The following is a 1,153,433-nucleotide window of genomic DNA, read 5'->3' as shown; positions in this document are numbered from 1 at the left end:
GTATTTCTTCTTTATGAATGATAGCTAGGCCACCTCGAGTTTTGATTGGTCTGTCATGTCATGTTGTAGCCTGGAGGGGTGAGAAGGTCTAGGATGGGGTAGAATGGTCATTGAGCCAGAATTCTATGAGGAACGCGATGTCTATTTCTTCCGCGAGTATAACTTCAGCAATATCTGTGGCGTGTTGTACTGCTGATCTACAGTTGAGAAGCATGCACGATAGAGGACAGGGCGCCTCTGTGTTGGTGTGTACTGTATGTATAGAAGTGTATTGAGCAGGGGGTCTGGGCAAGAGGTTAGGTCTACGAATTCTATTAGTGCTCACTAAAACTGGGATTGCAAACGGGGCCGAGTTCTGGCTAATTTGGAGGTAAGAGTCGTTGAGATCATCTGCTTCTCGTTCTGAAATGGGGCAGAGAGCTCGGCTAGGTCAATATGCCTGATTCCTCATCGGATTGGTGGGCCATGGGGTGCCAAGTGGAGGCTTGGAGGAGGCTGTATGGGGGGAATGTGTGTAGTTACCCGGAGTGTGTGAGCAAGGTGGCTTAATCCTGTTGGGAAGGTCTTGCTGTAGGTGTAGGATATCTGCCGCTAGGGAGTCTATTTTCTGCTCCATTCGGGTCAGTAGCTGGGTAAGTGTGCTGAAAGGGTCTATTGCCTTTGTCGGGAGCAGTTTATGACTTGAGTCTATGGAAGGAGAGGGTACTAGGTTGTGGGATTGAGTGGCATCATTAGGATTAGGAGTGGGGATAGATTGGACGTGAGGAGTCGTGTCGTTGTTGCTTCTGGTCAACAGGTTAGGAGGAGTGTTGTGGGTCTTTGGTCCAAGGGAGGGGTGTGCGCAATGGTAATGAGGAAGTCCTTGTCCAGGGGATTGGCAGGCTGATTCGAGGTAGGGGCGGTTTGGGCATGTGGCGTAGGGCCGAGAGGGGGAGAGTGTGCAATGGTTTGAGGGAGGTCATTGTCCGAGGGATTATCGCTGATGTTGGGTATGGAGATGGTTTGGGCAGGAGGAGTAGGGACAGTAGTGGAGTTGAGGATAGTTTGCAAGGGTAGAGTCGGGTCTACTGAAGTCGAGGTGGGGGTGTCTGTAGTGGGTTCAGTAACGGAAGAAATGTCATTTGAGTCCGATCTGCCTAGTTGAGGGTCAGCCTTGCTGTGTTTATTAACTGTGCATTTGCTGGGCCTGGTGGTATCGGTTGAAGCCATTGTAGAGGGTGTTTGACGACGGAGTGTGATTATAGGAGTAGTGAGATTATAATTAGTAATGGTGGATGTCTTTAAGTTGTAACGTGGGTCGTCCGGGGAGGGAGATTGGGTCGCTTCCGGGTTTTCTGTCGGGGTGGGGGGGATTGGGTTTGATGGTACTGATGAGTTAGAGAGGAGAGTAATGTTGGGAAGTGTTGATCAAAAATGGTGAGGTGCGGGTCAGTGGCCTGTATGAGAATGTTTCATGTTCTGAAGATGGAAATTGAGAGTTCCCCTTTAAAGGTAGGGGTGAATATTTACTGATTTGGTGACTTGAAAGTGAAGAAGGAAGGTGTTTTTCCACTTAGTCGGGTGATTTGTGTAAAAGATGAAGTTAGTTTTCATCTTGCCATTAGTTGCGGTGTGGTAGTTGTCTACTATAAGTGTTTCTGGGTGTTGTTTTAAGGTACTGTGCTTTAGGTTCTTTTTAGCATTACTGGTCAGATTTTCTGGGTACTTTATGGACCATGAGTTGGGTCCGTAACATACAAGTTTAGGGTTCCGGGTGGGGTTTGGCGGGTGCATAGTTAAAGACTGAGAGTTCAGGCTCTATATGAATCGATGTGAGGAGAGGATTATTTGCGCATTTGGGTCTTTTTGAGGTGAACGTTGGACTAAATAATGAGGGAAGTGCCAATTCTAGATCAATCCAAGATGGTTGCTATCTTCTTTGTGCAGAGGTTGTCCCCTTTTTCTACTTCCATGGAGAGAGATAAAAGGTCACTCCATATATGATTATGCAGAGAGGTGGATGGTAGAAGGTGTGGCCTGCAAGCAGCAGAGACTACTGTGGAGGTGAGGCAGAGTAGTCCAGCGTTGGACAAAAACATTACCCGGAAATCCTGACTGATGTGGAGTGGGGTGCTCCCGTGCCGACGCCGTCATCACAGGCCGGGCTTCATAGTCACTGGAGAGACAAGTTGATCATCGAGGGAACTCCTGCTACGTCTCAGGAGAACTAAGAATCGTTTGTGGGAGATCGATTTAGGCTCTTTTCTAGTAGCGCTGCTGGTTACAGAGGTTGGTGGGTGGCAGGGCATCAGCGGGATATTTAAATGCTAATGATCTCGGCCCTGGGAGCTTCTTTGTCTAGCTCCAGCTCATCAGCCATCATAGTGCTGTCTGTTTAAGTGCTGATTGTCTTTGGTCTAAAATGGATCAACTGTCAATCAGGCCTGTGTAACTTTTAGGGTGAGGATCCCCAGGAAAAAGGACTCAGCATTTGCTGCTGTTTTTTGGCCACCAGTATATGTTGGTTCCCAGTATGACCCCTTTTTTGTCCCGTCCTTTGAATTACCGGTTGCCTCTGAGCCCACCCGAAAGTGCTGGGTTGGGGCAGCCTCAGCCTTCTGTGGTTTCATGTGGTGCAACCATGTGTTCACATCGATCTGATACCACCATAACCTGGATCTAGTAGTCTTAATACGCCTGAATTCTTTGTCATAATCCCTCAAGGCAGTGCCTCCAAACTCATCTTTCGCACAAGCTATCCTATTCTGGTAGCACGTCTATTGTCCACCGAGGGTTGGGAATCGCTCTGCCATGATTGACTGGAAAATTGAGAAATCTTTGACCCAATTCATCATCGCCTCTTCTACCCTTTTCTTGTAAGGCAAATGTCCACACTCCTTAGCATGCGAGCACTCTTTGCACCGTTTGCTCTCCTCCCTGTCAAACACATCTACAATTAACTTACAGATATCTACGTAAGTTCTTTTCCAAATCTTCTCCTTAAAATCTGTAGGCATGTGCCTGCCCATCTGACCGGGCTCCGAACGTACATTCCTCAAACCCATGCTTGGCAATAGTAGCAACATACCTGCTGGCATAGCATCTTGGGGAGGGGTAGTGCCCGGGCCTCTGCTGGTGATGCTTGCGCTTCACTACGCGCTTGTGAGGTAGTAGGCACTACTGACCCCTGCACAGCTGAAGCACCTCTCACTCCAGTCTGTCCTTGTGTGCCCTGTCCTGCTATGCAGTAAAAGAAGGCCACTAACCTCCTGGCCCTTTCAACCTAGTCGCTTTCTGGTACACCTGATAATGCACCCCCTCATTAATGATGCAGACCACACCCCTACTCTTGCAAGCTAAGGCAAAACACTGGCTAGGTTTGCTACCAAAACAGCTGTCCTGCCTGCTGGTGTGACCCCAATTGCCATGCAGCCATTACCATTCTGTACAATGCTACTGTTCGCCACTGTTCGCCGCCGGCATTGCCACTGCAGGAGAGCTACCTGGACCCTCACCTCCACTAACACTGCCCATAGGAATAACCTCAGGGGTGACCCGCGGTCTGTGACCCCCTTAACTAGTTTTCCCTTGTCCTCTACCACACTTCTTCAATTGAGGGAATGCCATCCATCGTGGAACCCCTGGCTCAGTCACTGCCCATGTCTTAACCAGGACCCGGGGCGAAATGCCCTGGTCCTGTGTATGGCCTCCCGGCTGCCAGCCGTATCGTCAGCTCTCCCGAGTGGAAGAGCCTCTGTAATAGTCAGCAACTCCATTGCGCAGTGTGCGTTCCACGTGCATGTGTCTTTGTACTAAATGCATAGGTGTCCAGACAATAATGAAGAATGTTCAGAAAATGATGAAAGCATGAGATGAAGGGCTAGTGCAAGTGGTAAATGCCTGAACAACTGGTTCCCAGCAAAGAGACAAAGTCCTGGAAAATTGAGCAGACAGCTAAAGGAGTGGTTGGGCCATGGTGCATAATTTGAACAGCAACCCTCAGCCTATTTTTGAAGTATCTTGCTAGCACCGCAATCCCTACAATTTCTACCCTGTTACTTCTGTGAACCCCCACTGAATCATTGTTGGAATCCAGGGGCCCCCACTGAGTCATCATTGGAATCTTGGGCCCCCCGGCTTCAGTAATTTCTATCATTGGAACTGCAAAACAATACACAAAGATACAAAAACAAGTATACACAAAATGAATGGTAAAATATTGAAATATTTTGTTCAATTCACATTCAAATTTTTAAAAAAATATCACATTTTCAATTTTGCTTCTTTACCTATATAAACGTTATTAATTTGAATGTATTCATTTTAATGTTATTTAATTTTGTAACACAGTTGCAGACCCCCTTAGTTGGCCTTGTGGATAACCACGGGTTAAGAACCACTGCACTAAACTAACAGGCACATGCATCAACCACAAAACCGGTCGCAAACGGGCAGATTCTCAGAATCTGCCCCTTTGCGACCGGTATTTTTGCATTTGGGATGCATCATCCCAAATGCAAAAATCGCAATTTAAGGAATCTCAAAATAGCGATTCCTTAAATAGCGATTGCATTTAAGGAATCCCTAATTGAGATTCCTTACATGCAATGCATTAAAGTTTAAAAAATAGCGATTTCGCTATTAGCGGGAGCAAATTACCATGAAGCTGGACTTCATGGTAATTTGCTAAAACTTAGAAAAATGCACTTATTTGCATTCTTCTAAGTTTCATGTTGCGCACACACATGCCCTTAAAGCATGTGTGTATGCAACGTGTGCAGAGTTCAAATACATGGGTGCAATAGGGTGTCATTTTGACACCCTTGCACCCTAGAAATTGCTCCCGCAATCTCCAATGCATTCCTATGGAGGCACATAGGAATGAATGGGAAGCCATTCATTAATTGCGACTCGCAATTTGTGAGTCGCAATTAATGAATGTTAAGGAATCGCTATTTTAATAGCGATTCCTACATGCATAGGCTTTTGCGAGTCCTTAATTGCGATGCCTTAATATTCGCAATTAAGGACTCGCAAAAGCTTTTCTTGATGCATGTGCCTGTATGAATTTTAGGACTACAGATAGCGAAATTCTAATTAAAATAAACCCTGCCCTGGTTGAGAGACTGACGAATGGAACCGTGAAACTAGAGAACTTTCGAGAAATCTGTCGCGAGAGAGGCAATGAGGATCTCAGCGGCTCTGTCTGAACTCCAAGAGAGCTCTCCGAATGCAGCCTTTTACGTTTATTTCAAACATACCTTCGGAAATAATGAAAGCGGTCAGTAGAACTGGAGGGATTAAAACCAGCTGACTTCGTATCTGATTATGAGGAGTAATTATTTTATTCCTGCTTGGACTGGGGCCAGGGCCTGGTGTACAACAGTTATTTAGGCCAAACAGGCTCTATTCATTATCCTCGCGATCTAATCAGGCCGTGCCCGTTTAACATAACTTAAAGCAGAGTTTAATTAAGTCTTCTGTTGTGGCTGCTGCCCTGCGTACACAAAACAGGCTGCCAGCTACGGCCATTACAAAGGACTATTTAACCAGATAACACCGGCGACCACTTTATCTGAGACATAAACGAGGCAAATTCACTCTGGCTCGGAACTAAAACGGGAAAAATTCACTTTATAGAAACTGTGCTGTAAAACCATTAAAAAAAGAGACCGGCAGCAATACAACTTGTATCCTCACAACACCACGACTCTTCACTTCTAGCGCCGCTACTTTTATTCACTGAACATAGCACTGTGTTTTTTTGGCTGTCATTATTTTTTATTGTAGGTTACATAATTTTCTAAAACGTGGAGTAGGGTTCAAGGGCATCACAGTAATGCACAGAAACAAGCATTAATAAAGCTTTTTTTAACTTTTGCTAGCTAGCCTCCCCCAAACTCCATTACGAGTGCACCAGGACGTCTGATGGGTCATCTAACGTGGGGTGGTGTTTCACACGGATGTTTCTGCTCGCCACATGAATCACTGTGGAAAAATGAGGGACCTGGTACAGGAACACTGATTCCCCTATATTATTCTCCATTATTTGTCTGCTTCCGGAATTAGGAAAATAACAGGGTTTATTCTGGGGTCCTCATAATGAGGCCGCAATCAATGAACAATGCATGACAGTGAGAAGGCGACAATTCCATTCAGTCGCGCATTACATCAAAGGTGTCGGCAGTAATCGTCCAAGAGAGCGACACCAAGGGCCTTATTTATGAGGTGTTGCATCGCTGCCGCAAAACAGCGACGCAACACTTTTCAGTGCGCCCTCCTTGCGACACCATAGATGTGCCGTATTTACAGTACGGCGCATCATGATGCAAGGAGTTACAGATACGTCAGTATTACTAATGTATCTGTCCGCGCAAAACTGATGCATTGCTGGAGTTGTGTCGGAAGCGTGACGCAACTCCAGCAATGCAGGGGGGAAGGCTGTGATTATAGCACTGCGTCACCCTTACGCAGGCGTAAGAGTTTGACGCAGTGGCGTCCTAGAAGTGGCGCTGTGAAATCGGATAGATTTCACTGCACCACTTATACGAGGCTTTCTTGCATCGGCACGCCCACCCTGTATACATTATACCTGACGCAGGTATAATGTGGCGCAGGGCTTTACAAAGTGACACATCTGCCTAGATGCGCCTAGATGCTGCAACATGGCGCATTGTTTACGCTGCCGCTGCATTAAGAAAAGTGAATCAACGGCGGAGCAAAAGTGTCGCAAGGGGCTCATAAATAAGCCCTCCAAGCACTTTTACATATGATTAAACATGCTGATGACAAGCAAGAGGTTCTTGCGGCCTAGTACCAGAGGAGAAGCAGAGAGATGCATAATCGTGCAAATCAGATTAACACAGCAGCGTGAAATATATTAAATCTATCAAACAGTGGGTGCTACATCATAGCGTCTAAATGCAAAGTGACTCAGCGTAAAGTATAAAAATTCAGTTACAGGCAGTGAGGGCAAAAACATCAGGAAGTCTGACAACTGGGTTGAGGCTTTGAACTCTTTGAAAATACCTCATTTTCTGACCATTTTTGGGCACAGAACCCCAAAGTTAGTGGGGTGCAGAGAAAGTGAACACAAAGTGCAATTCCGTTCCACACACGCAAAGGCATTTTTACATGTGCATTTGTTAACAAAACACATTGCTATGCACATGGAAAGCGCTTTGCATGCTCATAAGTAGGAATTGATAAAAGCCATTCCTTGAATATCCCAAAATCAATTATCTCAATTTTAGAGGAGGACTCTTGGGAAACCTTGTGGCTTCCTAAAACTTGTAAATATGCTCAGATACAAGGTAATAAACCAGTGGGTGATGCGATGCCGCCTAATTTTTATAGATCATTTATGGCATTCACAAAAACGTACAGAAATATTTCTTGCTACCCCTCTCTGGGCAACTGCTTTATATCCAAATGGAACTTGTGTACATTGAGTCGAAGTGAAATAATGAATCCAGTATTTACAAACTGATTGCAAGTAGGCAGCGCATACGTTATTACTTAGAACACATTTTAAAAAATCTTACAATGTGGCAAGTGCAGAACTAACCTAACCCTACTAGGAGTAATACATGCAGTGTGCACATTATGGACCATTAGAGTTCGAAAAATGGTAAAAATCACTTCTACTTCTTCGCTCTTCATTCCTGGAGATGTCAAACTTCCATCTATGTTCTTCTCCTATTTTACTCTCGTGCGTTACTTTGGTGTCACTTTTTTTCTTCCTGGGCACCACTCTGCACCTTTTTTTCACTCAGCATCTTCCAGTTTTCCTTCTTCCTTCTTGGATATGACCTTCTCCTTCTTTAAATTATGTTCCGTCTTCCAAGCCCACCTCCTCACATCCACAATATTCCTCTGATGTAGGCTTCTGTGACCTTGTCTTCCTTGACTTCCTTCACTCTCCTCTGATATTTCTACAGTTTGGCTCATCGCCCTCATGGACGCCATTTAGGGGCAGTTTAATAAAAAATGGAGTACAAATAGCTGGAATATGACTTTCCCTGGCAGCTGATGTAGGTAAAAAAAATGCTTTTCATGTATGTATGTTGTGTGCATGCTTGCAGTTTTGAGTGTGTTTATGTAAGAGAGGGCGCGTGTATGTGTGAATGTGTGTGCATGTGTAGGTAGTGTGTGCATGTATGCATGAGCGTGTGTGTATGTGTGAATGCGTGTGTATGTATAAGCATATGTATGTGTGAGTGAAAGTGAAGGTCAAGGGGCATGTGAAGTCACTTCCACTACCCCTGGCATTGGGGATGAATTGACATCCATGGTCATCCCCAATTTATTCTTCCCTCAACTCTAACAACTCTGCCACCACTCCGACTACCTCCTAAGCATCTGCTGTTCCATTTGTCTCTACTTTAATTCATTTAAACCCTTACTTCCTCCTACAGTTCCACGCACTGGATTCCCACACTCTCCAAAACTGGCATTCTTTTCTTTCGAGTAACCGTTTTCCACCGACTGTCCTTTCTCAACTCCTCCTACATTTTGTGTTTCTTCCTGTGCCTGAAATCTTGAGATGTTCTGACTCCTCTCTATTTTCGGTGCTCGAATTTCTATTGTACTCGTTTGTGTAGAATCCAACTCCCTAATCAATGCCTTATCCTCCATTTTATCTCCATTTAGTCTCCCACCTTTTTCACAAGCTTTCAACCTCCCATCCCTCAGCGAATGTACCTCCCTTTTTTATCCTCCTTGTCTACCTCTCTAAATTCTCCAACATTCTACACTTCTCTTCTTTTTCAACTTCCCCTTATTCGCCCACTCTTTTTCACCTTTACAGCGACTCCATTGGCTTCTGGTCTCTTAGTTTGTTTAGAAGACCTGTGCCTCGAACCCACCCCACAAGATATGTCTGGGTCAGATATTAGTGAATGACCACACCTTGACACATGATAATATTGGAAATGTTATACTTGATTTCTTATTCCCATTACCACAGATGGACGTTTTGTTGATGTATATACACAGCAAAAATACTCTATGTAAAATATCACATCTTTGTTTGTACACCGTAAATGATTATTGTACTACAAGACATTGTAACGATAAACGAAATATTAATAAAATTGTTTCCACAAAAAAAAAAGATCTGTGCCTCTTCTTCAGATCTATCTACATTCTTGCTTCGTTCTTAACCTCGTCCTCATCACTACCCTTCGACTGCTCCACAGATCTAGGAACCCTTCTGGCAATGCCCCAGAAGCTCTGTACCTGGGGATACTGTTTTGATTCGGAACAGTTGTTTACTTCACAAGTGAACTTAGCAGTCAAGTAGATCATTCTATATCCTGCCTTATCCTGTAAAATACCCCTCTTTATTCCAGGATGACTATACATATTGTAGAACTGATTCCAGCCTGGACCATTGAAAAATATTCTGGCAGTGGCGTAACAAAACTCGAGGGGGGCCACTACAAAGTACATGGAAGGGCCTCCCGTGGGACTCACTTAGGAGCTCTCAGGCTAGGGTACTGTGCTGAGTGGGTCCCCTGGAGCTCAGGCCCCCCGCACTGCAGGGACTGCGGAGGCCTTTGTTATGCCACTGACTGTGAGCTGGAAGTGCAAAATGTCTGTCAAGGGTGTTCGACCTGTTGAAGCATGGACTCCTACCTACATTTTTTTCTTCACTTTACGTAGCATTTTCCCTCAGTCTGCACTCTTAAGTAAATGAATGTATAGACACACCACATCACAAACCTCCAAAATAAATATTAAATATATATTATTGTTTCCCATCTGTAGAATTTACTCACCATCTCAGGTGGACCAGTAGGTTTCAGAAGCAAGAACTCCCTCAACTTGGAGATGTACAAATATTGAACCGCTCAAGGACAAAATCAATCTTGCTGATGGAAGCAACCTCCTTCTGGAACGTGTTTCCTCTGATCCAAAGAACAGACCTTCACTTCTGTCATTCAGACATGTAAAAGTCAATCTTCTCTAGTTATATTTGAAATAAGAACATTCTTCTGGTGTTTTCTTCTTAACCACTATACATTCTTAACCTAGCCCTCTGTTTTTAAGTAATGCATCCCTGTTTGGTTCTAATGTAGTCCCAATAATGCAATCCAATAATGCTGTCAGTGCAGGAGCGCTATATAAAACTGCAAAATAAATAAATGTATCTTTCCTCCGCCTCATATGTCTTCTCTCGCCTTCTATGTTCTCCCTCCTCGCCTCTTCTTCCCTTTCCTTCTCACCCTTGCTTATGTGTTCTGCTACTTCAATCTGCTTGACCCTCTCCTCTGGAATGTATCCCCCGTGCAAATTAGATTATAAACCTAACAAGCATTGGCAAAGCCAATATGCCTCACCTATATATGAGCTATTGGCTTTGTCAATGTGTTTATGTCGTGTTGTACACCAGTATGGCTGCTATTCAGTATGGCTAAAAGTTAGTGGCGTGGAGTGGGGGGAGGGGGGTAGAGTATTGTAGACTGGATTTGTTGGAGGAGAGTGTCAGAGTGGTGTAGGGGGAGTAGAGTTGAGTAGAGGGGAGTAGAATTCAGTGGTTCAGTAGCAGAGAGTGTCGTAGAGTGCAGTGTCATAGAGTGCAGTGTCACAGAGTGGAGTGGCATGGAGTGGAGTGCCGTAGAGTGGAGTGGGGTGGAATAGGGTGGAGTGGATTGAGGTAGATTGGGGTGGACTGAATTGGGGTACAGTGGGTTGGATTGAGTGGTGTGGATTGGAGTGGGCGGGTTGGATGGGGTGGATTTGATTAGAGTGGGTGGGGTGGATTGAAAAGGGGTGAGTAAGATTTGAATGTAGTGGGTTGGAATGGGGTGTATTATATTGGTTTGGGTGGGGTGGATTGGATTAGAAGAGGGTGGTTTGGAGTGGGGTAAATAGAGGAGTTTAGGGGGTGGATTGGAATGGACTGGAGGGGGTGTACCGGATTGGAGTGGGTTGGATTGGACTGGAACAGGGGGGGTTTGATTGTGGTAGGCTCGATGCATTAGATTGAGTGGGGTGGACTGAACTGGGATGGGCTGGATTAGATTGGGGTAGAGTGGGTGGATTGGAGAAGAGTGGGTTGGATTAGACTGCAGTGGAGTGGGGAGACTGGATGGGGTAGGTTAGATTGAAGTGTGGTGGATTGAAATGGGATGGAGTGGATGCATTGGACTGGGGTGGGATGGGGTAGAGTGGGTGGATTAGACTGGAGTGAGGTGGAGTGGAGTGGAGTGGTATGGATAGGAGTGGAGTGTGGTGAAATGGAGTGGGTGGAACAATTGGCGTGGGGTGGATTGGATTGATTTGTCTGGATTGGAGTGGGCTGGATTGGAGTGGGGTGGAGTGGATTGGGATGAGGTGGATTGGATCGCGGTGAGGTGAGGTGGATTGGATTGAGTGGGGTGGATTGTTTTGGATTGGAATGGGGCAGATTGAAGTGGGGCAGAATGTTTTGGATTGGAGATGATTGGAGTGGGACAGATTGTTTTGGACTGGAGTAGGGCTGATTGGATTGAGGCACAATGTTTTGGATTGGACTGGGGCAGATTGTTTTGGATTAGAGTGGGCCGATTGTTTTGTATTGGAGTGGGGCAGATTGTTTTGGATTGCGTGGGGCAGATTGTTGTGGGACAGATTGGAGTTTGGCATATTGTTTTGGACTGGAGTGGGCCAGATTGTTGTGGGGCAGATTGGAGTGAGGGAGATGGTTTTGGATTGGATTGGGGTGAATTGAGATGAGTGGGTGGATTGGGGTGAAGTGGGCTGGATTGGAGTGAGGCCGTCTGGAGTAGGACAGATTGGAGTGGGCAGATTGGATTGGGTCAGATTATTTTGGATTGGAGTGGGGTGGATTGGAGTGGTACAGATTCTTTTGGATTGGAGTGGGGCAGATTGTTTTGGATTGAGTGGTGCAGATTGTTTTGGATTGGAGTGGGGTAGATTGATTTGGATTGGAGTGGGATGGATTGGAGTGGTGCAGACTGGGGCAGAATGTTTTGGATTGGAGTGGGGCATATTTTTTTTGATTGAATGGGGCAGATTGTTTTGGATTGGAGTGGGGCATATTGTTTTAGATTGGACTGGAGCAGATTGTTTAGGTCTGGAGTGGGGTAGATTGATTTGGAGTGGAGTGGGACAGATTATTGTGGGGCAGACTGGAGTGGGGCAGAATGTTTTGGATTGGAGTGGGGCAGATTGTTTTAGATTGGAGTGGAGCAGATTGTTTAGGACTGGAGTGAGGTAGATTGATTTGGATTGTTGTGGGACAGATTGTTGTGGGGCAGATTGGAGTGGGGCAGATTGTTTTGGATTGGAGTGGGGCAGATTCATTGAGTGGGGCAGATTGTTTTTGATTGGAGGGGGGCAAAATGTTTTGGATTGGAGTGGGGCAGATGAAATTGGGGCCAATTGTTTTAGATTGGAGTGGGGCAGATTGTTTTTGATCAAGTGGGGCAGATTGTATTTGATTGAAGTGAGGCACATATTTGGATTGGAGTGGGGCAGATGGAATTGGGGCTGATTCGTTTTAGATTGGAGTGTGGCAGATTGTTTTGGACTGGAGTGCTGGCCCCTGCTCCACAGAGAGGAACGGAAATGATGTTCCGCCTGCCTTAACGAATTACGAGGTTGTAAAGAACAGTTCCACACAAGCCAACAAATGGTAAGCATCCAGCGGGCTCCATCGGGAGGGCAAGCCAGAAGCATATGCCAGCACGTGCTCTCACAGGCTCGACCCTAAATGTAGCTTTTCCATTCTCTTTCCTACCTCTGCACTCCCCCCCCCCCCCACCTCCCCTCCCACCTGCAGAGTCATATATTCACTACTTTGTAATTCCCAGATAATTATTCTTCAACTGTGTTTACCCTGCCTTGTTATTGGGTTATTTGTGGAGTTTGGCGCATTTTGTGTAAATGCACCTTATTACGAAATCAATAGGTAAACGTGTCAAAAATGAATATCTAAAGAACGTAGGCTGCATTTATATGCCTATCCACGTAACATCAATGTACCATCTGCTTGGAAGTCCTTCTTTTATTGCTAGGCTAGCAAACGGCTCTGGAATGGAGTCCCTGTGCCAGGGAATGAAGGGTTTTGAACTTGTAATGTGGGCCGGTGCCCCTCACAGGCAGGTTGACACAGATACAGAGATAGACTGCACAGCACAGACCCCCTCTAGCCCCGGCCAGTGAAGGGAGTCAGCGTCAACAGTCTAGAAGGTTCCCCTCGTCACGCAGACCGCAGTTTGATTAATGTCTCTGCGACAACCACATTTAACCCTCACAGAGGAATGCTCCTCAACTTGCCCCCCTGCTCCCCCAGGCTTCAACCGCCCAGTTGAAAAAATATGGAAAGCGTCAACATTTGGGCACGTTACAAAAACACGACACAGGAGCACGAGGGAAAAAACACACACAGGCCAGAGAGGCCGAAGTCATTAATTTCAAAATCCCACCACTGGCGACCTTTGACCCATTGCGGTGAGAGCCAATGTTACTCTGAGAGGCGTCGTTTTTCCTGATGTCTGGTTCCCGTACCTTTTTCTAATTACAAAGGGGGGCCGCCAGTGAATAATGTCGTAATACATCGCAAAACTTTACCTGACGTCATCAAACAAAGCAGAATTCTAGAATTCCTTTTGCCCATGCTTGTTTTCGATAGGGGACTAGGTAAAGAAAACATTTTTTTTCTGTACATTGGAGCGCCCCTTTTACGATATAACACCTGCAGTGGAAGTTCACAATGTGAAACAAGCATTGCAAAGCCAATAGGTCAAGCCTATGAGACAAGATCAATTGGCTTTGCCAACGTTTAGTCAAGTACAGCTGCAGCATGGTTCAAAGTTAAAAATGAAATCATATAATGCTGCATGCGCTGGCCTTGTCATAGCACTTTTTAAAAATTGCTGGCAGGAGGGTGAGTGGTGTCAAAGGCAACACTAAGGGTGGCAGGGAGTCACCATGCACAACAGAGGGTGTGGGGGCAGTAGTTCATTTGTAAAAAAATAAGTGCCGGGCTCTCGTCGGGAGGCATCTTGGACAGCCCATTTCTCCTGATGGCGCCGCCTAAGACAGAACCAACCACTAACCATGAAAGTGGGGAGAGGACATGGAGTAATGGCCAGAACTGGCGAATTTATAGCTGGTGAACCAGGTTGGACTCTTGGCGTTGGCTCAACATACTGTGATTCTGGGCAAATCAATTAATCACCCCTGCTTACCATAAATTAATATGTCCTTAACTGGTGCTCATGAAAAGCGCTGGTGTTGATGATTAAGTGGCGGTGCTCAGTACCGGAAACCACCGGCTCAAATTAAGCACTGTGTGGGGGAAGAAAGTGAATGGCGCAACCAGCGTTGTCCATGTCATAGGGCTTTTTTTTGTTATGTGGGTGGGGTGGCAAGCAGCACCATGGATGGATGAGGAATATAGAGAGGCAGGGCTTTAAGTGGGATGAAAAAATAGGTGGGAGTCTCTCAAAGGGGCGTGGCCAATGTAATTTACGACGTAAACTAAAAATCTGTATTTAGCTTAGTGTGCTGCCCGACTGGTATTTTGCCTCTTCTGTCATTACATCCGGATATATAATACTATAAGTAACATTACACCTACAACAAGCCAGGACTATTGGCTTTGTCAATGCTTCTTAGTTGCATAAGATAAATAAGCAATAACTATGGCTTTGTTGTATATAATATTGAAAATGCTTCAGTTCTTTTGGCGACGTTGTGGCTTACGCTAGAGTTGCCGACTTTGGAGTTGGGGAAGCAGTTCCGAGCCTCTGGTTGAGCCTCGGCATCAGCTCAACATCCTGTGATTAAAAAATGAATATGTCCTTGTATAATGTAACTGGTGCTCACTTTAAAGCGCTTTAATTCCTTTGGGTCGAGTTCGCTATCCGTAACTGCAAAAAAAAGATTCTGAAATGATGAGACTTTGAAAGAACTATAACAAGTCTCTATGAAGTTACACCAAAAGCAGTGAAGGGTGGGACTGCTGCAGAGTTAATATTTATTTTTTCCACCCTGAGGGTGTGGGCAAATATGGAGAGCCCAATAGGGATCTGTTTCAGCACCTGATTTTTAGAGATGCCGTTGCTCAGCACTGGCAGGGCCTGATCCACTTAAAGCTCTGGAGGGAGGGGAAAGCAGCAACATGAATGAGGGAGGGAGGGTGGGGCAAGTGTCAACACGCACAGACAGACAATGGAGGGTCACAGGTGAAGGAGGGAGGATGGCTGGGGCAAGCAGCAACACGAATGAGGGATGAACGCTGGGAGGATGGGTGGGGCAAGCAACACAGATGAGGGAGGAAAGGTTGGGGGCAACCAGCATGGATGACGGAGAGAAGGCTGGTGGGGACAAGAAACAGGGACTAGGGAGAGAGAAAGGAACACAGAGGAGGGAGAAGTGCTTGAAAAAGATGCACTCTGGTTGAGTGCTTAAACACAAAGAAAACAAGCATTGGTAATGCTTCGGTTTCGCCTATGCACTAAATAAAGAGCTGTTTTCATCAATCATCGCCCGGGAGAAGGAAAGTGCTCCCTGACAGATAACACATGAGTGGAGCGGATGTGGCGCGGTGGCCAGAGCTGCTGACTCTCGAGCTGAGGATCCCGGTTTGAGTCTCAGCGACACTGTGTAACATCATGTGATTCTATGCAAATCGCTTAATCTCTCCTGGTGATAAATAGTTATATAAACATGCTGCAATATTAAAAGGCAAAACTTTATGAAAATATAGTCCCACCAAAGCGGATGTTAACTATATTTTGGTGGGGGAGAAACTGATAAGATAAGCAGATGAGGAACAAGCATTGGTAAATGCAGGAATATATGCTACAGCCAATAGAAATGGAGGAAAGGTAAGTGGCACACACAGGAACCAATGAATAGCCAGGAAAGAGAGGAGACAGTATGTAAGTCCCATTGAACTTTATATTAAAAACAATAGATTCCTCAAGCACAGTGCAAGCGCTGTGCAGGCGAAACCTAAAAATAGCACCTTAAAAAATTAGCAGTGAAAGGATACAATTAATTCATCCATGCTCCATGGGAGGGGCAGAGACCCGAAGAGGGAGAAAGCCTATGACAGCTAACCAATAAAAAGCAAGCAAATGAGAGTGACAATGAAGCCAACCAATGATAAGTAACAGTAGGTCTCAAAGAGACAGCACATGTGCTGTCTAGGCGAGTCCTAAAAAATGAAGCAGTGACTTCTGTGTTCTTCAGATCAGTGTCTAACAGTGAGGATATTTAGATATGAAAACGTAAAGTCAACACATTATTCACTCTGTTTCCCGCTGCACTTTAGTCTATCTTTAGAGATGGTCAAAAGTGTTCAATAGTTGCTTTAGAGCTGAAGTAAGAAGAGTAAAGCATATTCATCACTTCCTCTCTTGTATTTTGGGCTGGGCTAATCCTGATTCAGATATTATTTGCAGTTTGTACAGAGGTAGTATGAAAATATCACACTTTTTTGCCAGCTAAAACCAGATAGCATGCATGTGGGAAAAACCCAAATATTCTGCTTTGTGCAGCTTAAAACGGGAGAAATGTCTTATTGCAGTGTAATACCCATTCTGAGGTGCAGAAGTTGGAATGCAGAGGAAACGGGGCACTCAGTAAATACCGTACCCCATGGTATTTGCCAGGTGTGGTATTTTCTCCCCAAGTAAAGGAACTTAGAATGAGGGTCGTTTTGTGATGTATTGTACAGCAGTATTACTGCATTACAAATGCAGTAATACGGCACTTGTAATGAGGCAATACCACATTACATACATCTGCTGGCTCAGCAATTGTGGATGCAGATTTTTATCGGAAGAACATCACGTTTTCCATCAATACAACACGTCTTGGGGTCATAAATGTCTGAAATAGCTTTGCAAATGCATCACTAAAAAACAGCTGCCTTTGCAGATATAGAGTGTCTATTCACAAAGTACAAACGTGCACTGTAATTCACATTTGTCATTTCAAAAGGCATTGCAAAGATTGCTAGTTACTGCGAGTTCCAACATTCCTTGCGACTTGCAATGAAATACACAAATACTTTTCGACCACTCCTGCAAATGCACAGCATTGTTTGGTTACCGAGTACCCTCAGGCAGGTAATAAAGCCATATGCAAATGGTAAGCAAATGGTAAGCTTTCAATTTCTGACAGCTTATATTCTTGTAATATTCACATAGTGGGTATAGGGATTGACCCAACCAACAACGTACTAATCCCACTATATCAAATAACTCACACAATGATACACTGTAGACAGAGTGACTATGATTTTGGGTCCTGATGAATGCCCTAGAAGCCCTGATGAGAACCTTGTAAGGGCAGAAACATGTTGACCATTAAGGGGGGTATATATGTTTTACTACCCCTGTCCTCTTTTTAACTCTACTCCAGTGGTCCCAAGGAATAAAGTTTATTTGGCCCTCTGGAGGTAGCTTTAATTATCACCACATATTTCACTTACTTGCACTCTGTCCCTCACTAACCCTACTTCATCATACATTAAAACAACTCTGCTCCTCCCGAACTGGGGGAGTTGTATCCCACACCATAGACTTTTTCAGTCCAGGTGTGAGGAGGGAACCCTATGATGAAGCATGTCACTTCCGGGTGAGTGAGGGTTCTCATCCTAAGAAAAAGGATTTCTTTTTGAGCAGGTCCATGACACATGCATCTGTTAACACACAGGACAACCTCTGGACTTTACGTTAGTTGTTGGTCTTGTCTTGGAATACCAGGCATACTTTGGAGTGTGTTACTAGCTTATATTCTTGTGCCAGGCTTCTGGCATCAGTGGGCGCATGCAGCGTCCTCATGCACCCCTGCAGCGCTGTACTGGCATTACAGGTAGTCTGCCATCTGGCACAGCTAAATGGGAAAAGTTAATAGTCAAGTATATCTGCTGATTTTGGGGTCACTTCGCAGCCCAAGAGGCACACAAACACCCCCACACTGGCCCTATTAAACTGGCACATCTGAAGCGCCAGACTGCTCAAAAGGCCAGTCCATCACTGCCCCTCTGCATGCTGTCACAATGTTTCTCTCTCATTGTGGATCTTTTTGTGACATTGTGACCCCTGTCCCTTTAAGAGGAGAAATAGCATTGCCGAAACATTGTGAAAATGATTGAAGAGATGGCAATCAGATGTCCCTCACGGTTCTCATTCTGAACCTTTTCTGCTATCTATCGAGGAACACAGTCAATGCCAATCATGTTAATATTAATGATACACACAATGTGAACATCACAGTGCGCAACCACTTTGACCAGCACTTTTTGGTATTGGAGCGGTTTACAAGATCACCAGTTACATCACACAAGGACGTATTCATTTTATAAGGCAGAGGGAAATTTAACTGTATAGCTACAAGGGGCTTCCGCCACCGGAACATCAATTTTGCCAATGTTCCGGTGGCGTAATGCCCTGCTCCATATTTACAAAGTGGCGTAAATATGGTACCCTTTCCCGCAGTTCTCTGCGAGAAAGGGGTGTGCAATGGGTGTTGCTGTGGGCATTTCACTGCAACACCTATTGCCTTTGTACACTGCCCCAGATTTACAAGGATCTGTAAATCTGAGGCATCGCCAAAACCTAACGGCATAACAAAGCAGACGTTAGATTGGCGCAACAAGGAGAAATACTTTTATTTCTCCTCATTTTTGCTTTTTCTATATTCTGCAGCACACATAGAAAGAGCATACCACCTTTAATGATTGTTTAATGATTGTTTATGTGCAGGAAGGTGTCCATTCCTGCACAAAAACAATCATTAGATAATGGTGATTTGCTACTTCTGCAGCACACATTGAAGTAACAAATCGCCATTATTGGTTGTTTATGTGCAGGAAGGGAAATCTTCCTGCACATAAACAATCATCCCTGCAACACAGGCACCCCTGCACTGTGGCGCAAGGGTGTCTGGGTTGGCGCCAGGCAGCAAATTGTAGCACCAGCGCAAGGTAAAACACAGAGGTGTGCAGTATTCTTGTACATACGGTGCCTCCCTGCATTTTTTAAATGACGCAACATGGCGCTGCACAATTTGCTGCAGCACACACCATTTTCTTGTAAATATGCTCCTTAGTGATTAGCCCACCCATAGACTCGAGCCTGGTTCCACAGCTCCAAAGTAGACCGCTCTACACCCTTGGGCCACATCTTCTCCAATCGATTAGTGCACTGGGGAAAGATCTGAGATGTAGGCACCTAATATCAATATCTCCATCTTTGGTTATGTGTAAAGAGTGTCTGGTTATATATGACATGTAGAGTCTGACTGGCATAGAAGGCAATCAGGCAGTGCCCAAGGGGCTCGTCTAACGGTCAGTATTTTGGCCATTTTTTGGGGGCTTTTTGTGGGCCTGTTTTTTGGTCTGCTGGGTCGGTTTTTACTGTTGATTTCTCTGATATTAAAACAATCATTGTCAACAGCAAACACAAATCTATGCAGTCTTCCACACCTTGCATAAAAAAAAACAGGGTGGTCTATTTACTAAGATTTAACACGGTGTTTGTGTCACAAAATTGATGCAAAATGATGCAAAATCTTTTGTTATCTATTTACTTTCCAGCGTTAAACCTGTTATACGCTGGAAAATCACTTGAAAGTAATGAAAAGCAGCGCATAGCGGTGCTTTGCAGTACTTACCGACAGGGGTTGTACCATGGGTGGAGCATGGGCATTTCCATGCAACCACCCAAGGTTTCTGACGCTAAACCCTATTTACTTAAAAAAGTAGGCATGTTTTAGCATCAGAAAAAGCACTTATTTCAGATAGGCGCTATGAAGGAGAGATCCTTTTTTTCTCCTTTATTTTCCGACTTTGCATGTGTGCTGCACTGTACAGCACATATTCAAAGTGGGGAAATGTTTATAGTTAATCTAAGCATAGTATTTTATACTGGAAGGGTATCCTTACAGTACAAAACCTATGCTAGACTCACAGAGACACCCTTGCTCTATAGTTCAAAAGTGTGTCTTTGGCGCACAGCTGCACGTTTCGGCGGTCTGTAAATATGGCGCTCTTCTCATGCAGCACTGCATTTGTGGCTGCTGCTCTGCACTGTGGGAGAAACTGGTAAATCTGGCCCAGTGTCTTTACAAATTCAAAACTGTCCTAATTTCCAAACATGGACCAGTTTTTAGGTCGAGCCTGGACAGCGCATGCTCTGTGAGCCTTGTTCTATTGGAGTATGGACTTGAAGCCCCTTCCACTCTCTGCCCATATGTGTCATTGGCTTGTGTCATTGACCTTCGTAAATGCTGGCTTCTGATTGGTAAATAGGCTTGATAGTCCCTCCTTAGTACCTCCTTGTCTTCAATTGTGACCTCCCACGAGGACTGGCCCTTTTACTTCGGTTGTTACACAGTACGTCTTATTTAGTCTGTAAGCACTGTTTTCTTTAAAGGTTTCTCCTACTGCACGGACTACATATTTTCCTGCAACATTCAGCACGCCATGTGCGCTTTCACAGGGTGTTTTTACAAAAAAAAAGCATTTGTTTGTCAACTTGACAAACAAATGCTTTTTTGGTAAAAAACACCCCATACCGCGCTTTCACTTTAATAGTGGTCGCTGACCTTTCTTTAGACACTGATCGTCTAAAGAAAAGGGGCGTGGCCTCTATTAACGTTAAAGCGCAGCTTGGGGCGCTTGTAAACAAGCATTGGCAATGCAATAGGTCTCACATTTTAGAAACTTTGACATACTGGTATTGTAAATGACAATGCCTTTTATTATTGCGGGTTTTTTTAAACACAAATATAAGGCATTGTCGTTCGCAATGCCAATAGCTCAAAATCTCGCAACTGCGAGACCCATTGCACTGCAAATGCTAGTTTAGCTTTCTAATTAACCAATGGGGGCCGGACCGTGATGACATACACTCGCTGATGCGCTTACCATAGCAGTTAAAAACACGTCTATGCCACAAAGACATGCCTTTGAAGAGGAGCGTTTACTGATGCTACTGAGCAGTGCAACTTGTTATCACAGAACACCTGCGCGTCTAGACGGCTGGGAAAGGGGGGCCGATCATAGTAGGAGGGTGCGGCGGAGGAGTTAGCTCAGAAGTAAACTCAGCCCCACCCCCACCCCCTACAAACCATCCCCTATCTTAATCCTCGCGTATCTGTGTTTGGGGTTTGAGATTGCTGAGACCTGCTGCACAATGCGAGTTGCTATCTCCCGGACGAGCAGATAGTGCTTCAAAGGCCTTTGTGGCCCCTCTCAGATGCACGCTATCTGCCAGAGGGGAGAGAGCGGCGTGCGGGTGACTTCTGAAAGCTTATCTCCACATCTTGACTTTTTCTGAGCTCTCTTCTGGCTCACCATCAGTCTTTCTGGCACCCGGCCACTACTGGTGTCTCGCCTGGGGCCCGATCAGCAAGCGTGTGCGGGCGCAGGGAAAATTGTGCACTATCATTTTCTGGATTTCATATATTGCGCGAGGACTGTAGAGATTTTCCAACGCCGTTTGAACCGAATAACGTGCTAAAAAAATGTTGCGGTGGTAACTCGGTTATTTTTTTTTGCAGCCTTATATAGCGCTAACTCTACACGAAGGCATGAGAGCGCTTTACACCGTGCCCCAGTTGCCTTACACAAGGATACAGTTATTTTGAGGTAGGCACGGGGAGATTAAGTGATTTGCCCAGAATCACAGGAACCTGGTCCCGTAGCTCCAAAGTCGGGAGCTCTGGCCGTGAGACCAGGGTGAAACTATACCAATGACAGTGCAGAACCTACTGGTGAATACAGACACTGTCACAGCAAAAATAATCACAGCATTGACGAGAAGCAACACTTTTGCCTCATTAGCAGTACACCAGCCCTACTGGGAATGGAAGATGTTTATTTTATAGTCACCGAGCTGAAAAGTGCCACTACTTCCAATTCAAAATTCTACCATATCAGCTGAGAAGTGCCACTATTATCATAAGAACACAGGAAACAAGCAGCGAAATGCAGTTGCCTTTGCAGTGAAGGTAGAGCAAATCTGCGAAAAAAGGCAAGTGCTAAACGTATAGGTATTGCAACAATAAAAGTCTACCAACCTTGCTGAAAACTGCTACTACCAGTCTAATGAAAGGATAGCGGCATGAGAAGAAATTGAGTTATAGCATGAGAAGTGGTGTTATTGCATAGCAGCCCCACTGTGAAGTAACACTGCTGAAATTGTTAAAGTACAGAGGGCCTTATTTATGAGCCCTTTACGCCGCTGTTGCGCCACTTTTTGTGCGGCCCAAAATATGCCCCAACCTGCGCCCTATTTACAAAGTGACACATATAGGCATATGTGTCACTGTGTCAGGTATAATGTATGCAGGGTGGGCGTTGCCCCACAAAAAAGGCTCGTAGTAGTGGCGAAGTGACATCTATGAGATATCACTGCACCACATCTAGGATGCCACTGCATCAAATCCTTATGCCTGCTTCACAGCAGGCGTAAGAGTGACGCAGGCCCTTTCACATGGGGCTTGCTCAATGTGAAAGGACACATTGCTGGAGTTACGTCTGTTTTCAGACACACCACCCAGCAATGTGCCACTTTTGCACCTATAGATACGCCAGGAATACTGACGTATCTGTAAATCCTTGCGACATGGAGTGCCGTACAGTAAATAGGGCATATCCATAATGTAACAAGGAGGGCGCACTGAAAAGTGTTTCATCACTGTTTTCAAGCTAGCGATGCAACATTTTTCACAAATGAGGCCCAGAGTTCTTACCAAGAAGCTCTGTTCTGGTGTAGCGGACCTGCTACAAAGTACTGCTACTTGAAAATTTACAAGTATGGATGACCTGCCGAGAAGTACAATTGCTGTAAAGCAACCTTGCAGCAAAGTACTGCCAGTGCCATTGTTTAGGTATAGAAGCCCTGCTGAGAAGTTCATTTATTGTCTATATAAAATCTTTCAGAGAAAATCCATGGGGTGGTTTTATTGATTTGCAGTGCACTGCTCCCAAACATGCAATTTAAGAATGAAATCACAAACACATGTACTGTTTCTTTGGAAAGTGTGTTTCACATAACAGAATGGCACACATGTGAAGGACAGCTGTGCCTTGTGGATAGAGACTAGAAGCTGCCTACTGCTAGTGCGAGAAAGCAAAAGACACCCCGAGTGGGATGGGAATGCCCAGACGTGGGCCCCATGCTCTCCATGCCACTGGAGTCAAAGTAGCTTGGCTGATGAGGGCTGATACCCCAACACGGGTTCCAGGATGCTAGTTTCCGGTCCAGGGAGGACCTGGCCTGGCAGTTTGGGCTGGACTGTTCCCATGGGGAGCAAGGTCAAGACTGATTTGCATATGTGAGGGTTTAAACTAGAATGTTGAGCAAAAAAACGATGGATTTAGGCCCAAATCTCTGAACTGGGGTGAATGTTTGACATTGTTCAGCATTCTGTCCATCAGTTTTTCTTTTTGCTACTGCTAGTGCCTGGCTGGTGCATTTACTGTGGGTGCCTTGGCTCCATGATAACGTAAAATGTTAGGCAATGGTGGGAGGAAGTTTAGTTGAAATTAGGCTTTATAGTTACATTTTCTCATAAAAATGTCGACAATAGGTCCCTTTTTTTCTTTTTTAAAATACAGGCATCATTGAAAGCTAGGCCCTTGTCAGGTACTGTTCTGGGAAAATACTACCTGACTGAACTTGTACTGAGCTGCAGGAGCAGGCCTGATGAATGTAAAGTATTAAAGTATACAAAAAGTGATGGATGGAATGCTTGATTTAAACTCGGACTGCATCCCAATCTACTGTTACTTTGCACGCCATGCCACTTCAGTTTGGACCCAGCTATATGCAAATCAGTATTGACCCTGCTCCCATGGGAACAGTTCAGCCCGAACTGCAAAGCCAGGTCCTTCCTGAACCAGAACATAAGCAACCCGTTGGGCCGTAAGTGGACTATGTCAGTGGTGTAGAAGGAGTAGTGTCTGTTGTGCGTGGCCTTCAATTTGGCCTTTGTAATGGAGTATCCTTTCCGACGTACTCTAAATCAGGGCCATGGTTTTGAAAGAAATTGCACAACTGCGGGCTACCCATGAGTACATTCACTTCATTATAACTAATGATGAACATCAAACTTTGGTTACCTAAAAAAAGACATCTCCATCCTCATTAAATCAGCTGATAAAGGCGGGAACACAGTCATTCAGAATTTAGACCATTACAAGACAGAAAGTTATAGACATTAAATAATATGGATCACTACTATTTACTGAATTAGAATCCCTTACTGAAAATGCAAGATGTAGTAAAACATATCACTACTAAAGCAAAAGAAGATGGATTCCTAAGTAACCATAAATTCAAATATCTCAATACCAAGGCACCTTGAACCACAGCCCTCACTTCAAAAGCTTGGACAACCACCACAGGGAGGCCCATTGTGTCAGGCTGCATGTGCGCCCCTGAGCCCCTCTGCAAATACATCAAGACCTTCCACCCAATGACAAAAAGTTACATCAAGGACAGTGGAAATTTAATCAGCAGGATCCAAAACACACCATTTGATATCACATAAGAATTCATGATGTTTATGGACATCAAATCCCAGTGCAATAACGTTCTTCAACCAGCGGGAAAGGGAGTTCTTAACAACAGACCAGCACCAGTAGAAGTACCCACAGATTTCATCATTTTTTTTGCTCATCCAGGCACTAACAAAAAATTACTTTACGTTTGATGGCAAAGTCTACTTTGAAGCAAACAAAAAAAAATTCAATGGCGCTTCTTTTGCTCCGAACTTTGCAGTTCTATATGTTGATGACTTTGAAACTAATTTCATCTATAGTGCTATCAATAATCCTTTCCATCAGCACATTCAGCTTTGGAAGAGATTTTTGATGACATATTCTTTATTTGGAAACCATATGAGGAAACTCTATGCTGCTTTTTTTCTTGGGTAAACACTATATCCCCTGATTTAAATATGACATCTAATTACAGTAGAAAATAAGTGGATTTATTGGATCTGACTATCAAACCACAGAAGGAGTGTTAGTAATTGGATTACTCCGTAAGCCTATGGATCATAGCATTTTACTTCAATATTCTAGTTTCCACCCCAAAGCTTTGAAAGATGGCCTTTCAGATGGTCAGTTCCTGTTCATTGATAGGAATTGTAAATGGAGAGAATACTACTTTCAAAGAGGCAGAAATATTACAAGGGAAAATGGTTACACAATGTTATCCCAAAAAACTAGTAAAGGGTCCTTAAAGACAACATGATATTGCCCACAGGAAGAGCTTCTCACTCCAAAGAATAAAAAAATAAACCAATATTGTCATGTGTGTTACTATATTCTGCCCTTAAAGTAATTCAGTATCTTAGATCATCTGTAAACATTGCCCTCTGATTCAATCCATCAGTCTTACTACAATGCCACCAATGTCTTGTTTCAAGAAAGGAAATAGCTTAAATGATCATCTGGTACATGCAAATATTTTTAAAACTAAAAATACAGGGATAACATGACTTTGGGGCTTGAACACAATAGTTGGCCATTTCAGGTGCAGTAATTGCATAATGTGTCAGATTACTATCAATTGTAAAGACTTCAGACATGGTAATGTAGCATACACACTTATGCAACATGCAAATTGCACCTCAAGTAATATCATTTATTGTGTACAGTGCCCATGTGATCTTATCTACATCGGACAGACACAACAGAAAGCAAGATCAAGACTGTGCCAACACCAGGGAAGGAAACATGGAAGTGTCCATACCCCTGAGAGGAGGACACATACAGTACAGCTCAATAGAGTTGATTGCTAAAATGGATAAGCATCTCTAATGGCTGAAACACACTGGAAGAATGCAACTCAACTGTGTCTTGTTGATTAGGGTCTATCTTCTACATCAGTAACCAGTAGACATTTTGAGAAATGAAGGGCAATAGCAAATTATTGTTCCTATACATAATTGTCCTGATGTCAAGATGCAATGTAGAAGCATTAAAATGCAATCATTGATATCAGACATAATTGTTCTGATGTCAAGATGAGTGTTAAAAACTTCCTGGATATTTAACTATTGACAGAAAAGAATGGTTCTTTTCCTTTTTTGATGGGTATCTAGTATTTATTCCATTATTTCTCAGTATTAACATGTTTAGTGTCCTTTACTTGTGCACCATTTGTTTTAAACTTTTGTTGGTGTTCTACTTATCTGTCAACTTTTGGCAAGGCACAGTTGCAGAGGAAATATGGTATCACAAACTCAATCATTTGCTTGAAAGAGTCCACAACAATTGTACTAGTACATGCTCACAAATTACATTGTCGGTTTGTCTTGTTACTTTGGCAAATAGGTAACTAACGGGAACGGCTTGCCTCCGCGTACCTGATCATTTTCTTGAACTGCTTTGCCAACAATTATAGCAGTGCTTGCTCACAAACTACTGCATCCCAGTGGATGCCGTCAGGTTCCACTTATGGTTTTCCACTTCAATTGATTTAATTTCTACTTTTTATTCTCCGCAATACTTTATGTACTCAGCCTGATCTTCCGGCAATCCATACATGTCAATTCCTCCTTGCAAATATTTGGGGCCAATAGCCGTTCTAACTTATTCCTTGATGGCTACAAGATAAATTACCATTTTTCTTTTGGTTTTATTCTTTCCAAATATAATTTTGTATACATTTCGGATATTGTTGATACTTCCCGGTTCGCTTATATCTTTTCAGACTTGTGCAAACAACTCCCATACACATGTAATTCAGTCTCTTGTTTTAGGTGATTTTTTTGTTTAGGACACTTTGTTTCACTCACACCCCTTTTTTCAAATTTATTTTGCAGGCTGTGCTTTCCACTGGCACATTAGTGAGTATAATTTCCACCCTCCCCTTGCCAGACATGGCCTGGCATTATTTCAGGAACAGAAATATCTGTTGCTGACATTCTGTCCCATTTGCTTTCTTTTTAGGAATAATGCTGTGCTCCTCATTTTTCCTTGTCCTGATAGTGACCCGTTAGTAATTATGGGTCGAAATGCCATTGACGCCTGTTAGGCATTTAGACTGTATCAATGATTCATACATAGATATATTTTTACAGATTTGAGTGATATTATACAGTAGTGATAAAAGACGTATTCCATTGCCTTAAATATATCAAATACACACCTGGTGTTAGACCTGTCAGCTTTAAGGTGGTCTTCCCCCAGACATTTTGCCTTACCCTAATATTTAGCTGAATTCGTTTTTGTTAGCTTTATGACTCTGTGCACTTTATCACTGGTAACCAGTGCTGAAGTGCTTGTGCTCCAGCCGGGTCTAGTGGCTTAGTGGAGTAATGCATCCACTATAGGGCGACTGTGTTTGACCTCATGGTCACAGGCTCGAACCCCAGTGGGTCCACTAAGCCTTTCACCCTTCTGAGGTCAATACAATGAGTACCATTGAGTTGGGCAACAATAAACATCTGTTATTCAGGGCAAACTACCCATTAGTGACTTACAAGTATACATTATGGTATGCTCACTTTCTAAAACATGGTAAAATTGGCTTACACCTGCTGGGCATATTTCATTTACTTATAAGTCTCTAGTAAAGTGGCATACCATAAAACCAGGGCCTGTAAATTAAATGCTACTGGTGAGACTGCAGCACCTATTGTGGCACCCAGTAGCCCCTTTCAACATGTCCGAGGCCTGCCATTGCAGCCTGAATGCAGTTTTAAACTGCCAATTTGATTTGGCAATATAACCTGCATGCCAAGCCTTAAACTCCCCTTTCATTGTACATACGCCACCCCTAAGGTAGGCCATAGGAAGCACACAGGGCAGGGTGCATTGTAGTTAAAAGAGTGTGCATGTACATTTAAGTTTTCCATGTCCTGATGGGGAAAAACTCCTAAATGTGTTTGTCACTGCTCCGAGTCCTACCTCTACCATAGGATAACATTGGGTTGTCATATTACATTTAATAAGTGATAACTTTTGATTGGGAATAGGTAACCCTTGTGCCAGAGAGATTGTAATTAAAAATCCTCTTTAATAGTAAAGTCCGATTTTAAGTTACAATTTTGAAAATGCCACATTTATAAAGTAGGCTGTGCTCTGCCTTCACACAAAGGACTTGTCACCCCTGCATTGCTCATGCAGACAGCCAGGAGCAAGAGCAGGGGAAGAAGGAAACTCCAAGCACTTCAAAGAGAATGCTTTAGAAATTTCAACTACTTCAAAGAAGGCACCAGGTATAAAAATAGGACCCTCAGAACCGCTGTGGCGTATTGTGTAACCCACAAGACTTCTTTGCTGCACTTGGAAGGATAGATTTTCTGCCTAGACCCTGCCTTGAACCTTCAGATGCCTGCCCTACTGTGTGAGCCCTGTTCCACTTCTTGAACCCAGAACTACCAGAGTTACTCCAAGGAATAGTTGTGTGGCCTCCTGATCAGAGCCTCAGGGACAGAAAAGGCTCCAATTATCTTGTACCCACACCTGGACCCAGCCTGAGTGAGTCCTATACTCCCCAAGTGGTGCCCCTCCAGTCCTGGACCCTTTGTGGTGGTGGTAAAGGTGCCCTGATAGCCAAAATCCAAAACTTGGAATTTATAACATTTTTGGTTAAAATCTGCTCTGAGAACCAAGAGGGGATTGGGACCGACATTCTTGTCTACACAAGGTGCATCGCCAGTTAGCCTGACTTCACGGAAACTCCTGCTACGTTCTTCTCCGCAGCAGCAAATCTTGTTCAGCAGCCCTTTGCCAAAGAAGTATTTAGCCTCATGGACCTCATGCCGGCTACAGCCTCCAGCTTCATTCCGCTGGAGATTTTCAACTTCCAAAAAAGAGACGAAGTCCAAATGAAGAAATCTTAACCTCAACTTCATCCAGCGGTTCACTAACAATGAACTTCCTATTCTGACATTGCCTGCAGCCTTTCCCTGCTGAACTTCTACCTTCTCAGAGACTTTTTCTTCAAATTTCTTCTAAGTCCGAAGGTAAGCGCTGACCGGGCCCAATCTACTTTTTGTATTCGACTTGTGCCCCATCGTCAGCCATTTGTTTTGACTTTCACACAGTCTTGCGCAACTAGATGTCTGCAGTTGGCTCTTTAATCTTTTAGGTGCTAGTTTTTACCTGAAACTTTAAAAATTCATAACTCAGGTACTACTGATTGAACTCAAGTTTGAGCTTGTTTAATTTTTACAAAAGTGTTTTCGGATTCTCTTGTCCACTGCAAGGGTTCAGGGATATCTTTTTAAACATACTCTTGCAAAGGCTTTGCCATTTCGGCATAGCCTACAATCCACTGTCTAGAGTGCAAAGCCATTTCTAAGAAGGTATGTACCTGTGAGACAGTAACAGGGCAGGGCAACTTATGGATGGCTTCAACATCTTCAGAAGAGACCAGCAGGAATTGCATGATGAAGGTATTGCACTCGTGGAAAGCAGAACTCAGTTTTTCCTTTGATGCCTTGTATCCCTTATTAGACAATTTGGTGAGGAGATAGACTGAATCCTCCTTACAGTGATCTAGAGTAACGGATACCAAAAGTAAATGATCCACATATTAAATTAAGGAAGAACCTTAGCGTATAAACAATGTGTACAATCCTCCTTCGGGGCTTGGGAAAAGATTGCGGGAGTAGGGTCCTAAAAGCTGAGACCCTCAGTATGGTAACTAAAAGAGATACTGACTAACCTCATGTACGGGGATGGGAGACAGAGCAGAACAAAGGTCAGCTACAGTAAACCACTGGGCATTTACGGGGATGCATTAAGGATGGTGGCGTGGTTGGTAACTGTAAGAAATCAGGTTATTAGTTGTGCTAGGATGTGAGTCCTTGGCAAGTAACAGGTCAACAGTTGTCTTTTTACTGGGAACCAAGCACTCCACTGTGGCACTTGACTCTCTCAGGTTATGAAGCAGAGTAGTCCAAGGCCTACTCAAGGGAGACGGTGTAGGCTAGTAATCTCCATCCATTGGCATGCAACCAAAATACTTAATAATTTATTGTCCAGTCAGTTCTTTTCTTTAAAAAAGGAAAGTGCATGTATTATACACAAACTACTAAATACTACACATTATTATACAAATGTATACAGTAGGTGATAAAAATACCTTTGGTAACACACTTATATCAGATTTCACTCCTAGTGGGTCATAAATCCCATTATCAGAATACCCCCTCCTACATAAGATGCAGCATAAAAATATAAGGAGTTGTCATTATAGATTAGGTCATCATGGGGTCATCATATCAATATATACAGCAAGCATATTGTCTTTATCAAGTGGTCATCACATCTTAGAAATCACCATTATATTGAGGTGCTATTGATATACAGGAAGTGCTTTTTATTGTGTGCATATCTTTTTAGAAGTATCCCCAAAGGTGGATAACGATTAATGCCATTAAAACACTATACTATAATACAGGCATAGTTATTTTCTATAACGTTTGTACCAACAAAGATGTTGATAAACCACAGATGTGCTATGAAGTCATGTCACACAAGTCATGTTAACCAAGATGACTCTCTTACATATGTCTGGAGCAACAGGTTTAATTCACCTTTTTTAACTGAGATGGTGACAATCTCATATCAATGTGCTTTCTCTTGAAAGTAAATCTTCTTAAAATGTACTGATTGTTTCATATTTAAACTTAAAACAAAATGCATTCACACGGATGCAGTTAGTTCATGTAATTCTTTTGCATTTCCATGTAGCATGGTCCCTCAAGCAAGAAATATCAAATAAACTAATTCACTTGCTGTTAAGCATTTCTCCCAGCAGTCTACCTTCAAATGGACCGCAGTCCGATACATCTTTCCAGTTGAACCTTTATTTTCTCTGTTATTGCAAGTATTTATAACTCAAGTATGGATTTAGGTCATATTACCCCTGTAAGTCTTCACAGGGTTTTATTCCCCCAGAATCCATCACCTCTCCCTCGTAGTGATGCCTATTGCGTGCCCCTGTTCGAAACCAGTCAGCTTGTTCACCTCTTTCAACATGTATCCCCTCAATAGTGGAGTCAGTTTGGTCTTCTTCCCCTGCCACAACAGATACCTTGTGGTATTCAAAGAGTTCCTGACCACCCAGGAGGGCTCCAACACTTGTTGCCTAGTGGTCTTATAATATATGTAATGAATGTTTGTATGTTTCTCAGTTTTAATTCTCTCAAGTTTGATTGCCTGGTCTGCCACAAGGCAAATCCTCATTCATTTACGGACTGTAATGGGGTAGCCCCAAAAGACACCCTGATATCTGGGAGAACTATGCCTCCGTTATACACTGTTCTTCATAAGTCCTATAGAGCTATTTGAGGTGTCCTTCTACCCCACAGTAGAACGTATCAATTCTATCGAAGTTGGAGTCCTGTATGAGGAAGGAGGCAATTTCAGTAGTGGGCTAATAGTGCCCTCCCTACCAGTGACAATGGGACCCTCTTCCAACTCCCCACATCGAATGGAATTCTCAAGGGACCACTTCTAGGTTCCTGTCAAGAAATTGAGTCACATTTTGCATCACTTCAATCCCAAGATAACTGAAGCCTTCTCTCAATGCCCTAACATTACTGTATGTATCCCCCTAGTTCCCATGCGCCCAACGCACACAGCACTTATTTTTCCAGTTAATTCTTGTTAGACCTCTCAACCTTCGTGTGGTCTTCCCCCAAACATGTTGCCTTTTTCCCTCTATTTTTGCTGGAATTTATTTGTGTTGGCCATAGATCTCTGTGCACTTTACCACTGCTTACCAGTGCTAAAGTTCTTGTGCTCGCTCCCCTAAACATGTTAAAATTGGCTTACATTTAATTGACATATTTAATTTACTTTTAAGTTCCTTATGGAGTAGTGTACCTGCCAGTAGGCCTGTAGCACTCATGTTGCCACCCACTTATGTAGCACCTTAAATCATGTCCCAGGCCTGCCATTGCAGCCTGAATGCAGTTTTATGTTCAAAAGCTTTATTGAAAATTTGGTTAACAAGTAAAGACATCAGCATAAACAAGAAATATATTCAAACATTGTATAAATCATTAACAATGCTAATATCAGTGTTAAGGAGACAAAAAGCATTTTATGAGGATTTTAAAGATAAGGGGAGGAAGAGAAAGAGGAAAAGAGAAAGGGAAAGAGGAAGGAGGAAAAACATTATGACCAAATATAAACACTAAAAGTAAATTACGGCATATGATCAGATGATGTATGTGAACAATAAACAAAATGATCAGCATAAAAACTGGTATAACAGGAAAATCAATAAAAAATAACAAGAAGGAGAGAGTTGATTTCCTTCAAGGGGGTTTAAAATTTTCTGAGTTGATATATGTAGATTTCTTCAAAGTCAGGCGATCTAGGTAGGCAGTAACTCGGACTGTGAAACCTTGACCTTCCAAATCAAGATCACAGATAACTACACGTTTAATGAAATATTAATCTACAAACCACCTAGCGCAAAAACGCCCCTAATTGAGTCGTTAAGTCCATTTTTAGAATCAAGCCTGACAGGCCCTGATTATACAATTTTGGGAGATTTTAATTTGCATCTAGAGAAAACCATCGACCCTAAGATAGCATCATTTATGTACGCAATGTCAGATTTCGATCTAGAACAAAAGGTACACCTAGATACCCATAACGCTGGCCACACACTGGACGGTATATTCACCTCATGTCAGAGCTTAAATCAAATTGATACTCTCACGGTCCCATGGTCGGACCACAAGCTAGTCCTGTTCATACTAAAAATTAAAGAAGATACGGGGAGACCCGTGGAAACCCTTAAGAAAACAACATACCTGGATTGGTCCAAGGTTAACCATCAGGAATTTGTGGATATACTCCGAACATCTTATCCTTTATTTGATGGAAACTGCAATATAGCCTGTAAACAATTTAATGAATGGCTAGATACTGCAGTGAAACTTACAGTCCCACAAAAAAAAGCTACCTTTAAAAGAAAAACCCCCTCACAGCCGTGGTTCTCGGAAGCACTGAAGGCACAAAAACAGAAGTGCAGAAGAGCTGAGAAAAAATGGAGAGCCAATTATGACACCCAGCTCAGACAAGAATATAAAGCTGCTCTAGCCAGTTATAAAAAACTAATAATAACAGAAAAAAGTATATATTTAATTCAGAAAATTAATGAGTCAAAAAACTCTAGTAAAGTTCTCTTTGATACTGTTAAAAAACTATCAAAATTTGAAAATAAAAACTCTGAAGAAATGTCATCAGACTTCTGTAACACACTAGGTGAATTCTTCGTTAGTAAAGTATCTTCAGTCTATGACTCCTTTAAAAATCACAACACTGAGATAGCAGACCAGGATACCCTACACCCAATAAATCTGGCGGAACAATCAAAACCTATATTGTTCCATTTCACCCCTCCAACTGCAGATCAGATCCAGAAAGAGGTGCTCACCACTAAATCAGGTAGCCCAATGGACCCTTGTCCACCTAAAATAATGCAAACCTGCTCAGAACAGCTGAGCCTGGTGTTAGAAAAACTATTCTCCCAAATTATCGAAACCAACATCTTTCCAGATGATTGGAAAATGATATCGATCAAGCCGCAACTGAAAAAACCAAACCTAGACGGTGAAATCCCAAACAATTATAGACCAATAGCCAGGATCCCTTTTGCCGCAAAAATCATCGAGAAACTGTTAAACAAACAGCTATCCCGATATCTGATGGATGGTGACTGGCTGGACCATTCTCAGTTCGGTTTTCACGAGGGACACGGAACAGAGACTGCGCTACTCACAGCAGTGGAGGAAATCAGGCAAGTGTTGGACAATGGAGCGAAGGCCGCCTTGGTACTACTTGACCTATCGGCGGCCTTCGATACGGTCAGCCACGAGATCCTCCTAACCCGACTAAAAACAGCAGAAATACATGACTCAGCATGTACCCTCATTGCTTCCTACCTAGAGAATAGAACTTTCTCGGTAGAATCAGGAGGAGCTAAATCCAATGCATTCAACCTACCGTGCGGGGTCCCACAGGGCTCCTCGATGAGCCCCACTCTTTTTAATCTATATGTGGCCCCTCTTGCTGAAATCATAAGGAACTGTGGATTCACTCCAATATCCTATGCTGATGATACTCAAATCGTGGTGTCAATCAGTAAGGATGTGGAGGACACAGCAGAAACATTTCAACATTGCATGGTTAAAGTCAGCCAATGGATGAAAAGAAACTGCCTAAAACTTAACGGGGACAAGAGTGAGGTCATGATATTAGGAGGCAACACAAATATATGGTCCCCCTCCTGGTGGCCTAAAAACATGGGAAGATGCCCAGACCCATCTGAAAAAGTGAGGAACCTGGGAATCATTCTAGACACCAATCTCTCATTTGACGCCCAAGCCAGCAAACTGGCATCAACACTCTGGTATATCCTAAAAATGATTAAAAAAATATTACCTTATCTACCACAAGATTCGCGTAAAACAGTGGTGACAGCTTTAGCTTTGTCAAGACTGGACCACGGGAACGGCCTTTATGCTGGAGCCAGGATGAAAATCCTAGCCAAACTTCAACGCCTGCAGAACGCAGCAGCCAGGCTTGTATTAGACATACCTAAGTTTGAGCCAATTAGCCACAAACTAAAAACTCTGCACTGGCTACCTATTACAAAAAGGGTACAATTTAAATCACTGTGCCTGGCATATAAGGCTATTAACGGAACTGGATCACAATTCCTGAAGTCACATCTAAAACTTTATGAGCCAAATAGACTTCTCAGATCCGGCCAAAAGAGACTTATCGGGATCCCGAGATTCAGAAGAGCCAATTGGGGCGGAAGAAGCTTCCTTGTACATACAGCAAGAACCTGGAATCAGCTGCCTCTTGCCATAAAAATCAGTCCATCTTTGAAATCTTTTAGAAAGGAAGTTAAAACCTGGCTGTTCTCCGCATAGCTCTAACAACATCTTCAAGAGACAAGGGTATATCTTAGCGCCAAGACGCCTTCGGGCATTCGCGCGCTCTATAAATTGATAAATCAAATCAAATCAAATTAAATCAAATAGTAAGGGGTAGCCAGAAAAAATCAACATTGCGCGTTGGTTTGCAAGAGGAAGCAAAGGCAACATCAAGTCTGTGAAAATGACATACAGTATTCCACCAGCCTTGTATGGAGATATTTGTGAGAGTCTTCCAGTTAGATGATATGTGCTGAAATGCGAGAGCAAGCATGAGGTCAAAAAGACCATGTGAGTGTGCAGGTATATCTAAAGAATCAGAAAGACTACCCAGAAAGAGGACAGTTATTGAGAAAGAAGCAGAAAATGCAAAAATGCAAGAGAGGTACGACCACACTTTTCTCCAGAAAGCAGAGACAACAGGACAGAAAAAGAACAAATGAAGAAGATCAGCATTCAAATTACCACAAGTCCAGCATTTAGAATCAGAAGAGGGTGTAAAACGAGATAAGGAAAGAGGAGAGAGATAAAGTCTATGATCTATGATATAGATAAAATAAAGATTGAGTAAGAGAAGCAGAATGCGAAATTTTTAAGGATCTGGACCAAAGCTTATCCCAGAGAGCGACAGACCAAGTGCACCCAAAATCTGTTTCCCAGGAAAGCTCCACTTTGGTTTTGGTGCGTTCTGGGTCAGGAGAGACGAAAAATGTATAGATAAGCGAAGCCTTAGGAAGGGCAGTGAGAATTTTAAGAAGAGGAGATGGAGGCACTGATGATAATGAAAAGGGAAGAGAATAATAACGATCAAGAATTATTGCCATGAGAGTAGTAAACTTCTGCAAAAAAGAGCGGGGCCAGTGAAACAAGATTTGAAAATGGGGAAAGGAGCAAGGTAACGATCCATCAAAGAGTTGGTTAACCCATATAACACGTTTTTGTCTCCAAGAGTTCCAAAATATGGGTCTATTATTTAAGAGAATCATTGAATTATACCAAATAGGGGTGTTTAGAAAGGAGTCACGTGTAACGGTAGAAGGGTGAACCAAGGGTCTTAAAAGAGATGACGTATGTTTGAATAAGGGAAATGAGGAATAGGGAGACCTGGCAGAGAAACGTACCACTTCACCAAAGGAAAAGGGCAATAATAATGTTTGTTCAACGAGGAGCTAAAGAGGAGTAAAAGGGGAAGGATTTGATGAACGCCATCTCGAGGCCTGACGTAAAGAAAAAGACTTATGATAGAGACGGAAATCTGGAAAGTTAACTCCACCATTAGGTTTGGACTTATGAAGATTTACCAGAGAAATTCTAGATTTCTTATTTTTCCAGAGAAATTTTGAAAGGAGTGAATCGATACATTTAAAATAGAGTGCAGGAACGTGGACGGGTAACATGGAAAAAATATAAATTAGAATAGGAGCTACCATCATCTTAATTGAGTCCAGTCGATCCCACCAAGAAAGAAAAAGAGGGTTCCAGGTATTGAAAAGTTGTTCAATTCTGGATAAAACTGCCAACATGTTTAATTTAATTGAAGAAGGAATAGAATTAGAGAACCAAATACCTAGATATTTAATCTTTGAACTATTCCAAGCAAAGCCAGTAGAAGAGAAAAAGTGAGGAAGACAGGTTTTGGTGAGAGGGAGGATTTCAGTTTTATCAGAATTAATCTTATATCCTGAATCCAGGGAGAATGAGTCGAATGCAGATAATAAGGGGGGAACAGATACCTCTGGATCGGAAATAAACAAGAGAATCTCATCTGCGTATGCAGAAAGCTTCAGTTGATTGTTACCATAAGGAAAACCAGAAATAGAAGTATCGCTACGAATGGAGGCTAAAAATGGTTCAAGAGCCAGGACAAAAAGAAGAGGGGATAAAGGACAGCCCTGACGAACACCACGCCGAAGCTTAAAGGGCGAAGAGAGCTGATCGTTGACAAGCATCGAGGCCTTGGGCGAAGAATATAGCAGCGAGATGAGCGAAATGAAATTGGGGCCAAAACCATGCCAACGTAATGAAGCAAACAAGAAAGACCAATCAACTCTGTCAAAGGCCTTTTCCGCATCAACAGAAATAGCGGCTAAAGGAGTTGAAAGAGATGAGGCTTTATTTAAAACATTAAGAAAAAGACGCAAATTATCAGATCTTAGCCTACCTTTAACAAAGCCACATTGCTCCTTGCCAATGAGATGGGGCATAAAGGGATCTAAACGCAACGCAAGTATGTTAGCAAACAATTTATAGTCCACATTGACTAAAGAGATCGGACGGTAGTTTTTACATAATTGGGGATCACAACCTTCTTTCGGGATAAGACAAATGGTGGCATCCTGAAAAGTGCCTTACCAGATGAGTAAAAAGACTGAAAAAGAATCAGAAGATTGGGCAACAAAAGATCAGAAAAATGCAAATAGAATTCAACAGGGAAACCATCAGAGCCAGGTGTTTTACCTTTCGTAAGGGATGTCAAAGCGATGGAGAGTTTGTGTAATGAGAGGTTAATTTCACGATCCTGAAAATTGAGATGAGAGTTAGAAGGTTTAGGAAGTGTCTCAAAATATTCCTGAATGAGAGAGGGAGATTCTGGAGTGTAAAGTTGTTGATAAAACAATTGAAATTGGTCAAGTGTTTCCAGTTGTTTAAATAGACTCTATAAGAGTACGTTCCTTACGGGATTTAAGGTAATTGGCTAAGAGTTTCCCTGATTTATTACGGCCTCCATAATAACGAGCACTGCTACGAAGAAGAATTGAAGAAGCATTATCAGTGGTAACTTTATTAAACTCTAATTTTGCATGTAAAAGATCTGGTGGGATAAATTTATCTGAAGAGGTATAAAATTTGTGTTCCAAAGATTTTATGAGTGCAAGAGAGGTTTTCCGTTTTTGAAGATATTGCTTCTTTTTCCTAGAGACGAAATCGATAATAAACCCTCTTGCCGTTGCTTTAAAGGAATCCCAGAGGATGTGAGGAGGTGTGCTAGGGTTGGAGTTAAATAAAAAGAATTCCCTAGTGAAGGAGCGAAAAGAAGAAGAGAAGTTGGTATCAGTGAGAAGTGCGCTATTGAAGCGCCAACGGGAGGGTTTGGGATGCGGCGGAAGCAAGTCAAGGTCCGTTACAATCGGGGCATGGTCCGAAATAACGATGGGCTCAATAGAAGAAGACAATAAGTTTTGAGATAGAGGTTGAGAAAGAAAAATATAGTCGAGACGAGAAAAAGATGAGTGAGGAGGAGAGAAAAAAGAGTAGTCCAAAGTATCAGGATGCGTGAGTCGCCAAGAGTCAATAAAGCGTGATTGCAGAATAGTGTCAAGAAACTGTTTGTGAGGTTTGTGAGGTATGAAGCGGACTGTAGATTTACGATCAAGGAATGGGTCAACAATCTGGTTACAGTCTCCTCCTAGAATAAAAGATTCATCCTTATGCTGGATAAATTATTTTGTAATTAAAGGCCAGAAGGAACAATCTGGTTGTGTAGGGCCATAAACATTGAAGACAGTCAATGGAATAGAATTAATTAGCAATTTAGTTAGTATCCATCGACCATCAGTGTCCTTTTCTTGTGATAAAATGTTACATTTTAGTTTCTTATGACATAAAATGGCAACTCCATTCTTTTTGTTATTGGCAGGTGAAAATAAGACAGTACCAACCCAACTCCTCTTTAATTTAAGAGATTCAACATCAGTAAGGTGGGTTTCCTGTAAAAGAACTATGTCAGGGTTATAGGAAGCTAAATGGGAAAGGACTCTGCCTTTTAATGGGATAAATAAAACCTTTTACATTCCAAGAAACAACTTTGAATTTACACAAAATAGAAAATCAATAGAAACAAGAAGCACAAAAATACTAACATGCACCAAAAAGCCGGAATGTGAGAGAAAAAAAGAATGAGTAGAAAAATAGGAGAGAAGGATAGACCAAGAAAAGATCAAATGGACCAATAAGTGAAGAGGAACGAAAAGGAAAAGGGGGAAAGGAGTAGAGGAAAGAAATACAAGAAGAGACAGTACATATCCAAAAAGGATGACTGAGAATAACATACCTGAGAGGGATATAAAGAAGGATGAGGATGATGGGGCAATGGTGACACTCAACAAGACGAGCCTCCCAAGAGTTGGGAGCCCAACCGCACCAAGACGAAGACGTAAAAGGGGAATCACATGAGTAGGAGATAAGTAACTCGACCGATCTGTAGAAAGCAATATAGAAAAAAAACAATTAACAACAGGGAAATGTAAAGGCTATATAAAACATGTTAACGAACAAGCAACTTAAAGAGATGCAAGGTCCGGTAAAGGCTAACTGATGAGGAAAAGACAAACGTAAAAGAAGAGGCATACAGTGAAAGGAACCACAGAAAATCTGTTTAGAGGAACAACAAGAGACGAGAAGCGCAAAATAGCAAACATATAACAGATGAGAAAAATAACTGGTGAATAATCTCAAACAGAAGACCTGTAAGGAAAAAGAAAATTAAGCAGTCAGCCACAAGAAGAAGAGGAAGTATCCATGCCACTGTTGGTGTGAATAAGAATAAAGTTCTTCAATTCTGCTGGATCCAGGAAAGTCCATGTTTGGTTCTGGTGAGTGACTTTGAAAATGTAGGGATGAAATAAACCATATCTAGCACCAATAGTACGCAAAGGAGCACGGAGGTTTAGGAATTCTTTCCTTCTAGAAGCAGTAGCGTTGGAAACATCTTGAGATAGAAACACTTTCTGACCCAACCAAGAGATCTGCCGCTTAGATCTGGCTGCGGAGAGAACTGAAAGAAGATCCGTGAACCTCAGGGAAAGAATGATGACACCACGGGGCTTAGTTGAGGCAGCTGAAGGGGGACCAAGCCGGTGTGCCCTTTGGATGCTGAGAGAAGTGGTAGATGGCATGTCCAGAAGCTTCGGAAGAAAGGAGGAGAAGAACGTCACAGGGTCGTCACCTTCCAAAGACTCCGGTAAACCATAAATGCGTAAATTATTCCTCCTGTTCCTATTTTCCAAGTCCTCGGTGTGTTGCTGAAGAGCAAGGACCGATTTTTCCAGAGAGGCGATACGTTGAGAATTGACTTGTAGGTCTGAAACCTGCTGTTCCACAGACGACACTCTGCCATCCATTGATGACCATTTCTCTTCAAGAAACTGCATTTTGTTATTGGTCTCCTCCACAAACGGGCGCAAATCACGAATTTCCTCTAAAAGTATTTCCATAGAGATGGGAGATGGCGTTTTGTCTGGGGAAGGTGGGTCATGTTTCAGGCGTTTAGATGACGCAGCAGGTGGGGAAGGCTTACTTGAAGTGGGCTGCGTGGAGGAAGAACGATTAGGAGTGGCACCCGCCATTTGGTTTGTATTAGAAGGAGAGCCCGGAGCAGAGGAGAGAGATGATGGAGCAGTCTTTGAAGGTATAAAAACAAACTTTGGATGGCGCAATTTGCCCATAGAGAGAAGACCTTTCGTGAGGAGAATGAACAAAGAAACTTTATGATAATTGAAGACAGTGGCGCCAGAAATACTCCTCTCAAGAACAGTCATCCACGGAAAGCAGGTAAGTCAAAGCATCCTTCTCAGCAAGAAAAACGACCAGCACAATGAGAAAGTGAATGCACCACAACAGTGACACAGAGAGCCGTGAAATATTAATGATGAGAGGGCACAGGCAGAGGTGCGATATCTGCCAACATTCCAGCATAAAAAATGCGCTCACATAGAAGGCTTCAGGAGGGCTAGGAACTGTGATGGCAGCCAATAAGGAAGCAAATAGAGCCTTATAGATGCATTAGCCTGAAGCAGAACAATTGAACCATTCCTCCTCAATGAATTAAATGGTAATTAATAATAAGAACAAAAAACAGCCGGATGTCCATTGAAACAATAGAGGAGCCAGCATGTAAGAGGCATCCCTGTAAGCAAATTCCCGACATTGAGGTAGTTTAGGAACTTGCGAGTAGACAAAATGGCAGCCGTTGTGAGGAGATACAAAAAACGCTGAAAAATCGTCAAACGCGGCCCTTTGAATATCGGGAGAAAGCTCACCAGGGGCAGTCAAGTTTCCGGTGCATGATGCGTGCAGTTACAGGCGGCGAACTCCACAGGAAACGCTGCAAATATTCCGACGCGCGTCATCTTGCACGGCGTCTCGGCCACGCCCTCCTGAATGCAGTTTTAAACTGCCAGTTTGACTTGGCAATACAACCCCCTTGCCAAGCCTCAAACTCCTCTTTTATTGCCTATGTCACCACTAAGGTGGGTGTCATAAGCCACTTACCTGGATCCCAGATGATTCCAATAGGGCAGCAACGCTAATTCCCGAATCCTCCCGAGACTTGCCTTTGGTTTACAGGTGCTCTGGTGGCAAAATCCCAGGGGAAAAGGGTTTGGGATTGAAATAGCGTGTAGAGTCAAAGATGCTGTGGCTCGTCTACTCAACAGCAACACTACAGCAGGTATTCACACCAGTCTGATGAATGGTACTAGCAGATATGGTACCTATAACAAGAAATAATAAGGCTTTAGACTAGTATTAACTCTATCTCTTAAGGTATCACCCCACAAAAGCTTTTCAAATCTCAGCCAACATTTTGTTTTGTTTTCATTTAGGTTGTCCGTAGAGGCTCCTTTATCAAAATTTTCGAAACTGTCCTAAGTATGGTTTCGATAACAGAAGAACAATGTCTCAAATGGTCAATCATGTAAAAAGGACCATTAAAAAATTGAAATTAATTGTTATGATGAATTTAAATTTTTTAATGGTCCTTTTTACATGATTGACCAGTTGAGACATTGTTCTTCTGTTATCATATCTGCCCGGTCTCAACTGGGTTAACGGGTTTACTCCTGTTTTGTTTTTCCTAAGTATGGTTTCAGCATCAAATCCACAAGCACATTTGGACGGAGTTAGCTTCACTCAAGTCCTCTCTGGCAGAGCCCTGCCAACAGTATGTACAAGTTGAACAAAAGCACTGCTTACCTTTGTTTGCAGCACGATGTTGCTACTGAGCTCAGCGCGTAGTAAAATCAAGTCTGTTAATGCATCTCATTTTCTTCTTGTTCTTTTTTTCACCCAGGTGCGAGACTAATGCGGCACATTCTTTGCGGTGAGGTTGAAGCAGGAGATAATGGGAGCTGGCAAGACAGAGTCCTGGAAGCCAGGAAACAGGTAAGTGGCAGGCAAAGAGGCTAAGCGAAGGGGAGAAGTGTGGACGGTCTCTAACTAAAACTGCTTTAGAACGTTCATTAAAGTCACATTCTAATTGTTTGTAACAAGGAACAGGTGCAGATAATTAACTTGATGAAGCTGCCTTCTAGAAGGTGCTTTAAAATGTTCACAAAGGTCGCGTTCTAATTGCTTATAGCCAGGAACAGGTGCAGAGGATTAATTTGATGAGGGCTGTCTTCCGGAAGGTTCACGTTGAGGTCATCTATGCCAGTTGATTGATGTTTATTCTGGTGAATTTTCTGGATGTTTCCGTGGCATCTGCAACCTGACCTTACATATGCATGGTGAAACATTTGTAAAAGCTATTAAGTCTTTTCAAACAAAACGGGGAACACCAGCTGCAGCTCAGTGGCGTAACAATAATTGAGGGAGCCCCCCTGCAAGGTACGTGGAGGGGCCCCCTCCAGAATCTATCAGGAGCTCCCCGGCCAAAGTGCAGTGCGTTGGGGTCCCCTGGGAGCTTGGGGGCCCCCCTGCACTGCAGGGGATGCAGGGGCCTGTGTTACGCCCCTGCTGCAGCTAGCTATTACCAACAGCATGTAATATGGTCAAAGGTCGGGGTGCAAGACGGTTTTTCTTTCATAAGTGTTGGGAGGAATGATATGGGTCATGCCAAAATATTGTGATAGTCAAGAGGGGTGATCTGTGGCAGGAATCCTGACAGTAGGTCCTAGGGGGCCCAAAGGGCAGGGTGCATTTTAATTACATTTTGGTTATGTCCTTTTAAGTTCGATATGTCCTGGCAGTGAAAAGCTCCTAAATTTTTTTTTCGCCACTGTGCGGCCTACCTGCCCCATAGGATAATATTGGGTTGTCATATTACATTTAATAAATGCTATCTTTTGATTGGGAACTGATATGCATTTCATGTTTGGCATCTATGAAATTGTTATCAAACATCCTCTTTAATGGTAAAGTTGGATTTTAAGTTACAATTGTATTAATGCCACTTTTAGAAAGTTCATAAAAAAGCCAACGACCAACTCTTGGCCTGCGTGTGCACTACAAAAAACACTCAAAGAGTGTGAACACAATGTAAACAATACTTGAAACTGTGATATTAGAACTTAAACTCTGGAAAACATAATATGAATGTCCATGTTCAATGAGATTCCATCTTCAAAGGTAACCAGTCTCCACCTTCAGCTCATTAAATTCATGTTTACTCAACAAGCAGAGCTATCGACTTTCTTGCAAAAAAAAAGAAATGTTTCTCCCAATACATTTCGGGCTTAGGACAATTGCCCTTCGTCAGGGGAATCTGTAAACAACAATGTGTATATCAATACATTTAACACAGTACAGAGTTACATGAATTAAAATAAACGTGTATCAATGCAGCTCAAACAACCAAAAGATGACATGCTTAAATGACTGAAAACCTTAAAGGCAGTCTGAAAAGTCCAAAGGTCATATAGAAAAAGAGAAAATGTGCATCAAAATCGCATGGCAAGCTTTACATGCCAAACTGCATGCTGACTGTTGGGACAAACTCACAGAATGAAGAGATGGGTGTGAGAAAAAAGAAACAAAGTGATCAACTCCAGGAAATACTCTAAATTCAAAAGTGCAATTATAGTGAAAGAAACCCGCGTGAACAATGGGCCAAACCTAAAAACGATATCCTAGAAAGTGCTGTGTTTATAAAGTAGCGCGTACCTTGTGGTGAATAGTTCTGCTCAAAATCAGGCTAATGACCACGAAGACTAACGTCTGTATAAAGAAATCCAATGTCAGAATGCTTATGCCAATTACATTACGTGGTGAAGAAAATTAAGATAAATAAAAAAATATGCAGATTACAAAGAAGTCATATGTACGAACTGGACATTTATACTATCCTTGTTTGGAGCACAAAGTCCACGTTCAACAGTGATAAAGTAGATATGATACCATTCGTTGACATGAAGGACAGTTGCATATAAACAGTTGCAAATCCCCCAATTTATGTGTAGGCTCACAAGCTGAATAATGTATAAACCTACTAGCAAAAAGTGTTAAATATCCAGCTTCAATTACCTCCTCTATAACTCTCAGATGTGATACTCTATCCCCATGTGTTATACATGATCAACATCATTGCCGTTCATCTACACATGTTGTACATAATCAACATTATTATGATAACTCTACATGAAAGACACTAAGGGCCTCATGTAGGTAAATAAATTTTACCGGTTCTTAAATACCGAGCCGTACCGAATCGGTAAATTAGAATCGGTAAGTTATATGTAGGTAAAAATTCGGTAACAGTTACCGATTCGGTAACATTCGGTAATCACGAATCGGAATTCACCGAATCGGTAAATACCGAGGTGGTATATACCGAATCGGTAAATACCGAGGTGGTATTTACCGAATCGGAAAATACCGAGGTGGTATGTAGCGATTCGGAAAATACCGAGGATACTACCACCTTCCCTTAACTAAGTAGCTAATATCATAAGTATGCTATAATAGAAGGTCTCTTAGGCCTGAATAGGGGACCCCATACCTCAAAAATCAGCTTAGTGAAATCACATCACAGGAGCATCAGGAGCCTTCTCGCAGGAAGGCTCGTCTTCGGTCTGAATAATAAACATGATGTCTGTGATATGAAAAGCACCAACTTTCAGGTATTTGCAGCTGCGCGTGTGTCATGGCTAAATAGTGGGTCGAACAACCTAGAGTGGAAAACATGCATTGTGTAAAATTCCAGACTGTGTGTCACAGCATGTACAGACCAAGGTCGCTGCGCAGAGCTTGGGATGGTAACAACAGATTGCACTCGTCTGAAGGAAGTCTCGAGTCAGCAGTTTATTCAAGAAAGAACATGTAAACGCAGTGTCGTGTGCAAAGACAAAAAGATGGCTACATAACATTCAACGTGGTTATGCTAACTGAACAATGTATGTACGTATTCAGGGAGCACTCACTACACGCCCCCTTGAGCGAAGCAATATTCAATAGGCAAGAAAAGAGAGAACGCAGAGTTCAGTTTCGTCAGAGCAGAACAAGGCGTAACCAATGCAGCGCCAAAGTCCTAAAGTCCAATTAATTGCAGCATAAAATTCCAAAACACACAATGCAAGTATAGTAAAAAACTCAAGCCGACCATCAGGAAGAGAAAAAAGAGAAATAAAAGAAAGAAATGTTGCGCCAGGGTGCTGTCCAGTAGCACAGGCGCAATGGACGACAATCCAGTTAATCCATGAATGTATAGGCAGCATATGTGGCCACGGCTTCCAACACAAAATCGTTTGCAGGGCCACTGAAAGTCTCAGCCATCCAATTAAGTAAAGAAAAGGAACATACGTGTTCTCCAACCAACGGAGCCTCTAGCACAATCAGAGGGCACCCGGAATGTTCCTCCAAATAGCTCATAGACAAGAAGTCGTAGGCTGCCGCTGAGATGTCCCAATTACCCAGGATACCATGCGCCGCACCACACGCCATGATCCGGACACCAGAACAGGACAACTCGTGAGACACTAAGGGCCTCATCAGTCGATCGAAATCCGGCACCGGAGACACCATGTTGGTCAAGCACAAATCCAGAGGCCATTCAAAGGGACAATCCAGGCAGTGAAATACAGGTTGTACGCAGGTGAAGTAGGAATACCTGAAGGATAATCCATAAGCCAGGCTCAAAGTCGCCAATGGCAAAGTACCATAGAAGTCAAGCATCCTATCACGAAGAAGATGCAGACGGGACAGGTGCTCGTGTGGCACAGAAGGAGCAGCCATTCCGGAGTATGAAAAGGAAAAGCAGCACACCTGCCACTAGCGCCAGGAGCAGCGGGACACCTCCAAAGATTTTCGAGAAAAGTGAATGAACAAATGCCGGAATTACACCAAAAAATAGTTTGGAAAGAGGTCACGAGACCCGAGGCCACATGTTTAAAAAAATGAGCCAGGCCGGTCGTGGACGAGGCATTGAAAATAGTTTGGATCAAAGAGCCGAAATGCAGGGGAAGGTCAGTATTCAGAGGCGCCTGTACCTCAGTGCGCGTATTAGCAACGTGAAGGACAAATGTTTCACGAGAGGAAGTCAAAGGCACCTCTTTGTGGGACAATAGCGCTCTATTCTGCTCAACTTGTTGAACTCTGCTTTCAAGGTTGGAATCGAAGGCCAGATGGAAACATCCAGCCGCACATGCGGGGGTGGGAAAAGAACAGTATTGCAGCAGACAACTTAATGCGAGACAGTTATGTACGGGATTCCCACTCACATCCCGCAGCAAGCTTCATTATTCCAAATTAAATAAATACCGTTTGCAAGCAGAGTGAAAGAAGGTGTAATCACAGGCACTGGGATACCTCGTAGGACGCACGCATAATTCGGGGCTTGTACATTGCATGCGCCGTGTACTTGCATGTGCCTATTGTCTCATGTAGGAATCCTAGAAGAGAGAGTGCTAAAGCTATTATCTATAACGGCTAAAGCCTTCTCCATGTTTGCTTGGTCAATAGCTCTCAATCTGGAAGCCGCCTCACTGTGCCACAACTTGCAGACTACGTTGTAAATAGCATACGCCCACCTTTTGGTTCTGCCACCCACAGGACCATTCACAAATTCATTCAATTCGGTATGCACATTGATGGAGTGGGTGGACTTCCTGATCCTGTAGATGTGCTCTGTGTCAGCTGGTGGACAGAGTGGGATGTGTGTACCATCAATGCAGCCAATGACATGGGGGAACTGTGCCATGTGAGAAATGTCTGTTTTGTTTTCTGCAGTGCAGCCTGTGTGTTGTGGAAGCTGATGTAGTGGTGCATTCTCTGCATCATGGCATCCAGGAAATTCCTGAAGGAACGGGACAGGCAACTCTGGGATACACCACCCACTGCAGCTGTCACCACCTGATAACTGCCGGATGCCAACAGATGTGGGCTGCAGAGCACCTGCACATGTGGGGGTATGGCGTGCGCCCTTCTCATTGGCTGGTCCAGGAGTGGGTGCAGGTCCCTGATTAAGTCCATGATGGTTTCGGGGTGTAGCCTGTACCTCTCATGTATCTCTGCATCAGTCAGCTGGAATAGTGTGATGCGCTGTCTGTGGATGCGTTCCTCCCGTCGCCAAACCCTCAGTCCTGCTGCCTGTAGACGTAGGCGCCTTGCAATGACGTACATAGCGGCCAGGTTGTCCACGCTGTTGCATTTTGGGATTGCTTATCTGCACTGTTGATGGTTACCACCTGCTTTCAATCCGTGTTAATTACCGACTCTTATTTACCGATTTTCTTGGATTTCTTAATTACCGAGTGCTCCTACATGTCATTTTAATTTTTACCACTTCATATTTACCACTTCATATTTACCGATTCGTTAATTGTGTATTCGGTAAATCTGATTCGGTATTTTGGAATTCGGTAAATATGAATCGGTATTTACCGCCTCATATTTACCGAAAAGTGGTTTTTGGACTCCTACATCTCACTTGTCTGAATACCGGTCGGTAACGGCATATTTACCGAAAATCGGCCGTTACCGACCGGTATTTGGCTACCTACATGAGGCCCTAAATGATTTCAAGCAAAATAATTTACAAGCTTACTAGCAAAAAATGTTACAAATCCAGCATCAATTACCTACTCTATAACTCTAAGATGAGATACTCTATCTCCATATGTTGTACATAATCAACATTATTGCCATTCATCTGCACGTGTTGTACATAATCAGCATTATTATGGTTCCTCTACATGAAAGATACTAAGTGATAACATAGAGACTAATGTGTAAAAATAAGAAAGTGTAACATACAGGAAACAATACCCTAAATATTGGTAATCTCTGAAAATACTGCCCACAACAAACAAAGAAGTGCCTTACAGAAAACACAAATATTCAATTCTGGCATTTAAACCTCTGGGAGTCATGGTGTCGAGGAAACGTATCCAATATGTTTCAGGTTGGGCTAATAGCTTTGACATGTCTTTATACGCCTGCAAAGTTATCACCTCAAGAATGGTGTATCAAAGTTGAGCAATGGTGTGGTGGTATGCAAGCCAGTGAGTTGCCAGAGGCGAACTTAAAGATTTTGTGCATATTCGACTCTTGTGTTTAGTAATTCTAGTGCGTAAGGATCTTTCTGTCTTGCCTATGTAATATAAGCTGCACGGGCAGCCGATCGCATATGTAACATGATGGGTATTACAGTAAGCTGAAAATTGTAACTTTATAAGTTTTCCTTTCCAAGGATGGGTGATACTTGCACCAATTAGTACGTTGTTGCAATGAGAGCAATTGTGGCATGACCGCATGCCCTTGTGTTCAATAGTCTCAGTTGTGATAGGTCTAGATAGCAGCTCTTTCAAATTTTTTGACCTTTTGTAAGCAAAAATCGGTGGTTGAGAGAAAATGCCCTGAAAATCTGGTTCCAATTGAAGTAGTTTCCAACGTTTAGGACTCATACTTCAGATAGCTGAAGATGAAGTAAAAAACGTAGACACAAAAACTTACCTTTGAGGTAATTCTTTGACTCTTTTACGTAACAATTCATCCCAATTCAGATCATGCATACGTCGCACGGCTTCCTCCAAAATCTCGCTCAGGTAACCTCGTTGGGCAAAATTGATCTTGTATTCTCGCATAATTGCTGGAGGCATCTGATTCAATCCATTTAACTCACAGAAATTGCGAGTATGGAAGGTGTTTCTTTAAAGACGGAGGGTGGGAACTTGAAAACAGAAGTGAATTATTGCGATCAGTGGATTTTTGTATAATGAAGTCTTGATGGTTGTACCTTCAATGTTAATGTTAACATCTAGGTATGACAATCGCTGCTGATCCATAAGAAATGTAAACTTAATTCGAGGATGTCGAGTGTTTAAGAGTGACAAGTTCTCAGTCATGGAAACTGCACTGCCCTGCCAAATAATGAGGATATCGTCAATGAATCTACTTTTAGAAAGTTGGCATCTTGTCCTTTGCCATTGGTGCCTGCAGCATGTCCTAGGTCACATGAGTGGGTGTAGTTGGCAGTTGGACCTTGTGAATTCCTCCGAGTCAGTCACACAATAAAGGGATTTGTTTTGTCTGAATGTGCCATCTGCTGGCAGAGTGTGGAGGAGCTGGGCACAACCCCAGTTGCAACTGAATAAACCGTTCTCTGCCTTCACACAAAGGGCTTTTCATCACTGTATTGTTCCTTCAGCCAGTCCTGAACCAGGGCAGGGGAGTCATGAAACTCCAAGCACTTCAAAGAGAAACCTCTGGAAACTTATTCTATGAGAATATGGCACCAGATATAAAAATAGGACCCTCTCTTTAGTTCACTTTCTGGACCTGTGGAAGGACTCTCAGAGAACTGCCTGCTGCTGTGGCCTGCTGTGTACTTCACAAGTACGCCACAAGACTGCTTTGCTGAACCTGGAAGGGCTGATTTGCTGCCTGGAGCCTGACTTGAACCTTCTGAGGCCTTCCCTGCTGCCCGAGCCCTACTTCTTCACCTGAACCAAGAACTACCATAGTGACTCCAAGGACTAGATTGCTGGCCTCCTGTTCAGAGGGACATAACAGGCTCTCACCATCTTGGGCCCGCACCTGGCCCCAACCTGAGTGAGTGCTTACCCCTGAAGTGGTGCCCCTCCAGTCCTGAATCCTTAGTGGTAGTGCTAAAGGTGACCAGATAGCCAAAATCCCAAACTTGGGTCTTTGAAAATTGTTTGCTAAAAACTGCTATGGAAACCAAGAGAATACTGGGACCAACCTGCTCGTCTAACCACTCAAGGTACATTGTCGTTCGGCCTGACTTTGTGGAAGCTCCCACTACTTTCTTCTCCGCAGTAGCAGATGCTGTCCAGCAGGGGTATCTGACTTCATGGAACTCTCGTCAGCTACCGCCTCCTGCCTTGTCCCGGTGACGATTTTCAACTTCCAAATAAGTGACTTAGTCCAAACGTAGAACTATTCACTGCGACTTCGGTCAGCAGCTCCCCGATGACAACGCTTCCTCCTCAGACACCGCCTGCAGCCTTGCCCCCCTGGACGTTACCTTCTCAGAGCTTTTCTTCAAAATTGCTTCAAAGTCTGAAGGAAAGCTCCAACCAGGCCCAAACCACTCCTTCGATTCGACCCAAGTTCAATTGCAGTTGGCCATATTTTTCAACTTTGACCCAGTCTCATGCAAATAGATGTCCGCAGTTGGCGCTTTGATATTTTAGTCGCTAGTTTTTACTAGAAACGTTAAACATTCCCAACTCTAGTTCTACTGACTGAATTTTTGTCATTTTAGTGTCAAATAATTATTAAAATGTACTCTATTTTTCTAAATTGCTGTGGCCTTTTTCCTGTAGTGTTGTCATTTTATTTTTTTACTGTTTGTGTGCTTCAAAAATACTTTGCACATTGCCTTTAAGTTAAGCCTCACAACTTTTATGCCACGCTAGGCAAAGCAAAGATTAATTAATTTTATTGTGTGGCTCACCCTGATGGGGATTGTGGCTGTTGCTTGAATAGGGGTCACTCCCCTTCAACTAACGAATCAATTTCTCCCAATCCTGTATCCTGAATATCTCTCAAAGGACCAGGATATAGACTGGGCTGAGGAATACACATCTCAGGGTCTGTGAGGTACAGAAGGATATCATCCGCATATAGCGTACTTTTTATCTCGTTCCCCCATTATCTCTGCAGTCCCGTTATGTCCGCCCAGAGTCTGACCCAGTGTGCATAGGGTTCTATACAGAGTGAGATGGGGAGGGGTAGAGTGAGCATCCCTGTCTGATGCCCGATCCCAGTGTGAAAAGCTCTGATGGTATTCCATTTACATTTACAGCAGCTGTCGGGCCTTGTATAATAACGGCACCCAACTACAGAAGTTGGGGCCAATTGAAACTTTTTAGAGATTGATTTAAATAGAACCAATCAATGGAGTCAAATGACTTTTCATCATCTACTGACATTATGGCCAATGGCTCCTGTGAGTACCTTGTTTCATCTAGCCAGTTGTGCAACATCTTGAGGTTCAGCCTAGTTGCCTTCCCTGGCAAAAACCCTGTCTGATATTTATGTATTAGGTAGCCGATTACTTTGGCAAATCTAATTGCCATGATTTTAGCCAGGAGTTTTATTTTGAAATTAAGGAGTGGGATAGGCTTGTAAGACTCACACAAGTTGTTGGGCATACCTGACTTATGTAAAACTCCTACAGCCACGTGACACTGGTAATGGGGGAAGTGAGCTCTCAATCCCCGCCTTCTGAAGCATATTCAGAATAGAAACGAGTTTATGATACAGTTCCACCAGGAGGTCTCAGTGTCTTGCCGTTCAGCATTTGTTTCAGAGCTACAAATTCCCCTTCCAAATTGAGTTTGTTACTTAAGGTTGGCAACTGTAACGCCTTCAAAAATTCCCTGATGTAGCCCCCACAGCTGCATATAATGCTTGATAGTATTGCATGTTTGCCTGTGCCATGGTCCTATCTTGTCAACTTTCTTGCCATTTTCTAATTGTATGTTGCCCACCCTCATGGAGTCCTCCATTCTCGTTCCCAGCAAGGCCAGCAGGCAACCATCTTGTGCTTTATTTTGTATAATCTTCTCTGTTGTGCTAAATAATATAACTTAGCCGCATCATTTGTAGAGTTCCTATACGCCTCTCTTAGTCTCCAGCTGCCTCAGTGTATCTGTTGATCCAGTCTCTAAATAAAGCTCTTCTGGCACCTTGAGTTCTTTCTCCAGGGTTACTATTTTCTTTGCCTTGCTTTTCTTACTTTGTGCAGTGGGGTTTTGCACACAGTCTCTAAGGAAATTTGTATGTGCTTCCCAGAGTATTATGTGAGAGTCCATGGACCCTACGTTTGGAAATTAAAAATTAAATAAAAGGAATCTTCTACAAATTTAAAGAGCATTCAGGATTTCCCTATATTACTCACCATTAGCACTTGACTAGAAGCAGAGTAATCGAAGTGTAGGTCAAGGAGGTAGAATGGGTTGTTAACTTACAACTCAAAACACACAATAATTTAACTCAATAAAGATATACACGTAATCACAGTTTTACTTTTTAAAATGAATAACATTATTACACAGAGTGCTAAATACTATACATGCAACAAAGATGACCACAGGAAATCAGATTCCTTGCGCCCACTCCGAGCCAAAGATCTCAAGTCCAATGTCTATATAGTGATCAGGCGCTAATCGCTATGGTTCTGTCAATGCAGAGTTTACAACAAGTTTTCTTCATTGGTGTTCTGGACATGTGAACCTGAACTCTGATCCATGGACCTCGGAACCAAATATCCATGTGCACTTAGCTCTTCTCAGATGCAGCTCGGCTGCCACACACTACATTTCAAGAAGGGATGTATCAGTGTGTTTCATGGAGCAGTGTGACCATCCACCACTTCCAAGGTTTTTAATAGTTAACAGACTCCTATTCCTCACATGAGTGTATCGGGCCATAACCAAGCCCATCACTCAAAAATGGGCTTTAAATCCCACTGTGAAGGGAAGTCACTGATCACTGCACACTAGTGGGGCCTGAAGGGACAACATCCTACATCCAGTACCAAAGATTAAATGGTCTATAGGAGTTCACAACTTTGGGGAACTAAAGATGCCCCTGAATTGGAATGCCCACACTTTCATGTGGTAACACTAAAAAATATAATATATTTGAAACCGGTGATCGTCGTTGTGATTTTCAAGTGCCGGGGGAACCTTTACTCTCAGGCACTGTATCTTTGAAGTTAGCTGATAGTGGTCAAGTTTTTCCCATGGTTGTGATGTTTCACAACTCTGGGAACTGGGCATGCAGCAAACATAGCCTTAAAAGCCACTGATTCAACTAATTATATCTCTGTAATAATGCAGCAGATGTTCAAATGTTTTGTGGTGCTGAGCTCAGTAAAGCCTCGCCAACATACCTATTGGACAGTCTCTCAGGCAGGAGATGAAACTATGATAATCCTCAAGGTCACATGGAGGCAACTGTGGGCACAAGCATGAGATCAGGTACAAAGGCGTGCCAAAAGATGCTTTAGGCAACTACAAACAACCCTTCTTCTGGGCCCCAGGCAGTAGTGATACTTTCTATCCTGCATAACTACCCAAATGTCCTTAAGGTGCAGATCTGATGGATTCTTCTTAGGAAGACCTCTGTATGTTGCAGCCCAGCAACCTTTTCTCTCAACTGTCTGGGCACTCCTTTCTCCAAACAGTTTTAACAGCTCTCCTTTGCAGGACTGTTGACGGAGGCCCACTGGCACAGTCCCTCACCCAAACCGGAGACAGCAGACTACCCTTGGATAACAGCATCTTCCAAAATGTACTGATGTATAGTTTACCTTGGTTATCAAGAATGTCTGAAACCCTGACCTTGACAGAAGAGTTCATATTGAGAGAGAACTATTCAATGGGGGCTCCTTCACACAAAGGGTGCATGGGCACTGCATGATTAGTGCATGACAGGGCCATAGACAACTGTAGTTCCTGTTGGGAACAGATGTGTATTCAGACTGAAACACATCTTCTGGGAGCTTGATGATGCAGGAAGGGTGAAGTCAAATGTGTTTTTGGCTGGGGCACTTCAGACAAACTACAAAAGGAGGAGTATGACCCACACCCTCAGAACACTGTAAATCCTTCATTAGGACACTACAGACAGTGGTGGCTCCCACCAAGTAGCACAGGTGGGGCGGGGGGAGATTGAAAAATAAATAAAAATAGACTTACCTTGCTGCCGGACCACAGCCTCACGTCGGCCTCTGAAGAAGGAAGCTCAGGCTCCCTCCCCGAAGCCAATCACAACGCTGCAATGTAGTGTTGTGATTGGTCTGAGCGCCGCAGATCAGCGCGCAGACGGGGAATGGAAGCTTGCGCATGTTCCTCACCAGGCTGCGTTATGCAGCTTGGTGGGGAACATGCAAAGAGTGCAGTGTAGGAAGGTGGAATCTGACTGCATGATTTCCTGCACTTTTTGCCTGGTGTCTTGCTGGTTTTCAACTTAGTTGGACTAGGATCCTGCTAATCAGGACCCCAGTCTATCTGCTTTCTCCCTAAAATGGATTGCATGTACTTTAGGTACACCACAGATTGGATTCTGGGGTACCCTTATAAGTCCCTAGTATATGGTATCCTATATACCCAGGGCATAGGTATCCCAGAGGCCTCTCAGGGGCTGCAGCATGTATTATGCCACAACTGGGAGACCATTCAAAATGACACAACAGGTCTGCTATAGCAGCCTGTGTAAGGTAGTGTATGCACCCCTTACTTAGAAATAGGTTCACTATATCTATCCATATCACTGCACATATAAACCTCAGTCACCCCTATGGCAGGCCTTATCAATCCTGAAAGCAGGGTGCTGGGTTTTATGTGAGAGGGTGCCCATGCATGAGCAGAGCCCCTCTGCAGCCTTCGGAAATTCTTTTACGGGGTTGTTTGTGATGCAGCCAAACCATATACTCTTAAGTGCATTAAAACCTCTGGGTAAATGCTAACTTTGGAATGACTGCATGGAAACATGTCGTGTTTGGTGTTAAACACCTTGGAATCATACCTCCACACCAGTAACTGATGTGGGAGGTATGATTCCATTCTACTAGAGGGAGAAACATGATAGCACCGGTACACCCAGTACCAGCTTCACAGACCCTGGCATCACAAAATGGATGCTGCCAGCCACAGACACGAGTCTGCCCTCCTGCTGCTGGACGAAACTCTGACAGGGGAGGCTGGACAATAGGTTTCCTGTCACAGGGAGGTGTGACCACCTCCCAGACAGGCTTGAGTGTATTTGGGCTGGGTGGGTGCACTCCAAGAGTGCTTTGATGTCTGCATTGGAGGCACATTTGGTGTCCCTGTGCTCAGTCCAGCTCAAACCGGTTGCAGGGGCTACCAGCCCCTGCTCTGGCGTGAAACTGGACAAAGGACATGGGTGTAGCCACCCCTCTGTCCTGACCCTCCCATAGGTTGGTCCCCAGAGTTTGTCCCACCCCTTCCTTTGGTATAAAGTAGGAACCCTTGGCTACAGGACTTTAGATTTATCTGTACGAAACTCTGCTACAGAATCCCAGAACTTCAACTATCTACACGATGTTGGATGACCGAAGAATCTCCCTTGGAGTAAAGGAGTTACTCCCCTGCAAGGCAGGCACCAAAGACGCATCTGTCTGGTTTGCAACTACGCAGCTCCTGAAAGACTCCGAAGACTTCGCAGCACAGGAGGTGGGTTTCCGAGCTTCCACATGCTCTCACCAATTCTGAGATCCAAAGCCCTCGTGGGGACCGTGCAACCCTGGACACCATGCACATTTGCAGCAGCACATGCTTTTTAGCGATCCCTGAGGCTGTGCTTTGGGCTACTTGTAGTCCACACCCCAAGCAGTGATTCCACCAAAGATTACTGGCCTACACTCCTCGAGTTTCCCTTGGGCTGGTATTTAGTGATTCCTCTTGAGGTCTCTTCACGATCCCTTGTCTGTCGACTTGTGGCTCCCTGAGAAGGGTACTTTAACTTTCAATGGGCTTACCTGGTTGCTCCAGACGTGCCCTGACTCTCCATCGCTTTGGGAATCCACAGGACCTTGTTGGTCCACACCAAAGCTGTTTTACTCTCACAGCGTGGGTTGCCGTTGCCAAGGCTTGTTGGTCTCCAATCCGGACTCTGACCCCCCAGCACTCGACATCGTTTGTGGGACAGCTCGCCTGCAGACTGTGGTCATCATCAACATCTCCTGGTCCCCATGGCAGTGGAGTCAAGCTTCACCTCTTCACACCTGAAACACCCGACATTGGTGGGCATTAGTCTACCGTGCCCCTGGTCACCATGAAGTGACCCAGACTCTGTCCCCTTTGCTTTCAGGTTCTTCACATCTCCGATCCAGGCTTGGATCACACCGGACACTTTTCCTCTTCAGGGCAGCAGCACTTTGCAGCAACTCTCCATTGAAAATTACGAAGATTCCCGATACCATTTGACACCTATGCACCCGGCTTCCCTGGGTTAGGTAACACGAGTACTCCAGTGCTCACATACGTGCTGGCCTTAGAACCTTCTAAGTCTCCAAGGGTTTGCTCCAAGTCCTCTCCTAAGTGTCCTTAATCTTTAAAATTCCAACCGCGACTTTCCCATAGGATTGTACGGAGCTCGTGGCTGTGTTCTCACACTGCACGCGTCCCCCGTGGGTCCCCTGTGTCACTACCTTAGGTGGTTCCTTGGGGTCCCAGTGATTCTACGTGCTCTAGGCACTGTGTCTAGTCAAGCCGTGGTTCTTATACCACGTTCTTAATATATGCTTTGGTCTCCCCCTGGGGCCCATTGTATATTGTGCTATTTACTGTTGTTGTAGTGCTTTAATATTGTGTATCTTGTTCTCTAATCTCATAAAGAGGTTAGTAGAGAGTGTTTAGAAATAAATACATATATTTTATATATACCTTGTGTGGTTCTCCTTTAATTTGGTCATTCAAGAGGTTATAATCTGGTAAACCAAGCTGCTTTACATTCCTTCGAGACTTAGCCTGAAGGATGCTCTCCATAGCTACCACTAGGTTAGCTTTCAATAAAGGTTGTCTTTAACCTAATCATCAATAAGGGTTGTTTGGACTGGTACAAGGTGCCCACTTTAATTAGTGGACAGCATATACCAGGCCAACTTCCCACACGCAGGACTGTTTGGCCGGCCCACCATTCCTCTGCTTGCTGCTGTGACGACAGCAAAGCTCGACCCTGCCCTTAAAGCTGCATGACAAAGGGAAAATAAAATGACTTAGTGTTATTATCATTTTATTTTTCCTTTATCCACTGCAAAAAATGCAGTAGGGTGGCGTTCCCCTGCCCTAGTGTAGGAGCTGCCACTGACTACTGAAGGAAACAATGGTATGGTGCAGGGTTCACAGTCATCATAGTTGGGCAATGTAGCACAAAGTTATCTTCCATTTTGAATTGTTATGAGGACAAAGGGGTTCCACAATGAGTTCCCTCCAGCTTCCCAGTCAGATGGGCACACAGCCAGGGGATTTAGGTCACAAGTGAAAGGACAGCACTAAACAGCAAATCTCAGCATAATATCAGCATTGGCTTTTGAAGATTTAAAACAAATTACAAGGATTTTTTGGGGCCTTATTTAGTTGCAGGCAACAGTGCAAAAAAGACGTAAATATTCACTGTACTTGCACTGCAGGTCAAAATGTGGAAAAAAAATGCACAAATAACACACACAAAACGGAATATGAATACCATTTGCTCTTGAAACAAACTGGAAATTTAGAACACATATTTAAATGACCATAGTGCAAAAGTAATACACACAGAATGAGGGTACAGGCTATAAATACCGCACTTAACAATTCAATATTTACATGATGAACTACAAATGTTCTGTGCTCAATGTGTTAACATCTTGTAATATATCTCCCATGGACACGTTTAATTAATTACTTGCATTCGAGTAATATGTATTTCAAACTTTGGTTCGTTATTTCGAAGGCCTGATTATTTTAAAACAACGCAGACACATTCTTTGTTCTGTTGTTTCTATATTGAAATTGTTTCATTAGTTCTGGTATTTTAGGCATGTATATTTTGACAGCTGTATTTGTGTATACGTTGACTTATTTTTCACGGTGATAACTGTATGTTATATATGTTTTTCTATTAGCCCTGAAGAAGTCTCTTTGCAAGAGACGAAACGCGTCGGCTAAGATCCTTCATGTCTAATGTGATTATGACTCTTCGTTTCCATGTGATCGTACAATAAAGAAAAAGAATCTTTTCAAGAAAAATTGACTGACGTCTTGGACATTTCTTTGAATATTCATTGACTATCCTTGAACGGTGCTGAACCCTTTTGAATGAAATAGTGCAAAAGTAGTTCGGCCAGAGAAGGCTTTACACATGACTTTCACATAGTACCTTACAAGAGAAAAATAACTTAGACATTTATGGAAGCTAACTAGCATCTAGTTTTTACACTGTATGGCTTTTCTGAAATTAAGGGCTATAAAGCTATTGAATTATGCATAACCCTGTCAAACACGTACAGAACGTATAGAACTGAAATGAATTGAAAATGTGCATTACGGTCACAGTGAATTGATTCCTTTTAAGCACACTGTGATCTAATTTGCCCTGCTACCATGCCTCTGTGACAAGTTAAGATAATAGGGTTTTTTTTGTTTTTATTTCTGTAAACTGTGGTCCTAGAATATCTAGTCCGTGCTCCGCTGGACCCCACTCATAACAGAGGACACACTCAAGACTATGAAGAGCATCCACTCAAGAGACCTGACGGATCCCTGCCCGTACAACATCTTCCACAGAGCAGCCATCTCCATCGCCCCCCCAGCACTTCAGCGCCATCAACTGCTCCATCTAAACCTCCACCTTCACCGATGCCGGGAAACAGGCCGAGACCAACCCCCTGCTGAAGAAGCCACCCTCAGACCCCACTGACCTCAAGAACTTTAGACCCATCTCCCTCCTCCCTTTCCCAGCCAAGGTCATCGAGAAGGCCATCAATGCCCAACTCTCTGGGTTCTTAGAATTAAACCACGTCCTGGACACCTCCCAATCTGGCTTCCGTAGCAATCACAGCACAGAGACTGCACTCCTCGCCACCACAGACGACATCCGCTCCCTCCTCGACTGGGGCAAGACCGCAGCCCTAATCCTACTGGACCTCTGGGCCGCCTTCGACACCATCTCCCACGCACCCTAATCACGAGATTCAAAGATGCCGGAATCCGCAACAAGGCACTGGACTGGATCCCCTCCTTCCTCACCAGCCAACCCAACTAGTCAGACTACCCCGTTCCTCTCAGAACCCACAGAGATCAGCTGTGGAGTGCCCCAGGGCTCCTCCCTAAGCCCCGCCCTCTTCAACTTCTACATGGCCCCCTTCGCAGCCATCGTCAGAAGCCACTGATTCAACATCTTCTCCTACACCGATGACACCTAGCTGATCCTCTCCCTCAGCAATGAACCCGCAACCGCCAGAACCAACTTCCACAGCGGAATGAAGACCGTCGCTACCTGGTTGAATGACAGCTGCCTCAAGCTCAACTTGCACAAGACCGAAGTACTCATCCTGGGACCCACGCCTTTAGCCTGGGACAACTTTTGGTGACCAGCTGCCCTGGAATTCCCTCCCACCCTGACAGACCACACACGCAACCTCTGCATAATACTGGACTCTTCGTTCACAATGAACCGCCAAATCAACGCAGTCTCCTCAGCCTGCTTCCACACACTCCGCCTGCTTCTAAAGACACTCAGATGGATCTCCACAGAATCCAGAAAGATAGTCACTCATGCACTTATCAACAGCAGACTCGACTAAGGTAATGCAGACTGGTCCTCGACATCCCCTGTCGCAGCCACATCAAGTAACACCTCGGACAACTTCACTGGCTCCCAGTCATCAAAAGAATCACCTACAAGATCCTCACACATGCCTAAAAGCTCTCCATGACAAAGGACCAGCATATCTGAACCACACCTTGTATTCCACGTGCCCTCCAGACTACTCCGTTCTGCCCAGCTCGCCCTTGCTTCCGTCCCAGGATCCACAAGAGCAGAGCAGGAGGAAGATCCTTCTCCTACCTCGCTGCCAAGACCTGAAACATCCTGCCTCTCCACCTCAGGCAATCCACTTCGCTGACCCAATTCAAGAAGGACCTCAAAACCTGGCTTTTCAAAATGATTCAACCCTCAGAGGGATCAGCAGCCCCCTTACCCCCCAGTGCTTTGAGAACCTCACGGCTGGGGAGCCACGCTTTATAAGCCCCTAATTGATTGATTGAGTCCAAAATATCATGTACAAATCTGCTACCCCATTGGAGTTAATAATAGTACACCCAATGGGATGATATTTTTGCAAAGGATATTTAGGGTACAATATTTATGTGAGACAGTATTTTTGTTATCAATTTTCTGACATCCAGCCTTCTGAAATGGTAGGGGAATTTTTGGTTTTTCATCTTGAAAGCAACAATAGGTTTCAGAGTTGCCAGCGTAATGAATGAGAGGGACTTAGCGTTTGTTGTGTATTGTTCAGTTACATTGGCTAGAAGTTAGAGACGGTGAAGAAGAATGTGTTTCAAGGATGTGTTGTGAAGGTAGGAGATGCCTCTGTACTGTGGATTTGTAAGTCTGTTGCATGAAAGAAGTCAGCAGAAGGACTTTGCTGTCTGTCTCTTGGTTCACCTGGGTTTTTCTCCTGACCTATATCTTACTGTACCGTTTTCTGTTATTCTGATGGTGATTCGTCTTTGGTACTGTTTATATTATGTTTGTGCAATCCCATTTTGAAACAGGTATGGCAACTTTATCTTGACCGATGATGCAGTGGAAGCTCTATTGAAGTAGTCTACAATTGTAGAAGGAATAAATCATTGCAAGTATTTGGGTTGAAGTAATAGATTCCAGTATTGCCAAACACTATGGGCCTCATTATTAGTTTTTTGGACCAGGCACTCTGCCACGAACATGGCGGTGTACCCAGTCAAGCTATTGGCCAGCCCAGCCCCCTCTAATTTGTCTAGATTTCTGATGATGGTGCCCCTGCTTGCTCTGCCCGCAGAAAGAAAGAAAGTCAGAAAAAGAAAATTAAGGATGTCACTATTTAGAACATCTAATTAGATTCCTTACTATTAGTGACAAAAGTAGCTAGTAGTATCCATAATAAATCATGTTTAATTTTACATTTGATGTTCAAATCAGAAAGGTTTTCAAGTCTATGGATATTGCATATCTGATTTCACCAAGCTTGAAAAGACAATTTAAAAAGTCCTTCGAACACGACGTTATTTGATAAAAGTTAATAGCAGTAAAAATGTCTAACAACTTAATGCTATATGGAGAGACACAATATGCAGGAGATAATGATCCTAAAACTATATTGTGAAAAGACAATAGGGTATTAAAATGGAATATGTTAGTACATGTTAACCATACTAATTTCCAGAAGGAATTCACATATATAAAATAGCAAATGAAGTTATGCCTCTTCTTCATTCATACAAGATCAACATAAGTTTGAAACAGAGGTGCCCAACTTGCAAATTAATTTATATAGGAGTGTTAGAATCCGGGTTCTCTGGTTGGCACAGGTAGGTACTTGTGACAAGCAGGGAACCTTTCCTCCAGTCAGGGTAAGGGGTTGCACTCCTAAAATAACCCCTGCTCACCCTCTAGGTAGCTTGGCGCGAGCAGAATAGGCTTATCTCAGAGCGTTATAGGTCAAGCATTTGTGAACACATACAGTAACCAAGTGACAACACTACAAATGGACACCACACAGGTTTTATATTAAAAATAAGGATTCTTTATATAGAGTTACCACAAGACCATTAAACGACAAAAATACACAATACTGTTACTTTAGATGGTAGAAGTTTTGCTTAGTTCTCTTAAGTTCTTAAATGCGACACTTTAAGTCAATGTACCTTAGATGCGACACGCAGGGCAACGAAAGTGTTGCAACGATGCTGATGCGATTAAGTTTTTGGTGCAAACAAATAAAGACGTGGAGATCTTCCAGATGCGTTACGCTTCTCCGATGTTGCGAGAAGACTCGACTCGATGCGTCAGCTGCAGCGGCGTAACCCTTTACGCGATGCGACGACAACGGCCTTGGCAGCGGCACTCTTCTCCGACGTTTGCGAGACGCTTCCGCTCGATGCGATCTTGCAGCGGCGACACCCCTTTACGCGATGCGACGACAGCAGCTCCGACGGCGGCACGCTTCTACGTGGATGTGAGGTGCTTTTCTTGATGCGGTGCAATGCGACAGCTACGATGGCTGCGATGGTGACACGCTTCTTCCTCAATGCAAGACTCTTCTCTTGATGCGGTGCGATGCATCAGCTACGATGGCTGCGATGGCAACACGCTTCTTCGGCGTTGCGAGACACGTCTTGGATGATGCGAGACGCTTCCGCTCGATGCGATGCTGCAGCGGCGACACACTTTACGAGATGCGACGACAGCAGCTCCGACGGCGGCACGCTTCTCCTTCTTGAGTCGCGCTTCCAGCTCCTTGCGACACGCAGTCCCTCAGAAGGCCCAACAACAGCAGCAGTCCCTTCCAAAGAACTTTGGGGAGCTGGGGGGTGAAGTCTGTTGTTCCTGAGACTTCAGCAGGAGGCAAGCTCTATTCCAAGCCCTTGGAGATCTTTTGAAGCACAAGTTGAAATAAAGTCTTTGTAGTCTTTCTCCTCTCCTTCAGCAGCAAGGCAACCACTGCAGGCCAATCCCCCAGGTCAGGGACAGTACTCCTCCTTACAGCTTTCCCGGTTCCTCCTCCTCAGGCAGAGGTTCTTCTTGTCAAGCAGGATCTAATTTCTTGGGAGCAGGGTCCCAATACTTATACCCCTAATTCCTTTGTTCCTCTGGGGTAGAGGGGCCTTTGCCCAGTTCAAACCAATTCCTGAGCACTTTGTTGACATGACTCTGACTTTCCATTCAGAGTACAGGGCAGAGACATCAGCCGCTCCACAGGAGGTGGAGCCAGTATTGTGGTGGCAGAGCACAGCCCTATTCAGAGTCCAGGTGCACTCCTCCCAATCATCTGGATGTCAATCTCTCTATTCACCACCAGGCTACCTAGCCCTGCCCCTCTGGGTTTCCCCAGCCCCGTCACTCACACAAACCAGACAGGCAGATCCACATCATAGCAGAGGCGGGCTGAAATGGTTAGGCAAGCAAATACCAACTTTCTAAAAGTGGTATTTGCAAACACAGAATATTAAAATAAACTTTACTAAAAGATGTATTTTATTATTCTGAGTTCAGGCATACAAAACTCGAATTTCTACCATGTTCCCTGGGTTTGTTAGGATCATAGGATGTAACAATTCTAACATCCCATTCTGGCCTATGGGAACAGGTAGCCTTGCAATAGTGAAAAACGAAAATGGCTGTAATTCACTATTAGGACATGCCACACACATCAGGGCTTGTCCTACCTTATGCTTACAATGCACCCTGCCCTTAGGCATACCATAGGGGTGACTAATATGAAGTTAAGGGAAGGTTTAGGGACTGGGAAGTGGGTGCACTTGCCCAGTCAGCATGACAGTACCAGACTGCACGCAGGTTCTGCAATGGCAGACCTTAGACACATTTTACTAGGCCGCTTCTGTGGGTGGCACAACCAGTGCTGCAAGCCCACCAGCAGCATTTGTATTTACAAGCCCTGGGCACTCCTGGTGCACTTTACTGGGGTCTGACAGTAAACCAAATAAGCCAATCATGGAATCCAACCAACATATACATTTTACAGTAGGGAGAGCATATGCACTTTAGCACTGATCAGCAGTGGTAAAGAGCCCAGAGTCATTGAACAGCCAACAATAGGTCAGAAAAAATACAGGCGGAAGGCAAATATTTCAGGGATGACCCTGCAAAAAGGGCCAAGTCCAACAAGGAGTATGAAGTAATCTATTAGAAAAATAAATGTAGCTTTGCTGATTATGTAATAAACGTCATTTAAAATATGAAAAGGACCCTTTGAATAAACGTTTCTGTTTCTGTTTAGGACATTAGGTTATTTCACTGCATTGAGTGACGTATTATATGTAAAAGTTGAAGCAGGAATGCGAAAAGTAGTTTTTGTCTTTCAAAAACTAGTTTAAGTAGGGAAGGAGTCAGTGACTGGCATGCTTGGCTCGCTCTCTGTCGGATGCCAAGTCCCATGGGTCAAAAAGCCGAGCTAGATCTGGTCTTCAGCCCCAGACAGACTCGAGCCATGCCCTGTTCACCCTCCTCCATGCTCGGCTTCAGGCTGGACGGGCTCCATGGCTCAGCTGGAGCAGGGCAGGGTGGGTGACCTGCATCCCTGGTCTTAACCAAGCACCCAATAAGCATGGTGAAGAGATCCGTCATGCAGAGGGTAGTACCTGCAGAACTTCATCCAGGCCCTGCAAGGCGAGTCACTGAGTCCATTGAGGACAAGATTCACAACAGGGTAATGAATGGTGAGCCTGGGGCTTATCATAGGCACTCAAGGGTAGGCAGTGGGCAAGTGGGGTGTGCTGATTGGGTGATGAGAGTAAAAATGAGGAGCGCAAGTGGTCGGAGCAGGACTGATCCATTCTCTTTCTGAAACGTATGTTGGGTTTGGATTGGCGCTTTTGTGTAACAGCTTCCAGTTATACATTGTTATGCAATACGTTCAGGAAGCTTCTGCGCATAGTATAATGTTCTGGTGATCAAAGAAAAAAACGAAAGTGAACATGTGTAACTGTTCAGTGCAGGCCCAGAGGTTCACGAACAAGTGGGAGCCAGAAAAGCAGTACACCTTTCTGCATCCAATGACTCACACACTAATACAAGCAGTAGGAACAGGGGTCGTAGATGTGGTTAATATGCATGTGGAGTGGCACAGAGGCCCACAGTTGAGAGGGTCCTCTACAAGCCAACTGGACTAAGGCTTCCCATGGGGGCATGATCTTGGCTTGCACTGGGACCCTGGTGACATCATTATATACCTCACTGCTGGGGAAAGCTTTCAATGGTACAAATCCTCAGGTGGTCTGCGGCCACACTCTGCCACCTTTTCTTGGTTTGCGGACTTCCTATCTCTGTAGACTGTGTCTGGAGCCCTTAAAGCTTCCTGCCCAAATGGCCCACAGAGCCAGGGATGTTTTTTTTCTTCAGATCGATAAGTGCTGATAGCAACTTTGCTTGAACCAAATTGCTGCCCAGTCCAGAGGGGAAATGTTGGGGCAGGAGAGCGTGCATGCCACTATCTTGTTTTCCTCAGTAAATCAGAAAGATTTTATTTTTTTTCACCCTAGTGAGCATCTCATCCTCGCTCACAGTGGAACTTCCGTTTCCATTGACTGAGCCCGCAGAGCGCATTCAAAGTGCGCCCTTGTAAGAGAGAGTGGCAAGTCTTTTCGAGGGAAGGAACAGGCCCTTTTACCCTTTCTCCTTAAAGGGGAGGTGCGTAGTGACCGAAATGGCACCCTAGCCCCTTCGTGCAAATCCAGAACAACTCCTCTTCCAGCAGGACATGGCCTGTCCTGTGCTAGTAGGCACAAAAACGACAGTTTATCGACAGCATCTGTCGTCTATTTACTGAAGAGGCATGTTATTTTTAATGACATCACATATTTATGTTTTGAACGCAATAAACTTCGAGCGAAGGCCAAAGATCCGCTGCTAATGGTTTCGGCGAGGCACTAGGCAGTTGCTAACGGTTAAGGAGGGTACAGCCCTCTGCTAATGACCAGCACGTTTAAGGTGGGCACCCACTCCCGCCGATTCGAAAACGGCTCTTAAGTATCTCAGCTCATGTCATGCACGCTCTCCGGACCAGAACTTAGGTCACGTTGTCTATTTAAAGCTAGTGTTTCTTTTCCGTCCAATCTGTTTACGATTACTGGTGACTGCCACCCGCAGATTTACAAACTAATAACAGCTGCACTGCAGGAAATCACCTTCAATTCAACCCCGATGTTCTCGGGGATGTCTTTCGTTAGCTTAAATAGGCTTTTAACATTCATTTTTTCCTGTGCCCACAACACCTATCATTAATTTTGACTCCAGAGATCAAACAGTTAACAATGTGTTGATCCCGGCTTACTCTCAAGTGATCTATGGTGACATTCCGCCGAGTTAGGAGGAAAAAAATGGCCCATAGGGAAATTTGGGAGGATTCATTTCGCGACAGGTCCGCCATTTTGCAACAAAATCGAATGGGTCTGGCGGAGTAAGATGTTAGCCCTCCATAGTAGTCACTTTTCCCGCTTAGCCCGGAGGCCATCTTGTGTCATAGTCTCGGAGTTTATTGTATGGGAAAGTCTTATTCAGGGAAATGACCTTTCTGTAATCAATCCTCTGTACTCTATATCCTCAAAGGAATAATGAAAAATGAGCTGATGCCTCCAATGTCGCCCGGCCGTGCCCTCAAGCGTAGAGCTTTTTCTTATGAGGCAGCGCACACTAATGAATTACTTTTTAGGTCTGGATTGACAGCCAGACGTAATGTGATTAACCCAAAAAAGAGCTTTAGGTGTATTACAGATAGGGGCTGTGGCTCCTCCCACATGCTGGTAGGCTGAAGAGCACGTTTTGATTGGGCAGAAGTTGTGTACTTCCACAGAAAAAAAGTGCTTCCCATCTAGGCTGCTGTGATTATTTTGTTTATTTACCCAGCTGCCAAAGTCTGAGGTTGAACTTTCAGGGGCACACATGACATTGTAACACTGGTAAAGTATCTTATGTAACTAGATAACTTATGTTTTTTCTTTTTCTCTGGCAGCAGCACATATGGGGGGAGTGCAGAGATGAGAAATCCATTGCAGGCCCAGCACCATTCCCTTCCATCATTAACTTTAGACTTCAGAATCCAGTTTTGTGTTTGAGAGCAGTATGGCATACCCAGCGCTACACTAATATATATTGATCTTTTGGTCTGGCGTGATAGTGCAATATTCTCCTGACCATATGTGATTAACAAAAATGAGCTTTCGGAGTACTATTGGGAGAGGGGCCTAGACTTCACCCACTCATTCTCTTTAGCACAGGATTTGATTGGGCAAAATTTGTGTGCTTCCACTAAAAATACTTCTTGTATTGCACTTTTGGCTTGTGCCGAAGTTTATACTCCATATAACAAGACTGTGCTGGTTTTGGTGGCAAGCCAATGATCACGGCTGTAGGCCAGATCTCTTTATTATGAAATGTTATGATAAAGGCACTGTGCCTGATGTATTTATTGGGAAAAGCTTGTATTGAATTCAATAGGCATAGTGTGGATTCTTATTTCTCTGTATTAAAGTCTACAGATAAGTATTTTGTTATATAGAATCTCACAGATGACTGTGGTAAGCAGTGGCTTTGGTGTTCTTTACCTCATGTGACAAAAAACATGGATATAGATGGTTTGCTTAGTGGTAATCCTTTTAGACCCACTTAGAAGAGATGGTATTTTGCTTAGCCAACTATAGTTTTGTAGACTTTTCTAATCCTAATAATAATGATTTGCGCTTTGTGGAAAAGCTTATGCTCCTGTAGGCCTGAGTTGGTTATGGTGACAAGCTATAGGCCCGAATGAAGCACTGAGACATTCTATGTCTCATGACGTTGGTCTGGGCTGCTTATATGAAACGTAATGACAAAGGCAGTTGATCTAGCTTATTAATTATGAAAAGTATCTGTTAAAGATAGTAAGCATTTAACATTGGTTATCACATGTTACAGGCTATCAACAGGTATTTTGTTACATGGAGTCTCATAGATTACCATAGTAGTCAAGGGTTTTAGTTGTGGCCACCCACTCTGACAGATCAGCGTTTTCACTGTGGTGATTCGTGTTAGGCCCTGTTGAGAGAGGCTGTATATTGTTTTACAACCTGTATTTTTCTACATGTTTTTAATTTTATAACTGTAAACATGATGGTTGGCAGTTTATGTGCACTTGAATAGGCTGGTCTTGGGTAAGGTGTAAGACCAATGCAAAAGGGCAAAAACGTAATCAGTTTAATGGGAAAAGTCATGTAAGATTTCATGGATCTGAATAATGTATTATAAAATATTATGACAAAGTCAGTAGGCCGGACATACCTATAGTTAAAAGCATGAGTTAAAGACAATAGGCTTTTAAAGATTGATTGTTATTACACTGCGCTAAAGCCGGTAGGCAGGTATTTAGTCACAAGTAATTTCACAGCTTACCTTACTGGTCAAGCATATTGGTGTTGGGGTTGTACCCAAACAAACCATGGGATAGAAGATATGTACTACAATCAACCTTGTTAGGCTGTTTTAGGAGAGACTGAATTTTATTTTTCCAACTGTAATTTTATATCTTTGTACTTTCATGACTGTATGTCGGATGGCTGTCTTGTGAAAAGCTTACGCCCGGTACAGTGGGTCTGAGTTGGTTTTGATTACAAGCCAATGGTAAAAGCTATGGATCTGAAAGTTTATTATGAAATGTTAAGTTAAGTCAGTAGACAACTCATACTGATTGTGAAAAGCGTATGTTGAAGTCAATAGGCCTTTAAGAGTGAATGTTTCTTACCCTGAACTAGAGGCTGTAGATGGTTTTCTTTGCTACATGGAATCTCAAAGATTACCTTAGTATGCAAGGTTTTTGGTTTTGGTTACCCTTGCTGACAAACCACGGTCATAGAAGATTTACACAGGGAGAATACTTGCAACAACCTTTTAGGAGAGCTAGTATTTTGCTTTGCCAACATTCATTTTATATACATTTGTAATTTTATGACTGTGTGCCTTATGGCTTTCTTGAAGGAGAGCTTACGCTCAGTGCAGTAGGTCTGAGTTGGTTATGGTGATAGGATAATGATAATAGCTATAGACTTGATTGGTGTGCAGTTAAATGTTATACCAGATGCCACAAGCGTGGCCTGATTATTGATGAAAAGATATTATAAAGGCATTAGGCACTGCTTGTTTATTGTGAAAAGCATTTGGTTAATCCAATAGGCCTCTGACAGTGAATTGTTATCATATTATGTTACAGGGCGTAGAAAGATATGTGGTAACATGTAATCTCACAGATTACCATAGTAGGAAAGTATTTTGTTGTTGGACACACACACACTCTGACAAACCCTGTGAGTAGAACTTCGCTGTGATGATTCTTGTCAGCCCCTTTTGAGAGATGCTGTTTATTGTTTCACCAACTGTAATTGTGTACATATTTGTATTAACTGCATGCTAAATGGTTCTCAGCTTATGCACACTTGAATAAGCCTGCATTGTATAGAGAGTCACTCATTGGTAAAGGCTAGAGGCCTTATAAATTCGCTGAAAAAAAGTTCTGTCAGATTACTTATCTAGAAGGGAAGGGTTTCCTTGCTTTTTACCCCCTCTGATGAACAATGGGTATAGAAGATTTGCACTGTCAGAGTCCTGGTTGGGCCCTCTTAGGAGAGATTGTATTTTGTTTTGCCAACTGCTATTTTGTGTACTGTTTAATTTCTATGGCTGTATGCTTGATGGTTGACTTGCGGGAAAGCTTAAACTCAGTACAGGAGGCCTCAGTTGGTTATGGTGACAAGCTAATGATAATAGCAGAGGCTTGATTACTTCACTAGGAAAAAATATTTCTGAAGCCAAAAGTCTGATCTATTTATTGTGAAAAGTTATGATAAATGTAGTAGGCCTGATATTTTGATTGCAAAAAGCATATGTTAAAGTCAATAGTGTTTTAAGGGTAGAGTTTTATTTCTCTATATTAATGCCTACAGAAAGGTACTTTGCTACAAGAAATGTCACAGATTACCATTGTAGGGGAGAATTTAGGCTTAGGATACCCCTCTGACAAACCCTGGGGTGAAGATTTGCACTGTAATAACTCTTGCCAGGATCTCTTTGTTATCTGCCAGGGTCTTGTAATAAAATAATCATTAAATAAATGCATACATCCATATATATAAATATATAACCAGATTGATATATTTCGGGGCCTTTGTGTCAGTTCTGTACTGCCATTGGTCTTTCTGAATGTCATTTACACTCTGCTTCCGCCCATGGCAGCACACTGTGTGGGGTAGTGGGTCAGTCCTCATTACTCACTGGCTCTCTTGATGGATGACTGGATCCATGAGTGCAAAGGTGAGGCACAGAGTGCATGCACGATTACTTATTGAGTACCTAAAACCATAATTGACACAAAAGGTGCTTTCATTTATGAGGCAGACCTATTGGCATTGCCAGTGCTTGTTCTTTTATGAGCCTATTCATATTTTCAAAATGCAAAATGTTTACAGATGTGCATATTGATGCAAAGGTATGGCCTGGACAGTAGGCTCTTGGTACTCTGCCACACAGTTCCAATGTGTCCAGTTACATGTATTTATTTAAATACAGCTCTCTACTAAACCAATCTGATATCTGAGATACAGACAGTTGTTCATAGTATAGTCATGGCATTGTATTAGAGTGAGAAATAGGCCATAAACCACGAAAATGACAGACCAATTAGTGTCTTCAGAACAGTATGGTGATTGAGAACATCTATAGTGCCTGTTTAAAAAATCAATGAATGAAAACATGAAGCACTTTGTATTGTGCCATACTGTATATAAATCAATGCCAGGCGTTTCTTGACTGAGGAAAAACTATAACTCCATTTAGAACAGGTCTTTTTTCAGCGTCCTTCTCTAGGGCAGGTGGTTTCTTCCAGATCAATGTTAATTTTGAAGGGTGCTTCACAAACATGATCCTGAAACTGCAAACCAGCGGTCATTTTTTGGGTGGTGCTGTGTTTCTGGGAATGTGCGGTAAAGTTTCTTTGGTGTAGCCTCATGCATGTAGGCTTTTAATTTGCTGCAGAAGTATTTTAGAGGATCTTCCTTGGGTGGCTTTTGAGGTGACAAATTGTTTTGAATGTCCCTGTTCCTATTGATTTCACTCCCTAAAGTCATAAAAGAAACAATTACTTGCCAACTGCTATTTTGTGTACTGTGTAATTTCTATGGCTGTATGCTTGATGGTCGAGTTGCGGGAAAGCTTAAACTCAGTACAGGAGGCCTCAGTTGGTTATGGTGACAAGCTAATGATAATAGCAGAGGCTTGATTACTTCACTAGGAAAAAATATTTCTGAAGCCAAAAGTCTGATCTATTTATTGTGAAAAGTTATGATAAATGTAGTAGGCCTGATATTTTGATTGCGAAAAGCATATGTTAAAGTCAATAGGGTTTAAGGGTAGAGCTTTATTTCTCTGTATTAATGCCTACAGAAAGGTACTTTGCAACAAGAAATGTCATAGATTACCATTGTAGGGGAGAATTTAGGTTTAGGATACCCCTCTGTCAAACCCTGGGGTGAAGATTTGCACTGTAATAACTCTTGCCAGGATCTCTTTGTTATCTGCCAGGGTCTTGTAATAAAATAATCATTAAATAAATGCATACATCCATATATATAAATATATAACCAGATAGATATATAGGGGCCTTTGTGTCAGTTCTGTACTGCCATTGGTCTTTCTGAATGTCATTTACACTCTGCTTCCACCCATGGCAGCACACTGTGTGGGGTAGTGGGTCAGTCCTCATTAGTCATTGGCTCTCTTGATGGATGACTGGATCCATGAGTGCAAAGGTGAGGCACAGAGTGCATGCACGATTACTTATTGAGTACCTAAAACCATCATTGACACAAAAGGTGCTTTCATTTATGAGCGAGACCTATTGGCATTGCCAGTGCTTGTTCTTTTATGAGCCTATTCATATTTTCAAAATGCAAAATGTTTGCAGATGTGCATATTGATGCAAAGGTATGGCCTGGACAGTAGGCTCTTGGTACTCTGCCACACAGTTCCAATGTGTCCAGTTACATGTATTTATTTAAATACAGCTCTATACTAAACCAATCTGATATCTGAGATACAGACAGTTATTCATAGTATATTCATGGCATTGTATTAGAGTGAGAAATAGGCCATAAACCACGAAAATGACAGACCAATTAGTGTCTTCAGAACAGTATGGTGATTGAGAACATCTATAGTGCCTGTTTAATAAATCAATGAATGAAAACATGAAGCACTTTGTATTGTGCCATACTGTATATAAATCAATGGCAGGTGTTTCTTGACTGAGGAAAAACTATAACTCCATTTAGAACAGGTGTTTTTTCAGCTTCCTTCTCTAGGGCAGGTGGTTTCTTCCAGATCAATGTTAATATTGAAGGGTGCTTCACAAACATGATCCTGAAACTGCAAACCAGCGGTCATTTTTTGGGTGGTGCTGTGTTTCTGGGAATGTGCGGTAAAGTTTCTTTGGTGTAGCCTCATGCATGTAGGCTTTTAATTTGCTGCAGAAGTATTTTAGAGGATCTTCCTTGGGGTGGCTTTTGAGGTGACAAATTGTTTTGAATGTCCCTGTTCCTATTGATTTCACTCCCTAAAGTCATAAAAGAAACAATTACTTGGCAGTGTATGCCGTTATCACAACCACTAATTTAGAGTTTGCGTGGCAAAGATGGTGGAGCACCCTGTCCACCAAACTGACGGTCTGCCTGCTCTATTAAGAATTAGGCAGATCCTCATGTACCCACTGATGATGCCCCCGCTGACTCTGCCAGTGGAAACCTTACACCCAAACCCCAACAATCTTGGAGCCATCAGTGTCAGACGATCTGCCCTATTTAAAGCAGATGTTCTTATATCCTTTTTTAGATCTCGCCTAGCGACGCAGCGCATGCGCTGCTCACCATGGCGAGAACTATTGTTGTCGACATCGTTGCGGAAGGAGAAACAAGATATGTGCACATGTAGAAAGGACAGCACTCGTGCACGCGTATGGCGTCGTCAGCAGAACTCGGAGGACAGGAGATGTGCACGCGTACGGCTCGCAGCATGTTAACACGTCTCCTTCTAGCTTGCTCACACGCGTACAGCGGTGTTAGCATAACTCAGAGGAGGAGATGTGCACGCGTACGGCTCGTGGCACATTAACACGCCTCCTTCTTGCTTGCTCGCATGTGTACAGTGGCGTTACCATAACTAAGACGACAGGAGATGTGTACGCGTGTTGTGATACGTCCTGCTCGCTCGCTTGCTTTTTTTACTGTATGCATGCTAATTTGGTCCGTACTTACACTCGCTGGCTGCCTGCCACCCCTGTGCACTATTAGATAGCTGTACACTTGCCCTTCTACTATCATTCCATGCCGTTGCTATTTACTTTTTGCCATATAGTTATAACCGCATTACCACACAATAGCTGTACCATAGCACAACTCCTCTTGCTTGCTCCCTTCCTCCCTCTTTTTAAGGCCCGTTCTGCTTTAACTACATTGCGCGCTCCTTCTTTCCCTCATACCATCAGGCCCCTATGTAGTTTTTTTAATTATACACCGTCCCATTTCCACACGATAACGCCTTACTATCACCAAACTGCTACTCTCTCGTTTCCTCCTTCCCTGTCTCTATACGTCCCTTTTGCTTTCATCGCACGCCGCTGTTATTTACTTTTTGTCTTGCGCAATACATGTTTTCTGTCTCCATCAGGCCTTGTTTGCTTTTATTATATGTTATGCTTTTGCATCATTATTTGCCACTCAGAGAACAGGAGATGTGCACGCATCCTGTGATAAGTCCTGCTTGCTCGCTCGCTGGCTCCCTGCCGCTCCTTATGTGTTATTGTTCAGCAATACACTTATTCTGTGATACTTCTTCTACTGTAAGCATGCTAATTTGGTCCGTATCACACTCGCTGGCTGCCTGCCAACCCTTGTGCACTATTATATAGCTGTACACTTGCCCTTCTACTTTCATTCCATGCCGTTGCTATTTACTTTTTGCTTCGCACGCTCCTACCTCCCTGTGTCCATCAGGCTTCAGCTGTTTTTTTTTTATACACCCTCGCATTTGCATTATTAGATGCCCATATAGGTGTCCTTTAATATTTGTTTTCCTCTTGCAAAAGCGTATTGTTTGTTTTTTATTATAGGATAGCGTTTTGCTATCTTATATATATATATCTTATATACTCATACACATTCCCTTTGCCACTATTTTTTATAATTGCCCGTATAATTATAACCGCATTACCACACATACCGCTGTTATTTACTTTTTGTCTTGCGCAATACATGTTTTCTGTCTCCATCAGGCCTCGTTTGCTTTTATTATATGTTGCGCTTTTGCATTATTATTTGCCTACACACATGCCGTTTACTACTTTTTTTACTGTTACACACGCCGATTTTTCAAAGCGCCTTATTATATTACACCTTCTACTCCCACACTCCCTCCCTGCCTGTCTATATCAGGTCCCTTGTACTTTAATACATGCGGCTATTTTTGCATACTCTATGCCACTCAATGCTCCAACACCCTACCCTATAACACTCTACTCAACAACAATCTATACAACGCTCTGCCACTCTACTGCAATACACGCCACTTTGCTAAACTCTGCACCACCAAACACTACACTACTTCACTCCACTCCACTCTATAAACTTTACTCCACTTTACTCAACTAAACACCACTCCATGCTAAACTACTCCACTCCACTACACTCTATATTAATTTACTCTATTCCATACTACACCACATCACTGTACCACACTACACTCTATAGGTCTCCATTACTAAAAATTCGAACTATTAGTGTTGCATTATTATTTGCCGCGCCAAAAACTCAAACTTTTAATAATGCGAGACCTATTGCATTGCAAATGCTTGTTGTTTTTGAGACCCTCAGGAAGAGCCTGATGGTTCAGAAGAGAAAAAAAGCAAAATTACTCCCATCTCTTTCTCTTCCCAGTTGTCAGCATTATTTTTGTTTTTCAAAAACAAACTTTGACTTTGTGAGTTTTGTTTTCGTAAAAAAAAAAAACTTTGCTGAGTGGAGGCATGTAACATGGCAACTGCTCAGCAAACTTTGAATCCCTTCAGAGAAATAGCTGTGACTCTCTGAAGCCATAGAGGTCTACAACAGCAAAGAGTAAATCTCTAAATATAATGGGTGGTAGTGTGCCTAGCAGTGAAGATCCTTAACTGCGCTGCTGTGGCATATAGTGGGTCACCCTCAAAAGCCTAAAGCAAGCTGTAATTCCTCGAGTGGATGCACAAAAGGCAAAATATTACCCATGTTGATTCTGGAAGAGAAATTATCTACAAATAATAACTTCATCTACCTAGCCACTGAAGGGACATACTTTTTAAAATTTCGCTCAGCGAGGCCTCGGCACATTTTGCTTCACCATTTTTATGATGTAAAACTTTCTGGGTGTTTTTTCTCTGTCACTGCCACAGATGATCAGCCTAGTCACTTCTTGCTAATGACACAAGGCCAACAAATCCAGAAAGCCTTTTGTGACACACATGTGCTGCTGCACTAAGGTGGTAACAGCTGCTCAAACGTTACACTCCATGTGTCTTCTGAGGGGACATGTGCAGGTGATAGTGGACTCTTATACCTCATTTTGATATATGATATAAAGAGTCAGCTTCTGACAACAAGACAGTCAAGAGGTCTAACACCTCTGCTGCAGACATCAGTATACAATTTCTAGGTACCTACTTCAAATCCACTTGTAGACACATGCAACACCTGCCAATTCTCCAGTGCCATCTATGCATCCTTTACATTTTTCCTCTATTTTAGCTCCAGTGACAGTGGCTCTCCTGTGCCAGGAACAGCTGCTGTTATGTTGAAAACGGATTCTTCCACGGTGTAGTGCACTTCAACTGAATTATTGATTCGGTAGTTGCATCATCTAAATGTGTTGTTTTCTTTAGGATGGGGTTCTATGTAAACAAGAAATAAAAAAATCTATTTTTACAGAGGAGGCAGGCTTTATTCAAACACAGTAGAATTCTTTAATGATTCCTGCACACATTTCTGACTTTTTATTATCAACCAAAGCTGCTGGAGCAATGTTTATGTAAAGGTATTGATTGTATTCACCACATCAGCTATGTTATCTTTAGTTGTTGCTTGTGATACATGACAGGTATGTTTGGCTGTGTGTTTTGAGGTGGCAGTATGTTTATGAAACTGACTATGATTGGCAAGAGACTGGATAGTATTGGTATCTATATAGTGTTTCCATACCCCTTGTGAGGTCTGCACTGCTTTGTTTATTTTTGAGTAAGTAGGTACTGCTTATGTATAGTTTATGTAGCACTTTCTGGTCCTGATCAGGCCACAGTAGTGCTTTGATTTTTATTGACTTCTTGGGAGCCCTCCTGGTGTATAATTGAAAGCATTTTGGTTGCAGATAGGCCATTATCGAGAAATACTGGGCACAATGAGTTAGGATGGAGGCATGATTGACATATTATGTAGGGGTTCAACATTACATAAGCACGTTTGTTGCAGAGAATGTAAGAGATAGTAAGTGCATGGATGTACTTATCATTCATATATTGGTGGTGTTACATTTAGAGGTTGATGGTACCTGTAAAATCGGTGTTCCAACCAAAGTATCATGACAAAATGTTGTGAGACACAAATATCATGTCTTGCATATTGTTAAGCCATAAATATTGCAGCTCAAATTATTGCCTGATATATTATTATTTAAAAAAGATTTTCTTTATCATAGTTAAAAATATTGTTGTGTCATATTATTGTAAGCAATATTGTTTTTATAAGTGTATGTTTTGTAATTTTCAATACACTGTATTTGTTTTTAAATTGTTTGTATTTTGTATTTAAAAATTTTAGGAGCAGGATGTTGGGGGTTAAAGGAAAATAGGGTCTGGAGTAATGAAACATTTTACATTTTTAAAGTTTTATATGTTTCAAATTGTTTTTGTGTTAAATTACTTTCTAAAATATTTTTATAATAATTGTTGTATGAACTTAAATAATATTATTTCTTATTTGTTTGCTATTTAAATACGTAAAATTAAACATGGTGTATGCCATTTTAACATTTTATTTAAATTTTAGATGTAATATTGAAGAAAAAAATTTAACATTTCAAATACCTAATTTTTTGGTTTATTATTTGATCACCAGTTCTTGTTCTTTGACAATTTAATCTGCTTTTGATATTCATTTAAATAATTGACTTTAATTAATTTTCAAACATTTATAGGTTTAAAATTAAAGTGCTTTTGCATATTTCTACATTGGAGTTTTAAATGCATGTTCTTTGATTTTTTTGGTTGTTATCTCAGTATACTTTTTTATTTTGTGTTATTTTTGAGATAGTTAAAATGTAATTTTTGTGTGTAGTGCTATAAACTTGTGGTATTAATTAATTAATGTCAAAGTATAAAATTTTTTCTGCTCCTCTATTGGTATGGGGTGGGAATATTACATTTCACTACACCTCAAAGTGGGGATAGGAAATCTGAACTTCCCAAAGTCCATCATGTTCCCTGATGTGGTTACGTTTGGAGCGTAAATAGAAAATCTAAACTCCGCCTAAAGTCCAACAGTTTCCCCATTGCGGTTACATTTGTTGTAGGAATAGTAAATCGGAGCTCCCTCTCCCCCCAAGGTCTAACACTTTCCCCATTGTGCTTAAGTTAGGGAATGGAATAGTAAGTTTGAACCCATCAAAGTTCTACACTTGTCCTAATGTAAGTTAAAAGTTTGGGGTGGGAATAGTAAATCTGATCCCTTCAAAGTCCTACACTTACCCCAATGTGGTTAGGGTTGGAGTGGTAAAAGTAAATTGGACCCCGCCAAAGTCTAATACTTTTTTCACTATGATTAGTTGAAGTGTTATATATACACTCATTAATCATCTCTTTTAACTCATCATTTTTATTGTGCAGTATTATTTTAATAATTACAATACGTTTTTAAAAATATTTTTTATTTTCAAGAAAATAACTGTTATTTTACTTAAGAATAATTGCAATTACACATATAATTTAGTTGCAAGGTACATACATTATTATATGTAGTTATATATTTTTGGTACTGAAAAAATTGGCTAGATATTTGTATCAGTATTTTAATATATATTTATACATAACCCATTTTTGTACCTTCATCTATGTGTTACATTGCGTTACGGTTAGTAAATTGTTGTCAGAAGCATTAATGGTAATTTTTATTGCTTTTTTGGATGTCATATAGTAAAAAGGTTTTGATTTCTGTGTGATTCCTATGTGTTGGTGTATGCTTAAATCTTCATATTTTTAAAGTCCTACTGGCATTTCACTGGTTGTATCATATGTTCTGAAAAGTAGGTTGGTATAACAGGGAGTGGACCTGTTGCTTGTACAGGAATGTTTAGTATAATATATTTCAGGTATCATTCCTGTTCGCTCTTGATAGCTCGTAATGTCCTTGTAAAAAATTTCGGCGGTCTATTTCAGTAATATTAGGGAGGTTATGTTCTCTAACACTTTCAATTATGTCATTGTTAGTAATAGCCCTGCCACAGTATCTCTTAGTTGTGTTGGTTTATTTTGTAATCTAAAATTTAGCTGGCGGTTTGTTTGTTTTATTTTATTGTTTAAATGTGTAAAATAATTATTTTTACTTTAATATTAGTTTTGTTCTTTGGTTACTATACTTACTTGTCATTCAGAAAATGTAATACTTAGCATAGTTTTAATTGTTTATCATGTTTAAGAACTTTTTGTTATTTTTTAATTTAAATTTTGTTAGCTTTCATTGATTGTCAAACTTACTTTGCTTGTAGTATGTAGTGTTTCGTTGAGAGTTGCAGTCTTCTTTTGTAGCTTTCCAATCTGGCAGAGTAACAATGTCCTACTGTATTTCCTTTTTAGGAAGTATTTTGTTGTTCATTTTCATGGTCTTTTTATACTGTTTGCTAATTGAAAAAGTAATTCTATTTGTTAACGTTTTTTAAGTTTACTTTGATTGGTTGGTTGCACACTAGTTTTATTTTTTTGCACTATTTATGTTAAATGGTCATTAGTGCTTTAGTTATTTAATTAATTTAGATTAATTTAATTTGTATGAATTTAATCTAACTTGTTTAATTTCGAATTATTTTGATTTGCTGGTGTTCAATATTTCGGTTTGCCTGATTGTTGTTATGTTTTGTTAGTTTTAATGTGTATGCAATATTTCTTTTCCTTTATTTTTGTTTGTGATATTGTTGAATTTTAGATATTTTTCCCTGATATTTTTGTCATCGATATTTTTGTGCTTCCTCTTTTATTTCTTTATTTCTTTTCTTTTATTTATTTTAGTTTTAAAATTTACAGAAAGAGAACAGTAGGTACATGAATAGATTATGTGTATATGTTACAGTCAAAGTGTGAAATCCCGGTATTGTATAGAATGCCTAGGTAATGTATAGAATGCCTGATGGTTTTCGGCAAACTATGAAATATAAGTTTTTTGTGAAAATGTTACATACTTTTCCCAGGCATTCTATACAATTCCTAGGCATTATACAGAATGACCAGTACCATTTACGCAAAGTGTTAAAAGGCCACAAGATGAGATTCCTAGGCATTCGGCAAAGTGTGAAATCCCGGTATTGTATAGAATGCCTAGGTAATGTATAGAATGCCTGATAGTTTAGAGGCAAACTAGGAAATATAAGTATTTGGTGAAAATGTTACATACTTTTCCTAGGCATTCTATACAATTCCTAGGCATTATACAGAATGACCAGTACCATTTACGCAAAGTGTTAAAAGGGCACAAGATGAGAAGCCTTTATTAATTAATACGCATTTGAAGCTGAAAGAACAAAACTACGAAATAAAGCACAGGATATTCTTACTGGAAAACAATGAAAGCAGAACTGAGATTGAAGTACTTGTTACACTAAGGAAGGCCGGAGTAACACGTGGAATTGTATTCACTTTTATTCTTCACACAAAAACACCTTATATTTTGGCACTTTGACCTTGTACATACATTTCATGACTTAAAGAAGAATGCGAACAGAATATTGTTACCGGTAAAACACAAAGCAGAACTGGCATGACCTACTTGTTGCAGCACAAAAACACCTTCTATTTTGGCACTTTGATCTTGTACATACATTTCACGACTTAAAGAAGAATGCAAACAGAATATTGTTACCGGTGAAACACAAAGCAGAACTGGCATGGCCTACAGAATGCGAACAGAATATTGTTACCGGTAAAACACAAAGCAGAACTGGCATGACCTACTTGTTGCAGCACAAAAACACCTTCTATTTTGGCACTTTGATCTTGTACATACATTTCACGACTTAAAGAAGAATGCGAACAGAATATTGTTACCGGTGAAACACAAAGCAGAACTGGCATGACCTACTTGTTGCAGCAGGGAAGGCTAGAGTGACATTTTGAATTGCACTTAATTTTCTTTTTCACACAAAGGCACCTCATATTTTGGCATTTTATCTTGCACATACACCTGACGAATCCTTGGCCGCTTCCTGTGGACTGAGAAGTAGCTGCAGATCGGAGAGGTATTTCGTGGTCAGGAACGTCTTCAATTCTCATTAAGTTCTTTGGACATACGGTGAATTGTGATCTGGCGTATAGTTGCTTCAAGATTCCCTGTGCAGTTCCAAGTCGGTAAAAGCCATCTTCCGTCACGTTCATAACAACTGCCAAAAGATTGCGTGAGTCACCCCGCCCTTTGTCGACGTCGGGAATCGGAACTCGCACAGTGGAACCCAAAGGCACAGGAGGAATTTTTTTGTCAGAATCCCTTTTTATTTTTTTGGCCTGAATCTCAAGGTTCGATTTCGATTCCATTTTACTTTGGATAGCTTTCTCAATATTGAAGCAAACATTTAAAAAAATGCTAACCCCATAACCTTCTACTTCGTCGCCGTCATCGTCTTTAGGAGAATGTCCACAGATGGCATGAACGTTTCGGCCACACTTTCGACATGTATGAGCACCGCTGGTTTCTTTTAAGCAGACGCAACAGATAGCGGAAGAAGAAGGATTTTCGGTAACCACGGAAATGGAAGGCTCTTCGATAACCATGGCTTCATCACTGTTTTGGTTTCCTCCATCATGGATTGCATTCTCAGCTATGTCTTCTGCAGGGAGCTGCGCATCTTGCATTGATTCATCTCGTCTTTCTTCCTGCTGTTGTGTTGTTTGTACGCTCTCTATTATTTTTTCGAGCTCTTCCTCAGTCTCTACGTCTTGTAAAACGTCGTCAGGCAGGGACGACGTCGAGAGACCTACTCTAGCTTTGCAGTCAAACAGAGCTTCGTATGGTGACCTCTTAATCCCAGAATGAAAAGCTCTGTTCTTCATAAATTGGACGAACCGCAATCCCTCACTCCAGCAGCTAGTTTTTTCATCTTGCATCCAAGCACACAGCATATTTTCAATGTCCTGATTAGCTCTTTTGACGCTCCCCTGACTTTGTGAGTGGCGCGGCTTACCATGGACGATCTTCAAGGTGGGCCAATACTCCTTTAGGCTGCTTACCACATTGTTTGCAAATTCCCTGCCGTTATCGGACTGTAGAATCGTTGGAGCACCAAGCAACGTAAATATGTCGACGAGCTTGTAGGCTACTTCTTCCGCTCTCTTTGATTTCAGAGCCCTGAGAACTACAAACTTAGTGAGATGATCTTGGTACACCATTATAAACTTGTACTCTCTGTCAGGATGGGACTGAAAATCGGTGAGATCGACCTGACAACGGGAGTTGAATTCAGAAAAAACCATTGGCTTGACCACAACACCTTTTTTAACACCTTTTTGCTTCTTCTGGCAAGGCTCACAAAGGTGAATGTACAGCTCAATATCATGACGGGTAATGTTCTTATACTTGGGTGAAAGTTCTTTCAACATCCTGGCCCGTCCTCCATGACCAATAGCCAATTGGGTCTTATGGAGTACGTCAAATAACTCGAAGTCCGCGACGTAAAACTGAATAGCACTCGTTCCTTCTTTAACAGGATAGATCAACTTAGTCGTGTTCTCGACCATCATTACATCATAGTGTTTTACCAGCCAACAGTCCCGTGGTTCCTTCTTAATGGTCGTCTTAGCCTTTTTCACATTGTCCACTAACTTTTGGTAACTGGTTTCGGTTAGGAAAACACCGTTTTTAGCAGCATTGGCTCTTACTTGAGATAATTCATCGCAGAACCGTCGTTGCATGTCAGCATGGCATGATTCCTGTCTTGGCACTACACTCCCTTCCGACATGGTGATACAAGAACCACGGGAAAGGATGACGGCAGAGCGTCTGTGGAACCTCAGCCGGATGCTATACACGACCTCTGACCCTGCTTGCAGTCAGGTCGCTCCCCACACCACCGCACGGCTGCCACCTGCTCTTTGCCTGGTTACTTGTGCTGTCTCTGCCCCTCGCTTGCTGGCAACTTGTGCTGTTTCTGCCCCTCGCTTGCTGGCAACTTGTGCTGTCTTTGCCCCTCGCTTGCTGATAACTTATGCTGTCTCTGCCCCTCGCTTGCTGATAACTTGTGCTGTCTCTGGGATTAGGTCTATTATATACTTTGCCGGCAGACAATCCAGCAAAGTATACAATGCCTAGGCAATGTATAAAATATCAATCATTTCATACTTTGACGTTCGATTTTCAGGCATTCTATACATTACCTAGCCATTCTATAGAATGCCGGATTTCACACATTGCCGGGCAGGAATAAAATGGCGGGATTAGGCGTATTATATACTTTGCCGGCAGACAATCCAGCAAAGTATACAATGCCTAGGCAATGTATAAAATATCAATCATTTCATACTTTGACGTTCGATTTTCAGGCATTCTATACATCACCTAGGCATTCTATAGAATGCGGGATTTCACACTTTGACTGTAACATATACATCACTCCAATACATGAAAATGAGACACATTCATTAGCCACAAAATATCCCAGCAAGGGCATCATAGAACCCAACCCAAAGCAACACTAACACCCACAAGAAAAGGTAAGTATCGCCTACTAAGGTTGGGGCCTAGCAGGCTTGTCGACAGATCCATCAATGACGATGCAGCAGCAAGTCCAACCTACCGACCAACCACAAGCCAAGAGTCAAATGAGGGTACATTACACAGTGTTGCGAGAACGTAGGTAAATTCGCAGGGGTTCCCAGAAGTCTTTGGGTCCCGCTGCTTTGGGGAGGGTTTCCCCGCAATTCACAGCCCATTCTTCACAAAGTGTGATATCCTTTAGCTAGTCCTGAAAACAGAGTGCTGTGCGACTTCTCTACGCCATGGCAACTCACCGTTTAGCGAGTAATATCACAGTAGCTAGCCGTTTTCAAAATCCCATAGGGATATTCTTGAAAAAGCCAAGTAGTATCACATTGGAAGTGATCTGAAATATGTGATCTGTCATCTCACCCAGAGCTGCAATAATACGGGTCCAGAATGAAGCCACGGTAGAGCAGCGCCAATCCATAAGCAAATCATCTGCACACTGTGTATTACATTGCTGGCAACTAGCTTCATATGTGGGTGAGTATTCAGGGATAAACACTGGGAAAGGTATATATCCTGTATAAAACAGATTTTATTGTTCGTTTTCCCAAAGGATATAGCAAGGCACATAATTGTTACAGTAGGAAATGATGTTGCTGTCAACCACAGTATAGTCCAGAGGAAAAATACAATCAAAGGGAAACAAAGGCAGCATGGAAACACACATAGCAACAAGTAGGACCATAGGCAATATGTCCTAGCCATTTCCCCCACACACGACCGTGTTTCAAGGGACATCCCTGGCCTCATAGAAAGGGTGCTCCTGCTGCGCAAACCAATCCACCCCAGTCGTCATTGCAAGAAAGTGGGGGGCTAGGGTTCTTCACGCAGGTCTTAATGTCTCACTTGGCCATCATGAGGATGGCACCTAAGATTGTGCGATCCACCCTTGAACCTCCGAATTCTTTCAATACCCCTAATAATATCACCAAAGGTGAAAGTGCAACTTACCAACCCAGGACTTCAGCCAGGTCACCTGCCACCATGGTCCAGAATTCCTGAATCTTCGGTGCACGAGCACACCATGTGGAAAAAATCAGCAGGACCGTCCCGCAAAGGGGGCAAGGAGGTTCAGGAAGGAGCTCTGCTCGGTGCAAAATAGCCGGGGAAAGGTAGGCACAGTGTAAATAGTATACACAAGGAGATGATGGACGGAGCGCTGAAACTTTTCAGACACTCACCCCCAGTCACAGATCTGGGTTGAATCCATCATCATTCTTTAGCTCACTTCGCCAACCTCAGTTCAGACCCAGCTATATGCAAATCAGTCTTGACCCTGTGCCTCATGGGAACAGTCCAGCCCGAACTGCCAAGGCAGGTCTTCCCTGAACTGGAAACAAGCATCCTGGGACCGGTGTCTGGGTAACACCCTTCATCAGCCAGACTAGCTTGAATTCAGTGGCAAAGTGAACAAGGGACCCACACCTATCAAGAGCGTGGAACCAGGTCTGCGGCATACGTATCGGGAGATTCTGCAAGATGTAAAGAAACCTTGGCAGGATCATCATTTTATACAATGCAATGGGGCCAATCACATTTAGCGGGACAAATTGCCATTGGGCAAGGTCCTCTTTAGCTTCCAGGTAAGCTCAGGGTGGAGCGCCACCCACACACACAGGTATTTAAAACTAAGAGAAATATTATTTTGCCAATTTAAGCAATCACGGGTTGAGGCCAGGGGCACCAGCACTGATATGGAGGGATTGACAGCATGGAAGGAGATAGAGGACTTGCCTAAAACTGGTGGCCAGAAGTGTGATACAAATCTTTATCTTACCGTTGATGAGGGTTATGGGGCAATAGTGGGCACAAGGGGTTGAGGGAGGCTGAGTTTTCAGCATCACCACAACAGTAGCAGCGTCCAGTTCTGAGGGAAAGTACCCCAGTGCGCTACATTATTATAAAGGGCTAGGAGATAAGGAATCAGAAAATCCTGGAATGCCCTGTGGGGAATCCGTGAGGGATGGGGAGTTTCCCAGATGTCAATTCAGAGATTGCTGCCACAACCTCCTTGCCAGTGAAGGGCTTGTCCAGTATCTGAGCCTCAGCATGGGGCAGGTGAGGGAGAGGCATGTCTTCGAGAAACTGGACGACGGAATAGGGGTTTGTCTGAGGGGGCGCTAAATATAAACTTTCACTGTAATGGTCAAATGTTTGTGCAATCTCTGGGAGTGTATGGTGAGTGTTGCCTAATTCATCCATAATTTTGGGTACAAGTCTATTACCCTGTGGACAAGAGGCAAGCCGATAGAGCAGCTTCTCATTCTTGTTCCCCCACCCATAGCTCCTGGCCAATCAAAGCTCGCCAAAGGTGCTTGGCAACCTCTAAATATTGGAGATGGATCTCCTCAAGCAAGAGGCTCAATTGCGGGAACCTCGCCATGGGTGTCCGACGCAAGGCGACCCTCCAGGTGGAGGGCACGGAGCTCAAGTTGGGTGATAGCAAGGGAGTGATCTTGTTCTTGTACTCGGATGTGTTCTTTGGATAACCCCATTATGGTTGTTTTGCTTTCAGCCCATAGGGTACCAGCAGAGACAACTGAGCCTTCATTGCTTTGAAAGTAGGACTGTAGTTTGTCCCTGAGAACCAGAACATAGAGCTTGTCCTGAAGGTACAATGCATTGAGGTGCCATAAAGAACATGGGCCATCTCTAGGGGAGGGAGCCGCGGGGGCATTAAAAGAGGAGCATGATCTGATCTGCCCCGAGAGAGGATCTGGGCACGTGAGATGGTGCAGCAATCTTGGGCCGGCATGAAAATGAGATCTATGCGTGATGGGCATGGTGCGCTGTAGATGTACGTGTAAGCCGACAAAACCAAGGGTTCCATACCCTCCACACATCACAGTGCCCAAGAGTGGTCACCCAGTTGGAGTGATGATGGGTTCCAATGCAGCTGGACACAGAGGGGGGACCTGTAGCATCAATATCTGGAACGGGGACTGTGTTGAAGTCATCACCTATGAACGTCAGCCCCTAGGGAGGTCAAGAAGCCTCTTGGACAGGTCATGAATGAAGACATTTATAGTCACTAGGGGTGCTTAAATGCATACCAGGTTAATTGTTTGACCTTCAACCGCTCCTTTAACTGTGATGGAATATCCTTATAGATCTCTCACGTTGTGAGCAACAGAAATGGGAAGGAGAGACAGAGCAAGATTGCTACCTCCCCTGAATCCTCGAGTAAAGCTAGAGTGAAAAAATCTGTCATAGCATCTACACGCGAGTAAGAGACAGTGGGAACCCTGCAGGTGAGTTTCCTGGAGCATAAGAACCTCAGAAAGGTGTTGAGCGGCAAAACCCAGGACTGCCGTACACTTCTCCTGATCCAGAAGCCGGTTAACGTTCCAGGAAAGAGCATGCAGGAATGTCATATCCAGGGAAAGTTTCTTGTTTGAAGGTGGGGAGTGTCAGAGTGACACATTCTGCCTGACACAATACAGGCTGGGCCGAATGGCATCAGGGAGAGCGAGGCACCCGTCCACAGAAGAGGAAAAATAGCCATGCGCCTGGACAAGATAAAGTGGAGGTGCAGCAGAGGGGTGCAGTCCATACAGGATGGATCAGTGAGTGTGCCGATGAATCAAGTCCCACGCAAAGAGTCCCTCTTGCACCCATCCTGTCCTGCAGGCCTCACAGTCGAACAGTGCACGGTCAGGCCAGGGGTGAGAGGTCTGGGGTAGGGAGGAAAAACTCTGCCCTTCTATCTCACCGATGGGGGACCATACACACAAGAGAAGCAGAACCACACTGTGGCGTGGCTGGAGAGGAAGGGCTGAATATGCCTCTATTGCCTGGATCTAATGGCGGGAGTCGAGGGCCGCAGGAAACTCACTGCTGTCTCCAAAGTCAAATTGCCATCCTGGGCACAACAAAAGGAGGACCAGGTGAAAGTGCAGTGCCACTATTAGAAGGGGGGTCAGTGAGCAATCATATAGGCCCCTAAGGGACTGGAGGCCCCCCAATAGCCCTGTCCCCATGGCCAATGTTGAAGATGAGGAAAAGCAAACATGAAGGGGAAAGCACCCTAAAGAAAGCCAATAAGGTGATGGTGGTTCAGCCTTACGTTCGAGGTGGCAGGGGGAAGACACAGTGATGAGGCGTGCAAACCGCTGGAGAAACAGGGACACCAGGACAGGCACCAGGGATGGGTGGCCACAAGACAGGGCCCAGACAAGGCTGGCAGATTCAGTGCAAGGCCCATGTATCCCCTGTAGGGCCAGCGGGCCACATGCACCAAGCCGGGACCTTGATGGCCAGATGCTATCAAGCAGGGCCCAGTGAGTCAAGAGGCCACAGCGAAGGAGGGCTAATAGGGCCCCCAGTGGCAGCAAAGCTCCGCTCCAAGCCCCTGGCGAGGCATGAGCAACCAGCTTCGGTGCACAGCACCCCAGTCTGTCCCATGGTCCACAGTCCTAAATTCACTGGCGGTACGGCCGCTTGGGCCTCACCATGATGTGGAAGGTCACCCTCAGTATAACATTGTTTTTACGGGGGCCCGGGGTCATCCAAGCCAGCACTGCACATCGAACCAGTCCATGGGGAGTTGCAGGTCTGTGGAATGAGAGAAGTCCCTGGTGGCAATAAGATGAGAGCGGATGACGGAAGGGTCCAAAGTACTCTTAAAGTGCGACCGCCATCTTGACGCTCTAAGCCACACTCACTTGTCAGCTCCACACACCCACATGCATCATCCCGGCTGTTTTACTATAAAGATCTCTGACAAAGAACCCTCTTGCGGGGCAACATGGTGCACTGCAGCGCCCACCCCACGAAGAGCAAAAAGCCTGATGATGAAGCATGACACCCACATGGGTGTATGAGAGCATCACTTCCTAATAAGGAAGATCCCTTTAAGAAGTTTTAAATTTGCTTAGGAAGTCTGCGAATGATAGTGATTCCGTGACTATTATTCCATCCTTCATGGCTGCAGAGGTAGCTTTGAGAATGTTTATGAATATGTGCTGGGATCAAGGATTAGCAGGTGATTCCCCACTGCTGATGATTGTTATTATTATTAGTGCAATGCTTATGCAAGCACAGTTTTGCATGTTTGTTTTCATCACAATATCATAATTCAGCCCAGTTTACAGAGCATTGTGGCCGCCTGTCAATCATGGTTATGAAAACAACCTCAAGATCATTGTTTTTTAGTCAGTTGTTCAGCAAGAGAGTTGCTAATTTCTTGGAAGGGACTGGCAAGAACTAGGGTGCATTTGGAGTTTCTTAATTCACTGATGATTTTGAATAGTTCTTTATTTGGGTTGGTGGCATGTGCAATGTTTTGAGCCAGGTGTCCTGGCTTTTTTATGGTAGCCTAATAGACTCTTTATTATTATCTTTGTATCATGTTTTTTGTTTTTATGGCCATCTTCTTTCCTCTACTACCATTCTAGAAATTAGATTTTATTTGTAGGCTTATAATTGACTTGACCCAGCCCATTTTCAGCCATTGTTGCCTCTTTTTAGTGACTTTAAGAGGAAACATTTGCCAGGAACTTCAATAAGCCTGTGACAGACCTGAATGTGTTAATTGTTGTGTTGTTAGGAATTCTGTCTGGAATATGTTGATGTTGAAACTCTTCCATGGTCCATTAAAAGAGTATGTCATTATGTGTTGTTTCTGGGAGTGGCATCATTTGTAGGTTTTTATAGAATTAAATGGATAGTAATAGTTCCAAGTAACAGACTGTGCATCTTTGACTGTGATAAGACCATTTGATGCAAAAATGACATCAAGGTTATGTACTACCTCATGTGTAGCCTTGGATATGAACTCCGGTTAAGCTGTGCAATCACATGATTGCAATTGCGTTCTTTAGTTCCCTTTGATGCCATACTCCTGAAATTACCCTGCAGACACTCTTAATCTATCCACTTTTTAATGAAGAGTTGAAAGCTGGGGAGGGGGACAATTGCCCTCTATGGGACACTTCCTAGCTTTTAGAAACTACTTCCGAGAAGGATTTCCATCCTACTGGGCTGCATGTATTGAAGATGAGGAAAGTTGGATTTGCAGGTAGGCGTGATAAGCAATACTGTGGTCTTGTCACTTTTGAAGTCCAGTTGACATTGGAAGAAATTCACCAGAAGACATATGCTGGGAGTGGCACTATCCTCCAGATCGTTAGGGCAGACAAGTCATAATAATTTTGGTGATCAAAAGTACCATAACTCTGCCTCAGAAGCTCTCTGCTGTCACTCAGAGGAAATATTCAGGCATTAGCAACAGTAGTTGAACAGCCATGGTGGTGAGAGGTTCAACAGACATTCTGCATCCTTCCCTTTAATTGGGGCAGAAGTGATACCAGAGGTGTGGACAATCCTACAGCATAATCCCCACGAGACCAGGATGATATTACTCCAGCTGACCACACAAACCATATAGTGTTATTATTTCTGAGCAGCTTCTAAAGCCCCCTTCTGTCATATGTGATCATTGACTCCTTAGTTGCTGATTTTTTTTAAATGGTAGTTTCTTCTATGGGAATCATTATGGAATGCCATGTTGTTTAATTCCTTGCCCAGGCCTAGCAGAGTGTCATGTCAGTGTGTGCCATCATTCGGTGTTCCAGAACTTGCACTGAATGCTTGTGCTAGTTAACCTTTCTTTTCCTAGGGATATCTTGATTGGTCTGTTGTTTTGTTGAGATGGAGGTGCTTTTGTTTTTGCTATCTGACACACTGATGTATCATTACTTTGCAGGCTTATTTACATTGTCTATTTGGATGTCTTGTAGTTTCATTAACATTGGTGATGAAGGCATCATGCACAGCAACAGTTGAGCATGCCATATGTTAACTCCTAACTACATGTGTATGTCCATTATGCCATTGTTATCAGGTGTATTTTGTGAGCACCCACCCCAGTTAACTTAAAATAGTTTATTTCTGCATTCAAGAGCCCAATAAAACAGAGAGAGAGAAAGAGAAAGGTGTTTGTGAATGGGGAGCTTCCTCATTACAGTGTCCAGTGTATCTTCTTTTACGTAACTGAATAATGATCCTTTCTGGGATTCTTTGGGATGTAGGCTGTAGAAGCCCTATTATAGTTTCCCTACCTGTCTGTGACATAACCAATAAAGAGGCATTCTCAACATGTCATTTCTAGGCCATCTTTTGTGATTCTTTTCATAGTTTGTACTCTGCCCTCACTGTTGATGGTTACACGCCCTGCTACAAACGAGGTTTTGGTGATATTTACTGTGCTGTTGTACAGTTGATTTGTGGGTGTTCTCCTGTTCTTAGGTTGTGGTAAAGCATGTAAGTCATGAGAATTTTGTAAAGCCTCTTTTGTGTGCAGTGTATAATGTGCTAGTATACAGATACCTCTTAGGCCTGTTTATTGTCAGGATATCATCAAGGGCAAGCTAGGGAAAAGACATCTGCGCAACACCCTCTGAAAGCACTGCAGACATATTTGAGGGAGTAAGAGGTGAAGGCCATCCGCGTAAGCACATTGGTAAGAAGGTTTCTGTAAATGGAGTCAGAACTTGCAAGATGGCGCCTCACAACTTCTTTTGTACTGCTTGGGTCAGGCTCTCACTAAGGACCTGATTACGATGCCGGTCAGACAGACTTCCACAGTCCTGTCGGAGGCAGTTGGACCTCAGCAGTCTCGTCGCAATTGGTCAGTCCGACTTCTGGATTACGATGCATGCATCCTGTATTTTGACGACCGCTGAAAGATGCTGACTCTGACAACCTTTTCTCGGACCGCTCGGATGGCAGTCAGAGAAAGACAGCATCTATAGGGCAGTACAGGAATCTCCGGCTGTCATCCAGGTTACGATGTAGGTTTCCGATGACCTGACCGTGGTGCTCCTACCTACTACCTTGAGCCGTCGGAAATGATGGATTTGGGGTGCACACTCACCCAAACCAGCTTTTCTACAGCAGTCTCTGCTGTGGATCCCTTCCTCCAGGTCCCCCCTACATCTGAGTAGTCGCACCTTGACGACTAGGATTCTGTGGGCGCCAGAATCCAGGTAAGTCCTTATGCGGTGTATCCCCATTAACTGGACTGTGCACATTATGCCACACTCCAGCAATGGGGTACATGGTGCACTAGGCATACCCCCACATATGTCATGCATGTGCGCACAATTCACATGTTTTCTGTGATTTTGTATGCATTTGCAGTGACATATTTGGGGAAATGTGCTCCACAGTAGATGCAACTGCGGTGGTAGTAGCGGTTGTTTCGTAATACGGAGGGAGGAAACTTCCCGACCGCGGCGGTCGGAATGGGTCCGAGAAGACAGCGGTCGGATGGGACGGTCAGTCTGACCGCTATCGTAATCAGGCCCTCTGCTCGACACTGGCTTGCAATCCACACCTTTGTTTTGTTCCTTCCCTCGGTTTGGGATAACTTTTGATACCCTTTGTGCTACTACCTTTCTACCTTGGAAAACGCCCTCTGTGGCGTTTGGTCTGATGGTGTCCTGATTACCAGTTCCTTTGTCCCAAGACAGTTCTAGGTGCTTACGGGGTTCGTTATTGGTCAGTCAACAGAAGGACGTGGTGAATCATTTTGTTCTTTGTATATAACCTCACAGTTCAATTGTCCTACCTACATTCCTACTCTAATATTAATCTGCTATGTGTTATACTAGGAGACAGAAGACGTGTCTTGTTCTTTCTCTCCCTTTCCTGACCTGACCCCTTTTCCCCAGAGCAGGACTTCTTTCTTGAGGTAGTTACGATACTTTTCTTCTTGGGACAGGAAGATTGGTGGATTAACTTCTGAATCTCATGTTTTGTATTCGTTCGCAGAGCATGAACATTCCTGACATTTAATAAACAAGCACAACAACAGCGGACTTTCAGAGCCGTACTTCGCTGCACTGTTTCTTTTTTATATATCCAATGGATGTGGACAACAACTTCTGCACCTGCCGTTGTTAGGTGCAACTGCAAACGCAGAACAGAAATGACGGATATTTGGAATGGTGCACCATAAACTTTCTTATCCAGAGTCAAACAGGAAATGAGTATGGCTGCGTGTTCCTTTTAGGCATCTCTTTTATTAAATCTATTCAAGTTCATTGCATCAACGAACATCATCCAGCCATTGCGTTTCGTTCAGTTATTACATGAACTTCGTCAGGGCTCTTGTAATAGTGAAAGGTTTGGGTATCCAATTTGGATCCCAGGCCTCTTCCAGTGAAGGGTGTAGCACCTGTATTGTTGCCGTATGCAGAAATCGTCAGGCACACAGTTGACCTGTACGGGTATCCCGTATCATGGGAAATGCATGGATAAGGACAGAGACTTAAATCAGACGCAAGCTGGGGCACACACGTTTTGAACAGATCTTAACTCAACAAGGCACAAGTTTTGGGCTGCTAAACCTGTGGCCCTTACATGAGGCCTTGTCAAATAAATATTGGTCAACTGTGTGCCTGACAATTTCTGCATACGGCAGCTATACAGGTAATACACCCTTCACTGGAAAAGGCCTGGGATCAATATTGACTACCCAAACCTTTCAATATTTCAAGAGCCCTGACGAAGTACATGTAATAACTGAACAAAATGCGTTGGCTAGGTGATGTTCGACTGAGCGATATCCACGCCAGCACGGACCCCCGATTCACATACATCAGAGGCTTGAGAATTCTAAAGACTTGTTAATTTTAAAATCGATACGAAGACTGCTACAATAGCGTTGCTGTGTTTACATATTGATATATCTGCGTTCACCTCCTTTTAGAAGATTTTAATTAAACAAAGAAAATCCGAATGAGAAGTTCTTTCCTTCGGTTCCTTTATCAGCATCTACGTTCCTAACCAAAAAGTGAGATTTTTCTCCCACATCCTGGGATCCTCTACATCCAACAAGATTAAAACCTCACATATTTTTATGGACAAATTTATTGGTGGCAACTCTGGATGAAGGTACTCACAGTGCCGAAACGCGCGTCGAAGAATTTATCTTTGCCACTCATTGTTTTTAAATTACAATATACTTCTTTGTAATATGGATTTATTAATGTCATAAATCTGATGCCTTTTTAACAGAATGTCAATGTATTTGCTTCCTTGATTAAAAATCATTGTTTTTATAAGTCACCTTTTGAACTCATTTCTTGTACTATATTTGTATTTGTGTGATTATATGTTGCCTGGGAACTATACTTTCTATTGTATTTTTGCCCTGTCCCAGGAATTATATTGTTCTACAGGGGGTTCTTGATATCCACATTTGAATGTATATTACACATTTTATTCGGATGGTGCAGATGTTAGCTTTTCCCCTTCTTTAGGATAAAACCTATAAGGCAGCACAGCTGTCTGGTTGCAAACACATCTTGGGAATATGCCGAAAACTTACCTAAGAATGCATTGCCCACATGGCATATCATTGGCTTTGTGTTTTGAAATTCTCATTTGCTGCTGTTTGCTGGTTTTATGTGTTTTAACCTACCTGAACCTCTCATGAAGCTTATCACTTCTCTGATTAGCTCCTTCTATTCTCCCACAAGTACTCATTTTTCAGGAACTATGTTTTTCTTTTTCATAAAACACTCCATCATAGTGCATGAGTTTTCCAGCTGTTTTTCTTGTGTTCTTCTCTGTCCACCCCCAGTGCTCCACCTGGTTTTCGCTCCTGTGTTCTACTCTTCCTTTTCCCCCAGCCTGCCCTCTCTCATTGTTGCCTTCTCCCCGCCCGCTTCCCACCACAATCTGCTTCCACATGTTTTTCTTTTTAAAAAAGCACTTTTGTGCATAAAGTGCCTTTAGTGCTACTTTTTATTTACCAACCAATTTCGGATTGATAAATACCACAAAAAAAAGTTAGCCTTATTTTGTATGTAGGAGCATGCGCGTCGCCGCACGCCTACAACACAACACAACACAACACAGCAATTGCGTTATATAACTTTCTCTTTTTTTATTGTTAGCCATGCTGCACAGAAGCAGCGTTGCTGTACTGCATGGATAAACTTCATTGTCAGAGCCAATAGATCTTCGAGGCAAAACCTATTGGCTTTGCCAGTGATTGTTGATTGTTTTGGCAGTTCCGTTGTGCTTTACTCCATAATCTCGTACTTGTGTTTGGGACCACAGTTGATTACACTCACTCCACTTCTAATGCTGTGAACACATTCTGTTGTTTGCACATAGGCCTGCCTTCTTGTACATCTTCGCACACGGTGTTAGGTGGAAGCAAAAATGATGCCATATAGCATGCAGAGTTGTGTATTGTCACTGCACTATCTGGAATTGGTGTGCCCGAAACATTCTTGTCTTGGGCGGGTGAGACAGGAGGAGCATACCAAATGTATTATGTAAGGGGGATTTGCTAATAGACTTGCATGATTTGCTTTTTTGCAAAATCAGCAGAACGTATCGCAACTCTTGCCATTTACCTACCCAATCACCGCCGTGAGGGGAACGGCCAGCAAGGGCAGAAACAGCTTATCGCCAGGCACTTGCGGATCGCCGTGAGGGGAATGGCCGGCAGCCAGGAAAACTACACTACCCAGCAGCACACCCCTGGCGCTTGCCTCTGATGCCACCAGGCAGCGCCGGGGGAGTTTAAAATCGCCACAGGTGCAACGCAGCATGGGACGCGCGCGGGCGAAGCCCGGGCAAAGGGCGGGCCGTCTGTGGTCGTCAGGGGCCAGAAGAGGCCGGGCCGGGCCACCCCTCAAAGATCTGCACCCTCTCATTGGATTATAGATATAGTTACAAAAGGTACTGTGGGGTGTTTAGGGAAGAAGGGTGTCCTTGTAGTTTATAATATCTAACAGTATAATTGCCTTAATCCCTACATTTCATATTTTGTGTGAAAAAACTCGTCCAATTTTGTAGGTACTGAGGGGACATATGTTGACTGACATTTGCTTGATCATAAAAGCCTATTTGTATTAACGGCCGCAATGGGAAAAAATAGTAATAAATCTTACCCAATGACTAGGCAACATGCTGCCGCAACTCAACCCCTCCCGAGTCTAACAGCAATTGATAAAATGCTTCAAAAAACGATAGGGGTGGTTGCGACAACAATAGAAAATACGGAGAGGCGATTATCGATCACTCCAGTTGGCCCTCCACCACAGCAAGAGGGGGATTTTTCTATAGCCGCAGCTAATCCCCTTGACTGCAGCCTTCTCCGTACATCATCTTTTTCTGAATTACCCTGTGCCCAGCCCGTTATTACTATTGTTACCAGCCCAACACCGTCCAAATGTGCCCCGCAAGTTTTGGTGGAAAAGGTAGTCAATTCTCGCCCAAAAAGTAAGAAAAGTAAAATCCTAAAGAAACAAACAAAAAAAAATACATCCTTGATTGTACCGGTACAGGCTGCCGATGGTCCATCTACAGCCTCTCTAGGAACCCCAATCTGGGTCACTCATCTATTATTAGATTTCCAGTCCCATATTGAACAGATTATCGGCTCCCTCATCAAACCACTGTTATGTAAAGTAGATAGATTGGTCTCTACGCTCAACAACATAGACCAAGAGAAGCCGAAAATTGTGAGTCAAACATTAAAAGAAACTAATGGATTGAACCCGAGGATTACCAACCCTATCACACAAGTTGTTAATGGTGTAGAAGGGTATCTTGCTGCTGGGCTAACTCAGGATACCCTAGAACCAATTGGTGGCGCCCGGGATCCGCCTAGCAGCAATTTTGACAGCACAGCTCCAGCAGTCACCCAGATAGTAGGAAATCGAACTCCGGGTCCGGCCTTGTTATTGCCTAACGACGGGAAAGGAATGGGTGGCTCCAGCACAGTGCCGAGGGGTGGACTTAGCACTGGGACACGAAACCGGGATCGACAAGTCCTAGGAAATAGAAATAGCTCAGCAAGGGGTCACTTCAGCAAATTGCCCATTATTAATCTACCCCCGGAGTCCTTGCCATATTTTGTGATTCTCACTGGGGTCCCCCCTTGGCCCACGGGAAAAGTGAGGATCACAGTGACCTTAAAAATAAATGTAAACACTGGCTAAGGACTAATAGACCTTCACCACCCAGTCACTCTGGAGAAATTCTGACAGTTAGAAGAGTCGATTGGATTGGGCCTGGACCTAAAACTCTCACAGGAAACTGTGTGATCATAAATTTTAGACACAAAAGTGCTGTGGAATTTATATGTAATGGGCTGCCTGTCTGGTCGAACACCCAAATCTTTCCTCTGCCCCTCTCATATTTTTACCCAAATGTCCAGAGGAGAATAGGTTGGGACTTGAACTGCCGACAACGGGGGGCTTATGATAATTCTCCCTATAGTATCCACCAGGGGATAGCAGCCGGGGAGGATATAAGTTTATACTCTCCCTTGCTTTCTCTATTCCCCCAAAAAAATAGGTTTAGCCCCCTTGAGCTGGTCGATTGATGCCCTGAGGGACATTACCCCACATCCCCCATGGCTAGTGGCATAGACAAACAAACTGGTGAGACAAAGGGAAAGCCTTCTTTTTCCCCTTTAATGAATTTAAGCACAAACCATCATCAAACTACTGAAGACAGGATGCAACGGGGGGCATTAAAACAATCTGTAGAGATTAGTGCCCCTAACGATCTACTATCTCCTAATAAGATAAACGCATGGAAACTTGAGCCTAGAAACCCGACCTTGGATGCTGGGACCTATATTGGTATGGAAAGAGTACAAAGTAACTTAGCAAGAACCGAGGGCTACATAAAAATCCTGTCTTGGAATGTGGCTGGATTAAAAAATAAATTGCCATTGCCCGAGTATTGCCCGAGTGAGGCTCCTTCATGGCTCTCCACGATATCTGTCTGATGCAAGAAACTTGGGCACTGGAGGAGAGCGTTATGCCTGGGTATGCTACTTTTCATACCCTTGCTACAATTGGGGCCAGGGGGAGGCCATCGCGCGGGCTCACGATATGGGTGGCTAAGCACTTGGGTGTCAGGGCTGTACAAATGCACACTAATTCCCCAGACGTCCAGTGTGTACTCCTGACCCCAGAAAATATGCCACAGTTGGCTATATTGAATATTTATTCAAGACCCGTCAAGTGTGGGTGGGAGTCTGTTGCAATTGATGTACTCAAAAATTGTATTCAGTCACTTGACCCAACAACGGTGTTCGTGATTGGAGGAGACTTCAACTGCCAGTTTGAGCCCTTGGTGAGCTCTGAGTGGGGCGAACAGGATGATGAAGACCAATTGTGGCACGTCCCCGAACCACAGATTACCCCTGTCAAGGCTTGGACTCCACTGGTCCTGCAACTACAATCATTTACCCTCTCAACTTCTATGCGGGCGTGTAATGGACGGGTGGAGCCCGATAGACCTGGGACAGCCACGTTCAACAGACTACATCAAACTTCCATCATTGATTATATAATGATGGAAACAAAATATTGGGATATGTTGCTGGAGTTTAGGGTTGTCCCGAGACATGATAGTGATCATAATGCCCTTGTACTAACACTAAAATCTGGAAGCTTTGGGTTGACAAACCTATCACCCGATGCAACCAGTGTTATTCCTCCCTATATAATAACCAACAATAGACGTAGGGTTAAATGGCCGCACTTACAGGAGTCCCCCACTATATTGGCGAAAATTTATAACATAGCCATACCTTCGATTCTCAAAATGGGGGATGATGCCCACAAGGGCAGAGCAGTGAAAATCCATGAGCAATTGGCAGAGAAGCTAGTGGATGTGTTCTGCTCTGTGGTTGCGGTCAAACCACCACGGGCCAGGTCACATCCCTGGTATGACGCCCCATGTAGAAAGGCAAAAAAAGATTTACTGGTTGCCATTAAAGCCCAAGATAGAGTATGTATAAAGAAATCTCGACTTCTCTATAAAAAGGCAATTATTAGGGGTAAGAAGGATTGGGAGGATAAGACATGGGAAGAGATGGGATCCGCGCTTAAGCGCAGGGATACCAAATCATTTTGGGCTACCGTTGCAACAGCCACGAACGGGGGTGATAGGGCATGTGCCCCAAACATAGCATCATCAGTGTGGGAGGCACACTTCAGTGCTCTATATGCTAGGTCGAACCGGATACCATAATTGATCCAAGTAGTAACCCCCCAAAGGAACTGGGATTGAAGCGGTTGGCTGTCTTGCCATATGGGTTAGATGGGGTGCTTTACCCGTCGACCTCCCAGGGCTCCCTCCATGAGCATCGATTGGAGGGGGCCTTGGGTGAACGGCGGAAGAAGACCCGAATTGATATTGGGGATGGGAGTTGCCCTGAATGCCTTGAAGTTATTACTTTGAAGGAGGTTGAGTCAGCAATGGGAAGGCTACCTCCTAACAAGGCCCCAGGCTTGGACAAACTCCCAGGAGATCTATTTCGCACGCAGCCAAAAATATGGGCACGGTATCTGGCTGTTTTATTCAATGAGATTTTATTTGGAACTGATCTGCCGGGGTCATGGTTAGGTGTTGAGGTAGTTCCCATTTATAAAAAGGGTTGCCCGTTAACCCCATCCAACTTCAGGCCCATTAGCCTTATAGATACAACACAAAAGCTAATGGGCAGGATTATTCTGGATCGGATCCTGGGTTGGATGGAGGAAAATGAAGTTTTAACAACACTCCAGGCAGGATTTAGGTCAGGCAATTCTACCCTGGACCAAATATTCCGTCTGCAGGTCTTATTTTGGAAAACTGCAAGTGTGGAGGGTGGCAGTCTCTACCTTGTGTTTGTTGACTTGCGGGCGGCATTCGATCTTGTTCCCAGGGCTAAGCTATGGGAGGTCCTGGCAGATTTGGGTCTCCTGCCCTACCTTCTGACAGCACTAATTAGATTACATACTAATAATTAAGCTCGGGTTAGGTGCGGGAGGCATGGGGACCTATCTAAACCCTTTCCTGTCCTGAGGGGAGTACGCCAGGGTTGTATCCTGGCCCCAACGCTATTTAGTCTATATATAAATGGTCTGGTTGATCATTTGTCTGGTATTACAGACAATGATTCTCCCAGACTAGTGACTGGGAGAGTGCCCGCTCTGATGTTTGCGGATGACACCTTGTTGTTATCCAAAACATCAACGGGCCTCCAGCGTACCCTGGATGGCTTCGTGGCGTTCTGCGCCTTGCGGGGATTGGAGATAAACCTGGATAAAACCAAGTTTATGATCTTTAATCCCTCGAGGCGGACTCGACCGAACCCTGTCCTTAACGGGATCCCTTTGGAGCGGGTCAAAATATTTGTCTATCTTGGCATAACCATAACAAAGAATTTTGAATGGGGCCCCCAAATCTCCAAATCTGCCCTCAAATTAACGCAAATGAGTGGAGGTATCAGCAAAGTCCACAGGATATCCGATCTTAAACCGGTAGCCCCGGCTCTTGAAATCTACCGACTCCAAGCTAGAATGGCCTCAGTCTATGGTGCTGAATTTTGGGGCCATAAAAATACTTCCAACCTTTTGAGGGTGGAGCAGATTTTTATGAGGAATCTGGTAGGATTACCATCAAGCACACCACTCTTCCCCCTACGTTTCGATCTGGGGCTGGAGCCGATAGATGAGCTTGTAGCCGCAAGACCTATGCTATATTGGAAGAGGTTGTGGTCTGTTCCTGAACTGGTCCCCTATAGAGCTGAGTTTTTGGAGATCTGACCCCAACTAAAAACCCAAAATATCCCATGGTTGCTCCATATCAAGGCTTCTAGTATGAGGCTAGGTTTTCCACAGATTTGGGAGACTCCTGAGTTGTCCTGTCCGGGGTTGACGAAATCAGAACTTCAAACTCAGATGAGGAGACAGAATTTGTTAAATCTGCAGAGATTGGCAAATCTGGGTAGGCTGTCTGCTGAGTTCCTCTCAGTAAAAATGGAACCCCGATTTGAGGAATTTTTAGACGCAATACAACCGCCTCTAGCGAGGAAGTTGTATCTTCAACTAAGGCATGGTAGCCTACCCATCAGGCTTTTCACCTCAAAATGCTCTAAATCAGAACGGGAAGCCTGCCCTACACTTAATTACAAAAGTGAAGATGTTCCTCATGTTTTGTTTTTTTGTCCTGCTTACGCCAGAATTAGGAAATGTTGGTTAATCCCGATATGCAGGAACCTTGGATTTCGCACAGGCCTGTCGGGTTTTGACTTATGATACCCATCCCCCCATTGTTTTTGCCGTATCCCGTTTTTTATTTGGTATGTGGCGCAGAAGACAATTTTTCTTGTAAATATGTGATTGATAAGGTTTTTTTTCTATCTTCTACCTTTGAAAACTTTTGAATTTAATTTCCTTTTAAATTTGTCTTTTTATGCTGTTTTTAATTTTCTGTGCTTTGTATGTATTTTATCTGCACTTTTATGGTCTTCGACCGAAATAAAGTTAAGAAGAAGAAGTATTTTGGGAAAAACCTAAGTTGAGGGGCCCATAGTTTTTCCAACGAGCTTGTCACCACCACAGCTGGCTAACCGAATAGCTACTTAGTTTTGATTTCACCTGGTTCCGCCTTCTTCCACCACCTTCCACGTCCTGTCTCTTTCGCTCACTAATAAATCTTCATTCTAGCACAGCTTTCTCTCGTTATCACTGTTTTCCTATTTTTCTCTTTTTCACTTTTTTCCTATCTTTCTCTTTCTCACTCTCTTCTCTTCCTTTCTCTCTCTTGCCCCAGGTGAAAGTCACTGATAAAAAAAAACATAAGCGTCAGTCGCCCAAAAATTGAGTCCCGGAGCCCATCACCTGTTTCCACCGGCACAAGTTAAGCAGTGGCTGCAGGTCCCAACGATTTTGAGTCAGTAAAAAAACATTCCTTCAAATAACCGTATGTGTCATTCTTTGCAGAAGCGGGAGCCGAAATCTAAAACATAAAACCCATATTCCTCGGTTGCTTGGAGAGGCAAGTCTCCCCAAGGGGAAAGAGAGCTCGCGCTGCGGCCCTCGCGCTCGTAATGAGAACAAGGCCAGCGCCCGAGTGAGAATCCGTTCTGGCAGAAAGAGTATGGGATTTGGGCATGTTGAGTGATTCACGGCCCCATTAAATGTGTTCTAAATCAATCTATATTAGTAGGAGAAAGGTACTTAATGGCGACCCTTCAGACTATAGTTATGAATCCGAGACCTGATGTAGCAAAGAAAACGGCAGTTTGGTTAACTGGACGCGATTGCGGTGAGCCCATAAGGTTGTGATCCTTCGAGAAAAAAATGCACTATAAATCTTGCTAAAATGTGCATCCAATTAACAGTCACACAAGGGCCACTTTAAAGGAAAAAATACTTTGTGGTCAGGTTGCGTTCTCTGGTTATTTTTTTATTTTCTTTTTTAACTAGAGTTTTGCTGGGGTGTGCTTAGCACTAAAGATGCTGTGTGCGAATATTCGAGGCATCCGGGCAAAGACATACCTCCGTTGAAATGAGGGGGCCGCAGTTGGTGTAATGGGTTCCATCATGCCACCAGAGGCCCACAGATGTCAAGGAGGGTAGACAAAGAAGGAAGGGGCTGATAAACCAAACCTAACGTGTCATTCTGCACTCCTGGCATTGCCCTTGATTTCCCTTTTTTTTTTATTTAATGGGGCGGGGAGGGGTGGTGGGAGGGGGGGGGGAGAGGGAGTAACAGAAAATAAACGTGGCTCTAGCAAACCTCTTTTTTTCCCTTCTGTAGTTTGCTCGTAGTTCTCTTGCCCTTGTCCACCAGGTGCAAATAATAGCCCGTGAGGGGCTAAGGGTGGGACAAGAGGTCAATCCTGTAATGTCAAAAGCGTTTGAAGGGTCCATGATGTCACTTCTGCTACACTTAGCGTTTTGGGGCAATCATCTTCCAGGATCAGAGCCCCATTTGCAGAATTATTACATTACATTTATTTGTGGCTAAAGGTATGCTTATAAATTCTCTTTATTTTTTGTTTTTTACTCGAGATATAACACTAATTTAAAGTTACACAATTTAAAATTGTCTCAGAAGATCAAATACAGGATTGGACAAACATGAACATACCATAATTTAAATATGCACAATTTGGTAAATGGTCGTTTGAGATACTTGCTACAATGGGTCAGATGCAAACTACAAACGGGCAGGGGCTGGTTGTTGCTTGACCATGGGGAGGGGCAGGCCGAGGTATGTTTCCCGTCCATCATCCATTTCAAGTGACAGACGATTCCCATAAGACCCTTCCAACATTGTATATCGATAACCACCCGTGAACTGATGTTTCCAAGTCGGCCAATTCCCAGAAAGAACGCATTTTCTCTAAATGGAGAAAGTGACAGTAAGGAAGGTTTCTCCATGCATCTTTCCACCCTTTGGCCTGCAAAGATTGTGTTACCAAATCTTAGTAGAATTGTTTTCACAGAAGCAACAGAGGCTACAACCAAGACTATGGTGTACCCCCACTTTACTGCATAAGTTATATCACTTAACAATAATATCCCATTCTCTACATTAATATAACCTACCCAACCTATTCTCCCCAATAAGCATTCACACAAACTAACATTCCCCACCCCCGCAAGCAAAGGCATCTGACTCCACTTGATCCCACAACAATGCATATAGGGATTTCTTCTGGAAACACAAGGCTAAACTCACTAATCTAAAAACACAACTAAATTAACCACTAACTTTGGGTTCCGAGGTAGCCTGCTACTCGTTATAAAGTGCTTCAACACCTCGTCAGGGGTAATAAGCACTACATTGAGGTAATTATATTACAAGATTATAAAATAACCAATATATCATAAAGTAAGTCTAGTTAAGTAGATGTGAACTTAAGTATAATGTTAAACAAAAGGACTGTGTTTGAGGTATTGAATTTACTCTTCGTAGTCTTTCTTCTACATAAGGAGATAATTTTAAAAAAATATATATTTTTATTTATATTTTGGAATTCAAACTCACAATCAAACAAGTCATGAATACGCGATACAATTTGGAAGTCAGGCCATAGCTTACATTTTAGGGCAAATAATATAACCACTTTTCCTTCGAAGGAGAGCATGTATTTGAGCTCAAACACCACATATGTACAAGAGCCGAGGGGCACAACAGAATTATCCACATTACCGACAGTAAGTCAGGCTTAGCAATTATCCAGGCTCTCCCCTCGATCTTCCCAATGTCAAATTCCCTTCCTCCCCCTCTTTTCCTATGTCCAGACCATAATATTCTATCCAGGGAGCCCATACCTTACAAAACTTTCAGGGGCAACCCCTTGCCTTACGTCACCTGTTCCACGACCATGTACAAAACAAGACATTGTGGAAATCGAAAATAATTGCTGTTAGCATGAGCTGAAGACATCTTGTTTGCAGCATCCATTTTGTTAGCCTTGTGATTCTTCCGTCTTCACTGTTGCTTGCTTTTCTAATCTGCTTGAGTCATCAGCTTTAGTTAACTCCTTCTATTCTAAGCTCAAGCAATGTATATGTGCTGAGAAAAGGCCTGTAGCTGCTAGAATGCACCTGACTAAAAGACATAACTGTCAACTGTTGTTTGGCTGCTGTAAGCAGTTCTGTTCCCCCTCCCACTTTGCTGACTAAGTGATATCCATCTGCCCATGTTTGTCGGTAGTTATTCCTGTGTAGGCCTGTACCTTCTATTTGTATCTACATGCTTAAAGTGCAGAAAAAGTTGTATATAAGGGCTGTGTTCTGTGACTTCAATGTACTACCTCCTGCAGCACTTGAGGGTGTTGTACTGACGTAGACCCACTCTTGAGTGATGAATAAACTTGTTATTTGAATTCCAGCTTCAGTGCCGATCTCTATTGTGTTGGTTTAAGGACCCGTGGACAGGGAAGGGTAACCCCTGCACCGGTGTGCCCCTTAAAAGGCACATTTCCACAGTTTGGCACCCGATTCGTGGGGCTCATCGGAGACGCGGCCGTCCGAAGGAGTGGTCTTGACGGAAGAATGGAATGTTGCGGAGGAGAGGTCCTGCATCAGGAGACCCTTGTCTTTGCAGACCGAAGCGACTTTTCCAGTTTTCTCGATTTGATGCTCCAGGGGGTGGCCGGTCCCGACTGAGACTTCCTTTGGTGCAAGTTTTGCAGTGACCATTGGGTCGACCAAGAGATTGGCAGTTGGAGGTTGGAGACTATTGTTTGGTAAGGTCGCTGACGCGGCACTCTTGATTTTGGATTTGCTTAGCCAAGATTCTGGTTTTGTTTGTTTTTTGTTTATCTCTTGCAAAAGATAAAGGCTGGTAATGTGGAGACTTTTCTCTACTTTGACATATCTGGGATAAGTAATATTTTACCCCCAAAAATTTGGTAGCATGCCTGGTCCTAGCACACTTTGTAGGTTGTGTTGCTGTCTTGGTGGTACCAAAAAGGATTTAGAAAGAAGTCAGCCGGCTCCCCCAGAGGGGACACCTAATAAGCATATGTATGTTAAATACGGTATTTCTTCCATAATGTATAGTACACTGTGAAACAAATATACAAAAAAGGATCCTGATTTACGATGGCCTGTGAATGGGTCATTTGATTTTAAAAAGATTCAGTATGTAGAGCAGTGTTTGTTTAAGCATAAGAGTCGACAAGATATGTTTGATTGTGTACGAATGTGGGAGAAAGAAGTTCAAGAGAGCGTGAGGACAGAAGCAGCGACAGCAGAAAAAGAACGGCGTAAAATGATATACCAAAAAGCGTTAGAATTAAAAAATATAGAGATGAATGCAATAAAAGAAAAAGAAGATAGGAAGCGCTGTTTAGAGGTAACTGGTCAGTACCCTATTAGGCGCCCTATTTATCCCATACTTAATAAACCTCAGGATGATTCCATCTTGTTAGATAGACCTCCACCCGCGTATAAATTCCATAGTGCCCCTGAGAATGAGGTTTCTGATGAGGAGCATTTTTCTTCAGAAGAAAAAGATAAAGATAAGCAAGGTGGGCTGCAAACTCGCTCCACTTTGACTAAGGAAGAGAAAGATAAATTACGGGACATTGCCAGAGAGGAAGCGCGTCGGACTACTACTGCGACGGTCCTCACAGTTACAGTTCGGACTTGGGAAGACGCCAAACAGTTATATTTTTTTAGAAAAATTCTCTTGGAAGGTAATATATGGTTGGTGGATTACACTGCCTTTGCAGATTACACAGCTCGTGAGACTGCAATGCAGCGAAGTACCACATCTATGTATGTAGTTAAGTCACATCCTGAAAGTTGTCATGATGCCAGACAAGAGGTGCTGGACATGCAACACTCTGCTTCTGCTGATGAATTAGACCAATGGTCTAAGGAGGAAACACTGGATGATGAGGGCTGTTGGAGTAATAAAGAAGTGACAAAATGGAAGTTACCCACAGCCTATTTACATCCTATGATTCACATGGCACATGGGCCGGCACATGTTGGAGCATCCTCAATGGCAAAGCAACTTATGCAAGTTTGGGATCATCCAGATATTGCCGACACAGCTAAAAAGATAGTCCAGTTTTGTCTGATCTGTCTCCAGTATAATCCTGGAAAAGGAACACGAACTCCAGCTGGAGGATTTGCAATACCTACTGCACCTTTTGAATTCCTGCAAATGGATTACATAAACTTTGAGCGTTGTAAGAACCTAAAGTATGTCTTGGTAGTGGTTTGTGCCTTTAGTAAATGGGTAGAGGCATAGGCCTCGAAAGATAATACAGCTCTTACTACAGCGAAGGTGCTCCTAAAGGAGTTTTTCCCCAGATTTGGAATTTGTCGAGTTTTGTGGAGTGACAACGGACCCCATTTCATTGGGCAAGTTGTTGATTCCCTCATGAAAGGGTTAGGAGTTAATCAGAAGTTTCATGCTGCTTTTCACCCACAATCAGCAGGGCTAGTGGGTCATTACAATTCTACCCTTAAATTAAAATTGGTCAAAATACAGGCTTCCTCATCTTTGAAATGGCCTGATGCACTGCCCTTAGCATTGCTATCCATTAGATCAGTACCACATACACGATCTGGCCTCACACGGTATGAGGTGGTTTTTGGAAGGCCAATGAATATTTGAGGGATTCCTAAGCCACGCCCTATACATGATGTATCCAATGTATTGATGAATGACTATTTGTCTCAGTTGACTGACAGTTTGTCTTCTATTTATCAACAGGTTCGGGAGACTCTTCCAGACAGGTCGCAGGGTGAGGGCCATGATCTACGGCCTGGTGACTTTGTTCTGACGAAGTCCTTTCAGCGGACCAGCTCCTTGGAGCCTCGTTGGCGTGGCCCTGAGCAGGTGTTCTTGGCTACCAGGACTGTGGTTCAAGTGACCAACCGGAAGAACTGGGTCCACGCGGCACACTGTCGAAAAGTGTTGCAAGATCTAGTGAGCCCAGCTGTGTTGGCAGATCCTCGCGATCTTCTGGTCACCGAGAAAGGACAAGCTGTATCACCTGAAGGACCTGAGGAAGTCTTGCCGGACCACACGATTCCTGGTGCATCTCAATATCAGCTGCGACCCTGGAAGAAAGGCACTTCGTTGCTGAAAAAGACTATTTGAGTCACTGTACTGGGTAGTGAAAGTCTGAGTTAGAAAGGGGGGTAACCTTTTAGTGACTACTCGTCTCAATCTCAGTGAAGAAACCAACGTCTGCCCAGGACCTTAGGGCACCATCTGTTTTGTCGTCTGACACGAGATGAACATGTCTAAGGAAAAGAGACAAACTGCTGCCAGAGTTTATGATCGAAAGAGTATGTTCATCATTGGACTCACTTTGATTGTTGTCATCATGGCTACAATAACATGGGTTGTAGAGGGAGTAGCTCCTGCTTGAAAACTACTGACTGCTACTACTCCTGTCCCCATTGAACACCAGTATTTTTCTCTTCCTTATCATGAGCAAAATGCACAAAATAGCCACTGAAATCCATCAGGATTCAGGGACATGGTCTTTGTCTGGATGGCTATGGACTAGGTTTACTGTATGGGCTGGAAAATATTGTCAGCCCTATGTATATTTTTTGCGATTCTTTTCACTTGTTGCCTGTGTATTCAATGCGGCCCAATGCTCTGTTCCCTTTGTATCTCTACCTCTACCTCATGTATACCAACTAAACAAAATGTCAAGAATGTACATGCCCGCCTAGCAATGGACCAGGAGATTAATGAACTCATGAGAATACGTGTATAGGATATCTTCCGTGCCCCTTCTAAGTCGTAGAGATGTCTTCAGCCAATGCTAAAAGGGTCATCTGTGGAAATCGAAAATAATTGCTGTTAGCATGAGCTGAAGCCATCTTGTTTGCAGCGTCCATTTTGTTAGCCTTGTGATTCTTCCGTCTTCACTGTTGCTTGCTTTTCTATTCTGCTTGAGTCATCAGCTTTAGTTATCTCCTTCTATTCTAAGCTCAAGCAATGTATATGTGCTGAGAAAAGGCCTGTAGCTGCTAGAATGCACCAGACTAAAAGACATAACTGTCAACTGTTGTTTGGCTGCTGTAAGCAGCTCTGTTCCCCCTCCCACTTTGCTGACTCAGTGATATCCAACTGCCCATGTTTGTCGGTAGTTATTCCTGTGTAGGCCTGTACCTTCTATTTGGATCTAAATGCTTACATTGCAGAAAAAGTTAGATATAAGGGCTGTGTTCTGTGACTTCAATGTACTACCTCCTGCAGCACTTGAGGGTGTTGTACTGACGTAGTCCCACTCATGAGTGAATGATAAAGTTGTTATTTGAATTCCAGCTTCAGTGCCAATCTCTATTTTGTTGGTTTCAGGACCCGTGGTGTGGTAAATAATTTAATTACCGGGACTTAATTTGATGCGGAAAATCTATAATAATAGCTCAGTAAAATAAGAGGCAGAATCCGTGGTATTAGAGGTTCGGAACGGGCTTTATTCCAAAATCAATTCGAATTGAGGACTCCATATTCCATCACCACGAAGGTTCAGGAAGTGAAGGACCAACTTTATTGACAAGTAATCATTTTTATACAATAGGCATTACAGTGAAACAGATGCAGGAGGCGTAACAGTTGATAATAAAGATAAGAACATACATGGGTAACTAAAATAGGTGTAACTGGGCGTAACTTAAAGAACGTCATTGGATATGATGTCAGAAATGGGTGGTTCCACGGAAGAATTTCGCAATGTCAGCAGAAATACTTGGCAGAGATGCGCGCGCAGCAGCATGACGTGTGATTGACGTGCCACTAGGGGGTGAAAGGGACTTGACATTTAGCTCTACATGTGGAGACAGAAGTCTGGGGTTATGTCAACCTAATCCCAAATCATATCTAACATCCTATGTTTAAAGAACTGTGTTATCCAAAAAGAAAGGTCTCTTAGGATAGAATCTTATTCTATACTGACTATACTGACTGTTAGTGCGTGTACAAGCGTCTAAGTGTCTACACTAGATGCGAGGACAGAAATCTTCCATAGTAACAGGGCTATGAATTACTTGCATAAAGACAGAGAAGCCGGGCCCTTTGCTCGGTAGCTGAAAGAATGTTTACTTAAACTACTAGACAGGAATGCATTGGGTAAAGAGCGGAGCAGAGCAGATAATCTTGAAGGTGAAATACAGTTTTTGGCAAGCAACAGGCTGGAGTCAGGCACCGTTAGCCGCGCAGGGAGTAGGACAAAGTTCATGGATACAGATGCGAGCTCAGACTGGAGCTTTCAGAGGCAGAAGGCAGAAAAGGCTTGATGCCAGAATCAGGGCCTACTCGCCTGGACTGTAAGAAATGTGGGAAGTGAACCATATAAAGCCGGTGGCCTTTCATACTTAGAAATAGAATATCCGGCCCATTCATGGCGGATCTGAAAGAGGACATGTTGACGGTGGACGCACAAGTGTTTGCGTCTTCATAACTGGAACTGGAGGAAACATACATGTACTTATGATCTATACATGAAACCGTTGGGGTCCAAGATAGGGGACATAACTGATCATAAAAATCCATATTTCCACATTCCCTCCTTGTCCCCTACTTGCCCTTAAGAGATATCAATCTTCATCAATCCGTTGATTTGTTCATATAACATCATTTGTTCTTCTTTCTTCTTCCGGAATCTTGAGTGAAAACTTGGATGTGGGATACACGAGGTGGCACATAGACCACAAATCGCTGGTCCACATTGTAGGCATAAGCAGCAACTGAATAGTATGAGAAAGCCAATACCTAGGAAGGATAGGACCCTCCATCCAAAGGTAGATAATACACTCCAAAACCAACCGGACCAAGTCCAGGTGCCTGGATTCTGGTGTATCTGGCTTACAATCTTATGAAGGCGTGTTATGGCTTTATATACAGATGGCGAATTTTCTGGTATGAAAATGCAACAATTTGATCCGATGACCCTACAAGCTCCGCCCCTATCGGCCAGAATGACGTCAAGGACAAGACGATTTTGAAGCACAACAATCCGCATAGCAGATTGTTCTTCTGTTAAATTGCCTAAGGCGGAAATAGTTTCGTTTACTACTGCTTCAAGGGTTCTGGTTAATCTACGTATCAGCTTACTATTAGTGACTGTACCTATATAAGGAAAGAAACCTTTATTAAAATCTGTGTATTTCTCCCATGCTGTTTCAGTATAATCGACTATTGGGAGATCTCTCTGTTCTCTATTGTGTACTAAATGAGTATTTCTATGATAATCAGGAGGAGCTAGGAAAACAGGTGGCAAAAGAAATCCGATGTAACAGGTACCATCCCAATCTAGAGGCAGACGTATATATGCAGTCTGACCACATACAAAGTAGGAATGGCGAGAAGCTCTAAATGTAGACTTGCCTTGATCACTGAATTCTATTACAGTGATGCATTTACTATGGCCCATGTGTATGGAGCCATTCTTTCTTATACACAGTTCACCTTTAACTGGAAATACTGACATAGCGGGCAAAATTGGTGCAGCTTCGGATTCGACATTCAGGATCATGAGATTAAGCGTGAAATTACCTAATCCATATACTTCATTTTCTAGATCAGTTCCTGTTCTTTTGGGAAGTCCCTCCTTGTTAGGGTAACAGGCTTTAAGCAAGACTAAGTTCAGGTTTCCCCAAACCCAGTTGTCTTGATAAACTGCGGAATTCGAATCTAGGGAATTAATTAAACTAAACCATGCTCCACAGGAGCCATTGTGTGTGAACGGATATGGAAAGAGAGGCAAAATTCCATTATAGTTCTGATAGGGAGGGAGTCGGCCACATATCCAACAATTTGTAGCATTGCTAGCCTGATGGGAATGATGTAACATACTAATAAAAGTGTTATTGCGCAGCGCAAATCTATATGACAACTCATGCGGGGGAAATTCACTAAAAGAATGTTCAGCAGTAACATTATAAACATGTTTAGAAATAGGATAATATATGTGCAACAATATACTTGCAGCTATTATTAAAAGACATAAGAAAAACAAAATTAATAACGTCACTGTACAATGACTACGCAGTGATTTACAGTACGCATGTTTTTTCAACTGGGTTTGATTATCTCCTTCTCTATTCCGGTCCAGAGGATACATGTCAGAGACAAATTCAACTGATTCACCTTGGAGAGGACTTAAACAATCAAATTGTCTGACTTACTGGACCGTAGTTTTAGTCTATATTGTTCTGAGTTTGTTGGTTCAACCAAAGGAAGCTTTGAGTCTGTCTTTGAGGAAATACAGGGTTTAGTCTCTATATCGGATGGTAGTCCATGAAATTTCTTGATATGACTTGAATGTATCCAGCCTTTTCGACCTTCGATCTTCACGGCTGTCCTCGTGGTTAGCAGTACGAGTTGAGGCAGTTTCCACCTAGGATCCAGCTGAGACTTCCGATCAAAATTCCGCACTAACACCAGGTCACCAGGAACCACGTCATGGGGTTTCACCTCGGTGTTGTCGGGAAAGGCTGCAGCTACCTGTGAACGACAAGATTGTAGTGCAGACATCAAGGAAGCCAGGTAATCTGTCAGCATATTACAGTCAACGTCAGTTATTCTACGAGGTATAGGCGTCCCCCACATATTTGGTGGTCTACCGAAGATCACCTCATAAGGGGATAGCCCTGTTCGAGAGTGCGCTACCATTCTCATGTAAAAGAGTGCAACTGGTAGGGCTACTACCCAGTCGACACCTTTCTCTCTACATATTTTGGACAATCTAATTTTCAGAGTTTGATTATGTCGTTCCACGAGACCTGCTGCCTCGGGGTGTCGGACACAGTGAAATCTCCATTGATAACCTAACAAAAGTGAAACGTATTTCAATAGTTCGGATGAGAACGGCTGGCCGTTATCTGAGTAGACAGCACGTGGTAAACCGTACCGTGGGAAGAATTCTCGAACCAACTGTTTGGCAGTAGTCGGGGCAGTGTAATCTGAAACCGGGTATGCCTCTGTCCAACGGGAAAGAGCACAAACAACTACAAGAACGTATTTGAATCCTCGACATCGTTCCATCTGGATATAATCCATCTGGAGGACTTCAAAAGGGTGATCAGGAGGCTGAAATCCACCCTGTTCTACGGGAATGCTTTTACCTGGGTTAAACTGACAACAGATCATACAGGTACGGACTTTTTGTTTAGCTGCTGCTCGTAAATGTTTGTTGAACCAAATGTGTTGAATGCTGTCTAGCATAGCTTTTTCTCCTAAGTGGGCAGGACTATGTATTGTATTTATGATAACTTGGACCATTGAGTCGGGAAGAAACCATATAGATTTTTCCTTCGTCATCCATCCCTGATCAGTTTGGATCCCTCCTAATTCAGTCCATTTCTTTATTTCTTCTGGTGTAGCATGTGTCTGTATGTCAATTACGTCAAGAGCGGGATCCTTAACCATCATGCAATGTGTTGGTGTCGGAACTATTGTCTTTGTCATGTCAGATGTGTGAGTTTGAGCAGTCTGTTTAGCTGTTTTGTCAGCTAGATCATTGCCTTGGGAAATGATATCAGTAACTTTCGTATGAGCTTTACATTTCATAATTGATATTGCAGCGGGTAGATGTATTGCATCTAATAGAGCATGAATGAGGGGTCCGTGCTGAATGTGGGCACCGTGAGAAGTTAAATAACCTCTCTCTCGCCACAGCACGCCGAAGTCATGGACGACTCCGAATGCATAACGTGAATCTGTGTATATGTTGACTTTCTTATTTGTGGCTTGAATACAGGCTTGTGTCAGAGCGATGAGCTCTGCTGCTTGAGCTGACAAGGTATTAATACGATTTGTTTCAATGACTTCAGTGTCTGTTGTGACTGCATACGCGGCCACTAGCTCTCCTGTACTTGTTCTCATACATGAACCATCTACATACAACGTCAGGTCTGAATCTGTCAATGGGACGTCTGTCAAGTCTTGTCTAGGTTTCGTCGTGATAGTGATAACTTCAATACAATCATGTGCAAGTGGGTCTGTTCCGTTTACTGGTAACAATGTGGCAGGATTCAATGTACTACAACGTCTGATTTCTATATGTGGCTGAAACAATGTTAATTCGTAACCAGTGAGTCGTGCTATAGTCAAGTGTTGTGTCTGTGTGCGGTTCAAGAGAACCTCTACTGCATGTGGTACTTGTACTGTCAATTGGTGTCCTAACACTATGGCATCGCTTTGTCTAATTGCTAAAGCTGTCGCTGCCACTGACTTCAGGCACGCAGGCAGAGCCTGAGCTACGGGATCTAATGTACTAGAAAAATAAGCACATGGTTTGTGTGATCCTGCTTGTTCCTGAGTGAGTACTGACAAAGCAGTACCTTCGCGTTCTGTAACAAAGAGTGTAAAATGTTTATAGTAACATGGTGTTGCTAAAACGGGTGCTTGACATAAAGCTTTCTTTAGGCTTTCAAAAGCTTGTGTATGTTCCTGTGTCCAAGGGAGGACAGTCGATGTGGCTGCCTCCTGTGTTGTCAACTGAATGAGTGGTTTTGCTAGAAATGCATACTGAGGGATCCACTGCCTACAATATGAAGTGAGGCCTATAAAAGCCCGCACCTCCTTTTGTGTCTTGGGTACTGACATGTTATCAATTAACTGTATGCGGTCGGGTGTAAGCTGCCTTCCCTCCTTGGACAGCGAGTGACCAAGGTAAACAACTCGCTGGACACAGAATGCAGCTTAGAAGGGGACACCTTGTGCCCCTTTTCGGCCAAAAAATGTAAAACCGTCAGTGAGGCTTTTTCACATTCAGGTTCGCTTCGGGCGGTGATCAGCAGATCATCGACATATTGAAGCAGGGCAGTGTTGACTGGCATGTGGATACTGTCAAGTTCTCGTTTCAATGCTTGGCTATAGATGCTGGGGCTTTCTGTGAATCCTTGAGGTGCGCGTGTGAATTTAAAGCTTCGTCCATTTAAACTAAATCCGAACAAGTATTGGCTTTCCGGATCTATTGGGACGCTGAAAAAGGCATTCTTGAGATCAATTACAGTAAAGAATGTTGCTTCGGAATCAATGGCTGTCAGTAATGAAGAAATGTCTGGAACTACGGGGTATTGTGGTACAATACATTTATTTAATTCGCGCAGATCAATAACCAATCGATATACTGACGGGGCTTTTGGATTAGTTCGTTTAAGAATCGGAATTATCGGGGAATTACATACATTGGAGTCGGTTTCCACAACCACTCCTTGGCCAATAAGCTCGTCAATGATTTGCAGTAAAGCCACTACAGCATCTGGGGGTAACTTGTATTGTCGCATTCGTGGTAGTACCACTCCTGCCTTTAGTGTGACTCGATATGGTGTAATGTTCATGCAACCAACATCTGTAGGGCCTTGTGCCCATAAATGTGTGGGTAAAGTCTGCAGTCGGGGATCCATGTCTCGGGACACATAGTGCCCTTTGAAATCACGTAAAAACAATCTTACTCCTTCCGGAGAACAACATATTATAGCTCCTAGAGCTTTCAATGTTTTGATACCTAACAGGTTTTCTGGACATGATTTAGTAAGCAATAAATCTGTAGTTCGTGTCAAAGGACCAATCGTAAGGGGAAGAGGCTGTGATACTTCGTTAATGATAGGTTTTCCTGAAAACCCAAGGGAAATATTCTGTGAGCCTGAGAGGGGTGCCCCTGGAACTTCACTACGTTTTATTGTTGTTCGGCTTGCCCCTGTATCAAGTAAAAATTTTCTATCTTGGCCTAATAGTTCACTGTGTACATAAGGTCCTTCTTGATCTACAGGGACCTCGATAAGGGGTAAGCCAACTTCCCTCTCTAGGCTGTTTCATGAATATCGTTGATAATCGGATAATCATACTGTGCAGTCTGGTACATCTGTCGTGTCGTTGTTGGTGTAGCAGCAATAGGCTGCGGTGGTGGAGCTGGCATAGACTGTTGCGGAGCTGGCATGGCCTATGCATGCTGCGGAGCTCCTTGTTGGTTCTGATCCTGTCTAAGTGGCCGTGGTCTTTCTTTAGTATTACCTATGGCGATATTATGTTTTAAAACTGGACAATCGTGTACATAATGGCCTGGCTGTTTACAATAGTTGCATGTCCCTTTTACAGGACCTGTTGAAACACTGGACTGTGTCATACCCTTTTTATGACCGTCAGCTGGAACTGTCTGGGAAACTAGCATTTTCATTTTCGTGTCTTTCATGCGTCTTTGTTCATGTTCTTGTTCCTCTCTAATTCTATTGTGATGGTACTGTAGCATTTGTAACATTTGTGACGGAGAGTTACCTTGCCAGGTACTCTCGAATTTCAATACTCTATTCTTAACTTGGGGCAGGGCATTTTCAACTAATTTTGTCACAAACAGATGTGGATAAGATTCGCTACTTGCTTTTATTCCACTATTTATACCAAAACATTTTTCGAATCGGGCATAGAAATCACTAGTGTCTTCATCTTGCTTTTGTTTACAGGCTGAAATTGCACCCCAGTCTTCCTTTTTCGTAGTTAATAAACGTGGCAATACCTGTACTAGTAAACCTGGTAGTATTTTGGTCTTTTCCCCAAGCCCTGAACCTGGACCTCGAGCTTTTTCTTCGTTTTCTATGTTTAAAACGTTTTTATTGAGACAAAACAAACCATGGGGGAGGGGGACAGGAGGCAGGATACGTGGAATACAGTCAAAGAAGAAGGGATGCATCTCCAGAGGGTTGGCAATAGGTGAAGCGTTGGCTCAGAGGGAAGAACACAGTAAATGAACGCTAGAATTACAAGCTGTGGAATCCCACGCGCGTATCCGACACCCAAAAGCAGAGCAATAAAACCCCCCCCAATCAACCCCTCAACAGAACACAGTCCCCCCCCTCCCATCCCCCATCCTCCCAGTACAAAAACAACAACACTCCCCCCTCCCCCCGTCCTATGGTCCCGCAGCAAAGTAGCCCTAACCAGGAAGCCCCGCACAGCCCCCCCCCCCCCCGCCGGGGGTCCCCATCTCACATGTAAGCTAGTCCGCCGGGGTCACCGGCGGCCGCAGCCTGAGAAGCCTAAGATACCTCGGGCAGGTGAGCTCCCGGAATTCAGTGGACAGCAGCGCTAGAAAGGGTTGCCATAGCTCCTCAAATTGGTCTATCTCCCCCGCAACCGTAAGCGACAGCTTCTCCATCCCCAGCACATGCCAGAGTCTGTGCAACCAACCGGTGATGGAGGGGGCGGTGGATGTGCGCCAGTGGATCAGAATGTTCTGAACCGCAGACCCCAGCGCTATCGCAATCTGCCTACCCCTGCGGGACTTCAGTGGGTACATTAGGTCATTGGGGAGGCCCAGCAGGACATACGCCGGGAGGCGCGGCAGCTCTATGCCAAAGTGCTCATCCACCTCGTCCAGAACTTCCTTCCAGTAGGCGGTCAGCACTGGGCAATCCCATAGGATGTGTGTAAGGGTACCTTCCTGCCCGCAGCTCCGCCAGCACCCCTTGTCAGTGTGTCTATGCATTTCATACAGTCTCTCCGGGGTGTAGTACCAGTATGTGGACACTTTAGTGAAGGTTTCCGTAAGGCCCGTGTGGTATGCAGAGTGCCGCGCCCGATACGCAATTTTGTCCCATTCCTTGTGGCTGAGTGTCCTACCCAATTCCCTGTGCCAACGCTCCCTCCCCGGATTGTAGTAGTGAAACGGCGGGGGTTGTAGGTGTTTGTACAGATCAGTGATCAGTTTAGCGTCGGAGGTCCGAGTAGCCAACCACCGCTCATACGGTGTAATTGGACGGGCAGCGGCGGCACGCACCTGAGGCTGGAGGGCCCAATGCCGAACTTGCATGTAGCGCAATCTGTCCAGCTCCGTCAGGCCGAACTCCTGGCGGAGTTGCTGAAAAGGAACCACTCCTTCCGGGCCATAGATCTGGAAGAGTGCCCTGCAGCCCGCCTGCACCCAGTGGGAGAAAACCCCCGGCTCCATCCCAGGGGAGAAGTCCGGGTTGCCCGCAATGGGCGTGAGCGGCGAAGGGAAGGTGGTAAGGCCCCGGGCCTCACAGACCGCGTCCCACACACGCAGGGGGACCCGCGTAACAAAGGAAGCGTAAAGATTAGCGGGGCGGTGCGCGCGGCGCAGGAATGGAACCTCTTGTAAGGTGCGGCCCGCCACTGCCTGGTCTTGGAAGAGCCAATGTTTGTCGGACTCCCACCTGCTCCACTCCACCAGATAGCGGAGCTGTGCCGCCTGAAAGTACTTACGGAGGTCCGGAATGCCGAGACCCCCCGCTTCCGGAGCAAGCGTGGAGAGGACCCTCTTCATGCGTGGCCTGCGGCCCTGCCAGACAAAGCGGGAGATGTCAGCCTGCATTTGTCGTATCCAGCCCACCGGGGGTTGGAGTGGAAGGGCCCGGAAAAGATATAGTATCTGGGGCAGCACCGTCATTTTGACCGCCGCGATTCGCCCCAGCCAGGACAGCAGGCCCTTGTTCCAGCGGCCAAGCTCGTCCTTGATCTTCCTGCTGAGGGAGGCATAATTGGCCGTAACCATCTCCGACAGTGTAGGCGCCAGCAGAATCCCCAGATACGGCACCGTGGACGAGGACCACTGCATGGGGAAGAGCCGTTGAAGATCCCTCCTGGTTTCCGCAGCCAGGGACACGTCCAGTGCCATCGACTTGCTCATATTCATTTTGAAGCCGGCCACCCCCGCGAAGGCGTCCAACTCTCGGAGGCAAGTAGGCAGCGACCTCCTAGGGTCGTCCAAAGTCAGCAGGACATCGTCCGCATAGAGACTGACGGTGTGGACGTACTGGCCCATCCGGACCCCGACAGCATCCGGATTGTCACGAATCCTCTGAGCAAACGGCTCCATGTAGAGGGCAAACAGGAGCGGCGAGAGAGGGCAGCCCTGCCGCGTGCCGCGCTCGATGGCAAAGCTACCAGAGCTACACCCGTTTACCCGCACCGACGCTGAAGGATGCTTATAGCAATTAAATACCATGGTGCGGAACTTATCGCCGATTCCCAGTTTCTTAAGGACCCGCTCAAGATACGGCCAGTGAACTCTGTCGAAGGCCTTCTCTGCATCAACGGACAGCAACATCCGCTCCCCCGAGATCCTTGAGGCCTTCTCCAGAACATGTGTCACCCTCTTGGTGTTGTCAACCGTCTGTCTACCGGGCACAAAACCAGCCTGGTCCGCCTCCACCAGGTCGGGGAGGTGTGGACCCAGCCTGGCTGCGAGAATCCCCGTGTACAACTTGAGGTCGACATTTAGGAGAGAGATGGGCCGGTATGAGCCGCAAAGGGCCCGGTCCTTCCCAGGCTTCGGGATTACCGCGACCGTCGCCCTCAGGAGATCCGGAGGGATGGCTCCCGGTGCGGAGAAAGAGTTAAACAGCCGCGTAAGGACAGGGGCCACGGCCGTGCAAAAAGTCTTGTAGAATAGCGACGTGAACCCGTCCGGGCCCGGGGCCTTGCCATGTTTCAGCCGCGCAATAGCTGAAATCACTTCCTCCACATGGATGTCCCGCTCCAGGTGGTCAGCCTGAGCCGGGTCCAGTACCGGGAGGGTCACCGACTCCAAATAGCTATCGGTCTCCCGTGGCGGGGAGGGCTCCTCAGCATACAGCGCCTCGTAGAAGCCGCGGAAAGACTCCGCTACTTCCGCGTCCCCGGAGACAACCCCCCCGTCCGCGCCCACCAATTCTTTCACGACGCTGCGCTGTTGCGCGACCCGGAGCCGGTGTGCTAGGAGCTTGCCACATCTGTCCCCCCCAGTGTAGTAGGCATGTTTCAAACGTAAGGCGGCGTACTCCGCCCTATCAAGATCCAGAGCCGAGAGGAGCTTCCTCGCTGCCTTCAACTGCCTCCAGACCCTCGGCGCTCCCGTACGGCGGTGGACCTGCTCAAGCTCCCGAACTTGAGCCGTCAACTCATCCCTCTTCAGTTGTCGCTCCTTATTCTCGGCTGCAGAGATAGAGATGAATTCCCCCCGTAGGACGGCCTTCAATGCCGCCCACTGTGTCGCCTGCGAGGTGTCAGTGTTGCTATTGTGAGTGAGATAGTCCTGTATGACCTCCCCGATGCGTTGCACCACCGATTTTTTGTGTAGAAGTGTGTCCCGGAGGCGCCACACCCCCCGAGAGGGGGAGGCCGCCGGCCACTGGAAAACGCCGATAACTGGAGAGTGGTCAGACAGGGTCAGGACCCCGATGTCCGCCGCCGTGGCAGCGGCACGCATCGGTCCACTCACCAGGAGGTAGTCCAGCCGTGAGTAAGTGCGGTGTGCGTGCGAGAAGAAAGAGTAGTCCCTATCCGTGGGGTGCAGGGAGCGCCAGAGATCATGCAGGTCCATGTCCGCAATTCGGGCCTTCCCAGCCTGGGACAGTTCCCCCGTCTGCGGGAAGCGCTGCGCCGATCTGTCCATCCCAGAGTCAAAGACAATGTTAAGGTCTCCGCCCAAGATAACGTGTCGGTCCGGGGAAGCAGTGACATCCACCAGCGCGGAGTCTAGGAAGCGCTCCTGGTGCTCGTTTGGGCTATAAACGGAGCCAACCGTAAATGCTATGCCTCCCAGGCTCATGCGATACGCAAGGAGCCTCCCCTTCTGTTCAGCACACTTATGCAACACCTCCCCCCGAAAGGAGCTCGCTAGGAGAATGGCTACCCCTGCCGTCTTGTTCGCTGCCGAGGAAAAGAACTGGGTGGGGAACTTAGCAGAGCGCATCCTGTGGCAGTCTCGGGGCAATAAGTGTGTCTCCTGCAAAAGGCAAATGTCCGCCTGCGTCCCCTCCAGCAACGACAGGATCGCCCTGCGCTTCACCGGGTTATTCAGACCCTGAACATTAAGGGTCACTACCTTTAGGCCCGGCATTCCTCGCAGGGATCGGGAGCGCCATGCAATGGGTAGGGAATCAGCGGGTGGGGCGCGCGGGGCCGCAGCGCGGGACAAGCCAAGACAAAGCGGGCAAAGACAACATCGGACGGGACCTTCCCAACCCCAAAACAACCCCCTCCCCCACCCAAAACACAACCTTGGCAACTAGCCATCCCCAAACTCAAACACCCCATAGTCTCAGTCAAGCCCCAAAACGGGCAAGTCCGTAGAAAATAGCAAAGTGGACGTCCAGCCACTCACCTCCGCCCGCTCCCCCCCAACCCCCCCGCCCCGTGCCAAGCATGTTAAGAAGCTAAAGACATCTCCCCCCGGAGTGTATGTTAGGCCGTCAAGGCCACGCTAGAGGAGCCGATCGAGTCCCCGGCCGCCGCCCTCAGGGCGTCTGCCATGTCCGCCCTAATGGTAGGGGAGTCCGGGCGCCCTGCACTGGTCGCTGAGCGCCGCCTCGATGACCTCCGCCGATTCCGTCCCTCCGAGGACCTCCACGACGGCGTAGCTCCCTCTTCCTCCGCTGCCGTGAGCCCCAGGACACCACAAATGTCTTGCAAGGAGCGTAGCTGATGCAATACCCCGTTCCACCGAAAAATCAAGCGGAAGGGGTGACCCCAAGAGTACGGCGTCTCATGCTCGCGCAAAAAGTCAGTGGCAATCCTAAAGGACCTGCGTTTCTGTAGAGTGATGGCAGAGAGGTCCTGGTACAGCGCCACCGGCCGATCCCGAAAGGTCAGGGGCTGTTTCCTGCGGGCTTCAGCCATGATACGCTCCTTTAGTGGAAAGTCGGGCAGGAAGGCCAGAATGTCCGGTGGGGGTGCCGATGGCTGGCGCTGGCGGCCAACCCTATGCGCCCTGTCGATGCTGATGGGAAAGTCCGCGGCCTCCCCCAGGATTTCTCGGAACAGGGCCCGCAGATAGCCCCCCAGATCGGACCCCTCATCCGCAGTCGGCACGCCACGCACTCGGATGTTGTTCCTCCGAGATCTGTTCTCGAGGTCCTCAGAGTGGGCCTGGAGCTCCACACACTGTTCCCGGAGGCGAAGAACGTCCTGCTGGAGGTGGACTATCTCCTCCGCTCGCTGTTGGCCCTCCGTCTCCACCGCCTCCACACGCTCACCTAGGCCCTCCACCTCTCTGCGCACTTCTCGGACCTCGCTGGCCACCTCCCGCTTCAGTGTCTGGAAGTCCTCCCTGAGGGAGCTAAACAGTTCCTCCATGAAGGCCCTCGTGACGGGTGGCTCCCCTCCAGTCACATCCGCCGGAGCCCGGGAGGGCCCCGGCGAGGGCTGTGTCCTGTCCCGCAAGTGCTGGGCCCTGCCAAGCATGTCCGGCAGAGTACGGTCCCCTTTCTTCGGGCCTCCTTTCCCAGCCATCGTCAGCTCCGCAGTCGGGCCCCGATCCAGGCGCCCCAGAGATGCTCAGCCGCCGGCAAGCACTCGGGCCGGGGGATCCCCCACAAGTGAGGTCGCTGCGTCACAGGTGACAAAATGGCGGCCGAGCCCGGTCACCGTCAGCCGCAAGAGCTAGCGTGAGACAACCAAGGGGGCCGCAGCGAGGGGGTCCCAACAGCTCATCCCTCCGGTAGTCAAGACAGCAATATCGGGAGGTCGTGTGCAGCCAGCATCCAGGGCTCAGCGGAGGTCGCCACCACTGCTCCTTCGGGGACAAAATGGCGGCCGGGCGGAGCAAGCCACACCGACTAGGCCCGGCGACACCCCCGGGGCCTCCGAGGTGCCCCGCCGTGAAATAAGTTCCACCACCGGCCCCCGTTAGTCACGCGCAGGGGGCCAGATGATCCGGCCCCAACAAGGAGTCCGCCGTACCTCGGCTAGGGGTCAGGGCCTCCGCAGTGCCAGGTGTCGCCGTCACCAGTCCGAGTGCCGGGGCACCCGTCCCAAGCCCTCCACACCGTCGGGCCCCTTCCCGCCAGGCTCCTTCAGTCACCGTCGAGCGGCGGGCCAGATCCCCTCCAGACCGCAGCTTTCAGCACCAGGCCCAACCGAGGCGCCCGGACAGCTCTCCAATACGCTCCGCCCCTCGGGCTCACCGCCGTCGTCCCCTGATCTCAGACGAACCTTTGGGGGGGTTCCCCCGGGGCGATCCGGACCAAAACAGCACCGATGTGTGCCCCTGATGTTCCGCCACGCTCCTCTCCCGCGCTGAGCCTCAGCGGGGGGAGAAAAGCATAACAAAAAGGCTTTAGCTTGGCCGGGCCGGAGGAGCTACGGGAGGAAGCGTCCGCTCACCCCGCCATCTTGGCCACGCCCCTTTCTTCGTTTTCTAATGCTGTCCAATCTATCTTCTGGTCTCCCACCTCCCAGTCCTTTTCCTTGAGTTTTTCGTAAATGCCCGCAGGCATTAACACCTTCAATATCGTCATAATGTCTGGATAGGTATACTCTCCCATGAGCAACATGTCTTTAATTTCACGGTGGAAACCCGCTGGGTCTTTGTCATGACTGGGTACCACTTTCTTCATTTCTAATAGTTCTATTTTAGATATGGGTGTGTATACAAACACACGTTTAAACTGATTGTCATCACCTTTTATCGGGTGCACTTCGCGTAAGGGATTCTGTCTATCCATATAATACGTCGTTCTTTCCTTGATGGGTAGTGAGACATGTTCGGGGCATACAAAAAGAATGTACTGCTTTCTGGATTCTAGTATTTCTCTAATTAGCTCAGTACCTGAACCTCTCCATTTATTCGTGAGTAATTTAGTCAATATATCAGGTAAGGGACCAGGGTCGGAGTGTTGGCTTTTATATAATATAAGGAGTTGTTGAATCATATAGATACCAGCTAAACGCTGTTCATCTGGGGCGAGGTTCAAAAACGTGTGTGCTAATGTATCATCACTATATTTTCCGGGACTATCAACCCAATGAACGGCTGACCTGGCTAATTCTTGTTCGTCCATAGAATCAAGTATATGATAACCCCTTCGTTCTCGGAGCAATTTGTCAGCGGCTTGGAACGAATGTTCGGGGGACCTTATATTTATTATTGGGTTTTGGAAGTTTCTGTTATTATCTGGACGTATCGGACGTATCGGATCAGTAAAGCATCTAGTATTATTACAATATTTCCCTCTACCCACATAGGCCATAGTTTCTAACTGTCCTGTGGGCAGTTCTAATTCTTCCTCCTCCTCGATTTGTTCAGGCTCGTCTACTGCTAATCTTTCTTCGTGTATTCGTTCTATTTCTTTGCGGATCTTTCGGCACATAGCTACTATACATGATCGTTTATCATGTCTCCCCTCTGATATATTCTGACTCCATGTGGTAAGAATTTGCATTTCTTTCGGATTTACCCCTGGTTGGTCTTGATTTCTGATCACACAATTTATGAGGAAACGTAACAGTTCCCCCTGTATTTCCACTTTTTGGTACTCCATGGCTCTGTTAATACTCTCAGGATCTCGCCCTGACTGGACAAAGTGATATATATTTTCTAAGTGTGTAGTCATTCCTGGTAGCTTCCCTAAATATATAGCAGCTCGTCGGATACGTAATGATGCTAGCATCATTTCGTCCCCTTTTCCGGGCACCGGGTCATATCTACAATCTATTAGAAGTTCCTTAAGCGCGTCGGGAGTTACTAGTTTGGGCGTACGTTGGTGGGCTAATTCTTGAAAGGAAAGTTTATTTACTCTGGGTGGCGTGGAAAAATTGTTTGTTGTACCTCCTGTAGCACCACCTGGGGTGCTGGATGTGAAAGGATTCGTTGAACGTGATATGGCAACCATAGGTGTGGATACAGATGTCAAAGCAGATGTGCTTGCCTGAACTTGTGTCGGAGTTTGCTGTTGCGGAGGTACAGACGGAAGAGGGTCTTGGCGTTGAACCCCCTCTGCAGGCGGTCTATGTGGCGCAGCATTAGCATACTCGGGAGCTGCGTCGTCTAAATAAGAGGAAAGAAAAACATCTTCTGCGGTTCTGGGATGTCCTTTGGGATGTACTTTTATCGGGAACAATGGGGGTGGCAAGTCTTTTGGTATCTCCGGAGTAGCCTTAGGTAACCCTTCGGCCAAAAGAGGATACATACCACTCATAAGGGCATTTCGTTGTCTGTCTACTTGTTCTGATTTTACTCGAGTACCTTCTTCAATTAATATATTTTCTCGAACTTTATTTGAATTCTCCTTACTCTTCTCTTCCTGTCTACGTGCTTTTTCTGTACGTCTATACGATTCTTTACGCCATAATTCAATGGCATCTTTCTGTGATTGTCTAGCTTTCTTTTTCCATAATTCTTCCTCTACTTTCACGATGCAATCTGCATCCCAGGTCCCAGCTGCGGGCCACCTCTGACTTTCTGGTAATTCCTTGGTGTAGTCTACCCATAAATCAAGAAATAATATGGCGTCTAGGCCATGTTTATGATACATAAAGTACCCTGGAGTGTCCCTAGGAGGAATGGGAACAGCTTCTTCGAGTAACCCTTTTCTAGTTTTGATCTGTCTTAATTTCGAAAAGAGCGGCATTTTGAGAACTGATCTGATCTGATACCTAATTTTGAACACGTTTTAATACAACGAAACACAATAATGAACAGTCATTCACACCACAATATGCAGAACGTATTTAAAAACATTTTAACATTTAACATTTAATGAACAGCAATGATGGTCATTTGAGGAACTAGTCACTAAACATGATACTCGGCACTAACTAGGTAATTCTGGATTATATACTAGACATACTTGATATACTGCTAAACAGTACAGATACACTGCTGAAACAGTGCAGACCGGATTTGTGTACCCAAACCCGTCTTGACCGGCACAACCTATGTGCACGTCAGAACGCCTCCCCGACAATGGTACTCACCGGGTAGCTCGGAACGGAAGGCCTCGGAACTGAACTGAACTGGACTCGGACCGGACTGGACTCGACTCGGAACTTCGGGACTTCGGAACTTCGGAACCTGGTGGGCCTCTGTATACCTCGGATCTTGCTCTCTCAGCTAGGCTCTGGTCGGGATACTTCGCACTTCTCACCGCCTCGTCTGGGTGTTGATCGCAGCCTCAGTTACCCCCGCTCGGCAGGAGGGAGATACAGGAAATCCTGTGGGTACGCGTTGTTGTCCGTCCAGCTGTGACAGGAGACCGGGCCTGCAACGCACCTCCGGCGCGTGAGATGAGAAAGTGTCCCTATTCGGGCGCCATTCATGTGGTAAATAATTTAATTACCGGGACTTAATTTGATGCGGAAAATCTATAATAATAGCTCAGTAAAATAAGAGGCAGAATCCGTGGTATTAGAGGTTCGGAACGGGCTTTATTCCAAAATCAATTCGAATTGAGGACTCCATATTCCATCACCACGAAGGTTCAGGAAGTGAAGGACCAACTTTATTGACAAGTAATCATTTTTATACAATAGGCATTACAGTGAAACAGATGCAGGAGGCGTAACAGTTGATAATAAAGATAAGAACATACATGGGTAACTAAAATAGGTGTAACTGGGCGTAACTTAAAGAACGTCATTGGATATGATGTCAGAAATGGGTGGTTCCACGGAAGAATTTCGCAATGTCAGCAGAAATACTTGGCAGAGATGCGCGCGCAGCAGCATGACGTGTGATTGACGTGCAACTAGGGGGTGAAAGGGACTTGACATTTAGCTCTACATGTGGAGACAGAAGTCTGGGGTTATGTCAACCTAATCCCAAATCATATCTAACATCCTATGTTTAAAGAACTGTGTTATCCAAAAAGAAAGGTCTCTTAGGATAGAATCTTATTCTATACTGACTATACTGACTGTTAGTGCGTGTACAAGCGTCTAAGTGTCTACACTAGATGCGAGGACAGAAATCTTCCATAGTAACAGGGCTATGAATTACTTGCATAAAGACAGAGAAGCCGGGCCCTTTGCTCGGTAGCTGAAAGAATGTTTACTTAAACTACTAGACAGGAATGCATTGGGTAAAGAGCGGAGCAGAGCAGATAATCTTGAAGGTGAAATACAGTTTTTGGCAAGCAACAGGCTGGAGTCAGGCACCGTTAGCCGCGCAGGGAGTAGGACAAAGTTCATGGATACAGATGCGAGCTCAGACTGGAGCTTTCAGAGGCAGAAGGCAGAAAAGGCTTGATGCCAGAATCAGGGCCTACTCGCCTGGACTGTAAGAAATGTGGGAAGTGAACCATATAAAGCCAGTGGCCTTTCATACTTAGAAATAGAATATCCGGCCCATTCATGGCGGATCTGAAAGAGGACATGTTGACGGTGGACGCACAAGTGTTTGCGTCTTCATAACTGGAACTGGAGGAAACATACATGTACTTATGATCTATACATGAAACCGTTGGGGTCCAAGATAGGGGACATAACTGATCATAAAAATCCATATTTCCACAGTGGACAGAGAAGGGTGACCCCTGCACTGGTGTGCCCCTTAAAAGGCACATTTCCACAACATGTTCTCCACTCTTTCATTGTAGGGAGTTGGTGGGCACCCCAGTATCTAGCAATGTCCCTCTTGGCCACCACCAGCCCCAAATTAGCCAACATGAGCTTATGTCGTGGCAGATCCACATCAGAAGGGATTCCCAATAGGAGGAACTTAGCATCCATTTCAATTTGGACTTCTAATATATTATTAAGCTCCCTCACAATCTTATACCAGTATGTTTGGATCAGACTGCACTCCCAGAGGGTATGTATAAATGTACCGCACTCTGTGTGGCATCTGAGGCACTCCGGGGCTTCTGCTCGTCCCATATTATGTAGCCTAGCTCTATCAAAATAGGTCCGATGTAGGATTTTATTTTGGATAAGACGTAATCTCAGTTTAATTGCTACCTCCCGTGGGTGCATGAGAGCGGCCTCCCAGTCAATGTCTTCCATTGGGCCAGTGGTAAGTTCCCATTTAGCCCAAAGTGGACCCAGATTGTCAGGGTTGTTATTGATTAGTGTTTTATATGTGACTGAGATGGCCTTGGCAGGAATCTCCTCTTGTAAGAGTCTGCTTACTAGCGGGGCATATTCTGGCAGCTTCTCCGCATTCAGCCCGTCAGCCCTCCCGGCATGTCTTAGGCGGAGAAAGGCATAGGACTGGGTGTCATGGAGCAGATATGTGGCCTGAAGCGAGCTGAATGGTGCCAATGCACCTCTTTCTATTATATCTCCTATTTTAGAGCTCCCTATTAAATCCCACTGCTTGAAGCCTCTCAATTTTCCAATCTCTGCAAGTCGGGTACCCTCCCACAGAGGGGTCTCCCTGGTAGGTTTCCTGTCCCATTTCATTTGTTTCTCCGCATTTTTCCACGCCTTCAACACCCTTTGAGTAGCATGTAAGAGCCGGCTGCCCCCTTACCTCCATATATATAATGTAATTGTGTACGTTCTCTAAATTGCAGTCTTTCCAACTTATATATGGGATGGTCGCTCGGAGTGTGGTTCCAACCGGTCACAACAATGAGATGGGCCGCTCTATAGTATGCCCTAATGTCCGGTAGCGCCAAGCCGCCATTATACGGGTTCCTCTGCAGCATTTGTAGTGCTATGCGTGGGTGGGCCCCATCCTATAGGAGCAAGCGTAGCTCACTGTTCAAGTTCGTGAACACAGTCTGTGGTATTTTACAATACCACAGGACCCATTGGATGTTATGATTTAAGCTAGATTTTACCTCTGTGGTGATATAAAGCCCAAGGTAGGTAAACCCCTCTGTGGACAATCGCAAGCAACTCGGGTACAACTGGGGCTCCCCCTCCCTGTCCAAAAGGTGGAACTCGTCAATGAAACCACCCAGACCAGGGTACGCTCTAACAACACAGGCCAAGGGCTCCAATATAAGGGCAAACAGTAAGGGAGCTAGAGGGTAGCCCTGTCTAGTACCGCTTTGAATCGGCCAGGTCTTCAAGGTGACGCTGTTGACTCGGACTTTAGCTTCAGGCTCTTTATACAGAAGCGCCAACCAGTCCTGAAAGACTGGGACAAAGCCAAATTCCTCGAATGCACATACCATAAAGGGCTAGTGGATAGTGTCGAACTCCTTTTCGGCATCCAGTGAAAGGAGCAGGAGGGGGCTATCTCGGTTCCGAATAGTGTCCATCCAATTAGCCAATCGTCGCAGGTTAAAGCGCGTGGCTCGCTTTGGCATAAATCCTGATTGGTCTCTGTGTATCAGGGGGGTGATAACCGTCACGAGGCGCATCGCGAGGATAGTGGCCAGGATCTTCGTTTCTATATTAAGCAACGATATGGGGTCGATAGGACCCACAGTCGTCCGGGGGTTTCCATGGTTTATGAATTACCACCACTGTTGCAGTGCGGAGGTCCTTTGAGAGAATCCCCTGCTCTCTTGACATCTTAAACATATTGAGTAAAGGTGGAGCCTGCAGACTACTATTTAATTTAAAAAACTCTCCCGGAAGTCCATTTGGACCCGGGGTCTTCCCGGATTTTTGGCGGCCAATGGCCTTCGATACTTCTTTGAGCGTTATGTCTCCTTCAAGCTTGTCCCTTTCTTCCCGGGAGAGAAGAGGAAGCAGGAGATAGTTATTATATAATCAGATGAGGCAGTTTTTTTAGGTCTCGCCTGGCGAAAGCAGTGCATGCGCTGCTCTCGCATGATGAGCACCTTTTGGAATCAATTCAGCGGAGGGCTTGTATGCACGCGTCTGCATGGACAAACATGGCTGCTCTTGCCATGTGTCCATAGCAAACAACAGCATGCGCATGTCCGTAGGGACTGTGGGCAGCCCAACGCCATTTTGCGTGTGTGGAATTTTGGTGTCCTAGCAACGGAAGCTTTGAAGGTGTCACTACGCTGTTCTTATTTTAAAATGCTGCTGTCAGTACGCAGCGTGCCGTTATTAATTGCTGTTCCTTCTTATTTTAAAATGCCGCTTTCGGTACACAGCTTGCCGTTATTAATTGCCGTTCAATCTTATTTTAAAATGCCGCTTTCAGTACGCAGCTTGCCGTTATTAATTGCCGTTCCTTCTTATTTTAAAATGCCGCTTTCAGTACGTAGCTTGCCGTTATTAATTGCCGTTCCTTCTTATTTTACGCAGCTTGCCGTTATTAATTGCTGTTCGTTCTTATTTTAAAATGACGCTTTCAGTACGCAGGTAAAGTTAAAGCTTGAATCGAGTGCAGTCTGGAGCTCTTGATATGTCCCTACATATGCGACCTGCCTTTTCTGCTTCCGGCCACTGAGCTGCTCAGCGGTCCTTCCTTGAGCGATGGCCTAGCAACAGCACAGCGGCCACAGACTGCTCTAAAGTCAGCCCTACCAGAATGCAGTCAGGGGTGCAGCAGGTGCAGTGGCACCACGTCTTGCTTGAGCGATGGCTTATTGCAGCACAGCGGCCACAGACTGCTCTAAAGTCAGCCCTACCAGAGTGCAGTCAGGGGTGCAGCGGCACCGCGTCTTGCTTGAGCGACGGCTTAGTGCAGCACAGCGGCCACAGACTGCTCTAAAGTCAGCCCTACCAGAGTGCAGTCAAATGTGCAGCAGGTGCAGTGGCACCATGTCTTGCTTGAGCGATGGCCTAGCAGCAGCACAGCGGCCACAGACTGCTCTAAAGTCAGCCCCACCAGAGTGCAGTCAGGGGTGCAGCAGGTGCAGTGGCACTGAGTCTTGCTTGAGCAACAGCTTAGTGCAGCACAGCGGCCACAGACTGCTCAAAAGTCAGCCCTACCAGAGTGCAGTCAGACATGCAGCAGGTGCAGTGGCACCGTGTCTTGCTTGAGCGATGGCCTAGCAGCAGCACAGCGGCCACACACTGCTCTAAAGTCAGCCCCACCAGAGTGCAGTCAGGGGTGCAGTAGGTGCAGTGGCACTGCTTCTTGCTTGAGCGACAGCTTAGTGCAGCACAGCGGCCACAGGCTGCTCTAAAGTGAGACCTACCAGAGTGCAGTCAGACGTGCAGCAGGTGCAGTGGCACCACGTCTTGCTTGAGGGATCCAGATGAGTGTTAGAGCGGGCCATGATTTTCTTGAATGTCGGCGATGGTGGGTTGGAATCTCAGCTCCCGGGACACCTGCAGAGGGTCCGACTCGATGATTTACGTCCCATGTTCCATTGAGATAGTTCTGCTGGTTAACCCTCTATGTTCTCTGAGGTTGCTTTAGTCATACATTTAATGCTTGCTTAGAGTGCAGTCTGAAGCTCTTGATATGTCCCTACATGTGCGACCTGCCTTTACTTTTCTTATTTTAAAATGCCGCTTTCAGTACGCAGCTTGCGGTAATTAATTGCCGTTCCTTCTTCTTTTAAAATGCCGCTTTCAGTACGCAGCTAAAGTTAAATCTTGATTCGAGTGCAGTCTGGAGCTCTTGATATGTCCCTACATATGCGACCTGCCTTTACTTTATGCTTCCGGCCTCTGAGCTGCTCAGTGGTCCTTGCTTGAGCGATGGCCTAGCAGCAGCACAGCGGCCACAGACTGCTCTAAAGTCAGCCCCACCAGAGTTCAGTCAGGGGTGCAGCAGGTGCAGTGGCACCGCGTCTTGCTTGAGCGAAGGCTTAGTGCAGCACAGCGGCCACAGACTGCTCTACAGTCAGCCCTACCAGAGTGCAGTCAGGGGTGCAGCAGGTGCAGTGACACCGCGTCTTGCTTGAGCGACGGCTTAGTGCAGCACAGCAGCCACAGACTGCTCTAAAGTCAGCCCTACCAGAGTGCAGTCAGGGGTGCAGCAGGTGCAGTGGCACCACATCTTGCTAGAGCGACGGCTTAGTGCAGCACAGCGGCCACAGACTGCTCTAAAGTCAGCCCTACCAGAGTGCAGTCAGACGTGCAGCAGGTGCAGTGACACCGCGTCTTGCTTGAGCGACGGCTTAGTGCAGCACAGCGGCCACAGACTGCTCTAAAGTCAGCCCCACCAGAGTGCAGTCAGGGGTGCAGCAGGTGCAGTGGCACTGCGTCTTGCTTGAGCGACGGCTTAGTGCAGCACAGCGGCCACAGACTGCTCTAAAGTCAGCCCTACCAGAGTGCAGTCAGACGTGCAGCAGGTGCAGTGGCAACGTGTCTTGCTTGAGCGATGGCCTAGCAGCAGCACAGCGGCTACAGACTGCCCTAAAGTCAGCCCCACCAGAGTGCAGTCAGGGGTGCAGCAGGTGCAGTGGCACCGCATCTTGCTTGAGCGACGGCTTAGTGCAGCACAGCGGCCACAGACTGCTCTAAAGTCAGCCCTACCAAAGAACTCTCTATTCTCTACTCTCTACTACTCACTCTCTACTACTCACCTCTACTGCTCACTCTCAACTACTCTCTACCCTCTACTCACTCTCTACTATGCTACTCGCTCTCTACTACTCTCTACTAACTCTACTACTTACACTCTACTACTCGCTCTCTACTACACACTCTACTCTCTAAAACTCATTCTCTACTACTCATTCTCTAATATTCTATACTACTCACTCTCTACTGCTCTCTACTAGTCACACTCTACTATTCACTCTCTACTACTCACTCTCTACTACTCACTAATAACTATTACTCACTTTCAAATACTCACTCTCTACTACTCTCTATTCTCTACTCTTTACTCTCTACTACTCACTCTACTTCTCTCTACTACTCTCTAATCACTCTCAACTACTCACTCTCTACTATCTACTCACTCTCTACTTTCTACTACTTATTCTCTACTACTCACACTACTACTACTCACTCTCTACTTTCTACTACTCATTCTCTATTACTCACTCTACTACTAACTACTAATCACTCTACTACTCAATCACTATCACTATATGCTACTCACTCTACTACTCACTCTCTGCTACTCTTCTCTCTACTAACTCTAATATTCTCTATTCACTTCCTACTATTCACTCTCTATTACTCTAAGACTCACTTTCTACTACTCTCTAATACTCAATCTCTACTACTCACTCTACTACCTAATACTCACCCTTTACTACTCACTCTCAAATACTCACTCTATACTACTACTCTCTACTCTCTACCTCTCGACCTCTCTCTCTACTACTCTACACTCTACCTCTCTACTTCTACCTCTACCTCTCATAAATACAAATATATGCATGCATACATATATGCAAACATATGCATTTTATGTACATGGAAGTTTGAAAAACGGTAATAAAAGCTAAAAAGCAAACTATTTACAAACAGAATTTCTTTAACTTAAACGAAGGCGAGACCTATTGCATTTTCAATGTTTGTCTTATTTAGGGTTGATGACCTGTTAAAGATATTTATTTTATAAACAACGAAGGTAGAACATTGGCCAACACGAGTTTCATGACAGTCTCAATTTCACACATCACTTTTTCTGGGCCTCAAAACGAATGAATCCCAACATATCTTTTACAAATTGCACACAAATTCTTTTTATATCAAATTTGATCTGTCTCACCTAATATATGAAATTCAGACTTCCAATATATGAGATTTTGTCATCAAAAAAGGTGCAAGAGTTTTTCGCAGTGTTTTTAATTTTCAAAAGGTCAGATAACTGAAAGAAATCACTGTGTTTTCACGTAAGAATAATGTTATTTACTTACCATGACATTGTAGTGGCAGGCAATGTCATGGATTCAATATTATTGTAGTTCAATATTATCAACTTTGATCAATCAATCAATCAGGTGTTTGTTTAGAGCGACTACTCACCCGTAAGGGTCTCAAGGCGCAGGGGGGGGGGGGTGTTTGCAGGTTCCTGTCCATCAAGGAGGGGGTCTGTCAAAGAGCCAGGTTTTGAGGTTTCTGGCGAAGATAGGGAGCGATGTTGTCTGTGAGGTGGAGTGGAAGGTCATTCCAGGCTTTGGCCGCGAGGAAGGAGAAGGAGCGACCTCCCGATCTGGTCTTTCTGGTGCAGGGGACCACGGCGTTGGAGAGCTGGGCTGATTTTAGGGTCCTTTGGGGTGCGTGGAATTTGAGTCGGCTGTTCAGGTATGCTGATCCGGTGTCGTGGAGGGCTTTGTGAGCTTGGGTGAGCATCTTGAAGGTGACTCTAACTTCGATGGGGAGCCAGTGGAGTGTGCGCAGGTGCTAGGATATGTGGCAGTGTCTTGGCAGGTTGAGGACCAGTCTTGCGGCGGCGTTTTGGATGTTCTGTAGCTTGCAGGTGAGGATTTTGTTTATTCCGGCATAGAGTGCGTTGCCGTAGACGAGTCTGCTGGTGACCAGAGCGTGAGTGATGGTCTTACTGTGTTCAAGGGAGATCCATTTGAAGGTCTTACGTAGGAGGCGGAGGGTGTGGAAGCAGGAGGACGAGACGTAGTTGATCTGGCGGTCTTTTTTGAGCTCTGAGTCCAGGATGATTCCCAGGTTGCGTGCATCGTCCGTGGGGGTGGGCGGACTTCCGAGGGCGGGGGACCACCAGGTGTTGCTTAAGGTGTCGGGGTTTGGGCCCATGATGAGTACTTCCGTTTTGTTGGTGTTTAGTTGTAGGCAGCTGAATTTCATCCATTTGGCGACGGCTTCCATACCTTCTCGAAAGTTATGTCTGGCGGTGTTGGGATTGTTGGATAGGGAAGAGGGTGAGTTAGGTGTCGTCTGCGTGTGACACAATGTTGAGTCTGTAGGCTCTGACGGGGGCGAGCAGAGCCATGTAGACGTTGAAGAGCGTAGGACTGAGGATGGACCCCTGAGGGACTCCGCAGGTGGTTGGCGAAGGGTCCGAGAGGAAGGGGGGGGGGGAGTATAACGCGCTGCGTTCTGCCAGAGAGAAAGGAGCGGATCCAGTCGAGGGCTATGTCTTGGATCCCTGCGTCATGGAGTCTGCGTATTAGGGTGCAGTGAGAGACTGTGTCGAACAACGCTGAGAGGTCGAGGAGGATATGGGCTGCTGTTTCTCCTTTGTCCAGTAGGGTGCAGATGTCGTCTGTTGCGGCAAGGAGGGAGGTTTCCCTGTGTTTTTTCTGAAGCCGGATTGGGAGTAGTTGAGGATGTTGTGCTCTTCGATGAATGTGGCGAGTTGGCTGTTGATGACTTTCTCGATGACTTTTGCTGGGAATGGGAGCAGGGAGATGGGTCTGTAGTTTGAGGTCGGTGGGGTCCGCCGAGGGTTTCTTCAGGAGGGGGTTGATCTCGGTGTGTTTCCAGTCATCAGGGAAAGAGGCGGTTGCCAGGGAGTGGTTGATGGTGTGGCAGAGCATGGGTGCGGTGGTGTCAGCGGCTCTGTTGAAAATGTGGTGGGGGCAGGGGTCCGTTGGGGCCCCGGAGTGGATTGACTTCACCGTCTTCAGTGTGTCTTCGGTGGTGAGGGCTGTCCAGTTGTCGATCGCTGGCTTCAGGATGTCGGGGGTGGTTGGTGAGGGTTCAGTGTGTTGGTTGTCTTTGTCAAAGTTGTCGTAGATGCTCTTGATTTTGTGGTGGAAAAAGGTCCTGAGTTTGTCGCAGAGGTCTTGTGAAGGAGGGATGTCGGTGGACTCACTGGTGGGTTGGGTGAACTCCTTGATGATGTTGAAGAGTTCTTTGCTGTTGTGTGCATGAGTGGAGAGTCTGTCTTTAATTGCTTTTTTCCTCGTTTTTTAGGTCTCGCCTGAGCCAGCGCATGCGCTGCCTCAGGCGAGACATTTTGTAAGTGCGTTTTCAGAGTGCTACCCACCGGCTTTTGGTGGCCTAAAGCTTGCGTTCCGCGAGCGTGAACGTGCACGGCTGCCAGCTTTCAGTGCCTGAGGCGCTATCTGGAGCGTGATTGCTTTCACTTTTGGCGGTGCTGTGCGCGCACCGCTCGCGCGTTTGCCGGCGCGCGCGCACCCCTGCTTTCACTTTTGCCGTCTTACAGTATGCACCAAAATTGTGTTCTTCCTGCAAAATACATTTTGTTTTCTTTATCTAAAAATGTTTGGTCATGTTTTTATTCATCCCCTCTGTGCGCAAAGGCCTGTTTGACGAATTCTGAATTAAATGGAAAAGGTCTGGTACACCTTTAGATTCTGTAAACTATCTGCCTTTCTCGCGCCTTTGCACCACATATCAGACACCGCTGACACGTTACACTCTGCATACCGCTGAACTCCTGAGTGTCTGTGTACTATGCGCCATGGTAGCCTGTTTACATTCTGTGCACTACTCGACATCGCTTTAAATCGTATGGTCAATATCTGCCAGTGCCCTTCACTTGTGATTTACACCCTTTCTATTCTATACGGTATCTGCCACATTACATTCTGCTTGTGCTCAAATTCAATTTGGTTCGTTTGCGGGCTATATTCTCATATCAGACCCACCGCATGCTCTATTGTCAGTGATGCTTTTTATGGGTCTTGGCTGAAATCGCTGCCCCAAGGATTTATTATCTGCTTCCTAACCAGAAAAGGACTTTGCGTTTCCACCTGTAATAAGGGATTTGCTGTCTGGCAGGTTTGTACCCAAGTGGAACAAAGAAGTGACGTGGGCTCTTCGTGCCCAGAGGGAGAAGCTCACTTACGGGAGGTATTTGGGATTTGTGTCACTATTTGTTAGAATCCTTCCTAGCTGCTTGAACACGCTCCCAACCCAGACATCTCTGCCACATTATGGCTTGAGCATTGAATTCTGCCATACATACAGTCTGTCCGGGGACCGGCACCAGAACACGCGCACCGAGCGATTATAGAGTTCACGCGCTGCAGCTACCAGTGCACACATAATGCACAGCGAGGGAAGCGCACACAGCCCTCATTGTCCCTCGATTAATGGGCTGCCCAGTAATCGGAAAATACAATCACTGCCAATGAGTGCAGTAATAGACGAATACGTACATTGTCCAGTGACTGCAGTGGACGCCTACTGCTTTATGAGCAGAGTATACGCGCTGCCCAGTAACTAAAGTGTACCCCCAAGACCCAGTGCAAGGGGTACACAGGAATTATCAATGATTGTAGTGTGCGTGCAGTGCTCCGTGAATGTAGCATTCGCTCACTGCTAATTTATTCGCAGTTAATTAAAACCATTCAAATATACTTCATCTTTACATATTAAACGGCATATGTTAGAACATCTATTTCATTCTGCAGTGCATAATCGGTCCGTGCCTTTAGGACCTTATAAGTGTTTAATCATGCAACAGTTAATGTTATTGCACCAAGGATATTGTGCTGCATAACTAAATACTTATAAGGTCCCAAAAGCGAGACCTATTGGCTATGCCAATGATTGTCTGATGAGTTGGTGGTGGGATCAAGTGTCATAGTTCTAAAAGGGTACCTTCTTCAACCCGTAAAGGGTACTGAAAGACTTTGTTGGGTTTAGTGCCCAATTGTAAGTCTTTTTTCTGTCACCTTGAATGGAGTAGCACCACCAAATTACCTGGAATAGGTTTAAATGTATATATACTGGTTTTCCATAAGGTTCAGCTCTATTCCAGTAGCCTCAGTCTGAACCTCAGATCTCTACACTATCAGTACATACTTTCATGTAAGATGTTAAGTTTTCCTTACCATTGAATTTACTTGAGTGGGTAGTCTTTTTCTAATGGAAGGACAGACTATAGACTCCACCCACATTAGCTATAGCTATGTCAATAGAATCCACCTGCTGAATGTCCTTCATCATACAAAATGGCTGGTGACAATAGTGAAATGTCTGGTGGAATGGCCCGGTGAAGAAATTGCTTCTTGATACATGACTATCTTAGCTAGGATTTATGAAGAATTGCATTCTTTGAGGTTCCTATGACAGGTACTTTGTTAGCACAATTCAAAGCTTGTTTTACAGCTAACAAAATTAAAAATAATTACAGATAAGGATAACAGTGACAAACATATTACAACTTGCCTCATCCTACCAGACCACTGCTCTACACACTTCCTGCACGATTTAATGTGGAACGGTTTGGTTTTGTGTTGGTTTTATTTCTAGATTGTGATCTCAGCTGGAAGGAAACACAACCCTTCACATAGTAGGCAAGGGGGTTGATTCATGATTTGTAGAATTTGTGGGGTTCTTTGTCCACCTTTTTGAAGGCAGATAAGTTGTTTTGTGTAGTGATGTGTTTGCAGCTCCTTCTATGTGCAGGATGCAAGAAAAATCTGATCGTGGATGTGATTTTTGCGGTACCTAAGATATCAGCTATTGATAGCTTGGTATGGTTTGCCTTTCTTTCGGCATCTCTTGATTTGAAGACTGAGAATGTCAAGGGCTTCTTTTTGTGTTGCCCACCTTAGGTGGTCATTTCATTGCGCAGGTGAAGTGGTGTATTGGTAGTTACTGCCTTATAGCTAACACATTAGTTCTTACAAATAATATTGATTTTTAAAGGGAGTAAGATATCTGTCACTGTTGAAGTGAAGTGATTGTACAATTTTAGGCCTTCGATGAGTCAGGCAGTGACACAAAAGATATCCTTCAATAAAACCAGGTGACATTCAATGATGCAGATTAGCCTGGTGTTGCCTTTATTACTGTGGGAAACATGCAGCAGTTGTACAGTGGTTCAGAAGTTTTACCCAGGTAGGTAGAAGTTTAATTTGCTGAGGAGGGATAACTGATACTTAGCAATTTAAGGATTTATTTTCTGGCTTTTTAGGTCTCGCCTACATACAGCTTTCAGGTGTCTGAATACGAAAAACCTCTTTTGTACCATAGTGAAAACGTTCAGTGGGCTTAGAACCTGCCTATTGCTTACCATTGGTTGGCATTATTGTCACTGATATTTGCTTTCTTCTTATGGGCTGTCTTGCATTTCTGTTCTTGTGTTTGTCCCTCCCCTAGAGTGCAGCCTCATTATCCTTCCTTTGATTGGATGACTTGTATCCTCTACTGCTCATATTCAAGGGACTACTTCTTTTTGATACAGCACTCTCCCGCCTATTGCTTACCATAAGTTGCCTTTATTGTCACTAATATTCGCTTGCTTCTTATGGGCTGTCTTGCATTTCTATTCTCGTGTTTGTCCCTCCCTAGAGTGCAACCTCTTTTTTTTTTTCTCAAATGTTTTTATTAGGATTTTATATTTCATTACATCGAGTATGCCAATGAGACGAAATCATTTCATCATGAAATTACATTAATCTGCGTCTATTATCCATCGAGAGAATACTGGAAGAATAAAACACCAAAGGAAGACAAAGACCCGTTACACATGTGCGCATTGTACACAAGTCATAATAGTCAGCATTAGGGGTATCCCGTGCCCACCCTCTGCTGTAGTGATAGGGACTGTACGAGCTCTTGGTTAAGTACAACCATGTGAGTCAGAGGTCTTCGTGTGGAGTTTCCAAATTTCCTTGTGGTGCCCTCTCGTTTGGCATTGGATTAGTGTGTTCCCTTTAACGTTGCATCGGAATCGGAACCTCCGATGTGGGGAAGAAACTGTCAACTAAGGGGGGTGAACTGGGTGATCGTAGTGCGGAGTCACTAGGGGGAACTGGTTGATTATTGTTATGATCTATGGAACTCTGTTGGACAACATGGGGTGGATCGCGGAGAGTGGGTTCTATGTACCCTATGGGGGTTGGGGGTAGTTATGTTGTAGTGACCATCTTAGGTGTCAGTGTCTAATTGTGTGTTATCTTCTGCCCATCTCTGGGGGTTAATGCTGGAGTCTGTGATTGGGAGGCTGTTGAAGAGGATGATTGTGTTGTTTCATGGGTAAATCGTTGAATCAGTTGTGCCCATTCGAGGGAGATTGGGTGTTTCCGCATTCCTCTCACCTCTTCAGCACTTCCTCCTCTGCCGCACCGCATTTCTTCATTGCCCCTATCCAGGCAGCCTTGGGGGGCCCTCCCAGGGCACGCCAGTGCATGGCTATCCCTCTCTTAGCTAGGAGAATAGCTAATGAAGCGAATCAGCACTGTACCTTCTCGGTTTTCTGCTTGCGGAACATACTGAGGGCACTAGCTTCCCATGAGGTCAGGGTCAGGTTATTTGTGGTCTCACGGAGTGTGCAGTGTACCCGGTCCCAGTATTGGTGGACAATTGGGCAATCCCAAAACATGTGTTTAAAGTCCGCTTCAGGGGTTTGACATCGGGGGCAGGCGAAGTGAGTGTTAGGATAGAAGCGGTGGAGACGTTGTGGGGTACGGTATGCTCTATGGAGTATATTGAATTGAATGTTCCTGAAGCGTGCCTTTCTGGATACTTTCTTGGGGTACACTAAGGCTTTCTTAATTCTTTAATACCCGGCCCACTTCATCCTCCCATGTTTGTCGTAATGCATCCAGTGGACGGAGAATGAGCTCTCGGACTGCTTTGTATAACCAGGTTACTAAGTGCCTACCTACCCCATATGCAATATGGTGTGTATTACCGGGTGTGTCGGGGGTTCTCCCACTTGTGGATCCCAAAATGGGTGACTGCTGTCTATTAGATGTCGATGCAGTAGGAACTGCCCTGGGGGAAGGTCATATAAGTCCATCAGCTGGGCATACGTCATTAGTTGTCCGTCTTCAAACAGGGACTCCATCTCTGTGATAGAGTAATCAGTCCATACCTGGAGAGCTCGGGTGGTATAATAACTGTCATTACGGGGAAGCCTACCAGCGGAAGCAAAGGAGAGTACGGAGGTTTCCCTTTGGACATGTGATGTATCTTCAGCATACACGTGCGTGCGATGGTCATCTGCAGGGGGTAAGTGCGGAGGGTTTTGGTACCTGGTAGCAGCAGTCTTCGTATGGCCGGGAGGGGCCTCTGCCCCTGTTCTGTGATTGTTTCCCCTATATAGTGTTCTGCAGTCCAGTACAACAACCACTGGAGCTGTGACGCCAAAATGTATGCTTCGAATGACGGAGAACCAAGTCCTCCTTGGGTCGTGGGCAGGTAAAGCATGGTTAAGGCCACCCTACTTCTACCCCCTCCCCAGATCAGGGTAGTTAGGAGCGTGTCCAATTCTTTGAAAAAGGAAAGCGGTGGTATCACTGGAAGGTTAGTGAAGTGGTACAAGAGCCTCGGGACCATTATCATCTTTGCGAGTGCTATTCGTCCGATGGGGGCGAGAGGTAATGTCTTCCAGAAGTTTACTGACGTATGCAATCCTGCTAATACCTTGCAGTGATTCCCTTCGTACAAATCTGTGGGGGAATGGAACAGTTGTACCCCAGGAATCTAGGTGTGGCGGTGCTCCAGGTGAATGTCTGGGCACCCACCGATATGTCATGTGGGGCCAAATGTGGACTCAATGGGAATATCGTGGACTTGTTCCAGTTGACCTTGAGTCACTCAGTGCAGACCAGATATGGGAGAGGTCACTCGTGATATCTCTGACATAGATCAGGAGATCGTCTGCATACAGTAACACGCAGTGCATTGTGTCCGCTATCGGTATACCCCATACATTTCCCTCTTGTCGCAGTCTTATTGCGAGGGGCTCTACTGCTAGGGCAAATAAGAGGGGGGATAGTGGGCATCCTTGCCTAGTCACTCTTTCTATCGGGAAGGGAGCGGAGATGTATTTACCTATCCTCACTCGAGACATAGGCTCTTGTAGAGTTGTTTCGTGTATTTCATCAGAATGGGTCCCACCTGAAACTTGTGGAGAACCGCGAACAGGTACGGCCATAGCAGAGTATCGAATGATTTTTGGAGGTCTAAAATCAGGCATGCTGTGTTCGGGAAATTGTGTTGTCTTGAACATGGAACAGTCTACGTATGTTCTGTGATGTGTTACACCTCGGAACAAACCCATTTTGATCAGGGTGAACCAGTGGCGCCAGAATCTGGGTGTACCGGTCCGCTAAAATCTTCCCCAATATTTTACAATCTGCATTCAGTAGCGTTATTGGTCTGTACGAAGCTGGGAGGGTGGGATCCCTATGGGGCTTGAGAAATGTCACTAGGATGGATTCTCGGAGTGAACCTGGGAGTTCCTTTCTGGCTAGCGCATCTTCAAACATGGCTACCGCCCTGGGAACGAGGTGCGTAGTGAATGTACTGTAGTATTCGAGCGGGAAGCCATCCTTTCCGGGGGCCTTGTTTCGCGCTAGCTGTCTAATGGCGTGGGTGACCTCTGGGGCTTTAATCTTTGTCTCCAAGTCTTTTCTGTCGGCTCGTGGTATGTGGAGAATTTGCAGTGGGCTGAGGAATTGCGTGATTACCCAATGATCTGCCTGCACCGGGGCCTGGTAAATGCCTGAGTAATAATCACGGAAGATGTGTGGGATCTCTATTTGTGAAGGTCTGGGGGTTCCTGTGCGGTCTAGAAGTTCCATGATCGGTTTTGCTTCTACCTCTTGTTTGGCTAGCCACGCTAACAGTGTCCCCGCCCTATTACCCTCTTTATGTGTTCTGGCGGCATAGGCTCGGAAATTGTATCTGCGTAGGTCTTGCAGTGCTTCTGCATAGGCTGTTTTGGCCGCCGCTATTTGGTCGGGGGTGGCTCTGGCAGTGTCAGCTTGTTTCTTTAGTGTCGCTAGCGCCACCTCCGAAGTTTGAAGCGTTCTTTCGAGTGTCTTTCGTACTCCCACTATTTGTCGTATGCAGTGCCCCCTGGCCGCGACTTTAAATGCGTCCCAATCTATTAGTCTAGATGCGGCTGTGCCTGAATTGAGTGCAGTGTTCCTGAATATAATCTCCATGTTCCTGCCGAAAGACCTGTAAGACAGTCACAAGGTAGTTTCCATGTGGGTACGGGGGGTGTGGAGGTCTCAACCTGAGAGTATATGGGCATCGTGATCTGAGAGTACCCTGCCCAAATAATCGGAGTGTTGCACACATGGGAGCATGGTTGTGGAGAAGAGGAATCTATTGAGGCGGACATGTAAGTTGTGCGGGACAGAGTGAAAGGAGTAGAGTTTAATACTTGGGTTTCGCTCCCGCCACGGATCCAGTAGGTTCCAGTGCTGCACCCATGCTTGGTATTGGACGGTCTGCTTGTGTGCTGAGGAGTATGTTGGTGGGGGATGGGACATATCAAGGTGGATGTTCAAAGCACAATTATAGTCACCACCAAGGAGCAATGGGACTGAGGCGTGCTGAGTGAGCACTCCCGTGAGGCGCTTCCAATATTGATTTTGGTCTACGTTAGGAGCGTATATACTTCCCAGTAGGATGGACTGGCCCTCCAATATTCCCTCTAACAGGGCATATCAGCCTTCTTTATCTATGACTCGTGACTGTTCTTTGAAAGGGATCCCTGGCCGAATCCAGATTAGAGTACCCCTGGCGAATGCCGAGTATTCAGAGGCACAAACGATGCCCCACCATTTTCTGTGTAACCGGCCCACTTCAAGTGCTGATCAATGTGTCTCCTGTAAGAGCGCTATCTGTGCCTGTTGCCTTTTTATATATGCGTAAACGGCATAGCGCTTGTTAGCCGTGTGCATGCCTCTGACGTTTAATGTAATGATATTTATATCTGTGTTGGGGACTTTATTGGTCATTACATTCCATGAATTCGGGCCATCCGTGACTGTGTGTTGCCCCTCCACCACCCCCCAATTCCCTCCACCACCGTTTGTCCACAGCCCATTTGTGACATTTGATCCCACGAGTTTGCTCTGCTGAGGGTGTTGGGGAAACCTGAAATAAGGAAAAGTTAAACTTGGATATCAGGGAAGATTCCCAACTTAGGGGACATGTCGCCGAAGACGGTATGTACAAACTGTACTCCATGTACTGTCTTTAAATCGTTCTTTGTGGGGGGGGGGTTGCTCGGTTGCGGCCATCTTCGGTGTCCTGGCTGCCCGCTGGATGAGGTTAAGTTCATGTTGCCAAAGAATTAGTCTCCTGTACTGTAAATCGTACATTGCAACGCAGTGCAGCATACCATGTTGGGTCGCTTCTGGGTTCTGGTCTTAACACCCCGTGTTCTCACGATCACGTTCTTGTTTCAGGGACGGACGGCAGCTTGAGCAACATACTGTTATGGTGGCTTTCCTGACTCTTGTAGTCTATATCAGCGTGTCTGCTGTTTGTGGAGTGACTACTGGTGGTGTGACTGAGCCATCGCGAGATGAGTGGGCATCACTCACTTCTTCGTCTGAGGTAAATAGGTGGGGGGCTTTTTCTACATCCGAGTTGCTCTATATCAATCTCCCTGCCGCCGCCACTTGCAGTGCTCTCCTCCGTTCTGCTATGATTTGCTCCAGATTGGGGGAGCGCTGAGGAAGGGAATCTGAGCGTGCACTTAGCTGAGTGAGGGTGATTTTCTTATGCGGACGCCTGTGGTGACCCGCGGGCCAATGGCTTTGTGTATTACTGCGGGCTTCTGGTCCGGATAGCTGCTGGTCTACCCAATCGCTTGCCTCTGTTGGGTTAGTGAAAAAATGTGCAGTTCCATTATGAAGGATTTTCAAGTGGGCCGGGAAAAGGAGAGCATATTGTACATTCTTTGGTCGTAGAGTCCGCTTGACTGCTAGAAAGGTGGCTCCCTGTTGCTGGACGGCACACGAGTAGTCTGGGAACAGCATGACATGTTTTATCTTCCACTTGAAGCGGCCCCTTCTGTCTGGCCGCTCTGAGAATAGTGTCTCTGTCCTGATAGTGGAGCAATTTCATGAGAAATGGTCGAGGTGGTAAGCCCGGTGGTGGTTTACGGGCCGGTACTCGGTGTGCCCTTTCTATGGAGAAGTATGGAGTTAAATCCGCTGTTCGGGTGAATGTCTTGATCCATGTTTCCATATGTTTGACTGGATTGGAGCCTTCTGATCCCTCCGGCAGGTTTAAAATGCGAATATTACTCCTTCGAGAGCAGCCTTCCAAATAGTCTGTTTTGCTTTCTAGGGACTGTATTTTTTGTTGACGTTATTTTAGGGCATCTTGGTGCGCCTGTACTTTTGGCTCCATCGCTTGAAGTGTTTTCTCGCCTTGCTTGACTTTGTCTGCTAATTTCCGATGGTCATCTCGTAGGATTTTGAGATCAGTGGCCAATTCTCCAAATTTGTTTGTCATGGTCACCCTGGAATGTTCAATTGCTGCAAGGACTTTGTCCAGTTTGTCGGACATGGACTCTGCATGGGATGGCTCCCCCTCTGAGAGGGTATTCATGGGTTCTGGAGAGTTCTGCCTTCGATTCGGTGCCGGTGTTGATCCCGTGACGCGTTGGCGTCTCATAGTGACAGAAGAGATGCTTTTAATTGCTATACGGGCCCCTGGACTCGCGCCTGGAGTCCCAGTGCCGTGAATGGGGGGGTTCGGGGATGGTCTTCCGTTCTTGGGTGTTCAGGGTGTGACAAGTTGAAGAATGCAGCCGGGCCGCTGCTGCTGTGTAGTTTGTGGCCTGGGATGATCGGGTACCATCCCGCTAGCGTGTGGCTGCGACGTAGGCCACAGTTCCTTAGATGTTTCTACGTGGGAGTTTTCATCTCCAGAAGGGAGCTCAGCGTTGGCTGTCACGTCTCACGTTTCAGATTGCTGCTATGGCTTTGGTGTTGTTGGGACCTTTTCTGTTTGCGCAGCACTCCGGTGTCGGTGTTCACCCTCCTATGATCCCCACCGCTCTGAAGGTCCTCGCCGCGCACCTCGAGACCCAGTGCCGGGCGGGAGGGGAGGGCGAGGAGCCGTGGTGGGTTGTAGTATATTCACTGTAGGTGTCGCACAGGTCTGCAACAAATAATACACCGTGGTGGTGGGTAGGTGCTCAGCGTTTGTCTGATGGGTGGCCGCTATTGTTTGGTAATACAGCCGTATTGGTAAATAGCGGCTCCGGTGATGGTGGTTGCTCCCCTACAGATTGTCATGACCCCTCATCGCGCGCCCCGAAAATTAGCACCGAACGGAGAGCGGTTGCCGTGATGGGACATGGGTGAAGAGGAATTTCGGCTCTATCACGAGGCTCCAGTCCTGAGCAGCCGGGCTCCCTTCAGACTGGTGACCTAGAGTGCAGCCTCTTAACCCTTCTTTTGATAGGATGACTTGTATCCTCTACTGCTCATATTCACGGAACTACTTCTTTTTGATACAGCACTATCAGAGAGTGCATGTGTTTTTTTCCTCTTTCTTTTGTGTGCTCCTCTCCCCTACAATGCCTCCCCAATCCAGTGTGCTCCCTGTTGCTCCTTCCTCCCCACACCTTGCCCATTGCTTTCCACATCCTGTTTTTCCCCTTTTTATTCCTTAGGGTGCCTCCGTAGCTTAGGCTCCCCTATTGCTCCTCCAGCCATTTGCCATTTCTTCTCCCACAGGCTACTGACGATCTGCTCCTCAATCGCTTGCTACCTGCGGTCTTAAGCATTTTCTTTTTATGAGCAATTTTTGGAGGGGCCCGGTATCGGCCATTTGGGACCGTTTCTGAAAGACACTTTTGCACACATATACATTTTTTTTTATTTATAGCTCCAATTGAGGTACGCTATCTTAGAATGGTAAATAAAAAAAAATGGGTTCCACTTTATGCATATTCATGCCTTGTGCTGTATGCATGTGATGTGTCAACACGGCAGGCCACCATAGTGTCATGACGTGTGCACATGCATGTTGTTACATATGTTTTCCTTTTTTGCAAATGCTGCATAGTATCAGCTATAGAAATACCCATGGTCTTGGGTCTCAAGTTGTGTCAATTACTTATAGTCCATGATGGTACTCTGAAATGCTTAACATATGTTCCTCTAGTAAAGTTCGACTGCTCGTTGCCACCATACCAGGACTGAGCTAAGGATTTATTAATGGTAATCAGATGGTATTGTGATAATATTACATGGTAAAGCTGCCCAGACATACTATATAATATTCCACTTTCCTACACATATATAATAGAAAAGAATACTAGTAAAGGAGGATGAAATAAGAATTGCATGAAACAAGTGTTGCAAAGAATTAAAATTCCAGTTGAAATATAAGGTTATTTATTAATTAAGCAGCACAGCAACCAAGGAACAGCTGGTCAGCAAAACAGGAACAGTCCAACTGCCCTGAGTGCCTAGCAGTGTTCCAGGGTTCTACATGGAACTAGAATGCACTTCATATGATGCAGTAGTACAGATGGCAGAATACATAGAATAAAGTTAACAAGCACAGAAAATGTAAATACAACAGATCTCCTTTTGATCAAACAAAAAAAAAAAGGAAATAATATAAAAGAAAACTTATCTACTAATCATCATAAAATCTCTCGGGGGGGAATCTAACACGATCAGAAATTTTAACTCTTGAAGCCACTGTATCTTCATGCAATTTAAAATGTTCTGAAGAAGCATTGTCTGCCAGACTAGGTATGTTTGAACACTTGGCAACACGTTTGACATTCCATAACCTACCATCTTGGGTTATAACACTGTTGTCAAAAACCTTTACAATTTTCATGGGCTTACCAAAACTATCCGAACATTTCGTGGTGAAACCAGGCTTCTTAACTCTGACCCAATCTCCCCTATTAAAATTGTGGGATTTCGTTTTCCACTTACAATCATACCACATTTTTGTCTTAATTTGTTTAGATTCAACCCTTTTTTTTAACTCCACTTACCATAAGATCAGAAAAGGACTTGTTCTTGCACTTTTCTTTAAACCACCAAGGACATATTTTAGACGCAGGATCTCTGCCTTTTAAAAGTCGGAAAGGGCTGACCTCTGTTGTAGTGTGAGGTGTAATGCGGTATAGCCATAATTTCTCTCTCACAAAATCCTTCCAACTTCCACCCATTTTTACACCATCCAAAACATAACCCTTTAAAACTCTATTAAACCGTTCCACAAGTCCATTCTCATGTGGTTCATAAACAGAGACAGTGTGATGGTTGATGTTATGAAGTTTTAGAAAATTCTCCATTTCATTGGAAGTAAGTTGTACCCCATTGTCAGTTACAAGTACGGCAGGACTTCCTTCTCTGGAAAAAACTTCTTTAAAGAATTCAATGACCAAGTTGGTAGAGGCATTTGATGAAAACTTCACTTCTGGCCATTTGGAGTGATAGTCCACCAAAACAAAAGGATAACGTGAGTCATGTGGTAAGCACATGAAAGGACCAGAAATGTCAAAAGCTATTTTTTTCCAAGGTTCACTTGGCCATTTGGGACTCTTTAATGGGGGAATGTTAAGTTTCATCATTTTTTGACTACCCATACACACTTCACACTCTCTGACCGTGCGATCAATTATGCGGTCTAATCCTGGCCACCAAAAGTAATTTCTGACCAAGCGTTTCATTGCCGACATGCCAGGATGAGATTTGTGCGCCAATTCTAAAAAATCAATTTCTGGATACCAAACGGTGGCACACATTTCCCACTTTTGAACATGAGTTCACCTTCTAATTCCAAAACATCAGAGACTCTGTACATGGGCATGAATTCTTCTGCCAAATCTTTCTTATCTGGCCAACCTTTCAAGATGTCCTCTTTAATGGTTTGCCAAGTGAGATCTTCTTTCTCGCAAAGCCTCCAGCATCCTTCAGAAATACCTTCAAACGTACCAGCAACTACATCTTGAATCGTGGTGATAATCTCTGAATCATCACCCTCATCATTACAGCTGACTTGACAGGGAAGCCTTGACATAAAATTTGCCATACATTTTGTTTTTCCCAGGGACAAACTCTGGTTTGAAGCAATACTCCTGCAACCTGGAGGTAAGTCTAGCAATGCGAGCCGTGGAATTCCATCCACCACCAGGGGATAGTATGTTAACCAATGGTTTGTGGTTAGTTCTTAGACCAAATTTGCTCCCCCATATGTAATTGCAGTAATGCTCAATTGCCCAAACACAAGCTAACAGTTCTTTTTCTATCACCGCATACCTACGTTCAGTCTCATTGAGAGTGCGGGAGGCAAAACAGACATTCCATTCATCCTTCCCACATCTCTGAGACAAAACTCCTCCAATGCCATATAAGCTTGCATCAACTGTAATGACACACTCTTTATTCATGCAAAATGGTTTGAGTGTGGGAGCTTTAAGAATCTCAGACTTGATAGACTCACAAGATTGTTGCTGCTCTACCTCCCATTCAAAAACAGCCTTATGTCTCAATAATTTCCTACGGGTTCCATTTTGGACCCAAAATTGTTTACAAACTTGCTATAATATTCACACTTTCCAGTGAACGATAGTAACTGTTCTTTGTTCGTGGGAGAAGGTGCATTAACAATGCCTTCTACATTTGACTTCTTGGGTACCACCCCATTACTAGATAAAGTGTGGCCTAAATATTCCACAGAAGCTTTAAACATCTTGCACTTATTGGCCTTTAGGGTTAAACCACTCTTTCTCAAACTTCTGTCAGATGTTTGAAATGTTCCTCTTCATTCTTTGAAAATATCAATATGTCGTCCTGGAAACACTTAACAAATTTATCAGCATCCCTAAAAATGTTAAACATAACCTTTTGAAACACAGATGCTGCAGAGGCCTAACCAAACGGCATTCTAGTGAATTGGTACAAACCCTGCGGTGTGATAAAAGCTGTAAGTGGCTTGGATTCTTCAGTAAGGGAAATCTGATGGTACGCTGACCCGAGATCTAAGGTGGAAAATACTTTGGCACCCTCCAACATGGAGACAACTTCATTTGTATTCGGGAGGGAATAACAGTCTATTACAATCCCAGCATTCAATGCCCTAAGGTCAACACATAACCTCAATTTTTTGTCAGGTTTTCTTACCAAAACAATGGGAGAAACCCACTCAACTGAATCGATGGGCTCAATGATACTTTCAGACACCAAGTCATCCAGCATATTTTATAGTTCTTCTCTGACATTTATAGGCACACTCCTCAATTTTTATTTCACAGGCGTGACATGGCTTTTAAGTTTGATTTTATGGGAAAAATCTTTTAGTTTCCCTAGAGTATCTCAAAACACATCATTGAAGTTTTTTTTTATCATATTTTCTTTTTCCTCAAGAGAAATAGCAGAAATGTTGTTCATATGTACCTACTCATCTAGCAATACGGGTTCTTTTGAACGAGGATTGAGGATAATTCCCAACTTCCATTGATTCCTCCATCCTAAGACATTAATGCCTTTGACGGCAATGTACAATTTAACAGAAGTACGTCTAGTCTTAAAACAAAGATTCACATCAAAATAACCAACTATGTCTTTTCTGGATCCATCATAACTTTGTGCAAAGATGTCAGATGGTAACATATTGGTGAGGTTTAACACATTGCTAAGTCTTTCAACAAAATACTCTTTTGAAATAATGGTCCATGGAGATCCCGAATCAGCCATGAGGTCCAATAACACACCAGCAACCTCAACTATACACATAGGAGATCTCTTACACTGACTGGAGTCAGGATAACTCATGCTAGAGATTCCTTCATACAGTGAGAAAACAAATCGTTTGTTTTGTTCTGTGCATCCACAAGAACCACATTTGTGCACGGTGTCATTACCTTCAGAAATGGAAGATACTTTACCATGTGCAGAAACACCGTTTCTTCTTAAATCTCTACAAATTGAGGAAAAATTCCCTATTCGCCCACATTTCCTACACTCTTTGTTAATTGCTGGGCAACCCCCATAAGAAGCCATGTGCAATCTGTTGCCACAGCTGTAACACATACCTGTTCTATCATTTCTGTGAAATGTTTTGTGGCTGCATAGTTAGTACTACGAGATGAATTTAACCCTGGGAGAGAATGCTCACTTTGTTGTGTTTCCAGGCATTTGACTACACATATTTCATCACTGGCTTCTGTTTTATTATTAGAAGTGTTCTTAATAGTCAGCATCCATTTTTCAGACTGCTCTAGCGCCTTTGCAGTAGATATATCTTCCGCTAATTTTGGGTCACCAATTTCCCAAAAACGTTCTTGAGTTTTCTTATTTTTAACATGCACTATAATCTGATCACTGATCATTTCGTCACACATTGCACCAAAATTACAGTGTAAACTTAAAGCTCTTAAGGCAGTTAAGAAGTCATCAAATGATTCACTTTCATTTTGTACCCTGGTATAAAATGTGTATCTGTTTAGAGCTATATTTGTGACAGGTTTAAATCTTTGTTCCATTCGTTGTAATGCTTCTTTATATACATTAGTCCCTTCTCCTTCCCCTTCAGAAGGAGGAACTTGGGGTAAAGCTCTGAACACCATCTGACCTTCCGACCCCAAACAAAGTAGGAATATACTTTTTTTTCTTTCTACTCCCATATGCTCACGATCAATAGCCTTCATATAGTTGAGAAATTCTTCTTTCCATCGTGTCCAAGGTATCGGAAGATCACCTTTGTTCTGAAGAAACATATCAGGCGGATCAAATTGCATGTTTTTTGTTTGAATAAACAAAGTGGCAGTGAGGGTACTGAATTTACATGAAAATAAATTGAAAAATAAATAAAATAACTGTCAAGAAAATATATATATATATATTTAAAAAATATATATATTGGAAAATTTACAGAGAAGATATATAGTTTTGTGATAATGGCACTTAAACTATAAGCAGGGTGACTGCCAATGAAGAAGTGCTTCTGAATGTTATTGGTTATAGCAAATGCTGTTAAAGTTGACTTTGTCAATGAAGAACTGCCTCTGAATGTTATTGGTATAGCAAATGCTGTTAAAGTTGATGGTATTGAAAAATAATATTTCTCAGATTTTAATTTCACTCTGCGCGTGTAAATTACGCGCAATTGCACACTTACTTGAATATTAGAGGTGTACTCGATGAATCTGCTTACACCGGCACGGATTAGTTTTCACCGGCACGGAGAGCTTCCTTTGTACGAGCCGTCACCATGGAAACTTGAAAATATCAAAAACTGCCGCCACGTAGCGTGTTGCCTCACTATGCTGCGTGGGTGACGCACCTATTGTTGTGGAGACAAATGACGAGTTCCGCTCAGGAAGTCAGCATCCGATCTTCCTACTTGATGATCTGGAATCCCGTATCAGATTTCACCGGCAGTGTCGCGCGTCAGATTTCCTCGGCACTAGGTATTTATCTTTGAAATGTTCACACGCCGCAAGTGTTTCTCACTCAAACACAGGCAAAGTAGACACAATTCACCAAAAGCATGTAGTGAAGGTCCTCAAACTCCGGATTTTCGACGGATGGCACAGCATGTAAATAGTTCAGCTTGAATATTGAAGAGAGTAAAGAAATCCGCTTTCTTTAGATGGGTTACAGAACACACCACACCTGTGCTGCTTCACAATAGTTGGTAAGGGTGTTCTTCTCCATAGATCGTCGCCATTGTTGCAAAGATTCCCAATTCCAGTTGAAATATAAGGTTATTTATTAATTAAGTAGCACAGCAACTAAGGTACAGCTGGTCAGCAAAACAGGAACAGTGCAACTGCCCTGAGTGCCTAGCAGTGTTCTACATGGAACTGGAATGCACTTCATATGATGCAGTAGTACAGATGGCAGAATACATAGAATAAAGTTAACAAGCACAGAAAATGTAAATACAACATCAAGGAAGAAAACAAGACTACAATGCATAAAGAAGGGAAGATTGTAAGAAGCAATTCAGAAAAAAATGAAAGAAGAATGGAAAGAATGAATGAGATGGAAAATATTAAAGACACAAGGATAAAAGACTGGAAAATGAAGGAAGAAAGAAGCTAATGGGAATAAAGATGGAAGGAAAGAGGATAGGAAGAGGAAGAAAAACAGAAACAAAAATCAAGAAACAAAGAAAGAAAAAGATGGTAAGAAAGGGGAAAAAGAAACAAAGAGAAACATTAAATAAGGACAAAAAACAGAGAGAGAAAGATGAAAAAGAAGGTGGTTGTAATCAAAGCAAAGTAAGGTGGAACAGAAAAGGGGATCACATTATACCCAAAGACGGTGAAAACGAGAGATTAGGACATGATAATGGGAGTGGAGAGATTAGCTGAAAGGGGAGGGGGTGAGAGGAAGGAGAAGATTGAGAATGAAAACAGAAAAATTTGAAAAGGAAAAGGAGTAAGTCTAATATAGGATAGCAATGCAAGTCATGAAAAGGATGTTGAGTAGTTGGCCAGTAGTATGGGGGTGTTAAATGGGGAAACATGTATAAAGGTGGCAGTGAGTTAGGTAGTGATTCAAGTGGGAGGAAGCTGAAAAATGAGAGTGTGAGAGACTGTGAAATGGAGGTGATCAAATGAAGGAGAGGAAGGGATAAAAGGGAAATTGAAGTTCTTTTGACAAGGACATTGACAGGGGTTGGGGTGAGCATTCTAGACCTTATGCAAGTCAGGCAAAAGATGTCTCATGTGGCATATTGCAGGCAATCTAGGCATTACAACAGTTCCTTCCTTGGTATATGGTGGAATGCTTGGATTTTTAATCACATTGTCAGAGAGTGCTTTAGGTATAATGTCAGTGTTATTGCCACTCTACCATTAGTTAAGCTCACTTGTACCCTGTGGGAAATTTCGACATCATGCTGGTCATACATAATAGTGGCCAGCATAAGCGTGTGGTGACTCATCGACTTCTGTTGCACATCTTGGGAACGGGAGGTTGCCTGAGGAATCAGGTGGTCATCCCAGGTATTTACTGGCTATCACCAACATGTGCTTGCAATGCTTGACATGTGAAATGTGGGCATGTTGGTCGAACGATGTCCCTGCGAGGCAGTAGTACAGGTGACTACATGACAAAAATGCCCATCTGGAATTTGGTGACGATGAGACTATCCTAGGACACCATAAAACAATTGGTATGATTCTTTAAAGCCCCTTTAAAATTGCCCCTAAAACATGTCTTCTTATTTAATTTAATTGAAAACCTTTTTGTAATGTGCCTATTTGAGATTTTTTTTTTAATTTGGGGAATACATTCCTAACATCCCTACCATCCCTGTGGTTGTCTTGCCTCATTCGGAATTCCTTTACTTTTTGTATTTCATCAAAAAGCCCTTCAAGAACTGCCTAGAAATTTGTGCTGTAAATTGTAACATTTGGCCACGTTTTTGCCAAACATTTGTTTGGGGGAACAATTCTTGAACTTCTCCTAAAAGAGTCAGTTTTCCACGGTCACTCAGGGAAATGGTTGAAGGTGGGATCTGCTCCCTTGTAAATAAACATCTAGGACCATATTACAGAAAGTGCTCCTGGGGCGCAATGGGCATGTGCACCCAATTTGTGCACCTCCGGGGCACTTTGGTATTACAGAAGGGGCTGCAGGCGCTTGTGCGGACTCTTCTGTAATACTGATTGTGCTGGCACACATGTAGCACTAGCGCTATGTGTACAGGGCATTCCCTCATTTGCACGTGGACCCACCCAAATTTGAGAATAACCTGTCATATTACAGTTCTGAGCAAAGAGGCAAACATGCCCTCAGTGGGTGCACTTTCCCTGTTTGCGCTCGGCACACCTGTTTGAAGGTGCTCTATGAAGCAAACTGGAAAAGTTATGTTATTGGAATTTGTAAAGCGCACACAATTACCTGAAGGTGTCAAGGCGCTAGCACTGTGGATGAGGAGAACACAAAGCCCTAAGAGGAGCTTACTGAGGGAAAAGCCAGGTTTTTAAAGCTTTACTGAAGTTGAGTAAGCTATGGATGGATCTGATGTGGGGTGGTAGATTAATCCATTCCTTCGCAGTGGTGCTAACAAAGCTTCTGCCTTCCCAGTTCGTGCTTTTGAACCTCAGGACCACCAGCTGTCCAGTGCCGCTAGACCTGAGGATCCTCCCTTTAATATAAGACAGGCCCTGGTGTGTATGTTCTATATCAATTTATTCCATTCTTGAGTAAATTGCGAGAAACTAACACAGATGAGGTTAGACATACCCTGAAATTAAAGACAAAAGAATACGTGGCCCGAGCCACGGATGCTGCCAAAGCAAAATACAGGGCAACACTCAGTAGAATCTACAAGGTAGGACACAATGCCGGGAAATTATTAGCCTAGTTGGACCGCAGAGAGCAAGCAAATAGAGCGGTGGTAGAACTTATGGATGAACTTAACATTATATACACTGAGCCGCAAGAAATTGCGAACGCATTTGGCGAATACTATGACTGGATCTATAGATCCCAAATGACTTATACCGAAGAGAATGCGGATGCGTTCTTGCAAGACATCTCCCTACCCATGCTCTCTGATGAAGATCGTGACGAACTAGAACAGGATTTAGCAATTACAGAGGTTGAAAAAGCTACACAAGATTTGATGGCGGGCAAGGCTATGGGCCCTAATGGCTTGCCTATTGAACTGTACAAACACGCCCCTAGCAGGCTTGTGCCTTATCTGGCAGCAATATTTCAGGAGAGCCGGGAGGTGGGAATACTCCCAGTGGATCAGAGGTTAGCAACCATAGTGGTTATTCATGAAAACGGAAAACCCAAGAACAAATGCTCCTCATATAGACCGATATTATTGCTTTACGCAGAAGCCAAAATCCTAGCGAAAATACTAGCTACCCGCTTATTACAAGTCATAACCAAATTGGTGCACCTCGACCAGTCTGGCTTTATGCCAGCCAGAAATACTTCTCTTAACTTACGGTGACTCCTCGGAGTGATAGATCGAGTAAACACAATACGTGAAGACACGGTGATGGTATCCCTTGATGCTGCCATGGCGTTCGACACGATTGAATGGCCCTACATGTTTTCAGTATTAATTAAATTGGGATTTGGTCCTGGTTTTTTGAGCTGGGTTCAGCTACTGTATAAAAACCCACTGGCCCAAGTAGTGGTCAACAACCGAATGTCCCCAGTGTTTGCGCTCGGGTGAGGAACCAGAAAGGGCTGCCCCCTTTTCCCAGTGCTCTTTGGCCTGATGTTGGACCCGTTAGCAATGTGGATAAGAAAAGACCTTATTATTAGGGGACTAAAATGGGCTGAGGAGTGGGAGGATCGTATTTCGTTATATGCTGACGACATACTGTTATATTTGGCGTCGCCCTGTACCTCCCTGAATAGAGCAATGCATATTTTTATAGCATTTGGGAAGTGCTCTGGCTATAGTATAAATTGGTCCAAATCGGTCATCTATGTTCTGTGTGGCAAAACACCTGCACTGCTACTGGGTATCAATATTAGTGGGCCAAAGTAGGATTTAAGTATCTGGGGATCTATGTTTCTAAGGATCCAACCCATTTTTATGAACAAAATATCTTGCCCCTGTTACAAAGACCAAGATCTGATGTCAGACATTGGAAATCTCTCCCGCTGTCCCTGCTGGGGCATGCGGCATTTATTCAAAATGATGGCCTTACCACGTTTTTTATACATATTACAAAACTCGCCTTTCCCAGTTGGGCCAGATTATTTTAAGTCCATAGCAGGCGCCCAGAGAGAGCTCCTGTGGGGGGAGAAGCCACCCAGGATATCCATTCAGAAACTCACACGTGGGTGGTATGATGGGGAATTGCACTACCTGATATCAAAAGATACTATTGGGCTGCACAGCTTACAGCAATTAATCAGTGCATTTATGGGCCCCCGGGACATCCCGGATATCAAATATACAGGTGGCTGTTCCCAGGGGTTGATTTTACAAGGGTGTTATCCACCAATCTCACTAAATTGAACCTTACGGGCCCCACAATGCTGCGGTACAAATATGGCGGGTGGTTATGAAAAGCATGGCTTGGGAGGGTAAAATAACACAGGCTACCCCTCTCTGGGATGCAGATGTCTTTGGCAATCTCAGAAAAACCATGGGCTACGACCGATGGAATTTGATCTGCATCTTTAAGGTCGGAGATCTGTGGAAGGCGGGAGAGATAGTCACCTTTACCCAATTGCAAATGGAGTACGAACTTGCCAACACAGAATACTTCCGATACATACAGATTAAACACGCACTACAGACGGCAATAGTTAGGGGAGAGACTCCACCAGAATCCTCCCCGCTACAAGACAGAATCCTAGACGAGTACATGCCAGAGAAATCCATTACTTTGACTTATAGGAAAATAATTAATAATCTGTCTGACCCCCTCCTCCGGCTTTGATCTAAGTGGGAACATTTTGTGGCGGAGCTAGAGGACGAGGAATGGTTCGAAACACTGGCTTCCCCCAAGGAGGTAGCTATCTCATCTAGGCTGAGATTGATACAACTGAAAGTGCTCCACAGAATCTATCTTGCAGGCCCTGCAATGGTAAAGATGTGCTATAGAGTGGAACCAGGATGCATGAGAAGATGTGGGCAGGAGGGAACCTTCGTACATATACTCTGGGAATGTACATATATACATATGTACTGGTCTGAGGTTACAAAGTGTATGGCAGAAGTGATGGAATGTGAGATTAATTACAGTATAAAGTTGTGCCTCCTACATATATGGGTCCCTACTGACCTAAACACCAAAGAGAGAATATGGGTGACTCTTGGTATGATAATTGCAAAATGGAATGTTGCAAGATTGTGGAGGGCACAAGAGCTGCCGTCCCTAACAGCGTGGGAGGGAGATATGGATTGCTGCATGTTGACAGAGAAGACAGTGTATGAATCTAGAGGGTGTCACAACAAATGGTCAGAGATTTTGGAAAAGTGGAATAATTACAGGGGAGGTATATGCGAACCCCCGCAGCAGAGAAATGGGCAAGATCCAGAGTAGAACAAGAGAAAAACTTGCAGAATGTATTGCTTCCCTGATATTAACAGGCTTTGTGATCTATGGGAAAAGTCAACATAATTGGTGCACTCTTGGTCGCTAATGTTTGTAAAAAGTTTGCTCTGTGTAAACTTGTCATCAATAAAAAGAATCAAACTTTTTTTATGCCATTCTTAGGTCTCATTTACACCCTTCGACTGATGTAAAAAAGAGGTTTTTGTTTTTTCATTACTGATGATTAGGAATTGGGCAATACTTAAGCTTGACTAATTTTGCAATCACTGTGACTACCAACTAAAACCTAATGGTAAATGTCCTTGCAAAGCTTTGAAAATGCAAATTTAATACACTGAAAATGTACAGTTTGAATATATAATTTATTTACCTTCTTTATTGCGCATCTGCAAATCCGGTGCAAAAACTGAGAGGATGGCCAGCACAAGTGCAACCACCCACCAGGAGAATTCCAGTGTATAGCTAAGGGTCTTGTGGACAAAACAAAGTAATTTTCTTCTCAAGAAATGGTTTAAATCCACGGCTTCACAAAATTCCTTTGATAGTTTCTGCGATGCAGCGGGTACAACCTCCTTCTTGAGAGATGAAGGAATGGAAGAAGGGAATGGCAAGAAGGGAAGTCTGCTCCATTTTGGTACCCAGGCTGTTGAATAACAATCCCCTCAAAATCAGAATAGTTTTTACACTCCTAGAATTCAGAAAGGAATTAAAGACCCGTCGCTTTAGAGAGTACTAAGTCACTACTTAGTAAGGCTTCCACATTATTCTATCTTTTATAAACAAACAGGAAGAGTATGACTGGGTTCACGTTTTGTGTTCATCACTTCTGTGCTCTTCAGCTCGGTTTGCCCTAACTAATTACCAATATATAAATACATACATAAATACACACATATATCCTCTACTGATCTCTGTTACCTTCCATTGTTTGTACTCGAAAGTGCACAATACAAAAGTCTTAAATGTATAAATAAAACTTAAGCTGATCCCTAATTGCTGACACTGAAGCAAAATATAAAATAAATGTGTCCGTACGTGAGGATTTCATTGCAAATTACAAACCTAAGTTCTTATGTACTAACACTCTGGTCACAAAAAAAAAATTGCACGTTGATTTCATACAACTAGTCTTTAATTTTGTGGTGTGACCTATGTGGTAATAGGTCACATCACAAAATCTTCAGTTGCAGGTGGTCACAGAATGACCTGCCTAGTGAATATTAATTATGCAGGTCTCTATTTGGAGAAAAAACTCAGGGATGGTAGCCTTGAAAGGAAATCAGACCACCATCTCAGTCTTTGCACTCTCAAATGGGAACCCTTATATTTTTTAAGCGGCCTGTGTCCCTTAAAGGAACCAGTGTTACTTTGAGAAAAAAAAGGTTTCCGATCTGGCAATCAGTGGAGGTGCCAGTGTCTAGGACCATTGTCTACTCGACCTGAGACTGTGGACAGTAACCAGAGACCGACATGATTTTGCGAAACACATGGTTTACTGTCAAAATACCTTTTTACGTTTGGCCCCTCATTCTTCCCAAGCCATGCTTGTAATGTATGACTTTTGACTACTTTTTCAGTGGTAAAAATGATTCAGATGTCTGTACAAAAAAGAGGCCTTACATGTGGGTTAAATCCTGTCACATAATAAAGGGAGGAAACCATAACAGACAGTTTTAAAGTCTTTAATTTGGCTGCTGGCGGATGTCAAAGGAACAAGCCGAGACAAGCAGCGCCTGGAGTGGAGGCAACCTACAGTCACAGTACTCAAGACTTTATTTAGAACTAGATTGTCTCGCCCTCAAAACATCCACCTTCCAATGTTTCTTAAGAATAAGATGCCTTGAGGCGCACAACAACATTAAGAAGTGCAATCTGACAATCTTCCATTAGACACAAAGGGCCAGATTTACCAGTTAATCACGCAGCGCAGTCCAGCAGCCGTGAATGCTGTTCTGCGCTGTGTTAAAAGGAGAACGCCATATTTACAGAAAATGGCACTCTCCTCCCCTTTCCCTAACTCCGCCGCTGAAATCAGCTACTTTGCGCCCCAGAGACACCTTTGCGCCTTAGTGCAAGGGTGTCTCTGTGAGTCTAGCATAGGTTTTGTACATGCTTAAACTAACTTAAAACCTTTTCCCTCTTTGTAAGTGTGCTGTAAAGTGCAGCTCTTGTACAAAGTCAGAAAAGGAAGGAGAAATCAAAGCATTTCTCCTTCCATGCTCCTACTTCAAAAGGGCACAGTTTTCTGATGTTTAAGCCTGCCTACTTTATTTAGTAAACAGGGTTGAGTCAGAATCCTTGGGTGGTTGCATGGTACGCCCCCTAGGTGCTCAGTAATGCAAAGCAGCACATGAGTCACGTTACTTTCACGTTATTTCCTGCGCTGCACAAGTTTAGCACTGGAAACTATATTGGTTTAAAAAAGATTTTGCGCCGACTTGTGTCACTTTTGTGACTCAAACACAGCGTAAAATCTTAGTAAATCTCCCCCATATTTCCTTATTCTGTGGTCAGTGTAACAACTGGATGCAAAAACAACTTTGTGCATATTACATTTCTCGGAAGTATCGAGCATGTTCTTGTGCCTGATTTGTACATAAGAATTCAAAACAAGCATTTGCAATGTAATAGGTCTCGCATTTACGAGAGTTTGAGCTATTGGCATTGTAAATGACAATGCCTTTTATTTATAGGTTTTAAAAAACAACATATAAATAAAAGGCATTGTTATTTACAATGCCAATAGCTCAAACTCTCGCAAATGCGAGATACATTGCAATGGCATCATTGCTAATCCTAAAAGCTTCCCATTTAGCCACCAAATATTTGGCAGGCCATGGGGAGAGTACTGGTATAGTGAGCTAAAGCAAGGCACAGACCACGTTACCAGAGCGGCGTCTAGAAATTACAAGATAGTGGTGAGTGACACCAAGGAAAATATTTTTTAGGAACTTTGTAAGGCCAAAAGGAGACACAGCAAGACATGACTTGAAAACAATTAACAAAGAGCACTCTTGGACTGGCGGCCTCTCTGTGGCTCCCAGAGAGGCTCTGAGTCTATGATAAAGCAAAGACGTATGTGTTTCCCAATCCTGAAGCAAAACTGCACCGCATTGGCTCTAGAATAAACACTGCAGCACTAACAGAACATGGTGCTGAGACCTATTCTGGCCACTAAAACTATACTCCAGATGTTGATTGTAGGGGATAGAACTGAAGTTCTCCTCCCTTCTAGAGGTGATTGGATGGGACTGATTCTTTTGAAGGAGGCGACGATGATTTGATAGTGAATTGATCAAAGTCCATTTTTTCAATCTTTCTCCTCAACCGTTCTTCCTTTTCATCTACTCCAGGTAGGCTGTGTCTGTGCTGTGGATTGAAACCGTGATTAGAATTTATATGGAAAAGGTGTGCTAAAGTTTACAGTCTGCTAGATGCTTTGATCTGGAATTTTTGGTTTGAGGTTTACTATACTGGGATATCATACTGCTGTTTTTGTACTGATCACCTTATAAAAGGATTTAAACAAAGTTCACTGGCAAAGTTAGGGAAACCATCTTTGGCAACGGCAGGAGAAGTTTTGACTTTTTCGGTGGCAAAGATTAGCCTGGTTGGCCCACTGCAAGTGACAAAGATGTGACTAATCTCTGCAAGCCAAAATAAAATCTCTCTTGGGCATGTTCGGAGCTTTGGCCAGTAGAAAGATTACATTGATGGATCCTGTAGTTGGCATTTGACAAGAGAAAAAGTTATTTGCATGGATATACACAAATAGAAGATGCACCTGAAACATGACAGAATAAATGTGTACTCACAGGATTTTTCAACTGGTAAAATCAAGTGCTAAAATATGTGGATTTCTTGATAACTTGGACTGATTTATTTCAACAATATTACGGTAAAGGAAATCATTGCATTGACTGAAGAATTTGTAGGCCGCAAGCACTATTAACACACTAGAGGCTTATAAACAGTTTCCACCATAAGATAGACTTCTGCGAGAGTATTTCGCCACGAACAAACCCAAGGCTTTGATTGCATTACTAAATTAACCAATCATGTCCAACGGCTACTTCACATGTGATCGCTTTGTTATGACTAAGCCAGAATCTGGAGTATTATTTTTTTTTAACTGCAACAGACGTGATGTTTTTTTGATGGAATGCTTAAATTGATCTGCCACTGGCAATCGAGGCATTACATGCCACCGGTTTTCACGCACTGTGCCACTCTAGAAGGGGACCTGCCATTTGCAAGTCAATGTTCCTGCCGGCTATATGAACAGCCCAGCCCGAAATGCCATACAAGGTCCCCTCCAGATGCAAGCACATGCAACCCCGGACATTATTTGACCTACTCTAGCATTGTCTGTGAGGTGCAGTTTGTTTGAGTCCTGTGGCACAGTGAGCAAGGGCACACGTTTGAGCAAACATGCTGTACTTAGGCCGTCAACTGCAATAAACAAGGTGATGGAAGGAATGTTTCAATTAATCTCAGCCACTGGCAGTTGGACTGGACTGTTACTATTGCAGCAGAGCCAAGGCTGATTTTTATATGGCTGCATCTGAGGTGGCATGGTGGGCAAAAACCTGATGGACTAGATGGCAGCCCAGAGTAATTACCAGGGGCTTAGATGAATTGAAGAATCCCACCGGTTAATTTTTTGCTCTGTGTGACTGGTATGCCTAGGCATGAGGCCCTTGCTCACGGTGCTGAACGAATCAATCTGCACCCTATTTATGAGGTCCAATAGTCTGAAACCAGTCTGGGATTGCGTGTGCTCCCATTCGGGGAGGACTTCACACAGTTCAGGTCAGAGTAATTATCAGTTGCTGAGTCTAAGTCAAGCAATCTACCCATGTTATCACTATATTGTTTTCCTCAGTGGTTTGCCCCAAGTACAAAGTTATTAAGTATGTTTGTCCCAACATTTGTGGAGAAACTGTGTTTTTGCTATGTTGAATGGGATTTCTTCTTTGGTGTGCTTCTGAAAATTGTTGTGACATATTTGCTGTTGGTGGTACCATGTGCCACTTGCTGTTGGTCTCTCGAGTTTTCTAGCAGTTTAGAGTGCCAAATGCAACCCATCTATTCAGTATAATCAGTGTATCAGCCTTCCGAATATTTTATTCTTGAATTGCAGGTTGACTTAGGTCAAACTGTATATCAAAATTCGAAAATTGTCAATATACTGATATGTTTGTTTTGGTATTTGAAAGTGATACAATAAGTCTTTAAAAAAGAGGCGGGGTGTGAGAACAGCAAGCGGGAGGAGGAATGAGGAACATCGGCGAGCAGAAGGGGGCGAGGAGAAAAAACAATGCAGAGCAGAGGAGGGTGGAGGGGTGGGTGAGGGTGAGAACAGATGGCGGGGGTGTTGGGGGGAATGACAGTGGAGCAAAACCGCAGGAGTGGGGGCAGTGGGAAACGGGCGGCGGCAGGTAGGACGATCGTACAGTGCCGCGCACTATTATGGAGTGCTTGGCTAAAAATAAAAATAGAATCATTAAACATACAAAGTAAACGGTTGTAGTGGGTGAATGCACAACAATGCACAGTCAGGAAAACTGGACTGCACGCAAGGGGGAAGACAGTCACGGATTGGGGCGTCCTCCAGGATGTAAACAGGAGATTCCACACCACTAACCGAGATAAGATCAGCACTTCGCCGAGGACACGAAACGCAAACACACTTTAAAAAGTGCCCATCAAAAAAGGTGTAACGTAAACTGTTTCTGTTGTAAAGTGCTCTTAAGCACTCTGACCAGATGTTTACTATAAACATTAGCCGCGGGGCCAAAGCTAAAGTGATCACGGGGGAAGCACGCGAGTGGTGCGTGCGCAGCAGTTTGGCGCTGAAGGCTGGCGGCTCGCGTGTGCACGCTCGTGTGAACGCAGGCTTGTCGCCAGGCAGCAGCACTTTAAAAACTCACCTACTAAAGTCTATCCGAGCAGCGCATGCGCGCTGACTCAGCGAGACCTAAAAACATCATCACTTTAACACAGAGCCCCAAGGGCCTCAGTTAGAGTTTGGCAGTTGCTGGACTAACGACAAAAATGGCTAGATGTCCTGTCCACCCTATGTGGCAAAGAGGCCTTTTGCACTCCAAGGGGTCAATTCAAAAAAGCATGTATAGTATGAGAAGAAGTACTGCAGGAGGACTCATTTACGTACTTTTACCTGTCTTTGTGAATAGACCCAGAAACGTGAACTCTCTATTTGAAAGTGCAAAGAAGGTATAGTCCTTTCTATTTATACTAGATATACATGAATATGACCTAAATACTCCCATCGTATTCTTGATTTAGATATCGTGGGGTGAATTCCCAAAGGCTACAGGATTTCTCTTTTATATACTTGTGATACCTTTGTGGATTGGTCCCTAAATAGGGTATACAGGACATACGTCACTTTTTGGCAGATACCCTGCATCCATAAACTTTAAATAAAGCCAAAAGTCTCTCTCTGTTCTGTCTGTCGTGGTATTCTCCCATTTGTTTCTAATTTTCTCTATCTACCGGAACATCCATCTGCCTCTCAGTCTGAAGGCCCATCTGCTCATCTGTACACAGACCTCTCCATAGATAAATTCATCCATTCATCTCCCCATTTCTGTCTGTTCATCTATCCATCTATTCATCCAGTTGTTCTTCTTTCTATGTGCCACCTGCCAGACCACCTGACTACACTTGACAAGTGTCTCATTGTGTATGGCAAAAATAAATGCATGCAGCATGCAGATTCTGTGAGAAAGTGGCTCTGTATATACTGTTCCCAAATAGGTACAGGGTGTACAGAGTCCACAGTCCCCAGAGGCTTGGCAGAGGCTAAAGTTAGATATAACCTTACTCTCTAAAGTGGTAGCTTGGTCGAGCAGTAAGGCAGTATCAGAGGACAATGTAAAGCATTTGTTGTACACACTCAGTCAGCAAATGGTCTCATACACTCAATAACTGAACTCTAGGCCAATGGTTTATATATAAAAAATATATGCTTGTTTTATTTTAGAACCCACAATTGGAATTAAAATATACTTTCTCAGAATGAGATGCTTTATATAAATACTTTTGCAATATGCAATTGACTTTTGTAAACAGTTACAAGTGGTTGCAATAGGCAACACTATTTTAAACACAATAATGCATTGAGTTCAATGGGAGTTTCATGTTATTTGCCACAGATTACTTTTAGGATTACTTTTGGAATTCCAGGACTGGATCCTAGATTTAGTCCTGGGTCAGTACTTGGAATCAAGTGATAAAAGTCAACTTAATTACTGTGATGATTTTTAGACAATATTTTGCTATTTTAAAAGTTGACACTTAGAAAATATTTCATAGAAAACAGTCAATGATTCCCTATGGCAGAAAATTCAAGTTACAGGTATAGTATGTTCTCGTTACTTTTGTAATCCAGTACTGGGTACCTAGACTCAGTACTGGGACCTTTATCCAAAACAGGTAAGTAATTACGTTTTCAGATATTATACGATTTATAAAGAATATTTAAAGATTGCAGAAATTGACACAGAAGAAATTTCACAGAAAAACAGTCAATGATTTCCTATGGGAGAAAATTGGGTTACTGGTAAGTACAGTTGTAAGTATTTTTCAGAGTCAGTGCTGGGCACCAAGATCCAGCACTGGGAGCTCACTTAAGAGCAGGTTAGTATTTTCATTTTCGTTACTCGGCTGATTTTTGGTCTCGGCTTGGTTTCGTTACTCGGCTTGGATTTTTGAAAAGTCCACACTTAGAAGAAATGTTAGGAAAAAGCCAGTCAATGTTACCCTATGAAGAAAATAGAGTTATCGGTTGAAAGGTAAGTACTCGACTGGCAGAGTTGAGGTTCTGGGCATAGACTCAGGGGTCCCCCAGGGTCAGGTAGGTACAGTTGGTTCACCCACAGTGACTCTAGGGCGTCCGGGTGCAGAGAGAGTTTAGGCCTAATGTTATCCTATGAGGGATAGGGGGACCTTGGTTGGTGGCTGCTGACTAGCAAGCCACACGGCTGTGGGAGCTGGGCTCCTGGTCACTTACTCAGGGCAAGTGGGGAAGTAGGTAGGTGTAGAGGTTGCACTGCCAGGGCTACTCGGGCGGCTGGGTGCAGGGTGCTTTTGAGCCTTCGGGCGCTCAATTGGTTTCAGCGGGAAATCTCCGGTTTAGAAAAAGACTGCAAGCTCGGGGATGAGGATTCTTCAGGTGCCACCACCACTTCGAGAGGTAAGTTGGGTAGTTGGAGGATAGGTAGGTACCCTAGGATTGGGCACACGGGGCCGCATGCAGGGGTGCCTTTTGGTGTCGGAAACTCTTACCCTCTGTTGATCGCGGTAGGGGGGGCACCTTGTTCTGAGGCTGCAGGCTTCTTCAGGAGTGTCAAGGGAGGTTCTTAGGTGCCGGACTCGGGGTCACAGTCGCCGTGGGGTCGTCTTCGTGGTCTTTGTTCACTCTGGCACTGGCCAGGCTTGGCTGGTGCAGAGTGTGCTGGGTTCGCGGTTCCGGGCTGCTGCCAGGGATTAGAAGTAGGTTTTGAGAAGAGCCTCTACTCATGGGAGTCCCAGGGGCTTAGAGCCAAAAGGCAGCCAGGTCCTCCGGGTTTTGTGAGGTTGCTGGCCACAAGAGATGCAGGGTTGGAGCAGGAGCATGTTCGAGGGTCGACAGGCCGGTAGGGCTGGGGCCAAAGCAGTTGGTGTCTTCCTCTTCTTAGCAGCTGCAGGGCAGGTCTTCTTTCTTCTTGCTCTTCTCTGTATTTTGGAATCTGGGGAAGGAAGGTTCAGGGTGCCCCTAAATACTAGATTTAGGGGCGTTACAGGTAGGTGAAGGGCAGGGGCTATGGGGTCCCTGTCCTGGGGTGGGTACACCCCCTATCCTGCCTCTCTCCTGTGGGAGGGGGGCAGAAGCCTAGTCCTGATTGGGCAGGGCTTCCCATCTTCAAGATGGCGAGAGCCCGGAGATGTGCTTCACCTCGCCTCCCCCACCTGAGGGGTGGGGTTAGCAGGCTGGCACATCCCCTGTCCTTATTTGGGGTTTCCGGCCATGCTTCCCGCCAGAGTGGGGGGTTGCAGTGGCCTGGGGAAGCTCACAGAGGCGGCATGCCTTTGAAGCTTCCCCCTGCCCATCCTGGGAGAGGAGATTTAGCACCTCGCCCAGGATGTGCATTGTTGCAGACCCAGGAGAGCAGGGGCTCTCCTACCCAGGGATCCAGCAACATGTCTGCTGTGTGGCAGCCTAGGCAGCCTCAGAACAGATGTGGATTGTAGGTTTAAGTTTCAGGGGGCCTCTCTAAGATGCCCTCTGTGGTGCTTGGTACATTAAATCCCACACTGGCATCAGTGTGGATCTAATGTGCTGAGCAATTTGATACCAAACTTCTCAGTCTTCAGTGCTGCCATTATGGTGCTGTGGAGTTCGTGTTTGACTAGCTCCCAGCACCATATACTCTTAGATGGCAGCACTCCACTTACAGGACTCAGGAATGGACCTGGGTACTGTGGGGGCACAGGGCTCCTGCCTCTGTGCCCACACCACTGGCATAGGGCACCCAGCTAGAGGGGTGGCTGATGTATGCCAGGGCAGTGTAGGTTGTGGGCATGGCACACAGGGGTGTGTGCCATGTCGACTCTCTGTTTTGTCTTTTATCCAGACACTCAGCCTGCAAGAGCAGTGTGTGTGTGTTAGGGTACAGGGCCTCTAAGGGTGGCACAATGAGTGCTGCAGCCCTTAGATGCCTTCCCTGGTCACAAGGCCCTGGGTACCTAGGGTACCATTTACCAGGGGCTGACATGTGGCCAGGGTTTGCCAATTTGGATTTTGTCCGTTAGGCAGTTTTTAGGGAAGGAACACAGGCCCTGGGCACCTGATTGGCAGGAGCCCAGGGCACAACAAGGAAAAGTGCATCAGCTATTATGCAAAAAAGGGGGGGTTACTGCAACAGAAACCCACTTTCTTACAGATTCAGAGAATGGGTAGGTAATAAATACATAAAAAATTAGCCCATGAACGTATTTCATTCAAAGGAACATCATGCTACGTTGCTCAACTCAACAATTACAATGTACATCTTAGGCGGGCGCACAGACACAAAACACAAGCAACCATACACAGGCAATCATACGCAGCCACAAACATATACGTTTGTCGCCGTAGTTAGTGCGTTCATGGGAACAACTAGACTCAGACTACGGGGCGGGCTAACGCTTTCAACAATGGGGCAGCGGGCCATATTCAGAACCTGGGTCAAATTGTCTTGTGGAGCCTCTCTTCACTATTGTTTGCTGAATAAAATGGGGCAAATTTTTCCGGACAATTCACAGACATTGGTGCATTTTAAAGTATACGTGGTCAAAAACATTGGTCTGAATTTAATATCCTTTAGTGGGGTATGAGGGTTCTCTTATCAATTAATTTTAGCAGAAAGAATGGTGAAAGCTACATTTCAATGCACATTTGGCCAGTAGACCAAGTAGGATGTGCAGTTTCAAGAGCAATAAATGGCAAATAGTGCATTCCAAAATGCACTGGACAGTTGAATTGGTCTTAACTAATTGGGACTTAAAAATACAAGATATTTAGACATACTTTTACAAAGGAGATTCTTCCAAATTTGTAGCAAATGGTGCAATTTAAACTAGGGGTGGGCAGAATTTTCTGAGTTGCAATCCATGGAATTACGCAGAGGTACATAAAAACTCCGTGAGATTCCGCAGACTTCCAGGTGCAAAATTCGGCATGTCAAGCTGATTTTTAGTGCTGGGAGATTCTTCCGCACTGCAAAATCAGTGCGAACTGCTCCACATGGCGTGCTATAGGACACTGCTTCTTTGCTGCCGCTTGAGTAGATATTCTACTTGAGCGGCATCTTTCTCACCACGAACGGTCGAGATCTGCTGCGAACTACCGCTTTGAGAAATCTTGCTGGGTGCCAATCTTGAGCTCTAAAATCACTCTAGGGGATGCAAGTTCTCGCTCCGCTTGCCAACTTCACAATGGTGAGTCGTGCGTGAGAAAAACCCCCGCCACTCGGCAGCTGGCGTAGTTTTGCCAGAACTCCCGGTTTCAAGCCGAATGACTGGCCAGGTAGACAGCAGAGATGTGTGGAAATTCAGAACATGTGAAAAACACAATTTTTGATAAACATGACTACTGATCACTGCTCCTCCACTGAACCTAACCTGTTCGCTCACACCCCTTAAACTATTGTAAAAAGACCTAGGGGCATATCAACAAGGGTTTTATCTCTGCTTTTTTGGCTTTAATAGCCAAAAAAGCAGAGATAAAACTAGCGCCCTATCAGCAACAGGGTGCTAAATTCGCATGTTAGCACCCTTTTACTCTACGCTTCCCCTTGCATCTCTAATGAGATGCAAAGGGGGCGTTCCAGAGTAAACCCGGTTAGCGATTAAAAAAGCAGAGCTAACCACGGTTAACGCTGCTTTTTTACTTCTGGTATTTTTCTGACTTAGCCATGATATCCTATGTAAGGTGGATATCATGGCTAAGTATGTCTATCCCTATCAGCAAGCTATCGCCAGACCTTGTGGGATTATCGCTGTATTTCCAGCGATAATCTCACAATTGGCAGCTTGTGCTCTGAATTTTATCGCTTTGGAGATAAGCGTTGCTGATAGCACGCTATCTCCGTGTTAAAATTCAGAGTTGGCCGGCGATAATTATCCTCACGCTAAGAGCGCTGAGCGATAACTATCGCTGGCCCTTGCTGATATGCCCCCAATACCTAACCTTGATGCTCTCTCTGCCCTCCCATGACCTATGTTATTCCTCCAAACCTTAATCCATCTTCTGCAGTGGGCACACAGTGAAAGGTTACAATTAGGAGAAGGCACATGAAAAGTCAGCCTTTAGTTATTGCAGAAGGCTGAGCAGTATCCTGCCTTAATTGAACACTTTTTGACCTACCTTAGCATCACTAATGGTACACCATAATTTACAAAACACTGTCACTATCTGATTCTTCTGTCACCTCAAAAACCTACTTCCCTCCATCATCCCTCCTGCCACCAACTGCATCTCCTTTTCTTCATCCGCACATGTTGTAAGATGCCTATGGTTGATTACCTATAACACAGTGTTGCCTATCCAGTGAAATACTAATGTCTTGGGCAACACCTGATTCACCCACAAGTATAATTTCCTATTGTCTCTGCCTTGTCCCTGTTTTCTCTTTCTCACTTTGTGGATTTAGATGATCTTATCACAACTCAAAAAGCTTTACAAATAAGCAATGTATCATATTAAGACAGAGACAACAACTGAAGTGACTTCGTTTTAGAAGTATAAGTTATCAATTTCTTTATTTTGAAACACTAATATGTTTCTCTCTCTTCCTCTTTGTGTCTCTCTGAATATCTCTCGTATCAGCTTAAAATGTCCCTTGTTCTTTGAAACTTTCTCTGTCTCTCTATTTATATGCTTCTTTCAGTCTCTCTATTTCTCCATCAGTGCCTCCTTCTCTAGATGTCTCTTGAGTACTCCATGTTTGCATGCGCACAGTGACAGCGTAGAGATCAATAGGGATTCAGAAGACTTTGAAAATCAATTTGCAATCTCTGCTGCCCTACTTTCTATCATCCTCCATGAAACAGCCCCAAATTCTGTGCCACAAAGTGCATCATCCTCTTGTCCCAGAGCAGCAAGCTCTTCTGCATCCCTCTGAGTCCCTCCTGTGTTCCTTATCCTAAATACACTTAACACTTCTTCTTCCCTTGTCCATCTCCCCTTAGCAAGTGGCCTACTCATACTTCCTCCTTCAGATTTGCCACAGAGATTTTCCTCCTCCTTCTCTACTTAGCCATGCTCATCCTTTCGCTGTCCGCATACTTTAATCTTACTTGCTTTCCACCTTCCACTACAGTCCTTTCTACTCGTCTCTCTTCTGACCTTTCTCCAACCTTGTTCTCCACTGGAAAATATTTTTGCTCTCTTCATCAATCTCACATTTTCCCTTCTCTGCTGTCCTTCACCACACTACATTGCAAGACCTACTACAAACAATTCTGGTAAAGGGGATTTCTTTGGCGAGGTGCAAGTGGTATTTACATCAAACACATATTGCACAAAGTCAGAAGGCCGGGATTCAAACTCCAGTGACATTCATGGAACCTTTTTTTCATTTCACAAATATATAAGGTTGCTTATTAAAGCAGCAGAATTTGCAGAATGCAAAAAAAGTGATGGGCAGAATGGTTGAATTTTATCAGTCACTTGTAATTACTTGGTCCATGTTCCAGTCCATTGATTTTGTGTTTTGCCCACTGTGCCATCTCAGATAGAAACAAGAAATATGCATATCAGCCTTGGTCCTGCTGAGATAGGAATAGCCTAGGCTAAACTACCAGGTCAGGAACCGTAGGAATGGGAACATAAATAACCCAAAACCAGTTTCAGTCTATTTGGTCCTCAGCAGCAGGGTACAACTTTAGTACTATAGCACATTGGACATAGGACCCAGGTCTGGGTACACCCAATGCTCCTTGAGTGTCACACTGAAGAAAGCAAAACAGTGATAGATGGAATGCTTGAGTTAATCTCAGCTATTGGTAATTACTTAAAGCAGCATTCTCATCCATTGTTTTTGGCCCACCATGTGAACTCAGATAGGAACAAGTGATATGCAAATCAGCCTTGGTCCTGCTCCAATTTTGCATCACTGCAAATGACTTATGACTCCCTTAACTAAATCATGTTACTGTTATCAATCCCAGAAAGATGAATGTTTGGAACACCCGTAATGGAATTCAACATTTATGCAGGTTGTGTTTAGATGTCTACAGATTGGCACAATAATGGTACCTATTACTACTGCTATGCAGTTGCCCATAATGTGCATTGAACAGAATAGAAAAAGAACAATTGATGGACAGAATGCAGAACAATGTCATACATTCACCCCAGTACAGAGATCTGGGCCTAAATCTATCGTTTTTTTGCTCACCATGCCATTCCAGTTTGGACCCAGCCATATACAAATCAGTCTTGACCCTGCTCCCAATGGGAACAGTCCAGTCCGGACTGCCTGGCCAGGAACTCCCTGGACTGGAAACAAGCATCCTAGGACTGGTTTCGGGCTTTCAGCCCTCATCAGCCAGGATAGCTTCGACTCCAGTGTCATGGAGAGCACGGGACCCACGTCTGGGCATACCCGTCTCACTCGGGTGACAAATGCAAAAAGAACAATTGATGGACAGAATGCAGAACAATGTCATACATTCACCCCAGTACAGAGATGTGGGCCTAAATCCATCGTTGTTTTGCTCACCATGCCTTTCCAGTTGTGACCCAGCCATATGCAAATCAGTCTAGATCCTGCACCCAATGGGAACAGAGCATTCTTTTACTCTTGATGTTAAAAAGAAATCTATCCTTTGTGCATTTTATATTTAATTAGTGTTGCACAATATTGCTGTCTTCCCAGCACCAATAAAATATGAGACAAGATGCTATTAAAATGTATGTTATACTTTAATATACGAGGTTAACTTTATAGACTTATGGAAGGCAAACTTCTTCTGCCAAAACTTGTCTATCTTTGAACTGCCATTTGATGGGTAATTATTCTAGCTCTTTGGTTAGAGTGAACGAGTTGCTGGGTACACCGGCTGTTATACGTTGGTGGGTGCGGGGTGAGATAATTGCAGCTTGGCCCATTTCACCTGCTCACTTTGCATAGCGAGTCACAACTTTATTATGGAAAGAAACAATCATGTTATATAATGATAACATGGATTTGTATTTCGATTGTCAAAGCAATAAAGACACACACAGGACTGTTAAGGTTTCAACCGTCAGCACTTAAATACCTTGTTGTTGTGGCTAAAGGTCAGGCCAGCAGCTCCAGCCCAGCCAGCGTGGCCGAGGGACCCTGGGGCGAGGGGCACTGCCCACTCAGCCCAACCGTAGTTACGTGCCTATGTGCGTTCATGCCTGCAGTTACCAGTGCACATATAACCAACATAGAAAGTATTGATTTCATAAATCAACGAAATTCATCTCCTTTTTCTGATGTATCAAAATTGTTTTTCAAAACTACGTAAGCAATGAATACATTTCACAAAATAGTCTAAAGACAAAAAAATATTTTGTTCATAAATAAAATATGAAGTATTAAAAAGCAAACAAACAAAAATGTAGTACCAAAAACACTGGGTCAAACTATGATAAGATTAATAATACAACAAAAACAGAAACTGCGTATTCACAAGAAATAAAGAAATATATATACATTCAGGACCCAAATCCCTAGCGTACACATTCAACTTACTTCAGCCCTTACCCTTAGTATGACAAAAAGCCCTGACCTAATATTTCACTCTCCAATTTCACGTCATATTCATACTTGGAAGCATTTTAAGGGTTTAGTCTCTGGTTTATATGCCATTCTGTTTGATTCTTCATTTTCTATTGAAACTTCCCATAATTTAAGGTCTAGGTCACGTTTTAATATAGGTTTTAAAGATGAGGAGTGGGATAATATCCTAGGCAGTTGTAACAAAGGACTAAGGGACTCTCGCCTTAAATTCAATTATTTCAAAATACTACATCATTGGCACTGGTCCCCGTCTAAGTTACACTCTGGTAAAACTAAGTCCTGACTCTCTTTGTTGGCAATGTGGGTCTTCAGATTGTGATAGTGTTCATATATTGTGGGAATGTACACATTTTCATACATTTTATCTTGAGATTGAAAATCATTTGGAAGCGCATTCTTTTTTTAATGTCTCTCTTTCAGTTCCTTTTCTACTGTTAAATGATATTACAGAATTGCCACCCATTCCCGCTCCTGTCTTTAAGTGGCTCTCTACCACCCTTACTTCAGCAAAAATTAACATTTTAAGATTTTGGAGTTCCAACGTTAATCTAACTATTCTTGGCTTGAAGATATGTTCGAAGTGGCAAATTTTGAGAAAATGATTTATAAATTGAATGATAATTTGGTTAATTTCAACCATGTATGAGGAGGTCCTTTTAAAAATCCACGCTGATTTTAATTCCACTCCTTTTACACTTAGTAAGGTTAGGAATGACTGAACCCTGCCTGCTCTCAGGTCCTTACACCACACCCAAACAAGGCCACTTTGCCTCAGGGCGCTTTGTTCAGCAGAAGCAAGCCCCCGTCTAACAGCCCTCATTGAGCTGTGGCTGGGAGTGCTGCAATTAGCTATAGAGCCGGTCTCCTGGCAAACACTGGGCCGGGGATTATTGTAAAATCATTTCTATTTTCCAGGCCAGTAAGCCCCAGTCTGCGCACGATGTGGTAGCATGAGAATGGAAGCAGGGCCTGTGAACTTCCCAGACCTCGTGACCTCGCGCCCCAGACGTGAATAGCAGCACTTTCGGTCCTCCCAGACTCTGCAGCGGACCCGAGCTACAGCTAAATTCCTAATCATGGTAATTTAATATATTGTAAACCTCTGGTTGCTTTATTTTAGCGGCTCTATAGTTTGTTTTAGGCATTCACCGGCTCTCACCCCGTCATTAAAGTTCCTCCATTGAGGAGTATAGGGGCCTGCTATGAGACTACACGCCTCTTTTCATCTTCTAAGTAAGCCGTGCTTGCCAGTAATTAGAATGGTCTTCTCAGCCAGTGAGTCCTTTCAGGAGTACTTAGGGGCTCGCACCGGCTGCGTATTCCCGAACTATACACTCCACGTCCAAAGCAAATATCTCGGGGTTCACGAAACCCCGGCCCTTGTTCTGTGGGGGCTGCGAAACCCAGACAAAAAGCTCTCACCATGACGTTTTCGTTTGCCTTTTTCTACCGTCCCACTTGGACGGCCTCGTCTGCTAAAAGGTTTCTTATCTTTATGGGGCCATGTGTTTGGCCCCATAAAGATAATAAACCTTTTACTTCAGAAGGAAAGCAGGCGAGGCCGTCCAAGTGGGACGGCAGAAAAAGCCGAGCGAAACATCACCAACAGCTCTTTCCCAATGGCTGGCTGCCGTTTAGCATAAACGGTGACGCCGGCCAATGGGAAAGAGGGGCGGGGCTTAAAGCCCTTTACTGAAAAATCCGCAAAACGTTAAATCTAGCCAGCAAGACTGCGCATGTGCGCAGCCTACGCTAGCGATACCTAAAAAGGAAAATGTTCCGTAGAAACAGTTTGCTTTTATTATATAATCATGTATTTTCTGTATTTTTGGCATTTTCCTGTTACTTCTTCCATCAACTACAAACAAGCACAAAATCACAAGTCAGTGCTGCTAACTAGCTGCAGTGAAAAGTAGGCACAAATACAGTTTGTGCCCATTGTTGTACTACCTTGAGGTCAACAAGTATTGAGAATGCCAGGGGTCCGGCTTTAATGTGTAAAAATATGTAAACAGAGGTATACACAATGTTTTTTATATTTATTGCATGCACAAAATCTATTAAACGCATTAAAACTTGCCCTATTGGATTCACCAATGCGGGGGAAAAGTAGCAACAAGCACTGGCAATGCCAATAGGCCTGGCTCATGAAGAAAAGTTCCTTTTGCGTCATGAATACATTTGGGCATCCAATAAGACATCATATATGTACTCTGTCACTCATCTTTCCACTAATGAATGCATCCATCCACTGACTCATTCTTGGATTCACCCTCTGATTCAATTGCATTAAATACACACATATAACAACTTATGCAAAATAAATTTAAAACATGCTTCTGTGTATACATGGCGGACATATGCTTGCAAAACAAAGGTAAATATAGTAGAAGGTGCTCACCTTGCAGAGGTATTGAACATAGTCTATAATTGTTTTAAAGTGCCAGTATGGCCTCTACATTCAGAAACAATATGTTGGACATCTTGGTATTATAAAGCAATGATACACTATGAACAACAGCATTTCATAAAGTCAGCCTGTCGTAAAAGAAATGGCCACATAGGATGTGGCATATTGGAGAGGAAATGAGTTGCCAGTAAGCAACCTTTTCACACTGCCAACAGAGCTGTAGTATCTCCTTAAAGGAAATAAAAGTAAAAAGGGGAGACGCAAAGAAAGGAAATGGGCACTATAAAAGAAGAAAATTTAAAACTGAATGGCTTACCAGACCTTTATCCCCGAGTGGGAAGGGTATGCTCAGACGTGAGTCCCTTGCTCTCCATGCCACTGGAATCAAGCTATCCTGGCTGACGAGGGCTGAAAGCCCGAAACCGGTCCTAGGATGCTTGTTTCCAGTCCAGGGAGGACCTGGCTTGGCAGTTCGGGCTGGACTGTTCCCATGGGGCACAGGGTCAAGACTGATTTGCATATGGCTGGGTTCAAACTGGAATGGCATGGTGAGCAAAAAAACGATGGATTTTGGCCCAGATCTCTGTACTGGGGTGAATCTATGACATTGTTCTGCATTCTGTCCATCAATTGTTGTTTATGCATTTGTCTCCCCGAGTGGGAAGGGTATGCTCAGACGTGAGCCCCTTGCTCTCCATGCCACTGGAATCAAGCTATCCTGGCTGACGAGGGCTGAAAGCCCGAAACCGGTCCTAGGATGCTTGTTTCCAGTCCAGGGAGGACCTGGCTTGGCAGTTCGGGCTGGACTGTTCCCATGGGGCACAGGGTCAAGACTGATTTGTATATGGCTGGGTTCAAACTGGAATGGCATGGTGAGCAAAAAAACAATGGATTTTGGCCCAGATCTCTGTACTGGGGTGAATGTATGACATTGTTCTGCATTCTGTCCATCAATTGTTGTTTTTGCATTTGTCACCCCGAGTGGGAAGGGTATGCTCAGACGTGAGTCCCTTGCTCTCCATGCCACTGGAATCAAGCTATCCTGGCTGACGAGGGCTGAAAGCCCGAAACCGGTCCTAGGATGCTTGTTTCCAGTCCAGGGAGGACCTGGCTTGGCAGTTCGGGCTGGACTGTTCCCATGGGGCACAGGGTCAAGACTGATTTGCATATGGCTGGGTTCAAACTGGAATGGCATGGTGAGCAAAAAAACGATGGATTTGGCCCAGATCTCTGTACTGGGGTGAATGTATGACATTGTTCTGCATTCTGTCCATCAATTGTTGTTTTTGCATTTGGCTTACCAGACCTGACATTGAAGCATTAATGTTTCAGGTGGATGTGCAGATGTGATCAAAAACTGTCATCATTCACAGGTCAAGAAAGCCAATGACTAGTGTTGACTAAACCATTACCTCATGCGAGCACTGTCCTGGATGGAAGCAGAGTACAAATGATGCTCAGACAGAAAAAGGCTGACCCAAAGGCCAGCTATGTATCTAATAATGACATATATTTATATATATATTCACTAAAAAAAACAGGTTTCAGGGACGTTAGAGTTTGAAATTAGCATTTAAAAAACCTTAGAAATTCACTGAAAAAAACCATAGGTTTCAGGGACGTTATAGTTAGTTGGACATTTCAGTTCATTTGTCTTTATTATCGAATATTTCATCAAAAAAGACAGATTAAAAAGGATTACAATCAGAATAAATGATAAGAACAAGTTCAGTTGACACAGTTAAAATCAAGAATTAACAATACACTAAAAACTAAAGCCTCCTGTTTCTAATAACCCAAACCCAGCCCAGAAATTTGGCCACAGCAATTACGACACATTCACCTGTATCAGATCTCAGAATTCTTAGTGCTACAAACCCCAGTCTAGTTCCCAATGTGCGGCATAAAGGTTTAAGCCATTTGGCCCGGGGGGCAGCATAAGCCGGGCAAGCGAAAAATATGTGGCCCACTGAGTCAACACAATCAGTACACCAGCTGCAGGAATCGCTGGACACTCCCTTCCATTTTTTTGTAAATGAGTTGGTTGGTAGGGTGCCAACCCTAAATTGGTGGTAAAGTTTCCTGTCGCTGGTACTGGTAATTGTGTCCCAGTAAGCTTCTAAAAAGGGTACTTTTTTAAACTCAAAAAACCTGCCAGACAGGGACTCAACTGAGACTGAGGATAGATGTTTATGGTGCACCATTGACCAGTAGAGGCTTTTAAAATGTTTTTTGGGAGGGAAAAGGTTAGTAGCCGGATCGGTCCAAAGGGTGCCCAGTCCCATAGATTCCAAAAGTTGGCTGACTTGCCTGAACCAGTTGATGTTACCTGCTCCCAAAATAGAACGGACATCCAGGAATGCCTTTGCATAGGGGCCTAATTCCGGGACCGTCCATAATCTCCTCCAGAAGGCCAGTGGTCTAAACCTAGCAGTGTTGTCAAAAGAATGACAACCAAGGTCCAGTAGGAGCGGTTTCACTGGAGTAGAACTAGGGAGACCAGTAAGCTTCCTGAGGAATTTGTGTTGCGCCTTAACCAGGGGAGATAGATCGGCAAAACCCCAAAGTTCAGCGCCATATAGGATCGCTGAATTAATTCTTGCATTATAAATTTTAATGGGGGGGCCTATCATCTTCGACTGGGATTGCTTTTGTTCTTTTACCAAGCACCCTGAGAGCTGTGCAAATTTAAGTGATAGAGCATCTATTTGCGGCCCCCAGTTCAGCTTGTTTTCGAAGACTACCCCCAGGTAGGTCATAATGTTGGTGCGTTCAAGTGTGTCGTTGCTCATGAACACACGACCTTTCACACATCTTCCTTTATTAAAAACCATGTATTTGGTTTTAGAAACGTTAACTAGCAGGTCAAAGTCAGAGCAGAAGTTGGAGAATACATTCAGAGCCACTTGTAACCCAGAGAGAGTCTGGGAAAGGAGCAGGGTGTCATCGGCAAACATGAGGAGGGGGATTTTGGTACCACCCAACATAGGGGCGTCCGTAGATGTTAGGGAAAAATACTGCACCACTCTATTTATGAATAACAGGAATAGAGTTGGTGCGAGGACGCACCCTTGCCTGACACCCCTACTAACCATAAATCTATCAGTGACCTGCCCTTGGTTCCCCCATCGAACTTGTGCAAAGTTATTTTCGTGCAACCTAATGACAAGGTTCAAGAGATCAGAAGGCATCCCCAGCTCCGCTAAGGCCCTCCAAAGTTTGGTCCTATTAACAAGATCAAATGCTGACCTGAGATCAACAAAGGCAGCATAGAGAGTACCACCACAAAGATATACCGTTTTCCAGACGATCAGTTGAAACTTGAACGCCTGGTCGATGGTACTAGTACGGGGTCTAAACCCAGCCTGTAGGGGCGAGATGATGCCCTCCTGCTCAATCCAGGACTGGATTCTTGCTAGGATCATTCTTGCAGTAATTTTTTGAACGGAGTCAATTAAACTGATCGGGCGGTAGTTTCCCGGGCAGGAGCGATCGCCTTTCTTAAAAATAGGCAGAATCTCGGCACCCTTCCAAGATTCCGGTATGGCGGCTCCCTTGGCTATGGCGGTTGCCATGAGTGCGATATAGGGCACCCAATTGCCAAGATCAGATTTAAAAAGATCCGCGGGAACACAGTCTATACCCGGTGCCTTGCCACTAGGCACCTTGGTTAGAGCCAGCTCAACCTCTTTGCAATTACATTTGAAATTTGGGGATGTGGACAAGTCCCTAATGGGGGAGGAAGCGGTCGCTACGACCAAATTAACATCCGAAAACTGGGACTCGAAGTGCGTCACCCATAAGTCAGGAGGTACATGATTGGAAGGAACCTGCGTACTCGGGGAGTTACCCCACTTCACTATATGCCAAAACGAAGTTAAATTCTTTTGTTTGCTGGCAGCCAAAAGATCATTCCAGTGGTCATTATCCCAATCTTGTTTGGCAAGAGCTTTAGCCTTGCTATAGACTGACCTGGCTAATCTTATAGTAGCCTGATTTTTAGTTTTAATAGCAAGTTGCAGTTTGCTATAGGATTGGCGACAGGATTTATTATACCAAGATTTTTCCTTTGGAATGGAGGATTTCTTGACCTTACAAGGTTTGGAGAAAAGAGACTTTAGGCCTAGGAAAAGGTTGTCGTGAATGTGAGTAGACTCACCAACAATAACTTCAGGACTCTGAAACGACTGCAAGTCATCCAACGCAAGAGAGACCATAGAACTGATCTCAGAGAGAACTACACTATCGATAGCAACCTTGTCCCAATGCACTCTCCGTAGGTTATTGGTTAGAAAGGCGTCCGCGGTCGCTGTCTCTGTGGATTGGTTTCTATGGGCCGAACAAAACTGGAGGCTTAGGACCAAAGGGTTGTGGTCGCTCTCGGGGCGGTCTAAGACCACCATATCACTTAAAGTGGACCAAAACTCCACTTTAATTAGGGCATAGTCAATTCTACTGCAACGGCGACGACCATCAGAAAAGGTCTCTTTACCATGTTTATCCGACGGGGTCCGTCCGTTGGCAGCCCTGAAACCACGCTCCATGCATAAGCTCATCCACTGGATAGCAGATTCAGTCCACCTCTTAATGGGGGGGAAGATCCAGGGGAGGTATGTTCAATATTGTATCCACTTCCAATGTGAGTGAGTCCCAAGCAATATGCAAAGGCTCAAAGCAGCAATTTAAGTCGCCCAATATAACCACATTAGTGCTTATATTGACGGTATCCAGAAACCCATCCAGTTGTAAAAAGGTATTTGTACCACACCCACCAGGTAGTCCCCTATTGTATACATTGATGATCAAGATGTCAGGGTCAACTATACTAAGCGGTATCCCTCTAGACCTAAATTGTTTCACTTATTTGGTACACATGATGATAAATACCACAACTATGTATGCAATTTTATATCTATTTTATTCATGTTTTGTACATTTTTTGCAATTATTTATTTTTTACTTATTTTGTTTCTTCTATACATTGTTATCTCATACAATAAAATTCATCTTTTTTAAGAAAGTGCAAACTATACACAGATAGTTATGTCATTTTTTGTGAAGTGCAAAGTCAGAAAAGATTTGATTATTATAAAAAACAGATCACAACAATGGTTCAAAGGATATCCCCACACCTATCACACCTCTAAAATTACTCCATGCATAGAGTTCATGGTGGCAAAGGAATTGGATAATGGGAGATGAAAATCAAATCCGGGATGACGGGGAAAGCCCCTATTGACCCTTTCCCAACCAGTAAACATATCGCCGGGGACAATACTTGGGCCATGGGGGTAGAAGTATGATAAATCCAGGGTAGATATGCCGGTGACTCTCGAGGTGTTGGGATGGGAGCATATATAACTCACCACCCTAGGGTTTCGAAAATTAATGATCACACAATCTCCCTCCACTTTCTTGACCCCATTGCCCAGCCAGCTCACCCTACGAACTGTTAAGATCTCTGCACAAACTCTAGGCGGCAGAGGCCTGTTTCCATTTAGCCAATGGGTTACTTTGTTCTTTAGCTCACTATGGGACTCAGACTTTACCTTGGGGAGCCTTGGAACACCTACCATAATTACAGTGTAGGGCAACGATTCAAGGGGGAGATCGATACATGGAAGTTCTAAAAAAGGGACCTTCACTCTCAATGATAGGCTGTCTAGTTGTAGTATTAGTCTGATTAATATCAGCGTCTCTTGCTGGGACATTGGACGTGTCAGTACAAGCGGGTGAATTAGATACTTCCACAGCGGGGTCTTTAATAGCAAGGAAGTGGGAGGGTGCACTAACCAAGGGAGTAATACCATTAGGAACAATCCCCATTATGGGAGCTATCTCTGGAGTTGGTAAAGTCTCTGTACCAGATGAAATTGGTGTAATCTTCTCCAGTAGGGACGTGTTAGTAAGCACCATACTTTCTAATTTCGCAATGGAGGTAGAGAGACGATTGACTCTCTCGTATAAGGGTAAGAAGTAAGATTTAAGTAATTGCTCCACATGCTCAGAAAAGCCGGTGGGCGGGGTGTTGACGGATGACATGGTTGAGGGAGAGTGGGAAGACAAAAGGCTGCCAGTAGCAGGATGGGTGCTACAATGCGACTGGGGGTCGGAGGCATGGCATAGATTGACGGGATTTAGTGGTTTAGACACTTTAGATACTTTAGCACGTCTGCCCTTAACGGGCACACCCACACGTTTACTTTTCCCCGGGATGGTCTTGGGCTTACTACCCAGGGTCAGGATATCTGTGTGAGGGTGTATAGTGGTAGGCTGTGAAAACGTATCACTAAAAATTGCTTGAGAACCACTAGGTTCGGGAATGTTTATGATATCAGGAGTACATTCCAACGATCTCTGTACTAAAATGTCCGGTGACCCTTGCACATTACTAGGTAGCAAATCAGAAGCGGGTAGGGGCTGCCTACAATCGGGGGAAATAGCTGCCATGATATTACCTAGGGACGATCTTTTCGCTGAGATTTCCAAGGACAGTCTTTTTTCTGTTAGAACAATTTCTTGTTCGAGGACCCGGGCTGCTCTTGTGATGAAATTATCAAGTGTCCCTGTTATATGACCCCCAGTACTACCCTGCACAATCTTTCTACCAGACCTTAACGAAGACATCCTCGTGAGTAAGTGAGGGGAAAACTGAGGAGGGCGTTGCCAGAGAATGTATAAGAGGTCCTGGGGGTACTAAAAAAGTACAGATACCAGAAAGCACTTAAGAATGAACACACTATGATATCAATAAACTAAAAACAAACGGATATCAGCTGGATAATAATGAACAAGAACTCACAATACTCAAGAGGGCGTGACTCTTTGTTAACTAACAGTCCAACTTAGGAGGATGGCCCGTCCCGTCCACGACTGTCCACGAATGGCCACAAACGGCCCGCTCTGTGCCCGGTCTTCGCCCCGGGCTGCGTCCCGCGCGCGTACCGCTAGCGCGATGGGGAGGGGCCTTATTAAGAGATGGGAAAAAAGCTGAGGAATGCGTGGTCGGGAAGAGGAGCCAGGTGTGGCAAATGAAATCGGCGCTGAGCACCGTGGTCCTCGCAGTCCCGAGGGTCAGGGAATCAACAGTCTTTCCCCAGAGTGCAGCGTAGCGTCTTTAGGGAGTCCTCTCTGGTTGCAGATCAAAATCCGAATGGGAACCCAGCAGGATGAGAGCACTGTCGAAGCCTACGAGCGGCTCCCGCGGAGCGGCGGCCGCGAGGCGTTATGGTGGTGGAGGAGGCGTGGTCGGGAAGAGGAGCCAGGTGTGGCAAATGAAATCGGCGCTGAGCACCGTGGTCCTCGCAGTCCCGAGGGTCAGGGAATCAACAGTCTTTCCCCAGAGTGCAGCGTAGCGTCTTTAGGGAGTCCTCTCTGGTTGCAGATCAAAATCAGAATGGGAACCCAGCAGGATGAGAGCACTGTCGAAGCCTACGAGCGGCACCTGCGGAGCGGGGGCCGCGAGGCGTTATGGTGGTGGAGGAGGCGTGGTCGGGAAGAGGAGCCAGGTGTGGCAAATGAAATCGGCGCTGAGCACCGTGGTCCTCGCAGTCCCGAGGGTCAGGGAATCAACAGTCTTTCCCCAGAGTGCAGCGTAGCGTCTTTAGGGAGTCCTCTCTGGTTGCAGATCAAAATCAGAATGGGAACCCAGCAGGATGAGAGCACTGTCGAAGCCTACGAGCGGCTCCCGCGGAGCGGGGGCCGCGAGGCGTTATGGTGGTGGAGGAGGCGTGGTCGGGAAGAGGAGCCAGGTGTGGCAAATGAAATCGGCACTGAGCACCGTGGTCCTCGCAGTCCCGAGGGTCAGGGAATCAACAGTCTTTCCCCAGAGTGCAGCGTAGCGTCTTTAGGGAGTCCTCTCTGGTTGCAGATCAAAATCAGAATGGGAACCCAGCAGGATGAGAGCACTGTCGAAGCCTACGAGCGGCACTCGCGGAGCGGGGGCCGCGAGGCGTTATGGTGGTGGAGGAGGCGTGGTCGGGAAGAGGAGCCAGGTGTGGCAAATGAAATCGGCGCTGAGCACCGTGGTCCTCGCAGTCCCGAGGGTCAGGGAATCAACAGTCTTTCCCCAGAGTGCAGCGTAGCGTCTTTAGGGAGTCCTCTCTGGTTGCAGATCAAAATCAGAATGGGAACCCAGCAGGATGAGAGCACTGTCGAAGCCTACGAGCGGGGGCCGCGAGGCGTTATGGTGGTGGAGGAGGCGTGGTCGGGAAGAGGAGCCAGGTGTGGCAAATGAAATCGGCACTGAGCACCGTGGTCCTCGCAGTCCCGAGGGTCAGGGAATCAACAGTCTTTCCCCAGAGTGCAGCGTAGCGTCTTTAGGGAGTCCTCTCTGGTTGCAGATCAAAATCAGAATGGGAACCCAGCAGGATGAGAGCACTGTCGAAGCCTACGAGCCGGACTCGCGGAGCGGGGGCCGCGAGGCGTTATGGTGGTGGAGGAGGCATGGTCGGGAAGAGGAGCCAGGTGTGGCAAATGAAATCGGCGCTGAGCACCGTGGTCCTCGCAGTCCCGAGGGTCAGGGAATCAACAGTCTTTCCCCAGAGTGCAGCGTAGCGTCTTTAGGGAGTCCTCTCTGGTTGCAGATCAAAATCAGAATGGGAACCCAGCAGGATGAGAGCACTGTCGAAGCCTATGAGCGGCTCCCGCGGAGCAGGGGCCGCGAGGCGTTATGGTGGTGGAGGAGGCGTGGTCGGGAAGAGGAGCCAGGTGTGGCAAATGAAATCGGCGCTGAGCACCGTGGTCCTCTCAGTCCCGAGGGTCAGGGAATCAACAGTCTTTCCCCAGAGTGCAGCGTAGCGTCTTTAGGGAGTCCTCTCTGGTTGCAGATCAAAATCAGAATGGGAACCCAGCAGGATGAGAGCACTGTCGAAGCCTACGAGCGGCTCCCACGGAGCGGGGGCCGCGAGGCGTTATGGTGGTGGAGGAGGCATGGTCGGGAAGCGGAGCCAGGTGTGGCAAATGAAATCAGCGCTGAGCACAGTGGTCCTCGCAGTCCCGAGGGTCAGGGAATCAACAGTCTTTCCCCAGAGTGCAGCGTAGCGTCTTTAGGGAGTCCTCTCTGGTTGCAGATCAAAATCAGAATGGGAACCCAGCAGGATGAGAGCACTGTCTAAGCCTACGAGCAGCACCCCGGACATTTCACTCCTACATAACCATAAAAATGTTGCCGTTATAGTTAGTTCAGCGAACTATAACTCGCGCCCCGCAATACACTGCTGATGATGTCACATATTACATGATTCATGACATGGTCAGTGACATCACTGATGAAATCACTGATGACATCACTGATGGCATCATCCAGTGAATGTATGTTTCTATAAAGTTTAAATATGTATTATATATATGCCATGGTGTATTAAAGAATGAGTGGGTGTATAAGTGTCTGGATGAAGGATTTAGTAGGTGCGTGACTGACTGTTTAAGTGAGTTATTACATGTGTCTTACTGAATGCATGGGTTAGTGACTAAACTGTGTGTATGTCTGTATCAGTCTGTCTGCTGTTGTATAAGCTGCTGCATGGGTTGGTCAGTAGCTACATGAATGCCTATATGGGTTATCAATTGGTTGCCTGAGTATTTCTATGGGTGCCGGAGTGTGTGTGTGTTGGTGGGTGGGAGGTGTGCGACTCTGTGCATAGATGTTTAAGAGGTTGATTCACTGGGTGTATGGGTTCAAGAGTGCATGTGAAAACAGCTGTGTGGGTGAGTGTGTGTATGGGTGTGTTGGTGAGTGAATGGATGTCTCAGTGGTACATGTCCAAGTAACTACATATGTGAAAGGCAGTGTATGTGAGACTTGGAATATATAAAGGACTATACATGAGAGTCAGTTATTGTGAGAGTGGCTGTATGGATGATTGTGTACTTGCATCAGTGATTCTATAAGAGAGTAAGTATGCGTTTGTTGCTGTTTGAATAAGTGATGTGGTGCGTGTATAACTGTATAGGTGAGTAAATGGGAGTGTGATTGATTCTTTGCATGACTGACTAAGTGTGTGAGTAACTGTGGATGAGTGGTGATGTGTGAGTGTCTGTATAGGTGTGTGAGTGCATATGATAGTGTTGTATTGAGTGCATGTATTAGTGATTGTATGGGTGAATGAGTGGATGTGTGTGTAGACCTAGGAATCAGTGAGTACGTATGTAGTAACTGGTATTGGTGTGTCGATGGTTTCAAAAAAGGTATTCTGTATTTTGGATTGGGTGTATCAAAGGTTATATTAGGGTGTGAGGAGGTGCATCAGATTATCACATGGATGATGTCATCAGTGATATCATCAGTGATGTCATTGGAGATGTCATCAGTGATGTCACTGACCATGTAATGAATGATGTAATATGAGACGTCATCAGCAGTGCATTGCGGGGGCGCGAGTTATAGTTAGCAGAACTAACTAGAACAGTGAAATTTGTATGGTTTTGTAGGAGTGAAATGTCCAACTAACTATACTGTCCCTGAAACAAACAGCTTTTTTCAGTGAATTTCTAATGTTTTTTTAATGCTAATTTCTAACTATAACGGGCCTGAAACCTTTGGTTTTATCAGTGAATTTGTAGGGTTTTTTTAAATGCTAATTTGTAAATTTAAGATTTATACAACCTTTTATATTTTTCTGACAATTACAACTTTAAAAAAAAAAAAAGATATTTTGTAACTAATATTCTATAATTCTTTTCTTTTTTTTCATTTTAATTTAATTATGTAACGTCCTATTTCTTTTAAAATATATGTATGTTTAAAAAATAAATAAATACAGGAGTCTCGTACCCATCGTGTACCTATCACGGTGGGTGCGCAAATTCAAGCCGCCATATTGGAAAAGTCAGGAAGGAGCTGCGTTTGGTTTGCGATGGGTGCACAGTGCATTGCCCCATGTAACGTCATTTACGTATGGGATCGCGTCATGTGCGCAATTAGTATGCTACGGGTGCGTGGTGCATGGCCCTGCATAACGTCATATACGTATGGGTTCACATCATGTGCACGTTATGTATGCGACGTGTGCGCGGTGCCAGGACCCGCATGACATCATATACATGATGGGTCGCGCCAGGTGCGTGACTCCTGTAAAAAATGTTATGTTATAAAACTATACGTAGATAACTTTAATGTATATATCAGAACAAGAGATTATCTAAACTATTTATAAAAATAATATTTTGTACTTGTAATAAACTTATATTATTGTTAAATATATTTTCGCGACGTCGCGTTGGGTGCGCGCTGGTTGCGCACTGGGTGCGCGACTCCCATGTGACTTTGAAAGAAACTATTTCATTGGTTGACAAGGTTTTCCATTATAGAACTTGGAGGACCCCACCTTTTTTAGTCATTCTCTCAGCTGCATCAGAGGAGAGACACCTGCTGTGTTTTTAGGAGCAATAGTGAGAGTTTTTTTGGTGTTTACTTGAAAAACTTCGGCAATGACTTCTTCTAATCCACCAATAGACCTTCCATCTGATGATGAAGATTTGGGACCACCTCCAAAAAAAAGACCAGAGTCTACTGTTTGGAAATTCTTTAAAATTCCGGAGGGAGAAAGAAAAGTAAATGCAAGGAAGGTGAGCTGCACGCTCTGTTCCAGAGTTCTATCAAGAGGCAGCGAGAAGAAGTACTCATGTGGCACTTCCAGTATGTATAAGCATCTACAGACTAAACATCCAAGACAACTTGCAAGAGAACAACTGCGACGAGCTAAAGAGGCCACACCACAAACTGACCAGGGAGCTGTTCCCAGCACTTGTGGAGGCTCAACCTCTGTATCTCGCGGTCCAGATATCCGTACAGAGTTTGCAACGCTCAAATAGTATTGTATCAAATGCAATGCCATTTTATGCTGTGGGGAGCAATCAATTGAAGCTGTATGTTCAGCATCAAGAAATCATCGCTGCTAAATAAAAAAATCAGTTGGAATGACATTTTAATTCCAAAAGTTTAAAGTTTTGTCTGTTTGTTTTTTTGTTTTTCAAAAAACACCCCAAAAATCTCAAAATTGTTTAAAAAACACAAAACAGTTCTCTGCAGAACTACCTTATGTGGTTAAAAAAGAGAAATAATGCATGCTAACATCTGGGTGATTGCTAGAGTACATGTGTAGAGCATGATTGATTCAAAGAGTGCATGGGTAGTGACAGGGAGATGGCTGGACTGCATGAGTAATGCACAGGTAATTGTAGGTCTACATATGTTAGCGCCTGTGTTATTATAGGAGTACATGGGTACTGACTGGATGATTACACTACTGCAAGGAGAGTGCATGGTGATTTTATAAGTGCTTGGGTTTTGGCAGAGTGATTGGATAAGGACATGGGACTGGCTGAGTAACTGGAGGAGTGCATTTAGAGTAACAGGGAGATTAGTAACTATATAGGTAGCAGAAGAATGTAGAAGTGCAAGAATAAGCGCCTGGGTAATTGCATGAGTACATGGGTACTGACTGGATGATTAGAGTCCTGCAATGTGAGTGCATGGTGAATTTATAAGTGCTTGGGTATTGGTGCAGGGATTTTATAAGGACATGGTACTGGCTGGATGATTGCAGGAGTGCACAGAGAGTAACAGTGTGATTGCTGTACTGCATGGGTACTACCTGGGTAATTGGAGGAGTGAATCAGTAATGTGGAGGAGGTTAGGGGACTGCATGGATAGTTCACATTTGATTGTAGCACTGCATGTGTTAATGCCTGAGTCATTGTACAAGTACATGGATAGTGACTGGATACTTAGAGTGCTGGAAGTTGACAGTATGGTGAATTTATAAGTGCTTGGGTTTTGGCGCAGTGATTAGATAAGGACATGTTACTGGCTGGATGATTGGAGGAGTGCATATGTAGTAACAGGAAGATTACTAAACTGTATAGGTAGCACTCAAAGGATTGCAGCAGTGAATGTGTTTGTAACTGGGTCATTGCATGACTACATGGGTAGTGACTGGATGATTAGAGTACTGCAAGGAGAGCGCCTGAGTGAATTTATAAGTGCTTGGATATTGGCAGAGGGATTGAATTAGTACATGGTACTGGCTGGGTGACTTAAGGAGTGCATTAGGAGTGTCAGGGTGATTGCTGGACTGCATGGATAATGCCTGGGGAATTTAAGATGTTAATGATCAGTGTCTAGGTGGTTAGAGGACTGTATGGATAGTGCAGAGGTGAATGTAGTAGTGCATGGATAGTGTTTGGGTTACTTAATCTTACCTGTACAATAGTAGATATCATAGTATTCAAAATAATTTTTACAGATGTTTTTTAAAATTTAAATCCTTTCAAACTTTAGAATTATGGTCTGTAAAAGAGAAGAAAAAATACAGTTATAACATACAATATTATAATTTCAAGAACACAACATACTTTTACCATTATATAACCTATTCAGTTTGCCTTTTTTGCTGTTCTCAGAATATATTGAATTTCATCATAGATGGTGATTTCAATGTTACTCATCATATAACAGCGGCCAAAAAAAATGCAATCAATAAGATTGTTAAAAAATAACAAATCTGTGTCCAAAGTATTTACAACAAAGTCAACTATCTCTTCACATTTCCTAAAATAAACATCCTCAATAACATTGCATATAATACAAATATCAAATATATAAAATGATTATTTCTAAGAGAATTTTCTAAATACAATATCAAAGAACAGAAACGATAATTGAATCAGTAATTCTTCATAATTTCCCTTTGGTCTAAATGATGTTCTTTAAAACATTTGCAGTGAGAATTTCCAAAATAAACTTCTTAATTCATATCAATATCTTCCCACTAGGCCGAATGATATTCCTGAAATCCTTTATAGTGAAATTATCCAAAATAATCTCATTAATTCATATTGACATATTCCCAATAGGCTGAATTATGTTCTCAGAACTTTGGCATTAAGAATATTAGGTATGAATTTGGTAATTTGTTAGGCAAACGATATTTGAAAACCAAATGGGCATCATTACAATATGTCCATCCTTTATTGCACTTTAAATAGACAGTGTAGTGTCCAGATGTCGTAGATGGTCCATCGTGGAAAATAATTGCTACTGCTACGAAAGTTCTTCCTGATATTGATAGTTGACTTGCTACAAAATGTTGAATTAAAGTTTCCAATTTTCTTCCATCTGCTCTACAACGTTGTATCATTAAAATTATATATTGTCCAAATCTTTGTATAAATAATGTTGATAACATTTCTAGTTTGCACTGGCTACACTCCATATTTTGATTAGCTGATTTAACTAATTTGTTAAAAGACACTGTTTTACAATCTGGTATTGTCAAATATATGAATCTTTCAATGTCTATCTTAGTGGTAGAAGTAAATGTACAATTTTCACATTCATGTTTGCATGTATAACAAAGTCCAAAGAGATGTTCAATCTGTATTCCTTCATCTTCCAACACTGCAAACATATACATAAGAAGTTCCTGAGCATCTTGTTTCACATTCTGTGTAAATTGCGAAGAACCAGAACATACATGAAGAAGATTCCGAATACCAGAAACACTTTGGATTTTAGTTTTATCAGTTCTCAATTTTTCAAAAATAGACTGCAACAAGGAACAAAACCTTTTTTCTCGATTCTCCATAATTTGCCGTTAGATATTTTCTAGAAAAAATACGACGTTCACCACTACATTAGCATAGCAGTTGATACCTGAACTATTTTCTAACTGATATCCAACAATCTCTTCAACACTGTCCCTTTTCTTTTTGTTTGGAATCTCAACATTGTCTTGATTTTTTTTCTTCTTTCCACCTTCACTACAGAGATTCTCATATCTTCATTTTTGACCTACTACATGCTTTTCATATATAGGATATTCACCTAAATTGGGAGCATACAGTGTTCTTAACCGATTATACTCTTACACAATTTGCATCTGCACTAATCTTTCTCTCATCAAAATCAAATACAATCTAGATAAAGTTCTGACTCGGGACAATGCAACATATGCCATTCCCTCTTTAAACACGGTATTTGCAATGTTTAGCAAAGCGCTGTCTCCACTTAAACCTTGAGATTTATGAATGGTCACCGCATATGCTAAAGAAAGAGGAAACTTTTCTACGAACATACAAATCTTTAACAAGCAAAAAACGAACAGAACAACGTCCAATCTGTTTTACTTCTTCAATCTGATCAAATTTAATCTTTACAAATTCAATTCCATCTCTATTTTGATAATTAACAAAATGAATAACTTTTCCGATTGCTCCATTTACTAAACCTGTTTCTACATCCAAATTACACAGTAAAATTACCCAACAGTTTTCACATACATATAAATTATTTTCTAAACCAGCAGTTTTAGATATAGATTTTTCCAATGAATCCAATTTTGTTTACATTTTTTCTGTCAAAATACCTTTGTGCTCTATTTTATCAATGGCTTCCATTTTTATTATTTGTTGTTTTTCCAGCTTTAAAAGTTCTTCATTGAATGTAGAACACTCTCGTAGTGTTGGCATTAGGCAGATTATAGATTTATTTTCTCCGATGTTTTTGTATATTATTTCCGGAGCAACATCTTCATTTGGAAACAAGTTTGTAAGTAGACAACTTTGCAAAGCTTCTTTACCATGCTCTGTCAATACAGCAAAGCTTCTTTACCATGCTCTGTCAATACACCAATTCTTATATCTTGAAGAATACTTCCATAGTCTTCATCACTTGCCTGTCGCATATTTTGTATAAGTTCTTTGTATTCAAAATATGACCAAATGTTGACATTTCCAATACTTCCCAAAGACTTTCTGGTGTCTTCATGCACAACTGTTTTAAATACTGGTTGCCCTTTTACAGGAGTAAGTTGCAGTAGATCGCCAAAAATATCACGTTTTCCTCCAAATAAGACATAGTATTCTGCTTTTAAAATGTGCTGCATTCTTAAATGCACAAAGGCAAGCATTAAGTTTGAGACCATGCTCACCTCTTCAATAATCAGAAGTTTAATTTTCTTTAGCACTCTTGAAACTTCATAACAAGCTTCTCCAGATAGCTTGTGATATTCCAATTTGTTTCATGCTCTACAGGTAGCATTAGTAAGCCATGTAATGTAATTCCTTTAATGTTGTGTGCTGCCAACCCAGCTGGAGCAGTTACAACACACAATAAATGTGATTCAGTGGTTTTCTGTAGATAACTGGTCAAAACTTTAATTAAAAAACCTTTTCTTGTACCGGCTTGACCACTGACATACATTCGGAAAGGTTCAAATGATGTGCATGTGCATTCTTTATTTTCATGAATAAAATCATGGTTGATCTGTTCTCTCACTTGCTGATACATTTCTTTCTGTTCAATATTTAGTTGTTCTTCCAAGTTTCCTACGTCCATAATATCTTCTTGAGCTTGATGCATTGCTGTTTCCACTTCACTCATGGCGATTGCTGCTTCATTTTCAAGAATTGATTGTCCTAGTGGATCTTGACTCAGTGGAGCAGAACTTTGACTGTCTTGAGAACTGTCTCCAGCAATCTCAGCTGCAATAGTAGCTTCTTGATCAATTTCTTCATTCAACATTTTGAGATAATTTGCAAAAATGGTGCATTCAACGCTATCTTTACATGCATTAAAAGAATCTTCGTAGCACTGAAAATCTCCAAGTAATTCCAGTTCCGTATGCCAAGGCTTGAAGAGTTGCAAAAGTGCTAAATAGTAAAATTCTCTTTTATCAGGAGTATCACAACTCAGTTTCCTATGATTAATCAGATTTCCTTTATTATGTTTCACCAAACATCCTTCTGAACCAATCACTGCATATTTTTCTCAATTTTTGTTCTCTGTAATATTTCTCTTAAAACTGTAATATTGCAGCACTTCATACAGACATATGTTTTCAAGATGAGGACTTCTATTTGGATAGTACGTATCCAACATGTTTGTTTTAACAATATCTGTGCTTTCTGGTTCATTTAATGCTAAATATTCTATTTCTTGTATAGATTTAAGTACTCGATTTCGTGTTGCAGCAAGACCTAGACTAACTCAAATTATTATTCTTGACTTTGAATATAAACTTGCAGAGGACAACCGGTCCGAGCATTCGTAGGTTCCAATCTTTCGATGTGACAGCATCTTCAAACTAAAGCTCTTAAATTTCTTACTAAGACTCTTCTCGTGGGAAATTTCTTCCCACATTTCTTTCAACTCCGTGTTTTCTGATTTTGTTATGTATGATGTTACATACCGAGCAACAGCAATGGAATTATCCGCAACATACTGGATATCCATATTGGCATTCCACAGACAAAATAACTGGATTATAATCATTAATATACTTTGATTGTTCATTTCTTTTTAAATTGTAAGTATTTTTGGGAGATTTTCTAGTGATGGTATGTCTCACTGCTGACATGAAACTGTTTACTCTTCCTTTGGATATAACTGGACCTGGAAAACCAAAACAACATTTGGTATAAAACTTTTCCTTCGACTTGTATTTGCGTCGACAGTATGTGCCACACCGATGAGTTTGAAACAGTAAGACTTGTTGCCTTAAGGTGTTTTCTTCTCTTTATTTTGGTAGAGCACATATAACATAGTCTTCAATAAAAGATAAAACCGTCTCATCCGAATCAGTTCCAAATTTGGATGCATCCTTGATCCATAAAAGCATATGTATATGAGGAGCACCTCTAGCTTGATACTCCTTTCTCCAAAAGAAATCAATAACTTCTCCAACAGGAGTATTGTTTTTATTGCAGATAAAAGACATCATAGCTTGAAACCTACGATTAAAATATCTGCATACATTTACAGGATCCAAGGAACACAGTTCTCCAGGTGTCTTGAATTCAATGTTTTTAATATTTGAATTTGCTTCTCGAAGAAATTCAAGTAAATCGTCCCATGCGTATTCAGCACAACTTAGTGTAACAAACCACGTAGGAGTTCCTAAGTTCCTTAACATGCATTTAAGTTCTCCATGACGATGATACCAATACTCATTAGTACCACGCTGACACGCCATCAAATGAATCAATTGAGATTCTAAATGGTTATCTCTCTCATGTACTTTGTCCATGAGTACCTTTGCAGAAACATTCTGAAGATGAACTCCTGTTTTTAATATGTCGTTGACTGCATATGAAAGTCCAGACAAGTCACTTTCAAACAAAAGATGAAATATATATGGGATACATTGTCGAAATCTTGGACCTTAAGAGTACTAACTGGTTGTCCGATATTCTCATGCGGGAATCTGCACTGGTTGTTCATCATATCATCCACCTTTTCCTGTGGGGAAAAGCTGTAGAAAACAACGAGCTTCCAAACTTTTTTCCCAAACACTCATGGGATTCCCCTTTGCTTTCTTCATTTGGAATAATTCAAAAGTATTTCCTATCATTTCCTTGGAATGTAAAGGATGTACATTATAATGTTCATAAATTCCTTCACTTTTGGACATGTCCACTTTTTCAATTTGGCCACTTGACATTTCGCTATCAACTCCTAAAACTATTTCTCCTCCTTCCACTTACACATTTTTGTAGTAATCATTGTTTTTTATGAGATATAATGTTGCCTTGTGCACTTTGCTGACATCCACTAATTCTTGCCATATTTTCTGTCTCTTCGTAGGAACACCATTAACTAGAATAACTACCGGTTCAGTTTCCTCTTTCTCTACACCAATAGTTTCAATATTTTTCTTTAAATCTAAAGGTAAATATACAACTCTTCCTTTTGATCCTCTCTGTAAATCTGTGGGAAGCAACTTACCTGTTTTAGGCTGCATACGAACAATAGCCTGAAACGGGTGCACAGATTGAATCAGAATAGACTCATACGTGTTTAAATCTACCAGGGTTGGAGGAATAGCTACCAACTCTAGGTTATTATGTACAGCTCTAGTTGGCATTTTGTTGTCCTCTAATTTGTTATAACAATATTTACAAATATGTTGATCACTACCCAAATGAAAGCAATCTTCTACCAACAAATAAGTTGCAAATTCCTTCCACTTATCATTGTTTTCTTTTTCACTTTTTAAATACAGATCAACATTTCTAGTCTGATTTTTATAGTGAGTTTGTCGACAACAAATGCTAACATAATTTGGTCTTTCACAATAAATTACCTTAAAATTCGTAATTTCTTCTTCAAACTTCTCAGTACTACTATGTTCCACGTCTTCCTCAGCACCTACTTCTATCAGTCTCACTTGGACTACACTCTTGTTCAGGACCAAAGTAACAAAACTCTATTTCATCACAAACTTTTTTTACATCTAATACTGACCCATGCAAAAGAGCACTGTGTAAGTCACTTCAAATTATTGCTGCACTTTTTGCGCAATACAATCTTCTGACTAACTTCTGCATTTGAGAATGACGTACTGCTAACATTCTGAAATGATGAAAAACACTTCGAATAATAGTCCTTCTTTTGTTGTTTCCTCTTTTCTGTTTTTTTAGTCATCGTAAGTTTTTTTAATGATGATGAAGAATATCTGTAAATTACAAAATATATATAACATTATTAAAATAAATCTATAAAATATACTTTTCTATTACTAAACAAACATGTTCTACATAAAAACCATTTAAACGCTTAGTTTTGAAATCACAATCCATTTATCGCAGTACACAGGTACTAACTGGATAATTGTAGGAGTGAATGAGTAGTGTTTACGTGTTTAGAGGATTGCATCAGCAGTGGATAGAGGATTATAATACTGCATGTACTAGTACCTGGGTCATTGCATGAGTACATAGGTAGTGACTGGATGATTAGACTACTGCAAGGAAAGAAGATGGTGAATTTATAAGTGTTTGGTTTTTAGCGTAGTAATTAGATAAGGACATGGTACTGGCTGGATGATTAGAGGAGTGCACGGAGAGTGACAGTTCACCACAGAATGTTGCAAATAAGAACAGCAAGTGTGGTTGCTTTTGCAAAACATGCCCTTATCCTTTCTGATGTACCTTTCAAACATTTTTTACTAACCAATAAGAAACATGCTTTTTAAACAAAGTAAAATGCCTCCTATTTTTGAATGTATAATCTTCTTAAACAGCCAATCAAATCTCTACTTTCTTAAAAACTTTCTTAAAATTCTTCTCCGCCATTTTTGATATCTCTCATTCTACCAACTGACTACCTCAGCTACAGACATCTTTTGATTACCTACAGAGATTCCTTCAAGATGCTCTCAGTATGGATTGTGGGTCACAGCTATGTATTCTGGTGCAAAAGGTATGCTGAACGCAGAGGTATTGACAAAGACCTAGCTTTGCAAAATGTAGACATTAAATGGATTGGACAGAGAGGATTAAAGTGGCACCAATTGATGCCTTTGGTTAAAACCTTTTTGCATCTCCAACCCCCTCACCTCATGATTGTGCACTGTGGTGGCAATGACCTAGGCACATTGACTGTGGTAGGTCTGGAAATGCTAATGAAGGACACCTTTGCAGAATTGATGTTGCTTCTCCCCCAAACTGCCTTTGTATACTCTAACATATGCCAAAGACAGAAATGGAAGTGGTCCAATCAATTTTGTCCACAGATTTTTGCGCAATACAATCTTCTGACTAACTTCTGCATTTGAGAATGATGTACTGCTAACATTCTGAAATGATGAAAAACACTTTGACACACTTTCTAGAAAGACAATCCAAGGAATGACCTTGCAAACCAGTATTCTTTCTAACTTTGCAAGGATCTAGTCCTTGCAGCATCTTAATCTTTTGTTTAGCCCTTTTTTTACTATACGCTTGTAAGAAATTCCGTAACATATCAATAGACTCCCGTTGCATACTGCAAATACTACTACAATCCCAAGTGTAGACTGGGGCTTTAGTATGTATCCCTAGAACTTCATCAGCTATCACTTCTTCTACATTTCTAGGAACCATCTTTTCTTTTTCAATGGGACAACCGTATTTTACTTTATAAGCACGACCACTGGTATCAACTGCATGCAATAATGTATTGGTTTGAAAATAATTCTTCAATAAAAAAAGGCTCTGAACTTGAACCGTGCTTCCGTTCACCCCAAAAAAAATCACAGAAGTTTTTTCTGGTAATTAGTCTCTTCTTTTTACTTTTGTCCTTCATAAAAATGTATTGGCTTATCCAATGATCGAATTCTATTGAAAACTAAAATGAATAATTTCCCTTTTAATTCAAAAGCCTTCTCAACAATAGTTTCAATCTGTTTCTTCTTTTTGTAAAATGCTGATTTTTTATATTTCTTCACATCTTTTAACAAATTAAAGACAACTCTATTGTAAAACATTATTTTCCTTATTTCATCATATTGATTCTTTCTCCTTTTCCCATACATTGTTTTTTGAAAACTTGATTTCCCATTGATTTCTCCTTTTTTCTTCTCATTCTTCTTTGTTGTTGAGATATTCTTTCTACTATCTACATTCTGCAAACTCTTTCTAGTCTTTGGACGTATTTTAATAAATTATTTTGTTCTCTTGCCACAAGACTTTCTTTTTTCCCACATGTTGTAGTTCATCTATTTCTTGCTGCAATTCGACCTAGAGGCGCGCACCCATCGCGTTCACACTAGGGGACTGTGTTGAGCGCCTCGCGCACCCATTGGGTTCACACCAGGGGGCAGCGCTGAGCGCCGCGCACCCCTCGCATTCACACCAGAGGCCGCGCACCCATCACATTCACACCAGAGGCCGCGCACCCCTCGCATTCACACCAGGGGGCCACACTGGGAGCCATGCACCCCCCACGTTCACACCAGGGGGCCGCTCTGAACACCACGCTAGGGTCCCAACTCCCAATTTTTTTTTTTTTTTTAAACTGTCCACTTTCATTAATTTACATTCGCCCCGGGGACCCCATCCCCCGGGGCATGGCCAAATATACATATATATATATATATATATATATATATTTTTTTTTTTAAATGAAGGAGGGGTGACTACCACCACCTTCCCCGGCCATCTTGGGCCCCCGGGACTTGGCCTCATGGTTAGAGACCGTGGAGGGAGCCCCAATGCCCCCATTGTCCCGCCGGCTCCCTGCCTCCTGCGGGAGCCGTCATTGGTTTTCCACACGAGGAGCTGTTGACATGCATTTTGGTAGAAAGTGCAGGTTTCCTTTCTCTCACTTCCAAAATACTAAGCAAGTTTGCTGTGACAGGGAGGGAGCCGCACGGCTCCCACCCTGCCATAGCAAACAGCACCCCGGGACACTGCAGTAGCCGGCCCTGGGGGGCGGCGGTCCCCAGGGCCATCGAGGGCTCCAGGATGGGGGCCGCGCAGCCCCCCTCCCAATGTGATTGAAGCCCCGGGGAGGTGGTGGTCCCGGGGGTCCGTAACAGACCCCTGAATTTACATGATTAGTGCCCCGGGGAGGTGGCGGTCCCCGGGGCGTGTGGGAGGGCTCGAGATCACCCACACAGGTTTAATATTTATTTTAAAAAAGAAGACACCCGGGGGTGGCGGTTAAAATTTCGGCGGGTTTCGCGACCCCAGAGCGAATTCTGCCGAAATTTTTAAAAAGAACACTTTTTTTGGCCCTAAGCCTCCTTGTGGGACCTCCTGAGCAGGCCTAGGGGTTCAGGGTATTTCTACCCTACCCTGCCCCCTTTTCTTGTCTTCCAACTGTTTTCTTGTGACTCAGTTCTACCGAGTCACAAGATGGCTGCCAACACTTCCTGGTTTGGAGTGTTGGCAGCCAATCACAGTGAAGCTTGTGCTCGGGAGATGTCCTGACCACCTCGTCCCTATATATCAAAACCTTTTCTTTTACAAATTTCTCAGGAACTACTGAACGAATTTACACCATTTAACAAAAAGGGTTCTTTCTGAACCAAGGGCGACCTTTTTGCCAAATTTGGTGGAATTCCGTTCAGCAGTTCGGGCTGTAGCTGTGTCTAAAGTTTCCTATGGAAAATTACATGGGGAAAACACGTTTTGGGACCCCCCTTTTTTCTCAGCCCCTGCTGGTTAAATCACCCCGAAACTTTGAAGACAGGAGCTGACCGGAGCGGGCCACTAGTTTTGAAAATCTCGTGAAGATTCGTCAACTGGCGCCAAAGATATTGAGAAAACAAAAAAAACACTTATACTATGGAAACTAGGTCCTAACTATAACCACCTACTGGCGACCGCCAGTTGGAGATATATATATATATATATATATATAGCGATATCCTACTGGCGTGTATATATATATATATGGATGTATGTATTATTTAATGATTTTTTTAATATCAAGATGAAAATAAAAGCTCAGCTTGTCAGATGTTCTGAAGAGATTCTACAAGAATTACAGTGAAAATCTTAAACCTCCCCCAGGCATTGTCAGAGGGCATCACCAGCATCCTTCCCTACAAAGATAATTTGTATGATTTCATATAAAAAAATACATGTCTGTTGACTTTAATACAGAGTAATATACAATTCACCATTAAATGTCTACTGACTTTAACTTATGCTTTTCACAATCAATATGTCAGGCCTATTACATTTCGCATAACTTTTCATTATAAACAGTCAGACATATAATCTTTAAAAATGGTATCACCATAACCAACTCAAATCTACTGTGTTGGCTATAAGCTTTCTCACAAGGTATCCACCTAGTACACTGTAATAAAATTCCAAATATTACAAAATGACAATTGTCGAAACAATATAAAATCCATTCTAATAGAGCCATATAAGTATTACCATAGTGCACATTTTACATCCCATGGTTTGTTTGGGTGGGTCACCAAAACCATTTAGCAAAATACTAGGCCAGGGCTAATTTAAATTACTTGTGTGTAATTCATATGATTTTGTGAATTTCACATTACTCTTGTTATGCAAAATTTGAGAAATTAAAAGTCACATAATTACGCCACTTTCTGTGGCACAATTGTAGCATCGGAGTACTGCCAACAATCAGAACGCAAGTTGCTGTTGTTCTCGACAGTTGTGTTGTTCGTGCTTTTTTGTGTAAAATGGTTCTTCAGGTTGACATTCAGTGCTAAATTATAGTGCTAAATAAGGGTTTGAATTTTGCATCATTTTTACAAAATTAAGTGTAATAACACGGAAATAAATTACACAAATTTCGCACATCTGTACAAAATATCTGCTTAAAGGCTTTAGCACAGTGTAATAACAATCAATCCTTAAAAGCTTATTGCCTTCTCGGCCTACAACATAGTGGGCTAACAATTCTCAGTTAGAGGCCTATTGGTTTTAACACGTTTTTCACAATAAATAAGCCAGGCCTACTCTCTCGCATACATTTTCATATTAAACAGACCTAGAACTATTGCATCTGGCATAACGCTTCCCTGCGCCCCAATCAGGTGTAAGGATGTTATCATTGGTTTGCCACCATTACCAACTCTGGCGTCCTGTATCCAGCATAAACTTTCCAGACAGCAACCGTCAGGCATAAAGTCATAAAACCACACATTTATAACAAATGACAGTTGGCAAAGCACACTACTCTCTCTAAAGAGTGCTTAACAATGAATTTCACTGTGCCAATCTTCTACACCCACAGTTTGTCCCGGTGGGGAACGGAAGTAACTGACACCAAAACTCCTACCTACAACGGTAATCTGTGAGATTCAGTGCAACAAAATACCTATCTAAAGGCTTTAATATAGAGTGATAACAATCAACCCATAAATGACTATCGACTTTTACTTATGTTTTTCACAATTAATATGTTAGACCTAGTGCCTTTATCATAACGTTTTATAATAAACAATCTGGCCTATAACCTGTATCATTGGTTAGTCAAAAAATCCAAGTCAGACCAACTGTGTTAGGCATAAACTTTTCCACAAGGCAACCATCAGGTACCTAGTAATAATATTTGAAGTATGTACAAAGCTAAGTTTGCCAAATAATATAAAATCCCTACTAAGAGTCTAGTAAGGATCATCATAGTGCAGACCAAATGCATTAGTTAGTCAGTGAAAAGTACATTGTATTTAAGAGATAGGGAGGAGAAGAAGAGCTGGCAAGGTCACATGATTTTAATGAAGAACAAAGGGAGTGTTCCTGGTTGGTACTATCAGATGAAGGGAGGAACCAAGGAAGGTTTGGAATAGAATATGGGAGTAGGGTTCAAGGTGCCAAATTCTTTTCTGGGAACCGGAAAACATATTCTGATGTGTATGAGATCATGTTTTCTCAAATGCTTTTTGCGCATTTTTAATTAACGAGCCCACATTTTCCAGCCAAGAAGCAGGTGATGCGTTGATTTCTTCAGCCGCACAGCAGGGCCTGCATCAGAGTCGGTCCGGGTTCCATGGATTTCGGTGACAGTGCTGCGGGACTCGGGCTGCAGCGATATTTTAGCCCCACGGCAGGTGCTGCATCGATTCTTCAGTCACACCGTGGCGATGCGTTGGTTTTCCAAATGCACATCGGTGCTGCGTCAGGAAAAACAAGCTCTGGAGAACAATGTGTGGATTTTCTTGAGTCCTGTGCAGCAAACCACCTCTGAGGGCCCGCACCTGGAAATGGCACCACTTGATAGGTCTGAACTCCCAGCAGAGGAGTTCAGAGGCTGCAGCTGTAGTCTTTAATGGCCCTGAAACTTAACAGGAGGGAAGCACACACAAACCCTTGGAGAACTTTGTCAATCAGGATACAGAAAGTAAAAGTCCAGTCCTTTCACTGCCTAAGGCAGAAGCAGCAAGCAGTAGGCAATCACAACACAGCGACAAGCAGAGTGGCAGTTCCCTTCCTAAAGCTTCTCCAGCTCTTCTTCTCAGCAGAATCTCTTTTTAGTTCAGAAGTGTTCTGAAGTTATGGTGTCACAGCTCCAGTATGTATACCAGTTTCTGCCTTTGAAGTAGGCAAACTTCAAAGGAAAGTATTTGTAGTGCAGAAGGCCTCGACTTTCCCTGATCTGGCTATAGACACACTACAGGGGGGTGGAGACAGTTTTGTGCGAGGACAGGCACAGTCCTTTTCAGGTGTCAGTGACAACTCCTCCTACCACTCTAGCTCAGGAAGTCTCATCAGCCTGGTGATGGGCCATCAGAATATGCAGGGTACACCTCAGCTCCCTTTGTGTGACTGTCTAGAGTGAATGCACAAACAGCCCAACTGTCAGTCTAAACCAGACGTGGATTCCACAGGCAGAGGCACAGAATGTTAAAGCAAGAAAATGTCCACTTTCTAAAAGTGTAATTTAAAATCCAACTTCACTAAAATATGTATTTTTTAATTGTTCAGGGACCCCCAAACTCCAAATCTCTATCTCTTCCCAATTGGAAGTTACACTTGTAAGAGGTTACAAGGTAGCTCCAATGATAACCTATGGTATAGATAGCCCTTGCAATAGAGAAAAACGAAATTAGTAATATTTCACTATCAGTACATGTAAAACACACCAGTACATGTCCTACCTTTCAAATACACTGCACCCTGCCAATGGGCCTACCTTGGGCCTACATTAGGGGTGCCTTACATGTAGTAAAAGGGAAGGTTTGGTCCTTGAAAGTGGTTGCACTATCCAGGTCCAAATGGCAGTTTAAAACTGCACTCACAGACACTGCAGTGGCAGGTCTGAGACCTGTTTGCAGGGCTGCTCATGCAATTGACAAAATGAGTAGCATGCCCAGTACTAGCATTTTATGTACAGGCCCTGGGAACACCTGGTGCACTTTACTAGGGACTTGTAAATAAAAATGCCAATCTTGGATAAGCCAATCGCCAATACAATTTAGACAGAGAGCATTAAAACTGAGTTGAGGGTTTTAGTAGGTAGGAAGTAGTGGCGCCCTGCAAGTATGCGTGTAGTAAGTCTTAGTGGACATATGAGTATGGTGCTAAACAGGAAGGGGAGACCCTATTAACCCCTCAAAGTGTGTAGGAAAAACCCTACAACAAAACTGTACAACAAAGTCCTGTGCACACATACAAGTTCAAAAGCATAGATGCAACATATTATACAACACTGGAAATTCTTCATTCTGTAAGAGAAACGCAACCAGCCGACACGTGTTTCGTCGGGGAAATGAATCCCACGACTCCTCAGGGCTGAAAAAAGTTGCTTGAGCGAGATGTATTCCCAAAACCGGTGATAATTCCAACCCGGCTGGGTACAAAGTAGCAAAGACAGGATAATGGGTCAGCAAAATAAGTCTAGATCAAGAGTCCTAAATAATTATGCCGCAAGTAAGACGGGGAGTAGATTCATCGAAAGTGCTAAAATCATGAGTAGAAGGATTCGAACCGAAATACGTTTACACAAGTAAATTCACAACCGTGATGGCAAATGGGACGAACACGGGTGTGTGTTCTCCATGGATATTACGGATAAGAAGAAAAGGCACGTCCTGGCGGCATCTGGAAACGTGTGTAAGTCTAGACTTATTTTGCTGACCCATTATCCTGTCTTTGCTACTTTGTACCCAGCCGGGTTGGAATTATCACCGGTTTTGGGAATACATTTCGCTCAAGCAACTTTTTTCAGCCCTGAAGAGTCGTGGGATTTATTTCCCCGACGAAACACGTGTCGGCTGGTTGCGTTTCTCTTACAGAATAAAGAATTTCCAGTGTTGTATAATATGTTGCATCTATGCTTTTGAACTTGTATGTGTGCACAGGACTTTGTTAGACAGAGAGCATATCCACTTTAGTACTGGATAGCAGTGGTAAAGTGCCTAGAGTCCTAAAGCCAACAAAAACAGGTCAGAAAAAATAGGAGGAAGAAGGCAAAATGTTTAGGGATAACCCTGCAAAAAGGGCCAGGTCCATCTGTGGTACAAATGAAGGCTGCTCAGAGAAGAATTCAAAATCTACAGTTTGTAGGAAATGCCCCTCCAATGCAGGGGGGTATCGACAGGGAGCTCCGGTGATGCAGGATGGGGGTGGATTTCAATCACAAGGTAGAGGTTGGGGTGACCCTTTAGATCCGAGTACTAGAATTGATGTAGCGACATCGAAAAAGTTTAATCCATGCCACTACCACAATAGATTAGGTCTTTGGAAGTGAGAATGCTGTCTTAATCCCCCAAATCAGGGTCCAAATCCTGGGTTTGTACCACCTCAGAACAGTAATTCCATGCAGCAACATAATGTACACAGACTTAGATCTCAGAATTTTAATGTGCTGCAAGTCCCGGTGATGCAGGTTCCTCAACCACTGATGCCACAGCAAGCTGCAAGTGTACCCAGATTTTCTTCAAACTAGGTCCCAAACTTGAATCAGAATGCATTCCAGAATAATAATCCTTACCAACAATTTCATATGTTTGAGACAAGTGAAAATCTTGGCATCAATCAGTCCTCCTGGCGGTGCCTTAGGGGGGGAAGAAGATTGCGTGCTTGGCACACTCTTGGAAGCAGACCAGAGTGGCTCAAATATAGATGCTGAAGTAAATGGCTATGAGGTTTCTTTTCTGGTTGATACTGGTGCTACCCGTTCTTCTGTGAGATCAGTGGAAGTCCCAAACCTACCCCTCTCAAGAAGAACTATCCAAGTTATTGTAGTTGCTAATCAGCAAATAAAGAATTCCATTACTGAGGATGACCCTGTAAAGACAGGGAGTTTTGAGGATAATCATCAATTCATGGTTTGTGATTCAAGTCCTGGAATATCCCAGAACACTGCCGTATAATTTGACCCCTGAAACGATTGCAGGAATAACTCTGGTGATCGAGAAAATGATTCAACAAGGTATAATGAAAAATCATGGGGAGTCCATGTAACTCGCCAATTATGGGCCTGCAGAAGCCTGGCTGTAAGTACAGCATAGTGCAGGACCTCCGCAAGATCAATAATATCTTGATTCCTTGTTGTCCAATGGTACCAAATTCTGCTGTAATATTGCTCCAAATTCCATGTGAGGCTGAGTGGTTTACCATCATTGATTTGTGTCAGGTGTTCTTTACCATCCCCTTGCATGAGGAAAGTCAGTTCCTCTTTGCATTTAGGCTCAGGAACCATGTTTTGAGATCGTGCCGAGTCTTACAAGGGGATACGGAGAGCCCTTCCATTTTCAACCAGATCCTAAAGAAGAATTTCAATACCCTAGTTAGGCCTTGTAATTCAGTCCTGGTTCAGTATATTGATGACCTGCTGGTTACCTCAAATACACGGTGTATGTGTGCATAGTGTGCAAAAATGGCACTATTGCATTGCTCAATCACTTGGCTGAGAATGGACATAAGGTATCTCCAAATAAGTTGCAGTACTATTTGAGAGAAGTCATATAACTCGGTCATCATATTGATAAAGGTGCAAGAAGGGTGTCACAAAAGAGAATCTCGGCGATCATGCAACTGAATCCACCAACAACACAGAAATGAGTCAGGATGTTTTTGGGAATGGCGGGCTATGGTCGTCAGTGTAGAGCTAGCTTTTCCCTAGTAACCAAGCCTTTACAACGGCTGACACACAAGGATGTGTCAGATCCGGTGCCTTGGGACAATGACTGTTTGGTTGCTTTCCAAGAGCTGAGAGAAAGTCTGTGCTGCACCCCGGGACTTGGAATGCCTGATTATAACAAAGTGTTTTTGCTTTTCTGCAGTGAAAGAGAGGGCTGCACTCTTTCAGTGCCAACACAAAATCATGGAGGAGCCTGTAGACCTGTTGCTTACTTCTCAGCCACTTTAAATGCAGTGGCTGTCATGCTGCCTGGCTGCCTTAAAGCGGTGGCGGTGACAGGTGCCAGCATCAAAAGGTGTTAAAGTATAGTAATGGATTATCCCATGACTGTGTATGTTCCTCATTCTTTCAATTTCTTTTTAACTAGAACGAGGATATAGCATCTCACAAACATCCGTCTGACCCAGTATGAGCAAATCATACTGGCGGCTGTGAATTTGTTCCTAAAGAGACGCTCTGTTTTGAATCCTGCCACACTGTTACCCCTTCCTGAGAATGATAATGATGATGGTGATGTGCAGCATGACTGTCTCGATATTACTGAACTATGCATGAAGCTGAGACCAGATATACAAGATGAGCCACTACCCGAACGTGATTATGTATGGTTTGTGAATGGCTCATGTTTATGAGATCACAAAGAAAGGTTGAGAGTTGCTTATGCAGTTTGTACTGTTTCAGGAGTAGTGAAAGCTGCTTGGCTTCAAAGAGTAGGCTCCACACAAGTGGCTAAATTGATTGCTCTTACCTGAGCATGCCACATTTCAGAATGATTACAGGTGACTATATATACGGATAATCATTACGGCTTTGATGTGGTGTACGACTTCAAACAGTTATATTCCCAGAGCGGTTTTATGACATCATCGGGATCCCATATACATAATGAGAGCAGGTGAGAAAATTGTTGGAGGGGTTGCAATTGCCTGCGCAAGTTGCAGTCATAAAATGTTCCGCACATTGCAAGGGAGATGACTATGTGACGGTCAGCAACAGATATGCTGACAAGGTTGCAAGGTATTGTGCTTACAATGCTTGTACACACAATGGAGAGTATGTACACGAAGGAACAGACAAGACCAATTACACTCTTTTGCTTACAGGAGTAGGTGATACTTGGGAGGAAGTTTAGAGGTTTCAGGAAGAGGTGTCTGAAGCAGAACAGCAGAGCTGGGTAAACGCAGGTTGTGTGAAAAGAGATGAGCATGAAATAAGGGTTTCAGGAGATGGCAGACCTGTGTTGCCAAATAGTTTGCTGCCACCAATGGCTAGACATTATCATGGTCCACAAGAGCGGCTTGTATTGAGGGGAAATAGGTGGGGCAGGGGAGATGTGGACGGTGAATGACGGAGACAAACAAATTAAACAAAGCTTACTTGCTGCCCTTCTGCCCTCCAGCATTGCACCGCGCTCTTGTGCTCCTCTTCACTGCAAGCAGGCACAGGCTTCCAGCCTGTGATGTGGCCAATCCTGAAGCTGTTCTCATGCGAAAGCAGCTTCAGGATTGGCCTGAGCGCCGATGATTTGCGCTCCAGGACAGATAGCAGTCTGTGCCTGCTCTCTCCAACCCAGCAAAATAGCTGGATTGGAGAGAGCTTCACTGTGCGGATGGGTTTGGCCGGCCTAGGATGGCCGTCCAAACCCACATGTGCATTAAAGACAGCGCAAACACTCCCCCTCCAGCCTGTCACCAGCCTGTCCCCGCCCCCAAGCCTCTGCACAAGCTAAATAAAATGATAATAAAACAGGTTTTAAACCCGTTTTATTTTTCACATTTTTAGGTCTCGCCTGACCCAGCGCATGCGCTGGTCTGGCGAGACTTATTGAGAGGGCTCCAAAAAGTGCTACCAGGCCAGCCTAGAGCTACAGTGCATGTGCGCGGGCGCGCTTTGCCGCGATTACTTTCAATTTCACGGCCGCTTTGATATTTAATCGTGATCACTTTCACTTTCGCGGCCGCTTTGCATATCCAATAGGTGTGGGACCTTATAAGTATTTAGTTCTGCAACTGTTGCATGGCTAAACACTTATAAGGTCCCAAAGGCGAGACCTATTGGCTATGCCAATGCTTGTTTAAAGTGCTGGCAATGGGGGCGATTCTCCTCCACCACAGCGGAGGAGCCGCCGCTGATGGTCTGACTCATGTAGGGAGGTATGCCATGGTCAGATTGTTTAGCCAAATATGACTTAATCCAAAGTTCAGGTTGATGGTGGAATCGTTAGGTCACAGATGTGTTGTGTGCCAAGGAACAACATAGGGAAAAGAGTCCCAGTGACATTGAGCCACATAGTAAGGTCAGGAGGTCCCATCAACAGGATGTAGATGGACTTTATTGAGATACCCGTGTGCAATGGTCTGAGATATGTAGTGGTTGTTGTGTTAATTTTTTCATGATGGGTTGAGGCATATCCCACAAGGAGAAATGAGAGTCTTACAGCAGCAAAGTTATTGTAAGGGAGTTGATACCAAGGTTCGGCTTCCTAACTTATTTGGAATCAGACCGAGGCACGCACTTGAATAACGAAGTGCAGAAGAGGCTGTGTGCTGCCTTGCAGGTTGAACAGAGACTGCATTGTAGTTAACGACCTGATGCTTCTGGTAGAGCAAGTCAATTGGATGCCGGAATCTGAAATAGCACTTGATAGGCCTGAGGAGGGTTCTGGAGAGTTGAATGACGAAACTGGTGAAGGAGAGGCTAATCCAGTGGTCGTAATTGAGATATACTCGGACCCTGATGACGGACCTAGTGCTAGAGACCAGTGAGGGGCAGCAGAAGAACGTTGCCGAAGAAGGCAGGAGAGAGGCAGACTGGTCCTGCAGGCAGAAAGTGATCTCCCAGATATCCCATAGGATATAGAGGATTCAGACCTGAGTGAAGGAAGAGAAGGGACAACATCCAGGAGGTCAAAGCGAGTGAGAGTGCCCTGTGGAAGGTTCTCATCCCCTGAATGGACATGCTTTCTTGCAAATGACAGGGAGAACAAGTTCTGGTAATTTTGGGATCATTGTGAACGTTTGATTGAAACTTCGGGAACTGGCTCTCCAGTTTGATCTAACCTTTGAACTTCCTTTGTTGACAAGACTGAGTGCCTTGAGACATCTTCTCTGAGATGTGGCTGAATTTCTCTTTTTGGATGCAAACAAGTTTCCTGTGTTAGTTGATGAACTGAAACATTTCATATTGGGACTAATAGTGAATGCGTTAGAACCATTTATTATCAAAGAAATTTCATAGATTTTGTAGGGGAAAAAGACATTTATGAAACTTTGTACATAGCTTAGTTGCATAATCATTTGAACTTGTTTTTGCTGTTTGCACAGGTGGAAACTGACAGAGAAGTCTCTGTAGCCTCTAAGTTCCACCCAAGGTTTGGATTCCAACGAAGCAATGGAAGCCAATACTAATGCTAGTAGGTGTAGGTACACCATAACATTCACACTAATGGCTTTAGTTGTCGCATTAGTTATAGTGCTTATATGGTTATATTCAGCTACAGGTAGCTCAGTAGAATCTAAGTCTACTCTTGCCCCTACCACGCCTCATTCTTCTGAAGTTGTGGGGGGTTAAGAAATTACACAGAAGTATCAAGAGGGGATATATCGCAAACAATTATTTTAGATTGCTTTATTAATGTATATAGACACAATGGATGCCAGATGTTACTATGTTTGTACTCCGTTACCCGCTTCTGCTTCATCTCCCTCTGACATATGGTATTTTTTGTAGTATCCTATTAAGAACATTTTATGGAGAAGGCAGTTTTCAATATTATTTTTTGAATTATGATGTAGTTCTTCCACAAGTCCCGCTTATCAAACATTTAAATAAGAATCCTTTTTATAAAGGTGCAGAGATCGCAGGCAAATATTTCTTATCTCTTAAGTTAGCAGATATGGCATATGCACACAGACATAATTTGACTTGTTTGATGTCAGAGGTGGAAAATAATTTTTTTGATTTGGTGGACGATCAATAAAGAGACCTAAACTCTCAAACTGAAATTGATAAGGATCGCAAAAATCACGAGTGGAGTAGTGAAAAAATTGAACAACGGGAAAAAGTAAATTTACCTGCCTTCGTTTTAGTTTGGAAACACAAGGGAAAACTGTGTAGACATGCTGTTCAAAGTTATATGGATCCGTTGTTTCTAGGGGAGAGTGAATGTGAACATACTTTTGAAGCAGGAGGGAACCATTTTTGGTTCCTGGAGGGGCAGGATCCTGTAATTCCTAGAGTATATTTTATTTGTGAACAAATGCATATTTCAAATTGCCACATGGATGGCATGGTATCTTTTATCTTGGTATAGTTTTCCCAAAGATGTATCATGTGGAACATTTTAATTATCCTGTATGGGAAGAGAAATCAAGAACCAAGCGAGGTGTTAGTGCAGCAGAAGTATTAAGAGATATTTTTGGTGCCTTAAACAAGTCTATAGGAGTGATTCTGAATGACCCACAAATTAGAAAGCGGTCTACAATAGTGGACAAATTGGCTACTAGTGTGGAAATGTGCCTTTTAGTGAGCACACTGGTGCAGGGGTCACCCTTCTCTGTCCACGGGTCCGTAGACCACCAAAATAGAGATTGGCACTGAAGCTGGAATTCAAATAACAAGTTTATTAATCACTCATGAGTGGGACTACGTCCACACAGCACTCTAAAGTGCTGCCTGAGGTAGTATATTGAATACACAGACCATGGTGCTTATATACATACGTTTTTGCAGAGTAAGCATGTAGATACAAATAGAAGGTACAGGCCTACACAGCAATAGTAACAGTCAGACATGGGCAGATGGGTAATCACTAAGTCAGCAAAGTGGGAGGGGGAACAGAACTGTTTACTATAGTAGAAAGCAGTTGACAGTTACATCTTGGACCAGGTGCATTTCAGCAGCTACAGGCCTTTTCTCAGCACGTACATTGCTTTGGCTCAGTACAGAAGAAGTTAACTAAAGCTGATGACAAAAGCAGAATAGAAGGGCAAGCAACAGTGAAGACGGAAGAATTACATAGTTAACAAAATGGATGCCACAACCAAAATGGCTACAGCTTATGCTAACGGAAATATTTCAGATTTCCACAGACGACCCTTTTAGCATAAGCTGAAGAAATTTTCTTATGCTTTGGAAGGAATACGAAAAATATCAAGAACGTCGATCTGCATCATTTCATTAATTTCTTGATCGCTTGCTAGTCGGGCATTTACATTCTTAACATTCTGTTTAGTCGGTATACACGAGGTACAAGTAGAAACACAAAGGGAACAAAGCATTGGGCCGCACTGAATACATAGGCAACAAGTGAAAAGAATCGCAAAAAATATACACAGAGCTGATAAAATTTTCCATCCCCATACAGTAAACACATTCCATAGCCATCCAGTCAAAGTCCATGTCCCTGAGTCCTGGTGGATTTCAGTGGCTATTTTGTGCATCTTAGAAATTGCATCAAAAACAGAAGGGGCGTGTTCAGGGATGTAAATACAGCAGCTACTCCCAATGATGCGACATGCTCCACCACGGTCAGCCAAGATGACATCAAGGACCATCCTATTTTGGAACATCACAATTCTCGCATTTTGTAGTTCTTCTGTGATATTTCCAAGCGCCATTGCTGTCTGATTGGTTACAGCCTCTACAACATGTGTCAAGCATCTGATCGTCTACTATTTAAGGCTGCACCAAGAAAGAAGAACAGTCCCAAATTAAAGTCAATATACTGCTGTAGTGCAGTATCAGTTTGATCCACCTCATTTATTGTCCTCTTGAATCTATTTTTGGAAATGTCATTATACAGTTTATAGTCTTTATGGTAGGGTGCAGGTGCCAAAAACATAGGTGGAAGCAAAAAGGACACATAGCAGCTACCTGACCAACCAATAGGTAAATGATAATAACCTTTACTTCCGTAAATGAAATAAGTGTTGTGTGAGGACAAAAAACTGCTGTTGATTATTCCAGTAATATTCAACACTAAAGTACAGTCACCTTTTCCCACAGGAATATTGCCTATACTGCTCACACAGAGATCCAGTCGAGCTCTAGTAACAGCAATAACAGGAGGCCCCTTTCCCTTGGTTGTTTGAGTGTTTCCCATACAGTTCCTTTAGCTTGTGGATCTCCTTCCTCATCAGGGTAACAAACTTTATTCAACTGAGCGTTTAGTCCTCCTACATCAGCATAAGTGATATAAGCAACTTCAGAAGCCCATAACAATGCAAACCAGGCTCTTCAGGAGCCATTATGTGACAACGGCAAAGGAATAAAAGGTGTTCCTCCCTTTTTCAGATAAGCTGGCATCATTCCACATACCCAGCAGTTGGTAACGTTCGTGGCATGGTGCGTATGGTGCAACATCTGAATGAAAGTGTTATTGAGGTAGGACATTCTGTGCTTCTGCACATGAGAAGGAAGAGTAAAGTAATAGTGTTCAATAGGGACAGGAGTAGTAGCAGTCAGTAGATTTCGAACAGGAGCGACTTCCTCTACAATCCATGTTATTATAGCAACAGTAACAACAGTCAAGGTAAGTCCAGTAAAAATCATTGTTCTTTTGCTACAAACTCTTGCAACAGTCGGTTTCTTCTCCTTAGGCATATTCATTTCATCGACAAACAACAAAACAGATGGTGCCCTAAGGTCCTGGGGCAGGCTTTGATTTCTTCATTCACATTGAGACGAATAGTCACTAAAAGGCTATCCCCCTTTGAAGTTAGTCTTTCCCCACCCAGAACAGTGGCTCAAACAGTCTTTTTCAGCAACAAAGTGTCTTTCTTCCTAGGTCGCAGCTGATATCGGGATGTACCACGGATTGTGTGGTCCGGGAAGACTTCCTCAGATCCTCCAGGTGACACAGCTTGTCCTTTCTCTGTGGCCAGGATATCGCGGTGACCTGCCAACACAGCTGGGCTCACTAGGTCTTACAACACATTGACAGAGTGTCGCATGGACCCAGTTCTTCTGGTTTGTCACTTGAACTGCAGTCCTGGTAGCCAGCAGCACCTGTTCGGGGCCTCGCCACCCCGGTGCTAGGGAGCTGGTCCTCTGGAAGGATTTGATTATGACGTAGTCCCCAGGGCGCAAGCAGTGGACCTCACCTTGCGACCTGTCTGGAAGAGTCTCCCGAACCTGTTGATAAATAGAAGACAAACTTTAAGTCAACTGAGACAAATAGTCATTCATCAATACATAGGGTACACATGTATAGGGCGTGGCTTAGGAATCCCCCAAATATTCATTGGCCTTCTGAAAACCACCTCATACAGTGTGAGGCCAGATCATGTATGTGGTATCGATCTAATGGATAGCAATGCTAAAGGCAGTGCATCAGGCCATTTCAAAGATGTGGAAGCCTGTATTTTAGCTAATTTCAATTTCAGAGTAGAGTTGTAACGTTCCACTAGTCCTGCTGATTGTGGGTAAAAAGCAGCATGAAACTTCTGCTTAGTTCCCAACCCTTTCATGAGATACTCAACAACTTGCCCAATAAAATGGGGTCAGTTGTCACTCCACGAAACTCGGCAAATGCCAAATCGGGGAAAAAAAAACTCCTTTAGGAGCACCTTTGCTGTAGTAAGAGCTGTATTATCTTTCGTAGCCTATGCGTCCACCCATTTACTAAAGGCACAAATCACTACCAAGACATACTTCAGGTTGTTACAGCCCTCAAGCCGGATGTAATCCATTTGCAGGACCTCAAAAGGTGCAGGAGGTATTGGAAACTCTCCTGTTGGAGTTCGTGTTCCCTTTCCAGGATTATACTGGAGACAGATCAGACAAGACTGGACTATTTTCTTAGCCGTACCGACAATATCTGGATGATCCCAAAGTTCCATAAGATGCTTTGCTGTTGAGGATGCTCCAACATGTGCCGGCCCATGTGCCATGTGAATCATAGGGTGTAAATAGGCTGTGGGTAACTTCCATTTTGTCATTTCTTTATTCCTCCAACATCCCTCATCATCCAATGCTCTCTCCTTGGACCATTGGTCTAATTCACCAACAGAAGCAGATTTTTGCATGTCCAGCACCTCTTGCCTGGCATCATGCCAACGTTCAACCTGTGATTTAACTACATACATAGATGTGGTACTTCGCTGCATTGCGGTCTCCCGAGCTGTGTAATCCGCAAAGGCGTTGCCTGCTCCTATTTTATCGGTCACTTTCTTGTGTGCGCTACATTTAACAATTGCTACTTTCTTAGGATAGGTCAAGGCAGTAAGGAGAATATGTACTAATTCCCCATGTACTATTTGTGTCTCATGTGAAGTAAGAAAACCTCTTTCTTTCCAAAGCTGTCCGAAATTATGTGCCACGCCATGTGGCTATCAGTGTAAATGTTGACATGCAAATCTGTACTAAGCTCGCATGCTCTTGTCAGTGCTATCAACTCGGCTGCTTGAACGGACTTCTGTGGGATACGAGCTGTCTCAACTACTGTCTGAAGTGTTGTAATTGCATAAGCAGCAGATGTCGTGCCATCAGGCAAATTCAAGCAGGACCCATCAACCCACAATTCCCCATCAACACTAGAAAGAGGTGTATCTTGAAGGTCAACACGACCCTTTGTGTGTTCTTCAGTAAGGGATATATGTTGTAGTTAAATCACTGGAATACTAGTTCACACTCTTCCTCCCCTGTTCCCTTATTTTCTTAAATGTCTGCGTATTCCACTTCAACCAAAGATTAAAGTTGTACTATCCATCTAGATAGTATTATAATTCATCAAACAGTTCAGTCACTCTAAGGTCGATTCCTTACTTTTCTTTTCGGTAATTTCTTAAAATCATCCAGGTTACTTCGCTAACTTTTTTTCCAGGTCATTTCTTAATTTCTTTCTTTCTCTGTTTTCTTTACACACTTAGATTCCACCACTGGAAGATGATCTTCTCTCTGCGCTCCAATTCTGTTAGCTGATCGTTGCCATCTGTTGTAGTTAAATCACTGGAATACTAGTTATGTTGAAATAAGTATCTTTATTGGGAGCTTCAAAGAAACATTGGTGTTCCCTGTCCAGCCCACAGATAACTGACAGGCAGGGAACACAGCTATGTCAAGGTGCATAGCAACACCCGAACCTATAATAGAATGTGGTATTTAAAGCACCAGATACAGTAATCCAGATGCAGTAAAACCCCCACATGAGAATACAACATATCCTCTCTCCTTTGAATAACAATATGATAAATACATAGATAAATAAATAAATACATTACTATATAGTATTAACAAGATGTAAATCTTTGTGAAAACAAATACTGACAATTAAAAGTCTCCACATACATAGTCTTGAAGATACCTAGGAGGACATCTGGTCCTTTGTGGAACACATCTATTAATAACATCTCCTGTACCATCACCATTGTCCCTTGAGTGATAAAATTCTCTTATAATCACTTCATCTTTTATAATCTCTTCTTCACTCATGAACAAGTGTGGATTAAAATTGCTAATATTCTTAGATTCACCACTCTTCTCATGGTCACTAAAATTCATAGATTTATCACTCTTCTCATGGTCCTTGTTTTTTTATATAACACAACTCTTCTCAAATTCCAATTGTCACCATTGTATAAAGTAACATACCCTTTATCCACACTTCTAACTTTGTATGGACCACGAAATTTGGTAAAACCACTGCTCACACGACCAGGTTTAACTTTTACAAAATCATTAGGTTTTATAGTTCCATCATGTGTTGAAACACATTCGTGATCTTCTTTCCCATGATTTAATTTTGCTAAACCCATAAGGTCTTTCATCCATGCTGGAATTAATTTAGTACTTGCACAACGTCCCCTCATAACTACAAAAGGGAACTCTTCCAGAAACAGAATTTTCAGTTGTGCGATAAGCCCAGACTAGATCTCTTACAAACTTTCTAACATCACCTCTATTTGCAACAGCCATCTGGATGACACCCTTAACCATGCGGTTGGCCCTTTCCACAATTCCATTCCCCTGTAGGTTATAGAGGGATGTTCTAGCAAGTATAACCCCACAAGACTTCAAATAAGAAGTCATTTCAGCTGAAATAAGTTGTGTACCATTATCCGAAATCAACTTAACAGGATAACCCTCTTCTCCAAAAATTTCACCAAGCACATGAATGGTACTCTTTGTAGTAATTTCTCGCACAAATTTTACAATTAACCATTTTGACATCACATCAACTTTAACTACACCAAATTTCATATCTGGACTTAAAAAAGCAAAAGGACCTATAAAATCCAAACACACCGTGTGCCATGGTAAACCTGGATCCTCTATTTTACCCATCTCTAGCTGACTACCAACCTTCAATCTCTTTTCACTTTCCACACACTCACCATGCCTTTCTACCCATTCAGATACTTGTTGGTCCATACCAGGCCACCAAAATGTTCTCTTAATCTTTTCTTTGTAAGCGATTGACCCACATGACCTTCATGAGCCAATTTAAACAAATCAAATCTCAATCCCTGTGGAGGAATACATTTGTCCTCTTTCATTAAAACATTTCCATTGTTATCAGATATAGATAAATCCTCAAAAACTTTTCCAAAAGGTCTCACTGCTAAGGAAAAAGTACTTTCACGCCTACCTCCTTTAATGATTAAATCTTTGACCTTTTGTAAAGCAATATCTTTGGACATACAATCAATCCACTTATCTTTTCCAATTGCTCCACTGCACACTTCCATTAGTTCCTCAATCATAGCAACCGCACCCTCACTCTCATAAGACTCCACTTGTTTCTTGTCAACTTCATACCAAGGTAAGGGTAATCTTGACAGTCCATCAGCCTGACAATTTTTTCAGCCAGCAATATATTCAATCCTATAAAAAAATTCCTGCAAATGAGCAGCCAACCTGGCAAGTCTTGCTGATCCCTTTACTGCACCACCAGGAGAGAAAAGTTTGATTAAGGGCTTATGATCAGTACGTAGGGTAAACTGAAAACCCGACAAATACATTCAAAAATATTCTGTAGCCCATGCTGCTGCCAAAGCTTCTCTTTCAATCATCGAATAGTTCCTTTACGAACTAGTGAGAGATCTTGAAGCAAAAGCTACTGTTTTTATGCCTGTTGCATGTACCTGTGCTAAAACAGCTCCAAGATCAACCGCACTTGCATCTACCGTAAGGATGGACTTTACTTTTGTATCGAACGGGGTCAACACTTTTGCTTCGCATATCTCTTTTTTAATCTTTTCAAAGGTACTTTGTTGTTCATCAGCCCACACAAACTTGTAACCCTTCCTTAATAATTTCTTAATTTGTTCTGTTTTTTTTCTGCAAAGTTACATAAAAATTTTGCATAATACTCTAGAAGTCCAAGAAACGACCTAAGTTGGTGCAGGAACATTCCTTATTGCCTCAAGAAGATCACGTTTGGGTTTAATTCCTCCAGCAGACAGTGTGTACCCAAGATATTCTACCACCTCTACACAAAATGTGCACTTTTCTTTTTTTAGAGTTAGAACAGCATCATTCATTTTGTTTAAAACTTCCTTCAGAGCCAAATTGTAAATGTTCTTTTGTGTCCCCAAATACTAGGACATCATCCTGAAAATGCACAACATTTTTTGTACCGTTAAGGACTGAGCCCATCATCCTTTGGAAAACTCCAGCAGCGGACGCCAAACCAAATGGCATCATATTAAACTGGAATATCCCTTCAGTGGTAATGAACGCTGTTAATGGTTTAGACTCTTTATGAAATTTAATTTGGTGGTACGCACTGCGAAGGTCTAATTTCGAAAAATATCTTCCTCCTTTTTAAAGACAAAATAAGTTCATTTATATTTGGTAACAGAAAATTATCTACCACAATGTTTTGGTTAAGAGTGCGTAAGTCCACACAGAACCTGTAACTGCCGTCAGGTTTGCATGTAATCACTACTGGAGAAATCCATCTAGAAGTCTCAATTTGCTCTATTATTCCTTGTTTTACAATCTCCTCAAGCATGCATTTTACCTCTTGCCTAGCAATAATGGGAACTTTCCTTACCTTATGCTGCATGGGCACAGCATCTGGTTTGAGTACAATTTTGTGTACATAACCTTTGAGTTCACCAACCTTCTCAGAAAATAGATCTTCAACACTATCAACAATGGTATCAGTGGTAATTTCATCAACAACAATCACCTGGTGTTCAGCTTTAGGATTAATGATAATATGTAGGTCATATTGGTGTGCCCAACCTAAAGTCGGTGGTGCTTTTCTGCTACATAGACCTTCCCCCTTCACACACCTGTTTATGAACGAAATCTCAGTTAACATATATCCCACTATATCAATTTTCTCACCCTGAAACCCTCCAGGATTGTTATCTTTCAGAAGTAACTCAACATTTGGCCAATTGTAATTAAACAATTCTTGAGGAATGATGGTATAAAATGAGTTTGAATCAACCATCAACTCAATTTCTTTTCCTTTTATCCCAAAATTTGCTTTAGGCCTACATTTTCTTCCCGGAGTGGATGCCACATACTCCACATTGACACATAGTATTTTGTCCGTACCTTCTATATCATTCGTACATATTTCATTCTCTACATTTTGTACTACAGCCACCTTTGGCTTATTGTATGTTCTACACATCTTAAAGAAATGACCCCTTTTCCCACATTTTTTGCATACTTTATCAATAGCATAGCATTTCCTATAATCTGCTGTGTGATAGGTACTACCACATCTTGTCCACATCTTCTCATCTGATTTATTATAATCTGTATTCTTCATTACATTGTTATTAAACCGTTTGCTAGGTATACCTTTCTTTCCACTGGCATTCCATTTTTGTTTGCACTAACTGCATTAACCTCCTCTTGTTCAATACTAGTGACCCCTGTTGAATTAACTTTTTTTCTCCATTACCTTCATACATGCATCTGATTGCTCCACTACTTTGGCCATATCTATTGCATTACTCAATGTCGGGTTCTTTGCAGCCCATAATCTTTCCTGCATTTTCCTGTTGCGACATTGAACTATGAGCTGATCCCTGATCATTTCATCTCTCATCGCACTAAATTGACAATTAATGGACAATTCAAGTAAACGTGTTACAAATTGATCAACTGTTTCATCATTTCTTTGTGACTGTGTATAGAATTTGTGCCAACACATAACGATATTCACCTCCCTCCTTAGCAAATTGTTTCCTCAATCTCGCTTTTGCTTCTAAGTACACATTAGCAATAGCTCTTCCCTCACCATCTGTATACACTGGTAAATATTTAAATGCATGTTGCCCTTCCTTACCCAACGTACTGAGAAGTAATGCTTTTTTCCATGCAGCACTAAAATCCTCACAATCTATCATTCAATCAATCAATCATGGCATTTATAAAGTGCACCACATACCCGTGAGGGTCTCAAGGCGCTAGGGGGGACGGGAGCTGCTATTGTTCGAAGAGCCAGGTCTTGAGGAGTCTCCTGAAGGTTAGGAGGTCTTCGGTCTGCCGCAGGTGGATGGGGAGGGTGGTCCATGTCTTGGCGGCGAGGTGGGAGAATGATCTGCTGCATGCGGTTACTCTTCGGATGCGGGGGACGGTGGCTAGGGCGCAGTCTGTGGAGCGGAGCTGGCGGGTGGAGGTGTAGAGGCTGAGTCGGCTGTTGAGGTATGCTGGTCCGGTGTTGTGGAGAGCCTTGTGTGCGTGGGTGAGGAGCTTGAAGGTTATCCTCTTGTTGATGGGGAGCCAGTGCAGATCTCTCAAGTGGGGTGTGATGTGGCTGCGGCGAGGTATGTCGAGGATCAGGCGTTACGTAGGCGTTCTGGATGCGTTGGAGCCGTTTCAGGAGTTTGAGCGGGGCTCCTGCATAGAGCGCGTTTCCGTAGTCCAGTCTACTGCTGACGAGGGCCTGGGTGACCGTCCTTCTAGTTTCGGTGGGTCTCCACTTGAAGATCCTGCGAAGCATGCGGAGGGTGTTGACGCAGGAGGAGGAGACGGCGTTGACCTACTTCATCATGGAAAGGCTGGAGTCTAGGATGACCCCTAGGTTGCGTACGTGGTCGGTGGGTGTAGGGTGTGCTCCTAGTGCAGTCGGGCACCAGGAGTCATCCCAGGCGGAGGGGGTGAATCCGAGGATAAGGACCTCCGTCTTGTCCGAGTTCAGCTTCAGTCGGCTGTTTCTCATCCAGTCGGCGACGGCCTTCATTCCTTCGTTGAGGTTGGTTTTGGTGGTGTGGGGGTCTTTGGTGAGGGATAGGATCAGCTGGGTATCGTCGGCGTAGGAGATGATGTTGAGGTTGTTCCGTCGTGCGACGTGGGCGAGCGGTGCCATGTAGACGTTGAACAACGTTGGGCTGCGGGATGAGCCTTGGGATACGCCGCAGATGATCTCGGTGGCTTCGGAGCAGAAGGGGGGGGCGGGGAGGTGGACGCTCTGTGTTCTGCCGGAAAGGAAGGAGGTGGTCCAGTTCAGGGCCTTCTCCTGGATTCCGGCGTCGTGGAGGCGTGTTCGTAGTTTGCGATGGCAGACTGTGTCGAAGGCGGCTGACCGGTCCAGGAGGATGAGGGCCGCGGTTTCTCCGTTGTCAAGCAGGGTCCTGATGTCGTCAGTGGTGGCGATGAGGGCAGTTTCGGTGCTGTGGTTGCTGCGGAACCCGGACTGGGACGGGTCCAGGATGCTGTTCTCCTCGAGGAAGTTGGTCAGATGCTTGTTGACAGCCTTTACGATGACCTTCGCCGGGAATGGGAGCAGGGAAATGGGTCGGAAGTTCTTGAGGTCCTTGGGGTCCGCCTTGGGTTTCTTGAGTAGGGCGTTGATCTCTGCATGCTTCCAGCTCTCCGGGACGGTCGCTGTCTCATAGGAGATGTTGATGGTTTTCCGGAGGTGGGGTGCGATGGTGCTGCTAGCTTTGTTGAAGATGTGGTGTGGGCAGGTGTCTTCCGGGGATCTGGAGTGGATGGTGTTCATGATCTTGACGGTATCGTCGTCGTTGATGTTGGTCCAGGCGAGTAGGCAGTTGGTGCAGGTGGTGGTCGTGGGAGCGGGGTGGTCGTGGGAGCGGGGGTCTCATCAGTTGCCGGGGTGGTGACGGCATCGAAGCTGTCGTGGATGTCTGCGATCTTGCGATGGAAGAAGTTGGCCAGCGAGTTGCACAGGTCTTGTGACGGTGGGATATCGTTGGTGTTGGAGCTGGGGTTGGAGAGTTCCTTCAGGATGTTGAAGAGCTCTTTGCTGTTGCGTGCGTAGTTGTCTAGGCGGTCTTTGAAGGAGGTCCTTTTGGCAGATCTGATGAGGTGGTGGTGTTTGTGGGTGGCGTTCTTGTGGGCTGTGTAGCTTTCCGGTGTTCGTTCATGGATCCAGTTTTTTTTTAGTTTTCGGCAGGTTCGCTTGGAGGCCTGGACGTCTTTGGTGAACCAGCTGGCTTTCTTCCTGGTGTGGGTGTTGGAGGGCTTCTTGAGCGGGGCGAGGGTGTTGGCGCAGTCGTCGATACACTGTCTGAGGCTACGGGCTGCGGCGTCGGGGGTCGGTTGGGCTGCGGGTGAGCTCTGGGCGAGGGCGGTGGTTAGCTGGTCCTCGGTGACTTTGCTCCAGCAGCGACGAGGCATCTGCTGGGTGCGGTGGTGTGTGGTGGGTTTCCGGAAGGTGAAGTGGATGCAGCGGTGGTCGGTCCAGTGGAGTTCGGTGGTGTGGATGAAGAAGACGTAGGAGATTGCTGAGAAGATGGGGTCAAGCGTGTGGCCGGCGGAGTGCGTGGGTGTTGTGACGAGTTGCCTGAGTCCGAGGTTGTCGATCAGGGTGGAAGAGTTGGAGTCGTTCTTCTTCTCGAGGTGAAAGTTCAGGTCCCCGAGGAGGATGTAGTTCATGGAGGCGAGGGCGTGGGTGCTGATGAAGTCGGCGATGGAGTCGCTGAACTGCGGTCGGGGGTCTGTAGATGAGAGTACCTCTGAGGGTGGTGTTGGGGTCGGTGTGGATCTGGAAGTGCAGGTGTTCGGCGGTGCTGAGGGTGTCGTTGGTGTCTGTTGAGATTTTGAGAGTTTCTGTGGACGATGGCAATTCCTCCTCCTCCTACTCCGTTGGTGCGGTCCTTGCCGGTGATCTTGTAGCCTTCCGGGATGGCTATGGCGATGTCGGGTGCCAAGGAGGGGTTCAGCCAGGTCTCCATCAGGAAGGCGACATCTGGGGTGTTGGTGTCGAGTAGGTCCCAGAGTTCGACGGCGTGTTTGCGGGCGGAGCGGGTGTTCTGCATCTGAGGAAGTTGGGTTCTTCGGTGGGTGGGTTGGCAGGCCTGATACTGGTGAAGCTACAGTTCCGGCAGGAGAAGGGTCCTTGGGTGTGCTTCGGGACGGCCAGGCAGCAGGTGCGTGATCATCCGGCTTTGAGTGCGTGGAGGGTGCTGGAGTCGTAGCAGAGGCGGGCGTCGTGACGTTCGCGGGGGCCAGGGTTCCTGGCACTGGGCACGGTCCAGGCGCGGATGGGCGCAGACGGGCTTGCCTTAGGCGCGCCAGCAGCACGTCCGCTGCGCGGCCTCCATTAGAGGGGATGTGGGAGGAAGGAGCACCTGGGAGGCGGGAGAGGGGCGGTGAATGGGAATGCGGAGGGTGGCGGGGCCGCAGGGATGCAGCGGCGGAAAAAGGAAACGGGTGGAGTACGGCGGGGGACAAACCAGTCAGAACAGGGCACAGAAGGAAAAAGGCAGGGGGAAAAAACAATTAGATTAGGCAGGGGAGAGAAACAAGCAATTTAGGCAGTGCGTAGACACAAGAAGAACAAGCCAACAGTAATCACAGTAGTGGTCACAAGGTTACCACAACGACAGTGCAGTGATGTAGCATCAGTGCAAAGGACAGTCAGACCTGGCCGTGCGGCAGCGTGGGGAGCGACCTGCCTGCGAGCAGGGTCAAATGTCGCTCCTTTCACTGCTGCACGGCCTCCATAAGAGGGGATGCGGGAGGCAGGAGCAGCTGGGAAGCGGGAGAGGGGCAGCGAATGGGAATGCGGGGGGAACGGGGCCACAGGGACGCAGCGGCGGGAAAAGGAAACGGGTGGAGTGCGGCGGGGGGAAAAACCAGTCAGAACAGGGCACAGAAGGAAAAAGGCAGGGGGAAAAAAAACAATTAGATTAGGCAGGGGAGCGAAACAAGCAATTTAGGCAGTGCATAGACACAAGAACAGTCAACAGTAATCACAGTAGTGGTCACAAGGTTACCACAACGACAGTGCAGTGATGTAGCAGCAGTGCAAAGGACAGTCAGACCTGGCCGTGGGGAGCGACCTGCCTGCTTCAATATAATTCTCAAATATTTCTATCCATTCATCCCTCTCGATAGGAAGCTCTCTAGCTTGTTGAAGAAATAAAGGTGGTGGAATTACAGCAACATCCATATTACTTTAGCAATTACCAGAAATATCACACTATATGCCGCAATATATTGTTCTTAACTATAGAAATATTTTTTAGGAATAAATATATATGTTAACCCCTTCGATGCTCATGACGGAATGGTTCCATCATGAGCATCGGTGCCCCTGTGCTCATGTCGGAACCATTCTGTCATGAGGCCAGGGGCACGAAATCCCTCTGCTGCAGATAGCAGAGGGAATTCTATTTAATCCCTGTGACCTTGGGAGCTGGGGAAGAGCTTACCCAGCTCCCGAGGCCCCCTCCCTGGTTTCTGTGCCATGAAGATCAGCACGCACGTCGCGCTGTCTTCATTGCACAGAAACCGAAACTGAAATGAGCCTTTAGGCTCATTTCAGTTTCACTTTCTATGTGCTCAGGGAAATATCTCAGCCCCCGGGCACGTAGAGAGACGGGAGAGGTATCAATGGAAAGGAGAGAATGCTTGGGGATCACCCCAGGAGGGCGATCCCCAAGCAGGGATCCACCCACTAGACACCACTAGACACCAGGGAGGGGGGAGTGGCACCTTGGGCAAGGGCCTTCGCTCCCCCATACAGAAAATGGGCTAAATTCAGTCTTTCTGCCCCCCTGGGGGGCAGGTGGGCCATTAGCCCCCAATCTGTCCCCCCGGGGGGAAGAAAGCCCACTAAACACCAGGGATTTTTTGGGTGTGTTTTTTTTTAGGGTGGGGGCTGCCCGAAATGGGCACGCCAATGCCCCCACCCCGTCACCATTACAACCTTTCTGCCCCCCCGGGGAGCAGATGAGGGCAGGAGTCCGCAGAAAGCCCACTAAACGCCAAGGATTTTTTTTTGCACCATTTTTTTTAGGGTGTGGGTTGCCCAAAACAGGCACGCCAATGCCCCCAGCCACCATTACAGCCTTTCTGCCCACCCTGGGAGGCAGATGGGGGCAGTAGTCCCCAATTTCCCCCCTGGGGGGGGGGGAAAGCCTACTAGACGCCAGGGATATTTTGGAGCAAATCTGAATTAATGTGAGGACTGCCCAAAATGGGCATGCCAATGTCCTCAACCCTCCCCACAAAAGTTACAGCCTTTCTGCCCTCCCTGGGGGGTAGAGCCCCCATCTGTCCCCCAGGGGGCAAAAAGCCTAGTAGACGCCAGGGATTTTTTGGGCAAATTTTAATTAGGGTGGGGGTATTGGCATGCCCGTTTTGGGCAGCCCCCACCCTAATTAAAATTTGCCCCAAAAACTCCCTGGCGTCTTGTGGACTTTTAGCCCCCCCTGGGGGGCAGATGGGGGCATTAGCCCCCAATCTGCCCTGCTGGGGGGGCAAAAAGCACACTAGACGCCAGGGATATTTTGGAGCAAATCTGAATTAATGTGAGGACTGCCCAAAATGGGCATGCCAATGTCCTCAACCCTCCCCACAAAAGTTACAGCCTTTCTGCCCTCCCTGGGGGGTAGAGCCCCCATCTGTCCCCCAGGGGGCAAAAAGCCTAGTAGACGCCAGGGATTTTTTGGGCAAATTTTAATTAGGGTGGGGGTATTGGCATGCCCGTTTTGGGCAGCCCTCACCCTAATTAAAATTTGCCCCAAAAACTCCCTGGCGTCTTGTGGACTTTTAGCCCCCCCTGGGGGGCAGATGGGGCAGCAGCCCTCAATCTGCACCCCGGGGGGGGGGGGGGGGGGCAAAAAGCCCACTAGACACCAGGGATTTTTTTGGGCAAATTTTTATTAGGGTGGGGGCATTGTAAGCCCGTTTTTGGCAACCCCCACCTTAATTAAAATTTGCTCAAAAAAATCCCTGGCGTCTTGTAGACTTTCAGCCCCCCCTGGGGGGCAGATGTCTCATTAGCCCCCAATCTGCCCCGCCGGGGGGCTAAAAGCCCACTAGACATGAGGGATTTTTTGGGGCAAATTTTAATTAGGGTGGGGGCTGCCCGAAAACGGGCATGCCAATGCCCCCACCCACAACAATTACAGCCTTTCTGCCCCCCCGGGGGGGTAGATGGGGGCAGTAGCCCCCAATCTGCCCCCACGGGGGGCAAAAAGCCCACTAGATGCCAACGATTACGCTGGCAAAGTGCCTAGCTGTAGTTTTTTAACCCTAGCTCTGCAGGCACCTTGGGAAACCTACCAAACCCGCACATTTCTGAAAACTATACACCCAGGGGATTCCAGGGAGGTATGGCTTGCGTGGATCCCCCAACATTTCCTTACCCAGAATTCCCTGCAAACCTCAATTTTAGCTGAAAAAAATAACTTTTTACACACAATTCTGTGTGGGAAAGTTGAGGCATCACCGGGCTGACACAAATTTCCTACCACCCAGCGTTCCCCCTGGTCTCCCGATAAAAATGGTGCCTCACTCGTGTGTGAGGCCCAAGTACCCGCAACAGGCAAGGGCCCAAAACGTATTGAGGCGACATCAAAATTGCCTATCACCAAACAACCTGGTTTTGCAAGGGCGGTCGCCTTGGTTTTTGGCCCCGTGCTCGGCGGCCATGTAGGGAAACCTACCAAACTCATGCATTTCTGAAAACTAGACACCCGGGGGATTCCAGGGAGGTATGGCTTGCGTGGCTCCCGCAATGTTTCCTTACCCAGAATCCCCTGGAAACCTCAATTTTAGTTGAAAAAATCACTTTCACACATTTTTGTGTGGGAAAGTTGTGGCATCACCGGGCTGACACAAATTTCCTACCACCCAGCATTGTCCACGTTGCGTTTTGTGTCGTTTCCTGTCGCTGGCACTAGGCCCACCCACACAAGTGAGGTACCATTTTTCTTGGAAGACTTTGGGGAACGCGGGGTGTGTGGAAATTTGTGGATCCACGCGGATTTCAGAACTTTCCACCACAGAAATGGGGAAAAATGTGATTTTTTTGACAATTATTTAGGTTTGCAAGGGATTCTGGGTAACAGAACCTGGTGGGAGGCAGTCAATTCACCCCATCCTGGATTCCCTGGGTGTCTAGTTTTCATAAATGTATAGGTTTGCTACGTTTCCCTAGGTGCCGGCAGAGCTATGGTTCAAAAACTACAGCTAGGCACTTTGCCAAAAAAGGGTCATTTTTCACTGCGAAATTGAGGTGTGTCCAGGTTGCCTTTTGTGCCGTTTCCTGTCGCGAACACTAGGCCAGCCCACACAAGTCAGGTACCATTTTTCTCAGAAGCCTTTGGGGGACGCGGGGTAGGTGGAAATTTGTGGATCCACGCAGATTCCAGAGCTTTCCACCACAGAAATGTGGGGGAAATGTGTTTTGTTTGACAATTTTTTAGGTTTGCAAGGGATTCTGGGTAACAGATCCTGGTGGGAGGCAGTCAAGTCACCCCATTCTGGATTTCCCTGGGTGTCTAGTTTTCAAAAGTGTATAGGTTTGCTAGGTTTTCCTAGGTGCCGGCAGAGCTAGGGTTAAAAAATTACAGCTAGGCACTTTGCAAAAAAAGGGTAATTTTTCATTGTGAAAATGTGGTGTTCTCACGTTAGGTTTTGAGCCATTTCCTGTTGTGGGCACTATGCCTACCCACACAAGTGAGGTACCATTGTTATCGGGAGACTTAGGGTAATTCAGATTTGTAAAGCAACTGTTCTTACCTATTGACTTTCGATGCATTTCTGCCTTCCAAATAAAAGACATTGTTTAAAAAAGAAGTCATTTTGAAAAATGACCGATAATTCTCAAGCTAGTATGAGTATTCCCAATTACGAAAATGTGCAAATATCTACTGTTTCTAAACTCTATAATTTGTTTCCATTTCAGAAATACATAGGTGTCTTTCATACCGATTTTTCCATGTATACATGTTCCCACAATAATTGCTATATACCCGGTACAGAATAAAAAGCTATTGCAAATTGCTGCTCAGTTTTTGACTCTGGGTTCGTCGGTGAACCTACAAGTCCTATATATCCCAACAACCAGAAAGGTCCAGCGGATGTAACAATATATTGCTTTCAAAGAGCTGTCATAATTAGAAGAAGTTAGAGGTGAAAACGTTGCCACAAAAGGCTGTTTTTTTCAATTATTTTTCCCTATATTTAACTGTTAGTTTCTATAAAGAAACCTTGAAGGACCTACACAAATGACCCCTTGCTGAATTCTGAATTGTGTCTACTTTTCTAAAATGCATAGCTTACCAGGATCCATTATTGCTTTCATACCCATTTCTACCATTAACTGGAAAGAGGTGAAAGCACAAAAAAATAGCAGAAATAGGCTAAGTCCCAGAAAAATGGCAAAACTGTGTAAAAAATGTTGGTTTTCTGACAAAAGTCTATCATTCCCAAAAAGCTGGGAAAATGGTGATTTCAGCCCCACAAACTCTTTTTTGATACCATTTGCAGGGAAAAACCAGACGCTTTCATTTGCAGCCCATTTTTCCCATTTTACCCCCAAAAAACAAAATTTAGCTGTATTTTGGCTAATTTCTGGGACCCCTCCAGGGGAATCCACAAACCCCGAGTACCTTTAGAATCCCCATGATGTTGGAAGAAAAGGACGCAAATTTGGCGTGGATACCTTATGTGGTCAAAAGGTTACAGGGGCCTAAGTGGGCACTACCCCAAATAGCCAAAAAAAAGGCTTCGCACAGGGGGAAAAGGCCTAGCAGCGAAGGGGTTAAAAGATATAAGCACTATAAATTATTTTGTAATAATCGCCACACACTGCATGTATATAGGTGTGCTTATCACCGAAGATTGATAAACACTTGTACTATACAAATTTATTATTACAAATGAATGACAAATATTGACTGAAAACTTTTATCAACAATATGCACAAATTAAAGTCAAATTACTACTTCCAGTCGATCCAAGTATTATTACTCGTGGAGTTGTCAGTTCGATGGATATACATTTTTCCTTACTTCTATTTGTGAAGTTATCTGTTCGATAAATGTACCTCGCCGTTTACTTAAAACGTTTTTTTTTTTTACTTCTTTACTTTCTTCCCATTGCTCATCTGATTGCTCCTCCGAACTAAAACCTCTTTAGACATCCAAAATGGCCGGCAAGGCGTCAGCACGTCGAAAACATCACCGCATCATTGACTTCGACGTGTAACTGCGTGAATCTGCGTCAGGGATTCCAATACAAGACAACCTTGCAGACATCACGTCAATCCTGAATAAACAATGGGTCTCAGAGAATGTAGCGAGGGAACTCGTGCGGTCGTATCTTTCGAAAAGTAGCTGTTAAACATTTCAAATGTAAATTTTTCCAAGTGCTAACAACAGTCTGTATACTGCAGTGGAAATATTTTTAATTCCGCCAGATTTACACCTTTGCCGATACACGCGTACATCCACACTCGTCCTCCCCTGTTCCCTTATTTTCTTAAATGTCTGCGTATTCCACTTCAACCAAAGATTAAAGTTGTACTATCCATCTAGATAGTATTATAATTCATCAAACAGTTCAGTCACTCTAAGGTCGATTCCTTACTTTTCTTTTCCGGTATTTTCTTAAAATGATCCAGGTTACTTCGCTAACTTTTTTTCCAGGTCATTTCTTCATTTCTTTCTTTCTCCGTTTTCTTTACACACTTAGATTCCACCAATGGAAGATGATCTTCTCTCTGCACTCCAATTCTGTTAGCTGATCGTTGCCATCTGTTGTAGTTAAATCACTGGAATACTAGTTATGTTGAAATAAATATCTTTATTAGGAGCGTCAGAGAAACATTGGTGTCCCTGTCCAGCCAACAGACAACTGACAGGCAGGGAACACAGCTATGTCAAGGTGCATAGCAACACCAGAACCTATAATAGAATGCGGTATTTAAAGCACCAGATACAGTAATCCAGATGCAGTAAAACCCCCACATGAGAATACAACAATATACAGTCATGTAGCACTTGTGACTCAGACTGGGTAGCTGGAAGTGGCAATAACGTAGCAGGATTCAGAGTCAAAAATCTTTTCAATGTGATATGAGGGGCCAAAAGTGTCAATTCATATCCTGTCAAGCGAGCACTAGTCAGATGCTATGTCTTTGTTTGATTTAGCAAGGCATCGACTGAATGAGGTTCTAACATAAACAAGCTATGTGACAAGACTATTCCCTCACTCTGACCTATGGCCACAGCTGCTGCCGCTACCTCTCGAAAACAACCAGGCAGCGCGCGGGCAACTGGATCAAGGACAGGCGAAAAATATGCACAAGGACGTTGTTTATCACCGTGTGTCTGTGTTAAAACCGAGAGCGCACAACCTTCTCTCTCGTGTACATAGAGTGTGAAAGTCTTAGTGTAGTCTGGAGTTCCTAATAATGGTGCAGAACAAAGAGCTTGACGTAACTGTTGGAAGGCATTCTGGCATTCAGTAGTCCATGGGAGAGGCATCGGAGTGTCTTTAGTCAAAAGGGCCAACAAGGGTTTAAAATTGTATGAAAAGTTAGGGATCCACTGCCTACAGAAGGAAGTAAGGCCAATCAATGCACGGACGTCCTTCTGAGTACGGGGCACAGGTGTGTCCCGCAAATATCCCAATATCCACATTCCTCCCATTTAATGCAAGTATTAAAGACATGGTTGTTAACACACGCCCTAGGATGATGATCAATGATCCTAATGAACAGAATCATTAACATTTTCTAATCCCAGTAATGGGACATTATGCGTGTGGATACTGTAGGGCATGTCCCTTTTCATTAAATGGAAGGAATGTGGATATTGGGACCAATCGCCCCTGGGAACAGAGAAAACACACAACATGGAGAATGTTATCTATTTGATAAAATGTCCGTGTATGATGTTCTATGTCGAGATGACTACCCGGCGGGTAAAAACCCGAATTTTAAAACACGAGCACAATAAGGTGCGGGAAAACAAATACCAAGCTGACGGCCCATTTTTATGAAAAAAGACATAGCGAGCGAGATCTTAGGTGGACAGTATTAGATAAACCTTTTATTCCATCGAATACTGTGGATGTTGCAAGCTTCCTTCTGGTCTGTGAACAACGTTGGGAGGATAGGTTGAAAAGTAGTACTCAGAGTTTAAATGATGGTATACCCTGGTTCCAACTCTATGGATTAAACTCCGAATGATTGTGAAGAGGATGACGTTTTGCATGATTGGAGATATGTAGCCAGCCTAGGTAAAATTCTGCCGTGTTGTGTAGCAGATTAAAAACTCTATATGCTATTGAGAGAGGCTGAACACAGAATACAATTAATAATGAGAAAGTCCTATTGATTCAAACTTTAAATGTTTCTGTGTGCAATGCTGCTTAGGATGCTTCCTAGAATACCTCCAGCAAGACTGTAATAAAGTAAGACTGATCTAGATACGAATAGATATATTCAGCCATCCCACGTAGAAGACTGCTTTATCCCTAACAAAACATAGCAATGTTTCTTTGTCTGTCTATTTTTCATTCAGAGGGATCGAGCGTAGAATATAATCGAACTTAGAAGTTACCTGTTGTTCCAAACTTAAAATGCATGTGTGATACGCTTGCATGACATTTTTTAATATACCTTCTAGCAAGACTACTATATAGTTACACTTTGCATTTGGACGCTAGCTAAATCTAGTAATATTGATAATATTGCCGTTGCGTTACGCAATTGCCAACAAGACTGTTTTTCCCTAGGGTTACAACAAAGAGAAATAATGAGCGAGGACAATGTCAATACGGAGAAATAGTGTAGAAGTTTGACTACTATATCTTTTGAACCTACACTAATATTCTAGGGTGACATGACTTTACTGTGCGATATATCCCAGTAAGATGTCCGCCACGTTTTGAACAAAGGCAGATATATTGCCATTGTTTATGTTGTTGGCGCAGAGGTAATTGATTGTGACGCGATGATGCACAAGCACAGGAAGGAGGGGCAGTGCTCTGTAGGGACGGTCGATTGACATCCGGTTTCTGTTAAATACAGAGTTTAGTACATCCTGACTATCGGCGGAGGACCGGCGTGAGGAACGAGAGACTCGGTGGTTCTTTGGAGAAGTATGTGGACTACAAATGTGTTGCTAGATGGTGTCAGAAGCGCTTGAAATATTTGAGCTTTTGTATCTGAGGTTTATATACAATCCTTTCCACTCTTGTTTGTATCTCGTTAAAATAGCTGATACTGAGACTTGGAGGAAGGAAAGACTATTGGATGAGATAATATGTGGGCTTTGCGAGACATAAACAATTGTTTTTCTGACATAACTGAATTTACACAAATTTAAGGGGTTTTTATTGTCTATGTGTTATTTTCAGAGTGTGACGACAAGACCACGGTCCCACAAAGGTTCCGGGTTTAGAGAAGTACTAGTAAACCCTTGTAAGTTTGGGGTTATTCGTTTCTAGGGTGAGAGGCTCTATCAATAATTGGATTGGAGGAATGGGAGCACTGATATGGCACTATATATATATTTTTGCGGCACTTTTTTGACAAACAATTGGTCTTGGAGAGTCATACCTTTTATTCCACTGAGGTGTGGTGCGTTTATTGTGTATACACGTGATGTAGGTAACACCATGATAAACTCTATTTCTGGTTATTTTTTACCTTTAAAATATAGCATGTTTACCGGTATAGTGAATTAGAGGTGGTAAGAACAAGAAATTGTAAAGAGATATTGGGAACGTATGTGTAGAACAATGACTGAATGTTCCACTTTTATTTACAGAAAATTGTTCCCTCTCGGAAATTAATCCAGAGTAGATGATATCCAGGCACTGTTCGGCCTGATGAAATAAGGTAACATTCTCCAAATAGGTGTAAGACCAGACAACGAGGGACCAACACCCTGACGAAAGCCAGAACGACCCTCTTGGGCGTGAAGAATTGGCAGAAACATGTTGGTATCTGCAGCAGGGATATAGGGGTCTTTACCGCCCCTGAATATCCCAACTTTTGAGTTTTTAATCCTACCAAGGGGCCTCAGGAATAAAGGAGAACAATGGTATTCCTCTTAGGTAGTTTTATCTGTACATGTCTGCACTTTTTTGGTCCCGTTTGAGGAGGACATTCTTCTCCCTCTATTGTTCTATTTTCTTTATATGTTTTGTGAATGTCTGTTTAATCTTTCACATTTTCTGTACCCTCACCACTAATAATCTTATATACAAAAAAACTGCGCTCCGTCCAGTGTGTTGGTCTGCACCTGGACGTCAGATGCGGCCCTATGATGAAGCATGACAATGCAAAGTGTGTGAGGGCAGTATTAAGACATTTGTTGTCTTTCTTGTTGTATATCACCCTCTTCTAATTGTTAGAGTGTTGAGGGCAGTTCATAGTCCCACACTTCTAAGTCTCTATCTTTAGAACTAGTGGTCTTATTGATTTTAGCACTTCTCTGTTTAGTGAGTTTTCATTTACGATAGGGGAGTCAGAGAAGGCTCTTTTTCCCTAGTCTCTTTTTTGTGTGATATTCTGCTCATAATACTGGGCCATAGTCAAAAGGGAGACTGGGGGAGACGTAGTCCATGAACTCTCGCTGGCCTTTAGGCGATTAGCTATTTCTGGCAACATGTTAGCGACAAATTTGTCGACGAACGGATGCTTACCGGTGTCATCTGTCAAGGACTGCCCACTAAAGTCATGGAATGTCTCTTCAAATCGTGTAAAGAAATCAGAAACTGGCTCATCCGCTTTCTGTTTACATGATGCTAACATTGTCCAATCTATTTTCTTAGGGGTTATGAGAGTTTTCAACTTAGTCACAATAGCTTTAGGAAGATCTAATATCTCCTGTTGTGGTTTCTGCACAGGCTCCCTAGCCGCATCTATTTCTTCTAAATACACCCAAGTATCAACATATGCCACATTATCATCTATTTTCCGAATTGTTCTCCACACATCAGGGGGCAAAATAAGTCCAAAAAACATATCGATATCTGGCAAGGTCATAGTGCAGGAGCTAATGGCTCCTTCCACTTCCTCATAGAAAGCGGACTGATTTTTCCACAGATCGGGCAAAGCAGCTTTAAGATCCATAACGTCTGCTCTACTCCAAGGAGTGTAGACCCAATTATAGACAAAATAACCCTTTGCATCATCTGAATCTTTATTAGCACTTGTTCCCGCACCCTTCGGAGGAACATACAGAGGCGCAGCTTCATGCATCGGTTTCACAGTAACTACAGTATCACTAGGATCATTATCTGTTCTCGAAATTTCTTCTTTTTGCACAGGGGTTTGTGCAGTTTTAACTTTACCAGCTGATTTTTGCTCCGCTTTTAAACGTAGTGCATCATGTCTTAATTTAACTACTTGTCTAATTAGATCAGGTATATTTGACAAAAGGAAAGTTCCATCATTGAATTGTTTATAATCAGAATTAATATCATTGGGCTCTAAGTTGTTAGAAACGTTTCTAAAACCAAGTATTACTTACCAGGTGAACTTCTCTGCAAAATATAACTGCTCTAAATCCTTCCACTGCTGAACCAGCGCTACAAGGTCTGGGGCAGAAGTAGTCCCATGAGCTTCTTTGTGAGCAGTGGATCTGATAGTGGCTTTTTCGTCAACCGTCAAAGTAGAGCGAGTCTGCCGCCCATCTTGCTTATCTAAGTCTTTATCGTCTGAGGAAAGATGTTCTTCTTCAGAAAGATCGTTCTCAGGGACAGAGGGAAACTTATACAGGGGCGGAGGTCGATCTAACAAGATGGAATCTTCCTGAGGTTTATTAATTATGGGATAAATGGGGCGCCTAACAGGGTACTAGCCAGTTACCTGTAAACGACACTCCCTTTCCTCTTTTTCTTTTATTGCCTTCATTTCTTAATTCCAATGCTTTTTGATATATCGTTTTTCGCTGTTCTTTTTCTGCTATAGCTTCTTCTTTCCTCACTCTCTCTTGTACTTTTTTCCCCCACATTCGTACACAATCAAGCATATCTTGTCAACTTTTTCTTTTAAACAAACACTGCTCTACATATTGAATCTTTTTAAAGTCAAATGACCCATTCACTGGCCATCGTAGATCAGGATCCTTTTTCGTATATTTGTTCCACAGTGTACTATACAATATGGAAGAAATACCGTATTCAACATACATATGTCTATTAGTTGTGCCCTCTGGGGGAACCGGCTGAATGCTTTCTAAATCCGTTTTGGTACCACCAAGACAGCAACACAACCTACGGAGTGTGCTGGGAACAGGCATGCTACCAAATTTCTGTAAAATATTACTGCTCCAAAATATTCAAAAGTAGAGAAAAATCTCCACTTTACCTGCCTTTATCTTTTTCAAAAAATAAAGCAAAGATACAAAACAAGAATCTTGGCCAAGCAAATCAAGAGTACCGCTTCAACGACCTTACCAAACAAGAGTCTCCAACTTCCAATCTCTGAGTCGACCTAATGGTCACTGCAAATAGGACGCCAAAGGATACCTCAGTCGGGACCGGCCATCACCTGGAGGCTCAAATCGAAAAAATCACTTTGGCTGCAAAGACAAGGATCTCCTCATGCAGGACGTCTCCTCAGCAATATTCCACTATTCGGCAAGACCACTCCTTCGGACGGCCGCATCCTCGATGAGACCCCACGTGTCAGGCGCCAACTGTGGAAATGTGCCTTTTAATGAGCACACCGGTGCAGGGGTCACCTTTCTCTGTCCACGGGTCCGTACACCAACAAAATAGAGATTGGCACTGAAGCTGGAATTCAAATGACAAGTTTATTAATCACTCATGAGTGGGACTACGTCCACACAGCACTCTCAAGTGCTGCCTGAGGTAGTACATTGAATACACAAACCATGGTGCTTATATACATACTTTTTTGCAGAGTAAGCATGTAGATATAAATAGAAGATACAGGCCTACACAGAAATAGTTACAGCTAGACATGGGCAGATGTGTAATCACTTAGCAAAGTGGGAGGGGGAACAGAACTGTTTACTACAGTAGAAAACAGTTGACAGTTACATGTACGTTGCTTTGGCTCAGTACAGAAGGAGTTAACTAAAGCTGATGACACAAGCAGAATAGAAGGGCAAGCAACAGTGAAGACAGAAGAATTGCATAGCTAACAAAATGGATGCCACAACCAAAATGGCTTCAGCTTATGCTAACGGAAATAATTTCAGATCTCCACACTAGTACAGCAAATTCCGTGTTACTTGTAAATACGGAGATCATTGCGATAAGGTCTATGGTTTAGCAGAACCGAACTTGTGTTAGAGCTTTTGCTCACAAAAGAGGGCAGAGTCTGCTGGAAGTTGAAACCAATGCTGTGCTTATATTTTGAACGAAAGTAAGGACCTGGAGAAATATATTAAGCATATATCCAGGTTGACAAAGGATTTGAAAGAGTTGGAAGTGACAGGTGCTTGGGAAGCTATTGGAAATGGGTTTGCTTCGATAGGCAGATTGTTTGGAAATTTGGGAAGAGGATTTTGGTGCCATTTTTAAACTCCTTTTGATAATTGCCCTTTGTGCGATATTACTTTATTTGATCTTTAAGGGACATCAGCGTGCAAAAGTGAGACAGGGAGCGAAGAGAAAGAGAGCAGATATACAGTTAGAAGAAGGTCAGAGCAGATATTGTGATGATATGAAGCGTCTAGAGGAGTCTAGACTAAAGATGCTCAAGACCACTAGGTCTAATCTGACAATGCTCTTATTGCAATTTGTGATGGCTTGATCATCATCAGAGGGGGGATTGAAGTAGCAAATTGTTGGCTTTCTAGGTTTGGCTAGGCCACATATATATGTATTTACACATGGCCTTGTGTACTTGCGTCATGTAATAATAGTAAAGACGTATGGTGCCCTGAAGGTATAGAAGTGCATCTGTTGTGTGTTTTGATATATACGTATCTGCATATTAACATTTTCCTTTTCAGAAACATCTGGATTGCTAATATTAATCATCTATAGGCTTAGAATGTAAAGTGGTGTGCTAAAATGCAATTAATGCAGTGCATTCACCAGGGATTAGTGAGAATGAATCACATGTGTGTTTAATGCTTTCTTTGTAAATTGTGAATAGTTGTCGTTTTTGCTTAAAATTACATGTATTAGTTATTGTGCCACATATAAGAGTATTGCATGCTATAACTTGATTCATGAGTAAAGAGTTCATTTATTGGATTATACGTAGATTGTAGAACTAATATGTTTTAAAGAGAAATGTTAAGTTAGCGTGATTGTGGGCCTTAAGCTTACAGTCAAGACAGTTATTAGTAACATGAAAATAGTTTTTCTGCATTTCTTTCTCCTTTGCAGGTGCAGACCAAAGGCATTCAATAGTTAGTGAAAAGCAAATTGTATTCTGAGAGATAGAGAGGTGAAGAAGAGCTGGCAAGGTCAAATGATTTTAAGGAAGAACAAAGGGAGTGTTACCAGTTGGTACTATTAGACAAAGGAAGGAACCAAGGACAGTTTGGAAGCAGAGACTAGAATATGGGAGTAGTGTTCAAGGTGCCAAATTATTTTCTGGGAACTGGAACACATAATATGTGTATGAGGTCATGTTTTCTTGAATGTTCTTTGTGCATTTTGTTTAGTGGACCCACCTTGGGTTTAGTCAGATCCCCTTTAGACTTGGACTGACCTCTCTTGACATTTCTGATGGTGTGGCTTCATGGTATAGATGATTCTACAGAGGTTCTGGTGCTGACACCTTTCTTGCTACCTTGCTTCAATAGGGTTTCCCCTATCCTTACGTTAGTGTAGTATTTAATAAATGCTGCAGATTTTTCCCACGTATGGGGAGAAGGATCGAAAGCATTTGTCGAGATATTACATTTGTTTCCTTATTTTCTGTATCGCGGCTACTGAGATCCTTACATGTTCTTTACTGTTGAGGACTAATATTGTAATGGTCTCCCTTTGGTTATTCTATACTTTTATACCAAGGTTTTGAGATTGATTTATATTAGTTCGACTTTGAGTTTGTAATAAACCTTTTAACTATAAGTTACTGACTCAGACTTTTATTGTGTGATCCTAATGAACATTGTACCTTGATATTTACATTTTTGTCAGCCTCTCTTCCTCTCAGTCTACTACAAAGGTCTATTAACCACAGCTGAATTGGAAGAAGTGGTCGAGAGTGTTCTCAGATGTGATCATTGGCTTTTTCACCATAACCAGGTCAGGCCTCCTGTATTGAGTGTGAGTTTTCCACAAAGCAACCATCAGAGACGCGGTCATAAAATACAAATGTATACAGAGTTAGAACTGACAAAGCAAAATGCCATCTCTCCTAAGAGGATTTAACAAGTATTCTCACAATGCAAATCTTCTACACCCACAATTTGTCACAGTGGGTAACCAACACCAAAACCGTTGCCTATTGACTTTATCATATGCTTTTCACAATGAATACTCAAAGCCTGCTGCCTTTTTCCTAACATTTTATTATAAACAGATCAGGCATATAGCCATGACATTTGCCACCATAACCAACTCAATCCCACTGTATTGAGTATAAGCTGTGCCAAAGCACATAAGTGCACTACACACACTTTTTAGTGGATGCCCACAACGTCTGCTCAATCAAATCCTCTTCTTAGGGAAACTAGTATGTGGGTGGATCCTGAGCCCCCCCCCTCTCCCCGCCACACTCCTAAATACTCTGCATTAACAGAAGATGTATTTTTAATGTGCTCCTTTCATTTTGCACCGGTGGTTGTAATGGTAATCATATGTTAACACAACTACCATCATTACTGTATTCCAGTTTATTGCTAAGTGACCTGAGTATGAAGTCTGAGCCAAAGGCAGTTGGATTTATAAATACATTTAAAATATCAGCGATCATTGATACAGACAAAACTAAAATTAATGAGTCCGGCACACATTTTTCCTGCCATATGTCTTTCAGATCCCAGAAATGTGCCATAGTGACACATAACATTTTGACACACTTTGTGCATGCAAGATACTTTCCTGCTGTTAGCACCAAGAGCAGAGAGCAATAATTCTCAGTTAAGATATGTGCTTTGAAATATTTGGTGGACTAAACTGTGGAAAATGCATTACTGGTCAATAAATCAGATGTCTTGTAAAAAGGAGGCTGCAAAATTGTTTTTGAAACTCTGGTAACTAAAGAAGGAGTGGTGCACATTCCCGTGAATATATATTCAGTACGAAAAATGTGATTTTTTGGGGCTTTGGTACAAAATCGGAATTAGTTCAGACAATATAACTCTAGACTGTTTTCTGTTCATATTTTATTTTATATTTTTAAAATAATTTTGTAATTGGAATTCGTACGTGTAGCCGTTTGGTTACTTCAAAGGCTGATTCAGAACATTCCACTTCTTTTGTGAGGCATGAGCCTTGCAAGCAATTTTCCACTCTCAGTATAGGTGCTTTTAAGCTAATTTATGTTTTCTGTTGTTTTAGTTTCCGAGATAGCAAATACAGACATGTGCTGACTTTTTTATTGACCTTTATAGAAAAATAACGCCCAGATTTTAGTATACTAACTGAGAGCAACCTTCATGATTTTATTGCCAACGAGGTATGTTTCAAGTATCATAATATTCGGTCCACTTTTTGTATTGTAATATGAGATACAATGGTCAAAGAAAAGGCTGTGGGCTATTTCTTTTCAGTTACAGGTTTTCCCTGAAATGATCAGACAGCCTCTAGACCTGAGAAGAGAGAATATTATTCATATCAGAAGCATTTGCCGTACATCAAACACACCATGCGTGTTGATTCAAGATGGAGGTAATAAAATAATACTACTAACCCTAAACAGTAGGAAAAACGTCAGGTGAGACAGGATCCTTCAGCCAAGTATCTTGCTACCTGAGAGCATCATGGGATATATAGAGTATAAACTTATTTGCAAAGTCTATTCAAGTGGAGATGCAACTCTGATTAAATGACTCTATGCAATATTCTCAACAGGTGCAAAAAAAAATACATAAAAGAATACAACATGTTTATTAAAAACAAAATGGTTAATTGGTACTCTATGCTCATCATATTATCATAGCTCCTAATGTTATATACTATCCTCACTGGTTGACCAAGAAAGAGTCTGTGATCACATGTCCAGATCAGTGTAAGGGAGAGAGAAGCAGAGATTAATTCAGCTTCCAATATTAATAGATTCACAAACATAGCGGAATTACTCACTAGTATCAATGAGCCAGAGTCTCAAATATGTTGTATCGGAGACCCTCAACCAAGCTTTTACAGTGCGCAGTATAAATTTTCTTATCTGCTCGTGTGGTAAGGAGGATAGTGTCATGATCGGGTCGTAATCATTTGAGGGTTCAGTTTTCCAATTGATTAACCAACCTCTGCCAGGAGGGAGGCTGTCTGGGTGGTTCGCAGTTGTGGAAAGTGGCTAGTGATTAAGAATTTCTCCTAATCCTTTTTAGAGACTTTTTAATTAGTCAGGATAGGGATATGATTAAAAGAAATGGTGGCATCGGAGTGGATTAGTGACTGGTCCACAGCAATTGATGAGGGGTCGACATGTTTTGGCCTAAGAGTTGCTCTTACGAGTCAGGTTGCCTTCTTCAGGCCCGTGGTGTGAGAGGTGGTCTTTTTATTTTCAGAGTACCTTCGTATCGGAGAGGGTAAGTACATTTACTTACCCTCTTTGTCAGTGAGCACAGTAGCTCATCGCTGACGTGGTCATAGGTGCAGTCTTTACCTTGACTTTAGTAGGGGGCTTGAGTCCTCCTTAGGATGCAGGAGAAAATGGCGGTCCTCGATTGTGGACCGACTCCACAGACGTTGCTACAGTTCTCCCAATCCAGGGCTCAAGCCCCCACTAAAATCATAGGTACAGACTGCACCTATGATCAAGTCAGTGACGAGCCAGATGCTCAAATGCAGAGCGGTTCTAGGGCTGTGATTATAGCAGATGCGCGTCAGGGAAGGAGATGCAGTTTTTTTATTTATTGATATTTTATTTACAAAGTTTTATATAGTGCAACCATGACTCATGAGGGTATCGGAGCGCTTTACAAGATTGAGAAGTAAGAGACAAGATCAAACAGTCACATATACAAGAGGGGTGCAAACAAAGAAGATTAACCAGATGATAAACCATACCTCCATAGTAAGTCAGCAATATAATAATCATGATCAACAAATTAAGATAATCACGGAGAAGATCAAGGGACAAAAGGAGTGATCTTAAGGCAAAAATGTGTTCATCTGTAGTGTTTCGACTTCTTTTTTTAAGGAGGCGGTAGACGAAATCAGGTGGATTTCTGGAGGCAGAGAGTTCCAAACTTTTGGGCCATACCCACAAAGGCTCTGTTGAACGTTTTCTTCTGTAGAAAATCTGAGGTTTCAGCAGCAGAGAGATGGCACTGATTATTCTTCATCATCATCATTTTGCTTTATTTTGATAACTGGTATCATAAAAGCATCAAGCAACATTTTAAAAAGAAGTAAAAAAGGATGCAAATAACAAGTTTGCCTTGAATAGTCCAAAGAGGGGGTTTGACTGGAGCATATAATTATATTATTACATCCCAGAAGATAAAACAGTTATCAAAAAGCTATACAATAAAAATGTTAAAATTCATTGAGAAGATCATAAATAATTTCAATAAGAAAAGTTAAAAAAAATACAATCATCAGTCCAACCCAATCGGGATCTCACGAGAAAAGCAGAGCGTGGAGCCGGTCGTGTACACCCGGGAGAAAGACTTATTTGAGCCCTGCTTCGGGGGGCAGATAAGGTTGTATAAAGTGCTGGTGCATAAAGTGGGGTTTTTACAATGTATAGGCAGTCATCTTTGGCTGAGGCGATTTCTCTTTAGCCCCAATGTGGCTCCTAAAGTCTTCTCAACTCCTTATGGTGGCATATACCGCAAAAAAAGCGGAAAGGAAAATCTTCCTTTTGTTATTTAACCCTCACACACCCTATTGGTGTCATGCTTCATCACCGAGTTCACCCTGACTCCTAAAGGTCAGGGTTGGCTCAACCGTATTTCAGGGAGCTCTAAGGAGATGTAGGCCAGGGGGACTTAAAGATAAAAATCCTACTACACTCCCCAGGTATCCCTTTATTAATGGGGATGTAGCGGATGTTAAAAAGATAATAAAAATGGGACTTTTGCGAGGTTATGGCCCTAAGACCCTAAAAAACTGCCAACATGTTTCAGCCCAAAGGTTTGTGGACAAAAATGGTCCTGGACTTTCATCAGGGCACAATTCAATTCCCTCCCTGGTGTAGACCAAAAAACAATATTTTCTGACCTATATATTAGTTTTGAAGGTGCAGAAAGCTGCAACCTTGGGACAATAGTGACAGTAAAAACAATCACAGTGGGGAGAATACTTATCTCCCTTCTTCCATTAATGAAAAAGTCCGCCTGTAAGGAAAAAAGAGAAAAGGACAAAAAACATATTGCATTACAATAGCAATCCTAAAGTGCAACTATACCCATCATGCATGGATGCACATGTCCTTTTCATGCATGGTCTATGTTTATGTGACCACAGAATGCAGAACCTTAATGAATCTATCATTCCAAGCCTGCCCATTTGGCAGTGTGCATATTAACAATAACATACATTTTGTGCTTTAAAGTGAAATTTGCCTATTTCAGTTGCACCACACGCGCTTAAAAAACAAACAACCTGTGTCACAATTCAAATAAAAATAGAAGTAGAATACTCTATTGTCATTTCAAACATGTCCGAATAACTACTCCGAAAGTCCTGCCCAGCGGTTAACCTATTCGGTATCTGTGCTCCCCGGCTCTCGCTTCATATTTACTGACGAGCACATCTTTATGCAGATGATTCACTCGGCATTGCCACCGGCCTGGGGGTGGAGCGTGGGGGCAGGGCGCTTCTGGTATGCGTGACCTCCGGTGCGCTACCCAAAGTCAGGGAGATGGAACCCTAATTGACTCATGGGAATTGTAGTTCTCCTATGGACCGCCATAGTTTCCACGCGTCAATGTTACTCAGGGTTTCTATATTCTATTTTGCGGAAGCTAATGTCAGTACAACCTGTTTGGATTGATGTAAAGAAACCAAGGTTAAAAATGGAAGTTGAGGCAATCATATATATGTCATAAACATTGTTTAAAAAAACAAATAGCTCTACCCCTCATTTGGAGATGAATCGCTAATCATACCCATTCTAGGCCATTGGTTGACGGTGATGTGATGGGCCATATGGGGATATTTGCCATATTCATTTAGATGCAATGATTACAGATGGTGATGGAACTTTGAGGGACAATACTATGCATCTGTATTATGTTTGGCAGTGGTAATGTCTATAATTTACACCGGGGCATACAAATATTTCTTCTCTATACATAATGATGCAACAATTGTAGGTGATGAACAGTACTTTACATCTGTGTAATATTTGCAATCTGCACCGAGGCATACAAACAGGATGTAGGAGAAAATGCCTCTGTGTTGGCCCTATGACAAATGTTCCAATGGAGACCTCATTTGTAGGAGTTTCTATGGGACGATCAGTCTAAAATATGTAATTTCAAATTTGGTTTTTATCATAAGATAAATTTCCTAAGACAGAAGAACGCATGTACGTATACAGATTTAGTTGTTTGTCACAGTATTTAATTTCTATTCAGTGTATTCCATGGGATAGAGCCATTTAGTCCTTGGTTGTCAGTGCCCAATCTATTTACCCAATGTCCACTCAAGGTCTTTGTCGTGTTTATTTTCCAAGTAATGTGCCGTCAATCTTGTGGCGGTGATTGCTCTCCTGATTGTGCTTCTGTGTTCCCCTATTCGGAGCTTCACTTTCCGTGATGTCATTCCGACATATTTTAACCCAGACCAGAATTATAATGAAGAGGCCAAAATACTCACAACCAAACTGGAAGAGAAGGGATACCCTAGAAGGGTGATTGAACAAGCTAAAAAAATATCACGTAACACTCCACGAGAAGTACTGCTGCAAACAAACACAAGGGAAGAAAATACAGCACTTATTTGTGTTACTACACACAATTCATCCTCCAATAACATTAAAAAAAACAAAGAACAACTGGCGAAATTCTTACGTCCAACAAATTAACGTTTCAGAAACCCATGTTCTCATTCAGGAGACACAAAAGTATAAGAAACATGCTGGTCCACACAGACAGCTGGGAACCAGCACAGGACACTCAGATGACCATATGGAACCAACCACCGGTTCAGGGCCACTTCCCCTGCGGAAATTGTGCAGTATGCCCCTTCACCAGACACACTAGAAGCATTGACTTGGGCATGCGATCAGAGTGGGAACAACGAAACCACACCAATTGCAACACAACTAATGTTGTTTACTTGATCATCTGCCCATGCGGGTTAAAATATGTCGGAATGACATCACGGAAAGTGAAGCTCCAAATAGGGGAACATAGAAGCACAATCAGGAGAGCAATCACCGCCACAAGTTTGATGGCACATTACTTGGAAAATAAACACAATGACAAAGACCTTGAATGGATGGACGGTGATTGAGAAAGTAAAGGAAGGTCCGAACATCACTAAAAGACTCCTTGAGTGAGAACAACGTTAGGTAAATGGAATGGGCACGGACAACCAAGGACTAAATGACTATCCCATGGAATACACTGAATAGAAATTAAAAACGGTGACAAACAACTAAATCTGTTTACATACATGCACTCTTCTAAGTCTTAGACAATTTATCTTAAGATAAAAACCAAATTTGAAATTACATATTTTTCGACTGATCGCCCCATAGAAACACCTACAAATGAGGTCTCCATTGGAACATTTGACATGGGGCAAACACAGAAGCATTTCCCCATACATCCTGTGTGTATGCCTCGGTGCAAATTGCAAACATTACACAGATGTAAAGTACTGTTCATCATCTGCAATTGTTGCATCATTATGTATAGAGAAGAAATATTTGTATGCCCCAGTGTAAGTTATAGACATTACCACTGCCGAACATTATACAGATGCAGAGTTTTGTCCCTGAAAGTTCCATCACTATCTGCAATCATTGAATCTAAATGTATATGGCAAATATCTCCATATGGCCCATCACATCACCGTCGACCAATGGCCTAGGATGGGTATGATTAGCGATTCATCTCCAAAGGAGGAGTAGAGTTACTCGTTTTTTCAAACAATTTTTATGACATACATATGATTGCCCCAACTTCCATTTTAAACCTTGGTTTCTTTATATCAATCCAAACAGGGTGTACTGCCATTAGCTTCCGCAAAATCCTTAAATATAGAAAGCCTGAGTAACATTGACGTGTGAAAACTACAGCGGTCCATAGGAGAACTACAGTTCCCATGAGTCAATGAGGGTTCCATCTCTCTGACTTCCGGTAGTGCACCGGAGGTGACGGGTACCAGAAGAACCCTGCCCCCACGCTCCACCCCCAGGCCGGCGGCAAAGCGGAGCGAATCACCCGCATAAAGATGTGCTCGTCAGTCAATACGACGCGAGAGCCGGGGAGCACAGATACCGAATAGGTTAACCGCTGGGCAGGACCTTTGGAGCAGTAAGTCGGACATGCTTGAAACAACGATGGAGGTACTCTGGAGTTTAGTTACTATTTGAGCCCTAACGCAGGAGTATTCTACTTCTATTCTTATTTCCTCTGAATAGCGTTTGACTACCAGGCTAGCCCATCATGACCCCGTTGATACTTGCATTCCCCTCTAATTGGGTAAGGATGATTGAAAGTGTGATTGCAAAAAAAGAGGCACGAATGATATACAAACAAATACTGTCGAGTGAGTGTGTATTGACAAGGAATGAGGCACATATGACCGGAAAAGGAATACCGATATCACGAATAACAACTTTTGCATATGTGATACCACTATTTTGATGCATATGAATTGTGACACTGTTTGTTTGTTTTTTAAGCGCGTGTGGTGCACCTGGAATAGGCGAATTTCACTTTAAAGCACAAAATGTACATTATGTTAATACACACACTGCCAAATGGCAGGCTTGGAATGATTGATTCATTAAGGCTCTCCATTCTATGGTCACTTAAACATAGACCATGCATGAAAAGGAAATGTGCATTCATGCATGATGTGTACAGTTGCACTTTAGGATTGCTATTGTAATACAATATTTTTTTTGTCCTTTTCTCCTCACAGGCGGAATTTTTCGTTAATGGAAGAAGGGAGATAAGTATTCTCCCCACTGTGATTATTTTTACTGTCACTATTGTCACAAAGGTTGCAGCTTTCTGCACCTTCAAAACCAATATATAGGTCAGAAAAAATTGTTTTTGGTCTACACCAGGGAGGGAATTGCATTGTGCCCTGATGAAAGCCCAGGACCATTTTTGGCCACAAACCTTTGGGCTGAAACATGTTGGCAGTTGTTTAGGGTCTTAAGGGCATAGCCTCGCAAAAGTCCCATTTTTATCATCTTTTTAACATCCACTACATCCCCATTAATAAAGGGATACCTGGGGGGTGTAGTAGGATTTGTATCTTTAAGTCCCCCTGGCCTACATCTCCTAAGAGCTCCCTGAACTAAGGTTGAGCCCACCCTGACCTTTAGGAGTCAGGGTTAACCCGATGATGATGCATGACACCAGTAGGGTTTTTCAGGGTTAAATAACAAAAGGAAGTTTTTCCTTTCCCCTTTTTTGCAGTATATGCCACCATAAGGAGTTGAGAAGGCTTTAGGAGCCACATTGGGGTTCGGATACACTATTGTGAGTGGAGTTCAAATTGGTAGGAGGTATCCTCACCCTCACCTCTCTTACCCCTTCTCGTGGATAGTGGGGGGCTCTCCACTGCCACTTGTGGGTTACGATTTCTCTTTAGCACCTGAAATATAATATTTGACCGCCCCACGCAAGGCTTTTTGCCTAACCACCCAAGCATGACTAAGGAACTTAGCCATCCCACGAACAGAGAGGGCTTTTACATCAGACTTCAGAATGCGCAGAGCAACCCAATGGTTAAGCGTGCCCAGTTGTCTGCATATTGGTTTTAGCCATTTAGACCTTGCTGCTTTATACACTGGGCAAGCAAACAAAACATGGGCAACGCACTCCAAAGGGGCTCTGCAGCAGGGACAGTCTTCTGTTGTCTATTTGGGAAAGCGTCATTTTGCGGTTAGAGCATGAACGGGAAGCGTACCAAGCCTAAACTGAATAAACAGCCCTCTGTCTCCTGGTACCTGTATTATGCTCTTATATGGCGCAAGGCTTCTGCTCTGCTTATGATGATAGAATTCTTCTGTTATTCTTCCCACATTTGGCTGGCTAAGTGCCTGGCTGTCTATCCAGTCCCAGTAGACTTGTTTTAGGTCCGCTTTGCTAGGGGGATTATGGCTGTCCCAGGATTTTTTTAGGCCCAGGGCTGTCGGTGTTTTCCTGACATTTGTTATCCAGCTGACTCTATGGTCAGCATCTAAGCTCATCACCTCAGTTAGTGCTGTGGCGTTTTTATAAAGTTCAAGGGTCCGCCTTATGCGGGCCCAAAAAAGCAATGGGCGCAGCTTAGCAATGTCTCTAAACGACCGCCTGCCCAGATCGCACATTAGAGGTGTTAATGGGACGTTACGGGGAAGCATCACCAGGTACCTCAAAAACTTATGCTCAGATCAAACAGATATCTTCTACATTATCAAACCCCCATAGTTCGGCTCTCTAAAGGGCTGAGCTGACTGCTTTAGCATCATAAACCGTGCGGACCGGGGCAACCGGCCTGCTTTGGGAAGAGCTATGTTCTTTACCTAGTACCCCAACCACACGTTTATGGATGATAAGCATCTTAGCTAAGTGGGGCCTCAATGGCATTTTGTCTGAAAGTCGAATACCAAGATAGTCAAATGTACAGACTCTCTCCAAATGGGTCCCATCCAGCATAAGGTTGTTTCTAAATGGTTTATAGGGGTTGAATGTCATGAACTTAGTTTTTGAGGAATTGATGACCAACCCCCAAGAGTCACAGAAAGATTGGAATCTGTCCAGTAATTTTTGTAACCCTGCCTGGGTCTTAGACACCAGCAGGGAATCATCAGCAAAAAGAAGAGTCGGTACCTTGTCACCCACAAGGGCTGGAGCATCAGCTGGCTCTTCTTGTAAAATGCTGACTACCCCATTCACGTATAAGGAGAACAGGGTGGGAGCCATAACACAGCTCTGGCGGACTCCCCTAATGACGGGGATCTGTTCCGTCAGCTGGCCTTGTGTCCCCCATCTCTCCTGTGCGTAGTTGCCCTCATGAAGCCGGACCAGTAAATTGAGGATTAGGGGAGGGATACCCATGTCTCCCAGCACCTGCCACAACTTATTCCTGGGTTCCAGGTCAAATGCAGTCTTTAAATCAATAAATGCCATATTAAGGCTGCCCTTGCAATCACAACGACTTTCCAATATATAAGGAGCAGCCTAAATACTTGGTCGACCGTTCAAATGCTGGCCCTAAAGCCTGCCTGGTATTGAAAGAGGACATCTTCATACTCTGCTCAGGATTGGATCCTCTGTATCAGGACTCTGCCAAATATCTTCTGTATTGCATCAATCAGACTAATTGGTCTGTAATTTGAGGGGTCCTCTCTGGCACCCTTTTATAGATCGGGACCACCTCTGCACCCTTCCAGGATTCTGGTACTGGGCAGCCACTGGCAATGGCATTGATGAGTAGCCGAATATAACGTGCCCAATTTGTAATGTCTGCGAGGAATAAATCTGCAGGCAGACGGTCTGGTCCAGGGGCTTTGGCAGGAACTATCTTCCTTAGCGCGGCTTCTATTTCAGCCAAAGAAAAGGGCTCGCTAACATTGCCAGCACAGAAGGAATCTACGGGGTTGCAAACCCCCTCCAGAGGTATAATCTCCAGAGTAGAGCTTCCCAAAGTGATCATGCCAGTCTTGGCTCTCGATATAATTAGGAAGTAGGGCTGAATCCTTATTGCCCCGGCTGACTAGGGTCCAAAATAAATTGGTAACCTTAGCCAGGCTTGCGGCCTTCAATCCTGCCAGTGCGCTTCGCCTCACTTCATCTTTGCTTGATGCAAAGCTGCTCTATAGTTCTTTCTAGCTATCTTAATTGCAGGGCAATTCCTATTTCTAATCGCTAAAGCTAGGGCCTGCCTTTTTTACCTACAATCTTTCATGTACCATGAGTGCGAACTTTTAGGAGGGTCACCTGATTTGCTACTCTTGCTGGGTGCTTGGAAGTATGAGCTCAGTTGTTCCATTGTGCGTGAATGAATAAAAGGGATATCTACCAGCCCCCCTAAATCTATGGCTGCGGTCTGAAGCTCCAATGTATTTGTGGTCAAAACGTGCCGGATACCAGCATTTTTTGATTCTTGTAAGAGACCTTGCACCATTTTAAGAATCTTTTGCAGTTTGAAGGAACAACCTCTTTAGTAGAAGTGAGCATTTGAGTGCTCTAGAGATAGCTAGGGACAGCCCACGGGGTCTTCATGTTAGCACAAAGGGGGATGTGGTCACTATCGGTGGTAGTGCCCACAAACATGTCTATCATATTTCCCCAGAGCCTTACATCTAATAGGATGTAATCAATGCGTGACGGGCAGCTAACTCTGTTATAGGTATTTGCCTCCTGAGTGTCTGATGGAGTTCTGCCGTTGGTTGCCCTCAAACCGAACTCCATGGTAAGTGCATTGAGCAGAATTGCTAACGGAGTCCATCTTTTGACGGGTGGTAAGTTAAGGGGTGGGGGGGAGGGAACTGCCCATTTTCTGTTGTCATCCTCCACCCCCAGCACATCCTCTGTACGAAAGTGCAGTTGAAGTCTCCTGCAACCACGACTCTGCAATTGGGTGAGCAGCTAGCTAGGGTTTCTTCCAGAGTCGTGACAATAGGCTATGGTCTGCCCCCCTGGTCTCCCTAATATAGACATTAAACAAATCAACAGGGCCCCCCTCCCCCCGGGTCCCTTGATAGTGAACCTCAAGATATCAGGACTTGAACTTTGTTGCAAGATAGTTTGGCGGCCCAAGGCGATGTTCACCCAGACTATCAGACCCCCTGAAGGGTGCCCCCCCCCATGGTGATAGCTGGCGAACAAAAACAAGTATAACCTGATTTGTATAATGAAACCAAACTCTAGGTTTCTTGGAATATGCAGATATCAAAGGCCTCTATCAGTTCGCTCCAATGTGGGATTGACAATTTGCTATTTAACCCTGCCACATTCCAAGATATTATCTTCAGCTGGTGGTGTGAGGCTGAGGCGAAGCATGGGGCAGTACCAGCGGGTGTGTGGGTGCAAGAGGTTCCACCTCCTGGGCCCTCTGAGTATTGACAAGGGGGCTACTTGGACCCTTTGCCCCCAGGCTGTCTGCCAGTGGCTCAAGATCAGTGCATGGGGCTAGAATGTTATGCGGGCCATGTTTGGTGTTTTGAGGGATAGGGTATTGTTCCTGGTACAGAAGGAGATTTCAGTGTAGTCAGTTTATAGCTTCCAGGGAGGTCCCTCCCATTGGAGTGGCGGATGCTTGGATCGCAGGTGGCCTGCCCTCAGTGACTGTTGGAAACCATCTGAACTGTATAGATGAAGTATCCGGGGAGCAGGTACGATACTCTAGTGCAAGGGGATTTTCAGTCATTCCGGCCCTGGTCATGGTAAGCTCAATACAGTCCAGGGGTTGGGCGGGGGACGTACATCTCCGGGCTCTGGTGATGTTGTCTTGTATTACTGAGCGGCAGCTCCTGACATGGCGGATCCAGTGGATGGCTTTGTTGGTTAGAGAGTCTTCGTTTTCAGGGCGGCTCTTTGGGCCAAGCTTGGGGACATTAACCGTAAAAACATTTAACGGATGAGACGGGGTAGCTAGATGGTTCGGCTGTTGTTGGGCTTTCTCAGGGGAGCACGTTGCCAATGATAGGCTAAAAGATGTGGCATGATTTGTGGGGGCCTGGGCAGCAGCTAAGTTATAATCTTTTGATGTGTTAGTTTTGGGGATGTCCCGGTGAATGGTCTTAAAAGTTAATGGAGTATGCTTGGGGGTTCATAAGAGGGATGTAGAAGACCCACAGTCTGATGTACCCCTTTCCTTAGTGATCGGCATGCGTGCCAAGTGCGATTGTGGGCAGCATTCAGACAAGGGGTTTGCATGCTGCTGACAGGATAGAACCTTTGGGAGTAAAGATTTAACCAGGGCAATGAATTCTTCAATCATGTGTCTCATGGTGCCGATCTCAGACCTGAGTGTATTGACAAGATGGAATGTGTCCTGTGATGGTGAAATACGCTCTTCGTTAGGCTCTGTGGAAGGCGTACGAGATGGCTGGGATGAGTCAACCCTATGGGTATCAGGCATGTCCGCCAGTGGTGAAAACCTATTTGTGCAAGAGATAGAAGGGCCGGGTTGACACTCAGCAATGCAATAGGAGGGGTTTAAAGAATGAGAATCCCTCACCTGTGCTGCCATTGACTCCGATAATGTATCTTTGCTAAGTGTTGGGACCCCCTTTCAGGAGGGCTTGTGGAACATTGCTGGGATGGTAGATGGACGGAGAGGGCTAGTAGATTTGGGAGGGGACTGGCACTAGAGGTTCCGCTTCTAAGATGTCTTCACATTCACTAATGAGGGTGTCAATTCTATCCAACACGTAGTTGCTACCTGCGTGATTATGTGATTTCCTTGCCTTTTTCCCCTTGCCTACCCCACCATTAGCACCATTCCCTCCCCCTGTTCCCTCCATTGATTTTCATTTACCCATGTTTTATCCTATGTAGGGTGTTAATATCCAATCAATAGCAGTAGCCAAAAAAACATATCTAATACCCAGAGCACAATCAATTGTTAAAACCACGTTCCTAATTATGTTAGTAGGTTGGTAGAGTGTACGCCCAAACAGGACATTCCAGGTAAGGTTTTTTAACGTCTTGCGCTATACAGGGGCTCCACATATATCATAAATAGATCACACACTACCTCAATGGACTGATGGCAGTCTGCGACACAATCCAGGAACAAAATGAAAGAGGGGTGGCCCTGCCCTGCCTCTTCCTGCCAATGATGAGCAAGGACGTGACCGCCCTTGGCCCGGGCTTTGCCCGCGAACGTGCCGCATTGTGGGGGTTGTGGGCGCTTATAAAGCGCGAAGATGCAGCATCGCTCCTCCTTCCTGGGAGAGCAAAGGATCCTGGATGTTGAAGACCTCAGCAAGTGGTCACAGCAGGCGATGAGCACGTCCCGCACTGCAGGGGTCGTGGGCGCTTATAAAGCACGAGGATGCAGCGTCTCTCCTCTCACTTGGGAGAGCAAAGGATCCTGGATGTTGAAGTCCCCCAGCAAGTGGTCACAACAGGCGATGAGTGCGTCCCCTGATAATTCTAGCTTTTGTGCCAAATACTTAGGAGTATTGAAATGTAAGGATTTATGAGTGATGCACGCAATTATTTTGTGATATTCTTGCCTCATCAGTGAGCCAGTTCAGACCTTTCAGATCCAGGGAGATGTGCCTGTTCCTTTTTTTCCGGTGACGAGTCTGGCCACAGAGTTCAGAGAGGCCCTTAGAGGGGCCAACTTGTATCTAGGCAAGCCACAAAGTGTAGCACTTCCATAATCCAGCATAGACAAAATGAGAGCTTGGGCTGAAGATTTAAGGTCATCCGGGGGTGGAAGAGTTTTAGTTTCCTTAAAATGCTCATCTGATAACTTGCTCCTTTGATGGCAATACTTATGTGATCCTGCATTTATTTTAAATTTTTTATTTTAGGAGTTTTATATAGTGCTAGCTGGACCCGAAGGGTATCAGAGGGCTTCACAGCATGTACAATTATGTGCAAGTATACAGTACAGATAGTATGGAAGAACATGAGGGTTCGAGCCGGGTATAGATCGGACAAAGGAGCGAACGAGCAAAAGGGCGTGAAGGGAGCCGATCAAACAAGACGAGCATCCAAAAGGTTTCTTTGTTCAAACAGGACGGGTGACCAAGAAGTTTACTAGATCCGAGTCAGTGTTAACAGTCACAAAATTACGGTAAGATGGAGAGCCGGCTTCCTTGGCTCTTATCGGTTCGCTCGAGAGCGGTCGAGGAAGAGGACTTTGAGCAGGTTCTTGAATTTTGGAAACAAGGGGATCGTTCTGATGTGGGGGGGTGGAGTTCCAGATTTTTGTGGCGTTTCCTGCGAATGATTTGGCTGCGATTTTTTGCTTACGAGTTTTCAGTGGGATGAGTGGCAGATTGTGGGCGCTCCTAAGGTTCCTGGACTGGCCGGCCCTTTTGTGTTTGGCGGCCAAGTATTACGGTGTGCCTGTGTGCAGGGCTTTGTGCGTGAGGCAGGCTGTTCTAAAGCTGGCTCGCAGTTCAATTGGGAGCCATTTAAGTTCCCTGAGTGCAGGAGAGATGTGGTCGAATTTCTTAGTTCCGGTGACCATTCTGGCTGCAGCATTGAAGGTTGTTTTCAGGGGGGCGAGGTGTGATTTTGCTGTCCCAGTCAGGGCTGCAATCCCATAGTCAATTCTGGAGAGCACCAGTGCTTGGGTGGCTTGCTGAAGATCTTTGGGCGGGAGGAAGGGTTTTATTTTGTACAGTAGTTTCAGGTTGAGAAAAGCACTTTTGGCGGATCTTGTAATGTGTTTTTTCATGTCCAGTTTTGGGTCTAGGTTGATACCTAGAGATTTTACCGAATTCGCCAGGGTGAGGGTGCTGCAGATCGGAGCATATAAATTCTCCCTACTTCCACGGACAGAGTAATTCCACAGTCATACGCACATACACTCATCATACGCTAGGGCCCATCACACTAACATTCATTCTATTACTCTATCCACACTGAATATACGAGAGAAATCCTAAACAATCTGCATCTAAACCGAGGTCAATGCGACCTAATAGATCTGTCTTGAGTCATGATTTTAAACATTGAGTACACATTTGGAAATTCAATAAATGACAAAGAAATAACCACCCGACACTGTGATTCAAACAAAAGGTTATTTTATCTAAATTAGTTCAAATGAAAGTCAATCAATAGCAAAATCATTATTGTCATAGTTACCTATTCTAGCTAAATGTTGTAAAAGGGTCCGGACAGGTCTCTCAGTAAAGTCTCCCGAGTCGCCGTCCTCTCAATCAGCGTCGATCCTCTCGAGCATAGGTTCGGGAAGAAGTGGCCTTAGACCCTCTCTAGTCTAACAGTATTTATACTAAAACTTACATATAGAAAGTTACAAACAAACTTTAAACGTCCGTTGAGACATTGAGCAGAGCTAGCAAGAAAGGATGTTGACTCGCAACATTTAGAAAACCTCCGCTCTCGAAAATCTCAAAAATAAAAACACGGAAGAAGGAAGCACAAACTAAAAAATGTTACATCCATGAATGCTCTTCCTCGGAATGATAGTGAAGCCACCGCAAGTTTATCAGAGTTCATTGTGGCTTTATTCTTCTCCAAGGGCAACTGGCAGCAAGCCCGGAGCTGCTGTCCTCACGGAAACTTTTAATACAGTCAGAGGCCGAGGTCAGGTGGTTTCCAACCATATTCAGAGAGGCCTCTCTTCGTATTTCATCTACTCAAATGCAGGCTGTAAATATCGGCCATCTTTGATTAGGCCAAAACGGACCATCTTAATTAAAAGAAACACAAAACAGCGTTACCACATCGTAATGATTATACAGTGTTAATTGCCACTAATACCCTTATGTGTATGTAATTATCTAGCCATCTGCAACACAAGGAAGCATTAGAGCACGTTATTTTAAAGCGCAAACACATTACAAATAGCACTTTAGCCACACATATTTAATTAATCTGCTCACCAACTTAATTCACGTATTAATAAGGCAACATAAATGCATTCCCAAGTGTAATTCTTTCATTAGTAAAGTTGATTAATCAGAAACTTCAACAAAATTAATATTTAATAATTATCAGTAATTTTAATTATGACATATAAACATAAACTGGAGTTTAAATTTCAATAAAAAACCCTTCTCCAGCAATCCCCCCTTTGGTGATATATTATCACCACAAAAAACCAACACAAAAAAAAAATTTGTCCCATTTCTTAGGAGAAATTCAAATGTCTTTTTGAACAACATGAACATGTTACACACCAGTCTCTCTTTCATCCTCTTCTCTCGATTCTAAGTACACACTCTCCCTAAATTTCTCTAATTCAATTTCTTGTGGGTCTCTCTTTGACCTCTTTTGTTTCTTTTCAGTATTCTGTCTTATTATTTTCTTTTTCCCTCCCCTGTTTTTACAACACAAACACCCTAATCTTAGTATCAATAAAGCAACAATTATACATGTCAAAGGAAATAATATCTTACCAATTATGGTACTACCTATCTTAGCAATAAAGTTCTTAACAGCTACTATCTTATTAGCCAATTTAGTCCAGATACTTTCAGCTTCCAGTGGTACTAATTCTTCATGCAAATCAGTAATATTTTTGATATAGACCTTTAGATCTCTGCTTTCGTCAGGAATGTAAGTACAACAATGTTGAACTTTCAGCATTCCACAGACTCCACCCTCTTTGGCCAATAGAATATCAAGGGCAAGTCGATTTTGCATAGACATGGCGCGTAAGGCAACCATCTCCGTATCTACCAAAAGAAACCCTCCCGCGGTGCTTGTCGATAAGCGATCCACCACTGTTGACAGTTTCCGAATTCCATATGCATTTAAAGAAATTCCCACTGCTGGAATTAAAGCTCCAAAAATATCACCTACAATTTCTGACCAAGTTTCTCTTTTAAAGCGTGTTAGTAAATTAATCTGTTCTGCATCTTCTATTTTATCTATATGGAAAATCTTTGGAAAGACCAGGCCAACATAATACGTGCCATACCAATGGTCAGGCAACCTGTAATAAGCCTTATTCCCACAAATATAATACACTCCCGGGAAAACTGGATCTTCACCTCCCTTGAATCCCCATCCTGTTGCAACAAAGTATGTATCATGACACACACTAGTCCCAACAAAATAATTATCATATTGGGATTTTCTTCTGGTAATGTATAGTTTACCCTTCTGTGGTGCATCTAAAGCCAAAGTTGGACTGGCCCCATTCTTCAACTCCTTTCCCATCTCAATATCCCATATTGTCTCACTCATTTTATATTTCCCTGCCTTTTCATGCATGCTCACTCTCCTTCTCTCTACCATGTCTAGGAAAGCCTTTTCTTCTTCTTTCAAACTGCAAGTTAAATTGTTTCTAAAAATGTAATCTAATGTTAATTCTTCTGTCTCAATAAAAATCTCACCAAAAATGTTAGCTTCTTTAGCTGGATTCAGCTTTCTATTCATAGGCAATTGCCCAAAAATGTTATCTTTGTTAGACATCTCATAATCTATTTTCCCTAACAAATAAAAAACACTACTCAATACACTACATGAAATCCCATACGTAGCTGGAAGATGGTGATAAGTAACTCCTTCTGAAACGGATGCAGGCAAATGCATACAGACGTAGCAATCCCTTACTTCCATTGTCTTTACGTATTCGTACAACAACTTTGAAAAAACATTACTAGAAACATCATTAATTGACCTATCCTTATGTATGTAAATGTTACTAATTCTAGTTGGAACTACTTTCTGTGAACTCCTCACTATGTTAGTCACATTCTCAGTATGTATTCCAAAAGTGTCTATTGTAACTCTAAAAGTAACTAGTAAAGAAAGTACACTCCATAATAGCATAAATAATCCTGTACAGCAGCAGCACATTCTACACCATCTTTTCAAGAAGGTACATCTACTTTGATTATTTTCTGTGTTAGCCATGTTATTACTCTGGCAGTGTCTTTTGACTTAGCCTCTACTACTCCACTACTGAATTTCTAGAACTCTAGATTATTTCAAACAGCTAATTTTAGATTTTCTTCTTTTCACTCTTCTCCAAGTGACTCCTTCAGTTCACTCAATTTGGATTTTCATCAATTTTCACTTCTTCTTCAGCAACATCAAATTGTATCAGATCTTCAATATCCTGAGCATCTGACTCTTCTCCAATGTCAGTCAAGATAACTTTCAGGATTCCAATAGTTTTCTCCTCCTCAACCACTTCTTGTAAGGTCCCCTCTGGATTTCCTTGACTTTCTGCCTCTTCTTCTTCAGACAGTGCCACGTACGTCCATTCCGGTGACCTATACTTCTGGTTAGGCTTTCTTATTCTCTTGATCTCCTCTGGTTCTTTTGAGACCTTTTGTTTATCACCCTTTGATTGATTCTGACTGGACACCTCGTTCACCTGTTCAGCTTTCGATGAATTCGCTCGTGTCAGTCTGTACCTCAGTCTCTTTATCTTGTTAGGCCAAAGATCTCCTCTTACACTCCTCTTTGGTCTCACTTCTTTATTATTTCTTTCTCCGATCCAAGTTCTCTTTCTCAGAACTCGACCCTCTGATTTCTCATTCTCACTTTCATCCGATTCTGTTTCATTTGCCTCTGGTTCATGAACAATTTTCTTTTGCTCCACAGACTTTTTCTCCACCGATTGAGATTTCCCTATTTCTGTCCCTCCTCGGGTCTCCGTCACGCAATCTTCTTGCTGTCTACTTGTCCCTTCACCTAGCTTATCAGGAATGTTCCCTACACCTCCTCGGGGGTCTTCCGCAATCTGTCCCTCTCTATCTTCTTCTGACCCTGCTTCTTCAGGAGTAATCTCAAGTGGATTTTCAATCTCTTCATCTGACTCAGGTGTAGTCTCTGTGGAATTGCTCTTTTCTCCTCTTTCTTCTCCACTGCTTGTTGGAACTTCAGGCACTCCTACAGAATCCGATCTCTCCTCTGAAGCTCTCAATATTTCTCTTGAAGTCTCTCTCGGGAAGAAAAAAGAATCACCTGACTCTCTTTCTCCTTCCCCCCTTTCAGGATTCTTTTTTCTTCTCACTGGTTCAGTCTCTGCATCATCACTGGAATCTGACTCTTCAAAATACTCTTTACCAGTCCCATCCTTTGGATTCGGAACTCTCAGAGTATGACTTGCATGAACCCAGTTTTTCACACCAGCACACTTTACTGCAGTTGTCGTAGTCAGAATAACTTGTCTTGGCCTTCCCCACCTTGGAACCAAGCAATTTCTTCTCCTGTGCACTTTTATCCTCACCCAGTCCCCTGGACTCAGATAATGGGCTTGCTTCTTTTCAAGTGTAGTGGCGTCTTCTCCAACCTGGTGAAACACAGAATGAACTGCGTCAGCCAGGCCTTTACAGTAATCCAAAATCATGTCATCAGTTATTGTCATCAACTTGTTGACTGGCACGAAAGCATGTCTCATCGCTCGTCCCATCAATATTTCATGTGGACTCAACCCTGTGGTTCTATCTGGAGTAGACCTAATAGTCATCAGCACTAGAGGCAAGACATCAGGCCATTTCGTTCCAGTGGCTAAACACATCTTACCAATTCGGTTTTTGATTGTGCCGTTCATCTGTTCAACGACACCAGAAGCCTCTGGTCTGTATGCACAATGTAGCTTCTGCTGTATGCTCAATGCTTCACAAATTAAACCCATGAGCTCATTGTAAAAGTGTCCACCTCTGTCTGACTCAATTGTCACTGGGAACCCGTACCTAGGAATCAACTCTCTTAACAGTAACTTTGCCACTGTTATTCCATCATTTCTCCTAGTCGGATAGGCCTCCACCCATCTTGAGAACAAACAGACTACCACTAGAACATACCTCAATCTATTCACTTGGGGCATTTCAATGAAATCTATCTGCATTCTGGTAAAAGGACCTCCCTCTCTGCCTATTGTTCCTAGGCTCACCACTGTTTTCTTTCCAGTATTGAACTGCTGACAAATCAAACATCTTTGACAGATGCTCTCTGCAATCAGCCTGAACTTTGCATTGTACCAGGTTTGTTTAAAGGACCTAATCATAGCGTCCCTCCCCAGATGTCCCTGGCCATGATACATTCTTGCCATGGTTGATAGCATCGAGTTAGGCATGACTGGTCTTCCATCTCTATAGATCCAAACATGATCTGTCTCTCTTGGGGCACAACCTGCCTTGATCCAATCTCTCATTTCCTCATCACCTGCTTCATCCTGCAACTGTTTCACTTCATCCCATGTTTCCAGGACATTAGTAAACATCACAGAACAAAAAGACATTTCCCTTTCTCTTCCCTGGTTAATCGAATGATTGTTCTTTGCACAATACTGTGCTATGTCATTTGCAAAACGATTACCAAGAGTAACAAAATCATCTCCTTGTCCATGAGCAGCACATTTTACAACTGCTAGTTCTTTAGGCAGCTGTATCGCCTCAAGCAACTTCCCAATCACTTCAGCATTCTTTATGAGAGTTCCACTCGACGTCAAGAAACCTCTCTGTAGCCAAAGTTGGCCAAAATCATGAACCACTCCAAATCCATACTGACTATCAGTCATCACAGTCACTCTCAAATTCTTCCCAATCTTGCAAGCTTTCGTCAATGCCACCAATTCAGCTACTTGAGCAGATCTAACTCCTTTCAAAGGCGAAGCTTCCATAACTTCTGAAACCTTGCACACCGCATATGCTGCACTTAGCACACCATCATCAGTTCTCAGACATGATCCATCCACAAACAACACATGATCACTCTCAGGTAGTGGCAGATCTCTTATGTCTGGTCTGGGTTTTGTGCAGTAATCAAGCACATCCAAACAATCATGATCAACATCATCTCCCACATTCACATTTTCAGCATCTGGCAACAGAGTTGCTGGATTCACATTTACACATCTCTCAAAGGTCACATTTGATGCTCCCAGAATGATTTTTTCATATTTAGTCAGCCGAGTGTGTGACATATATTGAGTTCTACTTTTTGTCAAAAGGAATGCCACATCATGAGGTACGAACACCCTTACAGGATATCCCATTATTATACCCTCACTCTGTTCCAAGCTTCTGCATGTAGCAGCTACTGCTTTCAGGCAACCTGGCAAACCCACAGCTACTGGGTCAAGTGTTGATGAGAAGTACGCAATTGGCCTTCTCAGCCGTCCATGTTTCTGGATTAACACTGAAATTGCACATCCATTTCTCTCACTACAGTACAATTCAAACTCCTTTTCATAGTCTGGCATTCCCAAAGCAGGAGCTTCACACATTCTGCTCTTCAATTCTTCAAATGCTGCCATTTGTTCTGCATTCAGTTCCAATGGGTCTCTCACCTCACTTTTAGTCAATTTAATCAGTGGCTTTGCTATCAGGGAGAAATTACTTATCCACTGACGACAATAACCCACCATCCCCAGAAACATCCTCACTTCTCTCTGGGTCATTGGGGCTCTCATTCCTCTGATAATTTTGATCCTGTCATCAGTCACTTTTCTCAGACCTTTTTCAATATTGTGTCCAAGATAATGCACCTCTTTCTTGCAAAATTGCAATTTAGCCGGAGATACCTTTAATCCTCCATCTGCCAGATGATTCAATAAAGCTATGGTATCTACTTCACAAGCTTCACGTGTCTTCGATGCCACAAGTAGCTTTCAGGCATGACCAAACTCTCCAAAGACTTTTTCAGCAACTGATTGAATATTGAAGGACTCTCTGTATACCCCTGTGGGATACGGCACCATGCCAACATACGCTGTCCAAACCGAAATGCAAAAATCGGCTGGCTGTCATGATGCAATGGAATTGAAAAGAAAGCATGACACAAATCAATTACCGTGTACCATTCAGCATCATGAGGAATCTGATACAAAATCACTGACGGATTTGGCACAACGGGACAACATGCTACCACAATTTTGTTAACTTTTCTCAAATCTTGTACAATCCTGAACTTTCCATTGGGTTTCTTTAGCCCCATTATCGGTGAATTACATGGGCTACTCAGTAACTCTCTCAAAACACCCTGTTGAATCATCTTGTCAATTATAGGGGTTATTCCCTCAATTATCTCTGGTGTCAATCTGTACTGTGGGATATTAGGATAAACTATTCCTTCTTTCACTGAAATCTTCACTGGATCTACATTATTCATCAATCCCACATCTTCTCCAGTAAAGTCCCAAACCGCTGCTTTTCCTGTGTGTCTCAACTCCTGAGGCAAATCATCTGGATTAAACACAGCATATGTTCCAACAATCTCACTTTCTCTATTATCTAAAGTCATCCTGTACAGAACATCCTCATCTGGTGTCTCAAAAGCTATTCCATCCGGAGTACAGAAAATTGTGCAATTCATCTTACACAATAAGTCCCTACCTAACAAGTTCACTGGACTGGTGTCACAGACTACAAATCTGTGCATGTCTGAAAATTTCCCTATTCTTACCCTTACTGGTTCGGTAAGACGAGTTTTAATCTGTGAATTAGCTACACCAACCACTTGGATTGCTTCGTCCGAGAGAGGAAGATTTCTTATATCTGCTGACCTGACAGTTGATCTTGTCGCTCCTGTGTCTACCAAAAAAGTAACACTTTCCCCATTTATTTTCCCATCTACAAATGGTCCTGCCTGGTCTATTTCTAGAGTTGCACCAAGTATGCACTCTTCCTCCTCTCTTCGGCACCGTCAATAGTCCCCTTCAGACTCACTCCCCTCATTCTTTAACCAGTACTGTTGTACCGGGTTTGAACGTCTGTTTGTTTACCTGCTCATCATTGTAGAATCCGGAGTCCTGGTTATACTTCTGGGACCCTCTATTCTGCGGCAAGGGCGGTTTTGGCTCTTGACTCTGCTGTCTGACAACCTTCTGCTGTTGTTGCTGATGATTACACCCCTCGTTCTGCACCTGTTGATTCAATGATTTATTCTCATTACTCACTAATGGTGGATTCGTACACTCGGATCTCCAATGCCCCAATTGTCCACAGTTGTGACATGGGAACTTCTTCTTGGCCTCTTCTAGATTCCCCTTTCCTTTTCCTGTGCCATATCTGGGCCTATTTCCTGGATTATTTGCTTGTTCCACCAGCTGTGCTTCTTGTCTCTCTGCAACTTTCACCTGTGCCCACATTGCTTTTTCTTTCAGCTTTCTCTGTTTTGCCTCAATCTCATCACTAAAGTACTTTGCATGTCTCAAGATTTCATCAATCTTCTTACTCTGCCAATCAACTGTGTGCTCACGAATTCTCACTGATTTCAGGTCTCAAGCCATATACAAACCTGTATACAAAATGACTCAAATCCTTATCACCCAGATGTTCATCTCCACTAAACTGTTTAAAAGCCAGTATCAGCCTTTCAGAAAAAGCATGAACTGATTCTTTTGCTTCCTGATGTGTTCGATCTATCTTAACCCAGTCGGTCTCTTTAGGGGGTACCTTATTTTTCAGGAACACAATAACCTGCTCGTACTTCTTCATGACCTCCGGGTCTGGAGCTCCCGTTTTCTGATCTCTTGGGTATTCCTTAGCAGGCCAATCTACAACTATTTTACACTCTGCCCACAAGTTTGCTGGAACAATTATATCAAACAGACTATTCAGGTCAATCCACAGTACTTTTGACAATTTCACAAACCTGTCTACCTGCCTATACCACTCGACGGGCTTTTCTCTCAGTCGAGGGAAATCATTCGTAAATGACAAAATATCCTGTCTAGTCCATGGGACATGTACATATCCTCCTCCAGGAATCTCTCTCATAGGATAAGCATCCACTGTTTTTTCTTTTTCTCTCATAGGAAAAGCTGAGTAAGTCCTGTCCACTGAATCTTCCCTTTTCTTGTACCACCTATCCTTCCATTTTTCCACATCACCCCATTTTCGCAATAAGGCAATAATTTCCTTAATCTGCCCTGTTCTGCCAACATCATTTAAATTCTCAATGTCTTTGTCAGAGAAATCCACCCTGTAAGGCTTCTGCAAAGCTTTCACCTTATCCATGTCAACTCCTAGTTCACTCGCTATTCCTTTTAACCTGTCATGTGTACTTTTAGCCCTCCAGGTGATACTCTTACACATAAATAACAACTCTCCATCATGATGATTTTGCAACATTTCTGTAGGAATTGTTCCTGCAATAAGCTCCTCCAATTCTATGCGCAACCTGGCTACATCAATTGCCTGTGAATCTTTATCCTTCTTTTGAAGAACTTTCAACCAATCATTCAAATCCTCAGCTGTTATTTCTGTAGACCTTTTCACTGCACCCACTTGTTCTGCCATCCTCTATGGTTCCAAAATTGATCCTCCTAAACAACCAGTATTCAATCCTGAATTAGGCTGTACATCTGATCCTCCACTACATGTGTCATGTCTCAACTGTCTCAAATTATTTTCTCCCGTCCTCATTCCTGATTCCTCCAAAGAACAAGAACCAACCAAACCATTTCCTACATAGGGAACTGTCAAACCATTTTCACCCATTCTTTGTTTATCAAAAATAGGCATAACCGGACCTATGGTTACAGGCACTGCAACAGCTTCTAGATTTTTCGTTAGCTCTCGAATTTTCTCTGTCAACTCAGATGTCATTCTGGCTAATTCTCTTGTTTTCTCATCCCCAATTTGATTCTCTCTCTCTTGCTCTCTTTCTCTCTCCCTTTCCGTGAAAGAGCTACCACTTTTCAGATCAGGTGTCACAATTTCCGTTTTAACAATTCGCAAAGTATCTCTTATGGGAGTAGCAACCGGCGTTCTCTCTTCTGGTTCCTGTCTATATGGAGGTGGTCTCTTGTAAATCATGTCATCCAAGACCTCATCCTCAATCATTAGCCCCATACCTTCTCACTTCTGCATCAGGCACCTTTTCCGTACCCTTCCTCCCTTCCTTCTCTTCAACAGTTCTCATAGGATATAGTCCCTCTGACATACTAGCATCTCACCATCTCCTCATTCGATCATGATGAGTTTCACGATCATATTTCCTCCCAAAAATATACCTATAATTGCCTCCACTCCTCTGCTTTTCTCGCTCATGCACCTCATCTTCCCATTCCACCAACGCCTCAAACTGTGTCGGCCTTGGTCTAGGCTCCAGACACATCATCTTTTCCCGTAAATTTCTCAACACGGCCAGATTAAATGAACCATGTTCCGGGAATGCTAAAACACCATCTTCCTTAGTGTACTTAGCCCAGTTGTCTAACCATATACAGGTATGATACCCATATTTCGCAACCATGAAGGATGCAGGAGTTCTTGTCGGAGGTAGCAATTCACCTTCTCTAGTTATTATGTCTTTATCCTTATCGAACCACCTTTTAATTTTACCGAACAAGGATTTCTTATTCTTTTCCTCCGTTTGGTAATACATTTTAGCGTTTACCACTATTCTCTAGTCCCTTCCGCAACTGTACGATCTTTTGTCCAATAACAGCGCGACTCACACCAACGCACCAATCCTGGAGCGTTTACGTCACCCTGTACTCCTTCCAATCCCTGCGCGGCTCACACCAACGCACCAATCACAGCGCGAGCACTGTTCTAATCCACTGTCCAATCACAGCGCGGTCTGTCTCTGACGTCAGTAGTCACTGCAGTCGCTTCTACTCTTGTCTCCTGTCACTCGTCTACCCCTCCTTTACAAAGCCTTCTCAATAGACTCGGTTTCAGATTCTACAAAATCATTAGTTACAACATATAAACATCTCCATTGTCTGCTTCGCTAACCACAGAATAGTAAAGAAAGGTCTTTCTCACAAGAATCCCGCTTCTCTCTAGAACAGCGCTTACCTCTGCTCCACTACGGAATTATTACTTTCGTTGACACAGTAGCACATCCCTCTACTCTGCCCTTCTAACATGCATCCATTAACTGCTTCCTCCAGGAATGCTCCAAAGAGTCTCACAATCAACTAAATGCTCATACATTCACGCACTTTCACACCAGAAAATGTAGTACATCCACACAGAATCCTGCCTTTCCCGAGAACAGCAAACAGTCTGTCCCACTACAGAATTATAACACACGTTAACCAAGCAGCGCTTACCTCTGCCCAGTCCTTCAAACAAGCTCTGAGAATACCTATTACTTCTCCAGCAGTAAGCTTTAACGGCAAACCTTACGGATCCCTGGGACTTAAGACCAGAGTTTCACAGATAACCTTCGCTACCATACGCACTCCTTTTATACTGAAAATATGTCTCTAATAGTAACACACGACAATGTCACTGATTCCGAACCCAGACAATGCGACGCGCAACTTCAATTGTCACACGCTTTTCCCCGCATACGTACAGGGCCAACAATCCCGTCTTTCCAGAGAGCAGCACTCACTTCCCTCTGCCCTACTACGGAACCGTCACCAGCTCCCCACGTTCCAGAAGCCGTACACACTACATATAACTCAATACGACGACTTCAACATATAGTATTAGTACATATATCAACATCAATCAATAAATCAATGAATCCAAAAGCCTATGTACAAGCAATCTATCAGATCAAGACAATAATCTAACCATCATACTGCTACCAGGAAACTGCTGCAGATCGGAGCATATAAATTCTCCCTACTTCCACGGACAGAGTAATTCCACAGTCATACGCACATACACTCATCATACGCTAGGGCCCATCACACTAACATTCATTCTATTAATCTATCCACACTGAATATACTAGAGAAATCCTAAACAATCTGCATCTAAACCGAGGTCAATGCGACCTAATAGATCTGTCTTGAGTCATGATTTTAAACATTGAGTACACATTTGGAAATTCAATAAATGACAAAGAAATAACCACCCGACACTGTGATTCAAACAAAAGGTTATTTTATCTAAATTAGTTCAAATGAAAGTCAATCAATAGCAAAATCATTATTGTCATAGTTACCTATTCTAGCTAAATGTTGTAAAAGGGTCAGGACAGGTCTCTCAGTAAAGTCTCCCGAGTCGCCGTCCTCTCAATCAGCGTCGATCCTCTCGAGCATAGGTTCGGGAAGAAGTGGCCTTAGACCCTCTCTAGTCTAACAGTATTTATACTAAAACTTACATATAGAAAGTTACAAACAAACTTTAAACGTCCGTTGAGCCATTGAGCAGAGCTAGCAGGAAAGGATGTTGACTCGCAAAATTTAGAAAACCTCCGCTCTCGAAAATCTCAAAAATAAAAACACGGAAGAAGGAAGCACAAACTAAAAAATGTTACATCCATGAATGCTCTTCCTCGGAATCATAGTGAAGCCACCGCAAGTTTATCAGAGTTCATTGTGGCTTTATTCTTCTCCAAGGGCAACTGGCAGCAAGCCCGGAGCTGCTGTCCTCATGGAAACTTTTAATACAGTCAGAGGCCGAGGTCAGGTGGTTTCCAACCATATTCAGCGAGGCCTCTCTTCGTATTTCATCTACTCAAATGCAGGCTGTAAATATCGGCCATCTTTGATTAGGCCAAAACGGACCATCTTAATTAAAAGAAACACAAAACAGCGTTACCACATCGTAATGATTATACAGTGTTAATTCCCACTAATACCCTTATGTGTATGTCATTATCTAGCCATCTGCAACACAAGGAAGCATTAGAGCACGTTATTTTAAAGCGCAAACACATTACAAATAGCACTTTAGCCACACATATTTAATTAATCTGCTCACCAACTTAGTTCACGTATTAATAAGGCAACATAAATGCATTCCCACGTGTAATTCTTTCATTAGTAAAGTTGATTAATCAGAAACTTCAACAAAATTAATATTTAATAATTAATTATCAGTAATTTTAATTATGACATATAAACATAAACTGGAGTTTAAATTTCAATAAATTTTCAATAGAAAACCCTGCTCCAGCAAGGGTACCATTGAGGGCGTCAACGGCTTTGAGCCATTCTTCAATTTGGGGTTTTTCATCTTTGTTGGAGATGAGGAGTACTTCGGTTATCTTTTGATTGAGCTCCAGGTGGTTGATTGTGAGCCAGTGTTGAACCTCTTTGAGCGTGTCATTGAGTCTCTGGATGTCGTCAATGGAGGTGGTTTCCAGATATAGCTGCGTATCATCTGCATATAAGCGGAAAGGGATGTTAGATTTCCTGAGTAGTATGGTAAGGGGTTCAATGTAGATGTTGAAAAGCTGAGGGGAGAGCACTGACCCTTGTGGAACACCTCTATAGACGGGTTGGAGGTCGGACTCAAAGTTTTTTATTTTTATTCTCTGTGAGCGGTTGTGGAGAAAGGAAAAGAACCAGTGTAGGACCGTCTCTTGAAGACAAGCCCTTTCTTGTAGAACCTTGATGAGCAGATTGTGATCGACTGTATCGAATGCGGCCGATAAGTCTAGGAGGATGAGAAGGCAGCATTGGTCCGAGTCAAGTGACTTGTGTAGATCGTCTATGACATTGAGGATTGCGGATTCGGTGTTGCAGCCTTTTCTGAAGCCAGATTGATGGGGGTCTAGGAGATTGATGTTATCCAGGTGTTGGGTCAGCTGAGGGAGTTACACATCTTTCCAGGATTTTGGACAGAAGAGGTAAGTTCGATACAGGTCTAAAGTTATTCAAATCCTCACTGTCTAGCACTGTTTTTTTCAGCAGTGGCGTGACTTGACCTACTTTGAGGCAGTCTGGTACGATTCCAGAGCTCAGTGAGCTGTTAATGATCTTGCACCATAGTGGAGCTAGGACGAGCTTCAGGTCCATGGTCAGGAGCGGGGGTAGCTGATCCAGGGCGTGGGATGAGGGTTTAGCATTAGAGATTAGATTGACTATCTCTGCTTCCTGAATGGGAATGAAAGAGGACCAGCTTTTTGGGGGTTCATGGAAGCGCTATCATGAGTTTCAGACGCCTTGATCTCGATAGAGGGAGTGAGATTTGAGCCAAGAGAGAGATCGATCTTGGCGATTTTGTCGTTGAAAAAGATGGCGAAGTTGTCACATTGTTCTTTAGATTCCAATATTGAAGATGTCACAGGCTTAGATGTTTGATTCCTAATGATATTGAAGAGCTCTTTGGGTCAGTTTTTTGCGGTGTCTAGCGCAGAACAGAAGAAAGCTGTCTTTTTGTTCTTAATATGCTTTTTGTAATTCCTGCGGGCTGCCTGGATTTGATCAAGATGGAGGGCAGAAGGGTTGTTCCTCCAGATTCTTTCTGAGGCTCTAAGATGTCTTCTTTCTGCATTGATGTCAGTGGTGAACCATGATCTGGAAGGAATGGTCCTGGATTTTTTTAGTTTCAGGGGGGCAAGGTGGTCCAGGGTGAGTGTCATATTGGAGTTGTAGAGAGAGGTGAGTTCGGTAGTTGAGAGGTGATCAATAGTGCTGGGGAGGATCGAGCTTATTCTTTCTTCTAGGTCAGCGCGAGGGATCTGAGCTGTGTTCCTGACCCATTTGGGGGGGTCCTGCTTGGGGTTTGAGTTAGGACCGTTTGGTTGATGTGGAAAAGAATGATGTGCTGGTCGGACCAGTCTACGGGAATGATGTGGTTGATGGTGATTGCGTTGCTTTCGGTAATAATTGCGTCTAGGATTGCTCCTCTATGGTGCGTTTCTTCTGAGCAATGTTGGGTCAGATTGTTTTCTAGAAGGAGGCTGTTTAGGGATTGAATGAGCTGATTTTTTGTTTCATTCCATCTTAGATTGAGGTCGCCAAGAATTATGTTGTTAGAGTTGCCGAGTGCGCAATGGGCATTCAGGTCAGAGAGGTGTTCCCCAAATTCGTTGGAGTTGCCTGGGGGGTGGCACAGGAGATGACAAAGTAAAGGCCTGTTAGCGCATGTCTTGATGTTGACTGAGAAAAACTCAAAGGAGCTATACAAGCAGGAGGTAGTTTCCGTGATGGAGATGTTGTTCTTGTGAATGATTGCTATGCCCCCGCCCCTATGCACTTGTCTAACTTTGTTGATCATTGTGAATCCGGGAGGCACCAGCATATCCATGCTGGAGTGAGAGATATTGCTTAGCCAGGTCTCTGTGATGAAAGCTATGTCTATATCATGGGAGAGGATGGCTTCTGCTAGTTCTGTTGCATGTTTAGAGGCAGATGTGCAGTTTATGAGCATGCAGTTAATGGGGGGTCCTTCTTCGTTCCTGTTCTTAATAGATTGGGCTCTAGGTAGGGAGGTTAGGTGAACTGGGGGTCTGGGCACTCTTGGAATGGGTTGATCTCTTCCAACTCCCGTAATTACTTGGATCGTGGATTTGGAGGAGAAGTTCCAAGGGGGGTCATAGGTTGAGGCTAGTAGTGCCGCTTCTTGAGAGTAAAGTGTGGATTTTGCTCTTCTGGGTCTTTCTGAGCGACTCTCGGTCCCAGATTTGTTGGACGAGTGTCGGGATCTGGGGGGGACAAGAGGCCCACTGAGGGGTGGTACCTTACCCCGCCTGGGTTGGGAGAGAATTGGCGGAGCGGTAGAGTGTTGAGTGGGCTTTCAGATTTTGGCCAGGATGGATAGGGTTTCATTCAGGCCTCGTATCAAGATTTCAAGCTGAGATTCTAGGAGGTTGAGGCATTGCGTCATGTTATCCAAGGTGGGAGGAAGGGTGTCAGGGGCAGCATTGCCCGAGGGGGAGAGGGGTGGGGCCCAGTCATGTTGGTTAATGGAGGAGGGGCAGCCCAGATTGTTTCTGGGAGGACTCAGGGGTAGGAGGAGTACTGGCTCGGGACGAGAGTCACGCCTTGTGTGACCTAGGGGCGGGGAGGGGCTGTGAGGAGGCTGAGCTTGGGGGTAATGCTCGTTTCTGGATGGCTGGTAGGGATGGGAGGGGAGGCAAGGGTGGGAGGGTCGTATGCCAGAGGGAGTGGGATCATTCTTCAGAGGTGCAGAGTTGCGGTGTGTGCCTCGGGAGGGCGGGGAGGGGGATCTCGGAGAGGGCGCGGGAGGGGTCTGTTGCCTCCTTTGCTGTGGAAGGCTCACTGGGGGAAGGGGAGGGGTCAGGCCGTGTCGTATAGTGTGCAAGGGTGCCTTTTTTAGCGAGAGGAAGAGGGAGTCGAAGACCTCGAGGTTATTGCTCTTAGCCTGTATCAGGACAGTGCCATTCTCGTAAATGGTTATGGAGATATTACCGCTCAGGGTCTGGTGGTTCGGGAGAGAGGTCGTCAATTTGCAGCTATGGGATGTGATGGTAGTTTTGGAGATGAGGAGATGCGTGTTGAGGATGATGACCCAATTGTCAGGTCTTTCAGCTGAAGTCCATTTTTATCTGCCCTCTAGAGGAGCAGAGGTAAGTGTCTACGAATAGTGTTTCAGGGTGTTGTCTGATCAGTCTGATCAGTCTGTGTTTGAAGTGTCTATTCGCTTTATTAGAGAAGCTGGGGGGGGAGGTGTTTGCGAATGAGTTCGGTCCGTGGGGTATCAGGTAGTTAGGTGTACGAGGGGAGGCAGCCATTGGCGTGGCCGGTGGCCACCGATCTAGGTTGGGGAGGAGGCGAATTCCCTCCAGTGTGAGGTAGGGGAGAGTGCCATGCGGAGGAGAGAGTGCTGTCTATCAGGTTGGGTGGGTAGGGAAGTTTGAGGAGTAGCCTCTCGGGAGGAAGGGAGCTGTGGTGATGGGCGTGCGAAGAAGGGCTTCTCTAGGCCCGGGTTTTGTAGTTGGTGTTGGTCTGATATCTCAGTAGGGGACCTGAATCGTTAAAGGTATTCTCTACGGGGCAGGGACACCTGTGACTTGGTGTGGCGGTGGATCGTGGAATTAGGTCCCAGGAGGGTGATGTGTGGACAAGCGTCAGGGGGCTGCCTACACTACCCTGTGGGTCCAAGGCCGCATTGGAGTGGCATTGGGTCGGGTCTCTCTTGTGATCGGTCTTTATAAGGACCCTAGTAGACAATTATGGGCCAGGCACCTAGGGGCTGCCAACACTGACCTTTGAGTCCGTGTTGCAATGGTCTCTGAGGTTGTCAGGGGTCTTCTTCTGGCCTTATTGCTGGTCACTCTCTGTGTTGGTTCTGGCATTGGCGGCCATTACTGGGTCAGGTATCTGGAGCTCCTGGCGTGATGTGACCCAGGGCTCTGCTCCCGTCTCGGGACAGCCTAGTTTCCTTCAAGGGTCATAGATGACCCACTTCGCTTTGTAAAGGCGGATCCTTATAGCAGGCCAATTTCTGTCTCAATTTTGATAATGGAGGCCATAGTTTAGTCAGGCATCAGGGGCTCCTGGCTTGTTGATGTGTCCCGGTGCTCCGCTCCCGCCTCAGGATAGCCTGTGTATCAACGAGGGTCGCAGATGACCCGCTTTGTGGTTTTAAGGGACTCGAGGCAGTCTGGGGTCTTCTTATGGCCTTATAGCAGGCCACTTTCTGTCTCACTTTTGATAATAGCGACCATTGTTTAGTCAGGCATCGGGGGCTCCTGGCATGTTGTTGTGTCCCGGGCTCTGCTCCCGCCACCGGACAGCCTGTGAATTGTTATGGGTTGCAAATGACCCGTGTTGCAGTTTTAGGGGACTCGAGGCAGTCCGGGGTCTTCCTATGGCCTTATAGCAGGTCACTTTCTGTCTCGATTTTCTTAATGGCAGCCATTGGTAAGTCAGGCATCTGGGACTCCTGCCGTGTTGGGACGCGGAGCTCCTTTCCCGTCTTGGGACTTCCTGGTCTCCCTCGAGGGTCGCAAATGACCTATTTCAACTCGACCGGGAGGATCCAGGTTTCCAGGTTCTTTCCCCGGTCCTATTGAAGGCTGGACCCATTGACGACTCCATTACTGGCGGCCATTTCCCAGTCAGGCGTCGTCGTTGAGGTAGTGCAAGTCAGAGCCTCGACTGTGTAATCCGTGAGTCTCGTCGTTTCTGAATTGCCGCACCTCTCCTGTCCGGAGCGGAGGTCTCCCTTGGTCGCCTCGTTGGCGGTGGAGCTCCGAGGACCTCTAGGTTTAGCCTCATCGGGGTGCACTGACCACATTGCAGCCAGGGTCCCTCTCGCCGCTTGATCCGCGTCATGGATCCGCGTTTCTTCTTACGAGGACAGTCCGGTGAGTAAATCTGTTGTACCACTCCTCAGGGTGGGCTGGAGGGGGTAGATGTGGTCGGGATTTACACTTTAGTGACCCCGGACCAGGAGCTCAGCCCGGCAGCCCCTTCCCTGCGGCCATCTTGAGTATCAGGTATTTGTCTAGGGTAATTCCCAAAGATCTTGCAGAGTCTATAATGTGAGAAGAGCAGTTGAGAGCCACTAAATGCTTCATCCGTGGGTCGATCTTGAGATTGTGGTTAGGCAGGGAAATTAGGAGGAATTCAGTTTTGGCAGCATTGAGCTTGAGATGGTTACAAGTAAGCCAATTCTGGGTATTTTGTGGAATAGTTTTGAGTGTCGTGATGTCTTCTGTGGGGTAGATTTTCAGATACAATTGGGTGTCCTCTGCATACATGTGATAATGAATCTGAGAGAGTGCCAATGAATCTGCTGGAGGTTCTATGAATAAGTTGAAGAGAGCAGGAGAAAGAGTAGATCCCTGTGGTGCCCCAAGGGTGGCCGCAGTGGGCTTGGACAAGGATTGATTTACCTTCACTCTTTGGGTTCTGTTTTGGAGGAATGAGGTAAACCAGTGTATTCTTTACGTTCATATCTTTATCAACATTCTAAACTAAAAGAAATGTCATCTTCACATGTACATAAAAGCCTCCCAAAAATTGTCATGAGAATTATAGGGATGTACGAGAGGCAGCTTCTCTGGATATGTTAAGCCACACAATCTGCTGAGTAGTCTCCTCAGTCATGTCAACAGAGATGTTTCCTGTGTGGAACCTTTCAGTGACAGGGGGAGGAAAAAAGGCTACGAAGGTAGTAGGCATGGGGGGAGGTTGGATGGATAAATAGAATCATTGAAAGAAAGGAAACAGGCATATCATAGGTTGACCTTTCAATGACTGCCATAAATATCTACAATCGAAGTACTGCCATGTACAACAAATGGAAGACTGCAAGGCAACAAGCTAAGTAGGCTGACACTTTGATGGGCATGATGAAGTATCACAGGTGTAGGGTGGTAGTGCAGGGCTCGATCTGAAATCAAAAGGAAATAAGGTGGTATTCATTGCTATAGTTCCTTCCCTAAATCGATGAGTATAAATTGATTTTGCCCACATTGCAACCGTAAGAAAAGGGACTGGATCCAACAAAGGAAACAAGATACATTGTGCTATTGGAACGATGATGGGTTTTCCAAGAATGGCAACTAAGGAAAAAGAGAAAGCATTAGTAGAGGAGAGCCATACTTGTTTACAACGATCACAAAAGGGGTTAGCAGGCCAAGAAGGTTCCATGGCAAATGGAGCATGGTGAAAGGAGGCGGTTTAGATTTTGGCAGGTTGGGTAACAATGAAAAATATTGTTGCAAGGAGAGGAGAATGCACTGAACTTGGGGTCCAAGTATAAGGAACAGGCAATGTCCTCAGCCTGGTCCAGGTGAATATGAGAGCAAGTGAATGACCAATAGATTCACAAGCAAGTGGGTATGAAAGGTGGTAGAGGAATTTTATCAGCTGCCAGCGGGTGAGCAGAAGCAGGCATGGTGGAGGAATGTCAGACAGGGATCAAAGTATATGTTGCAAGGGTATAAATACTTGAGGTACTGGGAGGCACAGAGTATTATTACTGACTCACAAAGTACAACTGTCTTTTCTCAGATGGAAAGGGGAAAGGAAGAAGCCAGGAACATTTCAGCTATTTTATTTGTGTGCTTCTGTTCATTTCTTTTGGAAGAGAGCCAGGGAGTGGAAAGGTGGTGCTGAGCAAAAACGCACAATGTTCCTTCTTGTATTTCTCCTAATTGTACACTCTGACATCGTCAATAACCATGCCCTCTCCACCACACCATCTTCTTAGGTGAATACACCACATTGATTGTTGGTAATTTCAGTCTCACTAAAATAGGCGTAATTTTGTGGCTCCTCCGTCCACAGCAAGTGCAGGGAGGATGAGACTCATGTTCACAAAGGTCAGTCAGGTAATCCTGTTTATAACCGGCCCAGTGAAAACCCGAGGCTCGAAATTAGGATTTGGGGCTCTGTATACATGTATGTGATGGTGGTACTTATATAGCACAGACCTAGATGGGGAGAAGTGGTGTGCAGAGCACTAGGAGAGAGCCCGGGCCTCGCTGATTTGAAAATTCTGGACTGATCACAAGAATCACCAAATGCCATTTCCACAAGGAGGCCATAGATGTTGTCTTTCCAAAGTGCAAGGGTTACTGGAAGGAATATCATTCACGCTTTGACCCCTCCCTCCCCCACAATAATATGAGGGTTTTTAAATCTTGTGCCACCCTTTGCCCAACCTCTGTTCAAGGTTCTCGCAGAGCACTGAATTTAAACTAAAGAAAGGTAAACATGGGACTTAGAGCTCAACATACATCTTGTTCTTACTTCTGCCTCCACGACCCATGAGACCTGGGGTAGCAAGGGCAATCTCTGGATATAAAAAGGTGAGCTAGGGCTAGCAATTTCTACCCCTGGCTACACGGAATTGAAGTTCATGATAGACGCACTTACTGTCAAAAAATCTTTGCGATGTAAACGGAAAGATGATGCCATGTCAATAACAAACCGCACTATTCTGCACTTTTATTTCTTTCAGAACACCAAGAGGCTCCATAGGGTTGGACCCCAAAAGGGCAGACTCAGCCTTTCCTCCTTGAAAGGACGATGAAATCATTACAGTTAGGTTGGATGTTGACCTTTGGGTAAGAATAGCTTTTACGTCTGTACCAAGAGATAATTCATTATTAAGGCTGTCTCATATAAACAGTGAAAATGATAATTGGTGTAAGGGATTTGTGACACCATGGATGAGGCTTTGTCTTATCACTTTGAATTAAAAAAACACACTTTAAACAAAAATATTACTTTTTTAAAACTCTATAGAGACTGACACAGCCGTGAAAAGGGGAAATTGAAGGAAAATTGAAAACAGGATTTGTTTTCTTCCGTTTCAACAAGAGTCTTAAACGTTCACTGGATTAAGGTTACCGCAGAGCTGATTCTCTGCATGGATTTGGGGCCATGTTGCTTTTAGAAAATGCAATTCGCTTGTGAAGTTGAGCCATTCTGACAAGTCTGTTGGTCTGTGACCTTGTGCCGTGAACTGTACGTCTTTGCCATTCACTAAAGCTTGTTTTTTTCTATTTTGATAGGACTCCCGTTGTTCTTTGCTACAAACCTGCTTGAGCTCTAGTGAATATCCTACTCCAGTGCTTAACTTGTAAAACAAGCATTGACATAGCCAATAGGCCTCGCTTTTGGGACCTTATAAGTGTTTTTAAGCTACCAAGGGGTAGGGAATGTGTTTCTATCTGTATTGATCCATATTTATTTTTTGCTAATTTTCTCTGTATTTATTCATATTTGTTTTGGGTTTTGTGAAAAAATGGAGCTGACACTAGTATCTAACTAATAAATGTTCACTCATGCTTAAATGCCTGAGAGATTTCAATAATCTGAAAACCCAGAGACGATAAATCAATGCACTTATGTGAAAACATATGCATATCATTATCAACCTTGTGCAGATCTACTGCTGTTTAAGCACCTTTACTACCATTCCTTTATGTTTTTTAACACCCTTGCCGGTCCATCTGCACAGCTACACGCTTGGCAGCCATGACTGGCAGCATATAGAATCACTCAAAAAACAACCCAATTTCCTTTTTTATCCACATTTACAAATAAACACAGACAGGAAAATAAGTGGGGTTCTGTCTGTATTTATTTGTAAAAATAAATAAAAATGGAAAACAGGGAGCATTAACTATAATAATAATTACTTAATTTTGTCGCAAGCCATAAAAGGTTAACAGGTTAAAGCAGACATTTGCACAATAAAATGGTTAACTTGTATAAAATCATCGTTAATAACATCAATACACAATCTATAATCAATTTAGTCACACAATGCATATTATTGAAAACAGAGTACAGTACACAGATAGGTAAGCATTGGACAAAGTTTACGACCACATTCGGAGCATTGGGGATAACGGGCTCGCACCCATGTCTTTGCCTCAGAGAGGGGCAGTAATCATAAGTTAAATTCACATTAAACTTCTTATATCCTAAAGCCACCCAGGGTTAAGTTGGAGTCTCAGCTTGGCTAATTGAAAGATCATTTACAGTTAATGCTTTAGTACTCATTTTCCAAGCCTACTGTAAGAAGCGAGAAACAGCAAACACAATCCGCTCCCTAGTGTCCCTTTTGAAAATTCTTAAGGTCTCCCACTAATGACCCACACCATTCAGCCTGGATGCAGCAATAATCCAAATCTTATGTGGTAATATGGAACTAGGGATAAAAAAATAAAATGTTAATCCGTTTCGTTAAGCTGTGGGCAATGAGGGAACATTGGTAGGGGAACAGCCTTTTTTATCCCACGTAGATGTAAATGACCTTAACGGAAGAGTACCAAATCTGGATTGAATGAATAGACATTTCTTTTGTAGCGGAACAATCCTGTCATGTATGATTCGAACTCTGGAAGGCATTTTTGGATCAGAAATTGGTTCGTTAAAGTACCTGCTGTCTGGTCTCTCCAAACCTGTTCCATGGTCCTTTCCCAGTGTACTCTTTTCAATTTATCTATATCCCCTTTAACTATCTTTACTGGGGAGTTCCATAGGGCACTCATTTTGACCCCTTCAAACAGTCATTGCATTTTTAAACCAGGGGATACTAACTTGTTTATCGCAGGAAATTAGCTCTTTTAAGGAGTTCCCATCAGTGGTCAACTCAGGAGTCGACCACAACCGCATCCAGTACAATAATGGTCTTAAAGCAACTATCGAGTGGATGCTATTTAAGGCTAAATTAAATCTCCAAGGCATAAGGGGGTTACTCGTGGGTAAACTAAGTAAAGTCCTGATGAATTTATTTTCTATGTGTATTAAAGTAGTTGTCCCAGCATAGCCCCATAACTGCGCCCCGTAAGTGGTTGCTGACACTGCTGTGGCTCTGTATACACCAAGTACAGGAGCCACCGAGCCACCTAAAGCAGTCTTGTGTTTTTTCCCTATAGCCAAGGCTCGGCTGGAGTACATTTTTACTCTTTCCAAGTTGAGACCCCCATGACAAATTGTCTTCCAATCTTGCCGCTAGGTAATCAAAACTCTTAACCCCTTTTATTGGGGCTCCCTCAAAAGTCACTAATTAAAGATATCAATGCACTGGTATTATCTAATGCACTAAAGTACAACACAAGCCTTCAAGAAATAACGCCTTTTTAATTTGAGAGAGACTTTATCATACTTTCATTCGACGTTTGTTGTACCATATACATACCCAATCTTTTCATAGCTCGGCTTGTAGACTCCTGTCTCGATACGCCCTATGAATTTTCGGGCTTGACTGTCTCTGAGAGGGATAGATAAAATGACTTAACTGACAACTCCAACATTCACACGTGTGTGTGTGACAGCAATTAGAGAATTTCAAGATAAGATGAGCAAGCAGAAGTAGCAAAGAAAAACAGCAGCGTCTGAGGCAGGTGAACTATAAACAACAGGGAATTGTAGGTGAGAACCTGTGGCGTGCACTGAGGCACGCACTATCGATGGAAACAGAAGACGGACTAGGGCCACAGCAACAGTGCAAGTGCAATAAGGCAATTTGCTACAATTCTGTATGCAGAATTTCACGACTGATCTATGTAATAGGATCCATTTATTTTTATGTTTTGTATTTAGCGCAGACATTAAACATGTGCATTTGGATGTGGAAGCAAAGAACATATAACTCCCTCATATTCTCCACAGCTCAATTAAGTTAGTTTACCAAGGTATGTGTTTGGGGCATAATCTCATACCACTCTCCTAGCGCCAAGAAACCACACAATGAATGACTGGGTGTTGCACGGACGGCATAGCATAGAAAGCAATATGGCTAACTGTGACCTTGAAAAAAAATAAGTAATTGCCACCCTCACAACCACACTTAAAAAACAGAAAGGGCCAAATTATGAGTCTGGCGGTCCGAGGACTGCCAGAACCGTGCTGGCGCGGTGGTGGCAGTCCAGCCACCGCCGCGCAGACGGTCCGTCCACCCCATTATCACTTGGGCAGTTGGACTGACCTGGGACAGCCGCCTCTGCCAGGGAACTTCGGTTCCCTGGCGGTGGCGTGGCAGTTGGAGGCCGCAATATGCTTGGCGGGACCGCTGTGGTCCTGCCAAGTATGTTACGAGTTTGCTCTCCTGGTGGAGTGGAAACAAAGGGGGCACTCCAGGACCCTCTTGTCCCTCTGTGCCCAGTGTATGCATACAGGGGCCACAACATGTGCCCTCCTGTGTGCATCCACACCAGTTCCTGTACAGTTTGGTTGTTACAGTCTATTCCATGAAGGAACCTTGTGAGGCGTTCCCATTACGGTGCCTTTTTTAAAAGCACCACCACCTTTGAAAGGACATAGCAGGGGGAACCGACATGCTGCCCACCCGCCAGACTACATAAAACTTGTAATCTTGTGGGCTGGCGACAGCGACTCTTGGCGGTGCAGGGGCATGGCGGTGGAGGTCACTGCCAAAAGTCATAATCAGGCCCAATCATGCCCTGCCTAGGTGAGACCTAAAAATAAGTGCCAGGGCTCTCAGCAGGAGGCCATTGCAGCTTGCACCACACATTGATCCTTCCGTGTTGCCAATGATAGTAACAACATAACTACTAACCATTCCACTCCTACAAGCGTGACAATTCAGAATATTTCAGGCCTCCAAATCTATAAGAATGGGTTGGGCAGCAGGTAATAGTAATTTTTAATGTATATTGAGTTGTAATAGTGTTGTAATTGCATTTATATAGTGCTTACTACCCCAGACGAGGCGTCAAAGCAATTTTTCGGCGAGTAGCACGCTACTCCGGAACCCATAAAGGATTAGTGGTGAATTAGTATAGTGAAAATATGAAAGTAATTTGAGTCATGGATATACGAGTCCGTTATTTGGATTGGGAAGGATAGTGGAGGGATATAAGAGGGAAAAAGGTTTGCATTTATATAGCGCTTGCTACTCCTGATGAGGGGGTTGAAGTATTTTTTTCGGCGAGTAGCCCGCAACTCTGGAACCCATACAGTGTTAGCTGTGAATTAGTATAGTAAAATATGATAGTGATTTGAGTGGTGGATATGTTAGTCAGTTGCTTGGATTGAGAAGGATAGTGAAGGGTAGAAGAGGTAAAAAGGTTTGCATTTATAAAGCGCTTGCTACCCCTGATGAGGTGTTGAAGTGCTTTTTTGGCGAGTAGCACCCGACTCTGGAACCCATAAAGGATTAGTGGTGAATTGGTATAGCGAAATATGAAATTAATTTGAGTGGTAGAGGACATGTTAGTTTTTTATGTGGATTGAAATGGATAGTGGAGGGATAGAAGGGAAGGATTTATATATTTTTTTGTTTTGGCGCTCATAGCAGTAGGAACAGGCTTGGGATGGGTAAAAGGGAGGTGGAGGGGAGGAGTCAGAGGGACGCTTTAAAAAAGGGTTGTTTTGAGTGATCGGGATAGCAAAAAGAGGTATGAGATGATGCAAGGAGGGGTCGAGTAGGGAAGACTCTTGCAAGGGTTATTTTTGGGGATCATAGAAGTGGTATGGGGTTTGGGATGAATGAGAGTGGAGGCAATGGATATATTAATAGAGGTATAGGGTGAGAAATAGGCTAGTGCATTGGAAAGAGTAGTAGAAAGAGGTTTGAGAGGAGTCAGAGTTGAGCTACAGGATATATTGAAAGCAGTATAGGTTGCAAAAAATGGTAGGGTATTGGATATGCTGAATTAGAATAAAAGTAATAAATAAGTGAAAGTAATAAATATGTAGAATCAAAAGTAATAAATATATAGACCCATAAGTATTTGGAAGGTACATAAATGCATAAAGGAATGTAGTATATGTAGGTTAAAGATACATTTAATAAACTCTGGCTTTCAGGTGTTGTTGTACTTTAAAGTAGTTTTATTTATGTATATATATATTTTTATTTAGATCAATAGTGAAGCAATTGTGGATAAATAGTTATGATAAAAATATTTACTGATTTATGCACTCACTTATATACATGTTAAGAACATCGAATAATGCAACTATCAGTAGTATATACATTTGTTAGGCAGGACTAATGAATATCTATATATGATATATATATATTTTTAAACATAAGTATTCTACACATTTATACAAAGCAATACACATATATAGGTAAATATCTATAGTACAACTAAATGCTTATATACAGAGAGATTTGCTGTATATGTCTATCTGTTTGCGTATGGTGATTATGAGGGGAAGAGCCAATTCTTGAGTAGTTTTCTGAAGATAAGGTGGTTATCCGTGGATCTTATGTTGGGGGTAGAGAGTTTCATAGTTTGGCTTCTTGAACAGAGAATGATGTGCCACCCATTGTTTTTTTCTTGTAGTTTGGTTTTTATTGGTATTTTGAGGCGAGGTGCCACTCTAGAGTGGAGGTTCCTTTGTTGAATGTTTTTGGTAATTTTATTCCTGATGAAGAGCGGTCCCTTTCCATGTATCGCTTTGTGGGTAATACAAAGCAGCTTGAATGTGGATCTTCTGGCAACTGGTAACCAATGCAGGGATTTCAAGGCAGGGTAGATGTGGTCTCACGGTTTCATATGTAGGAGTACTCTAGTAGCCGAGTTCTGAATCTGTTGTAGTCTTTTCATGGTCGTTAAAGGTGATCTATGGTAGAGGCTATTGACGTAATCGAGTTTGGACAAAACAAAAAATCATTGGTTTGTCAAATTGACAAACAAATGCTTTTTTTTTGTAAAAGTGCCTCATGCCGTGGTTTTAATAGCGGGCGTGCACCTTTCTTTAGACGCGGCTCATATAAAGAAAGGGACGTGGCCGACATTAAAGTAAAAGCGCCGTATGAGGCGTTTTCACAAAATAATATTTGCAATACAATAGGTCTCAAATTTGCGAGAGTTTAAACTATTGTCATTTATAATGCCAATAGCTCAACTCTCGTAAATGCGAGACCTATTTCATTGCAAAGAAGAGGCCACAATTGTCCTGGGCTACTTTGAAAGTGAAAGTGTGCATGGTGTGCTGATTGTTGCAGGAGAGCACATCTTGCCTACAGTACTAGAAACTCATTAAAGAAAATAGTGCATATAGACTAAGATAAATATACTGTGTAACAACAGAAGTAAAAGGGCCAGTCCTCACAGGAGGTTACAAATGAAGACAAGGCGGTACTAAGGAGCGACTAACAAGCCTATTAATGAATCAGAAGCCAGAATTTATGAAGGACAATGACACAAGCCAATGAAAAATATGGGTGGAGAATAGGTGGGGCTTCAAATCCATACTGCAATACAGCATGCCTCGTAGAGCAGTGTATGGGCTGCCCTGGCTCGACCTAAAAAACGTTATGACGTGGCCAGTGGTGGAAGTGAAATTACAATTTTTTAACGGTTCCATTGCCGTTCCGTCACACTTTCCCATTGTCCTTGTTGCCCATTGCTGTCCCTGAGGCCCACTCCCACCTCCCAGAACAATAAAAAACCATAACAAAAAAAGTGCTATGATACGCTTTCTTCCAAAATTAACTTTTATGATGATGAGAGATTTATAAAGCGTGACTAACACCCTGGGGTGTCTAGGCACTACCTGCAATGCATTCAGTACAGAGTGGGTAAGCAGATTAAACAGAGAACAGCCAGGTTTTTGAGACCTTTCCTGAATTTGAAGAGACTATTTTCTTTTTTCAGTGTGATGGGCAAGGAATTCCACAGGCTTGCCATTGTGGCTGTAAAGCTCTTGCCATCCCATCTTACCTTACTGATTCTGGGTACAGTTAGGTTTCTCAATGAGGCCGATCTAAAGGCTGTGGTCGGTGAGTAGGGTTTAAGAAGTTTCATCTATTGAGATGGCCCCATGTTATTAAGGCATTTAAAAGCAATACATAGAGATTTGAATTGTATCTTCTTAGACACGGAAGCCAGTGGAGCCCAGTCAGAGCTGGGGAAACTGAGACGAACTTGGGGATGCCCAATAGTAATCTATCCACTGCATTCTGGGCCATTTGAAGTTTGTTAATGCTACGGTATGGAGTACTGGAGAGGAGGGCATTACAATAATCAAGTCTTGATGAAATCAATACTGAAACCACCGTCTTCCTTAAGTCCATCTGTATTACCGGTGGGACTTTTCTCAAAATCTTCAGAGTGAAGAAGCATGCCGAGGTGGTGGCATTGATTTGATTCTCAAAGGTAAGCTTTGTGTCAAAAAGGACGCCAAGATTCTTGGCTTTAAGTATCGGCTTGGGCTGCAGACCCAATTGGTCAGGCCACCAGCTGTTGGTCCAAAAGAAAGGATTATTCCCAAACAACAAGACATCGGTCTTGGATGAGTTCAATTTCAGACAGTTGTCTGACATCCACCTAGCAAAATGGCACATACAGTCCCTGAACCTAGTGGCTGTCTGGCTAGCCGAGCTGCTCACCGAGACGATGATCTGTGTCTCATCCTCATATGACGCAAGGGTGAATCCAAAGCTTCTCACTAGACTAGCCAGCGGGGTGACGTAAAGATTAAAAATTGGTGGGCTAAGGGAGGAGCCCTGGGAAACCCCACATGGCAGTGCAAAGGGAGGTGATACCGTGTTTCCCAACGCCACCTCCTGGGACCGTTCAGACAGAAAGGAGCTTAGCAGGGACAACGCCTTGCCCGTGATCCCAATGGTACGCAGCCGGTCCTGCAGCAGTCCGTGATTGACAGTATCAAAGGCTGCTGACAGGTCCAGTAGGATCAGCGCTGCATTCCCCCCTGTGCCCAAGATCAGTCTGAGCTACTCTGTTGCTGTAATGAGAGCTAGCTCAGTACTGTGCTGGGCACAAAAGCCAAATTGAGAGGGATCTAGTATGTCATTGTCCTTGATGAAGGCTGAGAGTTCGATATTTACTGCCTTTTCTATGACTTTACCGGGGAATGGAAGTCTAGAGATTGGTCTGTAATTGAGTGGCTCCTTGACATCCAAATTGTTTTTGTTTAACAGCGGAAGTATGGAAGCCTTCTTCCAATCCGTTGGAAAGTGCATTAAGTTGAAATTCTCAGTTAGAGGAATGGCTATAGTTTCTGGTGAGATATGCAAGATTTTGGGGGGACAGGGGTCTAATAGTGAGCCGGATTTGGTAGAGGCAATAAGTCAGGTGGTTTGTTCAATTTTCAGTGTATAAAAATAGGACAAGGTGGGGGTGTCTGAATCGTGGGCACCTTGTAGATTAACAGGTACAGCTGATTGTGTTTTGTCAGCTACACTCAGCAGTTGGCCCAGACCTTTGTCCTGCTGCACAAATAGGTCGAAAACCGATTTGACCTTTTGTTGAAAGCATGCTGCACAGCCATGCTGCTGTACAACATGGCCAAAAGACATTGGCAAAGTCAATAGATTTCGCAGATGCACAATATGTTGGTGTTGCCAATGCTTGTTTAATGTAATTTAAAGTATTAAACACGCAAGTGTTATGCCACCACAAAATTATCCAAACAGTGACACCACGTGGTGGACTGTCATAAGTGCCGGTGTTATGCATTAAGTGCAGATGCAGAGCACCGGTGTTCACGAACTGAAATTAAGCACTGCCAGAGTCACACTGAAAGGAGAAGAAATAATAGTGCGTCAAGCAGAGTTTGTGCAGGATACTGCAGTATGGTGCTGGATGCATAAGAATACTATCCCAACTACTAAAGTTAATGCTGATCAAGAGAGATGGTCAGAGTCACAGCCCTGCTGAAATGGAGACGTGGGTCCCGTGCTCTCCATGCCACTGGAGTCAAGTTATCCTGGCTGATGAGCGGTGAAACCCCGAAACCGGTCCTAGGATGCTTGTTTCCAGTCCAGGTAGAACCTGGCCTGGCAGTTCGGGCTCGACTGTTCCCATTGGGCACAGGGTTAAGACTGATTTTCATATGGCTGGGCTCAAACTGGAATGGCATGGTGAGTAAAAAAACTATGGATTTAGGCCCAGATCTCTGTACTGGGGTGAATGTATAACATTGTTCTGCATTCTGTTGATCAATTGTTCTTTTTGCATTTGGGATGTGACAATTCTACAGCTACCAATATAACCAGCCAGTCACTGCGAACCAAATGGTGAAAACATGTTTATCAAACAGGATTTATTGTCTATGTCTGTGCTGTGGGAAGGGTTAGAACAAAGTGGCAGTCACCTGCATGCAAGCTCAGCACATGTCTCTAGATATTTGGTTTTTCTAACTCAGGAAAGACTCCTTCCCCTATCAGAGGGCACATTGGTGATTTCAACTTGGGTTTTAGTAAAAAAAGCCTAGTGTCCCTGAGAGATGCAGTAAATTGTTGTTTGTACAGTTTGGTGGCTACCACGAGTATCTGAGCCAATTGCAAGGGCTAGAATTGGAGGACAAGAAGTTCAGCCCGGTTCCTATTATAGCAAGAAAGGTGTAATTAGGATATGGCAGGGTTCCAAAGGTGTTTTCAGATGGCTGATCCGGCCACCCCTTCAAAGGAATGAGGCATGGTAGGTAGACATCCTGGGCATCAGCGGGTGGTGAGGAGTCCAGAAGTCAGGCAATAGTTGAAAGCAAGAGAGGCCTTTCCAGTCAAAACCAAGGGGTGCTGTGGAGTCAGAGACTTGGAGACTTGGGAAGAACTTGAAAAGTAACTGAGACAGAGTATGCACCAGTCTTCAGGAAGAACCTTACAGAGGTCGATGAGAGATCACTTTTGGACGAAGTATGGAGTAGTGGGTTCTCCCCTGGGCCATAATTAATGGGAAGGTGGAAAAGCACAAGTTTGTTTTTACCACATCGCAATAATTCTTACAGAAAATGTTCAGTGTGTAAGTGCGGCCAGCAAACACAATAGGCAATCCATGATCTTTGACTTCCCAGGACTGAGGGAACACGAGTGGATGGAGAATTGTGCCTTCCGCATGGTCTATCCTTCAGATTGAACTACCACAAAGAAAAAGAGCAACACCTCTGAACTAAAAGGACCTGTTTTTAATATGCTGTGTTTGAGCAACCCGCAAACTCCTTCCTCGAATCAGAACTACAGTGAGTCAGCAGCCCAATAACTGTGGGGTGTGGTAGTACTCTTCTGTTCTGGATCAATTATGTGAGATCTAGAGACAACCTGGCTCTAAACGACAATCCAGAGGAAGCAGCCAGTACTACTTCTCTGTCTATGTGCCATCTTTGGTGAGGCCCAGTAGTTCTTCAGTTTTTCCTGAAACCAAAGCCTTTCCTTGAACTCCCGCCCATCCACTGACCTCTTCTGAAGACTATTGCATTCCTTTCTCTGTGAATCTGAATCCGGGTGGGCCTAGTCTCTCTTAGCCCTGCTTACGAAGTGTGTGATGCTGGGTGGAGGAATCCAAAGTCCATGGGAGGTCAAGAGCACAATCACTGTCAACCTTCTCGATGTCAGGGGATTGTTGTCGCCCCGTAGATGTAAGTGACAAAGCAGTCCCTAATGGGTTCTATGATCTTGTAAAGGGCCACAACCACACACCTTTAATCTGCTTTTTGGCAAACAGATTTATGAAGTGATTACAATTCCAAGAATGGAAGCCGAATTTAGATTTTTTGTCAAAAGCTAGAACAGTCTGATTGCCTGACAATGGACATGGACCCACTTTCTATATGAAGGCTTAGGCTGTGTACTTTAATTTCTGACCACTTAATTTCTCCTTGTTACCCCCGAGGAAGAAATACAGTAATATAGGCCTGAGAGACAAGACTTCATGACCTCACCTCTATACAGAGAAACCCTCCAGTAAACACAAGAAATAGAGGCAAAGTTGTAAGGAAAAGATGGAAGACAGTTCTTTAGCAGCAGCATCTAGGTACACTACATGAGATGCCAGTGCTAGTCCTCTAATGCAAGTGCACTAAAGCAGCCTCGGGATGGCGCAATTAATTATGATACATCATACACAATATCAATTGCATGGTTGTAAACTGGCCCCATATCATGACCATGCCTTTCTGCCAATAAATGGGTTTCACTCAAAGGCGTTAACCATGATGGGGCTTGTAGGCAAATATTTCGAATGGTAAAGGGAATCTAGCATGTTTAGTTCTGTTGGGCAAAATATCAGGCATGACTTCAATTCATCCTTATGCCATTGGGACAGATGCCAGCTCTGAAAAACGTAGAATGATGAAAATATACTCTGGCTTTGGGAGTTTATGAAATACCCACTTTTTAAAATGCTGCCACCCAAATCTATCATCTAACAAAAAGAAGTAGTAAAACCGTGACTGGCAAGGAATGGGGGTGGGACACGGGTGGGAGGAGGGAAGCTGGGAGTGGGAGTTGGGCGGTAGTAGGCAGGAGACAGAAGGGGGCTTCTAGGATCTTTATGTTTAAAACGTTTTTATTGAAACAAAACAAACCATGGGGTAGGGGGATAGGAGGTTAGGGTACATATAATACAATAAAAGAAAAAGGTGCAACTCAAGAGGGTTGGCGAAGGATAGCTCGGTGGTCCAGAGGAAAAGCACAGTAAATGAAAGGCAAGAAATGCAATCTGTGGGATCCCTGCGTGCATATCCAACACCCCAAATCTGAGCAATGAAAGCCAGTAGCAACTCAACGAAGCACAATCCACCCCCCCCCATCCCCCATCCCCCCAGTAAAGAAAGGAGGGAAAAAAAAAAAAACAATACCCCAACCCCCCCGTCCTATGGTCCCGCGCCAGATTTATCTGCCCCAAAAAGCCCCGCACCACCCCCCCCCCCCCCCCCAGAGGACCCCGTCTCACATGTGATCTAGTCCGCCGGGATCACCGGCGGCGTCAGCCTAAGAAGCCTAAGATACCTCGGACAGGTGAGCTCCCGGAATTCGGTGGACAGCAGCGCTAGAAAGGGTTGCCACAGCTCTTCAAATTGGTCTATCTCCCCCGCCACCGTAAGCGACAACTTCTCCATTCCCAGCACATGCCAGAGCCTATGCAACCAACCCGTGATGGAGGGGACAGTGGTGGTGCGCCAGTGGATAAGGATGTTCTGGACCGCAGACCCCAGCGCAATCGCGATCTGCCTACCCCTGCGGGACTTCAGTGGGTACATTAGGTCATTGGGGAGGCCCAGCAGGACATACGCCGGGAAGCGCGGCAGCTCTATCCCAAAGTGCTTATCCACCTCGTCCAAAACTTCCTTCCAGTAAGCGGTCAGCACGGGGCAATCCCAAAGAATGTGTGAGAGGGTACCCTCCTGCCCGCAGCCCCGCCAGCAACCCTTGTCAGTGTGTTTATGCATTTCATACAGTCTCTCCGGGGTGTAGTACCAATAAGTGGACACCTTAGTATAGGTCTCCGTAAGGCCCGTATGATATGCAGAGTGCCGCGCCCGATACACAATTTTGTCCCATTCCTTGTGGCTGAGTGTCCTACCCAATTCTCTGTGCCAGCGCTCCCTCCCCGGGTTATAATAGTGAAACGGCGGGGGTTGTAGGTACTTGTACAGATCGGTAATTAGCTTAGCGTCGGAGGTCCGGGTAGCCAGCCACCTCTCATACGGTGTAATTTGACGAGCAGCGGTGTCACGCACATGGGGCTGGAGGGCCCAATGCCGAACCTGCATGTAGCGCAATCTGTCCAGCTCCGTCAGGCCGAATTCCTGGCGAAGTTGCTGAAAAGGAATCACGCCCTCCGGTCCATAGATCTGGAAGAGCACCCTGCAGCCCGCCTGCACCCAATGGGAAAAAACTCCCGGCTCCATCCCTGGGGAGAAGTCCGGGTTGCCCGCTATGGGTGTGAACGGCGAAGGGAAGGTGGTGAGGCCCCGAGCCTCACAGACTGCATCCCACACCCTCAGGGGGACCCGCGTAACAAAGGAGGCGTAAAGGTTAGGGGGGCGATGCGCGCGGCGCAAGAATGGAACCTCTTGTAAGGTGCGGCCCGCCACTGCCTGGTCTTGAAAGAGCCAGTGTTTGTCGGACTCCCACCTGCTCCACTCCACCAGATATCGCAGCTGTGCCGCCTGAAAGTACTTACGGAGGTCCGGAATACCGAGACCCCCCGCCTCCGGAGCAAGCGTGGAGAGGACCCTCTTCATCCGTGGCTTGCGGCCCTGCCAGACAAAGCGGGAGCTGTCAGCCTGCATTTGTCGTATCCAGCCCACCGGGGGCTGGAGAGGTAGGGCCCGGAAAAGATACAGTATCTGGGGCAACACCGTCATCTTAACCGCCGCGATTCGCCCCAGCCAGGACAGTAGGCCCTTGCTCCAGCGGCCAAGCTCCTCCTTGATCTTCCTGCTGAGGGAGGTATAATTGGCCGTAACCATCTCCGGTAATGTGGGCGCCAGCAGAATCCCCAGGTATGGCACCGTGGACGAGGACCACTGCATGGGGAAGAGTCGCTGAAGGTCCCTCCTGGTGTCCGCAGCCAGGGACACGTCTAACGCCACCGACTTGCTCATATTCATTTTGAAGCCGGCCACACTTGCAAAGGCGTCCAGTTCCTGGAGGCAAGCAGGCAGCGACCTCCTAGGGTCGTCCAAGGTCAACAGGACATCGTCCGCATAGAGACTAACCGTGTGGACATACTGGCCCATCTGGACCCCAATAGCATCCGGGTTGTTGCGAATCCTCTGAGCAAACGGCTCCATGTAGAGGGCAAACAAAAGCGGCGAGAGGGGGCAGCCCTGCCTCGTGCCGCGTTCGATAGCAAATCCACCGGAGCTACACCCGTTGACCCGCACCGACGCTGAAGGATGCTTATAACAGTTGAATACCATGGTGCGGAACTTATCACCGATTCCCAATTTCTTGAGAACCAGCTCGAGATACGGCCAGTGAACTCTGTCGAAGGCCTTCTCCGCATCAACGGACAGCAACATCCGCTCCCCCGGGATCCGCGAGGCCTTCTCCAGAACATGCGTCACCCGCTTGGTATTGTCAACCGTCTGTCTGCCGGGTACAAAGCCAGCCTGGTCCACCTCCACCAATCCGGGGAGGTGTGGACCCAGCCTGGACGCTAGAATCCCCGTATACAACTTGAGGTCGACATTTAAAAGCGAGATGGGTCGATACGAACCGCAGAAGGCCCGGTCCTTCCCAGGTTTCGGGATTACCGAGACCGTCGCCCTCAGGAGATCCGGTGGGATGGCTCCCAGTTCGGAGAAGGAATTAAATAGCCGAGTAAGGACAGGGGCCACAGCCGTGCAAAAAGTCTTGTAAAACAGAGACGTGTACCCGTCCGGGCCCGGGGCCTTACCATGCTTCAGCCGCGCGATAGCGGAAATCACTTCCTCAACATGGATATCCCGCTCCAGGTGGTCCGCCTGAGCAGGATCCAGCACCGGAAGGGTCACTGACTCCAAATAGTCTTCGGCATCCCGCGGCGAGGAGGGCTCCTCAGCATACAGCGCCTCGTAGAAGCCGCGGAAAGATTCCGCTACCTCTGCGTCCCCGGAGACGACCACCCCGTCCGTACCCACCAGTTCCCTCACGACGCTACGCTGCTGCGTGACCCGGAGCCGGTGTGCTAGGAGCTTGCCACATTTGTCCCCCCCAGTGTAGAAGGCATGTTTCAAGCGCAAGGCGGCATACTCCGCCCTATCAAGATCCAGTGCCGACAGGAGCTTCCTCGCAGCCTTCAACTGCCTCCACACCCTTGGCGCCCCCGTGCGGCGGTGGACCTGCTCAAGCTCCCGGACCTGAACGGTCAGCTCGTCCCTTTTCCGTTGCCGCTCCCTATTTTCGGCTGAGGAGATGGAAATAAATTCCCCCCGGAGGACTGCCTTCAATGCCGCCCACTGTGTCGCTTGTGAAGTATCGGTGTTGCTATTGTGAGTTAGGTAATCCTGTATGACCTCCCCAATGCGCTTCACTACAGACTTTTTGTGTAAAAGGGTATCCCGAAGGCGCCACACCCCCCTAGAGGGGGAGGCCGCCGGCCACTTGAAAACGCCGGCGACTGGTGAATGGTCAGACAGGGTCAGGACCCCAATGTCCGCCGCCGTGGCGGCGGCGCGCATCGGTCCACTCACCAGAAGATAGTCCAGCCGTGAGTAGGTGCGGTGTGCGTGTGAAAAGTAAGAGTAGTCCCTATCAGTGGGGTGCATGGAGCGCCAAAGGTCGTGTAAGTCCATTTCCGCAATCCGGGCCTTCACAGCCTGGGACAGTTCCCCCGTCTGCGGGGAGCGCTGCGCCGATCTGTCCATCACAGAATCGAAGACAATATTAAGGTCTCCCCCCAAAATGACGTGGCGGTCGGGAGAAACAGTGACATCCACCAACACGGAGTCCAGGAAACGCTCTTGGTGGTCATTTGGGCTATAAACGGAACTGACTGTAAACGCTATGCCTCCTAAGCGCATGCGATACGCAAGAAGCCTCCCCTTCTGTTCAGCACACTTATACAAAACCTCCCCCCTAAAGGAGCTCGCTAGAAGAATGGCTACCCCCGCCGTCTTGTTCGCTGCCGAGGAGAAGAACTGGGTAGGGAACTTAGCAGAGCGCAGCCTATGGCAATCCCGGGACAATAAGTGGGTCTCCTGCAAGAGGCAAATGTCCGCCTGCGTCCCCTCCAGCAAAGATAAGATCGCTCTGCGCTTCACAGGGTTATTCAGACCCTGAACATTAAGGGTCACTACCTTTAGGGCCGACATTCCTCTCGGGGATCAGGAACGCCGTGCAATGGGCAGGGGATCAGCGGGTGGGGCGCGCGGGGCAGTTGCGCGGGACAAGCCAAAACAGACCAAGCATGGGCATGGACGACATCGGACGGAACCTCCCCAACCCCAGAACAACCCCTACACCCACCCAAAACACAACCCTGGCAACTAGCCAAACGCAAACTCAAACACCATTGTCCCAGTCAAGCCCCAAAACGGGCAAGTCCGTAGAAAAAAACGAAGTGGACGTCCAGCCACTCACCTCCATCCGCTCCCCCCCGACCCCCCCGCCCCATACCCAGCATTTAAAGAAGCTAGAGGCATCTCCCCCCGGAGTGAGTGTTAGGCCGTCAAGGCCACGCCGGTGGAGCCGGCCGAGTCCCTGGCCGCCGCCCTCAAAGCGTCGGCCATGTCCGCCCTGATGGTAGGGGAATCAGGACGCCCTGCGCTGGCCGCCGATCGTCGCCTCGTCGACCTCCGCCGGCTCCGTCTCTCCGAGGGCCTCCACGACGGTGTAGCCCCTTCCTCCTCCGCCGCCGTAAGCCCCAGGACCCCACAAATGTCCTGCAAGGAGCGTAGCTGATGTAGCACCCCATTCCACCGGAATATCAGGCGGAAGGGATGTCCCCAAGAGTACGGCGTCTCGTGTTCGCGCAAAAAGTCAGTGGCAATCCTGAAGGACCTGCGTTTCTGCAGCGTGATGGCGGAGAGGTCCTGATAAAGCGCCACCGGCCGCTCCCGGAAAGTCAGGGGCTGTTTCCTGCGGGCCTCAGTCATGATGCGTTCCTTCAGCGGGAAGTCGGGCAGGAAAGCCAAAATATCCGGTGGAGGTGCCGATGACTGGCGCTGCCGGCCAACCCTATGTGCCCTATCAATGCGAATAGGGAAGTCCGCAGCTTCTCCCAGGATCTCTCGGAACAGGTCCCGCAGGTAGCCCCCCAGATCGGACCCCTCGTCTGCGGACGGCACACCACGCACTCGAATGTTGTTCCTCCGTGACCTGTTCTCAAGGTCCTCAGAGTGGGCCTGGAGCTCAACACACTGCTCCCGGAGGCGGAGAACGTCCTGTTGAAGATGGACTATCTCCTCATCCCGGCGTTGGGCCTCCGTCTCCACCGTTTCAACGCGCTCGCCAAGGCCCTCCACTTCCCTGCGCACTTCCCGGACCCCGCTGGCCACATCCTGCTTCAGTGTCTGGAAGTCCTCTTTGAGGGAGCTAAACAGTTCTTCCATAAAGGACCTCGTGACCGGTGGCTCCCCCCAGTCACATCCGCCGAGGCCCGGGAGGACCCCGGCGAGGGCTGTGTTCTGTCCCGCAGTTGCTGGGCCCTGCCAAGCATGTCCGGCAGGGTGCGGTCCCCCTTCTTCGAGCCGCCTCTTCCAGTCATCGCAAACACTGCGGTCGTCGGGTGGGCACAGGTCCAGCCGCCCCAGGGATGCCCAGCCGCTGGCAAGCGCTCGACGTGGGGGTCCCCCCGCAAGCAGAATCGCTGCGTCACAGGCGACAAGATGGCGGTCCAGTCCGGTCACCGCCAGCCGCGGGTGCCCATCCGAGACAGCAATGGAAGCTACAGTGGGGGGCTCCTCATCAGCACGTCCCTCAGAGAGTCAGCCCGGCAGCAGCGACGGTCACATACATCCACCAGCAAGGGCTCCGGTGAAGGCCAACACCACTGATCCCTCGGGGACAAAATGGCGGCAGGTCGGGGCAGGGCAGAACGACCAGGCCCGGCGACACCACCGGGGCCCCCTAAACGCACAGCAATCAGATAGGTTCCACCGCCGGTTTCAGTCTGTCACACGCAAGGGCCCAGACGGGCCGACCCCAACAGAGAGTCCGCCGTACTTCGGCCAAGGGACAGGGGCCCACACAGTGCGAAGTGTCGCCGACACAAGTCTGAGTGCCAAAGCACCCGTCCTAAGTCTTCCGCACCGCCGGGTCCCAGCCCGCAGAGCTCCTTCACCCTCCGTCGAGCGACGGGTCAGACTTCCTCCAGATCGCAGCTTTCAGCACCAGGCCCCGCCGAGGCGCCTGGACAGCACTCCGATGCGCTCCGCCTCCCAGGCCCTCCGTCGCTCCTCGAACTCGATCGGACTTTTGGGGGACTTCCCTCGAGGCGATCCGAACCAAAGCGACAACAACGTGCGCGCCAGGTGCTCCGCCGCACTCCTCTCACACGCTGAGCCTCAGCGGGGGGAGAAAAGCATAAGAAAAGGGCTCAAGCTTGGCCGGGCCGGAGGAGCTACGGGAGGAAGCGTCCGCTCACCCCGCCATCTTGGCCACGCCCCCTCTAGGATCTTTAGAAGGAGATTAGTCACAGACCTCAGCATATGCTAATCTAAAGGATATTAAGTGCTTCCCTTGTATCAACAGATTAGTCAGACCACTTCCCTATCCCTTCTAATGTTTTCATTGCAACTCTGCACCGAACCATCAAGTCAGTGACCAATTATAGGTGGAATTGCTCACTAAAAATCTATCTCCATAATTGTTTCATTCACAATCTGGGTCTATATCAGTGTTCTCCAGAGTGGGTCCAGGAGGGCTGGATCCATGATAGAGTTTAAAGATAACTACATTTATCTAAATGGGGATATGCTAAAACTCTGGTATGAATCCAGCCCTCCAGGACCGACTTTGGAGAACCCTGATCTATATGATCACTACAAGGGCATCAATCACACTTTGAATCACAACAACTTGATTATTCTATCTAGTATAGGGGAGTTGGAATCTCTCATATGCATAAAACTCCAACAGAGTTTACCATATCTGGGGTATTCTAATCTACTGTATTTGAAAAGAAAGCTCTTTGAAAGCTTGAAAGCAAATGGCATAATTCTAAGTGCCCTCAACACCAATTGCATTAAAACTGCTCTGGAAGTACAATAAGTAATCCGTTAAGAGGCCAAATCTAAAATCCTCCAAGAGTAAATAAATGTGGTCCTAAAAAAAAAACACTAATTCTTCTGGTATATCAAAAGTAACTTCTTTCTTCACAAATAATTGCTACTGTCTGCACTGAAAGCTGAATGTGAGTTCATGCACGGTTTCTGTGACAAAATCATGGCCATCAGGAACAGATTCCAAGTGGCACCTTCACCTTTATTGCTCCTGCACCCAAACCTCCCCATTTGTAGAGGTTTACTCCAATTAAGGATGGGATCCTTCATCGGATCATCAAAAAGTTAAAGCAGCTTACTTCTACAGCGACTAACTTCACTGAACATCATAAAAGCTAACTTGGCTTTATCTGGTCAAGTCGGCTTTTTACAGACTCCTTGAAGATTGGCTAAATAAAGCCTGTTATAAAAAAATCCCCCAATCCAGACTTCCACTTATACTAAACAAATGTGTCTGAACTTCTTTAGTTAAGAAAATTAATTGAACAATGTGTTGCCAACCAACTACCCACCTTCAAACATTTCTTCCATCCAGGCCATAGCCTAGGCACTGCAACTCTAAAGTTGTTGGTTGTTGTTCATCACACAATCGATGGGGTGGGAACGATTCTTGTCTACTAATTCTTTTAGATGTATCACCAGCCTTTGATAAATTTCACCACACAAGGCTGTTCTACACAATATAGCATTGCATGAGCTTCAAGAATCTTAGCCATGGGTGTTTCTTGTCCTTTCTCTCCAACCAATGTCAACTGGTGAAAACAGAAGACTACAGATCTGAGAAGACACAGAAGTACTGTGGGGCCCCTCATATCTGGGCTCTTCAATTTGTAGAATAAACCCCTAAATCTGATCCTTGCCAGACTGGCATGCCCAAAAAAACCGATTGTGGACATCTCACTTCCACATCATTGTATAATAACTCTGGAAAACTGGTTGGATGATAAGGTGCTTCTTCTTAGTCCTAATAAACCACTCCCCCCTCTTCTCCCACTTGCTCAGATGCAAACTGTATCACAACTTCCTTGACCCTCTGCAAAATATTGGCATCTTCCCATACTTTTGACAACAGTGAATTCTCTTGCATGAGCCGGAATCCTTCATTACTACCCATATCTTCAACTTGCCCATAAAAATGAGATCTTACATTCCCAAGCAACACTGATAACTGCAGTCCACGAACCTGGACTAAAGAGGAAGCTTAGCAATCCAAATTGATTCACTTCATATTTTTTTTAATATCACATTTTATTCGGGTTTGAGAATACATCAGCAGGATATAACATTTCACCCACATAACAGAGGCTCAGTATCTCCAGATTCCCTTTCAGGAGTCCTCACCCCACCCATGTACCAGCCCATACTGATTTGGAGTATCTTAGGCAAAGTTCATTGCTCCAAGCCCCTATATTATCAGATTTTAGTGTCAAAGGCCTCACCCTGGGTTTTGCATTGTGATAAGGATGCACCTGTACTCCGCCCACGCCCTCAACACTTTTGAATATTTTCGGGGCATCCCAGTTCTCATACACTGGATGCTCTCTGTGCATGCACCAATAAAAAACTCTTCCATTGTGTAAAGAATGGGGCGGGAGCAGTGTTTTGCAATATCCCTTTTGGCCACTTTGAGGCGCTGCCAGAATTACGCTGTTTTGTAGCTATTGATAACACTGTCAATAGAGATATGGAGGTGAACCAGTTTAGGGTCTTGAGGGAGTGGATGCTCTTTCACTCGGCTTAGGCAGAGAAGCAGTTACTCCCAAGAAGGGCGCAGCTTTGCACATCCTCATGTGCTGTGTAAGAAATTATCCTCCTGTGTGTTGCAGCGGAGGCAAAGAGGGGAGGCAATAACTCCCAGACAGCTCGTTGGCTAGTCTGAGGTACCGACGGACAGAGCGGTGCCTCCATCTCCGAGCAGTCAGCCGGGTGAGGTGAGGCGTTTCTCCCACAGAATGTTGGGAAAGAAGAGATAATTCTTACGTCCAAGCACGAGATTGCTTGTCTGGTAGGGTGGCTATTGCCACTATCATATCTGACGTTCATACTTTTACTGTATGTGTTTTTCACTTTTCACATTTCACAGAAAATTCTATTCCTGCAGTAGCATCTTTCTTAAGGTTTGGTCCTGAAGAAAGCCGGGTCAGGTGACCATCTCGGCTGAAACATGTCGACCATTTTATAATTGAATCAGGAAATAGTCTATTTTTTCAAAGACTATAGGTTTTTTAGACATGAAACTGGGGTAGTTTCCAATAAACACATTTTTTGCCCTGGTATTCATTTTTAAATTCACTATCACACCTGAGCACTGCACACCACCTGAGTCCCCAGGTTTTGAATACAAACCCTGGCAGGAGTGTCTTTCTTCGGGAATCATCAGGCTGAGCATCCAGCAGAGCCTATCTGGCCCGTGAGTTTGGGCTCAGACTGCTGTTCCCAGGAGTTTCAGATGATGATGCTCCGCCAGTAAGGGTGGGCTGATGAACTCTTAAACTCCAGCCTGGTGTTGTCCCCACTACCTGAGGGTTTTCATGCACTTTTTCACAGTGGTTAGTGGTTCGCTATTCCTTCTCTCAATGGACTTGACACCTTCTGTTAGTTTTTTGTAATAACTCCCATCTGCCCTCGCCTGTGTCTGGTGAGGTACAATCTATAAAGAGTGTTTGATTAGAGGAGGCGAAAATGTGTGGTTATTGCAGAAGACCTCCGGGATGCCCTAGCTTCTTCCTATTCAGTGCCGGACTGGGAACCAAAACCGGCCCTAGCAAAGTGCTCGGCCGGCCCCCGGGGTGTTGGGGATGTGGCCGAGCACTGAGCAGTATGCCACGGCCAATTTTGTCCGACTTCGTTACAGCGGCCGATATTGCAGCTAAGCTGCAAAAACAGCCCTGTAACAAAATCGTCCCCCAGGGGTCTAAAACCGGCCCCAACCCTGGCGGCCCACCAGGGGAATGCCCGGTGCCCACTATGGCCAGTCCGGCCCTTTAAATCCTATTCATTGTCTGCGAGAGTGCCCAGATCCTGTTCCCAGGCAGATCACAGTGTCTCAAAGGTGTCTGGCATGTGACCTAAGTTACTTTGTGGTCCCCCAGTTTGCTTACAAATAACTTTGCTTCAAAGGGATCATCGTCCAGGAAGTCCGTCAGCCCCGTAATGTGGGGCGTTAGGGCATATCATATTACTAAATATCAGTAGAATTTGGCTACCATGCAGGGTATATACAGTCTGAAGGGTCTGATATGTTTTGAGAGTTGTGCTCTCCATCTAGTATACCCCTGTGTGGAATTCCCTATTGAGTCCCACGTATGGAAACCTCTGAGTGTTGCCACGTGGTGTAAAGTAGAGTCTGTCCATAATGATGTCTGTCCCGCGAGCCTGCCCCCCCCCCCTCCCAACCTATTGGCCTTGAAATCGGTTTCCAGGTTTGGCTCACAGTCTGGGTTGCTGGGGTAGCGATTGTGGCATTTTCCCGATGTATAGTAAATGTTGAATTGTGGTGCTCTGAAGTACCTATTTCTCATAAGCATTGGCTGGGTCATTTTGAATATCGTACCACCATTCATTGATAACCAAAAGTTTAGAGGCACTATAGTAGGACTCAATACCGGCAGCTGCAATGCCTCCCTCATAAGTGGATTTGAATGATTTTCTACGTGCAAGTTGGGTGGGATGGGATTCCATAGAAAGCTGCAGAGTACAGACCTTACGGTGCAAAAGAGGGTCTTCGGAGTGGATATGGATAGTTTTGTGGATGGTACAAAACATGTGGAGTGAGGCCATTTTAAAAATGACCGAGTGGCCCATAAGTGACTGAGGCAGTGAGGATCATGCCATGACATCAGACTTCAGTCTGTCCAGAAGCGGCTGTATATTCCTAGACCATGCCATCTCAGAGTTTGGAGTCACATAGATTCCCAGGTATTTAAAGCCATGTGAAACTATTGGTATGCTTGAGGCCCATCGTTGGGCATGAGGTTATGAAGTATATATAGGATTTCTCCAGGTTAATAGAGAGACCAGATGTTTCCCCAAAGATACGAAGGATGTGTAACTACATTGGACCCATTTGGTCAGGATCCGTAAAGAAAAGCAATGCATTGTCGGTGTACAGGGCTATTGTGCCTGAGAACCTTATTGTCCACTCGAACCCCGCCATCTGTGTGTGAATCAATTCTGATTGATTGTACTAATGGCTCCATGGCGATGGCAAAAAGCAGTGGGGACAGCGGGCAGCGTCCCTCTCACTATAGTGAATGGCGCAGGCATTTCCACCACTACCCGGACATGTGCTGTCTAGTCAGTGTAAAGGAATTTGACATAAGCGATGACTTTGGGCCCAAAGTTACGCCAGTGTAGAAGAGTGCCCATCCAACAGGGTCAAAGGCCTTTTTTATGCCTGTCAGTAATGTTGCTGCAGGTCGTCCAGGGTAATGGCAATGGAATCATTCAGTCATCTTATATTGTGGCGAGTGGCAAGGTCGTCCCTTGTACCACTGTCTATTCTTCAACAAACATGATTCGGTATTTGAAAGCAACGCCACAAAACTACCCTTCCAAATCCCAAATCGGTGTCCATTTGGAATCCCATTTTAGGAGTCAGAAAATCTCTTCTGACTCCTAAAATGAAATTAGTACATGGAAAAAAGAATTTTAACAGTGGCAATTGCTGATTTGGGGCGTTTGCGACCATTTACATGCTTAGTAGGTCTGACCTAAACTATCTTCAAATCTGGTCCGTGACCTTGAGGGCCCCCAACTATTGAAAAAAAACATATCAATTAGCAAGGTCCTGGATAAGGAAACCCCACCTGACCAATGCAGCCTGCAGAGCAAGTAAAACGTCTTAAGTCTGAGGGAGAGCTAATGAAGTCTTGCCTTGTGGGACAAGATAAGTAGAGAACACATTCTTTCCTGCATTTTTGAATGGAATACAGTTCTCATTTCAATGTTACATGGATTGGAAGATTATAAAATAATTTTTAAAATGTGTATATATCAGGGGGCTCATTTAGCCCTTAGTAGGTTGGCTAATATAAGGCTAAGGCCTTTACTAGGCAGTTCGGGCTGGACTGTTCCCATGAGGCACAGGGTCAAGACTGATTTGCATATAGCCAGGTCTAAACTGGGGTGGCATGGGGAGCAAAAGAATGATGGAGTCAACCCAGATCTCTTGACTGGGGTTGAATGTTTTGATTTGTTCTGCATTCCGTCCATCAATTGTGTGTCTTTTGCTTTCTCGCCCTAAGTGCGCCAGGTATGCTCAGACGCGAGTCCTGGGCTCACTGTGCCACTGGAATCAAGCTATCCTGGCTGAAGAGGGGTGAAACCCCGAAACCGTTCCTAGGATGCATGTTTCCGGTCCAGGGAGGACCTGGCTTGGCAGTTCGGGCTGGACTGTTCCCATGAGGCACAGGGTCAAGACTGATTTGCATATAGCCGGGTCTAAACTGGGGTGGCATGGTGAGCAAAAGAATGATGGATTCAACCCAGATCTCTTGACTGGGGGTGAATGTTTTGATTTGTTCTGCATTCCGTCCATTAATTGTGTGCCTTTTGTTTACTAGCCCAACAGCACCCCGCTCTACACATTTAAAATTTCCTCACCAGCTGGTAATTTTTTTAGTCAAAGCACCCCCTTACAATCATACTTACCACCTTGACGATGAATAAAAAATAAAGGCAGGACTGCCATGCTATGGACCCGAGGAGGGTGTTGTCTTTGAAATAATTAATAAATATCCCCGTCGTGCTGGGTATTTACTCCCAGTGGGTGGGGTGCATTTGAACACTTTTCTTGTCAGGGATTGCCACAGTGCATTTGGTCGACCCGTACAAGGGAAAAGTATGTGGACATGGCATCAGCTTCACTGAAAGGGTCTTCCCAGCGGGGAAGCCATCCATGATCCCACCACCCTGATACATGAGGTAGGGAATGGGAGAAGGGGAAGGTAGATATAAGCAATTCAATATCGTGGCATTATCAGTTGCAGTAACCTAGCTGCAGTGCCTCCAATGTAGTGTCACCATGATATACTAGATGTAGGATAGTGGTGGTGCAACTTTAATACGTCCTGCAAGACATTGTCAATGGTTTACTAACAGGGACTTCCATTGATAGTGTTCATTTGGAACTTGGTATGACTAGCATTTTAGTCAAAGGTTATGTCCAAGTTATTCAGACATATTACAATTTGCCACTCGCATTTGTAACATCAATGTGCTCTGCTATTTATACGGAGCTAAATGGAAACACTAAGGCGCTGTTTATAAGTTGTGCAGAACAGGATGAGGTATTTACCGCACACAATGGGCCAGATGCATGACTGTTTTTTGCAGTCGCAAGCAGGAAATCGGCCTGCTTGCGACCCCAAAATAGGTCAGGCCTTTGTACAGACCCTATTTTGCAAGTAGGTAACCAACTACTGACTCGCAAAATAGGGTTTGCGACTCACTATTAGGAAGGGGCGTGCCAAGGGCGTCCCTTCCTAATAGGGAGTCTCAATGGTGTGTACTATTGTTTTGGAACCGCATTTGCGGTCGCAAAAAACTTGCAGTTTACCACCTAATTCAAGTAGGTGGTAAGCCACACGCAAATGGGAAAGGGTCACCATGGGACCTTCTCCCCTTGTTAATGGGTGCAAAAATATTTTTAGGAGCAGGCAGTGGTCCCAGGGACCACTGCCTGCCCTTAAAAAATGAAACTGAACACTTTCAATTTTCTTTATTAAATTTCTTTAAGGAAAAAGGGCTGCATTTGAGAAAAAAACTGCTTTATTAAAAAGCAGTAACATACATGGTGGTCTGCTGACCCCAGCAGGCCACTATCCGTGGGAGTGCTAGCCATTCCTAATGGGGTCGCAAATAGTACCTGCCTCATGAATATTAATAAGGCAGGCAATTTGCGACCCCATTAGGAATCGCTAAAAGTGTCTGAGACACTGGTGTAAATTGCATTTTGGGGCTCGTAAGTACTATTCCAATGAAGTGAGATATTTACAGAGTGTGGTAAATACCTCCCATTCCTAACAAACAGAATGGGTATTTAGAACACCGAATGCTGCTTGTTTTGCCTTTTTCTCTGGACTTTTCTTCAGGTAAACTTCTTCAGGTGTTCTGAAACAACGAGGGTGTGCTGATTATCACAAACTTCGTAATTTCAATGCCTGTACAAACTTGTTAGCAAAGAGAACAGTACTTAGCCCTGAGCTTGTAATCAGGGCCTAAGTGGATTAATGAATGTAACAAGTAGCTTCATTCAGCTATGACCCAGATGGCGTTTGTGAAGGAAGCCTTGCCGCTTATCCTCTTAGCTGTGTCTCAAATCTAACCTGAAAAAGGAAATGGAAAAATTAAGCTTTGTTTTGGACTATGCACATTATGCTCAGATAGCAAGGTAAAAAGAACACTTGATGGACAGAATGCAGAACAATGTCATACATTCACCCCAGTACAGAGATCTGGGCTTAAATCCATCATTTTTGTTCACCATGCCATTCCAGTTTGGACCCAGCAATATGCAAATCAGTCTTGACCCTGTGCCCAATGGGAACAGTCCAGCCCAAACTGCCAGGCCAGGTCCTCCCTGGACTGAAAACAAGCATCCTAGGACCGGTTTCGGGCTTTCAGCCCTCATCACCCAGGATAGCTTGACTCCAGTGGCATGGAGAGCACGGGACCCACGTCTGGGCATACCCGTCCCACTCGGGGTGACAAATGGAAAAAGAGATCTGGGCCTAAATCCATCGTTTTTTGCTCACCAAACTGGAATGGTATGGTGAGCAAAAAACATTGGATTTAGGCCCAGATCTCTGTACTGGGGTGAATGTATGACATTGTTCTGCATTCTGTCCATCAATTGTTCTTTTTGCATTTGTTACCCCGAGTGGGATGGGTATGCCCAGACCCAACTCAGTAACAAGAGTCTTCTCTTTGGTATCACTCGAGGGTAGACAACTGGGTTCGAAGTTAACTCCCAATTGGATAAATGGAGAAACGTTGCATTGGTCCAAAGAGATACAGCTAGCAAAAGGGTAGAAAAACACTAAATGAGTTATATGAAAATGTAGTCCAAAACAAGATTAGGTCATTTCATTTCATAGCCTTGTGCCAACTAAGTTGACAATTGTTCCTCATGGTTTCGTCACCCTGGTTCGATGCTCTACAATGAGAACCTGCCTTTGAGAAGTAGTGCTTAGTTCCTGCTGGCATGTTGGAACGCTTGGCTAATCTGCCCATGTATCAAGGGCCCCCATCTTACTGGAAAGCCGCATTATGTTTGACTTGTTTCATATCTTTTCTTGTAACTCATTTGGTGTTGGAATACCCTTTTAGTCACTGTGTCTCTTTGCACCCACACAAGTCTCATCCATTTAACCTATTGGGAGTTAATTTAGAACGCAGTCGTCTACCCTAGAGCGATACTGAGTTGGGTGCGGACCAAGTCTGTAACAGGAGTCTCCTCTTTGTTATCGCTCAATGGTAGACAACCGGGTTCTAAGTTAACTCCCATTAAGTTACATGCAGGAGCCCTGCATGAGTCCACAGAGACACAATGAATAAAAGGGTATTACAACACCAAAAGAGTTATATAAGAATTGGGTCCAAGACAAGATTAGGTAATTTCATTTCCTAGGCTTGTGCCACCAAGTTGACTTTGGTTCCTCGTGGTTTTTGCACACAGGTTAGATACTCTACAATGAGATCCTGCTTGTGAGGAGTAGTGCCTAGTTTCTGCAGGTATGCTGTAACACTTGGCTCATCTACCGATGTGCCAAGTGCCCCCATCCTCAAGGGTGACCACATTATGTTTAACTTGTTTGATGTCTTGTAACTCATTTGGTGTTGTAATGCCCTTTTACCACACCACACCCAACTCAGTGAAAGGAGCCACCTATTTGGTATTGCTCAAGGGTAGACAACCGGATTCTAAGCTAACTCCCAATAGCTTAAATGGAGGAGCCCTGCTTGGGTCCACAGAGACACAGTGAGTAAAAGGTTATTACAATACAATTATATAAGAATGGAGTCCAAGATAATATTAGAGCATTTAATTACATAGGCCTGTGCCAACCAAGTTGATGTTGGTTCCTCATGGTTTTGGAACCCTGGTTAGATACTCTACAGTGAGCTCCTGCTTGTGAGGAATAGTGCTTAGTTTCTGCAGGCATGGTGGAACGCTTGCTTAATCTATCAGTGTGCCAAGAGTCCCCATACTCCAGGAAGAACACATTATGTTTAACTTGTTTGATATATTTTCCTGTAACTCATTTAGTGCTGTAATACCCTTTTACTCACTGTGTCTCTGTGGACCCATGCAGGGCTCCTCCATTTAACTTATTGGGAGTTGACTTAGAACCCGTTTACCTACTCTTTGGCAATACCAAAGAGGAGACCCTTGTTACTGAGTTGGGCGTGGTGTGCTATGGCCATACCATATTTTGAAGTGACTTATCAAAGGGAATCACAGGTGCACAAACAAGTTGGACAGTTTTTTTGTAATCCTATTGGTTCTGTCAACCAGGTCATTGTCCCTGGGACAATATATAGAGCCTTGGCGAGGTGACATATAGACAGTTCCTACAGGATTTCCTCAGAGGCAAAATGTACTCCATTGTCAGTTAACAAATCACTGGGGTGCCTTCAACTGAAAAGGCCTCCTTAACCCCTTCGCTGCAGCGCTTGGGGGGTTTGGGGTGAGCGCGGCGCCGCTATGCTCATGGCGGAACCACGCCGTCATGAGTCACGGGTGAGCTGTGCTCATGACGGCGTGGTTCCATCATGACTCCACCCACTTGCGCTGATCGCCCGCACAGGCGGGGAAACAGCGCCGCGTGGAACCACTCCGTCATGAGCACAGCGCGCCAGTGGCTCATGACGGAGTGGTTCCGTCATGAGCATGCAAGGGGTTAAGCAACTCTATAAGCGTTTTCGTGGGATTCTACATACCATTCTTGCTATAATCCAATGAGAGTGTTCAGCATGTATATTTATAATAGATACTGAAAAGATTAAGTGGGCCTATGATGCCAAGTTCCAGTTTGTCCCAGGGTCGTGTTGTACTTTGGAGACAATTGGGTTTTCTGTGTAGACTTAGTTTTATGTCTCAACCCGTTATCATAACAACCTCCCACCTTTTGTTCAAGGACTGTATTCATATGGGCAGACCAATATGTCAATCGAGCTTTACTCTTGGTAAGTCTTAACCCCAAGAGGCCCTGGTGGGCTAAGTAAGCAATATGTTCCCAAATTCCCTTGGGAGATACCATTCTTTCTGCTATCAGGGCCTGATTTCCCACTAAGCTCAGTTTGTTACTTACTTCCCAGTAGGCTGTAATATCCTCAGGTAATTCACTTCATGGGATTGGCCAGCTACTTTGAATCTTTTCTTTAACTTCGGACATGGTTTCAAAATTCATCATACACTATCCCGATTCTTTCTCTACAATATCAGAAAAAGTTACTGGTAAAATGTATTCTTCCGAAAGTCTCTCTTCTTGGGTGCTGCAGTCAATGCCATATGAGAAAGGCAGTCTATAACCTGATTGTGGATTCCTGGGACATATTCGCTTTAACAATTGTAGCCTTCTAAACTCAAAACCCATTTTTCCATGCAGGATGTGTACGATCTTTTTCCTTGGATGAAAATACTGATATCAGTGGTTTGTTGTTCATTCTTAGGGTCATAAAGGGAAACATTTTAATTAATTATGGCCCTAAATCAAGCCAGTGCCTCTCTTTCTACTCAGAATTTTTCACAATGATTCTATTAAATTGTATAAATTAAAAGTATCAACAGTGTGTGGCTAGGGGTTTTGAAGACTATTTGGAGTCCCTTCCCTTTTGACACATACTCCCAGTTAGGCTATAAATGGTAAAATATGTTAGTGATGGCCCATTACAGAGACTAATGCTTCTGTTGGCCAGAGCCTGGAGTCCCCCCCCCTCCCCCCGGGGTAACCTGATTTAAGGGGATACACTTGATTGGCAAAGTTCTTTTATGTATTTGGATATGCACTCAACTTGGCCCAGAAATGACTTGAGTTCATCCTTGTTGAAGGGCGGTGGAGCTTTCTTCACAGCATGTTCTATATTGTACTTAAGTTTTATTCCACCTCCAGAATTGCTGTTTCCCAGGTCGTCTACTGAACCAAGACCAATTATATATTTCTCAATTTTAATTGTAGATCAACCATCCTACTGAGGGTAGATCGAACCTTTCCAGTAAATGACCATCAACAGTCTTACACAAACCATACATTAGGATATTGTCCTGGAAATACAAGATATTTTGCAGATCACTCATTATATATTGCATCATCCTTTGCAACATAGCTGTTGTCAATGCCAGACCGAATGGCATCCTGCAGAACCTGTATGTGCCAAAAGTAGCAATGATTGAGGTAAGAGACATAGATTCAGGATGCAGGGTGACCTGTTGGTAGGCTTAAAACAGATTGATGACACTGAAACAATTTGCTCCCTCAATCAAACTGAGCATTTCTTTGTTTCTCGGTAAGCTGTATCTATCAACCCCGATGTTGTCATTTGGATCTCTTAAATTGACACAAAGGTGAATACCTTTCCCTTCTTCCTTTGGGGCAATTACAATAGTGACTAACCACTCAGAGCTTTCAATTCGTTCAATGACACATTGTGCTTCAATTGTGTCCAGTTCCTTTTTTAATGGCTCTTTCATCAAGTAGAAATTGGGTGTGCTTTATATACTGCTCTCACTGCATTTGATTTCAGTTTAATTGCATGTTGGAGGTTCTACAGTAATCCTAATTCTTCTGTAAATACTTCTGAGTAGTCTTTTCACACATTTATTTCTGCAAATGACCTACCCACTAAGAGGTCTGATTCCTCATTATCTGGGTCTAATTTGATACCCAGATCCTTTTGGTGCCTCCAGCCAAACAAATTGACCTGTGCTTGGCCACATAGCTCTTACCATTGGTGGATGCGCATTTAACAAAGAACAAGTCACTTTATACGTTTTGTTCCTGTACTGTGTAAATCAAATATTAGACAGCACAAACGGGGCTGGAATTTTTGCAAAGACCATCTACGTTGGAGATTTGCTATGCAGTTTTAAATTACATCAGGACAGCCTTGATAAGTAGGAAATGCTATGAAGAAATATTCATCTGAACAATGTGCACTTTAAGCTGGCCCTTTCAAATCTATATTGTGTATATGATCCTCCTGTACCACAATAGAATCAAGTTCTAAAGCCTATGACACTATATCGTCGCATACATATTAAATATTACTCTCATAAAGACCTTTTATTTCAGAGACCCATTGTGTAGTTTTAAATTAAATTAATAGGCCTCCCCTGTACCACAACAGAATAGAGTTCGAAAGTATATAACACTTTATATTGTCTTATAAATGATAAATGGTTCACTGATAAAGATCTTTTATATCAGAGACCCATTGTGTAGTTTTAATTAATGTTATAGGTCACTCTTTCTAGTAACTATCATCAGCAATGAAGATACTTTTTTAATGAAGAATATTTCAGTTTAAACCAATTATTTATGTGCGTGAAGATCTTGTATTCCTAATAATTTAATGAACTATGTTTTGGGTTGTTTTTTTACTTTTATGGTTTTGCTGAATAACATTTAGTGAAATGAACTGAAATGTGTATCTTGGCCATGCCGTCTCATGGTATGGGATAATTGTTGCAGCCAACAGGGTTGATATCAGGATGTTCCAGAATGTACCCTTAATCATCAAATTTCTGCTTAAACATATTAAAGCTGAATAAAGTGAAGGGGAATCATTAACCTGCAAATACTGTGAATACTACACCATCCAGACCAATGTTACCTGTTAGGTAAACCACAGTTTCCATTCTCACCAGAGCTGACTTGGGACACCAATTTTCCTCTTTTTTCTTCTCCTATTACAACTACATGTACTTGTTTATTTTTTGGTGCCTTACAAGCTTTAGCCAAGTGTCCCTTTTTGTTACATATTCTGCATGGCGCGTCCAGACTGGGTAATTAGAGCTATTACCTAAATGATTGTTATTTCTGCATCTGAAACATTTCTATTTCTCCAGCTGCCATTTACTGTTTGGTATCTGTGTGTCAAACGGTGTACACCTCCTCTATCATTTCTTTTACATCTGTAATTTCACTTATATTATCATTTGACACTTTAATTTCCTTTATACAAACGTCAGGATGTCTAAAGCCTTTGGCAATATTAAATGCATCTGCTAGATTATAATCATTTTTCCTGAATTTTTTTGTTATTAGTATATCCGACCAATTCTGAAATTGATTAATCAAAAAGTGGTCCAAAGTAACGTCATAGATAATTTGCTCAACACAGCCATGTAACTCATCAACTTTTCGTTTCTACCTTGCATTCTACTGAAGACATTAACTTTTCCTCTAAAGTGTTCCACTCATTTATTTAAGTTCACTTGCTGTACATCTAAATCTGCTTCCACTCCTTTCTTTCATCCAATGAGGGTTTAGGTAAGTTTTCTAAAATCTTTCTACCATGAAAACCTAGGATATACAATAAAATATACTGTTTAGGCACAGGGGATATTTTTTATCCTCCTTTTGCAATCATGTATGATTCAGAAAGTTTTACCCATTCTTTTCAAGAAAGGATGAGCTCCCCTATATCATTTAAGAAGGGTGGGGGCTGAATCATTCATGCACCAGCCATGATGAATGAAATAGTAAGCAGGTGAAACGCAACTAGAATTTGAAATACAGTTAGTATGACGAAACACTATCAGAGCCTGATAGTCCCAGAAAAAATTATCCCAGTAGGAGGCACTGTCTGGTAAAAGGGAAGAATAAGATGAAGTATTTGGGTCAAATACATGAGAGGACAATGATATAGTCCTCTATTTATGGTGGATTCACCGAAGAGACAAGGAGGAGTTCACCTTACATCATTTGACCAGAACATGTGCAGGTGTCATGATTGGATAAAAATATAGTCCTGCAATTAGGGTTGATTCACTGAGGAAAACAAGGAGTTCATCTTACTTCATTTGACCAGAACGTATGCAGCTTTGAAGCATAGTTCCCGGATGGGATATATTTTTGCATGCCACTCTTTTGCAATTGTGAGACTGTGCTCATGTGAAGGGGCATCCAGGATTCCTCAACACCCATTTGAAGTTATGTGCAGGCAAGGATGGCCAAATCGTCCGAAGACATATTGCGACCTGGAACACCACCACTGGCTCTCGGAAGACCCTAGTCGCTGTACGTTGGCCCAGATCATGTCGCAAGGCCTTTAACATCACCGAGCCTCTGCACGGCCCATGCAGTCTTCCTGCACTCTTCCTCAGCTGCAAAGCGACCTCAGGACTCACATGACAATACGAAGGCGTGAAGCAGCTCTCAAATCGAAGAGGAGGAGAACTACCTCAATGGCCTGTATACTACTTTCACTGACCAGACAGGAGAGGTGTCAAAGTGAGGGTTTTGGGGCAACTGAATTCCAAAGAGTCTTATAATAGGAGGCACACCATAATACACCACTTTGGGAAGTGTACACACTGGATGGGAAAATTTCAGTGCTCAGTTAAGTGCCTGTATGCTCACTCTAAACTCAGTCGACTGTGAGTGAAGGAAAGAGGCTCACTTGACTGCAGATACCCTCATCCTGAGGCAAAAGAGCAGGAACAGAGTGAAAGCACTCAGCTGTCCCCTACACAGAAGCAGATGATCCTTGTTGCCAGTGATGAATTTACATAGTCAAATGATGAACCTATGCAGGCAAGCTGAAAAAGACAACATTATTGTAGACATATGCCTCCGGAGCGCTCCTCACAGGGCCATTAATCCCACCTCGACTGCCTCACTCCAACATTGTAACTGTCATCTCTCAGGAGCATTCTGCGGGACAAGGTAAGGGAGGGGGAAAGCAATGGATTAGGGAGCAGAGGTGGGTAAGTCCTAACAACAACAATAAGTGAAATTCACAGTGGGTATTTAAGAAAGTTGTATAAATGTGGGTCTCTATCAAGCCCTGTCTAGGCAAGAAGAATTAAAGAGGCAGAAATACTAGCTATCAGAATTGTCCTCAATGCAACTGCACACCTTAAGCAACCAAATCTGAAGATATAGATAAAGTACCAAGAAGAACGGGGGTCACAAAAGAGATATGTCAACTAGGAAGAGTTATAAAACAGTACAAGATGCAAGTATCGATCAAGGAATGGGTACTAAGAGAACGAGAGAAGACTGGAGGTGAAGAACATTCAATTTTATATACATGAAGAAACAGGAATAACTATGTAAAATGTTGCAGCAGCATTAAAAAATGCACAGGTGGTGACCAAATTTACACATCCCTGCGATAGACAGGAGGTAGCAACAGTACAGCGAGAGCAAGGAGAAAACTGGATTTAATTTGTTAACATAGGGATAGATTCTGGACAGACCTATGCATTCTTTCCCTTAATAGTTTGTTTTGTGTAGTGCTGCTCTAGATGTAATCTAAAAAGCACACAGCACTGTGTCCTATAGTTTGCACCTGTAGTGATATCCGACAGGTCGTAAGTTCCAAAGTTTAAGATGCCTAAGGCATGAACCATGCACACAGGACCTGGAACTGCTGGGAGAGGTCAAGGTTGGAGAGTGTGCAGTCAAGCGCCTCTGAAGCCACAATTAGCAGTGTACCTGCTGTGGAGTTTGATCAATAAAGCCATCAGCTTCATGCCTGTTACATTACAACTCATTACCAAAGGCGGGCCCTGTACATGACTTAAAGTCTAACCAACAGGCAATGACCTATCATGAGGGAGAGGGTGTTTACCGACTGGTATAATGTGTCGAAGGTCTATGAAGCTATTAAAAATGTGACCCATTGAAAGTAGAATGTTCTAAATTAAACAAGGAGGAACAGAAAAAACAAACACTGAACTGTTGGAGTTGAAATCACATGCCAGCCTTCATTGGCTCTGTGCCACCTCATCCCCATCAGAGGATTTCCCTCAACATTCCAAAATCCTGATACTCCATGGACCAGAGTTGCATCCTTTCATCCTTTAGAATCTAGTGATTCAAGGCATGCCAAGCATGAGAGTGCATAACATAAGTATCCAAGTAAGAAGTGGGATAATTCAATAAATTCTCCAGGCACTCAATAAGTCAATAGTTAGTGTATTTATATGTTGTAATGTCCAATGTCTTTTATTCAGACATGCAGGCTTTATTTTCACATTGCCTTTGTTACTAATGTTCTTTGTCACAAATATCACTCCTTGTCATCAATACAGCTTCTTGTCAACACGTGTTTCGTCTGTTTATGTAAATCAAGACTTCATCAGGGCTTTCAGTAAATTCTATTATCCTTCTTACTTTGAGGAATTGTTAATTCTTATGGATCATCAGAGTATCAAATAACTCGCATCTGAACGTAATGGATGTCATAAGGTTGTCAGTGTTTCGAGAAATCGGTGGGTAGAGTGCTCCCCGCCGTGCAGTTTCTCCGTGGAGTTCACGTTCACATGTTGGCAAGGAGCTGTACTGATGACAAGGAGTGATATTTGTGACGAAGAACATTATTGACAAAGGCAATGTGAAAAGAAAGCCTGGATGCCTGAATAAAAGACATTGGACATTACAACATATAAATACACTAACTCTTGACTTAGAGTGCTCGGAGAATTTATGAACTATTGAGGAGACGTTTTCTGTTCCAATTGTGGAAGATTTGGTGGCTCTTCCTCCTCCTGAGCACTGATTGGAATATATGTTCATTGAAATAACGAGTTTTTAATTGTACCAGTATTGAGTGTGCGCCGTTTTCCCGGCCATCACTATTAATTTATAAGAAGTGGGATAAGATGGTGTCAGACAAAAAACAACAGAGAATACAAGACCCGCATGACCTGGGGAAACATCAGTGAGCTAGAAGCAGGTCTTTTCTTGAGTAGGAGCATGTATCTATGATAGGTGTAGGATGGCCTCCCCCTCTGAAGACATCGTGAGTGACAGCACGTGAAACTGTTCTATCAGCTTGACTGGAAGTCAGTGTACATCCTTCATTTGTGAGTTTTCTGAGGTCTGCTATCCCTGCTGTTCTGTTGGGGCTATTAACTGGAAGGGAAGAAGATGGGACTTTGGCGAGAATATAATAAAACTTATCAGGTGTTCCTTTCTTTGTCAATTATGGGACATCCAAGTCAAGCGTCCCAGGATCTTGAGCAGACAGCATGAAAGAAACCCTATTTTAGAGACTAAAATCCATCCAAATTGATCTGATGTTTTGTTCTTGGGTGACAGTGACTCGCACTGTGTCCCAGTTGATCCCACACCCAGCCGATCTCTCTGAGAGCGGTCCTACATGTGCCCAATCAAAGATGTTTTTGGATTTCAGGTTATGATTTCTAAATAAACCCTTGCCAAAATATTTTTTTTTTAAAAGTAGACTTTCATCCACATTTGCTGTTCTTGTGATTATTTTGAATGTGTGTAGTTCATAATGTGTAAAAATATATGTGCAAGGACCCATAGTTTTCTTGCGAGCTCATCGCCTTTGTTCATGTAAGCCAAGGTTGCCAAATATGAAGGATGCCCAGCTTTGATTCCAATGCTTTGTCTCTTTCTTCCACCGCACTATGGGGCATATGCACAAAGAGGTGATGGAGCGCGCATTATTCTTTTTGACTTAACGCAACGCTCCGCCACTTCTGAAATGCAGGACTGCACTGTATTCAGTAGAGGTCTGTGGAGGGAGTTCGGTGGGGCAGAGAGGCGGGGCGGGGGAGGGGCAGGGTGGGGAAATGTAAACACCGGAATATGGATGAACGGAGGTAAGTACACATTTAAATAAATAAAACGAATGTCATTGCGCGTGCTGCATCGCATTTTGCGATGCAGCGCGCGCAAAGGAATTTGTTTTATTTATTTAAATGTGTACTTACCTCTGTTCATCCACATTCCGGTGTTTACATTTCCCCACCCTGCCCCACCGAACTCCCTCCAAGGACCGCTACTGACCGTATTTATTTTATCTGCCTAGCACCAACGCAGGCCCCCTTGCACCATAGTGTAAGTGTGCCTGTGTTGTGGGGAATGATTGTTTATGTACAAGAAGGTGTCCCTTCTTGCACATAAACAAATATAAAAGCTGATTTGTAACTTCGATGTGTGCTGCTGCAGGAAGGGACACCTCCCTGCACATAAACAATCATGCATGGCTTTTGCTGTTTTTATGTGTGGTGCGCAATGCTGCTCACATAAATACAACAAAAACATGGAGAAATAATGCATTTCTCCTCACTGCTCCCTGTTAAGACCAAGGGGCATATGCACAAAAGAATGGGGGAGTGCAGAGTTAAGCCAAAATGGCAAATGTTGTGCTCCACCATTATGATAATGCAGGGATGCACTGTATTTATAACAATACAGTGCATCCCTGCATTTTCCTTAGTGCTGCTGCTGAACTCAGCTGCCTAGTGCCAACGCAGGCACCCTTGCACCATAATGCAAGAGTGGCTGTGTTGAGGGAACAATTGTTTATGTGAAGAAAGGGACAACTTCCAGCCCATAAACAATCATTCATGGTGATTTGTAACTCCTATGTGCGCTGCATTGTGCAGCACACACAGAAGTTGCAAATCGTCATTTTTTGAATGATTGTTTATGTGCAGAAAGGGACACCTTCCTGGATATAAACAATCATTCATGATGTTTTGCTGTTTGTTTGTGTGCTGCACACCTAGAAACAACAAAAACGAGAAGAAATAAAGCATTTATTCTCTTTACGCCATGTTCAGACAAGGTTTTTCGTGGTCTTAAGTTTGGCGCTGCCTCTTATTTACACCACCCTTGTAAATAGGGGGCAGTGTCAAAACCAATGAGTGTTGCAGCAGAACACCCTCCGCAACACCCCTTTCAGGCTAAGTATAGTGTGAAAGGGGACCTTATTTACAAGGCAGCGTTAGGCCACGTTAAGGGGCTTAACCACCACAATATCAAAAAAGTGACGCTATGATAGGGATAGGGGCTTGTAAATCGGTGCCTACATTTCCTGCTTTTTATCTCGCTCTTGCTGGTTCTTTTTCATTCACATTTTATTATTTTCCTATTTTCACTTCCTTTGTCCTTCTCCATTTTCTGTCTTTACCGCACTTGCTCTGCGTCGAAGTCTGATGGCCCAACTCGGTGGCCCAAGTTTGTTTATCAATGCTTGCGCTGGTTACTTTGGTCTACAACTGCCCTAGGCATGGATGCCACTTAACTGAGAGGATCAGGCAATGAAAATCAACTAGCATACACTCATGCAGCTCAGCATACAGATGATTTGGTAGCAGCAGATACAGTATGCACTATAAATACTTGCTTTACCAGTAGCCGCTTCTCCGCTATGGTGGAGGAGTATCGCCCCACTGCGTTCTCGCAGTGCGAGAATCAAAAAACATTAAATGGCAATAACTTTTATTTATTATCAATTAATGTTTTTTTGCCAGCGGGCGGGGCTGCTCTGCTTACGGGGCAGGGCAGGGGAGGGGAGGGGAGGGGAGGAGTGGTTTGCCCACTCCTGAGTGCGCTGTGTCAGTGTTCTCAGACCAATTACAATGCTCCATTGGAGCATTGTGATTGGTTTAGGGGTGGGAGACTGGCTGCCTGCTTCTTGTTTCAACTTGGAATCGGACACAGGTGAGCAGGAGAGAAGGCGCAGGACCCGGCAGCGCTGGCAAGGTAAGTTTGATTTATTTTTTTAATATATATATATTTGTTTGACCCGCGGCTGAACCCCCCAGCACCACCTCCCTCCCACCGGTGAGCCATGCCAGTCACCCCTGTGCTTTACCCTTCTGGAAAAAATTTAATTTAACATTATACCTTGATGCACTTTATAGAAAATCAACTTTCTATTTTACCTCCAATTAATCAATTTATATTATAAAACTTCATAATGGATTAAATAAATCACATGATTAGGAAACTATCTGAAAAAAATTCTACAAAGCAGATCACTGAAAAATACCTATTCTCACTCAGATTGGTGGTTTTATTCATATGCTAAAATCAACCTTCGGCTCATATTGATCCTAACCAATATTCTAAACTTATACTTCATAAACATTGGTAGCCATAGCCAATGGGATATGAAGAATGTTGACGCATGTTTCAGTGGCCTACAACCACACGTTATGACATCTTCTTCAGGACTACCTGGCAATATTCATTTTTGACGTTCAGGGTTTTTTTTCCAAACTTAAACAGGATCTGGAAATAAAATACATTTGATTGTCATGATGTGCAAACTGAAGATAATTTCAGCACTTCTTTTGCAGCCTAACTTCACTTAATGTTCTTTACTATATTTAATCTCATTAAAGAAGTAAGGGAACATTCAAGCATAAACAAATATACATCAATACTGCCACTCTTTATAAGGGTTGCTTATGTTCTGGTTCAGGGAGAACCTAGCCTGGCAGTTTGGGGTGGACTGATACTATTGAAGCAGGGTCAACACTGATTTGCATATGACTGCATCCAAACTGAGGTGGCATGGTGAACAAAATAACAATGGACTGTGATGCGACCTCAGTGATTACCAGTGGGTGACATTCCTCTCTTTAAGTTTCAGCTTTGTAACCATAGCCCCACCCCCCCAGAACCCAAAGTCTTTGATGCCCGGAAGCTGCTCAGCGGTTAATGGAATAACGAAGGCTCGCCGACAGTGAAAAATACTTGCTTTACATGTGCTAACCTAGGTAACTTGCCATTTCTTTAAAAAAATGTTTTTTAGTTTTAATGAGTTCTTTGCTTCATTATTATTATTATATAACAGATTCCAGTGGTTAACAATCGGTGAATGTAGGAATGGTTTTGATTATGTGTGTTGAGTGTCTGAGTGTGTGCATGTACTGGGCATGGGGGAGTAGTGATTGGCCATATTGGGCATTTTTGTGTAGGTTACAAAGGATGTAGGGCCGACCTTGATGGTCTTGAAAGTGAGAAGTTGGGAAGAATGAGAAAATCAGGGCAATACGTGTATGATTAGAAACTATTATTTAAGAAAAGCTGACATCTGGCGCAGTTCCAGTTCCTGCTTTACAGCTTGGTCAGACTTCCCTCACAACACGCTTCACAGTGCTCATAGGCTCTGCATAGGCTTATTTCCAGACCAGGATTACTCTTGAATTAGATGTTTACCCATGAAAGAGCTCTCTTGTTAGGCAAGAATGAAATTTCGATCCCTGTCTCGTGATTCTGTTTACTCATTAAGCCCTACTGCGTATGTTAGGTTCTGTCTGCTCAGATATACATCCTGTGATGCCCAGGTGAAAATGGTTTGAAACCCCACCCACCATGGACTGTAATTAAACAATTATTATACTTAATTGCCAGTGTTGGTATACTTTGAAACAACTATGTGTTACAACAGTTTCTCGTCCTTGGCCTCCAGGATAGGCAAAATATTTGTTACTGATAATGTTACAATAAAAAAAAGACCAGATGTTTTGTCCCACATATGGCATTTGAGTTTGAAAATACAACTGAAACTTCTGGCAAAGTGTTGCAGAATAAGCTAACTCACTCAAATGTTGTATCAGATTAGAAATGGGCTGAATTGCAAAGATTTGTAATTGTTTTGAGCCTTTTGGGATATTATATGTAAAACTTTGTAACTATGTTACCACCCCACTCCTGATTATAATTTTACTGGGTACAGGAATGTTGCGATAAAACGTAACAAGTCCATAAAGCTGAAAGCAGGAGGGAAATGTGCATAGAAGCAGGTTAGGAATTGGTGAAAACCTGTGGAATTTGGCGGGGTGAATTCAGATCCCCTCATATTTTCCCCAGTTCTGGGCCTGGAAACAGATACTTGACATCAACTGGTGGAGATATTAGCTGACATTAGTATGTCTGGTCCTGGTTTTTAACCTCAGTTTCTGTCCCTCTTGTAAAGTGTCCCTCACTTATTATTCTGAACAATGCTATTTTGCATACTACAAAGCCAAGAAAATGTAACTTCTCGAGCAAAATTCTACATGCATTTACCATTGTGGTTAGAAAGCTTCACAAAAGGCAAGCTTCCCGAGAAATATTCTGCATAATGTTTCCAGCTTAGCCATATTTCACTAAAGTGAAAATTATGTCACAATGCTAAGGAAATTATCTCCCTATGCATATAAAGTCCCTGCTTCCGTGACGGCAAAGGTATCACAGGATACTTCATACAGGCTGTAATGTAGTCAAGTGAGATTCGGTGGGGGGGGGGTGAATCTCGAATTTCCCAGCTAAAAAAGGGGTAGGCTGTAGGGTGGAGGAGTGGATCAACAAGGTTAGGGACAGGCAGTTTTTCATGAAGAACAGAGTTAGTACTTAATTTCATTATGTAGGACTCTGTCTAAAGTGGCACAGTGGCAAAAACAATGGTTTGGAATGTTACCCCAAGCGAGTGCCGCGGGTTGGACTATTTGCAAGCATGTATCACATCACATTTTAGGTGTTTGATTGCCAGTAGTATGCATGGAAACCTCTGACTGGTGAAACTTTCGAAGCCTATCTCTGCCAACGTTGGAGAATTCCAAAAAGTAGTAAATTTGCACCCATTTACAAAGTGCTTCTATGGGTGCAGGTTTACTTTTGTTTTGGTAAACCAGTCACTATATGTATTTAAGTTTCCGCTCCAAAATATAAACAAGTCAAACTGACATAGCAAACCCAAGCCCAGAATGCATTTGGAGGTTGGCAAACTCCAAACACCTCCCCAGAAACTATGCCCTAGCCCTTCACCTGGGCCTGGTAGTTTTCCCTGGGAACTCGTGCCTACAGTTACATACAACACAATGGCCTAGAGTCTGTGGCCTGGGATCCTATATTTAAAATGTATTTTCACTGCAGGCACTCTTCTTCTCTGCTACGAGAAGCCTTGATGGTCAAATCTGTGCATGTAGGCAGCGCTTCAGGTTTCTAGTCGCCTCCTTTTACAAATAATTTTATGAAGTTACAGACGGATCCTTAATGGATGAGGGCCAAGCCAGAGCCAAGCCAAGTGTCTGGCTTGGCTTTAAGAATCCATGCACGAGCCAAGCCATGAAAACATGCATATTGTGCAACAAACAATGTTAAAATTTAGAGCATCTCTTCAAAATTAAAAAAGTGTATTTCTTTAACATGAGGAAGCATTTCACCTTAGTACATCAGATTATATCACTGCGTAGACAGACATTTATAAAAAGTGATAGTTTTTAAACATGAAATTTAGGGCTTGCCACCGAAGACAACGTTATTAGTGATCTTAGAGGCAAGTCGGTAGTCATGTAAACCTAAACGTAGCCTAGATTCTTATTATAGATGGAACAACTTTATAGTCAAATAAATCAAACATAAGAGATGCTTGTACAGCACACATCCTGAACTCAAGTATTTCAAAGTGCTCCAATATGTGATAATAAAAAAGAGAAGGCTCTGTGAAATAAAACACTTGCCTAGGAACACACAACTTGGACAACTGGGGAAGCAGTATTGATTCCAGATTATCTGGTTTCACATTTTTAAATTCAGCCACAAGATGTAAATCAATATCTCTCTCTTTCTCTCTCTGCGCCTCCCTCCCACTTGTTTTACACCAAGGTTCATTATTATTCTGTTATTCTTGGTGCATGATGAGAAAAACCGACACAGACATAGGGGACCCCAGTCCCAAATACCAAGCCAAGAATACATTTATTTTGGGGGTGTGAAGCTCCAGACAGCCCCCTGAAGGTATGCCCCTACTTCATAATGATCGAGAAGAGCAATATCAGGAACATTGTAAAACTTCACTGGCAAAAAAATCCTATGCCCTGACCTACTGTAGAAACTTTTGCAGAGGTCACAAAACCAGCTGATACTTAAATGAATGCTGCTGTGAAAAAATGTTTACTATTTAGTAAATGTCTCAATGTGGTAATAAAATCTTTTTATGCCTGGGCAATATTATGAGAGGAAAGCGTGCACATTGCCCTCTGCTGCAGTGTTTCACGTTTGAGTGTCCAAATTCCATGGCATCATTGCGAGCCCGCGAATGGGATACCTGGTGAGGAGGACAATTCCAGTAGTCCTTTCTTGCCAAGTACTAGGTAGTGGTGATCCTTGGGTGATGCTGGTGTTAGGGACCCAATGAGGAGCAGGTCCATATGATGAAGCATAACACCTAGCTTGCTGGGTGTGTGAGGACCCTAGTTCCGAAAGAAGGAATTCCCACACTCTCTTTCCTACACCGAACCCCACAGAGTTTGTAATCTACTAACCAAGATAAGCTTGGCTTACCTTTGCTCCCGAGCGTCACTATGAGAGGAACTACATACCTTTAGTTAACATGCTGGGTAGTAGTAACATAAACGGCACAATAACTGATCAATGGCTGAAGTTGACTGGCACAGCTCGTGAGGACGTTGCCGCCGGTACTCTGTTGGGAGTGGGAGCGGGACCAGACTACACGTCCCAGGCTCCTTTACCAGCACAGCTGACTCTACGCACCCTACATAACCCCTGGAGCTCTCCTGCAGCGCGGGACGCGCGCAGGTGTGCCCAGGTCGCACCCGGGCAAAGCCCAGGCCAAGGGCGGGCCCATCCACGCCCGTCAGAGCCCAGAGGAGGCTGGGCTGGGCCCATTCCCTTGTCTATAGGGCAGGTCGGAGCAATGCTGGACTCTTGTTTAGTTAGAGCAGCAAGCTTTCTTTCGCACAAGACAGAGCTGACTGAAAGACGCCTTTCTCTGGACCCTACCTCACTAAGATTGGGCCTGTCCCCAGCCCCAGCTCCTGAGACACTCATCCTACCACTCACTTTGATGCCAGCACCTGTAACCCCAACAGCACTTCCACCAGAAAAAAGCGGCCTCTCTCCCCTAAACCAGATTACAGAGTGCGTTTCAGGAAGGGGTGTCAGAATTTCTCCCTATTGGATTCTTCTTCACCGCTACCACCTGCCAAACGAACCAGAGCGGGGGGGCTACTAAAGGCGCAATACCCAAAAAACCTAAAAACATTTGAGAACCTAAACCTAAAACTGCCCAAACAAGGGTGCACTCCACGAATTCTAATGTGATCGCACCACCGGAGTTAGTAAACACCATCACCTCAGGTACTGCAACCGGTTCCCGTCGGATTAGAGATCGGGTTGGAGATCACAGTAAAGCTGAATGAAATAATGGCTCCCATTCTTGTTAAACTGTCATAAATAGAATTACGTTTGGCGGAGTTAGAATCACAGAATCGGACCCTACTTGCCAGACGCCTGCTGTGCATGTTCCCCACCCGATAACATCTACAATCCAAGTACCATCGAAAGAAATACGGGGGCCACTCATAGCGGCAAAAACTACGCAGCCATCACCATCACCTCTACCACCTGGTGGCCCCATTAGTCATGCAACGCAGCCTTTCAATACTCCCTCTAATCCCAATCTGACACAGGCAACCCAATGTCTCTCAGGTTTGAATGAAGGAGACTACCTCCCAGCCACCATCACCCCAGAAGGGACAAACAGGAGTAGCACATAAGGCAAGACGCCAAGATAACAGTAATGGAGCGCAAGAGCATCTCCCGCAACAAACTCTCCATCTTCCACCTGCCGCTGCCCCATTGGTTTTGGTTCTGGCTAATGCCCCCTCCTCCGTGAAAGCCAGAGTGAATCTACCAGACAATTAATGGACAAATGCCTGCATTGGTTATTGTATAATGTTAATGTAACCGACCGGGGGAGGACGCTGTTGGCCCACAAATTAATTCTGGCCAGGAGAGTAGGTTGGGTGGGGGGACAAAGAAATATTTTTGGCGGTGATTGCGTGGTAATTAATTTTAATAATGCGTATGCAAGTGCTTCCCTTTTGGCTAACCTTCGCAGGTCCGCTTTAAGGACACTCAGATAATACATTTAGCGTTGAAATTATTTTATACTGGCCAGGATGTTTCCATAAGGAGGGTTCTTATGGACAGAAACACAAATCCATTCATCGTCCAGAATGGGGGTCCCATTACAAATCCTGGGATTAGATTACACAATAGATTTGCTGCCTTGTCGAATCTGGAGGATTGTGACTGACTAATCCTGTCACCACCTCAACTATCCATCAGGCCATCCACCGCGGCCCTAGTAGAGTGTAGCCCACTGATACCTTCACCCATCATAGTAACCTCTGAGGAGATCCCTGCAGCTGTAACTTTAGCGCAAGGTACACAGGGACATGGGCAGATCCTACCACACGCTGCGAACAAAACTGAGGGTACCAGGGCGAACATGGTATCATGGAATGTGGAAGGCTTAGCCTCCAAAATTGCTAACCCTCACTGGCCAAATGAGTGGCAAGCCATGGAGATAGTATTATTCCAGGAAACCTGGGCAATAGACCCTCCCTTTTTTATTGGGTTTCGCACCTTCCACTCTCCAGCTGTTCCCTCAGCCTCTGGAAGGGCAAAGGGGGGGGGTTACTTATTTTAATTCCAAATACTACTCCACTCCAAGTCAGACAAGTTGGGCCCCCACATACCGATTTGCAGATCTTAGAGCTGGCCACTCTCGTTAACTTTTATAATAATGAGTTTGGGAGGAACTCGAGGGCTGTGGTGGATGCTTTAGTGGTGGAGATTGAGAAATTGTATAAAGGGAAAAAAGTGGGCAATGTGAATCTTATATGGTTGGGGGACTTTAACATTCACCATTGTAAGCTTAACGGGACCAGGGTTTGTGGTGCAGAAGATGCTCATGGTAATCTCCTCTCGCATTTTTCACATAATGGGTATGGAGAGACTCTAAATAGTTTGTTATTTCAGTGGAATCTGTCTATGCCAAGTGTGACGAATGAGAGAGGGCAAGGGAGAACCTTTAGAAGGGGCACTCAGGAGTCCACTATTGATTTTGTTTTAGTGTCCAGTCATCTACTTCGGAAAGTGGCCCTTAAGAGCATCCGGTTTTCAACCTATAGTGATCTTGCAATGCTACTGACTTATTTAAATGTCTTACCCATACCTAAAGAACATAACCAGGTTGTTGAGGATGTGAACCTGTCTAGGAAAATTGGCTATCAATTGAAATGGACAGTGGTAATAAATCAAATTTGGTCCCCGAAATACTATCGCAGGTAGAGAAAGACATCATAGCATGCTTGGGAGAAAAGGTAGTGCCTGCAGACCTGATCACTAGATTTATCGCACTTTTGGCAAAAATAAAAATAGCAATCACACGGCTGAAGTCATCAAACTCTACAGCTGAAAAGGGGAGGTTTGACTCAGCCTGTACCAAATCGAAAACAGCCCTTGTAAATGCCTTAAAAACTCTCCCCAGAGATTTCCTCAAGATCCACTCACTACGCAATGAGTATAAATTAGCCAGGAGGGGGAGAGCGAATGATCTGAGGGTACAGGCGTGGGAAGACCTTGAGCATGCAGCCAGCTCTGGCAGCAGTAAAGACTTTTGGGAAGTTGTAAATGCCCTTATTTTAAAGACATTAGTGACTCCGTATTAGATGTGCTATCAACTCCTTCACCTACATTAGTATGCTCCCTAGAAAATTCACCTCAGGAAGGACTAATCTTCACTGTATCTGAGGTCCGAAAGGCGTTAGAATCCTGTACCCCCGGTAAGGCTCCGGGGCTGGACAGTGTACCAATTGACCTCTTCCAATACGATCAGGATATGTGGGCCCCCTTACTTGCAAACATCTTTAAAAGCATTTTGATAGTTGGTCCACCTCCATCATGGAACCAGAACATAATTGTCCCGATCTATAAAAAAGGGGATAGGGGCTCTCCGAAGAATTACCGCCCTATATCTCTTCTTGATACCACCGCCAAACTAATGGGGCAGGTTTTACTGGCCAGATTGGAGGATTGGGCGGAATCGCATAATAAAATCATGAAGGCACAATATGGGTTCCGTAGAGGTATGGGGACAGTTGACCAGTGCCTAAACCTCTCCCTAACCATAGGGAAGTACTCGAAGGCTAGGAACGGGAAGCTATACATGGCCTTCATGGACTTAACATCAGCCTTTGATTACGTGTCACACTCCAGGCTATGGTCCATGATGGAGGGTATGGGCATAGACCCGCCGATCATTGGGTTCATCCGCCAGCTATACGCCAATGCCACTGCCTGCGTAAGGTATGGTAGGAAGGAGGAGGGCACTCATCATTTTAAAATCGAAAAGGGAGTAAGACAGGGGTGTGTGCTCGCCCCGTTTCTTTTTTCAATCTACACAAACGTAGTCGAGTCCTCCCTGTCTGCTCTCTCACTGGACGTGCCCAAATTCAATCAAACCCCCCTCTCGATCCTGGCATATACTGATGACGCAGTACTGATGGCAAGAACGGAGTTGGCCTTACAAAAATTAAGTAAAGCTTATTCCATCTTCATGGCTTCCCTTGACCGAAGAGTCAATGAAAACAAATCATTTATAATTGTGGTCGGAGAGACTAGAGGTGAGAAACATTCCTACTTTCAAATGGCTGGCAAGGAAATCAAGGTGGTTGACTCCTTCTCATATCTAGGAGTGCTCTTTGATAAGGATCACTCGTGGTCCAAATTAGTGAAAACAAGAGGCCAGGGTATGCAAAGGAGCATCAATGATGTTAAGAGAATCACAAAAAAGTTGGGTGGAAGCCCATTGGATGCAACTGAAAACATTTACTTAGCTAAAATAAAGTCAGCCGTAACATATGGAGCAGGTATTTGGGGGATGGTCAACGCTGCTTCGTTACAGCAAATGGAAGACTCCTTTTTTTAAAACCGTGTGTCTTTACCTCAATCAGCCCCAAATCATATTTTACGTCTTGAACTGGGGCTTCCTTACTTGAGTGACACCATAAGGTTGGCCCCGGTCCTCTTGTGGCTATCAATATGGCAGAGAACTACAGTGGACTTGACACAAACTATCATAAGAGATTGCTGTAATCTAGATCACTACAAAAGGATTGGGTGGGTAAATTATGTAGAAACTGTACTGAAAGCTTTAGGGTTGGTAAAACTTTTTCAGGACCCTGAATCCTGTAAAGAGGTCAAGAAGAAATGGTTAACGGATTTATACTCTCAAAGAGTAGAACACGCCCGGAGGGAAAAAAAACTGACCCATCATTCTACCATTGCATACGACCTGGTCCCACCAATATCAAGAGAATGTTTTCATTATTTAGCTCATATAAATAATGTGCAGCACAGATTTATTTTATTGCACTTCAGACTGAATATGATCCCGTTACTCCTGGGATACCCACAAAATAAACAGATTACCAGATCTCACCCCCTGCCCTTGTAATAACCATGCCGTGCAGTCAGATCTGCATATCATATTATTTTGCAAAAATTATTCAGAGGAAAGGAAAATATTTATACTTCCAATTCTGAGGCACCATAAATGTAGGCAATGTCGGGTCGCCATGTATTTTCTAAAAGCTTTACTGGACCCATTTGTATGTTTCTGCGTCGCTTCATTCCTATGGGCCTGTTTAAGGAAGAGGAAAAAGGCGGGCTCACATTTTAGTAGAATTGTGTAATTTTAATCATGAATCGTTCTTCCTTTTCTTATATAAATGATTTTAAAGATCTTATTTGGATCACAGCAAATCTGTTTAATACTCATTTTAACTAATGTATATATGTATATTTATTGCCTTGGATTTTTTTTATGTACCTTTGTGCTTTTATGGTCTGTTTACAAAATATCGAATAAAGCTGTGTGACTGACTGACTGGCACATTACCATATGTTGTGGTAGGCAGAATCAAAAGGTCAATGGCTGAATAACTAAGCAATGGCTGAAGCTGTTTCGACCATTTCCCTATGATGTATGGCATGCTGAGTAGAATTGTCATGTGAATGGCCCATAAACTGACCAATGGCTATAGTGTGCTTATCTATTTCCCCAACCATATATGCTGTGTTGGGTGGAAGTAAAAATGGGAACGGGACAAAAACTGAACAGTGGCTGACATGGGCTGATACATTGCCCCATGCTGTGGTGGGTGGAAGCAGAGGGCACATGGTGTACACGGCTAGCTTAATTTTGGGTCCCCCACATTTTGCTCTTTCACAAGGAACATGTCTCACAAAGAAGCTTTTCTTGGCATTAGGGTTCAAATTTGGCATGATGTATTTTTGCCTTATTGGGTGTATTGTAACTTGTACTATTTTTTTTGTACTTTTCTCTTAGATGTTTTTGAGATGTTCTTTGCAATATTGGTCTTTTTGGTAGAAGTTCTTTGAAGTGTTGACTCAGATAAGTGCTTTTTCCCTTTGAGTCTGTTGACGTGATCACACTTTACTACACTCTATCCTATACCTAAGCCAGAAAGTGTCAGATACTAAACAGAGATGGCGTCTCATTGGATGACTGCTTCTGAGGCTTCAACTACAAAAATGAGGGAAATTTCTGAGGCAGGATCTGATACTAAGACAGTATCTGAGCAAGAAGGCCATGGAGCAGAATCTGGAAGTGATGTTTACGTTAGAGTTCCTTCTAGCTATGACTCCTCTTCCAGTGATTTGGAGAATACGGTTATAACAGTCGTGATATCCCTATGCAAGCAAAATCTGTGCAGCGGACAGGGTAAACCAATCCAGAGTGAAGAGCCCAGACCGAGTGCTCACTTGGCAGACTACTAAATTATTTCAGCCACAAATTTCTTCATTTAGAGCAGATGCTGGATGTAGGTCAATACTCAATACTTATTGCCTATGGACTACTTCCATCTATATTGAAAGGGCTGGGCCCATGAGTTCTCACCTGTTCTGAATACACAGATCCGATGGTCCTTATTCTCAGCATGAAAGTGTAGAGGAAGAAAAACATTAATTCACAATTCTTCTTACGGCATAATAATCCACAGACAGATAGATTAGGTTAGTTAATTTATTACAAAGCCAACAATAACTGGGTATAGAGACACCATAACACGAGGGTATAGAAGTATAATGGAATGAGCATTTAGCCAAATCCAAGCATCCAATGGAGACTAAGCAGCATGAACAGAACTATTGTTCTGTGAGCAGGTATGTGCATACCCGAATGGGTATAGGAGTGTCTTGATGAGTGCCTGCATAGGTTTGTGAGCCTACATGGGTATGTGAGTAGGTCTGTGACTGCCTGCATGGGCCTATAAGGTCTGTGAGTGGGTCTGTAAATGCCTCTGTGTGTCTGTGAGTAGGTGTGTGAGTGCCTGAGTGAGTCTTTGATTGGGTGTGTGAGTTTCTGTGTGGGTTTGTGAGTGGGTATGTAGGTATCTGAGTAGTTCTGTGAGTGGTTCTGTCAGTGCAGTGTGGGTCTGTGAGTGGATGTGAGTGGGTGTGTCAGTTCCTGTGTTGTTTGTGAGTGCTATGGGAGTGCCTATGTGGGTCTGTGAGTGGGTGTGTGAGGGGCTGAGTTGGTCTTTGAGTGGGTGTGTGAGTTCCTGTGTGTGTCCATCACAGGGTGTCAATGCCTGAGTGAGTTTGTGAATAGGTGTACGAGTGTCTGTGTGGATCTGTGAGAATATGTGTGGGTCTGTGAGTGTGTTTGAGTGTCCATGTGGTCTGTGAGTGGGTATGTAAGTGTCTCAGTGAGTCTGTCAGTGCATTTGTAGGTTTGTGAGTGGTGTGTAAGTGTCTCTGTGGGTGTCTGAGTAGGTGTGTCAGTGCCTGTGTGAGTCTGTGAGTGGGTGTGTGAGCGGGCCTGTGAGTAGGTCTGTGAGTTCCTGGAGTGGTCTGAGTGGGTGTGTGAGTAGATGAGTGGGTCCAAGAGTGTCTGTGTGAGTCTATGAGTGGGTCTGTGAGTGGGTGTGTACATTCCTGTGGTGGTTTCAGTGGGTGTCTGAGTGGCTGTGTGTGTCTATGAGTGGGTGCTTGAGTGCCTGAGTGAGTCTTTGATTGGGTGTTTGTGTTTCTGTGTGGGTCTGTGAGTGGGTGTCTGTGTGGGCCTGAGTGGATGTGTGAGTTCCTGTTTGAGTCTGTTGCTGGGTGTGTGAATGCCTGAGTGAGACTTGAATGGGTGTATGAGTGTCTGTGCTGGTCTGTGAGTGGCTGTATAATGTCTTTGTGGGTCTGTGAGTGGATGTGTGAGCACCTGTTTGGGTCTGTGAGTGGGTGTGTAAGTGTCTGGGTGGGTCTGTAAGTAGGTGTATGAGTGTCTGTGTAGGTCTGTGAGTGGGTAAGCCAGTTCCTGTGTTGTTTGTGAGTGGGTAAGTGTCTGTGTGAGTTTGTGAGTGGCTTTGTGAGTGCCTGTGTGGATCTGAATAGCTGTGTGAGTAGTTCTGTGAGTGTCTGTATGGGTCTGTGAGTGGGTGTGTGAGTGCCAGTGTAGGTCTGTGACTGGGTTTGCGAGTGCCTAAGTGGGTAGGTGAGAGAGTGTGTGAGTGACTGCATGGGTCTGTGAGTTGGTGTATTAATGCCTGTGTAAGTCTTTGAGTAGATGTGTGAGTGCCTATGTGGGCCTAACAATGAGTCTGAGAGTGCATGCATGGCTCTGTGAGTGGGTATGTGACTGCCTGTGCAGGTTTGTAAATGGGTGTGAGAGTATCTGTATGGGTGACAAATGTTTGTTTTAAAATTGTATCAAGATTTGCGGATCTGTCACGGATTTACATGGGGGTCCGGCCTGAGCCTCGCAAGGGATCTGCGGATTCTTGAAGTGGAAAAGAAATTCCGATATAACTCAATTTTGTACCCAACATAGGTCCCTCTCACACTCCTCTAACACACCCATGGGGTGAGGGTACCTCTACCCTGAACCCTATAATCTTTTTCTAGAAAGATTTTGGGGCATATGTACAAGGGGCTAACGCCACCTTAGCGGCACTTTTCCGACAGTTTTGCGACAATATTTTTATCGCCATATGTACAAGCTGTCGCTAACCTCTGTTAGCGGCAGTTGTCCGGTGAAAACGTCCATTCTAAAGTTCACCACTTCTGTTAGCGATAATGACATGCAAGGGAGGCGTTCCTGTGCAAAAACGGTGCTAACCCCACTTTGCGATATTTACTAGGGGATTCCTGAACTTTGGAAGACCAAAGAAACTGCCTCTAATTGCAGCTAGTTAGAGGCAGTTTTTTAAGACCAGAAAATAGCTGGTCTTAAAAATGGACATAACACTTGGAGCCGCTTTACAGAATGTTTTGGTGCTGGACAGTGCTGCAAGCAATGTTGGAGCTGCCCTGCGACAAAACTACAGATACGACAGATACGCCTGGAATCCTGACATATCTGTCTGCGCTAAAGTCATGCATTGCTGCAGTCGTGTCACAAGTATGATGCAACTCCAGCAGTGCATGGGGCCAGCCTATGCCTGTGGCACTGCGTCATCCTTACGCCTGCCATCAGGCAGGCGTAAGTTGCTGATGCAGTGCCGTCCTACAATTGTCGCAGTGAAATCTGAGTGATTTCACTATGCCATTCCTATGAGGCCTTGTCGCGTGGGAACGCACACCCTGGGTACATCATACCTGATGCAGGTATGATGTGGCACGGGCTTCACAAGGTCACGCATATGCCTACATACGTCACTCTGCAAATACTACGCAATGTGGTGCTAGTTTTGCCCGGTCCATTCTTGAGGGGTGCCAGGATGTCGGTGCTGTTGGAGATCCATCGGTGACGGTTGTGCGCTGTAGTGTCATCATCTGTAAGCGTAGGTGGAGTGGTGGTACTGAGGGAGATGACTAGACGTTCTTCGGTGGCCTTAATCCAGCTGGGAGGGGAGGCGATGATGGGGATTGTGTACGGTGGGCATGGTGAAGACGTGATGTATACAATTATGGTTGGTCCAGGAGAGTCCGGTGGTGTGGCTGTAGTTGACGTTGCCACTGTCAGAGGCGACGTGCTCGACCGTGTGTCCTGCTATGGGGCTTGATGCAGTAACTAGCTGCTTGAGACTGATGTTGGGGAGCTTCCCCAGGAGGGGCTGGTGTTCTGGTCACTTGGGTTGTCCAGGTGGAACTTGAGTTCGCCGAGTAGGATGTCGTCGGTGGATGGTAGAGTCTGGTGTGCAATGAGGTCTACGATAGTATCGGAGAATGGGTGTCCATGACCTGGGGGGCCTGCGGATGAGGGTGCCACAGAGGATGGGGTTCGGGTTGGTCTGGATCTGGAAGGTGAGGTGCTCCATGGTCACCGTTGGGTCATTAGGGTGCGTGGTCAGTTGGAGTGTGCTTCTGTAGGTGATGGCAATGCCTCCTCCTAGACTGTTGGAGTGGTCCTTGCGGGTGATTTAGTAGCCATCAGTGATGGCGATGCCAGGTCCGGAGCAGATGTTGGTCCTTGCAGGCGATGTGGCATCCAGGGTTGATGGTTAGGAGGGTGCTGGTGCCGTAGTGGTGGAGTGTCCGTGAGGACGGGTCCTTGGTGCTGAGCGCAGTCCAGGGGCAGACTGGCACAGACAGGCTTGCCTTTGGCACGGGAGATGTCCGATACAATGCAGGCATTACATTGTAATGCCTTTACAACGTACCTCCAACAACGCATGTGCCTTTACATCGCATTCCATTACAGCGCATTGTGAGGCCAGTAATGGGGTATTTTTAAGTTTGAGGGTAGGTATGGGTCTTGGGTGTCGGAGATGAAATTTGGGGTTTCTCATGGGGTAAAATTTGAAATTTGGGGTGTGTTTTGGGGGGTCAATCATGAAAATGCGGGTGAGCATTTGGGTCAAAAATTATAACTGGGGTTTCCATTTGGGTCAAATATGATTTTTAGGGTTTGTTTTGGGGCCCTAAGATTAATTTTAAGGTTCAGGGTTTGCTTTGTGATGCAAGGGTTCGTTTTAGGGTTGCACTCACTGCGATGGGAAAAGTAATATTTACATCTTCGCTATCCAACACCTTTCCTACTGTTGCAATATGCCTAGAATTAGTATGCATTTTAATGGAATTCGATGTAATGGTATGTGTCGTAACTGCATATATACTTTTGGCACACCAGTGGTACGCCCGCTGCGCATGGCCGCACTGAGGCCGCCATTGAGAAGTGCTGCGGGGGGGGGGGGACTGGACAGCTGGGAGGTGGGAAACGCCGGAAAGGACACTGGATGGGGCGAGGATGCGGGGGGTGTGTGTGAGAGGGTGTTGTAAATATTTGAATTAGAGAAATCTTACCTCGAGGCCTGGGCCTGTGTTTTCGTTGCTCCTGCTCTCCCGAGTGTGCTTCCAGGAACAGGAAGTAGGAAGCCAGTCTCCTTCCCCTAAGCCAATCACAGCGCTGAAATGCAGCGTTGGGATTGGTCATTGGTGCCGGGACAAGGCGTTCAGCCAGGGGCTGGAGGGGTGGACATGTACTTCCTGCAGGCTGTAATGAAGCTTGCATTGCGAACAGGACAGTGCGCATGACTGATTTGGGTGGCCTGAGTGTGCCGACTAAACAGTCATTGTGCACTTGAGTTGGCATGCCTCTCCTCCCCTGCCCTGCTTTGTGAGTGGAGCAGCCCTACCCACCCTCCTGCCCGCAAAGGAAACATAGCACGACTACATCCTGAAGTTATCATCATGTGATGATTTTTCCTCTTCTTACACTGCTTGAAAGCAGTGGGGCGATGCTCTTCCACCGTAGAGGATGAGCCGCCACTGGGGGTGTGTCATCTACAGGTGCTAGGCCTGTGCGACTCGACCCCCGGGCCTCCTCTGCTACATGTCCCACCTTCTCCTTACCTGGACATTGACACCGTGGAGCAATGCACTGCACTCTCTCCAAAACTGTGAATCAGCCAGCAGTCGCCTCAGCCAGGTGGGATTTCACAAGCCTGGGTACAGCAGTCGCCGACAAGTCCGCTGGTGAACCCCCAAAGCAGTTGATGCTACAGGGCCCCCTTAGGCGTGAAGTTGCAGTGCTCCTGCCACACAAGTTCAGCGCAGTTCAGGGGCCTCAACCTCCACAGCATCCGGCCAGCGGCACCTGTGATGCAGAGAGGTGCCGCCCACCGTTGGTGATCCCCTCCGTGCACCCTGGTGTAGTGGTGGATCGTAGTATGCAATGCATACCTCCATATGTTGGTGCGCAGTAGCTCCTCTAGCATTCACAGCTCCAAGGGGCTCAAGGAGGTCTTCTCACACAGGTCAGCAACGGGTCTCCATGCGACATGCCAGACTTCACCACCAGATACGGGCGATCGCTGTGCCTCATAGTCTACCGCTACGGCTCATCAACTCCACAGCTCCTCCACATCCCACTACAGGCTCCAGACGCAGGTGCAGCAAAGCATCCAGGCTCCAAGCGCAGGTCCAGCGAGGTATCCAGGCTCTCATCCTGGATGTTGGGTGGCTTGAGGGGGATGTTTATGTGTGCTGCACTTGGCCCTGGCTGCTCCATTCTGCACTTCATTGTTTTTTTTGCCTATTTTCTATTTGATATCGACTGATAGGCTATTTTTTCCAATAGAGGCAAAAAAACTCACGTTGGGCTGACTAACGTGCGGTTTTTTGCCGCTAATGGGCCTTTCATTGGTTTTCGCCTGTTAACGCTGGAATTCCTATCGCCATCATGCTAATGTTAGCTTCAGGGATCAGCGGTCAAAACTGCCGCTATCGACATGTAGCAACTTCTTGTTTATACGTCGCTAACAAGGCAATAGTTTTACGGTAAGAAAAACTGCTGCTAACTAGCGTTAGCGATAGTTTTCACCAGTCTTTGTATATATGGCCCTGTGAGTCCCTTGGACCGTTTCCTAATACTCAAAATGGCAGCTGGCACCTCCAAGCAGGGCATGGTCAACCAATCACGTCATTGCTGATGGCGCATGACTCATCAGATCCACCTTGGGGTGATCCACAGAGAGTGCGGGTCCTTAGATATGCAATTTTGGTTTTCCTTTAATAACTACGCAACTACTGAACGGATTTACACCAAATCACACAATGGCTCTTTCTGGAACAAGAGCTCCCTCTGCCAAATTTGGTGGAATTCCGTCCAGTAGTTCGGGCTGTTGCAGTGTTCAAAGTCCTTTTGGGAAAAACATATTCCCCTCCCCCCTCTTTTTCTTGGCCCCCTATGTAACGGATCACTCCAAAACTTTCCATGCTGAACTAGACATATTATGCTATTTAGTTTGGAAAATTTCATGAAGATTCGTCAAATAGCGCCAAAGTTATAAGCAAGTCAAAAAACGCTTTTCCTATTGCAACTAGGTCTTAACTTTAACTACCTAATGGTTACCACCAGTCGGTAATATTTATGATGATCAATATTTACGATGATCTAAATAAACTATGTGTGCCAATTAGAATTATTTTTTCTGGAACCTCACACTAATATTCGTATGTAATTGTAATATGAGATGGGTACCTGGTGTTTCAGAGTGCACCAGGACTCTAGCCTCCCTAATAGTTTCCACCTCTTAAGTTATACTTGTATCCAAGAGCTTCAGGTATGTGGCAGGCTTTTCTTCAGGGAAATGGGTTTTCCGGTGTACCATATTTGTTTGAATTGTTTTGGGCTACATTCACCTTGACCTTTCATCTCGATCCAGCTGCCAAATGTGGTCCTGTATTCATCTGTCTGATGGGCAGGTTAGAACCCATTGAATGAGAACCTGTTTGGCTCAAGATAAGGCCTTAAAAGAGAAATCTGGGTATAATTGAGCTGTCCTTGCTTGCAGAAGTGGCCTGACCCATTGCCTCATGCTTTGGGCTGTAGTGGGGGTATGAGGCAAAATAGTGAATGACAATAGACCAATGGCTGCAGAGAGCTGGCTGAACACCCCTTTTGGTAAGTATTCTATATATATATATATGTGTAACAGAGGAGCCACACGCTGATGCATATGTTGTGCCTGTTCTATGTATGAAGAGGTGTATCCTGCAGCAGATACAAGCTCACATGTTAGTATGTCAGGGAAGCGTGCACAACTCGGTACATTATACCTCTTCCAAATGTGAAGAACTGCACACTGCAGTTGCTTTCACCATAACATGGGTATAAGGGAAGCTTGCACTGCTGCACATCTTGTACTGGTTCTATGAATGAAGAGGTGTATCCTGCAGCAGATACAAGCTCACATGTTAGTATGTCAGGGATGCATGCACTACTAGGTACATTATACCTTTTCCAAATGTGAAGAACTGCACACTGCATACATGGGTATAAGGGAAGCTTGCGCTGCTGCTGCACATGTACCGGTTCTGTGTGTGAAGAAGTGTGCACTGCAGATTATTACACTGTTGCCTGCTTATGTTTCTGAGAGTAACTTCCACTGTTTCTGCACACGTTGTGCCTGTTCTATGTGTGAAGAAGCGTGTCCTGTAGCTAAATACACTATTACCTTTTTGTTTCTGTTAGAATTTTACACAAAGTGTTTCCTGTTTTGTTTATGAGAAGGAACATTGTAATGTTACCACAGCTACCTGCCCTCTATCTGTTTTCATTTATCAGTGGAGCATGGACTGCGGCATTGCTAACCATTTGTTGTGTGTTAGTGAAGCTTGGTAACAACATTTTTACATTACAAGAGACAGAGGTTTTGCATTGAGAATGATTGTTAGCCTACAATTTTCTGCCACCCGGCCCATGCCCAGGAGTAATCTGAGAGTTGACAGTGGTTTGTATTGGAATCTGTATGAAGTGCGTATATTTCACCTCATGAAGAAATAGATTTTAGTTTGTGAGAGAACACGGTGGGGAGCTGGAGTGACAGTTTGGCAAGAGTTGAGGTGATGTGTGCTGCCAAAGATAGAGTTAGCCAGACTATTGCTTGTCTCCAGATTTCAATAACCCGTTTTTTGGAGGGAAATTCCTTCTCAAGGTGCACCATTTCAAAGAGAATCCGAGTTTCTTGAGTTGGCGGATATTAAAGGTGTTAATTTCTGATGGTAAATGCAACTTTTTTCCAGATATTGGATCTCATACACCCAGGACCTGCCTCTGTATTTAACCTTTCAAAACCTTTGAATCAGGTTTGGGGTGATTGGTCGATGATGGGGTGGCTTGGGTGTAATAAAGGGCCAGTTTTAGTAAATACCCTTGGATTTCTCCCTGCTAAGTCCTGTATATTGTGCATACTATTTTGAATGTAATTATTGACTCCATTAGGAAACAGGAAAGTGATTTCAATGTTGGGTTGACTTGGTATAGATTCATGGGATTGGGAAAGAGGGTGATTTAGTTCACCCTAGCACCGAAGCGACGGGGGACCCTATTTTTACCTGTCCAGTGGCAGGCGACTCGCCATATTTAGAGCACACAGCTCTCTGGTGGACCTTTTATGCCAAAGGTTATCGAGAAAGAAGCATGTTCTGTTAAAAATCATTGCCAGGTGGGACGTCACAACATTGTGGCAGGGGCGTAACACAGGCCCCCACATCCCCCATGGTGCGGGGGGCCCCCGAGCTGCAGGTGGCCCCCTTAGCAAGGTGCTCAGGCCTGAGCGCTCTGGATTAAATCCGGAGCGGGGCCCCTCCATGTACACTGTTGGGGAGCCCCTTAAACTTTTGTTACGCCACTGCATGGTGGCCTGATCAGCAACATGTGACGGGCAGGGTTCAATGATTATTTTTCATGTATGGGTCCACCATGCCTAACATGGTGGTTCTGGGCACGAAAAATGACGACGGAAGGCCTTTCTTTAAAAAGAGCGGTTCATTCGACATGCAAAAACACGTGACCCTGTAGCGGACCGGCAGCTAGAAAATGTTTAAAGCGGCAGAGGAGGTAACGGCCTTTACAATGCAAGATGAGCCACAGGTGCTGTTTCTCCATAAGCAGAACCAAACTTGCCTTAAGCACCCATATGCCTTAACCACCAACGTGAGTGGTTTAGGCAGTGGCTGTCTAGATGCTGGGATTGGGGGGGGGGGGGACACACTAACAGGAAGGATTGGGAGATTGGGGCTGGGGCCGAATTTTGGTGGGTTGGGGTAGTTTTTAGGGCTGTGGGTGGTTGGGGTAGCTTTTAAGGGTTGGGGTCGTTTTCTGGGCTCAGGGGGCTGGGGATAGTTTTTAGGGTTGCGGGTACGGGTAGTTTTTAGGGTTCAGGGGGGGGGTGGGGTCGTTTTTAGGACTCTGGGGGGTCGGGTAGTTTTTAGAGCTCAGAAGGAGTGGGGCATTTTTTAGGGCTGAGGGTGGGTGGCTAGGATGTGATCTTTACCACACATAACCCTTTACCAGTCATGCCTTTACCTTGCAATTGCGAGGTAAAGGCAAGCGTGTTAAAGGTGTTGTTCAGATGTATTAGTTGTTCGGGCAGAGTTGTAGAGGCATGCATGGTTTAGTCATGCCTGCCTTTGTCATACAACGGGTGGAGCACTAGTGGCTCTGCGGTCAGAAAGCAGATGCAGCCCCAATTCTAAATGAGGTGGGGGGGGGGGGGGACTGTGAATTTTCTGGCACAGCGAGGTTTTACTCCATCAAACACTAATGGACCCCCACAGTTCAGCAGCCTGAATCGGTACTCACTGCAGTTTGCCTGTACGTTTTTGGGAAGTCTGTAGTATCCTACTCATGTTCTTGTTATGCCCTTTTCATCTCCTGCTCAGCCAGTGTGTCTGTGTGCGCGCTGCATGGAATGTTGGAGTGATGATGCGATTGGAATGTTGGGTGCCTGGGAGCTGGAAGTGACAGTTGAGAATGGGCTGAGCAGCATGCAGGCTGCTCTTGGTGGGGCCGCTTTACAGAACTTTACTGCCTGCTGTACTGGATTTATCCTTCATGTAACTATCGTCAATAAATCAACTTAAACTACAATCTTCTGCGTGGACCTCCTTACTACATTAATTTGGCGACGAGGATGGGATACGAACCCCCGCATGCAAAGCACAATGGATTAGCACATCTCTAGTGCTGAATTGAAGTCTCTTATACATACGGGTGGTGAATATACTGATTACTATATTGTGACTGTGTTTTCTTGGGCTAAATGAGTTGGATACTACAAAGTCCATTGTATGTGACGTTACTATAGTCAATTATCAAATCTTAGGTTAGCAAAGAGGCGGTAAAAACAAAGCCACCCTGTTAAGATGTAAAAATAAAATCCCTTGCCTGCACTGTAAGGCAGGGGTATACCTGCCGCCCTTCTTGGGGGGTTGAAAGCTCTTCATATTCCCTTCTCCCGGCAGTAGGTGGAGGGATGATTGCACAGTGCACCCTTCTGTGCCTTCGACTGACACGAGTAAATTATGTAAAGGTCCTACTTACCACATCGCAGTATATGCAAGGGAACGTTGTGTTTTTCCCACAGGACTCTTTCGACAGATGTTCTTTTCAATTCTAAACTTTGCATTTCAAAAGCATATTCAAATTTGCTAACTACTTCCAGCCTTTCCCATAAATTGGCAAGCTGTCCCAGCCCCCCAGAGAGTACACGCGCAGCCTTAGATTACCAGTAGGAACATTTCCTGGGATGGCAAAACCTTATTTCGCTTTTATGTTTGGACGCGCAATTCAAAGTCCAGTGCTGCCTGTTTCCAATCACTGTACAGATTGCAAATCTTTTTGTGATTGCATATTTGAACTCCTGCTGGTAAGCTCTTGGCCAGGTGCAGCAGGCCCGGGTCCAAGCACCGGAAGTGAAAACAGCAGAGCACTTTAGACAACACACAGCGCCCGGTGTGCAGATGCAACGGACGGGCTGTTATGTGCACATCTGTCCCATCTGTTGGAGCATACCATGTTCAGCATCTGTTATACTCACGGGGGTGTCCACGTTCGTCATATGGAGACGGGGCACTGCATGCACGGCATTTGGTATATTGCCCGGGGATAGATGGATGATTAAACACAGACAATGTGTGATTTTTGGTGCAATGACCTCCATGCCTCTCACACGCTATGTTACTTCTCCGAATGTCATCTCTTTGGAGAGCTCTCAGATTTTGAGAATTTGTAGGAGTGAGAACGAATTAGTATATTTTTTGACATTGCAAGAAGTGACGTTACCCAAACTTTGATATCAGTGACAACATGAGAAGTGACAACGGTGAAATACCTATTTTGTATATGTGTGGTATGTATGTCCTGCTTTTATGATTATATTTTAATCAAATAAAGATATCACTTTGGAAGTCGACAACGGTGAAATAACAAAACACAATATCAATAAACGTAAAATAAATCAAACGACAGCGACATTTTACTAAAGTAGGCCCGGTGCTTCCTAAAGCAGGTGAGCCGCACCCCGACTTCTCTAAAGTAGTTCGCAGATGCTGCTCTGCACACAGCAGAGCTTAGAAAAGATTTGGATTTCGAGTTCAAGTTTTGGTTTTTCACACTGGGCGTTTGATTTAGCCTGTTGCTTGCTTCATTTGTAAATAAATAAGTGCCAGGGCCCTAATCTGGAGGTCACTGAACCTTGCACCACCCATTGCACCTACCAGTGCAGCCAATGACCGTGCCAACACAACTACTAACCATCATACACTTATAAGTGTGACATTTTAGATTATTGCAGACCCACAAAAGTATATAAACGGCCTGGGAGGCAGGTAATAGTCATTTTTAATCTGTATTGAAATATTAAACAACTTTTTTTCTGCCGACCTCTAAATTAGACAAACAGTACCACCATGTGGCCGGCACCTGTTTCGGCCTCCTCCGGGGACTTAGGCCCCTGCTGGGGTTCTTTGATCCACCTACCCGTCAGATGATCGTCCAAGCGGCTAGTTTATCTAGACTGGATTATGCCAGTTCGCTCCTCTTCGGGGCTAAAAAGAGAGAGGTAGTACGCCTACAGTGAGTTCAAAATGCAGCAGCCAGAGCCCTGCTGGGGCTCCCGCGAAGCTGCTCAACAGCCGGTGCCATCCGGCAGTTACACGGGATGCCTATGGCCAAGCAGATCGAATTCAAGGCTCTCTGCTTGTCCTTTAAAATTCTGAAGCTTGCGTCTCCTGGGCTTTTGGCCAACTTGCTGGTACCTTATGTCCCTATGCGCCAGCTGTGCTCTTTGGGGCAATACTTGGTTGTTGTCCCTCGAGTGAACTGTCTCTGTGCTGGGGGACGGTCCTTCCGTTGTTTGGTAGCCAAATTGTGGAACTCCCTGCCCTTTCAGATTCGCAGTCTGGATAGCCTGCTGGCCTTCCGAAAAGCCATTAAGACTTACCTTTAACCCGTGGCCTAGTTTCTAACCTCGATGTTCACTGCTTTTAGCGCCGGCATGCCAAGTTCTTAGCTTCTATGTTACGCTACTTTCAGCGCCGGGACGCCTCTTTGCTGAGGCAGCTGTTGCGCTATATAAGTCTAGTTAACGTTAACGTTAGCATTAGGCATACTGTCATGAGTGCTGGTGTTGACAATTAAGCTCTGTTGCTGAGCACTGGGTACCACGGATTCAAATTAAGCACTGGCCTGTTGTGAATAAGGGTTCTCAATGAGTGAGACTTTAGTTCTCTGACTTCATAGCCATAGCTGATTTAATAGTCCGAGGCTAACGAGGAGTCAGTCGGAGAGAAGAGTGGCAGAACTGCATCTGGGCGATGTACATGGCGGGACTGAAATTCTTCTAGGTGTCTGATGATGAGTTTAAGTGTTATATAAAGCACCGAAAAATAACAATACCCCGTCACATTATTTATCAGGTGCAATAAACATCACCTATTATGATTTTGTGGGGAATAATATGTGGATGTTGGGGTTTAATGCACCAAAATCGGCATGATTTGGTAAATACCGTATGCATTTCCCCATTAAATTTTGGCAGGTTCAACCTGCTGAAATTTAACGAAAGTAAGGTTATTTAATGCAACTGATTATTAACAGATGCTTTTAATACCTTAAAACTCGTAATTCTGACCCATGCTGAAACAGGGGAATAGGGGTTTACGCATGGGTCAGAATTAACTGATCCACTTGTAATCAGGGCCTAAGAATGGTCTGACATATGGACAATTGTACCGTGGGAGGTGTTGCTTGAGGAGATTGGTTTTCAACTCCTTGTGGAGTTGGAGAAGGGATGGGCCCTGCTGGATTTGGCTCTGGCTAAAGGTCCAGATCATTGGAGCTTAACAGAAGAGCACATGGCGCATGCAGTTTCACCTTCCCTTCTTGCATTTTCTCATTTCTAGCCTAGTGACACCGTTTCTCCATGTTGTCCTAATCTTGGCTCCCGGGTGCACAGGGAGGAGAGAGAGGACTACCTTCCCATGGCTGGGTTTCTGGTGGGAATGCTTCAGCCAGTTGCTATCTGTGTATTCATGGCTAGAGCAATCAAGGCCCGACCACCATTATGAAGCTGCAGTGAATCTTTCTTTTTCATGGGAAATAACTTTGTATTTGTTTACCAGGGTCTGCAAATGTGTTTGGTCGTTTCATGGATATCCTGCCATCAAACATTTGAATCCATATAGGCGTAGATTTACTAAAGACCTTCACTGTCCTTGCATGATGCAAGTTATCGCAAGGCAACCCATGTCCTTAGCTGGTATTTACTAGGGAAGAGGTGTGGCGCAGCAGCCAGGGTGGCTGACTCCGGAACACGGCGGTGCACGGTTTGATCCCATAAGCCGGCGACAAGTTAGCCCAGCACCATGTAAATTGTAAATTGATACTTGTATAGCGCACTACTCACCCACAAGGGTCTCAAGGCGCTTGTTCGAATACCGCTGTGGAACCCATCCTGGCTTTCCCTGTGAGGTGCCCACTCCTGGGCACCCACAAGGTGGAGGCCAGGTATCCTTAGCATTGTGGGGGCCGTTGTGGAGATTAAGCAAGCTATTGCCCAGAGTTTCAGAGTGGGACTCCATGATTGGAATGGCACCGAGGCGAGAATTGTCAGGTCCGTGGAATTTTGAGCCCAAGACCCGCCGAGGCGGGGAATTGAACCCTGGTCCCGGGCCAGACCTCTGCATCAGGGTCTGCCGCTCTAACCATTGAGCCACACTTCTCCACATGTGACTCCGGGCAATAGCTCGCCTTGACCTTCCAGATGGCTCGGGTAATTGTTTGCGCTTTACAAATACCACTTTGCTTCACTAAGCCATGCACGCTTACTTTGCATGGTTTCGTGAATACAAAATAAAGCAAGGCAGCACATAGCACTGCTTTGCGTTGTGTGTGAGTTACATGGATGGGAGCATGGGCATTCCCATGCATCCATCTCTGTGTTTTGATGCAATCCCAGATTTACACAGACTTGTAGACCTGGATTTGCGTCAAAATGGTGCGCCTACCCGACAGAGGCGTAACAAGGAGAAATATCTGGTTACTTCCTTTTTCCATGTGTGCTGCGTTCTACAGCAGACATGGAAAGAGGAACATGCCTCAAAGCATTTATTTTTGTGAAGGAAGTTATTCTTTCCTGGACAAAAGGAATCCTGCCCGTAACACAAACACCCTGCACTATGGTACAAGGGCGCCTGCATTGGGGATAGGAGGCACACAGTGCGCCAGTGCAAGGAGAGAACAGAAATGCTCCATATCTTTGTAAAATATTGGGCATATCTGCCCTCTCCCTTTCACACAACAAAGAGACACACTTTGTTTGGTGTTATGTGAAATATTAGTAAAAATTCTACTGGGTTTCTTGAATAGGGGTAAAATGGAGACAGAGGGCCTGCTTTTAGGTGTCCCATCTTTTATAGTTTGAGGAGATAGAAAATTACCCAGTGTGATAAACACGGAGCTGAACTAAACTCTATTCAGGCAGCTCTCTAAACAGGAGGGCACGTTTCGCTTTCCCTTGCTCAGCAGCTACCAACCCCCCTGCACCTGGCATGGTATGATCCTGCCCAGGTGTTCAAGAAGAAGCGCTATTTGGCGTCCCAAGCATACAATGAATTGAATTCAGCCATTTCGGGTGGTGGGGCGGGTGTCAAGGGGCAAGGTCAGTCGACCCCGATTGTCAATCAAAAGAGCCATTTACGTGGGAGGCGCAATGGTGTGCACTGTTTGTGTGCTCCGTGTACACAAACATATTATTCACACTCTATCAGACAAGCGTACAATGGGTGTGTGTGTTACCAGAGCTCTGAATAGGCCACGCCAAACAAAAGAGCTTTCACAGAGACTGTTGAAGGCTTCGTGTTCAGAGAATTTAAGTAGTTCCACAGAGTGTGAGAAAAGGATGCTTATTTTAACAGTGGTGCCATGTTTCGCATATTGACGGCGTGCCATGGCGGTGGTTCAGCTTTTCCGCCAACCCATGGCGCTGCTCCAGTAGCAAAATAAAGGTGGTTTCTGCCTCTCCCACGACTAAACCAGCACTGAGCAGGCCTCGTTCATCTTAAGTACCTCTTCGGTGCAAGATTTCCCCTCCCCTACAGATGAAGAAGGTATTTTGCGCGTAGAAGCTTACTTCTTCCCAACAACATGGACTTTGTTCAAATCTGGCGCACCCCCTTTGAGGATATTTACGGTAGGGCTGTAAAACAGCTGGCTGCAGGAACATGAAATAAATGGACAGATCCAAACACAGGCGATTTAGCTCTTATGGGAAATAGAAAGGTTTCCCAACAGACAGGGTCTGACTAGGAGAGAAGATGGGCCCCGGCACCAAAATAAAAGTGCCAAACATTGGTGAATTCGAAAGCTACAAAAGTTGCCCATGTTTGCAAATTGGGGCAGGTTTGAGCTTGTGAAGACACCTGTATAAGTGTTTTGAAGGGTATGCAGGACTGCATTGATTTGAACTTGCCGCAGCCCGTATTTGTTTTTATGTCAGGGAAATCAACGGTAAAACCCAACCCAAAAAAATCATAAAACAGGCCCACAAACAGCAAACACACTGACCTGGAAGACCATAATTTCGGGCACTGCCTGATTGGCCAATCCGACCCTGGTACATCTGGGATGCCAGTAGGGCTAGGTAGAGTCAGTAACATTGAAAAGTGACTTCCCACCAGACCTACTACATTTTCTCAGCGACTGCCCTACACAGTAACCCCTATACGGCTCAATAAACCTTAGATATGCAACGAATCCAAAAATCTCCCTTGCTACATTATGGATAGGAAAAGCTCTCTCTTATTTGCCAAAAGTCTTTCTTCTAAATAATCCAGGATTTACAGTGTTGGAGACTATCCCATATCACCTTTCTCTCTTTATCGAGCTAAGCAATAACCTTAAATTCTACCGAAAACAAAGAGCTGCTTGTTGGCAGATAATCTGAAAATCCTAAACCCTTGTCTAAGCTAAAAAACTTAATTCAGCAGCATTGGCAGGACACTGCAATACTATTTGCCAACACTTTTCTAACATTTTAAATCGATGGTTAAGGGCTGAATTGACTTTTTTCTCTTTCTCTCTGTGAGATCCTTTGTCAGGGGTTGTGGATGTCAAATGAGCAGTGCAAAGAACGTTTTGGGGAAGATTGACAACTTTTTCATGTAGTGCACTGCAGCAGCCGCAAATGCTGCACTGCGATGCGTGAAGAGGAGAGAGGAGGTGAGAGCCCAATTTACTCAAATAAGACACATTCCTCCCCTTGTGCCGGCACTGAAATCAGCTGCCGTGCACCACGCAGATACCTTTGCACCATGGTGCATAGGTGTCTGCGTGAGTCTAGCATAGGTTTTGTATTGGAAGGGAAGCATTCCAGTACAAAATACTTTGCTTAGACTAACTTGAAGGCTTTTCCCACTTTCTACGTGTGCTGTACAGCGCAGCACAAGTGCAAAGTAGGAAAAGGAAGGAGAAATGAAAGCATTTTTCCTTCCTTACGCCTGCTTTAAAAGGGCGCAGTTTTATCACGCTAAACCCTGGGGGCCTCATTTATGAAAATGTTGCATCGCTGTGATAAAACAGTGATGCAACAGTTTTCACTGCGCACTCCTTGTGATACGAGGGATGCGCCGTATTTAATGTAAGACGGTCCATATCACAAGGAATGACAGATATGTCAGGAATCCTGACTTATCTGTCAGCGCAAAAGTCACGCATTGCTGGAGTTGTGTCCCCAGCATGATGAAACTCCAGCAATGCGTGGGGTATGCCTGTATCTATGGCACTGCGTCACCCTTACGCCTGCCGTGAGGCAGCCGTAAAGTTTAGACGCAGTGGTGGTGTAGCTTTCACTGCGACACTTCTACGACCATTTTTTACATGGGAACGCCCACCCTGCATACATTACACCTGATGCAGGTATAATGTGGTGAGGGCTTTACAAGGGGACGCATCTGTTGTAAATATGGGGAAACGTGGTGCATTGTTTACGCCAACGCTGAATCACAAAAAGTGTTGCAATAACAGTGCAAAAGTGTTGCAAGGCATTCATAAATAAGGCCCTGTTTACTTTGTTTAGTAAATTGGGTTTAGCATGAGAAACCTTGGGTGGTTGCATGAGAACGCCCATGCTCCACCTATGTTACCCCCCTTGGCACTAAGGCACATTACTTTCCCTTATTTCCAGCACTAAACAAGTTTAGCAGTGGAAAGTAAATCTGGAAAAAAAGATTTTGCGCCGATTTGCATCACTTTTGTGACACAAAAACGGCGTAAAATCTTAGTAAATCTCCCCCTTTATGTTTTAAGAAAGGCATACTGTTTATTTTATTGCACCTCTTTATGTGACAAGCAAAATGGAGGAAAAGCGGATGCAGGTGCAGCCAAGAAATGGAAATCTATTTCAGGAGGTATGATGGAAAAGGTGGAACCGCAGTGATGGTCTCAGACATAAAAGACTGTTAAGTGAACACCATTGAATGGGAAAAAGTCCCCAAAACTCCTTCACTTCTCACTAACTCTGCATTTGGACAGATACCTTTGTATATATGTTTGGAATGACCTAACTGAGTGTGGAGTGCTGGCTTTTGGATAGTCTCACACCCACTGGCAGAAATCTCAGTGGCTTACAATGGGCTCTCAAGTTCCCCAGGCCCATGTGTGAGTAGCACATCCATTCTAGATCTTTGCTTAGCATTTTGGATTTGTACAGTTGTTTATTATCATATAAAAATCTGTATAAAATCAGATCTACAAGCCCACAGTGCCAAGAAAAACATCGACTGGATGAACTGCCCACACATGGTCTTGGGAAGCTTGTGAGCTCTGCTTCCAGGAATGGTCCCTTGATTATCAGCACCGCAGGCAAAATGCATTTTGACTTCTGCCCTCCCCCTCTCGAAAACAACAGTGTATTTGCAGCTCCTTGTGGCAACATCTTTGCAGTTCCCTTGTGTGATGACGTACCTCGTTTTATGGACATGCCAGCACTGAAGTTTACACTAAATTTCCCCTTCGTCACCAAGGTTCAGGGGCACCCTCGAGATTGAACTCTTTGACTGTGAGGATGTCCAGGGTTGGAGAGACCATTGTGGCATTACCACCTAATCATGTCTCCATGGTGTCTTTCTAGTCATGACTTCCTACAGTGTGGGGCTGGTTTGAACATATTTTTCAGGGTTCATTTTGGCTTCCAGCCAAGCCCAGCCCAGCCCAGATGATGACCCACCATAAAGCCACCAGCTTATGTTTTGTCACTCCATCTTTAAGAGCGGGTTCTGCCCTTACACCACAGTATGATCATAAACATCCCTGATATAGACCTAACTGCAACCAAAATCATTTCAACCTTAAATTCCAGTAACCCAGTAAGAGATGGAGGGCTTTGCAGCCTCGTTCAAGGCAGGAAGCACTATATAATTTTACAATAGAACACTGCGCAAGCCTGAATACAAATATTTAATATTACTACTGTGCTTAATTCCTCGACTTTGTGAATTCTGTTTTACATTTCTTTTTTCGTTTTATGTTAAGGTGGATACATGATTCCAAGGGGATACCAGATATTATACAACACCGGCTGCTGCTGGCTCGCGAGGGCGCCTGAGTGAGCGCGAGCCGCGGGGATAGAAACCAGTGATTCTTCAGCGTTGGAAGGCGGAAGAGAAGAACCCAGAAGGAGTGGAGGATTGGAGGACGCGAGAGCTGAAGAAGTCCCATTGAGACGAAGCTAGAGGAGGAGAGAAGTCCGCTGCTGACACCTGAGACAAGAGAAGCAGTTAGGAAGAATACGAAGCAGCCAGGAGGCCAGCAACCCCGCGTTACACCCCGCCACGTTCCCGGGAGCATGGCTATCTCAGGTCAAGAACACCTCCGGTGCCATCGAGAAGAGGACGGGAGGAAGACCCTGAATAAAAGGCAAACCAAAGATGGCTAAGAAGAATTAACCGGACGGTCTCCCGATAATTTGCTTGAACTATAATACAGGAATAAAACGTACTGTTTAAACCACATCTACCTGGCTATCTCGCTCTTTTCAGACGATCACATACCCATTATCTAATCCTTCCTGTGTCATCCTGCAAATCAGTTTGAGAATCTCCTAAGTAGAATCCTTGATTACCTTCGCAGGCGAGGAAATCATTTCATTTTTAACTTTCGTTTAAACTCCTACCTTCCACGGAGCTGCTGGCTGACAGGATTCCAAGGCGCCGAACAACTCCTGGGGCTCCCATCGTTTCCGGGACTGCAAGGACCAGTGTCCCTTGCTTGACTTTTTTGCCACCGCACCTGGTTCCTCTTCCCGGCTCCTCCTCTCATCACTACTTTAAGCCTCGCGGCCCCCGCTTTGCGGGAGCCGCTCGCAGGCGAGGAAATCATTTCATTTTTAACTTTCGTTTAAACTCCTACCTTCCACGGAGCTGCTGGCTGACAAGATTCCAAGGCGCCGAACAACTCCTGGGGCTCCCATCGTTTCCGGGACTGCGAGGACCAGTGTGCCTTGCTTGACTTTTTTGCCACCGCACCGGGTTCCTCTTCCCGGCTCCTCCTCTTCCTCCCATATTAGCTACGATCCATCTACGCGTGAGCGGGACGCGTGTGGGGCGCAGTCCGGGGTGAAGCCCGGGCCAAGGGCGGGCCCGTTTAAGCACGGACAAGACCGGACCGGGCCCCCTTCTTTGGCTCTTAGCGCTGACAGAGGCTAATCAATGGCTGCACGGAAGAAAACATTGCCATTAACCCCGATGCTCCCAGGTACATTGGATAACTTTCTTATCAGGGCCAATTCGGTGGTTAATAATGAGCTGTATATATTAGAACAGCGTCTCTGAGAAGGTATCGAAAACACCAGAAGATCTTCCCTTGGTTTACTCGCATCTGCCAGATCTCCGGAGATCTTGAATAACTCTCATACTGCTCTAATAAATAGTATCGATCAAACGATCGATTCAGTTCTTCAGGACTTAAGAACTAGTACAGCTTCTCGGCGCGATTCCCTCCAACTTATTCCCGAGAGCTCTACTGTACTTTCATTAGATGCTGCTGTGAACCGGGGGGGGGGGGGAAACAACTTCAAGAGCAGCTTATGGTCCACGGGAGGGGGCTGTATCCAAAAGGAAACGTGCAAGAAAGATGAAGGGTGGGAAAAAGGCCAGAATAGATATTATTTGTGAATTACCGTCTGAGGTTCCACCTAAGGCACCGACTGGTCCTATTGAAACCCCTATTCTAACACCCACCCTATTCTGTGAACAAACACCTTATTACCCTTCCTCCCCTACCACCGCTGAGGGATCTGGTCGAGAGATAGATTCTTCAATTAGCACTTTAGTAAATGCGCTGAAGGTCCTCTTCAATCCTTTATTGGCTAGATTTGATTCTATCAATGATACACTAAAAGAAATAGAAAAGGCTACAGGGATTATCACTAATTGTTTAATGAACAATGGTAGGTCTAGTCTCAAACTGATAATGCACAACAACTGCAACCCCCAGATCCCCTCCTTTTGTCTACTGTTAATTCAGGTGGCCCTCCTAAACTTACAGGAGCAAGGGAAGTAACTGTCATAGATGACCCTCCACGATCTTTGAATTCACCTCACTCCACTGCTGATATGCTTCAATTACCACAGAATCACCCACCTGACCCATTAAGGTCCACGAATAATGTTGCCGAACTGAATACCCTTAGCGCTAATGGGGAAACCGACACAAATGACTTGGGGAAGTTACGCTGGAAAGATGTAGTGAACTTACCCCCTGAGGCTGCTCCCTATGTAATAGTCTTGGCTGGAGTCCCTAAGTGCACTAATCCTGACTCAGAAACTTATGACTCCCTAAAAAATAAAGTCACTAGTTGGTTAAATACCCATAGGCCACTTCCATCATTTGCAACTGCTGGTATTCTGATGGTTAGGAGGATTAACTGGTTGGGTAACACCACAAAGCAATATAAGGGTGATTGCGTTGTAGTGAATTTTAGAAACCCCAAGATTGTGTCATATATTCTTGCTTGGAAGGGGAAACAGGGAGAGTCATCTATTCAACCCCTCGCACTTTCCTCTTTCTATCCTCCATCTAACAACCATGTACATACTGGGAATGTGGATGATTGGATTAGGGTGGGTTCAACCTCTCGCAGCGGAAAGTATACTAACTCCTGGTATAACCAGCCTGTAGTGTATGACTTTCCTTGTTATAATAGGTTTAGTCCTCTAGAGGAGGTTGATTGACTGCGAGTTGAAATCCCCTCCAACGGAGATAAGCGCGAGTCCCTTGGTCAAGCTCAGATTTCGACAGTTTCGACTCATGACACCATTTATTCTGACCCGATTTTCACTCCAGATTACGATGTCCTATCTGGTGACCCTCTAGTCTCACCCTGTGCCCGTTCTTCATTAAAAATTCTCTCCTGGAACATTGCGGGACTTCATAATAAGCTTAATTGTCCAGTATGGGGCTCTTTCATAGACCTGCATGATATATGTTATTTTCAGGAGACATGGGCCAGGGTCGACTACCATCGAGTGGGGATTGCTTCCTTTTTTCTTCCGGCTACATGGAGAGGCAAGGGCCGACCCTCCGGTGGTCTTTCAATCTGGGTTGCAACTCATTTGGGCTGTACTGCTACTGCCCTGGATACAGGGTCTGATGATGTCCAGGGCATAATATTGAAATGGCGGGCTAAGACACAACTGGCCCTGATTAATATTTACTCTAGACCGATCAGTTTATCGGCTGAATCAAGGGCCGTTGAAGTGCTATCTACGGTATTGTCGGAATTACCTGAGGGTACCCTCTTAGTGGTGGGTGGAGATTTTAATTCTCACTTTGAACCCCTTGAGGGTTTATTAGATCCTATAAATCAGGAGGAGGATGACTTTTGGGAAATTCCACACGTGGCTGGTCCTACGGTAAGATCTTGGACCCCATTGGCTCTTCAAATCACCTCCTTAGCGCTCGTTCATTCTATCAGAGCATGTAACGGGCGATCAAAATCTGATAACCCTCCGAAGCCTACTTTCACTCAGTAAAACTAGCTCATTGATCAGCTGTGATTGACGATGACGAGAGGCGTGATTCAGTGCATTCACGCCCAGCGTTTAGCGCTCAGCAACCAGCCGAGTGAGGGCACGGTCTCGGCAGCCGCAGGCCCCCACACGGAACCGGCAGCCCATTATCGGCATCACGACGAGGTGGAAAGACGCTTTTTCAGCCGTTTTTTTCTCAGCCGCGGATCCCGCTCTGGCTCTTGCTCACGCTTGCACCGCCCCGCGTCCGCCCGCTCGGTCTTGTCCCGACCTCCGCCCTCATTAGCGGTTGGCGTGGTCGTGGGATACCGAGCTGACTGCAGGATTGCGGTTCTTTGCGGCAGTGCTGGTGCTAGTAGCGGTGCATGCGGGCCCTCTCCCTAGTGTCTCTCGTGACCTCCCTGTGGCTTAGGGCACGGTGGCGGTGGCGGTCCAATCCATCCTCTCCTCCTGACCCCTGCCTTCCATCCACCACCCCAATCCTAATCCCCCTCTGCAGTGGCAGGAGCAGGAGCTACCAGGGCAGTGGCGGTGGGGCGAGGCGAGGACTGGAGCCAAGGAGTTTTAGCCGAGTCCTGGTAGAGCTACCAGGGCAGTGGCGGTGGGGCGAGGCGAGGCGAGGACTGGAGCCAAGGAGTTTTAGCCGAGTCCCGGTAGAGGTTCTGAGAGGTGAGACACAGCGGGACCATCAGACATCGTGAGACAGTAGATCGTAAATTGGAGACTGCAGACAAGCAGATAAATAGAGGAGCAACGGATTCAAGAAATGGCAGCCATAACTACAATGGCGGAACAGTAAGTGCGTGCCTGTGACCTTGGGAGAAGTGGGAGGAGTGAGTGAGTCCGGTCGATTAGGGGTAAGCCCGATTGCAGACAGTCTACTGCGTGCCTACACAGAGGGGGTCCGCCCAGAAACAAGTGTCGCCGGCAACACAGCCAAAAGCACCCCGCAGGCTCCACAAGCCCTCCCCTCCCCCTCCCCAGCCCTAGTCCTAGTCCTAGCCTCCACTTTCAACTGATCGTCCCTAAAGACCTATAAAAGACTGCCAGCTAAAACTCATTTGCAATTTAAAATAAAACCCAAATCCTAGCAAACGGACACCAGCACCATCAGTATCGACTCCAGCACTGCGACCAACATATAGGAAGGACAAAAATAAGGACCAGGACAAGAAAAGGACAAGAAAAGGGCTAGGAAAACTCACCACAGTCATACTGTCATAGTTATAATCATAGTTACAGTTACAGTCATAATCATAGTGAATCTCGTCCCACCTACTCGTACCCAGCGGCGCAACAGAAGGACTCAAACAAGGCGCCTAAAGGAGTAAACATCATAGAAAGAAGCTGAGCATTCCAGCACCGGGAAGAAAATCCGGAAAGGAAATCAGTTAAACCAGCTAAAAACATCATTAGATAAGGCAACTAAGCGAGCCCACAGTTTCGATACAAACAGACATACCCCAAGCAACTAACCAACCAAACAAGAAACAACAAATGAACAATCAGACAAATAACTCAAACCAGTTAAAGCAGCTAAACCAGTTAATCCATACAATTCAGTCGAACAGTAGCATTAACATTTTTTTTATTTTTTTTAAAATCATTTTATTAACCAAAAATCAAACAAAGTAAACAAGCAGTAATAAGTGTTTATACACACCAAGCAAACCGTGCTATCGGCCGCTTTAGCAGACCAACAAGTAAGCAGACAATCGCAACTCAATCGCTAGACTCAGAGCTTCAACAAACCCCCTCAAGATCGCCATGAGGTCAGGGAAAGTCAGGAAAGCGATAAACAACGTCCCAGCAAAAAGGCGCGGCAACAGCAAACCTAAATCCCCAAATGGAACAAATAACCTGCTGCTGACGCAGGAGCTATCTCCATCTTCATTAGAAAATTTGATTACTGAAGAGGTCGACTCGGAAATCCAGACGAGACCAGCAAAAAAGGGCTATCAACCAAAAATCTACACAATCTTTTCATTTCTGAAAGACCCGGGCTCGCTCCTAAGCACCTCAATTGGCAGCCTCAAGGGTCTACCTGCCCCCATGGAACCTGAGGGGAGCGGTCCAAACATCGCACCGGCAGGGGAAAACAGCGAAAACAGTGAAAGAACAGAGAAAAACGGAGAAAGTAGAAACTTAAAAAACACAACACAAGACGTCATGATACACGAGAAAAGCATAAGCGCGGGAGCAGGGCTAATTCAAGGAAGCAGGGGGGAGGGCGAGGCCAACGGGGAACTGAGAACACACACTCACCAGGAAAGCCCAATTCAAGCCAAAGCAAAAATGACGGACACTGGCACCGATGGCAGCATGGAAAACTGCACAGTCATTAACAGCACCACAAATAAAAGTACTTATCCGATTGAGGCAAAGATACTAATCAGGCCAATACCAAAGTCACCAACCACAACAACAGGAGCCGAGCAAAACAATCAAGAAAACACCAATAACGGAAAATTAGCCTTACCTAGTTACTTTGAATCACTAATTACAACACAGCCACCAACAAAGGACTTTAACGCTCTAAACCAACTAAGAGCAACATCAGGCTCCAATCCCAGCAACCCGAAGTCAATAATCAAAACTGCCCAGGCCCTAGACCTAGCACAAGCTTCAGCTCAGGCGACTCAATCAAACCAACTTCACGACTCAGAGGAGGACGGGAGAGAATTAGGAAAATCGCCAAAAAGAGAACACACAGAAGATACAGACAAGACAGAAGCGAAAGACCATGAGCAAGATCAATCGGATAGTTCCAAACCTGAAAATCCCCCCCTGCTAACAACAGAGGAGTGGGCGGGACTAGTAGCATCATACCTCCCAGTTATCGCTCAGGAGGAAGACACCAATAAAGAACCTGAAACTCCACAAACCATAGAAGAGCTTCCGAAAGGCCCTGAGATTCTATGGTCATCCTTGTTAAACACCTTACAGTTATCAATAAAGGCAATGCAGTACCATTCAGACTATGCAACTATCCCTTCTAAACTTCTTAGCCATTCATGTAGCCAACATCGACAACAAGTTGGCAGACATGAACGGCATGATCAAGAAAGTTCAAGCAGAAACAAAGATAATGCAGCCGAGTTGCGTATGCTACACAATCGTGGACAAACTTACAACGATCCCACAATTACTGGGGGGCATCTTGTCGGACCTAAAAAAGTTTACTGACAACCCTAAAAAAGAAGCCAACCCAGGCACTGCGAACGCTCCAACAATCCCACTCCTAAGCCAGCAAAGCGAACAGTCAGGGAGCTTAAACCTGGCTGATAGGGCACACGATCCCAGCAGTCTAAACAGCATGGAAATAACTAAAAACAAATCCTACGCTGCTGTCGCAGGGAACGTCCCAAAGAAACCCGCAGGAAAACAAAGAAGGGATGGCCTTGAGCAACCGATCACCCAACCCAATTACAAGCTGGGGCAACAGGGAAAGGCTCCAGAAATCATCATTCAACAAAGTCCTCACGGTCAAAGTATGGGGAAAGGTAGCCCAGAAATACTCAGGGAACAAAACAAAAGAGGACAAAAACAAAAAAGGAAAGGGAGAAATAAGATCAGCAACATAAATGCATTCTTCAAAGTAGTATCTTCGACTACAGAAGACGCAGAAAGAGACAGTCTAACAGCAACCAATAGAACATCACCGGCAAAGGAAATCGCACAAACAGTACAAAGTTCGAACTCTAACTGCATAGGCGAGGGTACGAACAGCAATTACCAAACAAAAACAATTCACCGGAAAATTAAACATAACAAAGGAATAAAATTGGCAGATTGTACGGATCCCTTAAAAACGAATTGTCTGGGAATATTATTAGTCGGTAGCAAGGGAACCCCTCCGACACAGGGATCGACGCCAATAGAAGAAATGGAGGATCGAGACGTGTGGGTAGAAGAGCCACCATGTGGACAGAGTCCCGACGGGGCACAGGTCAAACCAGCCACAGAAGATCCTAAACAACGGGACAATAGGCAGGAGGGAGCCGAAAGTGGCACAATTCTATTTATCCCGGACTATAAGTCAAGAGGTAGAGGGGACATCCTCAACCGAGGCAATATTCTACGCTTATTATCCACCATCAGTAACCTGAGGGACATCAGCACAATCTGTGCAGTTTGCGCATTATAACCACCTGTCTGACCAAGAAGCCACTATAACAACATGGACCACGCAGGAAACCGCGGACCGAATTATGGAGACGGAACCGCGCTTCCAAGCATGGGGGATACGCCTAAAAAGACAAGGAATAATAGGGTATCCAGATCCATTAAGTCAGGCACACAAAGAGAGGGATTATTGCAGCCTCCAAAATAAACAAAAAACAGCTAAAACGGAAAGCGTCCTGAAGGGGGCTTGAAGCTCCTCATTTTCACAGACCGATATTAACCCATCTAGCCCAAGGCAAGCCCAAGGATCATTTGGCCAAAAGGACTGGAACTGGATAGCAAGGACCATCAATTCAAGGGCCCCGAGGACATGACAAAACACGCAACGAAAAACCACAATAAAACATCAATTAAGAATATGTGTTTGGAATATAAATGGCGTCGGGAACAAAGTCGACGACACTCAGCTTTTACTCTACTTTCAAAAATTTGACTTAATCGCTCTTCAAGAAACTTGGTCAGATAAACCGCATTAATTACAGGGTTTTAAGGCATACCATCTACCAGCCACAAGAAATGCCAAATACGGCCACTTAAAAGGAGGCCAAACGATATACACTTCAATTAAGAGCATCAATGAATTAAAGAATAAAGACTCTATACAGTCAGGTAATAACAGCATCAAAATAATAGAGCTGGATCTAGGGGGAAAAGACAAAAACCAAAAGTTAATCCTGTTAAATGTATATCTACATCCTCGCGAGAAAAAAGCTGGGATGAAACTACTTATAGGAGAAGTAACAAAAATACTGACAGAGGGAACGACACCAAACCTCATAGTAACTGGGGACTTCAACATGTACCTCGGTGAGCCACAGACTAGGGATCCATTGTTAGAAGAGCAGTTCCAGGCATGGGGCATACCACAACAGGAAGCAAGCAAATGGGGCAAACACAACAAGCTGTCAACGGACAGCCTAAAGAATTTAGAACATCTTAACCTGGTAGCTTTAAATGGACGCTTCACTAACGATAGCCCCCCGGCAGCAACCTTTCATAATCAGAAGGCAAGTTCAACCATAGACTTTACATTCTCATCTCTACAATGCTTCGGCAAAGTCTCGGATTTCCGAATAGGATCAATGACAGTTAGTGACCACTTACCGCAAGAGATTACCCTTAACACTCAAGGGGCAGCAGTAACTCTGCCAGCAGTAAACCTGGGAGCCTCACTTTCTGTCACACATAAAAGAATAAAATGCAACATGCATAACCCGGAAGGCTTTGAGAAGGAAGCGAGAAAATTGAGGGAAACAAGTACTGCGACTCAGATAGACAACATAAGCCGATGGGAGCTATTTACCAGCAGACACAAAGAAATCAAAGCCCCACACAACAACGGAAGCTAAAAACCAACAAAGCCACAAAAAGTGCTCGCAAACATTGGTAGGTCAAGACAAGCTAATAAAACAAAACACCAATCTAAAACTCCTTAAAAGAAACATTAACAAACAACTGAGGCAATTACATCGAGAAAGACCAGATAACGCTGTCCAAAAGGAACTGCAAAAACTTAAAAACCTCAAAAAGAAACTGATTTGGAACTTAAAAAGGGAAGCAGAGGATGACCTATGGGCCAAGTTACTCCACGACGCCAAAGGAAATAACACCAGCGGAAGATTCTGGAAAATGGTTAATAATCTGCAGACCCCAAGCAGCCCCAGTATCAACTCTCATCTTACTGAAGAAGTTTGGTATGATCACCTTTTGCTCCACTTTAACACGGTTCCAATAAAAAAACAAGACGAGGTCACCAGATTCTGACAGAAATACCTTAAGTTGCACCTTAACAGCGGAGACAACCACACTGACCTTCACAGGAAAACAAATCATAAGTAGGATAGCTAAAGGTAAGACAGAGGGAGCGCCGGGCCCCAATGGAATCCTGCCCATTCTGTACAAACAAAACCCGGAATACTGGGCAGCGGCGCTAGCCCCACTGTATAAACAGATTATAGAAACCAAAATAATACCTGACTCATGGAAAGGCTCAATAATAGCTCCAATTCATAAGAAAGGCATCAAAAACGATCCTAAAAATTACAGACTGATTGCCTTAATTGACAACGAGGCCAAATATTATGCTGGTCTATTATTAGAGGAGCTTACAGACTGGGTGAACAAAAACGCCGTGATTCCCATTTCCCAGACAGGATTTCGGAAACATATGGGAACAACGACAAACATACTGGCTTTATCACTTCTGATAGATGCTGTTAAACTCGCCAACCTGCCCCTTTTCGTTTGCTTCATCGATTATACTTCAGCTTTCGACAAAATCAACAGAAAGCTACTATGGGAAAAGCTGGCCAACAGGAAAATACCACCATCCCTACTAGCTCAACTGATGCTTTTACATATGGATTCGTGGATACAAATTAAGCTGGGAGCAGGGGACTACCTGTCAAGGAAAATACCGACGACCAAAGGCCTTAAACAAGGGTGTGTGCTAGCTCCAACCCTTTTTAACATCTTCATGTCAGATCTCTCACAGAAGCTAGACGAATGCAATGCACATGCTCCAAATCTAGGAGGACTCAACCTCTCGAACTTGATGTATGCAGACGACATCGTGCTCATTAGCCGTACGCCGATAGGGCTACAACGCCTAATCGATACAACATCTAATTATTCGGCTATGAATGGTCTCAGCATTAATCTGTCAAAAACAAAAGTCATGAGAATTAATGCAAAGACGTGTTCACCCAAGTTCTGTTGGCAAATAGGTGGTGCAACTCTCGAAACAGTGGGGGAATACAAATACCTAGGAGTAATCATTGACAGGAAAGGGTCATTCCAACCACAGAAAGAAGCAATACAAAGGAGAGGCACCACTATAGCGGTCGCACTGAGGAATCTCAAAAAGAAAGCTGCTGGCCGAAGCTTCACGCCACTATTACAAGTGATTAAAGCAAAATTAACACCGGCCATCACTTACGGGAGCGAATGCCTCCGAGGGAGGGATGCATTGACACTGGATAAAACTACAGCAAGGGCAATGCGAATGATATTTAATTTACCTAATTACACCTCGCAGGCCCAGATAAGGCTTGAATTTGGCTTAAGGAATCAAAGAATGGAAAGAATGGGTGTTTATGCCAAAATCTGGCATAAAATACAGGGAGCCGACGTCTCGACTCTGAATCACCATCTCTGGAAGGAGCTAGAAATCAAAAATAAAAGTGCAGCTGCAAATTATCTAAAGCACTCAATAGACTCCTTGAAACTACAAGAAATCTGGAAGAGCATTGGTCCTCATGACATATTCAAACGACTAGTAAACAAATCTGTGAAGATAATCTCGCTAGCCGAACACAAAGCAACACTAGCTAACAGGGCTCATGGCTGGATTGTCATCCAAAATTACACGAGCAGCACCTGTCAAAGCTACCTAGGAGTTGGTTACACAAGGACTACAAAGGAGAAGTTTATACGACTAAGGATGGGGATCCTTCCGTCCCAACACCATCTTCCCCCATGGAAACGAACCCAAACGACAACAAGCTGTCAGCTATGTGGGGATGCAAAAGAAGACATCCTTCACCTAATTTGCATCTGCAAAGGACTAGCAAAGGAGCGCAGACTCCATTTAAAACCAGCTCTAAAGAAACTGGGAATAAGAACATGTCGGCAGGCGGTCAAAGCATGCTTTGACGGGAAAAACATCCAACTAATAAGTCATCTCGTCAAATTTATGGAAAAATCGGGAAAAAAGCAGGAAGCTAGAAGAGAGAGACCGGACGAAGTAAACCCACAAATCATTTGAGCCCAATCGCCCCACTTGGAAAATGTCATGGAATAAACCCCCGCTATGTAAAGCCTCGTAAGAAATGGTGGGGTTGCTTAAAATTGCCCCAAAGAATCTGCAGGTGTGAACATCTTAATACAGACAATTTGGGCACATAATGTCTCATTTCTATCTGCTTCTCAGACAGCGACAAAAAATGTTTAATTTTTTTAATTTTTAAAATGTACCTTCTTAACCTTATGAAATTTCGCTAGAAGTCTTAGTAAATGACATTTTAACAAACCTATTATAAACACTGTATTTTAAGGTTGTTTTATATGTAAAATATGTAGCTGATTGCAATGGTTTTAATTTACTGAGCAATAATAATAAATCAAATCAACACTACTTTTAATACATCTGGTAGAGAGGCTCGACTTGATTACATCTTTGTTCAATGCAAGGAATGGAAGCGAGTCCAGGATTTTGTGGTGCTCTCTAGGGGTGAAAGTGATCACAACCCTTTGATCTTGGATTTCGCATTACTAGGCTTGGGTCCGACCGAACCTTTGTTGCACTTGGATAGAACAAATACTCTTGCCCTTTCTAACAATAGACGTAGGGTGAAATGGGCCAAACTAGTTAGAAAACCAGAGGATATATCCCGAGTCTATGCGAGTGTTAGCCTAATTCTGGAAGAAATGGCTGACCTCATTGACTATGAATCTATCTCAGATACTAATAGAAAAATTGCTGCACTTAACAATGCACTTTTCACAAGTTTATCAAATATTTTGAATCCCTTAGCTCCCCCGAAAAATGGCAACCCAGGAAGCATCCATGGTATAATAGGGCCTGTAGATTGGCTAAGACAGAATTAATGATTGCACTAAAGGCAAATGATAGTAGAGACCTTATTAATTATAAACGACGCGTCTACCGTTATTTAACTCACCATGCTAAGCTCGAGTGGGGTAACGAGAACTGGGCTACTCTAACAACAGCCTTGGCGGATCGGGACTCTCGTAGATTTTGGCAGATTGTGACTACTGGTTTGGCCGTCACGGACTCTGCAATCATTCCGAATATTGCTCCAGAAGTCTGGGAGGATCTTTTTAGTCTTTTATACAAGCGCCATTCACTCAGTATGGCCCCCCCCCTGGATGATTTGCTGCTAAGTGATGCCCTTGTGCTCGATTCGATCAGCTTTACTCTTGTGGAAGTCCAGGCTGCCATTTCGGCACTTCCTGCGGGTAAGGCCCCTGGTCTTGATAGGGTGCCCGGTGATCTGTATAAACATGAACCAAGAGTCTGGGCACCCTATCTTTTAACTATTTTTAATGGAATTGCTACGGGCATGAAGATTCCTCACACTTGGCTGGGTGCGGAGGTGGTCCCCATTTTTAAGAAGGGGTCGCCTCTTCTCCCAGCCAACTATCGGCCTATTAGCCTTATTGATGTAGGCCAAAAACTAGGCTGATCCTAGATCGCCTTTTGGATTGGATCAAAGAGTTTGAGATTTTGAGCCATTATCAGGCTGGTTTTAGGAAAAGTGTATCTACTACCGACCAGATCTTTAGGTTTAACATGCTGTTTTGGAATCAGCATTTGATCTAGTGCCACGTACCAAGTTATGGGCTGTTCTCCGCGATTTAGGAACTCCACCCCCCTACTGGACATTATAATACGACTCCACACTGATAATTTTGCTAAGGTTAGGTGTGGGAGAGAGGGTAATCTATCATCTAGCTTCCCTGTTAACAGGGGGGTTCGCCAGGGGTGTGTCCTGGCACCAACCCTCTTCTGTCTTTATGTAAATGGAGTCATCCCCTACTTAAGTGCGGTTTCCAACAGAGACGTGCCAAAGCTCGCTGGTGTGGGGATTTCGGCGATCATGTTCGCTGACGATACCTTGTTACTTGCTAAGTCCCCAATGGGCATCCAGCGAGTTTTGGGTGGCTTCTTCTCCTTCTGTCAAGACAGGGGGTTGGAAATTAATACGGCCAAAACAAAGTTCATGATTCTGAATCCCCCTAAAAAATCCCGCCCTAATCCGACCATTGGCGGTGTTAGTTTGGAGAGAGTACAGATGTTTGAGTACTTGGGAGTGACCATAAATGAAAACTTTCTTTGGACTCAACACCGGACCAAATCCCAACTAAAATGAACGCAAAACACTGGGGGGATTATTAAACTTTGGAACAATTCCCACACAAAACCTATTGGTCCACCACTAGAGATCTATAAAATGCAGGTCAGAGGGGCAGTAACTTATGGGGCCGAGCTATGGGGTCATGATTGCCCACAAGCAATTGTGGCCATCGAAAATAAATTTCTTCGGCAACTTTTATCCCTTCTTAGTAGTACTCCCCTTCTTCCCCTTAGGTTAGACTTAGGAATAAGATCCATAAACAAGGATCTAGGCCTAAAGCCCCTAACCTTTTGGCGGCGTCTTTGGGCAACCCCAGAACTCAATACCTATAGACTAGAATTTTTGGATTTATTAAAATACCAAACCATACAAAAACTTCCTTGGTTAAAATATATAAAGGAAGAGTTTGATAGACTGGGTTGCCCTTCTTTGTGGAGTTCTCCAGAAGACGCATCAAAAACTATATCCCGTAAAGATCTGGTTAGAATGTACTATGAAAGTAACCAGTCGGTTTGGCTAGTCTCTGATAAACTGGGTTCCATGACAAGCTAATTTCTTTTAATTAAAGATTATTACAAGTTTGAGACAGTGCTGAATGATATTTATCCCACTAGCCTCAGAAAACTATATCTCCAATGGAGATATAACTCGCTTCCAATTCGAGCTCTTACGAGCAGATGGCACCCTCCATCCATTGTCAATTGTCCCCTTTGCACTGACCAGCCTGAAAATGATCTCCATGTAATCCTTTTTTGTCCTTTGTACACAGCCTCTAGGAAAAAGTGGATTGTTCCCCTTTGTAAAAAATGGGGCTTTAGGAAACATCTGGAGGCTTATCGAATATTAAAAACGGATTTATCACCACTAACCGTTTTTGTTGTTAGCAAATTTTTAGATGCAATGTGGAAAACCTGAAGAAAGTCTTTGGAATAATGAGATCACTCTGTTACATACGTTCCTGTGAATGTTGGACGATTGGTCCCTAGGTCATCTTCTGTGTTTTGTTAATTTGATAATCATTCATTTTCCGGCTATAATGTGTACTGAGGATGTATGTTCATTGTATATTGTATATGTGTAATTTTATGTTTTATTCTTGTGTTTTTTCTTTTATAACTCTTTGTAGTCGAAATAAAGATATTAAAGAAAGTTAAGGTGCTTGGTACTCACCAGAGCGATATCAGCACCACGCACTTGCCATGATCCACCTCACTCACTATGACCTCGTGTTCTACTTTTGTTGGTATGTACAGTATGTTTGCTAGAAGGGCTAAAAATAAATAGAAGTAGTAAATAGAAAAAATGCACATTATTTCACAAAAGGTTGTGCCTCTGATGGGGTCAGAGCTGAAGCTTTTATGTGATGAGGTAAGGAAGCCAACATTGGGTGACAATAATAGGTGGCATCAAATTAAACAAGAGGTAAAAATGCAATAGGTCTCGCCTTTTATTAAGTTAAATCCATTTGCTTTGCTATACAATACCATTAGCAAAGCAAATGGCTTTAACCTAACCAAAGATGGAGACCTTGTTTACATTGCTGCTGGCAACCATGCCTAAAGCACGAAGATCATCACTGCTAGCAATCCTGCATATGGTGGCCAGTAATCTTGTCTGATGTGGTTACTACTACATCTCTAAAAATATAAGTAGCTCAGGAGGATTTTCATTGAACACAAGTAGCTCTCACTACAGAAAAGGTTGGAGACCCCTGTCCTAGAGCAACAAGTATAATAAGCAGACAAGGTAGGTTCCTCTAATACACAACAAAATTGTTTCATCCAAAGATGGCCTCCTTTGTTTCAGGGGAGTGTGATACTCAACCAACGGCGAAGGAAGTGGTTTCAAGCACATGAATCTCAGTATAAACCTCCAAGACAGTGGTACAGAAGCCACAGAAAAATACTCAATTGTGTCTAATAATATATTGAGCAAATTTATGGCAGCCTCTTATACAGAAATACAAAAAAGGCACAGATCCAATATTTTGTTTTGTCACTATCTTGTGTCCCAAGCCAACTTCTTGATACATGCTGCCAAAATCAGTTGTGTGATAATATATTTTTATTTTCCAGATAGAAAAGGGAGCGTAAGGTATGGGTGTGAGATATGTGGAGGGGGGGGAAGGGTGTGTGTGATATAGAGAAAGAGAGAGAGAGAGAGAGAGAGAGAGAGAGAGAGAGAGAGAGAGAGAAAGCTGTGTGTGTGTGTGGTATGTGGAGTGGTGTGTGTGTGAGAGTTGTCTGTGTGAAGTGTGAGGAGGTGTGTGTGTGTGAGGAGGTGTGTGTGTGTGAGGAGGTGTGTGTGTGTGAGGAGGTGTATGTGTAAGGAGGTGTGTGTGTAAGGAGGTGTGTGTGTGTGTGTAAGGAGGGGTGGTGTGTGGGTGGGTGGGTGTGTGTGTGTTTGTGTCTGTCTACTACAGTCTTACAAAACTGGAAGGTCGCCGAGTTCCGGGAGATCCTTTGTTTTCACTTTACACGTTGCCGTCAGGTGAAACACAGCTTTAGCCATTACTTCCAGCTTCGCTAGCTTAATCTTTTAAGAAGGTTACTTTAAGGTGAAATGTTCGGGTTCTTGGTACATGGGTTCTCTTGATTGTACAACAAAGTGTGCTAGCCCTCTGGCCAAATATTTTGGCATCTGTAAAGGGTATCGACAGAATTTGTAATACCAGGTTTATAAAAAATATATGACAACGATCTGTAAATTATCAACAGATGCAAAACAGCTGAACTAGATGATGAATTGTTTTAAGTTGTACTAAAACCTGCCGTGCAGCAGCTGTAAAGTTCTAAACTCAAGCCATATATGGAGATTGACCACTGAACTTCCTGACTTATTCATGTATGCCTCTACATTAACTTTTATAACAAGCATGGAGTTGTTATTGAGAGAGGGAGACAGAGACTTGGGAACACTGAGAAGGCACCTAATTTATTCAAAATCGGGCCATCTCTACTTACCCAACACCTTTACAATCAACATAAAGGTACGAGCCACTTAGATAATGGATGCTCCGTTTTTTGTATTTGTTTATCTTTTTAACTAATGTCAAGATATTTATTTTTCGCCAAAAGTCTCTGTGAGAGGTAATTTAATGGACATGATTTTTAATAATGATTCTGAGACATAAGTAGCTAAATGGATGGAAATTGCCTTCTCTTTATCTCCATCCTGACCTTAAAAGAGAACTTTACGATCGTAAAGAAAATGGCAAAGTGACAGCTATCACAGAATAAGCAAGCCCCCTAACGGTAGACCGCCAGACTTTGGGAATATCCACAAGAGCCTCTGCTGAGAGCAGGCACTTATGCAGTTTATAAAATTTGAACCTTTTATCTAGATGTCTAACTGATTTTTACTAAAGTTATAATTCTCTCACTCATAAAACCACAGTGTGCCTGTGAGAAGACCCCTCCTGAATAGAAGTGGAAAAACAGAGGTTTACCTGATCTAACCAAGCTTCCACAACCAGGGACGGCTATAGAGCAGCGCGACTGGTGCGTCCGCACTGGGCGCTGACCTGTGGAGGGGGGCGCTGTGTTTATTAATAACTTATGATTGGAGAGATGAGGGGCACTTTTGCCTGGAGGTAGTGAGAGAATCCGAGGAGGTGGTCATGGGTGTGGGCTAAACCCGGCTCTGTCCACAACAACCAAATCCAGCTGTTCACAAATATTAACGAACAGCAGTGCGCCAATGTTCTGTATGGGAGCCTTGGCTCTCCCTACAACTAACAGGCCTCAGCTCAAAGTTCAAAGAGGTGTTGGGAATACAAGAAGCGACGAGTAAAATGTAAAACACTCAATGCATAAATAAAGACTAACTCAAAAAGAGACAGGTGTTCCATGGCGGGCCAACCAGCTGAAATAATTTAGCTGTGCACCAGCAAATCAGTTTCATAAAAGTCCAAGCTTGCACTGAGTGTGCAAGCATAGCAAGCAAACTCAACACTCCCCAGGGAAGCCCATGGTCCTCCTCTGCCAATAAAAGCTTGGAAAGATTGAGATTAAGCAGTGCAGGTTACATCACAGTTTGCAAAGTTGTTGGCTAAAAAGCCACAGATTTTATTAGCCGTTCTGAAGTGGAGCTAGTGAAATATTGCCATACTTCAGAGCATGCTACAGGACCCAGGAGCACCATTTCTCTATAGCAGCCGAGCATGGACGTGTAAATGAGATAATTGTGCACTTAATTTAAACTCCAGAGGCACACTAAGCGAATGTGTGTGCGCCAAAGGAGCAGCAGTTCTTATTTCATACACTTTGCCCCAATGAAGAAACTGACAATTGAAAATTCAATGCTAGGAGAAATAAAAATCAGTTTTAAATATTGTACCATGATATCATGCCAGTTATTGCTGCTGTGCCATTTAACACAAGATGAGAATTTCCAAGCAGAATATAATATATATATATATATATATATATATATATATATATATATATATATATATATATATCTATCAGATTTGATGTATTTTTTGTCGAGGGTGCTGTCGTCCTATGCCAAGGTGCATCCAAAATTGGTAATCATATATACCAAACTCATTACTGCCAATCCTCTTTTATGACCACCACTATTGTGCCTCTCAGTCCTGGTTGGCCCAGCTAGTTTATGATCCCTACTCACTGCCTACACTATTCAAAATCTAGCTTTTCGTTCCCCATTCTCATTTAGTGCAGATTTACCTCTTACCTGCACAGCTACCACTTACAGTTTATTGTCCCTCTCTACATACCAGATTCACACATCCCAGATGCCCTAATTGGAATTATCTCATTCAAAATGAACGGATTCTCATCTTCCTCACTCAATCACTAATCATCCCTGCATCTGCCAATATTCCTGAGCAGCCAACGCCCTCTATCCGGTCATTGCTGTTCTCATTCAGACCCACAAGGGGGACCTCTTATGTATTACAGAAATGTGGTTCAATGCAGGCTTCCAGCCCATCATGGACTCACTGATACACCAAGTCTGCTTGAGATTACGATAGGCAAACTAAATATGGGGGAGGAATCGCCATCATCCATAAGGACTCGGTCATATACACAGAGATTCTACCCCTTCCAATCTTTGTTTTGGATGCCTTTAATTGCCAAAAAGCACCCACCTTCTTCAAATCTGCTTATCATTTACCATCCACCGATTCTTAAAGCGGAGATTCTTGCAGGGTTTCAGACTTCTTCTCCATGAAGCAAGTGTTATCTTTGAACATTTTACTGGGTGATATATAGATTGGCAAAATGCTAAATGTTCAACTTTCAAATTCCCCGCATCTCTCCTACACCTGCATGATCACCACCAGCTATAGTCTGCCTGTCGTTGCCTTTCCCAGCCACACCAAAGAGACTATTTTCGACCTCATTATTGTTGGTCTTAAGAGTCTTACAGCAACCTAATGACTTTTCTTGTCGGGTATACTGTTCAAATCATTTTGATATTCCCATTAAGTTAGCCACTTCTATCCAGTCACCTCTGTGCTGTGGCTATGGCTGGTTCCAAACCGGAATGACGTGGCAAGCAAAATAACAATGAATTAAACACAGATCTGTAACTGGGAGTGAATGTTTGACAATGTTCAACATTCCGTCCATCATCGTTTTGTGTTGCATTTTCACCCTAAGTGGGAAGGGCATGCCCAGACGTGGATTCTGTGCTTGGTACGTCACCGGTTTCAAGCTAGCATGGCTGATGCCCCGAAACCTGTACCGGGATGCTTGTTTTCTGGTCCATGGAGGACGGGACTGGCAGTTTGGGTTGGACTGTTCCCATAGGGAACAGGTTCAAGGCTGATTTGCATACGGCTGGGTCGAAACTGGAATTGTGTGGTGAGCAAAATATCGATGGATTAAACCCAGATCTGTGACTGAGGTGAATGTTTGACAATGTTCAACATTCTGACTGTGAGAAGTTGGCCTGGTATATGATGCTCACTAGTTAAAGTGATCACCTTGTACCATGCCAAGCAACCCTTATGGTGTGGTTGTAAGTCAACCTTTTCGGACTAGCTGCCCTAGTGGTAGCGTAGGCTAAGCAGTCTTTGAGGCTAAACTCGTGAAGCGTGTTAAGCCAGCTGTTTTACCAAATGCAACCCCCTTTTATACCAATGAAAGGACACCACACAGATATATATTCAAAATATATATGTATTTATTTCTCAAAGTAACCCCTAGTCTCTTTATGAGCACAGGAGCACAAATCGTCAAACAAGATTATCACAGAATACACAGAAGTTGCACTTTATATGGATAGGCCCTGGTGGCCACTCGAACCATATACTAAAATAGTGGTATAAGTACCACGAACAGAAAAGGGAAAAGGCCTAGGGCCTCTAGAATCGCTGGGCCTACAAGGAGCTAACGTCAGTTAGTGACCAGGAGGTCCACGGGTGGCGTGTGCAGAGCAAATAGTCACACGCGTGCTCCCATAGGTTTCAATGGGTGCGTAAAAAGTACAAAGTTACTGCAAAGAGGATCTTCCGGATGGACTAGGAACTCAAGATTTGGAACACAGGCACTAGAGATGTAATACTACACTTGGGCACAGGTGTGCCAGCTTTACCTCACCCACAGGAAGCGGGTGCATAGGCCTCGAAGTGCGTCGGGTTTCTTCTATCTGTTCCGTGGAGCCTGAAGACAAAGATGCTGCAGGCGGTCGGTCCGGGAGAGATGCAGTGGATCCAAGAGTGGATCGGAGATGTTGAAGACCTGTAAGCAGAGGGGACAGTGTTCACAGTCACTAGCCAGTGACCAGCGTGGCACCAGGTGGGTACCAGGCAATGTCGGGTGCAAACAGGAAGAGAGGTGTAGATTGTCTCTGCAGCCACGTGGTCCCTGGAGGTCGACGACGTCCAGGAGTCGGTTCACGAGCTGTCCCACGCAGGTTCTCGCTGTCGGCGGTGTCGGCGACTTGATTGAAGCAAACAAGCCTTGGCAAAAGCAATTGTTGTAGGAGATGAAATAAGCTGATGGTTCTGACCAGCAAGGTCAGAAGGACTGCTCCTTTGGAGGGGAGCAAGGGCCAGTCTGGAGCAACCAGACCAGCGGTGTATTTCTTGAAGTTCGTCGCCAAGATGGCTACTAGCCAGCGGGCCAGCAACCGGTTAGGCGCGTCGAGTGGCAAAATGCAGAAGGGCCCCACGCAGATCGTGGAGATGCTGGAGGGCTCACCTTTGGTGCAGATGCTGCTCGGGTGTTGGGCTTCTCAGATCCCAAAGCACAACTTGGAGGGAGCCTCGGTTGTTGCACTTGTCAGCTTGTCGTAGTCGATCCAAGATGGCTGGCTCCACGTGTCTCGGTGCCTCCACGGGTCTCTTCTTTTCAGGGACTGTGGATCGGGCGGTGAGAGGTCTGGAGGTCCAGGTCTTGTCAGTCTCTGGGCTCGGGCTCCGGCGGGAGGCGGCGGCAAAGCAGACGTTGATTCGCTGGATGGTGCTTGCGTTAGCAAGGTGGTCACTCCCTGACCACAGGGGAGATTGGCTTCAGTCCTCTGTGCAGCAGAGCGTCGAAGTTCCCGTCTTCTTCTTAGTGTTAAGTTGATTCCAGGATGTCTGAAGTCTTAGGACACAGCTCCTACCTTTAAGCGGATTCTAGGGGCCGGACTACCTGCTAGGTCCCTCCCTAAGGGTGGGACCAGGAAGGGGGGTGGTTACACCCCAAATCCTTTGTCCAGCTCGCCCCAGGCCCGGGACTGGTGTGCCCCAGGACCGGTTTGAACTGGCATATGCACCGAGGCTCCTTGTGAGCCACAGGCATGTCTGGTTTCTTTCAAGCCCTACCTGACCAATACACAAAATCCTGTCTGGGGTGGTGCACGCACCTCCCCTGGCAGGAAACCCTTTGTCCACACCTCCCAAGCTGGAAGGACTCCCAGCAGCAGGAGGGCAGACTTGTGTCTGTGGTGGCAGCATCCATTTTGTGGAGCTGAGGCTATGTCTGATTTTACCCGGGTTTCAGGTACTGTACATGTCGTGTCCCTCTAGAAGGGTGGAATGCTAACCCCGTCGCCAGAATTGGCGAGGGGTTAGTATTCCAATTCGTATGACACCTTACTCGACATGTTTTGATAAAGCCAAACCAAAGATAGCATTTAACCGCGAGGTTCATAATGCACTTAAGAGTATATGGTATGACGATATCTGGAAACAGTAGAAGGAAGTTGTTCCGACCACTGCAGACAGGCTCAGCTCATGCCAGAGCACCATCTCACATGGAACCAAGCACTCTGCCTTCAGGATTGTTAAGGCCTGCCATAGGAGTGACTTATAGGTTACCAGGTGTCCCATTTAAGGTTAGGTATAGGTATACTACACCTAAGTAAGAGGTGATTACACCAACTTACCCCAGCTGAGTGATCAGCCAGTTGTGTCAAATTGTTAGGCCAAGCCTGGGGTGGCATAATACATGCTTCAGCCCTTGGCAGGCCTTGGGTACACCAATGCCCTGGGTACCTAGTGTACACTGGTACAGGGGCTGACAGGGTGATCCACTTCCAATTGGTTATGCACCTAGGGTGCATAGTTTTAATTTAGTAGAGAGAACAGCAGGCTGGGGGTCTGATTGGCAGGCCCACAGCCTCAATATGTCAAAAACCAGTGAAGCAAATAGCAAAAATTTGGGGTGACCATAGGATAGCAGACCCTACTCTCCTACACTGACCATCATCTTTTTGTGTTGCATTTTCCTTCTAAGTGGGAAGGGTATGCCCAGACTTGGGTCTCATCCTCGCTACACAACCGGTTTCAAGCTATCCTGGCTGATGAGGGGTGATGCCCCGAAACCGGTCTCAGGATGCTCGTTTTCTGTTCCAGGGAGGACTTGGCTTAGCAGTTTGGGCTAGACTGCTCCCATGGGGAACAGGGTTAAGGCTGATTTGCATATGGCTGGGTCCAAACTGGAATGGTGTGGCGAGCAAACAAACAATGGATTAAACCCAGATCTGTCACTGGGAATGTATGTTTGAGAATGTTCAACATTCCGTCCATCATCTTTTCATCTTTTTGTGTTGCATTTTCGCCCTAAGTGGGAAGGGTCTGCCCAGGCGTGGGTGCTGTGCTCGCTACCCCACCGGTTTCAAGCTAGCATGGCTGCTGAGGTGTGATGCCCCGAAACCAGCCCTAGGATACTCTCTTTCCGATCCAGGGAGGCCCTGGCCTGGCAGGTCAGGCTGGACTGTTCCCATGGGGAACAGGGTAAAGGCCGATTTGCATATGGCCGGGTTCAAACTGGAATGGGGTGGCGAGCAAAATAACTATGGATTAAACCCTGATCTGTGACTGGGGGTGAATGTTTGACAATGTTCAACATTTCGTCCATCATCTTTTCATCTTTTTGTGTTGCATTTTCACCCTAAGTGGGAAGGGTATGCCTAGACATGGGTCCCGTGCTCGCTACGCCACCGGTTGCAAGCAAGCCTGGCTGATGAGGAGTGATGCTCTGAAACCGGATCCAGGATGCCCGTTTTCCAGTCCAGGGAGTACCTTGCCTGGCAGTTCAGCTGGACTGTTCACATGGGGAACAGGGTCAAGGCCGATTTGCATATGGTTGGGTCCAAACTGGAATGGTGTGGTCAGCAAAAACACGATGGATTAAACCCAGATCTGTGACTGGGGGTGAATGTTTGACAATGTTCAAAATTCTATCCATCATCTGTTTGTGTTGCACCTCTGTGCAAAGTACATGTTAAAAAAACTTGGAAATTATCCATGAAAACATAATCCCTTCTACTCTCGAGAACATAATCCTTCCAAGATTAACTCATTTTAAGCAATCAATAGAGGTTAACCGTCTGCTACTGTAGTACAATAATATCATTACATCAATTTAGGACTGATTATCTCCACCTCAATTAAAACAATAATACATGAAGCCATTGTTTCCTGAGGCTGTCATTATGAAAAGAAGGGAAGAGACATCACCTGAAGAAATGCTTGTTCCTCCAAATTCGAATGCGTTCCACAAAATTAAAAATCATAAGTGGAAACTATAGGCATTTCATATGTTGCAAAAAAGCCAAATTTTCCATTAATAAATTGACTCAACCTCTAATCAGCATATCTTTGTTCGACTATCATTATTATAACATCACTCCTCTCATCAAATTCCTGCATTGCCCTCTAGCTGACACATGCAATGAATTGCTATCCTTCACAGATAAAATGTGGTTCATCAGAGAAAATTCCCTTTCCACCTCAAACTCAGATGAAAAAGCCTTCTTTCAAAATCAACAGCAGCTAGAGATCTTTCACCCCATTAGCACAAAGTAGCTTACCTTGATCGTTAAAGATTTTAAACCTATCAACTCACATTCGGACCTTTACAGGTGAGCATAATTAGTGTCTATTTTCATCTTTTGGCTTGATTCTGGTTCACCGGGATCAACGCTTTAGTCTCCCAAGCAACCTCTCTGATTTGCTGAAATCAGGCCAAATTTCCCCCATTATTAAAAAACCTAATCTTGACCCGGTCTTCTTTCCAATGTCAGTCCTTTCTCTAACTTATCTTGCTTGGCAAAGCTGCCACGCTATCAAGAGGTGGGTATTATTGTGACTCATTGCCTTATTTAATACAAAGCAACTTGCTGGCTATAGAATTGGATAAAATGCAGATGATGTACATCATATATATGATTGGAGGACCCCTGCCTTCTCATTCTTTTCCGCCTCTTGTGGACAATCAATATAGGCGATCATAGCAGGCTAAACTTCATCTTGAAACCCCGCATGGGCCTTTGAGATCAGGCCATGCGTTGGTTCTCCTCTTTTCATATCAATGGATCCCAGCTGTTACGGTTGGATTTCACTCCTTAAGCAGTTCTGCAATGCCATGCAGGGTGCCTCATTTTTATTTTAGTGCCCACACTGTTCAATTTGTATCTAGAGATATTGATTTCATTAGTAAAACATTTGGAGCCTCCACATACCAATATGCAGACAACACCCAAATCTGCTTAAATTTGATTTTATACTTGCGCACTATTCTCAACAAACTGTATTCAGGAGAGGCGAACAAATTTTGGAAGCTCAACTTCCACTTTCTTCTTTTAACTTGATATTTACTTCTATGCGCCCCCATCTCCTACGATGCCATCTGTAGGTTTCACTGTTTACTCTCTATCGTTGGTACCACAAATACACAAACTCAAAAAAGCTGCCACTTGTCAACTACCACTCTAAAAACTACTGCCTGTGCATTCATAATTCCACGTTTGGAATTTGGCAACATCAATCATGGTAGAGGGTCTTAAACCTCTTCCTATACCCACAGTCTATTTTATACTCAAAATCCAAATTATTTTCTTCAGCCAGAAGAATGTTCAGCCACATTACTGTGCTCCGTTCCAGCTAAAATATCTATTGTTTGCAGCAAGAAACATATTTAACATTGAATGTTTAAATCCCTGCACCTGAATTAATTTTTTATTACTGACCAATCTGCTTAATATTTTGGGCAGACAAAGAACTTAGAAGAAGGAATTTTTTTTTTACTTAGAAGTACCTAGATTTAGAGTAGCATAAGTCCAACACCAGTCTTTTTCAGGAGCAGGAACTTCTTTCTGAAATGCTATTTCAGAACATCAATTGGCCAAGCCTCCTTCCAGGTCATTCAGATGCCACCTTAAAGCTCACCAGCTCTGCTATGCCTGAAATAAGAATATCTTATGCTACTTGCTTAACCCTCACCTTTTCTTCACATACCAATCTTTTAATGCAAATTTGTGTAAATATTGTTCAAATGCTAAGATGTCGAAATACTTTAATTTGTGAAACATTATATAGAATTGTTGTATAAATTCAGTAATATTCCAAGGTGCTACATTTAGATTTTTGAGATTTTCTAACATATATCAGGACGCTGGTATTAATAGAATGCCCAGTGTGTTGGTCTGCCAAGGGTGCTGTTCAAGAAAACTCAAATAACAGCACAAGATGTTGATCACCATTACTCAAATGGACCAAGTCTGGCTACCATGAGCAGGAACTGCTCGGTAGTTGGGCATGAGGGGGCATTGATCGCACTACTAGGTAAGGTGCGGAATATGAGTTTTATCGAGATAAATAATTTATGCATGGAAGCATATAGTGGCCACTTGTTGATACATACCTTCATTTGCTAAACGTTTATAAACAACTGACACACAAAGGATGGGTTGAATGTTCCTCACATTTTACTTAATAGCAAATAGCATACTTAAGCTATAATTGGATGAATGCTGATAAGAAAATGCAATGCTCATTAGACTCCTATGCATGAATCAAATGCCTTGATAAAGTTCAAGGACCGAGGAGCCCAAGAGACAAATGTGCTAGTTGAGCTGGCAAAGAACGATTATAATTCTTATGATCAAGCACTAAATGAATATGGTGTGCTCATTGACACCGAAGTAGATGGATGTACACCACTAGACACAGTACTAATTCCATCCTATGTTAATTTGTTCAAATAAGGCATGCATGAAACCAGGTAGCTCCTGTGGAATGAGTGATTTTGACTGGACAGCCATGTTGGCTGACTTTAGCAAGACCAGATTTTGCTGCCCCCGATCTCTCATCTGCTTGTCTTGTAGGTTTGAAACCTGAATCCCAGGGGAGCTAGTTAGGGGCTTTCCTAGTCTCTGAGTGAGATGTGCATTATATTTGGCTAGACAGGAGTGTGCATCGGACTACCCTTAGGACCTCTTGGCTTGGCTGTTTCCTAATTGTTGTGAATACTCTAGTAAGGATCCTGACATCTAAATCTAATAATACAACACCTTATTCAAAGCTTCAATGAGAACACAAAGGGAGCATCATTTCACATGACAAATTACAAAGGAGCATCATTTCACATGACAAATTACACACTGACCTGAAAGAAGTAGGGGGGCACAGATTTGCACACCATAATCCACCCATAGATGCAGTGGCATGGACACCCACACCTCATTTCATAACACCTGCGCAGGTTGTCAGAGGTCGCAAGAACAGTCCCCACCAATTCAAGCATCCGTGCACCCACCTCAGAGACCTGCTACACTACTACAATCAACTGCATAGTCATCCTGCTTGGAGGAGGTCTGTACCCCTCCACCTAGAGCAGGCTTTGTTCCCGACCTCCAAGAGCGAAGGCTCTCTTCTCAGGAGGTCTGTGGTGGCTGGCTGTCTGAGAGCAGTCAATCACACACTAGTAGTCAGTAGGCTTCAGGGGGCACCTCTAAGGTGCCCTGTGTGTGCATTTATTATTAAATCCAGCATATACATCAGCACATACATCAGTGCAGGTTTATAAGCGCCTGAACCGCGGCGGAATTTCTGCCACGGTGCGGGGCGTTCCATTGAGTGGGCTGGGCTGCGTCGGCCAACCGACGTGCGCAGCACTACTGAGGTAGTGTTCACGACGGCCGTTGGCCGACGGGCGCACTCAAAGGGTTAAGGTGAGGTGTTTGGCACCAAACACTTTGGGGTATAGTGAAGCCATCACGTAGCTGGGGAATTCATAATGATGAGTGTCCAGCCCATGTATTCATTATGGTTTCATTGTACACTGGTAATATCTAAGGGTGAACTTCGATATCACCGGGACACTCCCACAGATATGCCCTCACATGGGTATACTGCACCCTGCCTTATGGATGTAAGGTCTGCTGTAGTGGTGCCTTACCTATACCACATGTAGTGCAGGTAGGCATGGCACACATGGTTTTCTCTGCACCAAGACACGCAGGCTGCAATAGCAGTTTGCATGAGCATGGAGAGGGGTCCCCGAGGGTGGCACAATGCGTGCTGCAGCCCTTAGCAATCTTCTTTAGGTCCAATGTGCTAGGTACCAGGGGTACCATTTTCTAGTGGCTTTTATGGATCCGAAAGGGTTGCTAATTGTGGAACAATTGTATAGTTTAGGAAAAGAACACTGGTGCTGGGGACCTGGTTAGGAGGAACCCAGCACACTTTTAGTCAAAAATCGCATCAAATACCAGGCAAAAAGTGGGGAGTAACCATTTCAAAAGGGGCACTTTCCTACAATTACCATGGTACGAAAGGGTCAGATGGTAGTGTGGTAATGCCCATAGACATACTTGTTTGTGCAAGGCAAGCCATGACGACTTCCTACCCTTTGAGTGTTTGCGTGGGATTTACCAATATGGATTTTTCTTCAGTCGAAGTGAATAAATCCACAGAAGTAAATACAGTTACGCTTTTGCCACAAATCATTTTGTGAATTCATGTCATGTGCAAATGTTAATATTTCTGGCCATATGCACAAGTTTACTTAGAATAACACCTTAGTGAACAGGTCCCTAGGTGTGTTGTACAGTGCCATTTATAAACAATCATCATCACCACCTATGTTTTAGCTAACAATTCGTCCACCAATGATGCAATGTACTGTTATGATGAAATGAACAACATTTCTGATAAAAAAGATATATACGTTTGCTTGGGTGTTTATTATTTGTAATGCACAGCATTGTGATGAGCCTAACTTCCAGCAAAGAACACACACATAAAAAAAAAAGAGTGCATGCAAAGATCCCCCGTAAATGCAATGCTACCCCTATAAATTACAACTCAGACAAACTCGAATTCAAGATGCTTTTGTGGGTTGACATCTTAGACGAGGCACATTGCCGAGTTACATGGAAAATCATCAGCATCTGAAAAATGATAGTTCATTCTGTGACATCAACCGTTTGTTTCAGGCAAGGGACGACTCAAAGCAAGTTAATCCATCATAATCACCCACTGCAATTATGGAGTGAGTGAGCTTCTGCATTTCGCATTTCAGATATTCTGTACCCCTCAGCTTTCCTCTAACAAAGGAGGGGAAATATGCACGACTTGTTATTACAACTTTATGATACACCGGAGTTATCTAAGAAAGGCAATCCCAGAGTTTTGTATCATGTGACGCTTGCAACTTTTTTGCCATTTTGCCTAGCGCACATTTTTGTGCGATTTTGCCCTTAGGAGACTTTTGTCAACGAGAAGCATTTTCTACTCAAACTAGTTATTTTCTTTTCAAACTAGTCATTTTCTTTTCAAACCAGACTCCTTCCACTATCTTGCATGAGTTATTTGGGCAAAGTGTACCTTTGTAGCGGAAAGTTACTCGGGATCCCAATATAAAGTGTTGTGTGCAACTGTAATTTCGTGAAAATTACATTTCGAAAAAAATGAAACATTTCGCACTCCCTTACTTTCTCCACCAATCCATGCCCCTTGGATTAAGAACTGAATAAGACATGACTGTACTGCAATAAGCTCACAAGAAGATGTAAAGAATTCAGTGATATTCATTGGCATCTAACTTTACCTCCTTTATCCCATCCTAACTGTTGTTTAAAAGGATTGGCACCTGGTTTGTTGGTTGGTGGTCGCTATGACACAGAGCTTGCTAAAGGCACTGTAAGTCCAGGCAGCAAATGCACTATGCCCAAACTATGACCTAACCTCACTTGAAGGGCAGTATGTAATCTAAAAAAAAACTTCAAATACATGTTTACAGCTAAACTAGTATCGTCTAGATGCAAATAGAAAGACCTAGAGAGACTGTGGGCACAGATATGATATTTTCATGTAATCTTAGGCAGTGCCAGCTAATAGGCTGCAGATGCCCCTTCTAATTCAACAATATGGGTAGCGGTCCTAGATTACTTACAAACATAGGGCAAGTCAGATTCAAATTTGGGATCAAAATTTGAAAACTCTAAGGGGCATATTTACAAGCCCCTATCACCACCACAACATCAACTTTCTGTGACGTTGTGATGGCGATAGGGGCCTTGCCTTATTTACAAGGCGGTACAAAAGGGGGTGGTGATGGACGGAGCATCAGAACCAATCAAACACTCACACCCAGTCAACAGATCTGGGTTTGATCCATCACCGTTCTTTAGCCCACTCTGCCACCCCAGTTCAGACATGGCCATATGCAAATCAGTCTGACCCTGTGCCTCATGGGAACAGTCCAGCACGAACTGCCAAGCCATGTCTTCCCTGGACCGTAAACAAGCTTCCTAGGACCGGTTTCTGGCATTTCAGCCGTCTTCAGCCAGGCTTGCTTGAATCCAGTGGCAAAGTGAGCAAGGGACTCACGTCTGAGCATACCCTGCCAGCTTATGGCGAACAAAGCGGTACAAAAGGGGGTGGTGATGGACGGAGCATCAGAACCAATCAAACACTCACACCCAGTCAACAGATCTGGGTTTGATCCATCACCGTTCTTTAGCCCAGTTACGCTGCCTTGTAAATAAGGCCCCCTCGCACGCTGTATTTAGCGTGAAAGGAGAGGGCAATGGGTGTTGCGGTGGGCGTTCCACCGCAGCACCCATTGATTTTGACGCTGCCCCATATTTACAAGGGTGGGGTAAATAGGAGGCAGCGCCAAAATAAAGGCCAGGGAAAACCTAGTCTTAAACAGGCAAAATGAGGAGAAATGCTTTATTTCTCCTCGTTTTTGCTGTTTCCATGTGTGCTGCCTTGTGCAGCACACCTAGAAACAGGAAATTCCCTAGGATTTTTTTATGTGCAGGAAGGTCCCCCTTCCTGGACATAAACAATCATTTTTAAAAAATGCAGTTTCGCAACTTGTGTGTGTGCTACATTAAGCAGCACACATAGAAGTTACAAAACGGCATTTAAAGATTGTTTATGTGCAGGAAGGGACACCTTCCTGCACAAACAATCTTGCCCCCAACACAGACACTCTTGCATTATGGTGCAAGGGTGCCTGCGTTGGTGCTAGGTATCTGAACTCCGCTCCAGTGCAGGGGGAAACGCAGCGTTTTCAGACTGGAGAAGCGTGGCCTTAGTAATGTTTACTTCACGGCACACCTCTCTGCTGTAAATATGCCCCCAATTCTTTTGAAAAGATTGATCTTAAAGTGATTCAAGTAAAAAATCATGTCGGTTTCAAATCCATACGAAACATTGAACTGTTCATAAAATGATTATGGAAATATAGCTGAGCAATTTACATAAAAAATGTTGGAAAAGAAAATGAATCATCTTTTCCAAATTGATTTCTCTCCCACGCACCCCTGCTGTTGCAATAATTTGGTACAAAATAAAGAAAAGCAAGGCCTAAGAAGTGCACATGGGTGGGTTAAAGAGGAGATCTGAAATGTTCTTTAAATGTTCTGTTTTAATCATGGAGTTTCTGTCTAAACGTAAATACTGTAAATAAATATTCTAAAATAAAACATAAAGCACTGCCTATCAATGAGAACTCCAAAAAGAAAGAAGAAACGAGAAACTATAGATAAAGCTAAGGGAAGAAAAGAGTGATCCTACATGCATGCTTATTTGCAAATAGCATTGCATTCATGTGAATTCTATACAAAAGTATGAACATTTCACAAGGGTGGTCATGTTAAGTGAGATATCGAATGTGGGCAAGACAAACACAATTGATTCGAAACCCAATTTAATGGCCACTTGGTTTGAAGAATGGATTTAACTATCTACTGTGGCGACTGATCAGACTTGTGGTTGCATGTCTTGACTATTTTTAGAACTTATCAAACACAGGGGCAGTGGTGTGCTTCCCGGTAGCTAGGATAACAATAGGATCAGATGAAATCGGGCATCAAGCAACAACACGGATACATTTAAAAAAGCCTGTAAAAGTGGCTTGGTATTTACTTGGAGCAAATTTAACTGGAGAGTGATAGATGACACAAGATTGCATACATGAAATCGGGATTTACATTTTTCTTCACATGCATACAATTGAATTACATTTGACATGTTTGCAAATTTTAGGCACAGGAGGATTCATTGATTTGTACAAACTTGTAAGATTCTTAGGGCCTTATTTATGAAGGCTTATGTCACTTTCGCGCTGCTGTTGCGTCACTTTTAGTGACGCAGTGGCGGCGTAAATAATGTGCCATGTTGCGCCATATTTACGAAGTGACGCATCTAGGCAGATGCGTCACTTCGTAAACCCCTGCGCTACATTATACCTGCGTCAGGTATAATGTATGCAGGGTGGGAGTTCCCCCGCAAGAAAAGGTGGTAGGAGAGGCGCGGTGAAATCTATGAGATGTCGCTGAGCTACTTCTAGGACTGCAATGCGTCAAAACCTTACGTCTGCCTCATGGCAGGTGTAAGGGTGACGCAGGCCCTTTCACATGGGGCTTGCCCCGTGTGAAAGGAACATTGCTGGAGCTGCATCACGCTTCAGACATAACTCCAGCAATGCGCCAATTTTGCATCGACAGACACGTCAGTAATACTGACATATCTGTCATTCCTTGCGACATGATGCGTCATACAGTAAATATGACGCAACATTTGTGTCGCAAGCAGGACGCACGCATCGCTGCTTTCGTGCAGCGATGCGACACCTCATTAATGAGGCCCTTAGTCAGGTACTGAAGCCTTGACTTGAACCTTGGTCTCCAAGTTCCAAGGTCTGCACCATAGCCATTATATCACATCTCCTCCTTTTTTATCAGACTAGCCTTCAATTACCCCAACCCAGTTATGCAAAACTCACACTCGCCTCTTTCCGTTCAACGCATAGAGGTGTTTCTTTGCATCTGGGACAGACCTCAAGGATCAGTCTGGTGAAGCACGCACATGTCCCTCTCAAAGTTCCCTTACTTATGTGAAGGCTTATTTTTTGCCTATAAACCTGTACATGAGAGATTTCTTCGGTACCTCTGAAGGGAAGAAAAATGCCTGGTTCCAAGGGATTTCTTTCAGAATACATGGACTTGAATATAGGCAGGGCAATGGCTGACATGCTGACCCGATTTACCCCCTTGCCCAAGTTCAGTGTGGTTCTCCCTAATGGCTACATGCAAAATGGTGGATTAAAGGGTCTGGAATCAGCAGCCTCCATTAACGAGATTAAAATACCTCTAGCTTCTGACAGCTATTATCCATCACTAGAGATAAAATGCTTTGAGAAATTCTTCATGCTCTAATCAGATTTGAAAAAGCATGAGTGTTCAGCTTCCCAGCCTTGTGAGACTGAGCTTCAAAGATGTTACGCGCCAGCATCTGGCTCAAAAGAGCAAGGGCTGTCAGTTTCCCTCATATGTGATAATCTAAGTCATTGCAAAACATTTTCACACAGAGGTGGAAGCAACCAATGATAGTATGTTAAACCATTGTTCAGTGCTCCTAACCTGCATGTTAGGGCAGAGATGCAGGCTGCAATCAGGAATCTTCATCAATAAACCATAGATATCACACCTTTTTCTTCAACCCTGATATAGTGATCGTTTATGGGCACTTTCAAAGCAAGCTATAACCTTATCTAGATCTAGGCTGAGGATAATGAGGACTTAGCCATTGCTAAGAGGAAGGAAGGCTGAGTATATGGATAGATTGATACACACAAACTAGAATCAGGGTTTGTGAAGCGCACTACTCGCCCGTTAGGGTCTCAAGCCACTGGTGGGGTGTATGCAGCTCCGCTTGGGTCAGTCGAAGAGCCAGGTCTTGAGTTCTTTCCTGAATTGGCACAGTGTTGGGTTTCGCTGGAGGTGAAGGGGAAGATCGTTCCAGGTCACAGTGACCAGGATATCTTGTGCATTGATAGCGTGACTGGTGGTGTATAACGAGAAATGTAATTTAAAGCTACAAATGTTCTTTCACACAGTCTATGCTAAGATAATGCTCTGTGCAATCCTAAGGCGTGCACATGCACATTGAATTCAACACATCTAACGGAAGAGTCTTTCTGTAAGGCTCGGTGTCGCAACACAAGCAAAAGGCAATACCTCCTTCTGCCCTTTCTTACCAGGGCAGCTAGAACTCTACCCTCCTTCTCTAATTCTGAAATGTTTGCTCATTGTCATGGGTGGGGGAGGGGTTATAACAGTTCTCACTAACATCATTACACTCGATGGATATGAAAACCATGTAACCACCATTGGTATGTACAGCCTTTCTGTCCCATGCTGTCACTACATTAAATAACATTTCTGCAATCATGTAAGGCCAACTAAACTACAGATCCCTAGCAAGACAAGCCAATCACTCACTGGATGATCACTCACTGGACAGAACCCTTTGTGTGATGCTTGGCCTGATGTAGCCCTTGTGACATATTTAAGAGTCCCATGCACCGCCATTGTGTCACTTTTTGTGATGCAATGGTGGCGTAAACCCCAAATCATATTTATGAGGCCAAGCAAAGCCACATTGCGTGGCTTTGAATGGCCTCATAGATATTGAGTGAGGTTAAGGCAGCATTTAACATCCATGCCCCCCTTCAGACTAAAAATTCTCGCCTTAGGCAACACGAAGCATCCAAATGGTTCACAAGGGAGTTGGAAACTTTAAAACTTCATGTACGCCAAGCCGAACAGATATGGCAGAAACAGTACACTATAGAGGCCAAAACGAAATATATAGCAAAATTACACGAGTACAAAATAGCTATTGTGGAGGCCAAAAGAGCTTTCTTCACTAATAAAGTACTCAATTCTGATAATAGCTCTAAGGACATTTTCAGGATTGTGAAAGAACTTTCCAATCCGAGCCGCGTGGCTCCACCCGTTAAGGCCACTCAGGAACTACGTAATGATCTGAACTCTTTTTGTGAATTTTTTTTTAAAAATTCAAAACTCCATTGTTTGCAACAATAATAATATTGAAAACAGCGTGGTTCTTCCCAATCCTTCCTCTCGCGATACCTTTCCCATGCTAGATAGGAAATGTATTCTGGAATTGGTAGCAAAGGTCAAATCTGTCTACCCTAAGGAGGAATGCCCCATTAATATAAAGAAAGCAATCTATCGGGCCTTCCCTGATACCTTCCTTCAGCTCCTTAATCTCTCCCTGTCCCAGGGAATTGTACCGTCAGCCTTTAAGGAAGCAGTAGTCATTCCTCTTAAAAAAAAAAAAAAGAAACAGGGTCTAGATCCTAAAAAGCTGGAAAATTATAGACCTATATCATTGCTCCAGTTTCCAGCAAAATTGCTGGAAACTCAAGTTGCATCCTGCCGCAGTTCTTTTTTAGACGCATCTAAGTTTCTGGACACTCATCAGGCAGGCTTTCGTCCTACGCATTACACCGAATCTGTGATCCTTTCCGTCTTGGATGATCTTAAAGGACAGGCTGATATTGATCACACTCAGGCTCTGATCCTTCTTGACCTGTCTGCGGCATTTGACACAGTGAACCACAAACGTTTGTTGGACCGTATTGCCACAGCGGGTCTTGGGGGCTTGGCACTGAACTGGTTTGGGTCCTTTTTAGAGGACCGCAAACAATCGGTGTGGCTCTCGCCCTACAAATCCAACACGGTTGAACTGAGCTGTGGTGTCCCACAGGGCTCCTCCCTTTCGCCGATCCTTTTTAACATTTACATATGTCCCCTAATCTCGAGTCTTCAGCAGATGGGGGTAAAGATCTTTAACTATGCTGACGATATGCAGCTGATTTTTACTCTGGAGAATTCCACCGAATGCAAAGATTTTGTTAGGAGCTCCATGATGTATGTAAAAACCTGGATGGATAAGAACCAACTAAAACTCAATTCTAAAAAAACTGAGATAATCACCCCGAGCAAAAATCTTACTTACTGGACACTCTCCTACTGGCCCCCTTTGAGTTAGGTGCGGCCCCAATTCCCAAACCAGCAATTAAGAGTTTGGGTCTTCACATTGATTCCGACCTTTCTATGATTGCCCAAATTGGCGCAGTTACTTCTGCCTGCTTTGTCCAAATTTGTAAACTGCGTAAGATCAAACGCTTCTTTAGCAAAGAGGCCAGTATTCAAATTGTGATTGCCCTTATTCTATCAAAAGTAGATTATGGAAATGCCCTCTACCTTGGCATTGCATTATATCGGAGATACCGTCGTCTTCAGAGGATTCAGAATCAAGCAGCTAGAATCATCCACCTTAAGGATAGAAGATGTCACATTACCCCGCTACTTAAAGATCTCCACTGGCTTCCAGTGGAGCAGCGTGTGATGTTCAAAATTGGCTGTATCCTCTTTAAAGCCACTCAAGAAACTGGTCCAAGTTTCATTCACTCGTGCATTATTAAGCACCTGCCTCAGCGTAATCGTAGATCGAAGCATCTGAATCTTTTGACGGTGCCTAGAATTAGACGGAAACGCATTGGAAGGACCCGGTTTTCCTATCTGGGCCCGAAGTTTTGGAATTCATTGCCTACTTCTATTAGGCTGGAGGCTGACTACATGCGGTTCAGGAAATCTCTTAAAACCTGGCTGTTCTCCCTGGCCTACAAATAGTTGATCCTCCATTTGTTTTCCTTTTCTGTTCAGACTCATCAGCGCTAAGAGACCTGTAGGTGAACGTGCGCTTACATAAATTCCCATATAACATAACATAACAAATCGCTGCATTGCCTTATTCTGCTCTAGGGAGGCGTTCCATGGGCGTTGTGGTGGGTGTTCCGTGCAACACCCTTGGATTTTGACGCATCCCCAGATTTACAAAACCATGTAAACTCGGGGATGCGCCAAAGTCTTACGTCTTCCCCGGGAATGTACAGTTCTCCTAGTTTTTTTATTTTTCCTCTTTCTATGTGTGCTGCACACATTGAAAGAGGAAAAAGCCTCCCATGATTGTTTTTGTGCAAGAAGGTGCCACTTGCTGTACAAAAGCTATCCTGCATGCAATGCAGGCACCCTTATACCATAGTGCAAGGGTTCCTGCGTTGGCGCTGGGCTGCCAAAACAGCACCCGCACATGGGGAAAGAACCGGAATGTGGCGCAAGCCATAGATCTGGTGCATTCCTGCCCTTTCACTTTGGCTGCCCTGCACCAAATCCCCAGCAATATGCCCCCCTGTGAATTGTCTGCCCACTAGATGCAGTACCAACTGCATTACCAGTAAAAAACATACGGTCAGTCTCAATGTGGTTGTAGTGATTCTTAAATCTGTTTTGAATCCATAAGGCAAGGATTCCTCCCTTTCCCTTCCATGTTTAGACTAATGATGTAAAACAAATTGTTTTTCATACGGCACTTGCAACCTTAGATTTGTCTTTCTATTGGTCTGTAAATGTATTACTATCGACCAAGTCAATAGGACTCATTTTAGTTATGTCAGGAGGATGAATGGCTGAGCCTGCCTTACCAGCCTCGGCCAATCGTGGCTTGCACACATTTTTCTGCTATTGTCATTTCTCATAGAGCATTTCTTTCCATAGTGCTACCAGGAGCTCTCAATTGTCTGGATAGAAAGAACTTTATGAGACAGTTTGTTGATCTATACACTGTAGCACTGGGAGGGATGTGTGTAAGCGCCTGGGTTCATATTACAGGTTAGGCTCACATCCCTGGTCTGCGCCGTGGCATAGGTGCAGACCGAGCCAGTAAGTCCTACTGCAATGAATACTTGTTCCTAGTAAAAGCACAGACATCTAATTTACAAAATTAGATACACAATAAACAAGCATTGGCATAGCCAATAGGTCTCGACTTTGGGACCTTATAAGTGTTTAGCCATGCAATAGTTGCATAACTAAATACTTATAAGGTCCCAAAAGCGAGACCTATTGGCTATGCCAAGCGGCCGAGAAAGTGAAAGTGATCGCGATCACGATCAAACATCAAAGCGGCCGCGAAAGTGAAAGTAATCGTGCTAAAGCGCGGCGGGCGCGCCCGCGCACATGCACTGTAGCTCTAGGCTGGCCTGGTAGCACCTTTTGGAGCCCTCTCAATAAGTCTCACCAGACCAGCGCATGCGCTGGGTTAGGCGAGACCTAAAAAAGCACAAAAGTAAAAAATACGTGTCCTTGTGTAATGTAACTGGTGCTCTTGTAAAGCACTGCAGTACCTTTGTGTCGAGTTTGCGCTGTATGAAACTGCAACAAAAACACACACATATATATATATATATATATATATATATATAATTCACTTAAAAAACCATAGGTTTCACACATGTTATAGTTAGCTGGGCATTTTCCTCGTAAAAAACCAATGAAATTCCCCCGTTATAGTTAGTGCAGGCAACTATAACTCACGCGACCGCAATCCACTGCTGATGACGTCAGATATTACATCACTGTATTTAGACACTTATTTACCCATGTCTTCTTCCATTCATCTTTAGCTATACATATATTACATTTTTTTTTTTTTTCAGAAAGACACATATGTCATCAGTGATGTAATATCTGACGTCATCAGCAGCGGATTGCGGTCGCGTGAGTTATAGTTGCCTGCACTAACTATAACGGGGGAATTTCATTGGTTTTTTACGAGGGAAATGCCCAGCTAACTATAACATGTGTGAAACCTATGGTTTTTTTAAGTGAATTTGCAAGGTTTTTTTAAATGCTAATTCCTAACTATAACGTGTGTGAAACCTATGTTTTTTTCAGTGAATTTGTACGGTTTTTTAAATGCTAAGTTATGTATTTTTTAATATATTTTTTTTAAACAAAACTTTCACGGCGCGCGCACCGTGCGCGCGCGGTGGGCACGAAGCGCTTCGCCCCCAAGGTCCAAATACATTTTTTTTTAAAAATCGCGGAATTTTTTCCGTTTGGGTGGTGCGCGCACTCGGCGATTTTTCGAAAAAAATATAAAAAAAATGTTTGCCCTTGGGGGTCCTTCTGGGACCCCCTGACCAAGGCTAGGGGGTCAGGAACTGTCCACCCTGCCCCCTTTTCACGTTCTCCACATCTGTTTTTCAGCCCCTCAGAGTGCGAGAGACAAAATGGCGGCCGACACTTCCTGGTTTCGACCGATTTGAATGTTTACTAAGATCTAACAACCAATCAGAATTGCGCTCGAGCACGGCAAGTTGCGCGCACGCTGCGCGCGTACAGATATATATATTGATTTAAATGCTATTTTCTCTGGAAATACTGAGCAGATTTACACCAAACCTGCAAAAGGCACTTCATAGACCTTATGGCTTCCTCTCTGCCAAATTTCACGTAATTCTGTTCAGCCGTTCGGGCTGTAGCTGCGACTAAAGTCCCTATGGAAAAATCCATGAGGAAAACGCGTTTTGGGACCCCCCTTTTTCTCGGCCCCCGCTTGACGAATCACCCCGAGACTTTCAGGGTAGGAGCAGAGCGGAGCGCCCCATTAGTTTTGAAAATTTCGCGAGGATTCGTCAATCGGCGCCAAAGTTATTCAAAATAGAATTTTGAAATTTCCTATGGAAACTCGGTCCTAACTTTAACTATCTACTGGCGACCGCCAGTAGAGGTATATATATATATATATATATATTTATAGAGAGAGAGAGATGTAGATGTAGATGTATATATATATAGAGAGAGAGAGATGTAGATGTAGATGTATATATACATATATACATATACATATACATATATATAAATTCAGTGAAAAAACCATAGGTTTCACACACGTTATAGTTAGGAATTAGCATTTAAAAAACCTTGCAAATTCAGTGAAAAAACCATAGGTTTCACACACGTTATAGTTAGCTGGACATTTCACTCGTAAAAAACCAATGAAATTTCCCCGTTATAGTTAGTTAAGCTAACTATAACTCGCGCGCCCGCAATGCACTGCTGATGACGTCACATATTACATCACTCATGACATGGTCAGTGACATCACTCATGACATCACTGATGACATCTCAAATGACATCACTGATGACATCATCCAGTGAATGTGTGTTTTTCTGAAAATTAAATATGTTTTATATATCTCAAGGTCGATGGAAGAATAAATGAGTATATAAGTGTCTAAATGGATGATTTGTTTTTGAAAAATTGATTGTATTACTGACTGATTAAGTGTATCTTATTGAATACATGGCTAAGTGAGTAATGTTTAAATGTGTAAATACCTGTATCAGTCTCTCACTTTGCGTATAAGTGGCTGCATGGGTTGGTGAGCAGCAACATGAGTGTCTATATAGGTTATTAGTTGGTTTTTTGAGTATCAGTATGAGTGTCTAAGTGTCTGTATGGTTCAGTGGGGGGTATTACGTAGTGCATAAGTGCATGAATGAGTGACTCACTGTTTGTATGTGTTGAAGACAGCATATGTGCAGGACTGTATGGGTGGAAGAGTGTGTGTATGGGTGTGTTAGTGAGTGAATGGCTGTCTCAATAGTGTCTTTATGAGTAACTACATATGTTTTAAACTAGTATATGTGACTATTGGTGTATATAAGTGAGTGTATGTGAGAGTGAGAGATTGAAAGAGTTCCTGTATGAATAAGTATGTGTTTCTATAAGTGATTGTTTAAAAGACTAAGTATGTGTAAGTTTCCGTAGAAGTAAGTGTGGTGGTGTGTGTATAACTGTATATGCGAATAAATGGATGTTTGATTCTTTATTAGCATGAGTAACTATGTGTGTGAGTAACTCTATGGATGAGAGGCATTGTGTTACAGGATGTATAGGTGTATGAGTACATATGATGTGTGAGTACACGAATGAGTGACTGTACAGGACTGTTGGTGAATAAGTGGATGTTTATGTGGATCTTAGAATTATTGAAGAGGTTGTTGTAATTGGTATTGGTATGTCCATTTTTTTGAAAATTTCAGTCTCTATTTTTGAATGTGTGTATCAAAGGTTATATTAGGGTGAGAGGAGGTCTGCCACTCTATCACATGGATGATGTCATCAGTGATGTCATATCAGTGATGTCATTTGAGATGTCATCAGTGATGTCATGAGTGATGTCACTGACCATGTCATGAGTGATGTAATATGTGACGTCATCAGCAGTGCATTGCGGGCGCGCGAGTTATAGTTAGCTTAACTAACTATAACGGGGAAATTTCATTGGTTTTTTACGAGTGAAATGTCCAGCTAACTATAACGTGTGTGAAACCTATGGTTTTTTCACTGAATTTGCAAGGTTTTTTAAATGCTAATTCCTAACTATAACGTGTGTGAAACCTATGGTTTTTTCACTGAATTTGCAAGGTTTTTTAAATGCTAATTCCCAACTATAACATGTGTGAAACCTATGGTTTTTTCAGTGAATTTGCAAGTTTTTTTAAATGCTAATTTCTAACTATAACGTGTGTGAAACCCATGGTTTTTTCAGTGAATTTGTATGGTTTTTTAAATGCTAATTCTTAGCTATAACATGTGATTCCCATATTTTTTTTATTGATTTTTTATGATTTTTTTATTATAAATTCTTATATTAAATGTGTTTTTTTAAAAAAAAAAACAAGTTGTTTTTTAACTTTTTATTCTCTTAAAACACGATGTTTTTTTTCTAAAAAATCTGCAATATTTCAAGTTTTCTCTTTTTTTTTTTTACCAAACAGGTAAGATATATTAGTATAACTTTGAAAATATTATTATTTTTTTTTTTTTAGTGCGCGTACGGTAAGCGTACGGTAAGCGTACGGTTTACGCAATGTCCGTAATTTATCTACTCTGTTTGCGTATAGTTACGCAATTTGCGTAGCCGCGCGTACTGCGCGTGGGGCGCTTAGGCGTGTACGCTACACGCGCACGTTACGCGGAAGTGTTGGGGAGTGACTGTTATGCGCATGCGTGCGAGTGCGTGTCTTTTTTACGCGCATGCGTACTTCTGCCGTAAGCGCACCGTAAGCGCACCGTAAGCATAACGTACGCGCACGGTGGGTCATGTGATCATGAAACACAACTTTTGATTGGTTGAAACTACTTTCAGTTCTAGAACTCTCCTACACCACACCCATTCCCCTCATTTCTGCTTGTGATCCCTTAGGAGAAGGAGCTGGGTTGTCTTTGTGATACGATGGCAGAACAGCAGAGCTCTTCTGAGAGTGAGGCTAGCAGCACTACCTTGAGGCAGAGAAGGAGGAAACAAAAGACCTCTTTCATATAGACATACATACATACATACATACATACATATGGGAGTATTTTACTTTTCCAGAGGACAAGAAAAAGGTAAATACACCCTTAGTGACTTGTAAGCTGTGTGGCCGTGTACTTTCAAGAGGGAATCCCAACAAGAAGTATTCCTTCGGGAATCACACCATGTTGAGACACCTTAAAGATGTACACAGAAGGACACATGCTCGACATACTGAAGGTAACCCTTCAGTAAGTCAACCAAGCACATCCACAGCAGCTCAGCCTGGTCCATCATCTGCAGGGCCGAGTCCATCTGCGGCAGGTCAGGTGAGCCCTTCATCTGTGGTGGGAGCATCTCCTTTTTCTACTCCTCTGGAAACAAACCATCGGTTTGTGAGGGTTGAAATACGGTGCGCCACTTGTCATGATCTAATTTGTCATAGGGAGACCAGTGTTTCCCTAGTGAACAATAAAATAGATCAGCACATTTGTCGTACCGACTAATATTCCCATTCTTTCTTTCCTCTGTCCCTGCATGAACACAACGGCTCTTGTAAGAGCCAACCTTACCTTTCAACTATTTTTTATATATGTTTTTAAAACTTTTTTTGATTTTTTTTTTTACCATACGCGTAATTTTTTTTTTTTTTTTTTTAAAAACACTAAAAATCAATTATCACATTACAAGGTCCTTGAGATACTACAATGAAAAACTGAAAATGTGATTGTGGAGAAGTGGAAAAAAGGGACCATGAAATTTTTGACTTACCATACCCACTCAAAAAATATTTATTAATTTAAATTTAATTTTAATTGCTTTAAAAATGGTTCTAGTTTTCGAAAATTTTCTTTCTCAATCTGAAAAAAAAGAAAAAAGTATTAATATTTAATAAAACATTTTATAATACAGTACACATATTTACATATTTTTCAAAAAAAATGTTTGCCTTTTTTTGCTGTTTTCAGAATATATTGCATTTCACTATAAATTGTGAAAGCAATTGCATTCATCATTTAACAGCGGGCAAAAAAAAAATTAACAATCTCAAAGATTGTTTTAAAAAAGCCCACAATCTCTTTTTGCATAAACATAACTTTATAGAAATGCATAATATTCTTAAAAAATATCATCTAATATCAATACTTATTTCTTTAAAATACCGTCTGACATATAACTCCACAATACATCTGGTTCCATTTCCTTTAGGCCAAATAGTAATTTTAAAATTCTTTTTTGATTAAATTTCCAATGGTAATCCAATAAAAATCTAAAGTTTAAATTGTACAGATCTCACCGATTGTCTGTAACATTTTGGTTTCCGAAAGATTAATTAATAATTAAATAAGTCCACAATAGAATTGTTTACCTTTCCGCATGGCCAAATAGTAATTTTAAAAATCTTTTTTGAATAAATTTCCAATGGCAATCCAATAACATTACAAAATTTAAATTGTGCAGATGTTACCGATTTTGTCTAAATTTTTGGTTTTCCAAAGTTTCATTAAAAATTGAAAAAGTCCACATTACAATTGGTTACCTTTCCATTAGGCCAAATGATAATTTGTAAAATCATTTTTTTTGAAAATTCCAATGGTAATCCAATAAAATGGTAAAATTGTTTTGTACAGATGTTGCCAAATCTCTCTAAAATTTAGGTTTCAGGAAGATTAGATAGGAATTTGCTAAATCAAAAGGCAAACGTTGCTTAAAAATCAATTGGGAATCATTACACAGTGTCCAGCCTTTTTCACATTTAAGATAAACTGTGTAATGTCCAGAAGTTACAGTAGGTCCTTCATGGAAAATTATTGCAACTGTTACAAAAGTTTTTCCTGAAATTGATAATTGCTGTCCTGTAAACTTCTTTATTAAAGTATCTAATTTTGAACAATCAGCTTTACAGCGTTGCATCATTAAAATTACATATTGTCCGTATTCCTTTAAAATTAATGTTGAAAACATATCAGATTGACACTCACTGCATTCCATGCTATGATTAGCATCTTTAATTTAGCAAAAGTGACTGTTTTACTTTCTGGCAATGTTAAATAAATAAACCTTTCAGAATCAACATTAGAGCCACATATATTGTAACAGTTTTCACAACTATGTTCCCATTTATAAGAGAGACCAAATACATTTTCAATGGGAACCCCTTCTTCTTCCAGTACCTGAAGAAAATACATCAAGAATTCCTGTGCGTCTTGCTGTACATTTTGAGAAAACTGTGTTCGTCCTGAACATACATCTAAAAGTTTTCTAATTTCAGTAGCACTTTCTATTTGAGTTTTATCATTACTCAGCTTTTGAAAAAGGAGACTCAACTCAGAACAGAATCTTTTTCCCTGATTTACTATTATCTGCTCTTGCACACTTTCCGGATAAAATGCAACATTCAGCACTACATTAGCGTAGCAGTTGACACCAGAGCTATTTTCAAAATGACACCCTACAACCTGTTCTTCATTTTCCTTTTTGCTTGCAATTACATCACTCCTCTTTTTTTTCCTCCTCTCTACATCTTCATTACAGATATTCTCATTTCTCCTTTTACGAGAAACTACACGTTTCTCCAACACAGGATACTGACCTAAATGAGGAGCATAGCTTCTTCTTAATCTATTATACTCCTTTACACAATTTGTATCAGCACTAACTTTTGAGTCATCAAAGTCTATCATGAATAAACCTGATAATGTTTTCACTCGTGACAAAGCAACATATGCCATACCTTCTTTGAACACAGTTGAACCAATGTTCACAAATGCACAATCTACAGTCAATCCTTGAGACTTGTGAATAGTTACAGCATATGCTAGAGAAAACGGAAACTGCTTCCTACGTACATATAAGTCTTTCACAAGCATGAAACGAACTGAACAACGACAAATGTCTTTAACTTCTTCTATCTGATCAAATTTTATTTTTAAACATTCAATTCCATCTTTTTTCTGATAATTAATAAAACCCACAACTCTTCCCATAGCTCCATTAACTAAACCTTTTTCAACATCCAAATTTCTCCTTAAAAATACCCTACAGTTCATGCAAACATATAGATTTTTTTCTAATCCAGCTGTTTTGGAGATGTTCTTCTCTAGTGAGTCCAATTTATTTTTCATTTTGCCTGTTACTGTGACAGTAATTCTTCCATCCTCAATTTTGTCCACTGCTTCCAATTTCCTGATATCTTCCTTTTCCAATTTCAAAAGCTCCTCATTGAATATTGAGCATTCACGTAGAGTTGGCATTAAGCAGATGACACTTTTCTTTTCTGCAATGTTCTTGTATATCTTCTCTGCAACTATGTCTTCCTTTGGAAATAAATTATGTAGCAACCGACTCTGTAATGCTTTTGTGCCTGCTTCAGTGAGTAGTCCAATCCTGATATCTTTCAGAATACTTCCATATTCTTCATCGATTGCTTGCCTCATATTAGTAGTAAGTTCCTTGTACTCAAAGAAGGACCAAATATTTGCATTACCAATGCTTCCCAATGACTTCTTTGTGTCTTCATGTGTCACAGTATTAAACACTGGTTGTCCTTTAACTGGAGTAAGCTGTAGACGATCCCCAAAAACTATGACATGTTTTCCACCAAATAACACGTCATAGTCTGTCCTTAGAATTTGCTGCATTCTTAAATGCACAAAGGCAAGCATTAAGTTTGATACCATGCTCACCTCATCAATAATGGGAACTTGCATCTTCTTCAATACTCTTGAAACTTCCAAGCATGCTTCTCCAGTTAGCTTGTTGTATTGTATTTTGTTCTCATGCTCCACTGGTAACATTAGCAAACGATGTAAGGTGATTCCTTTTATGTTATAGGCTGCTAACCCAGTTGGAGCAGTAACCACACAAGACAAAGTAGAATCCGTTTTTTGCTGTAGGTAGCTTCTGATGACTTTTATTAAGAAACTTTTTCTAGTTCCAGCTTGTCCACTTACATACATCCTGATTGGATGAAATGATGTGCATGAGCACTCTTTTTTTTCATGTTGAAATCCGTGATCAATTTTGCTTCTGATCTCTTCATAAATTTGTTGCTGCTCTTCATTCAGTTGTCTTTCCAAATTTTGTAAGTCTATAAATTCTTCTTGAGCTTGACTCATAGCAGCTTGACTCATAGCCGTTTCCACTTCATTCATGGCTATTGATGCTTCATTTTCAACGATTGGTTGTCCTAGGGGATCTTGACTGAGTGTTCCTGAACTTTGGCTGTCCTGAGAACTGTCTCTAGCTACTTCTGCTGCAATTGTAGTTTCCTGTTCAATTTCTTCATTTAACATTTGCAGATAAGTTGAGAATGTACTGCATTGTATGCTGTCTTTGCAAGCATTAAAAGAATCTTCATAGCTTTGAAATTCTCCCAGTAGTTCATCCTCTGTACGCCATGGTTTAAACAGCTGTAAAAGAGCCAAGTAGTAAAATTCCTTTTTGTCAGTAGTGTCGCAACTCAGCTTCCTGTGATTTATCAAACTTCCTTTTGTTTGCTTCACCAAACATCCTTCCTCACCAATGACTTTATATTTTCCATTGTTGATGTCTTCTGCGGCTTTCCGTGAATAAATGTAGTTCTGCAGCACTTCATAGAGACACATGTTCTCCAGATGATGACTTCTCTTGGGATAATATGTGTCCAACATGTTTGATTTCAAAATATCTGTACTTTCTGGGTCATTCTCGGCCAAATATTCAATTTCTCCAACAGATTTCAATACCCGATTTCTCATTGCTGCAAGGCCTAAACTTGCCCAAATTATTCTTCTTGATTTCGAGTAGAGACTTGCAGATGATAACCTATCTGAACATTCGTAGGATCCAATTTCTCGATGCGATAACATCTTTAAACTGAAACTGTACAGCTTCTTACTGACAGTCTTCTTGTGAGAAATCTCTTCCCACATTTCTTTCAATTCAGTTTTTTCTGATTTAGTAATGTAAGACGTTACATATCGAGCAACAGCAATGGAATTGTCAGCTACATACTGTATATCCATGTTAGCATTCCACATGGATAAAATGACTGGGTTGTAGTCATTTATATTTTTTGATTCTTCTTTTCTTTTAAGGTTGTAGGTATTCTTAGGTGATTTTCTTGTGATAGTATGTCTCACAGATGACATAAAACTGTTTACTCTTCCATTTGAAAGAACAGGTCTAGGAAATCCAAATCGACATTTAGTGTAGTATTTATCTTTGCTCTTGTATTTCCGTCAACAGTATTTTCCACACCGATGACTTTGGAAACGTAAAACTTGCTCCTTTAACTTTTTCTCTTCTGTGCTTTTTGGTATAGCACATGTTGCATATTCTTCAATGTAAGATAACACTGCTTCATCAGCATCTGTTCCAAACTTTGGGGCATCCTTGATCCACAACAGCATATGAATATGAGGAGCACCTCTTGCCTGGTACTCTTTTCTCCAAAAGAAATCCACTACTTCTCCTAGAGGTGGATTTTTTTTATTGCAGATGAAGGACATCATAGCCTCAAATCTATAATTGAAATATCTGCAAACATTAACCGGATCCAATGAGCACAGTTCTCCTGCTGTCTTGTATTCGATGTTTTTAATGTTTGAATTTGCCTCTCGTAGAAAATCCAGTAAATCATCCCAAGCGCACTCAGCACAGCTTAGGGTAAGGAACCATGTTGGTGTTCCTAAATTCCGTAACATGCATTTTAATTCACCATGGCGTCGGTACCAATATTCATTTGTCCCACGCTGACAAGCCATCAGATTGATCAGTTGTGTTTCCAAATGATCATCTCGGTGCTGCACTTTCTCCATAAAATCCTTAGCAGACACATTTTGTAAATGTACTCCACTTTTTAAAATGTGATTTACTGCATAAGACAGTGCAGACAAGTCGCTTTCAAATAAAAGATGGAACAAATAAGGAATACTTTGTCGAAATCTGGGATCCTCAGCATATAGTCTTGTAGTCCGATACTCAGAAGCTGGAATCTGTTCTGGACGTTCATCGTATCGTCCTCCTTTTCCTTTAGGAAACAGCTGGGGAAAACATCGAGCTTCCAAGCTCTCCTCCCATACACTCACGGGAGTTCCTTTTGCTTTCTTCATCTGAAACAGATCAATATTGTCTCCCATAACTTCTTTTGAATGAAGAGGATGTATGCTAAAATGTTCATAAATTTCTTCTTCCTTTGACTTGTCCACTTTTTCAATTTGTCCAGTTGGTGTTTCTGTGTCTTCTTGTAAATCTTCTTCTTCTTCTTCATCTATATAAATTGATTCATACCATTTGTTATTCCTTTTCAAATACAAATTTGCTCTTTGTACTTTCCGTACATCTACCAGCTCCTGCCAAATCTTCTTATTCTTTGTAGGTACACCATTAACCAGAATAACTAATGGTTCAGTTTCCAAAGTATCTGCATCAATAGTTTCCATATTTTTTTTCAAATCCAAGGGCAAATACACCACTCTACCTTTTAAACCTCTCAGTAAATCTGAAGGAGGTAATTTACCAGTTTTGGGCTCCATACGTACTATGGTCTGGAACGGATGAACACATTGAATAAGTATAGACTCATAAGTATTTAATTCAGAAAGTTCGGCAGGAATAACATCCAATTCTAAATTATTATGTACAGCTCTGGTCGGCATTCTATTTTCTTCTAATTTGTTGTAACAGTATTTACAAATACGCTGAACTTCACCCAATTCAAAACAATTTTCTAGAAATATATATGTGGCAAAATCCTTCCACTTATAATTATCTTCATTTTCACTTTTTCTATAGAGATCAACATACCTGGTTTGTTTTCTATAATGAGTTCTGCGGCAACAAATACAAGTAATATTTGGTCTTTCATTAGAGATTTTTTCAAATTTTGTTATGTGATCATTAAATGTCTTACTTACAAATGGTTCTACATTCTCTTCCACTTCTTCCTCATTTACTGTGTCCTTTTCTGCACTGTTTTGTTAAGGACCAAAGTAACAAAACTGAATTTCATCAACAACCTTCTCTACATCTGATACTGACCCACGGAACAGAGCCCTATTCAATTCATCTAACTTTAGTGCTGGACTTTTAGCAAAATACAACCGTCTCACAAACTTTCTCATTTCAGTATGATGAACAGCCAGCATCCTAAAATGATGGAAAACACTATTACACACTTTTCTAGATAGACAAGCCAGAGAATGACCCTGCAAACCAGTATTCTCTCTCACTCTGCATGGATCTAGACTTTGAAGCACCTTAATCTTCTGTTTTACACTTTTTTTTACTATATTCTCTTAGAAACTCACGAAATTTATCAATAGATTCCTGACGCACAGTGCAAATACTACTACAATTCCAAGTGTACACTGGGGCTTTAGGACGTCTCCCCATAGCCTCATCCGCCATCACTTGTACCTCATCTCTTGGAACCATTATCTCCTTCTCCATTATGCAACCATTTTTCACTTCGTAAGCACGACCTCTGGTGTCAACTGCATGCAGCAAACTATTACTTTGAAAATAGCTCTCTTCATTAAAAAAAGGTTCACTACTTGAACTATGCATCCATTTTCCTAAAAACACTTTACAAAAGTTTGTTCTGTTCACTACTCTTTTCCTTTTGCTTTGTGATTTCAGTACATTAACCATTTTATCTAATGTACGCATCCTATTCAAAATTAAAATGAATAGTTTCCTTTTTAATTCTAATGCCTTTGCTGCAATGGCTTCAATTTCTTTTTTTCTCTTGTAAAATTTTGCCTTTTGCTTATATTTCTTCACATCCTTTATCAAATTGGACATAACTCTTCTCTGAAACATTTTTCTACGTATCTCTTTAAACGCTGTTTTTCTGTTTAAGTTAATCTTTATATTTACAGAAGGTATATTTGCATTAACTAAATTCTCAATTTTTTCCTGTCCTTTTCTATTGAAAACATTCTTTCCAGTACAGACATTTTGTACATTTTTCCTTTTTTTGAATATGTTCTTTAAAAAATCTTTTGTCTGCTTACCAGAAGATTTTTTCTTTTTCCCAACATGAGCATCTCCAACTAACTTAGGTCCTCCAGTTGTCTTCAAATATAGTTTTTTTTTTTGTGGTCTTTCTTTAGTCTGGATTTTGTAGGCATCTTAAATTTTGTTCACTTCTCTTCAGCAATACCTAAAAAAACTAAAAAAAAATTCCTTTATTTTATTTAAATATATTACAACATTTTTTATGTTCTTTAGAAATCTTAAAATACTATAAACCCCTTTCCTATAAATGAAAATCACAATAACACCTTCACAAATTAAATATCTAAAAATAATTCCTGTGTGCACACAAAGTCATGCTTTGAAATTAGACAGAAAACGAAATTTCTTTGCCAATTGCAAAGCATACTTTCTACTCTTTTTTTTGGCAAGTGATAAGTACTTTTACAGACTGACACATCTTGAATCCACTTTTCAGATTCTGAAAACAGCACATGTCCAAACTGCTTTTTCAGACCAGCACCATGTGTAACCTGGGTGACTGCCTACACTCCAGCAAGGGCAACCAGCCTTACTGATGCTGTATGTATTTGCATTACTGACTGAAACCTCAAACCCCACTCGGTTGTGAATACTGTGCATGATTCCAGAGGATAAGCAGCTGGGTGTGTGCTAAGAGTCTGCTTCTACACAAAAACAATGGCTCCCCCTTTCCATCTAATGCAACTGTGAAATCACCAGAGCAATACGCAATAAATCTCTGCCTGTAATTCCTCTTTGCACACAGAGTCATGTTTTGATATTAGTCACAAAACGAAATTTCTTTGCCAATTTGAAAGCACACTTACTACTCTTTTTTTTGGCAAGTGATAAACACTTTTACAGACTGACACATTTTGAATCCACTTTTTAGATTCTTAAAAAAGCACATGTCCAAACTGCTTTTTCAGACCAGCACCATATGTAACCTGGGTGACTCACTACACTCCAGCAAGGGCAACCAGCCTTAGTGATGCTGAATGTATTTGCATTACTGACTGAAACCTCAAACCCCACTCGGTTGTGAATACTGTGCATGATTCCACAGGATAAGCAGCTGGGTGTGTGCTAAGAGTCTGCTTCTGCACAAAAAAATGGCTCCCCCTTTCCATCTAATGTAACTGTGAAATCACCAGAGCAATACGCAATAAATCTCTGCCTGTAATTCCTCTTTGCACACAGAGTCATGTTTTCATATTAGTCACAAAACGAAATTTCTTTGCCAATTTGAAAGCACACTTACTACTCTTTTTTTTGGCAAGTGATAAACACTTTTACAGACTGACACATTTTGAATCCACTTTTTAGATTCTTAAAAAAGCACATGTCCAAACTGCTTTTTCAGACCAGCACCATGTGTAACCTGGGTGACTGACTACACTCCAGCAAGGGCAACCAGCCTTAGTGATGCTAAATGTATTTGCATTACTGACTGAAACCTCAAACCCCACTCGGTTGTGAATACTGTGCATGATACCAGAGGATAAGCAGCTGGGTGTGTGCTAAGAGTCTGCTTCTACACAAAAAAAATGGCTCACCCTTTCCATCTAATGCAACTGTGAAATCACCAGAGCAATACGCAATAAATCTCTGCCTGTAATTCCTCTTTGCACACAGAGTCATGTTTTCATATTAGTCACAAAACGAAATTTCTTTGCCAATTTGAAAGCACACTTACTACTCTTTTTTTTGACAAGTGATAAACACTTTTACAGACTGACACATTTTGAATCCACTTTTTAGATTCTTAAAAAAGCACATGTCCAAACTGCTTTTTCAGACCAGCACCATGTGTAACCTGGGTGACTGACTACACTCCAGCAAGATTCAAAGCAACAAGAGCAACCCTTATGTCCTTGTGAACCGGGTAGGTACTGAGTACAAAACAATATCCACAAGGAACTCACTTGTAATCATAATATACAGTTTGTGACTAAATACGTCACTCTGATTTAATCACAGTAACAAGAATTAAATAATGTTATTCTTTTTTGGAAAGCATATCATATCATTTTCACATCCACTCTCATATTAAACCCTCACCAAGGTCTATATCTTTTTTGTAAAACCTAACCTCAGCCGAGGTAGGTATTAATTTTATTCAAAAGTTCATTTGTTTCATATCAGAAAAAATATATACATTTCTAAAGTTGGACACATATACATAATTCAATATTTACAGTGATGTGTGACCCCAAGTGAAAAAAACCATAACCTATTACATTACATATGTATAAACAAGAAAAAGAGTTAAAAGGGTTATTGGTAATATATATAAGGACAGATTTAGTGATTTATAGATGATTCAACCCGAAACTGTCTCTATTATATGTGTTGTCGACGGCGTTTCGACCCACTCTAGATACCGGGTCTCTTCAGGACTGTATTTCTGGGGACTGAAACATATGGACTGATGTTAGTGACCTTGGTGAAATGTTGAATAAACAAAATTGGGCTTAGGAAGGCAAGGGAAATCTCTTACCCAGATGTATACACTCGAGTCCAATGGATCCCGTATGATTTTGTAAGGCATATGATTTTCAACCTATAATTAAGGATACATAGGTTGAGTGCACGCGCTACAATTGTTGTAACAGTGCTCACCCACGTGATAAAGAAAGAACTTACTTCAGTTTACTGTCTCACTAGTAACGGCCAAGACACGGATCGAGATACTTCAGTGTGTTTCCAATGGTATATAACCTCTTAATCGGTAATTTCTGTAAGTGTTTTTATAAAGGTTAGTCCGTTTCATGTGTATCATATACCACATACACACCCGTACAATGAATTGAAACTTACTTAGCATCTTTTTATTTTCGCTTTAAGGAGAGATCTCGCTGATGCGCTGGATTACTCCAATAGCGACTGGGGCGTCTGTCACTGGGGAATCAAATAAAGTAAATTGAACTGAATTGCCAATTTAAACTAAGGGATATCTCTAACACAGAACTTGTTATCGATACCTCAGGCTCCGTATGACAATACTCACTTCAATGAAGACGATAGCCAGTGGACGCTGTAATCATGCGGGACGCAATCCGTCGAATGCCGCGGTTACCCGGAAGTAATCTACCCCATTAATTATAGTCGCGCTCGGAGAGATAGAAGACGGCTAGATGGCGGCCATCTTGGAACGGGTAGTTCGTAATCTCAATAACATGATGGGTTTGGTAACATAGCCCCGCTCGTAAGATATATACTATTTCGAGGGAAAAATAACCCTCCGCCACGTTCTAGCATATAATGTGCATACCCCATTGGTGCTGACTCCGAATCTACTTAAGGATGATTAATTAGGAGGTATTCTAAAGGATTAGTTTATTATGTGTTTGTCATGGGTTATTTTAAGGGAAACATAAAAGAAAATAAGAGGGATAGGAAATAAACAAGGATAGGAGAAAACAATTTGAAATTTTCATTAAATATTTCTCTATTCACATAATCCTAGAGCATATCACATCTTGCCCCATATCCTTTGGAGCTTTCTCATTTTCTTATTTGCTGAACATGACAATACAGATTTGTTAAAACTTTACACATGATCATTCATCTTCTTTATCTTTTATACATGAAAGAATATACTCAAGGCATTACATGTATATTATTCAGAATGTCAAGGTGGAGCTCTGCCGTATTGCGGATTGAACACTGAGCTGCCGATCCTTAATCAATGTAAACTTATGAACCTACGCCACTCTTCAAGACTATTCAACCCATTATGGATAGATCCACATTTGTCGATCCATTTACATTCCAATGTTTGAAGGATAAGAGACATATCACCTCCTCTGGGCGGAATCTTGGCTTTCTCAACCACTTGCCACTGTACCTCATCGGCAGAGTGGCCTTTCTCTACATAGTGGTCAACTAGAGGAGCGTTTGCCACCTTGCATCTAATTCGACTTCTGTGTTGACCGATGCGCGCTCTCACAGGTTGAGTGGTTTGTCCGATATATATCAGTTGGCATGGACACCAGATGCAGTAGATCACATTCATCGTTGCGCAGTTAGTCAAAGTTTGCAATTTGATATTCACATTTCCATGTGTAAAAAATTGCGTTTCTTTGGTGAAGTTACATGCTATGCAGTTTCCGCATTTGTAATGGCCTGTGATGGCCGGTAGTGACCATAGATCTTGTATAGTTTCTTTATTTTTCTGATATATACTGGTGTCTGAGCGAACCAAATGATCTCTTATGTTTTTTCCTTTTTTAAAGGAAAACATAGGTGGTTCGCGACAGCATTCTAGGGTGTTTAAAGTGGACCAGTGTCGTTTAATAACCTTCTGTACTTGTGTACTCAATGGACAGAAGGTGGTAACACACACAGTTCTCTTTACACTTTCTCTTGTGGTTTTCTCAAGTAGCACCTCCCGGGGACTAAACCAGGCTCTTTTCATTGAAGTCTTTATCAATCTCTTGGGATAGCCCCTCTCACGTAGCCTGGAACTTAAAATCTCGGCCTCCATGAAGAAATCGGCTTTCTCTGTGCAGTTGCGCCTTAGTCTCAAAAATTGGCCATAAGGGAGGCCATCCTTAAGGGACCTTGGGTGAAAACTCGTATACTGAAGTAACGTGTTCCTATCTGTAGGTTTTCGATATAATGTCACATTCAGACAATTTCCACTGCACCTTATTTTTAAATCCAAAAAAGGCACCATCTCTTTATCTTTATGAAGTGTAAAGGTTAACGCAGTTTGGCATGTGTGTAAATAGATGACAAATTGATCGAGGTCTTGCTCACTTCCTACCCAAATAAAAAAGATGTCATCGATGTATCTTTTCCAACATCGTATATTTGTGTGGAAGGGGTTGTTAGTGTTGTTAATATATTTATCTTCCAGATCTCCTACAAATAGATTCGCTAGATTTGGAGCAAAAATTGCCCCCATGGATGTTCCTGAGCATTGTTCATAATAATCCGCATTAAATTTAAAGTAGTTCTTTGTTAGGGCAATTATCAACAAATCAGTGATGAACTTGGTTGGTACCTCCACTGGTGCTGGTCGACTATTCAATATTTCTTGTATAACCTCTATACTTTGTTGTTGAGGGATATTAGTGTATAAGGAATTTATATCCATGGTTACCATGGTTTCCCTTCTGGGGTCAAACTCCATTCCTTCCACTAGATTAATCATGTGGGTACTGTCTCTCACATAGGTGGGCAATTTTGGAACATATTCTTTAATGAAACTGTTGATGTAATGTCCCAGTGGTTCCATAACTGATCCACATCCAGATAAAATAGGCCTCCCTGGGGGGTTATTTCTATCTTTGTGTATTTTCGGTAAAGTGTACAGGACTGGAGTCCTAGGGCAGCTCTTGTTTAGAAACTCAAATTCCAATTTGGACAGAAAGCCATCATCCAAACCTTTCTTAGTAATCAGGAGTATTGACTTCTGTACATCTTTCAGGGGATCACCTCTCAATAGTTTATAATGATCAGAGTTATTTATTTGTCTCATTATTTCTGCCTCGTATTTGCATCTCTCTTGTATTACGATGCCTCCACCCTTATCCGCTGGTTTTAAAATGATCTTATCATTGTGTTTTAACGAAAGCATTGCTTCTCGTTCTGCTTTTGAAATGTTAAAGGGAGTAAATCTTTTTAGTTCTTTCATTTTCAAGACATCTTCTAATACCCCTTTCTCAAATGCCAAGATTTCAGGTGGCATCATACTGTTAGTAGGTATAAAGGATGATTTGGGACGCATAAGTGATCTCGAGGTAGTTGGAATCTCTTCCTGACCGCTGAAGAAAACCTTCAGTCGTAGGGTCCTGAAAAATTTATGAAGTTCCGTTTGTAACTTAAAAAAGTCGGTGGATTCTGTTAACACAAAAGATAAACCCTTACTTAAAAGAGATATTTCATGACTATTCATCAAGTGTGTTGATAAATTGAAGATTGGTATAGTGCCAACCACATTGTCATTTAGTAGCCCCATCTGAGCTGTGGCATTACTAACGTATAATCTCTCATTAACATTAGTCATGGGGTTTTGTGTTAACTCTACAGAACTCATACTTGTAGTTCTGACCATGTTGTCTTCCTGTCTTGTTTCTTTTTCGAGGGTGATTAATTTTCTGGGCCCCATGAGTAGTACTGGCGGCGCGTTTGTCTTTCTCCGGCAAACTGGTGCCAATTCCTTCTCTGGTTCCGATTGGAGCCTCTGCCCCTCCTTCCCTGTCCTAAAAAAGGCTGTGCCTGTCCTGCAAATGGTTGCTGTTGTTTTCTTAACTGTGCACTTGTGCCTTCTCCTGCGTCATCTGAAGATTCAGACCCTGCAGACGACTCTGAGAAACCCACCAGATTGTTGTTTTTAAAACGTCCCCAGGTCACATTTTTCTTAAATTGTTGAGGTTGAATGTAGAAATCCTCAACCAGATACGGAAATGCTTTTTCTCTACTGTAAGTATTGATGTCTTTTTGAACCTTGTCCGCTTTTTTCTTTAATTCAAAGGTGTTAAACTCTTGAATTTTCTTGTTTAATTTCTCTAGAGCTAACTTGGACTCCTCAATACTGTCACACCCAAAAAGCTCTTTTTCCAAATTTTCAATCTCGATCAATTCCTGTTTACTATGCTCTAAAGCAGTCTCGATCCCCAGGACCATCCAATGTCTAGAACATGTGGTCGATATATGTGAAAAACCTCCTTTAAATTTCTTATCGTCTCGGAAGCACACTTACTTTTCTTTTTTTTGGCAAGTGATAAGTACTTTTACAGACTGACACATTTTGAATCCACTTTTCAGATTCTTAAAAAAGCACATGTCCAAACTGCTTTTTCAGACCAGCACCATATGTAACCTGGGTGACTCACTACACTCCAGCAAGGGCAACCAGCCTTAGTGATGCTGAATGTATTTGCATTACTGACTGAAACCTCAAACCCCACTTGGTTGTGAATACTGTGCATGATTCCAGAGGATAAGCAGCTGGGTGTGTGCTAAGAGTCTGCTTCTACGCAAAAAAAATGGCTCCCCCTTTCCATCTAATGCAACTGTGAAATCACCAGAGCAATACGCAATACATCTCTGCCTGTAATTCCTCTTTGCACACAGAGTCATGTTTTCACATTAGTCACAAAACGAAATTTCTTTGCCAATTTGAAAGCACACTTACTACTCTTTTTTTTGGCAAGTGATAAACACTTTTACAGACTGACACATCTTGAATCCACTTTTCAGATTCTGAAAACAGCACATGTCCAAACTGCTTTTTCAAACCAGCACCATTTGTAACCTGGGTGACACCTCAAACCTTTAAAGTATTCCTTATTTTTACCAGTACACCTTAATTTATCGTGAAAACATAGTCCATATTATTTTACATGTTCCTCACATTTAAATTTCTCCCAAAACAGAAAATGATAAACACAACTTCAACAAAAGGAATTCCATTTCTATTATTCATTTCTTAATTTACCATATACATCCCCTCTCAAACTCTAAACTCACCTTTAAAATTAGTTAGTTGTGAAAGAAATGTGGCACTCAAACAGCAGATTATCAGAGCCAGGATCTCTGTTCTTTACACCTCTCTCCTCTCAGCAGAACCAGATAATGGCAAACTTTCCCTCTCTTTTTCCACACATATACATGTTAATTTCAAATCTCAGTGCTGCCCCCTTTTTTTCAAATGTAATCACACATTTCTATTGGTTGAAAACCAACCCTTTTCCAAAAGTACCCTTCCCCCAACTTGACTTCTGCCTAGTACCCTTCCCCCAACTTGACTTCTGCCTGCTACCATAGCAACAGCTCATGGAACACTGCTGTGTGGAGTTAGGTCAGAAGTTCACCAAACAATGTTTCAATTCCACAGAGCAAGAGTGCTTGACTTTTCAAACCTAACAGCAAATCCATAGTACTGTTCTTTGGTAACACATTTTTCTGTACCAATACAAAACATGCTTCTATTAATTTACACATACAGCCTAGTTTTTATTCTAGAATGGTATGAAACAGCCAATCAGTTCTTTTTTTTATAAAAAAAATATGTATGCCTCCATTTCCAAACTGTCTTTCATTTCTTTTTACCATTCTACTGAATTTCACCTCCTGAGTGCATCCATTTCTCCTTTGAAGATGTTCACAGTGTGGATTGTAGGGCACAGCTATGTCTTCTGGAGTGAAAAGTATGCAGAGAAAACAGATCTGGTGAGAGACCTTGCTTTGCCAAATGTAGACATTAAATGGATTGGTCAGAGAGGGTTAAAGTGGCACCAATTGATGCCATTGGTGAAACCCTTCATGCAAATCCAACACCCTGACCTCATAATAGTGCACTGTGGTGGCAATGACCTAGGCACTTTGACTGGGGTAGGTCTGGAAATGCTTACGAAGGACACCTTTGCACAACTGTTTTCACTTTTCCCTAAAACTGCCTTTGTCTTTTCTAACATATGCCAAAGGCAAAAATGGAACTGGTCCAATCATTTTTGTCCGCAGATTGACAAAGCAAGAAAGCACGTCAACAAATCTGTTTCTGCTTTCCTCAGAGACTATGGTATGGGTTCCATTTACAACAACTTGCGTTACGACATGCAAGACATTTATAGAGGAGATGGTGTGCACTTCAATGATGAAGGGAACAGAGTCTTCCTCTTGAACCTTAGACTCTGCATCGGTACTCACTTGTAGGTACCACTAAAAAATCAAATCACTTCATAAACACAACGGCTCTTTTTAGAGCCCCCTAATATCTAAACTCTTAAATCTGAATTTCATTTCTTTTTTTAATTTTTTTTTTCTACCGTACGCGTACGTTGAGCTTACCGTACGCGTACACGGCGATTTTTTTTAAAATCAAGAAATGTTTTCTTTGTACTTTTCTGTCCTTCTTTGACCCCTTTACAAATGTTAGGGGGTCTGTAACTCTCTCCCTTGCCCCCTTTTCAAGATATCACCCTTTTTTTTCCTGAGTGAAACACACGAAATGGCGGCCGCCGCTTCCTGGTTTCGACCGATTCGAATGTTTACTAAGATCTAACAGCCAATCAGAATCGCGGTCGCGCACGCCACAGTACGCGTACGGTAAGCGCACAGTAAGCTGGCTCAGATATATATATTGATTTAAAGGCTATTTTCTCTGAATCTACTGAACAGATTTACACCAAACCTACAAAAGGCACTTCCTTGACCTGAGGACTACCTCTCTGCCAAATTTCAAGTAATTCTGTTCAGCCGTTCGGTCTGTAGCTGTGTCTAAAGGTCCTATGGAAAAATGCATGGGAAAAACGCGTTTTGGGACCCCCCTTTTATCTCAGCCCCCGCTTGACGAATCCCCCCGAGACTTTTAGGGTAGGAGCGGAGCGGAGCGTAGCGCCCCACCTATTTTGAAAAATTCGCGAGGATTCGTCGACCGGCGCCAAAGTTATTCCAAATAGAATGTTGCGGATTTCCTATGGAAACGTGGTCCTAACTATAACTACCTACTGGCGACCGCCAGTAGGTTGGAGATATATATATATATATATATATATACACATACTGTTTTTTAGAGAAGTGATGTTGCTTACCTGGCCCTCTATGGACACTGGTGGGCCAGCGAGTCTTCCATAGCAGTAATGCCCTTTTGTCTCTTCAGTTTAGTTAGTATTTGCCTGGTCGCCTAAAATTGCCCATCTGGTAATAAGCGGGCCAGGGCTTAAAATCACAGCTCACAGAGGGAGATGACAAAAAACTTCCATCTTGTCAGAGAATCAAAAGCACCCCCAACTATCCACCTATTGATGAAGCTGAAAAAAACAAAACAATTTCTATGCACCATTGGAATGCTTTTTAGTTCCCTTGTTTTCGTAGTTTGTGTCACACTTTTGAGTGCATGTTTATGCTTTTAAAGTTTTGAATTGTCCGGTTTGACGAGTGAATATTTATTATAGTGAAAATAAAACTAGTTAACAACGTGATGTGGTTTTGCGTTGGGCTTCAAGACGGGCAGGTCCTGCCAGTGACAAAATCAGTTGTTCTAGCCTTGGCAAGCTGTTGCAATGGTTCCTTTTTTTAAAAACATTATTTCAAGCATATGTCAAATGCCAGATAACTACAAAAAAAACATGGTTAATCTTGTCCACCACAATGAAAAAAATAACCATTACCTATACAACAGTAGGAGTATTTCCTAGTTCCAGCTGACGTACTTGGAACAGAAGTAGAAACCCTCTAGTTTTAATGCACATTGCAAGAAAATAGGCTTCTCATAGGTGTAAATAAGAGTTGCCTATGCTTTGAATTTCTGTCGTCTTCAATAATCAAGGGGTAGAGAAAGGAGCTTCACAGGGTCCTCTCAGCTCCCCGAGAACATACCTATATAATCAAGATAGAGTGGACCACCACAGTCGTTATGCCAGAGTCTCGAAGATTGTTGGCCCCGGAAACCCTCAAACCCTACTTGCCGAAGTTGTATATAGGTGGGCGACAGGCACTCTGCATGTTGGGGGGGGGGGGGGGGTGGGGCGGGCGGTTTTGGACCCGCTGAGCAGGGAAGCAGGGAGGGGAGTGCGTTTTCATGGGTTGGGGTAATTTTGAGGTTTCTTTTTTGGGGGTGTTCACCAGGCAACTGTGTTTTTTTTACTAAGCTTATCCTATGTGGCACTAGTAAGAAGATCAGAGATACTCGATTCCAAGGTGGGTACAGAGTTGAGGAGCGCTTTGGGCTGGCCCGGTAGGTGACTGATGGCACGTGGGGTGCGGTCACCCCGCCTTTCCTGTCAATTGGAGGTGGATGGTTGTGTCTTGATGGCTCCCAGACAGGGACTTAGAGTGTCCACATGGAATGTTAACGGCCTGGGAGATAAAATCAAACTAGGTACAGCCTTACAATATATTCATCGACAGGCCCTTGACATAGTACTACTGCAGGAGACTCACCTGATAGGCAATACGTGTATAGCACTCAACAAGAAGGAATACCACATGTGCGTCCATTCTGGGTTCTCGACAGGCTCCCGGGGAGTGGGGATACTTCTTCGTAAGGGCAGTCCCTACATCATACAGCGCACCTGGTCTGATCCACTGGGCAGGTACGCAGCAGCCTCGGGACTCTGGGAGGGCAAAGTAGTAAATGTCATCTCAGTATATGCACCGCCGGGTTTGCAGCGTCCAACCCTGCAGGAGATTGGAACATTGGTTTTGGCACTGCCAATGGGCTCCTTGATATGGGGGGGGGGGGGGGACTTCAACCTAGTTATGGATGGTCTCAGAGACAGACTCCCGCCTAGACAAGATCCACCACGGGGCTCCCAGCTCCAGAGGTTCGCTGATGCTTTGGGGATAGTGGAGGTGTGGAGATGGTTAAACCCTCAGCACACACACTACACACTCCAGTCGGGAGTACATGGCAGTCAATCCCGGCTCGATTATTTATTCACACACGCACAAGACATACAAGATTTTGTGAAACCCACAACACTCGCGTGAGGTATTTCTGATCACTCCTTGGTGATGGCGGTCTTTGGTGCCCGACAGTTCGGACTCCCTGCCACTATTAGAATACAGCCGTGGGCGTTGAAGGTTCCCCACATTAGGGAGGGACTCCACCAAGACACCGACTTACTTTACAGAAAATACAGGGTCAGTCGAGTCGGCGGCCACGCTTTGGGGGGTGTGTGGTGCGGTAATTAAAGGGAGTGCATTGTCGCGGATGGTGGGGCATAAGCTTGAACGCAACAAGAGGGTGACTGAGCTGGAAACCGATATTCTACAATTAGAAAGGGCCCTTGCCTCGGACCCAAATCCGGAGACTCAATATAGTATTGGCCTTAAGAGGCACGACTACAAACAGCTCCTGCTAGACGACGCTACTCTGCGAGCCCTGGCCACGCGACATCGTATATATGAGCAAGGGGAGCGCACGGGTAAGCTTCTTGCGTGGCTGGAACGCAAGGAACAGGCGGCTAGGTGGGTTAAGCCGATAATGGGTCAGGATGGCATGCTGGTCACGGACCCCCCAGGGAATTGCTGACGTGTTTGCCGCGCATTTTGAAGAAGTCCCACAGAACTCTTAGGCCCGATGGGCTACAGACCTCCTAGCCACTATAAATGTGACGTGTTTGTCGCCGCAAGATTGCGAGTCACTCGAAGCTGACCTTTCAGCAGCAGAAGTCCAAAAAGCTATATTAGACGACAGGTCGGGTAAAGCGATGGGCCCTAATGGCCTGCCCATCGAGCTCCTCAAACCTATGGCTGTGAAGTGGGCACCACAAAAATGCGATTATGCCGCTCCTCTGTGAATAGAGTCAAAAAGTCAATGAGAAGGCCGGATTCAACTAGGTCCACAAGGGGTCTATAGTTGGAAATCCATATGTTGGATCATGGTGCCCTCACACACCCTTTCAGGTGTCATGCTTCAGCATATGGGCTGCTCCTCGTCGGGTCGGCAGTGCAATACCCAACGGGCTCCCTAAAAATGGGGCACTTTGTCAGAGATCTTCTATCCAACTGCCGTATGGTGAAGTGCGGGTATGGGGCCAGAATAGTGTAGATATGTAGTGGTGATTAAAACAGGGTTGGGAGTACCTAACACAAATTGATTTTTTTTCTGGGGGTCTCCTACCCTGATTAAAAACAGTGAACAAGGCACTCATCCGAGTGTAATGTCTCGTGTTGGAGTGTCCTAAGTTAGAAAGTATGGGTCAACATGTTTCTCGCATAGATTGAATATACTCGCGATGCTTCAGGACCGAAAAAGGAAAAAACTATCTACATCTAAAATCTCCTGATACCAAAGTTTACAGAAGAGAAAAGTGTTTCTTGATTGCAATACCTGTTGTGACCAGGAGCTACCTGTGAAGGGAGAGAAATGGTTATGAAAATATCATTCAGGTATGTATCATGAACAACACTTGTAAACACGGCATTCATTGTGACTTAAAACTCTGAATTTTAACTTATTGGTGGTGAATGCCGGTGCGTGGGCATACAAGTTAAAAATGATGATAACTGGTGGTGAATATCCATAGTGAGCTAAAGTGACTAATTGCCCCTGTGGAAATCCCAAAGTGCAGCAGAGACACAAAGATAACACTCACCCTATTCAATAGCAATCTAGGCATCAACAGTAGGCACCCCACTTGTTGAATCTATATAACTAATGTTACGAACTCGGCCGTCTGCCACCTGAAATCCACGATGTGGCGATTGTGGTGATCCATAAGCCTGGCAAGCCGGCGGAAGAATGCAAATTGTAACGCCCAATTTCGCTGTTGCCGGTAAAAGCGAAAATCCTGGCTAAACAGGTGGCCAATCGCCTACTCCCCTATCTTCCCGACCTGATCCATCCTGATCAGTCAGGCTTCATGCCGGGTACGAATACCGCCAGGAATCTCCGTCGTGTTAATGGGGTGTTGGGACGGGTTGATAGCCTTGAAGAAGAAGCGATCTTGTTGTCACTTGACGCCACTATGGCGTTTGATACGGTGGAATGGGAATATCTTTTCGCTGTACTCGCCCGTATGGGACTGGGCCCTAAATTGATTGGGTGGATCAGGCTGCTGTATGGGCTACCCACGGCGCATGTCTCAGTTAATAACCACCGTTCTACCTCTTTCCCCCTCCAGCAGGGCATGAGGCAAGGCTGCCCACTGTCGCCCCACCTTTTTCCCATGGTGTTGGAGCCCCTGGCAGTCTGGGTAAGGTCTGGGTAGGACTCACATATGGAGCTTGATGTGTGACCTATAAAAAACGAGCTGGTACGAGGAATTGTGGCTCACGAAGGTCCCCGGAATAAGTGTTTGAAGTGTCCCTAACTGGTGCCAGGCGACCGAGTTTGCCCTGAAGAAATCGCCTAAAAATTCCTTTGGCGATGAAACATGTTGGCACAACATAATGGTATGCATAATAAGTAACCTGTTTAATTTGAACTAGGTGCACTCATAAAGAAGAATAAAGTTGGTTTTGTGAAAAGTGCATCTTTTTTCAATTTTACTTTTCACTTGGGTCGCATCGTGGTATGTGATTGTTTCACTATTTAATACACCAGAAATAAGTATCTATACCACAGTTTATTCTGATACATGTTGATGATACCTTCGTAGACCCAGTCCATTTTGTATTGTTATGGGTAAGGAGTGACCCTGAGATCAGGGGCTTAAAATGGACCCATGACCATGAAGATCGTATATCGCTCTATGCGGACGATATCTTATTGTATCTGGCCTCACCGGCACGATCCATACGTCGGGCTCTCCATATCTTCCACATATTCAGGGCGCAATCGGATCAACTGGTCCAAATCACAAATGTATGTCCTCTGGGGTGAGGCCCCAGCCCAGCCCAGGGGGTTACAACATCCCAGTGGTGGATCAGGGCTTTGTATACCTCGGACTATTCCTCACGCCAGACGATAATCTTTTTTATGAACGTAACCTCAAGAAGCCCCTGGAACGTCTAAGATCGGATGTCATGCATTGGAGGTCACTGCCCCTGACGTTGTTGGGACGCGCCTCCCTGTTTAAGATGCTTGCTCTTCCGTGCTTTTTATAGGCCCTGGAGAATGCCCCATACCGGATCTCTGACTCCTACTTTCCCCAAATCGAAGGGGTGGTATGGGAGTTGCTCTGGGACAGTTGGGCCCCTAGAATTGCTATAACTAAACTCACCATGGGGTGGTATGATGGGGGTATAGGGTTGCCAGATGTGCGCCTTTACTACCTGGCGTCGCAACTGGCACCCATCAATAGATGGGCATTTGGCTCTCACGATTACCCCAATTTCCGCACTGACCACTGGCTGATGGGAAGGGGGGGGTTACACTAGGGCTCTCTATACCAATCCTCGTAAACGGCATCTGACAGGCCCCACAGCCCGAACGGTCGAAGCGTGGCACACGGTACAATGTAAGTTGGGGTGGCACAACCGTCTCACAAAGGCTACTCCGCTATGGGAGCCAGATCTCTTAGGACACCTTAGTGCATGCCCGGGATTCGACAAGTGGGACATGATTGGAATTTCCAGGGTTGGGGACCTTTGGGTTAAGGGTAGGAAAGCCACGTTCACATATCTACAAGCGAAATACCACCTCGCCCCTACGGAAACCTTTAGATATCTACAAATCAGCCATGCGATTGACTCAGCCCTCCCCTGAGATTGCCCCCTTCCAGACTCCTCCCCTCTGGAGGACCGACTGTTATTAGACCCGATGGACCACAAGGCAATATCCCTAACCTATAAAAAAAATTAGTAAATAACCGGATGCACCCGATGCTGAAACTAAGAATGGGCTGGGAGCAATACCTTGGTGTGATGGAGGATGATGATTGGAGAGGACGCGCTCGCCTCCCCTCGGGAGGTGGCGATTCCACAGAGGCTAGGACTTGTCCAGTTAAAAGTACTCCACAGGGTTTACTTTGATGCCTCATTACTGTTTAGGTTGAGTAGGAGGACGGACGCACTCTGCCTTAGACACTGCAACCAGACCGGCACGTTCTCACACATACTTTGGGACTGCCCTCGCATACAAAAGTATTGGATAGATCTTACCCTACAAATGTCCAGGGCTTGCGGCAAAACCGTTCATCCCTCCCACAAGACTTGCCTCCTTAACATCTGGGACGCAACAGACTTTACCCAGATGGAACAATCTTGGGTAACAATGGGTGGGATTATAGCCAAACGTAATATCGCCCAAAATTGGGTTCAGGGGTGCTGCCACTGGTGAGAGACTGGGCCTCTCATATGGACTATGCTATGGTGGCTGAAAAGACGGTGGTCAAGGGGCGTGGGTGCCCCAAAAAATGGGACAGTAAATGGGGTAAGTGGAACAAGTATAGGGGCGATATATGTATCTCTCCTACAGTGGAGTTGAGGAGGGAGAGGCGGACACTACTGGCTCTACAGGATGGGATAGGAGTACCTGTATCACCGGGTGTACGCCGTTAGAGCTCTGCGACGTGGAGGGTTTACACATATTTCCAGGGGTTTTTGTAAACTGTTCAGATGTTATCCACCGCCAAAGAAGAGTCAATACAGCACTAAGTTGGTGATAAGTATCCTCTCACTGTATAATTGATGTACTGACTATTCAAACTGATTCTTGCTTTGCCACTGCTGATTCTGTAATGCCTGGAAGGTTGTTGTTCATCAATAAAATTGTTTATTAAAAAAAAAAAGCCCTACTTGCCTTCAGCAGTGTATATTATGTTATGTTAAATGGGAATTTGTCAAAGCGCACGTCCACCGACAGGTCTCTTGGCGCTAGGGAGTCTAAACAGAGAGTTGAACAAGCAGGATGCATCTAATTGTACGCTAGGGAGAACAGCCAGGTTTTGAGTCGTCTCCTAAACCGCACATAATCCGCCTCAAGCATGAGTGAAATAGGAAGTGAATTCCAGAACATCAGGCCCAAAAAAGAAAACCGGGTCCCTCCAATGCGTTTGTGTCTGATTCTGGGCACCGGCAGGAGATTCTGATGCATAGATCTCAGAGTACGCTGAGGTACATGCTTACTGATTTGCGAAGAAATGAAACTTGGGCCAGTATCTTGAATAGCTTTCAAAAGAATGCAGCCAGTTTTAAACTTAGCTTGTTGCTCCACTGGGAGCCAGTGGAGATCTTTAAGCATCGGGGTGATATGACAGTGTCTGTCCTTAAGATAGATAATTCGGGCTGCTTGTTTCTGAATCATTTGAAGACGGTGTCTCTGATTCTGTGGAAGGCCAAGGTAAAGGGCATTTCCATAGTCAATTTTTGACAGAATAAGGGCAATCACAATTTGGATACTGGTCTCTTTCCTAAAGAACCGCCTAATCTTGCGCAACTTGCGAAGTTGGACAAAGCAGGCGGATGTAACTGAGCCAATTTGGGCATGCATAGAGAGATCACTGAGGCGTTTTTTGTGGGTGGCATCATCATCAGGCTCCGCACCAGGATACTCGCTTCCTCAGGTGAGGGATGCCTCCGACTGAAGGAAGAGTGTCTAGTATATAACACGGGTGGATCCGTGAATTTCTGTCACCTGAATACATAGCTTAAAGAAAGAAGGATGAGAAAAAAAACACAAAAATATATAAAGAAAGAAAGAAAAGAGCATTGGCAAAGTACTGGCCGACTTGGCATTGCAGTGCACTTTTTTGATATAGGTAAAATGGTGATCACTACCAGAGAAAAGGAGCCAATACCTGAAATGGGTTAACCTGCTAACCAATGAGGTATGCTATCGTGTTTGGAAGTAGGATGTGAAAGACAGCTGAACAGACCAATGGATGAAGAGAACGGTCTTGGAAACCATGTATCTATCTACTCTTTTCTATATGAATTATGTTTACAACATGAGGCAAGCGAGAGAGCTAATATGGCTTTCAAGTTAGAATTACAAAAACTGACATTGAAACAGGACAGGTCCTATGTTTTCTTAATTTAGGAAAGTAAACACTGATCTTATTCTGAACAATGAGGGTAGGAACCTGTAATCTAAGTCAGCGAAATAGTCCCTATTTAATTTCACACATTTCATTTCACGCTGCAGAGTGTTTCCTTCTCCGTGAGAAAGTGTTTGTGTAGTTTTGTTTTTCATGTAACATGAGTCGGGTATCGCACTTACTACGAACAGAGTTGCATCTATTTGTCTGGGTGAGTTCAGGATGTGGTAGATTGTGAGATCCAGAGGTCAGCCAAAGACAGTGTGGGTTTCTCATAGTGTGTCACTCTGCCATAAAGTTGTTCAGACTACACATTAATTCCCAAGCCAGGGCCTCTCTGCAGAGTGCACAGAGCGATGGTCACATATTCTATCCGAAAGCACGTTCAGCAAGCAGTACACAGCTGTGGGAATAATGACAGGGCTGAAGGTAAACATATTCACAGCATCAAAGGAAAAGAAAATGCAGTGCTTACAGGTGGTGGGAGAGGGTGTAACTGTCTGGGAGTGTTGTGAATGGAGAAGACTAAAGGAGTGAAAAACAATGATGACGTGGTAGGAGACGAACTATGAGACATGATGATGGAGGGACTTCAGAACGAGAGATGTGGAGAGAAAACACTGAGTGAGTGAGTGAGTGAGTGAGTGCAAAGGAAAGTGAAGGGAAGGAGGAATCCTCTCAGAGGGCTCGCCGGCCGTGCATTGGCCTTCTGCATTTTTAAGCGCTTTTAATTTCATACATTGTTCTACTGCTTTTAAAAACTGTGTATTTGCCTGTTTACTGAAACGCACGGGGCACTTTATTTACTGTTATAGGTCACCTGATACCGCACCGACTAGAGGGAATCGGGGGCAGCCATTAGGAAGTTAGTGGGCTAGTTGTTCAGCCACTAGCTACAAATAGGCACGATGACGCAACTGCACAGCAGGCGCGCCAAAAAGGCATACCTGTCTGCGCTCGGACCGGGCTCAGGGCCTGTCCCCCCTGAGGTCAGATTTTCTGGTATATTCAAAGGAACTTCTCGTGGGGATGAACCTGGCAGTCGGAAATTCGAACTGGCCTATTATCTCACTTCCGGCAACTCCCAAAGATGTGGCAAGTATTTGTCTCAACTGCCATCTGTCTCCCCCCATATCTTGGATTACTCCATTAGTCGCCCGGAAGACAAGGTAAGAGGGATAATTAAGACATCAGAGCCAGCCCCCCTAAAATTTCTTCTTTTAAATGCAAGATCCCTGATAAAGCATAGCACGGAATGTGCATTGTTTATTGAGGATTATAACATCAAGTTGGCCTTTATAACCGAGTCCTGGTCTGACAAAGCTTCAGGACCAGCCTTAGCTAAGGCTACACCTCCAGCTTTCTTTGCTACACCCAAGATCAGGCGCGCATCACCCATTGGGCTCACCGGGCTTCAGCTCCCCCCGTCGTGTGTGACAGCCCGGCTGAGACAGCCTCGTGGGCTGGCGTCCCTCTAATTGCAGCCGCACCAGAGTACTTCACAGGTCTTTAAAAGACCATTTACTCGTTAATGAGGCTTTTGTTGTGTTTTCACCCCTTCTTACAGCCATTCTGCCTATGGCTGGAACACTTAGCCCCCCCCGAAATCTTTTTAAGCCCCCCCCCGAAATTTGGCTCTGGTTGCCCGCCTGCCCAAGATAGACCACATAAGAGGGGAGGAGGACTAACGGTCATATATCACAATTCCCTTGAGCCCTCGTCTCTCACAACATCCAATCTGGCCTGTGAAGCACTTTCATTTAGCCTATGCATTTCCTGTCAAGATATATTCAAGGGGATCCTTCTTTACCGCCCCCGGGCCCTAGAGGTGATTTTCTAGAATCCATCGGAACGCTGTTGGAGGAGGAATTCTGCTCAAGCTCATTTGCGGTAATGGGGGACTTTAACTTTTATCTGGAGGAACCCAGGGACCTTGATACCACTAGGCTGGGGCTCGTGATGAGCGGGGGTGATCTTAGGCAGCTGGTAGGAGGCTCCAACCATGAAGCAGGGCACACTCTAGATGGAATTTATTCCAACAATCCCAATCTAACCTGCACAGAGGTGCTGCCACTCCCTTGGACAGACCACTCTGCCATCCTTTTTGAACTATCATGTTCAAATGAGCATCAACCCAAAATAGAACCCAAGGAAAGGATATCAGTAAGGGCTTGGAAAGACATTAATAGCTCTGAGTTAGGAACGCTACTCAAAGCTACAGCACCCAATCTTCCTGTAACAGGTGAGGACGCTACGGCTGCCTACACGGAATGGATTGATGCAGCATGTAACAAACTAGCACCAGTAAAATTATGGACTCCTAAGCGAGCACAGCCATCAGCCCCCTGGTGTTCCGAAGACTTAAGAACGCAAAAAGTTGCTTGTAAACGACTAGAGCGAGCCTAGAGGAAAGGATATAATAAGATCAATAAAGAGTCTTAGAAATCCAGTCTCACTCTCTATAAAAAATTACTATTTGACACAAAAAGGACATTCTTTTCGGAATAGATTAATCGAGTAAAATCTTCGCCCAAAGACATTTTTAAAACAATAACCAAACTCACTACCCCGAATATCCCCATAAGACAGAGCAGTCCTGAACTGTGTGAAAATCTAGCCTCCTTTTTCCAGCATAAGATGGAAGTAATTTTTTCCTCATTTACACTCACTCAGAAAGAGGATACTGAGCCCTCAGTTAGGTCATTACCCAGTGGAGCTAAAATAACATCGACGCTAGATTGTTTCGCACTTTTAGAGATACAAGACTCCATTAAACTCCTGACTTCTATCCGTTCAGGATCTCCTCTGGACCAGTGTCCCGCATCTGTAATCAAACAAACACCCAAAATCATTGGGACGGCCCTTACCCCCTTGTTCAACACCATTTTCAAATCAGGCCAGTTTCCCCAAAAATTGAAAACTGCGTCCATTCTTCCTCTGATCAAAAAACAAAACCTGGATCCTAAAGACCAAAATAATCATAGACCCATCTCGCGTCTGCCCCCTGCCGTCAAAATTAAATTTAAAAAGCAATGAATGCTCAACTAAGCCGGTTCCTCCAGAAAAACAACATACTTGATCCAACACAATATGGTTTCAGAGCTGAATACAGCACTGAGTTGGCCATGATAAAATCTAGTGAGGAAGTTAAGAGAGGCCGTGGACCAGGGAGGAGCCGCCATACTGATCATGTTAGATCTCTCGGCAGCCTTTGATATGGTCCATCTTAAGGTTTTGATGGACCGCTTATCGGAAGGTGGGGTTTAAGGGAAGGCTTGGAACCTTTTGAAATCTTTCCTTACTGACAGAACTCAAACGGTGGACTTAGATAAAGATAGGTCCAAGCCGTTTCCCCTTCCCTGTGGAGTGCCACAGGGTTCGTCCCTTAGCCCTACCCTTTTTAATGTCTATATGTCCCCTCTAGCCGCCCAGATAAGATACTTCGGGTTCCACCTGACATCATATGCGGACGACACGCAGATTGGGCTGTCCCTTCGGCGTGGGCAAGAGGCTGAAACTGGAATAAAATGTCACTACTGTATGAAAGCCATTGCGGGGTGGATGTCTTCAAACTGCCTGAATCTTATTTCAGGAAAAACAGAGGTCAGCATATTTGGCAACAATCTGAACCTCTGGACACCTGACTGGTGGCCTGAAGAACTGGGACCCATCCTTGAACCAGCCAAGAAAGTGAAGAATCTGGGGGTTACAGTGGATAATAGACTCGCGTTTGGGGACCAGATAAGTGGGGTTGTCTCTGCATGTTTCTTCCTTCTTAGAATCTTTAGGAAAATAAAGGTTTTTCTTTCAGAAGACAGCCTTAGGACAGCGGTCACATCACTCGTTATGTCACGATTAGACTATTGTAATGGTCTCTATTTGAATATGTTAAAAAAACACATAAATAGGCTCCAAATAGTGCAAAACGCAGCAGCCAGATTACTGACTGGGACACCAAGGTTTGTCTCGGTCAGGAAGGAACTTAAGCGTCTGCACTGGCTGCCAGTCAAGCAACCGGCTCAATTTAAAGCCCTCTGTATGGTCTACAAGGCCCTAAAAGGAGCAGGCCCAGACTATTTGAAACAACGGTACATTCCCAGAAGGACCCTTCATTCCATGGGAGCGAAACAAGTGATAGTCACCCTAGTCAAAAAAGCTAGCTAGGGTGGTGGGAGCTTTACCCCATGTGCCGCAAAGGCCGGGAACGAACTACCATTTCACCTCAGAAATGCAACTGAGCTCATCTCTTTTAGGAAAAGTCTGAAAACTTTGTTATTTGATCTATAGTCACTCACACTACAGCAACCAATTAGGCAGTGCTCAGCGCCGGGACACCCTAGGGTAACCGGTGCGCTTTAAAAGTTAAACATAACATATTCTCAGTACTGAAACATTTTCAATTCTAACTATCCACAGCAATATTATTGTTGTTACTCATTTTTCAAATACTGAATAGAAGAATCTGTGCTAAGAAGCATTGGCAAAGCCAGTAGGTCTGCGTTGATCCAGGTGAATATGTTCGATGTTGTATGACGTGTTTGAATACGCTCCCATGTTTTAGGCTAAACCCTAAATTCCTTTCTATCCTAGAGACACCTGACCGAGGTTACACACCGATACCTACAGCAGATCCCTTTACGCTCTGAAATATCTCACTGTGTATTAAGAGATCGGCCATTTCGTAGCTAATTATATTTAGATAGTAAGAGCCTTATTTACAAGAAAGTAAAGCAGCATGATGCCGCATGCCATTTGGCTGCGCCTCGCTACATTACTTTCAAAGCAAAGGGATGCATCATATTCACAACAATATGACGTATCCCTGAGCTCTCCCCTGTGATGGTGCACAATTGGATGCCATGCGGCAACGCAGGCACCCTTGTACCATGGTGGAAGAATGCTGCGTTGTAGGGATGATTGTTTTTGTGCAGGAAGGGCCACCTACCCACACAAAAACAATCACAAGAGATGTTTTCCTCTTTATATGTGTGCTGCAGAATGCAGCACACATGGAATGAGGAAAAAACGAGGAGAAATAAAAGTATTTCTCCTCGTTGCGCGTCCAGGGAGGCGTAGGATTCTAACGCAGTCACAAGTTAATGAAACGTTGTAAATCTGGGAATATGGCAGAATCCATGGGTGTTGTGTGGGGACACCCATGGAACGCCCCTTTCACGCAAAGTGCTGCGTGAAAAGGAGACGGATTTACAAAGCCACGCAGGGTGGCTTTGTGTGGCCTTGTAAATATGGAGCACCACACTGAACCGACCGTCGCGTCAAGAAAGGTGATGCACCGGCGGCACAAGGAGCTTAAATAGGTCCCCTAGTTTCTGCTTTTGAGCTGCATGTAGTGCTAGACAGACCGGCAGAATCGCTTGACAATTCTTTTAAATACGCCAGTGTAATGGAGAGGGAGATGCTGTCCTCTAGTGGCAAATAAAGAATAAGCAGGATTGAGCGATGCTTCAATTCAGTGTTGCCCGAGTCTATCAAAATAATGCAGACATATTTAACAGTGTAAGTGCTGACCAGTGAGGGATATGTGTGCTTAGGGAGAAAGAAAGTCTTTTTAAGTTTCTCTATTACAGTGGGAGCTCTGGAAGAGCAAGGCCATAACAATCACAAGTTATATGTGGAAAGACTCGCAGGAAAGATATCTGCATGCTGTGCGTCCGTTACCACTTTATATTTTGATATGTGGCCCCATGAACATAATTTCTAGGTATATATTATCTTTCTTTCCTAAAGTCTTGCGTTAATTCTTTCAGCTAGATGGCTACCTCAATGAACTGAGCGTTTGCTGTTGCAATCAAAGGCCGATCATGAGTTTGAAACCCACTCATCCACCTGACGGTTGTAAATTGAGTATCACGGGTTAGTAATAGTAACATCTGTCATTTACAGTGTTTAGAAAACAAGTCATTATTATGAATGTATTCATTCCCTTGTTTGTGTTTTTCTGCTCCTAACTTCTCCAAAATTCCTTTGAAATGCAGGTTGTAAAGATTGTTTTTTTTAATTTTCTATAGTTGGTTGCCTGTCCACTGATGATTTTTTCTCATTTTTTTGTACACATTGTAAGTGTCTATTAATGCAACAGTTCTTTTGTTTTATATCTTGATTAGGAATCATTCGGTTTTTGGTGCATGGATGCCTTTTGGCCAGAAAGAATGTTTTTGGCTGGTATCTCTGCACCTAAACCCAGCAATTACATAAATGAATCCCCCACATAAGGGGAAATCATGCAGGACCAGTTTTTCCAGATGAAATTCTGCACAGGACTGCCAATTCTGGCTTAGATTTACAAACATTTCATAACAGGCTTGTATCACTTTTTTGGCGCAACCCTGACGCAAAACGTATTTTGGGATTTTACAAAGCCACGCAAATCCCGATCGGAGAGGGTGGGGTGGATACAATGCGAAACTATGCCTAGAAAGGAAATAGGTGTAATAGAGAGACAGAGATGCTGTAGACAAAGAGAGGTCAGACTGATGCAGTGATCAATAGAGGATGAGGTAGAGCGATCAGTAAGGTAGAATCAGAGAAAGTAAGGGAGGTGAGGTGCAAAGATCTATAAAGAGAGAGCAGTAGAGAGATGTGGGATTGAGAGGATAATTGTTTTCGAAAAGGCTACTGAGAGAAACAGTTTAAAGATAGAGTAAAAGAGGTAGAGAAAGAGAGAGGGCAAGACAAGTTTACAATAGTGTGGGAGGTGAGAAGGGGATCAGAGGTAAAAAAAGATAGGAGGAGGAGAACCAAAGTAGTACACAAATAGAGAGGTAAATTGAGAGGTCAGATAGAAAAAGAGAACAAAAGTTAGGCTGAGGTAGTGAGTGAGATGTAGGATAGAAAAAGAGAAAAGAGGTAATGAGAGACATGACGTAGAGATTGGTGAGTTGGTGAGAAAGGTAGAGATGAGGTACATAAGGATAGTGGAGATGACATAATGAGAGATGATATTGAGAGAGAGAGGTGAAGTAGATTGAGGAGATTTGCAGGGAGATTATACAGAAACAAGACAGTGAGGTGCAAGTGCAGGTGATGGAGTTGGATGGGAAGGGGTATATAGAGAAAAGAAGTAGAGAGAAGTTGGCTATTTAGGGAGTGGTGAGTTAGAGAAAGATGATATATATCATGATGGAGATAGAGAGAAATAGATCAACTAGATAATGGGGAGGAAGAAAGTGGGTAATGTAGAGAGGGGGAAAGGCAGTGGGAGGTAAGAGAAAGTTAAAAGGAGGTATACAGAGAAGTGGAAGGAGGGGTAAATGGGTGAACAAGGATGGGAGAGAGATGATAGAGCAACAGAGAGCTTGAGAGGCAGAACAAGAGGCAAAAAGGGTAGAAAGTGATGAGCTTAGGCTATGACTGAGTAAGATGGTGAGGGTTATAGGTAGTCAGAGAGAGTTTGAGATAGCGAGACAGAGGGGAGGTAGCGAGTGAGAAGGAGAGAGAAAGAAAGATTTGGCTTTCCTCACTAATTTATCATGGGGCCACCTGCAGTGTGGTGGTCTTTGGCCACTGTCCACTTCCCCTGGTCTTAAAACGTTGCTGATATCAAATCATCTCTGCTTTTGTTTGAAGGTTTTTAAGTGCAAGCCTACAGAAAACAAAATTGAGGGTCCTGTCGAAGTATGCCTCTTGGACCTGCTCCCCCTGCTCTGCAGGTATCCTAAATGCTGCCTTGCAATCTGCTCCCAGCATTCGGCTTTGTGCTCCATGCAGCCTGCATAAGTATTTTGTCTCCAGTGAGTTAGCAAGTTATTTTAGCCATCCGTTCTGCTATGATCAATTTTTAGCCCTACTTGTGCGTTTTTAGTTAAACCTTTTTTCCCCTGCACCGCACCATTTCTTGGAGCCGCCTTGCATCCCGCTCCTATCCCACCCATTCGTGGCTCCCGCCACCAAGCACCAACCCTCCCAAGACCTACTTTATGGAGGCTGCAGCGTGACTCCATTAAGCAGATCTCTGATCTGCTCCTTAAGTGCTGCAGGTCTCCTGGACTCTGCCTCGCAGTCTGCTGCAAGCATTCGGCTTGGTGCTACGTGCAGCCTGCATAAGTATACTTGCTCTAGTGAGTTAACAAGTTATTTTAGCCATCTGTTCTGCTCAATGTTTCCTTTCCTGCACCGCCAGTATCTGTGTAACTGTCTCCAGTGAGTTAGCAGGTTATTTTAGCTGTACTTGTGCATTTTTTGTTAAACTTCTCTTTTTTCCATGCACGGTGCAATTTTTTGGAGCCGCCGCTCTGCCCACTTTTTTCCCACCCATTCGCCCCTCCTGCCACCCACCATCCTCTCTGCACCTACTTAATGAAGGCTGCAGCGCAGCAGCACAGCTGGCATGACAAAGGCACTTCAAAGGCAAGCCCATCTATGCCCGTCTGTGCCTGGACCACCACTAGTAACCCTGGTCCTCCTGCTACCCAAAGATACTCCACTGAAGCGCCCTGAGCCCTGGAACCCTGACGCCGCAACAACAACTGCTGCATCGCATCTCCTCAATCAATGTAAGGACCTTTCATCTGCCGCCACTGTCCGTTCACTTGCAACTCAGGACCGCCTGCCCTCATGGAAACCATCACCACACCCACCTCACAGACCGCGACCACCACAGAATCACTCCACTGCCTCCTACTCAATGCCTGATCACCTTAAAAGCACACCACTGAAATCAGAGACACCATCACCACCGTCACCCTGACATTGTCTTCATTACAGAGACCAGACTCAACCCCTCTGGCACCCAGACATCGCCACCGCAACACCCAACGGATACAAAATTATACACCAGGACGTCACAAACTAACACAGAATTGGCATCTCCATCATCCACAGAGAATCCGTTTGTTGCACCACCACTGAAAACAACACTACACTAGCCTTGGAGCACCTCAACTTTCAACTCCAAATTGATGGCAGAAAGACCATTAGAAGCACCCTCATATACAGACCCCGGGCCCTCGTTCTAGCTCTTGCAACTCCATTCTTTAACTCATCACCTTCATCAACTCCAAACACTACATCTTCCTCAGTGACGTCAAATTCTACCTCAACGACGTCAAAGACACCAACACCACAAACCTCCTGGAAAGACTGCGCAATATTGGCCTCACCCTACTGGCCACCAACCCCATGTACAGTGCAGGACACATGCTCGATCCAATCTTCACGGCCAGTGACAGAGTCAAGTACAGCCATACCACCAAATTCACCTGGGTCAACCACACCATCTTTCACTTTACCATCCCAGGAGCACCATGCACCACCACCCAGACCCCCAGCTCCTCCCACCACAGCTGGAACAAAGTGACAGAGACCCAATAGTAGGAGGCCCTCAACACTGCACATCCCAACCCTGCAACCACTGTTGAGCAGGCCGTCAAAAACCTCTCCGACTGGATCACCAAATGCACAGACAGAGCCTCCCCATCATGCCCTCAAAGACCAGTAGATCCACCAAACAAGCCAACTGGTACACACCAGAGTTCAGGATAAAGAAACACAACTCCAAACATCCAGAGAGATGATGGCTCGCCAGCAAAGACCCAACAGACTGAGCCACCTTCAAACCAGCCCTCAACATCAAGCCTCAAAGACACGAAAAAACGTGCCCTGGCATACCTCATCGAAGTGTGCTCTGACCACAACAAGGAACTATTCAACATCGTCAGAGAGTTATCCTGCTCATCAGCCTCAGTGCTCACAATCTCCCCGTCCCATGAACTCTGCAACATCCTGTGGGATTAGTTCCACAACAAGATATCCACCATGTACAGTAACCTTGAATCCCAACCCACCAATCTCTACAGCCTCCTCACACTGACAGATGCCACACACAATCCTCCACTCACCACATGGGAACAGCTCACCAGACAGAGCGCCACAGCGATCATGAACTCCATCCACTCAAACACCAATGGACCCCTGCCCCCACCACTTCTTCAACCTTGGGAGCAAGAAATCAGCGGCGGACTCACCTCCATCCTCAATGCATCCATCAACACTGCCTCCTTCCCCGATCAATGGAAACACACAGAGGTCAGACTCCTCCTCAATAAATGCTCTGCCCAACCCAGCGAAGTCAAGAACTACTGCCCCATCTCTCTGCTCCCCTTCCCCGCTAAAGTCCTCAAGAAGACCATCAACTGACAACTCACCAAGCACCTGGAGAACAACAACCTGCTGGAAACCTCTCCGACCAGCTTCCACACCAACCACAGCTCAGAAACCACCCTGATAGCTGCCACCGACAACATCAGAACCCTCCTTGACAGGTGGCAATGTCTTCGAAAAGGTTTGAATACGAGCTCACCAGGGAGCTTATTTTTAAGCCCCTTGCGCCATTGCATCACTTTTAATATGGGAAAAAGTGGCGTACCGGCGGCGCAAGGGGCTTGTAAATAAGCCCCCAGGTGCGGTGCAACCCCAGCATAGGTACGCCAGTAGTGAAAATGGTATTAAGCACAGCACAACATGACGGATATCAAGGAGTTTTGATGTTTACGTAAATTACGCATGTTTGCTCAGACCTTTGTGAATAGGTTCAATGGCTGAGAACCGCGGTCAGCGTGGGATATATTTTACAGACAGATTAAGACGTTACCCAATCAGTCTGGGTCCATCAGCGCCGAGCCCTCCTGTAGCGCGGATTACTGGGGTAAGATTTATGGGTCTTTTCAAAGAGGTATGCCACAGGGGCTTCACACTGATACCGAGGGCTCCCGAAGTATTTTCTCACACTGGTTCAGGAGTGTTTCTCCACTTCAGGGCCGGGGTCAAGGCGAGGGGCAAATATTTTGGAAAAACGATATCTCTTCGGAGACTACTTTGCACATCAACTCGGTATCGGATGTCAGCGGGGTAGTTATCTTGTTTTATTGGAGCCCTGCTCCCCGACACATTCCGTAACATGTTCGAAGAAGAGGGAAAAAGCGCAGTGGTCGTGAAAGCAACAGATGAAAACAAACGTGGCTGAAGCTTGCAGCCCTGATTGTGTGAGCAACAACACTGGCTGCCCTTTCTGTATGACTCAGAGCTACTGTTTACTTTCCTCAGACAAGCAGGGACGACTACCCTGGGAGAACAGTAAACATTTCAGCACACGCGCGCTCCCAAAATGCGTCCTTGTTTCAACTTTATCCTCATCGTTTCAGCTCGTTTCGTGTTTTTTCAGATTTGTCACTGGGAATAAAACATTTAGAAACTCTGAACAACTTTAGAAGTGTATATGAAGTTGTACTTGTGTGGGGTGGGTGAAGAGGGAGGGCTTTGGGATATCTTAATAATATTTTAATATTATTCGACCATTTGTGACGTATATACAAAAAAAATGCATCTTCTATTGGTGATCAAGTGAGATGTGTTTTTATTTCCCAACTCCATGGTACTCATCAACTTTGTAAAGATAACATTCCGTATCGGCCCTGCCACAATCCAAACAAGCTACCTGCAGGCTGGACAGGCATCTGTAGATGAGGGGCTCAACTCAGTGATTTATTTATCTCCAGGGTTCACGGATAGAGCTAGCCTTAGTACATCATAAATACCTTTGCCTCTTGGGAGGCTAACATTTGGAACCAATTTCCAAGCAGTACAAGTAGCCACTGGCCTCTTTCAGTAAATTCAGTCGTATTTATCACAGCCAGCAGCTTCAGTTCACTGGCGAGGAAAACAGCATTTCACCAACCAATCCATAGGTACTCACAAACTTTGTCCCGGGGACCAAAATGTTTGGTCTGTGGTGTGACAGAGGGTCACATTGATGCCAACAGGGATGGAACTGTATGGGGTGCACTTGGAGGATTCTGGGGCAGGGGTGGGGGTGTTGTAAGGTGGGCATAGAGGAAGTGAAGCAAGTACATCTAGTGGAGGTGGGACTAGTATATACCAATTTTGTGTATGCTGCAAGACACTTGCCCACCCCCATCCAGACTAGCACTTGAAAGAGGTAATCCCATGTGAGTGTGTCAAATGCCTTTCGAGATCCAATATCAGGCAGGCTACATGAGGAAACCTCTGAGGGGCCCGATTCAGCACATGAAAGAGGTTTCAGATATTGTGAGACATGCTGCGACCTGGAACTAAACAATTTGGTCGTGGTGGATGAGCTTAGCTAAGATCTGGATGTATCTGTCAGCCAGGATCTTCCCCCAGATCTCATTCTCGGCCCCAAGGAATGTAATCGGCCTGTATGAGGCAAGATGGGTCGGGTCCCAGGGTAACTCCTTATTCTGCAAGACTTAATTGAACATCACAGCCAGTTGAGGAGCCAGACATGAAACAAAGGTGTTGTAGTATTCCACCGGCAACCCGTTGAGGCCAGTGGTTTTGGCCAGGTCTCGAATGGTATGCATGATTTTGGTGGGTGTAGTGAGAGTATACAGGCTCTCCCTGGCTGTATCAGGAATTCAGGAAAGGGAGGATAAGTCCTGCTAGGAAAGCACTGACCGCATCAGCAACAGGGCGGCGTCTCATAGATGGAGTAGTATTCAACAAACGCTCGTAGGATGTCCCACTCCGTGTAAAGGCTATCGCCAGGGGACATGGTTACCTCCAAGATAGAGTCTGTGCAAGAGTCCGGCCCGATCAGCCAAGCAAGAAGGCGGCCAGATTGGTCTCCCTCCCGATGCGTCTTTGCCACGTAGGCATTGAAGTTAAAGCGGCACGGTCTCTCCAGAAGAATGGCGTGGTGAGTCTTGGCCTCCACCAGCGCAGGCCTCTAACAAGCATCGTGCAACACTGATCTTTCCAAAGTGGGTAGGAGATGTTCCTCCTCTCCGACCTCCATTTCAAATAGCTGTCGGACCCCTGACACCTCCTTCAGGCAAGTCCCCCCCCTCGTGACCACCTGAAAGGCGTCCCCGTCTAGTGCCCTAATGGCCACGGAATTCTGATTTTCGATGAAGTTGTGCCTAATGTGCGAATCTTGGTATTTGTAAAACACCAGGTCTTCAAGGCAGTCCCGGGGAAGAAGCCATGTGGGTATCGGGGCCTCCAGGCCATGTTCACGATGTGTGCATCAGGTCAGAGACGACTTGCCTGACATAGTCAGCATACGTGATCATCTCCAGTACAGAGTTTTGAGAGAGAATGAGATTAAGGCGCATGTACAGGTCATGAGGTGCGGAGTGGAGAGACTAAAGAGGTCAATGCAGGTGTTTGGCAAGAGCCCGTTGATAGGCCCCATCCACAAAGACTGAGCCTGTGGGGGGACCAGGGAAGAGAAGTGTGGGAACAATCAATACGAGTAATCACTGCCCAGTATCCATGGCGTTTGCATTGTTTGAGCTAATGTCCCTGAAGGTGTGACCCAAAAGGCCCCCTGGTTTGTGTTCGGGGCTTAGATGCTTCCCAGGAGGATGCGCGAACCATCAAGCCTATGGTCAACCAGTCCCTACCTCCCTTCCCCGTCTATAATTGCGTCAATAACCTGGAATGGTACACTCAGCCGAACCCAGACCAGTGCCCGCAGTGAAATCCGAGTAAATAGTGTCATAGATCAACCCCCTCCACCACCTCCGCAAGCGCTTCAGTTCCACGGCCTTGGTGTGTATTTCTTGAAGAACATAATGGGCGCATTCTAGTGTTTGAGATAGGAGTAGATGGAGTAGCTCTTTCTTGCCATGTGCATGCCGCATACATTTAGTGTAAGAAACCTAGTCATAGTGAGTGGAGCCATAGGGTGAAAGAGTCAGAGTGCCTAGTTTGCTTGAGTTACCCGTCGAGCACCCCTAGCCGCCATGATAACGCTATCCACCCGATGAAGTTAGTGAAACCTACCTGTCTGGCCGAATCGTGGGGTATTGAAGTACAGGAACATAAAACAGGTGGGAACAGCTTTGCAGAGCCTACCTGTTGGAAAACGAGGCAGCATCTGTGTGGCCTGCACAAATAACATGACTACATTTGTCCTTCACTGGGAACCAAACACCCAATTGTAGCGCCTGACTCTCAGAGGGTAGCATTGCAGAGCAGTCTGAGGCTTACTCAAGGGAGGTGGTGTGGGCTAGTAATCGCCATTTGCAGGTGCACAAAAATAACACTCAATAATTGATTGTCCAGTCTGTACTTTGCTTTATAAAAGTAAGAGTACATTTATTAAACACACACACCACTCAATACTATGCACCAATTTACAAATATACATAAGCTGTTGGAATTACTTTGTGACATTGCATAACATCTCCACCCCTCCCGCAGGGGTGGTGGGGTCTAGTACCACCACTCCCATGTATGCACATCAACTTTTCCCCAATGCAGTTAATTGAACATAGCCTGGAGCGAGGGCCCTGCGCACTGGCACCATCCCAGTGGCGACCCACCCAATTACCTCAACAAGCATTAAAAAGGGGTAAACCTGCCTTAGTGACACATGACCCTGACTGAGCATCTCCTACTGACCATAAAGTATGCACCTCTATATCTTAAGGGCTAGCAGTCTGGGGTCTTCACCTAAGCGCAGCAGCAAGAATCCATGTTTACGCACACTTTAGAATGACAGTACGCATCACCTTGGTTGATTTGAATGCATTGCAATTACAGCCCCTAAGGGCATCACATATGAAATCACAGGATTGTGCATATACAGCCAGACACCCTAGCAGGACTGTCTGGCAACATAGCCCCACTTGGCTTATGACATCTCCTTACACATGTGACTTACAGTCCCTTCAAAAAAAGTACCCCTGGCAACTACACTTATCCTGCAGTGCGCCTCTTCACTTTAAAAGGAATCACAGGTAAAAGCATGGGATTATGTAAATACAGCCAGACCCCCTAGCAGGAAGGTCCAGCAACATAACTCCATTTAGCTTAACATCACCTTACACAGGTACTTCACTTTACACATGTGACTTTCAGTCCACCTAAAAAGAAATAACCAATAGTAAATGCATTTTGGTGCAATTACACCACTTCACCTCCATGGGGATGCCCTTCTCCAGACATCCCCAAATCAGCCCTTCACTCCATGATGCACTTCATAGTACACCCTCAGTTGTAGAACATAAGTTCCAGCCTAGAAGGTGTTAAAGGCTGGCTGAGCCCTTGAGGGGTTATTCTTTCAGATGCCCCGTGAAACTTAGGGGTGGACTGTTCTTCTTTATGCTGGGGGGAAACTGCGGTGCTCCTGCAGCCCCCCTGCACCCCTTTTTACACATGAGGGTGACCACCCCCTCTGGGGGCCACCAGGCACCAAAATGGCAGATTTCTTCATGCTGGAGGGAGGGGGGGGGGGGGGGGGAGACGGCGCTCCTCCAGCAGCTCCCCCAGCACCTTTTCACAAGTGAGGGTGACCCCCCTCCTCTGGGGGCCACAAAGCACCAAAACGGCAGATTTCCAAATGCCTGGTGAGGCATTATGGGGCGCTTCATGCTCCTCTTTACCAGCCCCAGCCACTGGGAACACTCTCCTCCGCCCTTAGGGTCTCTGATTCAGCAGGGTGCTGTCTTCACTGGCTCCCTGCGCCAGCCTTTCACCAGGCTCTCCTTCTGGGCCTCTCTTCTCCCTGCGCAGAGGCCCCTGCTTCTGTGCACCAGTCCTGGGCTCTTCTACTGGTGCGGATAGGGTCCTGGGGGCAGTCAGGGGGTCTCTCCTTCCAACTGCCCATTGCGCCAGGCTCCAGCACCTTCACCCTCAGCAGACCACACCCCAGAGAGACCTTCTCTTCCTGTGCAAGCACTTTTTAAAAGTTGAGTAGGGGGCTGGCAGGAAGTCTGTTGGTCCTATCAAACAGCGACACATCACGTCCCTTCCCCTGCTCCCTCCTTGTCCAGCCTCTGAGCTTGTTCAAAATGGCGTCGTCCAGGGTTTCTGCCACATGTCTCGGAAGCACCTTCCCCCCCAAGCTGCCTTCCCTCCTTGGTGCAGCCTGGTGCCTGGCACCCAGCGACAGCGGTTGATGGATTGGCCTGTAGCCCCACCCATCTTCTCTTCGTGGAGAGGAGGCCCTCGCTTGTGGAAGAAAGGTTATCAATCCATCTAGCTGAGGTCAGCCCTCAGCCTGGGTCTGGTCATGGCTGGCTCAGAAAAATATGACAGTTCTGGATGACCCAAAAGCAGTACAAATATGACATTGGACTCTGCAGAATACTTATTTTTACATTTGCTACATTGGACTTAAGTGCGTGTCTGGAATCTGTAGGCCTAATTGAAGTTAATCTAGCCCCTGGCTCCACATTCCCATAGGGGGATGAGGAAGTGAAAACACAGTAAAACACACTGACTTTCCCTGGCATGTCTCTTCCATCCTAAGTTCAAAAAGCGAAAAATCCGGGCGGCCCATAGTGTCAGAACCACCTTCTAGCACTACCCAAACCAGCGACACCCTGAAATTGACTAGAATGTCAAACCATTGTGTAAAATGGGGTGGTGGTTGAACAGTGGGGATCAAAGGATTAGCACAGAGCAGCCCTGAATGTCAACCTCTGATGAAGCTGAGCTTGTCTGCACAGTGGTGGGCTGGGGCAACATCTCTGCCCACCTGCGTTGGAGGCCCAAAGTATCTTAGTCTCTAGGCAGCGGGATACCGCCATGGCGGTGGACAAACGCTGAATTGCAGGGTCAAGTGCAAGTGCAAATGTGTCCTATGGTCAGTCTCTGGTGGCAAATGCTTTGTCTTCAGCAGTCTGAGGAGTCACCACCAGCGGGCACCAAGAGCCCCAGTGTGAGTTGTCCATCAGGGCTGAGTAGTCGTCTAAGGAGATGTGTGGGCCCCTTAACCACTGCCAGCAAATCCCCCAGATACCGCGCCGCCCGGAGAGCCTAATGGAGCTTTTCAATGTTTGCTCCAGGGCTGGTGACTTGATAGGTGGGGAGATCAGAGAAGGGTCCAGCTGGGGCCTACTGTGTTGCCTGTGCCCCTTTAAAGAGGGGCGGGGAGATTCTCCTGTAGACCCAGCCTGTGCCCCACCTTGGTGGCCATCGGCCCAGTCCCAGGCCTCCGTGGGATTGGTGAAGAAGAGGGATTTGCCTTCTCGGAGGACATGGAGGCGTACCAGATGCAGCAGGAAGTATTGGACGTCCAGTTGTAGGAGCCATTTTTTTCACCCCCAAAGAAGGAGGCACAATGACGTTGCACCACCCGAGTGTAGTCTGGAAATAACATTACGGTCTTAGCCTCGAATGTCAGTGGCCCAGTCAGTGCGGCAGCCTTCAGGATGGTGTCTTCATCTTTAAAGTGAAGAAGTTTGGCTAGCAATGGGCACAGCAGGGCCCCCAGGACAGGCACCTTATGGGCTGTTTCCAGCGAGAAGAACGACAAATTCAGATGGGGGATACAAAGGACTTGAAACGGTTCTCCAGGAATGCCAATGGATCGTGGCCCTTAATCCCCTCTAGCAGGCCCAGGATATAACTCCTTAGAGAGTGCCCTTCAGCACCCTCTGCTCTTTCCTCTAGTAGCCACACTCTTTCCTGGAGGTCCTGGATGGCAAGCTGGTTAGCTGTAGAATGTAGCTGCAGCACAGTGAGGGCATTCTCTCCAGTAGCAACCCTGTCTTTGAGATTGCAGTGGTCGTCACATAGGAATCCCAGCTCCAAAGAGCCAATTTTGGTTTCCAAAGAGATATGTGAGCTTTTTATGGCCACTAGGACGTTGTCCAGTTTATCATCCAAGGGAGCTGGAAGGCACAGAGATTCTCCTAGCAAAGGAGTGTCCGGTACTGATATCAGTGGGTCAGTCACACTGGGCGCCTGAGTAGGCACAGTCAGTCGCCTAGTAGCCCATTGCCAGGGACTTGGGAGCCCCAGGAGTGGGGGTCAGTCACAGGGATCAGAAGGGAGGTAAGGCTGTCAACGTCAAACTCGCCCCTGGGAAGGGCCAGAGCTCAACCCCACAGCCTCAGGGTCCTTGATGCCAGCAGTGAGCAGGCAGTGATGGCCCCCAGTCGTATGTGGCCTCCAGTCTTCATTACCCAGGCATGTGAGGGCTGTGCATAGGCTGAGAAGGTGGCCCACAAAGTCTGGGGCTTGGTGACCAGGGATAAAAGGCAGAAAAGAGGGCTCCCTGGCCTCTCGCTGTAGCCGACTGTGCTGCAGTCCCTCAGAGGGGGTGTGCACCCAGAGGGGATGGATTAAGCCTACTCAGTAGTGCAGAGGCTAGTCGTTTCCATTTAGGACAGCTGCAGGCGGTGGACATCAGTGGTGTGGTTTGGCTCACCAGAATGCATGGACTTAGGTGCCTCTATGAAAGGCCACAGTTATGTCCAGTAGTGGGGATGGTGTTGTAATGTATTCCTTCTCACTATCTCACTCCCTCCCCTCTCCCACCACCTGGGCACCCGTACCCCCACGTGTGCCACTGATGTTATGACGTATCAGCTGGCGTTCTAGAACACCAGCTAAAAGCCTGTCAGTTGAGAATTGAGTGGGCGTCGACACGCTGTGGTTACTACGTTGTCCGCCTCGTACCTGATGTGCTGTTACTACCTGAAGAATAAATCTTACCTGGAACAACCCCTCTGTGTATTCTTCATTGGAATGGCGACGAGCACAGCACATCAGAGAACCTACGCATGAAGTGGCACTTACTTAACCGGACTTCAAGGAGTTTCCTGCACTCAACTTAGGAAGCGTCTCCGGGCCGGACCAGCTGTGGACGTCTTGGGTGAGGTACTTTCTTCCATTACACCCGCTTCAACGCCCCACCGCTGTGGGTTCCAGTTCCTCCCCGATAGACACCGTTTCACACTGGATACTTCTCTCAGCTTCCCTGCAAAGGCGGCGACTGGCACCCATGTGAGTGTTTCCACGTCGGCGCTCCGGCACTACTCTCCCACCTCTGGGGGGTAGCAGGGGCATCGGCGCTTCCTGCGCGTTTCCGGTGGCCAGCTTGTGTGCCTCACACCCTGTTGGGAGCATCATTTAACGCCCCCCTATGCAGGCCGCCTCCGTACTGCTGTGTCAGTTTGTGCCAGCATTGCCAGTTTGCCACCCATCTGACGCCGCCACACGCCTCGGTGCGCCTTAAAGGAATTCCACCTAGGCTGTCTGCCTGGCCCAACGCTGCTTGATCTGTGCACTGCCTGACACAATTTCGCCTCAGCTGACTAAAGTGTGTTCAAACGCTGCTGGGCTTGCGAACTTCCTGGGGTGGCTGAGCGCCACACAAGCATTCAGTGGTGCCCCTGACAGGAATTTCCCTCCGCTGTTTCAGTCGCGTTCACTTCTCCGCAACTGCCGCGTCATACTCAGCAATTTAAGAATCCAGATGCCATCTAGCGGCTGAGGGAATCACTGCCGCGCTGACACAACGCCTATTTCTGGCTTCACACTTACAGTTTGCGCAACAAATTATGATCGGCCATTTACGGTCCGTCTCCTTTCTGCCAGCGTATTTTGCCAGCATCTTCCCCTGTGTTATCTGTCTCCCAGTACCCTATATTCTTCACATGGGGCATTACCTCCCAGTGCACCAGCGTATTTTGTTCAGAGTTTGCCAGCATTTCCCAGGGGTTACCCGTTTCCTGTTGGCACTAGATTCCTCACTTGGGGCATTAACCTCCAGTGCACGTTCCCACCCACCATTGCTTCAGGCAATGTGTTTAATTTGTCTCCACCACAAGCATTTCTACCTGCTGCTGGGGAACCTGCATTGAAATGGGAGGTGTGGCGGGAATATTTCACCAATTATATATCTACATTTGATGATGAGGACGACGATGTAACTCCTGAGAAGAAAAAGAAAATATTGTTGCACTGTTTGGGAGCTGTGGGGCTCAAATTTTATAATCGCATAAATAAGAAAAAACGCTCAGGTGATCAGGGGGATGTGTATTTGAACGCATTGGAAGATTTAGGCAATTACTACGAGCCAACTGTTTGTGTTGCAGTAGATAGGTACAGGTTCTACCACAGGAAACAAGGTAAGGATGAGTCAATAGAGGATTATGTTGCTGTTCTCAAGAATTTGGCTCTAACGTGTCGATGGGGAGAACTGCATGATGATCTCATACAGGATCAGATTGTCATGTGCTTAGCAAATCCTGCCATCCAAGATTCATTGTGGCTCAAGGGGGAAAAGCCCCTATAGGATATAGTTAAGAGAGCCGAATTAACGGGTAGGTGTGCCAAAGCAGTAATGGCCGAGAGCAAATCCAAGCAAGAGGAACCTACAACAGTGGCGAGAATAAGTGGAGGGAAGCATCGATCTCAACCTACGCCCAACTACAAGTGGAGAAATACAGAGGCGTCGAAGCTCCAGAACTTCACAAAGGCATCGCCACAGAAGAAGTGCTACAGACGTGGTAGTACTGAGCATTTAGCGGATGACAAAAGGTGTCCCGTATGCACGCAAAAATGTAGCAATTGTGGCATTATAGGGCACTTCACTAAGGTTTGCAGAAGGAAGAAGGATAACAACAGAGCCAAATTAGTGGTGCAGAAGGAGGAGGATGATTCGGACTTTTCCGACGACTGACATTATCATGTATGTGCTCAATGTGGTTGAACCCGAAGTGCTTAACATAGACACAGGTGATGGGAAAAGGAAGAAACCCATATGCAACATGGCTATAGGTGGAGAGGATATAGAAATAGTGGTGGATTCAGGATCCCCATACACCATTGTTAATGAGGATGTGTGGAATGAAAAGTTCGCATTCACTTTGGGCCACGACTTAACCCAATCGGATGTGTCCTTAAAAACATTCACTGGACAACCCATTGAGATTTTAGGCTACAGGAAATTGAAATTTGCTTTTAAAAACCAGACAACCTATGCAAATTGTATGTGCCTGTCACGGATCCCTCGGTCTTGGGGTGGAGGGATCAAGGGAAGTTGGGTATCAACCTCGATCCCAACAGCCTGGAACCAGTACTTCTCACACAGGCAGAAGATAACCCAGGCATACTCATGTCCAAGAAATTCCCCGAGATTTTTAACAGTCGCATTGGAAAAAACTCAAAGGGTTTAAGCATAGAATTCTACTTAAGGCAGATGCTAAACCATGCATACACAAAGTAAGGAACATACCGTTTACAATGAAAGAGGAAGTAAGAACACAACTTAAAGCGTTGCTCAAAGCTGGGATCATAGAAACCACTGAATCCTCTGAATGTGTTTCCCCATTGCTTGTAGTAAGAAAGGCCAATGGAAAATTAAGACTGTGCATTGATTTGCGCGATCTCAATCAGAGCATCCAAGTGGATCAGAATCCCCTGCCCAAGATCAATGAGATGTTGGCTCGCACGAAACACATGCAATGGTTCTCCACCATCAACCTCACGGCTGCCTTCCACCAGGCATCCTTACACCCTGAAAGCAGAGCACTAACAACGTTCATAACACCTTTTGGGTGTTACAGATTTATAAGAGTTCCCTTTGGGCTGGCATCAGCAGTCGCTATGTTTCAGAGGCTCATGCATGTACTATTCAAGGGTTTTGAGAGTCTGCTCATCTTTCAAGATGACATTTTGGTGATGGGTAGGAGTAAAGAGGAGCATGACCTTAATTTATGTAATGTGTTGCGCAAATTGCAGGAAAAAGGTTTGACAGCGGACTACAAGAAGTGCAAGTTTGCACAGAAACAGGTGACATACTTAGGCCACGAGATCACACAAGATGGCATCAGACCCAAAACAGATTGTTGGGTGCCACAAGAGAAGCTCCTGTGCCTGAAAACAAAGAAGAGGTATGTGCATTCTTGGGGTTGGTGGAATTTTATTCCAAGTTTGTGAAGAATTTTTCAACTAAGATGTAGGATATCAGACAATTGATAAAAAGTAGGAACACATTTGAAAGGACCCTTGAATGTCAAAGAGTTTTTGTTTCTCTCAAGGAGAATATTTGCAACACCCCTGCCTTACAGGGATTTGATTCCAACCTGCCAAGCAAAGTCACCACAGATGCTAGCGGGAGTAGCATTGGGGCGGTACTCACCCAGAGGAACATGAACTGCAATGAAGACACGATTGCGTTTGCTTCATGCTCGTTGACTCCCACGGAGGAGAAATACTCTGTGATCGAGCGTGAGGCTCTCGCTTTCATGTGAGGTCTGGAGCACTTTCGCCAATTCCTATGGGGCAAGAAAGTGTTGTTGAGAAGTGACCACAAGCCGCTTACAAAAGTGTTAACCACCAAAGGGTTGTGTGCAGCCTCGCCCAGATTGGCACGCATGTCGGTGAGGTTGTTGGATTTCAATTACTATGTGCAGTCTGTCCCAGGCACCAAGAATGTAGTTGCGGATTTCCATAGCCGCCTGCACCTCCCCATGGATGAATGTGTTGAGGATGTGGGTGAGGAGGTTTGCGTGGCCAATGTCATTGAGGAGTTCCAGGGGATTTCAAAGGATGAATGGATGAAGGCACAAAGTGATGATGACATATTGCAAAAAGTAGGCAAAATGATACAGGGCAGTTGGCCAGAAAAGAGAAAGGTCCGCAAGGAACTCAGACTCTTTTGGGAACTCAGAAACAAATTGTCATGGGGAAGGAAGCCTAGTGTTGAGACAAGGCAAGGTAGTACCCCCTGAAAATTTAAGACGAAAAATCTTAGAGATTTGCCACGAAGGGCATTTGGGAATAAGCAAAACAAAGGGCAGGGTCAAGCTAGGGTACTAGTGGCCTGGATGTGACATTGCCATTGAGAGAAAGGTGAGGGATTGCATGAAATGTGAGAATTCAGATAAGTCTCAGGCACCTTTCAGACCCATGTTACACCCCCCCGTCTAGCCCGGAAATGCCCTGGGAGAGAATTGGCATCGATATAATGGGACCCATAAGAGAGCAGGATGAACAGGTGTACATTGTGGTGGTGGTAGATCATTTCTCCAAATGGCCCGCGGTGGGCATACTCCACAAAACCGATTCAGGCAGCATCACCAAATTCTTCGATGAGATTTTCATAAGGGAGGGTTTACTAAAGTCCATCATAATTGACAACCGACCCCAATTCATGGCTGACAACTTGAAAAGGTATATGGATAGGAATGGCTTAACTCACAAAAAAACCTTGGTGTACCACCCTGCCGGTAATGGTGCGGTGGAACGGTTCAACCGTGTCATCAAGGGCATAGTGCAGCTGGCAAACAATAATGGTTTAGCTTGGAAAAACGAATTGTTCAAAATGGTGTGAGTGTACAGAGTGACTCCAAATGAATGCACAGGCTCGAGTCCCTTCGTCTTAATGAGAGGTAGAACACCCATGTGCAAAGACAATGTTGAATGGCTGGAAATGGCCAAGAGGGCTGAATGGTCCCCGGACACTGTGAAAGAGAACTTGTTACGGTCACAAGAAAGTAGCAAGGAACATCACGATTCTCAACACAAATGCAAACCAGTGTCCCTGGAGGTAGGTGACATGGTCAGAGTAAGATGCACAGGGTTCATAGAGAAAGGGCAGAGTCACTACACCCACCCCTTAGAGGTAAAGGAAATTTTGTGCAATTCAGCCTTGCTGAGCGACGGTAAGGTCTGGCACTTTTCGGCACTCTCTAGGAGTAAGAGGGAGAGCGTGCGGTTGGATGAAAGCTATGCAGACGCTGACCCAGTACATGAGGAGGATGATGTGCACAGAAAAATGAGTATGGGTAATGTGTATGATTAGGATTCGGACGTAGACACCCACGGTGGGTATGACCAGACCCAAGGTGTGGATGTGGCATCCGCTGTAGCAACCCCAGTCGAGAGTGATGTGAACAGTGATGTAGGTGTGAGGGAGGCTCAGAGTCATGCCACAGCGAGTCCGCCCGATGCTCGCGACACTTCTGGGGTAAACAAGACCAATAGAGAAATCAGCACAACCAGGACTGGACGTGCAATAGCCAAACCATGTCGGTTTAAGGACTTCGAGTGTTATTAACAAATGGTCACTAGGCACCACTGCCTGCTTGGTTACCAAATTTAATACAACATTTTTCTTTATACTAAGGTTGTATTTTTGCTAAACCGCCTTCATCTGTGTTGTCTTTTTTCCCCTTCTTACATCCTCGCCCTTAGGAAGGAGATGTGTTGTAATGTATTCCTTCTCTCTCTCTCTCTCTTCCTCCCCTCCCATCTCCCACCACCTGGGCACACGTACCCCCGCGAGTGCCACTGATGTTATGACGTATCAGCTGGCGTTCTAGAACGCCAGCTGAAAGCCTGTCAGTTGAGAATTGAGTGGGCGTCGACATGCTGTGGTTACTACGTTGTCCACCTCGTACCCGATGCGCTGTTACTACCTGAAGAATAAACCTTACCTGGAACAACCCCTTTGAGTATTCTTCATTAGAGAGGGAGAAAGAGGAGACACAACTCATGAGTCCCTCCTTGCTGTGAGAGTCTCTGTGAACCTGATACTTGCCACTGCTAGGCCCGCAGCAGGACTCCCTCCTCGCTCGCTAATCACAGGGCCCCCATCACAGTACCATGTGAGGCTTCCCATTGTGCCCTCAGGTCTGCTGCAGTCTCAGTGTGGGGTCGGCCCAACTCAGCGCCAGCCAGGGCCCAATCCGCCCTGGCTAAGCACACCAGGCCATCTCTTAGAACACCACCAGATCCTGCCTCGCGGTGCCGCTGCTCCCCTCTTGTTCAGGTCAGGGTGGAGGATGAAGGGAGGGGTGGAATGCAGGCCCATCACGTCCCCATACTGGGCGTCCCATTGGGCCCAGTGGGAGGAGGGCCATGTCACTCCGGCAGCCACCGGCACCACTCGGATAAGTCTCCTCAGGCTGTGCTGCACCCCAGGGCTCCAGAATAATCCCCGCTCCTCCTGTTCCATGCTCTGACTTCACTGCGGATGGGTCCAGCACCAGCACAGGAGTGGGAAAAAGGTGAGGGACTCCACCATGCACCAGTCCATTTTGGCCTCCAGGAGGGCCTAGTCCATCTCTGAGAGGAGCAGCCCGGCATTAGGCCACTCAATGTGGGGCTCCGAGTGCAGGCTGCAGCCACGGCAGCTCCCACCGACTCAGGAGGGCTGCGCCATCATCATCAAGGGAATTAGCAAGCCTGCTACACTAGGTGACGCATTCCATCATAATTCCTGCCGCCGCCAAGCCCAGAAATGAGACTGTGGTGGATGTTAGGGATGGTGGTGGCAGAGCTCTAGCAAAGAGTGACTGCCATCTTATGTAGTCCAGCCACGCCCGAGAACACCCTCTCTATAATCACCAGCAACAATAAATACTCTAGATGAGGAAAATAAGAAATGGGGAAATAGAGAGGCTAACTAGCGAGCTCTTTTTATAGGCTACAAGAACAGGCCAGGAGTCTTTGTGGCATGCACTGTGTTTATCCACGAGATCGACCATGATGCGCTTTCCTATGTTGAGGATATCTATCTCACAGACAATGAATTGAAACGCCAATTAGCAAGAGTATCACATAATTTCGTTATTTGCCGAACTCTGTTACAAATGTAACTTTAAAAAAATCTTACATAGCTTTTTTCAGTGTCCTTTTCTAAGGATATGAACTCAAAAATGAGAGGAAAAGTCTTTCCCCTCATTTTCTGGAAAAGTGTGCTCAATTGACGCCTCCATGCACACTTAAAAAAAATGCAAGTCTCTTATGAGATTTTTGAATTTTGGCAGGACATACTGTTGCAGGGATTCTGCACATACACATAACTATGCGTAGGAAAACAGGACCTCAGTGTATAGGGGCCGAACCTTCCTACCACCTTAGTAGCCAAAATCCCCAAACCGACTAGCTATAGTGTCTCATTCGTTCTCCTACATAATCATGAAGCTACAAATGATTAGACACCCGAGAACACAACACTCCCGACTCTCTCAGGAATCGTGGTAGCAAAACACACCCTTTCGCTCACTCACTCGTACTTGTCCACAATAAGAATTGTCAGAGGCACTGTTATAGTTCAAAATGTTTATTTTAACTATCATGCCCTATAGTGCAGTATACGAGCCACTACCAGCAGCGAAATGCATAAACCTAAAACAGTTAGCATTGTTGCAATTCCATAGATTATAAAGGGGGATGTCATCGTATACAGACAGTGGAAAAGGATGGTAAGGCCTAACCACCCTCCCCTTGGTAAGAAGAAGTTTTTATATATATAGGAAGATCTCTGGGCTTTGTCAGCAGACCCCATACCTTAGTGTCTAGATGGTAGTTTTACATCATAGCTCTTCTCCCTGGAAAGGTCCCTCTCAAAGTGTGTTTTTATAACAACATGCATTCCCATAATATCAAAGCATGAGTTTTCAGCAGCACAGCTGTGTAAGCATGTTTTTTATAGGTGCTGGGGACTGACCAGAACAGAACAACAAGGGGCATTGTTTATCGACCTTACACATCGTATTCAGATTAAAACTACAGGCAGAGAACGCAGAAAGTTCTCATGTTAAAGGCATAAACAGAGTCTTGCAAAATAAAGTCATGTAGTAACGTGCACAAAAGCAGCATCATGGCAGCAGAGCTCATGCTAACTTAGCAATGTTGACAATGACCCTTATGGCCATATAGCACATTCCCTTGGTAAGGTCGTAGTATATAGACAAAAGACCCGAACAGCGTTCAAAGGTAAGCAGAGTCCAAAAGAGCTTTAAAAAACCAAATTGTAAAACTAAAATTTGTATGTCGTTTAATTTTATAGTCTCACGGAAAACGTGATTCATATGGAGGTTGCAAATCCAACAAAGTACGTGAACTTAAGAATGTAATTTGTTCCAAAAGGCCATCCCTATCGTTATCATAAAAAAGGGATGCCATCCAATTAAGTAGGCCGAAAGAACAGACATGCTCCTCATAATCCGATGCTTCCAAGAGCATATCAGGGAAACTTGCGTGATATTCGATGAAACTCTGTCACAAGAGGTTCTGCGCAGCCACACAGATATTCCACTCAGCCATGCCTCTAAGCGCAGCCGCACGTGCCATACGGCCATCCCCAGAACAGGCCTGCTCATGGGCCACTAAGGGACCTATTAACTGGTTATAATCTGGGTCTGAACAGGACGTATTGGAGAGGCATAAATCCAAAGCCCAATAGAAAGGGCATCGCTGACAGTAGAAGACAGGTTGCACGCTAGTGGAGTGGGCAAAGCGAAAAGTTAGTCCATAACTTACGCTAAGTGTCAGTCGCTAATGGTAAGCATCCAAAAAGTTGTTGCATTCGGTCACGGTACAGTTGCAATTTGCCGGGTCAGTGCATTTCCACATGCTGGGCAGTCATTGCTTAACAAGAGCAGAAGAATCAGAACGCCACCGGCCAGTGCTAGGATTAATGGTAATCCTCCAAAGGCGCTGGAAAAATAGAATGAATAAAGGCCGGTATTACTCAAAATATCGTATGAAATGAAGTCACAAGGCCGGATCGCACAAGTTAAAATAAAAATGAACAAGGCCTTTTGTGTAAGACGCATTAAATATTTGATGCATCATTCACCCAAAATGCAGTGGGAGATTCATGTTCAGAAGTGACTGAATCTCACTGGATGTTCTAGCCACCCAATTCAAAGGTCTCTCGAGCCGAAGTGAGAGCTACTTCATGTTGAAACAATAGCACTTTGAGTCTGATTAATTTGTTGAAATCCGTTTTCAAAGTTGGAATGGAAGGCCAAATGGAACTATCTACTTTCCCATGCGAGGGTGGAAAAAGCACATTGCTACAACAAGTAACACTTTGTGAAACTGTTACTATATACGGGATTCTTGCCCAAAAACCACAGCAGTCGTTATTCAAAATAAGATAACTGCCGTTAGAAAGCAATGCTAATGTAAGAATTATTGCTGGAATGGCAGTTCCTTTACAAAAACAAGCAAGATTAGGCGTGGATACATTACAAGCGCTGTGCAAATTAAAGAGTTTACAAACTAAGGAATGTCCTACTGTGGAATCGCACTCCTCCCCTGTTAGGAAAACTTCCTTATCCTCCTGTTGCCATGTGTAGGTGAACGGTAGGGACATTAATTCATGGAGAACGTACTACCCAGGTGTTCAAAGAGGCCAATTAGAAAATGTTTCATGCAAGATTTAAATTGAAACAGCAAAAAATTGAGAGAGATAACACTATGAATTAACCATACAGCTGAATCTGTCTATGCCACACAGAATGGCAAGGGTTCTAGTCATTCAATGTGTACCAACATGTATGTATATCTTTCATGGACATACTTCTCGGTTTATAGGTTAAATTAAATTGTAAAACCAAAGCAGAAGCATTCAAATAATACCAAGGTACTTATCCCATTTTGAGAGTCTGTAACATCCATGCACTGAATCACAGATTGTAATTGATTTTGACCATGATATAACACAGATGCGTCACTCTGAACAAGATCAATAACAGATGAAACAATATTATCCAAGGTATAAATGCGGGAAGACCGTGTATTTATGCTATTGTCGACTACTGCAAGAACTTTTTCTAAATTTGCTTTGTCAATTTGGTGCAGACAGAACGCTGCTTCCATCTGCGAAAGTTTCCATACTTCATTGCAAGCTGCATAGATGAATCTCTTTGTTCTAGGAATCCTAGGACCCAAGATAAAATCAGCCAAATTGATTTCGCTCGACAAGAGTGACAGGTGTTGTTTTACTGACGACACAGTGGAGTGTTACAACCCTTGTTGGCACACTTTTCCCACCGAATATGTGGTGACCAAATGTGAATGTGGATAACGAGGATCTGGTCTAGTTTGTGTGAAACCAGGCGTTGCATTATAAAAACACAGCTGACATGCATTTGAATTGGTTTGCCACAACAACCATCCAAACGGGTCAACATCAGAGACAATGAAAGTGTCATTTTGAAACAGAGCATGTAATACATCGATCGTATAATTTGTGTGTATACGCCAATTATCATATTCAGCCAATGATGGAATGGATGGGATATTTAAATTTTTGGCAGTTGCCAGACCAAAACAAGTAGTTTGGTGCACTGTATCATTTAAAAATAAAATTTGAGTAGAAATTAGGCAGGCACGATGCAAGCTTTTGTTCCCTGAACCTACCAAGCCTTAGTGTCCCAAATGGATTTCAAATCAATGGTATCTCTCCAGTGATCATAACCCTGTATGGCCAATTCAGTTCTAAAGGATTTGGAATAGATTAATTTTGTATGGGTCAGAATATAAATTTAGATTGAGACGACAACTGCAATTTAAAGAAATAGGATTCTGGATTGGACGTGTTATAAATCAGTGAAATAGGTGAACTTAACCCTAAGGGTTTTAGAACTCCCCTGTAAGGGAGTTGGACAATGTACCCATTGCGTGTAATTAAAAACAGGTCTTAACGTGTTTGTTTTGTGTAAGAAATTATGTCCATAGTGTTGATAACAGAATAAATCAGCATTATTGGCAGAATTAAATATAAATCTTCAGCATATAAAGCAGCATAATACTTCAAATCAGGAAAAAAGAATGTACTGCTTGTATATCCCAATCATCGGAGTGTATATCCGGTGTTACCACATCTCCTAATGAAACGCAAAACACGTATAGTATCTTGAGGACTTCCGTCAGCCTGTGAATTTCGTATGCTACTTTATCCCAAACGATGCCATCTGCAACCCGGAAAGCTGAAATGTTCCTAAGAGTTTGATCATGTTTCATTATATGGGACGATGTATGGGGAGCCAGAGTTCCGTCGCCCAACTTCACAACAGAGTGTTCAGGCAAATAAGGACCATTAAGGAGCAGGAAAAATACTGTTACAAATCCAATTGACATGAAGAGGAAAATCAGGTTAAGTACCAACCAGATGTAGGTCCAGGGTGGGACCAGGTAAGTCTTTTTGAACCAAGAGATGAAAATACTTGTTTTTGTCAGTGGAAGTGCCAAAGTGGAAGACGAGAAGGAAGAGTCATAAGAGAAGCTCAGACGGTCCCCAAAATAACCACTAGCACCCATGTTCATTAACGGTGGTAGGGTAGCTTGATGTTGTCGAGGACTAAGCGGGACTTCAATATGGGTCTCATCCGCAGGATAAATATACTCTACTTCTGCGTTGGAAGAAGATGGAGGCAGAACAAGCAAAAGGTCAATAGTAGTTTCCATCTCACCCTCAACAATACGGGGATTAGACAAAGAGGCCTAATGCACCAGATTCAAAGAGATAGCGTTGCAGGAAACTGCAGGAGTTACACTTTTCAGAATCAGCCGGATGGTGTAGTTAGACATTGTGCACTGAAATGTATCTGTTTTCTTTGCGACAAGGAAAAGGTAGTAGTATTACTGTACGAGCACCCTTCAATCCAAGTACTGGGACCGGTGCACGATAAGAGGGACCAAATTCTTTTTTGTTCTCCAGCTTTTCTCGTACCAGATGTCCAATCTTAGGAAGCCAACGACGACCAGAATAAGCATTACTGTGTCATTGGAAGAGGGCAAATGTTCAGTTGTGTAGCTGTCATGGGTCTTTTGTAGGTCCTGTAACCTAGTAGAATGGTTATCTACGTCAAAGGTTGCGGCAGCCGCCACAACGTCTAGACCATCAAGGTCTGGAACAAACATTTTAATGTCAAAGAACATTTTGTATGGGGTCCGCCCACCCAGAGATCTTCTAGGGAGATTAAGTGCACGTTGACCTTCATACAAATGGGCCAGCCAGTTCCTGACAGTACCTAAGACTCTAGCTGTCAAAGATTGCTTTAAGTCACGGTTCATTTGTTCTACTATAGAATCGCCCTCAGGCCTGTTTTGAGACGAAAACTGCACCAGCATACCCATCGACTTCATCGCGTCCTTGTATGCCTTCGAGGCGAACGCTGGACCTTGGTCAGAATGGAAGGTGCCACAGGCAAAAATCCCAACAAAGACACGGAAATCTCCAATGACATTTCGAGCGTCAGCGCTGCGTTGTGGCCAAACCTATAGGAATCTAGTGCACAAATCAACTTCAACAAAAATATATTTATATGCAGTATCAGAAGTCAATGGACCGCAGTGATCAAGATATACACAGCCAAGCGAGTGATTCGAAATACACAGCTGTGTTTGTGGTTGTCGTAAATCCGTAGATGGTTTGATTTGCTGACAAATGTCACAAGAAAGCACATAATTACCGGTTTGTTTGTATAAACCACGCCACCAGTAACATTGCTGTAACTCTGGCATGTGCAGAATCCATGTCCTCATGTGTGGCTATTGTCAAAGGAATCCTGCTGTCCATGTTGCGAATCAGCCGATCCCCAACTTACGGAATTGTATCATAAGGAACTTGTTTGGGAGATATATGATAAGAATACTTAGAAGGAAAGCCCTGCTGATAAGCAGTTCCATCCTTCGTAGCAGCTATAGCTGCCAAAATGTCATTATCTCTTTTAGTCATTGATCTTGTAACTGCTGCAACAGAACAGGTGGCAACCGCAGATTTGGCTGCCTCGTCAGCCAAAGAATTACCAACAGCATGTGCTCCCACATACCTGATGGCCAAAAGTATGTATAACCTGTGTGAGTGGCAGACGTTCTTTAAGTTCTGCCACTCAAACCCAACGTGTTTTATGCTTTATTGCGCTGCCTTTAGAGTCTCGATATTCATTCTGAGACCAGAAGAATAAGTTGTCATTAAAAGACTGGACACAGTAGTAAGAATCGCACACAATAAGAGTATTCACATTAGGATCAGCAAACTAGAGAACTAGAACAAGAGAACGCAGCTCCGCCAATGGCACCGTACAGTGTATGCACAATGGTTGACTTAAATTCTCTATTCACAATCGAACCAGCCGCAATAGCGCAAGCTGCTGAATAAGCGTGTTTGGACCAGATGGCCGGTTGAGCAGAGCCGTCAGTATAAATGATACATTTGTACTCATCCAAAAGAAGTAACCTCAATGGAGGAGGATGAACATGTTCATACGGTAAAAACTCCTGTGTCTGAAGTGCAGGATCGAAAATAAACATGACATCAGCCGATGTCAAAAAAGTAGCTCATTGTATCCAACGGGGATGCAAAGCCTTAGAGTTTGGTACACTTGCCGTAATCACTGTTTCTAAAGCAGGGATAGGCAAAACCCTGAGAATGCGTTTCCTCTGCGCCAGTGAGAGTTCCTTTAGAATTGCCATTTGGACCGCAGTCAAAATCTTTCCAGCATTCGAGAAACACATTTCAGCTGCTATGTACAAATGTGATTTGTATGCTATAGGTACTGTGTCTCCCTCAGTGAATGCCAAGTAAGTGAAACCCACTGTTTCAGGCACTACACGTATTACAGGGTTCGTGGAATTATCATGCGTCAACAAGTAGTTAGTCGCAAGCAGGTGTGATTGCAAAGATTGCAGAACAGAGGTATGTTGCGGAAGCCAGTAGGCAGAAGAATATGTTGGTTGTATCAACACAAAGCGGTTTGATGCGCTGGGCATAATCAGGGATGTAAGTCCTCCTGAAATTCAAAAATCCCAGTAAAGACTGAAACTTCTTCAGTGTAGATGAGGTTGCAATTGTGCACATTTGTCCAGAAAGTGGGGAGCTAAACCCCTACCTTCATTATTGAGCTCGTAGCCCAAACAGCGCACTGCAAAATGAGCGATGTGTGATTTAGCAAAATTTAATTTGTATCCATAGTCGGCAAACGATAGAATGATGCGGTCGACACGGACAAGATGTGGTATCAGCTCGTCGTCCGTCAGATAACTATCATCTCTTACGAGAACGTATCTGGATCTATGCTGTACAAGACACAACATGTGCAGCAAAAGCGGTTCTTATTCCCCATAGCCAAGCCCGTAAATTTTTTGATTTCCAACGGCGGTAAACGCTGGCAAGTCATGGCTCTCAGGAGCCAAGTTATTACTGTAGAAACCTTTGGATATATCCAGGGTCGTTTTACATTTTTTACGAATAAGGCTGTTCACTGGCATACAGCTGTGTGTGTTCTGTACCGTAAAGGAACGGCAATGACTATTCAAATTTTGATAATGTAACACAATGTGATATGAACCATCCGGTTTAGATACGGGAAAAAGATTATTATTTATCGGTGATACACAGGATTCAATTACTCCTTGATATTCCAACTAAGTTAGAATGTCACAAATGGGAGCCTTAGCATCACTTCTGATTGGATATTGCAGCTGTGGCTTTGGCATAGACCGTAATGGTATCTCATGGGCCGGTGAAGCTGTCCCAGCCCACCTGATTGCGGTACACTGCTGGGGCTAGGGCCAAAGCCCAGTCTGATGCATAAGCCTGCTTAGATTCCTCAGGGACGTAACGTAAAATACTCAGAAGTATCCCGTCTTCCCCTCAAGAGGCAGCCAGTACAAATAGTGGAGACCAATCCACCTCTGCCAACAAAATGTCGTATGAGGTTAGATTTTCCCAGAAAACCACTAATTGTACGCTGTATATCACCTTCAATTTGTAAGACAATTTCATAAAGTCTATCAGGGGGTGCAACTCGAGTATCTGCTGTTTCCACTGCAATAAATGTATCAGTTGCTCTAGCCTCCAGACAGGGACGCAGTGCCTCCCGCAATATGGTAACCTCCGCCGCGCTGTCGAGCAGGGTCACTGCCCATGTCCAGTTTAGGAGTAGCGTTCGCACCGTCTGAGGCATATTTTTTTTTTTTGATTTTGAGACCGCGTTTGAGTAAAAGGTTTAATTCCCTGACTATTGCGCCCTAAGGTTTTATAAGCTTTAGCAATAATCTTCAGCAATTTGTGCTGTTTGTCTGCATCAGCCTCTAAGCGTTGTGCCACTTGTAAGCTCACAGTTTCACCCTTCACATTAGAAAGGATCATATCGCAAACAATGTCGAACCGCCCCACCAGTCTCATCCCCAACTCCATGGCCGCTTCGGCCCCATGTTCATCCTGAACACGTTTTATCACGGAAGGGAGAACGGTCATTCAGGGAGTGGCAAAGCACATTGAATAAACCACTGCAAACACTCTACCCCAAGTGTTACAAACTGCCTGTTCGGAAACAACGCCTTTAGGTAAACTCATAGTCAGTATCCTGTGCTTCTCCACAGGTGTCGTATTGGGAAAAAACACCTTTGAGTTGCCCAAATTCCTCTGCAAGCGAATAAGGAAGCTCGTCATTATTCTGCGGATGCTTGCCCATCGCTGAATGAATCATTATAGGACTGATAACAACAACACTGGGCCCCGGTGGTTGTGCAGCAACTCCAGGTGGTCCCACCTGCATGTTGCATGACATGAACTGTATAACAGCTCTATGTATATTTATTAACGAAGTATGCAATACACGTAGCTCTGAGACTGTAGCATTAAGATAATTTAGGTGTGGGGTATACCCAGCCAAAATGGGCCATGTGGCCCCATCAATCGATAAGGGCCACAAACAGAATGCTGTCATAGGCTGAGGAAGGGTGCCATTAAACCATATAGTGTGCTGCCAAGCAGTTAAAGGAACCTCAAGAGATCGTTAAGGGCGATAATCCCACGGTAACACAGTGGCAGTATACTCATGAAAGAAGTTATCTGTGCCATCCGCCACCAGTAAGTTTACCCACAAACAAAACACTTTGAAGCGGTGCGCTGCATCAGCCTCAACTACAAAAACAAGCATTGGCATAGCCAATAGGTCTCGCCTTTGGGACCTTATAAGTGTTTAGCCATGCAACAGTTGATGTTGTTGCACCAAGGATATTGTGCTGCATAACTAAATAATTATAAGGTCCCAAAAGTGAGACCTATTGGCTATGCCAAAGCTTGTTTTATTCGAGTTTTGGTGTGTTTACAACATAAATCTGAAGTACTACGAAAAAATAAATAAATCTTCTTCAAAGCATAAACTACAGCATTGCAAAGTTTACCATGTTGCAGACGTAGTGGTTAACAGTAACACAACCCATTTAAACTATGATTATAGGTTCATATAAGCACGGGCATAGTCACTTAAATGGTATTTCCTCCTCTGTCAACAGGTAGGTGGTCAAAGGGGCCCATATATCTTTAGGCCGCGATGCTACAGGTAGTTCCTCTACGTATTTTACAAGTTGATCTATGCAATATACATGGTCTGTGAGCCATTGCTGCTTCACCTGCAAGTTCAGTTTGCCCCAGCAAATTGCTAGTCTTCTCTTCGCCATCAATAATGTGATGTTTATAAAAATGACACCGCTGAAGACTGCATGAGGTATGTTATGCCATCTACAAAGAGAGGACTACTCAAGGAATTTTAAAATAACAATTTTAGAAAATTATAATTAGATCCTGAGATACAGCTCATATTGTCTTTAAAAAGCATTTTTTCACTGATGCAGTTGCTTATGTTGATTAGGAAAATCGTTAAAGATTACCAAGATGATTTGTCAGGGGCTATAATGTCAAATTAACACTGAAATCAAAGATAAGAATGTGCTTAGTGTATCAAAACTTAAAACACTGTTGTGGTGTGTGCTATAAATCCCCTCTTGTCCCACTGCACATCTCTAGCACAGTAACACTGCTGACACAACGTTTGAGCTCCCGAGTATCCTGGTGTCCATGAGTGAGTAGGTCATCCAGTCTAGGTTTTCTCATTGAATTATGCAATTTGCAGTCTTTGTTTTATACCCTGATAAAAAAATACTTCAAAAACGGAGGGATTCGGAATGCAAAAATAAAAACTTGGACTGAACGAGCTACTGCCATATGGCTGGGGAGGATTGAGTGCACAGCCTTTTTTAGGTCAAATGTGGAGGTGTGTGAATAAAAAAATACTTTGCTGTTTAAGCCAATAAGATGCTGGACTGAAAGCAAACGGGAGACTTAACAAAAACAGCACCCTAAGTGACTACAGCATGTCGAGAGACAGCGCATGGGCTGCCTAGGCTCAACCTAAAAAGCAACAGAAAGCTGGTAATGCACTATTCCATATGGTATCCACAGTAGCCACAGGCTTGTAATTCACTCTTCCATGTGGTAACCAAATACTCCCCCTCATATGACAAACCTGCAGTTAAGTAGCACTTTTAAAGTCAGCTTGTTAAATGGACAGATTCAATGAATGCGGCATGGCTCCCACTTGTGAAAGCACAACAAATAAGAGAGGAGCACCTTCACAAAATAACAATGCTCCACATGTAAGTGTCCTCCAGTCTTAGCAGACAGAGTCCGTTTAGGAGTGACACACCTGGGTGATGAATAGAAGAAGGCAGGAAAGTGACCGACGCTGAAAAGAAGAAAGGCGGAAGGTCAGAGGCTAACTGAGGAAGGCGGAGGTGGTGGAAGGAGTAGGGTGCCTTCACCTCTTGCAATAATAGGCAAGCAAGGGTGCTTGCCACAGCCACTGCTCAAGGTACTGTGTCACTGGCACCATGTGTTACATTACATGAAATCATCGGCTCTCGGTCACCCGGTATACGCATTGATACATTTAGGTGATGCAGTCTGCAAAATATACACGCTGCACTCCTGTTTATTAATGTAGCTAGCTTCAAAATAGTAAAACAACGCTGGTTGATGTTCTTACCTGAATTTTCTCCGTATAAGAATTGCTCAGTGATGTCTGTGCAATACAAATGGCGCTGTGAGCAGCAATATAACATTTAAAGCTCTATTGAAATCATTTTCAAGAACACCTTTCCTGTACTCAGTGTTATTTTAATGTTATATGCACTGCTGATGGAAAGTGCACAAACAACGCGCCACACTGCAAAGAAAATTAGAAGCTTGCAGCAGTATCGGGGTGAAAGCATACGTGTTTGGGTGCGTGAAGTAAACATTAAATTAAAAGTGAATAAAAGAGGGATGCAGAACACAGAGGCAGGAGAGAAAGGAAGTCGAGGGCAGGCAGCAAGACACACAGAGGTGAGGCAGGATGAGAGGGCTGGGTGGGGAGAGAGTGATAATCAGGAGAATGTAAGCAGGAGGGAAAGAAGGAGAATCCAACAGGGGAATGCGATGACCAGGGAACCTGAAGTAAGCCAAGGTAAAGTAGTGAGTCACACAGAGACGCAAGGCAGGAAAAGAGGATTTTTATGAAAAAGTGAACAGATGCAAAGAGCGATCGGGAAGAAAGGCAGTCACAGGCCCAGGCGAGGAAGAAAAGGCAGGGGGGAACCACACGGAAGGGGAGAGGAAAAGACGCAAGTTTGCCAAGCCAGATAAACAAGCACGCGCATCAGGAGTAACAAGCATTGATAGCGATCAAAGCGAAAGACGTGTGGCCGAGTGGTGCTAATGACCTGTGAAAGACAAATGGCAGCTGCGCGTGTGCACTCTCGCGTGAAAGCAAGCGCTAGGCCAGCCAGCAGCACTTTGAAAACTCACCTACTAAATGTCTCTCCGAGCCAGCACATGCGCTGGGCTCAGCGAGACCCAATAAGATCAGCACCACCATTGGGGACTGCCATGTTGCGGGGATTCTGCACATACACAGAACCATGCACAGGAAAACAGGACCTCAGTGTATAGGGGCTGAACCTCCCTACCACCTAAGTACCCAAAATCCCCAGATTGACTAGCTGTAGTGTCTCATTCGTTCTCCTACATAGTCATGAAGCTGCAAATATTAGACAACCCGTAAAACAACACTCCCGACTCTCTCAGCAATCACGGTAACAAGACACACCCTTTCGCTCACTCACTCATACTTGTCCACAATAAGAATTGTCAGAGTCACTGTTATAGTTCAAAATGTTTATTTTAACTATTGTGCTCTATAATGCAGTATACGAGCCACTACCAGCGTTGAAATGCATAAACCTTAGATTATAAACGGGGATGTCACCGTATACAGACAGTGGAAAAGGACTATAAGGCCTAACCACCCTCCCCTTGGTAAGAAGAAGTTCTATTATATAAAGGAAGATCCCCGGCTTTGTCAGCATACCCCATACCTTAGTGTCTAGATAGTAGTTTTACATCATAGGAACAGCAGAGCTCTATTCCCTGGAAAGGACCCTCTCCAAGTGTGTTTTTAGAACAACATGCATCCCCATAATATCAAAGCATGAGTTTTCAGCAGCGCAGCTGTGTTAGCATGTTTTGTCTAGGTCCTGGGGACTAACCAGAACAGAACAACAAGGGGCATTGTTTATCGACCTTACACATCGTGTTCAGACTAAATTGCAGGAACAGGCAGAGAATGCAGAAAGCAGACAGTTCTCATGTGAAAGGCAAAAACAGAGTCTTGCAAAATAAAGTCATGTAGTAATGTGTGCAAAAGCAGCATCATGGCAGCAGAGCTCATGCTAACTTAGCAATGTCGACAATGACCCTAATGGCCATATAACATTACATACCTGAATATGCACAATGCATTAAAGCGCTTTATGCCTTAATGTGTCCTAATTTTCCCACTTCCTGCTGGACAGCGGAACACATCGTAACACTCAGATCTTTTTAATCTGATTTGCTTAAAACACATAGCCTACATACAGGTGTTAACACCCCTAACTTGGCCATCTGGCCATTACAGGGTGGAATTGTATTTAGATATGTAACCATTAAAGAAGGTGAAACGGTACCCATATCATATAAATTGCATCTATATTCCCCTGCAGAAATGAGTTTTGCTTCTACTGAAAAAATTCTAACTGCTGTACAGAAAGCCATCTTGCACAAGGTAATAGGAGAGACCTTTGGTCAACGGCACAGCTTTGCGGCCAAAAACGTGCACGCGTTCCATTGCCTTCAATGGCAACGCGTGCACATGTGGAGATTCACTTGCGGGAGCGAGCGGCTGGCGCCATATGTTATCAATTATCGTGGCGCCAGCCGCACGCTCCCGCAAGTGAATCTCGCAGGCCCCTCTCCCCTCTCTGCCGAGCGTGCTTGTTTTTTTTAAAGCCACTGGGAGATTACATGATTTGCCCATGATCAATCACAAGATATTAAGCCGACAGTGAGACTCTAACCCGGTTCCCTCAGTTCCAAAGTCTGCAGCTCTGGTTGTTACTCCACCTTAGCTCGACCTCCTTTTAGCACTCTCACGTCGCTTCCCTCTGTTCTCGCTTCTCTTTCTCTCTTCAACTCTCTTTAATTCTCTCTCACTTTATCTTACTCGTTCTCTCTCTCAGATACACTTCATTCCACAATCTCCCTACCCCTTCCAGCCCCCGTCTGTCCGCGTCGTTGCCTCCGTGCTCGCTCTGCCCATCCCATCTGTGCGTGAGACAAACCTGTGTACCGGACGGTGGCGATCAATTACTTAGTTGGGCCATGACGGGAGAATATTGCAACTAAGTAGACATCATACACCCCCCCCCCCACACACACACACACGCACACAATTCCGGCCCACAAGCCGACCCTGTGTGTGGCCCCTGTACCAGAGAACCAGAGACCATACTGCGGGGAGCGACGAGCTGGGGTCAGAAACAGACACTTAGACAGTTTCAACCGCGGCGTCGAAACTCTGAAGTGCACAGATATTGACATCCTTGTCCAATGGCGAGTCAAAAAAGATGTCTGCGCGAGGTGTGACTGACCGAGGACCGAGTTCAATCACAGCACAATCAGAAACAGTGTGATTGGGTGTGTGTTGATGAGCGTGAGGGGGTGTGTGCATTTGTGAGTGCGTCTGTGTGTAGTGATGAGCGCGAGGGTGTTATTGTAAGCATGTGTGTGTGTGTATGTCTGTCTTTTTATAAGTTTGAGAGGGTGTGTGGTTGTGAGCAAGTGTTTGTGTCTGTGTTTAAGCCCCCCCCGCCCCCAAGGTTCACGCGAGGCTCTTGCAAGTTATCAACTAAACACAACGTAGCCTATGGAGGTATCTACAGGTGATTTTTGTAGATGTTACACTTTTCTGGTTGAAAATAAATTTTTAAAAAAACATTTGCACGTAGGAAAATCATTTCCACGTACGAAAACCATTTGCACGTAAACAAAAGAAAACAGTTACGCTTCGGTCTGTTAAAGCCATGTCTAAATGTGCATGCGGTCTATCAAATGGCTTCTGTGCAGCAAAAGCAATTCCTGGCATTGCGCAAAAAACACATTCTCTCAAACTGCACGCTACATTGGGTTTCTTTTTTGGAAGCGCGATGTTATTCTTTACCACTGTCAATGAATCTTTTCTCATAAAAAAAAAAAGAAAATCAAATTTAGAATTAATGTTACTTCCCTAATGATTAAGAACAAATACAATTATCCTGGGGGGTGTGTGTGGGGGTCCCAGATGGCGTACTTACAAAACCCGCAGCCACAAGGGAGCAGCGGAAGTCACTGAATAAAGATGCGAAGTAAATGTGCACGATGACAATCTGCGCGCGAGGCGCGAGCCACATTGCATATGTGTCAACGCGTGTGTGGCACGAGGCAGCCGGGCACATCTGTGCTCTCTGCGGATCGAGTTATCAACCTGCAGATAGATGTAAACAGTTTGCAATAGTGGTCGAAAAGCCCCGCCTAAGGCAAAAGGAGGACAACATTATACACTTTACTGGGACTGCACACACACACACACACACACAAACAGCACGCACACACAAACATGGCTATGGATGTAAATAACTGGGCATTCATTCATACATAAAGTTGTATATGTTTACAAACAGGGCTTTAAGTGGGCCTGGTCCTGCCGGTGCTCAGCGCTGGCTGTTCTGAAAAGCAGGTGCTTAGACGGGTCCCTACTCTGCATTTTTGCCCTCAGAATGAGAAAAAAAAAAATCTTAACTCTGCAGGGTACCACCCTTCACTGCCTTTGATGTAACTTTAAAGAGACTGGTTACAGTTCTTTCACAGCCTCATCATTTCAGAACGGAAGCATTTTCAATATTATATCCAACCATAGTTGATGCTTATTTATCTTATGCAACTAACAATCATTGGGTCGGATTTTAATTGTCGTATTATATAGCTGGATGCGATGACAGAAGCAGCAAATTACAAGTCGGGCGGCACACTATGCTAAACACATATTTGTAGCTTACTTTTTAAGCCACGCCCTAATCACACCGGCCACACCCCTTTTAGAATCCCCCCACCCCCTAGTTTTTTCATTCCACTTAAAGCCCTGGTTTACAACACACCAGCGACAATCAATGGGCCCAATAAATATGTTACTCATAAGTCGTGTAATAAGAAACATAGATTCAAATGATGTAATCCGACAGTGCCATGGCCAAACTACGAACCACAATGCAGACCAAATATACGGAAAAATCATAACCGTTGTTGAGGGAGGGGAGGGCGTGGTGAGCCACCAGCTCATGCCTTCCTCCCAGGAGAGTTAAGGTCCCTCCCTCATAGAACAATGGTAATACATTTACATATTACACACTGCACATCACTGTGTGTGTCTAAATATCTCTTAGTTACATTGCATTTCATTACATTCTAAATACATAAATTTTTACATAAAACAAATGCTAACTGATATATTTGCATGTAACTAGTGTACCTTACAGCACACAAGGGCATACATACATCAGTCTACCTTATGCGTGTGTTCGAGCCTCTTCCCGGATTCCTCTTAAAATGTGAGATATATTAGAGACAGGTGTCTATATTTACAGTGCTTCCGCCTACTGGCACAACTCGCGTTTGTCTCTTTGGTGCTGCCTGTTGCACCGCGCCACACACCCACTAACTAATACAGTGCTTTAAATGGAAATACAGAACTGCTGGTACTCACTCTTTAGAGTAACTGCTTGTTACTGAAAAGTGCCGGTACTCCCTCTCTTTCAAATTAAACACGCGCAGGTACCGGCCCATTTGAAGTGCTGGTCACTTAATGTGCACTTTCAGTGACAGAGCTCCGAGACGCTCGCCCTGTCAGGACTTGTGCGTCGGTGTTTACATAGAGATCCTAGCTACACAATAATTGTGGGACAGGGGCCACAGATCCCTCCAGATGCACACAATGTTGGAATTTACACGTTTGGGTTACACATTTCACAGATTTACAATTTCCAGACACAGCGAGGTGGCTTACCCCAGAGTAACACGAAACAACGCTATAGTATAACCTGTGCATGAAGAAGTGCAGAGGGTAATAATATGTAACTTTATTAGGATTGCTGAGGGAGGGGAGGGGACGCTCTTGTGAATCATGGTCCCTCCTCACACGGAACAATGGTAAAAAAAGAATAGTGTATTATATTCTTCGCATCTGCATATATTATATTTAATGCAGCACAATATCCTTGGTGCAACAATATCAACTGTTGCATGTCTAAACACTTATAAGGTCCCAAAGGCAAGACCGATTGGCTATGCCAATGCTTGTCATTTTTCCTATGCCAGCTTTCAAGGCAATCACAAAAGAAAGTATTCCTAATGCAAAGGCCCTCCATTCCCGATCTATACCATGGGCTACGTCCATAACAGCCATGGATGTAGATTTAGTCTTCAACCCTTCTTTGCAAACTTGAGAATTTTTGCAATATGAATACCTTTATTCACCGTCTTCTTCAGTTTTGCCTCTTGATCAATGCACAAACCTTTACACCGATGGTTCTGCTCAACCTGCTCTAGGTTCTAAGCAACTGTATTCTGCAGCATGCGCTATTTGCGCATTGGAACTATGTCAAATGGCGTTTTTCACCCATAAACTACTCGCAGCCATTCCCTTGGGGACTGTACTGCGCTATTGGCTGATATGAAAGCTTTATTCCATGCTCTTGAAAATATGGATCCTGAATTTCCCCGCCCTTATTGTGTGTGATTCATATTACTGTGTATTGTCTTTCAGAAACAGAATAAGCTTTATTCGATTTCAAGCAAGTAAATCATAAAAACAGACATAAATAGTTAAAAAGGTAGTTACACTTTTTTTTCTTTTTCAATTCCAGAATACAAATACATCATATGTTCTATAAATTTATCCATATAAGAAATGCACATAGTCCTAGGGACAATAGAAAAAACTGATCATATTGTAAGTTAAATATTACAGGCAACGCCTTCCCTCACTTATTTTAATTGATTTCAACTTTCTAAGCGGGTATAGTGTTGATACTTTTCCTCACTCTAAGTATGTTTTTTAAGAAACCAGCCACAGCCCGGATACAATATTCACTCTCTAGCAGTTGCAAATACAGAAAGGCTGGTCGACATTGCCTCCATCCTCCCATTCTTAAATGAGGCAAAATCCACCTTGATCTCTCCTTTATATACAACTTACAAAAAAGAACAGCATGAATTGTTGATTGTGGTGACAAACCATCGCAGGGACAACAACATAAATCTCTAGACCAGTTATTTATTTCTGGATAGCTAATTAGTCGATGAAAAATCCCTATTCTAAAACGGGTTAAAACATATCTTTCATATCCACGTAGGCTACATGAAAGATATGGTTGTACATCACATGTACTTAAAATCAGTTGATGCTGTACTACTCTTGGTTTATTCAGTTCCCGAGACAGTCTAATTGACTCCAAATGGCAAATACATTTTATTTTAAATTTCTTCCTAGAGATGGAATTCATCGTCTCTGGGCAGTCATAATATTCTGAATGCCCAAGATCGTAAACAAATTTTTTATGTACTTCAGCCAAGTAATCTTGGTGGCATAATCTAGCTTCGTTGAGTTTCTAATTATTTCTTTATTCAAGACTGTGCAATTGGAAGTCCATATTCTATGCCAGTGTAGCACTGGGTGGGCTTTAATAACATCAGCTTAAAGCTGGCCAGGTATCACCCATCCTAAAGAAGCACATGGCCGACCCTATGGACTTAAACAACTACCGCCCTATCACCAAAATCCCTACCTTGGCCAAATTATTGGAAAAATGTGTTCACCTCCAACTGACGAGGCATATTGATCACTTTGACCTCCTTAACAAGCATTAATCAGGCTTCCGAGCAGGTCATAGCACTGAATCAGCCATGACCCACATAATTGATGATGCGCTACAAATCCTGGATCAAAATGGAGCCTGCTTACTCATTCTACTAGACCTATCCTCAGCTTTTGATACGATAAAACACGAGAATCTATTAGACCTCCTGGAACACAGAATGGGATTCTCAGGTGCAGTGCTAAACTGGTTTACCTCATTCTTCCATAATCGGACACAACAATTCAAAGTCAATAACTCCCTCTCCAAACTAGTACCAGTTACTCTAGGTGTCCCACAAGGGTCCTCACTCTCCCCAACGCTGTTTAATCTCTTCATGGAACCACTCACCGAAGTTCTACAAGCATCTAACGTACAATATCACATGTACGCCGACGACACACAACTATACCTCAAGATCTACTCCTTAGATGACATCAAATCACTTAACCTATCGCTTAGGAATTCACAAACTTGGCTAGCAGAAAACCATCTCAAACTGAATGCCCTAAAAACAGAATTCCTCCTTATAGCTCCACCCGCCCAAGTCCCCAAAATGCGAGAGTGGATTAAACATCTTACAGCATTCAAAGTTCAACCTACCATCGTGGACTCAGCAAAATCACTCGGAATTATTCTTGACAGTAACCTCAATATGCAAAAACACATCGGCAGTGTTACAAAGGGAGCAAACTTCCAGATAAATACACTAAGGAAACTTAAACCTTTCCTACCACCCAATGACTTCAAACAGGCAGTACAAGCACTAGTCATACCAAGACTGGAATACGGTATCATCTCTCTTTGTGGCCTACCCAAAGTTTCAACTGCACCATTAAGAGCCTCCATCAATTCGGCAGCCAGACTCATCACTGGCTCCAAAAGAAACTCCCACATCACCCCGGATCTACAATCCTTGAACTGGCTACCCCTTGAAGCCAGAATTCATTTGAAAATAGCGTGTATGACACACAAAGCCCTTCACCACAATGCACCCTCTTATCTGGCACAGAAACTGACGATCTCTGGCGGGATCAGATCCTCAAGAAGCGCGGATAACCTACTACTGAAACCAAAAAGGTTCCACAAGAAGAAAACATGTAACAGATCCTTCTCCGGGATGGCTCCCAGAATCTGGAATGCCTTACCTCCTGAAACCAGACTTAACCCCTCCACTGCTTCTTTCAAAATGGAGGTAAAATCGATACTCATGGCCAAATTCACTTAACTATGGATTATAGACACCTGGGTTCCAATCTCATCCGTGTCCCTAGCAAGATGGTCATAATAGACCATCTAAGCAGCTAGACTTTTTGTTTTTCCTCAGGTTGATTACTGCTTTGCCTACACAAGATGCTCTGTTTATGCGCTATGTGTAACATCTATTTGTTGTATTGTAACCTTACGGATTGTATAGCGCTCTGATATCCGTTTAGGATCTTGTTCGCGCTCTATAAAACTTTCTAAATAAATAAATAAATAAATAAATAAAATCAGCAATACGTGCAATGCCCATATTGCTATGGCAATTAAAAGCAGGAGTATTAGCAGGTACAGCTAAAATAAACCTTAAAAAAGCATTTTCAATACGTTGAATGGGAGATGAATAATAAAAACCCCACACACCTGCCCCAAAGGTAGCAATGCTCACACATTTTGCCTGGTAAATCTTAAGGAGTATCTCAGGAGGCTTTTTCCCATCTTTTTAGTAAAATTAACCACAGCAGCAGCTGACTTCATGAAAAGAAGGCTCCTGCTTTTCACGGCCTTGCTCCATGAGCCAGTATAATCAATTAAAATACCCAAATATGTGAACATATTAGTGGATTCAACCCAGCTTCCCTCAAGTGGTAAGCTCCTGCATTTCTGTCTCCCTTTACCACAGGTCATTACATATGTTTTTTTAGCGTTCAGTTTTAGACCCAAATCATCCATAAGAGTAGTATAAGAGGTGAGAGCATTTTGTAGGCCCAACGGAGTACGGCCCATCAGCACTGCATCGTCTGTATAGAGAAGGGAGACTATCGGGCGTTTATTAATATACAAAGGCTTCTTTGCCTTTTCTGCCAGCACTTGTTCCAAAGAGTTTGTATAAAGAGTAAACAAGAGTGGCGCCAGGATGCAGCCCTGTTTGACCCCCATTCTCCACTTTGAACGACGCAGTGCATTCCCCTTTAGTTCTGTATCGAAGCTTAGCAGTCGCCCCACTATACAGCTGTCATAGGAACTGAACCAAAAGTGGGTCTACCTTTAAATCCACCAGAATGTTCCATAATTTACTGTGTACAACACAGTCAAAGACAAATAACATTTTCCTACTTTGGCCTGAGTATACTTCCCTATTAAATTACTAAGATTAAGAACCTTTTCCGTAGTTCCCAATCCCTGCCTAAAACCATATTGCACGTCTGTTAAAATATTGGTTTCCTCTTCCCAAGTTTGAAGCTGATCTAAAACAATCCAGCCTGGATATCAGGGGGTAGCAGGCAGGATTCTCACTATCTCTTTTTTTAAAAATCAGTACAATTATTGACTCTGACCAGATGTTAATGAAGCAGGCTTGAAGAACCCTTGTTATCAGCGGGTTCCAAAGTGAAAGGTTCGATTTAAACAAGTCAATTGGCACCCCGTCTGGGCCGGGGCCCTTCACACTCTTGCTAGCATTTATCGCCACAATGATCTCCTCATGTGTAAATTGGAGATCAATTGATGAAAAACCCTGGGGACCTCCCCCCTGCTGACTTGTGCAAGCTGTTTCCCTCACAGTGGCATCCTGTGAAATTATAGAAGCTTGAGAAAAAGTCAACCCATTTCTTCTCATCTATTGCGGCTTCTATCGTCGGATTATCGGGCCTTATAAAAAACTGCGCATTTACTGCCCGCCAAAAAGAAGCACTGTCTTTACTCAGAGAGGCTTCATTGAGAGTAGCCCATGCCTTCCCTTTTAGCTCCTTCCTTCGTAATCTTCGTGCCTGATTATAAGTCTTCCTGCACTCTCTAATTTACTCCTGATCTCTCACTGTTTTACGTAAAGCCGCCTTTAAGTTTGTATATGCTTTAGTACAATTTGTATCAAACCATCCTTGGTTATGAGTATATGTGCCCTTTCTTTCCACCCTAAGCAAATTTTGAATAACCAATGTTATTTGAGAAAACAATATAAGTATACATTTATGGGAGGTGGTTTCTTCCAGGCAGGTTAAAATCGGATTATAAGCCTTAGTTGTGATATGTTTAATTTACTCAACTGGGTGGCGGCTAGACCATCTCAAGGTGTATCCATTTAACTTTACCAGTGAAATATTCTGGGTCCATAATATTTGTTTATTATATTGTTGTTCTAACATAGTTAGGAGTGTAATACAGATACTTAATGGCAAATGATTGCTAATTTTCATTTTTATGTATTTTATCATTTGAGGTATAATTACCATAACAGTTAGGGCCTATTATAAAATCTATTGTTGATTCTAGACCCCTACCAATAAAAGTGTGCCCAAAATCCACTCTAGGGGAACATAAACAGTTGGCAAAACCAAGATCATGTGAAAATAAGATCTCATTTAGTAAATCCCCCTTATTCGAATGCACAAAATGTATGAAGGGGTCATCATCTTCCATATTTAGACCACATTTGCCAAGTCCAGCTAGCGGGCATAAGCCAATATTAAAATCACCTCCCCAAATGATGATCAATTCGCTTTCCCTGGCTTCCTTTAGTTTACACAAATCGTAATTAAGCATTTTCAAGATAGCCCCAATTGTTCCTTTGCTGCGTTATTGTAAAAAATGATTAAGGCCAAGATACACTTAAATTCTGTGTGAATCAAAACTATTTGATTATAGATTTCAGCCTTTCAATCCTTAATACCTCCGTCAAGTTAGAGACATAAATACAAATTCCTCCCTTTGGTTTTCCGCGTGTATTGAGTGGACTGCTGGGGTATGATACATCTTAAATCCATTTAGATGGATTTCCTCCAGAGTCCACGTCTCTTGTAGACACAAGATATTACATTTCTCAGTAAAAATCCACCCATACAGAGTTGATTAATTTGTTACGCAAGCCAGTGACATTACAAAAAAAAGAACGCCGAAGCTAGCACTCTTTGGTAATCTTGAATCTTTGACAATAAGTTCTGTCTGGTCTAAAGGTTCAGACATACACTGCCCATCTCTACTACTATTCTTGACCTTGGCCAATTCCAATACTTCACTGTTTATACAACTCCTCCCAAGATCCTGATATTCGGTTAAATGACTTACCCTCTGTTCAGTTATCTGTTCGTTAAGTTGTTCGGTCAAGCTATGGCCACGGAAAATCTGCGTGTCAAATCCATTTTTTAACACACTCTGATTTGGTTGTCATCCATTGATTGGAGGGGCACAAATCTATTCAAAACCTCAAGGTTATAACTTGGGTAGTCAAAAGCCTGTTTAAATGGGTAATTTCCATTTTCCCTTATACTTTGCTTGGGTTGATAGAAAAAACCCAACGGAAGGACAGTAATACTGGTGTGGGCAATATTCTCATCACAAGTTCTACAGAGGATTTCCCTTACCAAGGATAGAGTTCCAAATAAAAAGACAATACATTCTCCCGGGAAAAGTTTCCGGCTATTTCCCACACAGCCAATTCTCCTCACCATCCTAAATTCATTAAACATAGCCCTTGACAATCCAGTTCTACTTCCTAACCAATGTATAGCTTTGTTTCGCAGCGTGGCCGTGTACTGTCTTTTAATGATAAAATCATTTTAGCGCCAAAAATGTTTGTAACGATTCAAAGGATTGCACAAAAAAGCACAAACTGCTTTGGACTAAAGTGGCAAATCTAAAGGATAGGTTGCCACAAACACATGTTCTATATAGATTGAGGCATCAACTTGCTGGAAGATATGCTGTAGGGAACTCTCTGGCGGATGAGGTCAAATTTGCAGTTACCACATCTAAAATAGCAGCAGTAATACGCTCTAAAACTTGTATCCATAATGATCTTGGATGCCGTTAATGCATTTAAAACTGGCACTGCTTTACCGAAATGCTTTCCTTCAAAATATTCCGATCACTTAAATGATCAACTATTAGTGGTGTTGGTGATCGTGTGAGTCCCAATGCATAGGGCTTGCTGCTTATGGTCACGTTAGTAATTCTGGTCCTGGGCTAATGCTTCTTTTCCTCTTTGCATTTTAGGTCCATCAGCTCTTTAAATTATGGACAATTAGTCCTGCAAACCTTTTTTCCAATCCTGGAGAGGACCAGTGGCCCTTACGAGGGACCACTTTATCCTTGGACTTTCTAGTGCGCTATCTGGGGTCCTGTATTTTTTAGATTAACATTTTTATTAATTTTGCAATAATCACATACAGAGTAACATGCGTGTCAGCATTATCATAAACCACTTTTTCCATAGGTAAAGTATAATGCATTGCGTTTACAATTTTAACACTTCTCTGAGTTCGTTTTTCCTAAGTGCCAAGTCCACCACCGGGGATGTACATAGATTCCCCTGGTACCCATTCCACGCTTTCCATTTCCTATCCCACTTTTTGGGGCATCCTCAAATTATGAACACTTCCTTTTCTGCTATCATGCATCTATCCAACTCCTGTACCCATACCCGTATAGATGGTGCATCTGCAGTCCCCCAGTGGCGTGCTATTTCACGTTTAACTAAGGTAAAGCCCAGCGTTGTCATCTGTTGCTCGATCTCCGTGAGGTCCGTATCCGCCCATATATTAAGTAGGGCCATCTGAGGCGTAAGGGTCAGCGTTTTCCCCAGCGCAGTTTGAAGCTTGGTCGTGGCCCCCTCCCATATCGATTTGACAGCAGGGTAGTCCCATATCATGTGGTAGAAAGTGGCCTCATGTTGGCATCCCGTAAGACAGAGCGCATCCTTCATAGCCTCTATCTTTGCAAGGACGACCCCCGTCATATAGGACCGGTGTAGGATCCTGAGTTGGATCAGCCGTTATCGGAGGGTGAATGCCGCCCCCCTAGGAGACATCAGTGCCTCCCTCCAGTCCGCTTCTTCTATGGGTCCTATGTCGCGTTGCCACTTCCCTCGAAGCGTCTCGAAAGTATCGGGGAGGTTGTTACATAACTTCTTATATGTCAGAGAAATGGCCTTCATGTGTAATGGTCCATCTAATAGCCGGTCCTCTAGAGGCGACGAATCTGGAATGTCTTGAAAGTTAGTAAATGCCGTTAGAAGGGCGTGCCGAATCTGCAGGTAGCGAAACAGTTCCCCTTGCGACATGTGATAGGTTTCTGTCAGTTCCCCAAAGCTAAGAATGGAACCTTTTTTGATCAAATTGCCGACCTTTGAAATTCCAATTAAGTCCCTCTTGTCAAACCCCAGTTGATAACAGAGTACCTAGTTTCTGGGTCTGACACAATGGTGTCGCTTTTGTGAGGGTGTTTGCCCACCCCAATCGGGAATTCGCTCAGCGCCAGATGTCAATCGTGTGAGACATGGGACCAATAAATTTATGTTTTTTGAGTAAAGCGCACCCAGGTACCCTGCTCGACCCATTTGGTAGTTATCTAGCACATACGCCGGGTCAGTAGGAGGTCAATAAATCCAGTGATTTACCACCACCAACTGCGAGGCCCAGTAATATAGTGTCAGGTCTGGCAGGGCTATGCCTCCATCGCACCATCCCTTGGTAAGTTTTTTCAGTGATAACCGAGGGGCCCCGCCATCCCATATTAATTAGGGGTGGGCGGAATTTGCTAAATTAACTTTCGCAAATTATCGCGAAAATGTTTAAAATTATCGCAAACAAGCGGAAATATCGCGAAGATGCGGAAGTTTTTTTCCGGCATGTTCGCGAGATTTTCTGCATGGTTGCGGGTCGCCAACTTACCCATGTGGTTGCTTGCGGGCGCGGCCATCTTTTTTTGAGTTGTCTCGCAGTGCATGATCGAGAGAATAAAGACGTGATCGCGCGACGCATGACATCACTGCGGGCGCGAACTGTCGCGAGACAGCGCAAATGGCTAAAAACAATACAACATCTCATGGAGAACGCGACCGGATCAAGAAAACTTGTCAGCGAACGCAGGGATTCAGGTAAGGCGATCGCGCGCGCACGAGAATGTATTATTTTACAGCACGAGCAAGAAACAAATTATCGCCAAGCTGCGGAAACCGGAAATTTTGACATTTTCGCGCTCTCCGAACGCGAAAATGTCAAATTATCGCAATTTCTGCGAATCTTGCCGTCCACCGCTGCAAAATAGGTATCCGGAACTCGGTTCGGGCAGTTCTGGAGAATGTATAAAAACCGCGGGAGAGCAATCATCTTAAAGAGGGCGGCCTGGCCCACCAGGGAGAGCGGCAGGGACCTCCAGTGCTCAACATCTGATCTCAGTCGGGTCAGTGGGGGGGGCCAGATTATGGCTGTAGAACAGGGCCGGATTTGCCGTGACGTATACCCCCAGATACCGAAAACCATCTCCGACCACCTCCAGCTTGCAGTCTGCTGGAAGGGGAGAGACCTGTCCACGAAGCATATACAGTATAGACTTGTTCCAGTTGATGGCATAACCAAAGTATTTTCCAAAGTTTGTGAAAATATCCAAGACAGTCCGGATGGACCTATAGGTGGAGGCAAGATAGAGTAGGATATCATCTGCGTATAGTGATATTCTATCCTCCTGGTCCAGTGTCCATTTCAACCCCTGTACCATTACATCCCGCCGTATTCATGCCGCCAGTGGCTCTAGCTGGGGTCCTGTATTTGAGGACTCTGATATTATTCTTACCTGGCTCAGGGATCTGGCCTTTCCATCTTATTTGGTAAGCTGTTGTCTTACTCTGTGTACAACTTTACTACTTAGTTTTCTCTGAGATCTTCTTCTTTGACTTCCTCAGGCTTGGGCCACGATCCCATGCATTGTTCATCTACCAGTGACGTTTTGTTGCCATCCCTCTTGTGTTTTCCACGTAGATTTGTTGTGGCCTATGGCTGTTGCCTTGTCTCTAGTCGTTTTCTTCCTTAGGTTTATTTTCTATCACTGGGATCACGACAGTGTGAGCATGTTCACTATTATCACAAGTCTTCTTTTCTGGCACGGTTGTTGGACACAGGGCTATTTGTGGCTCGCTTCAACTACATAGTGGTTATATCGGCTTTTATAACCTCTGCTGTTTTTTCCAGTATGCACGCTCTTGTATCCATCCTGGTTAGTATATGCAGTTGTCATGAACCTGTGCCTTCTCTTTTTATGCTGTGCTGGTTACTAGCTGTGCATATCCATGGCACACAGCTCTGTATTACTGTATTATATATAGTGGTTCTCATTTTCTGTCTTCCCAGGCGCGCCTTCCCTTGTTTGTACCTGATAATTGCGCCCTGAAGAAGGTGAGACCCACATCCGTGTCACGCACCCAAATGCACGTGGGCGCTGGAGTTCTCATGTCAACCTGTTGTTTTTCTCTCCCTCTACAATCATTAATATGTTGAGAATAAATTGGATTTCAAACATGAATTGTACTATCAACTGATGAATTTTTTATTCATGTATTAATTTTGAAATGTATCCATTTGTTCCATTCCTGTGGACCTGACAGAATTATCAATTGTCTCATGTTCTGAGGGGGGACTTGTTCTCATGTATACATTGTTATTTTGTAAGTGTTGAACCCTTATTCTGTAGGACATATGGGTATGTGTGGGTATGCTTCTGTTGGGTCAAACGAAAGTGTGTGTGTGGTGTAGGATGCGCTTGGATTATTTTTGGTGTAGCATTTACTGTTTTTTTATATAAACTACAAAACTATATTTAATAAATAAATTTGATATTTTTCGCATTTAATGTCCTTGTGGATCATATTTTGGAAGGCCAGTGTTTCATGTTTGTGGTATTTATATCAGTGACTATTAGCACATTGGACTTTGTAAACAGGCAGAAAAAATGTAGTTTGGATTGTATTTCGGATCCCCGATATCCCCAGTCAGAACATTCTAGTATTGTTACCACCTATTCGGTGGGTAAATTGTGTCAACAGTTGGAACATTCCACAGTCTACAGTGAAATGAAATGAAATACCAGTATTTGTAATCGCACAGCTACTTCCGAAGTGGTGTCCCGGCACTGGGGGCCGGCAGGAAGATTAGGTGTGCTATTGCCCAGTGTGACATGGTGCTGGGCTAACCTGCCGCTGGCTCCGGGGATCAAACCATGAACCCCGTAGTCCGGATTCAGGCACCCTAGCTGCTGCGCCACACCTCTTCCTATTCGGTGGGTAAATTGTGTCAATGGTTGGAACATTCCACAGTGAAATAACATCTTTCTCTCCTGTCGGAGGACATGAACTTATCAGATTTTCTTTTAGGTCCATGTTATAAAAGATTTATTTATGCTACATCTAATGAAATTTGGCAACTATCACAAATGGAAGCTGCTGCATGCCTAAGACAAATTGACCAGGAAAATTTGGAAGAAGTTCTAGGTGTTGTTGATAATAGTATTAATACGTTTAAATCTCGTATTTAAAATTTGAACATTGTGTTGTCGGTTATTAATACTGTGCAGAGTGACATGTCATCCTTATATCATGGGCAAAGTCAGCTTAGATCTATCATGCAGTTTAGCTAGACTCTTCAAACACTTGATGGGTGAGTTCCTTTGCATTACTTGAATTGTGCAGATTTGTTTTCACCTTTTAACTTAACACACAACAACTAATGGCCATGAAAGATGCAACATACACAATACTGCATTTAGAAACATTTTAACAACTCCCATTTACTATAGCTAAGACTCCTCCGGTGGTGTGGGTACTATACAGTGTTATTTCAATCCACATCTCGAAATGTCAATTCACCGATTGCATGAATCATTTTGCAATAGGTAGATACAAACCTCTTGGGAGCAGCTTCATATATGAATTATTGTCATTACCGTTTACATATTGTTGTGAACTTTCTAACAATGATAACTGGAGAAGAATGTGACTCTACTGTAGGACATTCACTTGTTTGTAAACAAGTTAAATTCCATGGCACCTGTAACACTTCGGTGCCCAATTTGGCTTGTTATTGGAAGGGAATCCCAGTTCCTCCAATTCTCCCTTACATAACAGTATTTTCAAATCATAGTTACCTCATACTGAGCGATCAGGACTGTTGTGGATTGCGGGCTGGAGTACCAGATATTTTTTCCGTTTCCCAATTAGTCACTTGTTGCAACAACCTCTTGTTTCCCCCTCTGAATGGAATTGTAAATAGCTTGTTGTGGACTTCGATCCCATGTTTGAAGGCAGATTTCAACAAGCAGAGCAGACTCAAAGCATTATTGTTCCAGCAAGAAGTAGGTGTCACATCTACCCACAAGACGTTGAAACTGCAGGTGGCTAGAACTTCTAGTGAAATACGGCCATTTTTAAATACAAACCTTCCCCTGCATTTTGGAGAATTAGTGCATCAAATCTTTATGCGTCTAATACGATCGGCCACCCACACTTTTGTAAAGTTGCAAGCTCCTGCCTCGTTACTGCTTATCAGACCATATTTGAAGTAATTCCGGCTTTTATCCACTCCATTTCTTCTAGTGTATTTAGAGAATTTCCGTTGCTGTTATTCCTCAATTGTGGCATCCTTATCCTACTTCTCCACAACAGATGCTCCTTTTGCAGGCACTCTGGAACTGGTACTGCTCCAACACCACAGAGCGTGTGTTTCAGGATTTTAGAATGTTACTACTACAAGAACTGGATCTTGATTGGTCCCCAACATTTCGACCGGCCTGGTTTACGTTTGTGTGAAACCCATGTTCGTTTGTACATGGTGCCCCTTCGAATGGGCACTGGACATTTGCCTGGCTTCACAAATTCCCACTACCATGGAATTTGGGCTGTTGAGTCACTTAACGACCCATTTTCAGAACTGCTTCCTGGGCTTGCAACTTCTTTACATTGCAAGGTTTCAGCCATCAAAGTACGGATAACCATTTTAATCAGCACAACTGGATGTAGGCTCCACTAACACAAATGCAGGTTGCCTGGCAACTGTATAAGCATCGGCCGAGACTGGAGACCATGTTTGTTCTTTAGAGCTCATGATTTGAGCAATAGACCAATCCTTGCATGCAGAGTCAGACTCCTTTATTGAATCCTTGTTCTTCGAACTGGCGAGCAGCACAATGGATTCCTCCAAAACACCATAATGTGACTATTCTGCCCAATTGAGAGTTTCTTTAATTATCTTTCGTTCCATGCCATTTTTATACCTATGCTTTGAGAATGCATACCTTCTAACAATATATATATTTGATATGGTAATCTCTTTTGTGCTATTATCCTGACCAAAGGGAGGGTGTTGTGCGTTTCCTGAATGGCCCATTGTAGTTTTCCCTAATTTAGCCTAATTGTGCATGCTGTAGACTGCATTTTCCTTTGCTCATGTTACTATAATAAACATGCTTGCTTTTGTGTCACATTTTATTTTCAGGCAGAACATGTGTTGGCCTTGGCCCTTTTTGGCTAAAGTTCCTTAAACTTTTTACCTTCCTCCTAGACCTTTTACTGACATTGTGTTGCTGACTTAGATGCTTTGGGCACTTTGCCACTGCTGATCAGTGTCAAAGTGCAAGTGCTCCCTGTATAAAGTGTTATGGTAATTGGTATGTTTGTCTTACTAGTAAAGTCCTTAGTAAAGTTCAGTATGTGTGCCAGGTCTGGTAATGCAAATGCTACTAGTGGGCCTGCAGCACAATTTGTGCCACCCACATAAATAGCCCTAAAAAGAGATCTCAGGCCTGCCACAGCAGTGCCTGCACTCTGTTTGTTAACTGCCTTGTTGTCCTGACAAGTACACCCACTTGCCAGGCCTTACCCTTCCCTTTTTATGCACATCAGACACCCCTGTAGTACGCCCAAGGTACCCCCTGGGCAGGGTGCAGTGTATGTGAAAGGTAGGACATGTACTGAGGTGAGTACCATGTCCTGACAGTGAAATACTGCCAAATTCGTTTTTCACGGTTGCAAGGCCATCCTGCCCATAGGACAGAATGGGGAACGCTGGGTCCCATCTTTACAGCATATCTTCCCATAGGCATAAGATGGAGAAATGGAGTTTAGTGTGCCTGAATTCAGAATTTAATAACACATCTTTCTATGAAGATGGTTTTTAAATTGTGTGTTCATTAAACACACTTTTAGAAGTGGCTGCTTTCTTGTCCTAACCCTCCTGTGTGCCTCTGCCTGGTTGTGCATTGACTGTCTGGGTTTGGATGCGACAGGGCCTGGGGAGTGTCCTGACACCAGGGAGGAGTAGGTGAGACAGCACAGACTGGCCTGCATTTGGTGTGGTGGGAGGAGGAGCCCCTTTGAAGCGAAGAGGGCTGTGCTGCTGCCACAAAAGAAGGGCTCCACCTCCTGCAGTGTGTCTGGGGCCCAGACCCTCAATATCAAAGGAAGAAGGTGTGCACTGGCAGGAAGACACCCAGAACTGGTTTGGACCGGGATCAGAGCCCCCTGCACACAAAGACTTCAAAGGCACTTAGGGGTATAAATGTAAGAGCTGAAAACCCTGAACTCGAGACTGAAATCCCGACTGAAAAAGGATTGAAACTACTTTGTGATCAAGAGGAACCTATGCCAAAGGAGAATAGCTGAAGAGAAGGACTGCTCTTGCTGTGTGCTCTGGGGCAGGCCTGCAGTTTGCTGATTTGACTAAGGAGAGGACAAGGGATTTTGCTGTCTGCTGTGTCCCCCGTTTGAGAGGACTTTGCGGTGTCCTGAAGTAACTTGTCTCCAAGGGCCCGAGGAGAGCTGGTCCCCTGTTATGAAAACTCTGGAATATCAAAGTTTCCAACCATGCCTCAGAGATGCTTGGGGTGTGTGCTGTTGCACGCCTGAGACTGCCGTGTGGTCTGTGGTGCTGTTTACGAGGTGCCCCGTGACCGCATTGCCCCCGCAGCGTGAAACATCGTCCACGCTGCTGCATTGCTGTTTGTGGCTCGAGCTGTCATCGTAACTGAGGCTGTGAGTGAGGATCGCTGCCGCCGGCCCGAGCCGCAACATGCTAAAGGATTTCTTGAAGCTAAGGAAGCTGTAAGGTGAAAGGGATTGTGATCGTTGTTCGCCAAGAGGAATCTACCCAAGATCGCCAATGGAGAAGGCAGCGCCGTTAACTGTCCGGCTACAGCGTCGCCTAGCAACGGAGCTGCAACGTAGTCGGTGCCGCCCAGCAGGACGTGCGGCAAGCGGAGAGAGAGAGCGAGGCAGCGCACCCCCCAGGTAAGGCTTGGACTCCGGTCGGGAACCGCAAGCTTGTGTGGCCTTTGGAGGCTTGCAGGAGGAGTACAGGAGTGCTCCGTTCCCTCTCCCACTGCACCGCGTTAGACACGCTGAGTCCCCGAGCGGTCTGTACCTGCCCAGCAGTACCAGGGCCGCCTCTTTAAGCTTTCGACTGTTATTTCCGCTGTTGGGGCCTAGTGGTGATTGAGTTGACCGTGCAGATTGGCTTATAGCAGTATTCCTTGCATTACGAACTGCCCGATTCTTGCATTACGAACCGCATTATACTTGCATTATGAACTGCCTGATTCTTGCATTATGATCCGCATTATTCTTGCATTACGAACTACATTATCCTTGCATTACGAATTGCGTTATTCATACGTTACGAACAGTATTAGTACTTGCATTAAGGACCGTCTTATTACTACATTACTAACTGCATAACGAACTGCATAGCATTGCATTAGATCATCGTGAATTGCTAATTAATACCGCAAGAACCTACAAATTATTGTTGGCCTAATAACCGGCAAAGTGAAACATTACAAATGCGCATATGTTGGATTTCTACCATTTGGTCTCATCGTATTCCTTTTGATAAAGATACTGCTATTTTTTATAAAACAAACAGTGTGGTGTCCATTTGTGGAGTTATTACTGAGTTACTGGGAGTGTGGTTGCAAATACTTTACACATTGCCTTGGAGACCCTATTTGGACTAAGGTACCTACCTCAGCCAAGTAGAGACCCCCAGTTCTAACAACCTGCATTTGTTTTCGTGTTCGGTTATTTTCCAGGGATTTGGTCCGCATACCATAGACAAGGTCTAACAACAATTTCCTTTGTTATTTTCTCTGGCCAGGCAATAGCACCTAGACATAACACAAGAATGCAGCTGTCTATGAGGCACACGTCTTGTCATATAAATGAGCACAGTGCTCCAAAAAAACACCCATGGTGTGGTATTTCTGAGACAAGAGCACTGCGTCAACCAAGATGTAGAACGCCTATTTGCGTATGCTAAGGTAGCACAATGGATTCCTCCAAAACACTATAATGTGACTATTCTGCCCAATTGAGAGGTTATTTAATTATCTTTCGTTCCATGCCATTTTTATACCTATGCTTTGAGTATGCATACCTTCTAACAATATATATATTTGATATGGTAATCTCTTTTGTGCTATTATCCTGACCAAAGGGATGGTGTTGTGAGTTTCCTGAAAGGCCCATTGTAGTTTTCCCTAATTTAGCCTAATTGTGCATGCTGTAGACTGCATTTTCCTTTGCTCATGTTACTATAATAAACATGCTTGCTTTTGTGTCACATTTTATTTTCAGGCAGAATATGTGTTGGACTTGGCCCTTTTTGGCTAAAGTTCCTTAAACAAATACTGAGATGGTAAACACCCATCAAACACATCCACCAAAAACAGGAGGGTTGCAGGGAAACATTTAGGGGAGAACCACACCAAAGATATACGGTATAACAGGGAAATAACTAACACTCCTACACCCCCCCAAAACAAAACAAGCCATCACAGCTGGTAGTTGTAATGAAGGGGCAACAAATCTGACTAACACCAGCCTCCATGCAGTGGCTTGTCCTGTAGCTTTTACATTTCCATTACCAATTCTGACATTGCCAAAGCTTCAAGTACCCTAGAGGTATTAAGGCATGGGCAGTTGCTCAAAGTATACTACCTTTTAGGCTGTCCCCAGGGAAAGTGATCTTTTACCAGTCTCTTCACCTCTCATTTCATTCTACCTCTACCTCTCACTGTCACTCTATCCACTGTCAATTTATCAATTTTTGGGAACCTGGGCAAGACTTTGAAAGTGATTTTTGAGTGACATTTTCTGAGTTTATTATCCATATGATGATACAAGTATACATGAACGATACCAAAGTCCTCCAGGATCCTTATGAATGTATGTCTTAAAGTAGATTAAATACGCTCAACACCATTCTCCAAGTCTTTTGACTATGTTTTTTAAATAAATATTACATTTTTGCAACATATAGTATACAAGACCATTAGCACTAACAGAATTAACTCAGCAGTACAGCAGTATTCTGTTTAGTAGTTCAGTTAGTGGCAATAACAGCCATAAAGTGAGCTGCCACATACTGAGCAGCAACAAACAGCAGCCAAAAAAAGATCAGCCAACCACAGTATGGTTGAAGACTAAATGTTAGGGGAGAACCATACCAAAGAAGAGAGGTCTAACGAGCCAAGAACTAACCTTTCTACCCCTCAAAGAAAAAGGAGGCATCACAGCTTGTAGTAGTAATGAATAGGCAATACATCTGACAACCTTGGTGTATAGGAAGCCATGAACTATTATAATATACCCAAATAAAAAAGTAGGTGGCAGCTGATCTCTTTACCTCCCAAAATCTAACACCACACTCCTTTCAGTGGATTGTCATGCAGCTTTTGAGTTTACAGTTCCAATCCTGATATTGCTAAAGCTTCAAGTGCGCATGAGGTATTAATCAATCAATCAATCATTTGTTAAGCGTGACTGCTCACCTGTGAGGGTCTCCAACAGTGGTGGTCCAACCAGGACTACAGACCTACCCTGCCAACCAGGACTACAGACCTACCCTGTGAAGCCAGAATACTGCAGTGTAAATCCTGCAGTACTACTGGCCAAATTGACCCTTTTACAGGAGAAAATCTTACTTAATTTTTTTTCCCAATCACACCTTAGTAGGCCTTGTAGTCCACAACGTAGGGTGCAAGGTTTTCAAAAGTGGACTATGTAGAAAATGGTTGCCATTGGATAATCACCCAAAAACCCAATTTCGCTGTGGCAGGCCGATCTATCCCATGTTAAACAGAGCAAATTAAAATATTTCACACATGAAACTCCTGGGGCACACCGAAAATGGAGAGAACAGTATGCAAAGACATTTCTTGTTGATCCCCGGTCTAGTTGGTGAAGGCCCCTGCTATTGTCATGCCAGGCTTAGATCTTTGGATCTGTTGTGGGTACAGTGCTCTTTTCAAAAAGATTTTAGTTGGGGGGGCGTGGCTTCGCGAGCCAAGATGGTGGTCACACCTTGAGTGTGCTCCCGGACCCTTCCGCCATCCGCCCATTTCAGGACCCCTCCTGTCCTGAGTCCTGCTGCCGCTGCTTTGCTGCACCTCTCATTGTGAGCCTGGCCGTGGAGAACCCAGCGATCTGGTGTTTTTCATCCCGTTCGGCCTGCCTGCTGGGTGCCCTCTTCCAACATGGCGGCCTCCTTGCGCTGAACCGGGACCTTTGCATCCCACAGGCCGGGCTGCGGCAGCCACTCCTGGCACTTCGCACTGGTGGAAACGATCCCAGGGGCTGCAGGGACTGGTAGCGGATTGTGGAGACCCCTGGCGAGACTCCCGCCGTGCCATCCTCCCCTCGCCCAGCTGGACCTCTACACATGCAGCCGCTGACCCTGCTCCCTGCATGCTGGCGCTGAGCTGCCCTGCCTGATAGATGGCTGGCCCCATTGACGGAGAAGACCGGAACCATTTGAGGCAACACCCTGGCTCCCCTGCGGCGCTGCCGCAGTGCCAGCTGCTGATTCTGAGCAGTGCGAGACCCGGGGAGGCGGTGGCTGAGATCTGGCTGTCACCCTCGAGACTGCGTGACTGGAGGTCCGGTGCTCGACAGCCGGAGACTTGGTGAGTGGCGGAGGTGGAGGGGGGGGGCTTGGCCTGTGTTGTGAGAGGGGCCCCCCGTGCGCGGACTGCCTGCTCTGGCGGTGACCTAGGTGCCTTGAGCTGGGTGTTGACCTGCTTCTTCTCCTCACCTGCTTTGACTCGCTGCGGTTGCCGGCCCATCGGACTACTGGTGCCGCTCCTCTGCCACTTCCCTGGGACTTATAGATTGCTCCAGGGAGGACGGGGCCCTGGGGAACCAGCTGTGCCTACTGGGCGACGTGCGATTCTTGAATAGGCCCCCTGCGGCCCCCTGCTCTGACTCACCGTGACATCTCTGGAGCTATACTTGGGCCCTTAGTGGCGGTGTGCCTCTTGCTACTCTTGCCGCCCTTGGGGCCGACCTGCTGTGCTGCCGTCCGGGTGCTGTGGCCCCGGGGGAGTGGGTGTCCAGCCATGTTCATAGCCCTGGGTGGGGCCCACCCTGCTCTGCTCCTTCGCCTCCATAGCGTTGCTGCTGCTTGGGAGTGCGGCCCAGGAGGTGGAGTCGGCCACCTGTGGCGAACGGTGTGGAGCCCTGGAGGAGGCCTCCTCTGCCATCCCCCGTCCTCGTGGTGTTTCGGCGGCACCCGGAGTGGTCTTTGGATCCTGGTGTGGAGACCCTGCCGCGGATCCTGGGGTCAGATCTCTGTGCCCTGACGTGGGTCCGACCTGGGGCGGCAGAATCGGCCGTGTGCATCGTGCGGCGTGGGTCTCATGGGGCCTCCTCCGGTGTCGCCTGCGGCTGTCGTGATCGGAGGTCCTCTGGGGCTGGCCGTGAGCCCTCGCATCTGGCTCTCCTGCCCTGCGGAGTGGTAGCCATGGGTCGCACCCAATCAGCCAAAACCCCGGCCTCCCAGACGGAGATGGATCGTTTCACCACCGCAGACTCCGGGGCGACTGGCGAAGGTGCGGATAAGGATGCCCCTCCTGCTGCGGACCTATCTGCCATCCTTCAAGTGATCCATACCTCGCAGTCCTCCGTGGAGAGCAAGATTGCTGAGGTCCAGGTGTATGTGACTCTCCTCCGACAAGACCTTTGGAACGCCACAGCCCGGATTAAAGAGACGGAATTCCGAATCTCTACCGTGAAAGAGGATGTTCAGCAACTCAAGGGACAACTCGCTCGACTCCTATCCCACACCCAGGAACTGCACCAGTGGGCGGAAGATGCCAAAAACAGGTCCCGCCGCAACAACCTCTGCCTGGTGGGATTTCCGGAGGGAGCGGAGCAGGGCCGTCCGGCGGACTTTGTGGAGAGGTGGTTGCGCTCCTGGATCCCCCGAGGGCTCCCTCTCCCCGTGGTTCACATTTGAACGAGAGAACCGCTTCCTTGCTCCCAGGCCACTCCCTGAGGCACCCCCCAGACCAATCATAATAAGAATCCTCAATTTTAAGGACCATGTCTCTGTCCTGGCCGAGACCCACAAGAGGCAGCACCTCCAATTTGACAATCATAACCATCATGATCTTTCCTGATTCCACCCGCGAGGTAAAAGGGTCAGCGCCTATCATTTGGGGAGGTGAAAAAGAAGCTCCGTGCCCTGAACATACAATACAGACTTCTCTTGCCAGCGCACCTGCGCGTGATGTACTCCAACAAGACCCTATTCTTTGACACCCCGAGGAAGCCTGGACTTTGGCCACGGTGGAGCGCCCCCTACGAGTCGGTGACCACAATCCATCACCCAGGAGTGCAACTGAGGGAGGTGCCAGTCAGGAAGCTTCCGCACCCCGGCCTTAGCGCAACCGCTCACATAGGCGCCGAGCCCGCTCAGACTCACCACTGGGCCCCTCTCGGCAGCCGACGCCGCTCCCTAGAGACCACCTAGTCGTGCGGCAGTCTGGCTCCTTCGGCCGCCTGAACTCTGGGGATACTTCGCCTCATCCGTTGCTGCTGGACCTGCCAGACACGGACCTCTCACATATCCCATCGCTCCTCACAGGCCCCGCATGACAGTCTCTGACTGCCGGAGACTTGGCTCTGCAGCCAGAGGCGGCACAGTGACTCACCACCACTTCAATTCCTGATGGACTCGCCTATGCACATCCTGATATGAGGAGGGGTCCTCCACACTTCCCCCCCCCCCCCCCATTCCAAAGCATTCTAGTTTGGTCTTTTGTTAGTACTTCACTGTTAGGGCGACAGATGCTTCAGTTTATGAAGTATAGGGTGGGGGTGGGAGTTGGGTTGGAGAGGGGGGGACCGTTGTCCTGAGTTTTACGGTTTGTTTTGTCCTATTTTTTGCACCAGCACTCATCGCACCGCCGTTCACAGGGTGTCCCATTCCACACATCGTGGAACAAGGTAGCTGACATCTGGACTCCCATTCATGCATCCTGGCGTCCCTGCCCCTGGCTGAGCTTCCCTCCGGGGCCTCTCCCTTCTCCCGAGATAGTCTACTAGGATGGCTGATATAACACAACAGGGTATATCCTTACGCCTCCTGTCATGGAATGTCAACGGTCTCCTGGACAACCTCAAGCGTACAGCGGTGCTAAGATACATGCAGCACCTGGGGGTGGAGGTCTTAACGCTGCAGGAGACACACTTATTGGGTAACCACTGCCCCTTTTTAGCGCGATATGGGTACGACAGGGTCTGGCACTCGGGATTCACACGTGGATCCCGGGGGGTCGCGATCCTGGTTCAATGCTCCCTTTCCTTTTGTGGCATCACGAATCATCCACGATGATCAGGGCACCTTTTCGGCTCTGCCGGGCACCCTGAATGGCTTACCCCTTAACTTGGTGTCATTATACTCTCCTCCATCACGGTTGACTGCGACCCTGGCCGCCTCTGGTGAGCTCCTGGCTTCCCTGCCCCTGGGCTCCACCTTCCTGGGGGGGGGGGGAATTCTTCAACGCAATCACTTCCCCTGCTCTGGACCCGACCGGGCCCCTTTTCCCAGGCAAATTGGCGCAGGCGAAACATCTGATGCATTGGGCTGAATCCCTTAGTCTTTGCTTGGCGTACATGGCACCCGTGTTCTAGATAATTTACCCACACTTCGGCAGTGCATCATACACACACGCGCGTATAGACACCATTTACATTCCCGCGACTGACTGCATTATGCTTCAGGACATCCCTATCCTTCCGCGGGGTATATCGGATCATTCCCCGGTGCGGCTTAATGTGGGTTCCCCTCCTGCCTCTGTGCGTCAGACATGGAGACTGAACGCATGGTTCCTTCAAGACAAAGACTTCTGGAAGGTGGTAGGGCAGGAACTCCAACATTACTTCAAGACTAATGTGGGATCGGTGTCGTCACCGGGTATCTTGTGGGAGGTTGGCAAGGCCACGATCCGTGGAGTCGCCAAGGGGCAACTCTGGATCCAGCAGCGCATGCAACTAGACCAGATCACTTCACGCGAGGCTCAGGCCTTGCGCCTTCAAAAATCCTCCGCTCTGAGCCCCGACGCCTCGGAAGCAAGGCTTCTTGTACACATCAGCGAAGAGATTCGGCAATTGTCGATGCACGTGGCCAAACTCCTTTGGCGCTCCTCCGTTGCCAGGGTGTACAGATGGGGAGACAAAAACGGTTCCCTCCTTCATAGACTGGCCACCTACCCCAGAGCGAATCGTATAATTCCCGAGATCACAGATCGAGACGGTTTGATATGCAACTCCTCAGCTGCCATGACCCGGGCCTTTGCTCTGTATTATCGCCAGCTATACACAGCCAGGACTCCCTCCCTGTCTCTTTCTGACATGTTACGAGCTGGAGCCTGCCAACTCCCTCGCCTGGACTCGGTCGTTCAGGAAGACCTGGACCGTCCCATCACCCAAGAAGAAATTGGGGAAGCGATTACCCTTACTGGGACCGGAAAGACGCCGGGTCCAGACGGTCTTCCCCAGGAATACTATGCCCTATACCACAAAACGCTCACCCCTCACCTCACTCAGCTATTCAGTGAGGCAGTGGAAAAGGGATCCTTTCCTTCCGAGACCGACATGGCCACCATCGTGGTCCTTCCTAAATCCCAGCCGCCCTCCCCCCGCTGCCGGACCACAGTCCCATCTCCCTCAAATATGGAGCTAAAATTGTACGCCACAATACTTGCCCAGCGCCTTAAACCACACTTGCACACGCTGGTCCAACCAGACCAGTGCGGGTTCATGCCATCGCACGGTACCCGACATTGTCTGCAGAGGCTTCATTCAGCCCTGGCCCACCGTACCTCGATCACTCCCTACCTGGGACTCCTCCTAGTATATTTTGAGAAAGCTTTTGACTCTGTAGACTGGGGGTTCTTAGAAGATGTACTGACGAGATGGGCTTTGGGCCCCGCTTTCATAGTTTCATCCGTGTACTGTAAGTATGCCCGAGGGCACGTGTTCTGGTGAATTGGGTCCTATCAGATCTCTTCCCGATCGGCAGGGGAATGAGGCAGGGGTGCCCCCTCTCTCCCCTGCTCTTCGCTCTGGTGATGGAGCCACTGGTGGCCCTGAGCTGCTCACGTGGACAGGTGCAGGGTTGGGAATGGCCCACTACAGACACAGACAAAATTGCTCTATACGCGGACGATGTCCTGATTTATTTGGCGGACCCCGCAAACTCAGGCCCTCACTGCCTCCGGATACTCCGGTCCTTTGAACAGGCCTTCGGCCTCTGGCTTAATCCTGCTAAATCGGTCTTGGTCCCCCTGCACGTATCCAGAGAATGCTTCGACTGACTGTTCACCATACCGCTCCGCCATCAATCATTCAAGTATCTAGGGATATGGGTAACTCTACACCCTGAACTCAGCTGGGCTCTTAATGTCACTCCCCTGGTAAAGCGGGCTCGGGCGGACATGTCACAATGGCATTCTCTGCTATTGAATCCCATGGGAAAAGTCGCACTTTTCAAAATGATGATTCTTCCCAGATTCCTCTACATGCTTTAAAATACCCCCTTCAATTTACCGAGAGCGTGGTTCCTGGAGCTCGACAGCCTGGCTTCCAAATTCCTCTGGGTGACGGGTAGGTCCCGACTGGCACTGGGAGTTTGTCAGATCCCTTCCTTTGATGGGGGCTTGGGGATGACCCACTTATATCTATATTACTTGGCTTCATGTTTGCTCTCCCTACATGATTGGTTTAATGGAGGATGGTCTGATCCGGCGTATAGGTTGGAACTCAGTGAGTTTGCCTGTCCAATGTCAAGTCGATGATGTACGGGGCACCAGTCCCGTCCCGTCTGCCGGAGGGGACACATTCTGTGTTCCTGGCCTGGCGGGCCACATTGCATCATACCAAGTGGACCCACACACTGACCCAGTGTACTCCCTTGTGGCACGGTACCTGGCTCGGGGAGGTCAACGGGTTACAGGGCTTTCGGCCTTGAGACCTTATAGGCATTTCACAACTGGGTGACGTTTTTTTAGATATTTACAATTGCGTCATGCACTTCAAGCGCACCTGGCACCCGGCACAAAACTCCCGGACCACAGCCCTCCTGAGGCACAGATCATGGTGGGGGACCTGGGTGGGGGGGGATTCTCCCGTATTTACCGGACACTCATTAACAATACCCCAACATCACTTGATCGGCTACGGACTCAATGGGAGGAGTGGTGGGCACCTTGGAGGAGGAGGACTGGTGCGATGCCCTTATGGCCCCCAGGACAGTCACAGCCTCCACCAGATTGCGTATGATATAGCTTTATTTTCTACATGCTGCCTACATTGACACCGGCACGCCTACATCGTGCGGGGCTCCGGTCGACCTCGGCCTGCGCTAGATGCGGTCACGAGTCAGCCGACTTTCTTCACATGGTATGGACATGCACACGCTTGGCACGATTCTGGGGGGACATTGAGGAGGAACTCACTGAGGTACTGGGGTGGGGGATCCCACACGACCCGAAACATGCGATCCTGGGCATCACTGATGGGCTGGATGGGTCTAGGAATGAAAAACTATTTTATACAACCGCGATGGTGGTGGCCAAGAGGGACATAGTGACCACTTGGAAATGCCCTGACCCCCCTACCGTTGGGAAATGGCGGGCTGGGGTGGATTGGTGTGCCGTGCAGGAGAAGACCCTGTATGCAACGCGCAGCTGCCCCAAGAAGTACCATAGGGTCTGGGAGGGAAGTGGTTGGGGGGCTGGTTTAATTTTGCTGAAGATGATAAAATTTGCCCTTTTGCTTTTGTACGTCCTTGCTTTTTGGGTTGTTCAGATTAATGCATATATTCATCTGCTATTTTGGTATCTTGATGATTTGCCAGTGCTTTCTGTAAAATGAATAAAATTTGTTTATCAAAAAAAAGATTTCAGTTGTGAGCACATTAAGATTACCATAGTACTTGCCACACTCACACCGCAAACCTTAGAGCCAGAGCCAAGCTCATGACAGCCAAGTCGGTCACCATCTCAAATTTGCCTTGACATTGCAGTAAATCAAACAAGAACTACTGCAAAGTAAACAGGTCAGGCTGGCAAACTTTATTTGGTCAAGGATAAACTAGGAGTGTCTTTGGGTGTGCTTACCCTAAAGCTGGTCTATCCTATAATAACGACCTCACCCAGTGTACTGCTCGATTTTCCCGGCCCTATTGTGTTGACTGGTGATTAGGGTGACTTCAGTCTCTTACCATTCAAGCCTAAGGGTTAGAGTAGTGAATGAAGTCTATTTACTAGGCACTTCGACATGATCCTGTGTTCTTCCCCATAGATTAGGGCTTGCACACATATCCTAGGGGATAGATTCGTTAGTATTAGGGATAACCTGCCCTGTAGTGAGGGTATTTCATGGAGCCGTGCTGAATTCAGGCCTGGTAGGCCTCAAACGGGAGAGACTCCATCTTTCTTTCTGCTCCGGCAGCTGGAGATGCTTCTAGGTTAAAGGGGATGTTTTAGTTATGAGGTGTTATTCGCTTGGAGAGAACCGGTTCAAACCGGCCCTTATCGAAGGATTGTATTTTTCTTCATGCCGAAGACACAACATCAGGCCGGCCGGCTGGGAAAGTGTCCTTGGTACGGGGAGGTACAAGAATTTGGTGGGCGGCAGGTTACGGGCCGGAATTTTCCATGAGGAAATGCACCTCTATATTAGTGAAAGTCTGAGGCAGTTACGTGGCACTTACTTCAGTCCGTAGGCGGCATCTAGCCGTTAGCAGTAAAGCTACTACTTATTCCAGGGAAGACAGATGACAAACTTGAAGGCGGAGAAAAACCGAGAGACAGATACTCTTCTAGCAGAATTGCCAGAGAGGAGAGAGTAGCCGATGAGGAAGAGGTCCCAGTGACTCGGAGAAGGGAGCTGTGACTACGGAGGTGTGACCTCCAGGCGAGCCGAGGCACAGACGAGAAGGGAACCTAGATGACCATTGAGTGCAGGCTACACACGACTAAGGTGATGTCGACCCCTTTCTTATTAGAGTGTACAACCTAATCTTTCACTTTTCTTTGCAGGTTATGTGTTACACAGTAATGTTATGTGATTGCGTGTATAATGAATAATAAAGTATCCAGTTTGTAGTGAATCAACATGTGCTGCGTGTTCTTGTATAAGAGGGTAGCCTATTCTTCTAGTCAGCTGTGACTTGACATGAACAGATGTTAACCCTGATCAGGTAAGTGGTAACTGAATAAGGGAGAGAGGAGCCCCTCGAACTAGAGAACAGGTTGTGCTCAAACTGGCAGTTCTTGTGTGATCTGATAAATAGTAAAACTGATTCCCCTGTTGTATGTTATGGTAATCATAGGATGAACTTGTACTGAGGCTGCCGTCTGGGTAGGAAGTCCTGGGTCCGCCTGGGACCGCGAGGCTAAGGCTGCCATCTGGGTAGGAAGTCCTGGGTCCGTCTGGGACCGCGAGGCTAAGGCTGCCGTCTGGGTAGGAAGTCCTGGGTCCGTCCGGGACCGCGAGGCTAAGGCTGCCGTCTGGGTAGGAAGTCCTGGGTCCGTCTGGGACCGCGAGGCTAAGGCTGCCGTCTGGGTAGGAAGTCCTGGGTCCGTCTGGGACCGCGAGGCTGAGGCTGCTGTCTGGGTAGGAAGTCCTGGGTCCGTCTGGGACCGCGAGGCTAAGGCTGCCGTCTGGGTAGGAAGTCCTGGGTCCGTCTGGGATCGCGAGGCTAAGGCTGCCGTCTGGGTAGGAAGTCCTGGGTCCGTCTGGGATCGCGAGGCCGCCACTTGTATTAAAAGAGGTCTAGATACATATATATATATATATACATATATATATACATATATACATATATACATATATATATATATATATATATATATATATATTAGGAATTCCCTGTCCTTAGGTGGTATATATCGGTGGTTACTTGTTGTGAATAGGCCCTAGGGAGAGGATAACGTTCTGGCTGGGTTAGAGAGGCTCTGATGAGCGGGTTCTATCTGATCCGAAAACCCAAGCAGAACATTTGGCGTCACGAACCGTTATCGAAACCTGTGTGCGTCGTGTTGTCTCGTGTTTGCTTTCGGCGTGTGCGTGGTTTTGTTTGTATATTATTTGTGGGATACTTGTGTGTATAGTTTTTCTTTTTTTTTTTCTTCTTTTTCTTTCTTTTCTTCTTTCTTTTTCACGATGTTTTCTAGAAAGTCAAAATCTACTTTTAAGTTGCCCGTTGATATTCCCGGACGGGATTCAACGCCTTATGAAGCCTTAGCCCGTGAGTGGGCTGATTCTACTGGTTTGAGTGAGAATTGGAATTCTTCTTTGGAGCTGGCGGAGCCGGCTAATGTGATTACTTGTTTACAGAAGGCACCCATCTCGAAGGGTGAGGAGATTCCCATTTTGGGGCGCAGAGGTTGGATTGTTCTGTCTGCGTACAGGATTCTGCATGAGAGGTTGTTGAAGCTACAGATATCTCTTACGGATGTGGAAGCGCACTTTGTTGAGATTCAAAATTCTCATACTTTGTTGCGGTGTCAAAATAAGTTGCTTGCTGACAAACTTGAGACTTACCAGACTATTGCCGAGAGGGCGGCTGTGCGAATTGCTCGTTATAAATACAAGAATCGGCGCGGTCGGGTTTCGACGCAAAAGGTGCGTCTGGTCGTGGCGAAAGCCGGACTGGATTGGAATCCTGATGAATGGGATGGTAATATCTGGAATTCGAGTGATTCTTATTCCTCGGGTGAGGAATCTGTCAAGCGCGAGTCCTCTCGCTCCGGCCGTGCTTGTACATCTGCTTCTTGCGCCTCTGATGGTGCACCCCGTGATTGCGCTCGTCCTTCGAGCGGGGTTGATGCTTCTTCCACTGATTGTTCCTCTACGTGTACTGGTCGAGCTCCTTGTGATACTCATCCCGCGGTCTCGGCGCATCCAGTTTTTCGTCGGAAGTTGCAGCAGTCTCCCGCTGCTCCGCAGGGTGTTTCTTTAGACTCTTTAGAGGACTTTACTCAACAAGAAATTAGTGATATTTTGCAGCGATTTCGGCAGCGAGCTGGTGAGACCTTGCTCACATGGATGGTGCGCCTTTATGAACTGGGCGCTGCTGGCATTATGTTAGATAATGGCGATTGTTTGAAGTTTTGTTCCTTGAGTTCGGATTCTACTGTACAGGATCATTTTCGTAACTATAATGGTGGTGGTCAAATTTCTTTACTTCAATTGGCGACTGAGGGTTGTAATATAAAGTATCCTACTGAGTCTGATTGGCCTGTGAATGACAAACCGTGGTATACTTTGCGTGACGCTGCACAACGTCTCAAAGAGGAGGTGATGAAAACGGCAATTTTTCTGGGTACTGCTGACAGGTTGCTTGATGGTTCGTTGACATCTTCTGTGCGGAATCGTATTATTCGTTCTTCCCCTGTTGCTTATAAGCAGGTCATGATGACTTTATTGATTAACCAGACTGGTAACGTGTTATCTACGGTACTGGAATCGGTACGCCAACTCGGTGAGTTGGGTGAGTGGTTTAAACCTGAACGTCAGTCCCGGCCTGACACTCATACTCCTGGTGACAATAAACTTACTAGACGTGATATCTTTTCTGGTCTTCTGGCCGATGGTGTGCGGAGGGAGGACATTGATGGTGAGACTACTGCTCGTTTGTGGGAGTTGTTTCGCAAACGTGGCTTGGATCGGAAGGAGGGTGCCCGGCGTGTTCGGATGACTGAGTGTGATCGTGGTGGTTCTGACGGTAGCGGTGATGACGACCGCCATGGGCGCTCTGTTCGTCGTGATGATCGACGTTATGTACGTGATATGTCCCCCCGTCGTGAGAGAGACAGAGAGAGAGAAGAGGAAAGAGAGAGGGGAAAAAATGATTATGTTTACAGCAGACGTAGAGATGATAGGGATCAATCCCCTGAGTTGAGGAGGAGAGAGGATCGTCATAGTTTGGCCGATCGAAACCAGCAGTGCAATGCAGATGACACGAATCCATTTCGTACTGGGAATGGATATGAACAGGAGGTACCGATACCTAAGAAACGTGAGAGTCTTTATCCTGATTTATCCTGGTACACAGAATGCAGTAAGCATGACTAGGAAATAGGTCAAGCTCCAGTACACAGATGGGCTCACAGAGATAATAGACCCTATGTAGATATTGAAATTTATTGGAGACATCGTAATATCCAAAGGGCCCGAGCATTGGTGGATACAGGAGCGGAGGCCACTCTTATTCATGGGAAATCAAAGAAGTTTACAGGTCAGTCTTTTACAATTACTGGATTAGGTGGAAAGGAAACTCCTGCCGTTCAAACTTTACTTGAAATGAGAATAGGTAGAATCCCTAGAAAAGAATACTCTGTACTAGTGGTGCCACTCTTGGAATTCATAATTGGAATTGATATTTTGAGAGGAATGACTTTGCATTTAGATGATGGATGTTACCAATTTGGAACTACGCATTATATATCGTCCAGGCCTATACGGGTTGGTAGTTTACGAATGCCCCCCCATAAAAGTTCCTCAGGCGACAAAAGTGGTTTGTCAGAAGCAGTATCGTATTCCAGGTGGTCATGAGGAGATTAGTACCACTATTCAGGAGTTGGTGGATGCAGGTGTTATAGCCCCAGTTACTTCTGCTTGGAATAATCCTGTTTGGCCTGTATGTAAGCGTGATAATTCTTGGCGTATGACTGTTGATTATCGAGAACTGAACAAACATACACCCTCCTTGACCGTTGCGGTACCGGATGTCATTACTCTAATTGAAAGAATCCAAAGACATCCAGGTACATGGTATGCGTCCATTGATATTGCTAATGCTTTCTTTTCGATTCCGATTGCCCCTGAGTGTCAGGAACAGTTCAGTTTTACGTGGAATGGGCGTCAGATGACGTTTAGAAGTCTTCCTCAGGGCTATGTGCATAGTCCTACGATATGTCACCGGCTGGTGGCAGAGCATTTGGCTGAGGTACCGGTTCATCCCCAAATTCAGATATGTCATTATATTGATGATGTTTTGATCCAAGGCGAAACACAAGAGGAAGTTCGGATTCAATTGGACAGAGTCATTGAGTGCCTGCGTGAGAAAGGTTGGGAAATCAATCCGGATAAATTACAAGGCCCGTCCCAGGCTGTAAAATTTTTGGGTATTAATTGGCATGAAGGACACCGTGAAGTGATCCCTCAGGTTAAACAGAAAATTCTTGATTTTGCAGTTCCGAGGAATAGGAAAGAAGCCCAAAGCTTCATTGGTTTATTTGGTTTTTGGCGTCAGCATATTCCTCATTTGAGTCAAATATTGGCCCCCTTGTACCGTGTCACTCGTAAAAAGAATGCATTTGAATGGGATAAACCACAGCAAGATGCGTTCAACCTAGCAAAAGAGGCAATTCAACATGCTTTGGATTTATGGCCCGTACGTGATGGTGAGGTGGATTTGAATGTGTCTGTACAGGGCCTTTATGCGAATTGGAGTTTGTGGCAGAAGCAAGGCAGGAGTAGAGTGCCGTTGGGTTTCTGGACCAAAAAGTTACCTGATGCTGGTGAGCGTTATACACCTTTTGAGAAACAGTTACTTGCATGTTATTGGGCTCTGGTGGATACCGAGCAACTGACTTTGGGTCATGATATAGTTTTGCGACCTGGAATTCCTATCATGCAGTGGGTTATGAGTTCGCCGAAAACTCACCGAATTGGACATGCTCAAGAGGCGAGTGTGATTAAATGGAAATGGTATATACAAGACAGGGCACGTGTGGGACAGAAAGGAGTTGCATCTTTACATGAGCAGGTGGCGCGAGCGCCATCGACTGAGACTGAGAGTGAATGTTCCGTACCTTTAGTACAGGAGTCTCCTGTCAAGTGGGGTAGACCTTTTGATGATTTGTCCGCAGAGGACAGAAACCATGTCTGGTTTACGGATGGTTCAGCAAGGTTCATAGGGACGAACCGGCACTGGAAAGCGGTGTCCTATAATCCAATCACACAAAAACTGCTGAGCACAACTGGTGAAGGTAAGAGCAGTCAATTTGCTGAACTTTATGCTGTTTATTAAGTTCTGAAACAAGAGTTACCTGGCACATGTCATATTTTCACCGATTCTTGGTCTACTGCCAATGGACTGGCAGTTTGGTTACCGACTTGGCATTCCCATAATTGGGAATTGCATTCAAAACAATTGTGGGGAAAAGAATTATGGCAGGAGATTTGGGAGATGCTCCCACAGAGTACTGTTACAATCTTCCATGTGGATGCTCACACCCCGATAGATTCTCTTGACAAATTTTTTCATAACATTGCAGATGAGAAATCTAAAATTGCTGAGGCAGTGGTGGACAGGCAAGATTCTGATATTGCGGGATTGGCGAAATGGGCCCACCAGAAGGCAGGACATTTTGGAGAGAAAGCCACTAGCAGGTGGGCTGCTGATCGAGGAATCTATATTTCCCTAGATTTGATCAAGAATGTTATTTTACATTGTCCCATTTGTCAGCATATCAGACAGCGCAAAGTGCCCCAAATTATTAAAGGTCATTTACATCGCGGGAAACTGCCCGCTCAAATTTGGCAGATTGATTACATCGGTCCACTTCCCATGAGTAGGAATTGTCAATATGTTTGCACTATTGTTGATACATACAGTGGCCTGTTGGTAGCCCTTCCCTGTAAGCAAGCTACCTAATTGAATACCATTAAAACATTGGAATTGATTATGATGTATTATGGTGTGCCATTCCAAATTCAATCTGATAATGCATTCCATTTTCGTGGAAGATTGGTACAGGAATTCTGTGTGGAAAACAATATTGACTGGGTATTTCATATCCCATAATATCCGCAGGCCTCGGGTCTTGTGGAGAGATTGAATGGTCTGCTGAAGGAGCAGCTGCGTAAATTGACAGATGACAAATATAAGAATTGGCGAGACTTTTTGCCCCAAGCGCTATTAATTTTGAATAATCGTCCTTTTCTAAATGCTGAATCTCCACTTATGCGTTTGTTCCCTCCGAATGTTAATGCTCAGCCAAATGAAATCAGAGAGACTGTGATGTACTGGGAAATTACTCCCGGAGCTTTGGCTCCATGTAGAGCGACCCCAGGGTCGGCAGGTTTAGACTTGCATGCCATGGATGACACCGTTATAAAAGGTAAAGATCGGGTCATCATCGCGACCGGTGTTGGTGTTCATATACCACCCGGGAATTTTGGATTAATCGCCCCTAGATCGGGGCTGGCTGTAAAAGGCATTCAGGTACTTGGAGGGGTCATTGACAGTGATTATCAGGGAGAGATTAAGGTGCTCCTGCTGAATAGCAGTGAGGCTGACTTGCTGATCCATCGAACTGACCGAGTGGCTCAATTACTCATAATGCCTGTCTTCAGTGGTGGGATGGTAAAAGGCACTGCCCCAACTTTGCTAACTGTACGAGGCCAGAAAGGTTTTGGCTCCACAGATAACCCTGGGGCCAGGGTTTGGGTGCAGTCGCCTAAGAATCCCCCTGAACAAGCAGAGGTCATCGCCACCGGTCATGACAACACCATTTTAGTTAGGAGACCAGGGAAAGATAGCTGGGAAGCGGTCCCGGCTGACAAATGTTACTTACGAGAATGATTAATGCCTGTATTTGATTCTCTTTCAGATCATTCTTTGGACTGTTGCTGCAGGATGTGTTGTCGTCGGACTATTTTCGGGTTGGTTCGATGAGAGAGGAGGAATCCCGTCAACCCGGGATGAGCTACGCACCCGAGTGTCGCGTTCCCTCGCTGCGTGGGATTTGTCATCGAACTTTTGGACCTTACTGGCGAAAAGGGTGACCGATGCCCCTCACTTTTGTTTGACGCCGATGAGATCTGTACACGACATCTTAGCGACCTGTCTGGTTGCTGTCCCTGCTTCGCTGGAAACGTTAACTAATATTTTCAACATTTCAAAGGCTCGCCCCAATGTTCTTCTGGGCGATTTTGCCACCCATGCGTATTGCCCCTTATGTACTGAACTACCAGACCAGATACCCCCCGTCCAGTCCCAAATAGTTACCTATAATATCACACAAGGAGATATGTGTTTTTTCCTTACGTGTAATCCTAGTGCAATTTCTGAATGTCTGCGTCTAAAATTGAAAGGTGCTACTTCCTTCACCCTTCATGAGCGAACTTTGTGCTTTCAAAGGACACCGAAAACATGTGCTTTGGTCCAGAACAATATGACTTGCAAGAGTTTGGTAGTTACCCCTAGTCATTATCGCACGATGTTACTACCTGCCGGATGGCTTTTCTCATGTGGTAATACTTCCTGGCCATATGTCCCCGCAAATATTTCTGGTGGCCCCTGTGCCATTACGAGACTCAGTTTACTGATGTTCTCGTCACATCCGAATGCCAATTCTCGTGTGATTCGAGATACAGTGATGTTACAGGAGGATTGTGACTCATCTTTGCATTTATATTCCAAGTCTGAATACCTTAGCCTGGCTATTTCAATTATTGGTGTTCCTGCTTTGGCGGTTTATAATGCTAAATCTATTGAGAAAATGGCCTGCTGGATGGTAAAATCCATTAATCATACTTCTACAGTCCTGTCTGACATGCTGTTAGACGCCCAGGGTGAACGGAGAGCCATCTTGCAAAATCGAGCGGCCATTGATTATCTTTTGCTTAAACATGGACACGATTGTTCTGATTTTGAGGGTCTTTGTTGTTTTAAATTGTCTGATCATACACAACCCATTCGCGCTCACATTGACAAGCTACATGACTTGACGGAGGAAGTTAGAAAACACGTTGACCAGGGCTGGTTTGACTGGCTCTTTAATTGGTTACCTGATTTGTATCTGTTACGTCAAATATTAGGAGGTATTCTGATTACCATCGCTGTTTTGATTTCTATCTGTTGCTTTATTCAGTGTATTCCTTCACTACTTCAATTTTGCACATTTGGTACTAGACATAGATCAGTTAGCTTTGTTTCATATTATTCTTCCACAGATGTTAGTTTTGTTTAATGAATGTATAATAGACTGAAGTCAAGGGTGAAATGTACTGCTCGATTTTCCCGGCCCTATTGTGTTGACTGGTGATTAGGGTGACTTCAGTCTCTTACCATTCAAGCCTAAGGGTTAGAGTAGTGAATGAAGTCTATTTACTAGGCACTTCGACATGATCCTGTGTTCTTCCCCATAGATTAGGGCTTGCACACATATCCTAGGGGATAGATTCGTTAGTATTAGGGATAACCTGCCCTGTAGTGAGGGTATTTCATGGAGCCGTGCTGAATTCAGGCCTGGTAGGCCTCAAACGGGAGAGACTCCATCTTTCTTTCTGCTCCGGCAGCTGGAGATGCTTCTAGGTTAAAGGGGATGTTTTAGTTATGAGGTGTTATTCGCTTGGAGAGAACCGGTTCAGACCGGCCCTTATCGAAGGATTGTATTTTTCTTCATGCCGAAGACACTACATCAGGCCGGCCGGCTGGGAAAGTGTCCTTGGTACGGGGAGGTACAAGAATTTGGTGGGCGGCAGGTTACGGGCCGGAATTTTCCATGAGGAAATGCACCTCTATATTAGTGAAAGTCTGAGGCAGTTACGTGGCACTTACTTCAGTCCGTAGGCGGCATCTAGCCGTTAGCAGTAAAGCTACTACTTATTCCAGGGAAGACAGATGACAAACTTGAAGGCGGAGAAAAACCGAGAGACAGATACTCTTCTAGCAGAATTGCCAGAGAGGAGAGAGTAGCCGATGAGGAAGAGGTCCCAGTGACTCGGAGAAGGGAGCTGTGACTACGGAGGTGTGACCTCCAGGCGAGCCGAGGCACAGACGAGAAGGGAACCTAGATGACCATTGAGTGCAGGCTACACACGACTAAGGTGATGTCGACCCCTTTCTTATTAGAGTGTACAACCTAATCTTTCACTTTTCTTTGCAGGTTATGTGTTACACAGTAATGTTATGTGATTGCGTGTATAATGAATAATAAAGTATCCAGTTTGTAGTGAATCAACATGTGCTGCGTGTTCTTGTATAAGAGGGTAGCCTATTCTTCTAGTCAGCTGTGACTTGACATGAACAGATGTTAACCCTGATCAGGTAAGTGGTAACTGAATAAGGGAGAGAGGAGCCCCTCGAACTAGAGAACAGGTTGTGCTCAAACTGGCAGTTCTTGTGTGATCTGATAAATAGTAAAACTGATTCCCCTGTTGTATGTTATGGTAATCATAGGATGAACTTGTACTGAGGCTGCCGTCTGGGTAGGAAGTCCTGGGTCCGTCTGGGACCGCGAGGCTAAGGCTGCCGTCTGGGTAGGAAGTCCTGGGTCCGTCTGGGACCGCGAGGTTAAGGCTGCCGTCTGGGTAGGAAGTCCTGGGTCCGTCCGGGATCGCGAGGCTAAGGCTGCCGTCTGGGTAGGAAGTCCTGGGTCCGTCTGGGACCGCGAGGCTAAGGCTGCCGTCTGGGTAGGAAGTCCTGGGTCCGTCTGGGACCGCGAGGCTAAGGCTGCCGTCTGGGTAGGAAGTCCTGGGTCCGTCTGGGACCGCGAGGCTGAGGCTGCCGTCTGGGTAGGAAGTCCTGGGTCCGTCTGGGACCGCGAGGCTAAGGCTGCCGTCTGGGTAGGAAGTCCTGGGTCCGTCTGGGACCGCGAGGCTAAGGCTGCCGTCTGGGTAGGAAGTCCTGGGTCTGTCTGGGACCGCGAGGCTAAGGCTGCCGTCTGGGTAGGAAGTCCTGGGTCCGTCTGGGATCGCGAGGCCGCCACTTGTATTATAAGAGGTCTAGATACATATATATATATATATATATATATATATATATAGTAGGAATTCCCTGTCCTTAGGTGGTATATATCGGTGGTTACTTGTTGTGAATAGGCCCTAGGGAGAGGGTAACGTTCTGGCTGGGTTAGAGAGGCTCTGATGAGCGGGTTCTATCTGATCCGAAAACCCAAGCAGAACACCCAGTCTTCCTCAAACACCTTCTCCACCAGCTGACAAGAGGAGCACTGAAGGAATGGACGTCCTCCCTCTTGTACCCTGAAAAAAAAAGAGAACTCCTAGGGTCAGCTGGGTTACCTCCTGTGTGGCTACAGGGAAACAAGCAGCAAGAGTTTTCCCCTGGAAGTGCCCACTGACTAATGGCACTTGGACTGGACCGTGCCGTCAGCTATGGACACCCTATGAGTCTTAGCACCTCCCCGGAAGGGCTTTAGAAGTGTACTCCTGTAGATAGGACCTAGAGTGCACGTCAGAAGGTAAATCTTGGATTAAGACAAACCAGTTGTGTATCAGACTGGGGCACCATCATAGTCCGCCTCAAACTGCACCTGCATCCCAGTCTCCAGCAACCATTAAATGTCAATGGCCTATTTTTTTTACTTGAATATCTCCAGCTCTCCAATTTTGGGGAGTGATTTAGCTTACTAAATTTTATTCTCTTCAGTTAGGTTTGGGATTATTACTTTGTGTTGTGACTGTATCAAGTTTGATGCTGCATAAAATCACATTGCCTCCATGTGAAGCCTGATGGCTGTGTGCCATAGCTACTAGGGAGTTGAGCTCAGATTCATTTAGTGGCTTAGGGTTCACTCAGAGAAGCGGTGATTATTCTGAGGTGGGTTGTCACTCCACCCAAAATAATCCAATTTCCTATAATTCCCATTTCAGATATCTGTAATCCCCTTTATCTAGCTAAAGTCACAAATGTTTTAAACGAGTGAAAAACGCCACTTTCCTTCCGAAACCCCATCCGCACGACATTGTGCCACAACAGTGCTACACATTTATTTTCCAGTCTTCAAGATTTAGCAATTTCTAAACATGGCAGTAAATTGTTTACTTTATTAGACAGTCCACATTACTGCCCACTCCTGTACCAGGTGAAGGTTACTTTGCATTACCTTTTTGAGGAGCATATTTTTCACTGGTGTATAAGGGCAATAAAGTTTTGATTAGAATCACATTGCAAAGTGCCACAGGGGATTGCCAAGCCATACAGGATGCAGATTAACTTAATGGTTGCTTAGTGCACATTGTTAAGTGGGGATGCGAAATATAATAACTGGTAGACCACAGTAATGTGCAAAAGCCAGTTTAATTTAGTCGTTACAGTTTGGTGAAGTCTAGTCACATGTAAGAACTAAATGTAGCTGCTCCATGGTAGGAAGCTATTAACAGTTGTGGCGCAGTGCCTGCTGTGAGCTAGCAGCCAAGGTGAAAACAAGGTCACAAATGGCAGTGTCAACAAAAATTAATCCTTTTTCTTCAGATCTGCCATTATCAATTAATAGAAAGTTAGCAGAAATATTTACAGTAACATGTTGATTTTGGCAGACTAGAGGTAAGGACTGAAAGCTAGACTTTCTGCATGATTGTACACATTGCATGATTCTCCTAGGAACCAGTAGTGGGAGTTACTTTAGGCCAAACTCGTATGTGGTGGTAGATAGTTTAATTAAGGGGCAAGGCCAATTTAAATCAGCCAGCATAGTCTGTTGTACACTGAAGGCCAATAAGAGAATGTGGCCTAATGGCTACAGCGGTCACTATCGAAGCTGGGGAACTGTGTTTGAGTCTCGGCAGGGACTATCAACATACTGTGATTCTGGGCAAATCAATTAATCTCCCCATGCCTAAATAAATGAATGTGTCCGTCTCTAACAAAACTGGTGCTCAAGTAAATCGCTCCAATACATTAGGGTCGAGTTTACTAAATATACACCCCCTCCTCCCCTCAACAACAAAATATACCACAGTAGTGCTAAAATTGTGAGTTGATATGAAGAGAGGGTGCCATTGGGATAGAGAATTTTTTTTTTGTTGTTTTTAAACAAAAAACTTTGACTAGTACAAGTAGCACATGATAACGTTGAAAATAATCCAATGCAAGGAATAGTGCTCAACCCACTCAGGTCAAGTGGGGGGTTCGTTTTCTGTGCTCATATTCACAAGCTAACAGTAGGAGCTTGCACTGAACAGAGGACCATCAAGGACATATGAGCACTACAGAACACAGGTCTTATTTTATACAGGATGTTGGATTAAACGCAAGGGAAACTACTTATAACTGCAACAGTATTTTTTTTATTCAACACTTAAATATAACTTAATTGTATATCACATCACCGTATATTGGATAGATTTTAACAGTAAAATGTATTCACATCTAGAAGCAAGGACTTTGTATATTTTGTATAAAAGACCAGTCAGGAGCTTTCCATAGCATGTCAACCAGCAAGACAAAAGGACAAATATTCAGTAGGAGCACTTACTCGCCCACCCAAAACTCCAGGCAGACGTAATGAAATCACAATCTTGCCCGGCTGGCCATTCTATATCCTGACCCAGCAGAAAGAAGTATCAATACCTCCAGGTTTATGGCAGTGCAACCAGTGAATCCGACCTGGAAGGGGGGCGCTGACCTCAGGGGGTGGGGGGATGTTGTGTTTAGCAATAACTTACGATTTAAAAAGGATTTGATGCAGAGTTCCTTGTGCGTTCTGATTTGTCTAGAGGCAGTTCTTACTCGCCATAAAGTAGAGCAGAGGGTTAATATGCCTGCGGCAAAGATCAGATCTGTATTTAATATGTGAGGGATGGGACACAGGAAACAAAGACGATGGAAACCTCGCTGTCCCTGCACATCTTGCACACTCACTCTTCCTTTAGCTGACACAACTGCTCCTGTACTGTTGCCGGTGTTCCTAAAACAAGCAGCAAAAACTGTTTAATTCAAACCCCAAATCTCCTTGGCCTTTCCTCAACCCATCACCATGCAAGTATACCAAAGCAAACCTTTATACTAGACAAAACCCATTGTAATATCCGCACTACTGAAATAAAGTACCAGATCCAACGAACTTGTATCAGGTAAGACGTTTATTTTAAGTTGAAGCAGGAGCGAAACCCAACCAGCGCAGCCAGGGAAACCGTCTCTCACTAACGGCATAGCACAGAACGCTGGGCTCGAGAACCAGGCACACAGCCCATCCACGAGCCCAGACAGTCTTGCGAGCCACAACAGAGAGCGCGGCACATGTAAATATTACACATCCCCCTTCCTCCAAACACAAATGAAGGAAAGGTGAGGAAATTGCATGAAGAACAAATATAATGCAGAATTAAAGTTAAAACAGTGAATAATTCAGTTTAAACATTAAAACAAAAGAACAATGTGACCCCATTTCCTACCTACAGTAGAGTATAATACAGAAAAACCAAATCACACAAAATCTTTCAAATAAGCAGGTACTCTGCGTTCACGAACAGGCTTACCATCACGACCACTAAAGGGGACATCCTTAGAAGGATGAGTTTTTCGCAATGAAGAATTGTCTTGCTTCTGGTACAAAGCTACCCTTCTGTTGTTCCATGATTGACCATTCTGTAACTTTACATTATTTTCACCAACAGACTCCACGCGGAAAGGCCCTCTGAATTTGTTAAAACCTCGGTGTATACCACCAGGTTTGATCTTTACCAAGTCACCCGGACACACCAGTCTGTTACTCTTGACAATATCTGGGCGATGTCTAGAGGGAGAAATATCCAATTGACGCTTAAGCAACCAAGTAGGAACTAACTTTGTACCAGCTAATCTACCCCTCATCAGTTCAAAAGGGGATTTTGACATCCCTTGATGCACTGTGGTGTGGTAGGCCCATAACATTTCTTTTATCTCATGTTGCACAGAAGACTTGGCCATCACAGCCAATTGCATCGTGCCTTTCATGAGTCTGTTAATTCTTTCACATAAGCCGTTTCCCTGGGGATTGTTTAACGATGTACTTAAGTGCTTTAAGCCAAAACCCTCAAAGTAGTGCTCCATCTTATTTGATGTGAGTTGTGTGCCATTATCCAAAAGAAGGAATGCTGGTACACCTTCCCTACGAAATACCTCACTGAGGACTTTGATGGTGGATTCTGTGTTAATGTTCCTCATAAAAGCAACCTTCACCCACCTAAAAGCAGAATCCACCAGGACCAATGCAAATCTCTCATTGTCATGCAATTCATTGAAAGGCCCAATTAAATCCATACAAACCTTTTGCCAAACTTCCTCCTCACCCACAACATGTTGAGGTGAAGTAAGTGTGTCTAATCCCACACGCAACCGTTTCTCAGACTCCTTACAGGGTTCACATTTTTCTATCCACTCCTTCACTTGGGCTTCTATTCCTGGCCACCAAAATGTATCCTTGAGCCGTCTGGCAGTTAAAGTTTGGCCTAGGTGGCCCTCATGAGCCAACGCAATCGCCCGAGTCCTAAATGACTCCGGAGGAATGTATTTCTCACTCCTCAACACAACATGGTCGCCCAATGCGGAGACTTGGTCCTGCAACTGTACAAAGAGTCTGAGACTAGGTGATACCATGCTCACTCTATATACACCTTCTCTAGCCATCTTGACCACACCAGCCAGAGTTGTATCGTTGCACATGCGTTCCACCCAGTCCTCTCAGGAAATGGCTCTACCTAGGTCCTCAGTAAGGTCTTCCAAACTAGCCACAACACTCTCCGTGACAAGTTCAGTACAAACTGCTTTCACATCAGGCAGCTGGGACAATCAATCCGCAACATTGTTGCGCCATCCAGGTACATACTCAACTTTGCACACCATTTATTGCACACTGACAGCTAAAAGAGCTAGTCTGCCAGAAAAGTTATTTGTGCCATTTGGGCCTAAGATTTTCAGTAAGGGATTGGTATCTGTTCTAAGTGTGAAAATAACTCCCCACAAAAATACTTTAAATTATCTTGTGGCCCATGCAGCCACCGATGACTTACGCTGGATAACTGAGTAGTTTCTTTCGGTATCAGTCAGCGAGCGAGATGCAAAAGCAACCGACTTTTCTTCTCCAGTATGTTTTTGGGTTAGTACGGCAACAATGCCCACCGCACTGGCGTCCCCAGTCTGTACAGTAGGTAAGTGTGGGAGAAAACCAGTTGGGAGGCCAGCATTGACAATATCATCCTTAACCAAATCAAATGCTTTTTGCTGCTCAACACCCCACAGAAACTTTTTGCCTTCTCAACAGTTCTCTTAACGGTTCCACCTTATACGCAAAGTTCTTGACAAATTTAGCATTGTTTTCGACCATGCCCATGAAAGATTTGAGCTTATCTTTGTCGTCTGGTACTTTTAAGTTCACTATAGCACTGACCAGATCGTGTTTAGGACGAATACCCTCTTTGGCGACACGATAACCAAGATAGTCAACTTCCTCGACAGCAAAGACACACTTGTTCTTGCGTAGTGTCAAACCAGCAGAGGACAAGCAAGATAAAACTTGGTCCAGGATTGAATTGTGATCTTTCACATTCATTCCATAAATCAAAATGTCATCTTGAAATACCACAATTCGATCAATGCCCTTCAAAATCTCTGTCATGATGCGTTGGAACGCACGGGCAGCAGAGCACAGCCCAAAGGGAAGTCTCTTGAAATGATATTCACCATTGATTGTTATAAGAGAGGTGTACTTCTTGGAGTTCGGTTGAAGTTTAACCGGATGGTACGAATTGCGTAAGTCCATCTTTGAGAATAGTTTGCCTCCTGCCAAGCTCAACATATTCTCGTGGATCTTAGGGAGTGGAAAACTGTCCATGACGACTGCCTTGTTCAAGCTCCTCAAGTCCACACAGAAATGAAGAGAGCCATCTTGTTTCTGTGTGATAACCACCAGAGATAACAACTCTGCAGCCTTCACTGATTCTATGATGTCCTCCTGAAGCATTTGTCTTTGACTTGAGATCTTGCAGCTACGGTATCCTCCTAGCAACATGTTTAACAGGAATTACATCTTAAGTACTATTTCATGTCGAAAACCCACTGCCTCCCCCAAAACAGTGTCAAAAACGTTGGCATGTGTTTATAGAATATTTTGTACAACATCATCATCTATGCACATTACAGGTTGGTCAGCCCTGGGGTCTACTCTGATATTAAGGTCATACTGGTGAAGCCACCCTAGAATGTCCGGACCCTCAGGTGCTACATAAACTTTGCCTTTGGTAGATCTGCTCTCAAAGGTAACATGTGCATCAAAATAACCCAAAACACAAAACCTGGCACCCTGGTAGCCCTTCAAGATGACATCTGAAGGTATCAAACTGGCATCTTGACATGAAGAGTCATATAACACCTTGGGAATAATGGTGTACAACGAGCCAGTGTCCACCATTAACAACAAAAGTTGTCCATTGATACCAAAATCAGTCTTTGGGGGAGTCAAACTTTTCCCTTTATCCAGAAGACCTTCTTCATCAGTCTTAACCACCATAACAGAGACATCATTTTTGTCTTCCTCATCTATCACTGCAACTTTCTTGCTACTGGTTTTACATATTCAGGAGCAATGTCCCTTTTTTCCACACTTAAGACACTCTTTGCCTAAGGCAAAACAACTTTTGGAGTCTGCTAAATGGAAAGTGTTACCACACCTATGGCAAATGGGGCCACTGCTTTTGTGTGAAGAAGAAGTGGGGTTGTAAAATTTAGATGAATTTATCTTTCCAACAAAACCCGTTCCCTTAACTTGTTTACCCCGATGGCATTCACCTCTTCCTCTTGTAACAATGCTACTTCTGAGTTCTTCTATTGTTGAATAGTTTTTAAATCTCTCATACACTTCTCTGACTCCTCTACCACTTTGGCGATAGTAATAGCTTCTTTTAAATTGGGGTTGCTAGCTGCCCATAACCTCCCTTGCGCCTTCTTACTGTGACACTGTACTATCAATTGGTCTCTAATCATCTCATCCTGCATGGAACCAAATTGACATTTAATAGCTAACTCTCTTAATCTTGAGACAAATTCATCAACAGTTTCATTCGCCTTTTGGGGTTGGGTATAAAATTTGTGCCTACGCACGACTATATTTTCTTGCTTTGCAAATCTAATGCTCAATCTAATCATGGCATCTTTATACACATCTTCAACCTCCTCTGTTGAAGAAGGAAGGTACTTGAAAATATGTTGCACCTCTTTCCCCAACACACCTGACAACAAAACATTTTTACGAACTGCAGAAAACTTAGACCCATCAAGAGCCACCAGATAATTCTCAAAACAATCACACCAGTCCTCCCACTCCTTGGATGGTTCACCTGGCGACATTAGAAAAGGAGGTGGTGCAGCTATGGGATTAGAAATATTCATTTTAACTTAAATAGCAACAGAAATAAAAATGGTAAATTTCAATAATATTATTTCAATAAGAATATGTAACGAAATGCTGTAACCAATTAGTCAGCAGTCTGATATGAACAGTAGCAACGTGACACTGGGATACAAAGAACAGGTAGAAAGGTGTGTGTATCACCGCTGTGCAATTAAGGCGAGTAGAGTAACACACGAGCAATGTGTGTGTGTCACAGTGTATTAGTGTGCACACAACAAGTAAATAAGGTGTGTGTATCACCGAAACATTAATGATGTTGTGGACGGGAGCCAAATTAAGATGCAGACTTGGCCACAATGAGGCGATAAGGTGTGCGTGCCACCGTAGAGTAATTAAAGCTTCCCAGATGCTCTTAATGTAAAAAACTTGAATGTGGAGCCCACAATTGCCGTTGCAGCTTCAACTAACGATTAAGGCTTGCCATCTGTTCGCGATGTAAAGAACTTGAACGTGGGACCCAGAATTGCCGTTACAACTTTAACTGTCTATGTTGCTTTAGGAAAAAACTTCACTGTGGGACCCACTGCCACTTAACTTGTTTAAACTATTCACTTGTTGCTGCAGACAATTTTTTGTAATGAAAAGGAGTTTCTAATGTGAACCGCAAATCCAATAAAAATGTAAATGTCGCTGGTTCCCCAGAAGACTCAGAATCACCCGGCCAGCATTAAGTGATCACTCCCTTGCCATTTTATGGAGAGCCTGACTGTGCTAATCACCGCCCATCGATCAGAAACTTCGTAAAGATGTGAGCAATTGGGGCTGGATGTTCGCACAGGAAAGGTGCGTCACGTACCTCACAGAAATCAACTGCTGTTAAGAATAAATACGTCGCGATGAGGTCGATCCTGTTTTACGTGGTGTGGGTTCATTTGCTGGTGGATCATTCCGTGGATATCCTGGATCGTCACAAAATGAAATAAAGTACCAGATCCAATGAACTTGTATCAGGTAAGATGTTTATTTTAAGTTGAAGCAGGAGCAAAACCCGACCAGCTCAGCCGAGGAAACAGTCTCTCACTAACAGCAGAGCACGGAACGCTGGGCTCGAGAACCAGGCACACAGCCTGTCCACGAATCCAGGCAGTCCCACGAGCCACAACAGAGAGCGCGGCACATGTAAGTATTACAACTACCTCTGGACGTTATAATGTGAATACAAGAAAAATGTGTTCAGTGCATAGAATCTGCAAGAGAAATGCCTTTACGGTAAGCAAATAAGAACCTCTTTAAGGAACCTGGCTGTGATCAGAAGAACCAGGTTTATCAATAAAATATAGACACATCAGTGGTCGGTGTAGTGTTTGCCAGTGGACCCTACCACTGTCACGGGGGTCCCTGGCAATAGCGAAAGTAGTTTCCCCCTGAGTGTGCCCACCGTGGACGTGTCTGACGCCCACACGGGAGGCACGTGACTTTAGTAAATACAATGGCCCGGAGTGCTGGGCGTGGCAAGCAGTGTTCTAGCCACCACCCGAGAACACGTGTGGCGTGGTTATTAATTTCTAGGCCCCAGGCCCTGACATCACACTGGCGACGAGGTGGTCTAGCCACCCCATCGCGTGCTTTACCGCCCCTCGCTCTTGCCCAAGGAGCGGACCTGCTTCCCCTCCTCGTGTGGCCGTCGCACTGCCCCGGTGTGGCTCCAGCCGTCTCCAGGCTGCCTACCTTGTGCCCAGCCGTGCTGTGTGCATCCCTTGCCTGGACAGGCCCACCGCTGCACTCTCGGCCCCCAGCAACCGCCTCCTGCCTGCCCTGGAAGCTTCTGAGCCTGCTACCGCGGAACAACACGACCCGCCTGCCGTTTCTCACGCATCTCACGTGCAACGCGTGGTCCGGACTTGCCGTTTCTCACGCATCTCGCGTGACATGCAAATTTAGCCATTCTGATGCCCTGGGTCACCCTTCCTGCTCCCCTGGACGCCCCTGGACACCGTGGGGCCCCTCAGGACCAGCGCACGACGCCTGGAGGACTAGTGCACCACCCCCGGAAGGGTGAAGGTGAGCCCGCCCCCGCTGCTGCGCCTATCCCCAGCGGCCATGGCCAACGTACCCCCTTTAGAGCCGTTTGCGCTCACCGGCAACCCCCCCGTCGCAGGCGGCATGGTGGAAGTGGGTGGACCGTCTCGAGAACTACTTTGTGGCGGCAGAGATCGCAGCCGAGCGGCGGTGTGCCATGCTTCTACACTTAGGAGGAGAAGCCATTCATGACATATCGAAGGACGTAACCGAGGCCGGCCCGCCCAGGACATATGCCACACTGCGCGACGCCATCACGGCATACTTTGAACCTTTCGCTAGCGCCGACTGAGAGATTTCTACTGTGCCAAGCCCGCCAACTCCCGGAGGAGTCAGTGGATGTCTTTTACGCAAGACTAAAGAAGCTAGCCAGCACGTGCACGCTCCCCGATGTGGACGACGAAATCCGCGCCCAATTCATCCAAGGCTGTGCGTCGTCAAAGTTGCGCGAGAGGGTGTTGGGGGCGGACAACATGCCCATGCGCGACATCCTCGTACTCGGGCGGTCAAAGGAGTTGTCTAAAGCACGAGCCACGCACATGGAGCCAAAACCGATGGTCGCAATCAAGACAGAGCCAGTGTGCGCCCTCAAGACCGATGCTGGCGAGAACCACACGAAACAGCCTCGGCGGAGAGACCCAAGACCGGCGCAAGCCCCCCCCGGCCGCCCCTGCGCGTGGTGTGGAGGCGCGACGCCCCACAGAAGGGCGTGCCCGGCACAAGGCAAAGTATGCAGTGCGTGTGGAAAGGCTAACCATTTCGCGAGCGTATGTCTGTCGACACCCAGGAAGAAACAGAGTGGCACACCCAGGAGGGTAAGACAGGTAGAGCTGCTACCTAGCACATCCACCAGCAGCGACATGGAAGCGGACGTGGCCTCCGTCCATGTCGTGAGAGTTCACCACACACTGGCGGCTACGCCATCCGCAGAACCCATGTGCACGGTTAACGTACGGGACCAAGCAGTGGCGGCCCTGATCGACACAGGCGCATCAATCAACCTGCTGGCTGCCAGCGTATACCGGACATTAGAAAATGCCCCGGCACTCCATCCCACGAGGGTACAAGTATACGCCTACGGCAGCAGTCGCCCACTCCGCCTGTGCGGGATGTTCCAAACGGACCTGTCCCACGACACCACTCGTTTGCAAACCAAGATCTATGTGTCGCAAGAGGGATCGGGATTCTTGCTTGGTTGCCGAACAGCCCAAGACCTTGGGCTGATCCATTTCGCGCTCACAGTCCAAGCCCGCAGCCTCGACCATCTGGTTCAAAAACACACATCTCTATTTGAAGGGATAGGCTGTTTGAAGGGACCCGCCATCCACCTCCACATAGACAAGTCGGTCGCCCCGGTAGCCCTCCGTCACCGATGCATTGCGTTCCACCTACGACCCAAGGTTGAAGCAGAGCTGAGGGTACTCGAGAGAGCTGGAATCATTGAGAGGGTAAGCGGGCCCACCCCGTGGATGTCACCCATCGTGGTGGCCAAGAAGCCGAAACAGCCGGACGCAGTGCGAATCTGCGTGGACATGCGCATTCCCAACCTCGCTATCAAGCGCGAACGCCACCTGACGCCAACCATAGACGAAATAGTCGGAGAGCTGTCTGGCTCAAGGTGGTTCTCCAAGATGGACCGGAGGTCTGGATATCACCAGATTCCCCTGCACCCTGATTCGTTCCAGATTACCACCTTCTCCACGCAAGCGGGCCTCTGGCGCTACACCCGGCTCAATTTTGGAATATCGAGTGCAGCGGAGGTGTTTCGAAATATCATCCAGAACGTACTACAAGGGCTCGAGGGAGTTCTGAATGTCAGTGATGACATTTTGGTCCACACACCGACCTTGGACGAGCACATCCAATGCCTCCAGGCAGTTTTCACCCGGCTTCAAGAGCAGGGGCTGACCCTCCACCGAGAAAAATGCGACTTCCTACGCAAAGACATCCGTTTTTTCGGCTACCGGTTCTCAGACCAAGGAATTGGGCCGGACCCAGAGAAGGTCAAGGATATCCACGCAGCTCCAGCCCCCACGTCGGTGACAGCAGTCCGCAGCTTCCTCGCGGTCACCTACTGTGGGAGGTTCATCAAGGACCCATCTGACCTCACCGGCCCCCTTCGGGACCTCACAAAGGCGGCTGCCACCTGGAAGTGGGGCCCGGCACAGCAAGAGGCATTCCAGAGGACCAAAGTGGCACTATCGGCCGACACCACCCTGGCCTATTTCGACCCCCGCAACGAATCGCAGCTCGTGGTGGACGCCAGCCCGACAGGCCTGGGGGCCGTGTTAACCCAACAACAAGCATGCGGAGAATGGGCCCCCATTGCATATGCGAGCTGAACCCTCACACCGACGGAGCAGTGGTACTCGCAGATCGAACGAGAGGCCATCGTGTGGGGGTGCCGGCATTTCCACATTTACCTGTATGGGCACCCCTTTGTGGTCATCACAGACCACAAACCTCTAGTCCCGCTGTTCCAAGGTTCCTCCACACGCCCCCCTCCTCGCATCGAAAAATGGGTGCTCCAACTCAAGCAATTCCAACTCACGGTGGAGTATCGGCCGGGCACCCGGAACCCTGCTGATTTTCTGTCGAGGCACGCACGCCCTGCCACGGACTCGGAAGCTGCAGAAGCCGCGGCCACGGAGGAATACGTCAGGATGATCGTGGAAAGGTTACGGCCGCTACCGATCTCTTTGGAGGAAGTGGCGCGAGCCAGCAAAGATGATGACTGCCTACAGATCGCCATCCAAGCTGTCACGTCAGGCAACTGGAAAGCACTCCAAAGCCCATCGTCGTTCCGCACACCGGATGCCCAAGCGACACTTAAGGCCCTCCATCAAGTCCGGAACGAACTGTCCGTGTCTCCGGAAGGATGCCTCCTGAGAGGCCCCCGTCTGGTGCTACCTGACTGCCTCACCCAACAGGCAGCCCTGCTGGCACATGGCGCGCACCAAGGCATTGTGAAGTCGAAGAACCGCCTTCGGAGCAAGCTCTGGTTCCCCGGCCTCGACAAGATGGTGGAGACAATCGTCCAGCGATGTCCTGTGTGTCTAGTGACCAGCCTACCCAACCCTCCATCGCCAATAATCACCGAGGAAGGACCAACGGCTCCATGGGTGCGAGCCAGCGCAGACTTCGGCAGCCTCCCCGGGGATAAGTACATGCTGGTGGTCGTGGACGATTTCTCGCGATACCCCGAAGTGGAGCTCCTGTCCTCGACAGCTGCATCTGAGGTAGTTCCCAAGTTGGAAAAGATACTTGCCACACACGGCCTCATTGGGGAGCTGCGCACGGACAATGGTCCCCCGTTCAATGGCACCGAGCTGGCAGAGTATTTGCAGTCCCACAGCATCAAGCACCAACACATAACCCCGAGGTGGCCTCAAGCTAACGGGGAAGTCGAGAGACTAATGAGAACTCTAAACAAGACAATTCAGATCGCACTGGCGGACGGCCAGGGCATAGAGTTAGCCCTCTATCAATTTCTACGGGAGTACAGGGTGACGCCCCACTGCACCATGGGGGTTTCTCCAAGCCGCCTCTGTTTCGGCAGAACGGTCACCGACACTATTCCACACCATCCCAGGTGGGCGTCAGCACCGACCCCGCCTAACCGGTCCATGGAACAAAGGACAAAAACCAATCGCGAAGCATCCCGGAAAAGGAGAGCTGCCGACAGCCCCATCCAAGTGGGTGACCGAGTGCTGGTGAAAGACCGCCAGCCAGGGGGAAAGTTCCGCCTGCCCTTCGAGCTAGACCCCTGGACAGTCACGAGGATCAGCGGAACACTGATCACAGCGGTCAGGAATGGAGAAGAGGTCACAAGAAATGTGTCGTTCTTTGAGAGGGTCCCAGGCGAAAGAGAGGAAGAGTTACCCGAGCAAGAAGACTACTGGCCGGCGGCACCCCCGAGTCCTAGAGAGGCCACGGAAGAAGAGACTGCTGCGGCAGGAGAGATTCCACGCAGAGTCGAAGACAAGGAGAGCGCCTCGACCACACCGGCCCAAGGAGATCGGGAATCGCAAGGGACACAGAGCAGCCTCAGCGTGGTGGGTACAGACTGTTCGGAGGACATGTTTCCGACTCCTCCAGAAGGGCGCAGCCAGAGCAGGTACCACCTATGCCCATGCCCGCAGCCATCCCAGAGGTACCGAGACTTTGTGGCCCGATGTCAACTCCCGAAGCGGAAGTAAGCTGCACCAAACCACGTAAGACTGTTCTTTTGTTTGTTCAGGAAATCTACAGAGACTGAGCTAGAGACTCTAGAAAAGTTTGTCGCTATGCATAATGTTTTGTTCTGTTTTTGCATTTGTGGGTAAAGGAGGAATGTAGTGTTTGCCAGTGGACCCTACCACTGTCACGGGGGTCCCTGGCAATAGCGAAAGTAATGATTTACACAAAATAGAAGAGCCACCAACGACAGACAAAGGTTAAGCACTTAAATTCCCAAGTAAAGTTATATCAGAAAACGGTGCAACCACTTCCAGCATCCGTCGTTGAGAGATGCTATAATAATCCAGAAAATTCACAAACAAAAGGAAGGTGCACTCAGTACAAGAGTCATTCAAATCACAAGTATTATCCGTTGATATTTCAAATTTATTCCAAGTTTAATCGGCAAACAGCCAACGCGTTTCGTCCCTTTTGCCAGGGGACTTCTTCAGGGCTAAAGATCAAACGAGATACGGCTAATTTCGCAAATGCAACTTGATAAAAGCCAAAACGTCCATTAACCACGCAAAGTTCATCACATGTGTATCCCAATGTATTCATCAAAAATACATGGCGGTATAGTGAGTATCATCATAGGTAGGTTTTAAAATGTAAGAGGCTTCATGGTAATTGCACTCTTAATTCATAATCATATGAAGAGCAGCATGATAACCAATTTAATATGTGGGCTGCATTTGCAGGTATTGAGTAATAAAATCCAGATTTCAAATGGGGAAAATATTCCATATGATGGCACAAGTACACTCGAAACATTGAAAAGCCTTTACTCAGGTTCCTTACGAATATGGGTCTTGAAGTGGATTGAAGAGACCCAACACCCATTAGGCAAGATGACCATTTTCTAAGCCCATGCGACTTAAAGTTGTTTAAAAATAATTGTTTTATTATATTTTCTCAGCACATAAACAAGTGAATACAAAACCATGAGCTCTGGCAGGCTTAACTCCAAGACAGGAAAGCAGCATTCTTTTAACATAATAGTGATTCATTTTGAGGCTATAATAGCATCAAAAGAAATGCACCGCAAAAGAAAAACTTAGTGGGCCAAAAACTGAACCGGCCACATACTGAGCCTGACAAATACTTCCAAAAAAAGAGCTGCCAAAAACAGAGCCACTAAGTAGGAGGATTAAAGGCAAAAGGTTTGGGGAGAACCAAATGGTGGGCTGCAGATAGCCACCAAAAAATGAGCCACCACAAAAACAGAGCCGGCCGCAAAACAGAGCCGGCCGCAAAACAGAGCCGGCCGCAAAACAGAGCCGGCCGCAAAACAGAGCCGGCCGCAAAACAGAGCCGGCCGCAAAACAGAGCCGGCCGCAAAACAGAGCCGGCCGCAAAACAGAGCCGGCCGCAAAACAGAGCCGGCCGCAAAACAGAGCCGCTCCCAAAACAGAGCCGCTAATAACCAAACTGGCAATAAAGGGAGCCGTCAATAAAGGGAGCCGTCAATAAAGGGAGCCGCCAATAAAGGGAGCCGCCAATAAAGGGAGCCGCCAATAAAGGGAGCCGCCAATAAAGGGAGCCGCCAATAAAGGGAGCCGCCAATAAAGGGAGCCGCCAAACTCTGGGCTTCTTACTACTTTTCAAACTATTTTTGGATTAATTCTGGCTTTTATCCACTTCATTTTATCTAGTGTATTTGGAGCATTTGTTGTGCTGTTATTCCTTGTAGAAAAGTAGGATCTGCTTTTATGGGTATCTCCACTTTTTGCCTGGTGTTATGCTGTTTCCGACTAGTCTGACTGGTATCCTGCTAATAAGGACTCCAGTCTATGTGCTTTCGCCCCTAAATTGGATATGGTGAGTACTTGGGTACATTCCAGATTGGCTACTGGTGTTTCATTATAAGTCCTTAGTACATGGTACTGAGGTACCAAGGGCATAGGTGCACCAGGGGTCTTCCATGGGCTGCAGCAGGTATTATGCCACCCATGAGAGACCACCCAAATTGTGACTACGGGCCTGCTATTGCAGCCTGTGTAAGCTGGTGCCAGCACCACTTATGACAGATATAGGTTTCCCTATAGCTGAGGGCACTGCACTTAAAACCTATAAGTCACATCCAAGGCAGGCCTTTCAATCCTGAAGGCAGTGTGCTCAGTTCTAAGTGTGAGGGTACCCCTGCATGAGCAGGACAATTCTACAACCTTTGGAGTCCATTCTCCTAGGTTATAAGTGCATCTGCCATTACAATACATGGAGTGGCCATGCGACATTATGCGATGAACATCTCTAAACTGTCTGTAACGAACCCTGTCATGTTTGGTATCAAACATGTTGGAATCTTACCACCACACCGTAATCGGTGTGGGAGGTATGATTCCATGCACTGTAAAGCTCCTCCGGGAGGCCCTCAGTGCTCCCCGTACCAGTCTTCTAGACACGGACAGCACAACATGGCTGCTGCCGACCAGAGACACGATTCTGCCCTCCTGCTGCTTAGCCAAGCTTGAGCAAGGGAAGGCAGAACAATACGTATCCTGTCACAGGGAGGTGGGACCACTTCCCAGACAGGGTTTAGTGTATTGGGGCCGGTTGGGAGCACTTGCCAGCGCCACTCAGTCTGCTTGAGGGACACATTTGGTGCCCTCCTTGCAAAGTCCAGTTCAAACCAGCTCAGGAAGAATATGCCTCCTTACAACGCATCCCTTTTCCCCGCAGGCAATTACAACGCAGTCGTTACAACGATCGCGTTGTAACAAAGCATATCATTACCCCGCAAGTCATAACAATGACTAGCTCTAGGGGGACACTGGATGTTGGAATTGAATATTTTACTATTCCAACTCCAGTCTGTGCAACAGTAGGGAAGGTTTTGAATTTTAAATCCAACACCTCTGACCCCTCCGCAAGTCGTTATGACTTGCGGGGTAATGGTATGCGTTGTTACAATGCAGTCATTGTAACGACCGCGTTGTAATAGCCTGCAGGGAAAAGGATTCGTGGTAAATGATTTTTACCTGTCAGGGAGCCATTGGCTCCCGCTCTGGTGTGAAACTGGTCAAAGGACATGCGAGTATCCTCCCCACTCTCTGACCTCTCCCCTGCGAGGGAACCCTGATTTGTCCCAACCCTTTCCTTAAGGTTCTTAAGGGTTTACCTGTAGGTGGGTCCCTAGATTTGTCGTGGGACAAGATTCATATCAAGACACCACTTCTTTAACCGTCTGGGCACTCTGGACTTCTCTGGACCTTGCTCTGGGCTCCGAGACTGTAACTGGGAAGACTCCTGCTGCTCCTGGTCTCGTTGTCCTGCAAGTCTGCTGTAACGTCTGTGCCTGTGCTCCATTCAGGAACCTCCCAAGGTCTGTGTACATCAAAGACACCTGAAGCAACCTTCCTTGCCGTGAAGGAGTCACTTCCCTGCATCTGCAGGCACGCAATGATGCTGACCGGCCTGCTGATCCTGGGCTCCCACGGACTCCGAAAGGCTTAGCAACACAGGCGGTGGTTCTCCACATCCTTAGAGACCTGCCCTGTACTCTCACCAAGTTTGAGGCCAGTATCCCTCGCTGGCTTGGCTTTCTTTCTCCAAGATTGTCGGGCTCCAAGTAGCCCCAACCTCAAGAATCTCCTTCGACCAAGATTCTCGTCCTCACCGAATCACTTGCACCTAGGGCCTACATCTTTGCTTAGCTGCTCGTGGCGATTGGACCTTGCTGGTCCCGACACTGCACCTTTTTCTCTTTCCATGTTGCTTGCAGTTGCCAAGGCTTGTTGATGCTCCCGACCGCTACCTACCTTGCAACTCTCGACATCCAACGTGGGACAGCTCATGAATGGCTCCTGGTCTTCCACAGCATTGCCTGCTCCGCACAGCTGCAGCTCCAAGGTCACCGTCAGCTATCCTGCAGCACACGACATCGGTGGGCATTCATCTTGTGTGCCTCCTGGTCACTCCTGAGTGGCATAGACTCAGTCCCCCCTGCTTGCAGGTACTTCTCTTCTTGAATCAACCTTTGGGTTCCACCAGAGACTTTCACCTTATCAAGCAGCAGCATCTTCCTGAAGTCCTCAATTGAGTTTGACAATGGTTTCAGATGCCACTTCACACCTATTTCAAAAATATATCCTAAACTTCCTTTGTGTCTCTTGTTTATCTTATTGTAGACAAGTGCGAGTTAGAGAGCTAAAGTGTGTGTCCTGTTACCTTGATCTCCAAGAGGGTCGAGAGTGTTGTGTTCTGGGGTGCACAGTCACTTGACTCTCTGGTAAGGTAAGGAAGGCAAGTGAAGCACTATAGCTAGTCAGACTCTGGCTCAGATACCTCTGTGGTATGGTGACTCAGACCCTATATGCCAAGGTTCTATAATCACAAGCATAGTTCTGTTCCTGAGCAGAATCCCTGTAACACTTTGTCACAGACTGTGACCTCGTAGCACTAAAAGTATACAAGTCGCTATTACCCACTGCACCAGCCAAGGTGTAATTCTGTCTCTCTCTGGTTACACTAAGACCTCTGCAGTGCATTAACTACGAGAGCTTTCATAATGTACTATAGTCAATTTCTCACTAACAACTTTTAATATTTCTTTTTCATTTAGGCAGGCAGTTATTTTATAGGTATATAACCGACGGTGAAAGACCTAAAGAAATGTAAAGAATATTCTGTTTAGCCACATCTTTGACCCCACCCCATGTTCAGACTCAAGTAAACAGCAGCAAAAAAGTAATATAACCAGGAGACAGTTTTTGCTCAAATAGAAGTATCAGTTTTTTCCTATTAAAAATAAAAACCGTTTTAGAAAAACGGTATGAAAGAAGATTAAAGGGCCACTTCCTCCCCTGGAATTAAAGAAAGCATCCTACCTGGACCTTACAGTTCATCATTAATGATTGTAAATGGTATGTTTTAATGACGATGAATGATGTTCAGCAACCTCCAGTTTTATGCAGCTGTAAAAACCAAGTCATCAGCATCTCATGAATTATAGGATGGTTCTCCTCGGATGCCTTGCACTAAAGTTACAGCTCATGCCCACTTGAAAAATGCAATTGTGAGGTGATCTTGGCATTATTAAAGATTTGCTGCATTTGTCATATGATCCTCCTCTAAAGCGTAATCTTCTGATTTTAACAAAAAACAATTTTTTTTTATCCAAAATGTTGAACTGTTAATAAAAAGCAGCGGCCAGTGTTGCTGCACAGCATAAGGCCCTTTGAAAACCTGGACTGGTCACCTTATTGTTGCTTATTGCTATTTTTGGGTGTTAAACTGGTTCAGTGCCAGTTTAACACCCAAGATGCAACCGCAGATTTACTGTCTCTCTGGAGAAAAACAGGCACACCCATCACATTAGTTTAGAAAGGTGTTAACCGAATAATTTTATTAGATTTTATTAAATTTGTTTTTGAAAAAATATAATAACATTGTGCATTTTTAAGTAATTCTTTTTGGAGCCTTTTTTTTTTTTTTTTTAAGTCTGTGGTAAGCCTGACGCCGAACAACACAACCTTTGGTTTGCTAAACACCTAGTATTATTTCCCCACTGTAAAAATGATTGCGCGCGCTTCTGGTTGTCGAGGAGTTGTCGTCAGGAGGGAGTCATTGTGCCTAAAAAAAGTGATGACAGGGGGGTCTCACAATCAAAAGTTTTGAAGACCTCTGCTCTAAGCCCATGTAACTAAAAGTTGATTAAAAAAATTGTTTCCTTGAATATTTTCAACACATAACAAACCAATGTGTTCAAGATCATAAGCGCTGGCAGGCTTAACTCGAAGACAGGATGGCGGTAGGCTGACAAAAAAATGAGCTGCCCGATAACATGCCGCCAAATTTTGAGCCGCATACTGAGCCAACAAATACTGAGCTAACAAATACTAAACTAACAAAAACAGACACCAATGACAGAGCCTACAAAAATAGAGTTTGCAGCAAAAAGTTAAGGGAGAACCACACCAAAGATGCAACGTCTAACAGGCAAATACCAACCCTGCCCCCCAAAATTTTCCCCCCAAAAAACAAGAGATCTCAGCTGGTACTAATAAAGGAGCAACAAATCCGACTACCTTGGAATATAAGAATTCAAGAACTATCATAATAAACCCAAATAAAGATTAGGTGTAGGCAGGGTCCACGCTTCCCAAAAGCCAAAACCAGCCACCTTGCAATTGCTTGTCGTCTAGCTTTTGAGTTTAGAATACCAATTCTGACATTGTTAAAGCTTTAAGTACACTAGAGGTATTAAGTCACAGGCAGTTGCTCAAGGCATCCTACTATTTCTTAACCTCTCTTTTCAGGCTACCTCACCTCTCACTGTCCCTCTATCCACTGTCATCTTATCAATATTTTTGTAACCCATGGAAAGATATTACAGTGATCTTTGAGCAACATTTTCTGAGAGTTTATTTTCCATAAGATGACACAAGTACACATGAATCATCAAGTCCTTACCCAGGATCCTTATGAATATATGTATTAGAGTGGCTTAAAGATGCCCAACACCTTGTCAGATGGGATCACCATTCTCTAAGCTGATTTGTCTAAACAATGTTTTTTAAATAAATATTTTAACAACATTTGTCCAGCACATAAACCAATGTGAACAAGACCATAAGCGCTGGCAGGCTTAACTCAGATAGGACAGCAGTATACTGTAAACAAAATAGAGGCATCGTTAGTGGCGATAGCAGCATCAACATGCCCATCGAAAGAAAGGTACAAAAAAAGCTACCAAATTAAAGGCAAGCCAAAAACTGAGCAGCTAAAAAACAAGGCAAGCCAAAAACTGAGCAGCTAAAAACAAGGCAAGCCAAAAACTGAGCTGCCAAAAACAAGGCCCGCCGAACATTTGGCCTGCCAAACACTGGCTCGCCAAAAGCAGAGCCGCTAAAAGCAGGATTGCTGAGGCCCAAAGGTTAGGGGAGAACCATGCCAAGGTTAGAGGAGAACCAGGCCAAGAACCAACTCTCCCCACACTACCAAAAACAAAAACAAGCCATCACACCTGGTAGTAGTAATGAAGGGGCAACACATCTGACTACCTTGCAATATAGGAAGCCAAGAACCATTATAATATCACAAAATTAAAAGTAGGTGGCAGCTGGTGTCTATACCTCCCAACAACTAACACCATCTTCCTTGCAGTAGGAAACTGAGCTGCCAAAAACAAGGCAAGCCAAAAACTGAGCAGCCAAAAACTGAGCCGCCAAAAACAAGGCAAGCCAAAAACAAGGCAAGCCAAAAACAAGGCAAGCCAAAAACTGAGCCGCCAAAAACAAGGCAAGCCAAAAACAAGGCAAGCCAAAAACAAGGCAAGCCAAAAACTGAGCCGCCAAAAACAAGGCAAGCCAAAAACTGAGCCGTCAAAAACAGGGCAAGCCAAAAACTGAGCCGCCAAAAACAAGGCAGGCCAAAAACAAGGCAGGCCAAAAACTGAGCCGCCAAAAATGAGGCAAGCCAAAAAAGGAGCCTCCGAAACAAGGCAAGCCAAAAAAGGAGCCTCCGAAACAAGGCAAGCCAAAAAAGGAGCCTCCGAAACAAGGCAAGCCAAAAAAGGAGCCGCCAAAAACATGGTAAGCCAAAAACAAGGCAAGCCAAAAACAAGGCAAGCCAAAAACAAGGCAAGCCAAAAACAAGGCAAGCCAAAAACAAGGCAAGCCAAAAACAAGGCAAGCCAAAGACAAGGCAAGCCAAAGACAAGGCAAGCCAAAGACAAGGCAAGCCAAAGACAAGGCAAGCCAAAGACAAGGCAAGCCAAAGACAAGGCAAGCCAAAGACAAGGCAAGCCAAAGACAAGGCAAGCCAAAGACAAGGCAAGCCAAAGACAAGGCAAGCCAAAGACAGTGGGTCATCAAACACAGTGCAAGCCAAATGGAGAGCCACCAAAAGGACAGCTGCCAAAAGCAGGATATTCGAGGGCCAAAAGTTAGGGGAGAACCATGCCAAAGATGGTAGGTTTAACAGTCCAAGAACCAACTCACCCCACCCAATTAAAAAAACAAGCCAGCACAGCTGCAATATAAGAAGCCAAGAACCATTATAATATCACAAAATTAAAAGTAGGTGGCAGCTGGTGTCTATACCTCCCAAAAACTAACACCATCTTCCTTGCAGTAGGAAACTGAGCTGCCAAAAACAAAGCAAGCCAAAATCAGAGCTGCCCAAAACAAGGCAAGCCAAAATCAGAGCTGCCAAAAACAAGGCAAGCCAAAAACAGAGCTGCCAAAAACAATGCAAATCAAAAACAGAGCCGCCAAAAATAAGGCCCGCCAAACACTGAGCCTGCCAAACACTGGGCCTGCCAAACACTGGGCCTGACAAAAGCAGGCCCGCCAAAAGCTGGGTCGCCAAAAGCTGGCCCGCCAAAAGCAGGGCCGTCAAAAGCAGGGCCGCCAAAAGCAGGATTGCTGAGGGGCAAAGGTTAGGGGAGAACCATGCCAAGCTTAGGGGAGAACCAGGCCAAGAACCAACTCTCCACACACTACCATAAACAAGCCATCACACCTGGTAGTAGTAATGAAGGGGCAACACATCTGACTACCTTGCAATATAAAAAGCCAAGAACCATTATAATATCACAAAATTAAAAAAGTAGGTGGCAGGTGGTGCCTATACCTCCCAAAAACTAACACCATCTTCCTTGCAGTAGGAAACTGAGCTGCCAAAAACAAAGCAAGCCAAAAACAAGGCAAGCCAAAAACAAGGCAGGCCAAAAACAGTGGGTCATCAAACACTGGGCCACCACACAATGGGCGGCCAGACACTGTGCAAGCCAAAAGGAGAGCCAACAAAAGGACAGCTGCCAAAAGCAGGATTGTCGAGGGCCAAAAGTTAGGGGAGGACCGTGCCAAAGATGGTAGGTCTAACAGGCCAAGAACCAACTCACCCCACCCAATAAAAAACAATCCAGCACATCTGGTCATAGTAATGAAGGGGAATCACATCTGAATACCATGCAATATAAGAAGACAAGAACTATTATAACATACCCAAATAAAAAGTAGGTAGCAGCTGGTGTCTATACCTCCCACAATCTAACACTATCTTCCTTGCAGTAGGTTGTCGTGTAGCTTTTGAATTTACAGTTCCAATCCTGACATTGCTGAAGCTTCAAGTACACCAGAGGTAATAAGGCATGGGCAGTTGCTCAAGGCATCCTATCTTCTAAGCTGCCCCCCCGGGAAAGCGATCTTTCAGCAATGTCTTTACCTCTATTTTCAGACTACCTGTATCTCTAACCGCTGTCTTATTAATTTTTTAGGGCCCTGTGCAAGACATTATACAAATTTTTCTATGAAATTTGCTAAAAGTTCAATGTACAATTCAATATGTGGACTGAATTCGCAGATATTGAGTAATAAAATTCAGATTTCAAATTGGGAAAAAATTCCATAAGATGACAAATCTACGCCAGAATCAAGAAGAACCTCACCCGCAAACTCCAGAATGTCCAGACTAGTCCTCAACCTATCACACCACTGCCACATCACTCAACTCCTGTAGAACCTACATTGGCTCCCCATCGAGAAGAGAATTACCTTCAAGCTTCTCACCCATGCCCAACAAAGCCCTTCACAATACCGGACCTGCCTACCTGAACCACCGCCTCTCATTCCACGCACCCAAAAGAGCCCACCACTCAGCCCAGCTTTCCCTCGTTACGGTGCAGTGCATCAAAAAGTCCAGAACAGGAGGTCTCCTTCCTCGTGGCCAAGGCATGGAACACCCTCCCACGCCACCTGAGACAGACGCCAACACTCTCTAAGTTCACAAAGGACCTGAAGACCTGGCTCTTCAATGGATCGCTGTGTACAACCGGGAGCTGCGCCCCACCCCCTGACCCTCCAGTGCCTTGACACCCTTTCGGGTGAGTAGTTGCACTTAACAAACCTATGATTGATTGACTGAATCATTGAGCAGTCTTTACTCAGATTCCTTACGAATATGGGTTTTTAATTGGATGAACGACAAACAACACCCTATTAAGCGAGATCCCCATTTTCTAAGCCCATGTGACTAAACAAAGTTGTTTAAAAATATTTTTTTAAATATATTTTTTCAGTACATAAACCAGTGAGTTCAAGACCATAAGCTCTGACAGGCTTAACTCTGAGACAGGAAAGCAGTATTCTGTTAACATGATAGTGATTCATTTAGTGGCTATAATATTATTAAGATATACATCAAAAGAAATGAGCCGGACACATACTGAGCCAGACACATACTGAGCCAGACACATACTGAGCCAGACACATACTGAGCCAGACACATACTGAGCCAGACACATACTGAGCCAGACACATACTGAGCCAGACACATACTGAGCCAGACACATACTGAGCCAGACACATACTGAGCCAGACACATACTGAGCCAGACACATACTGAGCCAGACACATACTGAGCCAGACACATACTGAGCCAGACACATACTGAGCCAGACACATACTGAGCCAGACACATACTGAGCCAGACACATACTGAGCCAGACACATACTGAGTTACCTAAAAGTGAGCTGAAAAATCCTGTGCCGCCAAATACCGAACTGCAAAATCCTGAGCTGCCAAGTACTGAGCAGGAAAAAACAGCTTCCAAAAAGCGAGCTGCCAAAAACAGTCACTAAAAATAGGGGCCGCCAGTAAACGGGGCCGCCAGTAAACGGGGTCGCCAGTAAACGGGGCCGCCAGTAAACGGGGCCGCCAGTAAACGGGGCCGCCAGTAAACGGGGCCGCCAGTAAACGGGGCCGCCAGTAAACGGGGCCGCCAGTAAACGGGGCCGCCAGTAAACGGAGCCGCCAGTAAACGGGGCCGCCAGTAAACGGGGCCGCCAGTAAACGGGGCCGCCAGTAAACGGGGCCGCCAGTAAACGGGGCCGCCAGTAAACGGAGCCGCCAGTAAACGGAGCCGCCAGTAAACGGAGCCGCCAATTAACACAGCCGCCAATTAACACAGCCGCCAATTAACACAGCCGCCAATTAACACAGCCGCTAATTAACACAGCCGCCAATTAACACAGCTGCCAATTAACACAGCCGCCAAACAGGTTAAAGGCAAAAGGTTAGGGGAGAACCACACCAAAGATGCCAGGACTAAAAGGAGAAGAACGAACCCCTCCAGCCCCCTAAAAAGAAAAAAAAAGAAAAAAAAAAAAACATCACAGCTGGTAGGAGTAATGACTGGGCAACACATAGGACTATCTTGGAATACAAGTCAAGAACCAGCATAATATACCAAAATAAAGAGTAGGTTGCAGTAGGTGTCTATGCCTCCCAAAAGAGAACACCAGCCTCCTTGCAGTGGCTTGCTGTGAAACTTTTAAATTTTCATTTCCAATTCTAACATTGCTGAAGCTTCAAGCGTGCCAGAGGATTTAGGGCATTGGCAGTTGCTTAAGGCGTGCTTGTAAAAAAACTAAAAATTCCGATAAAAAGAAATGCACAATAAAAAGCAGACAAAAACATGGCAAGCCAAAAACTGAGTCGCTAGAAGCTGAGTTGTCAAAAACTGAGTTGCCAAATATTTAGCTGCTGAATACTGAGCTAACAAATACTGAGCTGCAAAATACTGAGCTCCCTAAAACAGAGCCGCCAAAAACAGGAGGATTGAAGGCAAAAATGTAGGGGAGAACCTTGCTAAAGAAGCTAGGACTAACATAACAAGAACAAACCCCTCCACCCATCAAAAAAACAAGACATCACAGCTGGTAGTAGTAATTAATGGGCAACATATCGGACTAGCTTGAAATATAATTGGTCAAGAACTAAGCTAATACACCAAAATAAAATGTAGGTGGCAGGAGGTGTCTATGCCTTCCAAAAAGTAACTCCAACCTCCTTGCAATGGCTTTTTATGTCGTTTTTAGGTCTCGCTGAGACAGCGCTTTAGCGCTGCTCTCGCGAGAGCTTTTGTAAATGGGGGATCTGGAAGTGCAAACGAGTGCTTTCAGGCCTCCAAATACAGTGCATGTGTGCCGGGCGCACGCACCTTTTGGCAGCTTGAAAGCACTCGTTTGCACTTCCTGATCCCCCACCATTTGGCAGCCTGCACACCATTTGCTTTCACTTTCGCGGCCGCACGGCCGCTTTGATGTTTGATCGCGATCAAACATCAATGTCTTCCTTACATTTTCCCCTGCGATCACTTCGCGGTTAACTTCCTTGTATATTTATGAAGACGGACGAGTGTACATTCCTGTCTGCGGGAAATAAATGTAAACATATTTGCCTATAATCAGAGTCCAGCCCCCTTTGCAGAGGAAGCTACCCCGGGCCGGGGCCTAGCCTTCCCAAATGCAGCATATGTTTGCCCACACCCCAGGCCCCATGCAGCTGGCTCACCACCGCAGAGTAGGCCTGGCATGTGAGGGGGCTGGCAGGCACAGCATCAAAGCCCAGAGTGCGCTGTACCAACCCTGCGTGGCATCCCCCAGCCCGAGGGACATCTACGGCCTTTGTGCACGGTGGTCGCACCCACCGAGCAGGGCACACGGCTTCCGTGATTTACGGCTCCAGCTTAAGCTGCACTTCCCGTGGCAGATAAAAGGTGGAGCTGCCGACTGTAATTCTGAGGTAAAATCACTCCTTCCACTAGCGCGTCTTATTACAAGCAAATGGCTGATGAGAAACATTCTCGTACTCGCTTCTACTCCCTTCCCCGTCTTTAAATCCCAGAGTGCCCCGTCCTTTTGTGCAGATGCCATTGGACACTGTAATTTGCCAGAGGAGTTTTCCCTCTGTTTTAAATCTGTTTATTGCAGGCTTTAAACGTCAAATACGTTGACACAATAACACTGTTCATAAACACCCAGGGCAGGGGATTCCTTCTCCACGACTGAGTTTCTCTACACTCGGTGTTATACATATGCGTGTTTCGAGCAGCCCAGGGTGTCAGCATTGGGTATCGGCGCCACCTAGTGGCTGTTTCACCCGCGAGAAATGAACTGACAACATCGCCACGGTTCTCACTAACGGGAAACGCGAGAGTCTGAGCAAAGTGGCCAAGGTCTGAATGGGCACTGAACCTCAAAGTAACGTGGTTCGGTAGAAATCTCACAAACCATGATGTAAAATGTGCAACCATCTTAAATACTATTACTTAAGACAGCAGAACAAAATGTCACATAGCATGCTATGTCAGAATATGGCACAGCATACTTGACAAACGTCAAGCAGATAACAAGACACAGAGCAACAAAATGTACCATAGTATAAATCCATTTTATTGCATAGCGTGTAGTAGCATGGTAAGAACAATATGACCGTTATCTCCGTCTTCCTCAGTCACCCTCCCACTAGGCACCCACCCTTAATCCGTTCCTCTCTTTTGTTTCCCATGGCTGAGCACCAAACTCGCAGAGCCAGGCATCCAGAGTCTCTCTTGCAAGCCCTCACAACAACCACATGCCGCGCATACCTTATCTCCCTCCGGGGTATAAATCTTATCAGGCTGCTCATTTGCTTTGCTCTCATGTCCTATCTCCCGGTGTCCGTGTGCTACAAATGCTTGTTTATGTTTGTTTCCTGGTTACGCATAAGCGTCTCTTACATTCAGTTGTTTATGCTGGGACATCTTCCCCAACCGGTTGGGAAGGCGGGCGGGAGATAAGGGCGCCAGCGAAAGTTTCAACAATGTACCATTACGGTGACTCAGATGTCATTAGTCCATCCTCATTAGCACGTGCTCCTCGCTGGAAACATACTTGGAGTAAGAGTGCGAGTACACAAGGAGAAAACCGTGGAGATGCATGGCTGGATGTGGGACAATACACACTTAATACACGCCCATGCAGAAGGTATCATTTAATTTAATTTAAAGTTACAATCTCTCTTTAAAGAACAGTTCCCTGTTTAGCTGTCTGAAGAGGTGAACTTGAACTGTGCAAGTCACAGCACCACAGTAATGGATTAACTTGTCATATTTCCCTCCAAACCTTTCCTCAAACCATGGGACGATCCTAGAGAAGAGATGTCTCAGTGGGGGCAGCCCTGCGCTGGATGATTAGACTACGAACAGTACTATTAGGATGGATTGTGAGCTAAAGGAATTGAGATTTGCAGCAGTTTTCTTTGAATAACCATTGTAAGGACACAATATTGCTGTAAAAAAATATGTTTGCATTATCGAGATTGCTCTCATGGTCTTTACACAGCTGTAATATTGAAAGTAATCTTTGCATTACTGCAAGCTGATATGTAGTTAGTAACATAGAATGTTGGCAGATGCCAAACAAGTGTATTCCGCCATGCAGCGGGAGGATATTAAAATTGAGAGGGAGGAGGGGAAAAGTTCGACCATTCTGTTTTGACCTTACTTTAGACCTTGCGCCTACTCAAAGTAATGTGATATGTGTTTCAAATTATCACGATAGGTTCTATTATATTATTTTGTGCATTAAATATATTGAGAGAAAATCTTTCTCGACTAGTTTCTGCAAAGTACTTTTTCTGGTTTTCTCAAGCAGTCCAGTCTAAGTCGAAGAAAAAGACGGAGAAAGTTTGCAAAGCATTTAAAAATTCAGTTTGAAAACTGTTACAGTGTGTTACGTCACATCCCTTTCCTTGGATGCCATTGTGTGCCTGCTTGAAGTGAGTCATGCATTGTGCACAGTGATGCAGGAGGCCAAAGTGTTTTTATAGTCTGTCAGCATAGGCCATCTTTTAACAAAGAAATAGGTGGTTTGTTATGATATGGCTCTTCCCGATGCTTGCAGTGAAATGTAAGATATACTCTGCAATATGTGCCTGGCTGACAAAAGCTTTTAGAAATTTTTGAAACTGCTCATTTTCCATTGGCTCTTTTGATTTGAGGAGTTGGGTTTGCACTTTGTTACTGTGTTCAACAAGCATTTGCAATGCAATGGGTCTCGCATTTGCGAGAGTTTAAGCTATTGGCATGTAAATGACAATACCGTTTATTTATCTGTTTTGAAAAACAACACATAAATAAAAGGCATTGTCATTTACAATGCCAATAGCTCAAACTCTCGCAAATGCGAGACCTATTGCATTGCAAATGCTTGTTGAATTTACAGTTCTAATTCTGACATTGCTGAACCTTCAATGTCCCTTTGGGAAAGTGGAGCACCTCTCTGCTAACCTTGAAACTTCAAGTACACCAGCAGTATTAAGGTATAGGCAGCTGGTCAGCGCGTCCTACCTTTTCATCTGAACCCCTGTTACAGTAATCTTAACTTCTTTTCAAGCTACCTATAGTCCTCTGAGTTCCTGTACCCACTTCATCTTATCAATTTTTTGGAACTCTGGGGGAAGACATTACAGTGGTTTTTGTGCAAAATTTTCTGAGAATTTAATATTTCTGTTCTTTTCACTGGGGGTGAAGAATCAGAAGTGGAAGATCGGCCATTCCACTCTCAGAACTGTGCTCACTTACCTTGGAAAATGTTGGGCAGGTCTCCTTAATGGGTCATGGTGCCTCTTCCAGTTACTAATCCCGTACTGCAGTGGAAAGACCTTATGCGGTCATCGTAACCTGCAGAAGACAATGCTGGTGAAAGAGGTAACTGCTTAGCCATAAACCACCCCATGGTCACAGCCCACAAAATCCCAACCACCTAGGTTTTCCATAGCGGCAGTAGCTTAAAGCAGAATACTCCCACTCCAAGTTCTTCAGAGAATTTGGAGTATTGGCTCACAAAGGACCAGATACACTATTTGTGATTGGACCTTGGATATGTCAAAAATACAAACAGTCTCTATATTTCAAAGTAGATACTTTTAACTAAATAAAATTAAAAATCTACATAGGACCAATTCTGGGCCACATTGATACAGCCTACAGCTTCTGTATGGCTGGAATAGATCATCATTGCATATAGGAGTAAGATTTTCATAGAAATTTTATTCTCTTACCAAATGACTTGCATCAAAAAAGGTTGTACACATTCAACGGAATACGCCCCTGGAAAGTACTTTAAAGAAGGATTAAACATGAATCCAAAGGTATGCAGTGTTGAAGTATTAGCTTAGACAACTCTCATAGTTGTTTAATCAAATAGTGTTTCAGATAGCAGCAGCAAGCATGTCGCAGTACCCAGCTCCAGGAATGTTTCCATCTGAAGCTGGTAGATCACTGTTGCTTAGTGGCCATTAGGAACAAGCATTTGAAAATGCAATAGGTCTCACATTTGCGAGAGTTTATGCTACTGGAATAGTAAATGACAGTGCCTTTCATCTTTTTTGATAATTAACACATAAATAAAAGGCATTGTCATTTACAATGCCAATAGCTCAAACTCTTGTTAATGCAAGACCCATCTAATTTCAAAGAAGCGGCCGCCATTGTCCCGGGCTGCTTGGAAAGTGAAAGCAAGCATGGCACTCTGAATGCTACAGGAAAGCATGTTGTGCCTGAAGTAGGAGAAACTCATTAAAGAATAGTGCTTACAGACTAAATAAGACATACTGTTTAACAGAAGTGAAATGGCCAGTCCTGATGGGAGGTTAGAAATTAAGACAAGGCTGTACTAAGGAGGCTCTAAAAAGCCTATTAAAATCAGAAGCCAATATTTACAAAGGACAATGACACAAGCCAATGAAAAATATGGGTGGAGAGTGGGCAGAGCGTTGAGTCCATACTCGAATACAGCATGCCTCGCAGAGCAGCGCATGCGCTGCCGAGACTTGACCTAAAAAGTACTGCTTCCAAGGAAACCATATTCTACTACACGATTTAGAGGGGTTGATGGGTGTAGCCACAAAGCACCCTGTATTAGCAGGGGGAGGGTAATGTGAGAACCTATAATGTCCAAGATAACAATTTGAATACTTCAAGCGTGTTTTGGACTGCGAATAAGTGCGGTATTCGAGAGACATTCTTTCCCAGGGTACAAGGCAAACTGCGGCCCATTTGAGTAATTTGTCAATCAACCAAACTCAAGTGTGATATTATTTCTTTTCTTAGGAATCAATTGTTTTACTGCACCAGTAGTCCCAACAAAAAAAGAATACTATCAAATAACCATAGTCTGAAGGGTTGTAGGCATCGTTCACTGAACAGTGTGTAAAAACAAATATGAGCTGTCTAGTCATGAAGCAAAGTTTTAAAAAAATATATATTTCTACAATATTGTATCAGAAACTGTGCTATGAATGGTGAAGTCAAATGCTTCACGTTCAACAACTTTAGACAAAGTAGTTTGTGAAATTAACACTGGTTGTACAACGGAAAACAATGTTCAGTCTTCTGAATGATCAGTTAGAATAGTTACAAGAGCATGGAAATTGGGCATGTTTGTGCCCATAACACACAACCAATGGATTTAAACGTGTGCAGATGTACACAACCTCAGCAGAATATTTTAGTTATACAGTCTTGATTTCAGTATCATTGGCTATGCTGGTCAAGCGCCTTTAGCATGAAGTCCAGATCTGCCTACAATAGGGGATGCTTGAGGAAAGCACAAACACTTTGGTTTGTTCATAACACCTCTTAAGGGGTTATGATTTCTTTGAGTGGTGTTCATTTTAGTCTGATCAGGGGCTAAGTTTTAACCGATGAAGTGTTGCCGAAAAAAATTCATTACGTTCCGGAAAAACAGTATAATGTGGCAGCGTTTAGGGACATGATGTAGTAATAGTGAGTCTCTAAAGGGGAGCAGCAATTGTGGCTCGACAACTAAAGCAGAGAAATGCCAATTCATCATGAGGTCTATGGATTTAGGCCACATCATAAGTGAAGGTATAAAACAAGGTTCAAGTTGGTAGAAGCAGTGCCTGGATGCCAGTGCCCAAAACTATAGTCATTCTGGGTTCTAGCTGAGTATTACCAAGGTTTGTGGGAATTCTGCAAGTGTTAAATATTTATATAGCTTGAAAAAGATAGGGATTGTGGTTAACTGGACAAAAGATTCCGAAAGGGTTTGAGATTCATGAATATAGTTAGTGCCACAACATTTAGTACGTTAGTTAGGATTAGAAACAACGCTGATGAATGATGAAAGTATAAAAAGGTTAGGTGTAGTCTTGCCACATATTGATCAGTAGTGCAGTGGTTGTTACAAGGTTAACTATTTATATATTCTCTTACATGCAATTGGGAAGTTCAAAACGCAGCTCTTTTTGTCGTTTTACCCTTTTTTGTTCAATTGTACTACAAATCCATAATGTAATTGTACTCCAAGGTTTCTGCAGAGGATTTCCTGATGGACAGAAGGGTCAAGGAATAGATTTTGGTGCAATAAGTGGGAGGACTGCATGATAAAGTTGCAGATGGTTTGTCTATGTCATCTCTGGGAAATAAAGGGAGTGAGAATGAGGGTGAAGAGAAGTTTTGGGGATGAGGACGAATGAAATGGGCAAAATAAGTAGAGTACAGCACTAGCAACAGATTAAGTGGAGGGCAAAGTGGCAGAACGTTGTTCACACAATAACTTTTGTGAGATGGGGAGACTTTGGGAGTGATAGCAAAATAATGTGAAGACTATTTGAGGTGGTAAGATCACGCCTGCTAAATTGGAGGGGGGGGGGGGGGAGCGGATCCTTCAAGCCTTCCACATGCACGACATTTGAGAAGGAATATTGCCAAAACAGATCATACATGTTTTAGTGGTCCAAGGTGAACACCGTGGTAGGAGAATGGATTTAAGATGGCAAATGAGCCACTGCTGACAAATCAAAAAGAATTTGCTTCTCACTTTTGTCACCAGCCAGTATGTTGTAGTCCCTTGGAATAAATTAGGTTGCCAAGGAGCGGTTTTATTTGTTTCCAGGTAAGGGACGGCGGTTGTTGTGTCGAGTGGTTTCCATTCCAAATGGGTGTGGGTAGTTGTAGGAAAGAAGGATCTGCTTCTTATGGTTACCCCCACTTTTTGCTTGATGTGATGCTGTTTTTGACTAGTCTGACTGGGATCCTGCTAATCAGGACCCCAGTCTATCTGCTTTCTCCTTAAATTGTTGTGTTATGTACTTAGGTACACCCCAGATTGGATACTGGGGTACCCTTGTCAGTCCCTAGTATATGGTACCCATGTACCAAGGGCATAGGTACCCCAAGGGTCTCCCATGAGCTGAGGCATGTCTTATGCCACCCATGAGAGACCATTCAAAATCGAACTAAAGGCCTACCATTGCAGCCTGTGTAAGTTGGTGCATGCACCACTTACTAAAGATATAGGTTTACTATATCTAAGGGTCACTGCACTTTAAACCTATAAGTCACCCCTATAGCAGGCCTGTACAATCCAGAGGGCAGGGTGCTTGGTTCTAAATGAGAGGGTGACCCTGCATGAGCTGGACACACCTGCAGCCTAGGGAGTCCATTCTCCCAGATTATCAGTGAAGCAGCCATATACTATATAGAAGGGCACTGCATAATCGTGCAATGATCATCTTGAAAATGGCTGCAACGAATCCTATCATGTTTGGTATCAAACATGTTGAAATCATACACCCAAACCGTAAATGATGTGGGAGGTATTATTGCTGAAAAGCGATCCGTAAGGCTCTCAGTGTTCTCTGTACCAGCCTTCTAGTCCCTGACAGCACAAAATGGTTGCTGGTGACCAGAGACACATTTCTGCCCTCCTGCTGCTGAGCCAAACTCGAGTATGGCAAGGTAGAAAGATAGGCATCCTGTCACAGGGAGGTGTGACCACCGCCCAGACAGGATTTAGTGTATTAGGGCTGGGTGGGTGTGCTTGCCAGCGCCTGAAAGTCTGCATAAGGGGCACATTTGATGTCCCTGTGTATAGTCCAGTTCAAACAAGTCCTGGGAGCCATTGGCTCCCGCTCTGGCGTGAAACAGGACAAAGGACATGGGAGTAACCTCCCCCCGGAAGGGCCCTCCCCTGGGAGGGTCCCCTGAATCTTCCCAAACCTCTCTTTAGGGTACTTAAGGGCTTACTTGGGTGTAATTTCCTAGATTGGTCGTGGGATACGATTCAGAACTGAAACCAATACCGTCTGGGCACTCCGGAATTTGTGTGGCCTGACTTAGTCTCCCTTCCAGTCTGCTGCATCATCAGTGCCTGTGCATCATACAGGAACCTTCCAAGGCCGGTGAAGCATCAAAGACAACCAAAGTAATCTCCCTTGTAGTGAAGGAGTCACTCTCCTGCATTCGCAGGCACCGCAATGAAGATGACCGTCTGCAGATCCTGGGCTCATCTGGGCTCCGCAACACAGGTGGTGCTTTTCCTCAGCTCCCGAGGCCTGATCTACCCACTTGCCAAGTTTGAGGCCAGTAGTCCTTGTGGGGGGTGCAATTACTGAACTCCTGTGTACCGCGTCCCCTTTGCAGTTGCAAAGGCTTGTTGACATCTTTGCAAGAAGATCTTTGGGCTCCAAGTAGCCCCAACCTCAAGCACCTCCAGTCACCAGAATCTTCAGCCACACCACATTGTGGCCTGCATCTTTTGGTGAGCTGCTTGAGGTCTTCTAGCGACTCCTGGCCCTTCGGCCTGTGGGTCCATTTGAGACTCCTCTTTGTTATCCTTGGGCTCTCCTGATTTCTCGGGCCTACCTTGACTCTCCTGCTTGTGGTGAGTCTCCTGGACTGTGCTGGTCCCAACCGTGCACCTTGACTTACTGCGTGGATTGCAAATGCCAAAGCTTGTTGGTGCTCCCGCCAAACACCAACCCCTCAGCACTCGACATACTTCATGGGACAGCTCATATCCAGGTCCTGGTCATCGTCAGTATCGCCAGGTGCTTGCAGCTGCAGAGTCAAGGTCACCATCATCTTTCCTGAAGCATCCGACATCGGAAGGCATCCGTCTTCCAAGTCTCCTGGTCACCTCTGAGTGGCATAGACACTGTTCCCTCTGCTTTCAGGTACTCCTCTTCAAGAATCCATGTTTGGATTCCTCCGGACACTTTCTCCTCATCCAGCAGGGGCACTTTCCTGAAGTCCTCCATTGGGTTCGACTGTGGTTTCTGACGCTACTTCACACCTATGCACCTGACTTCCCTGGGATAGTTAACTTTGGTACCACTGTATCCATGTGTGGGGTGGCTCTCCAATCTTCTGTCTTTCACTGGGTTTCTTCACGGTCAACTGGGAAGCGTCCCTTATCTTTAAACTTCCAACCGCGACTTGCACATACACTTGTATGGAGCACGCAGTCGTGTTCACACATTGCACGCACTCTCTGTGGGGTCCCTATCTACTTACCATGGGTGGTTCTGTGGGTCCCCAGCAATTCTACATCCTCTAGACATTTTCCTGACTCGACTCGTGGTTCTTATACCACTTTGGTAGTATTTGGTTTGGTCCCCCCTGAGGCCTGCTGTGTATTAGTGCCATTTACTGTGATTTCTTTGCTAAAGTATTGTATGCTTTGTGTATATCTCCATGTAGGAGATACTGTAACACACTAGATAGTGTTATATAATAAATGCATATTTTTATAAATACTTTGCGTGGTTCTTTTTCATTTAATCTATACTATAAGATTGCATCCTTGTAAAACAAGCTGCTTTACACTCCTTCAAGACTAAGCATGAAGGCTGCTCTCCACAGCTACCACTTGGATAGCTTTCTAAGGATGTCTGAGACCTCTTAAAGCACCATAAGGTTTGTGGGGACGGGTGCAAGGTGCCCTCTTACCTTAGTGGACATCATATACCAGGCCAGCTTCTCACAGCAGTAGTTAAGAATCTTGGGACTCACTATGGTAACATAGTTGTATTTATCGAGGAAGAAAATAGAAAAGGTTTGCCTAATGCTTTAAACACCGATGGGGCGCAACTTGTTTTCCGAAGAAATTAGTACTTTTTTTTTTAGAACAAGGGTTTACTCCACATGACAACGTTTTAATGGACTGGATGAATCTCACGATCATAGGTAGTAGGCAAAAGATCCAAAAGAGGAAAATGAAGTAAGCTTAAAAAGTTGTTGTAGGCTCACCATACAGCTTCTAACGTGGCTGCAGGCAAGTTTCCTTTTTAGGTCGAGCCTAGAGTCAGCCCGTATGCGCTGCTCTACGTGGAATGCTGTATTACAGTATTTACTTGTAGCCCTGCCCACTCTCCAGCCATATTTGTCATTGGCTTGTGTCATTGTCCTTCGTAAATGCTGGCTTCTGATTCGTTAATAGGCTTGTTAGTCCCTCCTTAGTACCGCTGTGTTTTCATTTGTAACCTCCAATGAGGACTGGCCCTTTTACTTCAGTTGTTCCATGTATGCTTTAATTAGAGCCCGAGAGCACTATTTTCTTAATTGGCTTTCTTCTGCCTGCCGTTGCAGGTAGAACATGCTCTCTCTCTCACAATGCTTCTTTTTCCCCCCAAGTTAAGCCGCATGGCCGCCACCGATGGGATAATGGCGGACATGATTTTCTTTTACCTGAACATGGGTGAGCTTGTTTTGTTATAGTGGATCCTCAACTGCCCATTGATGTCACCATAGCCGTACAACTTTAAACATATAATTGCTCATATTTCAAGCAGTTATGTACTGTTTCGCTTAGTTTATGATGCTCAATAGGGACCGCTAGGAGCAGATTGCAGTACTGCAACTAGACATGCAGTACTGCACCTAGACATGCAGTGCTGGTGCCTTGCTACTAGGGACTTCTAGGAGCAGCTTGAGGTACTGCACTGATACATACAATGCTGGTTCCTGGCTCACTACGCGAGCATTTGCAATGCACTAGGTCTCGTATTACTGAAAGTATGAGCTATTGGCGTTGCATTATTATTTGCAATGCCAATACCTCAAACTATCAGTAAAGCGAGACCTATTGCATTGCAAATGCTTGGTATGATTGGCTGGGAAGGATGCCTGGTTCAAGATTTTCCTCTTTATGTTTCGACAGGAGGATGGGACATAATTCAAGCACTTAGGATTTTGAGAAGTACGATCATGAAGAACCAGCAAACAAAAACAAGTTATAAGGAAGGGGAGGCGGCTTTGTGGAAACCGAATGCTAGTGACAAAACTACGCTGAGGGGAGGGGTGGAAGAAAAGCCAATCAAAATTCTCCAGTCGACAGAGGGCTGTGATAGTGTAGAAAAATAAATAAATGTTTGTTGATTCTTTAGAGGTCCAGTGGACATTTGTGCTGTTGCAAGCAAATAATAGTGAGAAATAAAAAAAGTAGGGTAAGAGATGGGATCGCTTCTCATTTTTGTATTTTTCAAGAAGTTGTCACATTGCTTCTTCGAAGAGGTACGTAATTTCAAACTCCATATTGGTATGCAGAATATGGTCTTTTGTTAGTATGAAGGTTTTTGATCTTTGGTACGTAGAATTTTTTTTACTGAAACGTACTTTGTCATCAAGTGTTGTGCACTTTCTCTGGATGCATTAGGAGAGAGCGGCAGGGATTACATGATTCAAAGTGTGCGGCTTGACAAGTTGAATCCAATGATAACCAAGCCGGACTAGGTTTGCACGTCAAGCATTGGTAAATGTATATATCAAGTTGTTTCACAGGGTTCTTTAAGGGCAGGAAGCCTAGATGTAGGCCAGGTGGTGACTCTAGGTCATAGGAGGGCGATTGGCTTTACCCCCCCCCCCCCCACTTTGCATGCAATAAAACAGCAGCACAAACAACTGCGTAGCCACCTTGAAGTGAAGGGCACATTAATTCAATTCTAGCACTAAAAAAAAAAAAAAAAAGTGGCACAACACTATGCTTAAGACATGGTCTCCGCAGTATCTTCACTCATCAATATAATAAAAACCAGCCCTGGCGAGTTGCCTCGGCCCCACCTTGTCCTTTGCCCTGCCGCGGAAAGAGCACTCCCGCTTCCATTCGCGTGTCATGTCTGGATGCACTGCCTTGTTTAATCTGGAGACCACTGGGCCCAGACTGCGGTCCACCCCTCCGGTCTGGACTTCGACCCACTGGCTTAATTTGTAAAATATTAAGTCCAGGTGCTCAATTTTGTGTAGGAGGCCACGCCCATTTTCCCCAGCTTCACTAACTACCTCCACTGGCTCTACCCACTTACTGCATTTGATCCACCCACATCCTTAACTGGCACTGATGAAAGCCAGATGTAATACCCGATCTGAATTTCAGCAAGGGAGTCTTCCTCAAGTAAGGTTTTGATAGAAGGTGCCCCCACCCGCTGTCTCTGAGAAAATGTTGAAAAAAAGGAATGCAAACATGCATTTAAAGCACTATTTTGGAATTGGCTTAAACGATTAATACAACTTCTGCAACGTAAAAGTGGATAGGGTTGACTTTATCAATTACAATTTATTTTTGACCCAAACAAACCCTTTTTAGTAAAATTAGGATAGTCAAAGAAAGGGGAAAAACATAACTTTCTTACCTGTACCATGCTGTTTACATCTAGCGCTTTGATAGCAGTTCATAGCTCAATGTGCTAGATTATGATTGTAATTCATGAACTGCACAGTAACAAAAAAGGATCTTTGTGACAAAAGCAGCAACCCGCTGAGCACTGCACATGAAATACTGTTCAGTCACCTGCACGGTACACGTTCTTCGTAGCAGGCATAATATATTTAGCACCCGAGAATGAACCTTACCTGTAGGGATTAAAAGTGAAAGTAACAAACAAGCATGTCTCTTGTACTCAGACCCGTTATGTATCACGTGCCTTGAAGAGACATTTACCCGACTTCTATCCACTCTTTTGGCAAGCAACAATACAGTTAGAAGCACAGCTATGGCACACTCTGATTCAGTGAAGTGGGGATTGTCTAAGGTATAATACGCACTCACTATAGCCCCAGGTTTACATCACAGTGTCCAATGCTCGTGCATTCACTGAAGGTTTTACCAACGCGATATTCAAAAGCGTTCTGTCACCACTAATGCTCTTAACAACAATCGAGGAGTATTTTAGCCAGCGCTGCTCAAAGGCGCTCCTCGTTAATACTACCAACTCTTGCTGGACATGCACACTGGGAGTCATGCAGCTCTAATCATCGCTGCCGAAACCAAGATGAGAACCGAAGCACACTTCCTACCTTGGTTCTGCCGGGAGTCTTCGCACTGCTTGAGAGTCAGAATTGCGCTAATCACAGGCGCGTTACTCGGCCGGGGCACGGTCTCTACGCCTGAAGTCTCACGAGATGGTGCGGGGCGTGACCTGCAACTTGGAAACAATGATGTTAATGGCTCCCTGCATTGGAGTGCATTAGTGCCCGGCACGTACTGTATATTAAGGCTCATACGAACCTAGGTACTTTAAGGCTCATACGAGCATTTGCCAAGGCCATTTATTAATATCATAATAGTGTCCCTGTGCATTACTGGGATTAGCATCCCTGACATTAATCAAACGTGTGGCTCGGAGTAGCGTCCTGACAGAGTGCAAGCATGCCGGTTCCTTAGCTCTCACACTTAGTGCCTCACATAATTTCGTAGTCCGACAAGGCATGAGTACAGCGCATATATGGTCATGGCATATTAAAGCACATTGGTCTTAGGACATTCTATCTGGAGATGGCATGACGGACCATGACACGGCATGAAGAGTAGCTGTAGTACCGTGCCTTTACAATGAGTGCTGGTGCTTAGCACCGGAAACCACCGGCACAAATTAAGCACTTCTTTCTTTAGTATGTTACCCACTTCCCTTCCCATGACAAACTGGCAGTACGGGATATACGTCCGGTGCTCCTACATGGCACTTCCCCGAAATATCCTGCAGTTTAGAATGCCCCCACAGGAGAAGCACTGGATCCGGTCCTCAGGTCCACGCGAAACGCCTGGGCGGCGGATGGCCACCCTTCAAAGGACCTCAGCCTGTTGAGCTCCCGTGAGGCAGTCCTTGTTCCTCGCGCCATCTTGCTGGTTCTCGTAGGTCTTCCCAAGGTGCGCGAGCACAGAGAGGAAACCATCAGAATCAAGCACAGACAGAGAGGCAAAGACAAACCCATCAGGTCGCTTGAGCTGGAGGGACGCATGGTCAACAAAGGGCGTGGTTACTCATACCGCGGCTCTACACGAGACAGTGGGTGAGTAGGGTCTTGAAGTTTTGGGGTGCTAGGCAGGATTCCTTCACACCAGTGGCGGGGCTGCTGCAGTTCCCAGTGGATTATCCAAGGAGGCCGATTTAGTCTGTTGTCTAAAAGCGGTCATGACCAAACATGATTTAAAAGACTCCGGACCGGCGAAGGGACAATTAGAATCCACAGTGAATCCTGCCCTGTCATTTGCTTTTGCAAAAAAGTTGTTAAAATGAAACACTAGCACAATTGGCCAAACCGAGACGACCCGAAACTACAACTCCCAAAATGCATCATTACGTTTAAAGAACTCTCGGTAGGGTAAACTTCGCACACTTGGGACAAGGTGGAATGCGTTCTTCTGGGACTGACAGTTTCTCAGCTCTGGACGCCAAGAAAGTCATCCATGCAGTCCTCCAAGCCATTCACAAACACCAACACGGTGAAAGGCTAACCACGTTATCGTCTAGGCTGTTCCTGCTGTGACCACCTGCTCCACCCCATATTTTGCCTGGATGCCGTGTTTATGGCACTATCTCTTTAAAGCTCGATGTTACACGTCTGTCTCCAATCTCCATTAAGGAACAATGAATAGGTCTCACCTGGGACGAATTGTGGTTCGTTCTGTGGAAAGGATGGTGAACAGGCGGGACTGGTAAGTCATTTGAATGGAAGTGGATGTGGACTCGTCAGTTAATTTGTTTGGTGAGTTTTTGTTTGCCGGTAAAATAACTAGTTGTGTTTCTCAGTGCTGCGGAATGGGATGATTTTTTCTTTCTTTAACTTTGTGAGAGAATGGGTCCGTTATATCTGCTTGCTTGATTTTGTGGAGTTGTTTTTCCAGTTTTTGTGCTTCAAGTTTGCTTAACTCTGTTCTCTCTTTTGTGGCATGGCACATAGTTTCTGGTTTAGTTTGCTCGTACCTAGTTACGTTGGTGAATAATTTCCAACGCCTGGTAAAGTCAGATTTACTGAGATGCCCCATCTAAACAGTACTAAAGAGGACTTTGTTATAGCAAGGCAGTATGGGCCCTTGTGTAGGCAAAACAATGTGAATTCTGCCAAACAACCCGCCGACCACTAGGCTGTAAAATACAGCCATACCTTAGGCTCAGTGGGCTCCGGTGCCTCCGGATCTGCTGCACCATAGGTGGGTTCGCCTCTTAACAGGTTGTCAGTTGTTGTTTTGTGGGGTGTGGCTTCTGTTTGTGGGGGATGCGAAACGCACCACTACCGATGCTCCATCTGCCCCCCAGTACTCGCGTAACTGGCTCGTATATAAACGCAGTACCGTTGCAGGGCTGTCATGGGCCCCAAGGCAAACAAGGAAAAGTGCCGGCCTCCTCTTTCGTCCCACACTAAAGTCTGGGTAGTAAAATCCAGCAATTAGTACCGGGCTGCAGAGGACGGGTGCCGTGCACCTCCTGCATTACCGAGCACCCCTCCCTTAGTGTAACATGGATGTTTCTCCACCACAGGGTCCTCGATTGAGTTAATGCATTGTGGGAGGTGTAGTCCTGATGTTTGGACTTGGAGTCGGCTGTTTTATTAAATGACTTTGGTATCACTCTCCCGCCCCCACCTCTTGTTCTTTGTGGTCCTGACGATTTTCGACCCTATTGCTCTATTAAATAACCCACTAAAGGTTGAGGCAGTAACCATATTCATGAACCTCAAAGCCTTTCTGAATCTTTTGTCCAGTCAAACCCAATCCCTTACCTTTTCAAGCTACAACTGGTTAACACGTGCTGAGTTCCCACAATCCTTGGTAATACTCCGCAGGGCCCCAGAATGAGTGAAGTTTAGTTTTGGGCACTGGCACCCAGACACCGCTTCTACCAATTTGAACCTTGGTTTAAACCTTCTCTTATGGTGTGGCATAAGTCCATAGACCCCATACTGAATTGGCGTTTGTCTGCTTTAGTTGTCGAGCCACAATTGCTGGTCCCCTTTAAAGCCTCACTATAACTGCATCATGTCCCTAAACGCTGCCACGTTGAACTGTGTTTCCTGCAATATAATGAATTATTTTCGGCAAGACTTAATCTGTCTTAAAACATGGTCTCTGATCAGGCTAAAATAAACAGCTCTCAGAGAAATCATAACCCCTTAAGAGGTGTTATGAACAAACCAAAGTGTTTGTGCTTTCCTCAAGCATCCCCTATTGTAGGCAGATGTCGATTTCATGCTAAAGGCGCTTGACCAGCATAGCCAATGTTACTGAAATCAGGACTGTATAACTAAAATATTCTGCTGAGGTTGTGTACATCTGCACACGTTAAACTGCCTTGGCTGTGTGTTATGGGCATAGAAATGCCCAACTTCAACGCTTTGGTAACGATTCCAACTCCTCCTCAACTTATCATTCATAAGACTTAATATTGTTTTCCCTTGTACAAGCAGTATTCATTTCAAGAACTACTTTGACTAGAGTTGTCACACGTGAAGCATTTTACTTTACCGTTCATTGCACAGTTTCTGCTACAATTTGAGGGAAAAAAAAAATATATATATTTATATTTATATATATATATATATATATATATATATATATATGTTCGCTCACTCCTTTGTCTCCATCCGGATTAAGGAAAGCACTCGCAGGGGTTGTCTTACGTATTCTTTATTTGGACCGCTTTAAAACATGACGCGTTTCGGCTTGCGCCTTAATCTGATGTTTTTAGATTTCGCGCCGTGAAACGGCCAGCATTTTTAACAAGGTGTCAGAGGTCACATGATACATCGATGTATAGAGAGCAAAAAAGGACCACCATAGATTCATAGGCAGGCGCCATATTGGAGTGGATAAACTCCCATTGAGACATCATAAAGCGACAGTTATGCTGAATAATTAACAGCATACAGTACATATATATGTTTACCACACACGCGTGGGCCGTATTATGTATAAAATAACATCAACTGTAACTTGTTGCTAATTGACACAATCATGCCGTGTATCGGCAAAAATCCTCGGTGGTATCTTATTACGCCGTATATCGGCATTTATCCTGTTCTCTCCCATATAATTCTGGACCAACCAACATTTAAAAAAAAAAAAAATTTAAAAAAGGGGAAGGGAAGTTTACATAAAGGAGTACACAAATCTGAATTCAACATCATCATACAGAAACACAATAGTGCTTAAACAACTTCAAGAGTACGAAAGAATTAATCACCTAGATGCACTGCTAATTCTTCCCCTACATTCATCCCTTGGGGTATCTTTGTCCCTAGGTCTATAATGTATCTCGATTCTAATCTACGAAGCTGTTTAATCCTGTCCCCTCCCCTGATGTTCAAGGGGATTTGATCTAGCCCATAGAAACGCAGCAGTTCCCTGTTACTTTCATGTTTTTCAGTGAAGTGTCTTGCCACAGAATAGGTGGCATCATTTTTTGCTATTGCTCTCATGTGCTCCAGAATTCTTACTTTGACTGGGTGGATAGTGCTGCCAATATAACGCAGACCACATGGGCATTCTAAGCAATACACTACGTAGGAGCTGCTGCATGTCAAAAACTTGGTTATGGTTTTAGGCTTCTTAAGGCCGGTGACCCTGTATGTGAATGTTCTTCTGCTATACACACAGGCTTTGCATTTCCCACAAGGGAAGAAACCCCTAAGTTCCCTTAAGGTCCCCCCCTTTGGAAGTTTCTGACAAAATTGGCTTTTGGACAAGACTGTCTTTTAGAGATCTAGCCTTTCTAAAAGTTAGCAGATCAAATCCCCTTGAACATCAGGGGAGGGGACAGGATTAAACAGCTTCGTAGATTAGAATCGAGATACATTATAGACCTAGGGACAAAGATACCCCAAGGGATGAATGTAGGGGAAGAATTAGCAGTGCATCTAGGTGATTAATTCTTTCGTACTCTTGAAGTTGTTTAAGCACTATTGTGTTTCTGTATGATGATGTTGAATTCAGATTTGTGTACTCCTTTATGTAAACTTCCCTTCCCCTTTTTTAAATTTTTTTTTTTTTTTAAATGTTGGTTGGTCCAGAATTATATGTGAGAGAACAGGATAAATGCCGATATACGGCGTAATAAGATACCACCGAGGATTTTTGCCGATACACGGCATGATTGTGTCAATTAGCAACAAGTTACAGTTGATGTTATTTTATACATAATACGGCCCACGCGTGTGTGGTAAACATATATATGTACTGTATGCTGTTAATTATTCAGCAGAACTGTCGCTTTATGATGTCTCAATGGGAGTTTATCCACTCCAATATGGCGCCTGCCTATGAATCTATGGTGGTCCTTTTTTGCTCTCTATACATCGATGTATCATGTGACCTCTGACACCTTGTTAAAAATGCTGGCCGTTTCACGGCGCGAAATCTAAAAACATCAGATTAAGGCGCAAGCCGAAACGCGTCATGTTTTAAAGCGGTCCAAATAAAGAATACGTAAGACAACCCCTGCGAGTGCTTTCCTTAATCCGGATGGAGACAAAGGAGTGAGCGAACATTTTAGCGCGGTTGCACCTCGGCGCGATAAAGCACCCGTCCGCGAGTGCGCTGGTCTTAGGTGCAGTGGGAGCCATTATATATATATATATATATATATATATATATATATATATATATATATATTTCATTCTACTGGCGGTCGCCAGTAGATAGTTATAGTTAGGATCGTGTTTCCATAGGAAATCCGCAACATTCTATTTGGAATAACTTTGGCGCCGATTGACGAATCCTCGCAAAATTTTCAAAATAGGTGGGGCGCTCCGCCCCTGAAAGTCTCGGGGGGGGATTCGTCAAGCGGGGGCTGAGAAAAAGGGGGGGGTCCCAAAACGCGTTTTCCCCATGCATTTTTCCATAGGACCATTAGTCCAAGCTACAGCCCGAACGGCTGAACAGAATTACTTGAAATTTGGCAGAGAGGTAGTCCTCAGGTCAGGGATGTGCCTTTTTGCAGCTCTGGTGTAAACCTGTTCAGTAGTTCCTGAGAAAATAGCATTTAAATCAATATATATATGTTATCAGCGTGCGCGTACGGTAAAACTTATTGTATGCTGCCGCGCGCGAGCGCAATTCTGATTGGTTGTTAGACCTTAGTAAACATTCGAATCGGTTGAAACCAGGAAGTGTCGGCCGCCATTTTGTCTCTCGCAGTCTGAGGGGGTGAAAAACAAAGGTGGAGAACGTGAAAAGAGGGCAGGGTGGACAGTTCCTGACCCCCTAGCCTTTGTCAGGGGGTCCCAGAAGGACCCCCAAGGGCCAAAATTTCCTTTAATTTTTTTGCGAAAAATCGCGGAGTACACGTAGCATGCGCGTACGGTAGAAACAGAAAAATTCCGCGAACTGCGTACAGCGCACCGTGCGCGTACAGTACGCGCACGGTGAAAAAGCTTAAATAAATACATAACTTAGCATTTAAAAAAACGTACAAATTCACTGAAAAAACCATAGGTTTCACACATGTTACAGTTAGCTGGACATTTCACTCGTGAAAAACCATTGAAATTCCCCCGTTATAGTTAGTGCAGGCAACTATAACTCACGCGACTGCAATCCTCTGCTGATGACGTCAGATATTACATCACTGATGACGTGTGTCTTTCTGAAAAAAAAATATTTGTAATATATGTATAGCTAAAAATTTATGGAAGAAGACATGGGTAAATAAGTGTCTAAATACAGTGATGTAATATGTCATCAGCAGAGGATTGCGGTCGCGTGAGTTATAGTTGCCTGCACTAACTATAACGGGGGAATTTCAATGGTTTTTCACGAGTGAAATGTCCAGCTAACTGTAACATGTGTGAAACCTATGGTTTTTTCAGTGAATTTGTACGTTTTTTTAAATGCTAAGTTATGTATTTATTTAAGCTTTTTCACCGTGCGCGTACAGTACGCGCACGGTGAAAAAGCTTAAATAAATACATAACTTAGCATTTAAAAAAACGTACAAATTCACTGAAAAAACCATAGGTTTCACACATGTTACAGTTAGCTGGACATTTCACTCGTGAAAAACCATTGAAATTCCCCCGTTATAGTTAGTGCAGGCAACTATAACTCACGCGACTGCAATCCTCTGCTGATGACGTCAGATATTACATCACTGATGACATGTGTGTCTTTCTGAAAAAAAAATATTTGTAATATATGTATAGCTAAAAATTTATGGAAGAAGACCTGGGTAAATAAGTGTCTAAATACAGTGATGTAATATGTCATCAGCAGAGGATTGCGGTCGCGTGAGTTATAGTTGCCTGCACTAACTATAACGGGGGAATTTCAATGGTTTTTCACGAGTGAAATGTCCAGCTAACTATAACGTGTGAAACCTATGGTTTTTTAAGTGAAAATATATATATATATATATATATATATATATATATATATATATTCATTCTACTGGCGGTCGCCAGTAGATAGTTATAGTTAGGACCGTGTTTCCATAGGAAATCTCAAAATTCTATTTTGAATTACTTTGGCGCCGGTTGACGAATCTTCGCGAAATTTCCAAAACTAATGGGGCGCTCCGCTCCTACCCTGAAAGTCTCGGGGGGATTCGGCAAGCGGGGGCCGAGGAAAAAAGGGGGGTCCCAAAACGCGTTTTCCCCATGCATTTTTCCATAGGACCTTTAGTCGAAGGTACAGCCCGAACGGCTGAACAGAATTACTTGAAATTTGGCAGAGAGGTAGTCCTCAGGTCAGGGAAGTGCCTTTTGCAGGTATTTCCTGAGAAAATAGCATTTAAAAGCGTATAAATATGTATACGCGCGCACCGTGGCGTGCGCGAGCGAAATTCTGATTGGTTGTTAGATGACAGTCAATATTCGAATCGGTCGAAATCATGAAGTGTCGGCTGCCATTTTGTCTCTCGCACTGAAAAGGAAAAGGGGGGAAAAAAGGTGGAAAACGTGAAAAGGGGGCAGGGAAGAGAGTTCCTGACCCCCTAGCCTTTGTCAGGGGGTCACAGAAGGACTCCCATGGGTGAAATAAACATTTTTTTTTTTAAATTAAAAATCGCGGGGTGCGCGCACGGTTCACGGTGTGCCCAACGCGCGTGCACAGCACATCGTGCGCCCAAAGCGCGCCCACGGTTACGAGAAGCGGACCATGCGCGCACGGTGAAAAACCTTAAAAAAAAAAAATATTAATAAATACATAACTTAGCATTTAAAAAAACGTACAAATTCACTTAAACCATAGGTTTCACACATGTTATAGTTAGGTGGACATTTCACTCGTAAAAAACCAATAAAATTCCCCCGTTGTAGCTAGTTCAGATAACTATAACTCGCGCGACCGCAACTCTATCACAAGGATGATGTCATGAGTGATGCCACTGACCATGTCATGAGTGATGTAATATGTGACGTCATGAGCAGTGGATTGCAGGCGCGCGAGTTATAGTTATCTGAACTAACTATAACGGGGGAATTTCATTGGTATTTTACGAGTGAAATGTCCACCTAACTATAACCTGTGTGAAACCTATGGTTTTTTACGTGAATATATATATATATATATATTTTAAACTTTGCTTTGTATCAAGACAGCTGATTGTTTCTGTTTTTTACATACTGTTCAGTCAACAATACCTGCAGACTACTGGTGCAGCTAAGCAATTGATTCCTAATAAAGAAAATAATATCACTCTTGAGTTTGGTGAATTGACAAATTGCTCAAATCGGCCACAGTTTGCCTTGTACCCTGGGAAAGAATGTCTCTCGAATACAGCACTTAACTCAGTCCAAGACACGCTTGAAGCATACAAATTGTTATCTTCGACATTATGGGTTCTCACATTACCCCCCCCCCCCCGCTAATACAGGCTGATTTGTAGCTGCAACCGTCAACCCCTCTAAATCGAATTGTAGAACATTGTTTCCTTGGAAGCAGTACTTCTTAGGTCCAGCACGGGCAGCGCATGCGCTGCAAGGCATGTTGTAGTATGGACTTGATGCTCCTCCACTCTCCACTGATATTATTCATGGGCTTCTGTCATTGGCCTTTGTAAATGATGGTTTCTGATTTGTTAATAGGCTTGTTAGTCCCTCCTTAGTACCGCCTTGTTTTCATTTGTAATCTCCCATGAGGACTGGCCCTTTTACGTCTGTTACACAGTATGTCTTATTTAGTCTGTAAGCACTATTCTTTAATAAGTTTCTCCTACTTCAGGCACAATATGCTTTCCTGCAACATTCAGTGCGCCGTGCGCGATTTCACTTTACAAGCAGCCCGGGACATTGGCGGCCGCTTCTTTGAAATGAATTGGGTCTCGCATTAACAAGAGTTTGAGCTAGCGGCATTGTAAATGACAATGCATTTTATTTATGTGTTCATTATCAAAACAGATAAATAAAAGGCACTGTCCTTTACAATGCCAATAGCTTAAACTCTTGCAAATGCGAGACCTATTGCATTTTCTTTTTTTTTAACAATTCTTTTTATTTGCAACTCGTTGGTCATTACACATACATAATCACATTTTCGTACATTGCGGCAATCACAGATTCGTATACACACGTTGTACTTAAGATGACCTAGCATACATTTTGCTGATATTACAAGGGTCCTTACTGCGTTAGTGGTTCGTCAAGTGAGGGAATCACGGGGGTCTCACACAAGTGTCCACGATATTCATTCCATTTTGACCAAACTGCCACCCATTTCTGAGGACACCCCTGGGCCACATAGACTGTTTTCTCCTGCAGCATACACCAGTCCATATCTTTTTTCCATTCACTAAGCATTGGAGGTGTGCACGCTCCCCACACGCGTGCTATATTCTGCTTTGCGAATACTTGTCCGAGCGTAGCCAATAATTTGCCCTTTGCTGATAGGTCCGTGGGCTCCCAGATGTTCAAGAGGCACCTTTTAACCTCTGGTCGCAGGTCAACCTCCCGCACTGTATGCATACATTCATGCACCCGCTTCCAGTATGCCTATATTACAGGGCACTCCCAAATTATGTGAAGATACGTCCCCACCTCCCCACACTGTCTCCTGCATAGCCCGTCTGTACTCCTTTCCATCAACACTAGTCGTGTACCCGAAACGTAGACTCGGTGGAGTATTTTTAGTTGTATCAGTCTCAGCTTCGCAGATATTGCTACTTCTTTGGGGGAGGAGAGGGCCTCCCTCCGTTGTCATCTTCAATCTCCAGACCGTCGGCCTCCCATTTCCTTCTAAGTGCCAACAAGGGGTCTGGGGTGTGGTTTATGAGTTTTTATATGTGAGGGAGATAGCTTTTTCGGGCAAATGACCGTCAAGCAGCCTGTCTTCAAGGGGCGAAGACTCCGGGAGCGTTGTACCGGGTGTGATGTTGGACTGGAGTGAGTGCCTGATCTGCACATATCAATAGTACTCAGTTTGCGCTAAGTCATAGGTTTGCTGTAGTGAAGCAAAAGTCACCATCCCCGTGGGCCCCCACAGATCCTTTATGCGGGAGATCCCTATCGGATCCCAATTACGGAACCCTTTTGTACGCCTCAGCGCACCCAGTTTTTCGGAGACCCAAAGTGAGGTGTCCAAAGTAAGTTTGTTAGCCCATCCCAGGTTGCGGCTCACACTATGCCAAAGCTGGACCGAGTGTTTTGTAGGGCCTGTGAGTGGGTATTTATTAGGTTTAGAGTAGAGCGCAGCCTCAATTTCCCCCTGGGAGGAGCCATCTGTCCATACTATAGCCGGGGTCATCCCCGCCGCTGTATGTTCCCTGGTTTATGGCTTGAGAGATGTGCCGCCCAATAATATTTCCGAATATCTGGAAGTGCTATACCCCCATCGTACCACCCCAGTGTGAGTTTTTGAAGCGACATGCGCGGTCTTCCAGCCCATAGTAGCTCTCTCTGAGTGGCCTCGATATCTGCAAAGTACTTTTGTGGAACTAGATCTCGGTAATTTTGCAAGGCATATAAGAAACGCGGCAGTGCCATCGTTTTGAACAGGGCTGCCCGACCCAGCAGGGACAGTGGGAGCCCCTTCCAGATAGCAGCATCCCTCTTGAACCTCTGTAGCGGTGGCAGGAGATTCTTGTTGTCGCAGCATCCCTCTTGAACCTCTGTAGCGGTGGCAGGAGATTCTTGTTGTCGCATCAGAGGAGATAAAGATTCCAAGGTACTTCAACCCCTCTGTGGCCATCTTAATCGGGCAGTCACGCGGTATTGAGGGGGGGGGCCATGCAAGACATAGAGTGATTTTTCTCTGTTAATACTATAGCCCGAAACTGGCGAATATATCCAGTGCGACTTGTAGGGATTTTGTGGGGGAGGCGAGGTATAGAAGAATGTCGTCCGCATAGAGCGAGATCCGGTCCTCCCACACATCCGTCCATCTAAGCCCCGAAGTGAAAGGTCTTGTCATACCCAGGCCGCAAGAGGCTCCAGGGAGAGGGCAAATAGCAAGGGCGAGAGGGGACAACCCTGGCGCGTCCCCCTCTCCAGAGTGAAGACTTCTGAGATCTTGTTATTTACTACCACCTGGGCTAGCGGCTCAGTGTAGAGGAGGCGTACCCACCCGATGAAATTAGGGCCGAAGCCCATCTTTTTGAGGACCGACATCATATAGGGCCACTCGGGAGTGTCGAATGCCATAGCGGCATCCAAGGATACGACCACCGCATCTTCCTGGATCGTATGACTGCGTCCCATTACTCCATGGAGACGTCGCAGGTTGAGCGCTGTATTACGGTGTGGCATAAAGCCCGACTGATCTGGATGGATCAGCTTGGTAATGATTGGCTTGATCCTGTTTGCCAGGAGCTTCGCCAGGATTTTGGGTTCAGCAGCGATATAGGCCTATAGGAGGCGCACAGTTCTCTAGGTCTCCCTTCTTTAGGGATGGCCACAAGTGTGGCAATACGCTGGTCCCTCGGAAGCCTCCCCCGGGCCTTACTGTCCTCCAACATATTCTTAAGATGCGTGCCCAGGCAGTCGGGTTTGAGCTTGTACAGCTCGATAGGGAGGCCATTGGGTCCTAGAGCTTTCCCAGGTCGGAAGTCTTTGATTGCCTTGGTCAGTTCTTCCAAGGCAGGTACACTGTCCAGAGTCTCCCGATCTTTGTCCGAAAGAGTGGGTAGCCCAATATCTTTAAGAAGCTCGGGACCTATTGCATTTTCAAATGCTTGTTCCTAATGGACACTAAGCAACAGTGATCTACCAGCTTCCAATGGAGAACCCTGGGAGCTGGCTACTGCGACATGCTTGCTGCTTTTATCTTAAACACTATTTGATTAAACACGTGAGAGTTGTCTAAGCTAATCCTTCAACACTGCACAACTTTGGACCAATGTACAATCCTTCTTCATAGTACTTTCCACAGGTGCATTTCATTAAATGTGTACAACATTTTCGATGCAAGCCATTTGGTAAGAGAATAAAATACCTATGAAACTCCTACTCCTATATGCAATGACGATCTATTGCAGCCGTACGGCCTACAGCTGCTGTAGCAAATGTGGCCCAGAATTGGTCCTGTGTACATTTGATATCTTATTTTGTTGAAAGTATCTACTTTGACATATAGAGACCACTTCTATTTTTGACAGATATCAAAGGCCCAATCTTAAATGGTGTCTACGGTCATTTGTCAGCCAATACTCCAAACTCTCTTAAGAACTTGGAGTGGGAGTATTCTGCTTTCAGGCACTGCCACTCTGGATACCATTGGTGTTTGGGTTAAGCTTAAGGACCCTTCCCAGTGGATTACAAATAAACCCTTTAGAACATAGATGGTTGGAGAGCCACCCCACCCGTGGATACCAAAGTACCAGAGTTACCTATCCCAGGGAAGCTGGGTGCATAGGGTCGAAGTGGAGTCGGAATCCGACGTCGTTCTCAATGGGAGTCTTAAAGAAATGCCACTGCTGGAAAGAAGATAAGTGTCTGGTGGAACCCACAAGTGGATTCTTGATGGAAGGAACCTGAAAGCAGAAGGGACAGAGTCTGGGTCACTCGGGAGTGTCCAGGGGCTCGGGAGACGAGTGCCCACCGTTGTTAGATGCTTCAGGTGTGAAGATGGAGACCTTGACTCTACAGCTGCAGGGACCAGGAAACGTCGATGATGACCAGGAGCCAGATGCGAGATGTCCCATGAAAGATGTCAAGTGCTGAGGGGTCGGTGTCTGGCGGGAGCACCAACAAGCCTTAGCAACAGCAACCCACGAAGAGGTTCAAAGAAGGTTATGGTCTGGCCCAGCAAGGATCAGGGGACTCACCACAGCAAGGGGAGTCGGGGCAGGCTTGGAGCAACCAGGGAGCCCAACAAAAGCAGTGTTGTCCCTCAAGTGGACCGAAAGGCACAGGAGTAACAAGAGGAACTCTAGCAGTTTCACAAAGTCACAGCTTGCAGGGCACAGAGTGCAAGGAGGCCAAAGTCCTTTATACAAAATATGCGCAGAAGTTGGGGCTATCGATAGCCTAATGCACTTAGTTGGGGAATGCCAATAAGCATATGCACTTGCAAAAGTATGAGGTGCACAGGGGTTTGAGTTAAGCAGTCTCCATGAGGGATACTGGCCTCAAACTTGGTGAGAGGGCAGCTCACCCTCAAGGAACATAGGAACCCACCTCCTATGTTGCTGGAGCCTTCAGAGTCTGTAGTAGCCTTCAACACCTTAGGGATAGTACGTGCTATGTAAATACAATGACAATTAAAAGCACATAGTTCACAGCTCAGTTAACTCTTTGCACTACCCCTCAAAAAGAAGTTTCAAGCGATATGATCAATCAAAGCCAGGACCAGCTCCCAAGCATCCTCTACATTTGCCAATATCCCTTCACAATTGCAGATTAAGTAGATGTGCATATTTTCTTTTCTTTAAGGCAAGCAGCGCACTGACAGAAAGCATGTTTGGCCGACTCCCAGGCTTCGGTTTTACAGCACAGGAGAGTCCCTGAATGAATATGCGCTCCACTTCCCATGACTCCACGGGGACGGTGGCTCTATTGTTGTTGGGGTGCCACTTCTGTTGGCAGCTTTTTATTATGCATTTCTTTTGACAGGTATGTTCATACTGTAATTGCCACTAACTGTATCTTTAATTTGTTAATAGAATATTGCTGTCCTTTCTGAGTTAAGTATGCCAGCACTTATGGTTTTGTACACACATTGTTATGTGTTAAATGTAAATTAAATATTTGTTAAACTTTGTTTAGTCAAATAGACTAAGAGAATGGTGATCCCGTCTGACAAGGTGTTTGGTGGTGTTGGGTATCTTTAAACCACTTTAAGACCTATATTCATGGGAATCCTGGTTAAGGACTATGGTATGATTCATGTGTACGTGAGTTATTTTTAGGGAATTGTGCCGCCATTTGAATTCTGAATGTTATTACTCAATATCTGTAAATTCAAGCACAGCTAATGAACTGTATGTTAACCTTAAGAAAATGTCACTGCAACATCTAGCCTAGGGTTCCCAAAAATTGATCAGATGACATTGAATAGACCGTCCGTAAGAGGCAGAAGTAGCCTGAAAAGAGTGGTTAACCCTTTTGGTACTTGCATTGCCAATGTCCGCAAGCACTACCTCCCTGGTGAGGCGCACATCCATTGGCTGACACCAGGGAGGGTGCCCTTTAATCCTCCGGTGCAAGGCACCGGAGGTTTTTATTTTCTCTGACCCCCTCGCCTATCTGTGACGTCAGCGTGCTGGGAGGTGCTCTCATGTCACAGTTTTCCCCACTGGAGCTAGTACAGCTGCAGGTAAGGCCGCTCTTCACCTGGTTTGGACAACAGGCTGAAAATGGCATCCCCAGATTCCAGGCAGGCCTCGTTTGAAAGGGGAGAGGCTCTCCTGAAAGCGTTTCCTGGCCGTGGGTCACGGCAGCGCTGTGATCCACGGCCAGAAAACCCCACTAGACACTAGGGATGGGAGGGTTGGCCCACGTGGGAAAATATATGTGGGGGCCATTGTTTGTGTGTGTGTGTGTGTGTGTATATATATATATATATTCCGGGCTTTGCTGGTGGGGGTCTCAAAGAGGTGTGGCTGATGAAATTAAGGGAGTAGCTTTAGAACAAGTAAGCTGAAAATCTGTGCGTAGCATAGTGTTCTGTCCGACTGGTATTTTGCTACTTCTGTCATGGCATCCAGGTATAATACTGCAAGCAACATTACACCTACAAGCCAGTACTATTGACTTTGTTATTGCTTGTTAGAGGCATAAAATAAACAACAACTCTGACTTTGTTGTATAGCATATTGAAAATGCTTCAGTTCTGAAATGATGAAAGAACTATAATGGGTCTCTTTGAAGTTACATGAAAGGCAGTAAAGTGTGATACTGCTGCAGAGTTATGATTTTTTTCTGCTAGAGGGACATATCTGACTTTTGTCTAGTGGCAGTTTTGATGCCCTAAAGTAACGCAGAGGGCATGCTAGAAAGAACAGATCTGTATTATGTGGATAGCTAAGTGGATTAGTAAAGCCAAGCATTAGAAACCATTTGAAACAAATGAAATGTATGTGAGCGAGATTAAGAGATAAGGGGCATGTGTGCTGGATAGTAGTGAGGGAATACAAGAAGGTCACAGTGTGCATTTGTAAAGGACACGTTCACCTGGAGGCATCTTGGCGCTGAATAACAGATGTTTATTGGAGGCCATGGGAGGGGGAGGGTGCCAAATTATTGTTAAACTGGCAGCCACCAGCGCTAAAGGCTGCAATGATGGGTATGTGGCAAGGTAAAGTAATACTGTGTCATCTCTTGTCTCTTATTGTTTTTGGAGAGCTGGCTGATTTTGGAAAGGCAATGTAAGGTGACCTTACCATTCCTTACTGTTGCGCACATTACTCATGGACATACGCACCTATACTTTGAAATCAACAACCTATCTGTCTTCTACTTGGATAGTTTTTTAAAAGGAAGGTTTTAGACTGTAGCCGAGATGGTGTATCGTTGAAAGAATGCTGCACAGGACCAAAATCTGGTTCTAGAGTTCAGCTCTGAGGCAGGATCAGAGTCTGAGACAGCAGATACTGAGACCGCATCTGAGGGAGAGGACAATGAAGTAGAATCTGGGAGTGATTTTCAGTCCGCAGTTCCAGAGGACGACTGATTTTCCAGCGATTCTGAAGGAGACTGTCAGTCGTACTGTCTCTTTGCAAGCACAGGCTGTGCAGCGGGACACCAGTAGCAGGTTAGAGCAACCCAGAGAGCAGGCACTTGAGGCATCAAGCATAGCATGAGCCCTCTCTTGGCAGCCTTCCAATTTAGTTCACCCCCAATTTCCGCCTTTGACTGGCGACGCTGGATGTAAAGTTAATACAGCAAATGTCTAGCCAATTGACTACATCCACCTGTTTTTAGATGTTGACTTCCTTGATGAAATTGTGCAGCAAACATATTTACGTGCTGAACAATTCCCGAGGGAGCATGGAGGCACTCCGGGGCCTCATTCTAAAGCATGTAAGTTGACTCCCACTTCATTAGGGGAATTGAAAGTATGTTTGGGCCTCGCGCTTAAAATGGGAGTAGTGCATAAACCAACCTGCTGTCCTACTGGTCTACTGGTTCGGTTTAGTTAACACCCATCTTCGTACCATACATGAGTGGAGATCGTTTTTTGCTATTGCAGCGCTCTGCATTGACTATGCAATGACCATTCTGCTGCCTTGCCCCGGGACCATAAAGACCTTGAGAGGCTGTTCACTTTTCAGCCTGTCATGGAACATTTGCCTGCCAGGTTTCCAGAGGTTTATACACCTGGAAAGAATGTAGCCATCGATGAGACCTTGATCTTGTATAAAGGGCGGCTGCTGTTAAGGCAGTACATTCTGAGCAAACTCGCTCGCTATAGCATCAAGATGTACATGCTGTGTGATAGCTCGACTGCCTGTGTGTATAGCTTAACAGTGTATACAGGGAAGGACCCAACTCTAAACGCTGTAGGTTGCCCTGTCACGCTAGGGGTCACAGGAAAGATTGTATGGGAGCTTGTCCAGCCACTCTTTCACAAAGGTTATAACCTTTATGTGGACCATTTTTATACAGGAGTAGACCTGTTTTGTGAGCTCTACAAAGCTGGCACTCAGGCCTGCGGTACAATTCATTGTCAACACAAAGGATTCCCACAGGAGCTTGTTTGCAAGAAGCACCAGAAATATCCGAGCATTGCGTTGTATTCCAACAAACAGCTTGCATTCAAGTTCAGGCGTGACGTGTACATGTTTACTAGAAATCATGCTGAGAGCACTTTCCCGTCACGGTTTGGGGTCAGATGGCCGAAGTCCACAAGCCCACCTGTCTACTTGATTACAACAAGTACATGGGCAGAGTGGACAAGAACGACCAGGTTCTTCAGCCATCTAATGCGAGTCGTAAATCTTGCATTTGGTATAACAAACTGTTTACTCACTTGATCCAGATGGCAACATACAATGCGTATATTGTTTATCGTCGGACCACCACAGGAAGACTCATGTCTTTTCTGAAAGTCTCTTCCTGCTACAGAAGCAGCAGCCTCCACTTCATGTGTTCTGGAGGATGTGGCAAGGCTGCAGGAGTGACAGTTTGAAGAAATTCATGCAACACCCAAAAAGGAGCAATCATGTTGTCGTTGTAAAGTGTGCTCGATGGCAGGGAAAGGGGCAGTAGACTCGTGTTTACTGTCCCCTGCACCCAAATAAGCCTTCCTTCTATTTTCCTACTTGCTTTATGTTGTATCGTACTAAAGCAAAATACTGGGGAAATTGACTGAGGTGGAGCTGCCAAAAGGTAAACTTATCAATTTGTGTGATACCTACTGTCTGTGGGCCACTCCTTCGCTAGGCAAGCAGCCACAGAATATTTGTTCCTCTAATTCAGAAAATCATGGACTTCCCAACACTTTTATCTGCTTTCACAACATGGTAGTTGTTCTCTTTGCCAAGTGCATTATAGTCCCCACACTGCACCTACTGGTGGACAGAACGTGCAACACATTGTCACGGAGTACCCTGTTTGGCAAAAAGTTAGTCTTGACTGGTTTTTGAAGTGCTTGTTAGGCAACTTACGTATACTACACAAGGACCACCCTGATTGCCATTGAGAACCGTAGTATGTGTATTAAGTCAAACAAATTTTCCAATGGGACTTGTACATCAACATTTCTACTTGTTTTGAAAGTGCGCGAACTCCATTAATAACTTGTATCATAACCATGTTATTCAAAAGGGTTACAGGACACAATATCTTGTAGGAAGATTCTTTTCACGTTTTTTACTTAAGATGTGTAAACAATCATCGTACAAGATATTGTGTCTTGTACCCTTTCTCAATAACATTGTGTATGATGCAAGTTAGTAATTGAGTTTTCACGCTGTCAAAGTAAGTGTTGGCGAATGAGATCCACAGGACATTTCTTTGGCTTATTACTTTAGGGAACTTGGGCAATATACCCCAGCATGTTTGCCTTATTTTCAAAGGGAGAAATGCTCGCTCAGTTCGAGATATGGCCTAGTGGGATACTCGGACACCCCCCAACATGCATCCACAAACTGAAAGGAGTTGGATTTAGCACAGTAAGAGCATTGATGGCATGTGACAAACGTTTTCTCAAAATGCAAGTAGCTAGAGATGGAAGGCATTAGTATAGGGTCATTTGACAATTTGACAGGATTAGTCAGGATTCTGATGAGGACAGACACAGTGGTTAGAACAGCTTATGGTAGGTGAGCTTTCCCAGGAATATTGCAGAGGTAGAAGGCAGATAGTAAAGGTAGTACAGATACACGTCATGACTTCATCTTCACCCATGGATTCAAATCCATTGCTACCACTCTCACACTGAATTTACTATAGTACTTATGGGTCAATGCTGCTTGCCATGTTCATCCTCCCTCAGAACGTATTAGATGTTCAGTTTGCTGTATAAGTACATTTCAGTCACTGCACATATCGATGGATTGGACATTTGCTACGTTGTCACGGACTACCCTTATTCAATATTCCACCATTCTTCAGATTTCATGATGTTCTCTTTAAAAAGCTTTGGAAAATTTCCAGCACGTTTGCCTTATTTTCAAAGGTAGATGGGCTCGCTCAGTTCGAGATATGGCTTAGCGGCCTCTTAGGACACCCCCGAAACTTGCATCCACAAACTGGAAGGAGTTGGATTTAGCACAGTGAGTGTACTAAAGGCGCATGAAAGGCATGGCTTCCTGATCCTCGTGTGGCTGTCATGGGAGCCATTAGCAAAGGTTCCCTCGGCATGCGTTTGGTAACGTTCAGGAAGAAGGATGCAGAGACTTGTCAGGTGGTAAAATATAGTCAAACTCATTATGTCTTGTGGCGTATAAATGTGGTGGTCCCTTGTATGGCGGCGGTGTGTTTATGTGAGTGTAAACGATCTGGTTGATTGGGCCTGTGGCTGGCAGTATGGAAGTCTTGTGTGTGGTGCGTGAATGGTGTGTGAATGGACCATAAAGCGGTTGGTGCCGTGAAGTGGCTTTATGGCTCACCTTCAGAAGGCCTGGCTTCTATATTTATATACTTTGATAAGTAATTTTGCTTTGAAGCCAGCGTTTATGGAGGTGCTAAAACCAACCAGTGTAAGTGGTGGATTAATTTTATCAAATTAGTGTCAGATTTATATTTGTGGCAGTTTAATGGCCTTCTGTCAGACTTTTTTTTTTTTTTTTGGTCAATCTGGGTAGCTGGGGCTTTTGTGCCCTAGCTCAGTCATCACCTAGGCAGACCTTTGCATTTTTAAGTAGTAGACCATGAGGGTAGTACGGGGTGAATGACTTGTGTGTCTCTCCACAGGTTGCTTTTTACCTAGCATCCCCTGCAAACCTCAAATTTAACTACAATTACAAATTTCTTCACATTAAAGTGATGGATAGTTCAGGATTCTGCGGCGACCTATAAACTTCCATCCACCTAGCGTTTCCCTAGGTCTTCCAATAAAAATGGTACCTCTCTTGTGTGGTTGGGCCAAGGTCCCGCAATAGGCAAAGGCCCAAAACGTATCGCGGAGACATCAAAATTGCCAATTCCAGAAAGACCTGGTTTTGCAAAGAGGGAGGGGGGGGGCATCTGTGTCTTGGCGGCTTGTGTTTACTTTTGGGAGGCATAGACACCTGTTGACTCCTCCTCTTTATTTGGGTTTATTATGATAGGTATTCAGATGTCCCCCGCCCCCTACTTCATTTCTACTAGCAGCTGTGATGGCTGGTTTTGTTTGGGGGATAAGGGGGTTGGTTATTTGCTTGTTCAACCTGGCATCGTCTGCATGGTTCTTCCCTAACATTTTGCCTTCATCCCTGCTATTTTGCATGCTTTTTTTTTGGCCGGCTTGGTTTCTGTCTGGCTCTGTTTTTCTATTATAGCCACTAACTGAATCACTATTATGTTAACAGAATTCTGCTTTCCTGTCTTAGTTATGCCTGCCAGAGCTTATGGTCTCATACGCACTTGTTTGTGTTGAAAAAATACAATTTTGTTTAGTCACATGGGCTTAGAAAATGATGATTTTGCATAATAGAGTGTTGGGTGTCTTCAAAATACTTCAAGAGCCATATTAGCAACGAACCTGAGTAGACTTTTCAATGATTCATGTGTACTTGTGTCATTGTATGGAATTGTTTCCCCATTTTGAAATCTGACTTTTATTACCCAATATCTGCAAATTCAGCCCACATATAGAATTGTATATTAAAGGTTTAGAAAATGTCACTGAAAAATCATTGTAATGTCTTGCCCAGAGCCCTAAAAAATTGATAAGACACTGGGTAGAGCGACCTTGAGAGAGACAGGTAGACTGAAAAGAGAATTCAAGACATTGCTGAAAGATAATTTTCCCTGCAGGTAGCGTAGAAGATATGAGGACGCCTTGAGCAACTGCCCATGCCTTAATACCTCTGGTGTACTTGAAGCTTCAGCAATGTCAGGATTGGAACTATAAATTCAAAAACTACACGATAACCTACTGCAAGGAAGATGGTGTTAGATTTTGGAAGGTATAGAAACCAGCTGCCACCTACTTTTCTTTTGGGTATATTATAATAGTTTGTGTCTTTATCTTGCAAGGTATTCAGATGTTTAGTTTAGTTTTATCCATTTATAAAGTGCTTTGTTACACCGCCTGTGTTTCCCTGCACTTGTCGCAGACTCTCAGATAGGCAGTATAGAGAACCACTCTGCCCGCGGGGCAGATGACAGAAGTTCTGGAGAGTCTATTCCGGTTTTATAGTGGGAAAGAGCCATGTCTTTAGGTTTTTGCGGAAGGTGATTTCACAGGGGTCCACTCTTATGTCTGCCGGCAATGTGTTCCAGTGCTTGGCTGCCAGGTATCTAAATGAGCGTGCACCCATCCTTGCTTTCTGTATTCTCGGTACAGTGACCAGTGCCCTGCCTTTGGATCTAAGGTTCCGGCTTGGTGAGTAGGCTGTTATCATGGCTTACCAGGGCTTTTGTTTTTTTGGGAGATTCCTCACTAGACGGGCTGTTGCATTTTGTATCCATTGCAGTTTCTTTAGCCCTTTTTTGGATGACCCTAAATAAAGGACATTGTCATAGTCCACCTGGGAAGTGACCACGGCATGTACTATTGTTTTCCTTGCATTGACAGGCAATAGGTCAAGGATCTTCCTCAGTACCTTAAGGGTCCCGAAGCATTTACCCGTCACTTTCCGGATTTGACTATCAAATGTCAATTTGGAGTCGAACCATACTCTGAGGTTTTTAACTTCTGCCTTTGGGGTTGGTAGTTGACCTAGCATCTCAGGCCACCAAGCAGATGTCCAACTGGATGGGGCCTTTCCCGTAATCAGCACATCTGTTTTGTTTCCATTGAGCTTCAGGCAGTGGTTGGACATCCATGCTGCTACCTCCTCTAAACATGGGGAGAATTGGTGGGCTGTCCATTCCGGATTTTGAGACCGTGTGAAAATTAGCTGAGTATCGTCAGCATATGATACAATGGTCACATTATGACCCTCCACTAGCTCTGCAAGTGGACCCACGAATAAATTGAATACCGTGGGGCTCAGGATTGAGCCTTGTGGGACTCTCTGTTACAGGGATATACTCTTGGATGTATGCGAGTGTTGAGTAACTTGGAAACACAGCGAAGAAAGGAAAGATGTCATCCAACGCAGCGCCAGGTCCCTCATGCCGCATGACTCTAATCTTTGGAGAAGGAGGCTGTGGGAGACTGTCAAAAGCCGCCCTTGCATCCAACAGGATCAGTGCAGCCGTCTCTTTCATCTGCTAATTGCCTTAGTGTTTCTGTGGCCCAGAGTAGCGCCGATTCAGTTGAGTGCGCAGCTCTGAAGCCTGATTGCGAGGGGTGCAGTTGGTCATTCTTGTCGATTTGATTGGTTAACTGTTTATTCGTTACTTTCTCAGCAATTTTTGCAAAGAAGGGTAGTAACAAGATAAAACCTAGATTTTGTAGCACATAATGGTCTATTGATGGCTTCTTTTTTAGTGGGCGTACTATTGCTTGCTCCCGTTTATGGGGAACTTTTCCCAATTGAAAGGAGCGTGCAATTAACTCAGAAATGGATGGCATAATGATATTTCCTCCCTGCATTACAATCTTTGGGCGTGCTGGATCTAATGGTGATCCGAATTTAATTCCACAAGCAGGTTCTTCATCTCTTCTAGCTCATGCTCATAAAATAGCCAATGGCCGCGAAGACTAGTCAGCCAACTTCCTTCCCCGAAAGTGCATACCGAGACTAGGTCCTGCCCTCTGCTCAATTGGCACAAACAACCACGGCGAATCAGGGCGTGCATCAATGGATCGGTGATTGAACAGCTTTGAGCCTGCAGGTGAAAGGTACACTCCATTGTAATCGGCACTAAAATCAGTTGAAACTGCTAAAAGTGAGTGCTAAAAGAAATTTAAGAACAGCTAAAATCAGTGGTCTGTGCATCCGAGAGGTCCTAACTTAAGGAGTTTGTGCAAATACACAAGCGAAGATTCAAACTTTAAAAATTTCACTAGAACGCTAGCGTCTATCTGCGCTCTTGTGTGGATTTCTGCTTACTGCTAACTAATGTGTTTCCCCTTCATTACTACGACCAGCTGCGATGGCTTGTGTCTTTTTTGGGTGGGGGTGAGTTGGTTTTTGGCATGTTAGACCTGCCATCTTTGGCATGGTTCTCCTCTTAACTTTTGGTGGCTCCCCTTTTGGTGGGTCCCCAGTGTTGGGCGGCATTGTTTTTTTAGCAGCCCAGTGTTTGGGTTGCCTTGGTTTTTGGCTTGCCTTGTTTTTTGGTGGCTTTTTTTAAAAAAAATTTTTATGGGCTTGTTGATGCTTTTATTGCCACTAACTGTAGCTCTATTTTGTTTACAGAATACTGCTGTCCTATCTGAGTTAAGCCTGCCGGAGCTTAAGATCTTGTACTATTTAATTTTATGTTTTGTAAAAATGTAATGCATTTTTTTTTTTAGGATCAAGTCTTTTATTGGCAGGCCAGAAGAATGAGCACATGCACAGCAAGCTGCCTACAACCCTAAACGGTCCAACAGTGAGGTTTAATTGCATACAGGCGAATAAAACAATATCCATTAAACTATGTACTCGCGTTGTAGCTACAGCCATACACAGCTTGCCGCCTACAAATCCGCATGGGCCGGCTGCACTTAGTGGACAGGGGGTTAAGAGCCAGTCAAGACTCCTTGAAATGTGCAATGCACTTCATGTTTGATATTGTCTCAAGGCAGCTTCCCTCTGGTGTTGCAGAGAGTAGCAAAGAGCTATGTATGCCAAAGAATAACCGCGGTAAAAAAGGAAATGAATCTAACCCAAATTGAACAGACACCCAGTCCCCTCCCCCCAAACCCACCCCTTCCCCTTCCGACCAGGACCATCCCGCGAACGTAAAGTGCCTAGCTCGGATAGTGTTTGCTAGGAGTCAGTTAATTCACACTGCCCCTGGCTCCTCCTGCTCTCAGTGCAGTAGCCTGAGGATACGAAGATAGGATGGGCAAGTCAATTCCCTGAACTCTTTGGGTAGGACAGTAATGAATGGGGACCAGATTTTCGTATATGCAGTAGATCAGTGCCAGTCCCCATCGACTGCCTTTCCATGCCCAACGTGGACCAAAGCTGGTAAAGCCATTGTCTGTGGTCCTGGACTTTGTCTGAGCCCCAGTTGACCAGGAGCAGCCTATGTGCAGTGTTTAGGGCCAATGCAATCTGTAAAACTCAGGTGACCCAGTGTGGATGCTTGTCAGTTGGGTATCCCCAGAAGGGTATATGCAGGGAACCGAGGGATCCCAGTATTAAATGCGCCATCAACGTTCTCTAGGACCGACTCCCAGAATCTGGAAAGCTGTGGACAGTGCCACAAAAGATGCAGCAGTGTCCCTGGGTTGCCATAGCTTCACCAGCACTGGCCGTTAAACTGTGCATTCCTCTTTTGAATTTGTGCAGTGGTGTCGTACCAGTATGAGCAAATTTTGTATGCTGTTTCGGTGTGCCCTGAGTTGTGTGCCGTGTCCTATAAAATGTATCCTCCCATTCTTTGTCTGTAGGGGGTCAACCAAGTTCTGCTTCCCAGCGGATCTGGCCTGGTTTCTTGTGGTTATGGGATGATTTAATCAAATGGCAATAGATTTCAGAAATGAGCTTCTTATAGTCTGCTTTTAGGAACAGCCATTTTTCAAAGGGGGTCATAGGTCTACTTGCATTGGGGGTATATCTCAGTGTTAAGCAACTAGTGAGTCAGCTGTGAGTGGGTAAATCTTTCCTGCTCCAGCAAGGAATAGTGAGTTTTCAGTTGATCAAATGGGATAAGATCCTCATGGTCCTCGAGGCAGCCAATCTGCTTACAACCACCTACGCTTGGCGATGCTCGGGGACATACCAGGGGGGAAGATGAAAGTCCCGCGGTCTCTGCCATCCTGTCCCATACTTTCAGCATAGGACAGGTTACTGGGGATGAATGGAGACCACACGATCTGTGAGCTCGGGGAAACCACACCTCGTGCCAAATGTGTGCACCCACTGCCGTTTGATCCATGAAGACCCAGTGCTTCTCCGCCTTAGGTCAGTTCCACTCCACCAGGTACCTCAGTTTCACTACTCGATTGTACATTGGGTACCGTGAGATCCCCCTCTTGTTTTATTTGTTGCCACTACTGCTTTTGCAATCTGGGCTTTGTCTTCCCCCATATAAAGCTGTTGATCTCTCTCTGAAGGTTGCTAATCATGCTGGGTGGTGGAGAGAGGGGGGGCGGGAGTCTGAAAAATGAAGAGGGCTCGAGGAAGGATATTCACCTTCACTGTGGCTATTCTGCCCAACCATGAGAAGTTTGCTACACATGCCGGGTGGTGGAGAGGGGAGAGGGGGGGGGGGGGGGGGGGAAGTCTCTGAAAAAGGAAGAGGGCCCGAGGAAGGATATTCACCTTCACCGTGGCTATTCTGCCCAGCCATGAGAGAGGCAGGCGTTGTCATTGGTCTAAGTCTCTGTGGATTAAGGACATGAGTCTGGCATAGTTGGCTTGCACAGTTTTAGTGAAACTCTGTGCCAGGACTAATCGCAGGTAGGGGAGGTGTGTCTCAACCCACTGGAAGAGTCGAACTGGGATCGCAAAGTTTGCTCAATGCCCTAATTGGCAGTAAGGTTCAATGCTTGCGATTTCTGCGAGTTTACCTTGAAGCCCGACATAGCTCCAGATACGCTCCGCTCTGAGGCAATGACTGGAAGAGAGGACAGGGGCCGGGTATTTAGAAAATGATATCATCAGCATAGAGAGTAATCAAATGATGATTGGCCCTAATGGTATGCCTGACGCCTAAGGGTTGTCTCACAGTTTCTGCAGGAAGGGCTCAATGTACAGGGCGAAGAATAGCAGAGAAAGTGGGCAGCTCTGCCTCGTGCCCCACTCAATAACAAGCCTACCGGAGCTCACCCAGTTAACCCACACCACGGCGCTAGGGGTGATATAGATGCTTTTAATACACTTCGAAAACCTCTCTCCCACACCGAAGTACCTGAGTCGCAAACAGATGGGGCCAGTGCACTCGATTGAACACCATTTTTGGCATCTATAGCCAGGAGTAGGCCTCTACCCGTGAGTGATGTTCCTTATCAATAAGATGGCAAATGCGCTCGGTGTTGTCCCCATTCTGATGCAAGGGGATAAACCCAGCCTTATCTGGATTGATGAAACCAGGCATCAAGGGGTTAAGGCGATGAGCGAGGACACCAGAGTACAGTTTCGCGTCCACATTGAGAAATGGTGCGGTATAAACTGCATTGTTTTGGGTCGTTCCTTTTCTTTGGTATTACTGAGATTGAGGCCTGTAGCATCTACTCCATTAAGGTGCCTGTGTCAGCAAAAGAATTGGAGGTCGAGTCAAAAACTGAGTCAATTCAGGCAAATGGAAGGCGGCACTGAACCCGTCCAGGCCCGGTGATTGCAATAATTTCAGCCTAGCGATTGCCGATATCACTTCTTCTATTCAAAATAGGTTGTTCGAGTGCCTCTGTTTCGGCAGGTGGGAGGGGTGTGACTCTGCTGACTGTATGTAGGCCAGGGGGTCTATTAACAATTTGGAATCCCTCAAATTCAGCTTGGTGTAGAACACCTGGAATTCAGTGTCGCTGTATTGACTTAACCGCATTCGCATGTTGCTAGGTGTGCAGGCGGTACGCCAGCGTCTGCCCCCCCCCCCCTTGTTGGTCCCCACATAGAATGTATGTTTGAGGCGTAGCATCACAAATGAAGCCCTGTCTAGGTCAAGAAGTTTCAACCTCTCCTTTTCTAGTCTACACCAAACTCGGGGGGTGGGGGGGGGGGCATTTATTGATGGATTCCAACTCCGATTTCTCCAATTCCCTCCTCTTATCCTATTTTATTGTCATAGGCTGCCTTTGCAATGAGAGCCCCCCGGGCAACCAACTTCAATCCTCCCACACAAAGGATAGGGTAACTGCGCCTGTGTTAAGGGACAGGTAGTCAGTTAGCTTCTTCTTGACTGCTAAAACCACCTCAGGGTAGTGTAACAACATCTTGCCCAGCCACCAGGGTGGTGTCCGGGTCGGGGGGCGAGAGGGGACTCAGGGTGAGCATGATGGGCACTTGGTTAGATAGGGAGCGGGCTTCAATGGAGGAGGCCGTTATCCAATCCCAGGCTGAGGGGGAGGCTAAAAAGTGATCTATGCCAGCACAAGTCTTGTGTGCTGTAGAGTAGAAAGTGTAGTCACGTTGATCGGGGTGCTGTGAGTGCCAGACATCACGCAGACCGCAGTCATCTAACAAAGCTGATCCCTTGAGGAAAGGAGCCCCATTGTTCCCCGTTCTCTGTCCAGAGCAGTCCTGTTCCGCGTCCATTAACATGTTAAAGTCTCCTCTGAGCAAAATCGCCTGATTTGGGGAATGGAGGCTCAGGGATCAAGTCGTCTTGCCACTCATTTGGGTCGTATAACAAAACTACTGTGAAGTAAAATGGTCTAAGTTGCACATGGACGGCCAACAAGCGGCCTGCGATCTTGAGACATGTACCCAGGGACTCCCCGGAGAAGCGCTTGGAGAGAAGAATAGCCACAACCCCTTCTTTCCCTTTCCCTGATCACAAAAATTGCTGGGGCATTCTCTTGGTATACATTCTACACGTGTCGTGGGGAAGCAAGTGTTTTTCCTGGAGCAGTCATATATCCCCCTATACATGTCCTAATGGGAGAGAACCCCCAACATCATAATGGGATTGTTGAAGCCTTGTACATTAAGGCGAAGTACTTTGGTCTCCAGGGTCTAGAATAAAAAGAGAGGCTAAGCAGTAGTAGACATAGGGATGGTTGGGAAGTGCATAGGGGCCAAACTGTAGGGGAAGGTTCATATTGGTCCATTGGCATACTGTCCTGATCTGATGTGGCCCGTCAGGAGGGGAACCCCCAAACTTCACCCCAAAACACAAACAAAAAACTTGAGCAAATATATAGACAATAGAGTATCATGACGTGATGGTACAGATATCTGGGGAGTGACAGGGCATGCCCACGCACTCGAAGTATCCTCCCCTCATCATACTGTACAGTACCTCACAGGGGGATCATCATCAGGTTTGCTGTCACTGGAAAGGGAGAGCAGCACCTCAAATTTCTTTAGTCATGGTAGCTAGGCCTGAGTTGTGACATTCCACTCAGTCCACACCTTGACCTGCGGCTGTCTTTACCAGGAGCTTTGTCAACAGCAGGGGATCGGTGTGGATCATGATCCATGAGATCTAGGTTGAGGATCTTATAAGCCTCCATCAGGGAATGTAGCTGGTGTTTTTTACCGTTCATTTGAAAGATAAGATGAAATGGGTGGCCCCAGGAGTAGACAGTACCCTGGGAGCTTAGCCGGCTGGTAACAGGGAGGAACTCTTCATTTCCACAAGGTAGAGGACGCAAGGTCCTGGAGTATCTGAGTGACCCCGGAATTGTATCCTCTGGTCTGATCTGGCAGCTTTGAGGATCACTTCCTTCTCTGTGAAGTTGTGAACGCAGATCAGGATGTCTGCTGGTGGATGAGGGGGAGCATGAGGGGACCAACTCTGTGTCATTGATCCATCTTGGTGGTGCTCTGTGCGTTTACCCCCAGAATACTGCTGAATAGGGCCTGAACATAGTTCTCATGGTCTGAGCCCTTCACGCCCGTAGGGACACCCTGGATGCGTACCTGTTTTCTAGATCTTCGGCATGGGTTTGTAAGTTAATTTGTTGATCCCTCAAACAGATGATTTCCTACTGGAGGGCTTATATTTCTGCATCCATGGCCAAGGAGCCCTAGTCAAGGACCACCACTCTCTCCACCACCTCGTCTATGTCTTGGCATACTTCCTTGAGTTCCAGCATAAGATCCTTTCTCACTGTCTGCAGGTCCTCTCCCAGAGAAGCGAACAATGCCCCCAGAAACTTGCAGGTCACTGCGCCTTCAGTTCCATCTCCTCCCCCTGGGTGCTTTGATTCTTCTGCCACCAACTTCTCCTGCTGGGCCTCTTCCGCATCCTTGTGCAGGATTTAACAGACTGAACCGTCCTTTTTTGCTTTGCCAGCAGTGGACCCCAAGCAACCAAGGGGGGGGGCAGGGTGTAGGGCCGCTCAGTTCAAGGCCTCTGCTTGAGCAAGCTCTGTAACCATGCTGAGACGGGTCCGGCCCTTGGCGGTGCGGTTAAGGCAAAATGTCGGCCGATGATCCCCTGGTCAGCTGCCTAGCATCCTGGACCACCCCAAAGAGTAATTTCATCCTTTGCGACCTGCCTCCAGAACCCGGGCCACGGTCCGACCAAGGTGATAGAGGGTGGTGGGCCCCAGGGAGTAGACTGCAACGTCCCCCTGCAGCCAACTGACAGTGTCGGTTCGCTTCTGGGCTGGGCACACCAGTGGCCCCAAAGACCCTAAATCCTAGTGCTGATGAGGGCAGCCACAGCCACAACTGGAGCACGGTAGATGAGGCCTTTGCGCACGTCTCCCCCCCCCCCCCCCCCCCGTGGCACCTGCATGAAGGAGCGAGATGAGAAAGAGGAGGGGGTCAGAGCAAAGGTGGCCCATGCGGGACCCAGCAAGTGAGGCAGCCCAGTTCTTTTGTTGGTTGCGGGGTCCACTTTTGCTGCACTCAACGTGTATCCAAATGCTGGTGGAAGACTCCCAGGGCAATTCCTGGTAAGGTCAAGGTTGTGGTTTGGCCCAGGGCCAACCTAAAGATGTGGCCTAGCCGGGTCCCACTGCTGCTCCAGGCCCCCGGTGCTGCCGCAGTCCCGAGCTGCGGTCAACTAGGAGCAGTGATCCAGGGCGAAGGAGTTGTCGTTTGAGACCTCCCGTAGTCCACACCGTGGGTCTTCTACCATCCCCCCCGGGCTCCAGCGATGCAGTGGAGTAGAGAGTGGGAGGCTGTAGTGCATGTCTTGCTGTGTTCCATCTCAGTGGGTGCCGTGCGGGCCTTATGCTGCGAAATGGGAGGGAGGGAGTGAGTGAGGACTGCTCAGTGCAGCACTCACCGCAGACTGCTGCTGAAGCCCTGGTTCTCCGCTCCCAAAATGACACGAGGCCCACCACCAAAGTGCAGGCCTCAGGGGGAACAATATCTCTTCTGGCGACTCCCAGGGGGTCCAAGCAGCAGCAATGGAGGTCACTGTGTCCTCGATGATACAGGCCCTCCTCCGCTGCCTTCAGCCCTCCGGACCCTCATCTCCGGTTCGCCGACACTGAGGTATGGCACGGCTCAAGCTGGGTATGGGCCGCGGCTCACTTAGCATTTTTGCTGGTCTTCCGATCAAACTCAGACGAGCCCCTGGGTGGCCTCTGCCTGTCTTTGGTATCATGCACATCCCTCTACCTCCCCCCCCCCCCCCCCCCAGAGACTTCACTGGCCAGGGACTGCTATTGAGAGTGCTTTAAGTTGGGAAGGAGCGCCAGCAAGACACGTCCGCTCTCACCCCCATCTTGGCCAAGCCCCTAGTTACTTTTGAGAACAACTTTGTTTAGTCACATGGGCTCAGAGAATGGTGATCTTGTCTAATAAGGTGATGGTGTCTTCAAAACACTTTAAGACATATTTGAATTAGGATCCTGAGTAAAGACTTTTCAATAATTCATGTGTACTTGTCATCTTTTGGAATTTTTCCCCTGATTCAAAATTAATAAATATCTTCAAATTCAGCCCACCTATTGAATTGTACATTAAACTTTCAGAAAACATCACTCAAAAATCACTGTAATGTTGTGTCTAAGGCCCCAAAAGTTGATAAGACCGTGGGTAGAGCAACAGCGACCGTGACCAATACAGGTAGCCTGAAAATGGAGGTTCAGAGCCTTTTGAAAGATCACTTTTCCAGGGGGCAGCCTAGAACTGTAAATTCAAAAGCTGCAAAACAATCCACTGCAAGGAGAGTAGTGTTGGATTTCAGGAAGTATAGACACCAGCCTCCGCCATGACGACTTATATTCCAAGGTAGTGAGATGTGTTGCCCCTTCATTATACTACCAGCTGTGATGGCTTTTTGTTTTTGGAGGAGTTGGTTCTTAGCTTTTTAGACCTGGCATCTTTGGCCTGGTTCTCCCCTAACTTTTAGTCTTCTACCTTCCTATCTTTGGGAGCTCTCTTTTTTTTGGAGCGAGCTCTCTTTTGGGAGAGAGCTCTCTTTTTTTTGGGAGCGAGCTCTTTTTTTTTGGGAGTGAGCGAGCTCTTTTTTTTGGGAGTGAGCGAGCTCTTTTTTTTGGGAGTGAGCGAGCTCTTTTTTTTGGGAGTGAGCGAGCTCTTTTTTTTGGGAGTGAGCGAGCTCTTTTTTTTGGGAGTGAGCGAGCTCTTTTTTTTGGGAGTGAGCGAGCTCTTTTTTTTGGGAGTGAGCGAGCTCTTTTTTTTGGGAGTGAGCGAGCTCTTTTTTTTGGGAGTGAGCGAGCTCTTTTTTTTGGGAGTGAGCGAGCTCTTTTTTTTGGGAGTGAGCGAGCTCTTTTTTTTTTTGGGAGTGAGCGAGCTCTTTTTTTTTTTGGGAGTGAGCGAGCTCTTTTTTTTTTGGGAGTGAGCGAGCTCTTTTTTTTTTTGGGAGTGAGCGAGCTCTTTTTTTTTTTTGGGAGTGAGCGAGCTCTTTTTTTTTTTTGGGAGTGAGCGAGCTCTTTTTTTTTTTTGGGAGTGAGCGAGCTCTTTTTTTTTTTTGGGAGTGAGCTCTCTTTTTGTTTTTTTTGGGAGTGAGCTCTCTTTTTGTTGTTTTTGGGAGTGAGCTCTCTTTTTGTTTTTTTGGGAGTGAGCTCTCTTTTTTTTTTTTTTGGGAGTGAGCTCTTTTTTTTTTTTTTTTTGGGAGTGAGCTCTCTTTTTTTTTTTTTTTTTTTTTTTTTTTTTTTTTTTTTTTTTGGGAGTGAGCTCTCTTTTTTTTTTGTTTTTGTTTTTGGGAGCTCTGTTTTTTGCGGCCCAGTATTTTGGCGGCTCGGATTTTAGCTTGCCCTGTTTTTAGTGTTAATTTCTTTTGATTGGCAATTTGATGCTTTTATTGCCACTAACTACCTCCCCTTCTTTTTTTTTTTTTTTAACAGAAGACTGCTGTCCTGTCAGTGTTAAGCCTGCCAGCACATATGAAATAAAGAAATATTTATTTAAAATCTTTTTTTAGTCAAACGGCCTTAGAGGATGGTGATCCTGTCTTACAATGTTTTGGGTGTCTTCAAGCTACGTTAAGACCTATATTCATAAGGATCCTGGGTAAGGACTGAGCTAACATTCATGTTTACTTGTGTCATAAACGGAAATGTTGCCCCCATTTGAAATCTGAAATTTGACTATATTTCGGTAAATTCAAGCCCATATATTGAACTGTATATTAAATTATCAGAAAATGTCGCTCAAAATACCCTGCAACGTTTTGCACAGGGTTCCAAAAGATGTATTAGATGACGATGGATAGAGTGACAGTGAGAAGTAGAGGCAGCTTGAAAAGAGGTTAAGAAAGTGATGAAAGATCACTTTCTCTGTGAGTAGCCTAGAAGGTAGGACACCTTGAGCAACTGCCCATTTCTTAATACCTCTAGGCACTTGAAGCTTCAGCAATGTCAGAATTTGAACTTTAATTTTAAGTTACTCAAGCCACTGCAAGGAGGCTGGTGTTGGCTTTTGTTGGGCATACTTGCATGCTGCCATCTACTCTTTAATTTGGTATATTATGCTAATTCTTGACTTGTAATCCTAGCTAGTCAGATGTGTTGCCCCTTCAGTACTACTACCAGCTATGAAGGCTTGATTTTATTTTTTGGGTGGGGGCGTTGTTTTTGAACTGTTAGACCCGGCGTCTTTGGTGTGGTTCTCCCCTTACTTTTTCCCTCAACTATATATTTTTGGTGGCTTTTTTTTTGGCAGCTCACTATTTGGTCGCTCTGTTTTTGGTGGCTTACTATTTGGTGGCTCTGTTCTTGGCAGCTCGCAGAAAGCATTGAGCATCTGCCCATGCCTTAATTCCTCTAGTGTACTTGCAGCTTCAGCAATGTCAGAATTGGTACTAAAAATTCAAAAGCTACTTGACAAGCCACTGCAAGGAGCCTGGTGTTAGCTTTTGGGCGGCATAGACACCTGCCGCCATCTACTCTTTATTTGGGTTTATTATGATAGTTCTAGATGACTTGTATAGCAAGGTAGTACTAGGCCTGGCGGAGTTCTGCATAGCGGAAGTCTGCGAAGTGACCAAAAAACTGCGCCGAGCTATGAGGAGTACTGCAAGTGGCAGAGTGCATTAGGTTGTGACATTCACACTGAGTTTTAGCACTGGATGTTTGTCCCATGCTAGAAAATCATTGCACACAAAACCATGTGTAGCGCAAGAGGGCTGCTTCTTTCTGGTGCTCAAGTAGATATTCTAATTGTGCTGAAGTTTTCCTCAAAGCGAACGGAATGTTTTTCAATGCAAGCTTTCTCGGCCATCCGCGAGCGCCCGTGTTCAGAAATGTGGCCAGGTGATGGTGTAGAGAAGGATCTTTGTCAGTCATTCTCGCCAACTTCACATTGGAGAGTGTCAGTGAGGAATAAAACTCCACTCTGAGGAGTGGAGTTTTGTGGAACTCCGCTTGCTCTGCAGTGTAGGGATAATTCAGCAAACAGAGTGGAGTATACCACCCAGGCCTAATTACTGCTACCAGCTGTGATGATTTCTTTCGGGGGTGTTGGTTATTTTCAACTCTCCTGTTTTTGATTTGTCTGTTTATGGTGGCTGTGTTTGTTTTCGCTCAGTTTTTTTTTTCTACTCTGGGTTTGGTGGCTCAGTGTTATCTCTTTCTATTGTGATGTGTTTGTTTTTTATGGACATCTTAATGATGTTATAGCCACTAACAGAACCACTATTAAGTTAACAGAACCACTATAATGTTAACCGAATACTTCTGTCCTGACTCTGAGCTAAGCCTGCCGGAGCAAATGGTCTTGTACACATTGGTTTATGTGTTGAAAATATTTAATAAAACATTTTTTTAAACTACTTAGTTTAGTCACATGGGCTTAGAGAATGGTGCTCTTGCCTAATATGGTGCTGGGTGTCTTCAATCCACTTAACAACATATATTTGTAATGATTGGATTAAAGACTTTTCAACTATTCATGTTGTTGCAGGGATTCTGCTTCTGCACAGAACTATGCACAGGAAACCAGGACCTCAGAGAATTGTGGTGTACCAAAAACTCACCCCAGAACCCCTTATCCGACCAGCATCAGTGTCCCATTCCTTATCCGAGTTTTATCTCGGCGGTCCCAATGTATAGACAACCCAGAACAAGCGACTTAGGGTTTTCTCAGGAATGGTGGGAATCAGAAATACCTGTTCGTAATTATTCTCATATCAGTCCACAACAGAATAAACAGAGACACTGTAAAGTTTAAAGAGTTTATTTTATAAACCTCATGTCCTAAGATGCAGTACTTTGGCTAACATAAGCAGACAAATGATGAAGATCAAAACCATCAGCATAGTTACAATACCATATAAAATGAAAGGAGTAATCATAATAAAATGACAGTGGATGACAGCCACCTTCCTTTCGCTAGTAAACTAATAGTGTTATTATTAGACTAATAAAAGGTCTCTAGGCTTGAATGGGGAACCCCATACCATAAAGATCAGCTTAGTGGAATCACATCACAGGATCAGCTTAGACTCTGCTCCTGGGAAAGCTCTTCTTCCGAATGAATCTAAAACATGTAGCCTGCAATATTAAAAGCACTCGACTTTCAGGTATTTGTAGCTGCGTGCGTGTTATGGCTAAATAGTGGGCCGATCAACCTGAACCCAACAACATGCACCGTCTAGCGACCCAGACTGTTTCTTTACACAATGTTCAGACCAAGGTCTCTACTCACTGTTAGCGATGTGAACAACAGACAGTTCTCATGTGAAGCAAAGTCGAGCAAGCATTTCTCAATTAATAACATGTGACTACAGTGTCGTGTGCAAAAGCAGCAAAAGTGGCAAGATGGCTTTCTAACATCTAACGCGGTTGTGCTAACTTAGCATTGTACGGATATAGATAGCAATCTTCACTACAATATGCACGTGTCATCTTTTCAAATTTTTCCACCCTTCGAAAATCTGAATTTTATTACACAATCTGCAAATCCCTCCCAAATATTTAATTGTACATTAAACTTTCAGAAAATGTCACTCTAAAATGAATGTAATGTATTGCCTAGGGCCTCAAAGAAATTGATAAGACGGTGGGTAGAGCACCAGTGCGTGATACAGGTAGCCTGAAAAGAGGTTAAGAAATTTGTGAAAGATTATTTTCACTGGGGGGCAGCCTTGAAAATACAACACATTGAGCAACTGTCCATGCCTTAATACCTCTTGTCTACTTCAAACTTTCAGCATTGTCAGGATTAGAACTCTAAATTCAAAAGCTACATGCAAGGAGAATGGTGTTAGCTTTTGGGAGGTATAGACACCAGTCACCACCTACTTTTTACTTGGGTATATTATAAAAATTATTGGCTTCTTATGTTCCAAGGTAGTCAGATGTGTTGCCCTTTCACTACTACTACCAGCTGTGATCGCTTCATTATTTTGAGGGGTGGAGGGGTCTTTTCTTGTCCTGTTAGTCCTGGCCTCTTTGGCATTGTTCTCCCCTAGCTTTTAGCCTTCAAACATCCTGTTATTGTTGGCCCTGAATTTGGCAGCTTTTTTACATGGCTCTGTTTTTGGCGGTGAGTATGACTCTGCCTAGTGTTTGTCAGGCCGGTGTTTGGCAGTTCAGTATTTGAAGGCTCACTTTTTGGCCACTCAGATTTGGCAGCATAGTTTTTGGCTGGTCCTGTGTTGGTGGCCATATATTGTGCATTTCTTTTGATTGTCCTGTGGATATTGTTTTGCCACTAACTGGACCTCTTTTGTTAACAAAATACTGCTGTCTGGTCCCCGAGTTAAGCCTGCCAGTGCTTCTGATCTTGTACATTTTGGTTGGTTATGTGTTGAAAAAATGTAATAAAGATATTTATTTAAAAATCTTTGCTTAGTCAAATGAGCCTAGATAATGGTGATCCCATCTAAGAAGTCGGTGGCTGTGTTTATGCCCCTCTGAGACATATATTGATAAGGATACTGGGAAAATACTTTTGTATGATTTATTCCTAGTTGTCTTATCTTATGGATATTAAACTCTCAAAAAATGTTGCTCAAAAATCACTGCAACGTCTTGCTCAGGGTTCCCAAAAATTGATAAAATGACAGTGGATGGAGCGACAGTGAGAGATACAGGTAGCCTGAAAAGAGAGGTGAAACTTGTGAAAATTTTCTATGAGGGTAGCCTAGAAGATATGATGCCATGAGCAACTAGCTATGCCTCAAATGCTCTGGCATACTTGAAGCTTCAGCAATATCAGAATTGGAACTGTAAATTCAAAAGCTACAAGACAGGCCACTGCAAGGAGGCTGGTGATCGCTTTTGGGAGTCATAGCCTTCTGTCACCACCTACTCTCTATTTGGGTATATTATAATAATTCTTGACTACTTGTATTCCAAATCAGTCAGATGTTTTGCCCATCCATTACTACTACCAGCAGTAATTGCTTGTTTTGGGGGGTTCACGGGTTGATTCTCGTCCTGTTAGTTCTTGCATCTTTGGTGGTGTGCTACCCTATCTTATTGCCTTCAACCCTTCAATTGTTGGCGGCTCTGTCTTTGGCGGCTCTGTATTGTAGTGCATTTCGTTTGATGGTCATCTTAAAGCTGTTATGCTTGCCAACTGTACCTCTACTATTATAACTGAATACTCCTGTCCTGTGACGGAGTTAAGCTTGCAGACGCTTACGGTCGTGTATACATTGGTTTGTTATGTGTTAAAAAAAATGTAATGAAAATATTTGTAATATATATCTTTTTTATTAGCCAAATAGGCAATCCTTTTGACAAGGTGTTGGTGGCCCAGTGTTTGGCCGGCCCAGTGTTTAGCGGCTTTTTTGGTGCTATTGCCACTAACTGTACCTCCCTTTTTGACATCTAATGTTAGCAGCTCACACGTTTTCTGCTAACTTTTTGCCTTCAACCTTCTTATTTTTGGGCAGGTCAGTGTTCCGCGGGTCACTTTTTGTCAGGTCAGTATTGGGCGAGTCGCTTTTTGGAGAGCTGAGAATTTGGTGGCTCTTTCTTTAGTGGTGTATTTCTTTTGATGGACATTTTAATGCTGTTGCAGCCACTAACTGAAACACTACATTAACAGAATACAGTTATCCTGTCGGAGTTAAGCCTACAGGCGCTTATGATCTTGAACACATTGGTTTGTGTTGAAAATATTCAATAAAACACTTTTTTTTTTCAAACTTTGTATAGTCACATGGGCTTAGAGCAGAGGTCTTCAAATTTTTGATTAAAAGCCCCTTGTCATTTTTCTTTTTTTTTTTTTTAGACATAAGGACCCCTTCCTGACAACTTTCTGGAATCAATGACCACCATAAACTTCCCCCAATTCCCACGGGAAATCATTTTTACGGTGTAGAAATATGATTAAATAGTGTTTAGAAAGCCAAAGATTTGTGGGTGACTGGAGTTCGGTATCAGAGGCTTACCACACACTTGAAGAAAAAAGTCTCCAAAAAGAAATAACTAAAAATGCACTACGTAACGTTCTCTTCCAGAAACTAAACATAATTTGATAAAATGTATTAAGATAACACCTTTCTAAATTAATGTGATGGGTGTGCCTGTTTTTCTGCAGAGAAATATCAATCTGTAGTTGCACTTCAGGTGTTAAACTGGTATTAAACCAGTTTAACACCCAAATAGAGCAATAAGCAACATAAAGGTGACCAGTCTAGCTTTGCAAAGGGTCTTCTACTGTGCAGCAACATGTTACTGCCTTTTAGTATCTTTTCAACCTTTTGAGTAGTCAAAAATTGTGTTTGTTATATCAACAGATTATGCATTAGATGTTGGAAGTGGAAAATCTTTAACTATGCTAAAATCGCAGCGGCCACGCAATCGCATTTTTCCAGTGGCCCTGGGTACTATGGCTGTTAGCGGTACAAAAGGGGGTGGTGATGGACGGAGTATCAGAACCAATCAAACACTCACACCCAGTCAACAGATTTGGGTTTGATCCATCACCGTTCTTTAGCCCACTCTGCCACCCCAGTTCAGACATGGCCATATGCAAATCAGTCTGACCCTGTGCCTCATGGGAACAGTCCAGCCCGAACTGCCAAGCCATGCCTTCCAATGGCTGTTAGGCATGGGTTGCAACTTTAGTGCAAGGCATCCAAGGAAAACCACACTATATTTCATGAGATGCTGTTGACTTGGCTTTTACAGCTGCTTAGAACTGGAGGTTGCTGAACATCATTCATTGTAATTAAAACATACCATTTACAATCCTTAATAATGAAGTGCAAGGTCCAAGTACGATGCTTTCTTTAATTCTAGGGGTGGAAGTGGTCCCTTAATCTTATTTCGTACTGTTATTCTAAAAAGGTTTTTACTTTTATTATTATAAAAACAGACGCTTATATTTTAGCAAAAACTGACTCCTGTTTATATTATTTTGTTGCTGTTGTTGACTTCGGTCATGTTTCCAGGGGCTAGATGGCCTTGAGCGTCAGAACATGGGCCAGGGTCAAAGATGTGGATAAAAACAGAATGTTATTTACATTTTTTTAAGTCTTTCACTGTAGGATAGCTACATATACAATATCAGCAGCTTAAATGAAAAATTGTAAGATGTTAGTGGAAAATGCACTAACACACATTATGAAACCTCTATTAGTTAATGCACTGCAGAGGTCTGTGTGCAACAATAGAGACACAGAACTACATCTTGGTTGGTCCAGTTGGGAATAGTGTCTTGTATATTTTTAGTGCTACGAGGTCACGGTCTCTGTCAAAGTGCTGCAGGGATTCTCCTGTGGAACAGAAGTATGCTTGGGACCATAGAACCTTGGCATATAGGTACTGAGTCACCATACCACCGCTGTCTCTTTGAGCCAGTTTCGGAAGAGCTATAGTGCTTCACTTACTCTCTTAACCTTACCAGAGAGACAAGTGAATTTGCACCCCAGAATACAACACACTCCACCCTCATGGGGATCACAGTAACTGTACACATCCTTCCTTTCTCTCTCTCTCACTCGCACTTGTCCACAAAAAGATAAACCGACATGAAGGAAGTTTCGAATATATTTTTAAACTATTGTGCTCTAAATTGCAGTATTCATGCCACAATTGGAAAACAATTGCATGCTAAAAGTACAGTAAGCATTGTCAATAACTCATATGCCATGAAAAACCCTGTAATGTTATAAGACAGAGTAGTCTAACCCCCCTCCCCCTTCTTTTGAAGCTAAATGATTATATGTAAAATCTCTGGGATTAATGGTGGACCCCTTACCTTAGCATACACAAATCGATGTTCCACATCTTGGTTAACACCGTGCTCTTGTCTCAAAAATATCACTTCATGTGTGTTTTTTGGACATCTGTGGTCATCTATATGACAAGATGTGTTCCCATTAATAGCTGTATTCTCGTGTTCTCGAAGTGCTATTGCCTGAACAGAGAATATAACAAGGGACATTGTTGCTGGAACCTGTCTATGGTGGGCAGACTAAATCCCAGGAAAAGACCAGAACACAAACATATGCAGGTTCTGCATGAAAATTAAATGTAGCACAAAAGCAAGCATGTTTATTATAGTAACATGTGCAAAGGAAAATGTGGTCTACGTCATGCACAATAAGGATAAACTAGGGAAAACTACAATGGGCCATGCAAGAAACTCACAACACCCTCCCTTTTTTCGGGATAATAGCGCAAAAGAGAATACCAAATGGAAAAAATGCGTCTTGTTGGCATACTTAAAGTATAGATCTAAAAATGGCATTGAATGAAAGTTAATTGAAGAAAGAGTCCATTTGGAAAAATAGTGAAATTATGGTGTTTTGGAGGAATCAATTGTGCTACTCGCCAATTCGAAGGCCAAGTACTCAATAAAGGAGTCCGACTCCACATGCAAGGATTGGTCTATTGCTCAAGTCATGAGCTTCAAGGAACAACATTGATCTCTGGTCTCAGCCGATGCTGAGACAGTTACCGGGCCTGCATCCGTGTTAGTGGAGCCTACATCCGGTTGTCCATTTGCTGATGCAAGTGTTTCTCCCTAGGTTGATGGCTTAAACATTGCCTTGTAAAGAAGCCCACAAAACCGTTCTGAAAATGGATTGCTAAGGGACTCGTCAACAGCCCAAAATCTGTGTTAGCAGGAATTCATGAAACCAGGCGAGTGTCCAATTGCCATTCGAAGGGCACCAGATAAAATGGAGCATGGATTGACCTTAGTTACAATTCATTCCTTTATGACCACTTTTAACTTGTTTCATTCATCCTTGTACTCTTCTGCTTTGTTTTACATAGTAAAAAGTGTAATTGAACACGTCAAAGCGCTATGATTAAGATTGAATGGTTGTTATTTCTGTAGCCCTGACGAAGGGCATTTTTTTGCCCGAAATGCATTGGGTTTCATTAAATAAACACTGCCTTCGGTGAACTTCGCAATTCTCATGTTCTTTCAAGAGGTCCGGAGGGGCACAGACAAAACAATAGAAATTTGGAAAATAGGCGCAAGATGTCGCTTGGGAATAATAAATTAACAGTCAAACAAAGCAGAAGAGTACAAGGATGAATGAAACAAGTTAAAAGTGGTCATAAAGGAATTAATTTTTGCTAATGCAGCACATTTCGCAGTGCGTTTGGTTTGGGGCGCAGATGCGTTCCATTTTTCAGTGATGTTTATCTTCAAGGTGCCAATTGGGCAAGGCACTTATACCAAGCTGCACGCATACTCAAGTACGTTTGGACAAGTTTGTATAAAACATGGTGGAAAGGTGTGCATCCCCCCCCCCCTACAATTTACCATAGGTAAACCAGGCCAGTAGAAACATTAGGGATCAATCAAGATCCAGTTCTTGTGGTAGTAACATTGCAAAGACCTGAAGCATATGCTCACAGTAGTGTTGGAGTGGTTTCCGTTCTAGAGTGCCCTCAAAAAGGGGTATCCATTGTCGAGAAGCAAGATGAAGATGCCACAAATGAGATATAACTGCAACAGGATCTCTGAATATGCTAGACAAAATGGAGCGGATAAAAGCCGGAATTACTCCAAAAATGGTCTGAAAAGAAGTAACTAGGCCAGAGCCTACAACTTTAAAAAAATGGGCGAGGCTGGTTGTACTAGGCTCACTAATGATTTGATACCCTAATGCACCCAAATGCAGGGGAAGGTTTGTATTTAACATTTACTGTATTTCACTGGAAGTTCTAGCCACCTGTAATTTGAAGGTCTCACGTGCAGATGTGAGAGATACTTTTTTTTTGGAACAATAATGCTTTGAGTCTGCTAGCTTGTTGAAATCTGCCTTCAAAGATGGAATCGAAGGCTACCACAAGCTATTTACGGACAAAATATACGGGACTCCAGCCGCATTCCACAACAGCCTTGATAGCTCAGCATGAGGTAACTACCATTCGAAAGTACTGTTAAGTAAGTAAGAATTGAAGGAACTGGGATTCCATTTAAATAACCATCCGCATTGGGAACCAAACTCTTACTGGTGCCATGGATTTTTTTATTTTTTTTTTATTTTTTAAAAACCTTTATTTTCAAAAGTCAGGACACAGCTATTCAGCCGACAACCCGGAGGTTCGGCAGCATCGATATATAAAAAAACAGAGATGCGTCCCCAGTACCATGAAAGGAGAAGTGCAAAGGTTCAATTTTGATTAAATACAAAAACGCACAACAAACCCCAGCAAGGCAAGAATACTGAAAGCCCATGATGAGCCCCACAGGGGAGGCCGGACCCCACTCATCTAACAGTTACAGTACAAAGTAAAGAGGAAGAAGAGGGACTGTAGAGGCCAAAAAGTCCACAAACCATACTGAGCTGGAAAGAGGGTTAGGAGGAAAGCTGTTCCTCGGGAGGATCCAGATCCGGGGCAAGACATATCCCCCCCCTGTATTGATTCCACCGCCCCCATATGGCGTGCCACTTCTGGGGGCAACCTCTAGCGCAATAGACCGTCTTTTCCCTTAACATACTCCAGTCCATATTTTCCTTCCACGCGGTCAATGTGGGGGGCCCCGCGGAGCCCCACAATCACGCGATATCTCTCTCTTAGCGACCATGTTGCCCAGAGTCACCCATTGGGTCTGCGCCGCATTATGATCAGTGGGCCCCCAGACATTCAGTAGACAACACCGCGCTTCCGGCTGCATAGCAATGCCCGTCACCTCCCCCATCACTGCATGGACTCTCCTCCAAAATTCCGTGATGACACCACATTCCCAAATGATATGCAGGAAAGTACCCACCATACCACAACCCCTCCTGCATAGGCCGTCCTCCGAGAATCCCATGTGAACCAGCCTTGGCCCCGTCACATACACTCGATGCAGTATTTTAAGCTGCACCAGCCTCAGACGCGACGGGATCGCCACCTCCCTAGGAGAGGAAACGGCAGACTGCCAATCCTCGTCATCCAACTCGAGGCCATCCCTAGCCCACTGGTCCCTCAACCCCAGAAGCATATCCGCCCGGACGTTGATCAGTTTCTTATAGATGAGCGAGATCGTGCTCTCGGGCATATGGCCATCAAGAACCCGGTCCTCCAAAGGAGAGGACTCAGGCACCTTCTCACCCTCTATGAGGACCGACCGGAGGGCGTGACGCACCTGAATATAGCGGAAAAACTCAGACGGCCCCAGCTCGTACTCCTTCTGCAACTCTTCAAAGGACTTCACCCTCCCCTTAATCAGGACATCTCCGACCCTGGAGATGCCGATCAAGTCCCATTTGTCAAAGCCTTTTGTGTGCCAAAGCCTACCCAGTGTCTCAGATTCAAATAGCGGGGTAGCGAGGGTGAGCCTATCCTTCCAGCCCAGCGAGTCAGTTGCCATCTTCCACACTCGCACCGCCACAGCAGTAGGCCCCGTGAGGGACGAGTCCAAGGACCGCGAATACAACGCCCTGTAATAGTTACCACCACGCAGCAACCACCTGTCCATGGCATACCCAGGGCTGAGGGCAGGGCCATAAAACCCATGATTAATCGCACTCAGCTGGGTGGCCCAATAGTACCGTCGGATGTCTTGGAGCGCAATGCCCCCGTCGTACCATGGAAGCGTCAACTTTGCAATAGCTATTCGCGGCCGCCCATCCCAAAGCAACGTTCGTTGGAGGCCTTCGACCTCCCGAAAGTATTTGGCCGGAACCCAGTCCAAAGTATTCTGCAGTGCGTAGAGAAAGCGGGGAAGCGACATCATTTTGAACAGGGCCGCACGCCCAACGAGGGAGAGCGGCAGCCTCCGCCAGCCTTCAACATCCCGCCTCAGGCGTGCCAGGGGGGGAGCAGGTTCTTCTCATATCGCACAGCAGGGTCCATGGAGATAAAGATCCCCAAATACACGAAGCCCTGCTGAGCGACCTGTATCGAACATGTTCTAGGGATCGGGGGAACCTCGCCACTAAGTACATACAAATATGATTTACTCCAGTTGATAACAAGACCCGAGTACCTACCAAATGATGCGAGTACGTCACAGACCACTATAAGTGATTTCTTGGGTGAGGCAAGATACAGCAGGATATCATCGGCATAGAGCGAAATACGGTCCTCGTGTTCAGGCGACCATCTAAGGCCCCGTATATCCGGGTGCCAACGTATCCACGCAGCCAGCGGCTCAAGGGCGAGGGCGAACAACAAAGGCGACAGGGGACAACCCTGCCGGGTACCCCTCCCAAGCTGAAACGGAGTCGACGCCCGACCATTCACCACCACACTCGCAAGTGGCCCCTCATACAGCAACCTCACCCAACTCACAAAACGGTGCCATGGATTTTAACTTGTTTACAAACAAGTAAATGTCCTACTGTAGTCTCATTCTTCTCCAGTTATAAAAACTTCATTGTTAGAACGTTCATAGCAATGTGTTAAGGGTAGTGACCATAATTCATGTATTAAGCTGCTCCCAAGGGGCTCGTATCTACCTATGGCGAAATGTTTCATGCAAGCGGTGAATTGAAATGTTGAGTGAAAATACACCGTGTAGTACCCATATCACTAAAGGCATCTCCGCTATAGTAAATGGGAGTTTTTAAAAATTTTCTAAATGCAGCGCTGTGTATGTAGTGTCTTTCATGGCTATTAGTTGCTGTTTGTGTGTTAAGTTAAAAGGTGAAAACAAATCGGTACAATTCAAGTAATGCCATGGACCTTGCCCATTAAGTGTTTGACGCATCTGGCTAAACTGCCTAATAGATCTAAGCTGACTTTGCCCATGATATAAGGTTGACCTGTCCCTCTGAAAAATATCAATAACAGACAACACAATGTTGTTTAAATTGAAAATACAAGATGAAAACATATTAATACTATTATCGGCAACAGCTAGCATTTTTTCCAAAATATCCTGGTCAATTTGTCTTAAACATACAGCAGCTTCCATTTGTGATAATTTTCACATTTCATTAAAAGTAGCATACATTAAGCTTTTAGAACGTGGGGATTTAGGACCTAAAAGAAAATCTGATATATTCATGTTCTCAGACAGGACAGAAAGATGTTGTTTCACTGCAGAGTGCAATGTTCCAACAGTTGACACAATTTACCCACTGAATAGGTGGTAACAACACTAACATGTTTGTACTGGGTATATTGGGGTTCTGGTCTGCTTGATTTAAACCAGTGTGTGAAATTTAGAAGAAAAAAAAAAGCATGACAACCACTTGTGTCCACTGGCCCTAGCAACCACCCGCCCGACTCAAAAATGAGGAATTAAAGGGACCATTCTGCACCATGCTATTCAATTGTTCTTCAGTATAATTTGCTAAACTCAGCCAATTATCAAAGAAGGCCACTGAAAGAATAGTCGGGTTGTTAAATTTCTTTAATTTTTGCCAACCCCAGACAAGTAGTCTATTGGATGGTTTCATTTAGGAAAATAATTTGTGTGGGAATTAAACAGACTCAACATAAGGTGTCCGTGCCCTGAACCTGCCAGGACTTCATACCCCAAATAGATTTCAAATCAATTGTGTCTTTCCATTAATCATAATCTTTCGGGACAAACTGATTTAACGAACGTAGTGGTATATAGGTTTAGTTTGAGTAATGTTATGTTATGTTAGGTGCCATTTGTAAAGCGCACTAACGCCGAAGCTTCCTGGCGCTGCAAGACAGGGAAGGAGAAAACGGAATACAGAGCAACCTAACATAGGGGTGGGAAGAGATGGGTCTTTAAGAGTTTACTGAATGAAAGAAGAGAGAGGGAAGATTTGATAGACAGAGGGAGGGAGTTCCAAAAAGTGGGGGCCAAATGAGAGAAGCGGCGACCACCAAATTTCTTGGTTTTGTTTTTAGGGATAATTAGTAAGTCATTGCGGGCCGAACGAAGATTGCGTGTGGGGCGGTAGGGTCGGATGAGGGAGTTGAGAAACCCTGGACTGGGGCAGTGAAGACATTTAAAGGTGAGACATGCCACCTTAAAGGCGACCCTTTGATTAATTGGGAGCCAATGGAGGCTGTGAAGCAGGGGTTTAGCGGATTGCCATCTAGGTAATCCGTGGATCAAGCGGGCTGCCTGATTTTGTACGACCTGAAGGCGGTTAAGCAGATAGAGTGGGAGACCGTGGTAAATAGAGTTGGAAAAATCAAGACGAGAGAGTACAAGTGAGGTGACTGAGTGAGTGCCGCAGAGGGGAGAAGGTGACGGACTTTACGAATCCTCCGAAGTTGAAACATGCATGATGAAATTACCGCTCCAACTTGGGCTTTGAGGGAAAGTTCAACGTCGATAATTACACCCAGACTTTTTATTGTTTTAGCTGGGGTAGGAGGGGAACCAAGCTCTGGCGGCCAGAACTGAGGGCCCCAATGGGTGTGGCTTAGGCCGGGGAGAAGGAGCTCAGTTTTTCCTGGGTTCAATTTTAATTGATTCTGGCCCATCCAGAGTTGTATGTGGATCATTACTGCGTGGAACGTATTGATAGCTAGTGGGGAATTAAGTGAGAAAACGAGCTGCAAATCATCAGCATAATTGAAGATTGTGATGTCCCATTTGAGGAGGGATTGAATCAGTGGCCGGAGATACAAATTAAATAGAAGCGGAGAGAGGGAAGAGCCCTGGGGGACTCCACAGGGTGTAGAAGATTTTTGGGCCGTATAAGGGCCCAGGCGAACTGCCTGTGTTCTTCCAGTAAGGAAGGATCTGACCCATTCGAGAGCAGGGCCTCGGATGCCAGCCTGCCCGACACTGTGGAGAAGGATGTTATGGTCCACCGTGTCGAACGCGGCGGACAGATCCAGAAGGACGAGTAATCATTTACTTCCTTTGTGGTGTTTGGGTTAATGTAAAATGACCAGGGGTCTAAAGTGTCATATCCTTTGGGGGGGAAATAAAAAATTATATATATATTTAATTTTTTTGCAACTCCTTTAAGGGGGAGTTGGACAATGGTCCTATTGTGTATAATTAAAATGGGAGTGCTGTCCACTAGCTCTGTGCACATAGTGATGTCCATAATGGTGGTAGCAGAACATTTTCGCATATTTGGCAGAATTATGGTATAGGTCTTCTGATTCTAAAACAGTATAATACTCTAGTTCAGAAAGCATAGAATTTCAAGTATCAACATCCCAATCACCTGAATGAAACCCCAGTTCTATTACATCACCCATAGACACTCTGAACACATATGTTATCCGCAGGATCTTCGAAAGCCCATATAGATCAAAAGGAACTTGTACCAAACAATTCCATCAGTCACTGGAATGGCTAAAATGTTAACAAGGGACAAGTCCCTTTTTATTATATGCTATGGTGAATGGGGGGGGGGGGGCGGGGGCAGCACCCAGTCGACGGGTTATGTAGCAGAATGTTCTGGTAGATAATGGCCATTATTAAGTAGGATGCAAATAGTCAGAAATCCAATCCACAGACCAGAAAACCAAGTCAAGTATGATCCTGACATTTTATTCAAGGGGGCGGACTAGATAAGTGCATGTTAACCAAGAACTAAAATGCAAATCCATGCTGGAGGCATGTACAAAACAGAAGAACTGTCCGAAGAATTATTTCGATCCATATAATACCCAAAGGTACTTAGCTGAATAACAGGAGGTTGTGACTCTACAGTAGGGCTAGAAAAATCCAACTCGGAAGGATTCACCAATGGTGGCTCATTATAACCGACATCCATTGTAGAAGACTTGATAGAAGAAACGGGCAGCGTGTTAGGAACATGATCAGCGGTGGACTCAGCCTCCCCCCTCCAGCTGGGAAGTCTCTGCATCTGTGGTGTTCTCTGGCCGCAATTGAAAGTCTTGTGTAAAAGAACGACTACTCTGTGTCCTACTATAAAGAATAGGCCACATGGAGTCCTTGGACACATTCAATAGCAGCAAAGCCTTTGTCTTTGTATCCCGGAAGTGGTAGCAGAATCTTAGTTTGCGTTCCTTGGATACCAAGAACTGTAACAGGAGCATGGTACATTGGGCAAAATTCCTTTTTAGTCGCCACCTTCTTTCAAACTCGATCTCCAATCTTTCGAAGCCAGCCGGAAAATGGAAATTTGATCTGCAGCAATGGAAGAGTGATACTCAAGCAAATGTTTGCAAGATTGAGTGTCACACAACTTTTGTAGGTCCTGTGAGACAGCACAATAGTTATCTACGTCAAAGGTTGCGGCAGACGCCACAACGTCTTGACCATCAATGTCTGGAACATGCATCTTGATGCCAAAAAGTACTGCATACGAGGTCCGATCACCTAGAGATCCTTTAGGGAGGTTATTTAAAGATTGTTAAACCCCTTAATGATGGTTCAACCAATCATTTCCGGTACCTACTGCGCTTGCCATGAAGTACTGCTTTAAGTAGCGATTCAGTCTCTCCACTACAGAATTACCCTCCGGTCTATATGGAGAAGAAAAATGCACTTGCACACCCATGGACTTTATGGAATCACGGTACCCTTTAGAAGGGAATGCCGGAAATTGGTCCGAATGTAAATCGCATTAGGCATATGTACCAATAAAGTCTTTAATAACAGTTCGAACGTCAGGTGAGCGAGGTGGCCAAACCCAAAAGAATCTATAGTAAGAATACACTTCAACTACAATATATTTGAAGGCAGTATATGAAATAATTTGTCCACAATGATCTCAGTAAAAGCAGCCAAAAGGCTGGTTATAAATAAAAATGTCTGTGGTAATGAGACGCAGTGAAACGTTTGATTTGTTGACAAATGTAACGAGTTATAGCATATTTTCTGCTCTGTTGGTAGAAACCTTGCCTCCAGTAGTGTTGCTGCAAGAGCGAAATGGTGGCAGCCACTCCAACAGGCGTGTAAGCTACTCCTTAGTGTGCTGCTATGATTGAATCCTGTCTGCGGTCTGCATTCATAATAACACAATCACCAACACCAGGAATAGTTGCAAAAGGAACACTTTGATCATTTAAGTGATTGGAATTGTTTGAAGGAAAGCCCTTTGGTAAAGCTGTGCCATTTTTAAATGCATTAACAGCATACAAGATCATTATCTATAAGAGTTTTAGAGCGGGTTACTACTACTATTTTAGATGTGGTAACTGAAAATTTGATTTAATCAGCCAGAGAGTTTCCTACAGCATGTGTTTCAACAAGTTGATGACTCAATCTATGTATTACATGAGTTTGTAGCAACCTATCCTTTAGATCTGCCACTTTAGTCAAAAGCAGTTTGTATTTATTGTGCTACCCTTGGAATCCTTAACATACATTTTTGGTGATAAAATGATTTTAACATTAAAAGACAGTACACAGTAATACGAGTCACACACAATAAGGGTGTGGAATTTAGGATTCGTATTTTCAAGAGCAAGTAATAAAGCTTTCATTTCAGTTAACTGAGCAGTATAGTCCCAAGGTACTGGGTGCGAGCAGTTTGTGGGTGAGATACTCCCTCTGACATAGTGCCAAAAATTCTTGAGGTTGCAAAGAAGGGTCGAAGATTAAATCTTCATCCATGGCTGTTAAGGACATAGCCCATTGTATCCATCCGGAATGGAGGACCTTTGCATTAGGAACGCTTGCCTTTTGTGATGGCCTCAAAAGTTAGCATAGAAAAAACTACCATAATGCGTTTACCTTGAGCAAGTGGCCGTTCCCTCAGGATGGCCATCTGTACAGCAGGTAGAGGTTTTTCAGTAGAACAAAATGCATTTCTACATGGTAATCAATGAAATTTGTATGCTATGGGTACTGTTTCACCTTCATTTAAGGTTACATATGCAAATTAAATTCCTCCCTAAAATACCCGGGTGACCAAGTTAGTGATGTTAACACATGTATGATGTAGGCTACGTGTTTCAAGTAAATAAGATTGTAAAGACCTGAGTGATGCAATGTGTTCTGATGTCCAACATGAAGTGGAAGAATCACGACACATTAAGACATCAATTTTTTTTGAGTGTGCATGGAGGCTGTAATTGAGCACATTTTTCCAGAAAATGAGGTGCAAGACTTTACTTCTCATTTTTTAAGTTCCTGTCCTAAGAAAAGGACACTGAGAAAAGACATTTTTTATTTTTTTTGTTAAATTTGTAACCAAGTTCAGCAAATCGCAAACTTATGTGATCCACTCTTGCTAATTGGGGGTTCAACTCCTCATCTGTTGGATAGATATCCTCAACATAGTAAAGCGCATCAGGGTCGATCTCAGGGAAAATCAACACAATGCATGCTGCAAAGACTCCTGGGCTGTTCTTATAGCGAATAGGAATATGGGCGTAGAGTCTCTAAAAACAGAGGGTGCTATATGCTTACCAGTCAATGCTCTCTGGAGCCAAATTGTGACTGATAAAAACCATTGGAAATGTCCGATTTGGTTTTGTATTTCTTACAGGCGATATGAATCTGAATCGTAGTAAGGGTATTTTGCACCACAAATGTGAGTATTTCTATTCAGATGTCTATAATCTAAGACTATACAATTGGAGTGATCAGGTTTCAGAACAGGGAAAAAGAAGATTATTCATTTGCGAGACAGTGTTTTATTATTCACTGGTACTCAAGTTATGAAAGGATTCCTTTAATGGGTGCTTTAATATCCCATTTAATGGCTGAATGTTAGTTCTAGACAGTAATGAAATAGCATGGTAAGGTGAATCCTTCTCAATGAAGAGCTGGGGCAAAGTCAAGGGCCCATTCAGATACATGTTTTCCTTGTCCGGGATGAGGTGTGAGAAAGGAGGGAGAATAACATTCTCACCCCGGGCACATTCAAGAACAAAAGATGAGGGCCAATAGACCCCCCCCACCAATAAAATATCATAGGAAGTAGTAGAGTTGTCCCAAAAAATTGCTTTAAAGGTCTGTTGAATGTCACTCCAAATTTGGATTTCCAAGTGATAGTCTGTCCAGTGGGCTATGTTGTTGTCCTCGGTTTCAACTGTAATGAAGCCCATCTGTTGAAGATTGCATTAATCTCTTAGCATGAGCTGAAAGCCATTTTGTATTTGGCAGCCATTTTAGTTAGCTATGTGCTGGACATTTGCTGTTTCCCACTCCCAGAGTCTTGCACATGCGCAAATGTGCTTAGCTAGTAGAGTGCACCTGTTCCTAGTATAGAACTGTCAGGCTGTTCTAACTGATGTCAGCAACTTCTTACTCCTCCTACTTGTTGACTGTGCAGTTTCTGTATGACCATCTATGTGCATAACTTTTCTCATGTGTACTTGTACCGCCTTTTTCAGCCCCTGTGTGGGTATAAAAGGACCATGCTTCTGTTCAGTGTGCTACTTCACTCAACACCGAAGGGTGCTGTGTGAATGTAGTTCCACCTCATGAGGTTTATTAAACTTTGTATTTTCTATTCCAGTTTCTGTGCCAACTTCTTCCTATTGGTCTGAGGACTCTGTGCAGAGAAGGGCGAACCCCTTGCACTGGTAGGCCTAGCTGAGGTCACCATCAACAAATTGGCGCCCAACTAATGGGGCTCATCGGTGACTCGGATGCCCAAAGGATTGGTCGAGACGAAGGATTGGAATCTCGCTCTGGATGCGATCGCTGCCCGATGAGACCAGAGTCTTGGCAACCACGGCGTTTTTCCTTTCTTTCTGATCTGACCATCCAGGTGGTGCCGGTCCTCGACTGAGATCTCTTCTGTTGATTCGCCGTGCAGTGACCATTTGGTCGATTTTAGAACTTGGTAGTTGGAACCTGGACACCAAGTGATTGGTAAGTGTCCTTCTGTGGCGCTTGCTGTTGGTTTAGATGCCTGGGATTGGTAAGGTAGTTTAGTAACACTTACTGTGGCTTTTGGATTTTGGAATTGGTGTTGGCCAACTTGGTTTGTTATGAGATTTATATATGGATTGCAATCTATAGAGGCAGGTAATGAGGAGAATTTTCTCTATTTGAATTGATTTGAACGGCACATCGTACTAAAGGTACCTTAAGTGCTACTTTGATTATAATACTGCATATTCTGCACTATTTTTGGCATGCCTGTTTTTAGCACACTTCATAGGATGTGTTGCTTATGTAGTGGTACCAATTTGAGACTAGATGAAGCACAACCGGCCCCCCCGGAGGGGACGCCTAATAGAAATATGTATATTAAGTATGGTCTTTCTTCTATAATGTACAGCGCATTATGGAATAAATACACTCGTAAGGATCCTGAGTTGCGTTGGCCTATGTATGGGTCATTTGATTTACGAAAGATTGAGTATGTGGAACAATGTATGTTTAAGCGAAAGACTAGGCAAGAGATGTTTGATTGTGTACGAATGTGGGAGAAAGAAGTGCGTGAACAAATGAAGCGTGAGCAAGCCTTGATTGAAAAAGAACCGCGCAAGAACATTTATGTGAAAGCATTAGAGCTGAAGAACAAAGCAGTTAATTGTAAGCAAATGCGTGATGGTCTTTTTGTTTTCCCTAGGTGAATTTATGAATGTGTTGCTTTCTTGGATGTACCATTTTTAAACTTGTATATAATTAGCCGGCTCCCCTAGAGGGGATACTTAACTAGGTTTAGGTATAAAAAAGTATTTCTTCTTTGGTGACTAGTACCCCGAGGAACTAAATATGTACATAGAAAGGATCCTGGTCTGTGCACTTAGTAACATTCATAAGTGGTGATATGCAGAGCGTTTTTTTCTTGGTGTTCTGCCAGCCAAATCTAGTGAATATGACGTACAACTAGTATTTACAAATGGTTTAGTTTAAGTACAGTCTGTGGGCTGTCTTTTGTTTCTGTCCTAAGTGTTGATCTGTGGGTTAAATGTGTGTTTAAATGTCTGTGGTTTCTCATTAGTGGTCCTTGTAAGTAGCGATTGTGCTCTTGGTGCAAGAATGGCTAGCCTTAAGTGCCCTGTATTATGTGTTTGACACCGTTTTGAAAATGTCTGGAATTAGCTCAATGTTTTTTTTTTTGTCATCATTCTGTTATGCCAAATATCATTAAAATAAAATACATTTTAAAAGAATCCAGCAATGAATTCTATAATGTATGCTAAATAGCTGCACGCTATCATTAAATTGACGAGTAAGACACTATACATGTGTGCAAATTGCCACAATGTTAAAGATAAAATTAGAATCCACATTTAATAGGAATAAAAAAAGCTTCAAAAAACGAAATTGTGTGTTTTGCAATAGATAAATTAAGATACAAAATGTCACAGCATTTATCCTTCTGTATTAGGTATTGACAGGCATTCACATTATCTGAGTGAGTTGGTTGTTGTAGACCTGAATACATTACAGAACGACAGATTTGTGGAAAGGCTGACTTGAAAGGCGTGTGAATTTGACGCCTTTCCGTGTCAAGCAGCTGTGTCAGCACGTGGGTATTTCTGACTCCGGCCACAGAGAACAGCTGAAGTCAAACACGGTGTAAAATCCTGCATTTCAGACTGCTGTTTTAAAAGTTAGAAATATAGTTTCATTATTTTTGATAAACAGAGGACAGATTGACAGTAGGGATTTATTTTCTTAATGCCTTTTTAAATCAGGATAAGAGTGGTTTTTGATGTTAAATAATAATGACTGTCCTTCATTTAAAAGTGGCGCAGACTTTCAAGTTCGGTTTCTGTTCTTAGGGCTATGAATGAATGCGTTTAAATATGATAGGCAAGGGATGCAGCTTGCTTTTCATATGTGGACTCATCAAAATGATTGGATTTATTAAAAAAAAACAATTCTTTAGATTATATAAAAAATGTTATTTAAAATAGGAGCATTAAATTAGTTTTTTAATATTTATAATGCCTAATAATGATGCTGTGACCTCCTAGCATCCAATTTGAATTTAAGCCATGCTATACAGCAATAGGGGGTCACTTACATGTGAAATGTCACTTTACCCAGGCGTACAAAACTCATTTTTTTAAGGGTATACATTATACATTTCTGATGCCACATCTCTGGGATATGTAGGGGACATTCTGGGGATGACTATTATGCAAAAACATTGTAGGATATTCATTTTTAAGTGCCCCAAACATCAAAGTCGAAATTGAGTAAAATTCACTATTTAAATGAGGTTATTCCAATCAGAGCAGCTGTTAAACTGTCTCAGGCTACAGTAAATGCATATATGTAAGCATAGAATGAATAGCTGACATCTATACTGCTAGACAAGCACTCGGCACACTGCTTACAAATATAAATATGTACAAAAAAAACTGGCAGAAGTTATTAAGCTTACCTCTGAATTGCTGGTAGACCGGAATGGAGTGGGTTTTGCTGTTGAGCTGTCAGCCTCCAGGGTCACTTTGAATTTGTAAAACGGCATGAAAACCTTGCACTCAAGATAGAACAGCTGCGAATAGGTTAAAGGTCGAAGTTCTACATTTAGAAGCAGGGCTCAGCGCAACATTTTCTTTGACATTTCGACATTTGAAAGACGAAATGGCAGGGCAGGGACAAAGAGGTTTTGCTTGCTTTTTTTTGCTAAAGCAAGTTTTTGTTCACTCATATGAACAGATTGAATAATAATGGTATAGGTCAGCTTTTATTAAGACAGTGGCTCTGTCATATGTATAGCACTAATGCTTTCAGGGCTGAATTAAGGAAGCAATGGGATTTAGTTTGAATTTATTTGCCCTCGTGTCACACTTGTACATTTGCTAAAGGAATATGTTCTTTAGCTAGTTCAGTGTGCTATTTAGCTCCTCTACAAATTAAGGGTAGGCAAATTTGTTTTCTCTCTTTTTCCTAATTTCTTTTGAGCCTGTCTAAACTGTCTGTGAAATAGCCATGAGACATTTAATTGGCTATTCAGTAATACGGTTTTAAACATTATTAGCATTAATAAAATGAATAAATAAATTTGCTATGTTACTGCCCATCCTGTCTGATTAAATTATGAAAGGATGAGTAGTCTAGATTGTGGTTTCCTTTATTTGATCTTTAAGGGGAACTAGCTGTGGGTAGTTTTTGTTCTAAAATTCTCAGGTGATAACACCACTATTGTTTGTTATTCTCATGCTACATACAGTTTTGCAAGGGCATTGCTAGTTTTTATTTGCTAGTCTATGCGAATAAACTGACAGTCCTTACTAGAGCTGATGTTGCATAGTTTGGATTGTGAAAAATAGAATGCAGAGAAGATGCCCATGTGATCCTTAGCAAACATTTTTGAGGAAAATATTGTTTTATAGGAGTCTGTTTGTCACAAGATGTTCTGGTGGAGAAAATGTACCCATTATGTTGAAGTTTTTAGTTCTTTATGTAATAGGAATCCCTGTTAAAGTAGCAGTTTTAGATTTTCCTGTTGCTCCTATAACATGAGAGCATGGTCCTAAGCATACAATGTAGGTGCGTTTATTAAGAGAAATCATTTTAGAAGTGTCTGCAGTCCTGTACAAGTAATGCAAAGTCTATGAGTAAAAGTGTAGAACATTTCCATTTTTCTTGAGGGTCTTTCGATGATTAAGATAGGAATATACAGATGTAAGGATTTGGAGTATGTCTGTATTGTTTTTCTCTTTTCCTCAGAATTTAGTAAATGAACACAGACCTCCTTGGCTGCTTGGGATTGGGTGACGTATTACTCTTGTCAGTTCACCAAAGAGTTCCTTTTATACTTGCCAATAGGTCCAGGCTGTTGTTTCTTTTACTCTCACATAGATGAAAGTGGTTCTTGGGTGCCTTGCTAATATATGGGGCGTCCCTAGACTAGTAAGTATTCTGAGACTATCCTCTCTGTTGATAGATTATTTCTGTGCCTTGTCTAAAGACCTTTTGTTCTGTCCACCAATAGATATTTGCTGCCTTACAACCATTGCCAGAGGGGCGCGGACATCAGATCCAGCTTGGAGAGTCAGCACCAGTCCAGCTTGAAGTCAAAGTGAAGGTAACCAGCACAGGCATTGCTGGCAACCAGGACCTCAGTGAAGGTAGAAGGCCGAAAGCACTGGGATGTGAAGTGTGTACCCCTGCCACTGTCTTGGCCGAAAGACGGGGTCACAAATCAGAAAGGAGAAATCGTGGATCAAGTTTTTGATGCCCAGCTGAGAGTCACAGACCGACCAGGAAGGCGAGAGTTTTTGCTTGAGGTAACCCCCTTTGAAACAAGGGTTGCTTCAGAGATCCTAGCATCAGGCCTCTGAATCCTGGTCCCAAAGTGGCTGTAAAGTTTTCACCTTTGTTGGTCCAGAGATACCTGGGCACACTGAATGTAATCTATGGCCCCAACGAAAGAGCAGTGTGCCAGCAGAGCAATACAGGAGTTAGGGAAGGACTTGAGTTCAGGGTACAGGTGCTGTGTCTCTGGTGCCTGTTAGATTGAAATGAAGAAAACTGGTGCACTGCCTGAGACACTGGACAGGATCGCTGAGAGCATTTGCCCTGGTGGGTGATTGCCCTACCCTGAAAGAAGAAACTTTTCCCTTGAAACTGGGCCGTGATTCCTGAGTTGCGAGTTTTGCAGCTCCACCGTGGGAACAACAAGAGCCTGCCTGTGAGGCTCAAATGGACACAGGGAGAAGACTCCCCTCTGGTTGGTTGTACAGCGGCTTTAATTTCCCAAGGACTTCTTTTTCCTTTTTGTTGAAAATGTACCCCATTGGTCGTCCCATTTTTGAGGAGGAGCAACCCTTTGCAGCTCTTCGTCCTAATTCTCATGGTCCTGTGTGGTCCTCCTGGTCCTCTGGATCCAGGATCATTTTTGTAATAATATGTCTGACTGCTTTCATAATTGTATTAGGAATAATATTTATTCTGCGAGAGAAAAGTTCATCTGAGCAATTGACAACTGTTACTTTACCCTTTTCTTGATTGATATTCTAGCCCTCATAAAGGAAACACTGGAAAAGTCTAGTGAAAATGTTTTTATTAGATATGTGATGTTGGCTATTTTGAAGTTGAAATTGATGGTCACTGAAATGCATAGGAGTCTTGAAAATGTTTTTACTGGATGGTTCTAGGATTTGCTTAGGACTAGAAAGCTAATAGTTCTGTTTCTGATAATAGTAATTACTCTCTCCTGCTATCTATATGACCCAATGCTCTGTTCCCTTTGTACTCCTGCTTATACCTTCTACATACCAGCTTAACAATATTTAGAATGAGAAATGCCCACCAAGCAATGAATTAGGATATTGATAAATTTATGAAAAAAATTAATATGCATATTTCCTACTGGTTTATGGGTCTGTCTTTAGCCCATGCTAAAAGGACCATCTGTTGAAGATTGCATTAATCTCTTAGCATGAGCTGAAAGCCATTTTGTATTTGGCAGCCATTTTAGTTAGCTATGTGCTGGACATTTGCTGTTTCCCTCTCCCAGAGTCTTGCACATGCGCAAATGTGCTTAGCTAGTAGAGTGCACCTCTTCCTAGTATAGAACTGTCAGGCTGTTCTAACTGATGTCAGCAACTTATTACTCCTCCTACTTGTTGACTGTGCAGTTTCTGTATGACCATCTATGTGCATAACTCTTATGTGTACTTGTACCGCCTTTTTCAGCCCCTGTGTGGGTATAAAAGGACCATGCTTCTTCTGTTCAGTGTGCTACTTCACTCAACACCGAAGGGTGCTGTGTGAATGTAGTTCCACCTCATGAGGTTTATTAAACTTTGTATTTTCTATTCCAGTTTCTGTGCCAACTTCTTCCTATTGGTCTGAGGATTCTGTGCAGAGAAGGGCGAACCCCTTGCACTGGTAGGCCTAGCTGAGGTCACCATCAACACATCAGTTGCTTTTGTTACCAGAAATTGGTGGAGATTCTGGCATACTATGGTGACCTCTGCTGCCCTGTCGAGGAGAGTTATGACCCAACTCCTGTTTAGAAGGAGGGTTCTGATCATCCATGGCATATCTAGCTGTCAATGCTGCAACTTTCTTTTTATGGAAAGGGGCTTTAAATGAAAGGAGCCTATCTCCCTTTCTTATCTTCACCTCAGATGAGGGTTGTTTCATTTCAGTTGCACATACTCTCCTTGTCTGTGATTAGAACATGCTCTGTGGTACTGTTGGTCGGATGATTCCTGAAAGGTACATTGAGAACAGATATCAGGAATCTACTAACTATCAGGAGTCTTGACTTTAGTGCACTCACGAAATTTGTAAAGTCTCTCAGAGACCTCTGGGGATGGAGTACCTCTACGTTCTCTCGTATTTTGTTGTTGCTTGGGTTTATCCCCTGATTAATGAGAGAAGTAAAGGACTGGCCTACTGTCCTTATCAGAACTAGGCTTGCCAAGAAGTGGTACGGCACATCTGGTTCCCAAACTAGGAAACTACCATTGCAACGCAGGAAATACAACTTAATGACTTTACAGTGCATTTTGTAAAATGCAGAAGACATTACAACATGTGCCATCACGACAGATGTTAATAGGTAAACTTTTATAATAGAATAATTTTAAAGATTGATGTTTAATTTGTTTTTGGTTGTTTTCTTTTTTTAAAATATAATTTCAAATATATAATATTAAATGGATGTTAGGGAAATAGAGGTTTTGGATGGAGAGGTGTTATAATACTTGGCATTTCATTTTAATACCTGGGTATTAATTTATTATATTTTATATTTATTTAGATTTAAGAAACTCTTGAGGGTGTAACACCTACCCTCTGGTAAGGGATATGTGTTTTTTTGAGTGGAGTTGTGAATTAACATTCCGGTAATAATTCTAATACCTGGGTATTAATGCATTACATTTTTTAAATATTTTCAATATTTAAAAAATGTAGAAATAATTACTCTTTGGTGTATAGCACCCACCGGCACTGGATGTGAGGGAAATGGAGGTTTTGGCTAGGGGAGTGTATTGATACTCCGGTGTTAATTACCATACATGGGTATTCATTTATTTTGAATATTAATGATATATATATATATATATATATTTTAATCTAAACGATTCTCTTCGATGTGTAACACCCACCCTCTAGTGTGGGATGGGAGGAAACAGTGGTTTTGGGTAGAAAAGTATATTAATACTCTGGTATTAAATTTTAATACCAGAGTATCAATGTTAACTCAATAAATTATACATGTAAAAAAGATGTTTAGCTTGGGGATGTAATACATATTTAAAATTTAAATAAACTGTAAATAAAAACACTTTTATATGTGGGAAAAGATTTATTGAAAATTTTTTAATACAGATGAAACGTATACATATAACTTTATTTATTACAAAATATTAGTAATGCAATAACGTTCTGGAAACGATTCTGCAAATATGAACTAGTTTAAATTATTTAAAAAAAAAAAATTCCCTTAGAAATATATTAATAATATTATTGTAAACATTTTTTAAAGTACTTTTCCCTGCTTTTATATTTAGTTCAAAGGGAGAAATTATCCTTTTTTCCTTTTTACTTTCAGGTTTCATGTATGCGGTTGTACATGTGTATCTACAGTCGGTGGAGCATTGCGATCAAGATCAGAAGTATGGAAAAGCTGTGGTCAGGTGAGTCAAATTTAATTTATTAAACAGATTATGGGTGGCATACTTTATTGTAAGGAGAGAGGAGGGAGGTAGCAAATGTTTCTCTGTAGGTTGATGGCTCAAACATTGCATTCGTAAGGATCCTGGGTAAGGACTTTTGTATGATTCATGTGTAGTTGTCATCTTATGGAATTTTGCCCCATTCGAAATCTGAATTTTATTACTCCATATCTACAAATTCAAGCCTGCATATTGAACTGTACATTAAACTTTCAGAAAATGTCACTCACAACTTAATGCAACGTCTTGCACAAGGTTCCAAAAAATTGGTGAGAGGACAGTGCAAGAGTGAGAGGTAGAGGTTAAGAAACTAGTAAGAAATAACTTTCCTTGGGGGCAGCCTAGAAGGTAGGATGCCTTAAGCAACTTCCCATGCCTGAATACCTCTGGAGTACTTGAATCTTCAGCAATGTCTGAATTGGAACTGTAAATTAAAAAGCTACACAACAAGCTTCTGCAAGGAGGTAGGTGTTAGCTATTGGGAGGCATAGACACCTGCCACCACCTGCTCTTTAGTTGCGTATATTATGATACTTCTTGACTTCTTATATTCCAAGTTAGTCAGATATGTTTCCCCTTCAGTACTACAACCAACTGTGATGGCTTGATGTTAGTTTGGGGGTTGGGGAGGGTTTATTCTTCACCTGTTAGACCTGGCATCTTTGGCATGGTTCTCCTCTAACTTTTTTCCTTCACCCCTCCTGTTTTTGGTGGCTCTGCTCACTATTTAGCAGCTCACTGTTGGTCAGCTCACTTTTTGGCAACTCGATTTTTGCCGGTTCTGTTTTTGATGGTTCAATATTTCTGTGGCTCACTTTTTTGCAGCTCACTAATTGTCATCTCGATTTTTGGTGGCTCATTTTCTGCAGCTCGCTTTTTGGTAGCTCTTTCTATTCTGGTGCATTTCTTTTGATGGGTCTTAATGCGGTTAATGCCACTAACTAAACCACTATTATGTTAACAGGATACTTCTGCCCTATCTCGGAGTTAACATCGCTTTTCGTCTTGTACACATTGGTTTATGTGTTGAAAAGATTTAATAAAACATTTTTTTTTAAAACAACTTTGTTCAGTTACAATGGCTTAGAGAATGGTTAGTTTGCCTTATAAGTTGTTGGGAGTCTTAAATCCCTTTTAAGACATATATTTTTAAGGATCCAGGATAAAGACATTTTGATTATTCATGTGTACTTGTGTCTTCTTATGGAATACTTTCCCCATTCAAAATCTGAATTTTATTATCAATATCTGCAAATTCAGCCCACAAATTGAATTTTACATTAAACTTTCACTCAAAAATCACTGTAATGTCTTGCCCAGGGCAGCCACAAATTGATAAGAAGTGGACAGAGCGACATTCAGAGTTACAAGTAGCTGAAAGAAGAGCTCAGACTTGTGAAAGATCACTTTCCCTGGGGGCAGCCTAACGGAAAGGACGCCTTGAGCAACTCCCCACGCCTTAATACCTCTTGCGTGCTTGAAGCTCCAGCAATGTCAGGTTTAGAATTGTAAATTCAAAAGCTACACAATAAGCCCGGGTAGAGAAATTAACTCCACTTGCGAAGTCTGCACTCCATGTGCAATGAGGAGTTCCTGATAAATTCAGCATTCCGTGTGAAGAGGATTTTCAGCAATGTGAACTACAGGATACCCTTGCTCTGCTACATCCACAAGGTTTGTACTGCGCTGGTGATTACCTTTGAGCGCTGAGGTTTTTTGTTGGCGCTTACCTAATTCCTATGCCCTCTCCCCCAGGTGGTAAGTTAGTAGGTAACTGCAAGTATGTGAATAATGATATTGCATGTCTTCTGCGGCAGGACCTGTGGTTCGAGTGTATGTACAATCCCAGGGAAGTCCAAAAGGCATGCAGGTCTGGCCTGTAAACGGAGAGATCCTAAGGGAGGCTAAGAGGATCACTGTTAAAACATAGTGCCTTGATTGCATATCAAAGTGGGCTTCAGGTGGGAGTCTGAATCCAAGAACAGTTAAAAGTAATCCATTTGTTGAGTTGGCCCTCCAAGGGTACCCACTGCAATCGATCTGCCTCTCATCCATGGACTTGTTTTTGGGTGTGGGTTTTGAAAGCACAGGTTTTAAGCACACCAATCGCTAACAGTGTTATGTGTGAAGTTTGGGTCTGCTCTTTCAATAATTGCCTTACTTCATTCTGTCATCTTCTGCCTCAGTGCTTACGTGGAGCTACCTGGGTGCAGCTGTGTCTGCACATTAGAGCAAGACCCGCGAGAGGGAGCCAGCAGGAGCTTACACTTCTGGAATTAGCACATCAAACCCAGATCTAGTGGCTTTGCCAATACTGGTTTTATTTCAGTCCAGGGACACCTTTCCCGTTGTAGCAGCAAATGGAACGGTCTTTTTTGAACTTTTGCTTGCCCCATTTTAGTCTGCTTGCTGCCGTCATACTAGCAATTACTGCTTTTAAGAGGGGGCATGATTTTTTATTTACCTTGCTGACTAACTTGGCAGTCTACGTTGGACTGGTCTCTCACTAGTCTGACATTATTGGGGCTACTCGGCTTCCTAATGCTTTGAAGAAAAGGGTGGGTTATGCAGGGTATGGACTCTTCTCTTGTCGCTTCTGTGACCTTCAGATGGAAACGATACATGGTCCGTGCTGGACCTAGTCCAGCAGTGACCCAATGAGAGAGGGTAATTACAGGGTTATACAACATCTACCTCGTTCACAGCAGCTCTGCAAGAACCGCACTGGTTCTCAACCACAGGCCACATGCATCTAGTCAGGTGGGAAGAAAGTCCTAGCTAGTCCAACGCTGACAGTCTTGATGGGGACAAGAGGTCCTTTGCTCCATTCATTCCAGCCTGTCCGATAATCTCGTGTCAGGTATGCCAGTTGAATGGACTCCGACCCAGCCCTACCTCCCTTTTGGCAGCAGCGGACTAACTGGAAACAAGCCTGACTGGTCGGACCTCAGAGAGGCTAGTGGGGTTGGTGCAGTCATGATTCCCATGTTACAGCCCCTGTCCCAGCCCACTCAGGCAGTTCAGAAGCACAGGTTTGTCCTCTGTGTATTGTAACTGTGCCAGGTAAATAAATCTGCTGTAAAGAACTGTGTGTACTGTGATGACAAACGTCCGTCCTAATATTATAGCTCCGTCGGTTAACAAGCTCACTACAGAGATGCTACCCCGTGTCCTGCAGTTTTCATGTTTACACTCCAATAAGAAGTGTCTGGAGTTTACTGCAACTGCTGCAGAGATTAGTCTAAACTGCACGTTGTGAATTTCATTCTCAGTAAAATTAATCTGTGGTTTAAGGCACCTGTCGCAGAGCGCTATGTGCAATCTGTATGCAACTCTAATCTAATCAAATCGGCTTTATTCGGTTAAAAATACAACCATCCTAAACGTAATAAACGCACAGTATACAATAAAATGCATTTAAATAAAAGAGAAGATAAAGATCTAAGGAGCGAACACTAAAAGACCATATGCTTAAAGTGCTACGTACAGGATACCCAATTCAAAGGAGGCTATGACCCTGGTAACTTCGCTATTCTTCACAGAATATACAGCAAAGTGCATTAAGTTTTGAATTTCATCAATATGTCAAAAAATGCATAATACATAAAGTGCCATGTGCTAACTATATAATTTAAAAACAGAACTACAACCCTGGACATTTATCAATATGTGACCCATTTTCTTCATATGCAAGCGCCTCAAGATGTGAATTATTGTATCTTATACTGATTAACTTCTGGATATAAACCGCCACTGCACCACAAACTCTATCATTTGCTAGGCCACAGATCTACTCAAAGGCAGTTTTATATGTGAACAGTCTCTCCTTTAAAAATAATGGTCGTAAGAGACTCTTCCTAATAATTCCATAAAAACCGCAGAATAAAATAAAATGCAACGTTGTCTGGTCCCATTTTCAATCACAAGGGCACTTCGGATGATTATGGTTCCACTTGCCCATCTTTGGAAAAGCCATTAAAAAGTGGTCTAATCCCATTCTTAGTCTTGTAAGGTAAAATCTGTGTTTTGTGTGTGTGACCTGTAATAAGTAATATTGTCTCCTCCTTTCTGCAAACTCACCTCCTGGCACACTATGGGTTGGGGGGTGAAGTCTACTTTACTCCTGAGGGACTTTGGGGGCCAAGAAGCCCTCCTGGTGCTTCCTGTAAGTCCGACGCAGCAGAATTCTTGAGCGCTGGCCGGAGGCCTGGCCCTCTTTCTGCAACACTCTGCATATGCGACTACTACGTTATAATTAGTAATTAGCATTTAAAAAACCTTAGAGATTCCCTGAAAAAAACATAGGTTTTAGGGAAGTTATAGTTAGTTGGACATTTCAATCGTACAAAACCTGTTAAATTTGTCCGTTCTAGTTAGTTTAGCTAACTATAACTCGCACCCCCGCAATGCACTGATGATGATGTCGCACATTAAATCACTCATGACCAGGTCAGTGACATCACAAAAAGGTAGGTCTCGGTTCAGAAAGCATTGTATTTTTAAATGGTATAAATCCGTTCAGTATTTACTGAGAAATAAAAATATCAATATCTGATGGCTGAGGAGGATTCGTGAACCCTCCCGAGCATGAGATTCATTTTGATTGGCTGTCAGGACTCCAAACCAGGAAGTGTTGGCAGCCATCTTGTGACTCAATAAAACAGAGTCACAAGAAAACAGTAAAAAAAAAACAGGATGATTAACCAGAAAAGGGGGCAGGATCTAAACACCCTGACCCCTAGGCCTGCTCAGGAGGTCCCACAAGGACCCCCAGGGCCTAAAAAGCATTTTTTAATTTGTTTTTTAAAAATGAAGCACGGACTCCCGTGCTTCATTTCTTCAAGCCCCCGGCTTGGCCAGGTCCTGGGGGCAATGTTTCATTAATGTGCGGGGGCCTCGTGGGGAGCTTTATTTACTATGCATGGGGGCATATACCCCCCCCCCCATAGCCCCATAGCCCAGGGACCACCACCTCCCTGGGCCTTTATTAATTATGGGGGGGCCTCATTGGGCCGCCCCAAGGACAGCCACCTCCATGGGCTTTCATTAATTATGGGCAGGGGGCCTCGCAGGCCCCCCAAGCCCTGGGGACCACCACCTCCCTGGGGTTTTCTTAATTAAGGGGGGGGCTCGCGGGCCCCAAAACCTGGGGACCGCCACCTCCCCAGGGCTATGTTTCACGATTGGATGGGGGGCCAACTGGCCCCCTTCCTGGCGCCCACTATGGCCCTGGGGACCTCCTGGGCCGGCTCTGGCAATGTCCCAGGGTGCCCACCCCGGGACATTGCAGTGTGCAATGACCGGGCAGGAGCACGGCTCACGCCCTGTCATTGCAAACTCTGCTTTGCTTCGTGAAAGCAAGAGCAGAAAGCCTGCACTTGCTTCCATGAAGTGAATCATATTGCTTTTGAACAAGGAGAGTTGCATGTCAGCAGCTTCCCTTGTCCAAAAGCAATGCCGGTTCCCGCAGGAGGCAGAAAGCCAGCTGGGACTGCGGGGGCATTGGGTTCCCCCTGTGTTCTCCAACGTGAGGGCCAGACCCGGGGTATCAAGCGAACGGACTTCCTTTTGAAGTGAGAGAAATAATTGGAGTACATCAGTTGAATTCGTGTCCTGATGGCTGTGTCTACTCATGTAGTGATACACGCAAAGTCTCAACCTTGAAGCCAGTAATCCATAACAAGTCCCGCCAATTGAAGCGAAAAAGACCGAAAATAAAGAAAGAATTTTTCAGTTAGACTCAGACGAATCTCTTTTTTCAACCAAGACTCTCTACGATCCTGGCAGTTTCCTTTGATTCATTACGAGTGGCAACTGCCGAATTTGTGTGAACATCTGTTCCATCACCTACAACCTAGGCTGTTATACACCTCCAGTGTCCTGAAGAAGACCCGATATGACTGTTTACAACGAATGGTTGAAGTAGGGTCGAAACGTTGACGGTTCCACAGTCCCTTACCAATTGGAATTCCTTGTTATAAAAAAAGATAGGACATGTGCCTTACAAGGTTTATTATATACCCATAAGGAAGTTGAGGACTTTTTACAACAGTTTTTGTATATTTCGATTTTATTTAAGAAATACGTGCTTATATTGTAAATACTTACACTTTCGCTATTGCACTGAGTCACTTTATTCACTTTGTCACTGCGTCGTTTTTCTAAAATACTGTATATACAGCCTTTTCATTCTTCGTGTAGGATTTTTGTTTATTTGCCTATATTCGAATGAGTTGATACCTAATTGAATAGACCATGAATAAATTGTTGTCTCCCAAATTGTAATTCATTGTTCAATACTGATTATTTGATTATTTGATTGGTTTATTAATGCTGTGTTTTTTGATGTTTTTTGATTTGTGTTGTTGGATTGATTACGATTGAAATTAACAGTTTACCTAGGGAACCATTGTTTACATTATATCGATGATGCCCAGGTTCCTTGGGTTATAGGGTTACCCCTGTTTGTTTAATCCCAGACCCGGGGTATGGCGTCCCCGGGCCCGTCCTTAAAAAATAAATAAAAATAGGCCAGGCCCTGGGGCCAGAAGTGGCCCAAGGAAGGGGGGCACATGGCCAACCTCCCTAACATAAATAAAATCAAAAAAGAGGCAATGCCCCTGGGGATGGGGTCCCCCGGGGCCAGTAATGGCCTCAGGAGGGGGGCCACGTGGGCCCCCTCCTTTAAAGGTAGTTTTATTTTTTTATTACAGTGCCCATGCCCCAGGGGATGTGGTCCCCGGGGCAGAAATCGGCCTTGGGAGGAGAGGCAGCATTGCCCCTTTTCTCATTTTTAAAAAAAGTTTTAAAAACGTGTCCGGCCCTGGTGGGTGGGGTCCCCAGGTACCCAAAAAAATACTACAAGGGGGGCCACACAGCCCTCCTAAAAATATTTAAAAAAGAAAAGCTGGCATCTTGGCAGAGGCCCTTGCCCCTCCCTGCACCACTCTGCAAACGCACCTACTGGTGTGTTCTGAGTAAGGGGATTAAGTCCACTTCAATCCTAAGGGTCCTTGGGGGGCAACTAGACTACCAGGTACCTCCAGTAATCCCCACACAGTGGGATTGCTGAGAGGTGGTCCGAGGCCACGCCACTTTTTACACCACTCTGCAAACGCGCCTCTTGGTGCACTGCCGGTGTGGCGATGAGCTCCTCTTGTGTCCTGAGGACCTCATGACTAAAGTGGACTTCATTCCCCGAGCAGCAGTGCGCCAGGAGGTGCGTTTGCAGAGTGGTGTAAGAAGGGGGCGTGGCCTCGGACCACTCTCAGCAATACAGATGTGTGGGTCTTACTACAGATAACAGGGGGGGCTAGTTATCCCCCAGGGACCCTCAGGAAGCAAGGCGACTTCATCTCCCAACCAAGAGTGTGCCAGGAGGTGTGTTTGCAGAGTGGTGGGCAAAGGGTGTGTGGCCTATGTCCACCTCTCAGCAATCCCACTATGTGGGGCTTACAGGTAGGCTAGTTTGCTACTAATGGCCCGACAAGTGAAGGGGACTTCATCCCCAAACCAAGAGAGTGCCAGGAGGTGTGTTTGCAGTGTGGTGGGCAAAGGGGGCGTGGCCTGCTATGAGAACTTGGCAATCCTGTTGTGTGGGACTTATTGGAGATAATAGGAGGGGTAGTTCGCCCCCAAAGATGTCCTTGGGGGCCGACTACCCTTCCTGTTACCTCCAGTAAGTCCACACTGTGGGATTACTTAGAGGTCTTTGGAGGCCACGCTCCCTTTCTCCACCACTCTGCAAACTCACCTCCTGGCATACTACAGATTGGGGGATGAAGTCCAATTTACTCCGGAGGGACCTTGTACCTCCTGTAAGTCCTATGCAGCTGAATTCCTGACTGCAAACGCGACTACTAGTTAAAGAAGCATTTGCAATGTAATAGGTTTCGAATTTGCGAGAGTTAGAGCTATTGGCATTGTAAATGTAAACGTTTTTTTACTAATGTTTTTTGGAGTGGAGTGGATGTACGTTGTGTGTAGTGGAAATAATTGGATAGAAAGTTTGTGGTATTTAGTCTATAGGAATTATGTACAGTGGGATTATGTGATATGGAGAGTAATTATGTGGTATGGTAGTCTGTGGTGGTGGGGTGGTAACCTCAGGTTTAGTCTTCCTCGTTTCCATAGAAGCTAAACTATGAACTCAATGAGACAAAAAAAGAAGGAATCACTGAAGAGCACTTCTGGACCTAGTCCGAGGTATAAGCAGGGCCACTGGAATTATGCGACTGTTTGGCTGCACCGACATGCGCACAATTATACATTTTCCGAATTAGCCACATATTCCATCATCTGCTGCCTAATCTGCATATTTGAACAAAAAAAACCCTTGTTTCTAGCTCAAACGTTACCAAAAATGCAGCGACAAGTGTTAAAGCGTGGTGGAAGGTCCTTTTGTAAACCTAGAATGGTCACTGGTTACTTATTTCTAAATGTGGGTGTTACATTGGTACTTATGGTGTGCAAGCCACTATTGCTTCTTTCTGCGCCTCTCTTGCCTCTTTCTGCACCTCTGTTGCCTCTTTCTGTACCTCACTTGCTTCATTGTGCACCCCTTGTTTCTTTCGGCACCTCTCTTGCCTCTTACTGCACCCCTCTTCCCCCTTTCTGCACCCCTCTTCCCCTTTCTGCACCCCTCTTCCCCTTTCTGCACCCCTCTTCCCCCTTTCTGCATGTCTGTTGCTTCTTTCTGTACTTCTTTTCTTTCTTTTTGCACCCCACTTCTCTTTCTGCACCCCTCTTCCCTCGTTCTGTACCCCTCTTCCCTCGTTCTGTACCCCTCTTACTTCTTTTTGTACCTCTGTTCCTTTCTGCCCTTCTTTGGTTTCTTTTTGCACCCTCTTGCTTCTTTCTGCACCACTGTTGCTTCTTTCTGCACCCCTCTTGCCACTTTCTCTAGCCATTACCCCTTTTTGCATTTCTGTTGCATCTTTCTGCACTTCTGTTGCCTCTTTCTCCATCACTCATCCCTCTTTCTGCACCTCTGTTGCTTCTTTCTGCACCGCTTTCGCTTCTTTCTGCACCGCTTTCACTTCTTTCTGTAACCCTTGTGCCTCTTTCTGCACCTCTGTTCTTTTTTTCTGCACTTCCTTTGTTTCTGCAACTCTCTTGGTTATTTCTGTAACCCTCCTGCCTCTTTCTCTTCCCCACTTTCCCCTTTCTGCACCTCTGGTGCTTTCTGCACTTCCCTTGCTTCTTTATACACTTCTCTTGCTTCTTTCTGCACCCCTTGTGCCTCTTTCAGCACAGCTGTTGCTTCTTTTTGCACTTCTCTTGCTTCTTCCTGCAGCCCTCTTACTTCTGCCCCCCGTGCCTCTTTCTGCACCCCGTGCCTTTCTGCACCCCGTGCCTCTTTCTGTGGATTCTTTCTGCACTTCTGTTGCTTCCTTCTGCACTTCTGTTGCTTCCTTCTGCACTTCTGTTGCTTCCTTCTGCACTTCTGTCGCCTGTTTCTATATTCAAATAGGAAGTGCAAGCTGTCAAGTCTAAAGGTCTGTGTGCTTTCGTGACTGACGTATATGTCTACTTGCACATGTGTTCTTAAGTGTTATGCATCTAAAGATGGTAGCTTAAAAAGCGGTTAGCTTCTCTTAAAGGTGGTTTAATCTTCTCAGATCTGCTCTGTCATTCGGTTTCACAAGCAGACATGTCTTATGTATATATGTTATAGAGCCCCTCAAATATACTATTGAAGACCCATGTGCCCTAAATTGTGAACAGAAAGAAATGTATACACCTTTTTTTTATACAAATTTGCAGAGTATGCTGTTTGAAACACAAGTATTCAAGTGTTTGTATGTTTATTCTCATTTAACATATCACTAGGTAAAAGCATAGGCACGCATGCATACCTTCACAAACTTGGTCAGACTACCAACAGTGGTATGCTTATGATTGCTGTTTTATATTTGTTAGGCATAACATTCTGAGCAGTCGATTAATAGTGAACCTTCAAGAGAAAAGTGAGGTTTAAGACCTCTTCTGAGAAGGATTAGTGATTAGGGTACTTTGTATGAGTCTGTAGTAAAGTACAGTCAAAGTAGGCCTCTTTCTGCACCTCTGTTGGTACTTTCTGCACATCTCTTGCTTCTTTCTACACCTTTCTTCCTCTTTTTGGACTTTTATTGCCTCTTCCTGCATTTCTCTTACTACTTTCTTCCTCTTTCTGCACCTTTCTTCCTCTTTCTGCACCTTTCTTCTTCTTTCTGCACCTTTCTTCTTCTTTCTGCACCTATCTTGCCTCTTTCTGCACTTCTCTTGCTTCTTTTTGCGACTTTCTTCCTCTTTCTGCACATGTCCTACCTATGTAGGCATTGTTAGAACTTGGCATTTAAAAAAACCTTATAACACAGGTTTCAGGGACATTATAGTTGGACATTTCACTCGTACAAAACCATAGAAATTTGTCCATTATAGTTAATTGAGCTAACTATAACTTGCGCCTCCGCAATTCACTGCTGATGACATCACATATTACATAACTCATGACATGGTCAGTGACATCTCAAATGACATCGCTGATGACATCATCCACGTGATAATCTGATGCACCTCCTCACAGCCTAATATAAACTTTGATACACCCAATCTAAAAAAAAGACTGCCATTCTCGAAACCATAGACACACCAATACCAGTTACTATATACTCACTTACTGATTTCTAGGTGTACACACGCACATCCACTCCCTCATCCACACAGTCACTCATACATGCTGTCACTCATCAATACGGCCACTATCATATGCACTAATAGTCATCCAGACACTCACATACCGCCACTTACCCATAGTTACTCATACACCTAGTCAGTCACGGAAAGACTCAATCAGAGTGCTATTTATTCACCAATACAGCTATACACACATACCACCTCACTTATTCATGCAGATACTAACACATACTTACTCTCTCATACAGTGACACAAGCACACGTATCCATACAGCCACTCTCACAGTCACTCACTGTCACATATATTCATTTATATACTCCAACAATCGCGTATACTGCATTTCACATATGTAGTTACTCGCATGTACCATTGAGACATCCATTCACTCACCAACTCAGCCATACACACACTCACCCATACAGCCCCTCACAGATGTACTCTTGAACCCATACACCCAGTGAATCACTAATTCACACATCCATGCAGGGAGTCACACACACACCCCACAGACACTCAGGCACCCATTCAGGTGCACAGACCACCAATCAAAAACCCATATAGACACTTGTGTAGCTACTCGCCAACCCAAGCCACTTAGACACCAACTGACAGACTGATACAGACATTCATACAGATTAGTCAGTCACCCATATATTAGTAAGACACGTTTAATCACTCACTTATACAGTCAGTCATGCACCTATTAAATCCATTCAGGCACTCGTACACCCACTCATTCTTCAATACACCTTGGCATATATCTATATATAAAACGTATTTAAATTTTTTAGAAACACTCAGTCACTGGATGATGTCATCAGTGATGTCACTGACCATGTCATGAGTGGTGTAATATGTGATGTCATCAGCAGTGCATTGCCGGGAGTGCAGGTTATAATTAGTTCAACTAACTATAACACCCAAATTTCTCTGGTTTTGTATGCGTGAAATGTCCAACTATAATGTGCCGGAAACCTGTTTTTTTCATTGAATTTATATGGCTTTTTAAATGCTAATTTCTAACTATAACGTCCCTGAATCCTATTGTTTTTTCAGTGAAAAAAATATATATATATATCACCAAGTATGTCCCAAACAAAGCCGCACTCCTCAGCCCACTAAAGGGCAATAAAGGGCATTGTGTTAATAAGAGAGTAGAATGTAATGATTGTGATACCAATAAGGATTTTGGTGATCCGAAAGGCATAGGGCGAACTAAGACTAATGATGTTACAATTGCCAATTCTTTTTTTGCCAAAAGATTTGACACCATTGCTGGGGATTGTGGCTCTCTATCGCTCTGTCTCTCTCTATCTCTCTATCGCTCTGTCTCTCTCTCTATCTCTCTATCGCTCTGTCTCTCTCTCTGTCTCTCTCTCTGTCTCTCTCTCTGTCTCTCTCTCTGTCTCTCTCTCTGTCTCTCTCTCTGTCTCTCTCTCTGTCTCTCTCTCTGTCTCTCTCTCTGTCTCTCTCTCTGTCTCTCTCTCTGTCTCTCTCTCTGTCTCTCTCTCTGTCTCTCTCTCTGTCTCTCTCTCTGTCTCTCTCTCTGTCTCTCTCTGTCTCTCTCTCTCTCTGTCTCTCTCTCTCTCTGTCTCTCTCTCTCTCTGTCTCTCTCTCTCTCTGTCTCTCTCTCTCTCTGTCTCTCTCTCTCTCTGTCTCTGTCTCTCTCTCTCTGTCTCTCTCTCTCTCTGTCTCTCTCTCTCTCTGTCTCTCTCTCTCTCTGTCTCTCTCTCTCTCTGTCTCTCTCTCTCTCTGTCTCTCTCTCTCTCTGTCTCTCTCTCTCTCTGTCTCTCTCTCTCTCTGTCTCTGTCTCTCTCTCTCTGTCTCTCTCTCTCTGTCTCTCTCTCTGTCTCTCTCTCTGTCTCTCTCTCTGTCTCTCTCTCTGTCTCTCTCTCTGTCTCTCTCTCTGTCTCTCTCTCTGTCTCTCTCTCTGTCTCTCTCTCTGTCTCTCTCTCTGTCTCTCTCTCTGTCTCTCTCTCTGTCTCTCTCTCTGTCTCTCTCTCTGTCTCTCTCTCTGTCTCTCTCTCTGTCTCTCTCTCTGTCTCTCTCTCTGTCTCTGTCTCTCTCTCTCTCTCTCTCTCTGTCTCTCTCTCTGTCTCTCTCTCTGTCTCTCTCTCTGTCTCTCTCTCTGTCTCTCTCTCTGTCTCTCTCTCTCTGTCTCTCTCTCTCTGTCTCTCTCTCTCTGTCTCTCTCTCTCTGTCTCTCTCTCTCTGTCTCTCTCTCTCTGTGTCTCTCTGTGTCTCTCTGTGTCTCTCTGTGTCTCTCTGTGTCTCTCTGTGTCTCTCTGTGTCTCTCTGTGTCTCTCTGTGTCTCTCTGTGTCTCTCGTGTCTCTCTGTCTCTCTGTCTCTGTCTCTCTGTCTCTCTGTCTCTCTGTCTCTCTGTCTCTCTGTCTCTCTGTCTCTCTGTCTCTCTGTCTCTCTGTCTCTCTGTCTCTCTGTCTCTCTGTCTCTCTGTCTCTCTGTCTCTCTGTCTCTCTGTCTCTCTGTCTCTCTGTCTCTCTTCTCTCTGTCTCTCTGTCTCTCTGTCTCTCTGTCTCTCTCTCTCTCTCCTCTCACACTCTCACACTCTCACACTCTCACACTCTCACACTCTCACACTCTCACCTCTCTCACTCTCACACTCTCCACTCTCACACTCTCACACTCTCACACTCTCACACTCTCACACTCTCACACTCTCACTCTCTCACTCTCTCACTCTCTCACTCTCTCACTCTCTCACTCTCTCACTCTCTCACTCTCTCACTCTCTCACTCTCTCACTCTCTCTCTCACTCTCTCTCTCACTCTCTCTCTCTCTCTCTCTCTCTCTCTTTCTCTCACTCTTTCTCTCACTCTTTCTCTCACTCTTTCTCTCACTCTTTCTCTCACTCTTTCTCTCACTCTTTCTCTCACTCTTTCTCTCACTCTTTCTCTCACTCTTTCTCTCACTCTTTCTCTCACTCTTTCTCTCACTCTTTCTCTCACTCTTTCTCTCACTCTTTCTCTCACTCTTTCTCTCACTCTTTCTCTCACTCTTTCTCTCACTCTTTCTCTCACTCTTTCTCTCACTCTTTCTCTCACTCTTTCTCTCACTCTTTCTCTCACTCTTTCTCTCACTCTTTCTCTCACTCTTTCTCTCACTCTTTCTCTCACTCTTTCTCTCACTCTTTCTCTCACTCTTTCTCTCACTCTTTCTCTCACTCTTTCTCTCACTCTTTCTCTCACTCTTTCTCTCACTCTTTCTCTCACTCTTTCTCTCACTCTCACTCTCACTCTTTCTCTCTCTATCTAACTCTCTATCTATTTCTGTGTGCGCGTGTATGTATGTGTATATATATATATTTTTTTTCACTGAAAAATCCATAGGTTTCAGGGGTGTTGTAGTTTTGTAGTTAGCTGGAAATTTCACTCCTACAAAACCATAGAAATTCCACCATTCTAGTTAGTTCAGCTAACTATAACTCGCACCCTTGCAATGCACTGCTCATGACGTCACATATTACAACATTCATGGCATTGTCAGTGACATCGCTGATGACATCACTGATGACATCATCCAGTGACTGTTTGTTTCTGTAAAGTTTAAATATGCTTTATATATATGCCAAGCTGTATTGAAGAATCAGTGGGTGTATAAGTGTCTGGATGAAGGATTTACGAGATGTGTGACTGATTGCATAAGTGACTGATTAAACGTGTCTTACTAAATGCATGCATTAGTGACTAAACTGTGTGAATGTCTATCAGTGTGTCTGTTGTTGTGTAAACTAGTACATGGGTTAGTCAGTAGCTACATGACAGTTTGTGTGGGTTATTGACTGTTTGCCTGAGTATTTGTATGGGAGACTGAATGTGTGTGTGGGTGGGTTGGAGGTGTGTAACTGCATAGATGTGTGACTAGTTGATTCACTGGGTGTATGGGTTCAAGACTGCATGTGGAAACAGCTCTATAGGTGAATGTGTGTATGGGTGTGTTCGTGAGTGAATGGAGATTTCAGTGGTACATGCAAGTAGCTACATATGTAAAAGGCAGTTTATGTGAGTGATTGTGTATAAAAATAACTATATTTGACAGAGTAATGACGAAAGTGGCTGTATGGATGAGTGTGTACTTGTATCACTGATTATATAAGAGAGTAAGTATGCACTACTATCTGCATTATTTAGTGAGGTGGTGTGTGTATAACTGTATAGGTGAGTAAATGGGAGTGTGATTGATTCGAGTAAATGGGAGTGTGATTGATTCTTTACATGACTATCTAGGTCTGTGAGTAACTTCATGGATGAGTGGCGGTATGCAACTGTTAGAAAAGGTGTATGACTGATTATGAAAGCGTTGTATTGAGGAGTGACTGCATGTATAAGTGATTGTATGGGTGAATGAGTGGATGTGTGTGTAGACCCAAGAATCAGTGGGTGGGTATTTAGTAACTGGTATTGGTGTCTCTATGGTTTCAAAAATGGTATCTGTATTTTAGAATGGGTGTATCAAAGGTTCTATTAGAGTGTGAGGTGGTGCATCAGATTATCACGTGGATGAAGTCCTCAGTGAAGTCCTCAGAGATGTCACTGACCATGCCATGAATGATGTGATGTCATGAGCAGTGCATTGCAGGGGCACGAGTTATAGTTAGCTGAACTAACAAGAACGGTGGAATTTCTATGGGTTTGTAAGAGTGAAATGTCCAGCTAACTATAACGCCCCTGAAACCTATGGTGTTTTTCAGTGAATTTTTAAGGTTTTTTAAATGCTATTTTCTAACTACAATGTCCCTATAACCTACAATGTTTTTTAAGTAAATTTTAAATAGAAGTGTATACTTTTTATAGTGAAAACTAACTTAACAGTAGTCTTTTATAACTTATAATTATGGCTCCTGGTTTTATGGTATTTATTTTTTGGGCAATTCCGTCTGTATTTATCCATATTTTAAAAAATAAATAATTGTATCTGTATTTACCCATATATATTTTGGGTTTTGTGTAAAAAGGAATCTGAAATGAGTATATTTCCACATTTATTTGTCTGATAAATATGCACTCATGCCTGATGGGCTGACCGTTTTCATTCATATAAACAGATGATTAAATATGCACAACCTTGATATTAAAATGTGCATGTTTTCTTTTACGAGCATATATATTGCTGTTTAAGGCTCTTTACTAAAACTCTTATTGTTTTAACCCTTTTACTTTTAGAACAGATCTATTGGCCTGGTAGTCATGATTGACAGCATTTAGAATCGCACAAAAAAATAACCCAATTTCCTTTTTTATCGATATTTTAAAATAAATTTTCTGTCTGTATTTATCTGTAAAAATAAGTGAAAACAGGAAGCCCTATAAGTGCAGTAAAAGTGTGACGCAGCACCTATAATACCTGACTTCGAACAACAGTGTTCACAGTTCGATTCCCGGCTCGAGAAGCATGTTAGCCCACCACTATCTCACTGTGGGCAACACCTTGCTTAATCTTTCCAGCGCCCCCCAGTGCCGGCACACATTTCCGGGGGTAGCTGTACGCTTTACAAATGCTGGCATTTTTTTAAATTTAACAGCATAGTGATGACAAATATTAGTACGTATTTTTTTTTTCTTCTATTGTGAACGATATTTTTTTATGTCTTCTATTTAGATGTTTTAATCATGAGAATGCAAATGACACAGTTTGCCGGGTAACAGTTTTTAAACTCTCCAACGTATGTACATATTAAGGACCTTATACGTGTTACGATGGAAATCAAAACCTTTACAGATTCACATTTTGTAACTTTGCCCAATACGTGCACAAGGTAAACAGTTAAAACGTGAGCACGTGTAAACTATAAAACATGACATCTAAATAGGCGGTGCCACATCTTCCTTTCATAGGCTACTCAATAACCAAAAAGTATATAAACCACACCGGTTGTTCAATATTAGTTTAGTTTTCGCGAGTTATTTATCCGTGTTCATTCTGTGATGCAGGTTTCCTTTTCTAGCGTTGGATTCTTGTTTTGCGGCAACAAAACATATTCCGGAGTAATAAGTTGTTTGATTATGGCAGAGTAGATATTTATAATATGTATCTATTTGTCAATATTTAAACATTTATATATAGAAAAAAGTGTTGTTGCATGTTTTTGCTTTTTTTTCTATAACGTTAGCAGCTTGTTTTCAGAAACAGATTACAGCAAACATTTCTCCTTTCAGCTTATATATTGTGACTTTCTATATTATAATATTGACACTGTATTTTACTTCACTTCAGAGGAGTTGGTGATCCGCCGGCGCAAACCCTAAAAATGTATAATTAACGTCACCAGCTTCCAGTTGTTAGTCTGTTTTCCCCTGGGGATCATATATTGTCAATATGTATATTATAATATGAACAGTCATGGTGATCTCAGAGGAGTTTATGACCCGTCGCCACGAAGATCAAACATTTTGAAGTCCCGGTGAAAAGAAGCTCTAAAAATATTCACCGCTCGAAAGTATTTCGTTATTGATCTTCTGTTGTATTCATAACTTTACTTTCATTTTCTTTTTACTGTAGCAATGGTGTCACTCGTTATATAGTAATAGACTCTCCTATTGTTACAGAAGAGGAATTGAAGATTTGTCTGCGCCATGTGAAATACAGCTTACTAAGCTTTATAACATACTTGATCAGATATTTTTTCAGTGAGCATATTTTACGAAATTGCACTCTAAAAAATATAGCTTTCATACATACTTTCTTACTTTAAACATTTGATAAACCCTACACTTCGAATGTTTTCTAATTTCTATTTTTCTCATTTGCGGTTGCTATTCACCTTCTCTCTATAGAATATATAAGACCAGTACTGTATATTATAATAGTACTGTCCTATATATTCTTAAATGAGTACGTGATTTGTTAGCGGAACAGTGTGCGACCTCTAAGCACTACGACAGAACGTTCCCAAATTCTACAAAATACAAACTTGAAAAATGATAATGCATACATTTCTATGTAATATGAAGTCCTTTGTGATAAACTGTTTTTTTACTTCCTCTTCTGACCTCAGATGATGTAGTGCGGAAGTGTTGGTTGTAGCACTTCTTTTCTACTTTATCTTAAAGTAACTGATGCCCTCTTATATATTCAAGAATATGGGGCAACACTTTTACAAACTATAGCAGAAAAAAGGAGGGTTTGGCCACGCTTAAGTGATATTTTATGAAATTCCATTTTTATAGGTCACCCCTTTAATATATACAGCGTCAGTATCTGAAGAAAGTTAATTTGTAATTGCTAAATAAAAACTGTTTGAAACCTAAACTGACATTTTTGCTGTGAAACCACACCTACCCATCAGAAAAGTAAATACCACATTATAAGTAAATAGTGCTCCTGTGAAGTATCCCACCCGCAAACTTAATAAAAAGAAGACCGCAACACACTAAGTTATTTTTCCGCCATGATTTGCACACCCCACGGCAATTATATAAATGGTCTAAAAAACAATTTTTACCTTCACAATCCCTCTCCACAGAGTTAATAGTGTTCCTACCCTCCCCTCTACTACTTTGTTTTCCTGTACTACTTTGGAAGTGCGTCACAAAATGGCTGACAACAGTGAACCGTTCCCACCCAATAAGGAGCAAACTTGTACTCGGAACACTTTAGCCAATAAAATGTCCTTGTTGTTCTGCAGAGGAGGAGCGAATGGCTGCCAACACTTCTACTTTTAATGCTTCACAGCCAATGAACATTAAGCTTGGGAAGGTCCCGCTTGGAACACATTACCCAATGAGATGTCCCTAATACTCCGTGGAGGGGGAAGGAATCGCTGACAACACTTCTACTTTCAATGGATTACTGCCAATCAACATTAAGCTTGGGAAACTCCTCCTTGGAACACGTCGGCCAATCAGGTGTCCCTCCTACTCCGCGGATAGGAAGTGAATGGCTGCCAACACTTCTACTTTCAATAGTTCGCAACCAATCAACATGAAGCTCCTCCTTAGAACACGTCAGCCAATCAGATGTCCCTCCTACTCTGCGGAGGAGAAGGGAATACCTAACAACACTTCTACTTCCAAAATTTCGCAACCAATTAACATTAAGCTCTGTACGGTCCTCCTTACAACATGTGAGGCAATTAGATGTCCTTGCTACTCTGCTGAAGGCAAGTGAATGGCAGGAAACACTTGTATTTTCGATGGTTCGCAGCCAATGAGCATTAAGCTTGTTGTTAGAACACCACAGCCAATTAAACGTTAATTTTGGCATGCAAACAGATGCAGAGCATGCCCTCCCATATATGAATAAATTTCCTGTTACAAAGTGACTCTATCCTTGCTAAAAGTGAACACTGCATAATGAGTAAACATTATTCCGCATTATATTAAAGGAAGGCAGCAATACGGCGCAATGTTGTTTTCCCAATATAATTTCCACAGCCTACTGCACCCACCTCCCAACATAAGTGAAGACACGGGGATGGGGGGTCCCCAGCGGGCCCCTGCTATTAATTTTAAAGAAATGCCCCCGGGATAGAGAACACTCCCTACCACATATTAATACATTTCCTGTAACAAAGTGACTCTATCCATGATAACAGTGAACACTGCATAATAAGTACACATTATTCCGCATTATATTAAAGGAAGGCCACAATACGGCGCCTTGTTGTTTTCCTGATATAATCTCCACAGCCTACTGAACCCCCCCCCCCTCCCAACATAAGTGAAGCACCGGGACTGCGGGGGCCCCAGTGAGCCCCTGCTTTAATTTTTTTAAGAAATACCCCCGGGACCTAGCCCACCCAGGGGCCTCATTAAAGTAAAACGTGAGAACCCGCGATCCCAGCGTGAATTGCGCCGGTTATATTTTTTTTAAACTATTTTTTGGCCCTTCTAGGACCCCCTAAGCAGGCCTAGGAGGCCAGGGTGTTTCTACCCTGCCCTCTTCTCTTGTTTTATATCTTTGTTTCTCAGTTTTCTGGTGACTCACAAGATGGCTGCCAACACTTCCTGGTTTGGAGTATTGACAACCAATCACAGTGAAGCTCGTGCGCGGGACTTAGGCTCCGCCTAGATATCGAAACTTTTATTTTCAAATATCTCGGCAAATACTGAACGGATTTACACTATTTTAAAAAAAAAAAGTCTTTTCTGATCCAAGCACTACTTTTCTGCCAAATTTGGGGTAATTCAGTTCAGTAGTTTCGGCTGTAGCCTTGCACAAAGTTTCCTATGGGACATTGATTTTTTCACGTTTATCTTTTCAATTTCTCAAAACTACTGAACGGATTTACATCATTTAAAAAAAAGTTGCTTTCTGAACCAAGCTCTACCTTTCTGCCAAATTTGGGCTAATTAGTTCAGCAGTTTGGGCTGTAACTCGTCGCAAAATTTCCTATGAAAATTGCCATGGGGAAAACTCGTTTTGAGACCCTTCTTTTTTCTCAGCCCCCGCTTGACGAATCACCCCCAAACTTTCAGGATATGAGCTGACCTGGATAGACTTTTTTTTTTTTGTAGAATTTCACGAAGATTCGTCAAACAAGGCAAAAGTTAATAGCAAATCAAAAAATGCTTTTCCTATGTAAACTATAACTACCTACTGGCGACCGCCAGTAGAATATATATATATATATATATATATATATATATATATATATATATATATATATATATATTCACTTAAAAATCCATAGGTTTCACACATGTTCTAGTTGGGTGGATATTTCACTCGTAGAAAACCAATGAAATTCCCCTGTTATAGTTACTTCAGATAACTATAACTCGCGCGCCCGCAATCCTCTGCTCATGACGTCACATATTACATCACTCATGACCTGGTCGGTGGCATCACTCTTGACAAAACTGATGACATCATCCTTGTGATAGAGTGGCGGTCGCGTGAGTTATAGTTGCCTGCACGAACTATAACGGGGGAATTTCATTGGTTTTTTACGAGTGAAATATCCACCAAACTAGAACATGTGTGAAACCTATGTTTTTTTAAGTGAATTTGCAAGGTTTTTTAAATGCTAATTCCTAACTATAACGTGTGTGAAACCTATGGTTTTTTTCAGTGAATTTGGATGTTTTTTTAAATGCCAAGTTATGTATGTATTTTTTTATATATTTATTTTTCAATAAACCATGTTTTAAAATTATTATTTTTCTTAATGGTTTTTCACCGTGCGCGCACACCCGCGATTTAAAAAAATAAATTAGTTTTTTTCTGCCTTCGGGATCCTTCAGGGACCCCCTGACAAACGCTAGGGGTCAGGAACCCTCTACCCTGCCCCCTTTTCACGTTTGCCACCTTCCTTTTCCACTCTCGCACTGAAAACAAACAAAATGGCGTCCGACACTTCCTGATTTCGACCGATTCGAACGTTGACTGACATGTAACAACCAATCAGAATTACGCTTGCGCACGTTGGGGTGCAAAAGGCACTTCCCTGACCTGAGGACTACCTCTCTGCCAAATTTCAAGTAATTCTGTTCAGCCGTTCGGGCTGTACCTTCGACTAAAGGTCCTATGGGAAAATTGCCATGGGGAAAAAGCGTTTTGAGACCCTCCTTTTTTCTCAGCCCCCACTTGACGAATCCCCCGAGACTTTCAGGGTAGGCGCTGAGCGGAGCGCCCCATTAGTTTTGAAAATTTAGTGAAGATTCGTCAACCGGCGCCAAAGTTATTCATAATAGAATTTTGAGATTTCCTATGGAAACACGGTCCTAAATATAACTATCTACTGGCGACCGCCAGTAGATAATATATCTGTACATATATATATATATATATATATATATATATATATATATAATCTACTGGCGGTCGCCAGTAGATAGTTCTAGTTAGGACCGTGTTTCCATAGGAATTCTGAAAATTCTATTTTGAATAACTTTGGCGCCGGTTGACGAATCCTCGCGAATTTTTCAAAATAGGTGGGGCGCTCTGCTCCGCTCCTACGCTGAAAGTCTCGGGGTGATTAGTCAAGCGGGGGCCGAGAAAAAAGGGGGGTCCCAAAACGCGTTTTCCCCATGCATTTTTCCATAGGGACCTTTAGTCCAAGGTACAGCCCGAACGGCTGAACAGAATTATTTGAAATTTGGCAGAGAGGTAGTCCTCAGGTCAGGGATGTGCCTTTTGAATATCTGAAGTAAATCTGTTCTGTAGTTCCTGAGAATATTTTAGTTAAAAGTACATATATCTTATACCGCAGATAGCGAAGTGTGAAATACTTTTTTTTTTTTTAAATCGCGGGGTACGCGTACCATGCGCGTACGGTAAGCGTACGGCGGAAAAACCTTTAAAAAAATATATATTAATACATACATAACTTAGCATTTAAAAAACCGTACAAATTCACATAAAAAACCATAGGTTTCACACAGGTTATAGTTAGGTGGACATTCCCTCGACATAACTTAGCATTTAAAAAACCGTACAAATTCACATAAAAAACCATAGGTTTCACACAGGTTATAGTTAGGTGGACATTTCCCTCGTAAAAAACCAATGAAATTCCCCCGTTATAGTTAGATCAGATAACTATAACTCGCGCGGCCGCCACTCTATCACAAGGATGATGTCATCAGTGATGCCACTGACCATGTCATGAGTGATGTAATATGTGACGTCATCAGCAGTGGATTGCGGTCGCGCGAGTTATAGTTATCTGATCTAACTATAACGGGGGAATTTCATTGGTTTTTTACGAGGGAAATGTCCATCTAACTATAACCTGTGTGAAACCTAGGGTTTTTTAAGTGAATATATATATATCTCCATCGCTCTATCTATCTCTCTATATCTCTCTCTATATCTCTCTCTCTATATCTCTCCATATCTCTCTCTCCATATCTCTCTCTCTCCATCTCTCTCTCTATCTCGCGCTCTCTATCTATATATATCTATATCTCTCTCTCTATATCTATATATAGTTAGGAATTAGCATTTAAAAAAACCTTAGAAATTCACTGAAGAAACCATAGGTTTCAGGGGCATTATAGTTAGCTGGACTTTTCACTTGTACAAAACCATTGAAATTCCCCCGTTATAGTTAGTTCAGCTAACTATAACTCGCGCGTCCACAATGCACTGCTGATGACGTTGCATATTACATCACTCATGACATGGTCAGTGACATCACTGATGACTTCATCCAGTGAGTGTGATACATGTTTTATATATGTATATCTCAAGGTCGATGGAAGAATAAATGGTTATACAAGTGTCTAAATGGATGATTTGTTTTTGAAAAATTGATTGTGTAACTGATTGATTAAGTGTATCTTAGTGAATACATGGCTTAGTGAGTAATGTTTAAATATGTAAATATCTGTATCAGTCTCTCACTTTGTGTATAAGTGGCTGCATGGGTTGGTGAGTAGCTACATGAGTGTCTAAATAGGTTATTGGTTTTTTGAGTATCAGTATGAGTGTCTGAGTGTCTGTATGGTTCGGTGGGGGCTATTACGTAGTGCATAGGTACATGAAGGAGTGACTCACTGTTTGTATGTGTTGAAGACAGCATGTGTGCAGGACTGTATGGGTGGATGAGTGTGTGCCTGGGTGTGTTACTGAGTGAATGACTGTCTCAATAATGTCTTTGAGTAACTACATACGTTTTAAACTAGTATATGTGACTATTGGTGTATATAAGTGAGTATATGTGAGAGTGAGAGATTGGAAGAGTTCTGTATGAATAAGTATGTGTTTCTTTAATTGATTGTTTAAAAGACTATGTGTAAGTTTCTGTAGAAGTAAGTGTGGTGGTGTGTGTATAACTGTATATGCAAGTAAATGGATGTTTGATTCTTTATTAGCATGAGTGACTGTGTGTTAGTAACTCTATGGATGAGTGGCATTGTGTAACAGGATGTATAGGTGTATGAGTACATATGATGAGTAAGTACATATTTGAGTGGCTGTATAGGACTGTTGGTGAATGAGTGGATGTGTATGTGGATCTTAGAATTACTGAATAGGTTGCTGTAACTGGTATTGGTATGTCCATTGTTTTGAAAATTTTAGTTTCTATTTTTGAATGTGTGTATGAAAGGCTATATTAGGGGGAGAGGAGGTCTGCCACTCTTATCACAAGGATGATGTCATCAGCGATGTCATCAGTGATGTCATTTGATATGTCAAAAGGTTTTTAAATGCCTACAGAGATAGGACATGTGAAGAAAGAAGACAAAACGCACAGAAAGAAAAAAAAGAAATGCAGAAAGAAGCAACAGAAGTCCTCAAAGACGAAGAAAAGTGCAGGAAGAAGGATAACATGCAGAAAGAACAAACAGAAGAGCAGAAAGAAGCCTGGGTGCATCCTGTACCCTCAACTTTTTCAGACGGATACTGGTGGTAACTGAGTCTGACTAACCAGTCCTAGAGCCAGTGCTATGTTAAAAGACACTCCGAATACAGTGATAACACCTACATACACTAGGGAACACTATGCGTTGGGGTCCCCCTGTGATTAGCATGACCTCCTCTGTAAGCCCCTAGTATATAATAGGGCAGGGGATTAAAACTACCTCCACAGGGCGTGTTTGCACACGTCACCTCAGGCCCCGTCTCCTCCCTTCCCCACTGTGGAAACACGCCGTGTGGCCATTTTAAGTTGGGATATTAAGTCCCCTTGAATCCTAAGGGTCCCTAGGGTCAAACTAGACCACTAGGTACCTCCAGTAAGCGCCACAGAGCTGCGTTGCAGAGAGATGTAAAAAGGGGTACGGCCTAGACCACCTCTCTGCAACGCAGCGGCGCTTACTGGAAGCACCTGGTGGGCTAGTTGGCCCCCAGGGTCCCAGAGGATTGAAGGGGAATTATTTCCCCAACTTAAAACGCGCCACAGGGCGTGTTTGCACACGTCACCTCAGGCCCCGTCCCCTCCCTTCACCACTGTGTAAACATGCCGTGTGGCCATTTTAAGTTGGGAGATTAAGTCCCCTTGAATCCTGAGGGTCCCTAGGGGCAAAATAGCCCACAAGGTACGTCCAGTAAGCGCCATTGCAGAGAGGTGTGAAAAGGGGCACGGCCTGCACCACCTCTCTGCAACGCAGAGCAGTGGCGCTTACTGGAAGCACCTGGTGGGCTAGTTAGCTCCCAGGGTCCCTCAGATTGAAAGGGAATTATTTCCCCAACTTAAAACACGGCACAGGGCGTGTTTGCACACGTCACCTCAGGCCCTGTCCCCTCCCTTCACCACTGTGTAAACGCGCCCTGTGGCCGCTCTAAGTTGAGAGATTATGTCCCCTTGAATCCTAAGGGTCCCTAGGGTCAAACTAGCCCACTAGGTACCTCCAGTAAGCGCCACAGAGCTGCGTTGCATAGAGGTGTAAAAAGGGGCATGGCCTCAGAAAACCTGTCTGCAACGCAGCTCCCTGGCGCATAATGGAGATACCTGTTGGGCTAGTTGGCCCTCAGGGACCCTCAGTATTGAAGGGGAATTAATTCCCCAACTTACAACTGGACAGGAGGCGCGTTTGCAGAGTCCTGCAAGGAGGGGGCGTGGCCTCCGGTGCGATGCTGGTCTTTCATTTATTTTATTTTTTTAAGAAGGAGGGCTGTGTGCCCCCCCCTTCTTCTAATTTATTGGCCCTGGGGACCCCATCCCCCAGGGCCTGCACCCTAATTTTTTTTGTTGAAAAAAAAATTTGGAAGGGGGCTGCGTGGCCCCCCTCCCAAGGACTTAATCGGCCCCGGGGACCCAAACCCCCGGGTCATGGCCTTTTTAAAAAAAAAAAAATATATATATATATTTAGGAGGGGCCTGCGTTGCCCCCCTCCTCAGGCCACCCATGGCCCCGGGGACCCCATCCCCCGGGGCCTGCCCTTGTTTTTTTATTTATTTTTAAAAAATATATATTTATAGAAACACCTAGGACATGCTGGACAAACTGTATGTACCTATCACCATGACGATTTGCGTGATATTCATTAAAAGGCGACTATGCATACAATGAATCCATGTGGAATGTATTAACACCGCTAGTGAAGCTCCGACGTGTCTGATGCCCTACCGTGCCTAATCCCGGCGCCCCCGCCGGTGGGTACTCTCCAAGTAGACACCCTTGTCGTTTATTTATACAAACATGGGTAGCTATTGACGGGCACATTTAATACACACGCACACCAAGCCATTCAAAGGAGATTCGACAAAAATTCGACCAAACTATGCAAGAAACCCCCCCCCCCCCTCACGGTTAATAAAACACACATCCACCGCCGGATGTGTAATACTTTTTATTTTACTCTCTGGAAAGGAGACAAACATCACTTGAGAGTCACGGCGTGCTCCTGGCTGAGCCCAATGCTGTGTTACACCCACCAGTGCCCGCCGAGTGCTACACACCTCTGTATTGTATTTCACCAGCTAGTGTGTAGGCTATGACACTCTCTAGCCCATGTGCACTGTAACACCACCCCGTGAATGTCATGCCACACTTGCCTTCGCACGGGTTATATTGCCCCATCTAACGTTCCTTCCTCGATGCCTATGTTATAACGCACAGCGCTATGCCATACATATTACAATCTGGGATCCATATCTTTGTCACAGTGCAAATGCAACGTTACACTCCCCAGCACATATTTTATATTACAACTTTAGAGACTAGTTAGGTTACACAACACTGCCCTGTGCATTTTACACTCCAAGGCGCATATCGCATAGCACACGCTAGTGCCTGTGCTATCTCGTGCTCTCCAATGAATCTGTCATTGCACACAATGTATTGCATATTATATTTCACGCCCCGGTTAATCTTGTATCACAATTTTTGGTGCATAGTTTATACCATATACTATATCTAGTTTTCATTTTCAATCGTGCTCTCAGGAATATGTTCCATTTAACACTGCGTCCACCTACCCTTTTCACGGGCATTACATTTTGCGATGGAGGTGGAGGGTCAGGGGGTGTTTCTGCCAAGTGAGCCTGGAGTCAGTCACAAACGTCCTCTTCTTCCTGCATAAAAGTGAGATTATCAGGGCCGGCTTTAGCGCTGGTGGCGCTCTGTGCGACAATGTTTGTTGGCGCCCCCCCCAATGTCCACCTCCACCACTGATTCTCTCACTAGCACCCTTTAACAGTCTCCATAACCACACACTCGTTTACATTGAATTAGTTATATAGCGCCACTCATACCAGTGTAGGGTGTCAGAGCACTTTGCATCACACACACATTACACAGAGACAATCAATCATACGTGTTTTAAATCCGAGTATAGGAAATGTTTACATAAGCCAAAGGACTAAAAGTGTAGGAGTCACATGTCCTCCATACTGGTAGGCAGTATAGTTTAAGAGTGCTTGGTGTGGAGAAGCACACACTCGAAAAAGAAACAGCATAGTTGGGAGTTTTCTTTAATAATAAGAATCCATTTCTAGTCAAATTAACCCTTTATGCAACATTAATCAATGTTCTAATGTATGCTTTGCAGTGTGTATGCAGTTCTGTGATGAAAGTTAATAGCTCACTGTTGAATATTAGGACTTTAAGTTATAAATTGCAAGTAACAAAAGGATGTCTCTTTTAAAAGCAGTAACCTGCACATTCACATTATATGCACTCTGAAATCGACTTGGTACACGTTCTTTGCAGCAGGCATATTAACCGTCTACACTAACTTCACAGAGGTCAAAACCTCAACTATACAAAACACTGAGCTCTCTCCAGGTAGATAATTAATCACACGAGTTATTTTGACATCTTTGTGAGGCCTGGCAATTGCTGGAGGCAAACACTGCAGCAGGTGCTTCAAAAACATAATAAACTTGCAAACACGGCGCACCCAGGAAGCCAGCACCTGGTGCGGTGGCACCGGTCGCACCGCCCTAAAGCCGGCCCTGGAGATTATGCTGCATACTTGTCCATATTTTAAGTAGTTCGCACAGACACACATTTTAAAAACAAAGTTCCTAATACCCACCTTCTCTGAACAGTTAGCTTGCTGCCCCGTCCACCTCCTCCCTATCCTCTGTTGTCTGAATCCATGGACTAGCCTCCTCCCTCCTGCCATTCATGGTCTGATGTGCTGCCACTGCCCTCCATTTAGCATGATGTACCAGTCCACTCCTCCTGCCCTCCATTGCCCAATTCTATGGCCCATCATTGACCTCCTGCTTAGCCTCTGTGCTTAGCTTGCTGCCCCTATTCTCCTTACCCCTGCTCTACGATGTATTTGTGCATGCCCCTGCTCCATCCTTTTTGCCCACCATGTTCCATGGACCTGCCACTCCTATCTACTGAGTGTTCTGTTGAGCTGCCACTCCCCTCCCACCTGCCTAGCATTGTCAGATGACTGTAACCTGTCCCTGCCACCTCCACCCTGCCTGTCTACATGCCATTCCCCTATCCCCTTCCTCCTGTCCTCCATGTTCCATTTTACTGCCACGCCCTTCTGCCCTCCCTGGTCTGTTGTGCTGCAACTGCTCCTCCGGCCTGCCCCGCGCGGTCTGTTGTGAGGCCCCTTCCCCTGAACTCTATTGTCTGTGCCCAGGTCCTGACCCTCCCTTCTATCCTCAATGATCCTTTGTGCATGTCCCTGCACCCTCCTTTTTGCCCATCATAGCCATTGTGCTGCCACTAACCCTCCGGCTTGCCATGCATGGTCTTCTGTGCTGCCATGGCCCCTCCCATCTTCCCTGTGTGGTCAGCTAGCTGCCCCTGACCCCCTCTACCTTTCCTCCATGGTCTGTGTGTATGCCATCATAGTCTCACTGTTGCTCTCCATGGTGTGTCCTGTTTCTAGTGCCCATCCTGCCTGACCTCCATGGTCATCCCGCTGCTCCTGCCCTGCCCTCTTGCCCCCAGCTCTCTGTTTCCATGTGCAGACCCCTATTCCCTCCCTCCTGGCTTGTCTGTTCCATTGTAATGCCCCTGATCCGTCCCTCCTGCCCTTTATGGTCTGTTATGCTGCAGCTTTCTCTCCTGTCTGTCCATTATGGTCAGCTAGCTACCATTGCCTCGTTCCCCTCTGTTCTCTGTTGTCCATGTGCATGGTCCTGTCCCCTCCCTATTGCTTTCTATGGATTGTTGTGCTGCACTCCCGTCCCACATGCCTTGTGTGGTGTATTGTGCTGCTGCAAACCCTGATGCCTGCCCTGTAGGATCAGTTTGGTGCACCTCTCCATGTCGCTCCTGTCCTCCGTTATCCGAGTCCATGTCCATACCCAAATTCCTCCTGCCTGCCATGATCCAATGTACCATACTTGCGAACATTTTGAACTTGGTAAGAGGGAGATTTTGAAAAAAAACTGGGGTATTGATTTTCCCCTTTGAGTTACATTGAAAAAGAGGAGATTGTAGACAGGAGACAGATCAAAAAAAGCCCATTTGAGCTTAAAAACATTGGATGTTTCCTGGCTGAAACGGGTCTGTTGGCATGTATGGTTGCACTACCACTGCCTCTTCCTTCTGCCCACAATGGTCTATTATATTGCCACGGCCTCTCTTGCCAGTCCTGTATTGTTGGTTTGTTGCCCCTGCCCCCCTTTCCACTGCCCTCCATAGTCTGTTGTGCTGCCACTGCCCTTCCTTCCTGCCTGCCCAGTGTGGTCAAATTGTTTCCTCTGCACTCTCCTACCTGCCTTAAGTTTTCAGAGTCCGGGCCCCTGGCCTCTTCCTCTCAACAGTATCCCAATGAACAACTAGATTGCTAACATTCTATATTTATTACAAAAGTGTGGAACGCCAAACGTTATCTTGATGTAATCGAAACTGTAATACCTAGAGCATTTCCTTTAGAAATTACATATATGAGAGGGTCTTATTTGCATCAAAATTATGGTTAGTGCTCTAAAAAACTAAAATGAGGACATATTTTCTGAGTTTTCAAATAGCGACTAAGAACTTTTAAATTATTTGTAATCTTTGTTTTTTTATCCAGTTAACCACTTGATTAAATGTTGCACTTAGGGGAGAGGATGTGGTGTTACTTCCTGAGCTGCAGACTTTGCAACTGGGGAACCAGGTTGGAGTTTCTGCTTCAGCTCAACATTCTGTGATTCTGGTCAAATCACTTAATCTCCCCATGTCTACAACCAAAATGAATTTGATCTTGTGTGATGTAACCAATGCTCATGTAAAGCACTCCAATACCTGACAAGTCTGCACTATATAAAACTGCAAATACACAGAAAATAAGTGTTTTGCACACTTCTGTCATTGAGCTACATGTGGGCTACATCTGGGTGATATTTGTGCTACATTTGGGCTCTTTTGTCTCTGGTGGCCATCTTGGGAGATTTATTTGTTATGAAGTTTCCTAATTTCCTCATTTACTGCAGTCTCCTCAGTAGGAAATGCTTTCAGTTTTTTTTACTTTGATTCCATCAAGAAGGTATTCAGATATATCACACATTTGCCATAAATTCTGAATGTTAGCACTCTAGTTGCTCATTAGATCACTGTAGTAAAGCTACTGCTCACCACGGAAGTCTGCTGCTGGTATTAAAAGTGCATGTTTCAGTCTGCATATCAGATTTTTTAATGAAATAGAAGAGGATTTGAGAAGTCGCTCAAAATGTGCCCTCATTTTTCTTTCTTCAGCACTGATCATAATTTCTATGGCAAAATGAATCCCCTCATTGTGTTCCTTTTTAAATTAAATGTTTTAAGTGTTACCAGTTTATTCCAATCAAGATGGCTTCAGGTGTGCCATACTTTTGTCATAAGTAAAACAGTAAGCGCTCTAGTTGTTCTTAAGAACACTCTGGGACATTCTGTCATTGGGCTATACTTGGGCTACATCTGAGTGATATTTGCGCTACATTTGGGCTCTTTTGTCTCTGGTGGCCATTTTGGGAGACTTATTTGTTATGAAGTTTCCTAATTTCCTCATTTACTACAGTCTCCACAGTAGGAAATACTTTCAGTTTTTTACTTTGATTCCATCAAGAAGGCATTCAGATGTGTCACACATTTTCCATAAATTCAGAATGTTAGCACTCTAGTTGCTCATTAGATCACTGTAGTAAAGCTACTGCTCACCAGGGAATTCTGCTGCTGGTATTGAAAGTGCATGTTTCAGTCTGCATGTCAGAATTGTTTAATGAAATAGAGTGTTAGATCTGGGGGTCTCTAGTTGGCAGAGGTATACACCTTAGACCAAATAGGGACCCTTGCTTCTAGTCAGGGTACAAGGACACACACGGTAGATAACCCCTGCTCACCCTCTAGGTAGCTTGGCTCGAGCAGACCGGCTTATCCCCAAGGCAATGTGTAAGGTATTTGCACGTAGACACCACAATGATCCCCCCGCCGCACACCACAAACTTAGACCACACAGGTGAGTTATATCAAAAATAATATATCTTTATCTAGTTTCCGCAGTTGAAATCAAGCATCACAGGGTTACACAATATTCGCTTTCTGGGTTGGTCGGGATCGTAAGACGATAGTCTCTAGTCTCTTGTGTGATTCGATACTCACTGAGAATGAATCAGTTTGTAGGCTCTTGATGTTTAGGCAGCTACGTTGCTCCGGCGGTGTCGCTGCACTCGTTGTACAAGCGCTCCTCGGGCTGTTCGGTGCAAGGATTCCACAACTCCCTCGACGAGCCCCCAGTGACGATGTCGACGTCACCGGAGTCAGCCACTCACAGCGCGGCTTCGTAGAGCAGGGAAATACGACTCTCGATCTGCTTCAGGCCTCCGGGTCGCGGCAAGGCACGTGCCGATGAGCACGTCGATCTTCTTGATGCGGCAACCGGTGTCAGGCCCGGATCAGTGCGGCACTCTCCAGCAAGACAGAGAGCAGCCAGCCCACTTCACAGGCAGATGTTGAGAAGCTTGGTAGAACAGTCCACGGTCCCTGCGGCACACAGCAGCGCAGGTGGGACACAGCAGAGTCTTGAGTTCTTGGCAACCTTTCTATCCCTGGGTTGCGAAACAGGAGGCCAGCTCTTCTCAGGCCCTTGGAGATTCAGTTGAAGACACAGCACAGAGCAAAGTCTTGTTTGGTCAAGTGGATAGAGTCAGCACACAGCAAGACCCCTTCTCCTCCTCAGCTTCAGTTGTACAGCAGAACAGGTCAGCCTTTAGAGCACACAGCACGGCAATCTTCCTTTAGTTCTTCAGCGGTCCGTCTTTCAGCAGAGGTTCCTCTCGATGGTCGAATCTAAAAATCTGTTGTCAGTGGTCGTGTACTTATACCCCTAGAAGTCTTTGAAGTCTTTGTGCAAGTGGGTCCTGAGCCCGGTCTGATCCAGTTCTGGGTGTTGCTGGAGCACTTTGTTTTCCTGGCCTCTACATTCTTTTCAGAGTGAGGGGCAGAGTCGTCAGCTGCCCAGCAGGAGGTGGAGCCAGCAGAGTGGCAGGCAGGCACAGCCCTATTCAATCCCAGGTGCTATCTCCTCCCTCCACTCTCCTTGCAAATGTCGCTATTCAGCAGAGGGCTGACTCAGCCAACCTCCCGGGGGATCCCCAGCCCCTGTCACTCTCAAACCAGACAGTCAATCCACAAGCGCGCCCAGGCACACAGAAGGGTCAGACAAGAGAACAGCTACTCTCTAAAGAGTACTATTCTCCAACTCAGGATTTAAAAACAACCTCTCCTAAAAGATGTGTTATTAAATGCTGAGCTCAGGGATATCAAACACTCATGTCTTATCTTGTAACTATGAGAAGATAGGCGGCTAGCCATTGGCACCAGCCTCCCCCATGTTAGCCTATGTAACAAGATAACCTTGCAGCAGTGAACACACAAAATGGCCGTTGTTCACTACCAGAACATGTTACCTGCACTAGTACATGCTCTACCTTCTACATACACTGCACCCTGCCCAGGGGGGTACCTTGGGCCTTCCATAGGGATGACTGACGTGTATAAAAAGGGAAGGGTTAGGCCCGGTCAGTATGGACACTGGCCAGGAGGACATGGCAGTCCGGGGACTGCAGGCAGGCCTGCGGCGGCAGGCCTGAGACACGGTTTTAGAGCTACACAGGTGGGTGGCGCAATCAGCGCTGCAGACCCACTAGTAGCATCTGTCATCACCAGCCCTGGCACACACAGTGCACTTTACTAGGGACTTCATGGTGATACAGATATGCCAATCAGGTATATCCAATCAATACGATATTTTACACAGGGAGCACTTACACTCTGGCACTGATTAGCAGTGGCAGAGTGTCCAAAGCATCTAAACCAGCAAAACGAAATCCATCACAGCATCAAAAATCCAGGTAGCAGAGGCAAAAGATAGGGGAAAAACCCACGCCAAGGATGTCAGGTCTAACAAAGAGGATTTGAGAAGTCACTCAAAATGTGCCCTAATTTTTCTTTCTGCAGCACTAATCATACTTTCTATGGCAAAATGAACCCCCTCATTTTGTTCCTTTTTAAATTAAATGTTTTAAGAGTTAGCACTTTATTCCAATCAAGATGGCTTCAGGTGTGCAATACGTTTGTCACAAGTAGGACTGTTAGCGCTCTAGTTGTTCTTTAGAACACTCTGGGAAGCTGCAGTAGAACACAAAGGAATCAACTGACAGTCTCTGCCCTTGTTGGATGTACATGTTTTACTGAGAATTTCAGACTTCATTCTCACATGACTGAGAAAGATAATGTGAATTTACAGAAAATATGCTCTGTTAGCTTGTAGATCACCTTCCAAACCTCTGTGGGAAAAGCATGAGAAAATTGTTTTCTCTCAAACATGATTCATGATATCACAGCAGAAGGCTTTTTCACATGGTAAAATCACCTTAGAACACACCACTATTCCTAAAATGAGTATGGTACCATCAACAAATGATTTATAATGTAACTAAAGTCTTAAAACCTTCTATTAACTGTAATGCTTTTTAATGAGGTGCTATCATGTATATTGGTCCCAAGATGGCTGCCAACACTTCTTGGATGAAGTACTGACAGCCAATCAGATCTCACGATGAGATGTGTGGTTAGGCTCCGCCCAGATATATCTATCTTTTTACCTCAAATTTTCTCAGGAACTACTGAACGGATTTACACCATTTAAGCAAAAGGCACGAGTCTGAACTGAGGACTACCTCTTTGCCAAATTTGGTGTAATTCCGTTCAGCAGTTCGGGCTGTAGCTGCGTCAACCGGTCCTATGGGAAAATGCATGGGGAAAATGTGGTTTGGGACCCCCCTTTTTTCTCTGCCCCCGCTTGACGAATCACCGTGAAATTTTCAGGATAGGAGCGGACTGGAGCTGGCCAAAAGGTTGGAACATTTTTGTAGAATCCTTAATCGGCGCTAACGTTTTTCCTATGGAAAATGCCAGTATCTATCTCTATCTCTACCTCTATCTCTACCTCTACCTCTACCTCTACCTCTACCTCTACCTCTACCTCTACCTCTACCTCTACCTCTACCTCTCAATCTCTCTCTCTCAATCTCTCTCTCAATCTCAATCTCAATCTCAATCTCTCTCTCAATCTCAATCCCTCTCTTTCAATCTCAATCTCTCAATCTCAATCTCAATCTCAATCTCTCTCTCTCAATCTCTCAATCTCAATCTCTCAATCTCTCAATCTCAATCTCTCAATCTCTCAATCTCAATCTCTCAATCTCAATCTCTCAATCTCAATCTCTCAATCTCAATCTCTCAATCTCTCTCTCTCAATCTCAATCTCTCAATCTCAATCTCTCAATCTCAATCTCTCAATCTCAATCTCTCTCTCTCAATCTCTCTCTCAATCTCAATCCCTCTCTTTCCATCTCAATCTCTCAATCTCTCAATCTCTCAATCTCTCAATCTCTCAATCTCTCAATCTCAATCTCAATCTCAATCTCTCAATCTCTCAATCTCTCAATCTCTCAATCTCTCAATCTCTCAATCTCTCAATCTCTCAATCTCTCAATCTCTCAATCTCTCAATCTCTCAATCTCTCAATCTCTCAATCTCTCAATCTCAATCTCTCAATCTCTCAATCTCTCAATCTCTCAATCTCAATCTCAATCTCAATCTCTCTCTCAATCTCAATCTCTCAATCTCAATCTCTCAATCTCTCAATCTCAATCTCTCAATCTCAATCTCTCAATCTCAATCTCTCTCTCTCAATCTCTCAATCTCTCAATCTCTCAATCTCAATCTCTCTCTCTCAATCTCTCTCTCTCAATCTCTCTCTCTCAATCTCTCAATCTCAATCTCAATCTCTCTCTCAATCTCAATCCCTCTCTTTCAATCTCAATCTCTCAATCTCAATCTCAATCTCTCTCTCTCAATCTCTCAATCTCTCAATCTCTCAATCTCTCAATCTCTCAATCTCTCAATCTCAAAATCTCTCAATCTCAATCTCTCTCTCTCAATCTCGCTCTCTCAATCTCTCTCTCTCAATCTCTCAATCTCAATCTCAATCTCAATCTCTCAATATCTCTCAATCTCTCAATATCTCTCAATCTCTCAATCTCTCAATCTCTCAATCTCAATCTCTCAATCTCTCAATCTCTCAATCTCAAAATCTTTCAATCTCTCAATCTCTCAATCTCAATCTCTCAATCTCAATCTCTCAATCTCAATCTCTCAATCTCAATCTCTCAATCTCTCAATCTCAATCTCTCTCTCTCAATCTCTCAATCTCTCAATCTCTCAATCTCTCAATCTCTCAATCTCTCAATCTCTCTCTCTCAATCTCTCTTAATCTCTCAATCTCTCTCTCTCAATCTCTTAATCTCTCAATCTCTCAATCTCAATCTCAATCTCAATCTCAATCTCAATCTCAATCTCTCTCTCAATCTCAATCCCTCTCTCTCAATCTCAATCTCTCAATCTCTCAATCTCTCAATCTCAATCTCTCAATCTCTCTCTCTCAATCTCTCTCTCTCAATCTCTCAATCTCAATCTCAATCTCAATCTCAATCTCTCTCAATCTCAATCCCTCTTTCAATCTCAATCTCTCAATCTCAATCTCAATCTCTCAATCTCAATCTCTCTCTCTCAATCTCTCAATCTCTCAATCTCTCTCTCTCAATCTCTCAATCTCAATCTCAATCTCAATCTCAATCTCAATCTCTCTCTCAATCTCAATCCCTCTCTTTCAATCTCAATCTCTCAATCTCTCAATCTCAATCTCAATCTCAATCTCTCTTTCTCAATCTCAATCTCTCTCTCTCAATCTCTCTCTCTCTCAATCTCTCAATCTCAATCTCTCTCTCTCAATCTCTCTCTCTCAATCTCTCTCTCTCAATCTCTCAATCTCAATCTCAATCTCAATCTCAATCTCTCTCTCAATCTCAATCCCTCTCTTTCAATCTCAATCTCTCAATCTCAATCTCTCAATCTCTCAATCTCTCAATCTCTCAATCTCTCAATCTCTCAATCTCTCAATCTCTCAATCTCTCAATCTCAATCTCTCAATCTCAATCTCTCAATCTCAATCTCTCTCTCTCAATCTCTCTCTCTCAATCTCTCAATCTCAATCTCTCTCTCTCAATCTCTCTCTCTCAATCTCTCAATCTCAATCTCTCTCTCTCAATCTCTCTCTCTCAATCTCTCTCTCTCAATCTCTCAATATCTCAATCTCTCAATCTCAATCTCTCAATCTCTCAATCTCTCTCTCTCAATCTCAATCTCTCAATCTCTCAATCTCAATCTCAATCTCAATCTCTCTCTCAATCTCTCAATCTCTCTCTCAATCTCTCAATCTCTCTCTCAATCTCAATCTCTCTCTCTCAATCTCTCTCTCTCAATCTCTCAATCTCAATCTCTCTCTCTCAATCTCTCTCTCTCTCAATCTCTCAATCTCAATCTCTCTCTCTCAATCTCTCTCTCTCAATCTCTCTCTCTCAATCTCTCAATCTCAATCTCAATCTCAATCTCAATCTCTCTCTCAATCTCAATCCCTCTCTTTCAATCTCAATCTCTCAATCTCAATCTCTCAATCTCTCAATCTCTCAATCTCTCAATCTCTCAATCTCAATCTCTCAATCTCTCAATCTCTCAATCTCTCAATCTCAATCTCTCAATCTCAATCTCTCTCTCTCAATCTCTCTCTCTCAATCTCTCTCTCTCAATCTCTCAATCTCAATCTCTCTCTCTCAATCTCTCTCTCTCAATCTCTCTCTCTCAATCTCTCTCTCTCAATCTCTCTCTCTCAATCTCTCTCTCTCAATCTCTCTCTCTCAATCTCTCAATCTCTCAATCTCTCAATCTCAATCTCAATCTCAATCTCAATCTCTCAATCTCTCAATCTCTCAATCTCTCAATCTCTCTCTCTCAATCTCTCTCTCTCAATCTCTCAATCTCAATCTCAATCTCAATCTCTCTCTCAATCTCTCAATCTCTCTCTCAATCTCAATCTCTCTCTCTCAATCTCTCTCTCTCAATCTCTCAATCTCAATCTCTCTCTCTCAATCTCTCTCTCTCAATCTCTCTCTCTCAATCTCTCAATCTCAATCTCAATCTCAATCTCAATCTCTCTCTCAATCTCAATCCCTCTCTTTCAATCTCAATCTCTCAATCTCAATCTCAATCTCAATCTCAATCTCTCAATCTCAATCTCAATCTCAATCTCTCTCTCAATCTCAATCCCTCTCTTTCAATCTCAATCTCTCAATCTCTCAATCTCAATCTCTCAATCTCAATCTCTCAATCTCAATCTCTCTCTCTCAATCTCAATCTCTCTCTCTCAATCTCTCTCTCTCTCAATCTCTCAATCTCAATCTCTCTCTCTCAATCTCTCTCTCTCAATCTCTCTCTCTCAATCTCTCAATCTCAATCTCAATCTCATCTCAATCTCAATCTCTCTCTCAATCTCAATCCCTCTCTTTCAATCTCAATCTCTCAATCTCAATCTCTCAATCTCTCAATCTCTCAATCTCTCAATCTCTCAATCTCAATCTCTCAATCTCTCAATCTCTCAATCTCAATCTCTCTCTCTCAATCTCTCTCTCTCAATCTCTCTCTCTCAATCTCTCTCTCTCAATCTCTCTCTCTCAATCTCTCAATCTCAATCTCTCAATCTCAATCTCTCAATCTCAATCTCTCAATCTCAATCTCTCAATCTCAATCTCTCAATCTCAATCTCTCAATCTCAATCTCTCAATCTCAATCTCTCAATCTCTCAATCTCTCAATCTCAATCTCTCAATCTCTCAATCTCAATCTCTCAATCTCAATCTCTCAATCTCAATCTCTCAATCTCAATCTCTCAATCTCAATCTCTCAATCTCAATCTCTCTCTCTCAATCTCTCAATCTCAATCTCTCAATCTCAATCTCTCAATCTCAATCTCTCAATCTCAATCTCTCAATCTCAATCTCTCAATCTCAATCTCTCAATCTCAATCTCAATCTCTCAATCTCTCAATCTCTCAATCTCTCAATCTCTCAATCTCAATCTCTCAATCTCTCAATCTCTCAATCTCTCTCTCAATCTCAAAATCTCTCAATCTCTCAATCTCTCAATCTCTCAATCTCTCAATCTCTCAATCTCAATCTCTCAATCTCAATCTCTCAATCTCAATCTCTCAATCTCAATCTCTCAATCTCAATCTCTCAATCTCAATCTCTCAATCTCAAAATCTCTCAATCTCTCAATCTCAATCTCTCAATCTCTCAATCTCAATCTCTCAATCTCAATCTCTCAATCTCAATCTCTCAATCTCAATCTCTCTCTCTCAATCTCAAAATCTCTCAATCTCTCAATCTCTCAATCTCTCAATCTCTCAATCTCTCAATCTCAATCTCTCAATCTCAATCTCTCAATCTCAATCTCTCAATCTCAATCTCTCAATCTCAATCTCTCAATCTCAATCTCTCAATCTCAATCTCTCAATCTCAATCTCTCAATCTCAATCTCTCAATCTCAATCTCTCAATCTCTCAATCTCTCAATCTCTCAATCTCTCAATCTCTCAATCTCTCAATCTCTCAATCTCTCAATCTCTCAATCTCTCAATCTCTCAATCTCTCAATCTCAATCTCTCAATCTCTCAATCTCAATCTCAATCTCTCAATCTCAATCTCTCAATCTCAATCTCAATCTCAATCTCTCAATCTCAATCTCTCAATCTCAATCTCTCAATCTCAATCTCTCAATCTCAATCTCTCAATCTCAATCTCTCAATCTCAATCTCTCAATCTCAATCTCTCAATCTCTCTCTCAATCTCTCTCTCAATCTCAAATCTCTCAATCTCTCAATCTCTCAATCTCTCAATCTCTCAATCTCTCAATCTCTCAATCTCTCAATCTCTCAATCTCAATCTCTCAATCTCAATCTCTCAATCTCAATCTCTCAATCTCAATCTCTCAATCTCAATCTCTCAATCTCAATCTCTCAATCTCAATCTCTCAATCTCAATCTCTCAATCTCAATCTCTCAATCTCTCTCTCAATCTCTCAATCTCTCAATCTCTCAATCTCTCTCTCAATCTCAAAATCTCAAAATCTCTCAATCTCTCAATCTCTCAATCTCTCAATCTCTCAATCTCTCAATCTCTCAATCTCTCAATCTCTCAATCTCTCAATCTCAATCTCTCAATCTCAATCTCTCAATCTCAATCTCTCAATCTCAATCTCTCAATCTCAATCTCTCAATCTCAATCTCTCAATCTCAATCTCTCAATCTCAATCTCTCAATCTCAATCTCTCAATCTCTCAATCTCTCAATCTCTCTCTCAATCTCTCAATCTCTCAATCTCTCTCTCAATCTCTCAATCTCTCAATCTCTCAATCTCTCTCTCAATCTCAAAATCTCTCAATCTCTCAATCTCTCAATCTCTCAATCTCTCAATCTCTCAATCTCTCAATCTCAATCTCTCAATCTCAATCTCTCAATCTCTCAATCTCTCTCTCAATCTCTCAATCTCTCAATCTCTCTCTCAATCTCTCAATCTCAATCTCTCAATCTCTCAATCTCAATCTCTCAATCTCAATCTCAATCTCTCAATCTCTCTCTCTCAATCTCTTAATCTCTCAATCTCTCAATCTCTCAATCTCTCTCTCAATCTCAAAATCTCTCAATCTCTCAATCTCTCAATCTCTCTCTCAATCTCTCAATCTCTCAATCTCTCAATCTCTCTCTCAATCTCAAAATCTCAAATCTCTCAATCTCTCAATCTCTCAATCTCTCAATCTCTCAATCTCTCAATCTCTCAATCTCTCAATCTCAATCTCTCAATCTCAATCTCTCAATCTCTCAATCTCTCAATCTCAATCTCTCAATCTCAATCTCTCAATCTCAATCTCTCAATCTCAATCTCTCAATCTCTCAATCTCTCTCTCAATCTCTCAATCTCTCAATCTCTCTCTCAATCTCTCAATCTCAATCTCTCAATCTCTCAATCTCAATCTCTCAATCTCAATCTCAATCTCTCAATCTCTCTCTCTCAATCTCTTAATCTCTCAATCTCAAAATCTCTCAATCTCTCAATCTCTCAATCTCTCAATCTCTCAATCTCTCAATCTCTCAATCTCAATCTCTCAATCTCTCAATCTCAATCTCTCAATCTCAATCTCTCAATCTCAATCTCTCAATCTCAATCTCTCAATCTCAATCTCTCAATCTCAATCTCTCAATCTCAATCTCTCAATCTCTCAATCTCTCTCTCAATCTCTCAATCTCTCAATCTCTCAATCTCTCTCTCAATCTCAAAATCTCTCAATCTCTCAATCTCTCAATCTCTCAATCTCTCAATCTCTCAATCTCAATCTCTCAATCTCAATCTCTCAATCTCAATCTCTCAATCTCAATCTCTCAATCTCAATCTCTCAATCTCAATCTCTCAATCTCTCAATCTCTCTCTCAATCTCTCAATCTCTCAATCTCTCTCTCAATCTCTCAATCTCAATCTCTCAATCTCTCAATCTCAATCTCTCAATCTCAATCTCAATCTCTCAATCTCTCTCTCTCAATCTCTTAATCTCTCAATCTCTCAATCTCTCTCTCTCTCTCAATCTCTCTCTCTCAATCTCTCTAATCTCTCAATCTCTCTCTCTCAATCTCTTAATCTCTCAATCTCTCTCTCTCAATCTCTCTTAATCTCTCAATCTCTCTCTCAATCTCTCTTAATCTCTCAATCTCTCTCTCAATCTCTTAATCTCTCAATCTCTCTCTCTCAATCTCTTAATCTCTCAATCTCTCTCTCAATCTCTTAATCTCTCAATCTCTCTCTCTCAATCTCTCAATCTCTCAATCTCTCTCTCTCAATCTCTTAATCTCTCAATCTCTCTCTCTCAATCTCTTAATCTCTCAATCTCTCAATCTCTCAATCTCTCAATCTCTCAATCTCTCAATCTCAATCTCAATCTCAATCTCTCAATCTCAATCTCAATCTCAATCTCTCTCTCAATCTCTCAATCTCTCAATCTCTCAATCTCAATCTCAATCTCTCTCTCAATCTCTCAATCTCTCAATCTCTCAATCTCTCAATCTCTCTCTCTCAATCTCTCTTAATCTCTCAATCTCTCTCTCAATCTCTCAATCTCTCAATCTCTCAATCTCTCAATCTCTCAATCTCTCAATCTCTCAATCTCTCAATCTCTCTCTCTCAATCTCTCTTAATCTCTCAATCTCTCTCTCTCAATCTCTTAATCTCTCAATCTCTCTCTCTCAATCTCTCTTAATCTCTCAATCTCTCTCTCTCAATCTCTTAATCTCTCAATCTCTCTCTCTCAATCTCTCTTAATCTCTCAATCTCTCTCTCAATCTCTCTTAATCTCTCAATCTCTCTCTCAATCTCTTAATCTCTCAATCTCTCTCTCTCAATCTCTTAATCTCTCAATCTCTCTCTCAATCTCTTAATCTCTCAATCTCTCTCTCTCAATCTCTCAATCTCTCAATCTCTCTCTCTCAATCTCTTAATCTCTCAATCTCTCTCTCTCAATCTCTTAATCTCTCAATCTCTCAATCTCTCAATCTCTCAATCTCTCAATCTCTCAATCTCAATCTCAATCTCAATCTCTCAATCTCAATCTCAATCTCAATCTCTCTCTCAATCTCTCAATCTCTCAATCTCAATCTCAATCTCTCTCTCAATCTCTCAATCTCTCAATCTCTCAATCTCTCAATCTCTCTCTCTCAATCTCTCTTAATCTCTCAATCTCTCTCTCAATCTCTCAATCTCTCAATCTCTCAATCTCTCAATCTCTCAATCTCTCAATCTCTCAATCTCTCTCTCTCAATCTCTCTTAATCTCTCAATCTCTCTCTCTCAATCTCTCTTAATCTCTTAATCTCTCAATCTCTCTCTCTCAATCTCTTAATCTCTTAATCTCTCAATCTCTCAATCTCTCAATCTCTCTCTCTCAATCTCTCTCTCTCAATCTCTCTCTCTCAATCTCTCTCTCTCAATCTCTCTCTCTCAATCTCTTAATCTCTAATCTCCCAGTACTATTGTCTTTGTCATTGCTTGTAAGATGCATAACATAAACAACAACTCTGACTTTGTTGCATATCATATTGAAAATGCTTCCGTTCTGAAATGATGAAAGAACTATACGAGTTTCTTTGATGTTACACGAAAGGCAGTAAAGTGTGATACTGCTGCAGAGTTATGATTTTTTTCTGCTATAGGGACATATCTGACTTTTGTATAGTGGCAGTTTTGATGCCATAAAGTAACGTAGAGGGCATGGTAGAAAGAACAGATCTGTATTATGTGGATAGCTAAGTGGATTAGTAAAGCCAAGCATTAGAAACGTTTGAAACAAATTAAATGTATTGAGAGAGATGAAGGATAGTAGTGAGGGAATAAAAGGTGGTCCTAGTGTGCATTTGTAAAGCACATGTTCACCCAGAGGCATCTTGGCACTGAATAACAGATGTTTATTGGAGGTCATGGGAGGGGGGGCACCAAATGATTGTTGAGCTGGCAGCCACCAGCGCTCAAGGATGCGATGATGGGTATGTAACAAGGTGAAGTAATTCTGTGTCGTCTTCTGTCTCCCTTATTGTTTTTTGGAGAGGCAATTTAAAGTGACCACCATTCCTGACTGTTGCACATATTACTCACACACATACCCACCTATACTTTGAAATCAACAACCTATCTGCCTTCTACGTAGGATAGTGTTTTAAAAGGAAAGTTTTAGGCAGTAGCAGAGATGGCTTATCATTGGAAGAATGCTGCACAGGTGCAAAATCTGGTTTTAGAGTCCTGCTCCGAGGCAGGATCAGAGACTGAGGCAGCAGATACTGAGACCGCATCAAAGGGAGAGGACAATGAAGCAGAATCTGGGAGTGATTTTTCAGTCAACACAGTTCCATAGGACGACTCATCATCCAGCAATTCTGAAGAAGACTATGTCAGTTGTACTGTCCCTTTGCAAGCACAGTCTGTGCAGCGGAACACCAGTAGCAGGTTAGAGCAACCCAGAGAGCAGGAGTTAATACTGCAAATTTTTTGCCAATTGACTACATCCACCTGTGTTTAGCTGTTGACTTCTTTAATGAAATTGTGAAGCAAACAAATTTGCGTGCTGAACAATTTCTGAGGGAGCACGGAGGCACTCCGGGGCCTCATTCTAGGGCATGTAAGTGGACTCCACTTCATTAGGGGAATTGAAAATATTTCTGGGCCTCACGCTTAAAATGGGGGTAGTGCATAAACCAACCTTGCTCTACTACTGGTCTACTGACACGGTTTAGTTACCCCCCATATTCGTACCATACATGAGCAGAGATCATTTTTTTGCTATTGCAGCGCATGCTGCATTTCAATGATAATTCTGCTGCATTGCCCCGGGACCATAAAGACCATGAGAGGTTGTTCACAATTCAGCCTGTCGTGGAGCATTTGTCTGCCAGGTTTCCAAAGGTTTATACTCCTGGAAAGAATGTAGCCATCGATGAGACCTTGATCTTGTACAAAGGGCGGCTGCTGTTCAGGCAGTACATTCTGAGCAAACGCGCTCGCTGTAGCATCAAGCTGAACATGCTGTGTGATAGCTCGACTGGCTGTGTGTACAGCTTGTGAGTGTATACAGGAAAGGACACAACTCTAAATGCTGTAGGTTGTGCTCCCACGCTAAGGGTCACAAGAAAGATTGTATGGGAGCTTTTCCAGCCACTCTTTCACAAAGGTTATAACCTTTATGTGGACAATTTATATACAGGAGTAGAGCTGTTCTGTGAGATCTACAAAGCTGGCACTCTGGCCTGCGGTACAATTCATTGTCAACGCAAAGGATTCCCACAGGAGCTTGTTTGCAAGAAGCTCCAGAAATGCCAGAGAACTGCGTTGCATTCCAACGAACTGCTCGCATTCAAGTTCTCAGATAGGCGTGAAGTGTACGTGTTCACTAGAAATCGTGCCGAGAGCACTTTCTCCGTTACGGTTTAGGGTCAGATAGCCGAAGTCCAGAAGCCCACCTGTATACTTGATTGCAACAAGTACATGGGTGGAGTGGAAAAGAACGACCAGGTTCTTCAGCCATACAATGCGAGTCGTAAAACTCGCACTTGGTATAAGAAACTGTTTACTCACCTGATCCAGATGGCAACATACAATGCATATATTGTTTATCGTCAGACCACCACAGGAAGACTCGTGTCTTTCCTTGACTATCAGTTGTCTGTGGTTGAAAGTCTCTCTGCTACAGAAGCAGCAGCCTTCACTTCATGTGTTCTGGAGGATGTGCAAAGACTGCAGGAGCAACACTTTGTTGTTAAAATTCTTGTAACACCCAAAAAGGAGCAACCATGTTGTCATTGTAAAGTCTGCTCGATGCAGGGAAAGGGGCAGGAGACTCATGTTTACTGTCCCCAGTGCCCAAGAAATCCTGCCTTCTATTTTCCTACTTGGTTTATGTTGTATCATACTAAAGCAAAATACTGGGAAATTGACTGAGGTGGAGCTGCCTATAGGGAAACTTTTCAATTTGTGTGAATGGATACCTACTGTTTGTGTGCCACTCCTTCGCTAGGCAAGCAGCCGCAGAATATTTGTTCCTCTACTTCAGGAAATCATTGTCTTCTCAACACCTTTATCTGCTTTCACAACATGGTAGTTGTTCTCTTTGCCAAGTGCATTATAGTCCCCACACTGCACATACTGGTGGACAGAACATGCGACATTGTCACGGAGTACCCTGTTTAGCAAAAAGTTAGTCTTGACTGGTTTTTGAAGTGCTTGTTAGGGAACTTATGTATACTACACAAGGACCACCCTGATTGTCATTGAGAACCGTCGTAAGTTTATTAAGTCAAACAAATATCCAATGGGACTTATTCACCAACATTTCTACTTGTTTTGAAAGGGTGCAAACTCAATTATTAACTTGTATCATAACCATGTTATTGAAAAGGGATACAGGACACAATATCTTGTGTGAAGATTGTTTTCACATCTTCAATTTAAGATGTGAAAACAATCATCATAAAAGATATTGTGTCCTTTACCCTTTCTCAATAACATTGTGTATGATGCAAATTAGAAATTGAGTTTTCACGCTGTCAAAGTAAAAGTGCCGGTGAATGAGACCCACAGGACGTTTGTTCGTCTAATTATTTTAGAGAACTTAGGTAATATACCCCAGCCTGTTTGCCTTATTTTCAAAGGGATATATGCTCGCACAGTTCGAGATATGGCCTACTGTGTAGTGTAGTTCCTATATCCCTGATAGGCTCTGCGCATTGGAACAACATCCACAATAGACTTCACATAGGACTAAGGTCAGTATATCTCTATCGAGTATATTAAACTTAATAACTTGTGTGTGCCAGCTAACTCGGAGGTCATTAGCAACTTCTTGAATATACAAGAAGAGATTAGTCTCTGACAACCGCATAAACATGACAACTTTGTTTCCTTTTAGAATTGGAACAGTCTCAGAATCGTGGAAACAATAGATAAGTTTCACTCAGTCAACATGTGCGTGCTTCGTTTCTACAGAGTTGACCAGAAAAGAGAGACGGGCGTTTCAATAAAAGGGTTTATTGAACAGTCTTATTTCTCATGCAAGAGATATGAATAGCTACAATCATAAGACAGACTGCGAAGTACAATATGTACGAGGTTAGCAGTAAGATAAAATAATACTGCAAAAGCATGGTTTGTAGCTATGACATATATTAATAAACATACATACATAAATAACACAAGCTAAAATGTGATACTCATCTGATGCTTCTAAATTGTTTCTACCCCAGTGTACCTAACCTAAGTGCAGTATGAGGTTTGAAGCAGGTGCCATTTCTAAAGTATAGCTAGCTATATTTTAGTTTAGCCAAGAGTTGCCAAAAGTTTCTCTAAGTTCTAGTCTCTCCATACCTTAGAATGAGAGAGGTTGGAATCTCTTTTCTGGACTCGATAGTCTAACCCCCCGCAAGGGAAGTCAGAGAGCACTGGAGCTGGATTCTGTGCGAGGAGGTTGGCAGCCTCAGTGCATCAGGCTGGAACTCGATCTCCTTCCGAACTTGCCGTGGCGAACCGCGTAGTCTGGGTTGGATCGAATCCTCCGGGAACCGCAATTTGCCAGGGTAAGTGCTGGTATATTTATACCTTGAAGGTGTCTAGGAATGCCAGTATTGATGTAAAAGTCGGGCAGAGGAACGTCATGAATGAACCCCTAAGGAATTGATGTTCATGCATACTTAATGAGTTCTTGGAGAAATCAATATTCAAGCTGAGGGAAATTCCTAAAGGCTTATGGGTCTGGTTTCCAAGAATTCATTGTGACGTGGATGGACGGATGTAGGTGGCCATGCCTGCATTTGGTTTGTACGGACAATGTCTAAATAAGGGCCGGATTTCTATGTCCAAATGAGGGCAATGTGAATTGTTCCTATATAAAGGCATAAATCGAGAAATCTATATATAAGGAATCTAAATCTGCACACAACAACTTGGATACTCAGACACCCCCCAACTTGCATCTTCAAACTGGAACGAGTTGGATTTAGCACGGAGAGAGCATTGATGGCATGTGACAAAGTTTTCTCAAAATGCAAGAAGCTAAAGATGGAAGGCATTAGTATAGGGTCATTTGGCAATTAGGATTAGCCCGTACTCTGATGAGGACAGAAACCCTTATGGGTCAGACCAGCTTATAGTTGGTGGGCTTTCCCAGAAATATTGCAGAGGTAGAAGGCAGATAATAAAGGTAGTACAGATACATCATCTTCACCCATGGATTCAAATCCATTGCTGCCACTCTTGCACTGAATTTACTATAGCACTTATTGGTCAACGCTGCTTGCCATGTTCATCCTCCGTCAGAACTTAGATGTTCAGTTTGCTGTGTAAGTGCATTTCAGTCACTGCACATAATGGTGGATTGGACATATGCTACGTTGTCACGGACTACCCATGTTTCATATTCCACCGTTCTTCAGATTTCATGATCTCTTTAGACCGCTTTGGAAAATTTCCAGCATGTTTGCCTTATTATCAAAGGTAGATGGGCTCGCACAGTTTGAGATATGGCTTAGCAGCCTACTCGGGCACCCCCCAAGTTGCATCCACAAACTGGAAGGAGTTGGATTTAGCACAGTGAGTGTGCTAAAGGCGCCTGAAAGGCATGGCTTCCTGAGCCTCGTGTGGCTGTCATGGGAGCCATTAGCAAAGGTTCCCTCTGCATGCGTTTGGTAACGTTCAGGAAGAAGGAGGCGGAGACTTGTCAGGTGGTAAAATATAGTCAAACTCATTATGTCTTGTGACTTATAAATGTGGTGGGCATTTGTATGGCGGCGGTGTGTTCATGTGTGTAAACGATGTGGTTGATTGGGCCCCTGGCTGGCAGGATGGCAGTCTTGTGTGTGGTGCGTGAATGGTGTGTGAATGGACTATAAAGCGGTTGGTGCCGTAAAGTGGCTTTATGGCTCACCTTCAGAAGGCTTGGCTTCTATATTTATATACTTTGATAAGTATTTTTGCTTTGAAGCCAGCGTTTATGGAGGTGCTAAAACCAACCAGTGTAAGTGGTGGATTAACGTTATCAAATTAGTGTCAGATTTATATTTGTGGCAGTTTAATGGCCCCTTTTAGGACTTTTTGTGTCAATATGGGTAACTGGGGATTTTGTGCCCTAGCTTAGTCGTCACCTAGGCAGACCTTCACATTTTTAAGTAGTAGACAATGAGGGTAGTACAGGGGTGAATGACTTGTGTGGCTCTCACAGGTGTTTTTTTTTTTTTACCCAGCATCCCCTGCAAACCTCAAATTTAGCTAAAATTCAAAATGTCTTCACATTTAAGTGAAGGAAAGTTCAGGAAACTGCGGCGACCTACAAACTTCCATCACCAGGTTTCCCCAGGTCTTCCGATAAAAATGGTACCTCGTTTGTGTGGGTGGGCCAAGGGCGCGCAATAGGCAAGGGCCCAAAATGTATTGAGGAGACATCAAAATTGCCTATCACAGAAAGACCTGGTTCTGCAAGGGGGGGGGATCACCTGCGTTTTGGCCCCGGGCTCGGCAGCCATTTAGGGAAACCCACAAATTTCTGAAAACAAGACACCCAGGAAATTGCAGGAGGTATGACTTGCGTGGACCCCCATCGTTTTCCTACCCGGAATCCCCTGTAAACCTCACATTTAGCTCAAGTTTTTCACACATTTGTATGTGGGATCACTGTGCCGGCACAAATGTCCTACCGCCTAGCGTTTCCTTTGGTCTCCTGATTAAAATGAAACCTCACTTGTTTTGCTGTCCAATGCAGAATCGGCTAAAAAGTTTTTATTTTTTTTAAAGTAGCGCTTAGAATTCGCTGTGCTATCCCCTTAATCCCTGTGTTTTTGCACCTTTACAGTCACAGGCCCTTGGCCCACCCACACAAGTGGGGAGTAATTTCACTCGGGAGATCAAGGGAAATGTTGGGTGGTAGGACATTTGTGCCGGCACGGCGATCACACACAAATTTGTGGAAAAAGTGTTTAAGCAAAACTTGAGGTTTGCAGGGGATTCTGGGTAGGGAAACATTGGGGGACCCACGCAAGCCTTACCTCCCTAGACGCCCCAGGGTGTCTAGTTTTCCCAAATGTATAGGTTTGGTAGGTTTTCCAAGATGGTCTCTGAGCCTGGGGCAAACACACCCAGGGTTCCACCCCTTTGAAAACTAGGTCTTTTTGCGATAGGTAATTTTGATGTCTCCACAATACATTTTGGGCCCTTGCCTAACGCAGGTACTTGACCCACCCACCCCCACAAGTGAGTTACCATTTTTATCAGAAGACTTTGGGGAGTGCGGGTGGGTGGAATGTTGTCAATCCAAGCAGATTCCAGAACTTTGCATCACAGAAATGTAAAGAAAATATTTTTTTTAAATAAAGTTTTAAATTTGCTAGGGGGTCTGGGTAACAGAACCTGGTGAAAGCCACACAAGTCATCCCATCCTGGATGTCCCTGGTTTCTAGTTTTGAAAAATGTACAGGTTTGCTATGTTTCCCTAAGTGCCAGCTGAGCTAGGGTCCAAAACCACAGCTAGGCACACTGCAAAAAAGGGTCAGTTTTCACTGTATAAAAATGATGTGCCCGCGTTGCGTTTTGGGCCATATTCTGTCACGGGCACTATACCTGCTCCGACAAGTGAGGTACCATTTTTATCAGGAGACGTAAGGAAACACAGAATAGTAGAACAAGTGTTATTGCCATGACTTCAACCTGCTTACAGAGAAGGAACCGGCGTGTCCAGCAGCCCCCCAGAGCACCATGGACCTGCCCTTCGCTCCCCTTACAGACTGTCTCCCGTGGGCTTGCTCAACAGAGACTCCAAGACAAGAATTGGATGACTCTGTGATTCTGCAACCGATGCCCACGGCCTGAGTTCGAGTGGCCCTAAACCACAAGGTCTCCCCCCAGCGATCCTGACCTTGGACCTGGTGATCCTTGACCTCACTCAAGCTTCAAGAAGACTCCTGCAGGCTCAACCTGAAGGCTCTCCCTGACCGCGACCGGAGCAGGTAAGAAAATCGAATGCCAGAAAACCCCTTCACTGCACTCCCCATGGCTTTGGGAGGCCCAACTGATGGTGTCAAGGCATTCCCCAAGAAGGTCTGGATTATCTGAGTGTGTGTATCAATGCTTAACACACCCTCTGGATAAGTCTAACAGCTTACCCACACTACCACAAAGAGCGGTTAGTACTTAACTAATTTAGCCTCTGCTATAGCTCTGGGGACTCCCTGGACTCTGTACACACTATACCTAACTTTGGTGTACTATATACAGAGCTAGCTTCCTCCGTCTTTGTTTAGCCAAATAAACTTGGAGAATGGTGATCCTGTCTGACAAGGTAATGAGCATCTTTAAGCTACTTCAAGACATTTATCTGTGAGGGTCCTGGGTAAGGACTTTGGTATGAGTCATGTGTACTTGTGTCATCTCATGGAATTTTCCCCTTTTTTAAATCAAAATTTTATTATTCAATATCTTTAAATTGAATCCCACAGAATGAACTGTATATTAAACTTTCAGAAAATGTTACTCAAAAATCACTGCAGCATCTTTACTGGGGTTCCAAACAATGTATTAAGATGACAGTAGATAGAGCAACATTGTTAAGTAGAGGTAGCCTCAAAAGAGAGTTTAAGAAACTGATGAAAGATCACTTTTCCTGTGGGTAGCCTAGAAGGTAGGACCATTTGAGCAACCTCTCATGCCTTAATACCTCTGGCGTACATGAAGCTTCAGGTCTTCAGAATTGGAGCTGTAAATCCAAAAGCTAAGCAAGTCACTGCAAGGAGGCTGGTGTTCGCTTTTGGGAGGCATAGACACCTGTTGACTCCTACCCTTTATTTGGTTTTATTATGATAGTCTTCAACTTTTTATATTCTAAAGTAGTCAGATGTGTCCCCCCTTCATTAATACTAGCAGCTGGGATGGCTTGTTTTGTTTGGTGAATAAGCGGGCTGGTTATTTGACTGTTAGACCTGGCTTCGTCTGCATGGTCCTTCCTTAACATTTTGCCTTCAACCCTGCTATTTATGGTGCCTTTTTTTGGCTGACTCTGTTTGTGGCCGGCTCTGTTTTTCTATTATAGGCACCAACTGAATCACTATTACATTAACAGAATACTGCTTTCCTGTTTGAATTATGCCTGCCAGAGCGTATGGTCTTGTCCTCGCTGGTTTGTGTTGAAAAGATACTACTTTGTTTAGTCACATGGGCTTCGAAAATTGTGATCAAACCTAATAGGGCGTTGGGTATCTTCACTCTACTTCTGGAGCCATAGTCGCAAAGAACCGAAGTAAAGACTTTTCAATTATTCAAGTGCACTTGTTATCTTATTTTTCCCCCATTTGAAAATTGATAAGACACTGGGGAGAGTGACAGTGAGAGATGCAGGTATCCTGAAAAGCAAGGTAAACACATTTCTGAAAGATCATTTTCCCTGTGGGTAGCTAACATGATAGGGCGCCGTGAGCAACTGCCCATGCTTTAAAACCTTTTGTGTGCTTGAAGCTTCTGCAATGTCAGGATTGAAACTATAAATTCAAAAGCTACACAACAACCTACTGCAAGGAATATGGTGTTAGATTGTGGAAGGTATAGACACCGGCTGACACTTACTTTTTATTTGGGTATATTATAATAGTTCATGTCTTCTTACATCGCAAGGTTTTCCGATATTTCCTCTTCAATACTACTACTAGCTATGATGGCTTTTTTTTTTGTTGTTGGGTGAATGGAGTTGGTTCTTGGCCTGTCAGACCTGCCATCTTTCGCATGATTCTCCCTTAACTGGTGGCCCGCGATAATCCTGCTTTTGGCAGCTCTCCTTTTTGAGGCCCAGTGTATGGCTTGGCTTGCCTTGTTTTAGGCTGCTCTGGTTTTGGCTTGGCATGTTTTGGGCTGCTCTGTTTTTTGGCTTGGCATGTATTGGGCTGCTCTGTTTTTGGCTTGGCTTGTTTTGGGCTGCTATGTTTTTGGCATGTTTTGGGCTGCTCTGTTTTTGGCATGTTTTGGGCTGCTCTGTTTTTGGCATGTTTTGGGCTGCTCTGTTTTTGGCATGTTTTGGGCTGCTCTGTTTTTGGCTTGGCATGTATTGGCAGCTCCTGTTTTTTGTTTTGGCTTGGCATTTTTTGGCGGCTCCTTTTTTTTGGCTTGGCATTTTTTGGCGGCTCCTTTTTTTTGGCTTGGCATTTTTTGGCAGCTCCTTTTTTTTGGCTTGGCATTTTTTGGCTTGGCATTTTTTGGCTTGGCTTTTTGCGGCTTGGCTTTTTTTGGCTTGGCATTTTTAGGCTTGGCATTTTTTTTTGGCTCTCCTTGTTTTTGGCGGCTCCAGTTTTTGGCTTGGCTTGTTTTTGGCGGCTCCTGTTTTTGTCTTGCCCTGTCTTTGTCTTGCCCTGTCTTTGGCATGCCCTGTCTTTGGCATGCCCTGTCTTTGGCTTGCCCTGTTCAGTCAAGACAGCGCGCATGCGCTGCTCTGCAAGGCTTCTTGTAAGCACTCTAAAGAACTTTGTGTGGGTCTGACCCCCCTCCCCCGCCTGTGGTTGGCTTTTGGGTGTCTTTCAATAATGAAAGCACACAAATGGCTAAAGGCGGGTGCATGTCCCACCTCTTATTTTTTTAATGTTCACTCCCACGGCGTTTTTCTCTCGGGAGCGAGCAGCGGTGTGCAGGGTGGCAGCTGAATTCCTCGTGGGTCAGGTTACACACAACGCGCCGTGCTTTTGCTGGTTGCTCTTCTCTTGCAATACGTTTTAGCATTGTCAGTGAGGGTTAATTTAATTCCCGTACTTTTGCTTGTTGGCTGTGTAAGGTGACTGTCACATCACCACAAACACACAAAACCTGGGTCAGGTGGCTCTCTGGATTAACGCGTTCAGTACAGGAACTGATGATTAATCCCATAGGCACACGTTTGAAACCCAACAGGAAAACCTGCCCCTCATCCCACTGAGGTAAAAAAAATGATTTACTTGAGTTGGATAACATTAAGCATTGAACAATACCCCTCCCAGATTCAAACAGCGCAGCAGTTTCCCCTCACAGAAACCGTACACACGTTCCAAAACATAGCGTTTACCAATAGCCAACATGCAAGTTTGCTAAAGTTCATGCAGCTGTTGTTTTACATAACAGGGAACAACAAACAAAGCAATGCTGGGAGGAGGAAGAGGAACACATATACCTATGGACAGTGACACCAAGAAGCTGGCCAGGCACGGAGACAACTTTCAGAGCGGCCACTGGCTCAGTACCCTTGCCGTCAGCCCAAGCTCGCCAGCACAGCCCTGTCCATGGGCAGCAGTAGGCAGAGTAGGACCTGTCGTCTTTGCTGTACAGCTCCCCACTGGAACAGTTCCCGTGCACTCTACGGCCTGCTGTACAGCTCCCTTGCATGTTGCTGCCTGCTGCTTTGCTCTCCCCCTGGACAGGTCTCGTGCACACTGTTAACTGCACAGCGTTTCCCAGGGACCAGTCCAGTGCACTCTTCTGTCTGTTGCACAGGTCTCCTCCAGGACAGGTCCTGTGCACACTGCTGTCTGTTGCACAGGTCTCCTCCGGGACAGCTCCCGTGCACACTGTTGTTTACTGCACAGCTTTTCCCCGGGACCAGTCCAGTGCACTCTGCTGTCTGTTGCACAGGTCTCCTCCGGGACAGGCCCAGTACGCACTGCTGTCTGTTGCACAGGTCTCTTCTGGGACAGGCCCCGTGCACACTGCTGTCTGCTGCACAGGTCTGGAGAGAGAGGTCCGGTGCATGCTACAGTCTGGGATTACAATGCAGCTGTCCCATAGAGACAGTTCTGTGCACACTGCCACCTCTGAAGTGCAGCTTTTCTTCATAGACCAGCCCTTTGCTCACAGACTGTGCGTGCAACGATATGCTCACCCTGAGAAGCTCGTCCTGTGCAAACTGCAGTCTGAGTGCAGTACCGCCCTCGTGCAGTCAGGAAAGGTACTGTCCAATCCGCAGCTTGAGAGTGATGTGCAGCTGTTTCCCAGAGACATGATTCACTCAGACTGAGTGAGTACTTCTGCACAGCTCTGATTCAGAGGCCGACCGCGCGCACACTGCGTTCCCTGCCGCTGACCGAGGCACCCACAGGGGGCCACTAGAGAGGTCGGCGCTCTAGTGTCGCCTGGGCACCCTTTGGGGGGCAGGGACTCTGGTTGGAGTCCCCCCTACTTCCTGCCCGGTCGTGACGCGAGGGGCATCACTTCCTGGGCATCTTGGACTTGGGGGAGGGTATATATCCCTCCCCCACCATGTTGGCGACCTCTTCGTTCGCCGTGCATGCTGTCTGACTGCTGCACGCCTCGCGCTTGTCCTTCGGCAGCCGCTGCGGACCACTCCTCTGAGCCTTGGAGGTCGTGCGGACGGCGAGTGGAGTTAATTGAGGTGAGCTCAACACCTCTAATGGTCACCCCCTCTCTCCCCGTTTCACCATACTGCCACGGGCAGTGGGGGGCCCCGCCACTTTTGTACGTCCCGGGACGTGGTCCTGCATGGGGGCAGCTTCAGTCAGCACTTGGGGCGGGGTTTCAACTCTCGGCCGCATTCCGCTGCGGCATTCCCTGCGGCCTTGTTCGGTCCCCTGTCCTTGTGGGCTGCGTCACCATGCTGGCCTCGGACCGGGTAGATCTCTGTCCATGGAAATTCAGAGGCCTGCTGGGTGTGCCCACGGTCGGGGATGTGTTGAGGGATGGTGAAAGCGGTAGGTTGGGGGGGTTCTGGATCCGCGGTTGCCAGCTCCTTGTTAGGGGATGCAGCGGTGGTGGACCCCATGCCACGCATGTTGCAGGCCCTTCAGCAGGCCTACTGCCCGGTCCTGCTGTGGCCTGCGCCCCCCCTCACCCCCCAATCGGGAGGGGATGAGCATACATGCCAACATTTCAGAAGAGCAAAGGAGAGATTCTTAACATTTTTTACAAAAATCGGGAGAATGGGGCCTTGAGTCAGGTTACTGTCATGTATGGGCTTTGGAAGTGTGCTGCTGCAGGATCCAACATTTGCAACCCAAATGCGCAATGGCAGGCAGAGAGAGGGTGATGCAAGTGTTCTGCACTCAGTGGCCTGGCAGGTTGCTGGCAGTGCATATACCAACAGCCCCCCAACCCCCCACCTGTGGGGCAGCCCAGGCACACACACAGCCGCCCGAGTACTTCACAGGTCCTTAAAAGACCATTCGCTTGTTATTGGGGCTTTGTTGGTTTTTCACCCCTTCCAGAGCCCCTGCATTGCCACCCTGACTATTGCTGGAAGAATTAGCACATTACACAATACCAAGCCCTGTCAGCTGAAACCTCGAGGAATCGGGGCTTTGCTTGCAGGAATCGGGAGGCGGGAGACTTGCCTTGAAATCGTTAGTCTCCCGCCGGAATCGGGAGGGTTGGCATGTCTCGATGAGACTCGTCGGTGAGACTGACGACTTGGTGCGGGTGTCTCCCGTAGCTGTGTGCAGAACGGGGCCGCGTGTCACGGACAGACCTTGCTGGTGATCTAGAGTGCCGAGCATTCTTCGCTCTGTGCTTGGTGGACGCGCCAGAACAATCCTCATTTGGGAATTTTAGTCCTTATCCCCAGTCTGCCCATGCGTGAATGTGCAATGAAATACGGGGCTCGTGTATAGCGTTCTTATAACCCTTGGCTGCGCTATACAATGCTGACTCTGGGGTGGGAGACCAGAGTTGGCGCCTCGGGCACGCATCCCCCCTCGTGTGCCACCCGCATAGGAGGGAGAGGGTGCTGATTTTAGGGCAGCACACAACAACTGAGAAGATGTACGCTAGGGTGGCCGCTGCCTAATTTAGAGGATGCAAGTCTTTAAATTAACTGGCGGAAAACATTTGGATGCAAGTCCTGCTCCTGGGCACTTGGATTTCAGGGGTTTCGTCCCTCGGTAGTCGCGTCCTTTCTGTTGCCTGACGAGTCGGTCCCGAAGGAAGTAGGTCGGGCCTGGAGGCCCTTGCTGTCCCCCAGGACAGGCTTCTTTTGCCTTATTTAATCCGGTGGGGCATGCATTGCGATATGCCTTAAGCAATGCTGCCTGTCTGCCCCAGATGGTGGGGGGTTCGAGCTCCATGCGCATGCAGTAGCCTGCTTTTATTTGTATATTTCCGGCACTCTTGCCTATTTTAAAGTCAGCGTGGCCTGCATCGCTATACGTTTTAAGCTATGTCGTGGGCTTGGCCCGGAAGGTGGGGGGGGTTGGGGCGATGAGTGCCCGTGTGTGAATTTGCCTGCCGGTATAACTCAGAATAGCTTGAGTGCGGCGAGTGGTGGGTGCACCCCCCATCCAGTGAGGGTAGCGATTCAAATCATTTTCCTCGCGGCGAGCTGGATGCGGGCTACGCGATTGCTAGGAGCAGTAGGCGAGGCTCTATGAGCATGCTCTGGGTAGGGAAAGAGGCACATCGCGCCCACACCCGCTGCTTCTGGGCAAATGCTTATCTTCCATGCCTGTATGTACTATGCAAGCGCTGCGCAGGCTAGCACTCCCAATACCGTGCTGTGCTCCAGGGCGAGGCACCTATCTCCCGTGCCTGAATGTCATGTAAGGCGGTGCGCACCTATACTGACCTGTGCTTTTGAGCAAATCAATCTCTCTCGTACCTGTGCGGGCAGTGTATTGCTGGGCGCATGATAGCGCTCCCATGCCGTTTTGCGCTTCCCGGGAAATTCACTATCTCCCGGGTCCCTTCGTGCAATGGAAGCGGAGCACTGCTAGCGTTCATAGGCCGCACTGTGCCATTGGGCATACTGACCCCTGTGCCCAATTGTGCATTGTAAGGTGCTCACGCACATTAGCGCGCCAATACCATCGGTGGCTGGGCAAATCAATTATCTCCCGTGCCATGGTGTGAAGTAATGTGGTGGGCAGGATAAGTGTGCAGGTTCAGTACCTGCAATCATTGTGTTAGATAAGTGTGCAGTTAATGCCAAGCTTTTAGGTGCTGTTTTAGGGCCTGCGCCTATGCTGTGCATTGCAGTGACTGCCATCACATAGGCGTGTGTGGCCAAAACAAGGATCCATTGCACGCCCCCCCCAGTGTTATCCCCAGCAGTAAGTTTCCCTGGTTACAACTGGACGGGGGGGTCCGGGTGCGCGGCACCGCCTCAGCTTCCCACCATTGTCACCCTGACTGCCTGCCCCAAGGGCGCTATCCATTTTAGAGATGTCCACTCCAACTGGCATCGACCAAATTATTATGCATTGAATTCCGATTGCCTGCTGCACAAGCCACGCTAGTCTGGATGCCCTCTTGCACATGCTCAAAGGTTTATTGCCGGGATGCTACTTTGCTTGGCAGCACGGCAGGAGCTAGGGTGGGCCAACCGGAGGTGGCCGCCTGAGGTGTGTGCAGGCATACAGTTGCATATCTGGCTGCAGTGGGCTGACCAGGGGCTAGGGAAGTCCCCGGGAGGGTCTCTGTCATCAAAGGCCAAGGTGATGCTCCTAGGATGACAGGATAGAATACTCACATTGTTGGGGGTGAAAATCTAGCACACAATTTGTAGTCTCTGCAACGATGCTCAACAGCCTGGTATCCTGGGTAAATCACTTAACCTCCCCGTGCCTTACAATATGTAGGTTCCTCAGGTTACAGAACTGGTGCTCATGTGAAGTGCTCGGTGACCCAATGTCTCGGGTCGCAGTTCGCGCCATATAAAAACTCTATAAAGAAATTAAAATAAACAAATAGTCTTAGTCCAGCCCTGAGGGCATGCAAAGATCCAGTAACCCAGCTGCCCACATGAAAGGCAGAGCTAACACATAGTGGATACATTCTACCGATAAAATGCAGGGCTTTTATGGTTCCAGTCAGGGACCTTAATGTATGCTGCAATTTTGCACTGGCCATTCGCCAAAGTGCAAAGCAAGACTAAAGGCAGCTACTTGGGCAATATAAATTTTTTTTTAAAAATGTGCCTTTGGCTCTGGCGCGTTTAACACAGTATTTTTAAGGTTTGAGGTCAGGAATGCCTACTGCACATGCGGTAGTATTAGCAGCTGCCCTTTGTAGACACTTAATTGAGGGCCCCTGTTTGGAACAGCGTTGGCTTTGATAAAGTCCAGCCCTTTTATGCCTACTTTGGGAAAGTTACTGACAGTGCATGGGCACACCCTTCCAATTTCTAAATGAGTTTGCATACAATATTCAGGGATGGTGGCGTGTTTTCAACACGGTTACACAGCAGCAGCTCACTATTACAGAAATAATAGGTGACCCTCCCACTTAGCATATGTAAATGTAAATGTGTTTGTACTTGTATAGCGCACTGCCACCCCCAACGGGGGCATCCTGGCGCTTTTACTCATACCGCTGTGGAACCCTTCCTGGCTTTCCATGTGAGGTGTCCACTCCTGGGCACCCCCATGGTGAGGCCAGGCATCCCAGCGCTGTTGGGGCCGTTGTGGAGATTAAGCAAGCTATTGCCCAGAGTTGCAGCGTGGGACCCATGATTAGAATAGGCACTGAGGCGAGAATATCCGGTCCGCGGAATTTATAGCCCGAGACCCTGCCGTGACGGGAATCGAACCCTGGTCCCAGACCAGTGCTCTGCATCGAGGTCTGCCACTCTAACCATTGAGCCACGCTTCTCCACAAGCCTGCATATGGGAGGTTCTGTTTTATCAGAGAAACATGCTAGTGATGGTAAGTGTGGAACACATGGCCCAAGCAGCGCATGGGGAAGCTATGCAGGTAGGCATACCGGGGTCGGTAAGTGGAGCGCTGTGGGTCGGTAGTGCGACCATTGATGTTAGTTTTGCTCCCACAGGTTGAGAGGATTAAAAAGAAACCAGTTCTTGGTTGGCACCAACTTGATAAAGGACTGCGTCCTTTGCAAGCACATGGAGTTGGCTAACCAGTGGGTGGCTACATACAATCAAGGGACCATTCACAATGTGGGCAATTCCAAGGGTGGTCTAAGCAGACTCATGCATCATAGGTTTAAAGCATTCAAGAAGGATATTAAGGGACCAATTTGAACATGCTCTGCTACCCTAAAGGTGTCGATTGTCTCATGACTTCAGCTTTGCGAGTACAAACTCCTTGAGTTGCCCTGGTCCACTGGTCTTCAGTTAAAAGCTTTCATGGCTGGAGCTCCAGTGTTTTCATCTTCTGTTAGGTTCAGGGATAGCTCTCCACCAGCCTAGGTCACATGACCGCAGATTATGCGTAGGCAGATAAAGAAAGCACCTTATGTTAGTCAGCGCCTAGATACCACCGGGGGAAGGTATTCAATAAGTCAGAAGTGGAAATTTTAAAGTTTTTGTTCCCACGAGCACAGGAGCTTTATGAATGGGTGCTGACATTCAGCAGGCTGGGAAGATGTGGTTGGAGCACAACTGCCCACAACTACCAGTACAACTACCAGTACAGTTGGCTTCTCTATTTTCAGAAGGGACAAGTGTTGAGTATGTTTACTCCCTGTCCTGTTATCCAAGTACATTGACTAACCTCTTGGCACGCTGGGATACTGTAGCAAAAGTTGTTATGGGACACATAGGCTGGGTGAGGGACGTACTCGGAATCTGTACTTATGCCCAGGGTCTGACTGCCTTTGCAACTGGTTAACAGCCCTACAGTGGGAAGTATAATTTCACTCTGGAAATTACAACGCAAAGAGAGGCGCTGCGGAACGCTGAGCTGCATTCGGCACAAGGGCCTTATTCAAACATCGGCTGGCACCAAATAGACGAATACCATGTACTTGGGTGGGCATCCCTCTGCAACCATGGGTAGGTTTTAGGTCGCTTCAGTAAGACCTATTCACCCGTGCTTTAGCCAGGACAGCAGGCAAGTGGTGGTCGTGCCATCTAACAAGTGTGCTGCGGTGCGTAAAAGTTAGTAAACACTGCGCCAGAGCCAATTGGCAACAGGGTATTAATGACCTGGCATTACCTTTATTCCAGAAAAGGGCGAGTAGTTGCACTGAAGGTTCCCGTCTGTCTCTTACAGACTTGCCTGACCCCTGGGTTTTCCTGCTATGGGCCAGAACCTGAAGATTAGAAGGGGCACCTTCTGTGACCGGTATCACTAATACGTGGATAGTCAACGCCGGGGTAGATATACCATGAAGGGCATGATTACTACTTTGGTTTTCCCTAAGTTTTGGGGGTCAAACTAGGTTGGAGCTTTAAATCCACAGTCCTTAGGAAGCACCCAGCATCCCTCCAATCCAAGTAAGGGCAGTTGGCGATAGATAAGTAACAGCAAAGACACCGGCTGGTCAGTGACATCGGGCCCCGGGGGCACGCGCGCTTCACAAAACCACAGAGCGGCAACCAGCCGGGTACCAGGGGGCAAAAACCAAGTAGACAGGTGGAATATATAGGTCTCTCTGGCCTTACAGTGGGGTGGAGGCGGTCTCATCGCGGGGTATGCACAGGTGAAAATTGTGTGCTTCTCAAGGTTTTCATAACCAATACGGTTTGTGGTAGCACACCAAGCTGTTTAAGGTCATCCTGGGCCGCATTTACACAGCCCAGTAGGAGCACTTCAGCTGGGTGGAGCCAGGCGTATTTAGAGGCACGCCTGGGGGGGAAATGCGGGGCTTCCTAAGGTTCCCATGACCTAGGCGGTGCGTGGCATCTCCCGCATCAAATGTTAGGCACCATAGTACAGACAGTGTGCCCTGTATTGAATAAGACAGATTCTCCATGCGGGTATGCCTAGGGGGCTCCACCAGAGGGAGGTGAGCGGGCGACATTCCCTGCAGGGAAGTGCTGAAGGGCAGCTTGGCTCATTGTCACAGTACGCTTAGTTAAGGACATTCCTGTGCGCCTTCATTTGGCAAGCACAGGGACTGTTCAAAGGTTAAGTATATTCCTCCTTGCCATAATAGCCATAGTAGGCAGGCGGGTCGGGGAGTGGTCACCTAGCAAGTGGGCTGCTGTCCCATAGATGGGCACGCTGGTGTTCAGACACTCTGTGCTAGACGGACGGCAGCTAGGTGAGATCAGCAAATAGATGGGGCTTTGTGAGCCTGGGTGTCGGCATCCAACCCGCCCAGACTTGGCTAAGGGCTGAGGCAACTGAAGCAGTGGAACTTTCCCTCATGGGGGTGAATAGTTCTTGGCACAACTTCTCAGGCCCAACGGGCCTTTTGTTTCATCAGACACTATCTGACCCAGGCTAGTGTCAAGGGCTTTGGGATATAGATGGGGCCGTCTATAACCAGTAGTGATGGTTCTCTTTCATCTAGATTTGCAGGAAGCTCTAGACAGGAGAGGTTGCAGGTAGGACCATAGCTGTGGTGGGGGGCCCTGGCGGTGACGGGGGCCACCTCCAGTGCTGTGGCGGAGTTACAGGGCAATCTGGAAGCAGGCCGGTACCAAGGGTACCACTGCGCGGCACCATAGGGGTGCCAGAGCCAAATCCGAGGAACCCCATGGGAGGGTCCTTTAAACCGTGTCGGCGCCCCGCTAGTCCTTTGGGTGGTTGTGGGCCTGAACAACCAGGGGTTTGCTATGCGACGCTCTGCCCTGAAAGGGACATGAGTAAGAAGATACCAACGGTCACGTGATCTGAGAAAAGGATCACTAGTAAGGGCAGGACATGTGGGTTCGCCTCGGTGCTGCCTGGCTCATCAGGCGGCCCAGTTGGTTGCCTGCCCTTGGATCGCCCGTAAGATAACCCACCTATTACATAACGGTGTATGTAATAAACCTGCAGCAATTTTACCCAAACACATAATCTGTGTTGTGTGTTTATTCTTGGGAAATGCATATATTGTTGGAGGGGTGTAAAAGGATTGTAATGACGATACTATGGGCACAGCACTCCTTCAGAAATTGTTCCACTGTGCGGTCTGTGAGCGCACATAGCACAGCGCTCCTCGAGAGACCAGACCTGTGCACGCTGCAGAGAGCTGGCTGTAGACGAGAACAGCAGCACAGGCCCCTATTCCCACAGTACGGCACAAGAGGGCCCTACATCTGCCTGCCTCCTCATGCCCTCCCCACAGGGTCACACAGACTGAAGAGGCGGGAACTCAGGAGAGGAGCCCTGTTGCACTTTATGTACACCACAGCCGACTCTCTGCTTAGGGGGCCTGACCCGAGCACTGCAGTCTCAGCTGCCGGAGGGAGAGTGCTGTCAGCGGATCCCTGGCAGCATTTCTGTGGGCCTGGTTCAACTTTTTAAATTGTGTTTTCCCCCCCTGTAAATGTTGACTTTTCCACGTCTTGGGGTTATCCTCACTGCAGCATGAAATGCCCTGTAGTGTAGTGCTTGGATACCAACTGCCCGGGTGATGATTGTTAACAAAATGCCCCGAAGTCAAACCAGGGCAGTAACTATTTACTTAGTTTGTTTTGTTTATTTTTTTTATTGTTATTTTCAAACCGTGTTATTCACATTTCAACACAACAAGCCAGTTGCTAATGTACACATGAGCCCAATATATCACATCTTACCATTATAAATAGATTTGTTATTACAGGCGTGCACGTTCCACAGCATTGCACATAACTATTTACTTAGTTAATCAAAATTTCCAGAACCCTTCATCTCCTCTCTTGGGAATTCATTCGAGAATCCAGTGCCTTCTAGGAGCTGTAAACTGTAACGTGATCCCAAATTGACTAAAGTTTTCAATGTGACACAAACGGCGAAGCAAATATTTTTTAGGGAGCAACGAAAGGTATTTTTGCGCCAAAGTTGACGTGACAACAGCACCAATCCTTTGCATCACGAAGTTACAAACCCCCTATAATCAGGGCCACTGGAATTATGCGGCCGGAGACCATCAAATTATGCGGCAGTGTAGACCACATTTTGCTTCAAGAAAAGACATATAATGCGGCACATTTATTTTATGTAATTACTTCATTGTTATGTTACTTTAACACATGCTAATATTGTCTTGGCAAAGTTCACCTCATTGGTACCAGTTTAATAACCAAATACAAAAATAAGCAACTGAAAGATGACCAGTTAACCTTTGCGAATGGCATTCCACTGCGTGTAAACGCGTGCCGCCACTTTTTTTGTAGCTATTGATCCGTTTGAGCTTGAGACAATCTTTTTTTTAAATCGGCAGAATTTGCAGCAAATGATGGATTATGTGGCAAATCCATAATCATGTAAACAAAAACCATGGCAGCAGAATCACATATTTCCAGTGTTCCTTCCCTTGAGGTATGCACCGGGGCCTAATGGGGCAGGATCAGGCCAAACACTATAATGGTTCAATGTTAGGCCTGACCTGCTAAAGTAGAGTGACCTTTGTGTTGAGACCTAGTAAAAAATGAAACCACTTGCAAATAGTGGGAATGCAGAATAGGTTGTTATTTTCCCCCTACAGCTGATAAAGACTTAACATTAGCCGGTTGTGACTGTGTATACGTTTTTTAAGCAGGGTCTACCTTGAGTATAAATATGACAATGCTCACTCACCTTTGCGCTGTGGTGCAATGCATAAAGTGGAATTTCCTGCAATTAAATAATCGGTGTGAAACTCCCTGTAAAAATGGTGATAAATAATTTTCCCCATGTGCCCAATGTAGCACTGCAGATAATCATATATTAATGCATGATTTTTAATTAATTTGTGCCTAGGTACTCCGTCAACATGAGTGACTTAGCAACTATAGTGACTTTGAAAAGCTACTCCAGGGCTCAGTCTTTTTTGGAAATTTCATGATACAAAAATAGCTTATTTTGACGAAAAACAAGCATTTGCAATGCAATAGGTCTCGCATTTACGTGTGTTCCAGCTATTGGCATTGTAAATAACAATGCATTTTATTTATGTTTTAAAAACGGAAACAAATATAAACTTTATTGTCATTTGCAATGTCAAAAGCTCAAACTTGCATAAATGCGAGACCTATTGCATTGCAAATGCTTGTTTTTGGCTTGCCTTGTTTTTGGTGGCTCCTGTTTTTGGCGGCTCCTGTTTTTGGCTTGCCTTGTAAATTTGGTGGCTTTTTTGTGCATTTCCTTTGATGGGCATGTTGATGCAGTTATTGCCACTAACTACTTCTATTTTGTTTTTCAGAATACTGCTATCCTGTCTGAGTTAAGCCTGCCAGCGCTTATGGTCTTTTACACATTGCTTTATGTTATAAAAATATTTATTTAAAAAACATTGTTTAGTCTAATTGGCTTAGAGAATGGTGATCCCATCTGGCAAGGTGTTGGGAATCGTTAAGCCACTTTAAGACATATATTCATAAGGATCCTGGGTAAAGACATTGGTATGATTCATGTGTGCTTGTGTCATTTTATGGATAATAAAATCTCGGAAAATGTAGCTCAAAAACTAATGTATTGTCTTGCCCAGAGTTCCCAAAAAATTGATAAGATGACACTGGATAGAGCAACAGTGAGAGGTAGAGGTAGCCTGAAAAGCAAAGTTAGGATATGGTAGGACACCTTGAGCAACTGCCCATTCCTTAGTTTTATGCTTGCCTTGTTTTGGCAGCTTTCTATTGTGCATTTCTTTTGATGGCATGTGGAGCCGGTTTTTGCCACTAACTGTACCTTTATTTTCTCAACCGAATACTGCTATGCTGTATGAGTTAAGCCTACCAGTGCTCATGGTCTTTTATACATTGGTTTGTTAGGTGTTGGAAAAAAAATATATATTTTAAAAAACTTTGAGTCAAAAAGGCTTAGAGAATGTTGATCCCATCTGACAATGTGGTGGGGGTATTTGTCACTTTAAAACCTATATTCATAAGGATCCTGGGTATGGACTTTGGAATGATTCACGTTTAATTGTTTCATCCTATGGCTATTAAACTCTCAGAAAATGCTGCTCAAAAATCACATACACTTTGTAGAACCCTTGGCAAGACATTACAAAGATGATAGTGGATAGAGCAACAGAGGTAGAGGTAGCCTTAAAAGAGGTTAAGAAAATGGTAAGAGATCACTTTTCCTGGGGGCAGCCTAAAAAGTAGGATGCCTTGGGCATCTGCCCATGCACTAATTCCTCTAGGGTACTTGAAGCTTCTGCAATGTCAGAATTGGTATTGTAAATTCAAAAGCTACATGACAAGCCAGTGCAAGGAGGCTGATGTTGGCTTTTGAGAGGCATGGATACCTACCTTTTTTTGGGCTTTGCTATGATAGTTCCATACTTTTTATATTCCAAGGTAGTCCGATGCATTGCCCCTTAATTTTTTTTTAGGTCTGGGGTTTGGTTATTTGACTTTTAGACCTGGCATCTTTGGCCTGGTTCTCCCCTAACTTATTTCTTTTAAACCACCTGTTTGTGGTAGCTGAGTTTGTGGCAGCTGAGAATCAATCCGAGATTGTTGTTAGCAGGCCTGAGCGTAGTTCACGTAGTTTCACTACTCAGACTTGCGCGAAGTGGCAAAAAATCTCCACGGAGTTCTGCAAGTGCCGTTCGCGCTTGTCTTCCTGCCGCTCGAGTAGATATTCTACCGGAGCAGCAGCTCACACTAGTGAACTTAACGCTTGCGAGGAAAAAACTATGTAGCACAGCGCGGAGCAGAGTTTTCTGCACTCCGCCAGCTCCACGGAGTGGCTTAGTTAAGAGCGACTGCTCACTCGAGAGGGTCTCAAGGTGCTGGGGGGATTGGGGGCTGCAGGTCCTGCTGGGTGCTGATGTTAAGTCGAAGAGCCAGGTCTTGAGATCCTTCCTAAATGGGTCAGCAAAAGGGTTAGCCTGAGGTAGAGAGGCAGGGTGTTCCAGGTTCTGATGGTGATGTAGGAAAAGGATCTTCCTATGGTCCTGGTTTTGCAGATCTGAGGGACGCTGGCAAGGGCCAGTTGGCCGAAGGAGTCTGGTGGGTATGTGGAATAAGAGGCGGTGGTTCAGGTATGCTGGTTTGGCATCATGGAGGGCTTTGTAGGCATGCATGAGGAACTTGAACTCGACTCTTTTGTTGGCTGTGAGCCAGTGGAGTTCTTGCAGGTGTTCGGAGATGTGGCTGCGGTGGGATATGTTGAGGACCAGTCTGACTGTGGGGGTCTGTAGGTTCCTCAGGAGTTTCTGGGTGCCGCCTGCGTAGAGTGCATTACCGTAGTAGTCTGCTGATGATGAGTGCATGGGTGACTGTCTTTCTGGCCTCAGTGGGGATCCATCTTAAGGTCTTTCAAAGTAGGCAAAGGTTGTGGAAGCATGAGGAGGAGACTGTGTTGATCTGGCGGTTCATCGTGAGTGAGGAGTCCAATATGATTGAGGTTTTGTGCTTGGTCTATGGTTGTTGGGGGGGTTCTAATGCTGTGGTCTACCAGGAGTATTCCCAGGTGGAGGTGTTTGGCCCCAAGATGAGGACTTTGGTATTGTCCGAGTAAAGCTTGTGGCAGCTATCTCTCATCCAGGTGGTGACGGCATTCAACCCATTGTGGCAGTTGTTTCTGGCGATTGTAAGCTCGTTGGTGAGTGAGAGGATCAGCTGGGTGTCTTCGGCATATAGACTATGTTCAGTCCTTGGCTCTTGACTATGGTTGTAAACATTGAAGAAGGTGGGGCTCAGGGAAGAGCCCTGGAGGAGATTTCGCAGCTGATCCCCATGAGTTTTGGGAGGAACAGTGGTAGTCTGACAGAGTTCAGGGCTTTGTTGTGGATGCTGTCTCGTGGAGTGTCTTGCTTAGGGTGCAGTGAGAGACAGTGTTGAAGGTGACTGAGAGGTCCACCAGGATGAGGGCTGCTGTTTATACCCGGTTCTGAAGGGAGCAGATGTCATTGGTGGCGGCGATGAGGGCGGTTTAGATGCTGTGGTTGCTTAGGGAGCTGGATTGAGAGGAGTCCAGGACCTGGTTGGCTTCTTTGAACTGGGAGACTTGGGCATTGATGGCCTTCTCAATTACCTTGGCTGGGAAGGAAACGGGGAGATGGGTCTGAAAGGTCAGTCGGGTCGGCGGACAGTTTCTTCCACAGGAGTTGATCTCTGCATGCTACCAGTCATCGGGAAAGGTGGCAGTCTCGATGGAGCAATTGATAGTGCAGCATAGCTTGTGAGCGATTCTGGCGGCTCTGAGCATCTGGCGGCTCTGAGCATCTGGCGGCTCTGAGCATCTGGCTGCTCTCTATTTGTGAGCTTGGTATCTGACTGCTCTCTATTTGTGAGCTTGGTATCTGACTGCTCTCTATTTGTGTGCTTGGTATCTGACTGCTCTCTATTTGTGTGCTTGGTATCTGACTGCTCTCTATTTATGAGCTCGGTATCTGACTGCTCTCTATTTGTGAGCTCTGTATCTGGCGGCTCACTATTTGTAAGCTCGGTATCTGGCGGCTCACTATTTGTGAGTTCCCTTTTTGGCGGCTCACTATTTGTGAGCTCACTTTTTGGCAGCTCACTATTTGTGAGCTCACTTTTTGACAACTCTTTGTATTGTGGTACATTTCTTTTGATGGACATCTTAATGCTGTTAGTGCCTGTAATTGAACCTCTATTGTGTTAAGAGAATACTGCTGTCCTGTCTTTGAGGAAGCTTATGGTCTTGTGAACATTGGTTTATGTGCTTAAAAAAAGGGAATACAAATATTTTTACCAAACTTCATTTAGTCAAGTAGGCTTAGAGAATGGTGATCCTGTCTGACAAGGTGTTGGGCATCTTTAAGCTACTTTAAGACATTTATTTGTAAGGATCCTGGGTAAGGACTTTGGTATGACTTATGTACTTGTCAGCCTATGGAATTTTGCCCCGATGCGAAATCAGAATTTTATTACTCAATATCTGTAAATTTAAGCTCACATATTGAACTGTATATTATACTTTTAGAAAATTTCACTTAAAAATCACTGCAACATCTTGCCCAGGGTTCCACAAAATTGATAAGATGACCATAGATGGAGAAACAGTGATAAGTAGAGGTAGCTTGAAATGGATGAAAGATCTCCCACTGTGGGTAGCCTAGAAGGTAGGACCCCTTGAGCAACTTCTCGTCTCTTAATGCCCCTGGCATACTTAAAGCTTCTGGGATTAAGAATTGGAACTGTAAATTCAAAAGGTACACAACAAACCACTGCAAGGAGGCTTGTGTTCACTTTTGGGAGGTATAGACACCTGTTGACTCCTACTCTTTATTTGGGTTTATTATGATAAGTAATCAGATGTGTCCCCCCTTCATTTCTACTAGCAGCTGTGATGGCTGGTTTTGTTTGGGGGATAAGGGGGTTGGTTATTGGCTTGTTCGACCTGGTATCGTCTGCATGGTTCTTCCCTAACATTTTGCCTTCAACCCTGCTATTTTTGATGCCTTCTTTTGTCCGGCTCTGTTTGTGGCCGGCTCTGTTTTTCTATTATAGCCACTAACTGAATCACTATATTATGTTAACAGAATGCTGCTTTCCTGTCTGAGTTATGCCTGCCAGAGCTTATGGTCTTGTACTCACTGGTTTGTGTTGAAAAAATACAATTTTGGTTAGTCACATGGGCTTAGAAAATTGTGATTTCGCTTAATAGGGTATTGGGTGTCTTCTAAATACTCCAAGAGCCATATTCGCAAGGAACCGGAGTAAAGACTTTTCAGTGACTTGTCATCTTATGGAATTTTCCCCCCATTTGAAATCTGAATTTTATTACCCTATATCTGCAAATTCAGTCTACATATAGAATTGTACATTAAACGTTTAGAAAATGTCACTGAAAAATCAGTGTAATGTCTTGCCCAGAGCCCTAAAAAATTGATAAGACACTGGTTAGAGTGACAGTGACAGAGATGGGTAGCCTGAAAAGAGAATTCAAGACATTGCTGAAAGATCATTTTCCCTGCGGGGAGCGTAGCAGGTAGGACGACGCCTTGAGCAACTGCCCATGCCTTAATACCTCTGGTGTACTTGAAGCTTCAGCAATGTCCGGATAGGAACTATAAATTCAAAAGCTACACGATAACCTACTGCAAGGAAGATGGTGTTAGATTTTGGAAGGTATAGAAACCAGCTGCCACCTACTTTTCATTTGGGTATATTATGATTCTTCTTGTTTTCTTATATTGCAAAGTATTTAGATGTTTAGTTTAATTTTATCCATTTATTAAGCGCTTGGTTACAATGCTGGTCTCTCCCCGTGCTGGTCGCAGACTCTCAGATAGGCAGTATTGAGAAAGTATAGAGAAAACCACTCAGCCCGCGGGCCAGATGACGTTCTAGAGTCTATTCTGGTTTGATAGTGGGAAAGAGCCATGTCTTTAGGTTTTTGCGGAAGGTGGTTTCACAGGGATCCTCTCTTACGTCTGCCGGCAATGTGTTCCAGTGCTTGGCTGCCAGGTATCTAAATGAGCGTGCACCCATCCTTGCTTTCTGTATTCTCGGTACAGTGACCAGTGCCCTGCCTTTCGATCTAAGGTTCCGGCTCGGTGTGTATGCTATTATCATAGCTTTGAGATACCGTGGACCTTTTTTTGACAGGATTAAGTGGCAGTAGCACATTGTCTTGAACAATATCCTTTTCTCCACAGGTAGCCAGTGAAGGCTTACCAGGGCTTTTGTTGTGATGTTCTTTTTGGGAGATTCATCACTAGCCGGGCTGCTGCATTTTGTATTGATTGCAGTTTCTTTAGCCCTTTTTTGGATGAACCTAAAAAAAGGACATTGTCATAGTCCATCTGGAAAGTGACCACGGCATGTACTATTGTTTTCCTTGCATTGACAGGTAATAGGTCAAGGATCTTCCTCAGGACCTTAAGGGTCTCGGAACATTTACCCGTCTCTTTTCCGATTTGACTATTAAATGTCAATTTTGGAGTTGAACCATACTCCTAGGTTTTTAACTTGGGTCTTCAGGGTTGATAGTTGGCCTAGCATCTCCAGCCACCAAGGAGATGTCCAAATGAATGGGGCCTTTCCAACAATCAGCACCTCGGTTTGGTTCCAACGAGCCTCAGGCAGTGGTTGGACATCCATGTTGCTACCTCCTCCAAACATTGGAAGAATTGGCGGGCTGTCTGTTTCTGAATTTGAGACAGTGTGACAATTAGCTGAGTATCGTCAGCATATGATACTATGTTAACGTTTTGACCCTCCACTTTCTCTGCAAGCGGACCCACGTATAAATTGAATAACGTGGAACTCAGGATTGAGCCTTCTTGGACTCCCTGTAACAGGGGCATAATCTTGGATGTATGCGAGCGTTGAGTAACTTGGAAACACCGCGAAGAAAGGAAAGATGTCATCCAACGTAGCGCCAGGCCCCTCACACCGCTTGTCTCTAATCTTTGGAGAAGGAGGCTGTGGGAGACGGTGTCAAAAGCCGCAGTTAGATCCAGTAGGATCAGTGCAGCCGTCTGTCCTTCATCCGCGTATTGCCTTACTGTTTCTGTGGCCAAGAGCAGCGCCGATTCAGTTGAGTGCGCAGCTCTGAAGCTCGATTGCCAGGGGTGCCATAGGTCATTCTTGTCAATATGATTGGTTAACTGTTTATTCTTTACTTTCTCAGCAATTTTTGCAAAGAAGGGTAGTAACGTGATGGAACATAGATTTTCTAGCACAGAATGGTCTATTGATGGCTTGTTTTTTCACTGGCGTACTATTGCTTGCTTCCATTTATGGGGACCTTCTCCCAATTGAAAGGAGCGTGCAATTAACTAAAAAATGGACACGCTCGTATCTTTGTTGTTACCTGCTGGACTTTGAACCTGCCGTGAGGGGAACGGCCAACGTTGGGGGCATCTCGTGGCTCTTACCTCTGGCCACTCCATCACCGATACCATCGCCGTGAGGGGAACGGCCCGGAGAGACTTCGTACCCCCAGAGTGCTTAGCGCCCGGCGCTTGCCGCTAACGCATTAGGATCTTTGGGCGTGCTGGATCTAATGGTGATTCGGATTTAATTCCAATAGCTAGGTTCTTCATCTCTTCTAGCTCAGGCACCTTGAATTCACTTGGGGTTTCTCCCTTAAATGCCCGCATTCGACCTGCAATCAGTATTTCTGCCCTGATGTCCTTCCATAGGGAAGGTGTTGTATATTTTTGCTACTTTTCCTGGATCCGTTAGTTTTTAATTGACTGTAGGGATTTCAGTATGGAGAACATTTCTTTAGAAGAATTTTTGGCCCTGTCAATCTTCCCTGTATAGAAATCACAACGTGTTTTCTTGATAATTGCGTGGCATTTTTTTTGTTCTGTTTTATACTCCTCCTTTATTTTGAGACCGTAATCCTTTTGTCATCTGCGCTCCAACTGTTTGCACTTTTTTTTGGCCTTTATTAATGGTTCATTAAACCATGGTGCAGATGCTTTCGACCTCTTAGTGTTCATTGTGGTCCATGGTGCTACTGCATCCAGTGCATCCATTATCCATGTTTCAATCTGCCCATTGGCTATGTTTATGTCTTTATTAGTTTAAGGCTCTTTTTTCAGTAGTGCGTGTGAGAATGTATTAGGGTTGAATCTGGCCCATTTCCTGCGAGTGATTATATGTTTAGGCCTCTCAGCCGAGGGACCCCGAGACTGAGTACGGAAGGGGACTCAGGGGTGGTCTGGCCAAGGGTCTGGCCATGATGTCCCTACTTCGATCTCTGTTATGTTAGTGAAAATTGGGTCTAAAATATGACCCGCTTTGTGCGTTGGAGCATTTACCTTCTGCACTAGGTTAAAAATCATGAGGTCTTTACATATAGATTGTGCCTCCAGGTTCTCCATCTCATCAAGATGTATGTTAAGGTCGCCTAAAATGAGGAAATTATTGTGATGTACAGCTGGCTGATTCACTTTTTCCCCCAAGCTTGTCATGAATTGCGTTGCTGGGCCTGGTGTACGGTAAATCAGAAAGCCTGTTATGGTGTTATCTGCTGCTGAGAGAGTGAAAAAGAGCTTCGCATTTCTCACGATTTGCTTAATTTAGGCAGCATTTCATGAATGATTTATTATTTATCGTGATTCCGCTCCCTCTTTGTCCTACCCTATCTTGTATAATTAGCCCATAGCCTTCAGGAAGCGCATCCAGGATATCTGGGGTAGAACTCTCGTTGAGCCATGTTTCAGTCAATATTTCAGAGATCTCAAGTTTGTTTTGTTAAAGACTGACAGTTCAGTAGGGAAAAAATAAGTATTCCCCCTGCTGTTTGTTTTATCGGTGAAAAAACCTTGTTGCAATTCCCACATATCAGCAACCCAGTATCTACATTAATGTTGTGCTTACAGTCCTTCAAAATAGTTGGCAACATATTTGACAGCTCATTGGTCGTATATTTGATTCTTTGTTGGGAACTCCAAGTGACATGGGTTCTGGACCCTGGACAGGGCCGGGCACATACTGGCACAGACAGGTTTGCCTTTGGCACGCTGGCAGCGTGCCTGCTGCGCGCGTCCACTGCACGTCTGATGCAGCATGCTCCTAAAATAGGCAGATGGCAGCGAAGGCTAGTCCGCCAACTTCTGTCCCCGAAAGTAAGTACTGAGACTAGGTCCCACCCTCTGCTCAGTCGTCACAAACAGCCACGGCAGACCAAGGCATGGATCGGTGAATTAACAGCTTTGAGCCCGCAGGTGAAAGGTACATTCAATTGTAATCCACACTAAAGTAAGTTAAAACTGCTAAAAGTGAGTGCTAAAAGGAATTTAAGAACAGCTAAAATCAGTGGTCAGTGCATCAGAGAGGTCCCAACTTCAGAAGTTTACGCAAGCGAAGATTCAAACTTTAAAATTTCACCAGAACGCTAGCATCTACCTGCACTCTCGAGTAGATTTCTGCTTACTGCTAACTAGATGTGTTTCCCCTTCATTACTACGACCAGCTGCAAACGCTTTTTTTTTTGTTTGGTGGGGTGAGTTGGTTTTTGGCCTGTTAGACCTGCTATCTTTGGCATGGTTCTCCCCTACTTTTGGTGGCTCCCCGGTGTTTGGCGGCATTGTTTTTTGGCAGCCTAGTGTTTGGCTTGACTTGTTTTTTGGCTTGCCTTGTTTTTTGGCTGCTCAATTTTTGGCTTGTCTTGTTTCTTGGCGGCTTTTTTGTACATTTCTTTTGATGGGCATGTTGATGCTGGTATTTGTCACTAACTATAGCTCTGTTCTGTTTACAGAATACTGCTGTCCTATCTGAGTTAAGCCTGCCGGAGCTTAAGATCTTCTGCTATTTGATTATATGTTTTGTAAAAATGTAATGCATTTTTTTAGGATCAAGTCTTTTATTGGCAGACCAGATGAATGAGCACATACAAAGCAAGAGGTCTACAACCCTAAATGGGTCAACAGCGAGGTTTAATTGCATACAGCCAAATAAAACCATATCCATTAAACTATGTACTCGCATTGTAGCTACAGTCCTACACAGCTTGCCGCCTACAAATCAGCATGGGCCGGCCACACTTAGTGGACAGGGGGTTAAGAGCCAGTCACGACTCATTGAAATGTGGAATGCACTTCATGTTTAAAATTTTCTCAAGGCAGCCTCCCCGTGGTGTTACTGAGAGTAGCAAAGCGCTATACATGCCAAAGAATAACAGTGAAAACAAGGAAATGAATCTAACCCAAATTGAACAGACTCCCAATTACCCACCCTTTCCCCTTCCGACCAGGACCATCCCGCGAATGTAAATTGCCTAGCTCGGATAGTGTTTGCTAGGAATCAGTTAATTCACACTGCCCCTGGCTCCTCCTGCTCTCAGGGCAGTAGCCTGAGGATACGCTGATAGGATGGGAAAGTCAATCCCCTGAACTCTTTGGATAGGACAGTAATGAATGGGGACCAGATTTTCGTACATGCAGTAGGATCAGTGCCAGTCACCATCGACAGCCTTTCCATGCCTAACCGGGACCAAAGCTGGTGAAGCCATTGTCTGTGGTCCGGGACTTTGTCTGAGCCCCAGTTGGCCAGGAGCAGCCTTTGTGCAGTGTTTAGGGCCAGTGCAATCTGTCAGCCTCTGGTGGACCAGTGTGGATGTGACAGTGGGTTGAGGTGCCCCAGAAGGGTATATGCCGGGAACCGAAGGATCTCAGTATTAAAGGCGCTATCCTTGTCGTCTAGGACCGTCACCCAGAATCTGGAAAGCTGTGGACAGTGCCAAAAAAGATAGAGCAGTGTCCCTGGGTTGCCACAGCTTCACCAGCACTGGTCGCTAGACTGTGCATTCCACTTTTGAATGTGCGCAGTGGTGTCATACCAGTATGAGCACATTTTGTGTGCTGTTTGTGTGCCCTGAGTTATATGCCATGTCCTATAAAATGTATGCGCTCATTCTTTTTCTGTAAGGGTTCTACCAAGTTCTGCTTCCCAGCGGATCTGGCCTGGTTTCTTGTGGTTATGGGATGATTTAATCAAATGGCAATAGATTTTAGTAATGAGCTTCTTATAGTCTGCCTTTAGGAACAGCCATTTCTCAAAGGGAGTCATGGGTCTACTGGCTTTGGGGGTTGTATCTCAGTGTTAAGCTACCAGTGAGTCAGCTGTGAGTGCGTAAATTGGTCCTGCTCCAGCAAGCAATAGTGAGTCTTCAGTTGATCAACTGGGATAAGACCCTCATGGTCGTAGAGGCAGCCAATCTGCTTACAACCATCTACCACCCAGTGCTTGGCGATGCCCTGGGACATACCAAGGGGGAAGTCTGGGTTTACAAACAAAGATATCATAGGAGAGGGGAAAGATGAGTCCAGCAGTCTCCACCACCCTATTCCATACTTTCACCGTAGGACTGGTTACTGGGGATGAATAGAGACTCCCACGATCTGTGAGTGTGGGAAACCACACCTCGTGGCAAATGTGTCCACCCACCACTGTTTGATCCATGAAGACCCAGTGCTTCTCCGTCATAGGGCGGTTCCACTCCACCAGGTACCTCAGTTGCACTGCCTGATAGTACAGCAGGACATTAGGTGCTTCGAAATCCCCCTCTTGTTTTTTTGTTGCAGCTACTGCTTTTGCAATCTGGGCTTTGTCTTCCCCCATATAAAGCGGTCGATCTCTCTTTGAAGGTTACTAATCATGCCGGGTGGTGGAGAGAGGGGGTCTGAAAAATGAAGAGGGCCCGAGGAATGATATTCACCTTCACTGTGGCTATTCTGCCCAACCATGAGAAGGTTGCTAATCATGCACAGTGGTCGAGAGAGGGGTTAGTCTCTGAAAAAGGAAGAGGGCCAGAGGAAGGATATTCACCTTCACCGTGGCTATTCTGCCCAGCCATGAGAGAGGCAAGCGTTGCCATTGGTCTAAGTCTCTGTGGATTAGGGCCATGAGTCTGGCATAGTTACCTTGCACGGTTTTAGTGAGACTCCATGCCAGGACTAATACCAGGTAGGGAAGGTCTGTCTCAACCCACTGGAAGTCGAACTGGGATCTCAAAGTTTGCTCAATGCCCTGATTGGCAGTAAGGTTCAATGCTTGTGATTTCTGCGAGTTTACCTTAAAGCCCGACGTAGCTCCAGATACGCTCAGCTCTGAGGCAATGGCTGAAAGCGAGGACAGCGAGGTATTTAGAAAATGATATCAGTGTAGAGACTAATCAAATGATGATCAGCCCCGAATGGTATGCCTGACACCTTAAGGTTGTCTCACAGTTTCTGCACGAAGGGCTCCATGCACAGGGCGAAGAATAGCAGAGAAAGCGGGCAGCTCTGCCTCTTGCCCCACTCAATAGCGAGCCTACCGGAGCTCACCCCGTTAACCCGCACCACGGCGCTAGGGGTGATGTAGATGCTTTTAATACACTTCGCAAACCGTTCGCCCACACCGAAGCACCTGAGAGTCGCAAACAGATAGGGCCAGTGCACTCGCTTGAACACCATTTTCAGCGTCTATAGCCAGCAGTTGGCCTCTTCCCGTGAGTGATGTTCCTTATCAATAGGATGGAAAATGCGCCTGGTGTTTTCTCCATTTTGGTGCAAGGGGATAAACTCAGCCTGATCTCGATCGATGAAATAGGGCATCAAGGGGTTAAGGCGATGAGCGAGGACACCTTAGTACAGTTTTGCGTCCACATTGAGAAGGGAGACGGGGCGGTATAAACTGCATTGTGTGGGTTTTTACATAGCTTCGGTGTTACTGAGATTGAGGCCTGTAGCATCTACTCCAATAAGGTACCTGTGTCAGCAAAAGAATTAAAGAGGTGAGCCAAAAAGGGGGTCAATTCAGGCAAACCGTATTAAAGAAGGCGGCACTGAACCCGCCCAGGCCCGGTGATTTCAATGGCTTCAGCCTAGCGATCGCCGATATCACTTCTATTCAAATAGGTTGTTCAAGTGCCTCTGTTTCGGCAGGTGGGGGAGGTGGGACTCTGATATTATACAGTCTGGCCTACATACAGTCAGCAATTTGGGGTCCCTCAAATTGAGCTCGGCATAGAACACCTGGAATTCAGTGTGGCTGTATTGACTTAACGGCATTCACATGTTGATTGCTGAGCAGGCGGTACGCCAGCATCCGTCCCCCTTTGTTGGTTCCCACATAAAATGTATGTTTGAGGAGTTGCATCGCAAATTCAGCCCTGTATAGGTCAAGATGTTTAAGTTTCAACCTCTCCTTTTCTAGTCTACGCCAAACTCTGGTGGGGAGGTTGCGCTTATGGATTGATTCCAACTCCAACACTGATTTCTCCAATTCCCTCCTCTTATCCTTATGTATTTTATTGTCATGGACGGCCTTTGCAATGAGAGCTTCCCGGGCAACCAACTTCAATTCTCCCACATGGAGGAGAGGGGAACCACACCTGTGTTGTTAAGGGCCAGTTAGTCAGCTAGCGTCTTCTTGATTGCTAAAAACCACCTCAGGGGAGTGTAACAACATTTTGCACAGCCACCAGGGTGGTGTCTGGGTGGGTGGGGCAAGAGGGGATCCCAGGCTGAAGGGGAGGCTAAAAAGTGGTCTATGCCAGCACAAGTTTTATGCGCTGCAGAGTACAAAGTGTAGTCACGTTCATCGGGGTGCTGTGAGCGCCAGACGTCTCGCAGTCCAAACTCATCTAACCAAGCTAATCCCTTGAGGGAAAGAGCTCCATTGTTCCCAGTTCTCTGTCCAGGTCAGTCTTGTTCCATGTCCATTACTATGTTAAAGTCTCCTCTGAACAAAACCGCCTGAATTGGGGAATGGAGGACTCTGCCTAGGGAATCAAGTCCTCTTGCCACTTATTTGGGGCGTATAACGAGACTACCATGAAGTGAAATGGTCTAAGTTGCACACAAGTGGCCAACAAGTGGCTTTTGATCTTGAGACATGTACCCAGGCTCTCCCCGGAGAAGCGCTTAGAGAAGAATAGCCACAACCCCTTTTTTTCCCTTTCCCTGATGACCAAAATTGCTGGGGGAAATCTCTTGGTATACGCTCTACATGTTTCTTGGGGAAGCAAGTGTGTCTCCTGGAGCAGGCATATATGCCCCTATAAGTGTTCTAATAGGGAGAGAACCACCGACCTCTTAATGGGATTGTTGAGGCCTCGTACATTAAGGCGAAGTACTTTGGTCTCCAGGGTCTAGAATAAAGAGAGAGGCTAAGCAGTAGTAGACATAGGGCTCCTAGGGCTGGTTAGGAAGTGCATAGGAGCCAAACAGCCGGGTAAGGTTCATAATGGTCCGTTGGCATACCGTCCTGATCTGATGTGGCCCGTCGGACGGAAAACCCCCAAAACTTCACCCCAAAATCAAAACAAAAAACTTAAATATATAGACAATAGAATCTATCATGACGTGATGATACAGACACCTGGGGACTGACGGGGTGTGCCCACGCACTCAGTCTCCTCCCCTCATCATACTGTACAGTACCTCACGGGGGGATCATCATCCGGTTTGCTTGCACTGGAAAGGTAGAGCAGTACCTCAGAAACGTCTTTAGTCATGGTAGCCAGGCCAGGTAAACAACCTTTACAACGCAACTTTTACAACGCACTACCTTTACAACGCAATTTTTACAACGAATTTTCTTTTACAACGCATGCCTTTACAACGCCTGTATTTACAACGTAAGTACCTTTATTTCGCAAAGACTTTTACAACGCAAGTATTATATTTATAATTTTTATTTATTTAATTATAAATTAATATTATTTATTTAAAAAAAAATGAAAAGAATAATTAAATTATTAAATAAGGAGAAGTTTATACATTATTTTCATTAATATGCCATGTAAGACTTTTATCTTTATAATTAAATTAATTTGCTTAATCCATAAAAAAAAGAAAATTAATACTCTAGTAATAATCTAGTATATATAATTTAAAATATACTGTGATAAATTAATACAATTATTTAAAAATAATTGACTAAAATAATCAATCAAAATGCAAAATAATCCTCTTTAAAAATTAAATAATATTAACAGTAACATAATTAATTATTTATTTAATTAAAAATTAAAATTATTTAATATAACCTAAGTGAAATGATTAATAAATATACTTGTAAAAAAAAGTTTTTTAATTATTTTCAAAAATGTATTGCTATAGAAATTTTTTTAATAAATTAAATAATATGCTTAAAGGAAAAAAAATGTAATACTCTTGTAAGAATCTAGTAAATTAATATTATTTAATATAAAATATTAGTGAAATGATTAATTAATTTACTTATTAAATAAGGAAAAGTTTTGAAATTTTTATCAAAAATTAATTGCAAACTAATACATTTTTATTAACTAGTAAATTATGCTTAAAACAAAAAAGCAAAAAAAAAAACTCTAGTAGTAATCTAGTATATATAATTAAAAAAATAATGAGAAATTAATTTAATAAAACTAATTATTACCTCAAATACTCAATCAAATTTGAAATTAATAGTTATGAAAAAATGAATAAAGATTAATATTAACAGTTAAAAAAAAGATATAGAGCAATGATATGTTGAAAATAATTTGCTTTAAAAACTATCAAAAAAAAGAACATGAAAAAATATTGCAACTATTTTGTTTAGAATGTAAAACAAATAAATATATTTATTAAATAATTTAGAAGTAGGAAATTTAAATAAAAAGATTAATAGAAAAAAAATTCCCACGGTTTAGTATTGATTTGTATGGGTAAAATTGTCCTTCATTTATTTCAATAGCTGAAGCTGGATGTCTCGCGGAACTGGAAAGCAAGATGAGAAAAAAGAAGAAAGGGGAACTTTGGAAAGAAAATGATATAAGGGTAGAGGTAAGGATGAAATTAGGTTATTTAAGAAGTATAAAGATAGAATAAATAAGTATTTGTTAACAAAAAAAATTAATACAAATAAAGAAAACATTGTATCTGGTTTAGATTGTTTATTGAAAAATAAAATAAAAATTATTTTTGATTTAATGTAATTTTTCACAATATTAACATATATTTGTCTAAATAATAGGAAAAAATAGTCCGTTATTCATCTTTGAAGCTTTCAATGACGTAACGACATAAACGTAATCCACCATTTTGAAGAGCATCGATGGAGGAAGCAGCTGGAAGCTGATCTACGTCCAGGTAGGAAACAATTTTAACTTTATTTATACATCTTAGATTAAGAAAGGATACATATATTGTAAAGAAAGGATAAGGAGAGGTTGCGGGGTTTGAATGTTTTGAAAAACATGTAAAAAAAGCATGTCGGCGATCATGTTATTAGCGTATGCCTATGTCGGGTCTGTGAAAGTGAAATGTTTTTTTTATAATTATTAGTTGTAAACATTAAATACTTTATGCAAAATCATGTATAATACACAGTTTTTGGGTATTTGTTTGAAAATACTTCGAATGGTTACTTTGAAAAACGATTTTGACTTTTGATACGGAGAAAAAAAAGGTAAAAATAATTTCACTATGGAAAAAAGAAAAGATAATTTGTTTACTATATTTTCGAATGATTATTGGAAAGAATAAAAAAAATTTACATTGCGATACTTTAACAATTGAAAAATCGAACATAAAGTCACAGTATTATTTGGAAGGTGGTAATAAATGCAAATTTGCTATGGATTCTCACATTAAGAAAAAAAGGAACAGGTTAATTCTCATTTTGAGTATGGTTTAATTTTGGAATTGGGTTTTTGGAATAAATGCATTTATTGTTGAAAAAAAGGAAAGGTAGCTTGACCCGACTAATAATTTGGAAAAATGTTTTAGAAAAATTCTATTGTCAATTGTAATTTGTGTTGGAGAAAATTTTATGCAAAGCAGGAAAGTAAATGTTGAAAAGTTAATTAGAAGTTTAGAATGTTAGAAACATTTTCAAGGTAGTCTAAAGCCACCCACAACGAAAACTGTTGTATAATACCCAATAGTCTTTCTGACATTTCCTTTGTTTTATGAGAAACTCGTGGGTTTAAACTACCAGCTAATGTTTGTGAAAGTCTCATTTCTTGAAAACTTTGCTCCTTCTTCAAAGTTTCCAAGAAAGAGTAGAAATTAGGATGTGGTTTGCCAATTGTATGGTTGAAGGAGTTATGCCATCCCTCAATGGCATTATTTGTTTTAGCTTCTCCCTCTAAACAGCTCGTGTAACAGTTCCACCACTCCACATGGAAACGTGGCTTCCTCCTGCGACCCGATCTGCTTAGGTGCCCTATCCATGTGTCTTCAATATAATTTAGGATGGGTGCCAATTTGTCTTCATTAGTATTGTAATATTCAGATTCTGTAATGGCAGTGTAGTACTTGTCTACACTTTCGGGAGGAACAAAACAAAGAGCTGTTAATTTTTTAAATTCACATTGAAGTTTGCTATCTCTTGAGTATTCTGCAACTAGGGATGTTTTTTGTAACTTACGCTAGAATGCCTGGGAAAAATGGAAAAAACACCCCTGAATTTGGGTATCCGTGTACGTTTTACTGATAACATTGATCATGCTCAATTCAAAATCTACAATTATTTTCCTAGGACTTTTTGATGTAGAATTTTTAATAACTGATAAAAGTTCAGAGTAAGTTGCAGAAGTCTCATCAGGTAGCAAACTATATACTAAGGGGATCACATTATGGTTAATTTTTGCGTGTATAGTGTAAATTTGAGTGAAAGGATGGGGTGTACTTTTAAACATCCCATCCATCATACAAATTTCACTAGTTTCTAATTTAACCAGGTTACGTGGTGTGCTAAAAATAAGAATACGTTTTTGAGGGTTTTCATTGTCCTGGAGAAGGAACTGTTCATGAGCAAAAGAGATTGTTAGTTCATGTGGTATCACTATGTCAGAAAAGGTATGAGGTGTTGTGGTTTGTGTGTTACTTGCCTGCTTTTGTCTTTGAATAATTCTTCTCAAATTAGGAATTGTAGGCATATTACTAGCAACATGACTGGGGACATGCTGTGCAACCTCTCTTAATATGGATCCAGTGGAATCATTGGAGGTGCTTGCAATTTCTTTCATTTTGTTTAATGTTTCTCTAACATCAATCTCCATTGCAGAGGCAGAGTGGTTATGTTCTGTTGTTTTAATAATGATATCATGTGTAACCGCTCTGCCACTGCAATGGGTTGAGTAGTATTGCACACACCTCCAATGATTTCTAGGAAAACTTATCCTTTCTTTACAATATATGTATCAAGCATGTTTCAGTAATTTGTTTCCTTTTCTGGATTTAATGTAGCATGCAGTTTATTGAGTAGACATTATCTGTGAAGAAAAAATGATTTTTATTACTATGTCAATAAAAATGAAAACAAATAAATAACAATATTATACTTTTTAATTACAAACACACTTTTCTTGAGTTCGAATATAAAGTCCTGCCTTTACACTATACTCCACATCAAAATTAATAACTCATACATCTACACTATTCTTAAATTTTGCAATTCATTTTTCTTGCTGTTGTAACATTAGTAATTGTCATTTTTAAAACTATCCCACATTTTCTCAACTACTACGCCAACTTGGAGTTAGATTAGTCATTGTTACCCCTACACCATACTATACTTTTTCTACTGCTGCACCTTCCTGGAGTTAGAATAGTAATTGTAACCCCTACACTATCCAACACTTTCCCTACTGATGCACCTACCTGGAGTTAGAATAGTAATTGTAACCCCTACACTATCCAACACTTTACCTACTGCTGCACCTACCTGGAGTTAGAATAGTAATTGTTACCCCTATACCATCCTACACAATCCCTACTGCTGCACCTTCCTGGAGATAGAATAGTAATTGTAACCCCTACACTATCCAACACTTTCCCTACTTCTGCACCTACCTGGAGTTAGATTATTATTTGTTACCTCTATACCATCCTACACTTTCCCTACTGCTGCGTCTTTCTGGAGTTAGAATACTAATTGTTACCCCTACACTATCATATAATTTCGCTACTGCTGCACCTTCCTGGAGTTAGATTTGTAATTGTTACTCCTACACTATCCAACAATTTCCCTACTCCTACAACTACCTGGAGTTAGAAAAGTTATTGTTACCTCTACACTATCCTACACTTTGCCTACTGCTGCAACATCCTGGATTTAGAATAATAATTGTTAGCTCTACACTATCCAACACTTTCTCTACTGCTGCACCTTGCTGGAGTTAGAGTAGTAATTGCTGCCCCTATATCATCCTACAGTTTGTTTTGTTGAATATTACATGAATATTTTCCAAAAAGTTTTGCTTATTAATTTCTTTTTCAGTAAGGATTGTTGATTTAAAATACCTTTTGCTTTTGGTGCTTTTTTTGCCCTTGCTTCTGGTCTGCTTTCTAGTTTTGTCTGTTCTTGTTGGTTTCGAGTTATTCAGAGATGTTGTTCTGATTTATGTTAGTATCTGAAAAAAATATATTTTGCCAATAAAAACATTTTATACTGTTTTATTAAATAGACAAATCAAAACAATAATGTGTATAAGTGACATTTTAAATTTGACTATTTATATACTATACTACACTTTCACTGCCAATGTGGCTATAATCAGTTAAAATAGTAACTGTTACCCATACACCATCCAACACTTTCCCTAATACTGCACCTTCCTGGAGTTAGAATAGTAATTGTTACCCATACACCATCCAACACTTTATCAAATACTGCACTTTCCTGGAGTTAGAATAGTAATTGTTACCCCTACACTCTCCAACACTTTCTCTACTACTGCACCTTTCTGGAGTTAAGATAGTCATTGTTACCCCTACACTATCCAACACTTTCCATACTGGTACACCTACTTGGATTTGCAATAATATTGGTAACTCCTACACCATCCTACACTTTCACTACTGCTGCACCTTCCTGGAGTTAGAATAATAATTGTTACCCCTACACCATCCCACACTTTCCCTACTGCTGCACCTTGCTGGAGTTAGAATAGTAATTGTTATCCCTAACTATCCTACACTTTCTGTATTGTTATATATGACATGATTATTTACTAATAACTTTTGCTTATTAATTTATTTTTAAGTAAGGATTGTTGATTTAAAATACCTTTTGATTTTGGTGCTTTTTTCTTGGTCTTGTTTCTGGTTTGGTTTCTAGTTGGATAGGTTGATTGTATGGTTGTCTGGTCTTGTTGGTTTCGAGTTTTAATCAGAAGTTGATCTGATTTATGTCAGTATCTGGAAGAAATTTTTTTTTTGCAAATGAAAACATTTAATACTGTTTTAATAAATTGAAAAATGTAAACAATACTGTGTATAAGTGACATTTTAAGTTTTACTATCTATATACTCTACTACACTTTCCCTGCCACTGTACGTATCATGAGTAATAATAGTAATTGTTACCCATACACCATCCCACACTTTCCCTACTGCTGCACCTTCCTGGAGTTAGAATAGTAATTGTTACCCATACACCATCCAACATTTTGCAAAATACTGCACCTTCCCGGAGTAAGAATAGTAATTGTTACCCATACACCATCCAACACTTTATCCAATAATGCACCTTCCTGGAGTTAGAATAGTAATTGTTACCCCTACAATATCAAAAACTTTCCCTACTAATGCACCTAACTGCAGTTAGAATAGTAATTGTTACCCCTACACCATACCACACTTTCCCTACTGTTACACCTACCTGGAGTTAGAATAGTAATTGATACCCCTACAGCATCCTACAATTTCTGTATTGTAACATATTAAATTAATATTTTTCTAAAAGTTTAGCTTATTAATTTCTTTACAAGTAAGGATTGTTAATTTAAAATACCTTTTGCTTTTTGTCTTTTTTTCTTGCCCTTCTTTCTGGTTTACTTTCTAGTTTGATAGCTTGATTTTATGGTTGTCTGGTCCAGTTTGGTTTCCAGTTTTTCAGAAATGTTGTTCTGATTTATGTCAGTATCTGAGAAAAAAAAGCATTTTTGTAAATGTAAAATTAAAATACCATTTTAGAAAATATAATAAAGTACAAAATACTGTGTATAATTGAGATATTATTTTTAACTAAATACATACTAAACTACACTTTCACTGCCTCTAGTAATTTTTACACCTACACTATCACACACGTTCTCTACTGCTGTGGTTTCTGGATTTAAAATAGTAAATGTTATCTGTACACCATTCTATACTTTAACCACAGCTGACCCATTGTGGAGTTACAAATTTAATTATTACGTTTAAATTTACCAATTATTTTCCTAAAGGAAAACCTTTATGGAGGTAATTTGGTACTTTTTATTCCTACAGCATTCAAGAGTTTCACTACTGCTGCACCTACCTTTATTTAGATTATTAATTGTTACCCCTAAAGAATTCCACAGTTTTGAAATTGTGTACCATTCTGGATTAAAAAAGCAAAACATTTATATCAAATACGATCCTACATTTTCGACAATGCTGCACTTTCAAGTAGTGATCTCATTTTGCTTAAGAACTACACTATCTTACAGTTTCACAAAGTGTTTAGAATTAATGAAGAAAGAAAATAATGGTATTCTTTTACGAACCAAATATTTACCTTATTTATAACTCGACGTTTCAATTTTGAATGATGGTATTTTTAATTCACGTTATTGAATTTCTGTGTGGAAAATAAAATATATGTGTTGATACAAGTTTTTGCTACTTGTTAATGTAAAATGGTATATAAGATTTTAAATTAAAATACCTCTAAATTATTGTCAATGATGAGTGTAGGTTATTTTGGAAAATGTTTTTTTTTTATTAGTTAATCTTTTTCGTCATATGTGACAAAAGTACTGTTTAAGAAAAAAAAAATCATTTTAGGAATTTGGATAAATAATAAAATACATTATTTAATTATACATTATTTTCTTGAAGAAACAATTATTAATAGATATTGGTCAGTACAAACATATTGACTGTATATGTTTATGGAGATATGATTCGAATACTATAGTAATACATTGATATTAGTTTTGACAAACAAAAATGCTAACAGAAAAATTTTCGGTGCAGCCTATGAAATGTTTAACATGATAAATGTAAAAAAGAAATAGTAAGATTTTATTTAGAAACTTACTTGTATTTCGACAAATAATGGTTTTGAAAAGGATTCCGGTCTTCACTGGGTGAAGAGGTCAGAGGGTCAGCTTCAGGCGTCTGCTCTCTCTGGGAGTTGATAATCAACTGATTTCAAAATGGTGTCTTGCTCGTATTTATAAGTTTTAGTCATTGACATTGTTAATTTTTAGAAACACAGCGTTGGTTATATTTTTAAAAATTGTATGTATTGGTGTGGAAAGTTATAATTTAAAAAAGCATCTGAAGATGTGTATTTTTCGCTTTTTAGTCCCGTTTTGGCATCCATTTTGAAAGTAGTGTTGTGGTATTTTAATGGAAAGTGTTGTTTAATCTACAATGTTTAAAATGGCGCCTATGTGTATGTAAAATGTTTGTTTATTCGATTAGTTATTTGGTGAAGTAGTTATATATTGCATTTAAATTGTTTATTATTTTATTCTTTTTTTAAAAAATGCACATTTTAAAAAAATTGACCATTTCCAAAATACCCGAGCATTAATTTTAATACTCGAGTATTAATTTTGTACAATTATATGTAGTTCAATGCATTTACGTACAGATTTTCTCTACTTTTTAAAACACTTCCCCACCCAAAAACCCCTAATTTCCCTGCATCCCGTGCCAGGTTTTATTTAACAAAAAAAATATATATATATATTTTTTTTTAAGGGTTGTAAATGTATGCGTTATAATTGTGTTCGTTGTAAAAGTATTTCTCATTAATTTACTCTATTTCGCGTTGTAACAGTATTCGTTGTAAAAACACGCGTTGTAAATGTATTTGCGTTGTAAAGGCACGCGTTGTAATGGTATGCGTTGTAACGTCATACATCCGCCAGGCCAGGTTGGTGATGTTCCACTCGCAGTCCAGACCTTGACCTTCGTCTGTCTCTACCAGAAGCTTTATCATCAGCAGGTGAACGGTGTGGATCCTGATCATTGAGATCTAGGTTGAGGATCATATAAGCCTCCGTCAGGGAATGTAGCTGGTGTTTTTTACCGTTCATTTGAAAGATAAGATGAAATTGGTGGACCCAGGAGTAGGCAGTACCCTGGGAGCGTAGGAGGCTGGTAACAGGGCGGAACTCTTTTGGTTTCCAAAAGGTAGAGGCCACAAGGTCCTGGAGTAACTGAGTAACCCCGGAATTATATCCTCTGGTCTGATCTGGCAGCTTTGAGGATCACTTCCTTCTCTGTGAAGTTGTGAACACAGATCAGGATGTCTGCTGGTAGATGAAGGGAAGCATGGGGGACCTACTCTGTCATCGATCTATCTTGGTGATGCTCTGTGCGTTTACCCCCAGAATACTGCTGAATAGGGCTTGAACATAGCTCTCAAGGTCTGAGCGCTCCACGCCTGTAGGGACACCCTGGATGTGGACAGTTTCTTCTAGACCAGTTTTCTAGGTCTTCGGCATGGTCCTGTAAGTTAATATGTTGACTGCTCAAACAGAGGATTTCCTACTGGAGAGCATCTATTTCTGCATCCCTGGCCAAGGAGCCCTAGTCAAGGGCCACCACTCTCTCGCCCACCTCGTCTATGTCTCCGCATACTTCCCTGAGTTTCAGCGTCCGATCCTTTCTCACTGTCTGCAGGTCCTCTCTCAGAGAAGTGAATAATGCCTCCAGAAACTTGTGGGTCACTGCGCCTTGAGTTCGATCTCCTCCCCCCTGGGTGCTTTGATTCTCCCGCTGCCAACTTCGCCTGCTGGGCCTCTTCTGCACTCTTGTGTGGCATTAGATGGACTGAACGGTCGTTTTTCGCTTTTGATGTGGCAATTGCTCCGCAGCAACGAACCCCATGCAACCAAGCAGGGGCAGGGTCTAGGGCCGCTCAGTACAAGGCCTCTGCGTGAGCAAGCTCTGGAACCATGTTAAGATGGGTCTGGCCCTTGGCAGTGCTGTTTAGGCAAGATGTTGGCTGATGTTCCCCAGGTCAGCTGCCCAGCATCCAGGACGACCACAAAGAGTAATTCCATCCTTTGCAACCTGCTTCCAGAACCCGGGCCATGGCCCGACCAAGGTGATAGAGGGTGGTGGGCCCGATGGAGTAGAGACTGCAACATCCCCCTGCAGCCAACTGACAGTGTCGGTTCGTTTCTGGGTCGGGCACACTGGTGGCCCCAAAGTTCCTAAATCCGAGGAATGATCAGGGCAGTCACAGCCACAACTGGAGCACGGTAGATGAGGCCTTTGCGCACCTCTCCCCCTACAGCACCTGCATGAAGGAGCGGGCTGAGAAGGTCAAAGCAAAGGTGACCCTTGCGGGTGCCAGCGAGTGAGGCAGCTCAGTTCTTTTGTTGGTTGCGGGGTCCACTTTTGCCGCACTCAATGTGTATCCAAATGCTGGTGGAAGCCTCCCAGCGCAATTCCTGGTGAGGTAAGGTCAAGGTTGTACTTTGGCCCAGGGCCAACCTAAAGTTTTGGCCTAGCTGGGTCCCACTGCTGCTCCAGGCCTCCGGTGCTGCCCCAGTCCCGAGCCGCGGTCCACGAGGAGCAATGATCCAGGGCAAAGGAGTTGTTGGGTGAGACCTCCTGTAGTCCATGCTGTGGGTCTTCTACCTCCCCCGCCCGGGCTCCAGCGATGCAGCTGAGTACAGGGGGGAGGGGTGAAGTGCGTGTCTCACTGGGTTCCATCTCGGTGTGTGCCGTGGGGGCTCTAGGATGCAGCAAAAGATGAGGAAGGGAGATAGTGAGTGAGCAGGCAGATCCACAGAACGCCAGACTGCTCAGTGCAACACTCACAGCAGACTGCTGCCGAAGTTCCGGTCCTCCGCTCCCAAAATGACATGAGGCCCACCACCAAGGTTCAGGCCTTAGGGGGAGCAATAGCTCTTCGGGTGACTCCCAGGGGGGTCAAAGCAGCGCCAATGGCGGTCCCTGTGCCCTCCACCGCTGCCTTCAGCCCTCCGGACCCTCATCTCTGGCTCGCCCACACGGAGGTATGGCATGGCTCGAGCTGGGTACGTGCCGCAGCTCACTGTGCATCATCACTGGTCTTCTGATCAAACTCCGACGAGCCCCTGGGTGGCTGCTGCCTGTCTTCGGTATCATGCGCCCCCCTCAGCCCCCAGAGACTTCACTGACCAGGGACTGCTATTGAGAGTGCTTTAAGCTGGGCAGAGAATGATCGCCAGCAAGACACGTCTGCTCTCACCCCCATCTTGGCCAAGCCCCTATTTATTTTTAAAAATAACTTTGTTTAGTCACATGGGCTCAGAGAATGGTGATCTTGCCTAATAAGGTGATGGGTGTCCTCAAAACACTAGAAGACATATTTTTATTAGGATCCTGAGTAAAGACTTTTCAATGATTCATGTGTACTTGTCATCTTATGGAATTTTTCCCTGATTCGAAATTACTCCACATCATCAAATTCAGCCCACATATTGAATTGTACATTAAACTTTAAGAAAACATCACTCAAAAATCACTGTAATGTTATGTCCAGGGTCCCCATAGTTGATAAGACAGTGGGTAGAGGGACACTGACAGATACAGGTAGCCTGAAAATAGAGGTTCAGAACCTTTTAAAAGATCACTTTTCCTGGGGGCAGCCTAGAACTGTAACTTCAAAAGCAGCAAAACAATCCACTGCAAGGAGAGTGGTGTTGGATTTTGGCAGCTCAGCATTTGGCAGCTCAGCATTTAGCAGCTCAGCATTTGGCAGCTCAGCATTTGGCAGCTCAGCATTTGGCAACTAATTTTTTGGCTTGCTCTGTTTTTGTCTGTTTTTTTGTTCATTTCTTTTGATTGGCAATTTGATGCTTTTATTGCCACTAATTGTACGTCTCAAGATCAAGTAGCACTACTCAAACATTTGTGATCTACCAAATCTAAATCTTGGTTCAATGTAGATCTTAATAACAAAAGAAGACAACTCAGACAATCAGAACAGACTTGGAGACTAAACCCTTTGACTCTTCACCGAGCACAACTTCGATCAACCCAGTCGGCATATAAAAAACAAATTTCTAGAGAAAAGGCCACTTTCTTCAGCAGCCAACTTGACCAGGCGAAGAATAGACCTAGAGAGCTCTTCAACAATGTCAAAAGTCAAACAAACAGAACACCCCAACAAGAAATAAAAGCCTCTAAAGATCGATGCGAAGAAATCGCCAGCTTCTTCACAGATAAAATCACAACAATTGAGCAATCCTTCATCCAAACCCCAAATCCTCCCTCCCTTGCATCCTGCCCTCCTTTAACCACCCCTGACCAAACAGATCGAAATCTTACCACGGACAACCAGACCTGCTTCCACCTGAAAAATTACGCCAATTGGCCGAACTTCGAACCCATGTTGGAAATCGAAGTCTTCAATATAATTGCAAGCTTAATGCCTTGTTCCCACACTATGGACCCCCTCCCATCCACAATAGTAAAAAACTACCACTTCATTGCCCCTTTCTGGACAAAAATAATCAACTCCTCTCTCACATCAGGTTGTGTCCCAGACTCCCTTCAGCTACGACAAATCACACCTATACTCAAGAAACCAGGTGCCGACACCAACTAGCTCAACAACCTCAGAACCATCGCCAACCTTCTGTTCCTAGCTAAAACATTGGTGAAATGCGTTCTCCAACAACTTAACAAACATATTATCGACTTCAACCTCCTCAACACCTTTCAGTTGGGTTTCAGGAAAGGTTGTAGCACCGAAACAATGATGCTCAATATTGCGAGTGATATTCACAGAGCCTTAGATGAAGGTGAAGCCTGCCTCCTCATCCTTATTGACTTATCAGCGGCATTTGACACAGTAAACCATCGAGCTTTACTTGAGACTGAAGAGCCGATGTGGCATTAATGGCACTGCACTAGAATAGTTCACTTCCTTCCTTCCTTCTGCACCGTTCGCAACAGATTAAAATCAACTCCTGCCTCTCTGTACCAACACAAGTCAAACTTGGAGTCCTACAAGGATCGATCCTCTCCCCATCCCTCTTCAATCTCTTCATGGTACCCCTTGCAAATATTTTGAAACAAGCTGGGGTTCATTACCACCTATATGCTGATGACACACAAATATACTCCAAAATCAAATCGCCCAGTGATGTCCGACACCTCAATGTCACGCTAACCAAGCTCCAAACCTGGTTTAAAGCAAACCACTTAAAACTGAACCCGGACAAAACTGAATTAATACTGTTCTCTCTGAAAAGTAACCACCAACCAATTCAAGTCTGGCTCAAGGAGCATGATGCTCGAAACTGCTCCCTCGTCCTATCCGACTCAGTAAAGTCCAAAGGCATTACCCTGGACAAGAACTTGTCAATGAAGGACAACATCAAGAACTCTGCAAAAAGTGCACTTTACTCTCTCAAACACCTCAAGAAAATTAAACCTTTCATTCCTCAAGATGATCTCAAGACAATTGTACAATATCTAGTCCTTTCTAAACTGGACTGTGGCAACGCCATCCTAACAGGGTCACCAAAAGCTCACCTAGCCCCACTAAGTTCAGTCCATAACATGGCAGCCCGACTCATAACTGGTGTAAAAATATTTGAACACATCTCACCAACCCTCAACGCACTCAACTGGCTTCCCATGGAAGGAAGATCTATTTACAAACTGGCCTGCATCACACACAAGGCCCTTCCCACCCAATCCCCAAACTACCTAAACAGCAAACTAGTAAAAGCATGAATATTCAGAACTCTGAGAAGCACCAACTCTCTTCTTCTGATCCCTCCGAAACTGGAAAATAAAACGACGGTGCTGGACCTTCTCTGGCAACGTACCCAGAATGTAGAACACACTCCCTATTGACCTCAGATGCAAACCCTCCTTCACTTGCTTCAAAAAGGACCTGAAACGTTCTCCTCAACCAATACTTTACCGACAAAGGCAACCATCCTAGGCATCAATAACCTAATGTAACTCCCCACTCAGTTTGACCTTCAATAATGGTGGTTTTCTGACTGTCAGCCACCTGCATCCTGCTCCTCTCACTGGATACATAAGTATTATATCTCTGCTTTTATCTTTATGCATCTTCATGTCCTGTCATGTTATGCGATCTTTTCTTTTCCTTTGTGTATGTAAAGCGCTCTGATACCCACAGGTCCAGCTAGCGCTATATAAAACTTTATAAATAAATAAATCTCTTTTTTTAACAGAAGACTGCTGTCCTGTCTGTGTTAAGCCTGCCAGCACATATGAAATTAAAGAAAGAAATTTATTTTAAATCTTTTTTAGTCAAACGGGCTTAGAGAATGGTGATCCTGTCTTACGATGTGTTGGTGTCTTCAAGCCACGTTAATACCTATAGTCGTAAGGATGCTGGGTAAGAACTTTGCTAACATTCATGTTTACTGAACGGAAATTTTGCCCCCATTTGAAATCTGAAATTTGACTACATTTCTGTAAATTCAAGCCCATATATTGAACTGTATATTAAACTATCAGAAAATGTCACTCTAAATTCACTGCAACGTTTTGCACAGGGTTCCAAAAAATTTATTGGAAGACTATGGATAGAGCGACAGTGAGAAGTAGAGGTAGCCTGAAAAGAGGTTAGGAAAGTGATGAAAGATCACTTTCACTGTGTGTAGCCTAGAAGGTAGGACACCTTGAGCAACTGCCTATGTCTTAAAACCTCTAGCTTCAGCAATGTCAGAATTTGAACTTTCATTTTAAGTTCTTCAAGCCACTGCAAGGAGGCTGGTGTTGGCTTTTGTTAGGTATACTTGCATGCTGCCATCTAATCTTTATTTTGGTATATTATGCTAATTCTTGACTTGTAATCCAAACTAGTCAGATGTGTTGCCCCTTCAGTACTACTACCAGCTATGAAGGCTTGATTTTTATTTATTTTTTGTAGGGGGGGGTGGTTTTTGAACTGTTAGACCTGGCATCTTTGGTGTGGTTCTCCCCTTACTTTTGCCCTCAACTATATTTTTGTTGGCTTTGTTTTTGGCAGCTCGCTATTTGGTCGCTTTGTTTTTGGTGGCTCACTATTTGGTGGCTCTGTTCTTGGCAGAACGCAGTGAGCATCCGCACATGCCTTAATTCCTCTAGTGTACTTGAAGCTTCAGCAATGTCAGAATTGGTACTAAAAATTCAAAAGCTACTTGACAAGCCACTGCAAGGAGGCTGATGTTAGCTTTTGGGAGGCATAGACACCTGCCGCCACCTACTCTTTATTTGAGTTTATTATGATGGTTCTCGACGACTTATATTGCAAGGTAGTCAGATGTGTTGCCCCTTCATTACTACTATGCCTGGGCAGAGTTCCGCATAGCGGAACTCTGCGAAGTGACCAAAAAACTGCACCGAGCTACGAGGAGTACACTCGGGACACTCTGAGGGGAGAGCACGGACATCTATTGAGTTACAGAATCGTGTACAGTGCCCTTATCAAGGTGGCACTGGAAGCACCATTAGGACCGCTTACCTGAAAAGTACGACGCTTGTATTACTGCTCCTCTCGAGACGGATATTTGTCTCCATAGACGGTGGTCATACCTTTGGATTATATTCGCATTCTCACTTATGCCCTGACGAAGTTCAATCTGAACGAAACGCGTTGGCTGAGACTTTGGTTGGACAATTAATTTAAAATAAAGATTTTTTGAGTACAAACAACTGACCACTTGGTGTGATGTATTGATAAGTAAATTGGTGGTGCACCGCTCCAAACCCCTTCCGAAACTCCAAGTGGCAGAGTGCATTAGGTTGTGACATTCACGCTGATCTTTAGCACTGAGTGTTTGTCCCATGCTAGAAAATCAGTGCAAACAGAACCATGTGTAGCGCAAGAGAGTGCTGCTTCTTTCTGCTGCTCAAGTTGATATTCTATTCGAGCTGAAGTCTCCCCAACGCGAACTGAATGTTTTTCAATACAAGCTTTCTCGGCCATTCGTGGGCGCCCGTGTTGAGAAATGTGTCCAGGTGGTGGTGTAGAGTAGGATATTTCTCACTCCAGCTCACCAACTTAACATTGGAGAGTGACAGTGAGGAATAAAACTCCACTCTGAGGAGTGGAGTTTTTCGGAACTCCGCTTGCTCTGTATAGTGGGGATAACTCAGCAAACAGAGCGGAGTTCACCACCCAGGCCTAATTACTGCTACCAGCTGTGATGGGTTTTTTTCGGGGGGGGGGGGGTGTAGGCTATTTGCCTGTTGGACATGGTATCTTTGGCGTGTTTCTGCCCTACTTTTTTGCCTTCAATTCTCCTGTTTTTGATTTCTCCGTTTATGGTGGCTGTTTTTATTTTTGCTCAGTTTTTGTTTCTACTCTGCGTTTGGCGGCTCAGTGTTTGTCATCTTTCTATTGTTTTTTTTTATTTTATTTTTTTTATTTATTTGATTTTTTAATTACATACCTCCCGTGGTGGTGGGAGAGGAATTGACAATAAAGCATAATCATACAAGTTAGAAATCAATAGAGAATTATACAGCAGGAAGACATTGTAGACAAAAAAACTAAAGGCAGACTCCTATTATCATATAATCATAGGAAAAACAGTACATAAGCTGAGATACTCTATTAATTTTGTAACCATTCTTGGAAAGGAGCCCAGTTCTTAGAAGCAATTAAGTGTCGTCTTTTCCCTTTGAACTTTTGTACAGCAATTTCTAATTTAAACCATGCCAGCATCCTGGCCTGCCAATGGAAAAATGTAGGAGATTCAGGATTTATCCAAAGGGAGGTAATACAGAGTCTAACCATTGCCATTGCAATAAACAAAAATGAATGCATATATCTTGATCTCTGAGAAGTCATAGAAAACTGATACCCAGTGATTACCATTTCTGCAGTAATTTTAATTGAAGACTGAGTGATCTGTGTGAGAAAGGTTTCAATTTGATTGAGAAAAAGAGACAGTTCGGGGCAATCGAAGAACATATGGAGGGAATCGGCAGATGGAAGTTTACATCTTGCACAGAATGAGCTTTTACCCCCGATAGTGGTCCCCCATCTAACCAATTTTGCCGGGGTGTAGTACAAATTAAACATAGCCATATAACTTTGAGTACGGAGAGTGCCAGAGACCAAAACGGTCCTGGCTAGCATCAATGGAAGTTTCAAGTCGATGGAGGGTACTCAAAATTTAGTTGCCCACTTATTATTATGATCAGATAGGTCATCTGGATATTGGGATTGGAGAGTTTGATATAAAATCCCAATTTTTGCTTTCTTTTTAACTAATTCAATAATTAGAATTTTATCAAACAGAATTAGGTTCGTCAGAGCTTTTTTATCTAAAAAGCTTCTGATTTGTAAGTATTTGAAAAAGTGATTAGCCTGTAATTGAAACTTTTATTTTAAGAACAGAAAAGAGGCCATCCGGCCGGAATCAGCGAAATCTCCTATTTCCCTCAGGCCCTGAGAAGCCCAAATGGAGACTACACCCTCTTGAAATATTGCTGGAAGTAGTCCAGAGGCATTTAATGGCGTATAGTAATTAAGCTGAGGGATGGAAAAAAGACGGCGTATTTTTTGCCAAATCGTAAATAGAGCCCATGCGACCTTAAATCTCGTTTTTTTAAAATAACGTGGCTCGAGGATGCGTGTTAGTATTCCTTTCGTGGCATCTCCTAATGCAATTGAATATATTGATGGCGCCAAGTATAATGGTATCTCAGTAATCTCGTCTGATAATGTGAAGGCAAATTGCTGGATCATAGTTGCCCAGTAGTAATTGACTAAATTCGGGACAGACCAGCCGCCTCGATCCTGTGGAAGGCAAATCCATTTAATAGCTCTTCTTGGCTTGCGGTATGCCCATAAAAATCTTTGACAGATCCTTTGAGCTCTTATTAGGATAGAATTAGAAATTAATAATGGAATGGATCTAAATAATTATATAAATTTAGGGAGAACAAGCATTTTAAGGGCGTTGCAACGCCCATATAGAGAAAGATGGAGATGATTCAAACGTTCTAACTTATTGTGAAGCAGATCAATAACAGGAGGATAATTCAGGTCAGAGATCTGATCGACTTCGGCCGAGATCTGAATGCCCAAGTATGTTGCCTGTGTGCTAATGGGAACCTGAGATATTGGCATAGCTGATGTTTGTAAAATTTGTGTTTTTGCAATGTTTAGCTTATAACCCGAAATTGAACCAAATTGAACTGCTAGTCTCTCCAATGCCGGGAAAGAATCAGCAACATTATCTGTTAAAACGACTGTCATGGGCGTAAGCCAGTGCCTTATACTCAGTACCCTGAACTACAATTGGAGAAATATTTTGAGATTTTTCTATAAGGGACAGAAAGGGATCAATGAATAAGGCAAAGAGAAGAGGGGAACAGGGGCATCCTTGTCTGGTGCCCCTATTGATGGAGAAATAGTTTGATTCCTTTCCTGAGATACGAATTTTAGCAATTGGAGATATATACAGAGTTTGTAGAGCTAGAATGAATTCGGGTGCTATACCCTTCCAATGTAGGACAGCCCATAAGTACCCCCAGGAGACCCTGTCGAACGCCTTCTCGGCGTCCAACAGGATCACCCCGAGGGGAGAATTTGTCACCTGGGCCCAATCTAAGAGGGCAATAACCCGCCTGATGTGATCAGTCGTGTCCCTGCCAGGGATAAATCCATGTTGGCGGACAGAGACTAGAGGAGAGATTATTTGCGCAAACCGATACGCTAAAATCCTTGAGTAAATTTTGTTGTCAGTATTTATTAATGCTATTGGCCGATATGAAGCTGGGTTTAGTTCATCCTTACCCTTCTTCTTAAATACTACAATTGTCGACTGCCGCCAAGAATCAGGGATAACCCCCGTCTGAGCAAGTTGAAAAGCTTCTAGTAGCTGCTGCTTGAGTAAGTGTGAAAAAGTCTTATAAAATTCAAGATGAATGAGATCAGGCCCGGCTGCTTTACCAGCAGAAAGAGATTTTATAGCAGCCAGAATTTCTTCCCAACTAATGGGTTCTGCAAGGGTTTGATTCTGATCGGCAGTGACCTTCTGAGTGTCGAGGGGTTTAAAAAATTGCTCCAGTTGGATTTGTTGGTGTTCAATTATGTTTGCCTCCTCAGTATATAGCTTTGAGTAAAATTCAACAAAAGTATTAACAACACCCCCGGGTGAATCTTGTACTGTGCCGGACTGATCCCTGACCCTGAGTATTTGGTTGGCTATTGCTCTTTGTTGTAAGCGTTTTGCAAGGACCTTTCCAGCAGCTTCACCCACCTCATACATCGAAGATCGAAATTGAAGATACTTGGCTGCTATGTCCTCATAGAGAGGATCCAAAAGATTGGCCTTAGCCAGGGCAACCGCTTTCTGACTGGTTGTTACGTCCTCACCCCTGAGAATGTTGGTGCTCAGGTCCAGCTCTGCTTGTTGAAGTGCTGCTACTCTACTTTTAAGAATTTGCTGTTAGACTTGCCATCGATAGGATGCAATTCTCTTAATTTCGCCGCGCAGGGCGGCTTTAAAAGTGTCCCAGACTATACCAGCTGGTGCAGTAGGGCTGTTTATTTCAAAGAACTCTGGAATCCAAACCGACATCCGTTCCTGGTATAATTTATCAAGCAATAGCTTCCTATCGAAAGTCCATGACCTAATTTGATTAGCTGGGCGATCCCATGAAAAACTAAAGATGATGGGATTATGATCTGATATGGTCCGAGGGTCAATTTTAATCTTAGTAGACCCCAAAACCTCAGGAGACATGAAGACAAAATCGATGCGGACCATCTTTTGGTGAGGTATTGAATAGAAAGTAAACCCATCATAGGTTGGATAGTTGACATGCCATAAGTCTGCCAGTCCATGTTCAGAGAGTAATATACGAAGCGCCTTGTAAACCTGGGGTTTCCGCCCAGCATACGCACTATGCTTTATGATATCTAACTGACTTGGAATGTTGATATTAGTCTCCACAGAAGATTAGTGGGTGTGGCCACATAGCTAATTCTACGTTTGTCTATAAGAACCTGCGGGTCGTCTAAATTAGATGCATAAATCGAGCATATAGAGAGCAGACTATTATTAACCAGCAGCTCAACGATTAGCCATCTACCAGAATTATCCTGTTTAATCCTTTTAACCTGCCCGACTCGCGCTTTTAAAATAATAGCTACACCCCTAATAGTGGAAGTTTGTCGAGTGGAGGCCGCTAAATCGTAACCCAAAAATCTAAGGTGGTGGCGACTGCCCCAAGGGATATGTGTTTCCTGGAGGCAGATTAGGTCTACTTGCATCATCTGTAACAGCTTGTAAAAAAGCCTACGCTTCTTGGGGTCATTCAATCCGCAAATATTCCAAGTTGCACACGTCAATCTAGGGCCTGTCATTAGTTATATATATAAAGTAAAGAAATATAATTTAGAAATTTATAGAATGGATTCCTACTGTTCACCTTAAAAAATGGGCGAAATGACTGATATCTTACATGCATTTATAATCATCCTACTGAAGTTAATGTCAATAATTCCAATCACCTCTTCCACCCACCACAACACCACCCAGTTCGCCCACCCTACCCCCCACCCCACCCCCTGTTGAGCCCACCCACCCACCCATTGTCCCCCCCTACCCCTCTCCCCCCGTTCGGAGCACAGGACCAAGGTCCTTGTGATGGTTGAGAGCGTCACCCCACACTCTACTGGACCTGCGATTCCTCCTCTAAAAAAAAAAACACCCCCCCCAAAAAAGGGAAGACCCTAAGATCCTGGGTAGCATTTAACAAATAAAATTTCCCAAAAATACATGTCTGTAAATAGTATCATTCCCTAAAGGCTAAGGAGCAGAATAGGATATAATCTGCTTAAAGATAGTTAATAAACAATGAGGAAAGATAGGAAAGGAGGCAAAGCCTTAAAAGGTTTAACTAAATTGAGTCCAGGAACTCCTTAGCGGGTATTTCCGACAGAAAAAATCTTGTCTGGCTGTTGAGGATCACTTTCAATTTTGCCGGAAAAAGCAAAAACACCTGGGCCCCCTTCACCTGAAACATAGGGATTAACTGGCGTAGGTGCCAACGTCGATCAACCGTCTCTGCACAGAGGTCCGGGGGGCAAGATGGCGGGCGTAACCTCGGCTGTGTGAGGCAGCGTTTGCTCCACTGGACCGCAACGGACTTCGAACGAGATCCTGCAGTGCTAGCATATCGCAACTCGGAAGATAATTTGAACTGAAAAGATGAACGTTTAACGGATCTCCTTAACAACTTGTCTTCTGATTTGGTCTTACCCTGAAACTGTTGGATTACTGGCGGACCGTTTAAAGATAACTTCTATATCGCAGCTCCTCCCTTCTAAGCCCAGCGTTTGTTCCTACATTTTCTTCTGACCTCAAGAATGCCTCCGAAAGCTCCACCGAAGGCTCTCTCTAAGGCGGCGGCGGCTGCTGCTGCTTTGAAGACCCGTGGCTCTGCTCGAAACGTGCAGGATATTGACATGGGGAGCTCCGGGTCTGTGCTTCCGAAAACGCGAGCGCAAGACTTGGATAAGCCTCTCACTCTACATCCCACAGCTGCTGCTACTTTGTCTCCAATGCTCGCTAGGGGACAAACGTTACCGGATATCTTTAGCAAACTTAATGCAAGAGAGAAGCCTTCGAGTCAAAATTCAGCCGCCGGTGTGCTGCCTGCTTCCCGAGATACTGTTTCGGTTCCCAATGACTTGGCCGGTAAGGAGGGGGGAAATCTGCATATATCTAGTGATTCTGTGACTCTTTCTACTACGCTAACTATGCAGGACCCATTAAATTTTACTCAAGAGTAGACACCCCGGGTCTCCGGTTCTTCCAATGTTATATCTCCCCCGGCCCATTGCATTCTGGGTAATGCAGTCCAATCATCCGATACAGCCAAACCTGGTATCTTGGAGCTGCCTGCTGATCGACCTCATCATGCTAGGGGGTCAGAGGTCAGTGAATCTACAGACAAGTTTTATTCTGTCTCTGATCATTCTGGCTCTGGGGAGGAGGACGACCCTGATTTTCAATGGTCTGATAATGACAGTGATGCGCCTGATTGGCGACCCAGTAAGGCTCCAAGGGATAAGGCGGCAGACACGCTACGCAAGGCACCTGGATCCAAGTCATCTCATCAGTACACTGCAAAAAACTCACAGAATGATTCTCGAGACGGTCAATTCCAATCCGAATTACAGGAAACCTCAGGCAATAACGGAGGGGACTCATTTGATATTCCTGAAGAAATCTCCTTGGCGACAATCTATCGCACTATAATGATGCATCGAGAGGCAACTAGGCAGGAAAATATCCGCACCCAAGGGGTTTGCCGCAAGATGCAAAACTCTTTGCGCCGTGTCATTAAGTCCTTGGTTGAGACGGTTGCAAGGGTTGCGGAAGCTGAGGAAAGAATATCCGCTCTAGAAGATGCCGTTGCATCACAGAAAGATCTAACTATAGAGGTCAAAGAACAACGTAAGGATATCTTATGGAAACTATCTGATCTTGAGAATCGGGCTCGAAGAAACAACCTGCGCGTCCTGGGGATTGAGGAGAATAAGGAGGGCGACGACGCTCAAATTCATAGTTGAACTTTTCTCAGATGCCTTCCCTGAGCTCACCCAGTGGGACTGGGATCTTCAGATACAGAGAGCGCATCGATTTCCATTTACCAGGAAAAAACAGTCCTCTTCCAATGCTGATAATGTATATCCTAGAGCTATCCTGGTCTCTTTCAACCACTTTTTGGCCCGAGAGTCCATATTTGACCTAGCCAGGCCCAATAAAAAGGTCTGCCAAGGGTTGCCAATTTTTTGTCCGGTCATCTTTCTATTGTGGTGATTTTTTTTTGATAGACATCTTAAGGGTGTTATAGCCTATAACTGAGCCACTATTAAGTTAACAGAACAACTATAATGTTAAAAGAATACTTCTGTCCAGTCTTGGAGTTAAGCCTGCCGGAACATATGGTCTTGTACACATTAGTTTGTGTTAAAAATAATTAATAAAACATTTTTTTTAAACTACTTAGTTTAGTCACATGGGCTTAGAGAATGGTGCGCTTGCCTAATATGGTGTTGGGTGTCTTAAATCCACTTAACAACATATATTTGTTTCAACGATGCATGTGCATGTGTAATCTTTTCAAATTTTTCCACCCTTCGAAATCTGAATTTTATTACACAATATCTGCAAATTCCTCCCAAATATTCAATTGTACATTAAACTTTCAGAAATTAATGTAATGTCTTGCCTAGGGCCTCAAAGAAATTGATAAGACAGTGGGTAGAGCACCAGTGAGCGATACAGGTGGCCTGAAAAGAGGTTCAGAAACTTGTGAAAGATCATTTTCCCTTGGGGGCAGCCTTGAAAATACAACACATTGAGCAACTGTCCATGCCTTAATACCTCTTGTCTACTTTAAACTTTCAGCATTGTCAGGATTAGAACTCTAAATTCAAAAGCTCCATGACAACCCACTGCAAGGAGGATGGTGTTAGATTTTGCGAGGTATAGACACCAGCCACCACCTACTTTTTTACTTGTGTATTTTATAATAGTTCTTGGCTTCTTATATTCCAAGGTAGTCAGATGTGTTGCCCTTTCATTACTACTACCAGCTGATGGCTTAATTTTTTGAGTGGTGGAGGGGTCTGTTCTTGGCCTGTTAGTCCTGGCATCTTTGGCATTGTTCTCCCTTAGCTATTCGCCTTCAAACATCCTGTTTTTGTTGGCCCCGATCTTGGCAGCTTTTTTTACGTGGCTCTGTTTTTGGCGGTGAGTATGTCTCGGCCCAGTGTTTGTCAGGCCTGTGTATGGCAGTTCATGATTTGGAGGCTCAGTTTTTGGCCACTCAGATTTGGCATGATAGTTTTTGGGGTGTCCTGTTTTGGCGGCCTTTTATTGTGCATTTCTTTTGATTGTCCTGTTATTGTTTTTGCCACTAACTAGACCTCTTTTTTGTTAACAAAATACTGCTTTCTGGTCCACTAGTTAAACCGTCCAGTGCTTATGGTCTTTAACTCGTTGGTTTGTTATGTGTTGAAATAATGTAATAAAGATATCTTTGCTTAGTCATATAAGCTTAGATAATGGTGATCCCATCTGAGAAGTTGGTACCTGTTTTTATGCCCATTTAGACATCTATTGATAAGGATACTGGGTAAGGACTTTGGTATGATTTATTTCTACTTGTCTTATCTTATGGATATTAAATTCTCAGAAAATATCGCTCAAAAATCACTGCAACGTGTCGCTCAGGGTTCCCAAATATTAATAAGTTGTGAAAGATCTTTTTCCATGAGGGTAGCCTAGAAGATAGGATGTCATGAGCAACTGGGCATGCCTCAATAGCTCTGGCATACTTGAAGCTTCAGCAATGTCAGAATTGGAACTGTAAATTCAAAAGCTTCAAGACAAGCCACTGCGAGGAGGCTGGTGTTGGCTTTTGGGAGGCATAGCCTTCTGTCGCCACCTACTCTTTATTTGGGTATGATAATAATTCTTGACTACTTGTATTTCGAATTAGTCCGATGTTTTGCCCATTCATTACTACTACCAGCTGTAATTGCTTGTGGGGTTGATTCTTGTCCTGTTAGTTCTTGCATCTTTGGTGTGGTTCTCCCCCAACTTTTTGACTTTGACCCTTCTATTGTTGGCGGGTCTGTCTTTGGCGGGTCTGTATTGTAGTGCATTTCTTTTGATGGTCATCTTAAAGCTCTTATGCTTGCCAACTGTACCTCTACTATTTTAACTGAATACTGCTGTCCTGTCACGGAGATAGGCTTGTAGAGGCTTATGATCATGTACACATTGGTTTGTTATGTGTTTAAAAAATATATTGAAAATGGGTTTGGCCGGCCCAGTGTTTGGCCGGCCCAGTGTTTGGCCGCTTTTTTGTACATTAATTTTCATGGGCATGTTGATGCTGTTATTGCCACTAACTGTACTTCCCTTTTTGACATCTAATTTTGGGAGCGCTCAGGTGTTCTGCTAACTTTTTGCCTTCAACCCACTTAATGTTGGGTGGGTCAATTTTTGTCACTTCACTTTTTGTTAGATCATTGTTGGGCGGGTCACTTTTTGTCAGACCAGTGTTGGGCGGGTCACTTTTTGTCAGATCAGTGTTGGGCGGGTCACTTTTTGGAGAGCTGAGAATTTGGCGGCTCTTTCTTTTGTGGTATATTTCTTTTGATGGACATTTTAATGCTGTTGTAGCAACTAACTGAAACACTAAGTTAACAGAATACTGTTATCCTGTCGGAGTTAAGCCTACAGGCGCTTATGATCTTGAACACATTGGTTTATGATTTGAAACTATTCAATAAAACACTTTATTTTTTAAAACAACTTTGTTTAGTCACATGGGCTTAGTGCAGACATCTTCAATTATTTTGTTTAAAAGCCCCTTGTCGTTTTTTTAGACATAAGGAACCCCTCCTGACAAAACTTTATGGAATCAATGACAACCATAAACACCCCCAATTCCCACGGCAAATCATTTTTACAGTGTAGAAATAATATTAAATAGTGTTTAGCAAGCCAAAGATTTGGGGGTGACTGAAGTTCAGTATCAGAGGCTTACCAAACACTTAAAAAAAAAAAAAAAAATCTCCAACAAGAAATATAAAAAAAAGCACTATAACTTTCTCTTCCAGAAACGAAACATAATTTGATCAAAGTATTAAGATAACTTTCTAAATTAATGTGATGGGTGTGCCCGTTTTTCTGCAGAGAAATATCAATCTGTAGTTGCACCTTGGGTGTTAAACTGCTATTAAACCAGTTTAACACCCAAATAGAGCAATAAACAAGAAAAAGGTGACCAGTCTAGCTTTGCAAAGGGTCTTCTACTGTGCAGCAACATGTTACTGCCTTTTAGTATCTTCTTAAATCTTTTGAGTAGTCAAAAATTGTGTTTTGTTAAAATCAACAGATTATGCGTTGGATGTTGGATTAAGTGGCAAATCTATAAATATGCTAACATCGCAGCGGCCACGCAATTACATATTTACAGTGGTCCTGGGAGGAATGGCTATTGGGCATGGGTTGCAACTTTAGTGCAAGGCAACCCAGGAGAACCATACTATATTTCATGAGATGCCGATGGCTTGGGTTTTACAGCTGCGTAGAACTGAAGGCTGCTGAACATCATTCATCGTAATTAAAACATACCATTTACAATCCTTAATAATGAACTGCAAGGTCCAAGTAGGATGCTTTCTTTAATTCTAGGGGTGGAAGTGGTCCCTTAATCTTCTTTCATACTGTTATTCTAAAAAGGTTTCTATTTTTAATATTATAAAAACAGACGCTTATATGTCAGCAAAAACTGACTCCGGTTTATATTATTTTGTTGCTGGTGTTGACGTCAGTCATGTTTCGGGGGGCTAGATGGCCTTGAGCGCCAGAACATGGGTCAGGGTCAAAGATGTGGATAAAAACACAATATTCTTTACATTTTTTAAGTCTTACACTGTAGGGTAGCTACATATAAAATAACGGCAGCTTAAATGAAAAATATTAAAATGTTAGTGGGAAATACACTAACTTACATTATGAAACCTCTATTCGTTAATACACTGCAAAGGTCTGTGTGCACCAATAGAGACAGAGAATTACATCTTGGTTGGTCCAGAGGAGAGTAATGTCTTGTATATTTTTAGTGCTACGAGGTCACAGTCTCTGACAGAAAATGCTGCAGGGATTCTCTTCAGGAACAGAAGTATGCTTGGGACCATAGAACCTTGGCATTTAGGTACTGAGTCACCATACCACCGCTGTTTCTTTGAGCCAGTTTTGGAAGAGCTATAGTGCTTCACTTGCTCTCTTAACCTTACCAGGAGAAGAGTGAATTTGCACCCTAGAATACAACACTCTCTACCCTCATGGGGATCACGGTAACTGGATAAATCCTTTCTCTCTCTCTCACTCACACTTGTCCACAAAAAGATAAACCGACATGAAGGAAGTTTCAAATATATTTTTAAACTATTGTGCTCTAAATTGCAGTATTCATGCCACAATTAGAAAACAAATGTATGCTAAAAGTACAGTAAGCCTTGTCAATAAACCATATACCATGAAAAGCCCTGCAATGTTATAAGACAGAGAAGTCTAACCTCCTCCACTTCTATTGAAGCTAAATGATTATATGTAAAAGATCTCTGGGATTAGTAGCGGACCCCTTACCTTAGCATACACAAATCGATGTTCTACATCTTGGTTAACACAGTGCTCTTGTCTCCAATATCACTCCATGTGTGTTTTTTGGACCTCTGTGATCATCTATATGACAAGATATGTTCCCATAAACAGCTGTTTTCTCGTGTTATCTCGAAGTGCTATTGCCAGAACAGAGAAAATAACAAGGGTTTGTTGCTGGACCTTGTCTATGGTGTGCAGACTAAATCCCAGGAAAAGAACAGAACACAAACCTATGCAGGTTCTGACTGAAAATTAAATGTGGCACAAAAGCAAGCATGTTTAATATAGTAACTTGTGCAAAGGAAGATGTGGCCTACAGCATGCATAATTGGGATAAACTAGGGAAAACTGCAATGGGCCATGCAAAAAACACACAGCACCCTCTGTTTTGTCGGGATAATAGCACAAAAGAGAATACCAAATGGAATGTGTATCTTCTTAGCATACTCCAAGCATAGATCTAAAAATGTGCATTAAATGAAAGTTAATTGAAGAAAGAGTCAGTTTGGAAGAATGGTCAAATTGGGATGTTTTGGAGGAATCCATTGTGCTACTCGCCAATTCGAAGGCCAAGGACTCAATAAAGGAGTCTAACTCCGCATGCAAGGATTGGTCCATTGCTCAAGTCATGAGCTCCAAGGAAGAACATTGATCTGTGGTCTAAGCTGATGCTGAGACAGTTGCCGGGCCTGCATCCGTGTTAGTGGAACCCACATCCGCTTGTCCATTTGCTGATGCAAATGTTTCTCAGTAGGTTGATGGCTCAAACATTGCATTGTAAAGAAGCCCACAAAACCATTGTGAAAATGGGTTGCAAAGGGGCTCAACAGCCCAAAATCTGTGGTAGCAGGAATTCGTGAAAACAGGCAAGTGTCTAGTGCCCATTCGAAGGGGCACCAGATAAAATGGAGCATGGGTTGCCCACAGGTAAACCAGGCCAGTAGAAACATTAGGGATCAATCCAGGTCCAGTCCTTGTGGTAATAACATCGCTAAGACCTGAAGCGTATGCTAACAGTAGTGTTGGAGTGGTTCCAGTTCCACAGTACCTGCAAAAGGAGCATCCATTGTGGAGAAGCAGGATGAGGATGCCACAAATGAGAAATAACAGCAACGGGATCTCTGAATATGCTAGACAAAATGGAGTGGATTAAAGCCAGAATTACTCCAAAAATGGTCTGAAAAGAAGTAACAAGGACAGAGCCTACAACTTTAAAAAAGTGGGCGAGGGCGGTCGTACTAGACTAAAGATTTGATACCCTAATGCTCCCAAATGTAGGGGTAGGTTTGTATTGAACAATAACTGTATTTCACTGGAAGTTCTAGCCACCTACAATTTGAAGTTCTCGCGGGCAGATGTGAGAGCTACTTTTTGTTGGAGCAATAATGCTTTGAGTCTGCTATCTTGTTGAAATCTGCCTTCAAAGATGGAATCGAAGGGTAGAACGAGCTAGTTACGAACAAAATATACGGGACTCCAGCCGAATTCCACAACAGCCTTGATAGCTCAGCATGAGGTAACTACCATTTGAGAGTACTGTTATGTAAGGGAGAATTGAAGGAACCACGATTCCATTTAAATAACCATCTGTATTGGGAACCGAACTCTTACTGGTGCCATGGATTTTAACTTGTTTACAAACAAGTCCTACAGTCCTACAGTAGTCACATTCTTCTCCAGTTATAAAAACTTCATTGTTAAAACGTTCATAGCAATATGGTAAGGGTATTGACCATAATTCATGTATTAAGCTGCTCCCAAGGGGTTCGTATCTACCTATGGTGAAATGTTTCATGCAAGCAGTGAATTGAAATGTTGAGTGAAAATACACCGTGTAGTACCCATATCACTAAAGGCGTCTCCGCTATAGTAAATGGGAGTTTTTAAAATGTTTCCAAATGCAGCACTGTGTATGTAGTGTCTTTCATGGCTATTAATTGTTGTTTGTGTGTTAAGATAAAAGGTGAAAACAAACCGGTACAATTCAAGTAATGCTATGGACCTCGCCCATTAAGTGTTTGACGCATCTGGCTAAACTGCCTAATAGATCTAAGCTGACTTTGCCCATGATATTAGGTTGACATGTCCCTCTGCAAAATATCAATAACAGACAACACAATGTTGTTAAAAATGTAAATACAAGATGAAAACATATTAATACTATTATCGACAACAGCTAGCATTTCTTTTCCAAAATATCCTGGTCAATTTGTCTTAAACATGCAGCAGCTTCCATTTGTGATCATTTTCACCTTTCATTAAAAGTAGCATAAGTAAAGCTTTTGGAACGTGGAGATTTAAGACCTAAAAGAAAATCTAATACATTCATGGTTTCAGACAGGACAGAAAGATGTTTCACTAAAGAGTACAATGTTTCAACTGTTGACACAATTTACCCACCAAATACGTGGTAACACTTCTAAAATGTTCGGACTGGAGATATTGGGGATCAGGTCTGCTTGATTTAAACCCCTATCTGAAATTTAGAAAAAAAAGCATCATTAACACTCATGTCCACTGGCCCTAGCAACCACCCGCTGGACTAAAAAATTAAGAATTAAAGGTACCATTCTGCACCATGCTATTCAATTGTTCTTCAGTATAATTTGATAAACACTGAAAGACTAGTTGGGTTGTTAATTTCTTTTATTTTTGCCAACCCCAGACAAGTAGTCTGTTGGATTGTTTCATTTAGGAAAATCATTTGTGTGGGAATAAAACAGGCTCAACATAAGGTTTCTGTGCCCTGAACCTGCCAGGACTTCTTACCCCAAATAGATTTCAAGTCAATTGTGTCCTTCCAGTAATCATAACCTTTCAGGACAAACTGATTAACGAACGTAGTGGTATATATACATTTAGTTTGAGTTATTATATACTTCCTATGTGGTGTTGAGGTTAATGTAAAATTACATGGCGTCTAAAGTAAGTGTCATATCCCCTAAATTTATCTACTTATCTTTTTTGCAACTCCATTAAGGGGGTGCTGGACAATGGTCCCATTGAGGATAATTAAAATGGGAGTGCTGTCCACTAGCTCTGTGCACAAAGCGATGTCCATATTGATGGCAGCAGAACATCTCCGCATATTTGGCAGAATTATGGTATAGGTCTTCCGATTCTAGAGCAGTATAATACTGTAATTCAGAAAGCATAGAATTTAGAGTATCAACATCCCAATCATCTGAATGAAACCCAAGCTCTATGACATCACCCATAGTAACTCTGAACACATGTGTTATCCGCAGGATCTTCGTAAGACCAAATAGATCAAAAGGAACTTAACCCAAACAATTCTATCAGTCACTGGAATGGTTAAAATGTTAACAAGGGACAAGTCCCTTTTTGATTTATGCTATGATGAATGGGGGGCAGCACCCAGTTGACGAGTTATGTAGCAGAATGTTCTGGGAGATAATGACCATTATTAAGTAGGATAAAAATAGTCACAAATCCAATTCACAGACAAGAAAACCAAGGTAAGTATGATCCTGACATGTATTCAAGGGGAGGACTAGATAAGTGCATTTTAACCAAGAAACAATACACAAATTCATGCTGGAGGCATGTATAAAACAGAAGAACTGTCCGAAGAATTATTATTTCGATCCATATAATACCCGAAGGTACTTAGCTGAAAAACAGTAGGCTGTGACAACAGTAGGGCTAGAAAAATCCAGCTCAGAAGGATTTACCAATGGTGGCACATTATAACTGACAGCTATTGTAGAAGTCTTGATAGAAGAAATGGGCAGTGTGTTAGGAAAATGGTCAGCAGTGGACTCAGCCTCCCCCTCCAGCCAGGGAGTATCTGCATCAGTGGTGCTCACAGGCTGCAATTGAAAGTCTTGTGTAAAAGAACGACTACTCTGTGTCCTACTATAAAGAATCGGCCACATGGAGTCCTTTGACATGTTCAATAGCGGCAAAGCGTTTGTCTTTATATCCCGGAAGTGGTAGCAGAATCATTATTTTCGTTCCTTGGACACCAAGAACTGGAATAGGAGCATGGTACATAGGGCCGAATTACTTTTTGGTTGCCACCTTCTTTCAAACTTGATCTCCAATCTTTGGAAGCCAGCTGGAAAATGTACATTTGATCTGCAGCACTGGAAGAGTGAGACTGAAGCAAGTGTTTGCGAGATTGTCACAAAACTTTTGTAGGTCCTGTGAGACAGCACAATAGTTATCTACGTTAAAGGTTGCGGGAGACTGGAACATGTATCTTGATGCCAAAAAGTGCTGCATATGAGGTCCGCTCACCCAGAGATTCTTTAGGGAGGTTATTTATAGATTTCTGAACCCCATAAAGATGGTTCAACCAACCACTTCCTGTACCTAATGCTCTTGCCATCAAGTACTGCTTTAAGTCCTGATTCATTCTCTCCACAACAGAATTACCCTCAGGTCAATAAGGAGAAGAAAAATGCACTTGCACACCCATGGAATGCGCATTAGGCATATGTACCAATAAAGTCTGTAATTAGAGTTTGAATGTCAGTTGAGCGATGTGGCCAAACCCAAAGGAATCTATAGCAAGAATACACTGCAATTAAAATATATTTGAACGCTTTATATGAAATAATTTGTCCACAATGATCTAAGTAAAAGCAGCCAAAAGGCTGGTTATAAATAAAAATGTCTGGTTAATGAGACACAGTGGAACTTTTGATTTGTTGACACATGTCATGCGTTTTAGAATATTTTCTGGTCTGTTGGTATAAACCATACGACCAGTAGCGGTTCTGTAAGAGCAAATTGGTGGCAGCCACTCCAGCATGAGTGTAAGCTACTCCGTAGTGTGCTGCTATGATTGAATCCTGTCTGCGGTCTGCATTCATAATCACACTATCACCAACACCAGGAATAGTTGCAAAAGGAACACTTTGATCATTTAAGTGATTGGAATTGTTTGAAGGAAAGCCCTTTGGTAATGCTGTGCCATTTTTTTATTCATAAACGGCATACAACATCTTTATCGATACGAGTTTTAGAGTGCGTTACTGCTGCTATTTTAGATGTGGTAACTGCAAATTTGACTTCAGCAGCCAGAGAGTTCCCCACAACATGTGTTTCAATAAGTTGATGACTCAATCTATGCATAGCGGTACAAAAGGGGGTGGTGATGGACGGAGCATCAGAACCAATCAAACACTCACACCCAGTCAACAGATCTGGGTTTGATCCATCACCGTTCTTTAGCCCACTCTGCCACCCCAGTTCAGACATGGCCATATGCAAATCAGTCTGACCCTGTGCCTCATGGCAACAGTCCAGCCCGAGCTGCCAAGCCTTCCCTGGACCAGAAATAAGCTTCCTAGGACCGGTTTCTGGCATTTCAGCCATCTTCAGCCAGGCTTGCTTGAATCCAGTGGTAAAGTGAGCAAGGGACTCACGTCCGAGCATACCCTGCCAACTTATGGCGAACAAAGCGGTACGAAAGGGGGTGGTGATGGACGGAGCATCAGAACCAATCAAACTCACACCCAGTCAACAGATCTTGGTTTGATCCATCACCGTTCTTTAGCCCACTCTGCCACCCCAGTTCAGACATGGCCATATGCAAATCAGTCTGACCCTGTGCCTCATGGGAACAGTCCAGCCCGAACTGCCAAGTCGTGCCTTCCCTGGACCGGAAACAAGCTTCCTAGGACCGGTTTCTGGCATTTCAGCCGTCTTCAGTCGTGAATTCACATTCAGGTAATAATTTTAATACCTGGGTATTAATGTTAATTTTTTTAAAATAGTTTCATTATTAAAAAAAAAAAAATTACTCTTGGGTATATAATACCCAACGGCACTGGATGTGAGGGAAATAGAGGTTTTTACTAGGGAAGTGTATTAATACGCCGGTATTCATTACCATACATCGGTATTCATTTATTTTATATATTAATGATGAGAGAATTTTTTTTTTTAATCAATACTCATGGATGTGTAACACCCACCCTCTGTGTGGGATGTGAGGAAACAGTGGTTTTGGGTGGAAAAGTATATCAATACTCTGGTATTAATTTTTAATACCAGAGTATCAATTTTAACTCAAAAAATTATACATGTAAAAAAGATGTTTAGCTTGGAGAGATGTAATACCTATTTACTTTTTTAATAAACTTTAAATAAAAACACACTTTTAAACATTTTTAAAAACAGATTAAACATATACATATAACCTTATTTATTAAAAAAAATATTTAGTAATGCAATAACATTCTGAACAAATCTACAAATATTAAATACTTAATTTTTTTTTAAATTCCTTTAAAAAATGCATTAATGTTCTTGTCAACTATTTTTTGAAGCACTTTTCCCTACTTTTACATTGAGTTCAAAGGGAGAAATGATCCTTTTTTCCTTTTTACATTCAGGTTTCACGTATGCGGTTGTGTATATGTATCTACAGTCTGTGGAGAATTGCGGTCAAGATCAGAAGTAAGGAAAAGCTGTGGTCAGGGAAGTCAAATATAATTTATTAAACAGATTATGGGTGGCATTCTTTCTTGTGAGGAGAGAGGAAGGAGGTAGCAAATGTTTCTCCATAGGTTGTTGGCTCAAACATTGCATTCGTAAGGATTTTGGGTAAGGACTTTTGTATGATTCATGTGTAGTTGTCATCCTATGGAATTTTGCCCCATTCTAAATCTGAATTTTATTACTTAATATCAACACATTCAAGCCTGCATATTTAACTGTATGTTAAACTTTCAGAAAATCGCACTCAAAATGTACTGCAATGTCTTGCCCAGGGTTCCAAAAAATTGATAAGAGGATGGTGCAAGAGTGAGATGTTAAGAAACTGGTAAGTTTTCCTCGTGGCAGCCTAGGCTGTCTTAAGCAACTTCCCATACCTGAATACCTCTGGAGTACTTTAATCTTCTGCAAAGTCTGAATTGGAATTGTAAATTAAAAAGCTACACTACACTACAAGCTTCTGCAAGGAGGCAGGTGTTAGCTATTGAGAGGCATAGACACCTGCTGCCAGCTGCTCTTTAGTTGGGTATATTATGATAGTTCTTGACTTCTTATATTCCAAGTTAGTCAGATGTGTTGCCCCTTCAGTACTACTACCAACTGTGATGGCTTGATGTTTTTTTGGGGGATGGGGAGGGTATATTCTTCGCCTGTTGGACCTGGTATCTTTGGCATGATTCTCCTCTAACTTTTTTCCTTCACCCCTCATATTTTTACCGGCGCTGTTTTTGGTGGCTCTGCTCTTTTTGGCAGCCACTATTGGTCAGCTCACTTAATGGCAACTCGGTTTTTGCCGGTTCTGTTTTTGGTGGCTCAATATTTTTGCGGCTCACTATTTGTCAGATTGTTTTTTAATGGCTCAATTTTCTGCAGCTCACTATTTGTCAGCTTGATTTTTGGTGGCTCAATTTTGGGCAGCTCACTATTTGTCAACTCGATGTTTAGTGGCTCAATTTTCTGCAGCTCGATTTTTGGTGGCTCAATTTTCTGCAGCTCGATTTTTGGCGGCTCGGTTTTCTGCAGCTCACTTTTTGTCTGCTTGATTTTTGGTGGCTCAATTTTCTGCAGCTAGAATTTTGGTGGCTCGATTTTCTGCAGCTCACTATATCAGCTCGATTTTGGTGGCTCAATTTTCTGCAGCTCACTATTTGTCATCTTGATTTTTGGTGGCTCAATTTTCTGCAGCTCACCATTTGTCAGCTCGATTTTTGGTAGCTCAATTTTCTGCAGCTCGATTTTTGGTGGCTCAATTTTCTGCAGCTCACTATTTGTCAGCTCGAATTTCTGCAGCTCATTATTTGTCAGCTCGATTTTCTGCAGCTCACTATTTGTCAGCTCGATTTTTGGTGGCTCATTTTTCTGCAGCTCAGTCAGCTTGATTTTTGGTGGCTCCATTTTCTTCAGCTCACTATTTGTCAGTTCGATTTTCTGCAGCTCACTATTTGTCAGCTCGATTTTTGGTGGCTCAATTTTCTGCAGCTCACTGTCAGCACAATTTTTGGTGGCTCAATTTTCTGCAGCTCGTTTTTTGGCGGCTTGGTTTTCTGCAGCTCACTTTTTGTCAGCTTGATTTTTGGTGGCTCATTTTTCTGCAGCTCGATTTTTGGTGGCTCAATTTTCTGCAGCTTGATTTTTGGTTGCTCAATTTTCTGTAGCTCACTATTTGTCAGCTCGATTTTTGGTGGCTCAATTTTCTGCAGCTTGATTTTTGGTGGCTCAATTTTCTGCAGCTCACTATTTTTCAGCTTGATTTTTGTTGGCTCAATTTTCTGCAGCTCACTATTTGTCAGCTTGATTTTTGGTGGCTCAATTTTCTGCAGCTCACCATTTGTCAGCTCGATTTTTGGTAGCTCAATTTTCTGCACCTCGATTTTTGGTGGCTCAATTTTCTGCAGCTCACAATTTGTCAGCTTGGTTTTTGGTTGCTCATTTTCAGCAGCTCGCTTTTTGGTGGCTTTCATTCTGGTGCATTTCTTTTGATGGATATCCTAATGCTGTTAATGCCACTAACTTAACCACTATTATGTTAACCGGATACTGCTGTCCTATCTCAGAGTTAAGCCTGCCATAGCTCATCGTCTTGTGCACATTGTTTTTTTATGTGTTGAAACAATGAAATAAAGCATTTTTTTTTTTAACAACTTTGTTTAGTTACAGTGGTTTAGAGAATGGTTAGCTTGCCTTCTAAGTTGTTGGGTGTCTTAAATCCCTTTTAAGACATATATTTTTAAGGACCCTGAATAAAGACATTTTGATTATTTAGGTGTACTTGTGTCGTCTTATGGAATTCTTCCCCGATTCAAAATCTGAATTTTATTATCAATATCTGCAAATTCAGCCCACAAATTGAATTTTACATTAAAGTTTCACTAATCAATTCCTGTATTGTCTTGCCCAGGGCAGCCAAAAATTGATAAGAAGTGGACAGAGCGACAGTCAAAGTTACAAGTAGCCTTAAAGGAGAGCTTAAGACATTTGTGAAAGATCACTTTCCCTGGGGGCAGCCTAGAAGATAGGATGTCTTAAGCAACTTCCCATGCCTGAATACCTCTGGAGTACTTGAATCTTCAGCAATGTCCCAAATGGAATTGTAAATTAAAAAGCTACACTACAAGCTACTGCACTGAGGAAGGTTTTAGCTATTGAGAGGCATAGACACCTGCCACCACCTGCTGTTTAGTTGGGTATATTATGATACTTCTTGACTTCTTATATTCCAAGTTAGTCAGATGTTTTGCCCCTTCAGTACTACTACCAACTTTGATGGCTTGATGTTTTTTGCGGGCTTGGGGAGGGTTTATTCTTTGACTGTTGGACCAGGTATCTTTGGCATGATTCTCCTCTAACTTTTTTTCTTCACCCCTCATTTTTGGTGGCTCTTGTTTTAGTGGTTCTGTTTTTGGTGGCTTTGCTCTTTTTGGCAGCCACTATTAGTCAGCGCACTTTTTGGCAACTTGGTGTTTGCCGGTTCTGTTTTTTGGTGGCTCAATATTATTGCGGCTCACTATTTGTCAGCTCGATTTTTGGTGGCTCTATTTTCTGAAGCTCAATTTTTGTTGGCTCAATTTTCTGCTGCTCGATTTTTGGTGGCTAAATTGTCCGCAGCTCACTATTTGTCAGCTCGATTTTCTGCAGCTCACTATTTGTCAGCTTGATTTTGGGTGGCTCAATTTTCTGCAGCTCACTATTTGTCAGCTCGGTTTTCTGCAGCTCACTATTTGTCAGCTCGATTTTTGGTGCCTCATTTTCTGCAGCTCCCTTTTTGGTGGCTCATTTTCTGCAGTTCACTTTTTAATGGCTCATTTTCGGCAGCTCACTTTTTGGTGGCTCATTTTCTGCAGCTCACTTTTTGGTGGCTTTTTCTATTCTGTTGCGTTTGTTTTATGGACATCTTAATGCTGTTAATGCCACTAACTTAACCACTATTGTGTTAACATGATGCTGCTGTCCTATCATTGGTTTGTTGTGTTGAAAAAATTTAATGAAACATTTTTTTTAAACAACTTTGTTTAGTTACAATGGCTTAGAGAATGGTTAGCTTGCCTTATAAGTTGTTGTGTGTCTTAAATCCCTTTTAAGACATATATTTTTAAGGATCCTGAATAAAGACATTTTGATTATTCATGTGTACTACTGTCTTCTTATGGAATTCTTTCCCCATTCAAAATCTGAATTTAATTATCAATATCTGCAAATTCAGCCCACAAATTGAATTTTGCATTAAACTTTCCCAGAAAAATCACTGTAATATCTTGCCCAGGGCAGCCAAAAATTGATACGAAGTGGACAGAGCGACGGACAGAGTTACAAATAGCCTGCAAAGAGAGCTTAAAACATTTGTGAGAGATCACTTTCCTGGGGGCAGCCTGACAGGAAGGACACCTTGAGCAGCTCCCCACGCCTTAATACCTCTTGCGTGCTTGAAACTTCAGCAATATCCGGTTTAGAACTGTAAATTCAAAGGCTACACAACAATAAGCCCAAGCAGAGAAATTAACTCCACTTGCAAAGTCTGCACTCCATGTGCAATGAGAAGTTCCTGATTAATTCAGCATTCCCTGTGAAGCAGAGTTTCACCACTATGAACTATAGCATACCTTTGCTCTGCTACATCCACAAGGTTTGTTCTGCTCGGAGAGGTTTTTTGCTGGCGCTTACCTGACTCCCATGCCCCCTCCCCCAGGTGGTGAGTTAGTTAATAACTGCAAGGATGTGAATAATGCTGTTGTATGTCTTCCATGGCAGGACATGTGGTTCGAGTGTACGTGCAAGGCCTAGGAAGTCTTAAGTGGATGCAGGTCTGGCCTGTAAACAGAGAGATCCTGAAGGGAGGCTAAGAGGATCACTGTTAAAACATAGTGCTTTTATTGCATATCAAAGTGGATTCAGGTGGTAGTCTGAATCCAAGAGCAGTTAAAAGTAATCTATTTGTTGAGGTGGCCCTCCAAATGTACCCACTGCAATCAGTCTGCCTCTCATCCATCGATTTGTTTTTGGGTGTGGGTTTTGAAAGCACAGGTTTTAAGCAAACCAATCACTAACAGCGTAATGCGTTAAGTTTGGATCTGCTCTTTCAATAATTGCCTTACTTCATTCAACGAATCTCTTGGCCTGAGACAATCCATTGCCTTTTGGCTTGGACAGTGTAATGTAGCTCAACTAATGCTATTGGCTGTCATCTCCCGCCTCAGTGCTTATGTGGAGCTGCCTGAGTGCAGCTGTGTCTGCACATTCGAGCAAGACCCATGAGAGGGCGCCAGCAGGAGCTTGCACTGCTGGAATTAGCACATCAAACCCAGATCTAGTGGCTTTGACAATACTTGTTTTATTTCAGTCCAGGGACACCCTTCCCATTGTACCAGCAAATGGAACAGTGTTTTTCAAACTTTCTCTTGCCACATTTAGTCTGCTTGCTGCCGTCACACTAGCAATTACTGCTTTAAGTCGGGGGCATGATTTTTTATTTACCTTGCCGACTAACTTGGCAGTCTACGTTGGACTCGCCTCTCACTAGTCTGACACTATTGGGGCTGCTCTGCTTCCTAATGCTTTGGGGAAAAGGGTGGGTTATGCAGGGTATGGACTCTTGTCATGTTGCTTCTGTGACTTTCAGATGGAAACGATACATGGTCCCTGCTGGCAGGTAGAGGGGTAACCCAAGACCTAGTCCAGCAGTGACCCAATGAGAGAGGGTAATTACAGGGTTGTACAACATCTACCTCATTCACACCAGCTCTGCAAGAACCACACACACAGGTTCTCAACCACAGGCCACATGCATCTAGTCAGGTGGGACGAAAGTCCTAGCTAGTCTAACACTAACCGTCCTGATGGGGACAAGAGGTCCTTTGCTCCATTCCTTCCAGCCTGTTCGATACGGAGTCAGTCCCGTGTCAGGTATGCCTGTTGGATGGACACTGACACAGCCCTTCCTCCCTTTTGGCAGCAGTAGCCTAACTGGAAACATGTCTGATTGGTCTGGCCTCAGAGAGGCTAGTAGGGTTGGTGCAGTCATGATTCCCATGTTACAATCAATCAATCATATCATGTGTAAAACACACTACTTACCCGTGAGGATCTCAAGGCGCTGGGGGTGTGGGGTGCTGCTACTGCTCACAGAGCCAGGACTTGAGGAGTCTTCTGAAGGTAAGTAGGTCTTGGGTCTGTCGTAGGTGGGTGGGGAGGGTGTTCCAGGTCTTGGCGGCGAGGTGGGAGAAAGATCTGCCGCTGAAAGTTGCTCTTTGGATGCTGGGGACTGCGGTGAGGGCAAGGCCAGCGGAGCGGAGCTGGTGGGTGGGGGTATAGAAGCTGAGTCGTCTGTTGAGGTACGCTGACCCGGTGTTGTGGAGTACTTTGTGTGCGTGGGTGAGGAGCTTGAAGGTTATCCTCTTGTTGACGGGGAGCCAGTGCAGGTCTCTCGTGGGGTGTGATGTGGCTGCGGCGGGGGATGTCGTGGATCAGACGTGCGGAGGCTTTCTGGATGCGTTGCAGCCGTCTCAGGAGTTTGGCTGAAGCTCCAGCGTAGAGTGCGTTTCCGTAGTCCAACCTGCTGCTGACGAGGGCCTGGGTGACAGTTCTTCTCGTATCGGTGGGGATCCACTTGTCGATCCTGCGGAGCATACGGAAGGTGTTGAAGCAGGAGGAGGAGACAGCGTTGATCTGATTAGTCATGGAGAGGATGGGGTCGAGGATGACCCCTAGGTTGAGTGCATGGTCGGTGGGTGTTGGGGCTGTTACCAGTGCGGTTGGCCACCAGGAGTCGTCCCAGGCCGAAGGGGTGGATCCGAGGATGAGGACCTCCGTCTTGTCCGAGTTCAGCTTCAGTCGGCTGTTCCTCATCCATTGTGCAACTGCCTTCATTCCTTCGTGGAGGTTGGTTTTGGCAGTGTGGGGGTCTTTGGTGAGAGAGAAGATCAGCTGGGTGTCTTCGGCGTAGGAGATGATGATGAGGTCGTTGCTGTCGGGCGTCATGAGCGAGGGGTGCCATGTAGATGTTGAACAGCGTTGCTCTGAGGGATGAGCCCTGGGGTACGCCGCAGATGATCTCGGTGGCATCGGAGCGGAAGGGGGGGAGGCGGACGCTCTGTGTTCTGCCGGAGAGGAAGGATGTGGTCCAATCCAGGGCCTTCTCTTGTTTCCCGGCCTCGTGGAGGTGTGATCGTAGTGTGCGGTGGCAGACCGTGTCGAAGGCGGCTGACAGGTCCAGGAGGATGAGGGCCGCTGTCTCTCCGTTGTCTAGCAGGGTCCAGATGCCATCGATGAGGGCGGTTTCGTTGCTGTGGTTGCTGCGGAACCCGGACTGGGAAGGGTCCAGGATGCTGTTCTCCTCGAGGTAGCGGGTCAGTTGTTTGACGGTTTTCTCGATGACCTTCGCCGGGGACGGGAGCAGGGAGATGGGCTGGAAGTTCTTGAGGTCCTTGGGTTTCTTGAGTAAGGCGTTGATCTCGGCATGCTTCCAGCTCTCCGGGAAGGTTGCTGTCTCGAAGGAGATGTTGATTGCTTTCCGGAGATGGGGTGCGATGGCTGTACTGGCTTTGTTGAAGATGTGGTTTGGGCATGGGTCTGAAGGTGATCCGGAGTGGATGGAGTTCATGATCTTGCTGGTGTCGTCGTCCTTGATGTTGGTCCATGTTGGTTACAGCCCCTGTCCCAGCCCAATCAGGCAGTTCAGAAGCACAGGTTTGCCCTCTTTGTGTTGTAACTGCACCAGGTAAATAAATCTGCTGTAAAGATCTGTTTGTACTGTGATGACAAACTTCCGTCCTAATATTATAGCTCCGTCGGTTAACAAGCTCACTACAGAGATGCTACTCTGTGTCCTGCAGGTTTCATGTTTACACTCCAATAAGGAGTATCCAAGTTTAATGCAACTGCTGCAGAGATTAGAGTCTAAACTGCACGTTATGAATTTCATTCTCAGTAAAATTCATCTGTGGTTTAAGGCACCTGTTGCAGAGAGCTATGTGCAATCTGTATGCAACTCAAATCACAGGCTTTATTCGGTTAAAAATGTAATGTAATGATGCATTTATAAAGCGCGACCTTCACCCCGAGGAGCATCATGGCGCCAAGCGAGTTAGTAGGTAAAAAAACAGCCATAAAAGCATCCTACAATTAATAAACATCTTCACATCACAAAGTATACAATAAAATGCATTTAAGTAAAAGAAAAGATAAAGATCTCGGGAACGAACACCAAGACCATATGCATAAAGTGCTATGTACAGGATACCCAATTCAAAGCAGGGCTATGACCCTGGTAACTTCGCTATTTTTCACAGAATATACAGTAAAGTGCATTAAGTTTTGAATTTCATCAATATGTATGAAAATGCATAATATATAAAGTGAATTGTGCGAAATATATAATTTAAAAACAGAACTACAACCCTGGACATCATTTATCAATATGTGACCCATTTTCTTCATATACAAGGGCCTCGGGATGTGAATTATTGTATCTTATACCGATTGCCTTCTGGATTTAAACCGCCACTGCATCAAAAACTCTATCATTTGCTAGGCCACAGATCTACTCAAAGGCAATTTTATATGTGAACAGTCTCTCCTTTAAAAACAATGATCGTAAGAGACTCTTCCTAATATCTCCATAAAAACCGTAGAATAAAATAAAATGCAACGTTGTCTGGTCTGATTTTTCCATCACAAGGGCACTTCGGAAGATTATGGTTCCACTTGCCCATCATTGGAAAAGCAAAGAAAAAGTGGGCTAATCCCTTTCTTTGTCTTGAAAGGTAAAATCTGTGTTTTGTGTGTGACCTGTAATAAGTAATATTGTATCCCTATCGCAAGGGTCCTATCACAGTATGCCTTGGTTAAAGGTTTCCAGTTTGCATTAACGTGCCTTAACCAATTCTGTGATTCTATAAGACTAATCGACAAGTCTTTTTTGTCATACTCCAGTATTCTGGAAGGATTGTTAAAATCAATATTTGTGGTGCATTCATTTAAAAGATTTTTTTTTGAATTTTTTTTTATTGTGCAGAGAAAAGGTTACAAGCACGGGCCTACAACCGCCAGGGCTGGCCGCTAGTAGTTAAAGTGGTCAAGCGGATCAAAAAACAATGACTGGCCCACAGGGGCTCCGCTATATTACAGTAGATCAGACTGCACATAAGGGAAGTCAGGATACACACTTTTAATATAAATAACAACAAAAATAAAGAAAAACAAAAAGCAAGGCGAAACGACTTGAAATGGGCGTCGAACCACAGCCGGGGGAGTCCACACCCGACCACCCGAGGGCGGTCAATAAAAGGAGGCCTGAGAGGGAGGGGGGGGGCCGCGGGAGAACCAAATCTGTACTCCGAAGTACGAGATAAGCAAGGAACCCTCAAGGATCAGGGGGACGAGGCAACCCCAGACGTATCCACCAGGGGGGGAGCACAGATAGACTCGCGATACACGTTCCACTGCCCCCAAATTCTACCCCATGCCCCCGGTTTACCACGAGCCACATACACAGTTTTCTCCCTGAACATGCACCAGTCCATGGTCTCCTTCCATACGGACACGGTGGGAGGCCGTTGGGAACCCCAAAGCTGCGCTATATCTCTCTTTGCGATCATGTTCCCCAAGGCCGCCCACCGAGCCTGAGCCGCATTATAGTCATTGGGCTCCCATACATTCAGAACACAGCGACGCACCTCCGGCAGCAGAGCGACCCCGGTGACTTGTCTCATAACATCATGCACCTGGCGCCAATATTCCGCCACCTCACGGCATTCCCATAGAATGTGGAGAAAGGTGGCACTGAGCCTGCAGCCACGCTTACAGAGTCCGTCGTCAGAGAACCCCATCGAGACCAAGCGGGGGCCCGTCACATAAACACGATGGAGAATCTTAAGCTGGACCAGACGGAGACGGGCCGGGATGGCCACCTCCTTAGGGGATGACAGTGCAGTCTGCCAGTCCTCGTCGTCCAACTCCACCCCATCTCCCGTCCATGCCTCCCGAAGACGCACCAAGAGGTCAGCCCGATTATTTATCAGTTTTTTGTAAATCAAGGAGATAGTACTGTCGGGGACGTGACCATCGAGTATGCGGTCCTCGAGAGGCGAAGAAGCAGGGACCGTGGTCCCCTCCCCAAAGACCGAGAGCAGGGCATGCCAAACCTGTGCATAACGGAAGAACTCTCTTTCACTAAGCTCGTGCTCGCTCTGGAGCACCGCGAAGGATTTAACCGCACCTTTAACCCATAGGTCCCCCACTCTGCTGATGCCGATCGTGTCCCAGCGCTCGAAGCCTTTCGTTGTCCAGAGGCTTCCCAAGCGTTCTGAGGCGAATAAAGGAGTGGCACACGTTAAACGCTCACTCCAGCCCATCGCTACGTTCGCCGCCTTCCACACACGTACCGCAATCCTAGTAGGGCCCGTAAGGGTCCTACCAGCGGATCGAGAGTAAAGCGCTCTGTTATAGTTACCGCCGGGAAGCAGGAATTTATCCATCTCATATGCCGGGTTCAAACCAGGAGCATACGTAGCATGGTTAATGGCAGACAGCTGGGAGGCCCAATAGTACCGTCTAATATCAGGAAGCGCGATGCCCCCGTCATACCAGGGGAGAGTCAGCTTTGCCAAAGCGATACGCGCTCGCCCATCCCAAACCAGTCTCCTCTGCAAACTCTCCACTTCCCTAAAGTAGGCCGCCGGAATGACATCGAAGGAGTTCTGGAGTGCATAAAGAAATCTGGGAAGGGACATCATTTTAAACAGTGCCGCGCGTCCAAGTGGAGACAAGGGCAACTTACACCGCCGAGCCGTATCCGCCCTCAAACGCCGGAGTGGAGACAGGAGATTCATTTAAAAGATTTTTGAAATGAATCGGCCATGGGATTTTTTTCCCCATGGTCGAGTGCAAGGCAATCCTTAATAACGTCCTGGGTAAACTTTGTGACCACCTTGTTTCATATCTTGTACCAGGCATTTAAGCTTACTGTACTAATAAAATCATTAATGTAATAGGCTTCCAGCTCTTTGTGCACCCTATATATAGGGGTAGAGTTGGGTACAGCTAGCAGCCTTTGTAAAAAAAAAATGTGTGAGGCATATGAGCTGCAGATTATACACTGTGCATAGATCGCCATCTGGTGTTGGGCCCGGATGTTTGCAGTTTGTTTTTCTTCTTGGACAATCTTTGGAAGTCACGAGTTCGGTGACTTCTCCTTCGGTCCGTACTGCGCAGATAGTTTTTTTCCGCCATCGGGCTCGGATGTAATACTTCGTGCTCCGGCTTCGAACCTTTCCCGTTCGACCTTCGACGAAAAATCCTCATCCATCGAGAGTCTTCAGACGGAATCATCTTCCTCATCTCTCTCTTCGGCACTTACTCGATCCCAGGCAGCGGCCTTCGGGCCTATCACGACTCTGGTCTCGGCCGATGGAAAGGACTCCCTTCAAGAAGTGCCCAAATTGTGGGTCTAAGTTTCCCCACACCGATCTCCACTAGGTGTGCAACCTCTGCCTCTCTCCCGAACACGAGGCCCGAGACTGCCCCGCCTGCAAGTCTTTTCGATCGAAAAAGACTATTCGGGATCGACGAGCTCGACGCACCATGGCGCACTCATCGACCTCGGCTCCACCTGACATCTTCGGAGAAGACACCGGAGCTTCGGGACAGCAGCACACCGAACAGGAGGACGATGTCGTCAGCGCTTCTGAGGCCGACGACTCCGACGTGGAGGAGATCACACCGGCGCAAAGGGTCGGGAGTACTCTACCCCCTCCTACTCCCGCGCCCATACCGAAAGAGACTCCGGTTACACCTTCGCCTCCGGGCCGAGGGAAAACCAAGCATACCGCTTCCATCACCCCACCTTCAGGCCCGGTGAAGAGGCATCACAAGTCTCCCGGCGGCTCGGGCTCGAGCCAGCCTGCTAGCGGTGCCGAAAAACTCCCTTCGGCACCGAAGAAAACCACACCGAGCTCCGTTCCGAAGCCATCGTGTCGAAACCATGGCGCAGATAAACCGAAGAAGCCGTCGGTCCCGAAAACATCGGCACCGACAGATGAATCGGTGCCGGAGGAGCTTTTCACTCCAGATCCTCTACAAAAGACTTTAACAAAGGATCCAAAGACTGGACATTTGACTTTGTCTTAAAAAAAAAGACATTTAGACAAGCCAGCTCCTCCTCCACCGCCAAAACGGAAGGACTCTGCCACATCTCCTTTCAGAGTACCCTCCCCACCGCCTCCACCTCCTCCACCTCCTCCACTTCCCCCATCTCCACCTCCACCTTCTCCACCCTTGCCTCATCGCTCTCCAACCCCGTCTCCAGACCCTGATGACCAAGGGGATCCATATTATGATCCAACAGATGCCCCACAGGACCCCACTCCTCCGGTAACACCAGACCCATGGGAGGATTATCACAATCCAGATGTCCCAGATGTGCCTCAGGATGATCTTTATCCATCCAGGCCATCTCCACCGGAGGATTCCCTGGGGTTCCACCACTTGTTGCAGCGGGCGGCACATTATCATGGGGTGGAGTTACACAGAGATCCAGTTGAGGAAGACTTCCTACTTGACACTTTTGACATCGCAGATAAATCTACTGCCATATTGCCCATGCTTAAAGGGGTGACCAAACATGCGGCAGAGGTTTTCAAAGACCCAGTCAGGGCTAGGGTCTTAAACCCCAGAATAGAGAAGAAATATAAGGCAGCCCCCACAGATCCTGGCTATATTAAAGGACCTGCTCCCTTAGACTCATTAGTGGTATCCACAGCTAGGAAGCGATCCAATTCTCAGTCATCAGGTGAGGCTCCACCACCCGATAAGGATTCCAAGCTCTTAGATGCCTCAGGCAAACGCACTGCCTCGCAAGCTGCCAATATGTGGCGCATCGCCAACACGCAAGCGCTGCTGGCACGGTATGACAGAGCGCACTATGATAAGCTGGAGGCTCTCATGCAACATCTCCCAGAGAAATATAAAAATAAGGCTCATGAACTGATACAAGAGGGAAAGATCATTACCAACACCTCTATTAAATGTGCCCTTGACGCAGCAGACACAGCTTCCAGGGCTATAAACACCAGTGTTCTGCTTCGCCGCCACGCCTGGCTCAGAATCTCAGGCCTTAAGCCGGAGGTCCAAGCATCTATATTGAACCACCCTTTTGACCAACAACACTTATTTGGCCCAAAAGTAGATGAAGCCCTGGAAAAAATGAAGGATACAGATACGGCAAAGTCTATGGGGGCATTACAATCCCACACCCCTAGACGTTCCTTTCGCCGTACCTCCTTTCGAGGCACTGGCAGAGGTTACTCTGCCGATAACGCATCTACCTCCTATAAGTCCCCTCCTCAGACTACCTTCTCAAAGGGCTATCAAAGAGGTGGATATAGAGGGAACAATAATAAAGGCAGGGGCAAAACCAGCACCGCCCGGTCTGCCACTCCGCCCACGCAATGACTTTCCCCCGCTCCCCCCAGACCATTCCACTCCAGTCGGGGGCAGACTAAAATACTTTTTTCAAACCTGGGAGACCATAACATCAGACAAATGGGTGACCCAAATTATTCGGTCAGGGTACTGTCTCGAACTAACATCTACCCCCCCAAATATTCCACCCAGGCACCGTACAATGTCACAAGAACATACCACACTGCTGAAACAAGAGGTACTCTCCCTCCTGCAAAAACAAGCTATAGAGCAGGTCCCCGTCAATCAGCAAAATTTAGGAGTCTACTCTCTGTACTTTCTGATACCAAAGAAAGATGAGACCCTATGGCCCATTCTAGACCTCCGGCCGCTAAATGCATACATACATTCAGACCATTTTCACATGGTAACTCTCCAACAAGTTCTCCCACTCCTCCGTCAGGGCGACTTTCTCACTACACTGGACTTGAAAGACGCATACTTTCATATTCCAATACACCCTTCTCACAGAAAATACCTCAGATTTGTGGTGGACGGCCAACATTATCAGTTCAAGGTTCTCCCCTTCGGGGTCACAACCGCACCACGGGTGTTTACCAAATGCCTAGCAGTAGTGGCGGCACACCTCAGAAGACAACACATTCACGTCTTCCCCCTACTTGGACGACTGGCTAATAAAAGCCGCGTCCTACAGCCAGTGTGTGCAACATGCAAACACTACCATCCAACTACTCCACCAGCTAGGCTTCACGGTGAACCACCAAAAGTCCCAGCTGATACCGTCTCACACAAAGCAATACCTCGGTGCCACTATAGACACCTCAAGAGCTATAGCCTATCCCAATTCAGCCAGAATCACAAGCATACAAGCCTTGCGCCTAAGATTCCTTCCTCAGCACTCTCTCCCAGCAAGAGTATTCATGAAACTAATAGGGATGATGGCATCTTGCATCTTCATGAAGATGGGCAATACCACAAAAAATCTTTCTCCTGGCACAACACGTCCCAGGTATACAAAACACCATGGCAGATCTGCTCAGCAGACAAACGCAGCAAATGCACGAATGGGAACTGCATCCACAAGTTCTTCACCCATTCTTTCACAAGTGGGGGCATCCTCAGATAGACCTCTTCGCCACCCACGAAAACAGAAAATGCCCAAGCTTCGCCGCCAGATACCCACACCCATTGTCCAAAGGCAATGCGATATGGATGAACTGGTCAGGCAAATTTGCATACGCCTTTCCACCTCTCCCGCTAATTCCGTTAGTGGTAAGGAAGCTACAACAGCACTCCCTCACACTCATACTGGTAGCTCTCACATGGGCCAGGCAGCCGTGGTACACCACACTACTACAGCTCTCGGTGGTACCACACCAAAAACTGCACCTGTCCCCATGCCTCCTAACCCAGAACCATGGAGAAATCAGGCACCCGGACCCAGCTCAGCTCAACCTTGCGATCTGGCTCCTGAAATCTTAGAATTTGGATACCTTAACCTTCCCCCTGATTGCATGAACATTATCAGGGAAGCCAGACGTCCTACCACTCGAGCATGGTATGCCGCAAAGTGGAAGAGATTTGTTGTTTTCTGCCGTAACAATACTATCAATCCTTTAGATGTATCCATACAGCACATTATATGCTATCTGCTCCACCTTCAAAGGTGTAACCTGGCTTACTCATCCATCCGTCTACACCTAGCAGCAATTGCTGCTTACCTGCAAAACAGATAGCATTTATCACTTTTCAGAGTACCTGCTATTAAAGCCTTCATGGAAGGCCTTAAAAGAGTAATTCTGCCCAGGGCACCACCCTCACCTGTGTGGAATCTAAACGTAGTTCTTACAAGGCTAATGGGTCCGCCTTTTGAACCAATGCATAAATGTGAGCTACAGTTCCTTACTTGGAAAACAGCTTTCCTCATAGCTATCACTTCCCTTAGAAGGGTTAGCGAAATACAAGCGTTCACTATACAAGAACCCTTTTTACAGATGCATCACAGTAAGGTGATACTTCGCACAAATCCAAAATTTCTGCCCAAGGTCATTTCCCCCTCGCATCTCAATCAATCGGTGGAATTACCGTTTTTTTTCTCGCAACCTCAATCTGTTGCGGAAAGGGCTCTACATACACTTGATGTTAAAAGGGCTTTACTGTACTACATTCAAAGAACGCAACCTTTCAGGAAGACTAAACAGTTGTTTGTCTCCTTCTCTCCACCGCATAAAGGCAACCCCATCTCAAAATCAGGGATAGCTAGGTGGATTGTAAAGTGCATACAAATTTGCTATCACAAAGCAAAAAGAACATTATCTGTTCCACCTAAAGCCCACTCTACAAGAAAAATAGGGGCTTATATGGCTTTTCTAGGGAACATACCCTTAGATGACATCTGCAAAGCAGCCACATGGTCAACACCGCACACCTTCACAAAACATTACTGTGTAGACGTGCACTCCAAACAACAAGCTAGTGTGGGCCAGGCTGTACTAAAGACACTGTTTCAAACCACTGCAACGGATACCGGTGGTCGCCGCTAGGGTGGGTACTGCTATGTAATCTATGCACAGTGTATAATCTGCAGCTCATATGCCTCGAACGGAATATGCTACTTACCAGTATGCATCTGTTCTTGGCATGTAGAGCTGCAGATCTATACACGCCCACCCGCCTCCCCGGCTACCTGTATCCGTTCCAGTCTATCTTATTTAGATACAACACACATGGGTTTCTTTACTATTATCACTACGCTCCATCTTTTCCCTGCTGGCGAAAAACAATCTGAGGATGGAGCCGAAGCCCATGCGCAGTACGGACCGAAGGAGGAGTCACCGAACTCGTGACTTCCAAAGATTGTCCAAGAAGAAAAACAAACTGCAAACATCCGGGCCCAACACCAGATGGCGATCTATGCACAGTGTATAGATCTGCAGCTCTACATGCCAAGAACAGATGCATACTGGTAAGTAGCATATTCCTTTCTTGGGACTGGAGGATTGCACAATTAGCCGCTTCCCTAAGTGCTGCACCATAACACGTTTCAGTGAGACATTTGCTGTTGTATAGTGTCATGATTTCCCTGATTTATTAGTCATTTGTTTTGAAAATCTGAAGAGTGCCTCAGTTATCCTAATAAATTTTAATTTACATTATTCAATATGGGCTCCCCAATGTCCATTTGCTGTAAATACTAATCCTAGGTATGCAAATTAATTTGTTGCTGCAATAGGGACACTATTCATGTGGGGGTTCCTTGTCTTGACTTTTTCTTGCCCACACACCATCGTAAATGTCATTTTCAAGCTAAGCACCAAGTCATTTTCATGCATGAATTCTGCATATTTTCAATTAAGGACTGGAGCTCGTTCGCAGTTCTCGATAAAAGAACTGCATCGTCCGCATAGAGCAAAAATCGGAACAACACGTTTTCCTACTCTAGGGACATCAGCATTTAACTTTTGTAAACCTTCATCTACTCCATTTATGTATAGGGAAAAAAGAAGTGGAGCAAGCACACATCCCTGCCTAATTCCCCTGTTACCCTGAAGCTGGTGGTGCACTCTCCCTCTAGCCCATATCGAACTGTTGTACTCAAACAGTTATATATTTGTGAGAGGTATAAAAGGATATCATTTGGTGCTCCCATGTGAATCAAAGTTTGCCATAGTTTTGCGTGGTTTACTAGATCAAAAGCACTAGTGAGTTCAACAAAACAAAGGTCTAAATGACCCTTTTTTACAATTGTATATTTACTAATCAATATGTGCAAATTAACACATTGTTCAATTTTCCCTATCTCTCTCCTGAAAACGTACTGCGATTGTGTGGATTTTATTTTCATCTGCCCAGATTTCCAACCTCTCCAACAAGATCCTACCCATCAATTTTGAGGTTGTGTCCTTTTTAAAAATCGGGACAATAATACTTTCGGCCCATGTTCTTGGTATCAAGCCCCCCACAACGGTATTGAACACTTTTTGTAAAAGTGGGGCCCAAAGAACCATATCAATTTTAGAAATGTCTTTTGGAACCCTTTTGGCACCTGGTTCCAATCCGTTTGCACATCTTTCTAGGGCTAGTGTGACTTCATCGTAGGTAATAGTGGCCAAATTTGCGGTGTCCAAAATTATAAAAACTTTATTATCTAAGGGTTCCAAAGTACCATTAGGGTGACTATTTTCTGTATGCAACTCATTTTAATCTTGTGGGGTCAATTTATCCTTGCTTGGGATGTTGATTAAATGAGTACAGTCAGAGGATGAAGAAGAGGAGAGATTAGAAGAAAGGGGGATGAGGAAGAAGTAAGAGGTAGGTAGGTAGAATGGAGAAAGGAGGAGGATGTTTCATAAAGTGCATAGTACTCTCACCAGCATCTTGGTGCTAACCAAGAACCACCCACCGAACCGGTACTACAGGGACATACCAATGGATTATTTAAAAGAAAAGTCTTGAAAGATTTTCTGTAGGATAAATAGGTCCTCGTTTGGTGCAGCAATTACAGCTCGCAAAGCTTCCTCTTCACTGGCACAGAGTCGTTGGGCTTCCTGCACCTGCTGCTTAAAATTTGGGTAGAGGGAGACAGCCATGCCTTCGTAATGAAGCTTCCGCAGCTCACTGGCTCTACGGAGCGCATTATTGCGGTCCCTGTAGTTAAGGAGCCTGGCTATGATCTGAGCGGTGGCGCACCTGGGTCCAGTCTGGGGGCAAGCGAGTGATGCATCCGCTCCACTACGAATATAGTGGAAAAGCAGTCCTTTCCCAATAGTGGAGCAAGCAGTTGTTCCACAAAAAGTAACATTTTGGGGATGTTTGTGGATTCTGCAATTGCTACAATTTAAATGTTATTCCACCTTGAGCGTGCTTCCAAATCCTCCTCCTTAGCCTGCCTAAGCCAAAGTTGTTTATCCATGGTGGTATGGGAGAAGTGAATAGTGTTTAGGGTATCCTCTGCGTCGGAGACCCTTTTTCTACAGCATCTAAGCGTTTAGTGTGCTGGTCTAGTCTTGCGGACATCCAGTCCATATGAAAGGTTAACGCATCAATTTTCCCATTTATCTTGCTCAGACTGTTGCATGGTTGCTAGAATGTGTTTCAAGTCTGGATCAGAAGGAGAGTCAACCGCCTCAGAACCTGATTCTGAGGCATTTTTATCTTGTTCATTCTGCCTTTGTAATTTCCTTGGTTCAAAATGCAGTTTTTGTCTGGGATTACACAGGTTTCCCCATAATGAAGCCTCACAGAATGTAGCTGGCATTTTTGGCATAGTTATGCCAGAGGGCTGCAACCCCTGCTACAGGATCAACTGTTGCAATGGGGGAGGGCAAGGCTCCACTCCCAGCACACAGCCGCACGCAAGGCAGCCCCCAACACCACAAGGTCCAGGGAGAGCAAAAGTCAAGATCCACTACACCGCCAGGGAGCTGATGTTAAAGGCGGGGGCCTCACATAAAAAAAATGACATGAGCTTTAAAATGTGGACTTCTTTCACAGTTCCAATGAAAAAGAGCCATGAAATGACAGCCGTCCACCAATGAAAACAAACTAGCTGCAGTCACGGAGCTAGGTTAAAGATTTTAAGGTTATGGACACGGAACCCACGGTACAGCCCCTCCTGCAGAAGATGTGAAATCCTCAAAAGTAAGTTGAGCTATTGGGTAAGATATCCACAGTACAGACTAAAGTTAATAGCAGTTCGAGCAAGCACTTTGAAAAATCCACTTTTCATTACGTGTTCCTAGACTGCCATGAGAGATGTTAAGCCGTTCCGTGAAATTCCTTACAAATCTGACATAAAGCTCGGAACTAGCAACACCAAGCTTGCTTCCTCTCTTACCAACTGCGCTGCAACATGGAGCAGATTTTACTAATTAATATTTATAATGTCAAGTATTTTTACACTGTACGGCTCGGGTATTGACTCACAGCTGACTTCCTTTACCTCACCCTTTGCAATGTTTTCACTGCTGCTATGTGCGCTGTTTGTGGCAACAGGGGGTGTCAAAAAAGCAGGCAGCATTTCAGCGATCGCTCCCCCACCCGTAGCAACTCTCTTACTCAAGACAGAGGTAGGGTGCACCTGCAGGTCAGCTTCATCTCACCTGCATGCTCTGTAGGGCTTTGGCATGCTCCTGGGCGCTGTGGGGTTCTCTCTCTTGTCCTCCCTTCATGTACTCTCTCTGTCACCTGCTTCTGTTATGTAGTGCTCATGGTAACATAGAACTACAAGACGGACAAGCTGCTCTTCGCCACAAAGCAGTTCTAGCAGACAACAAGACTACTTCTGGGTCAAGAGAGCAAGCCCTGGATTTGACTGGTGAAAGTGCAGAGGAGGGACAAGTTCACCGGACCCCAGAGAGAAGTGCAGCTGGTGGTGCTGTGACCACGAGGCAGGTGATAGTGGACAGGTCATGTGAGAGTCTGCAGGGAAGAGGAGCACTGCCCTGAGCAATAGGCAGCTATCAAGAGTAGAGTGGGTTGCCGGAGCCCTCTCCAGGCAGAGGCACTGACATTGGAGAGAAACAAGTCCGACTGGGCGCCAACTGAGTTGGTGCCTTTCACAACACAGAGGGACCAGAACCTACCCAAGGAGTGATACTGTGACCTCCCGAGGAGCCTCAATACTGGTTCTCTGCACAGAGGACTACCCCGCTGCACACTGAGAGGGGATGAAGCATTGGACATGGAGGAGAGAGGACCAGACAGAGGCTGAGGTACATTTATGGCACCCAGTACTCTATCTTAATATCTTAATATATTCCATTTTTATTATTGCCAATGCGTAGTGAAGAAAGCAACAATACGCATAGTGTCACCATACTGGGCATGGGCGAGTGGAGCAACTCTGCCTGCCACAGAACGATGCAGGATTCCATGGAGTTTTTATACTAATCCATAGAATTTTGCGTAGTGCTACTCCGCGAGCTCCGCCCGGGCTTAACCGACACAAACAGGGCGCAGGGCCACCTGCCCCTCCAAGCGATCCAGCAAGGCCAGGCGTCGCTGCCTAACCAGAGTGACCGCTCTGAACCTGGTAGGAAGAGGGACCCAGGTACCCCAGGCACTAGCCGCCGCAGTCTGAGACAAACCAACAGTCGGGGGGCGGCACCCTGCACTCTGCTCTCACCTGGCCGTTTACAACTGCAAGTCTGGTTTGCAGTTCTCAGTAGGTCACCCGGCACGGAGGCCCTCTCCAGAGCCCCCTCCAACAATCGCCATATAGGCCCAGCCAGAACATTGACACCACTGTGAGGAAAGATGGGGGCCATTGGATCAAGCAGCCTCAGCAACCAGATCTCCAGCCAACCTCGAGTTGCAGCCGACTCCATCTGCACGACCGCTCGACTCCTCTGTGTATTCTGCAGACTCCAGCACCCGGGCAGGCCACACTCCACAAGTGAAGACACTGGGCTGCGGAGACTGTATCACAGAGGCCCTGCCTGAGCCGCCGATGGGATTTCCACACTCTGGGAAATGCTGGCAATCCGCTGCCAAACTTGAGGCCACCACATCATCAGGTAGTCGATTACAGTGGCAGTGCGGTAAGACTCATGCTTTATTGAGCAGGATTTTGAAGGATTTTAAGCCAGAGTTGGCAGAGAGACTCTAACTTGCGGCAATCTTAGAGCCAGGCAAGCGCCGCCCCCCATGTCTTCTTCACTTTTACATCCAAAATAAGTACAAGCTACTAATTGTACATGCTGAAAACGACAAAAACCCAAAATGTTCAATGTTTCTCATCTACTTCAAAATGCTCCAAAACCTGCAAATCTTATTGAAATGTGAGGCTTTACAATACTGCCAGCTTTTGGTCAATTTCTTTTATCTAATCGCACAAAAAGGCCCTGAAAATAAACATGCGAAGAGGAGAAACTCTGCAAGCTCCAGTCAGGCATACACAACAACCCACTGAAAGGTGGATTGTTTGATTTGCGAGGTATAGACAACAGCCGCCACTGACTTTTTATTTGGGTATATTATGTTAGTTCTTGGCTTCTTATATTCCAAGGTAGTCCGATGTGTTGCACCTTCATTACTACTACCAGCTGCGATGGCTTTCTTTTTTGGGGTGGGACAGTGGGAAGGGTTGGTTCTTGGTCTGTTACACATGGCTTCTTAGGCATGGTTCTCCCCTAACTTCTGGCCTTCAACCCCCACCTGTTTTTGGCAACTCAATATTTTGAAGCCCAGTATTTGTCGGCCTAGTATTTGGTGGCTCAATATTTGGTGGCTATTTTTGGCAACTCAATTTATGCCAGCTCATTTGTTGGCTTGCCTTTTTTTGGTGGGTTTCTATTGTGAATCTCTTTTGATGGGCAAGTTTAAGCTGCTATTGCCACTAAACTGTACCTCTGTTTTGTTAACAGAATACTGCTGTCCTCTCTGAGTTGTCTGCCAGTGATAATGGTCTTGTACAAATTGGTTTGTTTGTGTAGATTTTTTATAATAAAAACATATATTTTTAAAAACTGTGTTAGTCACATGGGTTTAGACAACAGATCTTTTCTTACAAGGTATTGTAGGTATTTAATCCACGTTAAGACATAGTCGTAAGATCCTTGGTAAGGACCTTTCTATGATTCAAATGTGCTTGTGTCATCTTATAGAATTTTTCCTCCCTTTCAAAATCTGAATTTAAATACTCAATATTGGCAAATTTAGCCCACAAAGTGAATTTTACATTAAACTTTCAGAAAATGTCACTCAAATCTCAATGTAATGTCTTACCCAGGGCCCCAAACATTTGATGAGAAGAAAATGGGTAAAGCGACAGTGTTATTTACAGGCAGCCTGAAAAGAGAGGGCAAGAAACTGGTGAAATATCACTTTCCCAGGGGGCAGTCTAGAAGACAGGATGTCTTGAGCATCTGCCCATGCCTTAATACCTCTGGCATATTCGAAGCTTCTAAAATGTCAGGATTAGAACTGTAAATTGAAAAGACAACCCATTACAAGGAGGGTGGTGTTAGATTTTAGGATGGACAGATGGGTATATTATAATAGTTCTTGGCTTCATATATTCTAAGGTAGTCCGATGTTTTGCCCCTTTATTACTATTACCAGCTGTGATTGCTTGCTTTCTTTGGAGCGATGGAGGTTAATTTTCTTGGGCTGTTACACCTGGCATCTTTGGCATGTTCTCCCTTAACTTTTGGCCTTCAATCCTCCTGTCTTTGACTGCTTTTTTTTGCTGCATTTCTTTTGATGGACATCCTAATGCTGTTATCTGTCTCTGTGTGAACCCTGCGAGGAATTGTTTTTTTTGTATTTAATTTTTTCTTTTTTTTTTTTAAACTTCAAGTCAAATAGTCCTAAAGAATGGTGACCCTTATGACAAGGTGTTGGGCATTTTTAAGCCACTTTAAGACTCGTATTCAACGGATCCTGAGTAAGGAGTTTGGTATGATTCATGTATACTTGTGTCATATAATGGACTTTTACCCCCATTCAAAATCTGAATAGTATTACTCCATATCTGCAAATGTAAGCCCACATATTGAACTGTACATGAAACGTTCATAAAATGGAACTCAAAAAAAAAATCACTGCAATGTCTTTCCCAGGGTTCCAAATTTTTTATATGGCAGTGGAAAGAGTGGTAGAGGTAGCACGAAAAGAGGTTAAGAAACTGGTGAAAAATCACTTTCTCTGGAGGCAGCCAAAATGGTCTGACGATTTGAGCAACTGCCTATATCTTCGTACCTCTGGCGTACTTGAAGATTCAGCAATGTCTGAATTAGAACTAGAAATTCAAAAGCTACATGACAAGTCACTGCTAGGAGGCTGGGGGTTCCCATTAAGGATGCCTAGACACCTACTCTTTATTTGGGTATATTATTATAGTGGCTTTTTGTGGTCCAAGGTAGTCAGATGTATTACCCCTCGTTATTCCTACCAGCTATGATGGCTTGTTTTTTTTTGGGCGGGGGGGGCGGGGGGGGGGGGGGTGGTTGGTTTTTGGCCTGTTAGACCTGGCATTTTTTTAATGGTTTTTTATTGCGGCTCAGTTTTTCATTGCGGCTCAGTTTTTCATTGCAGCTCAGGGTTTGGATGCTTTGTTTTTGAGACTGCTTTTGGGGGCTCTGTTTTTGGTAGGCCTTGGCCGAGTGCATGGAGTTACTCTACGTGGAACACTGTGAAGTGCCCAAAAATGTCCATTACACTAAACCGAGTTCCACGGGCAGAGTTGCTCACCGCACCAGTTTGCGTGATCTATTATATTCTCTTCAATGCAAAGTGTGTTCTCACACATGGGAATTGAGCACAGCCATCTTGTGTTTGCTCTGTTTATGGTGGTGACCAATTTTCATAATCTTTCTTTAATCCTCCTTCTATCTAACTTACCTACCTCTCATTTTATTAATTAAATTAGCCTGTCCTTATGTATTTTTCTTCATCGTTTGCTTTTCCTGTTTCTATCTTACCCCTCACCAAGCACCTTTGCAGTACAGGGGAGCGGCAGTGCTAGGCCCACCTGAACCACCCGCAGTACCAGCCGCTTACCTTGTGATTGGCTCTGTGAAGGGTGCAACCCCTGCCATTTTTCCAGAGTTGGAGGTGGCTGCACTAGTTATTTTATGTGCAACGCCACTTCCCCTTCACCCTGGCAGGAGGCAGCAAGCCTGTCAGTGGCTATGGCCTCCGGGAGCATCGGCAGCACTGGGAGAGGATGCACCAGGCTGTGCGCCACAGCTCTGGAGTCCGGTGCACTCAACAGCTGACATCCAAGACAGGGAACAGGACCTACTTGACCTGCTGGGCATTGAGGTTGTGGGGCTCGGTGAGTAATAATAATTTATTTGTTGTTGTGTTCTATGCTAAAAATATTTCCCCAAATAGCAAGCATGCTTCTCACACTTGGAGGTAAGTTACGTTTGTCGCACATATTATGTGATCATTATCTAGCCAGGTGCTTGGTGCTACCTAATCCTACTCATTGGTGCTGGCTTTGACTGAGTATTTAAGAAGTTATGTAGAGACTCCGTTGGCCTATCACTAAGATATTGGTAGTTATTAATATTTGTGAGTTAGCATTCTCTCACTTCTCTGGGTTTCTTTTTTGTAGCTTATACAATCTCAAGCAATCTCCTAGTGACGACGGTCCCATTTCTCAGGTGTCCTTGTAGCCAGTTGGTTTAGCTCACGATTTTCTCTAAGAAATCTGCAATCCTTGTGACAGTAGATCGTGACCATGTCTTCATGCAAAGCCTTCCAACACTCCATACCCAGCAGTTCTATTTCCCAGTCGTACCTGCCAGTAATAGTTTTACAGCAGCCCAGCTCAGCAGGCTGGTACAGTTTGTATTTTAACAGACTAATTGTGCCCTCTAGTGGTAGGCATAGAATCTGAGCATTCTCATCAACTTATGTTCATCCTTTCTCCTATTAGAAAATTGAACTGTTAAGCTACACTGAAGGCAATGGAACAGCAGCGGCCTAAATAAATTTGTATTGGCCCCCTGTTCTTACAATTATACTAAGTTAATATATCTTTGGCTGCTGCTACTGCGCAGAGGAAGGGTCTATGCGAAGGCCAACTGGTCAACTTTCAGTTGTTTATTAATGTATTTGGATGTTAAAGTGGTACTAATGAGGTGAAGCAATTGCCAAGACAGTGTAAACGTGGAATCAAATGACAAAATTATGAAGTAATACTATCATAAAATGTACTGCATTAGGTCAGATAATTTTCCTATTCTTGCTGCCTAATTTGGGAAACACTGCTGCACAATTTCAGTATCCCCGATTATAGTCCTTCTGCTGAGAAAGCAGTAGTATCTTGCCCAGTACGGAATTTTTATTTTTATTTTACTCATATTCTCAAAGCAGGAGTTTTTTTGGCGAGAACAAAAAGATTTGCCTCTGACACACATGTAGTTTTTTTCCTACATGTCAGGGTCATTGTTTTCCCTCTCAAGATAAAAAATGCTGATGCGCCGGACAGAGAACTCCAATGGTGGTCATCTGACCCTAACTTTGTAGTGTAGGAAGTTGGAGAATTGTGGTGATCAGTGGCGGCTCGCAAAGGGTGTGCGGTGCGGCGGGGTGGGGGGTAGTAAACTTGGATATTAGACGGAATGGAGGAATGCAGTTATTACTTTACTCCGTTCCGTTGTATGTCCAAATTTACTACCCCCACCCCACCGCCCCGCAGCATGCCCTATGCGAGCCACCACTGGTGGTGATGCTGGTTAGGCTTCACCATGCAGTATTCTCACAATACCCCAAAGATGGTCCTTGGATTCACAATAAGAACTCCTTAGCTCAGTCCTGGTAGTGTCAAAGAGCAGTCATAAGTTACTAGAGGAACATGTGTTAAGCATTTCAGAGTACCAACATGGACGATAAGTAATTGACTCGACTCAAAAGAAACCCAACACCAATGTATAGAAAATAAAGCAGATTTTTATCTTAATTTATACACCTAAATGATAATAGATCAGATACATATACCTGGAGTTGTGGAATAAGAAGAGCACACAAATCAATTAGAAGAGCACACAAATCAGTAATTCACTACTGCAGAACTTTCCCATTGTGGTCAATGGGAAAAGAGGCAGTGATAATAGGTCACTTTCAGGCCGAGTTGCAGGGAACCCACGGTAGGTAAAGGTGATGTTGTCCTAGGATCAAGCCCCAACAGTCTGTTCATTTTTACCTGGCTCGAGAAGCCCAGGTGCAGAGTTGTCCTGGCTGTCCTTGATGCTGAAGCGGGAGCCGTGGGAGAGCTGTTTTTACTGCTTATCCAGTACTTGTGGGGAACAGGGTGCAAAACGTTGACAACGAAGCCTCTACTGATGTCAGATGAAGGTTTTGTGCAATTCACTCGAGTGCAGCGTAAAAAAAAAAAAGGGGGTGGTTGCCGGACTGGCAACCAACAAGCCTTGACAGTGGTAAGCACAGTAGAAATTTCAATATCCGGAAGTCTTGGGGAACATGGTAGCTGCCTGAAAGTTCATGTAGGTCAGGACTGCATTTCCCACAATTCAGTGGACCTTCTACTTTTGGGCAATACCTCAGAGGGCCCACTGGCCAGCGATTCTTTGAGTCTAGTACATTGTTTTTAGCTGTGGTTGTATGGGACTACTGCCACTAGTCCGGAGGAGTCAGGTGATGTCTTTGGCTCCCAAAGGGGTTCTTCCGTCTGGGTGAATCAAACTTTGGTCCAGGACAAGCAGCGTCCGTCCCATCCCAGGAAGGTTGGCACAGGCGCAGAGTATCTCACCTTTGGTTTGTGCAACTCCTGTTGTCACACATATGACTCTTCTTTTGTTCTTGTTGCAAGTCAGATCAGAACTGAGGTTCTGGTGTCATGGGTAGCTCTTAAATACTAGATTTAGGGGTGTGCTTGCAAGTGGCCAATGGGCTACTTACCGAGCAGCTAATCCGCCCCTGAGGTGACCACATCCAGGGTTGTAGGTCACCTTTTCTACCCAGAACCAACTATTTTACCACTTTTTAAAATGGCAGTAGTCTTCCTTTGCTGTACAAACCTAGTAGACCACCCTAGAGGAGTAGACCACCCTAGAGGTGTGTCTAGCCTTCTGTGGTTGTACACCTCCTGAATACCTAATTATCTCTCCTGCCTAAGTGCAAATGTGCCTGGGGCAGAAGGAGGGCTGTTTCTTCCTTTGGTAGGCATCCTGGTTGCACCACCTTGATGTGCCACTTCACTAGCCAGCCTGTAAGGGAGGGAGGTATGACCGCCTTCCTGTCCAGGCCATTGTTTCTGACTCCTCAGAGAGATCCCACCTCATCACAGAGAGTCATATTCTTGTCTTGGTGGCGGCAAGCGCTGGCTGGCAGTCAGATCAGAGGAAAGGCAGGGGCAACCAGGGGGCAACCTTTAAGTTATCCGCCTGAATGCATGCCACAACATATTTAGACAGTATCATAATGGAGCTACCAACCTCAGCGGTGCCCAGGTAGCAGCCCAAGTTAACCCATGAACCGTTTCACTTAGTGTACTTTAATGGCAAAGGCAACTATAGGGACCTATACCCTTGCACTTACATGCCCATGTATTTAAGATAATGCACCCTGCCTCCTGGGGTTATGATGCCTTCTTTAGGTGTGACTTGCATATATTGAAAATAGTGCATTGATTTTGACACACATGGTGAGGCCAAAATCAAGTTTAAGTAGTTTACACTGCTTCTGCAATGGCAGGCCTGCTGTCAGTTGTTTACTTTGGTCACTCAGGCTGACACACAGTGTTTCAGGCCCTGGTGACCCCTTTGACTCAATATAGCTGTCCTTGTTCCAGTAGTCAAGAACCTTGGAGTTTGGTTGGGCAAGAGGCTTTTTATGAGTCACTAAATCTCCAAAGTGGCTGCTACCTGCTTCAGCATTCTAAGATGGCTCAAAAACATTTTAGAACGTCTTCCGTTCGCAGCCCAGCGAACAGTCATCCAGGCCTAGGTGATTTTTGAGGCATGACCACGGAAACCTTCTGTATTTTGGAGTAATGAAGAAGCTTCTTAAATGTCTCAAGGTAATGTGTAACGCAGTGGCAAGACTCATACATTATCCCCCACCCCCCAAGTTCCATTGTATGGTTATCCTGCTTCATGAAGTGTGGTAGCTCCCAATTTAACGTTGTATTCACTTTAAGGTGCTGTGGTATTTCCACAAATGTCATTCGAACTTTGGTCCCTCCTACCTAAGATCCTTGGTGATGCCATGCACTCCTCACGCTCAAACACTTTGGATCTCGCAGTAGTTCCCAGAGTTAAGAGATCAGGCATGTAGGTCAAGCCTTTTCCTTCTTAGGCACAAAGCTGTGGAACTCTCTCCCTGCTGATTTGACATCCTGCTGTTTGCTTTCAGTCTTTCATAGGAAACTTAAAACCTGACTCATCTAAATGCGGTTTGTTAGACCTGGCACCATTGGCGTAGGTCGCCCTTCCATTTTTGTCGTTTTTCTCCTTCATGGTTGCTGGCGTTAGATGTTCTGGGCGCTGTGCAACTGCCATTTAGTGACACAGCGCGAATGCTCCTTATTATAAAATAACTGATGAACCGCTGTAGTCCTAGTAGTACCAAGGAACATCCAAAAATCAAAGGAGGGAGTGAAGAGGAAAAAGGTAGAAGCGTCCTCCTCTTGATACTGTTATCCAACATAGGGATTCTGCCATGTATTATGTGAATATATATGCACCCATGTGTGTGCTGCTATTTTTATTTTTATTTGAAGTGTTTAGTCATACGTGATAAATGGTGCAAAAGGATCAGAGCTCCTTCTCTCAATTTGTGGGAAGGGCAATGTTTCAAAAAATTGTATAATACCCCTCACACACTGAAACCTGATTCAGTGTCATGCTTCATCATTGGGGTCTTCCTGCTCCTCTATGGGACGGGGCGTGCTACGACTTACGTAGACGCAGGAGCACTTTATTCAGTGATTGGTGAGTATGTGTAGTGCGTGGGATCGTGAAAAGAAAATGTGAGATGGTTAAAAATTATCTGGCTAGTGGAACGAAAATACTTTGTCTTCCCTGACTGAGAATAGTAAAAGTGGGGAGGTGTAGATTGTGTACTATAATGAGTCACCTCCTACAAGGTCGACATGTTTCAGAAGCCACCCGCTTGGCTTTCTTCCTCTGGACCAAAAAAACGATCCCTTTTACACCTCAATGGGTGATAGAATAAATGTACATATGCCTGATAGTTGCAAACACTCTCCTTTGTTCCCTGTTATGGGAGTAGAAAAATATACCACTTGTATATCTTAAGAACCTGAAAAGAAAATTATTTTGGATAAATCATGGCTTTCATCATTTATCTTTATCTATTCACATCACCATCACGTGGAAAGTTTTAAGCTTGTTGGTGTGTGGCAGCTCGGTGTGTGGCGGCTCGGTATTTGGTGACTAGCTGTTTGACGGTTCACTCTTTGAAAGCTCACTGTTTGACGGTTCACTCTTTGAAAGCTCATTTTTGGGTGGCTCAATTTTTGGTGGCTCTTTCTATTGTGCATTTCTTTTTATGTGCATCTTAATGCTGTTAATGTCTGTAACTGTAATATACTAACAGAATTCTGCTGTCCTTTCTCTCCGTCAAACAGCTAGTCACCAAATACCGAGCCTCCACACACCGAGCCGCCACACACCGAGCCGCCACACACCGAGTTAAGTCTGCCGGAGCTTATGGTGTGGTACACATTAGTTAATGTGTTGAATTTTTTTTAGAAAAATTGATTAAAAATAAATTGTTTACTGACATGGGCTTAGAGAATGGTGGTCACTTCTGACAAGTTGTTGGGCATGTTTAAGCCTCTTTAAGACATATATTGGTAAGGAATCTGTTGTTCGACCTTGAGAATACTTGACCTTCGCTTGATAAGGATGGGTCTCACAAATTCAGCTGGCCACGCCTTAGGCCTAATTTTTTCTACCTCTAGGCGACTTAATGTAGAAATTTTTGAACTACTAACCTGGACTGATCATTTTCTGATCAACTTTCTGATCCCCACCAAGGTTACCTTTTACAAAACCTAAAACTATAAATGGCTTGAGATCAAGACTATTGAAGCAAATCACTATGGAATGTTTTCAATCTACTTTCCAATCCCCCAATTTGGATTATTTACATGACATTAACTCTTCATTGGCCATATTTTAAGACTTCTTTTCCCAAGCTCTTGACATAGTTTCACCCTTTATACTTTTTTGGTGCTGGTATTTTTGTTGGGCAGCTGTGTTTTTTGGGGCCGGCTGTTTTTTGGGGCCGGCTGTGTTTTTTTAGGACGGCTGTGGGTTTTTGATGGCTTTCTATTGTGGTACATTTCTTTTGATGGACATCTCAATGCTGTCATTACTGGTTACTATACCTCTATTATATTAACTGAATACTGCTGTCTTGCCTCTGAGTCAAGACTGCTGGCACTTATGGTCTTGTGCACATTGGTTTGTTATGTGCTGAAAACATGTAATAAGGATATTTATTTAAAAAGTCTTGTTTAGTCAAATAGGCTTAGAGAATGGTGATCCCGTCTGAGAAGATTGTGGCTGTTTTTATGCCACTTTAAGACATATATCCATAAGAATCCTGAGTAAGGACTATTGTATGATTTATTTGTACTTGTGTCATCTTATGAAATTTTACCCCAATTCGAAATCTGCATTTTATTACTCAATATCTGCAAATTCAAGCCCACATATTGAATTGTACATTAAAGTCTCAGAAAATGTTGCACAAACATCACTGTGATGTCTTCCCGAGTTCCAAAAATTGTTAAGATGAAGCGGGTAGAGGAACAATGAGTGCTATAGGTAGCCTGAAAAGAGGTTAAGAAACTGATAGATGATTACTTTAATGGGAGCTCAGACGAAAAGGTAGGACGCGTTGACCAGCTGCCTATGCCTTAATACCGCTGGTGTACTTGAAGCTTCAAGGTGTGCAGAGGTACCCTACTTTCCCAAAAGGACATTGAAGCTTCAGCAATGTCAGAATTAGAACTGTAAATCCAAAAAATACATATAAAGCCCTTGCAAGGAGGTTGGATTTATTTGTTGGGAGGCATAGACATCTACTGTCACCTACTCTTTATTTGGGTATATTATGATATTTCTTGACCAATTATATTCCAAGCTATTCAGATATGTTGCCCCTTAATTACTACTACCAGCTCTATTTTGATGGGTGGAGGGGTTTAATCTTGTCCTGTTAGTCCTGGCATCTTTAGCAAGGTTCTCCCTTAACGTTTTGCCTTCAATGCTGTTGTTTTTGGCGGCTCTAATTTTAGGAGCTTAGTATTTTGCGGCTCAGTATTTGTCAGCCCAGTATTTGGCCGCTACATATTTGGCAACTTAGTTTTTGACAACTCTGATTTTGCAGCTTGCCCTGTTTTTGTCTGCTTTTTATTGTGCATTTCTTTTTATCGGCATGTTGATGCTGTTAATGCCACTAACTGTACTTCCATTCTGTTAACAAAATACTGCTGTCCTGTCTAGGTTAAGCCTGCCAGCGGTTATGGTCTTCCACACTTTTCTTTGTTATATGCTGAAAAAAATGAAAGAAAAATATGTATTTAAAATCTTTGTTTAATCCAACAGGCTTAGTCTGGTGATCCTGTTTGACAATGTGCTGGATGTCTTTAAGCCACTTTGAGACTTTATTCATAAGGATTCTGGGTAAGGACTTTGCTAACATTCATGTTTTCTTGTGTTCTCTTGGGGAATTTTGCCCTCATTCAAAATCTGAATTTCGACTCAATATCTGTAAATTCAAGGCCACATATTGAAGTGTACATTGAAGTATCCGAAAACCACTCAAAATTCACTGCAATGTATTCCCCAGGGTTCCAAAAATTTGATAAGGTGATAGTGGATAGAGCAGCATGAGAGGTAGCGGTAGCCTGAAAAGAGAGGGTTAGAAACTGGTGAGGGATAACTTTCCCGGGGGTCAGCCTAAAAGGTAAGACAACTTGAGCAAATGCCCATACCTTAATACCTCTGGTGTACTAGAAGCTAAAGCAAGGTCAGAATTGGTACTTTAAATTCAAAGCTACACGACGAGCCACTGTGAGGATGCTGGTGTTAGCTTTTTGGAAGGCATGGACACCTGCCGCCACCTACTCTTTATTTTGGTAGTTTTGCTAATTCTTGACTATTCCAAGCTAGTCATATGTGTTGCACATTTCACTTCTACCAGCTGTGAAAGCTTGTTTTCTTTAGGGGGGTGGAGGGGGTTGTTCTTCTCCTGTTAGTCCTGGCATCTTTAGTGTGGTTCTCTCCTAACTTTTTGCCTTCAACCCTTCTGTACTTGGCGGCTCTGTGTCTGGCGGCTCACTGTTTGGCAGCATTTTCATATTGTGGTGCATTTTGTTTGATGGACATAAATTGTTATTGCCGATACCTGAATCTCTATTTTTTTTAAAATCCTCATATATGACATAGACAGGGATAGGACCTGGTAGTGACCCACGAGTGCAACAGGGCCTTTGATTGGGTTAAGCTCCTTATCATGCCTCCTTCAATCTATTTGTGGGGGGAGTTATGTGACCACCATCCTCCTCAACTGTTGAAGTTTGTCTTAAATCCTTGGACTTTTAGACGTGTGCGAGTGTGATGTGTTTACAAATTCTGGCCACCAGAGAAGTCAAACCACCCCGCCATGTTACTTTAACTTAACCCCATATTAGAGTATAGGGGGTACCACATTTTTTCTTTTTTGTGAACCTTTAGCGCAATCCACGCAATCAGATTGAGGGTGGAATCGAGGGATCCCATTTTATACATATTTCTCTTTGTGCAATAATTATCAGGGTGTAAAGGGCAGTCGGGCACACATTTCCTCAGTTTGTGTGCAGCCCTCTCACCAGCTAAGATTTCAAAAATAATAAAATCGAGGCTTATCTCTATTCTCTCCCCAAAAATTCCTGTAAGAAATTTGCCCACCTCCTGCCAGAAGAATTGGATGGCTGTACACTGCCATAGTAGACAAACATCGTCTGTGTTCTCTAGTGCACATTTAGGGCAAAACCTCTTCTTACTTCCTCCCATCTTCGAGAGCCTCTTAGGTGACCAGTACGCCCTGTATAAGGTAAATTGATGATTCCTCCTAAGTGGTGCAGATCTTATCGTTACCCAAAGTGTAGAGATAGATACTTGCCATGAATGTAGAATATCAAGTTCTGGCAGGTCTGCCTTCCAGATCTCTTCTGGTAGGTTTGGGGGGCTGTCTTCACCTCGAAACAGAGCCCATTACCACTTAGACACATCTTGTGCAGGACTGATTCCTCTGTCTCTCTTTTTCCCATTACATTTTGAGCCCGATGTTGGTTTGGCCACTGTTGGACTTGGCCCTTCTGGCAGGTTCACCCCTGAACTTTTTGCTTTTACTGGTGACCTGGTGGTAGTGATTTTTGGTTTCTGCGCACTTTCCCTGTGTCCCAGAGTAAAGTGAGTGCGCCCTCTGAGTGCATGTGGTGAGATAGGCCTGCCCTCCCATAGGAATGCATGGGGAATGTATGTGTCCCTGGTAGTTCCTGATGCATGGGGTGTGCAGGCTCGAGTTTGGTATGTGCGGACTCGTGTGATCGAATGCTTCGCAATGATGTATAATGCGTGATTATGTCATGTGCGGAAGTGCCACTTCTAGGAGTTAGCTAGCAAAACAAGCTTGGGTTTTGACTCGATGGCAGCAAGGCCAAGTCATATAAACTGAACAAAACAAAGAGAGTGCCAGTGCTGCACTAAACTTTCGGAAAAAGTTTTTAAACATGAACTGAATTAAACACGTCCATTTTTGCCCATTTTTTGGTTGATTTTAATCAAAAATATTTTTATGCAAATTTTCTTATTATTTTGCACGGTTATATTGAAGTGATTAAAGCATTTCACAAATAATCAGAAAATACAACAAATTATTACAAAAGATACATTCCTAATATTTACACTACATTGACACATATAAATGACATCACCACTAGCGTACCTCAATCATTCAGACAACAACAACACTCAAAATACACAAAATACTGACTAAACACCATAAAACAAACAATTTACACTTGTATGTACAAAATACATCAGGCCATCAGCAAATAACACTTGCAGTACTTCTAAACGCTTATTTTTTAGTTGTTTTAGCAGATGATTGGCCAAAGGCGAAGATAGGTCAAGATAGGTCTACACGTTTCGAATCCCTTCACCGGGGATTCTCATCAGGACCAATACTCTCTGGGAACAAAAACGGACACAACACTGAATTAGACCAGTTGGCCCCTCAATACTCAAAAAATTAACCGTTCACCTATATTCGGGAGCCTTACCTAGAACTTGAAAGTACGCAACCCAGGCTTTCAATATAAAATGAAATAAACGTCCAACGGAAAATCTGTGGATTGCAGATAAAAAGTTTTCAGAAGAAAGACAAGATCAAAGAAAAGATCAAACGTCTAAGCTAATGTCTGATGGCACCAAGGTGCAGTGGTCGAAATCTTACTTGTAAGGACAGAAGGTATCTCGTAGGTACGTATATATCCTTACTCCTCCTGGTCGGAGTTGGCTGTGCTTCCGTTTAGAAAGCGGCGTGGAGATTGAATCGCCGGCTAAGACCTGAGGGCAGAAGACAAATTAAGTCGTGAGACCGCGGATATTTAAACTATTTAAACAAACACGATGGTTTTGTTCTGTATGGTCTCTGAGTCGTGTTTACCTCTTTGTCCGGTTAGTCCAACGCCATCGGAGCCATCGCGCACCGTGCTCACAGCGCAAAAGTCGAATGTTTAGGCAGGGAAGTGGTGACCATTTTGTTAATCTGTGACGACATCCAATTGGTAGCCGGAGCCTTAGTGAGGCGGAGCCTTAGGGAATTCTGTGAGATGTAGTTTAAAACCCAATTTGTGTCCCTTGAATGGACATAACTCGACTAAAAACAAGGCAGGATGCTTGCTGGGGCATAAACCCTTTGGGTGTAATTATATGTACATGAAAGCCCGTGATTTTAAAGGCCTGTCCCGGGTCCGAGTATCGTTCAACCACAATTTTTTTGGTGAGAACTTTATTGTGCAGTGTATATGAACACTGCATTGTGATCACACTGCGGCAGTCTATGGCTGTACGCCCGACATCATAGTTATAAACTGATGGACCAATCGTTTTCACGTTCATAGTTGGATTCCATTCACGGCGCTCAGGAAGAATTGAACTGAACAATTCACCGAGTCGCCTACACGAGGGGTGGTCTCGCCCCGGTCCAATAATTCAGGGGCTCAGTATCCCTGAGTGGTGGGGGTGTGATAGAAGGTGTATCATTAACATATAAAGATCCGCACGACCTTGTATGTTTCATAGAGCACCGTATTGGATGCCAGAAGGCGGAGCCTTAGTTAGTTAATGAATACTTTAAGGGTTTCACAGATTATAGATCTCGGATAGCTCGTTCAGTCCATCCACTGATGTATTGAACTTGATAATGAGCATAGCCTCTCTTTTAACCAATTTGGCGTCCAGGTCACCTCCTCGGTTATCTTGTGTGACTTTTGAGATCACAGTCCATCTCACATCTTTTTCTGTGTGGTTGTTGAGATGCCAGTGATTGACCAGCGGGGCATTAGGCACATTCTTACGTACCCTTGATTTATGTTGTTGAATTCTTAGCCTTATCTCCTGATTTGTTTTCCCGATATAAAGCTTGTCGCATGGACAAAAAATTCCGTATACTACATATTTTGTTTTGCAATTTGAGAAAGTGTTATGTTTCCAATGAATTCCCTTATGGGTGAAATGGTTCCCTTCCATGGTGGAATCCCAACAAACACATGTCCCACATTTATGATGACCTTGTATTGGAGACAAATTAAGGAGACTTCTTATGTCCGGACTTTTAGTTTTTGGAAGTGCAGCTCGTACTAACTGGTTGGCAATGCTCTTATCTTTTTTAAAAGCAAATAACGGAGGTTCTTTGAGTAAGACATCAAGATTATTATTCAGATGCCAATTTTGGGAAATGGTCTTTTTGAGCCAGTTCGATGTGGGACTGTAGGTGGATACACACACAATCCTGCTGGTTTTAGATTTGTCTTTTCTCTCCAGAAGTGCTTCACGTGGGATCCACCAGGCTCGTTTGATTGCTTTCTTCAATAATTTTTTGGGGTAGCCCCTGGATAGTAAGTTGTTTTTCAAATTTTCAGCATGGCACAAATATTCATCCTTGAATGTACAATTTCGACGAATTCGCAAAAATTGGCCATACGGCAAGTTGTCTCTTAAACTGCGTCTGGCGTGTGATTGACTGGAGCTGGCTGGTGAGCCTGGCTCCAGGAGTCTGGGTGGGTCTGCCCCAGTGGTGAGTGTGAGATTAGCATGCTGATGGCTGGGGAGGAGTGCACCTTGGTCCTGAATAGGGCAGGGCTTTCCCTACACAATGCTGGCGCCGCCCCCTGTGGTGCGACTGATGACCCTAGCCCTGCCAGTGAATAGAGTGAGGGGCTGAGCACATCAAGGGTGCTCCCCAACCAGCTCCGACTGGTTTTTCCCCTCACCCTGAGCCACAACAAAGGGAAAAGGTGTATAAGGAGGGGCTGTGTCCCCTTACAATTTGTTCTCTTCCAGGATCCTATCTGAGGGGGCTGCTGCTGCTGCTGGAGGCCAGGAGGAACCGCCACTTGGGACTGCCTTCCTGTCTGGAGGGCCCAGTGAGCTGGCCCCTGGCCCAGCCTTGCTCCCTGCCTACCTGCCTAAACTTTACCAGGACCTTTTCCCTGGACCCTGCCTTTTAGCCTGGCTTTGGCGCAAGCCCTAGCCAACCAGAAATCCCATTTCTAAAAGCCACGGAACTAGCTAACTAACTGATAGTATTTAAATCTGTGATTTGTGCTCTTTGCTAAGAAGGCCCATCACACAAAGGATCATTGTTTAATTAAGTGACCCCAGCATATCAAACCTGCGGTTAACGTTGGGGTGGCTAAAGTATTTTGTAGGCACCACTTGGGTGTCCTTAGGGATTTCGATATTGGGGCATAGATGGAGGGATAGCACTTCCAGATTTTCTAATATATTATTGGGCCTTCTTTCTGAAAAAAACAAGACGCTAATAATCACCATATTTCGTTTTGATTCAGTGTTAACAGAAAACCTTCCTGGTGAAGGTAACCATTTTCTACTCAGATTTGGCCACCCTAGGTACTTTAAAAAGATTCAGCAAAAATGTTTAATTGCAGTGTGTAAACTAATCCCGGGCGTAGTACTCCGCTCCGCCCACGGAGTGTACGTAGCGCTGCCTGCTTCGCAGTTTACGAAGTAGGCATAGCAGGCAGCGCTACGCACACGCCGCAGCGAAGCAGAGCTGTCCGCCATCCGCCACCCGCTGCCTGCCTGCCCTAATTTTAAAATAAATTAAAGAATTTAAAAGTAAATTAAATACCTTACCTGCGGTGCGGCGTCCCGGGGCTCCCTCTTCCTGCTTGACAGGCAACTTCTTCTCACAAATGCGCATGAGAAGAAGTTGCCGGTCAAGCAGGAAGAGGTAAGGTATTTAATTTACTTTTATAATACTTTAACTTATTTTAAAACAAGGGCGGGAGGGAGGCGGGCGGCGCGTAGTGGGGATACGCGGAGCGCGCGAGTGTGCGTAGATTTGGCCACACTACGCGATGCTCCATGTAGCCCCACTACGCCCAGGGTTAGTGTGAACTTTAAATTTAAGTCAAAAGGGTTCTCAGAAGGCCCTATTACAGCTGAACCTCTATTTTGTAACAAAATACTGCTGTGTTGTCTCTGAGGTAAGCCTGCCAGCGCTTGTGGTCTTGTACACATTGGTTTATGTGCTATGTGTAGTAAAAGTATTTATTTACAAAACATTTGTAGGAAAATGTCCCTTTTCTTGCATGATGGCCCCTCACTTATTGCCTTACATCTGATGCAATCTGACTTGGTGTGCCCTGGGTCCCTGCCAACCAGGTTCCCGGGGCCTCTGCTCTTTCTCAAAGCTGTACCTCTGTACTCCCAATTGGCACATCCCTGGCACACAAGTAAGCCCCTTCTAAAAGGTACCATGGGTACCAGGGGCACTGTGACAAACAAAGGCTTCTAAGGGCTGCAACTCTTATTGTGCCACTCTTAAGGGCCCTGTACCTTAACAACCACACACTACCAGTGCAGTGTTTTGGTGAACAGAAAAGTGAAGTCCACAAGGCTCACACTCAGCAACTGGCTCCCACCGGTTCTGGCCCCCACTGGTACTCGCATGATTTGCAACGCGAGGACGTACTCTGCATTGAATTTGATGGGGAAAAACAACGTGAACGGCCGTGTGGGAATCTCGACCCACCAGCAGTGGAGTTTGTTACTCCGCGGAGCTTTGCGTAGCACCACTCTGCGACCTCTGCCCAGGCTTAGCCCACATATTGATCTGTACATTACACCTTCAGAAAATGTTACTCAAAAATCACTGATGCAACCTACTATATATTATTATAGTGGCTTCTTATGCTCTAAGGTAGTCAGATGAGTTGCCCCCTTATTACTACTATTGGCTGTGTTCCTTTTTGTGGGGGGGGGGGGTTTACTTCTTGGCCTGTTAGACCTAGCATCCTTATCGTGGTTCTCCCTTAACTTTTTGCCTTCAACCCTCCTCTCTTTGTCAGCTCAGTTTTTGTCCGCTCAGTATGTTGATGGACATCTTAACCTCTTCCATGCTCGTGACGGCTGGGAGCTGTTATGCTTCATGGTGGGCATGTGCGCAGGACGGCTCCCGGACATCCGAATCCCCGCCTACCAATAAACTCCCGCACAGCGCAGAAATGTCGCACGCACGGAAGGGGTTAATGATGTTATTGCCTCTAAAGGTACCTCTATTATTTTAAGAGATTACTGCTGCCCTGTCTCTGAATTAAGTCTGCCAGTGCTTATGCTCTTGTACACATTGGTTTGTGTTAAAAAATGTAATAAAAATATATATTTTGTAAAAACATTGTTAAGACAAATAAGCTTGGAGAATAGTGATCCTGTCTGGCAAGGAGTTGGGAATTTTTAGGCCACTTTGATACATATTCATAACCATCATCCAAAATGAATTTGGAGTGATTTGTGTGTACTTGTGTGATCTTATGGAATCATACCCTCATTCAAAATAATTTTATATTCAATATCTGCAAATTCAAGCTAACATATTGGCTTTTACATTAAACTCAATTAAAAGCCACTCAAAAATTACTGTAAGGTCTATCCCAGAGTTCCAAAAAATTAAGATGACAGTGGGTAGGGCAACAGTGAGCGGTATTGGGTATTTATTTTGATGGGCATGTTGATGCTGTTATGGCCACTAACTTTACCTCCATTTTGATGACAGAATACTGCTGTCCTGTCTCTGAGGTAAGTCTGCCAGTGCTAAAGTCTTATGCACATTGGTTTATTTGTTGAAGAGGTTTGATAAAAATATAGTTTTTAAACTGTGTTTAGTAACATGGGATTAGAGAATGGCAATCCATTCTGAGAAGGAGTTATTTATCTTCAAGCCTCTTTAGGACATACATTGATAAGGATCCTGGATAAGGTCTTTGGTATGACTTATGTGTACTTGTGTCTTCTTATGGAATTTTGCCCCATTCAAAATCGGAATATCATTACTCAATATCTGCAAATTCAAGCCCACATATTGAACTATACATTAAACTTTCAGAAAATGTCACTCGAGAATCACTGCAATATATAGCCTACTGTTCCAAAAAATTGATAGACGTAGAGGTAGCCTGAAAAGAGGTGAAGAAACTGATGAAGGATCACTTTCCCTAGGGACAGCCTTAATACCTCTAGTGTACTTAAAGCTTCCGCAGTGTCTGAATTAGAAGTATACATTCAAAAGCTACATGAGAAGTCTCTGCAAGTTGGCTGGTGTTAGTAGATGAAGGCAGTAGTCTATGCCTCCCAAAAGCTCTTTATTTGGGTGTATTATTAAAGTGGCTTCTTATGCTTCAAGGTAGTCAGGTGGGTTGCCCTCACATTAGTACTACCAGCTGTGATGGCTTATTTTTTTGGGGTGGGTGTGGGAGGGTGCTGGTTCTGTTATGTAGTTCCTATAAGACCTACATAGGATCTGCAACTTTAGACAACATACACTGCGGGACTGGTGTCCAGACTGATTCCAGAAACCCCCATCGGATATGTTTGCCTGTGTACCAGCTAGCTCGCAATGCCACTATAACCTCCTCTTACCAAGGAGAGAATACTTCTTGGCACCTATCGAACATGACAACCCTGATCCCTCAGGACCTTGGAAACCGTAACATACTTTTAGCTCAGTCACTCGTACTCACTAGTTCTCAGAGATGCACAGAATAAACGGTTGGGACGTTTTCAATAAGTATTTATTGAATAGTCCTTATTCTAGCATAAAAGAAGTGCACTGAAATCACCAGTAGGGAGTAGCATATATATAAATGAGTAACAGCACTAAGAAAGTAAATAGATGGTAGGTTTCTACCATTTTGCCTAAAATCATAAATATAGGCAAGTATATAAAATACATGGCAATAAAATGCGTACTCCTATGATACACCCTAACTAGATGTACCTAAGTGTACCTAGCATGTGGATATGTGTAAAGCCATGAATCCCTCTAGGATAAAGCCAACCCCATTACCTGATGTTAGACTGTGGGACCCCAGTCTGATTCTCGAGCTGAACACCCGCAAAGGATGTCAGACCACTGCAGGCTGGCGTATCTGCATGCAGGAACCTCAGCGTCTCGCGTCAGTGTGTCGGCATGGAAGTAGTGATCTCCTCTGCCTATCTCAGCAAGATGTGATGTTTATACACCCTAAGGTATCCCCAGGGGTTCTACCTTGCTGTGCCAGTGTCCCGACTTAGCATGACGGCGGGAATGAACTTTATACACAGTTATTATGCATGAGATGATGGCCCTGCTGTGATTCCAAGAAACTTAGACTCCTCATGCATAATTTATGAGGCCAGTGACCAGGGAAAAACCCTACATACTTATGTGTAGTATTGTAACTGGGTAAAAGGTCAGTCCTCCAAATCCGTTATGTATGTAGTATAGGGGAGAATGTAGGTGAAGGGTTGTGATAATACGTAGACCTATATCGGGGTACCTATTTGAAATATAACACCCACTCCTCATCCGACTGGACGACATTACTAAATTCTAGCGTACTACCAAGGCGTCTAGAGGTTTGTATGCAACAAATAAAATTTTTAAGAGAAGTTAAAAAGCATTAAAAAAAACCTTTAAAAAGTGTTCTGCAAAAATCATTCAAGTAGTGGCTCTAAAGTGTCCGTTTATATAGTCCGAACAACTACAAGCATCTTGAAAGCCATGCAGGTTAAAAGGTTTCAATTTAGAATTTCGAAAAAGTTAAAAGCCAAATCTTCCCAGCACGCAACATGCTGGTAGATGCAACATTGCTGCTGTTGGCATACGCAGCTGACGATCCCTGTAACACCTCACAAAAAATGTCTATTGAGAACAGATGATCTTCCGTACTGCCTGCAGCAATTGCCAGGGCAGCCTGTGCCAAATCCAAGGCCTAAGTGTTGGAGAAGCCGGTGTCCAAAACTACCTGTGGTGGCTCTAAGAATGGTGCCAACAACATGGGAATACGCTGAGGACGCTGCAGAACATGGGTCGTTATCGGGTCCAGTAAAGCATCAACGGCTGGTGGCGCAACCGATGGGAGTGTCAGAGGTCCAACATGCATTCTTCTCCGCAGAACAGGCATCGGAGAACAGATAGGACATAGTCCATCCAGACTGGTCTAAATGACAGGAACCAAGAGGTGCTCAGTTCCTGTAGGCGAGGTGTGCCTAGATGTTGTACCATTTGATCATGGTATTTACGCTCCAGGAGAGCTGTTGCTACCTCCTTGGTGGCTGGGATGTCCATTGCATAGCAGAAAGGTAACAATCAGCATTCCTGCTATTAGTAACCGGATCAACGGAAGCCCTCCAAAAATGCTTCCAAAGACTGAGTGTATAAAGTTTAGCATAACTCCGAGGGACATCTGAAAAGTGCTTAACAGTCCGGAACCTATGGTCTTAAATAGGTGTACAACACCTGTCGTATCGGGCATAACTGCTTACCATTTCTGTGAAATGGAAAGGGCAGTTTGTACGTATAAGTGCCTGTATCTCAGCCGAGGACCTTGCGATCTGGAGATCTAAAGTCTCCCAGGCGGAGGTTGAGGGCACGGTATGTTGTGAAAGCATAGCTTTCATTCTGCTAGGAGTATCAAACTGTATAATGGAAACATTTAGCAAAGGCCATAACGGCGCCTCCCTGACTGTATGTGTTGGTGGAAACAATACTTGTATACAGCAAGTAACCCTGGAGCTCACAGTGACTAGATATGCGATGCCCGGAAGCAACCCACAACAACCTTGATCATTCAGCATCAAGTAACGCTCATTCGAGAGAAGCTTGAATACCGGATTAATCACAGCTGCCAGGTACCCCTCAAGTGACAGGACAATTTCACCACAGGCCCATTACAAGCTCCGTGCAGCATAATATCCTGTCATATGAGGGATCCACTTAGAGTTCACGGAGTTCGTTCCACTTAGAAACACTTCCAGATCCTCACTCCTGCATCGAAATCTGTATGGTAAATATAAGGACTCCTTGATAAATTCCTTACCCATCTTCTCATATCTGCCTGCCTGTTATTCTAGGCAACATTGAAACTGAAATGTTGCAACCGATAATGTTATATGGCCGTGGATTAACCATTCTGTGGATGATGACTCAATCACAGTAAAGGGTAACCTGTCCAGGTTCTCAATGCACAGCATTGTATATTTTGCTCCCCTCTGTGCCATGTTCATCTGCTTTTCTGTTAGATTGTGTGCAGAAAATAATGACATAATGTTGATAAAATGCCATGGCACATAACCGGTGCGCAATGACTGTAGCGTCCAGCTTAACAAAATAATAGAACATAACTGCTACTGTCTGTGTTGCAATATGGACAAATCCTGTTCTATTACATCGCTACAGAAGATACAATGTTGCCCAGTGAATATATCCTGGATGTTAATGTAGTCATGCCATTGTCAACTACGGCTAACACCTTTTCTAGGTTAACTCTATTTCTCTTAATCTCTCTGCAGCTTCTTGTTGGGAGATTTTCCAGATTTCATTATAGACAGCATACAAAAAACGCTTCTGACGTGGTTTTCTGGGACCTAATAAATAAATCCCGTAGGTCCACATCCTCTGAGTAAGGAAGAGCGTTGTTTCATCTGGGGTAGTGTTGAGGTCTTTAGACAATCAAGGCACAACCTCTCCAACACTGTATGATGTCCCTACCTCCGAATGTTCTCATTGTACATAACGTGGGTATGGCCTATGGATACTAAACCCTTCGGTGGTACCCCTAAATCTTTCCTGACATCTGTTTGTGTCAGTGGGCCAAACCAACCATCCCTTCCAATTGGGGTCTGATATATTGTATTGCAATATGTTATCCAATTTACCCCCTCTTTCTGATGTAAAATTCCCCCCGGTGTTTAAAGATGTTGGAATTTGAGGCGTGTTCAAATCCTTATTCTTGGCTATTCCAAGACAGGAAGTCTGTTGCACAGTGTCATTCAAAAAAATAATCTGCTGTGGAATGAGGCATGCTCTAAACATTGCTTCTGTCCCCTGGACTTGCAGGTCCCTAGAACTCCAGATTGATTTCAAGTCTGCAGTGCCCATCCATAAGTCAAAACCCTGTTCAGACATCTGGTGATAAAGGAAGCAGAGTAAATCTGTTTGGTGTTTGTTAAAAAAAATTCTGTGCAGATATTGGTGCAACCTTATAGTAATACGAGGTTGGGTCAGAAGTGTTAAACCCTGCAAAATATGAGGATTTCTGTGCAAATGTTCTTGAACTACTTTTCGGTGGTGTAGGGCATTGTTCCCACTGGTAGTATGTGAAAACATTTCTCACTTTGTTAGAATTATTCAAGAAATGATGACCATAATATTGGTAACAATACATTTGAATTTTATAAAACCTTTGTTAAAGAGTTGACCCCCTTCTTGGTAAAACTGTTTAATGATATCAAACAGGGAGGTTGTATTCCACCAAATTTTAAGGAATCCATATTGGTTAGCTTGGTTAAAAAGGGGAGAAATGACAAGGATGTCAATTCTTACAGGCCTATCGGTCTCCTTAATGCGGATTTTAAAATACTGATGAATCTGGGCACAACGCTTTACCCCCATTGCTCGGGAATTAATTCATTGTGATCAAACTGGGTTCGTAGCAGGAATGTCGATGTCCACAAATGCTGGGTTTTTAATTCAAGCCCTTGATTATGCGACTAACCATAAAATATTCACTCTTATTACTTTGGTCGATGCTGAAAAAGTGTTTGACTTGGTCAATTGGGCCGCACTTTTTTTTGGTCTATTCGGCATTGCGGCTTAAGTATTAATAATGTTGAGAAACATCTATCAAGGTGCTCAAGCCCGGGTTATAGTTAATGGAGATTCAATAGGGGTTGTGGAAATAAACCGCGGAACTGGACAAGGGTGTCCGATGTCACCTTTACTTTTGACTTTTTTCATTGAACCCCTAGCTATATGAATCCGCAGAAATCCCCTGATCAGAGCTCCAATGGAAGGAATGGCCAAGCTTCAACTTTTTGCGGATGACCTAATTATGCACCTATGCCTGGACAAGCAGATTTTGGAAGAAATTCTTTTTGAATTTAGTCAATTTGAACAAATAGGAGGCTACAAAATAAACCAAGATAAAACGGAGATTTTAATGCTCAATACGCATAGTAACTTCTTGCCTACTAATTTAAGAATCCAGGCTATGAATGAAGAGCCAATTAGATATTTGGGTATCTATGTCTCTAAGAATACAGAACAATTATTCAGTTTGAATTACCTAGCCATGCGAAATAAAATCAAAACCCTATTGGACAAGTGGACCCTGCTACCATTGACTTTTGATTGGCCATGTAGAACTCTTAAAAATGTCAATTCTTCTCCTATTAATATTTCCTTTTATCAATATACCCATAAAGATCAACTCCAAGTATTTTAAAGAAATTGACTCAATGTTTAGAGAATTTGTTTGGAATAAAAAGGCCTCTAGGGCTAAATTGCCCATATTACAACTGGAGATAAATTAAAAAGGGGTATGCCTTACCAAATATACGAACCTACTATGAGGCTGCAATATTAGACCTTACAGCACATTTACTGGAACCTAATGATCGGATAGACGCATATTTTTTTGAAAGAATGATTCGTGAGTCCGGCACACAAATTCCAATCTTTTTAAAAACATCTAAACGACCCAAAAATACCAGTTACAAGACAATTCGTGACTACTCTGATCGACTCCAGTCCTTTTAAAAACAAGCAAACTCTTCAGGGGTTTTTTTTTAAGTTAGAGGAATGTAGGGTTTTTGGTATGCAAATTCATTCCAGTCGCCTTAAGAGATGGAAGGACAGTGGCTTTGAGAATCTGGGCCACTTTCTAATTGCTAAGACAGGGATCTCTTGTGATGAGGTTCTAGGCAGAACTGGCAATCGAATCAAGCCTGGGCTCTTGGAATACTTACAGATCGTAAATTTTATCAAAAAACTACAATCTTCTGCCAAGTGGTGCCCCAATCGACCAGGTCAATGCACTATATAAAGCTAAATTAAAGGGGGTAGGAAACTGGTATTCTTGGCTAATAAAACATAAGGCACTTCCTCTGGTTGATGAATTATTGGGAAAAATAACCTGGGAGACCAATTGTTTGTTCTCGCATCAGGAACGGCAGTCTATAGCCCAGATGGGAAGTAAGGCCCTGAGAGGAGCCAATTTTAAAGGAATGGCTTTTTTGTCACGGTGGCTGGCTTACTACACCCCAAAAAAGTTAAACATCATGCGGAAGTGGATAACAAATGCTTTCAATGGCTGTCCCATGGTGAGGGAGACTGGCTTCATATATTTTTTACATGCCCGAAGCGTGAAGCTTTTTGGAGTAACGTCTTTTCAGTAATAAGTCAGGCTATTAAAAAAAAGATCGACCCCCGAGACAGAAGTGGCCGAAGAGGCGTACATCTCAATTTGCTCTACAGTAGCACGTTCTCTAATTCTCCAAAATTGGAGATCGGAAGAGATCCCATCTTATCCTAAATGGATAAATACAATGCAAAGGATAAGGAGATTCGAAGAAGCATATGCTAAACGGGTTGGGGCAATACAATTTTTTACAGCAGTTTTGAAGTTTTTTGATAATTGGGAGGTATTGATGGAAGTTTAGCACATTGCACTTTAGGCCTTTACAATTCAAAGGTTTTTGATTGTTTTTGTCATTGAGATATATCAATAAAAATGTAGCACCTTACCACATTGCACTTTAAGCCCTTATATATTAGTGAAAATACGATTGTACTGTAATAATGCAACATTTTTGCACGGTTAGAAGGTATTACATAGCTATTAATGGATTCCAGTTTTCATTGTTATTATAATTGATGTTAATTAGGCACAAGTCACTTTAGGCTCTTAGATTAATGGGAATGTGCAATTGTTCCTGATGTTTACAAATATATGGTTTTTCTGGACTCTTTTAAAACTGTAATTGATTAATTAGGGTATGTTCATTTGTGTTTTAGGGTTTTCAGTTGACAAATGTATAGAATGTGTATCTGTGTAAAATGCAGACTGTTTTTGATTTTTTTCTCTTTCCTGATGACCAATCTTATGAAAATGTTATGTCCCCTACTCTGCTCTGCAAAAATAAAAAAAAAACATACATTTTGTCAAAATCTGATGTATCTTCTAACATTTCAGTGCTAGAAAATGTGGCAGATTGTTCTAAATCAGACAATAAGCTAATAACAGTATCAAAATCCCAATCATCAGAAAATGTACTGGAGGTAATGATATTGTTCAATGACATTTTAAACAAATGTGGAATTTTTAAAAACTTGGTCGGTCCAAATATATCATAATTCACTTTGTCCCATACTATACCATCCGGTATAGTAACTTCTGTAATGCTCACGAAGGTCAGGTCTCTTTGTTCACGATGAGATGAAACGTGAGGTTTTAAAATCAAGTTTACTCTTTGATGTTGCAGAGCTCTGTTGAAGATAAGTTCCATTGATGAGCAAGTGGAAAGTTATTACTAATCCTAACCATCAAAGAAGAAATAAAATACCAGTGATTATCCAAAGTTCTAGCCACGGTGCTACTAAATAAGTCTTTCTAAGAAAGGTAAAGTCTTTGATCCGTTGTTTTGCGAGAAATTTGGGCTGGCGTTGTTTCAGGTTCACTTGGATCCAATGAAAAGGTATCTAAGTCGATGAAATAGCCAGATACAGTTTGATCTATCCTTGGTAGCTCAGCAGGTTTTGTTGAACTTGTGGATTGCTCTTGTTGAGGCATGTTGATGTAGACCTCTTTATTAGCTTGAATTGAAATTTGTCTTTCACTGTGAGAGTTTGTGTCAAGGGGAACTAGTTCTATCTATTGCATTGTTATGGATTCCATTGCTTTGATAAGGTGACTCTTCAAATGTTATGAGTCTTTCTAAGGTTTATAATTCTTACCCGGTTGAAGTAAGTTTAAGCTCCCATGGTAGCCAACGGGGAACTAGTTCATACGAGACACCTCCACTAGGTCTGTTTTTACTTATGACGAGGTCATTGGTGATATCAACGATAGTAAGGGTGGTAAGGCTCCTGGCCCAGATGGTGGGCCAATTGATCTTTTTGAATCAAACCTGTGTCTTTGGGCTCCCTTATTAACATGCAGTACAAAAGGGGGTGGTGATGGACGGAGCATCAGAACCAATCAAACACTCACACCCAGTCAACAGATCTGGGTTTAATCCATCACAGTTCTTTAGCCCACTCTGCCACCCCAGTTCAGACATGGCCATATGCAAATCAGTCTGACCCTGTGCCTCATGGGAACAGTCCAGCCCAAACTGCCAAGCCATGCCTTCCCTGGACCGGAAACAAGCTTCCTAGGACCGGTTTCTGGCATTTCAGCCGTCTTCAGCCAGGCTTGCTTGAAACCAGTGGCAAAGTGAGCAAGGGACTCACGTCTGAGCATACCCTGCCAACTTATGCCAACTATTATTAACATGGGTTTTGCACGCTTGCTGCTCGGAGGGTTTTATTAAGACCTGGTCCGAGTCTATGATGGTACCTGCTTTTAAGAAAGGCGACCGTCAAAATCCAGCCTGGCTGATCGTCTTAAACCGGCTCCAAGACTGGGCAGACGACAAAAATATTTTGTCTGATGTACAAAATGGTTTTAGGCAAGGGTTGGGCACTATGGATCAAGCGCTTAATCTCAGCATTTTAACAGGGAAATACACACAGGCTAAAACAGAAAGACTCTACCTAGCATTTGTCTACCTCACAGCTGCTTTCGACTGTGTCATACATACTAAACTTTGGGACATTTTAACTGACATGGGGGTGTATCCCCCATTGGTTCTGTGTCTAAGGCAGCTGTATAGTGGCGCGACTGCTAAGGTTCGATATGGAACCAAGGGAGAATGCACTGTACCATTTAAGGTGGAAAGAGGGGTTAGACAGGGCTGCGTCCTGGCACCGTTCCTGTTCACATTATATACTAATGCTTTAGAACAAGTAATGGTGGAAAAGGTGCAGGACATGCCATATGTTAATAAACTCCCTATAGCTACCCTTCTGTATGCGGACGATGCGGTGCTGTTGGCCCCAAACAGATAGGCCTACAAAAGGCACTTTCCACCTATACTGCATATATGGATTACCTTGGCTTGAAATTAAATGCCACAAAAACTTACATAATAACGTGTGGGAAAGGAAGCCTGAAATGTCGGAGGGTGGAATCTACCAAGACAGTTTCATACTTTTCTATTTGACTCTAATGGGTCCTGGCATCAGGCTTTTGAAAGTAGGAGTTTACTTATGAAATCAAAGGCAGCTGTGGCCAACTTTGCAAAACAATTGGGTAGAAGGCCACCAGCCATGCTCCTGTAGATTTATCAAGCTAAATGTGTGAGTATAGTTACCTATGGGGTGGGGGTGTAAGGGTTCCAGGATTCCCAACCTATTCAGAGTCTCAAACGCCTTTCTGAAGTTCCTTCTGGCAGTCCCAGCTAGTACCTCTGTCTACAATTGTCATAGTGAATTAGGCGTCCCATACATCGCAGACATTATCAAAGCTCAGCCTGCTTTATTATGGCACAGGATCTGGACATATAACAGAACTGGTCTTAACCAAGATATTATTGAAGACAGCATGAAGCTGGACCAGGCTACTAAGATCGCGTGGCTAAAATACATAAACTTAATGTATGACCTTGGGCACCCTGATTACTATAATTCTCCTGAATCTATTAACTCTGTTTCCAGGAAGGAGTTTAAAAGAATTTGCATGACTCACCTGGAGCCAAACAGATTTATTTTAGAAGCAAATAAACCGACAGTACAACAGCATCACTTGATTTTAACTACCCACACTATCCAGCTGTATATACAGTATGATTTAAGTGGGTATGATAGATATGTTTTGACCCGATTTAGATTTGGGAATTTTTATCGTTGGATAAGTTTTCCCGAAACAAATAATTGGTCAAGAGCTATGCTGTTGTCCTTGTGATGATCAATCTTTGCAATCATCAATGCACATGGTTCTATTTTGCAAATTTTACATAAAGGAAAGAATGAGGTGGATTCATCCTACTTTAAGACTAGGGGTGAGGACCCAATGTTGACAGGCATTTTTATTTTTGTAATTTTTAGACAATTAATGTTTTACCAATGCAATTGCCTGCTTTTTAACAAGTAGGTTGCGAATTAGAAAGACCATTTTGCTTTAAATGTCACATGGACATGTGCTTTTGCTATTCTGTGATGGACTTACTTCCATGGGGCACTGATTTAATTGTGGTTTCTCCTCCTTTTATTTGTCTGAGTTGTATGTCTACCATTAAGCTTTTTTGTAAGATGATGTATTTTTAATTGTCTGCTTTTGTGATTTCCAAGCATAAAATCGAATAAAACTTGTTCTGATGAGTCTTTGTGTCTGTACTTCCTGTATTGTAGCAAGAGGAGGACGCCGGCTACTCCGGTGCCCACGAGGCCTACTATTTAGTATTGGCCACATGGTGTGGTTTGATCAGATTGATTGAGATGAATCTCTTTTCTTTTCCTGCAAGAGGCGGTAGAAGTACAGTTCTTGATCCTTAAATGGCCAGGACAGGCTTTCGATAGGATGGGCCAAATTCTTTCTTGTCCACAATTTTTTCTCTGACCAGATCCCCAACTTTAGGGATCCAGTCAGGTCTTGTCGTGGCTGACTTGACTTCCCCAGTATCGCTTTTCTTTGTCTCTGTTACTTAAGGAGGCTCTGGATTCCTTCAGATCCTATAAAACTGCCAAAGGTTTATTGATGTCAAACGGTTTTTCGTCAGCCACTGTGCCTTCACAATCGAGATCAGGTACCTACATTCTTGTCCCAAACAGGACCTCATAAGGAGTTGCACCTCCCAGAGAGCTTCTTTGATGGTTATTATGGGCCCGCTGGACCCCAAATAGGGGATTGACCCAACTACCACCTAGCCTAATACCCTAGCTGTTAAAGATTGCTTTAAGTCCCGGTTTTTCCTCTCCACAACCGAATTTCCCTCGGGATGGTACAGAGAGGAGTACCGCAATGCTACACGCAAACTTCCCATGGCTTCCTTGTATGCCCTAGAGCTAAACGCGGGGCCACGGTCAGAATGTAATGTGCCAACTGTGTATGTCCCGATGAAGACTCTCAAATCTTTTATAACAGTTCCGGTGACAGCCGAGCGCTGAGGACATACCCATAAGAATCTTGAACAGGAATCCACTGCAACCATGATATACTTGTAAGCCCTGTCAGATTGTAAGGGGTCGCAGTGGTCCAGGTAAATGCATGCGAGCGGACTGTCTAATATTAAGAATGGTGTCTGTGCTGGGCGAGCTACGGTGGACCCTTTTATATGTTGACAGATATTGCACTTTAGGACGAAGTCTCTGGCCTGCTTTATTAACCCTGGCCACCAATAGCGTTGTTTCAATAAAGAAACTGTCACCGTAACTCCTGCGTGTGCAGCCAAGATTAAACCTAACCTGTGATCCATGTTTGGTATTGCTCTATCCCCCACTCCAGGAATCTGAACAAATGGAACGTTGTTTGCATCTAACTTGTAGGAGTACTTGAGTGGAGAACCTTTAGGTAGTGCTCTGCTGTTGTTGCATGGAGCGATTACAGCTACCATTGTGCTACCGTCTACCATCGTTTTTGAACGGGTGATTGTAGCTATGGACGCAGTGCGTACTGCCCCCTTTGCAGCTTCATCAGCAAATGAATTCCCGTCAATGTGAACGCCATCACGTTGATGACTCGGCGTGTGTATCACGTGAGCCCTTGGTAGTTCGTTCTTTAACTCTGCTACCTGTTCCCATAGTTTCCTATGTTTTGATTGTGCCACCTTTTGAATCTCTGAACCCATTTTGTCCACAATAGTGGATGTATTCGTTGTATGACTGGACAAAGTAAATGGAATCACACACTATATCAGTGTGGAGAATTCTGGATCCATATTTATCAGTTCCAGTAGTAGTGCTTTTAATTCTGCCAACTGAGCCATGCAGTCTCCAAGAGACTGTGTTTTTGTACAGCTTGGATGGAACTTGTCATCCTGCATCCTACCTTCTACAATAGCGCATGCTGCACTGTATTGTTGCTTACTAACTATGGCCGGTTGAGCAGATCCATCAGTATTAATAATGTCTTCATACCGATCTAGAGGCATTATTTCATTTGGTAGAGGATATACTTGTTCATATTGCTGGAATGCTTGTGTTTTAGACTAGGGTCTTATGTGTATTCTACATCTGTTGTAGTGAGAAAATTAGCCCATAGTATCCATCTTGAATGTAGCGCTTTTGCATTTGAGACTCTTGCCTTCGTGGCAGCCTCTGAGGCTGGTACCGGGGTGACAACAATTATTAGTTTCCCCTGAGCCAGTGCGCTTTCTCTCACTACAGTAATCTGTACCGCAGTCAGAATTTTTTCTGTGGGTGCAAAACGCATTTCAGCGTTGGTGTACAAATGCGATTTATATGAAATTGGTACTGTTTCCCTTTCATTAAAGGTTAAGTAAGTGCACCCTGATTGACCTGCGACTACGCAGGTCACCAGGTTAGGTACGTTTACTCGTGTCTAAGTGTTTTGATGATATCATATCCGCTTGAAGGGAACAAAGGATATTTGCGTGTTCCTGTGTCCATTGTCTAACTGAAAAGTCGGGTCTTATTAGGTCGTAGAAAGGTTTTACTCTCTCTGCTTTATCCAAAATGTATGTTCTGGCAAAATGTAAAAAATCCCAGTATGGACTGTGATTTTTTTAATGATTTTGGAGGTTGTAGCAGTGCGCACTTTTCTAAAAAGTGGGCTGCCAGGCTTTTGCTTTCACTTGATAGCTCATATCCCAAAAATAGGACATTGAGGTGGGCTATTTTCGATTTTCTTTAAATTAAATTTGGAGCCCTCTGAGGCGAAACCCAAAATGATGGTGCTCACCCTGGTCAAGTGTTCCTTTAAGTCATCATCCGTCAGATAAATATTATCTACATAGGATAATGCTTCTTCATTCAAATTCTGTAGTTACCCTCCTTGAGAATAACCCCGGGCTAATCTTATACCCTTGGGGGAGTCAACAAAATTGAGGCTGAGACCCTACTGCTGAGAAGGCTGTCAAATATCTGCTTTAAGGCGCTATGTTTTGACAGAAAAATAAATTTGAGAAATCTAATGTTTTGTATTTTTTCCACAGAGTTATTCATTAATGTAGCACTGTTTATATTCTGAACCGCAAATTACTTTGTACATGAGTTCAGGTGTCTGTAGTTTAAAACTAGACAATATGAATTGTCGGGTTTCATTTTGGGAAACAAAGGATTATTCATTGATGAGGTGCATGGTTCAATTACACCTTGATATTCAAGTTGATCCAAGATCCCCCTGACCTGTTTTTTAGCTTCCTGTTTTATTGGATACTGTCTTTGTGGAGTTGGGTTTGTTTTCATTGGAATAACGTAGTGGGGAGAATTCTTATCCAACCCAACATGGTTGCGGTATAACACTGGAGCAAGGGCTACCACCCACTCCTGTGCATATGTATGTCTTAGGTGCGCGGGGACTAGGTCGGAGAGAGCTGGAAAAATTACAGCCCCCCCCATGGGCATTCCAGAACAATAGTAGGCGGCCAATCTTTTTCCGCTAATAGAATGTCATAGCCAGAGGTCCGGTTCTCCCAGAAGAGACCCTTAACTTGTCTGGGCTTGTCCCCCCCTCCATTTGGAGTGTTATTTCATGCAACTTGTGTAGGACACTAACCCTAGTATCAGGTGTTTCCACCGTGATATACTCACTCAACTCCGCTGTCACCAGAAATTCCGTCAGGTTCTGGCGAGCTATCGTTACCTCTGCCACGCTGTCTAGCATCGTCATAGCCCATTCCCCGTTCGGTAGCTGAGTCCTCCGAATTCTGGGCATGTCTAACTTTGAGACCTGCTACCTTCTTCTTTTTACATTGAGGATTTGCTTTAGGTTTCTCTTCTTTCTTTGAAGCGTAGTCTGAAGTGCATTGCTTGTCTATGGATTTTGTACGCTCTTCTTGCCTTTGTTCTGACCATCCTTCCCTCCCGGAGTTTTTTGATGAACCCTGAAAGGGACGAGAGTAATGAGTATCAGTATCCTGATACCTGTCAGGAATAGAGATCACATTAAAAAAAAACTAAGATTATGTCCTTTCTAGGGGCTCCTGCTGAGGAGACCTTCCCCTGGAGTGAGATCTGTTCTTTTGTTTTATTGTCCCATTTCTTCTTTGAAGAAACTGGTGTTTGCTTTACCTGTTCTTTATCTGAACTCTGAAGTTGGGGTTTGACAGGTCTAGGTCACAGACTGTCTCTACGTAATTCTGCATAAGCAGTTTCAATTATTTTAGGTAGGTCTGCCTCCTGTTGTAATGGAGTGAACTCTCTCAGGCGTTGGCCACTGATGCTGCTTCCCCTTTAATATTCGCAAATATTATCACAGATGCCTGGGCAAAGTTATTTAACAACTTCATCCCCAAATTTAGAGCAGGCTCAGCTCCATACTTGTTCTGTATTTGTCTTAATACATCCAGTATTACCGCTAAAAAGGGATACCATGAGTCTTGGTATATGTTGTAGCGAAGACTGTGCCCCAAGAGGTACAATCCTCTATAGAGGGACCTATCCCCATTGGAAAGCAAATAGTAAGTATTCTATGCTTTTCCTTAGGACCAGTGTGTGGAAACACTGCCTCCAGCTGTGTAATTTTTGGTGCCATCCAGAAGGGCATTTGTTGACGTTTTGTGGGCATTTTACCCATTACTGCATGCAGTGTCTGTGGTGTAATTTTTGTAGTAGGAGCTTGGACTGGGCCTGGTTGTGTAGCCGGTATGGGCTGAAGTGTGATTGTTCGCAACACAAACTGTCATGTATTTGTAAAGTCTTATTAATTCTTTATGCTGTACAAGTAAGTCTCCTCCTGGCATTGTGTCAATGTCAGGATGTGGTGTGTATGTCGCTAAAACTGGCTATGTTGCTACGTCTCTTCCGAGCGGACAGTCTTACTCTATTCCTTGTATGGGGAGGGTGTCTTTAAACCAGTAGAGGAGTTCTTCGTAAGTGAGTGGAATTTCAATGTCCTCATATGGACTATACTCATTTGGTAGATCATCTTCTACATAGTAGGGAAATGTTTTTGTTTGTGTATTTGCCTGCGGGAATTTATTCCATGAATAGAATACCTCTGTTCTATAGGATTCGTGTGCCTCAATCATGAGTCACTTGCCCACCCCTCATTGTAACACCATATGCTACTAGTTTTAGGGTGACGGCATTTCTAACATTATCTGCAATGTATATTACATCGCATAGTCTTCTTCAGCTGAGAAGTTTAGTGCATTTCCTTCATCTACATCTCTGTTCAGTCACTAGTTTTAGAAAGAAGAGCGTTTTAAGGGAACTGAGATAAGGTGTTCTGCACAATTAGGAACAATGTATCCTTAAAGCTTGATTGAGCCAACAGCAAATACATAGGAATTCACCTACTTTGTTCCTGCGCACTCCAGAAGTCTCTTGGGAAATTGTGAGTAGGTGTCTCTCAGAATAGCACAGCTGAACTACTCAGATTTGACTGTTAAATAAGTGCCAATACCAACGTTGGTGGCGCCATATTGTGTAGTTCCTATAGGACCTATATAGAATCTGCACGTTTAGACAACATACACTGCGGGTCTGGTGTCCAGACTGATTCCAGACACCCCCACCGGGTATGTTGGCCTGTGTACCAGCTAGCTCGCAATGCCACTATAACCTCCTCTTAGCAAGGAGAGAATAGTTCTTGGCAACTATCGAACATGACAACCCTGATCCCTCAGGACCGTGGAAATAGTAACTTACTTTTCGCTCAGTCACCCGTGCTCACTTGTTCTCAGAGAGATGCACAGAACACAGTTGGGAGGATTTCAATAAGTATTTATTGAACAGTCATTATTCTAGCGTAAAATAAGTGCACTGAAATCACCAGTAGACAGTAGCATATATAAATGAGTAACCGCACTAAAAGTAAACAGATGGTAGGTTTCTACCATTTTGCTAAAATCATAAATATAGGCAAGTATATAAAATACATGGCAATAAAATGCGAACTCCTACGATGCACCCTAACCAGATGTACCTAAGTGTACCCAGCATGTGAGTAGGTTTAAAGCCAAAAATCCCTCTAGGATACAGCCAACCCTATTACCTGATGTTAGACTGCGGGACCCCGTTCTGGTCTCGAGCTGAACACCCCGCAAGGGATGTCGGACCACTGCGAGCTGAAGTATCTGCATGCAGGAACCTCGGCGTCTTGCGTCAGTGTGTCAGCATGGAAGTTGTGATCTCCTCTCCCTATCTCAGCAAGATGTAGTTTTTATATACTCTAAGGCAGGGGTACTCATAGTACGGCCCGCGGGCCGCCAGCGGCCCGGCTAGCCTTCCTTGGCGGCCCGCGGACCTTGCCGACATCATATGCCTTTGGAGGCCGGGCGGTTCTTTTAAATAACATTCACTTGTTAATGAGGCTTTGTTGTACTTCACCTCTTCTTAGCGCCCCTGCATCTCCACTCTGAATGAGTGGAGATGCAGGGGCACTAAGAAGAGTTGAAATACAACAAAGCCTCATTAACAAGTGAATGGTCTTTAAAAGGCCCGTGAAGTACTTGGGTGCGGCGGCTGTGTGCGAGAAAGTTTGTGAGTACCCCTGGTCTAAAGCCTCGCGTCTCTTGTTTGGAGAGGTTCGTGCACCGGCTGCGTAGGTGCCTGCTGACAGAAGAGTCTGCAGCCTCTGCCTACGACACAAGACTGTGTGAGGTCCACTAATAATGCTACAAAAAGGGCAGGGACGCACTCAGCCAACAACGGGTGATGCCGGGTGAATGAGTGACTTTGAGTGCTTTATGCAACATCCGTCAGAGGCTTCTAAGCACTGCGTCACGCCGGGATTCTGACGTTGAAATGGAAGGGTGGTTTGAAAAGGCAATGGAGTGCGGAGGGGCCTGGGGGGGTTGAAAACACAACGGAGAGCGGGAGGGGGTGGGTCAAAACACACCAGAAGGGCGGGGCTGAAGAAGCCGTACTGTGGACCCTACATCTGTGAAAACACTGCAGACGTTTTGTTTCTGATAGAAAATCAGAGAGCAGGAGAGATTGCTCAGTGACTGCAGTTAGGTAACTCAGGAATATTTCGTAACGTGTTTACAACAGAGGCAGGTCTCATCTTTCTTGATGGAATGTTATAATTTTTTACTTTGGCAACTTGGTAAGACTAATCATATGCAGGAGAACGCATTCCTGTTTCCACTTGATATGCACGTTACATAAACAGAGGGAGGGAGACGGAGTGAGAGGGAGACAGAGAGGGAGAGGGAGGGAGAGGGAGGTAGGGAGACAGAGAGAGAGGGAGACACAGAGTGAGTGAGACAGTGAGTGAGACCGAGTGAGTGAGACAGAGTGGGAGGGAGACAGAGAGAAAGGGAGACAAACAGAGTGATGGAGACAGAGGGAGAGAGAGAGATAGAGGGATGGAGACGGAGAGAGAGAGAGGGAGGGAGACAAAGGGAGGGAGGGAGACAGAGAGAGGGAGGGAGACAGAGAGATAGATAGATAGATAGATAGATAGATAGATAGATAGATAGATAATGTGTGAATGCCTGGTCTGGTGGCTCAGTGGACGAAGGCGTCCGCTGCAGGGGCCTGTGCTCAACCTCATGGTCATAGTTTTTTTTTTGGTCTAGCCCTGCCCCCTCCCCCACTGGCCCCGCCCCCAGCGGTGCGGCCCTCAGCCAGAAACCACACTGTAAATTTGGCCCCCGAGGGAAAGTTTGTGAGTACCCCTGCTCTATGGTATCCCCAGGGGTTCTTCCTTGCTGTCTGTGTTGGACTAAGGATGACGTTGGAAATAAACTTTATACACAGTTATTATGCAGGAGATGATAGTCCTGCTGTGATTCCAAGAAATAAAGAATCCTGATGCATAATTCATGAGGCAGGTGTCCAGGGAAAAACCCTACATACTTATGTGTAGTATTGTAACTGGGTAAAAGGTCAGTCCTCCAAATCTGTTATGTATGTAGCATAGGAGAGAATGTAGGTAAAGGGTTATGATGATATCTAGACATATATCAGGGTACCTATATGAAATATAACAGTTCTTGGCAAGTTACACCTGGCATTCTTGCTGTGGTTCTCACCAAACCTTTTGCCTTCAAATCGCCTTTTTTTTTTGTGGCTCAGTTTATAACCGCTTTTTTATTTGGCAGCTGCTTTTTTTGGACGTCTTTGCTGTTGGCGGCTCTGTTTTTGCCCCACAAACTTTATTAGTTTTCATCGTGCTTACAGTACATAAGATTACTGCTCTGCACATCCTGTTGGACCATATATTCTATTGTTTACATAGATCTTGCAACACATCCCATGCAGGTCTAAAACAGACATTTAGCCAGTATATAATAGAGTATCCATTGCCGTGCAAGGTACGTATATATGATGCTATCTAGCCTAAGTGAGGTAAACGACAGTCTCTCCCACCTACTGAAGGCTTCCTGCTATCAAGGACGGGACATGGATAGGTTGTATGTGTGGACCAGTACCCCCAGGTGGGTACTATCAGTGGTTGTAACCTTACTACAGCATATTATGAAGAATGTCTTGGCCCGTATCCCTTGTGTAAAATATACCTTGGGCATCTATCACATTGCTCGGGCCTTATACCACCTGTCAGCATCTTTCTGGTGGCCACGTACTGTACAGCAGAACCTAGGGCAGTGTAAGTGATGTTCAGTTTTCTGGTGAATGTAAAGTTTTAAAGGGTTCTAGCAGGGCATCACACTCCATTGTTATAGGTGTTTTCTGTAACCCCTGTTTTCCTCTCTATGGAGTGCACCACTTTCTGCCCCCCCCCATTGTATTACATCATCCATCGTCTCGCCAAATCGATATACCGGGAGGGGTGCTGACTTCCATCTTTTGGTTATCAGGCATTTTGCTAGGAGTGCCAAATCTGCGAATTTGGCCTGCACTTTGTATTTTTTTAGGACGAGGGTACAGGCCTAACCAGCAGCTTTCTGCTGTGATCCAGTGTGGTCCTCCCGTCACCTACTCCAGCACAGTCGTAATTTGTGCCTAATAGGATGAGTGTGGGGCAAGCCCATAACATGTGGATCAGATCTGAATCCTCTTGACAACATCTAGGGCACATTGCCAACGCCCCCGAAACAAGCTATGTATTCTGTATGGTGTAAGATAGGCCCTGTGTTATACCATGTATTGGTTGAATTTAAATCTGGAATTGCGTGAGATTTTCTTAGGAAATTCTAAAAGAGCATTTCACTCCTTGTCCTGTAGCACCCTACCCAGGTTGTGCCTCCATCTTTCCAATAGCTGTGTCAGGGGTACAGCTAAGTGTGTTCGCAGGCCTCGATACAGCCACCGTATTAAGTGTATGACATTTCCCATTACGTATATTGAATGTACAAATTTGTGAGTGGCTGATTCTGTGCTGTCTTGAGCCCAGTGTAATTTGACTTAATGTGAAATATTTGCATGCATAAGGAACAGGGAGTCTGAAATGCCTTGTTCGTGTAGAAAGTCTGTGTGCTTTAATAACATCCCGTTCCCAAATAGTGATTTCACTGTCGTCACTCCTGCCTCCTCCCTTGGGGGCATTCAGCGTCTCGTCAGTGTTCCCATTTGGGTGGGGAGACCTAGTAGAGATGTTTGGTGTGTAGGGAATAGTCTGTGCAGTAAGGGCAACTTTTAGCAGTAATGGATCTGTGGCCGGGAAGTGTTCCTGGAGCCACAACTGTTCATGCCACGTTCCCTGTGCGAGCATGCCTGGCGTGTAGGCTGCATCATTTAGGTTGTGTCCAGCTAGCCAGTACGAGGTTGGCCTGCAAGGCAATATGATTTGAAATCATGCGCTCACAAACCCCCACCATCGTATGGTAACTGTAATTTTGCTAGTCCCACCCGTTGTCTGCCAATTCCCCAGTGTAGTTCCGTCAAGGGTGTGTTCAGTACCTTGAAGCAGTGCATTGGGATTTATATAGATAGGTTTTGAAGTAATATAATACTCTCGGGAGAATGACCATTTTCGATATCACAAGGCGCCCCGCTAAGGAAAGAGGAAGATGACCCAAAGGATACCCGTGAGAGTATTTTAGATATCGTCTTTTGAAGATTTCCTTCGAAAACTTTGGGCCGTCCTATATATTTGCATCCCCAGGTATTTGAAAGTGTTGGCCGTGACCTGAAGTACCTGATCTCCGAAATCTCTATTCTGAGTTTGGGGTCGCTCTTGAAAAAGAATGCATGGGACTTGTCCGCATTGATGGCTAGTCCAAAAATTTGTTCAAAAAGCGGAAAGTATGGGCTATTGGGTTCAGGTTGTCATGGAGATTTTTAATTTATAATATGTCATCAGTGTAGAGTTACAGTGCATCGATTGTGGGACCAATGGGAATTCTCCATTCCAGAGCCTCCTGATGAGTCTCTTTTTGGCGGCTCAGTGTTTTTCAGCCCAGCATTTGGCAGCTAAATATTAGGCTGTTCTTTTCATTTCATTTAGTCTTTATTTCGGTTAAAAATAACCATAAAAGATTTCACAAAATAGTCCAATTATTTCCACTGTACATCATATGGGGAGTAAAATGCAATACAATGCTGCATATTTCATTATGAAGTCAACCTAAATGTAACCAACCAATTTAGCGATGTTCTAGCGGTATCGCGAGTTTCTTAAGTATTTAGATTATTAAAAAATACTTTTTTTATAAAAGATTTTAGGAACAACTCTTTCAGGACATTCTAAAAAGACGAAATAAAATACAGATGTGAACAATTAAATACCGATAAAACCATTTCTTTAAAAAAGATATTTTCATAAGACTGATTTATCACGTAATATACAAGTAAGTATATATTTCGTTTAGTTCTAGTAAAGTGCACGTGCCAAGCTCATAGTAATTTCCCATTCATTTTCTCAGCCTAGTTTCAGACCTTCCCTTTTCCTTGTCAAGCTTACACCAAACAAATATCGACTAACACTAAAAACCACAGTCTGCCTGGTGTCAGAACGTAGTAGTCTTTCTGCTTCAAGGCATGATTTGGTACCAAGCAACCGGCAAATAGGTTTTATCCATTTATTCCTACAGCCCGCATAGGCCGGATAGAAGAACAGCAGATGTGTCTCGTTCTCCATTGCACCTAAATCACACGAAACGCATCTGTCGTCCTCGTCCTTGCCCAGCGCCCATTTTACTGTGTTTGCCTTTATTTGTAGGATACCATAGCGATATTTAAGGTATAAGGACTTAGATAATTGTGGCTGTATTTCATCCATTAAGGGTTCAAAATTCCAAGCTATTTTCATTTGGAGGAACCGTGTGGTTAATGACCCAACCCTAGGAGAATGGGACATGGAGTCATGTATAAAAGACCAGTAGGTTTCCTTTAAAAGTTTTTTTGAGGCAGATGTCAAGTCGGACGGCTCATCCCAGTAATGCCTTAATCCCAATTTAAAAAACCAATCGTGAATGTGCTTTAACCAAGGCAAACCTACACCTTCATTTAAACCGCAAATTTCTACAAGACCCTCCCTGTAGTGAATAAGCTCCTCTGTACTCCATATGCGAACCCAAAACAACAATGGTCTAAGGTTAGCCTGGTCATCCACACGATTAAAATTTAAATCCATCAATACATGAGTCAGTGGTGTTTGTGTGGGCAAACTTAATATTTTTCTAAGAAACTTATTTTCACCCACTTTGAATGTTCCATTTACCACGGGACCCCACATCTCTGCCCCATACAATGAAGCAGATTGCGCTTTATATTTATACACTTCGAGAGCGGGTGAAATTGCTTTGGATGTACTACCTTCGATTTTCCTGACTAATGGGAATGTGTTCTGGAGGAGTATAGTTCTACTTTTTTCTAACTGGGGCCTCCAGGTCAATTTTTTTATTTTTTTTGTTTGAAAAGCTTTATTAGAAATTTGAAATAAGTAAAGACAACGGCGATAAATATAAGAATTCAAATACAACAATATCAAAAGAAATTAGCTGATTCCTGGATGAAAAGAGTAAAAGCAATTTATGGGATTTATAGAAGGGAAAGAGGGGGAAAAGGGGGAAGGAGAGGCAGAAGGGGAAAAGGAAAAAACTAATACTGCAATATAAAGAAAGAAAACAGAGAAATATACTAGATAAAAATACTGTAAAGTTCTAAATAAATATAAATACATCAATGAGTATAACAATATATATAACTTAACAGGGTGAATAAGAGAGAAGAGACAAAATCTGTTCAGGGGGCTTGAAATTTTCAGAAGATATATGCAAAGATTTTGTTAAAACAATTCGATCCAAATAGGTGGTAAGGGGCAACCAAAATAGATCCCTATTCATGAGTGGTTTGCAAGAAGTAGCAAAAGCAACCTCAAGTCTATGGAAATGACAGTGTGTTCCACCAATGCTGTATAGACAGTTTGTCAAGACTTTTCCAATTAAAGGAAATGTGTTGAAAAGCCAAAGCAAGCATGAGGTCAAAAAGGCCATGGTCATGTGGAGGGAGATCTAAAGAATCGGAAAGACTACCAGCAAAGAGAAAATGTATAGAATAAGGAATGGAGATTGTAAACGAACAAGAAATGTAAGCCCAAACTTTCTCCCAAAATTTGGAGACTGAAGGACAGAGAAAGAGGAGATAAAAAAGGTCCGCATTAGAAGAACCACAGGTCCAACAGTTAGAGTCCGCAGTAGAAGAAAAACTAGCAAGGGAGACAGGGGAGAGATAAAGTCTATGATAAAGGAAAAACAGAGACTGGGAAAGAGAAGCAGAGCGAGAAATTTTTAAAGATCTGGACCAGAGTTTATCCCAAAAAGTAGTAGGCCATTCACAACCACGATCCGATTCCCAAGAAAGTGCCATCAGGATTAGGGGCAGAATAAAACTTGTATATAAGAGAGCCTTTAGGGAGAGTAAGAAGTATAGTTAGAAGAGGGTTTGGGATATCAGATAAAGAAGAATGAGGGAGGGAATAATAGATGTCAAGAATAAGTGCCATAAGTGTAGTAAATCTTTGTAAAAAGGAACGAGGACAGTGAAACAAGGATTGAAATTGAGGAAAAGAGCAAGGAGAAACGCCATCAAAAAGCAGATTGACCCATAAAATACCTTTTGACCTCCAAGCGTTCCAAAAAATGGGTCTGTTAAGTAGGATGAGCAAATTATGCCAAATAGGAGAGTCTAAGAAAGATGCACGGGAAACGGTAGAGGGATGAACTAAAGGTTTCAGGAGAAGACCAGTATGACGAAACAAGGGGAGGGAAGTATGAGAAGTCTTAGCAGAAAAATGTATGACTTCTTTGAAGGAAAAGGGTGATAATAAGGATTGTTCAATGTAGAGCCAAAGAGGGGAAGAGGAAGGAAGGTCTGAGGTGAGCCAACGTGAGGCCTGTCGTGAAGAGAAAGATTTATGATAAAGACGAAAGTCTGGGAAATTCACACTGCCATTAGATTTTGATTTCCGAAGAGAAGATAGGGCTATTCTAGATTTTTTGTTATTCCAAAGGAATTTAGAGAGACAAGAATCAATACGTTTAAAGTAAGTAGAGGGAATATGAACGGGAAGCATGGAGAGAATATAAATTAAAATGGGGGCGATGATCATCTTAATCGAATCCAGCCGGCCCCACCAGGAAAGAAAAAGGGGATTCCAAGAGGCAAGTAATTTCTCAATTCGAGAAAGAGCAGCAGACCTATTCAGTTTAATGGAAGTTAATAGAATTGGAGAACCAGATGCCTAGGTACTTTATTTTTGAACTATTCCAGGCAAAACCATTGGAAGAGAAGAAATAGGGAAGACAGAATTTCGTGAGAGGGAGGATTTCAGTCTTATCAGAGTTAATCTTGTAGCCAGAAACCTGCGAAAAAGAATTACATTCGAGAAGTAAAGGGAGGATAGAAATCTCGGGAGCAGAAATGAATAAAAGGATGTCGTCCACATAAGCAGAAAGTTTCAATTGGTGATCACCATAAGTAAAACCGGAGATAGAATCATTGTTACGGATAGAAGTCAAAAAAGGTTCAAGAGATAAAACGAAGAGAAGAGGGCATAAGGGATAACCTTGATGAACACCATGTTGGAGAGGAAAGGAAGATGAAATGCGACCATTAACAAGGACCAAGGCTTTGGGAGCAGAATATAATAATGGAATAAGTGATACAAATTTAGGACCAAAGCCATGCCAGCGTAAAGACGCGAACAGAAAGGACCAATCAACTCTATCGAAAGCTTTCTCTGCGTCAACAGAAATAGCGGCTAGGGGAATAGAGAGGGAAGAGACTTTATTTAAGACATTGAGAAAAAGACAAGAATTGTCAGAAGTTAGTCTACCCTTGACAAAACCACATTGCTCCTTCCCAATAAAATGGGACATGATAGGATCTAAACATAAAGCAAGCAGTTTAGCAAATAATTTATAATCAACGTTAACTAAAGAGATCGGGCGATAGTTTTTGCAAAATTTAGGATCTCGACCGTCTTTGGGAATAAGACAGATGGTTGCTTCTTGAAAAGTACCCACTGTCTTACCAGATGAATAAAATGAATTAAAAAGTGTCAAAAGTTTAGGGAGTAACTAATCAAAAAAGTGCAAATAGAAATTCAACTGAGAAACCGTCCGGACCGGGTGATTTACCCTTAGTGAGGGTATTTAATGCTTTGGAAAGTTCAGTAAGGGAAAGGTAATTTTCGAGATCAAGGAGATTAAGATGAGAAGGAGGAGGAGGGATTTTGTCAAGATACGTCTGAATAAGAGAAGGAGTGGGGGGAGATTCTGGTGTGTAAAGGTTTTGATAAAGTTTAAATTCATCGAGTATTGCTTGATCAGTATGAATAAGGGAGTTATCGGAGGAATAAATCGAATCAATAAAGGTATGTTCTTTGCGCGTTTTAAGATAATTAGCAAGAAGTTTCCCTGCCTTATTTCGACCACCATAAAAGCGAGCACTACTGCTAAGGTGAATTAAAGAAGCATTATCAGTCGAAGATTTATTAAACTCCAGCTTAGCACGTATCAATTCTGGTGAAATGGAAGTTTGTGAAGAAGTATAAAATTTGTGTTATAAAAGTTTAATTTGAGCTAATGCAGCTTTCCGTTTCTGAAGAAAGTTTCTTTTTCTTAGAAACAAAGTCTGTAACAAAACCACGTGCAGTAGTTTTAAAAGAGTCCCAGATAATGAGGGGAAGTACTAGAATCACAATTTAGAAGAAAAAACTCATTAGCGAAGGAGCGAAAAGAGGAGGAAAGTAGAGGGTCAGTTAGAAGGGAATTATCGAAACGCCATCAGGAAGATCTTGGCTGTGGAGGGAGTAAGTCAAGGTCTGTTACAATTGGAGCGTGGTCCGAGAGAACTATAGGTTCAATAGAGGAAGACAGTAAGTTTTGAGACAAAGATTGAGAAAGAAAGATGTAGTCCAAATGAGAAAGGGATGAATGAGGGCGAGAGAAAAAGGAGTAGTCAAGAGGATCAGGATGAGAGAGTCGCCAAGAATCAATGAGGTGTGATTGAGAAATAGTATCAAGGAAGTGCTTGTAAGTCTTGCTTGGAGTAAAACGAACTGTAGATTTACGATCCAGAAAAGGGTCAACTATTTGGTTGCAGTCCAGGATAAACAAATAGTTTCGAATTTGAATACATTTTTGAGTAATCAAAGGCCAAAAAGAACAATCGGGATGTGTAGGACCATAAACATTAAAACCAGTTCAAGGAACAGAATTAATTGACAATTTAGCTAAAATCCATCTACCATCAGCATCGTTTTCTTGCGATAACACCTTACATTTTAATTTCTTATGACATAAAATAACCACTCCATGTTTTATTATTAGTAGATGGAGAGAATAAGACCATACCCACCCAGCTTCTTCTTAGCTTAAGTGACTCAGATTCTGTAAGGTGGGTCTCCTGCAAGAGGACTATATCAGGATTATAAGAAGCGAGGTGGAAAAGGATTCTCTGTCTTTTAATAGGATTGATAAAACCCTTTACTTTCCAGGAGGTAACTCTGAATGCAAAAACATTAAAATTCTGACAAGAACAAAAGTTACAGTACTAAGAAAATCATAAATGAAAATGGTATAAGAAAAAAAGGATCATGAAAGAAGAGCGAAAAAGGAAAATAAGAGAAAGAAAATGGAGAGAAACAAATGATGGAGTCATACATAGAATAAGGTAAGACGAACAGGGGGAAAAAAGGAGAAAAGAACAATTATAGGAGAAAGAAAAAGGAGGAAAAAGGGGAAAAGGAAAGAGAAACAAGAAAAAAGAGGAGACCGTACATATCCAAAAAGGATGACAGAAGATAACATACTTGAGGGGAAAAAGAACAGACAATGGGACAGAAACAACGCAGGACAAAATGAACCACCCGACGTGGGGAATCCAACCGCATCAGGACTTGAGGGAAGTAGAAAAGGGACCATATGGGATGAAGAGACATAAACACATCTGTATGAATAAAACAAAGAGAAACATAACGTTAATATAATGTACAGAGATATATAAAACTGATTAGTAATATAACCAACAACATGGTAAACATGAGAAAGAAGAGAAGAGAAAAAGCATCAAAGAACAAAGCAACTACTTGACTAACAGGGTCAATGAAGAGACATCAATAAAGGGAGAGAGACAATGGAAAGAGCAATCACAGAAACTCATGTATGAAAGGAAATTAGACAATCAACCATGCAAACAACCACTTGAAGAATTAGTAGTAGTATCCATAACATTAGTGGTGTGAATATGAATAAAATTCTTAAGTTCTGCAGGATCTTGAAAAGTCCAAGTTTGGTTTTGGAATGTCACTTTGATGATACAGGGATGAAACAAACCGTATCTAGCGCCAATAACTCGTAGAGGTGGACGAAGATTCAGGAATTCCTTCCTTCTGGAAGCTGCGGCATTGGAAACATACTGAGAGAAAAACACCTTCTGACCCAGCCAAGTAATTTGTTTTTTAGATCTAGCTGCAGAGAGAACTGAGAGCAGATCGGTGAGGATAATGACACCACGTGGTGTAACTGGAGCTGTTGAGAGAGGCGGACGAGGGCCGAGCCTGTGAGCTCTTTGGATGCTGAGTGAAGTAGTAGGAGGCATATCCAGGAGCTTCAGCAGAAAGGAGGAGAAGAAAGAAACAGGGTCGTTGCCTTCAAGAGACTCAGGCAAACCATAAGTACGAAGGTTGTGCCTCCTATTTCTATTTTCTAAATCTTCAGTGTGTTGTTGAAGACTGTGGACTGTTTTCTCGAAGGAAGTGATTCGCTGAGAGTTATCCTGTACCTGAGGAAGTCACTCTGTTCTCCATTGTAGACCATTTGTCTTCCAATAATTGAATCTTATTATTGGTTTCCTCCACAAACGGACGTAAAGCACGTATCTCCTCCAAAAGTAGATCCATTGATATGGGGGATGAAGGTTTATCAGGAGATGGGGGATTGTGTTTCAAATGTTTAGTTGAGGAGGTGGAAGGAGATGCTTTGCTTGAAGCAGCCTGTGAAGATGCGGAACTATGATTAGGATTTACTCCAGTTTTTTATCAAAAAAGAGTGGATCACTTGAACCTGTTATCCAGGGTTTGGTGGTTATTCGGCCGTTCCTTAAAAAACCCTCATTCACGTTTTTAGGTGGATTGTATGGCGGTATATCTTGGTTCTCCGCCTCGATAACGTGACTGCATCATCATCGGGTTTAGTATTGTGCTACCTCCACCTGGAGGAAAACCACTGGATATTTCAGTAGTGATCAAAGATCAAAATTGGACAAAGTGCTCATGTGTCGTGAATCAGTGAAAGTTAAAAAAGGATGTTTTCTCATGCTACCTAGACTATAATCTTTATTGTTGTCTGGTGCATGGAAAAAGAATAAAAGTGGGGGAGATTGTACAGAGAGGGCAGTTAATGTGTCCGCTGTACAGTCAGTCCAATGGGTGGGTCGACATGTTTCAGCTCTTTATGTGCCCAGCAGGGTCAGGTGAGCTTTCATCAGGACCAGGGGGTGTTGTATTAAAGAGGGGTATTATCCCAGCCATCTGCAATGTAGTAGAAGAGGAGATTGGTGATGACACAGCTGGGGAAGTTACCAATGGTCTTTGTCATGATGGAACAAAAATGAATGTCGGCTTGCACAATTTACCCATAAAGAGCTATCAGCCAATGGGTAGAGTGGACGATGCACAGGTCACGGAAGAAACGCGGAGTTAGTTTTCCCAGAAGAAATAACCAATGGTGTGACCAGCCATGAATCAAAAAGAGAAGAAGCACATTGGCGCATGAAATCAAACCACTTTTATTGAGTCTTAGACCTTGAAAAAGGTAATATGTTGACCAAATGGTAGAAGAACAAAAATGACACTAGTTATATAGGTGCAGATTAAGTAATGAGGCACATGAGATCAGGCAACAGCTGCGTCCAGGAAAGAAAAGCGTACTTGGAAATTTTTTTTTAAAAATGTGGCATGATTTTGAAAATTCAGGCTAAAAAAATGAAGTACCCGGTAATATAATTACACAGCAGAAATTCCATGGGATGAACAGCGTTCAAAACCTTGAAGTAATAACCTGAGAAGGCCTCATGACAGGCAGCACGCGAGGGAGTAAACCCAAGTCCATAGTCAGGACAAAACAGCAAAAGACATGCACTCCAGGAAGAAGAAAATGTGTGTATGTCACTTTAAAAGACATTTAGGGAGCCATGAGGGGGTAAACAGAGCCTCCAGTGTATGAGCCAGGAGTTTCATCAGAACGTTGAGCGCTTCTGAGGAGACGTGCACTTTCCTAAAATGGCGGGCGCTCCAATGCAGAGGAGAGCAGCAGGAAGGAAATACGGTGAGCGTGAAATGCGCGATGTATTAAGCGATGAAAGAGGGCTCACTGGAATCCTCACATGCTCCGACGTTCGAGCCAAACAATGTCCGTAAAGAACCGGCACTGGGGACGTGCCGGTAACCTTAATGTCGTCCCGGTGCGGCGGAGCTCCACCCTTCAGCGGCCATTTCATCCGGCGTCGAAGCCACGCCCTCCAGGTCAATTTTAAATCAAAGGTAATACCCAAATAATTAAAATCATGCACAAACTCGATTATTTGATTGTCCGCAGTTACATTTTTCTTAAGTTTTGTGTGGGTTTATTGACATATATTTTGTTTTACTGGGATTTATTTCTAACCCTTTGGCTTTACAGTATTTCCCAAATTAGTTTATTAAACTTTGTAGACCCTTTGGTGTTTGGGAAATTAAAATCGTATCATCAGCAAAGAGGAGTGCCGGTACAGGCAGCCCTCCTAGCCTGTGGGAATCATGATCACATCCCAAGAGATAATCAGGGATGTCATTAACGTATAAAGAAAATAAAGTCGGAGCTAGAACGCACCCCTGTCTTACACCCCTGTTAACCCTAATTGGTTCAGTTAGTTCTCCTCGTGGACTCCATCTGACCTTTGCCCAGTTGTCTTCATGTAGCCTTATAATTTGTAAAAGAATTTCCCCTGGGACTTCTTGGTCCTTTAAGGACTTCCACAGGAGATTCCTAGGGACAAGAACGAACGCTGCTTTTAGGTCCACAAAGGCGATATACAGATGTCCCTTCCTGAATAATACAAATTTCCAGGCTATACAAAGGAATCTCAAAACCTGGTCTATCGTGCCAGTCTTCACTCTAAAACCTGCATGATACTGTGATAAAATGTTATGTTTCTCAATACATTCAATCAGTCTGTTTAAACTTTGCCTGGCGTATAACTTCTGCAAAACATCGATAAGACTAATTGGTTGGTAATGAGATGGGTTATGCCGATCACCCTTCTTAAAAATAGTAGTGATCTCTGCCCCTTTCCAGGTTTCGGGTAGTGGAGCGCCTGAAGCAAGAGAATTGCACAACAAATTAATATAGGGGCCCCACACACCTTTATCATGCTTCCATAGGTCTCCAGGCATTTTTACGGGACCAGGCACCTTTCCTGGCTTTAGTGCATCTATGGCTATGAGCGTTTCCTTAAAGCTAAAGGATAAAGGTGCAGTGTTTAGTGTAGTTTCGTAACTCATTGGGCAAAAGTCAATGTCATTTGGGTAAGAAGAGTAGAAACTAGAAAAATGTGTTATCCAAGTATTAGCGTCTAAGAAAAGGTTCCTACTACATATACCATTTTTGTTGCCCTTTGAGATTAGCCTCCAGAAGCCAACTTGGTCTTTTGCTTTCACTGCTACTAATAATTCGTCCCAAATGCTCGCCTCCCATTCTTTCTTTGCGGAGGATAACAGTTGCTTATACTCTGTCCTTTTTTCCCTTAAGGCCACTGTGTTTGGAGTTTTAGAAGCCGCAATGAGCTCACTTTTTACAGTACGACATGCTTTATTGTACCATGGGTTTTTCAGCTCAGCCACCGTAATTGCATTGTTAGCTTTCTTCGGGATTTTACTTAGTATAGGTACTAAGTCCTTAACTAATTTGCAGTGGCTATCCATTATTGGAATGTCTGATACAGGGAAATCTACGTACGGGAAAGCCCTATCTATGAAAATGTCATAGATCTTTTTGATAGCCACTGGGTTATTCCCCATCGAAGGCCACTTTAAAGCTCTCCTGTTGTTGCTTACAAGTGGATCTATAATTCCATTATCAAATTCCCCTATTCTCAGGGTGGCAGAATGGAAAAGGTCAGCTGTCAATGTCAGACATAATGGATAATGGTCACTCTACTCTAGTTTCCAATTTTAGGTCAATGGCCATTGGCCAAAGCTCGACTGAAATCATTATATAATCTAAGTGGATTTTTGTGTTCTTCCTAGTAAATGTGTGCGCTGCTATGCTGTCTGATGGTAAACGGCCATTGCAGGCTCTCAAGCAGTGTCCCGAAACAAATCTTAGTAACTGGGCAACCGCTACTGTGCATGGCACTACTGAATGGCTGTCCAGGAGTGGAATGTTATTGGCCAAATCTTTCTAAAAGATATTTTCTAGCCCCACCACAGGTTCTTATCTGCGGTTGAAATCGCCTCCCACAATTTTCAGTGCCCTTACCTAAATCGTGCTTAAGAAGTTATCTAGCTACTCAATTACCGTTGATTGTTTACTTATTAAATATGGTCTAGAGTATATATTTATTATGTAGACTTCCTTTTTATCGGGTGTATAAAATTTTATTCTAAGGATATCCTCTGAACATATATCGACTAATTTAACATCTAGACCAAGAGTAACCTTTACCCAAATACAGAGGCCCCCTGTAGGCCTCTAACAGAGGGGATAGCACATTTACTAAAAGGTTTGTAGCCTACTTTATGTGGAGGTTCCACGGCCCAAGTTTCTTGTAGCATAATTATGTCTTTCTGGTCAATGTACTCCTGCCATACAGCATCTTCTAAATTCCATCTAAGACTTACAACATTCCAGGAGATCAGTGCTAGCTCCCTTAGGCTTCCAGCCTCACTTTCTTCCATGCACCCAGTTACTGTACTTAATATACAATCAAGTCTAGTATGACTTGTGCAGCAATTAACATTGTCTACAGGAACCATATTAAGATTAATAGAAGTAACCATGGCAGGCCCTTCCTCCTGTGATTGCAAAGTTACTGTGGAAGATTCTACACATGGCACTGATAATTGTCAGTCTTGGGCATCCAAGTCTGACAATGCATGGTATCTGTTTGTCAGTGGCACTATATGCTGCCTAGATGTTAGATTCCATGAAGGTGGTCTACAAAAAAAAAACCAGTGGAAGTGCACAAATGTTAGTATTCGTCAAGCATAATTCCTCATTTCTATTCAAAATCTGGCGTACCAACTGTGGCCGACAAAAGTTTGCCACTATACAATCCCCCTCTATGTTTTTGATAGTGGCCAAGCCAGCCTACCCTGCGGACCATTATTATTTCCTTTGTGTCCCTTAATTGAAAATACTTATATTTAGCTAGCCAATATATGGTTTTATTCCGGAGGTCTTCCCAGCTTTCTCTCTGTTGTTCTAAGGGCAGGAACGCCAGCTAGTATTAACGTATATGGGCATGAAGCAGGGGGCAAGTTTAGAATGTCCATATTGGCAACTCTAAAGTATGAGCCCTCGCTGAACTCATGTGTCCTGCCCACTTTAGGGAGTGCTGTACAATTCCTCTGTGTCTCTGATGGTTCAGCGCCAATTAATGGCACCTGGGTCCTATCGCCTGCACTAGTCTGCATAAAGTGGGTGGTATTGACTCCGTTTCCTTTCATCGATTGGTGTATAGTTCTTTGTACGATTCTGTCCACCCTTTCAGTGTTTCCCCCAGTATTATCTTCAGTAAATCTATATTGTGTCCTAGGTTTTTTAGTACTATTTCTAAGCTATTCAATTTGTCCCATAGCTGTGTGAGAAAAACTTGCATCTCGTTAGCCATTGCTTCTATCGTCCTAACATGACTGGTGGCATTGGTACCCGTTCCAGCTTCCTTAACATTATTTGTGCCTAAGTCAGAGATCACAGGATCTGTCTGTGTGCCAACAGAGGTGACAGAAATTTGGCGTCTATTTGGAACATATTCCATATCAGAACTATCCGTTGCCTCTGGAGCCATCCCAGGTTTAGGTTTCCTTATAGGAGCCCCCCCTGCTTCCTTTTTGCAGGAACTTCAGCTTTTTCCTTAGCAACCACCTTTTTTTGTGCCTTAGGCCAAGTGACTCTACGCACCGCTGCTTGCGGCGTCAATTCCCGGATACAAACAGTAGAAGGGGAGCATAACCAGGATGAGTTAATAGTGGGGGAATTAATAAATAAACCATCATTTACACTCAGCCCCGTGTCCACTACATGAGTTTCTCTTTGTGTTGAGGGGTCCATAGATAATCGACGCTCTGTTAATTCGATCTCGTGAATCAGTAATGACTCAGCCCTGACCAAGAAGGCATCCAGTGTACCCGCTGCACCCTTGCGCTTCTCCATTTCCTTAAAGTACTTCGTTATTTGTCTATGCAGCTCGATCAACCAGAAAGCAGAACGGCAGTATCAAAGGATTTCTCAGAACACAGTGCACAGTACCTTCCAGCAGCAGCAGCATCCGGCTGTTGTTTTCCAAGAGACGAAATGTTAGAGGGGTAGCCCAGCCCAGCCCAGCCTCTTCCAGGCTATGACGGGTGCGGACAGGCCCGCCCCTGGCTTCGCCCAGGCATGCCCGTGCGCATCCTGTTATGTAGGAGGGCGGCTGCGCTCTTATTGCGCCCCTGGCGTGGTGACGCAATGCCGGTATGCAGGGCCCCCCTGGGAGCTGTAGTTCACGTTGGGCCATTCCCCTCAAGGCCAGGAAAGCAAAGGAAGTGCCGCTTCCCTCACGGCAGCAGCGGAGGCTGCCCAACACTGCCCCGGTCACCTCGAGGAATCCTGCTGCCAAGCCGATAGTTTCACCAGCGTCAAGGTCCAGGCCAGGTCTTACCAAGCTCCTGTTTGCAGAGCACTTGTATAGAAAATGATCAACATGTGGGCAGAGCCAAGGTCCTTCTCTCGGTACTACTTCCAAAAGTTCTTTTTCTGGTGATCACATAAAGTCATGCAACAGCTTTGCTGTCAAGCCACACCTGGAAAGTATATTCAATTACATGAAGGTTTATCAGCCTATCGGTTATCACCAAGTACAGTATAAAGTAAAGGCTGGGGCACTTGATGTTTGGCTTCTCCACTCCCAAAGAATTCTGGTCAGACTTGAGCAGGGTGCTTGTATGCTTTGTCTGCCTGGGTAGCTACTTTCCTTTTCCCGCTAACTTCAACTGTGGGAAGAAAATGTTTTAAACAGCTCTCTATGTATTCTGAGCGGACCCGCAAGACGGACGGACGGACGGACGGAAGGTTGGTGTTTGGTAGTAAGGCACCGTCTCAAATGAGGCCCCTTGTGCAGCAGGCAGGAGACTCCCGGATCACACTCACCAAACTCACCACTCTCGTATCGGCTCCGAGAGGCAGCGTGGGGCAGAAATAAAGCTAGAGGAGTAGGTGCTCCCAAGGAGGGAGCCGAGGAAGTCAAGGGTGTTACAAGAACTACAGCGCGTAAAATCCAAATCTCTTTATCAACTGGAGCTCTGTGGGTGCACGTGGGGTCCCGACACTGCTAACAATCCCGGGCGGTGTCAGCTTCTAGGCCGTCCGCTGGCCGTGGCTCTTTTCCAAGTGAAGGGGGTAGCGGTTGATGGACTAAAGTGGTTACGCACCATACATTACGAGCGGGACCTGGTAGAGGTGGCAGCTGGTGCCGCGCTGCTGCTCCTAGGCTTTACAACCCGAACGGCAGCTTTTCGAGGCGAAGGAGAAATAGCGCAAAGCTAGGTCAGTGCGGACCTCTCTCGGACCTCCCGCAGCTTGCCCGGGCTGTTCAGTTTTTGGCCATTCATTTTTTTGCTTACCATATTTTTGGCAGCTTTCTATTGTGCATTTCTTTTGATCGGCTTGTGGATCCTGTTATTGCCATTAACTGTACCTTTATTTTCTCAACAGAATACTGCTGTTCTGTCTGAGTTGAGCATGCCAGTGCTTATGGTCTTGTATACATTGGTTTATGTGCTGAAAAAATATAAAAAAATGTTTTAAACTTTGTTTAGTCAAAAAGGCTTACAGAATGTTGATCACAATTGACAATGTGGTGGGCATCTTTAAACCACTTAAGACCTATATTCATACGGATCCTGGGTAAGGACTTTGATATGATTTACTTTATTAAACTCGGAAAATGTTGGCAAGACAATAGTGATTATTTTAGCAAGTGTTCCAAAAAAATGCTAATATTATAGTGGATAAAGCAACAGAGGTAGCCTGAAAAGAGACTAAGAAACTGGTAAGAGATCACATTCTCCCTGGAGGAAGCCTAAAATGTAGGATGCCTTGAGCATCTACTCATGCCTTAATTCCTCTAGTGTACTTGAAGTTTCAATAATGCCAGAACTGGTACTGTAATTTCCAAAACTACATGGCAAGCCAATGCAAGGAGGCTGATGTTGGCTTTTGAGAGGAATAAACTCCAAGGTAGTCAGATGCATTGCCCCTTCATTACTACCACCTCTATTGGTTTCATTTATTTGGAGGTGTGGGGGTTGGTTATTTGCCAGTTAGGGGCAAACCATGCCAAAGATGCCAGGTCTAACTTATTGCCTTGAAATCTCTGGTTTGTGCCTACTGAGTTTGTGGCGGCTGAGTATCAATCAGTGCTTGTTAAGTGCGACTACTCACTTCACTGGGGGATGGCTGCTGCAGTTCCTGCTCGGTACTGAGGTTCTGTCGAAGAGCCAGGTCTTGAGATCCTTCCTGAATTGGGTCAGCGACCGGGAGAGCCTGAGGTGGAGAGGCAGGGTGTTCCAGGTTTTGGTGGCAATGTAGAAAAACAATTTTCCTCTGGTCTTGCTCTTGCAGATCTGAGGGATGGTGGCAAGGGACAGTTGAGCGAAGGTGTCTTGTAGGTACATAGAATGAGAGGTGGTCGTTCAGGTATGCTGGTCCGATGTCATGGAGTCATGTTTGAGGAGCTTGAACTTGAATATTTTGAGTGGGATTCTCACAGGTGTCCGGAGTTGTGGCTGCTGTGGGGGATGTTGAGGACCAGTCTGGCTGTGGCATTCTGTAGGTTCCTGAGGTGTTTCTGGGTGCCACCTGCGTATTGTGTGTTGCTATAGTCGAGTCTGCCGCTGATGAGTGCATGGGTGACTGTCTTTCTGGCCTCAATGGTGATCCTCCTGAAGATCTTTCGAAACAGGTGAAGGGTGTGGAAGCATGATGAGGAGGCGGTGTTGATCTGGCGGTTCATCATGAGCGAAGAGTCCAATATGATGCCTAGGTTCTGTGCATGGTCTGTAGGGTTGGGGATTCCTACAGCGGCAGGTCACCAGGACTCCTCCCAGGTGGAGGTGTTGTGCCCCAGGATGAGGACTTAGGTCTTGTCTGAGTCAAGCGTGAGGCAGCTGTCTCTAATCCATGTGGTGACAGCTTTGAACCCGTCATTGAAGTTGTTTCTGGTGATTGTAGGCTTATTGGTGAGGGAGAGGATCAGTTGGGTGACATTGCTGTAGTAGACTATTTTGAGTATGTGGCTCCTGACTATGTTTGGGAGTGGGCCATGTAGACGTTGCAGAGGGTGGGGCTCCAGGAGGAGCCCTTGGGGACTTAGCAGCTAGTCTCCATGGGTTCTGAGAGGAACGTGGTAGCCTGCCTCGCTGTGTTCTATCAGTGAGGAAGGAACAGATCCAGATCAGGGCTTTGTTGCTGATGCCGGCGTTATGGACTCTCATGCTTAGGGTGTGGTGGGAGACTGTATCGAAAGCAGCTAAAAGGTCCAAGAGGATTAGGGCTGTTGTTTCTCCCCGGTGGAGGAGGAAGCAGATGTCATTGGTGGTGGCAAGGAGGGGATCCCGGTGCTATGGTTTCTTTGGAAGCCGCATTGAGAGGAGGCCAGGAGTAGGTTGGCTTTTATTAACTCAGAGTAGCGTGCTAATGGCCTTCTCAGTGACCTTGGCTGGGAAGGGGAGCTGGCAGATGGGTCTGAAACTCTTAAGGTCTGTCAGTTCGGAGGACAGTTTCTTCAGTAGAGGATTGATCTCGGCATGCTTCCAGTCATCGGGGAAGGTTGCGGTCTCAATGGAGCAGTTGATGGCGTAGTGTAGTTCGGAGGCAATTGCGGCTCTGAGTATCTGGCGGCTCTGAGTAACTGGTTGCTCCCTATTTGGTGGCTCTTTATATTGTGGTGCATTTCTTTTGACGGACATCTTAATGCTGTTACTGCCAATAACTGAACCTCTTATGTTAACAGAAAACTGCTGTCCCATCTTGAAGTTAAGCTCCCAGAGCTTATGATCTTGTACCATTTGATTTCTGGGGAAAAAATGTAATAAAATAAAAAAATGTAAACAACTCTTTAGGTAACATGGGCTTAGAGAATAGTGACCTCACCTAAGAAAGTGATGGATATCTTCAATACACTTTAAGTCATATATTCATTAGGATCCTAAGTAAAGACTTTTCAATGATTCATGTGTACTAGTCATCTTATGGAATTTTTCCCCCATTCAAAATCTGAATTTTATTGCTCAGTATCTTCAAATTCAGTCCACATATTGAATTGTACGTACATTTCAGAAAACATCACTCAATAATCCCTGTAATGTGTGCCCAGGGCCCCAAAATAGTGATAACACAGTGGGAAGAGCGAAAGTGACAGATACAGGTAGCCTGAAAAGAGAGGTTAAAAAACTTGTGAAAGATCACTTTAACATTTGGCAGCCTAGAACTGTAAATTCCAAAGCTACAAAACAATCCACTGCAAGGAGAACGGTGTTAGATTTTTGGAGGTATGGGCACCAGCCACCACCTACTTTTTATTTGGGTGCATTATAATAGTTCATGGCTTCTTATATTCCAAGGTTGTCAGATACATCTACCAGCTATGATGTCCTCTTTGACATGGTTCTCCCCTAAAGTTTTGCGTTCAACTATCCTGTGTTTGGCAGCTCTGTTTTTAGGGAAAGCAGTATATTGCGTCTCAGTATTTATCGGCCCAGCGTTTGTCAGCCCAGTATTTGGCAGCCCATTTTTTGGCAGCTCAGTTTTTGGCAGCTCATTTTTTGGCAGCTCAGTTTTTGGCTTACCCTGTTTCAGTTTGCTTTTTATCGCGCAATTCTTTTGATTGGCATGTTGATGCTGTTATTGCCACTAACTGTACCTTTATTTTGTTAACAAACTACTACTGTCCTGTCTGAGTTAAGCCTGACGGCACTTATGGTCTTCCACACGTTGCTTTATGTGCTGAAAAATATGAAAGAAAAAATATTTATTTAAAATCTTTGTTTAGTTAAACAGGCTATAGAATGGTGATCCTGTCTGACAATGTGTTGGGCGTCTTTAAACCACATTAAGACATATATACATATGAATCCTGGGTAATGACTTTCCTATTATTCATGTTTAATTGTGTTATCTTAGGGAATTTTGCCCCCATTCGAAATCTCAATTTTATTACTCTATCTGTAAATTCAAGCCCACATAATTAACTGTATATTAAACTATCAGAAAATGTTGCTTAAACTTCAATGCAGTGTCTTGACCAGGATTCCGAAAAATTAATGTGACCGTGGATTGGAAGACAGTGAGAGGTAACTCCAAAATAGAGGTTAAAAAAGTGATGAAAGATCACTTTCCCTGTAGGTAGCCTAGAAGGTAGGATGCCTAGAGCAACTGCCCATGTCTTAATTCCTCTAGCCATTTTCAGCTTTAACAATGGCAGAATTAGAATTTTATGTTTAAGTTACTCAAGCCACTGCAAGGAGGCTGGTATTAGCTTTTGGGAGGCATAGATACCTGCTGCCATCTACTCTTTATTTCGGTACAATATGATAGTTCTTGACTTCTTATATTCCAAGCTAGTCAGATATGTTGCCCCTTCAGTACTACTGCCAGCTGTGATGGCTTGATTTGTTTTGGAGGTAGTTGGTTCTTGTCCTGTGGGGCTTGGCATCTTTGGCGTGGTTGTCCCCAAACCTTTTGCCTTCAACTCTTTGGGGGCTCACTCTTTGGCGGCACTCTGGCAGTTCTGTTTTTGGCACTCTTTCTATTGTGGTGTATTTCTTTTGATGGAGAACTTAATGCTGTTATGCCAAATACACCTCCGCTTAATTTTTTCAATCAAATAAATACAACCGCAATATATACTTAACTACAGTTTGGTAAACACAGCAGTATCTGCTAACAACAATATCACTCTGTGCTTTTTGATAGTTGAAAATGTTAGAAAAGGAAGTGCAGCAAAATAAAAACTTTACGTAATAGCGGGGCAGAACTGTAACCTATAATTATCATGATGACTCAGTCATTGAAGCACAATGAAGGGGTAGAATAATGATCAATGAAAGACATATGGTATTGGTTGGCATATGCAATGGGACCTCATACTTACCAGCCATGAATTACAAAGCACAAAATGGGGGTTGGTCCATGGCCACTCTTTTTTACTGTGAAGATTGCAGGCCCAAGTAAGCTAGTATTTTAAATACTCACCATGTATGCTTGTTGAGAAGGCTTTCATGTTCTTGCTCCAAATCCAACAGTTGACAGAAAAGGGCCTAAAATGAGTTCTTAGTCTTTCAGTACCAAAAACTATAAAGGGGAGAGTGAAATATTACCAAGAAGATAGAAGAACTAGAGACCAGTAAAAGTCGGCTAACAAAATAAAAAACATGAAATAAGGAAACAATGAATGCAGAGATAACAGAAATGAAACTAAAATTGGATAGGCGAGTTGGAAAAACAGTGTAAAAAAAAATAAACAAGTCAACATTTTAAAAGTAGCATAGTAGGCAGAGCTAATACATTGTGCTTTGCATGCGTGGGTTCATATCCCATTCTCATAGCCATGTGGAAAGAAGTCAGATAAGGGTGTCAGAGCAACTTTATTTTCTCACCAGCAACACCAGGCTCCAGGTAACAACTCCCGATCTGGAAGCCAGCTCCAACATTCCAATACCCCAAGATTCTACCCTAAGACCACAGCAATCCTAAAACTCAAATTTTGGGAAATGTTAATAAATAGGACTTACTGGGGTTAGCAGAGCCCTCAGCAGGGGTGTCTGAGGTCAGTGCCTCCTGACCAGCTACTCCCGGATCCACCCCCCAACATCCCTCTTCTTGCCCTTCTTTGTGAAAGAAAATTAAAATAGATTAGTGATTTGGTTAAACTCCACAAAATTATGACCCGCAAGTACAGTCACATTATACTATTCTAAAACAGATTGCCTATAGTACTAGTTTTGAGGATATGGACTCTAAAACAGATTGCCTATAGTACTAGTTTTGAGGATATGGACTATTGTTGAGTTGGCAATGCTAATCCTAAAATCTCTATTCCAAATTTTCTTAATAAAAACTAAATTTGGAACTAATGCATTGCAATGAATGAATTATCTTTTATTGTATTCTCATTCCTCACCCCCCTTAATGGACCAACTCAGTCTCCCCTTTTTGCAATGCATATATGCAAGTGTACAAGCTACAGAGAGAAAGTCACAGAGAGCACTAACTGTATGATATCACTTACATCACTATGATGACAGGAGGACAGAAGAGTCTGAAATGGCTTCTCAATTAATCAGCCAAAGCAAACGCCGAAAATGAGTATGATTAAGTTGACCACATAATAATCTTAATGTAAACTTAACGTAACTTACCTCTGAATGTGGGCAACATGCTATTTGGGTAAAACATTTTTGCACTGCAGAACATAAGCAGCACAACAAATATAAGTACAGGGATCTATATACAGACCAGGTCAAGCAAGTCCTATCCTGGTCAAGAATGTCCACCCAGCAGTGCATCAGCTGCTGGAGGATGCGATGTAGCTGACTGGTGTGACGCATGCACCGACGCATCCTCCCGAGCGCGGTCTATGAGCAGCCACCTTCCATGCGGGTGGCGCAGTTGCCCAGGTATGAAGGAGGTAGCAGCATTAGTTTCTTTTGTGGCGCACCACCTTCCCTCCATGCTTCTGTAGGGGGTATCCACTGCCGGGCCTGCTGCCATCATGGAGGGGAGGTGGTACTCCCCCCCCCAAAAACTAATGCTGCCACCTCCTTCATACCTGGGTAGCCGCACCCCTGCATGGTAGGTGGCAGCTGCTGGCTGTTCGGACAGGCCTGTCACTGCCACTCCACTGGTTGCCCTGTTCTGCCATGGTGCTGGGTGGGTTAGGTAATATTGAAACAGGTGAAGAAAGAAAAGAAGAAATAATGATGTAAATGGAAAAAATAAGCAAAAAAAGTCATGAGAATAAATTTTAAACAGATTCACAAACAGAAAAACACAGACTAATACAATATATAAAAATTAGGGGTAGATTAATTAGGAGTACAGACGATTACAAAGTTTAAAGAGGGATTAAACTACAGGGACAGCACCATTAACAGTAGAAATCAAGATGGCTGTGCCGATGCAAGCAGCATGGTGCTGTTCACGCACAATTTGCAGCGTTTGCTCTGCATATAATTCATGGGAAAACACAACACGAGCAGGTGTGTCAGGAAACTCTGCCCCCCGTGAAACTCCAAGTAGCGTGGTAGATTTTTTTGCCTCTCCATGGAGAACTGCCTGGTGCGACCTCTGCCCATGCCTAGCCCACATATTGAACTGTATATTATTCTTTCAGAAAATGTAAATCAAAAACACGGTAATATCGTGCCCAGAGTTCCAAAAATTAAGATGACAGTGGGTAGAGCAACAGTGACCGGTATTTGGCATTTCTTTGGATGGGCATGCTGTTATTCCCACTAACTTTACCTCCATTTTTATAACAGAATACAGCTGTTCTGTCTCTGAGTTAAGTCTTCCAGTGCTTATGGTCTTTTCCACATTAGTTTTTGTTGAATTTTTTTAAATAAAAATATATTTAAAAAAAAATGTTTTGTAGCATGGGCTTAGAAAATGGCAATCCCTTCTGACCATGTGCTGGGCATCTTTAAGCAACTTTAAGATACATATTCAAAAGGATCCAGGGAAAGGACTTTAGTGTGATTCATGTTTACTTGTCATTTTATGGAGTTCTGCCCCCATTCGAAATCTCAATTTTATAACTCAATATCTGCAAATTCAAGGCCATTGAACTGTATATTAAACTTTTCAGAAAATGTGACTAAAAAATCACTGCAACGTCTTGCCCTGGCTTCCAAAAAATTGATAAGAAGATAGTGGATAGAGCAACAGAAAGAGGTCGAGTTAGCCTGAAAATGGAGGTTAAGAAACTGATGAAAAATCACTTTCCCTGTAGGTAGCCTACAAGCTAGGGCGGCTTGAGCAACTGCCCTTTAAAAGGTATTACTCTGGCGTGGTTGGAGCGTCATCAATGTAATAACTGGAACTGTAAATAAAAGAATCTCCATAACAAGCCACTGCAAGGAGGATGTTGCTTGCTTTTTAGACACACATACTCCTGCTGCTACAGCCTCCTAATTTGGGTATATTATGATAGTTCTAGACTTAATATATTCCAAGGTAGTTGGCTGTATTGCGTCTTCATTACAACTACCAGCTGAGATGGCTTGACTTTTGGAGTAGTTTGGGGGGGGGGGTTGGGGGGTTGAATTTTGGACTGTTAGACCTGGCATCTTTGGCATGGTTTTCCTCAAAATTTTAGCCTTTAATCATGCTTTATTTAGTGACTGTTTTTGGTGGCTGTGTTATACAGCTTAGTATTTGGCTGCTCTGTATTTGGTGCCTCAGTATTTGGCGGGGCACTACTTGGCAGCTCACTTTTTAGTGGCACAGTTTTTGCCGGCTCTTTCTAATGAGGTGCATTTCTTTTGATGGACTTTTGTCCTGCCTCTGAGTTGTCTGTCAGAGCTCATTGGTTTGTTATGCATTGCCTAAATAGATTTATTTAAAAATCTTTGTTTAGTCACAAAGGCTTCGATTATGGACTCTCGTCTGACAAGGTGTTGGGTGTATTTAATCTGCTTTAAGACATATTCATAAGGATCCTGGGTAAGAACTTTGGCATTATTCATGTGTACTTGTGTCATCTTATGGATATTACATTCTCAGAAAATGTCACTCAAAAATAACTGTCTAGCCCAGGGTCCCCAAAAATTATTACCGTGACCGTGGATAGAGCAACAATGAGAAGTAGAGGTCAGCCTAAGAGAGGTTAAGAAACTGGTGACAGATCACTTTCACTGGGGCAGCCTAGAAGGTAGGACGGCTTGTGCAACTGACCATGCCTTAATTCCTCTGGCATATTTGAAGCCTCAGAAATTTCAGTTTTGGATATGTGAATTCAAAAGCTACATCACAACCAACTGCAAGCGGGATGGTGTTAGGTGGCGGCTGGCATCTATACATCCCAAAATCTGCTTTTGTTTGGGAATATTATAATAAATATTGGCTTCTTATATTGCAAGGTAGTCAGATGTGTTTCCCCATCATTAGTGCTGCTATCAGCTGAGATGGCTTTTTTGAGGGGTTTGGTTATTTGCCTTTTGGACCTGGCATCTTTGATGTTGTTCTCCCCTAACTTTTCGCATTCAGCCCTCCTATTTTTGGTGCCTCTGTTTTGGCTGCAGTTTTTTCCGGCTCAGTGTTTGGCATCTTAATGCTGTTGTAACCACTAACTGAAAAACTACCATGTTAACAGAATACTGCGGTCCTGTTTGTGAGTTAAGCCTGCCGGCGTTTATGATCTTGCACACATTAGTTTGTGGTGAAAATAATTATTATATTTTTTTTAAAACAACTTTTAGTCCCATGGGCTTAGAGCAAAGGTCTTTAAACTTTTTAATTGTGAGACTCTCTGTCATAAGTTTTTTTAAGCTTTAGCACACTGTCCTGACAAAAAATCTCTTGAATCTAGAAACTCCTCATCATCGACAACCATAAACACTGGCAAATCATTTTTACAGTGGGGAAATGATATTAGCTAATGTTTGCAAACCAAAGTTTTGTGGGTGACTGAGGCTTACCACTCACTTAAAAAAGAAAACAACTATCCAAATAGAAGTAAATAAAAATGCACAATGGTATTTTATTTTTGACAAAACTTATTCAGATAACGCCTATCTAAATTAATGTGATGGGTGGGCCTGTTTTTCTCTAGAGAAACAGTCAATCGGTGTTTGCACCTCATTAGTACCAGCGTAATGCCCAAATATAGCCATAAGCGACAAAAAGGTGACCAGTCCAGCTTGCTTTTCAAAGGGCCTTCTACTGTGCAGCAACATGTGTTGCTGGCTTTTCAGTAACTTTGTAACCTTTTGTGTATAAAAAAAAAAGTATTAATTTAAAATCAGCAGATTGTGTTAGATGATTTATTATGTGGCAAATGCGGCAAATTTATAACTTTGCTAAAATTGCTGCAGCTATGCAATTGCCTATTTCCAGTGGTCCCAGGTATAATGGCATGGGCTGCAACTTTAGTGCAAGGCATCCGAGGAGAACCATATTTTTTATGAGATGTTGACGGCTTGGATGTTACAGCTGTATAGAACTGAAGGTTGCTGAACATCATTCATCATAATTAAACCATACCATTTTCAATCATTAATGATAAATTATAAGGTCCAAATAGGATGCTTTATTTAAATCCAGGGGGGAAATCTTCTTCCATACAGTTTATCCGAAAAGATTTTTAATTTTAACATTTTGAAAACAGAAACTTGTAATTTAGCAAAAACCTTTATATATTATTTTGCTGCTGCTGTTGACTTCAGTCATGTTTCGGGGGGCTAGAGGGCCTTGAAAGTCTGAATATGGGACAGGGTCAAAGATGTGGCTAAAAACGGAATATTCTGGAATGTTTTTAGGTCTTTAAGTGTCGGGTAGCTACATATAACATAATGGACAGCTTACATGAAAAATACATTAAAAAAGTTATTAGCAGGAAATGCACTATAGTATATTATGAAACATCTATTAGTCAATGCACTGCAGAGGTCTTTGTGTAATCAGAGAGCCATAGAATTAAATCTTGGATGGTGCAGTGGGGAATAGGGACTTGTGTATTTTTAATGCTACAAGGTCACAGTCTGTGATAAAGTGTTTCAGGAATTTTGTTCACAAACAGAACTATGCTTGGGACCATAAAACATTGGCATATAGGGACAGAGGTACCATACCAACGCGGCATCTATGAGCCAGAGTCCAACTAGCTATAGTGCCTCACTTGCCCTCCTAACCTTACCAGAGAGACAAGTGAATTTGCAACCCAGAATACAACCCTCTCGACCCACTTAAAGATCACGTTAAAAGGACACACCCTTCCGCTCTCTCAATTTTTCACAATAAGATGAGCAAGATTCACAATAAGATGAGCAAGATACACAAATAAGGTTTAGATTATTTATTTAAATTATAATGCTCTAAAATGCAATATTCATGCAACAATTAGAAAGCAAATGGAGACTAAAAATACAGTTAGTAAGCTCAATAAATTGTATACCATGAAAAGCCCTGTCATGTTCTAAGACCGAATAGCCTAAACCCCCTCCCTTTCTACTGAAGCTAAATTATTATATGTCAAAGGTCTCTGGGATTAGTGACAGACCACGTACCTAAGCATACACAGATGTTTGACATCTCAGTTGAGGCAGTGCTCTTGTCTCAAATTTCACTCCAAGTGTGCTTTTTTGGACCTCTGGGCTCATCTATATGACAAGACATGTGTGCTCAGAAACAGCAGCTGAATTCTCATGTTGTATCCAGGTGCTAGTGCCTGACCAAAGAAAATAACAAGGCACATTGTTATTTGACCTTGTCTATGGTGTGCTGACTAAATCCCAGAAAAAGAACAGAACATGAAAACATATGCAGGTTCTGTATGAAAATACAATGTGCCACAAAAGCAAGTGTGTTTTTTATAGTAATGTGTGCAAAGGAAAATGCAGCCTACGGCATGCACAATTAGGCTAAACTACAATGGGCCATGCAGGAAACACACAACACCCTCCTTTTGGTCCGGATAAAGGCACAAAAGAGAATACCAAATGGAAAATATATATATATATATATATATATATATATATATATATATATATATATATATATATATATATATATTCACTGAAAAAACTATAGGTTTCAGGGGCATTCTAGTTAGCTAGACTTTTCACTCGTACAAAACTATTGAAATTCCCCCGTTATAGTTAGTTCAGCTAACTAAAAGTCACGCGCCTGCAATGCACTGCTGATGACATCACATATTACATCACTCATGACATGGTCAGTGACATCACTCATGACATCACTGATGACATCTCAAATGATATCACTGATGACATCATCCAGTGAATGTGTGTTTTTCTGGAAATTACATATGTTTTATATATGTATATCTCAAGGTCGATGGAAGAATAAATGGGTATATAAGTGTCTAAATGGATGATTTGTTTTTGAAAAATTGATTGTATAACTGACTGATTAAGTGTATCTTAGTGAATACATGGCTTAGTGAGTAATGTTTAAATATGTAAATATCTGTATCGGTCTCTCACTTTGTGTATAAGTGGCTGCATGGGTTGGTGAGTAGCTACATGAGTGTCTATATAGGTTATTAGTTGGTTTTTTGAGTATCAGTATGAGTGTCTGGTGTCTGTATGGTTCGGTGGGAGTTATTACGTAGTGCATAGGTGCATGAATGAGTGACTCACTGTATGTGTTGAAGACAGCATGTGTGCAGGACTGTATGGGTGGATGAGTGTGCATGGGTGTGTTAGTGAGTGAATGACTGTCTCAATAGTGTCTTTATGAGTAACTACACATGTTTTAAACTAGTATATGTGACTATTGGTGTATATAAGTGAGTATATGTGAGAGTGAGAGATTGAAAGAGTTCCTGTATGAATAGGTAGGCGTTTCTATAAGTGATTGTTTAAAAGACTAAGTACGTGTACGTTTCTATAGAAGTAAGTGTGGTGGTGTGTGTATAACTGTATATGCAAGTAAATGGATGTTTGATTCTTTATTAGCATGAGTGACTGTGTGCGAGTAACTCTGGATGAGTGGCGTTGAGTAACAGGATGTATAGGTGTATGAGTATATATGATGAGTGAGTACATGTATGAGTGACTGTATAGGGCTGTTGGTGAATGAGTGTATGTGGATCTTAGAATTACTGAATACGTTGTAACTGGTATTGATATGTCCATTGTTTTGAAAATTTGAGTTTCTATTTTTGAATGTGTGTATCAAAGGTTATATTAGGGGGAGAGGAGGTCTGCCACTATATCACAAGGATGATGTCATCTGTGACGTCATCTGTGACGTCATCTGTGACGTCATCTGTGACGTCATTAGCAGTGCATTGCGGGTGCACGAGTTATAGTTAGCTCAACTAACTATAACGGGGAATTTCAATGGTTTTGTACGAGTGAAAAGTCCAGCTAACTAAAACGCCCCTGAAACCTATGGTTTTTTCTGTGAATTTCAAAGTTTTTTTAAATTCTAATTTCTAACTATGCCTACAGAGATAGGACATGTGAAGAAAGAAGAAAAAAGGCACAGAAAGAAAAAAAAGAAATGCAGAAAGAAGCAACAGAAGTCCTTAAAGACGAAGAAAAGTGCAGGAAGAAGGATAACATGCAGAAAGAACAAACAGAAGAGCAGAAAGAAGGCTTGTTGCAAAATCATCCTGTACCCTCAACTTTTTCAGACGGATACTGGTGGTAACTGAGTCTGACTAACCAGTCCTAGAGCCAGTGCTATGTTAAGACACTCAGAATGCAGTGAAAACACCTACATACTCTAGGGAACACTATGCGTTGGGGTCCACCTGTGATTAGCATGACCTCCTCTGTAAGCCCCTAGTATATAATAGGGCAGGGGATTAAAACTAACTCTTAAAACGCGCCACAGGGCGTGTTTGCACACGTCACCTCAGGCCCCATCCCCTCCCTTCACCACTGTGTAAACGCGCCCTGTGGCTGTTCTAAGTTGAGAGATTATGTCCCCTTGAATCCTAAGGGTCCCTAGGGTCAAACTAGACCACTAGGTACCTCCAGTAAGCGCCACAGAGCTGCGTTGCATAGAGGTGTAAAAAGGGGCATGGCCTCAGAACACCTGTCTGCAATGCAGCTCCCTGGCGCATACTGGAGATACCTGTTGGGCTAGTTGGCCCTCAGTATTGAAGGGGAATTGATTCCCCAACTTACAACTGGCCAGGGGGCACGTTTGCAGAGTGCTGCAAGGAGGGGGCATGGCCTCTGGCGCGATGCCGGTCTTTTATATATATTTTATTTTTTTAAGAAGGAGGGCTGTGTGGCCCCCCTTCTATTTCTAATTTATTGGCCCTGGGGACCCCATCCCCCAGGGCCTGCATCCTAATTTTTTTTGTTGAAAAAAATAAATGTGGCCCTCCCAAGACCTTAATCTGCCCCGGGGACCGCTAGTGAAGCTCTGACGTGTCTGATGCCCCACCATGCCTAATCCCGGCGCCCCCGCCGGTGGGTACTCTCCAAGTAGACACCCTTGTCGTTTATTTATACAAACATGGGTAGCTATTGACGGGCACATTTAATACACACCCACACCAAGCCATTCAAAGGGGATTCGACAAAAATTCGCCCAAACTATGCAAGAAACACCCCTCACGGTCAATCAAACACACATCCACCGCCGGATGTGTAATACTTTTTATTCTACTCTCTGGAAAGGAGACGAACCTCACTTGAGAGTCACAGCGTGCTCCTGGCTAAGCCCAATGCTGTGTTACACCCACCAGTGCCTGCCGAGTGCCACACACCTCTGTGTTGTATTCCACCATCTAGTGCATATGCTATGACACTCTCTAGCCCATGTGCACTGTTACACCACCCCGTGAATATGTCATGCCACACTTGCCTTCGCACGGGTTATATTGCCCCATCTAATGTGCCTTCCTCGATGCCTATGTTATAACTCACAGCGCTATGCCATACATATTACAATCGGGGATCCATATCTTTGTCACAGTGCATATGCAACATTACACTCCCAAGCACATATTTTATATTACAACTTTAGAGACTAGTTAGGTTGCACAACACTGCCCTGTGCATATTACACTCCAAGGCGCATATCGCATAGCACGCGCTAGTGCCTGTGCTACCTCGTGCTCTCCAATGAATCCGTCATTGTGCACAATGTATTGCATATTAGATTTCACGCCCCGGTTCATCTTGTATCACACTTTTTGGTGCATAGTTTATACCATATACTATATCTAGTTTTCATTTTCAATCGTGCTCTCAGGACTATGTTCTATATAACACTGCGTCCACCTACCCTTTTCACGGGCATTACATTTTGCGATGGAGGTGGAGGGTCAGGGGGTGTTTCTGCCAAGTGAGCCCGGAGTCACAGTCACAAACGTCCTCTTCTTCCTGAATAAAAGTGAGATTATGCTGCATACTTGTTCATATTTTAAGTTGTTCACACAGACGCACATTTTAAAAACAATAAAGTTCCTAATACCCACCTTCTCTGAACAGTTAGCTTGCTGCCCCATCCACCTCCTCCCTATCCTCTGTTGTCTGAATCCATGGACTAGCCTCCTCCCTCCTGCCATGCATGGTCTGATGTGCTGCCACTGCCCTCCATTTAGCATGATGTACCAGTCCACTCCTCCTGCCCTCCATTGCCCAATTCTATGACCCATCATTGACCTCCTGCTTAGCCTCTGTGCTTAGCTTGCTGCCCCTGTTCTTCTTCCCCCTGCCCTCTGCTGTCTTTTTGCATGCCCCTGCTCCATCCTTTTTGCCCACCATGTTCCATGGACCTGCCACTCCTATCTACTCTGAGTGTTCTGTTGAGCTGCCACTCCCCTCCCACCTGCCTAGCATTGTCAGATGACTGTAACCTGTCACTGCCACCTCCACCCTGCCTGTCCACATGCCATGCCCCATCCCCTTCCTCCTGTCCTCCATGGTCCATTTTACTGCCACACCCTTCTGCCCTCCCTGGTCTGTTGTGCTGCAACTGCTCCTCCTGCCTGCCCCACGCGGTCTGTTGTGAGGCCCCTTCCCCTGAACTCTCTTGTCTGTGCCCAGGTCCTGACCCTCCCTTCTATCCTCCATGGTCCTTTGTGCATGCCCCTGCACCCTCCTTCTTGCCCATCATAGCCATTGTGCTGCCACTAACCCTCCCGCTTGCCATGCATGGTTTTCTGTGCTGCCATGGCCCCTCCCACCTTCCCTGTGTGGTCAGCTAGCTGCCCCTGACCCCCTCCCACCTTCCCTCCATGGTCTGTGTATGCCATCCTAGTCTCATTGTTGCTCTCCATGGTGTGTCTTGTTTCTAGTGCCCATCCTGCCTGACCTCCATGGTCATCTTGCTGCTCCTGCCCTGCCCCCTTGCCCCCAGCCCTCTGTTTCCATGTGCAGACCCCTATTACCTCCCTCCTGGCTTGTCTGTTCCATTGCCCCTGATCCGTCCCTCCTGCCCTTTATGGTCTGTTATGCTGCAGCTTTCTCTCCTGTCTGTCCATTGTGGTCAGCTAGCTACCATTGCCTCTTTCCCCTCTGTTCTCTGTTGTCCATGTGCATGGTCCTGTCCCCTCCCTATTGCTTTCTATGGATTGTTGTGTTGCACTCCCGTCCCGCATGCTGTATTGTTCTGCTGCAAAACCTGATGCCTGCCCTTTAGGGTCAGTTTGGTGCACCTCTCCATGTCCCTTCTGTCCTCTGTTATCCGAGTCCATGTCCCTACCCCAATTCCTCCTGCCTACCATGATCCAATGTACCATACTTGCGAACATTTTGAACTTGGTAAGAGGGAGATTTTGAAAAAAAACTGGGGTATTGATTTTCCCCTTTGAGTTGCATTGAAAAAGAGGAGATTGTAGACGGGAGATAGATCAAATAAAGCCCATTTGAGCTTAAAAACATTGGACGTTTCCTGGCTGAAACGGGTCTGTTGGCATGTATGGTTGTACTACCACTGCCTCTTCCTTCTGCCCACAATGGTCTATTATTTTGCCACAGCCTCTCTTGCTAGTCCTGTATTGTTTGTTTGTTGCCCCTGTCCCCCTTTCCACTGCCCTTCATAGTCTGTTGTGCTGCCACTGCCCTTCCTGCCTGCCCAGTGTGGTCAAATTGTTGCCTCTGCACTCTTACCTGCCTTCAATTTTCAGAGTCCGTGCCCCTGGCCTCTGCCTCTCAACAGTATCCCAATGAACAACTAGATTGCTAACATTCTATATTTATTACAAAAGTGTGGAACGCATGACATCATCTTGATGTAATCAAAACTGTAATACCTAGAGCATTTCCTTTAGAAATTACATATATGAGAGGGTCTTATTTGCATCAAAATTATGGTTAGTGCTCTAAAAAACTAAAATGAGGACAGATTTTCTGAGTTTTCAAATGGCGACAAAGAACTTTTAAATTATTTGTAATCTTTGTTTTTTCATCCAGTTGACCACTTGATTAAATGTTGCACCTAGGGGAGAGGATGTGGTGTAGAGCTGCAGACTTTGCAACTGGGGAACCAGGTTGGAGTTTCTGCTTCAGCTCAACATTCTGTGATTCTGGTCAAATCACATAATCTCCCCATGTCTACAACCAAAATGAATTTGATCTTGTGTGATGTAACCAATGCTCATGTAAAGCACTCCAATACCTGACAAGTCTGCACTATATAAAACTGCAAATACACAAAAAATAAGTGTTTTGCAGACTTCTGTCATTGGGCTACATGTGGGCTACATCTGGGTGATATTTGGGCTACCTTTGGGCTCTTTTGTCTCTGGTGGCCATCTTGGGAGATTTATTTGTTATGAAGTTTCCTAATTTCCTCATTTACTGCAGTCTCCTCAGTAGGAAATGCTTTCAGTTTTTTACTTTGGTTCCATCAAGAAGGCATTCAGATGTGTCACACATTTGCCATAAATTCTGAATGTTAGCACTCTAGTTGCTCATTACTGTATTAACCCCTTCAGCGCGGCGGGAATTCCCCCGCGGTGCTGAAGGGTTCGAGCGCGGGCGGGGCCATGACGGAACGGTTCCGTCATGAGCACAGCGCAACCGATGCTCATGACGGAACCGTTCCGTCATGGGCATGGAAGGGGTTAAAGCTACTGCTCACCAGGGAAGTCTGCTGCTGGTATTGAAAGTGCATGTTTCAGTCTGCATGTCAGAATCATGTAATGAAGTAGAAGAGGATTTGAGAAGTCACTCAAAATGTGCCCTAATTTTTCTTTCTGCAGCACTAATCATACTTTCTATGGCAAAATGAACCCCCTCATTTTGTTCCTTTTTAAGTTAAATGTTTTAAGAGTTACCACTTTATTCCAATCAAGATGGCTTCAGGTGTGCAATACGTTTGTCATAAGTAGGACTGTTAGCGCTCTAGTTGTTGTTTGGAACACTCTGGGAAGCTGCAGTAGAACACAAAGGAATCAACTGACAGTCTCTGCCCTTGTTGGATGTACATGTTTTACTGAGAATGTCAGACTTCATTCTCACATGACTGAGAAAGATAATGTGAATTTACAGAAAATATGCTCTCCGTTTAGCTTATAGATCACCTTCCAAACCTCTGTGGGAAAAGCATGAGAAAATAGTTTTCTCTCAAACATGATTCATGATATCACAGCAGAAGGCTTTTTCACATGGTAAAATCAACTTAGAACACACCACAATTCCTAAAATGAGTATGGTACCATCAACACATTATTTATAATGTAACTAAAGTCTTAAAACCTTCAATTAAATGCAATGCTTTTTAATGAGGTGCTATCATGTATATGAAGCAGACTTACATGGTGAGCAGTAGCTGTACTACAGTGATCTAATGAGCAACTAGAGTGCTAACATTCAGAATTTATGGCAAATGTGTGACACATCTGAATGCCTTCTTGATGGAACCAAAGTAAACAAGAATTGAAAATGCAATAGGTCTTGCACTCTTAAGTTAAAGCAATTCTGTTTGTAATTAGGTGTCTTTTTAGCTTTGCTTTTATTAGTGTTTTTCAAATTTTCATGAACATAACATGCATATGTATGCGTATATGCATGCATGCATTTATATTTGTATTTATATAGATATGCAGATTATATATGTTTATATATGTATGAATATATTATCTACTGGCGGTCGCCAGTAGATAGTTATAGTTAGGACCGTGTTTGCATCGGAAATCCGCAACATTCTATTTTGAATAACTTTGGCGTCGATTGTCGAATCCTCGCGAAATTTTCAAAATAGGTGGGGCGCTCCGCTCCTACCCTGAAAGTCTCGGGGGGGGGATTCGTCAAGCGGGGGCTGAGAAAAAGGGGGAGTCCCAAAACGTGTTTACCCCATGCATTTTTCCATAGGACCTTTAGTCCAAGCTACAGCCCGAACGGCTGAACAGAATTACTTGAAATTTGGCAGAGAGGTAGTCCTCAGGTCAGGGATGTGCCTTTTGCAGGTCTGGTGTAAATCTGTTCAGTATTTCCTGAGAAAATAGCATTTAAATCAATATATATATCTATAAGCGCGCTCCGAGCGCGTACGGTAAGCTTACCGTGCGCGCACGCTGCCGTGCGCGAGCTTAATTCTGATTGGTGGTTACATGACTGTAAACATTCGAATCGGTCGAAATCAGGAAGTGTCGGCCGCCATTTAGTGTGTCTCACACTGATAAACAAAGGTGGAGAACGGGAAAAGGGGGCAACGAAGAGAGTTGCAGACCCCCTAGCGTTTGTCAGGGGGTCCAAGAAGGTCCCAAAAGTATGAAAAATACTTTTAAAATTTCTTTAAAAAAATCGTGGGGTGCGCGTACGGTAAGCTTACCGTACACGCACGGCAGAAAAAAAACAATAAAAAAAATAGAAGTAAAAATCAAATTTAAGTGTTTAGATATTAGGGGGCTCTAAAAAGAGCCGTTGTGTTTATGAAGTGTTTTTTTTGTGGTACCTACAAGTAAGTACCGATGCAGAGTCTAAAGTTCAAGAGGAAGACTCTGTTGCCTTCATCAGTGAAATGTACACCGTCTCCTCTATAAAGGCCTTGCATGTTGTAACGCAAGTTGTTGTGGTATATAGAACCCATACCATAGTCTCTGAGGAAAGCAGAAATAGATTTGTTGACGTGCTTTCTTGCTTTGTCAATCTGTGGACAAAATTGGTTGGACCAGTTCCACTTTTGCCTTTGGCATCTATTAGAATATACAAAGGCAGATTGAGGAAAAAGCGACATCAATTGCACAAAGGTGTCCTTAACAAGCATTTCCAGACCTACCCCAGTTAAAGTGCCTAGGTCATTTCCACCGCAGTGCACAATAATAAGGTTAGGCTGTGGGAGATGTAGAAAGGTTTTCACCAAAGGCATTAATTGGTGCCACTTTAACCCTCTCTGACCAATCCATTTAATGTCTACATTTGGCAAAGCAAGGTCTCTCACCATATCTGTTTTCTCTGCATACTTTTCACTCCAGAAGACATAGCTGTGACCTACAATCCACACTGTGAACATCTTCCAAGGAGATCTGGATGCACTCAGGAGGTGTCTTTCAGTAGAATGGCAATATGAAATGAAAGACAGTTGTAAAATGGAGGCAAACATATTTTTTTTTATAAAAAACTCATTGGCTGATTCAAACCATTTTACAGTTAAAACTAGGCTGTATGTGTACATTTTTAGAAGCATGTTTTGTATTGGTTCAGAAAATTGTGTTCCCACAGAAGATTAATTTGGATTTGCTGTTAGGTTTGACAGGTGAAGCACTCTTGCTCTTTAGAATAGAAACATTGTGTGCTGAACTCCTGACCTCTCTGCTCACACCAGTGTTCCATGAGCTGTTGCTATGGTAGCAGGCAGAAGTCAAGTTGGGGGAAGGGTTCATTTGGAAAGGGGTTGAAGTTTTCAACCAATAGAAATGTGTGATTTCATTTGAAAAAATGTTGGAAGCACTGAGATTTGTAATTAACATGTATATGTGTGAAAAAAGTGAGGGAAACATTGCCATTTACTGGTTCTGGTGGGAGGAGAGAGGTGTACAGCTCTGAGATTCTGACTCTGATAATCTGCTGTTTGAGTGCCACATTTCTTTCTCAACTAACTAATTTTAAAGGTGAGATATGAGTTTGAGACGGGATGTATGTGGTGATTTTAGATATAAATATTAGAATTGTGATTCTTCTTTAAAAGTTATGTTTTACATTTTGTGGTTTGGGAGATATTTAACTGTCTTGAACTTGTAAAATATTATGGAGAATGTTTTCATCATAAGTTAAGGTGTACTGGTATCACCGAGGAATACTGTTTTGTGCCTAGAATCAAACCGAGTCTGTGTGCACACAGGAATTGTTGTCAGAGATTTTATTTGTGTTGGTCCGGTTCTGTAAGAATGGCATTTGTAGGAAAGGGTCAGCTTTTTTTTATAAATATGATGGTTTTATTAATAAATAAGTTATTTTGTTGGTCAGGTAAGTGTGAAATTTCTGTATTTATCACACATTTAGTTTCATGCTCCCTTTTTTTCACTTCTCCTCTATCTGCTTTTCTCATTTCCGTTGTATTAAAAAATTTAAAAAAAAGTTTGAGGTAAGGTTGGCTCTTAAAAGAGCCGTTGTGTTAATACAGGGACAGAGGAAAGAAAGAATGAATGGGAATATTAACAAGGACCACAGATGTGCTGGTCTATCTTATTGTTTATTAGGTAAATACTGGTCTCCCCATGAACAATTAGACCATAACATCTGGTGCTCCTTATTTGTACCCTCTGAAATCGAGGGTTCGTTTCCAGAGGAGCAGAAGAGGGGGATGCTCCCACCGCAGAGGAAGTGCTCGGCTGAGCTGCCGAAGATGTACTCGGCTGAGCTTCTGCGGATGTGCTCAGTTGACTTACTGAAGGGTTTGCTTCAGTATGTCGAGCAAAAGTCCTTGGATGAACATCCCTAAGGTGTCTCAACATAGTGTGATTACCAAAGGAATACTTCTTTCTAGGATTACCTATAGATAACACACGCTCACAAAGTGAGCAGGGAACTAAAGAAGCATTTACCTTTTTCTGCCCCTCAGGAAATGTAAAAAGAGGTCTGCTGCTCTGCCATTGTATCCCAAAGACAATTCAGCTCCTTCTCCTAGGGAATCACAAGCAGTAATGAGGGGAATGGGTGTGGTGTAGGAAGATTCTGGAACTGAAAGTAGTTTAAACCAATCAAAAGTGTTGTTTCTTGATCACATGACCAACCGTACGTGCACGTTAAGCTTACCGAGCGCGTACGGTAAAAGTACACATGCGCGTACGAAAGACACGCGCGCATGCGCATTACAGGCACGCTCGTACACTTCCGCGTAACGTGCCCGCGCGCGTGCGCGTATGAAGCATGTGCTTACGCGTCGCGTAGGAAGTACGGACGCGTACGCAAATTGCGTAAACATGCGCACACGGAGTATAAATATTACGTACGCTCACCATACATAAAGCGCAGCGTGCGCTTATGGTAAGCTTACCGTACGAGCACGGTAAAAAAAATTACAAATAAAAAAAAGTTAAAGGTTTGTTGAAGATATTAAATATGTTTTACAACTATATCTAACCATTTATTTGAAAAAGGTGAATCTTTATATATTGAAGAATGCATTAAAACCATGAATATATACACATAGGTAGCATAGTGTTTAAAGGAAAAAAGAAAAAGAAAAAAAATGATGTAAAAAACCAAGCAAATTCACTGAAAAAACCATAGGTTTCACACACATTATAGTTAGGAATTAGAATTCAAAAAACCATGCAAAAACACAGAAAAAAACATAGGTTTGACACACGTTATATTTAGAAATTAGCTTTTAAAAAACCTTGCAAATTCACTGAAAAAACCATAGGTTTCACACACGTTATAGTTAGCTGGACATTTCTCTTGTAAAAAACCATTGAAATTCCCCCGTTATAGTTAGTTCAGCTAACTATAACTCGCGCACCCGCAATCCACTGCTGATGACGTCACATATTACATCACTCATGACATGGTCAGTGACATCACTCATGACATCACTGATGACATCTCAAATGACATCACTGATGACATCACTAATGACGTCATCAATGTGATAAATTACCACATCTTCTCATACCCTTATAAAACCTTTGATATACCAACTCAAAATTAGAGTTCCATTCTCATAAACATAAATAATGCAATACCAATAACTGCATACCCACATATTAACTTTTAGGTCTTCATACACCTCCACACACTCACCTGTAAAGTCACTCATAGTTACAGTCACTCCATAAAAAAGTATCATATGAATTTATACACACACCTATATAGACACTCACACACTACCAATCATCCATAGAGGTACTCTCACACCTAGTCATTCATACAAATAATCACACTGCCATTTACTCACCTATGCTGTTATACACACTCAAGTTCCCTTGCTCACAAAAATAGTATCACATTTTTATGCTCTATTAGAATCATTGACAAAAGCACACACTCATCCATACAGTCACTGTCACAATCACACATTCTCACATCTAGCCACTTATATACTCTTACATACATATATACTGCCTTTCACATATGTAGTTAGTCACAAATGTACCACTGAGATATACATTCATTCCCTAACACACCCATACATACACTCGCTCAACCATACAGTCCATCACAGATGCACTCTTAAAACCATGCACCCATAGAATCACCCACTCACACATCTATGCACAGAGTCACACACAGCCTACCCACACTAACACTCGTGCACCCATACAGATACTCAGACAACCAATCGATAACCCATATAGACACTCATATAGCTATTCACAAAACCATGCAGCCACTTATACACCAACAGACAGAAACATACAGACATTCACACAGTTTAGTCACTAGTCTGCAGTAAGCAACATTTAATGACTCACTTATAGAGTCAGTTACGCACCAAAGAAAATCATACATTTACACACTTGTACACCCACTCATTCTTCAACAGGCCTTTCCCTATATATATTAAACATATTAAAATTGTTCAGAAACACATACTCAATGGATGATGCCATCTGTGATGTCATCAGTGATGTCATTTGAGATGTCATCAGTGATGTCGTCAGTGATGTCGTCAGTGATGTCACTGACCATGTCATGAGTGATGTAATATGTGACGTCATCAGCAGTGGATTGCGGGTGCGTGAGTTATAGTTAGCTCAACTAACTATAACGGGGGAATTTCAATGTTTTTTTACGAGAGAAATGTCCAGCTAACTATAACGTGTGTGAAACCTATGGTTTTTTAAGTGAATATATATATATATATATATATATATATATATATATATATATATATATATATATATATATATATATATACATGCATATGCGTATATATATATGCATATGTGTGCGTGAAGAAAGGTAGAGGTGTAGAGAGGTGTAGAGAGGTGGGTAGAGGGGTAGAGGATGAGTAAGTAGAGAGAGTGAGTAGTAGAGTGAGTAGTAGAGAGTAGTAGAGAGAGTAGTAGAGTGAGTAGTAGAGTGAATAGTAGAGTAGTAGAGAGTGGGGTAGAAGGGAGTGGGGTAGAAGGGAGTGGGGTAGAAGGGAGTGGGGTAGAAGGGAGTGGGGTAGAAGGGAGTGGGGTAGAAGGGAGTGGGGTAGAAGGGAGTGGGGTAGAAGGGAGTGGAGTAGAAGGGAGTGGAGTAGAAGGGAGTGGGGTAGAAGGGAGTGGAGTAGAAGGGAGTGGGGTAGAAGGGAGTGGAGTGGAGTAGAAGGGAGTGGAGTAGAAGGGAGTGGAGTAGAAGGGAGTGGAGTAGAAGGGAGTGGAGTGGAAGGTGGCAGAGGGTGAGTGGCAGAGGGTGGAGTGGAAAGTGGCAGAGGGTGGAGTGGAAAGTGGCAGAGGGTGAGTGGCAGAGGGTGGAGTGGAAAGTGGCAGAGGGTGAGTGGCAGAGGGTGGAGTGGAAAGTGGCAGAGGGTGAGTGGCAGAGGGTGGAGTGGAAAGTGGCAGAGGGTGAGTGGCAGAGGGTGAGTAGTTTAATTTAAAAAGGACACGAGGGGGTTCATTTTGCCATAGAAATTATGATTAGTGCTGAAAAATTGGAGCACATTTTGAGTGACTTCTCAAATCCTCTTCTATTTCATGAAAAAATTCTGACATGCAGATTGAAACATGCACTTTCAATACGAGCAGCAGACTTCCCTGATGAGCAGTAGCTTTACTACAGTGATCTAATAAGCAACTAGAGTGCTAACATTTTGAATTTATGGCAAATGTTTGACACATCTGAATGCCTTCTTGATGGAATCAAAGTAAAAAACTGAAAGTATTTCCTACTGAGGAGACTGTAGTAAATGAGGAAATTAGGAAACTTCATAACAAATAAGTCTCCCAAGATGGCCACCAGAGACACAAGAGCCCAAATGTAGCCCAAATATCACCCAGATGTAGCCCAAGTATAGCCCAATGACAGAATGTCCCAGAGTGTTCTAAAGAACAGCTAGAGCGCTAACAGTCTTACTTATGACAAAAGAATGGCACACCTGAAGCCATCTTGATTGGAATAAAGTGGTAACTCTTAAAACATTTAATTTACAAAGGAATAAAATGAGGGGGTTCAGTTTGCCATAGAAATTATGATTAGTGCTGCAGAAAGAAAAATTAGGCACATTTTGACTTCTCAAATCCTCTTCTAATTCATGAAAAAATTCTGACATGCAGACTGAAACATGCACTTTGAATACCAGCAGCAGACTTCCCTGGTGAGCAGTAGCTTAACTAGAGTGCTAACATTCAGAATTTATGGCAAATGTGCGACACATCTGAATGCCTTCTTGATGGAACCAAAGTAAACAAGTATTGAAAATGCAATACGTCTTGCCCTCGTTTAAGTTAAAGCAATTCTGTTTGTAATTAGGTGGCTATTTAGCTTTGCTTTTATTAGTGTTTTTCAAACTTTCATGTACATAACATGCATATGTATGCATATATGTATGCATGCATTTATATTTGTATTTATATAGATATGCAGATTATATGTATATATATATATATATATATATATATATATATACACACACCTACATATATATATATATTCACTGCAAAAAAACATAGGTTTCAGGGGCGTTATAGTTAGCTGGACATTTCCCTTGTACAAAACCCTAGAAATTCCCCCGTTATAGTTAGTTCAGCTAAATATCACTCGCGCCCCCGCAATGCACTGCTGATGACATCACATATTATATCAGTCATGACATGGTCAGTGACATCACTGACATCTCAAATAACCTACGGTTTTTTCAGTGAATTTCTAAGGTTTGTCAAATCCTAATTCCTAATAACGTGTATGAAACCTATGGTTTTTCAGTGAATTTCAAAGGTTTTTTAAATGCTAATTCCTATCTATAACTTGTCTCTAAAGCTATGATGTTTAATGATTTTCATAGGATTTCTAAATCTTTATGTGTCAATTCCTTTAAATGTTTTTTTTAATTTTTTTTCACCATCATAGGTTTTTTGCAATTAATTATTTTAAAAATTAAAAAATATATTTTTTTAAATGATTTTAAAAAAAAGTGTTAATTTTTAAACTATTTTTTATATATTTTTATATTTTTGAAACTATATTTTTAATACTTTTTTTTAAACACCTTTTTGGGGATTCGCGCACCCTATGCGCACCTTTCTCGATCCCTCCAGCACTAATCATAATTATGATTGTAGTGTAGGATCCACGTACGGTATGCGATGGGTACGTATTTTCGTGCGCGATTGCTATGCGACTGGTACGCGACTCCAAGCCCATACGCGACACGTACAAAGCACGTTACGCGACGCTCGCACGCTTCCGCAAAACGTCATGTGCATGTTTGACGCGATGGGTGCGTGAATCCCGCGAAATATTTTAAATGTCCAAAAAATATATGTATTTCATGTGAATATTAATTGAAAACATAATCTAAACAACTCATAAAATTAATATATTTTTACTTCTAATCCTATATTCCTTTTAAATGCGATTTCGAGGATTCGCGCTCGGTGTGTGCCGCCTATGCGCACAGTGCGTGGATCCCATGTGACCTGAGAGAGATTTGATTGGTTCATTACACTTCCTATTCTAACTATTGAAAGACCCCACCCATTTCAATCATTCTTCTTTGAGCTTCTTTGGAGGAACATCTCACACCTTAGAACTAGAAGAAACTTTTTGGGGAAGATTTCCACAGCTGCAATTTTTCATTATCTGAAGACAATGGCTTCTGGACAGCAGCCACCATCCCATTCAGGCCACCATCCCATTCAGACCATTCGTCCAATGAGGAATTTGTTGTGGAACCTCCACGCCCAGAAAGATGCACCTCTGTGGTGTGGAATTTTTTTTCCTTCCCAGAAGGACAAAATAAAACTAATTCAACTAAAGTGACATGTAAAATATGTCAGAGTACTTTCCAGAGTGATCCATCTAAAAAATACTCTTGTGGGACTGTGAGTATGTTAAAACACCTGAAGACTCTGCATCCCGTGAACCTGGCCAAGCAGGAATGCAGAAGACTACGACAGCAGCCTCAGCCAGCAGTGGCAAGCACTTCTGCAGCATCACAATCGACCACTCACCCGGACATACGTCCAGAATTTGGAAAACTGAAAAGTAGTTGCATTAAATGCAACGAACTGCTCTGTTATGGTGAGCAGTCAATTGAACTTATCTGCCAAGCAAAACCAGTGCTAAACTTGTGTTTATTTTTTTCTTGCAGAAGTTGACTGTTTTGTTCCTCCTGTTGTATTTTTTCTTTCGAAAAAAATAAAAAAAAATTGTTCCAAAAAGTACAGAAAAAAAAAAGTTATTTTCAGAACTTATTTCTCTGTTTAAAAAAAAGCTATATTTCTATGATCATGTGTGAAAGTTTTGTTGGATGTATGCGTAGTGTATAATTTACTGAAATAATGTATTAGTAGTGTATAGTGAATGTATAAGTGCAGAACTATGAGGAAGTGCTGCAGCATCACACAGCAACCTCTTTAACTGCAGTGTGCTGTAGTACGTCCGAACCACAGGGATGCAACATATGTACATAAATATGTTGCAAATCTATGCATCTCTCTGCACGGCTGCTTAAACAGCAGCCATGTGGTGACACAGGCACCCTTGCACCATGGTGCAAGGATATTTGTGTCATGTGGTGTTTGTTTTTGTGCAGGAAGACACACCTTCCTGCACAAAAACAATCAGAAAACACATTTTTCTCCTTCAATGTATGCTGAACATTTTAGCATGCATTGAAGGTTAAAAAATGAGGAGAAATGAAAACAATTCTCCTTGTTGTGCTTTTCTACACCAATTGGAGAATGGTGCAGCATTCACACACACCGAGATTTATGATTTCTGATAAACCTGGAGATGTCTTCTATGAGTATTCAGTGCAATCACGCACAACAACACTTATAGAACACCCTTTCAACGCAAAGTGGTGTGTATGATGAGGTTGTATTTACATGCAGTAGAAAAACTACACAGAGTGCCTTTTCCTCTCTTTGTAAATATGAAAGAGTGTCTTGCGCAATAACTATGTTACAAAAAGTGACATATTTCTGTTTGGAAAATTGCTTGCGAATGATAGAAGGTAAGCACAGTGTTTTGTCTGCAAAGATGCTCAAAGAAGAATGATTGAAATGATTGCGGTCATTCAATATGTACAATGGGAAATATGAACCACTCAAATGTGTTTTTTTGGAGGTCACATGATATCCGATGACAGATTTCAAAACTACATAGGTATAAACAGAGTGTTTTTAAAAACTTGTTCAAACTTTGTAGCTTCTAGCAGATCTGCCCATTCTGCATATTAATACTTAGTTACACTTACCTTCACAGTAATGGAAATTAAAAATGGTACACATTTTTTTCAGATTTTTTTTGTAATGTAAATTGGGGTAAATTGCTTATTTTAGAATTAGGATATGTGAAAGAAAAGAAAAAATAGTTCTAACATGGAATAATACATTTTTTACAACACAGCATAATTTAAACAAAGTAATTTGTTTGCCTTTTTTGCTGTTTTCAGAATATATTGAATTTCACTAGAAATAGTGATTTCAGTCGTACTCACCACTTAACAGCGGGCAAAAAAAAAACAATCAAAAAGATTGTGTAAAAAAAAAACATGCTATTCTCAGTAAAATTCCAGAAAATACAAATCCCACATATATGAAATGCTTATGGCTAACAAAATTTTATAACTTTAACTTATAAAAACTGTAAATGTTGTCGCTTTAAAATATACACCTAATCAATGAGCATGAAAAAGTCCATAATTCAAACATATACCTTTCCTTGAGGCCATATGGTATTTTTGCACTCCTTTTTATGTAAATTGTCCAATGGTAATCCTATTAAATTATAATAATAAATTCCTCAGAGAGTGAATTATCTTCCTAAAACTTTGACTTTAAAAATATTAGGTAGGAATTCGGTAATTCCCTAGGCAAACATTGTTTGAAAACCAACTGGGAATCCTTACGAAGTGTCCAGCCTTTGTCACATTTCAGATAGGCAGTTTAATGTCCAGATGTTGTGGAAGGACCAGCATGGAAAATTATTGCAATTGCTACAAAAGTCCTTCTTGATATTGACAGTTGTGTTGCTACAAATTGCTTTATTAAAGTATCCAATTTTCTTCCATCAGCTGTACAACGTTGCATCATTAAAATTATGTATTGTCCACATTTTTGTAAAAATAATGTGGATAACATTTCTGATTTACATTGGCCACACCATGTTTTGATTTGCACCTTTAACTAATTTATTGAAAGACACTGATTTACAGTCTGGTAATGTTAAATACAGTAATCTTTCAGTGTCTACATTAGTGGTACATGCATACATGCAATTTTCACAATGATGTTCCCATTTGTAAGAAAGGCCAAAAATATTTTCTATTTCTACACCTTCATTTTCAAAAATGGTAAGCATATACATAAAAAATGCCTGAGCATCTTGTTGGATATTTTGTGTAAATTGTGTAGAACCAGTACACACATCCAAAAGATTACAAACATCTGAAACGGATTGCATTTTACTTGTATCTGTTGTCAATTTTTCATAAACCGAATGCAACAGAGAACAAAAACTTTTTTGCCGATTCTGCATAATTTGTTCTTGCAAGCCTTCAAGATAAAAAACATTGACCACTACATGAGCATAGCAGTTGACACCTGAACTATTTTCAAACTGATAACCAGTATTACTTGCAATTAAAACATTATCTTGTTCTTTTCCCTTCTCTACTCCTTCAGTACAGATATTCTCAAACCTTCTTTTTCGACCAACCACACGCTTTTCAAATACAGGATATTGACCTAAATTGGTTAACCTATTATACTCTTTTTCACAGTTTGCATCTGCAGTAACCTTTGTCTCATCAAAATCAATTAAAAAAACAAACCAGATAATGTTCTGACTTGCGACAAAGCAACATATGGCATACCCTCTTTAAATACGGTAGATCCAATGTTCACCAATGCACTGTCTACACTTAATCCTTGAGATTTATGAATAGTCACTGCATATGCCAGAGAAAATGGAAATTGTTTCCTACGGACATATAAATCTTTAACAAGCAAAAAATGAACTGAATAACGACCAATTTCTTTAACTTCAATCTGATCAAATTTAATTTTTAAAAATTCAATTCCTTTTTTCTGATAATTAACAAAATCCACCACTTTACCCATTGCTCCATTAACTAAACCTTTTTCTACATCCAAATTACGCCTTAAAATTACCTGACAGTTTACACATGCATATAGTGTCTGTTCTAAACCAGCTGTTTTAGTTTTTTTCTCTAAAGAATCCAGTTTTGTTTTCAACTTTCCCGTCAAAATAATAGTGATTCCTTCATGCTCTATTTTATCGATGGCTTCCATTTTTATAATTTCTTCCTTTTCCAGTTTCAATAGTTCTTCGTTGAATATAGAACACTCGCGCAGTGTTTGCATTAAGCAGATCACTGATTTATTTTCTGCAATTTTCATGTACACTTTCTCAGGAACTACATTTTCATTTGGAAACTAATTGCAAAGTAATTGACTCTCCAAAGCTTGTTTGTCATGTTCTGTCAGAATTCCAATTCTTATATCTTGAAGAATACTTCCATATTGAGCATCATTTGCCTGTCGCATATTTGTTGTCAGTTCTTTGTATTCAAAATAAGTCCAAATGTTCACGTTACCACCACTACCAAGAGACTTTCTGGTATCTTCATGTGCAAGTGTTTTAAATACCGGTTGTCCTATTACCGGAGTCATTTGCAGTAGATCTCCAAAAACTATGACCTGTTTTCCTCCAAATAACACGTCATACTCTGTTTTAAGAATTTGCTGCATTCTTAAATGCACAAAGGCAAGAATCAAGTTTGAGACCATGCTTACCTCATCAATAATGAGAAGTTTCATTTTCTTCAGGACTCTTGAAACTTCACAACAAGCTTCTCCAGATGTGGTATTCCAATTTGTTTTCATGCTCTACTGGTAGCATTAGTAAACAATGTAAAGTAATTCCTTTAATGTTATGTGCTGCCAACCCAGTTGGAGCAGTGACCACACAAGAGAAATGCGACTCAGTTGTTGTCTGCAGATAACTTGTAATTACTTTAATTAAGAAACGTTTTCCTGTTTCAGCTTGACCACTCACATACATTTAGGTTGAAATGATGTACATGAGCACCCTTTCTTTTCATGAAGTAATCCATGGTCAATCTGCTCTTTCACTTGTTGATATATTTGTTTCTGTTCAACATTCAGTTGTTATTCCAAGTTTCCTAACTGTATTACATCTTCTTGAGCTTGATACATTGCTGTTTCCACCTCATTCATGGCAATTGCTGCTTCATTTTCAACAATTGGTTGTCTTAGTGTATCTTGACTCAGTGCAGCAGAACTTTGACTGTCTTGAGAACTGTCAAGCAATCTCAGCTGCAATTGTAGCTTCTTGATCAATTTCATCATTCAACATTTTCACATAATTTGCAAAAGCACTGCATTGTATGCTATCTTTACAAGCATTAAATGAATCTTTATAGCTCTGAAAATCTCCAAGTAATTCCAGTTCTGAACGCCACGGTTTGAACATTTGCAAAAGGGCTAAATAGTAAAATTCCCTTTTGTCTGCAGTGTCGCAACTCAGTTTCCTGTGATTGATTACATTTCCTTTCCTTTGTTTCACCAGACAACCTTCGGAACCAATCCCTGCATATTTTCCATCATTGATGTTCTCTGTAGTATTCCGTTTAAAAGTGTAGTTTTGCAGCACTTCATAGAGACGCACGTTTTCAAGATGATGACTTCTGTTTGGGTAATATGTGTCCAACATATTCGTTTTCAAAATATCTGTACTTTCTGGTTCTTTTTCTGCTAAATATTCAATTTCTTGAACAGATTTCAGTAGCCGATTTCGCATTGATGCAAGACCCAGACTCACCCATATGATTCTTCTACTTTTAGAATATAGACTTGCAGATGATAAACGATCTGAGCATTCATATGCTCCAATTTCACGATGCGATAACATCTTCAAACTGAAACTGTATATTTTCTTACTTAGTCTTCTCGTGAGAAATCGCTTCCCACATTTCTTTCAATTCCGTCTTTTCTGATTTAGTAATGTAGGACGTTACATATCGAGCAACAGCAATGGAATTGTCCGCAACATACTGAATATCCATGTTAGCGTTCCACATGGATAAAATAACTGGATTGTAGTCATTTATGTATTTTGAATCTTTGCTTCTTCTCAAGTTGTTGGTATTTTTTGGAGACTTTCTTGTGATGGTATGTCGCATAGCTGACATAAAACTGTTCACTCTTCCTTTGGATAATACAGGACGTGGAAATCCAAAACGACATTTGGTATAGAACTTATACTTTGACTTGTACTTTCGTCCACAGTATTTTCCACACATATGGCTTTGGAATCGTAAGACTTGTTGTTTTAAGTTTTTATGTTCTCTGCTTTTGGGTACAGCACATGTGGCATAATCTTCAATGAAAGACAAAACAGTTTCATCTGAATCTGTTCCAAATTTGGGGGCGTCCTTGATCCATAACAACATATGTATGTGAGGAGCACCTCTTGCTTGATACTCCTTTCTCCAAAAGAAATCCACAACTTTTCCAAGAGGATTCTTTTTATTGCAGATGAAAGACATCATAGCTTCAAATCTATGATTGAAATATCTGCATACATTAACAGGATCCAAAGAGCACAATTCTCCAAGTGTCTTGTATTCAGTAATTTTTATATTGGAGTTTGCCTCTTGAAGAAATTCAAGTAAATCATCCCAAGCATACTCAGCACAGCTTAGTGTAACAAACCATGTAGGAGTTCCCAGGTTCCGTAGCATACATTTCAGTTCTCCATGACGACGGTACCAATATTCATTATTCCCACGCTGACATGCCATCAGATTAATCAACTGAGATTCTAAATGATCATCTCTCTGATGCGCTTTATCCATAAAATCCTTTGCAGTTACATTTTGAAGATGCATTCCAGTTTTTAAAATGTGATTTACTGCATATGAAAGTCCAGACAAGTCACTTTCAAACAGAAGATGAAACATATAAGGGATACATTGTCGAAATCTTGGATCTTCTGCATATAATCTTGTTGTCCGATATTCAGATGCAGGAATCTGCACAGGACGTTCATCATTTCGTCCACCTTTTCCTGTTGGAAACAACTGCGGTAAAAAACGAGCTTCCAAGCTCTCTTCCCATACACTCATGGGACTTCCTGTTGCTGTTTTCATTTGGAACAACTCAATCGTATTCCCCATCACCTCTTTGGAATGAAGTGGCTGTACACTGTAATGTTCATAGATTTCTTCATCTGGACATGTCCACTTTTTCAATTTGTCCACTTAATGTTTCAGTATCTTCTGCTAAATCGATTTCTTCTTCTCCTACAAACACATTTCTATAGTACTCGTTATTTTTTAACAGATACAATGATGCCTTTTGCACTTTTCTAACATCCACTAACTCTTGCGAGATTTTCTTATTCTTAGTAGGAACACCATTAACTAGAATGACTAGTGGCTCATTTTCTGCATGGTCTACACCAATAGTTTCAATAGTTTTCCTTAATACACAACTCTTCCTGTCAATCCTCTTTGCAACTCTGATGGAGGTAATTTACCTGTTTTAGGCTCCATACGAACAATAGCCTGAAATGGGTGAACACATTGAATGAGAATAGACTTATACATATTTAAATCTATCGGCTCTGGAGGAATAGCAACCAACTCTAGATTATTATGAACAGCTCTAGCAAGCATTTTATTCTCATCTAATTTGTTATAACAATATTTGCAAATACGCTGCTCAGATTCCAAATCAAAACAATCCTCTACCAACAAATAAGTTGCTAATTCCATCCACTTTCCATTATCTTCTATTTCACTTTTTAAATATAGATTGACACCCCTAGTCTGATTTTTATATTGACTTCACCGACAACAAATACAAGAAACATTTGGTCTTTCACCTGAAATTACCTTAAACTTTGTGATTTCATCCTCAAATTTTTTTGTAATTACGGGTTCTACATTGTCTTCAACATTTTGTTCTACTAATGTGTCAGTTTCTGCACTCTCTTGCTGAGGACCAAAGTAACAAATCTCAATATCATCACAAACATTCTTCACATCTGATAATGAGCCACGCAAAAGAGCACTGTTCAACTCATTTAACTTTAGTGCTGGACTTTTCGCATAATACAATCTTCTCACTAACTTCCGCATTTGAGTATGATGTACTGCCAGCATACTGAAATGGTGAAAAACACTTTGACAAACTTTCCTAAAAAGACAAGCCAGAGAATGACCTTGCAAACCGGTATTTTTTCTCACTCTGCAAGGGTCTAGTCCTTGCAACACCTTAATCTTTTGTTTAACACTTTTTTTACTATATGCTCGTAAAAAAACTACATAATTTATCAATAGATTCCTGTCGTACACCACAAATACTACTGCAATCCCAAGTGTACACCGGGTGTTTAGGACATCTCCCTAGAACTTCATCAGCTATCACTTCTTCTGCATTTCTTTCAACCATTTTCTCTTTCTCAATTGGACAACCATCTCTAACTTCATAACCTCTACCACTGGTGTCAACTGCATACAGTCATTTTATGCTCTGTAAATAACTCTCTTCATTAAAGAAAGGCTCTCAACTGGAACTGTGTTTTCATTTGCCCAAAAAATCACAAATTTATTTTCTATTAATTACTCTTTTCATCCTACTTTTGGCCTTCATTAAATGGATTGGTTATCTAGTGATCGAATTCTGTTTAATAATAAAATGAATAGTTTCCTTTTTACTTCAAAAACCTTCTCAACAATGTTTTCAATATGCTTCTTTTGATAAAATAGAGCTCTCTTTTTATATTGCTTCACATCTTTCAGCAAATTATGAACTACTCTCTTGTAAAATATTTTTTTGCGTAATTCCTTATACTGATTTTGCCTTTTTACCACACTTTGCCTCCTTTGACTGAACATTTGCTTTTTTGCTTTTCCTCTTATTTTGAATTTGTTTTCTACTTTCTGTACATTCTGTTTTCTCCTACAAAACATTTTTAATAAATTGCTTTGTGATCTTACCAGAAGATTTTTTTTCTTTTTAGCCACATTATCTTGTACATTCAATACTTGTGGTTGATGTTTCTTCAAGTAATTCTCCTGTCTCTGTTCTTTTCTTTTTCTTTTTTTCCCTGGCATGATTTCTCTATTTTAACGTTTAAAAACAGGATCTGTAAAAAAGAATCACAAATAAAAGTATATCAATAACTTTCAAATTTATACTATTCTATTACTGTAGAAACACATTTTATACAAAAACTGACTAAGAAAACTATAGCCCTGAAGCACAAGTGTAACAATGGTTAAAACACTACCATGCATAGTGCATACTACTTTGAAGCAGTTCATGCCCTAAAGCCTAACTCACTAAAAGACTACATGCTAACTGACTAAATGATTACAGTACTATAAGGAGACACACTGGGTGAGTGACAGGGTGTTTGCTAGAAGTGTATTAATACTGACATGGATATTGATGGTGTGAAAGACAAGTGTGTAGATGATTAGAGACCTACATGCATAGTGTACACGTGTTTGAATCCATCCATATGATAAGGCCTGTCTCAGTCCAATAGTACTTGCATACTGACTGAATGTTTTGAGTATTGCAAGGAGAGTGCCAGGATGGATTTATAAGTATTTGTATTTTGGTGCAGTAAATACATTAGTACATGGTGCTGAATAAGTCACTGGAGAAGTATAAGGGGAGTGACAGGGTGTTTGCGGGAACTGTATGAATACTGTTTGGGATATTGAAGGTGTGAAAGACAAGTGTGTAGGTGGCTAGAGACCTACATGCATACTGAATAGACGTTTGAAACATTCCATAGAGTAACACTTGGATCACTACAAAACTACCTGGAAGTGTATGAATACTGACTGGGGAATTGAAGGTGTGAAAAACAACTGTGTAGGTGGTTAGAGGACTGCATGCATACTGGATAGGCGTTTGAAGCAATTCATGTGCTAAGGCCTGGCTCACTGCATGAGTACCTGGGTACAGACTGAATGATTAGAGTACTGCAAGGAGAGTGCCTGGGTGAATTTATAAGTTGTTGGCTTTCGGCGCAGTGAATGGATTAGTACATGGTGCCCAATGGGTCACTGGAGAAGTATAAGGAGACTGACCGAGTGTTTGCGGGCACTGTATGAATACTGTCTGGGATATTGAAGGTGTGAAAGACAAGTATGTAGCTGGCTAGAGACCTACAAGCTTAGTGGATAGACGTTTGAAACGGTCCATAGAGCAACACTTGGATCACTGCAAAACTACCTGAGTACTGACTGAATCATTAGAGAACTACAAAAAGAGACTCGGTGAATCTTTTTAAGATTTTGGTTTCTAGTCCAGTGAATAGATTAGTACTTACTGCCAAATGAGTCAGTGGAGGTGTGCAATTAACATGACAGTGTTTATTGGAGTTTATAGATACTGACCGAGAAATTGAAGGTCTAAAAGGCAATTGTGTTGGTAGTTAGAGGCCTCCATGCATAGTGGAAACACGTTTGAATCAATCCATGTGCTAAGGCCTGCCTCACTCCATTAGTACTTAGGTACCGACTAAATGATTAGACTATTGCAAGAAGCGTACCTGGGTGAATTTATAAGTGTTTCAGTTTTGGCACAGTGAATGCATTACTACATTGTGCTGAATACGTCACTGGAACAGTGCAAGGGGAGTGACAGGATGTTTGCTGGAAGTACATGGATACTGACTGGGGAATTGAAGCTGTTAAAGACAAGTGTATAGTATGTTAGAAGACTGCATGCATACTGCATAGACATTTGAAGCAGTCTGTGGTAATGCATGCTTCACTACATGAGTACCTGGAAACTGACTGAATCATTAGACTACTGCTAGGAGAGTGCCTGAGTGAATTTATAAGTGTTTGGGATTTGGCGCAGTGAATGGTTTAGTACATGGTTCTGAATGGGTCACTAGAGGAACATGGGGAGTGACAGGGTGTTTGCTTGAAGTGTATGGATATTGACTGGGAATTAAAGGTGTGAAAAAGAACTGTGTAGATGGTTAGAGAACTGCATGCATAGTGGATAAGAATTTGAATCAATGCATGTGATAAGGCCCGCCTCACTCCGTTACTACTTTAATATTAACTGAATGTTTACAGTATTGCAAGGATAGTTCCTGGGTGAATACATAAGCAATGACTGCCTTCTAATTCTACCAAAACTTGAGAACAGGAAAGTTTTTAAGCAGTTATGTGTATTCAAAGGTATGAAGTACCAAATGCTTCTCACAGTGGTTCCCAAATGCACACAGACTGTGTGATTCCAGACAAGCAACGCTATCACTAGGAGTTTACCAAAACTCATTCACTACTATGGAAGGGGTAAGGGGACTGCACACAATCTACATATTTAAGTACTGCACTTTAGTGTCAAAGCCTGACTCATTTTATCAATGCACAAGCAAAGACTGGCTTTTAATACTACTAAAACTTGACAACATGACAGGTTTCAAAACAATTGTCTGTCAGCAAATACATAATTTTACCAAATGCTTCTCTCACAATGCTTACCCAAATACACACAGACTCAGTGTGATTGTAGACAGACAACCATCCCTTGTACAAAACACATTTACTAGTCTATAAGATCTAAGGTGACTGCACACATTGCAGAAAATCTACTACTACAGATTAGTACCAAAATGTTTCTCTCAAAATGATTCCTAAATGCACTCAGACTCACTGTGTGATCCTAGACAAACAACACTATTCCTTGCACTATACCAAAACACATTTCTTAATCTACGAATACTACATTTTAGTGTAGAAACATGACTCATTTCACAAATTTATAAACAATGACTGATTTCTAATTGCACTAAAATATAAAAACAGCACAGTTATCTGTCTGCAAACACATTAAAAACACAAATGCTTATCACAGAATGATTTCTACATGCACACACAGTCAATAAGATTGTAGACAAAAAAAGTACTCCCTGCACTTTACCAGGAGAAATACATTAGTCTGATTAAAATCAAAATAGACCACATACATCCCCTCACAATTAAATAACTCACCTTTCAAGTTGTTTTGTAGATTAAGAAGTATATCAGTCACACACCAGATTTTCCTATACAGAATCTCTGCACTGTGCACCTGTCAGCAAAACCAAGAAATTTTCCCTCTCATTTTCCACACATATACATGTAAACATCAAATCACACTCCTTCCCACATAAATTCAAAAGCAAACACACATTTCTATTGGTTAAACATTTCAACCCTTTCCAAATGACATAAATTTGAACCCTACCCCCAATCTGCCTTCTGCCTGTTACCATAGAAACAGGTCATGGAACACTGAAATGAGCACACAGGTCACAAGTTCAGCACACAATGTTGCTAATCAAAACCGCAAGTGTGCTTGACTTTTCAACATATCAGCTTATCATATATAATGTTCCTTTCAATCAGTTTTTGTTAACCAATAAGAATCATGCGTTTAAAAAACAGAAACATGCACCCTACCTTTCACTGTAGAAGGTTGTCAAACAACCAATGATTTCTTGTCTTTTTTCAAAACTGCATCTTGGCCACCATTTTAGAGAAATCTTACTTTACAAACTGCCATTTCATTTACAGAGACCATCTGAGTGCATCCAAACCTCCCTTCAAGATGCTTAGAGTGTGGATTGTGGGACACAGCTATATTTTCTGGAGCCAAAGGTATGCAGAAAACAAAGGCATTCACAAAGACCTAGGTTTGCTAAATGTAGACATTGAATGGATTGGACAGAGAGGGTTAAAGTGGCACCAATTGATGCCATTAGTGAAATCCTTTATGCATATCCAACACCCTGACCTCATAATAGTGCACTATGGTGGCAATGACCTAGGCACTTTGACTGGGGTAGGTCTGGAAATGCTTATGAAGGACACCTTTGCAGAATTGATTTCACTTTTTCCCAAAACTGCTTTTGTGTATTCTAACATATGCCAAAGGCAGAAATGGAACTGATCCAATCATTTTTGTCCACAAATTGAGAAAGCAAGGAAACCTGTGAATAAATCAAATCTGTTTCTGCTTTTCTCCGAGACTATAGAATGGGGTCCATTTACAATAACAATCTGCTCTTTTATATGCAAGAGATGTATAGGAGAGATGGAGTACACTTTACTGATGAAGGAAATAGTCTTCCTCAACAACTTTAGACTCTGTATAGGTACTTACTTATAAGTACCAAAAACTCTCAATTAACACAACGGCTCTTTTTAGAGCCACTCAACAACAAAACACTTAAGCTTGATGTTTATCTGCCAAAAATGTCCTTTTTATTTTTCCTTGGATCCGCGCACCCAACGCGTTAGGAAGTTTAAAAAGGGGGCCCCAGGGGGTCCTTCTGGGACCCCCTAAGCAACACTAGAGGGTCAGAGTATTTCTACCCTGCCTCCTTTACATCTTTCACACACTTATTTTCGTTACTTAATCAGCCTCGCTTCTACCGAGGCACAAAATGGCTGCCAACAGTTCCTGGTTCTGAATGTAGACCGACACTTGACAGCCAATTAGCATTCAGCGCGTGATCGGGAGGGTGTGCGCTTGGTTTGGGGAGGGTGCGCTTAGGGTGTGTGGATTCTCCGAGGCCATAGATATATCTATCTTTTTTAGTCTAATTTTCTCAGGAACTACTGAACGGATTTACACCATTTATGCAAAAGGCACGAATCTGAACTGAGGACTACCTCCTTGCCAAATTTGGTGTAATTCCGTTCAGCAGTTCGGGCTGTAGCTGCGCCAACAGGTCCTATGGGAAATTGCATGGGGAAAATGTGTTTTGGGACCCCCCTTTTTTCTCTGCCCCCGCTTGACGAATCACCACGAAACTTTCAGGATAGGAGCGGACCGGAGCTGGCCAAAAGTTTGGAAAATTTAGCGAAGCTTCGTCAACCGGCGCCGGACTGATTGGGAATCGAATTTTGCGGATTTCCTATCGAAAATAGGTCTTATCTATAACTACCTACTGGCGACCGCCAGTAGGTAATATATATATGTATATATATATGTATGTCACGTCTTCTATGGCCATTAGTTGTTGTTTGTGTATTAAGTTCAATGGTGAAAACAAATGGGTACATTTCAAGTAATGCCATGGAACTCGCCCCTTCTGAAGTGTCTAGCTAAAGTGCTTAAAAGATCTAAGCTGACTTTGCCCATGATATAAGGTTGGAATGTCACTCTGCACAATATCAATAACCTCAAATATCAAATGGGGAATGGATCACTTGACCTGAGTAACCAGGGTTTGTAAGTTTTCGTGTAGTATACTGATAAAAAACCCTCATTCACGTACAGAGGTTGGATTGGCGGTATATCTTGATTCTTCGCCTAGCTCTTACGAACGTGACAGCATCATCATCGGGTTAGTTGTTATGCTTCCTCAACCTGGAGGTAAACCACTGGTTAGTACAGTAGTGATCATTCATCATCGCATAAAATGAGAAGGACTTGTCCCTCATTAACATTTTAGCCATTTGGTCCTATGTTGATCCTGCAGATATCATGTGTGTTAAGTTTCTATGGGTGATGTAAATGTACTGGGGTTGCATTCAGATGATTGAGATGTTGATACTGTAAATGCTATGGTTTCTGAATTAGAGTATTATGATGTTTTAGAACCAGAAGACATATACCATATTCTGCCAATTACACTGATATGTTCCGCTATCATTATGGACATCACTTTACGAACTGTGCTAGTGGACAGCGTAGCCATTTTAATTGAACACAATGGGACCATTGTCCACCCCCCACCCTTGGAGTTCCAAAAAGAAAAGAATACATATCTCACAGAATATGAGACTACAGACCACACTCCATAGTTTCAACATGCTTCCATATCCTTAGGATATAGAAAAAAATAAAATTGTCTCTTCCTACGGATGGTTTCAGGTTAGCAGTCTCAGCACTGATTCTGTCCCGTTTGGACTACTGTAACAGTCTGTACCTGAATCTGAAAAAAAAACATCTGCACAGACTATAGATGGTACAAAACGCGGCGGTGAGACTGCCAACAGGCACTCCAAGGTTTGCCTCTGTCCTAGAGGCAATACGGCAACTGCACTGGCTGCCGGTATTCAGACGAGTTCAATTTAAGGCGTTGTGCACGGTATTCAAAGCATTGAAGGGCAGTGGCCCAGAGTTTTTGAATGAGTGCTTTAAGTGGTATGTACCAGGGAGAGCACTGCACTCTGCCGAAAGCAAACTAGTGGTTGTGCCCCGGATAATAAAGAATTAAATGCCCGATAGACAGCAAGCATAACACTGCGGCACCTATATCAAGAACTGTAATCAGACAGTATAGTAAGCAAACAGGAGTGCGCTGCTCCCCAACTCCGGATAATAAAGGCCAGCTAGGGAGGAAATACGTTTTCCTATGGTGCAGCGATGGCTTGGAACAGCCTGCCGGCGCACATTAGGAAAGCTGAGGAGCTCCTCTGTTTTAGGAGGGGGTATAGTTTGGATGATCGCCTCTCTCATGGACAGTGGGAGTGTCCCTGATTCCTGGGCTTCCTCAAAGACCGCAACCAGCTAGGGCGCTAATATATCAGCGTATGTCTTATAAAAGGCGGTTGTCAAGCCATCGAATCCGGGCACCTTGTCTGCCGGGAGGCTACTAATAACCTGCTGTACATCATGAGAAGTGAAAGGAGCGTCCAGGTAGTCTCTATGTGCCCGTCCAAGCCAAAGTAGCTCAACAGATTAAAAGTATGGCAAGAGGTCTTCTAGTGTTGTTCGATGCTGAGCAGTGTATAATATATAGTGTAAAAGTCAGTGAATCCATTCATGACCGCTTGATGGCCTCTGACTATTTTGGAGTCCTCCCCCGCTATCTCGGAGATATAAGTGACTGCGTGCGACTTTTAGCATGTGTGCTGACATCTTACCAGGCCTGTCTCCTTCCCCGTGGGAATGTTTGCTTAGAAATTGTACCTCCCTGCAGGCCTCCTCTTCAAATTAGAGGACTAATTATTTTATGGACACTAATAATGTCGGGTCTTTGGTAGAGAAATATGCTGTTTCCAGTGCCTTAATGGGTGCTTCCAGGGAGACCAGCATACCTCTAATGTACTTAAGAAGACCAGCCTGACAAGAGATGCATTTCCCCCGTATAACTACATTGAATGCCTCCCAAAGAGGTAGCTTGTGTGGAGACTGACCCAGTGTTGGAAGCAACATACTGCAGGTGCCTTCCGCTACCCTCGGGTTTCTCTGCCTCCAGATATCAACCAAACTACCCTGTCCCAATATAGCATTGAGGCTGTCTCTAGAGTGTGGATGTAGTGTGTGAGCGCTGCACTGCCAATCTAGGGAATTATTGAGCACAACTTTAAAATCGCCACCCCGGATTATTGTATCACACCCAACAAGTAGTACTTTGGCCCATACAACCCTGAAAAATTTGGGACAATCCACGTTCGGACCGTACACTGCTACAATGGTCATTCTTGTCCCTCCCAATGAACCGCAGAGGATAACATAGCGTCCCCCAGGGTCTGTCTGTATTTCCTCAGCTTTCCAGTCTATGCCCTGCCGAAGCAATATTGCTACTCCCCTTGCATAATTAGAATAGATAGAGGAGTATGCATGGCCCCAATAATTAGCGTGCAGCCTAAGGGGGGGGGGATGGACTGTTTAGATGAGTTTCTTGTACCAAACAGATATCGATACGATGCTTGCTCAAGTAAAAGTGAACTAGCCTGGTTTTCCTGCAGTCGTTCAGTCCCCGGATATTCCATGTCATGAATCTGTAGTCTGCCAGACTATTGGGGGCAGTAGGCGTTCATTGGCAATGTCCAGTTCAGTTGTGTGTAAAGAACCCCACGCAACATATGCTCAGGTGTGGTGAATGCCTCTAAGTGTTGCGTGTACCATGGTGTGTTACAACCAATGCTGCAATCTGTACCTCCTTTTAGGTCATTGTCACTTGTGTCCCTGACTAACATCCCCAACAGAACAGTTCCGCCCCCCACACCAACCCCACAATCAGGTTGTTTATATCCTTCCTTGAAAAAACACCAGAACAATGCGTTCCAGGACAGAACCTGTGAATGAACCTTGGGAGCTCTCCCCAGAGGCATGGTCTAACCGGCGAACAGCCCTACCAGAAGGCGGTGTGGCTGAGGTCTATAGAGGAACCATCGGTATAAGTGCAAACAAGGTGTAGAAATCAGTCAGACAGACCCAGCAAAAGGTCAAGGTAGTATTAATAGCAGAGCGCTAACATTCTAAAACATAAACAGATTTCAAGATTATTTAGGACGACACGTTCCTCCTCTCCGGAGGTCATGCAAATTGATCAGTCATTGTCGCGTAGGTGGTTCTCAGGGCTAGGCGTTTTTGCACAACTGGAGGCACGTTTCAGTCCACCCACATGTTTAGCGAACTTCGTGGCTGACTTTGCGTCTATGAAAAAATGAGTATTGCCTTTGTGAGAGACCTTTAACTTCGCAGGATACAGCAGCGCGTAGGAAACCTCCGCCTGCATGAGAAGGCATTTGTCTGGCTCAAATTCATGGCACACCGCCTGCATCATGGGGGTAAAGTCTGGGAAAAAGGAGATGATATTCCCTTTATACTGGATTGTGCCATGCTCTTTAGCTTGACATATTACTACATCCCAATCTCGGTAATTTAGCAGTCGGGCCAGGATTGGGCGGGGAGTGGACCCCATAGGAGGCCGCGGCCCCATCATGCGATGTGCCCATTCCACAATGAAGACCGATAAGAGAGCTGAACCAAACAACTCGCGCAGCATTTCCTCAACAAATGTTTCCATCTTGGAGATGGCAGTCGTTTCAGTTATGCCTGTAATGCGGACGTGGTTGCGTCGTGATCGAGCTTCCAGGTCATCGTTCCTAGCCCTAATCAATGTCAGTACTTTGTCCATTTGTAATAGCTGTTCTTTAGCCTCCACCTGAAATTCGTGAGCGTCCGAGGAGCTGTTTTCAAGCTGATCCAGTCTGTTCTCGTGGGTGTCCACTTGTTTTCTGACCGGTCTAACAAAAAGTGAGAACATTGAGTTTAGTGTCTATGGTTTGAAGTCTGGACCTCATTTCAAGCAGCAGTGCTTGCATGTCATCCTCCCGGTCGTCCGAAGCTGGTGCTGTCGGGGTGTCTCCTTCTCCCTCTGTGCCAGGGTCTGTCTGGCGCATCGTGCGCTTGCTCTCAAAGGGCAATTTAGACTGTCGGGCCTCGTGTTTCCCCATAGCTGCGCAGTTTAGGCACTTGGCTGTCACCACGCCTTTGCCAAAACAGATGAACCGCCCAGGCAGATCCAACTGTCTGTGACAAATGTTAATAACCCATGCAAGGGCAGCGATCACCAAGCAGCTTCCAAGGAAGTATGTAGCATCATTCTAATAGCATTTTACCTTCCCTCTGATTGCGCCTGATTGCAGACCTTCTGTACCCCCGTCAGCCGGATCAGCTGTAGCAAGAGCTCCGATGCCTGAGGCTCCTGACTGTGTCCGTCGGCACATAGGCGCGGCTGGCTGCCGCACCCCTCGCTCAGCTCTCACCCGGTAGGCATCAGATCCCAAACAGCAGGCAAGGCCTCAATCACTCCCCTCTGACATCCCTGGTGGGTAGCAATTACGATCCCATCCCAAGGTCTGCAGGCGTTAGTAAGATAGCACAGGCAGCTTCCCACAGTGTCTCAGTAAATATCTCTAGCATGGCAGGGCTGGTTGCGCATCAGGCGCTCAAGTAGTATTTGAAGGCCTGCGCACGATTAGGCTTTAATCCGGGGGAGCGGACAAAAACAACAGCCGGCCAGTGGGCCCTCACACCAGCCAGGGCCAATTTTTTTAGCCACAGAGGCACTCAGCGACAAGCCAGTAGCGAGAGAGCAGGCCGCCTCACCCCCCACCCAGCCCCCACCCCGCACCTCCAACGCCGATCAACTTCAGGTCCGTCCAGCTCCCAGGGGTTCAACACGTCAATGTCTCTGAGCGAGGTCCGTTGCTGTCTCTGAGCACTGGGGCCCTCGTCACAGCTGCAGCAGGTATCTACAGGCCTCTTCCACACACCGCAAGATGGCGGGCCTGCGGTCAGAGGGTCTATGTGTGCTTTGGCTTCACCACAGGGAAGGAGACTCGTCCCGGCCGAGCGGCCCTCTCTCGCCAGCCTCCAACGTCCTGAGTCAGGCGCTGATTTTGGTCTCTCGTCTCCCAGCGTCAGCCCGGCACTCCCAGGCCCCACGCCTGGCAGCCCCAATGTGCAGTTGCCGGGGGAAGCACTGCGGCCCTCCGCCATCCGTAAAGTGGTATCAGTACGAGCCTTGCACCTCACAGTGCACAGGTCTGCTGCCGGTTGTCGCCGATGGTCCCACTTAAGGGCAGATTATGTACGGATTTTGGCCTCAGGTGGCAGAGCACACTCAAAGAGCGGCCATTTTGCTGCTCGGCTAGGCCACGCTCCCAGATATTGGCCATTATTAAGTTGGAAATAGTCACAAATGCAATCCATAGGAACAGGAAAACAAAGGAAAGTATGATCCTGACATGTATACAAAAGGGGGACTAGATACGTGCGTTGTAACGAAGAAATCAAAACAAATCCATGCTGTAGGCGTGTACAAAACTGAAGCACTGTGAAGAAAAAACATCTTGATCCATATAATACCTGGAGGTACTTAGCTGTAAAACAGGCGGCTATGACTCAGCAGTAGGGCTAGAAAAATACAATTTAGGATTTGCCAATGGTTGATCATTATATACGACATCCAGGTATGGGACTTGATAGAACAAACGGGCAGTGTGCAGAGGACTCGACCTCCTGACTCCATGAGGGAGTATCGGCATTGTTGGTGGTCAAGGGCCACAATTGAAAATGTTGTGTAAAAGAATGACTACTCTGTCATACTATGCAGAATCAGCCAATTGGTGTAGTTTAACATGTTCAATAGAGACAAAGCATTTGTCTTTGTATCCCGGAAGTGGTGGCAGAATCACTGTTTGCCTTTCTTGGACACCAAGTACTATAACAGGAGCATGGTACATTGGGCTGAATTCCTTTTTGATCGCCACCTTCTATCAAACTAGATCTCCAATCTTTGGAAGCCAGCTGGAAACTGTAATTTCTTCTGCATTACTGGAAGAGAGAGACTTTGGCAAGTGTTTGCAAGATTGAGTGTCCCAAAACTTTTGTAGGTCTTGTAAGATGGCACAATAGTGATCTACGTCAAAGGTTGTGGCAGCTGCTACAACGTCTGGACCATCAATATCTTGAACATGCATCTTGATACCAAAAAGTACTTCATATGTGGTCCGCAAACCCAGAGATCTTTTAGGGAGGTTATTTAACGCTTGTTAAACCCCATAAAGATGGTTTGACCAACCACGCCCTGTACCTAATACTCAAGCCACTAAGGACTGCTTTAAGTCGAGGTATATTCTCTCTACAACAGAATTATCCTTGAATCTATCTGGAGAAGAAAAATACACTTGCACACACATGGACTTAAGAGAACAATGGTATTCTTTAGAAGCGAATGTAGGACATTGGCCTGAATGGAATGCTCAACAGGCATATGTACCGATAGACTTGCAAGTCTTTTATAACAGTTCACATGTCAGCCGAGCGATGTAGGACAAACCCAAAGCAATCTATATCAAGAACACACTGCAACCAAAATGTATTTGAACGCTGTATATGAAATCAATGGGCCACAATGATCTAAGTAAAAGCAGCCAAAAGGCTGAATATAAATAAAAATGTCTGTGGTGGAAGAGACACAGTGGAACTACTGATTTGCTGACAGATGTCACAAGTTAAAACATATTTCCTGGTCTGTTGGTATATACCTTGCCACCAATAACGTTGCCGCAAGGGCAAAATAGTGGCAGCTACTCCAGCATGAGTGAAAGCTACACCTTTGTGTGCTGCTATAATTAAATCCTGTCTGCATTGGGAATCACAAAATCTATATTTTGTAGTAAAGCTATTCGGTAAAGCTGTGCCATTTTTAAATGCATTAACGGCATCCAAGATATCATTATAGAAACGAGTTTGAGAGCGTGTTACTGCTGATATTTGAGATGTGGTAACTGCAGATTTGGCAGTTAATCAGCCAGAGTGTTCCCTACGGCGTGTGTCCCAACAAGTTGATGACTCAATGTATGTATAATATGAGTTTGTGGCCATCTAGCCTTTATATCTGTCACTCTCATCCAAAGCTGTTTGTGCTTTATTGTGCTAACCTTGGAATCCTTAAAATCATTATCACCAAAAATGTAAGTTATCGTTAAAGAACAGTACACAGTAATACAGAACAAGCACAATAAGGGTGGGGAATTCAGGATCCATATTTTGAAGAGCAAGGAATAAAGCTTTAATTTCAGCTAACTGCGCAGTACAGTCCCAAAGGGACTGGGTGCAAGTACTTGGTGGGTGAAAAACGCCATCTGACATAGTGTCAATACTGATAGCACATGCTGTAGACTACTGCTGCTTAGAACCTATAGCAGGGTGAGCTCAAACACCTGTGTAGATTGTGTGCATTGAACAAGAGGCAAAACTGAAGAAGGCAGTGGATAAAGGCCTTCATATTGCAAAAATGTTTGCAAAGAAGGGTTGAAGACAAAGTCTGCATCCATGACTTTTAAGGACGTAGCCCATTGTAACCATCAGAGATGGAGGGCCTTTGCAATAGGAATGTTTTCTTTTGTGATGGCATGAAGGCAGGCATTGGAAAAACAATAATGTGTTAACTTTGAGCAAGTGGACGTTCCTTCAATTCCATCTGTACAGTATTTAGAATTTTTTTAGTAGAAGCAAAATGCATTTCTGCAGGAGAATATAGAAGCAATTTATATGCTATGGGTATGGTTTCCCCTTCATAAAATTTACATATGTAAGTCCAATTCCGCCCCGTAATACCCGGATGACCAAGTTAGTGGTGTTAACAGTGTATGCAGGCTTCGTGTATCAAACAAATCGGATTGTAAAGAACTAAGTGTTGCAATGTATTTCGATGTCCAACAGGAAGTGGAAAAATTAGGATGTACTAAGGCATAAAGCATGTTAATGTTTTGTGCATAATCGGGTATGATTGTCCTACCAAAATTCAAAAATCCCAATGGAAACTTAATTTTTTGTAAGTGTTCATGGAGGCTGCACTTGAGCACACTTTTACAGAAAATGAGGGGCAAGACTTATCCCCTGATTTTTAAGTTAAAAAAGGACACTGAGAAAAGCTGTGTAAGATTTTTTTTAAGTTACTTTTGTAATCAAGTTCAGCAAATCACAAAAATATTGATCTGCTCTTGCCAATTGAGGGCTCAATTCATCATCTGTGAGATAGATATCATCAACATAGGAAAGAACATCTGGGTCGATCTCATAGAGAATCAACACAATGCGTGCCTCACAGGCTGTTCTTATAGCCCATAGAAAGTCAGGAAGCCTCTGAAAACTGAGGGTGCTAAATGGTGACTAGCCACGGCTCTCAGGAGCCAAATTGTGACTGAAAAGAGCATTTGAAATGTCCAATGTGGTTTTGTATTTCCTAGCGACATTATTATTAATCAGAACCGTACCATGGGTATTTTGCACTGCAAATGTGTGAGTATAACTATTCAAATGTCTGTAATCTAGTCCTATACGATAGGAGCGATCAGGTTTCAGGACAGGAAAAAGTGGATTATTCATTTGAAAGACTCAGGGTTATTTTATTCCCTGGCATTCAAGTTGGGATAGGATTTCTTTAACAGGAATTTTAGCATCCCATTTAATAGAATACTGTGGCTGAATTTGAGTATAGGAAAAAGTATAGGAATAGCATGTTGAGGGGGAATCCTTTCCTTATCTCAACATGTGTAATTACGATAAAGATCTGGGGCCAAGGCAAGTTCCCATTCAGATACATATGCATGTTTGACCTTGTCTGGGATGAGATGTGAGAAAGAAGGGAGAATAACATTCTCACCTTGGGAGCACTCAAGAACAAAAGGTGGGGGCCAATCGACCTCTGGCAATAGAATATCATAGGTAGTCAAGTTGTCCCAAAAAATTGCTTTAATGATGAGTTGAATATCGCCTCAATTTGGATTTCCAATTGACAGTCTGTCTGGAGGGGCTATGCAGTAGTCCGAGGTTTCAACTATAATGCTTTCATTACCAGAAATTGGTGGAGATTCCGGCGTACTATGGTGACCGCTGTTGCACTGCCGAGAGTCACTGCCCAACTCCTGTTCAGAAGGAGGGTTCTCACATTCAGTGGCATCTCGCTGGCAATGTTGAAACTTTTGAAATGTGCTTTATGTAGGAGCCTATCCTCCTCTGTTATCTTTACATCAGACGAGCGTTGTCTCTGTTTTCAGTAGCACATACTCTCCTTGTCTGAGATCAGATCGCCCTCCTCTGTTTTTTACTGTTAGTCCGATAATTTTTGAAAGGAACAAGGAGAACACATATCAGGAATCTTTCTGAAGACTTAATTATAGTGCAGTTTCGAAAATCGTTACGTCTCTGAGGACTCTGGATATGGAGTACCTCCATGTTGTCTTGTTTTTTGTTGCTTTGGTTTATCCCATAATTTATTAGAGATGTCGAGGGCTGGCCTACCGTCCTCATCATAACTAGGCTTGCCAAGAGGTAGTACTGCATGCCTGGTTTCCAAATTAGGAAACTACCATTACAACATAAGGGTTTTACAAGGCATTTTTTTACAATGCAAAATACATTACAATGCATGCCATCACAAAGCAGATGCCATTAAAATGCATTCCATTAGTATCCATTTTATGGCACGTTTAATAGTTAAGTTTAATATTGGAATAATGGTAAATATTGATGTTTAATTTGCTTTTGGTTAAGGTTTGTGTTTTTAAAACTTTATTTTAAATCGATAAATAAATTGTTGTGAGGGAAATAGGGGATTTGGGCGGGCGAGTATTTTAATACTTATGTTTTCATTTTAATAAATGGGAATTAATTTAATATATTTTTATTTCTATTTCGTTAAAAAAATATAAAAACAATTGTGGGGGTGTACATCTACCCTACAGTATGGGATGTGTGAGGAACTGGGTTAATTAGACATAATTGCTGTTCGTTGTATAGCACCCACCCTCTGGCATGATGTGGGAGGGAAATATGGGTTTGGGTGGCTAGTGTATTAATACTACAGTATTAATTCAAATATGTGGGTATTAATGTATTTGAAATATTTGTTAATATTTTATATATATATATATATATATATATATATATATATATATATATATATATATATATATTTTAAATCCCCAAAATACTCTTGGGTGTGCACCACACACTGGCATTAGATATGTGGGAAATAGGGTGTTTGGGTGGTAAAGTGTATTAATACTCTGGTGTTAATTTTAAATCAATTAATAAATAATGCATTTTAAAAAGATGTTTAGCATGAGGAGCTGTCATACCTCTTTCATATGTTAATAAACTCTAAATAAAACACACTTTTAAATATGGGGAAAAATATATCTAAATCATTTAAAAAATCAGATTAAACGTATCCATGTAACTTTGTTTAGACAAAAAAAATTTGATAGTGCAATAAAATTCTGCAAACAAATTAAAAAATATGACATAGTTGAAGTTTTTTCTAAATAAATTCCTTTATTGTAAACAATTGTAAATTGTTGTACACAATTGTAAACAATAAAAAAAAAATAAAGTACTTTCTCACGCTTTTCCATAGAGGTCAATGGAGAAATTATCCTTTTTACTTTCAGGTTTCACATATACGGTTGTGCTTCTGTTTTTACAGTCGGTGGAGCATTGCGGTCAAGATCAGAAGCAAGGAATGACTGTGGTCAGGTAAGACAAATTAAATTTAATAAACAGATTGAGTGGCATACTTTATTGTAAGGAGAGAAGAGGGCGGTAATTAGATGCGTGTTAGTACTAAGATGTTTGTTTTGAATGTTTTAACCACTTTTTCATTTCTCTGGAGCTAGCGGTGGTAGGCCCACATAGAGTTGATTTTTTTTTTCTTTCATTTTTTGGTTTATTTAAAGAAAAAACAAGATTTCTATTAAACCAAAATGAGAAATGCCCTGGATCAACTATTAGATTTTGGCGGCATGTAGAATGTTTTTTCAGGATGTTTTGTTCAAAAAAAACATTTTGACTGTGCACCATTGGATTTTGGGACATCTTTTCGGAGGGTATAGATCGAATTTAATCATCTGGACAGCAGATTGGATTAATGGATTTGTTGTTGCATTTTTTCTCTTCAAAAAAACATCTTTTTTAGGATGTTATTTTGTTGGTATGTGTTTTTTTTAGACTACACGGTAATTTTTCAAACAGTGGTTTTGTTAGGAAATATGGCTATGCCATTGTATTTTTTTAATTAGTTTACAACAGGATTTGGATAGCTTCATTAAATATGGATTCGTGAATTTTGATCATTGGAGTGCTCAGACTCTTGGTGAAGAGTGGTTGTTTATAAATCACCAAGAGATGAAGAAATGACAACTTCAGGTAGGCAGCCCAACATTCCTTTAATGAAAAAAAATATTTCAACAATGGCAAACTAATGTCTTCAAAAAATACAAAACACGCAAGTAAGATAGAATAGGTGTTAGTCTTTAAGAAATGTAGTATGTGTGCAAATTTGTCTAGGTAGCCTGAAGCCACCACCAACGAAAATTGTTATATTTGACCCAGTAGTTGCTAGGGCATTTCTTTTGTTCTTTTTGAAACACGTGGGTTCAGACTACCTGTATATGATTGTGCTATTCACATTTCTTTGAAACTTGTATAAATTCTGAGAAATTGACTAAGGAGCAAAGTTTGGATGAGGGTTTCCTATTGATTTGTTGAAGGAGTAGTCATCCCTCTATTACACTATTATTCTTTGCACATCCCTCTAAGTAGGTTGTGTAACAGTTCCAGCATTCAACAGTGAACCTTGGCTGCCTCCTGCCTGATCTGTTTTGATGGCCAATAAATGTGCCCTCAAAGTAATTTTGTAGGGTAGTCAATTTCTCATCAATTGTTGGAAAATACTCAGATTCCGTAATTGATGTGTTGAATTCATTACCACTATCAGGAGGTACAAAGATACATGTATAGGGCTGAAGATCTGGTGAGGAGACTTGTAGGTGAGTTGCAGCGTAATAATGGAGTGTCTAGTGGTGCGTCTGGCCAATGTTAATGACCCTATGAGTTTAGAAAGTTTAATTTATTAAAGATTTCACCCAAAATTACTCCTGATACTAAGCAACACGTAATGAAAGGTAGAGGATGCTTGCTAATCTTATTGTGGACAAGTGTGAGTGAGAGCAAAAGGGGGCGTTCTGTTACCCCGATCCCTGAGAGGGTCAAGTGTTGTGTTCTGGTGCGCAAATTCACTTGTCTCTCTGGTAAGGCTAGGAGGGCAAGTGAGGCACTATAGCTAGCTGGACTATGGATCATATACCACAGTGGTATGGGGACTCAATCCCTACATGCCAGGGTTCTTTGGTCCCAAACATAGTTCTGTTCCTGAGCAGATTCCCTGCAACAAGGCACTGCCGTTTGGTTAGGTACTTACTTGCAGGAACCATGAGTAGTTCTTGTGCTTGTCAACAATACCCTCATACCTTTTCTTAGAGATGTCCGTGGTGTTAGGGATTATTTATCCTCCACAGTTATTAGGCAGCACCTAGTTTTGTTGGTTTTTCAAGCTCGAATATATTAAGGTTTAATAAGCCTTCATTGTGCTTCTTTTCAAATCTTTCGTCGGTTAGCTGAGGCTCAACTCGCGGCTATTCCAGGTAATAGCTGTCGGGAAGTAACCCAGCATTTAATGCAACATGGAGTTCCTAATGCACAAACAACTGTCAATTTTGTTGTAGAGGCGGATGCAGCTTTCCGCTTTGAAGTTTTTTATTCTTGGGTCACTTTCCTGGCTGTTGACGCTAAAATCACATTCCATGCATAAACCCTCCCTCAAGTTCCTGCTGCATATCGTCCAAATGCAGTTATTAAAATCCGTTTATGGTCTAGGAATACCAGACTTAGTTTCTTGACGCCCTTCCCCATGTTCTTGGCACAGTCTGATTGGGCCCCTTAAGTATTGATGGGGCCACATGGCCGGCACTAGAATCCTATACCCCTTATCCAGATTTAAGTTATATAAGACTGTTGCAGACATGGGCTTTACATAAGTTAACAAGAACATTAAACAAACGCATATCCCAACTTATTGTACGTGTCTTGCTGGCTGGACCAGTTAGGGTTGCCCTGCAGCACATGTTATCAGTCCGGCAATTGTTAATTCTATTAAGGCCAAACGACCTACGAAAAGTTTTGAAATACCCTTTTGAATACCCCAAAAAATGGATCACCTTGAAGCTGTATTTCCCCTTACAGGACCACAAGACAAACACAGAATTTTAAGTAGGTGCTGGGCCAGTGGCCCGGATGCCCCTGGAGCTGACTAGAAACACCTAGGGGACTATTTTTGCCACAGTTTACACTCTGTCTTGGCTCTCCCTCGATGGCTGTTCTACTAAACATCCTCAAAAATACAGAATAAACATGGGGCAGGTCCAGCCCTAGATTTGGGAAAGAACCTTTTGGGTAATTTTCCAGTTGTCTCTGAAATGATTCTTTCGAATGTTAAGGGTGAAGCAGCATCTTTGGCTAAATGCCAGCAACTTGCCACAGTGGCAGGTGAATTGCCAGTTATTCTTGCTAATGTATTCATGTCTTTAGGACGTAAATGTTTGGGAGAATAGGACGTTTCAACGCATGCTTTTACAACACAAAGTTTACAGCGTACCTACCATCACAACACTTTTTTTTACAATGCTTAACATTACAACTCATCCCCAATAGAAGTACATAAAAAATAACTTTTCAATGTATACCATCACAAAGCATGCTTCAAGACCCATCAGATATGCTTTTTAATAACCTCCTAAAATGCAGGATAAAATGTAAAAAATATTTACAGAACACAAACATCAAAAGTGCAAAACATTTCTTGAAGTAAAGTACTCCAAAAAAGGAAAAGGTTCCTATGTTAAAATACTCTACTGGCATTTGGAAAGAGAGGACAATGGTGTCCTTCCTCCATTTTTACTCCACCGGTAGAAGAAAGGTCTACACAAATTGAGTGTTGTAAAAAGGAAAAAAGAGAACCCTTTTTTTCACAATGGGGCAGTGTGGGGGGGTTGGGACCCCCTCACGCTTTCATTATTGAAGCCCCAGCAGGCGACGGTCCCCAAGGCGTGGGGGGTCCATGAGGCCCCCCCACCCCTATTATATAAAAGCCCTGGGGAGACGGTGGCCCCCGGGGCAGCGTGAGGGGGTTGGGACCCCCCACGCATTTATTATTGAAGCCCTGGGGAGGTGGTGATCCCAGGGGGCACCCGCAAATTAATTAGGCATTGCCCCCAGGACCTGGCCCACCCAGGGGCTTAAGTACAAGGTAGCTCAGGAGCCTGCGATTCATTTTTTTTTTATTTTCCTCGCACGATTTGTGAATCCAGTGTTAATTAGGCCATTTTTTAAATTAACAAAAATGCTTTTTCTGAGCAGGTCTAGGGGGTCAGGGTGTTTCTACCCTGCCCCCTTTTCTTGTTTTTCACCTTTTTTTCTACTGATTTCTTTAAACTTGGTTACCGAGTCACAAGATGGCTGCCAACACATTCTGGTTTGGAGTGTTAGCAGACAATCAGAATTCTTCAAAGGCTTGGTAGGGAAGGCGTGCTGTTCCAGTTGCTCCCATTTATGCTAAATTGCAAGTCTTGCCTTCGAAACGCGTCAGGCATAATAGAGGAACTGCTTTTAATGGACATTTGCGTGTGTGATTACATCCATACCAATGATGAGCTTGATGCTTTTAATGCTCGAGTGCTTCTCGCCGATGGGCAACTGGTGTTTGGGACTCTAGAGGCGGCAGCCTCGCCGCTGAGAAAGCACCACCCCTGTATCTAGGGGGCTGTGAGGCAGGATATTTATTGAGCCTCGTTTGCGGAGCAACCTTAAGTGGATTGAGGAAGTATCCACATGCGAAGGCGCATACAGGGCTTTAATTTAACAAAGCAGTTATGAAGTGCATACATTTAAAGACAGAGATTTCCGAACTTGAAGTCCCAGAATGCAACAGCACAGTTTCAATAGAACAGTCCATCCAGGACGTGCAATTTAGCATAAATGGGAGTAACCGGAACAGCACGCCTTCCCTACCAAGCCTTTGAAAAAGAAGTCTTACCTTCGAAACGCGTCGGGCATAATAGAGGAACTGCTTTTAATGGACATTTTCGTGCGTGATTACATCCATACCAATGATGAGCTTGATGCTTTTAATGTGCTCGAGTGCATCTCGCCGATGGGCAACTGGTGTTTGGGAATATATACATATATATATATATATATATATATATATATATATATATTCACTGAAAAAACCATAGGTTTCACACATGTTATAGTTAGCGGAAATTTTACTGATAAAAAACCAATGAAATTGCCCCGTTATAGTTAGTGCTGGCAACTATAACTCACGCGACCGCAATCCTCTGCTGATGCTAATACTGTATTTAGACACTTATTTGCCCATGTCTTCTTCCATACATTTTTAGCTATACATATATTACAAATATTTTTTTTTATAAAGACACATATGTCATCAGCAGAAGATTGCGGTCGCGTGAGTTATAGTTGCCAGCACTAACTATAACGGGGCAATTTCATTGGTTTTTTATCAGTAAAATTTCCGCTAACTATAACATGTGTGAAACCTATGGTTTTTTCAGTGAATTTGCAAGGTTTTTTAAATGCTAATTCCTAACTATAACGTGTGTGAAACCTATGGTTTTTTCAGTGAATTTGTACAGTTTTTTAAATGTTAAGTTACTTTACGCCATTCGAGGCGTGCGCGCCCACTTAACGCAGTGCGTTCCGTGCACGGTTTTTATCAACTTTAATAAGCCCTGTACATTTGGTGGCCTTCGGCCACCAAAAGCACAGGGGGTGGGGTCAATGTGGATAGTGTTTTTTTTATTTCGATTTTATAATTTCATGTTGCCAAAATATAGTTTTTTTACTGATGTAATAAGCCCTGCACATTTGGTGGCCTACGCCCACCAAAAGCACAGGGGGTGGGGCAAGTGTGGATAGTGTTTTTTTTATTTCTATTTTTTACCGTACGCTTACGGTAAGCGTACGGTAAGCGTACTCGGCGAAATTGCCGAAAAAAAAATAAAAGCGTTTTTGCTCTTGGGGGATTTTTGGGGACTCCCTCAACATGACTATGTGGGAGGGAGTTGTCAAAACAGCCCCGTAACATGTTTTTGGGCATCATGTTTGATAAATAACACTCAGTGCGAGAGACAAAATGGCGGACGCCGCTTCCTGGTTTCGGCCGATTCGAATGTTTACTAAGATCTAAGAGCCAATCAGAATCGCGCTCGCGCACGCCACCGTACGCGTACGGTAAGCGTACGGTAAGCGTACCGTAAGCGGGCTCAGATATATATATTGATTTAAAGGCTATTTTCTCAGAATCTACTGAACAGATTTACACCAAACCTACAAAAGGCACTTCCTTGACATAGGGACTACCTCTCTGCCAAATTTCTAGTAATTCTGTTCAGCCGTTCGGGCTGTAGCTCGTTCTAAAGGTCCTATGGAAAAAGCATGGGAAAAACGCGTTTTGGGACCCCCCTTTTATCTCAGCCCCCGCTTGACGAATCCCCCCCGAGACTTTCAGGGTAGGAGCGGAGCGTAGCGCCCCACCTATTTTGAGAAATTCGCGAGGATTCATCGACCGGCGCCAAAGTTATTCAAAATAGAATGTTGCGGATTTCCTATGGAAAAGGGGTCCTAACTATAACTACCTACTGGCGACCGCCAGTAGGTAATATATATATATATATATATATATATATATATATTCACTAAAAAAACCTAAGGTTTCAGGGGCGTTATAGTTAGGAATTGGCATTTAAAAAACCTTTGAAATTTACTGAAAAAATCATAGGTTTCCTAACCTTTTTATTTAGGCAGCTGCACATCAAGGTTGGTATTAAACAAATCCCAACGCGTTTCAAAGCAACATGCTTCTTCATCAAGGGGCAGGCAGCAGGTGACGAAACAAAACTACAACCGTCACTTCCCATTTTATATGCTCTCTCCGGTGAGGCATACTGGTCATTGTAGTTCAATTTACCCCCGTTGGTGGGGTCCGTACACATGCCACTGTTTAGTTCCTGCTTTTACCAGTTTTTGCAGCCCTCCAGTGGGCCCCAGTCATATCAGGCAGCTGCAAATTTTAAATTTCTCGTACGCTGTTTACAGGCTGAAGGTTCACAGCCGTGCAGACATCTCAAATGACATCACTGATGACATCACTGATGACATCATCCATTGAGTATGTGTTTCTGAACAGTTTTATTATGTTTAATATATATAGGGAAAGGCCTGTTGAAAAATAAGTGGGTGTACAAGTGTGTGAATGGATGATTTTCTAGGTGCGTAACTGAGTCTATAAGTTAGTCATTAAATGTATCTTACTGCAAACTAGTGACTAAACTGTGTGAATGTCTGTATTTGTCTGTGTTGGTGTATAAGTGGCTGCATGGTTTTGTGAATAGCTATATGAGTGTCTATATGGGCTATTGATTGGTTGTCTGAGTATCTGTATGGGTGCCTGAGTGTTTGTGTGGGTAGGGTGTGTGTGACTCTGTGACTAGATGTGTGATTGGTTCAGTCAGTGGGTGCATGTTTTTAAGAGTGCATCTGTGATGGACTGTATGGTTGGGTGAGTGTATGTATGGGTGTGCTAGTGATTGAATGTATATCTCAGTTGTACATGTGTCAGTAACTACATATGTGAAACGCAGTGTATATGTGTGTAAGAGTATATAACTATCTATATGTGAGAGTGTGTGATTTTGGGAGTGGCTGTATACGCCATAGTGCAAGGATATCTGTGTCATGTGCTGTTTGTTTTTCTGCAGGAAGACACAGAATTTGTTAGTATTTTTATGAGTAAGTGAACTTGAGTGTTTTTAACTGTATAGGTGAGTACATTTTACTGTGATTAATTATTTGCATGACTGACTAGATGTGTCAGTACCTCAATGGATGATTGGCGGTGTGTGAGTGTCTATATAGGTGTATAAATGCACAGAGTGACTGTAAGTATGAGTGACTGTACAGGTGAGTGAGTGGAGATGTATGTAGACCTGAAAGTCAATGAGTGGGTGAGTAGTTATTGGTATTGGAGTATCTATGGTTGTCAAAATGGCCGTCTGAAATTTTGAGTCGGTGTATCAAAGGTTACATTAGGGTGTGAGAAGATGCACTAATTTATCACATGGATGACGTCATCAGTGATGTCATCAGTGATGTCATTTGAGATGTCATCAGTGATGTCACTGACCATGTCATGAGTGATGTAATATGTGATGTCATCAGCAGTGCATTGCGGGGGCGCAAGTTATACTTAGCTGAACTAACTATAACCGGGGAATTTCTAGGGTTTTGTTTGTACGAGGGAAATGTCCAGCTAACTATAACACCACTGAAACATATGGTTTTTTCAGTGAATTTCTAAGGTTTTTTAAATGCCAATTCCTAACTATAATGCCCCTGAAACCTTTGGTTTTTTTCAGTGAATATATATATATATATATATCTATTATCTAGATCAGTAAACATTTGAATCGGTCGAAACCAGGAAGTGTTGGCCGCCATTTTGTCTCTCGCAGTCTGAGGGGGTGAAAAACAAAGGTGGAGAACGTGAAAAGGGGGCAGAGTGGACAGTTCCTGACCCCCTAGCCTTGGTCAGGGGGTCACAGAAGGACCCCCAAGGGAGAAAAAAACTTTTTTTTGTTTTGTAAATCGTGAGGTGCGCGCACCCTGCGCGCACTGCGAACCGTGGGCGCTTGGTGCGCGAAGCGCCCCGAGTGCCCACAGAGTGCGCACGGTGCGCGCACGGTGTAAAACCTGAAAAAAAAAATAACTTAGCATTTAAAAAACCGTACAAATTCACTGAAAAAACCATAGGTTTCACACACGTTATAGTTGCGAATTAGCATTTAAAAAACCTTGCAAATTCACTTAAAAAACCATAGGTTTCACACATGTTATAGTTAGCTGGACATTTCACTCGTAAAAAACCAATGAAATTCCCCCGTTATAGTTACTGCAGGCAACTATAACTCACGCGACCACAATCCTCTGCTGATGACGTCAGATATTACATCACTGGTGACATATGTGTCTTTCTGAAAAATACATATTTGTAATATATGTATAGCTAAAGATTAATGGCAGAAGACATGGGTAAATAAGTGTTTAAATACAGTGATGTGATATCTGACGTCATCAGCAGAGGATTGCGGTCGCGTGAGTTATAGTTGCCTGCAGTAACTATAACGGGGGAATTTCATTGGTTTTTTACGAGTGAAATGTCCAGCTAACTATAACATGTGTGAAACCTATGGTTTTTTAAGTGAATATAGATATATATATATATATATATATATATATATATATATATATTTCAAATGTCCAAAGTTACGTATGCTCTCAGGCTTCAAAACAACACTTCCAAGTGTAAATGCGACCAGGTTTATTTCACAACGCATTTCAACTGCATCCGCAGCCTTGCTCACGTGAACACAGTGCAACAGAAAAAGAGGAGCACCTATATACAACATATACCGCGTCATTGGCAACAAACATAGAAATAGGACATTATTCATGAAATTCGGAGGCCATGTTGTAGTTCCGAATTACAATCATATTCTGATATATGGGAAGTTTTGGAGTAATTCACATTAATATGTCCCCATGATTTTGATGCAAGCCAATATCAATAGCGCATCCAATTGTAACACTATCATATGCACTCATACACCTATACAGACACACACACACCGCCACTCGTCCCTAGAGTTACTCACACACCAAGTCAGTCATGCAAAGAATCAATCACAATCCCATTTACTCACCTATACAGTTATTCACACACCACCTCACTTATTCATACATAATTATTCTCTTATACAATCACTGATACAAGCCCACACTCATCCATACAGCCACTTTCTCAATCACTCACTCTTACATATAGTCATGTATATACTCCAACATTCACATCTTCTGCCTTTCACATATGTAGTTACTCACACATGTACCACTGAGACATCCATTCACTTGCCAACACACCTATACACACACTCACCCACCCATACAGCCCATCACAGATGCACTCTTGAACCCATACACCCTGTGAATTGCCCACTAACACATCTATGCACAAAGTCACACACAAAGTCATCCCCTTGACCGTCCCCTACCCAGCCGGACTTTGGGCACAGTTTCTCCCTGTCTCGCCCATTCCCTCCTCATAGTTTCTCTGAAACTCTGCTTTTTCCTTATCCATCTAGCCATCTAGCCATCTATCTATTCCCACCTCGGCTGTCACCTACCTAGGCGGTCATTGGGCAGACTTTCCCTTCCTCTCTCATACCTCTACGCCCTCTTCCTCTCCCTTTGTCTCTCATACCTCTACGCCCTCTTCCTCTCCCTTCGTCTCTCATACCTCTACGCCCTCTTCCTCTCCCTTCGTCTCTCATACCTCTACGCCCTCTTCCTCTCCCTTCGTCTCTCATACCTCTACGCCCTCTTCCTCTCCCTTCGTCTCTCATACCTCTACGCCCTCTTCCTCTCCCTTCGTCTCTCATACCTCTACGCCCTCTTCCTCTCCCTTCGTCTCTCATACCTCTACGCCCTCTTCCTCTCCCTTCGTCTCTCATACCTCTACGCCCTCTTCCTCTCCCTTCGTCTCTCATACCTCTACGCCCTCTTCCTCTCCCTTCGTCTCTCATACCTCTACGCCCTCTTCCTCTCCCTTCGTCTCTCATACTTCTACGCCCTCTTCCTCTCTCTTCGTCTCTCATACCTCTACGCCCTCTTCCTCTCTATTTTGTCTCCCCCTTCTCGCCCATTAAGGTGTCACATATATTTGATGTAACGTGTAATTGTTATCATTGTTGATCCTAATGTAAAGCGCTCCGATACCTACGGGTCTAGCCAGCGCTATATAAAACTCTTACAATAAATAAACCCCCCCACCCACACACACTCAGGCACCCATACAGATACGCAGACAACCAATCAATAACCCACATAGACATTCATGTAGCTACTCATCAACCGATGCAGCCGCTTACACACCAATTGACAGACTAATACAGACATTCACACAGTTTAGTCACTAACCCATGCATTCAGTAAGACACATTTAATCACTCACTTATACAGTCAGTCACACACCTACTAAATCATCTATTCAGAAACTTATCCACACACTCATTCTATAATACACCTCGGTATATATATGTAGCTGGATAGCTCGAAACGCGACTTCCTATGTGCCCGTGAATAAAGTTTTATTCTCGAACTGGATTGGTGTGGCCCGTATTTCTTCAATTGGAAGATTTTCCTGTTTGAGATATAGATATATATATATATATATATATATATATATATATATTCACTCAAAGGTTTGCCTTTTAGCACAAAGAAGTTGTAGCCCCCAACCTCCAGACAGTCCTTGCGACGCGTTTCGGGCCTTACGCCCTTTAATTGATTAACATAGACACGCCCTTGTGGGCTGGCTGATGAGTGCCGCTTCAAAGCATCATGGGCCTGGTAGTTTCAGAGTCAAATTCTAACCCATGTGGGTTGCTGGTTCCCTTTGTAAAGGTGTTAAAAAGTTCTTCCTGCATGGTACACGGAGACAAACAACCTTCTTGATAGTGCGCATCCGCTACTCACGCACTTGGCTGCCCCAATAAACAGCCGCGGACCCGCTGTGAATAATGCGGTGGTGCATCCCTCGACCTGGCGGGCCGATATAAATTCACTCAAAGGTTTGCCTTTTGTGGGATGCACTCGTGGTAGATGCATATAGCACAAAGAAGTTGTAGCCCCCAACCTCCAGACAGTCTATATATATATATATATATATATATATATTCACTGAAAAAACCATGGGTTTCACACACGTTATAGTTAGGAATTAGCATTTAAAAAACCTTAGAAATTCAATGAAAAAACCAAAGGTTTCACACATGTTATAGTTAGCTGGACATTTCACTCGTAAAAAACCATTGAAATTCCCCCGTTATAGTTAGTTCAGCTAACTATAACTCGCGCGCCCGCAATGCACTACTGATGACGTCACATATTACATCACTCATGACATGGTCACTGACATCACTCATGACATCACTGATGACATCTCAAATGACATCACTGATGACATCACTGATGACATCATCCTTGTGATAGAGTGGCAGACCTCCTCTCCCCCTAATATAACCATTGAAACACACATTCAAAAATAGAAACTAAAATGTTCAAAATAATGAACATATCAATATCAGTTACAACAACCTATTCAGTAATTCTAAGAACCACATACACATACAGTAATTCACCAACAGTCCTCTACAGTCACTCATACATGTACTCACTCATCATATGTACTCATACACCTGTACATCCCGTTACACAATGCCACTCATCCATAGAGTAACTCACACACATAGTCACTCATGCTAATAAAGAATCAATCATCCATTTACTTGCATATACAGTTATACACACACCACCACACTTACTTCTACAGAAACTTACATATACTTACTCTTTTAAACAATCACTTATAGAAACACATACTTATTCATACAGGAACTCTTCCAATCTCTCACTCTCACATATACTCACTTATATACACCAATAGTCATATATACTAGTTTAAAACATATGTAGTTACTCATAAAGACACTATTGAGACAGTCATTCACTCACTAACACACCCATGCACACACTCATCCACCCATACAGTCCTGCACACATGCTGTATTCAACACATACAAACAGTGAGTCACTCATTCATGCACCTATGCACTAAGTAATACCCCCCACCGAACCATACAGAAACTCAGACACTCATAGTGATAAAAAACCAACTAATAACCTATATAGACACTCATGTAGCTACTCACCAACCCATGCAGCCACTTATACACAAAGTAAGAAACTGATACAGATATTTAAATATTTAAAGATTACTCAGTAAGCCATGTATTCACTATGATACACTTAAACAGTCAGTTACACAAAAAAAATTCCAAAAAAAAGTATCCATTTAGACACTTATATACCCATTTATTCTTCCTTTGACCTTGAGATATACATAAATATAAAAAATATATAATTTTCATAAAAACACACAATCACTGGATGATGTCATCAGTGATGTCATCAGTGATGTCATTTGAGATGTCATCAGTGATGTCATGAGTGATGTCAGTGACCATGTCATGAGTGATGTAATATGTGACGTCATCAGTAGTGCATTGCGGGCGCGCGAGTTATAGTTAGCTGAACTAACTATAACGGGGGAATTTCAATGGTTTTTTACGAGTGAAATGTCCAGCTAACTATAACATGTGTGAAACCTTTGGTTTTTTCATTGAATTTCTAAGGTTTTTTAAATGCTAATTCCTAACTATAACGTGTGTGAAACCCATGGTTTTTTCAGTGAATTTCAAAGGTTTTTTAAATGCTAATTTCTAACTATGCCTACAGAGATAGGACATGTGAAGAAAGAAGAAAAAATGCACAGAAAGAAACAAAAGAAGTGCAGAAAGAAGCAACAGAAGTCCTCAAATACGAAGATAAGTGCAGGAAGAAGGATAACGTGCAGAAAGAACAAAAAGAAGAGCAGAAAGAAGCCTTGTTGCAAAATCATCCTGTACCCTCAACTTTTTCAGACGGATACTGGTGGTAACTGAGTCTGACTAACCAGTCCTAGAGCCAGTGCTATGTTAAAAGACACTTAGAATACAGTGAAAACACCTACATACACTAGGGAACATTATGCGTTGGGGTCCCCCTGTGATTAGCATGACCTCCTCTGTAAGCCCCTAGTGTATAATAGGGCATGGGGATTAAATCTACCTCTTAAAACAGGCCACAGGGCGTTTTTGCACACATTAACTCAGGCCCCGTCCCCTCCCTTCACCACTGTGTAAACACGCCCTGTGTCCATTTTTAGTTGGGAGATTAAGTTCATTTGAATCCTGAGGGTCCCTAGGGTCCAACTAGCCCACTAGGTACCTCCAGTAAGTGCCACAGAGCTGCGTTGCAGAGAGGTGTAAAAAGTGGCACGGCCTGGACCACCTCTCTGCAATGCAGCTCAGTGGCGCTTACTGGAAGCACTTGGTGGGCTAGTTAGCCCCCAGGGGCCCTCAGTATTGAAGGGAAATTATATCCCCAATTTAAAACATGCCATAGTGCGTGTTTGCACACGTCACCTCAGGCCCCGTCCCCTCCCTTCACCACTGTGTAAACGCGCCCTGTGGCTGTTCTAAGTTGAGAGTCCCCCTGAATCCTAAGGGTCCCTAGGGTCAAACTAGACCACTAGGTACCTCCAGTAAGCGCCACAGAGCTGCGTTGCAGAGAGGTGTAAAAAGGGGCTTGGCCTCAGAACACCTGGCTGCAGCGCAGCTCCCTGGCGCATACTGGAGATGCCTGTTGGGGGCACGTTTGCAGAGTGCTGCACGGAGGGGGCATGGCCTCCGGCACGATGCCAGTCTTTTATTTATTTTAGTTTTTTAAGAAGGGGGGCTGTTTGGTTCCCCTTCTTATTCTAATTTATTGGCTCTGATGACCCCATCCCCCAGGGCCAGTCTCCTAATTATATTTTTTTGACCCCAATCCCCAGGGCCGGCCACTGTTTTTTATTATTTTTAAAAAATATATATTTATAGACACACCTAGGACATGCTGGACAAACCGTACGTACCTATCACCATGATGATTTGCGTGATATTCATTAAAAGGCGACTATGCATGCAATAAATCCACGTGGAATGTATTTACACCACTAGTGAAGCTCTGACATGTCTGATGCCCTACCGTGCCTAATCCTGGTAGACACCCGTGTCGTTTATTTATACAAACATGGGTAGCTATTGACGGGCACATTTAATACACATGCACACCAAGCCATTCAAAGGGGATTCGACAAAAATTCGACCAAAACTATGCAAGAAACCCCCCTCACGGTTAATAAAACACACATCCACTGCCGGATGTGTAATACTTTTTATTTTACTCTCTGGAAAGGGGACGAACATCACTTGAGAGTCACAGCGTGCTCCTGACAGAGCCCAATGCTGTGTTACACCCACCATTGCCTGCCGAGTGCCACACACCTCTGTGTTGTATTCCACTAGCTAGTGCATATGCTATGACACTCTCTAGCCCATGTGCACTGTAACACCACCCCGTGAATATGTCATGCCACACTTGTCTTCGCACGGGTTATATTGCCCCATCTAACGTGCCTTTCTCGATGCCTATGTTATAACGCACAGTGCTATGCCATACATATTACAATCTGGGATCCATATATTTGTCACAGTGCATATGCAACGTTACACTCCCCAGCACATATTTTATATTACAACTTTAGAGACTAGTTAGGTTACACAACACTGCCCTGTGCATATTACACTCCAAGGCGCATATCGCATAGCACGCGCTAGTGCCTGTGCTATCTCGCGCTCTCCAATGAATCTGTCATTGCGCACAATGTATTGCAAATTATATTTCACGCCCGGTTCATCTTATATCACACTTTTTGGTGCATAGTTTATACCATACACTATATCTAGTTTTCATTTTCAATCGTGCTCTCAGGACTATGTTCTATATAACACTGTGTTCACCTACCCTTTTCACGGGCATTACATTTTGCGATAGGGGGTGGAGGGTCAGGGGGTGTTTCTGCCAAGTGAGCCCGGAGTCACAGTCACAAACGTCCTCTTCTTCCTGAATAAAAGTGAGATTATGCTGCATACTTGTTCATATTTTAAGTAGTTCGCACAGACACAATGTTTTAAAAACAATAAAGTTCCTAATACCCGCCTTCTCTGAACAGTTAGCTTGCTGCCCCATCCCCTTCCTCCCTATCCTCTGTTGTGTGAATCCATGGACTAGCCTCCTCCCTCCTGCCATGCATGGTCTGATGTGCTGCCACTGCCCTCAATTTAGTATGATGTACCAGTCCAGTCCTCCTGCCCTCCATTGCCCAATTCTATGCCCCATCATTGACCTCCTGCTTAAACTCTGTGCTTAGCTTGCTGCCCCTATTCTCCTTCCCCCTGCCCTCCGATGTCTTTGTGCATGCCCCTGCTCCATCCTTTTTGCCCACCATGTCCCATGGACCTGCCACTCCTATCTACTCTGAGTGTTCTGTTGAGCTGCCACTCCCCTCCCACCTGCCTAGCATTGTCAGATGACTGTAACCTGTCCCTGCCACCTCCACCCTGCCTGTCCACATGCCATGCCCCTATCCTCTTCCTCCTGTCCTACATGGTCCATTGTACTGCCACACCCTTCTGCCCTCCCTGGTCTGTTGTGCTGCAACTGCTCCTCCTGCCTGCCCCGTGTGGTCTGTTGTGAGGTCCCTTCCCCTGAACTTTCTTGTCTGTGCACAGGTCCTGACCCTCCCTTCTATCCTCCATTGTCCTTTGTGCATGCCCCTCCACCCTCCTTCTTGCCCATCATAGCCATTGTGCTGCCACTAACCCTCCCACTTGCCATGCATGGTCTTCTGTGCTGCCATGGCCCCTCCCACCTTCCCTGTGTGGTCAGTTAGCTGCCCCTGACCCCCTCCCACCTTCCCTCCATGGTCTGTGTGTATGCCATCACAGTCTCACTGTTGCTCTTCATGGTGTGTCTTGCTTCTAGTGCCCATCCTGCCTGACCTCCATGGCTATCTTGCTGCTCCTGCCCTGCCCCCTTGCCCCCAGCCCTACTCCCTCCCTCCTGGCTTGTCTGTTCCATTGTAATGCCCCTGATCCGTCCCTCCTGCCCTTTATGGTCTGTTATGCTGCAGCTTTCTCTCCTGTCTGTCCATTATGGTCAGCTAGCTACCATTGCCTCTTGCCCCTCTGTTCTCTGTTGTCCATGTGCATGGTCCTGTCCCCTCCCTCTTGCTTTCTATGGATTGTTGTGCTGCACTCCCGTCCTGCATGCCCTGTGTGGTGTATTGTGCTGCTGCAAACCCTGATGCCTGCCCTGCAGGGTCAGTTTGGTGCACCTCTCCATGTCCCTCCTGTCCTCTGTTATCCAAGTCCATGTCCCTATCCCATTTCCTTCCATGATCCAATGTACCATACTTGCGAACATTTTGAACTTGGTAAGAGGGAGATTTTGAAAAAAAACTGGGGTATTGATTTTCCCCTTTGAGTTACATTGAAAAAGAGGATATTGTAGACAGGAGACAGATCAAATAAAGCCCATTTGAGCTTAAAAACATTGGACGTTTCCTGGCTGAATCGGGTCTGTTGGCATGTATGGTTGTACTACCATTGCCTCTTCCTTCTGCCCACAATGGTCTATTACATTGCCACAGCCTTGAAGGAGGGTAGATTTTGTATCACAGGGGGCCCCTGGCCCGTTCTGTCCACACCTGAAGTATGAGACCCTTGTCCTTGCCCTGCCAGCTGCATTTGTAGGCCGTATTAAATTGACCAGCGGGTCCTGTATTGCTATATAATTATCCTGAGACATCCTTACCACTCAGCCAGCATAAAACCCCTGTGTAGGCCCTTCTGTTCAATATGTAGGCCTCTTTGTTAAATTGACCATAGCTCTGCAATTTTAGTGTATAGCAGTCTGAAGGCAGGTCTGCGAGGCCTTCTGATCCAAACTAGTAGCCCCCACCCTACCCGAGTGCTCCGTGCTCGGTATCAAAGTTCAACATCCCCCTGAAGCTGTCGACATACAGTAGGCTGCATCCTGGACTGGTACTTGCTTCCTGGGCAGGTTTCCCGCTTTTAAGGAAGTGGCAACCGCAGAGCGTCAAGTTAGGAGAACTGAGGAGATTTTATACATGAATATATTGAATTCCCGTACAATACCCATTATTTTCTGCTTGCTCTATGGAACTTACGATAAGCGATTGGCCTGAGAGACTGACCTTTTCACCCAGTCCATTGTCAGCATTAAGTGGGTAAATGACGAAATGTCTGGTAAAATCTGCAGTCGAAGCTTTTGGGTAGCATACGTAGGTAGATGTAGCGTGCAAAGGAGCCCACAAAATGATATAAAAAGGGAGCACCCACAGATATCGACGGACTACCTCGCCGTCTGTATGTAGGTTAACAGGCAGTGCAGGTTTTCCCCAAGAGCTGGGAGCTCTTGTCTTCCTTTGCTTAAAATGTCTTGCTCTGCTTTGCTTGAAGTATCTTATTCTATTTTACCTATATGAAATGTCATGTTATGTTTAACCATTGTTCTCTTTACTTTTGCATTTAAAAGATTTTGTATTGTAATTGCAGGAATGCTTGCTCTAAGAGTAAACGTGAGTGTTCCTAGGTAACATTTTCCTTGGTGTAACTTGTTTCTCATGATGCATTTATAGATGTGTTTTCTCTCTCTCTCTGTCAGTACATTAATTGAGATACAGAGAATATTATGACAGCTGTATGATTATCTGGATTCTGTTTTTTGTACTTTATGTCTCTATTCTGCGGTTTCTTTGAAGTTGCATCTTCTCATTAAACTGCCATTGTATTCTGCCTCCAATTCCATGTCTCATATGTCTGTTTTCTTCATTTTTGGAGCAAGCGTTCCTAGGCACCCCGGCTCAAATTAAGGTGCCCCTTTTGTCCCTGACTCACTCTCCTGCTCAGTTCTGTGGTGGCTCCCGGGGATCTGGGGACCGCCCCTAGCTTCCTTGACCCGTAATAGATCTTCCCTCCAACAGCCTCTCTTGCAAGTCCTGTATTGTTGGTTTGTTGCCCCTGCCCCCCTTTCCACTGCCCTCCATAGTCTGTTGTGCTTCCACGGCCCTTCCTGCCTGCTCAGTGTGGTTAAATTGTTGCCTTTGCACCCTCCTACCTGCCTTCAATTTTCAGAGTCCGTGCCCCTGGCCTCTGCCTCTCAACAGTATCCTAATGAACAACTAGATTGCTAACATTCTATATTTATTACAAAAGTGTGGAACGCCTGACATCATCTTGATGTAATCAAAACTGTAATACCTAGAGCATTTCCTTTAGAAATTACATATATGAGAGGGTCTTATTGGCATCAAAATTATGGTTAGTGCTCTAAAAGACTAAAATAAGGACATATTTTCTGAGTTTTCAAATAGCGACAAAGCACTTTTAAATTATTTGTTATCTTTATGTTTTTTTATCCAGTTGACCACTTGATTAAATGTTGCACTTAGGGGAGAGGATGTGGTGTTACTTCCAGAACTGCAGACTTTGCAACTGGGGAACCAGGTTGAAGTTTCTGCTTCAGCTCGACATTCTGTGATTCTGGTCAAATCACTTAGTCTCCCCATGTCTACAACCAAAATGAATTTGTTCTTGTGTGATGTAACCAATGCTCATGTAAAGCACTCCAATACCTGACAAGTCTGCACTATATAACACTGCAAAAACACAAAATAATAAGTGTTTTGCACACTTCTGTCATTGGGCTATATTTGGGCTACATCTGGTTGATTTTGGGCTACATTTGGGCTCTTTTGTCTCCGGTGGCCATCTTGGGAGATTTATTTGTTATGAAGTTTCCTAATTTCCTCATGTACTGCAGTCTCCTCAGTAGGAAATGCTTTCAGTTTTTTACTTTGATTCCATCATGAAGGTATTCAGATATGTCACACATTTGCCATAAATTCTGAATGTTAGCACTCTAGTTGCTCTTTAGATCACTGTAGTAAAACTACTCCACCATGGAAGTCTGCTCCTGGTATTAAAAGTGCATGTTTCAGTCTGCATGTCAGAATTTTTTAATGAAATAGAAGAGGATTTGAGAAGTCACTCAAAATGTGCCCTCATTTTCTTTCTTCAGTATTAATCATAATTTCTATGGCAAAATGAACCTCCTCATTGTGTTCCTTTTTAAATTAAATGTTTTAAGTGTTACCAGTTTATTCCAATCAAGATGGCTTCAGGTGTGCCATACTTTTGTCATAATGAAGACAGTAAGCGCTCTAGTTGTTTTTAAGAACATTCTGGGACATTCTGTCATTGGGCTATACTTGGGCTACATCTGGGTGATATTTGGGCTACATTTGGGCTCTTTTGTCTCTGGTGGCCATCTTGGGAGACTTATTTGTTATGAAGTTTCCTAATTTCCTCATTTACTGCAGTCTCCTCAGTAGGAAATACTTTCAGTTTTTTACTTTGATTCCATCAAGAAGGCATTCAGATGTGTCACACATTTGCCATAAATTCAGAATGTTAGCACTCTTTTTGCTCATTAGATCACTGTAGTAAAGCTACTGCTCACCAGGGAAAACTGCTGCTGGTATTGAAAGTGCATGTTTCAGTCTGCATGTCAGAATTTTTTAATGAAATAGAAGAGGATTTGAGAAGTCACTCAAAATGTGCCCTAATTTTTCTTTCTGCAGCACTAATCATACTTTTTATGGAAAAATGAACCCCCTCATTTTGTTCCTTTTTAAATTAAATGTTTTAAGAGTTACCACTTTAATCCAAGCAAGATGGCTTCAGGTGTGCCATACGTTTATCATAAGTAGGACTGTTAGCGCTCTAGTAGTTCTTTGGAACACTCTGGGAAGCTGCAGTAGAACACAAAGGAATCAACTGACAGTCTCTGCCCTTGTTGGATGTACATGTTTTACTGAGAATATCAGACTTCATTCTCACATGACTGAGAAAGATAATGTGAATATACAAAAAATAAGCTCTCAGTTTAGCCTATAGATCACCTTCCAAACCTCTGTGGTAAAAGCATGAGAAAATATTTTTCTCTCAATCATGATATCCCAGCAGAAGGCTTTTTCACATGGTGAAATCACCTTAGAACATACCACAATTCCTAAAATGAGTATGGTACCATCAACAAATGATTTATAATGTAACTAAAGTCTTAAAACCTTCTATTAACTGCAATGCTTTTTAATGAGGTGCTATCATGTATATTTGTCCCAAGATGGCTGCCAACACTTCTTGGATGAAGTGCTGACAGCCAATCAGATCTCAGGATGAGATGTGTGGTTAGGCTCCGCCCACATATATATATGCTTTTAAATGCTATTTACTCAGGAAATACTGAACAGATTTACACCAGACCTGCAAAAGGCACTTCCTTGACCTTATGGCTACCTCTCTGCCAAATTTCTAGTAATTCTGTTCAGCCGTTCGGGCTGTAGCTCGTTCTAAAGGTCCTATGGAAAAATGCATGGGAAAAACGCGTTTTGGGACCCCCCTTTTATCTCAGCCCCCGCTTGACGAATCCCCCCGAGACTTTCAGGGTAGGAGCGGAGCGTATCGCCCCACCTATTTTGAGAAATTCGCGAGGATTCATCGACCGGCGCCAAAGTTATTCAAAATAGAATGTTGCGGATTTCCTATGGAAAAGGGGTCCTAACTATAACTACCTACTGGCGACCGCCAGTAGGTAATATATATATATATATATATATATATATATATATATATATAATCATCCAAAGTTGCCCTGCAAATGAGCCCGCACTCCACACAGGTAAGTTGGAACACCGACATTTATTCAGAGTAAAGCAGGCATTTTAGGATTAATATATATATATATATATATATTTATTTTTTTCACACAAAGCATTCTGCATTTGAAAACGCACTCCAGAGTGGATAATTAAAAAGGCAACCGGCATTCTTCCTTCATTAAAATTCAAACAGCCTTACGCATTTCAAAGTTACATTTTCTTGTTCACAGGCAACTCTGAGACTGCGCAGCATTGCAAGCAAGAACACACCCCTTTTAAGCTGCATTTTATTCTTGTTGCCCTCAAGTGGGCCGATAAGTAAATCACAAAATGTGGTGCATAATGGGGTGTATAGTATGATTGTTCCCCTAGTGGGTTCTACGCAGTCCCACTTCAGTAATGTTCATTTTCCTTCGCCCTCCAGTGGGCTTCAGAAGGACGATGTCAGCATATTATGCCAATCCATTCCCCCACATGCAGACTTCGAGTAGTTCTGTGTATGCGTGGCCCCTTTGAAGTCCCGGGTGGTGCGTTTTCGCGACTGGACAGCCTCAATTAAATTTTCACACAAAGCATCCTGCATTTGAAAACGCAATCTGGCGGTCGCCAGTAGATAGTTATAGTTGGGACCGAGTTTCCATAGGAAATCTCAAACTTCTATTTTGAATAACTTTGGCGCCGGTTGACGATTCCTCGCGAAGTTTTCAAAACATATGGGGCGCTCCGTTCAGCTCCTACCCTGAAAGTCTCGGGGTGATTCGTCAAGCGGGGGCCGAGAAAAAGGGGGGGTCCCAAAACGCGTTTTCCCCATGTTTTTTTCCATAGGACCTTTAGTCGCAGCTACAGCCCGAATGGCTGAACAGAATTACTTGAAATTTGGCAGAGAGGTAGCCATAAGGTCAAGGAAGTGCCTTTTGCAGGTCTGGTGTAAATCTGTTTAGTATTTCCTGACAAAATAGCATTTAAAAGCATATCAATATCTATAAGCGCACAGGGTGCGCACACTGTGCAAGCCCTGTGCGCGCAACCTGCCGTGCGCGAGCGTAATTCTGATTGGTTGTTAGATGTCAGTAAACATTCGAATCGGTCGAAATCAGGAAGTGTCGGCCGCCATTTTGTCTGTCGCACTGAAAAGGAAAGGTGGAGAATGTGAATAGGGGGCAGAGTAGGGAGTTCTTGACCCCCTAGCCATTGTCAGGGGCTTACAGTAGGACCACGAAGGGCCAACAAAAAGATTTTAATTTTTTTTAAAAACATCGCGGGGTGCGCGCACCTGAAAAAAAACCTTAAAATAAATAGAAATAAAAATCAAGTTTAAGTGTTTAGATATTAGGTGGCTATAAAAAGAGCCCTTGTGTTTGAGTGTTTTTCGGTACCTACAAGTAAGTACCGATGCAGAGTCTAAAGTTCAAGAGGAAGACTCTGTTCCCTTCATCATTGAAATGTACACCGTCTCATCTAAAAATGTCTTGCATGTTGTAACGCAAGTTGTTGTGGTATATAGAACCCATACCATAGTCTCTGAGGAAAGCAGAAACAGACTTATTGACGTGCTTTCTTGCTTTGTCAATCTGTGGACAATGTTGGTTGGACCAGTTCCACTTTTGCCTTTGGCATATATTAGAATATACAAAGGCAGTTTGTGGAAAAAGTGACATCAATTGCACAAAGGTGTCCTTAATAGGCATTTCCAGACCTACCCCAGTTAAAGTGCCTAGGTCATTTCCACCACAGTGCACAATAATATGGTTAGGCTGTGGGAAATGTAGAAAGGATTTCACCAAAGGCATTAATTGATGCCACTTTAACCCTCTCTGACCAATCCATTTAATGTCTACATTTGGCAAAGCAAGGTCTTTCACAATACCTCTTTTTTCTGCAAATTTTTCACTCCAGAAGACATAGCTATGACCTACAATCCACACTGTGAACATCTTCCAAGGAGATCTGGATGCACTCAGGAGGTGTCTTTCAGTAGAATGGCAATATGAAAAGAAAGACAGTTGAAAAATGGAGGCATACATACTTTTTTTTTATAAAAAGAACTCATTGGCTGATTCAAACCATTTTACAGTTAAAACTAGGCTGTATGTTTACATTTTTAAAAGCATGTTCTGGATTGGTTCAGAAAAATGTGTTCCCACTGAACATTACTTTGGATTTGCTGTTAGGTTTGAAAAGTCAAGCACTCTTGCTCTTTGGATTAGAAACATTGTGTGCTGAACTTCTGACCTCTCTTCTCACACCAGTGTTCCATGACCTGTTGCTATGGTAGCAGGCAGAAGTCATGTTGGGGGAAGGGATGATTTGGAAAAGGGTTGAAAGTTGCAACCAATAGAAATGTGTGATTCCATTTGAAAAAATGTGGGAAGGACTGTGATTTTACATTAACATGTATATGTATGAAAAAAAGAGAGGGAAACATTGCCATTTACTGGTTTTGGTGAGAGGAGAGAGGTGTACAGCTCTGATTCTGGCTCTGATAATCTGCTGTTTGAGTGCCACATTTCTTTCTCAACTAACTAATTTTAAAGGTGAGTTATGAGTTTGAGAGGGGATGTATGTGGTGAGTTTTGATATAAATATTAGAATTGTCATTGTTCTTTTAAAGTTGTGTTTTACATTTTGTGTTTTAGGAGATATTTAACTGTCTTGAACTTGTAAGATATTATGGAGTATGTCTTCACTATAAGTGAAGGTGTACTGGTATCACTGAGGAATACTGTTTTGTGCCTAGAATCACATCATGAGTCTGTCTGCACACAGGATTTGTTGTCAGAGATTTAATTTGTGTTGCTCTTGTTCTGTTAGCCTTGCACTCGCAGGAAAGGGACAGTTTGTTTTCTTAATGTGTGATGGTTAGCATTCAGCAGAAATCAGTTTCTCACAAATGAGAGGCAAATGCAAACACATTTGAAAATAGCATGGTACATTTTCCTACCACTTTAAAAGTTGTGTTTTACATTTTATGTTAAGGAAGATATTTAAGTGCCTTGAACATGTTAAATATTATGGAGTATGTCTTCACCATAAGTTAAGGTGTACTGGTATCACCCAGGAATACTGTTTTCTGCCTAGAATCACACCATAAGACAGTGTGCACACAGGAATTGTTATCAGAGATTTAATTCATGTTACTCTTGCTCTGTTAGCCTTGCACTCGCAGGAAAGGGGCAGCTTGTTTTTTGTAACACATGGTCATGGTCTCAAGGAGCTGTTAGGACATGTGGTCATTTCTGCTTGTCTAAAATATAAGGAAAATGTGTCAGGCTGTCACAGTATTTATCACTTGCTCCACCACAGTACTAAATGTGCTTTCAAATTACCCAAAAAAATATCGCTTTCTGCCTAGAATCACACCATGAGTCTGTGTGCACAGAGAAATTGTTGTCAGAGATTTAATTTGTGTTGCTGTTGTTCTGTAAAACTTGCACTCGCAGGAAAGGGCCATCTTGTTTTCTTCAACTGTGATGGTTAGCACTCAGCAGAAATCACTATCTCAAAAATGAGAGGCAAATGCTAACACATTTCAAATCAACAGGGTAGATTTTCCATAAAATTTTGCAATGAGTGAGGTAGTTCCTACATGTTCAAAACTCCAATTAACCCTTACCACACATGTACTCTTACACACATCTCTGCAGTCTTCATGCAGTTGTGCAAGTCTCCATGCAGATCTCTCTTGCACCTGACACTACACAGTCTCCAGAAACACACTCTTTGCACACATGCAGCAGCTTCACCTACACTCCCGTGCGTACTACTCAGCTCTGTGTGGTGTTTCAGATAGCAGTGTGTAATGCAAACACATTCAACGTCACCAAGGCTCATTTCCTTTGCTGTAGTCTAATCACTCACCCTGTAACACATGGTCATGGTCTCAAGGAGCTGTTAGGACATGTGCTCTTTTCTGCTTGTCTAAAATATAAGGAAAATGTGTCAGGCTGTCCCATTAATTATCACTTGCTCCACCACAGTACTAAATGTGCTTTCAAATTGCCAAAGAAAATATCGCTTTCTGCCTAGAATCACACCATGAGTCTGTGTGCACACAGCAATTGTTGTCAGAGAATTAATTCATGTTTCTCTTGTTTTGTAAGACTTGCACTCGTAGGAAAGGGTCAGCTCATATGATAGGATTTGAAAAGCTCAAAAAAAATTGTAATGAATTAAAATTACATAAAGGTATTTTTTTTTAGTTTCTTGCAGGTATTGCTGAGCAACAGTGAAAACATTTAAAGATGCCTATAAAGTCAAGAAAGAGAAAAGAAAAGCAACAACAACTATATTTGAAGACAACTGGTAAGAAAAAAATATGAGGAGAAGCTCGTGTTGGAAAAAAGAAAGTCTTCTGGTAAGCAGACTAAAGAATTTTTAAAAAATATCTTCCAAAAAAAAAATGTGAAAGATATCTTCAAACCGTGTTTCAAGTACAAAACAAGAGTCGACAGCAAAAACAAAATGCTAATGTACAATCAGAAGTAAGAAAAAGTGACTTAACACGAAAAATAGATTTTAAAAACATTCGTCGAAAAATGTTTCAGAGAAGAGTGATGTTAAATTTGCTAAAGGATGTGAAAAAATATAAGAACCACATTTTATAAGAAAAATAAATTTATTGAAACTATTGTTACGAAGGCTTTGGAAATAAAAAAAAACTATTCATTTTAATTTTGAACAGGATGCGTAGATTAGATAAATTAGTCAATGCAATGAAGTCACAAAGCAAAAGGAAAAGAGTAGTGAAAAAAATAACTTTTGTAAAGTGTTCTTAGGAGAATGGAAGCATAGTTCAAGTACTGGACCATTTTTTAATGAAGAGAGTTATCTTCAAAGTAATAGTTTGTTGCATGCAGTTGACACCAATGGTAGAGCATATGAAGTTAAAGATGGTTGTGTAATGGAAAAGGAGAAAATGGTTCCAAGAAATGAGGAAAAAGTGATGGCTGCTGAGGATGTGGGGAGACGTCCTAAAGCCCCACTGTACACTTGGAATTGTAGTAGTATTTGTACTGTGCGACAGGAATCTATTGATAAATTACGTGACTTTCTAAGAGAATATAGTAAAAAGAGTGTTAAACAGAAGATTAAGGTGCTTCAAAGACTAGATCCATGCAGAGTGAGAGAGAATACTGGTTTGCAAGGACATTCACTGGCTTGTCTATCTAGGAAAGTGTGTCAGTGTTTTTCACCATTTTAGGATGCTGGCAGTACATCATACTGAAATGAGAAAGTTTGTGAGAACATTGTATTTTGCTAAAAGTCCAGCACTAAAGTTAAATGAGTTGAATAATGCTCTGTTTCGTGGATCTGTATCAGATGTAGTGAAGGTCACTGATGAGATTCAGTTTTGTTACTTTGGTCCAGAACAAGAAAGTGCAGAAAATGACAGTTATTGATGAAAATGTGGAAGAGAATGTAGAACTTACTGTTAGTAAAAATTTTGAAGATGAAATGACAACATTTACTATCATCTCTAATGAAAGACCAAATATTACTTGTATTTGTTGCCGGAGAAGCCATTATAAAACTCAAACAAGGAATGTTGATCTCTATAAAAAAAGTGAAAAAGAAAATAATTATGAGTGGAAGGATTTTGCTACATATTTGTTTCTGGAAAATTGTTTTGATTTGGGTGAAGATCAGCGTATTTGTAAATACTGTTATAACAAGTTAGAAGAAAATAAAATGCCAGCTAGAGCTGTACATAATAATTTAGAATTGGTTGATATTCCTGCAGAACTTAGTGATTTAAATACGTATGAGTCTATACTCATTCAATGTGTCCATCCGTTTCAGACTATAGTTTGTATGGAGCCCAAAACAGGTAAATTACCTCTTTCAGATTTACAAAGAGGTTTAAAAGGAAGAGTTGTCTATTTGCCATTAGATTTAAAAAAAAATATTGAAACAATTGATGCAGATAGTTTGGAAACTGAACCATTAGTTATTCTGGTTAATGGTGTACCTACAAAGAATAAGAAAATTTGGCAGGAGCTTGTAGATGTACGAAAAGTACAAAGAGCAAATTTATATTTGAAAAGAAATAATAAGTACTATGAATCAATTTATATGGATGAAGATGAAGAAGTTTTACTAGCAGACACAGGAATACCAACTGGGCAAATTGAAAAAGTGGATAAGTCAAAAGAAGAAGAAATTTATGAACATTTCAGCATACATCCTCTTCATTCTAAAGAAGTTATGGGAAACACTATTGATCTGTTTCAGATGAAAAAAGCAAAAGGAACTCCCGTGAGTGTATGGGAGGAGAGCTTGGAAGCTCGTTGTTTCCCCAACTGTTTCCTACAGGAGAAGGTGGACGATATGATGAACGTCCAGTACAGATTCCTGCTTCGGAGTATCGGACTACAAGATTATATGCAGAAGATCCAAGATTTTGTCAAAGTATTCCTTATTTGTTCCATCTTTTATTTGAAAGTGACTTGTCTGCACTATCTTATGCAGTAAATCACATTTTAAAAACTGGAGTACATCTACATAATGTGTCAGCAAAGGTCTTTATCAACAAAGTGCAACAGCGAGATGATCATTTGGAATCTCAATGATCAATTTGATGGCTTGTCAGCATGGGACGAATGAATATTGGTACCGACGCCATGGAGAATTGAAGTGTATGTTACGGAATTTAGGAACTCCTACATGGTTCCTTACCCTGAGCTGTGCTGAGTACGCTTGGGATGATTTACTGGATTTTCTGCGAGAGGCAAATTCAAACATTAAAAACATACAATACAAGACAGCAGAATTGTGCTCATTGGATCCGGTTAATGTTTGCAGATATTTTAATCCTAGATTTGAGGCTATGATGTCCTTCATCTGCAATAAAAAAAATCCACCTCTTGGAGAAGTTGTGGATTTCTTTTGGAGAAAAGAGTACCAAGCAAGAGGTGCTCCTCATATTCATATGCTGTTGTGGATCAAGGATGCCCCACAATTTGGAACAGATTCTGATGATGCAGTTTTATCTTTCATTGAAGAATATGCAACATGTGCTATACCTAAAAGCACAGAAGAGAAAAACTTAAAAGAGCAAGTTTTACGTTTCCAAAGTAATCGGTGTGGAAAATACTGTCGGCGAAAGTACAAGAGTAAAGATAAATTCTACACAAAAGGTCGATTTGGATTTCCACGACCTGTTCTTTCAAAAGGAAGAGTAAACAGTTTTATGTCAGCTGTGCGACATACTATTACAAGAAAATTGCCTAAGAATACCTACAACCTAAGAAGAAAAGAGTCAAAATATATAAATGACTACAACCCTGTCATTTTATCCATGTGGAATGCTAACATGGATATACAGTATGTGGCTGACTATTCTATTGCTGTTGCTCGGTATGTCACATCTTGCATCACTAAATCTGAGAAAACGGAATTGAAGGAAATGTGGGAAGAGATTTCTCACGAGAAGACTGTCAGTAAGAAGCTCTACAGTTTCAGTTTAAAGATGTTATCGCATCGAGAAATTGGATCCTACGAATGCTCAGATAGGTTATCATCTGCAAGTCTGTACTCGAAATCAAGAAGAATAATTTGGGTAAGTTTAGGCCTTGCAGGAATGAGAAATTGAATATTTAGCGGAGTACAAACCAGAAAGTACAGACATTTTAAGAACAAACATGTTGGACACATATTACCCACAAAGAAGTCATCACCTTGAGAACATGTGTCTCTATGAAGTGCTGCAGAACTTCATTTTTAAACGGAATGCCACAGAAGACATCAACAATGGAAAATATAAAGTCAGTGGTGAGGAAGGATGTTTGGTGAAGCAAACAAAAGGAAGTTTGATAAATCACCGGAAGCTGAGTTGCGACACTCCTGACAAAAAAGGAATTTTACTACTTGGCACTTTTGCAGCTGTTTAAATCATGGCGTTCAGAGGACGAACTACTTGGAGAATTCCATAGTTATGAAGATTCCTTCAATGCTAGCAAAGACAGCATAGAATGCAGTACTTCCACAACTTATGTTCAAATGTTAAATGAAGAAATTGAACAAGAAGCAACAATTGCAGCTGAAGTAGCTAGAGACAGTTCTCAAGACAGTCAAAGTTCTGGCACGTTCAGTCAAGATCCTCTAGGACAACCAATCGTAGAAAATGAAGCAGCAATAGCCATGACTGAAGTCGAAACAGCTATGAATCAAGCTCCGGATGATTTAATAAACTTACCGAATTTGGAAGAACAACTGAATGATGAACAACAACAAATTTATGAAGAAGTCAGGAAAAAAATTGATCCCGGATTACTACATGAAAATAAAGAGTGCTTATGTACCTCTTTTGAACCAATGAGAATGTATGTGAGTGGACAAGCAGGAACTGGAAAACGTTTCTTAATTAATGTAATTAGAAGCTACCTACAGAACAAAACGGATTCAACTTTGTCTTGTGTTACTGCTCCAACTGGGTTAGCAGCGTATAACATAAAAGGAGTTACCTTACATCGTTTGCTAATGTTACCAGTAGAGCATGAGAACAAAATACAGTACCACAAACTAGCAGAAGCATGCTTGGAAGTTTCAAGAGTATTGAAGAAAATGAAAGTACTCATTATTGATGACGTAAGCATGGTATCAAACTTAATGCTTGCCTTTGTGCATTTAAGAATGCAGCAAATACTAAAGACAGACTATGACGTGTTATTTGGAGGAAAACACGTCCTAGTTTTTGGGGATCTTTTGCAACTTACTCCAGTTAAGGGACAACCGGTATTCCATACACTTACACATGAAGACACGAAAAAGTCGTTAGGAAGTATAGGCAATGTAAATATTTGGACATATTTTGAGTACAAGGAACTCATTACCAATATGAGGCAAGCCAATGATGAGGATTATGCAAGTATTCTGAAAGATATAAGAATTGGACTACTCACAGAACATGGCAGAAAAGCATTACAGAGTCGATTGCTGAGTAATTTGTTTACAACAGAAGAAATAGTTCCAGAGAAAATATACAAGAAAATTGCTGAAAAAGATACTGTAATCTGCTTAATGCCAACACTACATGAATGCTCTGTAGTCAAGTCAAGTCAAAGAATCTTTATTCGGTGATTAAAAAACACCATAAAAGCACACTCATATTTACATGTTAAAAAGTCATTAAACATTTCAGGGTTCTTTGTACAGTGAATTAACAAAACATAAATACAACAATATAGCCACATTTAACACTTAAAAGTTAAAGTAAAAACATTTCAGTCTTCTCCTCTAGTAAGCCTTAAACGAAGTGCTACCTTGATAAAGTTCATAATACTACACAGTGTTTGGGGTTCCTCAGCTTTCTGTAAGAATACAAGTGCCTCCCTAGCGTGGACCAAATTAGCATTTTTCAAAATATTTACAAGGTATCTGCGTCTGGGCATTGAGTAAAAGGGGCAGAGTAGAACAAAATGAAGGGAGTCTTGCGGAGACCTGTTGTCGCAGCCGCAGGGCCCCTTCTGTTCTATTGATGTAGCAAACCCCGCTGGTGATGCCAACATAAATGGGAGAAGGTTCAATCTGAAACGGCACATCAGGAACCTATCCTGTGCATTGTACGTGGGGAACAAGTATGGCTCCATACCTTCCACGCTCTTCACTAGGTGATGGGCCCTCACTGTCTTTTTACACCCTTCAGCCTCATCTCTGCGTAGGTTTTTCCGCTCAAGAAAAATTCTCCCTACATGCAGTTTATTCTGGGCTACAATAGTTACAGGATGAGTAAAGAGGTTCCCAAAACATAGCTCCTCCAGGGTATTCTTCACATAAAGGAGCCAGGGGATGCGCATACACTTGTCCCTTTTTAGGCAGTCCAATAAGATTTCTCTACTAAGTGTCGCATCAGGATTGTACCAGATTTTTAACCAAGCGATAATAGGCCTCAATTTTATCAAATCTTCTATATATGGTCTCCCTAGCTCCCTATGGGCAATCAAACCAGCAGTACTTTGTGGTACCCTCGAGTGATTTCAGATATTTATTTTCTTCACGTTGGATACTAGTGGTATTGACAAAGCCCCATACTTCTGCCCCGTAAATTACCTTGGAGCATGATACTGAGCTGTACAGATTTATCACCTGTTCCGGGGACCATCTTCCTAGCCTCCTGCCATAGCTAGCAATTGCCCCGTTAGATGCAATCATTTTACCACAACGTTCCTCCACCAGGGTATCAAACCGCAGGGCACCATCAAATGTTACACCAAGGTATGGAAACGTTTTGACCTCTTCCACAATGTGGCTCCCTATTTTGTATGTAAATTTAGAGGTGGTTTTTTTCCCCGCCAGGAGCACATAGGATTTACTCAGATTTACAGAAAGGTCCAAGGCACTCATGAACCTAACAAAACCATCAATCTGGATTTGTAGGCTCCTTGGTGTCCGTGCGATCAGTACCGCGATCAGTACCGCGTCATCTGCATAAAGCAGAACAGGAATATGACGCGACCCAACCCTTGGGCAATCTGCCTTCAGACCCAACAGAAACTGCTCCAAATTATTAATATAAAGGGAAAACAAAAAGGGAGCAAGAATGCAGCCTTGTCGGACTCCACTTTTACAGGGAAAAGAACTAGTCAGCCCCCCCTCCCTATTAAAGCGGACTTTGGCAGTGGTGTCACTGTGCAGTTCCCTCAATATATTAATTAGACCACTCTCTATCCCCATACTAAGCATCATGCCCCACAATTTTTCCCTATTGACGTGATCGAATGCTGCTGCCAGATCCTTGAAACCCATGTAAATGGATTCATCACTAGCCATGGTATACTTGGCAGTCAGCAAATAAAGGTTCAGGCACTGGTCACTAGTGGACCTCCCTGCCCTAAATCCGTATTGAGTGTCCGAGAAGATGTTTTTTTCCTCGGTCCACTCGGACAGTCTATTAAGAATTGCCCTCCCCAAACGTTTTGCTGACACATCAATCAGGGAGATCGGGCGGTAGCACTTTGGGTCATCCCTGTTGCCCTTTTTGAAAATCGGCACAATTACTGCCGTGGACCAAGACGGGGGCAGGCCACAGATGATAGCAGTATTAATCACCCTTGTCATTAGAGGAGCCCAGAGTTCGATGTTACTCAAAAACAGATCAGGGGGGATTCCATCAGGCCCCGGAGCTTTATTTTTGGTCAGGCCCTCAATCCCTGCAATGATCTCCTTAATGGAGAATTCTACCAGTGGAGCCTCAGTTGGAATGGCCGGTAGGTCAACAGTAGAACCAGGCTCATGATTGTACAGGCCCCTATAGTGGTTGACCCACTGCTCTGGGAGAATATTAGCCCCTATATCCGGGGTATCTTTTTCCTGGAAAGTTGGGTTATTAATTATTTTCCAAAAGCCTGCTAGGTCCTTTCTTTCCCCCGCTTCTCGTAAATCTGCCCATGCTTCCGCCTGCAAGGCAAGTTTCCTCCTCTTAATTTCCTTTTTATAAATTTCTCTGCACACCTTAACTTTGTGGGGGACCCTTGGTTTAGTTTTAAGGCAGCTTTTCAGCTCCCTCAAAGCTTTAGAGCAGTCTTTGTCGAACCATCGGGGATTCCCGTGGTTCTTAAATGGGACACTAGTCTTTAGCAAACCATCGACCAGATTAGCGATCTGGTCGAAAGCTTCCATTATCCTCGGTCCGCGGACTTCTGTGTCCAAACAATCATTAATAGCAAGTATGCCTGCGTCCACCAGGCCCGTGTAGAACTTTTCCCCGTCTATTTTAGCCCATTTTAGTCTCCTGCCTTGGTCTGTTGCTCTCTCAGTGAAGGTGCGTTGAACTCTAATACTTAGACCCACCATATACTGCAGCTCCAAAACAAGAGGGTTATGGTCACTAAAGCCACTCCATTCGATCCCTACACTAGTTGTCCTATTAATTAAGGACCTTGAAACCAGAATGTAATCTATGAAGGAAGAGCATCCTCTACCCTTAAATGTGGGGGGGAGTGTGCCATCCTCCTGCATCCCTACCATATTAATGGTGTGTTCAAGGTCATATTTAAACCGTAACATCCTGAAAGCTGAGCCCAACGGCGTATGAGAGAAATGCGGTCCCTTCTCCATAGGGCATCGGGACCAATCTGTGCTTATTCGGACCAGTACCGGGCACAAGTGGCAATTATAATCACCCATAACCACCAACCCATGTGGCTGCCCATTTTTTTGGCCTGTTATGACCTGGCCCAACCTATTATCTAATTCAGTAACAAGAGAGATGTTAGATCCCGCTATCTCGTTGTTATAAAGGTTTACTGCAACAAATCTAAGACCTTTCCCAGTGAACCTGACTGCCTGAATCCTGTGGGAATTCCAATCAAGGCAAGTGTAACTTCCCGGAAGGCTCAGATCTATATAAATAGCTAAACCTCCCATGGCTCTCCCTGATCTTGATTTTTGAGCAGGAACAAAAAAACACTTATACCCTTGCAGATGGAAATTATTCTCCTGGGCCCAGGTCTCCTGCAGACAAATTACATGGAATTTTCTGATATAGTCAAGCCACTCTTTGTTATTAAATTTCCCAGCCAGGCCAGCTATATTCCATGAGATGATTTTTAGTGCCTCACCCCCCTGGACCCCTCCTCCCTGTGACCCACCAGGTGATTCTCGCACTTGTTTTCCCAATTCCGGTCCCTGTGCGTCACCTATACATGCAATATCTACAACCCTAGGTTCATCCAGCACATAACTCCGGGCGCAACTTGATGACTTTTGTTTTGCCTCGGGGCTGTGCTTCTCCCACTCAGCATTTGGAACCCCTCTACCCCCTATACCCCATATACCATTATCTCTTTGTCAATCTACCCCCTCAAGACCATCCAGGCAGTGGAACCGATTGAATGTATGGAAGGGTAGCTCTGGGCGGCTAAATAATGGCCTGGGATTGAACTCGTGATGAACACCCCTTCGACCCACCCTTTCCCAGTTGTCATATGAACGGGTCACGTGTACAGGGGCTGGGGTGGGGGGAAAGAAGAAAGACACATGAAGTGTTTGAATTGTTGTTACCTGTGATCTATTCTTTCCCTGGCATATGTGAGCAACTGTTCCAGCATCCCTGAAGCTCACCAATATGCAATCCCCTATGATGGATTTGCGTGTTCTCCCTATCCAAGGCACCCTTCTGACCATTATGATCTCATTGCTTAAGTGTACGGGTAAGGGTCTATTCAAATTTAGCCACTTAATCACCCTACTTTTCAGAGCACAGAAATCCTCGGCTTCACCTGCCTCTAGTGGTGGGACGCCCGCCATGACTACTGTAAAGTCATTCGCCTCTGGTGGTAAATTGGGTCTACGTGGCCTGGGGGGAAGCTTCATTAGTGGAGTCGGTGCAACACTATCTGGGGGCTGTACCGGGGGAACAGCATTTGCAGGGGGTATAGGTCCTATGGGGTTAGGTGGCTTATTTGGGGCAGGGTTATTCCTCTGGGTTTGTGGTGGGGCGGCCGCAGTTGCAACCTGTGAGGGAGCATGATGCATAACACTTTTTGGAGCTGTTGGGGTGGCAATAGGTTTAGGAGCCCTCTCGAGAATTGGCCGGATTTTTCATACTGCTTAGTGTAGCCTCAAGAATGGTTAGTCTGATTTCCACTTTTTTGATGCTTTCACTAATTGGTAACAAAAGTGACCTAAGCAGGAATTCCAAATTACCCAGCGGAGCAACAGAGAGGGGGGCATTAACAATGTTGCTAGCCGTCTCTTTAGTCAGGACGGGAGCCACACCATCCTGTGCAGCGGGTTTAGAATGTAAGTCAGCCACCGTTGTCACAGTTGATATGGAGGGTTTGGATGACTTCCCAAAATCAGAATGAGGGATCTTTGGTTTGTTTTTAGCCTGGGCACCCCTCGACTTCCTCCTACGTTTGTTTGGTGGGGGCCCAAAAACCCCTTGTGCTACAGCTATTTTAGGTTTGGCTTTCCTAGACTTTGATGCTGGGGGCGGTTGAGAAATTAAGTCAATCGTCCCCCTACTTGGGCTTGTGCTACTCACTGGGGTTGAGCTCATAAGTACCACTGGGGGCGTTTTTGTAACATCCCTAAACAGGATCGGGACATCTTCATTTAGTGTCAAGTCTTCGCTAGGTGTGGGAGGATAGTCTCCTAGAGGTCTACCTTTCAAATTATCTATAGAGCGTCTCCGCTCAGCTCTGAGCCGGCTTAAAGTGTTCTCCTTGTCCCCATCTCCCCCCGCCCGAGGAAAGTAATTCTCTAAGGTCATATTTTTTGTTCCTGCCTGCCTTATGGGGCTACTTTCCTTTACCGGGGACGGCATGGTATCTTAGAGTGTGATGATAGCTATGGGGCAATTTATCAGCTTGTTGTGCTAGGGACTTGATGGCAAACGGCAGAACCAAGAGGGTAGGCCCAGCCCGGCCTACTCCGGCCTATGACGGCCACAGACGGCCCCGCCCTTGTCCCGGGCTTCTCCCGGCGCCCTCCCGCGCGCTCCCACGCAGCGGGATCCCAGTGCAAAAATAAAAGAGAAGGAGGTGGGGCGGGGGGCGTGGCAGTCAGGGAGAGCGACCCAGGTGTTGTGGGTTGACCTCACGCAGGGGCTCCTGGGAGTTGGAGTCCCTGCGGGTCCGCTCGCAGCCCTGTACTTGCCTGCCAAAGCCCAGAGTCCGGTGTCCAAGATCAGAGCCCCTCTATGCTCAAGGCGCCTCTCTCCACACCGCGAAGCGGGACCCGCGGAGCGGGTCCGGCAAGGAGCTGCGGCAGAAGAAAAACACCACAGATGCAGGGAACAGCCCACGGCGAAGTCCAGGCAAACAAGGTATCCCACGTCGATCAGGAAGGGGGCTGCTTTCAAGTGCTAGGGCGGGGGCGTGGCAGTCAGGGAGAGCGACCCAGGTGTTGTGGGTTGACCTCACGCAGGGGCTCCTGGGAGTTGGAGTCCCCGCGGGTCCGCTCGCAGCCCTGTACTTGCCTGCCAAAGCCCAGAGTCCGGTGTCCAAGATCAGAGCCCCTCTATGCTCAAGGCGCCTCTCTCCACACCGCGAAGCGGGACCTGCGGAGCGGGTCCGGCAAGGAGCTGCGGCAGAAGAAAAACACCACAGATGCAGGGAACAGCCCACGGCGAAGTCCAGGCAAACAAGGTATCCCACGTCGATCAGGAAGGGGGCTGCTTTCAAATGCTAGGGCGGGGGCGTGGCAGTCAGGGAGAGCGACCCAGGTGTTGTGGGTTGACCTCACGCAGGGGCTCCTGGGAGTTGGAGTCCCTGCGGGTCCGCTCGCAGCCCTGTACTTGCCTGCCAAAGCCCAGAGTCCGGTGTCCAAGATCAGAGCCCCTCTATGCCCAAGGCGCCTCTCTCCACACCGCGAAGCGGGACCCGCGGAGCGGGTCCGGCAAGGAGCTGCGGCAGAAGAAAAACACCACAGATGCAGGGAACAGCCCACGGCGAAGTCCAGGCAAACAAGGTATCCCACGTCGATCAGGAAGGGGGCTGCTTTCAAGTGCTAGGGCGGGGGCGTGGCAGTCAGGGAGAGCGACCCAGGTGTTGTGGGTTGACCTCACGCAGGGGCTCCTGGGAGTTGGAGTCCCTGCGGGTCCGCTCGCAGCCCTGTACTTGCCTGCCAAAGCCCAGAGTCCGGTGTCCAAGATCAGAGCCCCTCTATGCTCAAGGCGCCTCTCTCCACACCGCGAAGCGGGACCCGCGGAGCGGGTCCGGCAATGAGCTGCGGCAGAAGAAAAACACCACAGATGCAGGGAACAGCCCACGGCGAAGTCAAGGCAAACAAGGTATCCCACGTCGATCAGGAAGGGGGCTGCTTTCAAGTGCTAGGGCGGGGGCGTGGCAGTCAGGGAGAGCGACCCAGGTGTTGTGGGTTGACCTCACGCAGGGGCTCCTGGGAGTTGGAGTCCCTGCGGGTCCGCTCGCAGCCCTGTACTTGCCTGCCAAAGCCCAGAGTCCGGTGTCCAAGATCAGAGCCCCTCTATGCTCAAGGCGCCTCTCTCCACACCGCGAAGCGGGACCCGCGGAGCGGGTCCGGCAATGAGCTGCGGCAGAAGAAAAACAACACAGATGCAGGGAACAGCCCACGGCGAAGTCAAGGCAAACAAGGTATCCCACGTCGATCAGGAAGGGGGCTGCTTTCAAGTGCTAGGGCGGGGGCGTGGCAGTCAGGGAGAGCGACCCAGGTGTTGTGGGTTGACCTCACGCAGGGGCTCCTGGGAGTTGGAGTCCCTGCGGGTCCGCTCGCAGCCCTGTACTTGCCTGCCAAAGCCCAGAGTCCGGTGTCCAAGATCAGAGCCCCTCTATGCTCAAGGCGCCTCTCTCCACACTGCGAAGCGGGACCCGCGGAGCCGGTCCGGCAAGGAGCTGCGGCAGAAGAAAAACACCACAGATGCAGGGAACAGCCCACGGCGAAGTCCAGGCAAACAAGGTATCAATCAAGAGCTTTTGAAATTGGAAAATGAAGAGATCATAAAACTGGAAGCTGTGGATAAAATTCAACATGAACGAATAACTATTATATTTACAGGCAAACTGGCTACTAAATTTGGTTCTCTGGAGAAAAACATTTAAAAAAAGCTGGTTTGGAAAAGAATCTTTATGTATGTATGAACTGTAGAGTAATTTTAAGACATAATTTGGATGTAGAAAAAGGTTTAGTGAATGGAGCTATGGGTAAAGTTGTGGGTTTTGTAAAGTACCAGAAAAAAGATGGAATTGAATTCTTAAAAATAAAATTTGATCAGATTGAAGAGGTTAAAGACATTTGTCGTTGTTCAGTTCGTTTTTTGCTAGTGAAAGACTTATATGTACGTAGGAAGCAGTTTCCGTTTTCTCTAGCATATGCTGTAACTATTCACAAGTCTCAAGGATTAACTGTAGATAGTGCTTTTGTAAACATTGGATCTAGTGTGTTTAAAGAAGGTATGGCATATGTTGCTTTGTCACGCGTGAAAACATTATTATGATAGACTTTGATGACTCAAAAGTTAGTGCTGATGCAAACTGTGTAAAGGAATATAATAGATTAAGAAGAAGCTATGCTCCTCATTTAGGTCAGTATCCTGTGTTTGAAAAACGTGTTTGTCGGAAAAGGAGATTTGAGAATATCTGTAATGAGGATGTACAGAAGAGAAAACAAAAAGACAGTGATGTGACTGCAAGCAAAAAGAAAAAGGACAGTGTGGAAGAGGTTGTTGGTTGTCATTTTGAAAATAGCTCTGGTGTCAACTGCTACGCAAATGTAGTGCTGAATGTTGTATTTTATCTTGAATTTTTGCAAGAGCAGATAATAGTAAATCAGGGAAAAAGATTCTGTTCTTTGCTGAGTCTCCTTTATGAGAAGCGGAGTAATGATAAAACTAAAATAGAAAGTGCTTCTGATGTTAGAAATCTTTTAGATGTATGTTCTGGATGTACACAGTTTACACAAAATGTCCAGCAAGATGCACAGGAATTCTTAATGTATATGCTGATGGTACTGGAGGATGAAGGGGTAGAAGTAGAAAATGTATTTTGTGTCTCTTATAAATGGGAACATTGTTGTGAAAACTGTATGAACACATGCAGTAGTAATGTTGATTCTGAAAGGTTCATATATTTACCTTTACCAGAGAGTAAATCAGTGACTTTTAGTAAATTAGTTAAAGATGCTAATCACAACTTGGAATGTTCTGAATGTAAATCTGAAATGTTGGCAACGTTATTTTTAAAGAAATATGGACAGTATGTAATTTTAATGGTACAACGTTGTAGAGCTGATGGAACAAAATTGGAAACTTTACTGAAGAAGTTTGTTGGTAATCAATTATCTATATCTGGAAAAACTTTTGTAGCAGTTGCAATAATTTTTCATGACGGTCCTTCTATAACTGCTGGTCATTACACAGTTTATCTTAAATGTGAAAAAGGATGGACACTGTGTAATGATTCTCAATTGATTTTCAAGCAACGTTTGCCTTATGATTTACCCAATTGTTACTTAATTTTTCTGAAACCCAAATTTTAAATACTAAATTCAGCATCTGAACAAAGCATTATTTACATTTTAAACGATTAAAATTGAATATTTCACTCAAAGGATTTTAAACTTACCATTTGGCCTCAAGGAAAGGTAAAACAAACAATTGTGGACGTCTTTGACAGATATTATTTTGGCATATGTTCTTTTGCAACAAGGTTTACAGACGTTATTTCTCAAATTATTATTGTACTTAAAAGGTATTTTTAATATATATGTGACATTTCTATCAAGGTATGTTTTAGTGAGGATACATTTTGGGCTTTTTTAAACAATCTTTCAGATTGTTTGTTTTTTTGCCCGCTGTTAAATGATGAATACAATTGATTTCACTATTTTTAGTGAAAATCAAAACATTCTGAAAACAGCAAAAAAAGGGCAAAAAATTGCTTTGCTAAATATGACAAAACATGTACTGTTTAATAAAATGTATTGTTGAATATTAATTTTTTTTTTCTTTTTTTCAGAACTAGAAAGAAAATTTAGAAAATGTAATTCAGTTTCCTTGCAATTAAATAAAAACATTTATTTCTAAATAAGTTATTTTGATGGTCAGGTAAGTTTCAAATATCTGTATTTCTCACTCCTTTCGTTTCATGCTTCCTTTTCTTCACCTCTCCTCACTCTGCTTTTCTCATTTCTCTTCTCTCTCTCTCTTCCTGCTTTACTACTCTTTCGTAACTCCCTCACTCCTTCTCTACTACTCCCCTACCTTTACTACCTCCATCACTAATTTTTCATCCATGTTTCTTTCTCTGTATCCATATATCTTAGTCTTTTTAACTGCCTTACTCCTTCTCAGTTGTTTGCTCTCTGTCTCTGTATCTGTCACTCTCTCTTGTCTGTTTTACCCTTAATTTCCTTAACATCTCTGGGGCAGATTTACAAGCCACCTGCGCCACCACTACGTCACTTTTCTTGACGTACTAGTGGCGCAGGGTGCTCCTCTATATTTACAAGGAGAGGATAAGCCACTCTGTGTGTCTTTTCCTCTCCTTGTAAATACAGCCAATTCAAACGCAGCACTGTGTGTTGAAGGGGTATTCTATGGGTGTTGCTGTTTGTGTTCCCGTTTGGTGTAGTTCTATAAGTGTTCTGTGGGAACACAATCTCCTGATTTACGAGAAATCATAAGTCTGAACTTGTGTGTGAATACTACGCCACCCTAGAGGTGGCATAGCGAAGCACAACAAGGAGAAATGTTTTCATTTCTCTTAATTATTTCCTCTTTCAGTGCGTGCTGCATGCTACAGCATGTATTGAAAGAGGAAATAGCCTCTTGTGATTGTTTTTTGGGAGGAAGGTGTCTCATCCTGCACAAGAACAGTTTCCCCACCACACAGGCATCCTTGCACCACGGTGCAAGGGAGCCTGCGTCGGCGTATGGCTGCAGTTTTGGCGCCAGTGCAAGGGAAGCATAGAGATGCAAAATTTTCTTGTAAATATATCGCATCTCTATGCTTAGAAAGTAACGCAGCATGGCGCAGCATTATGACTTCCTGCACAATGTTGCGTACGTTTGTAAAAAATCTGCCCCTTTGTTTCTACCACTCCTCCTCTCTGCATCACTCATTTTCAATCTATGTTAATTTTTTAACCTTGGCATTCTCTTTCCCTCACCTTGCCTAACTGTTACTATCCTTTCCTCATAGTCACTCCTATTCTCCTACTTCTCTTCCTTCTGTATGTATCTCACACTCCGTCTCCTTTTTGCAATCTTTCCTTCAATCTCCTTCACTCTGTTTTGCTCATTGACATCCTGACTCCCTTTCTCTCAGTGCAGTTTCCTAAATCCCTCCATCTCCTCACTCTCCATTTCTCATTTTCCCTTACCCCCTTTTCTAATCCTCATGCCCTTTTTAAAAAAAAAAATCAAATTTAACTGTTTTGATGGTGGTTGGCTCTAAAATGAGCTATTATCTTTTTTGATAGGTTTAGGGTACCTATACGTAAGTACCGATGCAGAGTTTAAAGTTTAATAGGAAGACTCTCTTCCCTTCATCTGTGAAATGTACACCATCTCTTTTTTAATTGCTTTGCCACTCCACTCTCTTTGTCAGGGAGTCCCTGAAGGTTTACTAAAGTTGAAAAAAACGATTATTTTTTTAAAAAAACATCATTGGGTGCGCGCAGCGTTCGTGCACCCCCCCCAAAAAAATTGACAAATAGATTCAAAAAGCAAGTTTTTGTGTTTAGATTTTAGGTGGCTCTAAAAAGAGCCCTTGAGTTAATGTAGGGACAGAGGAAAAGAAAAACGAAAACAAAATAACAAAACTATGGCCTAGTGCAAGAGTGCTGCTCAAATCTTCTCTGAATGAGATCAACACTGCTCTCACCCATAGAAATTAGAGTACCACAATCCATGCACCGTGTACACATCCTCGCAAAACAAGGACGTATATCCAGAGGTGTGGAAGAAGGTGAAGGCACCATCGCAGAAGATGTGCTCGGCTGAGCTGCCGAAGATGTGCTCGGCTGAGCTGCTGCAGATGTCGTCGGCTGAGCAGGTGGAGGGTTTGCCCCAGAAGCTCGACGAAAAGTCGCAGGATGCATTTTTTCAACGTGCCTCAACATTGTGTGAATACTAAAAGAGTACTTCTTATTAGCATTCCCACGTGATAAGGTCCGCTGACAAAGTATGCAGGTGACTTTTGGTGCATTCACCTTCTTTTGCCCCTCAGGAAAAGTGAAAAACTGCCATATAAAGGAGTCTTTCTGCTTCCTCTGCCTCCGTCTCTCAAGAGTGTCCACTCTCAGAAGATGGCTGGTGCTCTGCCATTGTCTCACAAAAACAGAGTAGCTCCTTCTCCAAGGGAATCAGAACTAATAATGAGGGGAGTGGGTGTGGTTTTGGAAGAATCTGGAACTGAAAGTACTTTGAACCAATGAAAAGTGATGTTTCTTCATCACATGACTTGCCATGAGGGGATTGGGTGTGGTGTTGAAAGAATCTGAAACTGAAAGTAATGAAAACCAATTAAAAGTGTTTTATTAATCACATAACTCGAGGTGCGCGCACGGAGCAAGCTCAGAGCGCGCACGGTGCAATTACGCATGCGCGAACGTGTACGCGCACATGCGCATAAGTATTATGCGCGTACGTAGCGCGCATACGCAGCACGCGCGCATGCGCGAACGTCAGCGTGTGTACTCCGTGCGTATGGACGAGTGTAGCGCGCAGAGCACGTACAAGGCACGCAAGCGTACGTGGAGAACGTACGCATGCACACACCATGTACGTACGCATGCGTACTGGGTGCGCGCTGCGAGCGCGTACTAAAATGTACGTATGCGTACGTAGATAACGTACGCATGCGTACACAAAAAACATACGCATGCGTACTAGATGCTCGCTGCGAGCGCACTCTAAAACGTATGTATGCATACGTAGATAACGAACGCATGCGTACATAAAAAACGTACGCATGCGTACTAGGTGCGCGCACCCTAAAAAGTTTTAGAAAAAAAAATTAAAAATGAATTAAAGTGTACATAAGTTAATAGAAGATATTAACTATGCTGTTCAACTTTATCCAAATTCAAAGTAAAAAAAAAATGAGCCACACCAAATTAAAGGATACAGATAATCTATAAATGTATACATAGGTACATTTTTGTAAAAGAAATGTATAAACAATATATTACAAAATTCTAAAATTAGCATTTAAAAAACCTTTGAAATTCACTGAAAAAACCCTAGGTTTCACACACGTTATAGTTAGGAATTAGCATTTAAAAAAACCTTGCAAATTCACTGAAAAAAACCATAGGTTTCACACATGTTATAGTTAGCTGGCCATTTCACTCGTAAAAAACCAATGAAATTCCACCGTTATAGTTAGTTCACCTAACTATAACTTGCGCGCCCGAAATCCACTGCTGATGACGTCACATATTACATCACTCATGACATGGTCAGTGACCTCACTGATGACATCTCAAATGACATCACTGATGACGTCATATATGTGATAAAATAGTACATCTTCTCCCACCCTAAAATAAATTTAGAAACACCAACTCAAACTTTCAGACGGGCAATTTGAAAACCATAGATACTCCAATACCAATAACTACATACCTACACATTGACTCTTAGATCTACATGCACCTCAATTCACTCACCTGTACAGTCACTTATACTTACAGTCACTCCGTTGAAGACTATCATATGCATTTATAAACATATATAGACACTCGCACACTACCAATCAAGCATTTAGGTAATGACACACCTAGTCAGTTGTGCAAATAAATAAGCACAGCCAAATTAACTCACCTATACAGTTAAACACACTCAAGATTACTTACTTATAAAAATAATAAAACATTTTGACACTCTTACACAATTTCTAGTTCAAGCACACTCATTCATACAGCCAGTTCCGCTATCACACACTCTCAGATTTAGATAGTATATTCTCTTACACACATATACACTGTTTCATATATGTACTTACTGTCACATCTACAACTGAGATGCACATTCAATCCCTAACATACCCATACATACACTCACTCAACCATACAGAACGTCACAGTTGCACTCTTAAAACCATGCACCCATAGGATTACCCACTCACATATCTATGCACAGAGTCACACACACCTCTCCCACTCATACTCGGGCACCCATACAGATACTCAGATAAATACATAACCCATATAAATACTCATATAGCTATTCACAAAACCATGCAGCCACTTATACACCAACACACAGACACATACAGACATTCACACAGTTCAGTCACTACTCTGCAGTAATATACATTTAATGACTCACATATAGACTCAGTTACGCACCCAGAAAATCATCCATTCACAAACTTGTACATCTGCTCATTCTTCAACATACCTTTCCCTATATATATTAAACATATTAAAAATGTTCAGAAACACAGTCAATGGATGCTGTCATCAGTGATGTCATTTGAGATGTCATCAGTGATGTAATCAGTGATGTCACTGACCATGTCATGAGTGATGTAATATGTGACATCATCAGCAGTGGATTTCGGGCACGCGAGTTATAGTTAGGTGAACTAACTATAACTGTGAAATTTTATTGGTTTTTTACGAGTGAAATGGCCAGCTAACTATAACATGTGTGAAACCTATGGTTTTTTCAGTGAATATATATATATATATATATATATATATATATATATATATATTTCACTGAAAAAACCATAGGTTTCACACATGTTATAGTTAGGTGGACATTTCACTCGTAAAAAGCAAGGAAATTCCCCCGTTATAGTTAGTTCACCTAACTATAACTCACGTGCCCGCAATCCTCTGCTCATGACCTCACATATTACAATACTCATACAATACAGTGGCATCACTCATGACATCATCCTTGTGATAGAGTGGCAGTCGCGCGAGTTATAGTTATCTGAACTAACTATAACGGGGGAATTTCATTGGTTTTTTACGAGTGAAATGTCCACCTAACTATAACGTGTGTGAAACCTATGGTTTTTTAAGTGAAATTGTACGGTTTTTTAAATGCTATGTTATGTATGTATTATTATATATTTTTTTTTTAAGGTTTTTCACCGTGCGTGCACCGTGCGTGCAACCCGCGATTTAAAAAAAAAGAAAAAAAAAAAAAAGGGCCCCTGACAAAGGCTAGGGTGTCAGGAACTCTCTACCCTGCCCCCTTTTCACGTTCGCCACCTCTCTTTTTCACTGTCGCACCCAAAACAAACAAAATGGCGGACGACACTTGCTGATTTAGACTGATTTGAACGTTGACTGACATGTAACCACCAATCAGAATTACGCTTGCGCACGTTACGGTGCGCGCACCGTGCGCGCACGGTGCGCGCCTATAGATATTTATGTACTTTTAACTGCAATTTTCTCAGGAACTACTGAACAGATTGACTCCATATATGCAAAAGGCACATCCCTGACCTGAGGACTACCTCTTTGCCAAATTTCAAGTAATTCTGTTCAGCCGTTCGGGCTGTACCTTCGACTAAATGTCCTATGGGAAAATGCATGGGGAAAACGCGTTTTGGGACCCCCCCTTTTTCTCAGCCCCCGGTTGACGAATCACCCAGAGACTTTCAGGGTAGGAGCTGAGTGGAGCGCCCCATTAGTTTTGAAAATTTCGCGAGGATTCGTCAACCGGCGCCAAAGTTATTCAAAATAGAATTTTCAGATTTCCTTTGGAAACACGGTCCTAACTATAACTATCTACTGGCGACCGCCAGTAGATTATATATATATATATATATATATATATATATATATATATATATATATACACACACTCCAGAGATATATCAACCAGTTGATTCCCAATGTCAGTGTGCTCAATAGCTGGTGTAGGCAGCAATGGTTAGAATCCTTACCCGACATTTAAATTCAGAAACACAAAGGATGCCGTAATCCAGAGATAGGTTTCAGAGTCGCTTTATTTTCACCACCAGTCACGGTGAAAATAAAGCAACTCTGAAACCAATCTCTGGAGTGTGTCTGTGTGTGTGTGTATGTATATATATATATATATATATTTTCCACGTACTCCGTCAGTTATCCTGCTCCCAGCACAGCGGGTGCCCCAGCCGCGAGGGCGGAACTCGCGAATCAATTTCTGCCACAGTTTTCAAAGATTGCTGCGCACTCTGGTCAAATGCAATAAAGTAATTTATTTTGATTCGTTGCTAAACACGATCTGTACACGATCTGCTGACAAACGCGTTTCAGCCTCCTGGCCTTCGTCAATGTCAATAGCGTTCAGTTTCCATAATCTATTTAAGCATTTGATTGGTTGCCATAATCGTAGAAGAATGGAAATGAAAAGCGGACTTAATATATACAGATAATCAATGTGGGAAGATTGTCGGCCATCTTAACACTATGTAATGCCATCATTCTCAGTACTCGATTAAGACATCAAGTCTATGGGTTCCACGTTATAATTCCTGAATATATAATCAGAATCCTTTACATAATCCTCTCAAATTATAAAGACATAAAGTTTGTAAATCAAAGATATTTTCATGAATTTCAATTAAGTAAACAGAATTCTGTACATGCAGCTTTTGAATTTATAAAAACACAATGTTTGCTGATCATAAACGTGTTAATTTATGCTCCCTACTAATTTATACCCCCGTTGGGTTGTTTTTACTCGATTTTTGTCACAGCAATAACGCCCTGAATGGGCTATCTTTCATGGTGATTGTCTGAGTGGTCAGTTGCCATTCTTCCCCATTGTCAAGGTGTTTCAAAGGGACAGCGTTTGGATTTCAATTACTTTATCCAATAAAGGACCAGAGTTCCTCCTCCTGATTAAGTCCCCCCGGGGTTTTGGTGCGCAGCTCCACTATGAGTTTCGCCTCAAGCTGTCTCAGTGACCTGACTCTGTCCCCTCCTCTTTCTCCTGCTGGGACCTGGTCTATACAGAAATATGTCAGTTTATCACTTTTAGCACCATGCAACCCAGCAAAGTGCCTCGCCACTGGGTACGTTTTGTCCCTGTTTGTTATGGCTCTTTTGTGTTCCAAGATGCGCTTCTTTGCCGGGTGTATGGTGCTTCCAATGTATTAAACCGGTTACAGTTGGTTTGGTTATCGGTTTATCCTCAAAGTGGCTGCGCACCAATATATCTTTCAGTGAGGAACTTTTCCTGAAAGTAATGTCAGGATTTGGAGAAATCAATTTTCCCAGGACCCCATCAGTTTGGAGAATTCCCCAATTTTTCTGAACGAGGCCCCTAATTTTATGCGCCTCTGCCGAGAAGGTCATGATTAATCTGACCTTAGATTGGTCTTCTTCCAAAGCGCTATCATGGACCTGTTTCTTGGTGAGTAGCTCCTGTCTACTTCTACCACCTGCCTTGTCAACTGCTTCCTGCAGCACTTTGCTCTTGTATCCTCTATCTTTAAATCTCAATAGAGACTCATCGGCTGCCTCCTGGAAATCTTCAGAACGGGAGCAATTCCTCTTGAGCCTTAAGAGCTCCCCATACGGAATGCTGTTGATCAAATTCCGGGGATGCTGACTCCAAGAGTGCAGGACAGTGTTGCCCGCTGTTGGCTTTCGGTACAATTTTGTGCACAGCTTGTTATCTGCCACAAAGACCAGGAGATCTAAGAAGGCTACCTCCTCTCCACTGATATTACTCGTGAACTTGAGGTTGTAGTCATTTTCATTCAAAGCCCTCACATACTCTTCTGCCTCTGTTTGTGTGCCTCTCCAAACTATGAGATTTAAAGATAGAGGATACAAGAGCAAAGTGCTGCAGGAAGCAGTTGACAAGGCAGGTGGTAGAAGTAGACAGGAGCTACTCACCAAGAAACAGGTCCATGATAGCTCTTTGGAAGAAGACCAATCTAAGGTCAGATTAATCATGACCTTCTCGGCAGAGGCGCATAAAATTAGGGGCCTCGTTCAGAAAAATTGGGGAATTCTCCAAACTGATGGGGTCCTGGGAAAATTGATTTCTCCAAATCCTGACATTACTTTCAGGAAAAGTTCCTCACTGAAAGATATATTGGTGCGCAGCCACTTTGAGGATAAACCGATAACCAAACCAACTGTAACCGGTTTAATACACTGGAAGCACCATACACCCGGCAAAGAAGCGCATCTTGGAACACAAAAGAGCCATAACAAACAGGGACAAAACGTACCCAGTGGCGAGGCACTTTGCTGGGTTGCATGGTGCTAAAAGTGATAAACTGACATATTTCTGTATAGACCAGGTCCCAGCAGGAGAAAGAGGAGGGGACAGAGTCAGGTCACTGAGACAGCTTGAGGCGAAACTCATAGTGGAGCTGCGCACCAAAACCCCGGGGGGACTTAATCAGGAGGAGGAACTCTGGTCCTTTATTGGATAAAGTAATTGAAATCCAAACGCTGTCCCTTTGAAACACCTTGACAATGGGGAAGAATGGCAACTGACCACTCAGACAATCACCATGAAAGATAGCCCATTCAGGGCGTTATTGCTGTGCCAAAAATCGAGTAAAAACAACCCAATTGGGGTATAAATTAGTAGGGAGCATAAATTAACACGTTTATGATCAGCAAACATTGTGTTTTTATAAATTCAAAAGCTGCATGTACAGAATTCTGTTTACTTAATTGAAATTCATGAAAATATCTTTGATTTACAAACTTTATGTCTTTATAATTTGAGAGGATTATGTAAAGGATTCTGATTATATATTCAGGAATTATAACGTGGAACCCATAGACTTGATGTCTTAATCGAGTACTGAGAATGATGGCATTACATAGTGTTAAGATGGCCGACAATCTTCCCACATTGATTATCTGTATATATGAAGTCCGCTTTTCATTTCCATTCTTCTATGATTATGGCAACCAATCAAATGCTTAAATAGATTATGGAAACTGAACGCTATTGACATTGACGAAGGCCAGGAGGCTGAAACGCGTTTGTCAGCAGATCGTGTACAGATCGTGTTTAGCAACGAATCAAAATAAATTACTTTATTGCATTTGACCAGAGTGCGCAGCAATCTTTGAAAACTGTGGCAGAATATATATATATATATATATATATATATATATATATATATATATATATCTCTCTATATATCTCTCCATCCATTCATCCATCCTACTGTCGGTCGCCAGTAGGTAGTTATAGTTAGGACCTTGTTTCTATTCAAAAAGCGTTTTTCCTTTTCCCATTAACTTTGGCGCCGGTTGACGAATCTTCGCGAAATTTTCAAAACGTTGGTCCCGCTCCGGTCAGCTCCTATCCCGAAAGTTTCAAGGTGCTTCGCTAAGCGGGGGCCAAGAAAAAAGGGGGGTCCTAAAGTGCGTTTTCTCCATGTTTCCCATAGGAAACTTTAGACATGACTACAGCCCGAACTGCTGAACGGAATTACACCAAATTTGGCAGAAAGGTAGGGCTTGGTTCATAAAGCGACCTTTTTTTAAATAGTGTAAATCCATTCAGTAGATTTTAAAATATTAAAGGAAAAATATCTTTATATATCTGGGCGGGACCTAACTACACAAGCACGAGCTTGGCTCGAATTGGCTGTCACACTTCAATCCAGGAAGTGTTGGCAGCCATCTTGGTGCAAGGCTTTTTAGGTCTTGCCTAGCGGCGCAGCGGATGCGCTGCTCACTACACAAACACAACTGCACTGCCCTAAAACACTACCCCAGCACGTGCCCATATACTGCCAGAACACCACTGCACTGCCCTAAACCCTGAAACACCACCCCCAGCACAACCCCCTACACTGCCCGAACACCACTGCACTGCCCCAAAACCTGAAACACTATCCCCAGCAAGACCCCCTACACTGCCCGAACACCACTGCACTGCCCTAAACCCTGAAACACCAGCCCCCGCACGACCCCCTACACTGCCCGAACACCACTGCACTGCCCTAAACCCTGAAACACCACCCCAGCATGACCCCCCACACTGCCCGAACACCACTGCACTGCCCTAAACCTTGAAACACCACCCCCAGCACGACTCCCCACACTGCCCGAACACCACTGCTCTGCCTTAAACCCTGAAACACTACACCCAGCAAGACCCCCTACACTGCCCTAAACCCTGAAACACCAGCCCCAGCACGACCCCCTACACTGTCCAAACACCACTGCTCTGCCCTAAACCACCACCCCCACATATCCCTGTACACTGCCCTAACACCACTGCTCTACCCTAAAACACCAGCCCTAGCACGACCCCTACTATGCCCGAACACCACTGCTCTAAAGCCTGAAACACCAACCCCAGCACAACCCCCTACACTGCCCGAACACCACTGCCCTAACCCTGAAACACCACCCCCAGCACAACCCCTTACACTGCCCGAACACCACAGCACTGCCCTAAACCCTGAAAAACCAGCCCCAGCATGACCCCCCACACTTCCTAACACCACTGCACTGTCCTAAACCCTCAAGCACCACCCCCAGCAAGACCCCCAACACTGCCCGAACACCACTGCACTGCCCTAAATCCTGAAACACCACCTCCAGGAAGACCCCCAACACTGTCCAATCACCACTACACTGCCCTAAACCCTGAAACACCGCCCCCAGCAAGACCCACTACACTGCCCTAAACCCTGAAACACCACCCCCTGCACGACCCCCTACACTGCCCGAACACCACTGCACTGCCCTAAACCCTGAAACACCAGCCTCAGCACGACCCCCTACACTGCCCGAACATCACTGCTCTGCCCTTAACCCTAAAACACCACCCCCACACATCCCCCTACACTGCCTGAACCCCACTGCACTGAACCCTGAAACACCACCCCAGCAAGACCCCCAACACTGCCCGAACACCACTGCACTGCCTTAAACCCTGAAACACCAGCCCCAGCATGACCCCCTACACTGCCCGAACACCACTGCACTGCCTTAAACCCTGAAACACCAGCCCCAGCAAGACCCCCTACACTAAACCCTGAAACACTATCCCCTGCACGACCCCCTACGCGACCCGAACACCACTGCACTGCCCTAAACCCTGAAACACCAGCCCCAGCACGACCCCCTACACTGCCCGAACACCACTGCACTGCCCTAAATCCTGAAACACCACCCCCTGCACGACCCCCTACACTGCACGAACACCACTGCCCTAAACCCTGAAACACCAGCCTCAGCATGACCCCCTACTTACCCCGAACACCACTGCTCTGCCCTAAACCCTAAAACACCACCCCCACACACCCCCCTGCACTGCCCGAACACCACTGCACTGCCCTAAGCCCTGAAACACTACCCCCAGCAAGACCCCCAACACTGCCCGAACACTACTGCACTGCCCTAAATCCTGAAACACCACCCCAGGAAGACCCCCAACACTACCCGAACACCACTGCACTGCCCTAAACCCTGAAACACCAGCCCCAGCATGACCCCCTACACTGCCTGAACACCACTGCACTGCCCTGAACCCTGAAACACCACCCCCAGCAAGACCCCCAACACTGCCTGAACACCACTGCACTGCCCTAAATCCTGAAACACCACCCTCAGCAAGACCCCCTACACTGCCCTAAACCCTGAAACACGACCCCTACACTGCCCGAACACCACTGCACTGCCCTAAACCCTATATCTACCCTCAGCACGACCCCATACACTACCCAAACACCAGTGTACTACCCTAAACCCTAAAAGACTACCCCCAGCAAGATCCCCTACACTACCAAACACCACTGCACTACCATAAACCCTAAAACACTACCCCCCGCATGACCCCCTACACTACCCAAAGACGACTGCACTGTCCTAAACCCTAAAACACTACCCCCTACACTACACAAACACCACTGCACTACCATAAACCCTGAAAAACCACCCCTGCACAACCCCCTACACTGCCCGAACACCACTGCACTAAATCCTGAAACACCAGCCTCAGCACGACCCCCTACACTGCCCAAACACCACTGCTCTGCCCTAAATCCTGAAACACCACCCCAGGAAGACCCCCAACACTACCCAAACACCACTGCACTGCCCTAAACCCTGAAACACCAGCCCCAGCATGACCCCCTACACTGCCTGAACACCACTGCACTGCCCTGAACCCTGAAACACCACCCCCAGCAAGACCCCTTACACTGACCTAAACCCTAAAACACCACCCCTGCACATTCCCCTACTCGGCCCGAACACTGCACTGCCCTTAACCCTGAAACACCACCCCCAGCAAGACCCACTACACTGCCCGAACACCACTGCCCTAAACCCTGAAACACCAACCCCAGCACGACCCCCTACACTGCCCGAACACCACTGCACTGCCCTAAATCCTGAAACACCACCCCCCGCAACGACCCCCTACACTGCCCGAACACCACTGCAATGCCCTAAACCGTAAATCTACCCTCAGCACGACCCCCTACACTACCCAAACACCACTGCACTACCCTAAACCCTAAACCTGCCCTCAGCACGACCCCTACACTACCCAAACACCACTAAAAAAATGTGTGGTAATGCATGTGTTGTAATGGTATCGCGAAGTAAAAAATTCATTGTAACGGCTGTTTACCGATCAAAGCTGGCCCCTGTTCTTCTGTGAGTTGTTTATTTGATAAATTAGGAGGAAGAAATCTAACCCCAGCAGTACCCCCTACACTACCCAAACACCAGAGCACTACCCTAAACCTTAAATCTATCCCCAGCATGACTCCCTACACTACCCAAACACCACTGCACTGCCCTAACCCTAAATTACCACCCCCAGCACGACCCCTACACTACCCGAACACCACTGCACTACCCTAAACCCTAAAACACCACCCCAAGCATGACCCCCTACACTACCCTAACACCACTGCAATACCCTAAACCCTAAAATACTACCCCCAGCAAGATCCCCTACACTACCCAAACACAACTGCACTGCCATAAACCCTAAAACACTACCCGCCGCACGACCCCCTACACTACCCAAAGACCACTGCACTGTCCTAAAACCTAAAACACCACCCCTGCACATCCCCCTACTCGGCCCGAACACTGCACTGCCCTAAACCCTGAAACACCACCCCAGCAAGACCCACTACACTGCCCGAACACCACTGCCCTAAACCCTGAAACACCACCAGCAAGACCCTAAACACTGCCCAAACACCACTGCACTGCCCTAAACCCTGAAACACCACCCCCGCCACGACCCCCTACACTGCCCGAACACCACTGCAATGCCCTAAACCGTAAATGTACCCCCAGCATGACCCCCTACACTACCCAAACACCACTGCACTACCCTAAACCCTAAATCTACCCTCAGCACGACCCCTACACTACCCAAACACCACTGCACTACCCTACACCCTAAAACACTACCCCCAGCACGACCCCCTACACTACACCAACACCACTGCACTACCCTAAACCCTAAAACACTACCCCCAGAACGACCCCATACACTACCCAAACACCACTGCACTACCCTAAACCCCTACCCCCAGCATGATCCCCTACACTACCCAAACACCACTGCACTACCATAAACCCTAAAACACTACCCCCCGCATGACCCCCTACACTACCCGAACACCACTGCACTGCCCTAAACCCTGAAACACTAGCCCCAGCACGACCGCCTACACTGCCCGAACACCACTGCACTAAACCCTGAAACACCACCCCCAGCAAGACACTACCCAAAGACGACTGCACTGTCCTAAACCCTAAAACACTACCCCCTACACTACACAAACACCACTGCACTACCATAAACCCTGAAACACCACCCCCAGCACAACCCCCTACACTACCCGAACACCACTGCACTGCCCTAAACCCTGAAACACTAGCCCCAGCACGACCGCCTACACTGCCCGAACACCACTGCACTAAACCCTGAAACACCACCCCAGCAGGACCCCCTACACTGCCCCGAACACCACTGCTCTGCCCTAAACCCTGAAACTCTGGCATGACCCCCTACACTGCCCGAACACCACTGCTATGCCCTAAATCCTAAAACACCACCCCCAGCACGACCCCTACACTGCCCGAACACAACTGCTCTGCCCTTAACCCTGAAACACCACCCCCAGCATGACCCCCTACACTACCCAAACACCACTGCACTACCCTAAACCCTAAATCTACCCCCAGCAGTACCCCTACACTACCCAAACACCAGAGCACTACCCTAAACCTTAAATCTACCCCCAGCATGACTCCCTACACTACCCAAACACCACTGCACTGCCCTAAACCCTAAATTACCACCCCCAGCACGACCCCTACACTACCCGAACACCACTGCACTACCCTAAACCCTAAAACACCACCCCCGCAGGACCCCCTACACTACCCAAAGACCACTGCACTACCCTAAACCCTAAAATACTACCCCCAGCAAGACCCCCTACACTACCCAAACACCACTGCACTACCATAAACCCTAAAACACTACCCGCCGCACGACCCCCTACACTACCCAAAGACCACTGCACTGTCCTAATCAGTAAAACACTACCCCCTACACTACCCAAACACCACTGCACTACCCTAAACCATAAAACACTCCCCCAGCACGACTCCCTACATTACCCAAACATCACTGCACTAACCTAAACCCTAAATCTACCCCCAGCACGACCCCCTACACTACCCAAACACCACTGCACTACCTTAAACCTACCCTCAGCATGACCCCCTACACTACCCAAACACCACTGCACTACCCTAAACCATAAAACACTACTCCCAGCACAACCCCCTACACTACACAAACACCACTGCACTACCCTAAACCCTAGAAAAGTAACCACCACCCCATGCCCAATTCCCCTTACCTCTCACTCCTCATGGTTCTTCTCTCCTCGTGGTTCCTGCTTGATGTCGTCACTGAGGGGTGGTGCACATCGTTGTGAAGAAATGGAACAGCCTGTGTTTCCTTACAACAAAGTGGATCATCTACATTTTTTTTTAGAACTCATGGTCATTTACCATACATACCTTTACAAAAAAATGTGTTGTAAAGGCATGCGTGGTAAATGACCATGCGTTCTAAAAAAATGCGTGGTAATGCATGCGTTGTAATGGTATCGCGAAGTAAAAAATTCATTGTAAAGGCTGTTTACCGATCAAAGCTGGCCCCTGTTCTTCTGTGAGTTGTTTATTTGATAAATTAGGAGGAAGAAATGTGGGTTTTTTTTACCGAAAAGTGCATTCTCGGCAGTGAGTGGAAGAGTCTGTATGGATCTAAAGGGGTTCTGCTGTTGGATGGGGTCGGCGCGATATGTCATCAGAAAACACAGCTAATGGAAAATGTTGTCCCCGAAGTGTGGAGCAGTGCCATGAGGTCAACGAGTGTGCGTCCCACCACAGTATGACAGTACCGCGTGACCCATGTGCTGCCTCGAGTGTACGGAATACTATTGATGGACAGAATGCAGAACAATGTCATACATTCACCCCAGTACAGAGATCTGGGCCTAAATCCATCGTTTTTTTACTCACCATGCCATTCCAGTTTGGACCCAGCCATATGCAAATCAGTCTTGATTGAATGTTGGATTTAACCCATATCTCTTCACTTGGGGTGAATGTTTTGATTTGTTCTGCATTCCGTCCATCAATTGTGTGTCTTTTGCTTTCTCGCCCTAAGTGCGCCAGGTATGCGCAGACGTAGGTCCTGGGCTCACTGTGCCACTGGAATCAAGCTATCCTGGCTGAAGAGGGGTGAAACCCCGAAACCGGTTCTAGGATGCTTGTTTCCGGTCCAGGGATAACCTGGCTTGACAGTTTGGGCTGGACTGTTCCCATGAGGCACAGGGTCAAGACTGATTTGCATATGGCCAGGTCTAAACTGGGGTGGCATGGTGAGCAAAAGAATGATGTATTTAACCCAGATCTCTTGACTGGGGGTGACTGTTTTGATTTGTTCTGTGTTCCGTCCATTAATTGTGTGTCTTTTCATGTGTGCGAAAGGCAGAAGTGGCATCCATCACAGGTCCTGTCGAAGACCGTGTAGCACTAATTCTACATTTTGGAACTAGGACATTTTAACCTTGTTGTTCCTGCCAGATACAAAGAGAAGATCCTTTGTTATTCAGTACCCTCGTTACCTTTTCTGTGGGTAGTGGTGCTTGTCACTTCGCTGCCCCGCCGGTGCACACGACTGGGCTCTCCACCTCGTGAGCAATCTGCAGGGCCTCTGCCCTCGGATCACTTTTTTGGGTTTCTGGAGTGGCAACATAGACAGTCGCTCCCAAAGGACTAGCCTGAACACTTAGGTGAATATCCCCAGCGCCAGCATTCCACGGAAATTCTTTCCTAGCTCTCCCACGTCGATGACTATGTCATAATAGTACAGCTCCGCTTGCGACACCATATGACATTATAGGAGCCATAAGAGGACCTGGTGGACTGGAACATTTTCACATGTGTACATAGTATACTAAATATATATATATATTCTTCCAAAGGTTGCCACTCTAGCGGAGACGCACACAAAAGCAAGCTGACCCCAAATGCATTCAGAGTCTTTGTTCAGCGTGGCAGCGTGCACATCAGGATATTTCATAGCCTACCCTACGCGTTTCGGAGCCCCTGTGCTCCTTGGTCACGGGTCGTGGCTGTTCACTGAAAAAACCATGGGTTTCAGGGGTGTTATAGTTAGCTGGACATTTCCCTCGTACAAAACCCTAGAAATTCCCCTGTTATAGTTAGTTCAGCTAACTATAACTCGCGCCCCCGCAATGCACTACTGATGACATCACATATTACATCACTCATGACATGGTCAGTGACATCACTGATGACATCACGGGCGCGGCCATCTTGTTTTCACTTGTCTCTCGGTGCATGATCGTGAGAAGAAAGACGTGCTCGTGCGACGAATGACGTGATTGCGCGACGAATGACGTTAATGCGGGCGCGAACTCTTGCGAGACAGCGCAAATAGCTACCAACAATCCAACATCTCGTGGAGAACGCGACCGGATCGGGAAAACTTGTCGGCGAACGCGGGCATTCAGGTAAGGCGATCGCGCGCACGCGAGAATGTATTTTTTTACAGCGCGAGCAAGAAAAAAAATTCCGGTAAGATGCGGATTGCGAAAATTTTGACATTTTCGCGCTCTCCGCGGAACGCGAAAATGTCAAATTATCGCAATTTCTGTGAGCGGAATGGAATTTTCGCCCAGGCCTAATCTGGAGGGTCTCGAAAAGCCAGGCAACAGAGTTCATCAACAAATTTAACACCAACAAACGAAATATAGTCCTGACGAGCAATATCAGCAACAACACAGCTGACTATCAGAACGTCCGTGTTGAGATCAGGCAGAACAAAATCCACACTAAACTGTTTTGGAAAAGCACGGCCAGTAACAGCCTGCTACATGCCCTCAGTGGTCACCCAGAAACCCTCAAATGGAGTATTCCGTATGGAGAGCTACTGTAGGCCAAACGTAACTGCAACACTGAGGCAGCATACCAACAGGAGGACAGCACCAGGATCGAAAGATTCAGGGAAAGGGGTTATCCTGTCTGGGTTCTTAAGAAAGCAAGTGAAAAAGCAAAGGCCATCAGCAGACAGGAGACACTTTCAGATAAAGTCGACCTTGCAGCAGAATAGACTGAGGAGAACACCAGGATAATTTTGACATGTAACGGCGATGCCGATGATGTCAAAAAGATTTTGGTGAAGAACTAGAACATACTGAAGTCCAATGGCATCATTGGCAGTAACATCAATGATAGACCACGCACCACCTACAGGAGAGGATGCAGCTTTAGGGACATGTTGGTCCACAGCGACATCACCAAAGCACCGAGCACCAACACACACCGCCTTCAGGGCTTTTTTCCTTGTTGCCACTGTGAGGCGCACAAAGAAATCATATGTGGGACTACCAACATGGTCATTTCTCAATTCCTCAATTCCTAGCACTACTTTTATCATCTATTTGATTGAGTGCTCATGCACGCTATGGTACATAGGTAGTACCACCCTGATGGCCTAAATCAGAATACTGGAGCACATGAGTACTGTTACCAACAAGGATCCCCGGTATCCAGTAGCCAGACACTTTCAGGACGGACATTTCTCTGATGCCTCTCAACTGTCATAATGTGCCATAGAGCAGATCAGAAATGATCCCAGAGGGGAAGCTCGAGTTCTCAAGCTTAGGAAGCAGGAATCTAGGTACATAATACATTTTCAGACTAGAATCGCAGGGGGTTTGATTCAGGATGAGGAACTTGCTGTGCACCTCAGAGAAGAATAGTTTTTCGCTCTCTTTCTCTGTTCACCTTCCACTTGTATCAGAAACCGTATTTTTCGAGCAACATGACATGAATTTTTTTTTTTAACTCCTTTGACATTAATAATTTCCTTTTGTGTTTTCTTTTTCAGGAGGAAAGGAAGGGACCCAACTTCACTCACGAGGACGGGTTTCCAACTCTCTTCTTCATCATGACTCCTGGAGGTCGTCACAGATAAGACAAACCATGCATGATGTTTTTTCTTCCTTTGAGGATCTGGGCACTATGCCTTTACCTAAGTCAGACTATGCCGGGGCACTTGCCCAGTAGTTGTCTGTGCATTCCGACACCATGTTTAGACATATTTTTTCAGCTGCTTGTGCCAACCTGGTCTGCCCTGAGTTTAGGGGTCGACATGCGTCACACAGGGATACGAAGGCACTATGCCTCCATGTGCAGGAATTTACTGTGTGTGTTGTGTGTTTTTTGTGATACTTGCTGTCTAGTACCAGGTTGTGCGGATCAGTGGCAACTGGACTAGCCAACTTCTTTAGGTGGCCTTTATTCAACCACATAACTCTGTTTGGGCACTATGCCGTTACATGCCAGGACCACTGTGCCACATGCTAATGCTGTTCAGTCTTTGTACTGATTTGTATTCACTGCTTTTGATTTCCGATTTGTACTCAATTACATGTTTGTTTTTTTTTTGGAGTTTTATATAGAGCGAACTAGACCCGAGATATCGGGTATCAGAGCGCTTTACATGAGCACCAGTTTCGTTACAGATGGACACATACATTTTTGTTAGGCACAGGGAGATTAAGTGATTTACCCAGAATCACAGGATGTTGAGCGTCGTTGCCGAGACTCGAATCCTGTTCCCCCGCTTCGAGGTCGACTGCTCTAGCCATAAGGCTACTCCCCAAGGAGAAGATGTTAGCTTAATATCTGTTCTGACATAGTTTTTTCACCATTCCAATATGGCCAAAATGTTAGATCCTCCTGTTACCCTTTCTTTATGTTTATCATGCTTTTTTTAAGGCACTCCAGTGGTGGTGATTTCACATGTGACCAAGGCTGCTTGGCAGTTTCCTGTTTAATTTGTAGTGTGGATTTTGCTGCTTTGAGAGCGGGCCTACTGAACTTTGTTGTGGATGTATATAGATGTACGAAAATAAACAATTTGTACGCAGAAAGTGGTGTCTGTTCCTTACTGATTCCGGTGGCAGGGAATCGAGAAGTACGTTTTTAACCATTTCTGTTTTTATTTATGCATGCGGTTGCATGACATGAATAATATGTTAATTTAAAACAGATTGTTTTGACACAGGGTGGAACACATTAGAAGGGTCATATAAATTGTTCAACTGACAATTAACTACCTTTACTATTAAGCCCGCTTGGGCTCTACACCACATGTTACTTACTGTCTTTATTCGTTCTGCGAAACAAAGTTCATAACTTTGAATATTTGTGCAAGGGTGGAGACACTAACTATACAAAAAAATTCTTTTCTCGTTTTTTCTTGTGGCATTCACATGATAACAAGATTAAATTAAATAATACAAACGAGGACATTAAGATGTATAACCTGTTTAAAATGCATTTGTTAATTCATCTGTATTTTTGTAAGCGGTTATATTAATGCATTTAAGCGTTTAGTTTGTGAAGACTACGAGTCTGTCCTCTAACACACTATTGTGGTAGTTTCAATCATGTGACAGGACCCTTCTGTGTTCAAAATGGAGATGAACTTTATTGTAGACTGTTGGTGAACAAGCCTGCAGGTCAGGCGAAACGCGTCCAGCAGCTGACAATTAAAATTGTGCTATCCAGCAAGACACGGCATCGTCATCTTTTCACTGGGGTGAATTGAACTTTTGGAGAGATATATATATATATATATATATATATCTATGAGTGCATGTTAATTGAAAGAAAGTATGAATATTGTTAACTGCTCCTGTTACATACAAAGGTTACAGGGCTGTTATAGTTAGGCTCAGATTTCACAATACAAAATCATAGAAATTCAATTAATATGGCTAGTGACATCACTGATGACATCACAGATGACTTCACTGATGATATCATCCACAGAACCACTCAAACACCTACTCACACCCCATGCAACTTCTCATACACCACTCACACTGCCACACAACCACTCACATACCCATTCACAATACCCATACACAATACCCATACAATTACTCACATACCCACTCACTTGGTCATACAGCCACACACACAATCACAAATTCATCCATACAGCCACTCATGCACCCAATCACTCACCATTACAGCCACTCACACATCCAGTCATACAGATACTTACACACCCATTCATATACCCATACATCCACTCACACACTGAGTCAGTCACCCATACAGCTACTCACACACCTACTCACTCACCTATACAGTCACTCACACAGCCACTCACTCATACAGTTACTCACACGGCCACTCACTTTCTCATATAGATACTAACACACATACTCACTCACCTATACAGTCAATGACAGTAGCACACACTTATCCAAGCACACACTCAGCCACACAGCCACTCTCACATTCAGTCATCACTCACCCATAGTCACTCACACACCCACTCACTCATCCATATTCCATATACCAGTTATGCACACACTCACTGACCCTTACAGCCACTCACACAACCCATGGCTCACCTCTACAGCCTCTTACATACCCACTCACTCACCCATACACCACTGACACACTCACCCACAAAGCCCCACACAGTCACTCACTCATCCATAGAGCCACTGACACAGCCACTCACTCACCTATACAGCCACCGACACACCCACTCACACACCAATACAGCCACCCACACAGCCACTCACTCACCCAGCCACTCACTCACCCATACAACCACTCACAACCCCATAGAACTGAGGTTCCGTGTGGGACGGAACGACACTTTTGAGTGGTGACGAATATGGATGAGTTGGGTATCTATGAACCGCAAATGACGAGTATAGTGGGTGTACGCAGTTTCGCTACGCAACCACGTATGGTTCGTCTTATTTTTGGGTTTATTCATCTGAACCCTCGGGTTCCATTTTAGATACGGCATCCATTTTGTTTCTTGCCCTCAAGTAGCCAGCGAACGGACTTCTGTCCGCTTCGTGACCCTGGGACTCTCAAGTTTATGCGAGAGACACGTGTTCCCTTAAGTATGACTTTTATGATGAGGGAAACGACACGACGAAGGCAGATGGCCCCGCTCGAGGCTCATCTTGCCGTGCCGGTCTATTGTTTCAGCCATGCATACATTAGACACGGTATCTCTGATCCCGTTATCAAGTTTCCTTTATTACTCCTAACACTCTTCTTTAACCTGTTGTGCATCCTTGTTCTTCCATTGCATCTGTTTTTGTTCCTTCTCCTAATGTGTTTACGATCAGGATGGAATGTGTTTTATATGCTTTTACAGTTGGGAACTGGCAATACTGTGGTAATCATGTTCCGGCCTCCTGAAACATGAACGCGACCCTTTTTGAAGTTTATTGTGGGAACTGAGTTGTAATCTTTGTTCACTATATTGGGCTATGGGAAAAACGTGTATAAAAGGAGCGATCCACTTTTGCAAATTGAAGCAGTCTCCGAGAACCTACACGCTGTGTACTTCTTGTGACCTCTGTATCCCTGCAGTAAAATAAACGCTGATCTCTGACGCCGCTGGAAGTGTCCCGTGTCTCTGTGTTTGGTACGCCAGAACAGGTAACCCACGAAGGTTTCAGGTGTTGTTCCCTGGCACCGCTGGGTCTTAGAAAAACCCAGTCCTTCAGAACCACCCAGCCACCTACACACACCTGGGTACACACAGACACACAGACACTCATATAAAATGTGTTACAAATAGTACCACTCATTAGTAGTACACAAAGTATACTAATTTAACTTTTGAAGTATCTTGGTATGTTTAACAATCATAAACACAATAGATGATATCAGTTATGTAATTTGAGATGTCATAAGTGATGTCATCAGTGATGTCACTGACCATGTCATGAGTGAAGTAATAGGTGAGGTCATAAGCAGTGCACTGGGGGATTATAAGTTATAGTTAGCTCTGGTAACTATAACTGCTGAATTTCTGTTGTTTCGTATATGTGAAATCGGAGCCTAACTATAACGCCCCTGTAGCCTTGGGTTATTCAGTGAATTTCTAAGATTTTTAAAAATTCTATTTCCTAACTGTAACGCCCCTGTAATTTTTTTTTTTTTTACTGAAAAAAAAAATATATATATATATATATATATATATATATATATATATATATATATATTCACTTAAAAAACCATAGGTTTCACACATGTTATAGTTAGGTGGACATTTCACTCGTAAAAAACCAATGAAATTCCCCCGTTAGTTGTTTTTTTTTAATATGTTTATTGAGCTTTTTGATTGAAAAGGTAAAAGAACAAATAAGAAAATAAAAAGAGAAGCAAACATTACAACCTGTAATAACAAAGGAAAGACACAGTACAAACATAAACAGCCTCCAGTAGCATGTCCTATACATACAGACAAATCATATGTCATAGATTGAATCGAGCAATAATAGATACAGAGGATTTAGAATGGAAACAAAAGAGTGGTCCCACCATCTAAACAAGCCGTAGCGCCCATCCTGTGCATCACCGTGAAGGGGGGAAAGAGAAAAGGGGGGGGCTGGGGCAAGCAGTCCATATCATAGGTTGTACAGTCCCATCGGACCCTAAGAAGTGGGAGTAGCTCCCAACGGGGATGTAGCCTCTCCCTGCTCAGCAGCAGCTGGAGACGGTCTCCGTTCCAAATACAGGGCCCAAAAGTTTTTAGGTCTGTTACGGGGTGGCAGTAATTCGCTGTAATTTTCAGTTTGAGTGCAACAGTAAAGCATATCTCTAGTCCACTGTTGCAAAGTCGGCGTTGGACCGCGAAGCCAACAGACAGACACACATCTCTTCGCGAGTAGCAGCGCCATATCGACCAGGCGTCTGTGGTTCTTGGGAGTGGCAGTGAGTAGCCTAGCAGAGCAAGGAGCGGATCCGGGGTCAGCGACATGTCCGTAACGCGATTAATTTCTAAGAATAGATCACCCCAGAAGTGGGCAATCCCTGGGCAGGTCCAGGCCACATGCAGGAAGTCAGCTGAAGGCTCTCCGCATCGATCACACTGGGGGGTGTCACGTAGACCAAAGCGGTGTAATCGCTCCGGGGTATGATAAACCCGGTTGAGAAATTTAAAGTGGACCAATCTATGGCGCCCATTAAGTGAGATTCGTTTGGTGCTAAGGCAACAGTATCGCCACTTATCATCGGTCAAATCTATCTGCAGATCTCGTTGCCATGCTAGCCGTGGCTTCGCGTATGCACCGTCTCTAGCAGTCAACGTGGAGTGGTAGATTCTAGAGACCAGCTTAGCCGATGACTGAGCTTTAATAATGGCGGTCAATATCGGGATCTCTGGAGGTTCCGCCATGTCCTCCCCCAATATTTCCCCAAGGGCGTGTCTAACCCTCTGAAATTGAAACAGAGCAAGGGGAGTACAGACGGCATCCCCCTCAGTGACGTCCCTCAGGGAACGGGCGGTACCGCCCTCAAAAAGGTCCCCCATGGTATGTAGATTGAGTGACTGCAGTGCCTGGATCACACCTCTGTCCCTACATGGCGCCAGCCAGCTGCACCAGTCCAAACGGGCTACAGGGGCATACAGGAGATTAACAGCGTGAGCAGCCAGAATATGGTGCCAAGCGTGTACGGCCGAATTAAGAGAGTCCATGATGCCCGTACGCCTGTCACAAGGTGAAAACAACAAAGCGGGCAGAGGCCTGGGATCGGCGACGATAGTCTCAATCAACAAGTGGGGTATATCCAAGGGTCCATGTATCCAGTAATGTGCGTGTGAGGATTGGGCGGCTCTATAGTACAACTCCAAGTCAGGGGCACCAAGGCCCCCCATCTCATATGGTAGTGTCAATATCCTCCAGGCAACGCGAGGCTGCTTGCCCCTCCATGCCAGGCGCACCAATAGAGAGTGAAGGCGACTGAAGAATGCCCTGGACAAAACCATGGGTATGTTCATAAATAGAAAGAGAAACCGCGGTAGGATTATCATTTTCATGAGCGCCACTCTGCCCATCAGAGAGAGCGGAAGAGCAATCCATCTGTCCACGTCGTCCTCCAGTTTGGAGATGGCAACACCATAATTTTCTTGCAGAACAACCTCCGAGTCAGTATGTAGGCGGATACCCAGGTATCATACCGCCTCAGTGGACCATGAAAGGGGGTATTCCGGCTCAAAGCGAGCCGTGGCTGGGGTGAGCGGAAACATGATGGACTTACTCCAATTGACCCCTATACCCGAAAGAGAACCGAAGAGGACCACCTCCCTAAGTACCGGGGACAGATGGGTCTCGAGCTCCCTAACATAGATTAGCGTATCATCCGCATACGTCGATACGATTAGGCGATAGTTTGGGAATCGAATGCCCCTATAGCTGTGATACTCCCGGAGTGCGCAAGCCAGGGGTTCTGCCGTCAGGGCATACAATATTGGGGAAAGAGGGCATCCTTGCCTCATGCCCCTAAAAATAGATATGGGATCAGTGACTAAGGACCCAATATGAATGCGCACCGTGGGGGAGCAGTAGAGTGTCGCAAGTAATTGCAGGAAAACCGGCCCCACTCCCATACGGCTCAAGACGTGTCGCATGAAAGGCCACTCAACCGAGTCGAAGGCCTTCTCCATATCTGAGAATACCGCAACCGCCGGGACCTCCGAGCGGGTATGTTGTAAAGCTGCGAAGACAGTTCGCAGGTTATAAGTTAAGTTACGGCTGGGAACAAAGCCGGCCTGCTCGGGCGCCACCAGGGTGGTGACCAGTGGGCTAAGGCGATTAGCCAGCATTGTCGCGAAAATCTTCGCGTCCACGTTCATGAGGGACAATGGACGGTACGAGGCACACTCCTCTGGCCATTTCCCAGGTTTGAGTATGGCCACCAGTATCGCTTCCCGCATAGTTGGAGGCATACTGCCTGAGGAACATATATCCCCAAACAGTGTGAGCAAGTGGGGGAGTAGGAGATCCTGGAATGCCTTATAAAAGGCCACCGTGAGACCGTCGCTTCCCGGAGCACTACCGGCCCTCATCTTTGAGAGGGCAAGCAGCACCTCCTCACGTTCGATTGGCCTCATCAGGAACTCGCGGTGCCAGTCGGACAACCAGGGAAGCTTAATATGCGACAGGCAATCCTCCATAAGCTCATCTGAGCAGTGACCGCGGGAAGCGTAGAGATCAGCATAGTATTTCCGAAATTGCTCCGCCACCTGATCCTCCGTAAACGGGCGATCACCTTGCCGCAGTCTAATATCTGGAATCGTGGTGTTGGCCCTCCGCTGCTGCAGAAGCCGTGCCAGAACCCTACCAGGCCTCTCCCCCTCACCATAGCTACGGGCAGTGGCATATTTCCAGAGGTGTTTTATCTCTACATCAGCTTCCTTATGGTAGTCTCGCAGGGTTTGAGCCAGGTCCCAGTCAAGTTCCTCACTGTGTACCTGTCTACGAGTGGATTCTAGGTCCTTCAGTTTCCGCTCTAAAGCTGTCAATCTGGCATGTATCGACTTTAGCACCCCTGCATGTTTGGATAAGGTCACCCCCCTGATATACGCCTTAAAGGCTTCCCAAACTGTCAGAAAGGAGTCAACGGAGCCTATGTTCGTCTCGAAAAAGGCCTCAATAGACGTTGCGATCTCTTCCTTGAAAACAGAATCAAGAAGGGAGAATGGGGGAAAGCGCCATGCAAATGGAGGGATGCGTTTCTTTGGGAAGGTCAGCGTGAGAAGCAGTGGAGAATGATCAGAAAAGGTGCGAGGGAGAATCGTGCATGCCCGGATCTGGTGAGTCAATTGTTGTGAAGCAAACCAGTAGTCAATTCTCGTATGTATGTTGTGAGGTGCAGAATAGTGCGTGTATCCACCCTGCTGAGTGTGTCTGCGGCGCCATATGTCATGCATGTCCAACTTCACCAGGGACGACTCCACCAGTCTGGCAGAGGCCGACGGGCGTCTATCCGGGCCATCGGACCGATCCAGAGCAGGGTGTATGCCAAAATTAAAATCCCCGTCCCACAGAATATTGTCCAAAGCGTAAGGTTGGGACATCGCCACCAAGTTAGCGTAAAAGTCGGGGTGGTCATAGTTAGGGCCATAAACATTGAAAATGAAAAGCTCGAGCCCCCTACCACAGCACTTAGACAAAACAAATCTACCGTCCCTGTCCGTTTCTAGGGGTGACAATGAGAGCGCAACCCTCGGATTCACTCACGTCATAACCCCCCGGGCGTGTGATGTGAAACCCGCAGCATGTATATTACCCATCAACCCTTTAGTACGCAATATGGGGCTATCTGGGTGAAGGTGGGTCTCCTGCAGGAGTGCCACATCCACATTGTGCCTATTCAAATAGCTCAATATCTTGCGAACCTTACGGAAATCATTAAGGCCGCGGACGTTCCAGGTCAGCAAAACCAGCGAGTCTAGGGCGCTATCGCAATGAAGCTTTGGCGTGTCACTCATATGCGGAAAGAGGATAATAAAAGGATGAGGAGAGTGCAATCCAGACTGTGTCGTTCCTTAACAACAAACCAAAGGAAAATGCAACGAAAATAAAACCATAAACCTTTCCAGCACAAACCTGCCCTCCCAATCGTGCCCAATAACACAGACCACATCCAGAAGTAGGCATCAGCCTGCCAGGACCAGGAAAACCCATGTCAACATCCCACAACAACAAGCCACACGGCAAAGCAAGAGTCAAACCCCTCCCGCCCATGCCTGCCCAACACCAACTAGGCTTCGGAACCAACCCACCCCCCCAAGGAGAAAAATCCCCACCCAAATCAAGATAACCAGAAACATCCCAGGTGTACTACACGCGGGGGTAATGTAGCCCGCGCAACAGAAAAAGAAAAGAAAGTGTGATCAATGGGACCACTGCTCCGCACCCCGCCTTAAAGCAAACGTGAATAAATGCAGCCAAGCGTATGTCCCACGGGGCTATAGGGAGGGCGAAATAAGCAGATCGCATATCTAATACAAGTCAAGCAGTGAGCACAGAGCAACAAATATGAAGGAGAACAGTCATGACCCCCAATAAGAAAAGTGGATAAAAAACACTCAACAATAAATGACTTCCAAAGCCGGTCAGCCCTGCTCATCCAAAGGACCCCCAGTCGGTTCGTCCGAAAGCCGGCGATCCGGCAGTGGCCGCCCCTCCCTCACCCAGTCCTTCAAAGCTTTTTGCAGGATCTTTGGATCAGTAAATATATGTGAGCGGCCCTGCCAATTCACTCTTAACTTAGCTGGATAGAGCATGGCATAATCCGCACCCATCTCCCGGAGCTGTCTCTTCATGGGAGCGAACAAGCGCCTCGCCTCCTGAACTCTAGCAGTGAAGTCTGGAAAGAGTGAAATGGTCGACCCCTCGAATCGAAGTGGTTGTTTTTCACGGGCAAGATTAAGGGCGACATCGCGGTCCCTATAGTTCAGGAGTTTAGTTATGACTGGCCTGGGAGAGGCGCCTGGGGCCAAGAGAGCGGTGCGCCCTCTCAACCACAAACATGTTTGAAAAGGAGGAGTCACTCAACAGAGTTTTCAAAAGCTTTTCTATGAAGAGTTCCATGCTCCCCGTGGGTGCCGCCTCCGGCAGGCCCGTGATGCGGAGATTACTGCGCCGAGAGCGGGCCTCCAAGTCTTCCGTCTTGTCCTGGAGGAGCTGCACCACCCTGCCCAGCTGTTTGTGTTCCGCATCAAGAGTGGTCTGCGCCTCCTCCATCTCCGTCAGCCTGCGCTCCGAGCTGTCCAGGCGCTCTGCATGTTTGTCCAATCTGTCCGCCATGCGGTCCATTCTGTAGGACAGCGCGTCCATTTTGGCCCCCAAAGAGGTTATCCCACCCTGGAGGGTTTTTTCCATGGAGAGCAAGAGGCCGCGGATATCCTGGTGTTGTTCGTCCGGGTTCCGGCCTTGGTCCACGACATCACTCCATCGCGGCTCCGCCAGGCTTGGGTCGCTTGGGGTCAAACGACAATTTGGGTTGGGACTTATCCGTGCGTCCCATCGTATCGTCGTGTAGGGCCCGGTGCCCTAAGGAGCGCCTCGACCTCCTCCACAAGGATTCCCCCCCCCTCCTAACCGTATGGGGGGGGTCGCCCCAAAGCAATCCACTAGTAGTAGCTGGCCGGTGGGTGGTCCAGGGCCGCAAATAGTGGTTAGTCCCCCCTGTCCTGCCTGCATCGCAATGGAGAGCGTCTGAGGGCCCGCAGTGTGTCTATCGCTCCCCCACCAGGCAGTAATGCATACGTAATGTATGGCGGAATCAGCCAGTCCCCGTGTGGGCCATGCGGCGCGGGTCCCCGGTAGCAGCGTGGGCCAACAGATTAATGCAGGGCCTAACCCCCCCCCTCCAACTGGTATGCGCCAAGCAGGTCTCGAAGGCGCTAGGAGGGCGAGGGATCCAGCTCCGGCAACAGTTCGCAACAGGTAGTTCAAAGTAGCCGGCAATGCAGTGGAGGGGGGGCACCTCATGAGTTGATGCACTGCATAGGAAAGCCTCGGGGCTCCCCAGCAGGCCTCGCCGCAGCAGGGGGCACTCACCGGCATCGTATCAGGTGTCCAGACGGCAGCGCGGCCTCAGCTCCCCGCAAAGCACCGGCTCTCAGGTAGATGTAGGGCCGCCGCGCCGATCCCTCCAGGCGGCCGGCCCCGCCTCCCGCGGCCGGCAGGGACGCAGCAGAGGGGAACGCAGACACGGGAAACAGGGTCCTCGGAGACAACGGGCCGGTCTCACCGCCGCAGGGCCCCCGCAGCGGGACGCCGGCGAGGGCCGCACGTCGCCACCCCGGTTGAGGAGGGGAAGGAAGAGCTCCGCACGTCAGCCTCCGCACAGCGCCAGCGGCCAGGGCCCAGCAGCCCGGTTTCAGCGGAGCGCCGAATCTTCACTCAGAAGGCAGGTAGGTGAGTCGCTCTTCCCGCCACCGGCACCGCGGCACCCCAGGGGACCCCAGGTCACCGTTTCCTGGCGCAGGTGGAACACAGCTGCAGGATAGTAGGCAGATAGTGTGGCGGGCTAACGGAGCGCTCAGTTCAGGCGGCCATCGTGGTCGCGCGCTAGCTCCGCCCCCAATTCCCCGTTATAGTTAGTTGAGAACTATAACTCGCGCGCCCGCAATCCTCTGCTCATGACGTCACATATTACATCACTCATGACATGGTCAGTGGCATCACTCATGACATCATCCTTGTGGCGGTCGCGCGAGTTATAGTTATCTCAACTAACTATAATGGGGGAATTTCATTGGTTTTTTACGAGTGAAATGTCCACCTAACTATAACACGTGTGAAACCTATGGTTTTTTAAGTGAATTTGCAAGGTTTTTTAAATGCTAATTCCTAACTATAACGTGTGTGAAACCTATGATTTTTTAAGTGAATTTGTACGGTTTTTTAAATGCCAAGTTATGTATGTATTATTATATATTTTTTTTAAGGTTTTTCACCGTGCGCGCACCCCGCGATTTAAAAAAAAAAAAAAAAAAGTTTTTTTTACCCTTCGGGGGCCTTCAGGGACCCCCTGACAAAGGCTAGGGGGTCAGGAACTCTCTACCCTGCCCCCTTTTCACGTTCGCCACCTCTTTTTCACTGTCGCACCCAAAACAAACAAAATGGCGGACGACACTTCCTGATTTCGAACGTCGACTGACATGTAAACACCAATCAGATTTACGCTCGCGCACGTTAAGGCTATAGCTATTTATGTGCTTTTAAATGCAATTTTCTCAGGAACTACTGAACAGATTGACACCATATATGCAAAAGGCACATCCCTGACCTGAGGACTACCTCTTTGCCAAATTTCAAGTAATTCTGTTCAGCCGTTTCGGCTGTACCTTCGACTAAAGGTCCTATGGAAAAATGCATGGGGAAAATGCGTTGCGCATTGCGTTACGCAGTGCGTGCCGTGCGCGCACCGTGCGCGCACCTCGCGATTTAAAAAAATAAAAAAAAATTCTCCCATGGGGGTCCATCTGTGACCCCCTGACCAAGGCTAGGGGGTCAGGAACTGTCCACTCTGCCCCCTTTTCACGTTCTCCACCTTTTTTTTTCACCCCCTCAGACTGCGAGAGACAAAATGGCGGACGACACTTCCTGGTTTCGACCGATTTGAATGTTTACCGACATCTAACAACCAATCGGAATTACGCTCGCGCACGGCAGGGTGCGCGCACGGTGCACGCGTATAGATATTGATATGCTTTTAAATGCTATTTTCTCAGGAAATACTGAACAGATTTACACCAAAAGGCACTTCCTTGACCTTATGGCTACCTCTCTGCCAAATTTCACGTAATTCTGTTCAGCCGTTCGGGCTGTAGCTGCGACTAAAGGTCCTATGGAAAAATGCATGGGGAAAACGCGTTTTGGGACCCCCCCTTTTTCTAGGCCCCCGCTTGAGGAATCACCCTGAGACTTTCAGGGTAGGAGCTGAACGGAGCGCTCCATTTGTTTTGAAAATTTCGCGAGGATTCGTCAACCGGCGCCAAAGTTATTCAAAATAGAATTTTGAGATTTCCTATGGAAACTAGGTTGTAACTATAACTATCTACTGGCGACCGCCAGTAGATTATATATATATATATATATATATATATATATATATATATATATATATATATATATTATTAACAATTATGTTAAATAAAAACCCACTTATTTGAATTAATACCGGTGCATTAATGAAATTAAATAAAAGGGTTCTTATAGAGCGCACGACTATCCGGAGGCATCCCAGCGCTGTAGCAGTAACCAGGGAGGGAATCTGCCTCTACGGGAAGAGCCAGGTCTTTAAGTGTTTACGGTACATAAGGTGGTTGGGTTCTTTGCGGAGGGACAAGGGAAGGGCATTCCAGAGTTTGGCGGTGTTGTAGGAAAAGAGCCATCCTCCGCTTCTGGCTTTCTTAATCTTGGGTGTTACTGCTAAGTGAAGCTAGTCTGATCGTAGCCTTCTGTTGGCTCTGTAGGGGCGTATCAGATTTTTGATAATAGGTGGTCCAGTTCCTCTTAGAGAGCTGTGAGCTACACCCAGGGCCTTGAAGTGGATCCTTTCCAGCACCGGGAGCCAATGGAGAGCACGCAAAGAAGGTCTTGCTGAGCAGCGACTGGGGGTCCTCGTGAGCAGCCTTGTGGCTGAGTTCTGCACGATCTGTAGTTTCATTACTGCTGAGCTAGGGGAGCCCGAGTAGAGGGCATTCCCGTAGTCTATTCGGGACAGAATTAGGGCCTGAACCAGCAGTTTTTTGGATTGGCTGGGTAAAAGGGGGAGCACCTTGTGAAGCATTTTTAACAGCCCAAAGCACGATGCTGCGGTCTTCCTGGCTTGGGTTTTAAATGAAAGTTCTTGGTCTAACCAGAAGCCTAAACTTTTGGTCTCTGTTTTAGGTAATTTAGCTTGGCCCATACAGGATGGCCACATGCTGTTTGCTATTAGGCAACCATTTAAATTTTAAATCAAACAGTTCAGTTTCCCCGCCGTTGAGCTTTAGATGAGAATGGCTCATCCATTTTGCGACTTATTCGAGGCAGGAACAGAGGTCGTTAGGCGTTTTGTCGCTCTGGTTGAGTGAGACGACAAGCTGAGTGTCGTCCGCGTATGTCACTGTGTGGATCCCAAAGGCGGTGGTGATAACTGCCAGTGGGGACATATAAATATTAAAAAGGGTTGGGCTCAAGGAGGAACCCTGAGGGATTCCACACTGGACGGGTGGGTTTGGAATAGATGTTGCCTTCGAAGACCTGGAAAAGTCTGTCTTCTAGAAAAGACCGGAGCCACAGTAAGGCGGTTCCGGACACACCAATGCTCTTGAGATGGTGCATCAAAATTTGATGATTCACTGAGTCAAAGGCTGATCTCAGGTCGAGAAGAATTATGGCAACGGAGCCTCCTGTATCCAGGATCTTCCTAGATTCCTCCACAACCGCCAGAAGGGCGGTCTCTGTACCCTGGTGGGGGCGAAAGCCCGTTTGTGAGGGGTGGAGCAGGTTGTAGGACTCAATGAATGTGGAGAGTAGATAATTGACGTGTTTCCCCACAATTTTACTGAGACCTGGAAGCAAAGAAATGAGGCGGTAGTTGCCCAAGTCCGCCGGGTCCAGGTGTTTTTTTTTTTTTAACAGAGCCTTTATCATTGCCTTTTTCCACTCCATAGGGACTTTTCCTGATGCAAGGGAGGCATTAATCAGACCTGTGAAAGTGGGGGCAATTGTGGGTAACACCAGTTTTAATATATTGGGTGGCGCGGGGTCAAGTGGTGATCCAGGTTTGACTGTGGAAAGAACAGCTGAAAAGGGCTCATTGGTCAGTGGAGCATATGATTCCAGAAGATGTTCATTTTGGCGGTGGCTAAGGTCTACGGGGGATGTTGTTACATCACTGTGTGTTTGTGGGAGTTGTTTAAGGATATTCTGTACTTCGGTAGAGAAGTATTCCACAAGCTTATTGCAGTGATTTCCCGAGAGATCGGGTGCTGTCGGGGGGATTAGGGACTTTAAGTAGCTTTTAGGCTATGAGGAAAGTTTCTCAAGCGGAATTCCCCGCAGAGATCTTTTCCTCGTAGTAGGCAGCCTGAGCTTTCTTTATTTCTGACTTGTATAAGCAAATGGCTGTCCTATATTCTTGCTTTTTGCTGGGTTTGAAATCTTTTCTCCAGATCCTTTCAAGCTTTTTACATTGTTGTTGTTGGCTACGTAATATGGGGGAAAACCAAGCGGCCTTATTAGGTCCCAATTTCTTGTGGATAATTTTCTTAGGGAGTACGGTATTCAGGGATCCCTCAATCCAGTCAGCAACACTTTTGTTAGCTGTCACCGGATTGGGATCAAGGTGGAGTTTAGTCATTTCAAGCTCCTGAGTCCACCACTCTAGGGGGGAGTTGTGGCCAAGGACGAATTAGCCTACTTTTCAAGTGGGTAGTTGATACCGTAGAAGGAGGGTGCCAGGTAAAAGGGATAAGGAAGTGGTCTGACCAGGGTATAGGAAGGGGAGCTTTCCCTTTGAGTGAGTCCAGGTTTGAGAATATAGGGTCCAGGAGATCATTGAAGTGCATGTTAAGATCTCCGAGAAGAATAAAATTAGCTGAAGTGCTAGCAAGATTTAAGGCTGTTTCCAGCAAGGAGTTGCAAAAGAGTCCCAACGTCCCTGGGGGACGATAGATCAGAATGCCGGAAAGTGACCAAGAGGGGGTCAGTTCAATTGGGAAATGAATATTCTCACAATCTAATATGGGACTGCCTAGTACACGACGGGTCATGTAATCTTTGTAAATAATGGCAATTCCACTCCCAAGCCCAGGGGATCTATCTTTCCTCTGGATAAGGTACCCAGGCGGAAGGGATTGTACGATATCTGGCTCAGAGTTAGTCGTGAGCCAGGTTTCTGTCAGAAACAGAGCTTCTGGGTATGTGTCTTCTAGCAACGTTAGGATCTCAGTCTTATGTCTGAGTAGGGACCGACAGTTTAATAGTAAAAGTATATGGGGTTTCTTGTCAGGGTCAGGGGGGGATATGTTGAGGGAGGAGATTAAAAGAGCAGTGTAGGCAGCTTACCTGGTTCTGCTCAGGATGGATGGTACGGGTACATTTTGACCCTACTGGTCTGTTTAGTTGTTTGAGCTGCAGACTAGAATAGTGGTGTCGATCTGGAAAAGAGGGGACAGGGGTCCTGGGTGCAGATGGGCTTGCCTTAAGTGCACTTTCGGTGCACCAGCTGCACGCCCGCTGCACGCGGTCGCTTCATGCGGCGCTTTTGAGGTAGTCAGTGGAGCGTCGGGTCGAGCAGCTAGAACGCTGACCCGGCGCCTGTTTCTGCGTGAGCCTCTTCCTGTACTGACCAGTTCCCAGTCTACCCTCCACCCGAGCTAAACAAGCTCCCCCGAATACACAAATAAAAAGAATAGCAACAGCGGTGAATTTAAAAGGTCTCACACAATTCTGGAAGATAGCAGCAATATTATTTTTTAAAAATTTGTTAGCAGCAATTAAGAACAGTAATCGCTCCCATGTCCTAGCAGCAATGGTAGTATTAAGAGTAGCAACACAGTTTTAAGGAAGCCGCAATATTGATTTTTAAAAAAGGAATTAACTACGATTTAAGTATTATGATAGCTCCCGCGGCAAAGAACTAATACACTTCCCACCCAAACTATTAGTTCCCTCACACACAATGCCAGAGGGTTGGTGTTATACAACTAAGAGTAATTATTTCTCATTTGAAAAAACAAACACATTGAAATTATTTAATACCCAAGTATTACAATTAATACCAGCGTATTGATTCACTACCCCACTCAATAACCCAATTTCTCACACATTCCATACCGTAGGGTAGGTGTACACCCCCTAACTGTTTTTTATATTTCTTCAACTAAAAAAATTAATAAAAAAAATATTAAATTAATACCCAGGTATTGAAATGAAAACTTGAGTATTAAAACGCTCGCTCACCAAAACCCTTGTTTCTGTCACATCCATTTAATATAATATATTTAAAATCTATTTTTTAAAACACAAACCTTAACCAAAAGCAAATCAAACTTCAATCTTTAACATTATTCTAATATTAAAACTTGCCTATTAAACTTGCCATAAAATGCATTCTCATTGAATGCATTTTAATGGCATCTGCGTTGTAATGGCATGTGTTGTAATTTCTTCTGCATTGTAAACAAAGCATTGTAAAACCATTGCCAGGTAGTTTCCAGGTAGTTTCCTAATTTGGGAACCAGACGTGCAGTACCACCTCTTGCCAAGCCTAGTTCTAATTGGGACAGTAGGCCAGCCCTTGACGTCTCTAAATAAGCAACAAAAGCTAGACATAATCGAGGTACTCCATCCCCAGAGTCCTCAGACGTTCATATTTTTGCAATCGCACTAAAATCAAGACACCAGAAAGTTATCAGATTCCTGATGTGTGTTCTCCTTGTTCCTTTCAGATATCATCTGACCAACAGTACGACAGAGGAGGGCGATCTGATCTCAGATAAGGACAGTATGTGCAACTGAAAACAGAGACAACACTCGTCTGATGTGAAGATAATGGAGGAGGATAGGCCCTTTCCACATAAAGCACCTTTCAAGAGTTGCAGCATTGACAGTGAGTTGCCACAGACTCTGAGAACCCTTCGCCTGAACAGGAGTTTGGCAGTGACTCTCGACAGTGTGAAAGAGGTCACCAAAGTATGCTGAAATCTCCACCAATTTCTGGTAACAAAAGCAACTGATGCTTTTATTAAAGTTGAAACCTCGGACTACCGCATAGCCCCTCTGGACAGACTATCACTTGGAAGCAATTTTTTGGGACAACTTGACTACTTATAATATTCTATTGCCAGAGGTCGATTGGCCCGCACCTTTTGTTCTTGAATGCTCCCAAAATGGGAATGATATTCTCCCTTCTTTCTCACACCTCATCCCGGACAAGGTCAAACATGCATATATATCTGAATGGGCCCTTGCCTTGGCCCCAGCTCTTTATCCTAATTACACAGGTTGAGATAAGGATTCACCTTAACATGCTGTTCCTATACTGTCTACACTTCAAATTCAGCCACAGTATCCTATAAAAAAGGGATGGTAACGCACCCATTAAAGAAATCCTTTCCAAACTTGAATACCAGGGAATAATAGAACCGTGTGTCTCTCAAATGAGTAATCCTCTTTCCTATTCTGAAACCTAATCACACCGATAGGATAGGATTAGATTGTAGACATTTGAATAGTTATACTCACACATTTGCAGTGCAAAATACCCATGGTACAGTGGTGATTAATAATAATGTAGCTAAGAAATAAAAAACCACAATGGACCTTTCCAATGCTTTTTTCAGTTACAATTTGGCTCCTGAGAGCCGTGGCAGGTCTGCATTTAGCACCCTCAGTTTTCAGAGGCGCCTTTAAAATTCACTGGAAAAACCATAGGTTTCAGGCACGTTATAGTTAGAAATTAGCATTTAAAAAGCCCCACTTTATATTATTATTTTAAATCAACCCCAATACCACCAAGGAAATATATGCTTACTCAAACTAAAAATATATACAACTACATTCTGTAATCAGTGAGCTGTGAAAGGTTATAACTAGAAGGACACATAGATTTGATATCTATTTGGGGTACCAAGTCCTGGCAGGTTCAGGGCATGGAAACCTTATTTTGAGCCTGTTTAATACCCACACAAATTATTTTCCTAAACTAAACAATCCTACAGACTACTTGGCTGGGGTTGGCAAAAATGTAAGACATGAACACCCCGACTATTCCTTTAGTAGTCCTCTTTGATAATTGACAGAGTTTAGCAAATTATACTGAAGAAAAACTGAATAGTACCAGAATGGTACCTTTAATTCTCATTTTCCAGTGTGGGCGGGTGGATATTGTGGCAAAGGATAAGAGTGGTAGTCATGCTTATTTTCTTAATTCCACACCTGGGTTTAAATCAAGCCGACCTGATCCCCGATATCCCCAGTCAGAACATTTGAGTATTGTTACCACCTATTTGTTGGGGAAAATGTTTCAACTATCATTGGAACATTCCACACTGTCTGCAGTGAAAAAATATGTTTCTCTCCTGTCTGGGAACATGAAATCATCAGATTTTGTTTTTAGCACTAAATCCCCACGTTCTAAAAGATGTATTTTTGCTACTTATAATGACATTTGGAAACTATCACAAATGGAAGATGCTGCATGTTTGAGATAAATGGACGTGGATAATTCGGAAAAAAATTCTAGCTGTTGTTATTAGAATTAATATTTTGTCATCTCGCATTAAAGAATTTGAACATTGTGATGTCTGTTATTGATAACCTTATATTATGGGCAAAGTCCGCTTAGATCTATTATGCACTTTAGCTAGACACTTCAGAATGGGCGAGTTCCATGGCATTACTTGAAATGTACATATTGGTTTTCACCTCTAAACTTAACAAAAACAACAACTAATGCCCATGAAAGACATGACCCACTCAATGCTGCATTTAGAAAAATTGAAACAACTCCCATTTAATATAGCGGAGACTCCTTCGGTGGTGTTGGTATTAAACGTTGTTATTTCACTCCACATTGACATTTTAATTTAATCCATCGCTTGCATGAAACAAACCCCTTGGGCGCATACATGAATTATATGGTCATTACCCTTTACATATTAGTGTGAACGTTGTAACAATGAAGTTTTTATAATTGGAGAAAAATGGGACTACTGTAGGACGTTCAATTGTTTGGAAACAAGTTAAAATCCATGGCGCCTGTAACACTTTAGTGTCCAATTCAGCTTATTTAAAGAGAATCCCAGTTCCTCCAATTCTCCCTTGCGAATGATAGTTACCTCCTGCTGAGTTATTAAGGCTGTTGTGGAATGCAGGCTGGAGTCCCCTATTTTTTGTCCGTTTCCACAGCTAGTAACTGGTAACATTGTGGCCCACAATTCCATCTTTGAAAGCAGATTTCAACAAGCTGAGTAGACTCAAAGCATTATTGTTCCAAGACATAGCTCTCACATCTGCCCATGAGACCTATTGCAGGTGGCTAGAAATTCCAATGTAATAGTCATTATTAAATACAAACCTTACCCTGCATTTCAGAGAATTACTGCATCAAATCTTTAGTGCGTAAAGTACGACCGCCCTCGCCCACATTACTTGTTTTCAGATAGTTTTTGGAGTATTTCTTACTTTTATCCGCTCCATTGTTTCTAGTGTATTCAAGGGATTCCTGTTGTGGTTATTCCTCGTTTGTGGCATTCTCATCCTGGTTCTACTTCTACACAATGGATGTTCCTGTTGTGGGCACTCTGGGACTGGCACCGCTTCAACAATACCGTGAGCATATGCTTCAGATCTTTGGAATGTTACTACTACAAGAACTGGATCTTGATTGGTCCATAAAGTTTCGACCAGCCTGGTTTACCTATGTGCAAACCATGTTAGATTGTATCTGGTGGCCCCTCGAATAGACACTTAACTGGCTTCACAAATTCCTGCTACCACAGATTTTGGGCTGTTGGTGAGTCCCTTAGTGACCCATTTTCAGAACTGTTTCCTGGGCTTGCAATTTCTTTATGATGCAAGGTTTTTCAATAGACCTATGGAAAATCCTATGCATTGGCACATGGACCACCGGATGTAGGCTCCACCAACGGATGCGGTTTTCCCAACAATTGTTCAATTATTCTTCAATGCATGGCATTTTTATACCTATGCATGGAGTATGTTTACTATCTATCTATCTATCTATCCTTTTGTGCCATTATCCTGACCAAAAGGAGGGTGTTGTGTGTTTCATGCATGGCTCATTGTAGTTTTCCCTACGTTAGCCTAATTGTGTAGGCTGCATTTTCCTTTGCACATATTACTATAATAATCCCACTTGCATTTGTGGCACCTTGTATTTTCATACAGAACATGCATTTGTTTTCATGTTCTGTTCATTTTCTGGGATTTAGTCAGCACACCATAGACAAGGTCAAATAACAATGTCCCTTGTTATTTTCTTTGGCCAGGCACTAGCACCTAGATATAACATGAGTATGCAGCTGTTGTTTATGAGCACACATGTCTTGTCATATAGATGAGCACAGAGGTCCAAAAAGCACACTTGGAGTGAAATTTGAGACAAAAGCACTGCTTCAACCGAGATGTAAAACGTCAGAGTATGCTAAGGTACGTGGTCTGTCACTAAACCCAGAAACTTTTGACATATAATAATTTAGCTTCAGTAGAAGGGGAGGGGGTTTAGGCTACTCTGTCTTATAACATGACAGGCTTTTTATGGTATCCAGCTTATTGACCGACCTAACTGTATTTTTAGTCTGCATTTGCTTTCTAATTGTGGCATGAATATTGCATTTTAGAGCATGATAATTTAAATAAATAATCTAAACTTTATTTGTGTCTTGTTTATCTTAGTGCGTAAAAGTGTGGTGAGAGAGCGGAAGGGTGAGTCCTTTTAAGGCGATCTCCGAGTGGGTCGAGAGTATTGTGTTCTGGGTTGCACATTCACTTGTCTTTCTGGAAAGGTTGGAGGGCCTGTGAAGCACTATAGCTAGTTAGACTCTGGCTCATAGATACAGCGGTGGTATGGTGCCTCAGTCCCTAAATGCCAAGGTTCTATGGTACCACGCATAGTTATGTTCCTGAGCAGAATCCCTGAAATACTTTGTCACAGACTGTGATCTTGTAGCATTAAAAATACACAAGTCACTATCTCCCACTGCACCATCCAAGATTTAATTCTGTGGCTCTCTGATTGCACACCGACCTCTGCAGTGCATTGACTAATAGAGGTTTCATATTATAAAAAGTTATTAGTGGGAAATGCACTATAGTATATGTATTTATTTTTTATGCATGGACTTTCAAGGTCCTCTAGCCCCCCCGAAACATGACTGAAGTCAACAACAGCAGTAAAATAATTTATAATTTAGCAAAAACTGGTTCCTTTATACGTGTCAGTTTTCAAAATGTTAAAAATAAAAACCTTTTTATAAAAACATTATTAAAGAAGATTAAGGGACCACTCCCCCCCCCCCCCCCCTGGAATTAAAGAAAGCATCCTATTGGGACCTTGCAATTCATCATTAATTAATGTAAATGGTATGGCTTAATTATGATGAATGATGTTCAGTAACCTCCAGTTCTATACAGCTGTAAAAAACAAACCGTCAACATCTCATGAAAAAAATATGGTTCTCCTTGGATGCCTTGCTCTAAAGTTTTAGCTCATGCAATACAGCCATTATACAAAGGATCCTGGAAACGTGATTGCATGGCTTCAGCGATTTTAGAATAGTTATAGATTTGCTGCATTTGCCACATAATTGATCATGTAACACAATCTGCTGATTTTACCAAAATACATTTTTATAATACACAAAAGGTACAAATGTTACTAAGATGCAGCAACACATGTTGCTGCACAGTAGAAGGCCATTTGAAAAGCTGGCCTGGTCACCTTTTTGTTCCTTATTTCTATGTTTGGGTGTTCAACTGGTACTAATGAGGTGCAAGCACAGATTGACTGTTTCTCTGGAGGAAAACAGGCCCACCCATCACATTAGTTTAGATAGGCGTTATCTGAATACATTTTGTCAAATGATGTTTTGTTTGCGAATAATAAAGTACCATTGTTCATTTTTAGTTAATTCTTTTTGGATAGTTTTTTTCTTTTTTCAAGTGCAATGTAAGCCACGGTCACCCAGAAAACTTTGATTTGCAAAACACTATTTAATGTTATTTCCCCACTGTAAAAATGATTTGCCATTGGAATTGTCACTGTTTGTCAATGAGGAGTTTCTAGATTCTAGAGATTTTTTGCAGGAGGGTTAAAGACCTCTGCTCTAAGCCCAATGGACTAAAAGTAGTTTTAAAAAAAAATACATATTTTCAACACAAGCTAATGTGTGCAAGATCATAAACACCGGCAGGCTTAACTCACAGACAGGACAGCAGTATTCTGTTAACATAATAGTTTTTCAGATTTCAAAAAATGCAAAGGTGCACCACTAAATAAGACAGACAAGAAATAACTGGTCTATATCCATAAAGTGTTTCTTTAGTTTCTTCTTTTATTCACACAAATTCTTGTTTAAAAGAACACAGCCGACGCGTTTATATAACAGACAAACCCTACATATTAGTAATAGAACATTTAACACCTTTAAGACAGTACTACTATGTACATAACTTACATTCCAATGACAAAATCACAGATTAAGTGAATCCACAATACATGACAATTTAACTAACACATCATGAATAACAGCAACCTTACTATACAAGTTATATACAAAACAGCAAAGTGTGTATCGTCCCATATATAGAATCTGTATACATATGCAGCTCTAAACCTAAACAGAAATGAGGGATGGGAGCAAAATCAGAAAGAAAAGGACAAGTGTCTAATGCAGAGAGAGTAGCAAGAGAACAGAAGAGAATAAAAAGAGAGAAGTGGTAGTGCCATAGTCCATTTATCCCAGGGCACAAACAATATGGTAAGAATATCGGACGCAAGAATATATGACTTGCATCCCCAGTTGGAAAATCTAATATCTTACAAGTCCAGGCTAAGTGATTACCAGTATGCACTTATAGGGCAGTTCAAGTACAACGACCATGTATTATACCAAAATCTTAAACCTAGTACCTGACCTACACATGTATTATATATAAATATATTAAATTGAACCCACCCTGGAGATGAGAGAGTGGGCACTCTCAACAAGCATCAGCAATGGAGTGTCCTTGGTGGGTGGATATCAAATAGCCAAGGTAATATCCGCAGAAGCTATATCAGGAGAGAGAGAGAGAAGGTAATGACCTTATGTTCTAACAAGGGCGACCGTGTAAATCTACCCCAAATTGCAGTCAAATAGTGACTTACTAAATATCTTGAAGGAAGTGCTTCAATAATATCCACGTAGAGACACAGAGATATGATAGTACTCTGTTAAACCATTCCTGTGGCCACGCTGCAGTGGGTGTGCCAAGGATAACGGGAAAATTCACCTGGTAAACCTGTGAAAAGGATTATAGAGTATAAGTTGAGAAAAGGTGGAATAATGTTAATGTTGATTGCCCATAGTTTAATATATTTTTCCCTAGGTGAGCACAACAAATAACAAAATTGCCTGCCTTTAACAGCATGAAATAACCGTGGAGAGCAAGACAAAAATCTGCGTAGAATATAGGATCTAGTGGAAGTTTATTCCCAATGTGATCCCAGTTAAAAAGCCTTCATAAAGACTAACTGAGAAAAAATATATCGTCGTTATAACAAAGCACCTCCTTTGAAAATAAATAAAACGTTTCCCAAGAAGTATAATATGGGTAGTGAGAACAAGGAATAGACTAAGCCGACCCCCAGATATATGCTGCAGCACATAATGCGCAGTAGACAAACGAACCGCATGTAATTTCCAAGTTTGAGTGGTCGAATACCAAATTTGCCCAAGTCCCCCAAACAGAGATCCTTCTTACCGAAATACGGCAACGGTCCAAATGAGCAAAAGCACTTCCTGTCGGATGAGGACAGTCGCAGAAAATCCAAAACTCCGCATCATTTAAATAGCCCGCGGTGGCAACCTTCACACGGCAAATCTGAGGCCGGCGTGGGCTAGGCTCAAAAAATTGAAACTGGTAGTCTAAAATCTGGCAGCCAACTTAAGATGGTAATGAGAAGGGTATAAATATTATACACGGTTTAAAGTTGTTCAGCAGCCATGTGGGCAGGAAGAGAATGTTTTTTCGTTCCGTTTTATCCCGCATAATATTTGTCACTAAGAGAGAATTACTATATACAGAAATGTGTAATTATCAGACCAATGTAAGTCAACGTGTATAAGTGACTAATTATATGCAGAACCGGAAACTCTTATAATGTGTAATTCTCGTGTTCTACCTTAAAAAAATGTCCATTATGGCCAGTAAAGTTTAATAACAAATGGCACTCTACATATCCCATTGTTTTAATAGAAGTGATGAAATAGCCAACTGTTGAGACCGGTGGCCATTTTGGAACGGTCCAATATTCATTGGGTAAGCCCCATGTATTAAGAGAGACCAAGGGAGGAAATACACCCCTATGAGATGCCACATGTTATAAAAGGAATACGACGCATAAAGAATATCTAGCTGGTAATTGTCACCTATTATACACTCATTATGCGAGTGAGCTAATCCACTTCAACAGTATATACATATATGGAGGAAAAGTATGCCATATGAATCCATAATTACCTAAAAAAAAAACATTAAAAACCCCAAACTTAAATATATTTTAGGGTCCGGTTCAGAGCTGACAAAATTATTTTTAGAGTTGAGAAGTTCTTTTTAGAAAAGAGAGAACCCGATAGGGAAATTGGAAGATAGGAAAACATTTTTTCTTTCTATAAGAGCGTGTAACAGCACAAGTATATGCCAAATCTAACAATTATAGGAAGAATGGAAACCTTATTTTCATTTTCCAAGCAAGTTGGCAGCACAAGTATGTTACAAGGGTCCAGAAACAACAGTACCCCCAGTCTAAGCCCTAAGTAGTCACCCTATGGTAAATACATTCAAACGTAAAAATACATAAATACAATGCGTAATTTTTTTTTCAGCGCAAACCTTCAAGTATAGAAACAGAATTGCCCTGAGTCTAGGCCTTGATAGTTCCAAAATTACATGGACAATGGTAATTTCTTGCATATTTACAAACGGATGTCAAGTTGGTACAAAGGTAGACCCCTATATTCAGTGCAAAGAAATCACATTTACAGTTGTATCTTTCTTTATATTTATGGCATCCTCATGTATGGCAAGCAGTCCGAGTCCAGGCATGATAATCAGTTAGTGACCTCTTCTCTTATTATAGGAAGTAATGCATTTCCTCATCACTGTTGTGCCCCAATTCAACACTGCGGGGTTTACATATCCAGCCTGCTTCGTTCTTTCTGAAGGATAATTCTCTATCTTCCCCCCTCTAGTTGGCTGTTATGTGATCAATGCCCATAAACCATATATTATTGTCTGTAGGATGTTTGTCTTGCATTTGAAAGGTCATAGGGATTTATGGTCACAATTGCGTATTGCCCGCAGGTGCTCTTGAATTCTTATTTTTAGAGGTCTTATGGTACTGCCCACGTATATCTTGTTAGAGGGGCAGCTAAAGACGTTTGTAACCTATTTGGTATTGCAATTAATTAGATGGTTGATTTGATAGACCCGATTGGTATTAACATTAAAGGATTTAGTTTTATCCTTACCAAATATGCAGATATATAGTTTTTGCAGGTGTAAAAACCCTTCGTATTATGGGATAGCCAAGTAGTCGCCCTCGGCGTGGTGATGTAACTGGGGCACAGTATATCTCTCAGATTCTTCCCCCTTCTATATGTTACATTAGGTCTGGGGGCTAGCGTATCCTTAAGACTCGGTACACTGGTAAGTAGGTGCTAATGTTTATGTAAGACATTGTAAACCCTGTTGCTGTGGCTATTGAATTGAGTACTGAAAGAAACTGGAGGTATTTTAGACTTTCCCCAATCCTTAGATTTCAAATTAGTGTCTCTCGGTATTTTAGAGATACTTCTCTCTGCTTCTTCCAGCTTAACTGGAGGATAACCACGTGCTAAAAACCACCTTTTGGTCTGTTTTATAGTTTCGGCAAAGGTCTCCTCTGTCCTACAATTTCTCCTCATACGTATCATCTCACCGTATGGGATATTGTTAATTACATGCCTAGGAAGTGCATTATCTGAGTGTAGGGTACTGTTACAAGCAGTTTTTTTGCGGTAGAGAGAACTTTGAATGTAGCTGTTTTGAACACAAAAGGGAATATCCAAAAGTCAATATGTTCTCTTCTAAAGTTAATAGTGAGCTGCCCGTTCTAGGGATTTTCATTAAGGAAAGTATGGTACTCCAGCAGATCCAAGACTGAACCATCCCAGAGCATGATCACGTCGTCAATGTATCTGCCCCAGAATATAATATGGTCAGTCCACTCTGCAGCGTGACGGCCCCAGGCATGCTCCCGCTCATACCAGCCAATAAAAAGTCCGGCATAAGCAGGAGCAAACCTGGAGCCCATTGCCGTACCCTGTACTTGGTGGTGCTATTGAGCATCATGCAGGAAGTAGTTTTTAGACAAGATGATATCAGTCATTTCCAGTAGGACTTCATTGTGCATACAGAGGTCTGCGGTTCTTTGTACCAGGAAGAATTCTAAGGCTTTCACCCCAAATTCCTTCCTGATGCAAGTATAAGGACTGGCCACATCCATAGTGACGAAGAGAAGGTTTTTAGACCAAACAAGTCCATCAAATTTGCTTAAGATGTCTTTGCCATCCCTGATGTAAGCAGGGAGATTGCACGCGAATGGTTATAAAAATCGATCTACATATTCGGATAGCTTCTTTGTGGTGGAATTAACCCCCGAGATGATTGGGCGCCCAGGTGGGAAATCGCCCCCTAATGTATTTTTGCAAGGGAATTAAGGTTCATCAACCATCATATATTTGTACTCTTCATCACTTAATAAGCCAATTTCCAGCCATTCCACTAATCTCATGTTGATATGGGTGCTTAATGTTTTAATGGGGTTCCCCGGAACCTTCCTGTAACAAGTGGTATCAGCCAACTGGCAGTCCATTTCCCTCATGTAGCTCACCCTATCCATTACCACCACCTTCCCCCCCTTAGTCAGCCTCTCGGATGTCAATGGAGGGTTCAGTTCTTAGATCCTTCAGTGCCTGATTTTCCTCCACTGAGAGATTGAATTTGATTCTATTTTGGGGAGTGGGGTGTTCTTGAATTTTATTTAGACCTTCAGTAACTCTCTCCCTGAAGCGGTCTATTTATGGGGTGTGTCCCTACTGGAATGAATTTAGATAGAGGCACTGTCAATTTGCATATTTTCTGAGACGTCTAATTCAGCTCTCAATCCATCCACCATAATTGGCGTTTTGTCCTGTAGTGACATCATAAGCTGTGCAAATCTGAAACAGTAAGAGTAGGTGGTGTATAATCCCCCATACTTATCACAGGATTCCGAAGAAAGTGGTCTTTCAGTTTTAATATTCTAGTAAATGTATCCAAATCAACAAAAATATCAGTGTCATTTCCAAATTGGGTGGGGCAAAATAACGCATTGTATTTATGTATTTTTACGTTTGAATGTATTTACCATAGGGTGACTACTTAGAGCTTAGACTGGGGGTACTGTTGTTTCCGGACCCTTGTAACATACTTGTGCTGCCACACTTGCTATGAAAATTAGGTTTCCATTCTTCCTATAATAGTTAGATTGGGAGTCTTTCAATTTCCCTATCGGGTTCTCTCTTTTCTAAAAATAATTTCTCATCTCTAAAAAGAATTTTGTCATCGCTAAACCTGACCCTAAAATTTAATTTTGGGTTTGTTACGTCTCTTTTTTAGGTCATTATGGATTCATATGGCATACTTTTCCTGTATATATGTATATACTGTTGAAGTGGATTAGCTCACTCGCATAATGAGTGTATAATAGGTACCAATTACCAGCTAGATATTCTTTGTGTGTCATATTCCTTTTATAACGCGCGGCATCTCATAGGGGTGTATTTCTTCTTATGTTCTCTCTTGATACCTGGGGCTTACCCGACGAATATTGGACCATTCCAAAATGGCCACCGGTCTCAACAGTTGGCTATTTTATCATTTCTATTAAAACAATGGGATACATGAAGTGCCATTTGTTATTAAACTTTACTGGCAATAAGGGACGTTTTTTGAAGAAAGCACACGAGAATTAAACATTATAAAAGTTTCTGGTTCTGCATATAGATTAGTCACTTATACACTTTGACTTACATTGGTCTGATAATTACACATTTCTGTATATAATAATTCTCTCTTAGTGATACAAATTATGCTGGATAAAACGGAAAACACATTCTCTTCCTGCCCACATGGCTGCTGAACAACTTTAAACCATGTATTATATTCATACTCTTACTTCTCATTACCATCTTAAGATGGCTGCCGGATATTAAACTACCAGTTTCGATTATTTTTTTTTTTTTAGCCTAGCCCACGCCAGCCTAAGCTGTGCCATGTCTAGGCTGCCTCCGCGTGCTATTTAAATGAGGCGGCGTTTTGGATTTTCTACGACCGTCCTCATCCAACAGGAAGTGCTTTTGCTCATTTGGACCGTTGCCGTATCAGTAAGGAGGATCTCTGTTTGGGGGACTTGGGCAAATTTGGTATTCAACCACTCAAACTTGGAAATTACATGCTGTTCATTTGTCCACTGCGCATTATGTGCTGCAGCATCTGTCTGGGGGTCGACTTAGTCTATTCCTGATTCTCACTATCTATGTTGCACTTCTTGGGTAAAGTTTTATTTATTTTCAAAGGGGGTGCCTTGTTATAACCACGATCTATTTTTCTCAGTCTTTATGAAGGCTTATTAACTGGGATCACATTGGGAATACATATTTTTGTGGATCTGTGGATGTGGAATGTGACTATGTAATGATCCCTAGGTCGCCGACAGCTTCCACTAGATCCTATATTCTACACAGATTTTTGTATTGCTCTCCACAGTTATTTCACGCTGTTCAAGGCAGGCAATTGTGTTATTTGTTGCGCTCACCTAGGGAAAAATATATTAAACTATGGGCAATCATCATTAACATTATTCCACCTTTTCTCAACTCATACGCTATAATCCTTTTCACAGGCTTACCAGGTGAATTTTCCCGTTATCCTTGGCACACTCACTGCAGTTTGGCCACAGAAATGGTTTAACAGTGTACTATCATAACTCTGTGTCTCAACGTGGATATTATTGAAGCACTTCCTTCAGGATTCTAGTAAGTCACTATTTGACTGCAATTTGGGGTAGATTTACACGGTCGCCCTTGTTAGAACATAAGGTCATTTCCTTCTCTCTCTCTCCTGATATAGCTTCTGCGGAAATTACCTTGGCTATTTGGTATCCATCCACCAAGGACACTCCATTGCTGATAGTGCCCAATCTCTCATCTCCATGGTGGGTTCAATTTAATATATTTAATATATAATACATGTATAGGTCACGTACTAGGTCTAAGATTATGTTATAATACATGGTTGTTGTACTTGGGCTGCCCTATAAGTGCATACTTGTATTCACTTAGCCTGGACTTGTATGATATTAGATTTTCCACCACGGTATATAACTCGTATATTCTTGGGTCTGATATTCTTACCATATTGTTTGTGCCCTGGGATAAATAGACTATGGCACTACCACTTCTCTCTTTTTATTCTCTTCTGTTCTCTCTTGCTACTCTCTCTGCGTTAGACACTCGTCCTTTTCTTTCTGATTTTGCTCCCATTCCTCATTTCCGTTCTGCGTATGTATACAGATTCTATATATGGGACGATACACACTTTGCTGTTTTGTATATACTTGTATAGTAAGGTTGCTGTTATTCATAATGTTAGTTAAATTGTCATGTATTGTAGATTCACTGAATCTGTGGTTTTGTCATTGGAATGTAAGTTATGTACATAGTAGTCCTGTCTAAAAGGAGTTATATGTTATATTACTAATATGCAGTGTTTGTCTGATATATGTATATGTATGTTTATATTTATGTCTGTTATATTTACAGCCCTGAAGAAGTCCTTTACTGGACACAACGCGTCGGCTGTGTTCTTTTAAACAAGAATTTGTGTGAATAAAAGAAGAAACTAAAACACTTAATGACTATAGACCAGTTATTTCTTGTCTTACTTACTTAGTGGTGCACCTTTGCTTTTTTTGAAATCTGTTATAATCCATTATTGGATTGCACTGCGTCAGTGGGTGTATTAAGTGTGCACACATGTACTATGGGGAACTCCCATTTAACATATCTTAACCAGGGATAACAGGTCAGGTGCTAAGTCTTTACAGGGTACACTGTCAACCGGTTGTTGAATACGTTTTTCAGTGAGTGGCTACAACAGCATTAAGATGCCAAAAACCAAGCTGCCAAACACTGGCCTGGAAAAATTGCAGCCAAAATCAGAGCCGCCAAAAATAGGAGGGCCGAAGGCAAAAAGTTAGGGGAGAACCACAACAAAGATACCACGTCCAACAAGCAAATAACCAACCTCCCAAACAAGCCATCTCAGCTGTTACTACTAATTAAGGGGAAACACATCTGACTACCTTGCAATATAAGAAGCCAATCACTATTATAATATTCCCAAATAAAAAGTAGGTGGCGGCTGGTGTCTATACATCCCAAAATCTAACATTATCCTCCTTGCAGTGGGTTGTCGTGTAGCTTTTGAATTATAACAGAGGACTTCTTACAGGCTGCCCCAGGCAAAATGATCTCTTACCAGTCTCTTAACCTCTCTTTTCTGGATACCTCTATCTCTCACTGTCACTCTATCCAGTAATATCTTAGCAATTCTTTGGAACCCTGGGCAAAACATTACAGTTATTTATGTGTGACATTTTCTGAGAGTTTAATATCTGTAAGATGACTCAAGTACACATGAATCATGCCAAAGTTCTTCTGAATATGTTTTAAAGCAGATTAAATACGCCCAACAACTTGTCAGACAAGAACCCATGGACTGAGCCTTTGTGACTAAACCAAGATTTTTAAATAAATATTATATTTAGGCAATGCATAACATGCCAAAGAGCTCTGGCAGACAACTCCGACACAGGACAGCAGTATTCTGTTAAGATATTAGTGACAAGTGACAATAACAGCATTAGGTTGACCATCAAAAGAAATGTACCACATTAGAAAGATCCGACAAAATGTTAGCCGCCAAATACTGAGCCGCCGTATACTGTGCCTTCATATACTGTGCTGCCCAATACTGAGCCACCAAATACTGAGCTGCAGAACACAGCCACCAAAAAATGGAGTCGCTAAATAAAGCATGGTTGAAGGCTAAAATGTAGAGGAGAACCATGCCAAAGATGCCAGGTCTAACAGGCCAAAAATAACCCCCCCCCCCCCCCCCCAACTACTCCAAAAATCAAGCTATCTCAGCTGGTTGTAGTAATAAAGAGGCAATACATGTGACTACCTTGGAATATAATAAGTCTAATACTATCATAATATACCCAAATTAAGAGGCTGTAGCAGCAGGTGTATGTGCCTCGGAAAAGCAAACACCGGCCTACTTGCTGAAGCTTGCCATGTAGCCTTTTTTATTTACAGTTCCAATTATGACATCGATGAAGCTTCAACTACGCCAGACTAATACCTCTTAATGGGCAGTTGCTCAAGCAGTCCTAGCTTGTAGGCTGCCTACAGGGAAAGTGATATTTCATCAGTTTCTTAATTTCCATTTTCAGGCTACCTCGACCTCTTGCTGTCGCTCTATCCACTGTCATCTTATCAATATTTTGGAAGCCTGGGGCAAGACATTGCAGTGATTTTTTTAGTCACATTTTCTGAAAGTTTAATATACAGTTCATTGGCCTTGAATTTGCAGATATTGAGTCATAAAATTCAGATTTTGAATTGGGGCAAAACTCCATAAAATGACATGTACACATGAATCATACTCAAGTCCTTTCCCAGGATCCTTATGAATATGTATCTTGAAGTTGCTTAAAGATGCTCAACACATTGTCAGACGCTATTGCCATTTTCTAAGCCCCTGCTACTAAACTTTTTTTAAAAATATATTTTTATTAGATTTTTTCACCATAAAACAATGTGGAAAAGACCATAAGCACTGAAAGACTTAACTCAAAGACAGGACAGAAGTATTCCGTTATAAAAATGGAGTTAAAGCTAGTGGCAATAACAGCATCAACATGCCCATCAAAAGAAATGCCAAATACCGCTCGCTGCCCACTGTCATCTTAAAAACACGGTAATGTCTTGCCCAGAGTTCCAAAAATGTGGTTACATTTTCTGAAAGATTGATATACAGTTCAATATGTGGGCTAGGCATGGGCAGAGGTCGCACTACGCAGAACTCCGTGGAGTAGGAAACAAATCCACCACGCTACTTGGAGTTTCACTGGTGGGAAGAGTTTCCCGGCACACCTGCTCACGTTGTGTTTTCTCATCATATGCAATGAAGGGCAAATCCTTGAGTTTCAAATCGTGCGCGAACAGCACCATGCGGTTCGCATGGGCACAGTCATCTTGATTTCTACTGTTAATGGTGCTGGGGCTGTTGTTTAATCCCTCTGTAATCTTTGTTATTATCTGGACTCCTAATTAATCTACCTCTCATTTTTATTTATTGTTTTTGTGTCTGATCTTTTTTAATTGTTTTTCATGACTTCGTTTTTTTGCATATTTTTCCATTTACATCCTTATTTTTTATTTTCTTACTTCACCTGTTTCAATATTACTTAACACACCCAGCGCCATGGCAGAGCAGGGCAACCAGTAGAGTGGCAGTGCCAGTCGCGCCCGAACAGCCAGCAGCATCTGCCTACCATGCGGGCGGCGCAGCTGCCCTGGTATTAAGGAGGTGGCAGCATTAGTTTTTGGGGGAACACCATCATCTCTATGCTGGCAGCAGGCCAGGCAGTGGGTACCCCCTGCAGCAGCATGGAGGGGAGGTGGTGCTCCACAAAAAAAACTAATGCTGCTACCTCCTTCATACCTGGGCAGCTGCACCACCTGTATGGTAGGCAGCTGCTGCTGGCTGTTCGTAGACAGCGCTCGGGGAGGGTGAGCCGGTGCATGCATCAAACCAGTCAGGTACAGCGCATCCTCCTCCAACATCTGATGCACTGCTGAGTAGACATTCTTGACCAGGAGCAGGACTTGCTTGACCTGCTCTGTATACAGAAATCAGTACTTCTGTTTGTTGTGTTGTTTATGTGCTGCAGTGCTAATTCTTTTTACCCAAATAGCATGTTGCTCATACTCCGAGGCAAGTTACGCTAAGTTTACATTAAGATTATTATGTGATCAAAGCTACCTAATCGTACTCCATTTTGGTGCTCACTTTAGCTGATTAATTAAGAAGCCATTTCAGACTCTACTGTCATCATAGTGATATCATTGAGTTAGTGCTCTCTGTGACTTTCTTTATGTAGCTTGTACAGTCGCAAGCTATTTCACAATGATGTGTAGTATGCATCTATGCATTGCAAAAAAGTGAGACTGAGTTGGTCCATTACAGGGGTGAGCAATGAGAATAGAATAAAAGAGCATTCATTCATTCCAATGCATTGGTTCCAAATGTAGTTTTTGTTAAGAAAATTTGGAATCGAGATTTCAGGATTCGCATGGCCAACTCAGCGATAGTCAATATCCTCAAAACTAGTATTATAGGCAGTCTGTTTTAGCTAAGTAAAATGTGACTGTGCTTGCAGGTCATCATTTTGTGGAGATTAACTGAATCACTAATTTATTTAAATTTTTTCCACCAAAGAAGGGCAAGAAGAGGGATGTTGCAGGATTGGGTCCGGAAGTAGCTGGTCAGGAAGCAATGACCACCAACACCACTGCCGAGGGCTCTGCTAACCTCAGGAAGTCCTATTTATTATCATTTCCCTAATGTTGGGTTTTATGATTGTTGTGGGCTTACGGTATAATCTTAGGATATTGGAATGTTGGTGCTGGCTTCCAGGTCAGGAGTTACTGCATGGAGCCTGGTGTTGCTGGTGAGAAATAAAGTTGGTCTGACACCCTTATCTGATGTCTTTCACATGGCGAGGATGGGATATGAACCCACGCATGCAACGCACAATGTGTTAGCTCTTTATCTCTGCCTACTATGCTACTTTTAGATTACGCCTTTTTCTTTTTTTTTTTTACACAGTTTTTTCCAACTCACCTATCCAATTTTAGTTTCATTCCGGTTATCTCTGCCTGCGTTTTTTGTTTCCTTATTTCACGTTTATTTTGTTAGCTGACCTTTTCTGGTCTCTAGTTCTCCTATCTTCTTCTTTTTTGGTAATCTTTCTCTCTACCCGCTATAGATTTTGGTACTGTAAGACTAAGAACACATTTTAGGTACTTTTCTGTCAACTGTTAGATTAGGAGCAAGAAAATGAAAGCCTTCACAACAAACATACATGGTGAGTATTATATAAAATACTAGCTTACTTAGGCCTGCAATCTTCACAGTAAAAAAGAGTGGCCATGGTCATGGACCTCCCTCCCCCAATGTTGTGCTGTGCAATTCATTTATACAGTATACCAGCATTTTCCATGACAGTGCAGCATGGCTGATAAGTAGAAAGTCTCATTGCATTTGCCAACCAATACCATATGCCTTTCGTTGATCATTATTCCACCCCATCATTGTGTTTCAATGACTGAGTCATCATGATAATCATAGGTTATAGTTCTGCCCCTCATTTACGTAAAGTATTTGGTTTGCTTTACTGCCTTGCTTGTCTAACATTGTCAACCAACAAAAAGCAGAGAGTGATATTGTTGTTAGAAGATACTGCTGTGCTAACCAAACTGTAGTGAAGCATGTATAGCGGTTGTATTTTTTTGATTGAAAAAACTAGGAGGAGGCATATTTGGCACAACAGCTTTAAGTTCTCCATCAAAAGAAATACACCACAATAGAAAGAATGAGTGCCAAAAACATAACTGCCAGAGCGCTGCCAAAGAATGAGCCGCCAAAGAGTAAGCTGCCAACAACTGCAGCGTGGAAGGCAAAAAGCACCTAACAGGCCAAAATACAACCCCCCCCCCAAAAAAAAAAGGAAATCAAGCCACAACAGCTGGTAGTAGTACTGAAAGTGCAACATATCTGACTAGCTTGGAATATAAGAAGTAAAGAACTATCACATTGTACCCAATTAAAGAGTAGATGGCAGCAGGTATCTATGCCTCCAAAAAGGTAATAGCAGCCGCCTTGCAGTGGCTTGAGTAACTTAAATATAAAATTCCAATTCTGACATTGCTGAAGCTTCAAGTGGCCAGAGGTATGAAGACCTGGACAGTTGCTCTGGGCATCCTACCTTCAAGGCTACCCACAGCAAAAGGGAGCTTTCATCACTTTCTTAATCTCTGTTTTCGGGCTCTCTCTCACTGTCGTCCAATCCACGGTCATCTTAATTCTTTGGAACCCTGAGCAAGACGTTGCATTGAATTTTGAGCAACGTTTTCTGATAGTTTCATGTACAGTTAATTATGTGAGCTTGAATTTGCAGATATGGGGTACAAAATTCAGATTTCGAACAGCGTCAAAATTCCCTAAGATATCAATTAACCCCTTTGATGCGCATGATGGAGCGGTTCCGTCATGCGCATCGGTTGCGCTGTGCGTATGATGGAACCGCTCCGTCATGGCCCAGCCCGCGCAATAGAACCTTCGGCACAGCGCGGTAATCCGCGCCGCGCTGAAGGGGTTAAAAATGAATCATAGGAAAGTCATTACCCAGGATTTTTATGAATATATTTCTTAAAGTGGCCTAAAGACGCCCAACACTTTGTCAGACAGGATCACCATTCTATAGCCTGTTTAACTAAACAAAGATTTTGAATAAATATTTTTCTTTCATTTTTTCAGCTCATAAAGCAACATGTGAAAGACCCATAAGCACTGGCAGGCTTAACTCAGACACAACAGCAGTAGTCTGTTAACAAAATAGAGGTACAGTTTGTGGCAATAACTGCCAATCAAAAGAATCGCACAATAAAAAGCAAACTGAAACCGGCCAGGCCAAAACCTAAGCTGCCAAAATCAGAGGCGCCAAACACAGGATGGTTGAAGGCAAAAAGTAAGGGGAGAACCATGCCAAAGATGAAAGGTTTAAACAGCCAAGAACCAACTGATCCAAAAACAACGAGCCATCATAGCTGGTAGTAGTAATGAAGTGGCAACACATCTGACAACCTTGGAATATAAAAAGCCATGAACTATTATGATGCATCCAAATAAAAAGTAGTTGGTGGCTGGTGCCCATACCTCCCAAAATCTAACACCATTCTCCTTGTAGTGGATTGTTTTGTAGCTTTTGAATTTACAGTTCTAGCCTGCCCCAAGTTAAAGTGATCTTTCACAAGTTTCTTAACCTCTCTTTTCAGGCTACGTGTATCTGTCACTCTTCCCACTGTCTTACCACTTTTTTGGGGGCCCTGGGCACAACACTACAGTGATTTTTGAGTGATGTTTTCTGAAAGTTTAATGTACAATTCAATATATGGGCTGAATTTGAAGATATTGAGCAAAGAAATTCAGATTTCGAATGGGGGAAAAATCCCATAAGATGACAAGTACACTGGAATCATTGAAAAGTCGCGACTTAGGATCCTAGTGAATATATGTCTTAAAGTGTATTGAAGACACCCATCACATTATTAGGCGAGATCACTATTCTCTAAGCCCATGTTACCAAACAAAGTTGTTTACAAGATCATAAGCTCTGGGAGCTTAGCTCCGAGATGGGACAGCAGTATTCTGTTAACAGAATAGAGGTTCAGTTACTAGTAGTAACAGCATGAAGATGTCCATCAAAAGAAATGCACCACAATGTAAAGAGCTGCCAAATAGGGAGCTGACAAATGGTGAGCTCACAAATAGGAGCCTCAAAAAGTGAGTTCACAAATGGTGAGCTCAGAACTAGTGAGCCGCTAGTTACTCAGAGCTGCCAGATATTCAGAGCAGCAATAGCCTCCGAACTACGCTACACCATCAACCGTTCCATTGAGACCGCCACCTTCCACGATGGCTGGAAGCATGCTGAGATCAACCCCCTGCTGAAAAAACTGTCTTCTGAACTGACAGACCTCAAGAGTTTCAGACCCCTCTCCCTGCTCCCCTTCCCAGCCAAGGTCACTGAGAAGGCCATCAACGCACGACTCTGAGTTAATAGAAGCCAACCATGTCCTGGACTCCTCTCAATCCGGCTTCCGAAGCAACCACAGCACCGACACTGCCTTCCTTGCCACCACAGATGATACCCGCTTCCTCCCCAACTGGGGAGAAACAGCCCTCATCCTCTTGGACCTCTCAGCCGCTTTCGAAACCATCTCCCACCGCACCCCAAGCATGAAAGTCCACGATGCCGGCATCAGCAACGAAGCCCTGAACTGGATCAGTCCCTTCCTCACCGGTAGAACACAGCGAGGCAGACTACCACTGTTCCTCTCAGAACCCACGGGGATCAGCTGCTAAGATCCCCAGGGCTCATCCCTGAGCCCCACCTTCTGCAACACCTACATGTCCAGCTCCTAACCATAGTCAGAAGACACTTACTCAACATAATCTACTAAGGTGACGACATCCAACTGATCCTCTCTCTCAGCAGCGAGTCCACAATCACCAGAAACAACTTTCACGACGGGATGAATGCTGTCACCACATGAATCAAAGACCGCTGCCTCAAGCTCAAATCGGACTAGACCGAAGTACTCTTCCAAGGTGGAGGTGTCGGGCCCCAGGATGACTCCGGGTGGTCCGCCGCTTTAGGAGCCCCCAACCCCACAGACCACGCACAAAACCTAGGCATCATATTGGACCCTTCGCTCATGATGAGCCACCAGATAAAAAAAAACTACCTCCTCATCATGCTTCCACACTCTTCACCTGTTTCCAAAGATCTTTGGGAGAATCCCCGTTGAGGCCAGAAAGACAGTCACCCATGCACTCATCCGCAGCAGACTCTACTACGGCAACGCACTATACGCAGGTGGCACCCAGAAACACCTCTGGAACCTACAGAATGCCACAGCCAGAAAGGTCCTCAACATCCCCCACATCTCCAAACACCTGTAAGAACTCCAGTAGCTCCAAGTCAGCAAAAGATTCAAGTTCAAGCTCCTCACACAAGTCCTTACCCATGATCCTTATGAATATATTTCTTCAAGTGGCTTAAAGTCACCCACCACATTGTCAATTGTGATCACCATTCTCTAAGCCTTTTTGAATAAACAAAGCTCAAAACATTTTTTAATTATATTTTTTTAGCACATGAACCAATGTATACGAGACCATAAGCACTGGCAGGCTCAACAAAGAGACAGAACAGCAGTATTTTGTTGAGAAACTAAAGGTACAGTTAGTGGCAATAACAGGATCCACATGCCCATCAAAAGAAATGCACAATAAAAAGCTGACAAAAAATGGCTAAACAAAAACTGAACAGTTAAATATTTTGCTGCCAAATACTGGGCTGACAAACATGGAGCCACAAAATTCTGAGCCACCAAAAAGAGACACGCTAAAAACAGCCGGTAACAACAGGATGTTCGTAGGCTACAAGTTAGGGAAGAACCATGCCGAAGATGCCAGGTGTAACAGACCAAGAATCGACCCCCTACCCCACTGATTAAAATAAGCTATCACTGCTGCTAATAGTAATGAAAAAGTAACATATCTGACTACCTTGGAAAATAAGATTTAAATATCTGTTATAATATACCAAAATAAAGAGTAGGTGGTGGCAGGAGTCTGTGCTTCCCAAAAGCAAACACCAGTCTCCATGCAGTGGCTTGTTGTGCAGCTTTTGAATTTACAGTTTCGACTCTGACACTGCTGAAGCTTCAAATATGCCAGAGGTTTGAAGTTATGGGCAGTTGTTCAAGTGGTCCTATCTTCAAGGCTACCCAAAGTAAAAGTGATCTTACATCAGTTTCTTGCCCTTTCTTTTTAGGCTACCTCGACTTCTCGCTCTATCCACTGTCATCTTATTTTTTTATCGAAGCCTAAGAGGACGTAGTTATTTTTTAGTGACTTTTTCTGAAAGTTTAATATGCAGTTCAATGTGGGGGCTTGAATTTACAGATATTGAGTAACAAAATTCAGATTTTGAATGGGGTCCAAATTTCATAAAATGACAAGCATACATGAATCATACCAAAGTCATTGCCCAGGATTCCTATGAATATGTGTCTTAAAGTCACTTAAAGATTGCCAACTACTGGTAAGGTGGGATCACATTTCTCCAAGGACATTTGACTAAACAAATTTAATTAAATAAATATTACATTTTAAGTGTTGGGAGGCTTAATGCAGATAGGAAAGCAGTATTCTGTCAATAAAATAGATGTAAAGTTAGCGGCAATAGCAGCTTCAAACGAAATGCACAAGAAAAAGCTGCCAAAACCAGGGCAAGCCAAAAACCAGCCGTGAAAAACAGGGCAAGCCAAAAACAGAGCAGCAAAAAACAGAGCAAGTCAAAAAGAGCCGCGAAAAACAGGGTAAGCCAAACACGGAGCCCCCAAACGCAGAGCCCCCAAACGCAGAGCCCCCAAACGCAGAGCCCCCAAACGCAGAGCCCCCAAACACAGAGCCCCCAAACACAGAGCCCCCAAACACAGAGCCCCCAAACACAGAGCCCCCAAACACAGAGCCCCCAAACGCAGAGCCCCCAAACGCAAAGCTGCCAAACAAGGACCTGTCAAACAAGGACCTGTCAAACAAGGACCTGTCAAACAAGGACCTGTCAAACAAGGACCTGTCAAACAAGGACCTGTCAAACAAGGACCTGTCAAACAAAGACCTGCCAAACAAGGAGCCAACCAAACACAGAGCCACCAAAAAGGGAGCCGCCAAAAACAGGATGGTTGAAGACCAAGAGTTAGTGGGGAATGCTTATAAAGATGCCAGGTCTAGCAGGCCCAGAACCAACCCCGCCACCCTACCAATTAAAACAAACCATCACAGCTAGTAGTAGTAATGGAGAGGTCACACATCTGACTGCCTTGTAATGTAGGATGTCAAGAACTGTCCTAATATATACAAATAAAGAGTAGGTGGTAACACATGTCTATGCCTCCGAAAAGCTAACACCAGCCTCCTTGCTGTGGCTTGTCATGTAGATTTTGAATCTGCGGCTTCAATACTGACATTGATGACGCTCCATGTGCGTCAGAGGTATTAAGGCATGGGCAGTCACTCAAGGTGTCAGCGTCCCAGTTTGGCAGGGCGTGCAATCAGGCATTGTACGAGGGGCCTGAAATAAAAGCCAGCTGGTGGGCTGTTTTTTTTTCCAGCCGCAGATAAGCTACATTTTACTGGGCCGGCTAGGCTGCTGTAACCTTAGAGCGAAGATCAGAGCTTGTTATAACTAAGTCTGAAGAATTGCTGGCTCGTTTTCTGGTGCAGTAGGTCAACCTGAGCAGGCACAGCATGTGGTGGGTCTCCTGCTGTCCCCATTCTCTCACGCTGACAGTGAGGCCACTGGGAGTGGCTGAGCTCTTTTTGAACGTCACAACCGTAGAAGGCAAAAGGTTTAGGGAGAACCGCACCAAGGATGCCAGGGGTAACCGGCCAAGAACCAACCCCCCCACAGACATACCCAAAAATAAACAAGCCATCACAGCTGGTAGTAGTAATGTGGGGGCAACAAATCTGACTACCATGGAGCATGAGAAGCCAGTTTAATATTATACCCCAAAAAAGAATAGGTGGAGACAGTTGTATGTACCTCACACAAGCTGACACCAACCTCCTTGCAGAGACTTCTCGTGTAGCTTTTGAATTTATACTTCTAATTTGGACATTGCTGAAGATTCAAGTACACCAGAGGCATTAAGGTATGTGCAGTTGCTCTAGGTGTCCTCCGTTTTAGGCTTCCCCCAGGAAAAGTTATCCTTCACCAGTTTCTTAACCTCTCCTTTCAGGCTACCTCTAACTCTCACTGTTGCTCGATCCTTTTTCATCCTATTGATTTTTTAGATACCTAGGCAATACATGCAGTGATTTTCTAGTGACATTTTCTGGAAGTTTATTGTACAGTTCAATATGTGGGCTTGAATTTGTAGTTATTGAGTAATAAAATTCTGATTTGAATGGGGAAACATTCCATAAGATGACACAAGTACACATGAATCATACTAAAGTCCTTACCCTGGATCCATATGAATATATTATGTTTTAATGTGGTTTAAAGACACCCAACCCCTTGTCAGACAAGATCACCATTCTATAAGCCAATTTCAGTAAACAAAATCTTTGAAATAAATATTTTTATTACATTTGATTTAGCACATAAACTGTGTACAAGACCATAAGCACTAGCAGGCTTACCTCTGAGATAGAACAGCAGTAATTTATGGTAAAAGAATAGGGGTTCAGTTAGTGGCCATAACAGCTTTATGATGTCCATCAAAAGTAATGAACTACAATAGAAGGGGCTGCCCAAAAAAAGGGCCATCACATAGTGGGCCGCCACATAGTGAGCCACCAAAAACAGGATGATTAAAGACCAAAAGTTAGCTTAGAAACCTGATAAAGATGCCTCTCTAACAGGCCCCCCCCCACCCCACCAAATAAAACAAACCATCACATCTGGTAGTAATAATAAACGGGCCACACATCTGAACACCTTGTAAAGTAAGGAGTCAAGAACTATCATAATATACCCAAATAAAGAGTAGGTGGTGGCACATATCTATGCTTCCCAAAAGCTAACACTAGCATTCTTGCTGTGGCTTGTCATGTAGATATTAACCCCTTCTATGCTCATGACGAGCTCAGCTCATCATGAGTCACAGTGGCGCTGTGCTCATGATGAGCTGATCTCGTTATAACGGCCGCGGCCCGCCCACGAGCGATAAATTCCCCGCCTCTGCAGGAGAATTAATCAGTGGGCGGGGTTGTGAAGAGCTGAGCTCGCCATGAGCACAGCGGCGCCGCCCCCCCGCACCTTGGGGGAATTACCCCCGCAGGGAAGGGGTTAAATTAGCAGTTTCAATTCTGTCATTGCTAAAGTTTCAAATGTGCCAGAGGTATGGAGACATGGGCAGTTGCTCAAGGAGTCAGTGTTGGATTGGCAGGCCTGGCAAACCGACATTGTCAGAGGCCTGGAGCAAAGGCCAGTTGGTGGGCCATTTTTTCCAGCAGTAGATGAAATTATATTTTACTGGCCCAGCTTGGCCCCAGGAGGTGATCTTAAAGGCTGCTGTTACCTTAGAGCATAGACCGTAGCTCGTTATAAACAAGTTTAGAGAATGGCTGGCTCATTGTGTTGAGCAGGAGGACAATGGGCCAAACTGAGCAGGCAGAGCAAGTGGTGGCTCTTCTCCTGTACCCAGTCTCTCACCCTGACAGTGAGACCACTGGGAGTGGCTGAGTTTTCTTTTAACATCACAGCCAGCACTTATTTACCTGGGGTGGAGTGAAAGGGGGCTGTTCAGTTCGAAAGAATAAATGTGATGGCCCTCTAAAAGTCTCTGCTTTGGTTTCTAGCTGCAGGCCTCTGCCACCTTATCTGGGAGGGAACTCCAGTTCACCACTAAGCGAAAATAAATATTGCAAGCAATCAAAATTAGCAAAAAGAAAAAGTTTTTGACAACACAAAATATTTTGGTCTTATTTTTTAAAACATTACTGTGAAAAATATCCATTCGGGGCGAAAATGACAAAGGGAATGGAACATCGACGTGGCAGGACAGTAACAAAATGGATTGAGTGGAGAGAATGTGGAGAGAGGCAAAAGGAAAAGTGAGACAGCAGAGTGGAGAAGAATGACAAAAATATGAGAGGAAGAAATCAAGTGAGGGAGAAAGGTAGAGGAGAGAGGATAAGCGTGCTAGATATGCAGACAGATGGAAGAAGTAAGGCGGAAGAGATTTGGGAAAAGTAATCCTAAAAGACAGTGGCGATATGTGCTGAAATTGTTAAAGATAAAGAGAAACCTGGAAAGCAAAAGTGGAGAAGAGGGAGAAAGAAAAGTGGTACATGATGTGGCAAAATGGAGAGAGCTGCCAACTTTGGAGTTTGAAAACCAGGTTGAGTCTCGGCATTGACTCAGCATTCTGAGAGTCTGGGCAGATCACTAAATAACCCAGTACCTTAAAAAATGAACGTGAACATGTAAAGCACTTCAATACCTGTGGGGTAGAGTGTGTGCTATATAAAACTACAAAAAGCGTGAATGGCAAAGGAAGTGATGGAGAGGAAATGAAAGCAAATTAGTGTGTTAAACATTTCTTGGTCTAAGAGAAAAAAGGAAGGATATTTACTACTCGTATGCATTATGTGAATTCTCTCCCTCAGTCTAGGGCTTAATTTAGAGGTTGTTGGCATTCCAGAAGGTTGTACTAAATGCACCAGTAGATTACAATCCATCAGTGGAATTTCCTTCATCAAAGAAATGAAAAGGTAAAGGAAATTCCACCTGTGGATTCTCCTTTGGCTTAAACCCTGCCTCGAGGCACATGAGGACATTGTTATTGTCTGCAGCAAAGTAATAAATGGGACACATAAGAAAATAACATTAAATGACGGGAGGAATAAGGGCCTGAGACATAATAAGTAAAGAAAGAACCCACAGGGGAGTCAGGAGTGGGAGATAGAGGGGGATTTGTAGACAGAATGATAGGAAAAGAAAGAGGGGAAATTTGAGAGACTGAATGAAGCATATAGTTGGAAAGAGATACCAAGAAGAGGAAAAGAAGTAGAGTGTAAGAAAAAAAGAAGATCTAGAGGGAGGGGCAAAAAGCGATCGGAAGAATGAGAAAGATGCCCACAGTTAGTATGAAAGGGGTATAGAGACAGAGAGAAAAGGGCATTTAGAGTGAATTCCTGTACCTTTTCCATATTCAGATCAAGTCTATAACCACAGTACAAAAGACATCAAGCACAAAGTTGTACGCAAGCCATGTCTTTGAGGATTGCAGAGAGGTTCCTCAGTAACAACTAAAAGAGGAAGACCCCTGGTTCCTTGAGGGTGAACAGAAGCCTCCAGACACAAATGATGAAGATGGTTCTCTGACTCATTGCCTAATATAATACAGGGATCTTTGAGGTGGGGATGACCGACAAAGGGTCCAATAGGTGACTAACACATTCAGGTGCCTAAAGAAGAGAAATGTATAGGCCTGAAGATCAGGCGAGGAGACCAACGGATGAGTTGCATTAAAATAATGGTGTGTCTAGTGGTGCATCTATGGCCAATGCTGCTGACCCCATGAGTTTAGAAAGTTTTATTTATCAGAGTGTTCTCTCAAAATTACTCCCGATACCATGCAAAGTTTAATGAAAGGTCATTATGCACAAATGTGAGTGACTTTTTCTTTCGATGCCCTGGCTTAATTGTGTTCCCAATCCGACCCTGCAATGGGTCCGACCTTCCAGGCTACCCACTGGAAAAGGGATATTTCATCAGATTCTTAACCTCTCTTTTCAGGCTACCTCCACTTATCATTGTTGCTCTCTGTCCGTTATCTTATCGATTTTCTTGAACCCTGGTCAAGATGTTGCAGTGATTGAGTGAAATGTTCCGAAAGTTCAATATACAATTCAATTTGTGGGCTTGAATTTGCAACTATTGACTAATAAAATTCTGATTTCCTATGGTGGAATATTACACACGATAACACAAGTATAAATGAATCATACCAAAGTCCTTTCCCAGGATCCTTACTGATAAATGTCTTCAAGTAGATTAAAGATGCCGGATAGCTTCTCAGACGGGATCACCATTCTCTAAGCCTATTTGACTAAACAAAGACGTAGAAGCCTGGCGCTGTACATACGATATCAAAGAAAGGTATAGTGTGCACATAGTCCTTGGAATCCCCAAAGGTATAGCAGAGGCTAAATTAGGTAAGTACTAACAGCTCTCTTTGTGGTAGTGTGGGCAAGCTGTTGGGCTTATCCAGAGGGCGTGTTGAACATTTATTGTACTCACTCAGTGAAGAATGTAACACACTCAGAGACTGAATCCAGACCAATTGGGAAGGTATAAACATGTATACTTGTGTTGTAGTTTTAGAACCAAGCAGGACTTAGCAGGTAGCTAGAAAACTACTTTCATTTGTAAACCTTTACACAGATATGCAATTAAGGATGAATTTGCAATTGTTACAAGTTTGCATCACTTTAAAAAGCAGTTTGAATTAACAACAATTACTTTCAGAATACGTTTTAGTTACTTTTGGATTACTTTGAGGACCGGGGGAGCTATGCCTAGATACCACACCTAAGGTTCTCACAATACATGGTAAGTCTGACTTTATACTTTGCAGTTTAGTTCTCTTTTCTCCATGCAAACATTGGTTCAACACTAGACCCAAAATCTAATAGCATGGGTTCCTAAGGGTGGAAAGGTGTTAGCAATCAAGTACAAAACTTGAGTGGGAGTTTTTGGGGGTTAGGACCAAGGATCCCCATGGTCTCGATGGGCACTCGAAGGGCACCAGCGGCAGCACTGGGATGGCAGGTGCAGTGTAGGTGCCCAATGTTAGCCAATGGGGCAAAGGGTTCCTTCAGTTAGGGACAGCTTACGAGCAGGCCAATCAGGTGTGGGAGCAAAGCTCCTTGGGCTAAGGTCAGCACTGCAGACGCCAATAACCAGCACTGGATCTGTACCACCAGCGATACTGGGGCAGCCGGGTGCGGGGTGTCAAAAAGACATCAGGGACCTTGTGCTTTTAAATGGCAACCTTCTGTTCGGTGAAGTTGCTGCAGGCTCGGGCAGGGAGGCTTCCTGAAGATGACCATGGGCTGGAGAGATAAGTTGGTATCTTGGGGGATACCTGGACACCATTGGTTGGGCCACACAAGGCCGTTGGGAGTGCAGTGAAGGGGTTTCTTCTACTGGCGTCTGTTTTTCATACCTGCTCTGGTCACGGTCAGGGGACCCTTTAGGTTGAGGCTGCAGGCGTCTTCTTGAAGCTTGAGTGAGTTCAAGGATCACCAGATCCAGGTCAGGATCACAGGGGAAAACCTCTTTGTGGTTTTAGGCCACTCTAACTTGGGCCGTAAGCATCGGGTGCAGAGTGGTTCAAAATCGCAGAGTCACCTGATTCTGGATTCGGGTCTTGGAAGCTTTGTTGAGCAAATCCGCTGCCCACGGGAGAGAGTCTTTAAGGGGAGTGCAGGGCAGGTCCTCGGTGCTCTGAGGGGCTGCTTGACATGCCGGTTTCCTCACTGTAGGCAAGTTGGAGTCTAGACATGCCAGTAAGTCTGGGACCAAAGCAGTATGTATCCTCTTCTTCCAGGGTCAGCACGGTTCTTTGACCCTTCTTTCCTCGAATCTGAGGAGGCAAGGTTTAGGATTGCTCCTAATTACTATATTTAGGGGTGTGAAGGTCGGGACCAATGGGTTTATTCCTTGTGGTGAGTTCACCCCTATCATGCCACCCTACAGTGGGAGGGAGCATGAGCTTCTCCATGACTGTGTCCCCTCATCTTCAAGATTGAGGGACTGAGATGAGTGCATCACCTCTCCCACCTGAGGGGTGGGGTTGGCAAAGGTGGGCACACCACTCTTCCTAGCTTGGATTTCCTTACGATTTTCCCACCCAAAGTGGGGGCCAGAACTGGTGGGAGCCAGTTGCTGGGGACAGCAAAAGGCAGGGACAGCTACCAATGCTTGCAGGCCTTTGAAGCTTATCCTCCATGGACCCAGCCCATCCTAGGCAAGGAGGCATGACACCTCTGCCAAGGACAGGCTTTCTTTCTAGACAGAGAGCGGAGGATCTCTACCCACAGGTCCAGAAACCTGTCTGGTGGTGGCAAATGGCAGACAGCCATTTAGGAACCACACCAGGGCTGGTCGATTTTCAGGGGGCAACACTAAGATGCCCTCTGAGTGCATTTTACATTAAATCTCACACTAGCATCAGTGTGGATTTAATGTGCTTACACGTTTGCTACCAAACTTTACAGTTTTTAGTAAAGCCATTATAGAGCTGTGGAGTTTGTAATGGCCAACCCCCGGACCACATACCCCTTATGGCTTTACTACATTTACAGTGTCTGAGAATGGACTACAGTGTCTGAGGGTTAGTGCACACTGCTAGAGGGGTGACTTACCTAGGACTTAGGCAGTGGGTTGCAGGTATGGCACACAGGGATGTGAGCCATGTCTACTCTTCACTTTTCTCTGTGCCAAAACACGAAGCCTGCACTGGCATTGTTTGGGTGTTAAGGTACTGGTCCCTTAAGGGTGGACAATAAGTGCTGCAGCCCTTAGAGGCCTTCCTTTGTCACAGTGCCCTTGGTGCCCATGGTACCTTTGGAAAGGAGCTTACCTGTGGCCAGGGATGGGCCAATTGGGGTACAAAGGCACAGCTTTGGGGAAAAAACACAAAACCTGGGAACCTGGTTGGAAGGGACCCAGGGCACATCAAGTCAGGGTTTTTCAGATGTTAGACAAAAAGTGGGGGTAACCGTACAAATAGTGTCACTTTCCAACAATTTAAAAAAATATATATATTTGTATTACTTTTTTTAGTAGATAAACCAATGTGTACAAGACCATACACATGGGCAAGCTAACCTCGGAGACGGGACAGCAGTGTTTTGTTAAGAAATAGAGGTTCAAGTACCCTCAATAACAGCATTATGATGTCCATCAAAAGAAATGCACCACAATAGAAAGACCACCAAATAGTGAGCCGCCAAACATCGAGCCGCCAAACACAGAGCTTCCAAAAATAGGAGGGTTGAAGTCAAAAAGTTAGGGGAGAACCACATCATGATACCATGTCTTACAGGCAAATAATCAACACCCCCAAAAAAACAGCCATCACACCTGGTAGCAGTAATTATACTTGGGCTATGAACTCCGCTCCGTTCACGGAGTTATCCACAATCTGTGGAGCTTAGGGATTTTCGAAAAACTCCTCTCCGCAAAGCAGAGTTTTTTTTCCTCCCTCTCATTCGCCCATGTTAAGTTAGTGAGTGTGAGTGAGGAATATCTTACTCTAGACTACCTCTTGCCCACATTTCTCAATGCAGATGGCCAAGAATGCTTGCATTGAGAAACCTTCCATTCCCGTTGGGGAAACAGGCCCTCTAGCAGACTGTCGGCAGAAAGAAGCGGCGCCCTCCTGCGCTGACATGGTTTTGTTTGTGCTGTTTTTCCAGCGCGGGAGAAATGTCTGGTGCTAAAATCGGCGTGAATGTCGCAACCTAACGCACTCTGCCGCTTACGAAACTCTGCACCGCACAGTGCATATTTTTGGTAACTTCACTCTGCCCAGGCCTAGTAGTAATGAACGGGCAACGCATCTGGCTACCTTGCAATATAAGAAGTCTAGAATTATCATAATGAACCCTAATGAAGAGTGGGTGGCAGCAGCTGCCTACGCCACCCAAAAGCCACCCCAGCATTCTTGCATTTGATTGTCATGTAGCTTTTGAAATTTCAGTACCAATTTTGATATTGCTGAAGCTTTAGGTACACTAGAGGAACTAAGGCCTGGGCAGATGCTCAATGCATCCTGCCCAAATTGGAGCCACCAAATAGTGATCTGCCAAATTGCGTGCTGCCAAATAGAGAGCCTCCAAATAGTGAGCCACCAAACACTGGGCTGCTAAATATAGAGCCACCAAATATAGAGCCCCCAAATACAGAAAGGTTGAAGGTAAAAAGTTAGGTGAGAACCACACCAAAGCTGCCAGGCCTAACAGGAGAAGAACAAAACCCTCCATAATTTTGAATATCCCTGTCAACTTTTCCTTGCATAACCAACCACTCCCAGAAAGGAGTAATCCAACTCTATAATATCTACTGGAAGAAGACCTTTTGAATAACACAATCTGAGGGAGAACCGTGGTTTCTTTTTAGTAGATCTAATTGTGTTAATATATCACAAACTACGGATATACATTCATGACCCAATAGGATGTGTAACATATGACAAAGTGCACTGTCTTCTGTTGTTTTCTGTTATGCGGGCTCATAACAGGTTGTTAAATGTACTTGAATTGATATTTGTTAATTCTTGAATGGTGTGAATAATGTGTTTTAAAGTGTCTATGCAAATGTATAATTGATTTTAATGAAATACATGTATATTTTGTATATTTTTTATATAATAAATGTGATTAACATTTGGTGACTTTTGTAGTTGAATAGAATTGATTGTTGTGTTATATTAGTACTGTACCATTGTGTCCCAGTAGAGGGATTGTAATCTTATAAAGTGTGATAAGTACCCCATTCCCTTGAAATAGACAAGGGGTCGCTCTTGGTCATATATACACAGAAGACCTAAACCACCAGAAAACTAAAGAAGCTTACAAAAGTTGAAAACACATGCATGTAGAATTTTAAAAACCGGTCTTCCTTTTTAGAAGCGTTAACTACAAATCACAGTGCTAAATCATAGATAGGAAAGTCAAATTTAGCAAAGTCAGAGTCCAGCAACAGAATAAAGGACACGTTCTTAGAAAAGTCTCTAAGCAGGAAGTCAAGAAATAATAACCACATTTTCTTTACAGGTTTTAACTAATAAACATTTCTATTTGTATACACTCAAATAAAATTACGTTTTCTCTCCTGTTTTACAGCACGTAGAATATGGCAACAGGAAGAGGCAACTTACATCAGAACTAACTAAGGCCATCTACTGCTAAAGTTGGGTGGCTATTTTTATTGTAAGGAGGGACTAACTGAGCCCAGGAATCATTGAAGTTGTGTGCAGTTTTATTCATCCCATTGCACAGGCTGAGTGGTTACTCTTGATTACTTTTTTGAACAAACAAAAAGCATAACTACTCTGCCTCTGCAATGGAGATTGAGGTTAGAAAGAACATCCAGCAAATCAAAACTTTGGCATCCACCTCCAATGAACCATGTGGCTCAGTTTTGATGGAGGTATTCCAACACATGCCTATGAATATATCAAGTTCTATGTCCTCAATTCCTAATGCCCGCAGAATTATACAAAGAAAAAACAGGCAAATGACCCACATCGATCAACACTCCAGACCTACTCAGACATTAACATTCCCATTGAATTTACTGTAACCTTTACTAATGAAACCTTTCCTTTGACCGACAACAAAAAACCCTCAGAAAAGGATACTAATATGTACCACACCCCATAAACTTGTAACTTTGGAGAGTAATGATATTTGGATGCTGGATGGGACCTTTAAATCCAGACCCCTACCATTCATCTAAATATAGACTATTCACACCTATATCAAACCACTACAGTTCCTTTAGTGTACAGTTTACTCCCTGATAAGCAAACCCCCACATGCAGTGAATTTTTGACAGTGGTTAAATCTAAAACACTCAATAAAAGTCCTAGAAAAGTAATAATTGATTTTGAGTCATGATTAACACCATTACTAAATTATATCCAGACACCCAAATTCAAGAATGTTTTTCACTTTTCACAGGCTGACTGAAGAAAATCCTTAATACATCCTTAGTTGAGGAATACATTTCAGACAGTAAACTGCAGTATGGATTGAAGTAATTAACTGCATTATACTTTGTACCTCCTGACAATGTTGATGAATTCTACACATCAATTACTGAATTAGAGTATTTTACAACAATGACAAATTAGCAATCGACACTCCCGTAGTAAATTACTTTGGGGACACATGGATTGGCCATCAAAATTGATCAGGTGGCAGGAGGATGCCAAGGTTCCCTGTTGAATGGTGGAAATGTTACACGACCTGCTTAGAGGGATGTGCAAAGACTAATAATGTAATAGAGGGATGACTACTCCTTCAACAAATCAATAAGAAAACCTCACCCAAACCTTTATCATTTCTGAGGGAAAGAAAACCTTTAATGAAGGTGAAACAGTATCCGTAGCAAATAAATCACATCTATATTCTCCTGCAGAAATGCATTTTGCTTCTACTGAAAATATTCTGAATGCAGTACAGATGGGGATCCTTAAGGAACGGCCACTTGCTCAAGGTAAACGCATTGTTGTTTTTTCTATGCCAGCGTTCGAGGCAATCACAAAAGTAAATATCCCTATTGCAAAGGCCCTCCATCCGCGATGGATACAATGAGCTATGTCCTTAGCAGCCATGGATGTAGATTTAGTCTTCGACCCTTCCTTGGAAACTCAAGAATTTTTGCAATATGAATACCTTTATCCACTGCCTTCTTCAGTTTTGCCTCTTGATTAATGCACAATCATTATTTACACTGATGGTTCTGCTCATGCCGCTATTGGTTCAAAGAAGCAGCCTTCTGCAGCATGCGCTATCATTATTGGCACTATGTCAGATGATGTTTTTCACCTACCAACTACTTGCACCCAGCTGAAATTAAAGCCTATTCTTTCAAAATATGGATCCTGAACTTATTGTGTTTGATTCCTATTAATGTGTACTTTCTTTTAATGATAACTTACATTTTTGGCAATACGACTAAGGATTCCAAGGGTAGCACAATGAAGCACAAACGGCTTTGGGTTAGCGTGGCAGATCTAAATGAAAGGCTGTCACAAACTTATATTATACATACATGAATATCATCAACTTGTTGGAACACACGCCATAAGAAACACTCTGGCTGATGAAGCTGCCAATATTACCACATCTAAAATAGCAGCAGTAACACATTCTAAAACTTGTATCGATAATGATATCGTATGCCTTTAATGCATGTAAAAATCACACAACTTTACCAAATGCCTTTCCTTCAAAATATTCCTATCACTTAAATGATCAAAGAGTTCATTTTGTAACTATTCCTGGTGTTTGTGATTGTGTGATTCCCAATGCAGACTGCCGACAGGATTTAATTATAGCAGCACACAAAGGTGTAGCTTCCACTCATGCTGAAGTGGCTGCCACTATTTTGCTCTCAGAGCAACATTATTGGTGGCAAGGTTTATTCCAACACCATAAAATATGTTCTAATTTGTGACATTTGTCAACAAATCAAAAGGTACACTGTGTCATGTCCACCACAGACATATTTTTTATTCATAACCAGCCTTTTGGCTGCTTTTATTTAGATCATTGTGGCCCATTGATTTCATTTAATGTGTTCAAATATATTTGGATAGCAGTGTATTCCTGCTCTAGATTCCTTTGTCCACATCGCTTGCCTGAGTTAAAACTGTTGTTAAAGACTTGCAATTCATTATCGGCAGATATGTCTGTTGAGCATTCCATTCAGTCCAAGGTCCAGCATGTGCTTCTAAAGCATACTGGGATTTGATAAAGTCCTTGGGTGTGGAAGTGCATTTTTCTTCTCCATATATACCCATGTTCAAATCTAATGTGGAGATAATTTACCACGACTTAAAGCAGTACTTAATGACTAGAGTATTAGGGACAGGGTGTGGTTGGTTAAACAATCCTTATCGGGGTTATCGAGCATTAAATGACCTCCCTAAAAGATCTCTGGCTGGGCGGACCCCACATAAATAACTTTTTGGCATCAAGATGTATGTTCCAGACCTTGATGCTCAAAAAGTTCTGGCAGCTGCCACAACCTTTGACACAAAGAACCATTTTGCTGTCTTAGAGGACCTACAAAGGTTTTGTGGCACTCAATCTCGCAAACAAATGCCCAAGTTTCTCTTCCAGTGCTGCAGATCAAATTTCAGTTGTCTTCGAAAGATTGGAGATCTAGTTCGATAGAAGGTGGCAATCAAAAATGAATTCGGCCAATGTACCATGCTCCTCTTCCAGTTCTTGGTGTCTAAGGAACACAAACAGTGATTCTGCCACCACTTTCGAGATACATAGACAAGCACTTTGTCTCTATTGAATATGTCAAACTACACTGTGTGGCTGATTCTTCATTATTTGACATGGAGTAGTTGTTCTTTTGCACAAGACTTAGAATTGTGGCCCGTGAGCACCACCGATGCAGATACTCCCCAATGGAGGGGGAGGCTCAGTAATCCGCTGACCAGTTTCCTAACGTGCTGCCCGCTTCTTCTATCCAGCCTTCTACAATGGATGTCGTATATAACAATCGACCATTAGCAAATCCTAAGTGGGATTTTCCTAGACCAACTGCCGAGTCACAGCCTTCTGTTTTCCAGCTAAGTACCTCCAGGTATTATATGGATCAAGAAAATTCTTCTTCGACAGTTCTCCTGTTTTGTACATGCCACCAGCACAGATTTGTGTTTTTATTTATTGGTTAAAATGCACTTATCTAGGTCCCCCCATTGGATATATGTCAGGATCATATTTTCCTTGGTTTTCTTGTTCCTGTGGATTGGATTTGTGACTATTTCCTACGTAATAATAGTCCTTATCTCCTGGAATGTACTGCCACAGAACTGGTCAACAGGATGCTAGCCCCTCCATTTGTCATCGCATAAAATTAAAAGGGACCAGTCCCATGTTAACATTTTAGCCATTCCAGTGGCCAATGGAAGTATTTGGGATCAATTTCCATTCAATATATTTGGTCCTATGGAGATCCTGCTGATACCATATGTGTTCAAAGTTTCTATGGGTGATGTAATAGTACCGGGGTTGCATTCAGAGTATTGGGATGTTGATACTGTAAATTCTATGGTTTCTGAATAAGAGTAATATCCTGTTTTTGAATCAGAAGACCTATACCATAATTCTGCCAACTACACGGATATGTCCTGCTACCATTATTATGGACATCACTTCATGCACTGAGCTAGTGGACAGGATCCCTATTTTAATTATACATAATGAGGACATTGTCCAACTCCCCCTCAAGGGAATTCCAAAAAGATAAGTTTAGAGTTTTCACAGGATATGACACTTCATACCTCACTTCATATATTTCCATGGTGGTGTTGAGGTTAATTTAAAATAATATGCTTACTCAAACTAAACAGATATAGAACTATGTTCTTTAATCACTTAGCCTTGAACAGTTATGATAACTGGAAGGTCCTAGGATGCTTGCTTCCCGTCCAGGGAGGACCTGACCTGGCAGTTCGGGCTGGACTGTTCCCATTGGGCACAGGGTCAAGACTGATTTGCATATGGCTGGGTCCAAACTGGAATGGCATGGTGAGGAAAAAAACGATGGATTTAGGCCCAGATCTCTGTACTGGGGTGAATGTATGACATTGTTCTGCATTCTGACCATCAATAGTTCTTTTTCCATTTGTCACCCCCGAGTGGGACGGGTATGCTCAGACGTGAGTCCCGTGCTCTCCATGCCACTGGAATCAAGCTATCCTTGCTGAAGAGGGGTGAAACCCCGAAACCAGTCCTAGGATGCTTGTTTCCAGTCCAGGGAGGACCTGACCTGGCAGTTCGGGCTCGACTGTTCCCATTGGACACAGGGTCAAGTCTGATTTGCATAAGGCTGGGTCCAAACTGGAATGGCATGGTGAACAAAAAAACGATGGATTTAGGCCCAGATCTCTGTACTGGTGTGAATGTATGACATTGTTCTGCATTCTGTCCATCAATAGTTCTTTTTGCATGATAACTGGAAGGACACAATTGATTTGAAATCTATTTGAGGTACGAAGTCCTGGCAGTTTCAGGGCACAGAAACCTTATTTTGAGCTGTTAAATTCCCACGCATATTATTAACAATTAAACGTCATCAAAGTCTTTTTTTTGGTAAAAGTACCATAAAGAAACAAAGATTAGAGGGATAAGTTTTGTATACATCAATATATATCGGACAATGCACATCGATGATAAAAGCAGTATAATTAAAAAATAAAATTGGGTATAAAAATTAAACTTACAAATGTTAAAAAAACGGCAGTTAAAAACTACAGGTACTATGTAGGTCTCGGTTATCGTCACAAGTTCATAGCAGCTGGGAAGATAGATATGCAACCTGAGCAAGGTCCCATTTCAGAAGTAGAGACATGTTGGGTGACTGCAATTGCGTTCACCGGTGCAACGGGCTATTGTGTTTGTAGAGGGTACCATCCCACAAGAAGGGTCAAAGTGCTAATTTAGCAATGATCCGTTACTAAGGTGCTGGGAAACTTAACAGTACATATCTGGCATAAACCGGATTCTGATGCAGATGCCTTGGCTGCTATTAATTACATTCTTCAATTAGGCAAATCAATATATCCATCACAGGTTCATGCCCACATGGAACGTAAATGTGCAAAATCTGGCAAAGAGCCGTTATTAAGAAGCAAATGCTAAAGGGTTCTGTCGCCTGTCAACATAATAGAAGTATTAAAACATTTTATACTAACATGTGAAAGGACTAAAAAGTATTACTTGCATTTTTCATTTTGCTGACCTGTATGGCAAATAAGTTTAACGGGGAATTAGACGTGTACGCTGCTCATAGGCTTGAGCAGGAGGGGAATGAACTCCCTCCTTCTGATTGCCCATGCATTTCCCAGGTATTTTGCAGATGCGCACACAAATAGGGGTCTTGCTTCCAATTCCAAAATGTGCAGGGCCACTCTAAAGTCTTGGGTACCAAGTTCTCTGCAGACAGGAGAAAAACATCTGCTCCTTGGTTTGGTGTATGGTTTACATGCAAAGAGGAAATGGGCCGTGGATTCTTGTGGGCAAGGACAACAAGGGCAGCCCTTTGGCTGTGATTTATTGTGCAGCCATGGGTTTGTGAATGCATTGATAGGCAGGCTGCCAAGCCTAAACTGGATGTATAGCTTCCTATCGGCTGGCTCTTTGATGATGTCGAGGTAACTTTCAAGGGTACAGCTATGCTTGAAATCACTGAATTTCTCATTCAGTCTCCCTTGATTGCCAGCTAAATGGGCGATTTGCTCAACCCCTTCCCAATAGAGAGATTTGATCTGTCTTCTAGTGAGGGGTATTGGGCAACCAATGTTGTGTCCTGCAAGGACTATGTGTGACATAAGACTTTTGACATGTTTGATCCAATCAATTTTGTGCATGGTGTCTAGGGCACAAGCCTCCTGGAAAGCAGCAGCATAGAGCGACAGTTCTGGGGTGGAAACCATCCGCTGCCAGAACAGCAGGGGACGTAGCTTCGCTAGGTCTCCAATGGGTTTGATGCTCATGTCGAGCAATAGTGGGCGAGTGGGGGTACTCTAACAACTAAACAATCCAACAGACTACTTGTCTGGGTTGGCAAACGTTAAAGAAATGAACACCCTGAATATTCTTCCAGTGGCCCTCATTGAAATTGGCAGTTTAGCAAATTATACTAAAGAACAACTGAAAGGCATTGTGCAGAATAGTACCTTTAGTTCCTAATTTTCCAGCCCAGGCGGGTCGTTATTGTGGCTGGTAGATATGAGTAGATGTCATGCTTTTTTCTTAATTCCACACCTAGTTTTAAATCAAGCAGATCAGATCCCCGATATCCTGAGTGCTAGTATTGTTACCACCTATTTGGTAGGAAAAGAATTTCAACTATCATTGGAACATTCCACATTGTTTGCTGTGAAACATCCTCTTTGCTCCTGTCTGAGGACATGACATCATCATTGCTTTTGAGGGACATTTTATTTTCAGGCAGAACCTGAATATGTGTTCGTGTTCTGTTCTTTTCCTGGGATTTAGTCTGCACACCATAGACAAGGTCAAACAACAATGTCCCTTGTTATTTTATCTGGTCAGGCACTAGCATCAAGACGTAACACGAGAATGCAGCTGTTTATGAGCACATGTATTGTCTCATGGATGAGCACAGAGGTCCAAATAACACACATGTAGTGAGATTTTTTAGACCAGAGAATTAAGTCAACCAAGATTTAGAATGTCTTTTTGTGTATACTAAGGTTCAGGGTCCACCATTAATCTCAGATATCTTAGACATATAATCCTTTAGCTTTGGTATAAGGGGAGGGTTAGGCTACTCTTATTACATGACATGGCTTTTTATGGTATACGGTCTATTGACCGTGCTTATTGTACTTTTAGAATGCATTTGTTTTCTAATTGTAGCATGAATACGGCATTTTAGAGCACAATATTTCAAAGATATATTCTAAACATCCTTTGTGTCTCTTGTTTATCTGATTGCGGTCAAATGCGAGTTAGAGCGAGAAAGGGTGTGTCCTTTTACCATGATTCCAGAGAGGGTCGAGAGTGTTGTGTTCCTGGGTGCAAAGTCACTTGTTTCTCTGGTAAGGATGGGATGACAAGTGAAGCCCTATAGCTAGTCGTACTCTGGCTCTGATACCGCAGTGGTATGGTGACCCAGTCCCAATATGCCAAGGTTCTGTAATCACAAGCATAGTTGTGCTCCAGAGCAGAATCCTCGCAACACTTTGTCACAGACTATAAGCTTGTGGCACTAAAAATATACAAGTGCCTATTCCCAAATGCACCAACCAAGACGTAATTTTGTCTCTCTCTGGTTACACACAGACCTCGGCAGTGCATTAACTACTAGAGGTTTCATAATGTACTATAGTGAATTTCCCACTTACAACTTTTAATATTAGTTTTTCAATTAAGCTGGCAGTTATTTTATTTGTAAATAACCGACAGTGAAAGACCTAAAAAATGTAAAGAATATTCTGCTTTCAGCCACATCTTTGACCCCACCCTAAGTTCAGACTCAAGGCCATCTAGCCCCCCTGGCCGAAACATGACTGAAGTCAATAACAGCAACAAAATAATATAACCAGGATTCGGTTTTTGCTAAAATATAAGCATCAGTTTTCATAATAAAAATAAAAACCTTTTTTGAAAAACAGTATGAAAGAAGATTAAGGGACCACTTCCTCCCATGGAATTAAAGAAAGCATCCTACCTGGACCTTACTGTGCATCATTAACGATTGTAAATGGTATGTTTTAATTATGATGAACATTGCACAGCAACCTCCAGTTCTATGCAGCTATAAAAGCCAAGCCATCAGTATCTCATGAAATATAGTATGGTTCTTCTCGGATGCCTTGCACTAAAGTCGCAGCCCATGCCCACTTGAAATATGTGATTGTGTGGTGATTTTGGCATAGTTATAGATTTGCCCCATTTGCCACAATCCATCAGCTAATGCATTATCTACTGATTCTAACAAAAGACAATTTTATTTATTACTCAAAAGACTGAACAGTTACTAAAAAGCTGCACCACATGTTGCTGCACAGTAGAAGGACCTTTGCAAAGCTGGACAGGTCAGCATTCTGTTGCTTATTACTATTTTTGGATGTTAAACTGGTTCAGTGCCAGTGTAACACCCAATATACAACCACAGATTGACTGTTTCTTTGGAGATAAACAGGCACACCCATCACATTAGTTTAGAAAGGTGTTATTTGAATACGTTTTATCAAATTATGTTTTGATTCTAAAAGAAGAGTTCCATTGTCCATTGTTAGGTAATTATTTTTGGGGACTTTTTTTTTCGAGTGATTGGTAAGCGTCTGACATCGAACCACAGTCACCCACAAATGTTTGATTTGCTGAACACTATTTAGTGTTATTCCCCCACCGTAGAAAGGATTTGGCATGGGGATTGGGGGCATTTGTGGTTGTCGAGGAGTTCTAGGTTCTAGAAATTGTTGACAGGAGGTATTTGGTACACCTAAAAAAATAATGATGGGGGTCTCGTTATCAAAGAGTTTGAAGACCTCCGCTCTAAACTCAGGTGACTAAAAGTTGTTTTAAAAAAATTGTTTCTTGAATATTTTCAACACATACCAAACCAATGTGTTTTGAAGATCATAAGCGCCAACAGGCTTAACTCAGAGACAGGATAGCAGTGAGCTGCCAAAAAAAGACTGCCCAATACTGAGCCGCTCAATACCGAAACTCATACTGAATTAATAAATACTGAGCTGACAAATACAGAGCTAAAAAACACAGCCACCAATAACAGAGCCCCCAAAAATAAAGCTTGCAGCAAAATGTTAAGGGAGAACCACGCCAAAGAAGACAGGTCTAACAGGCAAATAACCAACCCCTCCTCATCCCCCCAAAACCACAAGCCATCTCAGTTGGTACTAATGAAGGGGGAACACCTCGGACTACCTTGGATTATAACAATTTAACAAGTATCATGATAAACCCAAAAAAAGAGTAGGTGGAGGCAGGGTCTGCGCTTCCCAAAACTAAACACCAGCCTCCTTGCAGTTGCTTGCCATGTAGCTTTTGAGTTTACATTACCAATTCTGAAATTGCTGCAGCTTCAAGTACACTAGAGATATTAAGTCATGGGCAGTTGCTCAAGACATCCTTCCATTTATTAACCTCTATTTTCAGGCTACCTCTGTCACTCTATCCACTGTCACTCTTATAGATTTTTGAGGAACCTATGACAAGATATTACAGTGATTTTTGGACAACATTTTAAGAGAGTTTATTATCCATAGGATGACACAAGTGCACATGAATCATACCCAAGTCTTTACCTTAAAGATGCCCAGCACCATGTCAGATGGGATCACCATTCTCTAAGCCGATTTAACTAAACCATGTTTTTTAAACAAATATTTTTACAACATTTATTCAGCACATAAATTAATGTGAACAAGACCATGAGCGCTGACAGGCTTAACTCGGATAGGACAGCTGTATTCTGGAAACAAAACAGAGGTACAGTTAGTGGCAATACCAATATCAACATACCCATCAAAAGAAATATACAAAAAAAGCCACTAACATAAAAGCAAGCCAAAACCTGAGCTGTCAAAACCTGGGCCGACAAGCACTGGGGTACCAAAATCAGAGCCACCAAAAGTAGGATTGTCGAGGGCCAAAGTTTAGGGGAGAACCATGCTAAAGATGGCAGGTATAACAGGCCAAGAACCAACTCCCCTCCACACTACCAAAATAAAACAAGCCATGACAGCTGGTAGTAGTAAGGAAGGGGCAACACATCTGACTACCTTGGAATATAAAAATTCAAGAACTACCATTATAAATCCAAATAAAGAGTAGGTAGAGACAGGTGTCTATGCTTCCCAAAAGCCAACACCAGCCTCCTTGCAGTTGCTTGTTGTGTAGCTTTTGAATTTACAATACCAATTTGACATTGCTGAAGCTTCAAGTATCTACGTTGCCTCCCAGGGGAAGTGATCTTTCAAGAATTATCTTTACCTCTTTTTTTCAGGCTACCTGTATCTTTTACTGTCGTTCTAACCGCTGTCGTAGCAATTTTTTAGGGTGCTGGGCAAGACATTACACTGATTTTTCAGTGACATTTTATAAAAGTTTAATGTACAATTCAATATGTGGGCTGAATTTGCAGATATTGAATGATGAAATTCATATTTCAAATGGCGAAAAAAAATTCTATACGATTACACAAGTAAACTTGAATCATTGAAAAGTCTTTACTCATTACGAATGTGGGTCTTGAAGTGGATTGAAGACACCCAACACCCTATTAGGCAAGATCACCATTTTATAAGCCTATGTGACTAAACAAAATTGTTTTATTATATTTTTTCAGCACATAAACCAGTGACTACAAGACCATAATCTATGGCAGGCTTAAATCCAAGACAGGAAAGCAGTATTCTGTTAACATAAGAATGATTTAGGTAGTGGCTATAATAGCATTAAGATGTACATCAAAAGAAATGCACCGCAATAGAAATGCTGGGTGAGCCACTTACTGAGCCAGACACATACTAGACTGACAAATACTAAGTTACCTAAAAGTGTGTGGGAAAAAACAGCTTCCAAAAAATTGCAGCCAAAAACAGATCCACTAAGAATAGGAGGCGCCAATAAACGGAGGCACCAATAAAAGGAGGCGCCAATAAAAGGAGGTGCCAATAAAAGGAGGCATTAGGCACAGAGCTGCCAAGCTCATAGCCTCCAAGCACAGAGCCGCCAAATACAAAACCTCCAAATACAGAAGATTTGAAGGCAACAAGTTAATTGAGAACCACACCAAAGATGCCAGGGCTAACAGGAGAATGAACTCCTCCAGCCCCCTAAAAATAAAAGCCATCACAGCCGGTGGAAGTAATGAATGGGCAACACATCTGACTAGCTTGGAATACAAGTGAAGAATCAGCATAATATACCAAAATAAAGAGTACATGGCGGTAGGTGCCTCTGCCTCCCAAAAGATAACACCAGCCTCCTTGCAGTGGTATTAAGGCATGGGCAGTTGCTGAAGGCATCCTACCTATCCACTGTCACCTTATCAATTTCTTGGAACCCTGGGCAAGACATTGAAGTGAATTTTGAGTGCCATTTTCTGATAGTTTAATATAAAGCTCAATATGTGGGCTTGAATTTACAGGTTGAGTCATAAAATTCAGATTTCAAATGTGGGCAACACTTTTCTAAGATAACAGAAGTAAACATAAATGTTATCAAAGTGTTTACCCAGGATCACTATGAATATAGGTCTGAAAATGGCTTAAGACGCCCACCACATTGTCAGACAGGATCACCAGACTAAGCCTGTTAGACTGAAACAAAGATTTTAAATAAATATTTTTCTTTCATTTTTTCAGCACATAACAAAGCAAAGGCTGGTAGAACATAACCACTGGCAGGCTTTACTCAGACAGGACAGCAGTATTCTATTAACAAAATGGAGGTACAGTTAGTGGCAATAACAGCATCAACATGCTGATAAAAAGAAATGCACACTAAAACGCAGACAAAAACAGGGCAAGCCAAAAACTGACCTGCCAAAATCAGAGTTGGCAAAAACTGAGTTGCCAAATATTTTGCTGCCAAATACTGGGCCACCAAATACTGAGCTGCAAAATACTGAGCTCCCTAAAACATAGCTGCCAAAAACAGGAGCATTGAAGGCAAAATTTAGGGGAGAACCTTGCCTAAGATGCCAAGGCTAACAGGATAAGAACAAACCCCTCCACCCATAAAAAAAAACACGCCATCACAGCTGGTAATAGTAATTAATGGGCAACATATCTGACTAAAAACTAACATAATGTACCCAAATAAAATGTAGGTGGCAGAAGGTGTCTATGCCTCCAACCTCCTTGCAATGGCTTTTTATGTAGCCTTTTAAGCTTCAACAATGTCAGAATTTGAACTGTAATTTCAATGTCCCATGGGAAAGTGGAGCACCTCTCTGCTAACCTTGTAACTTCACATACACCAGCGATATTAAGGCACAGACAAGCTGGCCAACATGTCCTACCTTTTTTTCAGACCCCCCTGTAAAAGTAATCTTCCATTAGTTCCTTAACCTCTTTTCAGGCTACCTATAGCTCTCACTGTTCCTCTACCCAAGTCATCTTATACATTTTTGGAAACTCTGGGGAAGACATTACAGTGATTTTTGTGCAACATTTTCGGAGACTTTAATGTACAATTCAATATGTGGGCTTGACTTTGCAGATACTGAGTAATAAATTCAGATTTCGAATGGGGGTAACATTCCATAAGATGACACAAATACAATCATACCAAAGTCCTTATTCAGGATCCTAATGAACATATGTCTTACAGTGGCTTAGATGCCCAAAACCTTGGCAAAAGGATTGCCAGTCTTTTTGGCTTAAAGTTTTAAAAAATATATAATTTTAGTACATTTTTTAACACATAACAAACCAAGGTGTACATGACCAGAAGCGCTGGCAGGCTTACCTCTCAGACAGAACAGCAGTATTCAGTTAATACAACAGAGGTACAGTTACTGGTAATGACAACATTAAGATTTCCATCAAAATAAATGCACTACGATATAAAGAGCCGTGTAAAACAGAGCCATCAAAAACAGAGCTGTCAAGGGCGTGGCGTGGCTAACCACTGAAGATAGCGGACGCATAGCAAGAGAGCCTGCGGGCCAGCCCAATCATCCTGGCATTTCCCCACACTGTGGTAGCCATCCACACCGAAATAGGGCTGCCACAGGCTTAGACTGGATGGAGCAACAAACTCTGCCATCGCACAGATGCAGGACAGCACTGAGGTATGGCCTCTACTGGCGACATTGTGGGCTGCTGAACCAGAGGTACGGCCGGATACCAGAACTGACCATTGCTGATGGAGGTAAGCAGAGTGCAGATGCCCCCCAAACTGAGGCTGAGATGAGCTATTATTTGACAATTTATGGCAGAGGACAGGAAAACCCTATACTCACCATGACTAGTACGGAGATAGGAGAGGCCATTAAGGAATTACACCTCAACAAAATGCCTGGCCTAGATGGTCTCCCAGTAAGTTTTATGCCGCCTTTTCAGCCCAATTAGGCACTCAATTGGAAAGAGTATATCGGGCTGTGCTGCACTCTGGCGCTCTACCCCTAAGATGATACTGGCCCTAGTGACCTCACTGCCCAAACCTGGCAGGGACCCTACAGACATTACAGCCTATAGGCCACTGTCGTTATTAAATACTGAATATAAAATACAGAGTAAGGTGCTTGCCTGTCTGCTCTGCTGCGGCCAAACCGCATACACACAGACCGCTTGCGGATTCATATTCGGTCTCAGCACATCACTAAATATAGGTCGGCTCTATCATGTGATGGATGCAACCCGTGAGGAGCTCTACATGCCAGGGTGTATTTCTTGTATCTTATGGCAGACTTTTGACACTTTAAGCTGGGAATAGATGCTGACTATGTTTCGCAAGCTTGGAGCCCTCTCAAAACTATCTCCGATGGCTCAAACTACTATATTCCTCACCCACTGTGACGATGCGTACTGGGATTTACATCTCGAACCCATATGCAGTACATAGGGGCACGAGGCAGGGGTGCCCATTATCCCCAATATAATTTAAGCTGGCGTTGGAACCCCTACCGCAGTGGTTGCATCAGGAGGCTCCAGAATGGGAAATTCCCATTGGTCATACAATCCATGCACTGTAACTCTACACAGATGACATAATATTATACATTAAAAATCTCTGTGACAACTTGAACCCAATAGCCCATACTTTTCGATTTCAAACACATTTCCGGACTAGCCATCCATGTGGACAAGTCCCATGCATTCTTTTTCAAGAGTGACCCCAAACACAGATAAGGGATTTTGGAGCTCAGGTACTTCAGGTCGTGCCCAACTCTTTCAAATATATAGGACGGCACAAGATTTTTTCGAAGGAAATCTTCAAAAGATGATATCTAAATGACTCTCACGGGTATCCTTCGGGACACTTTCCTCTTTCCATAGCGGGGCGCCTTCTGATATCAAAAATGATCATGCTCCCAAGAGTATTATATTACTTCATAAAGGTACCTATAGTAATCCCAATGTACTGCTTCAAGGTACTGATCATGAACACACCCCTGACGGAACTACTCAGGGGAATTGGCCAGCAACAGAGTGACTAGAAAAATGACAGTTACCATCCAATGGTGAGGCTTGAGAGCACCAAATTCTGAATCATATTGGCTTGCAGGCCAACCTTGTACTGGCTGGCTGGTCATAACCTATATGAGATAGCCTATACGTCTGCATGCTAGCACAGGGAATGTTGGCATAAACAGTTGTGCCCCCAGGAACAGTTCTCAGCCACAACTCCATTACTGCTAAAAGTTTTCCTAACTTACTGGAAAATGGCCCAGAAGTAAACTGCACAGAATGTTCCCTACACCCCAAACATACCTCTCCTAGGTCTCCCCACCCAAATGGGCACACTGACGAGACGCTGACTGCACCCATGGGAGGCGGTTGAATGACCACAGTGAAATCACTATTCGGGAACGAGATGTTATTAAACCACACAGGCATGCTACACAAACAAGGCATTTCAGACTCCCTGTTCCTTATGCATGCAAATATTACACGTTAAGTCAAATTACACTAGGCTCGAGACAGCACAGAACCAGCCACACACAAAATTGTACATTCATGTATACTTAGTGGAAAATGTCAGGCACTTCATACGGTGGCTGTATCGAGGCCTGTGAACGCAGTTAGCAGTACCCCTGACACAGCTAAGGGAGAGATGGGGGCACAACCTGGGTAGGGTGCTACAGGAGAAGTAATGGAATGCTCATTTAAAATTTCCTAAGAAAATTTCCTGCAATTCCAGATTTAAATTCAACCAATACCTGGTATTATACAGGGCCTATCTTACACCACACAGATTACATAGCTTGTTTCTGGAGGCATTGGCAGCGTGCTCTAGATGTTGTGAACAGGATTCCGATCTGATCCACATGTTATGCACTCATGTTATGCACTCATCATGAACCTGAAATTGTCCAAATACATTCTCGACAACCAGCTCCTAGACTCCTCCCAGTATGGTTTCTGTCCAGGGCACAGCACTGAGACTGCCCTGGTCAAAGCAACGGAGGATATGAAGAAGGCAGTCAATGACAGAGGCTCAGCAGTTTTAATCTTACTGTATTTATCTGCTGCCTTCGATACTGTGGATCATACCACTCTTATTTGCTGTCTAAAGGAAATAGGAGTTAAGGGCGTCGCACTCGAGCTTCTCTCCTCTTTTCTCGGAGACAGAGACCAAATGGTAATGTTATGGAAAATCAACTCCCCACCCTACTCACTGCCATGTGGAGTCCCCCAGGGGTCTTCCCTTAGCCCAACTCTTTTTAATGTTCATGTAACTAAACTCGCCCCACTAATAAGAAGCTTTAATCTGGAGGTAACCTTGTATGCTGATGACACCCAGCTTATAATCACAGCAGCTCATAATGACACATCAGGCCCCCAAGATGCCGTAACTGCATGAATGCGATCAGTGGCTGAATGAATGGGCACAACCTTAACCTTAATGCAGGAAAGACGGAGATTATGATGTTTGGCACTCTCCCCCCCCTCCGGCCTGGTCTACCATCTGGTGACCTGATAACTTGCCTCAACCTCCTCTCCCAGTCACCAAAGCGAAGAATTTTGGAATCATCATTGATGACAACCTTAATATGAGTGCGCAAATATCATCAGTTACATAGCAACTTATTATATCATTAAAATGATAGGAAAAATTCTTCCCTTTATTCCAATCAGTCAAAGAAAAACTCTAATAACCCTGTGTGTACTTCCTAGATTAGATTATTGTAACAGTTTCTATCTAACCACTCTCAAAAAATATATGAGGCGACTACAACTAGTCCAAAATGCTGCAGCAAGACTGATTTTTAATTTCCCTAAATTCCAATCCATCAAGCAGGGACTGCCTGAGCTGCACTGGCTTCCCATGCACAGCCAGGACAAATTTAAAGTCCTATGCCTGGCCCAAAAAGGATTGCATAACATAGGCCCAGAATTTTTCAGATCAGCCTTCAAAAGATATAAGCCCAAAACAGAACTCAGATCGGCCAATGCCAATCTTTTAGCTGTTCCTACATTCAATAATATGCAATGGGGTGGTAGAGGCATTATCCTCAACACTATCAAACTCTGGAACAGCCTCCCACCCCACCTCAGAGCTATTCCCTCATTAACAACATTCAGGAATGAGATAAAAACCTGCCTATTTAACATCTAATGCTTCCACTCACCGCCCTCTTCTGCAGTGCCAAGACACCGTTGGTATTCGGGAGCTTTAAAAGTTTTCTAACATAACATCTTATTGGGGACACATTACGACTGTTCTGGAGGAGGTGACGGTAGGGACTCACTGGAACATAGCATAAGGCTGCTTGTTAGGCCTGTACCCTAGACCTAAAAAATTACGAAGTGCAGGCCAAATTTGCAGATTTGGCACTCCTTCTGGAAAAATGCCAGATAAACAAAAGATGGAAGTTGGCAACCTCCCTTGGTATATCAATTTGGCGAGACAATGTAATACATGTAATGGGGGAAGGCAGAAAGTGGCGCACTCCATAGAGTGGAGGACAGGGGTTACGCAAAACACCTATAACAATGGAGTGTGATACCCGGCTAGAATCCTTTAAAAACTTTACATTCACCAGATATCTGAAAATCACTTACACTGCCCTGGGTTCTGCAGTATGGTACGTGGTCACCAGAAAGACGCTGACCAATGGCATAAGGCCCAAGCAATGTGTGATAGATGCCCGAGGTATATTTTACATAAGGGATACGGCCTCGGACATTCTTCATAATACACTGACCCTGATGGTACCCACCTGGGGGTACTGGTCCACACAAACAACCTATCCATGTCCAGTCCCTGATAGCAGGTAGCCATCTGATTGAGGGGGAGAGACTGTAGTTGACCTCACTTAGGCTAGATAGTATCACATATACATACCTTGCACGGTAATAGATACTATATTATATACTGGCTAAATGACTGTTGTAGACCTGCATGCAATGTGATGCAAGATATATGTAAACAATTGAATTTATGGCCCAACAGGATGTGCAGAGCAATGATATTACATACTGTATGCATTAGGAAAACTAATAAAGTTTGTGGGGGAAAAACAGCCGCCAAGAGCAGAGCCATCAAAAAAAGCAGCCGCCTCCCCCCCCAAATAAAAGCCATTATAAACTGAGCTATAAACTGAGCCACATAAAAAAGAGGAGGTTTGAAGGCAAAACGTTTGATGAGAACGACAGCTAAGATGCCAGGTGTAACAAGCCAAGAACGAACCCCCACATACCCAACCCAAAAAAACAAGTCATCAAAGCTTGTAGAATGTGACAACACATCTGACTACTTTGGAGTATAAAAACCACTTTAATAATATACCCAAATAAAGAGATTTTGGGAGGCATAGACAACTGCCTCCACCTACTAACACCAGCCATCCTTGCACAGACTTCTCATGTAGCTTTTGAATGTATACTTCTAATTCGGATAATGCTGAAGCTTTAAGTACACTAGAGGTATTAAGGCTGCCCCCAGGGAGAGTGATCCTTCATCAGTTTCTTAGCGTCTTTTCAGGCTACCTCTACCTCTCACTGTTGCTCTATCCACTGTCTTCGTATCAATTTTTAGGCTATATATTACAGTGATTCTCAAATGACATTTTCTGAAAGTTTAAAATACAGTTCAATATGTGGGCTTAAATTTGCAGATATTAAGTAATGAAATTCAGATTTGGAATAGAGGCAAAATTCCAAAAGAAAACACAAGTACATGAGTCATACCAAAGTCCTTACCCAGTATAATTACCAATATATGTCCTAAAGAGGCTTGAAGATGCATAACTCCTTGTCAGAGCGCATTGCCATTCTCTAAGCCCACGTTACTAAACACAGTATAAAAAATATATATGTTTATTAAACTTCTTCAACAAATAAACCAATGTGCACAAGACTAGTGCTGACAGACTTACCTCAGAGACAGGACAGCAGTATTTTGTTTTCAAACTGGAGGTAAAGTAAGTGGCCATAACAGCATCAACATGCCCATCAAACGAAATAACCAATACCTCTCACTGTAGCTCTACCCAATGTCGTCTTAACAATTTTTGGGAACTTTGGCATAGACCTTACAGTGATGTTTGAGTGGCTTTTAATGTAAAATCCAATATGTTGGCTTGAATTTGCAGATATTGAGTAATTACATTTTTATTTTGAATGAGGGTATAATTTCATAAGATCACACAAGTACTCATGAATTACTCCAAATTCCTTTCAGATGATTGTTATGAATATGTGTCTTAAAGTGGCATAAAAATGTCCAACTCCTTGTCAGACAGGATCACCATTCTCTAAGCTTATTTGACTAAACAAAGCTTTTTAAATAAATATCTTTATTATATTGTTTCAAAACATAACCATCAACAACAACAAAAATACCTGATCTGCTTGGGCAATCAATTTTATTCACTTTCTGAGTGGCAATGGGAGTTTACTTTCTCCTGTATCAACAACCCTTCATATTATATAGGTATTGTCCCTACTCATACTCACCCTCTCATCTTGATTCTTTTTAAATTTTTCAAAAAACATTTTAAAGAAAGGAAATGCTTGTTTCCAGTCCAGGGAGGACCTGGCTTGGCAGTTCGGGCTGGACTGTTCCCATTAGGCACACACTTTAACAGGTATGTACCACACAAAAATGTGCACCACAATATTTATTATTTTTTGCAAGGTAGTGACCAATGATGAGAAATGTGGGCATAACTGGTAACCAATAACCAGCAAGCTCCTCGAGTGGTGCGCACGTGAGATGCTACCTTGCTTTTCTCACATTTTTTCATTTATACTGGTGCACATTTTTGTGTGGTACATACCTGTTAAAGTGGAGGGTATTCTAGTTGAACACGGTGACTGGTGACTCAGAGGTTGGTTCCTTTTCCTTTCTTTTAAAATTGTTTTTGAAAAATTAAAAAAGAATTAAGATGAGAGGGCGAGTAAGAGTAGGGACAATACCTATATAATATGAAGGGTTGTTGATAAAGGAGAAATTAAACTCCCATTCCAACTCAGAAAGCAAATAGAATTGTTTGCCCGAGCAGATCAGGTCTTTTTGTTGTTGTTGATTACTGTGAGTGGAGGGCGACCTGATCTGAATCCCTCTGTAGCTCCCTGCTGTGTAGAGAGTCAACACAGAACAATCCAATGTGTACAAGACCATATGTGCAGGGAGGCTTGACTCAGAGGCAAGACATCAGTATTCAGTTAATTTAATAGAGGTATGGTTACTGGTAATGACAGCATTAAGATGTCCATCGAAAGAAATGCACCAAAATAGAAAGCTGTCAAAAAAACAAGCCACCCAAAAAAACTCAGCCACCCCAAAAAAATAAAGAGCTGCACCAAAAAAATGTAAAGGGTGCAACTATGTCAAAAGCTTGGGAGAAGAAGTCTTGAAATATGGCCAATGAAGAGTTAATATAGTGTGAATTATCCAAATTGGTGGATTGGAAAGTAGATTGAAAACATTCCATAGTGATTCGCATCAATAGACTTGATTTCAAGCCCTTTATAGTTTTAGGTTTTGTAAAAGGTAACCTTGGTGGGGATCTGAAAGTTGATCAGAAAATGATCAGTCCAGGTTAGTGGTTCAGAAATATGTACATGAAGTCACCTAGAGCTAGAAAAAAATGAGGCCAAAGGCGTGGCCAGCTGAATGTGTAAGACCCCTCCTTATCAAGGGAAGGTCAAGTATTTCAAGGTTGGACAGCAGATTCCATACCAATATATGTCTTAAAGAGGCTTAAAGATGCCCAACAACTTGTCAGAAGTGACTGCCATTCTCTAAGCCCATGTTACTAACCAATCAATTTTTAATACATTGTTTCAACACATTAACCAATATGTACCACACCATAAGCTCCGGCAGGCTTAACTCAGAGAAAGGACAGCAGTATTCTGTTAGCATATTAGATTTACAGTTACAGGCATTAACACCATTAAGATGTCCATAAAAAGAAATGAACAATAGAAAGAGCCACCAAAAATTCAGCCACCAAACAATGAGCTATCAAAGAGTGAACCGTCAATTAGTGAGCTACCAAATAGTGAGCTGCCAAAAAGTGAGGTGCCAAAAAGTGAGCCGCCAAATAGTGAGCCGCCATTTAGTGATCCGCCAAATAGTGATCCGCCAAATAGTGAGCCGCCAAGTAGCGAGCCGCCAAATAGCTAGCCGCCAAATACAGAGCCCCCAAATACAGAGCCCCCAAATACAAAGCCGCCAAATACAGAGCACCCAAGTACAGTACCGCCATATATACTGAGCCGTCAAATATACTGAGCCGCCAAATATACTGAGCCGCCAAAAATAGGAGTGTTGAAGGCAAAAAGTTAGGGGGAAACCATGCCAAAGTTGCCAGGTCCAACAGGCAAAAAATCACCCTCCTCCCCCAAACAAAACAAGAGATCACAGCTGGTAGTAATGACTACCTTGTAATTTAAAAAGTCTAGAACTATCATAATAAACTCAAATAAAGAGTAAGTGGCGGCATGTGTCTATGCCTCCAAAACTCTATCACCAGCCTCCTTGCAGTGGCTTGTTATGTAGCTTTTACATTTTCACTACCAATTCTGACACTGCTGAAGCTTTAAGTTAGGGGTGGGTGGAATTTGTGTAGTCGCGCTATGCAAATCTCTGCGAAACGGTAAAAAAATCTCCGCGAGCATACAGAGAGTTCCGCAAACACGCGGGATTGCTTGTTCCGCCCGTTCACGATGCTTTTTGCCTGTTCGCGAACAGTGTTTGCGTGCTCGGGGGAAATATCTAGTGAACATGCATTTTGAAAGCGCGAACAAGAAAAAAAATCCGCGAAGATACAGATCGTGGAACTTTTGGCATTCCTGCGTAGTCCGCGGAACGAGAAATTACCCAAATTCCTCGAGCGGAACGTAGTTTACAGCCCAGGCCTACTTTAAGTACACTATAGGTATTTAGGGATGGCAGTTGCTCAGGTGTCCTACCTTTTTGGCTACCCACAGGGAATGTGATCTTTCATTAGTTTCTTAATCTTGCAATCAGGCTACCTCAACCTTTCACTGTTGCTCTATCCAATGTCATTTTATTAATTTTTTATCCCTGGGCAAGGCATTATAGGAAGTTTTAAGAGACATTTTCTGAAATATTAATATGCAGATTAATATGTGGCCTTGAATTTGCAGATATTGATTAATAAAATGTATATTTTGAATAAAGTGTAAAATGCAACAAGTACACCTGTATCATACCAAAGTCATTACCCAGGATCCTTATGTATATATGTCTTAAATAAAGACACCCAACACTTTGTCAAATGGTAACACCATTCTCTAAGCCTGTTTGACTAAACAAAGATTTTAAATTAAGATTTCTTATTTTTTTTCACCACATAACAAACCAACGTTTACAAGACCATAAGCCATGGAAGACTTAACACAGACAGGACAACATTATTCTGTGAACAAAATAAATGTATAGGTATTTTCAATAACAGCATCAACATGACAATCAAAAGAAAAATAAAAGCCCCCCAAAACAGGGCAAGCCAAAAACTGAGCCGACAAAATCCAAGTGGCCAAAAATTGAGCTGCCAAATATTTAGCTGCCAATCACTGGCCCGACAAACACTGGGCCACAAAATACTGAGCCGCAAAATATTGAGCCAATAAAAATAGAAGTCTAAAACAGAGCCGCCAAATACAAAATGAATGATGGCTATAAGTGATGGGAGAACCATGCCAAAGATGCTAGGTCTAACAGGCCATGAACCAGCCCCTCCAGCACTCCAAAAACATCAAGCCATCCCAGCTGGTAGTAGTAATGAAGGGGAAACATATCTGACTACATTGGAATATAAGAAGCCATGAACTATTAGAATATACCCAAATAAAAAGTAGGTGTGTTTACCTCCCAAAATCTAACTCCATTGTCCTTTCAGTGGATTGATGTGTAGCTTTTGGATTGACGGTTCCTATCCTGACTTTACTGAAGCTTCAAGTACGCCAGAGGTGTTAAAGGTATTTTCAGGCTACCTGTATCTGTCACTGTCAATCTACCCACAGTCTTAATTTTTTGGGGTCCTGGGAACATTCGTGATTTTGGAGTGACATTTTCTGAGAGTTTATTATCCATAAGATGACGCAAGTACACATGAATCATACCAAAGTCCTTACCCAGGATACTTATGAGTATAAGTCTTAAAGTGGATTAAATATGCCCAACGCCTTCTCAGACGGGATCACCAGTCTCTACGCCCATATGACTAAAGACAGTGGTTTAAAAAATTATTTTATTACATTTTTTAAACACATAACATGTGTACAAGACCTTAAGCGCTGGCAGCTTTAACTCAGACAGGACAGCAGTTTTCAGGCAACATAAAAGTGGTTCAGTTACTGGCACTAACAGCGTTAAGATGTCTATCTAAAGACCTGCGCACTAAAAAGCTACCGAAATCATAGCTGCAAAAAAGGGAGCTCACAAATTGTGAGTTGCCAAAAAGTGAGCCGCAAGAAACTCAGGTGTTAAAATGGAACCTTTTAAAAAGTGAGCTACCAAATACTGAGGTTCCAAAATTTTGAGCCATCTGATACTGAGCTGGCAAATTCTTATCTGCCAAAAAGTCAGCTGCCAAACACTGAGCCAACAAACGCATCAAAAATAGGAGGGTTAAAGGCTTCAAATTAGGGTCAAACCACAACAAAGATGCCAGGTTCAACAATCAAGTAAACAACCCATTAACCCCCCCCCCCGCCCCCGCAAAGCAAGCCTTCACAGCTGGTTGTAACAATGAAGGGGCAAGACATCAGACTGCCTTGGAATATTAGAAGTTTACAACTATCATAATAAACCCAAACAAAGAGTAGATGGCAGTAAGTGTTCATGCCTCCCAAAATCTAACACTGGCCTCCTTACCGTGGCTTGTCATGTGGCTTTTGATTTTACAATAAAAATTCTGATATTGCTTAAGTTTCAAGTACACTAGAGGTATTTAGGCATGGGAGGTTGCTCAAGGCTTCATACCTTCTAGGCTGGCCCCAGGGAACGTGATTTCTTACCAGTTTTTTAACCTCATTTCTGGCTAGCTCTAACTTTTGCTATATCCACTGCCATCTTATCAATTTTTGGATCCTTTGACAAGTCATTACAGTGATTTTTACCAACATTTTCTGAGCGTTTAATATCCATAAGATGACACAAGCACACATGAATCCTACTAAAGTCCTTACCCAGGATCCTTATGAACATATGTCTTAAAGTGGCTTAAAGACGCCCCCATCTTGTCAGGTATGATCACCATTCTATATGCCTTTTTGACAAAAAGTTTAAATACATTTTTAATCATATTTTTTCAGCATATATATAAAAATCTATACAAGACCATAAGTGCTGGCAGGCTAAAATCAGAGATAGGACAGAAGTATTCTATTAAAGAAAACAAAGGTATGGTTAGTGGCAATAACAGCATCAACATGCTCATCGAAAGGAATACACAATAGAAAGTTGCCAAAAACTGTGGCTGGGACGTGGCCAGCCAAGATGGCCGAGCGGACGTAGATGGTGAGGGCTTCACTGCAAAAGTGATAAATGGCACTCTAAATAGACATGTAGCAAGCTGAAACTGAGCTTTCACAGAGGATTTGAAGCAAGTACAAAATGAACCCGAGAAAGATATGACAATCCGGCGGTGGAGAAAGGGATGCGACTTCGTGGCTGATTCGCGATCAGAATCCAACGTGGTCCAAGTAATCCCCAGCACGGACCATAGCGACTGTGGCAGCGCTCGACCCACTGATACTGCAAGGGACGTTGGGGTATGCGATGAAGAAAGACGATGAAGTGGCAGGCGCTGTTGCATGGAGCTGGAGAGGACAGTAAATAGACCTTTACTGTAGGTGAGGGCAACAGTGCTGAGCTGGAGGTAGGGACCCAAAGGACTCGAGAGCGACACTGGTGAGTGGGACCCAGGGAGGAGAGAAGAGACCGTTTGCCAGGCAAGTGGGGCCCGACCACGAGCAGAGGAGCAGCTGGATAACTAATGGCCCGCTTGCCTGACTAAGATGCGGTAAAAAAACAATGGTTCAGGTGTGGCCAAAAGGTCCAATAATAAAGTGATCCTAAGGAGAGCACTTATGGTTAGAGAGTTGAAGATTAATTATTTTAAAGGAGCAAAACAAGTATTAATGTACATAGGGACATAAGTCAGTTCATGTGACACATTTATTTCCACAACAATAGAATTCAGGTGCTCACATAATAAGGGAAAGAGGCGTGACATGCAGAGTGATGGTGAAGTTTAAAATAACGGCATCGCATTGACAACAATAGTGTAAAACTCCTCAAGCAACTTTATAGAATAGGAAGAGTTTTGTTGTAAAGGGTCAACGGCGTTTCGATCTCAACTGTTCGAGATCATCAGGACATATAACGGGTGAGCAAGCTGAATCTAAAATGAGGAAAAACGGGCAAATAAATAAGCTATAGTTTGATCCCTACATGTAGTATAATTAATACAATCAGAGGCTCCTTTTTATAAAAAACATAATGACATATATAAATATATATTACTCCTGAATTATTCTGTATAACATGTCTATGAGTCAAGGTAGGTGTGGAAATACATGAATTAAGGCAAATACAGAAGCGAAAGACAAGATTTAAAGGCAATTCGGAAGCGAAAGTCAATGATGTAAATTACAAGTGGTGAAAGTATTTAAACTGTGGAAAAGAGAAGATAAATAGTAGCGATTCAGAAGCAAAAGACCAGTAATGGTGAAAATGCTGCATGTGAATACTAACTCAGCAGAGTAAGAAAAGAGAAAAGAGAAGAAAGTCTAGTTTATATGTTGCCACAGTAATTGAATATCAGTGAGTACATTGCTAGACTATATGCCTTAACTGATTTTGTGGTTGGTTTTAAATTCATATAGCAACTACCTCAGTAGGTACAACACATTAGGTTGCTTTAGTATTAATTCTGCTATCATGTGCCTGAAACAGTTGTTGCACACACATTGATTTATTTTTTCCTATGACTTTCTTCTCTTTTCTTACTCTGCTGAGTTAGTACTTTTCCCTCGTTCCCGTACTTGATTCCTACTGACAGCCATTTCCCTTCAGCATGCTCCCTTGCACACAACCGTTCGCAGGTGTGTGCTAATCAGCTCCACCCTGCTGCTGGTTTCACAGCTGACACAGCCCTTAAGTACTTCCTGGCTCACTCTGTCTCCCTCTCTCACTAAACGTGAATAGCCCAAGCAGCATGACGCACTGAGCTCCTCTCCCAAGACTTTCCAAATATGAACTGGGAGTGACTTTAACTGTAAGTACTATGACTGCGCATACACTTTTACCATCATTTAATCTTTACCTTGTAGTTTCTGACCCCCCACCCTCCGTTTGCCCTTAACAGAAACTTATTGGCAGCAAATCATTAAGCGCCATTTTTTCAGCTGACCCTGCCTTTCAAGTTTACACAGTAAGTGTTTCCTTTCACCACTTTCCTTGCAAGCGCCCTTCTCGGATGCACACCAGTTTCTAATTACAGCGAATTAATCTGGGTGAACTTGTCTACCCTCAGCTGTTTTCTGAAGCCCTCAATTGCTCTTCCTTGTGCTACGAATAATTGCATCAGTAAGTCTACTCTGAGTGTTCTCCCTCTCCCCCCTTCTCTCATTTAGCAGGTTGCTACCCAGCTTCATCTGCGCTCTCAACTCTACCTTCCTACTAGCGCAAATTATTCCTTGTACTCCCACCTATGCTTGCGTATTCACATGCAGCATATTCATCATTACTGGTCTTTTGCTTCTGAATCGCTACTATTTATCTTCTCTTTTCCACCGTTTAAATACTTTCACCACTTGTAATTTACATTGTTGACTTTCGCTTCCGAATTGCCTTTAAATCATGTCTTTCGCTTCTGTATTTGCCTGTAGGGATCAAACTATAGCTTATTTATGTGCCCGTTTTTCCTCATTTTGGATTCAGCTTGCTCACCCGTTATATGTCCTGATGATGATCTCGAACAGTTGAGATCGAAACGTCGTTGACCCTTTACAACAAAACTCTTCCTATTCTATAAAGTTGCTTGAGGAGTTTTACACTATTGTTGTCAATGCGATGCCGTTATTTTAAACTTCACCATCACTCTGCACGTCACGCCTCTTTCACTTATTGTGTGAGCACCTGAATTCTATTGTTGTGAAAATAAATGTTTCACATGAACTGACTTATGTCCCTATGTACATTATTAATTTTTTTGCTCCTTTAAAATAATTAATCTTCAACTCTCTAACCATAAGTGCTCTCCTTAGGATCACTTTATTATTGGACCTTTTGGCCACACCCGAACCATTGTTTTTTTACTGCATATTTCACCCCAGGTTCACGTATTGGGGTACCCTTTCTTAAAACTTGTTAAGCGCAGTGGCTACACTGCAAGGGTTCCACTTAAACAAGTGGCTATATTGATTATCCTATACATCATTTATGCATACCAGAATAGACATAGGGTAGACATCATACCCTTAACTACTAGATACCATATATTGCCAGAATCATTAGCGGACCTTCTCTCTTTCATACACCAGTACCGAGTAGCAACACAACTACAGACGTAGCCAGTGAAGAATTGATAGCTCTAGAAAAATTGACAAAGAAACATATACGCACAGAACTTCATGCTCGCATGCTCACCGAATATCTCAAGGCAGATATTTTTCCGGTGGGCCTGCAAGTGCGCAATATACCCGCGATTGTTCTGCAAGACAAAAAATTCAAGACAGGCTTTTCACACATTGGTACCACCTTTTTCCCGCCATTGGATGGTGTTAGGAATTGACACAGCCCTAGAACACAGTAAAAAGGAATTGGAGGAGATTCTAGAATTGGACAAAGCAATCCTAGAGCTGAATAGCCTAGCAGATGCAAAAGCAGCTTTAGAGAAACTAGAACGCACTATCCTAGACTTCCAAGCTTTTGAACATCACAAAAAATCCAATAAGGTGTCAAAGGACATAAGAAACTACAACAAAGATAAAACTTACCCTTACCTCCAAGATGATTTTTTCACCTCAAACACCCTAGAACAAAGAAACACCACTAGCACCTGGGGTAGATTTAGAAACAGACAACCATTTACTTTCTCTGACTCCTCTTTAGACTCAGACTCTTCAGACCCCGGCGCAGGCCCTAGTACCTCTTCCAACAACCCCAATTTTTTAGGGAGAGGCCAACCATTTGGAGGGGACAGACCGAGGGGCAGGGGCAGAGGGAGGACCAGGTACAAATTTCCCCCAGGCGAGTTCCAGACAAGATACAAATTCTACCAATGGGGGTACCAGTACTAGACATGGTACCTTTCTCCACAACACAGGAAGCAGACCTCATGCCTATTTTCAATCTATCAAAACACCAACTGGCTTCCACAGATATTGCCCTACTGAGCAGAGGTCTTTCATATGTAATAACGGAAAAACCCAACTGGTTCACAATACAATCTGAGATCTTCCAGTTTTTCAGAAAAGTGAGACTGAATGCCTTTTTTCATAACAAAGATACTCCTCCCAAAACTGATGCGACAGGACTACGCCCCAAATCTACTTTCAATCCCCCCAGTGGATCCATGCCCCCTGAAGTCTTTACTTTTGAACACCTTGTACTAAAAGACCTACATAAAATACAACAAGAATACAGGTTTACCCTTTCAATGTGAGCCTAGATGAAAAAAACAGTCTCCAGAGACTCAAACAAATGGATGATATTGTTATAAAACCATGTGACAAAGGAGGAGGTATAGTCTTACAGGACAAAACCTCATACGACAAAGAGATCCATAGACAGCTTAGCAACACCTCACACTACGAACCCCTGGCACGCAACACTTTGAGAGAAATCAGCGACCTGATTCTTAATGTGACCAAAAATGGTTCAGATGAAGGCTACGTTAGCAAGAATGAATTCTTGTTCCTCAATAATAAAACCCCACGGACACCAGTACTGTACACCCTTCCCAAAATACACAAAAATCTAGAGGTACCACCAGGTAGGCCTATACTATCCGGCTGCGGCTCAATTCTAGAGACCCTTGATAGATACATTGACTACTTCATAAATGGTATGGTACAAGACACCACCACATATGTAAAGGATACCACTCACTTCATCAATTTGATAGAATCACAACCCTATAATCCTCAATCAGAACTCTTTGTTACTCTTGACATTGAATCGTTATACACGAACATCCCTCAAGATAGAGGCATAGAAGTCATCAAAAGGCAAATCAACCTCCGTCCCTCCCCACATCAGGTACCTACAGACTTCATCACATCACTCCTGGAAATAGCATTGACTAAAAACGACTTCCTTTTCCAAGAGAAATATTACAGACAATGCAAAGGTACATCTATGGGGGCAGTTTTCGCCCCCCAATTTTGCCATTCTGTTTGTAGATGACATTGAGACTAATATCATCCTCAATATGATGAACTCATTCCTTCAAAACATTTGTGTATGGAGCAGAGACATAGACGATGTGTTCATGATCTGGGGTGGCACTAACTCTGAATTTGAAGCCTTTTGCTCATGGCTCAACAATGCACAACATGACCTTAAATTCACCTACAGCAATGACAATACCAATATTGACTACTTGGATGTCTCCATCAAAAATCACAATAGCGAACTTTATACCACCTTGTTGAGAAAGCCTACTGAAAGAAATACCCTCCTCCAATACAGCAGTGCACATCCCAGGGCACTGAGAGATGGACTACCGTATGGCCAGTTCCTCAGAATCAGAAGAAACTGTAAATTCAAAGAAGATTTCTTCTTAGAAGCCAACACACTATGCAAGAAGCTCACTGACAGAGGCTATCCCAAACGCCTAGTAAAACGTTCCATGAAACGGGCCAGGTACTCACACCGTGAACACCTGCTTCAGCCCAAAGTCAAAACACCATTATCCAGAATTACATGTGTGACCACATTTTGGCCTGTGAGTCAGTGAGTACATTGCTAGACTATATGCCTTAACTGATTTTGTGGTTGGTTTTTAATTCATATAGCAACTACCTCAGTAGGTACAACACATTAGGTTGCTTAAGTATTAATTCTGCTATCATGTGCCTGAAACAGTTGTTGCACACACATTGATTTATTTTTTCCTATGACTTTCTTCTCTTTTCTTACTCTGCTGAGTTAGTACTTTTCCCTCGTTCCCGTACTTGATTCCTACTGACAGCCATTTCCCTTCAGCATGCTCCCTTGCACACAACCGTTTGCAGGTGTGTGCTAATTAGCTCCACCCTGCTGCTGGTTTTACAGCTGACACAGCCCTTAAATTCCTCCTGGCTCACTTTGTCTCCCTCTCTCACTAAACGTGAACAGCCCAAGCAGCATGACGCGCTGAGCTCCTCTCCCAAGACTTCCCAAATATGATCTGGGAGTGACTTTAACTGTAAGTACTATGACTGCGCATACACTTTTACCATCATTTAATCTTTACCTTGTAGTTTCTGACCCCCCACCCTCCTTTTGCCCTTAACAGAAACTTATTGGCAGCAAATCATTAAGTGCAATTTATACAGCTGACCCTGCCTTTCAAGTTTACACAGTAAGGGTTTCCTTTTACCACTTTCCTTGCAAGCGCCCTTCACGGATGCACACCAGTTTCTAATTACTGCTCTAACTCCTTTACAGCACGTGATATTCTCACGCTCGTACCTTCAGCGAATTAATCTGGGTGAACTCGTCTACCCTCAGCTGTTTTCTGAAGCCCTCAATTGCTCTTCCTTGTGCTACGAATAATTGCATCAGTAGGTCTACTCTGAGTGTTCTCCCTCTCCCCCCCTCTCTCATTTAGCGGGTTGCTACCCAGCTAAATCTGCGCTCTCAACTCTACCTTCCTACTAGCGCGAATTATTCCTTGTACTCCCACCTATGCTTGCGTATTCACATGCAGCATTTTCACCATTACTGGTCTCTTGCTTCTGAATCGCTACTATTTATCTTCTCTTTTCCACCGTTTAAATACTTTCACCACTTGTAATTTACATCGTTGACTTTCGCTTCCGAATTGCCTTTAAATCATGTCTTTCGCTTCTGTAGTTGCCTTAATTCATGTATTTCCACACATACCTTGACCCCTAGACATGTTATACAGGATAATTCTGGAGTAATATATATTTATATATGTCATTATGTTTTTTATAAAAAGGAGCCTCTGATTGTATTAATTATACGACATGTAGGGATCAAACTATAGCTTATTTATTTGCCCGTTTTTCCTTTTTAGATTCAGCTTGCTCACCCGTTATATGTCCTGATGATGATCTCGAACAGTTGAGATCAAAACGCCATTGACCCTTTACAACAAAACTCCTCCTACGCCATTGACCCTTTACAACAAAACTCCTCCTATTCTATAAAGTTGCTTGAGGAGTTTTACACTATTGTTGTCAATGCGATGCCGTTATTTTAAACTTCACCATCACTCTGCACGTCACGCCTCTTTCACTTATTGTGTGAGCACCTGAATTCTATTGTTGTGGAAATAAATGTTTCACATGAACTGACGTATGTCCCTATGTACATTATTAATTATTTTGCTCCTTTAAAATAATTAATCTTCAACTCTCTAACCATAAGTGCTCTCCTTAGGATCACTTTATTATTGGACCATTTGGCCACACCCGAACCATTGTTTTTTTACCGCATGTTTCACCCCAGGTTCACGTATTGGGGTACCCTTGTTTTTCTTAAAACTGACTAAGATGGCAGCCCTCTGGGACAGAAGCAGGGGCCGGGAGCTGACGTGCCTCTACATCTTCCGCTAAGAGGTGCGTGCCTTACTTGTTTTGAGTGGGGCTACCTTCACCGCCTTACCTTGTGGGCGTGCTCACCAATAAGCCCCATAGGGTGATCTCTACTTGTCCAGGAACACGGCAAGGAGTTCACATTACCAGGACCATCCAGGGAAAGAGCTACGAGAGCCTAGTCATCGCTTTAATAAAACTACTAGAAGATAGTGACTAATAACAAATGAATAGAAGCAACAGCCTGTCTTTGACCATTGGAAGGACAGCACTTATAGGGCAGTGCCCTGTCTACCAGCTGACTCTCCCTAAGGTGACTGTATCATGATGGGACTGAGAAATGAGAAGAAGAGGTGATATCTTGCACCTCTCTGGTCCACAGTCATCCCCTGATCCAGCAGAGTCTCAAACTACTTTACGTCAACAGACATGAGGGGAGCAACCCCAGTAGAACATACAGATACCATGGTGCTTACTAGGGAAGATGTTCTGACATCCTTAAATGAGTTCAAATGAGAACTAAGGGAAGACTCAAAATTAGATATGAACACCTCCCTGGAAAACCTACATGCAGACCTTCAAAACAAACTTACCTCTCTTCAGCAAGACATGGACTCTGTGGACACCCGCACCATAAATCTAGAAACTATCGCACAGGACCTGGAACAACGCCTACACAGGGTGGAAAAGACAACTGAACGCTTTCAGGCGCACCTTTAGGCTTCTCTGTTAAAGTGTGAGGATCTAGAGAACAGATCTTGAAGGGAGAATATTCACATTCGCAACCTTGAGGAAGGAGCGGAGGGACCGGACCTGGAGGCCTTCATAGTGGGACTCTTCTTGGAGGTATTGGGCTCCTCCGGTCCCAAAGTTAAAAAAGATAGATTACACAGAGTGGGGACCCCCCAATTCAGGAAATAATAGGAGGACTAGGGATATGTTGATAAAGTTGCACTGCTTCAAAATAAAAGAGGCAATCCTAAAGGCAGCGTGGAAGGCGGAGGTGTCATTTCAGGGCTTCACCTGTGCGCTATTCCAGGTTATATCGCCAGCCACCCTGGCTCGCTGTCAACAATTTCGCCTCATAACAGACAAATTGTGGAAACATTCCATCCAATACAGATGGACATACCCTTTTGGTATCACCTTCACCCTGCAGGACAAACCATGTCACACCAGCACTCATCAGGACGGCTCTATCCTAAGGGGCATTCTTGGCTATACACCTACATACATGCTAGGTACACTTGGGTACACCTAGTTAGAGTTCGCAACGTAGGAGTATGCATTTTCACTGTTATGCATCTATATGCCTGCATATATTCATTGTTTTAGCACTGTGGTAGAATTCTACCTATTCTTTACTGTACTGGTCCTCATAATCGTATATATCTGTTTAGGTATAATGGTTGTTACAGCACACATTTTATACTAGAATGATGCTGTTCAATAAATACTTATTGAAAACGTCCCCACCATTGATTCAATGTATCTCTCTGAGACAAAGTGAGCACGAGTGACTGAGCGAAAAGTACTGTACTGTTTCCACAATCCCTGAAGGGTCAGTGTTGTCGTGTTCGATAGTTGCCAGAAACTATTAGCTCGTTGTAAAGAGGACTCATAATGGCACAGTGGGCAAGCTGGTATACAGATTAACATATCCTCTGGGGGTGTCTGAAATCAGTTTGGACACCAATCCCTTAGTTTTTGTTGTCCAAACGCGCAGATCCTATATAGATTTGTAGGAACTACACGACATACCAAGCCGCCCCATACTGTGCTACCCCCACACTGAGCTCCCCCATACCAAGCCGTCCCCATACCGAGCCACCAAAAATAGGATGGTTGGAGTCAAAAGATATGCTGAGAACCACATAGTGAGCTGCAATCAAATACTGAGGCAACAAATGTGATGCTAACAAAAACAGCCACCAATACCAAGTGCCCCCAAAAATAGATTTTGTGGCAAAAGGTTAAGGCAGAACCACACCAAAAATGCTAGGTCTAACAGGCAAATAACCAACCCCACCTCACATCCCCCCAAATTAACAAGCCATTTCAGCAGGAAGTAGTAATGAAGGGGCAAAACATTTGACTACCTTGGAATATAAGAATTCAAGAACTATCATAATAAACCCAAATAAAGAGTAGGTGGCTGCTGGTATCTAGGCTTCCCAAAAGCCAACACCAGCCTCCTTGTGTTGCTTGTCGTGTAGCTTTTGAACTCACAGTACCAATTCTGACATTGCTGAAGCTTTAAGTACACTATAGTTATTAAGGCATGGGCCGTTGCTCAAGGCATCCTACCATTTCTTAACCTCTCTTTTCAGGCTACCTCTACCTCTACCTCTCTCACTGTCACTCTATCTACTGTCATCTTATCAATTTTTGGGGAACCGTGGGGAAGACATTACAGTGATTTTCAAGCGACATGTTCTAAGAGTTTATTATCCATAAGATGACACAAGTAGAATTGAATTATACCACAGTCCTTGCCCAGAATCCTTATGAATATATGTCTTAAAATGGCTTAAAGATAGCTAACCACTTGTCAGATGGGATCTCCATTCTCTAAGCCAATTTGACTAAACAATGTGTTTTATATAAATATTTATAATAATTTGTTCAGCACAAAACAAACCAATGTTTACCATAAGCGCTGGCAGGCTTATCTCAGATAGGACAGCGGTATTCTGTAAACAATATAGAGCTACAGTTAGTGGAAATAACAGCATCAACATGCCCATTAAAAGAAATACACAGAAAAGCCCCCAGAAACTAGGCAAGCCAAAAACTGAGCTGCCAAACATTTTGCTGCCACCCACTGGGCCCTCCACACACTGTGCCCCCCCCCCCCAGACTGGGCTGCCAAAAGCAGGATTGTTGAGGGTCAAAAGTTAGGGGAGAACCATGCCAAAGATGGCAGGTCTCAAAGGTCAAGAACAAACTCCCCTCACCCTACTAAAAAAAAAAACATCACATCTGGTAGTAGTAATGAAGGGGCAACACATTTGACTACCTTGCAATGTAAGAAGCTATGAACAATTATAATATCCCCAAATAAAAAGTAGGTGCCAGCTGGTATCTATACGTCCCAAAAACTAACACCATCTTCCTTACAGTAGGTTGTTGTGTAGTTTTTTAATTTACAGTTCCAGTCCTGACATTGCTGAAGCTTGAAATACACCAGAGGGATTGAGGTGAGGGCAGTTTCTCAAGGTGGCCTATCTTCTAGGCTGTACCCCAGGGAATGTGATCTTTCAAAAATGTATTTACCTCTTCTCAGGCTAGCTGTTTTTCTCACTGTCATTCTACAAGCTGTCTTAGAACTTTTTTAGAGCCATGGGCAAGACGTTTCACAGATTTTTTCTGTGACATTTTCCAAAAGTTTAATGTGCAATTCAATGTGAGCTGAATTTGCAGATACTGAGTAATAAAATTCAGATTTTTAATGGGGAGAAATTACATATGATAACACAAGTACACTTGAATCAATGAAAAGTCTTTATTGAGGTTCCTTAAAAATATGGGTCTTGAAGTGGACTGAAGAGAGACTTAGGAGAGATCATTATTCTTTAAGCCAATGTTACTAAACAAAGTTGTTTAAAAATAATTGCTTTATTATATTTTTTTCAACACAAACTAGTGAGTAGAACACCATAATCTCTGGCAGGCTTAACTCAGAGACAGGAAAGCAGTATGCTGTTAACATAATTGTGATTCAGTTAGTGGCTATAACAGTAATATAATGTACATCAAAAGAAATGCACCACAATAAAATGAGCCCCCAAATACTGAGCCGGCCACATACTGAGCCGACCACATACTGAACCAACCACATACTGAACCAACCACATACTGAGCCGACCACATACTGAGCCTGACAAACACTGAGCCTGACAAACACTGAGTAACCTAAAAGTGAGCCAACAAATACTGAGTGGCCAAATACCGAGCTGCAAAATCCTGAGCAGCCAAGTACTGAGATGGAAAAAACAGCTGCCAAAAACAGAGCCACCAAAAACAGATCGACCAAGATTAGGAGGGTTGAAGGCAAAAAGTTAGTGAAGAACCAAACACTGAGATGCATATAGCTGCCAAAAAGACACAAACAGAGCTGCCACAAAATAGAGCTGCCACAAAACAGAGCCGCCACAAAACAGAGCCACCACTAAACAGAGCCGCCAATCACAAAGCTACCAAACACAGAGCTGCCAAAAATAACTGGGTTGAAGGCAAAATGTTAGGGGAGAACCATGCAGACAATGCCAGATCTAACAGGCAAATAACCAACCTCCCATCCTCCAACCAAAACACGCCATCACAGCTGCTAGTAGTAATGAAGGGACAACACATCTGACAACCTTGGAATATAAAACTTTAACCCTTTTGGTGCTTGCGTTGGCCAATTGCAGACGCAAGCACCACCTCCCCGGGGCTGTGCACATCCATTGGACGTCACCAGGGACGGCCCTAATTAATCGTCCAGTGCAAAGCACCGGAGATTTTTTTTTCCCTTGGGAGAGAGGCAGAAGGCTTTCCGCGTCTTCCCCCACCCCCCCCTCCCGCACATCTGTGACGTCAGCGCGCCGCAAGGTGCTCTGATGTCACTGATTTCCCCACTGGAGCCGAGGACAGAGCAAGTAAGGCCGCGCTCGACTCCGATGGGGAAATTTGGCCGGAAACGGCCTCTCCAGCTTTCAGGGAGGCCTCGTTTGAAAGGATTTCCTGGCTGTGGATCGCGGCAGCGCTGCGATCCACGGCCAGGAAACCCCACTAGACACCTGGGATGTCTTTGGGGGGGTCGGCCCTCGTGGTAATGGGTCGTAATTGTGAAATAAATACCTGGCTTTCCCTGGGGGGCCCTATCGCCCCCCAAAAATAAAAAAAAAGAATGTGGTAACATTGGCAGCGATAGTGTACATTGTGCATGGTATTAAAAAAAAATGGGGATCACAGTGTGCTTTGACTTTGGACAACTTTTGATTTTTGTGGTTGCACATCCTGTAGTTCCATTACACCGTGCATTAGGACACACCATTTGTGTCCTTAATGAATGATAAACACAACTCTGTTATACAGTATCACTTTCCATTTATTAAAAACTCTGAAAAATTTACTAAATGAACCCAAACTCTTTTTGAAACTCTTCCTTGACTGTTGCTAAAATATTTTGGTCATCCATCTACCCCAGTAAATGGTTCAGATTGAATCTACCACTCATCCCACCAGGTAAAGCCAATAAAAACATGGGATGTAATACCTGGATTCTGCCCAGAGAAGTGGTAAACATCACTTTTCCAAGGTGCTAATTTGCTATGACTTGAATACAGTATTGATGAGCAGTCACAGTACAGCTCCCCGGGCTTCAAACTAATGTAGTGAAATAAAATCTCGTCCAGAACTTTTACTTAATTTTGATCAGATAAATCATCTTTAACCTCGTCTAATGGTGGAGAACGTGCTCTTAACTTTCAGCTTTGTCTCCGATTTACCTGTGTCTACATCATACTTAAAAAGCTCTTCCAGGTGCCATTTTCCTCCCGTTTGTTTGTCCTTAAACAACCCTGGCTCCTTATCAGCGGTGGCCATCTACTGCAGCTTCACGCCTGTCTTATCATAGCTGGTTAGTGTCTCAGGACATTTTGCAGTAGCCAGTAAAATGTTGATCTCTGGACAGATAGTATTCATTCTTTAGGGTAATAAAACTTCTTAACTAGCCTTTCCCATTTGATAACATTTTAACTGCTTTTGGCAGAACATGTACCCGTTTGTACGGCACTTTGCTTACTCATTATATTACAGGCATCCAGGGTCAGACTGGTATGGAAAATAAATCTGGGCACCAAATTAAAGAAGCTTCTAATATCACATCAGATAGCTAAAAAGGAGTCCCACATTTGCAAAACAAAGTGCATAGAATGTAAATAGGTCAGTGGGTTACTGCTTCTGTGCCCTTTTGTTTTTCGTGGTTTTCCAGTCAAAATCCTAATATAGAACATTGGGCTATAAACTGTCATACTAATGCTGCATGTAAACGTCAAGGTATATGTTAGAGCTTTATGTATTTTGCCCAGTCTTTCATCATCCTAATCTTGTCAAAAGGGTTCATTTGGGTAGAAAATAATTCTTATTATAAAAGAGAACCCCTAACAATGATAAATTCTGGATTTGTGCTTTCCCAGACTAAGGACCAGTATAGATGGCATGTTTCTCCTACACTACACCTTGCAGTCCTGTCTGATGTAGCATTTCCTATAAACTGATGTATGATTGTCTCTGTGCAGTGTGTGTGTGTGTGTGGTGTAAAGTGCTCTGCCACTGTACACAGTTGTGAGTGTTGCTATAAAACTAAATGAATCTGAGAGACAGTGGTTATTGAGACTTGAGGGGCACTGTTAAATGGTGCTAGTCGGGGAATCCGTGGCAGAGGTGGTCATTGGTGGGGCACCAGCAGCCATTGTTGCACAGGGCGCCCCCTGCGCTAATGCCAGCCCTGGAGTGAATTATATATATATATATATATATGTATCTATATACATATTACCTACTGGTGGTCGCCAGTAGGTAGTTATAGTTAGGACCTATTCTCCATAGGAAATCCGCAACATTCTATTCCCAATAACTTTTGCGTCGGTTGGCGAATCTTCACGGAATTTTCAAGACTTTTGGCCAGCTCCGGTCCGCTCCTATCCTGAAAGTCTCGGATTGATTTGTCAAGTGAGGGCCAAGAAAAAGGTCCCAAAACGTTTTTTCCCCATGTAACTTTGCATAGGAACCTTTAGTCGCAGCTACTGCCCCAACTGCTGAACGGAATTACACGAAATTTGGCAAAAAGGTAGCCCTTGGTTCAGAGTCGTGCCTTTTGGTTAAATGGTGTAAATCTGTTCAGTAGTTCCTGAGAAAATCAAAAGTAAAATCACATATGTATCTATGGGCGCGGTGGATCCGCGCACCCTGCCGAGCACGAGCTGTATGCTAATTGGCTTTCAACACTCCAAACCAGGAAGTGTTGGCAGCCATCTTATGCCTCTGTAGAACCGAGGCACAAGAAAACAGAAGGAAAAACACGCAAAATGCAAAAAAAGAAATCGTCGATATCCGCGCACCCAGCGCGAATTTCAGGCAAATTTTGTTTTTTAAACGTATTTATATCTTTTGTGCATGTGTTGTCTGGTTGCTACTGTAAGTATTGCATTTTATGTTATTCCTTTTGATTTAATGAATATTAATAAATTGCTTCATTTAAATATCAAACCTCCTTGAGGAAGGCTGCGCATTACTCATTAATTCGTGCTGCATTAGATAATGCGTGCGTTTGAGTAGTCCGCCTTCCATGCGTGAAGAGCTCAGACACTCCCTTGGCGAGTGCGCGGCATTGACACCGGTAGTACTACAGGGCATTCAGGTGCGAGCACAGCCAATGGTGAACATGTCCTCACAGGTCCTCCAGCGCGTGCCGGGGGCTGCGGCTGGCGCTGGCCTGCTTCCTCGCGAGCGCTTCAGCAATGAACAGCCGGCATTGTGGAACTGTCGATGTTAGTTCCTTCTGACAGAGGCCATCCTTGCGTTTTTCCGTTCAATCAGATGCAGTGGTGCTGCTCGGGGTCCGCGTGGATGCTCGTGGAATAGAAACGTGTCCATGTGCGTTAAGGATGTGTGCTTGTGTAATACTGTAAACATTATCAGAAAATAGACTGATCGCTGTGTGCAAAATCAGCAGCATCACATTTGCATGCATGCAATCAAAATGGTGCCGTCTTTATTTTTTTTTTTACTACCAAGCCCATATATCCTCACAAATGGAATTTTGAATTATTGTTTTAAAACCACATTTTCAACGTTTCGATTTGCTATGTTGAGGTTTAACAAGCTGGCATCTTGCGATGGATTTTACTCGGCATAGCTTTAAGCGGGGCTTGTTGTCATGGCAACAAATACATCATATGACTTTCAGGCTACAGGGCATGACAGACCAGCTTAAAGAGACAGGTAGCAATGCTTAACTAATGCAAGCTTGTGTATAACAGTATGGCTTGTAAGTGGCTTAATCTAAAATTCCACATCACCTACATTTCCCTACTGCTTTTAGTGAAGCCTGCACTCCAGTATCCTGACTGAAATGTTAACCTATCCAGGCTGTACTTGCTTGTATTGTGTCGCATTGTAATACATTGGTTTGAAAGATTTGTTTTGCCCTAGTGGGATATTTGCAGGCAGACAAGCCACAGGAACAATACTAGTGTAGAAGCATGGCTGTCACACAAACTGCTGGCAGACCTTTTTATCACTTTCGATGTTCTCATAGAACATGCCAAGTACACCATACAGTAATGGGGGGATGTATAGGATACTACCATCTGTGTCAGGCACACTCTTGAATATACGATTCCTCAACAACACGGTATGCTCAAACATTTTAAATAAACCTGGGCATTGCATAGTTAACTACAATATAGCATCTCTACTACACTGTGGGGGGGATTTTAGGTATATTGGCATAGGCTAGCGGTACTGTGTCCCCAACACAGCAGATGGCAAGGGGGCATTCAGCATGGGCATGAGAGGTGCTTCCTCCTTTGACTCTTGTAATGGTGGGGAACAAGGCGCTTTCTTCGGCCTTTGGTGTCGCAGGTCCAGAAAAGGCAAGGGTTCAATCCCCAGCAGTAACGGCAAGGTCATCTTTCTCTCGCAAAATCTATAACAATTGTTTATTGGCAGTTTTTGATAGCTGACAGGGTTTTTGACAGCATAGCAACTGGCTACATGAACTACATACAGCGGCAGCCACATCCCGGGATCCTCCATTAGATGTCCCTGCATCGCTCCAGTCAGTACAGAGGAGAAACCTGCTGAAGACAGCGTGCGCACTGCAACCGGTTCAACAAACCCACTTGGAGCACACAGGAGCATCACAGTGCAGAGGTAAAGTGTGAAACATCCCCGGAACCCATTAGCCGGAATCAGGCTCTCAGAATTAACACCCCAACGTAACAGTTGTTTTGCTTCTCACTTACTGCTTCGTGCCTGGCAAACACGCCCCCCCCCCAGTTAATTTAATAGTGGAAGGGGTGCTCTTTATTCCAACAGGTCCATTTCTTTATTCCCGCTAACATTGGTTGCAAATGTAGTAGACGTTTGCAATCACTTAATTATTTAGTCAACATTTTCTGTAAATAAATTCCTTCTGTTGTTTCAAGCGCAACAGGTACATTATCCATTACTCGTATTAATGAATACAAGTAATTAGGTTTTATTTATGTGTAGCAGGATTGATGCATATTCTAGTATGGACTAATATAGTCCATGCTCCTCTGCTTAGTGGCATTAAAACTATTGGCAATAAATAATGCTATATAGACTAATTATTTGTAAATCACTTGTGACTTTGTAGCTACATGTCAAAATATGTGATTCAGGTTGGAGGCGCATGATTATTTTTTAAGAAAAATGGCTTAATTTATTTTTCTCCTGCCAAAAAATGCCTTCACTTCATTGCAATTCAGGTGGGAAAATAATGAACCCTGATTAAAAAAATAATAATAAAAAATCAATCTTTCCTGCTTCTAGATGTGGGCATGAATGTATTATGAAAAAGCAAAAATAAAATATTCAATACATTGCAGATTAACATAGTAGATTATCTGTTGGTATTTTTATACTCTTATTACCGAACACTAGTTGCGCTTCACTACTGCACATTTTCTCATGCGGAACCAAAGAAACCTCATACCACACGGTTGACGTGGAGGTCCATGGCCCTGTGAAAGCCCAAATGAAGTAAAGTCAAAAAGGAGGTGCAGTCCACATGCAGAAACAAGCATTGGCATAGCCAATAGGTCTCGCCTTTGGGACCTTTTTAGTGTTTCACCATGCAACAGGTGATGTTGTTGCACCAAGGATATTGTGCTGCATAACTAAATACTTATATGGTCCCAAAAGCGAGAACTATTGGCTATGCCAATGCTTGTCTGTAAAAGTCATGGCTAAAATGTATACTTTGGGGGATTCCACGTAGTCCTCAAATATGATTATCATGTGCTGCCTGTTCCACATGCAGCAAAAATATGCACTGGTGCAGCTTATAGAATGGCAGGAACGTTTTTTATAATGATGGGTGTGAGAGATCTGCTGGATGCAGCTGGCTCACAGGCTGTGTATTGGGCCACTATGATTTAATATTTTGTCCCACAACATCATCGTATTAGTTTCCAAGAAAAATACCCACATTTTCCTATCAAATACCACCTTTTAATTTAGAGTTAATAAACTCAGCCATATTAAAGCTTTTGATTTTTATGCAAAAACACAATTTATTTTCCAAAATAACTGTGTTATAGGTGTTGGCATGCTGCAGAAGCAATAGAAAGGTTATTGAGTCATTTTCTATTAAAGAATCCATCCAATCAAATTTGTATATCACAGGTGGAAGGCCAGGCACTGCATTCACCTTGAAGAGAGAGTTGTCCAACTGCCGGGCTATCATTACCCTTTGCACTATGGGTTTCCCGTCACCACCGGTGCTCCTAGTCTCTTTAGGGGAATATTGAAGCAAAAACAGACAATGGTATAAATTACGCAAATGCCACTGTAATCTTACTAACAGATGTAAGTGGCCATCATATTGGAATGGATCAGTGGACAGGTAACTACAGAATTTACAACAACGCTTCAGTAATGATTTTACTGTTGATTAAAGTATTTCTAAAGGGTGACTTTCCAAATATTTTGCTGTGTTTTCTTTTCATTATTATAGACATTTGTAGCAAATGATAGCATTCAAATTGGCATAGCATTTTAAGAAAGAGAAATGCGCCACTGGGCGCGTTTGCACAGTAGTGAAGGGAAGGGGCGGGGCCTGAGGTGACATGTGTGCAAACTCACCTTGTGGCACGTTATAGGTTGGGGTTATTAATTTTTTTTCAATCCTGAGGTCCCCTGTGGAATTAATTCCCCTTCAATCCTGAGGGTTCCTGGGGCCAACTAGCCCACCAGGTACCTTCAGTATGCACCAGGGAGCTGCGTTGCAGAGATGTGTTCAGAGGCCACGCCCCTTTTTACACCTCTCTGCAATGCAGCTCTGTGGCGCTTACTGGAGGTACCTAGTGGGCTAGTTGGACCCTAGGGACCCTCAGCATTCAAGAGGACTTAATCTCCCAACTTAAAACAGCCACAGGGCGTGTTTACACAGTGGTGAAGGGAGGGGACGGGGCCTCAGGTGACGTGTGCAAACACGTCCTGTGGCGCATTTTCAGTTGGGGAAATAATTCCCTTTCAATCCTGAGGGCCCCTGGGGGACAACTAGCCCACCAGGTGCTTCCAGTAAGCGCCACTGCACTGCCTTGCAGAGAGGTGATCCAGGCCGTGCCCCTTTTTACACCTCTCTGCAATGCAGCTCTGTGGCACTTACTGGAGGTACCTAGTGGGCTGGTTGGACCCTCGGGACACCCTGGATTCAAGGGGACTTAATCTCCCAACTTAAAACAGTCACAGGGTGTGTTTACACGGTGGTGAAGGGAGGGGACTGGGCCTGAGGTGATGTGTGCAAACACACCCTGTGGTGCGTTTTAAGTTGGGGAAATAATTCCCTTTCAATCCTGAGAGTCCCTGGGTCCAACTAGCCCACCATGTACCTCCAGTAAGTACCACAGAGCTGCGTTGCAGAGAGGTGGCCCGAGGCCATGCCCCATTTTACACCTCTCTGCAATGCAACTCTGTGGCACTTACTGGACATACCTGGTGGGTTAACTGGCCCCCAGGGACCCTCAGGATTCAAGGGGACTTTATCCCCCAACTTAAAACGCCCACAGGGCGTGTTTGCACACATGTCATCTTAGGCCCCCCCTCCCTTCAGCAGTGTGCAAACGCACCCTGTGGCACATTTTAAGAGGTAGTTTTCATCCCCCTGCGCTATTATATACTAGGGGCTTACAGAGGAGGTCATGCTAATCACAGGTGTACCCCAACGCATAGTGTTCCCTAGTGTATGTAGGTGTTTTCACTGTATTCTAAGTGTCTTTTAGCATACCACTGGCTCTAGTTCTGGTTAGTCAGAGTCAGTTAACACCAGTACCCGTCTGAAAAAGTTGTGGGCACAGGATGATTTTGTAACAAGGCCTCTTTCTGCTGCTCTGTTGGTTCTTTCTGCACACGTCTTGCTTCTTCATGCACTTCTCTTCATCTTTGAGGACTTCTGTTTCTTCTTTCTGCATTTCTTTTGCTTCTTTCTGTGCATTTTTCTTCTTTCTTCACATGTCCTACCTCTGTAGGCATAGTTCGAAACTAGCATTAAAAAAAACTTTTAAATTTATAGAAAAAACCATAGGTTTCAGGCATGTTATAGTTGAATATTAGCATTTAAAAAACCTTAGAAATTCACTGAAAAAAACATAGGTTTCAGGGGCGTTATAGGTAGCTGGACATTTCACACGTACAAAACCATAGAAATTCCCACGTTATAGTTAGTTCAGCTAACTATAACTCGCGCACGCGCAATGCACTGCTGATGACGTCACATATTACATCACTCATGACATGTTCAGTGACATCACTCATGACATCACTGATGACATCTCAAATGACATCACTGCTGACATCATCCTTGTGATAGAGTGGCAGACTTCCTCTCACCCTAATATAACCTTTGATACACACACTCAAAAATAGAAACCAACCTTTTCAAAACAATGGAGATACCAATACCAGTTACAACACACCTATTCAGTAATTCCAAGATTTACAAACACATTCACTCATTCACCAACAGTTCTATACAGTCACTCATATATGTACTCACTCATCATATGTACTCATACACCTATAAATCCTGTTACACACTGACACTCATCCACAGAGTTACTCACACACACACAGTCACACATTCAAACAAAGTATCAAACATCCATTTACTTGTATATACAGTTATACACACACCACCACACTTACTTCTACAGAAACTTACACATACTTACTCTCTTAAACAATCACTTATAGAAACACATACTTATTTATACAGGAACTCTTCCAATCTCTCACTCTCACATACACCAATACTCACATATACTAGTTTAAAACATATGAGGTTACTCATAAAGACACTATTGAGACAGTCATTCACTCACTAACACACCCATACACACACTCATCCACCCATACAGTCCTGCATACATGCTGTGTTCAACACATACAAACAGTGAATCACTCATTCATGCATCTATGCACTAAGTAATACCCCCACCTAACCAAATAGACACTAAGACACTCATACTGATAGTCAAAAAACCAACTAATAACCCATATAGACACTCATGTAGCTACTCACCAACCCATGCAGCCACTTATACACAAAGTGAGAAATTTATTCAGATATTTACATAGTTAAACATTACTCGCTAACCTATGTATTCACTAAGATAGACAATCAGTCAGTTATACAATCAATTTTACAAAAGAAATAACCCATTTAGACACTTATATACCCATTTATTTTTCCATAGAACTTGAGATGTACATATATAAAACAGATTTAATTTTCAGAAAAACACACATTCACTTGATGATGTCATCAGTGATGTCATCAATTATGTTATTTGAGATGTCATCAGTGATGTCACTGACCAGGTCATGAGTGATGTAATATGTAACATCATCAGCAGTGCATTGAGGGCACGCGAGTTATAGTTAGCTGAACTAACTATAACGTGGGAATTTCTATGGTTTCATACGAGTGAAATGTCCAGCTAACTATAACGCCCCTGAAACCTATGGGTTTTTCAGTGAATTTTATATATATATATATATATATATATATTCACTGAAAAACCCATAGGTTTTACAGACGTTATAGTTAGGAATTAGCATTTAAAAAACCTTAGAAATTCGCTGAAAAAACCATAGGTTTCAGGGACATTATAGTTAGTTGGACATTTCACTCATGGAAAACCATAGCATTTCTCCTGTTATAGTTAGTTGAGCTAACTATAACTCATGCCCCCGCAATGCACAGCTGATGACGTCACATATTATATCATTCATGACATGGTCAGTGACATCACTGATGATATCATTCAGTGACTATGTGTTTCTATAAAATGTAAATATGTATTATATATATATATATATATCTATATGCCAAGGTGTATTGAAGAATGAATCGGTGTATAAGAGTCAGGATGGATGATTAAGTAGGTGTTTAACTGACTGTATAAGTGAGTGATTAATTGTGTCTTACTTAATGCATGAATAGCGACTGATACAGACATTCACATGGTTTAGGTTGTCAGTTGGTGTGTAAGCGATTGCATGTGTTGGTTAGCAGTTAAATGAGGATCTATATGGCTATTGATTGATTGTCTGAGTATCTGTATGGGTGCCTAAGTGTCTGTGTGGATGGGTGGGGGGTACGACTGTGCATAGATGTGTGAGTGGATAATTCACTGGGTATATGTGTTCAAGTCTATATCCGTGAAGGGCTGTATGGCTCGGTGAGTGTGTATTTGAGTGTATTGGTGAGTAAATGGATGCCTCAGCGGTATATGTGCAAGTAACTGCATATGTGAAAGGCAGTATATATTAGTGTTGGAGTGTATAAATGACTATATGTGAGACTGAGTGATTGTGACAGTGCCTGTATGGATCAGTGTGTGCTTGTATTAGTTATTGTATTAGGGTGGAAGTATGCGTTAGTATATGTTTAAATAAGTGATGTGGTATATGCGTAACTGTACAGGTGAGTAAATAAAACTGTGATTGATTATTTCCATTACTGACTACATGTGTGAATAACTATCATTGAGAGGCGGTGTGTGTCTGTATAGATATGTGACTGGATATGATAATGCTGTATTGATGGCTTACTGTATGTATGAGTGACTGTATGGGTGAATGAATAGATGTGAGTGTAGACCTAGGAATTAGTGAGTGGATATGTACTAACTGGTATTGGTGTGTTCAAGGTTTTTAAAATGATAGTCTATTTTAGAGTGTGTGTATCAACTATTACATTAGGGTCTGATGAGGTGCATCAGATTTTCACGTGGATGATGTAATCAGTGATGTCACTAGCCATGTCATGAATGACGTAATCTGTGACATCATCAGCAGTGCATTGCGGGGACATGAGTTATAGTTAGCTCAACTAATTATAACAGGGGAAGTTCTATGGTTTTCTATGAGTGAAATGTTCAACTAACTATAAAGTCTCTGAAACCTATTGTTTTTTCAGTGAATTTCTAAGGTTTTTTAAATGCTAATTCCAAACTATAATGTCTGTAAAACCTATGCTTTATTCAGTGAATTTTGCATCGTTTTTTAAATGTTAATTTCATATTTTAATATTTATAAAACCTATGTTTTTTCAAATTTTTTAAATATTATTTTCGAACTCTATAAACCTTTTTTTAACTTTAAAAATTATGTAATGTTTTATATCTTCAAAAAAATAATCTATATAATTTTCTTTTTTCCTTAGAAAACTAGTGTCTCGTACCGGTAGTCTACCAAGCTCCATCAGCACACAAATCCTATCTGCCATATTGAAATGATGCGCATTTCGTATCCGACGAGTTCGTGGCACCTAGTCACCTATATAAGAATATATACGTATGAGGTCGTGCCAGCTGCTACTTTGGTATGCGACGGGTACGCAATACTAAGCCGCGCGTTACGTCATGTACATATGGGGTCGCACCTGCTGCACGTTGCGTATGCAATGACTGCACGCTGCCAGACCCTGTGTTACATCATAGACGTATGGTGCCCCGCCGGGTATGCCATTCCCTCATTTTTTTTGTATGTCTCAAAACTTTATCTACATAACTTTAAAGTGTATATGAAAGTAAGCGATAATCTAAAATATTTTAAACATTTGTATATTTCTAACTGTAATAAACGTATATTATGGTAATATTTTCTCAAAATCGCGTCGGGTGCGGCCTCCTTGCACGCTCGCTGCGCGATTGCCATGTGACCTTAAAGAAAAGCATTTGATTGGTTCATAACATTTCCACATGGTAACAGTTGGAGGACCTCACCCATTTTCGCCATTCTCTCTACAGCGTTTGATGAGAGACTCCTCTTCTACTTGCAGAGCTTTTTTGAAAACTTTTTCTATGTAGACATATCTGACAGTACACACAACATGCAACCATCATCTTCATCAATATTCATGCACTGTAAAGCAGCCTTCCGCCTGTGATAACCATGCATCTAAAAGCTACATAATAGAACTTTTCCCCACTGCCAGAGGTAACACGGTTGCATACTCTATCCACAGCACAATGTAATGTGGTACGGCCCAGGGGAAGTATCATGCATAGATAATGACACAGATAATGACACAGATAGATAGTGGAAGTGGATATGGGCACGTGCGCTCGACTCCTTTTTATTACAAGGGTCACATATCTAGTGACGTCTGTGCTGGATGCATGTGCGGTGAGTGTTAACCAGCCCTCAGGGAAAGGTTGCTGCTAGCATCAACTACAACAGTAATCATTGGATCACACACAGAGATTCAATAATAAAAGGGTCAATAGTTTGTGCTGCAGTAAGGTAGGGACAGTAGATGTAAATAAATACGGAAAAGATTCTATCGTAAAAAACCATAACTTGTGTTATACTGAGATACAGGCATTATATCTGAAATAATACACAAAAAGATTGTATCATAAAGGGTCCAGCAGTTCTAGTGCACTCAGATAGCCACATCAAAAGCATTCAGCATGCGCACAGCCAGCGATGAGGCGTGCTGCGAGCGGTCCGTACTAGCAGCAATGTCTGCTGCCATCAACACTGCATCATCTGCAATAGTGACTCCATCTCAATTGTGAACACTGCTCTCTGCAGTGTAGGCCAGAGAGAGCGGTCAGAAAAGACCCACAGCTACATAAGGTGGACTTGAGCTACACAGTTTGTAGTACGCAAAGCAGGAAAAAGCATGTGCAGAGCCTGCGATAAAGCGTATGGATGGTGCGGACAGAGCACAGTGCTGCAATGTCTTTTCCTACAGGACTGCGCCATCTACAATACCGACTCAATCTGAATTGTGAATACTGTTGTCTGCAGTGTAAATTGAAGTCATTAGTCACACAGACAACCATTAATACTTTCTCACTTCCTCTTCCAAAATACAACATAAATTACAGAAAACTCTGCAATAAATAAATCAAAAAAAATTGAATTGCGATTTCTACTGTCCACAGTGTAGACTATTCAGTGTTCCTTTGAACTTGCAAGATGAATTTCACCATTGTACTAAACATATAACTCATTTAAAAAAAATTCTTCAAGCAAATATACTAAAAGAATATTCTGTATATTTCAAACCGTTGTAGTTAGTTGCGTACTGAATTCTGTAATTAAACAATCACAACTCGATCTGAATTGTGAGCCCTGCTGACCACAGTGTAAGCCAGAGGCAGTAGTCATTAACCTCACAGCCACATGCTGTTGGATTCGGATGCACAGAGTTGGTTGCACCTGGTCGGAGGGGGTACACAGAAATCATCACAGACTTTAACTTCTGACATCCTCAATCATATAATCAAGACCGCGTTTCACTGTTCGGACCTTCTGTACCGCGGTGTAGTCCTCCGACTACAGTCAATCAAGCCCAATAATCATGTGCAGCAGTTAACTACGGAAGCACAGAGACTGACTGATGCACCTCAACGGAAACAGTTCTGTGAAAAGCAAGCAGCAGTTAATATCGGACACCGTCCATTGTGGGATCAAGACACCGTTCCCCTGTTGGGACCTAGAGTGGGTTGCACCTGATGGAAGGGAGTACCTTCATCTTCACTCTGAGATGCAGTTCTAACATAGTCCATTGTGGGATCAAGACACCGTTCCACTGTTGGGACCTAAAGTTGGTAGCACCTGGTCGAAGGGAGTACCTTTATGTCCACTCTCAGATGCAGTTCTTACATTGTTCATTGTGGGATTAAGACCCTGTTTCACTGTTCAGACCTGCTGTTCCATGGTGTACTCCAGCCACTACAGTCAGCCAAGCCAAATAATCATGTGCAGCAACTAGCTAAGGAAGAACAGAGTCTGATGCACCTCAACGGAGGGAGTTCTCTGAAAACTCAGCAGCAGGTAATATCGGACATCGTCCATTCTGGGATCAAGACACCTTTCCACTGTTGGGACCTAGAGTTGCTTGCACCTCGTTGAAGGGAGTACCTTCATCTCCACTCTCAGATCCAGTTCTAACATCGTCCATTGTGGGATCAAGACACCGTTTCACTGTTGGGACCTATAGTTGGTTACACCTGGTCGAAGGGAGGACCTTCATCTGCACTCTGAGATGCAGTTCTAACATAGTCCATTGTGGGATCAAGACACCCTTCCACTGTTGGGACCTAGAGTTGGTAGCACCTGCTTGAAGGCAGTACCTTCATCTCCACTCTCAGATGCAGTTCTAACATCGTCCGTTGTGGGATCAAGACCCCGTTTCACTGTTCGGACCTGCTATAGCACGGTGTACTCCAGCCACTGCAGTCAGCCAAGCCCAATAATCATGTCCAGCAATTACCTACAGAAGCACAGAGTCTGATGCACGTGAACAGAAGGAGTTCTGTGAAAAACCACTAGCAAGTAATATCAGACATCGTCCATTCTGGAATCAATACACCGTTCCACTATTGTGACCTACAGTTAGTTGCACCTGCTCCAAGAGAGTACCTTCATCTCCACTCTCAGATGCAGTTCTAACATCGTCCATTGTGGGATCAAGACACCGTTTCACTGTTGGTACCTGTTCGACTACTGTGTTAGTAGTATACAGAGCACTCCACGCTGCTGGGCCTCAAACTGAACGCTATGTGCCATTGTCGTGGTAGCCAGCGTTGACCTGAGGAACCTTCCAACTTCGCAGATCTCACCCCAGGAGCTTCCACCGGCACGCGGTGGTCCCTCTTTCACATAATGCGGTAGCAAAAGGTGATCTGTGGGGTATATATGCATCGCAGCGGCCACAACGGTTTCTGAGTACCAGCAGGCTGAGAGCATAATTCAAGCAGCCACCTTCACTCACGAGGACAACCTCATGGCGGTGTAAGCTGCGCAGACCTGGCAGACATGTTCGCCATTCCGGAAGAGAACCACACCCAGAGAAAAGTGCCTTTTATTCATACCCCTACACTAGCCTTGCATACGCCGAGCCAGCCCACTAAGTTAAAGATTTTGGGGGGGGGAAAGTGCATGTACTCGCTATGTTTTTGAAATCTTCCCTACTGACTGTACTATTATGGTTCTGTCCACTATCTACTTCACTCAAAAGACCATCAGTGTATGTTCACATGTATATGTGTGTGCTCTGCATACTCAAGTCTGTCCGGCACATCCCCTCAACACTTTGCATTGTATACATTTATAATCGAGAATCACTTGCCACCTTCGCACATACTTTGCTCCCATCTCTCCCTGCATTCTGCATTGAGTGAAAGAGGTGCTATGCCATGTTTGGTTTGTGTACATGGCTAGCCACGGTTCCCACAGTACGTAGTGTTGTTGTGTGTGATAGGTGTACATGTTGTTTGTCATGTTGTATGCGATTATATAAGGTAGCGCGTTTATTCACGAGCAGTGGTTTCTCCCATTTACATATTGCTGTCTTAAAGAGCATACAGACGTTTTTCTCACAGGTGCGAACTGTGACCACAATGGCAGTCATTCATTACTATGCAAGAATTTCCAACTGCATGACACTTCTAAACTTACAGCCCCCAATCTTGCCTGCTTTCTTGAAAGCACGCCAACTCCCACAATCACCCAACATTCACACAGCTTTCTAACGGCAGTTATCTGCTCCTCAATAACATGCACTCCTACGGAATGTGAGGTGGCATACCGTATGTCCTTACTGTTTCAAACCAAGTGACTTCCTGTAGCAATGTCTACTCCCACCCACACAAACTAACTCCCAAACTTCAACTTGGCCTTGAATCCCTACTTTGCAAAAAGATGTCATTAAACTAACCAACTAAAGCGCTTTTCTTCACAACAGAAGTTCTGCAATTTTTTTTATCACCTGCAGTAAAATACAGTCCCTTTTAAATTCGAACCTCCCATTACACTTTGTGAATTGTTACCCAATTTTCAACACATCTCACACTCAAGGTCTGGCACACTTTTTTAATACGGTCTCCTCCGGCCTTCTCATAGCCTTTCGAACTGTTTTTCGTATAATACCACACTTCATTTATTCGATCATCTCTGGAATAACAGGAATAGTTCCCAAAATTCTCGCTCTCTTTACGGCCATCCTACTACTATTTTTGCTTGTAAAAATGACTGCGCTCCCTGTGGTAACAAGCATCTCCGTCAGAATACGCCTCTACGCGAAGCTACATCAATACCGTGAAAAAACAACTTTTCGGCTGCCTGCCTCTATCTATTATCGGAGCCAGCTACAACATGGCATTTATTTACACATATACAATCTGCGTGAAACTATCTTTCTATCTCAAAACTTGCCAATTCAACTGGCGAATGGATGTATGCCTTGCCAACATCCCAACAATCGCTCCCGATATCCAGCAGGTAATGGAGTATCTTGAAATCCATGAACTCGATTGTTCAGGCAGTAGAGCAATGGTGGATGCAACGCAAAAAGGTATCGTGGAGGAATTGGATTTCCACGCAGCCGCGAAAGATCTACTGCAACGTACGACCTTTAACAACATCGCAGATTGCCTGCCAATTCAAATTGCCACTCCAACATTCGCTGAACATTACTGTCCCTTCGAAGATATGAATTGGATCGCTTCGCTTTTCTCACACGATGGCAACAATTGCCTCTTGGAACATTACGCATCTCAAGCCGCTGAAGAACGTCCGGACTGCAATCTTCAAGACTTGTAAGAAATTCACGTTCTTCTTGGATTGATTTTTACCAATTTTGAGTTTTTCCTTTACATTTTTTTAATACACTTCAATTGAACTATTTTCATATAATAACTTTCTAAGTATGCTCAGGCATTTGAACTCTGTTTTCATTATTGCCCCTTACATCTCCAGTCTAACAAGGGATGGGTGATGCATGACCTATCCAAATACACTATTTACTTGCTAAATTAGCCTAAACCTGATGCCCATTTTGAAACCATCTCTATTCTTTGTGCACACATCTCTCTGCCTGCCTGTTATCCACGAAACTCTTTCACACAAATTTACTCATCCTCAGCCTCTACTCACGAGCTAGCGATCAACATAAAAAAACACAACATTGTTTAGGAACTGTTGGCACAGTGTGCTAACCTACCTCTGTTTAGCTATTGTTTATGTCACATGGAACTGTTACATGTAATGTGGAATTCACTAATGCAGCAACTTCAGATTTGAATATAACAGAATCAGTTTGCCTCAGCTCGGTGCCTTAGCTCTTTGCACAAGATTTATTTTTTGAAAGAGCTGAAGACAATGTATGGTTTGACAAGAAGGGTACCTAATGTGCTTCTCAGAAGCACAATTTTGTGTTCCTCCTCAAAGTTCCGATGTGACTAGAACTATTACCAATTCTAACACACACCAGATTGAATCTACCGTACAAGAGATTGCTGAGTGTTCTACTGTTGATAATTTTGTGTTACAACAAAGGAGTACCAGGGTACCGAAGAAGTTTGATGACTACACTTTACAATTATTTTTTGTTTCTTTTCTTAAAGGATACATGTGCTAATCGTATCCTACCTTAATTTTCATTATAGAATTTCAAGTCATTCAAGTGTAATAAGTATTATGTCACATGGAACTGTAACATGTAATGTGGAATTCACTGATGCAAGAGCTTACGTTTGAATACAGCAGAACCGGTTGGAATTTGCCTCAACTGAATGCGTTACCTCTTGCACCAGTGGATCCATTTATGTCACTTAAATAAAGACACTCTTTATATAACTTTCAGACTCCATCGCTTTATTACACACAGTCACTTTCTTAGACACACCTGATTTCACCATTTCTCTTCTGTGGCATTGCAACATTCTGCATTATATTCTTCACGATTATTTCTTTATTCCTCCTTCCTATTACACACACACACTTTCCTAGACACACCTGATTTCACCATTGCTCTTCTGTGGCATTGCAACATTCTGCATTATATTCTTCACGATTATTTCTTTATTCCTGCTTCCGAAAACACTGCATTCGAGTCTTCAGAAAGTAGAGGTGAGTAGTTCGCTTCCCACGCCCTGTATCATATAAACGCATAATAACACCACTTACACAGACATGCTAAAGTGGCCAGTATCCTACAACGCCCACACACATCACTTTACAGCAGTCAGATCACGGCTTACGCTCACGGTTTCATCCCAGTCTTCAGACCAGTACCAGTGAGTAGTTTGCTTCCCACTCCCGCTATACTCTAAACGCATACCAACACCACCTGCACAGCTATACTACAGCGGCCAGTATACCACAGCGCCCAGACCACATCAGTTTACACCACTCAGCTCACGGTTTAGGTGCATGCTTTCATCCCTGAGTGTACCGGCACCTCACCTCAGCAGCATCTCACTCTGCGCAAAACAGTACTTTCACACCGGTAGGAATAAATACTTCAGCACATCAGTTTACAGCACTCAGCTCATGGTTTAGGCGCATGCTTTCATCCCCGAGTGTACCGGTACCTCACCTCAGCACCCTCTCACTCTTGGCAAAACAACGCTTTCACACAGGTAGGACTAAATACTTTGCTTCACACTCCCTGTATAGCACACCCTAAACACCCCACAGACGTTACAGTGCTCCTACCCTGCCCTTTCCTACTTTTTTCACCCTTTTCCCCCTTACTTGTTTCAATGGAATCACAAAATGGTGGCCAACACTTCCTAGTTGCAACCGCTCGCACCGCTCACAGCCAATAAGCAGCAAGCTCGTGCTCGTAACGCCTAGGCCAATCAGATGGCAGAATTCCCAGAGATTGATATCTGTACATTTCGATATTTCTCCAAAACTACTGAACGGATTTACACCAAATAAACAAAAGCGTGCTTTCTAAGCCTAGACCCTTCTCCCTGCCAAATTTGGGGCAATTCCGTTCACCCATTCGACCTGTTGCCTTGTCTAAAGTTTCCTATGGAAATTAACATGGAGAAACCATGTTTTGGGACCCCCCTTTTTTCTCACCCCCCCTTGACAAATCACCCCCAAGCCTCCCACATAGGAGCTGATATGAACAAAGAATTTGTTTAGAAAATTTCATGAAGATTCATCAAACGACGCCAAAGTTATAAGCAAAACAAAAAATGCTCTTCCTATGGAAACTTGGTCCTAACTATAACTACCTACTAATTATTTGTTCATATCAGCTCCTATGTTGAAAGATTGGGGGTGAGTCATCAAGGGGGGGCCGAGAAAAAAGGGGGGTCCCAAAACGTGTTTTCTAAATGTTAATTTCTATAGGAAACTTTAGACAAGGCTACAGGTCGAACGAGTGAACAGAATTACCCCAAATTTGGCTGGGAGAAGGGTCTTGGTCTAGAAAGCACGTTTATGTTTATTTGGTGTAAATCTGTTCAGCAGTTTTTGAGAAATATTGACATTTACAGATATCTATATTTGGATATTCTGCCATCTGATTGGCTGAGGCGTTACGAGCACGAGCTTGCTGTTTAATGGTTGGGAGCGCTGCGAGCGGTTGCAACTAGGAAGTGTTGGCTGCCATTTTGTGATTCTGTCGAAGTGAGTAGGCGGAAAAAAGGGGGAAAAAGTAGGAAAGAGGAGGGTAGGACCACTGTAACCTCTGTGAGGTGTTTAGGGTGTGCTATAGAGGGGGTGTGAAGCAAACTACTCATACCTACCGGTCTGAAAGGGCTGGGTACAGAAATTAAGTGAAGTATTGCGTACAGTCTGATGCTGCTAAGGTGAGCTGCTGCGGGAGTCGGGGATGAAAGCGTGAGCTTAAACTGTGTGTCTTATGGTGTGAAGTCATCTGCCCTGGCCGCTGCAGCACACCTGTGGAAGTAGTGTCAGCATGTGTTTACACCTACTAGGACAAACTACTGACTCCTACTGGTTTGAAAGTCCTGGGGTACGGAAAATATGTGAGGTATTGTCTAGAGTCTCATGGTGCTAAGCTGAGGTGCTGCCGGAGTCGGGGATGAAAGCGTGAGTCCAAACTATGTGTCATATGCTGTGAAGTCATGTGCTTTGGCCGCTGTGCCACATCTGTCAAGTAGTGTCAGCATGTAGTTATTCCTACTCGGAGGAACTTTTGTTTCGAACATTGTAACTTGTGTATGGTGCTTAGGGGGTGTTATACAGGGAGTGCGTAGGTAAATCTGTGCGTATCAAATCAATACGGTATTTATAAAGCGCAAACTACTCACCCGTATGGGTCTGAAGGCCCTCGAGGTCGGCGTGGAAATTATGCGAGCTATTAAGTGAGCTATTGCCCAGAGTCACATGGTTCTGAGCAGAGGTGTCCAAAGGTGTCCTTCAGAAGCATTTCCAAACCTACCCCAGTCAATGTGCCTAGGTCATTTACACCACAATGCACAATCATGAGGTCAGGGTGTGGAAGATTCAAAGAGGTTTTAACCAAAGGTAGCAATTGGTTCCACTTCAATCTTCTCTGTGCAAACCATTTAATGTCCACGCTTTTGTAAACCTAGGTCTAAGTCAATACGTCTGTGTTCTGCATACCTCTTGCACCAGAAAATATAGCTATGTCCTACGAACCACACTAGCATTTTGAAGGTATGGCTGGAAGGTATAGAAAGATGTCTGTAGCCCGTGCAGTTCCTTGGTAGAATAAGAGATATGTTTAAAGATGGGGGAACTACTTTTTTTTGCCATACAAAACGATACGTGATTGGGAGATGAAAAGCATTCTTTTTTAAAAGTAGGGTGCACATTAGTTTTGTGAAAAAGCATCTTTGTGATTGGTTGAGAAAAAGCAGTTTCAACGTGGAGTACATTTCATAGGATAATATTTGCTCAACTCAACCACTCCTGCTACTTGCATTTGGAACGTTAAAGCAAAGGGTAAACCCAAAAATCGCTGGGACCTGGGTATTTAGACAGTATAAGGGAAAGATGGTCCCAGAATATATAAACTTTTTAGAGTTAACACAGAATCGATATCAAAGGATACAAAAAAATGATGTCAAAGTGTTATTTAATCACACGTTGGCAAGATACACATTTTTATAAATAGATTAGGCATTTGTCAAATAGTGCGGGGTGCCATGGGAAGGAAGGGGGTAGTGAATTCAGGTGAGGTAAAAGGGGGAAGTGACATATAAATTATATCAAACTGTCACAACTTAATTGTAAGGCAAAACAATTTTTAAGCCACAAAATCCAGACGAAGTTCATTAGTTTGAATATAGATTGTTTACAAAAACCATGTACAAAACAGAAGAACACAGTGTAAGTTACACTGTTGAGAGTACTGGCAATGTCATATTGTCGACGTTTCGACCCCAAGACATGGGTAGGTTAGTTGGCTCCTTACTAACGGGGTCTTCTTCAGGACAAGGGTGATGGTGTAACACGGAGGAATGGCACCTACAATGATATTAAGTCAGTATTACAAAAGAATTTCGGGTCCCACCAGGGAAAGTGAAAGGGACTCATTAAGGAAGTAATCGCTATATTTACCATATTCAAAGGTGGACATATAGTCAATGTTGACTTGGCGTCAAATGGCGCAGGGGCAGATAGGCTCCAATTGAGGGTGGGGTGAGTGACACCTACAAAGAATTATGAGGTGTCATTATAATGATCCACAAAATAAATAAAGGATTCATTGAAAATCGCAAAAAACCGGAGAGAGAGTGACTTACTCATTTATGATCAAAGTCGCACCGGAGAAATTAATACCTCCAAAGTCACACGGCGTGGCGCACCATCGGTGGGAAAAGTGAAATTAATCACAACGAAATTAAGCCTCTAAAAATAAAGTGAAAGAACGGCAATGTAAAAACACTTAAAACCCAAACCTAGAGGAAATACAGCGCAAGGGACAAGGTACCAAGAGCTATCATCAGCAAAAGAAAGTTCATTAGATTTGAGACTAACCAGCACACTCAACATGAGACCCACCAGATAAGCTACGGGTCGCAGTGGGAAAGGCAACAGCCAGAGATCTATACCCTTGTTTAAGGAGTAATATATTACGAATATGCAAGTAGGGTCATGTATACAGGTCGAGCCTCAATGAGGAAACCATTACTCAGAAGAGAAAGCGGATTGTCAAACAGAGAATATCGAGCAAGAGTATAAATTCACCATAAGCAAAGAAAAATGTGTACTTTTAAATCAAACTGAGTGCCAAAAATGCTAAACAGACTTAACCCTCGACCATTTAATCTTACACGGAATTAAATCGAACAGCTAAAAACCAACGTACAGGGGGAGAGCATCCCTTACCGTGGGCAGCAGCAGCAAAGGCTGTCCTCAGAGTTTGTGAACAAAGCACTAAATCAACACTGAGTGATCGTTAAAATAGAGAGGCCCGGGCCACATGACGTGCAGCACGGCGCAGACGCTAGATGCTTGCAGTCAAAATGTATTAGAAGAAAGACAACAGAGGTTGTTTTCTTCCGAATAGTTAAAGGATATTACATTAATACATTTCTAAAAAAAATACATTTCTAAAAGAAAGGGGGAGGTTGGGCCCGTGTAACTCAGGGATAATCAGGACAATTCTACACTTTTCTTGACAGTGGTTAGCCTTGTAAATACCACGTAATTAGTTAAATGCAGCCTGGATAAATACAATGCTGACAACGCGTCTATATTGCACATAATAGTTAGGCATAGAAAACGCACAAGCATAGCAGATGTACATTATTCAGGGAAAATCAAGTTGGAGACAATAAACATCAAACATTATGAAAACATGTTTAACATGTATATAGGCCGTGGACAGTGGCAAAGGTTCAGAAGGAAGTTCCTCATGACTCAATTAATAGATAGTAAAGGTAGTTATACACTTTTCATGACAATAGTTAGCGTTGTAAATACCACGTAAATGATTCTGGACAAATTAATGCAACCTGGATAAATACAATGCTAGCATCGCGTCTATATTGCACATAATGGCTAGGCATAGAAAAAGCACAAATGGAGCAGATGTACATTATTCAAGAACAAATCGAGTTGGAAACAGTGAACATCAAGCATTATGAAAACATGTATGACATGTATATGGGCCGATGACAGTGGCAAAGGTTCAGCAGGAAGTTCCACATTGCTCAAGTTAATGGAGTTAAAGAACTTAGAAAAAACACACAGACTTGGATGGTAATCCTTGAATGGGAAAGAATGCATTGGCTACATAGAAAACTATATACATGCATATACACATTAGTTATCATCAAATGCATCCGATGAACAACATAACAAATGCTCGTGAGATGACAATTATCATCAAGCTAGTCAGGGACAGATAAAGACCAACAGTCACCAAAAATGCCTAGTTGCTGAGAATGGCCAATTGTGCATTACTGGGATCTTGTTCATTCAAACCCATATTGATGGTATCAAAGCGGATCATCCATTTACATTCCCTAATCGTAAGGATAGAGGATATGTCACCTCCCCTGGGCCCCAAATTGGTTTTTTCTATCACAATCCACTGCATTTGGTCAGGGCTGTGTCCCAACTGGCTATAATGCTCAACTAGTGGTGCTCCAGTGACATGGCATCTTATTCTACTTTGGTGTTGCAATATTCTCACTTTGATCTTCTGCTGTGTTTGGCCAATATATAATTGGCCACATGGACATACGATCCCATAAATAACGTTGGTAGAATTACAGTTAGTATGGGAATGAAGCGTAACATTGTGATGTTTGTAAACAAAGTTTTTGGATTGGATTGTTGTTGAGCATGCTTTGCACGACCCACATTTGAAATGTCCTATCACAGGTGGTAGATTCCAAAGTGACTGGATGGTTGGTTCCACTGGATCCTCAAGGAAAGAATGGACGACATGGTCCTTAATACTCATCGCTTTTCTGAAGGAATGCATAGGTAGATTTGGTTGATTAATCTCAGTTGATACAAGGCTCCAGTGCTTGTTGATAATCTTTTTAACTGCATTGCTTCTGGTAGAAAATGTTGTGACACAAATCATTTTATTCTTGGCTGATGCTGCAGGTTCCTTGGCCGTGAGTAAGGTTTCCCGAGGATTGTACCAGGCTCTCTTCTGGGCCCTTTTGACCAAACGTTTGGGGTACCCCCTTGAAATTAGTCTGGCACTTAGGTCTTCGGACTCAATTAAGTAATCAGTTCTCTTAGTGCAGTTTCTGCGAATCCGCAAAAACTGTCCGACCGGAAGGTTGTCTCGCAGACCACGAGGGTGATAGCTGCTGTACCTGAGAATGATATATTATTGATTTGGAATGGCGACATAGCTCAACTCAATCTGTTCCACGAATGGCTTAACCAGTGCGACCATGATATTCAGTTTACCATCCAGTCTGACACTCAGGAGATACCATTCCTCGACCTAAAGATCTTCAGTGAAGATGATAAACTTTGCACTACCTTATACAGAAAACCCACTGAACGGAATTCCCTTCTCAGGTACAGCAGCTATCACCCTCGTGGTCTGCGAGACAACCTTCCGGTCGGACAGTTTTTGCGGATTCGCAGAAACTGCACTAAGAGAACTGATTACTTAATTGAGTCCGAAGACCTAAGTGCCAGACTAATTTCAAGGGGGTACCCCAAACGTTTGGTCAAAAGGGCCCAGAAGAGAGCCTGGTACAATCCTCGGGAAACCTTACTCACGGCCAAGGAACCTGCAGCATCAGCCAAGAATAAAATGATTTGTGTCACAACATTTTCTACCAGAAGCAATGCAGTTAAAAAGATTATCAACAAGCACTGGAGCCTTGTATCAACTGAGATTAATCAACCAAATCTACCTATGCATTCCTTCAGAAAAGCGATGAGTATTAAGGACCATGTCGTCCATTCTTTCCTTGAGGATCCAGTGGAACCAACCATCCAGTCACTTTGGAATCTACCACCTGTGATAGGACATTTCAAATGTGGGTCGTGCAAAGCATGCTCAACAACAATCCAATCCAAAAACTTTGTTTACAAACATCACAATGTTACGCTTCATTCCCATACTAACTGTAATTCTACCAACGTTATTTATGGGATCGTATGTCCATGTGGCCAATTATATATTGGCCAAACACAGCAGAAGATCAAAGTGAGAATATTGCAACACCAAAGTAGAATAAGATGCCATGTCACTGGAGCACCACTAGTTGAGCATTATAGCCAGTTGGGACACAGCCCTGACCAAATGCAGTGGATTGTGATAGAAAAAACCAATTTGGGGCCCAGGGGAGGTGACATATCCTCTATCCTTACGATTAGGGAATGTAAATGGATGATCCGCTTTGATACCATCAATATGGGTTTGAATGAACAAGATCCCAGTAATGCACAATTGGCCATTCTCAGCAACTAGGCATTTTTGGTGACTGTTGGTCTTTATCTGTCCCTGACTAGCTTGATGATAATTGTCATCTCACGAGCATTTGTTATGTTGTTCATCGGATGCATTTGATGATAACTAATGTGTATATGCATGTATATAGTTTTCTATGTAGCCAATGCATTCTTTCCCATTCAAGGATTACCATCCAAGTCTGTGTGTTTTTTCTAAGTTCTTTAACTCCATTAACTTGAGCAATGTGGAACTTCCTGCTGAACCTTTGCCACTGTCATCGGCCCATATACATGTCATACATGTTTTCATAATGCTTGATGTTCACTGTTTCCAACTCGATTTGTTCTTGAATAATGTACATCTGCTCCATTTGTGCTTTTTCTATGCCTAGCCATTATGTGCAATATAGACGCGATGCTAGCATTGTATTTATCCAGGTTGCATTAATTTGTCCAGAATCATTTACGTGGTATTTACAACGCTAACTATTGTCATGAAAAGTGTATAACTACCTTTACTATCTATTAATTGAGTCATGAGGAACTTCCTTCTGAACCTTTGCCACTGTCCACGGCCTATATACATGTTAAACATGTTTTCATAATGTTTGATGTTTATTGTCTCCAACTTGATTTTCCCTGAATAATGTACATCTGCTATGCTTGTGCGTTTTCTATGCCTAACTATTATGTGCAATATAGACGCGTTGTCAGCATTGTATTTATCCAGGCTGCATTTAACTAATTACGTGGTATTTACAAGGCTAACCACTGTCAAGAAAAGTGTAGAATTGTCCTGATTATCCCTGAGTTACACGGGCCCAACCTCCCCCTTTCTTTTAGAAATGTATTTTTTTTAGAAATGTATTAATGTAATATCCTTTAACTATTCGGAAGAAAACAACCTCTGTTGTCTTTCTTCTAATACATTTTGACTGCAAGCATCTAGCGTCTGCGCCGTGCTGCACGTCATGTGGCCCGGGCCTCTCTATTTTAACGATCACTCAGTGTTGATTTAGTGCTTTGTTCACAAACTCTGAGGACAGCCTTTGCTGCTGCTGCCCACGGTAAGGGATGCTCTCCCCCTGTACGTTGGTTTTTAGCTGTTCGATTTAATTCCGTGTAAGATTAAATGGTCGAGGGTTAAGTCTGTTTAGCATTTTTGGCACTCAGTTTGATTTAAAAGTACACATTTTTCTTTGCTTATGGTGAATTTATACTCTTGCTCGATATTCTCTGTTTGACAATCCGCTTTCTCTTCTGAGTAATGGTTTCCTCATTGAGGCTCGACCTGTATACATGACCCTACTTGCATATTCGTAATATATTACTCCTTAAACAAGGGTATAGATCTCTGGCTGTTGCCTTTCCCACTGCGACCCGTAGCTTATCTGGTGGGTCTCATGTTGAGTGTGCTGGTTAGTCTCAAATCTAATGAACTTTCTTTTGCTGATGATAGCTCTTGGTACCTTGTCCCTTGCGCTGTATTTCCTCTAGGTTTGGGTTTTAAGTGTTTTTACATTGCCGTTCTTTCACTTTATTTTTAGAGGCTTAATTTCGTTGTGATTAATTTCACTTTTCCCACCGATGGTGCGCCACGGCGTGTGACTTTGGAGGTATTAATTTCTCCGGTGCGACTTTGATCATAAATGAGTAAGTCACTCTCTCTCCGGTTTTTTGCGATTTTCAATGAATCCTTTATTTATTTTGTGGATCATTATAATGACACCTCATAATTCTTTGTAGGTGTCACTCACCCCACCCTCAATTGGAGCCTATCTGCCCCTGCGCCATTTGACGCCAAGTCAACATTGACTATATGTCCACCTTTGAATATGGTAAATATAGCGATTACTTCCTTAATGAGTCCCTTTCACTTTCCCTGGTGGGACCCGAAATTCTTTTGTAATACTGACTTAATATCATTGTAGGTGCCATTCCTCCGTGTTACACCATCACCCTTGTCCTGAAGAAGACCCCGTTAGTAAGGAGCCAACTAACCTACCCATGTCTTGGGGTCGAAACGTCGACAATATGACATTGCCAGTACTCTCAACAGTGTAACTTACACTGTGTTCTTCTGTTTTGTACATGGTTTTTGTAAACAATCTATATTCAAACTAATGAACTTCGTCTGGATTTTGTGGCTTAAAAATTGTTTTGCCTTACAATTAAGTTGTGACAGTTTGATATAATTTATATGTCACTTCCCCCTTTTACCTCACCTGAATTCACTACCCCCTTCCTTCCCATGGCACCCCGCACTATTTGACAAATGCCTAATCTATTTATAAAAATGTGTATCTTGCCAACGTGTGATTAAATAACACTTTGACATCATTTTTTTGTATCCTTTGATATCGATTCTGTGTTAACTCTAAAAAGTTTATATATTCTGGGACCATCTTTCCCTTATACTTGCATTTGGAAGGCACTGTTCAAACTTAAAACAATCGTGAACTTTTAACCTGCAGGTGCCATTAAATGTTTGAGAAAATGTTGGAAACAATTATCGTTAAGTTTAAAAAAATGTATGAACTTTTAACCTGTACGTGTTGTAGAATGTTCTAGAAAGTGTGTTGATAGAATACGTTGCACTTCTGACTTCTATGTGTTGTTGAATATAAAAAAAACGGTTTATATGGAAAATTAAAGAGAAACCAATAGAGAGAAGTTTTGAAACCTAAAAGAATCAAGGAACTATTCTAATTTGTTCTTCACATGTATTTATCTGCGGAGAAACAAAATTATAGACACAACAGCACCAGGAAGAGGAAGAAGCAGGGAATGGGGGGATGGGGGGAGATGGGCAGAATGGCACACATGCATAATTAAGTACAGCACAAGTATAGACAAACAATGGCCAAAATGAAACACACCAACAAGGAGCACAAGTCACACAACCCGCCAACATCACAACACTGAACGAGCATAGAAGTGAAAACCATGCTGCATTCATAGAGGATGATACAAAGGCCGGTCGTTGGTGTTGTGCGATGTCTGCGACCGTGGTCATCATGGATGAGATGCCCAGCACGTGGCACATGGGTGAGTTCACTGTGTGTTACGTTGCCAAACAGCTGGACCCACGAGCCCCCACACTTTGGTACGGTACACTGTTGTATCTCGTGCACTCGTACGGCACACCATTGTAATGCCTATTTGCGCATGTCCTGCTACATTCCAACTACACCATCACAGTGCCGTTTGGAGGTGGTGCATGCCACTTTGCAACATCAACTGCTGCGGCCCTTGTGGCAGGCCACACCAGAACACAGAGACACACTTACTGCACTTCCTGTACACGGACATGTCTGACACACCCCGTTCCCCTTGCCTGGAAAGGCACACCCCTGCATTGACCTGCCGGACCAGCACACGCCGGTTGTGCATGCAGGAGGATGCGTGCATAGCTACATGTCCAGGCTCACTGCCAATGCTGAGGTGACAGCACACTGTGATGTTGCAGGGCTCATGCCTATCATGCTAAGACAATGACCACAGGGACACACTTGCTCAGATGCGGGTTTGGGGGGCGTTGGCAGGCCTGGAGTTGTTGCGATGAGTCTTGTGGTCCTCATGGGTATCCCTGTATCATGCTCATTGACTCTATGACACCTGTGGGTGTTCTGGTGTGGCTCTTGGCTGTGTTCCCTTTCATGGTGCAGGTAGTCGTCCTGCTTAACACCAGCAGAAAGCAGGTGTAAAATCCCTGGTGCTAACGTGGCTTATCGCCAGAATTTGTTTCGCATTGCAGTTGGTGTGAAAGTTGTGATGTCATTTTTTTCTTGTGCAGAACAATATACGAACTGAGCAGTGTGTATCGCCAAGATCCAGCACCTGACACACTATTCCCAATCAATGAGATTTTGTAATTGATTTTGTGTGTACACTAAGTGCAGCCACTACCTCAGTGCTATTCAATACAGGATTTTCGTATTGAGAATAAATCGCAAAGGTGCACCTCGTGTCTTTTTGCACGGGAAAAGCTAGTCTGCATTTCATTTTCAGCTCTTTAATGGAAGTAAAGTTGAAATAAATGTAACACACTATTCAGAAGTTGGTGAAAACTGCAGTCATCACCAGTATTCCCGCGATAAGTGCCCCAAAATGTAACACCATGGTGGACTCCATCAAATAACAGTAATAAGAACAAGAAAGAGTCACACAGCAGTTAAGAGAACAACCCAAAACGGTATTAAATTTTTTTTTCAAACAATTTTTTAATAAAAATAAATATGTAAACGATAAACTATTTTCAAACTTTATTTTTTTATTAAAATGTATATATATATATATATATATATATATATATATATATGAACGATAAACGAATAAACAATATTTATCAAAACTAATACAAAACATCAAGGCGGAACACTCCTGTGTGGACCATGGATGTCGATGACAGAGCCTGGAAAATAAAGCACAAAATTAGGACGTGTGTAATGGGCATATCAAAGGAGAGGGAGAAAGAGAAAAAGAGAAGGAAAAAAAGCCAGAGAGAAAAAGAGAGAGAAGGAAAGAAAGGGAGAGAGAAAGGGAGAAGGAAGAGAGAGAGTTAGAGAGATATAAGGAAAAGAAGGAAGAGAGAGAGAGACAGACACTTCCGCCCCTGCGCATCCATGAGCAAATAATTACCTGGTGCCACCGGAGTGTGCAGCAGTGTGCACTCCAAGTGCCCTTCAAAACTCCGCGCATCCCAGATATGTCGCTGAGTCCTGAGTCATGAATGGCGGAGATCACATCATCTTCTCCACGGCCCGGTAGATCTCACACATGTCGCTGAGTCCTGAGTCATCAAAGGCGGAGACCACATCAGCTTTTGGGGCCGCTAAGCCTGAGGAACTCAAGTCCATGCCACGTGCTGGTAGGCCCCTGATAGCCATATGAGCTTCGGGTGGCACTAATCATGTGCATCCGAAGTCTGCGCCAAGGGGGTGGTAGGCCCTTGACGGCTATACAGATGAGGGTGCGACTAACTTTCTGCGCGACTTTTCAAAGACTCTTTATGGTTGAGACACGTGGAGTGTCCGCCATCTAGTCCGCACCTGCAATAAAGGATGTGACGTTGTCGATCTATTATATTTGCGTGGTCACATGGCCTGTGACGCATATGCTGGATGGGTGTGGTGTGTGTGCAAACCTGTCCTCAGGGAGTGGCCGTGAGATGTTGAGCACTAGACCATTGACCTGCACACCAACAGTGAGTACGCCTGCGACAGGTAGCTATGTGGACAAACGTTGGAACGTAATCAGAGTGGCGTGGCATGGCGTATGACAGAACAGGGCAGGGATAGCTACAATGACGCAGACGGCTCGTAGTACTGCATCTGTGAGTCGATCGGACGGGGCGCAGCTGTCCTTCTGCGAGCCTGGGTGCAAACTGTTCATAACTCACACTACATAAGCATTGAAAAACCATTTTGTGATTCAGTCCGTCAGCTGGCATTTATCCGAGGCATTTGTGAAAACATATCGGAGTTCTTTCTGTGATAGATGCCCCTTTGACGCTGCCTCTCCCCACATCAGCAGGTAATGCACCCTCTTCCCACATTACCATCATACCCCCAACAGCCTTCTTGGGTCTGGAAGTGTCCCTGTGCTGTTGGACAAAGAAGAATCTTAGTCATGTATAGATTTACATATAAAAACATTATTTAAAGAAAAGAACAACAAATAAGACTGAAGCAAGTCTGGTGCTGTGGTCGCGGCCACGAAGTTGGGGTCACTGCCATTCAGGACACAGTTACACATGTGGAATCGGCTTGTGTTAAAGAGGGTTAGTGGCACCAGAAGCATTGAGACTGTATGAGCCTGTGATGATGCTTGGTGTGGACGGGCCGCACTGGGAGCAATGTGTCTTGGCTACTGGACTGCGTCATGTGGAATCAGGACTATATCTGAATTGTGAGGCCTGCTGACCATAGTGCAGGCCAGAGGTAGCGGTGAGCAAGGGCCCACAGCCACGTGCATACGTTGGTGGCCCCACCGGCCTGCGTAGTGCAGGTTCAGCGGCACCACATGTCGCCGGCCTTCCATATGCAAATACCCCTCACTAATCGAAGGGAGTGTGGTGCTGTGGTTGCAGTTACGAAGGTCGGGTCACTGACGTTCAGGACTCAGGACACAGTTACACATGTGGGATCGGCTTGTGTTGGAACAGGGTTAGTGGCACCACGTGCTGTTGGCCTTGCATATGGAAATATGCCTCTCTGATCAGAGGGAGTCTGGTGCTGTGGTCGCTTCCACGGACTTGGGGTGACTGCTATTCAGGACTCAGGACACAGTTACACATGTGGGATCAGCTTGTGTTAAAGAGGGTTAGTGGGACTACGTTTCGCCGGCCTTGCATATGGAAATATGTCTAACTGATCAAAGCGGGTATGCTGCTGTAGTCGCTGTCACGGACTTGGGGTCAGTGCCATTTAGGACTCAGGACACAGTTACACATGTGGGATCGGCTTTGCTGGACAGTGTTAGTTGGCACCACGTGTCCAAAATTCAAATTGCGAGGTCTGCTGCCCGCAGTGTAGACTGCTGAGTGTTCGTTTCTACTTGAAAATGAATTTGATGATTGTACTAAAGCTAAAACTGATATAAAAAATGTTCAAGAAGAAAGGATACTAAAAGGATAATATGTAGATTTGAGGCGTGTAATAGTTACTTGCCTAGTGGACTCTGTAGTTAATGAATGAAGAAATAATTTTCATTGTGAGCCCTACAGAGTTCAGTGTAGGCTTATGATGAAAAGATGTAATGAGTATAGAATAAACTGACTAAGTGTTGTATTTTCTGAGTACAATCTTGTTGTTGAAAATTAGCATTTAAAATTGGAATTGCGAGCTGTACTACCTGCAGTGTAGACTGCTATTCCATGTTAGTTTGCATCTGAAGATTAATTTAGTCATTGTAGCAAAGCTATATCTGATATTAAAAAAAAGTTCTTGAAGCGAGGATACTAAATGGATAATATGTAGGGTGTAGGACTGTGGTAGTTACTTGCCTACTGGAGTCTGTAGTTGCATATGGAAATACCCCTCACTGATCAAAGGGAGTGTGGTGCTGTGGTCGCTGCCACGGACTTGGGGTGACAGCTATTCAGGACTCAGGACACAGTTACTCATGTGGGATCGGCTTGTGTTAAAGAGGGTTAGTGGGACTATGTGTTGCCGGCCTTGAATATCGAAATATGCCTCACTGATCGAAGGGAGTGTGGTGCTGTGGTCACTGCCACGGACTTGGGGTGACTGCCATTCAGGACTCAGGACACAGTTACACATGTGGGATCGGCTTGTGTTGAACAGAGTTATTGGCACCACATGTTGCCGCCGTTGCATATGGAAATATGCCTAACTAATCAGAGGGAGTATGCTGCTGTTGTCGCTGCCATGGACTTGGGGTCACTGCCATTCAGGACGCAGTTCCACATGTGGAATTGTTCGGCTTGTGTTGAACAGGGTTAGTGGCACCACGTGTCGCCGCCGTTGCATATGGAAATATGCCTCACTGATCGAAGGGATTCTGGTGCTGTGGTTGTCTCACGGAGTGGGGGATCACTGCCATTCAGGACTCAGGACACAGTTCCTCATGTGGGATCGGCTTGTGTTGAAGACGGTCAGTGGCACCATTTGTCGCCAGTCTTCCACAGTGTAGGCCAGAGGTAGCGGTGAGCAAGGGCTCATAGCCACGTGCATATGTTGGTGGCCCCACAGGCCTGCATAGTGCAGGTTCAGTGGCACCACGTGTCACCGGCCTTCCATATGGAAATACCCCTCACTGATCGAAGGGAGTCTGGTGCTGTGGTCGCTGCCATTCAGAACTCAGGACACAGTTACACATGTGGGATCGGCTTGTGTTGAACAGGGTTAGTTGGCACCTCGTGTCGCTGGTCTTCCACAGTGTAGGCCGGAGGCAGCGGTCAGCACAGGCAGGTGACGTTGACTTGAGCTGCACAGATTGGGAGCATTTGGTCTTCTTAACCCATTATAGTCTCTTACACAATTTGCGTCGCTACTAATCTTGAATTGTGAACTGTGAAACCCCATTGTAGGGCGGAGGCAATGGTCAAGATGGGCGCACAGCCACGTGGTGTTGAGTTGAGCTGCACAGCGTTCCCCAAGGTCTACCGATAAAAATGGTGCCTCACTCGTTTGGGAGGCCCAAGTACCCGCAACAGGGAACGGCCAAAACCTTTTGTGATAGGCAATTTTGATGTTGCCCCAATACATTTTGGGCCCTTGCCTGTCACGGCTACTTGGGCCTCCCACACGAGTGCGGCACCATTTTTATCGGGAGACCTTGGGGAACGCTGAGTGGTACAACACATTGGGGGATCCACGCAAGCCATACCTCCCTGGAACCCGCCGGGTGTCTGGTTTTCTGAAATGTGTGGATTTGATAGGTTTCCCTAGCTGGCCACCAAGCACGGGCCAAAAACCCAGGTGACCCCCCTTGCAAAAACCAGGTTGTTTTGTGATAGGAAATTTTGATGTACCCTCAATACGTTTTGGGCCGTTTCCTGTCCCGGGTACTTGGGCCTTCCACACAAGTGAGGTACCATTTTTCTCAGAAGACTTTGGGGAACGCGAGGTGGGTGGAATTTTGTGGATCCACGCAGATTCCAGACCTTTTTTGACAATTTTTTAGGCTTGCAAGGGATTCTGTGTAACAGATCCTTGTGAGAGCCAGCCAGGTCACCCCATCCTGTATTTCGCTGGGTGTCTAGTTTTAAAAAATGTATAGGTTTGCTAGGTTTCCCTAGGTGCAGGCAGAGCTAGGGTTCAAAATCTACAGCTAGACACTTTGCAAAAAAAGGGTCCGTTTTCACTGCGAAAATGTGGTGTGTCCACGTTGCGTTTTGGGCCGTTTCCTGTCGCGGGCACTAGGCCTACCCACACAAGTGAGGTACCATTTTTATTGGCAGAGTTAGGGTAACAAAGAATTGTAGAGCAACTGTTATTACCTATTGAATTTCAATGCATTTCTGCCTTCCAAATGAAAGACAATGTATAAAAAAAGAAGTCATTTTGAAAACTGACCTATAATTCTCATGCTAGTATGGGTACTCACAATTTTGAAAATGTGCAAGTATCTACTGTTTCTAAACTCTGTATTTTGTTCCAATTTCAGAAATACATAGGTGTTTTTCATACAGATTTGTCCATGTATATATTTACCCAAATTATTTGCTATATACACGGTACATAATTAAAAACTATGCGAGACGGTTCTCAGTTGTTGGCTCTGGGTTCGTTGGGTTCTTGGTCAGAAAGGTCCAGCGGATGTAACGGTATATTGCTTCCAAACAGCTGTCATAATTAGAATAAGTTTCAGGTGAGAATGTTGACACAAATGTCTGGTTTTTACAACTAATTTTCAAATTTTTCCTATATTCAATGGTTAGTTTCAATAAAGAAACCTTGAAGGATCTACACAAATGACCCCTTGATGAATTTAAAAGGTTGTCTACTTTTTAAAATGTATAGCTTTCCAGGATCCATTATTGCTTTCATACCCATTTCTACTATTAACTGGAAAGAGTTTGAAAGCACAAACAATAGCAAAAATGGGCTACATCCCAGAAAAATGCCAAAACTGTGTAAAAAATCTTGGTTTTCTGACAAAAGTCTGCTTGTCCCTGAAAGCTGGGAAGATGGTGATTTCAACACCACAACCCCTTATTTTATACCATTTGCAGGGAAGAAAAAAAAAAAGACGCTTTCATTTGTATCCCTTTTTTCCAATTTTTCCCCCAAAAAAGAAAATGTACCTGTATTTTGGTTAATTTCTGGATCCTCTCCAGGGGAATCCACAAACCCTGGGTACCTTTAGAATCACCATCATGTTGGAAGAAAAGGACGCAAATTTGGCATGGATACCTTGGGTGGTCAAAAAGTGACAGAGACCTAATCGCGAACTACCTCAAATAGCCAAAAAAGGGCTCAGCACTGGGGGGAAAAGGCCCAGCAGTTAAGGGGTTAAGAACTACCATAATAAACCCAAATAAAGATTAGGTGTCAACAGGTGTCTATGCCTCCAAAAAGTGAACACCAGCCTCCTTACAGTGGCTTGCTGTGTAGCTTTTAAATTTACAGTTCCAATTCTGAATTCCTGAAGCTTCAAGTACACCAGAGGTATTAAGACACGTAGATTGTGTTATGGTCGATCGAGGAAGCAAGATGGCGGTCCCGTAACGGACCGGTGCAGCAGAGCAGTGAGGGCGATGGTCTAAGCCCCTGGGGATAGGTACCGGCAGTTACGATCTCATCGGGACGTATATCGAGGACGCATATTGAGGCATACGGAGGCTAGCTATGCTAACGGCACTCACCGGGTGTCGGACGCCGAGGCGGGCTCTGCGTTTGGCTCTTGCCGCATTCACCGCTGCCCTCTCTGCCGCCCACAGAATCCGTGAGCTCCGCGGAGGTGAAAGAGGGCGGAGCCAGGTCCGGAGACGACGGGGAGTGCTGGCGTCTGGTCCGCGGTTCGAGGGACTCACCAGCGGCGGTCGAGGAGGCTGTCTTCTGGGACTGAGAGAGTTGAGAGCTTCAAGAGAGCAGAGGGTGCAGAGAACTACTATGGCTCCTAAGGTGGCTGCAGCAATTTTAAGGAGAAAATCTCAGAGGGATGAGATGGGACCAGAAGGACCCGAGGATCAACAAGGACAACAAATACTACCGGGACAAGCTAAAAAGAAACAACAGGTGGCAGGTAGGACCCGGCTAGCGGCAGCGTCAATCGCTGATATCTTTCCTAAGGCCGGGAGGGATAAGGAAAAGGTAAAGGAGAAGGGCTCAAAAATAGTGGGGGCAGGCGCAACCCCGCCGGTGGGGGATGCTCCTAGCAACTCCTGCGAGACCCTGGAGGAGTGTAACGCCCCTACTATCCCTACTTTCCCTATCAGCATACCCTTAGCGAATGGCTCAAGTCCGGGGTCCACCTCTGCAGATACCGAGGCCGCCCCTGATGGGCAGGTCTTATTGGATTTGACCGGAGCACCCCGAGAAATGGGGAAAGAATGCAGTGTTATATCGGAAAATTTGCCAGAGTTCAGAGTAAATATTGAAAGAGCGAAATCTGATCTATTACCAAGTGGTACAGCGCCAGATAAAGATAAAGAAAAAGTGCCAAGCGAATACTACTTTTCGGTATCAGACGGCGCGCAGTGGTCTGAAGATGAAGAACGTAGCTCCTTTCTAGGGTCAGACTCTGAATCTGAGGATGGTCTCCCACTTACCACCGCGCGACCTCCGGCGGCCAAAAGTCAATCTTCGAGAGAAGGTCACTTTTCCCGAGAGCTGAGATGGGATCACACTCCTGACCTAACATTGCAGGGTGGACCAGCGGCAGATGGCTCGAACCGCTCCCTCTTGGAAACTATACATCAGGAGATTCTGGCCCATAGAGAAGAAACGCGCCAGGATAATCGTAAAGTGCAAGCTGCTATGAGGAAGATGCAGGGAGTGGTAAGAAAGCTCTCGAAAGCCTGCAACAATACTGCTGATAGAGTTTTGAACCTCGAGGAAAGGGTGGTGTCAACGGAGGCTGAAGTAGCCGGGGCCACTAGTAAAGTCAACGCTCAATACTCGCAGGTTTCGGACTTACAGTGGAAAATGGAGGAGATGGAGAACAGGCTCCGAAGAAATAACCTGAGGGTCTTGGGGGTCCCGGAGGGGATAGAAGGGCAGGACATAAAGGCATTCATGATCAAGCTCTTCGAACAAGCTTTTCCGGAGCTTTCAAGCTGGAACTGGGTCAATGAGATTCAACGTGTTCATCGCACTCCTTTTAAGATCCGACCCAATACTAAGGAAGGCGATAGACCCCGAGCAGTTTTAATATTTTTCGGAAACTTCATTCTGAGGCAATCTATTGCTGAAAAAGCCCGACCTGATGCTAGGAGGAATGGGGACGGGTTCTCCTTCTTCGTTCGCCCGGACTACTGCCATACTACTGTGGAAAGAAGATGGCGTCTGAGAGAGATGATTAAACCGTTCCAGGAAAAGAGAATGCAAGCTTTTCTTGTCAATCCGGCTCAGTTAAAAGTGATCAATGAGGGGAGAACCCTCTTCTTTGCATCAGAAATTAAAGCAAGAGAATACCTGGATTCTTTGGGATAAATAGATTGACTAATAAGCAGTTCAGTCTCTGAGTGGCTAGTATGCTTAGATTGGTCCGATGCTGGTCTAGATAGATAAAAACAGATTTTTTTTTTCTTAAGTCTAGCGGCTTATAAGGGTTTCTAGCGATTTGGTCTTTTGGCTTTGTCCTCACTTGCTCACTGTACTTCCATCACATGCACAGACTTAGTCTGAGCGCTTCACTAAGGGAGGTGGTGGAGAGGGTTAGCAATAGGGGTGGGGAGGGAGGTCAGGGTGGGCGGGAGGGAGGTCAAGGTGGGGGGGTTAAGGTGGGTAAAAGGGTTAAAATTGCAGTTTGTCACATCGTGTTTATTTTTTTTCTTGGTCAAATAATGGCTTCAGTGATACAGAAACAGAGTGAAAAACAGGCTTATTGTGTTGTTCATGTTTTATGGCTAGATGGCCCGCATTAGGGTTTGTTCTTTAAATATAGGTGGTCTAAATGACTGGAGGAAACGCTTAAAGCTGGGTTATTTTGTTAAGAGTAATAGAGTTGATATTCTCTGTCTTCAGGAGACCCACCTCCCCTGGTCTAAAAGGAAATTGCTGTCCCTTAGCGGCTTCGAGCTGGTGGCCTGTTCCACCCAAACATCTACAATAAGAGGGGTTGCTATTCTAGTTAAAAAAACTTGGGGTGGGGCGAAACGGACTAAGTCGGATAGTAATGGTGGATGGGTTTTGGTGGAACTCGAGTATGGCCCGACACTTTGTGTGGTCTATGGTTCGAATGAAGACGATCCGGAGTTATTTGATTTTTTGGAATTAGAACTTGCATCCTGGCCAACTCCCTTAATTTTGTGCGGTGATTTTAATGTCTTCGCTGATTGGAGTGACCCTGCAAAGTATTTGGGCAGGAAACCAAGAGTGTTTAGGGCAATAAAGGCCCTTATTAATTCACATGGGCTTAAGGATGTGTGGGATGCAAAAGAACCATCAAATCTGGGCCATACTTATTTTTCAAATCCTCATCAGAAATTCACAAAACTGGATTATTTTTTTATTTCCACCAATGAATTAAATAAGGTAGAAATAACGAAATCCCTGAAGGTATTATCTGACCATAACCCGCTTATATTATCTTATGAAATAGCCGGCTCTGTTAGGGCCAGGACCAGATGGACTTTTGAGAGGCAACTCTTGGTAGATGTAAGATTTACTGGTCATATTCTGAAGTGGGCAGATTAGTTTTTTGCTGCCAATAGATATAGCGCCTCTAGGAATAACGTTTGGGACTCTTTTAAAGCGGCTTTAAGAGGGGAATCTATAAGTCTCGGGGCTCGGTTCAGAAAGGAGGATAAGAGGGAAGGCGAGAGATTAGTAGGCGTTTTGTCTATAGCAGAAGAACAGCATATGAGGGATATAATTAGGGGTAGGGACAGTAGGAAGAGTCAGAGTGAATTGCTAAAAAGTAGGGCTGCACTTCATAAGCTGATGACCCAGAAAACCTCAGGAGAGTATCAAGCATCCAGGGTTAAGCGATACGAAACGGGGGAACAGGCGGGAAGAGTTCTAGCCTTACAAATAAGACAGGGGAGAGCTAGGAATATTATTTCTGTGATTGAGGAAAATGGGGAGGTATTTACTCAGTCAAATGAGATCTTACAGGCATTTAAAGATTTTTACCAGCGCCTGTACGACGAAGAAACCCGGGAGGTTAACCAAGACATCGATGTGGTTGATAATGGTCCCCGCCTCAACACCTCGGAGAACAATGAACTAGATAGGGAGATTAGTGGGGGAGAGATTTTAGAGGCTCTGCATGAATTAGCCTCTGGTAAGGCCGCCGGCCCGGATGGGATCCCCCTAGAAGTCTATAAAAGGTTAGAACCAGTAATTATCCCATTATTAGTGGATCTGTTTAATGGAATAATTTGTACAGGAGTGGTTCCATCCTCCTGGCGTGAGACTAACATTGTGGTCTTCCATAAGAAAGGGAAACCCCCGGAGAAACTCGGTTCTTACCGCCCGATCTCGCTTATAAACGCGGACACTAAGTTATACTCCAAGGTATGGGCTAAGAGGCTGGGCAGGATCATCGGCGGTCTTGTCTCCCCTTGGCAACATGGATTCGTCCCTGGCCGCAGCACAACAGACCATGTCAGAAGAGCAATAGCGTTGTTTGATTTCCAGGTGGCAAGGGGAGGGGAGATCGCTATGATCCTGCTCGACGCAGAAAAAGCGTTCGATAGGGTTGTTTGGGACTTCCTATGGGGTGTATTGGTCGGAAGAGGATTCGGGGAAAAAGCCATCAGAGCCCTCAAAGCAATGTATGTAGATCCGGTTGCTAGGGTGGTAGTTATGGGGGAGAGCTCCGGGACAATAGATATTAAGAGAGGCACTCGTCAAGGCTGCCCCTGCTCCCCGATCCTCTACGCTCTATATATAGACCCTCTCATCCAGAAAATTTTGGGGTCTTCCAGGATCAGCCCAGTGGTATGCAATGGCCACACCAGCAAAATGCTGGCCTATGCTGACGATTTGGCAATTATCACAGTAAATCCCCAGCAGGCACTCACGGCCCTAGTTGAAATAGCAGAGGAATTTGGTAAGCGATCGGGCTATCTTCTTAATGAGACCAAAACCCAAATAATATGCTCTTCCGACATAGCTAAAAATGATGTAAGGTATGTGGACTCAGCAACCTATTTAGGGATTAAGATCAACGCCTCAGTTGGGGAAATTATTGCTGAGAACTATCCCCCACTCATAAACTCTATCGAAAAAGAGCTAAAAAGGATAGACGTGCTACATCTTTCTTTGATTGGGCGGGTGAATGTTTTAAAAATGTCTATCTTCCCTAGAGTTCTTTATTTGTTCAGATCAATTCCGCTATTTTTGGAGGAAAAAATTATTAAAAGGTTGGAGTTTATCTTCATCAGATTTGTTTGGCAATACGGCAGGATCAGGCGATCAACAAACTTTATGTCTCTCCCCAGGGAAAGGGGTGGTCTGACCCTACCTAATTTGAGATTGTACCATTGGTCATGCCTGTTGACACAAATGTCCATCTTATTTCAAAAGGAGGTGTACTCTGGTTGTATTAATTCACCAGCTCAGGACTTACCTTCTATCTTTGAGCTATTAATTGGGGGACAGGCCTTTGGGTTGTTGTGGCGTGAGGTTGACCGTAGATACTACAAGAGGCCTCGCCTGAAGATCCTGGAAGGGGTCTGGGAAGTATGGAGGTCTATATCGAAGCTTTGTAAAATCCCAAAGGTGAATCGTTATCTCCAGATCTGCAACTCGAGCTTACTTCCTTATGTTGGGGCTGATAGCAATTTGCTGGTCTGGAGAAATTGTGGTATCAGGTCCCTCGGTGATATATGGGTGAGACCAGGAACCGCTAGGATTTGACACCATCCGACAAAGGTTTGGCATTCCGGCCAACCATTGGTTCCTGTATGGTTAAGTCGTACGGTCATTAAAAGCAGTGAGACCGAAACCAATGAATATGGAGGGTGTTCCCGTAATTGAATTGTTAATTGGTGGGTGTAAAAAGATGAAAGCGGTATATAAGCTGCTAATTTGGGGAATACCAGATGATATGGAAAAAGCAGAAGCTACCTTGGCTCGCAAACTGGAAAACCCTGATGTCGATCTAGATCAAGCCATTATCCTGAATAAAAAAGTCTTTAGATCTACCAACCTGAGGGCCCAGCATTATAAAACGGTATTTAATCTGTATCATACTCCTGCCAAATTATTCGCCTGGGGGGTCAGAGGGGACGATAGATGTCCTAGATGCAATGCCGTGCAAGCTGACCTCCTGCATATGTTTTTTTACTGCAGCTCACTTTCCTCAATACAGAGGGAAATGTGTAAGTTCTGGGAGGGGCTGCTAGGTCATAAGATCGATCTATCTCCTACCCTGATGCTGTTGGGCTGTGATAATAAGAAGAATTTGGTTCAAACAGAAGAAGCGCTGGTTTTTATGTCTGTTGCGGTATTAAGGATTTTAATTTCTTCAGGTTGGAAAGATGCTCTGGCCCCCTCATTTCAAATGTGGCTTTCAAGACTGCTAAGCATCCATAATATAGAGATATGTCTGTATGAGCAGAAGGGTAAAAAGGTGCGTGACTTTGGTAGAAAATTTTGGGCCCCGATCACAACATGGAGGGAGACGACAAGCAGCCAGTCATGATAGGCACTTATATTTTAGATCTGCTGTAATAAGTCTCTTTGTGTGTGTTAAGTACTGTATTCTGTCCAGGTCTGATATGAATCTGTGTTGATGTATTTTATATTGTTGTGTTCAAACTGCTATAAAAATATAATTTAAAAAAAAAAAAAAGAGGTATTAAGACACGAGAAGTTGCTCATAGAGTCCTTCCTTTTAGCCTACCCACAGGAAAAGTGATCTTTCATCAGTTTCTTAACTCTATTTTCAGGCTAACTCTACTTACTGCTGTTGCTCTGTTTACTCTAATCTTATCAATTGTTTTGAGCCCTGTGCAAGATGCTGCAGTGTTTTTATAGTGAAGTTTTTTGAAAGTTTAAAATACTGTTCAATCTGTGGGCTTGAATTTGCAGATATTGAGTAATACAATTCTGATTTCGAATGGGGGAAATGCCATAAGATGACAAAAGTACACATAAATCATACCAAAGTCCTTACCCAGGATCCTTACAGATAAATGGCTTAAAATAGCTTAAAGATGCAAAACACCGTGTTAGACAGGATCACCATTCTCTAAGCCTATTTTACTAAACAAGGATGTAGGAAGCTGGCTATGTATATACTATACCAAAGAAAGGTATATTGCACAGAGGCCAGGGAGTCCCCAGAGCTATAGAAGAGCTAAAATGGGTAAGTACTAACAGATTTATTTGTGGTAGTGTGGGCGAGCAGTTGGGCTTATCCAGATGGTGTGTTAATGCATTTATTGTATTCACTCAATCAAGACTGATACACACTATCAGAGACTGAATCCAGAGCAACTGGGTAAGTATAAAAAAGGTATACTGGTGTTTTATTTTTAGAACCAAGCAGGACTTTGTACAGGTAGGTAACATATACTTCAAATTGTAAACCTTTACTCAGAAATGCAATTTAGGATGGATTTGCAGTTATTACAGGTTTGTATCAGTTTAAAAAGCAGTTTGAATTAGACAGTAATTACTTTCAGAATACATTTTAGTTACTTTTGCTTTACTTTGAGGAGAGTGGTATGCCTAGATACCACACCAAAGGTTCTCACATTACATGGTAAGGAAGACTTTATACCTTGCAGTTTAGTTCTCTTTTCTCCATAAAAACATCACTTTAACACTTAGAACATTTTCAACCCAAAATCTCATAACATGGGATCCTAAGGGAGAACAAGTGTTAGCGGTGTCTCAGGCAAGTACACGGCTTAAGAGTGGGAGTTTGGGGGTTAGGAACAAGGTTTCCCAAGGTCTAGATGGGCACTCGAGTTGCACCACCAGTGGCAAAGGGGCGGCCGGGTGCAGAGTGCAGGGGTCCAACGCTAGCCAATGGGGCAAAAGGGGCCTTCGGTTAGGGACAGCATACGCGCAGGCCGATGGGGTTTGGGAGCAAGACTCCAGGGGTTAAGGTCAGCACTGCAGGAGCCAACAATCAGCACAGGAGCTGCATCACCAGTGGCACTGGGGTGTCCGAGTGCAGGGTGCCAAAAAGACATTGTGGACCCTTTGCTTTTCAAGGAAAACCTTTGGTTCAGTGAAGTTGCTGCATGTTTCAGCAGGGAGGGTTCCTGCAGGCGACCACCGGCTGTAGAGGTAACTTGGGATCTTTGGGGATTCCTGCACAATGTCCGTTTGGCCACCCAAGGCAGTGAGGCATGCAGTGTAGGGTATCCTCTGGGGTCGGGATTCTTATCAGCTCCTGCAGTGGTCAGGGGGACCCTTCGGATTGAGGATGCAGCCATCGTCTTGAACCTTGAGTGAGGTTGGTGATAACATCCCAGGTCATGATCACTGGGGAGACCTCTTCATGTTGTTGGGCCACTCAAACTCGAGCCATGGGCATCAGGTGCAGAATCACGTTGTCACCCGATTTCAGATTCTGGTCTTTGAGTCCGTGTTGAACAAATCCAGTGCTCACGGGAGACTGAGACTGTAAGGGCAATGCAGTACTGGTCCTCCGGGCTCAGGGGTGCTACTGGCTATGCCGGTTTCTTCGCTGTAAACAGGTCGGAGTTGGGACAGGTTGTTAGGTCTCGGTCCAAAGCAATAGATGTCCTCTTCTTCCTGGGTCAGCACGGCTCTTTGGTCCTTCTTTCCTCACATCCCAAGAGGCCAAGTTCAGGGTTGCCCCTAAATACTAGAATTAGGGGTGTTTAAAGGAGTATGCAGGTCGAGACCAATGGGTCCCTCCCTTGGGGTGGGTATATCCCCTATTATGCCACCCTACAGTGGGAGGGGGCATGAGACTCTCCCTGATTGGCTTGGCCCCCTCATGTTCAAGATGAAAGGGACTGAGATATGTGTTTCATCTCACCTCCCTCACCTGAGTGGGGTAGGCAAAGGTGGGTACTCCTTTCTTTCTAGCTTAGTTTTCTCACCGATTCACCTGCCCAAGGTGGGGGCATGAGCTGGTGGGAGCCAGTTGCTGGGGGCAGGAGAAAGCAGGGACAGCTCCCAAAGGTAGCTGGCTTTTGAAGGTTCCCCTTCATAGACCCAGCCCATTCTGGGTGTGGAAGCATGACACACCTGCCCAGCATGTGCTTTTATTTCTGGACCGGGAAAGCAGAGGCTCTCTCCCCAGGGGTCTAGAAGCCAGCCTGGTGGTGGCAAATGGTTGGCAGCCATTCAGGAACCACACCAGGTCTGGTTGATTTTCAGATGGCATCTCTAAGATGCCCTCTCAGTGTATTTTACAATAGATCCCACACTGGCATCAGTGTGGGTTTAATGTGCTGAGAAGTTTGCTACCAAACTTCCCAGTTTTTAGAATAGCCATTAGAGAACTGAAAGAGCGGCCATGTGTCATTATGCCATGACCATCTCTAAACTAGCTGTAATGAACCCTGTACTATTTGGTATCAAACATGTTGAAATCATACGTGTGGGGGTATGATTCCATGCACTGTAAAGCCCCTCCAGGAATCCCTCCATGCTCCTAGTACCAGTCTTCTAGAACCAGACAGCACACTAGGGCTGCTGCCGACCAGAGACCCAATTCTGCCCGCCTGCTGCTGAGCCAAGCTTGAGCAGGGGGAAGGCAGAACAATAGGTAACCTATCACAGGGAGGTGTGATCACTTCCAAGACAGGTATTAGTGTATTTGGACAGCGTTGGGGCGCTTGCCAGCACCACTGAGACTGCTTGAATAGCACATGTGGTGCCCTCCTTGCATACTCCAGTTCAAACCAGTTCAGGGAGCCATTTGCTTTGCTCTGGTACGAAACTAAGCAAAGGACATCGGAAAGTCCTCCCCAATGTCCAGCCCCTCCGCTGGGAGGAACCCCTGAATTGTCCCAGCCATTTCTTTAGGGTACTGAGGGTGGGTCTCTAGATTAGTCGTGGCACAAGATTCAGGTTGAACACCACTACAACTTCAACCATGTGGGCACTCTGGACTTCACTTTGGGAACCAAGACTGCAACTGGGGAGGTTCCTGCTGCTCCTGGTCTCATCATCCTGCCAGTATTCTGCAACGTCTGTGCCCGTGATCCATACAGCTTCTTCACAAGGTCTTTGAACATCTTAGACACCTGAAGCATCTCCCCTGGAGTGAAGGAGTCACTCCCCTGCATCTGCAGGCACTAAAACAAAGCTGACCGGTCTGCTGATCCTGCACTCCCACAGATTCTGAAATGCTCAGCAGCACAGGTGGTGGTTCTGCAACTCCCTCAAGGCCTAAAACTGTCTTCGCACCAAGTTTGAGGCCAGTATCCCTCATCAGAACAGCTGGAACTGTACCCCTGTGCACCTCATCGACTTGTCGTTGTGAAGGCTTTTTGACTCTCTCCTCCAGAGATCTTCGGGCACCAAGAAGCTCCAATCTCAAGCATCTCATGCACCTAAGATCTTCAGCTGCATTGAATGCTTTGCACCGTGGGCCTTTCATCCTTTGGTGTGTTGCAGGAATTCTGCAGAAACACAGAACTATGTGTAGGATTATGGTACCTTAGTGCTTAGGGACTGAGTTATCCTACCACCTTAGGACCCATGAGCCCAGGTCTGACTAGCTATAGTGTCTCACATGCTCTCCTACTCACCCACAGATAATCAACTGATTATACACCCCAGAGCACATCACTCCCAACGCTGACAGGAATCACGGTTGCAAGACACAGCCCTTTGCTCCTACTCTTGTACTTGACCACAATAAGATCTGACAGAGACACGAACAAGTTATAAATTTTAATTTTAACTAACGTACTCTAATATGCTGTATAGGTGCCACAAAAAGCAACAAGAATGCATAGCATATATGGTCAGCATAGCAATTAGCTCATAAATCATGAAAGGAGCGGTCATCAAAAACAGTATAGTTTAACCTCACTCCCCTTGTATAGAAGCAGAATGAATATATATTAGAAGATCTCTGGGCATTATCTGCAGACCACGTACCTCAGTCTATAGATGGTAGATCTACATCATAGTTGCTGTCTTGCTCCTCTCCCTGGAAAGGTCTCTCTCCAAGTCAGTCAGTCAGACAGTCAAATAGCTTTATTTCGATAACAAGTATCATAAAAGCTACTTCGTTCACACAAGTTATAATAAAAACAATAAATCCAGGGACAATATACAAAGAATTGATCATTTTGTTAATAAATATTAGCACCAACACAGTAATCCCTGGGCCAAGATGGAGAGTTCATTTATACATTTGATAAGTTTTAAAATTCGGTTTAGTAAATGGGATTAGTTAAGAAAAAATAAGAACATACATCTTTTAAAGCTATCTGATGGCATTTTAATAGTATATAAAAATATATTCACGTTGCAAATTCATACCTCCCTGCGCAAGAATTTGAACCTGACAAACCAAATACAGCCGAGATACTTTGCCACACCACAGACAAAGAGAGCTCTTGGATCTGATTTCAAGATCCACAAGGCAACACTGTGATCCGAGGTGCCCAGTTGTCTGCAGATTGGTTTTAGCCATCTCGATCTGGCACTGGAGTATGATGGGCATGCAAACATGGGGTGGGCCACGCTCTCTTTTGTTGCCTCGCAGCAAGGGCAATCCGCGATTGTCTGGCGAGGTGGATTCCATTTTGCAGTTAGCTCAGGAACTAAGAGGGAGCCAACCCTAAACTGTATATAGAGTGCCCTATCTTTTGGGATCCAAATAAGATCTAAATATGGCTCAAACAATATGTGCTGTTTGAACTGGTAAACATCATCTGCCAACCTACCTGCACTAGGGTTACTGAGTGTTGGACTTGGCCCTTTTTGCAGGGTCATCCCTAAACTTTTTGCCTTCCTCCTGTATTTTTTCTGACCTGTTGTTGGCTGTTTTATGACTCTGGGCACCTTACCACTGCTGACCAGTGCTAAGGTGCATATGCTCTCCCTATGGTAAAATGTATACATTGATTGGTGTCCATGTTTGGCTTATTCGGTTTACTATCAGCCCCTAGTAAAGTGCACCAGGAGTGCCAGGGCTTGTAAATGTGAATGCTGCTGGTGGGCCTGCAGCACTGGTTGTGCCACCCACAGAAAGCGGCCTTGTAAAATGTGTCTAGGGTCTGCCACCGCAGACCCTGTGCGCGGTCTGGGACCGTCGCGCTGACTGCGCAAGTGCCCCCACTTGCCAGTCCCTAAACCTTCCCTTACCTACATATTAGCCACCCCTCTGGTAGGCCCAAGGGCAGGGTGCATTGTAGGCATAAGGTAGGACATGCCCTGATGTGTGTGGCATGTCTTAGTAGTGAATTACAGCCATTTTCGTTCTTCACTATTGAAGGCTACCTGCTCTCCATAGGCCAGAATGGGCTGCCGGGATCACGCCAACGCTGTGACCCCAGTGGACTCAGAGAGCATGGTAGAAGTGTCAAGTTTAGTATGCCTGAACTCAGGATGATAAAATACTTCTTGTAGTCAAGTCTATTTAAATATCCTGGGTTTGTAAATACTACTTTTAGAAAGTTAGTATTTACTGACCTGACCATCTCAGTCCGCCTCTGCTGTGTGTATGTGTTCTGCCTGGCAACAGTAAGGAGCAGGGTTGGGGAATCCCCAGAGACAGGTTGGCTGCCAGGTGGTGGGTAGAGAGGTGACACCTGGATGGGTGGGAGGAGTACACCTTGACTCTTGAATAGACCTGTGCTCTGCCACCACAAAGCCGGCGCCACCCCCTGTGGAGCGGCTGATGTCTCTGCCCTGCTGCTGAAAGGAAAGAGCAGAGTCACCATAACAAAGTGCTCCAGAACTGGACTGAGCCAGGCCCAGGCCCCCTGGCGCTAAAGAACAAAAGAATCACTGTATAAAAGTAGGAGCCTGGCTCCTAAGAAATCAGAATCCTGTTTACCACAAAGAACCTCTGCCCGACTAGAAGGAGAAGAAGACGCCGGAGGAGCTGGCCTGCTGCTTGCCTTGCTGAGAGAGGAGAGGAAGAGACTTACTGAAAAGACTTTGCTACTTTGTGCTTGAACATTCTCCAAGGGCTTGATCTGAGCTTGCCCCCTGAACTGAACCCCACGAACAGTGGGTTCTCTGTGCTTCTTGCTCGTCCTCCAATTTGAGCCGTGTGTGCATCCCGCTGGAAAAGAGACTGCGCCCCCCATCGCCCCTCCTAGGGCCGTGACACTCAGAAGCTCGCCTGCCTCAAACCCGTGAGAGCCCCGCTCCGTCCCGAGCCGCTCTCTGTCCCCGGGCCAGGCCGCCTGCATCCCTGTCACCGCCTGCTACTGGAGCGCGCTGATCGCGCTATCACCCCTCCCGCCGGAAGCCGTCCGACGACTGTGATCTACGCCGGGTCATCCAGCTGCACTGACTGTGCCGTGCGACCCCGCTTCGCTATCCCCGGACATCTCAGGCTGCGCCGCCCCCGCTGTGGAGACCCTCCTGCACCGCCGTGCTAAAGGGTCGCTGGCCGCGCCTGCCTACGTGCCCACACCTGCTGATTGAGGACCCAAGAACACGTCTGAAGCTGAGAGTCGCACCGACCTGTGCCGACTCTCCACATCACGGAAGAGGTTCCAGTATCGGGCTCGGGGCCCGCAACGCCTTATTTCCCCATTCACAGGAGTCGATCTCTGTAAGTACTGGAACCACAAGTGACATTTGCTAGAGACTGCAAAGTATCTATTTGAAGCTACGAACCAAGAACATTTGCCTGCTGTATAACCTGGTGGCCTAGCGAAAACGTTATTGGTCTTGTGATAAGTCTGTTGAGATATATATACCTTATTTTTACATAAAGAATCGTATTTTTATATATATCCAAGTCTGGTGTCCGTTTCTGGGGGGATTGATGTATTTACTGTGTGTACGATTGTAAGTGCTTAACCAACAACGCCTGAGGAATCGCCTTGGCTGCTCACGCCACGCACCTAGAGGGTGAGCAAGGGTCATTCGCGAGGGGTTATCCTGCGCCCTGACGTGGAGGAGAGGGTTCCTGCTTGACACAAGGGCAACCTTGCGCCAACCAGAGATCCCCGACTCTAACATTTGGTGGCAGCGGTGGGATTTCGGATTTGCACTTGTAATTTGCATACAGTGAATTATTAATCACCAGATAGTGAGAGCAGACCAAATAACGCAGCCACAGGTTTTCATTTTTGAACTTTGTTGAGACATCTGCCATTACTGCAACCATGCCTGGCTCACTCTCTGCTGGAAGAGCGCTCTCTGTGATTTCTGGAATAGATGAGGTGGATTGGGAGAGACTGGAAGGCTACACGATGGAGCAATTGAAAGGCTACAGTGTAAAATTCCGAGTTCCCCATGCTGGATTCAAGAGGAAGAACCAGTACACCAAGGCGTTGAGAGCCTGGAAGGAGTCACGAGACCCACGGAATGCGGGGGACATCGTTCCACCCGACAACCTTGGGCAGCCCAGCAGAGTCCTGTCGCCAGAGGAGCTGGCAGACAGGGCAGCAGACAGGGCGCATGCAATGGAGATGGCAAAGTTGGCAAGACAAATGGAAATGGAGAAGCAGAAGTTGGCCTTGGAGGCACAACAACGCCAAATGGATCATGATCTAAAAATGAGGGAGTTGGATCGCAAGATCAAGAGTTTAGACCGCTCTCCCTCTGGTGGCAGCAATATTGAGTTTTACAGTGCTGAGAGAGTAGTACGCACACCCAGAGATGTGGCGCCTGACTTGAAGGAGGGGGTTAACATACACCAGGAGGTTCAAGGCCATGAGGTAACTCCAGTAGTGCGCAGTATCTCCGAAGGGAATAGGGTAACTGGCGCAGGGGTTCATAGTCCTAGTGGAGGGAGGGACACTCTACTGACTCTAGCTGAGAGGTACAGGGAGAGGGGTTCCCCCAAAATTGAAGTCCTGGTGGGTGAGTGTGAAGACCGCCCAGAAGTGTGTGGGTTGTGGGACAGAGACAGTCAGATACTGTCTTGCCAGTCTCAGGAGAGTGGTGTGGAGTACGTGTGTGAGGCACTGGATGGTAAGGTGAAGGCTAGTTTGGTTAACCCTGCTAGGGGGCTGTGTGATCCAATTGTGGGAGAGCATATTGTAAGTCCCTGTTTTCCAGAGCTATGCCAACACCTGTTGGAGAGTGAGTTCTCTGACCGCAGAGAACTCACATTGGAGGCAGACCTTTTGGTGGATTCCAGAGGGTCTGGAGAGGCATTGGGGAGTGACCCTGTGAGGAGTGGCTCAGGTATCTTCCAACCCATAGTGGTGGAAGTGGTGCAGAGTAGCCCAGCTAGGTCCCATGGTAGTGGGAGGGGTGTAGGGGCTCACGTCCTGTCTCAATGGAGAAGGAGTAAGTGTGGGGCTGCGTGCCCCCAGGTGCCCGAAACCCAGTCTCAGAGCCTGGATGGTTCTTTAAGGGAACACCAGGCGAGGAGCCTAGGCTGTCCTGATGGGCCGCCCGTTGAGGGGGATCCCCTAGTGTCTGGTGAGCTGGGAGCGTCTGTAAGCAGGCCTCCCTCAGTTCTGGTGTCTGGCAGTACCGCTCAAGTTGGGAGGGTGCAGAGGTCCAGATTGAGGGGTGAGAGGGGGAAAGAGTCCCCAGTGGAAGAACCAGTGGGTCAGGGGCCAGCCAGAAGGGCTGCGTCCCCCGTAAGTGACCATGGTGACACCACTTATGTCCTGGGGGATCTTCAGGCACTGTCAGATGGACAGGGGTCGGGAGATCAGCGCCAGGCAGACTGTCACACGACACATGAGTTATGTGTCACCCTCAGGGGGGGCATGCGTGCTCCCCGGGAAGTCCTGGTGCGCCAGGCGAGCGTTCAACCGCATGGGTTGGTCCCAGGGTTGGGAAGCCAGGTTCAGGTGTTGTCTGACCTGGAGGGTGGGACTACTGTAATCAGTGTCCTGACCCATGTTGCTTCTGGGGGTACCACGCCAGTTGGGAGTCGGCAGTACTCTGGAAGGGGGTGCAGAGGGAGGGAGTCCTCGCCTCTGACCCCGGCTCAACTGAAGGGTTTAGACCCTAGGTTGGAGGGCCAGGTTCAGGGTGTCCCTCCTGACCTGGACGCCCAGTTGCAGGATAGAACACCTGAACTGGTGGGCGAATTGCGCAGGACACCTGCCCCAGGTGCCCTGGCAATTCTGGAAGGGGGTACCACTCCAGGTGGGAGGGTACAGAGCCCCAAGGAGAAGGACCGGGTGTGGGAGAGGCCACCCCAGTCTTGGGTCCAGCCGCCGGGTACAGTCCTGGGGCTGGTGGGTCCGTGCCAGGATGTCATACCTGACCTGACAAGGGGGAGAATGGACAAAGGGTGCCAAGCACCTGGGGCTACTGCCCCCCGCTCCCTGGCGCCACAGAGGATTGAGAGCCCTGAGAGGCCTACGGCCTGGGTCTCATCCCTGACTACTGTCAGTGGCCACTGTAGCATTTTGCTGTCTGTCTGTTGGGACACACCTGTGGGCCAGTTAAGGTTAGGTGCTGCACAGGTGGTGTCCACAGGTGAGGAGAAGGGTTCCCCATGGATTGGCTTGGTGGGCCCTGAGAGTATGGACAGAGAGAGTCCGATAGGTTCAGATTGGCGTAGAAATGGAGTCTGCCCCTGCAGTTGCGGGCCAGGTCCTTGTTCTATCGCCCCAAGCAGGGAAGACCATCACGGTGGTGATTGGTCTACCCTGAGTTTTGGCTGGAAGGGGGTTGTGTTGGACTTGGCCCTTTTTGCAGGGTCATCCCTAAACTTTTTGCCTTCCTCCTGTATTTTTTCTGACCTGTTGTTGGCTGTTTTATGACTCTGGGCACCTTACCACTGCTGACCAGTGCTAAGGTGCATATGCTCTCCCTATGGTAAAATGTATACATTGATTGGTGTCCATGTTTGGCTTATTCGGTTTACTATCAGCCCCTAGTAAAGTGCACCAGGAGTGCCAGGGCTTGTAATTGTGAATGCTGCTGGTGGGCCTGCAGCACTGGTTGTGCCACCCACAGAAAGCGGCCTTGTAAAATGTGTCTAGGGTCTGCCACCGCAGACCCTGTGCGCGGTCTGGGACCGTTGCGCTGACTGCGCAAGTGCCCCCACTTGCCAGTCCCTAAACCTTCCCTTACCTACATATTAGCCACCCCTCTGGTAGGCCCAAGGGCAGGGTGCATTGTAGGCATAAGGTAGGACATGCCCTGATGTGTGTGGCATGTCTTAGTAGTGAATTACAGCCATTTTCGTTCTTCACTATTGAAGGCTACCTGCTCTCCATAGGCCAGAATGGGCTGCCGGGATCACGCCAACGCTGTGACCCCAGTGGACTCAGAGAGCATGGTAGAAGTGTCAAGTTTAGTATGCCTGAACTCAGGATGATAAAATACTTCTTGTAGTCAAGTCTATTTTAATATCCTGGGTTTGTAAATACTACTTTTAGAAAGTTAGTATTTACTGACCTGACCATCTCAGTCCGCCTCTGCTGTGTGTATGTGTTCTGCCTGGCAACAGTAAGGAGCAGGGTTGGGGAATCCCCAGAGACAGGTTGGCTGCCAGGTGGTGGGTAGAGAGGTGACACCTGGATGGGTGGGAGGAGTACACCTTGACTCTTGAATAGACCTGTGCTCTGCCACCACAAAGCCGGCGCCACCCCCTGTGGAGCGGCTGATGTCTCTGCCCTGCTGCTGAAAGGAAAGAGCAGAGTCACCATAACAAAGTGCTCCAGAACTGGACTGAGCCAGGCCCAGGCCCCCTGGCGCTAAAGAACAAAAGAATCACTGTATAAAAGTAGGAGCCTGGCTCCTAAGAAATCAGAATCCTGTTTACCACAAAGAACCTCTGCCCGACTAGAAGGAGAAGAAGACGCCGGAGGAGCTGGCCTGCTGCTTGCCTTGCTGAGAGAGGAGAGGAAGAGACTTACTGAAAAGACTTTGCTACTTTGTGCTTGAACATTCTCCAAGGGCTTGATCTGAGCTTGCCCCCTGAACTGAACCCCAGGAACAGTGGGTTCTCTGTGCTTCTTGCTCGTCCTCCAATTTGAGCCGTGTGTGCATCCCGCTGGAAAAGAGACTGCGCCCCCCATCGCCCCTCCTAGGGCCGTGACACTCAGAAGCTCGCCTGCCTCAAACCCGTGAGAGCCCCGCTCCGTCCCGAGCCGCTCTCTGTCCCCGGGCCAGGCCGCCTGCATCCCTGTCACCGCCTGCTACTGGAGCGCGCTGATCGCGCTATCACCCCTCCCGCCGGAAGCCGTCCGACGACTGTGATCTACGCCGGGTCATCCAGCTGCACTGACTGTGCCCTGCGACCCCGCTTCGCTATCCCCGGACATCTCAGGCCGCGCCGCCCCCGCTGTGGAGACCCTCCTGCACCGCCGTGCTAAAGGGTCGCTGGCCGCGCCTGCCTACGTGCCCACACCTGCTGATTGAGGACCCAAGAACACGTCTGAAGCTGAGAGTCGCACCGACCTGTGCCGACTCTCCACATCACGGAAGAGGTTCCAGTATCGGGCTCGGGGCCCGCAACGCCTTATTTCCCCGTTCACAGGAGTCGATCTCTGTAAGTACTGGAACCACAAGTGACATTTGCTAGAGACTGCAAAGTATCTATTTGAAGCTACGAACCAAGAACATTTGCCTGCTTTATAACCTGGTGGCCTAGCGAAAACGTTATTGGTCTTGTGATAAGTCTGTTGAGATATATATACCTTATTTTTACATAAAGAATCGTATTTTTATATATATCCAAGTCTGGTGTCCGTTTCTGGGGGGATTGATGTATTTACTGTGTGTACGATTGTAAGTGCTTAACCAACAACGCCTGAGGAATCGCCTTGGCTGCTCACGCCACGCACCTAGAGGGTGAGCAAGGGTCATTCGCGAGGGGTTATCCTGCGCCCTGACGTGGAGGAGAGGGTTCCTGCTTGACACAAGGGCAACCTTGCGCCAACCAGAGATCCCCGACTCTAACACTGAGTTCCTGTGTGTCCACCCAAGCCCAATATGCCTTTTTAACTTCATCCTTACTGGGTGGGTTCTGACCCTCCCAAGAGTCTATAAGACCTAGGGCAAATACTAATTTCTTAACATTGTTAAGCCAGCTGACCCTGTGGTTGCAGTCTAAACTAATTACTTCTTTAAATGCAGCTGCATATTTGTCGAGTCCAGCAGTTCACAGCAGGCGGGCCCAATAAAGCAGCGGTCTTGATCTGACAATGTCTTTGTACGAGCATCTTCCCATGCCGCTCATCAGAGGCTTAAGTGGGACATTTTGGGGAAGGCTCACTAACTCTCTCAGAAACTTGTGTTCGGATCTGCAGATCTCTTGCACATTGTTAAACCCCCACAGTTCTGCACCATAAAGGGCAGAACTAACTGCCTTTGCAGCGTAAATCATGAGCTCTGCGGCAACAGGTCTACTCTGTGAGGAGTGATGTTATCTGCCTATTGCCCCAGCCACACGTTTATTATTTAGGAGCATCTTATTAATGTGGGGATTCCAGTGCATTGTTTCGGAGAGTCGAATGCCCAGATAATCAAAAGTGCCGACTCTTCTCAAGCGAGTTCCACCCAAGGTAAAAATGTGCCTGAAGGGCTTATAGGGGTTGAATGTCATTAGTTTGGTCTTTGTAGTGTTAATAATCAACCCCCTTCAGGTACAAAAGAGCTGAAACCTGTCTAAAAGTTTCTGTAGCCCGACCGGGGTGTTGAAAATCAGCAGCGTGTCATCTGCGAACAGGAGTGTGGGTACCCTGTCTCCTGCCAGGGCCGGGGCATCCGATGGAATCTACTGGAGGAAACTAACCACCCCGTTCACATATAGAGAGAATAGGGTAGGCGCCATGACACAGCCCTGGCGTACTCCTCTGTTCACTGGAATCCTATCGTTTTTTTGCTCGTGACCCCCAACTCACTTGAGTATAATTGCCCTCATGCAATCGGACAAGCAGGTTCAAAATAAACAAGGGAATACCCATCTCCCCAAAACTTTCCATAGTTGTTCCCGGAGGACCAGATCGAAGTCAGTCTTCAAGTCGATGAAGGCGAGATAAAAACTGCCTCCACCTATCATGACTACCTTCCAATAAATGATGAGCAGCCTGAACGCCTGGTCCTGGTCCTAAAACATGCCTGGTATTGGGAGAGAATATTCTCATTCTCAGCCCAAGAGTGGATTCTCTGCAACAGCACCCTACCAACTACTTTTTGGATAGCATCAATCAAGCTAATCGGTCCGAAGTTGGGTCCTCCCTAGCTCCCTTTTTAAAAATAGGCACTACCTCAGCACCCTTCCACGATTCGGGTACAGGGCACCCTTTAGAGATGGGATTAATTAGGAGCATGATGTATTTCGCCCAATCGCTAGTGTTTGCAATAAGTCCGTCCCCCGGATGACCATCCGGTCCAGGGGCTTTTGATGGTACAATTCTTTTGATTGCTCCTTCTACTTCATTTAGACTAAAGTAGTCACCGGTGTTTAGCGAGAAGCAGGGAATTGGCTGATCGCAAGGTCCTCCCTGGTATATTATGTCTGTCCCCGTGTATAGTTTTCTGAAGTGATCGAACCAGTCTAGGCATGATATATGATTAGGGATTGAATCGGGATCTCCAAGTGTATGCCGTGTGTCCAATGAGACCAGGTACGTTTTCCCAAACAGCTGCATCGGAATGTTGTGTCTAGATGCTAGGGCCTGACCAGAACAGAACAACAAGGGGCATTGTTGATAAACCTTGCTCACAATGTTCAGACTAAATCCCATTAACCTGCAGTGTGTGAACATAGCTGTAGGTTATCAAGTGAAAATGGCAAAAGAAGCATTTGCAAAATAAACTTGTGTAGTAACATGCACAAAGCAGCGGACAGTCTGCAGCGTGCTCATGCTAAGTTAGAGAAGACGAGAATGTCACCATGGGCCATGTGACAGGTGAGCTACTGGAGGTCCTCTTGAGACTCCTGTGCCTCTGGCCTGTGAGTCAGCTCAGGGGTCTTCTTAGGCTCCAGTGGGCTCCCCTGCTTGCTCGGGTCCTGCGCTGACTTACCTGCTCATTGTGAGTCACTTGGACCTTGCTTTTCCCGATACTGCACCTTTTTTGATGACCACGTTGTTTGCCACTGCTAAGGCTAGTTGGTGCCCCTGCTGGACACTGACCCCCTTTGCTCTTAACATCCAATGTGAGACAGCTTGTGAATGGCTCCTGGTCTTCCAGTGTCACCTGGTTCACACAGCTGCAACTTCAATGGCACCGTCTATTCCTCTGCATCTTTCGACATTGGTGTGCATTCGTCTTCTATGCCTCCTGGTCACTCCAGAGAGTATCGACTCTGTCCCATCTGCTTGCAGGTATCTCTCATCTTGAATCCACCTTTGGGTTCCACCAGACTCCTTCTCCAGTGGCATCTTTTATGAAGTCCTCCATCGTGGTCTATGGCGGTTTCCAATATCACGTTACACCTATGCACGAGGCTTCCCTGGTGTATGTATCCTGCTTCCTGGGGTATCCAAAGGTGGGGTGACTCTCCAACGTTCCATCTTCCACAGGGTTGCTTCAGGGTCCTCTTGGAAGGGTCCTTCTTTAAAAGTGCAACCGCGACTTACCCATTAACTTGTGATGATCATGCAATCGTGTTCATGCTCTGCACAAGGCCTCCTTGAGGTTCCTGGGTACTTACCTCGGGTGGATCCTTGGGTCCCCAGCACTTCTACGTCCTCTGGCTCCAGTCTCGACTTGAGTCGTGGCTCGCATCCCACAATTGTTGTATATAGTTTAGTCTCGAACCTGGACCCCCCTGTGTATTTGTGCTACTTACATGTTCTATTTCCTAAGTATTTGTATCTATTGTTTATATCTCCGGGTAGGAGATATTGCAATGTGCTAGTGAGTGTTGATAATAAAATACATATTTTTTTATAACTAAACTGTGTGGTTCTTTTTCACTTAACCTATACAATAAGATCAAGTATTGGTAAAACTAGTTGCTTTACACTGCTTCTGTACTAAGCTTGAAGGATGCTCTCCACAGCTACCACTTAAATAGCTTTCTAAGGTTGTTTAAGACCACTAAAATCACCATAAGGGTTGTCTAGATCAGTGCAAGGTGTCTCACTTGATTGAGTGTGCACCATATACTAAGCAGCCTCTGCAAGCTGTGAACTCCGCTCCGTTCACTGAGTTATCCGCACTCTGCAAAGCAAACTAAGTTCTGAAAAACGTCTCTCATTCACTAATGTTAAGTTGGTGAGTGTGAGTGTGGAATATCTTACTCTAGACCTCCTCCTGGCCAGATTTCTCAACCTGGGTGGTTGCGGATGGGCGATAACGCTTGCGTTGAGAAACCTTCTATTTGCGTTGAGGAAACTGCCGCTCCAGTAGACTATCTACTTGAACGGCAAAAAGAAGCAGTGCCCTCTTGGGCGGTACATTGTTTTGTTCATGCTGATTTTCCAGCAAAGTAGAAACATCTGGTGCTAACAATAAGTGTGAATGTCACAACCTAATGCAATCAATGGTGAAGGCTTGGACCAAATTTATTCTGGTGGCACAAACAGAAACACAAACCAGTATACCCATCTCCAGGAGGGGCCTTGATAACTAGTTGAATTGTTAGGTCATCTGTTTCATTAGCTTCATGTGTATAGTTTTTTTCCCCAAAATTCCCGTAACGAATGGCTCCTCTGCCAATAGCCTTAGCCAGAAATAAATAACAGTGGAGCAAGTAATGTTCACTTTTTGTTCAGTAAAAATACTCCACCTTCTTTTGTCCCAAAACAAGATATTAAAATGATGTCTCTCACTCAGTGAATGGAAACATCCATTCTAGTTGAATAAACCATGATTTTTATTGACTGTGAAAAACATGGGCCTTTAACCGACTCTCAATGCAATTAAGCCTCTTCACCTAACCCAACCCTACTGCCTCCCTGCCACTTTAGACCCTAGTAAAAAAACACACATCACGATAAATCCATTAAAAAGCATAATATTCACAGCTAGAAAACAGTTAATACACTACTCAAACACCACAAGATAAGAATCAGATGCAATAACAGTTGAGATTAATTATCCATGTTCAGTTAGAACTTTGCTACACTGAAAAGAACTCGTCTCAGTTTCAAGATTTCATTTGTCATGTATGAAGTACAGGCAACAAAGTATGGCGGATAATACCGGCCATGCTTTCATGCACAATTTATCCCACGATTCTTAGCCTGCCTAACTTTAGTAGGCATAGACAACAAATAAAACAAAGAAGAGAGAGATACATTGATTGGGTTCTCCTGTTCCTGCACTTAGTCAAAAATCTCAACGTTATTATAAAGGAATTAGCTTGACAACTCATGGTTATTTCTTTTAAATAACATTGCAATTTGATACTAAGCCAATCCTGGAAATATAAGACACAAGGGGCTGCACTTTATGGGGCTGAAATATGGGGATATGTGGATTTCCAGCCCCTGTCACTTACGGAAAACAGCTTTGCCAGGAAACTACTCTGTCTCCCATCCAGTTACCCCTTCATAGGCTGTATCTTGAACTAAGATTTAAAAGAATAACTGATGTGGCCATACTAAAAAAATATTAGTTTACTGGGTCCGTCTCTGCAGTAATCCAGAGCTTGTGGATTACAGAGATTCGCTTGATGAAGTTTTTAAGCTTCCAGGTGCTAGATCGCTACCCTAGATCAAACATGTCTTCACCTGGATGGGGAAGCTAGGACTTCTCAGATTTTAGACCGACCCAATTAAATAAAAAAAAAAACTGATACAAATCTATTCAAAGCTACTTATTGGGCATACATTAACGAAGAACTTACAAATAGAAGTCCTGTGGGATCTCTGGCCAATACGTTTGTTTCTTGATCGTATATTCTTACCTTTTTTGAGGAATATTTAGATTTTATACCCTCTTTTCCTAAGAGCCTGTTTTTACGATTTCACCTGGGGACACTCCCTCTAAGAGCATTCACCCATAAATGGAGTAAAGAACAGGTTATCATGGTTTGTCCCATGTGTTACCTGGGCGATGAAAATTAACCACAACTACTCTTTTTTTGTTCATAGTATTCTACCTCTCACCGCAAGTGGATCATTGCCATATGTCATGAACTGGGGGTCTCTCATTACCAGGTAGCTCTTTGGATTTTAGAGACTGATACATCTCTTAGAACCACCTTAGCTGTTAGCATATTTTTAGACGCAGTCTGGCACAAACGAAGAGCAATTTTAAAAAGTGAAGTGTAATGATCTATGGTCCTCTCTTCTTTTATACACCTAATTACGAATAATCATTTTATCCTTTTTTGTTTTGAGTTTTGTATGCAGCGCAAACTAGACCCGAAGATATCAGGTATCAGAACGTTTTACATGAGCACCAGTTTCATTACAGATGGGCACATTTATTTTATTTTAGTTTTTTGTTTTGCACTGGGAGATTAAGTGATTTGCCCAGAATCACAGGTTGTTGAGCGACATTGCTGAGACTCGAACCTAGTTCCCCAGCTTCAAGGTCGACCGCTCTAGGTGTAAGGCTACATCCTGTCCCCAAGCAGTGTTCAATGCAAGACCTTATGATGATACTGTTCAATACCATCTATGCATGTTTATTGCTGCTCTTATTTTGCACTGATATTGAAGCGCAGATCCCTTTAGCCCGTGAAGTGATTTCATCAGTGGGGTTGTGTCCCTCTGTTCAGTGAATGGTTGTCACTGGAATGGATAGTTGCAATGATTTTTTAGCACTGGGCACTTTATCCCTTGGCATGATCCTTAATGAGGGCCGTTATCAAGCATCACTGTTAACACTGCGTGTAGGTACATGGTCTTTTACCCTTGAATTTTATATTTTTAACTTTATTAGTTTATTATTTCATTATTTTGTACCTCACGTTCTCATTGACATTTGTCTTGGGATATGATCATAATATTTAATTGCAGTGCTGCCTAAGGCCCTTAAAGCATTATTTATTCTATTCTACTGCCCGCTTACAGTTATTAGCCACGGTGCCTATGGAATATTTTATTGTAACGTGATGTATGTTCTGTATATTCATTATTTTTATTTGATGCAGTTTTCGCTAGATGTATACTTTGATGGTTTTAATAACTGAATAAAGTAGTAGTAATAATAATAAAAATGACAATTCAGTTGAAAAATTCAAGTACACAAGAGAGACACCACTCGCCTTCCTGGCGTGCTAAGTTCCCGAAGGATCTGTATGGTATAGTCTTGGAGTTCCATCAAGTCAAAGACCACAATAAGGGCTGATATGACAAATGTTCGGTGGCCATTGCTCTGGGTGAAGCCCTGCCAAACAAAAAAGGAAACAAGGCTTGCTAGGCCCAGACTGCTATACTAGTTATACTAGAGGGGCCCAACCTAGGACTCCTTTGCTCAAATGGCACCACAAGGAAGGTTTTTTGAAGTAAAGGGGTACACATCCGAATTAGAAGGAAGCGATTAATGATGACATATGAATTTATTTAAATGAGTGGCTGGCACCTGATTGGGGGGGAAAACAAAATCACAACATAAAAACACATTAAAACATTCCTTCTTGGCTCATACATGGCTCATGGAACAACTTTGCTTCGCCCTTGCTCACTGTGTAACATCAGTGGGTAGACTAGCTATAAGCCAATGACGCCTACAATCTGTTTCCCCCTTCAAACTGCCTGCTCCCCTCTGTGGAACATCTCTGGACAATAGCTCAATACAATATTGTGTGCACTTGGCCAGCCTTTGGCTGGCCAAGAGGAGACAGGCTTCTTTTATATTAATAAAAAAAGAGGGGAGTGTGGGGGCAGGTTGGTACATAAACTTCAGTTTGGGTCCGTGAACCCACACATGTTCATGACACATATTGGCCCCCTCACCTCCACAAACAAGTCAAGAGGTCCAACCTGGGTCAAATAGGTTTTTACTGAGGGTCATGGACCTTGGAGCTGCACGGTGAGCTGCGAACACATGGAAAAACTTACCTTTTTTTCTCATTTTGACCTAAGGGTGTCAGTGGATGCTACCCCTGCCCTGTTATGGTGCTTTCATTTTTGTTTACCAAAACTTTAGGACTGATTCATGTAACGGTGGCCACAACAGATTTTTCAACGTTGTGGACAGAAAATCAACAGCCAACCCAGAATGGATATGTGGAGATAAATATTCCCCCTCCAATCAGATTTGTATATTTTCGGAATTTAGTCCCTGGGTTGTCCTTGAGGTAGGCTCAGTGGAACATGCATGGCCTAATGGTCTGGATATCTCTATGTTTTTAACCCTTTCAAGCAAATTTTTTATAAACTACCCGACAGATTTACACCAAACAAAACAAAAGCACTTCTTCCAGTAAAGTTCGGCTTTCATTTCAAGTTTGGAGCAATTCTGTTAAGTAGGCTTTTCTGGATCAGAAAGCAAATATGCTCACAGCATTAAAAATGGAAACATCACTTTATTCCCCTCCACCATATTTTCTTGTTCTCTCCCCACTTCTTCCGCTATACACTCTGGATGTGTAGCAAGGGAAAAACTCCAAAGATTTAGGTTTACATTCTCTCTTTTTTTTTTTTTTTTAAATACTGTTTTTATTAGCATATTATTGTTATGATAACATTACATCGTAGTATCCAGACCATGTGCATAGATTAGGTACGAAATATATGTTTTTATGCAAGAAGAGTGATAAAAGAAGAACAAAAGAAGGATCATGGCATTCTCATACAATTTTATATCGGAAGACTATGCAATCCTTCATGTTTATACTTGGTCTATTATCAATAGTATACATACATCTGGTTTAATATCAACCTGTATGGGGAGCTCATCAAGTTCGCTAATATCCTCTAATGTATTACAACGCGGAATACCGATAATATAACAAAGAAATAAAAGAGAAAAAAAACTTCTTAGCTTTTTTTGATGAACCTAGTAAACTATTTAACAGCTGCTTCTTTCTAGGGTAAACCTCAGCGTGATTCGTCTTTCATCGAAACTATTCGACCATAAGGAGCCTAGCTGGCATTGGGGGATCAAGGGAGGGGGTGCCTCAATGCCTCTTGTCCGATTGCCTATGTCACATGTATCTATGTTTGGCACACTTCTTTCAGTTTATGGTTGTGCCATCTGGAGGGGGCGGGCATCTTCTTCCTCATTTGTCAGGGGTTAACTGGCTGAGATCTCACCATCTCCAGCCCCCCCGGGGCTCTTCAAAAGCTCATAGAACAATATGCAGCCTTTATGGCTGATTTGGACCCTCAGGTTAATAAAAAGAAATCTTTTGTTATGACTGTAGGGGGAAACACAAAGAAGATGACAAGATTTCACCTAGATCGGAATAACATCGAACAAGTAGAACAATTTACCTATCTTGGTGTACTCTTTGTTTCTAATTTGAAATGGAAAGAGATGGTCCAAAATACAATGAATCACTTGGGTAAAAGCATAGCTGCAATTTCTAAATTTTCAAAAAAACAGGGGGCAAACTATTTCAGGAAATGGTCAAAATGTATCTTACAAAAGCGAAATCAATAGCCATATGTGGGACTGCAATTTGGGTTTCAGTAGATGTGGTGGCACTCCAAGTATTGGAAGACAAATTTGTGAAAAGATTGTCTGTCACAGGAGCTTGCTCAAATTTTATATCTCATAAAGAATTAGACTTCCTATATATTAGCGATACTATTAAAATGGCCCGCTTTTATTGTGGTTATCAATTTGGAAACTAAATATGGTACCACTAAATCAATTGATTTTAGATGTTATGAAGTTAGACCATGCCCTTAAAATTCCGTGTTTATCGTACGTCAGACAATCTTTTATTTCTCTGCGATGGGAGGACTTTTATGTTACACCAACACTCTGCGAAAGCTTTTCGAAAACTAAGTTGAAAGAAATCTTTACAGCAAAAATCATAAGGGACAGATGGGAAAGATGTAAAGGGAAAAGCTCAGTAATGATTTATCAGGAGTTACTTGTAGCACAACATGGTTCCCTCTCATACCTCTCCTTTGTAGAGAACTCTTCGCATCATTTTATTCTAACGAGATTTCGCTTGAACTTCATACCACGTATGATGGGACACCCTTCAAATGTATTCTCTGCAAGTCACCTCTCTCTCTGTCCCTGTGATGAAAAGTCAAAACAATCCACTTTGCACATATTGTTTTTCTGTTCTTTTTATGCCATAGAAAGGAAGAAGTTTAATATCCCATTGGTGTGAAAATGTAATCTCCATTACTCTGTGGAGGCATTATTTGTGCTTCAATAACTAGAAACCCCATATGTATGCTTCGCTGCTGCCTCTTATTTACTGGCACCTGTGAAAACTTTTGGGGCCATAAATACTTTAACAATTTAATATGGGGAACATTTCGATGATTTTAGTACAAGGTCTAACTTTGAATAGATTATACATTTAATGCACAGTACCTTGCAAGATTTTCAACCAAATCCAATTAGGAAAGGTTATTTTAAGCTTTTTAAAATGTTGCAGTCTTGGAATTTTGGCACATATAGATTGTGATTCTGCTGCTATACTTCGTAAGGAAATTTTGGTCGAATTTTTTTTTTTTTTTTTAAATGGAAATGTTTACTTAAAGTGGTTGACATAAGGCAGGATAGTCAAACCAGTATTATTAGGAAATTATCTATAGTGGTTTTAAGGAACTTTAATATCTTTATATAAATCAAATGATCCTGGATTGCACCGTAATGCTATTTATAGTCTTTATTTATATGAAGTGAACTTTATTCTAAGCACTTTTATGCATTTTATGTTTAAAGGCGAAATAAATTTTTGGGGATTTGATTTGAACCCTAGTAGACAGACTTCTGCTCTGCACTGAATAGGTTGAGCCAGAACTCCTTTCAGGATCTCTAGGATCATCAGCCAATTGCTCTGTATCACCGGGCAGCCCCAAACCATATGTGCAAAGCTGGCATCTATTTCTTCGCACCTAGGGCATTTCTGATCCTCTATCCCATACATAATATTGAGCCTGTGTGGTGTGAAATAGGTCATATGGAGTATGTTAAATTGTGTGAATTTGAAGTTGGCATTCCTGGAGATTTTCTTCGGGTTCTCTAGCGCCTTCTTCCATTTTGCTTCAGTGAAGGTCCTACCCATCAGGGCCTCCCATTTCTCCTGTAGGTGGGCCAATGGTTGTTCCCTCAAGGTCATTATTGTGGCATACAACCATTTTACGAGATGCCTGGCTGACCACAGCATCACTATTGCCTGTAGGGATGAATGCGTGGTGGGATCGAGAGTGCCGCCCCCCCCTTAATGTGGCCAGAGGTCCCCGCATGGTGTTTTTATTTAAGAACTGCCCTGGTTGCAAGTCATGGTGTTCCAGGAAGTCAGTCAGGGGAAGTAATTCACCATCCTGGTAGCAATCCCGAACTGTGATAACCCTTGCCTCAGTCCACTCCTTAGCTGTCCTTGTGTAAAGGCAGATCCGTCTCCTATTTGAGGTAACCCTATTAATGGTAAATCAGGCACATACAGGGGGGGGGGTCCCTGCTGCTCATCTAGTACATTGGACCCAGCATTTTAAGGCCACTTTTAGTATAACCCAAGTACTTTTAACTTGGTGTTTGGGGTTTAGCATCCCAGGAAGAAGAGTCCCTTGCAGAGATTGTGCCGGTAAGCCCAGTGTCTCTAGTCCTCTCCCATCCAGCCATTGAGACAGCCATTTGAGCTGAGCAGATAGATAGCATGCTGTGAAACAATGAGCTCCCGCTAGCATAGGTCGTCGCAAGACCACAAGGGAAACTCTACTGAGCCTCCCATCCCAGATCAAGTCCCTGAGCATTGTATCCATGTACCAAAACCATCTCCGGGGGATCACCACAGGGAGGTTAACCAAGTAATCTAAAACTCTCGGAAGGATAACCATTTTGGAAAGCGCTATTCTGGCTATAACCGAGAGTTTGAGGGATCACCAGAATGACACATTTGTCTTTAGCGTAAGGAATGCTCGGCCAAGGTTCCACTCTAAGAGATCTGCTGGGCTATGGAACACCTATCTAAAGAAGCTTGGGGACCAAGTGGGTCCCTGTGGAAGGTAGTTTGGTCTGGCCAGATCAGGTCACAACGGGAATATCTGGGTCTTCCAAGTATTGACTCAAAGCCCTGACAACTCCACAAACTAATCTAAAATGGTAATGGCCTGCAACATGCCCCGGGCCCCATCCCTGATGTACAGTAAAATATCATCCGCATATAACGAGATTATATGCATATTCCCATCCAGTAATTACTCGTCTCGCCCCTTATTGTCTAAAACATTCTGCAAATGGCTCAATCGCCTGAGCGAAAAGCAATGGTGATAGTCGGCAGCCCTGCCCAGTCCCTCTGTGTATGGTATATGGAGCAGACACCACTCCGCCCGCATGCACCCTAGCAGTGGGATTCAAATAAAGCAGGTGGACCCATCACAACAATCCATCTCCTAGTTCCCTGCTCTTCATAACCTGCAGCAAGAAGTCTCACCTTAAGGAGTTAAATACCTTTTTTCAGGTTGACCGCCATCACCACTGCGTCTGGATATGCTGTCAGACCATGATGGAACAATATAGGATACAGCCTTCTCAAATTACCATCGGTCAACCTAGTCAGGATAAACCCATTTTGGTCCATGTGGGCCAGATGCTGTATGTGTGGGATTAGCCTAGTGGCCAACACCTTTCCAAGCAGTTTTGGGTAGCGGGGACACCAGTCCCTCTCACATGGATGTTGGTAATTGGCCCACCCGTAGTGAAGCAGCGTACATTTTCTCAAGATGGGGTCACTTGTGTATGTGCAGTAAAACTTCACCCGGAGTCCACCTGGCCCAGGGTCTTCCCTCCAGCAAATTCCTTAATTGCCTGGCAAATTTCCTGAGTAGAGATTGTGGCATCCAAACACTTTCGTGCATCCTGGTCTGCTCCCTGTAAACCCAAGTCCTTTAAGTAAGTCACCATCAGCTCTTCATGCTCCTCCCCGGGCTTCCGATATTGCATCACATAGTATTCCCTGAATGTATTGTTGATGATTTTGGGGGAGAAGACTGTCTGCCATCAACCGTCCAAATACTAGGGATCAGAGAACCTCTGCACTCTGGCCTATTCAGCCATGCTAGTAATTTCCCTGCCTTCCTCCTTCTACGTGCTGTCTCAACAGATATGCTTGAGAGTCCAGGACCCGCAGGCATTCCCAGGCTTCATTATACTCACTCCTAGCATTTGCTTACATTTCTTATTCCCTTCATCCCTTCTAAGCTCCTTATCTAGTGCATGAAATTGGGATTCCAGTGTCTGGAGTTCTTGGGAGATCTCCCGACATGCGCCTACCGTCGGACCAATACACTGGCCTCTCACCGCTACTTAAAGGCATCCCACTCAATCAGGGGGGTGCCTGCAGTGTTTTGATTTAATTCAAAATAGGTTGAGATGTCAGTGGACAGTTGCTGCCTAAAGCAGTCACCCTCAGGCAGGCTAGGGTCTAGTCTCCATACTGGGATGGGAGCTCTCTTGGGAGTTGGGGAGAAGCTCAGAAGTAGTAGACTGTGGTCTGAAGTTCTACATCCTAGATATTCTACCCCCATTAGTGTTGGAGCTAGTTGTCTTAAGCATAGATACAGGTCTAGTCTGGTGTGCAACGCACATAATGGGGAGTAAAAGGAGCATTCCAGCTGATGATAATTTTGTAACCTCCAAACGTCTAGTAATTCCCACCGTTCATCGAGTCCAGAAGGCCTTTGAAGTCACGGCTGCTGCTGTACCTTGTAAAGGGGGTGTAGATCTGTCCAAATCTATGTCCGCAAAGCAGCTATAGTCCCCACCCAGGATCATGTTGCATGCTGCCACTTCTGACACAGGTTTAAAGAACTGCAGCAAAAAGTGAGTTTGGTCTTGATTAAGGGCGTAGATGCTCCCCTAAGTAACTTCCCGTAGCTCTAGTCAGCTCTTCACTATGACATAGCGGCCCTCTGGGTCAATGATTTTGTGTGTTGCGTGAAAGGGGTGTCTGCTTTGACCCACAAAAGGGCTCCTCTTGCAAACGCTGAATAAGTGGTCACAAACAACTGTTCCTGCAATCTACGGCGAAGTCTGGATGCTTCCTCGGCTGGCAGGTGAGTTTCCTGAAGCATCACTATCTGTGCGCCTCTACGTCGTATGAAGTTAAGAATACTGTTGCGTTTGGAGGGGAAGCCCGTACCACAAATATTCAAGGATAATAGTTTACCATTTCCTACGTTTGTTTGTTAGCCATGATTACGGGAAGGTTACCCTTCCTCCCTTCCTTCCCCCTCCCTGGTCCCGACTCATCCCCGGCTGAGTGATATGTAATAGACCACAGTGCAGCACTCAACAAATTCAAAGTCGTAACTCCCCATCCCAAGGGAGGTCTGGTGAGGGAGAAGAGTCAAAGTAGGTCAAGAGGCACTGGTTCCGTCCACGGTTCATGTTACCAGTGAGAAAGCTGACCAGCGTACTCCCAGGGTTTTAGCATAAACCCTTTCTCTGGATCTTAGGTACTTGTTAAAAAGAGAAAGAAAGTTCACCAGTGTTCTGGACTGGTATATGATGTCGTATGCTGAATGCAGAGTGACTTTTGGCAAGTCAGGTTCATTTCCTGTAGTGTCTTCAGAGTCCGCTGTGGGATCTCTCTGTTCCGATGAGGTGTCTGCCAGTATATCCGCTTTCTGAGGTGACCTAATCTGTGCGCCTGCTTGCAGGGCTGCTTTCCTGTCCTGTTGAGTTTGGAATGTTGTGGGTTTTCAGAGTGGAGTCGGTTTCTTTGTTTGTCACTGCCGGTTCCTGGCCACTCTTTATCCCACTGGTTTTGAAATCTGGGAACACCAGTTTTTTGCTGTTGTCCAGGGTGTAGGGACCATTGACCCGAGCTTGTTGAAGGATCAAAATCTGGTCCAACAGTGGAGGAGCATGGCCACCACCGGTCGAGGAGGCCTTCTCGGAGCAGAGTCTCTCCCTAGTACTTGATGTGCTCTTTCGAGGGCAAAGAACTTGGAGAGTGAGTCAGGGGGTATTTCAGTTCTCAGGCATTTCTCCAGGATTGTCAGCATGTCTGTGCCTTCCGCTCCCTCCGGAATACCAACTATTCTTATGGTGTTCCATCTGTTATGCCCTTCAGAGTCATCACCCAGTCTCTCCAGCACGGCCACACTAGGGGTGAGGGCTTTCAGCCATGCAGCCGCTTGTTTGTGTTCTAGTTGGAGCTCCTCTACCACTCCTTCCACGTCTTTGACTCTGTGACAGTTTATGGTGTTCGGCTTGTAGAAGTCCTAATCCAACCAAGACTGCCCCAGTGTCTTTTTGCAGAGCCGCCTTTGTCCAGGTGAAGTGAAACCTCCGGGCCCGTGGGGCTTTCCCCTCTTCCTCTGTGGGCAGTGGGGAAGCTCTTGTGTGTCAGGCCTTTTGCCCCTGATTCTGCCTTTCTGCCTAGGCATTGTGTCGACCAACCTGAAAGGGCAACCTGTAAGGTACTCGCAACCTCTCGGTATTTCTGCACAGTTCGTTTGGGACCCTTTCTGCGGGAAGTTCTAAGAGGATGAAGTTGTCAGGTGCAGCTTATAGGTCTATTGCTGTTACTAATCACGGTGCCTATCAAGGTAGCTCAATTGAGGCATCCACCTGTTTTGTGAGGGTCTCAGTGAGTCCTTGGCACCTAGGTCTTCTCTTTTACACAAACTATTCAGGCATCACAGGTCACTTCAAGCTCTGTGCCCCCTGTGCTTTCTCTCATGCCAGGGCCCTTGTTGTGTTCAGCAGAGATGGTCCCCTACTGGTTTGCCCCTCTCTGATGGAAGCATGGAGGTTCTGGGACACAGTAACTGCAACCTTGCAGTCTCTCTGGAGTCAAGGAAAGTTACTCCACTTGTCTCAGGCCTCAGTCTCACCTCTATCCCCTGCACTGATCTCACCTCAGTCTCCTTTTTTACAGCTCTCTGGGGGCCCTCTTGCTCGTACCCCGGGCCAGGTCTGCTCTCCCCTTCCAGACCCACTCTCACCTTCTTGGTAGGACTGGGATCCTTGTGGATCGGATCTGCCAAGCACAGGCATAACGTCAGCGGGTCCAGACCTGCGTCACTACGTGCTGACCTCAATCTTGCATCTGGGCCCTCCTAGGCACTCAACTGTGAGGTAGGTCATCCCGTAGCCTACCGAGACCGGGCCTATCTTGCCAGGGACTCCCTGTACCACCACATCTCCATGCGTGTCTCCATCTGTTGTATATGGCAGCCCACAGCTCCTGGGGTGCCTCCCTACCCTTCTGGGGCCTGCTTACTTCAGCACTGTTGTCGAGCCCTAATGGGTGTGCCATCGAGTGCTCTTAGCCGAAATTCATTTTTTAGATCCCCTGCAGTCCTTGCCTTTGCCCTCCATCTCTGAAGGTCCACCTCCCCAGCTCATCTAGCTGTGGCCTGCACTCTGGGCAGGCTCCGATGTGCCAAGCAAGTCAGTGGGCAATTCGTATCAAGCATACCTCTTCCCTGGATGCTCCTGATGATCAGGAGCTCTACCCTGGCTGTCAGCTGGATTCCACTCCTCCGGTTCACTCAGGCCTTGCTGCAATCATGGGTGCGTCCAAGTGTACCCTTCTGGGGTGATGTCAAGGAACTTTGAGTGGGGGTCTTTCCGCTGTCTGCTCTCTTTTTCCAGGCCAGCGACCCGCACCACCTCCACTTCTGCTCTGCACGTGTCTTGATGCGTGAATCGGTCTGCTATAGTTTCTGCACCTCCATGCAATCACGGCGGCCTTATCTCCTCCTAAGGGAGCTGCAAAGTCAGCCAACTCCCAGAGAATTGCAGGAGTTTTGTGGGGCCGGGATAGAGCGCTACTATAAACAACCACCAAGTTGGGGCTCCCAGCCACGCCCCATTTATGCTTACATTCTAAACATGAGGATTTCAACTGTTATAATTTGTTCAGAAGATTAGAACTCAAAAGTCAGATTTGATGCGCTTGCTTAGCTCCACGTCAACACTAGCACGGCAGCACAGAGCCGCAGTTTCAAGACAAACATAAGTCACTTATGTCTATAGCAGCGATTGAAGGTGTTTCCTCCAATAAATGAACAAAACATGATATTCACAAACATTTTATCTTGAAAAAAAGATATACTCTGTGTTGCTTTTAACATTACAATACATTCAGCACAGGAAAACAAATGTTGTAAAAGAGGAAGCCAAAAGTCCATAGGAGGTATGGTGGGAGAAAGACCACATATTCAAGTCATCTCTACGCAAATTGTTATCTATTGTTACCTTTTATTACCTCACTATATAACTCATTTTAACATTTTAAGGATGTTCATTTTCCCATTTAAAAGGAAGGTTTACAATGTACCTGGGCAAACAGGGTTGGTTCAGTATGGTCTGAAGTGGCAGAGGAAGTGTCATCCTCTACTTTCAACAATCCTGGACCCTGCTCAGGGGCCAATAAATGGGGTCCTGCCATTCAGTTTCAAAGCTAATACCTTAGAGGGTTCCCAAGAAGGGCCAATGGTAGCCACACAGCCCAATATTCACTACACATAACCAACCTAACAATTAACTACATAATGGGTTTACAACCTTTTCTGTAATGAGAGCTACTTCTTATCAGTGAAAATGTTTGTGAGCTACTGATAGCCATGCAGCTTGTGCATTGTTACTAGTCACACCCTTGCCCAGCTTGATGGGACTTTAAAACCTAATATCCATGGAGCCCGATACTATGATTTGAAGAAAATAGTGTGACTAAGGGTACTATGATAGTTCTTTCATGTGTGTCTGTGAGTGCATGTCTGTAAGGATGAATAAACGTGTGTGAATGAATGGTATATTACCTACTGGCGATCACCAGTATGTAGTTATAGTTAGGGCCCATTATACATAGGAAATCCGCAACATTATATTTGGAATTACTTTGGCGCCGGTTGACGAATCTTCGCAAAATTTTCAAAACTGGTGATGCGCTCTGGTCCGCTCCTATCCTGAAAGTCTCGGGGTGATTCGTCAAGCAGGGGCCGAGAAAAAAGGGGGTCCCAAAACGTGTTTTCCCCATCAATTTTCCACAGGAACAGTTAATCGCAGCTGCAGCCCGAACTGCGGAACGGAATTACACTAAATTTGGCACAGAGGTAGCCCTTGGTTCACACTCATGCATTTTGGTTAAATGGTGTAAATCTGTTCAGTAGTTGCTGAGAAAATCAAAAGTAAAATCATAGATCTATCTGGGCGGAGCCTAACCACACATCTCATCGTGAGATCTGATTGGCTGTCAGTACTTCATCCAAGAAGTTTTGGCAGCCATCTTGGGATCAATATACATGATAGTGCTCCAGCGCTGAATACCACAAATCCCCTTTCTACAGAACAGACCACAGATCTTTTCAACGGCCAAATTTCATTCACTCATTCACTGGTGGGGCCCATAACACCATTCATTCATTCTACTTTCAGATCAATGGTCCTCGAGAGAGGGGAGTCCTTTCTCTATTCCATGCGCTGGAAATGGGAGGAGGATTGCACCAATCACCTGATGAGTAACAACAAGTTTACCTATACCCCCCTACCTCACCAGGGTCTCAATACATTTAACCTAGCAGTTCCTCCCATACTATTGGCCATGGATCAGCTAGTTGCTGGGAATAGCAACACTTAACTCTTCTAAACAATATACATCAAAATACTTCAAATAATAACCCGACATAGTTCTGTAAATGAAATAATATGTTTATCTAATTAAAGCATAAGGAAATCATATAGCATTCAATATGTTTGGCTTGCATATTTACCTAATCTGGCTAAATGGCGTCCTCTATGTCAAATTCAGATCTTTCGTCTCTATGCCCATAAATCAAAGAATCAGTTCGTAAGTTAATTGGGCATCTGATCAGTCCATCAGAGTCTCTGGTAAGCAGCTGTCCAGCAGGGTCACCGTCCTCCCCGTCAGCATAACGTCGGGCAATCTGGTACAGTGAAGGTGTGCTCGCAATGGAATAAAATTCCTACCCTCTCTAGTCTACTTTTATAGTACAATTTTGACAACAAATGTTTCAATACATGTTTTAGAACAAATTTGATTGGTTAAACCAGGATCATTCTTCCTGATTCCCATGCATTAGATGTTGCATTAGATGCAGCTCTCAATTTTTTAAAACAATAGCAACAGTTTCTAGTCCATTCAGGGCATGCTGATTCCCATGCGGGTTTGTGTCCTTAGTGTCATCAATTATAACAGTTCATAGTTTAAGGAAGTCCTTTGTTTGAGACTAGGCACTCCTCCCAGGATGTCCTTCACGAGTACAGTCTGCCTGGGGTCAGGACGAGGTTATTGTTGCTCATCTTTTAGCGCAGGCGCACTTCACTCAGTGACTTCTGTATCTTGTCGGTGCGTCAAAATAGGGATGGTAGCCATTTTGTGGCCACTCCAGAAAGGTCAACTTCAGCAAAGAGACACAAAACGTAATTAATACTTTGAAATGACTATTAAAATGTTATTCCCTCACTAAACCCTCTATGTGTGTGCATTTATCTAGCAAAGCAACACGCATTGCGGTTTATACTCACAATTTAAAGCACGATTCACAAATCACATCACAAAACCAACATATAACATGCACATTCTAAATATACGACATTAGTATGCGTACAAAATTAGTTTATGTATCAATCAGGCCATGCAAATGCGATTCCCACGTGTATTTTCTAATTAGTAATGTTGATTAATTAAACACAGCAAACAATTATTACTATTAATGTTAATCAATTATTCATGTTAATTCAAAATGATGAAATGAAGGAGGTATACAATTCTTAGGGAAAACCTCGCTCCAGCAATCCTCCCTTTGGTGATTTTATCACCACAAAACATCCAAATTTAGTACCCTTTTACGGAAATTTGAAATGACTTCTTACTCAAAGCTCAAAATTCAGTTTCTTCATATTCATCTCTTTTTGCTTTCTTATACATATTGTCTTTCCACTCATCTAAGGCTCTCTCTTCAAAATCTTTTTCTGGATCTTTTCATTTTCTCTTAAGTTTATCTCTTTTTATTTTATTATTTGTTTTCTTTTTCCGGCAACACATGCACCCTAATCTTATCACTAATACTGCAAATATCACACATGTTAATGGGAACAGAATTTTACCTATCACAGTACTACCTATTTTAGCTAAGAAATGTTTAATAGCAGCTATTTTCTTTCCCATTCTTGTCCATACATTTTCAACCTCCAGTGGTACAAGTTCATCGTGCAATTCAGTAATATTTTTAATGTAAACCTTTAGATCTTTACTTTCGTCTGGAATGTAAATGCAACAATTTTGAACTTTCAGCATTCCACAGACTCCACCCTCTTTTGCCAAAAGAATGTCAAGGGCAAGTCGATTTTGCATTACCATAGCACGCATGGCAACCATTTCAGTATTAACCAATAAGAATCCATGAGCAGCGCTTGTTGACAAGCGATCCACTACTGTAAATAATCTTCTAATTTTATTTGCATTCAGAGTTATTCCCACTGCCGGTATCAATGCACAAAAAATGTCACCCACAATCTCTGCCCAAGATTCTCTCTTTCTACGCACTAAATGACTATTTAAACTATTTACACCTTCTTCTCTGTCCATGTGAAAGATTTTTGGAAATACCAGGCCTACATAACATGTGCCATACCAATGGTCTGGCAAACGATAATATGCCCTGTTCCCAGAGATAAAATATATTCCAGGAAATACTGGATCTCTTCCACCTTTGAATCCCCTTCCACCCATGATTCGGTATGTATCATGGCACTCTCTATTACCTACAAACAAGTTATCATATGCAGTTTGATTCCTTCTTATACAAAGTTTTCCTTTCTGAGGCCTATCTAAAGCTATTGTTGGTGTTGACTCTCCTTTTGTCAGGTGTTTCTCCATTTCTATGTCCCAAGCTGTTTTCTCAACCTTTCCTTCTGATGCCTTTCTGTGCATCTTATGCCTTCTTTCCTCAACCATATTCAAAAATGTATTTTCTTCTTTCTGCACACTGCATGTCAAATTATATTTAAACACAGCTTCTAATGTTAGTTCACTAGTCTCTAGGAAAAATTCACCTAAAACCTTTGCAGGTCTTACCTTATTTAACTTATTAGCAGGCACTAATGCAAAAATGTTATCTACATCTGAAAAATAATACTCTAATTTCCCTATCTCATAAAACAAACTAGCTATTACACTACATGTTATTCCATAAGTAGCTGGAAGGTGATAAGTCACTCCCTCTGCCACAGAAGCAGGTAAATGCATGCAGACGTAGCAGTCCCTTACATCCATGGTCTTTACATATTCATACAATAATTTTGAAAATACATTATCAGAGAAATCGTTAATAGATCTATCTTTATGCAAATGAATGTTTGTTTCTACAGTCGGTACTACCTTTGAGATTTTACCTATGTTAGTTTTGTTTTGACCATTTCCTTCTATTGTATCTATTGTGACTTTAAATGATATTACAAGAGCTAGGATGCTCCATAAAAGCATTAATAATCCTGTACAACAGCAACATGTTTTACACCAACTTTTCATGAATGTATATCTACTTTTACTACCATCTGTGTTAGCCATTTTACTAAATAGACAGTGTCTTTTGACTTAGCCTCTTCTACTTTGTGACCAGTTTCTAACCCAAAGCTTCTAAGCTTCTACTTGGTTCTACTAGTTTTCTACTTCTTCTCTTTTATTATCGTTCTCCACATCAACAGCTTCTTTGATTATTCAGTTTGGCATCTCATCGTCCTTTGCCTCCTTCACCCAATCAGGATACAGAATTTCCTGAATCTTCGCTTCTTCTTCTCCAATGTCGGACAAGAGAACTCTCAGGATTTCTGATTCTTCTTCTTTAACCACTTTCAGTAAAGCCTCCTCTGGATTTCCTTGACTATCCGCCTCTTGAGATTCTTCAGGCAGGGCCACATACGTCCATTCCAGCGACTTATAGTTCTGGTTAGGTTTTCTTGTTCTTCCGGATTCTTTTGTTACAACTGTTTCTTTTTCCTTTGATTTTTCCTGACTCGTGACTTCATTCACCTGTTCAGAATCAGAATCAGAATCAGAAACAGCTTTATTCGATTTTTAAGATTCAAAACCATAAAAGCATATATACATCAGATTTCATACATAAAATACAAATTTTCAGAGTTAAAAATAGCAGCATGATAAAGATGAGCTAATTCATAGAAATCCTGAATCTAATAACAGTTTTTAAAAAAGTAGAGACCGAAAAGATAAGAAATTCATCATCTAACATTTGTAGTCTGACCAGAGCCGCTCTACATTGTCTCAGCCCTAACTTTTTCAAGACTGGTCGTAAAATACTTTTTCTAGGTTCCGAGTAAAATTTACAAAAAAGAATACAATGTAGGGAAGTTTGGACAGAAATATGGTCGCAGGGACATGGAGTAAGTTCCTTAAGCCAGCAATTCTTCTCGGGGAATGTAACCATTCTATGGAAGATATCAGCCCTAAAACGGGATAGCAACATACGGGTATAGCAGCTGGGAACTACTTTCAAATATGGTTGTATGCCCTGGTGAGTGATAAGTAGCTGATTGGCCATAACAGAGCTCTTGTGTTTCTCTAACATCCAGCGTGCCTCTGAAAGGAAGTGCAGACAAATTTGCTTGAATTTCCTTCTAGAGAAATTCGTCATGCTTGCTGGAGAGTTAAAGAACTCCGGATGGCCTAGCTCGATAAAAAATTTCCTAACATAATTAAGCCAGGGAATTTTCAATGCTCCATGTAAGACTAGGCAGTCCTTTATTATTTCCCTATTTAGGGCTGTCTCAGTTCCAGACCAGACTTTATGCCACAGCAAGATGGGCTCCAGTTTAATAAGGTCAGCAATGTAGGGCACACCCAGCTCTTGATGACAGGCATAAGCAGAAGTTGACCCTGGGACAGCCAGTAAGTACCGCAGGAAGATGTTTTGACAGGTCTGGATTTGGGTGCTTGAGGTATTAACAATCCCCCAAATTCCTGCACCGTATATTGCAGTAGATACACACTTAGCTCTATAAATATCGAGCAAGACTGGTACCGGGCGGCCTCCGACCTTATTTGAAAAATGTTTGACCGCCCCAATTGTTCGTGAGAAAGCTAGCTTACGGGAATCACCTGCCGCAATCCAAGTTCCCTTACTGTCAAAGGTGATACCTAAGTACGAAAAAGTATTAACAGTCATGATTTTTGTGTTAGATAAAAATGTATTACAACTAAGGCTCTTCTTTTTTGTGCAACACATATTAAATGTTTTGGTTATGTTGATCTTTAGGCCTCTACTACCCATATATTCGGAGAAGCTAGTGGTCGATCTCTGGAGACCTATTTGGGTCCGGGACATAATTACCGCGTCGTCTGCATATAAGAGAATGGGGATAAAGGAGTTGCCAATTTTTGGGTAATCCTGTTTATCTGCCAGGAGGTGAGACGCGACCGAATTAATATATAAGTTAAATAAAAAAGGTGCTAAAATACAGCCTTGTCTCACGCCCTTTTCTATGGAAAATTTGGATGTACAATCCCCCTTTTCCCCATAACGAACCCTCGCGCCCGCCTCCCGATATAGTTCTCTGATAAAAATGAGGAGGTTTGAGTCCACACCCATTTCCTGCATAGTTAGCCAGAGTTTGTTATGGTTGATACAGTCAAAGGCCGAACTCAAATCTACAAATGTAAGAAATAAGTTCTCTTGTTTTGCTTCGACGTACTTGGCTACAAGGAGTGCTAAGTTCAGGCCTTGCTCAATTGTGCCTAGACCTTCCCTAAAGCCATATTGGAATTGGGAGAGAGTGCCTGTGTCGTTCACCCATACTTGTAATTTGTCAAGTATGACTCTCCCCGCTATCTTCATAAGTGAATCAAGTAAAGAGATCGGTCTATAGCATTTTGGTGAACTGCGATCTCCTTTCTTGAAGATAGGCACTACAATGGCTTCCTGCCAGGTCTTTGGGAACCCCGTTTTGTTAAAACTATTAAGAACGTTGGTTAGCAGGGGGGCCCATAACTTGCTATTAGCCTTAAAGACATCTACGGGAACGCCATCCGGCCCCGGGGCCTTACCTGCTGGGCTCTTATTGATGGCTATCATAACTTCCTCCATAGTGAAGTCGATATTTATTGGGTGGAATACTGTGTCCTCATTGCCTGAATTAAAATCCCCTTCTGACTCGACCTGAGAGTCCTTAGTGTAAAGTTCTCGGAAGAAGGACAGCCAGCCTTCTTCCGAGATTGCTATTACAATAGTGTCTGTGGAATCTTTGGAGAAGAATGGAGCATTCACCGCTTTCCAAAATGCAGTATTATTTTTGGAAATACAGGTTTCACGGAGAGTACTCCAAGCTTCCTGTTTGATTTGCTTTTTCCTTTTTTTTACTGCCAGTTGGTACGCAGATCTGGCTGATCTAACTTCAGCCATTACCCTAGGCTCCCTTTTTAATTGTTCCATTAAGTGAGCGTGGGTCTTGCTACACTCTCTATCAAACCATCTCTTAATTTTTTTTGCCCCAGATCGCTGTGGTCTCGTGAGTAACTTTTTAATTTCCTCCGAGATGGCAAGGAAAGCATTATTGACTTTGGGAGGGTCAATGAGCTCTGCAAGACAGATATTAAATTCCTCTTCCTTTGAGCCAATTAGTTTGCCTAGGAAGGCCACTGGTTCCACTTTGTCCCATTTAAGGGTATAGCCATTCTTTTTCACGAGTTCAAGATTGAAGTCGTACAGGGTCTGGGTCTTAGTAACCATGTTCTGTTTACCCAGCATTGTACCAAGGGACATGCTAAGTGGTAGGTGGTCGCTCATTGCTATCTCACATGTTTCAAACTCAAGAATATGGTGAGAGTAGCGTTTGGAGATTAACATAAAGTCAATAGTTGATTTACAGCCCCGTCCAATAAATGTGGGGTTAAAAGAGACTGGTGGGGAGCATAGTTCGTTCGCAAAACCCAGGTCCAGGTAAAAAAGAATCTCATTAAGGTGTTTGCCCAGGGATGTATGTGAAAAGTGTGTCACAGTGATTTCATCCATCTCTCCCAGTCCACATAGGTTGTGATCGCTCAATGGGCATAAGGGGCAATTAAAATCGCCCATCCAGATCACACAGCTATCAGTGCGTTCTTTTTCATCTATGTTTTTAAGGCTCTCAAGTAGTTCTTTATAGGTCAAGGCCCAGGCATCTTTCGGAATATTGTTATAGAGATTAATCAGGTTAATATGTTCGTTACCTCCCAATGTGATATGCAGGATCTGGTAAAAGGTGGAATTAGAGAAAAAGGAGATCTTAGTTTCCTTAAGACAGTTTGAGACATAAGTACAAAGGCCACCTTTATTTCTCCCTCTCAGAGTGAGTACCGCTGGTGTATGGTAAGTACGGTAGCCGTTCATATGAATGGGCTCAACCGTCCAACATTCCTGAAGGCAGACAATCGAAAACTGTTTAATAAAGGAAGCGCAGTTTATGTCGGCTAACCTGGAGTTCAGCCCTGCAACATTCCAGGATAAAAATCCGACTGAATGGCGTGTATCACCCACTGGAGATAAAGTCACTATGGGTGTTGCGCCAGGAGCACCAGGTTTGGTGGATTCGCTACTCGACAGTGAAAGGTGGTCAGTTTTCTCGTTATCCTCCATGTTAATAGGGGAGGATCCTACGTTATTCTTTGAGGAAATTGGCGGTTTTGCGGGCCAGCATTTAGTCACAGGGGTTGATTTATCACCCGCTGTGACTTCCCCCACAGGATCAACAACATTAAAATTTAGGGGTAGTCAATCGACCATGTCCAAACAGCTATACTTATTGGACAGTGGGAAGGCTTCCAACCAGCCTTGTCTATGTATAGGCAGCATGCCTCTTGCCTGGTTTATATGTGTGTTTGCTCTCCCTGCTAATTCCCACTGGTTATTTACTAGATAATGAGGATAAAAGTAATCGAGAGGTAAAGGGGTGATGTTTGTGTTGGGGTCAAAGGATTGTGCGTGCTGGATATATTTTACAGCCTGAGTGTCCCTAAAATTAACAATTATGCAGTCCCCCGGTATGTCTTTACTCCTTCTACCCACCCAACTGACTCTCCGAACAAACAAGATTTTAGTATGAATGTTAGGAGGGAGGGGTCGGTTGAAATTAAGCCAATGGATAATCTTGTTCCTGAGTTCCAGATAAGACTCGTTAGTTTGTCCCTGCAAGGCAGGTACTCCCGCCAGTATAATGACATATGGTGATGATTCTGGGGGAAGGTCTAAGATGGGTAATTTGGGAACAGCATCTTGGACGGGAGCAGGTCTATTTGCTACCTCGTGACTCTCTTGAGGAGTAGGATTGTTGGATTTGTTATTAACTTCCGATGGGTTCTGCAGGGGCTTTACTCCTACATGAAGATTTTGGGGGCCACTTCTGGACGTGGTTTTTTCAGTGCAGGCTGTATTTGGGCAATTGTCCCCTGTAAGATCCAGGTGCTTGTCAATTAAAGGCAAGGCCATGAGAGGAGGGGTTTTCTCTTTTGAGTGACTGGCAGATTTGACGGGAAGAGGGTGTTCATGAAGCTCTCTGAGGAAGTCTGTCCTCAAAGATTTGTTAATTTCTAGACTAGCAGAGGTAGTCTTTTCTAATTTCTGTAGACGCTCCTCAATTTTGGAGAGTCTGTCCAGAATTAGGCGGGTTGAATTTTCAAACACCTCTATTATTTTAGCCTGGAACCCGACATCTAGTTGCCTGGACTTATCTGAGGTGACTTCAATCAGAGGGTGTTCAGCAGCGCGCAGGGTAAATTTAGAGGCAGGTGTTTTGTTTTTATTTTTTGACCCTCTTGTTTGTCTCCCCCCTTTTGTTTGCGGGGCAACCTTGGTTTTCGGTTTTGCTCCTAGATTTGAGGGAGGGGAGGAAGAAAGTGAGGTAGCCTCATTTATTACATGTAGTTGTGCGCGGGTAGAAACACCTTCAATTTGATTTTTAGCGGCCGGTGCCGTAGTAGTCATAGGTGTAGTTATCCTATTAGAATCGCCGCGCCCATTGCTGTTACTGCCAACAGTTAATTCCATACTGAGGTCGGCACTATCATTATCGCTGGACAAACATTCAGTTAGTATGGGGATAGTAGTAGTTACCCCTGGTGTGACTGATGAGGCAATTTTCCCTAGAGATGAACGTTTGGTTGTAAAGGGGTCAAACGATAGACGACGCTCAGTAAGGTCTATCTCTCGCTCTAGGATGGTTGCAGCTCTAACAATGAAGTTGTCCAGGGTCCCTGCCATGGATGTGCTAGCGGTGGGAATTTTATTTTTGGACATTGTTCCCGCCTGAGAGGATGAGGGGGACTCAATCTCGTACACTTACTGAAATATAAGGGGGGGTGGCCCAGCCCAGTGTCTCCAGTCTCGAACGGCCTCAAACGGCCCTGTCTTTGCCCAGTCTTAGCCCGGGCTGCGTCCCGCGCTGCGGGAGTAGAATGTTGTTATCAAGCCTCAGGAGGGCGGGTGGGGGGCGGGGCAGCAGGGAGAGCGGACCGGAAGCTCGTTGACGGTCTGGCAGGGACTTCTGGGCAATGAAGTCCCCGCACGCTCGCAGCCCCGCTGCAGCCACACACCAACCGCAGGTTTCCCTCCTCCGGACACCTCCCAATCGTTGTCTGTGAACCGCTCCTCAAAAACGGGCGAAGGGGCACCCGCGAAGCGGGTGCGCCGAGTAGTTGATGGGCGACAGGTAAGCTCCTCCGTGGATATCCCTTTGTGCAAAAACAGCAAGATGACCCACTTGGATTGTGGCAATGAGGTGTTTTTAAGCCTCAGGAGGGCGGGTGGGGGGCGGGGCAGCAGGGAGAGCGAACCGGAAGCTCGTTGACGGTCTGGCAGGGACTTCTGGGCAATGAAGTCCCCGCACGCTCGCAGCCCCGCTGCAGCCACACACCAACCGCAGGTTTCCCTCCTCCGGACACCTCCCAATCGTTGTCTGTGAACCGCTCCTCAAAAACGGGCGAAGGGGCACCCGCGAAGCGGGTGCGCCGAGTAGTTGATGGGCGACAGGTAAGCTCCTCCGTGGATATCCCTTTGTGCAAAAACAGCAAGATGACCTGTTCAGCTCTTGGTGATTTTACTCGAGACAGTCGATATCTTAGTCTTTTTATTTTGTTCTCAATTCACTTTCTTTGACATTCTTTTCATTCTTTTCTTCTCCCTAAGCTCTCTTTCTCAGAACTCGACCTTCAGGTATTTCGTTCCCACTCTCTTCTGATTCTGTCCCAACTTGCTTTTTCCTTTCGCCTGTTTCTTTATCCACCACTTGTTCTGGTTTCCCTACTTCTTTCCCTCCTCGGATCTCCGGCACGCAATCTTCCTGCTGACCACTTGTCCCTTCACCTAGCTGAATGTTGCAGTTCCCTACACCTCCTCTGGGGTCTTCCGCAATCTGTCCCTCTCTCTCTGTAACTGTCCCTTCTTCATTCAAATCTATCAATTCAGGTGGAATTTCTCTCAAATTTTCATCTGGGATTTGTTCCTTTTGACTTTCTTTTACTGCTTCTTCTTTGTCTTTTCCTTCCTTCTTTTTAGGTTCTTTACTGGGACCTTCCTTTCTCTGCTCGTCCTCGGAATCTGAGCTGTCAGAAATCTGTAATCTTCTTCTCAGAGAGATACTTCTGGGGACCAGAATCTGCTTTGGCTCGTTTTCCCCCCTTTCAGGATTTTCACGTGCTTTTGGTTCTTCGTGATCTGATTCCGTACTTGACTCTGATTCGTCATAGTACTCTTTCTCCTTGCAATCCACTGGATTTGGTATTCTCAAGGTATGGCTGGCATGGATCCAGTTTTTCCGTCCAGCACACTTCACAGCTGTTGTCGTGGTCAGAATGACTTGTCTTGGTTTTCCCCACCTGGGAACCAAACAGTTTCTTCTTCTGTGGACCTTTATCCTCACCCAATCTCCTGGGTTTAGATCATGGGCTTGCTTCTTTTCAAGGGTGGTGGCATCTGCTCCAACCTGATGAAACACAGAATGAACTGCGTCAGCCAGGCCTTTACAGTACTCCAACACCATGTCATCAGAAATTGTCATCAGCTTGTTGACTGGTATGTAAGCATGCCTCATCGCACGTCCCATGATTATTTCATGAGGACTTAACCCTGTAGTTCTATCTGGGGTTGCACGTATGGTCATCAAAACTAGAGGCAAGACATCAGGCCATTTCATTCCTGTGGCAAAACACATTTTCCCAATTCTGTTCTTGATTGTACCATTCATTTGCTCAGCCACACCAGAAGCCTCTGGTCAGTAGGCACAGTGCAGTTTCTGTTGTACATTCAATGCTTCACTAACCAATTTACAATCTCATTATAGAAGTGCCCTCCTCTGTCTGATTCAAGGGTCACTGGGAACCCAAATCTGGGGATGAATTCCCTCAAAAGCAGCTTTGCTACTGTCAATCCATCATTTCTCCTTGTCGGGTATGCTTCTACCCACCTGGAGAATAGGCAGACTATGACCAGAAAGTACCTCAATCTTTTACATGTTGGCATTTCAACGAAATCTATTTGCATTCTGGTAAAAGGCCCTCCTTCTCGGCCTATAGTTCCTAGGCTCACCACTGTCTTTCTCCCAGGATTGTACTGCTGACAAATTAAACATCTCTGACATAGGCTTTCTGATATAATTCTGAATTTTGGGTTGTACCAGGTCTGCTTAAACGACCTGATCATAGCATCTCTCACTATGTGTCCCTGGCCATGATACATCCGTGCCATGGTATACAACATGCTATCAGGCATGACTGGTCTTCCATCTCGATAGACCCATACATGATCCTTTTCCCTTGGTGCACATCTTGCTTTTACCCACTGCCTTGTTTCCTCATCTCCTGCTTCCTCCTGCAGTTGCCTCACTTCTTCCCATGTCCCTACAACGTTAGTGAACATTAAGGAATAGGAAGTCATTTCTTTCTCCTTTGCCAGATTGACTGAAAAATGATTTCTGGCACAGTACTGTGCCATGTCATTGGCATAACGGTTGCCGACAGTAACATAATCCTCCCCTTGGTTATGGGCAGCACATTTCACCACAGCCATTTGTTTAGGCAGCTGTATCTCCTCAATCAACTTTCCAACCACTTCAGCATTCTTTATAGGAGTTCCACTTGAGGTCAGGAAACCTCTTTGCAGCCACAACTGGCCAAAATCGTGGACAACTCCGAAGCCATACTGGCTGTCAGTTATCACAGTCACTCTCACACCTTTCCCAATTTTGCATGCTCGAGTCAGAGCCACTAACTCTGCTACTTGGGCAGATTTCACTCCTTTTAAATAGGATGCTTCCATCACTGTTGAAACCGTACACACTGCATATGCTGCACTCAACACTCCTTCTTCTGTTCTCAAACATGACCCATCAACAAACATTACATAATCATTTTCTGCCAAAGGTTCATCTTTTATGTTTGGTCGTGGTTTCGTACAATACTCAAGCACATCCAAACAATCATGATCTGCTTCATCTCTCACTTCCACATTCTCACCATCTGGTAACAACGTTGCTGGATTCACATTCACACATCTTGCAAGGCTCACATTCGTTGCACCTAATATGACTTTCTCATACAAAGTCAGCCGACTATGTGTCATATACTGAGTACGACTCCTTGTTAAAAGAATCGCCACATCATGAGGTACAAACACTTTCAAAGGATATCCCATCACGATTCCTTCACTCTGCTCCAAACTTCGACACGTTGCTGCTACTGCTTTCAGACAACCAGGTAAGCCTACAGCTACTGGATCAAGCATCGATGAATAATATGCAATCGGTCTCCTCAATCTTCCATGCTTCTGGATTAACACAGAGAGTGCACATCCATTTCTTTCACTGCAATATAACTCAAATTCTTTTTCATAATCAGGCATACCCAATGCTGGGGCTTCACACAATCCATCTTTCAATCGTTTGAATGCTGCCAATTCCTCCTTGTTCAATTCAAGGGGATCCTTTACATCACTCCTTGTTAGCCGTACCAGAGGTTTTGCAATCAGCGAAAAGTTGCTGATCCACTAGCGGCAGTACCCTACCATTCCCAGAAACATTCTCACTTCTCTTTGAGTCATGGGGGCTCTCATTCCTTTTATGATTCTGATTCTGTCTATCGTTATTTTCCTCAGTCCTTTTTCAATGTTACGTCCCAAATACTGTACTTCCTTCTTACAATACTGCAGTTTGGCTGGGGACACTTTTAGTCCTCCATCTGTCAGGTGATTTAGTAAAGCTATAGTGTCTACTTCACAAGCTTCACGAGTTTTCGATGCCACAAGGAGGTTGTCGATATACTGCACTAGTACTGAACTCTCGGGCATTTGCAGACTCTCCAATGAGTTTTTCAACAATTGATTAAATATTGAGGGGCTTTGTGTATACCCCTGTGGGATTCGGCACCATGCCAAAATACGGTCTCCAAACCGAAATGCAAACATTTTCTGACTGTTGTGATGCAATGGAATGGAAAAGAACGCATGGCATAAATCAATTACTGTATACCATTCTGCATCATGGGGAATCTGATACAAAATCACTGATGGATTTGGTACAATGGGACAACATGGTACAACGATTTTGTTTACCTTTCTCAGGTCTCGCACTATTCTGAACTTCCCATTTGGCTTTTTCAGGCCCATTATGGGTGAGTTACATGGACTGCTCAATATTTCTCTCAGAATTCCTTGTTTGATCATTTTCTCAATTATTGGAGTTACTCCTTCAATTATTTCAGGTGTCAATCTATACTGGGGAATGTTTGGATAACTACCTCCATCTTTGACAGTAATTTTTACTGGGTCTACGTTTCTCATCAGCCCTACATCTTCTCCGGTGAAATCCCAAACCTCTGCTTTTACAGACAGTTTCAATTCGCTATGCAGTTCATCTGGATTAAATACTGCATATGTTCCAATAGTTTCACATTCTCTGTTAGCTATGGTCATTTTATACAATACATCTTCATCTGGTGTTTCAAAAGCTATTCCATCTGGAGTACAAAATATAGTGCAGTTCATCTTGCACAGCAGCTACTTAGCAAATTCACAGGACTGGTGTCACACACCACAAATCGGTGCATTTCAGAAGATTTCCCTATACTAACCTTTACGGGTTCTGTAAGGTAAGTTTTTAACTGTTGGTTAGATACACCAACTACTTGGATTGTTTCATCCGAAAGAGGAAGATTCTTAACATCTGCTGATCTAAGAGTAGATCGAGTAGCACCAGTGTCCACTAGGAAAATAATGTTATCATCATTAATCTTCCCATCTACAAATGGTCCTGTCTGGTCTACTTCTAGAGTTGCACCAAGTACGCACTCTTCTTCGTCCCTTCGGCACCGTCAATAATCCATTTCTGAATCACTCATCATGTTGCAGCCAATACTGCGAAACAGTGCGAGCGCGTGATGGTTTATTTACCTGTTCTTCATTGTAGAATCCCGATTCTTTACTATACTTCTGTGAGTTTCTGTGGAAAAGGTGGTTTTGGCACCTGATTCTGGGAAGTAACCACCTGCTGCAGTTGCTGCAGTTGACCACCCACCTCTTTCCGCACCTGTGGATTCAACGATCGATTTTCAATATTAGTATTTGGAGGGTTCTTACACTCGGATTTCCAATGCCCTAACTCACCGCAATTGTGACATGGGAATTTCTTTTTGGCTTCTTCTATATTACCCTTTCCTTTCCCTGTACCACATCTTGGTCTTACTCCTGGATTGTTTGCTTGTTCTACCAACTGAGCTTCCTGTCGTTCAGCTACCTTTACCTGTGCCCACATTGCCTTTTCTTTCAGCTTTCGCTGTTTTGCCTCAATCTCATCACTGAAATATTTTGCATGTCTCAAAACTTCATCTATTTTCTTATTCTGCCAATCAACTGTATGCTGCTTTATCATATCACCAATTTCTGGTCGTAAACCATATACAAACCTGTATACAAAATGGCTCAAATCTTTATCACTCAGGTTCTCATCTCCACTGAACTGTTTAAAAGCCTGAATTAGTCTCTCATAATATGCATGTACTGACTCCTTGCTTTCCTGTTGGGTTCTGTCAATCTTTACCCAATCAGTCTCTTTAGGGGGTACCTTATTTTTCAGAAATGCCATAACCTGCTCGTATTTCTTCATTACCTCTGGGTCGGGAGCTCCCGTCTTAGGGTCCCTGGGATACTCTTGAGTGGGCCAATTTATCATCAGCTTGCACTCTGTCCATAAATCTGCTGGTACTATTATATCGAATAGACTATTCAAATCTATCCATAATACCTTTGCCAATTTTACAAATCCGTCTACCTGCCGGTACCACTCGACGGGCTTTTCGCGTAGTCGAGGGAAATCATTTGTGAAAGACAAAATGTCCTGTCTTGTCCCCAGAACATGTACATACCCTCCCCCTGGAATCTCTCTCATGGGGTATTCTGTCGTTACCTTCTCTTTCGCTCTAACGGGAAATGCTGAAACTGTCTTTTCTGTGATATTATCACGTCTTCTACACCACTTACTTCTCCATCTGTCAACATCTCCCCATTTTCTCAACAAACCAATTATGTCCTTAATTTGACCTATCCTTCCTGTGGTATTCATGTTCTCTATATCCTTCTCAGTGAAATCCACTCGATAGGATTTTTGCAGGGCTTTTACTCTGTCAAAATCTATTCCCATTTCATTTGAAATTTCTTCTAATCTTTCATGCAGGTTTTTCGCTCTCCGGGTTGCACTCTTGCAGAGAAACAACAATTTCTCATCCTGGTAGTTTTTCAATTTCTCAGTAGGGATGGTTCTTACTATTAATTCTTCCAATACCATTTGTAATTTTGCCACATCTATTGACTGGGATTCTTGATCCTTTTTCTGTAACTCTCTGAGCCATTCATTTAATTCATCTACGGAAGGTCCTACTGGATTGTTTACATTATTTTGTTCTGGGGCTTTTTGTGGTTCTAATAATGTTTCCATTGTCATTCTGCTCTTTTCAGCGTAAATCTGATTTACAAATGGATTATTTAAAACATTCGGTTCGAACATATTTATTGTCGGTCCCCACGGATTGTCAATTTGACTCCGTTCAGTATTTTCAACTGTATTTTGGCTTCTGTATGGCACTGTCAAACAATGTTCAGTATCTTTTTCATTCTCAAATATGGGCATTACTGGACCTATCGTTACTGGAAATGTTACAGCTTCTAGATTATTGGTCAATTCTCTTATTTTCTCAATTAATTATAGGGTAGTTTTGGCCAGTTCTACTGAATTCTCATCATTTACCCTACTTCCTGTCTGCTTTTCTATCTCTCTTGCAGAGTTACTTTTCCCTAGTTCTGGTGACATGGTCTCTGTTTTAATTATTCGTAATGTTTCTCTCATTGAGGCACATGGTGTCAATGCCTCTGGTTCTGGTCGATATGGTGGTGGGTTTTTGTAAAACACTTCATCAAGAACATCATCTTCTGATTCATTCACTTCATACCCACTCGAATCCGTATTCCGCCTTTTCTCAGTGCATTTTCTCCCTTCATTCTCTCCTACCATTCTCAGAGGATACATACCATCAGTCACACTTGCATTCCGCCACCTTTTCATCCTGTCTTCATGTGTCTCATGTCCGTATGATCTACCAAACATGTATCGATAACCCCTACCACTTCTCTGTTTCTCCCGTTCATGCATTTCATCTTCTCATTCCGTCAATGCCTCAAACTGCGTCGGTCTAGGTCTTTGTTCTAAGTTCATCATTTTGTCTCGGAGGTTTCTCAGGACAGCCAAATTAAAGGAACCATGTTCTGGAAACGCAAGGACTCCATCGTCTTTGGTGTATTTTACCCAATTATCTAACCAAATACAAGTATGATACCCATATTTCGCAATCATTGTAGATGCTGGGGTTTTTGGTGGAGGAAGCAACTGTCCTTCCCTAGTCTCAACTACTTTATCTTTCTTGAACCATCTTTTAATTTTTCCAAACCACGATTTCTTCTTTTCTAGTGGTTGGTAATACATTTTATCGTTCTCCGTATACCGTTTAGTCCTCTTACAATGGCACCGCTATTCTGTCCACTCACAGCGTGACTCTTACTAACGCACCAATCAGGAGTGTCTACGTCACTATTACAATCCTCCAATCTCAGCGCGTCTCACAATAACACTCCAATCAGAGAGCGTTCACGTCACACTGTATTCCTCCACTCCTAGCGCGGCTTTACACTAACGCACCATTGCGAAGCATTTTACACCTCCAATCTACTGTCCAATCCTAGCACGGTCGTTCTGACATCAGCAGCCACTGCGGCAGTTCTGCTCTGCTCTCGTCTACCCCTCCTTTACAAGACCACTCCGTGAACTCTTACTGTAACTTTTACGATTCGATTAGTAACAACACTAAAACATCTCCATTGTCTGCTTCGCTAACCAAAGAACAGCAAAGGACCTTTCTCACAAGAATTCAGTCTGTCCCGAGAGCAGCGCTTACCTCTGCCCTCCTACGGAATCGTTACTTTCGTTAATAAAGTAGCACATCCCTCTACTTCACCCGTCTAGCAAGCATTAGCTAATTGTTTCTCTGGTATTTTAGAAATAAACTAGAGTTTCGCAATAAACCCAAATGCCTTTTCATTCACACTCGTTCATACATGAAAATGCAGTACATACGCACAGAATCCTGTCTTTCCCGAGAACAGCAAACAGTCTGTCCTACTACAGAATTATGACACTCGTTAACAAAGCAGCGCTTCCCTCTGCTTTGTCCTTCTAACAAGCTCAGAGAACACCTGCTACCTTTTCAGTGATAAGCGTTATCGGTATGCCAATTGGTTTCCTGGTACTTAAAGACTAAAATTTCACAGGTAACCTTCGCTATCAAACACACTTGTCTCATACCAAGAATATTTCTAATGGCAACACACAACTATGCCGCCAAATCCAACCCAGACAATGCGCCGTGCAACTTCACTTGTCACACGTTTCCCCAGTGTACCTACAGGGCTACAACAATCCCGTCTTTCCTGAGAGCAGCATCTGCCTCTGCTCTACTACGGAACTGTTAAAACTTCTGACTTCCTACATCCCAGAAACCGTGCAAACAACATATAACTCGACGCGACTCAACATAGAGTGTTAGTACATAAATCAATACCAATCAATAAGCTATTTACAAGCAATCATCGCTAAACCCAAAACAATAGCTAAACCATCATTCTGCTACCAGAAAAACTGCTCCAGCGCTGAATACCACAAATCCCCTCGCTACAGACCAGACCACAGATCTTTTCAACGACCAAATTTCATTCACTCATTCACTAGTGGGGCCCATAACACCATTCATTCATTCTACTTTCAGATCAATGGTCCTCGAGAGAGGGGAGTCCTTTCTCTATTCCATGCGCTTGAAATGGGAGGAGGATTGCACCAATCACCTGATGAGTAACAACAAGTTTACCTATACCTCCCTACCTCACCAGGGTCTCAATACATTTAACCTAGCAGTTCCTCCCATACTATTGGCCATGGATCAGCTAGTTGCTGGGAATAGCAACACTTAACTCTTCTAAACAATATACATCAAAATACTTCAAATAATAACCCGACAGTTCTGTAAATGAAATAATATGTTTATCTAATTAAAGCATAAGGAAATCATATAGCATTCAATATGTTTGGCTCGCATATTTACCTAATCTGGCTAAATGGCGTCCTCTATGTCAAATTCAGATCTTTCGTCTCTATGCCCATAAATCAAAGAATCAGCTTGTAAGTTAATTGGGCATCTGATCAGTCCATCAGAGTCTCTGGTAAGCAGCTGTCCAGCAGTGTCACCGTCCTCCCAGTCAGCATAACGTCGGGCAATCTGGTAAAGTGAAGGTGTGCTCGCAATGGAATAAAATTCCTACCCTCTCTAGTCTACTTTTATAGTACAATTTTGACAACAAATGTTTCAATACATGTTTTAGAACAAATTTGATTGGTTAACCCAGGATCATTCTTCCCGATTCCCATGCATTAGATGTTGCATTAGATGCAGCTCTCAATTTTTTTTATAAAATAGCAACAGTTTCTAGTCCATTCAGGGCATGCTGATTCCCATGCGGGTTTGTGTCCTTAGTGTCATCAATTATCACAGTTCATAGTTTAAGGAAGTCCTTTGTTTGAGGCTTGGCACTCCTCCCAGGATGTCCTTCACGAGTACAGTCTGCCTGGGGTCAGGAACAGGTTGTTGCTCATCTTTTAGCGCAGGCGCACTTCAATCAATCAATCAATCAATCAATCAATAAATTTGTAAAGCGCGCTACTCACCCCGAGGGTCTCAAAGGGCTGGGGGAAGTGGGGTCCGCTACTGCTCGAACAGCCAGGTCTTGAGATGCTTCCTGAAGGAGAGGTGGTCTTGGGTGAGGCAGAGGTGGATGGGGAGGGAGTTCCATGTCTTGGCTGCCAGGTAGGAGAACGATCTTCCTCCCATGGTGGCTCTTCAAACGCGTGGAACGGCGGCGAGGGCGTGGCTGGCCGATCGTAGCTGGCGGGTGGGAGTGTAGAAGGTCAGGCGGTTGTTGAGGTACCTGGGGCCCAGGTTGTGGAGGGCTTTGTGTGCGTGGGTGAGGAGTCGGAACGAGATTCTCTTGCTGACGGGGAGCGAGTGAAGGTCTTTCAGGTGTCCGGAGACGTGGCTGTGTCGGGGGATGTCTAGGATGAGTCGTGCGGAGGCGTTCTGGATGCGTTGGAGTCTTTTCTGTTGTTTGGCTGTGGTTCCGGTGTAGAGGGTGTTGCCGTAGTCCAAACGGCTGGTGACGAGTGCCTGGGTGACAGTCTTCCTGGTTTCGGTGGGGATCCATCGGAAGATCTTTTGGAGCATGCGTAGGATGTTGAAGCATGATGATGAGACGGCGTTGACTTGTCTGGTCATCGAGAGGGAGGAGTCCAGGATGAAGCCCAGGTTGCTGCGTGGTCCGTTGGTTTGGGGGCGCTGCCCAGGGCGGGGGGCCACCAGGAGTCGTCCCAGGCAGAGGGTGATGGTCCGAGGATGAGGACTTCCGTTTTGTCGGAGTTAAGTTTCAGGCGGCTGTTTGTCATCCACTCCGCTACGTCTTTCATCCCTTCGTGTAGGTTGGTTCTGGCGGTGGCTGGGTCATTGGTGAGGTAGAGGATCAGCTGGGTGTCGTCGGCGTAGGAGATGATGTTGAGGTTGTGTCGGCGTGCAATGGCTGTGAGGGGGTCATGTAGACGTTGAAGAGGGTGGGGCTGAGTGATGATCCTTGTGGTACACCGCAGATGACTTCGGTGGCCTCGGATCTGAATGGGGGGAGGCGAACTCTCTGGGTTCTTCCGGCGAGGAATGAGATGATCCACTCCAGGGCCTTCTCTTGGATTCCGATGTTGCGGAGGCGCTGCACCAGGGTGCGGTGGCAGACATTATCGAATGCTGCGGAGAGGTCTAGGAGGATGAGGGCCGCTGTTTCCCCGTTGTCGAGCAGGGTTCGGATGTCATCAGTGGCTGCAATGAGGGCGGTCTCGGTGCTGAGGTTGGCTCTGAAGCACTTCACTCAATGACTTCTGTATCTTGTTGGTGCGTCAAAATAGGGATGGCAGCCATTTTGTGGCCACTCCAGAAAGGTCAACCTAAGCAAAGAGACACAAAACGTAATTAATACTTTGAAATGACTATTAAAATGTTATTCCCTCACTAAACCCTCTATTTGTGTGCATTTATCTAGCAAAGCAACACGCATTGCGGTTTATACTCACAATTTAAAGCACGATTCACAAATCACATCACAAAAGCAACATATAACATGCAAATTCTAAATATCCGACATTAGCATGCGTACGAAATTAGTTTACGTATCAATCAGGCCATGCAAATGCGATTCCCACGTGTATTTTCTAATTAGTAATGTTGATTAATTAAACACAGCAAACAATTATTACTTTTAATGTTAATCAATTATTCATGTTAATTCAAAATGATGAAATGGAGGAGGTATACAATTCTTAGGGAAAACCTCGCTCCAGCAATAGCACCTCATTAAAAAGCATTGCAGTTAATAGAAGGTTTTAAGACTTTAGTTACATTATAAATCATTTGTTGATGTTACCATACTCATTTTAGGAATTGTGGTGTGTTCTAAGGTGATTTTACCATGCGAAAAAGCCTTCTGCTTTGATATCATGAATCATGTTTGAGAGAAAACTATTTTCTCATGCTTTTCCCACAGATGTTTGGAAGTTGATCTATAAGCTAAACTGAGAGCATTTTTTCTGTAAATTCACATTATCTTTCTCAGTCACGTGAGAATGAAGTCTGACATTCTCAGTAAAACATATACATCCAACAAGGGCAGAGACTGTCAGTTGATTCCTTTTTGTTCTACTGCAGCTTCCCAGAGTGTTCTAAAGAACAACTAGAGCGCTAACAGTCCTACTTATGACAAACGTATGGCACACCTGAAGCCATCTTGATTGGAATAATGTGGTAACTCTTAAAATATTTAATTTAAAAAGGAACAACATGAGGGGGTTAATTTTGCCATTGAAAGTATGATTAGTGCTGCGTAAAGAAAAATTAGGGCACATTTTGACTTCTCACATCCTCTTCTATTTCATTAAAAAAATTCGGACATGCAGACTGAAACATGCACTTTCAATACCAGCAGCAGACTTCCCTGGTGAGCAGTAGCTTTACTACAGTGATCTAATGAGCAACTAGAATGCTAACATTCAGAATTTATGGCAAATGTGTGACACATCTGAATTCTGAATGCCTTCTTGATGGAACCAAAGTAACCAAGCATTGAAAATGCAATAGGTCTCGCCCTCGTTTAAGTTAACCCCTTCGCTACCAGGCCTGTTCCCCCTCCTGTGCCACGCCTTTTTTTGGCTATTTGGGGTAGTGCGCAGTGAGGCCACTGTAACATTTTGGCCACATAAGGTATCCACGCCAAATTTGCGTCCTTTTCTTCCAACATCATGGGGATTCTAAAGGTACTCAGGGTTTGTGGATTCCCCTGGAGGGGTCACAGAAATGAGCCAAAATACAGCAAAATTTTGTTTTATTGGGGAAAAATGAGAAAAACGGGCTGCAAATGAAAGCATCTGGGGTTTTCCCTGCAAATGTTATCAAAAAAGGTTTTGTGGGGCTGAAATCACCATTTCCCAGCTTTTAGGGGATACCAGACTTTTATCAGAAACCCAACATTGTTTACACAGTTTTGGCATTTTTCTGGGACATAGCCTATTTTTGCTATTTTTTGTGCTTTCAACCTCCTTCCAGTTAATGGTAGAAATGGGTACAAAAACAATAATGGATCCTGGAAAGCTATACATTTTAGAGAAGTTATAGAAACTAATAGTTAAATATAGGATAAATTGAAAATTTGTTGAAAAACACACAGTTTTTTGTGTCAACGTTTTCACCTGTAACTTCTTCTAATTAGGACAGCTCTTTGAAAGCAATATACCGTTATATCCACTGGACATTACTGGTTGTGGGGATATATAGGACTTGTAGGTTCACCAAGAACCCGACGAACCCAGAGCCAAAAACTGAGAAGCAACTTGCAATGTTTTTTTATTATGTACCGGGTATATAGTAATTATTCTGTAAAAATGTGTACATGGAAAAATTGGTATGAAAGACACCTATGTATTTCTGAAATGGGAACAAATTATAGATTTTAGAAATAGTAGATATTTGCACATTTCTGAAATTGGGAATACTCATACTAGCATGAGAATTATCAGTCATTTTTTAGAATGACTTCTTTTTTACACAATGTCTTTCATTTGGAAGGCAGAAATGCATCGAAAGTCAATAGGTAATAGCAGTTCCTTTACAAATCTGAATTACCCTAAGTTTTCCGATAAAAATGGTACCTCACTTGTACGGGTAGGCATAGTTCCCACGACAGGAAATGGCTCAAAACCCAACGTGAACACACCACATTTTCACAATGCAAAATTACCCTTTTTAAGGAAAGTGCCCAGCTGTAGTTTTTTAACCCTAGCTCTGCCGGCACCTAGGGAAACCTAGCAAACCTATACATTTTTGAAAACTAGACACCCAGGGGAATCCAGGAAGGGGTGACTTGACTGCCTCTCACCAGGTTCTATTATCCAGAATCCCTTGCAAACCTTAACATTTGTAAAAAAAACCCAGATATTTTCCTCACATTTCTGTGGTGTAAAGTTCTGTAATTTGTGTGGATCCACAAATTTCCACCCACCCCGCGTTCCCCAAAGTCTTCCGAGAAATATGGTACCTCACTTGTGTGGGTCTGCCTAGTGCCGGCGACTGGAAACAGTGCAAAACGCAACGTGGACACACCTCAATTTTGCAGTGAAAAATGACCCTTTTTTGGCAAAGTGCCTAGCTGTAATTTTTTAACCATAGCTCTGCCAGCACCTAGGGAAACCTAGCAAACCTATACAATTTTGAAAACTAGACACCCATGGAAATCCAGGATTGGGTGACTTGACTGCATCCCACCAGGTTGTGTTACCCAGAATCCCTAGCAAACCTAAAAAAGTGCAAAAAAACCCAACATTTTCCCCACATTTCTGTGGTGGAAAGTTCTGGAATCTGCGTGGATCCACAAATTTCCACCCACCCCGTGTTCCCCAAAGTCTTCCAAGAAATATAATACCTCACTTGTGTGGGTCTGCCTAGTGCCGGCGACAGGAAACAGTGCAAAACGCAACGTGGACACACCTCAATTTTGCAGTGAAAAATGACCCTTTTTTGGCAAAGTGCCAAGCTGTAGTTTTTTAACTCTAGCTCTGCCGCCACCTAGGGAAAACTACAAACCCCCCACATTTCTGAAAACTAGACACCTGGGGGATTCCAGGGAGGTATGGCTTGCATGGATCCCCTAATGTTTCCTTACCCAGAATGCCCTGCAAACTTCACATTTAGCTGAAAAAAATCACCTTTTTCACACACTTGTGTGGGAAAGTTGTGGCATCACTGAGCTGACACAAAGTTTCTACCACCCAGCGTTTTCCCCGGGTCCCCCAATAAAAACGGTGCTTCACTCGTGTGGGAGGCCCAAGTACCCGTGACAGGCAAGGACCCAAAACGTATTGAGGCAACATCAACATTGCCTACCTCAAAACGACCTGGTTTTGCCAGGGGGATCATCTGGATTTTTGGCACGGTGCTCGGCGGCCACCTAGGGAAACCTACCAAACCCACACATTTCTGAAAACTGGACACCCGGGGGATTCCAGGGAGGTATGGCTTGCGTGGATCCCCCAACGTTTCCTTACCCAGAATGCCCTGCAAATCTCAAATTTAGCTGAAAAAAAATTACCTTTTTCACATTTTTTGTGTGGGAAAGTTGTGGCATCACCGGACTGACACAAATTTCCTACCACCCAGCATTCCCCCGGGTCTACCGATAAAAACGGTGCCTCACTCGTGTGGGAGGCCTATGGACCCGCCACAGGCAAGGGTCCAAATCGTAGTGAGGCGCAATACGTTTAGGACCTTTGCCTGTTGAGTGGCACTACGTTTCGGACCCTTGCCTCAAAACGTAGTGAGGCGCAATACGTTTAGGACCCTTGCCTGTTGAGGCGCACTACGTTTTGGGCCCTTGCCTGTCGCGGGTACTTGGGCCTCCCACACTTCCAACAATACCTCTCCCGTCTTTCTACGTGCTCAGGGGGCTGAGATAGCCCCGTGAGCATGTAGAAAGTGAAAAGGAAATGAGCCTCTTGGCTCATTTCAGTTTCTGTTTCACTGTAATGACGTCGGCGCAATGTGCGCGCCGATGGTCATTACAGGGAAAGCAGGGGGGGGGCCTTGGGAGCTGGGGAAGCTCTTCCCCCAGCTCCCGAGACTATTTTGAATTAAAGGGAATCCCTCTGGTGCCCGCACCAGAGGGATTTCCCAGGGGATGCCTCATGATGACCTGGACTCGTCATGGGCACACGAGAACTGTGTGCCATGACGAGTCCAGCACCGTCATGGGCATTCAAGGGCTTAAAGCAATTCTGTTTGTTATTAGGTGGCTTTTTAGCTTTGCTTTTATTAGTGTTTTTCAAACTTTCATGTACATAACATGCATCTGTATGCATATATGTATATGTATGCATGCATTTATATTTGTATTTATATAGATATGCCGATTATATATATGTATGTATATATATATATATATATACACATACATATAAATGCATATATATGCATATATATATATATATATGTGCGCATATAGAGAGTTACAGAGAGATAGAGGTGTAGAGGTAGATGTGTAGAGGTAGATAGGTAGAGGTAGAGAGTAGTAGAGAGAGAGGTAGAGAGTAGAGGATGAGTAGTAGAGTAGTGGATGAGTAGTAGAGGATAGTAGATAGAGTAGCAGAGAGTGAGTAGTGTGAGTAGTAGTGAGTGAATAGTAGAGTGAGTAGTAGTGAGTGAGTAGTAGTGAGTGCGTAGTAGAGAGTGTGTATTAGAGAGTAGTAGAGATTGGGTAGTAGAGATTGGGTAGTAGAGAGTATTTTCTCTTGTTGAAGCACACGCAAATTAATCTTCCACGTTTCCTGTTACAGTCACAAAACTAGAAACACATTAATGTGGGCTTCTCTTCTTCTTTTATTTTCATTAGTATCTCCAAACTTCTTTATTCATAACATTCTTCCACTCCCAACGCGTTTCGTCGATAGGGATTAACCCATGCGACTTCCTCAGGGCTGGAAGCAATAAATAATATACATTGGAGTATAGAAACACAGTTGTTTCAAATCCAATAGCCCACATTACTTCCAAGTGCAAAGGGAAAAACATGCTGTGTGACTTCACACTACTATTATATTCACATAATTACATTAATCACTTTGACCTATCAATTGTATTTCCAATTAAGATCAACCTCCACCATTTTAACAGTGAACGCTAAGCACTTGCGTGATGGCACCATTCTCCAAACAGTGAACCACACCCTATATTCATGCCTCTAAAATAAATCAAATCTGTACCTTAATCTTGTGTAACTGTCTCCTAAGTATCAAAAGTACAGAAAACACACCTAGTAAAACACACTGCGGAGCACAAGAGGCAAGAATGGCGAGGATAAACCGAACTTTGTAATAATAGGCACATACCTTAGAGCACTTTAACAGCAATATTGGCCGTAGCTCCTTCCTAATGATCTCTTTCAGTCATCCACATTCACCTACAATATAAATTATGCTCTCAAAAACTTGCACTAAGAGAGATTGTGTCTGTCAATCCTCAAGTCTACAGAAACGACTGAAATATAATCTCACCTTCTTTCTATGAACACTCTTCGTGACCATTAGCGAAATTAATTTTTGCAGCCTTAGTCAGACTTATTCATCCAAGTCTCTGAAGTACGGAGACCTGTAAATAATAATACTCATCAGAAAATTTGTAATAATCCTAATTGTTAACACCACTGCAAGCCACCCCCCAATAGTGTATTGTACCACTCTCATAGTACTTACTATTTACTCAGACAAAGTTCCCGAATACAGGAACACTCCTCGCGTCTGCTCGCGTCGCGTTTCCCAATGCCTGTTATCAAAGCCAGCGACATAAACGAGGTGAATCCCTCATAAATTAAAAAGTGCCATTTTGGATAAGTTTAACATCCACATTCGAGCGCCATTGTGGAATGGTTTCAATCATATGAATGAAACCTAACGTAATACATTGTACCAATCCCATAGTACTTGTTATTCATTCTGGTAATGTACCCAAACAATCCCGAATCTGTTCGTGTCGCGTTACCCACTACCTCAGAAAAATAAATAAAAAAGCGCCATTTTCGATATGTTTGACATCCATATTCTAGCGCCATTATGGATTGGTTTCAATCACATAAATGAAACCTAACGTGGTGCCCAACTAAACTTTCGAGCGTATAAATTTAGACACTGCATTATATACAAGAACCCACGATTATAGTTGTGCCCAATTCCTAATTTATAGTAAAACCTCGCCAAACCTGCAATTTATCTACCTATATACATCATATTCGTATACCAAGATAAGGTTTATATCGTAATGCCCGTCTTAATAAGGCAACCTTATACAATTGAGTAATCAGTGATTTTGGTCTTTATAGCAACTCCCAAATAAGAAAAAAAGGAAGAATAAGCTAATTTAAAACATCAGGGAAAATAACCCAAATTAATCCTGCCTGCAGTCACAAATTATGTGACAACTCCCCATTCCTCAACTACTTGAGTAAAACATATGCATCTTACTTCTATTTCCATATTACTCTCTCCTTATACAGTGTATCATGAGCAAATGTACCCATGTAGAACTTACTCAGAACTACATGACGCATACAGCTAGAAAATAACTACAAACTCGAGGAAAACATCGCAATTCCAACAAGCCAACACTACATATGCTTATCAAAATTTTCCTGTTTACGTTTACACATACTGACCCATCCATTCATCTCTCACTCGCCCAGGAAATACTGTAACTCACGGTCATAATTAAGACCATCTTCCACAGCCCTCAAGCGCATGATGCATCTTGCCTCATGCCTCCGCAGTGCGAGTTCTCTATTCCCTCCACGCGCTTCCCTCTTAACATGCTCAATACCACAAAATTGGAATGATTTATGTAAACCTTGCGAAGTACAATTCTGTATATGTTCAGCAATTGGATATCTTTGATCATTGTTCTTTACAGCTCGCCAATGTTCAGCAATCCTGTCTTTAAGAGCCCTTATTGTGCTTCCCACATAGATTTTCTTACACATGCAATTAATTACATATACAACATATTTGGTACTGCAATTAATGTTGGTCACTATATCATATACTCGTTTACCATTGTACTAAAATTGTTTAGTTTTATCTTTCGCATGTTTACACATCCCACAATGGCCACATTTGAAAAAACCCTTACTCATTTGGGTAAGCCACTGTTCCTTCTCAGCCTCCCTTGGGTAACTTGGGCTCAGGATTGTACCCAAAGTTCTCCCTCTTCTATATGTGATTTGTGGTTTGTCTGACAGAAATTCCCGTAGGGTCCTATCCGCCTTCAGGATATGCCAGTGCTTGTGCATACTCCTATAGAGAATTGAGTTTATTGGATTAAAATCCGTAATCATTCTAATCCAATTTGACTTGTCTTTTACTTTTTTGGGTTTCAAGATGGATGCGCGTTTTATCTTGAGAGCCCTATGTGTAGCCACCTCTAGGTCTCTTTTATCATAGCCCCTTTGGGTAAACCTCCTTTCCATGTCCTTTATACATTCCCTGAATTGGTTGTCCTCACTACAGTTGCGCCGTGCCCGTAACATTTCTCCATAAGGAATTGCCCTGATCTGATGTTTGGGATGCGCACTGCCCGCATGTAAAATAGCGTTGCAGGATGTAGGCTTACGATACATCCTACTACAGATTTTATCATTGTCTATAAACAATTCCACATCTAAAAATACCAAATTAGTAGAACTAACACAGGAAGTAAATTTAATATTCATAGTATTGCTATTAAGGTAGTCAATGAATCCTCTTAGTTTTTCTTCCGTTCCTGTCCATATTAAAAGACAGTCATCTATATATCGTCCCCAATACAAGATGTCATCATTCCAATGTGTACCTGCTGGGCCCCAAATTACTGATTCTTCCATCCAGCCCATGAATAGGTTCGCAAAAGCAGGTGAAAATCTTGAACCCATAGCCACCCCCTGGGTTTGCCTAAACCATTCACCGTTAAATAGAAAAAAATTATTTGACAATATAAGATGTGGAATTGTTTATAGACAATGATAAAATCTGTAGTAGGATGTATCGTAAGCCTACTACAGGCTGTGGAAGATGGTCTTAATTATGACCGTGAGTTACAGTATTTCCTGGGCGAGTGAGAGATGAATGGATGGGTCAGTATGTGTAAACGTAAACAGGAAAATTTTGATAAGCATATGTAGTGTTGGCTTGTTGGAATTGCGATGTTTTCCTCGAGTTTGTAGTTATTTTCTAGCTGTATGCGTCATGTAGTTCTGAGTAAGTTCTACATGGGTACATTTGCTCATGATACACTGTATAAGGAGAGAGTAATATGGAAATAGAAGTAAGATGCATATGTTTTACTCAAGTAGTTGAGGAATGGGGAGTTGTCACATAATTTGCGACTGCAGGCAGGATTAATTTGGGTTATTTTCCCTGATGTTTTAAATTAGCTTATTCTTCTTTTTTTTCTTATTTGGGAGTTGCTATAAAGACCAAAATCACTGATTACTCAATTGTATAAGGTTGCCCTATTAAGACGGGCATTACGATATAAACCTTATCTTGGTATACGAATATGATGTATATAGGTAGATAAATTGCAGGTTTGGCGAGGTTTTACTATAAATTAGGAATTGGGCACGACTATAATCGTGGGTTCTTGTATATAATGCAGTGTCTAAATTTATACGCTCGAAAGTTTAGTTGGGCACCACGTTAGGTTTCATTTATGTGATTGAAACCAATCCATAATGACGCTAGAATATGGATGTCAAACATATCGAAAATGGCGCTTTTTTATTTATTTTTCTGAGGTAGTGGGTAACGCGACACGAACAGATTCGGGATTGTTCGGGTACATTACCAGAATGAATAACAAGTACTATGGGATTGGTACAATGTATTACGTTAGGTTTCATTCATATGATTGAAACCATTCCACAATGGCGCTCGAATGTGGATGTTAAACTTATGCAAAATGGCGCTTTTTAATTTATGAGGGAGTCACCTCGTTTATGTCGCTGGCTTTGATAACGGGCATTGGGAAACGCGACGCGAGCAGACGCGAGGAGTGTTCCTGTATTCGGGAACTTTGTCGGAGTAAATAGTAAGTACTATGAGAGTGGTACAATACACTATTGGGGGGTGGCTTGCAGTGGTGTTAACAATTAGGATTATTACAAATTTTCTGATGAGTATTATTATTTACAGGTCTCCGTACTTCAGAGACTTGGATGAATAAGTCTGACTAAGGCTGCAAAAATTAATTTCGCTAATGGTCACGAAGAGTGTTCATAGAAAGAAGGTGAGATTATATTTCAGTCGTTTCTGTAGACTTGAGGATTGACAGACACAATATCTCTTAGTGCAAGTTTTTGAGAGCATAATTTATTTTGTAGGTGAATGTGGATGACTGAAAGAGATCATTAGGAAGGAGCTACGGCCAATATTGCTGTTAAAGTGCACTAAGGTATGTGCCTATTATTACAAAGTTCGGTTTATCCTCGCCATTCTTGCCTCTTGTGCTCCGCAGTGTGTTTTACTAGGTGTGTTTTCTGTACTTTTGATACTTAGGAGACAGTTACACAAGATTAAGGTACAGATTTGATTTATTTTAGAGGCATGAATATAGGGTGTGGTTCACTGTTTGGAGAATGGTGCCATCACGGAAGTGCTTAGCGTTCACTGTTAAAATGGTGGAGGTTGATCTTAATTGGAAATACAATTGATAGGTCAAAGTGATTAATGTAATTATGTGAATATAATAGTAGTGTGAAGTCACACAGCATGTTTTTCCCTTTGCACTTGGAAGTAATGTGGGCTATTGGATTTGAAACAACTGTGTTTCTATACTCCAATGTATATTATTTATTGCTTCCAGCCCTGAGGAAGTCGCATGGGTTAATCCCTATCGACGAAACGCGTTGGGAGTGGAAGAATGTTATGAATAAAGAAGTTTGGAGATACTAATGAAAATAAAAGAAGAAGAGAAGCCCACATTAATGTGTTTCTAGTTTTGTGACTGTAACAGGAAACGTGGAAGATTAATTTGCGTGTGCTTCAACAAGAGAAAATACTTGAATCAATCTTTGATTGTTGTTTTGAGGATTAGGGTGCCTATCCTCAAGTTGTAAGCACCGTACTGGATAATTGTGGATCAAAATTATTAATTGTGTGAAATTTTGCAGGTTGCGCGTACTTTCCCTTGACACCCATTCTTTTGTTTTTGGGTAGTAGAGAGTAGTAGAGAGTAGTAGAGAGTGAGTAGTAGAGAGTAGCAGAGAGAGTAGTAGAGTGAGTAGTAGAGAGAGAGTAGTAGAGAGTGAGTAGCAGAGAGTGAGTAGTAAAGAGAGTAGTACAGAGTGAGTGGTAGAGAGTGAGTAGTAGAGTGAGTAGTAGAGAGAGTAGTAGAGAGAGTAGTAGAGAGAGTAGCAGAGAGTAGCAGAGAGTGAGTAGAGAGTGAGTAGAGAGTGAGTAGAGAGTGAGTAGTAGAGAGTAGTAGCGAGTGAGTAGCAGAGAATGAGTAATAGAGAGTGAGTAGTAGAGAGTAGTAAAGAGAGTAGTAGAGAGAGTAGTAGAGAGAGTAGTAGAGAGAGTAGTAGAGAGAGTAGTAGAGAGAGTAGTAGAGAGAGTAGTAGAGAGAGTAGTAGAGAGAGAGTAGTAGAGAGTGAGTAGTAGAGAGTGAGTAGTAGAGAGTGAGTAGTAGAGAGTGAGTAGTAGAGAGTGAGTAGTAGAGAGTTGTAGAGAATAGTAGAGAGTGAGTAGTAGAGTGAGTAGTAAAGAGTAGTAGAGAGTTTGAAGTAGAGTGAGTAGTAGAGAATAGTTTGGAGCAAGTAGTAGAGAGTGGGTAGTGGAGAGTGAATAGTAGAGAGTGAATAGTAGAGAGTGAGTAGTAGAGAGTGAGTAGTAGAGCGCGAGTAGTAGAGCGCGAGTAGTAGAGAGCGAGTAGTAGAGAGAGAGTAGTAGAGAGAGAGTAGTAGAGAGTGAGTGGTAGAGAATAGTAGAGAGAGAGTTTTAGAGGGTAGTAGAGATTGAGTAGGAGAGTGAGTAGTAGAGTGAGTAGTAGAGTGAGTAGTAGAGTGAGTTGTAGAGAGTGAGTAGTAGAGTGAGTTGTAGAGAGTGAGTTGTAGAGAGTGAGTTGTAGAGAGTGAGTTGTAGAGAGTGAGTTGTAGAGAGTGAGTTGTAGAGTGAGTTGTAGAGTGAGTTGTAGAGTGAGTTGTAGAGAGTGAGTTGTAGAGAGTGAGTTGTAGAGAGTGAGTTGTAGAGGGTGAGTTGTAGAGGGTGAGTAGTAGAGAGTAGTGCAGAGTGAGTAGTAGAGAGTGAGTAGTAGATTGAGTAGTAGAGAGAATAGTAGTGAGTACTAGAGAGCAGTAGAGAGTGAGTAGTAGAGAGCAGTGTAGAGGGAGTAGTAGAGAGTGAGTAGTAGAGAGTGAGTAGTAGAGAGTGAGTAGTAGAGAGTGAGTAGTAGAGAGTAGTGGAGTAGTAGAGAGAGTAGTAGGGAGTAGTAGGAAGTAGTAGAGAGTGAGTTGTAGATAGTGAGTAGTAGAGAGTAGTGGAGTAGTAGAGAGTGAATAGTAGAGAGTAGTGGAGTAGTAGAGAGTGAGTAGTAGACAGTAGTAGAGAGTGAGTAGTAGAGTAAGTAGCAGAGAGGGAGTAGTAGAGAGTGAGTAGTAGAGAGTAGTAGAGTGAGTAGTAGAGAGTGAGTAGTGGAGAGAGTAGTAGAGAGTAGTAGAGAGTGAGTGGTAGATTAGTAGAGTAAGTAGTAGAGAGTAGTAGAGAGTGAGTAGTAGCGAGAGTAGTAGAGTGTTGGAGGGAGGACCACCGGGGAGTCGGGGGGACTGTTCCGGCCACATTCCTTCCGCAAAGTTATAGCCGAGCGCCGCTGAGAAGCCTCCGAGGAGAGGTCCTTCTCCTGAAATCGTACTAGGCCCAGTAACATCACCACACAGGACTCTGTATCAGTTGCTTATCTTGGTTCTTTATCAAAGGTAGCACATTCAATATTTACAGTGGGATCGAGTGATCCAAAAAGAGTCTCAATGTCTTTAGGGGGATAGGGTAGCGGGTCAGTCTCAGTACCAGCCAGGTACGGGGAGGCTCTGCGCCAGACCTTGCGTGCTGGCCTCAAAGTAGCTCGGACGTGGAGAGCCGCGACGGCGTCTGCAGGGCTCGGGTGGTAGTTCCGCTTGGGTCGAGCCGCGACACAGTCAGCAGGGCTCCGGTGGTAGGTCCGCTTCGGTCGAGCCGCGACGAGGTCAGCTGGGCTCTGATGGCAAGTTCAACAAGGTCGGGCCGCTACGGCGTCAGCAGGGCTCAGGGGGTAGTTTCAGGATGAGTCTTTCTCCGTAGGGTCAGCCGCGATCCGATCAGCAGGGCTCTCAACTCCGGGATACAACTGTTGTCTTGTTGCCGGGTCGCCCCAGATATAGGACTGGAGCCCTTTGATGTCCGGACCCTTGCGCCCGGGGGGGCGGAGAGGCCGGGTAGGGAGCGGCCAGACGCCCATAAGGAGAGGTGCCAGGCCCCAGAGAGCTGTGGTGCGATCGCACCTAGGTGTGGAAGGACGGTTGGGGGTCCCATCGATACTGCCCTCCGCCGGGAGCGGGAAGGGTTCACGTGGTATCCCCCGGGCCAGGGGTTGGCGCCTCGATGTCGGACCTCGCTGGGACTGAGGCAGGGTGGAGCGGGGTCACGTAGGTGGTCACGTGGAGTGACGTATAATCCAAAATGGAGGAGCCCCGAGGTGCATGGGACCTTAGCGAGGGGGAACAGGACCACGCCACGAGGCCGGCTCCAACACGCGTCCCCCCCAGCTGAAAGGCAGGGAGAGTCACCCATCTCCTTGGGGGTTCTCCTCGCCGAGGCGGAAGAATCTGGACAGGCCGTCAGCATTGGCGTGGTCGTTGCCGGGCCGGTGCTCCACGGTGAAGTCCATCCCTTGCAGCGAGATGGACCATCGCAACAGCTTGGGGTTCTCGCCCCGCATTTGCATTAGCCACCGCAAGGGCCGGTGGTCAGTTTGGACTCTGAAGTGGGTGCCGAAAAGGTAGGGCCGGAGCTTCTTGAGAGCCCATACCACAGCGAAGGCTTCCCGCTCGATGGTGCTCCACCTCTGTTCTCGTGGCAGCAGTCGGCGGCTGATAAAGGCCACAGGTCGGTCGAGGCCCTCGGCGTCCATCTGGGAGAGGACCGCCCCGACCCCGTACTCTGATGCTCGGTCTGCACCACAAATTCCTTGCTGTAGTCAGGGGCCTGTAGCACAGGGGCAGCACACATGGCCGTCTTGAGGGCTTCAAAAGCGGTCTGACAGCGGGGCGTCCAGTGCACCGCCTTGGGCTGTTTCTTGGAAGTGAGCTCCGTAAGGGGCCCCACAATGCTGCCATAATCTTTAATAAATCGCCGGTAGTAGCCTGTGAGGCCTAAGAAGGCCCGGACAGTGGTTTGGGTTGTGGGGGGCTCCCACGCCTGGATGGCATCGACCTTTAACTGGAGGGGCGCCACCTGGCCACTCCCCACCTGGTGGCCCAGATAGGTCACAGATCCTTGACCGATCTGGCATTTGCTGGCCTTAATTGTGAGCCCGGCCCTTTGGAGAGCGGCCAGGACTTCTCCGAGGTGTCCTAGGTGCGCGGCCCAGTGGTTGCTGAAGACGGCAATGTCGTCGAGGTAGGCCGCACTGAAGGCTTCTAGCCCGGCCAGGACCTTGTTCACCAGCCTCTGGAAGGTCGCTGGGGCGTTCTTCATACCGAAGGGCATCACCTGAAAGTGGTAGTGCCCATCGGGGGTGGAAAAGGCGGATCGTTCCTGAGCGCCGGGAGTGAGCTTGATCTGCCAGTACCCAGCGGTGAGATCAAGGGTGCTTAGGTAGCGAGTGGCTCCTAAGCGATCGATCAGCTCGTCTGCCCGTGGCAGGGGGTGGGCATCGGTCTTGGTGACTGCGTTCAGGCCCCGGTAGTCTACACAAAATCTGAGTTCCGGGGAGGTGCCGGGGGCAGCGGCCTTCGGCACCAGGACCACTGGGCTGGCCCACGGGCTGTCTGATGGCTCGATGACTCCAAGGGCGAGCATCTTGGAGACCTCGGTCTGTATGCAGGCTCGGACTCGGTCAGGTACTCTGTAGGCGCGGTGCCGCACCGGGGGGCTGTCCCCGGTGTCCACGTCGTGGACGCACCAGGGGGTCACCCCGGGCGTGAGAGAGAAGAGGGCAGCGAAGGGTTGCAGCAGCTTCCGGCAGTCCTGGCGCTGTTCTGGGGTCAGGGTGGCGGAGAAGTGGACGCCCTCCAAGGAGCCATCTTGGCCCGAGGACCCCAGGAGGTCTGGTAGGGGCTCGGAGTTGCTCTTGCCCCCGTCGTCGGTAGCCAGCAGCAGGCTTAGTTCAGTTCGGGCAAAGTGGGGCTTGAGCCGGTTGGCGTGTAGGACCTGGAGGGGGTTCCTCGGGGACTCCATGTCGACCAGGTAGGTGACGGGGCTCTTCCTCTCAACCACCTTGAAGGGCCCAGTCCACTTGTCCTGCAGGGCGCAGGGGTCCACGGGCGACATGACCCAGACTTGCTGGCCCGGCTCGAACTCGATGGTCGAGGCATTTTCGTCATACCAGCGTTTCATGTCTGCTTGGCTGGCTTCGAGGTTGGCTTCTGCCAGGGCCCGGAACTTCCGAGTCTGGTTCTGCAGGGTCAGGAGGTACCGGTAGACGTCGGGGGGGGGGCATCTTGGACGTTCGCCTCCCAGCCCTCCTTGACCAGGCTGAGGGGCCCACGGACGGGGTGCCCATACAATAGTTCGAAGGGGCTGAAGCCCAGGGATTTCTGTGGTACCTCTCGATCGGCGAACAGGAGGCAGGGCAGCAGGACGTCCCATCTCCTCCTCAGGGGCTCTTCCAGACCCTTGATCATTACCTTCAGGGTTCTGTTGAACCGCTCGACCAGTCCGTTCCCCTGGGGGTGGTAAGGGGTGGTGAATTTGTAGGTGACCCCACATTGTTGCCAGAGGGATTTCATGTATTTTGAAATAAAGTTCGTACCCCTGTCGCTCACCACTTGGCGGGGGAACCCCACCATGGAGAAGATGCCCATCAGGGCCCGGCCCACCACTGGAGCGGTCACAGTGCGGAGTGGGATGGCCTCGGGGTATCGGGTGGCGTGTTTGACCAGTACCAGGATGAAGCGGTGTCCCAGGGCGGTCCGGGGGTCAAGGGGCCCCACGATGTCGATCCCTACTCGTTCGATCGGGGTGTGGACGGCTGGAAATGGTTGGAGGGGGGCCTTAACTCGGCCCCCAGTCTTTCCGCTAGCCTGGCAGGTCGGGCAGGACCGGCAGTGATGGTCCACGTCTCTCCGCATTCGGGGCCAATAGAAATGGGTCACTAGGCGGCTGAAAGTTTTGTCTCGCCCGAGGTGTCCGGCGAGGGGCACGTCATGCGCCAAGTTCAGGAGGAACTCTCGGAATCGGAGGGGAACCACCAACACCCGGCCGGCTCCCAGTTCTGCGACTTTCTGCTCGCTATATAATAAGTCATTGTCCCAATAGATCCAGTGGGTTCCCCCGTGGCCTGGGCGGCCGCTTGCTGTCGGGCCCCCTCGAGGGACGGGCAGGCCTTTTGCTCTTGCTGGAATTGTTCGCGGGTGGGGCCACCGTCGTGGCGCCACTGGGCCAGCTCGGGGATCTCGCTGAGGGAGGCGGCCTCGTCGGGAGGAAGTTCGGATGGCCCGGCCTCATCGTCCGGTTCCTCCGTGCCGGAGGAGGGTGGTAGTTCTGGGCCCGTAGGCTCGTCGGGGGCCGCAGCAGCGGCAGGTTGGGCGGTCATGGATCGGGTGGTGGCGCAGGCCCACTCGGGCAGCCCTAGCATCCCCAGATGCTTTCGGCGCTCCACCTGGGCCCAGGGGGAGCTCTCTAGGTCGTTCCCCAGGAGGCAGTCCACCGGGGCGTCGTCGCGGACAGCTACTTTGAGGGTGCCTGACACTCCTCCCCACTCGAAGGGGATCCTGGCCATCCGGCACATGCTTTCGGTGTTGTCCGCGGTCCGGACAGGGCATAGGACATGCGGCAGGATTTGTTCGGGGGTCACCAGGTGGCATCGGACAGCGGTCACACTGGCCCCAGTGTCCCGGAGAGCTTCGGCCCGTTGTCCATTGATGGTGACCCACTGCTGGTACTTCTGGGTGTTGCTTGGGATGGCAGCCCGGGGCACCATTTCTCGGGGGCCCAGGCATACGAGTGACATGGCAGCTGGTTCCCACTCGGGGGACCCGTCCTCGCGGTTTTCCTCCTCTTCCTCTCCTTCCCCCAGGGCTGCGGCGGCTATTTGTCGGGGAGGGGGCCCAGCGGTCCCGCTCCGCCGGTTCAGAGGGCAGGCCGGGTCGCTCGCATAGTGGCCGGTCTGTTGGCAGCCGAAGCAGGTCACTGTTGGTCGGGGTCCAGGCCTGGCGATGGGGGTCCCCCTTCAGACCAGGGTCGGGGACGTGTGGTTGGCGGCTTGGCCTCGTGGCGGGCTTCTGGGCGGCCCGGTCGGGAAGTCTCGACTGCGGTGGTACCCCCCTCCTCCGCCCCGCTGGCGAGGAGGTCCCGTGGTACTCCGTTGGTAGTCCCCCACGGGGTTCCGGGGGACCCGGGTGTTGACCCATCGGTCGGCTTCGGTGGCGAGCTTCCGGGGCTCAGTCAGCTTACTGTCCAGGAGGTGTTGCCTTAGTTCCACAAAGCAGTTGTTGGCGAGGTGCTCCCAGACAATGAGGTCGAACAGTTCGTTGTACGAGTTGACCTTGCTCCCTTTTATCCACCCTTCAAAGGCCCGACTGAAGAAGTCCACGTATTCGACCCATGTGGTACCGGGGAGCTTCTTACAGTCCCGGAAGCGCTGCCGGTACATCTCGGCTGATAGTCCGTAGCGTGTTAGTAGGGCTTCTTTCATGTGGTCGTATGAGGTCATCACCGCGTCGGGGAGTTGCAGCAGGGTATCCCGGCCCTCGCTGAGGAACCTCCCCCATAGGCCGGCACCCCAATCCTTCCGGGGTACCCGATGGGAGGTCATGGCTACCTCGTAGGCTCGGAACCACTGCTGGATGTCGTCATTTTTGTAGTATTCTTTGACGACATCCTTGGGGATATGAACCTTCGGCTCGGTTAGTGGCAGCGCGTCCCGGGCCCCGGGGGTGCCGGTCTCCCCCGTTTTGGATTTCAGTTCGAGTGCCTTGAGGCCCCTCTCGTGCTCGAGGGTTAGCCGTTTCTCTTCTAGTTCTCGCTGCCTTTTCTTCGATTTCCTCCTGCAGCCGGAGTTGCTCCAAGGCTAGTTTCTTCTCTGCCAGCAGGAGTTCACCGTCCAGCCGGAGTCGGGCGAGGTCCATTTCGTGTGTCCGGGCCCTCTCCCGTTCTTGCATCTCCTCGTGGGACAGGCCGGCTTCCAGGATGCCTCGTTCCCCATCTGTCAGGGTTATGGTCGGTGGCAGGTTTCCGCCCCGGGCCGCGGTTCCTTCGGCTCGGGGTGGAGTGGTCTCGGATTCTGCCAAGGTTTACAGGGCTTTCTGCATTTCTTCCTTGGTGCCCAATCCTGTGGTTGGGATCCCTTTGTCCTTGCAGAATTGTTTCAGTTTTTTGTGGGTGTATTCTTCCAGCTTTTCCAGTTGGAAGGTTGCGGCGATGGTTGTTTCTTGGTCATTCATGGTTCCCTTCTTTCCGTCTGGTTAGGTAGTGGTTGCGTTACTTGCTTGTACGATTGCGTCTGGCTCGGATCCCGTCGCTGGCCACCAAATGTTGGAGGGAGGACCACCGGGGAGTCCGGGGGACTGCTCCGGCCACCTTCCTTCCGCAAAGTTATAGCCGAGCGCCGCTGAGAAGCCTCAGAGGAGAGGTCCTTCTCCTGAAATCGTACTAGGCCCAGTAACACCACCACACAGGACTCTGTATCAGTTGCTTATCTTGGTTCTTTATCAAAGGTAGCACATTCAATATTTACAGTGGGATCGAGTGATCCAAAAAGAGTCTCAATGTCTTTAGGGGGATAGGGTAGCGGGTCAGTCTCAGTACCAGCCAGGTACGGGGAGGCTCTGCGCCAGACCTTGCATGCTGGCCTCAAAGTAGCTCGGACGTGGCGAGCCGCGACGGCGTCTGCAGGGCTCGGGTGGTAGTTCCGCTTGGGTCGAGCCGCGACACAGTCAGCAGGGCTCCGGTGGTAGGTCCGCTTCGGTCGAGCCGCGACGAGGTCAGCTGGGCTCTGATGGCAAGTTCAACAAGGTCGGGCCGCGACGGCGTCAGCAGGGCCCCAAAGGTTCGTGAAGGTCTTTAAGCACGGTGGAGCCGCGACGTCGTCAGCAGGGCTCAGGGGGTAGTTTCAGGATGAGTCTTTCTCCGTAGGGTCAGCCGCGATCCGATCAGCAGGGCTCTCAACTCCGGGATACAACTGTTGTCTTGTTGCCGGGTCGCCCCAGATATAGGACTGGAGCCCTTTGATGTCCGGACCCTTGCGCCCGGGGGGGCGGAGAGGCCGGGTAGGGAGCGGCCAGACGCCCAGCAGGAGAGGCGCCAGGCCCCAGAGAGCTGTGGGGCGATCGCACCTAGGTGTGGAAGGACGGTTGGGGGTCCCATCGATACTGCCCTCCGCCGGGAGTGGGAAGGGTTCACGTGGTATCCTCCGGGCCAGGGGTTGGCGCCTCGATGTCGGGCCTCGCTGGGACCGAGGCCGGGTGGAGCGGGGTCACGTAGGTGGTCACGTGGAGTGACGTATAATCCAAAATGGAGGAGCCCCGAGGTGCATGGGACCTCCTGCGGCTTAGCGAGGGGGAATAGGACCACGCCACGAGGCCGGCTCCAACATAGAGTGAGTAGTAGAGAGTGAGTAGAAGAGAGTGTAGTAGAGAGTGTGTAGTAGAGAGTAGTAGAGAGCAGTAGAGTAGTAGAGCGTGAGTTGTAGAGAGTGAGTAGTAGATAGTAGTTAAGAGCAAGTAGTAGAGAGTGAGTAGTGGAGAGTGAGTAGTAGAGAGTAGTAGAGAGTGAATAGTAGAGAGTGAATAGTAAAGAGAGAGTAGTAGAGTGAGCAGTAGTGAGTAGTAGAGTGAGTAGTAGAGAGGGAGAAGTAGAAAGATAGTAGAGAGAGTAGAAGAGAGAGAGTAGTAGAGTGAGTGGTAGAGAGGAGTAGAGAGGAGTAGAGAGTAGTAGAGAGTAGTTTCGAGTGAGTAGTAGAGAGTGAGTAGTTTAATTTAAAAGGCACACAATGAGAGGGTTCATTTTGACATAGAAATTACGATTAGTGCTGAAAATAGAAAAATTAGGGTACATTTTGCGTGACTTCTCAAATCCTCTTTTATTTCAATAAACAATTCTGACATGCAGACTGAAACATGCACTTTCAATACCAGCAGCAGACTTCCCTTGGGAGCAATCACTTTACTTCAGTGATATAATAAGCAACTAGAGTGCTAACATTCAGAATTTATGGCAAATGTGTGACACATCTGAATACCTTCTTGATGGAACCAAAGTAAACAAGCATTGAAAATGCAATAGGTCTCACCCTCGTTTAAGTTAAAGCAATTCTGTTGGTAATTAGGGGGCTTTTTAGCTTTGCTTTTATTAGTGTTTTTCAAACCTTCATGTACATAACATGCATATGTATGCCTATATGTATATGTATATGTATGCATGCATTTATATTTATATAGATGTGCAGATTCTACATATGTTTATATATGTATATATATATACACACACACACATAAATGCATATGCATATACGTATGTGCATATGTGTGCGTGTAGAGAGGTAGAGAAGTAGAGGTGTAGAGAGGTAGAGGCGTAGAGATGTAGAGGTGTAGAGATGAGTAGTAGAGAGTAGAGGATGAGTAGTAAAGAGTAGAGTGAGTAGTAGAGGATAGTAGATAGAGTAGCAGAAAGTGAGTAGTGTGAGTAGTAGAGTGAGTAGAGTGAGTAGTAGTGAGTGAGTAGTAGAGAGTGAGTAGTAGTGAGTGAGTGAGTCGTAGAGAGTGTATTAGAGAGTAGTAGAGATTGGGTAGTAGAGAATGAGTAGTAGAGAGTAGTAGAGAGTGAGTAGTAGAGAGTAGTAAAGAGTGAGTTGTAGAGTGAGTAGTAGAGACTTGTAGAGAGTGAGTAGTAGAGTGAGTAGTAGAGTGAGTAGTAGAGAGTGAGTAGTAGAGAGTAGCAGAAAGAAATAGTAGAGTGAGTAGTAGAGAGTAGTATAGAGAGTAGTAGAGAGAGTGAGTAGTAGAGAGTGAGTAGTACAGAGTGAATAGGAGAGAGTGAGTAGTAGAGTGAGTAGTAGAGTGAGTAGTAGAGAGAGTAGTAGAGAGAATAGTAGAGAGAGTAGTAGAGAGAGTAGTAGAGAGAGTAGTAGAGAGAGTAGTAGAGAGAAGAGTGGAGAGTGAGTAGTACCGAGTAGTAGAGAGTAAGTAGCAGAGAGTGAGTAGTAGAGAGCAGTAGAGAGTAGTAGAGAGTGAGTAGTAGAGAGTGAGTAGTAGAGTGTAGTGGAGTAGTAGTGAGTAGTAGATTGAGTAGTAGGGAGTAGTAGAGAACAAGTAGTAGAGAGTAGTAGAGTGAGTAGTAGAGTGAGTAGTCGAGAGTAGTAGAGAGTGAGCAGTAGAGAGTGAGTAGTAGAGTACTAGAGAGAGTAGTAGAGAGTGAGTAGTAGAGAGTGAGTAGTAGTGAGTGCGTAGTAGAGTGTGTATTAGAGAGTAGTAGAGATTGGGTAGTAGAGAGTAGTAGAGAGTGAGTAGTAGTGAGTAGTTAAGAGGGAGTAGTAGAGAGTAGTAGAGTTAGTAGAGAGTGAGTAGTAGAGAATAGCAGAGAGAGTAGTAGAGTGAGTAGTAGAGAGTAGTAGAGAGAGAGTAGTAGAGAGTGAGTAGTAGAGAGTAGTACAGTGTGAGTAGTAGAGTGAGTAGTATAGAGAGTAGTATAGAGAGTAGTAGAGAGTGAGTAGAGAGTGAGTAGTAGCGAGTAGTAGCGAGTAGTAGAGAGTGAGTAGCAGAGAGTGAGTAGTAGAGAGCAATAGAGAGTGAGTAGTAGAGTGTCTAGTAGAGAGAGTAGTAGGGATTAGTAGAGTAGTAGAGTGAGTAGTAGAGAGTGAGTAGTTGAGTATAGTGGAGTAGTAGTGAGTGAGTAGTACAGAGTGAGTAGTAGGGAGTAGTAGAGAGTGTGTAGTAGAGTTTAGTAGAGAGCAAGTAGTAGAGAGCGTGTAGTAGAGAGTGAGTAGCAGAGTGATTAGTAGAGAGTAGTAGGTAGAGAGTAGTAGAGAGTGAGTAGTAGAGAGTAGTAGAGAGTGCGTAGTAGAGAGAGTACCAGAGAGAGAGTAGTAGAGAGAGAGTAGTAGAGAGAGAGTAGTAGAGAGTGAGTAGTAGAGAGTAGTAGGGTGAGTAGTAGAGAATGAGTAGTGGATGTTGGAGGGAGGACCACCGGGGAGTCGGGGGGACTGCTCCGGCCACCTTCCTTCCGCAAAGTTATAGCCGAGCGCCGCTGAGAAGCCTCCGAGGAGAGGTCCTTCTCCTGAGATCGTTCTAGGCCCAGTAACACCACCACACAGGACTCTGTATCAGTTGCTTATCTTGGTTCTTTATCAAAGGTAGCACATTCAAAATTTACAGTGGGATCGAGTGATCCAAAAAGAGTCTCAATGTCTTTAGAGGGATAGGGTAGCGGGTCAGTCTCAGTACCAGCCAGGTACGGGGAGGCGCTGCGCCAGACCTTGCGTACTGGCCTCAAAGTAGCTCGGACGTGGAGAGCCGTGACGGCGTCTGCAGGTCTCGGGTGGTAGTTCCGCTTGGGTCGGGCCGTGACGAGGTCAGCTGGGCTCTGATGGCAAGTTCAACAAGGTCGGGCCGCGACGGCGTCAGCAGGGCCCCAAAGGTTCGTGAAGGTCTTTAAGCACGGTGGAGCCGCGACGTCGTCAGCAGGGCTCAGGGGGTAGTTTCAGAATGAGTCTTTCTCCGTAGGGTCAGCCGCGATCCGATCAGCAGGGCTCTCGACTCCGGGATACAACTGTTGTCTTGTTGCCGGGTCGCCCCAGATATAGGACTGGAGCCCTTTGATGTCCGGACCCTTGCGCCCGGGGGGGCGGAGAGGCCGGGTAGGGAGCGGCCAGATGCCCAGCAGGAGAGGCGCCAGGCCCCAGAGAGCTGTGGGGCGATCACACCTAGGTGTGGAAGGACAGTTGGGGGTCCCATCGATACTGCCGCCCACCGGGAGTGGGAAGGGTTCACGTGGTATCCCCCGGGCCAGGGGTTGGCGCCTCGATGTCGGGCCTCGCTGGGACCGAGGCCGGGTGGAGCGGGGTCACGTAGGTGGTCACGTGGAGTGACGTATAATCCAAAATGGAGGAGCCCCGCGGTGCATGGGACCTCGTGCGGCTTAGCGAGGGGGAACAGGACCACGCCACGAGGCTGGCTCCAACAGTGGAGTAGTAGAGAGTGAGTGGTAGAGAGTAGTAGAGTAAGGAGTAGTGAGTAGTAGAGAGAGGAGTAGAGAGTAGTAGGGTGTAGTAGAGTAGTAGAGAGTGAGTAGTGGAGAGTGAGTAGTAGAGAGTAGTTGAGAGCGAGTAGTAGAGAGTGAGTAGTGGAGAGTGAGTAGTGGAGAGTGAGTAGTGGAGAGTGAGTAGTGGAGAGTGAGCAGTAGAGAGCAGTAGAGAACGAGTAATAGAGAGTGAGTAGTAGAGAGTAGTAGAGTGAGTAGTTGAGAGGGAGTAGTAGAGAGTAGTAGGGAGTTGTAGAGTAGTAGAGAGTGATTAGTAGAGAGTGAGGAGTAGTGGAGAGTGAGTAGTAGAGAGAGTAGTAGAGAGAGTAGTAGGGAGTAGTAGAGTAGTAGAGAGTGAGCAGTAGTGAGTAGTAGAGAGTAGTGGAGTAGTAGAGAGTGAATAGTAGAGAGTAGTGGAGTAGTAGAGAGTGATTAGTAGAGAGTGAGTAGTGTGGAGTAGTAGAGTGAGTAGTAGAGAGAGTAGTAGAAAGAGTAGTAGAGAGTGAGTAGTAGAGAGTTGTAGAGAATAGTAGAGAGTGAGTAGTAGAGAGTAGTGGAGAGCGAGTAGTAGAGAGCAAATAGTAGAGTGTGTAGTAGACAGTGAGTAGTAGAGAGTAGTAGAGAGTGAGTAGTAGAGAGTGAGTAGCAGAGAGAGAAGTAGAGTGAGTAGTAGAGAATAGTTTGGAGCGAGTAGTAGAGAGTGGGTAGTGGAGAGTGAATAGTAGAGAGTGGGTAGTAGAGAGAGTAGTAGAGAGCGAGTAGTAGAGAGCGAGTAGTAGAGAGCGAGTAGTAGAGAGTGAGTAGTAGAGAGTGAGTAGTAGAGAGTGAGTAGTAGAGAGTGAGTAGTAGAGAGTGAGTAGTAGAGAGTGCGTAGTAGAGAGAGAGTAGTAGAGAGAGAGTAGTAGAGTGAGCGTAGTAGAGTGAGAGTAGTAGAGAGTAGTAGAGTAGTAGAGAGTGAGTAGTAGATAGTGAGTAGTAGAGAGTGAGTGGTAGAGTAGTAGAGAGAGGAGTGTAGTAGAGATTGAGTAGGAGAGGGAGTCGTAGAGAGTGAGTTGTAGAGAGTGAGATATAGAGGGTGAGTAGTAGAGAGTAGTGCAGAGTGAGTAGTAGAGAGTATTGCAGAGTGAGTAGTAGAGAGTGAGTAGTAGAGAGTGAGTAGTAGAGAGTGAGTAGTAGAGAGTGAGTAGTAGAGAGTGAGTAGTAGAGAGTGAGTAGTAGAGAGTGAGTAGTAGAGAGTGAGTAGTAGACAGTAGTAGAGTAGTAGAGAGTGAGTAGTAGATAGTGAGTAGTAGAGAGTAGTGGAGTAGTAGAGAGTGAATAGTAGAGAGTAGTGGAGTAGTAGAGAGTGAGTAGTAGACAGTAGTAGAGAGTGAGTAGTAGAGTGAGTAGTAGGGAGTAGTAGAGAGTAAGTAGTAGAGAGTGAGTAGTAGAGAGTAGTAGAGTAGTAGAGAGTGAATAGTAGATAGTGAGTAGTAGAGAGTAGTGGAGTAGTAGAGAGTGAATAGTAGAGAGTAGTGGAGTAGTAGAGAGTGAGTAGTAGACAGTAGTAGAGAGTGAGTAGTAGAGTGAGTAGTAGGGAGTAGTAGAGAGTAAGTAGTAGAGAGTGAGTAGTAGAGTGAGTAGTAGAGAGTAGTAGTAGAGAGTAGTAGTAGAGAGTAGTAGTAGAGAGTAGTAGTAGAGAGTAGTAGTAGTAGAGAGTAGTAGTAGAGAGTGAGTAGCAGAGAGTGAGTAGTAGAGTAGTAGTAGAGAGGGAGCAGTAGAGAGGGAGAAGTAGAGAGTGAGTAGTAGAGAGTGAGTAGTAGAGAGTGAGTAGTAGAGAGTGAGTAGTAGAGAGTAGTAGAGTGAGTAGTAGAGTGAGTAGTAGAGAGTGAGTAGTAGAGAGTAGCAGAGAGTGAGTAGTAGAGTAGTAGAGAGTGAGTGGTAGAGTAGTAGAGTAAGTAGTAGAGAGTAGTAGAGAGTGAGTAGTAGATAGTGAGTAGTAGAGAGTAGTGGAGTAGTAGAGAGTGAATAGTAGAGAGTAGTGGAGTAGTAGAGAGTGAGTAGTAGACAGTAGTAGAGAGTGAGTAGTAGAGTGAGTAGTAGGGAGTAGTAGAGAGTAAGTAGTAGAGAGTGAGTAGTAGAGAGTAGTAGAGTAGTAGAGAGTGAATAGTAGATAGTGAGTAGTAGAGAGTAGTGGAGTAGTAGAGCGTGAATAGTAGAGAGTAGTGGAGTAGTAGAGAGTGAGTAGTAGACAGTAGTAGAGAGTGAGTAGTAGAGTGAGTAGTAGGGAGTAGTAGAGAGTAAGTAGTAGAGAGTGAGTAGTAGAGTGAGTAGTAGAGAGTAGTAGTAGAGATTAGTAGTAGAGAGTAGTAGTAGAGAGTAGTAGTAGTAGAGAGTAGTAGTAGAGAGTGAGTAGCAGAGAGTGAGTAGTAGAGTAGTAGTAGAGAGGGAGCAGTAGAGAGGGAGAAGTAGAGAGTGAGTAGTAGAGAGTGAGTAGTAGAGAGTGAGTAGTAGAGAGTAGTAGAGTGAGTAGTAGAGAGTGAGTAGTGGAGAGAGTAGTAGAGAGTAGCAGAGAGTGAGTAGTAGAGTGTGAGTGGTAGAGTAGTAGAGTAAGTAGTAGAGAGTAGTAGAGAGTGAGTAGTAGCAAGAGTAGTAAAGAGTAGTAGAGTGAGTCGTAGAGAGTGAGTAGACGAGAGTGTAGTAGAGAGTAGTAGACTAGTAGAGAGGGAGTTGTAGAGTGAGTAGTAGAGAGCAGTAGAGAGCGAGTAGTAGAGAGTGAGTAGTAGAGAGAGTAGTAGAGAGAGTAGTAGAGAGAGTAGTAGAGAGCGTAGTAGAGAGCGAGTAGTAGAGTGCGAGTAGTAGAGAGCGAGTAGTAGAGTGAGTAGTAGGGAGTAGTAGAGAGTAAGTAGTAGAGAGTGAGTAGTAGAGTGAGTAGTAGGGAGTAGTAGAGAGTAAGTAGTAGAGAGTGAGTAGTAGAGTGAGTAGTAGAGAGTAGTAGTAGAGAGTAGTAGTAGAGAGTAGTAGTAGAGAGTAGTAGTAGTAGAGAGTAGTAGTAGAGAGTGAGTAGCAGAGAGTGAGTAGTAGAGTAGTAGTAGAGAGGGAGCAGTAGAGAGGGAGAAGTAGAGAGTGAGTAGTAGAGAGTGAGTAGTAGAGAGTAGTAGAGTGAGTAGTAGAGAGAGTAGTAGAGAGCGTAGTAGAGAGCGAGTAGTAGAGTGCGAGTAGTAGAGAGCGAGTAGTAGAGTGAGTAGTAGGGAGTAGTAGAGAGTAAGTAGTAGAGAGTGAGTAGTAGAGTGAGTAGTAGAGAGTAGTAGTAGAGAGTAGTAGTAGAGAGTAGTAGTAGAGAGTAGTAGTAGTAGTAGAGAGTAGTAGTAGAGAGTGAGTAGCAGAGAGTGAGTAGTAGAGTAGTAGTAGAGAGGGAGCAGTAGAGAGGGAGAAGTAGAGAGTGAGTAGTAGAGAGTGAGTAGTAGAGAGTAGTAGAGTGAGTAGTAGAGAGTGAGTAGTGGAGAGAGTAGTAGAGAGTAGCAGAGAGTGAGTAGTAGAGTAGTAGAGAGTGAGTAGTAGATAGTGAGTAGTAGAGAGTAGTGGAGTAGTAGAGAGTGAATAGTAGAGAGTAGTGGAGTAGTAGAGAGTGAGTAGTAGACAGTAGTAGAGAGTGAGTAGTAGAGTGAGTAGTAGGGAGTAGTAGAGAGTAAGTAGTAGAGAGTGAGTAGTAGAGAGTAGTAGAGTAGTAGAGAGTGAATAGTAGATAGTGAGTAGTAGAGAGTAGTGGAGTAGTAGAGAGTGAATAGTAGAGATAAGTGGAGTAGTAGAGAGTGAGTAGTAGACAGTAGTAGAGAGTGAGTAGTAGAGTGAGTAGTAGGGAGTAGTAGAGAGTAAGTAGTAGAGAGTGAGTAGTGGAGTGAGTAGTAGAGAGTAGTAGTAGAGAGTAGTAGTAGAGAGTAGTAGTAGAGAGTAGTAGTAGAGAGTAGTAGTAGAGAGTAGTAGTAGAGAGTAGTAGTAGTAGAGAGTAGTAGTAGAGAGTGAGTAGCAGAGAGTGAGTAGCAGAGAGTGAGTAGCAGAGAGGGAGCAGTAGAGAGGGAGAAGTAGAGAGGGAGAAGTAGAGAGTGAGTAGTAGAGAGTGAGTAGTAGAGAGTGAGTAGTAGAGAGTGAGTAGTAGAGAGTAGTAGAGTGAGTAGTAGAGTGAGTAGTAGAGGGTGAGTAGTGGAGAGAGTAGTAGAGAGTAGCAGAGAGTGAGTAGTAGAGTAGTAGAGAGTGAGTGGTAGAGTAGTAGAGTAAGTAGTAGAGAGTAGTAGAGAGTGAGTAGTAGCAAGAGTAGTAAAGAGTAGTAGAGTGAGTCGTAGAGAGTGAGTAGACGAGAGTGTAGTAGAGAGTAGTAGACTAGTAGAGAGGGAGTTGTAGAGTGAGTAGTAGAGAGCAGTAGAGAGCGAGTAGTAGAGAGTGAGTAGTAGAGAGAGTAGTAGAGAGAGTAGTAGAGAGCAGTAGAGAGCGAGTAGTAGAGAGCGAGTAGTAGAGAGCGAGTAGTAGAGAGTGAGTAGTAGAGAGTAGTAGAGAGAGGGGGGTAGAGAGTAAGAGGTAGAGAGTAGGAGAGTGCGTAGTAGAGAGAGAGTAGTAGAGAGAGAGTAGTAGAGTGAAAGTAGTAGAGTGAGAGTAGTAGAGTGAGTAGTAGAGAGTGAGTGGTAGAGAGTAGTAGAGAGAGGAGTGTAGTAGAGATTGAGTAGGAGAGGGAGTCGTAGAGAGTGAGTCGTAGAGAGTGAGATATAGAGGGTGAGTAGTAGAGAGTAGTGCAGAGTGAGTAGTAGAGAGTAGTGCAGAGTGAGTAGTAGAGAGTGAGTAGTAGAGAGTGAGTAGTAGAGAGTAGTGGAGTAGTAGAGTGAATAGTAGAGAGTAGTGGAGTAGTAGAGAGTGAGTAGTAGACAGTAGTAGAGAGTGAGTAGTAGAGTGAGTAGTAGGGAGTAGTAGAGAGTAAGTAGTAGAGAGTGAGTAGTAGAGTGAGTAGTAGAGAGTAGTAGTAGAGAGTAGTAGTAGAGAGTGAGTAGCAGAGAGTGAGTAGCAGAGAGTGAGTAGTAGAGTAGTAGTAGAGAGGGAGCAGTAGAGAGGGAGAAGTAGAGAGTGAGTAGTAGAGAGTGAGTAGTAGAGAGTGAGTAGAGTGAGTAGTAGAGAGTGAGTAGTGGAGAGAGTAGTAGAGAGTAGCAGAGAGTGAGTAGTAGAGTAGTAGAGAGTGAGTGGTAGAGTAGTAGAGTAAGTAGTAGAGAGTGAGTAGTAGCAAGAGTAGTAGAGAGTAGTAGAGTGAGTCGTAGAGAGTGAGTAGACGAGAGTGTAGTAGAGAGTAGTAGACTAGTAGAGAGGGAGTTGTAGAGTGAGTAGTAGAGAGTAGTTGAGAGCAAGTAGTAGAGAGTGAATAGTAGAGAGAGTAGTAGAGAGTGAGCAGTAGAGAGTAGTAGAGAGAGTAGTAGAGAGGGAGACGTAGAGAGATCGTAGAGAGAGTAGTAGAGAGAGGGTGGTAGAGAGTAAGAGGTAGAGAGTAGTAGAGTGAGTAGTAGAGAGAGAGAGTAGCAGAGTGAGAGTAGTAGAGTGAGAGTAGTAGAGTGAGAGTAGTAGAGTGAAAGTAGTAGAGAGTGAGTGGTAGAGAGTAGTAGAGAGTAGTAGAGAGAGGTAGAGAGTAGTAGAGATTGAGTAGGAGAGTGAGTAGTAGAGCGTGAGTAGTAGAGAGTGAGTTGTAGAGAGTGAGTTGTAGAGAGTGAGTTGTAGAGAGTGAGTTGTAGAGAGTGAGTTGTAGAGAGTGAGTTGTAGAGAGTGAGTTGTAGAGGGTGAGTTGTAGAGGGTGAGTTGTAGAGGGTGAGTTGTAGAGGGTGAGTAGTAGAGAGTAGTGCAGAGTGAGTAGTAGAGAGTGAGCAGTAGAGTGATCAGTAGAGAGTAGTAAAGAGTGATTAGTAGAGAGTTGTAGAGAGTGAGTGTTGGACCCGGCCTCGTGGCGTGGTCCTGACCTCCCGGGGATTGGGCCCGTTCCCCGCCCTAGCCTCCACGAGCTACCCGTTCGGGCCGCACGAGGTCACCTACGCCTCGGGGCTCCGCCATTTTGTCACCTGCCACGTGACCCTGCACACCAGTCCTCATGACTCCGCTCAACCCGGCCTCGGCCCCAGCAAGGCCCAGACATTGAGGCACCAAGAACTGGCCAGGAGGTGGCACGTGAACACCTCATCGCCCTGGCGGAGGGCGGTATCGATGGGACCCCCAACCGTCCCCACACACCGAGGTGCGATCGGCCTCCATCTCTCCTGGGCCGGGCGCCTCTCCTGCTGGGCGTCTGACCGCTCTCAACCCGGCCTCTCCGCCCCCCCGAGCGCAAGGGTCCGGACATCAAAGGGCTTCAGACCTATATCTGGGGCGACCCCGCCACAGAGCGGCAGTTGTATCCCGGAGTCGAGAGCCCTGCTGATTGAATCGCGGCTGACCCTACGGAGAAGAACTCTTGCTTGAAACCACCACGAGCCCTGCAGACTGCGTCGCGGCTCCTTCTTGCTGAAACCTCGAAGCCCCCCCGGAACATCGGGGCCCTGCTGATGCTGTCGCGGCCCAACCTCGCTGAAACCTCCCTCGGAGCCCTGTTGACGACGTCGCGGCTCGAGCTGAACAGAAACCATCTTGAGAGTCCCGCTGACCTGGTCGCGGCTCTCCACGAACTGACCGCCAGAGCCCTGCTGACGCCGTCGCGGCTCGACCCCTCCGAGACCCGGAGGTCCTCCAGCTTGAGGATAAGAACTGGGCCCCAGATACCCTCGTACCAAGCTCCTAAGACTGTCCCGCTACCCCTTCCCTCCTGAAAGAGACACTGAGACTTTTGCGGATCCCTCGATCCCCTTTCTGTGTAATATTGAACCCGTAACCTTTTAAAGTGCTCATCTTGAGACAACCTCCTTGAGTCCGGTGTGGTGGTGTTACTGTGCTAGTACATAATAGGAGAAGGATCTCCCAGGAGGCTTCTCTGCAGCGCTCGGCTACTTCGTACAGTGTGGGGGCCCCCTGAGTGATCTCGCCGACTCCCCGGGGTCCGCCTTCCAACAGTGAGTAGTAGAGAGTTGCAGAGAGAAATAGTAGAGTGAGTAGTAGAGAGTAGTAGTAGAGAGTGAGTAGTAGAGAGTGAGTAGTAGAGAGTGAGTAGTAGAGATTAGTACAGAGTGGATAGTAGAGAGTGAGTAGTAGAGTGAGTAGTACCAAGTAGTAGAGAGTAAGTAGCAGAGAGTGAGTAGTAGAGAGTAGTAGAGAGTGAGTAGTAGAGTGTCTAGTAGAGAGAGTAGTAGGGAGTAGTAGAGCGTGAGTAGTAGAGAGTGAGTAGTAAAGTGTAGTGGAGTAGTAGTGAGTAGTAGAGTGAGTAGTAGGGAGTAGTAGAGAGTGAGTAGTAGAGAATAGTTAGGAGCGAGTAGTAGAGCGTGGGTAGTGGAGAGTGGGTAGTGGAGAGTGGGTAGTAGAGAGTGAGCAGTAGAGAGTGAGTAGTAGAGAGCGAGTAGTAGAGAGCGAGTAGTAGAGAGCGAGTAGTAGAGAGCGAGTAGTAGAGAGCAAGTAGTAGAGAGAGGGTGGTAGAGAGTAAGAGGTAGAGAGTAGTAGAGTGAGTAGTAGAGTGAGTAGTAGAGAGAGAGAGGCAGAGAGAGAGTAGTAGAGTGAGAGTAGTAGAGTGAGAGTAGTAGAGTGAGAGTAGTAGAGATTGAGTGGTAGAGAGTAGTAGAGAGAGGTAGAGAGTAGTAGAGATTGAGTAGGAGAGTGAGTAGTAGAGCGTGAGTTGTAGAGAGTGAGTTGTAGAGAGTGAGTTGTAGAGGGTGAGTTGTAGAGGGTGAGTAGTAGAGAGTAGTGCAGAGTGAGTAGTAGAGAGTGAGTAGTAGAGAGTGAGTAGTAGAGTGAGCAGTAGAGAGAATAGTAGTGAGTACTTGTTGGAGGGAGGACCACCGGGGAGTCGGAGGGACTACTCCGGCGCCTTCCTACCGCCAAGTTATAGCAGAGCGCCGCTGAGAAGCCTCCTAGGAGAGGTCCTTCTCCTATAATCTTACTAGGCTCAGTAACACCACCACACAGGACTCTGTACCAGTTGCTTATCTTGGTTCTTTTATATAAACAAAGGAGCACGTTCAATATGTACAGTGGGATCGAGGGATCCCGTAAGAGTCTCAATGTCTTGGAGGGAATAGGGTAGAGGGACAGTCTTAGTACCCACCAGGTACGGGAGGGCTCTGCGCCAGACCTTGGATGCTGTCTCAGAGCGGCTCGGACGGGGAGAGCCGCGACGGCGTCAGCAGGGCTCGGGTGGTAGTTCCGCTTCGGTCGAGGGCGACGAGGTCAGCTGGGCTCTGATGGTCTGTTGCAACAAGGTCGGGCCGCGACGGCGTCAGCGGGGCCCCAAAGGTTCGTGAAGGTCTTGTAAGCACGATGGAGCCGCGACATCGTCAGCAGGGCTCAGCAGGTAGTTTCAGGAAGAGTCTTTCTCCGTAGGGTCAGCCGCGATCCGATCAGCAGGGCTCTTGACTCCAGGATACAACTGTCATCTTGTTGTTGGGTCGCCCCAGATATAGGTCGTGAGCCCTTTGATGTCCGGACCCTTGCGCCCAGGAGGGCGGAGAGGCCGGGTAGCGGGAGAGGCGCCAGCCCCAGAGAGCTGTGGGGCGGTCGCACCTAGGTGTGGGAGGACGGTTGGGGGTCCCATCGATACTGCCCTCCGCCGGGAGTGGAAAGGGCTCACGTGGTATCCCCCGGGCCAGGGGTGGGCGCCTCGATGTCGGGCCTCGCTGGGACCGAGGCCGGGTAGAGCAGGGTCACGGAGGTGGTCACGTGGAGTGACGTGTAATCCAAGATGGAGGAGCCCCGAGGTGCATGGGACCTAGTGCAGCTGAGCGAGGGGGAACAGGACCACGCCACGAGGCAGGCTCCAACAGTACTAGAGAGTAGTAGAGAGTGAGTAGTAGAGAGCAGTGGAGAGTGAGTAGTAGAGAGTGAGTAGTAGTGAGTAGTAGAGAGAGTAGTAGGGAGTAGTAGAGTAGTAGAGAGTGATTAGTAGAGAGTGATTATTAGAGAGTGAGTAGTAGAGAGTAGTAGAGTGAGTAGTAGAGAGAGTAGTAGGGAGTAATAGAGTAGTAGAGAGTGAGTTGTAGATAGTGAGTAGTAGAGTAGTGGAGTAGTAGAGAGTGAATAGTAGAGAGTAGTGGAGTAGTAGAGAGTGAGTAGTAGCCAGTAGTAGAGAGTGAGTAGTAGAGTGAGTAGTAGAGTGAGTAGTAGGGAGTAGTAGAGAGTGAGTAGTAGAGAGTAGTAGAGAGGGAGTAGTAGAGAGTGAGTAGTAGTGAGTAGTAGAGAGTAGTAGAGAGTAGTAGAGTGAGTAGTAGAGAGTGAGTAGTGGAGAGAGTAGTAGAGAGTAGCAGAGAGTGAGTAGTAGAGTAGTAGAGAGTGAGTGGTAGAGTAGTAGAGTAAGTAGTAGAGAGTAGTAGAGTGAGTAGTAGCAAGAGTAGTAGAGAGTAGTAGAGTGAGTAGAAGAGAGAGTAGTAGAGAGTGAGTAGTAGATAGTAGTTGAGAGCAAGTAGTAGAGTGAGTAGTAGAGAGTGAATAGTAGAGAGTGAATAGTAGAGAGAGTAGTAGAGAGTGAGCAGTAGAGAGTAGTAGAGTGAGTAGTAGAGAGGGAGAAGTAGAGAGATAGTAGAAGAGAGAGAGTAGTAGAGTAGAAGAGAGAGAGTAGTAGAGAGCGAGTGGTAGAGAGGAGTAGAGAGTAGTAGAGAGTGAGTAGTAAAGAGTGAGTAGTAGAGAGTGAGTAGTCGAGAGTGAGTAGTAGGGAGTAGTTTCGAGTGAATAGTATAGAGTGAGTAGTTTAATTTAAAAGGAACACAATGAGGGGGTTCATTTTGCCATAGAAATCATGATTAGTGCTGAAAAAAGAAAAATTAGGGCACATTTTGCGTGACTTCTCAAATCCTCTTCTTTTTCAATAAACAATTCTGACATGCAGACTGAAACATGCACTTTCAATACCAGCAGCAGACGTCCCTGGTGAGCAGTAACTTTACTACAGTGATCTAATAAGCAACTAGAGTGCTAACATTCAGAATTTATGGCAAATTTGTGACACATCTGAATGCCTTCTTGATGGAACCAAAGTAAACAAGCATTGAAAATGCAATAGGCCTCGCCCTCGTTTAAGTTAAAGCAATTCTGTTAGTAATTAGGTGACTTTTTAGCTTTGCTTTTATTAGTGTTTTTCAAACTTTTATGTACATAACATACATATATGTATATGTATATGTATGCGTGCATTTATATTTGTATTTATATAGATATGCAGATTCTATATATGTTTATATGTATATATATACACATCTTCACTGAAAAAACCATAGGTTTCAGGCACGTTATAGTTAGGAATTAGCATTTAAAAAACCTTAGAAATTCACTGAAAAAACCATAGCTTTCAGGGGCCTTTTAGTTAGCTGGACATTTCCCTCGTACAAAACACTAGAAATTCGCCTGTTATAGTTAGTTCAGCTAACTACAACTCACGCCCCCGCAATGCACTGCTGATGACGTCACATATTACATCACTCATGACCTGGTCAGTGACATCACTGATGACATCATCCATTGAGTATGTGTTTCTGAACAGTTTTATTATGTTTAATATATATAGGGAAAGGCCTGTTGAAAAATAAGTGGGTGTACAAGTGTGTGAATGGATGATTTTCTAGGTGCGTAACTGACTTTATAAGTGAGTCATTAAATGTATCTTACTGCAGACTGGTGACTAAATTGTGTGAATGTCTGTATGTGTCTGTGTGTTGGTGTATAAGTGGCTGCATGGTTTAGTGAATAGCTATATGAGTGTCTATATGGGTTATTAATTGGTTGTCTGAGTGTCTGTATGGGTGCCTGAGTGTTTGTGTGGGTAGGGTGTGTGTGACTGACTAGATGTGTGAGTGGGTGATTCAGTGGGTGCATGGTTTTAAGAGTGCATCTGTGATGGACTGTATGGTTGGGTGAGTGTACATATGGGTGTGTTAGTGATTGAATGTATATCTCAGTTGTACATGTGTCAGTAACTACATATGTGAAACGCAGTGTATATGTGTGTAAGAGTATATAACTATCTATATGTGAGAGTGTGTGATTTTGGGAGTGGCTGTATGCGCCATTGTGCAATGATATCTGTGTCATGTGCTGTTTATTTTTCTGCAGGAAGACACAGAATTTGTTAGTATTTTTATGAGTAAGTGAACTTGAGTGTGTTTAACTGTATAGGTGAGTAAATTGGACTGTGATTAATATTTGCATGACTGAATAGATGTGTCAGTACCTCAATGGATGATTGGCGGTGTGCGAGTGTCTATATAGGTATATAAATGCACAAAGTGACTAAGTATGAGTGACTGTACAGGTGAGTGAGTGGACATGTATGTAGATCTAAACGTCATTGAATGGGTGTGTAGTTATTGGTATTGGAGCATCTATGGTTGTCAAAATGGCCTTTTGAAATTTTGAGTCGGTGTATCAAAGGTTATATTAGGGTGTGAGAAGATGTACTAATTTATCACATGGATGATGTCATCAGTGATGTCATCAGTGATCACTGACCATGTCATGAGTGATGTAATATGTGACGTCATCAGCAGTGCATTGCGGGGGCGCGAGTTATGGTTAGCTGAACTAACTATAACAGGGGAATTTCTAGGGTTTTTGTACGAGGGAAATGTCCAGCTAACTATAACGCCCCTGAAACCTATGGTTTTTTCAGTGAATTTCTAAGGTTTTTTAAATGCTAATTCCTAACTATAACATGCCTGAAACCTATTGTTTTTTCAATGAATTTCAAAGGTTTTTTAAATGCCAATTCCTAACTATAACGTGCATGAAACCTATGGTTTTTTCAGTGAATTTCAAAGATTTTTTAAATGCCAATTCCTATTTATAACTTATCTCCAAAGATATCATGAAAAGCATTATTTTTTAAAAGTAGGGTGCACATTAGTTTTGTGGAAAAGCATCTTTGTGATTGGTTAAGAAAAAGCAGTTTCAACGTGGAGTACATATCATAGGATAAAATTTGCTCAGCTCAACCACACCTGCTACTTGCATTTGGAAGGCACTGTTCGAACTTAAAACAATCATGAACTTTTAACCTGCACGTGTCGTTAAATGTTCAAGAAATTGTTACAAAATTTTTTCGTTAAGTTTTAAAAAATTGATGAACTTTTAACCTGCACGTGTTGTAGAATGTTCTAGAAAGTGTGTTGATAGAATACGTTGCACTTCTGACTTCTATGTGTTGTTCAATATTAAAAAAACAGTTCATATGGAAAATTAAATAGAAACCAATAGAGAAGTTTTGAAACCTAAAAGAATCAAGGAACTATTCTAATTTATTCTTTAGATGTATTTATGTGTGCAGCAACAAAATTATAGACACAACAAAACTAGGAAGAGGAAGAAGCAGGGAGTGGGGGAGGGGGGGATGGGCAGAATGACACACATGCACAATTAAGTACAACACACATATAGACTAACAATGGCCAAAATGAAACACACCAACAAGGAGCACAAGTCACACAACCCGCCAACATCAAACCACTGAATGAGCATAGGAGTGAAAACCACGCTGCATTCATACAGGATGTGTACAAAGGCCAGTCGATGGTGTTGTGGGATGTCTGCGACTATTGTCATCATGGATGAGATGCCCAGCATGTGGCACATGGTCGAGTTCACTGTATGTTATGTTGCCAAACGGCTGCTCCTCCCTCCCACGAGCCCCCACACTTTTGTACGGTGCGCTGTTGTATCTCGTGCACTCGTACGGCACACCATTGTAATGCCTATTTGCGCATGTCCTCCTACATTCCAACTACAACATCACAGTGCCGTTTGGAGGTGGTGCATGCCACTTTACAACATCGACTGCTGCCGCTCTTGTAGCAGGCCACACCAGAACACAGAGACACACTTACCGCACTTCCTGTACACGGACATGTCCGAGACACCCCGTTCCGCTTGCCGGATAGGCACACCCCTGCACTGACCTGTAAACCCCAGACCAGCACACGCCAGTTGTGCATGCAGGAGGATGCATATGTAGCTACACATGCAGGCTCACTGCCAACGCTGAGGTGACAGCACACTGTGATGTTGCAGGGCTCGTGCCTATCATGCTAAGATAATGACCACAGGGACACACTTACTAAGATGTGGGTTTGGGGGGCATTGGCGGACCTGGAGTTGTTGAGATGAGTCTTCTGGCCCTCATGGGTATCCCTGTATCATGCTCATTGACTCTATGGCACCTGTGGGTGTTCTGGTGTGGCTCTTGGCTGTGTTCATCTTTCATGGTGCAGGTAGTTGTCCTGCTTAACACCAGCAGAAAGCAGGTGTAAAATCCCTGGTGCTAACGTGTCTTATCGCCGGAATTTGTTTCGCATTGCAATTGGTGTGAAAGTTGTGATGGTATTTTTTTCGTGTGCAGAACAATATACGAACTGAGCAGTGTATCTCGTCAAGATCCAGCATCTGACGCACTATTCCCAATCAATATAAATACAATGAGATTTCTTAATAGATTTTGTGTGTACACTGTAAGTGCAGCCAATACCTCAGTGCAATTCAATACAGGATTTTAGTATTTAGAATAAATCGGAAAGATGCACCTCATGTCTTTTTGCACGGGAATGGCTACTCTCCATTTCATTATCAGCACTTTAACGGAAGTAAAGTTGAGATAAATCTAACACACTATTCAGAAGTTGGTGCAAACTGCAGATATCACCAGTATTCCAGCGATAAGTGCCTCAAAATTTAACACCATGGTGGACTCCATCAAATAACAGTAATAAGAACAAGAAAGAGTCACACAGCAGTTAAGAGAACAACCAAAAACATAAAAAAAAAATTCAAACTTTATTTTTTATAATAATAAATATATAAACGATAAACTATTTATGAACTTTATTTTTTTATTGACATATATATGAACAATAAACTAATAAACAAAATGTAACAACAATAATACAAAACAACAAGGCGGAACACTCCTGTGGGGACCATGGATGTCGACGACAGACGTGGAAAATCAGAAAGATTGTTAAAAAAAAAACAACATGGTATTCTCAACAAAATACCACAAGAAACAAATCACAGATATGTAAAATGCATACAGCTAACACAATTTTATAAGTTTAACTTACAAAAACTGTAAATGTTGCCGCTTTAAAATATTTACCGAATCTGAGGAAAATTTTTTGCAGAAGGCCCACAATGTTTTTCTTCAGTGGTGAGGAAATTTTTTACTTTTTCCAAGGGGAAAACAAAGACCAATGCCACCTTCGTCACTCGCAAGATTTGCCAAAGAGTTCTGTTACAAGGGGATCCTAACAAAAAATACTCGTGCGGCACAGCAAGTATGATGAAACAGCTAAGGACCCTTCATCCAAACAATCTTGCACGAGAAGAGTGCAAACAGATGAGAAAACACTTCTTTTCTGTATCTGTAAAAAAGAATCACAAATAAATGTATATTAATAACTTTCAAATTTATACTATTCCATTACTGTGCAAACACATTTTATATAAAAACTGACTAAGAAACTATAGCCCTGAACCACAAGTGTGACGATCGTTAAAACACTACATGCATAGTGCATACTACTTTGAAGCAGTTCATGCCCTAAAGCCTACCTCACTAAAAGACTCAATGCTAACTGACTAAATGATTACAGTACTATAAGGAGACACACTGGGTGAGTGACAGGGTGTTTGTTACAAGAGTATGAATAAAAACTAGGGAATAGAAGGTGTGAAACACAACTGTGCAGGTGATTAGAGGACTGCATCCATACTGCATAGGCATTTAAAGCAGTCCATGTGCTGAGGCCTGGCTCACTGCATGACTACTTGGGTACTGACTGAATGATTAGAGTACAGCAAGGTGAGTGCCTAGGTGAATTTATAAGTGCTAGGCTTTTCGCACAGGGAATGTATTAGTACTTGGTACTGAATGGGTCACTAGAGGATTGCAAAGGCAGTGACAAGTGCTGGACTGTATGGATACTGACTAGGAAATTGAAAATGTGAAAGACAAGTGTCTAGGTGGTTAGAAGACTGCATGCATTGTGCATAGGGGTTTGAAGCAGTCCATGTGCTAAGGCCTGGCTCAGTGTATGAATACTTAGGCACTGGCTGAATGATTAGCGTACTGCAAAGATAGTATCTTGGTGAATTTATAAGTGTTTGGGTTTTAGCACAGTGAATGGATTAGTACATGGTGCTGAATGGGTCACTAGAGGACTGCAAAGGAAGTGACAGGATGTTTCCTGGAAGTGAGCGGATACTGACTAGGGAATTGAAGGTGTGAAACACAATTGTGTACGTGGTTAGAGGACTGCATGCATAGTGGATAAGGGTTTGAAGCAGTCCATATACTAAGGCCTGGGTCACTGGATGAGTACTTGGGTACTGACTGAATGATTAGAGTACTGCAAGGAGAGTGCCTGGGTGAATTTATTAGGGTTTGGCGCAGTGAATGGATTAGTAGTACATGATGCTGAATGGGTCACTAGAGGAGTGCAACGGCAGTGACAGGGTGTTTGCTGGAAGTGAACGGATACTGACTGGGGAATTGAAGGTGTGAAAGACAAGTGTGTAGGTGGTTAGAGAACTGCATGCATAGTGGATAGGGGTTTGAAGAAGTCCATGTGCTAAGACCTGGCTCAGTGCATGAATACTTAGGCAGTGACTGAATGATTAGAGTACTGGAAAGAGAGTGTCTTGGTGAATTTATAAGCGTTAAGGTTTTGGCACAGTGAATGGATTAGTACATGCTGTTGAATGGGTCTCTAGAGGACTGCAAAGGAAGTGACAGGATGTTTCCTGGAAGTGTATGGATACTAGGCCTGGGCAAAATTTCCGTTCCGTTCGCGGAATTTGCGATAATTTGGCATTTCCGCGGAGAGCGCGGAAATGTCAACATTTCCGCATTCCGCAGCTTTGCGATAATTTGGTTCTTGCTCGTGCTGTAAAATAATACATTCTCGCGCGATCGCCTTACCTGAATCCCCGCGTTCGCCGACAAGTTTTCCCGATCCGGTCGCGTTCTCCATGAGATGTTGTATTGTTTTAGCCATTTGCGCTGTCTCGTGACAGTTCGCGTCCGCAGTGACGTCATGCGTCGCGCGATCACGTCTTTCTTCTCGCGATCATGCACCGCGAGACAACTGAAAACAAGATGGCCGCGCCCGCGAGCAACCGCAGGGGTAAGTTAGCGACCCGCAACCATGCAGAAAATATCGCGAACAGGCGGGAAAAAAACTTCCGCATCTTCGCGATATTTCCGCTTGTTTGCGGAGATTTTTAACATTTTCGCGATAATTTGCGAAAGTGGCTTCCGCAAATTCCGCCCACCCCTAATGGATACTGACTAGGGAATTGAAGGTGTAAAAGACAAGTGTATAGTATGTTAGAACACTACATGCATACTGCATAGACATTTGAAGCAATCTATTTGGTACTTAGAAATGGACTAAATAATCAGACTACTTCTAGGACAGTGTCGTAAATTGGCTGCGATTAAATTAGCGTTAGCAGAATCCATCTGGTATTTACAGGCTATCCTGTACATTTTGTGGAATCCATTTTGTATTTCTGGCAGCCATTTTGTCTTCCCTTGTGCTCTGTTTAAAGGACTGGCTATACTTAGACTCTGCTACCCTGCACATGCGCAGGAATATCTAACTGTCCATGCATCTGTTTTTAGTCTGTAACTATCAGGTTGTTTCTACCTGAGTCAGCAACTGCTAGCTCCTCCTATACTATTTACGGTGCATTTCTGTATGACCATCTATGTATGTAACTCTTCTCATGTATGCTTGCATCGTCCTTTTCCTGAGCCCCTGTGTGGGTATAAAAGACCCATGGTTCTTCTACTCTGGGTGCTACCTTCATTCAGCACCACAGGGTGCTGGGTGAATGTGGTTCCACCTCCTGAGGTTTAATAAACTATGTATTTTCTATTTCAGTTTCTGTGCCAACTTCTTTCTAATAGTCTGAGGACTTTGTGCAGAGAAGGACGAACCCCTTGCACTGGTAGGCCTAGCTGAGGCCTATTTTCTACAACAGTGCTTAGGTAAAACTTTTACATTTTCAGTTCTGCCACAGTGAACAGAATAGTACATGGTACTGCACCTTAGTGTCAAACCCTGACTCATTTTATCAATGCATAAGCAAAGACTAGCTTCTAATGCTACTATAACTTGACAACATGACAGGTTAAAACAGTTATCTGTCAGCAAATACACAATGTTACCAAATGCTTCTCTCACAGTGGTTCCCAAATGCACACAGACTCAGTGTGATTCTAGACAAACAACACTATCCCTAGCAGACAAACAACACTATCCCTAGCAGATTACCAAAACTCATTCACTACAGTGGAAGTGGTAAGGGAACTGCACACAATCTACATATTTCACGACTGCACTTTAGTGTCAATGCCTGACTCATTTAATCAACGCATAAGCAATGACTAGCTTCTAATGCTACTAAAACTTGACAACATGACAGGTTTTAAAACAGTTATCTGTCAGCAAATACACGATGTTACCAAATGCTTCTCTCACAATCTTTACCCAAATGCACACAGACTCACAGTGTGATTTTAGACAAGCAACACTATCCTAGGAGTTTACCAAAACTCATTCACTAGTCTGGAAGAGTTAATGGTACTGCACACAATCTACATATTTAAGTACAGCACATCAGTGTCAAAGCATGACTCATTTAATCAACGCATAAGCAAAGACTGGATTCTAATGCTACTAAAACTTCACAACATGACCGGTTTTAAAACAGTTATCTTTCAGCAAATACACAATTTTACCAAACACTTCTCTCACAGTGGTTCCCAAATGCACACAGACTCGCAGTGTGATTCTAGACAAACAACACTATCCCTAGAAGATTACCAAAACTCATTCACTACTGTGGAAGTGGTAAGGGAACTGCACACAATCTTCATATTTCAGGACTGCACTTTTGTGTCAAAGCCTGACTCATTTAATCAAAGCATAAGCAAAGACTGGCTTCTAATGCTACTAAAACTTGATAACATGACCGGTTTTAAAACAGTTATCTTTCAGCAAATACACAATTTTACCAAACACTTCTCTCACAGTGGTTCCCAAATGCACAAAGACTCGCAGTGTGATTCTAGACAAACAACACTATCCCTTGCACTATACCAAAACACATTTCTTCATCTAGAAGTAGTACTACATTTTAGTATAGAAACATAACATAACTCATTTCACAAATTCAATGACTGGTTTCTAATCCTACCAAAATATAAAAACAGCACAGTTATCGGTCTACAAACACATGAAAAACACAAATGCTTATCACAGAATGGTTTCTACATGCACACACATTGTAGAGAAAAAAAGTACTCCCTCCACTTTAGCAGGAGAAGTACATTAGTCTGATTAAAATCAAAATAGTCTACATACATCCCCTCACAATTAAATAACTCATCTTTAAAGTTCTTTTGTAGATTAAGAAGTATATCAATCACTCACCATATTTTCTTTTACAGAATCTCTGCACTGTTCACCTCTCAGCAAAAACAAAGAATGGAAAAGTTTCCCTTTCATTTTCCACACATATACATGTGAACATCAAATCACAAACCTTCACACAAACTCAAAAGCAAACACACATTTCTATTGGTTAAATATTTCAACCCTTTCCAACTGAAATACATTTCAACCCTTCCCCCAATCTGCCTTCTGCCTGTTACCATAGAAACAGGTCATGGAACACTGCACTGAGCTCACAGGTCACAAGTTCAGCACACAATATTACTAAACAAGACAGGAAGTGTGCTTGACTTTTCAACATATCAGCTTATCATATATATTGTTCCTTACAGTCTGTTTTTGTTAACCAATAAGAATCATACCTTTAAAAAAACAGAAATATACACCCTACCTTTCAGTGTAGAAAGTAGTCGTACAACCAATGATTTCTTGTCTTTTTTCAAAAAACATTGCCGTGGATCCGCGCACCCAACGCGTGAGAAACCGTGCACCCAACGCGTTAGGATGCGCACACCGTGCGCGTATTTTGCCGTTTAAAAAAAAAAAGGGGGGGGCCCCAGGGGGTCCTTCTGGGAACCCCTAAGCACCTCTAGAGGGTCAGAGTATTTCCACTCTGCCCCCTTTATATGTTTTACACACTTATTCCCCTTGCTTCTTCAGCCTCGCTTCTACCGAGGCAGAAAATGGGCGCCAACAGTTCCTGGTTTCGAATGTAGAGAGACACTCGACAGCCAATTAGCATTCAGCGCGCTATCGGGAGGGTGCACGCTTGGTTCGGGGAGGGTGCGCTTACGGTGCGGGTAGGTCCGCGGATCCTCCCCGGCCATAGATATTTATGTACTTTTAACTCCAATTTTCTCAGGAACTACTGAACAGATTCACACCATTTATGCAAAAGGCACGAGTCTGAACTGAGGACTACCTCTTTGCCAAATTTGGTGTCATTCCGTTCAGCGGTTCGGGCTGTAGCTGCGACAACAGATCCGATGGGAAATTGCATGGGGAAAATGCGTTTTGGGACCCCCCTTTTTTTCAGCCCCCGCTTGATGAATCACCACACAACTTTCAGGGTAGGAGTAGAGCGGAGCTGGCCAAAAGTTTAGAAAATTTCACGAAGATTCGTCAATCGGCGCCAGACTTATTGGGAATAGAATGTTGCGGATTTCCTATGGAAAATAGGTCCTAACTATAACTATCTACTGGCGGTCGCCAGTAGATAATATATATATATACATAAACATATATAAATGCATATGCATATATATGCATATACGTATGTGCATATGTGTGCGTGTAGAGAGAGGTAGAGAAGTAGAGGTGTAGAGAGGTAGAGAGTAGTAGAGAGAGGTAGAGAGAGGTAGAGAGTGAGTAGTAGAGAGTAGTAGAGAGTAGTAGAGAGAGAGTAGCAGAGAGTAGCAGAGAGTAGCAGAGTGAGTAGTAGAGAGTAGTAGAGAGCGAGTAGTAGAGAGAGAGTAGTAGAGAGTGAGTAGTGGAGAGCAGTAGAGAGCGAGTAGTAGAGAGTGAATAGTAGAGAGAGTAGTAGAGAGGGAGTAGTAGAGAGGGAGTAGTAGAGAGTGTAGTAGAGAGCAGTAGAGAGTGAGTAGTAGAGTAGTAGAGAGTGAGTTTTAGAGAGTAAGTAGTAGAGAGTAGTAGAGAGTAGTTGAGAGTAGTAGAGCGTGAGTAGTAGAGAGTGAGTAGTAGAGAGTGAGTAGTAGAGAGTGAGTAGTAGAGAGTGAGTAGTAGAGAGTGAGTAGTAGAGAGTGAGTAGTAGAGAGTGAGTAGTAGAGAGTGAGTAGTAGAGTGAGTTGTAGAGAGTGAGTTGTAGAGAGTGAGTTGTAGAGAGCGAGTTGTAGAGAGCGAGTTGTAGAGAGCGAGTTGTAGAGAGCGAGTTGTAGAGAGCGAGTTGTAGAGAGCGAGTTGTAGAGAGTAGTGGAGTAGTAGAGAGTGAGTTGTAGAGAGTAGTGGAGTAGTAGAGAGTGAGTAGTAGAGAGTAGTAGAGAGTGAGAAGTAGAGCGAGTAGTAGAGAGTAGTAGAGAGCGAGTAGTAGAGAGTAGTAGAGAGAGAGTAGTAGAGAGCAAGTAGTAGAGAGCGAGTAGTAGAGAGCGAGTAGTAGAGAGCGAGTAGTAGAGAGCGAGTAGTAGAGAGCGAGTAGTAGAGTGAGTAGTAGAGTGAGTAGTAGAGTGAGTAGTAGAGTGAGTAGTAGAGTGAGTAGTAGAGTGAGTAGTAGAGAGTAGTTGGGAGTGAGTAGTAGTGAGTAGTAGAGAGTGAGTAGTAGAGAGTGAGTAGTAGAGAGCGAGTAGTAGAGAGCGAGTAGTAGAGAGCGAGTAGTAGAGAGCGAGTAGTAGAGAGCGAGTAGTAGAGAGTATTAGAGAGGGTGGTAGAGAGTAAGAGGTAGAGTGGTAGAGTGAGTAGTAGAGAGAGTAGTAGAGAGAGAGTAGTAGAGAGAGAGTAGTAGAGTGAGAGTAGTAGAGAGTGAGTGGTAGAGAGTAGTAGTAGAGAGTAGTAGAGAGTAGTAGAGAGTGAGTAGTAGTGACTGAGTAGGAGAGTGAGTAGTAGAGTAAGTAGTAGAGAGTGAGTAGTAGAGAGTGAGTTGTAGAGAGTGAGTAGTAGAGAGTGCGTAGTAGAGAGTGAGTGGTAGAGAGTGAGTAGTAGAGAGTAGTGGAGTAGTAGAGAGTGAGTAGTAGAGAGTAGTGTAGTAGAGAGTGAGTAGTAGAGTGAGTAGTAGTGCATAGTAGAGAGCGAGTAGTAGAGAGCAAGTAGTAGAGAGTGAGTAGTAGAGCGAGAGTAGTAGAGCGAGAGTAGTAGAGCGAGAGTAGTAGAGCGAGAGTAGTAGAGAGTAGTAGAGCGAGTAGTAGAGCGAGTAGTAGAGAGTGAGTAGTAGAGAGTTGTAGAGTAGTAGAGAGTGAATAGTAGAGTGAGTAGCAGAGAGTAGTAGAGTGAGAAGTAGAGCGAGTAGTAGAGAGAAGTAGAGAGTGAGTAGTAGAGAGTAGTAGAAAGCGAGTAGTAGAGAGCGAGTAGTAGAGAGCGAGTAGTAGAGAGCGAGTAGTAGAGAGCGAGTAGTAGAGAGTGAGTAGTAGAGAGTGAGTAGTAGAGAGTGAGTAGTAGAGAGTGAGTAGTAGAGAGTGAGTAGAAGAGAGTGAGTAGTAGAGAGTGAGTAGTAGAGTCATAGAGAGTGAGTAGTAGAGAGTAGTTGGGAGTGAGTAGTAGAGAGTGAGTAGTGGAGAGCGAGTAGTGGACAGTGAGTAGTAGACAGTGAGTAGTAGAGAGTGAGTAGTAGAGAATATTAGAGAGAGGGTGGTAGAGAGTAAGAGGTAGTGAGTAGTAGAGAGAGTAGTAGAGAGAGAGTAGTAGAGAGAGAGTAGTAGAGAGAGAGTAGTAGAGAGAGAGTAGTAGAGAGAGAGTAGTAGAGGTAGTAGAGAGTGAGTAGTAGAGAGTGAGTAGTAGAGAGTGAGTAGTAGAGAGTGAGTTGTAGAGAGTGAGTTGTAGAGAGTGAGTGTGTAGGAGAGTAGGGTCTGCTATCCTATGGTCACCCCAAATTTTTGCTTTTTGCTTCACTGGTTTTTGACATATTGAGGCTGTGGGCCTGCCAATCAGACCCCCAGCCTGCTGTTCTCTCTACTAAATTAAAACTATGCACCCTAGGTGCATAACCAATTGGAAGTGGATCACCCTGTCAGCCCCTGTACCAGTGTACACTAGGTACCCAGGGCATTGGTGTACCCAAGGCCTGCCAAGGGCTGAAGCATGTATTATGCCACCCCAGGCTTGGCCTAACAATTTGACACAACTGGCTGATCACTCAGCTGGGGTAAGTTGGTGTAATCACCTCTTACTTAGGTGTAGTATACCTATACCTAACCTTAAATGGGACACCTGGTAACCTATAAGTCACTCCTATGGCAGGCCTTAACAATCCTGAAGGCAGAGTGCTTGGTTCCATGTGAGATGGTGCTCTGGCATGAGCTGAGCCTGTCTGCAGTGGTCGGAACAACTTCCTTCTACTGTTTCCAGATATCGTCATACCATATACTCTTAAGTGCATTATGAACCTCGCGGTTAAATGCTATCTTTGGTTTGGCTTTATCAAAACATGTCGAGTAAGGTGTCATACGAATTGGAATACTAACCCCTCGCCAATTCTGGCGACGGGGTTAGCATTCCACCCTTCTAGAGGGACACGACATGTACAGTACCTGAAACCCGGGTAAAATCAGACATAGCCTCAGCTCCACAAAATGGATGCTGCCACCACAGACACAAGTCTGCCCTCCTGCTGCTGGGAGTCCTTCCAGCTTGGGAGGTGTGGACAAAGGGTTTCCTGCCAGGGGAGGTGCGTGCACCACCCCAGACAGGATTTTGTGTATTGGTCAGGTAGGGCTTGAAAGAAACCAGACATGCCTGTGGCTCACAAGGAGCCTCGGTGCATATGCCAGTTCAAAACGGTCCTGGGGCACACCAGTCCCGGGCCTGGGGCGAGCTGGACAAAGGATTGGGGGTGTAACCACCCCCCTTCCTGGTCCCACCCATAGGGAGGGACCTAGCAGGTAGTCCGGCCCCTAAAATCCGCTTAAAGGTAGAAGCTGTGTCCTAAGACTTCAGACATCCTGGAATCAACTTAACACTAAGAAGAAGACGGGAACTTCGACGCTCTGCTGCACAGAGGACTGAAGCCAATCTCCCCTGTGGTCAGGGAGTGACCACCTTGCTAACGCAAGCACCATCCAGCGAATCAACGTCTGCTTTGCCGCCGCCTCCCGCCGGAGCCCGAGCCCAGAGACTGACAAGACCTGGACCTCCAGACCTCTCACTGCCCGATCCACAGTCCCTGAAAAGAGGAGACCCGTGGAGGCACCAAGACACGTGGAGCCAGCCATCTTGGAACGACTACGACAAGCTGACAAGTGCAACAACCGAGGCTCCCTCCAAGTTGTGCTTTGGGATCTGAGAAGCCCAACACCCGAGCAGCATCTGCACCAAAGGTGAGCCCTCCAGCATCTCCACGATCTGCGTGGGGCCCTTCTGCATTTTGCCACTCGACGCGCCTAACTGGTTGCTGGCCCGCTGGCTAGTGGCCATCTTGGCGACGAACTCTATGAAATACACCACTGGTCTGGTTGCTCCAGACTGGCCCTTGCTCCCCTCCAAAGGAGCAGTCCCTCTGACCTTGCCGGTCAGAACAATCAGCTTATCTTGTTCTCCACAACAATTGCTTTTGCCAAGGCTTGTTTGCTTAGATCAAGTCGCCGACACCGCCGACAGCGAGAGCCTGCGTGGGACAGCTCGTGAACCGACTCCTGGATGTCGTCGACCTCCAGGAACCACGTGGCTGCAGAGACAAGCTACACCTTTCTTCCTGTTTGCACCCGACATTGCCTGGTACCCACCTGGTGCCACGCTGGTCACTGGCTAGTGACTGTGAACACTGTCCCCTCTGCTTACAGGTCTTCAACATCTCCGATCCACTCTTGGATCCACTGCATCTCTCCCGGACCGACCGCCTGCAGCATCTTTGTCTACAAGCTCCACGGAACAGATAGAAGAAACCCGACGCACTTCGAGGCCTATGCACCCGCTTCCTGTGGGTGAGGTAAAGCTGGCACACCTGTGCCCAAGTGTAGTATTACATCTCTAGTGCCTTTGTTCCAAATCTTGAGTTCCTAGTCCATCCGGAAGATCTTCTTTGCAGTAACTTTGTACTTTTTACGCACCCATTGAAACCTATGGGAGCACGCGTGTGACTATTTGCTCTGCACACGCCACCCGTGGACCTTCTGGTCACTAACTGAAGTTAGCTCCTTGTAGGCCCAGCGATTCTAGAGGCCCTAGGCCTTTTCCCTTTTCTGTTCGTGGTACTTATACCACTATTTTAGTATATGGTTCGAGTGGCCACCAGGGCCTATCCATATAAAGTGCAACTTCTGTGTATTCTGTGATAATCTTGTTTGACGATTTGTGCTCCTGTGCTCATAAACAGACTAGGGGTTACTTTGAGAAATAAATACATATATATTTTGAATATATATCTGTGTGGTGTCCTTTCATTGGTATAAAAGGGGGTTGCATTTGGTAAAACAGCTGGCTTAACACGCATCAGGAGTTTAGCCTCAAAGACTGCTTAGCCTACGCTACCACTAGGGCAGCTAGTCCGAAAAGGTTGACTTACAACCACACCATAAGGGTTGTTTGGCATGGTACAAGGTGATCACTTTAACTAGTGAGCATCATATACCAGGCCAACTTCTCACATTGGTGAGCAGCGGTTGGATTTGAGCTTGCTGTGTTTTACCATTGTAATCTCTTGGTTACCAATTGAAAGATCACATAGGTACCTGTAGGTACATATAAAACAAGATTAGATATACATAAGTTCTACTGAACTTAGTTGTTGTAGAGCAAAGGGAGTAGCACACCCTGACTACAACTACTAGATAGGTTTAGTAGGTAAACCCAAGTGTAGGTAGATTGCAACACATCCACCCACACTTAAGAGCAATGGCCGGGGCAGAGGGGTCCACTGTACCCATCTCTGTTGAGAGTGACCCCCAGAGGGCACCATCCAGCTTTGCTACCCTTAATCAGAATGAGCTCAGGCATTTGGCAACTCTTAGAGGCCTTAAACAGCCCAAGAACCCTACCTCTGCTGAGCTCAGAGAACTCTTACAAAATGATGAGAATCAGAGAGAACTCAGGAAAGCTTCCCAGTTAGCCCCCTTAGGGTCAGGAACAGGAGGCCCCCCTTCTGAAGATGCTACAGAGGTACCCAGTTCCAATAGCCATCCCTTAGATGAGAATCATACTACAGGGGAGGAAAGTGGTGAGGATACAGAAAGTAGTGATGATGAAGGGAGAACTAGCCCAGTGCCAAGTATTATACTTGGCCCAGCTAAACTAAGGCTATTGGGGACTGACAATGGGTTTACCCCATTGGATCTCCCCAGTGGACTTAACACAGGGCTTGGGAGGCAAAGGAATCGCTCAGGTGACTCCAATGCTTCTCATGGCTCTAGAGGCTCTCAAGGTCACTCCAGGAAAAGGATGACCACCCCTCAGAGGAGGGAACATGAGGCCAGAATGCAGGAAGCCCAGCTGAGGATCAGGAAGCAGGAGCTAGAAGTAGCCCTGATGGAAGAAAAACTGAACAAGGCTAGGCAACCTAGAGAGAGTGGGTCTATACCCACTGGTGGCAGCATTGTCCCTAAGGACAAAGATAGGGTCTTTGACAATAGGAACCTGTCTAAGGTTGTGCCCCCCTACAAAAGTGGGGATGACATCCACAAATGGATAACTGCTCTTGAGAGAGCCTGCAAAGTACAGCAGGTTCCTGAAGACCAGTGGGCAGCAATCCTCTGGCTCTCCTTTGAAGGAAGAGGCAGAGATAGACTCCTCACTGTTAGAGAAGAGGATGTCAGAAACTACAGAGTCCTGAAGAGTGTTCTGGTAGATGGGTTAGGCTTAACCACTGAACAGTACAGGTTAATGTTCAGAGACACCCAAAAGACACAGACTCAGGACTGGTCTGAATATGTTGAATGTGCCACTAAGGCTTTGGAGGGTTGGTTGCTGGGAAGTAAGGTATCTGATTTTACAGGATTGTATAATTTGATGATGAGAGAACAGATTTTAAATAACTGTCAAAACCAGCAACTGCATCAACACTTGGTTGACTCTGATCTGACCTCTCCCCAAGAATTGGGAAAGAAGGCAGACAAATGGGTCAGAACCAGGGTTAAGCAAAAGAACCAGAACCAGGGCCAAGGGGGTGATCAGAAGAAAACAGACCAAAAGGGTGGAGATCAGAAATCTAAAGACCAGAAGTCTTCAACAGGGCCCCAAACTACTGCTAAGGAGGGTGGGTCCCAACAACAGTCCAAAAAGAAGAAAGAAGGTCAAAAGAAACCCTGGTGCAATCATTGCAAAAATACAACTCACTGGACTAGTGATTGCAAAAAGGGTGGAGCCCCCAACACTGTTGCCCCTAAGGCACCTGCTCCCAGTACTACTGTTAGCAGTGTTGGTCCCCAGACAAAGGGTGTAGTGGGAATCACTATGGGAACTGAAGGAGATTCTGACTTAGACAGAACCCTGACACAGGCAGTCTTGATCTGTGATGGGGACATTGATTTGTCCCTGACTGTGAGCCCCAGTAACCTGGGCAAGTACAGACAGACTCCTTTAATTAATGACAAAGTGGCTCAAGCCTACAGGGACACATGTGCCAGTGTCACTATGGTGACACCAGGCTTTGTGGACCCTGGACAGTACATACCAGGTGAGAACTACCTGGTGACCAATGCCAGCAATGCCACTACTTCACATAGTGTGGCAGTTGTTAACTTCTCATGGGGAGGGGTAACTGGCCTCAAAAGGGTTGTGGTTAGTGCAGACCTCCCAGTAGAATGTTTGTTGGGCAATGACCTAGAGAGTTCTCTATGGTCAGAAGTGGAGTACAGGACTCATGCAGAGATGTTAGGTATATCATCACATGTCCTTGCTGTGACCAGGTCACAGGCCAAAAAGTGCCTCACTGAACCTCAGGTCTTGGATCCTGGAACAATGGACCAAGTACCTACCAAGAAGAAGAACAGGAGGGTCAAGGCTGTGCCTTCCCCCCTGCCTCAGAGTGATGATCAACCTTCCCAGGAAGCTGATCTAGAGGACCCTGAAGGAACTGTCCCTGAAGAGCTTGAACCTGATCAGGTTGAGTTTCTGGGGACAGGGGGACCTTCAAGGGCTGACTTGAGGCAGGCTCAGTTATCCTGTCCCTCTCTTGAACCCCTCAGACAGCTGGCTGCTGCTGAGGCTGCTGGGAATGCTCAAGGTACCCATAAAGTGTATTGGGATGAAGGGCTCCTTTATTCAGAGGCTAGAGACCCCAAGCCTGGTGCTACCAGGAGGTTGGTTATACCTCTGCAATTTAGGGGCTTCCTTCTCACCTTGGCCCATGACATTCCTTTAGCAGGACACTTAGGCCAGAACAAGACTTGGGACAGGCTTGTCCCTCACTTTCACTGGCCTCACATGAATGAAGATACAAAGGAGTTTTGTCGCTCCTGTGTTACCTGCCAAGCCAGTGGCAAATCAGGTGGCACAACAAAGGCCCCCCTAATACCACTACCTGTGGTGGGGGTCCCCTTTGAAAGAGTGGGAATAGACATAGTGGGTCCCATGGATCCTCCCACTGCATCTGGGCACAGATTTATACTGGTGGTAGTGGATCATGCCACCAGGTATCCAGAGGCAATTCCCCTTAGGACCACTACAGCACCTGTTGTGGCCAGGGCCCTGCTGGGAGTATTCTCCAGAGTGGGGTTTCCTAAGGAGGTAGTATCTGACAGAGGTACCAACTTTATGTCAGGATACTTGACAGCTATGTGGAAGGAATGTGGTGTCAACTACAAGTTCACCACCCCTTATCACCCACAATGCAATGGGCTTGTTGAGAGATTCAACAAGACCCTAAAGGGTATGATCAAAGGATTACCTGAAAAGCTCAGGCGAAGATGGGACATCCTTCTACCCTGCCTTCTGTTTGCTTACAGAGAGGTCCCACAAAAAGGAGTTGGCTACAGCCCCTTTGAATTGTTGTTTGGGCACCCTGTGAGAGGCCCACTGTGTTTGGTGAAGGAAGGATGGGAGTTACCTCTCAAAAAGCCTAAGCTAGACATAGTGGACTATGTACTTGGTCTCCGCTCCAGGATGGCTGAGTATATGGAGAAGGCATCCAAAAACCTTGAGGCAAGCCAGGCCTTACAGAAAGCTTGGCATGACCAAAAGGCTGTCTTGGTTGAGTTTCAGCCAGGACAGAAGGTATGGGTGTTGGAGCCAGTGGCCCCAGCAGCACTCCAAGACAAATGGTCTGGACCCCATACAATCCTAGAAAAGAAGGGAGAGGTCACCTACTTGGTCGACCTAGGAACTCCCAGGAGTCCCCACAGGGTACTCCATGTTAACAGGCTTAAAGCATATGTTGACAGGGCAGACATGGGCTTGCTCATGGCTACAGATGAGGGACAGGAGGAAGAGAGTGACCCTCTCCCAGACCTGTTGTCTCAGAACCCTGAAGATGGCTCAGTTGAAGGAGTGGCCCTTGGAGGCAACCTCACTGCCCATCAGCAGACTGAATGTAGACAGGTTCTACAATCATTTTCACATATGTTTTCCTTGATACCTAGTCAAACTGACTGGTGTACCCATGTGGTGGACACTGGTGACAGTCTGCCTGTAAAGAACAAGCTTTACAGACAACCTGACCACGTCAGGGACTGTATAAAGGCTGAGGTACATAAAATGCTGGAATTAGGTGTTATTGAACCCTCAGAGAGCCCCTGGGCTAGCCCAGTGGTTCTGGTCCCCAAACCTCACACCAAAGATGGCAAGAGAGAGATGAGGTTCTGTGTGGATTACAGAGGACTCAATGCTGTCACCAGGACAGATGCACACCCTATTCCAAGGGCAGATGAGCTCATAGACAAACTAGCTTCTGCAAAGTTTTTGAGCACATTTGACTTAACAGCTGGCTATTGGCAAATCAGATTAGCTGAGGAGTCCAAGGCCAAAACAGCATTCTCAACCCCAGGTGGGCACTACCAGTTTGTGGTGATGCCCTTTGGTCTGAAGAATGCACCTGCCACCTTCCAAAGGCTGGTGAACCAAGTCCTTACTGGGTTGGATGACTTTTGCGCAGCATATCTTGATGACATTGCTGTCTTTAGCTCCACCTGGGAGGATCACCTGATCCACCTGAAGAAGGCTCTTGAGGCTCTGCAAAGGGCAGGCCTCACTATCAAGGCTACTAAGTGCCAGATAGGGCAGAGTAAGGTTGTATATTTGGGCCACCTTGTAGGTGGAGGCCAAGTTCAACCACTGGAGAGTAAGATACAATCCATCAAGGACTGGTCCCCTCCAACCACCCAGACTCAAGTTCGAGCTTTCTTGGGCTTGACTGGGTACTACAGGAAGTTTGTTAAGAACTATGGGTCCATTGTGACTCCTCTTAATGATCTGACATCCAAGAAGATGCCCAAAAAGGTTCAGTGGACAGTAAGCTGTCAAAAGGCATTTGATGACCTGAAGGAGGCCATGTGCTCTGCACCTATCCTGAAAAGTCCTGACTACTCCAAAGAGTTTATTGTCCAAACAGATGCTTCTGAGTTGGGTGTGGGAGCTGTGCTGTCACAACTTAATGAAGATGGTCAAGACCAACCCATTGCTTTTATTAGCAGAAGGTTGACCCCCAGAGAGAAGAATTGGTCAGCTATTGAGAGGGAGGCCTTTGCTGTGGTGTGGCCCCTGAAGAAGCTGAGGCCATACTTGTTTGGCACTCACTTCAAGATTCAGACCGACCATAAGCCCCTCTTGTGGCTAAATCAGATGAAGGGTGAAAACCCCAAACTGCTTAGGTGGTCCATTTCCCTACAGGGGATGGACTTTACAGTGGAGCACCGGCCAGGTACTGACCATGGGAATGCAGATGGTCTCTCCAGGTACTTCCACTTAGGACATGAAGACGAGACTGGTCAAGGCTAGTTTAATGTCCCAGCGTTTGGGGGGGGGGGGTTGTGTAGGAGAGTAGGGTCTGCTATCCTATGGTCACCCCAAATTTTTGCTTTTTGCTTCACTGGTTTTTGCCATATTGAGGCTGTGGGCCTGCCAATCAGACCCCCAGCCTGCTGTTCTCTCTACTAAATTAAAACTATGCACCCTAGGTGCATAACCAATTGGAAGTGGATAACCCTGTCAGCCCCTGTACCAGTGTACACTAGGTACCCAGGGCATTGGTGTACCCAAGGCCTGCCAAGGGCTGAAGCATGTATTATGCCACCCCAGGCTTGGCCTAACAATTTGACACAACTGGCTGATCACTCAGCTGGGGTAAGTTGGTGTAATCACCTCTTACTTAGGTGTAGTATACCTATACCTAACCTTAAATGGGACACCTGGTAACCTATAAGCCACTCCTATGGCAGGCCTTAACAATCCTGAAGGCAGAGTGCTTGGTTCCATGTGAGATGGTGCTCTGGCATGAGCTGAGCCTGTCTGCAGTGGTCGGAACAACTTCCTTCTACTGTTTCCAGATATCGTCATACCATATACTCTTAAGTGCATTATGAACCTCGCGGTTAAATGCTATCTTTGGTTTGGCTTTATCAAAACATGTCGAGTAAGGTGTCATACGAATTGGAATACTAACCCCTCGCCAATTCTGGCGACGGGGTTAGCATTCCACCCTTCTAGAGGGACACAACATGTACAGTACCTGAAACCCGGGTAAAATCAGACATAGCCTCAGCTCCACAAAATGGATGCTGCCACCACAGACACAAGTCTGCCCTCCTGCTGCTGGGAGTCCTTCCAGCTTGGGAGGTGTGGACAAAGGGTTTCCTGCCAGGGGAGGTGCGTGCACCACCCCAGACAGGATTTTGTGTATTGGTCAGGTAGGGCTTGAAAGAAACCAGACATGCCTGTGGCTCACAAGGAGCCTCGGTGCATATGCCAGTTCAAACCGGTCCTGGGGCACACCAGTCCCGGGCCTGGGGCGAGCTGGACAAAGGATTGGGGGTGTAACCACCCCCCTTCCTGGTCCCACCCATAGGGAGAGACCTAGCAGGTAGTCCGGCCCCTAGAATCCGCTTAAAGGTAGGAGCTGTGTCCTAAGACTTCAGACATCCTGGAATCAACTTAACACTAAGAAGAAGACGGGAACTTCGACGCTCTGCTGCACAGAGGACTGAAGCCAATCTCCCCTGTGGTCAGGGAGTGACCACCTTGCTAACGCAAGCACCATCCAGCGAATCAACGTCTGCTTTGCCGCCGCCTCCCGCTGGAGCCCGAGCCCAGAGACTGACAAGACCTGGACCTCCAGACCTCTCACCGCCCGATCCACAGTCCCTGAAAAGAGGAGACCCGTGGAGGCACCGAGACACGTGGAGCCAGCCATCTTGGAACGACTACGACAAGCTGACAAGTGCAACAACCGAGGCTCCCTCCAAGTTGTGCTTTGGGATCTGAGAAGCCCAACACCCGAGCAGCATCTGCACCAAAGGTGAGCCCTCCAGCATCTCCACGATCTGCGTGGGGCCTTTCTGCATTTTGCCACTCGACGCGCCTAACCGGTTGCTGGCCCGCTGGCTAGTGGCCATCTTGGCGATGAACTCTACAAAATACACCACTGGTCTGGTTGCTCCAGACTGGCCCTTGCTCCCCTCCAAAGGAGCAGTCCCTCTGACCTTGCCGGTCAGAACAATCAGCTTATCTTGTTCTCCACAATAATTGCTTTTGCCAAGGCTTGTTTGCTTCGATCAAGTCGACGACACCGCCGACAGCGAGAACCTGCGTGGGACAGCTCGTGAACCGACTCCTGGACGTCGTCGACCTCCAGGGACCACGTGGCTGCAGAGACAAGCTACACCTTTCTTCCTGTTTGCACCCGACATTGCCTGGTACCCACCTGGTGCCACGCTGGTCACTGGCTAGTGACTGTGAACACTGTCCCCTCTGCTTACAGGTCTTCAACATCTCCGATCCACTCTTGGATCCACTGCATCTCTCCCGGACCGACCGCCTGCAGCATCTTTGTCTACAAGCTCCACGGAACAGATAGAAGAAACCTGACGCACTTCGAGGCCTATGCACCCGCTTCCTGTGGGTGAGGTAAAGCTGGCACACCTGTGCCCAAGTGTAGTATTACATCTCTAGTGCCTGTGTTCTAAATCTTGAGTTCCTAGTCCATCCGGAAGATCCTCTTTGCAGTAACTTTGTACTTTTTACGCACCCATTGAAACCTATGGGAGCACGCGTGTGACTATTTGCTCTGCACACGCCACCCGTGGACCTCCTGGTCACTAACTGAAGTTAGCTCCTTGTAGGCCCAGCGATTCTAGAGGCCCTAGGCCTTTTCCCTTTTCTGTTCGTGGTACTTATACCACTATTTTAGTATATGGTTCGAGTGGCCACCAGGGCCTATCCATATAAAGTGCAACTTCTGTGTATTCTGTGATAATCTTGTTTGACGATTTGTGCTCCTGTGCTCATAAAGAGACTAGGGGTTACTTTGAGAAATAAATACATATATATTTTGTATAAATATCTGTGTGGTGTCCTTTCATTGGTATAAAAGGGGATTGCATTTGGTAAAACAGCTGGCTTAACACGCATCACGAGTTTAGCCTCAAAGACTGCTTAGCCTAAGCTACCACTAGGGCAGCTAGTCCGAAAAGGTTGACTTACAACCACACCATAAGGGTTGCTTGGCATGGTACAAGGTGATCACTTTAACTAGTGAGCATCATATACCAGGCCAACTTCTCACAGAGTTGTAGAGAGTGAGTTGTAGAGAGTGAGTTGTAGATGGTGGATAGTAGAGAGTGAGTAGTAGAGAGTGAGTAGTAGAGAGTGAGTAACAGAGAATAGTAGAGAGTGAGTAGTAGAGAGTAGTACAGAGTGAGTAGTAGAGAGTGAGTAGTGGAGTGCAGTAGAGAGTGAGAAGTAGAGGGAGTAGTAGAGAATAGTAGAGTAGTAGAGAGTGAGTAGTAGAGTCATAGAGAGTAAGTAGTAGAGAGTAGTTGGGAGTGAGTAGTAGAGTGAGTAGTAGAGAGTGAGTAGTAGAGAGCAAGTAGTAGAGAGCGAGTAGTAGAGAGCGAGTAGTAGAGATTATTAGAGAGAGGGTGGTAGAGAGTAAGAGGTAGAGAGTAGTAGAGTGAGTAGTAGAGAGAGTATTAGAGAGAGAGTATTAGAGAGAGAGTAGTAGAGTGAGAGTAGTAGAGTGAGAGTAGTAGAGTGAGTGGTAGAGAGTAGAGAGTAGTAGAGAGTAGTAGAGAGTGAGTAGTAGTGAGTGAGTAGGAGAGTGAGTAGTAGAGAGTGAGTAGTAGAGAGTGAGTAGTAGAGAGAGTAGTAGAGAGAGTAGTAGAGAGAGTAGTAGAGAGAGTAGTAGAGAGAGTAGTAGAGAGAGTAGTAGAGAGTGAGTAGTAGAGTGAGTGGTAGAGTGAGTAGTAGAGTGAGTAGTAGAGTGAGTAGTAGAGTGAGTAGGAGAGTGAGTAGGAGAGTGAGTAGGAGAGTGAGTAGGAGAGTGAGTAGGAGAGTGAGTAGGAGAGTGAGTAGGAGAGTGAGTAGGAGAGTGAGTAGGAGAGTGAGTAGGAGAGTGAGTGGTAGAGAGTGAGTGAGAGTGAGTGGTAGAGAGTGAGTGGTAGAGAGTGAGTGGTAGAGAGTGAGTGGTAGAGAGTGAGTGGTAGAGAGTGAGTGGTAGAGAGAAGTAGAGAGTAGTAGAGTGAGTATTGGAGAGTAGTAGAGAGCGAGTAGTAGAGAGGTGTAGAGAGCGAGTAGTAGATAGTGAGTAGTGGAAAGTGAGTAGTAGAGAGAGTAGTAGAGAGCAGTAGAGAGAGTAATAGATTGAGTAGTAGAGAGAGTAGTAGACAATGAGTAGTAGAGATTAGTAGAGAGCGAGTAGTAGAGAGTAGTAGAGTCATAGAGAGTGAGTAGTAGAGAGCGAATAGTAGAGAGTAGTAGAGAGCGAATAGTAGAGAGTAGTAGAGAGCGAATAGTAGAGAGTAGTAGAGAGAGAGTAGTAGAGAGAGGGTAGTAGAGAGTAGTAGAGAGATCGTGAGTAGTAAAGAGCGAGTAGTAGAGAGTAGTAGAGAGTGAGTAGTAGAGTGAGTAGTAGAGTGAGTAGTAGAGTGAGTAGTAGAGTGAGAGTAGTAGAGAGAGTAGTAGAGAGAGTAGTAGAGAGAGTAGTAGAGAGAGTAGTAGAGAGAGTAGTAGAGGGAGAGTAGTAGAGTGTCAGTCAATCAGTGTCAGTCAATCAGTGTCAGTCAATCAGTGTCAGTCAATCAGTGTCAGTCAATCAGTGTCAGTCAATCAGAGTCAGTCAATCAGAGTCAGTCAATCAGAGTCAGTCAATCAGAGTCAGTCAATCAGAGTCAGTCAGAGTCAGTCAGTCAGAGTCAGTCAATCAGAGTCAGTCAATCAGAGTCAGTCAATCAGAGTCAGTCAATCAGAGTCAGTCAATCAGAGTCAGTCAATCAGAGTCAGTCAATCAGAGTCAGTCAATCAGAGTCAGTGTCAATCAGTGTCGGTCAGTCAGTCAGTTAGTCAGTGTCAGTCAGTTAGTCAGTGTCAGTCAGTTAGTCAGTGTCAGTCAGTCAGTCAGTCAGTCAGTGTCAGTCAGTCAGTCAGTCAGTCAGAGTCAGTCAGTCAGTGTCAGCTAGAGCAGCTCTGCTGACCTGGTTCTCTGGCTCTAAAGCAGCTCTGCTGAACTGGTTCTCTCTCTAAAGCAGCTCTGCTGACCTGGTTTCTCTAGCTCTACAGCAGGTCTGCTGACCTGGTTCTCTGGTTCTCTGGCTCTAGAACTGCTCTACTGATCTAGTTCTTAGGCTTCAGAGCAGCTCTGCTGATCTGGTTCTCTGGCTCTACAACATCTCTGCTGACCTGGTTCTCTGGCTCTAAAGCAGCTCTGCTGGCCCGGTTCTATGGTTCTAAAGCAGTTCTGCTCACCTGGTTCTCTGGCTCTAGAGCAGCTCTGCTGACCTGGTCCCTTGGCTCTAAGGCAGCTTTGCTGACCTGGTTCTCTCCCTCTAAAGCAGCTCTGCTGACCTGGATTCTCTGGCTCTAAAGCAGCTCTGCTGACCTGGTTCTCTCCCTCTAAAGCAGCTCTGCTGACCTGGATTCTCTGGCTCTAAAGCAGCTCTGCTGACCTGGATTCTCTGGCTCTAAACCAGCTCTGCTGACCTGGTTCTCTGGCTCTAAAGCAGCTCTGCCGACCTGGTTCCATGGCTCTATAGCAGTTCTGCTGACCTGGTTCTCTGGCTCTAGAGCAGCTCTGCTGACCTGGTTCTCTGGCTCTAAAGCAGCTCTGCTGACCTGGTTCCATGGCTCTATAGCAGCTCTTCTGACCTGGTTCCATGGCTCTAGAGCAGCTCTGCTGACCTGGTTCTCTTCCTCTACAGCAGCTCTGCTGGCCTGGTTTCTCTGGCTCTAGAGCAGCTCTGCTGACCTGGTTCTCTGGCTCTAAAGCAGCTCTGCTGACCTGGTTCTCTGGCTCTAAAGCAGCTCTGCTGAGCTGGTTCTCTCCCTCTAAAGCAGATCTGCTGTGCTGGTTCTCTGCCTCAAGAGCAGCTCTGCTGACCTGGTTCTCTGGCTCCAAAGCAGCTCTGCTGACCTGGTTCTCTGGCTCTAAAGCAGCTCTGCCGACCTGGTTCTATGGCTCTAAAGCAGCTCTGCTGACCTGGTTCTATGGCTCTAGAGCAGCTCTGCTGACCTGGTTCTATGGCTCTAGAGCAGCTCTGCTGGCCTGGTTCTATGGCTCTAGAGCAGTTCTGCTGACCTGGTTCTATGGCTCTAGAGCAGCTCTGCTGACCTGGTTCTATGGCTCTAAAGCAGCTCTGCTGACCTGGTTCTCTCCCTCTAAAGCAGCTCTGCTGGCCTGGTTTCTCTGGCTCTAGAGCAGCTCTGCTGACCTGGTTCTCTGGCTCCAAAGCAGCTCTGCTGACCTGGTTCTCTGGCTCTAAAGCAGCTCTGCTGAGCTGGTTCTCTCCCTCTAAAGCAGATCTGCTGTGCTGGTTCTCTGCCTCAAGAGCAGCTCTGCTGACCTGGTTCTCTGGCTCCAAAGCAGCTCTGCTGACCTGGTTCTCTGGCTCTAAAGCAGCTCTGCCGACCTGGTTCTATGGCTCTAAAGCAGCTCTGCTGACCTGGTTCTATGGCTCTAGAGCAGCTCTGCTGACCTGGTTCTATGGCTCTAGAGCAGCTCTGCTGGCCTGGTTCTATGGCTCTAGAGCAGTTCTGCTGACCTGGTTCTATGGCTCTAGAGCAGCTCTGCTGACCTGGTTCTATGGCTCTAAAGCAGCTCTGCTGACCTGGTTCTCTCCCTCTAAAGCAGCTCTGCTGGCCTGGTTTCTCTGGCTCTAGAGCAGCTCTGCTGAACTGGTTCTCTGGCTCTAAAGCAGCTCTGCTGACCTGGTTCTCTGGCTCTAAAGCAGCTCTGCTGAGCTGGTTCTCTCCCTCTAAAGCAGCTCTGCTGAGCTGGTTCTCTCCCTCTAAAGCAGCTCTGCTGTGCTGGTTCTCTGCCTCAGGAGCAGCTCTGCTGACCTGGTTCTCTGGCTCCAAAGCAGCTCTGCTGACCTGGTTCTCTGGCTCTAAAGCAGCTCTGCTGACCTGGTTCTATGGCTCTAAAGCAGCTCTGCTGACCTGGTTCTATGGCTCTAAAGCAGCTCTGCTGACCTGGTTCTCTGGCTCTGGAGCAGCTCTGCTGACCTGGTTCTCTGGCTCTAAAGCAGTTCTACTGACCTGGTTCTCTGGCTCTAAAGCAGCTCTGCTGACCGGCTTTCTCTTGCTCTACAGCAGCTCTGCTGACCTGGGTCTCTGGTTCTAGAGCAGCTCTGGTTCTCTGCGGTCACGATGCACGCAATTTTTTTGCGAGAGTCGCGCAGCTAGCGTACCCCAGCATGTATATGACATCACGCAGGACCCGTCACCGCGCAAGCATCTCGTACCGTAATGCACATGTGTCACGAATGCGCAGGAGCAGGAGTCGCGGACTGGTCGCACACAAAGTGCACACATCACATAATATAAAATGAATATGATGTAACAGAAAAACACGCAGCCGTCGCACACCGTACGCGGATCCTTCACAACTTTTCTAAAATAACGGCTAGAATCCGCACACCCACCGCGATGTGTACCCTTTGAGTGAGCGACTCTGAAAAAAATTTGGACTTTTTAAAAAAAAAAATGAAAATAATATAAATATATTAAAATTATATGAAGACAAAAAAATTTAATATTTCAGTTTGAATGTTCTTGGAATTTTTGTTTTGCAATTTTTAGAAAAATCCATAATGTTATTTAATGAATACAATGTTTATAAATAAACAGTTAAACTGTAGAAAATCAGCACAAAAAAAAGGTATAACTACTAACACACTTAAAAATTAGCATTTAAAAAACCTTTGAAATTCATTGAAAAAACCCATAGGTTTCAGGGGTGTTATAGTTAGCTGGCCATTTCACTCGTACAAAACCATAAAAATTTCTCTGTTATATTTAGTTCTGCTAACTATAACTCGTACGCCCGCAATGCACTGCTGATGATGTCACATATTGCATCATGACATGGTCATTGACATCACTGATGACATCACTGATGACATCTCAAATGACATCACTGATGACATCACTGATGATATCATCCACGTGACAATCTGATACACCTCATCTTACACTAGTATAACCTTTCATCACTCACTGTAAAATACAGAGTACCATATTTGAAACCATTGACACACCAATACCAGTTACTACATACCCACTCACTGATTCCTAAGTCTACACAGACAACTCCCCATTCAACAACAGAATCATTTATACATGCAGTCACTAATTAATAGAACACTATCAAATGCACTTATACAAATATATAGACATTGACACATCAGCAGTCATCTTAGTCGGTTATGCAGTCATCCTACTCACTCATGAAATAAATTAATCACACTTACATTTACTCACTTACACAATTATCCAACAACACCTCATTTATTCAAACACATAGTAACTCATAGTTAATATGTTAAAAAATCACCATTACAATTATACACTCATTCATATAGTTACTCTCACAATCACTGACTCTTACACATACTTATTTATATACACCAACTCTCGCATACAATGCCTTTTATTTTTTTACTTTGTTGACGATGTACAACTAAAACATATATTCGCTCACCAACACACAAATAAATACACTCAGTCACCCAAACAACTGTTTCGACATGCACTCTTGAACCTATACACTTAGTCAATCAGCCATTCACACATCGATGCATAGAGTTACACACACTCCATCCAACCACACACAAACTCAGTGTCCCATACAAATAATCACCCAACTAATTAATAACTAATATACACACTCGTGTAGTTAGTGACCAACTGATGCAGCATGCTATACAATAGAGACAGTGATGCACACATTCACATAGTTTAGTTACTAATCCATGTATTAAGTGAGACACTTACTCACTTAAACAGACAGACAGCTACTAAATCCTCCATCTAGACAGTTAAATATCCACTCAATCTTCAAGACAGATTGGTATATATATATATATATATATATATATATATATATATATATATATATAAAACATTTAAATTTCAAACTAAACCACATTCACTGGATGATGTCATCAGTGATGTCATTTGAGATGTCATCAGTGATGTCATGAGTGATGTCACGGACGATGTCATGAATGATGCAATATGTGACATCATCAGCAGTGCTTTGCGGGCGTGTGAGTTATAGTTAGTTGTGCTAACTATAACGGAGGAATTTCTATGGTTTGGTACGAATGAAATGGCCAGCTAACTATAACACCCCTGAAACCTATGTTTTTTTTCTGTGAATTTCTAAGGTTTTTTTAAATGCTAATTTCTAACTAGATCGTCTCTGAAACCTATGGTTTTTTCAGTGAATTTCAAAGCTTTTTTAAATGCTAATTTCTAACTATAACGTCTCTGAAACCTATGTTTTTTTTCAGTGAATAGGTGTATGGGTGACTCAGAGAATGTTCATATATACTTGTGGCACAGGACATAACTTTCACCATATGTGGCAACTTTCACGTACAACACAAACATACCACCAGTTTTTTTTATATGGGAGAAATTTAAAGTGCAGGAAAATGTTCTGCAGAAATGAGCATATAAATGAACGTTTGCTGCACTTGATGGAACATTTTTCTGCACTGGATAAAACATTTTCCTGCACTTTAAAATTCACCCATTTAATAAAAAAAAGGCTGTATTTTTCAGTTATAAATATGGCAGCATGTCTACCAGCCACTGGGATGAAGATGGCTGCTGTTGTAAATGTGACACTTTGAAAGGGAGAAAATTCAACTGAAGAGTTTACTTCATTTTTACATGCATTAAAGTAAGTTCATCATTTTATTTTAATTTTCTCCCATGTCAAAGTGTCTTTACAAACAGCAAGCATATTACTCCCAGTGGCCTGTAGGCACAGTGCCATATTTGTAACAGGAAGTACAGTCATTTGTTTAAATGTGGGAAATTTAAAGTGAAGAAATATGCTTCAAAAATATTAGGACTAAATTGACGTAATTTAATGCAGAGGAAAACATTAAGACAATGTTTAATAGAAAATGTTTTCTTCGCTTACAAACGCCTGTATTTTTCAGTAAAAAATATGGCCTTGTGCCTTCAAGCCACCCGGAGGAAGATGGCTGCTGTTTGTAAATATGACACTTTAAAAAGGAAGAAAATTAAAATTAAGAGTTAAGTTAATTCTTCATTTTAATTTTCTCTCATTTAAAAGCATTCAGAAACATAATGTTGGTCTCATGCTCCAATATTGAATTGAGAAGGATTTTTAAATAAGTGTTAAATACCTCAGTGCTTATGTTCTGAAGCTCTGTGACCCACATAGGCCATAAATCTGACTGAGCAGTGCTTATATCAGACTCTGCTATCTGCAGCCTGACAACAAAAGTAAATAAACATAGCCTTTCCTTAACTTTCAGAGGAAAATGCAGCACTTATTTATTGCAGTTCTTAGTTAAAAATGAACTGAAGGCTGGGAGCTTGTTAGAACTGGGAGTCTCTAGTTGGCAGAGGTAGGTACCTTTGACCGAATAGGGACACTTGCTTCTAAGTCAGGGAAAGGGGATTACACTACTGGATAACCCCTGGTCACCCCATTGGTAGCTTAGCACGAGCAGATAGGCTTATCTCGAGGCAGTGTGTTAAGCATTTGAGAACACATACAGTAACACAGTGAAAGCACTACAGATGGATACCACACAGGTTTTATAAAAATAAGTATTCTTTATATAGACTTAACACAAGACCACAATCTACAACAAGGATGGTAGAATCACTTAGTTCAAGTTGATAATAAATGCGACACAGTTCTCGCAAAAGTACCTGGATGCATAACGCAAAACAAACAAAAGGTTCGCAGGGATGGAGATAGAGATGTGTTGGTTCCTTGCTTTGGGGGAGATGATGCGTCGCGTCTCAATGCTTATGCAGAGTAGGGGATGCGTCTTGGTCCTTACCAGAGAGGTGGTGATGCGTTGATTCTCGTACTGCGTTCCGGTTATGATGCGACAAGATGGCGCCTCAATGCGATGCGACAATCCAGTGCGATGCGAAAAGATGGCGCCCTTGATGCAACGACGTGAAGATGATGCGTGCACGCCCGGCAGCCATGCAGTGAACTCTAACTATGGAGCCGCAACAGGTCCTGCGACATGCTTCTCCGGTGATGCGACGGAGACCTATGCAGCACCAACACGTTTCTCCGGGGATGCGTCAGGTAACAGCTTTGACAAAGGCACGCTTCTCGGGCGATGCGACGGCAACAGCTGTGACTCCGACATGCTTCTTCTCGTTGAGTCACGCTTCCAGCTCCCAGCGACATGCAGGCTTCTGCAGACTAAATTCCCAGCAAGGAACTTCAGATGTGAGCTGGTGGTGAAGTCTTTTGTCCCTGAGACTTCAGCAGGAGGCAAGCACACATTCAAGCCCTTGGAGTAATATTCTGCAAGATGATGAAAGTTCTTTGAAAGTTCCTTCTCCTCTCATTGGCACTGAAGACACCACTGTAGGCCAACACAGCACACTGGCAGGGGGCCAGTCCAACTCCTACAGCTTCCTTGGTTCTTCTCCTTGGCAGAGGTTGGTCTGTTGTTCCAGAAGTGATATAAAGTCTTGGGGTCTGGGTCCCCATATTTATACTACTAAATCCATTGTCCTCTGAAGGCAGAGGGGCCTGTACCTAATCCAAACCAGTTCTGTGCAGTCCTGGAGCACTTTGTTTACAGGACTCCTCCTTTACTTTGGCCAGGGTCCTAAGACACACCACAGGGGGTGGAGCCAGCATTGCAAAAGGCAGGCACAGCCCTATTCAGACCCAGGTGCTACTCCTCCCATCACTCTACATGCAGATAGGTATATTCAGCAATGTGCTGACTCACCCTGTCTCCTGGAATCCCCCAGCCCCTGTCACTCACAAAACCAGACACACAATACACAAGCTAGCAGAGGCAGGCTGGATGGTTAGGTAAGAAAATACCTACTTTCTAAAAGTGGTATTTTCAAACACATAATGTTAAAACCAACTTTACTAAAAGTTCTATTTTATCATTCTGAGTTAAGGCATACTAAATTCAAATTTCTACCATGTTCCCTGGGTCAGTTAGGATTATAAGATGTTATAATCAAACTGCCCATTCCGGCCTATGGGGTCTGGTAACCTTGCAATAGCGAAAAATGAAATTGGCTATAATTTACTATTAGGACATGCCACACACACCAAGTCATGTCCTACCTTATACTTACAATGCACCTGCCCTAGGGTCTACCTTAGGGGTGTCTGATATGAAGAACAGGGAAGGTTTAGGGACTGGCAAGTCGGTGCACTTACCAAGTCAGCATGGCAGTACTAGACTGCACACAGGCTCTGCAATGGCAGGCCTGAGACACTTTAAGGCTGCTTCTGTGGGTGGCACAACAAGTGCTGCAAGCCCACCAGCAGCATTTGAATTACAGGCCCTGGGCACACACGGTGCACTATACTAAGGTCTGACAAGTAAATCAAATAAGCCAATCAGGGAGTCACTAATCAATCCACCAATTTAACATAGGGAGCACTTGCATTGTGGCACTGAATAGCAGCAGCACAGTGCCCAAAGCATCTAAACCAGCAAAACATATCAAAAACAGAGGAGGCAATCAGTAACAAAATGGAAGGGAGACTCACGCCAATGGTACCAGGTCTAACACATGTCCCCTCCAGCTTAAATGTGGGGAGAACTACCCTTCCCCTTGGGAGTTCTCTGCACTAGGGCGGAAAAATCTGGACAGACCACCAGCATTGGCGTGTTCTTTACCAGGGCGGTGATCTACCGTAAAGTCCATCCCCTGTAGGGAAATGGACCCCCTCAACAACTTTGGGTTCTCACCCCTCATCTGCATCAACCATCTGAGGGGCCTGTGGTCGGTCTGAACCCGGAAGTGAGCCCCAAACAGGTATGGTCTCAACTTCTTCAGTGCCTAGACCACAGCAAATGCCTCACACGCAATTGCACTCTACCTCTGTTCCCATGGAAGTAACCTCCTATTGATGAAGTCTACAGGTTGGTCTAGGCCCTCCTCATTAATCTGTGAAAGAACAGCCCCCACACCATGCTCTGAAGTGTCTGTTTGGACAATGAATTCATTTTAGAAGTTGGGTGCCTGAAGCACAGGTTCTGTGCACATGGCAGTCTTCAGGGCGTCAAAAGCCTTCTGACAGGTGTCAGTCCAGTTCATTTTCTTGGGCTGCTTCCTGGAAGTTAGCTCAGTCAAGGGTGCAACAATGTTGCCATACCCCTTGACAAACCTCCTGTAGTACCCCGTCAGTCCTAAAAAGGATCTCACCTGCGTCTGAGTCTTAGGGGGTTCCCATGCCATGATGGTATCAATCTTGGGTTGGAGGGGCGCCACCTGGCCCCTCCCTACCTGGTGCCCCAAGTACACCACGGAACCCTGCCCGGTCTGGCACTTACTCACCTTGATCATGAGGCCTGCCTTTCGCAGTGCCATCAACACTTACCAGAGGTGGTGCAGATGTTCTTCCCAACTGGTGCTGAACACTGCAATGTCGTCCAGGTAGGCAGCACTGAAGTCCTCCAGTCCAGCCAACACCTCGTTGACCAATCTCTGAAAGGTGACAGGGGCATTCTTCATCCCAAAGGGCATAACCCGGAGTTGGTAGTGACCATCTGGTGGAGAGAATGCTGACCTCTCTGTGGCCCCATCCGTTAAGGCGATCTGCCAGTATCCAGACATCAAATCAAACGTGCTGAGGTACCATGCAGCCCTTAGCCGATCAATGAACTCATCAGCTCTGGGGATGGGGTGCGCGTCAGTCCTGTGACTGAATTGAGCCCTCGGTAGTCCACACAGAACCGGAGTTCGGGTGTGGCACCAGGTGCAGCAGCCTTTGGGACCAAGACCACTGGGCTGGCCCAAGGACTGTGAGAGGAGTCAATCACCCCTAAGGCAAACATCTTCCTCCTTGATGTGAGCTCTGACCCGGTCAGTCACTCTGTAAGCCTTGTGCTTCACAGGAGGACTGTTCCCAGTGTCCGCACATGGATGCACCACTCAGTGATACCAGGAACCAGGGAAAACAAATCAGAGAATTGTCCCAACAGTTGCCGACAATATTGCAGCGGATCAGGGGTCAGTGTGGCAGAGAGGTTGACACCATCCACTGACCCATCTTGCTCTGTTGAAGACAGGCGGTCTGGAAGAGGTTCAGTCTCTTCCTCCATTCCATCATCTGTCGCTAGGAGCATGCCCACTTCGGACATTTCTAAGTGGGGCTTCAGGAGGTTAACATGCAGGACCCGCAAAGGGTTCCTAGGAGACCGCAAGTTCACCAAATAGGTGACATCACTCTTGCGCTCCACCACCTCAAATGGTCCGGTCCACCTGTCCTGGAGTGCACAAGGCTCTACAGGGCCATGGCCCAAATTTCTCACCAGGTTGAAGCTCAGAGTGGCATTCTGATCGTACCACCGCTTCATTTCCTCCTGGCTGGCTTCTAGGTTCACCTGAGCGAGCCGTCTGAATCGCAGAGTCTGATTCCTGAAGGCCAGCATGTAACTGTCTATAACCTGGGGAGGTTTTCTGGGAGATTGCTCCTAGCCTTCCTTGACCAGACTCAAAGGTCCGCTTACCGGGTGTCCATACAGCAGTTCAAAGGGACTGAACCCTAGGGACTTCTGTGGCACCTCACCGTAAGGAAAAAGAATGTGTGGCAAGAGGACGTCCCACTTACGCCTCATAGGTTCCTCAAGACCCATAATCATGCCTTTAAGGGTCCGGCTGAATCTCTCAACCAGCCCATTACCTTTGGGGTGATAAGGAGTGGTGAACTTGTATGCAACACCACACTCCTGCCACAGGGACTTCATATAATTAGTTATGAAGTTCGTACCACGGTCTGACAGCACCTCTCTGGGGAACCCAATACAGGAGAAAATCCCCATTAGTGCACGTCCCACCACGGGGGTGTCACTGTCCTGAGCGGGATGGCTTCCAGGTACCGGATAGCATGGTACACCAAGACCAGGATAAACCTGTTGTCCATGGCTGTCTTGGGGTCCAGTGGCCCCACAATGTCAATGCCCACCCGTTCAAAAGGGGTACTGACTACAGGGAAAGGTTGAAGAGGAGCCTTCTGCTTCCTTCCACTTCTCCCACTTGCCTGGCAAGTCTGACAAGTCCTACGAGTGTCTGAACTCTTCTGCATCTGGGGCCAATAAAAGTGGGTGACAAGCCGTTCAAAGGTCTTGTCCTGCTACAGATGTCCAGCTAAAGGCACATCATGAGCCAACCCCAGTAGGAAGGCTCTGAAGCGCTGGTGTACAACCAGCACACGGGCTGACCCAGGCTCAGCAACCTTAGGCTCGCTATACAGGAGGTCGTTCTCCCAGTGGATCCAATGTGATACAGACTTTTCACTTGCTGCCTGGTTTGTGGCCTGTTGCCGCAAACCCTTAAGAGAAGGGCACTGCTCTGCACAAAATTCCTCCCTGGAAGATCCTCCTTCTTGCTGTAAATGGGTCAGCTCAGGCAGGTCCCCCAGTTCAGCAACTTGCTCCCCTGTAGGTTCTAGGACATCCCCCTCAAAGTCTGCCTCCTCCTAGACTGTGGGAACAATTGGGGCTGGTTTTCCGCGCCACCTACCTCTTCTCTTTAAGGCAGGTACCTGGTCCATACTTTCAGGCTCCAGGATCTCTTGAACACCCTTACTGGCTGCCATAGACCGAGTGGTCACACACACCCACTCAGGCAAAACCAACATCTCCAAACGAGACCTTTTTTCCACCTTACCCAACAGACAGTCCACAGGCATGGCTGGCCCACAGCTAGTTGAAGAGTACCAGAGACACCCCCTCAAAGGGAACCTGAGCCAACTCACAATGGCTCTGCGAGTTGTCCACGGCAACTACAGGGAAGAATGCATGGGGATAACCTGCTCTTTGAACACCAACAGGCAACTGACAGCTGTCACACTAGCCCCGGTGTTTCTTAGAGCTTCCACCCTAGGGCCATTGATGGTCACCCACTGCCTGTATTTCTTAGTGTTATCAGGTAGCTGGGTCTTAGGGACCATCTCAAAGTCTCCTAAAGAGACGAGGAACATTTCTGCGGGACCTGTACCTAGTCCAAACCAGTTCTATGCAGTCCTGGAGCACTTTGTTTACAGGACTCCTTCTTTCCTTTGGCAGGGTGGGCCAGGGTCCTCAAACACACCACAGGGGGTGGAGCCAGCATTGTGAAAGGCACACACAGCCCTATTCAGACCCAGGTGCTACTCCTCCCATCACTCTTCATGCAGATAGGTCTATTCAGCAATGTGCCGACTCACCCGGTCTCCTGGAATCCCCCAGCCCGTCACTCACAAAACCAGACACACAATACACAAGCTAGCAGAGGCAGGCTGGATGGTAAGGAAAGAAAATACCTACTTTCTAAAAGTGGTATTTTCAAACACAGAATGTTAAAACCAACTTTACTAAAAGATGTATTTTATCATTCTGAGTTCAGGCATACTAAACTCGGATTTCTACCATGTCCCTGGGTCAGTTAGGATTATAAGATGTTATAATCAATCAATCAATCATTCGCATTTATAAAGCGCGCTACTCACCCATAAAGGGTCTCAAGGCGCTGGGAAGGGGGGGGGGGGGGGGTCAGTGCTCGAAGAGCCAGGTCTTGAGCTGCCTTCTGAATGAGAGGTGTTCAGGTATGGCGCGAAGGTGGCTGGGCAGAGAGTTCCAGGTCTTCGCTGCCAGGAAAGAGAAGGATCTTCCTCCGGCGGTGGCTTTGCGGATGCGGGGTATGGCTGCCAGGGCCTGTCCGGTGGATCGTAGAGTGCGCAGAGGAGTGTAGAAGGAGACGCGGTTGTTGATGAGTTTGGGTCCGAGGTTGTGAAGGGCTTTGTGTGCGTGGGTGAGGAGTCGGAAGGTGATCCTCTTGTTGACGGGGAGCCAATGGAGTTTTTTCAGGTTTCCTGAGATGTGGTGGTGGCGAGGGATGTCCAGGATGAGTCTTGCGGCAGCGTTCTGGATCCGTTGGAGTTTCCTCAGCAGCTTGGTGGTGATGCCCGCGTACAAGGTGTTCCCGTAGTCCAAGCGACTGGTGACGAGGGCGTGGGTGACGGTCTTTCTGGTGTCGGTGGGGATCGAGCGGAAGATCTTGCGGAGCATGCGGAGGGTGTTGAAGCATGCTGAGGTCACAGAGTTCACCTGTCTGGTCATGGTGAGGGATGAGTCCAGGATGAAGCCGAGGTTGCGTGCATGGTCGGTGGGTTGGGGAGTGCTGCCTAGGGCGGGGGGCCACCAGGAGTCGTCCCATGCGGTGGGGGTGGGGGTGGGGCCGAGGAGGAGGACCTCCGTCTTGTCGGCGTTCAGTTTCAGGCGGCTGTCTGTCATCCAGTTCGCCACTTCCTTCATTCCTTCATGAAACTTCATCAAACTGCCCATTCTGGCTTATGGGGACTGGTAGCCTTGCAATAGTGAAAAACGAAAATAATTCACTATTATGAAATGCCACACACACCAGGGCATGTCCTACCTTATACCTACAATGCACCTACCCTAGGGTCTACCTTAGGGGTGTCTGATATGAAGAACAGGGAAGGTTTAGGGACTGGCAAGTCGGTGCACTTACCAAGTCAGCATGGCAGTACTAGACTGCACACAGGCTCTGCAATGGCAGGCCTGAGACACACTTTACAGGCTGCTTCTGTGGGAGGCACAGCACGTGCTGCAAGCCCACCAGCAGCCCTGGGCACACATGGTGCACTATACTAAGGCCTGACAAGTAAATCAAATAAGCCAATTATGGAGTCACTAATCAATCCACCAATTTAACATAGGGAGCACTTGCATTGTGGCACTGAATAGCAGTGCCACAGTGCCCAAAGCATCTAAACCAACAAAACATATCAAAAACAGAGGAGGCAATCAGTAAAAAAATGGAAGGGAGACTCACACCAATGGTACCAGGTCTAACAGAGCTACTCAGAATGTTTTTGTGAGCGACTGGTAGCTCGCCATCGACTGGTTGGATCAACAAACTAGATGATCACAAACGTATCACTACCACCAAAAAATGAATTTCAAACATTGCTTTAAAGGTAACCCATAATGCTGAACTTCATACTAAGTATCCCATGGGTCACTAGTGAAATATTTACCCTGTAGAGCCCAAGAACCAAACAAACGGTAACATAATGGGGAAAAGAATACCACCGAATGACACAGGATGGAAACATTTAATGTTCGCCACACTACCTGCAAATGCCATGCAGATGTTTTCATCCAGGGCACATCTTCCGCACAGTCCTTCTATCCTGCAGTGTGGCAACAGACTTTTTTCTCAACTCAGAGGACAATATCTTTTCTCCGAACTCCAACCTTAATATGGAAAAGAAAACTTATTAGAACCACGAACAAGCAGATGGACTGTCCAGTCGGAATCAGAGACGTTTCCAGTTAAAGTAAAATGTGGAAGGACCATAGGCAGGAAACTTAAAGAAGACAAACCAAGCTAAACACTGTATGTTAAAGCACTTCCTGCTTCTCTGCTACCATTTTAAAAAATCTGCATTGCACGCATAAACATTACGGGGAAGTTATATCTGGTTCCTAAGGATGCAGTAAGCTGAGTGGGCAACTGTATCTGCTGCTGAGATTCAATCATCAACATGACTAACTTAGCTTTGAATCTTTGATGCCTGTAAAATAAGTAAGGTGACTCTGGATATTAGTATTAAAAGTATAAACAAGCATTGACAAAGCCCATAGGTCCCGCTTTTGCAAGAGTTAGAGTTGCTGCAAATATGTGGCTGGATTGTAATTATGTTGTGTGGAATAGTATGTTGTGGAGTGGATTTGTGGAGTGGAATTACGCGGCATGGTGTGCATTGGAATTATGTGGATATTAGTTATGTAGCATTGAGTGTACTGGAACTATGTAGAGTGGGATTGTTTCTCATTGAGGGCAATTATGTGGTATGGCATTTTGTGGAGTGGTCATTTGAGATGTCATCAGTGATGTCATGAGTTGATGTTACTGACCGTGTCATGAGTGATGTAATATGTGACATCAGCAGTGCATTGCGGGCGCGCGAGGTATAGTTAGCTGAACTAACTATAACGGGGGAATTTCAATGGTTTTGTATGAGTGAAAAGTCCAGCTAAATATAACGCCCCTGAAACCTATGGTTTTTTCAGTGAATTTCTAAGGTTTTTTAAATGCTAATTCCTAACTATAACATGCCTGAAACCTATGGTTTTTTCAGTGAATTTCAAAGGTTTTTTAAATGCTAATTTCTAACTATACCCACAGAGACAGGACAGGTGAAGAAAGAAGAAAAAGAAATGCAGAAAGAAGCAACAGAAGTCCTCAAAGACGAAGAAAAGTGCAGGAAGAAGGATAACATGCAGAAAGAACAAACAGAAGAGCAGAAAGAAGCCTTGTTGCAAAATCATCCTGTACCCTCAACTTTTTCAGACGGATACTGGTGGTAACTGAGTCTGACTAACCAGTCCTAGAGCCAGTGCTATGTTAAAAGACACTCAGAATACAGTGAAAACACCTACATACACTAGGGAACACTATACGTCGGGGTCCCCCTGTGATCAGCATGACCTCCTCTGTAAGCCTCTAGTATATAATAGGGCAGGGGGTTAAAACTACCTCTTAAAACGCGCCACAGGGCGTGTTTGCACACGTCACCTCAGGCCCAGTCCCCTCACTTCCCCACTGTGTAAACATGCCCTGTGGCCGTTTTAAGTTGGGAGATTAAGTCCCCTGGAATCCTGCGGGTCCCTAGGGTCCGACTAGCCCACTAGGTACCTCCAGTAAGCGCCACAGAGCTGCGTTGCAGAGAGTTGTAAAAAGTGGCACGGCCTGGACCACCTCTCTGCAACGCAGCTCAGTGGCGCTTACTGGAAGCACCTGGTGGGCTAGTTAGCCCCCAGAGGACCTCAGGATTGAAGGGGAATTATTTCCCCAACTTAAAACGCCCCATAGGGCGTGTTTGCACACGTCACCTCAGGCCCCGTCCCCTCCCTTCCCCACTGTGTAAACACGCCCTGTGGCCGTTCTTTAAGTTGGGAGATTAAGTCCCCTTGAATCCTGAGGATCCCTAGGGGCAAAATAGCCCACTAGGTACGTCCAGTAAGCGCCATTGCAGAGAGGTGTAAAAAGGGGCATGGCCTGCACCACCTCTCTGCAACGCAGAGCAGTGGCGCTTACTGGAAGCACCTGGTGGGCTAGTTGGCCCCCAGGGTCCCTCAGGATTGAAAGGGAATTATTTCCCCAACTTAAAACGCGCCACAGGGCGTGTTTGCACACATCACCTCAGGCCCCGCCCCCCTCCCTTCACCACTGTGTAAACATGCCCTGTGGCCGTTCTAAGTTCAGAGATAACGTCCCCTTGAATCCTAAGGGTCCCTAGGGTCAAACTAGCCCAATACCTCCAGTAAGCGCCACAGAGCTGCGTTGCATAGAGGTGTAAAAAGGGGCGTGGCCTCAGAACACCTGTCTGCAACGCAGCTCCCTGGCGCATACTGGAGATACCTGTTGGGCTAGTTGGCCCTCAGGGACCCTCAGTATTGAAGAGGAATTAATTCCCCAACTTACAACTGGCCAGGGGGCACGTTTGCAGAGTGCTGCAAGGAGGGGGCGTGGCCTCCTGCGTGATGCTAGTCTTTTATCTATTTAATTTTTTTAAAGAAGGAGGGCTGTGTGGCCCCCTTTCTTTTTCTAATTTACTGGCCATGGGGACCCCCTCCCCCAGGGCACCCTAATTTTTTTTGTTGAAAAAAAAACATTTGGCCCTCCCAAGGCCTTAATCGGCCCCGGGGACCCCAACCCCCGGGTCATGGCCTTTTTTTTTTTTTTTTTTCTTTAGGAGGGGGCTGCGTTGCCCCCCTCCTCAGGCCACTTATGGCCCCGGGGACCCCATCCCCCGGGCCGGCCTTTGTTTATTATTTTAAAAAAATATATATTTATAGAAAAACCTAGGACATGCTGGACAAACCATATGTACCTATCATCATGACGATTTGCGCGATATTCATTAAAAGGCGACTATGCATAGAATGAATCCACATTGAATGTATTTACACTGCTAGTGAAGCTCTGACGTGTCTGACGCCCTACCGTGCCTAATCCCGGCACCCCCGCCGGTGGGTCCTCTCCAAGTAGACACCCTTGTCATTTATTTATACACACATGGGTAGCTATTGACGGGCACATTTAATATACACGCACACCAAGCCATTCAAAGGGGATTCGACAAAAACTCGACCAAACTATGCAAGAAACCCCCCCTCACGGTTAATAAAACACACATCCAAAGCCGGATGTGTTATACTTTTTATTTTACTCTCTGGAAATTATTATTATTATTATTATTATTAGTTCTTATATAGCGCACAACTCACCCTTGGGCATCTTGGCGCTTGCATTGGGAACCCGTCCTGGTTTTTCCCTGTGAGATAACCCGTACTGGGCATCCCCAAGGTGAAAGCCAGGCATCCCGCCGCGGGGGGGCCGTTGTGGAGATTAAGCAAGCTTGTTGCCCAGAGCTGCATAGTGTGAACTCGTGCTTAGAGTGGGCACCGAAGCGAGAATTATCGAGTCCGTGGACAATTGGGCTCCGGACCCTGCCGCGTCGGGAATTGAACCCTGGTCCCGGGTCTGACCTCTGCTTCAGGGTATGCCTCCTCTAACCAGTGAGCTACACTTCTCCACCTCGACGAACCTCACTTGAGAGTCACAGCGTGCTCCTGGCTGAGCCCAATGCTGTGTTACACCCACCAGTGCCCGCCGAGTGCCTCACACCTCTGTGTTGTATTGCACCAGCTAGTGCGTATGCTATGACACTCTCTAGCCCATGTGCACTGTAACACCACCCCGTTAATATGTCATGCCACACTTGCCTTCGCACGGGTTATATTGCCCCATCTAACGTGCCTTCCTCGATGCCTATGTTATAACGCACAGCGCTATACCATACATATTACAATCTGGGATCCATATCTTTATCACAGTGCATATGCAACATTACACTCCCCAGCACATATTTTATATTACAACTTTAGAGACTAGTTCGGTTACACAACACTGCCCTGTGCATATTACACTCCAAGGCGCATATCGCATAGCACGCGCTAGTGCCTGTGCTATCTCGCACTCTCCAATGAATCTGTCACTGCGCACAATGTATTGCATATTATATTTCACACCCAGGTTCATCTTATATCACACTTTTTGGTGCATAGTTTATATCATATACTATATCTAGTTTTCATTTTCAATCGTGCTCTCAGGACTATGTTCTATATAACACTGCGTCCACCTACCCTTTTCACGGGCATTACATTTTGCGATGGGGGGTGGAGGGTCAGGGGGTGTTTCTGCCAAGTGAGCCCGGAGTCACAGTCCCAAACGTCCTCTTCTTCCTGAATAAAAGTGAGATTATGCTGCAGACTTGTTCATATTTTAAGTAGTTCGCACAGACACACATTTTAAAAACAATAAAGTTGCTAATACCCACCTTCACTGAACAGTTAGCCTGCTGCCCCATACACCTCCTCCCTGATCCTCTGTTGTCTGAATCCATGGACTAGCCTCCTCCCTCCTGCCATGCATGGTCTGATGTGCTGCCACTGCCCTCCATTTAGCATGATCTACCAGTCCACTCCTTCTGCCCTCCATTGCCCAATTCTATGGCCCATCATTGACCTCCTGCTTAGCCTCTGTGCTTAGCTTGCTGCTCCTATTCTCCTTCCCCCTGCCCTCCGATGTCTTTGTGCATGCCCCTGCTCCATCCTTTTTGCCCACCATGTTCCATGGACCTGCCACTCCTATCTACTCTGAGTGTTCTGTTGAGCTGCCACTCCCCTCCCACCTGCCTAGCATTGTCAGATGACTGTAACCTGTCCCTGCCACCTCCACCCTGCCTGTCCACATGCCATGCCCCAATCCTCTTCCTCCTGTCCTACATGGTCCATTGTACTGCCACACCCTTCTGCCCTCCCTGGTCTGTTGTGCTGCAACTGCTCCTCCTGCCTGCCCCGCGTGGTCTGTGGTGAGGCCCCTTCCCCTGAACTCTCTTGTCTGTGCCCAGGTCCTGACCCTCCCTTCTATCCTCCATGGTCCTTTGTGCGTGCCCCTGCACCCTCCTTCTTGTCCATCATAGCCATTGTGCTGCCACTAACCCTCCTGCTTGCCATGCATGGTCTTCTGTGCTGCCATGGCCCCTCCCACCATTATGTGTGGTCAGCTAGCTGCCCCTGACCCCCTCCCACCTTCCCTCCATGGTCTGTGTGTATGCCATCATAGTCTCATTGTTGCTCTCCATGGTGTGTCTTGTTTCTAGTGCCCATCCTGCCTGACCGCCATGGTCATCTTGCTGCTCCTGCCCTGCCCCCTTGCCCCCAGCCCTCTGTTTTCATGTGCAGACCCCTATTCCCCCCCCTCCTGGCTTGTCTGTTCCATTGTAATGCCCCTAAACCGTCCTTCCTGCCCTTTATGGTCTGTTATGCTGCAGCTTTCTCTCCTGTCTGTCCATTATGGTCAGCTAGCTACCATTTCCTCTTTCCCCTCTGTTCTGTTGTCCATGTGCATGGTCCTGTCCGCTCCCTACTGCTTTCTATAGATTGTTGTGCTGTACTCCCGTCCTGCATGCGCTGTGTGGTGTATTGTGCTGCTGCAAACCCTGATGCCTGCCCTGTAGGGTCAGTTTGGTGCACCTCTCCATGTCCCTCCTGTCCTCTGTTATCTGAGTCCATGTCCCTACCCCAATTCCTCCTGCCTACCATGATCCAATGTACCATACTTGCGAACATTTTGAACTTGGTAAGAGGGAGATTTTGAAAAAAAAACTGGGGTATTGATTTTCCGCTTTGAGTTACATTGAAAAAGAGGAGATTGTAGATAGGAGACAGATCAAATAAAGCCCATTTGAGCTTAAAAGCATTGGACGTTTCCTGGCTGAAACTGGTCTGTTGGCATGTATGGTTGTACTACCACTGCCTCTTCCTTCTGCCCACAATGGTCTATTATATTGCCACAGCCTCTCTTGCCAGTCCTTTATTGTTGGTTTGTTACCTCTGCCCCCCTTTCCACTGCCCTCCATAGTCTGTTGTGCTGCCACTGCCCTTCCTGCCTGCCCAGTGTTGTCAAATTTTTGCATCTGCACTCTCCTACCTGCCTTCAATTCTCAGAGTCCGTGCCCTTGGCCTCTGCCTCTCAACAGTATCCCAATGAACAACTAGATTGCTAACATTCTATATTTATTACAAAAGTGTGGAACGCCTGACGTCATCTTGATGTAATCAAAACTGTAATACCTAGAGTATTTCCTTTAGAAATTACATATATGAGAGGGTCTTATTTGCATCAAAATTATGGTTACTGCTCTAAAAAACTAAAATGAGGACATATTTTCTGAGTTTTCACATAGCGACAAAGAACTTTTAAATTATTTGTAATCTTTATGTTTTTTTATCCAGTTGACCACTTGATTAAATGTTGCACCTAGGGGAGAGGATGTGGTGTTACTTCCAGAGCTGCAGACTTTGCAACTGGGGAACCAGATTAGAGTTTCTGCTTCAGCTGAACATTCTGTGATTCTGGTCAAATCACTTAATCTCCCCATGTCTACAACAAAATGAATTTGATCTTGTGTGATGTAACCAATGCTCATGTAAAGCACTCCAATACCTGATAAGTCTGTACTATATAAAACTGCAAATACACAATAAATAAGTGTTTTGCACACTTCTGTCATTGGGCTATACTTGGGCTACATCTGGGTGATATTTGGGCTACATTTGGGCTCTTTTGTCTCTGGTGGCCATCTTGGGAGATTTATTTGTTATGAAGTTTCCTAATTTCCTCATTTACTGCAGTCTCCTCAGTAGGAGATACTTTCAGTTTTTTACTTTGGTTCCATCAAGAAGGCATTCAGATGTGTCACACATTTGCCATAAATTCTGAATGTTAGCACTCTAGTTGCTCATTAGATCACTGTAGTAAAGCTACTGCTCACCAGAGAAGTCTGCTGCTGGTATTCAAAGTGCATGTTTCAGTCTGCATGTCAGAATTCTTTTATGAAATAGAAGAGGATTTGAGAAGTCAAAATGTGACCTAGCTTTTCTTTCTGCAGCACTAATCATAATTTCTATGGCAAAATGAACCCCCTCATTTTGTTCCTTTGTAAATTAAATGTTTTAAGCGTTACCACTTTATTCCAATCAAGATGGCTTCAGGTGTGCCATACTTTCGTCATAAGTAAGACTGTTAGCGCTCTAGTTATTCGTTAGAACACTCTGGGACATTCTGTCATTGGGCTATACTTGGGCTACATCTGGGCTCTTTTGTCTCTGGTGGCCATTTTGGGAGACTTATTTGTTATGATGTTTCCTAATTTCCTCATTTACTACAGTCTCCTCAGTAGGAAATACTTTCATTTTTTTACTTTGATTCCATCAAGAAGGCATTCATATGTGCCACACATTTGCCATAAATTCAGAATGTTAGCACTCTAGTTGCTTATTAGATCACTGTAGTAAAGCTACTGCTCACCAGGGAAGTCTGCTGCTGGTATTGAAAGTGCATGTTTCAGTCTGCATGTCAGAATTATTTAATGAAATAGAAGAGGATTTGAGAAGTCACTCAAAATGTGCCCTAATTTTTCTTTCTGCAGCACTAATCATACTTTCTATGGCAAAATGAACCCCCTTATGTTGTTCCTTTTTAAATTAAATGGTTTAAGGAGTTAGCACTTTATTCCAACCAAGATGGCGTCAGGTGTGCCATACGTTTATCATAAGTAGGACTATTAGCGCTCTAGTTGTTCTTTAAAACACTCTGGGAAGCTGCAGTAGAACACAAAGGAATCAACTGATAGTCTCTGCCCTTGTTGGATGTACATGTTTTACTGAGAATGTCAGACTTCATTCTCACATGACTGAGAAAGATAATGTGAATTTACAGAAAATATGCTCTCAGTTAGCTTATAGATCACCTTCCAAACCTCTGTGGGAAAAGCATGAGAAAATCGTTTTCTCTCAAACATGATTCATGATATCACAGCAGAAGGCGTTTTCACATGGTAAAATCACCTTAGAACACACCACAATTCCTAAAATGGGTATGGTACCATCAACAAATGATTTATAATGTAACTAAAGTCTTAAAACCTTCTATTAACTGCAATGCTTTTTAATGAGGTGCTATCATGTATGTTGGTCCCAAGATGGCTGCCAACACTTCTTGGATGAAGTGCTGACAGCCAATCAGATCTCACGATGAGATGTGTGGTTAGGCTCCGCCCAGATATATATGTGATTTTACTTTTGATTTTCTCAGGAACTACTGAACGGATTTACACCATTTAAGCAAAAGGCACGAGTCTGAACCGAGGACTACTCCTTTGCCAAATTTCAAGTAATTATGTTCAGCCGTTCGGGCTGTACCTTCGACTAAAGGTCCTATGGGAAAATGCATGGGGGAAAACGCATTTTGGGACCCCCCTTTTTTCTCAGCCCCCGCTTGACGAATCACCCCGAGACTTTCAGGGTAGGAGCTGAGCGGAGCGCCCCATTAGTTTTGAAAATTTCACGAAGATAAGTCAACCGGCACCAAGTTATTCAAAATAGAATTTTCCGATTTCCTTTGGGAACTCGGTCCTAACTATAACTATCTACTGGCGACCGCCAGTAGATTATATATATATATGGCGGTGGTGCAGGTTACGGAGTAAAATAAAGAACTAAGAGCACCTATTTCTGGGTCCGTGTTCGTCTTTGGCGTTCCAATGCAGCGCATCCTGTGAGACGATTCCTTGTGGCATATATATATATATATATATATATATATATATATATATATATATACACACACACACACACACACACACCCACACACACCCACACACACACACACACAGTTAAAAGCATCAAAAGAGTAAATAAAAAGGTAGAATTCTACTATGGTGCTAAAACAATGAACATATGCAGGGATGTAGGTGCATCACAGTAATAATGTGTACTCCTATGATGAAAACCCAAACTAGATGTAACTAAGTGTACCTAGCTTTGATGTAGGTGTATAGCCAAGAATCCCCCTAGGAAATAGCCAACCCCATTACCTACTGTGAGAGAGCGAAGGACCCGGTCTTGGTCTCGAATTGGACACCCAGCGAGGGATGTCAGCCCACTGTGTGCTGGAGTGTCTGCATGCAGGGACTTCAGCATCTTGGAAGTCTTTTCCTCCTCTGGGTTGCCCAGCGAATCTGTAGGACTGTTGCAGGGATTTTCCACATAGACCGAACTATGCGCAGGAATACTGATGGTGTCTTTACAGTGTTCGTAACCATGTACGGTCAAATCAGACCTAAATGAATTACAACAAATTGATTTTTGTGTGAGACAACAAATTTAGATTGAACAAACCTCTTTAACTTATAGAAATAGGACTCTGGATTGGACGCATTGTAATCCGAAAAGTAGGCGAACTTAGACCGGAGCATTTTAGAACTTCCCTTTAAAGGAATTGGACAATGTTCCTACTGTGTAAAATTAAAAACAGGTCTTAACATGTGATTTATGCTAGAAGTTATGGCCATAATGTTGATAACAAAATAAATCAGCATAATTGGCCGAGTTCAAATACAAATCTTCAGCATCAAATGCAGCATAATACTTTAAATCAGAAAACAATGAATGTACTGCTCATACATCCCAATCATCTGAATTTATGTCCTGTGTTACCACATCTCCTAGTGAAACGCAAAACACTTATGGTATCTTAAGGACCTCTTTTGGGCCATGGATCTCAAATGCAACTTTATCTCAAATGACGCCATCAGCAACAGGGAAGGCGGAAATGTTCACGAGGGCTTCATCACGTTTCATAATCTGGGACGATGTTTGGGGAGCCAGAATTCCATAAACCAAATTCACATCAGAGCATTCTGGTAAATAATGACCATTGATGAGCTAGAAAAATCCTGTCACTAATCAAATCCACGTGAAAAGGAAAATTAGAATGCGCACCAGCCAGATGTATGTCCAAGGCGGGACCAGGTAAGTCTTTTTGAACCAGGAAATCAAAAGACTGGTACATGTTGACGAAGTAGTTGTAGATGACGACGAAGAAGAAAAATCAAAAGAGTAGCTAATTCGGTCCACATAATAAACACTCGCTCCCAAGCTCATTAAAGGAGGCTGTGCAGCATCAGACGGATGATGTAAAGGACTGTCAGGTACTACAACATGAGTCTCACCTGCAGGATAAGCATACTGAATGTCTGCATTGGGGGGAAGATGAGCGTACTACAGGCAGATAGTCAATAGTAGTCTCCATTTCTCCCTCAATGACATGGGCAGTAGTCAAAGAAACTGTAGCCATCGGATTCAGAGAAACACTGGGAGTCGCACTATGCAGAATCAGCCTTATGGTTTAGTTTGACATTTTCAATTGAAACGGATCTATTTTTTTTGTGACCAGGCAAAGGCAGTAAAATCACTGTACGAGTACCCTTCAATCCAAGAAGTTGGACCGGTGCACAATAAGAGGGACCAAATTATTTCTTGTTCTCCAGCACTTCTCGTACCAGATCTCCAATCTTAGGTAGCCAACCGGCGACCGCATTGCCATTTCAGTGGAAGGGGGTGACTGTTCTGTGGTGAAGCTGTCACGGGTCATTTGTAGGTCCTGTAACATAGTAGAATGGTTATCTACATCAAATGTTGCGGCAGCCACCACAACGGCTAGACCATCAAGGTCTGGCACAAACATTTTAATTCCAAAGAGCATTTCGTACAGGGTCCGCCCACCCAGAGATGATCTTGGGAGATTATTAAGTGCAGGTTGAACCCCATACAAATGAGTCAACCAGTTCCTGCCTGTACCCAAGACTCTAGCTGTCAAAGATTGCTTTAAGTCACAGTTCATTCGCTCCACTATAGAATTGCCCTCAGGCCTGTATGGAGACAAAAACTGCACCAGCACCCCCAAAGACCTCATTGCGACCTTGTACGCCTTAGAGGCGAATGCTGGACCTTGTTCAGAATGGAAAGTGTCACAGGCAAACATGCCAACAAAGACATGCAAATTTCTAATGACATTTTGAGCGGCAGCACTGCGTTGCGCCAAACCCATACAAATCTAGAGCACAAATCCACTGCAACAAAAATCTATTATATGCAGTATCAGAAGTCAAGGGACCGCAGTGATCAAGATAATTACAGCCAAATGGCTGATTCGAAATATAAAGCTGTGTTTATGGTGGTCACGAAACCATAGATGGTTTAAATTGCTGACAAATGTCACAAGAAAGCCCCTAATTACGAGGTTTGTCTATATAAACCACGCCACCATCAACGTTGCTGTAAGATAGAAACAGTTGCGGAAACTCTGGCATGTGCAGATGCCATGCCTTCATGTGCAGCTATGATCAAAGGAAGTCAGTGGTCCATGTTGGGAATCAGCCAATCCCCAACGGAAGGTATTGTAGCATAAGGGACTTGTTTGGGTGACAAATGATAAGAATACTTAGAAGCCCTACGGGTAATCTTTACCTTCCTTCATAGCAGCTATGGCTGCCAGAACATTATCATCTATTCTACTCATGGACCTTATAACAGCTGCAATGGAACACGTGGCTACTGCAGATTTGGCTGCCTCATCAGCCAAAGATCAAAATAACCGGGACATCAGCCGATGTCAAATAGGTAGCCCATTGTATCCAATGGTGATGTAAAGCTTTAGAATTCGGTACACTCGCCTTAGTCACTGCTTCTAAAGCAGGTATAGGCGAAACCATAAGAATGCGTTTCCCCTGCTCCAGAGAAAGTTCTTTCAGAATCGCCATTTGGACCGCAGTCAAAACTTTTTTAACCTTGGTAAACCGCATTTCTGCTGATGTGTACAAATGTGACTTGTATGCAATTGGTACTGTGCCACCTTCATTAAACGTTAAGTAAGTGAAACCTACCATCCCCGGCACAATTCGTATTACCAGGTTCGTAGAATTATCACGGGTTAGCAAGAAGGTGGTCGCAAGTAGATCTTATTGCCAAGTTTGAAGATTAAAGTTATGTTCCAGAAACCAGCTGACTGAAGAATATGAAGGTTGTATCAATGTATAAAGGGGTTTGATACGCCGCGCATAATCAGGAATGTAAGCCCTCCCAAAATTAAAAAATCCCAGCAAAGGTTGAAGTTTTTCAGAGAAGATGGAGGCTGCAACTGTGCACACTTCTCTAGAAAGTCTTATTTGGTTGATGTCCGCACTAAATGCGGTCAAATCACGGCTCTCCTGAGCCAAATTGTGACTGTAACAACCATTGGATATATCGAGTGTTGTCTTGTATTTTTTATGCACAATACTCTTTACTAACAGAGTTGTGTGTGTTCTGTACTACAAACGTATGAACATAACTATTTAAATTTCGATAATCCAATACAATGCAATATGAACTATCTGCTTTTGATATCGGAAAAAGAGGATTATTCATCGGTGATACACAAGGTTCAATTACACCTTGATATTCCAATTGGGACAAAATGTCACAGGCGGAAGCTTTAGCCTCTCGTCTGATTGGATATTGTGGTTGGGGCTGCGGCCTAGTTTGCAAACAACTCTCATGTGCTGGCAAATCTCTAAGCCAGCCCACTTGATTACAATACACTGCCGGAGCCAGGGCCAATGCCCACTCCAATGCCTAAGCCTGTTTAGCTTTCTTAGGGCATAACGCTAAAAACTCAGAAGTATCACGTCCTCCTCTCAAGAAGAAGCCAGAAAAAGCCGCCTCCACCAACAAAATGTCATACAAGGATGTGAGATTTTCCCAGAAAACCACAGTAATTGTATGCTGCTATATCACCTTCAATCTAGAGGACCATTTCATATAGTCTGTCGGGTGGTGCAACTCGTATATTTTCTGTTTCCTCTGTAATGTATGTATCAGTTGCTGTCGCCACCAGACAGTGACGCAGTGCCTCCTGCACTATGGTAACTTCCTCCGTGCTGTCGGAGAGTATATCTGCCAATTTCCAATCTAGCAGCCGGGTTTTCACAGTCAGACATACTTCGGTGTTAAAGAGGCAACTTTTTTCTTCTGATATGGGGGTCTAAAAAGAGGCAGTCCCTCTGGTTTGGCCTTTACGCCATTGTGGTGTGGCAGATCACGTCTCTGCTGAGTGGTCCCACCTTTGCTGCAATCCTGGCATGCTCCACCACCGACCTGAGAATCCAATGAGTCCTGTAAAGAACGAGGAGAGCATTGATCAGGGACTTGAAATCTCTCCAAAGACTTAATTTAACACGGTCACGCAAATCATATTTACGCTCAGAAGCTTCAGGTGCTGGTGAACCTTCATGCGAACCCTGCTTCTGTTGGGGATGGTTATTCCAGTTCTTTTTAGGAAAAAACGGGTGCCCATCCTTTTCAGGTTGGGCTTTTGGTTGAGGTTGAGTGAAAGGCTTAATTCCCAGACTTTGCGCCCTAATGTTATATAGGCTTTAGCAATAATCCTCAGTAATTCATGTTTGTCTACGTCACCTACAGCCTCCAAGCGCTGAGCCACCTGCAAGCTTACCGTTTCACATTTTTAGCAAGGATCATATCGCAAATAATATCGACTACCCCTACCAGTCTCATTCCCAACTCCAGGGCCTCTTCGGCTCCATGCTCATCTTGAACACTGAAGGGAGAACGGTCATGGAGGGAGTGCCAAAACACTGAATATACCACTGCAAACACTTTTCCCCAAGTGTTACAATCAGCTATCTGTGGAATAAGTCCTATAAGTCCTATAGGTAAGCTCATAGTCAAAATTCTGTTTATTTAGAAAAACAGCTTCGATTTGTTCAAACTTTTCAGCTAACCAATAAGGGAGTTCGTCCTTATTCGGAGGACGTTTGTCCATCACGGATTACATCATGATTAGACTTCTAACCATACCCCTGTGTCCAGGCTGTGCAACCTGTATGTTGTGCGACATGAGCTGTATAACAGCTCTATGTACACGAATTAACGACGTATGTAAGACACGCAGCTCTGTGATAGTAACATTAAGGTAGTATGGATGTGGTGTATAACCAACCAAAACGAGCCACGTGGCTCCATCAATCGATAAGGGGCTTAAACGGACCTCTATCAAAGGGTGTGGAAGGGCGCCATTAAACCATATGGTATGTTGCCAAGCTGTCAAATGAACTTCAAGAGATCTATAAGGTTGATAATCCAGCGGAAGCGGCATGGCAGTATATTAGTGAACCAAATTATTGTTTCCATCCACAGCTGGAAAAGTGACCCAAGAATAGAAGACTTCAAAGCGGTGTGTGCATCCGCTTAAACCACGAAAATAAGAGCAGTACTAGCATTGGGGACTCCATGTTGAGTCAAATATGCTGGGACTGGAGCGCAGTTTGGAGCAATTATGGCAACCGCCATAATTAAAAGAAGATTAAAACCAACCTTTGAGTGGCAGCGCAAAAAAGGGTAATATGGAGAGAAAGACCTTTTAAAATTCAAGTTTGAAAAACCTAAAATATCTCAAATATAGGAGGCTACACCGTCACAACTGTCTCCAGAAACAGAAGTGAGGGGTTTGTGGACAAGCACATACACTACTCAGGAGTCTCGCAGATAAGTACCAGACCAAACGTTGGTGGTGCCATGTGGCAGGGATTCTGCACATACACAGAACTATGCGCAGAAATACGGGACCTTGGTGAATAGGGGCTAAGCCTTCCTACCGCCTCAGTACCCACAATCCCTAGGAATGACTAGCTATAGTGTCTCACGGACTCTCTCAGGAATCGTGGTAACAAGACATGCTGAAGTGTCATACCCAGGAAATTAAGCAAACTTGTGTGCAATCGTTTGTGAACTACCTTTTGGTGGTGTTGGGCAATGTTCCCAATTATGGTAAGTAAAAACATTACGTGGGATACTGGCTTTGTGCAAGAAATGATGGGCATAATGTTGATAACAATACACAGTATCACAATCTGATTTATGATAATATAATTTATGTTTAGAGAATGCAGCAGATTGTTCTAAATCAGACAGCATACTATTCACAGTTTTAAAGTTCCAATCATCAGAGAATGTACTAGAGGTGATGATATCATTAAAAGAAATTTAAATACATGTGGTATTTTTAAAAGTTCAGTGGTACCAAATACATCATACGTAACCCTATCCCAAACTCTTCCTTCATGAATTGGAACTGCTGTAATGTTCACAAAGGACAGCTCTCTTTGTTCATGATGAGATGATGTATGTGGTGTCAGGACCAAGTTCACATGTTGTACTGCGGAGCGTTCTGGATGATAATGGACATTCAGAAGCAGAAAAAAGACAGTCACTACACCTATCCAAAGGACTAAGAAAAGTAGAGGAATTGCAATCCAGAGTTTTAGCCAGGATGAAACAAAGTAAGTCTTTTTCAGCCAAAGGTAGAGATTAAATATATTTTCTTAAAGGGAACAGAAGCTGGTAGTGAGTGACTCAGGTTCACTAGGGTCCAGAGAAAAGGTATCAAAATCAATGAAGTAGCGAGACGCTGTTCGATAGATGTTTGGTAGCTCACAAGGCTTTATTGAACTGGCAGATGACTCGTTGCGAGATATATTCACATAGATGCCGGTATTAGGTGAATTGAGATCTGTGTTTAGTTTGTATTTTTGTTGTTGTTCAATTTTGACTGGTACAAGTTCCATTCCATTGTTGGCAATGCCGTTACTTGCAGTATGGAAGCAAGAGGAGATCGTCAGCTACCCAGTAACCCACGCAGCCTGCGTTTCAGTATCGGCCACATAGTGTGGTTTGATCAGATCAATGGATACAAATCTTTTTTCATTTTTGCTGGCAAGAGGCGTAAGAAGTACAGTTCTTGTTCCTTCGACGGTCAGGACAGGTACAGGCGCTCTGTAGGATGGCCCAAATTATTTATTGTCTATAATGTTTTCTCTGACCAGGTCCCCGATCTTTGGGACCTAGGCAGGTCTTGCCGAAAGAGATTTTAGTTCCCAGTGGTGAGTTTTGCTTGAACGTTGCTTTGTAATGCCGGTAATTCATTGCGTTCCTGTAAAACAGCCAAATGATCATCGATGTCAAATGCCTTTTCATCCGCCACTGTGCTGCCACAATCTAGGTTGGGTACCCACATTCTCAAACAGGACCTCATATGCAGTACGGCCTCCTAGGGGACTTCTTGGCATGGTATTAAGTGCCCTCTGAACCCCCATATGGGTAACTGATCCAACTTCCACCCAAGCCTAATAACCTTGCTGTTAAGGATTGCTTTAAGTCCCTGTTTTTCCTCTCAACAATCGAATTTCCCTAGGGATGATACAGAGAGGAGTACCACAAGACGACACCCAAACTACCCATAGCTTCTTTGTAAGCCCAAGAGCTAAATGCAGGGCCATGGTGAGAATGTAATGTGCCAACTGCGTATGTCCCTATGAAGACTTGCAAATGCTTTATAACAGTTCAAGCATCAGCTGAGCGCTGGGGCCAAACCCATTGGAATCAAGAGAATGAATCCACTGCCACCAAGATGTACTTGTAAGCCCCATCAGATTGTTAGGGGCCTCAGTGGTCCAAATAGACACATGTGAGAATTCTGTCTGAAATCAGTAATGGAGTTTGTGGTGGGCGTGCTTCGGTGGAACACTTCATCTGCTGACAGATGTTGCACTTAAGGTCAAATCCCTTGGTCCGTTTGGTAAGACCTGGTCACCAATAACGTTGTTTCAGTAGTGAAACTGTTGCAGTAATACCTGCATGTATTGAACCCAGACCCTCATGGGCAGCTAGAATTAAACCTAATCTGCGATCCATGTTTGGTATAACTCTATTCCCCACTCCTGGAATTTGAGCAAACAGGATATTTTGCACATCTATCCTGTAGGAGGTACTTGAGTGGAAAACCTTTTGGCAAAGCTGAGCTGTATTTATGCAAAGTGATGACAGCTACCCTTATCTGTCCGTCCATCCTCGTGCTAGAACAAGTGATTACAGCAATGGCAGCAGTTTGCACTTTCGCATTAGCAGCTTCATCAGCCAATAAATTCCCTTCAATGTGCACACCAACACGCTGATGCCTCATCGTATGAATCTTGTGAGCCTGTGGCAAGCCCTTTTTCAGCTCTGTCACTTGCTCCCAAAGTAATTTCTGCTTTATTGTGCAGCCTTTTGAATTGCAAAACCCATTCTGGCCCCAGTAGTGATGATATTCATTGTAAGACTGGACGCAAAAAATGAATCGCACACAAGAAGTGTGGGGAATTTTTGATCTGTATTTTTTAGCACCAGTATCAGGGCTTTTAGTTCTGCCAACTGTGCCGTGCAATCTCATACAGACTGCATCTGTGTATGGCTAGGACAGAACTTACCGTCCTACATACATCCCTTACGAATTGCAAATGCAGCACTGTATTGCGGTTTACTTCCTATGGCTAGTTGAGCAGAACCGTCAGTGCAAATAATATATTCATACTGATATAGAGTCATTATTTCACTGAGAAGAGGATGTTATTGTTCGTACTGCAAGAACGCTTGTTTTTAAATTTTGCAGTCTACGTCTGTTGCAGTGAGAGAATTAACCCATTGTATCCATTGCAGATGCAGTGCTTTAGCATTTGGAACAGTTGCTTTAGTAACAACCTCTAAGGTTGGTACTGGAGTTACGACAATTATTCATTTCCCCTGAGCCAGTGCTCGCTCTCTCACTGCATCAGTCTGTACCGCTGTCAAAATGTTTTCTGTCAATGCAAAATGCACCTCAGCATTTGTGAACAAATGTGATTTGTATGCAATGGGTACAATTTCACCTTCACTAAAGGTTAGGTAAGTATATCCGGATTGACCCGTGATTACACGGATCACCAAATTTGTAGCATTTACACATATTTGTAAATGTTTGGAAGCCATCATGTAAGCTTGTAGGCAACAAAGAATTTCTGTATGTTACTCTGTCAAATTAAAAACTGAGAAATCAGTTCTAATTAAGTTGTAAAACGGTTTGACTTTTTCTGCGTAATCTAAAATGTATATCTTCAAAAATTGAGGAACCCTAAAATGGATTGTACGTTTTTCAGGGTCTTGGCAGGTCGGAGCAGCGCAAACCTTTCTAAAACATTAGCTGCTAGGCTTTTCCCTTCGCTTGAGAGCTCATGTCCTAAAAATAGGACATTGAGGTGGGCAAGTTTTTAGTTTTTTTAAATTGAGTTTGTAGCCTTTAGAGGTGAACCCCAAAATTATGTTGTTCACCCTGGTCAAATGATCCGATAATTCATAGTCCGTTAGATAAATATCATCTACATAGGACAATGCCTCCTCATCAAAATTTTTAAGTTACTCACACTCTTGCTGAGAATAACCCGGGGCTATTCTTATACCCTTGGGGCAATCTACAGAATTGAGAGCTGAGGGCTGAAAATGCTGTCAAATATCTGCTCTCAGGCACTAAATTTTGACAAGAGTCCATTTGAGATATCTAGTGTTGTTTTGTATTTCTCCCGCACAATGTTATTCATTAATGCGACACTGTGTGCATTTTGCTCTGCAAATGTTGTCGTGCATGTGTTCAAATGCCTTTAGTCTAAAACTAGACGGTATGAATTGTCAGGTTTCATTACGGGAAACAACGGATTATTCTTGAAAGAGGTGCAATTCTTGATTACACCCTGGTATTCAAGTTGACTTATGATCTCCCTGTCTTGTTTTCTTGCATCATGTTTTTATGGGCACTGTATCTGTGAATACCATTTAATTGTGGTTTAATAGGTCTAGCTCCCAAATTATCTCTACCCAATGAAGCACAGGATTCTTTGATAATTTAAGGTAATTCTCTCTCCTGTTGTGCAGGAGTGCATTCCCTGAGGCGTTGTTTTATAGCCACTGCGGCTGCCTCCCCTTCTACGTTCACTAACATAATTGTCGATAGCTTGGAAAAACTGCCTATTAATATCATCCCTAAGGTCAGGGCAGGATCTGCCCTGTACTCATTCTTTGTTTGTATCAATAATTCTAGTATCAGTGCTATTGAAAGGGTACCACGAGTCCTGGTATAAATGGCAGTGAAAACTGTACCCCAAGTGGCACAATCCTTTATCTGGGGAGCTATCCCCATTGGCAAGCAGGTCGTTCGTATTCTGTGTTTTTCTTGTGGGCCTGTGTGTGGAAACACTGCCTCTAGCTGTGCTATTTTATGTGCTATCCAGAATGGTATGTGCTCATGTTAAGTGGGCATTCTTCAGTGTTTGTGGGGTAATTTTAGTTGTGGTCTCTTGTAGTTGAGCTGCGGGAGTAACCCTTGTAGGTTGAAGTGTGAGTGTTCTCATAACAAACTGTCAGGTATCTGTAAAGTGTGATAATTTCTTTGTGAAGTGGATACAAGTCTGCTATTGGTAAATGTGTCAATTTCTGGATGTGGTGTGCAAGAAGCTAGGACCGGCCAAGTCGCTCTGTGTCTGCTGAGCAGACCCAGTCTCACTTTTTCTGTGGTGTGTGGAAGGGCGTATTTAAAGCATTTTATATGTTTCTGCAAGTGAACGAGACCTCTATGTCCTCGTATGGATTGTATTCTTCTGATATTTCATCCGCTATACAAGAATGAAGTGTATGTGCATCTGCAGGTGGGAATTTGACCCAAGAGTAGAACATGTCAGTCCTGAATGCCTTGTGTGCCTCAATAACAAAGGTAACAGTCCCACCTAATGCTGATACTCCAACATCTGCTAGTTTTAAAGTAAGTGCATTTCTGACATTTTCATCAATGTTTATTGCACCTTCCTGCTCTTCATCCTCCGCTGCTTTAGCATGTAATGCTACCGCAGCCTCACCTTGGACAGACATTTCGAAAGGGTTTTCAAGGATAATAGAGAAAAAGGTTTGTGCACAATGTAGGGAACTATGATCCTTCAAGCTTGAATATACCTACAGCCAATATATATACAATCAACTTGCTCGGCTGTGGTAGATTTGTCCCTTCGCACACCAGATGTCTCTGGATACATGGGAGTAGGGGTCTCTGAGAAAGCACGACTGAACTACTCAAATTGGACCATTAAATAAGAACTAAACCAACATTGGTGGCGTCATGTCGTGTAGTTCCTACAAATCTATATGGGATCTGTGAGTTTTAAACAACAAACTATGGGATTGGTGTCCAGACCGATTCGAGACACCCACAAAGGATAAGTTAGTATGTAGACTAGCTAGCTCACAGTGCCACTATAAGCCCCCCAACCTTACCAAGGAACGAATAGTTTCTGGCAACTATCGAACATGACAACACTGACCCCTCAGGGATCATGGAAACAGTCCAGTATTTTTCGCTTAGTCACTCGTGGTCACTTTGTCCTAGAGACATACACAAAATGAATGTTGGGACATTTTCAATAAGCATTTATTGAACCAGAGTCATTAGAGTATAAAATATGTGTGCTGCAACAACCATAAGACAAACAGATGTATACGGTTAAGCACCAACAGAGTAGATAAAAGTTAGAATTCTACCATGGTGCTAAAACAAACATATGCAGGCATTTAGATGCATGAATAGTAATAATGTGTACTCCTATGATGAAAACCCTAACTAGATGTACCTAAGTGTACCTAGCAGGTATGTGGGTGTATAGCCAAGAATCCACCTAGGAAAGAGCTAACCCCATTACCTGATGTGAGAGAGTGAAGGACCCTGTTTTGGTCTAAAGTTGGACACCCAGCGAAGAATGTCAGACCACTGTGTGCTGGAGTGTCTTTATGCAGGGACTTCAGCGTCTTGTGTCAGCATGGAAGTCTTTATCCTCTGGGTTGCACAGTGAAGATGTAGTACTTCTATACCCAAAAGGTACCCTGAAGGGGTCTACCTAGAAGTTTCATGCTACTGTGGGCATGTCAGCCAAGGATGACGATAGTGGTGACCCTTTACAGAGTTATTATGCAGAATATAGTAATCCTGCTGTGACATTGAGAATCCTCATGCATAATAAATGAGGCTGGTTTTCAGAGAAAACTACACAACATTTATGCAGCACCTAACTATGTAAAAGGTCAGCGCCAGAGCCGTTCTATAGACCAAGGTAGAACAAATGTACGTAAAGGGTCGTGCAACTACCTAGGCCTATATTAGGGTACATTGGGTTTCATAACAGTGGAACTGTGAGGAGTTGAGTGAAATTGTGCTGATAGGAATTATGTGGCAGTGTGGAGTGTATTTATGTGGATTGTTGCTATGTGGCATAGAGTGTTTTTTGTGGGGTGTATTTATGTGGTACTGAGTAGAGTTTAAATATGTGGAGCTGAATCGTTTTGCATTGTGTGGGACTACGTGGAGTGTAATTATGTTGGGCGGTGTTTAGCTGTGTGGCAGTGAATTGTGTGGAATAGAATTGAGAGATGTCATATGCACCTACCTCATCATGGAGTGGCAGCCATTTGGCATAATATTTGAAAACGTTTATTTACATTTCCAAGATGGCTGATTGGTACTTAAGAACGATAAATAAAACAAATTTGCACAATGACATAAAGAGTGGCCTGGCAGTACTGTTGGACCCTAACTGAAATAAAACAAGATGCCGGAGCATGGGGAAGTGATAATATGCAGTAGTAGCAGAGTGTGACACTCGTAAGAGGGACTGCACAGAGAGGTTGACTGCACATCGTCTGAACCTGCTAAAAATAATGCACCTGGTTTAAAAGCATAGGCAAAGCCAATTGGTCTTTGCAATTCCCAAGCTATTGACCTAGTCAATGTGAATGCCTTTGAGCCATGCTATATAGCAGCACATCTGCTGTTTTGCATGGCTCAAAGTTATTAATAATTACTCTATGATGCAGCCAGCACAAACCATGTAATAGCGCTTTATTCGTGAGAGGTGGTTTCATCTCAGAAGTAATAAATTGGTCAAGGAAGAAGAGATAATGGTTATCTGAAAAGAAAATGAACTATAATAAAACTGTTAAATCTGGTGTTCATGCCAAACGTGCTGAGTATATTTATTTTGAAGGAACTAAACATTCCTCTTTGTAAGCATGAAAACATGTATGCTGTATCACACAATAGGTGGCAATGTAATCTACTGCACCTTTTTTGATGACCACTTTTGTTTAACGCTGCCAAGGCTTGTTGGTGCCCCTGCTGGACACTGACCCCCCCCTTTGCTCTCGACATCCGACGTGGGACAGCTCGTAAACAGGTCCTGGTCTTCCACACTGTCGCCTATTCCGCACAGCTGCAACTTCAAAGGTACCATCAACTCTTCTGCATCTATCTACATCGGTGGGCATTTGTCTTCCGTGCCTCCTGGTCACTCCTGAGTGGCTTAGACACTGTCCCCTCTGCTTGCAGGTACCTCTCATCTTGAATCCACCTTTGGGTTCCACTGGACTCCTCAGTCTTCTTCTCCAGCTGCATATTTTCTGAAGTCCTCCATTGTGCTCTACGGCGGTTTCTGACGACACTTCATACCTATGCACCCGGCTTCCCATGTGTAGGTATCCTGGTTCCTGGGGTATCCATGGGTGGAGTGACTATCCAACTTTCCATCTTCCACAGGGTTTCTTCAGGATCCTCTGGGAAGGGTCTTTATTTAAAACTGCAACCGTGACTTACCCATTGTCTTGTGTTGATCATGCGGTCCTGTTCAGGCTCTGCACACAGCCTCCGTGGGGTTCCTGGGTACTTACCTTGGGTGGTTCCTTAGCTCCCCAGCACTTCTACGTCTTCTGGGTCCAGTCATGATGTGAGTCATGGTTTACACCCCACAGTTTTATTATATGGTCTCCCCCTGGAGACCTCTGTGTATTTGTGCTACATCCATGTTCTATTTCCTAAGTATTTGTGTGTATTGCGTTTATATCTCCGGGTAGGAGATATTACAATGTGTTAGTGAGTGTTGATAATAAAATACATATTTTTAGTAGTATACTGTGTGGTTCTATTTCACTTGATTTAAACCATAAGATTAAGTACAGGTAAAATGAGCTGCTTTACACTCCTTCAGGACTAAGCCAGCAGTCTACTCTCCACAGCTACCATTTAGAGAGCTTTCCAAGGTTGTCTAAGACCACTAAAATCACCATAAGGGTTGTCTGCATTAGTTCAAGGTGCTTCACTTGAATAAATGTGCACCATATTCTAAGCCAGCCTCTCACAGCTGTGAACTGCACTCCGTTCATGGAGTCATCCACACTCTGCGAAGCGGAGTCCCTAAAAACTCCGCTCCGCAGAGCTTTTTTCCTCGCTCTCATTCACCAATGTTAAGTTGGCGAGTGTGAGTGAGGAATATCTTCCTCCAGACCACCTGCTGGGCAGATTTCCCAAAACGGGTGGTCACGGATGGCCGAGAACAGTTGCATTGCAAAAGCTTCCGTTCACATTGAGGAAATTGCCACTCGAGTAGACTATCTACTCAAGCGGCAGAAAGAAGCAGTGTCCTCTTGCGCTGTGCATGGTTTTGTTTGCGCAGATTTTCCAGCATGGGACAAACATCTGGGGCTAAAAATCAGCGTGAATGTCAGAACCTAACTCACTCTGCCGCTTACGGAGCTTCGCGCGGTGCAGTTTTTTGGTCGCTTTGCTCTGCCCAGGCCTAGTAGTAATGAAGGGGCAACACATCTCACTACCTTGCAATATGAGAATCTAGAACTATCATAATGAACCCTAATAAAGAGTGGGTGGTGGCAAGTATCTATGCCTCTCAAAAGCTAACACCAGCCTCCTTGCAGTGGCTTGTCTTGTAGCTTTTGAATTTTCAGTACCAATTCTAACATTGCTGATGCTTCAAGTAGAATAGAAGAATTAGGGAAGGGGCAGATGCTCAATGTGTCCTGCGAGTTCCCAAAAACAGAGCTGCCATATAGTGAGTCGATGCCCAATAGAGAGCCGATGCCCAATAGAGAGCCGATGCCCAATAGTGAGCCGCCGCCAAACACAGAGCCACCAAATGCAGAAGGGTTGAAGGCATAAAGTTAGAGGAAGACTACACCAAAGATGCCAGGACTAACAAGAGAAGAACAAACCCCTGGACACCTTCACCCCCCCCCCCCAAAAAAAAACCAAGCCATCACAGCTTTTAGAAGTAAAAAATGGGCAACAAATCTGACTAGCTGAGAATACAAGTCAAGAATTCGCATAATATACCGAAATAAAGAGTAGGTGGAAGGAGGGGTCTAGGCTTGCCAAATAATATCGCCAACCTCCTTGCAATAGCTTTGTAAGTAGCTTATGAATTTACAGTTCTAATTCTGACATTGCTGAAGCTTCAATGTGCCTCTGGAAAAGTGGGGCACCGCTCTGCTAACCATGAAGCTTCAAGTACACCAGAGGTATTAATGCATAGGCAGTTGGGCAACGTGTCCTACCTTTTTGGCTGACCCCCTGTGAAAGTAATCTTCCATCAGTTTCTTAACCTTTTTGCAGGCTACATATAGATCTCTTTGTTGCTCTACCCACTTATCAATATTTTGGAACCCTGGGGAAGACATTTCAGTGATTTGTGTGCAACATTTTCAGAGTTTAATGTGAACCGCAAAAACTGAGCTATCAAATAGTGAGCAGCCAAAAAGTGAACTGTCAAATAGAGAGCTACCAAAAAGAGAACTGTCAATTATTGAGCTGCTAAATACTAAGCCGCCAACAACGCCGCCTCCGAAAATTGGAGTGTTGAAGGCAAGAAGTTAGGGGAGAACCATACTAAAGATTTCATGTCTAACAGGCAAATAAACAACCACCCCTAAACAAAACTAGACATCAAAGCTGGTAGTAATGAAGGGAAAATACATCTGGCTACCTTGGAATATAAAAATTCTAGAACTATCATAATAAGTTCAAAGAGTAGGTGGTGGCAGGTGTCTATGCCTCCCAAAAGCTATAACCAGCCTCCTTGCAGTGGCTTGTTGTGTAGCTTTTACATTTTCACTACCAATTCAGACACTGCTGTGCTTCATGTAGGCTACCCACAGAGAATGTGATCTTTCATTAGTTTCTTAACCTCTTTTCAGGCTCCCTTTGCCTCTTACTGTCGCGCTATTTACTGTCTACTTATCAATTTTTTGTAAACCTGGGCAAGACGTTGTAGTGTTTTTTGAGTGACATTTTCTGAAGGTTAATATACAGTTCAATATGTGGGTTTGAATTTGCAGTTATTGAGTAATAAAAATCAGAATTTGAATGGCGGCACAATTCCATAAAATTACAAATACACATGAATCATACCATAGTCCTTACCCATGATCCTTACAAATAAAGGTCTTTAAGTGGCTTAAAGACACCCAACACCTTGTCAGAAGGGAACACCATTCTCTAAGCTTATTTGACTAAAGGTTTTTTAAATACTTTGTTTTATTACATTTTTCAACACACAACAAATCAATGTATACAAGACCATAAGCTCTGGTGGGCTTAACTTAGTAACAGGACAGCAGTATTCTATTATCTTAGATACTCATGTAGCGGCTATTCCAGCATTAAAATGTCCATCAAAAGAAATGCACCACAATAGAAAGAGATGCCAAATACTGAGCCACCAATAATAGAGCCATCAAAACTAGAGCAGCCAAAACTAGAGCTTTCAAAACTAGAGCTGCCAAAATCAGAGACATCAAAAACATAGGATTGAAGGCAAAAAGTTGGGGATTAACCAACACCCCCTCAAAGAAAACACCAATCCAGATGGCAGTTATAATGAAGGGGCAATACATCGGACTACACCTTGGAACATAAGAAGTCAAGAACTATCATAAAATACACAAATAAAGCGCATGTGATGGCAGGTGTCTATGCTGCCAAAAGGTTACGACAAGAAACTTGCAGTAGGGGTCTTGTAGCTTATGATTTTAAAGTTTCAATACGGAGACTGCTAAAGCTTCTAAAACAGAGGTATTAAGGTATGGGTAGTTGCTTAAGGTGGTCTATCTTCTAGACTGACCACAGAGAAAGTGATCTTTCATAAGTTTCTTAACTTCTCTTTTCAGGCTAACTAGCTCTCACTGTCGCTCTACCCACTATCTAATCAACGTTTTGGGTCCCTGGGCAAGATGATGCAGTGATTTTTGAGTGACATTTTTTGTAGTTTAATATACAGTTAAATACATGGTCTTGAATTTGCAGATATTGAGTAATAAAATTCAGAATTCTAATGAGGGCAAAATTACATTAAATGACAAGCACATATGAATCAGATCAAAGTCCTTACCCAGGACCCTTACAAATGTCTTAAAGTAGCTTAAAGACGACAAAACACTGTCAGACAGGGTCGCTATTCTCTAAGCCTATTTGACCAAACACATTTTTTAAATACATTTTATGACTTATTTTTAACACATAACAAACCAAATGAGCTGGTCGGCTTAACTCAGACAGGTCAGCAATATTCGGTTAACAAATTAGAATACAGTTAGTGGCATTTACAGTACCAACATGCCCGTTAAAAGAAATGCACAATAAAAAGCCGCCAACAACCAGGCCGCCAACAACGAGTCGCCAAAACTAGGATGGTTGAATGCCAAAAGTTAGGGAAGAACCATACCAAAGATGCAAGGTCTAACAGGTCAGGAACCAACCCTCCCACTCTAACAAATTGAAAAAACTTCACAGCTGGTAGTAATAATGAAGGGGCAACACCTTTGACTACACTGAAATATAAGAAGCCAATAATTAGTCTATACCTCCCAAAATCTATCACCATCCTTCTTGCAGTGGGTTGTAGTATAGTTTTTGAATTTACAGGTCCAATCCTGATATAGCTGAAGATCCAAGTACACCAGAGGTATTAAGGTATTGGCAGTTGCTCAATCATCTAGGCTGTCCCCCGGGAAAGAAATCTTTCGCAAGTTTCTTCACTTTCTTTCTCAGGTTACTTGTGTCTCTCACTGTTGCTTTACCCAGTGTCTTATCAATTCTTTTGGGCAAGACATTACACTGATTTTAGAGTGACATTTTCTGAAAGTTTAATTAACTATTTAATATATGGGCTTGAATTTGCAGATATTGAGTAATAAAATGTAGATTTCAAATGGGGGAAAAATTCCAGAACATAACACGCAAATCAGAAAATCCTTACCCAGGATCCCTACGACTATATCTCTTAACGTGGATTGAAGACACCCAACACCTTATTTGGTTCTCTTAGCCAGAGGTCTTCAGTGTGTAGGGCGGGACCCCCAGGGGGGCTGTGGTGTCATGGGAAGTGGCGGGCACATTCCTCAGCCTCTTCAGCTGAAGTGTCATTCAGGGAGTCTCCTTATGATGTACAACCAAAGCATGCCAGACAGTTAAACATGGCTTTGACAGCGTGCTGCTTGCCTGAAAGAAATGTAAATGTGCACAATTTCTTAATCTGCAATTGTGACGGGCTATCTGCAAATGTAGACGATGCTTGGGAGCCAGTACTGGCTTTAGCTGATTAAATCACTTGAAGCTTCTTTTTGAGTGGTAGTGCAGAGTTAACTGAGCTGTGAAGTGTGTGCTTTTAATTGTCATTGTATTTACATAGCTTTCACTATCCTGGTGTTGAAGGAAAAGTTATGGTAAATAAAAAAAGCATAATTTATGGGCGGTTTACGCTCAAATAAGCAAATGCCAACATACACTGAATTAGTTACAGTTGTAAAATCTAGGGGGCATGGCCAAGCCGGCGGCTAAGATGGCCGCTCAGTAGAGAAGCTCCGGAGATCGGCCAGGCCAGTCGGCAATTTCCCCCACACAATGAGTGAACTTGGGCGCTGAAGTCACGGTAGCGGAGGAGGCGATACGTCCCAAAAATTAATTGTGGCTCGCCGATCTGCTCCTCGGCCGGAGTTGCGGCCCCTCGGGAGCTGCATGGAGAGGACCTGCCTTGCCGCGCCCGGCGGCGCTGGGCGGATTTACATGAAGACCCTGCGGACGTGAAGCTGGAGCGCCTGCGGTGATCGACCGGCTGCCCAGTGAGTTGAGCCTGCGCTGGTGCCATTCCCGACCCCCCTCCCTTCCCTTGTACCCACCACGCTTGTCTGGCCGCACTCCCGGCCCCACGTCCCTACTGTGAATGCTCCGAATGTGTAGGGGGACAGGGCCCGCATGTAGTAGCGATCGGGGGCTCGGGCGTCGGCCGGATACGCTTGCGGTTGCAGCGGGGGGCGCACACAGCAAGGCGCGATCAGAGAGGGATGGAAAGCTGACCAGCGCACAATCACTGAGGACTGCGGGGCTTCGCCCAGACTGCATTGACTTGGCTGGCTCTCTGCATACCGTGGTCACCGCACGCTCCAACACTGCCCACAGAGCGCTAACATTAAAGTAATACAGACCTGTGCTGTCACCTAGCGCCCATGCACCATGTTCCTACTGTTGGCCTGCACAACACTCTGCCGCTCCTCCTGAGGTCTTACATTGCCCCCTGCCTGGGTGGGAGTAGCCACTTTGTGTACTGGTGCGACCCTCTTCTTCCACTGGCACGCCAGGGTGGTCCAGACATCTTGGGAACCTGAGGTGCCTGCGGGGCCTTGCCGCCTGTATTTGTTGGAAGACAGAGGTTTCAGTCCATTGCCCCAGCCTGCGCAGCCTCTCCATGAGCTCCGCTGCTGCGTTATGGGACGCAGGGATCCAAGGCAGATGACCCTCCCATTTGAAAAAGTGGCTGAGGGCACATCGTCGCATACATCATAGATGGCTAACAACATGAAAAACGCAGTCCTACCTGTAACCCCGGAAGCATCCGTGGCTTCGCTGCTGCTTGAAATGAAGGCTGGCTCCCGCTTTGACGCCCTGGACAAGACCATCTTGTTTCTGGGAGCCAAAATACAGGTACACGACAGATGATTAGAAATGGCGGAAGCTAGGACATCAGATATTGAGGAAGGAACCGCCCAATCCCTGGAACGGGCGGAACATCTGGTCAAAGAAGTGGCCATTAAAAATGAGGATTTGGAAGCACGAGGACGCCGTAACAACGTCCACATCATGGGGGTTCCAGAGACAATGGCCACGGGCCAGATGGACCTAATTGTAGAAAAGCTACTCACTGAGCTATTTGGCATTGAGTCCTTCACACCTGGATTTGTGGTAGAGAGGGCACACAGATCGCTGGGTCCCAGGCCTAACCCGGGCCTCCCTCTCCTCGACCCATCGTGGCCCGTCTCCTGAATTTTAGGGACCGAGATACTGTGCTAAGGATGGCAAGAGAGCGCGTGATGTAGAAAGGCAGGGGTCAAAGTTGTCCTTTTATCCGGACTTTACACCGATGGTACAGGAATCCCGCCGTAAATTCCAGGGGGCGAAGGCAATGTTATGCAAACTGTGACTCAAATATGGCATGCTTTATCCAGCAAGACTCAAGGTGGATGTGGGTGTCAGATCCTGCATATTCGACACCCCGGCAGAGGTGCAGGACTTCTGTCGCACATATAGATAGCGAAATCCGCAGACCACGACGGGGGGAGCTCTCACTTCCCCATCTCACAGCGGCCTTGATGCCAGTGCAGAGCTCTTTTCTAATCCAGGCACTGGGTGACGTATTTGACTGCAATCATGCTTTCGCAGCAACATATTAGGGACATTTTCTGCTTCATACTTAGCTACGACAAGTGGCTGGCTTGATCTCCCGCTGCCACCCCCCTGGTATATCCACTGAGTTGATTCCTCTTTGCAATGGGACCCATTACCTGGGTCGCACTAGTTACCCTGGTGGTCCATACGCCACCCGGGTTCGAATGTTCACTGAGGGTTGGCCTCCTTTGGGTTAGAAGGCGGCTGGGTGGGGGGGTGGTAGGGGGTTTGCACATTTCACTAATTGTTGTACACACTTTTGTTTAGCATTGCTAGAGATGTTTGAGATGCACCACAGTTCTGACAGGAGAATGTATTCACTTTACCCTGATGGCACGGTTAGGTAACGTTCAGGGGCCCTCGCCCATCACCCTGATGACCTGGAATGTCAGAGGCCTCAACAACACTGGCAAGAGGTGGCAGGTACTTCACTATCTTCTCAGACACAACGTTGACATAGTATATTTACAGGAGACGCACCTTCCACCCTTGGACGCTGCCCGATTTGGCGCCAGCTAGGGCACACAGGTTCTTTGCAAATTACAGCAACTACGCCAGGGGCACTGCAATCTTAATTCACAAGAGAATCCCCTTTAGCCTTAGTGAGGTGAACCGAGATCCAGCGGATAGGTATCTAGTGGTCACGGGTGCCCTTCATGGCCATAGAGTCACCTTAGTTAACGTTTACGCTCCAAATGTAGATGCCTGTGAATTTTTTCATGACCTGAGCGCCCAGATCGCAAAACACGTGCCTTCACACTTGCTACTGGGCAGTGATCTCAACTTACTTATCGACCCCACGCTGGACAGCACTTCTCATGCCCCTGACATGAAACTGAGGGTGAGGCGGACCCTGAGGGACCTCTGCGATCAATTTACACTTGTCTACATTTGGTGTCACCATAATCCAACCACCACTAAATACACCCACCATTCTGGCCACCATAGTACCTGGAGAAGGATTGACTATTGGCTGCTCTCTCCCAAGATTACAGACTGGTTCGACTCCCACATCACGCTTCCTAGCACATATTCTGATCACTCCCCGATAGCGTTACATTTAAAAATCCCACGGCCTGAAGGGTATGATAGGCAATGGCGTTTCCCGGGCAGTGCCCTGCAAGATGACTTGTTCAAGGCAGAAGTGCGCAAAGCTATGGAGGACTATTTCGAGCTTAACACTAGCTCGGTAGATACCATGGCAGTACCGTGGAAGGGCTTTAAAGATGTCATTAGAGGAGTTTGCATCTCTAAGCAGGAGGGAGTTCTTGGGGATCTCCGCGACACGCTGACCCGTATTGAACGAGACATTGCCACATGAGACTCCAAGGCATCGGGTTCCCCGAATCCAGATTACCAGGCGAAGAGACTTGCCCTTTTGTCTGAATATAGGGACACTGCAGACCGGGAGATACTATACCTGGGGAGATACCACACGGCCCGGCGGTATGGAGAGGGAGAGCGGCAGGGAAGGGTGCTAGCATAAATGCTGAGGTCACAGTACAGCAAAACATACATCACTGAACTTCAATCTGCGAACGGCGAGACTCTTACCACTACTTCCACTATTAGGGATGAGTTCCTAGACATTTACACAACACTGTACACCTCCAGGACGGAACCCGATAGCAAGGTTCAGACAGACTACCTAGAAGAAATCGCGTTGGTTTATTTGGAGAAACACATGCAAGAATTCATGGCGGTACTGATCTCATTTGCGGACGTTACCCTGGCCATTGACACCCTGCGGGCTCTACCGCCCCAGGCCTTGATGGCTTCACAGGGTACTTCTATAAGCAATTCAATGACATTCTGTCCCCGCAGCTGATTGAGGTATATGCGGAACCATTGGAGTCACAAATTCTCCATCCCACACTGCATGAAGCAGTTATAGTACTTCTCCCGAAACCCAGCAAAGATCACAGACAGTGCGATTCGTATAGGCCTTTGTCCTTATTGAATCTGGACTACAAAATCTTGGCGAAAGTACTCGCAAATAGGCTGTCACAGCTGATGGAATACATTATCTCCCGGTGCAATCGGGATTTGTCCCACGCCACTCGACTTCTCTGAATCTCTGTACATTATTTGTGGTGATACACAGAATACAACCGGACATCCCCTCGGCGGCGCTATTACTCAACGCAGAGAAAGCATTCGACTCCTTGGAGTGGCCCTTCCTCGTCTAGGTAATGCAGCGAATGGGACTGCCCTACGGCTTCATTGCCACCGTGGCCCTACTGCCCAACTGCGCGCCTCCGCTTGACTGGAACCCTCTCCAGACCATTTCAGTTCTCACGAGGGACCAGTCAGGGCTTCCCATTTTCCCCACTCCCGTTCATACTAGCCATGGACCCACTAATCAGGCATTTTCAAGAGCGCTACTTACATTGGGGCCTGCAGTTTAATATTAGCCCACTCCTGGCTTCCCTCTATGCAGACGACACCATCCTTTACATCCGGGAGCCACACCTCAACCTGTCGCCTCTCATCCAGGAAATTATCCGCTTTGGCAGATTTTCAGGGCTGGGAATAAACTGGCACAAGTCCGTCATATTCCCGCTAACAGCGAGCACTGTCCAATGGGACTATGAATTCCCCCTCGAATGGTGCCACGATTCAGTGAAATATATGGGAATACACATCCATCTTGATACTACTCACATCATCTGCCTAAACTATGGGCAGGCTGTCCAAACGCTAGAAGATCAAGTCGACAACTGGCTGAGGTTGTCATTGTCTTTGGCAGGCCGAGTAGCTATACTGAAGATGGTGGTCCTTCCTAAGTTTTTATACTTATTTAATAATATCCCAATACCCCTTACGGACGTTTTCTTTCGCACTTTGCAAAAACACATGGTTCGCTTTATTTCAGGTGGGAAAAGGCCGCGCATTCGCTGGTCTATCCTGACCCTACCGTACGACAGAGAAGGGTACAATGTTCCGGATTTCCAACTGTATTATTTAGTGGCGTAGTGTTGTTACGCGTTCGCTTGGTTCCATCCGGATGCACACATTCCATTCCTTAGGCCTGAGGCTGACCTGGTACTCCCTGACAAATTGGCCGAAGTCTTACCCAGGAGCTTCTCGCGAGATAGACACAACATTCAGACAGCGTTCACCACTTCTTGGGCGTGGGGCAAATTGAGGAAACGCACGGGTGCTACGACACTATACTCTTCTGCTCTGCCACTGCCTAATGCCAGATGGTTCCCAATCACTGGAAAGGGCCTAGTACAGCGCGCATTGACCGCATTGGATATTGTTAAGGTGGGTGATCTCTTCCCGGTGGGACATATTTTCTCACTGGACGAAGACCCCAGGTTCCCGGATTGCAGCTTCATGACTCGTTTTCTTATGACCCGCATGAGATCGGCACTGCGGGCCGAGGTCTCTACATTCCCCGTCGAGCCCGACTCTTTCCCCCAGCTCACTCTGGTCATAGAGAATCCGAAAGGAACTCTCCTCATCTCCAAAATGTACAAGGCCTGTACCAATATGATTCCCGTGAACGACTCCAAACTCTGACAAGCTTGGGAAGCGGATACAGGGGGGCTTATAACAAATGATCAATGGGCAAAATGTTGTAAAGCAACTAAGGAAATTTCACTGAATAGCCGCCACAAACTGCTCCACTTTAAATTTCCTCACCACGCCTACTTCACACCTGACATGGCACACAAGATTGATGCCACTAGGCCACATACATGTTTAAAATGCACTGCCTCACACGCTGACTTTATACATTTGGCTTGGTCCTGCCACCGATTACATGTCTACTGGTCGGCTGTGCACACGACACTAGGGAAGATGATCGGCCTTCCGCTCGACCCTCTCCCTGAGATTGCGCTACTGGGATACACGGTACAGATCCCCCCAAAAGTTAGGAGGTTGGCATCGTTGGGGCGACTTCTGGCTAAAAGAGAAATCTCTATCCACTGGGGCAGGAAAAACGGTCCTAAATTACAAGACTGGCTAAACAGCTTAGTGTATTGCAACATCAACGCTGAGACCTATGCCAATCTAATGCCATCGACATCACAGCCTAGAGCTATATGGGGGCCGCTAAGGGACTATTTGTCTGCCGTTCAGCAGGCTTCCACCACCCAGACAGATAATGGCATAGTGCCTGAGGGTGTAGGATGAGGGGGGCGGTTCTTGGACTCCGAAGATTCTTCTGCAGATACCAATTGGGAGAGTAGGTGCTCGAGTAGCTCTCACTGTGTGGTAAAGTTAATTGCTATGCCTTTATGCATGAAAATGGGGTTTGGGCGGGTGACAAACAGGAGAAGGAGTGGGGGGATGTGCAACACCATAGCATGGACTGCTAACGTAACTACTACTGTTGTTGAACTGTTAGGGGCAACGTTTTCTATTTGAAATGTGATTGTTTGCAATGCTATGTGATTCACATTCTTTATTTGGAAAATAAAGTGTTGAAATAAAAAAAAACTGTTGTAAAATCTAAAATACTCAATAAAAGTCCTAGAAAAGGGATAATTGATTTTGAATTACCAAAGAACAACATCATTATGAAATTATATCCCCATATCCATGGATTCAAGGACTTTTTTCCTTTATTAGAGAGGTCTATTGGTATAAATCCAAAATACATCCTTAGCGGAGTATTACATTTCAGAAGTAAACTGCAGTATGAATTTAAGTACCTTACTGCATTCTGCTTTGTACCGCCTGACAGTGTGGATGAATTCTACACATCAATTACTGAATCTGAGTATTTTACAAACAATGACAAATTGGCTACCTTACTAAATTACTTTGCGGACATATGGATTGGCCATCTAAGCGGGTCAAGCTGCAGGAGGAAGCCAAGGTTCCCTTTAAATGGTGGAACTGTTACACAACCTGCTTAGAAAGAAGTGCAACGACTAATAAAGAAAGAGAGGGATGACAACTCCCTCAACAAATGAGTGGGAAAACCTCACCCAAACTTTCAGCATTTCTTAGAAATTTTGAGCAAGGAGCAAAGTTTCCAAGAAATGAGAATAGAGCAATCATTGAAAGGTAGTCTGAACCCACATGTTTCAAAAATAACAATAGAAATGTCAGAGCGATTATTGGGTCAATTTCAACACATTTTTTTTATGGTGGCTTCAGACTACCTAGACAACATTGCACCCATAAAAATCCGATTGGCCGCACTCTGCTAGTCCTACCAGCGTGTTACCCCAAAGAATTGTGGTCCATGAAGTAGCGTCGGCGGGTACGCCTATGCCAAAAGTTTAAAATGAAAATGAGTGTCGCGTTAGCCATCCCTGGACACGTGTTTCGAGGTAGTTGCCTCTCGTCAGCAGGGAGTAGGTGTGTGTGTAGGGTTGCTGCGTAGGCTGCCAAAAATATTCTCAGGTATAGTACCACTCAAGGCGCGCAGGTGCGTAGCCATGGGCTCGTCAGCCCCACTGGCTCAAGGGAGCCTGAATATAAACAAAAATCCGATTGGCCGCACTCTGCTAGTCCTACCAGCGTGTTGCCCCAAAGAATTGTGGTCCATGAAGTAGCGTCGGCGGGTACGCCTATGCCAAAAGTTTAAAATAAAAATGAGTGTCGCGTTAGCCATCCCTGGACACGTGTTTCGAGGTAGTTGCCTCTCGTCAGTAGGTGTGTGTGTAGGGTTGCTGCGTAGGGTGCCAAAAATATTCTCAGGTATAGTACCACTCAAGGCACGCAGGTGTTTACATTCAGGCTCCCTTGAGCCGGTGGGGCTGACGAGCCCATGGCTACGCACCTGCGCGCCTTGAGTGGAACTTTAC

The 1,153,433-nt window shown here is 44.1% G+C and overlaps 4 long non-coding RNA genes across 8 annotated transcripts; 2 read left to right on the top strand and 2 right to left on the bottom strand.

Moving 5' to 3' along the window:
* Window positions 1–249,040: 249,040 nt before the first annotated feature.
* Window positions 249,041–521,646, bottom strand: LOC146812281 (uncharacterized). Of its 4 annotated transcripts, none has more exons than XR_014965899.1 (8): window positions 520,708–521,646; window positions 511,192–511,290; window positions 352,656–352,755; window positions 272,124–272,195; window positions 261,729–261,926; window positions 260,764–261,331; window positions 256,631–256,771; window positions 249,041–249,634 (listed from the first exon to the last, which is right to left on the bottom strand). It is a non-coding gene; the product is annotated as an uncharacterized LOC146812281 (long non-coding RNA). The 4 variants fall into 4 exon arrangements; XR_014965897.1 differs by lacking the exon at window positions 352,656–352,755 and having other exon boundaries at window positions 520,708–520,835; window positions 521,367–521,643; XR_014965896.1 differs by lacking the exon at window positions 352,656–352,755 and having other exon boundaries at window positions 520,708–520,829; window positions 521,367–521,643.
* Window positions 521,647–522,222: 576 nt separating this feature from the next.
* Window positions 522,223–891,727, top strand: LOC146812280 (uncharacterized). 2 transcript variants are annotated; one of them, XR_014965895.1, is made up of 5 exons: window positions 522,223–522,346; window positions 579,424–579,508; window positions 720,732–720,809; window positions 813,617–813,666; window positions 888,144–891,727. It is a non-coding gene; the product is annotated as an uncharacterized LOC146812280 (long non-coding RNA). The 2 variants fall into 2 exon arrangements; XR_014965894.1 differs by lacking the exon at window positions 720,732–720,809.
* An 85,575-nt stretch (window positions 891,728–977,302) lies between these two features.
* On the bottom strand, window positions 977,303–978,621 carry LOC146812279 (uncharacterized). Its single transcript, XR_014965893.1, has 4 exons — window positions 978,576–978,621; window positions 977,990–978,095; window positions 977,805–977,896; window positions 977,303–977,711 (listed from the first exon to the last, which is right to left on the bottom strand). It is a non-coding gene; the product is annotated as an uncharacterized LOC146812279 (long non-coding RNA).
* A 3,947-nt stretch (window positions 978,622–982,568) lies between these two features.
* Window positions 982,569–983,963, top strand: LOC146812278 (uncharacterized). The gene is made up of 4 exons (XR_014965892.1): window positions 982,569–982,690; window positions 983,171–983,276; window positions 983,370–983,461; window positions 983,555–983,963. It is a non-coding gene; the product is annotated as an uncharacterized LOC146812278 (long non-coding RNA).
* The last annotated feature ends 169,470 nt before the right edge of the window (window positions 983,964–1,153,433 follow it).

Source organism: Triturus cristatus, chromosome 7 (genome assembly GCF_964204655.1).
Source record: "Triturus cristatus chromosome 7, aTriCri1.1, whole genome shotgun sequence".
In the NCBI taxonomy this organism is placed as follows: domain Eukaryota; kingdom Metazoa; phylum Chordata; class Amphibia; order Caudata; family Salamandridae; genus Triturus; species Triturus cristatus.
Note: the sequence above shows the minus strand (reverse complement) of the source record. Positions and strands in the feature narration are given on the sequence as shown.